General features: G+C 46.1%; 1 protein-coding gene across 7 annotated transcripts; it reads left to right on the forward strand.

The window, feature by feature from the left end:
• The first annotated feature begins 49831 nt into the window (after window positions 1-49831).
• On the forward strand, window positions 49832-844785 carry LOC119974568 (protein CASP-like). Of its 7 annotated transcripts, none has more exons than XM_038813568.1 (24): window positions 49832-49978; window positions 225414-225524; window positions 349426-349473; window positions 413299-413377; window positions 448766-448903; window positions 467989-468112; window positions 471086-471162; window positions 473508-473574; window positions 540434-540482; window positions 541383-541487; window positions 546517-546705; window positions 547287-547345; window positions 554629-554677; window positions 568733-568829; window positions 569484-570155; window positions 581281-581346; window positions 610631-610732; window positions 613109-613920; window positions 616508-616594; window positions 617333-617498; window positions 673355-673657; window positions 715464-715652; window positions 724531-724795; window positions 739826-752535. In XM_038813568.1, the coding sequence occupies exons 1-24, from the start codon at window positions 49916-49918 to the stop codon at window positions 740610-740612; spliced, it is 4704 nt and encodes a 1567-aa protein (XP_038669496.1). In that variant the 5' UTR covers window positions 49832-49915; the 3' UTR covers window positions 740613-752535. The 7 variants fall into 7 exon arrangements, with proteins under 7 accessions (XP_038669496.1, XP_038669500.1, XP_038669499.1 ...); XM_038813569.1 differs by lacking the exon at window positions 49832-49978 and adding an exon at window positions 51504-51743; XM_038813572.1 differs by lacking the exon at window positions 715464-715652.
• Window positions 844786-1031108: the final 186323 nt, after the last annotated feature.

Consider the following 1031108-nt stretch of genomic DNA (forward strand, 5'->3'; position numbering starts at 1 on the left):
CGTTCTGACTATTTATACCTCGGTATGGAGGCGTGGCTAACACAGCCTCTCAACCAATCGGAGAGCCGTCACATGACGGGTCTCAACCAATCGGTCGAGAGGCACATGACCGACCAGGGCCAATGGTAAGCCAGTGTTCTGCACCAATGGCAGACAGCTATACAAATCATACCACCACACCAGGCAACATCCTGGTGAACCCCCTCTGCACCCTCTCTAAAGCATCCACATCCTTCTGGTAATGTGGCGACCAGAACTGCACGCAGTATTCCAAATGTGGCCTAACCAAAGCCCTATACAACTGTAACATGACCTGCCGACTCTTGTACTCAATACCCCGTCCGATGAAGGCAAGCATGCTGTATGCCTTCTTGACCACTCTATCGACCTGCGTTGCCACCTTCAGGGTACAATGGACCTGAACTCCCAGATCTCTCTGTACATCAATTTTCCCCAGGACTCTTCCATTGACCATATAGTCCGCTCTTAAATTAGATCTTCCAAAATGCATCACCTCGCATTTGCCTGGATTGAACTCCATCTGCCATTTCTCTGCCCAACTCTCCAATCTATCTATATTTTGCTGTATTCTCTGACAGTCCTCCTCGCTATCTGCAACTCCACCAATCTTAGTATCATCTGCAAACTTGCTCATCAGACCACCTATACCTTCCTCCAGATCATTTATGTATATCACAAACAACAGTGGTCCGAGCACAGATCCCTGTGAAACACCACTAGTCACCTTTCTCCATTTTGAGACACTCCCTTCCACCCCTACTCTCTGTCTCCTGTTGCCCAGCCAGTTCTTTATCCATCTAGCTAGTAAACCCTGAACCCCATACGACTTCACTTTTTCCATCAACCTGCCATGGCAAAATGTATCAAACGCTTTACTGAAGTCCATGTATATGACATCTACAACCCTTCCCTCATCAATCAACTTTGTCACTTCCTCAAAGAATGCTATTAGGTTTGTAAGACATGACCTTCCCTGCACAAAACCATGCTGCCTATCACTGATAAGTCTATTTTCATCCAAATGTGAATAGATCCTATCCCTCAGTATCTTCTCCAACAGTTTGCCTACCACTGACGTCAAGCTCACAGGTCTATAATTTCCTGGATTATCCTTGCTACCCTTCTTAAACAAAGGGACAACATTAGCAATTCTCCAGTCCTCCAGGACCTCACCCGTGCTCAAGGATGCTGCAAAGATATCTGTTAAGGCCCCAGCTATTTTGTCCCTCATTAACCTGGGATAGATCCCGTCCGGTCCTGGGGACTTGTCCGCCTTAATGCCTTTTAGAATACCCAAAACCTCCCCCTTCCTTATGCCGACATGACCTGGAGTATTTAAACATCCATCCCTAGCCTCAACATCTGTCATGTCCCTCTCCTTGGTGAATACCGATGCAAAGTACTCATTAAGAATCTCACCCATTTCCTCTGACTCCACGCATAAATTCCCTCTTTTGTCTTTGAGTGGGCCAATCCTTTCTCTAGTTACCCTCTTGCTCCTTATGTACGAATAAAAGGCTTTGTAGTTCCCTTAACCATGTTAGACAAAGATATTTCATGACCCCTTTTAGCCCTCTTTATTGCGCGTTTGAGATTTGTCCTACTTTCCCGATATTCCTCCAAAGCCTCATCAGTTTTGAGTCGCCTCGATCTTCCTTTTTCATCTTAGCTAGTCTCACAATTCCACCCATCATCCATGGTTCCCCAATCTTGCCATTACTATCCCTCATTTTCACAGGGACATGACTGTCCTGCACTCTAAACAACCTTTCTTTAAAAGACTCCCACATTTCAAATGTGGATTTACCCTTAATCAGCTGCTCCCAATGTACATTCCCTAGCTCCTGCCGAATTTTATTATACTCGGCCTTTCCCCAATTTAGCACTCTTCCTTTAGGACCACTCTCGTCTTTGTCCATGAGTATTCTAAAACTTACGGAATTGTGATTCCTATTCCCAAAGTAATCACCGACTGAAACTTCAACCACCTGGCCGGGATCATTCCCCAATACCAGGTCTAGTGTGGCCCCTTCCCGAGTTGGACTATTTACATACTGCTCTAAAAAAACTCTCCTGGATGCTCCTTACAAACTCTGCTCCATCTACGCCTCCAACACTACATGAGTCCCATTCAATGTTGGGGAAGTTAAAATCTCCCATCACAACCACCCTATTGCTCCTACATTGTTCTATAATCTGTCTACATATTTGTACCTCTACTTCACGCTAGCTATTGGGAGGCCTGTAGTAAAGTCCCAACAATGTTACTGCACCCTTCCTATTTCGTAGCTCTATCCATATTGCCTCAGTGCTCGAATCCTCCATCGTGCCCTCCTTAATCACAGCTGTGATATCATCTCTGACTAGTAATGCAACTCCTCCACCCCTTTTACGTCCCTCTCTATCCCTCCTGAAACATCTTTCCCCTGGGATATTTAGTTGCCAGTCTTGCCATTCCCTCAACCAAGTCTCAGTAATACCAATAACATCATATTCCCAGGTACTAATCCAAGCCCTAAATTCATCTGTCTTACCTGCTACACTTCTCAAATTAAAACAAATGCACCTCAGACCACCTGTCCATTTGCATTCATCATCTCTTCCCTGTCTACTCTTCCACTTAGTCACATTGAGTTTATTATCTAATACCTTACTGGCTTTAGTTGCTGCCTCTTTACTGACCTCTAACTTCCTAATCTGGTTCCCATCCCCCTGCCACATTAGTTTAAAACCTCCCCAACAGTGTTAGCAAACGCACCCCCTAGGACATTGGTTCCAGTCCTGCCCAGGTGTAGACCATCCGATTTGTAATGGTCCCACCGCCCCTAGAACCAGTTCCAATGTCCCAAAAATCTGAACCCTTCTCTTCTGCACTATCTCTCAAGCCACGTATTCATTCTGACTATTCTTGAATTTCTCCTCTGACTGTCCCGTGGCACTGGTAGCAATCCTGAGATTACTACCTTTGAGGTCCTACTTTTTAACTTATCTCCTAACTCTCTAAATTCTGATTGTAGGACCTCATCCCGTTTTTTACCTATATTGTTGGTGCTTATATGCACCACGACAACTGGCTGTTCACCCTCCCCCTTTAGTATGTCATGCAGCCGATCAGAGACATCCCTGACCCATGCACCCGGGAGGCAACATACCATTCGGGAGTCTCGTTTTTGACCACAGAAACACCTGCCTACTCCCCTTACGATTGAATCCCCTATGACTATAGCCCTGCCAGTCTTTTTCCCGCACTTCTGTGCAGCAGAGCTAGCCACGGTGCCATGAGCCTGGCTACTACTGCCTTCCCCTGGTGAGTCAGCTCCTCCAACAGTATCCGAAACCGTATACCTGTTTTGGAGGGAGATGACCGCAGGGGACACCTGCACTACCTTCCTGCTCTTTCTCTGCCTTTTGGTCACCCATTCCCTGTCTCCCTCACCAATCCTAATCTGCGGTGTGACCAACTCACTGAAAGTGCTATCCACGACCTCGTCACCATCGCGTATGCTCCAAAGGGGAGCACGGTAGCATGGTGGTTAGCATAAATGCTTCACAGCTCCAGGGTCCCAGGTTCGATTCCCAGCTGGGTCACTGTCTGTGTGGAGTCTGCACGTCCTCCCCCTGTGTGCGTGGGTTTCCTCCTGGTGCTCCGGTTTCCTCCCACAGTCCAAAGATGTGCGGGTTAGGTGGATTGGCCATGCTAAATTGCCCGTAGTGTCCTAAAAGTAAGGTTAAAGGTTAAGGGTTACGGGTATAGGGTGGATAGGGTATAGGGTTTGAGTAGGGAGATCATTGCTCGGCACAACATCGAGGGCCGAAGGGCCTGTTCTGTGCTGTACTGTTCTATGTTCTAAAGTGAGTCCATGCACAGCTCCAGAGCTCCATGCAGTCTAACAGGAGCTGCAGCTGGACACACTTCCCGCATATGAAGGAGTATTGTGTGGGGGTGAGACACACGCAGACACAGAGAGAATATGCAAACTCCTCACGGGCAGTTACCAGGGCTGGGATCGAACCCAGATGCTCGGCACCATGAGGCAGCAGTGCTAACCACTGCAACGCCGTGCTACCCACTTCTCTTCATAACGTAACCCCTGTAGTCCAGGTAACGTTTTTGTCAACCTACATTGCACTCCCTCCAAGGCCACAATATCGTTCCTAAGTGTGGTACCCAGAACTGCTCACAATACTCCAAGTGGGGTCTAACCAGGGTTTTGTATAGCTGCAGGGTAACTTCTATGTCTTTATATTCCATATCCTCTAGATATAAAGGCTAGTATTCCATTTGCCTTTTTGATTATCTTCTGCACCTGTTCATGGCACTTTAAGGATCACTGCACATGAACCCCCGAATATCTTTGGACATCTGCTGTACCTAACCTCTTTCCATGTTCGAAAGTACTCTGTTCTGTCCTTTTTGGTCTAAAATGGATAACCTCACACTTGGTTACATTGAATTCTTTCTGCCACAAATTTGCCCATTCACCTAGTCTGTCAATATCTCCTTACAGACTTCCGGTTGTGGCTATGCGGAGCTAAGTCGCACGTTCGGCAGCTCCCGCTAGAAACTGACTTTTAGGCTCTTTTTAGGGCCCCCAGCGGTACTTGTTCGACGTTTCCTGGCGTGGGAAGGAGTCAGCAACATTTCCCCAGCAGTGTCTGGCCTGGACCAGGGGCGAGTAACAAAGTGATAGCAAAGCCAAAGCAGGTGCGAGGGAAGAAGCACAAGATGGTGGCGGGCGGAGACCAGGATGCAGTGGGCGCAGGAGCAGCAGGAGGCTCTTCAGCACTGCTTCAGGGAACTTAAAGCGGGCCTGCTGGAGCCGATGAAGACTTCAATTGATAAGCTGCTGGTGACCCAGATGGCCCAGGGGGTGGCGGTCCGAGAGGTCCAACCAAATGTCTCCGAAAACGAGGACGAGATCTTAGGCCTCACGGTGAAGGTGGAGGCGCACGTGGCGCTCCATAAAAAATGGCAGGAGAGGTTCGAGGCGGAAAAATCTGCAAATCCTGGGCCTTCCGGAGGGGCTGGAGGGGTCGGGCTGGGGGCCTCTGTGGTCACCATGCTAAATTCGCTGATGTGGTCATGCTTCAGGAGACGCACCTGAAGGTGGTGGATCAGGTTAGATTGCGGAAGGGATGGGTAGGCCAGGTGTTTCATTCGGGGCTGGATGCAAAAAATCGGGGGGTGGCAATCCTGGTGGGAAAGAGGGTGTCGTTCGAGGCGTTGAACGTTGTGGCAGACAGTGTCGGGAGGTATGTGATGGTAAGTGGCAAGCTGCAGGGGGAGCGGGTGGTGCTGGTCAATGTATACGCTCCGAATTGGGACGATGCGGGTTTCATGCGGCGCATGTTGGGCCGGATTCCAGACTTGGAGACGGGGAGCCTAATAATGGGGGGGGATTTCAACACAGCGCTGGATCGATCCAGTTCCAGGACAGGTAGGACGCCAGCGGCGGCTAAGGTGCTGAGGGGGTTTATGGACCAGATGGGAGTGGTTGACCCATGGAGGTTTGCGAGACCGAGGGCCAGGGAATTTTCATTCTTCTCCCATGTGCATAAGGCCTATTCCTGGATTGATTTGTTTGTTATGAGTAGGGCGCTGATTGCGAGAGTGGAGGATACTGAGTACTCGGCGATAGCCATATCTGATCATGCCGCGCATTGGGTGGATCTCGAGCTGGGGGAGGAGAGAGACCAGCGCCCGCTTTGGCGCTTAGAGGTGGGGTTGCTGGCGGACGAGGAGGTGGGCGGGCGGGTCCGAGGATGTATTGAGAGGTACCTGGGGGCCAATGACAATGGGGAGGTCTGAGTGGGGACGGTCTGGGAGGTGCTGAAGGCGGTGGTTAGGGGAGAGTTGATCGCCATTCAGGCCCACAGGGAGAGCAGAGAGAGAGGAAGAGGTTGGTGGGGGAGATGGTGAGGGTGGACAGGAGGTACGCGGAGGCTCCGGAGGAGGGATTGCTTAGGGAGCGGCGTAGTCTCCAGGCCGAATTCGACCTATTGACCACCAGGAAGGCGGAAGTTCAGTGGAGGAAGGCACAGGGCGCGGTGTATGAATATGGGGAGAAGGCGAGCAGGATGCTGGCGCACCAGCTTCGGAAGCGAGATGCGGCTAGGGAGATCGGTGGAGTTAAGGATAGGGGAGGGAATGTGGTGTGAAGTGGGGTAGGCATCAATGGGGTCTTCAGGGACTTCTATGAGGAACTGTATCGGTCCGAACCCCCACTGGAGGAGGGGGGGATGGGCCTTTTTCTGGACCGGCTGAGATTCCCGAGGGTGGAGGAGGGGCAGGTGGAGGGACTTGGGGCGCCAGTTGAGCTGGAGGAGCTGGTTAAAGGGATAGGGAGCATGCAGTCGGGGAAGACACCGGGGCCGCATGGGTTCCCGGTCGAATTCTATAAGACGTATGCAGACCTGATGGGCCCTCTGTTGGTTAGGACCTTCAACGAGGCAAGGGAGGGGGGAGCTTTGCCTCCGACGATGTCTCGGGCGCTGATTTCCTTGATCCTCAAGCGGGACAAGGATCCCCTGCAGTGTGGGCCATACAGGCCGATCTCACTCTTAAATTTAGATGCCAAGTTGTTGGCGAAGATTTTAGCCACGAGGATAGAGGACTGTGTGCCGCAGGTTATTCATGAGGATCAAACGGGGTTCATGAAAGGGAGGCAGTTGAATACTAACATACGGAGGCTTTTGAATGTTATAATAATGCCGGCGGTAGAAGGGGAGGCGGAGATAGTGGTGGCGATGGACGCGGAGAAGGCCTTCGATAGGGTAGAGTGGGGGTACTTGTGGGAGGTGCTGGAAAGGTTCAGGTTTGGGGAGGGGTTTGTCAGGTGGGTGAGGCTGTTATATGAGGCCCCGGTGGCGAGTGTGGCCACGAACAGGAGGAGGTCAAGTATTTTCGGCTATACCGAGGGACGAGGCAGGGGTGTCCCTTGTCCCCCCCTGCTTTTTGCGCTGGCAACTGAACCCCTGGCCATGGCGTTGAGGGAGTCGAGGAACTGGAGGGGGCTGGTGCGAGGTGGGGAGGAACACCGAGTGTCGCTCTATGCGGATGACCTATTGTTGTATGTGGCGGGCCCGGTCGGGGGGGATGCCGGAGGTAATGAGGATTCTCAGGGAGTTTGGAGATTTCTCAGGGTACAAGCTCAACATGGGGAAGAGCGAGCTGTTCGTTGTTCACCCAGGGGACCAGGAGGGGGGGATTGGTAAGCTCCCATTAAAAAGGGCGGAGAGGAGCTTCAGGTACTTGGGGGTCCAGGTGGCCAGGAGCTGGGGGGGCCTTGCACAAGCTTAACCTCACGAGGCTGGTGGAGCAAATGGAGGAGGAGTTTAAGAGGTGGGACATGCTGTCGCTGTCTCTGGCGGGTAGTGTGCAGTCAGTCAAGATGACGGTGCTCCCAAGATTTCTGTTCCTGTTCCAGTGCCTCCCCTCCTTATCCCAAAGGCTTACTTCAGGCGGGTTAATAGGAGCATTACGGGGTTTGTGTGGGCGCACGGGACCCCGAGGGTGAGAAGGGTGTTCCTGGAGCAGGGCAGGGATGGGGGGGGGGCTGGCGCTGCCCAACCTCTGTAGGTATTACTGGGCTGCCAACGCAGCGATGGTGCACAAGTGGGTGATGGAGGGGGAAGGGGCAGCATGGAAGAGGATGGAGGTGGCGTCCTATGTGGGCACGAGCCTGGAGGCGCTGGTGACAGCGCCGCTGCCGCTCCCTCCAACGAGGTATACCATGAGCCCGGTGGTGGCGACTACCCTCAACATTTGGGGGCAATGGAGACGGCACAGGGGGGAGGTGGGGGCTTCGGTGAGGACCACCGGTTTGTCTCGGGGAGAATTGACGGTGGGTTCCTGAGTTGGCACAGGGCAGGTATTAGGAAGATGGGGGACCTGTTTGTGGACGGGAAGTTAGCGAGCCTGGGTGAGTTGGAGGAGAAGTTCTGGCTCCCCCCGGGGAACACCTTCAGATATATGCAGGTAAGGGCGTTTGTCAGGCGGCAAGTGGCAGAGTTCCCACAGTTGCCGCCATGCGGGGTCCAGGACAGGGTGCTCTCGGGGGTGTGGGTTGGAGAGGGGAGGATCTCGGCTACATACCAAGTGATGCAGGAGGAGGACGAGGCCTCAGTGGAGGAGCTGAAGGGTCAATGGGAGGAGGATCTGGGTGAGGAGATCGAGGATGGGACATGGGAGGACGCCCTGGGGAGAGTGAACTCCTCCTCTTCTTGCGCGATGCTCAGCCTCATACAATTTAAGGTGCTGCATAGGGCTCACATGACCGGGACAAGGATCAGCCGTTTTTTTGGGAGTGAGGACAGGGGGTGGGGGTCGACTCTTTGTTTTGCGCTGAAGGGGTGTGTATATTTGTTCATTGTTGATGACGGGTGTTAATTTATTTCTTTTTTTTGTATATATGGGGGGGTGCTTTGTTTCTTTTTGTATTTTGTTATTGATATTTAGCAAAAATTTGAATAAAAATTATTTTTTAAAAATATCTCCTTGCAATTTTCTGATGTCATCTATGCTGCCTACAATGCCACCTAACTTTGTATCATCAGCAAATTTGGATATATGATTTTTTATGCTATCATACAAGTCATTAATGAATAATGTGAATTGAGGCCCCAACACAGATCCCTGTGGGACATCATTAGTCACCCCCTGCCGATTAGAGTAATTACCCATAATCCCCACTCTGTCACCTGCCACGAAACCAATTTGCCCTCAACTCTGTGGGCTTCACTTTAATTAACAGTCTCTTATGTGAGGCTTTATCAAATGCCTTCTGGATGTCCATATAAATAACATCCATAGACATTCCCCTCCATTATCTTAGTCATTATCTTAGTCACCTCTTCAAAATATTCAATAAGGTTAGACAGGCATGACCTTCACTCTCACTGATCGACCAAAATTGTTAAGGTATTCAGTTACCCCCTCTCTGATTACAGACTCCAGCAATTTCCCCACCACAGATGTTAGGCTAACTGCTCTGTAATTCCATGGTTTCCAACTTTCAACCTTGATTTTCAAATTAGATTATTATGAAAACTTTCTTTTTTTAAAAACTTTTTTTCTTGGCAATTTCAAAATTTATAAACAGCTATGTACATTGTTGGCCGTGTTTATTTACTGTTTTATACAGAAAGGTCTGTATTCCCTTAAATTACTCTATTTACATACTGCCGTCCTTTGTCTAGGCATGTGGTTCCCCCCACCCCCAACCCGCCCCGCACCTCTCTCCCCCCTTGTGTACCCCCCCCGGTCGGTTTTTCGGGTGGAGGTGTTCCCCCCCCCCTTTATCTCCCCTTCCTCCCCACCCCCCCCCCCCCCCATTTTCTTTTCTTCCCCTGTCAACTTTGGCTGTGTTTCCCCTGTGATTGCGGGGGTGGGAGGGGGGTAGGTTGCCCCCTCCCTCCCTCCCACGTTGTTCCCTTTTGTGTCTCTCCAGCCTTTCCTCTTCCCTCCCTCCCACCCCCGGTTGCGATGGTTCTCCCCGTCTTTATTTTTCTTTTTTCCTCTCCCTTTTCGTTCTCTCTTTCATAAGGAAGGGGGAAGTTTTGGGTATGCTAAAAGGCATTAAGGTGGACAAGTCCCCAGGACTGGATGGGATCTATCCCGGGTTACTGAGGGAAGCGAGAGAGGAAGTAACTGGGGCCTTAACAGATATCTTTGCAGCATCCTTGAGCACGGGTGAGGTCTCGGAAAACTGGAGAATTGCTAATGTTGTCCCTTTGTTTCAGAAGGGTACCAGGGATAATCCAGGGAATTATAGACCTGTGAGCTTGACGTCAGTGGTAGGCAAACTGTTGGAGAAGATACTGAGGGATAGGATCTATTCACATCTGGAAGAAAAAAGACTTATCAGTGATAGGCAGCATTGTTTTGTGCAGGGAAGGTCATGTCTTACAAACCTAATAAAATTCTTTGAGGAAGTGACAAAGTTAATTGATGAGGGAAGGGCTGTAGATGTCACATACATGGACTACAGAAAGGCGTTTGATAAAGTTTCCCATGGCAGGTTGATGGAAAAAGTGAAGTCGTATGGGGTTCAGGGTGTACTAGCCAGATGGATAAAGAACTGGCTGGGCAACAGGAAACAGAGAGTAGTGGTGGAAGGGAGTGTCTCAAAATGGAGAAAGGTGACTAGTGGTGTTCCACAGGGATCCGTGATCTGACCACTGTTGTTTGTGATATACATAAATGATCTGGAGGAAGGTATAGGTGGTCTGATTAGCAAGTTTACAGATGATACTAAGATTGGTAGAGTTGCAGATAGCGAGGAGGATTGTAAGAGAATACAGCAAAATATAGATAGATTGGAGAGTTGGGCAGAGAAATGGCAGATGGAGTTCAATCCAGGCAAATGCGAGGTGATGCATTTTGGAAGATCTAATTCAAGAGAGGACTATACGGTCAATGGAAGAGTCCTGGAAAATATTGATGCACAGCGAGATCTGGGAGTTCAGGTCCATTGTACCCTATGTGGCTACATAGGTCGATAGAGTGGTCAAGAAGGCATACAGCATGCTTGCCTTCATTGGACGGGGTATTGAGTACAAGAGTCGGTAGGTCATGTTACAGTTGTATAGGACTTTGGTTAGGCCACATTTGGAATACTGCGTGCAGTTCTGGTCGCCACATTACCAGAAGGATGTGGATGCTTTAGAGAGGGTGTAGAGGAGGATGTTGCCTGGTATGGAGGGTGCTAGCTATGAAGAAAGGCTGAGTAGATTAGGATTGTTTTCATTGGAAAGACGAAGGTTGAGGGGGGACCTGATTGAGGTCTACAAAATTATGAGAGGTATGGACAGGGTGGATAGCAACAAGCTTTTTCCAAGAGTGGGGGTGTCAGTTACAAGGGGTCACGATTTCAAGGTGAGAGGGGGAAAGTTTAAGGGAGATGTGCGTGGAAAGTTTTTTACGCAGAGGGTGGTGGGTGCCTGGAACGCTTTGCCAGCGGAGGTGGTAGAGGCGGGCACGATAGCACCATTTAAGATGCATCTGAACAGATTGAATGGGCGGGGAACAGAGGGATGTAGACCTTGGAAAATAGGCGCCAGGTTTAGATAAAGGATCTGGATCAGCGCAGGCTGGGAGGGCCGAAGTGCCTGTTCCTGTGCTGTAATTTTCTTTGTTCTTTGTTCCCGTTTCCCCATCTTACTCATTGTTACTGGTCTCAAACAGGTTTTGGAACAGACCGACGAACTGCCCCCATGTATCTAGGAAGCCTTCCTCCGACCCTCGATGGAGAAATTCCGAAAGGTCAGCGAGCCAGTCTGCAGCTGTGGGTGATGCTGCTGATCGCCAACCGAGCAGTATTCTCCGGCATGCGGTTAGGGAAGCGAAAGTTAGAGCGTCGACCCTCTTCCACATGTGTAGCTCTGGCTGCTCCGATACCCTGAAGATTGCCACATTTGGGCATGGCTTCACCTCACCCCCACAACCTTGGACATTGCCTCGGAGAAGGCTGCCCAGAACCCCGTAGGTTTGGGACAAGCCCAGAACATGAGGGCATGGTTGGCCGGGCCTCTCTGGCACCGTTCGCATTTGTCCTCCACCTCCGGGAAGAAACTGCTCATTCGGGTTCTGGTCAGGTGTGCTCTGTGCACCACTTTGAGCTGCATGAAGATAAGCCTTGTGCAGCAGGAGATGGAGTTGCCCCTGCTCACTGCTTTGCTACAGAGCCCCCACCCCACTTCTGCCCTAGTTCGTCCTACCATTTCCATCTGGTCTTGTCCAGTGGTGTTCGGGCTCTGTCCAGTAGCTGTCCATACATTTTCCTTCAGAGTCCCCCTTCTGTGCTTATCAGGTCCTCTAATAGTGTTGTTTTTGGGTCCTGGGGTACCCTACTGTCTCTTTGCAGAGGAAGTGCTTTATTTGTAGGTGTCTCATTTCCTGTCCTGTCGGCAGTTCCCACTTCCCTGTCAGTTCGTCCAGTGTCGCCAGTCTGTGCCCTACATAAAAGTCCCTAACTGTCAGCGTGCCCCCATCCCGTCTCCATTTCCTAAAGGTAGTGTATGTGGGAGGAATTTGTGGTTGCCACAGATGGGAGCCATGGGGGCATCCCAGTCAGCCCAAAGTGCTGTCTTAACTGGGCCCACGCTTTCAGTGCGGCCGCTACCACTGGGCTTGATGTGTATTTTGCCGAGGTGGGGTGGAAGTGTTGCTGGAGCCAAGACCCGGAGGGCAGTTCCCTTGCAGGAGGCCTTATGGGTTTGTTCACCCATCCCCTCACTCTTTCCACTGTTGCTGCCCAGTGGTAGCAGGTTTGGTCATGACAAGCCACCTTTAATGTTCCTCCTTTGCAATGTTGGTTTGGAAATTCTCGGGTTCTTAACCCCCCCCCCCCCCCCCCCCACACACACACACAAACATCATGATAAAACTAGCTACGTTATGAAAGATTTCTCAATGAACATATTTCTTTTTAATTTAAATTCTCATTTGTTTTCAAATCCCTCCATGAACTCATCCCTCCCTATTTTTGTAATATCCTCCAACTCCACAACCATGGGAGCTATCTGCCCTCAGCTAATGCTGATCTCCTGGGCATCCCTGATTTTAATACCTCCATTATTGATGGCTGTTCCTTCAGCTGCCCTGGCTCTAAACTCTGGAATTCACTCCCTGAACCTCTATGCTTCTCTCTTTCTCTTTGTTTTTCTCCCTTGTGTCCTTATCCTGATTTCCCTTAAATGCGCCTATGGTATTTACCTCTACCACTGCATGTATCAGCAAATACCACACTCTCACCATTTGAACATGACAGACTGTGATATTGGCTGAGGGATAAATATTAGTCAGATCACTGGGGAAACATTCCTGCCCTTCTTCCAAATAGTGTGTGATATTTCACGTCCATTGGTAAGGTCCTGGACCAGACTCCAACATTTGTTATGATAACAGACAAGAATCCCAAACACTTTTTTCAAATTTGTAAAATGGAGAGAAAAGAATACTTCATTCCAGGAGTAATTCTTCTGACAAATAGGGATATGGTATATTAAAACAAACTTTCTTGTCGATACAGGATTAAACTACATCAACACCACAGAAAATAGCTTACAATTACCAATTAACCAATGTTTGACAATAAAAGGAAACACTTTAACTTCTAACTGATACCTTCTTTATCTCCAATCAAGCAAAACACATTCTGGTCAAAAGCCACTTGCAAATAGTGAGCAAACATAGGATACTTGCTGTCCCCTGGGTAGAGAGTTGCTTCCAGCAAAGGAAAGACCCTTTCAGACAAGTTGCAAGTCCTTCTGCTTGGCCTAAAAACCAAACTGCCCTTCACAGACCTGGCCCCACCCATTATCTCCCAAATTAGGTGGGAGGGTGAATTGTGACGTGGATGCAGGGATCCTACAGAAAGATCTGGACAGGTTGGGCGAGTGGGCAAACCAATGGCAGATGCTGTATAATTTGGATAAGTGTGAGGTTATTCATTTTGGAAGCAAAAACAGGAAGGCAGATTACTACCTGAATGGTTGTAAGTTGGGAGAGGGGAGTGTGCAGCGGGACCTGGGTGTCCTTGTGCACCATTCGCTAAAGGTAAGCATGAATCAAGATAGATGGGTGACGGTGAGAGGGGCTGGGAGGAAGCAGTCAGTGCAGGGATCCTCTGTGGTTGATTTCCTCAGTAACAAGTATACCGTTTTGGATACTGTTGAGGGGGATGAACTACCAGGGGTAAGCCATGGTGAACGGATCTCCAGCACTGAGTCCATCCCTGTGGCTCAGAAGGGAAGGAGGGAGAGCAGGAGAGCAATAGTTAATGGGGAGTAGATAGTTAGAGGGACAGATAGACGGTTCTTTGGCAACAAAAGAGAATCACAGATGGTATGTTGCTTCCTGGGTGCCAAGGTCCGTGACATCTCGGAGCGTGTTTTCAGAATCCTTAAGGGGGAGGGGGAACAGTCACAAGTCGTGGTACACATCGGTACCAACGACATAGGTAGGAGAAGGGACGGGGATTTAAAACAGGAATTTGGGGAGCTAGGGTGGAAGCTGAAAGTCAGGACAAACCATATTGTCATCTCTGGTTTCATCTCAGTGCCACGTGCTAGTGAGGTGAGGAACAGGGAGAGAGTGCAGATAAACACGTGGCTGCAGGGATGGTGTTGGAGGGAGGGTTTCAGGTGCGTGGATAATTCTAGCACATTCTGGGGAAGGTGGGACCTGTACAGACAGGACGGTTTGCACCTGAGCCAGAGGGGCACCAATATCCTGGGAGGGAAATTTGCTACGGCTCTTCGGGGGGGGGGGGGGGGGGGGGGGGGGGGGTTAAACTAATTTTTCAGGGAGATGGGAAAACAAGCTGTCGTCCAAAAGCCAGTGTTGAGAGTAGTGAGGTACTGAGGAGGGTATCAAGGTCGCAGGAGTGTACCGGCAGACAGAAAGGTGGGTTGAAGTGTGTCTACTTCAATGCAAGGAGCATCCGGAATAAGGTAGGTGAACTTGGAGCGTGGATTGGTACTTGGGACTACGATGTTGTGGCCATTACGGAGACATGGTTAGAACAGGGACAGGAATGGTTGTTGGAAGTTCCGGGGTATAGATGTTTCAGTAAGAGTAGGGAAGGTGGTAAAAGAGGTGGAGGAGTAGCATTGTTAATCAAGGATAGTTTAACGGCTGCAGAAAGGCAGTTCGAAGGGGATCTGCCTACTGAGGTAATATGGGCTGAAGTTAGAAATAGGAAAGGAGTGATCACATTGTTAGGAGTTTTCTATCGGCCCCCAAATAGTAATAGAGATGTGGAGGAAGAAATTGCAAAACAGATTATGGATAGGTGTGGAGGTCTCAGGGTAGTTGTCATGGGTGACTTTAACTTTCCAAATATTGATTGGAACCTCTAGGTCGAACTGTTCAGATGGGGCAGGTTTTTTACTCTTATATGAGAAATAAAAGAATGACCAGGGTGAGGTTAGGGCCGGTCAAGGACAGTAGTGGGAACTTGTTCATGGAGTCAGAAGAAATAGGAGAGGCATTGAATTAATATTTTTCTTCAGTGTTCACCAAGGAGAGGGGCCATGTTTTTGAGGATGAGAGTGTGATACAGGCAGGTTAGCTGGAGGAGTAGATGTTCTGAGGAAGGATGTATTAGCAATTTTGAAAACAAGTCCCCTGGGCCAGATGGGATATATCCAAGGATTATTTGGGAGGCAATGGATGAGATTGCAGAGCCTTTGGCTTTGATCTTTGGGTCCTCACTGTCCACGGGGATAGTGCCAGAGGACTGGAGTGTGGCGAATGTTGTTCCTCTGTTCAAGAAAGGGAATAGGAATGACCCTGATAATTATAGCCCAGTTAGTCTTCCTTCGCTAGTCGGTAAGTTAATGGAAAAGGTCCTGAAGGATAGGATTTATGACCATTTGGAAAGATGCAGCTTAATCCGGGATAGTCAACACGGATTCGTGAAGGGTAAGTCTTGCCTCACAAATGTGACTGAATTCTTTGAGGAGGTAACTAAATGTGTAGATGAAGGTAGAGCAGTTGATGTCGTATACATGGATTTTAGTAAGGCGTTTGATAAGGTTCACCATGGTCAGCTTACGAAGAAAGTAAGAAGGTGTGGGATAAGTAACTGGCTATCACATAGAAGACAGAGGGTGGTGGTGGATGGAAAATTTTCAGACTGGAGACCAGTCACCAGCGGTGTACCACAGGGATCAGTGCTGGCTCCTCTGCTATTTGTGATTTTTATCAATGACTTGGAGGAGGGGCTGAAGGGTGGGTCAGTAAATTTGCTGACGACAACAAGATTGGTGGCGTAGTGGATGAGGTGGAGGGCTGTTGTCGGCTGGAAAGAGACATTGATAGGATCAGAGCTGGGCCGAAAAATGGCAGATGGAGTTTAACCCTGATACGTGCCAGGTGATTCATTTTGGTAGAAGAAATTTGAATACAGATTACGGGGTCAACGGCAGGGTTCTGAGGAATGTGGAGAAACAGAGAGATCTTGGGGTTCATGTCCATAAATCTATGAAGGTTGCCACTCAAGTGGATAGAGCCGTGAAGAAGGCCTATAGTGTGTTAGTGTTTATTAACTGGGGGCTTGAGTTTAAGAGCCGTGGGTTATGCTGCAACTCTACATGACACTGGTGAGACCACATTTGGAGTATTGTGTGCAGTTCTGGTCACCTCACTATAGGAGGGATGTGGAAGCATTGCAAAAGGTGCAAATGAAATTGACCAGGATGCTGCCTGGTTTGCAGGATAGGTCTTATGTGGAAAGGTTGAGGAAGCTAGGGCTTTTCTCTTTGGAGCGGAGGAGGATGAGAGGTGACTTAATAGAGGTTTATAAGATGATGAGGGGGATAGATAGAGTAAACATTCAGAGACTATTTCCTCGGATGGATGTAGCTGTTACAAGGGGGCATAACTATAAGGTTCAGGGTGGGAGATATAGGAGGGATGCCTGAGGTAGGTTCTTTACTCAGAGAGTGGTTAGGGTGTGGAATGGACTGCCTGCTGTGATAGTGGAGTCGGACACTTTGGGAACTTTCAAGCGGTTATTAGATCGGCACATGGAGCACACCAGAATGACAGGGAGTGGGATAGCTTGATCTTGGTTTCGGACAATGCTCAGCACAACATCAAGGGCCGAAGGGCCTGTTCTGTGCTGTACTGTTCTATGTTCTATGAAGGTGCAGCAGGCGGTAAAGAAGGCTAATGGTATGTTGGCCTTCATTGCAAGAGGTTTTGAGTATAGAAGCAGGGATGTGTTGCTGCAATTGTACAGTGCCTTGGTGAGGCCACACCTGGAGTATTGTGTGCAGTTTTGGTCTCCTTCTCTGAGGAAGAATGTTCTTGCTCTTGAGGGCTTGCAGCGAAGGTTTACCAGACTGATCCCAGGGATGGCGGGACTGTCATATGAGGAGAGATTGACTAGGTTGGGATTGTTCTCGCTGGAGTTCAGAAGAATGAGGGGGGATCTCATAGAGACTTCTAAAATTCTAACAGGACGAGACAGGGTAGATGCATGGAAGATGTTACCAATGATAGGTGTGTCCAGAACCAGGGGTCACAGCCTGAGGATTCAGGGTAAACCATTTCAGACAGTGATAAGCAGACACTTCTTCACACAAAGAGTGGTGAGCCTGTGGAATTCATTACCACAAGAAGTAGTTGATGCTAAAACTTTGAACATATTCAAGAGGTGGCTGGGTATAGCACTTGGGGAGAATGGGATCAAAGGCGATGGGAAGAAAGCAGGATGAGGCTATTGAGTTGAATGATCAGCCATGATTGTGATGAATGGAAGAGCAGGCTCAAAGGGCCAAAAGGCCTCCTCCTGCTCCAATCTTCTATGTATCTATGTATACATCATCACTATTCCACTAGCTGGCTTACGACCATCTTACTAAGGCTAACACACATTCTCAATGATCTAAACTGCAGGGAACCATCTTCGAAAACAAAATTTCAGTCGGCCTCTAAAGGTAAACAGTTACATGGTTGGAATGGATGATGACCTCACTTTTACAACGTCTTAATTGCACATATTGCAGACTCATAGTCCGTCTGCATTTTAAACAAGGATTTTTAAAAATATTACTGCAACAGATAAATATATATTCATATAAAATCTATATAAAAATCTATTGATGTAAAAATTTCCTACATTCATCACATACTTTGGAGAAGATGGTGGGTGGCACAGTGGTTAGCATTGCTGCCTCACGGCACTGAGGATCCAGGTTTAATCCAGGCCGCATGTCACTATCCATGGGCGCGATTCTCCGCCCCCCACGACGGGTCGGAGAATAGCGGGAGGGCCTCCCCGACATTTTTCCCGACCTCCCGCTATTCTCCCCCCCCCCCCAACGGCCACCCCACGACACGAATCGCTGCTCGCGGTTTTTTTACGGCGAGCAGCGATTCACCCCTATCCGATGGGCCGATTTCCCAGGCCTTTATGGCCGTTTTCACAAACTCCAACACACCTGCTATCACAGTTCGTGAAAATGGCCGCAAAGTGCCGTTCTGGAGAACCATGCCACCGATTGGCACGGCCGCACCACGGTGCCCACCGATCGCGGGCAGCGGGTCCGAACCCCACGCACTCTTTGTTCCTCCGCCGCCCCGCTGGATGGGCGGCTGAGGGGCATAACGGCCCGCGCATGCGCGGGTTTCACGCATATGCGTGATGACATCATCCGCGCATTGGAGCCGTCCAATCCGCGCATGCGCGGCTGACGTCATCGTTTGCATCAGCCGCCGTTAACCTTGGTGCGCGGGCTTAGCGAAGTTCGCTAAGCCTGCGATGCCGAGGTTCACGGGGCCCCGCTGCTAGCCCTGACCGGGGAGCAGAATCGGGTCCTGGGAGGGGGCACGGAGGCTGCCGTGAAACACGGCCAGTTCCACGGCAGCCTTCACGACTCTCCGCATTTGCGCCCCATGTGTAGTTTGCGCATTCTGTCTCTGTTTGCATGGATCTCACCCCCACAACCCAAAGATGTGCAGGTGGATTTGGCACGCTAAATTGCTCCTAAATTGGAAACAAATAATTGGGTACTCTAAATTTATAACAAAAAGTAGAGAACGGGCAGGACCTTAGTTTAAGGTCTCATCCAAGGACAACATCTCTGGCAGTGTTGCATTCCCTTAGTACTGCACTGGAGTGCCAATCTAGATATTATGTTCATGTCTCCAAACTCCCTTTCGCAGAGGCCAGAATGCAACCAACTGAGCCAAGACAAACTAAGTGATTGAAATAAAACATGTGTTGTCCATTACTTGGCCCAATGCAATGGTGGAAACTAGAGATGAGTTTTGGTGCCTGGCATCCAACATTGCAATGTCAATGGAGAGCGGATTTACCTTTTCAAATCTCAGGAATCCTTCATAATCAATTGCAGGTTAACCAACTGTACCGACTGTCGAACAGAAATAATTTTTGTTTGGGTTAAACTTTTACCTGTAATTTTAACAGCGCTCCTTGGAGCGCTGCAATGATTATTTACGTCGAATATGAGCAGACTTTCTGGGATTGGTGGCAAGGTTTAGGGTGCATCTGTGCAGGAAGCAAAATTCCTCAAAAGAGCAATATCTGAGTTGCTTTATAAACACATCCGTACAGTTATCCCAATTACGTGTTGGTGCCAATATCAGTTCAGTTGATTGCTCAGTGAATAGGCATTGACTACAATTATTGTATTTTCATGAACAAAATTACATTTTCAATTAGTTCCAATAGGAAAATGGCATCGGATTGCACCAGGTTTTTTTTTTAATTGGAGCTGTTTACAGAATGCTTTGTGCCAATATTATTGCTGAAAAACCCAACTCGCAACAATCTATGTTTTCACCACCATATTCTCTCTCATTCAGTCAATTCCAGGTGGAATAATGAAGCCAGTTTGTATACCCAGACTGAAATCAGAAAACTGCTTCCAGTGAACTGGAGCCATTACGGAAACATGTTATGTATCAACACCTTGTTCAGTGCTCTCGGTTTTATAGCAGAGCTGCAGAGCAAACTCTGCTCTGACCTACAGTCCTGGTCTCTATTAAAGAATATATATTTTAAAAAAATATAGGTTGTGGAGTCATCTGAATCACTGGTTTGTATCATATTCTAATAATAAGGTTGGGGAATTTCACCTCTTCTGATGACCGCCCTCAATGGCATTGGTGGAAAGCACATCAGCCTTTCATCTCAGCATGGTCAGTCAAGGGAGGAGGAAAAGCAAATTAATGGCCAGAAAGGAGCTGTCACCTGAAAAGTAAAATAGAAAGAACAAGCTTAGATACCATGCCCCCAAACTGGCCAGAAGGGTTCATAAAAGTACTTTTTAAATGTGATCACGGGGGTTCATTAGAGGTCAGTTTCTCTGGGTCGATCATGTGGTTCATAGAATTTACAGTGCAGAAGGAGGCCACACCGCCCATCGAATCAGCACCGGCACTTGGAAAGAGCACTGTGCTGCTCCACTATGCTACAGTGCCGACCCACTATGCCACCGTGTCACTCCACTGTGCCACCGTGCCGCCCCACTATGCTACCGTGCCGACCCACTATGCTGCCGAGTCACTCCACTGTGCCACCGTGCCGCCCCACTGTGCCACCGTGCCGCCCCACTATGCTACCGTGCCACCCCACTATGCTACCGTGCCACTCCACTATGCTACCGTGTCACTCCACTATGCTATCGTGTCACTCCACTATGCTATCGTGTCACTCCACTATGCTACCGTATCACTCCACTATGCCATCGTGTCACTCCACTATGCTACCGTGTCACTCCACTATGCTACCGTGTCACTCCACTATGCTACCGTATCACTCCACTATGCCATCGTGTCACTCCACTATGCTACCGTGTCACTCCACTATGCTACCGTGCCACTCCACTATGCTACCGTATCACTCCACTATGCCATCGTGTCACTCCACTATGCTACCGTGTCACCCCACTATGCTACCGTGTCACTCCACTATGCTATCGTGTCACCCCACTATGCTGCCGAGTCACTCCACTATGCTACCGTGTCACCCCACTATGCAACCATGCCACTCCACTATGCTACCGTGTCAATCCACTATGCTACCGTGCCACTCCACTATGCTACCGTGTCACTCGACTATGCTACCATGCCACTCCACTATGCTACCGTGTCACTCCACTATGCTACCGTGCCACTCCACTATGCTACCATGCCACTCCACTATGCTACCGTGTCACTCCACTATGCAACCATGCCACTCCACTATGCTACCGTGTCACTCCACTATGCTACCGTGCCACTCCACTATGCTACCGTGCCACTCCACTATGCTACCGTGCCACTCCACTATGCTACCGTGTCACTCCACTATGCTACCGTGCCGCCCCACGATGCTGCCGAGTCACTCCACTATGCACCGTGTCACTCCACTATGCGACCATCCCACCCCACTATGCTACCGTGCCACTCCACTATGCTACCGTGTCACTCCACTGTGCTACCATGCTACTCCACTATGCTACCGTGTCACTCCACTATGCTACCGTCCCACTCCACTATGCTACCGTGTCACTCCACTTTGCGACCGTGTCACCCCACTATGCAACCATGCCACTCCACTATGCTACCGTGTCACTCCACTGTGCTACCATGCTACTCCACTATGCTACCGTGTCACTCCACTATGCTACCGTCCCACTCCACTATGCTACCGTGTCACCCCACTATGCTGCCGAGTCACTCCACTATGCTACCGTGTTACTCCACTATGCTACCGTGCCGCCCCACGATGCTGCTGAGTCACTCCACTATGCTGCCGTGTCACTCCACTATGCCACTGTGTCACCCCACTATGCTGCCGTGCCGCCCCACTATGCGAGCGTGTCACTCCACTATGCTACCGTGCCACTCCACTATGCTACCGTGTCACTCCACTATGCTACCGTGTCACCCCACTATGCTACCGTGCCGCCCCACTATGCGAGCGTGTCACTCCACTATGCTACCGTGCCACTCCACTATGCTACCGTGCCGCTCCACTATGCTACCGTGCCGCCCCACTATGCTACCGTGCCACTCCATTATGCTACCGTGACACTCCACTATGCTACCGTGCCACTCCACTATGCTACCGTGCCACTCCATTTTGCTACCATGCCACTCCATTATGCTACCGTGTCACTCCACTATGCTACTGTGCCGCCCCACTATGCTACCGTGTCACTCCACTATGCTACCGTGGCACTCCACTATGCTACCGTGCCGCTCCACTATGCTGCCGTGCCACTCCACTATGCTACCGTGCCACTCCATTTTGCTACCATGCCACTCCACTATGCTACTGTGCCGCCCCACTATGCTACCGTGTCACTCCATTATGCTACCGTGCCACTCCATTTTGCTACCATGCCACTCCATTATGCTACCGTGCCGCCCCACGATACTACCGTGTTACTCCACTATGCTACCGTGCCGCTCCACTATGCTACCGTGTCACTCCACTATGCTACCGTGCCACTCCACTATGCTACCGTGTCACTCCACTATGCTACCGTGCCACTCCACTATGCTACCGTGTCACCCCACTATGCTGCCGAGTCACTCCACTATGCTACCGTGCCACTCCACTATGCTACCGTGCCGCTCCACTATGCTACCGTGTTACTCCACTATGCTACCGTGTTACTCCACTATGCTGCCAAGTCACTCCACTATGCTACCGTGTTACTCCACTATGCTGCCAAGTCACTCCACTATGCTACCGTGTTACTCCACTATGCTGCCAAGTCACTCCACTATGCTACCGTGCCACTCCACTATGCTACCGTGTCACTCCACTATGCTACCGTGTTACTCCACTATGCTGCCAAGTCACTCCACTATGCTACCGTGTTACTCCACTATGCTGCCAAGTCACTCCACTATGCTACCGTGTTACTCCACTATGCTGCCAAGTCACTCCACTATGCTACCGTGTCACTCCACTATGCTACCGTGCCACTCCACTATGCTACCGTGCCACTCCACTATGCTACCGTGCCACTCCACTATGCTACCGTGCCACTCCACTATGCTACCGTGCCGCCCCACTATGCTACCGTGCCACTCCACTATGCTACCGTGCCGCCCCACTATGCTACCGTGCCGCCCCACTGTGCTACCGTGACACTCCATTATGCTACCGTGCCACTCCACTATGCTACCGTGCCGCCCCACTATGCTACCGTGCCACTCCACTATGCTACCGTGCCGCCCCACTATGCTACCGTGCCGCCCCACTGTGCTACCGTGTCATTCCACTATGCTACCGTGTCACCCCATTATGCTACCATGCCACTCCATTATGCTACCATGTCACCCCACTATGCTACCGTGTTACTCCACTATGCTACCGTGTCACCCCACTATGCTACCGTGTCACTCCGCTATGCCACCGTGTCACCCCACTATGCTGCCAAGTCACTCCACTATGCTACCGTGCCGCCCCACTATGCTACCGTGCCGCCCCACTATGCTACCGTGCCGCCCCACTATGCTACCGTGCCACTCCACTATGCTACCGTGCCACTCCACTATGCTACCGTGCCACTCCACTATGCTACCGTGCCGCCCCACTATGCTACCGTGCCACTCCACTATGCTACCGTGCCGCCCCACTATGCTACCGTGCCACTCCACTATGCTACCGTGCCACTCCACTATGCTACCGTGCCGCTCCACTATGCTACCGTGTCGCTCCACGATACTACCGTGTCACTCCACTATGCTACCGTATCACTCCACTATGCTACCGTGCCACTCCACTATGCTACCGTGCCGCCCCACTATGCTACCGTGCCACTCCACTATGCACCGTGTCACCCCATTATGCTACCGTGACACTCCATTATGCTACCGTGTCACTCCACTATGCTACCGTGCCACTCCACTATGCTACCGTGCCACTCCATTTTGCTACCATGCCACTCCATTATGCTACCGTGTCACTCCACTATGCTACTGTGCCGCCCCTCTATGCTACCGTGTCACTCCATTATGCTACCGTGCCACTCCACTATGCTACCGTGTCACTCCACTATGCTACCGTGCCGCCCCACTATGCTACCGTGCCGCCCCACTATGCTACCGTGCCACTCCATTATGCTACCGTGCCACTCCACTATGATACCATGCCACTCCATTATGCTACCGTGTCACCCCACTATGCTACCGTGCCGCTCCACTATGCTACCGTGCCGCCCCACTATGCTACCGTGCCACTCCACTATGCTACCGTGCCGCCCCACTATGCTACCGTGCCACTCCACTATGCTACCGTGCTGCCCCACTATGCTACCGTGCCGCCCCACTATGCTACCGTGCCGCTCCACTATGCTACCGTGCCGCTCCACTATGCTACCTTGTCACTCCACTATGCTACCGTGCCGCCCCACTATGCTACCGTGCCGCCCCACTATGCTACCGTGCCGCCCCACTATGCTACCTTGTCACTCCACTATGCTACCGTGCTGCTCCACTATGCTACCGTGCCACTCCACTATGCTACCGTGCCGCTCCACTATGCTACCGTGCTGCCCCACTATGCTACCTTGTCACTCCACTATGCTACCGTGCCGCTCCACTATGCTACCGTGCTGCCCCACTATGCTACCGTGCCACTCCACTATGCTACCGTGCCGCTCCACTATGCTACCGTGCCACTCCACGATACTACCGTGTCACTCCACTATGCTACCGTGTCACTCCACTATGCTACCGTGCCACTCCACTATGCTACCGTGCCGCCCCACTATGCTACCGTGCCACTCCACTATGCACCGTGACACTCCATTATGCTACCGTGTCACTCCACTATGCTACCGTGCCACTCCACTATGCTACCGTGCCACTCCATTTTGCTACCATGCCACTCCATTATGCTACCGTGTCACTCCACTATGCTACTGTGCCGCCCCTCTATGCTACCGTGTCACTCCATTATGCTACCGTGCCACTCCACTATGCTACCGTGTCACTCCACTATGCTACCGTGCCGCCCCACTATGCTACCGTGCCGCCCCACTATGCTACCGTGCCACTCCATTATGCTACCGTGCCACTCCACTATGATACCATGCCACTCCATTATGCTACCGTGTCACCCCACTATGCTACCGTGCCGCTCCACTATGCTACCGTGCCGCCCCACTATGCTACCGTGCCACTCCACTATGCTACCGTGCCGCCCCACTATGCTACCGTGCCACTCCACTATGCTACCGTGCTGCCCCACTATGCTACCGTGCCGCCCCACTATGCTACCGTGCCGCTCCACTATGCTACCGTGCCGCTCCACTATGCTACCTTGTCACTCCACTATGCTACCGTGTCACCCTACTATGCTACCGTGCCACTCCACTATGCTACTGTGCCGCCCCACTATGCTACCGTGCCGCTCCACTATGCTACCGTGCTGCCCCACTATGCTACCGTGCCACTCCACTATGCTACCGTGCCGCTCCACTATGCTACCGTGCCGCTCCACTATGCTACCTTGTCACTCCACTATGCTACCGTGCCGCTCCACTATGCTACCGTGCTGCCCCACTATGCTACCGTGCCACTCCACTATGCTACCGTGCCGCTCCACTATGCTACCGTGCCGCTCCACTATGCTACCGTGTCACCCCACTATGCTACCGTGCCACTCCACTATGCTACTGTGCCGCCCCACTATGCTACCGTGCCGCTCCACTATGCTACCGTGCCGCTCCACTATGCTACCGTGCCGCTCCACTGTGCTACCGTATCACTCCACTATGCTACCGTGCCGCTCCACTATGCTACCGTGTCACCCCACTATACTACCGTGCCGCTCCACTGTGCTACCGTATCACTCCACTATGCTACCGTGCCGCCCCACTATGCTACCGTGCCGCTCCAATATGCTACCGTGCCGCCCCACTATGCTACCGTGCCACTCCACTGTGCTACCGTGTCACTCCACGATACTACCGTGTCACTCCACTGTGCTACCGTGTCACTCCACGATACTACCGTGTCACTCCACTATGCTACCGTGCTGCCCCACTATGCTACCGTGCCGCTCCACTATCCTACTGTGTCACTCCACTATGCTACCGTGCTGCTCCACTATGCTACCGTGACGCCCCACTATGCTACCATGTCACTCCACGATACTACCTTGTCACTCCACTATGCTACTGTGTCACTCCATTATGCTACTGTGCCGCTCCACTATGCTACTGTGTCACTCCACTATGCTGCCATGCCACTCCACTATGCTACCGTGCCGCCCCATTATGCTACCGTGCCACTCCACTATTCTACCGTATCGCTCCACTATGCTGCCATGCCACTCCACTATGCTACCGTGCCGCCCCATTATGCACCGTGTCACTCCACTATGCGACCATCCCACCCCACTATGCTACCATGCCACTCCACTTTGCGACCGTGTCACCCCACTATGCAACCATGCCACTCCACTATGCTACCGTGTCACTCCACTATGCTACCATGCCACTCCACTATGCTACCGTGTCACTCCACTATGCTACGGTGCCGCTCCACTATGCTACTGTGCCGCTCCACTATGCTACCGTGTCACTCCACTATGCTACCATGTCACTCCACTATGCTACCGTGCCACTCCACTATGCTACCGTGCCGCTCCACGATACTACCGTTCCCTCCACTATGCTACTGTGCCACTCCACTATGCTACCATGTCACTCCATAATGCTACCGTGCCACTCCATTATGCTACCGTGCCGCTCTACTATGCTACCGTGCCACTCCATTATGCTACCGTGCCACTCCATTATGCTACCGTGTCACTCCATTATGCTACCGTGTCACTCCACTATGCTACCGTGTCACTCCATTATGCTACCGTGCCACTCCATTATGCTACCGTGTCACTCCATTATGCTACCGTGTCACTCCATTATGCTACCGTGTCACTCCACTATGCTACCGTGTCACTCCATTATGCTACTGTGTCACTCCACTATGCTACCGTGCCACTCCATTATGCTACCGTGTCACTCCACTATGCTACCGTGCCACTCCATTATGCTACCGTGTCACTCCATTATGCTACCGTGTCACTCCACTATGCTACCGTGTCACTCCACTATGCTACCGTGCCGCCCCACTATGCTACCGTGTCGCTCCATTATGCTACCGTGCTGCTCCACTATGCTACCGTGCCACTCCATTATGCTACCGTGCCACTCCATTATGCTACCGTGTCACTCCACTATGCTACCGTGTCACTCCACTATGCTACCGTGTCACCCCACTATGCTACCATGTCACTCCACTATGCTACCGTGTCACCCCACTGTGCTACCGTGCCACTCCACTCTGCTACCGTGCCACTCCACTATGCTACCGTGCCGCTCCATTATGCTACCGTGTCATTCCACTATGCTACCGTGTCACTCCACTATGCTACCGTGCCGCTCCATTATGCTACCGTGTCATTCCACTATGCTACCGTGTCACTCCACTATGCTACCATGCCGCTCCACTATGCTACCTTGTCACTCCACTATGCTACCGTGTCACTCCACTATGCTACCGTGCCGCTCCACTATGCTACCGCGTCACTCCACTATGCTACCGTGTCACTCCACTATGCTACCGTGCCGCTCCATTATGCTACCGTGCCACTCCACTATGCTACCGTGCCGCTCCATTATGCTACCGTGCTGCTCCACTATGCTACCGTGCCATTCCACTATGCTACCGTGTCACTCCACTATGCTACCGTGTCACTCCACTATGCTACCGTATCATTCCACTATGCCATCGTGTCACTCCACTATGCTACCGTGCCACTCCACTATGCTACCGTGCCACTCCACTATGCTACCGTGCCACTCCATTATGCTACCGTGTCACTCCACTATGCTACCGTGTCACTCCACTATGCTACTGTGCCAGTACAACAAAGATAGTATTCTACAGCCAGCTGAGCACAGAACCTCATAGGATGTCCCAAACCCAGAGATACAAAGACATTCTGAAAACGTGCCTCTGAATGTCTAGGTTGGGCTCCACTCTACATGGGATAAACCTGTGCACATCCAAATGGACAAGTCTATGTCATCTACCAATCTCAATACTTGAGGGCAACAGAGTCAGACCCCCCCTGAAAATTGAGCACGCTAAATAGACATTATCTCCACCCATCCCTCCAATAGTGGCTTCATACCTAATATCTCAAATTGGATCTGCAGATTATGATTTGGTTTGGCGTCACAAAAGGACAACTGATCTCCTTTATTGAACATTCATGGTTCCAGGTGACTGGAGAATTCATCAACTTTTCTGGGCAAATTTGAGAGACAATTCAAGCACAGCAGGAACCCACAATGGCAGCTGAGACAAGCAGCCTGGTTGAGAGATCATTGTTGGTCATGATATTGGGGAAACTTCCCTGTTCTTCAAGTAATGGCATGATGCACTTGCTATCTGGTGAGACTAGCAACATATCCAAAAGAGGGCACCTCAGACAGTGCAGCAGTCCCTCACTACTGGACTGAAGAGCCCACCGAGATCATCGCCACCAGTGTGAAGTGGGACTTGAGCTCACAACCTTCCGACTCACAGGTGGCTGACACTCAAACATCCAAATTATATTACTATTTATGTGATTCTGAAATTACATGATTGTAACATTAAAACAAATTTAAAAGCTTTGTATGTAAATTCAAGAAGCATTCATAACAAACATAATGAGCTAACGGCACAAATAGAAACAAATGGTTATAACTTAGTGGGGATTACTGAAACATGGTTACAAGGAGACCAGGTCTAGGAATTGAATATCCAAGGATACACAGCATTTCTGAAAGATAGGGAGAAAGGAAAAGGAGGTGACGTAGACGTGCAGGTGAGAAAAGAGAACAGTGCTGCAATGAGAAATGACATAAACACTGGAGATCAAGATATTGAATGACCTAGATAGAAATAAGAAATAACAAAGGAAGAATTCCTTGGTAGGAGTAATCTATAGGTCCCCAAACAGTTTGTTCTACAGTGAGGTACAGTATAAACCAGGAAATACTGGGGACTTGCAAAAAGGTACGGCAATAATAATGGGTGGTTTTAATATGCACATAGACTGGAGGAATCAAACTGGCAAGGATAGCCTGGAGGCAGAGTTCATTGAATGCATTAGAAATTGACTCTCTCTAACTTCCGTTAGTGGCTATGAAGGAGTAAGTCGCACATTTGGTGGCTCCTGCTCTGGTTGGACTTTTGGACCTTTCCCCCGGACTGTTTTCCGGTTTTAAACGGCAAATTCGGAGAAATTGACTCTCTCTTTGGTATTTTATAATGAGGGGGAATTAATTATTGACATCATAGGTAAGCATCCACTAGGGAGTAGTGATCATAGTATGGTAGAATTCAAGATTCAGGAGGCTTGATGGGGGAAGATCAGCAGAGAGTGGCTGAGGTCAACAAGCGGCTGTGAGGAAAGTTAGAGGACTCGAAAAATCATTCGAGGATGCAAAATTTGAGGATCGTGGGTCTGCCCGAGGGTGTGGAGACCCAAGGCCGACATATTTTGCCAAGATGTTGGAGGGTTGGTGGGGCAGGAGAGCATCCCTCTCTGTATGAACTGGACCGGGCTCATCGGTCATTGAGGCCTAAAGTGAAGGCGAATGAGCCACCAAGAGCAGTGATTGTTTGCTTCGACAGGTATCATGTGAAGGCGAAGGTCCTGAGTTGGGCGAAACAGAAGTGGGAAGTGCAGTGGGCATTGGTGTTCGCATTTACCAGGACTTAGCGGTGGAACTGGTGTTGGTCGTTCTAAGTTAGTGTGTTTAACACTCCTCCAATAGAGGCAGTGTGCTTAACACTCGTTTGGCTCTGTTTCTTATTTCTATGCTCTGGAGTCGCCAGGTGCCGTAAGAGACACCGTCACAAGTGCTAATGTCAAGTCAAGTCAATAAAGTCATACACCGATTAGTAAGTCCAAAACAATTAGAGTTTATTATAGCAATTATAGCACACGCTAAAAGACTAATACTTATCTAAGTAGGAACAAGCAAGGTCAGGGGACAAGGCCTTTGTTCCTTTCTGGTCTGCAACTTCTGTTCGCTAATAGTCGGCAAGAGTACAAGCAATGCCTGGGTCACGTAGCGATCGTCGTTTTGGCACTTACTGATAGATGGCTGTTGCTCAACGGCCGGTGATGAAAGACAGGATCTAGAGGCTGGAGTCGGAGGCCGGAGTCGGGATGCAACAGGCAGAACCATGTGCGGGACCTTCTTTTTATAGGTCCCCAGAGGTCCGTGACCCTTGGGGCGGGCTCTCTCACCTGCTGGGGATCGATTGGGTCTTTCCCAATCGATATGATTCGAACCCCCCTATCCTAGGGTCGTTCCTTGATGGCTGGGGCGGTTCTTATTGTCCTGGTTTTGTTGGCGCCATCCTGGCTGGGTAGTTATAGAAAAGTATCAATCGATACTTAAATGTATCTATTGTATCTGGGACTGTCCCGGTATCACCTCATTAGTATGCAGATCGTTTTCCCATTAACATCGCTGCCTGGACTCTGCAGCTGTGGGGAAACCGGTTTTTACGAGTGTCTCACTGTTGAAAGCTTCTGCAAGCTGTTTGTCCTGGACTATGTCCGTTTTTCCCTGCAGTCTTTGCAGTTCTCCATTTTGTATACTGGTGTCCATTTTAGATGGCTACACTGGCAAGGAGGCGAGTGGCTTTCGGCCGAAAAAACATGACACTGTATACCACTGAGGTGCAGTTTGGCGTGGTGTATCTAATGAAGTTGAGGGTGACCGACAACTCCAGAGACTTTGGGCGGGATTCTCTGTTTCCCGACGCTGATTTCATAATCGGCAATCGGGCAGAGAATAGGGGGCGGCGGCTGTTTTCGGATGCTCTGACCCTCCACAACAGAGTCATTGAGGAGCATGCCACATGCCGTTGGGACGGCCTCAGGATGTTGCCTGAAGGCCCCAATGGGCTGGTTTCCCGACCATGCGGTTGACTCATGGTCTCAGCGGTCGGGAACCCAGCATAGCCGCTGCAGACTGTGTCCAGCGCCGCTACAATCGGGTGGGAGCCATGCTGCTGGCCTGGGGGGGGGGGGGGGGGGGGGGGCTTTGGCGAGGGCTGGAGGGACTTGAGGGGGGTGGCCCGGGGGTGATGAAGGGATGTCCAGGGGGGCACTATCTGGCAGGTCAGATCCGCGCACAGCCGGTGCCTTGTTGTACAGCGCGGCCGCTGCAGGTTGTTGCAGTGCGCATGTGTTGCTACGGACCCGGCAATTCTCCAGGCATTTATATCGGAAGGATGTACATTTTACATGGCGTGGCTGCTAGCCCCTCATCAGTCGGAGGATCGGTGCTGGGGCTGCGCGATTTTTCCCACGTAAAACGCCACGGACGTAGCCTCAAAATTGGAGAATCCAGCCCTTTTACTTTGAGACAGGGAGGCGTCAAAGGTAAGATTTGGTTAGTAAGCGAGTGAGGTTTCAGTTGGAGAAAGTGGTGGTGGCCCAGGGGGGTAAGTGTGCGATAGTGACAAGGGCATGCTTTAGCACAGGGCTAGATCGCTGGCTTTGAAAGCAGACCAAGGCAGGCCAACAGCATGGTTCAATTTCCATACCAGCCTCCCTGAAAAAGCGCGGAATGTGGCAACAAGGGGCTTTTCACATTAATTTCATTTGAAGCCTACTTGTGACAAGAACAAAGAACAAAGAACAAAGAAAATTACAGCACAGGAACAGGCCCTTCGGCCCTCCCAGCCTGCGCCGATCCAGATCCTTTATCTAAACCAGTCTCCTATTTTCCAAGGTCTACTTCCCTCTGTTGCCGCCCGTTCATATACCTGTCTAGATGTCTCTTAAATGATGCTATTGTGCCCGCCTCTACCACCTCCGCTGGTAAAGCGTTCCAGGCACTCACCACCCTCTGCGTAAAAAACTTTCCACGCACATCTCCCTTACACTTTCCCCCTCTCACCTTGAAATCGTGACCCCTTGTAACTGACACCCCCACTCTTGGAAAAAGCTTGTTGCTATCCACCCTGTCCATACCTCTCATAATTTTGTATACCTCAATCAGGTCCCCCCTCAACCTCCATCTTTCCAACTAAAACAATCCTAATCTACTCAACCTTTCTTCATAGCTAGCACCCTCCATACCAGGCAACATCCTGGTGAACCTCCTCTGCACCCTCTCCGAAGCATCCACATCCTTCTGGTAATGTGGCAACCAGAACTCCATGCAGTATTCCAAATGTGGCCTAACCAAAACCCTATACAACTGCAACATGACCTGCCTACTCTTGTACTCAATACCGTCCGATGAAGGCTAGCATGCTGTATGCCTTCTTGACCACTCTATCAACCTGCGTTGCCACCTTCAGGGTACAATGGACCTGAACTCCCAGATCTCTCTGTACATCAATTTTCCCCAGGACACTTCCATTGACCATATAGTCCGCTCTTTAATTTGATCTTCCAAAATACATCACCTCGCATTTGCCTGGATTGAACTCCATCTGCCATTTCTCTGCCCAACTCTCCAATCTATCTATATTTTGTTGTATTCTCTGACAGTCCTCCTCGCTATCTGCAACTCCACCAATCTTAGTATCATCTGCAAACTTGCTAATCAGGCCACCTATATCTTCCTCCATGTCATTTATGTAGACCACAAACAACAGTGGTCCGAGCACGGATCCCTGTGGAACACCACTAGTCACCCTTCTCCATTTTGAGACACTCCCTTCCACCACTACTCTCTGTCTCCTGTTGCCCAGCCAGTTCTTTATCCATCTAGCTAGTACACCCTGAACCCCATACGACTTCACTTTTTCCATCAACCTGCCATGGGAAGCCTTATCAAACGCCTTACTAAAGTCCATGTATATGACATCTACAGCCCTTCCCTCATCAATTAACTTTGTCACTTCCTCAAAGAATTCTATTAGGTTTGTAAGACATGACCTTCCCTGCACAAAACCATGCTGCCTATCACTGATAAGTCTATTTTCTTCCAGATGTGAATAGATCCTATCCCTCAGTATCTTCGCCAACAGTTTGCCTACCACTAACGTCAAGCTCACAGGTCTGTAATTCCCTGGATTTTCCCTGCTACCCTTCTTAAACAAAGGGACAACATTAGCAATTCTCCAGTCCTCCGGGACCTCACCCGTGCTCAAGGATGCTGCAAAGATATCTGTTAAGGCCCCAGCTATTTCGACCCTCACTTCCCTCAGTAACCTGGGATAGATCCCATCCGGTCCTGGGGACTTGTCCACCTTAATGTCTTTTAGAATACCCAAAACTTCCCCTTTCCGTATGACAACTTGACCTAGAGTATTTAAACATCCATCCCTAGCCTCAACATCCGTCTTGTCCCTCTCCTTTGTGAATACCGATGCAAAGTACTCATTAAGAATCTCACCCATTTCCTCTGACTCCACGCATAAATTCCCTCTCTTGTCTTTGTGTGGGCCAATCCTTTCCCTAGTTACCCTCTTGCTCCTTACATACGAATAAAAGGCTTTGGGATTTTCCTTAACCCTGTTAGCCAAAGATATTTCATGACCCCTTTTAGCCCTTTTTATTGCGCGTTTGAGATTCGTCCTACTTTCCCGATATTCCTCCAAAGCTTCATCAGTTTTGAGTTGCCTCGATCCTATGTATGCTTCCTTTTTCATCTTAGCTAGTCTCACAATTTCACCCGTCATCCAAGGTTCCCTAATCTTGCCATTTCTATCTCTCATTTTCACAGGAACATGTCTGTCCTGCACTCTAATCAACCTTTCCTTAAAAGACTCCCACATTTCAAATGTGGATTTACCCTTAAACAGCTGCTTCCAATCCACATTCCCTAGCTCCTGCCGAATTTTGTTATACTCTGCCTTTCCCCAATTTAGCACTCTTCCTTTCGGACCACTCTTGTCCTTGTCCATGAGTATTCTAAAACTTACGGAATTGTGATCACTATTCCCAAAGTAATCACTGACTGAAACATCAACCACCTGGCCGGGATCATTCCCCAATACCAGGTCCAGTATGGCCCTTCCCGAGTTGGACTATTTACATACTGCTCTAAAAAACTCTCCTGGATGCTCCTTACAAATTCTGCTCCATCTACGCCTCCAACACTACACGAATCCCATTCAATGTTGGAGAAGTTAAAATCTCCCATCACAACCACCCTATTGCGCCTACATTTTTCTATAATCCATGTACATAGATCCCTGAAAGTTGCCACCCAGGTTGATAGGGTTGTGAAGAAGGCCTATGGTGTGTTGGCCTTTATTGGTAGAGGGATTGAGTTCCGGAGCCATGAGGTCATGATGCAGCTGTACCAAACTCTGGTACGGCCGCATTTGGAGTATTGCGTACAGTTCTGGTCGCCTCATTATAGGAAGGACGTGGAAGCTTTGGAACGGGTGCAGAGGAGATTTACCAGGATGTTGCCTGGTATGGAGGGAAAATCTTATGAGGAAAGGCTGATGGACTTGAGGTTGTTTTCGTTAGAGAGAAGAAGGTTAAGAGGTGACTTAATAGAGGCATACAAAATGATCAGAGGGTTAGATAGGGTGGACAGCGAGAGCCTTCTCCCGCGGATGGAGGTGGCTAGCACGAGGGGACATAGCCTTAAATTGAGGGGTAATAGATATAGGACAGAGGTCAGAGGTGGGTTTTTTACGCAAAGAGTGGTGAGGCCGTGGAATGCCCTACCTGCAACAGTAGTGAACTCGCCAACATTGAGGGCATTTAAAAATTTATTGGATAAGCATATGGATGATAAGGGCATAGTGTAGGTTAGATGGCCTTTAGTTTTTTTTTCCATGTCGGTGCAACATCGAGGGCCGAAGGGCCTGTACTGCGCTGTATCGTTCTATGTTCTATGTTCTATAACCTGTCTGCATATTTGTACCTCTACTTCATGCTCACTTTTGGGAGGCCTGTAGTAAAGTCCCAACAATGTTACTGCACCCTTCCTCTTTCTCAGCTCCACCCATATTGCCTCAGTGTTCGAATCCTCTATCGTGCCCTTCTTAATCACAGCTGTGATATCATCTCTGACGAGTAATGCAACTCCTCCACCCCTTCTACCTCCCTCTCTATCCCTCCTGAAGCATCTATACCCTGGGATATTCAGTTGCCAGTCCTGCCCTTCCCTCAACCAAGTCTCAGTAATACCAATAACATCATATTCCCAATCAAGCGATTTTCATTTCATTTCATTTGGGGTGAGCTTAGTGGCGTTGGCAAGCGTGTATGGTCCTAACTGGGACGGTATATGGTTCATGAGGAAGGAATGATAGCATGAGCTGATAGTGGGTGGGGACTGGAATTTGGTGCAGGAGCCAAGGTTGGAGCGGTCACAGCCACGCTTGCTTGCCCACTTTGGGAGGGTGAAGGGGGCGAAGGCATTGACTGGGCTTATGGGGGATATGGGAGGAGTGGACCCGTGGAGGTTTTTGTAGGCGAGCTTTAATCGGCTGTCCTGTGCGCCAATTGAGGCAGGCGAGGGGAGCAGTTTATGAGTATGGGGAGAAAGCGGGACACACGTTGCCAGGTCAACTTTGGAGGGAGATGGCGGCAAGGGAAATTGTTCTGGTGCGGGATAGGATGGGGAAATTGGTGGTGGCCCCAGATCAGATTAATAGGATGTTCAAGGAGTTTTACGAGATGTTGTATAGGTCGGAGCCACCGGGGGAGGAGCGGGACATGCAGGAATTCCTGGAAAACCCGAGGTTGGAGGAGGAGGAGAGGGCTACATTGGAGAGGGCGATAGGGGAACAGGAGATAAAGGATGCGATTGGGAGGATTCAGTCGGGGAATGTACCAGGGCTGGATGGGTTCCCAGTGGAGTATTATAAGAAATTTAGGGATAGGTTGCTGCCGCTCATGGTGAGGATGTTTGAGGAGGTGATAGGGAAGTGGATGCTGCCATAGATTGTGGGGCATGCCTCGATTTCCTTGTTGCTAAGAAAGGATATGGATCTGACAGAGTGTGGGTCGTATAGGCCCAAATCACTCTTAAATGTAGATGCAAAGGTGTAGGTGAAGGTGTTAGCGGTTAGGTTGTAGGAGTGCCTCCCGAAGGCCATAAGGGAGAACCAGACGGGGCTTCTGAAAGGGAGGCAGCTATTTTCGAATATCAGGAGGGTGTTGAATGTGGTTATGGCACCAGCTGACGTGAGGGAGACAGAGGTACTGGTGGTATTGGACGCCGAGAAGGCGTTTGATCAGGTAGGGTGGGGTATTTGATGGTGGTGTTAGAGCAGTTTTGGATTGAGCCGTAATTTGTGGATTGGGTACTGTTATTGTAATGGGAGCTGAAGGTGAGTGTCCGCACAAACATTATGAGCTCAGGGTATTTTGCTCTGCACCGGGGGACTAGGCAGGGAATGATATGTCCCCTCTGTTATTTACGCTGGTGATTGAGCCTTTAGCCGAGGGTACAGCACGGTAGCACAGTGGTTAGCACAGTTGCTTCACAGCTCCAGGGTCCCAGGTTCGATTCCCGGCTTGGGTCACTGTCTGCGTGGTGCCTGCGTGGGTTTCCTCTGGGTGCTCCGGTTTCCTCCCACAATCCAAAGATGTGCAGGTTAGGTGGATTGGCCATGCTAAATTACCCTTGGTGTCCAAAATAGGTTAGGTGAGGTTATGGGGATAGGGTGGAGGTATGGGCTTTGGTAGGGTGCTCTTTCCAAGGGCCGGTGCAAACTCGATGGGCGAATAGCCTCCTTCTGCACTGTAAATTCTATGAGTTTGGGGGTGTGGTAGGGAATAGTGCGGGGGGTGGGGGGTGGGGGGGGGGGGGGGGGGTGGCTGAAACATAGGGGGCTGGATTCTCTCATCCCCGACGCCGAAATCGCTTTCCGGGACGGGGCAGAGAATCTCTGATGATGCCGAAATCAGGCGCGGCGCTGCTTTCGGGATCCTCCGCCCCCTGAATAACGGCATACTATGTGAGTACGCCGCACGCCGTATCCACAACCTCCATACATTGGTTGAGGCCTGCCCCGCGATGCTCTGTTCCCGACCGGCCGACTTCCCGATGGCGTGAGACATGTGTGGGGGAAACTGGAGGTGGGGGGTAGTCCCAGTGGGTTAGAATGGAGGAGAGAATGCCCAGGGTGTCAGGGCTGAGGGTGTTGGAAACAGTGCCGCTCCCAAAGGCCCGGAGAAATATTCGGGGAGTCCGGTGGTGGTGGCATGTTGAAGATCTGGAGGCAGTTGAGGTAGAACTTTAAGTTGGGGACGGGGTCACGAGAGATGACGATTAGGGGGAATCATAGGTTTGAACCAGAGAAGTGGGGTGGGAGATTTCGGAGATGGGAGTCAGGGTATTAAAAGATTTGTTTCTGGGTGGCTATTTTGCGAGGCTGGGGGATTTGGGGGGGAAACATGGACTGGGGCAGGGGGAGGTATTTAGATAGCTGCAGCTCCGGGATTTTGCCAGGAAAGAGGTTCAAATTTTCCCGGTAATGCCGTCCTCCACGTTGTTGGAGGAGGTACTGATGAGAGGGGGAATGGAGAAGGGGGAGGTGTTGGCAATTTATGGGAAGATTCTGGGTGAGGACAAGGTATCATTGGAAGGGATAAAAGCGAAGTGGGAGGAAAGGTTGGGGGAAAGGATGGAAAGCGGGTTGTGGTGTGAGGTGCTCTGGTGGGTAAATGCCTCAACCTCGTGCGCGAGGTTGGGGCTGATACAGTTGAAGATGGTGTACAGGGCGCACCTCACGAGGGCGAGGATGAGCCGACTCTTTGAGGCGGTGGAGGATGTGTGTGAGCTGTGGGAGGAGCCTCGCAAACCATGTTCACATGTTTTGGTCCTGTCCGAAACTGGAGGGGTATTGGAAGGAGATTTATATCGTCATCTCAGGGGTGGTGCATGTGAGGTTCGAACCAGGGCCCCTAGAAGCCATTTTCGGGGTGTCGGACAAGCTTGGGCTGCATGCGGCTGCGGGGTAGATGTCTTAGTCTTCACCTCACTGAGTGCCCCAAGGCGGTTCCTGTTGGGATGGAGGTCAGTTTCTCCAACCTGTGCCTCAGTGTGGCGATAGAGAAGGTGAAGTTTGAGTTGAGGGGGAGGATGGAAGGGTTCTACAATTCATGGGCATTGTTTATCTTGCACCTACGTGGGGGGAGGGAGGCTGGAGGGGTGGGTGAATGTATTGTTTATTGTTTACCATGTATGGGATGACCGTGGATTCTCTTTTGGTCTTTCTTGTTTTGTATTTGGGATGGAGAAAGGAGGTTTGGATTTGTATGTTAGTTGCTGGTTGGGGGATTGCTATTGTATTTGTTATTGTTCACGAGGTTGATTCCAGAGGTGAGGGTTTTTTAGTATGAGGAGAGATTGAACAGTTTAGGCCTATACTCTCTAGAGTTTAGAAGAATGAACAGAGACCTCATTGAGGTTTACAAGATGGGTAAAGTAGACATGGAGCTGAAGGGGGGATTCTAAAATGAGAGGTCATAATCTTAGAGTAAGAGGTAGCAAATTTAAAACAGATTTGAAGAAAAACGACTTCTCCCAAAGGGTTGTGAATCTGTGGAATTTGCTACCCCAAAGTGCAGTGGATGCAGGGACAGTGAGTAAATTTAAGGAGGAGTTAGACAGATTTTTAATTAGTAATGGGTTGAAGAGTTATGGAGAATGGGCAGGACGGTGTAGTTGAAGCCAGGATGGGATCAGCCATGATCACATTGAGGGTGTTTAGGCTCGGGACGCTAATTGCCTTCTCCTGCTCTTAGGTCATGTGTTCTAGGGAGGAGATGCTCTGGCAGATTTTGCAATCCACTCTTGGTCTGTAGCATTGTCGGTAGCAGGTGAGGAACATATTAGCCATGATAGAATGGCGGAACAGACCCAATGGGTCGAATGGCTTAATTCTGCTCCTATATCTTATGAACTTATGAAGTGCAGAATAATTCATTATTGATCCATAGTGAATGACAGAAACTAACATTGAACTATGTGTTCATTTTTTATTTATTTTTTATTTAAAATTTAGAATACCCAATTCATTTTTCCCAATTCAGGGGAAATTTAATCCACCTAGTCTGCACATTTTTGGGTTGTGGGTGGAAACACGGGGAGAATGTGCAAACGCCACATGGACAATGACCCAGAGTCAGGATCGAATCTGGGACCTCGGCGCCATAAGGCAGCAGTTAACCACTGCGCCACCGTGCTGCCCTGAAATATGTGTTCATACTGCGCTTTCCTATGTCAACAGCTTAGATTGTAATGTTTAAGTTTCTCCGATGTCTTAAAATATTATTAAGCTTTTAGTCCTCGGTGCATTCCCCGCGAGTGAGAGGAGGATCCGATGACTGCACGCTGGGGTATAACGCAGCCGTGAGATTGCAATCAGAAAGGGATTACTCCATTTTGGGAATCCTCCACTTTGTGTATACATTCCAGCACTGTGATTGAGTACAGTACTTGCATATTGTATTGGATTGTATTGGATTTGTTTACTGTCACGTGTACCGAGGTATAATGAAAAGTATTGTTCTTCGTGCAGTTCATGTCCTAAATGATTTAGGACATTAAAAGAAAATACATAACAGGGCAAACATAAAATAGAGATTAAGAGAGATTAAAATATTATGGAATATCTCAAACTACTGCAGTATTCAAAAGTTATTGAAGAATCATATTTTCAAATAAGAACCAGCATTTTATATATCTTGAAAAAACAATTCTGTTTAACGAGAATATAGAACATAGAACATAGAACGATACAGCGCAGTACAGGCCCTTCGGCCCTCAATGTTGCACCGACATGGAAAAAAACTAAAGGCCATCTAACCTACACTATGCCCTTATCATCCATATGCTTATCCAATAAACTTTTAAATGCCCTCAATGTTGGCGAGTTCACTACTGTTGCAGGTAGGGCATTCCACGGCCTCACCACTCTTTGCGTAAAAAACCCACCTCTGACCTCTGTCCTATATCTACTACCCCTCAATTTAAGGATATGTCCCCTCGTGATAGCCACCTCCATCCGCGGGAGAAGGCTCTCGCTGTCCACCCTATCTAACCCTCTGATCATTTTGTATGCCTCTATTAGGTCACCTCTTAACCTTCTTCTCTCTAACGAAAACAACCTCAAGTCCATCAGCCTTTCCTCATAAGATTTTCCCTCCATACCAGGCAACATCCTGGTAAATCTCCTCTGCACCCGTTCCAAAGCTTCCACGTCCTTCCTATAATGAGGCGACCAGAACTGTACGCAATACTCCAAATGCGGCCGTACTAGAGTTTTGTACAACTGCAACATGACCTCATGGCTCCGGAACTCAATCCCTCTACCAATAAAGGCCATCACACCATAGGCCTTCTTCACAACCCTATCAACCTGGGTGGCAACTTTCAGGGATCTATGTACATGGACACCGAGATCCCTCTGCTCATCCACACTACCAAGAATTTTACCATTAGCCAAATATTCCGCATTCCTGTTATTCTTTCCAAAGTGAATCACCTCACACTTCTCCACATTAAACTCCATTTGCCACCTCTCAGCCCAGCTCTGCAGCTTATCTATGTCCCTCTGTAACCTGCAACATCCTTCCGCACTGTCTACAACTCCACCGACTTTAGTGTCGTCTGCAAATTTACTTACCCATCCTTCTGCTCCCTCCTCTAGGTCATTTATAAAAATGACAAACAGCAACGGCCCCAGAACAGATCCTTGTGGTACGCCACTCGTAACTGAACTCCATTCTGAACATTTCCCATCAACCACCACTCTCTGTCTTCTTTCAACTAGCCAATTTCTGATCCACATCTCTAAATCACCCTCAATCCCCAGCCTCCGTATTTTCTGCAATAGCCGACCGTGGGGAACCTTATCTGCTCTCTTTGTCTCCACTGATAGATCACCATGATCCAGTGAACTCAGTATCTCCACTGATCGATCCTCATGATTCAATAAACTCCGTGTCTCCACTGGTAGATCTTCATGACCCAGTGAACTCAAAATCTCCACTGGCAGATCCCCGTGATGCAGTGAAATCAATAGCTGCACTGATAAATCTTCATGGCCCACTGAACTCCGCGCGTATTCACTGACAGATCCTCGTGATTCAGTGAATTCAGTGTTTCGACTGATTCATCCTCATGATCCAGTGAACTCAATATCACCACTGAGAGATCTTTGTGATCCAGTGAATTCAATATCTCCACTGATAGATCTCGTGATCCAGTGAACTCAATATCTCCACTGAGAGATCCTCATGATCCAGTGAATTCAATATCTCCACTGATAGATCTCGTGATCCAGTGAACTCAATATCTCCACTGAGTGATAGAACATAGAACAGTACAGCACAGAACAGGCCCTTCGGCCCTCGATGTTGTGCCGAGCAATGATCACCCTACTCAAACTCACGTATCCACCCTATACCCGTAACCCAACAACTCCCCTTTAACCTTACTTTTTAGGACACTACAGGCAATTTAGCATGGCCAATCCACCTAACCTGCACATCTTTGGACTGTGGGAGGAAACTGGAGCACCCGGAGGAAACCCACGCACACACGGGGAGGACGTGCAGACTCCGCACAGACAGTGACCCAGCCGGGAACCGAACCTGGGACCCTGGAGCTGTGAAGCATTGATGCTAACCACTATGCTACCGTGCTGCCCCCACGATCATGCTCCTCATGATTCAGTGAATTCAATATCTCCATTGATAGATCCTCATGATCCAGTGAATTCAATATCTCCACTGATAGATCCTCATGATCCAGTGAACTCCGTGTCTAAACATTACTCAGCAGTTGTTATGGAGTTGGAACCAGGAGAGGCAGTTGGTGGTTTTGACTGATGGGTGTAGGGGTGTGGGACGTTTAGTCTGTGTATAAACTCTGCTCTGGCTCCGATTACAGCCCTGGGCGCTGTCTGCCCCTCACTCTTCACAATATAATCCCAGGCGCTGATGTCCTCTCGCATTAAATAAAAATACTTTCAATAAAAAGACGTACTTTTGTGACCAATTCTTCGACATGTCGGTCACAGCAGCACACCTGATCAGATATTTGCAATTTGTTGCAAAAATACTTAAATAATTGCTCTTAATTCGAAAGGAAAATATACGGAGCGGTGAAATTACTGAAACCCGAGATTGATATTATAGAAGAAATGATCGCCTCGCCAGAAGATCAGTTAGATCAGACCAAACAATTAAGAACATTAGGGTTTCAGTCCAGTCAGTGTTGTGTTGTAAGTGTGTATATATTTATGTTGTAAGCGTGTATATATGTGTATATATTACAGAATATGTTCAGAGAAAATGTTATGGGGATGTGTGGGAAAGATGATAAAAGGATAAACCCCCCAACCTCGGCAAACACCTAAATATTGTTCCTGTACTTTTATTCCGTGTTCTGTTCATTTCCAGAAATTGATTGAAATGTGCATAGAAACGACAATTCTCCCCGTGTTTGCTTTCAACGTTGATTTGTGTCATGTGCGGAACGTTGCAGCAATGAGTTAAACTCGGCAAGGAGTGAATTCTATCTGCTCTTTCCATTGGGTATTGCTGCGCGGCGGGTCATCCGATGTCGATGAGTATCTGTTGGCCACAATTGTTCTGAATTTCCTGGATGGAACAAAATAATTCTGAAAATATGATTGGGGTTCCCGGAGCTGTGGGAGCTGAAACCTCGCTTTCACAATGATGAGAGTTTTCATGCTGATTTGGACAGTGCAGTGCAGTGGACAGTGGACATTGCACAGAAATAAAGAGACTGCAGTTAGAGGTGTGCCTTTCTCTGTCTCACCTTTTGCCACATGTGGGCCCTGCTTCTAACCCACATCGTATGGTACCTGAAACAGTGGATATTATTACTTTGGAAGCAGTAATGTTTGGAATCCGAGAATTAACAAATAAATGCCAGCGAACAATGTCGATTTAACCTGCCCCATTATCATTAATAGCTGGAGACAGCGGGACCGCTCTGGAATTACATAATCACAGAATACTACAATGCAGAAGAGGCTCTTCGGCCCATCGAGTCTGCACTGACGCATGAAAGGCCCACCTAATCCTACTTGCCAGCACTTGGCCCATAGACTCGAATGTCATAGCTGCCAATTACTCATCCAGGCACTTTTATTTTCAATTTAGTGTACCCAAATCTTTTTTTCACAATTAAGGGACAATTTAAGGTGGCCAATCTAACCTGCACATGGTTGGTTTGTGGAGGCGAGACCCACACAGACATGGGGAGAATGTGAAAACTCCACACAGTGACCCAGGGCTGGGATTGAACCCGGGACCTTGGCGTTGTGAGGCAGCAGTGCTAACCACTGTGCCACCATGCCAACCCTCATCCAGGTACTTTTTAAAGAATGTTGAGGCAACCTGCCGATACCACCTGCCCAAGCAGCACATTCCAGTCTGTCACTACCCTGTGGGTAAAAATGTATTTCCTAAAATCCCCCCTAAATCTCCCACCCCTCACTTTGAACTTGTGCCCCCTCGTAACTGACCCTTCAACTAAAGGGAACAGCTGCTCCCTATCCACCGTCCATGCCCTTTATAATCTTGGTAAGAAGTCTTACAACACCAGGTCAAAGTCCAACAGGTTTGTTTTGAATCACTGGCTTTCGGAGCACAGCTCCTTCCTCAGGTGCATGAAGAGGTGGGCTCCAGAAACATATATAGAGACAAATTCAAAGATGCAAGATGATACGAAGAACAAAGTACAAAGAAAAGTACAGCACAGGAACAGACCCTTTGGCCCTCCAAGCCTGTGCCGACCATGCTGCCCATCTAAACTAAAATCTTCTGTACTTCCGTGGTCCGTATCCCTCTATTCCCATCCTATTCATGTATTTGTCAAGATGCCCCTTGAATGTCACTATCGTCCTTGTTCCAACACCTCCTCCGGCAGCGAGTTCCAGGCACCCACTACCCTCTGTGTAAAAAACCTGCCTCATCCATCTCCTCTAAACCTTGCCCCTCGCACCTTAAACTGATGCCCCCTAGTAATTGACCCCTCTACCCTGGGAAAAAGCCTCTGACTATCCACTCTGTCTATACCCCTCATAATTTTGTAGACCTCTATCAGGTCGCCCCTCAACCTCCATTGTTCCAGTGAGAACAAACAAAGTTTATTCAATCTCTCCTCATAGCTAATGTCCTCCATACCAGACAACATCCTAGTAAATCTCTTCTGCACCCTCTCTAAAGCCTCCACATCCTTCTGGTAGTGTGACGACCAGAATTGAACACTATACTCCAAGTGTGGCCTAACTAAGGTTCAGCTGCAACATGACTTGCCAATTTTTATACTCAGTGCCCTGGCCAATGAAGGCAAGCATGCTGTATTCCTTCTTAACTACCTTCTCTACCTGTTTTGCCCCTTCCAGTGACCTGTGGACCTGTACACCTAGATCTCTCTACTGTCAATACTCTTGAGGGTTCTACCCTTCCTGCATTAGACCTTCCAAAATGCATTACCTCACATTTGTCCGGATTAAACTCCATCTGCCATCTCTCAACCCAAGTCTCCAAATGATCTAAATCCTGCTGTATCCTCTGACAGTCCTCATCGCTATCCGCAATTCCACCAACCTTTGTGTCGTCTGCAAACTTGCTAATCAGACCAGTCACTTCCTCCAAATCATATATATATACTACGAACAGCAAAGGTCCCAGCACTGACCCCTGCGGAACACCAGTAGTCACAGCCCTCCAATCAGAAAAGCAGCCTCCCATTGCTACTCTCTGCCTTCTATGACCCAGCCAGTTTGAATGATACTTTGAAAGTTTGCTGCAAACAATGGTCTGTTTTAGGTTGTGCGGTTGTTTGAAGGCAAGTAGTGAGGATGTGGGGACGACCTTGGCAAGATGTTTGTCTTCATTGATGACGTGTTGAAGGCTGCGAAGAAGATGTTGTAGTTTCTCCACTCTGGGGAAGTACTGGACGACAAAGGGTACTCTGTCGGTTGTGTCCCGTGTCACCTCAGCACTTTGATTTACCGCAAACCCATGGATAACCTCATGATGCTCCGCTTCTCCAGCTTCCACCCTAAACACATTAAAGAAGCCATCCCCTATGGACAAACCCTCTGCATACACAGGATCTGCTCAGATGAGGAGGAGTGTAACAGACATCTACAGACGCTGAAAGATGTCCTTGTATGAATGGGATACGCCGCTTGACTCATCGATCGTCAGTTCCAACGTGCCACAGCAAAAAACCACATTAACCTCCTTAGAAGACAAACACGGGACACAACCGACAGAGTACCCTTCATTGTCCAATACTTCCTCGGAGTGGAGAAACTATGACATCTTCTTCGCAGCCTTCAACACATCATTGATGAAGACAAACATCTTCCCAAGGTCATCCCCACACCCCCACCTCAAACAACCGCACAACCTCAAACAGACCATTGTTTACAGCAAACTACCCAGCCTTCAGAACAGCGACCATGACACCATACAACCCTGCCATGGCAATCTCTGTAAGACGTGTCAGATCATCAACATAGCCACCACCATGACACGTGAGAACACCACTCACCAGGTACGTGGTACATACTTGTGCGGCTCGACCAATGTTGTCTCCCTCGTGTGCTGCAGGAAAGGATGTCCCAAAGCGTGGTACATTGGTGAGACCATGCCGACACTGCAACAACGGATGAATGGACACCGCGCAACAATCGCCAGACAGGAATGTTCCCTTCCAGTCGGGGAACACTTGAGCAGTCAAGGGCATTCAGCCTCTGATCTTTGGGTAAGTGTTCTCCAAGGCGACCTTCATAACGCACAACAACACAGAATCACCGAGCAGAAACTTATAGCCACGTTCCGCAAACATGAGTGCATTACATTCACTCCCCCCACCATCTGGGCTAGGCTTGCAAAATCCTACCAACTGTTCTGGCTTGAGACAATTCACACCTCTTTAACTTGATTATCCCTCTCTCCAGTTGCTATGTCTGGACCTGTGAAGACTTAATTACCTGCAAAGACTCGCATTCAAAGTATCATCTTGTATCTTTGACTTTGTCTGTATATATCTTTCTGGAACCCACCTCTTCATTCACCTGAGGAAGGAGTTGTGCTCCGAAAGCTAGTGATTCAAAACAAACCTGTTGGACTTTAACCTGGTGTTGTAAGATCTCTTACTGTGCTCACCCCAGTCCAATGTCGGCATCTCCACATTATGGCTACCGTATAATCTTGTACACCTCAATCAGGTCACCCCTCAGTCTCTCTGCTCCAGAGAAAACAACCCAACCTCTCCTTATAACTCAAATGTTCCATCCCAGGCAACATTCTGGAGAATCTCCTCTGTATCCCCTCCAGTGCAATTACAATTACATCCTTCAAGCAATGTGAATGGGCAGTGTGTAGCTATACTGTCCTCTTACAGCCCATGGAGGTGGGGGCTGGGGTGATGGTGGTGTGTGTGGGGGGGGGGGGGGGGGGGGGGGGGTGGGGGAGAAACTACAAATAACAAGTTCAGGACAGAACTCGCGATTGTATTCCTGTCAGGAAATGACAGAGTTTGAGGTGATGCCATCCATCTTTGCTGCAGTGTGGCATTTCGGTGAGAATCTCAAATGAGATTCTTTTGTTCCCACCCGCAACACTGGGGTCCTGATCTCCAACTCGAGTGGTCCATTTAGGTCTTCTGGCCCACGGCGCCAATAAATGAGATGGATGTAGATCTGTACCTCGGCCTCATTTACCGGGCCACTGGTCCCTATCACTTTGACAGAGTCATCCAGACTCCAAACGTTAGCTCCCTTCTCTCTCCACAGATGCTATCAGACCTGTTGAGATTGTCCAGTATTTTCGGTTTTCAGATTCCAGCATCCGCAGTAATTTGTTTTTAGCTCCATAATCACTTGATGCCCCGATTTAAAAATAGTATCTCACTTCTGGTTTTGAAAACTCCAGTTGCTTCAGCATCAGCACCATTACGGGGAAAGAGCTTCTGGGGTTCCTTGACTCTGGATAAAAGCACTTCCTAATTTCACGCGGTAACGTTCAGGCTTTCATTTTGAGGTTGCTCTCGGGGGCAAGGTTGCCCTTGCTCTCGGGTGACTGCTGTCCACTGCGCGGTTAATGTGAGTTAATGCAGTTAACGCAACCCTAGAGTGGCCTTACTCTCATGTTAAAATGATGACCTTGTTTCTTCTGGTGGGACACATGAAGATATAGTTTTCCCCAAATCCACCCTTTCCCATTTTAGATCCCTCGATCGGGCACCACATTCCTCACCGTGCTAATCACAGTATATACCCTTTATCCCCACAACCTGACTCTTACCTCCCCATCGATCTCCAACCCGTCATAATATAAGCACAGAACATAATAGAGGCAACATTGCTGTCGCTTTCTTACGCTGACTATGTGCTGAGAACTGAGGGTTTTAGAAAACAGGGCCAGCAAAAGAGTAAAGTGAAGTTCCACCCAGCATGACATAATAGCGGGTGTTACTGACTGAAAGTGAACTCACTGAAATCAAAAGATTCAGTCCAAAGATGTGCGGGTTAGGCGGATTGGCCATGCTAAATTGCCCGTAATGTCCTAATAAAAGTAAGGTTAAGGGGGGGGGGGGGGGGGGGGGGGGGGTTGTTGGGTTACGGGTATAGGGTGGATACGTGGGTTTGAGTAGGGTGATCATGGCTCGGCACAACATTGAGGGCCGAAGGGCCTGTTCTGTGCTGTACTGTTCTATGTTCCAAAAGGAAGAATGCTGTGAAAACCTATACCTGGGCATTGAGTGTAACCAGCTCTCCTACCCACCCAAACCACGGTCCCATGCAGGCCAGGGTGCCAACATCGAATAGATTGTACAAGACAGAAAGACCCGGCCAAGATAGAGTTGAAACTGCAATTAATTAACTGGATGAAATCGAGCGGTAAATATTATGATTAGGGTTCAGCAGCAATGGAAAGAGGAGAATGCTGCTGAATGTCTGTTCCAATAATCAAGAGGAGGGAATAAGGAGCATGGAAATCAAAACTCATCCTTGACTGCTGTTGGAAGCCATTCGAAACAGAATTCCTGAGCACATTTAGAGAATGATATTTGCAGCCACCGAGCGGCCTTCATGGCAGGATGAGGATCTTGCGAGCAGGCTCAATGACCCAAGGCCGATCTGGAAGGAAACACTGGAATTCTACAAGTCACTGCGCTGCGTTTTTCAGCGCTTCTCGGAAGTTCTGCATCATGAAACTGACGGAACATTCCACGTTGCAGATTGCTCAAGGACCAAATGGATTACAATTCAAAGGAGTCTTGGGGGAAATCGATATCGAAAAGCTTCCAACAAGGTTGCAATTATCCCTTTACCTGTTCAGTATCGTGTTGTAATGATTCGGCAGATAACCCTTCAAGGCATTGAATGAGAATACAAATTGGAAACAAAACGAGTACAGAATAAGCCCAGGCGCGCAGTTGACATTGTCACTTTGCACTGAACAAAAATGAACCAGGATGTCGTTAACTGGTGGGCAGGCTAGCCGCCGTTAGTAGCTTGACGAGGACAACAAACAAGCTTCAGACAAACAAGAACTCTGGTATTTATTCTTCGTTCACAGCATGTGGGGTTTATTGCCCTGACTGCCCTTGACAATTCACGACCTTGAACCACTGCAGTGGTGAAGTCCCTCCATGGTGAGGTTAGCGAGGAGTTCCAGGCTTTTCACTGAAGAACTGTGATCTATCTGTGCTGTATTATGTGACTCAGAGGGGAACCTAGAAACGAACATAAACTTAAATGGAAAGTTGATCAAAAGATCCGGCAAATCCTGATACTGAGTCACAGAACTCAAGAGGATTCCAGAAATGGTCCAATTGAGAAAGGAATTGGCAAGATCGAAGCAGATCTTCTGGAGTCATAGAGCGGTGACAGCACTAAAGGCCCCTTGTCAGCCAGCTATCTGAAAAAGCAACTCACCTCGTCCCGCTCCACAGCCTCTTCTAATAATCTTCCCTGTAACCTCACATTTCTTCCTTCAGACTATGGAGAATGCTCCAACTCCCTTAGGCTGATCCTTATTGCCTAAGCCTTAGGCTTAAGCTGATTCTAAAGCACCATGGATGAATTGCACGAACACTGAAAAGAGGCACACACAAATATCTCAAGCTTCCTGCACTGTAAATTCTATGATCTATGATTCCGAGCCGCGAGAAGCTAAAAGGTGCTCAAGAGTCTCCATTGAGCAGGACAGACAGCAATGAGTTGAAGGCTGGGAAGGGTGAAGACAATTTCCCTCCGTCAAAGAATGCTACACTTTGGCCATGTAGCTGAATGGTCATACTGGACAAAAGAAACATTGGGTAGACGATAATTGGTCAGGAATGCCAACCAGCCTGGCAATGACAACACTGTTGTGCACTTAACCGTCTGATTTCAGACATGAGGACAATCTTTGAGGGCCTTGTGGTGGATATCTGGTTGACAGAAATATAAATGACACAAGTCGAATATATTTCAGGAGTAGGGGTTTTAAGTTGGTGTGTTCTCACATGCTAAACAGCATTACACTATTTCAACATGAAAAAAAATCAAAATATCGAACATATTTTTGCGAATATTAAACTTCGTTTAAATGTCATATCGTTTTCAGGGAATGTTAAAAAGCACGGAAACTCGGTGGAAATTGTGAAAGTTTCTCCTTTGTAATAAGACTTTGTAATCGCCGCAGTAGTTGGTGGCACGAGGAGGGATTTGAGGTTTAACTGTGATCCGATGCATTCAGAAAAAGGAGCTAATCTCAAGTGGTTTAAAATTCAGTCTCCCCGATTAAATATTACGAGGAGTATTTTTAGAATCGACAATCTAATTAAAAAAACACAGAAAATACCAGTAAAAACTGCAGAGAAATACAAATTTGATCCCTCTCTCCTTTAGAATCCGGTTCCTAAATGCAGAAAAAAATCGTAGCTTTTGGGTGCAACATAATCCCACCCCCCAAAAAAAACACAGCAAGGTGCAAAATGCTGAATAGTTTTCAAATTTTAAAAACAAATAATAAGAAGCGACAATGTTTTTTTTTGCATCTCGGAGATAAATTTAAAGCGTTGCTGCGTTTCAAATAAGAGGCATTGGTATGAGAATGCCGCGGGTTGACATGTTATATTGAGCTTGCACGATGCCAACTCCGTGCTGTATTTGCCGCTGTTGAATTCAGAGTGGCGGCTGCAATGTTGCTGCTTGTTTAGTGTGTGTGTGTGTATGAGCGGGAGCCGGATCCGGGCTGGGTTTGGGGTGGGATCGGGACGCGGGCCGAGCAGGGCAAGGCGGGTGGATCCGGCTCCGTACTCCATGCCGGGTTTTGTCAGTGTGCTCCTCCCCCCCCCCCCCCCTCCCTGCAGGAACTCCAATCCAGGCTCGCTCTCTATCGCCTCAATATGTCTCAAGATGGCCGCCAATGTGGGATCGATGTTTCAATATTGGAAGAAATTTGATTTACAACTGCTTCAGGTCAGCGGCTGCTGGGGGTGTCCGGCCGGGCGGCACGGTGCAGGGGGTGGCCTGGGCTTCGACCCTGGCCGGAGAGTGGCGGCACGGGCCGCCTCTCGGGGCCGGGAAGCGGGCTTTTAGTGATTGATCAGGAATTGATCCCTCGGCTGCTTTTGTGTTCAATCATCGATCAGCCGCCAGCAGCCAAGATGGCGCCCGCGATCCGGGCCCTCAGGCCTGGGCCTGCTGGCAGCTCCGGACAACTTTCCCCCGGGCTGGGACGGAGGGAGGGGGAGCCCGCACTCTGGACTAGCAGCCCCGAGGAGGAGGAGGGAAAGTTTGAGCATCGCCCGGAGCGCGGCCTCTCCCCTCCCGCCTCAGAAAGTCTGCACGGAGCGCCTTCCGTTTGGGAGCGCACCGACACCGAGAGCCTTCCAGGCGGCTGCCGCTGCTCGGGGGGAGCCGCTGGCTGTCAGCCATAGGCCGCACTTTGGCCGGGGGGTGAAATATGGAGCAGCAGCCGGGAAGCTCGGGGGAGGGAGGTGAATAAATAAAGGAGGCGGCGGGAGTCCCCCGAGCTGGAAGTTGGGAAGTTTGCCGGGCCGGAGACTCCCGCGGATGGCTCCCGGCTCAACCCCCCCCCCCCCCCCCGGGCCGGAGACGGCTCACCTCCATCCCCCCGGGCCGGAGACGGCTCACACCCCCCCCCCCCCCCCCGGAGACGGCTCACCCCCCCCCCCCCCGGAGACGGCTCACCCCCCCCCCCCCCCCCCCGGAGACGGCTCAACCCCCCCCCCCCCCGAGACGGCTCACCCCCTTCCCCCCCCCCCCCGGAGAACGGCTCACCCCCTTCCCCCGGACCGGAGACGGCTCACCCCCCCCCCCCGGGCCGGAGACGGCTCACACCCCCCCCCCCCCCCCCCCGGGCCGGAGACGGCTCACCCCCCCCCCCCCCCCGGGCCGGAGACGGCTCACCCCCCCCCCCCCCCGGGCCGGAGACGGCTCACCCCCCCCCCCCCCCCGGGCCGGAGACGGCTCACCCCCCCCCCCCCCGGGCCGGAGACGGCTCAACCCCCCCCCCCCCCCCGGGCCGGAGACGGCTCACCCCCCCCCCCCCCCCGGGCCGGAGACGGCTCACCACCCCCCCCCCCCCTCCCCCCGGGCCGGAGACGGCTCACGCCCCCCGGGCTGGAGACTCTCTTGGGGATGGCTCCCGGCTCACTACCCCCCCCTGGGCCGGGGATGGCTCCCGACTCACTACCCCCCCCCCCTGGGCCGGGGATGGCTCCCGGCTCACTCCCTTCCACACCCCCGGGCCGGAGACCCTCCCGGGGATGGCTCCCGGCTCACTCCCTTCCACACCCCCGGGCCGGAGACCCTCCCGGGGATGGCTCCTGACTCACTCCCTTCCACCCACCCCCAGCTCAGCAACAGTGCGGATGGGATGTAGAGAGCGGGAATCGCGGCTCCGCTTCCGCTCCGCACTTTATCTTCCAGCTTTTCGGTTTATTTAAACTTTTAAACAGTACGTCAGAATGTGGAGGAGTGAATGTTAACACAGAATGACCGCCGGGATGGCAATCTGCTGGCTTCAGCGAGGGCTGCAGCATGTTACTGAGGCAGCGGTGCAGTAACATGAGTCAATGAGCTATAATGGGGTTCGGCAAAGGGCTAGAACCATAAAATGTTGGACAAACTCAGCAGGTCCGGCAACTTCCATGGAGAGAGATACAGAGTTAACGATTCGAGTCAGTGTTGGACTTCTTCGGAACTCTGCAATGGAAAGGTGGTGCAGTAGTGAGGTCCGGTGGTGGGCAGTTAGGAGTGTAGGTTTGGGGCTCTGGTCAGGGTATATGGTTGGGGCTCTGGGCAGATAATGAGGTATGGGACTTTGGGCAGGTCACGGGGTGTGAGGTTGGGGCTCTGGGTGGATAATGGGGTGTGGGATTGGTGCTCTGGGCGGATAATGGGTGTAGGATTGGGGTTCTGGGCGGATAATGCGGTGTGGGGCTCTGGGCTGTTTGTGGGTTTGGGGCAGGTCATGGGGTGTGAGGTTGGGGCTCTGGGCAGCTAATGGGGTGTGAGATTCGGGATCTGGACAGCTCATGGGGTGTGTGGTTGGGGGTCTGGGCAGATAATGGTATGTGGGATTCAGGATCTGGGTAGATAATGGGGTGTGTGATTGGGGCTTGGAGTTATGGGTCAGTCACTGGGTGCGAGATTCACAATTTCCTGAGTTATGGGTTGTAGCACTAGCGATGTGGTCCAGTAATGGGGCACGGGATTGGAGATGTAGACCAGTAATGGAGCGTGGGATTAGCGATGTGGGTAAGTCATGGGGCATGGTCTTGGCAAGTCATGTGGCTTGTGCTCTGGGCAAGTTGTGGTGTGTAGGATGGTGGTTTGGGCAAGTCCTGGTGCTTGGGATTGGCAACATGGCAGGCCACGGTGTGTGGGATTGGCAGCCTCAGCAAGCTATGGGGCATACGATTGGTGGCCTGGGCAAGTTGTGGTGTGTTGGAATGGTGGCCTGGGTAAGTCATGGAGCCTGGGATTGGTGGTCTTGGCCAGTCATTGGTTGGAGTTTTGCAGACCTGGTGCAGCAATGATAACCTGACACCTAATTAGATGAGGCTGTGAAGTCTGGTATGACAATAACTTGTATAGAGACTTTTAAGCACTTAGTAGGAGCATTTTAAAATAAAATTTGACAGTGAGCGGCATAAGGAGATATTAGGTCAGATGATCCAAAGCTTGTTCAAGGAGGCAGGTTTTAAGGGATGAAAGTGAGCTAGAGAGATTTAGGGAGTGTATTCCGGAGGAGCTGAAGGCATGGTCGCCAATGGTGCAGCGATTGAAATTGGGATTGTTCAAGAGGCCAAAATTGGAGCGGTACAGATATCTTGAAGTGTGGGACTGAGTTAGATTACGGAAATAGGAAGGGGCAAAGCTCTGGCGGGAATTGAAAAAAAGATGCAAATTTTAAAGTAAAGGAGTTGTTTAACGCGGAGCGAATGTTGGTTTGCGAGCATAGGAATGATAGAGGAACATGATTTGGTGCAACAGCAGCAGTGTTTTGGATGAGCCCACGTTCATGGAGGGCAGACTGGACAGGAGTGTTTTGTAATTGTTAAGTCCAGAGGTGAAAATCGGATGCGTTAATGGGACACTGGAATTACAATCTGTTGCAATAGGTTGGTGCACTGTGCATCTGCTGTTTTATGGGATGCAGAAATGGGGATCTGCTGTGATAATAGGAGGCTGCAATGTGGAGAGGGATTGGGGGTAGTAATGAGGATGATGTTCCCTAATGGAGCACAGTTATAAATAGGGCAGTGGTGTCAAAATGGTGCCCAGTAAGATGTTCTCGTGTGGTAATGACATTCAGTAATATGGTGTGGCCTGAGCACACCAGTAAAGGATTGTACCAATGGGGCTTTGGTGCATCTTTTGAGCAGTAACAGGCTTTCAGTAAGTGGATACAGGAATTACGCTCGGGTATTGTCATGGTTAAGCAGTTGAGCTCAACAAATGGGGATTGGGTTATTGGTGCAGTAAGGGGGCTCTGCCAAATGGGTTTATAATGTAACTCTTGCAGTTTAAGGATCTGGTAAATGTGAACCACTGGTACAGAAATGGGGCTGGGTCAATGGGTATAGTAGTAGTGCTCTGATAAATGGTTCCAGTAATCAGGCTCTGGTATTGAATGAGGAACAAGAGTGTTTTGGAGTATGAATTAAGTTTGGAAGTGCTTCTGTTTGTAGATAGTACTGAGGTTTTGGCTTTCTGGAGTTAGGAAGGAATGGCTTATATTTTCTTTTGGTCTAAAAATAATACTTGAATTGCGTTTGAAAACAGTTTGTATGGTGCGTGAACAATCACAGGGAAGCACTTTTCTTTGAAAATAATCAGTAAAGTAGGTCTGAGACATCTTTTAATTGTCCTCATCAATATTATTTGAAATATTTAAGTGAACCAGACAAATTAAATTGTGAAATGGCTTAACTGCAAGGGTGTATTTTTGAACTGTTGGTATTTGCAGTGTTTGTAATTATATCAAATTTTTATAGTGCTTAGGCGGCAGGCTGAATCACTTCTTTTTCATTAATCCTCCTCTGTTTGTTTACTGAGGCATACTTTGAAGATGAATTCTGACTAAGCGTGTCTGGTATGATAATCACAGTGCGTGTCTATGTATTGTTCCATACATTTTTACAGCTTTAGTGGGGGTTGGGGATGTAACCCTTTCGCCACTTAGATTTGTTCCCCTGTATGGAAGAATATGTATAAATATTTTGCTGAATACAATTTGTGTTTTGAAGACAAATTAGCAAAATAGAAAGTCATCTGTGTATCAGGGATCAATGTTTGATAATTTATTTTACAGAATGTTTATTTGTGTAAGATGGCTGAGTTTGAATTATGCTAATTGCATAGATTGTTTTCTAAAAATTGTCTTTAAGGTCTTGGGTATGTGCTCTTTAATTATAGAATAATTACCAGATGGAGATAACTCCGAGGTAATGTTCCTTGATTTTATATTTAGTCATTATGGGGTAATTTCCCCCAGCCACTCTAGAATAAATACTGCTAGAGGGAAGGGTGATTAGACTTGAGCTTTATTTGACCAGTGTACATTTTGTATGTAAAATTACGGCAAGCCTATTAGATACTTGTACAAACCTGGAATTTCTAGGGCTGCTTTGGCCATTTGCCAAATGGTAATTGCTGAGGTGTGGGAAGCGAAAGGGCTTGTAAAATGGGTTTAAAAAAATTATATGTTTGTGTATTTATTTTCTGAGACTAATGTATTACTGTTTAAAGAAAATGCCCTATTCTCTAATGTAGTTCATTTTATGTAAGTGAATTGTAGTCTTAGCAGGGAGAAATTAACCTTGAGTTGTATTGAAAAGCATTGTGTGAGTTGTATTTAAAAGCATTGTGACGGTGCAGTGGTAAAACTCTAATTTCATACTTTAATTACTGAATTTTACACAATAAAAGCCCACTGAGATGTTAAAAAAATAGAATGTAATTGTCAGATAATATAAATATGACCAAAACTCTGAATATATAATGAAGCCTATATTAAATCTATAAACATTTTTACGATATTACCATTTAAATATTGATTGGTATAAAAGTTGTGTATAGACTGGTCAAGGGACAATTCAGAAATTTTACATTTTAGCTTTTGAATTGAAGATAATAATCCTTGTTCTATAAATTCTATTGTTTATAAATACAAATGTAATTTGTACCAGTTACTTTTCAGCTGAAATCTGTATGGTAAATTGATTGGAGTTCATTTCTAGTTATTTTTATATGCTGAAGCAGCGTTTGATACTAAATGTGTATAGACCCTTCCTAGACAAGGCAGAATAAGCTTCCTTTGTGTTCCAACATTCTTGAGATGGCGAGGCCCCCTGGGCTGTACTTGACACCTAGATGATTCTGAAGTGCTTGGCTGAGGATTGTGGCCATCTTTCTTTTCTCTTTGCGTAGCACAAAATGAACTAAGAATTTTAGGTTTTGAATCTATATGTTGCTTGCAGGGTAGATTTTTTTATTAAGCTGTGGTTATTTTAAAAAGTAGTAAAAATGGTTCAGTAAACTTTCATGGTTTCACTCTAGAGGGTGAGAAATATTTTGGGTTGATTTGCAACTGCATCATCAGACGTCAGAGCTTGGTACAAGGTGTTCCTTTTAACTTCAGTGTTTAACTTTGACCTGCCAACTGGAAAGGTGACAGTTTAAATTGAGAAAAATACCATTAGTAGGGATCTGTCTCTTTTCTATACCATTACATTGTTCTCACCTGAGAGTTTCAGTTCAAATTTTTGTCTGTCAAAACTGTTAGGAATTGGAAGAGTTACCACCAGTAAATTGTTGAAATGTTAGGATGAAATAACCAGAAATTTCAGTTTGAAATGTTTTACATTTGTCGATCAGGATGCCGTCGAATCCCTTTTGAAGAGAAGAACTCGATAACACATGGGTACGGAACAGAATGCAGTCATGCATTTTGTTTTCAGTGTTTTCTACCAACTGCAATTTGAGTTGAAAAATCTTTGTTCTTTGAACAGGCAGCTAGTCTTGGAAATGATTTCTTTGTACATTGCAGAAGAACTGTTGCAGCAGATGCTGATGTTAATGTCGGTGAATTTAGTGCCGTACCAAACATGATTTTCTACGCTTTTAAATCGATATCTTTCATTGCATTCTATGTATAAATTTGAAAGCTTTGGCTGTCAAACTGGGTAAAGGACGGTAGCGCCAGTGACTGAGTGACTTAGATTACATAAGCATTTTCTTCCTCTTCATCTGAATATTGACTTGTGCGGAAGTTAATTCAGTCAGCAATCTGGTATGAAGTAAATGAAAATCGCTTATTGTCAAAAGTAGGCTTCAAATGAAGTTACTGCGAAAAGCCCCTAGTCGCCACATTCCAGCGCCTATTCGGGGAGGCTGGTATGGGAATTGAATCCGCGTTGCTGGCCTTGTTCTGTTTAGCCCAATGTGCTAAACCAGCCCCTGGCTAAGGTAGCCATATTTCATGCTCAAAGAACAACTTGCATTTCTGTAGTGCCTTTAACGTAATAAAATGTCTCTAGGTATTTTACAGAAGCTTAATTAAAAATAATGACACCAAACCCCACAAAGCACTGACCAAAAGCATTTTAAGGAATGGCTTATAGGAGGAAAGTGAGGCAGTGAGAGAGACAGAAGGAGACGGAATTATAAAACTTGTGGCTTAGACAGCTGAAGGCACAGCCATCAGTCGTGAGTGGTTAAAACCAGGAACGCTCAAGAGGGTGGAATTAGATGAGTGCAAATATTTTGGAAGGTTGTGAGGGTTAGAGGAGAATACAGATATAGGGAGGGGTCAAGCCATGGAGGAATTTGAAAACAAGACTTTGACTCCAAGTCAGTGTAAGTCAACAAGCAGGTGATATGGAAACAGGATTTGTTGTTTGTTTGAACCCAGACAGCAGAGTTTTGGATGACCTCAAATTTACAGAGGTTAGAATATGCGAGGCTGGCTGGGAGTGGGTAAGTCTGGAGGTAACAAAGGCATGGATGAGGGTTTCAGCTGCAGAGGAGCTGAGGCAGGGTGCAGATGGGTGATGTTACAGAGTTGGAACCATACAGTCTAGGTAAAGGCCAACATGCCATTTGCTTTCCTAATTGCTTGTTAACTTTGTTTTTCTTGTATGAACACACCCAAACCTCTCTGAATACCACCATTTACAAGTTTCACATCTTTTAGAAAATATTCTGCTTTTCTAATCTAATGACCAAAGTGAATAACCCCACACTTTCCCACATCCTCTTAGTATTTACCCTGTCAAGCTCTCATTCTTCTAAGTTCCAATGAGTAGAGTCCCAACCTGCTCATAATACAACCCCTCAATACCAGGGATCATCCTGGTGGACCTTTTCCAAACCTGTCTCCAGTGAAATAACCTTTCCTTAAATAAAGGGAGCAAAACTGCTATCATTACTCCAGATGTGGTCTCACCAGTTCCTTGTGGAGTTGCAGCAAAAATTCCTGACTCTTGTACTCCAACCCCCTTGAAGTAAGGGCCAACATTTAATTAACCTTCCTGATTACCTGCTGCACCTGTGTGCTAGCTTTCAGTGTTTTGTGCACAAGTAGCCCCAAGTTCCTATGTGTTGCAACTTTCTGCAGTTTTTCTCCATTTAAATACTACACTTCTTTTGTTCTCCATTATTATACCCATTATTGTTTTCCCATATTACACCCCATTTGCCAACTTGTTACCCACTTATTTAACCTATCAATAACTCTTTCCAAACTGTATCCGTCTAGCATCTTGCCATTCTGCCTCTTTTTGTGTTGTCTGCAAATTTGGCTACAATACATTGATTACCTCTACACCTGTGATAATTTGCTGGAGCTGAGGTGCAATTTACTGAGAGGAAAATGGAGAAGAGTGTTCATAAAGTGATACATGTCTTGCTTGATCCCAGTCTTCACTGATAGGATTTATGGTTGTTTTGTTGGTGAGGTCAAGGCGCATGTCATCGTGGGGTAGGCGGAAGGTGGTGACAAATTGCGGAAGGTATCCCGGCTTGAGGATACTTGAAAATCTTCTCAGTTGACAGAGTCCGAGGCTTTTGTGCAGTTGAAAAAGTCATGTACAGTAATTAGCGCTGTCACTTGCACTTTTGAATTTTTCCTGCAGTGAAGATCATGTAGGTTGGTGCCCCTCAATGGGTGGAAACTGCATTGGAGGAGCTCTTTGGCCACTGGGAGGAGATGATTGGAGGTGGATCCTTGCAATTATCTTCTGTGATGGACACTAGGGAGACTGCTGTATGGTTTTGCAATTGACAATGTCTCCCTGATTGAATATAGTCATGATCACATTGTCCCTGAGATCCCCTTGATTAAGATCAATGGGGAGATCCTGGAAAATGTGAACTATTTTCTGAATCTTGGGAGTCTTATCTTGATGAAGACAGACATGATGAAGACATTTATCATCACCTCCAATGTGCCAGCTCAGCCTCCACCTGATTAAGGAAAAGGAATGTTTGAGGACCAGGATCTCAGACCTGGGACTAAAGTTATGGTTTACTGGGCAGCAATAATCCCTGCACTCCTAAATACTTCGGGGACTTGGATGACCAACAGCAGGTACTCCAAAGCTCTGGAGAAGTGTTGCCTGGCAGCAGTGGCCAAGCCAACTGGCACAGAATGGAGGTGCTAATCGCTCAAAGTCATCTTTGTTGGGTGCCTACCTGCCTACAGTCTCCCGGAGCAATTACTCTACTCTGACATGGTAGGGAGACGCCTAGGAGGTCAATGGAAACGCTTTAGCGATGTCCTCAAAGCATCGCTGAAGAGATCAAATATCTCGGTCAGCTCATGGGAGTCACTGGCTTGTGACTGGCCAAAATGGAGAAGACTTATTTGGAATAGCACCAAACACATTGAGAGACTTTGTTGCGACTATGCAGAGGCAAAGTTGAGGTGTCGGAGGAGATACACAATTCTAAAAAAAAACCAATCTGCCCGACCCTTCCATCACCACCTGTCCAGTATATGGCAGAACCTACAGATCACTCATTGGACTTATCAACCATCTCAGAGCCCATTGAGCTGGAGTGGAAGATGTCATCCTCGATCTTGACAGATGGTTTCAGAAAAAGAAATTTGTTCTAATATACCACCCCCAACCCTCACATGCCTTGACTTGTGTAAAAATCTTTTGTGCAGGACCTTATCAAATGCCTTTTGGAAATCCAAATATACCACATCTACTGATTCCTGTTATCTACCCTACTACTTAGATCATTAAAACATTCAACATTTGCCAAACAGGATACCTACCATTTGTTAACATAAAGACTTGTTCTAATCTATACTTTTCTAAGTGCTTTGCTCAGACTTCCATATTAATAGAATCCAGCACCTGCCTAATGACTTGATGTCAGGCTCTGCACTCTCCTTCCTTTCTTGAATAGCAGTGTTACGTTTGCTAATTTCAAACCTGTTGAGACGGTTTGTTGTACCTTGCGGTCCTTTTAAGATTGACCCCAAACCATGCATGTGTATGCATCTTCTGTTTGTTCCTGTGTGGCATATTCCTAATTGTTCTACTGCAGGGCACCCATGCAACTGAAGAGGGAATATTGGTGGTGAGTCAGATGTGGAGTTTAAAATACTGCAGGATCAGTAGGATACTAAAGTTTCAATCGCGTGGATCATCAATGACTTCCAAAAATGTACTCAATTGCTTTGAGATCCTGGGATAAAACTCGGGTCTTTAAAGTTGGTATATTTTGACCCCATCCCCTCACTGTAGCGGTTTATGCTTTTTTGATGCAAATATGAGATTGAACCTGAGACTTTTTGATTTGTTTGCTTTCACAAATATTAAAAGAACACAGTAAGAAGTCTTACAACACCAGGTTAAAGTCCAACAGGTTTGTTTCAAATCACTAGCTTTCGGAGCACTGCTCCTTCCTCAGGTGGTGTTGTAAGACTTCTTACTGTGCTCACCCCAGTCCAATGCCAGCATCGCGACATCATTAAAAGAACAGGAAAAGACGAGACAGCTTATCGAGCCTCACTTTTCCTGGCACCATGTAATTTACACATCATCTTTATAATTTCTTTCATTTACACAATCCTCAGGGAGAAAAAGAAGTGCAGCAAAAAATCTTGGACCAGTTTAAGAATAAAAATATTTTTTTATGACCTGAAAATGATAAAGTAAATCTAAGATCATGGTGACTGGTAATGTTGCTCCAGTGACTCACCGAGCACCTATATGTGGAGATGTTTGCTTGCCACACACCAGCACATTCAGTTCTGTTGCAGTGAATGCCAACAATTTATATGGGGCTGACAACTCTGTAAAGAAGCAATTTCTGGCAGCTTATTCTACTTGCATGCTGTTCTTTTTTTAAAAATAAATGTAGAGCACCCGATTCATTTTTCCAATTATAGGGTCATTTAGCATGGCCAATCCGTCTACTGTACATCTTTGGGTTGTGGGGGCGAAACCGATTTGTAATGGTCTCACCGCCCCCAGAACCGGTTCGAATGTCCCAAAAATCTGAACCCCTCCCTCCTGCACTACCTCTCAAGCCATGTATTCATTCTGACTATTCTTGAATTTCTACTCTGACTGTCTCGTGGCACAGGTAGCAATCCTGAGATTACTACCTTTTGAGGTCCTACTTTTTAAACTTATCTCCTAACTCCCTAAATTCTGATTGTAGGACCTCATCCCGTTTTGTACCTATATCGTTGGTGCCTATGTGCACCACGACAACTGGCTGTTCACCCTCCCCCTTCAGTATGTCCTGCAGCCGATCTGAGACATCCCTGACCCGAGCACCCAGGAGGCAACATACCATTCGGGAGTCTCGTTTTCAACCACAGAAACGCATGTCTACTCCCCTTATAATTGAATCCCCTATGACTATAGCCCTGACAGTCTTTTTCCGGCCCTTCTGTGCAGCAGAGCCAGCCACGGTGCCATGAGCCTGGCTCCTACTGCCTTCCCTTGGTGAGTCATCTCCCCCAACAGTATCCAAAACGGTATACCTGTTTTGGAGGGAGATGACCGCAGGGGACACATGCCCTGCCTTCCTGCTCTTTCTCTGCCTTTTGGTCACCCATTCCCTGTCTCCCTCACCAATCCTAATTGCGGTGTGACCAACTCACTAAAGGTGCTATCCACGACTTCTTCAGCATCGCGAATGCTCCAAAGTGAGTCCATCCGCAGCTCCAGAGCTGTCATGCGGTCTAACAGGAGCTGCAGCTGGACATACTTCCCGCATATGAAGGAGTCAGGGGCATCGGCCGCGTCCCTCAACTCCCACATTGAGCACGAGGAGCATAGGATCTCCTGCCATTTTTACACTTTACCTTAATTGACTATAAATATAATATCAAATAATTAATAAGTGAAAGGAATAAAGATTTTACTTACCAATCACAATACTTACTAACACACGAAGAGTTGAATTTCTCCCAGCTACTGCTAATTGGAGCACTTTCCTTACCAGCCAATCGGGTCACTGCTTTGCTGTGACGTCACTCTTCCCGACACACCCCTGGCCACTGCCCACGCCGAAAATCTGAAGGCCGCTTCTCCGGCAGCTGTGTCCCCGCCGCTCACCTCGCGCTCTTTCTCTGTGTCCCCGCCGCTCTCCTCGCGCTCTTTCTCTGTGTCCCCGCCGCTCTCCTCGCGCTCTTTCTCTGTGTCCCCGCCGCTCTCCTTGCGCTCTTTCACTGTGTCCCCGCCACTCTCCTCGTGCTCTTTCGCTGTGTCCCTGCCACTCTCCTCACGCTCTTTCTCTGTGTCCCTGCCACTCTCCTCGCGCTCTTTCACTGTGTCCCCGCCACTCTCCTCACGCTCTTTCGCTGTGTCCCTGCCACTCTCCTCAAGCTCTTTCTCTGTGTCCCTGCCACTCTCCTCGCGCTCTTTCACTGTGTCCCTGCCACTCTCCCCGCGCTCTTTCACTGTGTCCCCGCCGCTCTCCTCGCGCTCTTTCTCTGTGTCCCCACCGCTCTCCTCACGCTCTTTCTCTGTGTCCCCGCCGCTCTCCTCGCGCTCTTTCACTGTGTCCCTGCCACTCTCCTCTCGCTCTTTCGCTGTGTCCCTGCCGCTCTCCTCTCGCTCTTTCGCTGTGTCCCTGCCGCTCTCTTTCGCTGTGTCCCTGCCACTCTCCTCGTGCTCTTTCGCTGTGTCCCTGCCACTCTCCTCACGCTCTTTCACTGTGTCCCTGCCACTCTCCTCGCGCTCTTTCTGTGTCCCCACCGCTCTTTCACTGTGTCCCCACCGCTCTCCTCGCGCTCTTTCACTGTGTCCCCGCCGCTCTCCTCGCGCTCTTTCGCTGTGTCCCCGCTGCTCTCCTCGCGCTCTTTCGCTGTGTCCCCGCCGCACTCCTCGCGCTCTTTCGCTGTGTCCCCGCCGCTCTCCTCGCGCTCTTTCGCTGTGTCCCCGCCGCTCTCCTCGCGCTCTTTCGCTGTGTCCCCGCCGCTCTCCTCGCGCTCTTTCGCTGTGTCCCCGCCGCTCTCCTCGCGCTCTTTCGCTGTGTCCCCGCCGCTCTCCTCGCGCTCTTTCGCTGTGTCCCCGCCGCTCTCCTCGCGCTCTTTCGCTGTGTCCCCGCCGCTCTCCTCGCGCTCTTTCTCTGTGTCCCCGCCGCTCTCCTCGCGCTCTTTCTCTGTGTCCCCGCCGCTCTCCTCGCGCTCTTTCGCTGTGTCCCCGCCGCTCTCCTCGCGCTCTTTCGCTGTGTCCCCGCCGCTCTCCTCGCGCTCTTTCGCTCTGTCCCCGCCGCTCTCCTCGCGCTCTTTCGCTCTGTCCCCGCCGCTCTCCTCGCGCTCTTTCGCTCTGTCCCCGCCGCTCTCCTCGCGCTCTTTCGCTCTGTCCCCGCCGCTCTCCTCGCGCTCTTTCGCTCTGTCCCCGCCGCTCTCCTCGCGCTCTTTCGCTCTGTCCCCGCCGCTCTCCTCGCGCTCTTTCGCTCTGTCCCCGCCGCTCTCCTCGCGCTCTTTCGCTCTGTCCCCGCCGCTCTCCTCGCGCTCTTTCGCTGTGTCCCCGCCGCTCTCCTCGCGCTCTTTCGCTGTGTCCCCGCCGCTCTCCTCGCGCTCTTTCGCTGTGTCCCCGCCGCTCTCCTCGCGCTCTTTCGCTGTGTCCCCGCCGCTCTCCTCGCGCTCTTTCGCTGTGTCCCCGCCGCTCTCCTCGCGCTCTTTCGCTGTGTCCCCGCCGCTCTCCTCGCGCTCTTTCGCTGTGTCCCCGCCGCTCTCCTCGCGCTCTTTCGCTGTTTCCCCGCCGCTCTCCTCGCGCTCTTTCGCTGTGTCCCCGCCGCTCTCCTCGCGCTCTTTCGCTGTGTCCCCGCCGCTCTCCTCGCGCTCTTTCGCTGTGTCCCCGCCGCTCTCCTCGCGCTCTTTCGCTGTGTCCCCGCCGCTCTCCTCGCGCTCTTTCGCTGTGTCCCCGCCGCTCTCCTCGCGCTCTTTCGCTGTGTCCCCGCCGCTCTCCTCGCGCTCTTTCGCTGTGTCCCCGCCGCTCTCCTCGCGCTCTTTAGCTGTGTCCCCGCCGCTCTCCTCGCGCTCTTTCGCTGTGTCCCCGCCGCTCTCCTCGCGCTCTTTCGCTGTGTCCCCGCCGCTCTCCTCGCGCTCTTTCGCTGTGTCCCCGCCGCTCTCCTCGCGCTCTTTCGCTGTGTCCCCGCCGCTCTCCTCGCGCTCTTTCGCTGTGTCCCCGCCGCTCTCCTCGCGCTCTTTCGCTGTGTCCCCGCCGCTCTCCTCGCGCTCTTTCGCTGTGTCCCCGCCGCTCTCCTCGCGCTCTTTCACTGTGTCCCCGCCGCTCTCCTCGCGCTCTTTCGCTGTGTCCCCGCCGCTCTCCTCGCGCTCTTTCGCTGTGTCCCCGCCGCTCTCCTCGCGCTCTTTCGCTGTGTCCCCGCCGCTCTCCTCGCGCTCTTTCGCTGTGTCCCCGCCGCTCTCCTCGCGCTCTTTCGCTGTGTCCCCGCCGCTCTCCTCGCGCTCTTTCGCTGTGTCCCCGCCGCTCTCCTCGCGCTCTTTCGCTGTGTCCCCGCCGCTCTCCTCGCGCTCTTTAGCTGTGTCCCCGCCGCTCTCCTCGCGCTCTTTAGCTGTGTCCCTGCCGCTCTCCTCGCGCTCTTTCGCTGTGTCCCCGCCGCTCTCCTCGCGCTCTTCCGCTGTGTCCCCGCCGCTCTTTCACTCTGTATCCAATTTTTTTTTCCAATTAAGAGACAATTTAGCACGGCCAATCCACCTAACCTGCTCATCTTTGGGTTGTGGGGTGAAATCCACTGAGACACTGGGAGAGTGCAAACTTCACACGTCAGTGACCCACGACTGGGATTCGAACCCGGGTCCTCAGCGGCCTAGGCAGCAATGCTAGCCACTGTGCCACGTGCTACCCCATCATTAGACTTTTTAATTCTAGATATTTTATTGAGTTTAAATTAAATCATCTGCCTTGGTGAGATTCGAACCCGGGTCCCCAGATCATTATTCTGAGTCTCTGGATTACGAGTCCACTATGCCACTGCCTCCCTGTTGGAGGGCAGGAGTGTCTCTTACATCATCTTATGACTGGAATTAGTTAACACATTTTGTGTATGTTTTTGTTATCCAAATGTTACCTCTTTTTAATTGATCTTCAACTGCAGAGGCTGGGAGATTTTGGTAATCAACGCAGTTAGGTTAGATGTCTTGCCAGATTTGAAGTCTTTATCGCTGGATTATCTGAGGAAGTGAGGTACAATTTGATACACTCTAGTGGCTCTTGTACATGTATTAGCTGGCTGAGCATTGATGTTTGGTTCAGGCAAGGGGAGCAATCAGTTGACTCCTTTTTTTGGAAGGGAATTGTGTGTCATGTGGGGAACATTAGGAAGTAACAGGGAAAATTATTTTTCATGCACAAGGGTATCTTATAGTTGGGAGGGCACAACCTATATAACAGATTTGAGGCAGTTGCTGTTATTGGCACTCTTCTTTACATTGATTATAATAGGTCACATTAACTCTTGCTGAGTGTTTATTCTCTGGTGAAGGGCACACACCAATAATATTTCTTGCAATATTTGTATTTCACTATATGCTAAGAGATCAGGCAGCCTGTTTGTGGTTCTGTCAATACCCATTTTGACAACCGGTGCAGAGCATGGATCTGGTGATCAGACCAGCATTCATGTTTCAATTCTCTCCAGCCCCAAAAATCAGATGTTAAGCATTCCAGTCAGTATTTAAAAGAAATCTTTTTATTGGCTTTTCAACATTATGTACATTGCCATTTGTGTTTAGTTATTGTACAGTGTAACGCCAAAAAGGCTTTTTTAAAATCTTACTTTACTTTATTTATAGATTGCTGCCGTCTAGTTCGGCATAAACCCCCCCATCCCCCTTGCAATTCTCCTTGTTGATACGGGGAATTACTTTCTTTGGTGGATGAGAGGGTGGGGGTGGCGGCGGCGGTAGCGGCGGCGGGTCCTCTCTCTCTCTTCCCCCCCCCCCCCCCCGGTGTTGTCCCTCTTTGCCCATCTCAGATTCTCTGCCCCCCCCCCCCCCCACCCTTCTCCCTGGCGTTGCTCCTTGTCTTTTTTTTCCCCTCTCTACTCCTTCCAATTCTCCTTCTATTGGTTATTGCTGGTCTCAAACAGGTTTTGGAACAGACTGACAAATTACCCCCATGCAGTAAGGAAGCCTTCATCTGACCCTTGGATGGCGTATTTGATCTTTTCCAGGTGGAGAAATTCGGATAGGTCAGTGAGCCAGTTTGCAACTGAGAGTGATGCTGCTGATCGCCAGCCAAGCAGGATTCTCTGGCATGCGATTAGGGCAGTGAAAATTAGAGCGTCGGCCCTCTTCCCCAGGTGTAGTTTTGGCTGCTCCGATACCCCAAAGATTGACACATTTGGGCATGGCTTCACCCTCACCCCCACAACCTTGGCCATTACCTCGGAGAAGGCTGTCCAGAACCCAGTAAGTTTGGGACAAGCCCAGAACATGATCGTGTGGTTGGCCGGGTCCCTCTGGCACCGTTCACATTTAACCTGCTCATTCAGGTTTGAACCACTTTGAACTTTATGAGGCTGAGCCTTGCGCAGGAGGAGGTGGAGTTGGCCCTGCTCAATGCTTCGCTTGAGAGTCCCCAGCCCCTCGCCCTTTCCGCTATTGCTGCCCAGTGGTAGTATTGCAGGTTTGGCAGAGCCAGGCCTCCCTTAATTTTCCTCCTTTGCAGTGTTTATTTGGGGACTCTTGGATTCTTACCCCCCCCCACCAAAACACCATAATTAAGTTATCTAGGTTCTGGAAGAAGGCCTTGGGGATGAAGATCAGCATGGACCTAAACAGGAAGAGAAACCTCGACAGCACGTTCATATTGATCCACTGCACTCGTCTGCCAGGGAGAGTGCTAGTGCGTCCCACCTCTGCAAGTCCTTTTTGACTCCCTCCACCAGGCTGGTCAGGTTCTATTTGTGGATCTGTGTCCAGTCTCTGGCTATTTGGATCCCCAGGGGTCGGAATCTGTTTTGGGTGATTTTGAACGGGTGCCCCTCCAGCTCTGTCCTTCCCCTATTTGGGTTCACTGGGAATGCCTTGCTTTTGCCCAGGTTGAGTTTGTAACCTGAGAAGGTTCCGAAGTCTTTTAGGATCCACATGATTGCTTGCAGTCCTTTCTGTGGCTTTGAAACGTACGGGAGCAGGTCATCTGCATAGAATGAGACTCTGTGCTCTCTGTCTCCTCTTTGGATGCCCTTCCAGTTTTTCGCACCCTGAAGGGCTATCGCCAGGAATTTGACTGCTAGTGCAAACAGGAGCAGGGACTATTGGCATCCCTGCCTTGTGTCTCTTTGTTGTAGCTGGACGTATTCAGAGCTGGTGGTGTTAGTTTGAACGCTAGCCATGGGAGCGTTGTACTGGAGTTTCACCCAGGCGGTGAATTCTACTCTTAGCTCAAACCGTTCCAGTACCCTGAGGAGATACTTGCATTTGACACTGTCAAAGGCCTTTTTTGCGTACGATCACCTCTGGTGTTCTCTCCCTGGAGGGGGTCATTATTACATTCATCAGCCGCCTGATGTTCGCAGTGAGTTGCCTACCCTTGACAAAGCCCATCTGGTCTTCAGCGACCACCTCCAGTACAGTGTTCTCCAGCCTTTTGGCCAAGACCGTTTGCAAGTATTTTCGCATCCTTATTCAGCTGCGAAATGTATGATCCACATTCTGTCGGGTCTCTGTCTTTTTTGGGTATCAGTGATTTGTGGCCTGCACTAGCGTAGGAGGCTAAGTGCCCCTTGTCAGCGAGTCTGCAAATATCTCCCTTAGGTGTGGTGCCAGAGCTGGTGCAAATTTTTTGTAGACGTCCGCTGGGAACCCGTATGGTCCGGCGCCTTCCCGGTCCCCTGTGTCTGGCGGAGTTGGTACACTGCTTTCCTCGTGGATAGCAGGTTAAAGTGCATTTGTAGCTTTTTCCTCTCCGCCAGCAGTTGTATGGTCAGGGCCTCGGAGTACTTTCTGTCTACCTCCAGGATGGAGTCGATCAGGGCAGCATGGTGGCGCAGTGGGTTAGCCCTGCTGCCTCACGGCGCTGAGGTCTCAGATTCGATCCCGGCTCTGGGCCACTGTCCGTGTTGAGTTTGCACATTCTCCCCGTGTTTGCGTGGGCGTCACCCCCACAACCCAAAGATGTGCAGGGTAGGTGGATTGGCCACACTAAATTGCCCCGGAATTGGAAAAAATGGATTAGGAACTCTAAATTAAAAAAAAAATGGAGTCAATCAGCTGTTGCCTGGCCGCCCTCGCTACGTGCCTTGTGGGCTATTATTTCCCCTCGGATTACAATCTTCAGTGCCTCCCAAGTGACGCCAAAGATCTTACAGAACCATTTGGAAAAAGAACAGGGGACCTCTCACAGATTTCCAAGCCAATATTTTTTCCTTGGCCTCTGCCACTAAAACAGATTACCTGGTCATTGTCTCATTGCTATTTGTGAGCGTTGCTGTGAGCAAACTGACTGCTCGGTTTTCCATATCATTATGAAGAGTCAAACGGTCTCGAGGCTAATTGTTTTTTCTCTCTACTGATGCTGCCAGACCTACTCTGTTTTTCCAGCATTCTCTATCGTATTGAACGGTGGAGCAGTATTGAATGGCCAAACGGCCTACTTCTGTTTCAAATTTCCATGTTACTGTTTCAGAGGTGCTTAATTGGTTTTAACCCGTTTTGGAATGTTCTGAGGTTGTGTCAGGAGCTACATAAATATATATTCTTCCTCTGGTTTAGGAGAGATTAGGAACGGATGGTGGCAATCAAAAGTGCTCTGCAAATTGATCACTGAATGTTGTACAGGGATACAGGTTCTGCATTCCTATTCCGAAATCCGCACTTTTTTTGAGCGCCGACATGAATGAAATGAAAATCGCTTATTGTCACGAGTAGGCTTCAATTAAGTTACTGTGAAAAGCCCCTAGTCTCCACATTCCGGCGCCTGTCCGGGGAGGCTGGTACGGGAATCGAACCGTGCTGCTGGCCTGCTTGGTCTGCTTTAAAAGCCAGCGATTTAGCTGAGTGAGCTAAACCAGCCCCTTATGATGTCACGAATGGGAAATCCCACAGGGCTCTGGGAAGGTTCCCGGACGAAGCGCAGGTCCCATCGCGCCGCACATGCGTAGGTCCCGGGAGCAGGCCATTTTGCTTCCTCAAAAATTATATTCTGAAATCCGAAAAATTCTGAAATCTGGTTAACACTCGGCCCCAAACGTTTGGATAAGGCATGCTCAATCTGTAGTATGTTAGCTTCTTCTACAGTCTACTTACTGATCAATTCAATTTCATTACAATAAAAAAAAATTCAAAGTATCCACTGGTTAAACAGAGAAATGGTGAAACATCCACTTCGAGTTTTGGCAGTTATAACTAGAGCAGAGACTGGGATTGACAATGATGATTTCGCCGCCAGCTGGATCAGCAGTTTACATAGCACACAAAGTAAAGAAAATACGGCAAACAATTTGTCCAGAACAAGTTCCCACAAACAGGAATAAATTACCAGTTGCCAGTTTATCTGGTTGTTTGGGGCTGTTTTTTACAACTATTTCTATTTTGGAGCAGTCCTCTAGCAGTTATTAATATTATGACATTTGCTTCTGATGCCCTTTGGCAACATGAATGGGTTTGAAATCAGTTTTTGTAACCCAGCTTGGCTGGTGGTCACGTTTTCTCTTTTGAGCAGTAGGTTAGGGATTGGACGAGAGCACATGACCTAGACTGGCACTTAACTGCAGCACTGAGGGAGTGCTGCACTGTTGGAACTATCTTTCAGATGAAATGTTAAACCCAGTTTGCTTGCTAAGGTGGATGTAAAAGATTCCATGGCATTATTGGTGGAAGAGGCTGGGAGTATTTCTCATATGGGAGTATTTCTCATATTATGACCAACAATTACCCAGAGCTAACATCAGCTAAATGGATTAACTCGTCATTTGTTCCTGTTTGTGGGAACTTAGTTGTTTGCTGTACTTTACTTTGTGTGTCATGGGAACTGTTGATCCAGCTAGCGGTGAAATTACCATTGTAGTGAACCTATATTTGCAATGTAGTCTTTGTAAATTCTTTATTCAAGAAGTTCAGAATGCAGTCTTGCAGTAAAGGTGACTAAAAAAAATACTTGTAATCATAGGCCCATATCCATTCATCCATTTCACTGTTTTGACTAGGTGCAGCACGGTGGGACAGTGGTTATTCCTGTTGCCTCACAGATCCAGGGACCCGGGTCCAATTCCTACCTTGGGTGACTGTTTACACCTTCTCCCCGTGTCTGTATGGGTTTCTTCCAGGTGCTCTGGTTTTCTTGCACAGTCCAAAGATGTACAGGTTAGGTGGGGTTATGGGGAAGTGGGGCAGAGGAGTTTAGGTAGGGTGCTCTTTCAGAGGGTCGGTGCAGACTTGATGGGCTGCACTATAAGGATTCTATGAATTACAGGGTGGAAGTATTAATGGCTGTTGGGAATGATTCAGGATTAATTCTTGAAAATTCCTACTGATTAATCAGCCAGCAAACCTAGTAGAAGCCTCTATGGGTACCATGGCGTACTGATGCGAACGTGCCTTTAAATGCACCAAAGCAGTTTGAAAATTTGAATTCTGTTTTAAATACAAGAACGAGTAAATGTGACCATGAAACTGCCAGATTGTTTGTTTTTAAAAAAAAAAAGCCTCAGCTGGCTGACCTTTTTGTAACTCCAGTCCCATGTCATAGAATCATAGAATTTACAGTGCAGAAGGAGGCCATTTGGCCCATTAAGTCTGCACCAGCCCTTGCAAAGAGCACCCTACTTAAGGCCACATCTCACACCTCCACCCTATCCCAGTAACCCCACCTAACCTTTTTGGACACTAATGTGCAATTTAGCACGGCACATCTTTGGGAGGAAACCAGAGCACCCGTAGGAAACCCACACAGACACTGGGAGAATGTGTAGACTCTGCGCAGACAATGACCCAAGCCGGGAATCGAGCCTGGGACCCTGGAGCTGTGAAGCAACTGTGCTAACTACTGCATTATCTCTTAACAGCCCCCTAAAGGGCAGTTGAACAAGCCACGACTTGCCTGTATCAAACTGGCAACTAGGGATGAATAATAAATGACTGGCTTTTCAGCACCACTTAAGTCCCCTTTCCCCCAAATACGCATACACTAAAAACTAACCCATGTAATAGTTTTAGGTGGATACTCAGTGGGACCTTGGTGTCCTTGTGCATCAGTCGCTGAAAGTAAGCGCACAGGTACAGCAGGCAGTGAAGAAGGCAAGTGGCATGTTGGCTTTCATAGCGACAGGATTTGAGTACAGGAATAGGGATGTTTTACTGCAATTGTATAGGGCATTGGTGAGGCCACACCTGTAATATTGTGTGCAATTGCGGTGTCCTGCTCTGAGGAAGGATGTTCTTACCATGAAGGCAGTGCAGCAAAGGTTTGGCCAGGTTGATTCCTGGGATGGCGGGACTCGTATGAGGAGAGAATAAGTTGGTTGGGATTATATTTATTGGCGTTGAAGAATGAGGGGAGATCTCATAGATACTTATAAAATTCTAACAGGATTAAACAGGGTAGATTCAGAAATAATGTTCCCGATGGTGGGGGAGTCCAGAACTAGGGGTCATAGTTTGAGGATAAGGAGTAAACCTTTTAGGACCGAGGTGAGTAGAAATTTCTTCATCCAGAGAGTGGTGAATCTGTGAATCACTACCACAGAAAGTAGTTGAGGCCAAAACGTTGCATAATTTCAAGAAGGAAGTAGATCAAGCTGTTGGGGCTAAAGGAATCAAGGGTTATGGGGGGGGGGGAGGCGGGATCAGGGTATTGAACTCTATGATCAGCCATGATCATAATGTATGATGGCAGAGCAGGTTCGAAGGGCTTCTATTTTCTCTGTATGTTTCTATGCATTACTAATTAAAGATCTGTCTAATTCCTCAAAGTTCCTCACTGTCCCAGCATTCACCGGACTCTGGGGTTGAGAATTGCAGATTCACTACCCTTTGGCAGCATTCACCAGACTCCGGGGTAGCGAATTGCACAGATTCACGACTCTTTGGGAGAAGTAGTTTCTCTTCCTCTATGTTTTACATTTGCTACCCCTTTCCTGAGACTATGACCTCCTGTTGTAAAATGCCCCACAAGAGGAAGTATCTGCCCAATGTCTACTTTATCCATACCATTTATCATCTTGTATACCTCAATTAGATCTCCACTCATTCTTCTAAACTCTAGAGTATAGGAGTAAACTGTTCAAAATCTCTTCATACGACAGACGCATCTCTGGATTCAATCTAGTGAACCTCCTCTGAACTGCTCCCAATGCCACTACATCTTGCCTCAAGTAAGGGGACCAAAACTGTGCACAATACTCCTGGTGTGGTCTCACCAATGACATGTACAGTTGCAACAACACTTCCTTACCATTATACACTTTCTTTAGCTGCATATGCCAACTTTCCAGTCACTTTTTTTATTACCTGCTGTACTTTATTAAACTTTCACAAATTCAACAGTACAGGAACAAAATAATATTATCCATTTATTAGCTCCAATTTCTAATTATCTCCTGTAAGTATCTGCGACCTTGTATCTGCAGTCGGCGTATACACATTTACTCTCTCGTGCATATAATAAGTTTGCGCCAGGAATCGTGCCATAACCACTGCTGTACAATTTGCATGTCCTGTTATTAGCTCAACCATAGCAAGTTTGCAGGCAACACCAATATTGGTAGGGTGGATAACTGTGAAGAAGAGGATCGTAGGTTACAGAAAGATTTAGATGGGCAGAATAGTGGCAGATGGTATTTAACCCTGATAAGTATGAAATGATGCACTTTGGAAGAAGCAACAGGACAAGGGAGTATGTAATAAATGGCAGGATATTTGGAAGCTAAGAGGAACAGATGGATCTTTTGGTCCATGTTCAAAGATCCCTGAAGACGGCACAGCAGGTTCAAAGAGTAGTTACGAAAACATACGGGATACTTGCCTTTATCAGTCATGGCATAGAATATAAGAGCAAGGAGGTTACCCATCACCCAAGGAAGAACTGAGCGAAGACATCCAGTCCCTTCACAGCATTGCTCAATATAGAAAAGGTTGGACAGTGAAACCATCATCTGGAAATCAGTCGGGTCAGGGGAACTTTGATATATCATTAAATCTGAAATCTTCCATCAAAACCAGTGTTCGGCTGTGGGTGATTGGTTAGGGTGAGGCTGGGAAGAAGTGTGAGTGGATGTCAAGTGGTGAGAGCTTCAATCATCTATTGAACTTCATGAACCACTGACTCATTACGACTGTTCAAGTGAGACGAGGACTCCATAACCATGTGCTCGTAAGATCTCGTAACACACGAGGTGCACCGTACTACTCTCACGTATAACACAAGGACAGCCACATGGATGAGAAACTATTCAAGTATGAGACGTGTGACAAAGCCTTCACAAATTCGACGTCCTTCCTGATGCACCAGAGGATTCACACCGGGGAGAAACTCTTCAAGTGTGAGGTGTGCAACCAAGTCTTCGCACTGTCATTGACACTGAACCACTGGCGCATTCACACCGGTGAGAAGGCGTTTAAGTGAAGTGTGTAACATAATCTTTACCCAATCATCAGGCCTGGCAATCAGCACATTCACACAGTGGAGAAGCCATTCAAATGCAAGGTCTGCGACAAAATCATACTCCTGTTCACCTGCCTTCCGAAGACATCAATAATAATAATCTTTATTGTCACAAGTAGGTTTACATTAACACTGCAATTAAGTTACTGTGAAAAGCCGCTAGTCGCCACATTGCGGGGCCTTTTCGGATACTCTGAGGGAGAATTCAGAATGTCCAAATTACCTAACAGCATGCATTTCGGGACTTGTGGGAGGAAACCGGAGCGCACTGAGGAAACCCACACAGACACTGGGAGAACATGCAGACTCCGCACAGACAGTGACCCAAGCCGGAATCGAACCTGGGACCCTGGCATTGTGAAGTGACTGTGCTAACCATTGTGATACCGTGCCTGAGAAATAAAAGACTGGATTGTTTTCTTTTGAACAGAGAAAGCTGCGAGGGGGGGTGGGGGTTATGATTGAGGTGTATACGATTATGACGGGGTTTAGACAGGGCAAATAGGAAGCAGCTGTTCGCCTCAGTTTTAGGGTGTGAGGCAGGAGATTCAGATGGTGGTGAGAATCTGGAATGCACTGTCTGGGGAGGGAGTGGAGGCCTGAAACCTCAACCTGTAAAAAGCACTTGGATGTGCACTTGGATGTGCATTCAAGGATATGGGACAAGTGCCGGTAAGTGGGATCAGTGTGAGATTAGAGGTAGTTATTGTCGATGCAAACTCGATGGGCTGAAGGACCTTTTCTGTGCTGTGCGACTATATGATTCCAGTTTGCTGACTCAGGTCTCCAGCATAACATCTATGCACAGATTTGAATAATTATCTCCCTTGCTCCAGCAGCAAACATTCAGTGCTGCAACTCTGCAGGGTAATGAAAAGGGCTGGAAAATTCAATTAAAAAATAAAAGTAAATTGTCAGTGGTAGTATTGTACATGCGAGAAAGAAAGATGCATAAAAATGTTGCATGTTAACAAACCCCCTCCATGATTGGGCATTGTGCCTTTCCTCTACTCCATAAACACATCAGTATTTGCAGGGCCTTTCAATTATTCCACACCGACCCAGCCTTCTCCGCCTCTATAAAAAGCATGAAATTCTCTCTTCCTTGTGCTACTGATCCCGTTCTCAAATGCTTCCATTTGATTGTTGTCGGATCCCACTTGCCCTCGATGTCCCTTGCTCAGCAGGGTCTCACCATGCTGTTCTTCCAGAAATTGTCCCAGCCTAGTACTTTGAAGCTCAGTGTGACTGCTTCTCTGCCTCTTGCAGTGCTACCAAGTTCAGGTACTCTTCACACTCCACCTCCCAATTTTACTCTGTATTTCTCTCCCTGGAACTGCCAGCATGTCTTAAATGGCTTACTCCTTCCACACTCGCAGCCATTGCCTATCAGTTACCAGTACTCAGCGATATTCATCTTTGTTCCTCCCAAAATTTGATCTCTAAGGCTGGTATTATATCAGTGGTTCTGAAAATGTTGGTTGAAGGGCTACTTTTGAAATATTTGTAATCACAGGTTCCCCATAAAGCTGGCTTAGCTCTGGGCTAGAATGCAGAACAAGACCAGTAGCGTGGATTCAATTCCTGTCCCAGCTCTGTGTACCTGAACAGGCTCTGGAATGTTGCGACTAGGGGCTTTTCACAGTAACTTCGCTGCAGTGTTAATGTAAGCCTACTTGTGACAATAAAAGGTTATTATTATTAAAATTCAGGGAAAATTATACCCCATGAAGGCTTGTATTATGGTGCCCTTGCTTTAATTATGTAATACTTAAAGAGTAGAAGAGAGTATTTTAAACTTTCCTTTCTTGAAGAAGACTGAACACACCTGCATTGTTTCCTCTAGGCTATGCGGGTGTGCGATTGTCCAGCAATCCAAAATGTATAGTGCGGAGAACCAACAACGGCGCTCAAATAAAGCTCCCTTTAAAATGCATGCATGGTTGCAGAACAGTCATCAGGGCACTGCACGTTTTAACAAGCTGGCTGTGCACAGCACAGCAAAGAGAAATTAGAGGGAATACAGTAGTCCCCCTTTATAACGCGGGTGTTGGGGTCCAAGACAGCCACCCGCGTTGTATCCGAGCCGCGGATATCCATGATGGGGGTTTTAAATTTATTTAAAAATCTATGCATGCGCTTCCCATTGAGAGTCTACGGGGGGGCGGGGGGAGAGGTCAGACCCCCGTAGACTCACAATGGGAAGCGCTAGCATAGATTTTTAAATAAATTTAAAACCCCCATCGTGGATCCAATTAAAATTTCAGAGGCCGGCTCACTTTGATCCGGAGAAGGAAGCTGCTCTCACTGAAATCAGCCGGCCGCTGAAATTGACACTGCCCACTGCTCTCTCCCTCCAATCCAACTTTTAAGTTTTAATGTTTCTGATTGGAGGGAGAGAGCAGCCGGCAGTGTCAATTTCTTTTTTTTTTCCTCCGGCTTGCCCCCTCTCCCCCCACACCCTCCAGCTCGCCCCCTCTCCCCCCACATCCTCCAACTAGACCCCTCTCCCCCCCCACACCCTCCGGCTCGCCCCCTCTCCCCCCCCCAACACCCTCCGGCTCGCCCCCTCTCCCCCCACACCCTCCGGTTCGCCCCCTCTCCCCCCACACCCTCCGGCTCGCTCCCTCTCCCCCTCTCCCCCACACCCTCCTGCTCTCCCCCACAGCGTCCAGCTCACCCCCTGTCCCCCCACACCCTCCGGCTCGCCCCCTCCCCACACCCTCCGGCTCGCCCCCTCCCCCCCTCTCCTCCCCCGTCCCCCAACACCCGCAGGGCCCCCCTCTCTCCCCCAACACCCGCAGGGCCCCCCTCTCTTCCCCCAACACCCGCAGGACTCCCCTCTCTCCCCCAACACCCGCAGGGCCCTCCTCTCTCCCCCAACACCCGCAGGTCCACTCTCTCTCCCCCACACCCCCATGGGGGTCTCCCCCACACCCACAGGGGGGTCTCCCCCACACCCGCCCCCCTCCTCTCCCCCCCCCCAAACACCCGCCCCCCCTCTTCTCCCCCCCCCCCCAACACCCGCCCCCCCTCCTCTCCCCCCCAACACCCGCCCCCCCCCTCGGCAGTGTCAATTTCAGCGGCCGGCTGATTGTTTCAGTGAGAGAGCAGCTTCCTCTCCGGATCAAAGTGAGCCGGCCGCTGAAATTGACACTGCCGGCTGCTCTCTCCCTCTAATCCAACTTTTAAGTTTTAATGTTTCTGATTGGAGGGAGAGAGCAGCCGGCAGTGTCAATTTCAGCGGCCGGCTCACTTTGATCCAGAGAGGGAAGCTGCTCTCACTGAAATAATCAGCCGGCCGCTGAAATTGACACAACTGACAGTTGGGGTCCATAAGCCCCCCCGCGGTATATCGCGAACCGCGGTATTGCGGAGCGCGGTATAACGGGGGACTACTGTATTGTTCACCAGGAAATCACCAGCAGCCTTTAAATCTGCGGGTGAACTGTCATTGGCCTGAAACGTTAACTCTGTTTGTCGCCTCTGATCTGTGGAGTATTTCCAGCATTTTCTGTTTTCAATTTGGAATGTGGGGAGATTTGCCTGTCTATTGGTTGCTCACCTAGAGACAGCTAGCCCACGGCGGTTATACTCTGTTTTTGTCCATCACCAAGCCTACCTCTAGCTGCTTCTCACTTGACCATGTTGCCCCCAGCGCAATTTTGTTATACACAGCACTGTTTAAAAGCGAGGAGTGTTATAGAAGTTGGAGCAGTCTCAACTGTAGAAACATCAGGTGGATAAAAATGAGATATTTGATTTGCTTACCAGGGCACAGTGTGGTACTGAATTGTGTAGATCAGAAAAATCCTAAGTTTGATTTACTGTCGGTGGCCTTAACTAATTTCAGCTTGAGCAGTGGCTGCTGGTCTGTTACAATTTGCTTATGGTCCTCTGTCCCCAAGCTAGAAAGGGTATAAATCAGCTTGTCCATCACTGCTGGAAAGTGTATGTGAACAGGATGAGGCTGCTGTGATGGCTGTCTATCGCTCATCAGATTGCAGTGCTCTGTGTTGAAGCTTAAATGCATGAAGAAAAAAATAAAAGCAAATTACTGCGGATGCCTGAATCTGAAACCAAAGAGAAAATGCTGGAAAATCTCAGCAGGTCCGACAGCATCTGTAGGGAGAGAAAAGAGCTAACGTTTTGAGTCCAGATGACCCTTTGTCAAAGCTATGAAGAATGTCTACATCTGTTGGTAGTTGAAGGCTTCCCAGGTCAGTGGTACGCACCATTGGATGAGTTCTACTTTCAGGAAAGGAAGAAACTTAAGGTTTCACTGTTAATCAGCAATGGGGCATGGTAGCACAGTTGTTAACACTGCTGCTTCACAGCTCCAGGATCCCAGGTTTGATTCCCGGCCTGGGTCACTGTGCGGAGTCTGCACGTTCTCCCCGTGTCTGCGTGGGTTTCCTCCGAGTGCTGTGGTTTCCTTCCACGAATCCTGAAATACGTGCTGTCAGGTAATTTGGACATTCTGAATTCTCCCTCTGAATGTGGCGACTAGGAACTTTTCACGGTAACTTCATTGCCGTGTTAATGTAAGCCTACTTGTGACAATAAAGATTATTATTATTAAAAAAGCAGTAAAGTAAAAGTAAAGTTGCCACAGTCCCAGATGACCATAGGCTGCTTTCCTCTTTGAGGGGCGAGAGCTGACTGGTGGTGATTTAACTTTGAGGAACACCACACCTTAGGCGAGGGGCGAGGTTGAGAAGTCAGGCCTTCATGAAAAAGCATTGTCTCATGTATGTATAACAGCCAAATACTGTGGATTCTGAAATGAAGGGTAAAAATGCTGGAAAAGCTCAGAAGGGTATAAATAAGAAATAGCAAGGGAAAGGCGTCCCTGGTGGGGGTGATCTATAGGTTCCCTAATAGTATTTCCACAGCATGACACAGTATAAACCAGCAAGTACTGGGGGCTTGTAAGAAAGGTACGATAATAATCATGGGTGATTTTAATATGCACATAGACTGGATTAATCAAATAGGCAACTCCTCAAGGGGAAGTACATAGAATGTATTAGTGATTGTTTCTTAGAACAATATGCTGTTGAACCAACCAGGGAGCAGGCTGTTTTGGATTTGGTATTGTGTAATGAGTTGGCAATAATTAATGATCTTGTCGTAAAGGATCCTCCAGGGAAGAGTGATCATTGCATCCTTGAATTTCAAATTCAATTTGAGGGCAATGAACTGGAGTCCCACATTAGTGTTCTGGCGTTAAACCAAGGTGTTAACATACGGATGAGGAATATATTTGGTCCTCTAGACTGAGCAGAAAGACTAAAAGGTATGACAGTTGATGAACAGTGGCAGATTTAAAAAATATATAAATTTAGAGTCCCCAATTATTTATTTTCCAGTTAAGGGGAAATTTAGTGTGGTCAATCCACCTGACCTGCACATCTTTGGGTTGTGGGGGTGAGACGTGCGCAGATTGGGGGAGAATGTCAAACTCCACACAGACAGTGACCCGGGGCTGGGATTGAACCCAGGTCTTCAGCACCATACAATGGCAGATATTTAAGGAGGTATTCAATTCCTCCCAAGTAAAATATATCCCAGAGAGGAAGAAAGAGGGGAAAAATACATCTGTGGCTGAGCGAGAAGGTTACAGATAGCGTAAAGGCAATAACTAGGGCGTACCATATTGCAAAGGTCAGTGGCAGGCTAGAGGATTGGGAAACATTTGAAGACCAACTGATGGCTACCAAAAAAGTATTAAAAAGAGCAAAGATAAATGAAAGAAATCAAACGCAAAGTATAAAATAGATAGCAAAAGATTCTATATAAGTATATAAAAAGGAAGAGAATGGCTTAAGTCAACGGTGGTCCCTTAGAGAGGACGAGCCTGGGGAGTTAATAATGAGGAACACAGAAATGACAGAGGCACTAAATCAATATTTTGCCTTGATTTTCACGGTGGTGGACACTAGAAACATTCCAGTAGTAACAAGTAATGAATACAGAGGTTGTTGAAAAGGAGGAACTTAAAACAATCATCATCACTCGAGAAAAGATTCAGAAAATGTTTATTAGATTTATTTCCAGAGATGAAGGACTTGTGAAAAGAGATTGAGCAGGTTAGGTCTGTACTTGCTGGAGTCTAAAAGAATGAGAGGCAATCAAATTGAGGTATATAAGATGCTATACGCAATTGACAGCATAGATGTGGAGCGTATTTATTTTTTGATTTGATTTATTATTGTCACATGTATTGGTATACAGTGAAAAGTATTGTTTCTTGCATGCTATACAGACGACGCATACCATGCATTGGAAAGGAAGGAAGGACTGCAGAGTGTAATGTTACTGTCGTAGCTAGGGTGTAGAGAAAAGATCAACTTAATACTGGGTAGATCCATTCAAAAGTCTGATGGCTGCAGGGAAGAAGCTGTTCTTGAGTTGGTTGGTACGTGACCTCAAACTTTTGTATCTTTTTCCTGACGGAAGAAGGTGGAAGAGTACGTCCGGGGTGCGTGGGGTCCTTAATGATACTGGCTGTCTTTCCGAGGCAGCGGGATTTGTAGACAGAGTCAATGGGTGGGAGGCTGATTTGCATGATGGACTGGGCTACATTTACGATCTTTTGTAGTTTCCTACGGTGTTGGGTAGAGCAGGATCCATACGAAGCTGTGATACAACCAGAAAGTATGCTTTCTATGGTGCATCCATAAAAGTTGGTGAGAGTCATAGCTGACATGCCAATTTCCCATAGTCTTCTGAGAAAGTAGAGTTGTTGGTGGGCTTTTTTAACTATAGTGTTGGCATGGGGGACCAGAACAGGTTGTTGGTGATATGGGCACCTAAAATATGAAGCTCTCGACCCTTTCTACTTCGTTCCCATTGATGTAGACAGGGGCATGTTCTCCACTACGCTTCCTGAAGTCGATGACAATCTCGTTCGTTTTGTTTTTTAAAAAAATAATTTTTATTGAAAAATTTTGAATTTATACAACATCGAACCATAATAAAATACCAACAATAAAAATAATGATAGCAATCATAAACATTCGCCCCTCCTCAATGAACAACACAACATATTAACAACAACTTAAATGAACACAATGTTAAGTTACATAACCGTAGAGAAAAAAAAAATAGAAACTATAATAAGTTCCCCCCCCCCGTATTGATCCTCTCAGGGCAAATTTGTCCTTCTCCAATTTTATAAATCCCGCCATGTCACTGATCCACGTCTCCACACTTAGGGGCCTCGCATCCTTCCACTGCAGCAAGATCCTCCGCCGGGCTACTAGGGACGCAAAGGCCAGGACACCGGCCTCTTTCGCATCCTGCACTCCCGGCTCCACTGCAACTCCAAAAATCGCGAGTCCCCACCCTGGTTTGACCCTGGATCCAATCACCCTCGACACCATCCCCGCCACCCCTTCCAGAATTCTTCCAGTGCCGGGCATGCCCAGAACATATGGGCGTGGTTCGCTGGACTCCCCGAGCACCTGGTGCACCTATCCTCACCCCCCAAAGAACCTACTCATCCTAGACCCGGACATGTGAGCCTGGTGCAGCACCTTAAATTGGATGAGACTAAGCCTCGCACATGAAGAGGAAGAGTTTACTCTCTCCAAGGCGGCCGCCCAAGTCCCGTCCTCTATCTGCTCCCCAAGTTCCCCCTCCCATTTAGCCTTCAGCTCCTCCACTGACGACTCCTCCACCTCCTGCATTACCTTATAAATGTCAGACACCTTCCCCTCTCCGACCCACACCCCGAAAGCACTCTGTCCATCGCCCCCCGCGAGGGCAGCAAAGGGAACTCCTCTACCTGTCGCCTAGCAAACGCCTTTACCTGCAAGTATCTGAACATGTTCCCTTGGGGGAGCCCAAATTTATCTTCCAGTTCCCCCAGGCCCGCAAACCTCCCGCCAATAAACAGGTCCCTCAATTTACTGATGCCCACCCTTTGCCACCCCCTAAATCCCCCATCATTGTTCCCCGGGATGAACCGATGATTTCCACCCAATGGAGCCTCCATCGAGCCCCCTGTTTCCCCCTATGCCGTCTCCACTGTCCCCAGATTCTTAGGGTCGCCGCCACCACCGGGCTCGTGGTATACCTCTTAGGAGAGAGCGGCATCGGCGCCGTTGCCAAGGCACCCAGGCTCGTACCTCTACATGACGCCATCTCCATTCTTTTCCACGTCGCCCCCTCCCCCTCCATCAGCCATTTACGCACCATTGACACATTGGCCGCCCAATAGTACCCCAAAAGGTTGGGCAGCGCCAGCCCGCCTCTATCCCTCCCTCGCTCCACGAAAACCCTCCTCACTCTCGGAGTCCCATGTGCCCACACAAAGCTCAAAATACTGCTAGTCACTCTCCTAAAGAAGGCCCTGGGGATGAAGATGGGCAGGCACTGAAAGAGGAACAAGAACCTCGGAAGCACCATCATTTTGACGGACTGCACCCTCCCCGCTAACGACAATGGCAGCATGTTCCACCTCTTGAACTCCTCCTCCATCTGATCCACAAGCCTGGTGAAATTATGCTTGTGAAGAATCCCCCAGTCCCTGGCCACCTGCACCCCCAGGTACCTAAAACTCTCCCCTGCCCTCCTAAGCGGGAGCCTTCCAATACCGTCCTCCTGGTCTCCAGGGTGCACCGCAAACACCTCACTCTTGCCTAAATTTAGTTTATAGCCTGAAAAGGTCCCAAACTCAGCTAGCAGCTCCATCACCCCCGGCATCCCTCCCACTGGGTCCGCCACATACAGTAACAGGTCATCGGCAGACAACGACACCCTATGTTCCTCCCCACCTCGCACCAAACGTCTCCACCTCCCTGAATCCCTCAACGCCATCGCCAACGGCTTGATTGCCAATGCAAACAACAAGGGGGACAGGGGGCAACCCTACCTGGTCCCTCGGTAAAGCCGGAAGTACTCCGACCTCCTCCCATTCGTGGCCCCACACGCCATCGGGGCCTCATATAGCAGTCTCACCCATCTAATAAACCCTTCACCAAATCCAAACCTCCCCAACACCTCCCATAAGTACCCCCACTCCACTCTTATCGAAGGCCTTCTCCGCATCCAGCACCACCACTATCTCAGCCTCTCCCTCAATCGCCGGCATCATGATGACATTCAACAATCTCCGCACATTCTTGTTCAGCTGCCTTCCCTTCACAAACCCTGTCTGGTCCTCGTGTACAACCCCTGGCACACAGTCCTCTATCCTGGTGGCCAGGATTTTTGCCAGCACCTTGGCATCCACATTGAGGAGCGATATGGGCCTGTATGAACCACACTGCTGGGGGTCCTTGTCCCTCTTTAAGAACGGACTGTAGCCATCTGGGGTGGCCACTTACAATAAGAAACATGGACGGTCGCAAATCATAACGGAAAAAATGGACAATGTAAGGTTCAGGCAGGCTCAGAGCCTGAATGTATATTTGTGAGCGGAGAATCCAGACAGCATCGAAATCCCCAACCGATTAGCATTTTGATGGCCCATCTCCGTAAGATAAAAGACTGATACTTGAGCAACCGATACAATCCCAGACATTTCCACTTCGGCGCCACTCTCTGTATCCAGGAAGAATCAACAACAGGGTCAATGACCGCTTCGGCCACGCCCGGCCATCGAGGCACCCGCCCCTTTATTGGCCCAAATCAAATCCAGTGATCAAGAATTACCCAATTAATGGGGTCCAAACCAAAGGACCGCCCAAAAGAGCGTGTAACTCCCCAAGGATAAAGAGAGACCACCATGTGTTCGATCTCTCTTGGACCTGGCGCTCCGGCAACGTCTACCTCCAATTGCAGCACCACCAGAAGCAAGTTGAAGTTCAACACCTGCTACCAGACGGATGAGCCCAGCTGAGCAGCAGTTACTTCTACAGACCTGATAGATCCAGATCCGAACAAGGGCCACTGTTCCTCTGACCTAAGCCAGGTGCCTGAAGTTAGTACAGATTGTCATAGTTGATAGGTGTAGTTTAACTAGTAGTGTAGTTTAACTAGTAGTGTCTGTGTTGCATGATTAATTGTGTGTAAATAAAGTACCCTTGATCTTGAACTAACTAACTGGTGTTTGGCTCTTTGATCGATATCCGGTTGAACCTTGCGGTGGTATCATTTGATACCTGGCGACTCTGAGCAATATATCGATATCCAAAGAAAGAAGGGCGACCTTATTGATTGCCTTTTTTACCTGCTATAAATATGGCAACAATAATATCAATATCTAGACAAAAGAAGGGCAACCTTATTGACTGCCATAGTTATAGCGAGTAAATATAGCAACACCAGGGACCACTCAGCAGGAAGGAATCAGGGACTGGAAAAAAAACATTTAAAACCCATCGAGATAAACACTTCAGACTGAAACACATTATCCAGACAATTACTCTGCCTTCAAATTTTCTTTTACAGCAGTCTTAGATCATACTTTCCGAACATTAATAATCAGATCAGCTGGTCCATGGGACCAGATTAACTGAGTTCCACCAAATACAGCAGTTGTGATTTCATTCATCCAAATCCCTGAGCAAAATAATCAAGGAGGACACTTTGTTCCTTTCTAAAGGAAAGTTATATGGCATCACATTCGTATGCATACCATAGTTTTATTTGAAGTTGTGTACCAGCCTCCCCGAACAGGTGCCGGAATGTGGCGACTAGGGGCTTTTCACAGTAACTTCATTTGAAGCCTACTCATGACAATAAGCGATTTTCATTTTTCACATGCTCAGCATAACAGATGATGGAAAGTGGACTCTCATTTTTTTTCCTATTTAGTACGTGGCTGGATGCAGTCAAAATACATTTGCCCATCTCAAACCAGGTAAAATCAGCATACATTTGCAAACATGCTAGTTCAGATTCTACTACATCAACAAGCACACGTGTGGTGCAATGATAGAATGGCAACAGATCATTAGCTAAAGGGTGACCATTTAGCCCAGCATGCTCATGCCAGCTCTCTGCAAGAGCAACTTGGCTAGTTTCACTCCCCTGCCCTTTTATAAGAACCCTGAACAGAGATCAAGGAGACCTGCAAATTTTCTCTCCCCAGGCGCTTATACAACTTCCTTTTGAAAGCTCCCACAATACTCATTCTAGATCCTAACCACTCGCTGTTTAACAATATTTTTTCTCTTGTCACCACTATTGTTTCTTTTGCCAATCACCTTAAATCAATAATATCCGTTTCTTGACTCTTCTGCCAATGGGAACAGTTTCTCTCTATCTACACTCATCATCATTTGAATACCTCCATAAATTGTCGTTCTTTAAAAAAACTCCAGCTCGTCCAATCTATCCATATAACTGATATCCCATATCTCTGGAATCATTCGCGTGAATCTTTTCTGCACTCTCTAAAGCCTTGACACATCGGTCTTCCTAAAATGCAGTGACCAGAATTGGACATAACTCCAGTTCAGGCCGATGTTGTTTTTTGTAAAGGTTCACCAGAACTACTTTGCTTTGATACTCGAGGTCTCCATTTATAAAGCCCAAGATCCTGCACACCTTCGAACCACATTTTCAACCTGCCCTGCACCTTCAATGATTTATACACCTTTTGGTGCCGCATGTACCCCCATTAAAATTGTACCTTAGAACATAGAACATAGAACGATACAGCGCAGTACAGGCCCTTCGGCCCTCGATGATGCACCGACATGGAAAAAAACTAAAGGCCATCTAACCTACACTATGCCCTTATCATCCATATGCTTATCCAATAAACTTTTAAATGCCCTCAATGTTGGCGAGTTCACTACTGTTGCAGGTAGGGCATTCCACGGCCTCCCCACTCTTTGCGTAAAAAACCCACCTCTGACCTCTGTCCTATATCTATTACCCCTCAATTTAAGGCTATGTCCCCTCGTGCTAGCCACCTCCATCCGCGGGAGAAGGCTCTCGCTGTCCACCTTATCTAACCCTCTGATCATTTTGTATGCCTCTATTAAGTCACCTCTTAACCTTCTCTCTAACGAAAACAACCTCAAGTCCATCAGCCTTTCCTCATAAGATTTTCCCTCCATACCAGGCAACATCCTGGTAAATCTCCTCTGCACCCGTTCCAAGGCTTCCACGTCCTTCCTATAATGAGGCGACCAGAACTGTACGCAATACTCCAAATGCGACCGTACTAGAGTTTTGTACAACTGCAACATGACCTCATGGCTCCGGAACTCAATCCCTCTACCAATAAAGGCCAACACACCATAGGCATTCTTCACAACCCTATCAACCTGGGTGGCAACTTTCAGGGATCTATGTACATGGACACCGAGATCCCTCTGCTCATCCACACTACCAAGAATTTTACCATGAGCCAAATATTCCGCATTCCGGTTATTCTTTCCAAAGTGAATCACCTCACACTTCTCCACATTAAACTCCATTTGCCACCTCTCAGCCCAGCTCTGCAGCTTATCTATGTCCCTCTGTAACCTGCAACATCCTTCCGCACTGTCTACAACTCCACCGACTTTAGTGTCGTCTGCAAATTTACTCACCCATCCTTCTGCAGGGCGCATTTATAAAAATGACAAACAGCAACGGCCCCAGAACAGATCCTTGTGGTACGCCACTCGTAACTGAACTCCATTCTGAACATTTCCCATCACTACCCCTCTCTGTCTTCTTTCAACTCGCCAATTTCTGATCCACATCTCTAAATCACCCTCAATCCCCAGCCTCCGTATTTTCTGCAATAGCCGACCGTGGGGAACCTCATCAAACGCTTTACTGAAATCCATATACACCACATCAACTGCTCTACCCTCATCTACCTGTTCAGTCACCTTCTCAAAGAACTCAATAAGGTTTGTGAGGCATGACCTACCCATCACAAAACCATGCTGACTATCCCTAATCATATTATTCCTATCTAGATGATTATAAATCGTATCTTTTATAATCCTCTCCAAGACTTTACCCACCACAGACGTTAGGCTCACCGGCCTATAGTTACCGGGGTTATCTCTACTCCCCTTCTTGAACAAAGGGACCACATTTGCTATCCTCCAGTCCTCTGGCACTATTACTGTAGCCAATGATGACCTAAAAATCAAAGCCAAAGGCTCAGCAATCTCTTCCCTGGCTTCCCAGAGAATCCTAGGATAAATCCCATCAGGCCCCGGGGACTTATCTATTTTCACCTTGTCCAGAATTGCCAACACTTCTTCCCTACGCACCTCAATGCCATCTATTCTAATAGCCTGGGTCTCAGCATTCTCCTCCACAATATTATCTTTTTCCTGAGTGAATACTGACGAAAAGTATTCATTTAGTATCTCGCTTATCTCCTCAGCCTCCACACACAACTTCCCACCACTGTCCTTGACTGGCCCTACTCTTACCCTAGTCATTCTTTTATTCCTGACATACCTATAGAAAGCTTTTGGGTTTTCCTTGATCCTACCTGCCAAAGACTTCTCATGTCCCCTCCTTGCTCGTCTTAGCTCTCTCTTTAGATCCTTCCTCACTTCCTTGTAACTATCAAGCGCCCCAACTGAAACTTCACGCCTCATCTTCACATAGGCCTCCTTCTTCCTCTTAACAAGAGATTCCACTTCTTTGGTAAATCACGGTTCCCTCGCTCGACCCCTTCCTCCCTGCCTGACTGGTACGTACTTATCAAGAACATGCAATAGCTGTTCCTTGAATAAGCTCCACATATCCAGTGTGCCCAACCCTTGCAGCCTACTTCTCCAACCTACACATCCTAAGTGATGTCTAATGGCATCATAATTGCCCTTCTCCCAGCTATAACTCTTGCCCTGCGGGGTATACTTATCCCTTTCCATCACTAACGTAAAGGTCACCGAATTGTGGTCACTGTTTCCAAAGTGCTCACCTACCTCCAGATCTAACACCTGGCCTGGTTCATTACCCAAAACCAAATCCAATGTGGCCTCGCCTCTTGTTGGCCTGTCAACATATTGTGTCAGGAAACCCTCCTGCACACATTGTACAAAGAACGACCCATCTAATGTACTCGAACTATATATTTTCCAGTCAATATTTGGAAAGTTAAAGTCTCCCATAACAACTACCCTGTTACTTTCGCTCTTTTCCAGAATCATCTTCGCCATCCTTTCCTCTACATCCCAAGAACAATTAGGTGGCCTATAGAAAACTCCCAACAGGGTGACCTCCTTTCCTGTTTCTAACCTCAGCCCATACTACCTCGGAAGAAGAGTCCCCATCTAGCATCCTTTCCGCCACCGTAATACTGTCCTTGACTAGCAGCGCCACACCTCCCCCTCTTTTGCCCCCTTTTCTGAGCTTACTAAAACACCTAAACCCCGGAACCTGCAACAACCATTCCTGTCCCTGCTCTATCCATGTCTCTGAAATAGCCACAACATCGAAGTCCCAGGTATCAACCCATGCTGCCAGTTCCCCTACCTTATTTCGTATACTCCTGGCATTGAAGTAAACACACTTCAAACCACCTACCTGAACACTGGCACCCTCCTGCGATGTCAAATCTGTGCTCCTGACCTCTATACTCTCAATCTCCCGTACCCCAAAACTACAATCCAGGTTCCCATGCCCCTACTGAATTAGTTTAAACCCCCCCAAAGAGCACTAACAAATCTCCCCCCCAGGATATTGGTGCCCCTCAGGTTCAGATGTAGACCATCCTGCCTATAGAGGTCCCACCTTTCCCAGAAAGAGCCCCAGTTATCCAGAAATCTGAATCCCTCCCGCCTGCACCATCCCTGTAGCCACGTGTTTAATTGCTCTCTCTCCCTATTCCTCATCTCACTATCACGTGGCACGGGCAACAACCCAGGGATAACAACTCTGTTTGTTCTCGCTCTGAGCTTCCATCCTAGCTCCCTAAAGGCCTGCCTGACATCCTTGTCCCCTTTCCTACCTATGTCGTTAGTGCTATGTGGACTACTTGAATTCTTGACGCTTGAAACGGTCAAATTTGAACTGAGGGGAAGGATGGAGGGCTTCTACAATTCATGGGTGTTATTTATTTTGAGGGTTGGGGAGAGAGGGACTGTATGTGTTAATGGTGACTCTGGGTGATTCCAGATTCCTTTTTGTCATTTGTTTACGTTAACATGTGGGCTAATGTCTAGGGTTGGGTAGGAGGATGAGATCGTTGTTATTGATTGACATTACATTCATTACAGATTATTGTTTATTGTTGAGTGTAAATATGGGAGAAAATGTGAAAAAGGCGAATAAAAATATATATATATTTTTAAAGTAACCCTGCTTAAAATAATTTTGCTTTAACTCTGTTACTCTTTACGACATTTTTCACTTTACATTGCCATTTTATGTAGTCTGTTCAGTGGTCCCCGGCACCCCACATTGAACTCTGGCCATCTTCTGATACCAGACATTTTACAAGGATTATGGTGCATGTATGTTGGCCATCAGCTTGGTTGAATATGAGTTAATACCCCACTTCCACAGCTAGTAAGATAAGCTCCGGTATCAGCAGTGAGTATGAAATTGAGAATACGCACGTCCCTCAAACTAATAACATAAAATATAAGTACCAGCTGTTCTTCTCGTTTCCTACTTTTCATCTATATGTTGCCCTTCGGCAATATCTTTCAAAAGCAGAGCACTAGTTTTCATATGTATGCTGACTATACCCAGCACAGTCACTATCACTTTTAGACTCTTCTATTGTTGCTAAATTATTAGATTGCTTACCTAACATTTAGTACTAGATGAGCAGAAACATCCTCAAATTAAACACTGGGAAGACTGACGGCATTATTTTCAGTCACTGCTCCAAACTCTTGTTCCCTCATTGCCTGTTCTATCGCTTTCCCTTGCAACAGTCTATGACTAAGCCCAGTCTTAAGCATTATTGGTGTCTTATCTGACCCAGAGATGAGTTTCCCACCACACATCCATGCCATCACTAAGACCAACTATTTCAACCTCTGTAACATAGTCCGGCTTCAACCTTACCTGAACCCATCTGCTGTTGAAGCTCTCATTCATGCCTTTGTTACCTTTAATCTTGATTATTCTAACACTGCTGGCTAATCTCCCATATTCTACCCTCTGTAAACTAGAGGTGAACCAAAACTTTGCTGCCCGTTTCCTAACTCTCACAAGTCGGAATGACCCCTGCGATCTCTAATTTACATTGCCTCATAAGAACATAAGAACTAGGAGCAGGAGTAGGCCATCTGGCCCCTCGAGCCTGTTCCGCCATTCAATGAGATCATGGCTGATCTTTTGTGGACTCAGCTCCACTTTCCGGCCCGAACACCATAACCCTTAATCCCATAATTCTTCAAAAAACTATCTTTATCTTAAAAACATTTAATGAAGGAGCCTCAACTGCTTCACTGGGTAAGGAAGTCCATAGATTCACAACCGTTTGGGTGAAGAAGTTCCTCCTAAAATCAGCCCTAAATCTACTTCCCCTTATTTTGAGGCTCTGCCCCCTAGTTCTGCTTTCACCTGCCAGTGGAAACAACCTGCCCTCATCTATCCCATCTATTCCCTTCATAATTTTATATGTTTCTATAAGAACCCCCCTTTCTCTCTTCCCCCCCACCCCCTCCCATCCTTCTAAATTCCAACGAGTACAGTCCCAATCTACTCAACCTGTCCTTGTAATCCAACCCCTTCAACTCTGGGATTAACCTAGTGAATCTCCTCTGCACACCCTCCAGCGCCAGCACTTCATTTCTCGGGTAAGGAGACAAAAACTGAACACAATACTCCAGGTGTGGCCTCACTAACACCGTACACAATTGCAGCATAACCTCCTTAGTCTTAAACTCCATCCCTCTGGCAATGAAGGACAAAACTCCATTTGCCTTCTTAATCACCTGTTGCACCTGTAAACCAACTTTTTGCGACTCGTGCACTGTTGGGGGGGGGGGGGGGACTTGCCAGGTGTAAGCCATGGGGTACAGGTCTCTGGCACAGAGTCTGTCCCTGTTGCTCAGAAGGGAAGGGGGGAGAGGAGTAGAGCATTGATCATTGGGGACTCCATAGTTAGTGGGATAGATAGGAGATTCTGTGGGAACGAGAGAGACTCGCGATTGGTGTGTTGCCTCCCAGGTGCCAGGGTCCGTGATATCTCGGATCGTGTTTTCGGGATCTTTAAGGGGGAGGGGGAGCAGCCCCAAGTCGTGGTCCACATAGGTACCAATGACATAGGTAGGAAAAGGGATAGGGATGTAAGGCAGGAATTCAGGGCGCTAGGGTGGTAATTTGGATCCAGGACAAACAGAGTTATTATCTCTGGGTTGTTACCCGTGCCACGTGCTAGCGAGACGAGGAATAGGGAGAGAGAGCAGTTGAACGTGGCTACAGGGATGGTGCAGGAAGGAGGGTTTTAGATTCCTGGATAATTGGGGCTCATTCTGGGGTAAGTGGGACGTCTACAAACGGGATGGTCGACACCTGGACCAGAGGGGTACTAATATCCTGGGGGGGAATTTGCTAATGCTCTTCGGGAGGGTTTAAACTAGTTCTGCAGGGGATTGGGAACCTGAATTGTAGCTCCAGTATACAGGAGGTTCAGAGTAGTGAGGTCATGAGTAAGGTTTCAAAGTTGCAGGAGTGAACCGGCAGGAAGGAAGGTGGTTTAAACTGCGTCTATTTCAATGCCAGGAGCATCCGGAATAAGGTGGGTGAACTTGCGGCATGGGTTGGTACCTGGGACTTCGATGTTGTGGCCGTTTCGGAGACATGCATAGAGCAGGGACAGGAATAGTTGTTGCAAGTGCCGGGTTTTAGATATTTCAGTAAGCTCAGGGAAGGTGGTAAAAGAGGGGGAGTGGTGGCATTGTTAGTCAAGGACAGTATTACGGTGGCAGAAAGGACGTTTGATGAGGACCCGTCGACTGAGGTAGCATGGGCTGAGGTTAGAAACAGGAAAGGAGAGGTCACCCTGTTAGGGGTTTTCTATAGGCCTCCGCAAAGTTCCAGAGATGTAGAGGAAAGGATTGCAAAGATGATTCTGGATAGGAGCGAAAGTAACAGGGTAGTTGTTATGGGGGACTTTAACTTTCTAAATATTGACTGGAAACACTATAGTTCGAGTACTTTAGATGGGTCCGTTTTTGTCCAATGTGTGCATGAGGGTTTCCTGACACAGTATGTAGATAGGCCAACGAGAGGCAAGGCCGTATTGGATTTGGTACTGGGTAATGAACCAGGACAGGTTGGAGGTAGGTGAGCACTTTGGTGATAGTGACCACAATTCGATTACGTTTACTTTAGTGATGGAAAGGGATAGGTATATACCGCAGGGCAAGAGTTATATCTGGGGGAAAGGCAATTATGATGCGATGAGGCAAGACTTAGGATGCATCGGATGGAGGAAAACTGCAGGGATGGGCAAATTGGAAAGGAACAGCTGCTGAGTGGCCTTGCTAAGTACGTACCTGTCAGGCAGGGAGGAAGTGGTCGAGCGAGGGAACCGTGGTTTATTAAAACAGTTGAAACACTTGTCAAGAGGAAGAAGGAGGCTTATGTAAAGATGAGACGTGAAGGTTCAGTTAGGGCGCTCGAGAGTTACAAGTTAGCTAGGAAGGATCTAAAGAGAGAGCTAAGAAGAGCCAGGAGGGGACATGAGAAGTCTTTGGCAGGTAGGCTCAAGGATAACCCTAAAGCTTTCTATAGATATGTCAGGAATAAAAGAATAACTAGGGTAAGAGTAGGGCCAGTCAAGGACAGTAGTGGGAAGTTGTGCATGGAGTCCGAGGAGATAGGAGAGGTGCTGAATGAATATTTTCCATCAGTATTCACACAGGAAAAAGACAATGTTGTCGAGGAGAATACTGAGATACAGGCTACTAGACTAAAAGGGCTTGAGGTTCATAAGGAGGAGGTATTAGCAATTCTGCAAAGTGTTAAAATAGATAAGTCCCCTGGGCTGGATGGGATTTATCCTAGGATTCTCTGGGAAGCTAGGGAGGAGATTGCTGAGCCTTTGGCTTTGATCTTTAAGTCATCTTTGTCCATAGTAATAGTGACAGAAACTGGAGGATAGCAAATATTGTCCCCTTGTTCAAGAAGGGGAGTGGAGACAACCCCGGTAGCTATAGGCCAGTGAGCCTTACTTCTGTTGTGGGCAAAGTATTGGAAAGGTTTATAAGAGATAGGATGTATAATCATCTGGAAAGGAATAATTTGATTAGAGACATTTGTGAATGGTAGTGCCTCACAAACCTTATTGAGTTCTTTGAGAAGGTGACCAAACAGGTGGATGAGGGTAAAGCAGTTGATGTGGTGTATATGGATTTCAGTAAAGCGTCTGATAAGGTTCCCCACGGTAGGCTATTGCAGAAAATATGGAGGCATGGGATTCAGGGTGATTTAGCAGTTTGGATCAGAAATTGGCTAGCTGGAAGAAGACAAAGGGTGGTGGTTGATGGAAAATGTTCAGACTGGAGTCCAGTTACTAGTGGTGTACTACAAGGATCTGTTTTGAGGCCACTGCTGTTTGGCATTTTTATAAATGACCTGGAGGAGGGCGTAGAAGGATGGGTGAGTAAATTTGCAGATGACACTAAAGTCGGTGGAGTTGTGGACAATGCGGAAGGATGTTACAAGTTACAGAGGGACATAGATAAGCTGCAGAGCTGGGCTGACAGGTGGCAAATGGAGTTTAATGCAGAAAAGTGTGAGGTGATTCATTTTGGAAGGAATAACAAGAAGACAGAGTACTGTGCTAATGGTAAGATTCTTGGTAGTGTGGATGAGCAGAGAGATCTCGGTGTCCATGTACATAGATCCCTGAAAGTTGCCAGGTTGAGAGGGTTGTTAAGAAGGCGTACGGTGTGTTAGCTTTTATTGGTAGAGGGATTGAGTTGTGGAGCCATGAGGTCATGTTGCAGTTGTACAAAACTCTGGTGCAGCCGCATTTGGAGTATTGCGTGCAGTTCTGGCCGCCGCATTATAGGAAGGATGCGGAAGCATTGGAAAGGGTACAGAGGAGATTTACAAGGATGTTGCCTGGTATGGAGGGAAGATCTTATGAGGAAAGGCTGAGGGACTTACGGCTGTTTTCGTTAGAGAAGAAGGTTAAGAGGTGACCTAATTGAGGCATACAAGATGATCAGAGGATTAGAGAGGGTGGACAGTGAGAGCCTTTTTCCTCGGATGGTGATGTCTAGAGCGAGGGGACATAGCTTAAAATTGAGGGGAGATAGATATAGGACAGATGTCAGAGGTAGGTTCTTTACTTTTTTTAAATAAATTTAGAGTAACCAATTCATTTTTTCCAATTAAGGGGCAAATTACCATGGCCAATCCACCTATCTTGCACATCTTTGGGTTGTGGGGGCGAAACCCACACAAACACGGGGAGAATGTGCAAACTCCACACAGACAGTGACCCAGAGCCAGGATCGAACCTGGGACCTCGCCATGAGGCAGCAATGCTAACCACTGTGCCACCGTGCTGCCCTGTAGGTTCTTTACTCAGAGAGTAGTAAGGGCGTGGAATGCCCTGCCTGCAACAGTAGTGGACTCGCCAACACTAAGGGCATTCAAATTGTCATTGGATAGACATATGGACGAAAAGGGAATTGTGTAGATGGGCTTTAGATGGGTTTCACAGGTCGGCACAACATGGAGGGTCGAATGGCCTGTACTGCGCTGTAGTGTTCTATGTTCTATCCTATATATCCTATCATTTCTACTCTGACTAGCACGTGTCACCGGTAGTAATCCTGAAATCACTACCATCGAAGTCCAATTTCTTAACTTCATTCCTAGCTCCCTGTATTCTGCTTTTAGGATCGCATCCCTTTTTTAACCTATGTAGTTTGTACCGATGTGTACCACGGCTACTGGCTGTCCACCCTCCCCCCTCCAGAATGTCCTGTACCCGCTCCGAGACATCCTTGACCCTAGCACCAGGGAGGCAACATACCATCCTGGAGTCTCGTTTGCGGCCACAGAAACGCATGTCTATTCCTCTTACAATTGAATCCCCTATAACTATTGCACGGTCACACTTATCACCCCTCCCCTCTGCAGCAGAACCAACCGTGGTGCCACGAGTTTGGCTGTTGCTGTTTTCCCCTGAGAGGCCATTCCCCTCAACAGTATCCAAAGCGGTAGTATATCTGTTCTGCAGGGGAATGGCCACAGGAGATTCCTGCACTACCTGCCTCGCTCTCTTGCTCTGTCTGATGGTCATCCATTCCCTTCCTGCCTGCCTGCGGAGTCTGAGCCTGTGGTGTGACCACCTCTCCATATGTGCTAGCCACGATGCTCTCCGACTCACGGATGCTCCACAGTGTCTCCAGCCGCCACTCCAGCTCTGAAACTCTTGCGTCTTGGTCAAGCAGCACCTTAGAGATAGGAAAAGGCCCGTTCCCTATCTCTAAAATCTCCTTCAGCCCCACAACCCTCCAAAATATCTGTCTTCATCTCATTTAAACTCTTGCGCATTCCTATTCTAATTGCTCCACCATTGATAGACACACCTTCAGTGTCCTAGGCTCTAAACTCTGAGACATCCTCTTTCCCTGCCCACTTTCTTTCTTTCAGATATCCATTAAGACCCAACTCTTTGATCAAGCAATCAGATATCTGACATGTCTCCTTAAATGGCTCAGTTATACTTTGTTTCATAATGCTCCTGTGAAGCACCCGAGAACTTTTCACTATTTTAACAGTGTAATATAAAAGTTATTGTTGCTGTTGAGATTTATTTATTTATTTATTTATTTATTTATTTTAAAAAAAGAGTCCGAGCTTTTGTTTTCAACTGTTATCCATTAGTCCCTATTATTAGTATGTCTTGTGATCAGGTGAGAACAATGCTTGCACAGTCTGCCAATAATCCAAGTCCAGGTTCACACATAAATATTAACCATTTGTGAGATACTAGAGGGAAGCTGGCATAGTGTATCCCAGCAAGGAATTCATGTCTTCAGAAGACGGAATATATCCAGAAAAGGGCAAAGGAAAATAGTGATCAGCAGTCAGTGTTATTCCACTTCATATATAGTGATACACTAACCCATCTGTCACCAATCCACCAGTAATTTAAAAGGATTTTTTTCTTCCCAATTCAATTCCCTTTAACTCATAAAACTTTGCCTTTTATATATGGACGAATGCCACATTGCATTTTAGAAGTTGATCACACTATCACAGATGCTGCAATAAGACTAGACAGACTTAAACACAAGCAATGAATTTAGGAATTAATCTAACTAATCTAAGTATGTGGCATCTACTAGATTGCGCCTAATAGCATAGCTACTGCTCTTCCTTGTTACTGCGGCCGGGGCAGAGTCCAGCCTTCACTCTTTCAGAGGACTAGACCAAGATTAGGAACTCCATTTGGGAACGGTCTATGTATTCAAGACCACAGCCCAGTATTGTGTAACTCATGGCATTGGCGCCCAAAGTTCTGTGCCATCAGTACACCTAATCAGGATTTTACTTTGATATATAGACGCTATTTATATTTCAGGAAAGGTGTTATTAGTACGAGATCAAACAGTAGTACAGAGAAAATCCAACAGCTCCTTTAACTAAGCAGATCTGAAATAAGAACGGTTTGTGGTTTTAAATGCCGTAGCACTTTGCTTAATAACTAACTTTCAACCAAAGTGCCAAAGAGAGACCACCCACCAAGTTTCAAATGCTCTTCAATATGTTCCACCTCCAATTTTCAGACTACACAGAACTTGCAGCCTTTTACAACCCAGGGTGTCTCAAAATCCTGCACACACCAAGAAAATATTTTTTTGTAGCCACAAAGTGTTGTAGTGTAGGAAACACAGCAGCCAATTTTTGAATTTGACGCCACGGTAGCACAGTGGTTAGCACAGTTGCTTCACAGCTTCAGGGTCACAGGTTTGATTCCCGGTTTGGGTCACTGTCTGCGTGAAGTCTGCATGTTCTCCCAGTGTCTGCATGGGTTTCCTCCGGGTGCTCCGGTTTCCTCCCACAGTCCAAAGACGTGCAGGTTAGGTGGATTGGCCATGATAAATTGCCCTTAGCGACTAAAAAGGTTAGATGGGGTTATTGGGTTATGGGAATAGGGTGGAAGTGAGGGCTTAAGTTGGTCCGTGCACACCCGATGGGCCGAATGGCCTCCTTCTGCACTGTATGTTCTATCTGGGTAATGAACTGGCTAACCGATAGAAGTCAGAGAGTGGTGGTGGATGGCAAATATTCAGCCTGGAGCCCAGTTACAAATGGCGTACCGCAGGGATCAGTTCTGGGTCCTCTGCTGTTTGTGATTTTCATTAATGACTTGGATGAGGGAGTTGAAGGGTGGGTCAGTAAATTTGCAGGCAATACGATGATTGGTGGAGTTGTGGATAGTGAGGAGTGCTGTTGTCGGCTGCAAAGAGACATAGATTGGATGGAGAGCTGGGCTGAGAAGTGGCAGATGAGTTTAACCCTGAAAAGTGTGAGGTTGTCCATTTTGGAAGGCCAAATATGAATGCGGAATACAGGGTTAATGGTAGGGTTCTTGGCAATGTGGAGGAGCAGAGAGATCTTGGGGCCTATGTTCATTGATCTTTGAAATTTACCACTCAAGTGGATAGAGCTGTGAAGAAGGCCGATGGTGCGCTAGCGTTCATTAGCAGAGGGATTGAATTTGAGAGCCGAGAGGTGATGATGAACCTGTACAAAACCTTGGGAAGGCCACATTTGGAGTACTGTGTGCAGTTCTGGTCACCTCATTTTAGGAAGGATGTGGAAGCTTTGGAAAAGGTGCAAAGGAGATTTACCAGGATGTTGCCTGGAATGGAGAGCAAGTCTTACGAGGAAAGGTTGAGGGTGCTAGGCCTTTCCTCATTAGAACGGAGAAGGATGATGGGCGACTTGATAGAGGTTTATAAGATGATCAGAGGAACAGATAGAGTAGACAGTCAGAGACTTTTCCCCCTGGGGTGGAACAAACCATTACAAGGGGACATACATTTAAGTTGAATGGTGGAAGATATTAGGGGGATGTCAGAGATAGGTTCTTTACCCAGAGAGTAGTGGGGACATGGAATGCACTGCCTGTGGAAGCAGTTGAGTCGGAAACATTAGGGACCTTCAAGCGGCTATTGAATAGGTACATGGATTATGGTAGAATGATGGGGTGTAGATTAATTTGTTCTTAATCTAGGACAAAAGTTCGGCACAACATTGTGGGCCGAAAGACCTGTTCTGTGCTGTATTTTTCTATGTTCTATGTTCTCCCCATGTCTGCATGGGTTTACTCCGGGTACTCTGGTTTCCTCCCACAGTACAAAGATGTGCAGGTTAGGTGCATTGGCCATGCTAAATTGCCCTTAGTGTCCAAAAAGGTTAGATGGGGTTACAGGGATAGGGTGGAGGTGTGGGCTTTCTATGGGCCTGTGCATATTTGATGGACCAAATGGCCTCCTTCTGCATTGTAAATTCTATGATCTATGATCAATGAATGGCAAGCTCCCTCAGACAAATAATGAAATAAATATCACTATTTATACATAAATAACTGCAACATTGATATCTGGTTTTTGGTGGTGTTAGCTAATGTATTGGTCCACGAGGGCTAGGGGACACGTATTTATGCTTTTGGACAAGAAATATAGGGGAATAAAGGGAAGAACTTTTTTTGACACTGAGTGATAATGCCCCAGAACACTCTGGGCATGAGGGTGGTGGAAGCAGACATAAAATTATTGTAAAAGGAAATTAGATGGGCACTTGAGGGAAATAAGCTTGCTGGGCTAGATAGAGCAGGGAAATGGGACTACTCTAGAGAGCCAATTTGACTGAATTGAATGGTCTCATTCTGTGTCATAATTATAGAATGATTATAGAATGTATCCGCGATAGTTTCCTAGAACAGTATGTAATGGAACCTACGAGGGAACAAGCGGTCCTAGATCTTGTCCTGTGTAATGAGACAGGATTGATTCATGATCTCAAAGTTAGGGATCCTCTCGGAAGGAGCGATCACAATATGGTGGAATTTAAAATACAGATGGAGGGTGAGAAAGTAAAATCAAATACTAGTGTTTTGTGTTTAAACAAAGGAGATTACAAGGGGATGAGAGAAGAACTAGCTAAGGTAGACTGGGAGCTAAGACTTTATGGTGGAACAGTTGAGGAACAGTGGAGAACCTTCCAAGCGATTTTTCACAGTGCTCAGCAAAGGTTTATACCAACAAAAAGGAAGGACGGAAGAAAGAGGGAAAATCGACCGTGGATATCTAAGGAAATAAGGGAGAGTATCAAATTGAAGGAAAAAGCATATAAAGTGGCAAAGATTGCTGGGAGATTGGAAATTAGCAAACGTGACGCCACTGTTTAAAAAAGGAGGTAGGCAGAAAGCAGGAAATTATAGGCCAGTGAGCTTAACTTCGGTAGTAGGGAAGATGCTGGAATCTATGATCAAGGAAGAAATTGTGAGGCATCTGGATAGAAATTGTCCCATTGGGCAGATGCAGCATGGGTTCGTAAAGGGCAGGTCATGCCTAACTAATTTAGTGGAATTTTTTGAGGACATTACCAGTGCAGTAGATAACGTGGAGCCGATGGATGTGGGAAATATCTGGATTTCCAGAAAGCCTTTGACAAGGTGCCACACAAAAGGTTGCTGCATAAGATAAAGATGCATGGCATTAAGGGTAAAGTAGTAGCATGGATAGAGGATTGGTTAATTAATAGAAAGCAAAGAGTTGGGATAAATGGGTGTTTCTCTGGTTGGCAATCAGTAGCTAGTGGTGTCCCTCAGGGATCCGTGTTGGGCCCACAATTGTTCACAATTTACATAGATGATTTGGAGTTGGGGACCAAGGGCAATATGTCCAAGTTTGCAGATGACACTAAGGAGAGTGGTAAAGCGAAAAGTGCAGAGAATACTGGAAGTCTGCAGAGGGATTTGGATAGGTTAAGTGAATGGGCTAGGGTCTGGCAGATGGAATACAATGTTGACAAATGTGAGGTTATCCATTTTGGTAGGAATAACAGCAAACGGGATTATTATTTAAACGATAAAATATTAAAGCATGCCACTGTTCAGAGAGACTTGGGTGTGCTAGTGCATGAGTCACAGAAGGTTGGTTTACAAGTGCAACAGGTGATTAAGAAGGCAAATGGAATTTTGTCCTTCATTGCTAAAGGGATGGAGTTTAAGACTAGGGAGGTTATGTTGCAATTGTATAAGGTGTTAGTGCGGCCACACCTGGAGTATTGTGTTCAGTTTTGGTCTCCTTACTTGAGAAAGGACGTACTGGCGCTGGAGGGTGTGCAGAGGAGATTCACTAGGTTAATCCCAGAGCTGAAGGGGTTGGATTATGAGGAGAGGTTGAGTAGACTGGGACTGCACTCGTTGGAATTTAGAAGGATGAGGGGGGATCTTTAGAAACATTTAAAATTATGAAGGGAATAGATAGGATAGATGCGGGCAGGTTGTTTCCACTGGCGGGTGACAGCAGAACTAGGGGACATAGCCTCAAAATAAGGGGAAGTAGATTTAGGACTGAGTTTAGGAGGAACTTCTTCACCCAAAGGGTTGTGAATCTATGGAATTCCTTGCCCAGTGAAGCAGTTGAGGCTCCTTCATTACATGTTTTTAAGGTAAAGATAGATAGTTTTTTGAAGAATAAAGGGATTAAGGGTTATGGTGTTCGGGCCGGAAAGTGGAGCTGAGTCCACAAAAGATCAGCCATGATCTAATTGAATGGCGGAGCAGGCTCGAGGGGCCAGATGGCCTACTTCTGCTCCTAGTTCTTGTGTTCTGTTCTTATGTTCTTATAAAGACTCTCCATGTCTACGAGAAGAACTCCCCAGTTGTTCTTTGAAATATGCTATGCAATTATTTACTTGCACCCTGTTATACAGAAGTATGACATCTCACTAGAAGATTGAATCTCCAGAAGCAGTGTTTCCTTAGATTGTGTGATCTTGAGCCCATAACCTGCTCAGCCATATTAAGGCCAACTCACAAACGATATATCAGTCAACAACGTTTCCTCAAAGCTGGACAAACAAGCTGAAAGTCCACCCACAGGCCACACATATTGGCCCCTTTAAATTACTGCATGGCATAACTACACAAAAATATTTAATGGGGCTGCGCACTTTAATAAATCACCAAACATAGAGGGAATGTTGATCAAAATATGTACTTTTTAAAAAATGTATTAACCACTCAGATATTAACCCTCTATGAACTGGCTGGACTCCTTTTCAAGTGGCAACATGGTTGGGTGCGAAGCTGTACAACATAAACCACAGTTAAGTATCCATGCACATGAATAATGGTACCGATGACAACCTAACTCTCAACTGTCAAAGATAAAAGATGCATAAAATAACACGCAGAAAACAAGAGATTTACTTTCTCTAGTAGCATTTACATCAACACCTAAATCTGATTGATTGGATTTAATTTCCTTTCGTGACTACCATTTATACAGATTAGCGCTCCATTTATTGCTACATCAGTTGTCAGATTTTCCAAAATTCAAAATTATTCAGATACTCACTTGCAGTTCACTAACAATGAACAAGACCTTGGATCTCAAGTCAATATACCACAAGTCAACATAAAATGGAACGACTCGAGTTCTGTTCAACTGAACTTTGCTATAATTCTACATTTCTTTATTTCAAAACCACTAATAGGGCGCCATGATAGCACAGTAGTTAGCAGTCGCTTCATAGTGCTAGGGTCCCAGATTCGATTCCCGGCTTGTGTCACTGTCGGTGCAGAGTCTGCACGTTCTCCCCATGTCTGTGTGGGTTTCCTCCAGGTGCTCCGGTTTCCTTCAGCAAATCCCAAAAGACGCGTTTGTCAGATGAATTGGACATTCAGAATTCTCCTTCTGTGTACCCGCACAGGTGCCCGAGTGTGGTGACTAGGGGATTTTTACAGTAACTTCATTACAGTATTAATTTAAGCCTACTTGTGACAATAATAAAGGTTATGATTATTAATAAATATTTCTTCACACAGAGGGTGGTAAGCATCTGGAACAGGCTGCCAGAGGCAGTGGTAGAGGCAGGTACAATTTTGTCCTTCAAAATGCTGTTAGAGTTACATGGGCAGCGTGGGTATAGAGGGATATGAGCCAAATGCGGGCAAGTACTGTACCTGTGCTCGCTCTTCACAAGAGCAGTCGTACTTAATCCCATATTTCTGCATTTTGTCCATAATCCTGCATGTTCCTTATCCTCAGTTACCTCTCCAACTCCCGTTTAAAATTAGTTACATAATCAGCAGCCATCACTTTTTCAGAAATTGCTGCAGCTCATTTTCATGTACATTCGCGATGCAGGAATTCAATGTTCAGTGGATACTAACATTTACCTACTACCAGTGGAGACAGTTGGCTAAAATTCAATCTCAATTCAAACTCAATTGTTGCTTCAATTTTTTTCTGCAAATCAGATTTGCAAATCAAATCAGATATTGCTTCATTTCTTTCTGCGATCTCTCTCACTTCCTTATATGTCATTTGTGCAGCTGAACAGCTTAAGTTGCAGGCAGGATAAGAGAGACAAAGGTGTACTCCAGAACAAACTTGTCTGAACAAAGATAAATACAGCATTTACTGTGAAATGGTGGGTGATACAGCAAGACCGAAAAGTGAAAACAGGTCAGAGAGAGAACATATTTTGTTTATCCTTCAATTAGGCCAAAATTAGGTTTTACCAAACAGAAAGCTCACTAACAGACAAAAAATCAGAGCTTCATAGAACATTACAACGCAGTACAGGCCCTTCAGCCCTCGATATTGCGCCGATCTGTAAAACCACTCTAAAGCCCATCCACACTATTCCCTTATCGTCCATATGCCTATCCAATGACCATTTGAATGTGTTTAGTGTCGGCGAGTCCACTACGGTTGCAGGCAGGGCATTCCATACCCTTACTACTCTCTGAGTAAAGAACCTACCTCTGACATCTGTCCTATATCTATCTCCCCTCAATTTAAAGCTATGTCCCCTCGTGCTGGACATCACCATCCGAGGAAAAAGGCTCTCACTGTCCACCCTATCTAATCCTCTGATCATCTTGTATGCCTCAATTAAGTCACCTCTTAACCTTCTCTCTAACGAAAACAGCCTCAAGTCCTTCAGCCTTTCCTTGTAAGATCTTCCCTCCATACCAGGCAACATCCTTGTAAATCTCCTCTGTACCCTTTCAAGTAACTAGAAGCATAAAACTTGAATCAAGTTCCTTGGAATCCTCCTATTCAAGGCTGAAAACTTTTGGGTGAAACAATTTGCTTCAGACAGGCCTAAACAGATTATATTGACTTATCAACTAAGTTGAATGAAGGTCTCCCACGGTAAAAAAAGCTTCTCGGCCTTTTGGCTAAGATGAGCGTGAGGTCAGGTGTAATGCCTCGATCTGGTATGTCTCTCTTGTGGGGACCATGAATTGGATTCAATTTGAATTGGTTTTTGGAGCAGGCAAGGAGCTGGATTAGGGATTTGTCCCTGTCCACACTCTTGAGCTCTGGCTTTGTAACTCTGATAAAGTAATTTTAAAAACCAACCATTGATGCCGTCAAAAATATTGCTCCATCCCTTTACCACCAGCCACACACACACACACGCACACACATTCTAACGTCTTTAAGTATGAACTATCAAGCCAACATTATAGAAAGTAAATGTGGTCTTCCATTTCACATACAAGCATCTGCCGTTGGCAGCCTTCAACAAATCCTACCACTTTTCTTTTTCACACACATACACAAGCCATTTCAAATAAAAGCAAAATACTGCGGATGCTGGGCATCAAAAATAAAAACAGAAAACGCTGGAAAAAGTCAGGTCTGGCAGCATCTGTGGAGAGAGAAATTGAGTTAATGTATTGAGTCCAAAACCATTTCAAATGTTGACGAACCTGTGCATTTCGTTTTTAGCTCTGCCATCTAATCATGTTTGTTAGCTATGCAGTTTCACCTACACTGGATCCTTGTGAAGTATGCCTACCTCAGTATCTGCCAAATCAAGGTTCGAGTCCTGACAATGTTTCTTCAAGAAAGACATTTCACACACACCCTTCCCCCCCCCCCCACCTCCCTCCACGCACCCTCCCCACTTCCCCCCCCCCCCCCCCCCAACCCCACCCCACCAGCTAACAGAAGAGGAGTCCAATCAGCCTATTATAAATAAAACAATCAGAATGACATGAGCTTTCTGCCAGGCACACCGTATCACCTTCTGTGCAAAAGCCATGGGAGAAATTTATTTGAGGTTCAGCACTATGCAATAACTGTAACAAAGAGGCTCAAATGCAGCTGCTTCTAGAGAAAAGATAGATTTCGAATGTACTGTAATCACTTAATGTCAACATTATATTCCTTTTATCGTTTCTTTAGGTGCATCATAACTATTAACATCATTTAAACATTTTACTAGAATCTGCCTTGATTATTTAGGAGATAAATGCACCACATAGACCCTGTGTACATATTTCAGCCACAGCAGGAATTGCAGCATAACCTTTGGCCTCAGTCAAAGCAAGGAAAATCAGCAAATGTCCCAACACCAGATCCGGTAGTCCATGCTGAAAAGTGAGATGTATGAAAGTGTCAAAAGAGACAGAATCCACCTGACTGGCTGGATAGACTGGATTATTATATCGAGAATGAACACTTAGGAAAGGTACCAGAAAAGACTCCGAGTGTTCATGAAATCATAACCCAGCAGGTATCAGTGCCTGTAGGGCAGAGAGTGAGAGGTGGGAACAGTTTTGGGGAGGGGCAGGGAGGTAGGGAGAAAGAGAGAGGGAGAGAGGAGTGTGGTGGCATTGCATTCCAAAGAAAGTAGGTATACAACTTAACAGCAGAAAATGCTGGAAACACCCAACAGGTCAAACACCATCTGTGCAGAGATAATTAATATAGGTCATATTTCAGATCAGTGACCTTTCATCAGTTTTCAATGAAAGGTCATTGACCTCAAATATTAGCTCTGATTCTCCACAGATGTTGCCTGAGCTGAAACAAAAGAACTGGGAGCAGAAGTCAGCAATTCAGCCCCTTGAGCCTGCTCTGCCATTCAATACGATCTCTGTTTCATCACCACCTTCCTGCCTGCTCCCCATAACCCTTCATCCAGCTACAAATTAAAAATCTATCTTTCTCTTCCTTAAATTTGTTTTGTGTTGCACTGCACTATGGGGTAGATAATTCCACAGATTCAGACCCTTCGAGTGAAGTAATTCCTCCTCATTTCTGTTTAAAATCTGCCACTCCTTAGCCTAAAACTATGGCCTCGCGTTCTAGAATGTCCAACAAGGGGAAACAAAGTCCACAGCAGACTCCATCTCCCTTGCCCTGCACTCAACCCTGGAACACCTAGATTTAAAAAACACCTCTGTCAGACTCCTATTTATTGACTACAGCTCAACCTTCAACACCATTATTCCTACGAAACTCATCTCCAAACTCCGTGGCTTGGGCCTCAGCTCCTCCCACTGCGACTGGATCATGAACACCCCAACCCACAGGCCACAATCAGTAAGGATGGGCAACAACACTTCCTCCATGATCATCCTCAACACCGGTGCCCCACAAAGCTGTGTCCTCCGCCCCCTACTATACTCCTTATACACCTATGACTGTGTGGCCAAATTCCCCTCCAACTCAATTTTCAAATTTGCTGATGACATCACCATAGTGGGTCGATCTCAAACAATGACGAGACAGAGTACAGGGATGAGACACAGAATCTGGTGAACTGGTGCAACGACAATAATCTCTCCCTCAATGTCAACAAAACGAACGAGGAGATGGGGGAGGTGCGGGACCAGTGCCCGTTGTGGCGGTTGGATGTGGGGTTGTTGGCGGAGGAGGAGGTGTGTAGGAGGGTCCGGGCAAGTATTGAGGGGTACCTCGAGGTGAATGATACGGGGGAGGTCCAGGTGGGGATGGTCTGGGAAGCCCTGAAGGCAGTGAATCGTGGGGAGCTGATATCCATCCGGGCACACAGGGAGAGGAGTGAGAGGGATAGACTGGTGGGAAAGATGCTGGAGGTAGACAGGAGGTACGCAGAGGCACCAGAGGAGGGACTGTTGGGGAGAGGCGCAGCCTACAGGCTAAGTTCGATTTGCTGACCACTAGAAAGGCGGAGGCACAGTGGAGGAAGGCACAAGGGGCAGTGTACGAACATGGTGAAAAGGCGAGTAGGATGCTGGCTCATCAGCTCTGCAAGCGGGATGCGGCTAAGGAAATTGCTGGAGTGAGAGACGAGAGTGGGAATGTGGTGCGGAAGGGGGTAGAGGTGAATGAGGTCTTCAAGGACTTTTATGGGGAACTGTACCGGTAGGAGCCAACGGTGGAGAGGAGGGGAATGGAGAGGTTCCTCGACGGGCTTTCTTTCCCGAAGGTGCAGGAGGAGCAGGTGAAGGTGTTGGGGGCGCCGATTGAGCTGGAGGAGCTAGTTAAGGGGATCAGGCAGATGCAGTCAGGGAAGGCGCCGGGGCCAGATGGGTTCCCGGTGGAATTTTATAAAAAGTTTGTGGACCTAGTGGGCCCCTTGCTGGTGCGGACACTTAATGAAGCGTGGGATGGGGGGATGTCGCGGGCGCTGATTTCGTTGATCCTCCACGCGAAGTGTGAAGGGTCACACTACTGAATCTTCTCCTGTTCTCTGATATGCCGGGTCCCCTCAATCGAGGACGGGTTCTATCCTTCTCTGTCCTATGGGTCGAAACATTTACCTAACTTTTCCCTAATACAACACATATCTCTAAAACTTCTAAGGGGGCACTATAACATTCAATCATATATTTCAATTTCTTTACACAAAAAGGGGAACCTCTAACTGTCCTTAACTAAACTGCACTCATGCTGCTATCTAATAACCAAATAACTTTTAGTACAGTACAAAATAAACAATAGCAGCATCACATTCCTACTTAACACTAATGTCAATTTACAGAGAAAGTAACTTTATTAAAAAAACAATCGCAGAATTTATTAGGGGGCCTGACGGGATATATCCAAGGATTCTATGGGAAGCAAGAGATGAAATTGCAGAGCCGTTGGCAATGATCTTTTCGTCCTCACTGTCAACAGGGGTGGTACCGAGGAATTGGAGAGTGGCGAATGTCGTGCCGCTGTTCAAAAAAGGGAATAGGGATAACCCTGGGAATTACAGGCCAGTTACTTCGGTGGTAGGCCAAGTAATGGAAAGGGTACTGAGGGATAGGATTTCTGAGCATCTGGAAAGACACTGCTTGATTAGGGATAGTCAGCACGGATTTGTGAGGGGTAGGTCTTGCCTCACCAGTCTTACTGAATACTTTGAGGAGGTGACCAAGCACCAGAAAGTAGAGGGGGCATGGAATGCACTACCTGTGGAAGTAGTTGAGTCGGAAACATTAGGGACCTTCAAGTGTCTATTGGATGGGTATATGGATTACAGTAGAATGATGGGGTGTAGATTAATTTGTTCTTAATCTAGGACAAAAGTTAGGCACAACATTGTGGGCCGTATTTTTCTATTTTCTATAAACATCTAAGTCTTGTACCATCCTTGCTCATCATCTAAAGGAGTGTGTTTCTTGAAATGTGTCGCACTCTGCAGCAGGAAGATCAGGGTGATCTGTTCCCTAACCCACAGGCTATGCTCTGTAGCTCTGCCTGAGCAGCACAACCTGGGGACTGAAGCTGAATGTTTCCTTGTCTGCATGGCACAGCTACTCCCTGAATAAACTCTCAGGCCCATGAGTGAAGGCATCACAGAACATGTTATCCTATTTCACACTTGTATCATCCAAATGAAGCTGTTGGAGAAGCCAAGCCATAATTTGCGTTCTGTGACATTGAGTGGGCTTTCAAAGGGCACCCAACTTTTATTTTCTTTTTTTTGACTGGAAATAAATCTGGTTATAAATGGCAGGGTTATTTATATCAGATTATTAACCTGCTGAATGTTCAGGTTCTGATTAATGCCTGTTACTGTTTCATTGTTCTGATGATAGTCCCTTGCTGCAAAGGAAGGTAGCTTCATAATGCTGAAAGCAGGAGAAAAGGCTAAAGCAATAAAAGAGCAAAATGTGTGATATGGGTCCATGCTGTACTGAAAAGCCCCTTCAATTACTAGGGGGCATAGGTTTAAGGAGCAAGGTTTAGAGGAGAGGGATGAGGCAAGTTTTTTTTACAGAAGGTAGTGGGTGCCTGGAACTCGCTGCAGGAGGAGATGATGGAAGCAGGGACGATAGTGACGTTTAAGGGGCATCTTGACAAATACATGAATATGGTGGCAATAGAGGGATACGGACCCCGGAACTGTCGAAGATTTTAGTTTGGACGGGCAGCATGGAGAGCCGAAGGGCCTGTTCCAGTGCTGTACATTTCTTTGTTCTTTGATTGCCTGTTGAAATGTTGACATTACTTTGGTGGACATTAAGTTGCATGTTCTTTTGTAGTTTGCAAACCATATCGAAGCTTTGACATTTGCAGATTTTTACGTTTTGTCGAAACAATAGAAAACCCTATAATTTACATTAAAAACTATTTGCTCTATTTAATCATTGGCTAAACTGGATACTAAAACAACAAAAATAATCTTTATTAGTGTCACAAGTAGACTTACATTAACGCTGCAATGAAGTTACTGTGAAAATCCCCTAGTTGCTACACTCCGGCGCCTGTTCAGGTACACGGAGGGAGAATTAAGAATGTCCAATAGTCATATCTCTCGCATGGGGCTTTTAAATGATTTTACCGTGGCAGATCCTGGTATTTGCCTCTTGTGATAAAATTTGTTAAATAAGGATTTGAGGCAGTTGAGTAAAAGTGCCAGGCTGAATTGTTCTGAACTGTTGAGTTTCAAAATATATTATCCAATGGTGACTGTATTGAATTGGCGTCTCTTTTGTCTATATTGGGGATGGATCATAAAAAACGCTGACTTTGCCAGCAATGTCCACATCCTCCATGAAATTTTTAAAATTGCTTTGAGACAAGTTGGGAACTAGACCAAAAAAATATCCTACAACATGAAATGGAAGGGCTTAATTAAATGTATTATTGGTGTTAAAATGTTTTTGTTCATTGCCTAATTAAAGCTTTATCCAAAAGTGCCAATCAGTAGGAACTGGACTGGATTGATAGAAGTATGCTCGTTTCCAAGCACAATCTGGTGTTTCTGACTAATAAGAGGATTTCTTGATCAATAAGAGGAGAAGGGGGGAGAATGGGGATGAGGAACATATCAGTCATGCTTGAATGGCTGAGCAGACTCGATGGGCTGAGTGACCTAATTCTGATCCTATATCTTATGATCTCTTCCCACAATTTCTGAAAAAGACTTCTACTACATTACCGTGGATATCCTTTATGTTGGTATATTGCTATAAGCATATTTTGTCGAAATACGTTGGGTTATTTTTGGATTGAATGCAATGCCTGAAATGCACAGACATTTGGAGTAATTAATGTACAGCTTGTTGCCAGATCAAGCTGCCGAGAACAGTTGCAGATATTTCAGTTGAAGGCATCCTGTAGTAAATTAGTGGCCAAGGGTTTTAGATCATGCCGTGGGTTATTCCTAAATGGGTTAGTTTGCCTTGAGCAATCAGAAATCTAGTAGGGCTACATGAGTTACCATTGGTGAAACGTGGTAGGTGTTTGAGCAAACAGAATTTAATTATGTAAGAAAATATGTGTGATCTTCTTTTGTGCAACATAGAATGGAAAGATTCTACTATCTTTTGAAATATGTTGGTGAGCATAGCTTCTGAAATGTGGATTTGGTGCAAAGCCACATGGTATTGTGGATAGCCTGCAGAGTTGCATGACAAACATGATGCTCCTGATGTGGGATGGATGCAATAAGTTGAGATATTTGGGCCATAGTGTCATGCTCTAGTCAGTGGAAATTATTACCTTTATTCACAGAGAAGCTAGTTATGTAAACTCTGCTGCCAGAAGATGGTTATTTCCGATATAATTTATGTTTAAATTGCACAAATTTGAGTTACATAGTCACCTGGGAGTGCATTTACATTACTGTAGTAGTTCTGGAGGAGAACATAGAAAATACAGTGGATCTCACTGCTTTGCTCCAGACAGAGGCAGACCTGGATCTAACTCTAAATTTGCAGTACAAAAATAAAAAGCACCCGGCAAAGTTTGTAGCAATGCAGTAATTGCGAGAAGTGTGTCCTGTTGTACGAGAGGAAGTTTCCAAAATTGCTGGACTGTCTGAAGATGAGAGCTTTTTTTTTCAAAAGTGGTTGCAGATAATTTTTTTTGCCTTTCTGAGAGAGTTCCGAGCATTTTTTCTGGATGACAATGCTATTAAGGCCATCAATGTTCAAGAACTCTATTAGTGGTTAATCTAATGTAATATTTATTGGGGAGAAAGTGGTTCTGCACATTGTTTTACCGGCAGGTGGCCAAACAGATGCTCTCGAAGAGGAGGGGAAGAGTGCTGGGGCAAAATACATCACGACTGTTGGCTTTCATTCTGATTGCCAAGTCCTTTGCAGTTGAAGCTCTTATACAACAAGCACTTACTGGCATTGTGGTGTTTCACTAGTTAAATCTGGGTAATAAAAACATGATTTTTTTTTTGTTAAATGTGTATACTGCTGACCACACAATTATATGTGCATTCATAGTACACACTAACTAACGTATGCACATTTCAATAGAACATTGTCTTTCAATTCCCCAAATTGTAATGGCTGGTAAGAGAAATTGTAGGTTGTCATGTGACCATTTAACTTTCAATACTGAGGGAGCTGGGCCAGTCAGGCTACTTTACTACATTGGCAAGTTGTATTGATGAAAGTGAGATCACAAATTACATTTTCTTTTTTTTTTTTTTTAAATAATTTTTATTGAATTTTTCAAAATACAAACATTTAACCCCCCCTACATTTACATTTAAATTATAACAAAACAAAGTCAAACCCCCCTACTTAAAAAAAAAAAGAAAAAAAATCCCCCCCCCCCCCCCCTACCCGCGCGTCCCCCCACCCCCCCCCCCCCCCCGCCGGCGAACCGACAGTCAGACCAACTTATCATTTCTAGCAGCGTCCTCGGCAGGCCTTGCCCGTGCCACCGCCGCTACCGTACTTCCTTCGTCGTTGTCCCCCCTCCCCCCCCCCCTCCCCCCCTCCCGCCCTCCCCTCCCCTCCCGGGTTGCTGCTGTCATGGCCTCAGTTTCTATCTCTGATCCAAGAGGTCTAGGAAGGGTTGCCATCGCCTGGAAACCCCTGCACCGACCCTCTCAGGGCGAATTTGATCCTTTCCAATTGGATGAAGTTTGCCATGTCGTTTAACCAGGTGTTAACACTCGGAGGCCTTTCGTCCCTCCACTGAATCAGGATCCTCCTCCGAGCCACCAAGGACGCAAAGGCTAATATTCCAGCCTCCCTCGCCTCCTGTACCCCCGGTTCCACCCCAACCCCGAAGATCGCAAGTCCCCATCCTGGCTTGACCCTGGACCCCACCACTCTCGACACCGTCCCTGCCACCCCCTTCCAGAACTCCTCCAGTGCCGGACATGCCCAAAACATATGTGCATGATTCGCAGGGCTTCCCGAACATCTAATACACCTGTCTTCACCCCCGAAAAACCGACTCATCCTTGTCCCCGTCATGTGGGCTCTATGCAGTACCTTAAATTGAATGAGACTTAGTCTCGCACATGACGACGACGAGTTGACCCTCTCCAGGGCGTCTGCCCATGTCCCGTCCTCTATCTGTTCCCCCAGCTCTAACTCCCACTTATCTTTCAGCTCCTCTACTGGTACCTCCTCCACCTCCTGCATAATCTTATAGATGTCCGAGATCTTCCCCTCCCCGACCCAGACCCCTGATAGCACCCTATCACTCACCCCCCTGTCGGGGAGCGCGGGGAACTCCGCTACCTGTCGTCTGGCAAATGCCTTCACTTGGAGGTACCTGAACGTGTTCCCCGGGGGGAGCCCAAATTTCTCCTCCAGCTCTCCCAGGCTCGCAAACCTCCCCTCTATAAACAAGTCCCTCAGTTGTCTAATACCCGCCCTCTGCCAGCTCTGGAATCCCCCTCCTGTGTTTCCCGGCGCAAATCTGTGGTTCCCTCTTAGTGGTGCCCCTATCAGACCTCCCACTTCCCCCCTGTGTCGCCTCCACTGCCCCCAGATCTTGAGGGTGGCCGCCACCACCGGGCTCGTGGTATACCTCGTGGGAGGGAGCGGCCATGGTGCCGTTACCAGTGCCCCTAAGCTTATGTTGCCGCAGGACGCCCTCTCCATGCGCTTCCAGGCTGCCCCCTCCCCTTCCATCATCCACTTTCGTACCATCGATGTATTTGCCGCCCAGTAATATCCTGAAAGGTTGGGTAACGCCAGCCCTCCACTATCCCTACTCCGCTCCAAAAAGACCCTTCTAACTCTCGGGGTGCCATGTGCCCACACATACCCCATGATACTACTCGTTACCTTCTTGAAAAAGGCCCTGGGGAGGAAGATGGGCAGACACTGGAACAAAAACAAGAACCTCGGGAGGACCGTCATTTTAACTGACTGCACCCTCCCTGCCAGCGACAGCGGCACCATGTCCCACCTCTTAAACTCCCCCTCCATCTGCTCCACCAGTCTGGAAAAGTTCAACTTGTGTAGGGTCCCCCAGTTCTTTGCCACCTGCACCCCCAAATACCTAAAACTTTTAACTGCTCTTTTGAAGGGGAGCCTCCCAATTCCCTCCCCTTGGTCTCCCGGGTGTATTACAAAGACCTCACTTTTCCCCAGATTTAATTTATATCCCGAAAAGTCCCCGAACTCCGCTAGTATCCCCATTACCTCCGGCATTCCCCCCTCCGGGTCTGCCACATACAACAACAAATCATCCGCATAGAGCGAGACCCGATGTTCCTCCCCTCCCCTTGTCAGTCCTCTCCACCCCCCTGAACCCCTCAGTGCCATCGCCAACGGCTCAATCGCTAATGCAAAGAGTAAGGGAGATAGGGGACATCCCTGCCTAGTACCTCGATGGAGCCCAAAATATTCTGACCTCCTCCCGTTTGTTACCACACTTGCCATCGGAGCTGAATAGAGCAGTTTTACCCACTTGATAAATCCCTCCCCAAACCCAAACCTTTCCAACGTCTCCCACAAGTATTCCCACTCCACCCTGTCAAATGCCTTCTCCGCGTCCAGCGCTACCACTATCTCCGCCTCCCCTTCCACTGCTGGCATCATAATCACATTTAACAATCTCCGGACATTTGTGTTAAGTTGGCGTCCCTTCACGAACCCCGTCTGGTCTTCATGGACTACCCCTGGCACACAGTCCTCTATCCTGGTTGCCAGGACCTTTGCTAACAGCTTGGCATCTACATTTAAGAGGGAGATAGGCCTGTAGGACCCGCACTGGACCGGGTCCTTGTCCCGCTTCAAAATCAAGGAGATCAGGGCCTGCGACATTGTTGGAGGCAGAACCCCCCCCTCGCGCGCCTCATTGAAGGCTCGCACCAGCACTGGACCCACCAAGTCCACAAATTTCCTGTAAAACTCCACCGGGAACCCATCCGGCCCCGGCGCCTTCCCCGCCTGCATCTGGCCTATCCCTTTAATTAGCTCCTGCAGCTCTATCGGCGCCCCCAACCCTTCCACCAGCTCCTCCTGTACCTTTGGGAACCCCAATTTGTCGAGAAAGTTCTTCATTCCCCCTCTCCTCTTCGGCGGTTCAGACCTATACAATTCCCTATAGAAGTCCCTAAAGACCCTATTCACCTCTTGCCCCTTCTGCACTACATCCCCACCCCTCTCTCTCACTCCCCCAATCTCTCTGGCTGCATCTCGCTTACGAAGCTGGTGTGCCAGCATCCTGCTCGCCTTTTCCCCGTACTCATACGCCGCACCCTGCGCCCTTCTCCACTGCATTTCCGCCTTCCTAGTGGTCAGTAGGTCGAACCTGGCCTGCAAGCTACGCCGCTCCCTTAATAGCCCCTCCTCTGGCGCCGCCGCATATTTCCTATCTACTTCTAGGAGCTCCCCCACCAGCCTCTCCCTTTCCTGCCTCTCCTTCCTCTCTCTGTGTGCCCTTATGGAGATCAGCTCTCCTCTAATCACTGCTTTCAAGGCCTCCCAGACCGTCCCCACCTGCACCTCACCTGTGTCATTCGTACCCAGATAGTTCTCAATGCCCGTTCTCACCCTTCTGCACACCTCTTCGTCCGCCAACAGCCCTACATCCAGGCGCCACAACGGGAGTTGGTCCCGCGCCTCCCCCATGTCCACGTCCACCCAATGTGGTGCATGGTCCGATATCGCAATGGCCGAGTACTCCGTGTCCTGCACTCTCGGTATCAGCCCCCTGTTCAATACGAAAAAATCGATCCTAGAGTACACTCTGTGGACGTGGGAGAAAAAGAATACTCCCTCGCCCTAGGCCTACCAAATCTCCATGGGTCTACCCCTCCCATCTGCTCCATGAACCCCCTTAACACCTCTGCCGCTGCCGGCCTCCTATTCGTCCTGGAACTCGATCTATCCAGCCCAGGGTCTAACACCGTATTAAAGTCCCCTCCCATGATCAGGCCCCCTGCCTCCAGTCCCGGGATGAGGCCCAGCAGGCGCCTCATAAAACCCGCGTCGTCCCAGTTCGGGGCATACACATTTACCAGTACCACACTCTCTCCCTGCAGCCTACCCCTCACCACCACGTACCTGCCCTCCTTGTCTGCCACCACCTCTGCCGCCACAAACGACACTCTCTTTCCCACCAAAATCGCCACCCCCCGGTTCTTGATATCCAAGCCTGAGTGGAACACCTGTCCCACCCACCCCCTTCTCAGGCGGACCTGATCTGCTACCCTCAAATGAGTCTCCTGCAGCATTGCTACATCAGCCTTCAGTCCCTTCAGGTGTGAGAAGACCCTTGATCTTTTGACCGGCCCATTCAGCCCCCTTACGTTCCACGTGATCAATCGGGTCGCAGAGCGACCCGTCCCTACTCCGTGCTCGTCCCTTGCTCGCCCCGGGTCATCCCTTCTTTTCTGACCCGCTTCCCATAGCGATGGCCCCCCCCCCCCCCCCCCCCCCCCCCGGCTCTCCCCTTCTCGTCCCTGGTCTTTCTAGCAGCAACCCGGTGTCCCCCCCCAGTCCCCCCCCCCCTTCCCCCCCCCCCCCCCCCCCCCCCTGGCTAGGACCCCTCCTAGCCGCGATGTACCCCACATCGTACTCCCGAGAGTCAGCTGGTCTCCGCTGACCCGGCTGCTCCTGCCACATTCCGACTCCTCCCGGTTCACCCCATCTGCGCCCGTGAAAGATCCCCTTAAAACCCCCGAGAAAGACCCGCATAATCAACCCGCTCCCCCCCGTCCCGTCTCCCCAACTTAACGATATAAATACAAATACCCAATGGCAACTAAATACATAAATACTTAACTACATACTTAAATAACAAAATAATTAACTAACTATCAACTAACAGTGTGCCCAACCATCACCCTCCATCAAACAGTATAAATAACCGCAGATAACCATAACCCGAAAAGAAAAAAAAGAACAAAAAACCCCCCCAAGCACCCAAAGAAAAAGGGTAAGAGGGGTAAATAACTAAGGGAAATTGGAAACGGGAAAAAACACCCCATAAGAAGCCAACGACCCACAATAGAGATTTCAACAGTACAAATATACAGAAACACCCAACAACTCGAAACCTTCAAAATATTCAGAAAAGTCAACCGTTCGAGAAAAAACACCCCAAACACTCCACGAAACTGTTACCCAGTTCCGACCTGGCCTGAAAAAGAAAAGGGCCACTTGCACAATCAAGAGTCCCCCGGCGGCTACGACCGCCGGTGCTCCCAGGTTTTAGTTCGTGTCCAACTTTTCTTCTTGTACAAAGGTCCAGGCCTCCTCTGGGGACTCGAAATAATGATGTTGGTCCTTGTAGGTGACCCACAAGCGCGCCGGTTGCAACATTCCAAATTTGATCTTTTTCGCGTGTAGCACCGCCTTTGTCCGGTTGTACCGGGCCCGCCGCTTTGCCACCTCCGCACTCCAGTCCTGGTACACCCTTACCGTCGAGTTCTGCCACTTGCTGCTTTTCTCCCTTTTAGCCCACCTCAGGACTTTCTCTCGATCACTTAGCCGCTGGAACCGCACCAGCACCGCCCTCGGGGGCTCGTTTGCCCTAGGCCTCCTGGCCATGACCCGGTATGCCTCTTCCAATTCCAGGGGCGCCGGACCGGCCCCTTCCCCCATCAGGGAGCTCAACATCTCCGCCACATATCCCGGGAGATCCGACCCCTCCAGGCCTTCTTCCAGGCCCAGGATCCTCAAATTTTTCCTCCTCATCCGAGTGTCCAGCTCCTCGAAGCGGCTCTGCCACTTCATGTGGAGTGCCTCGTGCACCTCCACCTTTGCCCCGATGACTTGTGCCTCCTCCTCCCTCGCGGCCATCTCCTGCTGCAGATCTTTAATCGACGCCTCTTGGATCGCCTGGGCTCCCACCAACCTGGTGGCCGTCGCGTTCATGGACTCTAAGAGTTCCACTTTCATCTCCGTGAAAAAACGGAGGAGAGCGGCCTGCTGCTCCTCCGCCCATTTCTTCCACTCCTCCGGTGCACCGCCGGCCGCCATTTTGATTTTCTTCCCCCGCTTTTTTTGGGGAGCTGCTGCCGTTTTTCTTGCCGCTCCACTCCGGGTACCGACCATAAAATCGGTCTAGTTCTCCTCAGGGGACCTTCCCCCACCGGGATTCGTTTTTTCAGCGCCGTTGGGGCCCTCCAATTGGCCCAAAAACACCTTTGTTGCAGGAGCTTCCAAATGTGCGGCTTAGCTAGTCATAGCCGCAACCGGAAGTCCAAATTACATTTTCTAATGACATTAGTGAATTCTCCAAAATGTGATATTAGCTGATTTTAATTTTTGTGACTTTGCTAGTTCCAAATGGGATCTGGATTTTGAGAATACAAAGTCTGGAACAAGAAAAACCCATTGGCTCGTCAAGCTCACTCATTCAAGGAGTCTGATTATTCTATCATGGACTCCCCATCCTCACAGCATCAGCACACTACCCCTATAACTAGCCTTTATTAATTCATATCTTAATGCACATTCAGCTCCCATCAAAATATTAAGTCATGTTAATATTTGTTGCAGCTTTCTTTTTGAAAAGAAAGCTCGCTCTTAAATGAGTATGCACGCTATTTTCTAACCATGCGTGAAACTTTTGAACCGGTTACTATTCTCAATTCTTTGTGATGAATTCTATCTTTTTTGACAAAGGGTGGCCAAAACATCCCATCTTTTTCAAAACTGACCTCTCTCGATTTGCAGAAAGCCAGCATGACTTCTGACTCCTAAATCAAACCTGCCCTGATGCTCAAATACTCAATTTGCCTTGTATATAAATGCAGCATACCGCCCACATGATTTTAGGCTGTGATCCAAAATCTTTTCTTTTCGTCCTTCGGTCTGCAGACAAAGACTTGCTATTTCCTGTCCCGAAAACCGTTGCTATTTATATATATATATATATATATATCACATACAAATTGTTCTCCTGTATCTCGGGAGTATCTGTTTATTTTTCTCAGGATAATCAATCGTGTGTTTGTTTGGCTTGTTTGTCGCTATAAATGGGCATGCAAGTGTGTTGGCATTAATTGGGTATGTTGATTTTTGTCCTATTTATGCTTTCGAGTTGGTATTTATGGCAACATCAGAATAGATTGAGACAACCAGCCTCTCTCTCTTGACAGGTGAGAAATTGTTGGGCCTTGTTGATCTTCTCCAACCATTGGGAAAACTTCTATTAGTAATAAATGAAATGTGAACAGCGACTTTTGTGAGCAGAGTGAAGGAGAAATAATTGCAATAAAATATACTCCGTTTCACTGGGACAGCTGTTCTATCACTGAGTGCATATTTGAATTTTGCAGTATAAATACTCAGCTATTTCATGCAAGCACCAGTCTCCTACCAATCACTCCTCCCTGTTTAAATAAAAATCTTTAACAAACTGACAGAGCAACACAAAGTGTTTTGTTATCTTTTCTAGTTATTGGTTTGACTTTTAAAAGCAATCGTGATTGCAAAGCTTGCATTGTTTGCAAAGTTGTGTAACAGGATTGTTTTGTATTGCATATCTCATGTTGCACGTTGCTTCTGGAGGGCTCCAAAAAGTTGAATTATGCTTGTGTTCCCCCACCTGCCCAGGAGCTAGCCCTATTCAAATGATGGATTTTCTTATTGCGAAATAGGAAAGAAACCGTTGAGACTTATAAAGAACTCTGGATGTGGATCTTGAGAATCAAAAGTGAAATATTTTGGGTTTCCAATGTTTAAAACTCCAACTTTGAAATGGTAGAGACTTGCAGAAGCCAGTTTTTGGGAATAAAAACTGAGAATAAGATTGACGTTGTGTACATTTATAGGATGATCTCATGCAATCGTGAATGCAGGAGATTGATTTTTATCATTGGCTGAATGTGTTGCAGTTTTAACATGAGACAGTGTTACATGCCCAAATTTGTAAGATTGTAAAAATGAATTGAGTTATTCATGGCAAAAGCAAATTAGGTGAATCATTTACCTAACAAAGTAACAAACTCTACAAAACTTTGAGGAAAAAGGAGAAAAAAGACTGAATTAAAAGTAACCTTGTTCAAAATATTAAAAATACTTTAAATTATTGAAATGTGGAAGAGAAAGTCTGTTTAAATCCTAAAATCTGATGCTGCAGCAGTGGTGCCAAACAAGAATCTAGATATGCAAAAATAGGGTGGCATGGTGGTGCAGTGGTTAGCACTGCTGTCTCACAGCACCGAGGACCCAGGTTCGATCCCAGACCAGGGTCACTATCCATATGGAGTTTACACATTCTTCCCGTCTATCCAGCAGAGGGCGGAGCTACTGATTGGCTGTTGCGGGGGGAAAATTTGCATCAGTGCATTGCGGTCACTGCATCCAGAACGTGAACCTGAGCAAGACACCCTCCGTGTTCAAGTGAAGGCGAGCGTCCAGCAGAGGGCAGTAGAGCGGAGCTGCTGATTGGCTATTGCGGGGAAAATCTGCATTAGTGCATTGCGGTCACTGTATGCAGAACGTGTACCTGAGCAAGACACCCTCCGTGTTCAAGTGAAGGCGAGCGTCCAGCAGAGGGTAGTAGAGTGGAGCTGCTGATTGGCTGTTGCGGGAAAAATTTGCATCAGTGCATTGCGGTCACCGTATCTTGAAGGTGGTTTGTGGAGGAGCTGTTGTCAAGTGACAGTTAAACCCCAAACACTTCTTCAGTGTTTCCCTCCCTCCCTCCTCCTCTAACCAAAAAAAAAAACAATCACTGTAAGGATCCCAGCCGAGTAAAGATAAAGAGGGAGACTCGAGAGCAGGTAGAGGTAGAAAGAAGTTGAACTGTGATGTCACAGCCTGCAGGTAAGTGATTGGCTGGTGACTGGTAAGTAGTTTTTCTTTTCCCTGAGGTGTTATCGTGCAGGGCGCAGTGGTTGCTGAGTGAGTGCTTGCTGAGAAGGGGAGTAAACTTAAAAAAAACTTACTGTTGGAAGTTTCCAGCTGAATCCGGTCGGAGTGAGGACAGAGTGACTGCTGGGCAAGTAGTAAAGATTTAAATGGTTTGCGCAGGCCCATAACAGCTGATTGCTGTTCTTGTGTGGGGCGCAGTGGTTGCTGGTTAAGTGTTTTATTTCACCTGTATTTAAGTTGGGCAGTCCCTAAACCCTAGACACTACACTTGTAGTGTCCCCCACCCTTCCACCTCCTTTAACCTAAGGGGTAGAATGAATAACAGGTAAGCTCTTTCTTTCTTTTTCTTTTTTTTTTATTTACAGGGGATGGCAGGGAAGGCAGTGCAATGTTCCTCCTGCAGAATATTTGAGGTGAGGGACGCCGTCAGTGTCCCTGCTGATTCCACCTGTGGGAAGGGCACCCATCTCCAGCTCCTCAGAAACCGCATTAGGGAACTGGAGCTGGATGAACTTTGGATCATTCGGGAGGCAGAGGTGTTCATAGATAGTAGCTTCAGGAATGTAGTTACTCCAAAGAATCAAGATAGATGGGTGATGGTGAGAGGGGCTGGGAGGACGCAGTCAGTGCAGGGATCCTGTGTGGTCGTTCCCCTCAGTAACAAATATACCGTTTTGGATACTGTTGAGGGGGACGATCTACCAGGGGTAAGCCACGGTGAACGAATCTCCAACACTGAGTCCGTCCCTGTGGCTCAGAAAGGAAGGAGAGCAATAGTTATTGGGGACTCGATAGTTAGAGGGACAGATAGACGGTTCTGTGGCAGCGAAAGAGAATCACGGATGGTATGTTGCCTCCCGGGTGCCAGGCTCCGTGACGTCTAGGAGCGTGTTTTCAGAATCCTTAAGGGGGAGGGGGAACAGTCACAAGTCGTGGTACACATCGGTACCAATGACATAGGTAAGAGAAGGGACAGGGATTTAAAACAGGAATTTAGGGAGCTGGGGTGGAAGCTGAGAGCCAGGACAAACCATGTTGTCATCTCTGGTTTGTTGCCGGTGCCACGTGCTAGTGAGGTGAGGAACAGGGAGAGAGTGCAGATAAACACGTGGCTGCAGGGATGGTGTAGGAGGGAGGGTTTCAGGTACGTGGATAATTGGAGCACATTCTGGGGAAGGTGGGGCCTGTACAGACAGGACGGTTTTCACCTGAACCAGAGGGGCACCGATATCTTGGGAAGGATATTTGCTATGGCTCTTTGGGGGGGGGGGGGGTTTAAACTAATTTGTCGGTGGGCTGGGAAAACGAACTGTAGTCCAGAAGCCAGTGTTGAGAGTAGTGAGGTACTGAGGAGGGTATCAAGGTCGCAGGAGTGTACCGGCAGACAGAAAGGTGGGTTGAAGTGTGTCTACTTCAATGCAAGGAGCACCCGGAATAAGGTAGCTGAACTTGGAGCATGGATTGGTACTTGGGACTACGATGTTGTGGCCATTATGGAGACATGGTTAGAACAGGGACAGGAATAGTTGTTGGAAGTTCCAGGGTATAGATGTTCCAGTAAGAGTAGGGAAGGTGGTAAAAGAGGTGGAGGAGAAGCATTGTTAATCAAGGATAGTTTAACGGCTGCAGAAAGGCAGTTCGAAGGGGATCTGCCTACTGAGGTAATATAGGCCGAGGTTAGAAATAGGAAAGGAGCGGTCAAATGTTTAGGAGTTTTCTATAGGCCCCCAAACAGTAATAGAGATGTGGAGGAAGAAATTGCAAAACAGATTATGGATAGGTGTGGAGGTCTCTGGGTAGTTGTCATGGGTGACTTTAACTATCCAAATACTGATTGGAACCTCTATAGGTCAAACTGTTCAGATGGGGCAGTTTTTGTACAGTGTGTGCAGGAGGGTTTCCTGACACAATATGTGGATAGGCCAGCAAGCGGGGGTGCCACATTGGATTTGGTACTGGGTAATGAACCGGGCCAAGTGTTAGATTTGTTTGTGGGAGAGCACTTTGGAGATAGTGACCACAATTTGGTGTCTTTCACTATTGCAATGGATAGGGATAGGGCCATTCGGCAGGGCAAGGTTTATAATTGGGGAGGGGTAATTATGATGCGATTAGGCAAGAATTAGGGAGCATAAGATGGGAACAGAAACTGTCAGGGAAAGGCAAAAATGAAAACTGGAGCTTGTTCAAGGAACAAATTCTGCATGTCCTTGATAGGTTTGTCCCTGTCAGGCAGGGAGGAAATGGCCATGTGAGGGAACCATGGTTCACAAAAGAGGTTGAATGTCTTGTCAAGAGGCAAAAGGAAGCGTATGTAAGGATGAGAAAACAAGATTCAGTTGGGTCGCTTGAGGGTTACAAGGTAGCAAGGAATGAGTAAAAAAAAGGGCTTAGGAGAGCTAGGAGGAGGCATGAGAAGTCCTTGGCGGGTCGGATCAAGGAAAACCCCAAGGCTTTTTACTCTTATGTGAGAAATAAAAGAATGACCAGGGTGAAGGTAGGGCCCCATCAAAGACGGTAGTAGGAACTTCTGCATGGAGTCGGAAGAAATAGGAGAGGCGTTGAATGAATACTTTTCTTCAGTGTTCACCAAGGAGAGGGGCCATGTTTTTGAGAATGAGTGTGTGATACAGGCGGGTCGGCTGGAGGAGGTAGATGTTCTGAGGAAGGATGTATTAGAATTTTGAAAAACCTGGGGGTCGACAAGTCCCCTGGGCCAGATGGGATATATCCAAGGATTCTTTGGGAGGCAAGGAATGAGATTGCAGAGCCTTTGGCTTTGATCTTTGGGTCCTCACTGTCCACGGGGATAGTGCCGGAGGACTGGAGAGTGGCGAATGTTGAAGAAAGGGAATAGGAATGACCCTGGTAATTATAGGCCAGTTAGTCTTACTTCGGTGGTCGGTATGTTAATGGAAAATGTCCTGAAGGATAGGATTTATGACCATTTGGAAAGATGCAGCTTAATCCGGGATAGTCAACACGGATTCGTGAAGGGTAAGTCTTGTCTCACAAATTTGATTAAATTCTTTGAGGAGGTACAAGTGTGTAGCTGAAGGTAGAGCAGTTGATGTCGTATACATGGATTTTAGTAAGGTGTTTGATAAGGTTCCCCATGGTTGGCTCATGAAGAAAGTAAGGAGGTGTGGGATAGAGGGAAATTTGGCAAATTGGATAAGTAACTGGCTTTCACATAGAAGACAGAGAGTGGTGGTGGATGGAATATTTTTAGATTGGAGACCAGTTACCAGCGGTGTACGACAGGGATCAGTGCTGGGTCCTCTGCTATTTGTGATTTTTATCAATGACTTGGAGGAGGGGGCTGGAGGGTGGGTCAGTAAATTTGCTGATGACACCAAGATTACGAGATGACACCATGGCGGCACAAGTGGATAGCACTGTGGCTTCACAGCGCCGGGGTCCCAGGTTCGATTCCCCGCTGGGTCACTGTCTGTTCTCCCCGTGTCTGCGTGGGTTTCCTCCGGGTACTCCGGTTTCCACCCACAGCCCAAAGACGTGCAGGTTAGGTGGATTGGCCATGATAAATTGGCCTTAGAAGCCAAAGGGGTTGGGAGGGGATGTTGGGTTGTGGGGATGGGATGGAGGTGAGGGTCTTAAGTGGGTCGGTGGAAACTCGATGGGCCAAATGGCCTCCTTCTGCATTGTATGTTCTATTAAGATTGGTGGAGTAGTGGATGAGGTGGAGGGCTGTTGTAGGCTGCAAAGAGACATTGATAGGATGCAGAGCTGGGCCGAAAAATGGCAGATGGAGTTTAACACTGATAAGTGCGAGGTGATTCATTTTGGTAGAAAAAAATTTGAATGCGGATTACAGAGTCAACGGCAGGGTTCTGAGGAATGTGGAGGAGCAGAGAGATCTTGGGGTTCATGCCCACAGATCTCTGAAGGTTGCCACTCAAGTGGATAGAGCCATGAAGAAGGCCTATAGTGTGTTCGCATTTATTAACAGGCGGCTTGAGTTTTAGAGCCGCGGGGTTATGCTGCAACTATACATGACCCTGGTGAGACCACATTTGGAGTATTGTGTGCAGTTCTGGTCACCTCACTATAGGAAGGATGTGGAAGCATTGGAAAGGGTGCAAAGGAGATTTGCTGCCTGGTTTGCAGGATAGGTCTTATGAGGAAAGGTTGAGGGAGCTAGGGCTTTTCACTTTGGAGCGGACGAGGATGAGAGGCGATTTAGCAGAGGTTTATAAGATGATGGGGGGGATAGATAGAGTGGACGTTCAGAGACTATTTCCTCGGGTGGATGTAACTGTTACAAGGGGGCATAACTATAAGGTTCAAAGTGGGAGATTCAAGGAGGGATGTCCAAGGTAGGTTCTTTACTCAGAGAGTGGTTAGGGTGTGGAATGGACTGCCTGCTGTGATCGTGGAGTCGGACACTTTAGGAACTTTCAAGCGGTTATTGGATAGGCACATGGAGCACACCAGAATGACAAGGAGTGAGATAGCTTGATCTTGGTTTTGGACAATGCTTGGCACAACATGGAGGGCCGAAGGGCCTGTTCTGTGCTGTACTGTTCTATGTTCTCCATGGGTCTAATCCCCACAACCAAAGATGTGCAGGGTAGGTGGATTAGCCACTCTAAATTGCCCCTTAATTGGGGGAAAAAAATGAATTGGGTACTTTACATTAAATAAAAATGTGTAAAAATGCATTTAACTTTGGGACCGACCTCCAGCCCATGGTGTTAGTATAGGATACCAATGGTATCATAGAAATGTTACAGCACAGAAGGAGGCAATTTGGCCCATCTTTTCCATACCAGCCCGAGAACATTCAGGTGCTCTTTCTGATCCTGTCTTCCTGCATCCGATCCATACCTCTGTAGCTTACAGCACTTAAAGGTGTAGATCCAGGTACTTTTTATTTATTTTTTCCTCTTTAGAGTACCGAATTCATTATTTCCAATTAAAGGGCAATTTAGCATGGCCAATCCTACCCTACACATCTTTGGGTTGTGGGGGCGAAACCCACGCAAACACGGGAAGAATGTGCAAACTCCACATGGAAAGTGACCCAGAGCCGGGATCGAACCTGGGACCTTGGCGTCGTGAGGCAGCAGAGCTATCCACTGCGCCACCCGGTAGAACAGTGGCTAGCATTGTGGCTTCACAGCGCCAGGGTCCCAGGTTTGAATCCCCGCTGGGTCATTGTCTGTGTGGAGTCTGCACGTTCGCCCCGTGTCTGCGTGGGTTTCCTCCGGGTGTTCCGGTTTCCTCCCACAGTCCAAAGACGTGCAGGTTAGGTGGATTGGCCACGCTAAATTGCCCTTAGTGTCCAAAAAGGTTAGGAGGCGTTATTGGGTTATGGGGATAGGATGGAAGTGAGGGCTTAAGTTGGTCGGTGCAGACTCGATGGGCCGAATGGCCTTCTTCTGCACTGTATGTTCTATGTTCTATTACCATACTGCCCAGATCCAGGTACTTTTCGAAAAAGTTTAGGGTTTTTGCCTCCACTACCAAATCAGGCAAAGAATTCCAGACTCCCACTACCCTCTGTGAAAAAAATCTCCTCCTCATGTTCCCCTCTGCACCTTCTGACACTTTTATCTTGAATCGGTGTTTTCTGGTTCTAGAATTTTCCACCAAGGGAAACCATTTTATCCTGCCCCCTCTATTGCTTTCCCTCATTATTTTGTACACCTCAATTAAGTTACCCAAAGTTCTTTGTTCCAACGAAAATAACCCTTACCTCTCCAATCTCTCCTCGTAGTTACACTTTTCTAGCCCTGGCAACATTCTTGTAAATCTCCTCTGCACTCTCTCCAGAGCAATTACGAACTTTCTGTAATATGGTGACCAGAACTGCACACCTTACTCCAGTTGTGGTTTCACAGTGTTTTATACAATTGCAACATAATATTCTTTCTTTTATATTCTATGCCTCTGCCAATGAAGGAGAGTACTCCATATGCTTTCTTTACAACCGCGACTACTTGTTCTGCTGCCTTTAGAGACCTATGTAATTTTCCGCCAAGATCTCTCACCTCATCTGTCCCTTTTAGTATATTCCCATTTATTGTGTACTCCCTATAACTGTTTGACCTCCCTAAATGCATGACCTCACACTTCTGAGTTAAATTCCATCTGCCACTTTATCGTCCACTCCACCAACCCATCTGTATTATTTTGGAGATTTTAGCTATCCTCTACACTGTCCACTATTTGGCCAATCTTTGTGTCGTTTGGAAATGTCCCAATCGTGTCCTCCGTGTTCATGTCCAAATCGTTAATATACAACACAAAACAGTAAGGGTCCCAACACAGAGCCCGATGGAACACCACTTCAAACAATTTACCATCTGCAAGGGGAGCCATTGACCATCACCCTTTGTTTCTGTTATTAAGCCAACTTTTTATCTAGTTTGCTACATTGCCCTGTAATGCATGGGCATCTACTTTTGTGATCAATTTGTCATGTGGGACCTTGTCAAGTGCCTTGCTAAAATCCATGCACACAATATCCACTGAACCACTTTCATCAACCCTTCTTGTGACTTCCTCAAATAATCCAATCATATTTGTGAGACAAGACTGTCCTTTACCAAATCCATACTGACTATCTCTGTCTAGTCTTTGCCTTTCTATGTGACAATCTTATCTCTCAGGATTGATTCCACTAATTTTCCCACCACTGATGTCAGACTAATTAGCCTATATTGTTTGACATTTTCTCCAGTGCCTTTAAAAAATTTTTTATTTAAAAAAAAAATATAAAGTTAAGAGTACCCAATTAAGCGTCGCCAATCCACCTAGCCTGTACATCTTTGGGTTGTGGGGGCAAAACCCATGCAAACACAGGGAGAATGTGCAAACTCCACATGGACAGTGACCCAGAGACGGGATCGAACCTGGAACCTCGGCGCTGTGAGGCAGCAGTGCTATCCACTGCACCACCGTGCTGCCCCAATACCTCCCCTGTATCTAGTGAGGATTGGAAAATCATCCTCTGAGCATCTGCTATCTCTTCCCTGACCACCTTGGAAACAATCCATCTGGCCCTGGCGACTTATCAATTTTCAAGGATTCTGACCCTTTGAGTACTTCCTCTCTCTTTATGATTGTCCCATCTAATATCTGTGTTCCTCCTGGACTACTATATCTGCATCATCCATTTCCTTTGTAAACACGGAAACAAAGTATTCATTAAAAACCCTTTCCACAGCTTCTGCATCTAGCCAAATAGAAATAAATATGTAATAGCTGTCCATGAAACTGAATTCCAACATAAATTACTGTACTCCAAAAATTTTCCTGATTTTTGCCTTTCAGGAAAGATAGCGGGAAAACTACAAGAATGGGGAGGGTATGAATATGGTGTATTTTCCCAATGTCAGAAGTGTGACTGATGTTAGAATTGCAAGATTCTAACTCTTTAAGTTAGTTGCTGTCCTGGACATGTCCCCTGAAGGAATTCATGTCTACAGGAAAGGGGAGGAGAATATTTGGAGAAACGGAAATATTAATGTGACAGAAAATCTAGATACACGTGTGTGCTGAGCTATGTTTGAATTCTCTGCACCAGAGGATCTTTGCACTTTCTTATTTTGGCCACCTTGTGCTGGATCAAACAAGGTAGAATAGAGATAAAATTGGCAGAGATGTAACCACACCTAAATCTCCTTGCAGTCACGCATAGAATGCTATTGATGGGGCTTTAGAGCTGCATGTTAACCAATGTTACATGACTTAGAAAGCAGTGAACAAAATGTTATTTTTAAATAAATGGGTCAAATGCCATTAGTGAGTCGAATACATTTAGATTGAAAATTTGTCCAGCTAACAAATCAGCCCTACTTGGGCCAAAGTATTTGCTTGGAGGGAGAAGGAGTAAGGAAAAAAAGGATAAATATTAGACAACTAAATCATTAACTATGCATACAGCATGATGTCATTAATAGTATCAGAGAAGCCAAAATTAGTTTTCACCTCCCTGAATGTTTGGGCTTGTTCTGACAGATGTTACATAACTCTTGAAACCTGTGAAAAATCAGTTCTCTAATTCAAATTTTACAAAAAGAAAGCAAGGGTGCATGTTCTCCCTTTCCCCATCCAGCCTTCAGAACTTTTACTTTGCACCACATTTAGTTAATATTTTGTTCGTTGAAGAAATCGAGAGTTTTCAAAGATCCTAGATTACAACTGAGCACTTTTACCTAGAGCAGTGACTGTTAGCTGAATTTGGATTCGGGAATCTGACCATGTGCAGTGCATTCCACTCCGAGGCAGCATCAGTACCAGCCACATGTATTGATAGAACATTTGAGCAGATTCTACTCGAAAGGTCATACCACCAGATGCTCTTTGTTACTGAAGAGCATGATAAATTTAGCTGTGTATTTAGTTTCAATAATTCTTATTTCCCATTATCTCTTCTCCGTCCCACCCACCACTTTGCACAACCTCTGTCTCTTCCCTCCAGCCCCAGCAGCCCAACACTCTCCACATTAGACTTCCATAGAAATGTTTTCTCTGATGCAAAGGCGATACTGACTGTTGTGTCCAATGTGCAGTGCTAATGCTGGTGGTTGTTTCTATAACTGGAAGAAGACCATGTTCAAAAAAGGGAATAGGGATAACCCTGGGAATTACAGGCCAGTTAGTCTTACTTCGGAGGTAGGCAAAGTAATGGTAAGGGTCCTGAGGGATAGGATTTCTGAGCATCTGGAAAGACACTGCTTGATTAGGGATAGTCAGCATGGATTTGTGAGGGGTAGGTCTTGCCTCACAAGTCTTATTGACTTCTTTGAGGAGGTGACCAAGCATGTGGATGAAGGTAAAGCAGTGGATGTAGTGTACATGGATTTTAGTAAGGCATTTGATAAGGTTCCCCATGGTAGGCTTATGCAGAAAGTAATGAGGCATGGGATAGTGGGAAATTTGGCCAGTTGGATAATGAACTGGCTAACTGATAGAAGTCAGAGAGTGGTGGTGGATGGCAAATATTCAGCCTGGAGCCCAATTACCAGTGGCATACCGCAGGGATCAGTTTTGGGTCCTCTGCTGTTTGTGATTTTCATTAATGACTTGGATGAGGGAGTTGAAGGGTGGGTCAGTAAATTTGCAGGCGATACGAAGATTGGTGGAGTTGTGGATAGTGAGAAGGGCTGTGGTCGGCTGCAGAGACATAGATAGGATGCAGAGCTGGGCTGAGAAGTGGCAGATGGTGTTTAACCCTGAAATGTGTGAGGTTGTCCATTTTGGAAGGACAAATATGAATGCGGAATACAGGGTTAACGGTCGGGTTCTTGGCAATGTGGGGGAGCCGAAAGATCTTGGGGTCTATGTTCATAGATCTTTGAAAGTTGTCACTCAAGTGGATAGAGCTGTGAAGAAGGCCTATGGTGTGCTAGCGTTCATTAGCAGAGGGATTGAATTTAAGAGCCGTGAGGTGATGATGCAGCTGTACAAAACTTTGGTAAGGCCACATTATCATAGAATTATAGAATTTACAGTGCAGAAGGAGGCCATTCAGCCCATCGACTCTGCACCGGCACTTAGAAAGAGCACCCTACCCAAGCCCATACCTCCACCCTATCCCCATAACCCAGTAACCCCACCTAACACTAAGGGCAATTTGGACCCTAAGGGCAATTTAGCATGGCCAATCCACCTAACCTGCACATCTTTGGACTGTGGGAGGAAACCGGAGCACCCGGAGGAAACCCACGCACACACGGGGAGAACGTGCAGACTCCACACAAACAGTGAACCAAGCCGGGAATCGAACCTGGGACCCTGGAGCTGTGAAACATTTGTGCTAATCACTATGCTACCGTGCTGCCCTTGTCGCCTCATGCAGTTCTGGTCGCCTCATTTTAGGAAGGATGTGGAAGCTTTGGAAAAGGTGCAAAGGAGATTTACCAGGATGTTGCCTGAATGGAGAGTAGGTCTTACGAGGAAAGGGTGAGGGTGCTAGGCCTTTTCTCATTAGAACGGAGAAGGATGAGGGGCGACTTGATAGAGGTTTATAAGGTGATCAGGGGAATAGATAGAGTAGACAGTGAGAGACTTTTCCCCCGGATGGAACAAACCATCACAAGGGTACATAAATTTAAGGTGAATGGTGGAAGATATAGGGGGGGGGGGGGGGGGGGGGGGGAAGATGTCAGAGGTAGGTTCTTTATCCAGAGAGTAGTGGGGGCATGGAATGCACTGCCTGTGGAAGTAGTTGAGTCGGAAACATTAGGGACCTTCAAGCGGCTATTGGATAGGTACATGGATTACGGTAGAATGATGGGGTGTAGATTAATTTGTTCTTAATCTAGGACAAAAGTTTGGCACAACATTGTGGGCCGAAATGCCTATTCTGTGCTGTATTTTTCTATGTTCTCTATGTTCTTAAGACAAGCTCAATTAGAAAGAATGATTTAGTTATAACACCACTTCACAGTACTTGATGTGGCTTGCAGTGCTTTGGGCATGGTGGAAAAGCTCCACGTCTTGTCAAGTGTTGAAATATTCAGTCTTTGGTTATAGTTTGCTCTCATTAACTGAGGAACCTTTGTTTCACTGTTGCTGAATAGTGTTGGATTTTCATTTAGTGTGAATGTTATACCGTGTTACAAATTTTGAACTGTCTTGCCAAAAATTGTCAATTCTGTGTGGAAAGAAAATCACCATTTGAATATGCTTACCCCATTTGTTAAATGGTCTGATTTGTACAGGAGCCCTGTCCAGCTCTGCAGGTTGATTTGGAACACATTTCTCTGTTCTTTATCCTTTACTAAGACTAACTTTCAATGGTCAAAATGTAATGCCTCTGCGTGTTCTTCACATGTCACAATTCTTCAGAGAGTTGAGCCGCATTTTGGGAAACAGATGCTCATTGGCGATTGCAAGTAAAGCTCCAGCCAAGTGCTGAATTACTGTAAGTTTTGCAATGTAAATAGTTTGCAGTTATTTATAGTGATTGTAATCTCATTCCATTACTCATCTCCCTTTTCTTCCTCTGCTTTCCTCCTTTCATTGCATACAGTATTGGTTTTATTTGTCTCCCCTCTCCAATTTGTTTGTTTTTTTGGTGCTAAACATTTTTCTTGAAATCCAAATATTTCAGACTGTCTGCAGACTTTTTCTTTAAGGGGCAATTTTAGCATGGCCAATTCACCCACCCTGCACATCTTTGGGTTGTGGGGGCGAAACCCACTGCGCCACCGTGCTGCCCTCTGCAGACTTTTTAACAATTTTGGTTGCTGGAAATGCGGAAGAGTGATACAGAGATTATTTTTGAATATTTTTCCAATTAAGGGACAATTTAGCATGGCCAATCCTCCTGCCCTGCACATTTTGGGTTGTGGGGATGAGAACCAAGCAGACAGTCAGAATGTGTGAACTCCACATGGACAGTGACCTAGAGTCGGGATCAAACCTCTGTGTCATGAGGCAGCAGTGCTAACCACTGAGCCACGCGTGCTGCCCTTTAAATATCATTTTAAAGGACTTCCGGTGTGGACCATGGAGTAAGTGATCACACACAAGGCAGCTTCTGCCCAAGGTTACAGAAAAGAGCTCTTTTTTTTAATCAATACGGGGTGGAATTTTGATGAAAAGATGTAGGTGAATGTTGGACGAGTACTTTCCCCCAGGAATGGTATGTCTCTTGGTTACCAGACTCGGCAGAAAGAGTGAAAGATTTGGCTGGAGCTGCAGCAAAGACAAAAGCCTCTTCCAAGCATGCAGGCGGGGGAAGGGCGAGCTTAAAGGCTTCAAGCTGACTTGAGGGCCTTTATTAAAGCTGAATTCCAGCAGCAGAGGGAACAACTGTGAAAAGATCTTGCCAAGGCCATTGAAGAAGCGGTGACGAGACTTCCGGTGGCGGCCATGGAGGAGTAGGTCGCACATTCGGCAGCTCCCATCTGGAACGGACTCCCGGTCCTTTTTCAGGAGTTTTCACAGACTTTTTTGGGGCAGACTGGTGAAGTGAACACTGCCAAAAGGATTCCAACTCTGTTGTAGGGATAGCTGGACCAGGAGTGGCTGGGTGAAGCTTTTAATTCCCAACAGACAGAAGCGTGCGGAGCATGTGCCGAGGCACGGCATGGCGGCCGGTATAGACAAGGGTGCATGGGCGCAGTGGGTACAGAAGCAACAGGAGTTCCTTAGGGGCTGCTGTGCTGATCTTAAAAAGGACATGCTGGCCTCAATGAACGCATCAGTAGACCAAATGATCGCAACTCAGGCAACACAAGGGAAAGCGATTAAGGAGATGGAGAAAAAGCTATCCGACCATGAGGACGAGTTGGTCGTATTGGCCCTTAAGGTGGAGGCGCAGGATGACCTCCACAAGAAGTGGCAGGAGAGGCTGGAGGACCGAGAAAACAGGTCCAGGAGACAGAATTTGAGAATTGTGGGCCGTCCCGAAGGTGTGGAGGGGTCGGATGTGGGAACATTTGTGTCCAAGATGCTGGAGACGCTGATAGGGACGGGGGTATTCCCTCGACCCCTGGAGCTGGACGGGATGCACCGAGCCCTCGCAAGGAAGCCCAAGGCGAATGAAACGCCGAGGGCCATGATGGTGAGATTTCATCGCTTCTCGGACAAGGAACTTGTCTTGCGGTGGGCAAAAAAAACCGGAGCAGCAGGTGAGAGAACAGCGTGATACGCATCTACCAGGACCTGGGTGCAGAGCTGGCCAAAAGGCGTGCTGGATTCAACCGGGTGAAGGCGATCCTCTTCAGCAAGGCGGTGAAATATGGGATGCTACACCCAGCGAGGCTACGGGTCACGTACAAGGAACGGCATCACTATTTTGAGACGCGGACAAGGCGTGGTCATTCATCAAACAAGAAAAGCTGGACTCGAATTAAAGGACAGTTAAGCTTTGATGTAATGCGGTGGTGGGGCTGGGTAACACGGTACTGTTTCTAATACAAGATTGTATACAATGTTGGGTGCGTGTAAGAGCTGCGATGGTGACTGGAGGGTGCAGTGTTTTCGGCAAAGTTGAGATACGGAGCGGGGAGGGGGCCCTGTACGTGGTGCGATTTTTCAGGAAGTTGGAGTCTTGCCTCACGGGGCAATGTTAGTGTCTTCTGTTTATTTTTGCTTCGTATTACTACTTACTCGCTTTTAAACGTGGATGCCAAATTGCTAGCTAAGATTCTGGCCACAAGAATTGAGGCTTGCGTCCCAGGGGTGATGGAGGAAGACCAGACTGGGTTTGTTAAAGGCAGAGAACTCAATACCAATGTCCGGAGACTTTTGAATATTATTATGATGCCCTCAGAGGGATGGGAGGCGGAGGTGGTAACAGCGATGGACGCAGAGAAAGCCTTTGACCGGGTGGAGTGGGAGTACCTGTGGGAAATGCTGGGGAGGTTCGGCTTTAGTGGGGCTTTATTGGCTGCGTGAAATTGCTATACCAGGCGCCTGCAGCAAGTGTATGTACAAACCGGCTGAGGTCGGGGTACTTCGAGCTTCACCGGGGAACGAGGCAGGGGTGTCCCCTCTCCCCGTTACTATTTGCCCTAGCTATAGAACCACTAGCTATGGCGCTGAGAGCCCCGAGGAACTGGCGGGGACTGGGGCGGGGGGGAAGGTGGAACATCATGTCTCGCTATACGCGGATGATTTGCTCCTGTACATTTCTGGCCCTGTGGAGGGGATGGGGGAGATTCTGCAGATCCTGAGGAATCTTGGTAGTTTTTCAGGGTACAAACTGAACATGGGAAAGAGCGAGTTGTTTGTGATCCAGGCCAAGGGATAGGAGGAGAGACTGAAAGAGCTGCCGCTCAGGATGGTAGAGAAAAGTTTTCGTTACCTGGGTATACATGTGGCCAGGAAATGGGATGCCCTGCACAGGCTCAACCTGACCCGGTTGGTGGAGCAAATGGAAGGGGACTTTAAAAGGTGGGACATGCTCCCGCTGTCACTGGCAGGGAGGGTGCAGACCGTGAAAATGACTGTCCTCCCCAGATTTTTGTTTGTCTTTCAGTGCCTCCCCATCTTCATCCCTGAGGCCTTTTTTAAGCGGGTGAGTAGGATCATTACGGGCTTCGTGTGGGCGAATAAGACCCTGCGAGTAAGGAGATCGCTGTTGGGGGTGGGGGGTTTGGCGCTGCCAAACTTTAGCAACTACTACTGGGCGGCCAATATAGCTATTATTAGGGATGGGGTGGGGCGGATGCGTGTGCGTGGGAGCAGCTGGAGGCGGCGTCATGTAAAGGTACTAGTCTGGGAGCTTTGATAACGGCTCCTTTGCCGTTCTCGCTGACCCGTTACTCCACAAGTCCGGTGGTGGTGGCGACACTGAGGATCTGGGGACAGTGGAGGAGGTACAAGAAGGTGGAAGGAGGGTTGGGTCTGGACCCCGATATGCAACAACCACAGGTTTGTCCCGGGTAGGATGGATGGTGGGTTCCAGAGCTGGCAGAGGGCAGGCATCAGAAGGATGGGAGATCTGTTCATAGACGGAAGCTTTCCCAGTTTGAAGGCGCTAGAACTTAATCGGCCGCCAGGAAAAGCCTTTAAATACCTTCAAGTATGAGCCTTCCTGAAAAAACAGGTAGTGGCCTTTCCGACGCTGCCGCCACTGAGGATACAGGACAGGGTGGTCTCCAGCACCTGGGTGGGGGAGGGGAAGGTGTCGGATATCTACCAGGAACTACAGGAGGCGGGTGAGGAGTTGGAAGCGGGTTTGTGGGCAGAGGTCCTGGGCAGGGTTAATTCCTGCTCATCATGTGCCAGGCTCAGTCTTATTCAATTTAAGGTGGTCCACCGGGCACACATTAAGGCAGCGAGAATGAGCAAGTTTTTGGGGGTAGAAGACAGTTGTATGAGGTGCAAGGGCAGCCCTGCAAACCATGTCCACATGTTTTGGGCATGGCCGGAGCGTAGAAAGTTCTGGCAAGGGTTCGCGAGGGCAATGTCCAAGGTGCTTAACACACGGGTGGTGCTGAGTTCAGAGATCGAGATCTTTGGAGTGTCATCAGAAGACCCGGGAGTTCAGGGGGCGAAAGAGGCCGACGTCTTGGCCTTTGCCCCCCGTAGTAGCCCAGAGACGGATTTTATTATTGTGGAGGGACTCCAAGCTCCTGAGTGTAGAGACTTGCGTTAACGACATGGCTGGGTTTCTCAGCCTTGAGAAAATAAAGTTTGTCTTAAGAGGGTCTACGCTAGGTTCTCTCGGAGGTGGCAGTCGTTCGTCGACTATCTCGGGGAAAATTAAAATGTCAGCAGCAGCAATCTGTAGTGGGGGGGTGGGGGGGGGGGGGCTGGTGAGTGCTTCATTGGGATGGTGTGGGACGACAGGGTCGCGTGGGGTAATGTCTATTTAATTATTCTATATTCTCTTTTTACACTATGTTAATAGTCACTCTAGTTTGTTTTGTTATTATTGTTTCTACTGTTTTATTATGAAAAATTCTGCAAAACCTTAATAAAAGGTTTTTTATTAGGTAAATAAAAGGTAATTAGGGGCCTCACGGTAGCATGGTGGTTAGCATCAATGCTTCACAGCTCCAGGGTCCCAGGTTCGATTCCCGGCTGGGTCACTGTCTGTGTGGAGTCTGCACGTCCTCCCCGTGTGTGCGTGGGTTTCCTCCGGGTGCTCCGGTTTCCTCCCACAGTCCAAAGATGTGCGAGTTAGGTGGATTGGCCATGCTAAATTGCCCGTAGTGTAAGGTTAATGGGGGGATTGTTGGGTTACGGGTATACGGGTTACGTGGGTTTAAGTAGGGTGATCATTGCTCGGCACAACATCGAGGGCCGAAGGGCCTGTTCTGTGCTGTACTGTTCTATGTTCTATTAAAAATACTTTCAAAAAAATATAATTTTAAAAATATATGATCGAAATTACTTTTGCAGTTACGAACAATTTTTCACTCCTGATGGTGCCTCCGTCACTAGCTCCTCGATACATACCACCAACAGTTACCATGTGCACTGGTTGTGGACTGCACCAAAACTGACCGAGCATTGAATTAAATAACCCCATCTAATTAATAAACCACTACTATGTGTCTTTTGTGATGTTGCTCACAGCGGGTTGCATGGATTCACTTCTGATTTTGGATGATATCTTTCTGCCTGAAGAGTCATGACTCAGCCCAAAAATATTATCCGTTTCCATGATTTACTCATTGCCCACTTATCAAAATTAACCATAGTCATGGGGACAATTGCTGTACCTGATATGCTGATGACACCTCATACTTTCTGTGTTACCCTCAATTGCACAACCAGTTCTGGACTGTGACCACCAACAAAGACAAGAGTGGCATTGTCTTGACAATGCTATCTTTTCCAACTTCCTTGACTTGTGGATGTGCTTCTTTCAAAATTCCCCACCTCACACCATTGTGGGGATGCCACCAGCACAAAAAGCTGCTGCAGTCCAAGGGAGTAACTCGCCAACATGCCCAATGAGGGTTGGACCATGCCAGCTTATTCAAATCTCAGTAGCAGATCTAAAAATAACAGTGCTGTTGACATTTCTCACTTTTTTTTCTCTAGTTTTGAGCTGCTTTTTGGAGTGTTCAGACAGTGAGAATGTTGTGACAGCTCGTTCTTCAGTTTACCTTGATTGACCTTCGTGCATTCCTGTGCAGCAAACATAACTTAAATCCAAAAGTAACAGTGTGAGCTGCTTTCCTTTTTCATATTACTCTCAAAGTTGGTGCGTTAACTATTTTGAATTGTGGCTTTGAGAAAATAAAAGGCCACAAGGGACAAGGTCATACGGCATACATGAATATTATGCTTCATTGCTTGTTTATACTCAAAGCTTTCAGCAGTTGGCAGCAGAGCAGTAACTTCTGTTGGTGAAACATAGGATTTTCGTACAGAACAGTTTAATCAGCAGCAGTGAATAAATGACTGTAATATAAAGACCTCTTCTGTATCGTCCTAACTCTCCACTTCAGTCAGTGTTCTCTTCTGGATGTTCGTGGGAGAGGGATGTGGGGAATGGTTCATTTTGTATTTAGAAATATGCAGTTTTTTGATACTTTGAACCCCAATTGTTTCTGCTTTTCTCCCCTTCCCCTTGCCCTGAGAGTGCAACTTATTCATGGGTCATATCCAGTGAACAGCAGAAGCATATTCAGGGGCCATAGTTTGTACTTCTGGTATGTTCAGTTGTAGTGGATATTGGAATTCTTTTAATTCTTTTCTCCCTCTTGTTTTAGGGGTTTTGAAGCCAACTATCCCACCTGAAATTTGGTCATTCTGCACATTATGAATTAGGATTGAAGTTTAGTAAAGAAGCCTACTTGTGCTGAAATGTTTTTTTAAATAAATTTAGTGTGTCCAATTATTTTATTTTCCAATTCAGGAGCAATTTAGTGTGGCCAATCCATCTGCACATCTTTTGGTTGTGGGGGTGAAACTCTACTTGTGCTGAAAAGTTGAAGCTGGATACCATAACCTGGGTAAAAGGTGGCCAAGTTGGCAGTTGCTGACTGTTTGCCACCATTAAGTCAGTTTTGGAAAATTCCACGAGACTGTCAAGCCCTGGCTCATCCTTGCATCTCCGTCAGACGTTGTGAGTTCAAACCCCAATTTAACAGATAATTGAAACCAATATTTCATTACAGTCCTGAGGGAATGTGACACGACCATTTGTGTTGTGTTTTGGATGATGCACTAAATTCAGGTCTGTCTTCCTATATGGGTGGACTTTAATGATACAGTTGATGCTACTTGACGAGTGAGGAAGTTCTCTGTGGGATCTTTCTTGACTTTTATCCTCAAACCAATCTCACTAAAGCAGAATATCTTGTCATTTACCTTATTGTCATTTGTGGGACCTTGGTTTGTGCAAATTGCTGACCACATTTCATATTTTATAACAGTATCACTTCAGAAGTATTTCATTGGATGTCAAGTACTTTGGGTTGTGAAAGGTGCAATATAATAACTGCAAGATATTTATTTCCAACTTTTGTGTTGGTGGGAGTTTTGATTTTAAACCTGAATGAAAGTTTTGAATGCTGTAAAAATATATTGATGCTGGCAAATTGCAGCTGAATTTGACTTTTTTCTTTCTTTCTAATTTAGCTTTTATTTGCCGTTGTAGACATTTGAGTTTGAATTGAATTCTAGCAGATTAGGAATGAATGCAAACTGCTATCTGGCTTGGCACAGTCATGCTCCATTGTGGCTCACATAATTAACTTTAATGATCAGCTTATCCCTCAGGCAATTAGTTTCCAAATATGGCTTGCCAAAGCCAAATGTATAAATTGTGGACCATCAACTATGGGAATAGAAATCCTTAGTTCCACTGCTGCCACATCACCACTCAACGTAAAAACACTATTTTCCCCGAAACATTCCATAATCTCTAGGAATGAATGTATATGAGCCTAGGTCTTGGTAGTACTTGGAATAAAAGCATTGGGTCAAGGAGAAAAAAGGCCATTCAACCCATTAAAGCTCACCCAGCTCATGCTGTAGCTTTCTTGACATAGTACTCAATTACATTTCAAATGTTTTAGAACATAGAAAATACAGCGCAGAAGGAGGCCATTCGGCCCATCATGTCTGCAACAACCCACTTAAGCCTTAACTTCCACCCTATCCCCGTAACCCAATAACCCCATCTAACCTTTTTGGTCACTAAGGGCAATTAATCATGGCCAATCCACCTAACCTGCATGTATTTGGACTGTGGGAGGAAACCGGAGCACCCGGAGAAAACCCACGCAGACACTGGGAGAATGTGCAAATTCCGCACAGGAAGTGACCCAGTGGGGATTCGAACCTGGGACCCTGGCGCTGTGAAGCCACAGTGCTATCCACTTGTGCTACCGTGCTGCCCATGTTTGTTTCTGTCTCTGCTGCTCTGCTTCGCAGATTCTTCCAAACATCTGTAATAGAATCTTGGAATCTTCGGCATGGAGACAGGCCCTTCGGCCCAAACTGCTCCATGCCAACCAAAATGTCCACCTAAGCTAACCCATTAGCCTGCATTTGGCCCATATCCCTCTCTACTTTTCCTATCCATGTATCTGTCCAAATGCCTTTTAAATGTTGTCAATGCCCCTGCCTCAACCACTTCCTCCAGCAGCTCATTCCACAAAAGTATCACCCTCGGTGTAAAAAGGTTGCTCCGCAGGTTCCCATTAATTCTTTTGCCTCTTAACTTAAACCTATGCCCTCTAGTTCTTGATTCCCAAACCCTGGGAGAAAGACTGAGTGCACCCCATCCATGCCTCTCATGATCTTATACACTTCAATAAGATCCCCCCTCCGTCTCCCGGCGCTCCAAAGAAAAAAATCCTAGCCTATCCAGCCTCTCCCAATAACTCACTACCTTGAGTCCTGGCAACATCCTTGTAAACCTCTTCTGCACTCTCTCCAGTTTAATAACATCTTTCCTAAAGCAAGGCAACTAAAACTGAACACAATACTCCAGGTATGGCTTCACCAACTTCCTGTACAATTGCAACATATATACCCAACTTCTATACTCAATGTTCTGACTGATGAAGGTCAGCATGGCCATAGCCTTCTTTACTGCCCTATGTAACTGTGACTCCACCTTTAGAGAACCGTGTACCTGAACACCAAGATCCCTCTGTTTCACGATACTCCCTGAGGTTCTACTGTTCACCGTGAAAGACCTACATTGGTTTGACTTTCCGAAATGCAACACCTCACACGTAACTGTATCGAACTCCATTTGCCATTTCTCGGCCCACTTCCCCAGCTATTCAAGGTCCTGCTGCAATTTTTGATAACCTTCCTCACTGTCTACAATACCACCTATTTTAGTGTCATCTGCAAACTTACTGATCATGCCTGTACATTCTCATCTAAATCGTTGATCTATGTAACAAACAGCAATGGACCCAGCACTGACTCCTGAGGCACACCACAAGTCACAGGTCCCCAGTCCTTCCAACATTGCCCCCTGCTTCCAACCATCAAGCCAATTGTATATCCAATTTGCCAGCTCTCCCTGGATTCCATGTAACCTTCCAGAGTTGCCTACTTGTGAAACTCAAAGGCTTTACTGAGGTCCATTGAGACCACGTTTACTGCCCTGCCCTCATTAATCTTCCTGGTCACTTCATGAAAGAATTTGTAAGGCATGTTCTCCCATACACAAAGCCGTGCTGACTACTCCTAATCAAACCCTTTCTTTCCATATGCCTGTGTATCCCTAAGAATCCTCTCTCGTAACTTAACCACCACAGATGTTAAGCCTACCGGTTGATAATTCCCAGGTTTTTCTTGGCAGCCCTATTTATTCAAAGCTCCTTGTAATTGCTCATGAAATTAATTTAAAATTTATATGTATATATGCTCTTAAGCATTGCTGGTAACGTTGAAATATTCTTGAGACCCCATTTCTGTGCCATTTAAGACGGTTTATATGTCAGTGAATTCCTGCACCTTGCTTATGGAGTTCCTATGGCAAATTGAAGATGGCACTGTTTATGTGACAGTCATGTTCCATCTGTCACACCAATATCTGTGTAAGCAGTCGGTCAGTGCTCACCAGTGAGAACATTTTGCAGAGGTCCCCAACTGAGACTCTGTCTTCAACTTCCACTCCATTGCCACTGCGAAGCACTCCACCTCATTGCTCAGTAATCTGGTCTGGCTCAGTCTTGACATCAGCCCCAGTCTGGAATGAAGTTGAAAAGGCCATTCGACAGTTAAAAAAACAACACGACCTCTGCAGTAAAAAGAATCCCTGCCGAGGCTGCACAAACTCGTATCCCATTTGGAAGTGGAGGGAATGAATAAACCAAGGAAAGGCGAAAAACACCAGCTTGTATTTATGTAGCACCTATAAAATATCCCAAATGATTCTTCACAGGAGAGTTAACAAACAAAAATTGACATCAAGCCACAAGAGGAGATATTATTAGTGGGCAGCACGGTAGCATAGTGGTTAGCACGATTGCTTCACAGCTCCAGGGTCCCAGGTTCGATTCCCGACTGTCTGTGCGGAGTCTGCACATTCTCCTCGTGTGTGTGGGTTTCGTCTGGGCCCTAAAGATGTGCAGGTTAGGTGGATTGGCCATGATAAATTGCCCTTAGTGTCCAAAATTGTCCTTGGTGTTGGGTGGGGTTACTGGGTTATGGGGATAGGGTGTGGGCTTGGATAGGATGCTCTTGCCGTGAGCCGGTGCAGACCTGATGGGCCGAATGGCCTCCTTTTGCACTGTAAATTCTATGAAATTATGGGAGGTATCCAAATCTTTGGACAAAGAGATCATCTTAAAAAGAGAAGAAAGAGGTTGAAGGGCGTATATCAGATTTACAACAGAGAAAGTCCATTAGGCACAACGATCCTTGTTGGTGTTTATGCTCGCATATCTCCTCCCACCTCCTCCCTATCAGCATATCCTTCCAATTCATTCCTCCCACATGTGCTCATTGAGCTTCCTCCGAAATGCATCGAAGCAATTTGCCTCAACTACTCTCACTGGTGTAATGAGGTCCACATTCTCACCAATCTCTGGGGAAAGATATTTCTCGATGTCTCTATTGGAATTATTAACTATCTTATTAATATGACCTCTGATTCCCTTTTCTTTCATAAGCGGGAACATCTTCCCTATGTATATCAATCAACTACCTTCAAATCTTCGAGCGCTATCGTCCTTTTTTTTCTCTGAGAAAAGAATCCCAACCTGATGGGTTTAAACTCTCATCATGCTTACACCTGCAATATCTCTTTTCACCTTTTTAAAACATGGAAAAGAGAGTTGTACACAAGCCAAGTGTTGTCTAACCAAGGTTAATTGTAAGCTAAACATAACTGCTTAGTTCTCAATTCTATTCCTTTAAAAATGAACCCTAATGCTTCACTTGCTTTTAAAAAGTGACCTTGTTTGACCTGTCACTACTTCTCGTAATTGATATCTGTGTATCTCTAGATTGGTTTAAAATGGACAATTTCTGAGCACTTTCAATTGTAAAGAGTGGGTGGGTAATGGATCCTCTCATTGTTTTTTTCTTTCGATAAGAATCGGGGTCCGGTTGATCAGTCTTATTTAAATGTATTTTTTGTTAGTCACTTCACTGGTATACACTTGAATAAGAATTGCAGAACTGAATAAAACTTGTCCCGTGGGTGATTACGAACTGACTAATACTTAGAAATGAAATATCAAACAATACATTAAAAAGTCAAGCACATGGCAAAAGCATGAGCACAAAATAAATCACTAAACACAATCAAAGCGGATGAATGATTCAAGAATTCATGAACAAAAACCCTGAACCATGAGGTCCTATTTTTCAGGAAATTCTCTGGTTTAACCCCTCCTGTGTTCATTGGCTTCTGATTTTTAACTGGACCTTCCGGTTTGTTCAAATGAAAGTCTGTTACATGGCGGATAACTTGTTAATCAAACATTGGGCATTACTTGAGATTGATTGGTGCCTATCAAAATTAGCTTAGTAGTGTCCTAAAAAGTAAGGTTAAGGGTGGGGGGGGGGGGGGGGGGGGGGGGGGGTTGGGTTACGGGTATAGGGTGGATACGTTGGTTTGAGTAGGGTGATCATTGCTCGGCACAACATCGAGGGCTGAAGGGCCTGTTCTGTGCTGTACTGTTCTATGTCTATGTTTGACTGCGCAGAGTACTGAGTTGCTATTAATGTATTTCCCAGGCTTTGCCATATTTCAAAGATTGGCGGAGATTTAATTAAAATTGATTAGTTGATTACACAAGGAACACTATGTTCTCAATATTGAATACAACGGAATAAAATGGTTAATTCATTGCATGAGAAATGACTTGAATTTCCACAGTTTACTTTCCTACAGACACGATATTTTGAAAATTTAGTTTTGAACTATTTCCTTAGTGGGGTTACTGGGAAGATTTAGCTCGTCAGTGATGGAATCACCCTGAGAGGATCCCTTCTCACTACCCTCGAGGCCCCTTAATTTCCCTCCAGGGAAACTAGAGTTGAGATAGATTTAGGGAGGGAAGCATGGGGCTTCTGAAGGCAAGGTCGCCAACAGCAGAGGGATGTAGAATTACAGGAGTGTAGCGATCTTGGGTGATTGGAAGAGACCACAGTAATGGGGAGGAAGGAGGCCATGGGTGAATTTGAAAACCAATGAGAATTTTTAAATTGAGGCATTGATGGAGCGGAGACCAATGTAGGTTATTGAGCACAGGGGTGATGGGTGAACAGAACTTGGCGTGAGTAATGATATGGGCACCAGAGTTCACAACTGACCCGTTAATGGATTTCACTTGACATCTTTCCCAGTGTGACATTGCATTTCTCATGAGAAGAGAAAGTTGGAGAGTACTTGAATGCCAAAGTGCGCCCGTCTTGCCATGTTTAATTGAGCAGTTGTTCTTATTCACAGTGAATTCAGCACAGAGGTACAGTAAAACATCCAGGATTTTAACAGTAACATTGTTATGTTTTTTTGTGATAAATATATGTACTTTCTGATTGTTTTCCCACTGTTTTACCCACAAAATTCAAAAGTTAATGATGTCATTTAAACTGCAGCACTGCTTATTTTTCATTGATTTAGGTAGAATTTGTCATTATTATTCGTTGGACACCATAAGCTATGATGAAGCATACAGGATGGAAAGAAATGTAATAAAACATAGAATGTAGGGCGCGTGCAGTAGGTCAATCAGAATGTGAGGAGGAAAGGTAGCTCAATCTTTGTGGCGTAACCCTGGACCAGAAAGAAGTTCAATTATAATGGACAAACTATATTCAACTCACCTTTAATACCCTTTAAACCTGTCAATAAAATATAAATTCCAGTATTGTTAACATGACTGTTATAAATAGTGCGGTCTAGAGTAAGCGGAATACGTGAATTTATGGGCAGCACGGTAGCCTTGTGGATAGCACAATTGCTTCATAGCTCCAGGGTCCCAGGTTCGATTCCGGCTTGGGTCACTGTCTGTGCGGAGTCTGCACATCCTCCCCGTGTGTGCGTGGGTTTCCTCCGGGTGCTCCGGTTTCCTCCCACAGTCCAAAGATATGCAGGTTAGGTGGATTGGCCATGATAAATTGCCCTTAGTGTCCAAAACTGCCCTTAGTGTTGGGTGGGGTTACTGGGTTATGGGGATAAGGTGGAGGTGTTGACCTTGGGTAGGGTGCTCTTTCCAAGAGCAGGTGCAGACTCAATGGGCCGAATGGCCTCCTTCTGCACTGTAAATTCTATGATATAAAGGTTAGGTGGATTGACTATGATAAATTGTCCTTAGTGGCCAAAGAGGTTAGATGGGGTTATTAGGTTTCGGGAATAGGGTGGAAGTGAGGGCTTAAGTGGGTCGGTGCAGACTCGATGGGCCGAATGGCCTCCTTTTGCACTGTATGTTCTATGTATGTGCTTCATTTATTTTTATAAACCTCATTGCTACATACTGTTGTTCTTTAACAAAACGTTTGATTTTGCAAGTATGTATATCTGTTCATGGTTTGCTTTGGTAAGTTAATTCAAACTGTTCTAACGGGACAATTAGAGAGTTGATGAAGAGCTTTTTCATGAAATGGAAAATGTTTTTTTTTAAGTATTGTCACTCTGTCATTCTAGGGAAATACAATAGTCAATTTGTACAAAACAAGTTTTCACAAAAAGAAATGAGTAAATGACCAGATTATATGTTTTTGTGATGTTGTTTGATTGACAAATATTGGCTGGACACCAAGGAGTGCACTGTTCTTCAAAATGTGCCCAGATGTCTTTTATCTCCATCTGAGAAAAGGCAGACTGCACCTGGGTGTAATGTTTCATCCACGAAACAGCCCCTTTGGCTGTGTGACACTTCCTCACTATGGCACTAAATTTTAGGTAAAAGCAAATTACCGCGGATGCGGAATCTGAAACAAAAATTGAAAGTAATGGACAATCTCAGCAGGTCTGACAGCATCTGTGGGGAGAGAAGGGAGCTAGCGTTTTGGGTCTGGATGACATTGTCAAAGCTGGAGAGAACTGGAAATAGGGTCAGATTTACACTGTAGTTGGGGGGGGGGGGGGGGGGGGGTTGGTAGGGAGCGAAGGGGCTAGATAGAGGCCCAGGGATAGGTGGAGATTGAAAAAGGTGTCGTGGACAGAAAGATGAAGGCAATGTCAACAGTGGTGATTAAGGCTAAGAAGGGTGCTGATAGTGGTGCAGAAAGAGATTAGAATGTGCAAATGGCAGAACAAAGATCAGCAGCATGGCAAAGGGCCCAAATGGGGTGGGGGGAAGGGGGTACAATGGTGAGGGAAAAACAGATTGATGGAAGAAAGGAAAATAAGGAGAGAAATAAAAATGTGTGACGGTGGAGGAGAAATACATTAACAGCGTTCAAAAGGCATCTCGAGAAATAAATGGATAGGATGGGTATAGAGGGATCCGGCTGAAGGAAGTGCTGATGGTTTTGTCCATGGGTGGTATCATGACCAGTGCAGGCTTGAAGGGCCTGTTCCTGTGCTGTATTGTTCTTTGAATTCACAGTCTGAAGTTGTTCAACTCAAATGTTGTCTGGAAGGCTGTAATATGCCTAATAAGAAGATGAGATGCTGTTTCCCCAGTTTGTGCTGGGCTTCACTGGAATACTGCAGCAGGCCCAGGACGGACATGTGGACATTAGAGCAGGATGGTGAGTTTAAATGGCAAGCGACAGGAAGGTCTGGGGTCCTGTTTGCGGACGGATAAAAGGTGTTTTGCAAAGCGATCACCCAATCTGCATTTAGTCTCTCCAATGTAGAGTGGACCACATTGGGAGCAGCGAATGCAATAGAGCAGATTGAAGGAGGTGCACGTGAAGTGTTGCCTACACTTGAAAGAGTGTTTAGGGCATGAGATAGTGAGCAGGAGGAGGTATAGGGGCAGATGTTACACCTTCCCTGATGGCATGGGAAGGTGCTATGGGAAGAGGGTGAAGTATTGGGTGCGATGGAGGGTGGACTAGGGTTCCCTGGAGGGAACGATCCCTGTGAATGCTGACGGGGAGTGGGAGGAAGATGTGTTCGGTGGTGACATCATGTTGGATTTGGCATAATTGTCGAAGGATTATTCTTTGAATGTGGAGGCTGATGGGGTGAAAAGTGAGCGTGGGGGTACCCTATACTGCTTCTGGGAGGCATGGTGAGAGCAAAGGTGCAGGAGATGGGTCGGACATGGTTGATAGCCCTGTCGACCACAGTGAGTGGGAAACTGCGATTGAAGAAGTGTCAGCAACACTGTTTTGGAAAGTGGCATCATCCAAATAGATGCGATGGAGGTGAAGGAACAGGGAAAATGGGATGGAGTCATGACCGGATGTGGGGTGTGAAGAGCTGCAGTTGAGGTAGCTGTGGGAGTCGGTGGGTTTGTAATGGATATTAGTGGACAGTCTGTACCCAGAAATTGATATAGAAAGGTCAAGGAAGGGAAGGGAAGTGTCAGAAATGGGCCATGTGAAGGTGATAGAGGGGTGCATTTAATAGTGAAATTAATAAAAAAAATTCAGGTCCAGATGGGGACACGAAGCGGCAGCCAAACAATCGTTGATGTACTGATAAAAGAGTTGTGGGATGGGGCTGGAGTAGGACCGGAATAAGGAATGTTGTACATACCCCGTAAAGAGACCGGCAAAACGAGGACACATGTCGATAGCCACATCTTTGGTTTGGAGGAAGTGAGACATGTTAAAAGGAGAAATTATTCGGTGAGAGGTCGAGGAGAGTGTTGGTAGATGGGGATAGTTCCGACCTCTTCGAGCAAGAAGTGGAGGGCTTTCACCATCCTGGTGGGGAATGGAGGTCAAGGGATTGGACATCATGGTAAAGAGGATGTGGTTAGGGCCGGGGAACTGGATGATATTGATATGTTGTAAAGCATCGGAGGATTCGCAATTGTGGGTGAGAAGGGACTGAACTGGAGGAGAGTGTATGGAGTCAAGAGAGGAAGGAGTGAGTTCAGTGGGGCAGAAAAAGGCTGACACAATGGGTCACCGGGACAGTTCTGTTTGTGGCTTATCATAGATTATCATAGAATTTACAGTGCAGAAGGAGGCCATTCAGCCCATCGAGTCTGCACATGCTCTTGGAAAGAGCACACTACCCAAGGTCAAACCTCCACCCTATCCCCATAACCTAGTAACCCCACCCAACACTAAGGGTAATTTTGGACACTAAGGCCAATTTAGCATGACCAATCCACCTAACCTGCACATCTTTGAACTGTGGGAGGAAACTGGAGCACCCGGAAGAAATCCACGCACACACGGGGAGAATGTGCAGACTCCGCACAGACAGTGACCCAAGCCGGAATCAAACCTGGGACCCTGGAGCTGTGAAGCAATTGTGCTATCCACAATGCTCCCGTGCTGCCCTGATTTTAGGGAAGAGGTAGAAGCGGGCTGACTGGAGCTAAATTTTAGGCCTGGGTTATGTACTCTGGTCTCTGATGTGGGGCCTGAACCCTTGACCGTCTGATTGGGGGTTGAGAGTGCCTACCTATGCCTGACCTTGAAATGAGACCTTATGAAATAGCATACAATACATTTGCTTATCTCTGGGTTTCCACTGCAAGTTCATGGCCACTTAATTCAGAAACTTTTATCAGGGACTGACAGTTTTTTTCACTGAACAGACATTTGTAGCAGAAAATAGTTGTTGGTTAGTTCCAATGGCACATCAGCTTTCAGCTAATTTATGAGTGTTACTGGTCAGTTGATTTCTATGGAATATCTTTCTTTGCAGACCTGTCAAATAGCCCATCTGTAGGGGTTGCACTTTGACATGGTGGGAAGGCTTGTTTTCTTCCATTATCCTGAGAGCTCTGCAGATTTCCAGCAAATGCAATATTTTACTTTCATCCAAAGTTTGTGCATAACCTCTGGTGGGGCCATCCATGCCAGACTAAAAGCAGTGTGGAACGACTTGTGCAAAAGTGTCCAGAATTGCAGAAACAACCCAGAGATGATGCGAGTATGTTACAGACTCTGGGTAATGCTGGGTGTGAAGAAAACTGACACTCTGAGCCCTATATTTCATGAAGTAAATGATTTGCCATGTGTCACTAGGCGCTCTCTGTCGAACTTCAAGTCGGCAGTAGATGAACACGGACGGCTTGGAAGGAAAATATTTATCCAATCTGGATTGAAATTGCATAATCAGATGCAAAAAGATAGAAATGATGGTTGACTGAAACATCCAAAGTAAAACATAAATTTAAAATGCTGAATTACACAGCTGTTCAACTGAACATTTTTGCGAAGAACACGAGGTTTTGTTTGGGGTGTGAAGCTTTCATCATTTGCAAGGGCAGCACAGTGGTTAGCACAGTACGTTCGCAGTTCCAGGGTCCCAGATTCGATTCCCAGCTTGGGTCACCGTCTGCGGAGTCTTGCACGTTTTCCCCATGTCTGCGTGGGTTTCTTCCAGGTGCTCCGGGAGCTTCCTCCCACAGTCCAAAGATGTGCAGGTTAGGTGGATTGGCAAAGCTAAATTGCCCTTAGTGTCCAAAAAGTTTGGGTGGAGTTACTGGGTTACGGAGATAGGGTGGAGGTGTGGGCGTGGGTAGGGTGCTCTTTCCAAGGGCTGGTGCAGACTCGATGGGCCAAATGGCCTCCTGCACTGTAAATTCTATGATTCCATGATTCTATGAAAAGTGAGCATATTACTTTTTGCCACAGTTGACTGCCCTGAATAGTATCCTTGCATTTGTTGTTTTTTCAGATTTCCAGCATCTGCAATATTTTACTTTTGCTGATATCTGATTTATATTGAGAAGCCCTTTGAAATGCATCCTTGCCTGTTCAAGATTTGTGAGACAAAGGCACTTCATTCATGTAAAGACAGCTCACAAAAGTCATGCCGATGGTCATGTCTGATGGCGGGACAAATGCTATCTTTACTCATCATATCCTGATTTAATTATGTGATGCAGGTTAATTGTTTCCAGCAATTGGGTGTGATTTGTGATCACTAACAGACAAATACATTGGGAAAAACAAATTTGGAAAACCAGCGTGCCTGCTTGCTTTCTGAGCTGTTGTTTTGGTCCGATGACGTTTCCCAGTAGACAGCCTTGTTGAGGGTGGCATATTTTCAATTTCAATTTCAAAACTAAGAAATGCAGTACTGAACACAGACTGCATAAGCTGGGGCTATGGACTAAAGTAATGTTAAAGATCAGGAACGTACCAAAGTATTTAAAATTTAATTCTGTAAACTAGAGAACCTACCTCTTTACTCAGAGTAGTAAGGACTCTCCAACACTAAGGGCATTCAAATGGTCATTGGATAAACATATGGATGATAAGGGAATAGTGTAGATGGGCTTTAGAGTGGTTTCACAGGTCGGCGCAACATTGAGGGCCAAAGGGCCTGTACTGCGCTGTAATGTTCTATGTTCTATGTTTTAATCTTTCCACCAGTGCAGTAGAGTCCTCTTAACGAGAATCTGTAACAAAAATCTTCTCTAGTTTACAGAATTAAATTTTAAATACTTTGGTACGTTTCTGATCTTTAACATTACTTTAGTCAACAAACAACTGTTCGTTTACTCCTATTTGTAATATATTGGATTGACTATATTTACTACTTTTAATACTAAAGATGATTTGAATTGATTCTTGGTTGGCTTTGTTTTATTTAGGTATTTGCAATGTTGGAGTGAAGTTTGCAAATGAAGCAGGTGATTGGTCAGAATGCAACATGTCTTTAGACCAAAACATTACAGACTGATAATGCCAAACTCGCTAACAGAATGTACAAAGATTGTGTCCATGTATTACAGTGTAATATAAAATAGAATCATAGAATCCCTACAGTGCAGAAGGAGGCCATTTGGCCCATCAAGTCTGCACCGGCCCTTGAAAAGAGGGATAATTTAACACGGCCAATTCATGTAACCTGCATATCTTTGGATTGTGGGAGGAAACCGGAGCACCCGGAGGAAACCCACGCAGACACGGGGAGAACGTGCAAACTCCACACAGGCAATCACTCGAGGCCAGAATTGAACCCGTGTCCCTGGAGCTGTGAGGCGGCAGTGCTAACCACTGTGCCGCCTATGTTGAATATGTTGATTAACGTTCCTGTCCAAAGAACTGGGCTTATTAAGCAGAATAAATAAATGGGACTTCGATGTTGTGGCCATTTCAGAGACATGGATAGAGCAGGGACAGGAATGGTTGTTGCAGGTTCCGGGGTTTAGGTGTTTTAGTAAGCTCAGAAAAGGGGGCAAAAGAGGGGGAGGTGTGGCGCTGCTAGTCAAGGACAGTATTACGGTGGCGGAAAGGATGCAAGATGGGGACTCTTCTTCCGAGGTAGTATGGGCTGAGGTTAGAAACAGGAAAGGAGAGGTCACCCTGTTGGGAGTTTTCTATAGGCCACCTAATAGTTCTAGGGATGTAGAGGAAAGGATGGCGAAGATGATTCTGGAAAAGAGCGAAAGTAACAGGGTAGTTGTTATGGGAGACTTTAACTTTCCAAATATTGACTGGAAAAGATATAGTTCGAGTACATTAGATGGGTCGTTCTTTGTACAATGTGTGCAGGAGGGTTTCCTGACACAATATGTTGACAGGCCAACAAGAGGCGAGGCCACATTGGATTTGGTTTTGGGTAATGAACCAGGCCAGGTGTTAGATCTGGAGGTAGGTGAGCCCTTTGGAAACAGTGACCACAATTCGGTGACCTTTACGTTAGTGATGGAAAGGGATAAGTATACCCCGCAGGGCAAGAGTTATAGCTGGGGGAAGGGCAATTATGATGCCATTAGACATGACTTAGGATGTGTAGGTTGGAGAAGTAGGCTGCAAGGGTTGGGCACACTGGATATGTGGAGCTTGTTCAAGGAACAGCTATTGCATGTTCTTGATAAGTACGTACCAGTCAGGCAGGGAGGAAGGGGTCGAGCGAGGGAACCGTGGTTTACCAAAGAAGTGGAATCTCTTCCAGTCCAAAGATGTGCGGGTTAGGTGGATTGGCCATGCTAAATTGCCCGTAGTGTCCTAATAAAAAGTAAGGTTGGGGGGGGGGGGTTGTTGGGTTACGGGTATAGGGTGGATATGTGGGTTTGAGTAGGGTGATCATGGCTCGGCACAACATTGAGGGCCGAAGGGCCTGTTCTGTGCTGTACTGTTCTATGTTCTTGTTAAGAGGAAGAAGGAGGCCTATGTGAAGATGAGGCGTGAAGTTTCAGTTGGGGCACTTGATAGTTACAAGGAAGCGAGGAAGGATCTAAAGAGAGAGCTAAGACGAGCAAGGAGGGGACATGAGAAGTCTTTGGCAGGTAGGATCAAGGAAAACCCAAAAGCTTTCTATAGGTATGCCAGGAATAAAAGAATGACTAGGGTAAGAGTAGGGCCAGTCAAGGACAGTGGTGGGAAGTTGTGTGTGGAGGCTGAGGAGATAAGCGAGATACTAAATGAATACTTTTCGTCAGTATTCACTCAGGAAAAAGATAATATTGTGGAGGAGAATGCTGAGACCCAGGCTATTAGAATAGATGGCATTGAGGTGCGTAGGGAAGAAGTGTTGGCAATTCTGGACAAGGTGAAAATAGATAAGTCCCCGGGGCCTGATGGGATTTATCCTAGGATTCTCTGGGAAGCCAGGGAAGAGATTGCTGAGCCTTTGGCTTTGATTTTTAGGTCATCATTGGCTACAGGAATAGTGCCAGAGGACTGGAGGATAGCAAATGTGGTCCCTTTGTTCAAGAAGGGGAGTAGAGATAACCCCGGTAACTATAGGCCGGTGAGCCTAACGTCTGTGGTGGGTAAAGTCTTGGAGAGGATTATAAAAGATACGATTTATAATCATTTAGATAGGAATAATATGATTAGGGATAGTCAGCATGGTTTTGTGAAGGGTAGGTCATGCCTCACAAACCTTATCGAGTTCTTTGAGAAGGTGACTGAACAGGTAGACGAGGGTAGAGCAGTTGATGTGGTGTATATGGATTTCAGTAAAGCGTTTGATAAGGTTCCCCACGGTCGGCTATTGCAGAAAATACGGAGGCTGGGGATTGAGGGTGATTTAGAGATGTGGATCAGAAATTGGCTAGTTGAAAGAAGACAGAGAGTGGTAGTTGATGGGAAATGTTCAGAATGGAGTTCAGTTACGAGTGGCGTACCACAAGGATCTGTTCTGGGGCCGTTGCTGTTTGTCATTTTTATAAATGACCTAGAGGAGGGCGCCGAAGGATGGGTGAGTAAATTTGCAGACGACACTAAAGTCGGTGGAGTTGTAGACAGTGCGGAAGGATGTTGCAGGTTACAGAGGGACATAGATAAGCTGCAGAGCTGGGCTGAGAGGTGGCAAATGGAGTTTAATGTGGAGAAGTGTGAGGTGATTCACTTTGGAAAGAATAACAGGAATGCGGAATATTTGGCTAATGGTAAAATTCTTGGTAGTGTGGATGAGCAGAGGGATCTCGGTGTCCATGTACATAGATCCCTGAAAGTTGCCACCCAGGTTGATAGAGTTGTGAAGAAGGCCTATGGTGTGTTGGCCTTTATTTGTAGAGGGATTGAGTTCCGGAGCCATGAGGTCATGTTGCAGTTGTACAAAACTCTAGTACTCCGCATTTGGAGTATTGCGTACAGTTCTGGTCGCCTCATTATAGGAAGGACGTGGAAGCCTTGGAACGGGTGCAGAGGAGATTTACCAGGATGTTGCCTGGTATGGAGGGAAAATCTTATGAGGAAAGGCTGATGGACTTGAGGTTGTTTTCGTTAGAGAGAAGAAGGTTAAGAGGTGACTTAATAGAGGCATACAAAATGATCAGAGGGTTAGATAGGGTGGACAGCGAGAGCCTTCTCCCACGGATGGAGGTGGCTAGCACGAGGGGACATAGCCTTAAATTGAGGGGTAATAGATATAGGACAGAGGTCAGAGGTGGGTTTTTTACGCAAAGAGTGGTGAGGCCGTGGAATGCCCTACCTGCAACAGTAGTGAACTCGCCAACATTGAGGGCATTTAAAAGTTTATTGGATAAGCATATGGATGATAAGGGCATAGTGTAGGTTAGATGGCCTTTAGTTTTTTTCCATGTCGGTGCAACATCGAGGGCCGAAGGGCCTGTACTGCGCTGTATCGTTCTATGTTCTATGTTCTAATTGCTATTTGTTGACCTTGATTGCAATCTGGTTGGTTGTGATTTTAAAGAAGAAGCTCATCTGATTAGGTAAATTTGATAGAATCATAGAATTTACAGTGCAGAATGAGGCCATTTTGCCCATCGAGTCTGCACCGGCTCTTGGAAAGAACGTCCAAGCCTCCACCCTATCCCTGTAACCCAGTAACTCCACCTAACCTTTTTGGACACTTAGGGCAATTTATCATGGCCAGTCCACCTAACCTGCACATTTTTGGACTGTGGGAGGAAACCGGAGAACCCGGAGGAAACCCAGGCAGACACGGGGAGAAAGTGCCGACTCTGCACAGACAGTGACCGAAGCCAGGAATTGAACCTGGGACCCTGGAGCTATGAAGCAACTGTGCTAACCACTGTGCTACTGTGCTGACATCTACCAGCGCAGCTAAACTTTCTAAAGAGTAACACTGACTGAGAATCTTCCTCCATTTACAGAATTAGACATTGAAAGTATTTTGACGTGTTTGGTAATTACTAACGTTTTGGTGAAAAGATCATTGTATCTTGGAGTTGGTTTGATAAGTCCCAAGTCCAGCATTCAATGTAAAAAATCCCAGGAGTTTAGTGTTGTGGAAATGATGTAAATTTAAGACTTTAAAGGACCAAAAGTTAAGCACTGCCTCTACTGGTTCTCGTGATGAACTCGACAAATGGAGGCACAGTGGAATAAGCATAGTGAGCACAAAAGGAGAGTCGCAAGTAAGAGGGATCAAAACTGGAGTGATACTCTAAGGTGGCTAGTGTGGACAGGCATGGGTGAAAAAGCGACTGAGATCAATGTGACAGTGTTATTTTTGGAATATATTGGTGAGATGGAGGAAGAGATGATGAGTGGAACTGCAATTTGAAAGGCTTAGATTTCCTGGAAAGTATGGCAGTGACATACACATTAGGTTTCTGAAGAAAAAGCATAAGTTATTGTAGTAACTCATTTAAATACTTGTCAGATTGTACTGGCTCTGTTTTACAAGAAACTGTAATGTCTGGTTGGTAATTAAATAAGAAGTTGTAATTAATAAAGGAGGCGGCAAAGACTGGCGTCGTTTGTTGATGATAGTATAGAAGTGATGAGAAATAGCATTTCTGATACTTATCTGGGATGAAAGCTCATTGATCTGCAAGATAAGCTTTGATTCTCTGTTCAGATGATGCTACTTGAACAGCCGAGCTTTTGCAGCATTTTCCGGTTTCAGATTTTCAGCACCTGTAGGATTGAATTCCAAAATGTGCAGCCCCTATAGACATTGAAGATTAGAAACTCTAGTGATGCTGTTTTGTGTGTATGTATGTTATACATTCTTCCAGGTGATTGATACTTGCTTTGCATTACTGGGCCTCGATTGGTTATATTGTTAATCTTCCTTTAGTTAAACCAAAACAGTCAAATTGTTCCAGCATGACCTGGAGAATGAACATCATCCAAGCATACTTCAGTTAAAATATTTCATTCTCTTGATAAAGAATAACTAATTTGTTTTTAATATATAACATAATATATGCATTGTTATGATCCCCGTAGAGACCAATAATTTAAAAAATATATAAATTGTAACTTCCATGAATAGCTGAAGGAATGACATGCCAATAATTCACATTTTATGACTTACTGTAACAAATAATCCAAAAGCAACACTGACTAAACACTATTTTTGTGTACTTGTACTTTTAACATTATACACTAATGATTTGGATTAAGAAATTGCATGCAATATCTCCAGATTTGCAGACGATACTAAGCTGGGTCGCAGTGTGTGCTTGCTGTGAGGAGGATGCAAAGAGGCTGCAGGGTGACTTGGACAGGCTGGCTGTGTGGGCAAATACTTGGCAAATGCAATATACTGTGGATAAATGTGAGGTTATCAGGTTTGGTGGGCAAAAACAGGAAGGCAGATTATTATCTGAATGGTGGCAGTTTCGGAAAAGAGGAAGTGCAATGAGACTGGGTGGCATGGTGGAACAGTCGCTGAAGGTTGGCATACAAGACGGTGAGGAAAGCTAATGGCATGCTGGCTTCATAGCAAGAATGTTTGAGTATCGGAGTAGGGATGTCTTGCTGCAGTTATACAGGGCCTTGGTGAGTCCACACCTTGAGCATTGTGTTTAGTTTTGGTTTCCTAGTTTGAGGAGAAGTCCAGAACTAGGGGCCACAGCCTAAGAATAATGGGTAAGCCATTCAGGACTGAGATGAGGAACAACTTCTTCTCTCTGAGAGTTGTGAACTTGTCAAATTCTCTATCACAAAGAGCTGTTGGGGCCAGTTTGTTGGATATATTCAAGAGGGAGCTGGACGAGGCCCTTGCAACTAAAAAGATCAAGGGTATGAAGAGAAAGTGGGAGTGGGATACTGAATTTCCGTGATCATATTGAATGGTAGTGCAGGCTTGAATGCTGAATGGCCTACTCCTGTACCTATTTTCTATGTTTAACCACTGAACAGAGCTTTACCCATTTATACTTAACACAACAGTACAAAGATGTGCAGGTTAGGTGAGGCCATGCTAAATTACCCCATGGTGTCTAAAAGGTTAGGTGGGGTTACTCGGCTGCGGGGCTAGGGTGGAGTCCTGACTCAAGGAAGGCTTATCTTTTAGAGGATCGGTGCAGACTTGATGGGCCAAATGGGGATTCTATGATTCAAAGATATAAGTCCTTCCCTCAGCAGGTATCCCTTCTTACAATATCCCTGGCGCTGGAAATAATGCAAACTTTAGCGACCGGTGAGTGAAACGGAGCTGGAGACGACAAGCTGACCCTCGGTACCTGGGTATGGCATTCTGACCATCGAAGGTTAATGGAGGGACTACAGGGATTCTATGATTCTTTTTCTTAATATAAATTTAGAGTGCCCAATTTTTTTTCCAATTAAGAGGCAATTTAACTTGACCAATCCACCTAACCTGCACATCTTTGAGTTGTGGGGGTGAAACCCAAGCAGACAAAGGTAGAATGTGCAAACTCCACACAGGCAGTGATCCTCAGCGCCGTAGGCAGCAGTGCTAACCACTGTGTCATGTGCTGCCCAGGATTCTGTGGTTCTAACTGAAAATCCAAATTCACAGTATTCTTTATACTGTCCCTTAAGTAGATAATTAATTCTTCCAGAACCAGCACAAAACAATTCTTAGTTCAGACAGTTTACTTCCATTAGTTTCCTGTGTAGCCTGGTAACTTTTAACCCCAAAACTGTATTTCATAGAGAACATAGAACGTAGAAAAATACAGCACAGAACGGGTCCTTCAGCCCACAATGTTGTGCCGAACCTTTGTCCTAGATTAAGAACAAATCTACACCCCATCATTCTACCATAATCCACCGCTTGAAGGTCCCTAATGTTTCCGACTCAACTACTTCCACAGGCAGTGAATTCCATGCCCCCAGTACTCTCTGGGTACAGAACCTACCTCTGACATCCCCCCCCCCCCATATCTTCCACCATTCACCTTAAATTTATGTCCCCTTGTAATGGTTTGTTCCACCCGGGGAAAAAGTCTCTGACTGTCTACTCTATCTATTCCCCAGATCATCTTATAAACCTCTATCAAGTCGCCCCTCATCCTTCTCCGTTCTAATGAGAAAAGGCCTAGCACCCTCAACCTTTCCTCGTAAGACCTACTCTCCTTTCAGGCAATATCCTGGTAAATCTCCTTTGCACCTTTTCCAAAGCTTCCACATCCTTCCTAAAATGAGGCGACCAGAACTGCACACAGTACTCCAAATGTGGCCGTACCAAGGTTTTGTACAGCTGCATCATCACCTCACTGCTCTTAAATTCAATCCCTCTGCTAATGAACGCTAGCACACCATCGGCCTTCTTCACAGCTCTATCCACTTGAGTGGCAACTTTCAAAGATCAATGAACGTAGACCCCAAGATCTTTCTGCTCCTCCACATTGCCAAGAACCCTACCGTTAACCCTGTATTCTGCATTCATATTTGTCCTTCCAAAATGGACAACCTCTCACATTTCAGGGTTAAACTCCATCTGCCACATCTCAGCCCAGCTCTGCATCCTATCTATGTCCCTTTGCAGCTGACAACATGTTGAGAGTTTTCCTGGCGATTCTCTCTCTCGCTGAAACCAGGTGAATCTTCCAGCCTCCTTTAACCTCTTGCAAATTTGTGCTTTTCAAGCTGAACATGAGCTCTCATCTTTATTCCTGTGTGGTGAATCCATAGAGACTTGTCCTCCCTATTTGCTCCCTCTCGCATCCTCACATGCCTGAGAGTTTCAGGGATGTCTCTTAGCCTGTAACCTGATCGTCCTCAAAAACAATCTCCATGGGAACATGAATCATTTGAGTCTCAGATCCAGCTAGCTTTTTGACCCCAACTCTTCTACCCAATAATCAAGTATCTAGCTTGGACAAACGTTTACAGCTTCACATCCTGAACACTTCCCTGGCCTTGGAGACTAACAGTCTATCTACTGTTAGCACAGATGCTTCTGTCATTGTCCACAAGTTTGAATATCTTCCCAATAAAACAAACTGAACCTTTTTTTAATCTTTAACAAATCAAAACATTCAGCTTTATTGTCAGCGGAATCAGAAAAGATCACTTTACCGCCCTCTATTCATTCCTTCATGATACTCTAAATTAAAGACACAGTCCCAAGGGCGGCATGTGGCGCAGTGGTTAGCACTGGGACTACGGGCTGAGGACCCAGGTTCGAATACCAGCCCTGGGTCACTATCCGTGTGGAGTTTGCATATTTTCCCCGTGTCTGCGTGGGTTTCACCCCCACAACCCAAAGATGTGCAGGTTAGGTGGATTGGCCATGCTAAATTGCCCCTTAATTGGGAAAAAAATAATTGGGTACTCTAAATTTAACAAAAAAGACAGTCCCAAAACATAACCATCTTATGCAACCCCATAATTGTTACAGTATAAATTCAATTTGCTTTGCTTGAATTCAGAAGACATTGTGGTTTAGTAAAATATAGATGTACTTTAGGTGTGGCTGGCCTGTATTTGTAAATCTGTCCAAGAGAAGGTTGCCTCTAGATGTACTCTGTTTAAGGAATTATTGAGTATGAACTGAGAATGATTTGAGTGCAGTGTGTATTTTTAGACCTTGATTTAGCTGGTTGTTAGAGGAGGACAAGTATACTATGTTATTAGACAGCAGACAAAACTATTGCTCTTGATGAGTTTCATACAAAATGCTACTGAGCCCAGTCATAGCACTGCACTGTGAAGAATCTGCATTGTTTGAGTCATTTGCTTCATTTGAAATCCTGGGAGAAATAACTAAAGTAAAACTTGAGCTCCAATAAAAAAAGCTTTGCAATTTCTCTGTGACCTGAATATCTAACTTCACAGTCTGCTTTAAGTATGTAATTGTAATCTAAAAAGACATTCCTCTAGTTCCAGGTCATATTCTATAAAGACTTATTCATCATTGTCACTGTGCTTTCCAAGAGTTGACAGTTATCCTCATTTTTTTTCCTTTTGGTTTCTTTAAAAAAAAATCTAGAGTAACCAATTATTTTTTTCCAATTAAGGGGCAATTTAGCGTGGCCAATCCACCTGCACATCTTTGGGTTGTGAGGGTGAAACCCACGAAGTCACAAGGAGAATGTACAAACTCCACATGGACAGTGACTCGGTCTGGGATCGAACCACTGTCCTCAGTGCCGTAGCTGCAGTGCTAGCCACTGCGCCACCATGCAGCCCTGACTGCTATCTTCCTAACAATTTCTCAATAAGCATCCAATTGAGAAGTTGGCTCACAGTGCATGAATTATTTTAATATATTACTCTTTGAGAACAATTCACATGAAAATGAAAATCGCTTATTGTCACGAGTAGGCTTCAAATGAAGTTACTGTGAAAAGCCCTTAGTCGCCACATTCCGGCGCCTGTTCGGGGAGGCTGTTACAGGACAGCCGTAACGGGACATGCAGGCTTATTTGAAACAATTGCAAGACTTAACAGATCTTAAATTGTCTAATACATCAGATGATGTTTCATGTAAGGGAGTCTACTCCCAGGACAAACTTTGGTAGAATCATAGAATTTACAGAAGGAAGTAATTCAGCCCATCGTGTCCACACTGGCCCCTGAAGAGCACCCTACCTAAACCCACACCTTCACCGCATCCCTGTAACCCAGAAACCCCACCCATCTTTTGGAAACTACGGGGCAATTTAGCTGACCAATCCACCTAACCTGCACATCTTTGGACTGTGGGAGGAAACGGAGCAGCCGGAGGAAACCCACGCACACACGGGGAGAACATGCAGATTACACACTGACAGTGACCCAAGCCAGGAATCGAACCTGGGCCCCTGGCGGTGTGAAGCAACAGTGCTAACCATTGTGTTGCCATGCCGCCCATGATATTTTATACTTCTACAAGACTCTTTGTTTTTCACTGGAGTTAGTGTGAACGCCTTCCAGATCTAACTCACCAACAATTGAGTTTTGGAGCACAGTGGCACAGACTGGGAAAATCCCTGGTATACTTTCCTTTTCTGCAGATTTGCTGCATTGAAAGGTCAATAAATCACCCAAAATAAGGGAATGCTGACTTAGGTACATTTGAGAAAGTTTCAGGAACCTTGAGCTAGCAACTGGAAGCTTTCCAAGAATGACATGGCATTACTTGCTCAATAATTATTACTGCCTTTCTCCTGATGTGAAAGTTTCTGTTTAACATTAGCTCCTGACATTACAGTTTAGATTTGGACCTCATTCTGGGATCACAGGTGCAAAATTACTCTGGCCTGCATACACATCAACATGTAAGCACACTTTGTTGTCCAAAAATTAATAGCTCATTATATCATACATTAAAATGTTGGAAGATTTCTAACCAGAAACTTTTCTTCATCATGATAGTCTCCAAATAAATTAGGTTTTAAAGAAATGTTAGTGCTGAAGTATTACAGTCCCCAGTGGGTAATATTGTTGCTGTAGTGCAGTCTTTATGTCTGATGTTTGGAGCCTCCTAATACTGACTAAACACCGAGCTCTTTTATATACAGCACTTCACTTTAATCTGGAGACAGAACTATTAATAAAAAACAGACATTTTGGTTGGGTTTTTAATTTATTTTTATTTTCGTGAACCCAGACTTGATTTTCAATTGCATATTTTTGTCCAGACTGTATAATTTAGATCAATTAATGACCACAAAACTTGAGAGATATTTAAAGAATGCAGAAGTTGAAGAGTTGATAATTATGTACAATACACAGCAAAAAACATGCTCCATGATTTTACTGCTTTTGCAAAAATTGTCACCAGATTAGAAAAGAGTAAACTTTAAAAAAAATAAATTTACAGTACCCAATTCCTTTTTTTCCAATTAAGGGGCAATTAACACTACACTTCTGTGTGCTTCACCCGATGCCGGTGTTATGTAGTTATATTGTGTACCTTGTGTTGCCCTATTATGTATTTTCTTTGATTTCCTTTTCTTTTCATGTACTTAATAAGATCTGCTGAGCTGCTCGCAGAAAAATACTTTTCACTATACTTTGGTACGCGTGACAGTAAACAAAATCCAATCCAATTCAGCATGGCCAATCCACCTACCCTGCACATCTTTTGGGTTGTGGGGGCGAAACACATGCAAACACAGAGAGAATATGCAAACTCCACACGGACAGTGACCCAGAGCTGGGATTGAACCTGGGACCTCGGCGCTGTGAGACAGCAGTGCTAACCACTGCGCCACCATGCTGCCCCTAGAGAGGAGCAATGTTTTAAACTTGTTTTAAAAAATGCTATTTTTAGAATATGCAAGAGGCTGAAATTGTCATATTTGAATTTCAATGTCAATTTCTGAGGACTTGTTTAAAACATCTATGGACTTCAGTATCAATTTTTAGATTGCGATTTGTTGATCTCTTGTTACTTTATTCTGGGGTCATTTGTATAGTTCCTAAAATGTCCATTTACGTTAAAGTTTAAAACATTGAAACAGGTCATTCAGCCCAGCTGATCTGTGCTAGTGTTTATGTTCCACACTTACCTCCTCTTGCTCTACTTTACCTCCGCATAGCCACACCCCTTTCTCTCTCACATAGTGCGCGTGGTTGATGTATCCCTTGAAGGAATCCAGGTATTTGCAGCTAGGTGTGGTGTCAGTTGATTGCTCCCTCAACTCGAAGCCAGAAGATTGTCCGTTCAAGATCAGATCCAGGACTTCAATGCAATAATCCTAGGCTGATGCTTCAATGCAGTTCAGTTGGAGGAAAGCAGGATTTCTCCCAGTGTCTTGGCCAGAGGTCCTCCCTGTACCAGCACCCCCAAAAAGACTGGTCAATTGTTTAATTTGTTAGTTGTTGGACCTTGTATTGTCCAAAGGGATTTCATGTGCTTCATCATGATGACTACTACACTGAAAATAAATGATTTTCTATGTTTGGAGAAGATGTGATAAGACACTATAAATGAAGATACTTATCTTAACATCAATTGGAGGCTAGTGCATTGCTTGTAAATTTAAGGCTGTAAATCAGAACACTGCAAGATGAAATGCCTAGCTTTCTATATGTGTTTCTAAGTTTTTTTTTTACATCCTTTTCAAAAGCACCATACTTTATTAAGTCAGCGTATGTGCTGATTGTTTTCTCATGTAAAATGGAAGTTACAAACTTCAAGTGTTGTTAAATAAACATGGGTTTAAAGAGAGGTCAACTAAGGGGCTGCTGATACTAAGTAAACGCTAGGTGATGTGGCACACATGTCGATAAAGAGAATCTAGACATCCAGGCTCCAGTATCTTGCATTTGTAGAGGGTTACTTTGTTTCCTTGTTTTTCTTTTGTGAAGCCAAAAAGTGTGACAGATGGGAAATGTGAGTTAACCGTACAGCAGGTGTAGATATTTATTTTGCTGTAGCATGTTTGAGCAAGTATGGTCATTTTTAATTTTTACAAGCTCAAATTTACATTCTGATTTAAACAATTGCTTTCAGGAAATGTTTTGTATAAATGAGTGTTGAAGACTGTAGTCCTTTCTGCTTTACAGTTTGCGCAAGAGGACTTGACATTTTTAACAGCATTCATGAATGCTGTTAGCTCAAGTTAGCAATTTGGTGTTAGAGGATCTTGTGTTAAAAGTCACGTTGTGAAATTACTCATGTTAACTTATTTGATGGTAAGCTGATTATTTAAAGAAGCTGCAGACATTTTTTAAATAGTAGAAGAAATGGTACTTTATGGTTCTTTCAATTAGACATTCAAAGACCTTACAGAACCATCATCACATTTCTTGAAAAGAATTACAAAATACTTCACAGATTTTTATTTGAAGAACCACAGAGTAAGATTCCTTAAACAGCAACCAGTTAATTTGCCTTTGGTGTTTATTAAAAGAAGAAAGTTGGTCAGGACGCCACAATTCACTGCTTTTCTCTGAATATGACCGTAGAATCTTTAATGAAGTCCCTAGCAAGATGGATACTGTTTCTAATTGTGTTCTCTCTCTAATTGGCTCTGTTTATGGCAGTTAATATGGTCGCCTTCCTTAATTCTAATTACGTTTGCTCAAGAGTCGCCAGGTATCTTTCGATACCGCCACAAGGTTCAAAACCGAATACTGATCAAAGATTCGATACACCAGTTAATCAGTTCGAAATGGATGCTCATTTAAAATGAAATGAAAATCGCTTATTGTCACGAGTAGGCTTCAATGAAGTTACTGTGAAAAGCCCCAAGTCGCCACATTCCGGCACCTGTCCGGGGAGGCTGGTGCGGGAATCGAACCGTGCTGCTGGCCTGCTTGGTCTGCTTTAAAAGCCAGCGATTTAGCCAAGTGAGCTAAACCAGCCCCTTTATTTACACACACAGTCAAATATACTCATGCACAAAGCTCTACCAACTAAACTATCACTACTACTAAAGCCTATACTTAGCTTCGGGCCCCCACTCGGTCAGAGGAACCATGGCCGTTGTCCGGTTCTGAGGCTGCTGGGGTTGAGCTGGGACGGAATAGCAGCGAAGAACGTCTGTCTCGTAGTGTGCGTTGACTTTGGACTTGTTCTGGTGCAGCTGTAGGCAGGTCTCTCCTCACTGAGAGCCAAGGCCAAGAGAGCGAGTCTCTTTTGGGGGATCCTTCTTATATCCAGAAGGGGCTTTGCGCGCTTTGGGCGGGCCTTGAACTTGGCTCCAATTAATTGGGCCGTTTCTTGATCGCTCCTATCTATTTCGTCCAATAAAGGGATGGGTACCCTGATTGCTGGGCGTGTCCTAGGTGGCCTTTGGCCTGCTTTGTTCTAGTCTCCTCTGGTGCCGGGGTGTCTGCCTTGGCATTGTTTACTTAAATGTTACCCTTTTGTCCCCGGAGTTGGCTCATTAGTATGGTAATGGCTTTGCCGTATCGGTCTTGTCTGAGAGCTACGGCTCCAATCAACAGACAAACCTTGCACCTGCTTGCTTTCTCAGTATTGTCCATTTTCCCTGCATTCTTTGCAAAGTGTCCATTTTATAATCGGGACGTGGCCATCCCAGATGGCTACAATACAGAACTGGCTTGGGCATAGAAGAGGGTAGAGGTGGAAGGATGCTTTTCTGAATGGAAGGCTGTGACTAGTGCTGTTCCACAGGGATCACTGCTGGGACCTTTGTTGTTCGTAGTATATATAAATGATTTGGAGGAAAATGTAGCTGGTCTGATTAGTAAGTTTGCAGATGACACAAAGATTGATGGAGTTGCGGATAGTGAAGAGGATTGTCAGAGGATACGGCAGGATATAGATTGGTTGGAGACATTTGACAAGGTCCCTCATGGCAGCTGGTGATTTTAAGATCAAATCACATGGGGTCAGGGGTGAACTAGCTAGATGGATTCAGAACTGGCTTGACCATAAGAAGACAGAGGGTAGCAGTGTAAGGATATTTTTCCGAACGGAGGTCTGTAACTAGTGGTGTTCCGCAGGATTATTACTGGGACCTCTGTTCTTTGTAATATATATAAATGACTTGGAAGAAAATGTAACTGGTCTGATTAGCAAGTTTGCGGATGATACTAAGATTGCAGGAGTTGCGGATAGTGATGAAGATTGTCAGAGAATACAGCAGAATATTGATAGGCTGCAAAATTGGGCAGAGAAATGGCAGATGAAAGTTAACCCGGACAAATGCGAGATGATGCAGTTTGGTAGATCCAATTCAGGTGGGAGCTGTAAAATAAATGGCAGAATCATCAGGAGCATAGAGACACAGATAAATCAGGGTGCGCAGGTCCACAGATGCTTAAAAATGGCAGCACAGGTGGAAATGGTGGTAAAGAAAGCATATAGCATGCTTGCCATCATTGGATGGGGTATTGAGTTTGAAAGCTTGCAAATTACGCTACAGTTATATAGAACATTGGTTAGGCCACATTTGGAATACTGTGCCCAATTCTGGTCACCACACTACCAGAAGGATGTGGAGGCTTTGGAGAGAGTACAGAAAAGGTTTACCAGGGATTGGCTACGAGGAGATATTGAATAAACTGGTATTGTTCACCCTAGACAGACGGAGGCTGAGGGGCGACCTGATAGAAGTTTATAAAATTGAGAGGTGTAGATAGGGTGAACAGGGGCTGGTTTAGCTCACCAGGCTAAATCGCTGGCTTTTAAAGCAGACCAAGCAGGCCAGCAGCACGGTTCGATTCCCGTACCAGCCTCCCCGGACAGGCGCCGGAATGTGGCGACTAGGGGCTTTTCACAGTAACCTCATTGAAGCCTACTCGTGACAATAAGCGATTTTAATTTTTTCAGTTGGAGGCTTTTTGCCAGGGTGAAATGGGCACAAGTTCAAGGTGATGGCGGATAGGTTCAGTGGAGATGTATGGGGGAAGTTTTTTTTACACAGAGGGTGGTGGTGGTGGCTTGAAGTGAGGTGGTTAAGTTAGCGACCTTTAAGACTTACCTAGATAGACACATGAACAGACGAGGTATAGAAAGATACAGGTGTTTGGTCTAGATAGGACACATAATCGGTGCAGGCTTGGAGGGCTGTAGGGCCTGTTCCTGTGCTGTACTGTTCTTTGAGGTTATCTCTCAATGTTCATTCGTGGGATCTGGATGAAACTGGCAAGACCAGCATTGCCCTTCACTGATTATCCTTGAAAATTGCTTACGAGCCTCCTTCTTGAAAGCTGCAGTCCTCTCAGTGTAGGTTCATCCACAGTACCATCAGGTAGGGGATTTGACCCAGCGGTAGTAAGCAAACTAGAATATATTTTCCCTCTAAGGATAGTAGTATGTGACTTGGAGTGGAACTTGCAACGGTAGTGTTCCCAGGAGTTGGCTGTTCTTATTCCTCTAGGTCAGGGGTGGGCAAACTTTTCCGTGCAAGGGCCACATTCAGAAATTTACAATTCACAAAGGGCCGCATAGTATATTAAGTAAAATAATTACTTCACCCGGTTATGATTCTGGGCGCCTCATATAGAACATAGAACAGTACAGCACAGAACAGGCCCTTCGGCCCTCGACGTTGTGCCGAGCAATGATCACCCTACTCAAGTCAACGTATCCACCCTATACCAGTAAGTAACCCAACAGCCCCCCCCCCCATTAACCTTAAAAAAAAATTTTACAAAAAAAAAAAAAATTTTTTTAAAAAAAAATTTTTTTTTTTTTTAATGACTTGGTGGGCCGCAGAAATACCTTTGGCGGGCCGCATGCGGCCCGCGGGCCGTAGTTTGCCCACCCCTGCTCTAGGTGGTAGAGGCCACTAGTTTGGAAAAGGCAAATGATGAAGCCATGGCGAGTTGCTGCAGTGTATCTTGCAGATGGCACACACTGATGTCACTGTGCAACTTTGTTGGAGGAAGTGAATGTTTACAGTGGCTGAAGGGGTGCCAAACTAGTGGGTAGCTTTGTTCTGGTTTTCAACATGGGGGGAGTATTGATTTCTCAGCGAAGGGAGGGTGGTCAGTGGAAATCGATAAGGCGTTCCCATACCCATGTTTGACCCTATTGCTATAAGACTTCATGGAGTCCACAGTCAATGTTGAGAAATCACATGGTCGCTGCCCCCTGAGTTTAGGTCACTGTGCCACAAACACTGGTAGGCTTGTCCTGCTGTTGGGACAGGGCATAACCGGGGGGTGTTGATTGTGGAAACTGGGACATGGGCTAAATTCTGAGAGTATTAGTATATCAGGCTATTGCTAAACTAGTCTGAGACTATTACGTACATAAAAAGGAAGAGGGTAACCAGGGAAAGGGTTGGCCCACTGAAGGACAGGGGAGGGAATCTATGTGTGGAGCCAGAGGAAATGGGTGAAGTACTAAATGAATACTTTGCATCAGTATTCACCAAAGAGAAGGAATTGGTGGATGTTGAGTCTGGCGAAGGGTGTGTAGATAGCCTGGGTCACATTGAGATCCAAAAGGACGAGGTGTTGGGCATCTTGAAAAATATTAAGTTGGATATGTCCCCAGGGTCTGATGGGATCTACCCCAGAATACTGAAGGAGGCAAGAGAGGAAATTGCTGAGACCTTGACAGAAATCTTTGGATCCTCACTGTCTTCAGGTGATGTCCCGGAGGACTGGAGAATAGCCAATGTTGTTCCTTCGTTTAAGAAGGGTAGCAAGGATAATCCAGAGAACTACAGGCCGGTGAGCCATAAGTCAGTGGTAGGGAAATTACTGGAGAGAATTCATCGAGACAGGATCTACTCCCATTTAGAAGCAAGGGGTCGTATTAGCGAGAGACAGCACGGTTTTGTGAAGGGTAAGTCGTGTCTCACTAACTTGATTGAGTTTTCCGAAGAGGTCACAAAGATGATTGATGCAGGTAGGTCAGTGGATGTTGTCTATATGGACTTCAGTAAGGCTTTTGACAAGGTCCCTCATGGTAGACTGGTACAAAAGGTGAAGTCACACGGGATCAGAGGTGAGCTGGCAAGATGGATACAGAACTAGCTAGGTGATAGAAGGCAGAGTAGCAGCAATGTAAGGGTGCTTTTCTGATTGGAGGGCTGTGACTAATGGTGTTCCGCAGGGATCAGTGCTGGGACCGTTGCTGTTCGTAGTATATATAAATGATTTGGAGGAAATGTAACTGGTCTGATTAAGTTTGCAGACGACACAAAGGTTGGTGGAATTGCGGATAGCGATGAGGACTGTCGGAGGATACAGCAGGATTTAGATTGTTTGGAGACTTGGGTGGCAAGATGGCAGATGGAGTTGAATTCGGACAAATGTGAGGTGATGCGTTTTGGAAGGTCTAATACAGGTAGGAAATATACAGTGGATGGTAGAACCCTCAAGAGTATTGACAGTCAGAGAGATCTTGGTGTACAGGTCCACAGATCACTGAAAGGGGCAACACAGGTGGAGAAGTCATACGGCATGCTTGCCTTCATTGGCTGGGGCATTGAGTATAAGAATTGGCAAGTCATGTTGCAGCTGTATAGAACCTTAGTTAGGCCACACTTAGAATATAGTGTTCAATTCTGGTCACCACACTACCAGAAGGATGTGGAGGCTTTAGAGAGGGTGCAGAAGTGATTTACCAGGATGTTGCCTGGTAATTAGCTATTTTAAAAACAAATAATTGTTTTTATTCTCCATTTCCACGTTTTCCTTCAAAATGTACACCCCACCCACAGACAGTAAACGGTAACAAATGCAAAATCAATCCCCTTAACACTAACAACGATCCCACCACCCCAAACAATGACCCACCTGTCAATATATGCATCCAATAAAGCAAACTCTCCCACAGTGGAAACAAAAAACAAAGGAGAAAAAGAAAAAAGAAGTCTGGTGATCGCCCATGGTCACCATAGAGTCCACCCCCGCACCCCAACCCCCACACACTCAACGCCGTCCAACCTCTGAAAGTGTGCCGTACATGATACCCAAGAGTTGTAAACCCACCCCCCCCCCCCCCCCCCCCCCCCCCCCCCCCGGCCCACTCCTCCCCAACTCCTCCTGTCCACTGCCTCTTGTAAAACGCCTTCCCCCAACCTCGGTTCCTTTCTCCCCCAACTTTCTACCCTGGCTAGACCACTCGGATCCTGTTCTGCCAGGCTCTGATGGCCGCAGCCCCTCCCCCCCCACCTCACTCCCGTTCTCAGACCGGCCAGCGTGGAGGCCCCCGCCCGGGTCCCTTTTCCCCCTTGCCCTACCCTAGGAAAGCCCCAAAATCCCCTTTTAGCACACAAACCCCGCATATCCACCTACACCCAAAGAGCCCTCACTTCGAGCGAAAGTCCCATCACTTCCCTTGTCCAAATATATACAACATCGGCTCCTTTAGCCCACACACCCGCACGCAGTGAAACAAACAAACAAAAAAGAAGAAAATACAGTCATGAGGTTACATCGGCACATGGCCATTTCTCAATTTCTCAGTTCTGCTACAGTCCTTCTGCCTTCGCAAACTCCTCCGCTGCCTCCGCCGTTCCAAAATAAAAGTCCTTGAGCTTGTAAGTCATCCTCAGCTTCGCATGATATACAATGCCGCACTGCACCTTGCTAATGTACAGTGCCCTCTTCACCCGGTTGAAAGCTCGCCTCCTCACCAGCTCCACCGTAAAGTCCTGGTATACATGTATACCAACTCCAGCCCACTGCACCACCCGCTTCTGCTTGGGCCAGCACAGGACCTTCTCCTTCACACTGTACCTACGGAAGCACAGAGTCACTACCCTTGGCGGCTCACTCGCCTTTGGTACAGGCCTTCACGACCGATGAGCCCGATCCAGTTCATATCGGAAGAGATCCTCCCCCAATAGTTTCGCCAGCATCGCAGCAAAATACTCAGTCGGTCTCGGCCCTTCAACTCCTTCGGGCAGCCCCACAATCCTCAAATTCTGTCGCCTGGACCTGTTTTCCAGGTCTTCCATTTTTCCTCGCAGATCCTTATTAATCTCCACCACCTTCCGCATCTCCTTCCCCATCGACGTAAGTTGATCACCATGCTGCAATAATGTCTCCTCCACTTCCTTCAGCGCCTCCCCTTGCTCCCGCACCTCCGCCACTGTGCTCGCCAACGCCGTCATCACCTGGGAAATCGCCTCCTCCACCAGCACACACACAACCTCCCTCATCTCCTTCCTCATTGTCTCCATGTATTTTGTAAACTGCCTTTCGAATTCCGCAGCCTTTACCTTAGTTATTTCTTCAGCCGTAAGCAATGCGGCCTCCCCTGCTGCTCCAGCCTCCATTTTCCTTGGTGACCCCGCGGTGACCTTTCTACTCCCCGACAAACTTTCAGCTGTTTTCACAGCCATTTTCTTACTGGACCTTGACATATCCCTTCCTGTGCTTTCTCCTGGCCTTCACCGCCTTCGCTGCCCCTAGGACCGGGCGTCAATCCCCAACAATGCCGTTCCCGAACGGGAGCCCTCCAACGCGCGGCTGCCTCCCGTCCACCATTACCGGAAGTCGGCCGTCACCGCTTCTTCAATGGCCTTGGTAAGATCTTTTCACAGTTGTTCCCTCTGCTGCTAAAATTCAGCTTTCATAAAGGCCCTCAAGTCAGCTTGAGGCCTTTAAGCTCGCCCTTCCCCCATCTGCATGCTGGAAGGGGCTTTTGTCTTTGCTGCAGCTTCAGCCAAATCTTTCACTGTTTCTGCCGGGTCTGGTAACCAAGAGTCATACCATTCCTGGGGGAAAGTACTCCTCCAACATTCACCTACATCTTTTCATCAAAATTCCACCCCGCATTGATTAAAAAAGAGCTCTTTTCTGTAACCTTGGGCAGGAGCTGCCTTGTGTGTGACCACTTACTCCATGGTGCACACCGGAAGCCGGAGGACATTAGCTATGAGGTGAGGTTGAATAAACTTGGTTTGTTCTCACTCGAACGAAGAAGGTTGAGGGGCGACCTGATAGAGGACTACAAAGTTATGAGGGGCATAGACAGAGTGGACAGAGACTTTTTCCCAGGGTAGAGGGGTCAATTACTACGGGGCATAGGTTTAAGGTGCGAGGGGCAAGGTTTAGAGGAGATGTGCGAGGCAAGTTTTTTTTTTTACACAGAGGGTAGTGGGTGCCTGGAACTCGCTGCCGGAGGAGGTGGTGGAAGCAGGGACGATAGTGACGTTTAAGGGGCATCTTGACGAATACATGAATAGGATGGAAATAGAGGGATACGGACCCTGGAAGTGTCGAAGATTTTAGTTTAGATGGGCAGCATGGTCGGCGCGGGCTTGGAGGGGCGAAGGGCCTGTTCCTGTGCTGTACTTTTCTTTGTTCTTTGAGACAACTCCCCAAATGTGATTGAGGAGCACTTTGCAGGGTGACTGAGCAGGGTGCGTCTTTATCATGTTCAGTGCTGAGACTAATATTGTGGTCTGTCTGGTTTTATCGCCCCATGTCGCCTCCACTGCCCCAGATCTTCAGAGTCGCCGCCACTCGTGGTGTACATTGTCGGCGGGAGCGGCAACGGACGGGACACGTACCCACATAAGATGCCACCTCTAGCCTCTTCCACGCCGCCCCCTCTCCCTCCATTACCGACTTACGGATCATCGCCACATTAGCTGCCCAATAATAGCCACATAGATTCGGCAGCGCCAGCCCCCCTCTGTCCCTGCTACACTCCAAAAACACCATCTTCACCCTCGGGGTCTTATTCGCCCATACGAATCCCATAATGCTCCTGCTTACCCGTTTTTAAAAAAAAGCCTTGGGGATTAGGAGGAGCAGGCACTGGAACACAAATAGGAACCTCGGGAGGACCATCATCTTGACCGTCTGCACCCTACCCGCCAGGGAGAGTGGCAGCATATCCCATCTTTTGAAATCCTCCTCCATCTGTTCCACCAACCGTGCCAAATTGAGCTTATGCAGGGCCCCCCAGTTCCTAGCTACCTGGATCCCCAGGTATCGGAAGCTCCTCTCCGCCCTCTTCAGTGGTAGCTCATCTATCCCCCTTCCCTGGTCCCCCGCATGCACCACAAAGAGCTCACTCTTCCCCACGTTGAGCTTATAACCCGAAAAGTCCCCAAACTCCCCCAGGATTCGCATAACCTCCAGCATCCCCTCCACTGGGTCTGCAACATATAAAAGCAGGTCATCAGCATATAATGACACCCGGTGTTCCTACCCCCCCCGGACCAATCCCCTCCAGTTCCTAGACTCCCTCAGTGCCATGGCCAGCGGCTCAATTGCCAGTGCAAACAACAAGGGGGGATAAGGGACACCCCTGCCTCGTCCCACGGTACAACCTAAAGTACTCCGACCTCTGCCGGTTCGTAGCCACACTCGCCACTGGGGCCCTATATAACAGCCTGACCCACCTTATGAACCCTTCCCCGAACCCAAACCTCATAAGCACTTCCGACATACTCCCACTCCACCTGATCAAAGGCCTTCTCCGCGTCCATAGCCGCCACTACCTCTGCTTTCCCTTCCACCGAGGGCATCATAATCACATTTAAGAGCCTCCGCACATTCGTGTTTAACTGCCTGCCCTTCAGAAACTCCATCTGATCCTCATGGATCATGCCCTGGACACAGTCATCAATCCTCGTAGCCAGAACCTTCGCCAATAACTCAGCGTCTACATTGAGGAGCGAAATCGACCCATACGATCCACATTGCAATGGATCCTTGTGCCCATCAAAATCAGCGAGATCAGTGCCCGGGACATTGTCGGGGGCAGGGACCCTCCTCCCTCGCCTCATTAAAAGTTCTCACCAGCAACGGGCCCAGCAGGTCCACATACTTTCTGTAAAATTCAACCGGGAACCTGTTGGGCCTTCTCCCCATACTCGTATACCGCCCCCTGCATTTTCCTCCACTGCGCCTCTGCTTTTCCTGTGGTCAATAGATCAAATTCCATTTCGAGGTTTCGTCGCTCCCTAAGCAGCCCCTCCTGTCCACCCTTAAAATCTCCCCCACCAATCTCTCCCTCTCCCTATGGGCCCTAATGGAAATGAGCTCTCCCTTAACCACCACCGTCAAAGCCTCCCAGACTACCCCCACCTGCACCTCCCCATTATCGTTGGCCTCCATGTATCTTTGAATACACCCCCGGATCTGCCCGCACACCACCTCATCTGCCAACAGTCCCACATCGAGGCGCCATAACGGGCGCTGGTCCCCCTCCTCCCCCCAACTTCAGCTCCAGCCAATACGGGGCGTGGTCCGAGATGGGTCATTCTTTGTACAATGTGTGCAGGAGGGTTTCCTGACACAATATGTTGACAGGCCAACAAGAGGCGAGGCCACATTGGATTTGGTTTTGGGTAATGAACCAGGCCAGGTGTTAGATCTGGAGGTAGGTGAGCACTTTGGAAACAGTGACCACAATTCGGTGACCTTTATGTTAGTGATGGAAAGGGATAAGTATACCCCGCAGGGCAAGAGTTATAGCTGGGGGAAGGGCAATTATGATGCCATTAGACATGACTTAGGATGTGTAGGTTGGAGAAGTAGGCTGCAAGGGTTGGGCACACTGGATATGTGGAGCTTGTTCAAGGAACAGCTATTGCATGTTCTTGATAAGTACGTACCAGTCAGGCAGGGAGGAAGGGGTCGAGCGAGGGAACCGTGGTTTACCAAAGAAGTGGAATCTCTTGTTAAGAGGAAGAAGGAGGCCCATGTGAAGATGAGGCGTGAAGTTTCAGTTGGGGCGCTTGATATTTACAAGGAAGCGAGGAAGGATCTAAAGAGAGAGCTGAGACGAGCAAGGAGGGGACATGAGAAGTCTTTGGCAGGTAGGATCAAGGAAAACCCAAAAGCTTTCTATAGGTATGTCAGGAATAAAAGAATGACTAGGGTAAGAGTAGGGCCAGTCAAGGACAGTGGTGGGAAGTTGTGTGTGGAGGCTGAGGAGATAAGCGAGATACTAAATGAATACTTTTCGTCAGTATTCACTCAAGAAAAAGATAATATTGTGGAGGAGAATGCTGAGACCCAGGCTATTAGAATAGATGGCATTGAGGTGCGTAGGGAAGAAGTGTTGGCAATTCTGGACAAGGTGAAAATAGATAAGTCCCCGGGGCCGGATGGGATTTATCCTAGGATTCTCTGGGAAGCCAGGGAAGAGATTGCTGAGCCTTTGGCTTTGATTTTTAGGTCATCATTGGCTACAGGAATAGTGCCAGAGGACTGGAAGATAGCAAATGTGGTCCCTTTGTTCAAGAAGGGGAGTAGAGATAACCCCGGTAACTATAGGCCGGTGAGCCTAACATCTGTGGTGGGTAAAGTCTTGGAGAGGATTATAAAAGATACGATTTATAATCATCTAGATAGGAATAATATGATTAGGGACAGTCAGCATGGTTTTGTGAAGGGTAGGTCATGCCTCACAAACCTTATCGAGTTCTTTGAGAAGGTGACTGAACAGGTAGACGAGGGTAGAGCAGTTGATGTGGTGTATATGGATTTCAGTAAAGCGTTTGATAAGGTTCCCCACGGTCGTCTATTGCAGAAAATACGGAGGCTGGGGATTGAGGGTGATTTAGAGATGTGGATCAGAAATTGGCTAGTTGAAAGAAGACAGAGAGTGGTAGTTGATGGGAAATGTTCAGAATGGAGTTCAGTTAAGAGTGGCGTACCACAAGGATCTGTTCTGGGGCCGTTGCTGTTTGTCATTTTTATAAATGACCTAGAGGAGGGCGCCGTAGGATGGGTGAGTAAATTTGCAGACGACACTAAAGTCGGTGGAGTTGTAGACAGTGCGGAAGGATGTTGCAGGTTACAGAGGGACATAGATAAGCTGCAGAGCTGGGCTGAGAGGTGGCAAATGGAGTTTAATGTGGAGAAGTGTGAGGTGATTCACTTTGGAAAGAATAACAGAAATGCGGAATATTTGGCTAATGGTAAAATTCTTGGTAGTGTGGATGAGCAGAGGGATCTTGGTGTCCATGTACATAGGTCCCTGAAAGTTGCCACCCAGGTTGATAGGGTTGTGAAGAAGGCCTATGGTGTGTTGGCCTTTATTGGTAGAGGGATTGAGTTCCGGAGCCATGAGGTCATGTTGCAGTTGTACAAAACTCTAGTACGGCCGCATTTGGAGTATTGCGAACAGTTCTGGTCGCCTCATTATAGGAAGGACGTGGAAGCCTTGGAACGGGTGCAGAGGAGATTTACCAGGATGTTGCCTGGTATGGAGGGAAAATCTTATGAGGAAAGGCTGATGGACTTGAGGTTGTTTTCGTTAGAGAGAAGAAGGTTAAGAGGTGACTTAATAGAGTCATACAAAATGATCAGAGGGTTAGATAGGGTGGACAGCGAGAGCCTTCTCCCGCGGATGGAGGTGGCTAGCACGAGGGGACATAGCCTTAAATTGAGAAGTAATAGATATAGGACAGAGGTCAGAGGTGGGTTTTTTGCGCAAAGAGTGGTGAGGCCGTGGAATGCCCTACCTGCAACAGTAGTGAACTCGCCAACATTGAGGGCATTTAAAAATTTATTGGATCAGCATATGGATGATAAGGGCATAGTGTAGGTTAGATGGCCTTTAGTTTTTTTCCATGTCGGTGCAACATCGAGGGCCGAAGGGCCTGTACTGCGCTGTATCGTTCTATGTTCTATGGCTATAGCCGAATATTCCGTTCCCTCCCCTTTCGGGATTAGTGCCCTACTCATTATAAAGAAATCTATCCGGGAATAGGCTGTATGGACGTGGGAGAAAAAATAAAATTCTCTGGCCACCGGCCTGGCAAACCTCCAAGGACCCACTCCCTCCATCTGGTCCATAAACCCCCTGAACACCTAGGCCGCAGCCGGCCTCTTACCCGTCCTGGACCTGGACCGGTCCAGTGCTGGACCCCCCATTATCAAGCTCCCTGCCTCCAGATCCGACTCAACATACGTTTCATAAATCCGGCATCACTCCCCCCCCCCCCCCCCCCCCCCCCCCCAAAACACCCAGCCAGACCACCGTCCAGCCATTCTTCTCCCCCCATTACGCTCCTGCTGACCTGGCCACTCTCGCCCTTCCAACGACCCCTCAGTGTGGGAATCCCCCTGCCGATCAATATGAGCTCTCCTCCAGCACCGCCCTACCCCCCCCAGGCCCTGCCCCTCCCTTCCTTAGTGTGGGAAAAAGCCCGCACTTGCCATCCGAGCCAGCCCCGCCCCCAATTGCGCAGCTCATTTTTCTGCGACCCCGCCCGAGCTCCCTGAACCCGGGCCTACTGCCCCTACAGTACCGGCGACCACACTCTCACACAGCCCCCACATCATATCCACTCATCCCTTCCGATGTCCCCTCTTCCCTACCCGAAACCAGAAGAAGAACACCCCCCCACAACAAACCCTCAGTTCGAGTCCAACTTTTCAGTCTGAATAAAGGTCCACGCCTCATCTGGCGTTTCAAAATAGTTGTGACGGTCCTGAAACGTAACCCACAATCGCGCTGGTTGCAGCATTCCAAACTTCAGCCCGTTCCGATGGAGAACCGCCTTGGCCTGATTAAAACCAGCCCTCTTTTTGGCCACCTCCGCACTCCAGTCCTGGTAGATACTGATCTCCGTATTCTCCCACCTGCTACTCCGTTCTTTCTTCGCCCACCTCAGGACGCACACCCTGTCCATAAAGCGGTGGAACCTCACCACTACAGCCCTTGGCGGCTCTTTGGCTTTGGGCCTCCTTGCCAGGACTCGCTGGGCCCCATCCAGCTCCAGGGGCCTCGGGGAAAGCTCCCATCAGTGTGTTGAGCATTGTAACTACATATATCCCAGCGTCAGACCCCTCCACTCTTTCAGGGAGACCCAGAATCCGAAGATTCTTCCTCCTCAACCTGTTTTCCAGGTCCTCAGACTTCTTCCACTTGTGTAGCACCTCGTGCCCCTCCACTTTCACCACCAGGCCCAAAATCTCGTCCTCGTTCTCTGAGGCCGAATCGCCGCCCCTTGGGCCTTCTGGGTCTCCATCAGCTTTTCTATCGACGCCTTCATAGGCGCCAGCATTTCTGCTCTCAGCTCCGCAAAGCAGTTTTTTAAAAGAAAAATTTATTGTACCCAATTCATTTTTTCCAATTAAGGGGCAATTTAGCCTGCCACCTACCCTGCACATCTTTGGGTTGTGTGGGTGAAACCCACGCAAACACGGGGAGAATGTGCAAACTCCACACGGACAGTGACCCAGAGCCGGGATCGAACCTGGGACCTCGGTACTGCCCCACGCAAAGCAGTTTTGTGAGGAACTCCTGCTGCTCCCGCAACCACTGCGCCCACGCTGCTTGATCTCCACCCGCCGCCATCTTGCTTTTCCTCCCCCGCTCTCTTCGCTTTTTTGATCGCTCCACTCCTGGACCACTCCATGCAGTGCTGGGGGAACCTTACTATCACCTTCCCACGCTGGGAACTGTCGTACAAGTCCCGCTGGGGCTCCTCAAAAGGGCCCAAAAGTCCGTTCTTGGCAGGAGCTGCCGAACGTGCGACCTAGCTAAGCATGGCCGCAACCGGAAGTGATCTATATACTTTATTTTAACAATAACATGTAATATTATTAAATTACCGTTAAAAATTACAACAAAAATACATTCCTTTAATGCACAAAAAACCAGCAAGGAAAATGTTTTAACTGTGGCTGACAAAAGAAATTGAGGATTGCATTCGCCAAAAAAAAAAGGTGTATAAAGTTTCCAGAAAAAAGGATGAAAATGAAATGAAAATCGCTTATTGTCACAAGTAGGCTTCAATGAAGTTACTGTGAAAAGCCCCTAGTCGCCACATTCCGGTGCCTGTTCGGAGAGGCTGGTATGGGAATTGAACCGTGCTGCTGGCCTGCCTGGGTCTGCTTTTTAAAAGCCATGATGTGGAGATGCCGGCGTTGGACTGGGGTGAGCACAGTAAATGAAGAAGGAGCCGTGCTCCGAAAGCTCGTGTTTGAAACAAACCTGTTGGACTTTAACCTGGTGTTGTAAGACTTCTTACTCTGCTTTTTAAAAAGCTAGCGATTTAGCCCAGTGTGCTAAACCAGTTCCCAAGGATTGGACACATTTTGAATTCTGCAAAGGAGGACCAAGAAAAAATTATGAAAAGGGAAATAGAATATGAGATTAAACTAGCGAGAATCATAAAAATGGACTGTAAACGCTTCTATAGGTATGGAAAATGAAAAGATTCACAAAAACTAATGTGGGTCCATTACAAGCGGAGCCCAGAGAATTTCTATTGGAGAATAAGGAAATGGCAGAGATACTAAACAAATAAACAAATCAAATGTTTTCACAGAGGAATATACTAAAAACCTCCCAGGAATAATGGTGAATCATGGGAATAGTCCAAGCAAGGAATTGCAAGATATTAATATTAGTAAATAAATAAATGAGAGAAATTGGGATTTAAAAATAGATAACGGTAAATACCCTGGACTTGATGATATAGATATATTGAACGAGGTCGCTGCAGAGGTAGTAGATGCATTGGTGGTAAATTGTTTTAAAACGCCTTTGATTCAAACTTGTATCAAAGTAGGTTACAGCAAATAAACACCCCGGGAAACATTCTTCCCAACAATCAACTATACAGTTTGTGCAGACTTTCCTCCTTCCTCCTCCCCCCCCCCCCCCCCCCCCCGCCACCCTGCGATGAACAGCTCCTCAAACACGGTCACAAACATCCCCCACCTTTTCTCAAATTCCCCTGCTGAGCCCTTTAACTCATACTTTATCTTCTCTAACCGCAGGAAGTCATATAGGTCGCCCAACCATGCTGCTACCCCTGGTTGCGATGCCGACCACCGCTCCAGCAAAATTCATCACCGTGCAATCAGAGAGGTGAAGGCCAAGGCATTCCTCCTCTCCATGAGCTCCGGCTTCTCTGAAACCCCAAATATTGCCACCAAGTGTCCGGGCCCACTCCCTCCTGGTTAAGACCGCGAACACTCCCGCCCAGAATCTTCCCAATTTTTCACAACTCCATAAACATGTGTGCATGATTCGCTGGCCCCCGCCCACACCTCTCACACTCATCTGCTACCCTCTGAAAGAACCGACTCATCCATTGGTGGTCATGTTTCAAAATGTCAAAAATTGATTCCTGCAGATTGGAAGGTGACAAAAGTAACACCACTATTTAAGAAAGAAGGGAGAGAAAACAGCAACTGCAGACCTGTTCACTTAACATCAGTAGTAGGGAAATGCTAGAATCTAGAATAACGGACTGGGCACTTTGAAAATAAAGGTAAGATTGGACAGCGTTAGCATGGATTTATAAAAGGAAAATCATGTTCAACAAACTGTTATGAATAGAATAGATAAGCGTGAACTGGTGGCTGTGGTATATTTGGATTTTCAGAAAACTTTTGATAAGGTCTCACACAAGAGGTTTTTAAACAAAAATTAGAGCACATGGAATTGGGGGGAATGTACTGGCATGGATTGAGAATTGGTTAATGGACAGAAAACGGGAGAATAATTTTCAGGTTGCCAGGCTGTGACTAATGGGGTACCACAAGGATCACTGCTGGGGCTCCAGCTATTTATAATTTGTATCAATGATTAAGATGTGGGGATACAATGTAATATTTCCAAGTTTGCAGATGACATAAAACAAGGTTGAAGTGCAAAGATGCTTCAAGGAGATGTGGGGAAGCTATTGAGTGGGCAGAAATTTGGCAGATGGAATACGATATGGAGAAATGTGAGGTTATCCACTCTGGGAGAAAAAAACAAATACATTTCTTAAATGGTGAAGGGCCGGGAAATGTTGAACTTAAAAGGGACTTGGGTTTCCTTGTTTATGAATTACTGAAAACTAAAATGTAGGTACAGCAAGCAAATAAGAAGGCAAATAATATGTTGGCCTCTATTATGAGATGATTTGAGTAGAGGAATACTGCAATTATATAGTCTTAGTGAGACCTCACCTGGAGCATTGTGTGCAGTTTTGACCTCCTTAACCAAGGAAAGTATACTTTCTACAGAGGGAATGCAACGAAGGTTCACCAAACTGGTTCCTGGGATTGAAGGGTTGTCCTATGAGGAAAGATCAAATAGGCTGGACTGTTATTCTCTGGAGATTAGGAAGATGTTCTTATTCAAGCATGAAAATTCTTCCAGGACTCGACACGGTAGATACAGAAAGGATGTTTCCCCTGGCCGGGAGTGTCTAGAACCAGGGGACAGTGTTTCAGTTCATTTAGGACTGAGATGAGGAGGATGGCGAATCAGCTCAGTTGTTGAGCGTGTTGAAGATTTGAGATTGATAGATTTCTACATATTAAAAACATCAAAGGATACGTGGATAGTGAAGAAAATTGGTGAAGTAGAAAATCAGCTGTGATCTCATTGAATGGCGGAGCAGCTTGAAAGACTGAATGGCCTATATTCCTGCTCCAATTTCTTATGTTCTTATATAACGAGTAACTTAATCAAATTTTAATATTCCCTTTAAAAATCCCCAATAAAAATGTTTAACGGGAAGAGATCTTTTGTACGCTATTTTAATGAGGTGAATTGAGGCTTCTTACGTTGCCAGTTCCGAGAACCTTGTTGTGCACGTTTCTGAAAAAAACATTCTGCGCTTAACTGCTGTTAATTGTTTTTCAGTTTTTCCTCAATGCCCCACCTCTGATGATGTTGCCGTTTACTGTCTGCTTTTTGGGTTGCTGCAGTATTGTTGTGCCTATGTTTGCAACATGAGTGCCAACTTTCTTGGGGAGACATACAGCTGGCCTGACGCCCATACGTATGCATTTCTAGTCAGGGCAGAAACCCCGAGTGTGAGATTAATTGTAGCTCCCAGATGGCTGTCATTGAATAACTTAATATAGACCAGGATTCATTCACAGACTGTCTCAGTTAAAGCAGGTCCATAAATAGCTATTATATAGGTGATTGTTGACAAGGAGGTAACATTAAATGCAGTCTCCGAGATTACGAGCAAATTTGTTACTGTAAATTAGGTCTATTTTATGACCATAACTAATGTATTCAGTGTAATTCTAATTTTCAAATATTTTTGTAACCGGGTGTAGTAGTGGCCTTACCACTAATCTTCCTGGCAAAATGATCTCTTTTAGCTGTGCTCTGTTCCATTCCCAGACCTCAGAGATCGGTGATGCAGCAAGTGCAGTCAGTTGTGTAAAAGTTAGTGCTGCACAAATGAGCTAATGAATGTGTTTGAACACCTGGGACATAAGTTAGTTTGATACAGAAATTTGCTGCTATTCCATTTATTCTGTGGAGGTATACCTGACACTAGTCGGTAGGGCTGCCATGTTCTTCTGGCAGTAATAATAATCTTTATTAGTGTTGTGGTGATATGCATCACTGTAAATACACAAGGGGTTAATGTAAATACAGGTAGACTAGTTAGACACGAGAGGGAGCACCAGAGACATGAGACACAGACAATCAACCAATAGGTCAGTAAGATAGGACACGACCAATGGGCAGTCACGATACACACAGAGGTGACACTACCACAGGGGGGCATTACACCAACCCATATAAAGAGGACACAGCACACATGATCTTCCCCTTTCCAGTGGAGACACTGTGTGTACACAGGGTTGATTTGAAAAACATCATACCCACCACCCGGATTGTTGCAGACTGGTTCGTCAGTCTGAGTAGCTACAGCAGGATTAACGGGAGAGTCGAATCCAAGTAGGAGAATTGTTAACAGTTTAAATAAAGTGTTAAAGCTATCTCCAAGTCTGAACCTTCCTTTGTCAGAGTGCACATCAAGGAGGTGGCTTATGCTATGTCAAGAGCATAACAAAAAAAAGTGTCACAAGTAGGCTTACATTAACACTGCAATGAAGTTACTGGGAAAAGCCCCTAGTTGCCACATTCCGGCACCTGTTCGGGTACACGGAGAATTCATAATGTCCAAATTACCTAACAGTATGTCTTTCGGGACTTGTGGGAGGAAACCGGAGCACCCGGAGGAAACCCACGCAGGCATAGGGAGATTGTGCAGACTCTGCACAGACAGTTACCCAAGCCGGGAATCGAACTTGGGTCCCTGGCACTGTGAAGCAACTGTGCTACCGTGCCATTTACATTCTTCTACCTTACTTCTGCTCCTAGTTCCTATGTCATTGGAGTACTGCGTCCAGTTCTGGTCACCATACTTTAGGAAGGATGTGAGGATCCTCCAGAGGGTACGGAGCGTGATTTACCAAAATTATTGGAGAGGGCAGCAGGGTAGCATGGTGGTTAGCATAAATGCTTCACAGCTCCAGGGTCCCAGGTTCGATTCCCGGCTGGGTCACTGTCTGTGTGGAGCCTGCACGTCCTCCCCCTGTGTGCGTGGGTTTCCTCCGGGTGCTCCGGTTTCCTCCCACAGTCCAAAGATGTGCGGGTTAGGTGGATTGGACATGCTAAATTGCCCGTAGTGTCCTAATAAAAGTAAGGTTAAGGGGGGGTTGTTGGGTTACGGGTATAGGGTGGATGCGTGGGTTTGAGTAGGGTGATCATGGCTCGGCACAACATTGAGGGCCGAAGGGCCTGTTCTGTGCTGTACTGTTCTATGTTCTATGTTCTATTCCAGGGATGAGGGATTTTAGCTCCAGAGTTAGGGTTGGTGAACAAAGAACATTACAGCACAGAAGCTGGGGATGTTCTCCTTGGAGTAAAGGAGATTGAGGTGAGATCTGATGAGAGGTGTGCAAGATTATGATGGGTTTAGGTAATTTAAACAAAGAAAAGCTGTTCCCAAGGACATGGGGAGAACCTGCAGACTCCGCACAGTGACCCAAGCCGACAATCGAACACTGGTCCCTGGTGCTCTGAAGCAACAGTGCAAACCACCTTCAGTATATGGGGTTCCTGCCCAGACGTCTTCATATTGGTGATTCATACAGGTCCTATCCTGGTCTTTGGCCAGTGATGAAATGTACATGTAAGAAAACCATGCATTTCTGGTTGCAGTTCCAACAATTGAATTATTCATGCAGTCTTATGGGACTTTTCACAGTAACTTCATTTGAAGCCTACTCGTGACAATAAGCGATTTTCATTTCATTTCATTTCATGTGGGTGCCTTGTGTTACAGTGTAAACAGGACAAACTTCGAACACCCTGTTGTCTCAGCACATTCCACTGGAAGCTATGGTACAAACGGGACATTAAATACAGTATCACTTACAATTCTTTCAACCTAAATGGGAACTGTAAGATAGCAATGTAGTTTAACAGAGTCCTCATTTCACTGGATTGGATGGCACCTCTAATAGATGTCACACTGTACAAGAAATGTAACGGATAGATTCAAACCTCTTTACTATTATTTTTGGAGGTAATAAGGTATTTAAAAGCCAAAGAAGCTTGTGTGCGCTGGATGAAAAGCAAACCTAGTGCGTACATTTAGCATTGAATAAGATTAAATGAAATATGCTGAAGAATTGAACATGATAGCTGGACAATAGCACATTTCGGTTTCTAACGCTGAATGTAACTAGAAATACTATAAATGATTCATTTTAAATGTAGAATTACTGCCAGTGCTACCTTTCCCTCTACTCAAAATAAAAGTTGAAGCTTTAATCACATGCAGCTTCCTTCAAGCTCTTGTGATTCAGGAGCTTGTGTCCAGAAGACTGGGCTGTCACCCACTCCAAGCGCCTCCCTGCCCTCTGACATTCTCTGCTTGCTGCTGTCTGGCCATCACTGATTCAACTCATTTCAGTGCCATAGTTCTAAAGCAGTCCTAATCAGAGTCACAAATGAAGTCCTCAGTGATACTGAGGACGGTTAAATTATCTCTCCTTATTTTTCTCGACTTGTCTGGAGGCTTTTTTCACATGGTTGACCACGTCATCCTCCTCCAATGCCTCTCTTCTGTTGCCTGTGACTAGATGCACTCTTTCCCTTCCAGTTACAGATTGAGAAACACCTACAATGGATTCTCTTTCTGTTCCTACATGGTTACCTCTGGAGTCCCCAGCATCTGTTCTTGATCCTGTTTCGTCTACATACTGGCCTCGACGACATCTTTCTACATAGTCATACAGTGCAGAAGGAGGCCATTCGGCCCATCGAGTCTGTACCACCCACTTAAACACTCACTTCCACCCTATCCCCGTAACCCAATTACCCCATCTAACCTTTTTGGTCACTCAGGGCAATTTATCATGGCAATGAACCTAACCTGCACGTCTTTGGACTATGGGAGGAAACCGGAGCACCTGGAGGAAACCCACGCAGACACGGGGAGAACGTGCAGAATCTGCACAGAACCTGGGACCCTGGTGCTGTGAAGCCACAGTGCTATCCACTTGTGCTATCATGCTGCCCATGCACATGTATGCTTACCCCTAGTTCTTTCAATCCTGCCACTGTGTTGGTCGACTGCTCGTCCTGGATCTTGTCCTGGATGGACTGGAATTTCTTTTGTGTATATGATGGGAAAATTAAAACCACTTCTAAAAAAACCTCACCACAATCTCTGTTTTCTCACCACTGATTGTGTCTCCTGCCCTGACCACTGACTAAAACTGACTATTTGTAGCCTCCGTGTCCTATCTGACTATGAGAGTTGTGCTTCTGCACTACTACCGAAAAGGCCATGTATTTCCAGCTCTTTAATTTTGCATGTCTCAGACACGCTTTTATTACCTACATACTCAATCATTCTAATCCTCTCCTATCCAGCCTACCATTCTTCAGTTTATATAGACTCGATCTCATCCAAAAATGTGCCAGTCTCCTAATCCTTACCAAGTCCTGTGTTCACTGATCTTCATTGGCTTCATGTCTGGCAATATCTCAATTTAAAAATTATTATCCTTTTGTTCAATGGTCTCACCCAGCTCTCTAACTCTAGCCTTTTGTGACCCTCCTACTTCTTTCAGCTGTGATTGATGGCCATATCTTCAGCTGCCGAGGCTTGGAATTTTCTAGAATAGAAGCACTTCCTCCCTAAACTTCTCTGCTTATGCACCTCTTCTCCTTTAAGGTGTTTCTCAAAGTTTACTGAAGCTTTTAATCAATCCTCCTAATATCTTCTTTGGTTTAGTGTCAATATTTGGCTGATTACAATCCTGTGAAGTGCCTCAGGACATGTGCACGGTAGCACAGTGATTAGCACTGTTGCTTCACAGCTCCAGGGTCCCAGGTCTGATTCCCGGCTTGGGTGACAGTCTGTGCAGAGTCTGCATGCTCTCCCTGTGCCTTGCGTGGGTTTCCTCCATCTGGATTCCTCCCACAAGTCCCGAAATACGTACTGTTAGGTAATTTGGACATTTTGAATTCTCCCTACTTGTGACAATAAAGATTATTATTAAAAACACCATTTAAATCCAAAATAATAATGCGAATTGGACTGCAGTGTGAATTCACAATTGTGTCATGATACTACCATTGATGAGGGAAATGGGTGTCAAATGCCATTGAGTAAAAAAAATGAAGAGCTCATATAAATTTTTGTCCCATTTTTAAAGTTAATGACATTTGATGTCACATTAGCGTTTGTGTGTTGCCTGTCAGTGAAGGTGATGCTGTTAATTTTACAATGAGTCTTAGGAATTCTGAGTGAGTTAATTGAAATAGAAGTTCACAAAAACTTAGATGCAGGATTCTGTCCACATTTACACGACAGCTGATGTCCATGTGAAAGAAAACGCAACACTTATATGTCACAATTGTAGAGTCACTTATTTATTCTACAACAAAAACTGGATATTTTGTACAACACATATTTTATATGCTGATTATTATTATCCTATATTTGGTTGAGACATTTTGTGTTTCTGTTTAGTCGCTTGACTTTGAAAAATAATTTTCTTCTAAAATCATCCAAATTCCTGGCATGTACTGGAACTGAGTTACCATAACACTCTGATGAACAAACATTGTATGATTAGTATTTTTCTTTGCGAAAGAAGCTGATTATCAGAATGCGATCCCAGGACTTTGTATTACAAACTAATCCGAGCAGAAGTTTAAAAATCAGCTTCAACGTCTTGATTTTTCATATTATCTTTATAGTCCATTCTTTACTGATTATTTTGGCTTTGATAAAACGGCAGCAACACATCAAATTTGCGGTAAATATTGCATTAAAGTCAAAAAATTGAACCATGCTTATGACCATGTCAAACATCTGGAGGTGAGTCAGTCCTTCACGTTTTCACTGTTTATTGGTCACAATATGTTAATAAAGGAAACTTACATTCAAGTAGCATCTTGTATTTCAAAGCACTTCACGCAATTATTTTTGATAATATCTTTTCTTGTCACAAGTATGAAGTTACTGTGAAATGCCCCTAGTCGCCACATTCTGGCACCTGTTCGGGTAAGCTGGTACGGGAATTGAACTCGAGCTGCTGGTCTTGTTCTGCATTACAAACCAGCTGTCTAGCCCACTGAGCTAAACCAGCCCTTGTGACTGTTACAGTAGTTAAAACTGTTAATAAATCAAACATATTTGGTAATGTTGATCCTGAGCGATAAAGAACCACATTTGTTCAGAGATTTCAAGGATGCCTTTTAAGCCCAGAATGTCAGAAGTAGAACATTAAAATATTAGTTTGAGATCTGAAGAGGTGAGGGGCTCTCTTGGCACGGCACCAGGGACCCAGGTTTGATTCCGACCTTGGATGATAAAGAACAAAGAAAAGTACAGCACAGGAACAGGCACTTTGTTTGGCCCTCCGAACCTGTGCCGACCATGCTGCCCACCATGCTACCCGTCTAACCTAAAATCTTCTACACTTATGGGGCTTATAATTGACTGTTCCACTTGGGAAAAAGCTTCTGACTATCCACTCTGTCCATGCCCCTCTCAATTTTGTAGACCTCTATCCGGTCACTCCTCAACATCCGCCTTTCCAGTGAGAACAAACTGAGTTTATCCAACCTCTCCTAGCTAATGCCCTCCATACCAGGTAACATCCTGGTAAACCTCTTCTGTACCCTCTCCAAAGCCTCCGCATCCTTCTGGTAGTGTGGCGACCTGAATTGAACACTATATTCTAAGTGCAGCCTAACTAAGGTTCTGTGCAGCTGCAGCATGACTTGCCAATGTTTATAATCAATGCCCATCAGATGAAGGTAAGCATGCTGTATGCCTTCTTGACTATCGTCTCCATCTGCGTTGCCACTTTCAGTAACCTGTGGAGCTGAACATCTGCCTGTCGATACTCATAGAATTTACAGCGCAGGAGGCCATTCGGCCCATCGGGTCTGCACCGGCCTTTAGAAAGAGCACCCTGCTTAAGCCCACATTTCACCCTATCCCCGGAACCCAGTAACCCCACCGAACCTTTTGGGACACTAAAGGCAATTTAATATGGTCAATCAACCTAACCTGCACAACTTTGGACTGTGGGAGGAAACTGGAGCACATGGAGGAAACCCACGTAGAGATGGGGGGAATGTGCAGACTTCGCACAGACAGTGACCCAAGCCAGGAATCGAACTGGGACCCTGGAGCTATGAAGCAACAGTGCTAACCACTGCGTTACCGTGCCACCCTCCTTAGGGTTCTGCCATTTACTGTATATTTCCCACCTGTATTAAACCTTTCAAAAATGCATTACTTCCCATTTGTTCAGATTAAACTTCATCTGCTATCTCTCCGCCCAAGTCTATAACTTGATTGTCTGCATGGAGTTTGCACGTTCTCCCTGTGTCTGTGGGATTGCTCTGGTTTCTTCCCACAGTCCAAATATGTGCAGGTTAGGCGGACTGGCCACGCTAAATTGCCCCAGGGATGTGCAGGTTAAGTGGGGTTATGGGGATAGGGTGGGGTGGGCAGAGGAGTGGACCCCTCTGTTGGAGGATTGATGCAGACTCGATGAGCCAAAAAGCCTCCTTCTACACCAGGGATTCTGAATCATTTTCACTGAAGTACAAATGGGAGGGTTTCAGTGTTAAAAAAATATTTTTTTATTTCTTTAGCAGTAAGCTTTGGGTGGGATGGAAAAAGGGTAAATCAAGCTTTTTAAAAGGTGACATAGCAGTCTCTCTGTTTACTTTAGTTATTAATATTTTTGGAATAATACAAGCATCAAGTATCTTGCTCTGTTACTTTGTTGAAGCATGTTATCGGAGGAATATGGAAGATCAATGCCATTTGTATTACAAATGTCATGCATCTTGGGCAATGGTTTCACCCAAATCTATCTAATTGTCTCTTCTAACCCAATTTCTGCTCAAAGCAGTTATTCTGTTGTTAATTCCAGTGAAATCGAGTTATCCTAAACACAAAATCATAGTTTGAAAATCATTGAGACCATCTCAGATTATATATAAAGTGGATATATTCTCATCCTGGATATCCCTCTACCTCCGGCCCTACCCAAAACATAGGTTTCAAGATTAGTCTTCAAGACCAAAATGGTCTCCACATTCTCAAAGTTTATTATTTCTAGTTAAACCACTGGGTACAACTTTCCAGGAACTGTGCCTTTTATTTTAATTGGTGATCCATAATAATTATTGTAATACTTGTTATTATTGAATACAATAGTCAGTAAGGTTTCCCTGTGATTAGTGACTTGGAATAGCAGTCCATTTCCTGCACTATTCTGAGAGGATCACCTTTCTTAAAATCAAACATCTCTGGCGTGGTTTGTAACATTAAAAAATTGGGATCAATTGTTAACTTCAAGCTGATGTTAAATGTGAGGGCATCCCAAAGCCCAGAAGGGTAACTTGGAACTCTGGTTCGTAGTGGTGTATGTATTTTTGGTATGATGTGAGGAACAGTGTTCAACCCAGTGAGGAACAGTCCAGCCATTGTGTGAACAATTAATAAAGAATATTTATTAACTTAAGCGAAAGACAAAAGCACACAGGTCAAGACGAACTATAATATGTTATGACACTTGGGTATAATGATGATTGCACACAAAAGTTTACATGAAACTATCCCATGGTCCCCATCTACCCACATTCACCTGAACTCCTGAGACCCTTTTCCCAAATAATATCCAATTTTAAGAAACTTTATGAGCTAAATCCAGCAAATAATTGCCACAACCACGTCTGGGAAATAGTGTTCAGGTTCAGCGAGGGGGAAACTGCCTGCTTCTTTCAGAAGACTATGCCTGCAGCTGACAGTAGTACTGATGTTAGCTGTCTGTCTCGCGCTCTCTCTCCCTCTCTATCTCATTAGGCTTCTGCAGTTATGGTGTTTATTTCCCTTTGATGTTATTCACTCTGTGGAGTTGGCTTTTTTGGCACTCTGTGGAGTTGGCTCCTTATCTCTCCACGTTGAAGTTACCACCTCCGAGAGAGCCATTGTTTTCTCTATTCACAAAGAACAATACAACACAGGGACAGGCCGTTTGGCCCTCCAAGCCTGTACTGGTCATGATATTACCCGTGGCCAAAACCCTCAGCACTTCCTTGTGCCATATCCCTCTATACCCACCCTATCCATGTCGAGATGCCTTTTGAACACCGTTAATGTATCTGCTTCCACAACCTCCCCTGGCAACGCGTTCCAGGCACTCACCACCCTTTCTGTAAAAAACAACCTGTCTCTAAACTTTGCCCCATGGACTCGAAACCTATACCCCCTAGTGACTGACCCCTCCACCCTGGGAAAGAGTGCCTGCCATCCATGCCCCTCATAATCTTGTAGACCTCTATCCGGTAACCCCTCAACCTCCGTCGTTCTGATGAAAACAGTCTGAGTCAATTCAGCCTCTCCGCTTAGCTAATGCCCTCCAGACCAGGCAACTTCCTGGTAAACGTTCTCTGTACCCTCTCCAAAGCCTCTGTACGGAATTGTGGTCACTACTCCCAAAATGTTCCCCTACTGAAACCTCAACCTGTCCAGGATCATTCCCCAATACCAGGTCCAGTACTGCCCCTTCTCGCGTTGGACCATCTACTTTTTGCATCAAGAAGCCCTCCTGGATACACCTTACAAACTTTGCCCATCCAAGCCCCTAGCACTAAGTGAGTCCCAGTCAATATAGGGGAAATTAAAATCCCCTACCACAACAACCCTGTTACTTTTGCACCGACCAAAATGACTTGTTTTCCACAGGAAAGGCAAATTTGCATCTCTTGTAGTTTCTCCAGACAACTGCCTCTAAACTTCCTTTTTACTTTGTTTTTAATCTTAACTTTCCCCAATTTCTAACAGTACGTTTGCGTAAGTTAAACTGAGTTAATGTGGGGTGCCTTGAATTTTGAGCTCATAGAATTAGCATTGAGTTCTGATTAACATGGTTTGTATACAATGCCAAAAGTACATGGTTTATGTATTTAACATAAATCTAACATTTTCTTAGTGTTTTTATTTATGTAAGTGTACAATATGTTAAATTGAAAGTATCATGGGATCTGTCCTTGATCCCCTGAAAATTACTGCCTGCAGTAATACAATTGTGTTACAATTCATGTATTGAAAATGTTTCAAATACTTGGAACACAAACACAGGAATAGACATTGTTGGCTTCCAATTGGCTTAATGGGTTCATATAGCAATGCCCTAATGTAACTTGCCAATCTTCTGTCTACTGAATAAAACTAAAATGCAATTTGTCCTTGCAAATGCAAATATGGAAGTTTTAAAAACATGGAATTTTATCACAAATATGAGTTTGAATAACTTAATATGCACTAGTTCTTCTGAGATAAATTTTGCTAATATCTCAGCCTTATCTGCCAACATTTATCCAAAGTACCTTTATGCTTCCTTTATAAATGGGTTGGCATGCACTATATCTGAAACTTAAACATAATGCCTGGACCAAAAGCACCCTCATAATTAGCATTAAAATATAATTGCATTTAAGGATGTTGCTGGGGGTTAATGCAGTCCTTTCACCTTGAGGACAGTACCTCAATCGACTGATTCAGCACCTAAGGCACATTGCCATAAATCAAAAAAGGCAGCTGACTTGCTTTTGTTTTTGACATTCAAATTAGAACCTGAAAAACATAAAATTGCAAATAAACAAAGTGTCATATTTTGGGATTTGGAGAAGAGTTAAAATTTTGGGTTCCTAAAGCAAGTGAATTAGCAGTACTTTTACTTGTGTTGGAATTACATGATCATCTCACTTTGTGTTGGGAAGCCTTTGGTCCTGGGCATCAGCATTCCCCTCTGGTTGTTAAAGTGAAGGTAAAATGGAAAGAGAAGCACACAGTCAGTTGGGCTTTTGCACGGCTCAGAGATTAGGATGCATCAGGATAGTTAGAAATTTTTGTTTAAATTAACCAAAACAATTCTTTGTGGAGGTGTATCTCCCAATTGAATGTCCATTATTTTGCAGTAATATATGAAGACAAATTGCATGTCTGATCATAACTGTTTTCTTTGTTCACCAAAATAGAGATGTGAAAGTGATTAAGTTAAACGCCAAGAAGAATTGTGAATGAAATGCAAATAGCTCAGCAGTTGGAAATGTGAAGGGATGGTTTTCAGTAATATGGAGGATGGCTTTCTCTAGGGGCCAGTTTAAGGAGGTTGAGGCAATGTGGTTGGTTAATAGGTATAAGGAAAGTGACCTGAGATGGTAATGTTGGTGATGATGAGGGTAAGTAAGCCATGGGAACTGGCGGGACCAAGGCAATGGCTATAAATATGGGTAAGAGAATGTCAATGAATTGAGAAATTTTGTGGAGGGGGGGGGGGGGGGGGGGGGAAGATCAGGTCATGGGAAATAATCAACTTATTGTATTGATCCGTCCCTCGGGGCATACTAAAAACATTTGATGTGGAGTTATCGTTGCTTTGAAAGCTATGACCTTGCTATGTACAGCATGACTTATTTAGCAAAAACACTGACAGTATTTCAAAGTATTTCATTGTGCTTTGAGATGCCCTGAGAATGTGGAAAGCACTGTATAAATATAACATGTTCCTCCCAGGCGAACATGGTATTCAATTTGTTCACAGCAAGGACCCACAAACGACAATTAGATCATTTGTTTTTTTGCCGATGTTGGTTGAATGTTGGCCAGGAGATCTTCCTCTTTTAAATTGTGCTTTGGGATGCACCTGAGCAAGCATTTATTTAATATCGCATCTGATGGATGGTATCGCTGAAATTGCAGCATTTTCAGTCATGCAACTTGGGGCTAGGATATATTTTCAGAGTTCCATACAGGGGATTGAACCCACATCTTTCTGAATGGAGTAGGATAGGGCATTTATTTTTGAATTTAGTATTGTGACTTCCAGTGACTCCATATTGAGAATCTACATTTAAGTCATATTGAGAATATAAATCTAAGTGATAAAGTAACCAATGTTGCACTCTGCCAGTAACCATGTTACTTTAAACTTGCATTTTTTGATCGTGTTGGGTGAAGACGAGTTGTGGTGTAACCATTCCCACCAACTTGCAGACCAATTTAAATATATTGTAGATAAAAAAAAATACATGGATAACTTGGGAATAACATCTTTGTGGCCTTTGCCCATTGTGTTTAATATGTTTTGGTATTCAGTGGTTTTAAAGGTGTAGTTATTGTGGTGTTTTTAAAATTAAGTGCTATAGTATTGCTGATTGCGCCACATTCTGATGACAGGAAATGTACTCATGTTATGCAAGATGCAAAGGAAATTCAGGGGGCATCCTCCTAACTTGCATTTGTTGTTTGAAGGAAATTAATTAGTTTTGACTATGTTTCGATCCGATTAGGAACATTAAAGAAATCCAAATATTTTGATTTAACCGATAGAACTACTCCACAAGATTTATCTTTATTTTTAACTAAACTCAAACTTTATTGTCTGTAAAATAATTGCATTAAACTCCTATTAACCTAACATATGTAATTATAACCATATTTTTATGCACTAAGTTTTAATCTTCTACCAAGAATTATCTTATAAGACATAACAATCTTAAAGTTAATTACTTCTGGAGGGACCACCCATAAGTAGGCTACACTAGTCTAGAAAATTCTGTTCAGCTGCAGCTATTCTTGGAGGTAAAACTTTAATTTGCCATCTCTTGACTGTAGATGCTGAAATCCCTTGTTCTGTTTACTTTTCCAATAGTTCCAAGCTAATCTATTAGTTGCTTTCTCCACCACAAGGCTCTGCAGGAACCAGATAGATTCTCCCATTAGTTTCAAGTTGGGCAGTTTTCCAATTTCTGTTCCTTACAAAACTCAAACTGAGATTAAATCTCATTCGCCTTAGTTAATGATGAAGTTAGTTTTTTTTACCTTGCTACAGCACAGGTCTAAATAACTATCATTTACTTCTGCTGTCTCTGCGTGAGTCGCTAAAACATACGAGATCCAAACTACAACTAACTCTCTGCAAACAGCCAGATACATAAATTGAAACTAGCGATAATGACATAGCTTGGACTGAGCAGTCCTCAAACTTACCTTTAGGGTAATTATCGTTCATTTACAATGTCTTCTTTGATCTGATGAAGTAAGTAGGTTTTGCATTAGTTTTCAGAACTCATTTAGCCCACTTCCCAAAACAAAACATCTCTGGACTGAACTTCTTACAAGCATTGCAAACATCATGGCCGGGATTCTCCGAAAATGGGGCTATGTCCCCACGCCCGTCGGGAAACGGGCGCGAATTACTCTAGACTTTTTTCAAAAAGCCTGGAGTGATTCTCCGGTTGTAAGAGGGATCGCAGAGCCCCGGCGTGCGCCGCGCAGCTCCTGCTGCCGATACGGGGCCCTACACTTCTGGCCGCAGGTCCCATGTGCGCGGCGGCCGTTTTTGCGCCAGCCCCCGCGTAACATGACGGAGCCACACAGCGGGCCAACGCGGAAGAAGATGGGTCCCCCCTCCAAGATTGCGCACGCCCGCCAATCGGTAGCCCCCGATCGCGGGCCTGCCTGTCGTGGAGACCCCCCACCAGGACGGCCAGCGCGGCTGCGATTCCGAGCTCCCGCCGGGTGGAACCAGGTTGGAACCATGCTGGCGGAACACGACCGGTTAATCGTGGAGAATCACCGCAGGGGCCTCTTTCAACGGCCCCCGACCGGCGTCGCATTGACTGCGCACACGCAGCTGGTGCCGATTCTCCGATCCGCGGAGAATCGCGTCCCGGCGCCGCGGGTCTGAGACCCTATTCTCAGCCTCCGCACTGAACGCGATTTCGGCGTGGAGACTCGGAAACTCCTGCCCCATTTCTCCAGCTGTTTAGTTAGCTTGGCCCACCTGCGTTTATAGAGCTCTATCTCTTCTATTCTGACTTTTAAAAAGGGTCGCCCTTTGAGCTGCCATTTCTTTAAGTGTTCTGGCAATATCTAAAGCCCAGTGTTTTAGTTATTTTTCTAGCTGTTAATCTCTTATGGCAACCCTTTTGTGCACATGATATGTATGGGAAATTTTCTATATTGTTGAATAGATGCCTAATGTTGCAACTATACTGGAACAAACAACTCTGCTCACCCTGGGCTGAGCACAAATCTCCAGTACATTTGCTGGAATATTGTCAGGGTCATCACTGTTGCAGTGTCCAGTGCCTTCAGATGCTCCTTTTTTAAAAATAAACATTTTATTGAGGTATTTTTTGGTGTTATAACAACAGTCAGGGTCATCACCGTTGCAGTGTCCAGTGCCTTCAGATGCTCCTTTTTTTTTAATAAACATTTTATTGAGGTATTTTTTGGTGTTATAACAACAACACAATGAATAATGTACATGAAACCAAAAACAGTGCAAAAGCCGTCTCCCTCCCTTACAGGTCCCACCTTTATTAACCCCCTACTCTCAGCTAAATTAAACCCCACCCCCCTTCTGCTGACGATTAATTTTCGCGAAGAAGTCAATGAATGGTTGCCACCTCCGGGCGAACCCTAACAGTGACCCTCTCAAGGTGAACTTGATTTTCTCCAAACACATGTCCGATAGCCAGGTCTCCGACTTCGGGGGCTTTGAGTCCCTCCAAGCTAATGTATCTGTCTCCGGGCTATCGGGGAAGCACTCCTGGATTACTCCTGGATTCCCGGGTCTTCCGACACCCTGAAAATCGGCACCTCTGGATTTAACGCCACCCTTGTTTTTAACACTGGACATGACATCTGCAAACCCCTGCCAAAATCCCCTAAGCTTTGGACATGCCCAGAACATGTGGACATGGTTCGCTGGTCCTTCCACCCCAAAGAATCTGTTCATCCGTGCCACTGTCATGTGAGCCCTGTGAACGACCTTAAATTGTATCAGGCTAAGCCTGGCACATGTTGCGGATACGTTGACTCTATTCAACGCGACCGCCCAAAGACTATCCCCTTCAGATGCTCCTTGATATCACAGGGAGTGAACAGAATTGACTGAAGATTGGGATCTGTTATACTGGGGAGCACGGCAGGAGGCCGAGATGGATCATCCACTTGGTGCTTCTGACTGGAGATGGTTGCGGATGCTTCGGCCTTCCCTTTTGCTCTTGGCTTCCCCATCATTGAGGAGGGGTTTGTCCACCACTATTCACGACTGAATGTGACAGAATTGCAGAGCATAGATCTGATCTGTTGGTTATGGGATTGCTTAACTCTCTTGTATGTTGCTTATGCTGTTTGGCAGACAAATAGCCCTGTGTTCCAGTGTCACTAGGTTGAGTGCTTCTCCTGGCATTCCCTCCTGCACTCTTCATTGAATAAGGGTTAATCCACTGACTTGGCAGTAATGTTGAGTGAGGGTATATGCTGTGCCATGGAATTACAGGCCACAAGTCCTCACGTCCAATTTTGAGTTACTAGATCTGTTTGAAATTAGGACGATGGGAGGGCCACACAACACAATTCAGGATATCATCACTTTGTCGCCAAAAGACTGTGCAATGATCACTCCTTTGATACTGCCGTGGACTGATATAAGGGCAAGATCAGGAAGGTTTCTCTTGTTTGATCTTTCACTACCTGCCGCAGACCCAGTCTAACATGTCCTTTAGGTCTCAGCCAGCTCAATCAGTAGTGGTTCCACCAAGCCACTCTTTGGAGATGGATAGTGAAATCCCCCACCCAGAGCCCGTTCTGTGCCCATGCCCCAGCTGGGGCGGGGTGGGCAGGCAGTAACCAACAAGAGGTTTTCTTCCCCATGTTTGACCTGATGCCATGACACTCCATTAAACTTGCTGGGTCTTGGACAAGAACGTGACTATTTGCAATATGTAAAACTGAGGAAATGTTTTATCACTGGAGTGATAACACAGGTTAATAGGTACTTTTTGTGTTAAAACAAACTTTAAACACCGAATTAACCACATTAACAACAGAGAAATAGCTTTACAGTTAACAGTTATAACAGTTCCACAGTGAAAGAGGAAACTTGAACTTCCTAAATCTGCCACTATATCCCAAATAAACAAACCAATATTGTTCAAATGTTTTTCAGGTTTTTTAACTCAGGTCTGTTCAGATTAAAATCCTAGGAAGAATTAAAATTCTTTTTTATAGGACTCGACCCCCCCCCCCCCCCCCCCCCCCCCCCCCCCCAATTAAGAGGCCAATCAACCTACTCTGCACATCTTTTTGGGTTGAGGAGGTGAGACTCACGCCGACACGGGGAGAATTTGCAAACGGGCAGTGACCCGGGGCCGGGATCAAACCCAGGCCCTCGGTGTCGTGAGGCAACAGTGCTAACCACTGCAGCACCATGTTGTCCTTAAATCGTAGGAAGGATTAACTTTTTCAGACAGACCTAGCTTCTCCCCTTAATTACTTCATCCATACCCAAGATATAAGGCATTCTTCTCTCTGCCCACAATAATAATAATCTGTATTGTCACAAGTAGACTTACTGCAGTGACGTTACCCTGAAAAGCCTCTAGTCGCCACATTCCGGAGCCTGTTCGGGTACACAGAGAAAGAATTCAGAATGTTCAAATTACCTAACAGCACGCCTTTTGGTACTTGTTTGAGTACCCGCAGGAAACTCACGCAGACACGGAGAATGTGCAGACTCTGAACATATAGTGACCCAAGCCTGGAATCAAATCGGACCCTGGCGCCGTGAAGCATCAGTGCTAACCACTGCTACCATGCCGCACAAGATGTCCCATGGCCTGTTTAGCCAGGTCCAAACACTCATGAATTATCTACACCCCAGGTGTCCTGTAAATACTACACCATTAGCTGGCTATCTGTGAACAAGTTCTGATTCTCAAATCTGTTAGCAGAACACTTCATCTGCAAAATCAATTATTTTTTTCACCTTTGCGACCCCTTAATCACAGCTTTAGCAGAGATACTGCCTGTATGCATCTTAACTGATGTTTCAGTGACATTACTACAAAAAATATGATTTCTTACATTTATCACAGATCCAGAGTGTTGAGGACTAGCCTGAAATTGTTGCCCCAATTTTTGGCACAAACCCTCGGATGTTAGCAAGGAGGACAGTACAAGGTCTACAGGGCTGAGTTTGCCGTGGTTTGCGGTGCCAAGGTCGATGCCGGATGGTCCGCCTGTTTTCATTCCTTTTTTGTTAGATCTCATAGTGGTTTGATATAACTGAGTAGTTTGCTGGGCCATTTCAGACGACATTTAAGAGTCAACCACATTCCTGTGGGTCTGGAGTTACATGCAAGCCAGACCATGTAAGGATGACATATTTCCTTGCCTGAAGGACACTAATGAATCAGATGGATTGTTACGACAATGGACAATGATTTTCTGGTCACTGTAACTGTCACAAGCTATTAATTCCAGAAAACCCCAGGTGCTGATGTTATACTCATCAAATACTGGAAACTGGCACTCCTGCAGCATCTGCAAAACTCTCAGCCTCCGTTGGATGGAAGGGCAATGCCTCAGGATATGTGTGATACAAAAATTGTGATCCTGATCAACAACAAAGCTGACTGCAGCAATTGCAACAGTTATCAAGGCATCTCCCGGTTGAGCATCATTGTGCATGTTACCATGTGAGGCTGCCGACCTTTGTTGAATATGGCTATCCAGAATCCCAGTGCGGTTTCAGAACTGGAAGATGTACATTTGACGCGATCTTCTCAGTCTGGTAGCTGCGAACGAAATACCGTAAACAAAAGAGACCACTTTATGTTACCTTCATTGACATCACAAAGGTATTTGACTACGTGAGCAAAGGAAGTCTTATTTAAGCTGCTGCAAAAAATTGGCTGTTGCCAAAGCTGCTCAATGTGATCTCTCTTTCCATGACGACGTGATGAGTGAGATTAGCTATGGCGATGTGACCCTTTGAGATCCACATTGGGGTGAAACAACATTGTGTTCTGGCACCGACATTCTTTAGCATACTGTTTGACCATCAGAATCAGGAAGTTGAAATGTCATGATCCAGGATGCTGCTAAAATGCTATCTATCAGCATTGCTAATGTGATGCTGGAGATTGTTGATAACCTCTTGTATCGCAACTCCACAATCACCAATCTATCAATTGAATCAATTGAAGCTGAAATCAACACCTCCATTCCTAAAGCTGCATCCAAACTGAGTACGGCACTGTGAAGTAACAGCAACCGTAGTAAGAACTGAATCTACCAAACTTGCATCCTCAACACACTCCACCACAGTAAAAGGCCTGACCATGGTAGGCAGGCGAAATTGTTGGACGCTTTCCGCCTTCGCTGTCTCAGATGTATTCTTGACAGGACAAGTTCACCAACTCGGGTCCAGAGAAAAGTGTTAATTCCATCAGTACACACTCATTGCTATACCAATGACATCTATGCTGCCGTGGCCAGATTCCTCTGATACTCAAAGGCCTTTTGAGCAGTGAATTGACTGCTGGGTCACAACCTCCTAGGTGTCCATATCTCTGCTATAGGGATGCTGCAAGCGAGACATGATCGACACCAACAATTAGGAAACTTCACTGATTGCTGTGTACTCCGAAGGCTGACTGAGGGGATTGGAAGGGGTGCACAGAGGCCAATGAACCTTGCACCTTCTGAGCCCACTGTCTTCCACAGCCAAATCAGAGTGGGGCTCCTGAGTCGCACGATATGGTACTAGACCACCATGGCACAAACCATCGTCTCCTGCCACTAGAATGGAAGATATGATCATCAGGATGGTATATGGATGTTAGGCAGCATTGGAATAAGGTTCTGCTGATTCCCCCTTCTACTGAATCATAATCACATAAGAAGAATGGCCAGTTGGGAAAAGAGCTAGAAGGATTTACTGAATTTCATGGAACTGCATCTTAGCAATTCAATTGGTACTTTTACCAATAGGAAACCTGAGTTATTTAAAAGTAATTTTGTGATGTTCTGAAGATTGTTGCTCTGAAAAGAGTTGGAGGTGTTGGTAGTTTCCAATGTGGACAACTGAAATATTTGGGGATTTGAATTAAATATTATATTCTCATGATTAATAATTCAGTTGCTATTCATGCTGTTCCACATTTTGGATGCTTTTTAAAAAACAAAACTATATTTATTGAGGTTTTACATTTTAACAAGCAGCAACAAAACCACAGGAATGAGGAATTAACTAATCCTATTATCCAACTCCACTCCCACCATTCAACCTGCCCTGGCTCCACTCATCTTCATTATAAACGAGATAGGGATATCAAAAAAGCTCTCCCCTCCCATAACCACAAGCATTACAGCACTTAAAGACAAAAAGGAGTAAAACTACACACACCACATTTCACATGTTCGCCACAATATGATTTTTGTGAGAGCACTCGCCCTCGTACTCACATCTCACACATCCGTGCAAAAAAAAAGACAACAATAAATAATCTTTATTCATGACACAAGTAGGCTTACATTAACAGTGCAATAAAGTTACTGTACAAAAGCCCCTCGTCGCCACACTCCGGTGTCTGAGCGAGAATTCAGAATGTCCAATTCACCTACCAAACACAGCTTTCGGGACTTGTGGGAGGAAACCGGAGCACCCGGAGGAAACCACATGCAGACACAGGGAGAATGTGCAGACTCCGCAAAGACAGTGACCCAAGCCGGGAATCAAACCTGGGACCCTGGAGCTGTGAAGCATTTATGCTAACCACCATGCTACCCTGCTGCCCCCAAATTGCAGGATAATCACACCATCTATGTTGCTCGAAAAGGCCGATGCCAAGACAGGATCAGTAAACACCTCCCAGAATCTCTCGAGGATTCCAACGGAAAAATCACCATCACTTCCACAATGCCGCTTCTGGTGGCCAAGTAGCCCACAGCCTAGGCCCTGACCAGGGGTGATGACATCTCTCATTCGGCCACCTCCGGCCCCTTGCGACAGGCATCAAACATAGGTTCGGGCCTCAAAGATCGGATACTCTGTCCTCCATTGAACCTGATGCACTCAGCCTCCAAATCAGGATTACTTCAGTATGGTAGCCAATTTTCAAAATCAATCAGGAGCTCTCCTCCCACTTCACGCTAGGGACTAGGCTTATAGACACATCACATCCAGCCCCTGCCTCCTGAACCCGTCAGGCTAAACGCCACGCCATACAGCAGGATCTCAAAGTGTAAGGTCTAAGTCCATGAAAAGTGCTTTTCCGAATGCAAGAACTCTCATGCGCCTCTACCATTGTCCCAAGGATACCGTGCAAATCTTCCAAGTGAGGTATAAAAACCTGCACCACACAGCCAAGATCTTTATGTAGAATAACATTTTCAATGGCAGCCATCATCCGGATGTACCCAGCACTGCTGAGGTGGAAGCCCGCTCGGCAGCAACAACACCACTGTAAGCTGGGCCCCACACCAGCCTACTCCAATCGCCACGGTCAAACAAAGATTTTCCACAATTTATCTCAGAAGAGGATCCTCCAGGGACCTAGTGCAAGACATGTATCTCAAGAAAAGACAAAACCTCTCATGATTTTGTAGACCTCAATGAGGTCCCGCCTCAACCTCTGTCTTTCCAGTGAAAATAATCCTAATCTACTCAACCTTTCTTCATAGCTAACGCCCTCCATACCAGGCAACATCCTGGTGAACCTCCTCTGCACCTTCTCCAAAGCATCCACATCCTTTTGGTAATGTCGCGACCAGAACTGTACACAGTATTCCAAATGTGGCCGAACCAAAGTCTTATACAACTGTAACATGACCTGCCAACTCTTGTACTCAATACCCATTCCGATGAAGGAAAGCATGCTGTATGCCTTCTTGACCACTTTATCGACCTGCGTTGCCACCTTCTGGGTACAATGGACCTGAACTCCCAGATCTCTCTGTACATCAATTTCCTCCTAACTCTTCCATTGACCATATAGTCCGCTCTTGAGTTTGATCTTCCAAAATGCATCACCTTGCATTTGCCTGGATTGAACTCCATCTGCCATTTCTCTGCCCAACTCTCCAAACTATCTATATTTTGCTGTACTCTCTGACAGTCCTCCTCGCTATCTGCAACTCCACCAATCTTAGTATCATCTGCAAACTTGCTCATCAGACCACTTATACCTTCGTCCAGATCATTTATGTATATCACAAACAACAGTGGTCCGAGCACGGATCCCTGTGGAACACCACGAGTCACCTTTCTCCATTTTAAGACACTCCCTTCCACCACTACTCTGTCTCCTGTTGCCCAGCCAATTCTTTATCCATCTAGCTAGTACACCCTGAACCCCATACGACTTCACTTTTTCCATCAACCTGCCATGGGAAACTTTATCAAATGCTTTACTGAAGTCCATGTATATGACATCTACAGCCCTTCCCTCATCAATTAACTTTGTCACTTCCTCAAAGAATGCTATTAGGTTTGTAAGACATGACCTTCCCTGCACAAAACCATGCTGTCTATCACTGATAAGTCTATTTCTTCCAAATGTGAATAGATCCTATCCCTCAGTATCTTCTTCAACAGTTTGCCTACCACTAACGTCAAGCTCACAGGTCTATAATTCCCTGGATTATCCCTGCTACCCTTCTTAAACAAAGGGACAACATGAGCAATTCTCCAGTCCTCCAGGACCTCACCCGTGCTCAAGGATGCTGCAAAGATATCTGTTAAGGCCCCAGCTATTTCGTCCCTCGCTTCCCTCAGTAACCTGGGATAGATCCCATCCGGTCCTGGGGACTTGTCCACCCTAATTCCTTTTCGAATACCCCAAACCTCCCCCTTCCTTATGCCGACATGACCTAGAGTATTTAAACATGCATCCCTAGCCTCAACATCCACCATGTCCCTCTCCTTGGTGAATACCAATGCAAAGTACTCATTAAGAAGCTCACTCATTTCCTCTGACTCCACTCATAAATTCCCTTTTTTGTCTTTGAGTGGGCCAATCCTTTCTCTCGTTACCCTCTTTCTCCTTATATACGAATAAAAGGCTTTGGGATTTTCCTTAACCCTGTTAGCCAAAGATATTTCATGACCCCTTTTGCCCTCTTTATTGCACGTTTGAGATTTGTCCTACTTTCCCGATATTCTTCCAAAGCTTCATCAGTTTTGAGTTGTCTCGATCTTATGTATGCTTCCTTTTTCATCTTATCTCGTCTCACAATTCCACCCGCCATCCATGGTTCCCTAATCTTGCCATTTCTATCTCTCATTTTCACAGGAACATGTCTGTCCTGCACTCTAATCAACCTTTCCTTAAAAGACTCCCACATTTCAAATGTGGATTTAGCCTTAAACAGCTGCTCCCAATCCACATTCCCGAGCTCCTGCCAAATTTTGTTACAGTTGGCCTTTCCCCAATTTAGCACTCTTCCTTTAGGACCACTGTCGTCTTTGTCCATGAGTATTCTAAAACTTATGGAATTGTGATCGCTATTCCCAAAGTAATCGCCGACTGAAACGTCAACCACCTGGCCGGGATCATTCCAGGTCCAGTATGGCCCCTTCCCGAGTTGGACTATTTACATACTGCTCTAAAAAAACTCTCCTGGATGCTCCTTACAAATTCTACTCCATCTACGCCTCCAACACTACATGAGTCCCATTCAATGTTGGGGAAGTTAAAATCTCCCATCACAACCACCCTGTTGCTCTTACATTTTTCTATAATCTGCCTACATATTTGTACCTCTACTTCACATTCGCTTTTGGAAGGCCTATAGTAAAGTCCCAACAATGTTACTGCACCCTTTCTATTTCTTAGCTCTATCCATATTGCCTCAGTGCTCAAATCCTCCATCGTGCCCTCCTTAATCACAGCTGTGATATCATCTCTGACCAGTAATGTAACTCCTCCACCCCTTCTACCTCCCTCTCTATCCCTCCTGAAGCATCTATACCCTGGGATATTCAGTTGCCAGTCCTGCCCTTCCCTCAACCAAGTCTCAGTAATACCAATAACATCATATTCCCAATCAAGCGATTTTCATTTCATTTCATTTGGGGTGAGCTTAGTGGCGTTGGCAAGCGTGTATGGTCCTAACTGGGACGGTATATGGTTCATGAGGAAGGAATGATAGCATGAGCTGATAGTGGGTGGGGACTGGAATTTGGTGCAGGAGCCAAGGTTGGAGCAGTCACAGCCACGCTTGCTTGCCCACTTTGGGAGGGTGAAGGGGGCGAAGGCATTGACTGGGCTTATGGGGGATATGGGAGGAGTGGACCCGTGGAGGTTTTTGTAGGCGAGCTTTAATCGGCTGTCCTGTGCGCCAATTGAGGCAGGCGAGGGGAGCAGTTTATGAGTATGGGGAGAAAGCGGGACACACGTTGCCACAGCTGTGATATCATCTCTGACCAGTAATGCAACTCCTCCACCCCTTCTACCTCCCTCTCTATCCCTCCTGAAGCATCTATACCCTGGGATATTTAGTTGCCAGTCTTGCCCATCCCTCATCCAAGTCTCAGTAATACCAATAACATTATATTCCCAGGTACTAATCCAAGCCCTAAATTCATCTGCCTTACCTGCTACACTTCTCGCATTAAAACAAATGCACCTCAGACCACCTGTCCCTTTGCAATCATCACCTTTTCCCTGTCTACTCTTCCCCTTAGTCACATTGAGTTTATTATCCAGTACCTTACTGGCTTTAGTTGCTGCCTCTTTACTGACCTCTGACTTCCTAATCTGGTTCCCACCCCCCTGCCACATTAGTTTAAAACCTCCCCAACAGTGTTAGCAAAAGCACCCCGAGGACATTGGTTCCAGTCCAGCCGAGGTGTAAACCATCCGATTTGTAATGGTCCCACCACCCCCAGAACCGGTTCCAATGTCCCAAACATCTGAACCCCCTCCCTCCTGCACCATCTCTCAAGCCATGTATTAATTCTGACTATTGTTAAATTTCTCTGACTGTTTCGTGGCACTGGTAGCAATCCTGAGATTACTACCTTTGAGGTCCTACTTTTTAACTTATCTCCTAACTCCCTAAATTCTGATTGTAGGACCTCATCCCGTTTTTTTACCTATATCGTTGGTGCCTATATGCACCATGACAACTGGCTGTTCACCCTCCCCCTTCAGTATGTCCTGCACCGATCTGAGACATCCCTGACCCATGCACCTGGGAGGCAACATACCATTCGGGAGTCCCGATTTCGACCACAGAAACGCCTGTCTACTCCCCTTACGATTGAATCCCCTCTGTCTATAGCCCTGCCAGTCTTTTTCCCGCCCTTCTGTGCAGCAGAGCCAGCCACGGTGCCATGAGCCTGGCTACTACTGCCTTCCCCTGTTGAGTCATCTACCCCAACAGTATCCAAAACGGTATGCCTGTTTTGGAGGGAGATGACCGCAGGGGACACCTGCACTGCCTTCCTGCTCTTTCTCTGCCTTTTGGTCACCCATTCCCTGTCTCCCTCACCAATCCTAATCTGCTGAACTTGCTATCCACGACCTCGTCAGCATCGCGGATGCTCCAAAGTGAGTCCATCCGCAGCTCCAGAGCCGTCATGCTGTCTAACAGGAGCTGCAGCTGGACAGTCTTCCTGCACATGAAGGAGTCAGGGGCATCGGCCGCGTCCCTGAGCTCCCACATTGAGCATGAGGAGCATAACACGGGTCTGGGATCTCATGCCATTTTCACACTTTACCGTAACTGATTACAAATAAAGTATCAAAAATTTAATAAATGAAAGGAATAAGAATTTAACTTACAATCACAATACTTACCAAAGCACAGAGTTAAATTTCTCCCAGCTACTGCTAATTGGAGCACTTTCCTTACCAGCCAATCAGGTCACTGCTTTGCTGTGATGTCCCCCTTCAAGGTAAGTTTTTAAAGAGATAAACGTACCTTCCCGACAACCACGGTTGTTTTTTTTTGGTTAGAGGAGGGTGTGGGGGGGGGGGGGGGGGGGGGGAGAAACACTGAGGAAGTGTTTCGGGTTTAACTGTCACTTGACAACAGCCCCTCCACAAACCACCTTCAAATTACGCTGACCACACTGCACGTATGCAAATCTCTCCAGAACAGCCAATCTGTAGCTCCGCTCTGCTGCCCTCTGCTGGATGCTTGCCTTCACTTGAACACCTAGGGTCTCTTGCACAGGTACACCTTCAAATTACGCTGACCGCACTGCACGTATGCAAATCTCTCCGGAACAGCTAATCTGTAGCTCCGCTCTGCTGCCCTCTGCTGGATCTTTGACATCTTGTTGACATCAAGTTGACATCTTTTCATGTCCTAATAAACACAATTCTCTACAGTGTGCCAGGAATAATATTTTGTTCTGCCTTACTCCCCCCCCCCCCCCTTCAAATTTTTTAAGAAATTATTTTTAAAATATGTAGGTGAAACATTGCAATAGTTTTGATACCAGTTATGCAGGTTGTCATGAATGCAAGAAATTGTCATTTATATTTCGCCATAATGTTATTAAACTCTGGGTTAGCATGCATTCGGGCAGTATGACTGCTCGAGTTGTGATTAATGTGTTGTACAAGTGAGGTAATAATTGATTTGCCGGTGAAGTGTTCTGTTAATAGATCTTGGGAACCATCTGTTTAATGAAATGAAATGAAAATCGCTTATTGTCACGAGTACGCTTCAATTAAGTTACTGTGAAAAGCCCCTAGTCGCCACGTTCCGGCGCCTGTCCGGGGAGGCTGGTACGGGAATCGAACCATGCTGCTGGCCTGCTTGGTCTGCTTTAAAAGCCAGTGATTTAGCCCAGTGAGCTAAACCAGCCCCCGGTTTAGCCCTAGCTAATGGAATATTGTTTACATTTGAAGGACCCATGGGGTTTCGGTTATTTATGTTTGGCCCTAGCGAAAGAACTGGAGGGACAGCTTGGAAGAAGAGACAAAAGAATGCCTTATGCTTTGGGAACAGATGATGTAGTTCAGGGGTGGGCAAACTACGGCCCGCGGGCCGCATGCGGCCCGCCAAAGGTATTTCTGCGGCCCACCAAGTCATTACAAAAAAAAAAATTTTTTTAAAAAAAATTTTTTTTTTTTTTTTTTTTTTTTAAAGGTTAATGGGTGGGGGGGCTGTTGGGTTACTTACTGGTATAGGGTGGATACGTTGACTTGAGTAGGGGGATCATTGCTTGGCACAACATCGAGGGCCGAAGGGCCTGTTCTGTGCTGTACTGTTCTATGTTCTATATGAGGCGCCCAGAATCATAACCGGATGAAGTAATTATTTTACTTAATATACTATGCGGCCCTTTGTGAATTGTGAATTTCTGAATGCGGCCCTTGCACGGAAAAGTTTGCCCACCCCTGATGTAGTTAATGGGAGGAGACAAGTCTGTGTGAAAAGTCAGTTGGCCCTAGAACTCTTATCTGAATAGTTCAGAAGTGTTTCAATTTGGTTCTGAAAGGTTCTCTCTCTAAAAACTCTGCACAGAGATAAGCAAGCAGAAACCTGGTTGTTAACTTTATTCATGAGTGGTATTTGAAATATATTGGTTTGCTTTATTAGAATATGAATTTAGGAAGTTCAGGAAGTAAGTGTTTAAAATAAATTTCCAATACCCAATTATTTTTTTTCAATTAAGGGGCAATTTAGCATGGCCAATTCACCTACCCTGCGCATCTTTTTGGGTTGTGGGGTTTAAACCCATGCAGACACTGGGAGAATGTGCAAACTCCACACATATAGTGATATAGGGTCTGGATCGAACCCAGGCCCTCAATGCCGTGAGGCAATAGTGCTAACCACTGAACCACTGTGCTGCTGCCGTTAACTTTTGTTTCACCATGAAGGTCTGGAAAAAAACTTTCCTGAATTATATCGTAGTTGTTTTTTGGGGTCTAATTTCACTATGCTTTATGTTCTACCCCACCCAAAGGACTTCATCTCAAATTTTAAAGTTTAAAAACTTGTTCTTATTTTTCTGCTTCAACCTGTTGCCTAGCATTTGAAAACCCAGCCTTTTAATTACTGCAATTAGCTGTAAATCCTGAGGCGTTACCTGCTGGGTATATAAATCTATTACTGGAGATTGCAGGGGTAAAAACATGTTAAAATCCATCAACTCTACCGGCAGAGTGCACTTATCTACATGGATTACAGTCAGTGCAAAATGTAAAAATTGTCAGATTAGAGCTGTGTTAAGGGTTGGAATATCTCCTTACAAACTCGTCATAAATTCTATTTCACCATGCTATTTTATATTTAATAATCACACCACTTTCACTTTTGATGAAGAGCATAAAATTGTGAGATGTGGTCCAGCAACATAAAAATCAGTGTTACTCACTACTGGCTGCGGCCACAGTAGAATTTGTTCCGTTGATCATACAAAATGAATGCAACATTGAGGACTATCCAGCTTCCTTCTCCTCAGCCTCTGTTGTCATTGATCTTATTCACTGAAGTTTCCCTTGCTTTCTCCAATTTGTTTTTACAGTTAGCTATTCTGCTTATTTCAAAGTTTATTTTACATAATTCTTTTCCTCTTCATTTGTAATCTATTTTCTTTACTTTCCTGGTTTTCCTTTGTCTTCAGCTGACCTATTATTTAATTTTTTAAATTCTTCCATGGGAGGTGGGTTTCGCTGGCTAGGCCAGCATTTATTGGCCTTGTCCACCATCTTGAACCACTGCAGTCTATGTGGTGTAGGTACACTCAATGTTGTTGACCCTGCTACTGTGAAAGGAACGGTGATATATTTCCAAGTCAGGATGGTGTGTGGCTTGGCCCGGGGGGCGGGGGGGGGGGGGGGGGGGACCTTGCAGGTGTTGTTTCTGCTGACCATGTCCTTCTAGATGGCAGAGGTTGCAGGTTTGGAAGTGCTGTCAAAGAAACCTCAGACAATTGTTGTCATGGATTTGTGGGTGGTATACACGGTTGCCACTCTGTCGGTATAGGAGACAGTAAATGTTTATGATGGTGGATGGCGTGCCAATCAAGTGGCCGCTTTGTCCCCAGTGATGTCTAGCCTCGTGAGTGTTGTGTAGCTGTACTCATCCAGGAAAATAGAGAGAGTTCCATTACACTCTTGATTGGGTGGCACGCACCACTGCCTCACGGCGCCAGAGACCCAGGCTAAATTTCGTCCTTGACTGTCTGTTTGAAGTTTGCACTTTCTCCCCATATTTACGTGTGTTTCCTCCGGGTGCTCTGGTTTCCTCCCACAGTCCAAAGATGTGCAGGCTAGGTGGATTGGCCACAATGAAATTGCCCCTTAGTGTTCAGGAATGTGCAGGTTAGATAGGGTTACGGGGATGGGGTGGGGCAGGCCTAGGTAGGGTGCACTCTCAGAAGGTCAGTGCAGATGTGATGGGCCGAATGAGATTCTGTAGACTTGTGCCTTGTAGATGGTGGGAAGGGTTTGGGTAGTGAGAAGATGCTACCCGTTGCAGAATTCCCAGTCTGATCTGCTCTTGTAGCTACAGTGTTTATATGGCTAGTTCCGTTCAGTTTCTAGTCAAAAATAACGCCAGGATGTTGGTGGTGTGGGAGTCATGCTATTGAAAGTCAAGGGAGATGGTTAGATACTCTTGTAGATGGTCATTACCTGGCACATGTGTGACACAAATGTTATTGTATTTTGTTTAAATTTTCCTTGTTGGCCATGATGTGGCACAAATTTTGAAGTTACTATCATGTTTCTCCCATTTTATATTCCCCAGCATTCTACTTTACCAGCTCAGGTTCCTGTATTATTAAGAGTTACAATTGAAACCATCCTATGCTTCTTTGCCATTCAGACTTCCATAGCGTCCTGGTGCCCATCATTCCTGTTTTTGCAGCCCTTTTTATTGCAAAGATTTTGTATGCTCAATGTTCCAGAAATAGAGATCAGGAATTAAAGAGCTCGTGGTGAAATTTCATGACCGTGATTGTGCTAACGATCTAGTGAGAATACGAAAACAGCACGGGTTCCAAACTGTTGGAGTATAAGTTTCCCTGAAGTTCATTTTGGAAATTGACTACGTTTTTGCATTGATTTAAGGATAGGCATCTCTGAAATAGTTTTCCCATCTTTATCCATTTTTGAGCTTGGCTTAACCTTTGCTTTATGGTTTTGAAATCCAGTCGATACTAACTAGTCATAAAGGTATATTACAGTTTCACATCCATGCAAGTGTTCGTACTAGGAGAGTAGAATCATCAGGTCTAGACAGTTACTTTGTGTTCTATTCTGTTGGCGTCCCCATAGTAGATTTCTTCAGAGGGTGAGATAATATGTTCCATCAGCTTGACTATTGAGCAAATAATTGCAATCAATCTAGCAGGATGACATCCCTTTGCCCACAAACATACAATTTTACCTTTTTGCCCTCAGTGTGACAGTCTATGGATGGTGCTTTTCAGTTCTGCATTGGGAAAAGCATTTGCCGTTATTGACGGGCTTGAATCTTTTTACAAGATTTTTCTAATATTTTAAGCAGAATGCTGAAGGCTGACACTGTCAGCATGTCGTCGATGAAATTGAAAGTTGAGTGATATGAATTGACATAAGTTGGCCTTTTAAATTCTGTCTTTTCATTTTGAATTATCGTCTGGTTGCATTTGTGACTACATTTGCTACGTGTGAATATAAAGGAGAGTTTAGCTTTCAAAAAGAACACCATTTTGTACCAAAATGTCTGTGGGGTTTGCTATAGTGTGTCTGTGTGTGTCTGGAAAATAATACAATAATTTTTGACATGTTTTACATCTATAGCATGTTATAGACAAGGGGAGCACAGTTAAAGGGAAGAAAAGCAAGTGAGGGAGTATAGTATTAGTGGAGGTGTCTGTGATTATGGGGATTTGATGTAGTATGGCACAGGAAACCAGAATCGATTAGATGGATGGAACACGGTGGAAATTGATCCAAACTATCTTTTTCTAATTGATTTTGAAGCATGGTGTGTCTGAAAAAGCCAAACTAAAAGATGTTTCTTTTACTTATCTGGCTGGCTGTCTTTTCTAGCATCTCCTTACTGAGGGTTATGAGATCTCAAGTTTCAAGACACAGTTTCCTGTACCGGAAAACTCCTCACTTAAAAATATCATAACTATATTAATTTCCCCACCAAAAAAGTATTTTAATTTAAAGATGAATCCACCGGAGCTCTAAGCTTTGACATATTTCCTGAATGGTTCTATATTCTGGATCTATTCTCGTGTGGGAAGGAAGGTGGAAGAAAAAGAAAATATTTTAATTTTGATATTGCATTTCGAAATTGCAGTATAAACAGACTAAAGGCTATAACAAACACATTCCCAGCACAGTACAGAGAAAGTGCTCAAATCTCTGCGGCAGGGGTTTTGAAGCGGGTAATGGAAAGTACGCAGGGATGGGGAGAATGAGATGTGATACATGCAGGTTATGTGGACCATTGGTCAGTTCTTGAAGAAACAATGACAGCGATATGGGCAGAGTTGGGGATTTAGAGTAACTGGATTGCTCTTTGAAAGAGCTATTGTAGACTCAGTTGACCAAATGGCTTCTTTTTATGCTGTACCTTTGATTATTTTGGTACACACAACTGTGTGATCTCCAGCTTGTGATGTGCAATGAAACTGGAGAGAGCTAATAATGATTGAACAATGTGTTACTATATATTTGGTTATGGTTTAGTTTTTCCCAATTTGTGGTGTCACGACATTATATGCGCTAGTTTGCACCACCTGCAAAGGTAGGGCATTATTTGCATCAGTCCGAGTACAATAGTAAAGACTTGAATTGCTCAGGAGTGAGCCTGTTCACTGCTCCACAGTTTAGAAATTTTCCTTATACAGTATTGTCGGGCGTTTTACTAAAATACATAACTGCAGTGAATAATATGCTAGTAATGTGACTGTTGTGAAGCGGTTGTTGTAAGTTTAGTTGTGCAAATGGTTAGCTATAAATAGTTACAGCTTTTGAAAATCATTTATCACTTAACTGGCAATAAATTCACTAAATTCCCCTGAGAAGCGAGGGATGTTTTCTCTAATCAGTATTCATCAGTTGAAGGGATGCAAGTTTAGATGCAAGTTTAGTGGCAGTAAGACAGCAAATCAAAAAATCTAGGTTGAATACCTGTGTTAACTACAATGACATTTTAAAAGTTTTGAGGGCAATATAAAGAAGTTATCTGTATGAATACTGCTATTGAAGAAACCCGGTATACTACTAACATTGTACATTTTTAAAAAATCAATAATTACTGTAACTATGGTGAGGATGAGCTGATGTGCTCGAGTACCAAACATTTAAATTATGCTATTCTGGCCACAAGTGCTTAATAAAGCAGGAAGACTTTTCTGCTAAAGCAACAATGCTTTCGCACCAAATTATAAAAAAAAGTTACGATTCTTAAAAAACCTTTTAAATATAAACCAGAATGATATCAGTATTGTTTTCAAAGAAAATATCACTATTGAGGGACTCATTGTCATTTGAAGACATTAGACTTGCTAAAAGAATAGTTTTTGGTTTGAAGAGCAAAAAGATACACTATGCAGGGACCAATTAATCTTTTATCAGACACAAAGGTGGCCACATTAGCATATGGGTACAAGGATATGGGAAGTGTAAAAACGCTTTCTCAATCATTGAATTAAGTTTTGATGAGAAGCTTAAACTATAGAAACATAAAACCTGAGAGAATCCACGAGTCTAAAATTGGCGTATAAAAGAAAACTGGTTTGTGTAGATAAAAGATGCTTTTAAAAAAAATATTTTTGTTGAAGTATTTGTAAAATTTTATAACAATAACAGAAAAAGAACAGTAAACATTAAACATTAACATGGTGAAAAAATAGACATTTCCCCAATCGGCTCTATCTTCACATACCACATGAAATAACATAAAACAAGACCTCCCCTCGCCCCTTGGAAAGCTGCTCCAGCAGACAGTTTAAATTTCTCCAAGAAAGTCGACGAACGACCGCTACCTCCGGGAGAACCCGGGCATTGATCCTCTTAAGGCAAACTTTATTTTCTCAAGGCTGAGAAACCCAGCCATGTTATTGACCCAAGTCTCTACACTCGGGGGCATCGAGTCCCTTCACATTAAAAGGATCCATCTCCGGGCTACCAGGGAGGCAAAGACCAGAACGTCGGCCTCTTTCACTCCCGGATGTTTTGACACTCCAAAGATAGCCACCTCTGGACTCGGCACCACCTCGTACCTAGCACCTTGGACATTACCTTGGCAAGATAAAAGATGCTTTAACCTTTTCATAGAATCACTACAGTGCAGAAGGAGGCCATTTGACCCATCAAGTCTGCACCAGCCCCTGTTCTGTTAGAGCACTCTACCTCGGCCCAATCCCCTGCCTCTATCTCTGTAACCCCACCTAACCTTTTGAACAATAATCCACCTAATCTTCACATCTTTGGACTGTTGGAGGTGTGCTACTGTGTCACCTGTGCTACTGAGTGGCATAACTTAAATGGGGTGGCACAGTGGTTAGCACTGCTGCCTCACAGCGGACCCGGGTTCGATTCTGACCTCAGGCGATGGTGTGGAGGTTGCACATTCTTCCCGTGTCCGCATGAGTTTGCTCCGGTTGCACCTGTTTCCTCCCATAGTCCAAAGATGTGCTGGTTAGATGGACTGGATATGCTAAATCATCCCGAGATGGAGTTACAAGGATAGGATGGAGGATTGGGCTAGGTGGGTGCTCTTTCAGATTGTTGGTGCAGATTTGATGGGCCGAATGACCTCCGACTGGACTGTAGGGATTCACTGAGTAGGATCTCAGTTCGTAATCTGATGTTGGAATGTCTATTTACTTATTAGCCCACTAAACTTGCTGAACCAATCCAGTCAATTGATGTCCTGATGCTGAAAGCATATTATGCAACTAAGTGTTATTTTCATGTTCATTCACCTGCATGCAGATTCATCGTGTGGCCGTATTTCTGTGAGTCAGTCCCTGGCGGCCCTGAATGGAGACTAGGTTAAAGATGTGTAACGCGGACTTAAGGAGTTGCAGGAGGCTAGTGGGTTACATTGCGTGCAGGAAAGGAATCAGATTGTGATGTGTGAAGATGTATGTAAAAGCAAAAGTTAAGATTTATATTGAGTTCACATGTTTAAACAGGCAGCCATGATATAAAAATGGCATCTTTAAAAAAAAATCTTTGTGTATCCAATTCAGGGGCAATTTAGCATTGCCAATTCACCTACCCTGCACATCTTTTTGGGTTATGGGGGTGAGACCCACGCAGACACGGGGAGAATGTTCAAACTCCACACGGACAGTGATCCGGGACTGGGATTGAACCCGGGTCCTCAGCGCCGTGAGGCAGCAGTGCTAATCACTGCGCCACCGTGCTGCCCTATAAAAATGGCATGTGTCGGAAATGCACAGGTCAGTTAATATCTGCAGAGAGAATAGACAAGTTAGTTTAGTATCTTGCAATCTGCAACATAAGAGGTGGACAGACGAATGCATAGATATTAACAAGGCCGGCACACCCATAGTAGAATCATAGAATTCCTACAGTGCAGAAGGAGGCTCTTTGAAAGAGCACTATACCTGTATTCACCCCGCATACAATAAGGGGAAATTTATCATGGTTAATCCACCTAACAATAATACTAATCATCATTATTATTGTCACAACTTGGCTTACATTAACACTGCAATTAAGTAACCTGCACATCTTTGGACTGTGGAAGGAAACGGCGCACCCGGAGGAAACCTTCTCTACTGAGTGGTACTGCACTCGTGTATGCTTCGCCTGTGTCTGTGTATTTACATTGTGTATTTATGTATGTCCTATGTTTTTCTTCATGTATGGAATGACCTGTCTAGACTGTCTGCAGAACAATACTTTTTAAAAATAATAATCTTTGTTGTCACACGATCCAGCTTTGTATACAGAGTGAGAATTCAGAATTGCCAAATTACCTAACAGCACGTCTTTCGGGACTTGTGGGAGGAATCTGGAGCACCCGGAGGAAACCCACGCAGACACAGGGAGAACTTGCAGACTCTGCACAGACAGTGATCCAAGCCGTGAATTAACCTGGAACCCTGGCGCTGTGAAGCACAGTGCTAACCACTGTGCTATCATGCTGCCCGTAACTTGGTTCACGTGACAATAAACAAATGCAGACACAGAGCCACGCAGACATGGGGAAAATGTGCAAACTCCACACACACCCAAGACTGGAATTGAACCCAGGTCCCAGGCACTGTGAAGCAGCAGTGTGAGCGCTGTGCCACCCCATCATGAGTAATTTGATGCAGCGAATCATTAGAGGCAAGTAATGGACAGATCGTCTGAAAGAGGCAGAGAGTATGTAACAGTAGGAAAGGATGGAGTAATGTGAGAAAGTGAGAGATGGAAAACCCGGGAGTCAGATTAAAATTTAAACTGAATTGAAAGTGGGACTACAGCTGAAGTCTGAAATCCCTGAGCTCATTGTTTAGACCAGATGGTTGCAGGGTTGTATCGGAAACAAATGAGATAGTCAACAAAAAAAAAGGGCAGCACGGTAGCATAGTGGTTAGCACAGTTGCTTCACAGCTCCATGGTCCCAGGTTCGATTCTTGGCTTGGGTCACTGTCTGTGTGGAGTCTGCACGTTCTCCTCGGGTTTCCTCCGGGTGCTCTGGTTTCTTCCCACAGTCCAAAGATATACAGGTTAGGTGGATTGGCCATTCTAAATTGCCCTTAGTGTCCAAAAAGGTTAGGTTGGGTTACGGGGATGAAGGGGATAGGGTGGTGGTGCAGGGCTTAAGTAGGGTGCTCTTTCCAAGGGCCGGTAACTCGGTTCACGTGACAATAAACAAATACAGACACAGATTCTATGGGCTGAATGGCCTCTTTCTGCACTGTAAATTCTATGACATTCAATTTGGTCAATTACCACTTCATCAACCTATTCAAAATTACCAATAACGCCATGGCTGGTTTTGTTGAGGTGGCACTTAATCAGCAATAACCTGCTCACCCATATTCAGTAGACTTTGCCACAAACACTCATATCCTGACCTCATTACTGCCTTGCCCTAAACATGAATTCCAGAGGTGAGGCGTGAGTGACTGCCCTTGACATCATGGCAGTATTTGACTGAGTGTCAAAAGTGAAGTCAGTGGGAATCAGGAAAAACTCTTCACTGATATAGTCATATCTGACGCAAAGAATGATGGTTGTGATTGTCAGTGGCCCATCATCCCAGCCTAGGACATCACTGCAGGAGTTCCTCAGGATGACGTTCTTGGCTCAACCATCTTCGCTGATTCATCAATGACCTTCCTTCCATCACAAAGTCAGAAGTGGAGATATGTGCTGATGATTGCAGTATTCAATTCCATTTGCAGCTACTCAGAATGAGTATGTAACCAGCCCCCCCCCCCCCCCCCCCCCAAAAACAGCCAAGCTTGGGCTGAAAAGTGGCAAGTAACATTAGTGCCAGATCATAAGAGCAGTAAGAAGTCTTGCAACACCAGGTTAAAGTCCAACAGGTATTCAGCCTCTGATCTTCGGGTAAGCTTTTTCCAAGGCAGCATTCAGGATGCGCGACAACGCAGAATCACCGAGCAGAAACTTATGGCCAAGTTCTGCAAATATGAGTGCGCCCTCAACCGGGAATTTGGATTTGTGTCGCATTCCATTCACCCCCCACCATCTGGCCTGGGCTTGCGTAATCCTACCAATTGTTCTGGGTTGAGACAATTCACACCCCTTTAACCTGTGATTACCCCTCTCTCTGGATCTTCAAAGACTTCATTACCTGCAAATGCTCGCATTCAAAGTATCGTATTGCATCTTTGACTTTGTCTATATATATGTTTCTGAAACCCACCTCTTCATACACCTGAGGAAGTAGCAGTGCTCCGAAAGGTAGTGATTCGAAACAAACCTGTTGGACTTTAACCTGGTGTTGTAAGACTTCTTACTGTGCTCAACCCAGTCCAACGCCAGCATCTTAACGTCATCAGATCATAAGAGAGTATCTAACCACCGCCCAAGGTCATTCAATTACATTACTATCTCTGAATCCCCCACCATCAACATCCTGGGGGTTACTGATGACCCACTGATGGTGGGCAGCACGGCAGCATAGTGGTTAGCACAATTGCTTCACAGCTCCAGGGTCCCAGGTTCCGATTCCCGGCAGGGTCACTGCCTGTGCAGAGTCTGCTCGTTCTCCCCGTGTCTGCGTGAGTTTCCTCCGGGTGCTCCGGTTTCCTACCACAGTCCAAAGATGTGCAGGTTAGGTGATTGGCCATGCTAAATTGCCCTTCATGTCCAAAATTGCCCTTAGTGTTGGGTGGGATTACTGGGTTATGAGGATAGGGTGGAGGTGTGGACTTGGGTGGGGTGCTCTTTCCAAGAGCTGGTGCAGACTCGATGGGCCGAATTGCCTCCTTCTGCACTGTAAATTCTATGAATACTTAACTGGATGAGGTTGAGTATTCTATGGCGAGTAACTCGCCTCCTGACTCCCTCAAGCCTCTTCACCTTTTACAAGCACAAGTCAGGAGTGTGATGGAAGACAGTCTATTTGCCTGGATGAGTGCAGTTCCGACAACACTAAGGACCGCAACACCATCCAGAACAAAGTAGCCCCGCTTGCTTGACCATCATCATCAAATTAAACATTCACTCCCTCCACAACGAGCATACAGTGGCAGCAACATCTACCAGTAATGCACATGTAAATGATTTCATAGTCTCAGAGGATCAGAGGCTGCTCTGCCCTTTGAGAGCTGACTGGTGGTAATTTAACCTGAGGGTCATTATACCTCAGATGAAGGGCAAGATTTAGAAGGTAGGGCCTTCATGAATGCCTTCAGCCAGTACGGAAATTGAACCTGTGATCAAGCATCGCTCTGCATCCAGAACCAGCTGTTTAGCTAACTGTCTCTCACCGATGCACTGCACTACTTATAAATGCTTCTTTGATGGCAGTTCACAAACTTGTGACCTCTTATCGCCAAGAAGGACAAAGTCACATATGATCCTGATTTGGAATTATATTACTTTTCTTCATCGTCACTGGATGTAAAGCCCGAACTAAGAGCACTGCAGGAATACTTTTACTACGCTGACTGCAACAGTTCAAGAAGATATCTCACAACTTTTGTCTCAGGAGGAGTTCGGGCGATGAATGTTGGTTGGCTTTGCCAGTGACACCCACACTGCATAATAAATAGAAAATATGTTATTTTAAAAGCTTGCACTGAGCTTTGTAGGAACACTGTACAAGGCCAATGGTGAGTGGAATGAGAGGGGAGTTTAAATGGAGAGTCACAAATTGCTGGGGTTACTTATGGTCAAAATGGGGGTGTTTGCCAAAGTGGTCACAGAATCTGTGTTTGTTTCCATAGTAATGGAAAAGATAGCCGTGATATGGAGGATGTGTGCTAAAACCTACTGTATGATGACCGGGATTAAGCAGTAGCTGACGAGCAATGTAGCTCTTGAAAAGCAAAGTGATGACAACTTCTGCTGTCTATGTGGGACCGTAAGCACAAGGAACTGAGATATTCATTTTATGGAACTTGATGAATCACTGGGAGCTGGACAACCGTTTCAAGAAGGTGGCCAGATAACCAGGGTTTTGACTGACTACAATTATGTTCCGGAAATGAATGTCTCAATTCCTTGTGCTTATGGGGGGTGGGGGTGTGCAACCTGGGCCACGTGCTGTAACTTTTGCCTCAACCTGTTATTTGACTCTCTGGATAAAAACACGAGAATGGCTCCCTGTATTGGGGAATGTGAGGGAAATGGTGTGCTGAGCTGTGCAATGAATCCTGTGTGTGGGAATGGGGATCTGACCTGTGTGTGGGAATGGCGGGCTGACCTGTGTGAGGGGAATGGTGCCTGACCTGTGTGTGGGAATGGGGATCTGACCTGTGCGAGGGGAGTGGGGATCTAGCCTGTGCGAGGGGAGTGGGGTCCTGGCGTGTGCGAGGGGAGTGGGGATCTAGCCTGTGCGAGGGGAGTGGGGTCTGACCTGCACGAGGGGAATGGGGATCTGACCTGTGCGAGGTGAGTGGGGACCTGGCGGGTGCGAGGCGAGTGGGGTCTTGGCCTGTGCGAGGGCAGTGGGGACCTGGCGTGTGCGAGGGGAGTGGGGACCTTGCGTGTGCGAGGGGAGTGGAGACCTGGCCTTTGCGAGGGGAGTGGGGACCTGGCCTGTGCGAGGGGAGTGGGGACCTGGCTGTGCGAGGGGAGTGGGGTCCTGGCCTGTGCGAGGGGAGTGGGGTCCTGGCCTGTGCGAGGGGAGTGGGGTCCTGGCCTGTGCGAGGGGAGTGGGGTCCTGGCCTGTGCGAGGGGAGTGGGGTCCTGGCCTGTGCGAGCGGAGTGGGGGCCTGGCCTGTGCGAGGGGAGTGGGGTCCTGGCGTGTGCGAGGGGAGTGGGGATCTAGCCTGTGCGAGGGGAGTGGGGTCCTGGCGTGTGCGAGGGGAGTGGGGATCTAGCCTGTGCGAGGGGAGTGGGGTCTGACCTGCACGAGGGGAATGGGGATCTGACCTGTGCGAGGTGAGTGGGGACCTGGCGGGTGCGAGGCGAGTGGGGTCTTGGCCTGTGCGAGGGCAGTGGGGACCTGGCGTGTGCGAGGGGAGTGGGGACCTTGCGTGTGCGAGGGGAGTGGAGACCTGGCCTTTGCGAGGGGAGTGGGGACCTGGCCTGTGCGAGGGGAGTGGGGACCTGGCTGTGCGAGGGGAGTGGGGTCCTGGCCTGTGCGAGGGGAGTGGGGTCCTGGCCTGTGCGAGGGGAGTGGGGTCCTGGCCTGTGCGAGGGGAGTGGGGTCCTGGCCTGTGCGAGGGGAGTGGGGTCCTGGCCTGTGCGAGCGGAGTGGGGGCCTGGCCTGTGCGAGGGGAGTGGGGTCCTGGCGTGTGCGAGGGGAGTGGGGACGTCGCGTGTGCGAGGGGAGTGGGGACCTGGCCTGTGCGAGGGGAGTGGGGACCTGGCCTGTGCGAGGGGAGTGGGGACCTGGCCTGTGCGAGGGGAGTGGGGACGTCGCGTGTGCGAGGGGAGTGGGGACCTGGCCTGTGCGAGGGGAGTGGGGACCTGGCCTGTGCGAGGGGAGTGGGGTCCTGGCCTGTGCGAGGGGAGTGGTTATCTGCTCTGTGCAAGGAGAGTGGCTTGCTGACCTGTGCGAGAGGTGCTGACTGCGAGATCCATCAATGTCCTGCACCCTACTGTCTGCTGCCTATGAGCCAGAGAGAGATCCATCCATGTCCTGCACCCTGCTGTCTGCTGCCTATCAGCCAGAGAGAGATCCAACCATGTCCTGCACCCTGCTGTCTGCTGCATATCAACCAGAGGGAGATCCATTCATGTCCTGCACCCTGCTGTCTGCTGCATATCAGCCAGAGAGAGATCCATCCATGTCCTGCTGTCTGCTGCCTATCAGCCAGAGAGAGATCCATCCGTGTCCTGCAGCTATTTGCCTTTCAGCCTTGCCTTTCTCCACTGCACTTTTGTCACAGATTTTTTTGGCCGATAATTTCCTCAAGTAATTTTTATAGATATAGAACAGTACAGCACAGAACAGGCCCTTTGGCCCTCGATGTTGTGCCGAGCAATGATCACCCTACTCAAGCCAACGTATCCAGCAACCACCCCCGTCCCCCAATTTTTTAGGACACTAAGGGCAATTTAGCATGGCCAATCCACCTAACCCGCACATCTTTGGACTGTGGGAGGAAACCGGAGCACCCGGAGGAAACCCACGCACACAGGGGGAGGACGTGCAGACTCCGCACAGACAGTGACCCAGCCGGGAACTGAACCTTGGACCCTGGAGCTGTGAAGCATTTATGCTAACCACCATGCTACCGTGCTGCCCTTTTGATGCAGGACTTTAACAAGTGGTTTTTGAAACTCTGTATAAACCACAGTTGCAGCAGTCCAGAATAGGGTGATCAGCTGTGACTATTAAATTAAAAACCAGAGGCCATGAGTTCAAATCCCAGCATGGCAAATTGTGAAATTGAACTCAGTAAATCTAAAACAAATTACAAACTCCACATTACAAACTGCAAGAAATAAAGGTGGCCTGAAACTACAGTTTCTGACTTGATGGGTTTCCTCCCACAGTCCAAAGATGTGCGGGTTAGGTGGATTGGCCATGCTAAATTGCCCCTAGTGTCCTAAAAAAGTAAGGTTTAAGGGGGGGGGGGTTGTTGGGTTACGGGTATAGGGTGGATATGTGGGTTTGAATAGGGTGATCATTGATCGGCACAACATCGAGGGCCGAAGGGCCTGTTCTGTGCTGTACTGTTCTATGTTCTATATAATTGATCGCAATCCTGACAGATTGCTAAATTGTTGCACTCAGTCCAAAATACAGGTCTTGAGAATCTAGGCGGAGCTTTTCTCCATTTGGGGTCGCCATGTGGTTTCTGGCGATATGGCAGGTCTGGGAAGGGCACATATAAGGAATATTTTCTCAGTGTTTGTTTTATTCAAAGCAGCATCTTGAAGAATTTCTGGGTACAGGTCATAATTCAAAATGAGGAAGTGATCCTTCTAGTCAAGCTTGACAAAATAATTTCCTCTTCAGTTAGTTCAAAAGGGAACCAGATCACGAGCTCCAGGCTGATCTGTTGAATCAGCTTTCGGTGATAAATGGTGATTAGTTGTGTGGCTGGCTTGTGAAACAGTTTTGTTGCAAGCTTTGAAATAGATGCATCATGGGGCCTTTTTATGAACTCTAGGGTCCTAATAAAATTCAAATATTTCACCTACAAATATTTTGCCGATAAATATTTGATCCTTGAATTTATTTCAATCATTTAAATGTTTTCAAAATAATTTTTCCTCTTGATAGAGGGGAATGATTTTTCTCCTTGAAGGAGGTAAATTGTTTGGAGCTCTGATAAAGGCACTCTGGACCTCCCTTGTGGTAGTATTAAGATGCTTCATCCCAAAATGCACTCATGTTCTGCCTTACCTGAATTTCATTCAGTGTTACCGTCGTAATAGACTGTGGGAGCACAGATGTCTTGGGGCCCTTTTGCCAAGTATTTGAATCTGCAACCATCAAGTTATCTTTGCAGTAGATTTTAAGGCAAGTTGACTAATTTGTATCGAACTGTTCCGACAAAGGACTCGTGACTCTAAATGTTAACGCTGTTTCTCTCCTGATGGATGCTGTGTTTTTCTAGCTGCTTGTTCTCGTCCCATCAAATGCAGCTCGTTTTCACCAAGAGCTCCTTTTATTTTCTCCCTTTGCCTTGTGCTTCTGATCCTTTCCTTCCGATACTTTCCTTCCCTATGTCCTTTCTTCTGTCATGTGAGAGTACCTTTAAGAAATGTGTGTTTATCAGTGATGTCAGAGTGTGGGTGGAGCTGGGCTGTCTGTCAGCTTTTTATTTTTGTTTTAGGCTGTTTGCTGCAGGGTGTGTTTTAGTTTCATTTTTAGTGTTGGAGCTGAAGCCAGACAAAGCAGGTGTACTGTTAATTTCTCTGCCATGAAAAGACTATCTCTTGATCATTCGGTGAATTCAGAATTATAAATGTTTTCAGTAGTGTATGTAAACCTGATGTGCTTCTGTTAAAAGGTGTTTCTTTTGTCTTCTGGATGTTGTTTGGGAAGTTATTAAGGATTACTTAGTGTTGTATTCTTTGGGGTTTGTATTTGATTTAATGGTTGCTAAGATGTTCACTGTATGTTTTAAAAAGGTTAACTTGGGTTCATAATATTAACATTATTTTGCATTAATAAATATTTTTCCATTTCTGCTGTACCACACCTGTAGAGTGCGCCATACCACAATCTATCAAAAGTTGTGGGTCAGGTGAACTCCATGATACACTTTGGGGTTCTCTAAAGCCTAGCCCATAACAAATTGGGGGGCTTGAGTGGGATAAAAGCCTATCTATTGGATTGGCTTAGTGAACTTAAAGACAGTGAGGGGTGAGCATATTGTGGTTGCTTATCAGGTGTGGCATTCTAGTGTAAGTTGGGAGTGTGTTGCGGACAATGGCTCTTTCAGAGGCTCTGACGTTTTTGGGGGTGGAGACGGTCACATGCAGTACCTTATGGACAGAGACTAAAAGCAGACTTAGATTTGGCAAAAACATTGCAGTTAACATTACCTGACAAAATGCAAAAAGACGAGGTAATTATGGCGGTGGCTAAGCATTTAAAGTTGCCTGAGATACCGTTTGACTCATTGGAAATGGCAAAACTTCAGTTACAAATTAAACAAATGGAACATGAGAGAATTAAAGCAGTTTGAATATGAAAGAGAGAGGAAAAAGAAAAGAAGAGACAATATGAAAAAGAGGAAAGAGAAAGAGAGAGAGAGGAAAAAGAAAAGGAGAGAGAAGAAAGTGAAAAGTAAGAATAGCCCTAGCAGAACAAAAAGAAAGAGAAAGGGATGTACAGATCAGGGAAAAAGATAAAGAGAGAGAGAGTTTGAACTTCAGAAAATGGCCATGAAACATGACAGTCAGTTAAAATTGGCAGACGTTAAGGGAAACGTACAGTTGGATGATAGTGATGAGGATAGTGAGAAAGAGCGTCATAGTTGAAGGCTTGGTGGGGATCTATTTAAATATGTCCAAGCATTGCCAAGATTTGACGAGAAGGAGGTGGAAACCTTTTTCATTTCATTTGAGAAGGTAGCTAAACAAATGAAATGGCCACAAGACATGTGGGTATTACTGATTCAAACAAAGCTGAAAGGTAGGGCTAGTAAAGTGTTTGCATCACTACCGGAGGAGGTATCTGGGACGTCTGAGGAGGTGAAAAAATCCATCTTGGGTGCATATGAACTAGTGCCTGAAGCCTACAGACAAAGGTTTAGAAATTTAAGGAAAGAATTTGGTCAAACATACATGGAGTTTGAAAGGCTCAAACAGGGTAATTTTGATAGGTGGATAAGGGCTTTGAAAATAGACCAAACGTATGAAGCTCTCAGAGAAATTATACTTTTGGAGGTATTTAAAAATTAAATTCCTAATGTAGTGAGAACTCATGTGGAAGAGCAGAGGGTTAAATCTGCGAGGTTAGCAGCAGAAATGGCAGATGATTGTGAATTAGTTCATAAATCAAAGCTTGGTTTCCAACATCAGTTTCAGCCTGTGAGGGATAGAAACTGGGGACATGAGAAATACTCAAGTGGTTAAAGTAAAGGTGATCTGATAGGAGATGATAAGGAAAGTGTACCTCAGATAAGAAAAGAAGTCTCCAAACAATCTCAATCCTGCTGTATCCTCTGACAGTCCTCATCACCATCTGCAACTCCACCAACCTTTGTGTCATCTGCAAACTTACTAATCAGACCAGTTACATTTTCCTCCAAATCATTTATATATACTACGAGCAGCAAAGGTCCCAGCACTTATCCCTGCGGAACACCACTAGTCACAGCCCTCCAATTAGAAAAGCACCCTTCCATTGCTACTCTTTGCCTTCTATGACCTAGCCAGTTCTGTATCCATCTTGCTAGCTCACCTCTGATCCCCTGTGACATCACCTTTTGTACCAGTCTACCATGAGGGACCTTGTCAAAGGCCTTACTGAAGTTCATATAGCCAACATCCACTGCCCTACCTGCATCAATCATCTTTGTGACCTCTTCGAAAAACTCTTATCAAGTTAGTGAGATACGACCTCCCTATCACAAAACCATAAGAAGGTGCCAGATCTCTTTAAAGAATTTACTTGTGTGGGTAAAATTTACTCGTGTATCAGGAGGAGCAGGTAAAGAAGTCACAATTTTAAGAGCTATGGGAGCTAGTCAATCTTTAATGGTAAGAGATGAGGAGTTATGTAGTTTGGGAAGAATGTTGCCAGAAAAGGTTGTAATATGTGGAATTCAGGGTGAGAGGAGTAGTGTTCCATTATATAAGGTAAGGTTGGAAAGTCCAGTGGAGAGTGGTGAAGTGGTAGTTGGAGTAATAGAGAAACTATCTTGTCCAGGAATACAGTTTATCTTGGGTAATGATATAGCTGGTTCGCAGGTGGGAGTGATACCTACTGTGGGTGATAAGCCAGTGCAAAATCAGACAACTGAAGTGTTGAAGGGCGAATATCCTGGGATTTTTCCGGATTGTGTAGTAACAAGGTCGCAAAGTCACAGGTTAAGACAAGAAGAGAAATCAGAGAGTGAAGATAAAGGTGAAGTGCAATTATCAGAAACAATTTTTGATCAGATGGTTGAAAAAGAACAAGAACAGGTGGAGGATGTGGCAGATATTTTTAGTTCACGAAAATTGGTGGAGTTACAACAGAAAGATATTGAAATAAAACGGATTGATCATAAAACATACATGGAAGAGGAATCTGAGTGGATACCAGAGTGTTATTACCGTAAAAGTGATGTCTTGATTAGAAAATGGAGACCTTTACATATGCAGGCGGATGAAAAGTGGGCAGAAGTTCATCAAGTCGTATTGCCGGTAGGGAATAGAAAGGCGGTGTTGCGGGTTGCACATGAGGTACCAGTGGGAGGTCATTTGGGAATAAGGAAAACTCGAGCTAAAATCCAGAAACATTTTTATTGGCCTGGACTACAGAAAGATGTAGTTGAATTTTGTCAATCATGTCACACATGTCAAGTGATAAAACCAGCGCCCTTAATACCCATTCCAGCATTTGAGGAACCTGTTACAATGGTCCTAATTGATTGTGTAGGACCGCTTCCTAAAACGAAAAGTGGGAATCAATATCTTTTGACTATAATGGATGTGTCTACTGGGTTTCCAGAGGCCATTCCAGTACGTAATATTACAGCTAAAAAGATTGTGGAGGAATTACTTAAATTCTTTAGTAGATATGGACTACCCACAGAAATACAATCAGATCAAGGATCAAATTTTACCTCTAGGTTATTCAAAGAAGTTATGGATAGCGTAGGAATAAAGCAATTTAAATCAACTGCGTACCATCCAGAATGGCAGGGAGCATTCGAAATGTGGCATCAGACTTCAAAGAGACATGCCGAGGCGTAGAGGAATGGATGGATCGTGCAGAGACCTTCTTGTTCAATGAGACTGTCAGTCGAGAAGGATTTCAGTTGGAGGAAGGCAAACGGGAAAAAAAATGGACTGTATTATTCTACCTGTTTGCGTGTGTTGTTTTTTTGGAACGAAAAAGTATATTTACTGTGTGCATTTTTAAAGGATAGTGAAAAGAGGAAAAATGAAACCATCTTGAAGTTGATGGTTTATTTTTTTTCTTGGGGGTGGTGTCATGTGAGAGTACCTTTAAGAAATGTGTGTTTAAGAAATGTACCTTTCAGAAATGGGTGTTTATCAGTTATGTCAGAATGTGGGTGGAGCTGGGCTGTCTTTTAGGCTGTTTGCTGCAGGGTGTGTTTTAGTTACGTTTTTAGTGTTGGAACTGAAGCCAGACACAGCAGGTGTACTGTTGATCTCTCTGCCATGAAAAGACTATCTCTTGATCATTTGGTGAATTCAGAATTATAAATGTTTTCAGTAGTGCATGCAAACCTGATGTGCTTTTGTTAAAAGGTTTTTCTTTTGTCTTCTGGATGTTGTTTGGGAAGTTGTTGAGGATTACTTAGTGTTGTATTCTTTGGGGGTTGTATTTGATTTAATGGTTGCTAAGATGTTCACTGTATGTTTTAAAAAGGTTAACTTGAGTTCATAGAATAAACATTGTTTTGCATTAAAAAATACTTTTCCATTTCTGCTGTTCCACACCTGTAGAGTGGGCCGTGTGCTCCCCATACCACAATCTATTAAAAGTTGTGGGTCACGTGAACTCCATAATACACTTTGGGGTTCTCTAAAGCCTGGTCCATAACACTTCCTCCTATTTTAGTTCCGTGAGCCGGCACAGTAGCACAGTGGTTAGCACTGTTGCTTCACAGCCAGGGACCCAGGTTAAATTCCCGGCTTGGGTCACTGTCTGTGCGGCGTCTGCACGCTCTCCCCATGTCTGCGTGGTTTTGCTCCGGGTGTTCTGTTTTCCTCCCACAGTCCAAAGATTTGCTGGTTAAGTGGATTGGACACACTAAATTGCCCTGTAGTGTCCAAAGGTTCGGTGGGTTGCTGGATTACGGGGATAGGGTGGAGGTGTGGGCTTGGAAAGGGTGCTCTTTCAGGGGCTGGTATAGACTTGATGGCCCGAATGGCCTCCTCATAATAATATTTATTGTCAAAAGTAGGCGTACATTAACTCTGCAATGAAGTTACTGTGAAAAGCCCCTCGTTGCCACATTCCGGCGCCTGTTTCGGTACACGGAGGGAGAATTCAGAATGTCCAAATTACCTAAGAGCATGTCTTTCGGGACTGTGGAAGGAAACCGGAGCACTGTAAATTTTATGATTTCTATGATTGATTTCATCAACCATTTTGTTTCTCGTTGCTTTCTTCGCTACTTCTTTGATTTCTCTTCTCCATACTGCTTATTGTTTATACCTCCTCATTATCTTTGTTTTTCTTATCTCCTACTGTTCTTGTTTATTTCTGTTGTTCTGAAATTGTCCTGCACTGTGGACAGCCTGCTGGAGGGAGAGGGTGATCAGTCCAGATGTTGCTTAATATCACAAGTTCTACTTTTGTGGTGAGCAATAGACACGTTTCCACACCCTGGCCGAAGGAGAAGGAAGCAATTTGTGCTAAAGCACGGTGGCACAGTAGCAAGCACAGTTGCGTTACAGCTCCGGGGTTCCAGGTTCGATTCCCAGCTTGGTTCACTGTCTGTGCACAGTCTGCACGTTCTCCCCATGTCTGCGTGGGTTTCCTCCGGGTGCTCAGGTTTCCTTCCTCAGTCCAAAGATGTGCAGGTTAGGTGGATTGGCCAAGCTAAATTGCCCTTAGTGTCCAAAATAGGTTAGGTGAGGTTACCGGGGATAGGGTGGAGGTGTGGGGATAGATAGGGTGCTCTTTCCAAGGGCCGGTGCAGACTTGATGGGCCGAATGGCCTCTTTCTGCACTAAATTCTATGATTCTATGACATTTATTTAGCATTGTTATGTGTGCTCAGCCTGCTGAGGTTCAAGCTGTGGCTGGATGCACAGGACAGAAGGAATGTGCTGCTTTGCGATACAAAATGCAGATCGAAGATTGGATGGAATATTTTACTGTTTCAGTACTTCGGGTTGTTTCTTTGCCTTCTGTTGGAAACAGCAGACCAGTTACAGAAATTCAAATGTTTCCATTCATTTCCATGCAAAGTTCATCAATGACGATCTTGTTTAGTTATTCATCAGCACGTAATTCATTGCAGGGGATAACTGCATTGCTTTTCCAAATAGTTTAAAATATTTTCTGATACATTTTTGTGACATGTTCCAGTTGTTAGAAGAGGTGATCTGAAGGGCGTGTGATATCTTTCTTTGTGATTGTTGTATTCTGTATTTTGAACTGCTGCCTTACAGTGCCACAGACCAGGGTTCAATTCTGACCTTGAGTGACTGTGTGGATTTCTCCATGTGTCTGTGAGGGTTTCCTCTGGTTCATCATAAATTGCTGTTAGGTAATTTAGCCATTCTGAATTCTCCCTCAGTGTACCCAAACAGGCGCCGGAACGTGGCGACTAGGGGCTTTTCACAGTAACTTCATTGCAGTGTTAATGTAAGTCTACTTGTGACAATAAAGATTATTGTCCTGATGTTGGACCATATTCAAGCTTTAAAGGTGGATGTCATCACCATCAAGCTGACCCGACCCCCACCATCATTCATACATCCACAGGAGTCACTGGAACAGGACTGGCAATACTGACAGATTTCCTCCCTTCCCTCGACTAGGGAAACACGCAGATGATTCTGCTGCCAAACTGCTGAGATTAGTTAAATCTCCGTATGAATCTGGAATCAGCCTTTTGGGCTTTGTCACTTATTAGTGACTTGCACTCCTTCTTTTCCAAGAAATGCTTAGTTATTGGTCCTACAGAGAGCCTCCTCCTGTGCCAGTACCAGTTTCTTTCCCTGACTTCTCTTTTTTTCCTTTTTCTACAGAGAGAACTTGATGCCACTGCTACCGTATTGGCCAACAGACAGGATGAGAGCGAACAGTCCAGAAAACGACTTATTGATGAAAGTCGAGAATTTAAGAAGAACACACCAGAGGTGGGTAATGGAAAAGCTGTGCTGTGTGTTGTATGAAATTGGGTGAAATAATGGTTTGGTTATCAGATCTAGCTGAGAATGGGTGGTACTTGGTGATGCCTCAGTTTCCTGTCCCCAGAAATGTAAATCTTTTTCCATTCTCCAGAAGCCTGGAAATCTCATGTAACAACGCTTAGAGTACCATCCCCTTTGAGGGTGCCTACATTTCTGTGACTCACCTGGTATGCTTTATATAGCTCCCCATTACACTTACAGTTTCATTACTTCTGTCATCAGTTACATCAGTGAGAATGAAGCTTGAGAACGGACACAAATGTCTGCAGTTTCTTTTGTTTAAAATCACAGCAAGCTGTTTGTTCCACTGGCCTCGCAAGTATCTATTTGTAATGTGTGAACCTATTTGTAATCATAGAATCATAGAGTTACACAGCATGGAATGAGGCCCTTAGGCCCATCACATCCGCACCGACCATCAAGCACTAATCCTAATCCAATTTTCCAGCACATGATCCGTAGCCTCGTATGCAATGGCATTTCAAGTGCTCATGTAAATACTTCTTACAAATAATAATGTCTGAATCTAGACAGAGTGGCGGGATAGACTATGAGGAGGACAAAGAATATTAAAGCACTGCTCATGTTTGTCAACAGTGTTCATATAAAGTATTTTCCGTCTGGATAGTTATAAAAATAAGGTCCAGGGTGAGTGTTTCCTCACTGTTTTCCCAGTATGATAAAGCCAGGGGAGTCCAACAAGCTTCTTAAAAGTCCTATATTTCAGGGCAACACGGTGGCGCAGTGGTAGCACTGCTGCCTCACGGCGCCGAGGTCCCAGGTTCGATCCTGGCTCTGGGTCACTGTCCGTGTGGAGTTTGCACATTCTCCCTGTGTTTGTGTGGGTTTTGCCTCCACGACCCAAAGATGTGCAAGGTAGGTGATTGAGCGTGCTAAATTGCCCCTTAATTGGAAAGAATGAATTGGGTACTCTAAAGAACAAAGAAAAATTACGGCACAGGAACAGGCCCTTCCGCCCTCCAAGCCTGCGCCGATCCAGATCCTCTATCTAAAACTGTTGCCTATTTTCTAAGGATCTGTATCCCTCTGCTTCCTGTCCATTATGTATCTGTCTAGATACATCTTAAATGATGCTAGTGTGCCCCCCTCTACCACCTCCGCCGGCAATGTGTTCCGACTGGGAGTTAAATATCCAAGGGTATCAAACTATTCGGAAGGACAGAGTAGATGGTAAGGGAGGTGGTGTAGCTCTGTTATTTAAGGATGACATCCGGGCAATAGTAAGGGATGACATTGGTGCTATGGAGGATAAGGTTTGGGTGGAAATCAGGAATAGTAAGGCGAAAAAGTCACTGATAGGAGTAGTCTATAGGCCACCAAATAGTAACGAGATGGTGGGGCAGGCAATAAACAAAGAAATAACTGATGCATGTAGAAATGGTACAGCAGTTATCATGGGGGATTTTAATCTACATGTCGATTGGTTTAACCAGGTCGGTCAAGGCAGCCTTGAGGAGTTTATAAAATGTATTCGCGATAGTTTCCTAGAACAGTATGTAATGGAACCTACGAGGGAACAAGCGGTCTTAGATCTTGTCCTGTGTAATGAGACAGGATTGATTCATGATCTCATAGTTAGGGATCCTCTCGGAAGGAGCGATCACCATAGGGTGGAATTTAAAATACAGATGGAGGGTGAGAAGGTGAATACTAGTGTTTTGTGTTTAAACAAAGGAGATTACAATGGGATGAGAGAAGAACTAGCTAAGGTAGACTGGGAGCAATGACTTTATGGTGGAACAGTGGCGAACCTTCCAAGCGATTTTTCACAGTGCTCAGCAAAGGTTTATACCAACAAAAAGGAAGGACGGTAGAAAGAGAGAAAACCGACCGCGGATATCTAAGGAAATAAGGGAGAGTATCAAATTGAAGGTAAAAGCATACAAAGTGGCAAAGATTAGTGTGAGACTAGAGGACTGGGAAATCTTTAGGGGGTAACAGAAAGCTAAAAAAAAACTATAAAGGAGAGTAAGAGTATGAGAGTAAACTTGCTCAGAATATAAAAACAGATAGGAAAAGTTTCTACAAGTATATGAAACAAAAAAGAGTGGCTAAGGTAAATATTGGTCCTTTAGAGGATGAGAAGGGAGTTTTAATAATGGGAGATGAGGAAATGGCTGAGAAACTGAACAGGTTTTTTGGGTCGGTCTTCACAGTGGAAGACACAAATAACATGCCAGTGACTGATGGAAATGAGGCTATGACAGGTGAGGACCTTGAGAGGATTGTTATCACTAAGGAGGTAGTGATGGGCAAGCTAATGGGGCTAAAGGTAGACAAGTCTCCTGGCCCTGATGGAATGCATCTCAGAGTGCTAAAAGAGGGAAATTGCAAATGCACTCGTGATGATTTACCAAATTTCACTAAACTCTGGGGTGGTCCCGGTGGATTGGAAATGAGCAAACGTGACACCATTGTTTAAAAAAGGAGGTAGGCAGAGAGCGGGTAATTATAGGCCAGTGAGCTTAACTTCGGTAGTAGGGAAGATGCTGGAATCTATCATCAAGGAAGACATAGCAAGGCATCTGGATAGAAATTGTCCCATTGGGCAGAATCAGCATGGGTTCATAAAGGGCAGATCATGCCTAACTAATTTAGTGGAATTTTTTGAGGACATTACCAGTGCAGTAGATAACGGGGAGCCAATGGATGTGGTATATCTGGATTTCCAGAAAGCCTTTGATAGGGTGCCACACAAAAGGTTGCTGCACAAGATAAAGATGCATGGCATTAAGGGTAAAGTAGTAGCATAGATAGAGGATTGGTTAATTAATAGAAAGCAAAGAGTGGGGATTAATGGGTGTTTCTCTGGTTGACAATCTGTAGCTAGTGGTGTCCCTCAGGGATCAGTGTTGGGCCCACAATTATTCACAATTTACATAAATGATTTGGAGTTGGGGACCAAGGGCAATGTGTCCAAGTTTGCAGACGACACTAAGATGAGTGGTAAAGCGAAAAGTGCAGAGTATACTGGAAGTCTGCAGAGGGATTTGGGCTATGGTCTGGCAGATGGAATACCATGTTGACAAATGTGAGGTTATCCATTTTGGTAGGAATAACAGCAAATGGGATTATTATTTAAATGATAAAATATTAAAGCATGCTGCTGTGCAGAGAGACCTGGGTGTGCTAGTCGCATGAGTCGCAAAAAGTTGGTTTACAGGTGCAACAGGTGATTAAGAAGGCGATTGGAATTTTGTCCTTCATTGCCAGAGGGATGGAGTTTAAGACTAGGGAGGTTATGCTGCAATTGTATAAGGTGTTAGTGAGGCCACACCTGGAGTATTGTGTTCAGTTTTGGTCTCCTTACTTGAGAAAGGACATACTGGCACTGGAGGGTGTGCAGATGAGATTCACTAGGTTAATCCCAGAGCTGAAGGGGTTGGATTACAAGGAGAGGTTGAATAGACTGGGACTGTTCTCGTTGGAATTTAGAAGGATTTGGGGGGATCTTATAGAAACATATAAAATTATGACGGGAATAGATAGGATAGATGAGGGCAGGTTGTTTCCACTGGTGGGTGAAAGCAGAACTAGGGGGCATAGCCTCAAAATAAGGGGAAGTAGATTTAGGACTGGGTTTAGGAGGAACTTCTTCACCCAAAGGGTTGTGAACCTATGGAATTTCTTGCCCAGTGAAGCAGTAGAGGCTCCTTCATTAAATGTTTTAAAGATAAAGATAGACAGTTTTTTGACGAATAAAAGGATTAAGGGTTATGGTGTTCAGGCCGGAAAGTGGAGCTGAGTCCACAAAAGATCAGCCATGATCTCATTGAATGGCGGAGCAGGCTCGAGGGGCCAGATGGCCTACTCCTGCTCCTAGTTCTTATGTTCTGTTCTTATGTTCTTATTACACCCAAGGCGACAAAAACTAATTGGAGTGCAAAGCAGGGTTTGACCTCTGATTTTTATATTTTAGTACTACACTAGATTGTATATGTACCAACTGAATCCCCCTGGGATAGGAGAGTGGACAAGGGCACTCTGCAAGGTAGCTTTCTGCCGATTTTGAAATTTTCCTTCTTTGGACTTGCACCATTTCTGACCAATAAATAGCCACCTTCCACTACGACAACAACTTATATTTATATAGTGCCATTAAAGTAATGAAATATCCATGGGTAAATTTGAAATCTCCTGTGTTTTTCAATTTTGGCCTCGTGTGCATCCTTGATTTGAATCACTCTCCCTTTGGTGGCCATGCCTTCAGCCTCCTGGGCCCTAAACCCATCCACTCCCTAAAACGTTCTGTCCCTTAACTCCTTCTTTAAGACTGTTCTTAAAACCTATATTTGTGACCTAACATTTGATCGCTTATCCTCCTAATATCTCCTTGTATGGCTTGGTGTCAATTTTGTTTTATGCTCCTGTAAATCATCATCTTGTTGTTTATAGAATCAGAATAATCTCAGAATCACAGAAAAATAATGTGCAGAAAAGGCCCTTCGGCCCAACGAGGCTGTCCCGCCACATGAAAGGCACCTGACCCGCCTACCTAATTCCATTTGCCTGCATTTGGCCCATAACATTAAATGTTAAGATGTGCCAAGTGCCCATCCAGGTACTTTTTAAAGAATGTGAGGCAATCCACCTCTACCATCCTCGAAGGCAGTGCGTTCCAGACCATCACCACCCTCTTGATAAAAAGGTTTTTCTTCAAATATAAATGCAAGGTGTTGTTAAATAATAATGATCTTTTATTGTCACAAGTATGAAGTTACTGTGAAAAGCCCCTAGTCGCCACATTCCGGCGCCTGTTCGGGTAAGCTGGTACGGGAATTAAATCCGCGCTTCTGGCCTTGTTCTGCGTTGCAAACCAGCTGTCTAGCCCACTGAGCTAAACCAACCCGTACTCACCTGCTTCTTGGTAATTCGTTGCTGAGGAGGGCATCAAGCCTGTTTTCCTGTTCTTGTGATAGTAGGTATGCATTTTCACCCTTCCAGCTGAACCTCCAGTACATTATTGCCATTGTACTAAACAAATCCAGTTATTAGATTTTGTAAGTTGCAGCAGAGCTTTCTCCTCAAATAGTGCTTCTTCACTGGCTGCATCACAGCCGTGATGAAGCAGCTTTCTGGAAAGACTGTTGTGATGCAGAATGGAGCAAGACAGGAAATAATGGGTGAAATTGGGGATGGCTGAAACAAACGTGTATTTGGCCTGGTCTATAAAGAGCTTGTGCCCATTTTACATGCACTGATGGGGAACAGTAATGAACCAACATGAGTAAAACCATCCCCCCAAAGAAGAAAAACCACTTCAGATTGAAGACTTCTGAAGTGCCAAACATTGGGAGTGTAACTGTTGTGATGCAAAGGGAAGAATAACGGTAGGGCTGTGGCATCAATGTATCTCCGAGTTCCCTACCTAGCAAGTAATTAGCCCTTTGGATTGTGGTTAAAGTGGCACTATTTAAAAGAAACATATACTAAGTAAAATGTGAGAATATGTTCTGGTTGTGGTTACGATGAAAGAAAATATAGAAGAAAACATCCGCTTAATACTTGTACAGAATTATGTTGTATGAAACTACTTTGCATTTAATTCCATTATCTAGAATTCCTGATCCCGGCCCAAAATATTTCCCAGTCATTGAAATTTTAATGTTCAACACGCTAAATACAGTTAACGCATTGCCTGCTTGCACCTGGAGTCAGTAGGGTATTGGAGAAATCAAATCATTTCCTCGTAAAATATGTGTGTCAAGTTGTGTATCATTCTACTTCGATTGAATTGCAGGGTGAATGTTTAAATATGCTGGAGCATGAGGATTTGGAAATCCCCTGTAAACTTTGCTGAAGTCCTGATTCAGGCACAATGTGTCTCAGTTCAGTAGCTTATCAGCATTTAATCGTATCAGTAGAAACAAGATTGAAAAATAAGGAGGTAACTGTTCAGAGACGGAATGTTAAAGAGTGAAGAGACATTATACATATTGGGCAGAATAGAAGTCTGTTGGGAGGATGAATGGGAAAGCTATGTGAAAGATGAAACAGGATCAATGGAGTAAAGCTAGAGCAGGGGTGGGCAAACTACGGCCCGCGGGCCGCATGCGGCCCGCCAAAGGTATTTCTGCGGCCCACCAAGTCATTAAAAAAAAAAAAAAAAAAAAAAATTATTTAAAAAAAAAATAAAAAAAAAAAAATAAATTTTTTTTTAAGGTTAATGAGGGGGGGCTGTTGGGTTACTTACTGGTATAGGGTGGATACGTTGACTTGAGTAGGGTGATCATTGCTCGGCACAACGTCGAGGGCCGAAGGGCCTGTTCTGTGCTGTACTGTTCTGTGCTGTACTGTTCTGTGTTCTATATGAGGCGCCCAGAATCATAACCGGGTGAAGTAATTATTCTACTTAATATACTATGCGGCCCTTTGTGAATTGTGAATTTCTGAATGTGGCCCTTGCACGGAAAAGTTTGCCCACCCCTGAGCTAGAGGGTGAATGGAAACAGATGGTACAATTGAGATTGGATGGATCTGAGGAATTACAGGGTGAATTGGAATTAGAAGTTACATATGAGATCAAATGGATCGGAGGGGAGTTGTATCGGGATTGTGAAAGGGAAGCTCTATGTGGCTTGATTTGACCCTTTTTTTGGTAAAACACTTCCTCTGTGGAACTTTGCTTCTTATTGTAAGTGAAGGAGCACACCACTGGGAATGGAAAGTTCTGTGATATTGCATTGATTTTGATAAAAAGCCAAGCTTTTAAACACAGCAATGATATGGATTCTGTGTAGCGTGAAGAGTTGTGACATTTCCCGATCAGCATAACAGTGTTGTACAGACCACAAAACCATAGCCTTCCTATTAAAAGAACCGACAATACAGTATTCGTAATTAATAACTCTTTTCATAGATTACATAGAATTTACAGTGCAGAAGGAGGCCATTCGGCCCATCGAGTCTGTACCGGCTCTTGGAAAGAGCACCCTACCCCCTATCCAAGGTCAACACCTCCACCCTATCCCCATTACCCAGTAACCCCACCCAACACTAAGGGCAATTTTGGACACTAAGGGCAATTTATCATGGCCAATCCACCTAACCCGCACATCTTTGGACTGTGGGAGGAAACCGGAGTACCCGGAGGAAACCCACACACACACGGGGAGGATGTGCAGACTCCGCACAGACAGTGACCCAAGCCGGAATCGAACCTGGGACCCTGGAGCTGTGAAGCGATTGTGCTATCCACAAGGCTACCGTACTGCTTCTCTCTTTAGTCAGCTAAACCGATTCAGTCAGCATATTATATTTCAATTTAAATCTATAGTTATGATGATTGAATTAATAGTCTTTGCTGAGAGCATAATGGGTGTGAGGTGTGGTAATAGTTGTCTTTTCACTGAGCACAGAAACTATACAGAAATAGGCACATAACAAATGAGAACTCGACGTAAAGTTATCACGTTATATAAGGGATGGGCAACATATGAGAAAACAAGCAGCCAAATTAAAAACCACGGTAATCTGGGTGCTCAGATCATTTTTAATTTTAAAATGAACGTGTATTTGTTTAAATATGCGTTGCACATCCTCAGATACACTTCAGAGCTAATTAATTGCTTTTGAGTTGCAGTCACTATTATGTCAGCAAATGTAAGCAATTAATTTGTGCACAGTAAGAGCTTAAAACTGAAAAAAACAAATGAACAGTTGATTTGTTTTGGTGATGGTTTTTTAAAACAGTTAAAGCTTTGATAACATGGCATTCAACATCACCTAAGCTTTCTCTTATTTCAAGACTCCATTCAGATTTTGGTTATTCTGTCTCTAACATTCATTGTCCCGATTGAAACTGAATTCACTGAAGGCTGAATACACTGAATGTAATGAATGAAATGATTGTATTAGTTGTATTTAAAGTTGGTGTTGCTGTTTTGCATTAAAATAAATGAGATATAAACCAATTTTTTGCAAAGAATTGCTGAGTAAGTTTCATTGCTGCTAAAAGTCTTAAGGTATTAAACTTATTCACATACTAATCTCGTGGTTTTGGTAATATGGTAGATTACTTTCGGGCACTTCAATTTCCATCCATTTACAGTTTCACAGAAAACATCACTGTGTAATGAGATGGTACCTCTGGGGATTGCCACTTTAAAAAAAAGTGGCTGCTATTAGCATGCTATAAGCATGACTAGCAACATAGTGTTCTAGGCCCAACCATCTTCAGCTCTTTCCATCATAAGGTCAGAAGTGGGGATGCTTGCTGATGATTGCACAATGACCACCTTCATTGGTGTACCATCTACAGGATGTGTACCATCTACAAGATGCATTTCAGTAACTAGATTAATCTAGTGTATCTCCTCTGCACACCCTCCAGTGCCAGTACGTCCTTTTCAAGTAAGGAGACCAAAACTGAACACAATACTCCAGGTGTGGCCTCATTAACACCGTATACAATTGCAGCATAACCTTCCTAGTCTTAAACTCCATCCCTCTAGCAATGAAGGATAAAATTCCATTTGCCTTCTTAATCACCTGTTGCACCTGTAAACCAACTTTCTGTGACTCGTGCACTAGCACACCCAGGTCTCTCTGCACAGCAGCATGCTTTAATATTTTATCATTTAAATAATAATCCCGTTTGCTGTTATTCCTCCCAAAATGGATAACCTCACATTTGTCAACATTGTATTCCATCTGCCAGACCCTAGCCCATTCACTTAACCTATTCAAATCCCTCTGCAGACTTCCAGTATCCTCTGCACTTTTCGCTTTACCACTCATCTTAGTGTCATCTGCAAACTTGGACACATTGCCCTTGGTCCCCAACTCCAAATCATCTTTGTAAAGTGTGAACAATTGTGGGCCCAATACGGATCCCAGAGGGACACCACTAGCTACTGATTGCCAACCAGAGAAACACCCATTAATCCCCACTGTTGCTCGTTTTACTGGAGTGTGATTAACACGCCTCCGTTTAAAGGCCGTGTGCTTAACACTGCTATGGCTCTGTATGTGTAGTTATGCTCGGAGTCGCCAGGTGCCGTATTGAGACACCGTCACCAGTATATCAAGGTCAGGTTCAAAGTAATAAATCCGTACACCGATTAGTAAGTCCAAACGATTGGTGTTTATTATAACAAATATAATAAATACACATGCATACGCTAAACTTACTTCTAATACAAAACAACTAAATACTTATCTAGACAGGAACAGGCAAGGTCAGGGTACAAGGCCTTCGTCCCGTTCTTGGTCTGCAACTTTCTGATTCGTAAAGTTGTCAAGATCTAGCAAGGTCTGGATCACGTAGCGATCGTTGTATTGGCACTTACAGTTCGATGGCTGAGGCTCAACAGCTGGTGATGAAACTGGAGTCAGGATGCGATGTAACAAGTCTGCAAACAACAGACTTGGGCCGGAGCAAGCAGACCGAACCATGTGTGGGACCTACTCTTATAGGTCCTTGAAGTCCGTGCCCCCTTGGGGCGGTTCTTTCACCTGCCAGGTATCGATTGGGCCTCTCCCAATCGATATCTTCCAAACCCCCCAATCTGAGGGTCGTTCTTCGATGGGTGGGGCGGTCCCTACGGCTTTGTGTTGGTTGCTGTGGCGCCATTCTGTCTGGGCGTCTACGGAAAAGTATCCATTGATACTTAAATGTTTCTATTGTGCGGGGTCTGGATCTGGATCACCTCATTACTATGCAGATCTGTTTTCCATTTGCAGCTTTGGCTGAAACTCTGCACCTGGCCAGAAACTGGTTTCTGTACGTGCAGAATGCAAATTAGTCTTCTGCAAGCTGCTTGTCCTCACTAAAACTGTTTTTCCCTGCAGCCTTAGCAGTTCTCCATTTTGTAGCCCAGTGTCCATCTTAGATGGCTACACCACTCTTTACTTTCTATTAATTAACTAATCCTCTATCCATGCTACTACTTTACCCTTAATGCCATGCATCTTTATCTTATGCAGCAACCTTTTGTGTGGCACCTTGTTAAAGGCTTTCTGGAAATCCAGATATACCACATCCATTGGCTCCCCGTTCTCTACTGCACTGGTAATGTCTTCAAAAATTCCACTAAATTAGTTAGGCACGACCTGCCCTTTATGAACCATGCTGCGTCTTCCCAATGGGACAATTTCTATCCAGATGCCTCGCTATGTCTTCCTTGAAGATAGATTCCAGCATCTTCCCTACTACCCAAGTTAAGCTCACTGGCCTATAATTACCTGCTCTCTGCCTACCTCCTTTTTTAAACAATGGTGTCACGTTTGCTCATTTCCAATCCACCGGGACCACCCCAGAGTTTAGTGAAATTTGGTAAATCATCACTAGTGCATCTGCAATTTCCCTAGCCATCTCTTTTAGCACTCTGGGATGCATTCCATCAGGGCCAGGAGACTTGTCTACCTTTAGCCCCATTAGCTTGCCCATCACTCCCTCCTTAGTGATAACAATCCTCTCAAGGTCCTCACCTGTCATAGCCTCATTTCTATCAGTCACTGGCATGTTATTTGTGTCTTCCACTGTGAAGACCGACCCAAAAAACCTGTTCAGTTCCTCAGCCATTTCCTCATCTCCCATTATTAAAACTCCCTTCTCATCCTCTAAAGGACCAATATTTACCTTAGCCACTCTTTTTTGATTTATATTTGTAGAAACTTATACTGTCTGTTTTTATATTCTGAGTAAGTTTACTCTCATACTCTATCTTACTCTTCTTTATAACTTTTTTCGTAGCTTTCTGTTGCCCCCTAAAGATTTCCCAGTCCTCTAGTCTCCCACCAATCTTTGCCACTCTGTATGCTTTTTCCTTCAATTTGATACTCTCCCTTATTTCGTTAGATATCCACGGTCGATTTTCCCTCTTTCTACCGTCCTTCCTTTTTGTTGGTATAAACCTTTGCTGAGCACTGTGAAAAATCACTTGGAAGGTTCTCCACTGTTCCACCATAAAGTCTCCCAGTCTACCTTAGCTAGTTCTTCTCTCATCCAATTGTAATCTCCTTTTTTTAAACACAAAACACTAGTGTTTGATTTTACCTTCTCACCCTCCATCTGTATTTTAATTCCACCATATTGTGATCGCTCCTTCCGAGAGGATCCCTAACTATGAGATCATGAATCAATCCTGTCTCATTACACAGAACAAGATCTAGGACCGCTTGTTCCTTCGTAGGTTCCATTACATACTGTTCTAAGAAACTATCGTGGATACATTCTATAAACTCCTCCTCAAGGTTGCCTTGACCGACCTGGTTAAACCAATCGACATGTAGATTGAAATCCCCCATGATAACTGCTGTACCATTTCTACATGCATCAGTTATTTCTTGGTTTATTGCCTGCCCCACCATAACATTACTATTTGGTGGCCGGTAGACTATTCCTATCAGTGACTTTTTCGCCTTACTATTCCTGATTTCCACCCAAATGGATTCAACCTTATCCTCTATGGCACCGATGTCATCCCTTACTATTGCCCGGATGTCATCCTTAAATAACAGAGCTACACCACCTCCCTTACCATCCACTCTATTCTTCCGAATAGTTTGATACCCTTGGATATTTAACTCCCAGTCGTGACCATCCTTTAACCATGTTTCAGTAATGGCCACTAAATCATAGTCATTCACGATGATTTGCGCCATCAACTGATTTACTTTATTCTGAATACTACGAGCATACAGGTACACTTATGTTGGTTTTTTTTACCTCGGTTTTGAATCTTAACATCTCCAGTTTTATTCCTTTTAGTATTCACTGAGCTCCCCTCAGTCACTGTACCTTGTACTGTCACACTTTTTGATTTTTGACTATGGCTTCTCTGCCTTGCACTTTCCCCCTTACTTCCTTTTGCTTCTGTCCCTGTTTTACTACCTTCCAACTTCCTGCATCGGTTCCCATCCCCCTGCCACATTAGTTTAAACCAGGGATGGGCAAACTTTTCCGTGCAAGGGCCACATTCAAAAATTCACAATTCACAAAGGGCCGCATAGTATATTAAGTAAAATAATTACTTCACCCGGTTATGATTCTGGGCGCCTCATATAGAACATAGAACAGTGCAGCACAGAACAGGCCCTTCGGCCCTCGACGTTGTGCCGAGCAATGATCACCCTACTCAAGTCAATGTATCCACCCTATACCAGTAAGTAACCCAACAGCCGGCCTCCATTAACCTTAAAAAAAAATTTAAAAAAAAAAAAATTTTAAAAAAAAAAATTTTTTTTTTTTTTTTTTTAATGACTTGGCGGGCCGCAGAAATACCTTTGGCGGGCCGCATGCGGCCCGCGGGCCGTAGTTTGCCCACCCCTGGTTTAAACCCTCCCCAACAGCTCTAGCAAACACCCCCTCTAGGACATCGGTTCCAGTCCTGCCCAGATGCAGACCATCCGGTTTGTACTGGTCCCACCTCCCCCAGAACCGGTCCTAATGCCCCAGGAATTTGAATCCCTCCCATTTGCACCATCTCTCGAGCCACGCATTCATCCTATCTATCCTGACATTCCTACTCTGAGTAGCTCGTGGCACTGTTAGTAATCCTGAAATTACTACCTATGAGGTCCTACTTTTTAGTTTAACTCCTAACTCCCTGAATTCAGCTTGTAGGACCTCATCCCTTTTTTTTTAACCTATATCGTTGGTGCCCATGTGCACCATGACAGCTGGCTGGTCCCCCCCCCCCCCCCCCCCCCCCCCCCACAAATGTCCTGCAGCCGCTCCGAGACATCCCTGACCCTTGCACCAGGCAGGCAACATACCATCCTCTAGTCTCGATTGCATCCACAGAACCGCCTGTCTATTCCCCTTACGATTGAGTCCCCTATCACTATCGCCCTGCCATTTTTCTTCCTGCCCTGCTGCGCAGCAGAACCAGCCACGGTGCCATGAACCTTGCTGCTGCTGCCTTCCCCTGGTGAGCCATCTCCCTAAAGTATCCAAAACGGTGTATCTGTTTTGCAGGGAGATGACCGCAGGGGACACTTGCACTGCCTTCCTACTCTTGCTCTGTCTTTTGGTCACCCATTTTCTATCTCCCTCAGTAACTTTCACCTGCGGTGTGACCAACTCGCTAAACGTGCTATCCACGACCTCCTCAGAATCACGGATGCTCCAAAGTGAGTCCATCCGCAGCTCCAGAGCTGTCAAGCGGTCTAACAGGAGCTGCAACTGAACACACTTCTTGCACGTGAAAGAGCCAGAGTGGTTGTGCCTCACTCTGGCTGTGTCTTCTCTGGCTCACTGGGAGAACTCATCCAGGGTCTCAGATGCTCTCTGGTTCTCTCCCTGCAGATTAAAAGTTACAGGCCAGAAGAAAGAGAGAGAACAAAACAGTAGGGAAAAAGCACCTCCTCCCACTCTGCACCGAATTACCTCACTGCACCAAATTACCAAGTTACAACTTCCCACTCTGGATGTGCCTCAGTCACTCACTAGAAGGACAAGAGCAGCAGTACCCACCACCTGGAGGTTCCCCTCCAAATCACTCACTACCTTCACGTAGAAATATATCGCCACTCTTTCACTGTTCTGGAACTCTCCCGAACAGCATAGTGGGTGTACCTACACCTGAAGGACTGCAGCGGTTCAAGAAGGCAGCTCACCACAACCGCCTGAAGGGCACTAGGGATGGGCAATGAATGCTGGCCTAACCAGCCATGGCCTCATCCCGTAAATGATTAATTGCTTTTGAGTTGATACTGAAGCAGTACATGCCAAATGAATCAAGACCTGGACAGTATCCCGACTTGGGCTGACAAGTGGCAAATAACATTTAGAGATAGATAGAACAGTACAGCACAGAACAGGCCCTTCGGCCCTCGATGTTGTGCCGAGCAATGATCACCCTACTCAAACCCACGTATCCACCCTATACCCGTAACCCAACAACCCCACCTTAACCTTACTTTTTAGGACACTACGGGCAATTTAGCACGGCCAATCCACCTAATCCGCACATCTTTGGACTGTGGGAGGAAACCGGAGCACCCGGAGGAAACCCACACACACACAGGGAGGACGTGCAGACTCCACACAGACAGTGACCCAGCCGGGAATCGAACCTGGGACCCTGGAGCTGTGAAGCTTGCACACGTGCAAGAAGTGTGTTCAGTTGCAGCTCCTGTTAGACCGCTTGACAGCTCTGGAGCTGCGGATGGACTGACTTTGGAGCATCCGTGATTCTGAGGAGGTCGTGGATAGCACGTTTAGCGAGTTGGTCACACCGCAGGTGAAAGTTACTGAGGGAGATAGAAAATGGGTGACCAAAAGGTTGTGCCATACAGCTGCCAGGCAATGGCCATCCTCAAAAAGAGAAAATCTAATCATTGCCCCATGACATTCAATGACTTCCAAAGAAGCATGGGAGAATTTCAGTGGTAATCCATAATAATACAGGAACTTCATTTGGAATGCTGGCGAATATAAAATGGAAGAAACAGGACAGTAGCTTCGAAATGTGTGCCAAATCATGGCCATGGATGGCAGGTTTGAACAGAATGCTGCACAAGTGCTGGGTAATTACTATTCCCAACAGAGAGAATCTAACCCCTCACCCCATGACATTCAATGGCATTACCATCAATGAATCCCCCACTGTCACCATCCTGGAGGGTTACCATTGACTAGAAAAAACTGAACTGGACTAAAAGAACAAGTCAGAGACCAGGAATTCTACGGCAGGTAATTCACTACTTGACTCCCCAAAGCCTGTTCGCCATCTAAAAGGCACAAATCAGGGGTTTTGATGGATTACTCTCCGCTTGTCTGGATGAGTGCAGCTCCAACAACACTCTAAGCTTGACACCATCGAGGACAAATCAGCCTGCTTGATTGTCACTTGCCCATAAACATTCATTCCCTCTACTACTGACGAACAGTGGCAGCAGTGTATACCATTTATAAGATGCACTGCAGGAATTCACCAAGAGTCTGGCCGGGGGGGGTTGTGGGTTGCTTTGCTCTCATTTCTTGTAGCCACCATGAAAGTATTCACCCCTGTTTCACTTAATTGATGCCACTGTTGTGAATGACTCATGAGGTGACAGCTTGAGTATAGAGCTGCATGCTGACCTGTTGGTAGGAAGCTGAAGTGTGTTTCAGGCCCTATGCCCTAGAACTCCTTCCCTAAACCACTTGACCGCACCTCTTTCTCTTATAAGATCAGCCTGAAAACCCATTTAAACTTACAGTTAGGCTTTCGTAGAGCTCCTTTTATGGCTCAGTATCAATTTCTTTTTGTACGATTATATTGTGCCATCTTTTTCAAGATTAAAACTACTAGTTAAATGCAAGGTGTTGTTGATGTACTTATTAAAATGAGCAATGAGTGATGGTGTTGCAGGTGCAGTTGGAGAGAAGATGACCTTCTGATGCAAATTTGCTGTGTGTGGGTTGTGGCAGTATCTGGATGGTGTTATTTCCTGATCTCTGCTGTGCTGCTCATTCATCAAAATAAGTTTAATTTTGACTCCTGAAAAGTTATAGAGTTAACTTTTATTTGTAATAATACATTGGAGAAGTTTGGAACTTCCCACACAGTAAGCTCCACTTTAAAATGTTTTGAGCTTTCAAAAATATTTTTTGCCTGAGGTGCAGCTGGACTGATGATAGAAAATTGGGACAGTTGCAGTCTGCTTTCACTCAGCTTTGTCTTGCAAAACATAATAAATCGAACATTTTTTTTCTTCTAAAAGCCTTGTAGTGATTTATATTTGTATTTTGTAATGCATTGCCACATTTATTTTAGAAGTGTTTAATTTGGCACGGACGGTCTTGTAGGCCTGTCCTTTGGAATACTGTTGTTCCCAGAACGTCCTTTCGATTATTAAAGATATGAGCTTAGATCACCTGTTAAAGCTTACATCAGTTTATCAAACAATAATGAATAGTGTGAGTCACCAAGAAAAGACTAGAAGACTAATGCCTGGATATTGCAAATTACCACATTACAAATTGCACTAAATCCTCCGTTCTCTTGACAGTCGTAATGTAAAATGTTGTAGCAGATTTCCATCTGAGAAAAAACACCTTTCTTTGATCTGTCGAAATATTAATCTGTGATTTAAAATGATGCTTTTACCTTGTTACTGGTATGAACCTATGTGTATTTTAGTGAACGCCTTTGAAGTTCTATATAGGAACAGGCTACTTAGTTCATCGAGCTTCTGCCACCATTCATTGAGAACGTGATTGGTCTGAAACTCCAATTCTATTCTCCTGTTTATATTCATGACTCTTGTTACCTGTACCTAACAAAAATCTGTCTATCTCACCATGAAGATTGCAGTTAACCCTGGGAGAGAGAGTCCTAGGTTTCCACTATCCTCCCAGAAAAGTGCTTTCTGAGCGATTTCACTCTTAACCGGCCCAAGCTCTAATTTTAAGAATAGGTCCCATTGTCCTGGATTTACCCACCAGAAGCAAGTTTCTCATTCTATCTCGTCAGTCTGCAGAAATCTCAACTCAAGTTTATAGATTTCATAGAATTTACTGCGCAAAAAGAGGCCATTCGGCCCATTGGGTCTGCACCGGCCCTTGGAAAGAGCACCCTACTTAAACTTACACCTCCACCCTATGCCAGTAACCCCACCTAATCTTTTGGACACTAAGGGGCAATTTAGCATGGCCAATCCACCTAACCTGTGGGAGGAAACTGGAGCACCCGGAGGAAACCCACGCAGACACGGGGCGAAAGTGCCAGCTCCACAAAGGCAGTCACCCAAGGCCGGAATTGAACTTGGGTCCCTGGAGCTGTGGGGCAGCAGTACTAACCACTGTGCCACCGTGCCTCCCTAATGTTGAAGGTTGCAGGTTAAAACTCTATTCCAGAGACTTGATTACGCATTCTAGGTTGACACATCAATTTGTATTGTGAAAATGCTGTTCTGTCAAGGTGCCGTCTTTCATATGAAGCTCTGTCTGCCTCTTCAGTGCATTGCAAAGGATCATGTGATGCTGTTTGAAGCACAGCCGGGAATTCTCCAGGTGTCACGGTTAACATTTATCCTCAACCTGTTCAGCTTATTTATTCTATCTTTTCTATGCACACTTTCCTGCTGTGCTTGTGAGCTTATAGAACATAGAACATTACAGCGCAGTACGGGCCCTTCGGCTCTCGATGTTGCGCCGACCCGTGAAACCATCTGAAGCCTATCTGACCTACACTATTCCATTTTCATCCATATGTCTATCCAGTGACCACTTAAATGCCCTTAAATTTGGCGCGTCTACTACTGTTGCAGGTTAAACTGTTAACTGGAAATCATTCATCGATATTAAATGTTTTACCTTGTCCATAAGATGCTGCATAAATTTTAGCCCTGTCTTTTCAATCTATAATACTTACAGTGCATTCATTATGTTTTATTGAGCCATAAATTATCTATTTATCACAATCTTTTAGAAGTACTGAACATCTTTTTCTCTCCCCCACTCACCCACTGCCATGTTCCTTGCTTTTGGCAAGACAGCAGGGAAGACGCATCACAAATGGTCTGACTAACTTTTCTTATTTCTGCAACACACTGGAATGGAAGGTTCCATCTTGCAGTTCAGTCAGAAACTGTTGAAACCCTCAAAGAGACAACAGAATTCTCTGAGGAGTGAGAGATCACAGCCACAGGCTGCTGTGATCTTATACAGGGCCTATACCAATGCAACGTGCTGGCATTCTACCCTCTGAATGTGAAGCTCATTTACACATCATGAAATAAGTGACTGCTGTCTTTCCTGAGAGCTGTTTTGATGCTTTCATTTGAAGGCAGTTCACGGTGCCAGTCTTTGATACTAAAAGCAACATTTTGGGTTATTCCAGTGAAATCAAGGCTGCCTTCTACAGCTATGTCAGATAATGCCTGTGTACTTGCCCTGAGATCTATTTACCACCACTTTAACTAAGTAATTTCATCAACATTGTCATCATTGCGTAGTGTTGCAAATGAGTTTCAGGGCCTGGATTGATTTTTGTATATGACCCAGTACAGTTAGTTACAGACAACCTGTTCGTGGCTGTAAAAACACACATTTGCTGTGACTGTCACTTATCTTTCAACCACTTCTGTGTGTGCAACTCGCATTAACCTGGTAAACATAACTTGCAGAGCTTTCTGAGGCCACTCTCTGTATGCACAGCACAATTATTTATTAATCTTTTAAAATCTAGAGTACCCAATTTTTTTCCCCAATTAAGGGGCAATTTACCGTGGCCAATCCACCTAACCTGCACATCTTTTGGGTTGTCGGGTGAAACCCACGCAGACATGGGGAGAATGTGCAAACTCCACACGGACAGTGAGCCAGCGCCGGGATTCGAACCCGGGCCCTCAGCTCCGCAGTCCCAGTGCTATCCACTGTGCCACATGCCGCTCTTGCACAGCAAAATTATAATGAAAACCTTTTTAATATGTTCCTTTTCCTCCAAATGTGCTTCCCCATGGTGCCATTGTGTGAAGTATGAAATATTAAACCAACCTTCTGTCTCTCCCTTAGCTGCTACCTGAGCGGTAGGAGTGAGACATGTGGTGGGCTTTGTTGGTTGAACAGGCAGTTGAGTCCTGTGATGGACCTTTGTGCAGAATGCACCTCTTTGATTGTGGGATTAGTCTAAGAATTTCCTCTATTCAACGGAGTTTGGATCAAGTTCACTGAAGGTCCTGCATGTACTGCCAGCCTGATAGACAACATGTGAACCTATTCTTTCTGTGTCACTCACTAGTCCGAGGCACTGCCTCCATGTGGCCATTGATCTTGAGGAAAGCAGATCAGATGAGGTTATTGAAGTCCATTGTGATGCTCGTTAGCAGCCCAGCCACTATCTTTTCAAGGAAGAGGCATTCTCTACCGAATCTGGCACGATATAAGCATCTGTGTTAAGAAGCACAGGATTCCTTAAGGACACAACTGTACTGGAGAGGCCACACATTCCAGAATGGACTGCAGTATGGCAAAGCCATCCAGCATGGTACTAAATGCTCCACCGAGAGGTTGGTGAATTTGTAGTACATGTGAGAGTACTGTAGTAAGTTTCCTAATGACTGGAATTCTTGTGTGAAAACGTGCCTTAATAAACACACTGCCACACAGTTGAACAATCTAAAAAAAGATGCGCAGGTTAGAATTGGCCATGCTAAAATTTTTCCTTTCGTGTCCAAAGATGTGCAGGTTAGGTTATGGGGATCGACTGGGGAATGGGTCTAGGTAGGCGCTGTTTCGGAGGGTCGATGCAGACATGATGAGCCAAATGGCAGCCTTCTGTACTGAGGGATCCCATGAATTATTTATCAGTCATTTAGCTGTAATTTGGGATTTTTTGAATTAACATTATATGTATTAAGATTTTATTTTCCTCCTAAGTTTTTGTGTTTTTCCCTTTACTAGCTGCAGCACATTATGAAATGGTATCCACCTGACAGTGTGGAAAAGTGCCCTGGTGTCAAGTCCACTAAAATCAAGACACATCCACTCTGACCAGTACTGCCTCATCACTCTATTCTCAATCATCAGCAGAGTGAAGGAAGGGGTTATTAACAGTGCCATCAAGTGACATCTTTGTAGCTGTAACCTGCACACCAAGGGTTAGTTTGTGTTCTGCCAGGACCACACAACTCCAGACATTGGTACAGTTTTGGTCCAAAAATGGACAAAAGAGCTGAGGTGACTGTGACTGCCCCGATACCAAGGCAGCATTTAACTGAGTGTGGCTTTCATGGAATCATAAAATTTACAGTGCAGAAGGTGGCCATTCAGACCACTGAGTTTGCACTGGCTCTTGGAAAGAGCATCCTACTTAAGCCCATACCTCCAACCTATCCCTGTACCCAGTAACCCTACCTAGGATGCAGAGCTGGGCTGAGAAGTGGCAGATGGAGTTTAACCCTGAAAAGTATGAGGTTGTCCATTTTGAAAGCGGAATACAGGGTTCACGGTAGGGTTCTTGGCAATGTGGAGGAGCAGAGAGATCTTGGGGTCTATGTTCATAGATCTTTGAAAGTTGCCACTCAAGTGGATAGAGCTGTGATGAAAGCCCATGGTGTGCTAGCATTCATTAGCTGAGGGATTGAATTTAAAAGCCATGAGGTGATGATGCAGCTGTACAAAACCTTGGTAAGGCCACATTTGGAGTACTGTGTGCAGTTCTGGTCGCCTCATTTTAGGAAGGATGTGGAAGCTTTGGAAAAGGTGCAAAGGAGATTTACCAGGATGTTGCCTGAGTGGAGAGTAGGTCTTACGAGGAAAGGTTGAGGGTGCTCGGCCTTTTCTCATTAGAACGGCGAAGGATGAGGGGCGACTTGATAGAGGTTTATAAGATGATCCGGGGAATGACTTCCGGTTGCGGCTATGACCAGCTAAGTCGCACGTTTGGCTGCTCCTGCTACAAAGGTGTTTTCGGGCCGATTGGAGGGCCCCAACGGCGCTGTAAGGACAAATCCCGGTGGGGGAAGGCTCCCTGAAGAGAACCAGACCAACTTTATGGTCGGTACCCGGAGTGGGGTGGTAAAGAGAGCAACAGCAGCTCCCAAAAAAAAGCGGGGGAAGAAGACCAAAATGGCGGCCGGTGGTGCACCCGAGGAATGGAGGAAATGGGCGGAGGAGCAGCAGGCCGCTCTCCTGCGCTTCTTTACGGAGCTGAAAATGGAGCTCTTGGAGTCAATGAATGCGACGACCACCAGGCTGATGGGAGCCCAGGCGACCCAAGAGGCGTCGATTCGGGAGCTGCAACAGGAGATGACTGCGAGGGAGGAGGAGGCCACGGTCCTCGTGGGAAAGGTAGAGGTGCACGAGGCACTCCACCTGAAATGGCAGAGCCGTTTTGAGGAGCTGGATACCCGAATGAGGCGGAAGAACCTGAGGATCTTGGGCCTGGCAGAAGGCCTGGAGGGGTCAGACCTCCCGGGATATGTAGCAGAAATGCTGAGCTCCCTGATGGGGGCAGGGGCCGTCCCTTCGCCCCTGGAGCTGGAAGAGGCCTACAGGGTCATGGCTAGGAGGCCAAGAGCAAATGAGCCCCCGAGGGCGGTGCTGGTGCGGTTCCAGCGACTCAGCGACCGTGAAAGAGTGCTGGAGTGGGCCAAGAGGGAAAGGAGCAGCAAGTGGGAGAATTCGACGGTGAGGGTCTACCAGGACTGGAGTGCGGAGGTGGCAAAGCGGCGGGCCCGGTACAACCGGACGAAGGCGGTGCTACACGCAAAACGGATCAGGTTCGGAATGCTGCAGCCAGCGCGCTTGTGGGTCACCTACAGGAACCAACACCACTATTTTGAGTCCCCAGAGGAGGCGTGGGCCTTTGTACAGGAAGAGAAACTGGACTCGAATTAGACCCAGGGGATACTTGGCGGCCTTGGCCGCTCGGGTACTTTCAGCTGAATTCTTTGTTTGGATTTTGAACTCTTGCTGTGGTTTTTCTTCTGATGTTTTTTCCCCCTTTGCCAACTTCCCTTAGTTATTGTTATTGTGGTTATTCATGGTTATTTATGGTTATTTATGCTGTTTGGTAGAGGGCGACTGTTAAGTACATTGTTATTTGTTATTTATCTGTTATTTATAATGTTAAGTTGGGGAGGCGGGACGGGGGGGGAGAGCAGATCGGGGATATGGGCTCCTAGGGGGGGTTCTTTACAGGCATGGACGGGTCGGGGGTGGAACTGAAGATGGCGGGGTGGGGTGTGGCAGGGCGAAAGCGCGGGCTTTCCTCTGTTTTCCCGCGCGCGGGGCAGAGGAGGGGGGAGGGGAGGAGTGCGGGGCGTGGCTAGCAATGGCGACCTTTCCCGCGCTGGAGCGGGGCCAGGGAGGAGTGGCAAGGGGGGGGAGGCCCCCCCCCCCGAGCCGGGGGGAGTCGGAGTGTGGCAGGAGCAGCCGGGTCAGCGTGAACCAGCTGACTTACGGGAGTACAATGGAGGGTACATCGCGGCTAGGAGGGGTCCTAGCCTGGGGGGGGAGGGGGGTTAGGGAGGGACACCGGGTTGCTGCTGAAAAGACCAGAAACGAGAAGTGGAGGACTGGAGAGGTGGGGGGAGGGGGACATCGCCATGGGGAGCGGGTCAGAAGGGGAGGGTCGACCCGGGGCGAGCAGGGAACAGGACATGGCTAATCGGCAGGGGAGGGGGGCGGGTCGTCCCGCGACCCGGCTGATCACTTGGAACGTGAGGGGGTTGAATGGGCCGGTCAAGAGATCAAGGGTATTCTCACACCTGAAGGGACTGAAGGCTGATGTAGCAATGTTACAGGAGACCCATTTGAAGGTAGTGGACCAGGTTCGCCTGAGAAGGGGGTGGGTGGGACAGGTGTTCCACTCTGGATTGGACGCAAAGAACCGGGGGGTGGCGATTCTGGTGGGAAAGAGGGTGTCGTTCGTGGCGGAGGAGGTGGTGGCGGATAAGGAGGGTAGGTATGTGATGGTGAAGGGTAAGCTGCAGGGGGAGAAAGTGGTGATGGTCAACGTATATGCCCCGAACTGGGATGACGCGGGTTTTATGAGGCGCCTATTGGGCCTCATTCCGGGACTGGAGGCAGGGGGCTTGATCATGGGGGGGGACTTTAACACAGTGCTGGACCCCGGGCTAGACAGATCGAGCTCAAGGACCAATAGGAGGCCGGCAGCGGCAGAAGTGCTGAGGGGGTACATGGAGCAGATGGGAGGAGTAGACCCATGGAGGTTTGGTAGGCCGAGGGCGAGGGAGTATTCCTTTTTCTCCCACGTCCATAGAGTGTACTCCAGAATCGATTTCTTCGTGTTGAGCAGGGGGCTGATCCCGAGGGTACGGGAAGCTGAGTACTCGGCCATTGCGATCTCTGATCATGCACCACATTGGGTGGATGTGGAAATGGGGGAGGCGCGGGACCAGCGCCCGCTGTGGCGGCTGGATGTGGGGCTGTTAGCGGACGACGAGGTGTGTAAAAGGGTCCGGAAGAGCATTGAGAGCTATCTGGACTTGAATGACACGGGTGAGGTGCAGGTGGGGATGGTCTGGGAGGCCCTGAAGGCAGTGATCAGGGGAGAGCTGATCTCCATAAGGGCGCACAGAGAAAGAAAGGAGAGGCAGGAGAGGGAGAGGCTGGTGGGGGAGCTATTGGAAGTGGATAGGAGATATGCGGAGGCACCAGAGGAGGGGCTGCTGGGAGAACGGCGCAGCCTGCAGGTCAAGTTCGACCTGCTGACCACCAGGAAGGCAGAGACGCAGTGGAGAAGGGCACAGGGCGCGGTTTATGAGTATGGGGAAAAGGCGAGCAGGATGCTGGCACACCAGCTTCGCAAACGAGATGCGGCTAGGGAGATTGGGGGAGTGAAGGAGAGGGGCGGGAAGGTAGTGCAGAAGGGGCAAGAAGTGAACGGGGTCTTCAGGGATTTTTACAAGGAGTTGTATCGGTCTGAGCCGCCGACGAGGAGAGGGGGAATGGAGGACTTCCTAAACAAATTGAGGTTCCCAAGGGTCCAGGAGGGGCTGGTAGAAGGGCTGGGGGCGCCAATAGGGCTAGAGGAGCTAGTCAAGGGAATAGGTCAGATGCAGGCGGGGAAGGCGCCGGGGCCAGATGGGTTCCCGGTGGAATTCTATAAGAAAAATGTGGACTTGGTGGGACCGGTACTGGTACGAGCCTTTAATGAGGCGCGAGAGGGGGGGGTTCTGCCCCCGACAATGTCGCAGGCTCTGATCTCCCTGATATTGAAGCGGGATAAAGACCCCGTGCAGTGCGGGTCCTACAGGCCTATCTCGCTTCTGAACGTGGATGCCAAGTTGCTGGCAAAGATCCTGGCAGCTAGAATAGAGGATTGTGTGCCAGGGGTAATCCATGAGGACCAGACGGGGTTCGTGAAGGGGCGGCAGCTCAACACGAACGTGCGGAGATTGCTGAATGTAATTATGATGCCGGCAGTGGAGGGGGAGGCTGAGATAGTGGTAGCACTGGACGCGGAGAAGGCATTCGATAGGGTGGAGTGGGAGTACCTGTGGGAGACGTTGGAACGGTTTGGGTTTGGGGAAGGCTTTATTAAGTGGGTGAAGCTGCTCTACTCGGCCCCGACGGCGAGTGTAGTGACAAACGGGAGGAGGTCGGAGTATTTCGGGCTCCACCGAGGGACCAGGCAGGGATGTCCCCTATCCCCCCTACTTTTCGCACTGGCGATTGAACCGTTGGCGATGGCACTGAGGGGTTCAGGGGGGTGGAGAGGACTGACTAGGGGAGGGGAGGAACATCGAGTATCGCTGTATGCGGATGATCTACTGCTGTACGTGGCAGACCCAGAAGGGGGAATGCCGGAGATAATGGAACTATTAGCAGAGTTTGGGGACTTTTCGGGGTACAAACTAAATTTGGGCAAAAGCGAGGTTTTTGTGATACACCCGGGGGACCAGGGAGAGGGTATTGGGAGACTCCCCTTCAAGCGAGCAGGAAAGAGCTTTAGGTACTTAGGGGTGCAGGTGGCAAGGAACTGGGGGACCCTCCACAAGTTGAACTTTTCCAGGCTGGTGGAACAGATGGAGGAGGAATTTAAGAGGTGGGACATGGTACCGTTGTCGCTGGCGGGGAGGGTGCAGTCAATCAAAATGACGGTCCTCCCAAGGTTCTTGTTTTTATTTCAGTGCTTGCCCATCTTCCTCCCTAGGGCCTTCTTCAAAAAGGTGACGAGTAGCATCATGAGCTACGTGTGGGCGCATGGCACCCCAAGGGTGAGGAGGGTCTTTTTGGAGCGGAGTAGGGACAGTGGAGGGCTGGCACTACCCAATCTTTCGGGGTACTACTGGGCGGCAAATGTGTCAATGGTGCGCAAGTGGATGATGGAAGGGGAGGGTGCAGCTTGGAAACGAATGGAGAGGGCGTCCTGTGGCAACACAAGCCTGGGGGCCCTAGTAACGGCACCATGGCCGCTCCCCCCCACGAGGTACACCACGAGCCCGGTGGTGGCGGCCACCCTCAAGATATGGGGGCAGTGGAGGCGACATAGGGGGGAAATGGGAGGTCTGTTGGCGGCGCCAATAAGAGGGAACCATAGATTCATCCCGGGGAACATCGACGGGGGATTTCAGAGCTGGTACAGGGTGGGCATACGGCAGCTGAAGGACCTGTTTATAGAGGGGAGGTTTGCGAGCCTGGGAGGGCTGGAGGAGAAGTTTGAGCTCCCCCCGGGAAACATGTTCAGATATTTACAAGTGAAGGCATTTGCTAGACGGCAGGTGGAGGGGTTCCCCCTGCTCCCCAGTAAGGGGGCGAGTGATAGGGTGCTCTCGGGGGTCTGGGTCGGAGGGGGGAAGATATCAGACATCTACAAGATAATGCAGGAGGCGGAAGAAGCATCAGGGGAGGAGCTGAAAGCCAAGTGGGAAGGGGAGCTGGGAGAGCAGATAGAAGACGGGACGTGGGCGGATGCACTGGAGAAGGTCAATTCTTCCTCCTCGTGTGCGAGGCTGAGCCTCATTCAATTTAAGGTGCTGCATAGAGCTCACATGACGGGGACAAGGATGAGCCGGTTCTTTGGGGGTGAGGACAGGTGTGTCAGATGTCTGGGAAGCCCAGCGAACCATGTGCATATGTTCTGGGCATGTCCGGTGCTGGAAGGGTTCTGGAAGGGGGTGGCAAGGACGGTGTCGAAGGTGGTGGGGTCCAGGGTCAAACCAGGATGGGGGCTTGCGATCTTTGGGGTCGGGGTAGAACCGGGGGTACAGGAGGCTAGGGAGGCCGGAATACTGGCCTTTGCGTCCCTAGTGGCTCGACGAAGGATATTAATTCAATGGAAGGACGCGAGGCCTCCAAGCGTTGAAACTTGGATTAACGATATGGCTAGCTATATTCAGCTAGAAAGGATCAAATTTGCCCTGAGAGGGTCGGTACAGGGATTCTCCAGGCGGTGGCAACCTTTCCTTGACTTTTTAGATCAGAGATAGACGTTCGGGGTCGTGGCAGCAGCAACCCGGGGGGGGGGGGGGAGAGGGAGGGAGGGAGGGAGGGAGGGAGGGGGGGAGAGGGAGGGAGGGAGGGGGGGGAGAGGGAGGGAGGGAGGGGGGGAGAGGGAGGGAGGGAGGGAGGGAGGGAGGGGAGGGAGGGAGGGGAGGGAGGGAGGGAGGGAGGGAGGGAGGGGAGGGAGGGAGGGGAGGGAGGGAGGGGAGGGAGGGGAGGGAGGGAGGGGAGGGAGGGAGGGAGGGAGGGAGGGAGGGGAGGGAGGGGAGGGAGGGGAGGGAGGGAGGGGAGGGAGGGAGGGAGGGAGGGGAGGGAGGGAGGGGAGGGAGGGAGGGGAGGGAGGGAGGGAGGGAGGGAGGGAGGGAAGGGAGGGAGGGGAGGGAGGGGGGGAGGGGGGGGAGGGAGGGAGGGAGGGGGGGGAGGGGGGGGAGGGGAGGGAGGGAGGGAGGGAGGGAGGGAGGGAGGGAGGGAGGGAGGGAGGGAGGGGAGGGAGGGAGGGAGGGAGGGGAGGGAGGGGGGGGAGGGAGGGAGGGAGGGAGGGAGGGAGGGAGGGGAGGGAGGGAGGGGAGGGAGGGAGGGGGGGGGGGAGGGGGGGGAGGGAGGGAGGGGGGGGAGGGAGGGAGGGAGGGGGGGGTGGGGGGGGGCAGCAAGGGTCGTGGGGGGACATGCACGACTGTAACGCGGGCAAGTCTGCTCGCTGCTCATGTCTGAAACTGTAGGCTGCCTTGTTTGTTAAGGTTGCCTGGGGGGGGGGGAGGGGGGGGGGGACTGGTGCGCGCGAGAGGGCGGGCGAGGGAGGGACATTTGCCTAGAGGGATTGTGTTGTAAATAATTTAAAAATTAGTAGGGGTAAATGTTTGTATGGAAAAACTCTTTCAATAAAAATTATTTAAAAAAAAAAAAAAAAAAAAAGATGATCCGGGGAATAGATCGAGTAGGCAGTCAGAGACTTTTCCCCCCGGGGTGGAACAAACCATTCCAAGGGGACATAAATTTAAGGTGAATGGTGGAAGATATTAGGGGGATGTCAGAGGTAGGTTGTTTACCCAGAGAGTAGTGGGGGCATGGAATGCACTGCCTGTGGAAGTAGTTGAGTTGGAAACATTACAAACCTTCAAGTGGCTATTGGATAGGTACATGGATTACGGTAGAATGCTAGGGTGTAGATTAATTTGTTCTTAATTTCAGAATAAAGTTCGGCACAACATCGTGGGCCGAAGGGCCTGTTCTGTACTCTATTTTCTATGTTCTATGTTCTAACCTTTTTGGACACTAAGGGTGATTTTTCATGGCCAATCCACCTAACCTGCACATCTTTGGACTGTGGGAGGAAACCGGAGCACCCAGAGGAAACCCACGCAGCCACGGGGAAATTGTGCAGACTCCACACAGACAGTGACCCAAGCCAGGAATCGTACCTGGGACCCTGGAGCTGTGAAGCAACTGTGCTAACACACTTCAAGGAAACGTTATCAAATTGAAGTAATTGGGAAGTTTGAAGGGGCGGGGGGAAGAGAAACTTTCTGCTGGCTAAGGCAGCACAAAGGAAGATGGCTGTAATTGTTGGAGGTCAATCATCTCAGCTGCAGGCGTTCCTCATTGGCTCAGGCCCAGCCATCTTCAGCTGATTTGTCAATGACCTTTCCTCCAGCATAATGTCAGAAGTGGGGATGTTCACTGATAATCTCACAATGTTCAGTACTTCTAATAATGAATTAGTCTATACCCTCATGCAGCAAGAGCTGGCCTCGATTCAGGCTTGCGCTGATAAGTGGCATGTAATACTTGTGTCGCACAAGCACTAGGTAATGACCGTCGCCAACAAGCAAGAATCCTAATTATTCCCCCCCAACCCCCCTGTATTACCATAGCTGAGTCCTATCATCAATAATGGGTCTCCTTTTAAATACTGTGGCTACAATAGTGACACAACTGTACTGGAGCTGCCACACATAAAATGGGAATTCTGCTGTGAGTAAGCTACCTCTTGACTCCACAGAACCTGTCCACCATCTACAAGTCACATGTCAGGTGTGCGATGGAAAACTCTCCACTTGCCTGTGCGAGTATAGCTCCAGCAACACTCGAGGATCTCCACACTATCCAGGACAAAGTTGCCCTCTTGATCGGCATCTCATCCTTCCTTAAGCATTCACTTCCTCCACCACTGACGCCCAGTGGTTACAGTGTGTACCATCCAAGATGCACTTCAGCAACTCACCAAGGCTCCTTTGGCGGTATCTTTCAACCCTTGATCTGACCACCTCGAAGGATAGTGGCAGCAGATGCATGGAAACATCACCACCTGAAACTTCCCCTCCAAATCGCACACCATCCTGTGTTGGAACTATATCACTGTTCCTTATTGTTGCTGGGTCAAAAGTCTCAAAGTTTCTACCCAACAGCACAGTTTGAATTTCTACACCTCATTAACTGCAGTGGTCCACCACCACCTTCTCAAGGGAAATTAAGGATGGACAATAAATGCTGGCCTAGCCTACAACATCTAAATCCAATGAATGAATTTAAAAAGGAAATTTAAAAAGTCAAACTGAAAATATGGATGAATGGACATCTTGTGTTGTTCGGTACAATAATAATAATAATATTATTGTCACAAGTATGAAGTTACTGTGAAAAGCCCCGAGTCGCCATATTCCAGGGCCTGTTCGGATAAGCTGGTACGGGAATTGAACCTGCGCTTCTGGCCTTGTTCTGCATCACAAACCAGCTGTCTAGCCCACTGAGCTAAACCAACTTCTGTAACCATGCAAGAGGAGAGTGAAAACTATGTGCTCACTACAAAGGGGGGGTCATTGATAACTTTAAAGAGCCCAAGACCTTTCCTGACTGTATGTTCATTCCATCCTGAACCTAATGCAGCATTGTTCCAAGTCCAGAATAACAAAGGCAGACTGTTGCTGTTGTGTTTGGAATGACTAAGAATGAAATTACTATGGTACATATCATAATACTACTACAACGTTGTTTGTATTTTCTGGAGCTATCGACTCTGAGAACAAATGGTGGTAGGGGTGATGCCAATAAAACAAATTGATCAGGGAGTATTATTTGCAATAACATTTCCAACTCATACAATTTAAATATTGTGTGGCAACTAGGGGCTTTTCACAATCGCCTCATTGAAGCCTACTCGTGACAATAAGCGATTTTCATTTCATTTCATTATTTCCTGTGTTATTTGATGTCCAAAGATGGGGTTAGATGGGGTTGTGGGGATAGGGTGAGGGGGAGTGGGCCTAGAAAGGGTGTTCTTTCAGAAGGACGGTGCAGACTTGATGAGCAAATTGCCTCCTTCTGCACTGTAGGATTCTGTGGCTCTAATATGACAAGATATGGGGTTTATCTCAAACTCACTTCGGATTTGCAACATTAGCCATCTAGGAAAGATGAAATGCATCACAGTTTAACATTATAAATCCTGCATTTCCTATAGTTAGTGCCATATGTTTATCAAACCTCACTTTTTGGTGCTTGTGATACTTTTTTGTACTAATGCTTCAAATGTTGTATGGTTTGTGTTAATCCCAAGCGACATTGGTGCAAAAGTGGCTGTTTAGGCCCATTCTAAAGCCAAATGGTGAGGTCCTACCAAACAGCCTATTGCTCAGAACATTGGTAGACTGTAAACCCAGTTCATTCAGCAGAGAGGAGCGGACCTGCGTGGGACACTGTGCAGAAGGGGAGAGGTTAAAGGCAGCGCCAGGCTCGGGCCTGAGCAGAGAGGAGCGGGCCTGCGTGGGGCATTGCTGCAGGGGAGAGGATAAAGGCAGCGCCAGGCTCGGGGCTGAGCACAGAGGAGCGGACCTGCGTGGGACATTGCTGCAGGGGAGAGGATAAAGGCAGCGCCAGGCTGGGAGCTGAGCAGAGAGGAGCGGGCCTGTGTGGGACATTGCTACAGGGGAGAGGTTAAAGGCAGCGCCAGGTTTTGGGGCTGAGCACAGAGGAGCGGGCCTGCGCGGGACACTGTGCTGCAGGGGAGAGGATAAAGGCAGCGCCAGGCTCAGGGATGAGCAGAGAGGAGCGGGCCTGCGTGCAACACTGTGCTGCAGGGAGAGGATAAAGGCAGCGCCAGGCTCGGGACGGAGCGGAGAGGAGCGGGCCTGCGTGGGACACTGTGCTGCAGGGGAGAGGATAAAGGCAGCGCCAGGCTCGGGGCTGAGCAGAGAGGAGCGGGCCTGCGTGGGGCACTGTGCTGCAGGGGAGAGGATAAAGGCAGCGCCAGGTTTTGGGGCTGAGCAGAGAGGAGCGGGCCTGCGTGGGACACTGTGCTGCAGGGGAGAGGATAAAGGCAGCGGCAGGTTTTGGGGTTGAGCAGAGAGGAGCGGATCTGCGCGGGACAGTGCTGCAGGGGAGAGGATAAAGGCAGCACCAGGTTTTGGGCCTGAGCAGAGAGGTGCGGGCCTGCGTGGGACAGTGCTGCAGGGGAGAGAATAAAGGCAGCGCCGGGCTCGGGGCTGAGCAGAGAGGAGCGGGCCTGCGTGGGACACTGTGCTGCAGGGGAGAGGATAAAGGCAGCGCCAGGCTCGGGGCTGAGCAGAGAGATCAAGGATGTTCAGAGTTTTTTTGTTGAAGAAACTCGTTACGAAAAGATTAATACTCATGTACCCTTCATCTAAATTATAACGAAACAATAGAAATGTTTGTTGTCAGATAAATGAAAATATTTGATAGATGCAGTACCTGGCAAATTATACTATGCTCACTGGTACTTTAAATTAGTTGAGGGAATACTGTTCTGGTATTCAACACAGTCAACATGGGTAGCACTGTTACTTCACAGCTCCAGGCTCCCAGGTTCGGTTCCCGGCTTGGGTCACTCCCTGTGTGGAGTCTGCACGTTCTCCCCGTGTCTGCGTGGGTTTTCTCCCTATGCTCAGGTTTCCTCCCACAAGTCCTGAAATTATTAGGTAATTTGGACATTCTGATTTGCTTTTATTACCTCCATACTCAATTATTCTAATCCTCTCCAATCCAGCCTTCAGCTTATTATTATTATTATTATGGTTATTTTACATGGTAAATCTTGGTGCTGTACTCATGCACGCTCCTATCCTTACATTTGGTGGCCATACTTCGCTCCTGCTTCATATTAGCCCACCACTAATAATAATATAATAATCTTTATTGTCACAAGTAGGCTTACATTAACACTGCAATGAAGTTACTGTGAAAAGCCCCCAGTCGCCACATTCCGGCACCTGTTCAAGTACACTGAGGGAGAATTCAGAATGTCCAAATTACTTACCAGCACGTCTTTCGGGACTTGTGGGAGGAAAACGGAGCACCCGGGGGAAACCCACGCAGACATGGGGAGAACATGCAGACTCCACACAGACAGTGACCCAAGCCGGAATCAGACCTGGGACCCTGGAGCTGTGAAGCAACAGTGCTAATCACTGTGCTACCATGCACATGTCCTGAGGCATTTCACAGGATAAGCAGAGAAGTTTAGGGAGGAAGTGCTTCTATTCTAGAAAATTCCAAGCCTCGGCAGCTGAAGATATGGCCATCAGTCATAGCTGAAAGAAGTAGGAGGGTCACAAAAGGCTAGAGTTAGAGAGCTGGGTGAGACCATTGAACAAAAGGATAATAATTTTTAAATTGAGATATTGCCAGACATGAAGCCAATGAAGATCAGTGAACACAGGACTTGGTAAGGATTAGGAGACTGGCAGTTTTGGATGAGATCAAGCCTATATAAACTGACGAATGGTAGGCTGGATAGGAGAGGATTAGAATGATTGAGTATGTAGGTAATAAAAGCGTGTCTGAAACAGGCAAAATTAAAGAGGTGGAAATACATGGCCTTTTCGGTAGTAGGGCAGAAGCACAGTTCAGAGTCAGATGGGACACGGAGGCTGAAAATAGTCAGTTTTAGTTAGTAGTCAGGGCAGGAGAGACAATCAGTGGTGAGAAAACAGAGTTTGTGGTGATGTTTTTAAAAAAAGTGGCTTTAGTCTTCCTATCATATACATGAAAGAAATTCCGGTCCATCTGGGACATGATCCAGGACAAGCAGTTGGCCAACGAAGTGGCAGGGTTGAAAGAACTAGGGGTAAGCATACATGTGGAATTAGGTCGTCAAGGATAGCATGTAGACGAGACAGGATCAAGAACAGATGTTGGGGACTCCAGAGGTAACCATGTAGGAACAGGAAGAGAATCCATTGTAGGTGTTTCTCAATCTGTAACTGGAAGGGAAAGAGTGCATCTAGTCACGGGCAACAGAAGAGCGGTATTGGAGGAGGATGACGTGGTCAACCATGTGAAAAAAGTCTCCAGACCAGTCGAGAAGAATAAGGAGGGATATTTTAACCGTCCTTAGTATCACTGAGGACTTCATTTGTGACTCTGATTAGGGCTGCTTTCAAATCAAAGACATCGCCCCTTTATAATCTATCTGCCAAATTCAAAGTGATGTATTTGAAGTAAATTTAAAGCAACAACCTTTGGAGTTTTTGCATCTGTCTACAGATTCTGCATCTATGCTAATGGTACCTTATTTGATGTCTCAACGAGCCCTTCAACCCCTTTGCTGTCTCCAGCATCAGACTGCCTGTCCAATATCTAGTTTTGGACAAACTGCAATTTCCTCCGATTAAATATTGGAAAGGTTGAAACTGTTGTTTTTGTTCCCTGCCATACCCCCAGCCCAGCACCTATCCCATTTCATTCCTTGCCCATTCTCTCGATCTAGCCAAAATGTATGTATCCATGGAGCCTTTTTTGATATTGATACCTTGTTCACTCTCCATCGCAAGGAATGCTGATTCCCATCTCAGGAACATGTTTTTTATGTCAGCTGCCGCTGGAACCTTACTGTTTGGCATAACATTTTGGCTTTTCCCGCTGACCGGACTTCTCATCCAAAACTTCAGTTTATCTAAAACTCTGCCTGTATTCTATTCAGTGGTAGTTCTTGTTCACACATCCACCTTATCCTTGCTGATTTACAAATGCTCTTGATTCCCTAATGTTTAAAATTTAAAATTCTTATAGTTGCAATTAAATTGCTAAATAATATTGAGCCGATATCTGTAACCTCCTCTAGCCTTGGAATACTCTGAACGATCTAATGCTTTGATTCTGGCATTATGTGTCAGTTGTGGTCCAGTTGCGGTCCAGCACTCTTGCCTTCGAGTCAGAAGATTCTGGTTTCAAGTTCCACTCCAGAGACCTGAGTGCAAGAATTACGGTTGACATTCCAATGGAGTACTGAAGGAGTGCTTCACTGTCTGAGATACTGTCTTTTGAATGAGATGTTAAGCTGAGGCCCGATCTGCCTCTCGGGTGTTTACCACAGCACAATTTCTTCAGAAGAAAATATTTTTGTTCTCTGTAGTGGGATCATTTGGTTACAGTGAATCAATTGTTGTACTATTGCATAATTTACTTCAGCAAATTATTCTGCAGCACAAAACACAAGTGGCTGTAAGAGGCACTTAATAGGAATTGGGACAGCCCACAAAGATGTTACTGAGTAAAAAGTAATCTTAGAATTGCTATATCCAATTAAGTCCCATGGTACTGTTCTCTTGTGAGGCTCTTTCAACTGAAAATGGCTTGTTTATGTATATGAGACTTGAAGCCAATTAATGTACATTTCTAAATGTGAATGTGGACTCTTCAAATGTACATTTGTATGAGACATATAACACTGCAGTTGGAAGAGATAAGTCAGCAAATGAGTGAAAGAGACATATAGGAAAGTAAGAGTATGACGTTACTTTGAGGTAAGGAGGGGATCAGGGAATTGTCATTAACATGGAGAACATGCTGCAAAATGAACATAACTGACAGTGTGAATATACTAATTAGGGTTGATCTATTGGCATCAAGCCTGAGCTGGCTGACTAGAATCTAACACTGATAATTAGAACTGTGTTAACACATAGTGTGGACAGTTATCAGTGAGGCACTTATGTAGCCCAGCATGCAAACTGTACTAATGCATTTACCTACTGGTATGTGGAGTGTAAGTTGAAGGGAACCTTGTTACACCCTGTGGAAGCATTTTTGGCATTTATTTTCTATGTGTCTGAGGGCTAATGAAGTTCAGTGGCACAGGTTGCATTTTTCAACCTTTATGTAAGTCTGTAAAGTTCTTGTAGAAGGAACACCAAATGTCATTAAATGTGTGGCTTTTTGGTTTTCAAGACCAAAACTTTGACCATCTGGCTACTCGTTTGGCCAATGCCAGCAATATTTATTATTGTACATGGGAATCATGGGTATTGTCACTGGGCTAGTGATCCGGAGACCCAGGGTAATGCTCTGGGAACTTAGATTCAAATCCCACCGTGGCAGCTCGTGTAATTTGAATCCAATAAAAATCTGGAATTAAAATATGATGTTGATCATGGAACCATTGTCGATTGTATAAAAAAAAAATCTTGTTCAATAATGTCTTTTCTAAGGAGGGAAATCTGCCACCATTATTTGGTATGGCTGACATGTGACTCCAGTCAATATGGATGATTCTTAAATATCCTCTGAAAGCGAGACACTCCAGGGCAATTAGGAATGGGCAACAAATGCCGACCTTGCCAGTGACACCCACATTCCCTGAAAGAATACATTTTTAAAAATGTTGTTTTGTCAGCAGCAAAGGTGTGTAGTAATGCTTATCCAGCCACCTAGTTCTGGTGCACTTTGACTAGTAATTGCAAATAAAATTGAAGGCAGTATGCCATTCATATTCTGAAATGATTTCACAAGGGATTGTGCACCTAATTTAGTAATGTGGGAGAAGGGGTTTAGCTAGGATAGCTATGGCTATAGCATTACAACACACTGGTTGCAAGATCAGGAAATCACAGAAGAAAATGTTTGGTGCAAGGGACGCCAATTTAACAGTCAATCATTGTCACCAAAAAGCAAATAGATGCCGATGCTGGAAATGTTAAACAGGCCAGGCAGTAGCTGCAGTTAGAACAGATTTTCTTCTGACATGAAACTTATTCAAAACTTGGTAAGGATCCACATCTGAAATATAAATGTGTTTCTTCACCACAGATACATTCTGATATGCTGAGTTTTCCCAGTACTTTTGTTTTTGTTTCAATAAATGATTGCTTCTTGTTTGGTCCTCAGTTGTTCTCCACATGTGCTGATCAAAAAAAGTGCTTTTCATTTGCTGAATTTACATTGTGTTTGATGCGAGGGCCAAGTTGGATATGATGATGATGATGATGATGACTGGGAATTTGGAACCATTGGTGCACCACTGTTGTCTCGGATATACCTTCTACTCCCCTGTTCTCAAATTGTGAAAGGAGAACATTTCTGAAACCATCAGTCAACGTTTGGAACCAGCTGACTGAATCTGGAACTTTCTGAAGTTGCTTTACAATAATAATCTTAATTATTGTCACAAGTAGGCTTACATTAACACTGCAATGACGTTACTGTGAAAATTCCCTAGTCGCCGCACTGTTCGGGTACACCGAGGGAGAATTCAAAATGTCCTAATTACCTAACAGCACGTCTTTTGGGACTTGTGGGAGGAAACCGGAGCACCCGGAGGAAACCCATGCAGACACAGGGGGAACGTGCAGACTCCGTACAGACAGTGACCCAAGCCGGGAATCGGACCTGGGTCCCTGGTGCTGTGATGCAACAGTGCTAACCACTGTGCTACCGTGCCACCCATTAAGATAGGATGCATAATCATGCTTGTGGGAAAGGGCACAGGGATTTATCAAGAAGTTCAGTGAGCAAATTGTCATATCTAGATTTTCTACAGCATCAGGAAATGGCACCCAACTGTTTGTCCCCAACTTGGGGACAAACTGCAAATCTAGTTTCCTTTCTATGAAAATGTTCGTGTTGAGTTGGTATTGGCTACTAGGCCTATGCCAATGACCTCAATTATGGTCTCATTCCTGCTTCTGGGAAGTCATTCGGTGCAATGGCAGAATTCAAAATTATGTCATGTAAATAACAAAGTTATCGTGTATCATTTGGAATAACAGTTCACGATAAACCACAGCTCGGACTCACCACCTCTGCACACATACCTGCTTGAAGAGAGAACTAGGATTAATGTTATGATTAAATTCACTGATTTGCTTTTTGATGGGAAACAGTTCTTTGATGAGTAAACAGTGGAAACCTTTGTTAGCTTTAGATAATCTCCAGCAAAGCATGAAGGACTGTCTCAGAGTTCAGTCATGTCTATTCTTGCAAAAGAAAAGGGCTGTGCAGTTGCAAGAGTATAAAGTTTCACTTTTGTTGTCACAGAGGCACATTACAAACACACAGCACACACAAAATTGGGCAGAATCTTTATGCCATCGAGACAGAAAGATTTATGACACAGATGGGGGCTGTTCAGCCTCTTATGTCCGCGCTGGTCAAGAAAGTGCGATACAACCTCAACTCAATTTCCAACTTTTGGTCTGTTGCCCAGTAGGGTATGACACCTCAAGTGCATATTCGAAAGTGCACATCCAAGTGTTTTATTAATCGTGTTGAAGCCACTACACAAGCAGTGAGGTTCTGATTCCCACCATCCTCTGAGTAAAAAGATTATTCCTCGATTCTTCCTTAATCTTCCTCCCAGTTACTTTAAATCTGTGTCCTCTGATTAATGATCTCACTGATAAAAGAAATCGGCCCTTTAGATCCACCTTACCTAAACCCCTCACAGCCTCTGCTGTTACAATGAAAACAGCCCCAGCCTATTTAATATTTTTTCAAAGCTAAAATTCTGTATTCCTGGCTAATCTTCAAGAATCTAATCTGTACCTTCTTCTCTAATTACACCATTTCTGTAATATAATGACCAGAACTGTGCGCAGTATTCCAGCTGCAGTCTAACTGGCATTTTATATAGTTGTAATATTATTGCCCTGCTTTTGTATTATATGCCTCGGTTAATAAACTTCTCAGTGACTTCCGGTGGCGGCTATGAAGGAGTAGGTCGCACATTTGGTGGCTCCCACTCAGGTTGGAACTTTGGACCTTTTTCTCTGATTTTGTTTGTCGGATCTAAAGTGGATAATTGATGTTGGATGCAATTGTGTAGAGGATGCATGGAGAAACGGATCAGGAGTGCTTGCAAAGGAAGAAATAGACGAACAGAGAAAGCTTGGGCTGAGGCTGCAACGGGAGAAAGCATAGCGGAGGACCGGAGTTCTGCCTTGACGACCCAGCGGTCGTCGGAGCAGTTGATGCAGTTTATACAGGAGGGCTTCGCCAAGCAGAAACAGGAATGCTTGGACCCAATTAAGGAGTCGATTGCGCGACTGGAACTCAGACTGGATGCCCAAGATCGGGCGATCCAGAAAGTGGAGAAGGCACTGACTGAATAGGAGGAGCACCAAGCTGCAGTGGAGTTGGAGGTGGGAATGGTGAGAGACCAACAGAAAAGGCTCCAGGAGAAGGTGGAGGATCTAGAGAACAGGTCCCGCCTGCAGAACCTGAGAATCGTGGATATATCGGAGGGTTCCGAAGGAACGGACGCAGGGGCATACATAGCGGCTATGTTAGAGAAGCTGCTGGGGAGGGGATGCTCTCCCGACCCTTGGAGGTGGACAGAGCGCTCGTGAGGAAGCGGCATATGGGTGGACCCCCCCCCACCCCCCCCCCCCCCCCCCCCCCCCCTCCCCCAACCACCCGAGAGCAATGATGGTGAGATTCCACAGGTACCTGGACAAAGTGTGCATTCTACAGTGGGCCAGGCAGTCACTGAGCTGCAAATGGGAGAACAGTGTCCTGCGTATATATCAGAATCTGAGTGCGGACGTGGCCAGGAGAAGAGCAGGGTTCAATCAGATAAAATCAACCCTTTTTAAGAAGAAGGTAAAGTTTGGACTACTGTACCCGGCCAGTCTTTGGGTTACACACAAAGAGCAACATTTCTACTTCGAGTCGCCCCAGGAAGTGATGGACTTCGTGAAAAGGAAAGGGCTGGTATCGGACTGAGGTGTTTGGACTGAACTTTGCATAAGTGGTTGTGTGTTTTTTTTGTTCTCTTCTCTTCAGTTATTTTTTTTTAAAAAAAAGAGAGTTTTTGTCTTTCGATGTTACTTGTAATGTCTTTTGCATTGAGCTGGGGTCTGCGGACAAGCTGCTTGAGTTAAAATTAGCATTTGCACTGATGGGGGATGGAGGTGTGGATGCTAGATGTTTGCTGTTTGATTTTCCTTTTGATTTTCTTTGTGTGTTTCTTTTGCGCAATTGGGTTGGGATTGTTTACGTTTGCATATGTGTGTGCGGGGGGGGGGGGGGGGGGGGGGGGTGACCAATAGGTTGGGAAAATGTCTTGCGTCATGGATGGGGCCACCAAGCTAGTTGGGTGGGCTAGCACACGCAAGCGTAGTGAGCAGATGGTATGCTTGTTGGAGGGGGCTGTGTGTATCGTGCTGTTACTAGGGGGGGGGAATGTTCTGCTGACGGGGGACGGACTTTTACTGTGGAACAATAGGGAGGTCGGGGAGGGAGGCTGCCTGGGGGTGGGGCGCGGGCTGGAGACTGGTCCAGGGAAGGGTATGGCTGATCGGCTGGGGGAGTGGGGGGCTGATCACATGGAATGTTAGAGGGCTAAATGGCCGGTTAAGAGGGCAGGCGGGTTCGCACATTTGAGGGGACTGAAGACGGATATGGCAATGTTGCAGGAGACGCATCTTAGAATAACTGATCAGATTAGATTAAGGCAGGGATGAGTCGGACAGGTTTTTCACTCTGGGCTGGATTCGAAGACTGGAGGGGTCGCGATCCCGATTAATAAGCGAGTGTCATTTGAAGCGGTAAGAATAGTTGCGGATGTGGGGGGTCGGTACATAATGGGCAGTGGAAAGCTGGAGGGACTGCTGGTGGTACTCGTGAATGTGTATGCGCCGAGTTGGGATGATCTGGAGTTCATGAGGAGGATGTTGGGGAAGATCCCGGACCTGGATTCGCATCAGCTCGTTATTTTGGGGGTTGGACTTCAACATAGTCATTAACCCAGGGCTAGCTCGATCTAGCTCAAGGATAGGCAGGGTGCCCGCAATGGCAAAGGAGCTGAAGGGGTTCATGGAGCAGATGGGGGGGTGGACCCATGGAGATTTGGGCGGCCGAGAGTGAAGGAGTTCTCCTTCTACTCACACATGCATAAAGTGTACTTCCGGCTTGACTTTTTTATCCTGAACAGGGCTTTACTGACGGGGGTGGTGGACACTGAGATTCAGCGATCACTATCTTGGACCATGCCCGGCACTGGGCTGACCTGCAGGTGAACAAGGAGAGTGGCCAGCGCCCGCACTGGAGGCTGGACGTGGGACTTTTAGCTGATGAGGTGGTGTGTGGGCGGCTGACAAAATGTATTCAACGACATGGGGGAAGTTTCAGCTGCGGTGGGTGGTGGTTAGAGGGGAGCTGACCTCGATACGGGCCCACAGGGAGAAGACAGACAGAGCAGAGACGGACCGTCTGAACATAGAACATAGAACAGTACAGCACAAAACAGGCCCTTCGGCCCTCGATGTTGTCCGAGCTTTGTCCGAAACCAAGATCAAGCTATCTCACTCCCTGTCATTCTGGTGTGCTCCATGTGCCTATCCAATAACCGCTTGAAAGTTCCTAAAGTGTCCGACTCCACTATCACAGCAGGCAGTCCATTCCACACCCTAACCACTCTCTGAGTAAAGAACCTACCTTGGACATCTCCCACCCTGAATCTCGTACCAGCCTCCCCGAACAGGCGCCGGAATGTGGCGACTTGGGGCTTTTCACAGTAACTTCATTGAAGCCTACTCGTGACAATAAGCGATTTATTTATTATTTTTATTATAGTTATGCCCCCTTGTAATAGCTACATCCACCCGAGGAAATAGTCTCTGAACTTCCACTCTATCTATCCCCCTCATCATCATCAACCTCTAGAAAGTCGCCTCTCATCCTCCTCCGCTCCAAAGAGAAAAGCCTCCCTCAACCTTTCCTCATAAGATCTACCCTCCAAACCAGGCAGCATCCTGGTAAATCTCCTTTGCACCTTTTCCAATGCTTCCACATCCAGTGAGATGACTAGAACTGCACACGATATTCCAAATGTGGTCTCACCAGGGTCATGTATAGTTGCAGCATAACCCAACGGTTCTTAAACTCAAGCCCCCTGTTAAATAAACACTAACACACTATAGACCTTCTCTCGGCTCTATTCACTTGAGTGACAACCTTCAGAGATCTGTGGACATGAACCCCAAGATCTCTCTGTTCCTCCACATTCCTCAGAACCCTGCCGTTGACCCTGTAATCCGCATTCAAATTTTTCCTGCCAAAATGAATCACCTCTCACTTATCAGGGTTAAACTCCATCTGCCATTTTGCGGCCCAGCTCTGCATCCTATCAGTGTTTCTTTCCAGCCGACAACAGTTCTCCACCTCATCCACTACTCCACCAATCTTGGTGTCATCAGCAAATTTACTGAACCACCCTTCAGCCCCTCCTCTAAGTCATTGATAAAAATCACAAATAGCAGAGGACTCAGCACTGATCCCTGTGGTACACCGCTGGTAACTGGTGTCCAGTCTGAAAATTTTCCATCCACCACCACCCTCTGTCTTCTATGTGATAGCCAGTTACTGAACCAATTGGCCAAATTTCCCTCCATCCCACACCTCCTTACTTTCTTCATGAGCCGACCATGGGGAACCTTATCAAACACCTCACTAAAATCCACGTATATGACATCAACTGGGCTACCTTCATCGACACACTGCAGAGTCAGCATGATTTTGTTTTTTTTTAAAAATAATTTTCATTGGAATTTTTTGAAAAATATATATCAACAAAACAATAATAACAATAACAATAATAATAATAAACACCCCCCGGCACCCGTAACGATGCATATAACAAACCCCCCACCCCCCCCACCCCAATAAACAACAGAATAAATTAACAATAAGCAAATTAACTTAAACACTATCCCCCTAAAACCCCCCCCCCCCCCCCCCCCCCCTTTCCCCCCTTCCCCCCCCGGGTTGCTGCTGCTGCTGACCTAGTACCTTATCGTTGAGCCAGAAAGTCGACAAAAGGCTGCCACCTCCTAAAGAACCCTTGTGCCGACCCCCTCAGTGCGAACTTGACCCTCTCCAACTTAATGAATCCCGCCATGTCATTAATCCAGGTCTCCACACTCGGAGGTCTCGCATCTTTCCACTGCAGCAAGATCCTCCGCCGGGCTACTAGGGACGCAAAGGCCAAGACATCGGCCTCTTTCGCCTCCTGCACTCCCGGCTCCACCCCAACCCCAAATATCGCGAGTCCCCAGCCTGGCTTGACCCTGGATCCCACCACCCTCGACACCGTCCCCGCCACCCCCTTCCAGAACTCCTCCAGTGCCGGGCATGCCCAGAACATATGGGCATGGTTCGCTGGACTCCCCAAACACCTGACGCACCTGTCTTCGCCCCCAAAGAACCTACTCATCCTAGATCCGAACATGTGGGCCCGGTGTAGCACCTTGAACTGGATGAGACTAAGCCTCGCACATGAAGAGGAGGAGTTCACCCTCTCCAGGGCGTCCGCCCATGTCCCCTCCTCAATCTGCTCCCCCAGCTCCACCTCCCACTTAGCCTTCAGCTCCTCTACCGACACCTCCCCCACCTCCTGCATTACTTGGTAGATGTCAGACACCTTCCCATCCCCCGAAAGCACCCTATCCCTTACCCCCCGCGGGGGCAGCAAAGGGAACCCCTCCACCTGTCGCCTAGCAAACGCCTTGACCTGAAGGTACCTGAACATATTCCCCGGGGGAGCTCAAATTTCTCCTCCAGTTCACCAAGGCTCGCGAACCTCCCGTCAATAAACAGGTCTCCCAACTTCCTAATGCCCGCCCTGTGCCACCCCAGGAACCCGCCATCCATGTTCCCTGGGACAAACCGGTGGTTCCCCCGCAGCGGGGCCTCCACCGAGCCCCCCACTTCCCCCCTGTGCCGCCTCCACTGCCCCCAAATTTTTAGGGTGGCTGCCACCACCGGGCTCGTGGTGTACCTCGTTGGAGGGAGCGGCAATGGAGCCGTTACCAGTGCCTTCAGGCTCGTGCCTCCGCAGGACGCCATCTCCATCCTATTCCATGCTGCCCCCTCCCCCTCCATTACCCACTTACGTACCATCGAGACATTAGCCGCCCAATAGTACCCAGAGAGGTTGGGCAGCGCCAGCCCCCCTCTATCCCTGCCCCGCTCCAAAAAGACTCTCCTTACCCTCGGAGTCCCATGCGCCCAAACAAATCCCAGAATGTTGCTGTTCACCCTCCTAAAAAAGGCCCGCGGAACGAAAATGGGGAGGCACTGAAACAAAAACAAAAACCTCGGGAGCACCGTCATTGTAACGGACTGTACTCTACCCGCCAACGACAACGGCAGCATGTCCCACCTTTTAAATTCCTCCTCCATCTGCTCCACCAACCTAGTAAAATTGAGCTTGTGCAGAGTCCACCAGCTCCTAGGTACCTAAAACTGCCCACTTTAGTGGGAGCCTACCAATCCCCTCCTCCTGATCTCCCGGATGTACGACAAACAGCTCACTCTTGCCCAGGTTCAATTTATATCCCGAGAAACTCCCGAACTCAGCAAGAATCTCCATCACCTCCGGCATTCACCCCACCGGGTCTGCTACATACAACAGCAAGTCGTCCGCATACAGCGACACTCTGTGCTCCTCCCTACCTCGCACCAAACCCCTCCACCTCCTCGACTCCCTGAGAACCATGGCAAGAGGCTCTATTGCCAGCGCAAAAAGCAAGGGGGACAGGGGGCACCCCTGCCTCGTCCCACGGTGGAGCCTGAAGTACTCGGACCTCCTCCCATTTGTCGCTACACTCGCCATCGGGGCCTCGTACAGCAACCTCACCCATTTAATAAACCCCTCCCCAAACCCGAACCTCTCTAACACCTCCCACAAGTACCCCCACTCAACCCTATCAAAGGCCTTCTCCGCATCCAATGCCACCACAATCTCCGCCTCTCCTTCTGCTGCCGGCATCATTATCACATTTAGCAGCCTTCGCACGTTACTGTTCAGCTGCCTCCCCTTCACAAAACCCGTCTGGCCTTCATGTATCACCCCCGGCACACAGTCCTCTATTCTAGTGGCCAAGATCTTCGCCAGCAACTTGGCGTCTACATTCAGCAGTGAAATCGGCCTGTATGAACCGCACTGCAAGGGGTCCTTATCACGCTTCAGGATCAGGGAGATTAGTGCCCGAGACATCGTTGTGGGCAGAACACCCCCTCCCATGCCTCGTTAAAGGTCCTGACCAACAGGGGGCCCAGCAGGTCTGCATATTTCTTATAAAATTCAACCGGGAACCCATCTGGTCCCGGCGCCTTCCCCGACTGCATGTGGCCAATCCCACTGACCAGCTCCTCCAACTCGATCGGCGCCCCCAGTCCCTCCACCTGCTCCTCCTGCACCCTTGGAAATCGGAGCCTGTCCAAAAAATTCTCCATTCCCCCTCCCACCACCGACGTCTCCGACCGGTACAGTTCCCTATAGAAGTCCCTAAAGACCTCATTGACCTCTGCCCCCTGCCGCACCACATTCCCATCTCTATCCTTCACTCCACCAATCTCTCTAGCCGCGTCCCGCTTACGCAGCTGGTGCGCCAGCATCCTGCTCGCCTTCTCTCCATACTCATAGACCGCTCCCTGCGCCTTCCTCCACTGTGTCTCCACCTTTCTTGTGGTCAATAAATCAAACTTGGCCTGCAAGCTACGCCGTTCCCCCAGCAATCCCTCCTCCAGGGCCTCCGCGTACCTCCTATCTACACTCAACAGCTCCTCCACCAGTCTCTTCCCTCTCCCTCCTCTCCCCCCTCTCCCTATGGGCTCGGATGGAGATCAGCTCCCCCCTAATCACTGCCTTCAAAGCCTCCCACGCCATCCCCACCTGGACCTCCCCAGTATCATTGACCTCGAGGTACCTCTCGATACATCCCCGAACCCTCCTACACACCTCCTCATCAGCCAACAACCCCACGTCCAGACGCCAAAGCGGCGCTGGTCCCACGCCTCCTCCATCTCCAAATCCACCCAATGCGGAGCATGGTCCGAAATCGCGATAGCCGAATATTCGGCCTCCTCCACCCTCGGGACCAGTCCCCTGCTCAAAACAAAGAAATCAATGTGGAATAAACCCTGTGCACATGGGAGAAAAAGGAGTACTCCCGAGCCCTCGGCTTCCTGAACCTCCAGGGATCCACTCCTCCCATCTGGTCCATGAACCCCCTTAATACCTTGGCCGCCGCTGGCCTCCTGCCTGTCCTTGAACTAGAACGATCTAGTAGGGGATCCAGCACCGTATTGATGTCCCCCCCCCCCCCCCATGATCAAGCACCCCACCTCCAGGCCAGTAATGCGGCCCAACATACGCCTCATGAAACCAGCATCATCCCAATTTGGGGCGTACACATTAACCAACACCACCCTCTCCCCCTGCAGCTTACCGTTCACCATCACATATCTGCCGCCACTATCAGCCACAACCTCAGACGCCTCAAACGCCGCAGCAACCTGGTATCTCTCCTCTCCCCCCCACACACACAGGCTAGGACCCCTCCTAGCCGCGACTCTCCCTCCACTGTACTCCCGTGAGCCAGCTGACTTCTGCTGACCCCGGCAGCTCCCGCTCTAACTCCGACCTCTCCCGATATGAGGTCCCCCACTCCTCCCCTCCTGGGCACCGCTTCAGCGCGGGAAACCCGGTCTAATAACCACGCCCCTCGCCACCAGCTCCACCCCCTCGTCCCGCAGCGCGGGAAACCAGAGAAAAGCCCGCGCTTTCACACTGCCCCACCCCACCAACGCAGCTCCCAAACCGCAGTCCTAACCCAACCACCAACTCCATACAAACAAAGACACAGATCAACCACAAACCCCAGTACCCCCCTTAGAATACAAAACCATAACCCACACCGTCCGAAAGCGAGAGAAAAAACAAACAGAATAACCCGCTACAGCATAAACAATGATACATGAATAGAATAGAAAAACTCCCACAGCCCCCAATCTCTAGTTCGAGTCCAGCTTTTCAGCCTGCACAAAGGCCCACGCTTCCTCCGGGGACTCAAAGTAGTGATGCCGGTTCTTGTAGGTGACCCACAGGCGCGCAGGCGGCAACATGCCGAACTTCACCTGCTTTCCATGGAGCACCGACTTTGTCCGGTTAAACCCGGTTCTCCGCTTGGCCCCCTCCGCACTCCAGTCCTGGTAGATACGCACTACCGAATTCTCCCACTTTCTACTCCTCACCTTCTTGGCCCATCGGAGAACACACTCCCGGTCACTGAACCGATGGAACCGCACCAGCACCGCCCGCGGGGGTTCATTCGCCTTAGGCCGCCTGGCCAGCACTCTATGGGCCCCCTCCAGCTCCAGGGGCAGATGGAAGGATCCTGCCCCCACCAGCGAGTTCAACATCACGGCCACATAGGCCGGCAGGTCCGACCCCTCCAGCCCCTCCTCGAGGCCCAGGATCCGCAGGTTCTTCCTCCGTGACCGAAGCTCCATCTCCTCGAACCGATCTTGCCACTTTTTATCAAGTGCCTCGTGTATCTCCACCTTCCCCACGAGGGCCGAAACCTCCTCCTCGCGCTCAGAGGCCAGCTGCTGCAACTCAAGTATCGCTGCACCCTGGGTTGTCTGGGTCTCCAGCAGCTTACTCGTCGTCACCTTCAGGGATTCCAACAACTCCCCTTTCAGCTCCGTGAAATAGCGCAGAAGGGCCGCCTGCTGCTCTTCAGCCCACTGCCTCCACTCCTCAGGGGCTCCACCGGCCGCCATTTTGTCCACCTTCCCCCGCTTTTCCGGGGAGCTGCTGCCGTCTTTCTCCTCGCCCCACTTCGAGTCCGAACCATAAATCCCGGGGGGTTTTGCTCCAGACCCCTTTATCCACCGGGAATCGTCGAATCAGCGCCGTTTGGGGCCCTTAAAAGAGCCCACAAGTCCTTTTAAAGCGGGAGCTGCCGAACGTGCGGCTTAGCTCCGCATAGCCGCAACCGGAAGTTCCCAACATGATTCTGTTGATGGTGTAACTTGCAGGGTAGGTAAGGGGATCCGATCCCGTGTTCGCAGTTTGTTTGGATTTCAAAAGGCATTCATTAAATGTGCCATAGAAGAAGTTGGTGCACATTAAGGCTCATGTGATTGAGGGTAATGGATTCACTTGGATTACGATTGGTTAACTGACAGAAAACGGGGTTAGCATCAGGGCATTTTCAGGATGACCGGGTGTAAATTGTGGAGTACCACAGCGGTCAGTGTTTGGGCCTCATGCAATTAGCAATCAATATCGCTGATTTATATTAGCGGGTCAAATACAAGGGGCGGGAATCTCTGGACCCCCCCCCCCCCGGCCGGGTTGGAGAATCGCAGGGGATTGGCGTGAATCCTGCCCCCGCCGTCCTCCGCATTCTCTTTTCTCTTTCCCCCCAAAAACACCCCGGTGTGAATCATGCCGCCCGCCTCAGAGAATGGCAGGGACTGGAGCGACTCAACGGGCCCAAGGGCCACCCGAATTCTCCGGGCCGTGATGGCCCGAAGTCCTGTCCGTTTAACGAGTGTCCCGCTGGCGTAAATCAAGGTCGGTCACGACTGGCGGGACCCAGCTCCGTGTTGGGGGGGGGGGGGGGGGGGGATCTGGCCCCGGGAGGTAGCCCGGCCCGCGATCGGGGCCCACCGATCCGCAGGCGGGCCTGTGCCTTGGGTGCACTCTATTGTTCCGCACCGGTGGCTGTAGCTGTCCGCCATTGCCGGTGCGGAAACGAAGCCCCCTGCGCATGCACGGGGATGACGCCAGCACATGTTGCCGTTCCCGCGCATGCGCCGACTCACGCTGGCCGGTGGAGGCCCTTCGGCGCCGGTGGTGTGGCGCCAAGCCCCTTCCCCGCCGGCTGGTGGGGCGCAAACCACTCTGGGGCGGGCCTAGCACCTGAAGATTCAGAGGATTCTGCACCTTTTGGGGCGGCCTGGAGTGGTTCATGCCACTCCGTCCCGCCGGAGTTGCCCGCTCCACCGATTACGGAAGAATTCTGCCCAAGATATCTAAATTTGCAGATGATACAAAGCTGGGTGGGAATATAAGCTGTGAAGAGTCTGCAAAGCGATGGAGATGTACGTAATTGGGCAGAAAGGTACCAGATGGAGTATGATGTGTGGAAGCAATCCAATTTATAGGAAGAATAGGAAAACAGAACATTTTTTGAAAGGTGAGAGGTTAGAAAATGTTAATATTCAGAGGGATTTGAGAGTCCTTGTACACAAATCAAAGAAAGTTAACATACAGGTACAGTAAGCAATCAGGAATGCAAATGTTATGTTTATAATTTTTTATTATTCGGGGGTTGGAGTATAAGAGTAAGGATGTCTTGCTGCAATTATATCAGCTTCGGTGGGACCACACCTGGAGTACGATATAAAGTTTTGACCCCCGTACCTAAAGAATATACACTTTCCATCGCAGGGGTGCAGTGAAGGTTCAGCAGATTGGTTTCTATGATGAGAGAGCTGTCTGATAAAGAGAGATTTAGGAAAATAGGACTATGTTCTTTGGAGTTTAGAAGAGTGAGTTGTGACCTCATTCCAAGGTAATCACTTCTTAGAGAACTAAACGGGAAATTCTTGTTTCTCCTCGTTGGAGAGGGTGGAACTAGGGATTGTAATTTTCACAAGGCTCACATTCAAACATCCTAAAAATTGGTTAGTTACTTTAAAATGATGGTCTAAAACAACAACAGTAGTATCATTCTGAAATTTGCATACAATTAAATTTGCACACAGTTGCAATTGTAAAGGAACAAAAATATAATAGTTCTATGTTAATAGGTCTCATCAAAGAAGCCGTTCTGCATGGCACAGTATCCCTGATTAACCATTTCTATCCTTGTGTCCGACATTGATTCAAATTGGTTTATATAATAGAAGGTATCTGCTTTCAATTAAATCCTTGAATAGGTATGCATATATGTTTAATGTCAGTTATGGAAAAGTTTTGTATTAAAGTTGGGCAATGGGCTTGCGCCAAAATTCCCAGGTACATTAACTGGGTGGCACCACAGATACATTTTGTGGATGTGTACTGCGATTGGCCTGTGCTGGGATCTTCCCGTTGTTCACTCCCTCCGCTGCTGGAGAACCTGGGGCAGGGGCTCAGTATGGGCGGAAATGGCTGGAGAATCCTGATCAATGTGCGTCCATGGTTTGAATTTTCTTGGGACACCTTTTGTCGCTCACGTGAGAAATTCAGTAATAGTTTTGCAGCAGGTGCAAAAATAACGAGACTAAGATTTTGTGTTTTTCTTAAGAGAGCGGTGCAATTAGAGACATAATTCATGCGTTTTATGTTTTGATTTGTGTTCTCATATGCATACTTTCCAAAATATAATTTAACCCGTTGATAACTAAATACTAGTTTTCTTTAACTTAAAAATGAAGTGTAACAAAAGACTCGATGCTCCAATTTATTGGAAGAATATAGTGAATTAAAAAAACTGTAGGGCAGCACAGCGGCACAGTGGTTAGCACTGCTGCATCACAGCTCCAGGAACCCGGGTTCAATTCAGGCCATGGGTGACTGTGTAGAGTTTGCACTTTCTCCCTGTGTCTGCGTGGGTTTCCTCCGGGTACTCCATTATCCTCCCACAGTCCAAAGATGTGCAGGTTAGGTGGAATGGCCATGCTAAATTGCCCCGTAGTGTCCAGAAGGTTAGGTGGGGTTACTGAGTTACGGGGGTAGGGTGGAGGCGTGGGCTTAAGTAGGGGGCTCTTTCCAATGGCTGGTGCAAACTTGATGGGCGGAATGGCCACCTTCTGCACTGTAAATTCCATGATTCTATGATCTCTGTAACATTTATTGCTCAAGAGAATAATTTCTGCAAAGGCAAAATGTTTATCATAAAAATAGATCTCAAATGTTGAACCCAGCCCTAATATCCAGTAATGTTCAGTGGTTGTGCTCAAATGCTGCAACTTGGCTTTCCTATTGGTCTATGGATGAAGATAGCTATTAATCGTGTGAATATGTCATTTTTTCTTACTGATGTACTTCAGGGAATTGTTATTACTGCAATATGTGAAACTTAGAGTAACTTTCAATTCTAAAATATTGGGAAGACTAAGAAATATTATCGTACTTCGAAATACAATTAATACTTCGATTCACAAAGGTAATGAGTGATAATAGGCTGAATATTCAGTTGATTTTATGACAATTATTTCCAACATGACCTGTGTCACAAATGATTTGGGTATTTGTAATTCTGGATTGCACAGTAGAATGGACGAGCTGGCTGTGTATTATTGTAGTTCGGTATTCCATATTATCTGTGTCTCTGCACTGTGGTAGTATTGTTAAAATTCAGTTTTGGGCTGTGGGTGTTGCTGGCTGGGCCAACATTTATTACCCACCCCTTATTGCCCTCAAGAAGGTGATGGGGAGCTGCATTCTTTAACCGCTACATTCCATGTTGTGTAACAGCCACAACCGAGCACCCACAGTGCTGTTAGGAAGGAAGTTCCACGATTATCACTCGGCGACAGTGAAGGAACAATGATATATTTCCAAGTCAGAATGGTGAGTGGCTTGGAGGGAACCTTCCAGATGGGGATGTTCCCATGTATTTTCTGCCCGTGTCCTTCTAAATAGAGTGGTCATGGGTTTGGAAAGTGCTGGCTAAGGAGCCTTGGTGCATTCGTTCAGTGACTCTTGTAGATGGTACACACTGCTGCCGCTGTGCGTTGGTTGTGGAGGGAGTGAATATTTGTGGAATCAATCAAGGGGGCTGTTTTGTCTTGATTGGTGTCGAACAGTTTGATTATTGTTGGAGCTGCACTCATCTCGGCCGGGAAAAAGTATTCTGTCGCACTCCTGAATGTCGCACCATGTAGATGGTGGCCAGGGTTTGGGGCTCAGAAGGTGAGTTATTGGTTGCAGAATGTCTAGCCTCTGACCTGCACTATTAGCCGTAGTATTTATATGGCTAGTCCAGCTCAACTTCTGGTCATTGGTAACCCTCAGGATATTGATAGTGGGAGAGAGGTGGTAAAGTTATTGAATGTCAAAGGATGGTGGTTAGATTCCCTCCTGTTGGAGATGGTCCTTGCCGGCACTTATGTGGTGAGAATGTTGCTTGCCCATTGTCAGCCCAAGCCTGGATATAGTCCAGGTCTTGCTACATTTGGACATAGACTGCTTCAGTCAGGGAAGGTCATTGATGAAGCAGTTGCAGAAGCTTGGGCCTAGGACACTACCCTGAGGAACTCCTGTTGTGATGTCCTGTGATATATCAACATATAAGTAAACCTTTCTGATGTCCGTTGCTCCTTATTACTGTTTTTAAGTTAAAATATTTCTTGTTATTTAACACAATAAGAGTTCCAAATAAAACATCACTCCTGTGTTACTATGGCTTTCACATGGTCACGTGGTCTGACCTTGATTGAAAGTAGTAGACTGTTTAGTGATACAGTAAAATGTATATCTTAGTACTTGAACTAGTTATCACCAGACATTTATAAAAATATTGTGACATACTTTGAGTGCAGTATGTACAGTTGTTAGGTTGGTTGATCATAGTGATTAAGTTAATGACTTCCTTACCCACCATATTCAACTCTCTATGTGTGCAAATTGAATAGTCTGCAGTAAAGCTTTTTTCATAGCCACTAAACATTATTTTCTCAAATAAATTCTTTTTAAAAATAATTTCAAAAGTGCACAATTTTATTTTCAATTAAGGGACAATTTAGCGTGGCCAATCCACCTACCTGCACATCTTTGGGTTGTGGGGGTGAGACCCACGCACACACGGGGTGGGGGGTGGGGTGAAAATTTCACACGGACAGTGACCCAGGGCCGGGATGGAACCCAAGTCCTTGGAGCATTGGATTTGTTTATTGTCACGTATACTGAGGTACAGTGCGAGCAGCTCAAACAGATCATTTAGTACATGAAAATTTAAAAAAATTAAAAATACATAAAAGGGCAACACAAGGTACACAATGTAAATACATAGACACCAGCATCGGGTGAAGCATAAAGGGGTGTAGTATTAATAAGATCAGTCCATAAGAGGGTCGTTTCGGAGGCTGGTCACAGTGGAGAAGAAGATGTTTTTGAATCAGTTTGTGCGTATTCTCAGACTTTTGTATCTCCTGCCAGGTGGAAGAAGTTGGAAGAGTGAGTTGATGGGAAGGGTATTTGATTATGGTGCCCACTTTCCCCAGACAGCGTGAGGTTCAGATAGAGTCAATGGATGGGAGGCAGGTTCATGTGATGGACTGGGCTGTGTTCACGACTCTCTGAAGTTACTTGTGGTCTGGCCCTGAGCAGTTGCCATACCAGGCTGTGATGCAGCCAGATAGGATGCTTTCTATGGTGCACCTGTAAAAGTTGGTAAGTGTTAGTGTGGGTATGCGGAATTTCCTTAGTTTCCTGAAGAAGTATAGGTGCTGTTGTGCTTTCTTGGTGATAGCATCGACGTGGGTGGACCAGGACAGATTTTTGGTGATGTGCACCCCGAGGAATTTGAAGCTGTTAACCATCTCCACCTCAGCCCCGTTGACGCTGACAAGGATGTGTACAGTACTTTGCTTTCTCAAGTCAATGATCAGCTCTTTAGTTTTGCTGGCATTGAGGGATGGATTGTTATCGTTTCACCACCCCACTAAGTTCTCTATCACCCTCCTGTAATTTAAGGGGAAGCTGAATAAAAAATAAAAGGTGGAAGGATATGGTGGTAGAATGGAATAAACAGGGTAACAGGATACTTGTGATCACAGGCACCAGCATAAACCAGTTGGACTTGATGCCTCCTGTTTCTGTGCTGCAGATTCTCTGTAATTCTGGCATAACAGAGGATATTTCCTAAACATCGAGTCTGACCGAATGGATTATAGTGACCCCGCCCCCGCCAGTCCTATGTATTCATAGGTTTTCTTGAAATTAAGGAAGAGTTAAACTAAAATGCCCAGTATTGTCACTCTTTCCCTTACAATCTCTTAACCTTCCTTTCTTTTCCTGTTATTTATGCTCATGGGTATTCTGCAATACTGTCTAGAACGATTGATGCACTAGAATTTGCTCCAGTAGTAAGGTTCTCATGTGGTTACAGATTGTAAAGCATTAATGAAAGGACAGAATTATTCCGGGCGCCTAAGCTAAAAAGCCATCTGTGTTTGAAATGGGAGCAAGTGTCTGACTCCTGTACTCAAAACACTAGATGGTTACAGATAAGTAAGGTGGTGATTGGATGCATGTGGATGAACTGAATGAATAATAAAATTGCAAAACTAAAAAGGAGAGACCAAAAAGCAATCACTTGGATGAAAGAAAGAACCATGCAAAAAGGAATTGAGAAGGCAGCAGCAACTCTCTCACCCAGTGATTGATCTCCATATTCCCTTTTAATATAATTTTCTTTGTGTACCCCGTTGTACCTCATTGACATACCGTCTGTTAGCTGTTCTTATAGTTCAGTTATTCAAGTCAAAGTTTTTCCTGTTCAGTGACTCGGCTATTGTGTGTATGTAGATTTAGAAACCCATTAATTGTCAAGGATAGGTAATTGAAATTCCTCCAAATAACTATTAGGCAGCAGGAAAATTACATTGATTGTGCTATTAGAGGATTTATTGAAGCTTTTAGGTAGGTTCTCTTCGCAGAAGCTGTTCAGTTTCTGGTGTTGAAGGGGCTCATAACTGCATCACGAAATAGTTATTCAGAGAAGTTTAACGTTCGGCTACATTGCCCCACTTCAGCATTTAGTAACCTGTACTGCTAGTGCATAGAGTTCACTTTGCACAAATTCCCTTGGCAACCCCAGTTTCTATCTTCCAGTGTGCATTGCATTATTATTGGTGCATTCATAAATTAATAACGTACAATTAAAAACGAAACAATTCCATTCACTGATGTTTGCATTTGATAGAATATTTGATGGAAAATGCACTTTTCTCGGCTCACTATATTCTCTTAGCACCAGTTTTTGAAGAGTTTCTGGAAACCGAGAATGTCGTAATGTATTCTTAATTTAGTACTTATTAAATTGGGATGGCACTGTCTTACAATCTGGGACGGCCAACATCACCTACAATTTTTTTGTTCTGTTCCGATTCCATAAGGTGAGATCCCCAGACAGCTCAGTGGGTGAATGTATTATATGATGCACTGATTTGTGGACACCTTTTCAGCACTTTGTTTTGCTGCTGCTGGACTCAACTTGAAGAATGGTTAATTGTTGGAGTTCAGGAGGGCTAGAAATAGGCAGAAATAGAGAGTTATCGTAAAACACATGAATAGGAAGTAGGGGGAAAGGAATGAAACTTGCAGGAAAATAAATATTTCTACATAGAATTATGTAAAATTAACAAGCAATTGTTGCATTGGAAGATGTACCACGAAAAAAAGAGGCACTGGTGACAGAATAACATGGTAAAATGTAAAGGTATATCTTGGATCAATAGAACATAGAACATAGAACAGTACAGCACAGAACAGGCCCTTCGGCCCTCGATGTTGTGCCGAGCAATGATCACCCTACTTAAACCCACGTAACCCGTATACCCGTAACCCAACAATCCCCCCATTAACCTTACACTACGGGCAATTTAGCATGGCCAATCCATCTAACCCGCACATCTTTGGACTGTGGGAGGAAACCGGAGCACCCGGAGGAAACCCACGCACACACGGGGAGGACGTGCCGACTCCACACAGACAGTGACCCAGCCGAGAATCGAACCTGGGACCCTGGAGCTGTGAAGCATTGATGCTAACCACCATGCTACCGTGAGGCCCCCAAAGAATTTCCCCATAGTCCCCCATAGTCAAGAATTTTAACCTAGCTTTCTTTTCCTGTCTGTTTTCACTTGAATGTTTGGTAGTTCTACTTGCACACGTAGGGAATACATTTATTATGCCTTAATTCTGTCCTCCAGCTGAAATTTCCGTGCAATGAATTAGATTGGGGGGTTGAATGCTTTCCCTGTGGAACTCAGTCTTGTTGAGTGCAGGACATCAGTCATCAGTCACTGTCTAGCATTGCTGTCTGCAGTCAATCAGTCATAGTGTCAGCTAGTCATGTCTGTGTTAATGTGTCTTTCGTAACATTCAATCAGTTGTGTGTTAACACTGTTATGTGAATGCTTATGTTTTGGGGATGAAGAAAGAGCTGATGGTTTTAACAGGAAAGGGAAATAGCTGTGTTTACTTATCTGTGAAAAAAGTAATTTGTCAGAATCAGCAGAAACACATTCTATCAGCAGTGTGAGACTCTGTACTGGAATTGCGGTACAGTGAGTGATTTTGTTAAGTACTTTAGTGACCTATATTGAAAATTCTGCACGTCTAGATTCCATACAAATGGCAGCCTTTTGCTTTTGTTCAATAAAGTGAACTCTTCATAGACTCATCTCAACTGCATCAGTTACTTCTCAAGGTGAGCTTGTTGGATGTCATGATTTCTTCATGTAGTTCTATCATGAATACGACCAACTGCCCATTTAAAAAAATACCTGGCTCCATTATACTTTTTAGAACATGTCAAAATCACGTGGTTTATAATCCAGCATTCTGCAGACAGTGGAATATCTTGAGCAATACAACAATTCTTCAAAAGGATTGTATTGCAATTACATTTTATGATTGTTTCTCTGATGTGCCTGCCCGAAACTGGTCAGTAACAATTGTGGGAAATTGTTAAGCAGAATCGATCAGCTTTTAATCGGTTTTCAATTGAGTGCAGCTCATCAAATCCTTCCAATTATTTTGAAAACCATCCTATCAAATGTGGTGGAAATTGAAACTTTACAGTTTTAAAAATCAATTTAGAGTACCCAATTCATTTTTTCCAATTAAGGGGCAATTTAGCATGGCCAATCTGCCTAGCCTGCACATCTTTGGATTGTGGGGGCGAAACCCTGCAAACATGGGGAGAATGTGCAACTCCCTCATGGACAGTGACCCAGAGCCGGGATCGAATCTGAGACCGTGGAGCCATGAGACAGCAATGCTATCTACTGTGCCACCGTGCTGCCCGTAAAACTTTCCATTTATAAGATTTCTTTCCATTTCACCACTCTGGTTTTCAATTAAATAATGGCATTCTTCTCTCGTTCTCATGTTAAAGATATTGAGACTTTACCACAACTATTGATGTTTGTGCTTTTCGCTTTTAGTCTCAACTATTTAAATTGTACTGCAAATATTTTCTGAAACAAAATACATTAGCTTTGTTTATCCTTACTTATGCAATTTCATGAGTTGCTACAGGGCTTCCACTTAGAGGTCTGGGGATATTATGAACTCATGCTTTCTTATTTTATTTCTTTGTGATAATTACAGAGTGGTCATTACCAGCCACAAGTATCTCTCACTGGTCCTATTGTTCATTAGATTGTGAACATTCACTATTTAATGTTTACGCACAAACAAGAAGCCATTAAACCTAGATGCAATGCCACCATTATTTTATGAATGTTATGTACCTAGGGCAGTACGGTGGCGCAGTGCGTTAGCCCTGCTGCCTCACGGCGCCGAGGTTCCAGGTTCGATCCTGGCTCTGGGTCACTGTCAGTGTGGAGTTTGCACATTCCCCCCGTGTTTGCGTGGGTTTCGCCCCCACAACCCAAAGATGTGCAGGGTAGGTGGATTGGCCACGCTAAATTGCCCCTTAATTGGAAAAAAATGAATTGGGTACTCAACATTCACTTTTTTAAAATAAATTTAATGTACCCCAAGTACTTATTTATTATAATAATAATATAATAATCTTTATTGTCACAAGTAAGCTTACGTTAACACTACAATGAAGTTACTGTGAAAATCCCCCAGTCGCCACATCCAGTGCCTGTTCGGGTACACTGAGGGAGAATTCAGAATGTCCAATTCACCTATCAAGCACGTCTTTTGGGACTTGAGGGAGGAAACCCGAGCACCCGGAGGAAACCCATGCAGACACGGGGAGAACGTGCAGACTCCGCACAGACAGTGACCCAAGCCGGGAATCGAACCTGGAACCCTGGCGTGTGAAGCAACAATGCTAACCACTGCTACCGTACCGCTCAGTTTGATTAATTTCCCATGTAAACTTTATCGAACAAATATCTATTAATCTTGAAAACATGATTGAAACGTATAAGGTCCTGAAGGCTCTTGACAGCAGGGTCTATGTGGAAAGAATGTTTCCTCTTATGGGAGAATCTAGTACTAGAGGCCACTGTTTAAAAATAAGGGATTACTCATTTGGGACAAAGATGAGGGCAAATGTTTTCTCTCAAGGAAGTTCTGAGTATTTGGAACTCTTCCTCAAAAGGTAATGGAAGCAAATCTTTGAATATTTTTAAGGCAAAGGTAAGAAAGGGATGAAAGGCTGTCGGTAGCAGGCAGGAATTGGAGTTGAGGTACAAACAGGATCAGCTATGATATTGAATGGCGGAGCAGGTTCAAAAGGGCTGAGTGGTCTACTCCTAACTTATGTTTGTATGTAAATTTCAACTGATTGAGTCTTAGTTTGGAACAAGTACACCCTGATTCACTTGTAAATGGCCCCCTTTTTCGGGAATGCCCCAGCAGAGAACAACATTTCTATATGTGCTATTATCTCACACACTTTATTTAGATCACTCTTTATCCCTTTAACCTCAAGAGATTACAATCCAAGTTTATGTAACCTAGTTTTTTCCGTTATGCCAGTATTCTGGTACATCGCCCACAAGGCTAATATATATCTTGTGAGGTTCATCACTGAAAATGGGTCTGATCAAGGCTGTGGACAAATGAAAGGTGAATTCTTCACTGAGTGATCAGCTACCTTGAAATTGAGGCCAACGTTTTGTTAGTCATTTTGATTATTTTTTTGTACTGGCTCTTTGTCACCTATGTATGTGGCTACTCCTCCACAGTATCTTCCCTTTAGGAAAATATTCTGATTTGTCTTTCTTAGATCCAACATGTTTCATCTCAGATTTATCCACATTGTACTCCTGGCATAATTTTGCTCACTCATTTAATCTGTCTGTGTACCTTTGTAACTTCCTTCCCATGTTCACAAAATTTCTTCTGCCTGAAGAAACATATTGTCATCTGCAAACTTGAATATTTAATTCTATTCCTTCCTCCAAATCATTGATATTTATGGTGAAAACTTGGCGACCAGTACTGATTTCTAGCAAGCACCTCTCATCGCATTTCACTAATCAAAAAGAAGAGTTGGACTTGCATTTATATGCAACCTTTCATAACCTCCGAGCACCCCAAAATGCTTTCCAGCCAGTGAAGTACTGTTGAAGTGTAGTCGCTCTTGTAGGAAATGCGGCAGGCAATTTGTAAGCAACAAGCTCCCAGAAAAAGCAATATGTTAATTACCGTATAATCTATATTTGTAATGTTGATTGGGGATAAATATTATATCTTGGTATGCTTTGAAACAGTGTCATGGGATCTTTTGTGTCCACCTGATGGAGCAGTCAGTTTAACATCTCATCTCATCAGTCCTGGAGTGGGACTTAAACCCACAATCTTCTAATTCGGAAGCGAGAGTGCTATTAATTGAGCAGGAGCTGCCATGTGAGCAGCACGGTGGCACAGTGGTTAGCACTGCTGCCTCATGGCGTCGAGATTACGGGTTCGATCCTGGCCCCAGGTCACTGTCTGTGTGGAGTTTGCACATTCTCCCCGTGTTTGTGTGGGTCTCACCCCCACAACCCAAAGATGTGCAGGGGAGGTTGATTGGCCACGCCTAATTGCCCCTTAACTGGAAACAAATTGAATTGGGCACTTTAAAATTTAAAAAAACCCAGCTGATATGTCATAAGAACATCAGAGAAAGTTCTCTACTCCCTGTTTCTCCCACCCCCACATTGCATAAATAATTGCCAATCATGTCAAAAGAATAGCTCCAAGACCCTGTGTTTATTGTGAATAGTCCAGTGTGAATCCTGAATAAGAAGTTCAGAAAGGCACCATCAGTTGTCCCTGCCCCGCCCCAACCACTGCAGGAGAGAAAGAAAAACACAAATGAATTTCTGCTTTTCAGATGAATGCTTCTAACTTGGGCCATGTTACACGTGTACTTTGCCCCAGCTCTAACTTTTGATCTCTGATTCATGTTAGGATTTAATTTCACTGAACCTGGCTGCCTTTCAGTGCTTAAATTCAAAGGATCATTCTGTGCATATGTACCGAACGGACAGTTTGTTTGATTGTAACAGTATCACAGCTGAACTTAGTCCAGTTCACTTCCCAATGTCCACACTTCCCAGGAGCACAGTGATCAGGATGGGGTACCTTACCTGGGTTGTACCTTGCTCCCCACTCTCGCCTGGGTGGCTTTAAGTGTACTAGTGTCACTACCACCTGAGTAACCTACAAAGTGAATCTGTCGGGTACTGTACTGGTTAGTGCATTTATCCATTGAACAGGGAAGGTGAAGCTATGGTCATTATTTCCCAGAGTAGAATAAAGCTCTTCGCTCCAATGGGTATAGTATATGTTGGATTAGGGTTTCCTGCAGAAAGGCCATATAAATTGGTACCACTTTTAAAGATCTGATCAATGCACAATATTTACTGATGCAGCAGGTCAGAATTGTATGCAGACATGCCAAATGGATATTTATCCATAGTAAAAATCTTTATTGCCAGTTTTATTTGGTGCTGAGATGCAGAGCAGTTGCACCAAGGTAGTTTAAAAGGCTGATGTCAATCCCCTGTGGGCTTTAGCATCTAAATTGACAGTCAACGCTTGTGCTGAAAAGATAATTTAATACCTCCTGGTGTATAAACCACCATTGGGTAGCTTTCTGTATTGGCCCTGGGGGATTGCATTCAGTTCAGGTTACCCTGACCTGAGCTGAATGAGATCCCTGTGGGGCTGGAACCATAAACAGAACTTTAGAGAAAATGTTGATCTTTGAGACTTGAGGTAGAAGGTATCTCTCAGCATTCTATTCAGTACTGGGATTTGAGGGACAGGAGAGGGGAGGAGCTTTTTAAAATTCTGTGTTTGTCTCTCAGTGATTTAACTACTTCGGTATAAAATGACTCAATTAAAAGTTGTTTTCTTTAAGTCAAAGGCAAGGGCTGTCTGCTGCTGAGTGGAAATTTTAGTTGCTTGGGATTTGTGAATCATTGTTTTCAGTTCAGGCCACTAACATGCAATTATCATCATTTAGATTTTCATCAATCCTGTCTTATGTTCTCTGCTAAAGTAAACTCAAATTCTCCTTGTTCTTACTTGTATCATTCAACATTTCCTTGTATTTTACAAGATTTTATATAACTTGTTGCAGTTGTGCAGCTGGAGGAATACTCTATGTAAAAGATCATAGTTCACTGAAAATCATTATGTTTCATGCCTTCACTATTGATGGCTTTTACAGCTGTGCTTCATATTTCTTCTCGACCACAAGCACAGCAGCTCCTGATTTAGCACAATGATCGTATGTGTAAAGTTCTCTGTGCAGGCAGATTCCTAGCACAGAACAAGCTTTTATCTGAATAGATCCCGCGGAGGTGGCAGGCTGTTGACAGTACAGTGCCTAGAATTGTCTCAGCCTTTCTTATAGAATATTTTTTAGGTTGTCAACATTGAATTGGTAACAAATTAGTCGCTTTCCAGAGAATAGATAAAAATGAGGGGATACTAATTGTTTCAAGTTGAATCTTTGGGGCGCAACCTCTAATACTTGTGTTTTTCTTTAGTTAAGTGTGCACTTGTCTTGTGTTCTTTGTTTATGGATTTATGGTCATTATAATGCTAGCGGGCAGCACGGTAGCATAGTGGTTAGCACAATTGCTTCACAGATCGAAGGTTCCAGGTTTGATTCCCGGCTTGGGTCACTCTGTGTGGAGTCTGCACGTTCTCCCCATGCAGTGGCGTGCAGAGGTCTGGTGATGCCCAGGGCAAATCTTGATTGTATGCCCCAAGGACTCAAGTATAAGGCCTAATATACTGAGAAATATTATGAGAAAGGAAAACATTTTGAATATATAAACACAGATGAAACATGAAATAAACGCTTTATTCGATTTTAATATAAATCAATCAAATTTACTAAGTTCTTTTCCCCAAATGATACCTCCTGTCACAAAACACCTGAACTACTTCACTTTTTACATCAGCTGTGAGAAATTCTTTTTCAATGCTTATTAAAGCCAGGTTGGTCAGTCGCTCCTGTGACATAGAAGACCTCAGATATGTTTTTATTAATTTCAGTTTTGAAAATGACCTTTCACAGCTTGCGACTGAAAATGCAATTGTAAGCAGTAATCTGTGTGAAACACACAGCGTCGGAAAGACATCCCTCCCATACTGCAGTAAAGACTCCAGAGCATCTTTAGGATCAGGGGGAACTCTATTCCCTCCAGCTCGAAGGAGCATCACAAAATCAATAATTTCGTCATATAACTGAATTGCAACCACATCATTGTCATGATAATTTGCAAAGTCTGAACATTCCTTTTTTAATTTCTCTTTTTCTTGTTCATCTTCAATCACTATTGAATTCAAGTTCAGAAGAAAAGAAAATCGGTCACTGAGTCTTTGAAGACGGACACTGCGGTCTTCAATTTCAGTTTTTAATCTGTTCACAATCTCTACCATTACTCTATTCATTTCTTCTTGTGCCGTCAGTCCACTATCTCTTGCTGACTCTCCAGGCATTCTTCTTCTTCTCCTTGTTCGTGCAATTGGTATTCCCCAATTTTCACAATATTCATTGGCTAAATCTATTGCATTGTGGATAATTTCATCATTCTTCAAATTCAAGATATGAATAAGTCCTCTCAGATCACAAGAAGCTTCATGGAACCCCATTTTCGATCCTGCAAGCGTTTTGAGACTTTCTCCACTGATGATAAAACTGAGTACCAAAAATTTAATAAAGCTATAAACGGGAACTGTTGAATAGAGTTAAGTAGCGATCCTGCATCAGATTTAGTTTCCCTTGAAAATTCTCCTTCCAGCAGGTGTTGAAGGCTTGCAATAACGTTGTCACACTCTTCGTGGATTACTTTCACAGCATCATGGCTGGAACTCCATCTTGTGTCACACTGTCTTTTCACAGTCCGAGTGACAAATGATTTTAACACTTCCCAACGAGAAGTAGATGAAGAAAAAAAAGTAAAGAGTTTTTCTAGAATGCCAAAAAATGTAACAACAACAGGTTGCACCTCACTTGCATGGACACAGGCCAAATTGAGGCTGTGGTTCTCACAGTTCACAAACACAGCTTTTGGGTTAACTTCAAGAATTTTTTGTTGAACACCTCCTCTCACTCCAGCCATAACTGCTGCGTTATCATATGCTTGACCACGACAGTCATTCATGGAAATGTTGTCTTCTTCCAATTTTTCCTGAATTTTATTTACCAGGCTGACTGCATCTTTCTTGTTGACTTGAAAAAATCCCAGAAATGTCTCCTTGATTTCTACTTTTCTGTTTTCATCAATATGAACGTAACGCAGAATTTCAGAAACCTGATCTTCATGGGCAATATCTGGAGTTGAATCCAGCATTATGCTAAAATATTTTGCGTCCTTAATTTCAGAAATTATATTTTTCTTGACAGTTTCACCAAGAAGATTGATTATTTCGTTTTGAATTCTGTTGGACAAGTAGGTGACACTTTTTGGTTTCTCTTTCCCTCTCTGCAAGTGTTTTGCTAAGATGTCATCATATTTGGCCAAAAGTCTGATTGTTGCTAGAAAGTTTCCTGTATTTTCACTGACTGCCTCCTCTGGCTCTGATAACCCAGATATTCCTTCTCCTCGATGTCCACGATAGGCCAGATTCTGTTTTGCCAAAAAGGATATAACCTCGACAATCCGTTCAGTTATAGCTTTCCATCTTTTCTTTTCAGCAGACATTTGCTGTTGAAGTTCAGCATCTATCGTAGTTGAATGATGGAGTCGAACTACGAGGTTCAGGTATTCCCTCATGTGAGCTCTATGAGAAGGGCTTTTCTCATGGTCAGATATTCTTGGATTTAATTTTCTCCAAGTGGAGAAACCGTCTTCCTTTCCAAAGTTTGACAAAGACGACAAGTGCTCCTTTGAAAACAAAAAGCAAACAAAACAGTAGCATGCTTTCCGATATGGAGAGTATAACAACCATTTTCTCTCCACAATTTCTCCGTTTGTGGAAACTTTATCAAACCACTGTTTGGAAAATGATCTCCCATCCTTCTCAGCAAATGGACCACTTTTATTCTGATATCTTTCAGGGCCATGTTGTAATATTGTCATCTTCAAATGATCTGGAATCGGTTTCTTCAAACAGCCAAAATCGCTTCTTTGCAAAAATATGCTAAAATCTTCTTTATTTTCTTCACATGGATCATCATCCTGACAACGAAACTGAGGAGAGAGAGTATTATGTTCTGACCGAACTGAATCCGTATCAGAAAAACCCTTCTCTGCACCCACATCATCTTTTACTTCTCCAGGTTCTCCTACTTCTTCTTTACTTCTTTTTATCCATGCATCTAATGCCCCTCTTTGATGGGACTCTTCTTCGACTCTGGCCCTCTTTTTTTTCCTGTTCTGTGCGTCACTCGGTTGTACACGAAATACTCGTAACATTTCATTTTCTATCTCAAAAACCGTAAGACGCATGAGAAAATGGGAAGAAAATGGTAAACAATCGGTCAGTTGCAGACGGATAAACCATATTTCATTTCTTTGTTCCTTTGTATCAAATTATTTCACACTGATTCTCCACTGATAATTTTGTGCAATTTATATCATAGACTTGCAAATTAGTGGTATCTGTATTCGAATATTAGCATGTTAAGGAATAAATGTCTCCTATTCCGAGATTAAATGCCATAGCAGTCCTCTGATCATCCAGGCTTCACTCTTACTACATCCCACGTAAATATTTCATTAAATATCACCAAAAAACCTATAAAAAACGTAGTTGCACCCGTTCTAGAGCTATTCACTGACCTCTTTATCTTTGTCATCTCTAAGGTATAGGACGGCTGCCTGAGGTTAAATTGCGCTGTAAGAGTTTGTCAATTTCCCCTTAGCGCTGGGATTCTAGGGATATTGTTCTCTTCAGTCATTTTGCTTTGCAGCAATGGGTGAGATGTTATGTCTCGAAAGTTGTGCCTCCCTCCTCTGCAACCCCCATGGAGAAGGATAAGAGTAGCAACGTCATGGAAATACTGTTATGACCCTTGTGGAAACAAACTACAAACAACCCAACTAAGACCAATATACAAGACTTCACTTTTATATTAGCAATCACACCAAAATCAACGTAAATTAAACATGAATTAACAGGAAAATTGCAATAATATGACTGATAAATTACACATAGCAGATACAAAGACATATCTCACACATTTCTCAGTCAGCCCATTCAGCACGTATCGCATTCATTTCAGCCACAATATCCTTCAAAACGTTGAACTTCTTCAAATCAAATTCCATCTTCATTTCTCTAAAGCTTTAGCACCAAGTCTCATCAAACACCGGCATTACTTCACCCAATTTCCACAAATATAATTTTCACAGTCGACACATTTCCAGATCCCTTCTTCTTCACAAAACCCTGGTCATGTGGGGCCTGTTTTTGCACTATGCCAGTGCATAAAGGGTCCCCAAATCCCCAAATCTCGGACCGAGCTCCAGCAGCTTGCAGTCAAGTCTCTGAGAATCTCCCATTTATAGGACCCTGGGCTTTAAGTATAACGGGTAAGAGGGCAAAAGTTAAGAGGCCATGATGAATCTTTATAAAATACTGGTTCTGTCCCAAATGGGTGCCCCTGGCCCAAATGTCAAATTCTGGGCACGACAGCTTAGTAAGTTGACAACTATAGAGAGGGTGCAGAGAAGAGTTTTAAAATGGATCAAAAGATAAAGATAAAGAATAAATAAAACGCACCCATGGTGGTATTGCCGTCAATTCGGGAGAATTTGCGCCCTTTCTGTTCCCGCTCCAGCCGCCCAGTGCAAAGCCGCCTCTTCACCAGCGGCGACCGCGGTGCGCAGGCGCGCTCCGGCCGATCGCGGTGCGCAGGCGCGATCCATTCTCTGCACGCTGCTGCCCCCATCCAATGGAGCCCGGGGCCAGCGCACCGTCGGCCCTCCCCTCTGCACGCCACTGTCCCCATGTCTGCGTGGGTTTCCTCCGGGTGCTTCGGTTTCCTCCCACAGTCCAAAGATGTGCAGGTTAGGTGGATTGGCCATACTAAATTGCCCTTAGTGTCCAAAATTGCCCTTAGTGTTGGGTGGGGTTACTGGGTATGGGGATAGGGTGGAGGTTTGGGGTTGGGTACGGTGCTCTTTCTAATAGCCGGTGCAGACACGATGGGCCAAATGACCTCCTTCTGCACTGTAAATTCTATGACATCTATGACATAATATATAGCAATATATGTCAACCTAATTTTACATTAATAAATGACAAACCTTTGAATGACTTTTACAAAGAAACCATGATGTTGTTTTTTAACAACTCTTCAATCTTGCAGACTGGAGTAAAGAAAGGAATAGACTTCTCAATTGTGATCAAATTCAATAACGTTAATCCTTGGTACATGCAGGAAACTCAGGATAATTGTTTACCTCAAGGAGAGAATATTTGAATATAGAAATGACAGGAAAATTCAAGTTACCTGTCTCCATATCTAAAAATAGAATTATTATACCACAAGGGAAATATAAGGTTATTCTGCAGTTTAAAACATACCGATAAATTAGGAATGGCACAGTCTCATTCTGTGTCTATGATGTGTAAGTAGTGGGATAATTAGAATTATTAGAACAGTACAGCACAGAACAGGCCCTTCGGCCCTCGATGTTGTGCCGAGCAATGATCACCCTACTCAAGCCAACGTATCCACCCTATACCATTAACCCAACAACAACCCCCCCCAATTAACCTTATTTTTTTTGGACACTAAGGGCAAATTTATCATGGCCAATCCACCTAACCCGCACATCTTTGGACTTTTTGGACTGTGGGAGGAAACCGGAGCACCCGGAGGAAACCCACGCACACACGGGGAGGACGTGCAGACTCCGCACAGACAGACAGTGACCCAGCCGGGAATTGAACCTGGGACCCTGGAGCTGTGAAGCATTTATGCTAACCACCATGCTACCGTGCTGCCCCTAATGATGAGAGTATTATGGTTGGTGGCTGGAGGGAAACAATGGCCACAGGTCAACTTGTGATTCATAAAGACTCTCACTGCAAGTATGTTTAGTAAGAGGAGTTCTTAATAGATGCTCCGTTGAATAACTTGCCAACAATACACGAGGAATGATAATTCAAGTGAGATGACATATACCACTTATGCACACAAACCTGGATTCAAACTTTAAGCACCAACATCGGGAAAAGAGAGGTAATGTGGAAAAAACATTTTTAAAGTTAGTTTTACACTGTGAATTTAAGCAGAGAAATTTAATTCTGAAAAGGAATGGAGTCCACTGTTGGATTTGATTGATGGGTTTCATCCTTCTTAACGGATCTCACAATTGAACTGTGGAGTTGTGATGAAAATGAAATATTTTCAGGTTTTCTCTATTATGTCACTCTTTCTAGGAGCTGTGCAAGCCTCCATATAGCTCCTAATACTTCATTCTGGCAAATTGACTATGCATCTCAAGTCTTGCATGAAGCAAGAAACCTTCACACGGTTTGTTTCTAGTAAACAGATTAGTAGTTGTAGTCACCCTTCCACAGAGGGAGACGATGGACTGTACTCTGCATGTATGCCATTTCTGGATGGAACATTGTTGTGACTGGAGAGGCCGACTTGTGAGTGGCAATCCTTCCTGCAGCTGCCACAGATGAATGGCTTTGGCCCGAGGTTGACATATGCCTTTCTGGCAGGCTTTCTTTCTGCCACCTGGCCATTTCTTTTGTCCTCTGCTTTTTCCACACCATTCCTTTTTTAAAAAAAAATAATTTTTATTGGAATTTTTTGAAAAATATATATCAACAAAACAATAATAACAATAACAATAATAAACACCCGCCGGCACCCGTAACAACGCATATAACAAACCCCCCCCCAACACCAATAAACAACAAAATAAATTAACAATAAGCAAATTAACTTAAACACTATCCCCCTGAACCCCCCCTCCCCCCCGGGTTGCTGCTGCTGCTGACCTAGTACCTTATCGTTGAGCCAGAAAGTCGAGGAAAGGCTGCCACCTCCTAAAGAACCCTTGTGCCGACCCCCTCAGGGCGAACTTGACCCTCTCCAACTTAATGAATCCCGCCATGTCATTAATCCAGGTCTCCACACTCTGAGGTCTCGCATCTTTCCACTGCAGCAAGATCCTCCGCCGGGCTACTAGGGACGCAAAGGCCAAGACATCGGCCTCTTTCGCCTCCTGCACTCCCGGCTCCACCCCAACCCCAAATATCGCGAGTCCCCAGCCTGGCTTGACCCTGGATCCCACCACCCTCGACACCGTCCCCGCCACCCCCTTCCAGAACTCCTCCAGTGCCGGGCATGCCCAGAACATATGGGCATGGTTCGCTGGACTCCCCAAACACCTGACGCACCTGTCTTCGCCCCCAAAGAACCTACTCATCCTAGATCTGGACATGTGGGCCCGGTGCAGCACCTTAAACTGGATGAGACTAAGCCTCGCACATGAAGAGGAAGAGTTCACCCTCTCCAGGGCGTCCGCCCATGTCCCCTCGTCAATCTGCTCCCCCAGCTCCATTTCCACAACATTCCTGACTGCTTGTCTCCAGGCACTCCAGTCAGCAGCAAAGGCTTCCCATGCACCAACACCAAACCTGGTCAATTTGTGGTCTCGCGTAGAGGCAAAGAGAGTTTGTGTAAGTGTGTAGCACCAGAGACAAATGCAAAGTACTAAGTACAAAGAACGTGCAGAATGATCACTGGGTAATTAATCGTTGTTACAATCTATTCCGGACAACTGTTATGCTTCAGGGTGCCAGAAAATAACCACTTTTTAATGTTCAATTTTTAAAACGGTATGCAATCTCACAATTACTAGCTTAAAATAAGTACCTCAACAAAAGATGATTAATGTGATAAATAGAATTGTTTTCTGTGAAGCAATAGCAGTTACCCGTCTCGGTAAATGAAAATTAGTTCATAGAATGTGGGGCATCGCTGGCCAGGTTAGCATTTATTGTCAATCCCTAATTTTCGCTGAGAAGGTTGTACTGAGCTGTCTTGTATCGCTGCAGTCCATGTCATGTAGGACACCCACAGTGCTGCAGGGAAGGGAATTCCAGGACTTTGAGCCAGCAACAATGAGGGAATGGTTACATGCTTCCAAGTCAGGATACTGTGTGGTTCGGAGAGTAACTTGGTTCACACCTATCTGCTGACTGGATTAATTTTGTGGGTAGAGCTCACAGATTTGAAAGGAATCTTGTCGATGCTGCACACTGCTGACATTGTGCGTCGGTAGTGGGGGGAAATTAATGTTTTTTTTTTCTTTTTCTCTTTTAAAAAAATGTTTCCAATTAAGGGGCAATTTAGCATGTCCAACCTATCCTGTACATCTTTCGGTTGTGTGGTGGGGTGAGACCCACGCAGACACTGGAGAATGTGCAAACTCCACACAGACATTGACCCTGGACCAAGATCGAACCCGGGTCCTCAGCGCCGTGAGGCAGCAGTGCTAACCACTGCACCACTGTGTGCCTTGTGGGGGAGGGAGGGGGAGATGAATGTTGGCTGGGATGGTTGGGATACTGATGAAGCAGGCAGCTTTGATTGGCATTGAACAGCTTGTGCATTGTTGGAGCTACGCTCGCCTAGGTAAGTGGGGAATATTTCATCTTTCTCCTGACCTGTGCCTTGTAGATAGTGAACTGACTTTGGAAGTCATGAGGTGAGTTGTCCGGGGCAGACCTGCTCTTATAGTCACATTATGTATGTAGCTGTTTCAGTTCAGTTTCTGGTCAGTAGTAACCCCGCTCCCCAAGGGTGTATATTGTGGTAGATTTGGTGGTGGTAATATTGAGGGAAATACATTTACTGGGCCTTGGGGATAGAGTCGAGGAATAGGACTGACTGCATTGCCCTAACAATGGTTGACACAATTATAATGACAATAGTCTTTATTAGTGTCACAAGTAGGCTTACATTAACGCTGCAATGAAGTTACTGTGAAAATCCCCTAGCTGCCACACGACGTCGCCTGTTCGGGTACACAGAGGGAGAATTCAGAATGTCCAATTCATCTAACAAGCACGCAGTGGGCAAGTGGCGGCTGCCTTTGCCGTAATGAGTTTATGGTTCGTAACACTCCCAAGGTTTGTGTCACCTGCAAAATTTGAAATTGTGTCCTGTACACCAAGTCAAAGTCATTAATACTGTATCAAGAAATGTAGCAGCCATAGTACCAACCCCAGGGGAATACCACAGTATACGCTCCTCCAGTCCCAAAAAAGTCGTCTCAAAACATCTGTAGTGCCATGGACACTGGTTGGAGTGATACCAGAACAAAGGAAGTTGTTGGAGGTTAGTCATAGAACATAGAACATAGAACAATACAGCGCAGTACAGGCCCTTCGGCCCTCGATGTTGCACCGACATGGGAAAAAAAAACTAAAGTCCATCTAACCTACACTATGCCCTTATCATCCATATGCTTATCCAATAAACTTTTGAATGCCCTCAATGTTGGCGAGTTCACTACTGTTGCAGGTAGGGCATTCCACGGCCTCACCACTCTTTGCGTAAAAAACCCACCTCTGACCTCTGTCCTATATCTATTACCCCTCAATTTAAGGCTATGTCCCCTCGTGCTAGCAACCCCCATCCGCGGGAGAAGGCTCTCGCTGTCCACCCTATCTAACCCTCTGATCATTTTGTATGCCTCTATTAAGTCACCTCTTAACCTTCTTCTCTCTAACGAAAACAACCTCAAGTCCATCAGCCTTTCCTCATAAGATTTTCCCTCCATACCAGGCAACATCCTGGTAAATCTCCTCTGCACCCGTTCCAAAGCTTCCACGTCCTTCCTATAATGAGGTGACCAGAACTGTACGCAATACTCCAAATGCGGCCGTACTAGAGTTTTGTACAACTGCAACATGACCTCATGGCTCCGGAACTCAATCCCTCTACCAAGAAAGGCCAACACACCATAGGCCTTCTTCACAACCCTATCAACCTGGGTGGCAACTTTCAGGGATCTATGTACATGGACACCGAGATCCCTCTGCTCATCCACACTACCAAGAATTTTACCATTAGCCAAATATTCCGCATTCCTGTTATTCTTTCCAAAGTGAATCATCTCACACTTCTCCACATTAAACTCCATTTGCCACCTCTCAGCCCAGCTCTGCAGCTTATCTATGTCCCTCTGTAACCTGCAACATCCTTCCGCACTGTCTACAACTCCACCGACTTTAGTGTCGTCTGCAAATTTACTCACCCATCCTTCTGCGCCCTCCTCTAGGTCATTTATAAAAATGACAAACAGCAACGGCCCCAGAACAGATCCTTGTGGTACGCCACTCTTAACTGAACTCCATTCTGAACATTTCCCATCAACTACCACTCTCTGTCTTCTTTCAACTAGCCAATTTGTAATCCACATCTCTAAATCACCCTCAATCCCCAGCCTCCGTATTTTCTGCAATAGCCGACCGTGGGGAACCTTATCAAACGCTTTACTGAAATCCATATACACCACATCAACTGCTCTACCCTCGTCTACCTGTTCAGTCACCTTCTCAAAGAACTCGATAAGGTTTGTGAGGCATGACCTACCCTTCACAAAACCATGCTGACTATCCCTAATCATATTATTCCTATCTAGATGATTATAAATCGTATCTTTTATAATCCTCTCCAAGACCTTACCCACCACAGACGTTAGGCTCACCGGCCTATAGTTACCGGGGTTATCTCTACTCCCCTTCTTGAACAAAGGGACCACATTTGCTATCCTCCAGTCCTCTGGCACTATTCCTGTAGCCAATGATGACCTAAAAATCAAAGCCAAAGGCTCAGCAATCTCTTCCCTGGCTTCCCAGAGAATCCTAGGATAAATCCCATCCGGCCCCGGGGACTTATCTATTTTCACCTTGTCCAGAATTGCCAACACTTCTTCCCTACGCACCTCAATGCCATCTATTCTAATAGCCTGGGTCTCAGCATTCTCCTCCACAACATTATCTTTTTCCTGAGTGAATACTGACGAAAAGTATTCATTTAGTATCTCGCTTATCTCCTCAGCCTCCACACACAACTTCCCACCACTGTCCTTGACTGGCCCTACTCTTACCCTAGTCATTCTTTTATTCCTGACATACCTATAGAAAGCTTTTGGGTTTTCCTTGATCCTACCTGCCAAAGACTTCTCATGTCCCCTCCTTGCTCGTCTTAGCTCTCTCTTTAGATCCTTCCTCGCTTCCCTGTAACTATCAAGCGCCCCAACTGAAACTTCACGCTTCATCTTCACATAGGCCTCCTTCTTCCTCTTAACAAGAGATTCCACTTCTTTGGTAAACCACGGTTCCCTCGCTCGTCCCCTTCCTCCCTGCCTGACTGGTACGTACTGATCAAGAACACGCAATAGTTGTTCCTTGAACAAGCTCCACATATCCAGTGTGCCCAACCCTTGCAGCCTACTTCTCCAACCTACACATCCTAAGTCATGTCTAATGGCATCATAATTGCCCTTCCCCCAGCTATAACTCTTGCCCTGCGGGGTATACTTATCCCTTTCCATCACTAACGTAAAGGTCACCGAATTGTGGTCACTGCTTCCAAAGTGCTCACCTACCTCCAGATCTAACACCTGGCCTGGTTCATTACCCAGGGCATCACTGCAGGTGTTCCTCAGGGTAGTATCTTGGACCCAACCATCTTCAGCTGCTTCATCACAGACCTTACTTCTGACATAAAGTCAGAAGTTGGGATGTTATTTGATGATTGCACAATGTTCAGCACAATTTGTGGCTCCTCAGGTAATGAAGCAATCCATGTCCAAGCTTGGGCTGATCAGTGGCAAATGACATTCATGCCATACAAGTGCCAGACAATGACTATTTCCAATAAGAGAGAATCAAACCATCGCCCCATGACATTCAATGGCATTACCATCACTGAGGCCCTCATCATCAACATCCTGGGTAGTTAGCACTGACCAACCATATAAATATTGTGACTGCAAGAGCAGGTCAGAGGCTAGAAATATTGCGGTGAGTAACTTGCCTCCTGGCTCCCCAAAGCTTGTCCATCATCTACCAGGCACAAGTCAAGAACGCAGTGGAATATTCTCGACTTTTCTGGATGAGCGCAGCTCCAACAACAAGCTTGACACTATCCAGGACAAATCATAAAAATAGAAAAGATCACAGTTCATCTTCACCCATAATGGTGAGCTCTGACATGCCTTGAAATTTGAACTGTATCAGTATCACTCACCGTTTACTGACCAAGAAGGTGAGTCAGAAAGCCCCACCAACTGTGCCAAATTCACACTCAGCTATCCCATAAAAAGGAGGTAGAGTAGCAGAGATGTTTTTTGTCTCATTTATGGGACAGAGGAAGGCCATTGAGTCCATGCCAACTTTCTATGGAGCATTCTACTCAGTCCCATTCCCTTGTTTTATCCCTGTAGCCCTGCAGGTCTATTTCCTTCAAGTGCTCGTCTAATTTCCATTTGATGTCATTGATTGTCTCAGCTTCCACCATCCCTGTGGGCAGAGTGTCCCAGGGTCTTACTATTCACTTTTTAAAAAAAAGGTTCTTCCTCACAATCCCTCCTATATTTCTTCCCCAAACCCTAAATCTGTGTCCTCTAGTTCTTGTACAGTCAGCTAATGGGAACAAGTTTTCTTTGTTGACGTTATCTAATCTGTCATAACCTTGTTCACTTCCTTAAAGCTCCCCCCAATCTCCTTTTCTCCACGGAGAACAACCCCACCTTCTCCAGCCCTAACCTTCAGCAACCCAAATCCCCCACCTGGGAGCTATTCTGATAAATTTCTTCAGGACCCTCTCAAGGATCGTCACATCTTTTGTGAACTGTGGTTATGGGGAGAAGGCAGGAGAATAGGGATGAGAAGAATATCAGCCATGATTGAATGGTGGAGCAGGCTCGATGGGCCAAGTGGCCTAATTCTGCTTCTATGTCTTATGATCTTATGGACCAGAACTGGATGCAACATTCCAGTTGAGGCCTAACCAGACCTTTATAAAGGTTTATATAACTTGCTTGCTTGTACTCAAGGGTTCTATTTATGAAGCCCCATGCTCCCAAATGCATTGCTAATCACTCTCTCAATATCTTCTGCCACCTTCAAAGATCAATACACTTACACCCCAAAGTCTCTCTGGTTTTGCAACTCTTTCGAATTGTGTAATTAAGTCTCTATTACTTCTCCTTATCCCTTCTGCCAAAATGCATATGTTGCTTTTGAAATATATCTTGTCTCTGATTAATGTTTCCCAAGATTGGGAACTTAACAGTGTGTGAAGAGCTTGTATTCTACATCCTCGACAGTGCATCACTGCTAATTTGAGGTTTACCAAGCTCCCTTTATCACACCCAATATGTCTTTGTACAAAGGACTCTCATTTATCAGTTATTTAGCTCAGTTGGTTGGACAGCTAGTTTGTGATGCAGAGCAAGGCCAGCAGCATGGGTTCATTTCCCATACCGCTGAGGTTATTCATGAAGCCTTCTCAACCTTGTCCCTCGCCTGAGGTATGGTGATCGTCGGGTTAAATCGCCACCAGTCAGCTCTCCCCCTTAAACAGGAAAGCAGTCATCTGGGATTATGGCGACTACTTTATTTAAATATAAAATTCAAAAAGTATTTTCCAAATGGCTAACTTTAGAATAAGTTGAGTTTAAAAGTACATAGTTTTAGTATTTTATTTCTAACAAAAAAAAAGTGACTCCTGGTGACATCATTGGGGCAGAAGCCTGCAGGAGTTACTGAGTCTGACAGTGCATTGGAGCTGAATCAACATGCTGAATCATTCCTATGAAAATTCAGCTCCTTTGCACTGCCAAACACACTGACTAATTCAGGCTGGTGGCCTGATTATGTCATCATCAGTCACCATTTAAGCAAACTGACAGGAATGGATGGAACAGATGAACGATCATATTATGTAACATTTTAATACTGTGACGCCTCCTAAAGTTACTTTGCACCAGGTAGCATAGTTTATCTGAGATGTCTGCAGTAGATGACCGTGTATACATTCAGAGCTTGTTGTGACAGGATATGTGACCGTGATGTGGCACAATCAACTCTCCATTTTACCCTTCCCTTTTTGAAAAATAGATGATATTATGGATAAATTTAATATCACACGGCTAGCATTATTGAATGTTTGCCTGGTTCTCATTAATAATATGTACCAAAATACAATTTGGGGCTTTCGATAATTGTGGGACGACAGTGATATTGTCACTGGACTAGTAATCCAAAGGCCCAGACTGATGCTCTGGGGACACGGGTCCAAATCTATCAGCAGTTGGTGGAACTTAAATTCAATTTATAATTGGGCAGCACGGTAGCATGGTGGTTAGCATAAATGCTTCACAGCTCCAGGGTCCCAGGTTCGATTCCCGGCTGGGTCACTGTCTGTGCGGAGTCTGCACGTCCTCCCCGTGTGTGCGTGGGTTTCCTCCGGGTGCTCCGGTTTCCTCCCACAGTCCAAAGATGTGCGGGTTGGCCATGCTAAATTGCCCGTAGTGTCCTAAAAAGTAAGGTTAGGGGGGGGGGGGGGGGGGGGGGGGGGTTGTTGGGTTACGGGTATAGGGTGGATACGTGGGTTTGAGTAGGATGATCATTGCTCGGCACAACATCGAGGGCCGAAGGGCCTGTTCTGTGCTGTAATGTTCTATGTTCTAATTCATAGAATCACTGGGCAGCACAGTGGTGCAGTGGTTAGCACTGCTGCCTCACGGCACCGAGGTTCCAGGTTCAATCCCGGCCCCGGATCACTATCCGTGTGGAGTTTGCACATTCTCTCCGTGTTTGCGTGGGTTTCGCCCCCACAACTGAAAGATGTGCAGGGTAGGTGGATTGGGCACACTAAATTGTCCCTTAATTGGAAAAAAATGAATTGGGTACTCTAAATTTATGAATAAAGAAACATAGAATCACTAATCGAGTTTGCACTGACCCTCTGATAAAGCACCCTACCTAGGCCCACGAACTACCCTATCACTGTAACCCAATAACCCCACCTAATCTTTTGGACATTAAGGAACAAGTTAGCATGGCCAATCCACCTAACTTGCACATCTTTTGAGGAAACCAGAGCATCTGGAGGACATCCACGAAGACACTGGGAGAATGTACAAACACCGTTCAGACACTGACCCAAGGCTGGAATTGAACCCGGTTCCCTGGCGCTGTGAGGCAGCAGTGCTAACCACCGTGCCACCCGATCAGTTAAAAGCTAGTCTCAACAATAGTAACCATGAAAGCATTGCCGGTTCTTGTAAAAGACCCATCTGGTTCACCAATATCCTTTAGGGAATTAAATCTGCCATCCTTACTTGGTCTTTAGTGACTCTTATTGATCTAGCAAGCCATTGGTTATGCCAAACTGATGTGAAGTTTAAAAGGAATGAAGCCAGAAGAAACATCTAGCATTGACCGTAGCACTGGAAATTACACTGGCAAACCCAGTCCTGTCAGCCCCACAAGTCCTCCTTGCTAACGTCTGGGGCTTGTGCCAAAATTGGCAAAACTGTCCACAGACTAGTCAAGCAAGAGCCTGATATAGTCATATTATGGAATCATACCATTATAGGCCCAGACACCACATGGGGAAAGAAACGTCTGCTGATTACTATCAACTGCAACCCACAGTCCATCCCCACCCCTCAAATGATGAATTAGTACTCCATGTTGAACATCACTTGGAAGGAGCACTGAGGATGGCTGAATGTAGTTTGGATGGAGGACTTCAATGCCCATCAGCAAGTTTATCTCAGTAGCACAACTACAGACAATGGTGGCTGAGTCCTAAAGGATGTAGCTGCTAGACTGGGCCTGCATGGTGGTGAGGGAACCAACAAGAGATAACCTTGTCCCTTGTCCTCACCAACCTACCTGGCAAAGATACATCTTTATTGGCAGGAGTGACCACCGCACAGTCTTTGTGGAGACAGAGTTCCATTTTCACATTGATGTTTCCCTCCATGTTGTGTGGCCCTAGCATCTCGTTAGATAGGATCAATTTCGAACAGATTGAATAACTCAAGACTGGGTAACCATGAGGCACTGTGGATCATCAACAGCAGAATTGTATTCAGCCACAATCAAAACTTTGTGGTTTGGCATTTTTTCCGCTCTACCATTATTATTAAGACGGGGGATCAACCTTAGCTCCGTGACGAGTGCAGGAGGGCGTGCCAGGAGGAGCACTAACCGTACCAAAATATCAGGTGATAACCTGGTGAAGCTACAACACAGAGTTCTGTGTGCCAAACAGCGTAAGAAGCATGCAATAAGCAAAGGCCAAATGATTCCACAACCAAATGGATCAGACCTAAGCTCTGCAGTCACGCCACATCCATTCATGGATGATGGTGGATAATTAAGTGACTCAATAGAGGAGGAGGCTCCACAAATATCCCCATCCTCTACGATGGGGGAGCCAGCAACAGTGAAAAAGATAAAACTGAAGCATTCGCAACAACCTTCAGCCAGAAGTGTTGAGGAGGTGACCTACCTCATCCTCCTTTGTCATTTCAGATGCCAGTCTTCAGCAGCTTTCTTTTTTCCACGTGATATCAAAGGAAATGACGGAAGACACTGGCTGCTGCAAAGATAGGCCCTGATTATATTCCAGCAGTAGTACTGAAGGCGTGTGCTTCAGAACTTGCTGTTCCCATGCCAACTGTTCCAGTGCATCTACAACAATGACCTCTACCTGGCAATGTGAATTGCCTGGGCATGTCCGGTCCACAAAAAGCAGGACAAATCCAATGCAGCCAATTACTTTGGCTGGGTTGGGGTTTTCCAGCTTTGACAAAGAGTCACCTAGACTCGAAACGTTAGCTCTTTTCTCTCCCTACAGATGTTGCTAGACCTGCTGAGATTTTCCAGCATTTTCTCTTTGGTTCCAGCCAATTACTGCCTTATTAGTCTAATCTCAATCATCAGCAAAGTGATGGAAGACGACATCACAGGTTGGGGCCGTACCTGGCACACAGGAAGATGGTTGTGGTTGTTGGAGGTTAATCATCTCAGTCCCAGGACATCACTGCAGGCATCCCTCAGGATAGTGTCTTAGGCCAGTCATTTTCAAATCTAGGGTGTCGGCAGGGTTGCGGAGCCATGCGTTGGGGCTTTTCTGATCATGGGGCAATGCGCCGCAGCGTCCATTACTGTATAAAGTAATGCCCAACGACATGACCGGCTTTTAAAAACGGTGACCGCGACTGGCTTTCAGAATGCCGGCTGTTCCGCACTTGCATACTCTGTCAACAGTGCACAGGCCCACAGCGCAGCGCGGCAGAACACCTCCTCCTGACGTCAGCGCGCTGACCCAGGAGATTATTTTTTAGTTGCTTGAGTCTTCCTACCTGGAGTGGCAGCAGAAAGCAGGTCACATTGACGCCACTTGTTCTGGACCCCAGCGATATTACTCTATTTTGCAGCAGTGCTGGTGTGAAATCCTGTGCCTCTGGTGAACAATCCATGAAGCAGAAGCTGAAAACAGGAACAAAGCAGCATAAAGATGATTACTTGAGGTGTGGGTTTATTAATTGTGCCACTGCAAATCAGGATTTAGAAGTTCATGTGTGTTATATGCAGGGAAACATTGGAAAAGAAAGATTAAAACTCTCAAAACTTAAAGATATCAAGATTAAGCATGGCGAGTTTGGGGACAAACCTCTTGATTTGTTTTCAACGGATGCAGTGAGATCTTAACTCATCAGCTGAAGTGCTTAGCAGAAATGTAACATTGAATGACAAAACAAGTGAAATCATAGGACCAAGCAGGCTCACTTGTCACATTAAAGGCACGTGAAAATGGTGGGTTGTGAAGTTTGGGCCATGTGGGTCATGAATGTTAGCTGGTGTGGTTCCCGAAGGAAGGCCGATTTGTAAAAATGGGTCCTGGGCAAAAAAGTTTGATAATCAATGTCCTAGGCCCAGCTATCTTCGGCTGCTTCTTCAACTATCTTCCTTCCATCATAAAGTCAGAGGTGGGGCTGATCATTGATGATGGGCAACACAGGGGCACAGTGGTTAGCACTGCTGCTTCACAGTGCCAGGGACCTTGGTTCAATTCCAGCCTTGGGTGACTTTGTGGATTTTGCACTTTCTCCCTTTGTCTGCATGGGTTTCCTCCGGGTGCTCCAGTTTCCTCCCACAGTTCAAAGATGTGCGTGTCAGGTGGATTGGCCATTCCAAAAGATTGCCCATGATGTTTAAAAATGGGTAGGTTGGGGAGGGTTATGGGGTTAGGGGATAGGGTGGGAGAGTGGGCCTAGGGTGTTCTTTCAGAGGGTCGGTGCAGACTCAATGGGTTGAATGGCCTTCTACACTGGAGGAATTCTATGATTATGAACCATTTGCAACTCTTGGGGAATTGAAACAATCTGCACCTGCGTGCAACTAGACTTGGATAACATTCGGGCTTGGGTTGCCAAGTCGCGAGTAACATTCTCACCACACAAATGCCAGGCAATGATTGTCTCCAACAAGAGGGAATCTGACCATTTCCCAATGACATTCAATGGCATTTTACCATTACTAAAACACCCAATATCAACATTCTGAGGCTTACCACTGAACAGTCACATAAATACTGTGGCTACAAGAGCAGGTCCCGAGGCTGGGAATTCTGTGGTGTGTAATTCAACTACTAACTACCCAAAGCCTGTCCACCATCTACAAGGCGCAAGTCAGGAGTGTGATGGAACAGTCCACTTGAAATTATGGAGGCATTAGTGATGATCTTTCAGGAATCACTGGAGGCAGGAAGTGTCCCAGAGGACTGGAAGGTGGCTAATGTAACACCACTGTTTAAGAAGGGAGGGAGGCAGAAGACGGGAAATTATAGGCCGGTTTGCCTGACTTCGGTCATTGGTGAGATTTTAGAGTCCGTTATTAAAGATGAGATTGCAAAGTACTTGGAAGTGCATGATAAAATAGGACTGAGTGAGCAATCCTTTGTCAAAGGGAGGTCATGTCTGACAAATCTGTTAGAGTTCTTTGAGGAGGTAACAAGGAAGTTAGATAAAGGAGAACCAGTGGACATGATTTATTACCAGAAGGCCTTTGACAAGGTGCCGCATAGGAGACTGTTAAATAAGTTAAGAGCTCATGGTGTTCAGGGTAAGATCCTGGCATGGATAGAGGTTTGGCTGACTGGCAGAAGGCAGAGAGTGGGGATAAAGCGGTCTTTTTCAGGATGGCAGCTTGTGACGAGTGGTGTGCCTCAGGGGTCGGTGCTGGGACCGCTACTTTTTACAATATACATTAATGATCTGGAAGAAGGTATTGAAGGCAATGTTCCTAAGTTTGCAGATGATATAAAGATCTGCAGAGGGACAGGTAGTATTGAGGAAGCAAGGGGGCTGCAGAAGGATTTGGACAAGCTAGAAGAGTGGGACAGTGAAGTGGCAAATGAAATACAATGTGGAAAAAGTGTGAGGTTATGCACTTTGGAAGGAGGAATTTAGACATAGACTATTTTCTAAATGGGGAGGTGCTTCGGAAAGCAGAAGCACAAAAGGGACTTGGGAGTCCTTGTTCACGATTCTCTTAAGGTTAATGTGCAGGTTCAGTCGACAGTTAAGAAGGCAAATGCAATGTTAGCATTCATGTCAAGAGGGCTAGCATACAAGACCAGGGATGTACTTCTGAGGCTCTGGTCAGACTCCATTTGGAGTATTTTGAGCAGTTTTGGGCCCCACATCTCAGGAAGGATGTGCTGGCCTTGGAAAGGGTCCAGAGGAAGTTCACAAGAATGATCCCTGGAATGAAGAACTTGTTGTATGAGGAACGGTTGAGGACTCTGGCTCTGTACTCGTTGGAGTTTAGAAGGAGGATGAGATGGGATCTGATTGAAACTTACGAGATACTGCGAGGTCCGAATAGAGTGGATGTGGAGAGGATGGTTCCACTTGTAGGAAAAACTAGAACATGAGGACACCATCTCAGACTAAAGGGACGATCCTTTAAAACCGAGATCTGGAGGAATTTCTTCAGCCAGAGGGTGGTGAATCTGTGGAATTCTTTGCCGCAGAAGACTGTGGAGGCCAATTCACTGAGTGTCTTTAAGACAGAGATACAGTGGTTCTTGATAAATAAAGGGATCAGGGGTTATGGGGAGAAGGCAGGAGAATGGGGATGAGAAAATATCAGCCATGATTGAATGCGGAGCTGACACAATGTGCCGAGTGGCCTAATTCTGCTCCATGTCTTCTGGTCTTATGATGCCTGGAGAAACTCAACAAGAAACACTCGAAACTGGCCACCCTGGCAAATCAGACCAATTGATTAATGTGTCATTCAACATCGTCAACATTCAATCCCTCCACCACCGATGCACAGTGACAGCTATATGTACCATCTACAGGATGCACTGCAGCAACTTACCAAGGCTTCTTCTGACAGCACCCTCCATATCTTTGACTTCTACCATCGAGAAGGACAAGGGCAGCAGACGTATGGAAAAATTACCGCCTGCCAGTTCCCCTCCAAGCCCACATACCATCACGATTTCGGAAATTTATCGCAGTTCCTTCACTGTCGCAGTGCCAAATCTTGGAACCCTCTTACTAACCCTACTGTGGGTGTACTTACAGTACATGGAATGCAATGGTTCAAGAAAACAGGTCACCACCACCTCCTCGTGGGCAATTAGGAATGGGCAATACATGCTGGACAAGCCAGCGATGCCCACATCCTGTGATAAAAATTTTTAAAAATAATTTAACTTCATCTTTATAAAATATAAAAAGATGGTAATGTCCTTCCTATCAGCATTTTCCACTGGAGCTTACTTCCCTTATCCTGTAGCATTGGATTTCATTCAAAACAGCATGTAAAGAGGTTAATTTGAAGTGTAAATTTGAGCACAATGTAGCAGTTAAATAATTTAACCATTTGCGAATCCATCCATTTGTAGAAGTCATAATGGCTTGGTGACGTGGCTTCTTTGCAAGCAGATTACTATTATGTTGAATTTTGTTTAAACATTACTACCAAGGAGTGTGAGTTTCTATTGTTCAGCTTAATCCACTTTTTCAAATGAATACAATTAGAGACTGCAGTACAGACGGTGACCATTTGGCCCAGCTTGTACATGCCAGCTTTCTGAAGAAATCCAATGAGTCCCATTCCCCCATTCTATCCTGTATGTATATTTCCTTCTCATTTCCTTTTGAAAGCATTGATCATTTCCACTTCTACTACCCTTATGGGCAAAACATTCCCGGTCATGTGTAAAAGAGGTTCTTCATCATATCCCCCCTGTATCTCTTGCCCAAAACCGTAAAACTCTGTTCCCATGTCCTTGGGAACAGCTTTTCTTTGTCTAATTTACCTAAATCCATCATAATCTTGCACACCTCTCATCCGATCTCACCTCAATCTCCATTACTCCAAGGCCTTTTTAATATGTGCCATTTCCTCCAAATATGCTTCCCCTTGGTGCCATTGTGTGAAGTATGAAATATTAAACCAACCTTCTGTCTCTCCCTTAGCTGCTACCTGAGCGGTAGGAGTGAGACATGTGGTGGGCTTTGTTGGTTGAACAGGCAGTTGAGTCCTGTGATGGACCTTTGTGCAGAATGCACCTCTTTGATTGTGGGATTAGTCTAAGAATTTCCTCTATTCAACGGAGTTTGGATCAAGTTCACTGAAGGTCCTACATGTGCTGCCAGCCTGATAGACAACATGTGAACCTATTCTTTCTGTGTCACTCACTAGTCCGAGGCACTGCCTCCATGTGGCCATTGATCTTGAGGAAAGCAGATCAGATGAGGTTATTGAAGTCCATTGTGATGCTCGTTAGCAGCCCAGCCACTATCTTTTCAAGGAAGAGGCATTCTCTACCGAATCTGGCACTATCTAAGCATCTGTGTTAAGAAGCACAGGATTCCTTAAGGACACAACTGTACTGGAGAGGCCACACATTCCAGAATGGACTGCAGTATGGCAAAGCCATCCAGCATGGTACCAAATGCTCCACCGAGAGGTTGGTGAATTTGTAGTACATGTGAGAGTACTATAGTAAGTTTCCTAATGACTGGAATTCTTGTGTGAAAACGTGCCTTAATAAACACACTGCCACACAGTTGAACAATCTAAAAAAAGATGCGCAGGTTAGAATTAGCCATGCTAAAATTTTTCCTTTCGTGTCCAAAGATGTGCAGGTTAGGTTATGGGGATCGACTGGGGAGTGGGTCTAGGTAGGCGCTGTTTCGGAGGGTCGATGCAGACATGATGAGCCAAATGGCAGCCTTCTGTACTGAGGGATCCCATGAATTATTTATCAGTCATTTAGCTGTAATTTGGGATTTTTTGAATTAACATTATATGTATTAAGATTTTATTTTCCTCCTAAGTTTTTGTGTTTTTCCCTTTACTAGCTGCAGCACATTGTCAGGTGGATGCCATTTCATAATGTGGAAAATTGCCCTGGTGTCAAGTCCACGAAAAGCAAGACACATCCACTCTGACCAGTACTGCCTCATCACTCTATTCTCAATCATCAGCAGAGTGAAGGAAGGGATTATTAACAGTGCCATCAAGTGACATCTTTGTCGCTGTAACCTGCACACCAAGGGTTAGTTTGTGTTCTGCCAGGACCACACAACTCCAGACATTGGTACAGTTTTGGTCCAAACATGGACAAAAGAGCTGAGGTGACTGTGACTGCCCCGATACCAAGGCAGCATTTAACTGAGTGTGGCTTTCATGGAATCATAGAATTTACAGTGCAGAAGGTGGCCATTCAGCCCATTGAGTTTGCACTGGCTCTTGGAAAGAGCATCCTACTTAAGCCCATGCGTCCAACCTATCCCCGTACCCAGTAACCCCACCTAGGATGCAGAGCTGGGCTGAGAAGTGGCAGATGAGTTTAACCCTGAAAAGTGTGAGGTTGTCCATTTTGGAAGGACAAATATGAAAGCGGAATACAGGGTCAACGATAGTGTTCTTGGCAATGTGGAGGAGCAGAGAGATCTTGGGGTCTATGTTCATTGATCTTTAAAAGTTGCCACTCAAGTGGATAGAGCTGTGCAGAAGGCCTCTGGTGTGCTAGCGTTCATTAGCAAAGGGATTGAATTTAAGAGCCGTGAAGTGATGATGCAGCTGTACCAAATCTTGGTACGGCCACATTTGGAGTACTGTGTGCAGTTCTGGTCGCCTCATTTTAGGAAGCTTTGGAAAAGGTGCAAAGGAGATTTACCAGGATGTTGCCTGAGTGGAGAGTAAGTCTTACGAGGAAAGGTTGAGGGTGCTAGGCCCTTTCTCATTAGAACGGAGAAGGATGAGGGAAGACTTGATAGAGGTTTATAAGATGATCAGGGGAATAGATCGAGTAGACAGTCAGAGACTTTTTCCCCAGGTGGAACAAACCATTACAAGGGGACATAAATTTAAGGTGAATGGTGGAAGATATAGGGGGATGTCAGAGGTAGGTTCTTTACCCAGAGAGTAGTGGGGGCATGGAATGCACTGCCTGTGGAAGTAGTTGAGTCAGAAACATTAGGGACCTTCAAGTGGCTATTGGATAGGTACATGGATTACGGTAGAATGCTGGGGTATAGATTGATTTGTTCCTAATCTCGGACAAAAGTTCGGCACAACATCGTGGGCCTGTTCTGTGCTGTATTTTTATGTTCTGTGAGAACTACCCCAGCTTCACCAACCATAACTGTAGAGCTAAAATTCCTCATTCATGGAACTATTCTGGTAAAACACCCTCCGTACCCCTTTGAGGATCTTCACATCCTTCCTAAAGTATGGTGACCAGAACTGGACGCAATACTCCAGTGGCGTAGGAACTAGGAGCAGAAGTAGTGTAGATGTGTGTGGGCAGGACGGTAGCACAGTGGTTGGTGCTGTTGCTTCACAGTGTCAGGCTTGGGTCACTGTCTGTGCGGCGTCTGCACGTTTTCCCTGTGTTTGTGTGGGTTCCTCGAGGTGCTCTGGTTTCCTCCCACGTCCTGAAAGACGTGCTTGTTAGGTGAATTGGACATTCTGAATTCCCCCTCTGTGTACCTGAACAGCTGCCAGAATGTGGCGACTTTGTGATTTTCACAGCAACTTCATAGCACTGTTAATGTAAGCCTACTTGTGACACTAATAAAGATGATTATTATTAAGCTGGCAATTCATCCCTTCGAACCTGCTCTGCCATTCAATCAGTTGATCTCTTCCTGGTCTCAAATCCACCTCCCTGCTTGTTCCCTATGTCCCTTTAACTCATTTTAAAAATCAGAAATGCAAGTATCTCCTGCTTGAAAACATTGAAGACTCTACCGCACTATGGGGCAGTGAGTTTCACAAATTCACCACCCTCTGCGAGAAGTAGAGTTGTGGAATTACATTATTTCCCTTCTTTATTGATCATTGAATATTAGGTCTACTTTTGTGGTGTAAATGGGTGTTTCATGGAGGAACATGGGCACTTGCTGATTTCGTAGAAGTACTTCATGACTTCACCTGAATATGATACAGCTTGTACCATATCTCAGAAATGTGTGTTTAATGTGTCAGTTCAATTTAAGATACTTTAAATAATAATGGCACTTCACTAAAGATAGTGAATTCCTCAGATGCCGGGGCGGGATTCTCCAATCATGGGGTTATGTCCCCACTCCCACGAAAAAATGTGCACGAATCACTCTGGACTTACCTGGAGAAAGTCCGGGGTGATTCTCCGATTTGCAGAGGGCGAGCAGGGCCACAGAGTGCTCCTTGTAGTTCTGGCTGTTGATACGGACCCTGCACTTCCGGTCGGGGGTCTGCGCACAGCGGCGGCCTGTGTCGTCCGCCCCGCGAGACGTGTCCGACCCACATCGTGGACCGGCACCAAGAAGATGGCCCCCGCCCCTCCGATCGATAGCCTGGCCGTCCTGGAGCCCCCCACCCCCGGCCACGCCGAGTGTCCGCTGGGTGGAACCTTGAGGGAACCACGCCGGCGGGATCTCGGCCAGCTGCACTTGGAGAATCGCCGTGGGGGTTTTTTTTCTAAGGCCCCTGACCGGCGCCCTGTCGACCGCGCAATCCCAATTAGTGGCATCGCGGGAGAATTGCAGGGCGCTGTCGGACCCAACCCCGAGTTTGACGCCCATTCTCTGCTCCTGCGCCGAGTGCGATTTCAGAGCAGATGCTCGGAAAATTCCGCCCCAGATGTCTTTCCACAAACAATTGTACATTTCCTCTATTAATTGCTTTTCCACCCTGGGAAAAAGCTACGAACTATCCACTATGTCCATGTCCCTCATAATTTTGGAGACTTCTATCAGGTCACCCTTCGATCTCCGTCTTTCCAGTGAGAACAAACTGAGTTTATACAACCTCTCCTAGCTAATGCCCTCCAATACCAAGCAACATCCTGGTAAACCTCTTATGTACCCTCTCCAAAGCGTCTGCATCCTTCTGGTAGTGTGGCAACCAGAATTGAACACTGAATTCCAAGTGTGGCCTAACTAAGGTCCTGTACAGCTGCAGCACAACTTGCTAATTTTTATACTCAATGCCCCAGACGATGAAGGCAAGCAATGCCTTATGCGTTCTTGACTACCGCCTCCATCTGTGTTGCTACTTTCAGTGAACTGTGGATCTGTAAACCCAGACCCCTCGGTCTGTTGTACACCCAGATCCCTCTGCCTGTCAATACTCTTAAAGGTTCTGCCGTTTACTGTATATTTCCCACCTGTATTAGACCTTCCAAAATGCATTACCTCACATTTCTCTGCATTAAACTCCATCTGCTCGGGCAGCACGGTAGCACAAGTGGATAGCACTGTGGCTTCACAGCACCTGGGTCCCAGGTTCGATTCCCCGCTGGGTCACTGTCTGTGTGGAGTCTGCACGTTCTCCCCGTGTCTGCGTGGGTTTCCTCCAGGTACGATCCGGTTTCCTCCCACAGTCCAAAGACGTTCAGGTTAGGTGGATTGGCCATGATAAATTGCCCTTAATGACCAAAAAGGTTAGGAGGGGTTATTGGGTTACGGGGATAGGGTGGAGGTGCAGACTCAATGGACCGAATGGCCTCCTTCTGCACTGTATGTTCTATGCTATCTCTCCGCCCAAGTCTCAAACCGATCTATATCCTGCTGTATCCTCTGACAGTCCTCATCGCTCTCTGTAATTCCACCAACCTTTGGGTCATTCGTAAACTACTAATCAGACCAGTTGCAAATTCCTCCAAATCATTTGTATATACTACAAACAGCAAACGTCCCAGCGCTGATCCTTGTGGAACACGACTAGTCGCAGCCCTCCAATCAGTAAAGAAACCCTTCCACTGCTATCATCTGCCTTCTGTGACCAAGCCAGTTCAGTATCCATCTTGCCAGCTCACCACCGATCCCATGTGACTTCATCTTCTGTATCAGTCTGCTACTAAGGACCTTGTCAAAGGTTTTACTGGAGTCCACGTAGAAAACATCCACTGCCCTATCTTCATCAATCATCTTTGTCACTTCCTCGAAAAACCCGATCAAAGAACAAAGAAAATTACAGCACAGGAACTGGCCCTCCCAGCCTGTGCCGATCCAGATCCTTTATCTAAACCTGTCGCCTATTTTCCAAGGATCTACTTCCTTCTGTTCCCCGCCCGTTCATATATCTGTCTAGATGCACCTTAAATTATGTTATCGTGCCCGCCTCTACCACCTCCGCTGGTAAAGCGTTCCAGGCACCCACGACCCGCTGCGTAAAAAACTTTCCACGCACATCTCCCTCTCACCTTGAAATCGTGATCCCTTGTAATGACACCCCCACTCTTGGAAAAAGCTTGTTGCTCTCCACCCTGTCCAGACCTCTCATAATTTTGTAGACCTCAATCAGGTCCCCCCTCAACCTCCGTCTTTCCAACGAAAACAATCCTAATCTACTCGACCTTTCTTCATAGCTAGCACCGTCCATACCAGGCAACAGCCTGGTGAACCTCCTCTGCACCCTCTCTAAAGAATCCACATCCTTCTGGTAATGTGGCGACCAGAACTGCACGCAGTGTTCCAAATGTGGCCTAATCAAAGTCCTATAGAACTGTAACATGACCTGCCGACTGTTGTACTCAATACCCCGTCCGATGAAGGCAAGCATGCTGTATGCCTTCTTGACCACTCTATCCACCTGCGTTGCAACCTTCAGGGTACAATGGACCTGAACTCCCAGATCTCTCTGTACATCAATTTTCCCCAGGACTCTTCCATTGACCGTATAGTCCGCTCTTGAATTGGATCTTCCAAAATGATTTAACCTCGCATTTGCCTGGATTGAACTCCATCTGCTATTTCTCTGCCCAACCCAAGGGCAGCACGGTAGCATTGTGGATAGCACAATCGCTTCACAGCTCCAGGGTCCCAGGTTCGATTCCGGCTTGGGTCACTGTCTGTGCGGAGTCTGCACATCCTCCCCGTGTGTGCGTGGGTTTCCTCCGGGTGCTCTGGTTTCCTCCCACAGTCCAAAGATGTGCAAGTTAGGTGGATTGGACATGATAAATTGCCCTTAGTGTCCAAAATTGCCCTTAGTGTTGGGTGGGGTTACTGGGTTATGGGGATAGGGTGGAGGTGTTAACCTTGGGTAGGGTGCTCTTTCCAGGAGTCGGTGCAGACTCGATGGGCCGAATGGCCTCCTTCTGCACTGTAAATTCTATGATCTATAACTCTCCAATCTATCTATATTTTGCTGTATTTTCTGACAGTCCCCCTCGCTATCTGCAACTCCACCAGTCTTAGTATCATCTGCAAACTTGCTAATCAGACCACCTATACCTTCATCCAGATCATTTATATATCTCACAAACAAGTGGTCTGAGCACGGATCCCTGTGGAACACCCTTCTCCATTTTGAGACATTCCCTTCCATCACTACTCTCTGTCTCCTGTTGCCCAGCCAGTCCTTTATCCATCTAGCTAGTACACCCTGAACCCCATGCGACTTCACTTTTTCCATCAACCTGCCATGGGAAACTTTATCAAACGCCTTACTGAACTCCATGTATATGACATCTACAGCCCTTCCCTCATCAATTAACTTTGTCACTTCCTCAATGAATTCTATTAGGTTTGTAAGACATGACCTTCCCTGCACAAAACCATGCTGCCTATCACTGATACGTCTATTTTCTTCCAGATGTAAATAGATCCTATCCCTCAGTATCTTCTCCAACAGTTTTCCTCCCACTGATGTCAAGCTCACAGGTCTATAATTCCCTGGATTATCCCTGCTACCCTTCTTAAACAAAGGGACAACATTAGCAATTCTCCAGTCTTCTGGGACCTCACCCGTGCTCAAGGATGCTGCAAAGATATCTGTTAAGGCCCCAGCTATTTCGTCCCTCGCTTCCCTCAGTAACCTGGGATAGATCCCATCCGGACCTGGGGACTTGTCCACCTTAATGCCTTTTAGAATACCCAAAACTTCCCCCTTCCTTCAAGTTAGTGAGAAACGACCTCCCCTTTACAAAACCATGCTGCCTCTTGCTAAAAAATTGAGAGTATCCAATTCTTTTTTTTTCTAATTAGGGGCAATTTAATGAATCCAATTAATCTATCTTCCACATCTTTAGGTTGTGGGGGGTGAGACCCATGCTGACATGGGGAGAATGTGCAAACTCTACGCGCACAGTGATCCGGGTCCTCCATGCTGTAGGCAGCAGTGCTAACCACTGAGCCACCATGCTACCCTGCCTCTTGCTAATACGTCCACTTGCTTCTAAATGGGAGTAAATCCTGTCTCGAAGAATCCTCTCTAATAATTTCCCAACTACTGATGTAAGGCTCATTGGCCTGCAATTTCCTGGATATCCTTGCTACACTTCTTAAACAAGGGAACAACATTGGCTGTTCTCCAATGAGAGAACCTGTCCCTAGTGAGGATGCAAAGATTTCTGTCAAGGCCTCAGCAATTTCCTCCCTTGCCTCCCTCAGTATTCTGGGGTATATCCCACCAGGCCACGGCGGCTTATCTACCTTAAATGTTTTTCAAAACGCCCTTTTTGATCTCAGTGTGACCCAGACTTCCCCAGACTCATCATCCATCAAGTCCTTCTCTTTTGTGAATATTGATGCAAAGTGCTCATTTAGTAGTTTGCCCATTTCCTCTGCTTCCATGCATAGATTCCCTCTCCTGTCCTTGAGTGGGCCAACCCTTTCCCTGGCTCTTCTTGCTCTTTATATATGTATAAAAGGCTTTGGAATTTTCCTTAATTCTGTTTGTCAATGACTTTCCATGACCCCTTTAAGCCCTCCAGACTCCTTGCTCAAGTTCCTTCTTCTGTTCCTCATGGGCTTCGTCTCTTCTCAGCCTTTTAGTCCTTTTCAAATGCTACGTTTTTCTTTTGGACGGCTCACAATATCCCTCGTTATCCGATGACAGCATAGAAAGAGGCCATTCACCATGTCATGTCTGTGCGGCTCTCCAAATGCCATTCCCTCTCTATCTCTCCTTCACCTGAGGAAGGAGCTGTGCTCCGAAAGCTAGTGTTTGAAACAAACATGTTGGACTTTAACCTGATGTTGTAAGACTTCTTACTATCTCTCCTTAGCCCTGCAAATTCTTCTTATTCACATAATAATCGATTCCCTCTTGGAAGCCTTCATTGAGCCTGCTTTCACCACACTCTCAGACAGTGTATTCGAGATCTTAACCACTTGATATGTGAAACAGATTTTAGAACATAGAACGAAACAGCGCAGTACAGGCCCTTCGGCCCTCGATGTTGTACCGACATGGGAAGTCCAAAAACTAAAGGCCATCTAACCTACACTATGCCATTATCATCCATATGCTTATCCAATAAACTTTTAAATGCCCACAATGTTGGCGAGTTCACTACTGTTGCAGGTAGGGCATTCCACGGCCTCACCACTCTTTGCGTAAAAAACCCACCTCTGACCTCTGTCCTATATCTATTACCCCTCAATTTAAGGCTATGTCCCCTCGTGCTAGCCACCTCCATCCGCGGGAGAAGGCTCTCACTGTCCACCCTTTCTAACCCTCTGATCATTTTGTATGCCTCTATTAAGTCACCTCTTAACCTTCTTCTCTCTAACAAAAACAACCTCAAGTCCATCAGCCTTTCCTCATAAGATTTTCCCTCCATACCAGGCAACATCCTGGTAAATCTCCTTTGCACCCGTTCCAAAGCTTCCACGTCCTTCCTATAATGAGGCGACCAGAACTGTACGCAATACTCCAAATGTGGCCGTACTAGAGTTTTGTACAACTGCAACATGACCTCATGGCTCCGGAACTCAATCCCTCTACCAATAAAGGCCAACACACCATAGGCCTTCTTCACAACCCTATCAACCTGGGTGGCAACTTTCAGGGATCTATGTACATGGACACCGAGATCCCTCTGCTCATCCACACTACCAAGAATTTTACCATTAGCCAAATATTCCGCATTCCTGTTATTCTTTCCAAAGTGAATTACCTCACACTTCTCCACATTAAACTCCATTTGCCACCTCTCAGCCCAGCTCTGCAGCTTATCTATGTCCCTCTGTAACCTGCAACATCCTTCCGCGCTGTGTACAACTCCACCGACTTTAGTGTCGTCTGCAAATTTACTCACCCATCCTTCTGCGCCCTCCTCTAGGTCATTTATAAAAATGACAAACAGCAACGGCCCCAGAACAGATCCTTGTGGTACGCCACTCGTAACTGAACTCCATTCTGAACATTTCCCATCAACCACCACTCTCTGTCTTCTTTCAACTAGCCAATTTCTGATCCACATCTCTAAATCACCCTCAATCCCCAGCCTCCGTATTTTCTGCAATAGCCGACCGTGGGGAACCTTATCAAACGCTTTACTGAAATCCATATACACCACATCAACTGCTCTACCCTCGTCTACCTGTTCAGTCACCTTCTCAAAGAACTCGATAAGGTTTGTGAGGCATGACCTACCCTTCACAAAACCATGCTGACTATCCCTAATCATATTATTCCTATCTAGATGATTATAAATCGTATCTTTTATAATCCTCTCCAAGACTTTACCCACAACAGACGTTAGGCTCACCGGCCTATAGTTACCGGGATTATCTCTACTCCCCTTCTTGAACAAAGGGACCACATTTGCTATCCTCCAGTCCTCTGGCACTATTCCTGTAGCCAATGATGACATAAAAATCAAAGCCAAAGGCTCAGCAATCTCTTCCCTGTCTTCTCAGAGAATCCTAGGATAAATCCCATCAGGCCCCGGGGACTTATCTATTTTCCCCTTGTCCAGAATTGCCAACACTTCTTCCCTACGCACCTCAATGCCATCTATTCTAATAGCCTGGGTCTCAGCATTCTCCTCCACAACATTATCTTTTTCCTGAGTGAATACTGACGAAAAGTATTCATTTAGTATCTCGCTTATCTCCTCAGCCTTCACACACAACTTCCCACCACTGTCCTTGACTGGTCCTACTCTTACCCTAGTCATTCTTTTATTCCTGACATACCTATAGAAAGCTTTTGGGTTTTCCTTGATCCTACCTGCCAAAGACTTCTCATGTCCCCTCCTTGCTCGTCTTAGCTCTCTCTTTAGATCCTTCCTCGCTTCCCTGTAACTATCAAGCGCCCCAACTGAAACTTCACGCTTCATCTTCACATAGGCCTCCTTCTTCCTCTTAACAAGAGATTACACTTCTTTGGTAAACCACGGTTCCCTCGCTCGTCCCCTTCCTCCCTGCCTGACTGGTACGTACTGATCAAGAACACGCAATAGTTGTTCCTTGAACAAGCTCCACATATCCAGTGTGCCCAACCCTTGCAGCCTACTTCTCCAACCTACACATCCTAAGTCATGTCTAACGGCATCATAATTGCCCTTCCCCCAGCTATAACTCTTGCCCTGCGGGGTATACTTATCCCTTTCCATCACTAATGTAAAGGTCACCGAATTGTGGTCACTGTCTCCAAAGTGTTCACCTACCTCCAGATCGAACACCTGGCCTGGTTCATTACCCAAAACCAAATCCAATGTGGCCTCACCTCTTGTTGGCCTGTCAACATATTGTGTCAGGAAACCCTCCTGCACACATTGTACAAAGAATGACCCATCTAATGTACTCGAACTATATATTTTCCAGTCAATATTTGGAAAGTTAAAGTCTCCCATAACAACTACCCTGTTACTTTCGCTCTTTTCCAGAATCATCTTCGCCATCCTTTCCTTTACATCTCTAGAACTATTAGGTGGCCTATAGAAAACTCCCAGCAGGGTGACCTCTCCTTTCCTGTTACTAACCTCAGCCCATACTACCTCGGAAGAAGAGTCCCCATCTTGCATCCTTTCCGCCACCGTAATACTGTCCTTGACTAGCAGTGCCACACCTCCCCCTCTTTTGCCCCCTTCTCTGACCTTACTAAAACACCTGAACCCCCGAACCTGCAACAACCATTCCTGCCCCTGCTCTATCCATGTCTCTGAAATGGCCACAACATCGAAGTCCCAGGTACCAACCCATGCTGCCAGTTCCCCTACCTTATTTCGTATACTTCTGGCATTGAAGTAGACACACTTCAAACCACCTACCTGAACACTGGAACCCTCCTGCGAAGTCAAATCTGTGCTCCTGACCTCTATACTCTCAATCTCCCGTACCCCAAAACTACAATCCAGGTTCCCATGCCCCTGCTGAATTAGTTTTAACCCCCCCAAAGAGCACTAACAAATCTCCCCCCCAGGATATTGGTGCCCCTCAGGTTCAGATGTAGACCATCCTGTCTATAGAGGTCCCACCTTCCCCAGAAAGTGCCCCAGTTATCCAGAAATCTGAATCCCTCCCGCCTGCACCATCCCTGTAGCCACGTGTTTAATTGCTCTCTTTCCCTATTCCTCATCTCACTATCACGTGGCACGGGCAACAACCCAGAGATAACAACTCTGTTTGTTCTCACTCTGAGCTTCCATCCTAGCTCCCTAAAGGCCTGCCTGACATCCTTGTCCCCTTTCCTACCTATGTCGTTAGTGCCAATGTGGACTACGACTTGGGGCTCCCCAAATGAATCACCTCACACTTCTCTGGATTGAATTCCATTTGCTATTTTTCTGACCAGTCCATGGATATTGCCCTGCAGTCTGCAGTATCCTCCTCGCTATCCTTCCCTTCCCCCTTAAGGACCCGAAAAACATGATCCGAGACATCACGTACCCTTGCACGTTGTTTTGCTTTTGTTGCTGTTGCTTCTTTTTCCACTTCCATTAAATCTGTGCTCTTTGTTTCTCGACCATTCCACCAATGGGAACAATTTCTCCCTATCTACCCTGTCCAGACCTCTCATAATTTTGAAAACCTCTATCCAGCCTCCTCTCAAGTTTACCTTCTCACAGGAAAACAGTCACAACTTTCTCCGATCTACATATAGAGCTTTCAGGATGTGTGACACTTGGTGGCGGGAGTGCAGTTAACCCCCCCCCCCCCCCCTCCCCCCAAAAAATATGTGCCTCATGTTTATCCACTGTTTCCAATTTAAACCTGGACAGTCAGGTTTCTTGGAAAACCTGGCAGCTACAGGAAGGCAATGACTTAGATCCAGGAGCAAAATGTCTTTCCAATTACCTACTGAATTCAGTACACTTGCCTCAACCATTGCTCACTCCATCCCACTGATTAAAGTGTGCTCCTGTGGTCAGTGATTAGATCCTGTGGCCTCGTCTCAACGTGGCAGACTCAATACTAGGTGCCCTGCTTTTTGTGGTATATATTTGTGATTTGGATGTAAATGTAGGAGCAATGATCAAGAAGTTTGTGGTTGAAACAAAAATAGGCTGCATGGTTGATAGCGAGGAGGATACTGCAGACTGCAGGGCAATATCCATGGACTGGTCAGAAAAATAGCAAATGGAATTCAATCCAGAGAAGTGTGAGGTGATTCATTTGGGGAGGTCAAACAAAGTAAAAGATTATCCGATAAATGGGACACTACTGAGATGGACCTTGGAGTGAATGTCCACCGATCTCTTGAGGGTAGCAGGGCAGGTAGCCAAATGCTGGAAAGTAAGATTAGACTGGGGGGGTTTGTTTTTCCACCGGCACAGGCACTATCTGGCCTCTTTCTGTGTCGTAAACTCTGATTCTCAAGGGTCCCCCACCTGAGTAGAAACCAACCTATCAATCAAGATAACTGCCAGGCAAGGAATCTGCTAGGGATGCCACATGCCACGTAGATTAAAACTCTGCAGCACACGGGGAAACCCTGACTGGGCATCCACCAGTGGGTCAAAAAGTTAAAATCCACCCTTTATTTATTTTTTTATAAATTTAGTGTACCCAATTAAATATTTCCAATTAAGGGGCAATTTAGCGTGGCCAATCTACCTAGCCTGCACATCATTTGGGTTGTGGGGGCGAAACCCACGCAAACACGGGGAGAATGTGCAAACTCCACATGGACAGTGACCCAGAGCTGGGATCGAACCTGGGACATCGACGCCGTGAGGCTAACCCACTGAGCCACCGTGCTACCTAAAATCCACCCTTTATACCTGATGTGCTCTTCCAGGATCTGCTAAGGGGTGCATTGGATTGGATTTGTTTCTTGTCACGTGTACCGAGGCACGGTGAAAAGCTCAACCGATCATTAAGTACATGGAAAGAAAAGGAAATAACAGAAAATACATAATAGGGCAACACAAGGTATACAATGTAACTACATAAGCACCGGCATTGGATGAAGCATACAGGGGTGTAGTGTTAATAAGGTCAGTCCATAAGAGGGTCATTTAGGAGTCTGGTAACAGAGTCTGGTAACAGCGGGGAAGAAGTTGTTTTTGAGTCTGTTTGTGCGTGTTTTCAGACTTCTGTATCTCCTGCCCGATGGAAGAGTGAGTAAGCCGGGTGGGAGGGGTCTTTGATTATGCTGCCCGCTTTCCCCAGGCAGTGGGTGGTGTAGATGGAGTCAATGGATGGGAGGCAGGTTCGTGTGATGGACTCTGATGTTTCTTGCGGTCCTGGGCCGAGCAGTTGCCATACCAGGCTGTGATGCAACCAGATAGGATGCTTTCTATGGTGCATCTGTGAAAGCTGCTAAGAGTTAATGTGGACATGCCAAATTTCCTTAGTTTCCTGAGGAAGTATAGGCGCTGTTGTGTTTTCTTGGTGGTAGCGTCGACGTGGGTGGACCAGGACAGATTTTTGGAGATGTGCACCCCTCGGAATTTGAAACTGCTACCCATCTCCACCTCGGCCCCATTGATGCTGACAGGGGTATGTCCAGTACTTTGCTTCCTGAAGTCAATGACCAGCTCTTTAGTTTTGCTGGCATTGAGGGAGAGATTGTTGTTGCTGCACCACTCCACTATCTGCCTCCTGTATTCTGACTCGTCGTTATTCGAGATCCGGCCCACTATGGTCGTATTGTCAGCAAACTTGTAGATGAATTGTTTAGCTTGTTTAGGGTGAAAATCTTCTCGGCTTGTTGAAGTTCAGATGAATATGAAGTAATGCAAGTCATTCAGGAGTCTCTTGCTTATCAGTAGTTAAGATGATTCACATTGTCCTGCTTCCACCATCATTAGTTCCATTATGGTTCATGTTAGAATAATTCTGGTTTGAGGCTCCTTTATAGTCAAAAAAAGTGAAGGAAAACATAGAAAAGCTTTGTCATATTATGTGTATCTAGTTTTACGATGCTCAATGGAATTATTAGAAAGTTAAGAAACCCATGAGTTCTAAAATGGGTTTTACCCTGGAGAGTTTAGGATTGTTGTACTCCATGGATCAGTGCCAAATTCACTTTTATACTCTATGATATACAGAAAATGTATACTTGGATACAGTGAGCAAGATTTTGAGAAAATCTGGGGGATTTGACACAGGAGGATAATTGTACAAACTTTCAGGGGGATATCTGTTAGTGGAATGTGAGTGGCAGGCAGATAACATGTCATTTGGAGAAGTGCAAGGTAACACATTTGCAAGGAAACCAGGAATGGGAGTATACAATTAATGGAAAGATGCTGAAGGATCTGGTCGCTCAGTGCTTGGGCTTCAAATTCCTTAAAAGTTCAAGTACATACATAAAGCAAATATGTTTTTCATTTAATGAAGAGTAAAGCATTTCCATCAGGTTACACCAGTGTTTTGAGTGCAGTGTGCAGTTTTGAATGTCCCATTATTGAAAGGCTATTGAAGCTGAAGAGAATATACAGTGAACTATACTTAACAAGAAGAGACTTGAGATAGTGTGTCAACTTTCACTGGAGATTCACTGGCTAAGAGCAAATTTATTTGAGATTTTATTGAGAATTTTAAAAATTCTGAAGTGTTTTGATATGATAGATTATAACAGCTATTTCCTGGTAGGGGATTCAGTGGTGAAGGATCATTAACTGAACTTTTCTCATTGTGAGGTGAGGGATTAGGAGAAAATGTTATCTGTGAACTTGTTGCAACATGTAATACTATGAAACAGGGAGAGTTGAAGTGGAAATCTTTGCATATTTGAAGACAAAACTGGATAAATATTTAAACACACAAAGTTATGCAGAGAGGACAGGATTGTCAGTGCATTTTATTGCAGAAGGAGGCCATTGATTTGTAATTCAACGCTGGCACTTTGACAAAGCAGTCCTCCGTAGTCTCACAACTCTTTATTTTGTCTGTAACCCTGTGAGTTCCTTATCCTGAACTACATGTCTGACTCCTTTCTAAAATGGTCTGGAATCCGCTTCCTCCATCTCTTCAGGAAGAGCGTTCCAGATTCTGACAGTGTCAGTAATTTAAAAAAAATCTCTAGATCCTTTGCTAGTGATTTTATATCCATGATCGCTGGCGATTGATCCAGAACCTCCTTCACTCCCTGTCTTGATATGCAGAATTGTCCACAATACTCCAGCTGATTTATAAAATTCACTTACTTTCGATTATTTTGGATTAGTTTTGCACAGGCTTTAAGGTTCGAATGATTCCTTCTGTGTTGTAAATTCCACTGGTTTTGAACAATTCTCTTTACAATTTGGTTTCAAGTTAACGACATATGGTTGGATTTCTCCTTCCACATAAAACACAATGCATTTTGTGTGAATTCATTGAATTTATATACAAGACACCGTTCCTTCTCCATGTAAAACTGAAGACAAAATATATTTTTTGGGATGATGAATTTATCCATGATTTCTCCATTTCCCCTCTCTTCCACCACTCCTCCCACCCACAAAACTAACGAGACAATTTAACAGCGAGCCCAAGCAATGAAAGTGAATTTGTCACAAATAATTCATTGTAGTGTGTCAGGTCCTCTGGCGCCTTCCAGAAGGACCTCACCACGTTAGTTATTAAAGCTGTTCTGCTCTCTTGATCCTGAAATGTCTTATAAATCAGAAACCTTTTGTATTGGTATTCAGAATGTCCCTGTTGTAGCAATGTTGGTGATCATTATCGATATGTCCAGGTAGCTCTAAATGGGTACCTAATTAATCTTATTTGAACAAATCAGGCTAAAATTTCTAAAGGAACCTTAAATTAATGGAGTTACAGGATTTTTACTATAAATTGGATGCGTTATTCATTGACCTTTTCCAAAGAGTGAGTGATTATACTTGAACGGCAAGTTTTGGATTAACTTTATATCGTGAAGGAAACAAATATTTTTGACACACTCTTAAGCCATTCAATGAAGAAAAACCACAAGATGATTCCGTGAATCTATAATTGAATCAGTCAACCAGACCGTTAGTACTGTCACTGCAGAATATTCATAATTCTGTCATATTGGCAATGCTTGCATATGGATTGTTTTTCCTGAACATTGATTGTCATTATCCACAAATAACTAAATACATGGTTGTCCGGTTGCCATTTTATGAACAACAGCTGGGGTTTATTGTAGTTTCTAAAAATAAATTTAGAGTGCCCAATTTTTTTTTCCCCAATTAAGAGGCAATTTTTAGCTTAACCAATTCACCTAACCTGCACATCTTTGGGTTGTGGGAATGAAACCCACGCAGACATCGGGAGAATGTGCAAACTCCACACGGACACTGACCCACAGCCGGAATTGAACCCAGGTCCTCAGTGCCGTAGGCAGCAGTGCTAACCACTGTGCCACCGTGCTTCCCCGCTATATACAAGTAATAGAAGCAATGAAATGAAAAATGAAAATCGCTTATTGTCATGAGTAGGCTTCAATGAAGTTACTGTGAAAAGCCCCTAGTCGCCACATTCCGGCGCCTGTCCGGGAAGGCTGGTACGGGAATCGAACTGTGCTGCTGGCCTGCTTGGTCTGCTTTAAAAGCCAGTGATTTAGCCCAATGAGCTAAACCAGCCCCTAATGAGTTACTCATAATTGAGTTTACAACACTTCTGATGGTGCGTAGTGGGCGTAGGGAGCAGCAGTTTGTATAAGATTCTGTTTGTTTTTAAATGCATTTTATTCAAACTTGTATCAAAGTAGGTTACAGCAAATAAGCACCCTGGGAAACATTATTCCCAACAATCAACGATAGTTTGTACAGATTTTTCTCCTTTTTCTCTCCTCACCCCCCTGCGACAAATAGCTCCTCAAACACGGTCACAAACATCCCCCACCTTTTCTCAAACTCCCCTGCTGGGCCCCTTAAACCATACTTCATCTTCTCTAACCACAGGAAGTCATACAGATCACCCAACCATGCCGCTACCCCCGGTAGCGATGCCGACCGCCACTCCAGCAAAATTAGTCGCCATGCAATCAGAGGCGAAGGCCAAGACATCGGCCTTCCTCCTCTCAATGAGCTCCGGCTTCTCTGAAACCCCAAATATCGCCACCAAAGGGTCCGGGTCCACTTCCTCCTCCGCTATCCTAGCTAAGACCGCGATCACTCCAGAATCTTCCCAATTTTTCACAACCCCAAAACATGTGCGCTTGATTCGCTGCCCCCCCAGGCTCAAACCCATGATTCTCGCACAGCGGCGTTAGCACCGACATCCCTTCCCCCTAAAATGCCTCCTCAGCTGATTCCATATCTTCATCGTGGACTGCACCACTGGGCTCCCTGAATACCTACTCGGAGCCATTGGCAATGCTGCTGTCACCATAGCCCTCAAACTAGACCCCTGACAAGATTCCTCCTCCATCCTAACCCGCTCTACCCCTTCTCTTTCCCACCACTGCCGCACCTTGTCCACATTCGACGCCCAATAATAATGAAGCACGTTTGGCAACGTGCTGCCTCTGCCTCTGTAGCAGGGGCCTCCCCACCCTTGGGGCCTCCCCACCCTTGGCACCTTCCCCGCCCATACAAAGTCAGAGATGATTGTGTCCACTTTCCGAAATAAGGCCTTTGGTATAAAGATCGGGAGAGCCTGAAAGATAAACAAGAACCTCGGCAGAATGTTCATTTTCACCGCTTGGACCCTCCCTGCCAACGTTAAGTGCAGTGCATCCCACCTCTTAAGATCCTCCCTGGCCTCCTCCACCAACTTTGTTAAGTTCCACTTATGGAGCCCCATCCATTCCCTCACTACCTGAATCCCCAAGTACCTAAACCTATCCCTCACTACCGTAAATGGCAACCCCCCCCCTAAATTAGCCTGCTGTGCCAGCTCATTCACCGGCAATACCTTGCTTTCCCTACATTCAGCTTGTATCCAGAGAACCCGAGAGAACCCGACAAACCTCCCCAATAGGCCCATAATCCTTCCCATACTCTCCAACAGATTCCGAAACATACAGCAAGAGGTCATCGGCATAGAGCGACACCCAATGCTCCCTCTGTCCCCTCATTACCCCTGCCATTCTGCTGATCCCCTGAGAGCCATCGCCAATGGCTCCAAGGCAAGCGCAAACAGCAGCGGCGACAGCGGGCACCCGTGCTTCGTACCCCTGTGTAAGTCAAAGCTTCGTGAGCTCATATCATTCGTCCTCACCCTCGCTCTTGGCGCCACATACAGCAACCGCACCCTTGCCACAAATCTCGGCCCAAACCTTCTCAAAACTTCGATCAAATGCTTTCTCCGCATCCATGGACACCACCACCTCCGACCAGAGCTCTCGACGGATTCATCACCACATTCAACAGCCGTCTTATATTACTTGTGAGCTTCCTGCCCTTCACGAAGCCTGTTTGATCTTCTGCAATCACCCCCGGGACACAATACTCCATCCTCCCCGCCAACGACTGAGCCAATAGTTTCACATCCGTGTTCAATAGTGATATGGGTCTATACGACCCACATTCCACCGGGTCCTTCCCCTTTTTTGGGATTAGTGTGATTACTGCCTGCTTCATCGTCTCCAGAAACTCCCCCTTGTCCAGTGCTTCATTAAACGCCCCCAACAGATCTGGTGCCAGGTCCGCCGCAAATTCCTTATAAAATTCTGCCGGGTACCCATCCGGCCCAGGGGCCTTCCCCGACTTCATACCCCTGATACTATCCAGCACCTCCTTCAGCCCCAGGGGCTCCTCCAATGCCTGTCTCTTTGGTTCCTCCACCTGGGGAAATTCCAGCTCATCCAGAAACCACCCCATGTCCCCCTCCTCTCCTCCTCCTGGGTCTGCCTTATGACGTCCCTGGTAATACTCTCTAAATGCCTCATTTATATTCCCTGGCTCTGACACCACATCCCCAGCCCCAGTCTGGATCTTCAATGTTTCCTTGGACACAGCCTGCCTCCGCAGTTGGTGCGCCAGCAAGTGGCTCGCCTTCTCCCCATACTCGTACTGCACCCCTCTTGCCCTATGCAGTTGCCCTACCGTCCTCCCCCTTGTCAGCCTGTCAAATTGCCCATGCAACTTTTTCCTCCTCACAAATCCCTCCACGGTGGGCACCCTCGAATACTCCCTGTCCACGTCCACTATCTCGCTCACTAGACGGTCATGTTCCGCCCTCCTTTCCTTATTCGCACGAACAGTAAATGAGATAATTTCTCCCCGGACCACTGCCTTCAGTGCTTCCCAAAAAATGCCCGCTGACACCTCCCCATTCTGATTGAACTCCACATAATCCCTAATCGCCCACCGCACCTTATCACAAAAACCTCCATCCGCCAACAACCCAGAGTCAAACCTCCGGGGGGCGGCCTCTGCTCTCGTCCCGTACTGAACCGAATATCCAGCCAGTGGGGTGCATGGTCCGAGATAACTGTCCCCGCATACTCTGCCCCCTCCACCCCAACCAAAATCTCCCGACTCACTACAAAGTAATCAATCCTCGAATACACATAATAGACGTGTGAAAAGAAGGAATACTCCCTTCCCCCGGGTTCTGAAAGCGCCATGGATCCACCATACCCATCCTCTCGATAAACGTCCCCAGCTCCCTTGCCATTCGTACCCTACCCATCGACCTGGGGCTCGATCTATCCACCCTCGGCTCCAGGACACAGTTAAAATCTCCTCCCATGATCAACTGGCACGTGGCCAAATCCAGGATTGCTGCCAGCAACCTCCTCATAAAACCCACATCATCCCAATTTGGGGCATACACATTTACCAACACTACCGGTGCCCCTTCCATGACCCCACTCACAATCACATATCTCCCACCTGGATCCCTCACCTCCTTCGCACTCACAAATCCCATTTTTTTGCTCATTAAAATCACCACACCCCTCGATTTCAAATCAAACCCCGAGTGAAAAACCTGCCCGACCCACACCTTCCTTAACCTAACCTGGTCCTTTACATGGAGGTGTCTCTCCTGCAAAAAGACAACCCCCGTTTTCAAGCTCCTGAGGTGCGTGAAAACCTGCGACCTTTTAACCGGCCCATTCAGTCCCCGGACGTTCCACGTTACCAACCTTACTGGAGGCTTGTGCCCTCTACCATCTGTCATCTTCCCCACTTAATTCCTGCCCCTTTAATTCCACTCTGTACCTAGCCCATCCCAGATGGCCCCTTTCTTCGCCCTTGACCCTGTCATCTGTCACCCCCTGCCGCGTTGCAGAAACACCTCCGCTTTCCAACCCCCCACACACACACACTTTTACCCTGCCCCGCCCCCCACTTGCCCTTTTCCCCCCTCCCCCCAGCCACCCCTCTTGGCCTTCTCCCCCATCACCTTACTTCCATTCACCAGAAGTGAACGCTAGAGCCGCTGCAAAGGCACATCCTAATGACCTCCCCCTCCCTCTTCTCTCCTCCCCCCCCCCTCCTCCCACTCCTCAGCTCAAAGAAGAAGGCCTCCTGCTGGCCTTACCCTCCCCCACCCAAAGAAGGACTTCTCCTGAACTCCAGGTAGCCTTCTCCAAAAGCAAACAAACAGATGTTAAACAGAAACAGTCCCATTAAACAAGAGGGGGGATGGGAACACCCATCCCCACATAAATGTTTCACCCCCACAACTCCTTGCAATCTCAACATTGAACTTCCGTCCACAAAAAACGGCGAAAATTCCCCAATCCCTAGACCCACTTCAAACATGCTCCCGACCATTACATAGTGCCAGCACCTTGGTTCCAAAGCATTGTCCACTCAGTTCTCCCCCAGTTTATGCTCCTTAATGAAGTCTTTGGGCACTTCTGGGGTCTCGAAATAATACTCCCGGCCTCCGAACGTTGCCCATAATTTCATCAGGTAGAGCACCCCAAACCTGATCTGCCGCCGGTACTGCACCGCCTTGACCTTGTTGAAACCTGCCCGCCGTTTTGCCAACTCGGCTCCGATGTCCTGATAAATGCGGGCGTTATTTCCCTCCCAGTCGCAGCTACACTTCTCCCTGGCCCACCGTAGAATTTTCTCTTTCTCCATAAATTTATGGAGTCTCGTGATCACTGCCCACGGCGCCTCCGCAGCTCTAGGTTTTTGCCTCAAAGACCTATGTGCTCGGTCCACTTCAGGGGCCTTATATAGCACCCCTTCTGCTACCAGTCCCGCCAGTATCCTCGAGTCGTACCTCATGACACTCGCACCGTCCACTCCTTCAGGCAGGCACACTATTCGCAAGTTCTGTCTTCTCGAGGCATTCTCCTGCTCCTCAACCTTTGCCCTCAGCGTTTTACAAAGGTCTCCTTGGAGCCCCACCTCCGCCTCCAGAGCCACCACACGATCGCTGTGGTCCGAGATCCCCCAAATCTGTGACCCCTGCACCTCCAAACACCTCTCCATCCGCTCCAAAGTACTCTTCAGGGGTACTACAGCTTCTGCAATGGCCTTTGCATGATCCTCATGCATTTCTTTCCTCTGCTTATGGAATTCCTCCTTGATAAAAGTCATCAGTTCCTATATCTGGGGCCTTACAGCTTGCCCCTCCCCTGCCTGAATGCTGGAAGAGACTGCCTGTGAAGCACAAGACTGTTTCAACTTTCCAGCCAAACCTCTCACTGTTTTCTGCCGGCCCGGTGATCAGAAGACATATCATTCCAGGGGTACTCCTCTAACATTCGCCCACGCCTTTTCATCAAAATTCCACCCGGATCTGGGTAAAAAGAGCCCTTTTCTGTGACTTTAAGACCATAAGACATAGGAGTGGAAGTAAGGCCATTCGGCCCATCGAGTCCACTCCGCCATTCAATCATGGCTGATGGGCATTTCAACTCCACCTACCAGCATTCTCCCCGTAGCCCTTAATTCCTCGCGACATCAAGAATTTATCTATCTCTGCCTTGAAGTCATTTAGCGTCCCGGCCTCCACTGCACTCCGCGGCAATGAATTCCACAGGCCCACCACTCTCTGGCTGAAGAAATGTCTCCGCATTTCTGTTCTGAATTTAACCCCTCTAATTCTAAGGCTGTGCCCACGGGACCTCGTCTCCTCGCCTAACGGAAACAGTTTATTTGCGCCCACCCTTTCTAAGCCATGTATTATCTTGTAAGTTTCTATTAGATCTCCCCTTAACCTTCTAAACTCCAATGAATACAATCCCAGGATCCTCAGCCGTTCATCATATGTTAGACCCGCCATTCCAGGGACCCATCCGTGTGAATCTCCGCTGGACACGCTCCAGTGCCAGTATGTCCTTCCTGAGATGTGGGGCCCAAAACTGGACACAGTACTCCAAATGGGGCCTAACCAGAGCCTTATAAAGGCTCAGTAGCACATCGCTGCTTTTATATTCCAACCCTCTTGAGATAAATGACAACATTGCATTCGCTTTCTTAATCACGGATTCCACCTGCATGTTTACCTTTAGGGAATCCTCGACTAGCACTCCCAGATCCCTTTGTACTTTGGCTTTATGAATTTTCTCACCGTTTAGAAAGTAGTCTATGCTTGGATTCTTTTTTCCAAAGTGCAAGACCTCACATTTTCTCACGTTGAATTGCATCAGCCATTTCCTGCACCACTCTCCCAAAATGTCTAGATCCTTCTGCAGCCTCCCCACTTCCTCAGCACTACTTGCCTGACCACCTAACTTCGTATCATCGGCAAACTTCGCTAGAATGCCCCCAGTCCCTTCATCCAGATCATTAATATATATGATGAACAGCTGCGGCCCCAACACTGAACCCTGTGGGACACCGCTGGTCACCGGCTGCCATTCTGAAAAAGAACCTTTTATCCCAACTCTCTGCCTTCTGTCAGACAGCCAACCCATGCCAGTAGCTCACCTCGAACACCATGGGCCCTCACCTTACTCAGCAGCCTCCTGTGTGGCACCTTATCAAAGGCCTTTTGGAAATCCAGATAGACCACATCCACTGGGTTTCCCTGGTCTAACCTACTTGTTACCTCCTCAAAGAATTCTAACAGGTTCGTCAGGCACGACCTCCCCTTACTAAATCCATGTTGACTTGTTCTAATCCGACCCTGCTCTTCCAAGAATTTAGAAATCTCATCCTTAACGATCGATTCTAGAATTTTACCAACAACCGAGGTTAGGCTAATTGGCCTATAATTTTTCATCTTTTGTCTTGATCCTTTCTTGAACAAGAGGGTTACAACAGCGATCTTCCAATCGTCCGGGACTTTCCCTGACTCCAGTGATTTTTGAAAGATCTCAACCAACGCTTCCGCTATTTCTTCAGCCACCTCCCTCAGAACTCTAGGATGTAGCCCATCGGGGCCAGGAGATTTGTCAATTTTAAGACCTTTTAGCTTTTTTAGCACCATCTCTTTTGTAATGGCAACCATACTCAACTCAGCCCCCTGACCCTTTATAATTTTTGGGATATTACTCATGTCTTCCACTGTGAAGACAGACGCAAAGTACTTATTAAGTTCTCCAGCCATTTCCTCGTCTCCCATCACTAGCCTTCCAGAATCAGTTTGAATTGGCCCAATGTCTACTTTGGCCTGTCGTTTGTTTCTTATGTATTGAAAGAAACTTTTACTATCATTTCTTATATTACTGGCTAGCTTGCCTTCATATTTGATCCTCTCCTTCCTTATTTGTCTCTTTGTTAACCTCTGTTTGTTTTTGTAGCCTTCCCAATCTTCTGATTTCCCAGTGCTTTTGGCCACTTTATAGGAACTCTCTTTTTCTTTGATTCATTTCCTGACCTCCTTTGTCAGCCATGGCTGTCTAATCCCTCCCCGGATAATCTTTCTTTTCTTGGGGATGAACCTCTTTACAGTGTCCTCAATTATGCATACAAACTCCTGCCATTTTTGCTCTGCTGTCTTCCCCACTAGGGTCTGCTTCCAGTCGATTTTCGCCAGTTCCTCTCTCATGCCCTCGTAATTACCTTTATTTAACTGTAACACCATTACATCCGATTTTGCCTTCTCTCTTTCAAACTGCAGACTGAACTCAACCATATTATGATCGCTGCTTCCTAAGTGTTCCCTTACTTTAAGATCTTTTATAAAGTCTGGCTCATTACATAGCACTAGGTCCAGAATAGCCTGCTCCCTTGTGGGCTCCATGACATGCTGTTCCAAAAAGCCATCTTGTAAGCATTCCATGAATTCCTTTTCTTTGGATCCACTGGCTATGTTATTTACCCAATCCACCTGCATATTGAAGTCCCCCATGATCACCGTGACTTTGCCTTTCTGACATGCCTTTTCTATTTCCCGGTACATGTTGCGCCCCTGGTCCTGACCACTGTTAGGAGGTCTGTACATAACTCCCATTATGGTTTTTTTGCCTTTGTGGTTCCTCAATTCTACCCACACAGACTCCACATCATCCGACCCTATGTCGTTTAGTGCCATAGATTTAATTTTGTTCTTAACTAACAAGGCACCCCCACCCCCTCGGCCCACCTCCCTGTCTTTTCGATAGGTTGTATATCCTTGGATGTTTAACTGCCAGTCCTGAACCCCCTGCAGCCATGTCTCTGTGATGCCTACCACATCATAATCTTCACGATGATTTGTGCCATTAGTTCGTCTACTTTGTTACAAATGCTACGAGCATTCAGGTAAAGTGCCTTAATGCTAACTTTCTTATCATTACAGATATTGGAAGTCCTAAGATGTCCAAAGTTATCCTTCCTTTTTGTTGAATTCCTAGTCTGCCTCAAGCTTAAATCCACCTGCCTACATGTTATCCTCCTGCGTATCTTGCCATTTAACTCCATGCTCCCTGTCGCTTTCACTTTCCCTTCCCCCCAACTCAGAAGTTTAAAGTCCTACTGACCACCCTATTTATCCTCTTCGCTAGAAGACTGGTTCCAGATCGGTTCAGGTGGAGACCGTCCCAACGGTACAGATCCCCCCCGGTTCCAAATCTGATGCCAATGTCCCATGAAGTGGAATCCCTCTTTCCCACACCAATCCCTTAGCCACGTGTTTACTTCCCTAATTTTATTTTCCCTATGCCAATTGGCACGTGGCTCGGGCAGTAATCCGGAGATTATGACCCTTGAGGACCTGTATTTCAATTTTCTTCCTAGTGCTTGATAGTCCCCGAACAGGTCCTCCACCCTAGCTTTACCTATGTTGTTAGTGCCAACGTGGACCACAACAACTGGATCCTCCCCCTCCCCCTCCCACTCCAATATCCTTTCAAGCCGGTCAGAGATGTCCCGCACCCTGGCACCGGGCAGGCAACGCACCATGCGAGACTCCCGATCCGGCTTGCATAGGATACTATCTGTCCCCCTAATTATAGAATCCCCTATAACAACTACTTGTCTTTTTACTCCCCCCTCTTGAATGGCCTTCTGCACCATGGTACCGTGGTCAGCTGGCTCATCCTGTCCAGAGCCCTTTTCCTCATCCATACAGGGAGCAAGAGTCTCATACCTGTTGGACAAGGTCAAGGGCTGAGGCTCCTGCACTCCTGAACTCAGGTTCCCCCTGCCTGCCTCACTAACAGTCAACAGTGAACAGGAACAGCCCTTTATGTGACCAATCACTCCTTGGTCACAAGTGGAAGTCGTTTGTATAAGATTCTGGGTGAGATTCTCCATTTGCTTACGCCAAAACGTAAACGCGATTGGACAAAGAATAGGTTCCGACGCCAATATTGTGGCGGGCGTCGATTTGATGGCAAATCAATGCATACTGGAATGCTCGTACAGTGGATGAAGTTGGCATGTCATTTGCGGGCCTGAACTGGTATTCTCCATGCTCCATAGTCTCTGATGGGCCGAGTTCCCGATGGCGCGGTTCACTTGGGCTTTTAAAAATCATGAAACCAGCGTTGTGGCTGCTGAGGGAAATAAAGGGGCTACGATAAATGTCCAATATTGCCATAGTTTGCTGACAGTTGTTCCGTTGTCCGGGGGGGGGGGTCTTGTGCCTGATCCGGGGGAAGTTGTGGCGGGTGGCCAGGAGGTGGGCTGTGGGGTCAGGATGGATGGGCTAACAGCCCACTGTGAAATTAGGGCCACGGGTAGTATTGGTGTCCCACAGGCTTTTTCCCTAGGTGCCCTCTGGCTCCAGCCGACCCATCAGCTGTATGGTCGCGCTCCAGCACAACCAGTGCTACCTTGTTGGCTGGGATGGCGTATGTGGGGATTGTAATGTGTATATGCGGCTGCAGTTTGTCAGCCTCCTGAGTATCAATCATGCACCTGGTGAATCCGGCACCATTTTCATTGGAATCGATTGTGTTCTACGGTGCCCATGCTAGCGCCGTAACATTAATGGAATCGGTCCAGGTGTGGTGCCAGTTTTGCTGTTGTGAAAGTCCACGCAGACACGGGGAGAACATGCAGACCGTCCGCACAGACAGTGACCCAAGTCGGAAATTGAAACTTGGACCCTGGAGCTGTGAAGCAACTGTGCTACGATGCTGCCTATATCTGGAATAATTGCAAGGTTGATTCTGAGCACAGGGTTTATAGGGATAATGGAAAGTACAATTCTAAGATTTAGGTTAATTGACAATAGACAATTCTTGAGGCACCTTGATCCTTTCCAATCTGCAACTAAATTTCCTGGCTTGGGTAAGTTGGAAGTGCACTCCATATTAAGAAACAAAGAAGTGAATGCTTTAGTGAATTTTTTGCCAGTGAAGTTTTTGAAGCACGTTGATGAGTTTCGACGTGCATCAAATGAACAATAGAAAGAAAATTTAATGAGAGATATTGGGCTGGAATGAACATTTGAAAATCTAAATACAGGGTGAATGGTGCAGCTAGAAAGCCTGCAGTTTGCCTATTTAAATTATGCCTTGAAAGTATTGAAAACTTTTACACACCCACTTTAGGTAAGGTTTCATGATCTTCAATCTAACTACATTCAAAATATTTTATTTTATGCTCTTAAAGAAGGCCCCAAACTGAAAATGTTTTTCTTCTGTTGTTTCTAAATTTTTTAAGTACCCAATTCTTTTTTTTTCCAATTTATGGGGCAAGGTAGTGTGGCCAATTCACGTACCCTGCCTATCTTTTTGGGTTGTGGGGGTGAGATCCATGCAGGCACGGGGAGAATGTGCAAACTCCACAGGACAGTGACCAGGGGTTGGGATCAAACCCAGGTCCACGGCACCTTGAGGCAGCAGTGCTAACAACTTCGCCACCTTGCTGCCCTGTTTTTTCCCCATTGTGTTCATTTGAATTATGGCCATGAATGTATCCATTTGGTTAAATAGTTGCACTTGGGGAGTGATTGTTGTCTTAATGCATTGGCGATTTAAAGCACAGGGTGTTCCTTGAGACAGATTAATAGAAGAGGAGGTAAGATCAATCCTAATGCAGTGATGTTGAAGAGGAGAAGATTTCGGCGCCCAGGCATTGAAAGCAGTAACGATAACACCTTTTAAAAAAACACATTGGGCAAGGGGAATAGAAGTTGAAATGCAAGATCACTGTGTGCATTTTGGACTCCACACTAATGGAAGAAAATTGAGCCAAGAAGAGAGCATGTCATGCAGATTTATAAGGATGCTGCCTGTTAGGAAATAACAGCAACTGGTTGGGTAGAGAAAGGATAACCAGTAGATGTGGTATACTTAGATTTGCAAAAGGCATTTGATAGGGTGTCAAACAAAAAATTCTAATTCAAAACAAGGGCTCTTGAAGTTGGGGGTAATGTATGAGCTGTAAAATGTCAATTTGGAAGATTAGATGCTGTTCCTTGAACTTCAATAGAGCACTGCAGCAGGGCAAGGATGTGAGCGTGGGAGCAAGCTGATGAATTAAAACGGCAAGTGGCCAGAAGCATGGGGTCATGCTTGCGCCCTGAGCGGAGGTATCCCGCAAAACAGTCACCTAATCTGCTTTTGGATTCCCCAATGTAGAGACCACATTGTGACCACATTGTAGTAAATTAAAAGAAATATAATTTGACTAGAAGTCAGCTTTCCAGCATCCACAGTATTTTGCTTTTATATTGAAGTTGACTGTAATTAGCTTTGAAAATAGTAACTGAATGGCAGATGGGTTTTCAGAGTGACAGATTACAGCAAATGTAAAATGGCTTTTGAGCACTTTCACCTTCACAGGAGAAGACATCTGAATCTAAATTGGAATGCTAACGTAGACAACCAAAGGAAAGAGCATCCTCACAAAGTTTGATGACAAAAATACCTGACGTGCATAGATACAGGATAGTGGTGAACAGATTCTTTGCATTTGGTTCCATTGTAGTTTAAAAGTGGGATGCAAGAAATGTGTTCACTTTTTATGTAGGTTTCTATTAATTTTCTACTGATTAATTTTTTTAGTACCTTTTTTTAGAGGTAACTAAAATGTAATTTTGTATAATAAAGTTGTGTTAAACCTGAGAAGAAAATTGTCTTATTGCCTGTTTATTCTAAACCTACACATCCTTGTATGGTTTAAAAATAGGACCTTAATTGGCTGTTATAAGCATCAGTGTAGAAATATTACACCATTGTAAAAACAAACGTTCATATTTTGGCAACAGCATTAAAAAATGCATTTTCCAGGATTAGGGCAAGAACAAGGCTGCATGTCTTCTTGATTCTTGACATGAATGGGATTTATGGTAAAGGTTCAGTGTGAACAAAGAGATGTAATCTGCACATCTTCTCATGTGCATTGTTTACACCAATGACTTTGTGTTCAACAAGAACAGCAGTTCATTGCATCTGGAGTAGGATTAACGGGTTTGTGTTAATTTGGATTAAATGTAGCAAGATTTGATTTACATTTAGATATACTGGTCATGAGCAACAGCATGCATGGATCCTGTTCCTCATATTTTCCATTCTCGTAGATGATGCGGGAAAAACAGTTATGCAGTAAACAAAAATTGAGACAGCTTGTTGTTTCCAGAACCAGGGCGTAATTTGTCATAAATTAAGAAACCGCCCACAGTTAAACGGATGGGTGCAATGTTTTTATTTGATTTGTTTCTCATTTTTATGTTGGGGCTGAAATTGTTTGCAACATCAGTTTTTCTGATATTAATTCATTTATCCTTACAGTGCCCAGGTAGCTAGCATCCCAACCTGTTAGCTGAGGTTTATTGTTATAGGAATCGGAAATCATAACCAGCTTCTTGGTCTACTAGCCGAGATTTGACAATAATCGTAACTCGGTTTTTGCTTTCTATAAAATGCAGCACTTTTTAATTTTTGGTAGGGGCTGGTCACAATGATTGGGAATTAGTCAGGTTAGGGGCTGTTCACAGGGAGGGAAATTAGTCAAGATAAGGGCTTCTTGCGGGTGTTTCACATCTATTCTACAAATAAAAGTGGCGGCACAGTGGTTACTACTGCTGCCTCACAGTGCCAGGGACGTAGGTTTAATTTCAGCCTTGGGTGACTGTGTGCAGTTTGTACGTTCTCCCCGTGTCTGCGTGGGTTCCTTCCGGGTGCTCCAGTTTCCTCCCACTGTCCAAAGATGTGCAGGTTAGGTGGATTGGCCATTCTAAATTGCCCCGTAATGTCCAAAGGTTAGGTGGGATTCTGGGGATAGGATTGGGGCGTGGACCTAGGTAGGGTGTTCTTTCAGAGAGTCGATGCAGACTTGATAGCCCAAATTGCCTCCTTCTGTACTGGAGGGATTCTATGATTTTCATACTCTTTTTAGTTGGGTTGAAATGTTGAAATAGTGCACCTGAAATTAAAAAAAAATCTTTTTTAAAAAACCAACTGATTTGTCAATATTTTGTCAATTAATTCCAGTAAGGAATGAGATGAATTCTGACAGCAGTGCACTTCTGTAATTATTTATGTCTGGCAGATAGACCTCTTAACATTAGTATAACATTAGATTTAAGACGCAAATCTAATGCTTTGGTTTGAGCCATGTTCCTGACAATTGAATGCGACTTGCCAATATTTAAGGGTTTGCATTCGAGGAAGTATGGTATTTCCTTGACAGAAACCCTTTATTTGAAACATTGAGCAGCTGTACTTTATTAAGTGCCTAATCACTTCCTTCTAAGTATGTTTGCAGTTTGTGGTTTTAACTGCTTCAGAACCAATGGCGTCCTAATTTCGTGCAAAATAAATCTGGATACATTTAACTAACATTTTGAACAAAATATCATTCAAAGCTAATAAGTATCTTCAATACAAAATTTGTAATTTGTGTCATGAAGATTTTTCTAATATAGGTTCATTCTGTAGCATGATAAAAAAAACAATCTTTAAATGTTTCATGATGTTCTAAGAATTGGAAGAAGTTGTAGATTAATAGCAATTCTTCCGTTGATGTAGCAACATTGCAGGAGTAGGCCATTCAGCCTCTCAAACCTGTTCCGCATTCAATAAGATCATGGCTGATCTGGTTGTGGTCTCAATTCCACTTTGCTGTCCATACCCCTTGAGACCCCTGTCTATCAACAACGTCTCTACTTCCTCCGGAAGCTAAAGAAATTTGGATGCCTGCATCGACTCTCACAAACTCATACAGATGTGCGAAAGAGAGCATCTTATCCGGCTGCATCACAGCCTGGTATGGCAACTGCTCGATCCAAGATCGCAAGAAACTTGTGGAATGTGGTGAACTTAGCCCAATGCTTTTCACAAGCTTGCCACCCCCACATTGATTCTGTATACACCTCCCGTTGACTTAGGAAGACAGACAGAATTATCACAGAACACTCCCACCCAGGCACTGCCTTCTTCCAGACCCTTCCATCAGGCAGAAGGTACCGAAGTCTGAAGACCTGCACATCCAGACATAGGAATAGCTTCTTCCTCACAGCTACAAGACTCCTCAATTACTCCCCCTCGGACTGATCTGTTCCCTATAAGAACACTATTCACGATGCCCTATGCTGCCCTTGCTCATGTATTTGCTTTGTTTGGCCCCTTGTCTGCACTGTAACCAATCACTGTTTGTCGATGCACCATTTGTCAAGGTTCTCTGTTGCTTATTCTTTTGTCTACTATGTATGTACTGTGTACGTTCCCTCGGCCGCAGAAAAATACTTTTCACTGTACTTCAGTACATGTGACAATAAATCAAATCAATCAATCAATCAATCAAAAATTTGTCTAACTCTGCCATGAGGATATTCAACGATTCAGCGTCCACTGCTATCTGGGGAAGGAAATTCCACACCTAGGAGAACAAAACTTTTCTTTATCTTAGATTAAAATGGAAACTACTTATTCTTAAACTGTGTCCCCTCATTCTCGTCTCCCCGACATGTGGAAGCATCCTCCTGTTATCCAGCCGATTAAGTTCGTTTTTATATATTTCAATAGGGTCATTTGTCATACTTCTAAACTCTCATGGGTAGAAGCCCATCTTCCTCTCATAGGAATGAGTCATCTAAACAGTGTCTGTACTGCTCAACACTACCTTCTTGAGGCCAGTTAGGGATGGGCAATCAATCCTGGCGTAGCCAGAGAAGCCCACATCCCTTGAATGGATAAGAAAAGATGGAATTGAGGTTGGGATGACAGGTGTAGTGACGTGTAATAATAATCTTTATTCGTGTCACAAGTACATTGACACTGCAATGAAATTACTTTGAAAATCCCCGAGTCGCCACACTCCGGCACCTGTTCGGGTACACTGAGGGAGAATTGAGAATGTCTAATTCACCAAACAAGCATGTTGCAGCAAAGGGCAAAGTCCAATTACTTCCTATTGGCCATGTAGAATGACTGTTGCAGAATGGCTGTGTTGCTTCAGTGTGGGTTTAAAAGCATATCAGATAGAATGTACAGCACAGAACAGGCCCTTCGGCCCTCGATGTTGTGCTGAGCAATGATCACCCTACTTAAACCCACTTATCCACCCTATACCCGTAACCCAACAACCCACCCCTTAACCTTACTTTTTAGGACACTACGGGCAATTTAGCATGGCCAATCCACCTAACCCGCACATCTTTGGACTGTGGGAGGAAACCGGAGCACCCGGAGGAAACCCACGCACACACGGGGAGGACGTGCAGACTCCGCACAGACAGTGACCCAGCCGGGAATCGAACCTGGGACCCTGGAGCTGTGAAGCATTTATGCTAACCACCATGCTACCATGCTGCCCCTTCTGCACAGCCCACATTCTACACATTCTCTGGTTATTTTGACAGACTCCATGAAACCTTGTGAACTCCAAGGTCTGAGGATCCCTTTACAAGGATGGCGCAAGATGCAGGATGACTAAATAGTGAAAAATAACAAAATCAACCTCTGGTTACGGGCCTGCAAAACCATTATCTTAGTGTTGATTTATATATTCTTTAAAAGCACACCCAAATTAGTAAGTTGTGTGCCGTTTTTTGACAGGACTGCAAACTGCCTGTGCTCAGCTATTTCCTTCATTTGGAATGTGGCAACAGACAGGTTTATTTTTCTCTCGGTTTCAGCTGAAGAGGGCAAGAAAAACTAATAAGCTATCCAATTTAGATGTGGTTGAAATCATGGGAATGCTGTTGGCCATGTAGAATCCTTGTTGATTGTGTGGTCTGCATGGTGACTAATCTGATCCTGATATATACATTTTTAACAGTGAAATTGGTCTTAAGAAAGGTTTCCTTTCTCCGAAATAATGGCAAGCAGTATAACATTATCTGTTCGCAATAGATTTGAACACGATAAGTGGAAATGTTTCACTTTGAAACAAAATTTCCCTGTGTGAAAAAAATGAGAAGAATGGGATTGGGGGCGAGAATTGTTGGTTGATAGTCTCACAGAGGAATTTTTTTATCTATTGCCATTTTATAACAGCAGTAGTCTAAATTCTCCTGGTCACAGACCTAAAGTGAAGTGCATCTGATTGTACGAGTGTTGATTTGAAACTTTCTGTTTGTACTGGTAAATGAAAAACCAAATTTAGGGATTATTTGACCTTTGCATGTGAGGTATTCATGAACAATACATTTCCTTTTATAATCACTCTTACCTCTGTTCTTGCAACACAGTAGAAGATTTAGTGGAAAACTAAATTGTATGGTGTTGACTACATGAAAGCATGTTTATGGGTGAGATGAGCAAGAACAGTTTGGATAGTCCCTTTTGATGTTTGCTTGTTTTCACTCATGACCAGTCCTGAAATTAGTTGTATCACACCCAAACTGTAAACAGTCAGTTACGCCTGCTTAACACTGCTAGTTTCAATTTTCATTGCAATGATAAACTGTGTCACGGTTTTGAAACGAAACTCACAGGTACAAATGTACCAGAACCTGGTACAAGAATGTACTACAAAGCAGTTTTGGAATTTGTTGTCGTTTATGCCTTGTATACTAAGAAATTGATTCAGAGCCGAAGTGACCCTTTCTGTATACCTTTTTAGTTTAGATAATTAAAAAAATTGGCTGACTTGTTTTAACTTGAATTTCCCCAAGTAAAAAATATGTGGATCACTTTAAAACGTTACAAATTTGCATTTTGTAGTGCAGAACTGATTCTGTAATGAGCTCAGTGCTATCAGTAGATCATTTTTAACTTTACCCGACTTGAGGTGTCATCTTTCCAATTCCATGCAGCTTCTGGAGTGAAATGAGAAACAACAATTTGTACTGAGCAGCAGTATGTTTGGCTTCCTTGAATTTGTTGTTCAGTTTGAGGCACTGCAGTAGCTGGCTGAATGAATCCAGTGACACCAGGTGTTGGTCTTTCATTACTCTGTTCAGAATAACAAGGAATGTGGGAATGCAAAAGGGTGAGATGCCAGTAGAGGCCTGTCATTGTGTGTGTGAGACAGACCACTTCATAAATAGAAAGTGACAGCTGGGCTAATGATGTCACCAAAGAAGGAACAACTGCACTGCATCTCATTATCTCCACTATTGAATCTCGGAACACTTGCTAGCCAGAGTGCATCTGGATAATGAAAAGAACATATTGTCAGTAAAGTCGATCGGAAATGTAGTGGGTAGTTATTACTGATAAAACATTTGCCCAATATTTTGGACTGTGTACTGGGGAGAAAGCCATCTTGTAGGTCAGAGCCAATCAGATAAGAGACACAGATGGGTCAGCTTGTGAACCCTAGACACTGCAGAGACTGAATGTATTATAGACAGGGTGATTGAAGTATATTGGAAACATAAAGGCTGTGCCACGCACACAAGTAAACTGGAACTGCTCTGATTTGAGAGATTATAGTTTGCTTCCTCGTGCGGAGCACTGTGTAACATACGCATGTCACATTTTCCATTTAAATTGAGAAGCTCTAAACCTTCAAATTGTTTGTCTCCAACCCTGACTTGATGTTGTGTGCTATCAGGTGAACAATATACCTTGTCTGTAAAAATAGAAAAAAATCTTAAAATAGGATTATTGCAGTATTTTCATAGAAACATAGCAAAAAGGGTTGACTATTCAGTCTCTTGAACCTGTTCCACCATTCAGTTAGATCATGGTCCATTTACCAGCCATTGGTCTACATCATTTGATGCCCTAATTAAAATCTGTTGGACCCGTCGTTAAAGTTTACTTGTAAACCTGTATTAAACACTGGTTAGGCCTCATCTGGAGAATTGTCTAGATCCGGGCTCCACATTTTAGATGAGATGTGGAGACTTTAGAGAAAAGATTCATGAGAATGGTTCCAGGGATGAGGATCTTTAGTTACATGTACTGGAGAAGTTGAGACTGTTTTCCTTGGAGCAGAGAAAGGTGAGAGGAGGTTTGCTAGAGGTGTTCAAAATCATGGGCGGGTCTGGACAGGCTAGATACGGAGAAACTGTTCTCATTGGTGGAAGGATCGAGAACAAAAGGGCACAGATTTAAGGTAATTGGCAAAAGAAGCTATGGATCCACGAGGAAAAACCTTTGCTCAGTATGTGGTTAGGATCTGCAGTGTACTGCCAGAGTGTGGCGGAGGCAGATTCAATCGTAGCATTCAAGAGGAAATGGGTTATTATTTGAAAATAAAGAATTTGCAGGATTACAGAGAGAAGGTGGGGGAATGGCATGAGGTAAATTGCAGAGTGGGAGCTCCTTGGGTAAAAAGCAGGGGAGGAGACTAATTGGATAGCTCAAGACCTACCACAGTAACAAAGGGCCACATGGCCTTCTGTTGTATTGTTCTATGAATCTTATCATTCACTCCCCTCCTTTCATTTGGAGTTTGTTGTCACTCAGGTTTGAGTGGTATTTGCCACTTTCTGTCAGTCTGTCTTTTATGTCCCAACCAATCAATAATCCATGCCAAATGTTTACCTCAAATTCTATATGCGTTTACTTTTGTTGATAGTCTCATTTGGGAAACCAAATCAAAGCCTTCTGTTAATCCATATAGACTGCATCCATGGATCCTTCCCTGTCCACCATGTTAGTAATCCCTAAACATTCAGTAAATTAAAGACACAAATTTTCTGCACCTGTAGTCCATAAACTGTTCACATACCACTTCTTCTCATTTCACAGACTTTCACATCATTATCACAGCGCAAAAGGAAGCCAGTAGGCTGGTGGTGTCTCTGCCAGTTCTCCGAATGGGCAGTTCACTTAGTGGCATTCTCCCATCTTCTCCGCATAATCCTGCACACTTCCTCTTCAAACAATATTCTAATTTTCTTTTGAATGCCTTGTTTGAATCTGCCTCCATCACATTTACAGGTAGTGTGTTCCAGACCATAACCACTTGTGTGTAAAGGTTTTTTTCTCGTATCGCTTTTGCTTCTTTTGCTATTTATTTTAAATCTGTGCCCTCATGTCCTCGATCCTCCCATGAATGGAACATTTGCTCCTTATCTATTCGGTCCCAACCCCCCATGATTTTGCAAACCTCAATCAAATCTCCTCCCCGCCTTCTATGCTCCAAGCAAAACAGTCCAAACTTCCGCAATCTCGAGAATGATACAATCCCTACAATGCAGAAGAAGGCCATTCGGCCCGTCAAGTTTGCACCGACCCTCTGAAAGAGCATCCTACCAAGGATCAGGCCCATCCTATCCCCATAACCTAGTAACCCCACCTAACCTTTTGGACACTTAAGGGGCAATTGATTATGGCCAATCCACCCAATCTTTGGACTGTGGGAGGAAACCGGAGCATCCGGAGGAAGCTCATGCAGACATGGGGAGAAAGTGCAAACTCCACACAGACAGTCACCCGAGGCCGGAATTGAATCCCTGGTGCAGTGAGTCAGCAGTGCTAACCACTGTGCCACCGTGCCGCCCACGGGGAGAAAACAGGAGTCCGCCACTTGACTGAACTGCCTGAGTCCATCTGGTGTAGGGATACCCACAGTACTATTAAGAAAGGAATTCAAGGATTTTGACCCAGCCACATTGAAGGAACAGTGACACAATCCCAAGTCAGGATGGTGTGTAATCTCGAAGGACACCTGCAGGTGGTGGTGTTCCCATGCCCCTGCCCCTATCCTTCTAGGAATCTGTCTTCATACCTGAAATTCTTCGTGCCTGGAAACATTCTCCTGAATCTTTCCTGCACCGGGCAGCAGGGTAGCATGGTGGTTAGCATAAATGCTTCACAGCTCCAGGGTCGATTCCCGGCTGGGTCACTGTCTGTGTGGAGTCTGCACGTCCTCCCCCTGTGTGCGTGGGTTTCCTCCGGGTGTTCCGGTTTCCTCCCACAGTCCAAAGATGTGCGGGTTAGGTGGATTGGCCATGCTAAATTGCCCGTAGTGTCCTAATAAAAGTAAGGTTAAGGGGGGGGTTGTTGGGTTACGGGTGGATACGTGGGTTTGAGTAGGGTGATCATGGCTCGGCACAACATTGAGGGCCGAAGGGCCTGTTCTGTGCTGTACTGTTCTATGTTCTATGTACCATCGCCAATGTCTCACATCTTTCCTAAAGTTCGGCACTCAGATCTGGATACAGTAATCCAACTGAGGCTCGACCAGTGACCTATACAAGTTCAACATAACCTCCTTGCTCTATGTATGTTGTTATTTATAAACCCTTGGATGGCGTGAGTCACATCTGACCTTTTGAGAGTGAAATGGTGTTTGGTCCTCCGGAATGAACCCCTATTATAAAAGCAAATTACAATGGATGCTGGAATCTGGAACAAAACAGAAAAAGCTGGAAAAACTCAACAAGTCTGCCAGCTTCTGAGGAGAGAGAAAATAGAGTTAAAGTTTCAATTCTGTACGACTCTTCAGCGCTCAAAACTTTAACTCAATTTTCTATCTCCACTAATCCCCATTAGTTCATTCACATTTTTTTTGATAAAACATTACTTTAACAAGCTCATATTTTGAGATTGAATACAAATATCTGGGTCAAACATTAAAGATGGAGGAATGTACAAATGAAGAAGCACAGAGTAGGATTAGGGCAGGATGGAGTTCCTTTGGGAATTGCAGATATTCTGTGTGATAAGAAAATACCACTGGTATTATGGAGAAGTGTGTCTGACCAAACATGACATACGGGGTGGAAGTACGAGCTATACAAGGCATACAGAACAAAAATTGTGCACAACTTCAAGAGTAACTCTCAAGTAAAAAACTTTCCAGGGGCTTAAATTGATTGTTAATTTTCACTGATTTCTGCCAGGTTCACTGAAGTGAATGTCAGAGAAGCAGCGGAATAGGACAATGGCTGACATTACGTGAAGCAACCCATGGGTGAACAACTGCAGAATAAAATATGATTTGATCTTTTAAAAACATTTATATGAAAAGTTAAGGCTAAATCTCAAGGGATCCAGGGTGAGGTAACCAATTGGTTACAAAATTTGCTTGACGACAGAAGGGTGGTTGTAGAGGGTTGTTTTTCAAACGGAAGGCCTGGGACCAGCGGTGTGCCTCGGGGATCAGCGCTGGGTCCACTGCTATTTGTTATTTATAATAATGATTTAGATGAGAATTTAGGAGGCATGGTTAGTAATTTACTGGATGACATCAAGATTGGTGGCATAGTGGACAGTGAAAAAGGTTATCTAGGATTGCAATGGGATCTTGATCAATTGGGCCAGTGTGCCGATGAATGGCAGATGGAGTCCAACTTAGATAAATGTGAGATGATGCATTTTGGGACATAAAATCGGGGCAGGGCCTACTTACTCGGTTAGTGTTAGGGAGTTGGGGTGAGTTATAGAACAAAGATCTAGGGGTACAGGTTCACAGCTCCTTGAAAGTGGAGTTACAGGTTGGCAGGTTGGTGAAAAGGCAGGCAGCATGCTTGGCTTCATTGGCCAGAACATTGAAGACAGGAATTAGGATGTCTTGAAGTTGTACACGACATAGTAAGGCCACAATTGGAATACTATGTACAGTTCTGGTCACCCTATTATAGAAAAGATATTATTAAACTAGAAAGAGTGCAGAAAAGATTTACTGGGATGCTATTAGGACTTGATGATTTGAGTTATAAGGAGAGGCTGGATAGACTGGGATTCTTTTCCTTGGCTTGCAGGAGGCTTAGGGGTGTGGTTTGGTTTGGTCACGCCAAGTAGTTATCGGGAGAGCAGAGGAAACCTTTCAGGGATGTTCTCCAAGTTCCCCTGAAAAATGCCATATCCCGACTGATACATGGGAATCTGTTGTTGGAGACCACGCAAATCTAAGGAGAACCATCCACCAAGATGCCAACCATTTTGAATGTCTCCGACAGGCCCATGTGAAAGCCAAGAACAAACAAAGAACAATATAGCACAGGAACAGGCCCTTGGGCCTCCAAGCCTGTACTGGTAATGATACCAAGCTTTGCCAAAATCTTCAGCACTTTCTTGTGCCATATCCCTCGATACCCATCATATTCATGTGTTTGTCAAGATGCCTTTTGAACACTGTTACTGTATCTGCTTGCACATTTCCTCTAAAGTTTGCCCCACAGACCTTAAACCTATGTCCCCTCTATCCTGCCTATCCACTCTATTCATGCCCCACATAATCTTGTAGACCTCTGGCCACCCCTCAACTTTCGTCTTCTAATGAAAACACTCCGAGTCTATTCAGCTTCTCCACATAGCGAACACCCTCCAGACCAGGCAACATCCTGGTAAACCTCCTCTGCACCCTCTCCAAAGTCGCCACATCCTTCTGGTAGTGTGGCGACCAGAATTGAGCCCAATATTCCAAGTGTCTTACTAAGGTTCTATACAACTGCAGCATGACTTGCCAGCTTTTAAACTCAATGCCCCTGGCCAATGAAGGCAGGCATTCCTTAAGCTTTCTTGACTACCTTGTCCACTTGTGTTGCCACCTTCAAAGATCTGTGCACCTGCATGCCCAGATCTCTCTGACTTTCCATATTCCTAAGAGTTTTGCCATTTACGGTATATTTCCCCTCTGTGTTAGATCTACCAAAATGCATTACCTCACATTTGTCCGGATTAAGCTCAATTTGCCATTTCTCTGCCCAAGTCTCCAACCTATCTATGTCCTGTTGTATCCTCTGACTCTCCTCAATACTATTTGCCACTCCACCAACCTTAGTGTCATCCGCAAACTTACTAATCAGACCAGCTATATTTTCCACTAAATCATTTATGTATACTACAAATAGAGGCCCCAGCACAGATCACTGTGGAACACCACCAGTCTCAACCTTCCATTCAGACAAACACCCTTCTACTGCGACCCTTTGCCTTCTGTGACCGAGCCAGTTCTGTATCCATCTTATCATCTCACCTCTGATCCCGTGTGACTTCACCTTTTGTACCAGTTTGCCATGAGGCACCTTGTCAAACAAAGGCTTCACTGAAGTCCATGTAAACAACATCCACCTCCCTCCCCTCATTAATCATCTTTGTTACCTCCTCAAAAAAACTCAGATCAAGTTAGTGAGACGTGACCTCCCTTTCACAAAACCATGCTGTCTATCACTAATGAGTCAATTTGTTTCCAAATGAGTATAAATCCTGCCCCTGAGAATTCTCTCCAATAATTTACCTACCACCCACGTGAGGCTCACTGGCCTATAGTTTCTAAGACTATCCCTGCTACCTTTCTTAACCACATTAGTTATTCTCCAGTCCTCTGGCATCTCACCTGTAGCCAATGAGGATACAAAGATGTCAGTCAATGCCCCAGCAATTTCTTCCCTTGCTTCCCTCAGTATTTTGTGGTAAATCCTAACGGCCCAGGAGACTTATCTACCTTAATACCACCTCCTTTTCGATGTTAACATGATTCAGACTGTCCACACACCGACCCAAGAATCATCTTTCACAAAGTTCCTTTCTTTGGTGAACACTGATGCCAAGTACTCATTTAGAACCTTGCCCATTATCTCTGGCTCAACACATAGATTCCCCCCACTGTCTTTAAGTGGTCCAATCCTTTCCCTGTCCACCTCTTGCTTAAAGAACAAAGAACAATACAATACAGGAACACCGGAAGGAATGGGCCAAAATCTGAACATCTCACCCATCCGCCTCATTAAATACAACCTGCTCCACCCGTGGCAGAATTGGATTTAGAATCCACAATCTTGGAACGGAAGTGTGGAGTGGAAGAAATTCATCCTCGGTCCCGAGGGATGGACGAAGAAGAAGAGGAGTTGTTTATACATAGAACATAGAACAGTACAGCACAGAACAGGCCCTTCGGCCCTCAATGTTGGGCCGAGCCATGATCACCCTACTCAAACCCACGTATCCACCCTATACCCGTAACCCAACAACCCCCCCCCCCAACCTTACTTTTATTAGGACACTACGGGCAATTTAGCATGGCCAATCCACCTAACCCGCACACCTTTGGACTGTGGGAGGAAACAGGAGCACCCGGAGGAAACCCACGCACACAGGGGGAGGACGTGCAGACTCCCACACAGACAGTGACCCAGCCGGGAATCGAACCTGGGACCCTGGAGCTGTGAAGCATTTATGCTAACCACCATGCTACCCTGCTGCCCCTTTGCATGAAGTTAACCTTCTATCGTGATAGTTTTTAAACTAAGATTCTTGCAAAACATGTCTGCATTCATAATTGACATTCAAATGACTTTCAAGCAATTAATTTACGATGTGTACTGACACAAAGACACAGAAATGGGAAGTCTCATAAGGCTGAAGGACAGTTTTAGAACAGAAATCAGGGACAGAGTTTATGTTGCCTACCAAAGTGGTGTGTGTCCTGAGGAAAAGTTAACATTCGACAAATTCTTCTGGGGAATTGTCATAAAGCAAAGTCACAGCTGGTTAATGCATGTTCTTCAAATTCCAAAAACAGATGAAAAGCTGTTTTTATTAATAGCACATACACACGGGGACAATACAGTACCTGGCACTTGGAGTAGAAGAAAATTATCTTTCCAATCATAGAAAAATGTTGACATTTATTTGAGAATTCTGTAGAAAATTTGCAATGGTATGACATCGCCAACATTATATGGAACGGCAGAATGAGGGAGAAGAGTATGTAATACTGAAATTATGTCTGTGATGATCTCCATTTTAAATCCAATGACTGTTTCAATTTTTCACCTCTAAAGGTACCCACTCAAGCTGGCATATGACTTTGAGGCACACTTGGTGCAAATGTACATTCTTCAGTTGTGAGTCCAGAGTGTAAACAGGTTGTTCCATTGAGGTGATCACAGCTGGGCCAATCCTGTCCTGTACATACATGGAGACGCTCCCATTGAGATCTCCACACCTTAGCTGACTTACCCACGTTTAAGCCAGGAATACTGAAGACAGTTGTAATGCAGTCCTTTTAAGATTCAGCATAATTGTACCTACAACCTCCCGCCTGTATGCAGAATCATTTGCTGTTTACATCAGCTAAACCGGGGAAGCTCACTACATGGTTTTAATTTAAACATTATTGGACACAAAACTGACAATGAGCCTGCTTAACTCCTTTGGTATTCCATGCGTAACATTTTTTCAGACAGTAAATTGTTTAATAAATTGGCAAATGATGACTTAAAACTAGAGGAATTTTTTGAGGACATTACCAGTGCAGTGGATAACGGGGAGCCAATGGATGTGGTATATCTGGATTTCCAGAAAGCTTTTGACAAGGTGCCACACAAAAGGCTGCTGCATAAGATAAAGATGCATGGCATTAAGGGTAAAGTAGTAGCATGGATAGAGGATTGGTTAATTAATAGAAAGCAAAGAGTGGGGATTAATGGGTGCTTCTCTGGTTGGCGATCAGTAGCTAGTGGTGTCCCTCAGGGATCCGTGTTGGGCCCACAATTGTTCACAATCTACATAGATGATTTGGAATTGGGGACCAAGGGCAATGTGTCCAAGTTTGCAGATGACACTAAGAGGAGTGGTAAAGCGAAAAGTGCAGAGGATACTGGAAGTCTGCAGAGGGATTTGGATAGGTTAAGTGAATGGGCTAGGGTCTGGCAAATGGAATACAATGTTGACAAATGTGAAGTTATCCATTTTGGTAGGAATAACAGCAAACAGGATTATTATTTAAACAATAAAATATTAAAACATGCTGCTGTTCAGAGAGACCTGGGTGGGCTAGTGCATGAGTCACAGAAAGTTGGTTTACAGGTACAACAGGTGATTAAGGAGGCAAATGGAATTTTGTCCTTCATTGCTAGACGGATGGAGTTTAAGACTAGGGAGGTTATGCTGCAATTGTATAAGGTGTTAGTGAGGCCACACCTGGAGTATTGTGTTCAGTTTTGGTCTCCTTACTTGAGAAAGGACGTACTGGCACTGGAGGGTGTGCAGAGGAGATTCACGAGGTTAATCCCAGAGCTGAAGGGGTTGGATTACGAGGAGAGGTTGAGTAGACTGGGACTGTACTCGTTGGAATTTAGAAGGATGAGGGGGGATCTTATAGAAACATTTAAAATTATGAAGGGAATAGATAGGATAGACGCATGCGGGCAGGTTGTTTCCACTGGCGGGTGAAAGCAGAACTAGGGGGGCATAGCCTCAAAATAAGGGGAAGTAGATTTAGGACTGAGTTTAGGAGGAACTTCTTCACCCAAAGGGTTGTGAATCTATGGAATTCCTTGCCCAGTGAAGCAGTTGAGGCTCCTTCATTAAATGTTTTTAAGGTAAAGATAGATAGTTTTTTGAAGAAAAAAGGGATTAAGGGTTATGGTGTTCGGGCCAGAAAGTTGAGCTGAGTCCACAAAAGATCAGCCATGATCTCATTGAATGGTGGAGCAGGCTCGAGGGGCCAGATGGCCTACTCCTGCTCCTAGTTCTTATGTTCTTATGTTCTAAGATGAATAAGACCAATTATATAATTGGAAATTGTCATTAATGAGCTGTTTTTCGTTTATCTTCCCTACCCACTCTGATCCCCCACTCCACCTGTCTAACTACAGGACTTGAGGAAACTGGTGGCACCATTACTGAAGAGTTTCCAGGCAGAGGTGAGTCCCATTTCTGATTTTTAAGGCCAAATAAGGTAGTGTTTTAAAGCATGGTGTTTCTAGGATATCATTTAAAAGTTGTTTAAATTTTCTAAATACAGCAATTCAATTGCACCATTTTTAACAGCAAAGCTTTTACTGTCATGCAGTTTGCTCTGAAATTAAGATTGTTGGCTTTTATGTCTTGCTCTTTTACTTTAAAACCTCAAACTTGCTGTAGTATTATTGTCATCTTCTGAAGTGTATTAAAAGGTGCGGCTCTAAAAACAGTAATTATCTTTGAGGTTGCAGGAAGGTTTCAAAATCTCTGCTCGTCTCCCAAGTTCATAATTTGCAATCAATATGATTGCACTGTTCAAATTGGGCTCCCTTTACTCCAGTCAGCAGTGGATAGTGCTATGTTTAGAAGTAATAGTGACAGTGGTGCTGTGACAGTAGTTGTGTGGACTTGCCAGCCTTTTCAGACATTTATATTTTAACTTGGAAGTGAAATCTTGAGGAAATTAGAAAAACATCACAAAAGTGTTGAGACCCAGAACAACTTTTGGTTTCCTACCATGTTTGGTTTGATTAACTTGCTGAATTTCTTAAAATGCCAGCTGAATGCTCTGTCAATTATTTATACATGGAATTTAAGTCAGTTGTAATTACTGTTATTAGAATTTGTTCCATCATTATTTCTGATATTCAAACTTATCTCTGTTTATTTGCGTCTTGGAGCTCAGTCATAGCTGCTGCAACTCTTTTACGCAGTCCTTGTGGAGAAGAAGACTGTCTTCACATTGATACCCTCCATCGTGTTGTGTGGCACTACCACCGTGCTAAATGGGATAAACTTCAAACAGATCTAGCAACCCAACACTGGGAATCCAAGATGCTGTGGGCCATCATCATCTGCATAATTGTACTGAATCACAATCTGTAACCTCATGGCCTGGATTACCCCCCACTCTACCATGATCACCAAGCCGTGGATCATCCTGGTTCAATGAAGAGCGCAGGAGGGCATGCCAGGAGAAACACCGAAAATACCTGAAAATGAGGTGACAAACTCGTGAAGCTACAACACAGGATTACTTGCATGCCAAACAGCAAAAGCAGCAAGTGGTGGATTGAGTTCAGTGATTCCAGAACCAATGGGTCAGATCTAAATTCTGCAGTCCTGCCACATCCAGTTGTGAATGGTGGGGGACAATTTTGAAACTTAATGGAAGACGAGTCACCACAAATATCCCCACCCTTGTTGATGGAGGAGTCCACCATATCAGTATGAAGGACCAGGCTGAAGCATTCACAATGCTCTTCAGCCAGAAGTGCTGAATGGATTGATCCATCTCTGCCTCTTTCGGAGGTCCGCAGCATCACAGATGCCAGTCTTCAGCCAATACGATTCACTCTACATGATATGAAGAAACAGCTGAAGGCACTGGATATCGTAGAAACTATGGACCCTGACAATATTCCAGCCATTATAGTGATACCTTTGTGCTCCAGAACTTTCCATGCACCTAGTGAAGCTGTTCAAGTACAGCTACAACACTGGCATCTACCCGGCAATGTAGAAAATTGTTCCGATATGTCCTGTATACAGGAGCAGCACAAATCCAATCCAAATACTGTGGCAGCAAGAGTAGGTCAGAGGCTAGGGATTCTGAGGTAAGTAGCTCGCCTTCTGACTCCGAAAGCCAACAGCCACTATCTACAAGGCATAAGTCAGGACTGTGATGGAATACTTGCCATTTGCCTTGATGAGTGCAGCTCCCAACAGTGCCAAGAAGCTCAACACCATCCAGGATAATGGGGGAGCAGGCCTGAGGGGTCGAATGGCCTGCGCCGACTCCTAATTCATATTTTTCTTAACTAAAGAAGGGTACACTTGTTCTGTGTGACAAATGTTCTCGAGGCCAATTACTGGGATGAGGGACTTTTCAAGAAGGAAATATTGAATAGACTAGGCCGATGTTACCGCGAGTTTAGAAGATTGAATGGTGATCTCATTAAAACATACACAATTCTCAAGGAACTTGACAGAGTAGATGGTGGGAGGGTGTTTCCCCTGGCTGGGGTGTTGGTCTTAATAGATTTTTATGGTTTGTCTACAATATTCTTCTTCAGCAATGAATGTTAAGGTTGGACTGATGAGTTGGTTTTTCAATTATTTATTTATTTTTTTTTAACAAATAATGCAACAACTAAGAAAGCAAAACAGATGCAGTATAGAACAAGAATTATTGCAGATATAGGAACAAACAAGACAGGATAAGTTTCGAACAATATACTGAAGGAATTGGTGCCTCCAGTTTTGATAGCGGATCAATCCAATTAAAGGTAAATAACGGATTACAGATTGAGGAGGAAACGAGGATAAGGCCATATACACAAGGCCATATAACGTGTGTGTTAAGGAAAGCACAACACGAGCAAGCCTGAGAAGGCCCAGATGTGTAAGATAAATTTGGAGACTTTAACTTTCTCAACATTGACTGGGACACCCATAGCATTAGAGACTTGGATGGATGGACATTTGTTGAGTGTATTCAGGAGGAATTTCTCATTCAGTATGTGGGTGGCCAGACTAGAGAGGGGGCAAAACCTGATGACATGACATGGTGAGTAGAGAATGCTTGGGAAGAATAGATGACTCTTGACTTATGGTTGTCAGAGATCATAGAATCATAGAATTTACAGTGCAGAAGGAAGCCATTCGGCCGATAGAGTCTGCACCGACCCACTTCAAGCCCTCACTTCCACACTATCCCCGAAACCCAATAACCCCATCTAACCTTTTTGGAAACTAAGGGCAATTTAGCATGTCCAATCCCCCTAACCTGCGCGTCTTTGGACTGTGGTAGGAAACCGAAGGTAGCAAATGTTGTGCCTTTGTTTCAGAAGGGCCATAGGGAAAAGCCTGGGAACTACAGGCTTTCTAAACGGCAGGCCAAATCTCTAGGCTCTAAGAGTATTAATAATGATAGGATTATCATCTCATGTAGCAGTTACTGCCTTAATGAGATGTAAAATAACAAGACCTTCAGAGTGGAAGCCGACTGGTCGATGTCGAGCCAATGGAGACAGGATCCATCTGAACCCAGTCCCTTTTGAACCTCCGATGAGTTGTCAGTTGATGCAGCCTAATGTTCGAGACATCCAGCCCCCTTTTAGGCCCTGGGAGCTGGAACGTAGTAAACTTACGGAGAGGCTTCTTATAATAATAATCTTTTATTGTCACAAGTCGGCTTACATTAATACTGCAATGAAGTTACTGTGAAAAGCCCCTAGTCTCCGCATTCCAGCGCCTGTTTGGGTAATGAGTCAGTATGGGAATTGAACCCGCGCTGCTGGCCTGGTTCTGTATTACAAACCAGCTGTCTAGCCCACTGAGCTAAACCAGCTCTTTATCTTATTCCAGATAAACTAATCAATCTCCTTTAAAACTCGAGCTGACAACGTTATTGGCAACATCTTCAGGGAATATAACAATCTAGGCCAGTGTTTTCAGTTTTCTTTCCCCAATGTTGTGTAATTCCACCTAACAGCCTCTTACAATGGCTCTATGGCCAGCATAATAACAAGGGGGATCGGGGCCACCCCTACCTCTCTTCTCCACATCCCCCATCCACACTCTGGAGCCCCAAAATTCCAGGAAAATGGGAGCATGATTTGAAATGACAATACTGCCTATGGAACAAGACGAGACTGAAATGCAGGATTGTACGAGGCTCAAAAAGATAGTCAATTCCAGTATGACACTGATCAGGGACTGAGAAAAAGAAAAATCTCTATCCCTGGAACACTTTCATTATTGAAACAGCTTCCCCGTGTACCAGCTCCTTAACTATCACACCTTATCCTGAACACGGTTCTCTACAGTTCTCTATGGGCAGCATGGTAGCACTGTGGCTAGCACTGTGGCTTCACAGCACCAGGTTCCCAGGTTTAATTCCCCGTTGGGTCACTCTGTGCGGAGTCTGCACGTCCTCCCCATGTCTGCATGGGTTTCCTCCGGGTGCTCCGGTTTCCTCCCACAGTCCAAAGACGTGCAGGTTAGGTGAATTGGCCAAGCCAAATTGCCCTTAGTGTCCAAAAAGGTTAGGAGGGGTTATTGGGTTACGGGGATAGGGTAGAAGTGAAGGCTTAAGTGGGTCAGTGCAGACTCGATGGGCCAAAAGGCCTCCTTCTGCACTGTCTGTTCTATGTTCAACGTGACATTTTTGTTGACCAGGATTAGAACACCCCTGCTACTCATTGAGAAAGAGGCAAAATAAAACTGCCCCACCTATTCCCACCTCAATTTTAAGTGCTTCCTGTCATTCATGTGGAAGTCTCAGGGTTATGTCCATTTTCTCCTCCTTATTAAAAGAGAGGATCTTTTTCCTGTTGATAGGATGATGAATTCCCCGTATGAACAAAGTTTAAAAGTAGTTCCTGCCATTGCATAGACTCGGAAGAATCATGGAATCCCCACAGTGCAGAAGGAGGCACCCAACCCATCGGATCTGCACCAACCCTCCGAAAGAGCAGCCTGCTGAGGCCCACTCACTCTCCCTAGTCTCCTAACCCCACCTAATCTGCATGTTTTTGGATTGTGGGAGGAAGCTGGAGCACCTGGAGAAAACCCACGCAGGCACGTGGAGAAAGTGCAAACTCCACACAGGCCCCCAAGCCCGGAATTGTATCGGGCTAACCACTGTGCCACCCAGTATTTTTATTGGAATTTTTGCACTTTTTGCAGAACAATATGGGAACAATAATAATAACCCAAACAATAACAACACCAACACAAGTCGCACAAGTTGCCACCCTGTCTGTGACGGTAATCACAGTTCTAACATTTCCATACATTATTTACATTAGTGTATATCATGTATTTACAATTACTGCCAGGACTCTTTACATTGTCTTTACATTGTTTATAATTACATTTGTTTCAATGAAGTTCTCGAATAGGGGTTAGGATGGTCCGGCTTCCTGGTTTGGGATATATGGGACGGATCTTTGTCACCTCCTGTGAATTTCCTTCTCCTCCTTTCCCCCCCAGTTTTTTGCTGGTTGCGAACAGGTCTGAAAGAGGTTTGTGAACTTCTTCCACATGTCGTGGATTCTCTCCTCTGATCCCTTGTCAAGAATTTTATTTTTCTTAGTTGCAGGAACTGGGCCAGGTTTGTGAGCTACTCCAAAGTCCTAGATGGCACTGCAGACTTCCAGCCTATCAGAAGTCTGCCAGGCGATGAGTGTGGCAAAGGCCAGGGCCTCCCTCCCTCTCTCTCTCTCTCTCTTTCTCCCCCCACCCCCACCATTCCCTGTCCAGAGCACGGCTCCATCTCAAACCCCACCACCCTGGACTAAGCCTCAAAAAAGGCCGTTCAGAACTCCCCGAGTCTGCAGCATGGCCAGAACATGTAGGTGTGGTTGACTGGGACTCCCTGACACTACTCGCATTCTTCTTCCACCGTTGGAAATAACCAGCGCACGCGAGCTTTAGTAAGGCCTGCATCAGGCTTAGTTTGGCACAGGAGCAGGTGAAGTTCATTCTGTGCAGTGCCTCGATCCAGCGTCCTCCCCTTATCTCCATGGCTAGCTCCGCCTCCCATTTCCATTGGGTCTCGCCCAGTGGGGTCCTGACGTTTTTGATGAGTCATCCGGAGATGTCGCCACATTTGTCGACCTTGAACCAGTCCAGCCTTACCATTATGTCCAGTAATGTGTCGGGTCTTTGGGAGAACGTTTTTGTCTCCTTGCGGAGAAAGTCGCGTCGCTGCAGGTACCTGAGCTCATTCCCTTTGGGAATTGAAGCCTCTTGAGAGTTCACCCAGGGTCCCCAGTCTATCCGGCCACCTACATGTCCTTCATTCTCAGTGTTCCTTTGTCCTCTCTTCACCCAAAGAGTGGTGAGCCTGTGGAATTCATTAACACAGGAAGTAGTTCATGCGAAAACATTGAATATAGAACATAGAACAGTACAGCACAGAACAGGCCCTTCGGCCCTCGATGTTGTGCCGAGCCATGATCACCCTACTCAAACCCACGTATCCACCCTATACCCGTAACCTGTGAAGCATTTATGCTAACCACCATGCTACCGTGTTGCCCCTATATATTCAAGAGGCGGCTGGATATAGCACTTGGGGAGAATAGAATCAAAGGTTATGGGGAGAAAGCAGGATTAGGCTATTGAGTTGGATGATTAGCCATGTTTGCACTGGAGTGCTGAGGTTTGATGTGGAGTGCTGAGCTTGTTGCATTTGAGTGCTACAGTGAGAGTTTGGTGACTGAGGGAGTGCTGAGCTTGTTGCATTTGAGTGCTACAGTGAGAGTTTGGTGACTGAGGGAGTGCTGAGCTTGTTGCATTTGAGTGCTACAGTGAGAGTTTGGTGACTGAGGGAGTTAGGTGAGGAGGGAGTAAGGTGCTCCTTACATTTCATTCCCTATATTTATAAAAGAGCGTGAAGGGAGCCAGGAGTTTAGAGTACAGCTGACTGGAAGCAGAGCCGGAGTGCGGAGGTCCAGTTGGTCCACGGGGCAGCTCATTCTGTAAAGTAAGAGGGGATGGAGGCTAGGGCAGTTGCATGCTCCTCCTCTAGGATGTGGGTGGTGAGGGATACCACTGGTGTCCCCGCTGACTATACCTGCGGGAAGTGAACCCAACTCTAGCTCCTCAGAGACCGTGTTAGGGAACTGGAGCTGGAGCTGGATGAACTTCGGATCATCCAGGAGGCAGAGGGGGTTATCGAGAAGAGTTACCGGGAGGTAGCCACACCCAAGGTACTGGACAAGAACCTTGTCAGGGGAAATAAAACTAATAGGCAGACAGTGCAGGGATCCCTCGTGGCTGTTCCCCTTCAAAACAAGTATACCGTTTTGGATGCTGTTGAGGGGATGACCTACCGGGGGAAGGCCCTAGCGGCCAGGTCTCTGGCACTGAGTCTGGCTCTGGGGCTCAGAAGGGAAGGGGGGAGCATAGAAAAGCAATAGTAATAGGAGATTCAATGATGTGGAGATGCCGGCGTTGGACTGGGGTGAGCACAGTAAGAAGTCTTACAACACCAGGTTAAAGTCCAACAGGTTTGATTCAAACACGAGCTTTCGGAGCGCAGCTCCTTCCTCAGGAGATTCAATGGTTAGGGGAATAGATAGGAGATTCTGTGGTAGCGAGCGAGACTCCCGAAAGGTATGTTGCCTCCTGGGTGCCAGGGCCAGGGATGTCTCGGATCGTGCCTTCAGGATCCTGAAGGGGGAGGGTAAGCAGCCGGGGGTTGTGGTGCACATTGGTACCAACGACATAGGTAGGACAAGGGGTGTGGAGGTAATAAACAAGTTTAGGGAGTTAGACTGGAAGTTAAAGGCCAGGACAGACAGAGTTGTCATCTCTGGTTTGTTGCCTGTGCCACGTGATAGCGAGGCTAGAAATAGGGAGAGAGTGCAGTTGAACACGTGGCTGCAGGAATGGTGTAGGAGGGAGGGCTTCAGGTATTTGGATAATTGGAGCGCATTCTGGAGAAGGTGGGACCTGTACAAGCAGGATGGGTTGCATCTGAACCGGAGGGGCACCAATATCCTGGGGGGGATGTTTTCTAGTAGTCTTCGGGAGGGTTCAAACTAATTTGGCAGGGGAATGGGAACCGGATTTGTAGTCCAACAACTAAGTAAGCCGATATTCAGGACGCCAAAGCACGTAGTGATGCAGTGGGGAAGGTAACACTGACAAAGGGGAGTACTTGCAGGCAAGGAGATGGGGTGAAGTGTGTATACCTCAATGCAAGAAGCATCAGGAATAAGGTGGGTGAACTTAAGGCATTGATCGGTACTTGGGACTACGATGTGGTGGCCATCACGGAAACTTGGATAGAAGAGGGGCAGAAATAGTTGTTGGAGGTCCCTGACTATAGATGTTTCAACAAGATTAGGGGGGATGGTAAAACAGGTGGGGGGGGGGGTGGCATTGTTAATTAGAGATAGTATAACAGCTGCAGAAAGGCAGTTCGAGGGGGATCTGCCTACTGAGGTAATATGGGTTGAAGTCAGAAATAGGAAAGGAGCAGTCACCTTGTTGGGAGTTTTCTATAGGCCCCCCAATAGCAGCAGAGATGTGGAGGAACAGATTGGGAAACAGATTTTGGAAAGGTACAGAAGTCACAGGGTAGTAGTCATGGGCGACTTCAACTTCCCAAACATTGAGTAGAAACTCTTTAGATCAAATAGTTAGGATGGGGTAGTGTTTGTGCCGTATATCCAGGATGCTTTTCGAACACAGTATGTAGATTGTCCGACCAGAGGGGAGGCCATATTGGATTTGGGCAGGTGATTGATTTGTTAGTGGGGGAGCATTTTGGAGGTAGTGACCACAATTCTGTGACTTTCACTTTAGTAATGGAAAGGGATAGGTGTGTGCAACAGGGCAAGGTTTACAATTGGGGGAAGGGTAAATACAATGCTGTCAGACAAGAACTGAAGTGCAGAAGTTGGGAAGCATTTATGCTAACCACCATGCTACCGCGCTGCCCAAAATGTGGAGGAACAGATTGGGAAACAGATTTTGGAAAGATGCAGAAGTCATGGGTGACCTCAACCTCCCAAATATTGAGTGGAAAATCTTCAGATCAAATAGTTTGGGTGTGGTGGTGTTTGTGCAGTGTGTCCAAGAAGCTTTTCTAACACAGTATGTAGATTGTCCGACCAGAGGGGAGGCCATATTGGATTTGGTACTTGGTAATGAACCAGGGCAAGTGATAGATTTGTTAGTGGGGGAGCATTTTGGAGATAGTGACCACAATTCTGTGACTTTCACTTTAGTAATGGAGAGGGATAGGTGCGTGCAACAGGGCAATGTTTACAATTGGGGAAAGGGTAAATACGATGCTGTCAGACAAGAACTGAAGTGCAAAAGTTGGGAACATAGGCTGTCAGGGAAGGACACAAGTGAAATGTGGAACTTGTTCAAGGAACAGGTACTGCGTGTTTTTGATATGTATGTCCCTGTCAGGCAGGGAAGAGATGGTCGAGTGAGGGAACCATGGTTGACAAGAGAGGTTGAATGTCTTGTTCCGAGGAGGAAGGAGACTTTGTAAGGCTGAGGAAACAAGGTTCAGACAGGGCGCTGGAGGGATACAAGATAGCCAGGAGGGAACTGAAGAAAGGGATTAGGAGAGCTAAGAGAGGGCATGAAAAATCTTTGCCGGGTAGGATCAAGGAAAACCCCAAGGCCTTTTACACATATGTGAGAAATATGAGAATGATTAGAGCGAGGGTAGGTCCGATCAAGGACAGTAGCGGGAGGTTGTGTATTGAGTCTGAAGAGATAGGAGAGGTCTTGAACAAGTATTTTTCTTCAGTATTTACAAACGAGAGGGGCCATATTGTTGGAGAGTACAGTGTGAAACAGACTGGTAAGCTCGAGGAGATACTTGTTAGGAAGGAAGATGTGTTGGACATTTTGAAAAACTTGATGATAGACAAGTCCCCCGGGCCTGACGGGATATATCCAAGGATTCTATGGGAGGCAAGAAATGAAATTGCAGAGCCGTTGGCAATGATCTTTTCATCCTCGTTGTCAACAGGGGTGGTACCAGAGGATTGGAGAGTGGCAAATGTCGTGCCGCTGTTCAAAAAAGGGAATCGGGATAACGCTGGGAATTACAGGCCAGTTAGTCTTACTTCGGTGGTAGGCAAAGTAATGGAAAGGGTACTGAGGGATAGTATTTCTGAGCATCTGGAAAGACACTGCTTGATTAGGGATAGTCAGCACGGATTTGTGAGGGGGAGGTCTTGCCTTACAAGTCTTATTGACTTCTTTGAGGAGGTGACCAAGCATGTGGATGAAGGTAAAGCAGTGGATGTTGTGTACATGGATTTTAGTAAGGGATTTGAAATGAATGAAAAATGAATGAATGAAAATCGCTTATTGTCACGAGTAGGCTTCAAAGAAGTTACTGTGAAAAGCCCCTAGTCGCCACATTCCGGCGCCTGTCCGGGGAGGCTGGTACGGGAATCGAACCGTGCTGCTGGCCTGCTTGGTCTGCTTTAAAAGCCAGCGATTTAGCCTTGTGAGCTAAACCAGCCCCCCATGGTAGGCTTATGCAGAAAGTAAGGAGGCATGGGATAGTGGGAAATTTGGCCAGTTGGATAACAAACTGGCTAATCGATAGAAGTCAGAGAGTGGTGGTGGATGGCAAATATTCAGCCTGGATCCCAGTTACCAGTGGCATACCACAGGGACCAGTTCTGGCTCCTCTGCTGTTTGTGATTTTCATTAACGACTTGGATGAGGGAGTTGAAAGATGGGTCAGTAAATTTGCAGATGATACGAAGTTTGGTGGAGTTGTGGATAGTGAGGAGGGCTGTTGTTGGCTTCAAAGAGACATAGATAGGATGCAGAGCTGGGCTGAGAAGTGGCAGATGGAGTTTAACCCTGAAAAGTGTGAGGTTGTCCATTTTGGAAGGACAAATATGAAAGCGGAATACAGGGTTCACGGTAGGGTTCTTGGCAATGTAGAGGAGCAGAGAGAGGGGGTAGCATGGTGGTTAGCATCAATGTTTCACAGCTCCAGGGTCCCAGGTTCGATTCCCGGCTGGGTCACTGTCTGTGTGGAGTCTGCATGTCCTCCCCGTGTGTGCGTGGGTTTCCTCCGGGTGCTCCGGTTTCCTCCCACAGTTCAAAGATGTGCGGGTTAGGTGGATTGGCCATGCTAAATTGCTCGTAGTGTCCTAGTAGTAAGGTTAAGGGGGAGAGTTGTTGGGTTACAGGTATAGGGTGGATACGTGGATTTGAGTAGGGTGATCATTGCTCGGGACAACATCGAGGGCCGAAGGGCCTGTTCTGTGCTGTACTGTTCTATGTTCTATGTTCTATCTTGGGGTCTATGTTCATAGATCTTTGAAAGTTGCCACTCAAGTGGATAGAGCTGTGAAGAAGGCCTATGGTGTGCTAGCGTTCATTAGCAGAGGGATTGAATTTAAGAGTCGTGAGGTGATGATGCAGCTGTACAAAACCTTGGTAAGGCCACATTTGGAGTACTGTGTGCAGTTCTGGTCACCTCATTTTAGGAAGGATGTGGAAGCTTTGGAAAAGGTGCAAAGGAGATTTACCAGGATGTTGCCTGGAATGGAGAGTAGGTCTTACGAGGAAAGGTTGAGGGTGCTAGGCCTTTTCTCATTAGAATGGAGAAGGGTGAGGGGCGACTTGGTAGAGGTTTATAAGATGATCAGGGGAATAGATAGAGTAGACTGTCAGAGACTTTCCCCCGGGTGGAACACACCATTACAAGGGGACATAAATTTAAGATAAATGGTGGAAGATATAGGGGGGGATGTCAGAGGTAGGTTCTTTATCCAGAGAGTAGTGGGGGCATGGAATGCACTGCCTGTGGAAGTAGTTGAGTCGGAAACGTTAGGGACCTTCAAGCGGCTATTGGATAGGTACATGGATTAGATTAATTTCTTCTTCAGGGCAGCACGGTAGCATTGTGGATAGCACAATTGCTTCACAGCTCCAGGGTCCCAAGTTCGATTTCGACTTGGGTCACTGTCTGTGTGGAGTCTGCACATCCTCCCCATGTGTGCGTGGGTTTCCTCCGGGTGCTCCGGTTTCCTCCCACAGTCCAAAAATGTGCAGGTTGGGTGGATTGGCCATGATAAATTGCCCTTAGTGTCCAAAATTCTATGACTAACCTAGGACAAAAGTTCGGCACAACATCGTGGGCCGAAGGGCCTGTTCTGTGCTGTATTTCTCTCTCTCTCTCTCTCTCTCTCTCTCATTGTGATAAATGGCAGAGCAGGCTAGAAAATGGCAGAAAAAGCCTCCTCCTGCTCCTATCTTCCATGTATCTATGTGGCACCTATCCTTGCCGATGTGATGGAGGCCTCCATGTACATCTCGCTAAGCTTGAAATGTGCCTGAGCTGGTTATATGTGTGATCACTACCACCGGGCTCCTGGAGTGTGTGTGTGTGGGCGCTGGGAGTGGTGTGGTGACAGCGCTTGGGGAGATGTCCATGTGTAGTTGGATAGGAGGTACTCGGAGCCCCCAAAGGCAGGGTTGTTGAAGGAGCGGCAGAAGCTCCAGATAGAATTCAGGTGGGTGTCTCCGGGAAAGGCAGTTTGGCAGTTCCGAAGGGCCAGGAGGGCAGTCTATGACTATGGACAGAAGGTGAACAGGATGCTGGCCCACCATCTTGGGAATCAGGAGGCAGCGAGGGAGATCGGAAAGGTTAAGGATGGGAGGGGAAGGGTGGTCTTGGACCCGGTGAGGGTGAATGGTGTGTTTGAGGAATTCCATAAGAAGTTATATGAATTGGAGCCCTCGGCGGGGGATGGGGAATACGGCGATTTCTAGATGGGTTGGAGTTCTGCAAAGTGAAGGTGGACCTGGTAGAGGGGCTGGGGGCACGCATTGGACTGGTGGAGGTGATGGAGGGTATGGGGGCAGTGCAGGCAGAGAAGACCCCGATCCTGGATAGGTTCCCAGTAGAAGGTAAAAACATTTTTCGTGGGATCTGGGGCCCCTGCTGGCAAGGGCATACAATGAGGCGAGGGAAAAGGGAGAGCTGCATTATCTCAGGCTTCAGTCTCCTTAATTTTGAAGAAGAACAAGGACCAGTAGCAGTGTGGGTCCCACCACCCAATATTGCTACTAAATATGGATGCCAAGCTGTTGGCAATGATCTTGGCCTCGCGGATTGAGGACTGTGTGTCAGGGGTGATAAGGGAAGTCCAGACGGGATTTCTAAAGGGGAAGCAGTTGTTGGCGAATGACAGGGGATTATTGAATGTGATAATGATGCCCCAGCGGGACTGGAGGTGGCTGTTGCTATGGGCGCCTTTGATCGGGTAGAGTGGGAGTATCTGTGGGAAGTATTGGGAGAGTTTGGGCATGTGTTTGTGGATTGGGTCCGGTTGTTATGTCGGGTGCCGGTAACGAGTGTAAGGACAAATCGGGTGAGTTTGGGGTATTTTGGATTGCACTGTGGGACAAGGCAGGGATGCCCACTCTGGCCGTTGCTTTTTACCTTGGCGATAGAGCCATTTAGCGCATCAGGGTGTTGGAGAGGGATAGTGTGGGGGCACAGAGTTTCGCTATATACGGACAATCTGGTGCTTCACGTTTCTGGCCCAATGGAAGGTAATGGCGAGATCATGAGGACCTTCTGCATCTTTCCAAAATCTGTTTCCCATTCTGTTCCTCCACATATTTGCTGTATTGGAGGGCCTATAGAAAACTCCCAACAAAGTGACTGCTCCTTTCCTATTTCTGACTTCTACCCATACTACCTCAGTGGGCAGATCCTCCTCAAACTGCCTTTCTGCAGCTGTTATACTATCTCTAATAACAATGCCACCCCACCTCTTTTACCACTCTCCCTAATCTTATTGAAACAACCAGGGGCTGGTTTAGCTCACCAGGCTACATTGCTGCCTTTTAAAGCAGACCAAGCAGTCCAGCAGCACGGTTCGATTCCCGTACCAGCCTCCCCGGACAGGCGCCGGAATGTGGCGACTAGGGGCTTTTCACAGTAACTTCATTGAAGCCTACTCGTGACAATAAGCGATTTTCATTTTTTTTTTCATATCCAGGAACCTCCAACAACCATTTCTGCCCCTCATCTATCCAAGTTTTCGTGATGGCCACCACATCGTAGTCCCAAGTACCGATCCACACCTTATTCCTGATGCTTCTTGCTTTGAAGTATACACACTTCAACCCATCTCCTTGCCTGCAAGTACTCTCCTTTGTCAGTGTTACCTTCCCCACTGCCTCACTGCACACTTTGACATCCTGAGCATCGGCTACCTTAGTTGCTGGATTACAAATCGGGTTCCCATTCCCCTGCCAAATTAGTTTAAACCCTCCTGAAGAGTACTAGAAACCTTCCTCCGAGAATACCCTCTGGTTCAGATGCAACCCGTCCTGCTTGTACAGGTCCCACCTTCCCCAGTATGCGCTCCAATTATCCAAATACCTGAAGCCCTCCCTCCTACACCATTTCTGCAGCCACGTATTCAACTACACTCTCTCCCTATTCCTAGCCTCGCTATCCCGTGGCACCGGCAACAAACCAGAGATGACAACTCTGTCTGTCCTGGCCTTTAACTTCCAGCCTAACTCCCGAAAATCGTTTATTACATCCGCACCCCTTTTCTGACCTACGTCATTGGTACCAATGTGCACCACGATTTCTGGCTGCTCCCCTTCCTCGTTAAGGATCCTGAAGAACCAATCTGTGACGTCATGGACCCTGGCACCCGAATGCAACAAACCACCTGAGAATCTCGCCCGTGCAAACAGCCGCCTGTCTGTACCTCTAACTATTGAGTCCCCTATAACTAGTGCTCTCCTAATCTCTCCCCTTCCCTTCTGAGCCCCAGAGCCGGATGTCATACCAGAGACCCTGTCACTGGAACCTACCCCTACTAGATAATCCCCCCACAACAGTATCCAAAGTGGTATCCTTATTGTTGAGAGGAACAACCACAGGGGATCCCTGCACTGACTGCTTCCTCCTCTTCCCACCTCTAAGTGTTACAGAGCTACCTTTGTTTTCAGGTGTAACTGTCCCTGTAGCTTTTATCTATCACGCCCTCAGCTTCCCGAATGATCCTCAGTTCCTCCAGCTCCAGTTCCCTAACACAGCCTGTGAGGAGCTGCAGATGGGTGCACTTCCCGCAGGTGAAGTCAGCAAGGACACCGGTGGTCTCCCTTACCTCGAAAATTCTGCAGCAGGAACATTCCACTGCCCTAGCTGCCATCACCTCTACTTAGTCTCCCAGTAAAAAAGAAAGAAAAAATAGCTTCCCTGCTCACAGCATTGAGTCTATTTTTTTTAGGTTAGAGGAGGAGGGAGGGTGGGAGATACTACATGTTCAGGTTGTGAATCATTGGAATTCTTTACCACAGAGGGCTTAGTATTGCGTAGATTCAAGTCAGAGATCAATAGTATTTTAGATAATGAGGAAATCATTACAAAGAATGAAAGTATAAATCCAAATGAGAAAAAGACTGGATTTCTTTGCACATGCATGAGCTTTTTTAAAAATATTTTTATTGAGGTATTTGAAATTTTTAAAAATAATATTAACAATGACTTTGACATGGTATAATAAACATTTCCACCCCATCCCAATCTTCACACACCCCAACCATAAAACAACAATCCGCCCCCCCCTCCTTGGAATACTGCATCTGCTGACATTTTAATTTTCCCCGAGAAAGTCGACGAATGGCTGCCACCTTGGGTGAATCCGACCATTGACCTTCTTAAGGCGAACTTTATCTCCTCGGAAACCTCAACCGATCTAAAAACTACCTCATCTCCTCCACCCCAGCTGGGGGTTCCAACTCGTATAATTTACTTTCAAAGTCCTTAAACACCTCATTCACCCCCACTGGGACCAGGACAGTATTCCCGCCTCTGCTCTTTACTTTACCTATCTCCCTGGCCGCCTCCCTTTTCCTGAGCTGGTGCACTAACGTTCTGCTTGCCTTTTCCCCGTACTCATAAATCACCCCCTTGCCTTCCTCAACTGTTCCACCGCTTTCCCAGTGGTCTACAGCCCAAACTCCGCCTGTAACCTCCGCCGCTCCCTCAGTAGCCCCATGTCCGGGGCCTCTGAGTATGTCCTGTCCACCTGGAGTATCTCCTCCACTAACCTATCCCTCTCAGCCCGTACCGCCTTTTCTCTGTGGGCCCGTATCAAGATTAATTCCCCACTGACCACTGCCTTCAAAGCTTCCCAAACCATCGCTGCAGAGACCTACCCCGTATCATTTGTTTCCAGGTAGTTCTTGATGGACTCGTTAACCAGACAACAGATCGCTTCATCTGCGAGCAACCCCACATCCAATCTCCACAGCGGGCGTTGCCTTCTCTCCACACTAACCCGTAGATCCACCCAATGCAGGCCATGATCCGACACTGCGATAGCCAAGTACTCAGAATCCACCACCTCCGGTATTAGCGCCCTGCTCAGAACAAAAATGTTGATGCGAGAGTATACCTTATGGACATGTGAGAAAAAGGAGAACTCCTTCGCCCGTGGCCATGCAAACCTCCATGGGTCTTCTCCCCCCCCCCTCCCCCCCCCAAATCTGTTCCATAAACCCCTTCAATTTCCTTGCCGCAGCTGGCCTTCTCCCTGTCCTGGATTTTGACCGGTCCAGTTCCGGATCAATTACTGTGTTAAAATCTCCTCCCATGATCAGGTTATGTGACTGTAAGTCTGGGATCTTACCTAACACCCGCCTCATACCAGCCTCATTCCCGTACCAGCCTCCCCGGACAGGCGCCGGAATGTGGCGACTAGGGGCTTTTCACAGTAACTTCATTGAAGCCTACTCGTGACAATAAGCGATTTTCATTTCATTTTCATAAATTCCACATTGTCTCAATTCGGAGCATATATGTTCACAAGTACCACCCGCACCCCCTCCAGCTTCCCACTCACCATTATGTACCTACCCGATTGTCTGACACGATTCTCCCTGTCTCGAATGCCTCTCGTTTGTTCATCAGAATCGCTACCCCCCTGGTCTTTGAGACCAGCCCTGAGTGGAATACTTGGCTAAACCACCCCTTCCTCAATCTCATCTGGTCTGTAACCTTTAGGTGTGTCTCTTGTAGCATTGCCACGTCCGCCTTTAGCCCCCACAAATGCGCAAACACCGAGCCCTCTTGACCGACCCATTCAACCCTCTGACATTCCATGTAATCAACCCCCCTCCCTCCATTCCCTTGTCAACAACACTAGAAACCCAATCTCCCCCAAGTCAAGCTCCATCTTAACACCTGCTCGCCCCCCACTGCACTTCTGACAGTGAGCTGACCCATACTGACTTGATAGCGCCCGCCCATGGCACCAAGCAGTCTGTCTCACCATTGTTGTCTCCCCTCTCCCTCCACTTGGACAAACATATTAAAAGCATCACATTCCCCAGTAAACAAACGTCAGAAAAAACAGTGAAGAAACGGCCACTTTAGAAAAAAAGGACAGCCAAAAACAGAACCAGCCCTAAAGACCATCCCCCCTCTAACCAGCTCCCTTTGTCCAACAAAGTTTCCTTTAGTCATCCAAACAGCCCCTTATTACACATAACACTACTTATACTTATATAGCCCAGCACAAAAAATCAGCACCCTAGTACTCTCCAAGTCTTCAGTGTCTTTTTGTTCGCCTCCAGCCTCTTTTCTTTAATAAAAGTCCATACTTCGTCTGGTGTTTCGAAGTAGAAGTCCCGTTCCTCATGTGTGACCCACAGATGGGCTGGGTACAGCATCCCAAACTTCACCCCCTTCTTAAAGAGGGCCGTTTTTGCCCGATTAAACCTAGCTCGCCTCTTGGCCAAATCCGCGCCCAGGTCTTGATAAATGCGCAGCTCACAATTCTCCCACTTGATGCTCCGTTCCTGCTTGGCCCACCGCAGAACGTGTTCCTTGTCCAGGAATCGGTGAATGCATACCACCATCGCCCTCGGCGGCTCGTTCAGTCGCGACTTCTTTGCAAGGGCTCTGTGTGCTCTATCCACCTCCAGGGGCTGAGGGAACGCCTCAGCTCCCATCAACTTCTCCAACTTGACTGTCACAAGCCCACACATCCGATCCCTCACTGCCTTCATGGAGGCCAACAATTCTAAGATTCTGCCTCCTGGACGCGTTCTCCAGGTCCTCCAACTTCTCCTGCATTCTTTTCTGGCGGTCGTTCATCATCTCCACCTTGGTCTCCAGCACGGTTATGTATTCCTCGTGCTCGGACACCTTTTGCTTCATCTCCTGGATCGCTCTCCCATGGGTCTCTTGATTCTGCACAACTTGATCAATCGAAGCCTTAATATGGTCTTCAGCTTGACGAAGCAATCTTCAAAAAACTCCACCAGCTGCTCCATCGACCACTGTACCATCTCCCTGCGGCCCCTGCTCTCCGCCATGTTTTCCCGCGTTGCTGGGTCTGCTTGCGCGTCTTCCTTTTAGGACTTTGTCTTCTCACACGGCCACTTCTGGTCCAATTCTCCATTCACCGGAAGGGGATTTCTCCTCACTGTCTCATTCTTCACCGATTTATTCCATAAATTCCGGAAAGAAACGGGGGGAAAAAGGTCCAAAAGTCCGTCACAGGCGGGAGCTATCAAATGTGCGACCTACTCCTCCATGGCTGCCACCGGAAATCCCACACATGCATGAGTTAAGAAAAATATATTCACATTTGTTTTATGCCACATGTTTCTCAAATGTTTCTACAATAGAATGCAATTCCTGCAATAGAATTTGGACCAGAAGGTAACTGGATAGAAAAACTCTCTCCTGTTTAACTGTCAGTTATTCATTGCCAATTTATTTCTGTTGTATATTTTTACCCAAAGGTGTTTTTTTTTGCATTCTTTAAATGTGAAAACTCAGTAGAATTTCTCGAATATTTATATAAACCTTAGGTTATGAGGAACAGCTGGAATTTAAATGGAATGGGTAATGATGCATTGCTTCTGATAATGGTCCATGGAGTAAGCAGATACAAATTTAGTTCTTAATAAAATTCTGCAATTGCAATGTTCACATTTTCTTTTTCATGCAAGTTCTTTACAGAGTTGCTTTAAATTGAAGTAAATGTTACTAAATATTATCAAAAACAGTTTTTGTTCTTTTTAGCTTTTACCTCTGATAGCATTGCATCTCGTTTTGGTTGAAAGTTCAGCTTAGCTTTTCAATAAAGGAATCAATTAATCTGTTAATTAACATCCAGCTAATATTGTGGGATATAATAAGGCAATAACTTTAGATTCTCTGAGAGACAGTAAAGAATGTTTGAGGTTTTCACTCCTGGAAGTGGTTACTAAATCGACCAATTGTGCAATTTTATTTGTGAAAACAATTCTGCAATTACTGCTGCATAAACAATTTCAAAGTCTAAAGCAATTTGTCAGGCATGAATAACATCTTTTTGGCATTGGTGGTGGGCATAGTTACTGAATAGTTTAATATTGAATTGCAGTTTCCAAAAACCCAACTACAATGGACATTAACATCTTTATAGCCCTCAGTACATTTAGAAGGTTCTTGGTTGGATCAGTAGCTGCAGTACCTCATGGTGATGGGGTTTGTTATTTTGTCAGGAGGAGTTTGGACAACTCTGGCAAATCATAGCTCTTGTAAGCTGATTGCAGAGCAGCATTAATGGTCGCTGTGGAAAAATCTGTTTTGCAGACTGCTGACGATGCAATTGTTTTGCAAAAGGCATTGAGATCGAGTGGAGGAATATAGGTTTCTGAATTATAGAATTCTTTCTGTGGTAACGGAAAAATAGATTTGCAGGTTTTTTGCTGAATATGCTGAAACAAAATCCTGGGGGTGGGTGGGAAGTGATTATCACTTTCCTTGCCTGATCTCTACATGCCTTCCCTCTCGAGCATTGGGATGACCAGAACATGATCTTGTGATGTGCATGTGAATTGCAAAGACTCACCTTGTATTGTTGTCTCAGCATTCACCCACCACCCCAGCCCCCTGCACCTGCAAAGCGAACTGTGAAGAAGATGCAATCTTGTTGCAGTTGTACAAGGTGCTGGTGAGGCCACACCTGGAGTACTGTGTGCAGTTTTGGTCTCCACACTTGAGAAAGGATGTGCTAGCACCAGAGGGGGTGCAGAGGAGGTTCACTAGGCTGATTCCGGAGTTGAGGGGGTTATCGTATGAGGAGAGGCTGAGTAGATTGGGATTATATTCACTGGAATTCAGAAGGTTGAGGGGGTATCTAATAGAAACATATAAAATTTTGAAGGGAATGGATAAGATAGAAGTAGAAAGGATGTTTCCACTGGTAGGTGAAAGTAGGACAAGAGGGCATAGCCTCAAGACTAGGGGGAGCAGATTTAGGACTGAATCAAGGAGGAACTTCTTCACTCAGAGGGTGGTTAAAGTATGGAATTCCCTACCGAAAGGAGTAGTAGATGCTACTTCATTGAATATATTTAAAGATAGGGTAGATGTTTTTTTTTGAAAAATAAAGGAATTACGGGATATGGCGAGAATGCGGGTAAGTGGTTCTGAGACCACGAAAAGATCAGCCATGATCTTATAGAATGGCGGAGCAGGCTTGAAGGGCTGGACGGTCTACTTCTGCTCCTAGTTCTTATGTTCTTATGTAATCTGTGGGAGAGTCTAAAATGAGGGGCCATAAATACAGAATATTTATAAAGTCCTCACGCAACCTTAAAGTTCAATAACTTTGAACATCCACATGACAGAAGCAAACTGTAACTGATGATCTAGCATAAGTTATATCTAAGAGGAAACTAGAAAAACATGTGCAGGAGAAAGAACAGAAGGATATGTGATGAGGTTGTACGGAAAGAGGTTCATGAGCATAAAGGCCTGTGGCCTGAGCAGCCTCTTCCTGAACAGATAAATATAGATTTGGAGCATAGTAGTACATTTGCTCCCTTGAACTTGCTCTGTCATTTGATAAGATCATGTCTGACCTGATTGGCTTCCATTTTCCTGTCTACCCCCTTTGACTCCCATGCCAGTCAGTCAAGAATTTACCATATTCAGCCTTGAATAAATTCAATGACCTGCATCCACTGCGCTCTGGGGAAGAGAATTCCATAGACGAACAAACTTCTGAGAGACAGAAGTTCTCCTCATCACCGCCGCAAAGGGAAGACCCCTTATTTTTAAACTTTGTTCCTCGGCTCTAGTCATTCTCATGGAGAAAACATATCTACCCAGTCAATTCTCCTCGAGATCTTATACGTTTCTATAGAATCACCTCATTCTTCTCAATTCCAATCAATACAGGCCCATCCTGTTGACTTAATGTATTTTGGATTTCCAGAAGGCATTTGACAAAGTGCCACATGTAATACATCTAAGAACTAATGGTGCGTGAGAAGAGAAGGGTATGGGGGGGTGGGGGGGGGGGGGGGGGGGGGGGGGTACATATTTGTATGAATAGAAGATTGGCTGACGGAAAGCAGAGAATCCATAAATGGGTCTTTTTCTGCTTGGCAAAAAATGGAGAGTGGAGTCCAGTCGTGGTCTATGCGGGTGGCCTCAGCTTTTTACAATTTATATCAAGGACTTAAATGAGGGGAGCAAAGGCATGGTAGCCAAATTAGCGGATGAAACAAGGATAGGTAGGAATGTTTGTTGTGAAGAGGTTTTAAGGAAGTTGCAGGTAGGTTCAGTGAGTGCAGAAAACAATTAGCAAATGTGGAAAAATGTGAAGTTGTTCATTTTGGCCGGAAGAATAGAAAAATAGAATATTAGTTAAACAGAGAAAGACTGCAGAATTCCGAGGTGCAGAGATATCTAGGTGTCCTAGTGCATGGGTCACAAAAGTTACTATGCGGGTACAGCAAGTAATTAAGAAGGCTAATGGAACACTATCCTTCATTACGGGTGGAATTGAATATAAAAGTAAGTATGTTATACAGGGGATTGGTGAGACCACATCGTGAATACAGTCTGCATTTTTGGCCTCCTTACTTAAGGAAGGATGTAAATGTATTGGTGGTTCAGAGGAGGTTTACTAGATTGACCTGAATTAACGGGCTGTCTTTTGCACAAACTGGGCTTGTTTCTACTGGATTTAGAAGCGTTGAGGGGTAGCTTGATTGAAGGACATAAGATCCTGAGTGGTCTTGACAAGGTACATGATGAAAGGATGTGTCCTCTTGAGTGGGTGAGTCCAGAACTAGGAAGCACTGTTTTAAAATTAGGGGTCACCCTTTTAGGACAGAGATCATAGAATAGAATCATAGAATTTACAGTGCAGAAGGAGGCCATTCGGCCCATCGGGTCTGCACCGGCCTTGGAAAGAGCACCCTACTTAAGCTCACACCTCCACCCCATCCCTGTAACCCAGTAACCCCACCTAACCTTTTTTGGACACTATGTGCAATTTATCATGACCAATCCACCTAACCCGCATTGGTGCAAAGGCTCACCTTGTATTGTTTGTCTCAGCAGTCACCCACCACCCCAGCCCCCTGCACATGCAAAGCGAACTTTGAAGAAGATGCAATCTGTGGGAGAGTCTAAACTTAGGGGCCATAATTACAGAACATTTATAAAGTCCCCATGCAACCATAAAATTTAATAACTTTGGATATCCACATGATAGAATGAATAGCATAGTCATATCTAAGAAGAAACTAGAAAAACATCTTTGGACTGTGGAAGGAATCCAGAGCACCCGGAGGAAACCCACGCACACACGGGGAGAACGTGCAGACTCCACACAGTGACCCAAGCTGGGAATCGAACCTGGGACCCTGGAGCTGTGAAGCAACCATGCTAACCACTGTGCTACCGTGCTGCCCTGTGCTATCGTGCAGCCCGTGATGAGGAGAAATATTTTCTCAGAGGGTTGTGCGACTTTGGAACTCCCTGCCTCAAGGTGGTGGAGGCGGATTCATTGAATATTTTCAAAGCGGAGGTAGATCGATTTTTGTTACGCAAATTAATCAAAGGTTATCAGGGATAGATGAAAATGTGGAGTTTTCAAAACAATTTAATAATTGTGGTTGATCAGTTTATTATTAAATGGGAGAGCAGGCTTGAGGGACCGAAAGGCCTACTTCTCCAAATTTGTATATTCGTAACCTTTATGTACTGTAATATACTGTACATTCTTCGCGTAATTCTGGTAATTGGTCCATTTAGCCAGCCAGATGCACATCTGGTAAAGCCTACATGCACCAGCAAACCTCCCTGTAAGCTAAAAGATGCCTGGGAACTTCCTTTCTAACCCTCACAGGAAACTGAACAAGTTTCAGATGACTGCAGTGACATAATTATGGCTAACCGTCAGTTACTGAGGTTGATGCCAGTGATCTATTATCATAATGTTTTGATGGATCTGAAGAACTTGCATTTGACAGGACATTTAAGAGTCAAACACATTGCTGTGAATCGAGTCACATGTTGGCCGGACCAGATGAAACTGGCAGATTTTCATCCTTAAAGAACATTAGTAAGCTAGGTTGGTTTTTAGTGCAGTCCCGTTGTTTCATTACACAGACTGGCTTAAAAAAAATGAATGGAGTTACTATTCCCGAGCTGCTGTTAACACATTTCTCTGGATCACTAGTCCAGTAAAGTAGCCACCATGCTACTGTTTCCTGTGTATGACAGTATTTTGTTTAACAGGGAAAGTTCTCCACTATTTGAAAGAATGGTTGGTTGGTGAGCAGTGTCTCAGTTTGTTGGTGTGAATGATTCTATTTGAATTCCCGTTATGGACAACTTGGTTTGCGATTTATGAATTGCAGTGTCAGGCGTTTCATACAGGCAATAACTATTATCTCACATGGAGATTCATATACCACGTGAGTGTCTCTAATTGATGTATTCTGTCCTTGAGATTTATTGCGTAATTTCACAATGTCTTCTCTCTCCGTTTAGGATCTTTGGTACCCTGAAGAAAAAGTATTGTTTAAAAATCCTAATGCTTAATGAAAGTGGCATTAGCGTGACTTCACCTCTTTGAAGAAAATATGTGTAGCACATGAACTTTGAAAAGGTTTTGTCAAAGTACCACTTTGAACTTGTTCGCAAAATTAAAGCATATGGGATGAAAGAAACAGTGGCAGCATGGACACTCAAATTGACTTTGAGACAGAATGCAGAGAAGTAATAGGAGTCGGTTTTGAATATGGTGGGAAGTTCCTCAGAAGTCAGTCTTGGACTACTGCAACTGTATAAGGTGCTAGTGAGACCACACCTGGAGTATTGTGTTCAGTTTTGGTCTCCTTACCTGAGAAAGGACAAACTGGCGCTGGAGGGTGTGCAGAGGAGATTCACTAGGTTAATCCCAGAGTTGAGAGGGTTGGATTACGAGGAGAAGTTGAGTAGACTGGGACTGTACTCGTTAGAATTTAGGAGGCCGGTTTGGGGGGGGGGGGGGGGGGGGGGGGGATCTTAGAGAAACATATAAAATCATGAAGGGAACAGATAGGATAGATGCGAGGAGGTTGTTTCCACTGGCGGGTGAAAGCAGAACTAGGGGGCATAGCGTCAAAATAAGGGGAAGTAGATTTAGGGCTGAGTTTAGGAGAAACTTCTTCACCCAAAGGGTTGTGAATCTATGGAATTCCCTGCCCAGTGAAGCAATTGAGGCTCCTTCATTAAATGTTTTCAAGACAAAGATAGTTTTTTGAAGAATAAAGGAATAAAGGGTTATGGTGTTTGGGCGGGAAAGTGGAGCTGAGCCCACAAAAGATCAGCCATGATCTCATTGAATGGCGGAGCAGACTCGAAGGGCCAGATGACCTACTCCTGCTCCCAGTTCTTATGTTCTCATGACTTGCAAAATGGGTGACATGATGAAATTTATTGGAGAGAAATGTAAAGTGATAAATTTTCACAGGACAAATGAAGTGCGGCTCTACAAGCTAAATGTTATTTATTTTAATTTTATTCTTTTTAATAAATTTACAGTAGCCAGTTCTTTTTTCCCCCAATTGAGAGGTAATTTATCATGGCCAATTCATCTTCCAGGCGCATCTCTGGGCTGTGGGGGTGAGACCCACATAGACTAGGAAGAATGTGCAAACTCCACACAGTGATCGGGGGCTGGGATTGAACCTCAGTGCCGTGAGGCAGCAGTGCTAACCACTGTGCCTACTGTGCCACCCATAAATGTTATGATTTTAAAGGTGATGCAGGAACAAAGATATATGTTTATATGGGTATATGTGTAAAGCTGGCAGGACATTTTGAGAAGACTTCTGTTTTTAAATTACATGCGATCTTGGATTTATTAATGTAGCAAAAGAATGTTAAGCAAAGAGGTAATGCTAAAACTTTGTAAAACAATAGTTCAGCCTTAGCAAGAGCATGATGTTTAATTCTGGACACGATACTTTATGAAGAAAGTCAAGGCCTTGGGGGCGGTGCAGAATGAAAGGACAAGAAATGTACCAGGATGAGGGATTACAGAGGCTGCAGGAACTGCCGTTATTCTCCTTAGTACAGAGAAGATTAAGAGGGGATTTGTCAGTATTGTTTTACGTCATGAATAGTTTCGGTCGGGTAAAAGGGTGGGTAATCTGAGAACATACATTTAAGGTGATAAGTTAAAGGGCTCGAGGCAACACTGCCTCGAGATGGTGAAAGCAGTTTCAGTAATAACATTCAAAAGAGAATTGGATAAATTCTTGAAGGAAACAAATTACAAGGCTATGGGCAAAGAGAAGTGGGATTAAGTAAATAGCTCCACCAAAGACCAGGCACTGGCATGATGGACTGAATGGAGAATGACTCTCTCCACACTCGTGTGAGATGGTGAGAGGATTCGCTCACTGATGATGTAATTTGGGCATGTTCTCATTGGCAAAAGTTACTAAGTTGGGATTTTAAAGTGGGTGGAGAATATGGACAACGATGAGCTGTTTCACCTTGTCCAGCAACCTTTGGACACTACGGGGCAATTTAGTGTGACCAATCCACCTAACCCGCACATCTTTCGACTGTGGGAGGAAACCGGAGCACCCGGAGGAAACCCACACAGACACAGGGAGAACATACAGACTCCGAATAGATAGTGACCCAAGCGGCAATCAAATCTGGGACCCTGGCGCTGGAAGCAACAGTGCTAACCAGTGTGCTACCAAGCCATGTTTCTGACAAGTTTTTTCATATCTCAGTCTGTTGCTATTAGAATTTGATTGCCATGAATAGTCCGTCATTGCTGAAGTATGTAACACCCAGGATGGCAGAAGGAGAATTAAATGGACTGTTTTTTCAGCCAGCAGTTCCTGAATTCTAAGTTCAATGCCTTTTATCCAGTATGGTAATATCTTATCCAATAGCCATTTCAAATTTCCCTCACCTTTGGTGACAGGCACCTATTGAGTATCTGGAGTTATGAGAGGCATTTGAAGCCAATTTCCTTCTTTAGTGATATCCACTGGATGATTCTTCATAAGATCATACTGCCATGCTTAGATTTGTCATGGTTTTGTGTTCCTAACTTTGTGAACATGGATGAAAGACTTCCTCAGGGTTAAGATGTCCAGTTAATCCTATATCTGGTATTTGTCTGAGCATTTTTTTCGGATAATGATAGATGAATTTTAACCCCTCGAAATTCTCTTCAGCGCTGTGAATCCACAATGAAGAATTATAACAGTAAATTGACTTGGAGGAAGATGTCCTTACTCTTGATGAAGCAGGTTAAAAGGAGCCTACTCCTGGCTTCTTAGATATTTTCTAATCCACTTTTTAGGCTGTGCTAATTTATTTTAGCCATGGTATGAGTTAAAAACTTTAGAGAGAAAGAGGAATAAAGAAATCTGCTAAAATGTTTGTTCCTGGTCACCTTCAAAATAATGGGTATTGCCATTGGGTTAGGATGGAACTCTGTTGTGACAGCTGGCACGACTGAATAGCTGGACTATGTTCCTTTTTTAAAGAAAGAAATAACTTGCATTTATATTTCTCCTTTCACAATATCAAGAAGACTAAAATCACTTCACAGCAAATTAAACACTTTTGAAGTGTAGCCACAGTTTCAGTGCAGGAAATGCAACAGCTCTTTTGCACTTATCAAGCTGTCACAAGCAAGATAGTGATTAGGACCAGGTAATTTATTTTGGTGATGTTGGATAAGGGATAAATATTCACCAAGACTGGGATTTTGTCCCATGCTGTTCTTTGAAATTGTGCTTTGGGAGTGTGCTGTGGGATTTTATATATCTACCTGAGATGGCAAACGAAGCCTTGGTTCAATGTTTTACCTAAGAGATAGAATCTCCTACTGTGACAAACTCCTTCATAGAATCCCCACAATACAGAGCAGAAGGAGGACATTACGCCTTTCAAGTCTGCTTCGATCCTCTGAAAGAGCACCCCACCTAGACCTACTCCCCCGCCCCACCCTTGAAATCCCACCTTACCATTGGACACTAGGGCAATATAGCATGGCTAGGTTACGAGGTAGGGCAAGGGAATGGGCCTAGGGGGAGTGCTGTTTTGGAGGGTCTCTGCAAACTCGATGGGCTGAATGGCCTCCTTCTACAATACAGAGATTCTATGGGATTATCTGAATGGGGCTTGAGTCCACAACTACCTGACTCAGATGACCGTGCTACCACTGAGCTGCTATGTTTTTACTTGAGCAAACCTCTTAGGTTTCGAGGTCACGGTCACACAGTGATAATCACTGTTGATTCAAAGTACGAGGGACCCGGGTTCGATTCCCGGCTTGGGTTACTGACTGTGCAGAGTCTGCATGTTCTCTCCATGTCTGCGTGGGTTTCCTCCTGGTGCTCTGGTTTCCCAAAAGACGTTTCTGAATTCTCCCTCTGTGTACCTGAACAGGTGCCGGAATGTGGCGACTAGGGGCTTTTCACAGTAACTTCATTGCAGTGTTAATTTTTTGTTGTTGAAAATTACAGCACAGGAACAGGCCCTTTGGCCCTCCCAGCCTGCGCCAATCCAGATCCTTTATCTAAACCTGTTGCCTATTTTCCAAGGATCTACTTCCCTCTGTTCCCCGCCCGTTCATATATCTGTCCAGATGCACCTTAAGTGATGCTATCGTTTCCGCCTCTACCATCTCCGCTGGCAAAGCGTTCCAGGCACCCACCACCCTCTGCGTAAAAAACTTTCCACGTACATCTCCTTTAAACTTTCTCCCTCTCACCTTGAAATCGTGACCCCTTGTAATTGACACCCCCACTCTTGGAAAAAGCTTGTTGCTATCCACCCTGTCCATACCTCTCATAATTTTGTAGACCTCAATCAGGTCCCCCCCCACAACCTCCGTCTTTCCAACGAAAACAATCCTAATCTACTCAACCTTTCTTCATAGCTAGCACCCTCCATACCAGACAACATCCTGGTGAACCTCCTCTGCACCCTCTCTAAAACATCCACATCCTTCTGGTAATGTGGCAACCAGAACTGCACGCAATAATCCAAATGTGGCCTAACCAAAGTCCGATACAATTGTAACATGGCCTGTCGACTGTTGTACTCAATACCCCGTCCGATGAAGGCAAGCATGCTGTATGCCTTCTTGACCACTCTTATCGACCTGCGTTGCCACCTTCAGGGTACAATGGACCTGAACTCCCAGATCTCTCTGTACATCAATTTTCCCCAGGACTCTTCCATTGACCATATAGTCCGCTCTTGAATTAGATCTTCCAAAATGTATCACCTCGCATTTGCCTGGATTGAACTCCATCTGCCATTTCTCTGCCCAACTCTCCAATCTATCTATATTTTGCTGTATTCTCTGACAGTCCTCCTCGCTATCTGCAACTCTACCAATCTTAGTATCATCTGCAAACTTGCTCATCAGACCACCTATAACTTCGTCCAGATCATTTATGTATATCACAAACAACAGTGGTCCGAGCACGGATCCCTGTGGAACACCACTAGTCACCTTTCTCCATTTTGAGACACTCCCTTCCACCACTACTCTCTGTGTCCTGTTGCCCAACCAGTTCTTTATCCATCTAGCTAGTACACCCTGAACCCCACACGACTTCACTTTTTCCATCAACCTGCCATGGGAAACTTTATCAAATGTAAGCCTACTTAGGACACGAATAGAAAGATTATTATTGTTAGATTATTATAGGTGAGGCACATGGCATTGGTGGGAAAAGAGCTATACCATAGATGTAAAGAAAATGGGAGGCCATTTGATGATGTCCCCTTTTCTCTATGCTGAAGGTGAACTACACACAGCCAAAACCATACCAAAAGCAGATGATCGCATTGTTGTGTGCCTTTAGGTTTTTGCCAGTTCAAGAGTTAACTGTTGCTATGTACTTGAAGTCATTTTCAGAAGTTATGGAACCTTCGACTACACCAGCTCATCATCAGCAAACAAAAATATTTGATATACTTCCAACTTTTATATCAGACTGAGTGCCAGACGCTCTAAATTATGCTTCAAGAATCTGAATTTAAAGCTGAATATCACCATTGCATTAGCTGGATAAAGTCAATAATTAAAAACATACCTTTTCTTATCTTTCCCACAGTTACAGATGGTTAGATTTTTAATGCAGGAAAGGATATAACTCTGCTTACGATAGGAAATTAATTGTCGAAAAGGAAGCCAAATTCAATTTTGGCCAGATTGCTTGGGAATATTTTCATGAGCTACATAGAAGCAGTGAATTGAACTCCTTGCATGTAGAAAGAGGGATGATTCAACCTTGTGTTATTCACTGTAGATGTATAAATAGCCAGTAACAGCAAGATTGGTCAGATGTTTTTTTTTAATTTTAGAGTTCCCAATTCTTTTTTCCCAATTAAGGGGTGATTTTAGCGTGACCAATCCACCTACCCTGCACATCTTTGGGTTGTGGGCATGAAACCCATGCAAACACCAGGCGAATGTGCAAACTCCACACGGACAGTGACCCGGGGCCGGGATTGAACCCCGGTCCTCAGGGTTTTAGGCAGAAGTGCTAACCAGTGCGCCACCATGCTGCCAAGATTAGTTAGATGTTAAGCAGTCAGAATCTTTAAATTAGGAATGGGTCATTTTGGTCAGTTTATTATATGGATAATTGGATTAGTAATTGAAACAATCACAAGTTTGGAATTGGGACTTGGGCTGATGCTGGTATGGCATTTGGGCAATTTAGATCCTAATTGAAAATTTGAGATTCTGCCAATTTGTTGCTGTGAATATGGAAGCTTTTATTGTTTACAAATGGAATATTGGATTTATTTGTAGATACGACCAATCCAGTATTTGTTTTTCAGCTAAACTTGTCAAGACCTAGAACTCACTCAGATGAGTTTGTAGAGCAGCACGGTAGCATAGTGGATAGCACAATTGTTTCACAGCTCCAAGGTCCCAGGTTTGATTCCCGGCTTGGGCCACTGTCTGTGCGGAGTCTGCACGTTTTCCCTGTGTGTGCGTGGGTTCCTCCGGGTATTCCGGTTTCCTCCCACAGTCCAAAGATGTGCAGGTTAAATGGATTGGCCATGCTAAATTGCCCTTAGTGTCCAAAATTGCCCTAAGAGTTGGGTGTGGTTACTGGGTTATGGGGATAGGGTGGAGGTGTGGGCTTGGGTAGGATGCTCTTTCCAAGAGCCAGTGCAGACTGGATGGGCCGAATGGTCTCCTTCTGCACTGTAAATTCTATGAAATGAGGCCTGAATCTTGGGCCAATTTTCAGAAGATAAATATGCAATTTCAGTAATGAAATACTGTGCCACATCCTCTCAGCAGATTCTGCTTGATCTACTATGTACTGGTTTTGTGCTTTCATTTACTGTCAAAATGGGGAAAGCTGTACAATCATTCTGCTTCACTTGTTTGGTTTTGGATTGCCTGTTTGTTCTCTGAAAGGTGGGGGCGAGGTGGGGAGGGGTGGGGGGGAGGGGGGGGAGAGAAGCTGCTGAAGATAACAATGATGGGGTTCCTCTTTCCCCTCTGATACCTGAAGACATCTTTTGAGGCAGCCACTCATGTAAACAGAATGGTTTGATTAGAGTTGGGTTCATAAGCATCAGTTTCACTGTGAAAGAATGCCAGAGCTATCAAGGCTGCTTCATCTACAGTCCACGTAAAGCCCATGTATGCATAATGCTTTAAAGCTTATCTTTGTTTTAGTTGTAGCTTATCTGGTTTTTGTGTACTATTATTTGTTCATATCTGTTCAGTTCTCTCGCTCATTTGCTCTGATCTGTCCAGTTCAAGTCTTTGGACCTTGCCATATATCACGGCCAAGTTTTTAATGTTTACCAGTCATTAAGCCCATCTGATTTCAATATCTGATTTCAACTGAGGAAGCAGCTGTGCTCCGAAAGCTAGTGATTCGAAACAAACCTGTTGAACTTTAACCTGGTGTTGCAAGACTTCTTACTTTGTTCAATAAAGGACTGTAGTTTCTGCTTTTACTGGGATAAGATTGGTGAAATGTCTTTACCGACCTGAAAGTGTCCTTTAAGATGAAACACATTTAGTCCATGTCCAATATCCATCCAGCTCCTGTTCTTGTGTATAGCCTCCTCAAATCTTTGCTAACTGATGCTGTAAGACTTGCTGACACTTGATACACTACTTGACCAAAGATGCTTCAGGATTCTAATGGAACTGAAAGATGCCCTGGGTTCCACTGTGTCAAATCTCTGAGCCAGCCATTCCATTTTATGAATGCTGTCAATACAAAATAATGTTACTGCCATTTTAATCTTTTCACAGAAAATATGTTATGAGATTGACTTTCAGCAAAGCTTTGCAACAAAAGTCATAATCTGGTCACTGGACCTTTTGGCAATATACAAATTATCAATTTAAAAAAAATAAATTTAGAGTACACAATTTTTTTTTCCAATTGAGGGACAATTTAGCGTGGCCAATCTACCTAACCTGCACACCTTTGGGTTGTGGGGGTGAAACCCACACAGATACGAGGAGAATGTGCAAACTCCATGTGACCTGGGGTCAGGATCGAACCCGGGTCCTGAGCGCCGCAGGAAGCAGTGCTAGCCACTGCACCACCGTGCTGCCCTCAAAATATCAATTTTGAATAGTTAGACCCAGTAATCTAAAAGTATTAGAACAACGTATGTATTTACATAGCTATTAATGTTGATAATTCTTCCACGGTACTGAACATATGTATAATCAGACAGAAATGGAAGCTAAATCTACTAATGAGATATTAGGAGGCTGATTAAAAACTTGGGCGAAGAAGTAGATTTTATGTAGGACATTAAAAGGGGAGGGAGGTGAAAGGCAATAGGCAGGGAATTTCAGTGTGGGATCGAAGTGGCTGTAGGCCTGAGGCATGGCTGCAGATGATTCAACAGAGAAGATGCACGATGATACTTAAAAAGCCAGAGTTGGGAATGGGAAAGCTCTGAAGTTGCATGGGTGGTGCCCTTGGAGCGCCCAATGTGGTTTTGGAGGAGAGTAGTGAGAGTGAAGAAATGAGTGAGAATTTGAGGCACTGTGGAATGAAGATTCGTAGAATTTACAGTGTAGAAGGAGGCCATTCAGCCCATCAGCTCTGCACAGGCTTTGGAAAGAGCACCCCACTTAAGCCCACACCTCCACCCTATCTCCGTAATCCAGTAACTCCACCGACCCTTTTTGGACACCAAGGGGCAATTTAGCATGACCAAACCACCTAACCTTGACATCTTTGGACTCTGGGAGGAAACCGGAGCACCCGGACTGTAGGTCAACAATGAGGAGCAAATAAATTGAGTCGAGGTTGATGATGATGTGGTGGTGGATGGAGGTCGTCCTTGTGATGGGGAGGATACGTGTTTGTTGAGCTGAGTAAATATCAATATATATATCAAGATATATCAATATAAATATAGAGTTGTGATTGTAAACAGCTTGGTTCATTAATGTTAACTCTAATAGTTCTAATGTTAACTCTGCTTTCTCTCTAAATGGATACTGCTGAATCCTATACATGTATTGCCTCAATGCACCACACAGTTTTGCCCGCATCCGCTGTTCTTGTTCCAGGTGCCAGCACCTGCAGCGTTTTGCTTATTTTGGGTCATAGTTCTGGCGAAGAGGATAGAATTGATGGCATGGGCCTGAAGACGATAGCTCCAGTCTACCGAGAGCTTAAATGGTGGAAATTGTCACTTATACAGGACTTGCAGTCAGAATGGGTTGAGACCGTGTCAGAGCTTCATGCCAGCCTAGGTACATGCAGAAGTGGACCCATATTTGCAACCTCTGCTGTCAAGAGCGCAGTGAGTAGATGAGGAAAAGGAGGGGAGCTAGGATGGACTTCTGGGGTACTTCAGAGGCAGTGGTGTGGATCAGAAAGAGAAAATGAAACAGGAGATGCTCCGTCTCTTGTCTCAAAAATATGGAGTGAAGCCAAGAGGAGGGGGCAAGTAGAACAGCAGTGAATTGTTGAAGAAGGATAGTGTGGTCAACCATATCAACGATTGCAGAGAGGATCGAAATCCGGGTCCTTAGTGTCTTGAGGCAGCAGTGCTAACTACCGAGCCACTGTGCCGTCCCTGGAAAAAAAAATACTTTTATTGAACATTTTTCGAATACATAAATACAAAAATACAAAACAAATAAGCAACCCCCCCCAAAAGCCTCCCCCAGCTTTTGATGATCAGCTCCTTGAAATACATGACAAATGGCTGCCATCTTGTGCTAAACCTCCCAATCAAACTTTTCAACGTGTATTTAATTTTCTCAAGGTAAAAAAGCTCCATGAGATTCCCCAGCCTCACCAAGGCACTGGGTGGAGAAACTAACCTCCACTCCAACAGAACCCGCCTGCGATCAATTAGTGAGGTGAAGGCTAAGACATCTGCCCCCGCACCCGTCTGCAGCTCCGGTAGGTCTGACAACCCGAAAATGGCCTCTCGCGGACCAAGCTCCAATTCCCTTTGTGTGATCGGTGACATGGTGCTGAATAAGGGGCCCCAGAGGTTTGCTAGCTTAGGATATGCCCAGAACATATACGCACATGAGTTGCTGGGGCCCTCATGCATTACTCACACTCATCTTCTACTCTTCAAACACTCAACTCATCAAGCCCTTGTGAAATGTGCCTGATGCACCACCTTTAGTTGTATATGAGCACGAGCCTTGCACACAATGAGGTGACATTCATCCTCCACAGGCCTTCAAAACCCCACCTCCTAGTTCTTCAAACCTTCCACCCCCATGAAAAACACCTTTGGTAGAAAATCGGTAGGCACTGGAATAAAAACAACTTGGCAAAATACGAATCTTCACCGATTGCACTATTCCACCAGGAGACAGAGGGAGATTGTTCTACCTCTGTAAATCCACCTTAACTTTACTCACTAAACTCTTCAAATTTTACTTCTGGAGCAGCCCACAATCCTGAGCCAGTTGCACCCCGTAGTATCAAAAATGAGAGCTTGCCAAACGAAACAGCAATACCCCCAAATTAACATAGAACAGTACAGCACAGAACAGGCCATTCGGCCCTCGTTGAGCCGAGCATTATCCGAAACCAAGATCAAGCTATCCCACTCCCTGTCATTCTGGTGTGCTCCATGTGCCTGTCCAATAACCGCTTGAACGTTCCTAAAGTGTCCGACTCCACTATCACAGCAGGCAGTCCATTCCACACCCTAACCACTCTCTGAGTAAAGAACCTACCTCGGATATCCCTCCTATATCTCCCACCCTGAATCTTATAGTTATGACCCCTTGTAACAGCTAAATCCACCCGAGGAAATAGTCTCTGAACGTCCACTCTATCTATCCCCCTCATCATCTTATAAACCTCTATTAAGTCGCCTTTTATCCTCGTCCGCTCCAAAGTGAAAAGCCCTCGCTCCCTCAACCTTTCCTCATAAGACCTACCCTGCAAACCAGGCAGCATCTTGGTAAATCTCCTTTGCACCCTTTCCAATGCTTCCACATCCCTCCTATAGTGAGGTGACCAGAACTGCACACAATACTCCAAATGTGGTCTCACCAGGGTCATGTACAGTTGCAGCATAACCCCACGGCTCTTAAACTCAAGCCCCCTGTTAATAAACGCTAACACACTATAGGCCTTCTTCACGGCTCTATCCACTTGAGTGGCAACCTTCAGAGATCTGTGGACATGAACCCCAAGATCTCTCTGTTCCTCCACATTCCTCAGAACCCTGCCGTTGACCCTGTAATCCGCATTCAAATTTTTTCTAACCCTACTAATCAGGGTTAAACTCCATCTGCCATTTTGCGGCCCAGCTCTGCATCCTATCAATATCTCTTTGCAGCCTACAACAGCCCTCCACCTCATCCACTACTCCACCAATCTTGGTGTCATCAGCAAATTTATTGACCCACCCTTCAGCCCCCTCCTCCAAGTCATTGATAAAAAATCACAAATAGCAGAGGACCCAGCACTGATCCCTGTGGTACACCGCTGGTAACTGGTCTCCAGTCTGAAAATTTTCCATCCACCACCATACTCTGTCTTCTATGTGATAGCCAGTTACTATCCAATTGGCCAAATTTTCCTCTATCCCACACATCCGTACTTTCTTCATGAGCCGACCATGGGGAACCTTATCAAACACCTTACTAAAATCCATGTATACGGATCTACATCTACACACTTAGTTACCCCCCCCCCCCCAAAAGGATTCAATCAAATTTGTGAGGCAAGGCTTACACTTCACGAATCCGTGTTGACTATCCCGGATTAAGCTGCATCTTTCCAAATGGTCATAAATCCTATCCTTCAGGACCTTTTCCATTAACTTACCGACCAACGAAGTAAGACTAACTGGACTATAATTACAAGGGTCATTCCTGTTCCCTTTCTTGAACAGAGGAACAACATTCGCTACTCTCCAGTCCTCTGGCACTATCCCCGTGGACAGTGAGGACCCAAAGATCAAAGCCAAAGGCTCTGCAATCTCATCCCTTGCCTCCCAAAGAATCTGGCCCATGGGACTTGTCGACCCTCAGGTTTTTCAAAATTGCTAATACATCCTTCCTGAGAACATGTACCTCCTCCAGCCTACCCGCCTGTATCACACTCTCATCCTCAAAAACATGGCCCCTCTCCTTGGTGAACACTGAAGAAAAGTATTCATTCAACACCTCTTCTATCTCTTCTGACTCCATGCACAATATCCCACTCCTGTCCTTGACCGGCCCTACCCTCACCCTGGTCATTCTTTTATTTCTCACATAAGAGTAAAAAGTCTTGGGAGTTTTCCTTGATCCGACTCGCCAAGGACTTCTCATGCCCCCTCCTAGCTCTCCGAAGCCCTTTTTTAGCTCATTGCTTGCTACCTTGTAATCATTAAGCGACCCAATTGAACCTTGTTTTCTCATCCTTACATACTCGTCCTTTTTCCTCTTGACAAGACATTCAACCTCTTTTGTGAACCATGGTTCCCTCACACGGCCATTTCCTCCCAGCCTGACAGGTACATACCTATCAAGGACACGCAGTATTTGTTCCTTGAACAAGCTCCACTTTTCATTTGTGCTTTTCCCTGACAGTTTCTGTTCCCATCTTATGCTCCCTAATTCTTGCCTAATCACATCATAATTACCCCTCCCCCAATTATAAACCTTGCCCTGTCGTATGGCCCTATCCCTCTCCATTGCAATAGTGAAAGACATCGAATTGTGGTCACTATCCCAAAAGTGCTCTCCCACAAACAAATCTAACACTTGGCCCGGTTCATTACCTAGTACCAAATCCAAGGTGACCCCCCCCTATTGTCGGCCTATCCACATATTGTGTCAGGCAACCCTCCTGCACACACTGTACAAAAACTGCCCCATCCGAACTGTTTGACCTATAGAGGTTCCAATCAATATTTGGAAAGTTAAAGTCACCCATGACAACTACCCTGAGACCTCCACATCTATCCATAATCTGTTTTGCAAATACTTCCTCCGCATCTCTATTACTATTTGGGGGCCTATAGAAAACTTCTAACAATGTGACCGCTCCTTTCCTATTTCTAACTTCGGCCCATATTACCTCAGTAGGCAGATCCCCTTCGAACTGCCTTTCTGCAGCCATTAAACTATCCTTGATTAACAATGCTACTCCTCCACCTCTTTTACCACCTTCCCTACTCTTACTGAAACATCTATACTCCGGAGCTTCCAACAACCATTCCTGTCCCTGTTCTAACCATGTCTCCGTAATGGCCATAACATCGTAGTCCCAAGTACCAATTGACGCTCCAAGTTCACCTACCTTATTCCGAATGCTCCTTGCATTGATGTAGACACACTTCAACCCACCTTTCTGTCGGCCGGTACATTCCTGCGACCTTGATACCCTCCTCAGTACCTCACTACTCGCAACACTGGCTTCTGGACTACAGCTCGTTTTCCCAGTCCCTGACAAATTAGTTTCCCCCCCCCCCCGAAGAGCCGTAGCAAATTTCCCTCCCAGGATATTGGTACCCCTCTGATTCAGGTGCAAACCATCCTGTCTGTACAGGTCCCACCTTCCCCAGAATGTGCTCCAATTATGCACGTACCTGAAACTCTCCCTCCTACACCATCCCTGCAGCTGTGTGTTTATCTGCACTCTCTCCCCCTGTTCCTCACCTCATTAGCACATGGCACCGGTATCAAACCAGGGATGACAACCAGAGATGGTTTGTCCTGGCTCTCAGCTTCCACCCAAGGTCCCTAAATTTCTGTTTTAAATCCCCGTCCCTTCTCTTACCTATGTCGTTGGTACGGATGTGTACCACGACTTGTGACTGTTCCCCCTTCCTCTTAAGGATTCTGAAAACACGGTCTGAGACGTCATGGACCCTGGCACCGGGAGGCAACATACCATCCGTGAGCCTGTTTCGTTGCCACAGAACCGTCTATCTGTCCCTCTAACTATTGAGCACTAATAACTATTGCTCTCCTGCTCTCCCTCCTTCCCTTCAAAGCCACAGGGACGGACTCAGTGCTGGAGATCCGTTCACCGTGGCTTACCCCTGGTAGATCGTCCCCCTCAACAGTATCCAAAACGGTGTAACCCCTTCCCATCGGAGTAATCTGAAACATTTTTTTTTTTCCCAAAATTAATTTGTGCCCGGAGAAAGTCCCAAAGTGCCTTAGCAGTCCCATTATGTCTCCCCCCCCCCCCCCCCCCCCCCCCCCCCCCCCCCCCAAAGTCATAGTTGATCTCATTTGTGACTTTAGTTAATACCATCGGAAAAATTCAAACCGTTCCCTTGTCGGAAAGTTGGGCTCCAATTTAGGAGACAACAACATGTTTGACAACTTAGGAGGAGAAAGTAAAGTGTGCATTCCTTTACAAACACAGAGGTTTTGAGGGTGGATTTTTTGGGAAAGGGGTGATAACTTTGAAAAGGAATTAGACGGTACTTGAAGAGAGAAAATTACAAAATAACTTGAGGCCAGGAGGGAGAGGTAGATGGTCAGCAATTTAATGGAAATGACCCAAGGGAACAAGAGGTATCATAGACATCCTGACGTTTTGGGGGAAATGGGAGGAAAAACAGGGAAAGAGATGGGTTCAGAACTAGAGCAGAAGGGATCCTGAGAAAACGGTTGGCTTGTTTTGCAAAGGGAAGGATGCGGAGAGGTGGTGTATGAAGTCAGCAAAACATGTGTCTGGCTCGTTTCGATCTTAACGATCAAGGAATTCATGAGCTAATTGGAGGCAAAGGAGATTGGGTAATGGTGACAAGTGCATTCACTATCTTTGCTTTTCAGGATGATTTTGGAAGAGTGCGTAGTTTGGCTTAGGAGTCAGAGTAATGGAGTCATAGAGTTTAACCACATGGAAAGAGGCCTTTCGACCCATTGTTTGCACTAGCCGTCAACCACCTATCTATTCTAATCCCATTCACCAGCACTTGGTCCATAGCCTTGTATACTGTGGCGTTTCAAGTGCTCATCTAAATGCTGCTTAAATATTGCGAGGGTTCCCGCCTCTACCGCCCTTTCAGGCAGTGAGTTCCAGATTTCCACCACTGTCTGGGTGAAAAAGATTTTCTCAAATCCCCTCGAAACCTCCTGCCCCTTACCGTGAATCTATGTCCCCTGGTTATTGACCACTATAATCAGGTGGAATGTACCTCCCATCTATGTCCTTCATAAATTTGTACACGTCAATCAGTTCTCCCTCTTGGTCTTCTCTGCTGTAAGGAAAACAATCCCAGCCTCTTTTCATAGGCGTGACACTCCAGCTCAGGCAACATCCTCTGCACCCTTTCTAGAGCAGCAATGTATGTTTGCATTTAAATTCTCATGTATTCCGTGCAGAGTTCCAATGACATTATTCTGTACAGCAGATACAATCTTTCTGCATGCTGCAATAGGCAAACTCAGCAGATCTGATCTTTGGTATCTGTGCTGATTTTAAAGAATGTGGATGCATTCCTTTGATAGCAAATGTAATTCAATTACTTCTATTCAATAAAGAGACACAGATTTCAACCAGACCTGCAATTTCAAGGTCCAGAATGTTGTGTATATAAAGACGTGTAGGATGTGTATATCGTTCTCGACATTCAATAATTTTGTTGCACATGGTAAGTGTGCAGTGAAACACATGAAATGTGTTACAACACCCTGGGCTAGTGCACGGTCAATGCCAGCCCCACTGCCCCGGAGTCACATCGCAACACAACACAAATCACACATTAACCAATCGTTCTTATAAAAATATCCAAAGTCTTCGGCCCCTGGCTGCCCAATAATCATAGTCATCAGGTTTGTAAATGTACACGATTACTGTTTATTTATAACAAGAACTAACATGAAATATGCAGTAAACGCAACTGGTTAGCGACACCTAATACCCATTTTAACTTGCCCCAACCCTCTATGTGCACACACATAAGATAGACAAACACAGAGGGGTGGAAAGGGATAAAAATCATAAGTGAAGTAAGAAGAAAGAGTCTTTGGGTGCGATTTGACTAAATGGGAACAAAGTCCCATAGTGAGCACGTTTCGCCGCTTGTTTACCAGAGAAACACAACGCTATCAAATGTCACTCTGGTTAGAAAGGGAGCCTCAGCGGAGAACACAGGACCGAGGTTGCACATGCTCCTCAGTGTAGTGAGAGACCAGGACACCATTTTTAAATGGTGTTCGGATCTCTGGAACCCCAGATGCGATCCCCACCCCAACTCACTGAGGGGGCTCCTGGGCCCCCCACACCACTCCTCCAATGTCCATGCAGGGCACCGTTGGCCCACTTGCCACCACGTAAAAAATGCCAGCTTGGCATCTTGGCAGTGCCACCCTGGTACACTGGCAGTGCCACCTAGGCACCTTGGCAATGCCAGACTAGCACCCAAGTGACACTGAAGGACAGGGGAGGGAATCTATGTGTGGAGCCAGAGGAAATGGACGAGGCACTAACTGAATACTTTGCATCAGTATTCACCAAAGAGAAGGAATTGGTGGATGTTGAGTCTGGAGATGGGTGTGTGTAGATAGCCTGGGTCACATTGAGATCAAATAGAACATGTGTTGCGTGTCTTGAAAAGTATTAAGCTGGATAAGTCCGCAGGGCCTGATGGGATCTACCCCAGAATACTGAAGGAGGCAAGAGAGGAAATTGCTGAGGCCTTGACAGAAATCTTTGGATTCTCACAGTCTTCAGGTGATGTCCTGGAGGCATGGAGAATAGCCAATGTTGTTCCTTTGTCACACGGGATCAAGAGGTGAGCTGGCAAGATGGATACAGAACTGGCTAGAGTAGCAATGGAAGGGTGCTTTACTGATTGGAGAGCTGTGACAAGTGGTGTTCCGTAGGGATCAGTGCTGGGACCTTTGCTGTTTGTAGTATATATAAATGATTTGGAGGAAAATGTAACTGGTCTGATTAGTAAGTTTGCACACGACACAAAAGGTTGGTGGAATTGCAGATAGCTATGAGGACTGTCAGAGGATACGGCAGGATTTAGATCGTTTGGAGACTTGGGGCAGAGAGATGGCAGATGGAGTTTAATCCGGAAAAATGTGAGATAATGCATTTTGGAAGGTCTAATACAGGTATGGAATATACAATGAATGGTAGAACCCTCAAGCATATAGACAGTCACAGAGATCTTGGTGTGTAGGTCCACAGGTTACTGAAAGGGGCAACATAGGTGGAGAAGGTAGTCAAGAAGGCATACGGCATGCTTGCCTTCATTGGCTGGGGCATTGAGTATAAAAATTGGCAAGTCATGTTGCAGCTGTATAGAACCTTAGTTAGGCCACACTTGGAGTATAGTGTTCAGTTCTGGTTGCCACACTACCAGAAGGATGTGGGGGCTTTAGAGTGTGTGCAGAAGAGATTTAACAGGATGTTGCCTGGTATGGAGGGCATTAGCTATGATGAGAGGTTGAATAAACTCGGTTTGTTCTCACTGGAATGATGGAGATTGAGGGGCGACCTGATAGAGGTCTACAAAATTATTGAGGGGCATAGACCGAGTGGATAGTCAGATACTTTTTCCCAGGGTAGAGGGGTCAATTACTAGGGTACATAGGTTTAAGGTCCGAGGGGCAAAGTTTAGAGGAGATGTACGAAGCAAGTTTTTTTACACCGAGGGTAGTGGGTGCCTGGAGCTCGCTGCCGAAGGAGGTGGTGGAAGCAGGGACGATAGTGACTTTTAAGGGGCACCTTGACAAATACATGAATAGGATGGGAATAGAGGGATACGGACCCTGGACGTGTAGAAGATTTTAGTTTAGACGGGCAGCATGGTCGGCGCTGGCTTGGAGGGCCGAAGGGCCAGTTACTGTGCTGTACTTTTCTTTGTTCTTTGTTTTTAGGGTGCTAGGGTGCATGGGTGGTAGCATCAGTGCTAGGGTACCACCCTGCCCAAAAGTAATGCACCTGGGAACTTCCTGTCCCTTGGGAGATCCCGAAGAGTTCCATTCCATCTGGACCCCGTTTGTGGATATCAGTACTGAATGGTGCTTACCTGAGGTCTCCGGGCTAAAGGGAATAGATACCTATGCCTCAGGGAAACTGCATATTAGAGTGAGATTAGCTGTCTCGATCTAATATGCAGATTTGCCACAGTGATTCTGCCCATAATTTGTAGAATTCACATTGCAACCTCTCGCAGGATCGTGTTAGATCTCACGATGTGTTGCAAGCCGAGTAGATTTCGGGAGTGGAATCTCCTGACTTCTATCGACCATATTGCATCCTGGCATGCTGCTTTCCTTGCGCAGTGTGGCTGTTCGATCGAACCCATTGTTCCAGAGTCTTTGGTTTGCATTCTGTAATGATGATCTTTGTAGATTCATTCATTCAGGTACTCTGCAGTTTAAAAATGCAGTACACTTAACTTTCCTGGAGAGGCACCTTAAACTTTGCTTTCAGTTCGTCGCTTGTCTTCAGGCTCGGTAGTTCTAAGAAATAGCACCCAGAGGCTATCTGGAGAACACATTGTGGCCTTGTGGCGACTGTTAACTGGATCTTCCCAGAGAGAGTTAGCTGGATCTCTCTGGGGGAAAGTTAGCTGGATCTCTCTGGAGAGAGTTAGCTGGATCTCACTGGGGAGAGTGAGCTGGATCTCTCTGGGGAGAGTTAGCTGGATCTCTCTGGAGAGAGTTAACTGGATCTTCCTGGAGAGAGTTAGCTGGATCTTCCTGGAGAGAGTTAGCTGGATCTTCCCAGAGAGAGTTAGCTGGATCTCTCTGGAGACAGTTAGCTGGATCTCACTGGGGAGAGTGAGCTGGATCTCTCTGGGGAGAGTGAGCTGGATCTCTCTGGGGAGAGTTAGCTGGATCTCTCTGGAGAGAGTTAGCTGGATCTTCCTGGAGAGAGTTAGCTGGATCTTCCTGGGGAGAGTTAGCTGGATCTTCCCAGAGTGAGTTAGCTGGATCCTCCCAGAGAGAGTTAGCTGGATCTCTCTGGAGAGAGTTAGCTGGATCTTCCTGGAGAGAGTTAGCTGGATCTTCCTGGAGAGAGTTAGCTGGATCTCTCTGGGGAGAGTTAGCTGGATCTCTCTGGGGAGTGTTAGCTGGTTCTCTCTGGGGAGAGTTAGCTGGATCTCTTTGGGGGGAGTTAGCTGGATCTCTTTGGGGGGAGTTAGCTGGATCTCTCTGGGGAGAGTTAGCTGGATCTTCCCGGAGAGAGTTAGCTGGATCTTCCCGGAGAGAGTTAGCTGGATCTTCCCGCAGTGTTAGCTGGATCTTCCCGGAGAGAGTTAGCTGGATCTCTCTGGTAGAGTTAGCTGGATCTCTCTGGAGAGAGTTAGCCGGATCTCTCTGGAGAGAGTTAGCTGAATCTCTCTGCAGAGAGTTAGCTGGATCTTCCTGGAGAGAGTTAGCTGGATCTTCCTGGGGAGAGTTAGCTGGATCTTCCTGGAGAGAGTTAGCTGAATCTCTCTGCAGAGAGTTAGTTGGATATCTCTGGAGAGAGTTAGCTGGATCTCTCTGGAGAGAGTTAGCTGGATCTCTGGAGAGAGTTAGCTGGATCTCACTGGAGAGAGTTGGCTGGATCTCTCTGGAGAGAGTTAACTGGATCTCACTGGAGAAAGTTAGCTGGATCTTCCTGGAGAGAGTTAGCTGGATCTTCCTGGAGAGAGTTAGCTGGATCTTCCTGGAGAGAGTTAGCTGGATCTTCCTGGAGAGAGTTAGCTGGACCTTCCTGGAGAGAGTTAGCTGGATCTCTCTGGAGAGAGTTAGCTGGATCTTCCCGGAGAGAGTTAGCTGGATCTCTCTGGGGAGAGTTAGCTGGATCTCTCTGGGGAGAGTTAGCTGGATCTCTCTGGGGAGAGTTAGCTGGATCTTCACAGAGAGAGTTAGCTGGATCTCTCTGGGGAGAGTTAGCTGGATCTTCACAGTGAGAGTTAGCTGGATCTCTCTGGGGAGAGTTAGCTGGATCTCTCTGGGGAGAGTTAGCTGGATCTCTCTGGGAGAGTTAGCTGGACCTTCACAGAGAGAGTTAGCTGGATCTCTCTGGGAAGAGTTAGCTGGATCTTCTTAGAGAGAGTTAGCTGGATCTCTCTGGGGAGAGTTAGCTGGATCTCTTCACTGTGTTGCCAGAATCGAACTCAAACCGTGGGAATTCTAAAAACATTCCAGTGAATAGGATCCATTCATGACCTGTTATTCTTTTGGACCAATCCATTGGCCACTGGCCAATCAATCAAACCGAGTCCCAACCCATCTCACACTGATGCTGGCCAGCTTGCAACTATAATTTCATAGAATTTACAGTGCAGAAGAAGGCCATTCGGCCCATCAAGTCTGCACCGGCCCTTGGAAAGAGCACCTCTGCGTAAGCCCACACCTGCACCATATCCCTGTAACCCCATGTAACCTTTTTTCTGGGCACTAAAGGCAATTTATCATGGCCAATCCACCTAACTAATGGCAATAATAAAAGAAAGAGGAAATAAGGGAATAAACAGGGAACAAACAGGAAGGACCCAGGTTGTGATCTGACTGGATACGCAGTTGTTCAAGTTAACTGCACAGTTCAGTGTCCTTGCCACAGAGTTCTATGACGGAAGCTCTGCTATTTAATTTGGGTAGGTTCCTGTGTTTTCCATTAGTCAGTAATTTGATATTATCCTTGTCATATAAGCTTTGTTCTCCAGTCAGCTCCCCATTTTTTCTGAAGGTGTGACTTTTACACTATTATGTTCAACAGGCAATTGTTTCTCCCCAAACTTTGCCTTTGGCATGATTAATTTCTGAATATCAGCAGCCAATTCCAATCTTTTGCTTATCTGGTGCCCATCCAACTCAGGAGTGGTTGAAGACTGCAAGAAAAATTAATGAAAGTATTAAAAGTCTCAAAAGAAAAATCAGTGGATAAGCAAAATTGTGCTATTGTGATAGACCAAGGGTGGGCAAACTTTTCCGTGCAAGGGCCACATTCAGAAATTCACAATTTTAAAGGGCCGCATAGTATATTAAGTAAAATAATTACTTCACCCGGTTATGATTCTGGGCGCCTCATATAGAACATAGAACAGTACAGCACAGAACAGGCCCTTCGGCCCTCGATGTTGTGCCGAGCAATGATCACCCTACTCAAGTCAACGTATCCACCCTATACCAGTAAGTAACACAACAGCCCCCCCCATTAACCTTAAAAATAAATAATTAAAAATTTAAAAAATAAAAAATTTAAAAAATTTTTAAATTTTTTTTTTTAATGACTTGGTGGGCCGCATAAAGACCTTTGGCGGGCCGCATGCGGCCCGCGGGCCGTAGTTTGCCCACCCCTGTGATAGACATTAAAATTTTATTTAAATTTATTTTGAAATAAAGAGCTGGAAACCTGGCCAATTTTCCGTCCCCAAATTTTGGGCTGTGGTTTGTTCATCTGTTTGCGGAATCTTCTAACTGATATGACTTTGAGACGGAGACTTTTGAGAGACTAATTATGTATTATATCCAGGGTAATGGTACACTTTGTTTCCAGCATAAGGCAGCAGCTATGAGAAACCTAATTTGTTTTGCAATTACCTCAGATACCTATAGGTAGCTCTGAGGGGACATCCAATGTTAAATGTGTCATATGACATTCGCTCTTTCTCAATGAATATCCTGTAGGATATTTGTATTTGTACCATTCCCTGTATTTTCAGAAACAATTTTCTTGAGCCATTTTTTGTAAACAGCTTAAGTTTCTTTTTTTCAAAATAAATTTAAATAAAATTTTAATGTATATCACAATAGCACAATTTTGCTTATCCACTGATTTTTCTTTTGAGACTTTTAATACTTTCATTAATTTTTCTTGCAGTCTTCAACCACTCCTGAAATCCTGGGAATGAACTTAGAGCTGTATTTAAAAATAAATAAATTTAGAGTGCCCAATTATTTTTTCCAATTAAGGGGCAATTTAGCGTGGCCAATCCACCTATCCTGCACAACAGGGTTGTGGGGGTGAAACCCACGCAAACACGGGGAGAATGTGCAAACTCCACACAGACAGTGACCCAGGGCCGGGATTTGAACCCGGGTCCTCAGCGCCGTAGGCAGCAATGCTAACCACTGTGCTACCGTGCTGCCCAGAGCTGTATTGTTAGCTGAATTCTGATTGTGAGGTTTGGCCTTTCCCAGGATTTCGCAGCCTCCACTACACTCAGTCCTGCCAGGCTTAGTCATGTTCTTTCTGCCTCCTCACTGAGAGACACCTGGAATTTACCAGTGAGCCAAGCTTCACATTCAAATCTCTGTGCTTTGCCAAATTCCTGGTACCCCTGCAAGGAATGATCCATGAATGCAAACCCCAGGACAATCCACCAGTGCGCCTGGCGTTGCAGCTTAAACCCATTGCGCTTTCCCGAGTACTGCTACATACCAGATGCCTATGACCAATTTCTGCACCTTGAATTCCATCAGCATTAACATGGTATAGGTTAACATTCAAAAACCTGGATGTTGGAATAATACTTTATATTGAGACTTTACTTATACTTTTCATGAAAAAAATGAAAGTTGTGGAATTCAATCAACATAGAACCATTTAAAAATCCGAGAATACTGTTGAATACAAATTAATTTGGTTTATTCAGTCAGTATTATTTTATCCCTATCTTGGTATGAACAGCTATATTGTTGTAAAAAGGTCAGTCGCTGATTTGCAGTGAACAATGCCATGGGTGATCTACTAGCTATGAAATAGAGCTGTTTTTCCTGAAGAAAGTTTTTGAGTTTGAGAGCAAACTTTAAAAAAGATGTATATTTTTTAAATACCGTGACAAACTTTCATAATTTTATTGTTAGTTAGAGTAGTTCAGTTTTTACACTTCTAAACAGCACATTTAAGAACTTAAAAAATGTGCATTGTTGATTTGTTGAACAGTAGGACTTTGTATGACATGTGTGCATCTTGTTGCTGAACATGTGCCCTAAAATACTTTAAATACTAAAATATAATCTCTACTGTCGCAATTAGGTTTACATTAACACTGTGAAAAACCCCTAGTCGCCAAATCCGGCCCCTGTTCAGGTACACAGAGGGAGAATTCAGAATGTCCAAATGACCTAACAGCACGTCTTTCGGGACTTGTGGGAGGAAACAGGAGCACCCAGAAACCCCTGCAGACAAAAGGAGAACGTGCAGCCGGGAATCAAACCCGGGACCCTGGAGCTGTGAAGCAACAGTGCTAACGACTATGTCATTATGCCAGTATTTTCCCCCACCCTTCCCCAGCTAGAGTTTGCTCGGCCATTGAACATGTCATTAACTTGGAACATGTGAACACCGAGCGTTCCTAGTGCCTACTTAATGATATTTACTGTAAATACATGTCCATCTACATGTAGACAAAGAAAGAACAAAGAAAAGTTCAGCACAGGAACAAGGCCTTTGACCCTCCAAGCCTGCGCCGACCATGCTGCCCGTCTAATCTAAAACCTTCTACACATCCGGGGTCCCTACCCCATTATTCCCATCCTATTCACGTATTTGTCAAGACGCCCCTTAAATGTCACTATCGTACCAGCTTCAACTACTACCTCAATGGAGATAAGAGCCAAGAACAAAGAAAAGTACAGCACAGGAACAGGCCCTTCGGTCCTCCAAGCCTGTGCCGACCATGTTGCCCGTCCGTATCCCTCTATTCCCATCTTATTCATGTATTTGTCAAGATGCGCCGTAATGTCACTATCGTCCTTACTTCCACCACCACCTCCGGCAGCGAGTTCCAGGCACCCACTACCCTCGGTGTAAAAAAACTTGCCTCGTACAACTCCTCTAAACCTTGCCCCTCGCACCTTAAACCTATGTCCCCTAGTAATTGACCCCTCTACCCTGGGAAAAAGTCTCTGACTATCCACTCTGTCTATGCCCCATATAATTTTGTAGACCTCTATCAGGTCGCCCCTCAACCTCCATCATTCCAGTGAGAAAAAAACCAGTTTATTCAACCGCTCCTGATAGCTAATGCCCTCCATACCAGGCAACATCCTGGTAAATCTCTTCTGCACACACTCTAAAGCCTCCACATCCTTCTGGTAGTGTGGCAACCAGAATTGAACACTATACTCCAAGTGTGGCCTAACTAAGGTTCTATACAGCTGCAACATGACTTGCCAATTTTTATACTCAATGCCCCAGCCAATGAAGGCAAGCATGTCGTATGCCTTCTTGACTACCTTCTCCACCCATGTTGCCCCTTTCAGTGACATGTGGACCTGTACACGTAGATCTCTCTGACTTTCAATAATCTTGAGGGTTCTACCATTCACTGTATATTCCCTACCTGCATTAGACCTTCCAAAATGCATTACCTCACATTTGTCCAGATTAAACTCCATCTGCCATCTCTCCGTCCAAGTCTCCAAACGATCTAAATCCTGCCGTATCCTCTGATAGTCCTCATCGGTATCCGCAATTCCACCAACCTTTGTGTCGTCTGCAAACTTACTAATCAGACCAGTTACATTTTCCTCCAAATCATTTATATATACTACAAACAGCAAAGGTCCCAGCACTGACCCCTGCGGAACACCACTAGTCACAGCCCTCCAATTAGAAAAGCACCCTTCCATTGCTACTTTCTGCCTTCTTTGACCTAACCAGTTCTGTATCCACCTTGCCAGCTCACCCCTGATCCCATGTGACTTCTCCTTTTGTACCAGTCTACCATGAGGGACCTTGTCAAAGGCCTTACTGAAGTCCATATAGACAACATCCACTGCCCTACCTGCATGAATCATCTTTGTGACCTCTTCGAAAAACTATCAAGTTAGTGAGACGCGACCTCCCCTTCACAAAACCATGCTGCCTCTCACTAATACGTCCATTTGCTTCCAAATGGGAGTAGATCCTGTCTCTTTGATGCCACACTTAGTCAAATGCAGCCCCAATGTTAAGTGCAATCAGTCTCACCTCACCCCTGGAATTCAACTCTTCTGTCCATGTGTGGACCAAAGCTGTAATGAAGTCAGTAAGCAGGTTCTACCTGAGTAAGTATCAATTTTCTGGGGACCTCTTCCATCATTCGGCACAACATTGAGGGCCGAAGGGCCTGTTCTGTGCTGTACTGTTCTATGTTCTATCACTTTGATGACGATCAGAAGTAGACTGATGGCACGGTAATTGGATTTTTCCTGCTCTTTGTGAACAGGTTGAATTACGAGGAGAGGTTGAGTAGACTGAGACTGTACTCGTTGGAATTTAGAAGGATGCGGGTTAGGGGAGGATCTGATAGAAACATATAAAATTATGAAGGGAATAGATAGGATAGATACGGGCAGGTTGTTTCCACTGGCAGGTGAAATAAGCAGCCTCAAAAATAAGGGGAAGTAGATTTAGGACTGAGTTTAGGAGAAACTTCTTCACCCAAAGGGTTGCGAATCTATGGAATTCCCTGCCCAGTGAAGCAGTTGAGGCTCCTTCATTAAATGTTTTCAAGGTGAAGATAGATAGTTATTTGAAGAATGAAGGGTTATGGTTTTTGGGGGGAAAGTGGAGCTGAGTCCACAAAAGATTAGCCATGATCTCATTGAATGGCGAAGCAGGCTCAAAGGGCTTGATGATTAGATCTGCTCCTAGTTCTTTTTTTTTGGGGACACTAGGGCAATTTCAAACTTTGCTAGATAGATGCCAGTGTTTAGGCTGTACTAGAACAGCGGAAAGGCAAGTTTGGGAGCACCAGTCTTTAGTACTATTGTCGGAATATTATCAGGGCCCATAGCCGTTGAAGTATCCAATGCTTTAGGCGTTCCTTGATATCACGCGGGCTGAATCAAATTGGCTGTGATGTGGGGACCTCAGGAGTAGGCTGAGATGGATCATCCACTTGGAACTACTGGATGAAGATTGCTCAAATGTCTCATCCTTATCTTTTGCACTGATGTGCTGGGCTCCGCTATAATTGAGGAGAGATATTTATGGAAATGCCAACTCCAGTGAGTTGTTTAATTGTCCACCACCATTCATAAACTGAACATGGCAGGACTCCAGAGCTTTGAACTGACCTGTTGGTTGTGGTATTGTTTAGCTGCATCGCATGCTGCTTCTGCTGAAGGTGTGCAAGTCGTCCTGTGTTGTAATATCACCAGGTTGATACCTAATTTTTAGGTATGCCTGGTGTTGCTCCTGGCATGCCCTCCTGCACTCTCCATTCAAGCAAGATTGATCCCCTGGCTTATGGTAGAGTGGGGATAGGTTAGGCCATGAGGTTACAGATTCTGGTGGAATACAATTTTGCTACGACTGATGGCCAACACCACCTAATGGATGCCCAGTTTTGAGCTCCTGGATCTGTTCTAAATCTGTTCCATTTTGCACGGTTTAAGAGTCACAAAGTGTGAAACTGGTGGTATCATGGATGTAACAAATTTAAATGTATCATGCGTGACTGGAATGTGACCTCAATGGAGCACTGGCAGTTTGGCGAGGAGGGAGCTGCACCTGTGCTTTTCCTAACTTTTTCACCATTTGGGATTGGTTCTTGCTCTGCTGAAAAGAAGAAGCTTTCTGTTTTGTGAGCATCTGATACGTATCTGGTGAGTGGTTAAGGTCTGCTCTGGTCCTAAGGTTTGAAATAGTACAGGAATTTGTGGTAAGACTGATACATAAGGTAAATAAATAGTTGAATAAAATCATTAAGTTATTAGAACATGTCATGGCTGCAGTATGTGGGAGTTCCTTGGTACCAGTGTACCAGGGCAAACATGTTAGCAGCAAGTGTGCTCTGAGGGGCGTTGGCTCAGGGTCATTGAACTAGAGGCGAATCTGCATATACCATGGCACATCAGGGAGGGGAAATGTTACCCGGATCCATTGTGTTAGGAGGCGGTCACATCCCTTTTTAAAGGGCTTTCTGATTTGGAAGGTGATCAGGGGCAGGAAGATGTGACTGCAGCTGAGACAGGTAAGGGTGTCATTCTCTGCAATTATCGAGCAGGTTTGAGGTTCTATCAACTTGTTTGGATGAGCGTGGGTGTTGCAGGATGGATGAGCTGACTGACTGACCATGACAGCGTGGTGTATGAAGTTATTCAAGGCGGGGGGGCACATAGGAAGGTAGTAGCAGAAGGGGACAGTATAGTGAGAGCGATTAACACTGTTCTCTGAAGCATGGAGTGGAAGTCCATAGGGTTGTATTGCCCACCCGGTGCTAGGGTTCAGGACATTTGGCCAGGGCTGGAGAGGAACTTACAGTGCGAGGGGGGAGGATTTAGTTGTCAACGTCCGTGCAGGTACCACCGACATTGACAGGAAGAGGGGGGAGGTTCTGCATAGTCGATATGAGGAGCTAGACACCACATTAAGAGACTTTATCTCCGGGTAGAACAAACCATTACAAGGGGACATAAATTTAAGGTGAATGGTGGAAGATATAGGGGGGATGTCAGAGGTAGGTTCTTTACCAAGAGAGTAGTGGGGGCATGGAATGCACTGCATGTGGAGTAGTTGAGTTGGAAACATTAGGGACCTTCAAGCGGCTATTGGATAGGTACATGGATTACGGTAGAATGATGGGGTGTAGATTAATTTGTTCTTAATCTAGGACAAAAGTTCGGCACAACATCGTGGGCCGAAGGGCCTGTTCTGTGCTGTATTTTTCTATGTTCTATGTTGTATTAAGAAGCAGAACCTCAAAGGTTTATTACCTGAGCCAAGTGGAAATTGTCATAGGACAAATAAGATTAGAGAAATGAATGTGTTCCTTAAAGACTGGTTTGGAAGATGTGGGTTCCGGTTCGTGGGGCACTGGTATCTGTACTGGGGAAAGTGAGGAATCTATAAGGTTGGGAAGATCTACACCTGAACCGTGCTGGACCAGTGTTCTAGTGGACTGTGTAACTAGGCAAGGAAAGAGGGCTATAAACTAAACAAGGGGTGAGGTTTCAAGCTTGGGTAGATTTTGCAAATCAAGGGGTAAAGTGAAAGCAGGTGAGCAAAATAGTAACATGGAAAATGAGGGTCCGAGTATGGCAGGAAGGGACAGTGAGATAAAACCTAAGAGTACACCAACAGTCGAGACTAGTTGTTACAAAGATAATAAAAGAGGAAACTAAAGGCTCTGTATCTGAATGCACATAGCATTCATTATAAAATAAGTGAATTGACAGTACCCTTTGAAGGAAATAAATATGATCTGATAGTAATTACGGAGATGTGACTGCAGGAGGACAAGAATTGGGTCCAGAGTATTGAACCGTCTATGACATTCATGAAGAATAGGAGAGTAGGTAGGGGGTAGCACTGTTAATTAAGGACAGCATTGGTGCAGTAGTTAGAGATTACCTTGCTTCAGGAGATAATAACATAATAATTGCTTATTGTCACAAGTAGGCTTCAATTAAGTTACTGTGAAAAGCCCCCAGTCGCCACATTCCGGCGCATGTTCGGGGAGGCCGATACGGGAATTGAACCCATGCTGCTGGTCTAGTTCTGCATTACAAGCCAGCTGTTTAACCCACTGTGTTAAACCAGCCCCTCGGGTCAGGATGCAGAATCGGTTTGAAGGAGATGAGGAATAGTAGGGTAAAGAAGTCACTCGGGGGGGGGGGGGACACCGGACGATTGGTCAACATGTCCCGTAACAGTAACCGCAATATAAAACTCGGTATACAAGAAGAAATATTAAGTGCTTGTGATAAAGAAACGGTATAAATCACAGGTGACTTTAATTGACATATAAACTGGGGAAATCAGATTGAGGAATTCATAGAATGCTTTTGGGGTAGTTTCTTAGAGCAGCATGTTCTGGAACTAACCAGAGAACAGGTTATATTAGACTTGGTTTGTGTAATGTGACAGGATTAATTAATGACCTCAGTGTGAAGGCATCCCTAGGTAGCAGTGACCACAGTATGATTGAATTTGATATCTCGTTTCAAAGGGAAAAGAGTAGGTTTAAGACAAATATTTTGAACTTAAATAAGGACAACATTGTGGGCCTGAAAGCTGAGCTCGCTGAATTGAACTGGGATACTCGGCTAGAGAAACAGTGGCAGACGTTTAAGGTGATATTTCAGAATAAGTATATTTTTAATCGAAAGAAAAGCTCTTAAGGGATGGACCCATCATCTGTGATTAATTAAAGTTAAAGAAAACATCAAACTTGAGGAAAAAACATAATTGCACAAAAATTAGTGGCTGGTCAGAATATAAAGAGAAACAGCATGACTAAAAGGTTAATCAGGAGAAAGAAATTAGAATTTGAGAGGAAGCTAGTTAAAAATGTAAAAAAAATAGCAAGAGTTTCTATGTATTTAAAATGGCAAAAAAGTAAGGAAAATGAGTGTTAATTCTCTAGAGAGTGACAATGGGGAGTTAATAGTAGATAATAGGGAATTAGAAGATGAACAAATATTTTGTTTCTATCTTTGTTATAGAAAATGAAAAATATTCAAGCAGTAAATCAGGCGGTGGAAGGGAGAGAGGAACTCTGTGCAATTGCAGTCAGTAGGGTTGTGGTACTGAGCAAACTGATGGAGCTGAGGACTGACAAGTCTCCAGGTCCTGATGGACTTCATCCTAACATGTTAAAAAAGGTGGCAAATGAGGTAGTAGATGTGTTGGGTGTTGATTTTCTAAAATTTGCTGGATTCTCAAAACGTTCCAACAAACTGGAAAGTAGAAAATAGAACCCCTCTATTCAAGAAAGGAGGAAGACAGGAATCTATATGCCAGTTAGCTTAAAATCTGTCGTGGGAAGGTATTAATATCAATCATTCATTAAGGAGGTTATAGCTGGGCACTCAGAAACTCGAGGTAATCAAGAAGCGTCAGCATGGTTTTGTAAAAGGGAAATCATGTTTAACCAATTTATTAGAGTTCTTTGAAGGAGTAACATATGCTGTTGACAAAAGGTAGATGGTTGACATACTGTCCTTGGATTTCTAGAAGGAATTTGATTAGGTGCTATATCAAAAGTTATTATGAAACATCAATGTTTATCATGTACAGGACAACCTGTACATTAACCTGCATAGAAGATTGGCTGGCAGGCAGAAAACAGAGTATACATAAATGGGTCTTTTCCTGATTTGCAGGATCTGACGAGTGGAGTCTCGCAGGAGTCTGTGCTGGGGCGTCAACCTTATAGAATTTATATTAATGACTAGGTGAGGGGAGTGAAGGCACAGTAGGTAAATTAGTAGATTACAAAGATAGGTAAGAGTGTGAGTTGTGAATAGGATACAAAGGAGATTGCAGATGGATATAATTAGCTTGAGTAAGTTGACAAAAATCTGGCAGATGGAGTATAATGTGGGAAGTTGTGAAATTGTTCACTTAGGCAAGAAGGCGAAAAAGTATTACGGAGAATGGCTGCAGAATTCTAAAATGCTGAGGACAATAGGAGTTCTAGTGCATGAGTAACAAAACATTAGTTTGCAGGTACAGCAAATAATTAAAATGGCTAATGGAATGCCGTCCTTTATTATGAGATGAATTGAAGAAATGAGCAAAATACTGTGGATGCTGGAATCTGAAACAACAACAGAGAATGCTGGGAATACTCAGATTGTCTGGCAACATCTGTAAGGGGAGAAAACATTTAACTTTGAGTCCTTTTGGCTCTTCATCAGAACTGAAGAGAGGGAGATGTGTTAGATATCAAAGTGCAGCTGGGAAAGATTGCAACAAAAAGGAGCAACTTAAAGAACAAATGACCTGGTGTGGGGAAGGGACGATTCATCACCTTGCTCTCATGCCCACATGTTTGTTCTTGGCCTGCTCCAGTGAAGCCCGGCTGGAGCAGCCGAAGGGACTCGACGTTGAGTTCGGCAGCTTTAAATTGTGGCCTTTCTCCTCCATCTTGAGCCCTTTTTTTCAAATATCCCATATATTTATTGCCTCAGTGCAACACCCCTCCCACACCGGGTCATCTATCTGCCTTTTGTTTTTAAAGTTGATATAATTTGTTGCAATATCTCACACAACTACGCTCTAATGTTTACCACATTCTCCCTCTCTTCAGTTCTGATGAAGAGCCAAAAGGACTTGAAATGTTAACTCTGTTTTCTCTCCTTACAGATGCTGCTAGACCTGCTGAGTTTTTCCAGCATCCTCTGTTCTTATAAAAGTGTGGGTGTTATGCTCCAATTATACAGGGCTTTGGTGAGGCCACATAACGAATAGTGTTTGCAGTTTTGGTCTCTTTTTTTAAGGAAGGATGTAAATGCATTGAAGGGGGTTTGCAGGAGGTTTACTAGATTGATACCTGGAATGAGTTTATGAAGAAAGCTTGGACAGTCTGGGTTTGTTTCTGCTGGAGTTTAGAAGAATATTGTTGACTAGGTTGAAGTATATAAGTTTCTGAATGATCTCAACAAAGTTGATGTGGAAATGATCCTTTCCTTTGTGTGTGAGTCCAGAACTGGCATTGTTGTAAAATTAGGGCTCGCCCTTTTGGGACACAAATAAAGAAATATTTTCTGAGAGTTGTGGGACTTTGGAACCCTGCCTCAGAAAGTGCTGGAGGCGGGATCAGTGAATTGTTTTTAAGGCAGAGGTTGAGAGATTCTTGTTGGCGAAGGAATGAATGGTTATTGGAGGTAGATGGGAATGTGGAATTAGAAACACAACAGATTAGCCATGATCTTGTTGAATGGCGGATCAGGCTCAAGGAGATCAATGACCTACTTCTGCTTCTATTTTTTATGTTCGTGTGGCACCCTTTTGCAGGACATCAGGGTAAAAGATGCAAAGAAAATATTGTTCAACTATCAAATTTTAAGAAAAACAGCACATTTTTAGAGGATATGCTCTTCATATTTTTCATTCCTTCAGCTTTCCCCCCCATAAAAACTACATTGCCATGAGTAATATTAACGGCACTGTTTTACACCACACGACACTCAGATGAGCAGCCATTACCTTGCTGCCCATCATCATTTCTAAAATCCCTGTTCTCCTTAATTCACCTTTTCTCAAGTATCACTTCCATCCCTCTCCATGGCTTAGCTTCCTCCTCAGTGTTCTTTTGAACGTCTATTCATTTCAAAACCTAGTTCTCTTTTTACAGCCCATAACTCTTGTTCTGACCTCCATTTCTATTCTTAAGTTGTAAGTTCATGAGATATGGGAGTAGAATTAGGACCTTTGGCCCATGGAGTCTGCTCTGCCATTCAATCATGGCTGATCTTATCCTGGCGTTAACTCCACCATCCTGCCCGATCTCCATAACCCTTCAATCCATTACCAAATGAAAATCTGTAACTCCTCCTTAAATTTACTCACTGACCCAGCGAATTCCGCAGATTCACAACCCTTTGGGAGAAGTAGTTTCTCCTCAACTTTGTTTGAAATTGCTACCTCTTATCCTAAGACTATGACCTATTGTTCTAGAATGCCCCACAAGAGGAAGCATCAGCTCCATGTCTACTTTATCCATACCTTTTTATCATCTTGTATACCTCAATTTGATCTCCCCTCATTCTTCTAAACTCTAGAGAGTATAGGCCTGATAGATATACCTGATAACTAATGTGCCTCAATCCTGATATACTCTTAGTGCATTTCCTCTGCATTGTAGATGCCCAAAATTGGTCTCAATGGTTTAACTGTGGCCTAAACAATGAGTTACAGCTGTCAGCCACTAAAATCTTTTTTGAGCAGTATATTTCAGCTGCACAGCATGAGAAATGTTAATATAGTTATGGTGGAAAAACAATGTTAATAATATTAGAGTATGAGCATGTTTCAAGTCTTAATGCCTCTTCTGAGTTGGGGGTGGATGTGCTTACAGGGAGAAATCTCTGCAGTCTTGTTTGTAAGGGTTGAGTGATTCGATTTTTATTCAAGATGTTTGTGGTTTAGTTTCATGGAATGCAGGGGCAGGACTTGTATATTTGAATTCTGGAATTAACATTTTACTTTTGTCTGGTTGAACATTTTCTGTCTTAAGGCAGAATCCTACAATTAATGATTTTCAAGTTAAATGTTGTCCTTCATTACTTAATGATTAAATGTTTACTTATCTGAAACAAATGTGCTTGGAATTACTTTGAGGCCTTTACATTGTGTATGAGAGATGAGATATTTTCTTCTGAGACCAGGGAGTTATTCAGTTCTGTGACTGCGTCAAACTGAGTCTTTTGTTCATTTATTCTAGCCCACGCAGAGCAGTTTAAAATATTTTGTTGACTCCATTAAAGGATTGAGTGGGCGCAATTTCAATTAGTGTCAGTTTTTCTGGTTGCTTTTAAACTTCAGTGCAAGTCCTTAAAAAAGTTTTATAGCCTCAAGTCTGAAAGATTCTTGAAACTTTTCCCATTAAGTTCTTTAAATAAAATGTAAATAATTCTTTCAGGTTGCAGTTGGGTGCTTTATGGAAAGCTGTGAAATCTAAAATTCTTTTGTTACATGGCAACTTGGCTAGGGATATAGCTTTGGTCATCATTCTTTCTAATCAGTATTCGTGGGTCTCTGGTTCGATTCCCGCTTGGCTCACTGTCTGTGCGGACAGTGTACATTCTCCCTGTGTCTGTGTGGCTTCCTCCGGTGCTCCAGTTTCCTCCCACAAGTCCTGAAAGATGCGCTTCTTAGGTGAATTGAACATTCTGAATTCTCCCTCAGTGTACTCGAACAGGCGCCGGAATGTGGCGTCTAGCGGATTTTCATAGTAACTTTATTGCAGTGTTAATGTAAGCTTACTTGTGACACTCATAAAGAATATTATTATTACAACATCCTGGGGCTGGTTTAGCACAGTGGGCTAAACAGCTGGCATGTAATGCAGAACAATGCCAGCAGCGCGGGTTCAATTCCCGTACCGGCCTCCCCGAGCAGGCGCCGGAATGGCGACTAGTGGCTTTTCACAGTAACTTCGTTGAAGCCTACTTGTGACAATAAATGATGATGATTATTATTATTATCCTGGCTAACAGTGCTTCAGTTGTCACTTGTGAAAAAGATTTCAGCATTGTTCTAGCTCTGTCTAAACTGTAGTAAATCTTTATTTTAAATTAAAGAGTTACAAAGCCAGAGCTCAAGACTGTGGACAGGGGCAAACCCCTAATCCAGCTCCTTGCCTGCTACAAAAACCAATTTAAATTGAATCCAATTCATGGTCCCCACAAGAGAGACATACCAGATCCAGGCATTACACCTGACCTAACACTCATCTTAGCCAAAAGGCCGAGCTTGGATGCACCATTGTCCATCCAATCCCTTGCTAAAGTAGGTGAAATGAAAATCGCTTATTGTCACGAATAGGCTTCAATGAAGTTACTGTGAAAAGCCCCTAGTCGCCACATTCCGGCGCCTGTCCGGGGAGGCTGGTACGGGAATCGAACTGTGCTGCTGGCCTGCTTGGTCTGCTTTAAAAGCCAGCGATTTAGCCCAGTGAGCTAAACCAGCCCCTGGTGTGATTAGTTTGAACCTGTGAGTGTGAAGTCATTTCAGCTGATCCCAATCTGAACTGGATGCTCCTACAACAAAGTTACCCGGATAACACTCAGGACTGGAAACTCTGGCTATATCCCTCTATAGTTCTGTAATGCTGTTTCCATTTATAGCTTCATCAGTGCATGTAAAATTTGAGATGTGGCTCAGTGTGACTCACTATATTTGCTCACAAAGCCATTAGAGAGATACAGCGACCATTAGAAAAGTGATATATTCTCCCATGATAGTCATTTAATTGCTACTTAGGCATACAGCTATTTTATTTTTGCAGTTGTACCTGATTATTTTCTTGGGCTAATACATGATAGTCAGAAGTTAAAGAAAAGCAGTTTGACCTGAGGAAAATGTAATTCCTACTGCTGACCTATGGTATGGAATAAGTATAAAGAAAGATTTCTAGCCCTCGATACTGCTGAGCTGTCTGTTGACTAAGCAAGCACGTGGTAATATTCAATCATGGAGAAATCTGTCGGTAGCAATCTTAAGCAAAGGGGATTCTGACGAAGTTCTTTGAGGGGCATAAAATAGGGGATTTTTTTTTAGCTCATTCATGAGATATGGACATCATTGGCATGTATTACCCTTAAACAAGATGATGAGCTGTCTCCTTGACCTGCATTCTGCGTGGTGTGTTTTGGTACAACTGAGTGGCTATCTAGGCCTTTTCAGAGAGGCTGGAGTTAATCACATGGCTATGGGTCTGTTTTCACAGACCGGCTAGACTGAGTAAGGGCAACAGATTTCTTTTCTTGACTGGCTTTAGTGAACCAGACGGTTTTGTGCAACAATTTGGTACATATATAGTCATTAGCTAATAGAACATAGAACAGTACAGCACAGAACAGGCCCTTCGGCCCTCGATGTTGTGCCGAACAATGATCACCCTACTCAAACCCACTTATCCACCCTATACCCGTAACCCAACAACTCCCCCCCCCCCCCCTTAACCTTACTATTAGGACACTACAGGCAATTTAGCATGGCCAATCCACCTAACCCGCACATCTTTGGACTGTGGGAGGAAACCGGAGCACCCGGAGGAAACCCACGCACACACGGGGAGGACGTGCAGACTCCGCACAGACAGTGACCCAAGCCGGGAATCGAACCTGGGACCCTGGAGCTGTGAAGCATTTATGCTAACCACCATGCTACCGTGCTGCCCACAATACTAGTCTTTTAATTTTAAACTATATTTGATTAACAGAATTTAAATACCCCAGCTGCTGAGATGGGATTTGACTCATGTTTGTAGATGTTTAGTCCAGGTCTCTGGATCACTTAACTAGTATGTTACTGTTGAGTTCAATAGAAAGCTGCTTGGTAAATCTTTTGTTTCCTGCTAGAAACAAGAAATGGGTGTCTGAGCTGCTATGATATGAAAATTATAAAGATTGGGAAATAGGCACACCTATACGACCCAGGGCACCAGGTTTAAAGGGGGCTGTCAGCGGCATGCACAGCTGCATGGCTGGCTGCGGTAATAGTGTTGCCTTCCCATCCACCCCACAGCCCACCTCCTGGCCACCACCCCCTACTCCCTCGAGCACTGGCAGAAGCTCCCCGGTGCTTGTTCTCTCTCTCTCTCTCTCTCTGTCTCTCTCTCTCCTCTCTGTCTCTCTCTCTCCTCTCTGTGTCTCTTTCTCTGTCTTTCTCTCTTTCTGAGGATTGCGGGTGGGCCCACTAATGATATGCGAACAGTGTTTCAACGGGCGTGCGATACATTGACACCATTTTCGAGGAGCGGTGCATTGCGATTCGTCGGCAAAACGCCACCTGCTGGGATTCTGGCGTTGGGAGCTATTCACCGCCTGATTGCACCCCCCCGATTTCGCTGTCGGCCAACAGAGAATCCCGCCCATTATGCATTCTTTTGTCAGCTGTTGTCTGTAAATCATCCGCTTCGACCAGCTAATTAGTAAAACATTTTACCCAGGTGCCCTTATTTGCGAGTTGAACAAAGGACAAACACAGGTTCACAATTCAACCCAAATTTATTTTTAAACATAACAAAACAGTTATTCTCCCAAATTATCTCAACTATAAAATGCAAAATATATTAATACCCGTGCCGATGGATTTGATGGCGATGCGGGTCCAATCCTCTGAGCCTCCCGTTGTCTCAAAGCTCTCACCTGCAAAGGTGGATCTTCCATCAATTGTCTGGCTTTCCTTCGGGTTTTCTCCGTTGCCTCTGCGTCGAGGCTTCGCGGGGGGCGGGGGGGGGGGGGGGGGGGGGGGGGCGCGCGCGCGTGTCTGTTCTTATCCCCCTCATGCCCTTCCAATAATTTCTCTGGCCTTCAGCCAAAGCGGTCACTGGGCCGAAGTTACAACACCCAATGAGTTGTCGATTGCAATTCTGCAGGACCTCAGGAACCCCCCCCCCCCCCCCGGGTCCATGCTCACGTGCATTGACCCCACGTAACTTTATCCCATATAAGGTAACGCCGGCAAATCTAGCTTCCAGAAATTCTGGTTTCATCTGGGCAGTCATCAACAATCGATTAATTTGAATGGGGCAGATTATCTTCTGATCTCCTGTTTACAGAACAGACCCAGACTTGCTCCAGCTGTCTGTTTGAATTCCCATCAGGTCTGTTTGACTGTGGCTTTAATTTAAAGTGTCCAATTCTTAATTTAAAGTGTCTAATTGTATATTGGGCCTAAGATTCAGGCTGTTGGCCACCGTACCACACAGCTTTGTGTTGTAATCATTTCAAACACCACTGTTATAATTGGGAGAACAAATGAAACAATAGTGAAAGGACCTTGATGGGTGGGGCATTTGCTTGACTGATGCAGGTTTCTCTTCATGAAATAGTGTTGCTCCATGTGTTATCAGGAATTTTATCAGTGTGGGAATAGAGGTCTTTGAGTGGAGTATCATGATTGGTAGATCCTGGAGATGATTGTTAGCTTCCGATATTGTGGAAAGGATGATTTTTAGTCATGTTGGGAAAACAGGAAAGACAACAGTTAAGACGTATTTTGAGAAGAGAGAGAAAAATGGCTAATGACAATTTCTTAAGAAGTGAGTAAATGTGGTGGGCTGGGGTGGCCAGTGACAGCTGTTTAATACTTTGTGGCTGTATAACTGTTGTTGGACGATAACCAGATAATGGAATCACAATATGAAATGAAAATGAAAAATGAAAATCGCTTATTGTCACGAGTAGGCTTCAATGAAGTTACTGTGAAAAGCCCCTAGTCGCCACATTCCGGCGCCTGTCCGGGGAGGCTGGTACGGGAATCGAACCGTGGTGCTGGCCTGCTTGGTAAGCCAGCGATTTAGCCTTGTGAGCTAAACCAGCCCCATATGAGTATCTCATATTGTGAAATTACAAAAGGTCGTGAATGTAGTCCAATCCATCACGCAAACCAGCCTCCCATCCATCGACTGTCTACAATTCCCGCTGCCTCAGAAAGGCAGCCAGCATAATTAAGGACCCCACGTACCCCGAACATACTCTCTTCCGCCTTCTGTCAGGAAAAAGATACAAAAGTTTGAGGTCACATACCAACCGATTCGAGAACAACTTCATCTCTACTGCCATCAGACTTTTGAATGGACCTACCTCGTATTAAGTTGATCTTTTCTCTTCACCTTGCTGTAACTGTAACATTATATTCTGCAGTCTCTCCTTCATTCCCTATGTACGGTATGCATTGTTTGTACAGCATGCAAGAAACAATGCTTTTCACTGTATACTAATACATGTGATAATGAATCAAATCAAATCGTGATGTTCTTGTTCCTTAATGTTACTGAAACCCACCTGTGGCTAGTGATATTTTCACATTTGTGAGGTGATTTTTATTTTTGCCCATGTGCTATTGAAGCAGGGGTATTGTGAAATTAATACATGGCAAAAGAGATGTGGTTTCTGAGGGCCAATTTCAATTTTCAAGAGGAAGAAATAAAGATTTTTGTTAGTCAAGGAACAGTGTACTGAGACACCTCAGAGTGCAACGTAATCAATGGAGAAAAGTTGAATATTTATTGCATTTTTTAATAATGGCTATTTTGAAATATTTTGGAATGCCCTTTTAGATATTTTATGAATAAAGTATATTTTGGCGGAAAAAGTGGGTAGATAGAACATATAGTGCAGAAGGAGGCCATTCGGCCCATCGGGTCTGCACCGACCCACTTGAGCCCTCACGTCCACCTTATTCCCGTAACCCAATAACCCCTCCTGAACTTTTTGGTCACTAAGGGTCTTGCCAATCCACCTAACCTGCTCGTCTTTGGACTATGGGAGGAAACAGGGGCTGGTTTAGCTCACTCAGCTAAATCGCTGGCTTTTCAAACAGGCCAGCAGCACGGTTCGATTCCCGTACCAGCCTCCCCGGACAGGCGCCGGAATGTGGCGACTAGGGGCTTTTCACAGTAACTTCATTGAAGGCTACTTGTGACAATAAACGATTTTCATTTCATTTCATTTCATTTCAAACCGGAGCACCCAGAGGAAACCCATGCAGACAAGTGGAGAATGTGCAGATTCTGCACACAGTGACCCAGCGGGGAAACAAACCTGGACCCTTGCACTGTTGAGCCACAGTGCTAGCCATTTGTGCTGCCCGTGCTCCCCGTGTCTGTGTGGGTTCCTCCTCCGGGATTTCCTCCCACAGTCCAGAGATGTGCAGGTTAGGTGAATTGGCCATGTTAAATTGCCCCTTAGCTGGGGTTACTGGGTTACGGAGAGCGGTGGGTGCATGTGCCGAGGTAGAGTGCATCTTCTGAGGGTCGGTGCAGATTCGGAGGGCGTTCTTATGATTCTATAGAGTTGAGGCAAAAGCAGCAATGATCTATTGAATGGTGGATTAAACTTAAGGAACTGAATGGCCAAACCCTGTTCCTATCTTCTAATAGCAATAATCCTGTTCCCAATCTTGAAAGAAACAGAAAATACTGGAAACACTCAGCAAGCCAAACAGCATCTACAGAGAGAAAAGCAGAGTCAATTATTCTGGTTAAACATCTTCCATTAGGACTCTGGAGACATTAATGATGAATAGTTTTTAAGCAAGTACTGAGCCATGGAAAAGGGGATGCGGGTAATATCAAAAAGGAAAGGTCTGCGAAAGTAAGCGTTAAAGGAATAATTAAACTACCTCTTTTGATGTTGGCCGTGATTCTCCGCTCCGCAGGCCGGCTCCGGCCTGCATGGGCCGAGCGGCCTGCCATTCCCGACCTGTTCACGCCGGCGGCAACCACACCTGGGCACTGTTGGCGTGAACATAGCGCAAAAGGTAAGTTTGGGGCCTGTGGGGGCGGAGAGGGGATCGAGCATCATGGCCGTGCTCGGGAGGGGACTGGCCCGCGATCGGTGCCCACTTTCCCCTCCGCCACCTCGCAAGATCAAGCCGCCACGCCTTGCGGGGCAGCGGAGGGGAAGACTGCAACCGCGCATGCGCGGGTTGCTGCCGGCCAACCTGCGCATGCACGGCTGACGTCACTAAGGCGCCGCCGGCCGCGTCATTATCAGCGTGCCGCCTTGACGCCAGCGTCAAGGTCCGGCGGCCGACTTTCACGAAACGCCGCTCCTAGCCCCCCCGGGGGGGGGGGGGGGGAGCGGCCTCCGACGCCGTCGTGAAACACTCTGGGTTTCACGACGGCATCGGCCGTTGCGGAGAATTCCGTTCGTTGTTCTGGAACAGAACTTGGGTGTAAGTATTAAATGCTCAAAAGAAACAATTGATTTGAATGTACACAGTTAATACTTTCCTGTGAAACTTTGAACCTCAGAGGTTCTGTAATACATCAATTTACATAATGCTTGTAACATGGTGAAACACCCCAAGCTACTTCATAGGAGCATTATAAAACAAAGTATGACAATTCCAGACCTTAAGGTCTAGGCAACTGAAGATGCAGCTAACAATGGTGGAGCAATTATAATCGGGAATGGGCCAGAAACCAGAATTAAAGGACGGCAGATATATCAGAAGGTTGTGGGGCTGGTGGAGATTACAAAATTGAATTTACAACCAATTTTTAAAAATAATTTTAATGTTGTAAAATTTTGCCAATATCTATGGTTTTAAGGAACGAGTGATGTTTTTCTTTTAATGAGAATTTTTGTTGTTCGTTTCAGATCGATGCCCTAAGTAAAAGAAGCAAAGAAGCAGAGGCAGCCTTTTTAAATGTTTACAAAAGACTAATTGATGTTCCAGGTATGTTTGTGATTTTTCCATAGTGCTTTGTGACCTAGGCCAGTGCATTTTCTGTCAGTTCCCGAGTTTTAGAAATGCTTTGTTTATGTCCTTTGCTTCCTCGGGGATTTGATTTCAAAATTAACCCCAACTTGTGAATCTAAAACCATGGGCATGATTCTCCGCTCCCCACGCCGGGTGGGAGAAACGCGGGAGGGCCGGGCGAATCACGACACGCCGCCCTAGCACCCCCCCGCGATTCTCCCACCCCTCCAAAATGGCGTGTCGCGTTTTGCGACACGCCGCTCGGAGAATCGCCGCTCACCGTTTCTCACGGCAACTGCCGATTCTCCGGCCTGGATGGGCCGAGCGGCTTGCTGAACCGAGCGGCTTGCTGAACCCGACCGGTTCACGCCGGCGCCAAACACACCTGGTCGCTGCTGGCGTGAACATCGCGCGACCGGTAAGTGTGGGGCCTGTGGGGGGCGGAGGGAGGATCGAACACATTTGGGCGTGCTCATCAGATGTCTAGCCCGCGATCGGTGCCCACCAATCGTCGGGCTGGTGTCTCTAAGAGACGCACTCTTTTCCCTCCACCGCCCCGCAAGATCAAGCCCCCATGTCTTGCGGGGCAGCGGAGGGGAAGACGGCAACCGGGCATGCGCTGGTTGGAGCCGGCCAACCTGCGCATGCGCGGCTGACGTCACTTAGGTGCCGCCGGCCGCGTCATTCTCGGCGCGCTGCTTTGACGCAAGCATCAAGGCCGGGGCACCTGAGATTCGCGACCCCGTGCTCCTAGCCCCCCCCCCCCGAATAGGGGGCGAGGAGCGGTCTCCGACGCCGGGTTTCACTCCGGCGTCGGCTGTTTGTCTCCATTTTGGAGATTCGCGCCCCATATTCCAGTGGACAGTCAGTATAATAAATAAATACTGATTCACTAAGCAGCTGCAGCCTTAGAGAGGCCATGGCTATTGGAGATGCTGAAGATGAAGTGACATTACATGGACAAAGACATGAGCTTGAACTTTCCATTGTGTCCACTAAGTTACACAATTGTACTACAAACCTTTGATGTTTACCCTGATTTTAACTCGAATAATTTTGTAAACTTTATCCTGCAGTTTAGTTTCTATGTTGTGTGGTCGTCACTGCCTTTCTACCAAACCATGTTTTCTATCAAACCATGCTGAGATTATTATTGAGTTTGATGTTGATCTGATGTTATGTTGTTGCACTGTTTTTTTAAAATCCAATCCAGATCCACTGGGACAAATTTCTCTGTACCTTGTTTTCTGTGTAACCTTTGCAGCTAGTCTCGGTGGGTCAGTAGTGGAACCGCTCAGTAAATCATAACTGCTGTGGTTAGGGGTTCTCATCACGATAACTCATATTGTAAGCTTCTAACGTGGCTTGAAATATGGGCACAGCTGTATTAGTGCCAAAGTCTGTAATGTAAAATATTGTTTTAGGGGCAGCGTGTGTTGACTGTGACTGAACGAGAATGCAGCTGTGTGATTTCCGAGAAACATATTTTAAATTTTCCTTTTAAATTTAAAAGTAATGCGGAGTATAGGGTGTATTTTTCTGACCTGCCATGTACTTTAAATAACAGTATTATGGTGGCAAGGGTAGTGGACGTCCTTTATCACAGCACTAATTGCTGCATGAATAAATGTGCTCAGAATTCCAGCTGATTCTCCTTAATGAGACAGTTGAGTTAATTATGTAATCCTCTAATTACATTAGCCCGAAACCCCACCTCTAACAGACAAGAACCCATCTGAAAATGTGATGGCATTAGATAAGCTGTGGACAGATATACATAGGAGGAGCTATTCATCTTCCTGAAGGGTGCTAGTGACGCAGTTACCCATATTATAGTGTATCAGTACAGTGGTAGAAGGTCTTCCAGACATTTACAAGCAATCTGAAATTGTAATGGCTTTTGAGAAGAAGTAAGATCGGCTCGCACTTTCAACTTCGACAAAATATTATTGGCAATTTGTTGAGCTTAATTTTTTTTTGCCAGTATGGAATATTTCCGGAGAACGAAATAACATTATAAACGTACAGCATTTACATTTATGGCAATATGGAGTAACCTTGTATTTTTTTTTCTTTTTTTATAAATAAATTTAGAGTGCCCAATTAATTTTTTCCAATTAAGGGCAATTTAGCATGGCCAATCCACCTATCCTGCACATCTTTGGGTTATGGGGGCGAAACCCACGCAAACAAGGGGAGAATGTGCAAACTCCACACGGACAGTGACCCAGAGCTGGGATCGAACCTTGAACCTCGGCGCCGTGAGGCAGCAGGGCTAATCCACTGCGCCACCGTGCTGCCCCAGAATAACCTTGCATTCAGGATAACTTGCTGTCTTTACTGCAATGTGTCTGAAAAGTAGCCAAATAGTACATTATGAAAAGTAACAATTAAAATATATTGTGTTTCATGTAGCTAATTCTCAAAAACCAATAGCACCTCGGAAACATTTAAGATGCCTGCCTCTTTAGTAGGAGAGGGGTAGCATCACCTCAATATGTGACTTCCTGTGCTCCAGGTGCCATTTATCTTTATTTCCTTTTCACTGTTTGCATTCTCATTCTCATTATGTGTTCTATTCTTCATCCTACTCTGACCCCTCCTTCCTAACTTTCTTTATTTTCATTCATTTCCAAATCCTCCTGTCACTATTTCCCTCCTGTCTCCTTTACACTGCTCCACTCAAGCCTTTCATCTCTGTTCCTCTTTCCCCTTTTCTATTTCTCCATTTTCTCCTTATTTTTATTCTACTCTAGAACATAGAACAGTACAGCACAGAACAGGCCCTTCGGCCCTCAATGTTGTGCCGAGGCATGATCACCCTACACAAACCCACGTATCCACCCTATACCCGTAACCCAACAACCCCCCCCTTAACCTTACTTTTGTTAGGACACTACGGGCAATTTAGCATGGCCAATCCACCTAACCCGCACATCTTTGGACTGTGGGAGGAAACCGGAGCACCCGGAGGAAACCCACGCACACAGGGGGAGGACGTGCAGACTCCACACAGACAGTGACCCAGCCGGGAATCGAACCTGGGACCCTGGAGCTGTGAAGCATTTATGCTAACCACCATGCTACCCTGCTGCCCCAATCTCTTACTTTTCCCCTTTTTTTTCTTTGACTTCCCTATTGGATCCAATGGCACAACCAAAACCTAACACTCCTCCACTCCTTTCATAGAAACATAGAATTCCTACAGTACAAAAGGAGGCCATTCAACCCATGGAGTCTGCAGTCTGCACTGACCCCGCACTGACCCTGCACTGAAAGAGCAGGCTCCCTAGGCCCACTCCCCCGCCCTATTACCATAAACCAATAACCTAACCTGCACATCTTTGGACACGGAGCGGCAATTTATCATGGGCAATCAATAAGGGTGGCATGGTAGCACTGTGGTTAGCACTGTTGCTTCACAGCTCCAGGGTTACAGGTTCGATTTCTGGCTTGGGTCACTGTCTGTGCGGAGTCTGCAAGTTCTCTGTGTGTGTGTGGGTTTCCTCCGGGTGCTTTGGTTTCCTTCCACAGTCCAAAGATGTGCGGGCTAGGTGGATTGGCCCTGCTAAATTGCCCTTAGTGTCCCAAAAGAAAAGGTTAGGTGAGGTTACTGAGTTACCAGGATAGGGTGGAGGTGTGTGCTTAAGTAGGGTGCTCTTGGGCAGGACGGTGGCACAGTGGTTAGCATTGCTGGCTACGGTGCTGAGGACCCGGGTTCGAATCCCGGCCCTGGGTCACTGTCTGTGTGGAGTTTGCACAACCCAAAAATGTGCTGGTTAGGTGGAGTGGCCACGCTAAATTGCCCCTTAATTGGAAAAAAATAATTGGGTACTCTAAATTTATTTTAAAAAGTAGGGTACTCTTTCCAATGCCCGGTGTAGACTCGATGGGCCGAATGGCCTCCATCTACACTGGAAATTCCATGATTCTAAGATGAATCCACCTAACCTGCACATCTTTGGCCTGTGGGAGGAAACCGCAGCACCCGGAGGAAACCCACGCAGACACGGGAAGGAAGTGAAAACTCCACATTAACAGCCACACAATGCTGGAATTGAATCTGGATACCTGGCGCTGTGAGGCAGCAGTGCTAACCACAGTGCCACCGAGCCGCAAATGGTGCTCATGACCTCGTTCCCACAGTTCCACACCTCTGCATCAATCTTCCAACACTCCAAAAACCATATAAAACTCCTGTCCCTTGGAGTTTATCACTATCCGCTGTTTCTGGGATCAATTTCTCTAGATTCCTGGCTTTTAATAAATGGATAAGTCTCAGACTGGAACTTGCAGCCAAATATTGCTAAACACTGAGAGTTCTACTGGTGCATTCCCACAAAATAGCTTATTAACCTCCAGTACAAGCACATCCTGGTTGATCCCAATCCTCAGGAGACAGTTAAAGCCCGGACCACCCAAAACAGACCCAGACCCGAGCACCCTCCTACCACACCCGAGCCGCCTCCTCTCAGACCCAGGTCCTCTCCCAGTGTCCCAGACCTGTGCCCCCTTGTCCCAGACGCAGCCCCCCCCCTCCTCCCAAGGACCCAGTCCTGCCCCCCCCCCCCCCCTCTCTCAGGATCCCTCCCGCTGTGTACCAGGTTTAAGTACAGACAACCTAGCAACACCTCCTTATTAATTTTAAACCTTTCAAGTGTCTGAATGACATCCTCTTCCACCGTGATGGATCTAGGATGTGAAGAAGGTTATCTAGGATTGCAACAGGATTTTGGATCAATTGGGCCAGTGGACCAACGAATGGTAGATGGTGTTTAATTTAGATAAATGTGAGGTGATGCATTTTAGTACATCAGATCGGGGCAGGACCTACTCAGTTAATCGTAGGATGTCGGGGAGAGTTATAAAACAAAGAGATCTAGTAGTCCAGGTTCATAGCTCCTTGAAAGTGGAGTCACAGGTGGCCAGGGTGGTGAAGAAGGCATTTGGCATGCTTCACTTTAGTGGTCAGAACATTGAATACAGGAGTTGGGACGTCTAGTTGAAGTTGTACAAGACATTAGTAAGGCACTTGGAAGACTGTGTACATTTCTGGTCACCCCATTATAGAAAGGATATTATTAAATGAGAAAGAGTGCAAAAAAGATTTACTATGATGCTACCGGGACTTGATGGTTTGAGTTATAAGGAGAAGCTGGATAGACTAGGATCTTTTTACCCTGGCACGTAGGAGGCTTAGGGGTGAACATATGGATGTCTATAAAATAATGAAGGGCATAGAAATATAGATAGTCAACATCTTTTCCCAAAGGTACAGGAGTCTAAAAATAGTCTAAAAATTGGCTTAAGGGGAGAGATAGAAAAGGGCACAGAGGGGCAATATTTTCTCACACAGGGCGGTGAGTGTCTGGAACGTGCTGCCAGGGGCAGTTGTAGAGGCAGGTACAATTTGTCTTTTAAAAAGCATTTAAACAGTCATATGAGTATGATGAATATAGAACATAGAACAGTACAGCACAGAACAGGCCCTTCGGCCCTCAATGTTGTGCCGAGCCATGATCACCCTACTCAAACCTACGTATCCACCCTATACCGTAACCCAACAACCCCCCCCCCCAACCTTACTTTTATTAGGACACTACGGGCAATTTAGCATGGCCAATCCACCTAACCCGCACATCTTTGGACTGTGGGAGGAAACCGGAGCACCCGGAAGAAACCCACGCACACAGGGGGTGTATAGAGGGATCTGGGCCAAATGCATGGACAAGTTGAGCAGAAGGGCCTGTTTCCATGCTGTAAACCTCTATGACCTGGGTAGTATCTTCTTTGGTGAAAACCAATGCAGGGTATTTATTTAGTACCTCAGCCATGCCTCCTGACTTTTTTGATCCCTAATTGGCTCCATTCCTCCTTTTATCACTGTGTAACTATTTATATGCCCATAGCAAATATATGGATTCCCTATTTTTGTTTATTCTCATAGTCTCTTTGCCTGTCTTATTTTCTTTTTCAGTTCTCCCCTGAATGTCTTATTTTCTATTTATGTATTACCCACCTGACATCCATCACAAGCACACTTTTCCTGCTTCATCTCAATCACTATCTCTTTTGTCATCCAGAGAGGTCTGGATTTGTTTGTCCCACTTTTCCTCATTCATGGTAATAAACTTGGATTATACCCAAACTATTTCTTCTTTCGTGGTAGCCCATTCTTCGTTTTTGCTTGCTTTCTCTTTGTTTCCAGTTTATCTGGGTCAGATTCATTCTTACCCCATTGAATTTGGCTTTCCCATGCTAATTTTTCTTCTTCTGGATTGCTCCTTTTTTTCTCCATACGAACCTAATGCTTATGAGAAAGGGCAGGGCCCATTAAGGACCAAGGGAGAATCTGTGGGTGGAGCCAGAGGACATTGGTAGGGAGTTGAACAAATATTTCACATCTGCCTTCACCCAAGAGAATGAAAAGGTAGTTGTAGAACTCGGGGAGAGGGATTGTGAGGTTCTTGAGCAAATTGTCACAGGGAGTGACAAAGTATTGACGGGCTTAAAAGTGGACAGTTCTCCAGGTGCAGGTGAATTGTGTCCCAGGCTGCTGTGGGAGGCGAGGGAGGAGATTGCAGGGGTTCTGACCAAACATTTCAATTCCTTTCTGGCCATGGAGGAGGTGCCAGAGGACTAGAGAACAGCTAATGTGGTCCCACAATTTAAGAAAAGTTGTAGAGACAAGCCAGGGAACTACATCTGAATCTCACATCAGTGGTTGGGAAACTACTGGAGAAGATTCTGAAGGAGGGAATCTATCTCTACTTGGAGAGGCAACGTTTGATCAGGGATAGTCAGCATGGCTTTGTCAGAGGGAGGTCATGCCTAATAAATTTGATTGAAGGTTTTGAGTATGTAACCAAGTGTATAGATGAGGGTAGTGCAATTGATGTAGTTTACATGGATTTCAGCAAAGTGTTTGACAAGGTCCCACATGGGAGACCTATAAAGGAGGCAAATGCACATGGGATACAGGGGGATTTGATAAGATTGATTCCTAATTGGCTTAGCGGAAGGAGACAGAGGATGATGATTGACGTCTGCTTCAGTGTCTGGAAGTTGGTGACCAGTGGCTTACCACAGGGATCCGTGGTGGGCCCCTATTGTTTGTCATTTATATAGATTACATAGATGATTATATGGGGGGTAGGATCAGTAAGCTTGCGGGTGACCCAAAGATTGGCCGGGTGGTAAACAGTGAGGTTGTGTTTACAGGAGGATATAGACGAAATGGTCAAATGGGGGGATAAGTAGCAGATGGAATTTAACCCTGAGCAGTGTGAGTGATACACTTTGGAAGGAGTAATTTAACAAGGAAGTATACTGTGAAAGGTCTGACACTGGGAAGTTCCGAAGAACTAAGTGAACTTGGTGTGTTTGTCCATAGATCTCTGAAGGCAGAAGGGCAGATTAATATGGTGGTGAAAAAACATACGGGACATTCGTTTTTATCAATCAGCGCATAGATTACAAAAGCAGGGAGGTCATATTGAAGTTGTACAGATCTTTGGTGAGGCCACAGCTGGAATACTGTGTGCAATTCTGCAGGTCACATTGTAGGAAGGATGTAATTGCACTGGAGAGGGTGCAGAGAAGATTCACCAGAATGTTGCCTGGGATGGAACAGTTAAGTTATGAAGAGAGGTTGGATAGGCTTAGGTTGTTTACCTTGGAGCAGAGAAGACAGGGACGACGTGATCGAGGTTACAAGATTATGAGAGGCATGGACAGGATGGATAGGGAGCAGCTGTTCCCCTTAATTGAAGGGTCAGTTACGAGGAGACACAAGTTGAAAGTGAGGGGTGGGAGGTTTCGGGGGGCTTTGAGGAAAAACGTTTTTGCCAAGAGGGTGCCGACAGTCTGGGAGTGTGGTAGAGGCAGGATGCCTGATTTGGAATGGACAACAAATGCTGGCTTTGGCAGCAATGCTTACACCCCATGAAAGAACTAAACAATAATCAATACTGTCGTCCAACTCCTTTCTATTCCTATCATTCCTGCACACCTTGTATCCTTGAATATTTAATACCTGCCCTTTGGGTCAAGTCTCAGTTGTAACTGCAACATCATAATTCCAAATGGATATCTGTGCCTGTAAGTCACTAATCTTAATTACCACCCTCCAGACATTCACAAACGTGCACAGTAACCCTAATTTAGACTTATTACTTTCCCACTTATACTCAACATGCCTAATACCCTACTATTTCCTACTCTATCGATCCCAGTATTCTACATGATATTTCTCTCTAGTACTACCTTCTGGTTCACATACCCCTACCAAGTTAGTTTAAATCCTCCCAATCACATGAGCGAATCAGCCTATAAAAGTAATTGGCCCCAGCTCTGTTTAGGTGCAGTCCGCCTAGGTCACATCTTCCGGGGGTGGGGGTTCCTGCATTATTTTGTCTGGTTCTTCATGTCTACCTGGCAGTTATCCATTCACTCTGCCCCTGCATACACCTATGCTCTGGGGTTACCACATCTACATGAACATGCTATCTACAAAACGATCAATTTTGTGGGGCAAGCGGCTGCTCAAGCTCTGAATCCTGGAGCTCAAGCTGCTGCAGCTGACAACACATTTTGCACATATTGTTGTCCAGGACATGGAATTGTCTTGGAGTTCCCATGTGGAATAGGATGTGTATACCAGTGATTGGTGTTTCCTTGCCATTCTTCTATTATGATAATTGTGTGCATTCCCCGATGTGAAATGTGAGTGGCAACCCCATTCCGTCACCCAGTCCTATTTCTTTTGCCAGTTGCTTCTAGCAGCCTGTGCATTTGTAAATTGCCTTTTCAGTTTGAATCATAAACCACTGTAACTTGAGTCTATTTTAATTTCCCCATTGCTAAGTATCATTGATTGTTACCAGACCCCAAGGTTGGGAAAGAAGTCTCTGAAGCTAAACTTGCATGTCACAACTCTTGATTTACAAGCACTGCGACTGACAGCATGGTTTTGCCATCTCCTCCAAACTCCTTCTCTCCCCAGTTTTTAGCCAACTCGTACAGGTAATCATTACTCTTGGAATATAGTTCCAAATCTTGGGTCCTCTGCTTTTACTTGTGTGCCGAATTTGAGTGTAGACTAGATATTTCACGAGGGAAACATCATGAACAAACCCAGTTCTGTGATGATTCCAAAACCGCATGTGTGTACTTTGCTTCATTTATCACTGATGAGATCTGCTGACCTGAAATAATTTTGCCATTCCAATTAACTCACTGGCATCAAGATCAGATATCGGACATCAAGATCAGAGGCTATGGATTGATATCAGGACTTCGTATTCTGTGACCAGCGCCATAGAAATGTTACAAAATGAAAATGTCAAACTTTATATTGAAAGTGATAATTGGTTGGGAAACACTGAAATTCCTTCATTGTGAAAAATGCTCAAATTTCACAAGCGGTTTATTGCTCGTGAGAGAACTTTATTATTATAAATTAATATAGCTTCTGTTTCTTCCATTTTCCACACACACTGTGACAATAAAAGTATGGAGTAATGCACGTTTGGTAAAATAAATTGCAATGCATGTGCCAAAGTTTGTAAAAATATATAATCCGGCTGACTTGGCATGCAGCACTGATATATGCAAACCCTGGCTATGCTCCTGTTTCCCCCAGGTCCAGCTTTCTTAATATTCACCAAAGTATAAATTGACAGTTTGAGTGCAACTCTGATGCTTGAAAATGCCATTTGTAGGCAAACACTACTCGTCATATTGAACACATTAGTGTCTTCAGATTTACTTCCACATTGTGGTGTTTTTTTTAGTATCCATCTATTCATTTTCATCAATAGTCCACATCACTTCAGGAAAGCTGCACCTCTGATTACAATTCCCCTTTACCAAGAATACAGCTGCATGTATCTGCACGGATGTCATGAAAATGATAACATCCATTGAAACATGAAGAATAAATTAAAGTTTACTTTCATGTTGAGTTTCCTCAGGATGTGCTTCTGACCCTATAGAAGCTAATCTTTTAATATTGCCAGGGAATTTCTGTAATTGCACTACACAATTAAAGTATGTCACAAATAGTCTCCTTTTTGTGTTCTTCAATAGTTTAGAAAGGTCACTGGGAACAAACTGATTTACTAGGCAGTGTGGATTGGTTGGGGGATTATTTTAGTAGTTTAGGACATTGCATTCAAGCCACCTGGAATAACACATGCTTATGCTACTAGCATGAGAACATAAGAACATAGAACTGAAGTAGTTCATATAGTCCCTCAGCTTCACCACACAATAATATCATGGGGTGATTTTCTACCTCTGCCGGAAGGGCCTTTGATTCTTTGAGTAAGATACACGCCTCCCAGCAACATTGTTAAGTTTGTGTCAATATGGTTGAGTTGGTAGCATTCTTTCCTGAGTGATACGTTTCTGTGTTCAAGTCCTACTCCAGGACTTGGAGCAAAAAAATTTGGACTGACGCTAGAATCTTACTGAGGAAATGCTGCAACATCAGAGGTGCTGCTGCCTTTTGGATAAGTTACCATCTGCCCTCCTGGGACATACTATTTTGGAGAACTGCCAGGAGTTATCCTTGGCATCCTAGCAAATATTTATGCCTGAACTGACATCACAAAAGGAAATGAACCGGTTATTACCATGGTGCTTTTTCTCAGAGCTTGCTGTATACCCGTTGGCTGCCATGGTTCCTGCATTATGACAGTGACTGCAAGATGTCCGATTGTCACAAAAAGTGCTATATAATAGAAGACTGGGTTGTGCTTTGCAAATACAGATAACCTAGGAAAAAAATATTAATGCAGTTACTGATGGTGTCCAGTCATTGATCTAGAAGTGCACCACCAGTGCATTGCCCCTTTCCTCCACTTGTTTTCCAATTAGAATCTTAGAACTGAACATTCATCCTTGTCTGTTACATTTACGGATCATTATCAAATCCCCATTTTGCTCCTTAAATACAATACTAATCTGAAAGAGAAACCCAAAACAGACAAGAAATTAACTAGTTCCTTACACTACAACAGCAGGTCAGAGGCGAGGAACTCTGTGGTGCGCAACTCACCTGCTGACTCTCAAACCCTATCCACCATGTACCATGTCAGGAGTGTGATGGAACTCTCTCCACCTACCTGGGTTGAGTGAAGCTCCAACAACACTGGAGAAGTTTGACACCATCCAGGACAAAGCAGCCTGCTTGATTGGCCCCTTCCAGAAACATTCACTCCCTCCACCACTGAACAGCCATGTGTAGTATGTATCATCTACAAGATTCACTGCAAGAACTCACCAGTACTCCTTGGACAGCACCTTCCAAATCCATAACCACGACGTCTAAAAAAATGAAGGTAGCAGATACATGGGAACACTACCACCTTGAAATTTCCCTCCAAGTCACTCGCCATCCTGACTTGGAAATATATTGTTGTTCCTTCACTGTCGCCTAATCAAAATCCTGGAACTCCCTCATAGCACCATGGGTGCACCTCATGGATTTCAGAGATTCGAGAGGGCAGCTCACTGGCACCTTTGAGGGTAATTAAGGATGGGCAATAAATGCTGGCCTTGTCAGCGACAGCCACATCCAGTGGAATGAATAAACAAATGTATGCCATGGCAGATGGAATGCGTCTCCTGTCAGTTCCTCCTTCAGAACAAGTAAAGAAGTAAGTACGTATGAGTGGGGATTAATGGATGTTTCTCTGGTTGGCAATCAGTAGCTAGTGGTGTCCCTCAGGGATCCGTGTTGGGCCCACAATTGTTCACAATTTACATAGATGATTTGGAGTTGGGGACCAAGGGCAAGTTTGCAGATGACACTAAGATGAGTGGTAAAGCGAAAAGTGCAGAGGATACTGGAAGCCTGCAGAGGGATTTGGATAGGTTAAGTGAATGGGCTAGGGTCTGGCAGATGGAATACAATGTTGACAAATGTGAGGTTATCCATTTTGGTAGGAATAACAGCTAATGGGATTATTATTTAAACAATAAAATATTAAAGCATGCTGCTGTGCAGAGAGACCTGGGTGTGCTAGTGCATGAGTCACAGAAAGTTGGTTTACAGGTGCAACAGGTGATTAAGAAGGCAAATGGAATTTTGTCCTTCATTGCTAGAGGGATGGAGTTTCAGACTAGGGAGGTTATGCTGCAATTTTATAAGGTGTTAGTGAGGCCACACCTGGAGTATTGTGTTCAGTTTTGGTCTCCTTACTTGCGAAAGGACATACTGGCACTGGAGGGTGTGCAGAGGAGATTCACTAGTTTAATCCCAGAGTTGAAGGGGTTAGATTACGAGGAGAGGTTGAGTAGACTGGGACTGTACTCGTTGGAATTTAGAAGGATGAGGGGGGATCTTATAGAAACATAAAATTATGAAGGGGATAGATGCGGGCAGGTTGTTTCCACTGGCGGGTGAAAGCAGAACTAGGCGACATAGCCTCAAAATAAGGGGAGGTAGATTTAGGACTGAGTTTAGGAGGAATTTCTTCACCCAAGGGATTGTGAATCTATGGAATTCCTTGCCCAGTGAAGCAGTTGAGGCTCCTTCATTAAATGTTTTTAAGGTAAAGATAGATAGTTTTTTGAAGAATTAAGGGTTATGGTGTTCGGGCCGGAAAGTGGAGCTGAGTCCACAAAAGATCAGCCATGATCACATTGAATGGTGGAGCAGGCTCGAGGGGAAAGATGGCCTACTCCTGCTCCTCATTCTTATGTATGTGTACAATGTGATTAACAGGTTCAGTTTGCAAGGACCTGCAGTTTGAGTTAACGCTCTTACAAATAAAGTTTCCAGGTCCCTTAGTGGAGAGTTTGTCTCAATGGTGAAATGATAGAGCTAATTAAATTTGAATAAATATACTCATGGAGAAATTTGCCATGGTTTTTTAAAGAAGAGTAAGACAGATGATTAAAATTAAGTGGACATTTGGCAGGTTACATGGCAGCAATAACTTTGTGGTTAACAAGCAAAGTGTAATAGTTAATGGATATGTGTTGGATTGGCTGTGTGGAAGGTTCAAAATTCAAAGTGGCAGTTGCAGTGATTTGTATACCTGCTGGTAAGTAAAGGGTTAACAACTGCATCATAGTATTAGACAATCACTAGATGGCAGCACTAGATTCAGGTACATGAACTGAACCTGGAAGATCTTCCCTCTCTTTGAACCAGGAGTGAGATATAGCTCAGTTGGCACGTGCAGTTAAACATAGTTAATACTTCTGGTTTACTTTATGATTAGTTATAGTTCTGTAGAGTGAACAAACTCATGAGTATTTATATTCGTTATTCACTAAATATAATTTGCTTTAAATTGAGGATTGGTAGTTTCATTGAAATCCAATCATCAGACCATAGAACATAGAAAATACAGTACAGAACAGGCCCTTTGGCCTACGATGTTGTGCCAAAATCTGTTTCCCAATTTGTTCCTCCACATCTCTGCTTCTATTGGGTGGGGGGGGGGGGGCTATAGAAAATTCCCAACAAGGTGACTGACTGCTCTTTTCCTATTTCTGACTTCAACCCATACTACCTCAGTCGGCAGATCCTCCTCGAACTACCTTTCTGCATCTGTTATACTATCTCTGATTAACAGTGCCACCCCCCACCTCTTTGACCACCCTCCCTAATCTTATTGAAACATCTATAACCAGGAACCTCCAACAACCATTTCTGCCCCTCTTCTATCCAAGTTTCCGTGATGATCCCCACACCGTAGTCCCAAGTACCGATACATGCCTTAAGTTCACCCACCTGATTCCTGATGCTTCTTGTGTTGAAGTATACACACTTCAACCAATCTCCGTGCCTGCAAGTACTCTCCTTTGTCAGTGTTACCTTCCCCCCCCCGCCTCACTACACGCTTTGATGTCCTGAACATTGGCTACCTTAGTTGCTGGACTACAAATCTGGTTCCCATTCCCCTGCCAAATTAGTTTAAACCCTCCCGAAGAGTACTAGAAAACCTCCCTCCCAGGATATTGGTGCCCCTCTGGTTCGGATGCAACCCGTCCTGCCTGTACAGGTCCCACCTTCCCCAGAATGCGCTCCAATTATCCAAATACCTGAAGCCCTCCCTCTGACACCATTCCTGCAGCCACGTGTTCAACTGCACTCTCTCCCTATTCATAGCCTCACTGTCACGTGTCACCGGCAACAAACCAGAGATGACAACTCTGTCTGTCCTGGCTTTTAACTTCCAGCCTAACTCCCTAAACTTGTTTATTACATCCATACTCCTTTTCCTACCTATGTCGTTGGTACCAATGTGCACCACAACTTCTGGCTGCTCACCCTCCCCTTAAGGATCCTGAAGACACGATCCGAGATGTCATGGATCCTGGCACCCGGGAGGCAATAAACCATCCGAGAGTCTCACCCGTGCCCTCAGAACCGCCTATCTGTAGCTCTAACTATTGAGTCCATTATTACTAGCGCTCTCCTAATCTCCCCCCTCCCCCCCTCCCTTCTGAGCCCCAAAGCCGGACCTCGTGCCAGAGACCCGGGCACTGCAGCCTACCCCTGCTAGGTAATCCCCCCCCACAACAGTATCCAAAGGGGTATACTTATTGTTGAGAGGAACAACTACAGGGGATCGATCCCTACACTGACTGCTTCCTCCTCTTCCCACCTCTAACTGTTATCCAGCTAGCTTTGTTCTCAGGTGTAACTATGTCCCTGTAGCTTCGATCTATCACCCCCTCAGCTTCCCGAATGATCCTCAGTTCATCCAGCTCCAGTTCCCTAACACGGTCTGTGAGGAGCTGCAGATGGCTGTACTTCCCGCAGGTGAAGTCAGCAAGGACACCGGTGGTCTCCCTTACCTCAAATATTCTGCAGCAGGAACATTCCACTGCCCTAGCTGCCATCACCTCTACTTAGTCTCCCAATAAAAAAGAAATAGAAAATAGCTTACCTGCTCACAGCACGGAGTCTGACTCTGGGAGTAAAGCAAAGATGTATTGCGATCACGTAATATAACAGTAAGAAGTCTTACAACATCAGGTTAAAGTCCAACAGGTTTGTTTCAAACACGAGCTTTAGGAGCAGTGCTCCGAAAGCTCGTGTTTGAAACAAACCTGTTGGACTTTAACCTGGTGTTGTAAGACTTCTTACTGTGCTCACCCCAGTCCATTGGGCAAAAAGGTAATACTAAACCTGCCAGTGCAAATCACTGACAGTGGATGGATGGGAATATTCAGGGGCTGTTTAGCACACTGGGCTAATTGCTGGCTTTGAAAGCAAACCAAGGCAAGCCAGCAGCACGGTTCGATTCCCGTTACAGCCTCCCCGAACAGGCGCCGGAATGTGGCGACTAGGGGCTTTTCACAGTAACTTCATTTGAAGCCTACTCGTGACAATAAGCGATTTTCATTTTCATTTCATATCACCATCTGCAAGTTCCTCCCACCCCCAAAGTGATACACCATCCTGACTTGGAAACATATTACTGGGTCAAATTCTTGGATCTCGAGGATAAGAACGGGCAATATATGCTGGCCTTGCCAACGATGATCACGTCTCCTGAATTAATTTTTAAAAACGAACTGCAGTTAGAATATTGTGTCTATATTTATGCTTTGCTTGGTCACAGATGTCACAGCCATGGAGAGGGTGTGGAATAGATGAAACAGCGATCGTAAAATAATTGGAAACAATTGATTTTTTCATTTAGTTAACCTAGTTTTGAGATAGCAAAGGTTTAGGATTTATAGAATATCAAAATCATAAATGATTGTTTTTATTTTTTTTAACTTTCAAGTACCTCAATTAAGGGGCAATTTAGCATGGCCAATCCACCTACCCGGCACATCTTTTGGGTTTGGGGTGGTGAGACTCACGCAGACGCGGGGAGAATGTGCAAACTTCGGATCGAACCCAGGTCCTCTGTGCCATGAGGAAGCAGTGCTAACCACTGTGCCACCGTACTTCCTGTGATTCTGTTTGTATAAAGTTTAAGCAGATGTAACAGTCAACAGACTCAACTTCTAGTGGAGCTACGGATTGGATACAATTTCATTTTTGGGATACGTATTTTAAATGGTAGCATTGTGGTTAGCACAATTGCTTCACAGCTCCAGGGTCCCAGGTTCGATTCCCAGCTTGGGTCACTGTCTGTGTGGAGTCTGCACTTCCTCCCCGTGTGTGCGTGGGTTTCCTCTGGGTGCACCGGTTTCCTCCCACAGTCCAAAGATGTGTAGGTTAGGTAGATTGGCCATGCTAAAATTGCCCTTCATGTCAAAATTGCCCTTAGTGTTGGGTGGGGTTACTGGGTTATGGGGATAGGGTGGAGGTGTGGACCTTGGGTAGGGTGCTCGTTCCAAGAGCCGGTGCAAACTCGATGGGCCGAATGGCCTCCTCCTGCACTGTCAATTCTATGATCTATATGAAAAAAAAGGAGCGTTTTATATGAAGAATGTTTTGCTGGATTTTGCGGTCAGTGGTGGAGCAATGGCACTTATCTCTGACCTTGAAGAAAATTATTTAGAAACATCTAGTGACCCCTGTGGGATTTCCCCTTTCCTGATGGTAGTTTGAATCTGGCACCAAGAGGATCTGCAGGAGTTCAGTGGCAGTGACACCAGAAAGCTGGATAAACAGCAAAATGTCAGGTGGATGTACCTTTACGAAATGAATGCATTATTAAATGGCTGCCGTGATGTCATTGTGTGGCTGGAGCTGGGCTCTGCACTGCTTTTTATTTTTGTTTTGTGTTGAAAGCTGGTTTTGGCTCTGTTTAGTTTCGCTTTGAGTTGGAGAGCTGCATATGAACCAAGCAGATGTGTGTACTGATCTTTCGCTCTACAAGCTAAAGAATGTCTTCAGCTCATTGATTTCAAAATAATACCTGTTTCTGTAGAGAGTTTAAACCTGCTGTCTTTATTTAAGAAAGGTTCAACTTATGGATGCTGTTTGGGAAGTTATTAAGGATTATCTATAGAGTACTGTATCTTTTGGGAGGTTGTCAGGGTTGGTAGTTGATAAATTGTTTATTGTGTGTTTATAAAATGTTAACTAGATTCATAGAATAAACATTGTTTCTGTTTTAAAATACTTTTAGTTCTCTGTTGCATCACACCTGTAAAGTGAGCCCTTGTGCTCCCCATAACCAAAATCCATTAAAAGTTGTGGATCAGGTGAACTTCATGGTATACTTTGGGGTATACCCTGGCCCATAATATAATTACATTGTAATATTCTCACTGACGACAAACTAGGAAGTAGAAAGAACTGATTATCCTTTGCTTTTAATTTAAAATTTCAGATACCTAAATAAATGGTTATGATTGGCTAAAATATCATAAACTTTTTAAAATGTGATTTTTAAAATCATTGGAAAAATGATATACGAATATACAAATACTTGTTAAGGTTCAGTGAAACTGTTTGTGGTAATTTTGAACTCTGCACCATAAAAACCACAGTTACACCTCACGGATTGGTGCATTCTAGTGATCTGTATATCAGGATGTAAAGGGTGAACAATTGCATCATAGTGTTAGACAACCATTAGATGGCAGCACTAGATTCAGGTGTATAAACTGAACTCAGAGGATCTTGGGTCTCTTCGAACCAGGAGGGACTAGATAGCAGAGTGTTAAGAGAGATATAACATAGTTAGCACGTGTCGTTAAATATAATTCGGGGCCTCACGGTAGCATGGTGGTTAGCATCAATGCTTCACAGCTCCAGGGTCCCAGGTTCGATTCCCGGCTGGGTCACTGTCTGTGGAGTCTGCACGTCCTCCCCGTGTGTGCGTGGGTTTCCTCCGGGTGCTCCGGTTTCCTCCCACAGTCCAAAGATGTGCGGGTTAGGTGGATTGGCCATGCTAAATTGCCCGTAGTGTAAGGTTAATGGGGGGATTGTTGGGTTACGGGTATACGGGTTACGTGGGTTTAAGTAGGTTGATCATTGCTCGGCACAACATCGAGGGCCGAAGGGCCTGTTCTGTGCTGTACTGTTCTATAATAATTAACACTTCTCTTCTGATTTAGTTTATCATCAGTTATAGTTCTGTAAGAGTGAACAAACTCATTAGTATTTAATTCGTTATTCATTAAATCTATTTTCCTTTAAATTGAAGATTGGTAATTTCATTGAAATTTAACCATCAGACCATTCTGGAAGTGAAGCAAAGAGTAACGACATATTACGATCACGTAATATAACATGGTACTAGGATTTGGCTTCAGTAAACTAGCGAGAGTGATTTAGTTAGATCTAAAAAAGAAGAAAACTATTGCAGGTATTCGACTAGAGAAGCATTGCAGCAAACAAATCCTTCGAAGACAAACACCTCGATGGACCATGCACAAGCTCCACGTCACCTCAGCATAACCTGTAATTTGAATGGAAATTGGAAGCTGTTTAAACCGCAGTTTCAAATATATCTGGAAGCTACAGATTTAACTAATGCAACTGATGCTAGAAAAATTGCATTGCTCTTAATAATGGCAGGACAGCATGCAATCGAAATAGACAACTCTTTTCAATATTCTGCTGGTCAGGACAAAGCTAAATATGATATTTTAAGTACATTCGGCGACCACTGTAAGATCCAAAAAAATGAGACATTTGAACGCTTCATTTTCCATAAGAGATTGCAATAAACAGGGAAATTGTTTCCTAGCTTTGCGACAGACTTATAACTTCTGGCTGAATCCTGTAACTTCTCAGCATTGCATGATTCTTTAATTCGTGACAAAATTGTTTTTGGAATAAATGATGAGCACCTCAGAGAAAGACTTGAGACAAAAGGATTTAACGTTAAAACGTTAAGGATTTAACGTTTTGGGCCTCACGGTAGCATGGTGGTTAGCATCAATGCTTCACAGCTCCAGGGTCCCAGGTTCGATTCCTGGCTGGGTCACTGTCTGTGTGGAGTCTGCACGTCCTCCCCGTGTGTGCGTGGGTTTCCTCCGGGTGCTCCGGTTTCCTCCCACAGTCCAAAGATGTGCGGGTTAGGTGGATTGGCCATGCTAAATTGCCCGTAGTGTAAGGTTAATGGGGGGATTGTTGGGATACGGGTTACGTGGGTTTAAGTGGGGTGATCATTGCTCGGCACAACATCGAGGGCCGAAGGGCCTGTTCTGTGCTGTACTGTTCTATGTTCTATGTTAGAAATAGCGATCGAAAAATGCCTAGCACATCAGCAAAATAAGAATCCCCACCAAGATTATTATAGCAGTGGAAAAGGCGTGAAAATCCATGTGGTTGACTGTGTAAAACCGGTGTCGCAATCGAAGAAGATGCATGGTTCGGACGCAGCCATCTTGCGCGAGGGCATTCAAGCCCTGCACATGCGCACTTCGTGAAAAAATGCAAGACGGACGAAAGCCGATCTGCGCATGCATGAAGATGTGTCGTACGCCACGACATCAACGTCATTACGTGTTCTAGATGTGGAACCGCCCACTGGAAGAACAGATGTCTAGCACATGGAAAACAATGCTCTCAATGTGGCAAACTTAATAATTTTGCAGCACACTGCAGATCTTCACTTGCATTTAAACCTGCTAAACAAAACTATCGGCAGATTAACGTTCGTAGTGTTGAATCAAAAGAAAAAGAAGAAGAGAATTTTTCATCCGATACTGATAACTACTCACTGGAAAACACGCTCTTTGTTGGCATAATAGAGAAATGTAAAGAATCCAATGAAGTTACAAACAATCCTCAATTAATTAAGTCAGTTAATTCTGATTATGAATGGAACACAGTCGTACAAGTTAACTGCCCAGTTCTGTTTAAACTGGACACTGGCGCTTCAGTTAACCTGCTCTCAAGGCTGGATCTCCTCAAGCTTCAAAACACACCTGAAATACTTCCAATAGTCTGCAGACTGAAGGACTATAACGGAAACATGATTTCTTCAATAGGGCCATGCCATTTAAAAGTCTCAAACAAACAAATTGAAACATTTTTAAGATTTGCGATTGTCAAAAACGACAAATCTTCACTTCTAGGTGCACAAGCATGTAAAGAATTGCATCTAGTGCAGCATATCTATACAGCGACTAGATCTACACCTATATTGGATGATGATATCCAGTGCATCTTGAATCAATATCCTGATGTTTTCAGAGGCATGGGTTGACTACCATCCCAATATAAAATTCTACTGAGGAAGGATGCCAAGCCAGTGGTACATCCACCTAGGAGAATTCCTGCTCCTTTACGAGAAACATTGAAGCAGGAATTAAATGAACTTCAGAACCATGGGATAATCTCACGAGTCATTAAACCGGCTGACTAGGTCAGTTCATTGGTTTGCGTAAAAAATACGTCCGGTGATCTTCACATCTGCATTGATCCCAAGGGTCTCAATAAGAACGTAAGGAGGGGACACTATCCCATACCAAAATGTGAGGAGATCACCAGTGAGATGACAAATGCACGCACCTTTATGAAATTTGATGCGTCACAGGGATTTTGGCAAATGCCACATGACGACTCGAGCAGACAACTCTGCACATTGAATACATCCATTGGAAGATTTTGTTTCAATCGTATGCCTTCCGGTATCATATCGGCATCTGAGATATTCCACAGGATCATGAAACAAATGACGGAAAGAATAGAAGGTGTGCGGGTATACGTTGATGACATCATAATTTGGTCTATGACAAAAGAAGAGCATATTGAAGAACTAAACCAAGTGTTTTAGCGCATCAAAAAATATGGCCTCAAACTCAATCAATCTAAATGCACTTTTGGAATGTCAACACTCAAATCTTTAGGAGATGCAATATCTCAACACGGTGTACAACCTGATGATGACAAAATTTCAGCTGTTCAAAACATGAAAGTACCTGAAGACAAAAGGCTGTTCTCAGATTTTTAGGCTTTGTCAACTTTTTAGGTAAGTTTATCTCCAACTTGTCAACAAGAACAACAGGTTTAAGACACTTAATAAAGACGTCTACACCTTTTGAATGGACAGAGGACCTCTGAAAGAGCGGCAAGATTTGAAACTCCAACTCATGACTGCACCAGTACTACCTTTCTTTGATCCTAAAAGAGCAACCAAAATATCCACTGATGCAAGTCAGGGTGGAATAGGCACAGTACTCTTACAGAGAGGCTGCAATTCATATGGGTTCCTGTAGCATATTTTTCAAGAGCAACGACAGCGATGGAATGCAGATACGCCCAAATTGAGACGGAATGTCTGGGTACATTGGCAGGAATACTCAATTCCATGTTTGTGTCTATGGGCTTCCCACATTCACAGTTGAGATGGATCACAGGCAGTTGGTCCACATTATCGACAAGGATCTCAATGACATGACGCCAAGACTTCAAAGGATCATGGATGAAACTATGGCGGTATAATTTTAGCCTAATCTACACGCCAAGGAATAATTTAATCATAGCGGATGCACTATCACGCACCATCACTTCTGTCAGTCAACCATTTGAATTTGTACGTGATTTCGAAGCTCAGGTGCAACTCTGTGCAGAAAACCTACGTACATCAGAAGTTAAACTTAATCAGAACTGAAACTGAGAAGGATGCTACACTACAAAGGGTCATTCATCATTTCAACATGGGTGGCCGAAAGGGCGAGATCCTCAGTACAGAAATGTTGAAGCAGATCTGACGATCGTAGATGGACTACTCTTGTGACTCGACCAAATAGTAATTCCACTATGTTTTTGTTCTATGATACTTGATCAGATTCATGAGGTACACCTCGGGATCGAGAAGTGTAAAAGACGGGCAACACAGGCAGCCTACTGGCTGGGAATAAATAGAGACATAACTGACATGGTTATCTCCTGTGAAACTTGCCAAAAACACCGACCTGCGCAATGCAAGGAGACTCTGCAACAACACAAATTAGTTACATCACCTTGGGCCAAATTAGGAATCGACCTATTTCACTCGCTTGGTCGTGACCATGTTTTAATTATTGATTACTATTCTAATTATCCAGAGGTAATGAAATTTCCGGATTTAACTTCAAAATCAATTATTAAAGCATGCCAGGAAACGTTTTCAAGGCATACCTGACACCTTCATGTCGGACAATGGGCCATGTTTTGACAGCAGTGAATGGGCCACGTTCTCAAAGCAATACAACTTCACGCATGTGACATCCAGTCCTCACTACCCTCAGTCCAATGGTAAGGTAGAGAAGGGTGCTCACATTGGCAAGCAGTTAATCAGCAAAGCTGTGGATTCGGTGTTGGATATCTATCTTAAGTTGATATCCTATAGAGCAACACCACTGTCTACTGGTCTTTCACTGGCTCAAATGTTGATGAATCGGGATCTCAGCATCTTTAGCATCCATTCAAGTGCAGAATCCAGATCACTTGCCCGTGTTAAAGAACATAGAACAGCACTGTTCTCGTCAACAGACATAGAACATAGAACAGTACAGCACAGAACAGGCCCTTCAGCCCTCGATGTTGTGCCGAGCAATGATCACCCTACTTAAACCCACGTAACCTGTATACCCGTAACCCAACAATCCCCCCATTAACCTTACACTACGGGCAATTTAGCATGGCCAATCCACCTAACCCGCACATCTTTGGACTGTGGGAGGAAACCGGAGCACCCGGAGGAAACCCACACACACACAGGGAGGACGTGCAGACTCCACAAAGTCAGTGACCCAGCCGGGAATCGAACCTGGGACCCTGGCGCTGTGAAGCATTGATGCTAACCACCATGCTACCGTGAGGCCCAAACATATTATGACATGTATGCATGTCAACTGGAACCACTAACTCCAGACGACATCGTAAGAATAGAAATACCGGGTGGAGGTTGGTCTGCTCCTGTAACAACCACCAGGCAAGCAGCTCCATGCTCCTACATTGTGAAAGCAGCTGAAGGCACGATTCTACGCAGAAATCAACGTGCACTACAAAAAATTTGATGACAAGCAAATTTTTCCTGATTTAAATTTGAAATTTTTCATGACACTTCGACAAATACCAGAAGTGATATGCACAAACCAGTTAAAGTCTCATCATCTCCACCTCGTCAACCCAGAAGATCGACAAGACGAAAGAAACCAAACAGACTGAACTTGTAATATATTAATTGTTGTGTATACTCATTACACGTTTTTGCTTTGTACAGATATACATCTCATAATTTATTGTGACATATTTATACACTTTTCTTTGCGACACAGAAAATATGTTTTTAAAAAAAGGGGATGTTGTGACCTGTACTCTGCTCGTGTGTAAAGGGTTAACAACTGCATCATAGAATTGGACAACCACTAGTTGGCAGCACTAGATTCAGGTGTGTAAACTGAACTTGGAGGATCTTGGGTCTCTTTGAACCAGGAGTGAAAAGACAACAGGGTGTTGGAGAGATATAGCATAGTTAGCACGTGTAGTTAAATATAATTAACACTTCTTCTGATTTAGTTTATCATCAGTTATAGTTCTGTAAGAGTGAACAAACTCATTAGTATTTAATTCGTTATTCATTAAATCTATTTTGCTTTGAATTGAAGTTTGGTAGTTTCATTGAAATCTAACCATCAGTCCATTCTGGAAGTGAAGCAAACAGTAACGACATATTACGATCACTCAATATAACACACTCTAGGGGGAAGCTTCACAGTGCACCATCTGGAGGAGCATCGAATCATTGACAGCAACTTCTGGATTTCCCTGTTATTCTGCGAATGTATGGATTCCAGAAGATAACATCAATTTCAGTGGAGTAAGGACAGTGAACAATGACAGTATTGTCGTCATAGGAGAATAGCGCAGATGAATGCGTGGCTTGAGGGTTGGCGCAGGAAGGAGGGTTTTAGATTCCTGGACCCCGGGACCATTCCTGGGGAAGGTTGGACCTTTACAAGCGGGACGGTCTACATCTGAACCAGAGCGGGACTAATGTATTTGCTGGTAGGTTTACTGGTGCTGTTGGAAGTAATTGAAACTAATTTTGCAGGGAGAGAACAAAGAACAAAGAAAAGTACAGCACAGGAACAGGCCCTTCAGCCCTCCAAGCCTGTGCCAATCATGACACTCTAACTAAAAACAACTTTCTTAATAATAATCGGGTACACAGAGGATGCAGATTATTAATAGAATAGGTACACAGCATAACACAGAAAAGCAATCAAGTCACAGGGAATACAGTGTTAGTAAGTTTCAAGGGAGTAAGACAAGACTGGATATCCTCTACTTAAATGCCAGGAATATTGCAGGTGAATGGATGGATTAAGGGTGAGGATTGACACGTGACATAATGACATGTTACATTGTGACATAGTAGCCATCACTGAGACATGGTTGAGGGAGGGGCAGATTTGGCAGCTCAACATCCCGGGATATAGAATCTTCAGCTGAGACAGAGGAGGAGGTAAAAGAACAAGAGGCATTGCAGGATTAATTAAGGAGTCAGTTATTGCAGTAAGGAGAGATGATATGAAAAATGAAAATCGCTTATTGTCACGAGTAGGCTTCAATGAAGTTACTGTGAAAAGCCCCTAGTCGCCACATTCCGGCGACTGTCCGGGGAGGCTGGTACGGGAATCGAACCGTGCTGCTGGCCTGCTTGGTTTGCTTTGAAAGCCAGCGATTTAGCTCAGTGAGCTAAACCAGCCCCTTGGAGCAAACATCAAATGGGGAGGGTACCGGTCGAACATGTTTCCTCTCCGGTGATAGGAAGGAGTAATAAACCTAGAGAACCATGGAGGACCAGAGACATTCAGGATAGGATGAGAAGGAAAAGAGAGGCTTTTAGCAAGCACAAGGGGAGCATTTGTTTGCTCTGAGTGCTGAATTTGGGTGCATTTGAGTGCTATAGTAAGAGATTGGTGACTGAGGGATATTAAGGGTTTATTTTTAATTTTTATCTAAAGTCTAGTCTTTCTTTTATTTAGTTAATTAACTTAAAAGTTGCTGTTTGGTTGAGAAGAAGGTGAATTTTCAATCAGCTTTAAACAAAGATTCTACTTGTAACTACCAGCAGCTGGAGCTTGTTAATTAGTGAATTGGATTAGGCCAGTTTTCAGAGGCGAGAGTCACAGTATAAATCTGAGCTAGTTACAGTGCAGACTTTGTTTTCACTGAGTGCTGAATTTGGGTGCATTTGAGTGCTATAGTGTGAGTTTGGTGACTGAGGGAGTGCTGAATTTGGGTGCATTTGAGTGCTATAGTGAGTTTGGTGACTGAGGAAGTTAGGTGAGGAGCGAGCAAAGTGCTCCTTTCATTTCATTTCTGCAAAGAGCGAGAAGGGAGCCAGGGGTTTACAGAGTGCAGCTGACTGGGAGCAGAGTCGGAGGGTGGAGTTCGTTGGTCCACAGTGCAGCTGTATTCTGCAAGGTAAGAGGGGGTGGAGGCTAGGGCAGTGCATGCTCCTCCTGTAGGATGTGGATGGTGAGGGATACCACCGGTGTCCCCGCTGACTATACCTGCAGGAAGTGCACCCAACTCCAGCTCCTCAGAGACCGTGTTAGGAAACTGGAGCTGGAGCTGGATGAACTTCGGATCATCTGGGAGGCAGAGGGGGTAATAGAGAAGAGTTACAGGGACGTAGCCACATCCAAGGTACAGGCCAAGGGTAGCTGGGTTACAGTCAGTGGAAAGAAAACGAACGGGCCGACAGTGCAGGGATCCCTCATGGCCGTTCCCCTTCGAAACAAGTATACCGTCTTGGATGCTGTTGGGGGGGTGACCGAGTGGGGGAAGGCCCCAGCAGCCAGGTCTCAGGCACTGAGTCTGGCTCTGGGGCTCAGAAGGGAAGTGGGGAGAATAGAAAAGGAATAGTGATAGGAGATTCAATGGTTAGGGGATTAGATAGGAGATTCTGTGGTCGCAAGCGAGACTCCCGGAAGGTATGTTGCCTCCCGAGTGCCAGGGATATCTCGGATCGTGTCTTTAGGCTCCTGAAGAGGGAGGGTGAGCAGCCAGAAGTCGTGGTGCACAATGGTACCAACGACGTAGGTGGGAAAAGGGGTGTGGATGTAATAAACAAGTTTAGGGAGTGAGGCTGGAAGTTAAAAGCCAGGACAGACAGAGTTGTCATCTCTGGTTTGTTGCCGGTGCCAAGTGATAGTGAGGCTAGAAATAGGGAGAGAGTGCAGTTGAACACGTGGCTGCAGGAATGGTGTCAGAGGGAGGGCTTCAGGTATTTGGATAATTGGAGCACATTCTTGGGAAGGTGGGACCTGGGAGGGTTTAAACTAATTTGGCAGGGGATTGGGAACCAGATTTATAGTCCAGCAAGTAAGGTAGCCGATGTTCAGGATGTCAAAGCGTGCAGTGAGGCAGTGGGGAAAGTAACACTGACAAAGGAGAGTACTTGCAGGCACGGAGATCAGTTGAAGTGTGTATACTTCAACGCAAGCAGCATCAGGAATAAAGTCCGTGAACGTATGGCATGGATCGGTACTTGGGAATATAATGTGGTGGCCATCACGGAAACTTGGATAGAAGAGGGGCAGAAATGGTTGTTGGAGGTTCCTGGTTATAGATGTTTCAATAAGATTAGGGAGGGTGAGAAAAGAGGTGGGGAATGGCATTATTAATTAGAGATAATAAAACAGCTGCAGAAAGGTAGTTCGAGGAGGATCTGCTGGCAGAGGTAGCATGGGTTGAAGTCAGAAATAGGAAAGGAGCAGTCACATTGTTGGGAGTTTTCTATAGGCCCCCCAATAGGAGCAGAAATAGAACATAGAACATAGAACAGTACAGCACAGAACAGGCCCTTCGGCCCTCGATGTTGTGCCGAGCCATGATCACCCTACTCAAACCCACGTATCCACCCTATACCCGTAAGCCAACAGCGCTCCCCCTTAACCTTACTTTTTAAGGACACTACGGGCAATTTAGCATGGCCAATCCACCTAACCCGCACATCTTTGGACTGTGGGAGGAAACCGGAGCACCCGGAGGAAACCCACGCACACACGGGGAGGACGTGCAGACTCCACACAGACAGTGACCCAGCCGGGAATCGAACCTGGGACCCTGGAGCTGTGAAGCATTTATGCTAACCACCATGCTACCGTGCTGCCCAAAATGTGGAGGAACAGATTGGGAAACAGATTTTGGAAAGGTGCAGAAGTCATGGGTGACCTCAACCTCCCAAATATTGAGTGGAAAATCTTCAGATGAAATAGTTTGGATGTGGTGGTGTTTGTGCAGTGTGTCCAAGAAGCTTTTCTAACACAGTATGTAGATTGTCCGACCAGAGGGGAGGCCATATTGGATTTGGAACTTGGTAATGAACCAGGGCAAGTGATAGATTTGTTAGTGGGGGAGCATTTTGGAGATAGTGAACACAATTCTGTGACTTTCACTTTAGTAATGGAGAGGGATAGGTGCGTGCAACAGGGCAAGGTTTACAATTGGGGAAAGGGTAAATACGATGCTGTCAGACAAGAACTGAAGTGCAAAAGTTGGGAACATAGGCTGTCAGGGAAGGACACAATTGAAATGTGGAACTTGTTCGAGGAACAGATACTACGTGTCCTTGATATGTATGTCCCTGTCAGGCAGGGAAGAGATGGTCGAGTGAGGGAACCATGGTTGACAAGAGAGGTTGAATGTCTTGTTAAGAATGTCTTGTTACTTATGTAAGGCTGAGGAAACAAGGTTCAGACAGGGTGCTTGAGGGATGCAAGATATCCAGGAGGGAACTGGAGAATGGAGAGCTAAGAGAGGGAGGGCATGAAAAGTCTTTGGCGGGTAGAATCAAGGAAAACCCCAAGACCTTTTACACATATGTGAAATATGAGAATGACTAGAGCGAGGGTGGGTCCGATCAAGGACTGTAGCGAGAGATTGTGTATTGAGTCAGAAGAGATAAGAAAGGTCTTGAACGAGTACTTTTCTTCACTATTTACAAATGAGAGGGGCCATATTGTTGGAGAGGACAGTGTGTAATAGACTGGTAAGCTTGAGGAGATACTTGTCAGGAAGGAAGACGTGTTGGGCATTTTGAAAAACTTGAGGATAGACAAGTCCCCCGGATATATTCCCGGATATATTCAAGGATTCTATGGGAAGCAAAAGATGAAATTGCAGAGCCGTTGGCAATGGTCTTTTCGCCCTCACTGTCAACAGGGGTGGTACCAGGGGATTGGAGAGTGGCGAATGTCGTGCCCCTGTTCAAAAAAGGGAATAGGAATAACCCTGGGAATTACAGGCCAGTTAGTCTTACTTCGGTGGTAGGCAAAGTAACAGAAAGGGTACTGAGGGATAGAATTTCTGAGCATCTGGAAAGACACTGCTTGATTAGGGATAGTCAGCACACATTTTTGTGAGGCGTAGGTCTTGCCTCACAAATCTTATTGAATTCTTTGAGGAGGTGACCAAGCACGCAGATGAAGGTAAAGCAGTGGATGTGGTGTACATGGATTTTAGTAAGGCATTTGATAAGGTTCCCCATGATAGGCTTATGCAGAAAGTAATGAGGCATGGGATAGTGGGAAATTTGGCCAGTTGGATAACGAACTGGCTGACCGATAGAAGTCAGAGAGTGGTGGTGGATGGCAAATATTCAGCCTGGAGCCCAGTTAGCTGTGGCGTACCGCAGGGATCAGTTCTGGGTCCTCTGCTGTTTGTGATTTTCATTAATGACTTGGATGAGGGAGTTGAAGGGTGGGTCAGTAAATTTGCAGACGATACGAAGATTGGTGGAGTTGTGGATAGTGAGGAACGCTGTTGTCGGCTGCAAAGAGACAGAGATAGGATGCAGAGCTGGGCTGAGAAGTGGCAGGTGGAGTTTAACCCTGAAAAGTGTGAGGTTGTCCATTTTGCAAGGACAAATATGAATGCGGAATACAGGGTTAACGGTAGGGTCCTTGGCAGTGTAGAGGAGCAGAGAGATCTTGGGGTCAATGTTCATAGATCTTTGAAAGTTGCCACTCAAGTGGATAGAGCTGTGAAGAAGGCCTATGGTGTGCTAGCGTTCATTAGCTGAGGGATTGAGAGCCGTGAGGTGATGATGCAGCTGTACAAAACCTTGGTAAGGCCACATTTGGAGTACTGTGTGCAGTTCTGGTCGCCTCATTTTAGGAAGGATGTGGAAGCTTTGGAAAAGGTGCAAAGGAGATTTACCAGGATGTTGCCTGGAATGGAGAGTAGGTCTTACGAGGAAAGGTTGAGGGTGCTAGACCTTTTCTCATTAGAACGGAGAAGGATGAGGGGCGACTTGATAGAGGCTTATAAGATGATCAGGAGAATAGATAGAGTGGACAATCAGATACTTTTTCCCCGGGCGGAACTAACCATTACAAGGCAACATAAATTTAAGGTGAATGGTGGAAGATATAGATGGGATGTCAGAGGTAGGTTCTTTACCCAGAGAGTAGTGGGGGCCTGGAATGCACTGCCTGTGGAAGTAGTTGAGTCGGAAATATTAGGGACCTTCAAGCGGCTATTGGATACGATAGAATGGGGTGTAGATTAATTTGTTCTTAATCTAGGACAAAGGTTTGGCACAACATCGTGGGCCGAAGGGCCTGTTCAGGGCTGTATTTTTCTATGTTCTAACGGGTGCATTAGTGGAGTACAGAAAGTACAGGATGGAGGTTAAGATAGCAATTAGGTAAGCAAAGAAAGCCCTGGCTGGTAAAAGTAGGGAAAATACCCAAGATATTCCATGTCCCAAGTATATCAAATGGAAGAAGATAACCAGGCCCATTAGGGAACAACAGGGAAATCTGTGGTTGGAGCCAGAGGATATTGATAGAGTCTTGAACGAATACATCACGTCTGTCTTCACCCAAGAGAATGAGGAGGTAGATATAGAACTCGGGAAGACAGACTATGAGGTTCTGGAGCAAATTGTCATAGGACGTGACAAGGTATTGGATGTGCTGGTCGATTTAAAAGTGGACAAATGTGTAGGTCCGGATTAATTGTGTACCAAGATGCAGTGGGAAGGGAGGGAGGAGATTGCAGGGGCTCTGATCCAAATTTTTAATTCCTCTCCGGCCTTGGGAGAGGTGCCAGAGGACTGGAGAACAGCTACTGCAATTCCTCTACTTATGCAAAGTTGTAGAAATATGCCAGGAAACTACAGACCAGTGAGTCTGTAATCTCGACTTGGAGAGGCAAGGTTTGATCAGGAATAGCGTGGTTTTGTCAGAGGGAGGTCGTGCCCAACAAATTTGATTGAATTTTTTGAGCATGTGACCAGTTGTGTAGATGAGGGTAGTACAGTTCATGTAGTTTACATGGATTTCAGCAAAGCCTTTAACAAGGTCCCACATGAGAGACTTATAAAAGATGGCAAATGCACATGGGATACAGGGTAACTTGATAAGGTAGATTCAAAATTGGCTTAGCTGTCGGAGACAGAGGTATTGACAGGCTGCTTTAATGACTGGAAGCCAGTGTCCAGTGGCGTACTACAGGAATCTGTCCCCTGTTGCTTGTCATTTATATAAACAACTTGGATGACTATGTGGGGGTTAGGATCAATAAGTTTGCACATGACTCAAAGATTAGCCGGGTGGTTAGGTTAATAGTACCGGGTTACAGGAGGATATAGCTGTGATGGTCAAATGGGCAGAAAAGTGGCAGATGGAATTTCACTCTGAAAAGTGTGAGGTTATTCACTTTGGAAGGATCAATTTGACAAAGAAGTATCCAATGAATGGCATGGCACTGGGAAGTTTCGAGGAACAAAGGGATCTTGGCCTGTTTGTCCTACGCTCTCTGACAGCAGAAGGGCAGGTTAATAGGGTGGTGAAAAAGGTATATGGGACACTTTATCAGTCGAGGAATAGATTACAAAAGCAGGAGGTCATGTTGGAGTTGTATAAGACTTTGGTGAGGCCACACCTGGAGTATTGTGTGCAATTCTGGTCACCGCATTATAGGAAGGATGTGATTGCACTGGAGGGGATGCTGAGAAATTTCACCGGAATGTTGCCTTGGGATGAAACATTTAATGTATGAAGAGGGATTTGATAGGCTTGAGTTGTTTTCACTGGGCAAAGAAATCTAAGGGATGACCTGATTGAGGTGTACAAGATTATAAGGGGCATGGGCAAGGTGGATAGAGAGCAGCTGTTCCCTTTAGTTGAAGCGTCAGTTACGAGCGGACACGAGCTCAAAGTGTGGGGGGAGGATGTTTAAGGGGGATTTGAGGAAAAACTCTTTTACCCAGAGGGTGGGAATGGTCTGGAATTCACGGCCTGGGAGTGTGGTAGAGGCGGGTTGTCTCACATCCTTTGAAATGTATCTGGATGAGCACATGGCACAGCATAACATTCAAGGCTATAGGCCAAGTGCTGGCAAAAGGGACTAAGTAGCCAGGTTAGGTGTTTTTCATATATTGGTGCAGTCTCGATGGGCCGAATGGCCTCTTCTGCGCTGTATTATTCTGTGATTACCACCACAGTATCTGGGCCATTGTTACAAACTGAAAATCAAGTCATTTAATTTGACAGGAAAGTTTTTTTCTCCTTGAATATATTATTGGGCAAAAGTAAAACTCAGTTAATATCTGAATTCTGATGTGTTGTATGATTATAATGTGACCTCTTAAGAACTCTTGAGGACTGTCCATGAACTATTCTTTGTTTTATTACTGTTAAAGCTTAATTACTTCAGGATGTTTTGATTTGAGAAACTTAAATGTTAAGATTTAGACATACTGATGGTCAGGAATGAATTGGCATGATGTTGCATCAGGAAGATTTTGATACAGATTGTTGGCTTCCAAGCTGCTTTGAACCAACAGTTCAACCCTGAAATGGTGACTGAAGGAAGACTGTAAATATACATGGGTGAAAGATCATGATTTGAAATGTTAACTCTGCTAGATCTGCTGAGTGTTTCCAGCATTTTCTGTTTTTAATTTCAGATTTCCAGCATCCTCCAGATGATGGTTTTGGAGTAAAATATACACATTTTAAAAAAAAATCACTTATTGTCACAAGTAGGCTTCAATGAAGTTACTGTGAAAAACCCCTAGTCGCCACATTCCGGCGCCTGTTCGGGGAGGGCGGTACGGGAATTTAAACCGCGCTGCTGGCCTTGTTCTGTTTTACAAGCTAGCTGTTTAACCCACTTAAACCCCAACAATACTTCTGATTCTGTGATCTCGTCAGAGAAGCCATTACGGGCATTGTGTAAAACACAAAAGAAAAGTTGCCCTCATTGCAGTACTTTCCCATTGATAGTGAGCAAATCAGGATTTCTTTTTGAAATGGGTGCAATCCAAGCTCATTAAAATTATAAACTCGGTTAAATGCTGTGATTTCAAATCTAATGTGTATGTGAGTCTTAAAGTTGCAAAAACCACTGTAACCAGGAAACCATTCAACTGTTAACACTCCTTCAGCAACAGTATAGCATTTCAAGGTACCCCCTCCCCCATTTAAAAAAAAAATCTATTAAGTGCTCCAATTACTATTGTAATCCAACTTTGAGCAAAGGCTTCCTTTAGCGCTGGGGAGAAGATCAGAATTTTTTTTCAAAATTATTTTTTATAAATTTAGAGTACCCAATTCATTTTTTCCAATTAAGAGGCAATTTAGTGTGTTCAATCCACCTACCCTGCAAATCTTTTGGGTCGAAACCCACGCAAACACGAGGAGAATGTGCAAACTCCACACGGATTGACGCAGAGCTGGGATCGAACCTGGGACCGTGGCTCCGTGAGGCAGCAGTACTAACCCACTGCGCCAGGAGAACATAAGAACATAAGAACTAGGAGCAGGAGTAGGCCATCTGGCCCCTCGAGCCTGCTCCGCCATTCAATTAGATCATGGCTGATCTTTTGTGGACTCAGCTCCACTTTCCGGCCCGAACACCATAACCCTTAATCCCTTTATTCTTCAAAAAACTATCTATCTTTACCTTAAAAACATGTAATGAAGGAGCCTCAACTGCTTCACTGGGCAAGGAATTCCATAGATTCACAACCCTTTGGGTGAAGAAGTTCCTCCTAAACTCAGTCCTAAATCTACTTCCCCTTATTTTGAGGCTATGCCCCCTAGTTCTGCTGTCACCCGCCAGTGGAAACAACCTGCCCGCATCTATCCTATCTATTCCCTTCATAATTTTAAATGTTTCTATAAGATCCCCCCTCATCCTTCTAAATTCCAACGAGTACAGTCCCAGTCTACTCAACCTCTCCTCATAATCCAACCCCTTCAGCTCTGGGATTAACCTAGTGAATCTCCTCTGCACACCCTCCAGTGCCAGTACGTCCTTTCTCAAGTAAGGAGACCAAAACTGAACACAATACTCCAGGTGTGGCCGCACTAACACCTTATACAATTGCAACATAACCTCCCTAGTCTTAAACTCCATCCTTCGAGCAATGAAGGACAAAATTCCATTTGCCTTCTTAATCACCTGTTGCACTTGTAAACCAACCTTCTGTGACTCATGCACTAGCACACCCAAGTCTCTCTAAACAGCGGCATGCTTTAATATTTTATCGTTTAAATAATAATCCCGTTTGCTGTTATTCCTACCAAAATGGATAACCTCACATTTGTCAACATTGTATTCCATCTGCCAGACCCGAGCCCATTCACTTAACCTATCCAAATCCCTCTGCAGACTTCCAGTATCCTCTGCACTTTTCGCTTTACCACTCATCTTAGTGTCATCTGCAAACTTGGACACATTGCCCTTGGTCCCCAACTCCAAATCATCAATGTAAATTGTGAACAATTGTGGGCCCAACACGGATCCCTGAGGGACACCACTAGCTACTGATTGCCAACCAGAGAAACACCCATTTATCCCAACTCTTTGCTTTCTATTAATTAACCAATCCTCTATCCATGCTACTACTTTACCCTTAATGCCATGCATCTTTATCTTATGCAGCAACCTTTTGTGTGGCACCTTGTCAAAGGCTTTCTGGAAATCCAGATATACCACATCCATCGGCTCCCCGTTATCTACTGCACTGGTAATGTCCTCAAAAAATTCCACTAAATTAGTTAGGCATGACCTGCCTTTAACGAACCCATGCTGCGTCTGCCCAATGGGACAATTTCTATCCAGATGCCTCGCAATTTCTTCCTTGATGATAGATTCCAGCATCTTCCCTATTACCGAAGTTAAACTCACTGGCCTATAATTTCCTGCTTTCTGCCTACCTCCTTTTTTAAACAGTGGCATCACGTTTGCTAATTTCCAATCCACCGGGACCACCCCAGAGTCTAGTGAATTTCGGTAAATTATCACTAGTGCATCTGCAATTTCCCTAGCCATCTCTTTTAGCACTCTGGGATGCATTCCATCAGGGCCAGGAGACTTGTCTACCTTTAGCCCCATTAGCTTGCCCATCACTCCCTCCTTAGTGATAACAATCTTCTCAAGGTCCTCACCTGTCATAGCCTCATTTCTATCAGTCGCTGGCATGTTATTTGTGTCTTCCACTGTGAAGACCGACCCAAAAAACCTGTTCAGTTCCTCAGCCATTTCCTCATTTCCCATTATTAAAACTCCCTTCTCATCCTCTAAAGGACCAATATTTACCTTAGCCACTCTTTTTTGTCTTATATATTTGTAAAAACTTTTACTGTCTGTTTTTATATTCTGCGCAAGTTTACTCTCATACTCTATCTTACTCTTCTTTATAGCTTTTTTAGTAGCTTTCTGTTGCCCCCTAAAGATTTCCCAGTCCTCTAATCTCCCAGCAATCTTTGCCACTTTATATGCTTTTTCCTTCAATTTGATACTCTCCCTTATTTCCTTAGATATCCACGGTCGATTTTCCCTCTTTCTTCCGTCCTTCCTTTTTGTTGGTATAAACCTTTGCTGAGCACTGTGAAAAATCGCTTGGAAGGTTCTCCACTGTTCCTCAACTGTTCCACCATAAAGTCTTAGCTCCCAGTCTACCTTAGCTAGTTCTTCTCTCATCCCCTTGTAATCTCCTTTGTTTAAACACAAAACACTAGTATTTGATTTTACTTTCTCACCCTCCATCTGTATTTTAAATTCCACCAGAATTTAAGATCAGAATTGCTGTTTTAGTCAATAATGAAGTTCCACCAATTAATTAAAGTTGTATGAGGCTATTTCTTTTTTTTTAAAATTTAGATTACCCAATTATTTTTTCTAATTAAGGGGCAATTTAGCGTGGCCAATCTACCTACTCTGCACATTTTTGGGTTGTGGGGGCGAAACCCACGCAGACACGGGGAGAATGTGCAAACTCCACATGGACAGTGACCCAGAGCCGGGATCGAACCTGGGCCCTCAGCGCCGTGAGGCGGTTGTGCTAACCACTAGGCCACCGTGCTGCCCTGTATGAGGCTATTTCTAATGCCAGTTGCTGCTGTGGGAAATTAGACATTTGAATCATATATGTTGCTAAAGAAAATATTTGTACATTGACTGTTTTCTGGCCTAGAGGATTAACTGTGCTGATTTACCCATCTGTTATTGGTTTGCAGATCCTGTTTCAGCATTAGATCTAGGACAACAGCTCCAGCTCAAAGTCCAGCGCATGCATGATATTGAAACCGAGAATCAGAAACTGAGGGAGACACTTGAGGAATACAACAAGGAGTTTGCAGAAGTCAAGAATCAGGGTAAGGACTAGAAAATTACACTTTTGTGGCAAAACTATAAATAGTGACTCTGACAAAGCTCTATGAGGGCATTTCCTCAATAATGTGGTTTAGATTACCATTACAATCTGGAAACTAGTTGTACTCTACCTTTGGCTCATAATCTGCATCCAGGTCATCAGGGTCTCGAACATCTCTCTTTTCACACAATTTTTAATGTTCTTGCCATAGTTCTGAATTTGTACACTTACATTGGAACAAAGCAAAAACACTTCAGAGCAATGCTGTGATTAAGTATAGTAAGAAGTCTTACAACACCAGGTTAAAGTCCAACAGGTTTGTTTCAAACCGAGCTTTCGGAGCGCTGCTCCTTCCTCAGGTGAATGGAGAGGTATGTTCCAGAAATATTTATATAGACAAAGTCAGAGATGCCAGACAATGCTTGGAATGCGAGCATTTGCGGGTAATCAATTCATTATAGATCTGTAATTTGTCTGTATAAATGTTTCTGGAACATACCTCTCCATTCACCTGAGGAAGGAGCAGCGCTCCGAAAGCTTGTGTTTGAAATAAACCTGTTGGACTTTAATCTGGTGTTGTAAGACTTCTTACTGTGCTTACCCTGGCATCTCCACATCGTGATTAAGTATCAATGAGCCTTCTCGAATAGAAACTTTTCTACTACAAGGAAACACAAAAGGCTAGGATACATATGACAATTACACCATATACTTGTAAAAAAACATTGGGGAAAGTTCCAAATAGAACATGGAACATACAGTGCAGAAGGAAGCCATTAGGCCCATCGAGTCTGCACCGACCCACTTCAGCCCTCACTTCCACCCTATTCCCGCAACCCAATAATCCTTCCTAACCTTTTTTTGGCCACTAAGGGCAATTTTTCATGGCCAATCCACCTAACCTGCACGTCTTTGGACTGTGGGAGGAAACCGGAGCACCCGGAGGAAACGCAGACACGGGGAGAACGTGCAGACTCCACACAGACAGTGACCCAGCGGGGAATTGAACCTGGGACCCTGGCGCTGTGAAGCCACAGTGCTATACACTTGTGCTACCATGCTGCCCAATCAAAAGCCACTAGTTACGTTGAAAGCTTTAAAGATTCAGGGCAAATTTCGGCATTGGATAAGCAACTGGGTTAGATGGATTTCGTTGGGTTGGGGAGGAAGTGTTGAGTGAGGTGGCCCATGTAACTTCTAAACAATACAATATAAAAGACTTACACATGGAAAGACAAAATGGTCATTATCGTTCTCCATGAATGGTGTTGAAATTGTTGAGGAAGAAATTAAGAGAGGCTTAGTAACATTGCAGAGGCCCAACATTGCAGAACAGCAATCAACAAAAACAAATTATTGACTACAACGCAAAACAATAGTGATTAAACTATACTATGAACTTGCCCAACTTTGAGCACTATGCCCAGCTCGGGTGGCCAAGGGAGATATTCAAGAGCTGGAGGCTTTGGTTCCCCAGAGTCCAAGATATGAGGAAAGAGTACTACAATCTGAGATTTTATGTCTGTAAAGGAGCATCTGCCAGAGAATGGAGAGATGGTTAAGGGAATGGAAAAAGTTAATACAGAATATTACTTCGGATTAAATTGTGAGATTTCGGACAAAGGGCCAAGTTTGAACTGAATTATTATTAATTATTATCAATTATTAACACTACGTTCGTCACAATTTTTATGCAGTGCTGTGAGCTGGCTGGAAACATTTACAAAGTAATAAGATGTGGATAGGGGGTCAGGGGGGACCTGGAGGGTAATTTCACAATAAGGTCTTAGAACACCAGGTTCATGTCCCAACAGGTTTGTTTGGAATCACTAACTTTTGGAGCGCAGCTCCTTCATCAGGTGAGTGAAGAGGTGGGTTCCACAATCACATATGTAGACAAAGTCAATGATGCAAGATAATGCTGAAGGGAAATTTCAGATTAACCAATTAGGATTAATTGATTGGCCTAACTCAAGTGTAATTATCTGGTGAGAAAGGTATTTTCTGCCAGGTCTGGTTTTGGTTTATTACGTTTTGTAAGTAACCCTAATATTTTGAATGTTCGCGGCCTCATGGCCCTACTCAATATTACAGTGACTCTTAACTTGATGAAGGTTGAGCATTACTGACCTAAAGCATAACCTGAGGGAGAGAATTTTGTTTAGTGTCTATTGAACAACAATATTTTATCGTAGTTATGCAGCAAGGAAATTAGTTGAGAAGTGTCCAGGCAGATTCTATGAATATATTATGGGTTCATTGTGCACCAAGTAGGGTGTTCTGCTTCATTGTCTTGAGGCAGGCATTTTCAAAGTGGGGGTCACGATCCGCTGGTGAGTTGTGGGTGGGTGTCGGGTGGATTACGGCGCCGCCCATCGCCCTCCCGATTGAGCAAATTTACGCGCAACAGCTGCAGCAGCCGCCTTTTAACAAAGCCGTCTGCGAGCAGACTTCAAAATGACGGCCGTGACCAGATAAAAAAATGCAGGCACGCTGCGCATACGTAAAGAAAACTGATCAGCTAGCATTTAAAGGCAAGATTTCACCCAAAATGTGAAGGTACTTTTTTTCTAATTCTGTTATGAATTTCTTTTCTATTTCTAATCCCAAAACCGACTGAGCTGCCAGCACCTAAATAGCCAAATCCTGTGTTACACTGAATTACATTGAATATAGCACCACATTCGGCCAACTAGCCCATGTCCACAGTTTTGCTTCATTCAGAACACAATTTAGCATAAGGCACTATTCGTACATGAGACAAAACAAGTGGAGAAACAAAAGAACATTCTGGCCAGCCAACCAGCCCACACCTCGGAATTGAATGAAATGCAAATAGAAACAGGAGCAAATACTTTATCCCTCCTGTCTTTCAAAATATGAAGCAGCTTCTGGTCTGGCCAGGTGGACGGAAACGCAGCAAATGGAATACAACACAGGGAAGTGTGTTGTGATGCTTTGGGGAGGTCAAACAAGGCAAAGATTTACACAATAAATGGGAGGATACTGAGAAGTGTAAGAATGTCGTGATATGCAAACATGCAGCTAATGAACACGTAGAATAGGACATGACCAATGAACAGTCAGGACACTCAGGGGTGGTATCTCACTATAAAAGGGATGAGGCACTCACACCCCACCTCTTTCCACAGACCAACATCTGCAGAGCAAGACAGGGTGTACCTCAGCATCACATGTGGCTCAGAGCAAGGCTGGTCAGTTAGACTGAGTTAGATTAGACATTTAGATTAGCAGAGAGTTGAACTCATTGAGGACAGTGCTAATAGTTCAATCAAACACATTGAACTCACTTAAGTCTGGAGCATCTTTTACTCAAAACTGCATCAGTTGGCAGCTTGTGCAATTCCAAATTACATAACACAACAGAGAAAGGGGGCGACCTTGGAACAAATGTCCACAGATCTCTGAAGGCAGCAGGACAGGTTGATAATGTGGTTAAGAAGGCATCTGGAACCCTTCCATTTATTAGCCAAGGTAGGTTTGTGCAGTCGGAGAAGCAGGAGAAGATCTATTTTTTAAATGTAATGTAATCTTACTGCGTGAAGGAAGGTAGAGAGCAGGTCACGCCCCCCCCGAACGTCACGAATTGGGCGCGATTGCGATTCCTCCATTCAGAGAAAATGGTGGGTCGCGAAGGGCGGCCGGCATGGGTCACGAAGAGCAGCTGGCGTGGGTCGCGAAGGTTGGCCGGTTGGTAAAAATGGGTCCCCGGAAAAAACGTTTGAAAAGCACTGTCTTAAGGTCATTCAGGAAGTAAGGAAAAGCTTTTTTGTGTGTGTCTTTTATTTTGGATTCTCATTTCAATAACTAAGCGTTCTTATGTGATCAAGAGATACAATTGATACAATTCAGCTTGGACAAAGGGTTGTCTGGGCTCGAAACTCTAGCTCTTTTCTCTCCTTACATATGCCGCCAGACCTGCTGAGATTCTCCAGCATTTTCTCTTTTGGTTTTTGATTCCAGTATCCGCAGTAATTTGCTTTTATGCTTTGATACTATTGTGGTGATTGATGTGTTACGATATTTGCACAAATATGGATTTTTGTACAAGATCTACGTCAATGGAACCCCTTTTCAATCAGATTTTTCTCACTTTTTGTAATAGTAATGATGTGTTTCATATCAATTCTCCACCTGGACACTTTCATAACATATGAATGTGTTGTTTGTAAAGCAAATCAGTCATTTTTACTGCAGTAATGGAGACAAAGGCTTTGAATGTTATCGAAATTCAGACAACAAAATTGTAAAACGCCGTTGCATATTCAAAAGTATGTATTTTGTTGCAAGACACGCTACTTAGCTATTTCATTTTTTTTCTATTCATGTATGTCTGGTCAGCGATGAAGACATCAGCTCACCCTCACGCCTCAACGGCTTTAGTCTTCTAAATATATCCAGTTATCAGTGGAAGTAAAATTAGCAATTAATTTTAACCAAACTCAAATTGATTTAATCAGTTTCACTCAATAATAATTCTCTATGACTGATCTCTGAAAACTATAGCCATACTAAAAAAATGTTGTCAGGGCAGCATGGTAGCACAGTGGTTAGCACTGTTGCTTCACCGCTCCAGGGTCCCAGGTTCGATTCCCAGCTTGGGTCACTGTCTGTGCGGAGTCTGCACATTCTCCCCATGTGTGCGTGGGTTTCCTCCGGGTGCTCCGGTTTCCTCCCACAGTCCAAAGATGTGCAGGTTAGGTGGATTGGCCATGCAAAATTGCTCTTAGTGTCCAAAATTGCCCTTCGTGTTGGATGGGGTTGCTGGGTTATGGGGATAGGGTGGAGGTGTGGACTTGGGCAGGGTGCTCTTTCCAAGAGCTGGTGCAGACTCGATGGGCTGAATGGCCTCCTTCTGCACTGTAAATTCTATGATTCTATAATTGAACCTTGTCTCTCCAATCTCTCGGGTACCATAAAGTCTTTTGTTCAAAAGCTAAAACTTCATGACACTACTATTTTGAAACTTTGAGTTCCTCACTTCCTCTGCTCAATTTAAAGATATGTTCCCATTAAAGATCCAAGGATCTAAAATGATAATGACAAAAGAAAAGAAATAGGAAATGAGAGAATCAACAGGAACGGCCCTCACAGAACAAAGACGAGCATAACATATGACAGCTAATCGTCTGGCAAACAAAGAACAAAGTACAAGCAGCAAAAGCAGAGATGTGGTGTCAGAGCGAAAGGATCAGATCGCTCTACATTTTTCATTGTCCACCCTGTAGAAATCTCTCTCCCAATTCACTTACAACTGTACTTTCCAACCATCCAGCTCATGGCCCTTCATTCACTAAGACATTACTGTAGGTATTGTAATGCTCAACCATGCTATTACTTCCACCTGTGATGCTTTGTCTCTAGTAAAACCAATATTGTCTCTCACCTTGGCCACTTCCCTGTACGGCTTTATCTCAGCTCCCTTACAAATAAACATACAAATTAGGAGCAGCAATTGACCGCTCAGCCCCTCGATGCTGCTCCACCATTCAATAAGATTATGGCTGAACTGATTCTAATCTCAACCCACATTCCTGTCCACCCTGATACCCTCTTTTTAATCAATAATCTCTTTGGAAACACTGCTTCCACTGCCTTTTAGGGAGTGGAAACACCTGATATTCGTCCACTAAACCTTCTCTGAACTGCTTCTAATGCATTTATATCTTTCCTTAAGTAAGGAGAACAATACTGTACACAATACTCCCGATGTGATCTCACCAATGCCCTGTATAACTGAAGCATAACCTCCCTATTTCTGGAAGCAATTTTTCTCCCAATAAATGTGAACCTTTTGTGATTCATGCCCTAGGACACTCAGGTCCCTCTGCATATCAGAGCTCTATAATCTCTCACTATTTAGATAATTTTTTATTCTTCCTGCCAAAATGGATAATCTTTACATTTTCCCACATTATACTCCAGTTGCCAGATTTTTGCCCACTCACTTAACCCATGTCCCCATGTCCTCTTCACAACTTATATTCCTACCTATCTTTGTGTAGTCAGCAGATTTAGCAACCACCCCTTCAGTCCCTTCAACAAAGTCATTTAAAAGTTGAGGCCCAGCAGTGATCCCTTGACACCACCAGTCACATCCTGCCAACTTGAAAAATTTATGCAAACAAAGTGTTTCCTGTTGTCCATAAATCAGCAGAGCAAGAGAGAGGGTCCATTAACTGGTGGAAAAGAGAGAGGGCCTACAAAGCAGCGGAGATAGAGCGTGGGCCCATAAAGCAGTGGAGAAAGAGAGAGGGCCCATAAAGCAGTGGAGACAGAGAGGGGCCCATAAAGCAGCAGAGAGAGAGCAGCCGAGAGAGTGGGAAAGCCCATAAAGCAGCGGAGCGAGAGAAAGCCCATAAAGCAGCGGAGAGAGCGAAAGCCCATAAAGCAGCGGAGAGAGCGAAAGCTCATAAAGCAGTGGAGAGAGAGAAAGCCCATGAAGCAGCGGAGAGAGCGAAAGCCCATAAAGCAGCGGAGTGAGAGAAAGAGAGCCCATAAAGCAGCGGAGCGAGAGAAAGAGAGCCCATAAAGCAGCGGAGCGAGAGAAAGCCCATAAAGCAGCGGAGAGAGCGAAAGCCGATGAAGCAGCGGAGAGAGAGAAAGCCCATAAAGCAGCGGAGTGAGAGAAAGAGAGCTCATAAAGCAGCGGAGAGAATGAAAGCCCATAAAGCAGCGGAGAGAGTGAAAGCCCATAAAGCAGCGGAGAGAGCAAAAGCTCATAAAGCAGTGGAGAGAGAGAAAGCCCATAAAGCAGCGGAGAGAGAGAAAGCCCATGAAGCAACGGAGAGAGAGAAAGCCCATGAAGCAGCGGAGAGAGAGAAAGCCCATAAAGCAGCGGAGTGAGAGAAAGAGAGCCCATAAAGCAGCGGAGCGAGAGAAAGAGAGCCCATAGAGCAGCGAAGAGAGAGAAAGCCCATAAAGCAGCGGCGAGAGAGAAAGCCTGTAAAGCAGCGGAGAGAGAGAAAGCCCATAAAGCAGCAGAGAGAGAGAGCCCATAAAGCAGCGGAGAGAGAGAGCCCATAAAGCAGTGGAGAGAGAGAAAGCCCATAAAGCAGCGGAGAGAGAGAAAGCCCATAAAGCAGCGGAGAGAGCGAAAGCTCATAAAGCAGCGGAGAGAGCGAAAGCTCATAAAGCAGCGGAGAGAGAGAGCCCGTAAAGCAGCGGAGCGAGAGAAAGAGAGCCCATAAAGCAGTGGAGAGAGAGAAAGCCCATAAAGCAGCGGAGAGAGAGAAAGCCCATAAAGCAGCGGAGAGAGCGAAAGCTCATAAAGCAGCGGAGAGAGCGAAAGCTCATAAAGCAGCGGAGAGAGCGAAAGTCCATAAAGCAGCGGAGAGAGCGAAAGCCCATAAAGCAGCGGAGAGAGCGAAAGCTCATAAAGCAGTGGAGAGAGAGAAAGCCCATAAAGCAGCGGAGAGAGAGAAAGCCCATGAAGCAACGGAGAGAGAGAAAGCCCATAAAGCAGCGGAGTGAGAGAAAGAGAGCCCATAAAGCAGCGGAGCGAGAGAAAGAGAGCCCATAGAGCAGCGGCGAGAGAGAAAGCCCGTAAAGCAGCGGCGAGAGAGAAAGCCTGTAAAGCAGCGGAGAGAGAGAAAGCCCATAAAGCAGCGGAGAGAGAGAAAGCCCATAAAGCAGCGGAGAGAGAGAAAGCCCATAAAGCAGCAGAGAGAGAGAAAGCCCATAAAGCAGCGGAGAGAGAGAGCCCATAAAGCAGCGGAGAGAGCGAAAGCTCATAAAGCAGCGGAGAGAGCGAAAGCTCATACAGCAGCGGAGAGAGCGAAAGCCCGTAAAGCAGCGGAGAGAGAGAGGAAGCCCGTAAAACAGTGGAGAGAGAGAGCCCATAAAGCAGTGGAGAGAGAGAGCCCATAAAGCAGCGGAGAGCGAGAAAGCCCGTAAAGCAGTGGAGAGAGAGAAAGCCCGTAAAGCAGCGGAGAGAGAGAAAGCTCATAGAGCAGTGGAGAGAGCGAAAGGCCGTAAAGCAGCGGAGAGAGAGAAAGCCCGTAAAGCAGCAGAGAGAGAAAGCCCGTAAAGCAGTGGAGAGAGAGAAAGCCCGTAAAGCAGCGGAGAGAGAGAAAGCCCGTAAAGCAGTGGAGAGCGAGAACCCATAAAGCAGCGGAGAGAGCCCATAAGGCAGCAGGCGTTCAGTGAGAGAGAGAGCCCATAAAGAAGAAAGAGTTCAGAGAGGGAGAGAGTGTCATAAAGGAGCAGAGAAAGAGCCCATAAATCAGTGGAGAAAGACCCCTTAAAGCACTGGAGAATGAGAGAGAGCCTATGAAACAGCAGGAGTTTGGATAGAGAGCCCATAAAGTAGCGGGAATTCAGAAAGTGAGAGGTCCTATAAATCAGCATGAGTTCAGAGAGAGAACACCCATAATGTAGTGGGAGTTCAGTGAAAGAGAGAGGGGGGAGATCCCATAAAGCAACGAGAGAGAGAATGAGAGACCATAAAGCAGCGCTGAGTTCAGAGAGAGAGGGGGTCCCCATAAAGTAGCATCAAGTTCAGGGAGAGCCTATAGAGCAACAGAGAAATAGAGAGTCGGAGGTCAGAGATGAGAGAGAAAGAAAGCCCATAAAGCAGTGAAGAGTTCAAAACAAGAGAGAGCCTATAAAGCAGTGGGAGTTCAGAGAGAAAGAACCCATGCAGAGTTCAGAGCAAGAGAGAGCCCACAAAGCAGTGTGAGTTCAGAAAGAGAATGGAAGCCCATAAAACAACAGAAGTTCAACGAAGGAGAAAGCCCTAAAAGTAACGTCACAGGAGTCCTGTAAGTTGATTGGTTGGTAAGTACAAGCCTTTCTGGAACTGTCACAGAGAATGATTGGTGAGTGACAGGTGAGTTATTATACCATAATGGAGTAACCATCTTATGTAAAGTTTAAGGTATGACAGTGCAGCTTGGCCATGTGGAACATGCATCCTGCAGGATGTGGGACATTGTGCTGGTGCAAAGTATCCTTGATGACAACTTTTGCAGTAAGTTGACAGATGGAGTCACTATGCTGCATCCACAAGGCTGACGATGTGAATAGCAAGTTTACAGAGGTGGTCACACAGCAGCTAAGAGGTACGCAGGCAGAGCAGGAATGGGTGACCACCAGAGCATCTAAGAGAAACAGGCAGTTGGTGCAGCAATAACTTTACTCTCTCAGCGATTTTCCACTTTGTACATTGGTGAGTAAGATAGTTCCTCAGAGGACTGGCGTAACAGTCAATTCATGGCTTCACGGGTGGCTCAGCTGCAAAGGAGGGAGGAGGAAGAGTCAAAGTGTTTTGGGGATTTCTGGGAGCAGTCTGGCATTTCTGTGGCCTTTGGTGTGACCCCAGGATGGTATGCTGCCAGGAACAAGGCTGTCACACAGCACCTGCAGGGTATTCTTTTGGGGAAGGGTGAACAGCCAGATGTCATGGTCCACGTTTGGACCAATGATTTATGTCAGAAAAGGATGAGACCCTGACTGCAGATTTTAGGGAGTTATGAATGGAATTAAAAAGCAGGACCTCAAGAGCAGTAATCTCAGGATTTATCTCAGAGCCACAAGAGTATAAGAATAAGAAGGTTGAACAGTTCACCATGTGGTTGGATAAATGGAGAAAGAGAGGGGCATTAGCTTCCTTGGGGAGGTTTGGTGGTGTTGGGGAGATTTTAAGTGAGGTGGGCAGGGGATTTGACTGTGGCAGTATTGATTAAAGATGATGTACAATACTGGAGAGGGAGGATGTTTCTGAGGGGCCAAGTCTCTCTGGTTAGAAGTAAGAAATGAAGAAGGTGCAATAACATTGATCGTTGTAGTATATAGATCACCAAATAGTGGAAGGAATGTAGAGAATAAAATTTTCAAAGAAATTAGTGGTGCAAGAATATCAGAGTAATTATAATGGGGGACCAGTTATCCAACTATAGACGGGGGTACGAATAGTGCAAAGGGACAAACATAGAAAATAGAAACAGTAGGAGGCCATTGGTGGTTAGCATAAATGCTTCACAGCTCCAGGGTCCCAGGTTCGATTCCCGGCTGGGTCACTGTCTGTGTGGAGTCTGCACGTCCTCCCCCTGTGTGCGTGGGTTTCCTCCGGGTGCTCCGGTTTCCTCCCACAGTCCAAAGATGTGCGGGTTAGGTGGATTGGCCATGCTAAATTGCCCGTAGTGTCCTAATAAAAGTAAGGTTAAGGGGGGGGTTGTTGGGTTACGGGTATAGGGTGGATACGTGGGTTTGAGTAGGGTGATCATGGCTCGGCACAACATTGAGGGCCGAAGGGCCTGTTCTGTGCTGTACTGTTCTATGTTCTATGTTCTATATTCGGCCCTTCGAGCCTGTTCCGCCATTCATTATGATCAAGGCTGATCATTAATTTCAATACCTTGATCCCGCCTTCCCCCTCATATCTCTTGATCCCTTTAGCCCCAAGAGCTATATCTAATTCTTTCTTGAAATTACGCAAAGGGGCAAGAGTTCCTGGAATGTGTTCAGGATAATTTTCTGCAGCAGTATGTATCCTGTCTAATGAGAGAGCAGGCACTTTTCAATCTGGTTCTGGGGAATGATCAAATAGCAGTGGGAGAACATTTAGGGGACAGTGACCATTGTATAGGTTTAGACTAGTCATGGAAAAAGATAAGGAACAATACGAAGCAGGGATAATTAATTGAACGACATCCAACTTTGCTGGGGTGAGAATGCATCTGGGTCAAGTGAGTTAGAATCCAATGTTGGCAGAAAAGATGGTGGTTGACAGTGGGCCACCTTCAAAGAAATAGTATTGCAGACAATGTCAATGTATAATCTGTTTCAATCCAAGCAGTGTCAGGAATAAGGGAGATGAACTTAAGAGCATGGATCAGTACTTGTAACTACGATGTTGTGGCCATTACGGAGACATGGATTTCACAGGGGCAGGAATGGTTGTTAGATGTTCCGGGGTTTAGATATTTTCAGAAGAATAGGGAGGACGGTAAAAGAGGAGAGGGGAGTGGCACTGTTAATTAGGGAATGCACCACAGCTGCAGAAAAGGAGGGTTTGTCTAATGAGTCCGTATGGGTGGAAGTCAGAAACAAGAAAGGAGCAGTCACTTTATTGGGAGTTTTCTACGAACTCCCCAATAGCAGCAGAGAGATAGAGGAACAGATTGGGCAGCAGATCTTGGAAAAGTGCAGAAGTAACAGAGTTAGAACATAGAACATAGAACAGTACAGCACAGAACAGGCCCTTCGGCCCTCGATGTTGTGCCGAGCAATGATCACCCTACTGAAGCCAACGTATCCACCCTATACCAGTCACCCCACCCCAATTAACCTTATTTTTTAGGACACTAAGGGCAATTTAGCATGGCCAATCCACCTAACCCGCACATCTTTGGACTGTGGGAGGAAACCGGAGCACCCGGAGGAAACCCACGCACACGTGGGGAGGACGTGCAGACTCCGCACAGACAGTGACCCAGCCGGGAACTGAACCTGGGACCCTGGAGCTGTGAAGCATTTATGCTAACCACCATGCTACCGTGCTGCCCATGGGTTGTCATGGGTGACTTCAACTTCCCTAATATTGACTGGACCCTCCTTCGTTGAAATGGTTTGGATGGAGCAGATTTTCCCAGGTGTGTACGGGAAGGATTCCTGAATCAATATGTAGATAGGCCGATTAGGGGGGTGCCCATATTGGACTTGATGTTCGGCAACGAACCAGGCCAGGTGTCAAATGTCTCAGTGGGGGAGCATTTCGGTGACAGTAACCACAACTCCTTGACCTTTACCATAGACATGGAGAGGGATAGGAACAGACAGTATGGCAAGGTATTTAATTGGGGGAGGGGAAATTATACTGCTATTAGACAGGAGCTGAGGAGCATAAAGTGGAAAGATTTGTTCTTGGGGAAATGCACAACAGTAATGTGGGGGTTGTTTAAGGAGCACTTGCTGCGGGTGCTGGATAGTTTTGTTCCACTGAGACGAGGAAGGAATGGAAAGGTGAAGGAGCCTTGGATGACAAGAGAAGTAGAGCTCCGAGTCAAGAGGAAGAAGGAAGCTTACGTAAAGTTGAGGAAGCAAGGATCTGACTCGGCTCCAGAGGGTTACAAAGTAGCCAGGAAGGAACTCAAAAATGGACTGAGGAGAGCTAGAAGGGGGCATGAAAAAGCCCTGGCGGGAAGGATTAGGGAAAACCCCAAGACGTTCTACACTTATGTGAGAAATAAGAGGATGATCAGAGATAGTGGAGGGAACTTGCCTAGAGTGGGCAAGGCCCTAACTGAATATTTTGCTTCAATATTCACTAGAGAGAGGGACCTTGTTCATGAAAACAGTGTGAACCAGGTTAATAGACTCAAACAGGTTGATATTAAGAAGGAGGCTGTGCTGGAAATTTTGAAAAGCATCAGGATAGATAAGTCCCCTGGGCCTGAAGGGATATACCCAAGGTTACTACGGGAATCGAGGGAGGAGATTGCTGCGCCTTTGGCGATGATCTTTGCGTCCTCACTCTCCACTGGAGTAGTACCGGATGATTGGAGGGAGGCGAATGTTGTTCCCCTGTTCACGAAAGAGAATAGGGAAATCCCTGGAAATTACTGACCAGTCAGTTTTATGTCTGTGGTCAGCAAAATTTTGGAAAGGATTCTGAGAGATAGGATTTATGATTATTTAGAAAAGCATGGTTTGATTTACATTGATGAAGGTCGGGCAGTGGATGTGGTGTATATGGATTTCAGTAAGGCATTTGATAAGGTTCCCCATGGTAGGCTCATTCAGAAAGTTAGGGGGCATGGGATACAGGGAAATTTGGCTGTCTGGATACAGAATTGGTTGGCCAAAAGAAGACAGCGAGTGGCAGTGGATGGAAAGTATTCCGCCTGGAGGTTGGTGAACAGTGGTGCCCGCAAGGATCTGTTCTGGGACCTCTGTTCTTTGTGGACTTTATAAATGACTTGGATGAGGAAGTGGAAGGGTGGGTTAGTAAGTTTGCTGATTACACGAAGGTTGGGTTAGTTGTAGATAGTGTTGAAGGTTGTTGCAAGTTACAACAGGACATTGACAGAATGCAGAACTGGGCTGAGAAGTGACGGATGGAGTTCAGTCTTGATGAATGTGAAGTGATTCATTTTGGAAGGTTGAATTTGAATGCTGAATACAGGGTTAAAGGCAGGATTCTTGGAAGTGTGGAGGATCAGAGGGATCTTGGGGTCCACGCACAGAGATCCCTCAAAGTTGCCACCCAGGCTGATAGGGTTGTTATGAATGTGTATGGTGTGTTGGCTTTCATTAACAGAGGGATTGAGTTTAAAAGCCGCAAGGTTTTGCTGCAGCTTTATAAAACCCTAGTTAGACCACACTTGGAATATTGTGTCCAGTTCTGGTCGCCTCATTATAGGAAGGATGTGGATGCTTTGGAGAGGGAACAGAGGAGATTTACCAGGATGCTGCCTGGACTGGAGGGCATGTCTTATAAGGAAAGGTTGAGGGAGCTAGGGCTTTTCTCACTGGAACGAAGAAGGCTGAGAGGTGACTTGGTAGAGGTGTACAAGGTGATGAGAGGCATGGATAGAGTGGGTAGCCAGAGACTTTTCCCCAGGATGGAAATGGCTGTCACGAGGGGACATAATTTTAAGGTGATTGGAGGAAGGTATAGGGGAGATGTCAGAGGTAGGTTCTTTACACAGAGAGTGGTGGGTGTGTGTAATGCACTGCCAGCAGAGGTGGTGGAGTCAGAGTCATTGGGGACATTTAAGCGACACTTAGACAGGCACATGGACAGCAGTAAATTGAAGGGGTGTAGGTTAGGTTGATCTTGGATTAGGATAAATGGTCGGCACAACATTGTGGGCTGAAGGGCCTGTACTGTGCTGTACTGTTCTATGTTCTGTAATCCCTTGGAGGGGAAAGGTAGGACAAATAAATCCAGAGCGCACTGGACGACGCGAAAGATAGAGGTGAAATTTATTTTTAAAGTGTATACATGACAGGTGTCAGGTAGAAAGTACAGTGGAGAAACAGGTTAAAAATAGAAGGACCCCGGGTTCGAATCCCGGCCCTGGGTCACTGTCCGTGTGGAGTTTGCACATTCTCCCCGTGTCTGCGTGGGTTTCACCCCCACAACCCAAAGATGTGCATGGTAGGTAGATTGACCATGCTAAATTGCCCCTTAATTGTAAAAAATAATTGGGTACTCTAAATTTAAAAAAAACAGAAGGACCAGAGGAAAGATTTTGAAATTAATAAGAAAAGCAACGGGAGAGCACGGAAAGTGACTGACAGCTAACATGAAACGGAATCCCTATAAACATATAAATAATAAAAGGGTGATAAGAGAAAGAGTAGGACTGATTAGGGATAAAAAGGGGGGGGGGGGGGGGGGGGGGCTTGCACATGAAGATAGAAGAAATAGCGGAGGCATTAAACAAATACTTTGCACCTGCCTTTGCAAAGGAAGATGATGCTGTCCAGGCTGAGGGAAGAGGGGAGGTAACTGGTACAGAAGAAGAATTTACAATTGAGAAGGAGGAAGTGTTAGCCATCTTAAATTGAGGAAGGAGCTGCACTCCGAAAGCTAGTGATTCAAAACAAACCTGTTGGACTTTAACCTGGTGCTGTAAGACTTCTTACTGTTACTTTAAATTGATACACTATAAGGACCGGATTAGATGCATCCAAGGATACTGAGGAAATTGCAGAGACACTGATGATATCTTCCAGTCTTCCTTATACACATGGATGGTGCTAGAGGACTGGAGAATTGTGAATGTTACATACTTGTTCAAAAAGGGGTGCAAGAATTAAGCCGCAACTGCAGATAAGTAGTTCGGGACAAAATCAAAAAGACGTTTAGACAAATGCAGCATAAATTCAAGAAAATCAGCGTGGATTCATTAAGCGAAAATTATGTTTAACTAACTTGCTAGAGCTTTTTGAGGAAGTAACTGAGAAGGTTGATAAGGGAAATATTGTGTGTGTAGATTTTCAAAGGCATTTGATACAGTGCCACACAACAGACTTGTGAGCAGAATTCTGGCTCATGGAGTAAAAGGGAAACTCGGCATTTGGATATGAAATTGACTGAGTGGCAGGAAACAGAGAGAAGTGATAAATAGTTGCTTTTCAGATAGGAGGAAAGTTTGTGATGGAGTTCCCCAGGAGTCGGTGTTGGGACGCTTGCTCTTCCTGATATATATTAATGATCCAGATTGTGGTGTTCAGGGCATTAATCCAATATTCACAGATGATACAAAAAAGGTAAACGTTGTCAACTGTGATTAGGATCAACAAAGAAAAGAAAATTACAGCGCAGGAACAGGCCATTCGGCCCTCCCAGGCTGCGCCAATCCAGATCCTTTATCTAAACCTGTCGCCTAATTTCCAAGGATCTACTTCCCTCTGCTGCCTGCCTGTTCATATATCTGTCTAGATGCATTTTAAATGATGCTATCGTGCCCGCCTCTACCACCTCCGCTGGCAAAGTGTTCCAGGCACCTACCACCCTCTGCGTAAAAAACTTTCCACGCACATATCCCTTAAACTTTCCCCCTCTCACCTTGAAATCATGACCCCTTGTAATTGACACCCCCACTCTTGTAAAAAGTTTGTTGCTATCCACCCTGTCCATACCTCTCATAATTCTATAGACCTCAACCAGGTCTCCCCTCAACCTCCGTCTTTCCAACGAAAACAATCCTAATCTACTCAACCTTTCTTCATAGCTAGCACCCTCCATACCAGGCAACATCCTGGTGAACCTCCTCTGCACCCTCTCTAAAGCATCCACATCCTTCTGTTTTAAACTTCAAAAGGAAATAGGCATGTTGGTGGATTGGGCAGATGAAGTTCAATGTGAGAGGTGATTGGCAGGAAGAATGTGGAGGGAAAATAGAGGGAAAAATTCTTAAGGGTCAGAGAACCTCACTATTTATGTTCATAACTCATTGAAGATGGTAGGGCATGTTGAGAAAGTATTAATAAAGCATATGGTAACTTGGGCTTTACTAATGATTACAAGGCCTCATCTGGAGACAGCATCCAGTTCTGGACTCCATACATGAGGAAGATTGTGAAGGTATTGGAGAGAGTAGAGAGGCGATTCACAAGAATGACTCCATGGATAATGACTGTAGCTATGAGGATAGATTGGAGAGATTGGGATTGTTTTCCTTCGAGAAAAGAAGGCTGAGTGGAGAATTGATAGAGGTAGTCAAGATCCTGAGGAGATTTGACAGGGTAAATAGAGATAAACTGTTCCCACTTGAGGGAGTGTCAAGAGCGAGAGGGCCACAGATTGAAAATAATTGGTAAAAGGAATAGAAGTAATGTAAGGAAAAATATTTTCATCCTGAGGGTGGTTGGAGTCTGGGACGAGTCCTGAGAGGGTGGTGGAGGCAGGTTTGATCGAGATAATGAAAAGCGAATTGGATTGTTTTCTGAAAAGAAAGAATGTGCAAGATTTCAGGAATAAGGCAGGGATTTGGGATGAGGTAAAATGTTCCTTCAGCGAGCCAGTGCAGTCTCGATGGGCCAAATGGCCTCATTCTATATTGTAGAGATTCTGTGACTGGGAATTTTGTAGTGAGGAACTGATCTCCATGTTCCCCAAAGCCTCTGATATGGTAATTGTTTCCACTCATGGATGAGGTGGTCATACGATGTGACAAATTTAGGATAAACCACAAAATCACTCAATTAAAGAGATTTGAAAATGTACCTTTACTCAGGACGATTGTATTCTCTGCCGCAAACTCTTGTTGAAGCAGGGGTGCGTATTTTCCAAAAAATACTGTATTAATAAAATTCTTAACTTCAGACTGGCAGAGACCCGCAAAATATTTCTAAGAAATTGATATCTTTGCTGCAACAGTACTTCTTTAAAGCCTCATGTCATGCTATTTCATCCTTCCTGTGCCATCCATCTCGTGTCATCCCCTGTACATTCAGCCATGTCCGACGGAGTGGAGTGAACAAAACGTGCCACATTGTTGCTTCTACAATAAAGAAATGCCCCTTGTGTTGTTCTCTGCTTTACCTGGGTGGCTTGGGCGCGTAGTGTTGAACGAAGAATGACCAGCTTTGTTAACGAACAAAACTAATTTATTGACATTACTAAATAAGATTTTTACGTATTCCTAAAGTATAAGGTTACTGAATTAAACTGCGCTATCTCTAACTGCAGACTCTCAAATACACAACTGATTTCTCTCATGCCTAATCATCATCTACCCAGAATCCCAGAAGTCACATGATATATATATATATATATATATAGACTCTTCTATGGTTCCTCTAGTGGTAAGAAGCATTATCATTAATTGGTAACGCTTGACAGCCCAGTTAATATACAATCATGACAGGGCAGCACGGCGGCACAGTGGTTAGCATTGCTGCCTACAGCTCTGAGGACCTGGGTTCGAATTCCGGCCCTGGGTCACTGTCCGTATGGAGTATGCACATTCTCCCCGTGTCTGCGAGGGTTTCACCCCCACAACCCAAAGATGTGCAGGATAAGCGGATTGGCCACGCTAAATTGCCCCTTAATTGGAAAAAATAATTGGGTGCACTAAATTTATAAAAAAATATATACATATCATGACACCCCTAACTCCTCTAACCACCAATGTACATCAAACATGGGGCGTGCTCATACATTTAACTTGCTGGAAGTTAGTTTAAGTAAATAGCAATGACACATATATGAATAAAGTGAAACCAATATCATGTGAAATATTTACAAGTGAAATTTAAATTGGAAAAACACCCTTGCCACCTTTGTACTCTCAATAAGTTATATGTTAATGTCAATGGAATTGGGTAGGATGATTGTGGCCGTGATACAGAGGCTGTATCCTGTTTGCCCCTGTTTGTCCAGGGGGCTCTTTTATAGCCCACTCACACCTGCTGCATTGAAAGCTGACAGAAAATTTCACCATTGAAAAGCTTCCCCTGCCGTGTGATTGCAGGTTTTCCCTATGAATGCTGTAGGAATGTTACATTTTAATTAGAATCACATGGGAACAGGCAAAAAAGCAAACGAGCAGAAGTGGCACCCACTTGTGCTTCCGTCATCAGGAAAGGCATGCCATGGGTTAAAACTTGGTCCCTGGAGTGGGATTGAAGCCAGGATCGGGTGAAAGTGCAATCAACTGAGCCATGGCTGGGAATTAAAGCTACTTGGGCAAGGTAGCTGAGGTGCCTGACATAAAATATTGAAGCACACTTGCAACATGTTCAAGAGGAGGGAAGGTGAGAAAGTTGATGTTTGGGGGAAATACTAAATGAATGGTTCCTGGGATGAGGAACTTCAATTTTGTGGATAGATTGGAGAGCTGGGTTAGTGAAGCATTAGGGAAAAGAATGTGCCCATTGGTGGAAGATTTGGAGAACTAGAACACACCTCTTTTAGGTGACTGGCAAAAGAAGCAAGGTGCCATGAGAAAACATTTGCACAGCAAGTAGTTAAGAACTAGAATGTACTGCCTGAGTGTGGCATGAAGGCAGATTAATTTATGGCTCTCAAAACTGAATTGCATAATCACCTGAAAATAAAACATGAAGTAAAAACTGAAAATACTGGTTCAACTCAGCAGGTCTGTCAACATCTAAAATAAATAAAGCATGTTCACAATTATTAGGCATGGGTTGGGTGGGCTGAATTGTTCTGTGGAGAACTATCCTGGACTTGGTGGGTTGAACATTCTCCGACTGTTTTGGAACTATTCTATGATTCTTTTATAATCGATCTTGTTGATTGGCTTCCTGGACCTAAAATTCCAAGTGACTTATGTGGTCTTTGGTGAACAGAAGTTAATTTGAGTCTAGTCAATAAAGTGATATTATATTTTGACATTGATTTTCTTTGAGTCATTTCATTGAACCTGGAGTATCCTCTAAAGCAAAACCCATTGATCCTTCTCAACCTAAACATTTGAAGTTCAATTTAACATTTAAGGAGTAATGGGTCTCCAAAGGGACTAGTATCAATTGATTATATGTCAGGACTGTAAAGTTACAGTTTAAATCACAGTTAGCATTCAGAATACAGGAAACCTTGTGTATAACTGCACAATAGCTGTGTAAACACTTCTTCTTTTACAGAGGTAACAATAAAAGCACTTAAAGAAAAAATCAAAGAGTATGAGCAGACATTGAGCAGCAAAGCAGAAAGCCTTGCTCTTGAGAAAGAGCAGAAATTACAGAATGACTTCACGGAAAAGGAAAGGTGAGTGAATGCATCTTTTTGCATTTCATTTTTTACATCATGTTTTTTTCATGTTCACTCTGTTGGAAACTGGTATTTCCGTAACAGCTTTCTGGGTGAAAAATTAATTAGATTATAAAACCATATTTCCATTATTGTGGTATTATTACTATCATTGACTGGCTGCAGGAAGGTCTGTTTCTACTCAATATTGTGTGCAGAATATCCCTCTCTTACTGTCGTATAACATTGCCACTGAGTGGTTTGGTTAAAAACTGATAAAACATGTCAGCATGTGGATGCGACAGCTGCAAAGCTGGTTCTGAGAACTCTTTAATGGGACTTAATTCTGGGTCTGCACATGGTTGCCAAATCCCCTCAATCAAGAATGCTGTCAGACTACTCCACTCCCAGATTTTTAACATAACTTGCTTACACTACATTTATATTTATTTTTTGATGTCTGCACGTTTGGAGTCTGCACGTACTCGCCGTGTCTGCGTGGGTTTCCTCCGGGTGCTCCGGTTTCCTCCTATAGTCCAAAGACGTGCACGTTAGATGGATTGGCCATGATAAATTGCCCTTGGTGACTAAAAAGGTTAGGAGGGGTTATTGGGTTACAGGGATAGGTGGAGGGCTGAAGTGAGGGCTGAAGTGGGTCGGCGCAGACTCGATGGGCTCAATGGTTTCCTTCTGCACTGTATGTTCTATGTCGCTTATCAAAGAGGTGTCAATTGTTTTGAATATGAAGACAGCATTATTTGTTTGTCATACAAATACTGTATTAAAGAATGGTTCCGTGACATGCTCTATGAGCATAAGGGCTGTGAATTGAGAGACCAGGTTGTATTTCCTTGGTTAACATTAGTGTTTAGGCACTCGACCAACACCAGCTGTTGGTGAGAACGTGTAGCACTTGAATGTAGGTGAGATCCCCGTTGAAAGGCAGGAGGAGAAATCTGCGTGGATTTCAGACAGATTATACCGGGGGGGGGGGGGTCCGTGAAATCAAGTCCATAGCTATACACCAAACATCTAAGTTAAGAACATGTCAGTTTTGTTTTCAAAATTGTAAAGTTTTTTTTTCATGTCAATAGGCAGACATCACCGCTCATTGTCCCAATTATTCCTAGTCTCACTTCTAACCTCAGTAGAAATTTCCATTGTTCAGGGACAAGCTGTTGCTCTCATGGCCAAAGTCAGGCCAGTGGAATCGACTAGAAGAATAGAACAGAACCATAGAATTCCTACATGCAGAAGGCCAATCGGCCCATTGAGTCTGCGCCAGCCCTCTGAAAGCTTCCCCGCCATCTTTCCCTAACCCCATCTGACCACATCTTTGGACACTAAGGGCAATTTAGCATGGCCAATCCACCTAGCGTGCACTTTCTTTGGACTGTGGGAGGAAACTGGAGCAACCGGAGGAAACCCATGCAGACACGGGGAGAATGTGCAAACTCCACACAGACAGTCACCCAAGGCCGGAATGGAACCCGGGTCCTTGGTGCTGTGATGCAGCATATGCCACTATACTCCCTTGGGGCTGGTTTAGCACAGTGGGCTAAACAGCAGGCTTGCAATGCAGAACAAGGCAGCAGCGCGGGTTCAGTTCCTGTACCGGCCTCCCTGAACAGGTGCTGGAATATCGCGACTAGGGGCTTTTCACAGTAACTTAATTGAAGCCTACTTGTGACAATAAGCTATTATTATAATTATAATAACTCTACGATGGTATGAAATTTCTGAACCTTCAGATCCCCACAGCTCAGTCAGCATTGTAGCTCTTGAGTGTTCCATTGCACAGAACAATAGGTTTCTAGATTTAGTTGGGAATAGGGTGAACATGATGCAACCACTGCTCTAAAAATTTGGAAAAAATTATTTTGCCCTGCTTGCAACTGTGTACAGTATTTGATTTTTGCATCTTTCATCCCTACATTAAGCTCTGCAATAAAAATATAAAAGTGACACTGACAGGCATGTGAAAATCGGAAGAACCTGAGAGTCTTCAATTGCAGTTTTTGTATTATGTTAACTAACTGCTGTAGTTTAATGCAGCAGAAATCACAGCTAGTACCTCTGATGAGTAGGAAGTATGTCAGCAGAGAACTTGGGCCACTGTTGACAGTACTTGGTAGAAGTTGTTTTTACTTCAAACTAACTTTATCTAATATTGGAACACATAATGAAGGGGAGAATAAGAATAATATGATTAAATAGTATAATTCTGTTTTCATATAATAGTGGACATTGTGCTCCAGTATTTTCTGTCATTCCATGTAAGTTGCGTCCCTTGGCTCCTCTGTTGTGTCACGAGTTGAAAACCAGCAATTAACTCATTGTAAATGAGTAAAAGGAAAAGCAGTAGTTGTGAAGCTTTGTAATCTTTACTGTACTGGAGTGATCTTTTTTTGCAAGATTGGCGAGAGACAAGAGTCGCAGATGAGTGCAGTATCTTTGTCATGAGGACCTAGAATGAAGTACTGCTGCCATCCGCTGCTGGTTATGTCAATGTGTTGTGTGCTTGTAAACAAATTAAAAATAGTTTGCCAAACGAACACTTTTGTAATGGAACTATTTAATAGTGAGACATCACAGGAACTTAAAAGAAATTGGAATTACAACTATAACTGATTTGAAGTGAGTTATTGTTAAAAGAAAAAAATACAAAATGGGCAGTCTATCGAATTGAAAAATCTTAATATATGAAAATATGTAGGACCAAAGGGGAAACAGTCAAAATATTAACTCAAAAAAGTTTGAATGAAGCTATATAGTTAATTGTTCCGGTCCTGCCCGCCCCCCGATCGGAATCGTCATGGAAGAGTTGGACCGTTTAAACGTTCTTTGACCTCGGGTGGGAATTTCCAATGTCAGGCGGACACAATCGGAACATCCCGCCCATAGTCTTTCTCATATAGATGTGAATGTAGCTTAAATTGTGTTGATTATGGACTCTTCGACAGTTCCCTTAATATTTAATTTATCTTACAGGAAATTGCAGGAGACTCAAACATCTTTGGCCTCCAAATTTGAGGAGGCTGATCACAAGGTTCAAGCTTTACAGACAGGTAAGAGGATAATTTTGATCTATGGCTTCAGGGTTTCATGTGCCTCACTTCCGACTGGTATATGTTAAAAATACTGACTGTTTCAAAATGTTTTCAAAAAGGACATAGCCGTTTACATTTTGTATATATTTTAAGAGGTTGAAAAGAGTTTTAAGAGGTGCTTGAAGCATTGAGGGATTTTGATGGAAAAGATGGGTGAAACCGTTTCCGCTGGTGGATAGATGAGTAACCACAGGACATAGATTTAAGCTAATTGGCACAATTAAGATAAATTAAGATAATTGGCATGTTTTTTTACATACAAGGTAAGTTGTTGTGATCTTCAATGCACTGTCTAAACCCATAGTGGAAGCAGATTCAATAATAACTTTCAACGGGAATTGAATTCTGAACATGAAACGGAGTTGCTTGGAGGACTGTGGGATAGAAGGTAGAAACGGGACTAACTCTTTCAAAGAGATTACACAATGCACTAAGTAACCTCCTTTTGTACTCTAATTCTAAATAAACGGAAATCACCATGAAGGCTGGAATTTTGAATTAGCATGGAAAATGCTAGAAATACAGAGCAGGTTAATGTTTTGGGTGAAAACCTTTTGTTAGGGGCAAATATTTCAGACATTGGCATTAGGTTACATTTCTAAATCAGAAGAACACATGGAAATGCCACTTCTATTGGGGTTTTTTTCTATGTGGCAGTGGGTAAATCTCTGATAGTGCAGGTGACAAATAATAGAATTTACTGTTAATCCTACTTCAAGAAAATATGTTAATTTGATTTTAAAAGCCACACCCATGTTCAAAAGGGTTTTAATTATGTTTGTTGTGATCTAATACTATGCAGTTAACTTGTGTAACTGGATGAAAATCCAGCCTTGCCTGATGAGATGGCGGCAGTACTAGGTATAAAGTTCCTACATCAGTACTACTTCCAAGTGGTATTCAACATGGAGGCGTACAGCTGAAGGAGGGCAGTGAGTGCTAATTAGCAGGAGGTTTCTTTGCCCTTGTTTTATCTGGTGCCATGAGACTTCAGGGGCTTCAGAATCAATGTTGAGGACTCTCAGAATCATTACCAACTGTACATGGGACCTGAGATGTTGAAGTCAAACAGTGCATAGGATGATTTGTGTAATAAATAGAAAAAAATATCTCTTGGTGTAATGGGGTTACTGTAGGGATAGATTAAAGATAGTGCTCTATTATCCAATTCACATGCCCATCGCCCGCCCCTGAACTTTGGAAAAAAATCATTAGAATGGAAACTGTAGTGTAACAAATATGTCGGTGAGCAGTTCAATGTTTAGCTAGCTATTTAATAATACTCTTTATTGTCACAAGTAGGCTTACATTAACACTGCAATGAAGTTACTGTGAAAAGCTCCTAGTTGTCATATTCCGGCGCATATTCAGGTACACAGAGGGAGAATTCAGAATGTCCAAATTACCTATTTATGAACTAAAGAATTTGAGAGTTAAACATAAAGTTGTGGAAAACATGTCAGTTTATTCTCAGAATCACCGAATAATAGTGCTGAGGAGGCCCTTTGGCCTATCGAGTCTGCACTGATGCATGAAAGACACCTCACCTGACCTGCCTACCTAATCCCGTAAGTATGCACTTACGGAGTTTGTATCCTTCCATTCCCACCCTATTCATATATTTGTCTAGATGCCCCCCTTAAATTCGCTTTCGTACCTGCTCCCACCACCTCCCCAGGCAGTGCGTTCCAGATATTTACCACTCCGTGTAAAAAAAAAAACTTGCCTCGCACATCTCAAAACTTGCCTCGCACATCTGAATGTCTGGCCCCAATCCCGCACCCTATCTGAATTAAGTCACCATCAGTCAGCTCTCGCTCTCTCTCTCTCTGAAAAGGGGAGAGAAGTCTGTGGTCCTTGGGAACAATGGTTTGAGATAGCCTTTTCCTCCTCATTCCTAAATTGCACTAGCTGCTGTACTAAAATATTCTATGGAACAAGTTAACTTCAAAGAACCTGGAAAGATCTAGATCTAGTAAACATTTAACTACTCTTAGAACCCCTACAGTACAGATGGAGGCCATTCGGCCCATAAATTCTGCACTGAACATCTGAAAAAGCACCCCACCTGGCCCCAATCCCACACCCCATCTCCGTTTCCCAATAGGGACAATTTAACAAAGCCCATCTACCTAGCATGTACATCTTTGGATTGTAGGAAGAAACCAGGGTAACTGGAGGAAACCCACACAGAGGTTGGAATTGAACCCGGCTCCTTGGTGTTGTGAGGCAGAAGTGCTAACCACTGTGTCACCATGCCGCCCTCACTTTCAGCTCCTCTCAAAAATATTTTTCTTTTGCAGCCCTGGAATCAACTCAGACTGAGCTATTTGATTTGAAAGCAAAATATGATGAAGAATCAACTGCCAAGTAAGTTTCATGAAATGATAATGGTGCGGTGAGTGCGATGTGTTAAAACCAAAAAAATTTGGATTTTATTCCTTTGTATATGCCACCACACACACAAACATGCACACACTTACTGGATATTGATGACATGGCTCACCGTAAGTGGATAATATACTGTTGTTCAAGGACAAGGCCGTATATAATTAATACACTGTGTGTTATTGTGTTACTAAAATGAAGTTCTCTCCCTCTCGAGCTAATTGATAAGTAAACACTGGATGAGTTAATTAAGAGTCTGATGGCTAGTGAGTCGACAAACCAAAATCCTGGGTTTGTCTTTTGAAAAGTCTGTTTGGAAAAGTCAATATGATTATATTTTTTGGCTCTTTGCTTTTTATGGAAAGTTTCTCTGCACTTTCTGCGGTTTTGTCCCTTTTTAAAAGTAAGACATGTTTTAGCTTGTATGAGAAAATAGTGCTGGATGTATCGTGTTTAATTGTGTTGGTTTCAATTTGAAGCTGCATTGGGTGGATGAATACACTGTTTTCACTGTGTTATATCAGATAATGTGCTATTTATTATCTGGGCCACTGTTTTAGAGTGATCAAATTAAGCTAATTCTGTTCTAATTATTTAACTTTCTGTAATTTTTACCAGTAGTTCGGCATCAAAATAAATGATTTGTTTTTCTATGAAGATTACAAATCCGTGATGATTAGTATATGTCACTTAACTGTATTTAATTGTATATTTTACTTTTTAGAAAACTGCATGTATCTAGCTGATTGAAGGTTTCATGGGCTTAGCAGTAGTGGGCAGCAGATGTTTGGGTTTATTATAGCAGCTGTGTGGGAAGTTACATTTCTTGTGGATATACATGCTATGGTAATACTGTGGAAAGGAATCTTAGGGTCTGATACCATTGAGGTGTGGAATATTTGGATTGGTTTATAGGGTGTTTTTGGAATTAGTAATAGTGGAGGGATCCCAAGGGTTGGAAGCTTGGAAGGGTTTTTTAACATAAATTTTTTTGTTATAAGTTTAGACACACAATTGTTTTTTCCCAATTAAGGAGAAATTTAGCATGGCCAATCCACCTAACCTGCACATCTTAGGGTTGTGGGGGTGAGACTCACAGAGACACCCCCTCTCCCCTCCTCCACCACCCACTTCCTGATGATCATGGCAATATTAGTCGCCCAGTAATAGTTGCTAAAATTTGGCAGCGCCAGCTTGCCCTCTCCACGACTCCGCTCAAGCATTACCTTCCTTACTCGCGGGGTCTTGCCCGCCCAGATGAAGCCCGTGATCACTCTATTGACCCGCTTAAAAAAGGACCACGGAATAAAGATGGGGAGCACTGAAATACAAATTGGAATTTCAAGAGGACCGTCATTTCCACCGTTTGCACCCTCCCGGCCAGAAACAACGGAAGCACGCCCATCTCGAAAATCGTCCTTCATTTGGCCCACTAGCTGGCCAGTTTCATTTTATGCAGCCGGTCCCATTCCCGCGTTACTTGGATGGCCCCCCCCCACCCCGGACCAGTCCTCTCCAGCCCCACGAGGCTCTCAGAGCAATTTCCAACGGCTCTCTAGCCAGCGCAAACAACAGTGGGGAGAGGGGGCATCACTGTCTTGTCCCTCGGTGCAGTCTAAAATAGTCCAAAGTTGGCCTATTCGTCCGTACACTTGCCACAGGAGCCTGATACAGTAACCTGACCCAGTAAATAAAGCCCCGCCCTAATCCGAACCGTCCCAGTACCTCCCACAGATAATCCCATTCTACCCGATCAAAAGCCTTCTCTGCATCCATTGCGATCACTACCTCCACCTTCCTACCTTCCAGGGCATCAAGATCACATTTAACAGCCTTCTTACATTGGCCACCAACTGCCTACCCTTAACAAACCCCGTCTGGTCCTCCCCAATAACATCCGGAACACAATCCTCAATCCTGGAGGACAAGATTTTGGCCAGCAACTTGGCATGCACATTCAACAGGGATATCGGCCTGTAGGACCCACACATCTCTGGGTACTTGTCCCGCTTAAGAATCAGCGAAATCGTTGCCTGTGACATCGTCGGGGACAGTATCCCTCTTTCCCTTGCCTCATTGAACATCCTCAACAACACTGGCCCCAATATAAAACTCCACTCGGTACCCATCCGGACCGGGGCCTTACCCTCCATGAAACTATCAAACAGTTGAAGTCAAAAATCAACTCATTCATCAGTATCCTTTGGGGAAGGAAACCTGCTATCTTTACCCACTTTGCTTTGTATGTATCTCCTGTCCCACACCAATGTTGTTGACTCTTCACGGTGTTCTGAAGTAACAAATAAAGTCACGGGCAGCACGGTGGCGCAATGGGTTAGCCCTGTTGCCTCAAGGCGCCAAGGTCCCAGGTTCGATCCCGGCTCTGGGTCACTGTCAGTCTGGAGTTTGCACATTCTCCCCGTGTTTGCAGGGTTTCACCCCCACAACCCAAAAATGTGCAGGGTAGGTGGATTAGACACGCTAATTTGTCCCTTAATTGGATGGATTGAGTACTCTAAATTTATATTAACAAAGAAAGTCACTCAATTTTACCAAATTATTATGAAAAATAACAAGCATTATGGGAGCACTGTTACCATGTGGACTGTGGCAGTTTGGCAGCACGGTAGCACAAGTGATTAGCACTGTGGCTTCACAGCGCCAGGTTCGATTCCCTGCTGGGTCACTGTCTGTGTGGAGTCTACATGTTCTCCCAGTGTCTGCGTGGGTTTCCTCCGGCTGCTCTGGTTTCCTCCCACAGTCCAAAGACGTGCCGGTTAGGTGGATAATGGCCATGATAAATTGCCCTTAGTGACCAAAAAAGGTGAGGAGAGGTTACTGGGTTACGCGGATAGGGTGGAAGTGAGGGCTTAAGTGGGTCGGTGCAGACTCGATGGGCCGAATGGCCTCCTTCTGCACTGTATGTTCTATATCTATATCTAGTACTGAGAATGCAGAGTAAGATGGAGTACAAAGTCCACCAAATGCGGAGGAGAAATGAAATATATCTACATCTTGTAGCAGTACTTGGCGAAAGCCTTGGATTTGGTTACAATGGGGGAAGAGAGGGATTGTCCAGGCTTTGGTAGCATTTGAGGAATGATTTTGGGGTTTATTCCATCAATCCATAATTAACCATAGACTGTGAGGGCCTGTGGCTTCTCTCGGTTTGATTCTTTAGGGTTTGGTTGTCCTGGGGCATTATTGCTAGCTAGATTTAGGCAGTGAGAGTCCTGCAGAGGTGAGTATTAAACTGAAAAGACAAGCTTACATAAATGCAAGAAATCCTCCATTCTGTGTGTTATCAAAAGTAACAAATGGGCATTAAAGAAGGAAGGAAATATTTATATAGTGCTTATCGCAATTTTACGACAGTCCTATGTGCTTTACAGCCAATATGGCCTGTACGGTAGCATAGTGGTTAGTACTATGGCTTCACAGTGCCAGGGTCCCAGGCTCGATTCCCGACTTGGGTCACTGTCTGTGCAGAGACTGCATGTTCTTCCCATGTCTGTGTGGGTTTCCTCCGGATGCTCCGGTTTCCTCCACAAGCCCTGAAAGACGTGCTGTTAGGTGAATTGGACATTCTGAATTCTCCCTCTGTGTACCCGAGCAGGTGCCGGAATTTGGCGAGTGGGGCTTTTCACAGTAACTTCATTGCAGTGTTATGTAAGCCTACTTGTGACAATAAAGATTATTATTATACTTCGGATGTGTAATTACTGTTGTGCTAAGGAATGCAGTGCATAGGAATACATAAAAAAACCTGCAAGTGATTTCAAAGCTAAGAGCAAACTCTCTATAAATATATTAATAGAGAGTGGTAAGGAGGAATGGGAGCCCATTAAAGACCGATATAACTGAGACTGTAATGAATAATTAAGAAATAGCTGACTTGTTAAATGAGTGAAGACAGAGATAAAATACCACTGGTACAAGGGAACCTAAAAATAAGTCAATGGTATATAGAACAGTACAGCACAGAACAGGCCCTTCGGCCCTCGATGTTGTGCCGAGCAATGATCACCCTACTTAAACCCACGTAACCCGTATACCCGTAACCCAACAATCCCCCCATTAACCTTACACTACGGGCAATTTAGCATGGCCAATCCACCTAACCCGCACATCTTTTTTGGACTGTGGGAGGAAACCGGAGCACCCGGAGGAAACCCACGCACACACGGGGAGGACGTGCAGACTCCACACAGACAGTGACCCAGCCGGGAATCGAACCTGGGACCCTGGAGCTGTGAAGCATTGATGCTAACCACCATGCTACCGTGAGGCCCCTACAGTATGAACTTACTGAATTTAATATAAGTTAAATAATGGACTAGGTGGCGCAGTGGTTAGCACTGCTGCCTCACGACGTCAAGGTCCCAGGTTTGATCCCGGCTCTGGGTCACTGTCCGTGTGGAGTTTGCACATTCTTCCCGTGTTAATGTGGGTTTCGCCCCCACAACCCAAAGGTGTGCAGGGTAGGTGGATTGGCCACGCTAATTGCCCCTTAACTGGGAAAAATGAATTGGGTACTCTAAATTTATTTTTTAAAAAATTGACCAGGTACTGGAAAGGGGGTTAAAATGAGCGGATAGTTACTTTGTTTCCTTTTATTTAGCTAGCGGGAGTCACAATAGATTGAATAGCCTATTTCTGTGCTGTAGCCTTTCTATGGTTCTATCATAGAATCATCATAGAATTTACAGTGCAGAAGGAGGCCATTCAGCCCATCGAGTCTGCACCGGCTCTTGGAAAGAGCACCCTACCCAAGCCTACACCTCCACCCTATCCCCATAACCCAGTAAGGCCACCCAACAGTAAGTGCAATTTTGGACACTAAGCGCAATTTAGCATGGCCAATTCATCTAACCTGCACATCTTTGAACTGTGGGAGGAAACCGGAGCACCCGGAGGAAACCGGAGCACACACGGGGAGAGCGTGCAGACTCCGCACAGACAGTAACCCAAGCTGGGAGTCAAACCTGGGACCCTGGAGCTGTGAAGCAATTGTGGTAGCACAATGCTACCATGCTGCCTTATGGTAATGGTAAAATAATGGGGCTGACAATAGACGAGTCTCCGGGACCTGTTTCACTCCTCGGTGTTAAAAGAAATCGGGAGGGGAATTATGGATACATTAGTCATAATTTTCTGAAGCTTTCTAGATTCAGAAATTGCCTTTGGATGGGAAAATTTCAAATGCCATTGCATTATTTGAGGGAAGCAGGTAGAAATCAGAAAAGTACAAACATATTAAATTGACATAGTTGTGGGGATGTTACTAAAATCTTATGATGAGGGACAGAGTGACAGAGCACTTGAAAAATATAAGCAATTCAGAGAGAGGCAACGTGAACTTGTGCAGAGTAGGTTGTGTCTGACTAATCTTGCTGAATATTTTGAGGGTGTCACTAACAGGATGGTCAGGGAAATGCCTGTGATGCTGTTTATATGGAATTCCAGAAGACATTTAGTAACCTTCCTCACGAGAGATTATTAAGAATAATGAAAGCTTTCAGAATTGGAGACATGGTTGTAATTAGCTGGAAGGTAGGAGACATGAGTAGGGATAAAGGAAACATTCTCTGATTGGTAGAATGTGACAAGTGATGCTGCCCAGGGATATGCACTGGGACTTCAGCTTTTCGCCATATATTTCAATAACTTTAATGAAGGATAGAGAGTTGTATAACGACATTTTCAGATGACAGCAAGTTAGGAGACTTAACAAATTTTGTAGATGTTACAATGATTACAGTAGCATAGTGGTTAGCACTGTGGCTTCTCAGCACTAGGGCCGCCAGGTTTGATTCCCTGCTGGGTCACTGTGCGGACTCTGTACGTTCTCCCCGTGTCTGCGGGGATTTCCTCCGGGTGCTCTGGTTTCCTCCCACAGTCCAAAGGCATGCAGGTTATGTGGATTGGCCATGCTAAATTGCTCTTGATGTCCAAAAAAAAAAGGTGAGATGGGGTTATTGGGTTAAGGGGATAGGGTTGAAGTGTGGGCTTAAGTGGGTCGGTGCAGACTTGATGGGCCGAATGGCCTCCTTCTGCACTGTATGTTCTATGCCAGGGGTGGGCAAACTACGGGCCGCATGCGGCCCGCCAAAGGTCTTTATGCGGCCCACCAAGATCAAGTCATTAAAAAATTTTTTTTTTTAATTTTAAGGTTAATGGGGTGTTGGGTTACTGGTATAGGTGGATACGTTGACTTGAGTAGGGTGATCATTGCTCGGCACAACATGTGTTTCATGTGAAGTTTCTACTTTAAAATATTAATTAATAAAAATTAATTGCTTTTTTTTTCTTTAAAAACCTTTTATTTTGGCTATTTTAAATATTAATTATTTTACTTAATATACTATGCGGCCCTTTAAAATTGTGAATTTCTGAATGTGGCCCTTGCACGGAAAAGTTTGCCCACCCCTGTTCTATGCTATGTGTTCTATGTGATGGCCCACATACTGATGAAGTGAGCGGAGAAAACTAGATGGAGTTTGATATGGTGAAATGTGAGAAAGTATTTTTTTTATGAGGAGGGACTGAGCTGTGGAGGAGCAAAGCCATTTGAACGTCCATGTAGAGAAATCGCGAAAAGCTAGTAAGATGGAATGCAGAATGCAAAAATTAGAAGAAATTATCTTGTATTTAACAGAACTGGGTTCAAAATGTAATCCAAATTCAGTTGGAAGGCGACTGTAACACAAAGGGGAGAAAGGTTATACTTCAGTTATACAGGGTTGACCAGACTATATCTCGAGAACTGCATTCATATTTAGACACTGAAATTCAGGCAATACAAACTTGTTTTGAAAGAGGTACTATGCAAGTTCGGGTTAAAGGGTTTTAAAAAATTAATTTATGGGTTGAGGGCATCACTGGCTGGGCCACCATTTGTTACCCATCCCTAGTTGCTCTTCAGAAGGTGGTGGTGATTTGCCTTCTTGAACCATTGAAGTCCTTGAGGTGCAGGTACATCCGCTAAGCTGTTAGGGAGGGAGTTCCAGGATGTTGCCCCAGCGACAGTGAAGGAACGGCGATATATTTCCAAGTCAGGATGGTGAGTGACTTGGAGGGGAATCTCCAGGTGGTGGGGTTCCCAGGAATCTGCTGCTCTTGTCCTTCTAGATGGTAGTGGTCGTGGGTTTGGAAGGTGCTGTCCAAAGAACCTTGATGAGTTAATGCAGTGTGTCTTGTCGGTGATACACACGTTGGCACTGTTTGTGGGTGGTGGAGGGTTTGAATGTTTGTGGAAGGGGGAGCAATCAAGCTTTGTCCTGGATGGTGTTGAACTTCTTTGAGTGTTGTTGGAACTGCACTCATCCAGGCAAATGGAGAGTATTCCATTACACTCCTGACCTGTGCCTTGTAAATGGTGGACAGGCTTTGGGAGGTCAGGAGGTGAGTTACTCGCCGTAGGATTCCTAGCCTTTGACCTTCCATGGTAGCCACAGTATTAATATGGCTAGCCCAGTTGTTATGGGCCAGAGTTTAGAAAACTCCAAAGTATATCATGGAGTTCACCTGACCTACAACTGTTTATTGATTTTGGTTATGATGAGCACAAGATCCTACCTTTCAGATGTTATTCAACAGAGGTCTTAGGGGCTCTTAATCAAAAAAACAAGCTTTATTCTACGAATTTAGCTAACATTTGTAAAAACACGCGTGGTAAGAATTATTATCAACGACAAACATAAATACCCTACACAGCTATAACAATCTATGTTTAACCCTTAATGAATCTCCCCTTTACTGTTCCAATTTAATAACAAGATCGAAGTAACAACCAGAACCCCCCCTTTTCAAAGGTGTGGACCAGCATATGGCACTCTTACTGTCTTTAAGACTTGTTATTGATACTCTTCTTTCCTTTCCAAAGCAGCAGATTTGAATTCCTTACGGAAAGCAGCTATATCTCTTAAGTTATCAAGCAGTCTGGAAACAGCTTTTAAAATGAAGTTGGAGAGACAGGCCAAGATATTTCTCTGTCTGAGTACAGCAATCAAATGTGAAAACAAAAGCAAAAACTCGGAGCCACAAACCAGCCCCAAACCAAAGCGAAAGTAAAACTCCCAGAGCCACAACCCAACTCCACCCACACATAGACATCACTGAAGCCATGTGATAAGTCAAAAACATTTCTTAAAGGGTCACTCCCATGACACAGTTCAGTTTCTGATTGAAGGTAACCCCCCTTCAAGACCTGGATATTGTCCAGGTCCTGCTGTATTTGGACATGGACTACTTCATTAACTGAAGAGTTGCGAATGGTGCAGAACATTGTGCAAACATAGAATATACATAGAACATACAGTGCAGAAGGAGGCCATTCGGCCCATCTGATCTGCACCGACCCACTTAAGCCCTCACTTCCACCCTATTCCCGTAACCCAATAACCCCTCCTAACCTTTTTGGTCACTAAGGACAATTTATCATGGCCAATCCACCTAACCTGCACGTCTTTGGACAGTGGGAGGAAACCGGAGCACCCAGGGGGATCCCACGCAGACACGGGGAGAACGTGCTGCCACCGCACCGACAGTGACCCAGCGGGGGAACGAACCTGGGACCCTGGCGCTGTGAAGACACAGTGCTATCCACTTGTGCTGCCCCAAACATCCCCACTTCTGACTTTATGATGGAAGTGAGGTCATTAATGAAGCAGCTGATGATGGTTGGGCCTAGGACACCACCCTGAGGAACTCCTGCAGTGATGTCCTGGAGCTGAGGCGATTGACCACCAATCACCGCAACCATCTTCCTTTGTGCCAGGTTTGACTGCAACCAATGGAGAGATTTCCTGCTGATTTTCACAATAACTTCATTACAGTGTTAATGTAAGTCTACTTTTGACATCAAGAAAGATTATTAATTCTTAGAAAAATACCCTAAGTCTTTGGCCCTTGGCTTGCCAATAATTACAGTCACTCGGTCAGTAAGTTTAAGCACACTTACTGTTTATTTATAACATGAACTATAATGGAAAATGCACCAAAACATCTGCTTAACTTGTATCTAATTTCTCACTTTAACTTCCCCCCTACCCTCTATAGACACACACAAACACTAGGCAGACAAACACAGAGGTAGAAAGGGGATTTTTTAAAAACGTGGAAAAAGAGAGTCTTGTTTCAAATGGGTGTTTCCAGCAACTTACTCCCTCCCCCCCTTTCAGACTTTGCTTCCAGTTTGAGGTTTTTACTGTAGATTAATTCAGGAATACAGCAGTCACAGCCTTCCTTGGGGGGGGAGGAAGAGAGAGAGAAAAGCAGGTCCTTAACCTCTGTGTCTAGGACTCAACTGCTCCCTCACTGGACTCGACTTGCCATGTAAAGGTTTCCTCCCACAGTCCAAAGATGTGCAGGTTTGGTGGATTGGCCATGCTAAATTGCCCTTAGTATCCAAAATTGCCCTGAGTGTTAGGTGGGGTTACTGGGTTATGGAGATACGGTGGAAGTGTGGGCTTGGGTAGGGTGCTCTTTCGAAGAGCCGGTGCAGACTCGATGGGCCACATGGCCTCCTTCTGCACTGTAAATTCTGAAATTCTATGAAATACTGTGGCTACAAGAGCAGGTCAGAGACTAGGAATCCTGCAGTACGTAACTCACCTCCTGACTCCCCAAAGCACAAATCAAGTGTGATGGAATGCTCCCCACTTACCTGGATGAGTGCAACTCCAGCAACACACTCAAGAAACTAAACATTACCCAGGACAAAGCAGCCCGCTTGATTGACACCCCTTCCATAAACATTCACTCGCTCCACCATTCAAGCACTGTAGCGGTGTGTACCATCTACAAGATGCATTGCAGGAACTCACCAAGGCTCCTTAGGCAGCACCTTCCAACCCACGGCCACTATCTTTCTGAACGATGTGGGCAGCAGACACATTGGAACCCCATTGCCTGGACGTTCTCCTCCAAGTCCGTGTGGGCAGCACGGTAGCAGTGGGCAGCACGGTAGCATGGTGGTTAGCATAAATGCTTCACAGCTCCAGGGTCCCAGGTTCGGTTCCCGGCTGGGTCACTGTCTGTGCGGAGTCTGCATGTCCTCCCCACGTGTGCGTGGGTTTCCTCCGGGTGCTCCGGTTTCCTCCCACGGTCCAAAGATGTGCGGGTTAGGTGGATTGGCCATGTTAAATTGCCCGTAGTGTCCTAAAAAGTAAGGTTAAGGGGGGAGGGGAGGGTTGTTGGGTTATGGGTATAGGGTGGATACGTGGGTTTGAGTAGGGTGATCATTGCTCGGCACAACATCGAGGGCCGAAGGGCCTGTTCTGTGCTGTACTGTTCTATGTTCTAAGTCGCTCACCATCCTGACTTGGAAATATATTGCCATTCCTTCACTGTCTCTGGGTCAAAATCCTGGAACTCCCTTCCTAATAGCACTGTGGCTGTACCTACACCTCATGGACTGCAGCGGTTCAAGAAGGCAGCTCACCACCACCTTGAGAACAATTAGGGATGGGCTGGCCTTTGGAAATGGTCCAGAGGAGGTTCGCAAGAATGATCCCTGGAATGAAGAACTTGTCGAATGAGGACTCTGGGTCTGTACTTGTTGGAGTTTAGAAGGATGAGGGGGGATCTTATTGAAACTTACAGGATACTGCGTGACCTAGATAGAGTGGACGTGGAGAGGATGTTTCCACTTGTAGGAAAAACTAGAGCCAGAGGACACCATCTCAGACTAAAGGGACAATCCTTTAAAACAGAGATGAGGAGAAATTTCTTCAGCCAGAAGGTGGTGAATCTGTGGAACTCTTTGCCGCAGAATGCTGTGGAGGCCAAATCACTGAGTGTCTTTAAGACCGAGATGGATAGGTTCTTGATTAATAAGGGGATCAGGGGTTATGGGGAGAAGGCAGGAGAATGGGGATGAGAAAATATCAGACATGATTGAATGGTGGAGCAGACTCGATGGGCTGAGTGGCCTAATTCTGCACCTAATCCTTTGGTTTTATGGCAACAAATGCTGGCCTAACGAGCGGCGCCCACATCCTGTAAAGATGATTTTTTTAAAAACGATCAAAGCTGGTTAAATGGAGTTGAAGTATCTGGTTGAATGGCAGAACAGGCTAGGAGAGCTAAATGATCTATTCCTGTCCTGATATTTTAATTGCATTTATGCATCTGAGATAATTGCCTAAACTGTGGCAAACTAAAAGTATTAAATTATATTATTAAATGAGATTAAATTGAAATAAAAGGGCTATACTCAAGGACTGACATGAGTGTTTTCACTCTGCCTTTCAGCCCTTCATGATGCAGCAACTGTTTTAAGAATGTGGAATTTAGCAGCAGAATTCTTTCTCTTTCAATGTGCTTGTTGGTTTCAGAAATGTAGCTGCAACATCTGTGGTTTATTTTATATGTGAGTGATTGCTGCTGCTTTATTGTTCCCAATGGGAGTTCTGAAATAGGCCTGTACTCTGTCACAGTGTTCAAAAATCTCCCACCGTGAAAGTGATGAAACCGTTTTGAACCCATAGCATGGAGAGTCGTTTGGTTTTTTAACATGTGTGATTGGATTAGTACTTGACAATGCTCCTATTACATTTGAATGACACTAATTAAAAACAAAGCTGTTATTCCCATGCAACTCTGAATAACGCAGTTCTTGCCGTGCAGTGTTCATAATACTATTTACTGTCAGAATATGAACTCTGGATTCAAACCAGCATGAATACCAATCTCACTAGCTGAAAGTCTCGTTCCAGTTCAGCTGCACAAACACAAGTTAGACAGCCAGCCCTGAATGTTCTTCCTTACTGTGCCCTGAATCTGTTTGGCAATGCAGATGTTAACAAGGCAACATCGGTAGCAGTGTACATTAGCAATCTCAGTAGCGGCAATTTAATTATATTAACTATTTAGAGAAATGCACAGTAAGTATCATCTTGCATCCCCTCCTACAGGCTGTGCAGTGATTTCACAATAAACATAAATTTTAAAAAGCCAATATGAGTAGACATGACTTCGTGTTCGCAATGGGTGGATGCAATCTGGAAATCAATTAGAGCATTTTATTGTCCATGTAGGGCCATAAACAGAATATCTCGGTAATAATAATCGGATGAGTAATCATGGACTTTTATATGTCTTGTTTAAATAATCAATTTAAAGTTACTTTCTCAGTGTCAGGTAGGGCCTTCATCACCCCTAACACAGCTGTACAAATGTCAATGCATTCAAGCAGAGTCAACATGGTTTTGTGAAAGGGAAATTGTATTTCACTAGTTCCTTGGAGTTCTTTGAAGAAGTAACATGCAAAGTGGATAAAGGGGGACCTGAAGATGTGCTGTGATTTCCAGAATGCATTTCACAAGCTGCTACATGAAAATTTATCATGCAAAATAAAAGCTCATGATATGGGTTCATAAAGGGCAGGTCGTGCCTAACTAATTTAGTGGAATGTTTTGAGCACATTACCAGTGCGGTAGATAACGGGGAGCCAATGGATGTGGTATATCTGGATTTCCAGAAAGCCTTTGACAAGGTGCCACACGAAAGGTTGCTGCATAAGATAAAGATGCATGGCATTAAGGGTAAAGTAGTAGCATGGATAGAGGATTGGTTAATTAATAGAAAGCAAAGAGTGGGGATTAATGGGTGTTTCTCTGGTTGGCAATCAGTAGCTAGTGGTGTCCCTTAGGGATCCGTGTTGGGCCCACAATTGTTCACAATTTACATAGTTGATTTGGAGTTGGGGACCAAGGGCAATGTGTCCAAGTTTGCAGACGACACTAAGATGAGTGGTAAAGCAGAAAGTGCAGAGGATACTGGAAGTCTGCAGAGCGATTTGGATAAGTTAAGTGAATGGGCTAGGGTCTGGCAGATGGAATACAATGTTGACAAATGTGAGGTTATCCATTTTGGTAGGAATAACAGCAAACGGGATTATTTTTTAAATGATAAAACATTAAAATATGCTGCTGTGCAGAGGGACCTGGGTGTGCTGGTGCATGAGTCGCAAAATGTTGGTTTACAGGTGCAACAGGTGATTAAGAAGGCAAATGGAATTTTGTCCTTCATTGCTAGAGGGATGGAGTTTAAGACTAGGGAGGTTATGCTGCAATTGTATAAGGTATTAAGGAGGCCATACCTAGAGTATTGTGTTCAGTTTTGGTCTCCTTACTTGAGAATCTCCTCTGCACACTGGAGGGTGTGCAGAGGAGATTCACTAGGTTAATCCCAGAGTTGAAGGGGTTGGATTACGAGGAGAGGTTGAGTAGACTGGAACTGTACTCATTGGAATTTGGAAGGATGACAGGGAATCTTCTAGAAACATATAAAATTATGAAGGGAATAGATAGGATAGATGTAGGCAGGTTGTTTCCACTGGCGGGTGAAAACCGAACTAGGGGGCAGAGCCTCAAAATAAGGGGAAGTAGATTTAGGACTGAGTTTAGGAGGAACTTCTTCACCCAAAGGGTTGTGAATCTATGGAATTCCTTGCCGAGTGAAGCAGTAGAGGCTCCTTCATTAAACGTTTTTAAGATAAAGATAGATAGTGTTTTGAAGAATAAAGGAATAAAGGTGTTCGGGCGGGAAAGTGGAGCTGAGTCCACAAAAGATCAGCCATGATCTCATTGAATGGCGGAGCAGGCTCGAGGGGCCAGATGGCATACTCCTGCTCCTAGTTCTTATGTTCTTATATGGGGTAATGTGTAAGCATGGCTGTAGGACTGGTCAGAGAGCAGGGATAAATGGATCTTTTTTTGTGTTGATGGAGTGCCACAGGGGTCAGTTCTGGGGACTCAACCGTTAACAATTTATATCAATGACTTGGGTGAAGGGGCCAGATGTGTGGTGACTGAATTTTGCTGATGACGTAAAGATAGAACATAGAATATAGAACAGTACAGCGGGTAGGAAAGTAAGTTGTCAAAGGATTTGAGAAGTCTGTAAAGGGACGTAGGTTAAGTGACTGGGCACAAATTTGGCAGAAAGAGTATAATGTGGGAAAACGTCAACATGTCTACTTTGGCAGGAAGATCAGAATAGCAGTAAATTATATGGAGGGAGATTGTAGAACAGAGGGAGACATAGAGTGATCTGGGTGTCCTGGTACATGAATCAGGAGAAGTTGGTATGCAGATACAGCAAGTGGTTAGGAAGGAAAATGGAAATTTCATAGATTATAGAATTTACAGTGCAGAAGGAGGCCATTCGGCCCATCGAGTCTGCACCGGCTATTGGAAAGAGCACCCCAGCCAACCCCACACCTCTACCCTATCCCCATAACTCAGTAACCCCACCCAACACTAAGGGCAATTTTGTGGGAGGAAACCGGAGCACCCGGAGGAAACCCACGCAGACACGGGGAGAACGTGCAGACTCCACACAGGCAGTGACCTAAGCCGGGAATCGAACCTGGGACCCTGGAGCTGTGAAGCAATTGTGCTAACCACTATGCTACCGTGCTGCCCCAAATTTGTTGTTTAGTGCAAGGGGAATAGAATATAAAAGTATGGATATTTTGCTACAGTTGTAAAGGATTTTGGTGAGACCAAATCTGTAGCACTATGTACAGTTTTGATCTTATTTAAGAAAAGATAACATTGCATTGGAAGCTGTTCAGAGAAGGTTGAACTTGCATGTTGCTCCGTATCACGAACCAAACGTCCAATCGGCAGAGCTAACTGACCCCCAATCAAAGAACAGAGAACAGTACAGCACAGGAACAGTACTTTCGGCCCTCCGAGCCTACATTGAGCATGTTGCCTGTTGCCTACAACCTGCTGCACTTCCGGGATCCGTATCCCTCTATTGCCATCCTATACATGTATTCGTCAAGATGTTTCTTAAACGTATCTGCTTCCACCACCTCCGGAAGTGCGTTCCAGGCACTCACTTCACTGTGTAAAAACACTTTTCTCGTACATCCCTAAACTTTGCTCCTCGCACCCTAAACCTATGTCCCCATGTAATTGAATTTTCTACCCTGGGAAAAAGCATCTGACTATCAACAATCTGAGTTTATTAAACCTCTCCTCATAGCTTTCTCTAAAATTTTTGGAAAGTAAATTTAGAGTACCCAATTATCTTTTTTCCAATTAACGGGCAATTTAGTGTGCTCAATCCACCTAACCTGCACATCTTCGGGTTGTGGGGGTGTACCGACGCAGACACTGGGAAAATGTGCAAACTTCACATGGACAATGACTGAGGGGGGTTGGGGTTTGAACTCGGATCCTTAGCGCTATAGGCAGCAGTGCTAACCACTGGGCCGCCATGACGCCCAATCTCTCTTCATAGCTAATACCCTCCCGACCAGGCAACTATGTAGTAAACAATGATCTTATTGAAAGGCAGAAGAGGCCCTAGTGGTCGAATGGGCTATTCTCTGCTCCAAAATTGTTTGTTTGTATGTAGATACATTTAAGGGGAGGCTAGCTAAGGGCGAAGGGATTAGAGAGTTATGCTGAAAGAATTAGATGGGAAGGGCAATAGGAGGCCCAAGTAGAGCAGAAACACCGACGTGAACTGCTTGACATGAATGGCTTGTTTCTGTGTCCTATACCCTATCCTATGCAAGAGACATTATAATGTTCATTAGCTGCTTCTTTCCAGCATTGTTTAGGGATACTTTTGGGCCTTCAACTTATATTTACATAGCACCATTATTGCAATGAAATATCCCAAGGTACTTCATAGGACCATTGTAAATCAAAAATGCAACACTGAACCACATTTTGTGTAAGGTTAGTCAAAGAGGTAAGTTTTAAGGAGGAAAGCGGAGTAGAGAGGTTGACAGATTTGGTGAGAGTATTCCAGTGTTTGGGGCTGAGGGAAATGAAGGTACAACCCCAAATGAGGGAGCAATAAAGCTGAGGATGCCAGGATAGCAAAATTGGAGGATCTCAGATATCTTAGAGGAGGTCGCGAAAAGACGAGGTGTTGGCATCTTGAAACATATTAAGGTAGATAAGTGCCCAGAGCCTGATGGGATCAACCCCAGAATACTGAAGGAGGCCAGAGAGGAAATTGCTGAGGCCTTGACAGAAATTCTTGGATGAAACTACAGGCCGGTGAGCCTTTCGTCAGTGGTAGGGTAATTACTGGAGAGAATTCTTCGAGATAGGATGTACTCCCATTTGGAAGCAAATGGACGTATTCATGTGAGGCAGCATGGTTTTGTGAAGCGGAGGTCGTGTCTCACTAACTTGTAGAGTTTTTCGAAGAGGTCACAAAGATGATTGATGCAGGTAGGGCAGTGGATGTTGTCTATATGGACTTCAGTAAGGCCTTTGATGCCCCTCATGGTAGACTGGTACAAAAGGTGAAGTCACACGGGATCAGGGGTGAGCTGGGATGGTGGATACAGAACTGGCTAGGTCATAGAAGGCAGAGAGTAGCAATGGAAGGGTGCTTTTCTAATTGGAGGGCTGTGACTAGTGGTGTTCCGCAGGATCAGTGCTGGGACCGTTGCTGTTCGTAGTGTATATAAATGATTTGGAGGAAAATGTAACTAGTCTGATTAGTAAGTTTGCAGACGACACAAAGGTTGGTGGAATTGCGGATAGCGATGAGGACTGTCAGAGGATACAGCAGGATTTAGATCGTTTGGAGACTTGGGCTGGGAGATGGCAGATGGAGTTTAATCAGGACAAATGTGAGGTAATGCATTTTGGAAGGTCTAATGCAGGTAGGGAATATATAGGGAATGGTAGAACCCTCAAGAGTATTGACAGTCAGAGAGATCTGAGTGTACAGGTCCACAGGTCACTGAAAGAGGCAACACAAGTGGAGAAGGTAGTCAAGAAGGCATACGTATGCTTGCCTTCATTGGCCGGGGCATTGAGTATAAGAATTGGCAAGTCATGTTGCAGCTGTATAGAACCTTAGTTAGGCCACACTTGGAGTATAGTGTTCAATTCTGGTTGCCACACTACCAGAAGGATGTGGAGGCTTTGGAGAGGGTGCAGAAGAGATTTACCAGGATGTTGCCTGGTATGGAGGGCATTAGCTATGAGGAGCGGTTGAATAAACTCTCTTTGTTCTCACTGGAACGAATGAGGTTGAGGGGCGACCTGAAAGAGGTCTAAAAAATTATGAGGGGAATAGACAGAGTTGTAGTCAGAGTCTTTTTCCCAGGGTAGAGGTATCAATTACTAGGGGGCGTAATGTGGAGATGCCGGCGTTGGACTGGGGTGAGCACAGTAAGAAGTCTTACAACACCAGGTTAAAGTCCAACAGGTTTGTTTCAAACACGAGCTTTCGGAGCACAGATCCTTCCTCAGGTGAAGGTGAAGGTTCACCTGAGGAAGGAGCTGTGCTCCGAAAGCTCGTGTTTGAAACAAACCTGTTGGACTTTAACCTGGTGTTGTAAGACTTCTTACAGGGGGCATAGGTTTAAGGTGCGAGGGGCAATGTTTAGAGGAGATGCCTGGAACTCTAATTTAGAGTACCCAATTCATTTTTTCCAATTAAGGGGCAATTTAGCGTGACCAATCCACCTACCCTGCTTGGTGCTTGGAACTCGCTGCCGGAGGAGGTGGTGGAAGCAGGGCCGATAATGACGTTTAAGGGGCATCTTGACAAATACATGAATATCCTATCAATAGAGGGATACGGACGCAGGAAGTGTAGAAGATTTTAGTTTAGACGGGCAACATGATCAGCGTAGGCTCGGAGGGCCGAAGGGACTGTTCCTGTGCTGTACTTATCTTGGTTCTTTGTTGTCACAGAGATGGGGAGGGATGTGGTCATGGAGAGGTTTGAAAACAAGGATGAGAGTTTTAAAATCAAGAGGTCACTTGATCGAGACCCAATAATAATATTTATTATTTATTTAGATTTATTTGGAACATAAAGTGCAGAAAGAGGCCATTCGGCCCATCGAGTCTGCACCGACCAACTTAAGCCCTCACTTCCACCTTATCCCCGTAACCCAATAACCCCATCTAACCTTTTTGGACACTAAGGGCAGTTTAGCATGGCCAATCCACCAAACCTGCACGTTTTTGGACTGTGGGAGGAAACTGGAGCACCCGGAGGAAACCCACGCAGACATGGGAAGAACGTGCAAACTCCGCACAGACAGTGACTCAGGGGGGAATTGAACCTGGGACCCTGGCACTGTGAAGCCACAGTGCTAACCACTTGTGCTACCGTGCAATGTAGACCAGCGACCACGGGTGATAGGGAAACGGGACTTGTTGCAGGTTAAGACGTGGACAACAAACATTTGGAAGACTTCAAGTTTACAGAGGACAGAATTTGAGAGGCCAGCCAGGAGTGCATTGCAATAGCAAGGCCAGGAGCATGCTGATGAAGTTTAGCTGCAACTTGGCCTATCTCTAAGTCCATTGCACTAAATTCTTTTTGGGGTTTCTTTCCCGTAAATTTAGGGTACCCAAACATTTTTTTCCAATTAAGGGCCAATTGGGTTGTGGGGGTAAAACCCACGCAGACATGGTGAGAATGTGCAAACTCCACACGGACAGTGACCCAGGGCTGGGATTCGAACCCGGGTCCTCAGCGCCATAGTTTCAGTGCTAACCACTGTGCCACATGCCGTCTTCATTGCATTAAATTGACAAATCCAGATAGTTCTAGCTGGTGAGGTAATTTACCGTGAAATTGCTTGGGCATTTCAGGCTTCAGGTCACTAATGTGCTTTCTGTTAAAAAAGATTGTTTTGTAATTGTATAAAAAAAGTACCAATTTAGGACTTTACAGTTTGTTGTGCCTGTGTTAATTTTGCTTCCGTGAATCATTCATATTGTAAATAAATTTGGATGGTGGTTCAGTATTGATAATACTTTCTGGGGGCAGCACGATGGCACAGTGGTTAGCACTGCTGCCTCACGGCACCGAGATCCCAAGTTCGATCCTGGCTCTGGGTCACTGTCCGTTGCACATTAAGACCATAAGACAAAGCAGCAGAAATAGGCCACTCGGCCCATCGAGTCTGCTCCGCCATTCAATCATGGCTGATATTTTCTCATCCCCATTCTCCTGCCTTCTCCCTTTAACCCCTGATCCCCATGTTTGCGGTGGTTTCGCCCCCAAAAGATGTGCAGGGTAGGTGGATTGGTCTGCCTAAATTGCCCCTTAATTGGAAAAAATGAATTGGGTACTCTAAATTTAAAAAAAAAATACTTTTTGCCTTCTGTATTTTTATGAATGCTCTCTAGAAAGCAGTTGACTCCAATTGTGGTTAATTGGTAACGGTGCTTTATGTCACTCTGTAGAAAATGTTGTTTTTCGTTCAGTTAAGTTCCAAACTGCAATTTTTGTAAAGCTGTCAACGGTTTAACAGCCATTAGGTTTGACAATTGTCGAGAAAAGTGTCATTGACCAGCACTTCTGTGGATGCATTTCTGTGGAAGCACTCCTTCTTCCTAAATCCGACTATTTTGTAATATATGCAGATTGATCAATGAAATCTTCACACTATAACCCACCATCAGCTCCTTCAGGCAGTGCAGCCTTTTTGTGTTTGGGGGCAAATTGTAGGATTCAATTTAACTTCAGGACAAATGAAAATCACTTATTGTCACAAGTAGGCTTCAATGAAGTTACTGTGAAAAGCCCCTAGTCGCCACATTCCGGCGCCTGTTCAGGGTGGCTGGTACGGGAATTGAACCATCGCTGCTGGCCTGCCTTGGTCTGCTTTAAAAGCCAGCTATTTAGCCCAGTGTGCTAAACCAGCCCTGAGAGCTGATGCAGTGATACAGTCTCTGGAGCTATGTATGATTTGGGTATCAAAGAGGATACATGGCAACAGGAACACAGATTCGCAACATTTTTATGAGTGATATTGGGTGAAAACACATGTCTAGCACAACTCATACTGCACAGATGATACCGATCAGCCAATTGGTAGAACAGTACAGAAACAGCAGGAAATATCTATGGGATTGGTACGATTGGTATCATACCAGTCCTGTAAATGGAAAGAGGGCCTGCTTGTAAGATTAATGTTCGGTGATTGCATCCAGATTATCCTTAAAATAAAGTCTGCAAGAAAGAGCATATGCCAATACCAGTAGCATACAAAGAGTCACAACAAATGTACCAGTTTGGAGTGGAGAGTTTTTTTGAAAAAAATTTAGAGTGCCCAATTATTTTTTTTCCAATTAAGGGGCACTTTAGCGTGGCCAATCCACCTACCCTGCACATCTTTGGGTTGTGGGGGTGATCCCACGCAGACACGGGGAGAGTGTGCAAACTCCACACAGACAGTGACCCAGGGCCGCGATCGAACCCGGGTCCTCAGCGGCGTAGGCAGCAGTACTAACCACTGCGCCACCGTGCTGTCCCCGGAGTGGAGAGTTAAGAGGTGACAAACACGTTGTTAATATCAGAGGAAATGAGAAAAGGTTTCTCGACGTATTAGGAAGAAGAGAATCATTACAGGAAAGTGGAGCTACTCAGAAATGAGCATGGGGGGCAGCCCTGCTGCCTCACGGCGCCGAGGTCACAGGTTCGATCCCGGCTCTGGCTCACTGTCTGTGTGGAGTTTGCACATTCTCCCCATGTTTGCGTGGGTTTCGGCCTCACAACCCAAAGATGTGCAGGGTAGGTGGATTGGCCACGCTAAATTACCCCTTCATTGGAAAAAAATGAATTGGGTACACTAAATTTATTGTTAAAAAAGAAAAAAAAACGAAATGAGCTTGGTGAGATTAATAGCGTAGCGAAGAAAATGGCATATATGCTTAATGAATACTTGCTTCAGAGTGAAAGATGTGTTTAAAAGTTTTTGGTTACGATTCAGGGCACCCATTGGATGCACTTATTAATAATGAGACAGTAAGGCAAGAAGATTGATATACAGCCCTGAATACTGGAGGTTAGTGAGGAGGCAGCTGATGAACCATAATTATTTGGAATTTCATTGGAGTGGGGAGCTGTTCTGAAAGACTCGAAAGTGGAAAGTGCTGCAGGTGTGTTCATGAAGGATAGGCCAGGCAGATTTTGACAAATTTGTCATATGTCAGTAGTTGTATGTTACAAGGATACATCATTAGATTTAAAATAATTGAGGAATATCGAATGATCAAAGGTGGCATGTACATTATGGTTCTAGTTGACAGCCAGATAGAATTATGTAGGTGAATAATGTATAGGACTAAAGTTTTATTAAATTTATAAATTTAGAGTACCCAATTGTTTTTTTTACCAATTGAGGGGCAATTTAGCATGGCCAATCCAACTAACCCACATCTTTGGGTTGTGGGGGTGAAACCCATGCAGATTGGGTTGTGGGGGTGAAACCCAATGTGCAAACTCCACACGGACAGTGACCCAGGGCCGGGATCGAACCCGGATCCTCAGCGCCATAAGCAGCAGTGCTAACTACCTACAATAAAGTTGATATAGTTTTGATTTGCTTCCAAAAATTATGTGAAAAATAGATCCTAAGAAATTTGGTGAGAAAATTAGAGGCGGTGCTATCAATAAATGAGACAGCAAAGATCCAGATCAATGAATCATGGGTTGGAGTGCCATATGAGGGCTTAATGATTTGCGACAGGGATGGGTGTCTGGACCAGTTTCCTTCCCGATTTTTGAATTGTTAACAATTGCTCTGGATGGAGACACATAGGGGAGTGCGTATCTCTATATGTAGGCACAACTAGATGTTGATGCAGCAGATTGCAGCGGATGTAGACGTATGGAAGTGCATATCTCTGGATGTAGATATACGTGAGTGCATATCAAAGGGTATCGATTCCCAATTGGGAAGAAAGACGCAGGAAACTAGGACATTTGTAGTCTAGATAAATAGGCAGAAATAGGCATGGGTTAATATTAAAAAATGTGAGCTGAAAATATTTTTTGCGAACTTGAACACAGAATTCACTTTACATTGTGAATGTAATAGTTAAATGAAAGCAAAATATTGCAGATGCTGGAATCTGAAATAAAAATAGAAAATGCTGGAAAATCACAGCAGGTCTCACAACATCTGTGGAGAAAGAACAGAGCTATCATTTCAAGTATGGATGACTTAATCAGAGCTCAAGATGACTGGAAATCGGATGAGATTGATACTGTTGGGGACGGGGGGGATTACTGTGTGGGGGCTGGATAAAGGGCCAGCGGTAAGGGGAAGTTCAGGAGAAGCCCAGTGCAAACTGGAGGAATAGCACACCTTCTTCAGATTAGGCCTGTCTTCCATTGAGTTCAACAACTTCAGATTGTGAACTCTCTCCTCTACCTTCATCCCATTTTTTATTTCTATCAATTTATTTTCATTTCTTCCATCAATCTGTTTTTCCCATACAACCCCCCCCCCCCCCCCCCCCCCCTTCCTGGGGCCATCTGTTCCATTTTCCAAGTTGTCCTTTGACACATTGCTTCCCTGGCACATTCTGACCTCATCATATGCCTCTATCAACACCCTTCTCAATCATTATCACCACCATTTACATTGTCCTTTTTCTCCATGACATCTCTCCCCAGTGCTCCACTCCCCACCCCCAACAACTGTATAAATCTCATCCTATTTCCAGTTCTCTAGCTCTGACAAAGTCATCCACACTCAAAACATTATCTCCGCTCTCTCCACAGATGCTGCCAGACTTGCTGAGATTGTTCAGCATTTTCTATTTTTGTTCTTAATGTAATGTTGACCAAAGACGTTTAAATATAAAAGGTTTTAAAGGTGAGCGGACAGGTTAAGAAGACGCTGTAAAAAAGGCAAATGAGTTTTAACTACAACAAAAACAAAAGGGTGATGATTTCTGGAAGATTGGGGTATAGCTGAAGAAGAAAAGCAACAGTAATAATTGCAGGCCTTGTGCTGTTGACATAGCAGAGTGACAATTATTGAGGCATGTTGACCAATAGGAACATGTGAAAAAACTCCAGTGACCAAGTATTCATTGTGCACTATACCGGGATATGTGGCCTGATCAAGACAACTATTAGTAATGTAGAAGGGCAGGAATAGAATTGTGGTCATGTCCTAGAGTCAGGGGTCAAATACCTAATTATGGAAGGAAAAATTAAAATTAAATGTCATGCGCCCCTCCCACCCCCATACACATGCACACACACACAACCAAACTGCACAATTGAGTCAGATTGTTTGGAACAGGTACATTGTTTAAGAATAATTTCTAACAATATCCGAGTCGGAGAACTATTTGGTGGAGATGGAGTATTGATTAAAGAATTCCTTCAGAGTTATTGTGGGAGGGGGGAGGGCTGTGCTTTGCCAAGTATTTGCCCTTCTATTGCAGTAATTAATAATCATTTGTCATTTGGTGATTCATATGTTTCTTCATGTGAGAATTATATTAGATGTTAAAGGCAAGCTTCAGAAGTATTATTTTGCCATTTAGTTTCTGTGAATTACCTAAGATGCAGTAAATAACTCAGCCTGTGGAACACAAGCAGTGGTGCTGATGGTGTCAATTGAGAGTGAAAATATTTACCGTCATTATTGAAAAATGAAATAATACTGACTGAACACTCAGGATACTAATTATATTGATTGTTGTACTTTGACTGTTCTGTTATAATCCCAGCCATTTCAGTGAGCTAAAATGGTGATTGGTGTCATTATTTAGACTGGACGCAAAATAACCATTTTTAACCTATTGGGATTGCATCTAACATGCTGAATAACAACAGTTGATATCTTCCCCATATAATTTTGTGCACTTCCATGTCTGACACAGCCTGACATACACATCGCAGGTATTAATTGCAGATTTATTTAATCTCTATTTATTCATACTTTCAATAATTGCCATTTACTTGCACAATCTTGGAAATCTGCAGTTAAGAAATCAGTAGCACATTTTCCATTGACTCCTCCTTTTATATTGGGCTGCTGTGTCAGGCAGTGCTGGTCAATACTATATTTGTATATGATGAATTAATAATTTAATTAACTTTTCTCTGCCAGAACAGAGAGTTTAATCTTGGTTTTAATATTCCCAGTAAAATCTGTCCATTTTGACTCGGTTCTTACCATTGGTGAGGTGCTGGACTGACAGTAATTTTTAGGAATCATGTTGTAGGGCTTACTTAACTAGAATAAATTTTGTAATTAATCAGCAAAGAATGTATTCATAGCAAAAATCCCAAATAGTGCCAGTAAGCAGTTGGATATGAATTTGTGTTCACGTTAGATTCAGTTGGATGATTCAGCCAGTTTAGAAGCTGAATGGTTGAAAATCTGGCTTCGATGTTGTGTAAGATTGTTGTTTGTTTTACTGTGTCTGTTGTATTTGAATTCTCAGTAATTGCAAGTCCTAAGTCAACAATATAATGAAGCTTTGAATATTTTTGACAGATATTGAATTGTTCGATACATTTCCTCAGTTTCCTTCAAATTTCAGATATTATTGCTTTACGAAGGTGAAGCTCGAGTCAGCTTTGAAACAGTAGCACTAAGAGCCTCCTGCATTTCATACATATTTATTGTAAATAGATATCATTAAATTGAGTTGAAGCCTAATGTTATGGGCTGTGTCAGACAGGCTGTAGACTGTGAGATTAGACCATGAGTCTGTCTCCAGGTCTGTGCCGTGACTTTGTCTATGACCACCTTGGTGTGTGGATCAGCATTAGAAGGAGTAGTTGTATTGAAAAGGTTGATTTAAACTACCTTTTTTTTCGCTGAAGATAGAGTTTAACTCAGTAATTTTTCATACCCTATTTGCCCTTTCATTCTCAGAGGTTGTATTTGTTTAGGAATGCTTCTGATTGCCAGAAAAGACTGTGGGGTGTCTAATATTTTCCCAGTCAGTGCAGCAATCAGGCAGAGCAGAACACCGTGGAATGCCTGGGATATGAATTTTTAATGTACCGCTATATAGCAGTCCTTGCAGCACAGCTGCATTATTCTCCTGAGCTTACAGATTTTATGCTTTACTGAACAGAACATGTACTGGGGGCTTAGTACTTCAGTTTGTATTAACCCTTAGATTACTGACTGTGCAAAAGTTAATTTCCCCGTGGGCCACAAGCATGTACTAGATGGAAGATCTTAAATAATGCAGTTCTGTTACGGTTCTCATTAGGGAATTACTAGAATAATATGTGACTACTTCTGTATTACTAGCTACTTTTCCCAGACTGTAATGTGAAAACCTTTCTAAATCCTAAGGAGACCTTAAATAAAGAGTGCATTTATCATTTTTAACTTTGTAAGATTTATTTTTGACCAAAAACTCACCTTTCTGTAAATCCTGAAGTTAAAATAATTAGATGTGTGTGACTTATTTTTGGATAATAAATTAATCCTTTCCCCTTCTTAATAAGACTTCCTTTGTTCTTAGAATATCCTTCGTAAAAGAGCTCAACATTATATTTACATCAGTATGTGGGAAAGAATGTTTGAGTAACTATTATTTTGCCAATGTACATTAATTTACTTCTCTGTCCCTGGTTGCTTTAAATAATCCGAGAATATCAGGATAGGTGTAATGGGTATTGTGATTTATTTTAATGTTACAAGAAATTGATTTTTATGATAAGGAAACAAGCTCCATACCATCTCAAAATTGGTTTAAAGTTGCGTTATTAAAGAAATAAAAGAAAACACAATGGTTAATAACATTATCATACGTAACAGACCTCTGCAATAATATTTGTTTTTAATTGATGCTTAACCTTTCCAAATACATATACTTTTAGCATAGCTCTTGAGTCGCGGTGCTGAGATGGGTTTAAATGCGAGTTATTGACTGCAGAATGTTTCCTGCTTAGGGCTAACAATTGTTTGCAATATTATTTACCAAATGACAGGAAAGGTTTGTTTATCTCTGTCTAACATAGGTTAGTATTGTAGCTTCTGCACATTGTAAGCAGTTCTGTCGCTTTTTTAGATTGGTTAACCACTTACTCAACATTTCCATTTACTGTTGCTTCAATTGAAAAGGTGAACAAATTGACTGGGTCATCTGCTCCTGACTGTACTGACATAACTTTGACAGGTTTAACATTTATTTTATGTTTGATTTACACAAATGATGCTTCATCTGCTGAAAAGATGGGGAAGAAAGTGGAGTGCAGTGATGTCTTTGACATTCCACAAAACACATGCTTAACAGCAGTAACTGTTGTCTGTAATTGCATTTAAAACATTTAATGAAAATGAAAATCGCTTATTGTCACGAGTAGGCTTCAATGAAGTTACTGAAAAGCCCCTAGTCACCACATTCCGGCGCCTGTTCGGGGAGGCTGGTAAGGGAATTGAACCGTGCTGTTGGTCTGCTTTAAAAGCCAGCGATTTAGCCCAGTGTGCTAAATCAGCCATGTTATCATATAAATACTAAAATAGTTTGGTATTGCTCATAGAGCTTAGCTTTGTGGGCTATATTTCCATAAGTAAATGAACAATTGGTGGGTCAGTGTGTTTAGTGGTGAGAATTCTAGGACCAGCAGTGGAGAACTGTAAAATAACTGCTTATAATCATCAACTTCTATACCAACTCTGCAGGGATCAATATAAGTAAGATGTCGAATTTACAGTTAGAATCTTTGTCTAATTTTATAATAAATATGTAATGAATAATGATCTGTGTGTCTATTAAGCTTTTAACCACACCAGCTTAACTTCAGAATGAGATTGTGTGATTTAAAACCCCAATAGATTATCATTCATTAGATTATGTCAATGTCATGTACAGATGTTAAAAAAAAGATACTGTTGTATATCGTTATATGTGAAAATATGGAAATAAAATGACAGGTAAAGCAGCTGCAAAAATGCCATCCAGAGACAAATAGAATTGATATTGAACACTCAAAATTAGCACTCTGAATGAACATTTAACATGTGGCACAATGGCATAGTGGTTAGCATTACTGCCTCGCCGCTCCACGTTCAATTCCAGCCTTGAGCCACTGTCTATGTGGAGTTTGCACATTCTCCCCCTGTCTGTATGGGTTTCTGCCCACAGTCCAAATATGTGCAGGCTAGGTGGATTGGCTATGTTAAATTGCCCCTTAGTGTTTTAAAAAAGATCTGTAGGTTAGCTTAAGGGGTTATTGGGAAATAGCAGGGAAGTGGAATACTCTTTCAGAGGGTCAGTGCAGACTCAGTAGGCTAAATGGCCTCCTCCTGCACTGTAGGGTTCTATGGTAGCAACCAGGCACACATTTCTGTCAGTGAACCTATCTGGTTTCTAAAATTAAAACACTCAAAAGTTTTACAGTTACAGATTTAGTTTAAAATACATTTTTTTGTGATCTTGATTGAGACCATTAAGTTTTAAAAAGAAATTCAAACTTCCAGCTTTTAACTGAAAGAATTATGCCCCAAGGCATATTTTCACAAATAACGCTTTAATCTAACGCACTTTATGATATGAGAGTTAAATAAGCCAAGTGCCGCTGACAGCAATATATTTCATAATTGTTTCTACTTTAGACCTATAAATCTCAACTGTACGTAAAGTCTAATGCTTGACAAACTGCTTTAATTTCACTTTCACCCTCTATACTTTATGAAATCGGGAAGGTTTCTTCACTTCTCCTGGCACCAAAACAAGGTGTGCCATGGTTCTCAGGAATTCACGTTGATTCCAAGTTGTGAGATTTCTTCAGGTCCTCCCACTAGCATCCAGCTCGGCAAAACCTTGAACTCTCCTCCAACACCTCACAACTGTGGACTTCCTCTGCTCAAGCATGCATTTTTGCTCAGTGACCGCAAATCAGAAACGCCACTGCTTTCTGACAATCCTCTGCTGCTGATCCACAGTTCCTCTTAAATTCTCTTGCTGCCTGTCGCAAAACTGCTTCCACGCTAACGCCTGTTTCAGTGAGAAATCACCAAGATAAGAACCCCAAACCAAACAAAATGCTTTCCTGTAATCCATCCCCATGGCAACGTGGCCTACCACAGATACTATCCAATTCCCAAATCTCCCTTTTGGTCTCGGAAACCTGATTTGTATCTCCAACAGGGAAAACTACAATTTTACCAGATTCTAGCTCTATTACTAATTTAAGGCAGGACTCCTTGTTCTTTATTATTTTCACACTTCTAACTCTGAACCCTTTAAGTAAACATGGAGCATGCTTTGAATTGTAAATACCTTATGGCTGTCTACAAAGAACAAAGAAAAGTACAGCACAGGAACAGGCTCTTCGGCCCTCCAAGCTCGTGCCGACCATGCTGCCTGACTAAACTACAATCTTCTATACTTCCTGGGTCCGTATCCCTCTATTCCCATCCTATTCATGTATTTGTCAAGATGCCCCTTAAATGTGACATATCGTCTCTGCTTCCACCACCTCCTCCGGCAGCGAGTTCCAGGCACCCACTACCCTATGTGTAAAAAAACTTGCCTTGTACATCTACTCTAAACCTTGCCCCTCGCACCTTAAACCTATGCCCCGTAGTAATTGACCCCTCTACCCTGGGACAAAGTCTCTGACTATCCACTCTGTCAATGCCCCTCATAATTTTGTAGACCTCTATCGGGCAACATCCTGGTAAATCTCTTCTGCACCCGCTCTAAAGCATCCACATCTTTCTGGTAGTGTGGCGACCAGAATTGAATACTATACTCCATGTGTGGCCTAACTAAGGTTCTATACCGCTGCAACATGACTTGCCAATTCTTATACTCAATGCCCCGGCCAATGAAGGCAAGCATGCCGTATGCCTTCTTGACTACCTTCTCCACCTGTGTTGTCCCTTTCAGTGACCTGTGGACCTGTACACTTAGATCTCTCTGATTTTCAATACTCTTGAGGGTTCTACCATTCACTGTATATTCCCTACCTGCATTACCTCACATTTGTCCGGATTAAACTCCATCTGCCATCTCCCCGCCCAAGTCTCCAAACGATCCTGCTGTATCCTCTGGCAGTCTTCATCACTATCCGCAATTACACCAACCTTTCTGTCGTCTGCAAACTTACTAATCAGGCCAGTTACATTTTCCTCCAAATCATTTATATACACTACGAACAGCAAAGGTCCCAGCACTGATCCCTGCGGAACACCACACACTCTTCGATTGCTACTCTCTGCCTTCTATGACCTAGCCAGTTCTGTATCCACCTTGCCAGCTCACCCCTGATCCCGTGTGACTTCACCTTTTGTATCAGTCTACCATGAGGGACCTTGTCAAAGGCGTTACTGAAGTCCATATGGACAACATCCACTGCCCTACCTGCATCAATCATCTTTGTGACGTCTTCGAAAATCTCTTATCAAGTTAGTGAGACACGACCTCCCCTTCACAAAACCATTCTGTCTCTCACTAATACGTCCATTTGCTTCCAAATGGAAGTAGATCCTATCTCGAAGAATTCTCTCCAGTAATTTCTCTACCACTGACGTAAGGCTCACCGGCCTGTAATTCCCTAGATTATCCTTGCTACCCTTCTTAAACAAAGGAACAACATTGGCTATTCTCCAGTCCTCCGGGACATCACCTGAAGACAGTGAGGATCCAAAGATTTCTGTCAAGGCCTCAGCAATTTCCTCTCTTACCTCCTTCAGTATTCTGGGGTAGATCCCATCCGGCCCTGGGGACTTATCTACCTTAATATTTTTCAAGACACCCAACACCTCATCTTTTTGGATCTCAATGTGGGTTTCTCAAACCCACGTTTTTCCAAAATTTCAAGTTCCAAACTAAGAATTACAAAATTACATATTCATAACAAGTTGCACCGACGAGCACCTGCTTTATCCGAGGAGTTTCTAAAAACATGTGCTCTCAAGCATGTGTTTAAAAGCCTACCAATAGCATTAATACATCTTCTTGCAAGTACTTGGTGTGGTGAACCACGTTCCACTGTTACTCACTGCTATATATATATATATATATATATATATATATATATATTCACTGTTATTGTTTGTTCCGTTGTTACTTACTGTTGTTGTTGTTGTTGCTTCTGTTGACTCTGCCTGTTGGCTCCGCCCCTCAGGCTTTGTATATAGTTGGCTGATCTGTGGCCCTGCCTCCAGTGAGGGATCAGCAGCAGGCAGGTACACATCTCAGTGTATTAAATCCACAATTTAGTTCTGTAACTCGCTTCGTCTATTATTGATGGTCCATCAATGTAATACACTGAGATATTACAATGGATGCCGCTCTTAAGCCTGACCGACTTGAACTTGACCCGCAGGCAGCCGACACCATTGCGATCTTCGAGCACTGGCTAAGCTGTTTCAAGGCTTACCTCGACTCATCAACCGACGCCGTCACCGAGGTGCATAAGCTGCGTCTCCTCAACGCCTGGGTGAGCCCCATACGCAGAGGCAATCGCACAGCTAAAAGGACAATTCGTGAGGGCAGTGAATGAGGTGTTCGCTCGACATCTCCTTGTCTCGAGGCGTCACCATCCTGGTGAATCATTGGCTGAATTCCTGCGTGACGTGCGAGTACTTGCCCGGAATTGTAACTGCCAGGCAGTTACGGCGGTTCAGCACTCTGAGCTCCTAATCAGGGACGTCTATGTAGACGGAGTCCGGTCTAATTATATCCGACAACGCTTGCTCAAAGGGGTACCCTCGACCTCAAGGACATTGTGCAGCTCTCTAGCTCTTTGGAAGTAGCGTTCCAAAACATGGATGCCTTCACGTCCGACCACGCGGCACTCTCGTGGACGGCGGCGGCGCAGCCATCACCCGGCCTGAGCGCGTCACAAGCCTGTGCCGCGAGGCAGCCCGCTAACTCCGGGGGCCCGTACTGCTACTTCTGTGGCCAACGCCAGCACCCCAGTCAGTGTTGTCCTGTTCGGATCGCGGCCTGCAATGAGTGCGGTAAGAAAGGGGCACTTTGCCAAGGTCTGTCAAGCCCGACCTGAAGCTCACAGGTACCACAGCGTGGCATCTTGCCTGCCGGGACCGCCCTTTCTGACGCGTCATCCGCCTCGCAGTGGGGGCCTCCATTTTGGACGCCATCTTCGACGCCGCCCACCACATGTGACTCATGGAGGCCGCCATCTTGGGACGACCCCGCTACCACCGACCAGACCAGCCATCTTCCGCAGCTCAGCTCCATCACGCTCAACCACTCCCGGCCCCATCACCTCAAGATCTCCATGATGGCCGTCCGGGTCAATGGGCACGAGACGACCTGTGTATTCGACTCAGGGAGCATGGATAGCTTCATTCATTCGGATACGGTAAGGCGCTGCTACCTTCGGATTTTTCCCGCGTCCAAGACTATCTCCCTAGCTTCGGGATCACACTCCGTTCAGGTCTGGGGCTACTCAAACCTTGCGGTACAGGGCGTAGAGTACGCTAACTTCAAACTCCACGTCCTCCCCCATCTCTGCGCTGCCCTGTTACTAGGACTGGACCAGTGTAACCTCCGAAGCCTGACTTTGAAGTTCAGTGGACCCCTGCCCCCTCTCACTGTCTGTAGCCTTGCGACCCTTAATGTCGCCCTTCCCTAGCTCTTTGCTAACCTCCCCCGCCCCCCGACTGCAAGCCCGTCGCCACCAGAAGCAGACGCTACAGTGCCCGGGACAAGGTCTTTATCAGGTCGGAGGTCCACGACTCCTGCGGGAAGGGAATCATTGAAGCCTCCTGGAGAGCTCAAGTGGTGGTCGTCAAGACTAGGGAGAAACACCGGGTGGTTGTCGACTACAGTCAGATGATCAACCGGTGCACGCAGCTCGATGTGTGCCCTCTTCCCTGCGGATCTGACATGGTCAACCAGATTGCGCAGTACCGGGTCTTCTCCACAGTAGACTTGAAGTCCGCGTACCACTAGCTTCCTATCCTCCCGGAGGACCAGCAATACACTGCCTTTGAGGCAGGTGGCTGCCTCTACCAATTTCTCCGGGTCACCTTCGGCGTCACCAATGGGGTCTTGGTCTTCCAGCGAGCGATGGACCGAATGGTTGACCAGTACGGGCTGTGGGCCACGTTACTGTATCTGGATAATGTCACCATCTGCGGCCATGACCAGCAGGACCACGATGCTAACCTCCAGAAATTCCTCCACACCGCCCAGCACTTTAATTACACCTATAATAAGGAGAACACGATCGTGGTGGTCAAGCTGCCAAGACCCTCGGGTTTCCGGACTGCTCGCCTAGTCATGGCTACTTCGTGGAAAACGGAGTCCTGGGGACCGACCCTGACCGCATGCGCCCTCTTCTGCAACTTCCCCCTCCCCCCACTGCCCCAAGGCCCTGAAGTGATGCCTGGGGTTTTTCTCCTATTATGCTCAGTGGGTCCCCAATTTCGCATCAAGGCCCGCCCACTTATCATATCCACCATTTCCCCGCCTGGCCTTCAACCGTATCAAGGCAGATATTGCCAAGGCCGCGATGCACGCAGTAGACGTGTTCATCCAGTTCCTGGTGGAGAGCGATGCGTCTGACTTTGCCCTGGCTGCTACCCTCAACCAGGTGGGCAGGCTTTCTTCTCCCGTACCCTCCATACCTCCGAAATTCGACACTCCTCTGTCGAAAAGGAAGCACAAGCCGTTGTGGAAGCTGTGCGACATTGGAGGCATTACCTGGCCGGCAGGCAATTCACTCTCCTCACTGACCAATGGTCGGTTGCCTCCATGTTTAACAATACACAGCAAGGCAAAATCAAGAACAACAAGATCTTGAGGTGGAGGATCGAACTCTCCACCTATAACTACGACATCTTGTATCGGCCTGGGAAACTCAATGAGCCTCCAGATGCCCTATCCCGCGGTACATGTGCCAGTGCACAAGTAGACCGACTTCGGGCTCTCCACAATGACCTATGTCATCCGGGGGTCACCCGGCTCCTCCATTTCATCAAAGCTCGCAACCTGCCTTACTCCACCGAGGAGGTCAGGACCATGACCAGGCACTGCCAAGTGTGCACGGAGAGCAAACCGCACTTCTATCGGCCAGACAGAGCTTATCTGGTGAAGGCCTCCCGCCCCTTTGAACGCCTCAGTATCGATTTCAAAGGGCCCCTCCCCTCCACTGACCATAACGTGTACTTCCTCAACATCGTTGACGAGTACTCCAGTTTTCCCTTTGCCACCCCATGCCCTGACATGACCTCTGCCACCTTCATCAAGGCACTGCACAGTCTCTTCACCTTTTTCGGTTCCCCATCTATGTCCATAGTAATCGGGGCTCCTCTTTTATGAGTGATGAGCTGCGTCAGTTCCTGCTTAGCAAGGGCATCGCCTCAAGCAGGACGACCAGCTACAACCCCCGGGGAAACGGACAGGTGGAGAGGGAGAACGCGACGGTCTGGAAGGCCGTCCTTCTTGCCCTACGGTCTAGAAGTCTCCCAGTCTCCCGCTGGCAGGAGGTCCTTCCCGATGCACTCCACTCCATCCGGTCGCACTCCACTCCATCCGGTCGCTTCTGCGTACTGCCACCAACAAGACCCCTCACGAACGTTTGTTTTCCCCAGGAAGTCCACCTCCGGGGTCTCGCTCCCGTCCTGGCTGACAGTCCCAGGGCCCGTCCTCCTCCGGAAGCATGCGGGGAGCATAAGTCAGATTCCCTGGTCGAGAGGGTTCGGCTCCTCCGTGCAAACCCACAGTCTGCCTACGTGGCACAGCATGACGGGTGGCAGGACACAGTCTCCCTCAGGAACTTGGCATCCGCAGATTCCCCAGTGACTATTACCACCACCCCGCCCCTACACCGTCTCCCTCTCCGTCGGCTCATCGGGATGAAGAAGAAGACAACATGCTCCCGGAGTCGAAGGTCTCGACACCCGTGCCCACACCACAGCCGGGACAGAGGCAATCACGGTGGAAGGTTAAAGCTCCTGTCAAACTCAATCTGTAAGACCACTTCACCCCGCTGGACTTGTTTTTTTTTTAACAGGGGGTGAATGTGGTGAAGCACGCTCCACTGTTACTCACTGCTGTGTATATATATATATATATATATATATATATATATATATTCACTGCTATTGATTGTTCCATTGTTACTTACTGTTGTTGTTGCTTCTGTTGGCTCCGTCCCTCGGGCTTTGTATATAGTTGGCTGATCTGTGGCCCTGCCCCCAGTGAGGGATCAACCGCTGGCAGGCACACATCTCAGTGTATTAAATCCACAATTTAGTTCTGTAACTCGCTTTGTCTATTATTAATAGTCCATCACTTGGTCATACCAATACTATGGCCTCACACAATAAATTTATTATTATACATATAGTTATGAAGTTGTGCTGTATAGAATATTAATTTGTAATGTCATCCACTGGGTGTATGTGTGTACGTGTATATAATATATTGAACATTTCAAAAGAACATTTTGTACTAAGTAAAGTACACTGGCCGACAGCAGCTATTAAATTGCGAAAAGAATTGAATATAACAGTAGGGAAATGTTGCTAAAGTTGGCAATGCAAGACATTGGTGAGACCGTACCTGGAGTAATGTGTACACTTGTGGTCCCCTTACCCGAGGAGCGATGTAGTTGCACGTGGGGCAATTCAGAAGAGACTCACTGGATTGATTCCAGAGATGAGCAGTTTGTTTTATGAAGAGAGATTGAGCAGTTTAGGCCTATACTCTCTCGGGTTTAGAGAATGAGAGATCTAATTGAGGTTTATAAGATGACAAAGTGGACAAAGAGCAGGTGCTACCTCTTGTGAGGTAACCTAGAACAGAGGTGATAGTTTTAGAATAAGGGGTAGCCGATTTTAAACCCAAGCTGAGGAGAAATTACTTCTCTCAAAGGTATATGAATCTGTGGAATTCACTACCACCCTGCCCTGTCCCTGCCCACCGGGGGTCTCCAATGGCCTGCAAGACTCCCCAAGGTGCCAGTACGCCTGGTTCACGTTTGTGTGGCGCCCTCGATGCTGGGACAGTGAGTAAATTTAAGGAGATGGGCAGATTTTTAATTAGTAATGGGTTTAAGGGTTATGGAGAATGGACTACAGTGGCCAAGAGATCAGCCATGGTTATATTGAATGGTGGAGTGGACTCGAGGGGCTAAATTGCTGACTCCTGCTCCTAGTTCTTATTTTCTTTTCTTGTGAAGGCCAAAAGCCTATTCATGGCAATACAGAGCCTATCACAATCCTGACTTGTGCAATTTAGATCGTATAAAGGTGTAGGGGATCATCACAATACCCAGCCTCTGACTGGTTTTGTAGCTACAGTTTTGTCTTGGACGCAGCAGTTTACTCACATAACATGGCCAACGTGTGAGTGATTATGTGTGAATCAAGATATTTAATTTTATAATAGTAAAGTGATTTGATAGTTGGGTGTTGAGGTTTATTTTACATGCTAACGTAAGGAGCATTACCTTTTATTAACCTAATGGTAAATCTAATCTCTATGTCATTGGGAATCGCAATTAAGAGCGAGGGGAGGGGGAAATGTTCTAATTTCCCATTTCTCTTCTCAGTTGCTTTTAAATAACAGGCGAATTGGTGCATTTTGCTGTTTTTTGCAGCAGTCATATCTCCAGTAGAACTCCAGCTTTCAGGAGACAAAATCGATTTATAATTATAATCCTGAAATACTTTGCACAAAACTGGTGCTGGACAGAATAATTTAATAAATTAACGATGCATTGTCATCATTCTGTTTCTTCACGGTGTATAATTATATAGTAAATATATTTATTTTTATTCTGACAAAGCATCTTTATGAGAACAGAACTTGCTTAAGCCTGGAGTTATTTTTCCTTCAGTCTTTTGTAGGTTAAATAACCGTGGAAATATAAGAGGTTAAATCTGGAAAGTGACACATTAACCTGAGGAGACTCAAAGGGACTAATGCAAGGTGTGAGTCTGCAGGATTATTCTAAATATATTCATGTGTACAGCAGTTATACAGCGCACAAATGACCTGCAGGTTAACCTCTAATTTTCGACAGCAATAAATGGAAAAGGTCAACCCTGCAATTCTGCTTGTACTGTCAGCTCTCATATTTCTGGAGTTTTATAAAACTGAGTAAGACAGGTAACTGAGGCAAATTTTTTATGAAGCATTCATCTTTGTCTGTTTTCTTCTGAAATCCCTTTTATTTCCATGTTATAAAATACATTATACTTTTTGAACTTGAGTGTATTATTTTTACATGTTTTTAGTAACTGTCTTCCACAACTTGCATATTTTAAAATGTTTTTAGTAACTGTCTTATGCAACTTGCAAAATAATGTTCAACCCTTCAAATTTAAGAGCAAGATTATGCAGATCAACATTGAATATTGTAAAAGAATCAAAACTGGGCACTGCTCTTTAAGTAAACTTAAACATTACTGTTTTGTTTAATTTATTATAGAAAAAGGGATACCGCTGCTCTGGACTGAAAGGGTTGTACTGTCTCTTATTATTGATCATGGCAAATGAAACAATCTTAGCTGGTCATCGGGATTAATCGGGTGAACGTACGTTGCGCCACCCGCATGTTTGCAAAGTTGTCTGTAGTATCTCAAATCAAGTTACAATGACAACTATGCACTTCGGTGATGACGATGTGCTGAGAAGTCGCACATCAGGTGGCTCTCCTCCAGCGAACCTGCAAAATAGACATTTTCCACCTGAAAAACACCTAAAAATTGAACAATTCATCCCACAACTTTAGCAGAACTACAGCAGAAGAACAGGGGGAGGGGGGGGGGGGAAGAAGGGGGAAGGGTGGCGGAAGAAGGGGGAAGGGTGGCAAAAGCCACTCCAGATGCTGAACAGAAACCAGGAGTGGGAAGAACCTGCATCACCAAAGAACGGACGAGCTGACCAGTGCACGAGGTGCGAAACCTGAACTTTGCCAGAGCGAGAGGGCCCGACCAGCCACGCACAAAGCCCTCCCTCACCAGGTGATGACTGGAGGACGTTCCTCTCGAGCATTGAGGGAGCACAGAGACGAGACAAAGTCGGACATCCAGGCTGCGGTGAAGGGTGCTGTAGCCGAAGCTCTGGCACACATACAACTGGCCCTGGACAAAGCCAAAAAGCGATTAGAGGCCCAGGAGGCGACGATCACAGACCTGGAAAGGGCCGCAACGGACCAGAGAGACCGGATTGTCGCCCGAGAAAAAGAGATGGCGAGGCTGGTCACGACAGGACAGCCTAAAAGGAAAGGTTGAGGACCAAGAGAACCGGTTGAGACGGCAGAACCTGCGAATCATGGGCCTACCGGAGGGCACCGAAGGTAGAAACCCTCTAGACTATGTGGCCCAAAAGCTGGGCAACCTGGAGGGAAGGGAGACCTTCCCCAACCCACCATAAATAGACAGGCCACATCGGTCAGTTCGACCAAAGCCCCAAGTCCAAGGGCGATGATAGTGAAAATACACTGGTACCAGGACCTGTAGAGAATCCTCCGCTGGGTCAGACAGTCCAAGAACTGTAGCTGGAAAGCTCATAAGATCCGGATCTACCAGGACATTGGGGCTGACCTGGCCAAGCGCCAGGCCGAATTCAACGAAGCAAAGGCCGCACTATACGAGAGCGGCAGATGATTTGGAATGCAGTACCCAGCCAAACTCTGGGTCACATTCTCCGGCAAAGAACATTTTTTCACAGTACCTGCGGAGGCAGACAAATTTGCCGAAGAGCGCAGGCTGGAAAAGTGGCAACAGGGAAAGTCATGAGGAGCCCACGGAACGAGACAAACACTGCAATGTTCCGACATGGGGGCGGAACTCCCGCCTCCGCCCCCCCTGTAGCCTGTACAGCCAACACCAAATCACCCCCACAGAGACCACTTTACACAGGTGAGCGTGGCCTCGTTCTGAAAAATAAAGGGAGCGAAAGACGGAAGGTTGAGCAGCGCTCAGAGAAGCACAGGGTAAGACGGAGGATAGAGCGAGCAAGAAGTTCAGAGGGTGGGCGAGGGATGGAAACATTAACTCCCTTGAAGGTTGCTACCACACTAGCAAGGTAGCTAGCACAGGGACTCATGAGAAAGAAAGAGGCTGTGGCAAGGGGGAAAGCGCCTGGCAAGGTTGTGGGGAGGGGTGCAGATAATATGGCGGCGAGGCAAGCGGGGGGAGGGGGAATAGTGGGGAGCGGGCTATGATGATGGGGGGGGGGGGGGGAGAGAAGGGGATGGGGGGGGCATTGTAAGGAAGAAATAGGCAAATCCAGACAGAGAACACAACCACACATGGCCAGTGTCTTTAAGACAGAGATAAATAGGTTCGTGATTAGTAAGGGGATCAGGGGTTATGGGGAGAAGGCAGGGGAATGTGGATGAGAAACATGCCAGCCATGATTGAATGGCCGAACAGACTTGATGGGCTGAATGGCCTAATTTTGTCTTGTGTCTGATGGTCTTTGGGCCGAATGGCCTAATTCTGTCTTGTGTCTTCCGGTTTTATGGCCCTTAACCTTCTAAGTGATAATCCTCATGGGTTTGGAAGGTTCTGTCGCAAGAGGCTTGGCGTGTTGAATCCATTTTGCTCTTTTCTCTTCATTTTTCCCCACCACTTCCTCCTTTCCCTTCTCTGCCTTCCCTTTTCCTCTACCGTGGTTGTCCCAACAACTCCCTTTTCTTATATGTTCCTATTTATTCTTTTCTCGCATCCTCTGTTTTTTTCTAGTCAACCTATTCTAATAATAATCGCTTATTGTCAAAAGTAGGTTTTAATGAAGTTACTGTGAAAAGCCCCGAGTCGCCACATTCCGGCGCCTGTTCAGGCAGGCTGGTACGGGAATTGAACCCGCACTGCTGGTCTTGTTCTGCATTACAAGCCAGCTGTTCGCCCACTGTGCTAAACCAGCCCCTATTCTAATGTTACCATTCCGAACAATTCCCAACAGTTACAGTCTGCAGTATTCATTCCCCAAGCTGAAGGAACGTTCCTCCTATTTGAATGCTATTTTATTTGTTTGCATGCACCAATAATATTTGATGGTGATGCTGTTGATTGCATGTCTTAAATCCAGTTCCAGAAGAATGCAGAATATCATTTAATGCCAGCCATTTATCTGTTTTTAATATGCAGTTTTCCAAGTTCTTTGTTTCAAAGTTGTTCAGTATAGTTCCACCTCAAACATGGGGTGCCACTTACCATCCGCTTGTGAAGAATAAATATACCAAAATAAACGTTACTTTTCTGTGTAAGCCTAAACAAGCAAAAGATACGATGTTATTGGATAACGATTTATATTTGTAGTCCGAATATTTTGCTTTCTTTATTAGGACAGCCTATCCCAAGAAATGATTTTCCTATTTGAGACAGAGGGGCAGTGTATTGCATGATTAAGTATTCATTAAGGCTATGACCACATGCAATCTTGCAAATCTTTTTTTGTAAACAATTCTACAGTATGTTTCTTTTGTACAGTGAATGATTGAAAAAGAGATTTTACAATAACGGAATGAAATGTGACAGCGATTAAAGTAGTTTAAATTCTGCTCATGGTGACACTAATAACTGATATTAAAATTCTGCCTGCTACAGATGTTATAGGCAATATATCAAAAGCAAGCGTTAGTTTATCAATCTGATATATTTTTCAAGCCACTTAAAGATCCTTGCAGCTAGTAATCTACAATATGCTGTTCATACATTTGGCAACAAGCCCTGCACTTTTTCGCTATCGCTGTGCTGTCATTCAAAATAGTCTCTTTTTGATGAAGCTGTGTGCCAATTGCATTCTGACTCGTGTCATTGACAGTTTTGTTTATGGTTTCCTACATCCCCTTTATGAATAAATGTCTAACTTGTTTTAGCATTCAACAGATGTTTATTATTGTATTGAGGGATTTGGGGGGGAAAGGCAGGTCAATGGAGTTGAGGTAAAGATCAACCATGATCTCATTAGATGGCAGAGCAGGTTCAAGGAGCTTTCAATCTAAATTTCTGATCAGTCTTCCAAGCAAAACCTCCAACAATTTGACCTTACCCTGAATATGGGTGGAAGGTAGTTCCAGGAAAACTAATTTTGCAGCCCTTCTGTGACCTGTAGCTGCATTCAACACAAGCCATTTTTTGATATCTCATTGTTTTAGTTAATCTTCAAAGCAAAACATTGGGTGCAAAAGCTGCTTGTTGATCAGGTGGTCACTCAGCGAACCACTGCTAGCTGACCAGACAACTTAGCAGGAATTCAATTAAATTCAGCTTAATTTCACCTTCTTATCCATACAGAAGTTTATTTTGGGTACATTTCTTGTTCATTGAAAAAAATTACATATAAATGAATAATAACGATAAAAGAAAAAAAATTACCCTATCACTGAGATCTAACTTTAACATGTATTAAAATCTATTCCAGTGCAGTAGAATAATCCGTCAGAGTCCCACCCTGAGAGCATATCCTCGTCCACTCATCAAACTCCTTTTAAAGGTTCTTATAGCGAAGGCCACACAAACTATTTCAGGAACTGATTTGTCTTGCATCTGAGGCCTTTTCCCTGAATGCATCCAACAGTGATACTCATACAAGGGTAATTCCCATTGTGCATGACACTCTACTTTCATCAATATGCTGAGAGCAGACTTTGCCAAGAATGCTCATCAAATTCCTTTCCTGCCTCGTCAATAATCTCTGTGCCCTGAAAGAGTTTGCTTTCCTAAGACAACAGCACCAGGCAAGAGATCCAAAAAGGATGGCATTCTGAATCACAGCAATTTAGAAGAGTTTGTTTAGAAGAATTTGTTTAGAATATTAAGAACTAATAGGTTTTTCTGAGGTAATTTCACTGTGTATACCCCTAGGCTACCACAGCTATACACTGTTTCCTCCAATTCAATTTATCATCTACTTTGACACCTAGATACTTGTAGTTAGTAACTATTTCAATGTCCAAATCATGAATCTTCACAGGAACAATATAATTAACTGGCCTTTTTCCTAAAGTCTATAACTAATAAGATTATGAGTGGCATAGACAGAGTGGATAGTCAGATGCCCTTTCCTAGGGTAGGAGAGTCAAGTACTAGGGGACATAGGTTTAAAGGACATAGGCAAAAGTTTAGAACAATGTGTGAGGCAAGTTTTTTACACAGAGGGTGGTAAATATATGGAAAGCGCTGCCTGAGGAGGTGGTGGGAGCAGGTACGATAGCGACATTTAAGGGGCATCTAGACAAATATATGAATAGGGTGGGAATGGAAGGATACGGACTCTAAGTACATACGGTTTTAGTTTAGGCTGGTACCATGGTCGGCGCAAGTTTGGAGGGCAAAGGGCCTGTTCCTGTGCTGTATTGTTCTTTGTTCTTCGTTCTTTTGCTTTGTTTTCATTTAGTTTAAGAGAATTGTTATCGCACCATTTTACAAATTTCTCCACTGAAGTTTATTATTCCTGAAAAAACCTACAATTGAAGATAATATTATGCGATTTGAGTTCATAGAATCATAGAATTTACAGTGCAGAAGGAGGCCATTCGGCCCATCGAGTCTGCACTGACTCTTGGAAAGAGCACTCCACCTAAGCCGACGCCTCCACCCTATCCCCTTAACCCAAAAACCCCACCGAACCTTTTGGATATGTATAAGTTTCATCTCACAATATTGTTTCATGTTATGAGATCTTATTCATGTTTAAACATGTGGGTTTAAACGATGAATGAAAAGTCAAGTTTTTTATGTTGTAGTGAAAATTGCTGTGTATTCTAGCTTCAAATTAATTTTACTTGCTGAAATTCTGATTATAGTATTGATACACATATTGTCAGAGTTTTTTCTGTTGAAGAGATTGCAGCTTCCAAAAGGTCTCCAATTTAACTTTGTTACTCTGATGTTTAAATTCTTTCATGGTTTCATGCCTCCCTATCTCTAACCTTATTTAATATGCAAACGTTCCTTAACTTTTTATTCCTCAACAGTAGTGTGTACCTTCTATCCCCCTATTGCACCCATGCTTTCAGCTGCTGAGGACCCATCTGCTTCACCATCTTCCACTGCTCCTTTCATATTTTTCAAAGTATATTAAACTGTAAACCATTGTTGTAGCAAGGGACTTGGTTAATTTATTCTTTTTGAAGTTTGCAAGTCTTCTAAAGTCTTAAACTTAAGGGTTTAGTCATGGTAAGAGAGCTCAAAGCTGTGGTATGCTCCTCCTGCACTGTGTGGGTAGCCGAGCACATTTGTAGCATGTGGACAGGAAGTGTGTCCAGCTGCAGTTCCTGCAAGCTCGGGTTTCAGAGCTGGAACGGTGGTGGGGTACACAGGAGCATCCCCAAATCTGAGAGCTTTAGAGAGGTGGCCACACCGCAGCTGAAGGGACTTGAGGAAGGAAGGGAATGGGTGACCACCAAGCAGTCCAAGAGAAACGGGCAGGTAGTTCAGGAGTTCCCTGCTCGCAAATCAGTATTCCATTTTGGAGGCTAATGAGGGTGCTGGTTCCTCCAGGGAGTGCAGATAGAGCTAAGCTTCTGGCACCACAAGCAGCCTGTTTGTACAGGGAAGAGAGGAAGAGCAATAAATAGTCATATTCTATAGTCAGGGGAACAGATAGACACTACGGTGACTCCAGGATGGTGTGGTGCCAGGGTCCAGGATGTCACTGAATGGCTGTACGACAGCTTGAAGGGGGAGGGTGATGAGACAGAAGCCATGGTATATGTTGGTACCAATGACAGATAGAAAAAAGGATGAGGTCCAGACTAAAAAGCAGGATTTCCTCGGTTGCAATCTCTGGATTATTCCCAGTGTCACGTGCTAGTGAGTACAGAAATAGGAGAATAGTGCAGATGAATGCATGGCTTACGGTTGGTGCAGGAGAGTGGGTTTTAGGTTCCAGGATTACTGGAACTGTTTCTGAGAAGATGGAACCTGTACAAGCGGGGCGGTCTGCAACTGAATCAGAGAGGACTAACATCCTTGTAGGCAGGTTTGCGAGTGCTGGGGACACAGACTGTTAGCAGAATAGGAATACAGCATAATACAATAAAGCAATTAAGTCAGAGGGGGTACAGCTGTATTAAGCTTCAAGGGAGTAACGCAAGGCTGGATGACCTCTACTTATATAACAGGAGTATTACAGGTAAAACAGATGAGCTAAAGCTGAGGATTGTCACATGGAATTATGACAGAGTTGCCACCACAGACGTGGTTGAGGGAGGGGCATTGACAGCTGAACATTCTGGGATCTGGAGTCTTCACTCGAGACCGGGAGGGGGTTCAAGAGGAGGAGACATTGCATTATTAGTTCGTTAAGGAGTCAGTTACTGCAGTAAGGAGAGATGATATCTTCGGGTGGGAGGGGCATAAAATGAAACTTTGTGGGTAGAATTTAGGAAAAAACATAGGGCAGCCATATTGCTAGGTGTTTATTATAGACCCCAAGATAGTCAGTGGGAAATTGAGGATCAAATATGTGCCCAATCGCGAAGGTGTGTTAAAATAATAATAGGGTAATTATATTTCGACTTTCCCAACATTAATTGGGATAGTATTAAGGGCTCAGATGGAGTGGATTTCTGAAAATGTATACAGCTGTCAATATGTAGAGGATCCAACAAGGGGGTAGTGCTGGATCTAATTCTGGGGAATGAAACCAGACAGTTTGTTGAAGTGGTGGTGGGGCAGCATTTTAGTGATAGCAACCACAACATGGTATAATTTAAGTTTGTTATGGACAAAGAAACGGACAAGTTGCAAAAATATTTTTAGATTGGGAGAGAGCGGATTTTAGTAAAATAAGGCAGGATCTCGCCAAGTTACTTGTGGGGAAATCTACAGAAGAGGGTTGTTCAAAAAAGAAATGGGGAGGGTACAGACCCAAAGTGCTCCCTGTAGGGTGATAGGGATGAATAACAAGCCCAGAGAACCATGGATTATCAGAGGTATTCAGGATACGATGAGAAGGAAAAGAGGCTTTTGGAAGGTCGGTGGTGGGGGGATCAGCGGAGGGATTAGTGGAGTACAGAAAGTGCAGGGTGGAGTTTAATAAAGCAATTAGGAAAGCAAAGAGAGGTATGAGAAAACTCTGGCTGGTAAAAGTAGGGAAAATCACAAGATATTTTATAAGTACCGTATATACTCGCGTATCATGCGATCTCGCGTATCATGCGATCTCGCGTATCATGCGACCCCTAAATTTTCGTCCCCAAAATATGATTTTATGCTATATCTCATGTATCATGCGAGTCACTTTTTTGGAAATTAATGCCTAAACTAAAACTTCCAAATGGTATCATTGTCTGTGGATTCTGCAGAGTGGATTCTGTTGTGAAAGCTGTTCGCGAATCGAACAGCTTTCCAGCTGGCTTTACTAGCGTCGTTCTGCCACTTGACGTTTCCATTCATAAAAACGGCAAGTAAAACACCCGCGAATTCTGTATCGGAAAAAGACGGCCATGTATTGAATAAACTACCCATATGATCAGGAATACTACTCTTCAGATTTTGACCACAGCATTCTGATGGGAAGATGTTCAGCCACTTGACGTTTCCATTCATGTTTTTATGAATGGAAACGTCAAGTGGCTGAACATCTTCCCATCAGAAAAAACAGCAAGTAAAACACCCGCGAATTTTGTATCTCGCGTATCATGCGACCCCCCAAATTTAGGTTACAATTTAGGTCTTCAAAAGTCGCATGATACGCGAGTATATACGGTATATCAATGGGAAGAGGATAACCAGGGAAAGGCCATTAAATATGGTCGGCACGGTAGCACACTGGTTAGCAATGTTGCTTCACAGTGCCAGGTACCCAGGCTCGATTCCTGCCTTGTGTCTCTGTGCAGAGTCTGCACGTTCTCCCCATCATGGCGCTGAGGACCTGGGTTCGATCCCGGCCCCAGGTCACTGTTCCCTGTGTCTGCATGGGTCTCTTCTCTTCCCCCCCCCCCCCCCCCCCCCCCCCCCCCACCCCCCCCAACCCAAAAAGATGTGCAGGTTAGGTGAATTGGCCACGCTAAATTGCCCCTTAATTGGAAAAAAAAAATTGGGTACTCTAAATTTATGATTTAAAAAAACGAAACAATAGATATTGAGGGGCATGGTGGACAGGGTGGATAGGGAACAGCTGTTCCCCTTAGTTGAAGGACCAGTTACGAAGGGACAAAGTGAGACGTGGGAGGTTTTGGGGGGATGTGAGGAAAACATTTTTACCCAAAGGGTGGTGACTGTCTGGAATGCATTGCCTGGGAGGGTGGTGGAGGTGGGTTTCTTCACATCCTTTAAAAAGTAACTGGATGAACACTTGGCATGCCATAACATTCAAGGCTTTGGGCCAAGTGCTGGCAAGTGGGATTAAGTAGGTAGGTCAGGTGCTTTTCATGTATTGGTGCAGACTCGATGGGCCTATTCAGTATTTTCTGTGATTCTCTTTGACCTGTACAAATAAGCCCGCCTTTGGATCCGTATCCAGTATTGTTTCATTATGCTTTTGTGAAATGTCGTGGAATGTTTCAGTTCTTTAAAAGTGCTGGAGAAATACAAGCTGTTGTTGTTGCAAACAGGTTGTGGAATTCAAAGCATCTTTGCAAAGTGTGATAATGATTTTGTGACTTGTTTTTCAGTTCAGGTTACATTTCTCACCCCACCAAAAAATCTTAAACAATGGCATTCTGTGTTGTATTGTCATTTGATAAATGTCACCAAATTTCAAATCCTTTTCTTCCGGCCCTCGTGTGGCACTTGTATTAGATTCTAATGTCAGCACTGTTGCTACTTAACATAAAATATATTTATTCACTGGTGCAAATTTGACCCAGGCTGTTGATTGTGCCTTTATTTCAATTCACCTGCAATTTGACCTCTTGATAATGCTATGTTATTTCTACATCTGCTGTCTGTATCAAGAGTGGTGGGAGCTTTAAAACAGATACCAACTTTGACAGCACATAATTTATAAATCATGATGCTTTGTATGTTCTGTTTACTCAGCTGGGTCTGTGATCATCTATGCGTTATGTACAACAAACAAATTCAGCATTGGGTTTGATAGCGTAGTGATTATGTTACCGGACTAAACAAGAGAACTTTTTGACTTCACCAAGGCAGTTTGAACACAGCTTTTGTTTTAAAAATGGAAATAATGAAACTAATCAATAAAAGTAACAGTGAAACTATCATTGTTATAAAAACTCGACTGGTTCACTCATGTCTCTTAGAGAAGGTAACCTGCCCTTTTTTACCTTGTGTGACTCTATTGGTTGACTTTTAACTGATCATAGAATTTACAGTGCAGAAGGAGGCCATTCGGCCCATCGAGTCTGCACCGGCTCTTGTAAAGAGCACCCTACCCAAGCCCACACCTCCACCCTATCCCCATAACCCAGTAACCCCACCGCACACTAAGGGCAATTTTGGACATTAAGGGCAATTTACCATGGACAATTCACCTAACCTGCACATCTTTGGACTGTGGGAGGAAACCGGAGCACTTGTAGGAAACCCACGAACACACTGGGAGAACGTGCAGACTCTACACAGACAGCGACCCAAGTGGTAATCGAACCTGGGACCCTGGAACTGTGAAGCAATTGTGCTAACCACTATGCTACCGTGCTGCCCGATCTTTGAAATTGCTTAGCGAGCCACTCACACAATAACCTGTTGTTATTTAACAGAAACCTGTCTATAATCTAGCTCATTGAAGTTCACTGGGAGGTGATGGAGCCTACCTCTATAAACTGGCTCATTGCGATTCAGTACTAATCGATGGAGTCTGCCCACCCTTATGTCAGGAAATTAATTTGTTAAAAGTGCTTAGTCTCATGAGGTGACTAAAATGTTAAATTTGTAGAGCCGGTGAAGATTTGAATGTTTTAGAATCATAGAATCCCTACAGTACAGAAACAGGCCATTCGGCCCATCGAGTCTGCACCGACCCTTTGAAAGACCACCCTATCTGGGCCCTATCCTCCACCCTGTAACTTCACCCTGAAGGCCAATTTAGCATGGCCAATCCACCTAAACTGCACATCTTTGGACTGTGGGAGGAAACCAAAGCACCCGGAGGAATCCAACGCAGACACAGGGAGAAAGTGCAAACTCGATACAGACAGTCACCCAGGGTGGGAATCGAACCCGGATCCCTGGCACTGTGAGACAGCAGTGCTGCAAAGACTTATTTCAATTCATGGTTCTGAGTGTTCTCAATTTATTATTTTAAATTAACTTTGAATAATTTTGCTGCAGTTACATTATGGGCCTGTATGGAAGTTTTTAAAAAACATATCCACGTCGTTATGAACCAATACTGTTTAATTTGACAATTCAAGTCAACAAGTTCTCTAGCAGTCAGTCTAGTTTCAAGTTACTGGGGTATCAAGCTCTGAGATTTTTCTCTTTGCTTTTTATATTGCCTGTTAAATTCAGTAACATTTGGAGGTTGAACAACTGAGGAAGGTTTTTTTTAAATACCGTGGGTGCTGGAAATCCGAAATAAAAACAGAAAATGCTGGAAAGACTGGGCAGGTCTAGCTGCATCTGTGGAGAGAGAAACAGAGTTACTGTTTCGAGTCAGCACAGTAGCATAAGTGGATAGCACTGTGCCTTCACAGCTCGAGGGTCCCAGGTTCGATTCCTGGCTGGGTCATTCTCTGTGCGGAGTCTGCACGTTCTCCCCGTATCTGCGTGGGTTTCCTCCGGGTGCTCCGGTTTCCTCCCACAGTGCAAAGACGTGCAGGTTAGGTGGATTGGCCATGATAAATTTCCCTTTGTGACCAAAAACGGTCAGGAGGGGTTATTGGGTTACGGGGATAGGGTGGAAGTGAGGGGTTAAGTGGGTCGGTGCAGACTCAATGGGCCGAATAGCCTCCTTCTGCACTGTATGTTCTATGTCTATGCCTATGAGTCCAGTAGCTGGGTTACAGTCATGAAAGACCACGTCCAATCCAAACCACTGAAAGCCATTGTAAACAGAGTTAGCAAGAATAACATTTGTGTTCCTTCAGAATTCGGTCAGCTCATTTAGTAGTGGTGCTGCTGAACCACTCCTGGTCACCATGGACATTAAAGTGCCATTGCTACCCTCCGTGCTTCTTCCAAATGGATTCAACATGGAAGAACACTGATTCCGGCACACTGAGGGAGAATACACCTAATGAGCACGTACAGCACTGGGTTAGATACAGAGTAAAGCTCCCTCTACGCAGTCCCCATCAAACACTCCCAGGACAGGTACAGCACAGGGTTAGATACAGAGTAAAGCTCCCTCTATGCAGTCCTGATCAAACACGCCAAGGCCAGGTCCAGCACAGGGTTAGATACAGAGTAAAGCTCCCTGTACACAGTCCCCATCAAACACTCCCAGGACAGGAACAGCACAGGGTTAGATACAGAGTTAAGCTCCCTCTACATAGTCCCCATCAAACACTTCCAGGACAAGTACAGCACAGGGTTAGATACAGAGTAAAGCTCCCTCTACACAGTCCCCATCAAACACTTCCAGGAAAGGTACAGCACAGGGTTAGATACAGAGTAAAGCTCTCTCTACACTGTTCCCATCAAACACTCCCAGGACAGGTACAGCACGGAGTTAGTTACAGAGGAAAGCTCCCTCTACACTCTCCCCATCAAACACTCCCAGAACAGGTACAGCACGAGGTTAGATACAGAGTAAAGCTCCCTTTACACTCTCCCCATCAAACAGTCCCAGGACAGGTACATCGTAGGGTTAGATACAGAGTAAAGTTTGTTATGGCCCAGGGTTTAGAGAACCCCAAAGTGTATCATGGAGTTCACCTGACCCTGACTTTTAATAGATTGTGGTATGGTGAGCACACGGCCCACTCTAGAGGTGTGGCACTGCAGAAATCAAAAAGTATTTTTTAAAAGCAAATAAATGTTTATTCTATGAATTCAAGTTAACCTTTTTAAAACATACAGTGAACAGCTTAGCAACCATTAATTCAAATACAACCCCCAAAGAATACAACACTAAGTTATCCTTACTTTCCTTTTAACATCCATAAGATTAAAAAAAAACATTTTAACAGAAGCACATCAGGTTTAAATTCATTATTGAGAACAGTTATAACTCTGAATTCACTAAATGATCAAGAGATAGTCTTTACATGGCAGAGAGAACAACATTACACATTCTGTAGCTGACTGCAGCTCCAACACTGAAACAAAACCAAAAAAACAGGCACACCCAAGCTTTTGTCAAAGTGAAACTAAAAGCTGGCAGACAGCCCAGCTCCACCCACACTGTGACAGCACTGCAGTAATAAACACCCATTTCTTAAAGGTACTCTCACGTGACAAGTTGTTGTTGCCTTGTTAGCAGGACATATTCCATTGCTAAATTTTAGGGAACTTGTTATGAGCTGAATCTCTACTTTAATTTAAGAAGCAGATTTTAAAAAAGCTTTCCCATTTTACTAAAAGTAAATATAATAGATGTGACTGCTACAGGTTATAGAATATGATCATCCCCCTTCAAATGTTGAGATTTAATTCTGAATTTCCAGCTTAACAAAAGTGTATAGACGTATACAACACAGGAGGTGGATATTTGGCCTTGTCTCTGTGCTGGCACTCTGAAAGAGCTATCTAGTGCATCCCTTTGCTCCACTGTTTCTCATAGCCATGCAAGTGTTTACTTTTCAGGTCTACATTCTCCTGAAACTTAATCTTGAACCTGCTCCCATCAAAACCCCAAATTATTTTTGAACACTTTTATGAACTCTCACCTTAACCTTCTCTTCTGCAAAGAGAATAGGCTTTGTTCTGCAGATATACAGCACAGAAATAGGCCATTTGGTTTATACACGTCTATGCCTGTGTTTATTTTTAAAAATTAATTCACTGGTTAGGCCAGCATTTATTGCCCACCCCTAGTTGCCCTTCAGAAGGTGGTGGGAAGTTGCCTTTTTTTTATTCTTTGAAAATATTTTTATTCAAGGCATTTTCACAAATACACACAGAATATCAGAAGAACAACAAAGCAACTCAATAAACAACCACAACCCGCCTGCCCGTGACACCAACCTCCTCCACATTCCCCATTTTAATCCCCTCAGCACCGCCTCGCTGACCCCATAATCCTCCTTGAAGAAATCGCTAAATGGCTTCCACCTCCGGCTGAACCCCTCTGCCGACTCTCGCAGAGTGAACCTAACCTTCAGCCTCAGGAATTCTGCCAGCTCCGAGCCCCACAACTCTAGCAAAATCCGTCTCGGAGCTATCAGGGAGGGAAAGGCCAAAACATTGGCCTCTCTCATCTCCAGCTTCCTGGATCTTCCAACACCCCAAATAGCATCACCTCTGCACTCGAAACCACTCCCACACCTTTGACATCACGTCCGAGAACCCCTACCAGAACCCCCTCAATCTTGGATGCACCCAGAACGTGAACGTGCTTCACGGGCCCCTTCGGGCAGCACCCACACCTGTTGCCTGCCACGCAAAAACCTACTCATCCTCGTCACCGTCATATTAGCCCTGTGTACCATCTTAAATTGATGAGGCTTAATCTTGCACATGATGAGGATGCATTCACCCTCTGCAAGGCCTCCATCCACGTTTCGTCCACACTTCCTAGAAATCAGGCAGATGAGAGCCTGTGACAATGTAGCGGGGGGGACTACCGCCCTTGCTTCATTATACACCCTCAACCAGCAGTGGCCCCAGCTCCGCCCAAAACTTGTTATAAAACTCTACTGGGAACCCATCCAGCCTCGGGGCCTTACCCGTTTTCACCACCTCCAAAGCAATATAAACCACCCCCCCTCCCCCTGAGCCAACCTCGGACCTACCCAATGCGGCGCGTAGTCAGAAACCACAATCACCGAATACTCAGAGTCAACCACTCCCACCAGCAGCGCCTTGTCCAACACAAAATAGTCAATCCGGAAGTACACCTGTTACACATGGGAGAAGTATGAAAACTGCTTCGCCCTCGGCCTCCCAAACCTCGGCGGGTCCACCCCCCCCCCCCCCCCCCACGTGCTCTATGAACCCCCTCAGTTCTCTCGCCACTGCCGACACCCTCGATGACTTTGGATTCGACTGGCCCAGGTTTGGATCTATGACCGTATAAAAATTCCCCACAATGCTTCCCACCGTGAACGCAACTCTTGTATTGGCCAACTCTGCCATCCACCTCATCTTCATTTCCAGGTCCCAATGGAATACCTGCCCCATCACCCTCGTCTCAGCCTCGTCTGATCGGCCAACTTAAGCTGCGTCTCCTGCAAAAATGCCACATCCGCCTTCAGACTCATTAGATGCGCGAAAACATGCGACTGTTTAACCAGCCCATTCAACCCCATCACGTTCCACTTGACCAACCTGGTTTGGGGGGGCGGGAGGGGGCTCCCCCTCCCCACCCCCTTCCCCTCCCCCTTCCCTTCCCCCTGCCGATCAGCCATATCCCTATCTGGACCGTCACCGTCATCGATCCCTTCCCAACTGCGCCAGACCAACCAATCCCTTGTCACCTTGTCAGCAACCCTCCCCCAACAGAAACTCTGCCCTGGAATATCTTTCCGAGGCCAGCACATTCTTCCATAGATACAGGGCCCAAAACTGCTGCTCACAATACTCCAAATGGGATCTGACCAGAGCCTTGTGAATTCTTGTGAACTTCCTCTGGACCCTTTCCAAGGCCAGCACATCTTTCCTTAGATGTAGGGCCCAAAACTGCACAAAATACTCCAAATGGGGTCACACCAGAGCCTTATACAGCCTCAGAAGTACATCCCTGGTCTTGTATTCTAGCCCTCTTGACACGAATGCTAACATTTGCCTTCTTAACTGCTGACTGAACCTGCACGTTAACCTTTAGAGAATTGTGAACAAAGACTCCCAAGCCTCTCTGTGCTTCTTATTTCCCAAGCATTTCCCCATTCAGGAAATCGTCTATGCCGAAATTCCTCCTTCCAAAGTGCTTAACCTCACACTTTTCCACATTGTATTTCATTGCCCACTTCATTGCCCACTCACCTAGCTTGTCCACGTCCTTCTGCAGCCCCCTTGCTTCTTCAATACTACCTGTCCCTCTACAATCTTTGTATCATCTGCAAACTTAGCAACAGTGCCTTCAGCTCCTTCTTCCAGATCATTAATGTATATTGTGAAAAGTTGTGGTCCCAGCACATACCCCTGAAGTACACCACTAGTCACTGGCTGCCATCCTGAAAAGGACCCCTTTATCCCCACTCTCTGCCTTCTGCCAGTCAGCCAATCCTCTATCTATGCCAGGATCTTACCCTTAACACCGTGGGTTCTTAACTTATTTAACTGTCTCCTATGCAGCACCTTGTCAAAGGCCTTCTCGAAATCTAAATAAGTGATGTCCACAGGTTCTCCTTTGTCTAACTTCCTTGTTGCCTCCTCAAAGACAGCGGCCTCCATGCATTCCGGTGACGGCGGGCGGGAGGCAGCCGCACACTTGAGGGCTCCCGTTCCGGAATAGGAATTTCGGAGTTTTAACGCCCGGTCCCGGGGGCAACGGAGGCTGAAAAGGCTGTAAGAAAGCACAGGGAGGAGAAATGTCCAAGTTTGGGAGAAAAACGGCCGTGAAAAAGGGAATTAACAGAAGTCTGCCGGGGAGTGGAAAAGTCAGTGCAGGAACTGTAAGGAAAGCAGAGGCTGGAGCATCAGGGGAGTCTGCATCGCTCATAGCAGAAGAAATGACCACGGTGATGGCTGCGGAACTTGAAAAACAGTTCACAAAGCACATGGAAGCGATGAAGGAGGAGATGGGGGCAGTATTGAAAGTGCTGGTGGAGGAGGCGATTGCCCCGGTGAGGGCAGCGGTAAGCGCAGCAGCGGAGGTGCGGGAGCACCAAAGGAAGTGGAAGTGGCATTATCGCAGCACAGTGATCAACTCACCTCGATGGGGAAGGAGTTGCGGAGGGTGATAGAGACCAACAAGGGTCTGCGAGCCAAAATGGAAGACCTGGAAAAACAGAGCCGGGATCGAACCTGGGACCTTGGCGCCGTGCGGCAGCAGGGCTAACCCACGTGCTGCCCTCATCCAGCTAAGTTGAGGGTGACCTACAAATCCAAGGACTTTTAATTCTGGACGGCAGAAGCAGCGGAGAAGTTTGCGAAGGCAGAAGGACTGTGGCACAATTGAGAAATGGGACTGGGAGCGGGTCATGTACCGATGTAGCCTCATGTAACTTTATTTTTTCACTGCGTGTTGGTGTATGTACTAAATGAGTCGCGCTGTATATATTTGGACAAGGGAAGAGATGGGCCATTCATTTGCAATGATGGTTCTTTGGGGCTTTGGTGTGTATGCGGGGGTTGTGTGCTAACGGGGATATCTTGGTTTTCCTGGGGCTGGGCTAGGGGGAGGAGACCCGGGCAGGGGCCTCCACGCTGGCCGGTTTAAGCTGGCCAGTGAACGGGAGTGGTGGGGGGAGGTGCCGCGGCCATCGGAGCCTGGCAGAACAGGTTTCGATGAGTCTATATAAAAGCAAATTACTGCGGATGCTGGAATCTGAAACGAAAGGAAAAATGCTGGAAAATCTCAGCAAGTCTGGCAGCATCTGTCGGGAGAGAAAAGAGCTAACGTTTAGAGTCCGATGACTCTTTGTCAAAGCTCCGATGAGTCTAGCCGGGGTGAAATGTTGGGGGAAGAAACCGTGGTTGGGGGGAGGAGTTTACAAGAGGAAGTGGAGGGGAGGAGTCTGGGAGGGGGGTGGGGCGGTGTCTACAATTCATGGGTGTCATTCACGGTACTCTTTCGGTCACTGAATATTAGTGGGGCGGGGGGGGGAAGTAGGGGTTTGGCGGGGTGGAGGGTGGACTGTATATGTCAATGGTGACCACAGGCGATTCGTGATTCCTTTTTCTTTTTTCCACCTTGGGAGGGTTTGTTTTATTTGATGCTTATATTGTCAGGTGGGCCGTTGTTTGGGGGGTGGTGGGAGGATGGGATCGTTGTTGTTGACGAGGGGATTGGCATTGTATTCGTTACCATTTACTGTTCGTTGGTGGGGTGTAAATTCTGAATAAAATGTGAAAATGGAGAATAAAAATATATTTTTTAAAAAGACAGCGGCCTCCGCACCTTCGATGCCTTTAGGCATCCCGCTTCTGGCTTTCCTTCATCACTCCCAACTCTACCGCCAACGAGGCTATCTACTCCTCATGTTTCCCCACCGCCTCCTGCACTTTCTGAATCGCCCATCGCTGGGACTCCAGCCTCTGCTCAACTTGCTCAATCCCAGATCTCAGCGGCTCTACTGCGTTGGCCAGGTCTTCCAGGGCCTCTTTCGTCTGCTGCGGGAACTTGTTGTTCAAGAACTCCAGCAGCTGCTCCATCGACCACTGGGCAGGCAGCCGGCCCCCCCTTGCCCACCGCTACGTTTATCTGTGGAGCACCATGAAAACTCTCCTGCTCTAACAGCTCTTTATTTCTCGTGGGGCTCCTCGTCTGCTGATCCATGCACCAGCCATACCAGAGGAGCATTACCTTCCTTGCACCTTTTGCCCTCAAGCACTCCCTTAAATTTCATAGATTTCATGGAATTTACAGTGCAGAAGGAAAAGCAATGCTTTTGAAAAAAACAAAAAATTTCTACCTTGAGCGGGAACCACCAAATGTGCGACCGCTCACTCCATGGCTGCCACTGGAAGTCCTGAGTTGCGTTCTTGAACTGCTGCAGTCGTTGAGGTGTAGGTACATGCTGTTGCAGTGATCTGTCCATTCATCTGCACATACTCCAGGGACTACAGACAGATGCAACAGCCACAGCATCACTAGAGGGCAGCATCAGAGACGGGTATAAAGGTTCCAGCCCAAGGCAGGAACCGCCTCTTTCAGAAGCACAACACTAGTGAGCAGCAGCAGACAGAGACAGCTCAGCATAGGCAGTTTACCTGAGCTTCACTGGTCATACCTCTTGACTATTATATCTAGTTAAGCTCTGGAAACAGAACAAACCCACTGAATAAAGTATTTGTGTTAACTGGAAGTCTGCAATCTTTATTCAGACTTAGAGAATAACATAGCTGTTAGGGAAGGTGTTCCAGGATTTCACACCAGCGACAGTGAAGGAACGGCAATAAATTTCAGGAGTTTCAGTGTTTGGAGACAGCTAAGCTGCTGAATGTTAGGCTAGAGAATGTAAGCACTTGACCTCCTTTCCTCCCTTCCTCCCTCTTCATAGAATCATAGAATGTACAGTGCAGAACAAAGCCATTTGGCCCATCAAGTCTTCACCGGCCCTTGAAAAGAGCACCCTACCTAAGCCCATACCTCCACCCTATTCCCGTAACCCCACCTGGCTGTCTAAAACCTGCTCTGGGTTAAAATTGGCTCCTTGGTGTAACACAATTTGAATCTAAAAAATTAATGTATCTCCATTAATGTGATTTATGGATCTAACATTTATGTATTCTTCAGATAAAATCAGTATTGTGACGCAAATTATCAGCAGCCTAGTCCCATTCATGGAACTCTTTACTGTGATAACAGAGTTTTGGATCATAAACAATTCATGAACCATGTTTTGAACACTTAGCCATTCAATGCTCTCGACTGCAGTTATTCACTGTCAGATTTGTGAATGCTACTATAAATTTTCACAAATGAAGCTGACAAATTTAGTAGACTAAGGCCTCTGTTTATATTTTGAGGATTCACATTCACATAGCAAGTGCAAACAAGTTTCTGTAGAATGGAGATAATCTGATTGTTCACCAGTGTCTGATCATTCCCTCTGGTGCCACACTTATCAATGTTCCCTTAAGTCCAAGGGGTGCAGATTTGATGGATAACTGGTTTAGCCATCTACCGCCAGATCTGGCTGGACTATTTAAAACACTATTAGGTCCTGCTCTTGCATCATTCTCCTGGAATGCCAGGATAACCCACAGCTTCTTTTCACTACTCCAAACCATCTTCTCTTTCTTACACCCATATCCCATCCACTCTTCCCTCCAGCAAATACAAGGAACTCATGGACTGCCTTGCGAGTAAGATTGAGACTTGTCTGCTTAACTGCCCCCTGCCCGTCCCCCCACTTCCATCAGCACACAGGCCAAAATCTTTTAATACCCCTCCTTGCCTTGAACCCGAACTTGCATCTTTGTCTAATTTCTCTCCCAACTTCCCTCATGTCCCCTCTAATTACAACCTGTTAACCACACCTTCTTCTCCGAAAATGTCTCTACTGCCATCCCGCTGAGTGGGGCTGCACTTAAGTGGTTGCACCCTTATTTATCCACCTCCTGTTCCCTTGATCTTATTCTCACTGAACTACCGATCAGCTAACTTTTTCTCCTGACCCCCCATGTTAGCTCATATTGTGAACTGTTGTCTCTGTTCAGGTGTTGTCCCCCTCTTCTTTAATTCTGTCGCCATCATCCCTCTCCTGAGAAAAAGCACCCTGTAACCCTTTTGTCCTTGCAAACTACCATCTCCATCTCCAACCTCCTTTTCCTCTCCAATGTGTTGTGGCCTCCCAAATCTGTTCTCCCCCCCTTTTTAAATATTTTTTTTTCCGTTTAAGGGGCAATTTAACGTGGCCAATCCACCCACCCTGCACATCTTTGGCTTATGAGGGTGAGACCCACACAACCATGGGGAGAATGTGCTCTATGCAGACAGTGACTCAGGGCCAGGATCGAACCCTGCTCCTCGACGCCGTGAGGCAGCAGTACTAACCATTGCGCCACCGGTGCAATCTGTTCCCACCTTTCCCTGAACTCCAGGTTTGAATCCCTCCAGGTTTCTTTTTTTTAACGCATTTTATTCAAACTTGTATCAAGTAGGTTACAGCAAATAAACACCCCGGGAAACATTCTTCCCAACAATCAACTTACAGTTTGTGCAGATTTTTCTCCTTTTTCACCCACCCCCCTGCGACAAACAGCTCCTCAAACGCGGTCACAAACATCCCCCACCTTTTTTCAAACTCCCCTGCTGAGCCCCTTAACTCATACTTTATCTTCAGTGTGTGCAGGAGGGTTTTCTGACACAGTATGTAGATAGGCCAACAAGGGGCGAGGCCACATTGGATTTGGTACAGGGTAATGAACCAGGCCAGGTGTTAGATTTAGATGTAGGTGAGCACTTTAGTGATAGTGATCACAATTTGGTTATGTTTACTTTAGCAATGGGCAGGGATAGGTATATACCGCAAGGCAAGAACTTTAGCTGGGGGAAAGGCAATTATGATGCTAGTCGGCAAGATTTAGGATGTACAGGATGGGGAAGGAAACTGCAGAGGATGGGTACAATCGAAATGTGGAGCGTTTTCAAGGAACAGCTACTGCGTGTCCTTGATAAGTATGTACCTGTCAGGCAGGGAGGAAGTTGTCGAGCAAAGGAACCGTGGTTTACTAAGGAAGTTGAAGCACTTGTCAAGAGGAAGAAGAAGGCTTATGTTAGGATGAGACATGAAGGCTCAGTTAGGGCACTTGAGAGTTACAAGTTAGCCAGGAAGGACCTAAAGGGAGAGTTAAGAAGAGCGAGGAGAGGACACGAAAAGTCGTTGGCGGATAGGATCAAGGAAAACCCTAAGGCTTTCTATAGGTATATCAGGAACAAAAGAATGACTAGAGTAAGATTAGGGCCAATCAAGGATAGTAGTGGAAAGTTGTGTGTGGAATCAGAGGAGATAGGGGAAGCGTTAAATGGATATTTTTCGTCGGTGTTTACACTGGAGAAAGACAATGTTGTCGAGGAGAATATTCAGGTTCAGTCGACCAGGCTAGATGAAATTGAGGTTCACAAGGAGGAGGTGTTAACAATTTTGGAAAATGTAAAAATAGATAAGCCCCGTGGGCCAGATGGGATTTATCCTAGGATTCTCTGGGAAGCCAGGGAGGAGATTGCAGAGCCTTTGTCCTTGATCTTTATGTCGTCTTTGTCGACAGGAATAGTGCCGGAAGACTGGAGGATAGCAAATGTTGTCCCCTTGTTCAAGAAGGGGAGTAGAGACTACCCTGGTAATTATAGACCTGTGAGCCTTACTTCGGTTGTGGGTAAAATGTAGGAAAAGTTTATAAGAGATAGGGTTTATAATCATCTTGAAAAGAACAAGTTGATTAGCGATAGTCAACACGGTTTTGTGAAGGGTAGGTCATGCCTCACAAACCTTATTGAGTTTTTTGAGAAGGTGGCCAAACAGGTGGATGAGGGTAAAGCGGTTGATGTGGTGTATATGGATTTCAGTAAGGCGTTTGATAAGGTTCCCCACGGTAGGCTATTGCAGAAAATAAGGAAGTATGGGATCGAAGGTGATTTAGCGGTTTGGATCAGTAATTGGCTACCTGAAAGAAGACAGAGGGTGGTGTTTGATGGCAAATGTTCATCCTGGAGTTCAGTTACTAGTGATGTACCGCAAGGATCTGTTTTGGGGCCACTGCTGTTTGTCATTTTTATAAATGACCTGGAAGAGGGTGTAGAAGGATGAGTTAGTAAATTTGCAGATGACACGAAGGTCGGTGGAGTTGTGGATAGTGCTGAAGGATGTTATAGGATACAGAGGGACATAGATAAGCTGCAGAGCTGGGCTGAGAGGTGGCAGATGGAGTTTAATGCGGGAAAGTGTGAGGTGGTTCACTTTGGAAGGAGTAACAGGAATGCAGATTACTGGGCTAATGGCAAGATTCTTGGTAGTGTAGATGAACAGAGAGATCTCGGCATCCAGGTACATAAATCCCTGAAAGTTGCCACCCAGGTTAATAGAGCTGTTAAGAAGGCATATGGTGTGCTAGCCTTCATCAGTAGGGGGATTGAGTTTCGGAGCCACAAGGTCATGCTGCACCTGTACATAACTCCGGTGCGGCCGCTCCTGGAGTCCTGCGTGCAGTTCTGGTCACCACGTTATAGGAAGGATGTGGAAGCTTTGGAAAGGGTTCAGAGGAGATTTATTAGGATGTTGCCTGGTATGGAGGGAAGGTCTTACGAGGAAAGGCTCAGGGACTTGAGGTTGTTTTCGTTAGAGAGGAGAAGACTGAGAGGTGACTTAATAGAGACATATAGGATAGTCAGAGGGTTAGATTGGGTGGACAGTGAGAGTCTCTTTCCTCGGATGGTGATGACCAACACGAGGGGACATAGCTTTAAATTGAGTGGTGGTAGCTATAGGACAGATGTCAGAGGCAGTTTCTTTACTCAGAGAGTAGTAGGGGTGTGGAATGCCCTGCCTGCAACAGTAGTAGACTCGCCAACTTTAAGGGCATTTAAGTGGTCACTGGATAGACATATGGATGAAAATGGAATAGTGTAGGTCAGATAGGCTTCAGATGGTTTCACAGGTCGGCGCAACATCGAGGGCCGAAGGGCCCGTACTGCGCTGTTATGTTCTATGTTCTCTAACCGCAGGAAGTCATACAGGTCACCCAACTATGCTGCTACTCCCGGTTGCGATACCAACTGCCACTCCAGCAAATTACGTCGCCGTGCATTCAGAGAGGCGAAGGCCTTCTTGTCCTCCAGGATCGGGCATTGTGTTCCAGACGTTATTGGGGAGGACCAGACGGGGTTTGTTAAGGGCAGGCAGTTGGTGGCCAATGTAAGAAGGCTGTTAAATGGGATCACGAAAGCCCCGGAAGGTAGGGAAGTGGAGGTAGTGATCACAATGGATGAGGAAAAGGCTTTTGATCGGGTAGAATGAGACTATCTGTGGAAGATGCTGGGACGGTTCAGATTTGGGCGGGGCTTTATTGACTGGGTCAGGTTACTGTATCAGGCTCCTGTGGCAAGTGTATGGACGAATAGGACAACATCGGACTATTTTAGACTGCACCGGGGGACAAGACAGGGATGCCCCCTCTCCCCACTGTTGTTTGCGCTGGCTAGAGAGCCATTGGCAATTGCTCTGAGAGCCTTGAGGGGCTGGAGAGGACTGGTCATGGGGTTGGGGGGGGAAGGCGGTGGAGCGCAGGGTTTTGCTCTGTGCGGATGACCTGCTTCTGAACGTTTCGGACCCAATAGAGGGGATGGAAGAAATCATGAGGACTCTGGCGGAATTTGGCCGGTTTTCGGGGTATAAGCTTAATATGGGAAAGAGTGAGATGTTTGTGGTCCAGGCGAGGGGACAGGAGAGGCGACTGGGAGAGCTGTCGTTTAGGTTAATAAAGAGAAGCTTTAGGTACCTTGGCATCCAAGTGGCACGGGAATGGGACCGGCTGCATCAATTGAATCTGGCCCGGCTAGTGGACCAAATGAAGGACGATTTTTGGAGAAGGGACGCGCTTCCGTTGTCTCTGGCTAGGAGGGTGCAAACGGTGAAGATGATGGTCTCCTGAGATTCCTATTTGTATTTCAGTGTCTCCCCATCTTTATTCCGCAGTCCTTTTTTGCGGGTCAACAGAGTGATCACGGGCTTCGTTTGGGCGGGCAAGACCCCGCGAGTAAGGAAGGTAATGCTTGAGCGGAGTCGGGGAGAGGGCGAGCTGGTGCTGCCAAATTTTAGCAACTATTACTGGGCAACTAATATAGCCATGATCAGGAAGTGGGTGGTGGTGGAGGGGGTCGGGGGTCGGCATGGGTGCGTTTGGAGGCGGCTTCTTGTAAGGGCACCAGTCTGGAGGCGTTGGTAACTGCACCTCTGCCGCTTCCGCCAGCGCGGTACTCCAGCCCCGTGGTGGTGGCGGCCCTGAGAGTTTGGGGCCAGTGGAGGTGGCATATGGGAGCATTGGTCTAGGCCCCAATTTGTGACAATCACTGGTTTGCCCCGAGGAGTATGGATGGGGGGGGGGTTCCGGTTATGGCAGAGAGCGGGGATTGAGAGGATGGGGGATGTGTTCATAGAGGGGAGCTTTCCGAGTATGAGGACGTTGGAGGAAAAGTTTGAGTTGGCGAGGGGAAACAAATTCAGGTATCTGCAGGTGCGGGACTTCCTTTGTAAACAGGTGTCAACCTTCCCGCTCCTTCTGCTGAGGGGGATTCAGGACAGGGTAGTTTCCAGAGGGTGGGTAGGAGAAGGGAGCGTCTCGGACATTTACAAAGAGCTTATGGGGTCGGAGAAGACGCAGACCGAAGAGCTGAACCGCAAGTGGGAGGAGGAGCTGGGAGGTGAGATAGAGGATGGTCTTTGGGCGTTGAGTAGAATCAACACGTCTGCAACATGTGCCAGGCTCAGCCTGATAAGGTTGTTCACCGGGCTCACATGACAGTGGCCCGGATGAGCAGATTCTTTGGGGTGGAGGACCCCATGTGCGGGAGGACCGGCGAACCATGTCCACATGTTTTGGGCATGTCCGAAGCTTTGGGGATTTTGGCAGGGGTTTGCGGACATCATGTCCACGGTGTTAAAAACAAGGGTGGCGCTGAGTCCAGAGATGGCGATTTTCGTGGTGTCACAAGACCAGGGAATCCAGGAGGAGAAAGAGGCAGACGTTCTGGCCTTTGCTTCCCTGGTAGCCCAGAGACGGATACTATTAGCTTGGAGGGACGCCAGGCCCCCGAAGTTGGAGACTTGGCTGTTGGACATGGCTAGCTTTCTCTGTTTGGAGAAAATCAAGTTCTCCTTGAGAGGGTCACTGTTAGGGTTCGTCCAGAGGTGGCAACCGTTCGTCGACTTCTTTGCGGGAAATTAATCGACAGCAGACCGGGGGGGGGGGGGTAGTTTAGATTAGAGTAGGGGTCAATAAGGGTGGGACCTGTATGAGAGGTGAATTACTTTTGCACTATGTTCATGGTTTCATGTGTATTGTTTATTTTGTTGTTGTCACCATACCAAAATTACTTCAATAAAATGTTTCTCAAAAAGAGGCGAAGGCCAAGCCATCCTTCTCTGAAACCCCAAATATTGCCACCAAAGGGTCCGGGTCCACTCCCTCCTCCACTATCCTGGCCAAGACCGCGAACACTCCCACCCAGAATCTTCCCAATTTTTCACAACCCCAAAACATGTGCGCATGATTCGCTGGCCCCTGCCGACACCTCTCACACTCATCTGCTACCCCCTGAAAGAACCCACTCTTTCTCGCCCGAGTCATATGCACTCTGTGCACCACCTTAAACTTATCAGGCTAATCCTTGCGCAAGAGGAGATCCCGTTTACCCTCCATACTCCCCAATTGATCTCCATTCCCAACTCCGCTTCCTATTCTCCTTGATCTTCACCACCCGCTCGCCTCCCTGCTCCCCAGCCACTTATATATATCCCGAATTCTTCCCTCCCCATCCACATCTGCAAGCAGCTGTCGCTCCAGCAGGGTGTATCCCGGCAATCTAGGGAACCCCTTCCAGACCTTTCGTGAAAAGTCCCTAACCTGCAGATGCCTGAAGTCACGACCCCTCAGCAGCTCTACCCTCTCCCTTAGCTCCTCCAGACTGTCGAACCCTTCCTCCAAATACAAATCCCTCGCCTTGACCAGCCCCACTTCCCTCCACCTCCTGTATACACTATCCATCCGCCCCCCCCCCCCCAGCTCAAACCCATGATTCTCGCACAGCGCCGTTAGCACCGACATCCCTTCCATCCTAAAATGCCTCCTCAGCTGATTCCATATCTTCACCGTGGACTGCACCACTGGGCTCCCAGAATACATACTCGGAGCCATTGGCAATGCTGCTGTCACCATAGCCCTCAAACTAGACCCCTGACAATATTCCTCCTCCATCCTAACCTTCTCTACCCCTTCTCCTTCCCACCACCGCCGCACCTTGTCCACATTCGCCGCCCAATAATAATGAAGCACGTTTGGCAACGCCAACCCCCCCTGCTGCCTCTGCCTCTGTAGCAGGGTCCTCCCCACCCTTGGCACCTTCCCCGCCCATACAAAGTCAGAGATGATTGTGTCCACTTTCCGAAAAAAGATCTTTGGTATAAAGATTGGGAGAGCCTGAAAGATAAACAAGAACCTCGGCAGAATATTCATTTTCACCACTTGGACCCTGCCTGCCTGGGTTAAGTGCAGTGTATCCCACCTCTTTAGATCCTCCCTGACCTCCTCCACCAGCCCCGTCCATTCCCTCGCTACCTGAATCCCCAAGTACCTAAACCTATCCCTCGCTAGCATAAATGGCATTCCCTCTAAATTAGCCCGCTGTGCCAGCTCATTGACCGGGAATACCTTGCTTTTCCCTACATTCAGCTTGTATCCCGAGAACCCTCCAAACCTCCTCAATAGGCCCATAATCCTTCCCATACTCTCCAACGGATCTGAAACATACAGCAAGAGGTCATCGGCATAGAGCGACACCCGATGCTCCCTCTGTCCCCTCATTACCCCTGCTACTCTGCTGACCCCCTGAGAACCATCGGCAATGGCTCTATGGCCAGCGCAAACAGCAGCGGCGACAGCGGGCACCCCTGCCTCGTACTCCTGTGTAAGTCAAAGCTTTGTGAGCTCATATCATTCGTCCTCACCCTCGCTCTTGGCGCCACATATTGCAACCGTACCCATGCCACAAATCTCAGCCCGAACCCAAACCTTCCCAAAACTTCGTACAAGTACCGCCACTCCACCCGATCAAATGCTTTCTCCGCGTCCATGGACACCACCACCTCCGGTACCAGAGTTCTCGACGGATTCATCACCATATTCAACAGCCGTCTTATATTACTCACGAGCTGCCTGCCCTTCACGAAGCCTGATTGATCAACCACCCCCGGGACACAATCCTCCATCCTCCCCGCTAATAACTGAGCCAATACTTTCACATCCGTGTTCAATAGTGATATGGGTCTATACGGCCCACATTCCACCGGATCCTTCCCTTTTTTGGGATTAGTGTGATTACTGCCTGCCTCATCGTCTCGGGCAACTCCCCCTTCTCCAGTGCTTCACTAAACGCCCCCAACAGATCTGGTGCCAGGTCCGCCGCAAATTCCTTATAAAATTCTGCCGGGTACCCATCAGGCCCAGGGGCCTTCCCCGACTTCATACCCCTGATACTATCCAGCCCCTCCCTCAGCCCCAGGGGCTCCTCCAACACCTGCCTCTTTGCTTCCTCCACCTGGGGAAATTCCAGCTCATCCAGAAACCCCCCCATGTCCCCCTCCTCTCCTCCTCCTGGGTCTGCCTCTTGAAGTCCCTGGTAATACTCTCTAAATGCCTCATTTATCTTCCCTGGCTCTGACACCACATCCCCAGCCCCAGTCCGGATCTTCAATATTTCCCTGGACGCAGCCTGCCTCCGCAGTTGGTGCGCCAGCATGCGGCTTGCCTTCTCCCCACACTCTTATTGCACCCCTCTGCCCTTCCCGTTGTCAGGCTGTCAAATTGCCCCTGCAACTTTTTCCTCCTCGCCAATCCCTCCACGGTGGGCACCCTCAAATATTCCCTATCCACCTCCACTATCTCGCTCACTAGACGGTCATATTCCGCCCTTCTTTCCTTCTATGTACGAAGCGTAAATGAGATCATTTCTCTCTGGCACTGGCCTTCAAGTGCTTCCCAAAAAATGCCCGCCGACACCTCCCCATTCTGATTGAAGTCCACATAATCCCTAATCGCCAACCGCACCTTATCACCAAAACCACCATCCACCAACAACCTCGAGTCAAACCTCCACCCCAGCCTCTGCTCTCGTCCCGTACAGAACCGAATATCCAGCCAGTGGGGTGCATGGTCCGAGATAACTATCCCCGCATACTCTGCCCCCTCCACCCCAACCAAAATCTCCCCACTCACTACACAGTAATCAATCCTCGAATACACTTGATAGATGTGTGAAAAGAAGGAATACTCCCTTCCCCCGGGTTCTGAAAGCTCCGTGGATCCACCATACCCATCCTCTCCATAAACCGCCCCAGCTCCCTTGCCATTCGTACACTACCCATCGATCTGGGGCTTCATCTGTCCACCCTCGGCTCCAGGACACAAATCTCCTATGATCAACTGGTACGTGGCCAAATCCAGGATTGCTGCCAGCAACCCCCTCATAAAACCCACATCATCCCAATTTGGGGCATATGCATTTACCAACACTACCGGTGCCCCTTCCATTACCCCACTCACAATCACATATCTCCCACCTGGATCCGTCACCTCCTTCGCACTCACAAATCCCATTTTTTTGTTCGTTAAAATCGCCACACCCCTCGATTTGAAATCAAACCCCGAGTGAAAAACCTGCCTGACCCACACCTTCCTTAACCTAACCTGGTCCTTTACATGGAGGTGTGTCTCCTGCAAAAAGACAATCCCTGTTTTCAAGCTCCTGAGGTGCACGAACACCCGCAACCTTTTAACCGGCCCATTCAGTCCCCGGATGTTCCACGTTACCAACCTTACTCGGAGGCTTGCGCCTCCAATCCCCTCTACCGTCCGTCATCTTCCCCACTTTACTCCTGCCCCTTTAATTCCACTCTGTACCTAGCCCATCCCAAATGGCCCCTTTCTTCGCCCTTCACCATGTCATAGAACATACAGTGCAGAAGGAGGCCATTCGGCCCATCGAGTCGGCACCGACCCATTTAAGCCTCACTTCCACCCTATCCCTGTAACCCAATAACCCCTCCCAACCTTTTTTGGTCACTAAGGGCAATTTATCATGGCCAATCCACCTAACCTGCACATCTTTGGACTGTGGGAGGAAACCGGAGGAAACCCATGCAGACACGGGGAGAACGTGCAAACTCTGCACAGACAGTGACCCAGTGGGGAATCGAACCTGGGACCCTGGCGCTGTGAAGCCACAGTGCTATCCACTTGTGCTGCCCATCTCTCACCCCCTGCTGCGTCGCAGAACCCCCCCCGCTTTTCCCCTTACCCTTCTTTGAGGCAGCAATGCTAACCACTGCGCCACCATGCTGTCCGCAGATACATTAACGGCTTTCAAAAGACTTCTTGACAAATACATAGGTAGGATGTGTATGGAGGGATATGGCACAAGGAAGTAATGAGGGTTTTGGCTCATGTTGAAAGCATGACCGGTACAGGCTTGAAGGGCCGAAGGGCCTGTTGTTGTGCTGTAATGTTCTTTGTTCTTCACTCGGACGGTGGTGTACCTGTGGAGGTCAGCTCACTGAATATATTTAAGAAGGAAATAGATAGATTTCTAGCCTCAAGTTTTAATAGGCGTGGGGAGACAGCAGGAATGTGGTGTGGAGATAGAGGATCAGCCATGATCATGCTGAATGGCAAAGCAGATTCAAAGGGCCTCCTCCTGCTTCTCGTTTCTATGTTAAAGATTATATATCTTTTAATCGTTTACCTAATCTCTTGTTATATCAGAAAGTTCAGAATTCCAATCGGTCATAAATATCAATCATAATCCAAGCCCTGACACTTAAACTTTATGCCGTTAAATATCCCAATGAAGTATGATTTGGCGAGTACCATGCAAAAGAGACTATTTGATGTTATTTAAAGTCTTTTGTTTGCGTACTCTGAACAGTCACAACATATATACTATTTTGTTGCTGTTGCAACGTTTATGGACTGAAATTCTGTTTTTTATGAATGGTTATCAAACGAATGCTGTGGTCTTGCATCTTAAAATATATCTAGCATTTAGTCAGGTGCTGAAATTAGTTGTCAAAGTATTTGAATGTAGATCAATCATAAGGTAACCCCAAAGATTAGCAGTCATCTGGCTAGTTAACGAGAGTTATTGGCCTCTATTTCCATTCTCAGTTTGACCAAGGCTCAGGTTCAGGTGTACAATGCTAAATATGGCCCTTGGTTTGACCATTGTTACCTAACTAACTGCTGCTGGTAGAATTAAACAGTCACAAGCAGAAAATGTATACGTAAGCAATGTTTTCCTGCATTGAGGTCTCTTGTGTGAGGCATTTTCTTTGTTAGCTCCCTTGTGTGATGCTATGTTTAGTTCATTGCTCCCTGTGTAATATACTTTTCACTTCCAAAGTTAACTTCTAGCTTACAGCACAGAATTTGTATAAGCTTGCTGCTGGACCTGCACAATTGCTGGCCTCCACTTTTATCAATATGATGAAAAAGATAATTTTGTAAAAATAACCTGCTGCTAAATATTGGAGAGTGTCTGAAAATGTCTATGCAGTTGCAACTGTAATTTAGGCATCAAATAACATCTGAATCAAATGGACAGAGATACTAAAACGTGTTTATATCTGGCACATAACATTCTCCTTGACTGTTATACAACGGATATTTCCGCACCTGAAACATCTAGCTGGGCGTGAATTTTTTATTGCATGGACATATCGGCAATGTATTCAGGAGTTTAGTTAAGTTGGATTCTCCTTCAATCTATTACAGAGCGGATGAAATTGAAATTATCATGACAGATCTGGAAAGAGCCAATCAGGTAACAGATTTTCAGTGTTTTGGCTAATGATTTGATTCTTGCAGCCAACTACCACCTTGCCCCTTCAGCCTCTCCTCTGACACCACACACTCCTAGTGGCACTCTCCCCTCTGACCCCACTGTCCCCTCGCACCACTTTCCCTTGGACCCCACTCTCCCACCACCTCACCTCGCATCTTCACTCCTCGTGTCCCCTCGCATCTCATCTCCCTCCCCTTATACTAACTCTCTCTCCATTCCCTTCAGTTCTATCCCCTTACCAATACCATTCCTTGCACGTTACTCCTCCATCCTTTCCCATATTTACCAATCCTCCCATTGCACATTTCACTCTCTCGCTAGTCATGCCATTACCCTTCTCACCCCCACACCCAATCCAACTACTTTCCACCTCTTTATTTTCACTTCTTTACCTGACCGATCTCCTGCACCCATCCAATCTTTTTCCTTCCTTCTCTTCCCTATCCCTTGTCTCCTATTGCCACCCACCTCTCTCCTCTCTCTCTCTCTCTCTCTCTCTCTCTCTCTCTACTCCTCCCCACCCTTCCCCCATCCCAAAAGCAAGTCCTTTTTGGTCTCATCTGTGGAAAAGAAATTGAATAAAAGAATCTCGTTGCACTTGTTTTTATTCTGTCTCAAAAACTCACTGAGCTGCAACATTAATATCAGCAGGGATTCCTTGCTCCTGGCGTTAAATTACTGTCATAATCACTCAATTATTTCCTCCTTGTACTGTTTAAAATGAATATCCATCACTTTCAGTATTTTCTTTTTACATTTATTAGGTTGACTGTTAAGGAAAATCTGTTCTGGGCAATGATGCAGAAATTGATTAATGGGCCTATATAATTTCTCAGCTGTTGAATGAATATATTTTGTTTTTCCTTCCCTTTCCCTCAGAGGGCAGAGGTGGTTCAAAGAGAGGCAGAGACCTTACGTGAGCAACTTTCCTCAGCTAACAAATCCCTGCAGCTGGCCACTCAGATCCAGAAAGCTCCTGATGTGGTAAGACATTAAAGAAGGTGAACCAAAGGAAGGGTTGACTGATAAACACATTTTTCACTTCAGAGGTGTCTTATCCACTTTCCAACTGCCTATCTATTAATTTTAGCTCAATTTTCTACATTGATGATCAACCAACCAATCATAGTTGTACACTTGAGCTGATTTGGAAAAGGTGGTAACTAGATTAAGATGCAACTAAAAATGATGAGGCTGCAATGATGGCACAAACTTCCATGTGGGATAATGTGTCTTTTTTCTGTTAATACCAATCTGTTAAAAATGTGATAAAAGAACTGAATTGTGTGCGTAACTGCTGTGCCGTTGCAATCCTTGATCCTGATGTCTACATTTTTAGGGCAGCTAGGCGGCACAGTGGTTAGCACTGGGACTACTGCACTGAGGACACGTGTTCGAATCCCGGCCCTGGGTCACTGTCCATGTGGAGTTTCCACATTCTCCCCGTGTCTGCGTGGGTTGGTGGTGGGGGGGGGGCGCCAATTGGCGGGTCACGATCGCGGGCCAGACCCCCAGCTGGCAGCAACCGGTGTGAACGGCGGCGGCGGGACTGTCATATCCGTCCGGCCGCTCCGTACCCCCGGGCTTGAACCTATAGCGTCTTTATTTGCAGAAGATGGTGATATGAGCAATACACAGGTTAACACCATGTAGCAACAGTGCTGCAACTCATTTTCTATCTAAACATAATTGTAAGGAGAATGCTGAGACCCAGGCTATTAGAATAGATGGCATTGAGGTGCGTAGGGAAGAAGTGTTGGCAATTCTGGACAAGGTGAAAATAGATAAGTCCCCGGGGCCTGATGGGATTTTTCCTAGGATTCTCTGGGAAGCCAGGGAAGAGATTGCTGAGCCTTTGGCTTTGATTTTTAGGTCATCATTGGCTACAGGAATAGTGCCAGAGGACTGGAGGATAGCAAATGTGGTCCCTTTGTTCAAGAAGGGGAGTAGAGATAACCCCGGTAACTATAGGCCGGTGAGCCTAACGTCTGTGGTGGGTAAAGTCTTGGAGAGGATTATAAAAGATACGATTTATAATCATCTGGATAGGAGTAATATGATTAGGGATAGTCAGCATGGTTTTGTGAAGGGCAGGTCATGCCTCACAAACCTTATCGAGTTCTTTGAGAAGGTGACTGAACAGGTAGACGAGGGAAGAGCAGTTGATGTGGTGTATATGGATTTCAGTAAAGCGTTTGATAAGGTTCCCCACGGTCGGCTATTGCAGAAAATACGGAGGCTGGGGATTGAGGGTGATTTAGAGATGTGGATCAGAAATTGGCTAGTTGAAAGAAGACAGAGAGTGGTAGTTGATGGGAAATGTTCAGAATGGAGTTCAGTTACGAGTGGCGTACCACAAGGATCTGTTCTGGGGCCGTTGCTGTTTGTCATTTTTATAAATGACCTAGAGGAGGGCGCAGAAGGATGGGTGAGTAAATTTGCAGACGACACTAAAATCGGTGGAGTTGTAGACAGTGCGGAAGGATGTTGCAGGTTACAGAGGGACATAGATAAGCTGCAGAGCTGGGCTGAGAGGTGGCAAATGGAGTTTAATGTGGAGAAGTGTGAGGTGCTTCATTTTGGAAAGAATAACAGGAATGCGGAATATTTGGCTAATGGTAAAATTCTTGGTAGTGTGGATGAGCAGAGGGATCTCGGTGTCCATGTACATAGATCCCTGAAAGATGCCACCCAGGTTGATAGGGTTGTGAAGAAGGCCTATGGTGTGTTGGCCTTTATTGGTAAAGGGATTGAGTTCCGGAGCCATGAGGTCATGTTGCAGTTGTACAAAACTCTAGTACGGCCGCATTTGGAGTATTGCGTACAGTTCTGGTCGCCTCATTATAGGAAGGACGTGGAAGCTTTGGAACGGGTGCAGAGGAGATTTACCAGGATGTTGCCTGGTATGGAGGGAAAATCTTATGAGGAAAGGCTGATGGACTTGAGGTTGTTTTCGTTAGAGAGAAGAAGGTTAAGAGGTGACTTAATAGAGGCATACAAAATGATCAGAGGGTTAGATAGGGTGGACAGCGAGAGCCTTCTCCCGCGGATGGAGGTGGCTAGCACGAGGGGACATAGCCTTAAATTGAGGGGTAATAGATATAGGACAGAGGTCAGAGGTGGGTTTTTTACGCAAAGAGTGGTGAGGCCGTGGAATGCCCTACCTGCAACAGTAGTGAACTCGCCAACATTGAGGGCATTTAAAAGTTTATTGGATAAGCATATGGATGATAAGGGCATAGTGTAGGTTAGATGGCCTTTAGTTTTTTTTCCATGTCGGTGCAACATCGAGGGCCGAAGGGCCTGTACTGTGCTGTATCGTTCTGTGTTCTATGTTCTATGTAAATCAAAGAACACTTTCTGTAGCTGACATTAGGTTAACTATTTTCTGACTTGCTCATGCTTTTAAAGTACAGAACACTTCATGGCTATTGGCTGAAGAGTTTCTGTAGCTGACTCCATATAGCTTTTGGCTGAACACTTGCTATCAATCTGATATCTCTACCCATTGACCAGTTCGTTAAAAGGGCACCAACTAATCAGTGACTATCCTCTTTTCAAAGAAGTCAGAAATGATATTTGTCAAAATCTAGTCTCTCAAAGTTAGGGTGAGCTATCCTTTGAATTGAGACCTGTGGTTTTGTGCCATGCGTCATGAATTGCATAGAATGCCTTCCTAAATTGCTGCATATTGTTGGGACAATCGCCACCATCTCTAATAGTAACATCAGGGGTTGGATTCTCTGCACCCAGACGCTGAAATCACGTCCGGCGCCGGGGCGGAGAATCTATTTCCACACACGGAATTGGTGCCGGTTCCCGATTCTCCGGGCCCCGAAAAGCCGCGTATCATCTACCTGCGGCCATTTCTGGAGGCCCACCCGCCATTCTCCGCCCCCGACCGGCCAAAGTCCCGACGGCGTGGACCACTCATTGTCCCAGCCATTCGGGATACTCGCATGGCAGCTGTGGATTCAGTCCGGGGCTGCCATGGTCGGGGGAGGGCCGATCAGAGGTTGTGGGGGGGGGGGGGGGGGGGCGCATATAGAACGTGGCAATTTTTTTGGGAGGCGGGGTCAAGTGGAGCGAGCGGCTGTTCGGGGGCACTATTTGGGAGGTCCAGCTCCTCAGTCTGAGTCCGCCATGCGCATGTGCAGCCTCTGACCCGGAAGTGCGGAGGCCCGTATCTGCAGCTAAAACTACTTGTTTCACTCCAGGTCCCTGCTAGCCCTCTGCAGGGCTAGGAATAGGGTGCCTTTTCACACCAGCTTTTCTGGCATGGAAAGCCACAGTTTTTACGACGGCGTGTGGACATAGTCCCAAAAACAGAGAATCCAGCCCTATATATCTGCAAATGTAAGTGATGGTTCCCTGATGAATCAGTAAACATTTGACTCCACCATTGCGTTAGTTATGACAAACTTGTTCTTCTCCCAGGCAGCTGTCTGATCTGAATCGTTAGCTGCTGCTGACCAGAGTACTTTGTGTGGTATATATTAACCCTATATATACTGATTCCAATAATACTGAAATGTAGGTTAAACATTTCAGCACAGACAAAAGTTGATTGTTGCCACAGGATTTGTATTCCACATTTTGAAGTGATAGATCTCCTCACTTCTCCAAAGAAGAGAGCCTTGTTCATAAAAAGCTATCTTTCAGAGGAACCAGGGTTCTGCCTGAGAGAAAAATAAAGACGTTCTGGAAAGGTGTGTGGTGCTTAAATTGGATGTTACCCTGTCTAGGTGGGATGCAACTTAGGCTGCTGAAGAAAGGAAGGATAGGAATGGCAGATGAGATGACCACAATCTTCCAGTATTCTTTTATGACATGGGTGGTGCCAAAGGACTGGCGATTGCAAATAGAACCTACAACATTACAGCACAGCACAGGCCCTTCGGCCCACGATGTTGTGCCGACCATTTATCCTAATCTAAGATCAACCTGACCTACACCCCTTCAATTTACTGCTGTCCATGTGCCTGTCCAAGAGTCGCTTAAATGTCCCTCATGACTCTGACTCCACCACGTCCGCTGGCAGTGCATTACACACACCAACCACTCGCTGTGTAAAAAACCTACCTCTGACATCTCCCCGACCTCTGATATCTCCCCTATACGTTTGAGAAAGGGCGAGTTTAACCTGATAATTTCAAGCCAAACGCTTTCAAGAAAGCAAAATGCTGCAGATATGAAACTAAAACAAAAGATGCTGAAAAAACCTAGTTGGTCTGGCAAGATCTGTGGAGAGTGAAAGACAGGTAACATTTCAGTTTTTAAGCAAGTGCAGAGCCAGGGAAATGTGTCAGGTGGCGGGACGATGGAGAAACATTATCCAAAAGAGTGAGTGAGTTCTAAACTCCTTTTCTTTATAAATTTAGAGTACCCAATTAGTATTTTCCAATTAAGGGGCAACCAGAGGCTGGTTTAGCTCACTTGGCTAAATCGCTGGCTTTTAAAGCAGACCGAACAGGCCAGCAGCACGGTTCGATTCCCGTACCAGCCTCCCCGGACAGGCGCCGGAATGTGGCGACTAGGGGCTTTTCACAGTAACTTCATTGAAGCCTACTCGTGACTATAAGCGATTTTCATTTCATTTCATTTTCATTTAGTGCGGCCAGTCCACCTAACTTGCACATATTTGGGTTGTGGGGGTGAGACCCACATAGACACGGGGTGAATGTGCAAACTCCACACAGACAGTAAACCCAGGTCCTCAGCGCCGTGAGGCAGCAGTGCTAACCACTGAGCCAATGTGCCCATTCGCAAATTCCTACACCTGAAGGTTGGAAGTATTTTTGAAAATTCAAGGTCACCCCTGTAAGGTTAAATGTCTGTTGCAATGGAAAAAGCTGTAAAATACTTCTTCTGTCTAAAATTGGCCTGTTTAATATTGATGAATGAATGAAGCATAAAAGTTTGACATTATCCTCCAAAGGTGTAGCATATAGTAGATTCAAAACCATTTCAGGAAAGCTGCTCACAAAACTTATGTTCTGGGACCTGTTAATAGGAACAAGCTATTGAAGTGCTGACACGATCAAGTCTAGAAGTTGAACTGGCAGCAAAAGACCGTGAGATAATGCAATTAGTTGAGGATGTGCAGAGGTTGCAGGCAAACCTGACCAAACACCGTGAGACCTCAGCAAGTCAGGTCTCGCGACTAGAACAGCAGCTCAGTGCAAAGTCCAGCACTCTCAAGGTAAGAGAACACTTGGTTATTAATTGTAAGTTTTATTAAATTAAAATATTCATGATAGTAAATTTCAGATCATGTATTTATCCTGTAATCTTTGAAGTATTGTTTGCAAGTGTACAGAGTACTTTTGCATATGACTTTCTATTCCGGAGGTTACATTTCTCACTTAAATTGAATAGACATTGAATCATTAGAGCGATTGGGTAGGCTCCTGCGTATCAGCGTGGTATGGAGAATAGCTGATTTAGAGTTTAATTGCTGAGGAGAGCCAATAACTTGCGGAATGAAAGAATTTGTAGATCAGGTAGAAAATTATGTATGTTATGTTATTTCAACCAAACCTACGAGAAACTATTTGAACTCCATTGAAAGATAGTCTTATAGGAGATGGCCTGGTAGCTACATGATTAAAATAGGAATGTTTTGCATGAGGTTTCTGATGTAATCAAGAAGTTATCTATCTGATGGTGAGTTATGCAGAATGTTACATTTTGCACTGCTGGGCTGAACATGAAATTACTGCACTATTTTTAAAGGACACTTTTTAATGTTTTTATTATATTTTATAAATCATTGTTTTTAAGCAACTAGAGGAAAAGCTGAAAGGGCAGTCTGACTATGAAGAGGTTAAAAAAGAACTGAGGTGAGTGTTGATTCAAGATGTAGTTTCTGTTTTCCACATATGTTAAATCATGAATTTAGCATTAAACTGTTGTCATTCACTTATATTTCTTGAAGCTACTTGGCTCTCCCAATGTTATGGAATCAGGCCTTCCTGTATGCACAGATATTGCCAATCGTTCTGTTCCTTAAAAGATCTCCTCGGAGGATACTTGAGGGATGTGAGGTGCAACAGCACCTCCATAAATCCCCTGAGGCCCTCCACAGATGGCTTGGTCAGCAATCGAGCGTTTGTCCTTCAGGAAGGTGAATTTTGGTCAAAGGTGGGATTTTATTTGGAGGGTTGTCATTAAACTGCTGGGTTACCTCCTGGAAATGTCTTTATTAATATTTTCAATAGAATTTTGTTTTTGTGGCTCACTCTTTCTTTGATCGCCAGTTCTGTTAGATATGCACATTTTCCAGAGGGTCAGATGAAGCAATATCCAAAATCATAAAGCTGTTTATCTAATTAATTATATAGTCATTATTATAGAATAAAAGGATAATTGAAGAAGGCCATTTGGGCCTTTGAAAAGAGCTGTAGGATTAGCTCCACTTCTTTCTCAATTGCCTCAAAATGTTTTCTATTTCCAGTATATATCCAATTACTTTTTAAATCTTCTTTCTTCACCCTTAAGGCAGTGCATTCTGTTTAACGGGAAAAAAATCTAACTGACACATTAATCAGAATGGACCATGCTATTTTCTTTTAAAGATTGTTTAGAGTAATATTTATCTTCAAAAAATATTTTTCCTCTCCATAAACCATTAATTTTTCTTACTGAAGAGTTTCAGGACATGAGAGGTTTATATTTATTTTTAAAATGAACCTGAATTAAAAGGTAGCTATTGCTTCTGATCCCCTGTATACACTGTGAAGTTTACAGACTGGACAGTCCAAAAATAAAAAGTAACCATTTTAATTTCACCTCAAAGAACTTTGCCTGTTAATTTATTGCAAATGAAGTGAATTGACATCTGCCATTTCGTGAATTATTTTGGTTAGACAGGATTTCATCTAAACGAGTTGTGTCCTGTAGTTTTGAGCAGTATTTTGACAAGCGTAGCAATTTACTTAAACTATACTTGTCAGCATTTTACAATTTTCTCACACAAAAATCTCAAGATGGAATATGGAAAATCTCAAGCTTGCTACACCTCAAAGCTCGTTTTGAGGGGGGCAACCTTTCTCTATCATGTTACATCTTATTTTGTACTTTAATCTGCTTGGTGCAGCATGAATCTTCTTGCAAGGTGCCCGCTTTCACTATGATTATATAACATCATTTGCCCTTTAGTTTAGCAATGTTACTCTTACTCATTTTCCAGAAGCTAGTTCATACTGGCTTAGCAAGCCGTCATTGTGGTCTTTCATGACCATATTGTAACTAAATTTGTTGACAACACAAAGATAAGTAGGAAATCAAGTTGTGAGGAGGACACAGAGTGCAAGATCTTCCGGCTGTTCACGCCGGCGGGGTCCTGCCGATGGTGCACACCCGCCGCAGATTTCCCGGTGGTGTGGGTAGATTTAATGGGAAATCCCATTGACAGCGGCAGGACCAACCAATGGTGGACCACCTCCCGTCACCGAGAAACACGCCGCAGGGAGGCCAGAGAATCTCGCCCATTGTCTGCAAAGGGAATGTCGATAGTTTGGATGAGCGGCAGAAGTTTGGCATATGGATTATAGTGTGGGAAAAATATGAGTTTGTCCACTTTGGCATGAAGAATAGAAAATCAGAATATTATTTCAATGGAGACTGGCAAATGCTGCAGTACAAACATATTTGGGTGTCCTCATTCATGAAACACAAAATGTCAAAATGCAGATACAGCAAATAATTAGGAAGGCAAATGTTTTATTGCAAGGGGAATAGCCAAGTTTTTCTACAACTGTACAGGACATCAGCAGCACAGCTGCGCAGTGGTTAGCCTCACAACGCCGAGGTCCCAGGTACAATCCCGGTCCTGGGTTACTGTCTGCGTGAAGTTTGCGCATTCTCCCATGTTTGCCTGCGTTTCGTCCCCACAACCTAAAGATGCACAGGGTAGGTGGATTGGCCAAGCTGAAATGCCCCTTAATTGGAAAAAATAAATTGGGTACTCTAAATTTAGTTTTAAAAATTTGATGAGACTGCACTAAAGAGTATTTGGTACAGTTTGGCTCTCTTCATTTAAGGGGAGATGTACTTGCAGTGGAAGCAGTTCAGAGAAAGTGCATGAGGCTGATTCCTGGGGTGCACGGTTTGTCTAATGATATAAAGTTGAGCAGGTTGTGTCTATACGCATTGAAGTTTAGAGGAATGAAAGGAATGGAAACATTTGAGGGGCTTTGTGAGGTTAGATATTCACCAAAATGGTGAAGGCTCATTTGGAAAGGCACATTTGGGAGACTTTGTCAGTAAAATGCAGAGGCAAAATTTGAGGGAGCGCACAAACCTCCAAACAACTCATCTACTCAACCCTTCAAACACCAATTGCCCTACATGTTGCAGAGTCTGTGCATTGGGTGTATAAAGCCATCTAATTGGAGTGGAAGCAAATCATCATCAATCCCATGGAACTGCCTAAGATGAACAAGATATTGAGAAACAGTATTCCTTCATGCTGGAATCTAGAATCAGGGGCCAGAGTTTAAAAATGGGGGGGTCTTCTATGTAAGACAGAGATGAAGAGGAATTTCTTTGCTCAGAAGGTCATAATCTTTGGAATTCTCTTCCCCAAACAACAGTAGAGTCTAGGTTATTGAATATATTCAAGACTGAGCTAGAAAATTTTACTAGGGAGTGGAAGGTTTTGAATGCCGGGAATTGGTTGGGTTGGAGTACGATGGTGGAGCTTAGGCCACAGTCGCAGCAGCCTTGATCTTGTTAAATGGCAAAGAAGGCTTGAGGGACTAAATGGCCTACGTGTGCTCCTATTTCTTTAATCTTATGAGATTCATAACTTGAACTAATTGGGCAAAATTCTTTTTCAAAAGCAAAAAGCCCACACCGTTCATAGACCAAAGCGGTGTTGCTGTAAAGCAGTAAGATGAGCTGTTATTAGTTTCTTGAAATATGGAAATTTAAAGTTGAGTGGAGCAATTTAACTATGAAGTCGTTGAAGCCACCAATGAGTCTCAGCTTTCATGGTAATGTGGACAGCAACTGGCGTGTGTTTAAACAGCAATTTAAAATGTTTTGTACTGCAGTAAATTTAGGAGATCAATTCGATTCGCGTAAGGTAGCGATGCTCCTAACAGCTGGAGGGCAAACAAAGAAGATGGTAAAAGTTTTAACAAAGTAATTTGAAGATTTGCTGCACATTGCACCCCCAGAAAGAATGAAATTTGTGAACTCTATGTGTTTAGATCACGTTTATGGAAGACAGAAGTGTCCATAGGTCATTTCACCACTGATTTAACGTTAAAAGTGAAAACCTGTAATTTTTCTGCAGTGGAACCTTCCATGATTCAGAACCAGATTGCGTTTGGTGTGAATGGAAATAAGCTGAGGGAATCGGAGTTGTCTTTGGAACAAACAGTTAAGATTTGTCAGGCTCACGAGGTAGCAGCACAGCTTTCTAAATGTTTCTCAGTAATGGCGGCATCTTCTTGGAGGAAAGCACTCCGGTTGCTGCCCTTTTTCCGAAAAGGCGGGAAACATTTGAAAAAAGGCGGGAAAGTTCCTGCAGCTCCTTGTACACCAACAAACAGGTTAAAGATCAGGATGAAGTTTTTCTGTGTAAAATATGTAGTCTAAGGCACAAATTATGGCAGTGTTCAGTGTTTGGCAAGTTTTGTTCCAGATGCAAAGAAAAAAATCACTTTGTTCAGAATTGTTGCTCTGTACTCAACCCCAGATCAGTCAGCATAGTGGAAGACTCGGTCTCCAGTGATGAAACATCATTGTTTGTTGGAGTAATAACAGTGAAGAATAATTTCTTGGAGACATCAAAATATTCTCCAGCACTTACAAAAATGCAAACTGATGGTCTATTTAAAATAAATGGGGTTGACGAGGACAAATGGCTGCTGCCACTTGACAAGAACGGTGCAGTGGTCCAATTAAAGTTAAACACTGGTGTCAAAACCAATTTAATTAGCATGACAGATTCTAAAAATTCGGCCAATTAGAAGAAATTACAAAATATCTCTGAGAGATTACAATGGTTCAAACATTAAATGTTATGGTGCTTGTGACCCGGGTGTGGTGGCGAAGAACACAGTTTATTCCGTCCCATTCCGTATTGTATCCGAGGGCTTGGATTCAATATTAGCTGATCAGTCCTGTGAAGAATTAGGTTGAGTACAGTTGGTATATAGCATCCACAAAGGATTGGATCAACACTCTCAACAATTCTGAGGACATTACGAGCAAATTCAGTGACGTGTTCACAGATTTTAGTGCACTACCATTCGCCAACGAGATACAATTTAAAGAAGATGCATTATATAAAGTACCGATACAAACTATTAGTAGTGAAATTGCTGAAGATGTAGATCTGCATGTCAATGTCATTTCTATCCTACCACCCGTGTTAGATATGAAAGCACAAGTTATCAACTTGTGATAGAAGATTGAAGATAGAAGAACCTACTAATTCAGTATATAAGTGAATGTTAGAGTCAGGTGACCTCAGACTGATTGGAGAGCTGGAAGAGAGAGCTGCTTGTGCTGTTATTCATCTGTTGTTTTTTATATAGTTTACCCACCGTTAATGTTAATAAATCGTTTATAGCTTTAGCTGCCAGTGATTGTGTAATATAAATCAGGCCATCCGATGAGAACATTGCACTAACCACTGTGTCACCTTGCTGTCCTCGAAATATGGCACAAAATAATAATGAAAAATGTTACAGGTCAGGCAATTGAAAAGACAGTATATCCAAATTGGATCATATAATGGTTTATTTTGCCATGTGCAGTCTGGCCACACAAAAATAAAGTTGTTTAATGTTCAGGTAATACTCCATGTAAACAATTCAGTGGTAAGCCTGAAAAAATACAGAAAATTAACTTTTGTTCTTGATGAGAATGTAGAACTGATCCTCTACATTTCTTTTTGAAGGAGCTTGCATTGTTTTAATTTCCTTGTCAGTAGAAGTTTTAGAGATGCTTTCATTACAAGTTTATTAAATTCTTCATTTTGACGCCAATTTAATTTTGGAGGTAAACCAATGCCTCCTTATTCCAGGAAAAACAAATTTATTTCAATATTTGTCTGAAGAGTAGTTGTGGAAATTTGAACATGCACAGAATTTATTTTGAGTGAAGTATTTGTGTGGTAGCTTTTCAAAGGTGTAATGGGAAGTGGGCCTGCTTTTTAGAGACATATTTTGCATCTATTCAACTATTTGAAGATTGTTATCTACTTTGAAAAGTTTTGAATCTATCTGTACTTTGGATGAAGAGATGATTTTTGCGTTTTACCCTGCACCTTCATCTCTTTTGTCATTTAAGCTCCCCTCCCTTGCATCCTATCACAGATCTTCCCTTTTGTTCTTTTTCCTACCCTCCTCCAAATCGCTTGCTTAGAACTGATTGCATTTCTAACTTATCTCAGTTCTGTATAAGGATCCTCGGCCTGAAATGTTAACTCTGTTTCTCTGTCCCCAGATCTGCTGAGTATTTCCAGCGATTTCTGTTTAAATTTACTAAAATTGCCTTTTGCATTTTTGTTGATAAAACAAAGATTTAGCGCGTGAGTTTATGTTATGTTTAGAATCAATTAGCATTAACAACACCGTCGCATGTTATCCTTAATGTGGTAAACTGTCCCAGGTCACAAGAGGGTTATTAGATAACATTTGACACCAAGCCAGATAAGGAGTTATGAGGACCTGGTTGATGAAAGATTTGATGAAGGAAATAGTTTTTAAGCAGTGTCTTAATGAAGCAGGGTAGGCAGGAAGATTTAAGGGAGTGTACGCACTGTATTTCCTGTGAGGAAGGTGTGTGATAACAATAAATTAGTGAGTCCTCTCAAACTCACGCCTTTAGGAGCTGCAGTACAATTCTGTTTCATTGGGACACCTTATTAGCCAAACTGCATGAGAACTGAATGAGTGACTGAGCAGATGTTCCCTTTATAATGAATGTCCTCATTAATAGGGTGGCAGCCAGAGGTGTTGCTTGCTGTAATTGCAAGATGGTCAAAATAATGTTTATGGAAACTTGTCAAGTTGTCAGAGTAAACAGTTAAAAATATGTACTTTGCACCATCAAAATCTATCCCCATTTTTATTTCTACCTTGCATCTAGCCAGAACAAATTTTAGCTGACTGTAAATCTTTATAGTGAACAGCAACAACTTTCATTTATATATCATCTTTAATATAGCAAAACATCCCACAATGATTCACACAAGCACAGGTGGTGTTTTCTCTTTAAATTTAGATTTCAAGGGAGCCGCATTTGAAACCTTTACTCTGGACCCAAATTTGCCACATTTGTTTTGGCTGACAGTTCTGAAATTATGACTATGTAAAGATTGGTTCTTTCCTTATTTGTCATAGTAATGTTCTGATTAGAGTACACAGAAATGGCATTTTTATTTTAGCAAATAATTAATTGCAGATTGAGACAATTCACAGTCGTACCTGATCTGACATGAATAACTCCGAAAGCTGTGCACAATCAGAACAGGGGGCTTGAGAGCTTTTGACAGCTTAAAATGTTACATTATTATTAACCTTTATATTTACCCTCTGAAAATCCTCATGGAATTGCATAAGCAAGCAATCTGCTTTACTTTGCAGCTCAAATAGTTAGGTTGAAATCTTTGTTGGTGAAATTAAACGCTACAGTGATGGTATTAAGACCATAAGACATAGGAGCATAATTAGGCCACTCAGCCCATCGAGTCTGCTCTGCCATTCAATCATGGCTGATATTTTTCTCATCCCCATTCGCCTGCCTTCTCTCCATAACCCCTGATCATCTTATTGATCAAAACCTATCTATCTCTGTCTTAAAGACACTCGGTGATTTGGCCTCCACATCTTCTGCAGCATAGCTCCACAAAGAAATTTATCCTCATCTCTGTTTTAAAGGATCGTCCCTTTAGTCTGAGATTGTGATAGTCTGATATTGACAGTGCTATTTCTTCTGTTCTGAGCATTGACACTATGAAGTCTGTATTATTCCTCTTAGTATCCTGGATAATGTATCCTGGATAATGTAACGGAATGCTTGCAGGTGTATGCTATAACAGCTTGTGCCAATACAAAGTCATTATTAAACAATAAATCCAACCCACTTTTCCCCCTATTTCCAGTATCCTGAAGTCGATGGAATTTGTAGCATCAGAAGGATCTGGATCACAGGTAGGTTCTGTTGGAATCTCATAATGTTCTGTACTTGACGTATAAATTCCAATTCATCATGAGGAATATTGTAAAATATACAGGTAATTAAAAAGATGCCTCTATCAATATAATGCACATTGTGAATTTCCTCTGAGAAGATTTGGGTTAGGGTGAGATGAAACATAGAAAACATAGAACTGTACAGCACAGTACAGGCCCTTCGGCACACGATGTGGTGCCGAACTAGTCTGAAACTAAGATCAAATCAACTCCATGTGCCTATCCAATAACAGCTTGAAAGTTCCTAAAGTGTCCGACTCCACTATCACAGCAGGCAGTCCATTCCACGCCCTAACCACTCTCTGAGTAAAGAATCTACCTCGGATATCCCTCCTATATCTCCCATCCTGAATCTTATAGTTATGCCTCCTTGTAACAGCTACATCAACCCGAGGAAAAAGTCGCTGATCGTCCACTCCATCTATCCCTCTCATCATCTTATACACCTCAATTGAGTCACCTCTCATCCTCCTTCGCTCCAATAAGAAAAGCCGTAGCTCCCTCACCCTTTCCTCATAAAACCTACCCTCCAATCCAGGCAGCATCCTGGTCAATCTCCTTTGCACCTTTTCCAAAGCTTCCACATCCTTCCTAAAATGAGGCGACCAGAACTGGGTGGCAACTTTCACAGATCTCTCAACATGAACTCCGAGATCTCTCTGCTCCTCCACATTCTTCAGAACCCTGCCGTTAACCCTGTAATCCGCATTCAAATTTGTCCTACCAAAATGAATCACCTCACGCTTATCGGGGTTAAACTCCATCTGCCACTTTTCAGCCCAGCTCTGCATCCTATCAGTGTCTCTTTGTAGCCTCCACATTATCTCCACCAATCTTGGTATCATCAGAAAATTTACTAACTACATCATCCAAGTCATTGATAAAAATCACAAATAGCAGAGGACCCAGCACTCTTCCCTGTGGTACACCGCTGGTGACTGGGCTCCAGGATGAAAATTTACCATCTACCACCACCCTCTGTCTTCTATGTGATAGCCAGTTACTGATCCAATCGGCCAAATTTCCCTCTATGCCATGCCTCCTTACTTTCTGCATGAGCAGACCATGGGGCACCTTATCAAATGCCTTACTAAAATCCATGTATATGACATCAACTGCTCTACCTTCATTTATGTACTTAGTTACCTCCTCAAAGGATACAATCAAACTTGTGAGGCAAGACTTACCCCTCATAAATCTGTGCTGACTATCCTGTATTAAGCTGTATCTTTCCAAATTATCATAAATCCTATCCCTCAGGACCCTTTTCAATAATTTACCTATGACCGAAGTGAGACTAACCGGCTTATAATTCCCACGGTTATACCTATTCCCTTTCTTGAACAAGGGGATAACATTCGCCTCTCTCCAGTCTTCTGTCACTATTCCTGTAGACAGTGAGGACATAAAGATCAAAGGCAAAGGCTTTGATCAATCTCATCCCTCGCCTCCCAAAAAATCCTAAAATATATCCCATCAGGCCCAGGGGACTTATCTATCCTCGGGCTTCTCAAAATTTCTAACACATCTTCCTTCCAAATATCTACCTCCTGCAGCCTACCAGCCTGTATGGCACTATTCTCCTCAACAACATGGCCCCTCTCCTTTATGAACACTGAAGAAAAGTATTCGTTTAGGGCCTCTCCTCTATCTTCAGACTCCATGCACACGTTCCCACTGTCCTTGACCGGCCCTAACTTCACCCTGGTCATTCTAATATTCCTCACATAAGTGTAAAAAGCCTTGGGGTTTTCCTTGATCCTACCCACCATGGACTTCTCATGCCCCTTCCAAGCTCTGCTAAGCCCTTTCTTGAGCTCTTTCCTAGTTATCCTGTATCCCTAAAGTGCCCTAACCGAACCTTGTTTTCTCATCCTTACATAAGTCCCCTTCTTCCTCTTGACAAGACATTTAACATCATTTGTAAACGATGGTTCCCTCACTCAACCATTTTCTCCCTGCCTGACAGGGACATACATAGCAAGAACACACAGTATTTGCTCGTTGAACAAGCTCCACATCTCAATTGTGCCTATCCCTGACCGTTCCTGTTTCTATCTTATGCTCCCCAATTCTTGCCTAATCGCATCGTAATTACCCTTTCCCCAGTTATAAATCTTGCCCTGTCGTATGTTCCTATCCCTCTCCATTGCTATCATGAAAGTCACCGAATTGTGGTCACTACCTCCAAAGTGCTCTCCCACAACCAAATCTAACACTTGGCCTGGTTCATTACCCAGTACCAAATCCAATGTGGCCCTGCCTCTTGTCGGTCTATGTGGATATATTGTGTGAGGAAACCCTCCTGAACATACTGGATAAAAACAGCCCCATCCAAACTATTCGAATTATAGTGGTTCCAATCAATATTTGGAAAGTTAAAGTCACCCATGACAACTACCCTGTGACTACCGCACCTATCCAAAATCTGCATTTCAATCTTTTCCTCCACATCTCTGTTACTGTTTGGGGGCCTATAGAAAACTAACAAAGTGACCACTCCTTTCCTATTTCTAACTTCAGCCCACACCACCTCAGTAGACAGATCCTCCTCAAACTGTCTTTCTGCAGTCATTATACTATCCTTGATTAATAATGCAACTCCTCCACCTTTTTTACCCCCTTCCCTAATTTTATTGAAACATCTAAACCCCGGAACCTCCAACAAGCATTCCTGTCCCTGTTCTATCCACGTCTCCGGAATGGCCACAACATCGTAGTCCCAGGTACCAATCCATGCTTCAAGCTCACCAACCTTATTCCTGATGCTCCTCGCATTGAAGTACACACACTTCAAACCACCTTCATGCCTGCAGATCCACTCTTGTGACCTTGGTACCTTCCTCAGTACTGCACCACCCTCAAATTCCTGAACTCCAGGACTATAAATCAATCTCCTATCCCCTTGCCAAATTAGTTTAAACCCCCCCGAAGAGCTGTAGGAAATTCCCCTCCCAGGATATTGGTGCCCCTCTGGTTCTTTTCAGCAACAGATTTGAACCTTTAAGGATTGGAGTTCTAGGCAAGTATCTCACTCTGCAAAAAAAGAGTACACAGAAATGGCATTTTTTAAGGAAAAGACAGAACAGCGGGACTAGCTTAGTTGATCTTACAGAGAGCTGGCATGGGCAAGATGGACTAAATGGCCTCCTCTGCTGTAACCATTCTATGGTTCATTTTATTGACTAGGCATATAACTTATTGCTGAATTTGAGTTTTGCTTATAACGTTCCAGCATTGTATCTTTGCACTGGTATTTAAAAAAGAAAAACCTTGCTTAATTACCAAAAAAAATATGCAACTAGAGTAATTTGTAATCTAATATAATACTGTAATGTGACAGTGTGATAAAGCTTGGGAAATTTACAGTAGACTGATTTTGTAAACAATTGTGAAAGCTGCAGAGAAACCAAATCATTATTATCGGAATGTAGTGAGTTGGCATTGAGTTGCAGAACATGTGCAACTCAAAGAACAAAGTAAATTACAGCACAGGAACTGGCCCTTCAGCCCTCCACTGACCATGCTGTCCGCCTGAATTAAAACTTCCTACCCTTCCGGGGACCATATCCCTCTATTCCCATCCCATTCATGTATATGTCAAGACACCCTTTAAAAATCATTATCATTTCTTCATCCACTACCTCCCCCGGCAGCGAATCCCAGCTTCCACCACCCTCTGTGTAAAAAAAATAAAAAATGTGCCTCGTACATCTCCCTTAAACCTTGATCCTCGCACCTTAAACCCCCTAGTAATTGACTCTTCCACGCTGGTGGCATAGAACATAGAACAGTACAGCACAGAACAGGCCCTTCGGCCCTCAATGTTGTGCCGAGCCATGATCACCCTACTCAAACCCACGTATCCACCCTATACCTGTAACCCAACAACCCCCCCCTTAACCTTACTTTTATTAGGACACTACGGGCAATTTAGCATGGCCAATCCACCTAACCCGCACATCTTTGGACTGTGGGAGGAAACCGGAGCACCCGGAGGAAACCCACGCACACAGGGGGAGGACGTGCAGACTCCACACAGACAGTGACCCAGCCGGGAATCGAACCTGGGACCCTGGAGCTGTGAAGCATTTATGCTAACCACCATGCTACCCTGCTGCCCGATTGCATAGTCGCACAGTGGTTAGCCCTGTTGCTTCACAGCGCCAGGAACCCAGGTTTCATTCCCGGCTTGGGTCACTGTCTGCACGTTCTCCTTGTGACTGCGTGGGTTTCCTCTGGGTGCTCCGGTTTCCTCCAACAACGTCCTGAAAGACATGATTGTTAGGTTAATTGGGCATTGTGAATTCTCCTGCAGTGTACCCGAACAGGCGCCGGAGAGTGGCAACTAGGGGACTTTTACAGTATTTCATTGCAGTGTTAATGTAAGCCTACTTAGAACATAGAACAGTACAGCACAGAACAGGCCCTTCGGCCCTCGATGTTGCACCGAGCAATGATCACCCTACTCAAACCCACGTATCCACCCTATACCCGTAACCCAACAACCCCCCACCCCCTTAACCTTACTTTTTAGGACACTACGGGCAATTTAGCATGGCCAATCCACCTATCCCGCACATCTTTGGACTGTGGGAGGAAACCGGAGCACCCGGAGGAAACCCACGCACACACGGGGAGGACGTGCAGACTCCGCACAGACAGTGACCCAGCCGGGAATCGAACCTGGGACCCTGGAGCTGTGAAGCATTTATGCTAACCACCATGCTACCGTGCTACCGTGTGACACTAATAAAGATTGTTGTAAAAAAAAAAGCTCCTGACTATCCACTCTGTCCATCACCCTCATAATCTTGTAGACCTCTATCAGGTGGCCCCTCAACCTCTGTCATTCCTGTGAGAACCGACCAAGTTTCTCCAACCTCTCCTCATAGCTAATGCCCTCCATACCAGGAAACATCCTGGTAAACCTCTTCTGTACCCCCTCCAAACCCTCCACATCCTTCTCGTATTGTGGCAACCACAAATGAACATTATATTCCATGGCAAGGTGCCACACAAAAGGTTGCTGCATAAGACAAAGATGCATGGCATTAAGGGTAAAGTAGTAGCATGGATAGAGGATTGGTTAATGAATAGAAAGCAAAGAGTGGGGATTAATGGGTGTTTCTCTGGTTGGCAATCAGTAGCTCGTGGTGTCCCTCAGGGTTGGGCCCTTGTTGGGCCCACAATTGTTCACAATTTACATAGATGATTTGGAGTTGGGGACCAAGGGCAATGTGTCCAAGTTTGCAGACGACACTAAGATGAGTGGTAAAGCAAAATGTGCAGAGGATACCGGAAGTCTGCAGAGGGATTTGGATAGGTTAAGTGAATGGACTAGAGTCTGGCAGATGGAATACAATGTTGACAAATGTGAGGTTATCCATTTTGGTAGGAAGAACAGCAAAATGGATTATTATTTAAATGATAAAATATTAAAACATGCCGCTGTGCAGAGAGACCTGGGTGTGCTCATGCATGAGTTGCAAAATGTTGGTTTACAGGTGCAACAGGTGATTAAGAAGGCAAATTAAATTTTGTCCTTCATTGCTAGAGGGAAGGAGTTTAAGACGAGGGAGGTTATGCTGCAATTGTATAAAGTGTTAGTGAGGCCACACCTGGAGTATTGTGTTCAGTTTTGGTCTCCTTACCTGCGAAAGGACGTACTGGCACTGGAGGGTGTGCAGAGGAGATTCACTAGGTTAATTCCAGAGCTGAAGGGGTTGGATTATGAGGAGAAGTTGAGTAGACTGGGACTGTACTCATTGGAATTTAGAAGGATGAGGGGGGATCTTATAGAAACATATAAAATTATGAAGGGAATAGATAGGATAGATGCGGGCAGGTTGTTTCCACTGGCGGGTGAAAGCAGAACTCGGGGACATAGCCTCAAAATAAGGGGAAGTAGATTTAGGACTGAGTTTAGGAGGAACTTCTTCACCCAAAGGGTTGTGAATCTATGGAATTCCTTGCCCAGTGAAGCAGTCGAGGCTCCTTCTTTAAATGTTTTTAAGATAGAGATAGATAGTTTTTTGAAGAATAAAGGGATTAAGGGTTATGGTGTTCGGGCCGGAAAGTGGAGCTGAGTCCATAAAAGATCTGCCATGATCTCATTGAATGGATTATTATTTAAATGATAAAATATTAAAACATGCCGCTGTGCAGAGAGACCTTCTCATTGAATGGTGGAGCAGGCTCGAGGGGCTAGATGGCCTACTCCTGCTCCTAGTTCTTATGTTCTTTATGTTGAAACAAATGCACTTCGGTCCACCAGACCCTCTTTGATCAGCAACCACACCCTGCCTGCTCTCCTTCTGAGTCTTACCGGCCATACTCTCTAGTTCCCCTTCAGTTCATTCAAAGAACTACACAGCACAGGAACAGGCCCTTCAGCCTTCTAAGCCTGGACTAGTCATGATACCAACCTTTGCCACCTCAGCACTTCTTTGTGCCGTATCCCTCTATACCCATCCTATCCATGTATTTGTCAAGATGCCTTTTGAATGCCGTTAATGTATCTGCTTCCACAACCTCCCCTGGCAGCGCGTTCTAGGCAATCACCTGCAAATACCTGCCTTGCTCATCTCTTCTAAACTTTGCTCCACAGACCTTAAACCTATGCCTCCTCGTGACTGACCCCTCCACCCTGAGAAAGAGTGCCTGCCCATCCACTCTATCCATGTCCCTCATAGTCTTGTGGACCTCTACCAGGTCACCCCTCAACCTCCGTCTTTCTAATGAAAACAGTCCAAGTCTATTCAGCCTCTCCACATAGCTGACCCCTTCCAGACCAGGCAACAAACTGGTAAACCTCCTCTGCACTCTTTCCAAAGCCTCCACAACCTTCTGGTACTGTGGCGACCAGAATTGTGCGCAATATTCCAAGTGCGGCCCTACCAAGGTTCTATACAACTGTAGCATGACTTGCCAGCTTTTATACTCGGTTCCCCATCCAATGACGTCAAGCATTCCGTATGCTTTCTTGACTACCTTGTCCACTTGTGTTGCCACCTTCAAAGATCTGTGCACCTGCACCATTTACGGTATATTTCCCCTCTATGTTAGACCTACCAAAATGCATCGCATTTGTCCGGATTAACCTTCATATACCATTTCTCTGCCCAAGTCTCCAACCTATCGATGTCCAGCTTTATCCTCTGACAATCCTCAACACTATCTGCCACTACACCAACCTTAATGTCATTTTCCTCCAACTCGTTTACACCACAAACAACAGAGGCCCCAGCACAGATCCCTGTGGAACACCATTAGTCACAATCCAATCAGAAAAACACCCTTCTACTGGTTCCCTTTGCCTCTGTGACCGAGCCAGTTCTGTTTCCATCTTACCACCTTGTGTCTGATTTCGTGTGACTTCACCTTTGCTTTTGTTTTTTTCTCTCTCTCTCTCTCTCTCTCTCTCTCTCTCTCTCTCTCTCTCTCTCTTCCCCCCGGCTTCCCCCAACCAAACTACTTTAAATCCTCCCCTGTGACACTAGCAAATCTCCCGGCTAGAATATTTGTGTCCTCCAGTTTAGATGCAACCCATCCTTCTTGTACCGGTCCCACCTGCCCCGGAAGAGATCCCAATGGCCCAGAAATCTGAAACCCTCCCTCCTACACCAACTGATAGCCACGTGTTTAGCTGCTCTATCTTCCTATTTTCAGCCTCACTGGCATGTGGCACAGGGAGTAATCCTGAGATTACAACCATAGAGGTCTTGCTTTTTAACTTTCGACCTAACTCTCTAAACTGCTGCTGCAGGACCTCATCACGCTTCCTGCCTATGTAATTAGTGCCAATGCGCACCATTACCTCTGGCTGTTCACCCTCTCCCTTCAGAATGCTTTCTGCCTGTTCAGAGACACCCTGGACCTTGGCATCAGGGAGGCATCATACTATTCTGAAGTCTCTTTAATGTCAACAGAAGCGCCGATCTGTACCACTAACTATAGAGTCCCCTATAACTATTGCTTTTGTGCTCTTTGTCCCTCCCTGCTTAACAACAGAGCCAGACGGGGTGCCAATGCTTTGCCTGCTGCTGCTATTATCCCCTGCTAGCACCCCCCCCCCCACCAACCGTATCCAAAACTGTATACTTGTAAGAGAGGGGGACAACCACAGGGTATTCCTGAACTGACTGCCTGCATCTTCTAACAGTCACCCATCTATCTGCCTGCACCTTGGGTGTCACCACATCACTTAAATTCCTATCTGTGATGCTTTCCACCACCTTTATGCTCCTAAGTGCATTCAACTGCTGCTCCAACCTATCCATGTGGTCTGTGAGAAGCTGCAATTGGGTACAGTCTCTGCAGATTGAAACATCACAGATCTCCCACATGTCACAAGTTGAGCACCTCACCCCCACTGACCAACATTTTTTAAAAAACGCATTTTATTCAAACTTGTATCAAAGTAGGTTACAGCAAATAAACACCCCGGGAAACAGTCTTCCCAACAGTCCACTGTACAGTTTGTACAGACTTTTCTCCTTTTTCACCCCTGCCCCCCCATCACCCAACCCCCACCCCCCTGTGATGAACAGCTCCTCAAACACGGTCACAAACATCCCCCACCTTTTCTCAAATTCCCCTGCTGTGCCCCTTAACTCCTACTTTATCTTCACAAACCGCAGGAAGTCACACAGGTCACCCAACCATGATGCGAGCCCCAGTGGCGATGCCGACCGCAACTCCAGCAGAAATCGTCGCCGTGCAATCAGGGAGGCGAAGGCTATGACATCGGCCTTCCTCCTCTCCATGAGCTCCAGCTTGTCTGAAACCCCAACTATCGCTACCAAAGGGTCCAAACCTCCCCAACAGGCCGATAGTCCCAATTTTTCACAACCCCAAAACATGAGCGCATGATTCGCTGGCCCCGCCCACACCTCTTACACTCATCTGCACCCCCCTGAAAGAACCCACTCTTTCTCGCCCGAGTCATGTGCACCCTGTGCACCACCTTAAACTGTATCAGGCTCATCCTTGCACAAGAGGAGGTCCCGTTTACCCTTCTCAGTGCCTCACTCCATACTCCCCAATTGATCTCCATTTCCAACTCCACTTCCCATTTCTCCTTAATCTTCACCACCCGCTCGCCTCCCTGCTCCCCCAGCCACTTAGATATATCCCCAATTCTTCCCTCCCCTTCCACATCCGTTAAAATCCATTTCGTGCAAAGTCATGTTCCGCCCTCCTTTCCTTAATCGCACGTACCATAAATGAGAGGACTTTCACCCAGACCACTGCCTTCAGTGCTTCCCAAAAAATGCCGCTGACACCTCCCCATTCTGATTGAACTCCACATAATCCCTAATCGCCAACTGCACCTTATCACTAAGACCTCCATCCGCCAACAACCCCGAGTCAAACCTCCACCCTGGCCTCTGCTCTCGTCTCGTACTGAACCAAATATCCAGCCAGTGGGGTGCATGGTCCAAAATAACTATCCCCGCATACTCTGCCTCCTCCACCCCAACCAAAATCTCCCGACTCACTACAAAGTCATCAATCCTCGAATACCCTTCATAGATGTGTGAAAAGAAGGAATACTCCCTTCCCCCCGGGTTCTGAAAGCGCCATGGATCCACCATACCCATCCTCTCCATAAACCTCTCCCACCCCCACCCCCAGCTCCCTTGCCATTTTTACCCTACCCATCGACCTGGGGCTCGATCTATCCACTTCTACGGTGGGCCAGGGTGAAGTGTAGCTGCGTCTGGAAGGGAAATAACGTCCGGACACAGTTAAAATCTCCTCCCATGATCAACTGGTACGTGGCCAAATCCGGGATTGCTGCCAACAACCCCCTCATAAAACCCACATCATCCCAATTTGGGGCATACACATTTACCAACACTACCGGTGCCCCTTCCAATACCCCACTCACAATCACATATCTCCCACCTGGATTCCTCACCTCCTTCGCACTCCCGAATCCCATTTTTTTTGCTGATTAAAATCGCCACACTCCTCGATTTAGATCAAACCCCGAGTGAAAGACCTGCCCGACCCTCCCCTTCCTTAACCTAACCTGGTCCTTCACACAGTGGGGTGTCTCCTGCAAAAAGACAACCCCCACTTTCAAGCTCCTGAGGTGCGCAAACACCCGCGACCTTTTAACTGGCCCATTCAGTCCCCGGACGTTCCACGTTACCAACCTTACCGGAGGCTTGCGCCTCCAATCCCCTCTACCGTCCGTCATCTTCCCCACTTTACTCCTGCCACACACACACACTCCTGAGGTCAAAGAAGAAGGCCCCCTGCTGGCCTTACCTTCCCGCACCCAAACAAGGACTTTTCCTGAACTCCAGGTAGCCTTCTCCAAAAGCAAACAAACAGATGTTAAACGGCAACAATCCCATAAAACAGATGGGGGGATGGGAACATCCAACCCCACGTTAACTTTTCACCCCCACAACTCCTTACAATCTCAACATTGAACAGAAACCACCTGCTCACAAAAAAAGACGAAACTCCCCCAATCCCTACACCCACTTCAAACATGCTCCCGACCATTACATAGTGCCACCACCCCGGTTCCCAAGCATTGTCCACTCAGTTCTCCCCCAGTTTATGCTCCTTAATGAAGTCTTTGGCCGCTTCTGGGATCTCTAAATAATATTCCAGGCTTCCGAACGACACCCATAATTTCGCCGGGTAGAGCACCCAAAACCTGATCTGCCGCCGGTACTGCACCGCTTTGGCCTTGTTGAATACTGCATGCGGTTTTGCCAACTCGGCTCCGAGATCATGATAAATCCGGACGTTATTTCCCTCCCAGTCGCAGCTACGCTTCACCTTGGCCCACCGTAGAATTTTCTCTTTCTCCACTAATTTATGGAGTCTCACGATCACCGCCCGCGGCGGCTCCCCAGCTCTAGGATTTTGCCTCAGAGACCTATGCGCTCGGTCCACTTCAGGTGCCTTATCCAGCAGCTCTTCTGCCACCAGTCCCGCCAGCATCCTCGAGACGTACCTCATGGCACTCGCACCTTCCACTCCTTCAGGCAGGCCCACTATTCACAGGTTCTGTCTTCTCGAGGTATTCTCCTGCTCCTCAACCTTTGTCCTCAGCGTTTTACAAACGTCTCCTAGGAGCCTCACCTCCGCCTCCAGAGCCACCACACGATCGCTGTGGTCCGAGATCACTCCTTCAATCCCCCGAATCTGTGACCCCTGCACCTCCAAACACCTCTCCATCCGCTCCAAACTACTCTTCAGGGTTGCCAGAGCTTCTGCAATGGCCTTTGCATGATCCTCACACATTTCTTTCCTGTTTATGGAATTCCTCCTTGATAAAAGTCATCAGTTCCTGTCTCTGGGGCCTTACAGCTTGCCCCTCCTCCGCCTACATGCTGGACGAGACTGTGAAGTATAAGACTGTTTCAACTTTCCAGCCAAACCTCTCACCGGTGATCAGAAAACATACCATTCCAGGGGTAAACTTCTCCTCCAACATTCACCTACACCTTTTCATCAAAATTCCACCCGGATCTGGGTAAAAAGAGCCCTTTTCTGTGACTTTGAACAGGAACAGCCCTTTATGTGACCAATCACTCCATGGTCATAAGCGGAAGTACTGACCGACATTTCTATCACCAATTAAATTATCTAAGAAAGTTTATGAAACACAAACCTTCACTTATCACTGCAGATACCCGAGGGAGATCTTTATATCACTTGCCTTCCCAGGATGCTCTCTTGGTCTCTCTCTCTCTCTCTCTCTGCTGATGAAAAAAGCAAGAGGAAAGAAAACAAGACGAAAATGGAAAAAGCAACCCCCCCTCCCAAACTCTGCATCGAATTACCACACTGCTCCAAATTGCCAAATTTCAGTCCCACTCTGCCTGCCTCACTCAGGCTGTCTCCCACTTCACGTGTGCAAAGCTTGGTATATTGATTTAACAAACCTCATTCTCTCCCTGTTACAATAATTTGAAAGCATAACTAAGTGTGACTTTCGGGTTACCGTTACATGTCTGGCACCTGTGTGTGCTGTACCTTTACCATTACTGACACATGCTTTATACCTATCACTCGTATTTATAGTAACTCATTGAAGTGTAATATGAATATATGCTCATCTTGTCCTTTGAGTGTTCTTTAACTTAAATGCTCCGTCAAGCTGACAGGAGGGAATTATAAATCCCACACAAATTGTATATTATGCTTTTAAATGTTAATGGCAATCTGTATTTTGTTTTTTTGCAAGTTGTACTTTTACAGATTGATCTTTTGCACCTGTACAGATGAATTATTTGTTTTACCTCTCACATGTCTCGAACATAACGTATCACCAGCTGGTACCTTAAACAGAGAATGTAATGTGCTTATTCAATTCTTTGAACAGAATTTAAAGGAAATATAAAAGCTAGTCTGGGGACAGGAATCTGTGGGAAGCCCTGGCATCTTTAAGGGTGTGGCGGTCAATAGACAAAAGTGTGTGCCTTTGTTACATTGCAGTTCATCAGTTACAAATCTTGAGGTAGGCTAATAAGAGGTGTGGGTTCGGGGAGAATTAGATCATGGAATTCCAATTCTCATTTGCTTTACTGTTCTTTTACTGTTAGCATTTAAATTATTGTTGTTGGGGGGGGTGGGGGGGGGGGGATGTGTGGAGTGTTTGTGAAATTTCTAAGTATTTGTGATGAGTAAGAAATTACTTTAATTACTGAATGGGACAAGGCATGATAAGCTCCAGAGATCATCTTGATATTTAAAGTATCAAAAAAAATAGAAAGCTCTTGTAAACCTCTGCATTAGTACGCCATTTACAGTGCAGTATAATTAGTGCATAGTATTTTGCCATTACAATAATATTACTTTTGATAGTTAATTTCTTAATGTAAAAGCCATAATTTAATGAAAATCTTGCATGTCAGTCATCAAATGTGGCGTAAAATTGGTGTTAAATCTAATAGTATGAAATCCTGATTTAATTTTTTGATTCAAAGTGCAATAGCGCTTTCTTTTTTCAAATCTGAAATTTGTGATGGTGCTCAAATTGACTGTAAACCTTCTCAGATTTTAGTAGTATTTCTGTATCATGTCTGTAAAAATAGGTTAATCCTTTGATGGCAGGCTTACAAAACCCCTTACCCACCACACACAAACCTCAAAACCTCTTCTTCACTTGCAAGATTCGCAAGTTTTCGGGTAATGGCAGTCCTCGCAAGGAACTGAAACAAATTTGAATTTAGGAGATGGAAACAAAAATTAGCTTTCTTCGGATGTGAGGGTATCTGATTTCAATGGGATAATATAAGGTTTACTTGAGAATGAGGAAAAGTCTCACCCTCTTGGACTGTGAGGTGACATAGTTTGTTGCATTCTTTTTGCATCACTGTTAGAATATCCATTTTTTGTGGGAGTGGGGTCGAGAGTAGAAATGTTGTTCCTTTGCCAGAAAGCTTAAACAGGAATGAACGATTGTTTTGTATTAAAACACAATTTGCATCATTTCATCCTGTGTTTGTCAATAAGCAAAAAGGTTTGCCAGGCACATCTAACAACAATGTGCCTTGAAAGAATTTATTTTCTGAAATTTTGTGGGCAGCACGGTAGCATAGTGGTTAGCACAATTGCTCCATAGCTCCAGGGTCTCAGGTTCGATTCCCGGCTTGGGTCACTGTCTGTGCGGAGTCTGCACGTTCTCCCCGTGTGCGCGTGGGTTTCCTCCAGGTTCTACGGTTTCCTCCCACAGTCCAAAGATGTGCAGGTTAGGTGGATTAGCCATGCTAAATTGCCCTTAGTGTTGGGTGGGGTTATGGGGCTAGGGTGGAGGTGTGGGCTTGGGTAGGGTGCTCTTTCCAAGAGCAGGTGCAGACTCGATGGGCCGAATGACCTCCTTCTGCAGTGTAAAAAAAAAATTCTATGCAAGAGGTTGCTTGGGCTACATGTCTGCTGTTAATTTTGATTCTTAATGAATCCTTTATTGAGCAAGATGTGTATAAAATATCGCACATTTAACATGTAAATCTGACTACATTACTGTTGTTTTATCAGGACACATCCAAAACCCTAGAGGTACTTCTGCTGGAAAAGAACCGCTCATTGCAATCTGAAAATGCAACTCTGCGTATCACCAACAGTGACCTTAGTGGTAGGTCTTTGGTTTGCAGCTTATATTGCTGTGCTTGGGGAGTGTGAGAAACAGATCCTGAGATCAAAGCCTGCAATAGTGCACGGCAACAAGATTAATGTGTATTACTCCCTCCTAAAGCATTAAATTATGTTTGTTTACTTGTACAGACTGGGTAATAGGAAGAAGCTTTCAGACCTTGGAAACAGTGGTTTAAAAAAAGACCAGATTGTGCCTGAATTTTATCTTGATGCATTTGGGTATAAAAGCTGTGATTTCTCATTGGTTTATGTCTGAGTATATGTTCAATAGCGATTACAGTATTTAATTAAATGTAATAAATTTCATTTTGTATTGCTGCAATTATCTCTCTGGGTAGGGCTTTATATCTGTTAAACTAACACATTGCCTGTCAGTGGCACTTAGACAAAGTAAATGTTTGGTATGGGCTGCTTAAATGCTTGACAGGGATTCTCCAGGCTGCCATTTACAAGAAAGGTACAAACAACAAATGCATGACACCTGTCTTTGGGGGCTAGTCTGGCATACTCAAATTTGACCAGTTGCGTCAGCTGAAAGCCCTCTTAAATCTGCAATTTTGGGCTAAAGTTTGCTATTTTTTATGGTTTTACTTTTCACTCCCCCATAATGCATTGTGTTTGACCTTTCTTGTAGGGTCAGCTGGGAGAAATGGGAAAGACCGACCTGAGAGTCTGCGCCCTTCGACCTCACCATCCTCCCCTCCCTCTAAGTTGCTGCGCAACGCAAATGAGCAGGCTTCCAGTGCTAACGGTACGCACCAATTCTCACCAACGGTTTTAGGTCAAGATTTTTTCAACTCATCATTGACAAGCTCCCCGTTCCCCCTGGCCTCTGCAGGGAAATTTGCACTTAACTCCCTTCTTCAACGGCAGCTAATGCAGTCCTTCTACACCAAGGCAATGCAGGATGCGGGAAGCACAACCATGCTTTTTCCAACAGGTCCCTACAGCACAAATTCCATATCATCGCCAAGCCCAATCCAGCAGAACTCTGACCTAAATGGAATGATCCCTTCACCCAGCCAGTCAGAGAGCGCTGGAAGCATATCTGAGGGCGAAGAGCTGGACACAGCGGAAATTGCACGGCAAGTTAAAGAGCAGCTGATCAAGCACAATATTGGCCAACGGATATTTGGACATTATGTACTGGGGTTGTCTCAAGGCTCTGTAAGTGAGATACTGGCCAGACCCAAACCATGGAATAAGCTGACTGTTCGTGGGAAGGAGCCTTTTCACAAGATGAAGCAGTTCCTGTCCGATGAACAGAATATTCTAGCCCTGCGGAGCATCCAGGGCAGGCAAAGAGGTGGGTGTTGGATTTAACCTCCTTCATTCTAAATATCTTAAAGATACATTATTCCTACAGTTGTCCTATCTCTCATGGACAAAACACTACTTAAACATAATTTTAGACCATTCAGGCATTGGCTATACTAAATAAGGAAAAATAAGGATAACACTATTGATACCTCTTTATCGTTGCTCCCCTGATCATAGATCATAGAATTTACAGTGCAGAAGGAGGCCATTCGGCCCATCGAGTCTGCACCAGCTCTTGGAAAGGGCACCCGACCCAAGGTCCACACCTCCACCCTATCCCCATAACCTAGTAACCCCACCCAACACTAAGGGCAATTTTGAACACGAAGGGCAATTTAGCATGGTAAATCCACCTAACCTGCACATCTTTGGACTGTGGGAGGAAACCGGAGCACCCGGAGGAAACCCACGCACACACGAGGAGGATGTGCAGACTCCGCACAGACAGTGACCCAAGCCGGGAATCGAACCTGGGACCCTGGACCTGTGAAGCAATTGTGCTATCCACAATGCTACCGTGCTGCTCACTACTGATGGGTCAGTAAATAACTGCAGTGCCTAGTTTGTACCATATGCAGAAAGATGATCCCGGTCTATTTTGAGGTAGCTGATCTGGGGATGAATATAACGGTTAATCTCACCAGGCATTGAATGAGAATATCCATAGAATACCTACAATGTAAAAGGAGGCCATTTGGCCAATCGGGTCTGCACTGATCCACTGAAAGAGCACTCTACCTAGGTTCACTCCCCCGTCCTATTTCAGTAACCCCAGCTAACCTGCACATCTTTGAACTATGGAAGGAAACAAGACCACCCAGAGGAAACCCACGCAGACAGGGGGAGAATGCGTAAACTCCATACACAGTCACCCAAGGTCAGAATTTAACCCGGGTCCCTGGCACTGTGAGGCAACAGTGCTAACCACTGTGCCATCTGCATATGTTAAATTACGTAAGAAATAAGAGCAGGAGAAATAAGGCAGCAGGGTAGCATGGTGGTTAGCATAAATGCTTCACAGCTCCAGGGTCCCAGGCTCGATTCCCGGCTGGGTCACTGTCTGTGTGGAGTCTGCACGTCCTCCCCCTGCGTGCGTGGGTTTCCTCCGGGTGCTCCGGTTTCCTCCCACAGTCCAAAGATGTGCGGGTTAGGTGGATTGGCCATGCTAAATTGCCCGTAGTGTCCTAATAAAAGTAAGGTTAAGGGGGGGGTTGTTGGGTTACGGGTATAGGGTGGATACGTGGGTTTGAGTTGGGTGATCATGGCTCGGCACAACATTGAGGGCCGAAGGGCCTGTTCTGTGCTGTACTGTTCTATGTTCTATGAGTAGACCTCATAGCCCGCCCCTCGAGAGTGCTCTGTCATTCTGTACATTCATGGCTGATGTTGGGGGCAGCACTGTGGCGCAGTGGGTTAGCCCTGCTGCCTCGCGGCGCCGAGGTCCCAGGACCGATCCCGGCTCTGGGTCACTGTCCGTGTGGAGTTTGCACATTCTCCCCGTGTTTGCATGGGTTTCGCCCCCACAACCCAGAGATGTGCAAGGTAGGATTGGCCACTCTAAATTGCCCCTTAATTGGGAAAAATGAATTGGGTACTCTAAATTTAAAAAACAAAAATGGCTGATGTTTTGTTTCAACTGCACTTTCCCGCATATATCTCATATTGCTTTATTTCGTCTCACCCCCACAACCCAAAGATGCGCAGGGTAGGTTGATTAGCCATGTTAGATTGCCCCTTAACTGGAATAAAAAAGAATTGGGTACTCTAAATTTATATTTAAAAAATAAATTAAAATATTGCTTTATTTCCTGAGAAGCCAAAACTCTGGCTCTCTCGCCTTAAATATATTTAATGATGGAGCACCCACAGCTCTCCTAAGTGGAGAATTCCAAAGACTTAACTCTTTTGAGTGAAGAAATTTCTCCTCATCTCAGTCCTAAATTATCCTCCTCTTATCCTGAGACTGTCACTGTGTTCTTGAAGCCCCTTCAAAATCTTGAATGTTCCAATAAGGTCCCCTCTCATCCTTTTAAACTCAAATAATATATATCCAATTTACTTGCCTCATCATAGGACAAACATAGAACCATAGAATTCCTACAGTGCAGAGGTTGTGCGCCGACCCTCTGAAAGAGCACCCTACCCGGCCCCATTCCCCCGCCCTAGTTCCATAACCCCACTTTGGACACTTAGGGGAACTTTGGCATGGCAAATCCCACCTAACCTGCATATCTTTGAATTGTGGGAGGAAACCAGAGTACCCAGAGTAAAACCATGCAGACACGTGCAAACGTCTCAGAGACAGTCACCCAGGGCTGGAAGTGAACCCTGGGGCTGTGAGGCAGCAGTGCTAACCACTGTGCCAGCTTGCTGCCCCGCATGGTAGGAACCAATCTAGTGAATCTTTGCTGTACTGCCTCTACTGGAAGTAAAGCACAGGACTGAGCTGCAATTGTTTCAGCTCAAACATGGGCTGTGCCAAATTCACTTGTAGCCTTACCCAATCATGAGTTAGCATCTACTGTGGTTGAGGGAAGAACACCATTGGAAAATTCTCTTCACTTTAATTTGGACTGGTGTATTATATAGAGGGAACACGGCTAACTTGAAAACCAAAACAAATTATAGCGGACAAATTATGGCTACTGACTGAGAAATGAGAATATCGAACTGAAATTGTGACAGATTCAGAAATTAAATTTGACTTTGAACATGGCAACTCAAAATGTTAATAAGGCTACTGAAAGGAATACTGTGTCTTTAGGCTGTTGTCCTGATGTTGCAATGTGATTTTAGTTTGCAGAATGTTTTATTTCCATCCATCAGCAAAATCATTTTAATACATTTCCAGAATTGATGTTTTTCTTTAGAAAGGGCAGTGTTGACTGTTGCCAATAGGTATTCCTTTCAATGCTGGAAGCTTTTGAGAACCTTTCCATATATATTATCCATAACCTCCCAGCATTTTGAATGAGCTGTGCTGCGCACTCTACAGACCCTTCAGAGCCACCCTGATACCTTTTCTTGTGCTGGGGCACATCTTACCTTGAAATAGATTTATAAAATTAAATGGAAAACTCTTACTCTACAGAAAAGAGTGTGTCTTTGCTAAATAAGCTGTGGCTGAAGTTTCGGTTTGACGTTTACATGACATCTAACTCACTCACAATCTGTCAATCTCATTGCCACTAAAGGTAGCCTTATTCTCAGCATATTCTGATGTAGTTTCAGATCTTGCAATTTGCTTGCAAATTATGTTAGTCTCAACGGCTAGTAACAGAAATAAAATACTGCAGCACTACAGTGTTAACTTTTCGTGTGGAAGCAATTGCATTAAACAGGGCAAGTCAGCCTCCTGCAGCTCAGTGAATATATCTGAATCACGGAACCATAAAGATCCCAGGTTCAATCCCCAATGTGTTGAATTAATTGAACTCGAGCAGAACACTATGAGTGGAATTCTCCGTCCCGCCACACCCTTCCCGTCCCACGTCGTCGGGAAATCCGCGGTAGTGAGTGCGCTGCCGGTGAAACGGAGGATCCCCCCCCCCCCCCCCAACAGAGAATCCAGCTCCAATAGTTGGCCTTAGTATCCCTACTTAGGATTGGGAACTGACCAGAGATCAAACAACTGATTGTTGGTCAGCAGCTGCTGCTGGAAATGTGGGGAGAGTGGATGTGAATGAGGCAGGTTCAGGCTTATTTCTCTCCCCTACCTCCTCGGAGAAATAGTAAGGCGTGCAGTCAAAGCTCAAGTATGAGTATTGACCAATCGGTGATGTACCCGAGGAAGACTGCTGGTAACAAGGGATCACTGTCTTCAGAAATCATAGAATTCTAATAGCAAAGGAGGAAGCCATTCAGCCCATCATATCCATGCCAGCTCTGTGCAAGAGCAACTTAGCTAGTCTCTGGTCTTTTCCACATAGCCCTGCTAATGTGTTTTCAGATAATCATCTTTTGAAAGTCAGGATTGAACTCTATGTGTAAAAAAAAACCAATTCCTTATGTTGCCTTTGGTTCTTTTACCATTGAACATAAATTTGTGTTCCCTGGTTCTCGACCTTTCTGCCAATGGGAACAGTTTCTCCCTATTTACTCCAACCAGACAGCTCATGATTTTGAATACTTCTATCAATTTTTCTCTCTCCAAGGAAAATAACCCCAGCTCCTCTACTAAATATACGTAACTAAAGTCCCTCATCTCTGGAACCACTCTCGTAAGTCTTTTCTCTATATTCTCCAAAGCCTTAGTGTCCTTCCTAAAGTATGGTGCCCAGGTTTTGGACACACTGCTCCAGGATGAGGCCAAAATGGTTAATATAAAGGTTCAGCGTAAGCTCCTTATTGTTGTATTTTATGTCTCTTTATCAGGCCAATATCATGTATGTCTTTTTAACCTCTATCTCAACCTACTCTGCTACCTTTAACAATTTGTGCACAATACCCGTGGATGCCTCTGCTCCAGCACCCCCTTTAGAATTGTACCTTTTATTTTATATTGCCCCTTCTAGCACTTCCTACCAAAATGTACAGTAAGAATTTTTACAACAGGTTAAAGTCCAACAGGTTTGTTTTGAATCACTAGCTTTCAGAGCACAGTTCCTTCATCAGGTGAGGAAAATGAAAGGACTTCTTACTGTGCGCCGGCAGCTCCACATCATGGCTATCAAAATGCATCACTTCAAATTTTCTCTGCTTAAATTTTACCTGCCACACGTCCGTCCATTCCACCAGCCTATCCATGTCCTCTTGAAATCTATTTCTGTCCTCCTCATAATTCACAGATACTTTCAATTTCTGTGTTAACAGCGAATTTTGAAATTGTGCCTTGTACACCCAATCTAGGTTATTAATATAGTTCAGGTAAAGCAGCAAAACCAATGATCCCTGATTGACGCCCAGTGAACCTCACAGCACACATTCCTCGTATCCGAAAAACACCCACTCACCACAACTCTGCTTCCTCTCACCCAGTCAACTTTGTACCCTGCACATCTTTATGGGAATGAAACCCACGCAGACACAGAGAGAATGTTCAAACTCTACAAGGACAGTGACCCGGGGTTGGGATCGAACCCGGGTCCTCGGCGCCGTGAGGCAGTAGTGCTAACCACTGCGCCCACCGTACTGCCCCCTTTTCTGACAATCCTGTTAAGTGGCGCTTCAGTTGCCTTTTGGATTCCCATGTGCACCACATCAATTGCATTACCCTTGTGAACCCTTTCTGACATTAGAAAATTCAAATCAAGTCAGCTAAACACAATTTTCCCCCAACAATTCCTTAATGCATCCGCCCTTCTTGAAATGACTGATAATTTTGTCCTCGGTTATCGTTTTGTAAAGATTTCCCACCACAGAGGATGCTGGGCTTGCCCTTGCCCTTTTATTTTTGAACAAGGGTTTAACATTTGCACCTCTCCAGTCCTGTGATGCGACTCCTGTATCTAAGAAAGATTGGAAGATTATGACTCCAGTGTCTGCCATTAGATTGCCGCTTAATATTTTACATTCAATGAAAAACAGGCTTAGTGTTTGCAGCCAGTCTTTATAACCTAACCATTCAAGTTTTGGTATCATTTTAGTGAATCTGTGCCAGATTCCTTCATAGGCAAATATATCCTTGCTGGGTGTCGTGTCCAAAACTCATCACAGTGCAACAGATGCAATCTAACGAGAGCTATATTGATTCTCAATGTGAGACTACGTTCCCAAAGTTTAATGATCTAATACAATCATACGAACAATGATGGATAGGTAAAGACCTTCTGGTCTTTCCCACATAATTGTAATATCTTGTGAATTATACCTGATCCCACCTGAAACCGTGTGATCTTCTGGGAGAGGAAAAGAACAGCAGGTAAATTGGTGTAACCGAACCATTGTGGCACATTAGGAGGCCATTCAGCCCATCAGGTCCATGTCGATTCTCTATAAAAACAGTCCAGTCAGTTGCATAACCCTGCAAGTTTATTTCTCTTTAGTATCCAGCCAATTTCAAACAACAAAGAAATTTACAGGAAGAACCAGCTTTCAGAGTGTAGCTCCTTCATCACTGTCCTGGTGATGGATCTACGCCCCAAAAGCTAGTGTTTCTAAATAAACCTGTTGGACTTTAACCTGGTGTTGTAAGACTTCTTACTGTGCCCACCCCAGTCCAATGCCGGCATCTCCACATCAAAGAAAATTACAGCACAGGAATAGACCTTCCAAGCCTGCATTGACCATGCTGCCCGTCTGAACTAAAGCCCCCTACCCTTCCGTGAACTATATCCCTCTATTCCCATCCTATTCATGTATTTGTCAAGACGTCCCTTAAAAGTCACTATCGTGGGGTGGCACGTGGCACAGTGGTTAGCACTGGGGCTGCGGCGCTGAGGGCCCGGGTTCGAATCTTGGCCCTGGGTCACTGTCCGTGTGGAGTTTGCACATTCTCCCCATGTCTGCGTGGGTTTCAACCCCACAACCCAAAGATGTGCAGGTTAGGTGGATTGGCCACGCTAAAATTGTCCCTTAATTGGAAAAAATAATAAGTAATTGGGTACTCTAAACTTATTTTAAAATTAATTTAAAAATGTCACTATCGTATCTACTTCCACAACCTCCCCCGGCAGCGAGTTACAGGCTCCCACCGCCCTCTGTGCAAAAAAACTTGCCTCGTACATCTCCTTTAAACTTTGCCTCTCGCACTTTAAATCTATGCCTCCTAGTAATTGACTCTTCCACCCTGGGAAAAAGCTTCTGACTATCCACTCTGTCCATGCCTCTCATAATCTGGTAGACTTCTATCAGGTCGCCCCTCAACCTCCGTTGTTCCAGTGGGAACAAACCAAGTTTCTCCAACCTTTCCTCTTAGCTATGCCCTCCATACCAAGCAACATCCTGGTAAACCTCTTCTGTATCCTCTCCAAAGCTTCTGGTAGCATCCTTCTGATAGTGTGGCTGAAGTAAGGTTCTATAAAGCTGCAAATTGACTTGCCCATTTTTAAACTCAATGCCCCAACCGACGAAGGCAAGCATGCCGTATGCCTTTCCTTTGGAAATTATTGATTATCTCCACTTTCACCATCTTCATGGGCAGCGAGTTCAAGGTGATTACAATGAGTTGTGTGGAAAGATTTTTTCTCACATCTTTTCTGCATCTCTTGTTTCAAACTGTAAATCTGTGTCCCCCTCGTTATTACATAATTAGCCAATAGGAACAGTTTTACTTTGTCTACCTTAACTAAACCGGTCATAATTGAGTTGTCAATCAGTAATATACTTCAGTATATTAAATATATTATTAGCAATGATGTGGTTATAGCGACTAGTGCAGATGATTTTATTTTCAAGGTATGCTTCTCCTAAATCAATGGTTGTAAAAAAAAAATAAACCAAAGAACGCAACTTGCTGACTGGTATGTAATTCCACCTTTCTGGTCCACACACTGCCATTTTGATTCTTGTCAGTAGTGTGCTCCTTTGTATTGTCTGGCATTGATTAAAACTAATTTAGAAATAAGGATCTGATCAACAAATTCTCTTGAACCTGATCCTTGCCTCTGAGTAATTTCTCCTTTTGAAAAATTGACACACATTTTAGATATATAGAATGTCTGTTGACCTCTGTTCTGTTTCACTCCCAAACTGCGCAGTACAATCCTGTTGTTTGGCTTTACAATTAATTGCCTCATTTTGAAGTTCCACCTTGTCTTTGCATCACTGTCTTCACAACCTAACTTCCACACCCCCATTAGGTTATTTCCTGCCTTCCTCCCATTTCTCTTCTGTCCATTTTCAAAACGATGCTCTAATTGATAGCCGTAGCCGTGTAACCATTGATGAAGTGAAAATATGGAATGGAAACAAAAAGGCTGCAAGTATGTGCTAGGTCTGTAGGCATGTGAAAAAAGCGGAGGCTGTAATGTTACAGATGGAAATGTGTCATCAGCTCAGATGGCTGAATATAAGCTGAGGTGGGTTAACGCACTTTATAAAGGGGAGGTAAACTTTGAAGGGACTTGTAGTGAGAAAGCAAATTCTAAACAGACAAGGCAAACTTGACCAAAGTAGTTTTTATAGTGATCTTGTAATGGAAGCAGCCCAGATCCCAAGTACTGCAACAATTACTGTAACAAAATCATCTTTATCAATTGTAGGCATTGTTCTTTCTGTGTTCTCTCGACTGGAACAATTGATTAAATTTATAAGTATGTGGCCTCTGGTATATTCCTTCCTAGTGTCATACACAAATACACCGCTGAATGCACTTGACAGTCTTAAAGTTGCTGTGTTGCGAAGCATGATATTTAATTGTCAAGGACCTCAGTATAGCATTACCTCACAGGAAGGTGCTGTGTGACTTCTGGCGGATTTGTTGTACTTTTCCGAGCTTAGAGCTTTTCCTGTTAAAAGCCAGTACAAGTGTAGCTATTGATTATAGCAACAAGAGGTTTGTGAGTAGAACAAATCCAAAATTGAAAAGACAAGAGTCCCAATTTAGCAAATTGTTAACTCTGAGTGTACTTAAGGTCATGATATGCTTAGATAGTATTGAAATGAGCTGCATGATGTGAGAAGGCATGCTTTCACAAAGAGAATAAAGTGTTGGATACAGAAATGTGTGAGAAATGTCATTGTGAGAAAATTCATCTTTAGAAATCTATTATTTCATCATCTGTTTATTTTAAATATAATTGTTGAAACTTAGCTACTTAACCTGTTTCTGCAGAAAGTTGCCTTCCCCTTCCGCATTATGAAGCCACCATTTTATCAGTTTACTCTTGGTTACATTTGTGCTCGATGAAGTTGCTTTTTTTAATCAATTGAAGTATTTTCCTATAAACTGCAACAAATTACAGGGGAATGTTAATAAACTTTCTGAAGGGGCAAATAATTGGAAAATTAAGGCTAAATGTGAGGTAAGACACTTCGGTAGGAAGAATATGGAAGATGCTATCCTAAATTGGGTAGAGGAATAAAGGGATCTCGAGTACAAATACATCAATCACTACAAAGTATGCCATAGAAAAAGCCATTGAAGGCCATTGAAAAAAAACAGCAAAGCAAGCAGTAGGTTATATTTCTAGAGGAATCGAATTAAAAAGTTGGGAGGTTATGCTAAAATTGTAACACTTAGATTATTCTGCGCGGTTCCGGTTGCCATATTATGAAAAGAATATCGAGGCACATGAGTTAGTGCAGAAAGGGTTCATAAGAATGATACCAGAAATGCTTGGAAACGGCAGGCTGGGTCTCTTCTCAGCAAAAGGCTGAGGAGTGACATCATAGAGGTCTTTAAAATTATAAAATGTTTTGATGGAGTGGATACAGAGAATGTTTCCTCTTGTGAGGAAGAGCAGAAATAGAGATCGTCAATATGAGATAGTCACCAAGAAATCCAACAGGGAATTCAGAAGAAACTTCTTCACCCAAAGAGTGCTGAGAATGTGGAACTCACAACCAGGGGAGTAGTTGAAGCTAATAGTATACGCACATTTAAGAGGAAGTTAAAGAAATATTGTGAAAAGGGAATTGATGGTTATGATGGTAGGTTTAGATGAGAAACGATAGGCACAAACACTGACATGGGCTGGTTGGGCAATTGGTCTGTTTCTATGCCGTATATTCTATATAATCTGAAATGTAATTTCTGTAATAAACGCAGAAGTTGTACTGCAAAGATAGCCAGTATAGAGGGAACTGACCAGATGTATATAACAAACACCATACGAGAACATTAAAGCTACAGAAATGCTACTTTCAGTTGCAGTGTGCAAGTATTAAGGTTGATGCTGCACAGGATACTTTGGAGAAACTTGCATTGTAAAGAGGTCATAATATTTTTTTCATTCATCAGATCTGAGCTGCCAGCATTTATTATCCCTTTAAGACAGTGGTGGCAAGCCTTGACTAGTACCAAGATATGCCAAGGTATATCGTAGATTATTATAGTATTGAATTAATTGATTGGAAAGCTTGTTTGCATCAATGTAACGAGGAATAGGAGTAGAAGTCAGCCATGTGTCCTCTTGAGCCTGCTCTACCATTCAATAAGATAATGGTTAATTTTTTATTTGAACTCTACTTTCTAACCTTATTTACATATTCCTTAATTTCCTTAGACTCCAGAAAGCTGAAATAATTTTTTTTTAATATACTGTGAATCCACAGCCCTCTGGGATAGAGAACTCCAAAGAATGTTCTGAATGAAGACATTTGTCATTTCTGATCTCAGTTCCAAATAGCTGGCTTCATATTCTGAGACTTATAATCCCTATCTTTGACTCTAGCCAGGCGAAAACAGACTCACCAAATGTCTTGCCAAGCCCTCGATAAATTGTATATGTTGCAATGAAATTACACCTCATTCTAAACCCTGGATAATATAGGCCCATTCCACTCCCATCATTCTCATCGGACAATCCTCTCATGCCAGGAATCAATAATGGACCTTTGTTGCACCCCCTCTAGGACCAGCATATCCATACTTATGCACAAGATCAAAGCTGTGCCTTGCACTCCAGATGTGTTCTCACCAAAACCCCATGATGTAATTTCAGAAAGATGACTTTACTCTCGTCTTCCAACCCCTTTGTAATATACACACTACTTATGTATCATTTCCCTTCCTAAATGTTTGTTTTACCTGCATGTTAACTTTCCATGATGCATTTGCTAAGAACAGCCCAATCCTCCTGAACAAGGTTCCACACCTTTAAAAAGATATTCTGCTTCTCCATTCTTCCTACCAAAATTGTTAATTTCACACATTGCCATATTGTATTCCATTTGCTGCCACCTTGTACTTGAACAACCTTTATTCAGGTTGGAAATAGATAATGAAAATGAAATAATCATTTGGAGAATAGGAGGCTGTTGACATTCAACATCATGGTTATTGATGCAGATGCAATTTTAAAATGATTACCAAAGATCACAAAAACATTTCTGTCATGAAACTGAACTGCTTTTTCCTACCTTCCTCCTCACCACTAAAATACAATCCATTAAAACAATCAGTGACAGTATATATTGTATGCTCCAGTATATAGCATGCTTGGTCACTGTAAAGAGTCAAAATAACTCCCCCTTGTTTTTTATTCTTATCAAAACTTGTTTTTTAACAGAGGTTCCAGGCCAGAACATACAAAGAGTGTTGCAGGAAGTAAAGAAACGAAGATATGGTTCAGAAGGTAGGTCCTGGGATGTTCTGTTAATTACAACCAATAGGATTCATGTAGACATAGTAAAAATATACAAAAACACAAGCTATGTGGTCTGATACTGGCCTGGAATCTGCTGGAAAACATAATGTAAGTATAAAAATCAAGGCATTAATTCCTTAAAGCTGCAATGAGCAATGGTTTAGTGCTTATAATTTAAATCTATTTTTAAGCACATTTATTCTCCTCAAATGTGTTTTAATCAACTCCTAATTGCCAGTTATTTATTTTAAATACTTCATTTGAGTATCATTTGCAAATTTAAAGGAAAGAATTATTTTGGGGATGTGACTGGAATAGGTGGTTAAGGGACTCGGAGAGCATGGCTGCTGGAGGTTACCAGAGAGGTGAGAAGTCATTGGGCAGGATTCTTCGTCTGGTGCGGCAGGCCCCCAGAATTCTCCGTCTTGCCAGCTGGCCAGTGGGGTTTCCCATTGTGGGCAGCCCCATGTCATCGGGAAATCCCCGGGCTGCCAGCGAAACGGAGAATCCTGACTGTGGAGAATCCATCCCTTTGTATCTTTTTGACCAACAGTTAAAACTAAGCACAGTAGAAGCTGCAGGTTTTACCTCAAAATCCGGAGCAAAATGAAGTTGTTCAGAGAGAGGTGAGTGTACTTAAACAAATCTGATTCAAAAGGCATTGCAGCTTTAAGTGAAGATTGACGTAAATTAACAGTTGTGATTTAATTAAGCTAATGGTTTGAATTACGCCTGTGGGTGTGTCACCAGGGGATATTCAGAAACCTGGAATTTGTTTTGTTGCCTGATCCATAGGTTATCTCCGGTTTTGTTGACCAATTGAAGTGCTTACAAGTTGCTATGATCCCAATAGTTTCTGACTACAGATAGCAGCTTGGTCAAATAAAATATTGATGGTATAATTTTGGTAACTAAGATCATTTTGTACATTCTGGTCATCTCCATGACCACCTTGTCAGATTGACGAGATGGATTGAAGTGGAGAATTTAGTCCTCTGAAGTCCATGTGATATCTTTAGAAAAGTTAAAACTCCAATTTGTATTTATTTTAAATCTCATTATAATCAAGTCACTGGACATAGTTTTAGTAGAGGTAAGATCCTTTCTTTTTTAAAAGGTGAACAAATTCTCATTAACTTTTACTAAAATATAAGCAGGATAGAATCAACTTTGTCATTTATCTCAGCCAAATTAGTTATGCATTCATATCAAATATTTCACTGTAACATAATTGTTTCCTAATGTAGAAGTAGGGAATTAATGTCTTGTCTCAACCCATTAGTTGCTGCATTTTTTTTAAAAACGCATTTTATTCAAACTTGTATCAAAGTAGGTTACAGCAAATAAACACCCCGGGAAACATTCTTCCCAACAATCAACCAGACCGTTTGAACAGATTTTTCTCCTTTTTCACCCCCCACCCCCACCAAAACCCCCTGCGACGAACAGCTCCTCAAACACGGCCACAAACATCCCCCACCTTTTCTCTCACTCTCCTGCTGAGCCCCTTAACTCATACTTTATCTTCTCCAACCGCAGGAAGTCATACAGGTCACCCAACCATGCTGCTACCCCCGGTGCCGATGCCGACAGCCACTCCAGCAAAATTTGCCGCCGTGCAGTCAGAGAGGCCGAGGCCAAGACATCGGCCTTCCTCCTCTCCATGAGCTCTGGCTTCTCTGAAACCCCAAATATTGCCACCAAAGGGTCCGGGTCCACTCCTCCCTCCACTATCCTGGCTAAGACCGCAAACACTCCCGCCCAGAATCTTCCCAATTTTTCACAACCCCAAAACATGTGCGCATGATTCGTTGGCCCCCGCCCACACCTCTCACACTCATCTGCTACCCCCTGAAAGAACCCACGCATTCTCGCCCGACTCATATGCACCCTGTGCACCACCTTAAACTGTATCAGGCTCATCCTTGCACAAGAGGAGGTCCTGTTTACCCTTCGCAGTGCCTCACTCCATACTCCCCAATTGATCTCCATTCCCAACTCCGCTTCCCATTTCTCCTTGATCTTCACCACCCGCTCGCCTCCCTGCTCCCCCAGCCACTTGGATATATCCCCAATTCTTCCCTCCCCTTCCACATCCGGAAGCAGCACTCGCTCCAACAGGGCGTACCCTGGCAATCTAGGGAACCCCTTCCAGACCTTTTCTGCAAAGTCCCTAACCTGTAGATACCTGAACTCACTACCCCTCGGCAGCTCTACCTCTGCCTTAGCTCCTCCAGACTGGTGAACACTTCTTCCAAATACAAATCCCTCACCTTGACCAGCCCCACTTCCCTCCAATTCCTGTATACACTATCCATACCCCCCCGCGGTTCAAACCCATGATTCTCGCACAGCGGCTTTGCACCGACATCCCTTCCACCCTAAACTGCCTCCTCAGCTGATTCCATATCTTCACCGTGGACTGCACCACTGGGCTCCCTGAATACCTAACCCTCCCCATCGTTAAGTGCAGTCTATCTCACCTCTTAAGATCCTCCCTGACCTCCTCCACCAGCTTTGTTAAGTTCCACTTATGGAGCCCCATCCGCTTCCTCGCTACCTGAATCCCCAAGTACCTAAACCTATCCCTCGCTGCCATAAATGGCATCCCCCATAAATTAGCCCGCTCTGCCAGCTCATTCACCGGGAATACCTCGCTTTTCCCTACATTCAGCTTGTATCCCGAGAACCCTCCAAACCTCCCCAATAGGCCCATAATCCTTCCCATACTCTCCAACGGATCCGAAACATACAGCAAGAGGTCATCGGCATAGAGCGACACCCAATGCTCCCTCTGCCCCCTCATTATCCCCTGCCACTCTGCCAACCCCCTGAGAGCCATCGGCAATGGCTCTATGGCCAGCGCAAACAGCAGTGGCGACAGCGGGCACCCCTGCTTCGTACCCCTGTGTAAGTCAAAGCTTTGTGAGCTCATATCATTTGTCCTCACCCTCGCTCTTGGCGCCACATACAGCAACCATACCCATGCCACAAATCTCGGCCCAAACCTTCCCAAAACTTCGAACACTCCACCTGATCAAATGCTTTCTCCGCGTCCATGGACACCACCACCTCCGGTACCAGAGCTCTCGGCGGATTCATCACCACATTCAACAGCCGTCTTATATTACTCATGAGCTGCCTGCCCTTCACAAAGCCTGTATGATCTTCTGCAACCACCCCCGGGACACAATCCTCCATCCTCCCCGCCAACAATTTAGCCAATACTTTCACATCCATGTTCAATAGTGGGTCTATACGCCCCACGTTCCACCGGATCCTTCCCTTTTTTTGGGATTAGTGTGATTACTGCCTGCCTCATCGTCTCGGGCAACTCCCCCTTCTCCAGTGCTTCACTAAATGCCCCCAACAGATCTGGTGCCAGGTCCGCCGCAAATTCCTTATAAAATTCTGCCGGGTACCCATCCGGCCCAGGGGCCTTCCCCAACTTCATACCCCTGATACCATCCATCACCTCCCTCAGCCCCAGGGGCTCCTCCAACGCCTGCCTCTTTGTTTCCTCCACCTGGGGAAATTCCAGCTCATCCAGAAACCACCCCATGTCCCCCTCCTCTCCTCCTCCTGGGTCTGCCTCTTAAAGACCCTGGTAATACTCTCTAAATGCCTCATTTATCTTCCCTGGCTCTGACACCACATCCCCAACCCCAGTCCGGATCTTCAATATTTCCCTGGACGCAGCCTGCCTCCGCAGCTGGTGCGCCAGCATGCGGCTCGCCTTCTCCCCTTACTCGTATTGCACCCCTCTTGCCCTACGCATTTGCCCTACAACCCTCCCCGTTGTCAGTCTGTCAAATTGCCTCTGCAACTTTTTCCTCCTCGCCAATCCCTCCATGGTGTGCACCCTTGAATATTCCCTGTCCACCTCCACTATCTCACTCACTAGATGGTCATGTTCCGCACTCCTTTCCTTATTCACACGAACCATAAATGAGATCATTTCTCCCTGGACCACTGCCTTCAGTGCTTCCCAAAAAATGCCCGCTGACACCTCCCCATTCTGATTGAACTCCACATTTTCCCTAATCTCCAACCGCACCTTATCACAAAAACCTCCATCCGCCAACAACCCCGAGTCAAACCTCCACCCCTCTCGTCCCGTACTGAACCGAATATCCAGCCAGTGGGGTGGATGGTCCAAGATAACTATCCCCGCATACTCTGCCCCCTCCACCCTAACCAAAATCTCCCGACTCACTACACAGTAATCAATCCTCGAATACACCTAATAGATGTGTAAAAAGAAGGAATACTCCCTTCCCCCTGGGTTCTGAAACCGCCATGGATCCACCATACCCATCCTCTCCATAAACGCCCCCAGCTCCCTTGCCATTCGTACCCTACCCATCGACCTGGTGCTCGATCTATCCACCCTCGGCTCCAGGACACAGGCAGCACGGTAGCATTGTGGATAGCACAATTGCTTCACAGCTCCAGGTCCCAGGTTCGATTCCCGGCTTGGGTCACTGTCTGTGCGGAGCCTGCACATCCTCCCCGTGTGTGCGTGGGTTTCCTCCGGGTACTCCGGTTTCCTCCCACAGTCCAAAGATGTGCAGGTTAGGTGGATTGGCCATGATAAATTGCCCTTAGCTATGAAAAAAGGTTGAGTAGATTAGGATTGTTTTCGTTGGAAAGACGGAGGTTGAGGGGGGACCAGATTGAGGTCTACAAAATTATGAGAGGTATGGACAGGGTGGATAGCAACAAGCTTTTCCCAAGAGTGGGGGTGTCAGTTACAAGGGGTCACGATTTCAAAGTCAGAGGGGGAAAGTTTAAGGGAGATGTGCGCGGAAAGTTTTTTACGCAGAGGATGGTGGGTGAACGCTTTACCAGCGGAGGTGGTAGAGGTGGACATGATAGCATCATTTAAAATGCATCTAGACAGATATATGAATGGGCAGGCAGCAGAGGGAAGTAGAACCTTGGAAAATAGGAGACAGGTTTAGATAAAGGATCTGGATCGGCGCAGGCTGGGAGGGCCGAAGGGCCTGTTCCTGTGCTGTAATTTTCTTTGTTCTTAGTGTCCAAAATTGCCCTTAGTGTTGGGTGGGGTTACTGGGTTATGGGGATAGGGTGGAGGTGTTGAACTTGCTCTTTCCAAGAGCCGGTGCAGACTCGATGGGCCGAATGGCCTCCTTCTGCACTGTAAATTCTATCTATGTAAAAATCTCCTCCCATGATCAACTGGTACGTGGCCAAATCCGGGATTACTGCCAGCAACCCCCTCACAAAACCCACAGCATCCCAATTTGGGGCATACACATTTACCAACACTACCGGTGCCCCTTCCAATACCCCACTCACAATCACATATCTCCCACCTGGATCCCTCACCTTCTTTGCACCCACAAATCCATTTTTTTTGCTAATTAAAATTGCCACACTCCTCGATTTCAAATCAAACCCGGAATGAAAAACCTGTCCAACCCACCCCTTCCTTAACCTAACCTGGTCCTTCACACAGTGGTGTGTCTCCTGCAAAAAGACAACCCCCGCTTTCAAGCTCCTGAGGTGCGCGACCACCTTTTAACCGGTCCATTCAGTCACCAGACGTTCCACGTTACCAACCTTTCCGGAGGCTTGCGCCTCCAATCCCCTCTACCATCCATCATTTTCCCCACTTAACTCCTGCCCCTTTAATTCCACTCTGTATCTAGCCCACCCCAGATGGCCACTTTCTTCGCCCTTAACCATGTCATCTGTCACCTCCTGCCACGTCGCAGAACCCCCCCCTGCTTTACCCCTCCCTGCCCAGCCACCCCTCTTGGCCTTCTCCTCCACCACCTCACTTCTGATCACCAGCATAACCTGCTAGTGCGCGGCTGCCCCTGCCCAAATGCACATCCTAATGACCTCCCCCTACCTTCCTCTTCTCCTCCACTCAAAGGAGAAGACCTCCTGCTGGCCTGACCCTCCCCCACCCAAACAAGGACTTCACCTGAATTCCAGGTGGCCATCTTAAACACAAACAGTCCCATAAAACAGGAGGAGCGATGGGAACATCTATCCCCGCATAAACCTTTCACCCCTACAACTCCTTACAATCTCAACATTGAACAGAACCCCCCCCCCCCCGCCCACAAAAAAAGGCGAAAATCCCCCAATCCCTACCCACTTCAAACATGCTCCCGACCATTACATAGTGCCAGCACCCCGGTTCCGAAGCATTGTCCACTCAGTTCTCCCCCAGTTTATGCTCCTTAATGAAGTCTTTGGCCGCTTCTGGGATCTCTAAATAATATTCCTGGCTTCCGAACGACACCCATAATTTCACCGGGTAGAGCACCCCAAACTTGATCTGCCGCCGGTACTGCACCGCCTTGACCTTGTTGAAACCTGCTCGCCATTTTGCCAACTCTGCTCCGATGTCCTGATAAATCCGAACATTATTTCCCTCCCAGTCGCAGCTTCTCCCTGGCCCACCGTAGAATTTTCTCTTTCTCCACAAATTTATGGAGTCTCAAGATCACCACCCGCGGCGGATCCCCAGCTCTAGGCTTTTGCCTCAGAGACCTATGCACTGGGTCCACTTCAGGGGCCTTATCTAGCACCCCTTCTGTCACCAGCCCCTCCATCATCTTCGAGACGTACCTCGTGGCACTCACACCTTCCTTTAGCTAGGCCCACTATTCGCACGTCTGTCTTCTCGAGGTATTCTCCTGCTCCTCCACCTTTGCTCTCAACGTTGTACAAAGGTTTCCTAGGAGCCCCACCTCTGCCTCCAGAGCCACCACACGATCGCTGTGGTCCGAGATCACTCCTTCAATCCCCTGAATCTGTGACCCCTGCACCTCCAAACACCTCTCCATCCACTCCAAAGCACTCTTCAGGGGTGCCACAGCTTCTGCAATGGCTTTTGCATGATCCTCATGCATTTCTTTTCTCTGTTTATGGAATTCCTCCTTGATAAAAGTCATCAGTTCCTGTATCTGGGGCCTTACAGCTTGCCCCTCCCCTGCCTGAATGCTGGAAGAGACTATCTGTGAAGCACAAGGTTGTTTCAACTTTCCAGCCAAACCTCTCACTGTTTTCTGCCGAGTCCAGTGATCAGAAGACATATCATTCCAGGGGTAAACTACTCCTCTAACATTCACCTACGCCTTTTCATCAAAATTCCACCCGGACCTGGGTAAAAAGAGCCCTTTTCTGTGACTTTGAACAGGAACAGACCTGTATGTGACCAATCACTCCTTGGTCACAAGCGGAAGTCATGGTTGCTGCATTTTTAGATAAATAGCTGTGATTACACCTCAAAAAAGTAACTTGTGTGTGAAAAGCTGTGTCATGTTCCAAAAATGTATAAAGTGCAAGTTATAGTTACCTAAATTGACTACTGTTCCGTTCAGACTTCAGGGAAATACATGGCTTGTGTACCTTTACTGGTGCATTTGCTGTTGTTTTTGCCAAATTTACTGTGACATAGTTCATTTTTTAAAAAAGTTGAAATGTGAATTTGAATTGCAGCTGCAGTATACAGGAGGTTGAGAGTAGTGAGATCATGAGTAAGGTTTCAAGTTTGCAGGAGTGTACCGGTAGGCAGGAAGGTGGTTTAAAGTGTGTCTACTTCAATGCCAGGAGCATCCGGAATAAGGTGGGTGAACTTGCGGCATGGGTTGGTACCTGGGACTTTGATGTTGTGGCCATTTTGGAGATATGGCTAGAGTAGGGATAGGAATGGTTGTTGCAGGTTCCGGGGTTTAGATATTTCAGTAAGCTCGGGAATGTGGTAAAAGAGGGGGAGGGGTGGCATTGTTAGTCAAGGACAGAATTACGGTGGCAGAAAGGACGTTTGATGAGGACTCATCTACTGAGGTAGTATGGGCTGAGGTTATAAACAGGAAAGGAGAGGTCACCCTGTTGGGAGTTTTCTATAGGCCTCCGAAAAGTTCTAGAGTTGTGGAGGAAAGGATTGCAAAGATGATTCTGGATAGGAGCAAAAGTAACAGGGTAGTTGTTATGCGGGACTTTAACTTTCCAAAAATTGACTGGAAACGCTATAGATCAAGTACTTTAGATGGGTCCGTTTTTGTCCAATGTGTGCAGGAGGGTTTCTTGACACACTATGTAGATAGGTCAACAAGAAGTGAGGCCATATTGGATTTGGTACTGGGTAATGAGCCAGGACAGGTGTTAAATTTGGAGGGAGGTGAACACTTTAGTGATAGTGACCACAATTCAGTTACATTTACTTTAGCGATGGAAAGGGATACGTATATACCGCAGGGCAAGAGTTATAGCTGAGGAAAAGGCAATTATGATGCGATGAGGCAATACTTAGGATGCAAAGGATGGGGAAGGAAACTGCAGGGGGTGGGCACAATTGAAATGTGGAGCTCGTTCAAGGAACAGCTACTGCGTGTCCTTGATAAGTATGTACCTGTTAGGCAGGGAGGAAGTGGTCGAGCGAGGGAACCGTGGTTTACTGAAATAGTTGAATCACTTGTCAATAGGAAGAAGATGAGACACGAAGGTTCAGTCAGGGCGCTCGAGAGTTACAAGTTAGCTAGGAAGGACCTAAAGAGAGAGCTAAGAAGAGCCAGAAGGGGACATGAGAAGCCTTTGGCAGGTAGGATCAAGGATAACCCTAAAGTTTTCTATAGATATGTCAGGAATAAAAGAATGACAAGGTAAGAGTAGGGCCAGTCAAGGACAGTAGTGGGAAGTTGTGCGTGGAGTCAGAGGAGATAGGAGAGGTGCTAAATGAATATTTTTTGTCAGTATTCACGCTGGAAAAAGACAATGAGGAGAATAGTGAGGTACAGGCTACTAGACTAGAAGGGCTCGAGGTTCATAAAGAGGAGGTGTTAGCAATTCTGGAAAGTGTGAAAATAGATAAGTCCCCTGGGCCGAATGGGATTTATCCTAGGATTCTCTGGGAAGCTAGGGAGGAGATTGCTGAGCCTTTGGCTTTAATCTTTATGTCGTCATTGTCTACAGGAATAGTGCCAGAAGACTGGAGTTTAGCAAATGTTGTCCCCTTGTTCAAGAAGGGGAGTAGAGACAACCCCGGTAACGATAGGCCAGTAAGCCTTACTTCTGTTGTGGGCAAAGTCTTGGAAAGGTTTATAAGAGATAGGATTTATAATCATCTAGAAAGGAATAATTTGATTAGGGATAGTCAACACGGTTTTGTGAAGGGTAGGTCGTGCCTCACAGACCTTATTGAGTTCTTTGAGAAGGTGACCAAACAGGTGGACGAGGGTAAAGCAGTTGATGTGGTGTATATGGATTTCAGTAAAGCATTTGATAAGGTTCCCCACGGTAGGCTATTGCAGAAAATATGGAGGCATGGGATTCAGGTTGATCAGAAATTGGCTCGCTGTAAGAAGACAGAGGGTGGTGGTTGATGGGGAAATGTTCAGCCTGGAGTTCAGTTACTCATGGTGTACCACAAGGATCTGTTTTGGGGCCACTGCTATTTGTTGTTTTTAAAAATGACCTGGAGGAGGCCGTAGAAGGATGGGTGAGTAAATTTGCAGATGAAACTAAAGTTGGTGGAGTTGTGGACAATGCGGAAGGATGTTGCACGTTACAGAGGGACAAAGATAAGCTGCAGAGCTGGGCTGAGAGGGCAAATTAAGTTTAATGCAGAAACGTGTGAGGTGATTCATTTTGGAAGGAGTTACAGGAAGACAGAGTACTGGGCTAATGGTAAGATTCTTGGTAGTGTGGATGAGCAGAGAGATCTCGGTGTCCATGTACATAGATCCCTGAAAGTTGCCACCCAGGTTGATAGGGTTGTTAAGAAGGTGTACGGTGTGTTAGCTTTTATTGGTAGAGGGATTGAGTTTCGTAGCCATGAGGTCATGTTGCAGCTGTACAAACCTCTGGTGCGGCCGCATTTGGAGTATTGCGTGCAGTTCTGGCCGCCGCATTATAGGAAGGATGTGGAAGCATTGGAAAGGGTGCAGAGATTTACCAGAATGTTCCCTGGTATGGAGGGAAGATCTTATGAGGAAAGGCTGAGGGAGTTAAGGCTGTTTTCGTTAGAGAGAAGAAGGTTCAGAGGTGACTTAATTGAGGCATACAAGATGATCAGAGGATTAGATAGGGTGGACAGTGAGAGCGTTTTTCCTCGGATGGTGATGGCTAGCATGAGGGGACATAGCTTTAAATTGAGGGGAGATAGGTGTAGGACAGATGTCAGAGGTAGGTTCTTTACTCAGTAGTAAGGGTGTGGAATGCCCTGCCTGCAACAGTAGTGGACTCGCCAACATTAAGGGCATTTAAATGGTCATTGGATAAACATATGGATGATAAGGGAATAGTGTAGATGGGCTTTTGAGTGGTTTCGCAGGTTGGCGCAACATCGAGGGTCGAAGGGCCTGTACTGTGCTGTTATGTTCTGTGTTGATCACACTAAAGGTTAGGTAGTGTAGTATGCTGTATTCAGGATTAAATCGACTTGCAAGCAGTCAGAGTCAGTGGGTGAAATCCACAAATAATAATGATTACGTTGGTACAGTATATATTTTTTACAGTACTCTAGACTCTCGGACAATTGTTGAATAATTGGGTTGGTGAGGATCCATGAGGTAGAAATCTGTCTCTGATGTGATGCAGAAATGGTGATGCCAGATCAGCCACCTGTTCTGTGCAGTGCCTGGTATTTAATTCCATTGACTTTGTTAACCTCCCTTGTTCCAACCTCTCTTGTTCCTGAGGAACCAAGAGAATGTGCAGAGACTTGTGACGAGCGGAGATCTCAGCTTTTGGATGTTACATAGTAGACATCTGCATGCATCCTGTCAAATTGTATAGGATGCTGGTTAGACCCATTACAATCATCATACTGTTGTGATGAAAACCTGGAATGTTAGCAACAGAAACTACTCCAAACAAAAAACTGGTGATCTCGAATTTCCAGTTGCCTCTTGTGGGGGAGTTTCACAAATACCTGTTTGGAATCTTCGATGGAATGCTTATAGACATATGTTACTGAAAGTGGTGAAGCAGGAAGAAAGATGGTCTGAGAATTACCTTACAAAATATACCTCCTCCTAGTCAAGCAGTGACATGAGCCATGAATATTCAGATGAAATGAGTTCTGAACCTTTCAGTTACATCAGGCTATCTTTTGCTTTCCTGCCCACATGAAGACTTTAGGGCAGCAGGAGGTCTTTCATAGCTGAAAATATTCTTCCACATCTATGAGATACATTTTATTTTTTAGTTCACTAAAATAATGTGGCTAAAGTCACAGTAAATATGACCATAATTTGTGTGGAGGAGCCTCATTGTTCACTTTACAAGGACCAGCACCTTCAGATTATTAATATCAATCACATTGTCACATGGTTGTAAATGTACAGAGAAACTCGAGTGCTTTGCAGAAGGCTGTTGAAGGCTGGAAGGAATGTGACAATATAGAGATATAGAGAGCGTGAGGTTCATTGAGTGGGATTATACTAATAATTATATGGACTGGGGGGAATATCGAATGAAAATAATGTTCCTGAGGAACCAAGAGAATGTGCAGAGACTTGTGACGAGAGGAGATCTCAGCTGTTAGAGTACATGAGACCATGCCAGCGATGGAAAGATGTATAGTAATTGCTCTGGGGAACAGGATACTGTGGGCTTGGCAAGATTGGTGTGTAGATGAAAGCACCGATGAGCTGTGGTTTATGGAAAGTGCAAGTTGGAAGGCTGTAAGTAAGAGTTATGAAATTGTGCAATCTTGAAGTTGGTAATGAAGTTCAGTGAGTTAGGAAACAAACTCCCTTCCCTTTGCATAAAATTGCTGGTAATTTTCATTATATTTAAGCTAATTTGGATAGGTTTCAGGAGACATTTCTATCATCTCTTTCTACCGGGGCCTCACGGTAGCATGGTGGTTAGCATCAATGCTTCACAGCTCCAGGGTCCCAGGTTCGATTCCTGGCTGGGTCACTGTCTGTGTGGAGTCTGCACGTCCTCCCCGTGTGTGCGTGGGTTTCCTCCGGGTGCTCCGGTTTCCTCCCACAGTCCAAAGATGTGCGGGTTAGGTGGATTGGCCATGCTAAATTGCCCGTAGTGTAAGGTTAATGGGGGGATTGTTGGGTTACGGGTATGCGGGTTACGTGGGTTTAAGTAGGGTGATCATTGCTCGGCACAACATCGAGGGCCGAAGGGCCTGTTCTGTGCTGTACTGTTCTATGTTCTATCTGTTTAAATAACAATCGTAATTCATTCAGAGCACTTTTAACGACTGATATATTTTAAAAAGTAAACCCTGTCATAGCATAAAATGGCAATCTACATTACTGAAACCAAATAAAACTGTGATGATAGTAATGTGACGTATGAGAGACACAACATTCTATCCCTCACATCTCTCAAGTGACACAAGCTCATATTGATTTCTTGTTGCTTCTTTTTATTTGACATAATTTGATGTGACTCGTTGCATTCAATTTTCATTTCTGACATGTTTAATTTAGATATACTGTTAGCCGCACTGTAATTCTGTTTAATGGGACACAGTAATGGTCCTTCCTCAGTGTAAATCTACTGCTACATGTTTTTTGTTTTCTAACATCTGATGCGAAATTTCTTTGAAACCAAGGCCTAAGCTCAACTCAGATTTTCACATTAAACACATCAGCATGTTTGACGAACATATTGTTTTGATGATAATGTGCATTGGTTCATGTGGCCACGGTTGTATCATTGTTGTAGATGTGATTTTCTTTTAAACCATGTCGTCAGTGGGCTTTTTAGCACACTGGGCTAAATCGCTGGCTTTGAAAGCAGACCAAGCAGGCCAGCAGCACGGTTCGATTCCCGAACAGCCTCCCCGAACAGGCGCCGGAATGTGGTGACTAGGGGCTTTTCACAGTAACTTCATTGAAGTCTACTCGTGACAATAAGTGATTTTCATTTAAAATTTTTCATTTTCAGTATGCTTAAACTGGCATTCTCCTTTTACCCTTCATTTAACTCTGAGAGAGGAGCTGCTTATTCTGTAGGTACTTCTGGACAGTGCTGAGAGTAGCCCTCGTGTTATGGTGCTAAACGGGGGAAAAGCAAATTACGATAACATTAGACAGGAATTGAAGAAGTTGGATTGGGTGTGGATGTTGAAGGGTAAATCAACATCGGACATGTGGACTGTTTCAAGCGACAGTTGATTAGGATTCAGGAAAGTTATGTTCCTGAGAGAACGAAGGATAAGTATGGGAAGTTTAGGGAGACCTGGATAACGATGAACCTCGTCAAAGGATTTTGTATGGTCTGGAAGGGTGGGGACAGTAGAAACCCTTGAGGAGTATTAAAAAAGTAGGACGGTACTTAAGTGGAAAATTAGGAGGGCTAGGAGGGGTCATGAAAAGTCCTTGGCAAGTAGGATTAAGGTGAATCCCAAAGCTTTTTATTCATATGTAAAAGGCAAGATGGTGGCCGGGGAAAGGATTGGACCACTTAAGGACAGTGGGGGAAATCTATGCGTTGAGCCAGAGAAAATGGGTACTAAATGAGTACTTTGCATCAGTGTTTACCAAAGAAAGGAATTTTGTGGAAGATGATTCTTGGATAGGGTGGGTGGACAGTCTGGGTCATGTTAACATAGAAAAGGAGGAGGTATTGGGTCTTTTAAAAGATATTAAAGTAGCTATGTCTCCTGGGCCGGATGGAATGTGCCCCAGAATACTGAGGGAAGCAAGGGAGGAAATTGTTGGGGCCTTGACTGACAACTTTGTATCCTCATTGGCTACAGGTGAGATCCCAGAGGACTGGAGAATAGCTCATGGGGTACCGCTATTTAGGAAAGGTAGCTGTTTTATGTTCTATGTAGCAGAGATATTCTAGGGAACTATAGGCCAATGAGCCGCACGTTAGTAGTAGGTAAATTATTGGAGAGAATTCTCAGGGACAGGGTTTATACCCATTTGGAAACAAACGGACAGCACGGTAGCATAGTGGCTAGCACCGTTGCTTCGCAGCTCCAGAGTTCCAGGTTCGATTCCCGGCTTGGGTCACTGGCTATGCAGAGTCTGCATGTTCTCACTGTGTCTGTGTGGGTTTCCTCCGGGTGCTACGGTTTCCTCTCTCAAGTCCCGAAAGACATGCTGTTAGGTGAATTGGATATTCTGAATTCTCCCTCCGTGTACCCGAACAGGCGCTGGGATGTGGTGACCATGGGATTTTCACAGTAACTTCATTGCAGTGTTAATATAAGCCTACTTGTCACAATAAAGATTATTATTATAATGGACGTATTAGCGATAGGCGGTATGATTTTGGGAAGGGGAGGTCGTGCCGCACTAACTTGATCGAGTTTTTTGAGTAGGTGACAAAGATGTTTGATGAGGGGAAGGCGGTGGATGTTGTTTATATGGACTTCAGTAAAGCCTTTGACAAGGTACCGCATAACAGATTGGTACGAAAAGTGAAGTCGCACAGCATCAGAGGTGAGGTGATAAGATGGATAGAGAACTGACTCGGTCACAGAAGGCAAAGGCTAGCAGTAGAAGAGTGTTTTTTTGAATGGAAGGTTGTGACTAGTGGTGTTCCACAGGGCGGTGCTGGGGCCTCTGTTGTTTATAGTGCATATAAACAATTTGGAGAAAAATGTAGATGGTTTGATTAGGAGGTTCGCAGATGACATTAAGGTTGGTGCAGTGGCAGATAGTGTTGAGGATTGTCAGAGGATACAGCAGGACATAGATTGGCTGGAGACTTGGGCAGAGAAAGCCGCCTTCTGTGCAGACTCCCACTGCATTTGGTTTCTTTGTGCAGAAGCAGGTACAGTGGAGCCAACGCTGTTGACAGCTTGGACAAATACGTTCCATAATAGTTTACCAAGCCCAAAAATGAACTGGGCTCTGGAACGTTTTTAATGCTTGAATTTTCCCCTCCACTAGAGATGAGCATTGTGCAGTTATTCTGTGGTCTAGATACCTGACACTTTGTGTCTGCAACATACACTTTCTCTTCTTTAGAGGTAGTCCCGCCTCTAAAAATGTTTTTAAAACTTGAGCTAGAGTGCTGAGTTGCTCACCCTCAGTCTTCCCTGTAATTAAGATGTCATACAAGAAGACTGTAATGTGAGGAATGCCTTGCAGCAGGTTGTCTGTCCATTATCCATTGAAAGATCGGACTGAAGGATATGCCAAAATCTTTATCATTATCTTTAGCATTACTGGCCACCATTTCCATGCCCGTTGGAATTTCCAGAGCCACCTTAAAAGTCGGTGTGCTTCACCCAACAACCAAATGCTGAATGCTGTCCTTGTTAATGCCACAGACCAGCCTATCTCAGAGCAAATCTTCTAAAACTGCTCTAAAATCAGTGTTCTGAAAGCGGAGTAATTCTGCTACAAAATTAGCAACCGATTGACCTTTTTGTCGAAAATGGTTATGAAATCTGAATCTTTGAACAATCAAGGAAGGCTTCGGGTTGTGGTGATTCTGGACCAGAGCAACTAAACCTACAAATTAAATCTTCACTGGTTTCCGTAGTTAGGCCAGATTCCTCATCAACTTATTAGTCTTCGCCACCATACACTCGCTGAATGCAACCTCTTGTTACCACGCAAAATATCAAAAAACTTTGTTTTCTTTTCTTGCTGTTTTCTTCTCGTTGCCAAAAGGATGGGGTAACTTGAGACCATAGGGTATGTAGTTAAAGGTGTTGTTCAAAAGAAGGAACTTCTTTATATATATATAAATAAATAACTTAGTTTAACAATAACGGTAACTCAGCAGAACAGGAGCAGTAATAACGATGGAAACAGGAGCTCTGGTAAAACAGCTCTTGCTTATAGTCATCCTGCTGCAAACTGAAAAGCCTAACTCAGAGGGTACATGCTCAGAACCCTCAACAGGCGTCAGTAAAACAATTGCGTAAGAGAAAAGCTTATGAGAACACTCCGTACTCAAAATGGCTCTATTGCAATAGGTAAAGAGGGCCGTTGAGGAATTTGCAGAGTGGATGAGTTGGATCAGGGCTGATACATAGAGTGAAAAGGCAAATTGTCTGTCAGTAGAATATGTTGACACAGCACTAGGACCTGTATTCACCTATGGTTTGCAGTGCCAAGCACTCCAATCTCAAGAATTTACTTGTATTTTATTGAAGACGTGCGTGTGGTATGTGTCAGCATGAACACAGATCTTACTGGTGCAGATGTTGGCACAGTGACTTATTGAAAGTCGCCAAAGTTCCAGATGACCATAGGCTTCTCTCCCCCTTGACAGCGAGCTGACTGGTGGTGATTTAACCTGAGAGCCACCACACCTCAGGCGAAGGGCAAGGTTGAGAAGGCTGGACCTTCATAAATAACTTCAGTCGGTACAGGAATTGAACCTGCTCGTTTGGTGTCGCTCTGTATCATGAACCTGTCGTCCAGCCAACTGAGCTAAACCGGACCCCCAATAGTGTCCTATTGCACTGGGAAACACTCACCAAAATCTCGGAAGTATGTGCAGTACAGAGATATTTAAAGACAGGCAAAAAAGGTTTTATTAATAAATGAATAATTCAGGCCTTGAATGCGAGTTCTGTTTTATGAGTTTGTTGGTGTGTGCAGCTGACTGAATGATTTACCACCAGAATGGGAGCTATTGGAGTTTAGGTCAGTCGTTATTTGTGTGTTTGGATAGAGCTCATTGCTGGTAGATAAAGATTAAGCTTCCCAATCAGAGTCCCAGGGCTGCCTGTCATTATACATCAGATTTTTTAGGTTGTAGTGGTTTTGTCCATCCTCAATAGACCTGTGTGATGGAGCTGTTCATGACAATATAATGTTACTTGCCAGCAAGATGGAGAGGGGGGGGGGGGGGGGGGATCCGTGCGCCTTTGAAAGGAGTCACATAGGTGCCTGTTCAAATGACAGGAAACCAAAGCCTTGAGCATTAGAAAGTATTGTTCACTGAATTCCCTGGCACGCTCGAGGCATGTTTCAGAGGCATTTTGAGGCATGTGAAACTTGTCATCTTTATTAATATCAAAATCATGTTCATGAAGTGTCCTCCTGATATTGAGGTCGTAGAAGTACATCAGTGCTGTCAGTTGTTAAATAACTGCAGTGCATTGTTAGTTTTAGTAATTTCATTGAAGACTTACTTGATATGTGCCATAATGCCTGCAAAACAAAATTAATGTTATGTAGTTTATTATCCAGTATTGTAATGTTGAGAAATCCATCAAACATTTACATTATGGGGTATGTTTACATCACAATCTTATGATCCTTTCCTCAACATCACACCAACATCATATCATCAGTTAGTATCTCAGCAAGTCAGTTTTACTTCATCTCCTGAGCTGTGGCTTATAGACAGAAATCGGTGTAAATCTCTCTTCCTTTGGCCTCTCTTCGGCTAGCTCATTCTTTCTGCTTCTGCCTATCTCCTTCTGTTTGATAGAATCACTGCAGTGCAGAAGGAGGCCATTTGGCCCATCATGTCTGCGCCGACCCTTTGAAAGGGCACTCTACCCACTCCCCCATCCACTCTGCCCTTTCCTCATAACCTAACCATATCTCTGAACACTAAGGGGCCAATCCACCAAACCTGCACATCTTTGGACTGTGGGAGGAAACTGGAGCACCTGGAGGAAACCCACGCAGGTGATGGGAAAATGTAGAAACTCCACATAGACAGTAACCAAAGGCTGCAATTGAACCTGGGTCCCTGGTGCTTTGAGGCAGCAGTGCTCAGCCACTGTGCCACCAGACCTCTTTGTTTCAGCAGAGAGAAGCTGAGGCATCTCATACTTGTACCTTCTCCATGACTTTCTCACTTTAGGCCATGTGCTATGAAGAGAGGAAATGATGCCTCATTTTGGTTACTGTTCCTGAGCACTTTTGTACTGCAGCCTTGTGATTTTAGTGCCCTTCAATGAAATCCATGCAAAATACAGTGAAGAACCTTACATTTAAAGCAAAGTGACATTGATAGAGAGAGTTTTTCTTTGTTGTTTTTCTTCAATAGTGATTCACTGCAATTTGTTTTGTATTTTCTTTCTATTTGTATTGTTTGCTTGGGATAGAGTATCAAGTCCTGTTAAACTCTTGGACCAGGTTTCTTTCTGGGGAATGAAGTGAAAGCTGGTTCAGGGTTGTACTTGGCAGATAAAGTAAGGAAAGGAACAAACAGGTAATAGTGTAGAAATCTATGGGCCGGATGTAAGGAACAGAAAAACACAGCGCACACATGTGCTTTAGATTGGTGGTGCATGTATCAGAGGATTCTGAATGCAAAGAATAGACAAGGTAAGGAACAGAGGAGGGCTTGCTTTTCTCTGCGAGCAGAGATGTACTCATCCAAGAGTTACTAATTTTATGTTGGACAGGAACATGAATGAGCAGTTAGAAAGTAAATTTCGGACTATCTATTGAAGTTAGACAGGATGCCTGCATGCCATAAATCTTTTTTAAATGGGGAATTTTGTGTCCATAACAATTTGAAATGGTATTGCAGAGATGGAGTTCTAAGATGTAACTGTTCAAAGGAATAATAATAATCTGTAATAATAATATTTTTTATTGTCACAAATCATAGAAGATTTGGAGTTGGGGACCGAGTGCACTGTGTCCAAGTTTGCAGACGACACTAAGATGAGTGGTAAAGCAAAAAGTGCAGAGGATACCGGAAGTCTGCAGAGGGATTTGGATAGGTTAAGTGAATGGGCTCAGGTCTGGCAGATGTAATACAATGTTCACAAATGTGAGGTTATCCATTTTGGTAGGAATAACAGCAAAAGAGATTATTATTTAAATGATAAAATATTAAAACATGCTGTTGTGCAGAGGGACGTGGGTGTGCTAGTGCATGAGTTGCAAAAAGTTGGTTTACAGGTGCAACAGGTGATTAAGAAGGCAAATGGAGTTTTGTCCTTCATTGCTAGAGGGATGGAGTTTAAAACTAGAGATGTTATGCTGCAACTGTACATGGTGTTAGTGAGGCCACACCTGGAGTATTGTGTTCAGTTTTGGTCTCCTTACCTGAGAGAGGACATACTGGCGCTGGACGGTGTGCAGAAGAGATTCACTAGGTTAATCCCAGAGTTGAGAGAGTTGGATTCCGAGGAGAGGTTGAGTAGACTGGGACTGTACTCGTTGGAATTTAGAAGGATGCAGGGGGGATCTTCTGGAAACATATAAAATTATGAAGGGAATAGGTAGGATAGATGCGGGCAGGTTGTTTCCACTGGCGGGTGAAAGCAGAACAAGGGGTCATAGCCTCAAACTAAGGGGAAGCAGATTTAGGACTGAGTTTAGGAGGAACTTCTTCACCCAAAGGGTTGTGAATCTATGGAATTCCTTGCCCAGTGAAGCAGTTGAGGCTCCTTCATTAAATGTTTTTAAGATAAAGATAGATAGTTTTTTGAAGAATAAAGGAATAAAGAGTTATGGTTTTCGGGTAGGAAAGTGGAGCTGAATCCACAAAAGATCAGCCATGATCTCATTGAATGGCGGAGCAGGCTCGAAGGGCCAGATGGCCTACTCCTGCTCCTAGTTCTTATGTTCTTATGTTCTAAGTAAGCTTACATTAACATTGCAATGAAGTTACTGTGAAAAGCACCTAGTCGCCACACTCCGCCGACTGTTCAGGTACACAGAATTTCCAATTCACCTAACAAGCATGTCTTTTGGGACATGTGGGAGGAAACCGGAGCACCCGGAGGAAACCCACACAGACATGGGGAGAAAGTGCAGATTCCGCATAGACAGTGACCCAAGTGGGAATCGAACCTGGGACCCTGGCACTGTGAAGCTAACCACTTTGCTACTGTGCTGCTCATAAGCTGACAGAGCAGTATACTCGGGGATTTGATTGGTGCGATTCAGCTGGCTGAATTCACCTCTGGATCAGAAATTTGTAGTTTCAGGTCCAGAGACATAATGACAAACTAATAGTGGTGGAAGTCTGCACAGGCAGGAACATACTGAGCTGTTCTGCGATGATGTCAGAGAGTGATGGTGGATGGCAAATATTCAGCCTGGAGCCCAATTACCAGTGAAATGAAAATGAAAATCGCTTTATTGTCACGAGTGGGCTTCAATTAAGTTACTGTGAAAAGCCCCTAGTCGCCACATTTCGGCGCCTGTCCGGGGAGGCTGGTACGGGAATCGAACCGTGCTGCTGGCCTGCTTGGTCTGCTTTAAAAGCCAACGATTTAGCTGAACCAGCCCCTGGCGTACCGCAGGGATCAGTTCTGGGTCCTCTGCTGTTTGTGATTTTCATTAATCACTTGGATGAGGGAGTTGAAGGGTGGGTCAGTAAATTTGCAGACGATACGAAGATTGGTGGAGTTGTGGACAGTGAGGAGGGCTGTTGTCGGCTGCAAAGGGACATAGATAGGATGCAGAGCTGGGCTGAGAAGTGGCAGATGGAGTTTAACCTTGAAATGTGTGAGGTTGTCCATTTTGGAAGGACAAATATGAATGCGGAATACAGGGTTAACGGTAGGGTTCTTGCCAATGTGGGGGAGCCGAAAGATCTTGGGGTCTATGTTCATTGATCTTTGAAAGTTGCCACTCAAATGGATAGAGCTGTGCAGAAGGCCTATGGTGTGCTAGCGTTCATTAGCAGAGGGATTGAATTTAAGAGCCGTGAGGTGATGATGCAGCTGTACAAAACCTTGGTAAGGCCACATTTGGAGTACTGTGTGCAGTTCTGGTCGCCTCATTTTAGGAAGGATGTGGAAGCTTTGGAAAAGGTGCAAAGGAGATTTACCAGGATGTTGCCTGAATGGAGAGTAGGTCTTACGAGGAAAGGTTGAGGGTGCTAGGCCTTTTCTCATTAGAACGGAGGAGGAAGAGGGGCGACTTGATAGAGGTTTATAAGATGACCAGGGGAATAGATCGAGTAGACAGTCAGAGACTTTTTCCCCCGGGTGGAACAAACCATTACAAGGGGACATAAATTTAAGGTGAATGGTGGAAGATATAGGGGGGATGTCAGAGGTAGGTTCACTATCCAGAGAGTAGTGGGAGCATGGAATGCAGTGCCTGTGGAAGTAGTTGAGTCGGAAACATTAGGGACCTTCAAGCGGCTATTGGATAGGTACATGGATTACAATAGAATGATGGGGTGTAGATTAATTTGTTCTTAACCTAGGACAGAAGTTCGGCACAACATTGTGGGCCGAAGGGCCTGTTCTGTGCTGTATTTTTCTACGTTCTCCATGTTTGTGGTTGCGAGGACAGTTCTTTCCTGTGACTAGTGGTAGGGAAGGGAATAATAACACCACTTTACCCGGACACTTTGTTAAAAATAAGATGAATGGTTGAATTCCTGAGAAATCAGAGGTTGATCGGGAGTTCTACAGTTCAGTTTTAATTAGAGTAAAATGTCATTCTGTTTGCAGCTGTCTCTGAAGTTTTGCACCTGTTTGTGATAATTGCCTTTTGAGTTGCATCAGTGCACAATTCATACCCTAATGTATGCAGTCATTAAAAAACCTGCAGTGAGCTCTAAATTGTACATCAGATTTATTGTTGCTTGTTATTGTTTTGAGGTGAATATATAAAACTCCAATACTTTGCATAGTAAACAGGTCCACAGATGTTCAGGTGAACAGTGAAAGGTGCGTTGAAAAAATGTTAGCAATGTTAGTGGTACCGATACAAATTTCAAACAGGCTTTCGAGCTCTGGTTTAAATGAGGCTGAATTTGTTTGATCAGTGGTACAGAACTGAAAAAGTATTCTTGGTCTTATGTTATTATGGACTGTGTAATCTCCTGCATATCTCTGTTCATTACTTTGCCAGTCCCTGAATTTAAAAACATACATAATACTCAATGGGAGTTATTGTTGAATCTGTTGCCATCTGAAGAACTATCACTTCATCTCTTCACTTCCCCTCCCGGTAGCACAGTGGTTAGCACTGTTGCTTCACAGTGCCAGGGTCCCAGGTTCGATTCCCAGATTGGGTCACTGTCTGTGGGGAGTCTGCACGTTCTCCCTGTGTCTGCTTGGTTTCCTCCGGGTGCTCCGGTTTCTCCCACGAGTCCCGAAAGATGTGCTGTTAGGTAATTTGGACATTGTGAATTCTCCCTCTGTGTACCCGAAGAGGCGCTGGAATGTGGCGACTCGGGGCTTTTCACAGTAATTTAATTGCAGTGTTAATGTAAGCCTACTTGTGACAATAAAGATTATTATTATTATTTACATGATTTATGTTATGGGATGGGTTGTAATACTTGCAGTTATGGTAGAATCATAGAATGGTTATAGCACAGAGGAGACAGTTCAGCTCATCCTGTCCATGCTGGACCTCTGCAGGAGTAACTCATCTCATGCCAATTCCCTGCCTTGTCCCTGTAGCCCTGCACACTTCTGCTTTTCAAATCGTGATCCAATTCCCCTTTGAAAGCCTCAATGGAATCTGCCTTCACCACACTTTCAGGCAGGGCTTTCCAGATCCTAACCACTTGCTGTGCGAAAATGTTTTTCTTCTATTCTGAACACTTTGATGGAAACTAATGTCTGGAGCCACCTGACCTTGGAAAGACTTTCACCAGCTGAGTATGTGTTTTCCCAGAGAGCTTTGGAAGAGTTTCCAGTCTGGCTTGGTGAGTGACCATATGTACCATAGAATCTCTGCTGTGCAGAAGGGGGCCTTTCGGCCCATCGAGTCTGCACCAACCCTCTGTAAGAGCACCCTACCTAGGCCCGATCCCCCACCCTATCCCCGTAACCCCACTTAACCTTTTGGACACTTAAGGGCAATTTAGCATGGCCAATCCACCTAACCTGCACATCTTCAGACTGTGGGAGGGAACCAGAGCACCCGGAGGAAATCCACACAGACACGGGGAGAAAGTGAAAACACAAGGTCAGAATCGAACCCGGGTCCCTGGCACTGTGAGGCAGCAGTGCTAACATAGAACATTACAGCGCAGTACAGGCCCTTCGGCCCACGATGTTGCACCGTCCTGTGAAACCCTTCTAAAGTCCCTCTACACTATTCCCTTATCGTCCATATGCCTATCCAATGACCATTTGAATGGGTTTAGTGTTGGCGAGTCCACTACTGTTGCAGGCAGGGCATTCCACGCCCTTACTACTCTCTGAGTAAAGAACCTACCTCTGACATCTGTCCTATATCTATCTCCCCTCAATTTAAAGCTATGTCCCCTCGAGCTGGACATCACCATCCGAGGAAAAAGGCTCTCGATGTCCACCCTATCTAATCCTCTGATCATCTTGTATGCCTCAATTAAGTCCCCTCTTAACCTTCTTCTCTCTAACGAAAACAGCCTCAAGACCTTCAGCCTTTCCTCATAAGATCTTCCCTCCATACCAGGCAACATTCTTGTAAATCTCTTCTGTACCCTTTCCAATGCTTCCACATCCTTCCTATAATGTGGCGACCAGAACTGCACACAATACTCCAAATGCGGCCGTACAACTGCAACATGACCTCATGGCTCCGAAATTCAATTCCTCTACCAATAAAAGCTAACACACCATACGCCTTCTTTCCACAGTGACACCCTGCTGCCCTTAGGAGTGAATGGAAATGCTAGGAGAGCACTGCAGCCTCTGTCACATCGCAGGGAATGCTTAGAATGTGAGCATTTGCAGGTAATTCAATCTTAACAGATTTACACCTCTTTAACCTGGGGTTACTCCTATCTCTGGATCTGTTAAGATTTAATTACCTGCAAATGCTCGCATTCTAAGCATTGTCTGGCATCTTTCAATTTGTCTATATATATGTTTCTGGAACATACCTCTTTATTCACCTGAGGAAGGAGCAGTGCTCTGAAAGCTAGTGTTTGAAACAAACATGTTGGACTTTAATCTGGTGTTGTAAGACTTCTTACTATGCTCACCCCAGTCCAACGCCGGCATCTCCACATCACATCGCAGGGAGGCTGGGGTGCGAAAGAAACATGGCTCTCTATGAGGTTTAAATTGAACAGAACCTTCATCACTTGTCTAAGATGGGGAGGGAAAGAATATTGTGAACAGAAGACATTACTCTTTTCTCTTACAACCTGGTTAAATTAGTGATAAAATGTGCTAACTGTTACAACACTTGAAATGTCTATATGACATTTACATGTAATATGTAATTAGGTGGATTGGCCATGCTACATTGCCCGTAGTGTCCTAAAAAAAGTAAGGTTGGGGGGGGGGGGGGGGGGGGGTTGTTGGGTTACTGGTATAGGGTGGATACGTGGGTTTGAGTAGGGTGATCATTGCTCGGCACAACATCGAGGGCTGAAGTGCCTGTTAAAAAAAAAACGATACAACATTAAAATATGCTGCTGTGCAGAGGGACCTGGGTGTGCTGGTGCATGAGTCGCAAAATGTTGGTTTACAGGTGCAACAGGTGATTAAGAAGGCAAATGGAATTTTGTCCTTCATTGCTAGAGGGATGGAGTTTAAGACTAGGGAGGTTATGTTGCAATTGTATAAGGTGTTAGTGCGGCCACACCTGAAGTATTGTGTTCAGTTTTTTTCTCCTTACTTGAGAAAGGACGTACTGGCGCTGGAGGTTAATCCCAGAGTTGAAGGGGTTGGATTATGAGGAGAGGTTGAGTAGACTGGAAATGTACTCGTTGGAATTTAGAAGGATGAGGGGGGATCTTATAGAAACATTTAAAATTATGAAGGGAATAGATAGGATAGATGCGGGCAGGTTTTTTGAAGAATAAAGGGATTAAGGGTTATGGTGTTCGGGCCGGAAAGTGGAGCTAGGTCCACAAAAGATCAGCCATGATCTAATTGAATGGCGGAGCAGGCTCGAGGGGCCAGATGGCCTACTCCTGCTCCTAGTTCTTATGTTCTTATGACCTAAACAAGAAATGAAGACATTCAAAAATTCCATTTTTCACAATAAGTTGATTAAGAACAACAAAAAAATTGGCTTTTGTTTCTTTGAGTATCTTCATTATTATTTTATTTACCTGAAAGTCTCGTATTGTCTCTCAAAATCTTGGGCTTGCGCTTTTTGTCCAGAGCTGTTGCACTGTAAACAGTCAGCAGATCCCAGAGTCTGAATGTTTGCAGTGTGCACAATTTCCCAGACTGCATTAGTAGTATTCTGCAAAGGTCATTCTTCGCAGTTTTTAACTAAACTTCCATGTAAAAGTTGTTAATTTATTCAGAGAAAATATGCCAGATTGGACAAACTCAGTTTACATTTGTAATTTTAAAATAGACCGATGTCTTCATCTATCAAGCGATAGATTCGATTTTGCATTCATTTTGTTACCTCTGTGGACATAGGAATATGTAATAGAAATATTTTGTGTCAACTGGTCACATTGTAATTTAGCTCACTTGGCTGGGTGGCTGGTTCGTGCCAGCAGCACAGGTTCAATTCCCATAACGACTGAGGTTATTCATGATGGCTCCACCTTCTCAAACTTGCCTTTTGCCTGAGGTGTGGTGATCCTCAGGTTAAATCACCACCAGTCAGCTCACCCCCTCAAAAGGGGAAAGCAGCCTATGGTCATCTGGGACTCTGGAGACTTTACCTTTCCCTTTAATTCCACCCTCCCAATAGTGGTGGCCCCCAGTTTTGCATTACCCTGCTCTTCAGCCTATATTGTAGAGAAACCCCTCAGGGTCTATTAAACTCCATTGTTCTGCTTGTCAAAATGCTACCATTTTTGCTATTAATCTATGAATATAGTTTTAATAAGCTGACTGAATTACATGTCTGTTCCAGTAACTCTCTACACTTGAACGCTTCACCTGATGATCCAAACAAGTTCTTAGTTTGTGCAATGTATGACAACCGAGATGGGAGGAGTGCGCAGTTTAATTAGCCCCACTACTCCACAGGTCACACCATGAGTTTAAAAGTTGGCTCACTTACCGAAATGACCAATTATTTACCTTTGCTACTGTTACCCAGAAGAAAAGAAACTTTAATTGGGTTTCTTTCAATAAACAACAAATTTATTAGTTTATTATAAAACCAGTCCTGTCGAATAGAAAAGCAAAACATATTATGTACACTATGGAATATGAAAGTCTAATAAGTACTCTTTCAAGATACCTTAAATCTCACGCGCACAAACACACAAATCACACATGTACCCCAAAAAATAATAAAATAAAAATATAGAAATTCTGCCAAAGGTTAAAAGTCAGTGATTCAAGGGAGGAGGAAGCAAGTAGTGCTGAAACGGCATCTGAGATATAGGATTGGGTCGATGACTCTTGCACTGCTTTTCAGGTGGGATTGAGGAACACTTGTCAGTACTTAATCCTAATGTGCAGAGCAATTTAGGAGCTGCTTTTATTCTCCTCAGGCTATGAACTGGCTCTGGACTACAAAAAGGCTTCTTTTCAAAATCAGTTAGTGCTTCTTCTCATCAAACCAAAACCAACTTTTAAACACAGTCTTCCAGGCATGGTTTGGCTTTTATCCGAGCCATAAAGTACCATGTGGCCCCCTCCCACTTTGTACACAGTCCACCAGGGTCAAGAGGGTTCCAGTTTATTCAATACGACTTATTTACCTTGTAAAAGATGTTGGCCCGGATTTTTCATCCCTTCCCATCAGTGGGATCTTCCGCTCCTGTCTTCCCCCCCCTCCCCGCCGTCAGGTCCACGGCGGCGGATGGGCGAACCACGCAAAATGGCATACACATCGACAAAACTGGAAGATCCTGTCGGCCCACAACCCATGAAAGAATATTTTAAAAATTAAAAACTTGTCACAATGGCAAAGCTGTATGTAAATGTGCCAAATCTGTACAAACTGTACAGTTGATTGTTGGGAAGAATATTTCCTGGGGTGTTTATTTGCTGTATCCTACTTTGATACAAGTTTGAATAAATTGCGTTTTTTAAAAAAAAAGTAAATGTGCCACATCACAGACGTAACACAATGAATTATCGGTATTTTTTAATGGCTTCAGTAACTGTTGTAGTTAGGATATAGACTTGATCATTTTTGAGTCCAAGACATGTCCTTCTGTTTTCTTGCTTCTCACAAATTTTAGATTGTCTTTCGAAGTAAAGCTGGAGAATAAATTTCAAAAATATTGGGCGTGATTCTCCGTTCCCCGCACCGGGTGAGAGAATCGCGGGAGGACCAGGCGAATCACGCTACGCCGCCCTGGCACCCCCCGTGATTCTCCCCCCCCAACCCCCCCCCCCCCAATGTTTTTCCCGGCAATTCTCCGGACCAGATGGGCCGAGCGGCCTGACGACCCCGGCGGGTTCACGCCGGCGGCAACCACACCTGGTCGCTGCCAGCATGAACATTGCGCGACAGGTAAGTGTGGGGCCTGTGGGGGGCGGAGAGAGGATCGAGCACCACGGGTGTGCTCGTGAGGTGGCTGGCCCGCGATCGGTGCCCACCGATCGTCGGGCCGGCGTCTCTAAGAGACGCACTCTTTCCCCTCCGCCTCCCCATAAGATCAAGCTGCCACGTCTTGCGGGGCAGCGGAGGGGAAGACGGCAACCGCGCATGTGCGGGTTGGAGCCGGCCAACCTGCCCATGCACAGCTGACGCCACTTAGGCGCCGCCGCTTTGACGCAGGCGTCAAGGCCCGGCGGCCGAGTTTCTCGCAACGCTGCTCCTAGACCCCCGGGGGGGGGGGGGGGGGGGGGGAGAGAATAGGGGGCGAGGAGCGGCCTCCGACGCCGGAGTGAAACACTCCGGGTTTCACCCCGGCATCGACCGTTGCGGAGAATCGCGCCCATTATTTATGCAAAAGTTCTTGAATATTTAAAAATAGCTGCAAATGTGTGGGAGAGAGAAATGGCTTAGATGCTGCTGATTAAGTAACTATAGTGACCCCAAGTTGGTGTTCAAATTATATACACAATAAATATCACCTAAAATCCAAGAGAGAGAAAGAAAAAAAAAACTGCAAGTGTTTGCTCATGTTATTAGTTTGTAAAATTCAAATTAGTTCAATCATGAAATGTAAGAGAGAGCCTCTAATTAGCTCCACTGTGTTGCATATGCGGTGTTGATAGTTGGAAAATGGAGTCTCATTACTGAAACATGTGAGACAGATAAAAAGGGACAGAATAGTAACAAAGTTATAGAAAGAAAAACATAGCAGAGCAGGAAAGATAGAGGGAATGCGGAAGAAAATAGGCAGATCAGGGAAGGTAAAGGAAATGCAAGGCTTCACTTCTAAAAGTTAATTGTGAAACATATGAATTTTGGCAGGCATCTTTTAGATGATTACAGAAAGTGCTGCCAACCCTTGGTTTCCATCCCCATCCCAAGTTCTGCCATCCCTGGGACCCCCCACCTCACCCATGCTACCAGATATCCAGCCGGTAGTTTCCTCCGACAACTGTCATCCCAAGTGCTGCCAGGCCTGTGATACCCCCAGGTATATGTTGACAGAATGAAATGAAGCGGAATACAAGAAAGCTCATATGGAGTAATAATCATCGTCAGAAACAAGTTGGACTGAATGGTATGCTCCTGTGCTGTAAATTTTCAGTCTCCTACTCTCTTTTAGCCGCCTTCCATTTGCACGCGCACACAGTTTACACACAGACCGTACACACACAGACGTGCGCTTAGTTACCCATAGATAAACAAATCCTCCACTTAATATTGCTATTCCCCATGTTGTAACTGGCACAAACATTATATTCGTCACACTTCAGATGCCAGATTGTCAGATATAGAATCATAAAATCCCTACAGTGGAGAAGGAGGTTATTTGGCCCATCGAGTTTGCACCGATCCGCTCCACCTATAGCATAATCTCGTAATTTAACCTGTACATCCCTGGACACTAAGTGGCAATTTGTCATGGCCAATCCACCTAACCTGCACACCTTTGGACTGTGGGAGGAAACCGGAGCACCCGGAGGAAACCCACGCAGACATGGGAGAATGTGCAAACTCCACACATATAATCACCCAAAGCCGGAATTGAACCCAGGTCCCTGGTGCTGTGAGGCAACAGTGCTAATCACTGTGCCACCATGCCACATAGAAATTTTAATTTTTGTTCGAGGCCATTGAAAAGATTGCCATATCCCGAACCAAACTCAGAAAAATACTGAAAATACCTTCTGCGAACTTCTGGAAAATTTTAAACAAAAGTTTTCGCAAATGTCAAACATAATTGACTGAAAGTGACTAAGGATGGTAGCAGTAAGTGCATAATTGAAGAAAAAGTAGGTTAATGCAACTATAGTTTGAATAATGTATTGGGCAAAAGTCTATTCTTAAAATATCTTTCATGAGTTATTTGCTACTATATGGAAGCACTGAAAGATTATAAATACCTGTTTACTCTAGTGTATTGTAAATACATTTCTGCTGGCTACAAGCCTCGCTTCAGTGTTAATTTGCAATATTTATGTCTCCAGGCAACATCACAACACGGATTAGAACCCCTGAGACGGGCTCTGATGAAGCCATCAAATCTATTCTGGAACAGGCCAAGAGAGAACTACAGGTGCAAAAAAATGGTGAGTACAGCAAAATCACAGATTCATTGGAGCAGACCCCAGGTGAAATAGCTTTGTTCTCGTCGATATCGGGTTTGAGACATATTTTGTATTGAAACTGAGAAATCTTTGCATGAAGCATAGCGTTTTACACCCAAAGCCTAAGCAGGATTATAACATCAACCAACTTCCATATTGTGACTTATACCAATAAATCTCAATTTGTCAGTCTCTTATATAATGCAAACCTTACTGTGGGTTTTGTATCTTCAAAGAAAATACATCTTGGAAAACATTTTTACAACTGATAAAAATTGTGTTTTTAGAATCATTCTAGGAAGTTAATTATTTCAGTTCAGAATTGTTTTCCAATATATATTTTCTGTTGAAGGTACAAAACTGAATCCTATTGTTGGTTTGTGTTATATGAGAGACTGGGACATTGAGGTTCACTGATGTTCCATGGAAGTTACCTTTCTGAAATTTTAAAGCTCATTGGGTTACGGGGATAGGGTGGAAGCGTGGGCTTGAGTAGAGTGCTCTTTCCAAGGGCCGGTGCAGACTTGATGGGTTGAATGGCCTCCTTCTGCACTGTAAATTCTATGATTAAGCATTATCTTAATGCATTTCCATTAGGAATTGCAATATTGAGAAAAAAATTAAGTTGTCTTAAATCTTAAATATTGCTGAAAAAGAGACATACTGTTGAAGTTTTTCATCTTATGTTCATCATGACAGTTCACAAGAATACCAATAGTAAAGAGAACAACAATTTAAACTTTTTTTTTTGAAAAGCCGAAAGTGGCTGTCTTAGGCCCACTCATGAAATTGTACTATAAATTGTCGGCCTTGCATCCCAACAACTGAGGGGTCGTATCAAACAGCATGTCCCTTCGGCTCTTCACAACAGACAAAGTACTGGCCATATGAAACCAGCCTTTGATTGCAAAATTCAAAACATAATCCAACATTGGATATGGTTGCGTGATCGGACAATGCTTGTTAAACAATCCTGATTTTGCTAAGAATTACACTGAAAACCAGTTTAAGGCTTATCAGCCTGGCTGGCTGTGTGGCTCACCTACACATGCTAGAAGTACATGTATTCACACACACTTCCCTGTCCTTCGCAAACAGAGGAGGATGTCCAGGCATTGCGCCGTGTCCAACTAAACAAAAGTTTGGAGGGCAGCCATTCCATGATTAATTCCCCATAGCAAAGCCTTGACCAATCAGAGTCAACCTACCTGGTTTGAATTTGAACAAAGACTTGGCAGTTAAGTCTTCTCTGGTGCATTCTACATGACAACGCCTCTACCAATTTGAGCTCACTTGCCAACCGACCAGCACCCTTCCCATGTAGTATAAATTGTTGTTCTCTTTACTATTGATATTCTTATAAACTGTCCTGATGAGTGCAAGGCAGAAAGCTTGGACAATACTCAAATTCTGCACTACCAAATGACTATTTAAGTCTTAAATGTAATTTTCATAGAAACACAATGTTTACAGCACAGAAAGAGGCCATTCAGTATGCCATTTCAGTGCCAGCTCTCTGCTGAAGACCTTGCAATTTCTTTCTCCCCAGGTGCTTATCAAATTCCCTTTTGTGAAGCAAAAGTGAGTTTGCCTGCACACAGTCTCAGGCAACACATTTCAGATCATAACCACACTGCATAAAATAGTTTTTCCTAATAGCACTATTGGTTCTTTTACCAATCCCACCTTAAATCGGTGTCCTCTGGTTGTCGACCAATGGGAACACTTCCTCTCATCAACTTGTCCGGACCCCTCTTGATTTTGAACTCCTCTGTCAGATCTCCTTTCAACTCTCTCTTCTGTAAAGTAAACTACCACAGTCTAACCAGGCAACTGAAGTTCCTCCTCCTGGGAAGCATTCTCTAAACTCTTCAGACCCTTCCTAAGGTGCAGCAGCCAGAATTGGACCCAATAATGTAATTGAGGTTGAACCAGACTTTTATAAAGGTTCATTATAACTACCTTGCTTTTGTAATCTTGTTCATAAAACCCAGGATTCCATCTTATTAATCACCTTCGCAGCCTGTACTACTACCTGCAACAATTTGTTCACATATAGCCCCAGGCACCTCTGTTCTTTTGCACCCACTTTCCATCTGTACCCATCATCCCACATGGCCTCTCTTCATTCTTTCAATCAAAATGTAATCTAATTCCTTGCAGTAATTTCATCTTCTACATGTACACCCTGTTTATATCTTCTTGAAATCTCATTTCACAATTGTTTTCTCAGGCAGGTTTGTTGTATTGATACCATTTTTTTCTGACCTCATGAGCTTGGACACTGAATATGAGTGCAAATCCAAATGGCCACTGTTGGAATACATTTTCAGATGTACTTTGTTTTGTATATTACAGTTGATTCAACTCAACCACCCTGTACATCTAGCAGTGGTGGTTCAGATGAAGCAATTTGGTCAATATTGGAACAGGCCCGGCGTGAGATGGAAGCTCAGAAGGCAGGCCTTGAGCCCACACCGAAGCCAACACCAGTTACTCAAGCTGACTTGGCCCTCCATTCATCCAAAGCAACATCATCTTCCTCCTCATCATTCTCCTCACTAATAGCCATGAAAAAGCCTTTCACGGTGGATTCCAGCAACAATGCAACACAAACTTCTCATGGATTTAAAAAAGAAGCTTTGCATGACTCATGCTCCTCAGAGCACCATGGGATAGCAGACACACCACACAATATGCTCAAGCAAGTTAAAAATGAGTTGGGACGAAGTAGTATATGGAGGGACCAGTGGTGGAACACAGTTTGCCCTGACAGAAGAAATTCAGCCTTTTCAGAAGATGGAAGAGCAGAGGAAGCTTGCAGTGGGAAAGAAAGGATTAGTAATCCAAGCAGATTGGAGCGAAATGCTTTGCAAGGTCCTGCTGCTTCTGACCACTGGAAGGACTGGCAAAACGCAGAGTCACCATACTCTCAAGCATCTGATTTAGGCACAGTGGTCGCAAGTAGCAGTGTGACCCCACAAAGCAGCCCCCTACCTTCTTCACCTCTTGTCCCCGTCGCAAAACCGCATAAGCCCTCTGTCCCACCACTAACACCGGAACAGTATGAGATCTACATGTACCAGGAAGTGGACACAGCTGAGCTGACACGACAGGTGAAGGAAAGGTTGGCCAAGAATGGGATCTGCCAGAGGATCTTTGGGGAAAAGGTAAGCCGTTTATAAAAACATTGCTTTTTAGAATAGTTTATTCAGGGGTCTTATGAGAATTACAAGTATATTTTAAGATTTGGGCCTCCTCCCAACATTTATAATTTGAATTCAGAACCCAAAAGCTGTTTGCTTCCAAAAGAAGATAAGTACAAAGTGAAAAATCCTGAATGCAGTTGCTGTGTATGTCAAACTACTTATCGTGCAGCATTTTTAAGGTTCAGATGTACACCACAAATCTTGAGTCAAACCTTTTAAATTGTGTCCCAAATCTAGCCTGCCGTACATACGCAAGTTAGGGCAACACGGTGGTCTAGTGGTTAGCACAGTTGCCTCACGGCGCTGAGGTCCCAGGTTCGACCCCGGCTCTGGGTCACTGTCCGAGTGGAGTTTGCACATTCTCCCCGTGTTTGTGTGGGTTTCGCCCCCACAACCCAAAAATGTGCGGAGTAGGTGAATTGGCCACACTAAATTGCCCCTTAATTGGAAAAAATAATTGGGTAATCTAAAAATGTTTTTAAAAATACATACGCATGTTCTTTTCCCCCCATCATTGGCAACCATGCTTACAACAATCTAGGTTCTAAGCTTCAAACTTCACTACCACACCACTTCAAATCTTCACTTGTTTTTCCTCCTTTAAGATGCATTTTAAAATCCGACATCTTTGATCAAGGCCACTTGGGCGGCACGGTAGCACATGGTTAGCGCTGTTGCTTCATAGCGCCAGAGTCCCAGGTTCGATTCCCGCACCGTCTGTGCGGAGTCTGCACGTTCTCCCTGTGTCTGTGTGAATTTCCTCCGGGTTCTCCAGTTTCCTCCTAAAAGTCCCAAAAGACGTGCTGTTAGGTAATTTGGACATTTTGAAATCTCCCTCTGTGACTAGGGGATTTTCACAGTAACTTCATTGCAGTGTTAATGTAAGCCTACTTGTGACAATAATAAAGATTATTATTGTACTTCCGATGTTCTTCATGACACAGAATCAACATTTAAACTTATTACACTCCTATGACATACCTTGGGATGTTTTGCTTCATTTTGCCTGCTGTGGCTCGGTCCGTAGCAAACCCGCCTCTGAATCTCAAGTTTCTGAGGTTGAGGCGTCCCACTCCAGGGCTTGAGCACAGAAATTAAGGCTGACACTCTAGTGCAGAAACTGAGGGAGGTTGCTGTCTTTTGAATTCGACATTGAACAGAGGCCTCCTCCGCCAGCTTCGGTGGATGTAAAGGATTCTATTTCGATAAAAAGCAGGGGAGATTTCCGGCTTCCCGGAACCAATATTTATCCCTCAATCAACATCTTAAAAAACAGATTAGCTGGTCATTATCACATTGCTGTTTGTAGGAGTTTGCTGAGCACATATTAGCTGCCATATTTTCTACATTACAACAGTGACTACCCTTCGAAAACAATTTCATTGGCTGCAAAGTACTTTGAGACATCCAGTGGTTGTGAAAAGTGCGATATGAATACAAGCTTTTTTCATGGGAAGGCACTATGTAAATGCAAATTGTTATTGTTATCTTAGACTGCTTTTCAAAAGAAAGTGCTTTAGACATTGCTGAGTGATCAAAAGTAACATTACTCTCATTTTAATAACAATTGTTGAAGTATTTTGTTATAATGATTGCTGAAGTCTTTCTTTCTAATGAGTTCCAAGTATTTTAATCTTGTTCCGATTTCCCATTATACATTCTATACAATATCTACATTCATAGACCTATGTGTATGCACAATACAAAATGTGATACAAAAGTTTGCTTCAGTCCTTAATCAGTTGCTAACCTTAGAATACTGTTAACAGCTTAATTACAGTATCTAGTTTATTTGTTAATGAGCTCCATCATTATACTGTTCCGCACTAGGTGAGTGTGCAGTCACAACCCTGCTTCAGAATATTTAAATAGTGTTCAAAAGTGCCAGTGTGAGAACCACAAATGTAGCACTGTTTGGGTCTGAAACCCCTGCATTATTGCACTAGCTAACTGTATTATGCAAACACATATCCCAAGTTTGCTGTAATATTTCATTTTAGTAAAGCTAAACCATTGAGGAAAAAGATTTCTTCTTTTTGGAGCAACACAAATCTCCAGTTAGCCAAGTCACTGTCACCAAATTATGTTGCCATTAAAAAATAGCCATGATGTGGCTAAAAAATAGGAAAGAGATATAATTGTACGAATTTAACTGAAATGTAATGATATATCATCTTCCAAAATAAGATGATTTATTCTCAGATTCTTCGGGTTAACTGGAAAATGGGTCATAGCCAGTGCCAAGTTATAATATCTGCCTCAACAAATAAGTTGTGCTCAGCATCACAAGTGGAAAGTGTTTTGGTATATTTCACTGCTGACCACCAGCGAACCTTTATACCAAGTTTAGCAGATTATAAATTCTGAATTAGTTTGTTTTTTATATGATCACGTAAGGGTGGAACTGTGAAAAACAAGCTTCTATGTTCCCACATCAGAAGGTGTGGTTTCCATTATACAATGGTTCTGGCTTCTCAAACAATGTCATAGCACCAGTGTGATAACACTTAGAAGGGAACTATTTATCATTCTAATTGTCATCACTCAGGTGTTGCGTCTGACTACACAACCATTCAGCTCCGCACCGGCCACATCAAATGACTACAGTGGAGCATTCTGCACTGGAGCAACACCGGTAAGTCCCTGATTAATTTTTAAGAAAATCCATCATCTTGTTAAAAGAAAAGTTGCAGGCCAGAACCATTGTATAAACATAATGGTGAAATCAGACCTACATAACGCTCTTACTGTTTTGCTTTATGTGGCCATTGCCGGCCATTGTAAAGTCTTACATGTCACCAAGTTTAGCGCATTATCCTCATTAATACAGTAAATGGAGAGGCTGTGTAAAATTCAAGAAGTATAAGGAGTCTGGAATCTACTGGTTTTAGACTATAAATACTACTATTGCATATCAGTGAGCCAGTTGATATTGTTTGACATTAAGTAGAGTGTTGTACAGTACCATTCATTTTCTACCACAAAAAGGTGGAACATTATGTGTTTTTTTTTTATAAGTGACTGAAACACAGGGTACGTGAAAGAAAGGAAAATGAAATGATTGAAAAGAGCAACACTGTATGGAAAATGGAGTAGAAGATAAATAACACCAGTGGCCCAAATTACTGCCAGAAAATTGATGCTTTGCTTATAGCTGTCTGCATCAGTGACTTTGGAATCTGGATCAGTAACCCATCAAAATAACTTGTGATCCTTGAAATGACTTTCAACACTTGGATGCATTTGGCATGTTTCTAAATGTAAAACTGTGTAGCAGTAATGTTTTGTTTGCAAAGTCAAAAAAATTAAGACAAAACACGATTACTCACAAAGTTCTTTGTTTTTCTTTGCCATGCCCTGTTCTTTTTCTTAGGTTTTGGGTCTGTCACAAGGGAGTGTCAGTGACATGCTGTCTAGGCCTAAGCCTTGGAGTAAGCTGACTCAGAAAGGCCGAGAACCCTTTATTCGTATGCAGCTATGGCTGAATGGTGAGCTGGGGCAGAGTGTTCTTCCATCCCAGGTCCAGCAACCGGGACAAGGTAGGTCAGAGTGACCATGTGTATACATAGTATTAAATCATAACTGGTTTCTACATCTGTGTGAACAGAATTATTGACCACTATCGTATGGCTTTTCACATAATCATAGTGACAGAGAATATCATTTCGTTTAAAAAAAACAATTTCTTCCGATACCATTCCATATTTTTATTCTTTAATAATTAGTAAATAATTTAATCACTTTGAACATTCTAATCAATTTAGCAGCAATCCCACCAGTGGTAAAACATTGTAATTATTATGCATGAAACCGTTCTTTCCAATCAGAATGGTTGTGTAATTAACAAATTAATTTCATTATAGATAAATGTACATTTTGATGGGTGGAATAAGGAGGCAACTGACTCCTTGGAAGTTAAGTGTCTAAATGGGGCAAAGGAGCAAAGTGACCATCTGTCACTAGCCTGCCCATTCTGGTGGCCTATCTGTGTCATGTTGCAGTTGATTCCTATCACCCTCACTGTCTACCACGCCTCCAAGTTTGGTATCAGCAAATTTTGAAATTCTACTCTGTATGTTAGATCCAAGTCATTTATATATAGTGGACAAATAACAGTTGTCCGAGCACTTATCCTTGGGGAACATTGCTGTCTACCATTCACCAGTCTGAACAATGACCATTTACTAAGACGTGGAATCTGATGATAGGAAGGGAGATCTGGGAGTGGTAAAATATAACCTGTGCCCCTGCAACCACATATGTGCCAGCATATGATTATGCAAAGACTGTGCTATAGAACAGTACAGCACAGAACAGGCCCTTTGGCCCTCGATGTTGTGCCGAGCTTTGTCAGAAACCAAGATCAAGCTATCCCACTCCCTGTCATTCTGGTGTGCTCTATATGCCTTTCCAATAACCGCTTGAAAGTTCCCAAAGTGTCCGACTCCACTGTCACAGCAGGCAGTCCATTCCACACTCTAACCACTCTCTGAGTAAAGAGCCTACCTCAGACATCCCTCCTATATCTCCCACCCTGAACCTTATAGTTATGCCCCCTTGTAACAGCTACATCCACCCGAGTGAATAGTCTCTGAACGTCCACTCTATCTCTCCCCCTCATCATCTTATAAACCTCTATTAAGTCACCTCTCATCCGCCTTCGCTTCAATAAGAAAAGCCCTAGCTCCCTCAACCTTTCCTCATAAGACCTACCCTCCAATCCAGGCAGAATCCTAGTAAATCTCCTTTGCACCCTTTCCAATGCTTCCACGTCCTTCCTATCATGAGGTGACCAGAACTGCACACAATACTCCAAATGTGGTCTCACCAGGGTCCTGTACAGTTGCAGCATAACCCCACGGCTCTTGAACTCAAGCCCCTTTTTAATAAACGCTAACACACTATAGGCCTTCTTCACGGCTCTATCCACTTGAGTGGCAACCTTCAGCTATCTGTGGACATGAACCCCAAGTTCTCTCTGTTCCTCCACTTTCTCAGAACCCTGCCATTGACCCTGTAATCCGCATTCAAATTTGTCCTACCAAAATGAATCACCTCGCACTTATCAGGGTTAGACTCCATTTGCCATTTTTCGGCCCAGCCCTGCATCCTGTCAATGTCTCTTTGCAGCCTACAACAGCCCTCCACCTCATCCACTACTCCACCAATCTTGGTGTCATCAGCAAATTTACTGACCCACACTTCAGCCCCCTCCTCCAAATCATTGATAAAAAATCACAAATAGCAGAGGACCCAGCACTGATCCCTGTGGTACACCACTGGTAACTGGTCTCCAGTCTGAAAATTTTCCATCCACCACCACCCTCTGTCTTCTATGTGACAGCCAGTCAGTGTGTAATGACTATCTCACATGAAAAAAAATAATGTACAACCATCTTCTACTCGTCAAAATGAAGTTTGGAACCTGGAACATCAGGATCCTCATGGGCAACCCTAACAATGACAGACAGTGCTGCACTGCCATCATAGCTCAGGAACTCGGGCATCTCGATATTGACATTGGCACCTATGTGAGACACAATGTTTAGGAGGTCAACTAAAGGAGCAAAGGTTGATGGCACCCTTGTTCTGAAAGGATCTTGTAGAAGGAGAACCACACTCCAATGGGGTAAACTTAGTCAGTGGAAATGAGCTTGTGTGGCACCTCAGTCACTCCCCCTATGGGATAAGTGAGTGCCTCATGACAGCCTGCTCACCCTGATGAAGAATCAGCATGCCACCGTCATCGGTGTATACACTTATTGACTTAAGGCAACAAAAGAGGTTGACCTTGTTCATGTGAGTCCCAGTAGGTGACAGACTGAATCTCCTCCGAGATGTCAACGCCAGAGTCAGGAAGGACACAGATCTCTTGAAGGGCATGATTGGCAAGGAAGGAGTAGGGAAGTTCATCTTAACAAAATGTTTAGAATGTGACCTGGTCAAACTAACGCCCTGTTTCACCAGAGAAACAAACGCAAGATCTCATGGCAGCACCCAGCGGCGTGCAGAGGTCTGGTGATGCCCGGGGCAAATCTTGATTATATGCCCCCAAAGACTCAAGTATAAGGCCTAATATACTGAGAAATATTATGAGAAAGGAAAACATTTTGAATATATAAACACAGATGAAACATGAAATAAACGCTTTAAACATAGAACAGTACAGCACAGAACAGGCCCTTCGGCCCTCAATGTTGTGCTGAGCCATGATCACCCTACTCAAACCCACGTATCCACCCTATACCCGTAACCCAACAACCCCCCCCCTTAACCTTACTTTTATTAGGACACTACGGGCAATTTAGCATGGCCAATCCACCTAACCCGCACATCTTTGGACTGTGGGAGGAAACCGGAGCACCCGGAGGAAACCCACGCACACAGGGGGAGGACGTGCAGACTCCACACAGACAGTGACCCAGCCGGGAATCGAACCTGGGACCCTGGAGCTGTGAAGCATTTATGCTAACCACCATGCTACCCTGATTTATTCGATTTTAATATTAATCAATCAAATTTATTAAGTTCTTTTCCCCAAATGATACCTCCTGTCACAAAACACCTGAACTACTTCATTTTTTACATCAGCTGTGAGAAATTCTTTTTCAATGCTTATTAAAGCCAGGTTGGTCAGTCGCTCCTGTGACATAGAAGACCTCAGATATGTTTTTATTAATTTCAGTTTTGAAAATGACCTTTCACAGCTTGCGACTGAAAATGCAATTGTAAGCAGTAATCTGTATGAAACACACAGCGTCGGAAAGACATCCCTCCCATACTGCAGTAAAGACTCCAGAGCATCTTTAGGATCAGGGGGAACTCTAGTCCCTCCAGCTCGAAGGAGCATCACAAAATCAATAATTTCGTCATATAACTGAATTGCAACCACATCATTGTCATAATAATTTGCAAAGTCTGAACATTCCTTTTTTAATTTCTCTCTTTCTTGTTCATCTCCACTGATAATTTTGTGCAATTTATATCATAGACTTGCAAATTAGTGGTATCTGTATTCAAATATTAGCATGTTAAGGAATAAATGTCTCCAATTCCGAGATTAAATGCCATAGCAGTCCTCTGATCATCCAGGCTTCACTCTTACTACATCCCACGTAAATATTTCATTAAATATCACCAAAAAACCTATAAAAAACGTAGTTGCACCCGTTCTAGAGCTATTCACTGACCTCTTTATCTTTGCCATCTCTAAGGTATAGGACGGCTGCCTGAGGTTAAATTGCGCTGTAAGTTAGTCAATTTCCCCTTAGCGCTGGAATTCTAGGGATATTGTTCTCTTCTTCAGTCATTTTGCTTTGCAACACGGTAGCATAGTGGTTAGCATCAATGCTTCACAGCTCCAGGGTCCCAGGTTTGGTTCCCAGCTGGGTCACTGTCTGTGCGGAGTCTGCACGTCCTCCTCGTGTGTGCGTGGGTTTCCTCCGGGTGCCCCGGTTTCCTCCCACAGTCCAAAGATGTGCGGGTTAGGTGGATTGGCCATACTAAATTGCCCGTAGTGTCCTAAAAAGTAAGGTTGAGGGGGAGTTGTTGGGTTACGGGTATAGGGTGGATACGTGAGTTTGAGTAGGGTGATCATTGCTCGGCACAACATCGAGGGCCGAAGGGCCTGCTCTGTGCTGTACTGTTCTAAATCTAAATCAATGGGTGAGATGTTATGTCTCAAAAGTTGCGCCTCCCTCCTCTGCAACCCCCATGGAGAAGGATATGAGCAGAACGTCATGGAAATACTGTTATGACCCTTGTGGAAACAACTACAAACAACCCAACTAAGACCAATATACAAGACTTCACTTTTATATTAGCAATCACACCAAAATCAACGTAAATTAAACATGAATTAACAGGAAAATTGCAATAATATGACCGATAAATTACACATAGCAGATACAAAGACATATCTCACACATTTCGGTCAGCTCATTCAGCACGTATCGCTTTCATTTCAGCCACAATATCCTTCAAAACGTTGAACTTCTTCAAATCAAATTCCATCTTCATTTCTCTAAAGCTTTAGCACCAAGTCTCATCAAACTACTTCACCCAATTTCCACAAATATAATTTTCACAGTCAACACATTTCCAGATCCCTTCTTCTTCACAAAACCCTGGTCATGTGGGGCCTGTTTGTGCACTATGCCAGTGCATAAAGGGTCCCCAAATCCAGATATAAAAGCTCTGTTCAAGATCCGAGCTCCAGCAGCTTGCAGTCAAGTCTCTGAGAATCTCCCCTGCACCCTGCTGACCCTGGGCTTTAAGTATAAAGGGTAAGAGGGCAAAAGTTAAGAGGCCATGATGAATTTTTATAAAATACTGGTTCTGTCCCAAATGGGTGCCCCTGGCCCAAATGTCAAATTCTGGGCACGACAGTTTAAAAGTTGACAGCTACAGAGAGGGTGCAGAGAAGAGTTTTAAAATAGATCAAATAAATAAAATAAATAAATGAATAAATAAAACTCACCCATGGTGGCAATGCCGTCCATTCTGGAAAATTCGCGCCCTTTCTGCTCCCTCTCCAGCCTCTGCAGTGCGCAGGCGCGCTCGGGCCGACCGCGGTGCGCAGGCGCGCTAGGGCCGACCGCGGTGCGCAGGCGCGCTAGGGCCGACCGCGAACCGCGGTGCGCAGGCGCGCTCGGGCCGACCGCGGTGCGCAGGCGCGCTCGGGCCGACCGCGGTGCTGCCCCCATCCAGTCGCTGCCCGGGGCCAGCGCCCCGTCGGCCCCCCCCCTCTGCACGCCGCTGGCAGCACCCCAGTCCAAACACTGGCACTTACTCAACTACTGAATCGTTTAAGCAAGAGACTGCAGAGCTATCAACATTACCCATGCCACGACAGGTACAGGATGAACCGCTGCCTTTTCCAATCCACCACCTCATTAGCCTGGCCCCCAAACAACAGAGCCAACAGAAGCAACACCACACAAAAAGTAACACTGAAGGCTTCAAAGATCCAACCAAGGTAGCCCTTCTCAGTCAGTATCTCACTGCCGACCTCTCAATCTCCAGCCACCAGGATCTGCAATGCACCACGACCCTAAAGTCCACCATTACAAAGAACCACTAAGAGTTATTGATTCCTTTAGCAGGAAACATTGTAACTGGTTTGGCAAAAATTACCAAATAATACAGAGCATAATTGAGCTTAAGCACAAGGTTTTTACTGAGTAGAACCTTCACCACTGCTCAAGAGAAAAGCTTCAGTCCTCTAGGCATCTGAAGGCAATGGTACAGCTCAAAGCCCATGACATGAAGAACAAGTGGGTAGAAAGAGAGTGAGGCAATCAGTACAGACACCATCCAGCTTCTTCAGGACTGTCAAGACAGTCCACGGCTCAAGCATTCAAGAAGGGAGACATGTCCATTTATGGTAATTACACAGCAGTCTTCCTGCTGCACGGATCCTCCATTCACCTTCTTGCAGTAGCTGAAGAGCTCTTTCCAAAAGTTGCAGTTTGGTTTTCACCCATTGACAGGCATCAAATCGAAGAAAAATGCAAGGGATAGCACTAGCTGCTGTACACTTCTTTTTTAAAAAACCTCTCAAAAGCCTTTGACTCTATCAACTGTAAAGATTTATTGAATACCCTCCTGAAATTTGATTATCCTCAAAAATTTGTCACCATTTTATGTCTCCTTCATGATGACATGCAAACTGATCTCCACCAAAAGAACTGCCACAGACCCTGGGCTGGATTCTCCAATAATAGGTCTAAGTCCCCATGCCCACGAAAAAACGTGCTCGAATCACTCTGGACTTATCTGGAGTAAGTCCAGGCTGATTCTATGATTTGCAGGGGGTTAGCAGGGTATCAGAGTGCTCCTCGCAGCTCCGGCTGCCAATAGGGGGCCCTGCACTTCCGGTCGGGGGTCCACGCATGCGCACAGCGCATGACGTGGCGGACCCACACCGCGGAGCGACAGCATGAAGATAGGCCCCTTCCAGATACACGCACCCGCAGATCTGTGGCCCCCAATCAATAGCCTCACCGTCCTGGAGGACCCTGGACCCCCCCCCCCCCCATAAGGGTGGCCGCAGACCGAGTCCGCAGCCGTCACGCCGAGTGCTCGCTGGTGGATCCATGAGAGAACCATGCTGGCGGGAACCCGGGCAACTGCCCCTAGAGAATCGCTGCGGGAGCCTCTTTCAGTGGCCCCAACCGGCGTCGCGTTTACCGCGTGCGCCCGATTGGCGCCGATTCTCCAGGGATTGGAGAATTGCAGGAGCGACATCGGACCCGATCGCGGGTCTGACGCCCATTCTCCACCCCCGGGCCGAAGGTGATTTCGGCTCGGAGAATCCCGCCCCCTATCTCAGTGAAGACTTGGTTCAGACAAGACTGCAAGGTTGTACCAACCCTCCTCCATTTTCCTCGCTGTAATGCTGCACCCCATCTCTAGCAAATTACCTACAGGCATGGAGATAATCTACAGAACAACTGGAAACTACGACGCCTTCAATTCAAAACTATTCTCATCCAATCTGTCCTAGAGCTTCAGTTTTCAGATGTTGCTCGTCTGTGCACTCACTCAGAAATTGAGCTTCAGGTTATTGTAGACTCCTCTGAAAGACATGAGAATATGGGTCTTTCACTAAACAGCTGGAAAACTAATGTCTTCTTCCAACCAGCTCCCACAACACCTTTCTCCATTGATCAAGATCAACAGAGAGATCCTGGAATATATCTTGGGAGCCTACTCTTGACAAAGGCACAGTAAGAAGTCTTACAACACCAGGTTAAAGTCCAACAGGTTTGTTTCAAACACGAGCTTTCGGAGCACGGCTCCTTCTTCACCTGAAGAAGGAGCCGTGCTCCGAAAGCTCGTGTTTGAAACAAACCTGTTGGACTTTAACCTGGTGTTGTAAGACTTCTTACTGTGCTCACCCCAGTCCAACGCCGGCATCTCCACATCTTGACAAAGGCAGGCATAGATAGCGGAATTCATTGTTGCCTCTAATATGCCAGAGGATTGAGGAAAATTTATTTGAGTTCCAGGACCTCGAACCAGTGACTAAGGCCTTGACTTACCAGGCAGCAGTGATCTCCATGCTCCTAAAAAAAATCAGAAACTTGGATAACCTATAGCAGGCACCAACAAGTACAGGAGACATACCACGAGTTAAGCCACCAAATCCAGTGGCAGAAAAGGCAGCCCAACAACGTGTCCATTCCAATGCCAACATGCCCAGCTGGGTCGCTCAAAATGTTGTTTGATACCAAACTTAGGAAACCATTGCTCTATTTGGAACTCGATTGCGGCAGACTTCCAGGATAACAGACACTTTAACAATGTCTTCAAAGTATTCAAGATGGAGTAGAAGCAAGTCATCATTGACCCCAAGGCACTGTCAAGAAGGTATTATAAAAAGGGTATAGAGGCATTGGAGAAGGTATAGAAAATTGATGGATTGATACCAAATTGAAAGGTTATATTCACCAGGAGTGATTGAACTGGCTGGGGTTCCTTTCTCTGGAAAGAATAAGACTGAGGGCTCATCATAAATGTATTTTGAATTATGAAGGAATAGATGTAGAGAAAACATTTTCATTTGTCATTTTGTCACAAAGACTATTGTTTCAGCTGCCTCTGCCATTTTCTCAGGTCATGGCTTCAAATTCACATCTTTTTGTACTTCCTATCCAGTTTCCCCTCATACTCTTCTCTCAGCTCATTTTTTCATAATATTTTCTTGTATGGCTAGGTGTCAAATTCTAATTAATTGTGCTCCTGTGAAGTGCCTTTGGCTCTTTTATCTTGTTAAGGATGCCATATAAATTCTGGTTGTTGTTCTGGGGGACCAAATCTAGGGGCCATAAATATAAAATTCACAAAAAAATCCAACTGGGAATTCAGGACAAACATCTTCACCAAGAATACGGAACATGTACGGAGTAATAGAAGTGAATAATATAGGTGCATTTAAGGAGAAGTTTAGTAGACACGTGAGGCAAAATAAAAAAATATGTTCTTAGGATTAGATGGCATTGGGTACAAAGGAAGTTTATGGGGAGGATAAGCACTGGCATGCGCAGGTCGCATTTTCTCCAAACCAAAGGTGTGGTGACAGGTACTCGCATGGGTCCAGTTCTACCAGTCTCTTTATGGGGTTCATGGAACATTCCTTGTTCTGGTCCTACTCCAGCCCCATCCCACAACACTTTTATCGGTACATTGATGACTCTTTCGGTTCCACCTCATGTTCCCATCTGGGCCTGAAAAAATGTATTAATTTTGCTTCCAAATTCTACCCCTCTATCATCTTCACATGGTCCATCTCTGACACTTCCCTTCCCTTCCTTGTCCTTTCTATTTCAATTTCTGGGGACAGACTGTCCACTAATATCCATTACAAACTCACTGACTCTCACAGCTACCTCAACTGCACTTCTTTACACCCCATATCCTGTAAGGACTCCATCCCATTCTCTCTGTTCCATCGCGTCCGTCATATCTGTTCTGATGATGCCACTTTCCAAAGCAGACATGTCCTCATTCTTCCTTAATCGTGGTTCCTCACCCACTGTGGTCGACAGGGCTCTCAACTGTGTCCAACCCATCTCCCGCACCTCTGCCCTCGCCCCCTCTCCTCCCTCCCGAACCAGGATAGAGTCCCCCTTTTCCTCACTTTTCACCCCACCAAGTCTCCACATTCAAAGAATCATTCCCAGCCAGTTCCACCAACCCAAGCATGATGCCACCACCAAATACATTTTCTTCTAACACCTCCTGTCAGCATTCCCTCTAGGATACTATGGTCCACTTCTCCATCTCTCCCAACACCTCAGCCTCTTCCCACGACACCTTCCCATGCAATTGCAAAAGGTGTAACACCTGCCCCTTTACCTCCTTCCTGCTCACCATCCGAGGGCCTAAAACCTCTTTTGAAGTGAGGCAGCGCTTCACGTGCACCTCCTTCAATCTCACCTATTGCATTTGCTGCTCCCAGTGTGGTCTACTGTACATTGGAGAGACTAAACGCAGACTGGGTGACCGATTTGCAGAACTCCTCCAGTCCGTCCGCAAGCAGGACCCAGACCTTCCTGTCTCTTGCCGTTTTAACTCACCGTCCTGCTCTCACGTCCACATGTCAGTCCTTGGTCTGTTGCAAAATTCTCAGCACAAACAGGAGGAGCAGCACCTCATCTTCCGAGTAGGCACGTTATTGCTTTCCAGACAACATTGAGTTGAACAACTTCAGGCTTTGAACTCTCTCCTCCACCTTCACCCCATTTTGACTTCTATCAATTTATTTTAATTTCTTCCATTGATTTATTTTCTCCCTCACCATCTCCTCCTCTTCTCTCTCTCTCTCTCTCTCTCTCTCTCTCTCTCACTCTCTCTCTCCCCCCCCCCCCCCCCCCCCCCCCGGGCCATCTGTTTCCTGTTCCTAGTTACCCGTTGACACACTGATCACCTTTTTCTGCCATTCACACATCTAATCTCTTTATGTGCCACTGTCAACACCCTTCTTTGCCTTAATCACCACCATTTACATTCCTTTTGTCTTTCTGCCTGCGGCATATTTGTCTATCTGCACCTATCGCTGGCCCTCTATCCAGCTCCACTGGTCCACACCACCCACTCCCCCCACCCACAAAAGTATTAATCTGACCCTATTTCCAGTTCTCTCCAGCTTTGACTAAGAGCCACCTAGTCTTGTAACATTAGCTCCCTTCATCTCTCCATAGATGCTGTCAGACCTGCTGAGATTGTCAATATTTTCAATTTTGTTTCAGATTCCAGCATCTGCAGTAATTTGCTTTTATCTTATTATACTGGCATGCCTCAGTTGGGCTGAATGGCCTGCCTGTGTTATTTGTTGAACTTTGTAATCTGCTCATTTATTAACCATTTGATAAAGGTAGATAGTGTTTTGAAGAATAAAGGAATAAAGGTGTTCGGGCGGGAAAGTGGAGCTGAGTCCACAAAAGATCAGCCATGATCTCATTGAATGGCGGAGCAGGCTTGAGGGGCCAGATGGCCTACTCCTGCTCCCAGTTCTTTTGTTCTGTGTATCAGATACTCATCTTGATATCCTGGCCAATGGCCTTTATCTGCCACCCAGTGGTAATAACTATATTGACCTTAACTGTCACTTTTATCAGCTTGAATCCCCCATCAATCTTAATGGTTTGACAGAGTACAGCCCTAGTTACATTAGCCATTCTTCATAACTCAGACACTTCTGGTAAGTTGCACATTCTGCAGAGAGGTTATGCACCTTCCATACTAAACAGCCCAAAGCTTGGGCCAACAAGCTAACAATCACTACAATCTATTTTGTGAAGAGATTTTTGACATTTTGACCAAAGAAATTGAATGAACACAATCTTGTTTTGTGCTATATATTATGGTCATGAGAGCAAGTTGCATGGGATTATTAGTACTGTTTCACTCATCTGCCCATGACAGCGGTAGTTTTAATTTCTCATTTAATTTGTTCCCCTTGGTATCCTTTCCCTTGTTGAAATAGACCACGGTGTGTTTTCCAAATGTCAGCATGTACTAGATGCTGTGGTATGAAGAGACAAGAGTTCAGCTCCTTTTTCACCAACACACCTTTAACTCACTCTGCACAGAACTCTACAGATCATCACAAGCTCCAAAGTCCACCTGAAGCCCCTTTACATATCAGTGTCAATCATTGAACACTTAACATAAATGAGACAACTAATTGCAATGTCTCTTAAACCATTACTTAACACCAAACCCCGGTTTATGAGGTCCAATATTTAAAATAACCCCACAGAAAATTTTATTTGGTGAAACAAAACTAAAATGTATTCATATATTCAAAACTCAAGGGATGGAACACGACAACATTCACACTCACGAGCATATAAGGTAGAAAGGTATAGAAAGAAAGGAAAAGAAGTTACAAATTTTGAGTTACTTAAAAATCAATAAGGTATTGACATTGATTCACGTGAGCGAAGTGCCGAAAGTCAATGTCCAATGAAGGTTCATTCAGGTGGCTTTGTCTGGCTCTTTGTCCTCGTAAGTCGGTTGAGGATGCAGCAACGTATTCTTTTATTCTGGGATTTAGTTCACTCTGTAGGTGAAATAAAAGATCCTTTTTGCCGATCCAATTTTGAGAGCGATGGAGGTCAGAAGCAGGCTGTGAGCCTGAAGTTCAGCTTATCTACTGCAGTTACACAGTTGATGGCAGAATCCAGAAGCTGTATAACTAAAGTGATTCAAACAGCTCAGTTCTCCGTCATGTGACAGGGCCGTTTTGGGTTGAACCATTCAGCTAACAATTAACTTTGAGAACGCTTGTTAAAACCATTGTATTTTGAGCTGTGGAACCATTAGCACAATGTTGGAAATGAGTCAATAATTCTGGTTGGTACAGATGTCTCGTCTACTGGACCTTTATGCTGGAATGTTCATAAAATGCAACAGATTGTCACATTTCAGGAGGATGATGAGTTAGTCTTTGTCAATTGGAATGGCTTTGAGTCTTACAAAATTACTAGCATGTGACCAGCGACGACCATTTTACCACTCCAACAATGGTCCATTTAAAAACAATTTAAGCCAGAGAATATTTTTTTTTTAACTGAAATTTATACAAAGTAATAAAGTAATTAACTAATCAGAGATGGCTGGGCAGGTGATGTGCTGTAGCTGTATGATGTGGGAGCTGGCTGTTCCCCTTGTGAATGGCAATGACCACATCTGCAGCAAGTGTTGGTTGCTGGAAGAACTCCGGCTCAGAGTTGATGATCTGGAATCTGAGCTTCAAACACTGCGGCACATCCGGGAGGGGGAGAGTTACCTAGACACTTTGTTTCAGGAGGCAGTCACACCTGGGAGATTAAGTAATTCACATTCAGTAAGTGATCAGGGACTTCAGAGTGTGACTGTAAGTGAGGCAGGCAGGGGGAACCTGAGTTCAGGAGTGCAGGAGCCTCAGCCCTTGACCTTGTCCAACAGGTATGAGACTCTTGCTCCCTGTATGGATGAGGAAAAGGGCTCTGGACAGGATGAGCCAGCTGACCACGGTACCATAGTGCAGAAGGCCATTCAAGAGGGGGGAGTAAAAAGACAAGTAGTTGTTATAGGGGATTCTATACTTAGGGGGACAGATAGTATCCTATGCAAGCCGGATCGGGAGTCTCGCATGGTGTGTTGCCTGCCCGGTGCCAGGGTGCGGGACATCTCTGACCGGCTTGAAAGGATATTGGAGCGGGAGGGGGAGGATCCAGTTGTTGTGGTCCACGTTGGCACTAACAACATAGGTAAAGCTAGGGTGGAGGACCTGTTCGGGGACTATCAAGCACTAGGAAGAAAATTGAAATACAGGTCCTCAAGGGTCATAATCTCCGGATTACTGCCCGAGCCACGTGCCAATTGGCATAGGGATAAGAAAATTAGGGAAGTAAACACGTGGCTAAGGGATTGGTGTGGGAAAGAGGGATTCCACTTCATGGGACATTGGCATCAGTTTTGGAACCGGGGGGATCTGTACCGTTGGGACGGTCTCCACCTGAACCGATCTGGAACCAGTGTTCTAGCGAAGAGGATAAATAGGGTGGTCAGTAGGACTTTAAACTTCTGAGTTGGGGGGAAGGGAAAGTGAAAGCGACAGGGAGCATGGAGTTAAATGGCAAGATACGCAGGAGGATAACATGTAGGCAGGTGGATTTAAGCTTGAGGCAGACTAGGAATGCAACAAAAAGGAAGGATAACTTTGGACATCTTAGGACTTCCAATATCTGTAATGATAAGAAAGTTAGCATTAAGGCACTTTACCTGAATGCTCGTAGCATTTGTAACAAAGTAGATGAACTAATGGCACAGATCATCGTGAATGATTATGATGTGGTAGGCAACACAGAGACATGGCTGCAGGGGGTTCAGGACTGGCAGTTAAACATCCAAGGATATACAACCTATCGAAAAGACAGGGAGGTGGGCCGAGGGGGTGGGGGTGCCTTGTTAGTTAAGAACAAAATTAAATCTATGGCACTAAACGACATAGGGTCGGATGATGTGGAGTCTGTGTGGGTAGAATTGAGGAACCACAAAGGCAAAAAAACCATAATGGGAGTTATGTACAGACCTCCTAACAGTGGTCAGGACCAGGGGCGCAACATGTACCGGGAAATAGAAAAGGCATGTCAGAAAGGCAAGGTCACGGTGATCATGGGGGACTTCAATATGCAGGTGGATTGGGTAAATAACGTAGCCAGTGGATCCAAAGAAAAGGAATTCATGGAATGCTTACAAGATGGCTTTTTGGAACAACTTGTCATGGAGCCCACAAGGGAGCAGGCTATTCTGGACCTAGTGCTATGTAATGAACCAGACTTTATAAAAGATCTTAAAGTAAGGGAACACTTAGGAAGCAGCGATCATAATATGGTTGAGTTCAGTCTGCAGTTTGAAAGAGAGAAGGCAAAATCGGATGTAATGGTGTTACAGTTAAATAAAGGTAATTACGAGGGCATGAGAGAGGAACTGGCGAAAATCGACTGGAAGCAGACCCTAGTGGGGAAGACAGTAGAGCAAAAATGGCAGGAGTTTGTATGCATAATTGAGGACACTGTACAGAGGTTCATCCCCAAGAAAAGAAAGATTATCCGGGGAGGGATTAGACAGCCATGGTTGACAAAGGAGGTCAGGAAATGTATCAAAGAAAAAGAGAGATCCTATAAAGTGGCCAAAAGCACTGGGAAATCAGAAGATTGGGAAGGCTACAAAAACAAACAGAGGTTAACAAAGAGACAAATAAGGAAGGAGAGGATCAAATATGAAGGCAGGCTAGCCAGTAATATAAGAAATGATAGTAAAAGTTTCTTTCAATACATAAGAAACAAACGACAGGCCAAAGTAGACATTGGGCCAATTCAAACTGATTCTGGAAGGCTAGTGATGGGAGACGAGGAAATGGCTGGAGAACTTAATAAGTACTTTGCGTCTGTCTTCACAGTGGAAGACATGAGTAATATCCCAAAAATTATAAAGGGTCAGGGGGCTGAGTTGAGTATGGTTGCCATTACAAAAGAGATGGTGCTAAAAAAGCTAAAAGGTCTTAAAATTGACAAATCTCCTGGCCCCGATGGGCTACATCCTAGAGTTCTGAGGGAGGTGGCTGAAGAAATAGCGGAAGCGTTGGTTGAGATCTTTCAAAAATCACTGGAGTCAGGGAAAGTCCCGGACGATTGGAAGATCGCTGTTGTAACCCCCTTGTTCAAGAAAGAATCAAGACAAAAGATGGAAAATTATAGGCCAATTAGCCTAACCTCGGTTGTTGGTAAAATTCTAGAATCGATCGTTAAGGATGAGATTTCTAAATTCTTGGAAGAGCAGGGTCGGATTAGAACAAGTCAACATGGATTTAGTAAGGGGAGGTCGTGCCTGACGAACCTGTTAGAATTCTTTGAGGAGGTGACAAGTAGGTTAGACCAGGGAAACACAGTGGATGTGGTCTATCTAGATTTCCAAAAGGCCTTTGATAAGGTGCCACACAGGAGGCTGCTGAGTAAGGTGAGGGCCCATGGTGTTCGAGGTGAGCTACTGGCATGGGTTGAGGATTGGCTGTCTGACAGAAGGCAGAGAGTTGGGATAAAAGGTTCTTTTTCGGAATGGCAGCCGGTGACCAGCGGTGTTCCACAGGGTTCAGTGTTGGGGCCGCAGCTGTTCACCATATATATTAATGATCTGGATGAAGGGACTGGGGGCATTCTAGCGAAGTTTGCCGATGATACGAAGTTAGATGGTCAGGCAGGTAGTGCTGAGGAAGTGGGGAGGCTGCAGAAGGATCTAGACATTTTGGGAGAGTGGTGCAGGAAATGGCTGATGCAATTCAACGTGAGAAAATGTGAGGTCTTGCACTTTGGAAAAAAGAATCCAAGCATAGACTACTTTCTAAACGGTGAGAAAATTCATAATGCCAAAGTACAAAGGGATCTGGGAGTGCTAGTCGAGGATTCCCTAAAGGTAAACATGCAGGTTGAATCCGTGATTAAGAAAGCGAATACAATGTTGTCATTTATCTCAAGAGGGTTGGAATATAAAAGCAGCGATGTGCTACTGAGCCTTTATAAGGCTCTGGTTAGGCCCCATTTGGAGTACTGTGTCCAGTTTTGGGCCCCACATCTCAGGAAGGACATACTGGCACTGGAGCGTGTCCAGCGGAGATTCACACGGATGATCCCTGGAATGGCGGGTCTAACATATGAGGAACGGCTGAGGATCCTGGGATTGTATTCATTGGAGTTTAGAAGGTTAAGGGGAGATCTAATAGAAACTTACAAGATAATACATGGCTTAGAAAGGGTGGACGCAAAGAAACTGTTTCCGTTAGGCGAGGAGACGAGGACCCGTGGGCACAGCCTTAGAATTAGAGGGGGTAAATTCAGAACAGAAATGCGGAGACATTTCTTCAGCCAGAGAGTGGTGGGCCTGTGGAATTCATTGCCGCGGAGTGCAGTGGAGGCCGGGACGCTAAATGGCTTCAAGGCAGAGATAGATAAATTCTTGATGTCGCGAGGAATTAAGGGCTACGGGGAGAATGCTGGTAGGTGGAGTTGAAATGCCCATCAGCCATGATTGAATGGCGGAGTGGACTCGATGGGCCGAATGGCCTTACTTCCACTCCTATGTCTTATGGTCTTAATATAGCAGAGAAACAAATTTGTTTTTGATTTGTTAGCTAATCTTAATCTTTATTAGTCACAAGTAGGCTTACATTAACACCGAACTGAAGTATACTGGGTGGGATGGTAGCACAGTGGTCAGCACTGTTGCTTCACAGCGCCAGGGACCCGGGTTCAATTCCCGGCTTGGGTCACTGTCTGTGCCTGCACGTTCTCCCCGTGTCTGCGTGGGTTTCCTCCTGGCACTCCAGTTTCCTCCCACAAGTCCCGAAAGACGTGCTTGTTAGGTGAATTGGATATTCTGAATTCTCCCTTGGTATACCCGAACAGGCGCCGGAGTGTGGTGACTAGGGAATTTTCAGTGCAGTGTTAATGTCAGTCTACTTGTTACAATAATAAAGATTATTATTATTAGCTTCTCGGTGGGACGTCTGCATGCATTGTAATTCAGCACCAAATCTTCAGAACTGTAGAGACTGTGTCCACTTTGTTGCTGAGCTTATCCACTTAGTAATGGAACTTGACAGAACAGGACAGTTTAATACCAAATCTATATCAGGTTATCTGACCAGCCAGAATAAATGGTTAGAATTACTGAAGGATCAAAGAGGCTATTGCTAACTTCTACAGGACCGTAGTTAGGCTGCAGTAGGAGAGTACTGACCAAGAAATTCAGTTGTATCTGTTCTGGGGGACATGGGCAAACCAATTCCAGAGACTGGATACAGTAAGAAGTCTGACGACACCAGGTTAAAGTCCAACAGGTTTGTTTCAAACACGAGCTTTCGGAGCACTGCTCCTTCCTCAGGTGAATGGAAGGAGCAGTGCTCCGAAAGCTCGTGTTTGAAACAAACCTGTTGGACTTTAACCTGGTGTTGTAAGGCTTTTTACTGTGCTCACCCCAGTCCAACGCCGGCATCTCCACATCAGAGACTGGATGGTGAGACCTCAGACACGCCTGATACTGAACTTTGGCACTCCTTGCAATTGAAGCAAGCTTTCTTTGAGAAATTAGGATTTTCTTCACAAGGACTTAGAAGGTACTTCAGATGATCTTGGTAGAGGTCTTTAAGATTATACAGGATTTTGATACGGTACCTGTGCATCACAGGTCTATAACATGACCCTGTTTTTTTCAGCATGTGTTAACCCTGCACTCCGCGTATAAGATAACACTGACTTCTTTGCTAATAAATTTCCTCAGGTTCATCGGGATTATACCAGTTTTTCAAAGCATTTTTAAAAATGTTGAAATTAACTTTTGGCTGAGTTAATTCATGCCATGAGGAAACATCTCTGAACGTGATTGTTACAAGAAAAGATGATTTATAATTTTTTTTTAAATCATTTGTTGGAACCATGTCAAGAATTAAAAAGATGTTAGATTTTTCATCCTGGTTATTTACAGTTCACATGAAACGTTTGGGAAAATGTTGAGCAGTCCAGTGGACAAAGCACTGTGGGTGGCAAGTTTACATTTTATCTTTAATAATATTATTATTGTCACAAGTAGGCTTATATTAACACTGCAATGAGGGCAGCACGGTGGTGCAGTGGGTAGCACTGGTACCTCACGGCGCGAAGGTCCCAGGTTCGACCCAGGCTCTGGGTCACTGTCCGTGGGAGTTTGCATGTTCTTCCCGTGTTTGCCCCCACAACCCAAAGATGCGCTGGTTAGGTGGATTGGCCATGCTAAATGCACCTTAATTGGAAAAAATGAATTGGGTACTCTAAATTTAAAAAAAAACACAGCCACAAAGTTACTGTGAAAATCCCCTAGTCTCCACACTCTGTTCAGGTACATAAGGGAGAATTCAGAATGTCCAGTTCATCTAACAAGCACGTCTTCGGGAATTGCGGGAGGAAACCGGAGCACCCGGAGGAAACACACATAGACACGGGGAGAATGTTCAGACTCCGCACGGAAAGTGACCCAAGCCAGGAGTCAAATCCAGGTACCTAGCGCTGTGCAGCAACAGTGCTAACTACTGTGCCACTCCCAAACAATTGATGTATGTAATTTTTGGATTGGAAGCATCACAGCACAGTGGTTAGCACTGTTGTTTCACAGCGCCAGGATCCCAAATTCGATTCCCGCTTGGGTCACTGTCTGTGCAGAGTCTGTACGTTCTCCCCGTACATCCGGCTGCTCCAGTTTCTTCCCACAAGTCCCGAAAGATGTGCTTGTTAGGTGAATTGGACATTCTGAATTCCCCCTCTGTGTACCCGAACAAGCGCTGGAATGTGGTGACTAGAGGATTTTCACAGTAACTTCATTGCAGTGTTAATGTAAGCATACTTGTGACAATAATAAATATTATTAGTATTATTATAATCAATTTTGATAGTTGTATCTCTCTCTTACTAGAAGCATATAGAATGGGGCTTTTAATGCCAAATCCCGGTATTTGCCTCTATTTGTTGAAAAGGATTTGAGGCAGTTTAAAAATTGACCTTTCTTTGACTGAAAATGTCAGAGCTGAATTGTCATAACCTGCAGTAGTTTTGTGGGGATCTTGTTATTCACTGATATTCAAGGCAGAGACACTGGTGGTCAGTAAAACCGTCTTAAAGGTAATTGGAGTTATGGGTGCATCTGAAAAGAGTTCTTAAGTCATTAATAAATAATAATTTTATATTAATAGAACTTGCATGATTTCTATTCATTTAGAAGCAGGAACATGACTTTTTACGGAGTTACATATGCATCAATTAGTCACATACAGATCGACATTCCCTGAGGTTTTTTAATTGGTAGATTATAATAAAGAGGGAAGAAAAAGATTGAATTTTTGCAATAAAATTTAATATATGCTCAGTGAATCTCTAGATTCCTTTACTGGGTGCAGTTAAACATGCAGAAAGTGATTTATTTTCTTTTTCTTGGCACCTATTGCAAGGCACCAGAACAAACTGGATTTATCAAATAATACATTGAAAATATTTCTCCTTCCGAAAAAGAGAAGAGTTTGGCTTTGTCATCTTTCCACGTAAGCAGTGTCCAATTTTTCAGTACATCTCAATGGAGGCAAGTCTGTGTATTTATATTCCTTCTTGCTGCTTGCCTTGACCCTCACTTTTGAAAGGATTTTTTGAAGTTTCAACGGTCAACATACCCGCCATGATCTACAGTAAATAGTGTACAGCGCTTCCACTTATGAATAGATGGTACCACGAGGGAATAAATTTATCAAACTCACACAATAATAATTAAAGAGAAGGTTAGAAATAAATGTTTTAAAAACATGGTACAGGTGTATTCTCTGTCACAGCCATTGTAGCAAAGCACGACAAAACTTTTAAAAAGAGAGTGAGAGATTTGTCTGAGAAAGAAGATTGTTAAAGAGACTATGAAGCAAGCAGGAGAGTGGGATTTGACAGGAGGCCCCTGGAGGCCTCTTTATATGTTGATTAGGGTGCAGTAACACCACTGCATCATGTATAACTATCTCAAAGTACTAAGTTGAGTTAAGCCTCAGACATTTGTTCTTGCTTCCCCTGACAATACTGGTTAATGGTAGCTTGCCAGCATTTTTATAAATTTAAGAGTATCCAATTTTTATTTTTTCCAATTAAGGGGCAATTTAGCTTTGCAATCCACCTACCCTGCACATCTTTTGGGCTGTCGGGGTGAGACTCACGCATGCACAGGGCGAATGCGCAAACTCCACATTAACAGTGACCCAGGGCCGGGATCGAACCTGGGACCTCGGCGCTGCGAGGCAGCAGTGCTAACCACTGCACAGCCGTGCCATCCCATTGCTCCCTAGTTTTAAGCATATTGTCATTTAAACATTGTAATAACACTACACGGCTTTCAGATGGTGTTAGTTCTTTAAACACTGTCATGATTAGTTGACTAGTTTTTCAGTTGGAGTGACTAAGGTTGTACATGCTGACATGTAATCAATAAAAGGTTGTAGGTTATACACAATCATGATGAATGGTTATAGTTTAAAGTCTTTAAAACATTGTAGCTAACATGATTTCACTCCTTAAGATAGTTTATCTTTGATGGTGACGGCCAACGTTTTCTGACCTACCCAAGGAACGAGGGATTGAATGACAGAATACTCAGAAAGAAGCCCTGACCTTCGAAGGGGAATTGTTCTTGACAAATTATTCAAAATTCCACCAGCTGCATCTACCCATATTGCAGTTCCCTATTACTGTGCTCAAATGACCTTCCTCTGGGCCTGCACTCCAATCAATTACAAAAGCTTTGTTTTAATTTACAAATGACTTCTTGACTTGCCACTGCCCATCCCTGTAGCCTCAGTCCCCATCCTATGCCCCACTTCACACCCTTCATTCCTCTAGTGATGGTTACACTTGCATTCCCTTTCTCTCTTCACTTCCTGGGAATGGATTATTTTCAACTCTGTAAAGTGTTCTTAACTGTTTGGATTCCTCCATGACCTTTGCCCCATTTTTGTAAACATTTCCAACTTTCGAGTGTTGGCCTTAATCTCAGTTGATAGCACTCTCGCCTCTTGAGTCACAAATTCCGAGTTCAAATCTCACTCCCGGGTTCAAGCACAAAAATGAAGGTTGACACTTCAATGTAGCAATGAGGAGTGCTGCACTGCCTGAGTGCTGTCTTTTGGGTGAAATGTTAAACTGAGGCCCCATCTATCTGCTCGGGTAGATGTAAAAGATTTCAAGGGAGAGGGGAATTAACCTTCATGGTCTGACTATAATGTATCCTTCAATCAGTATCACAAAAAGACAGATTATCGGCTCATTATCACTTTGCTAATTGTGGAAATTTGCTGTGCTCGGCATTTCCAACAGCAGTGATGGCTTTTCAGTTTTGTTTTCTGTAAAGTTCTTTGACCTGTTCAATGGTCATGAAAATCGTTAATATAAATGCAAGTCTATTTTTCTTTATTGACCCTACAGCCTGTCTCTGAATCTCAGTTTTCCTTTTCACCTTAGGCATTTCCCTTCCTTTGCCTCAATAACGATTTGCTCTCACTTCTATTGGTGCCATGGTTTAGAATTCACTCCCTAGCTCCTTCCACCATCCTCTGCTTCTTAAAGCCCACCTATTAGCTATGAGGAGAGGTTGAATAAACTCGGTTTGTTCTCACTGGAACGAAGAAGGTTGAGGGGCGACCTGATGGAGGTTCGCAAAATTATGAGGGGCATAGACAGAGTGGATAGTCAGACTTTTTCCCAGGGTGGAGGGGTCAATTACTAGGGGGCATAGGTTTAAGGTGCGAGGGGCAAGGTTTAGAGGAGATGTGCGAGGCAAGTTTTTTTTACACCGAGGGTAGTGGGTGCCTGGAACTTGCTGCCGGAGGAGGTGGTGGAAGCAGGGACGATAGTGACATTTAAGGGGCATCTTGACAAATACATGAATAGGATGGGAATAGAGGGATACGGACCCCGGAAGTGTAGAAGACTGAAGTTCAGACGGACAGCATGGTCGGTGCAGGCTTGGAGGGCCGAAGGGCCTGTTCTTGTGCTGTACTTTTCTTTGTTCTTCGTTCTTTGTTTATCTAACCAAGCCTTTTGTTCACCCTTCGAATATCTCCTCCTTTGCCTGTTGTTCCTTTTGCACTTCTGAAAACCCACATTTTTCTCTTGAAGGTTCTATGTAAATGCGAAGTGATATTGTGAAAGTGCAAATTATTGAGTTCTAAAATGCCCATGGAACAGCCCTAGTTATCTATGTTATCTTTACTTTCAAGTTGCTGTACTGGTTATCATAACATTTGATAGAAGAGTCTGTCTCAATAAGTGAACCTGTTCTGCGTTTTATTTTGAACATTTGTTCTTTTGAAAAAAAAAAATCTAATTAAGGTGCAATTTAGCATGGCCAATCCAGCTACACTGCACATCTTTGGGTTGTGGGGGTGAGACCCACGCAGACATGGGGAGAATGTGCAAACTCCACACGGACAGTAACGGGCCGGGATCGAACCCGGATCCTTGGCGCCGTGAGGCAGCAGTGCTAATCGCTGGGCACGTTTTTTCTAAGGAATCATGTTTACAGGCCTTTTCCTCCCTTTTTCAAAAGACATTGTGAAAAAGTTGTGAAAAATAGAGGCCACCTCCATTTTCAGGAAAAGCTCCTGAAACTTTAATAGGATGTACTGAATATACTGCATGCTGCATCTTTATGTTGAATTGGGGATGGCAGCTTTCTGCTTCAATAAATTTACCAAACCTCAGATGGAACATAGAACGGGGTTTGATTTGCTTCTTTCTCTTGGTTTTTCCCAGAATATTTCAACAGTTAATTATTTCCCCCCCTTACCAATTTTAATTTTGTTTAATAGGAAGTTATTTTCTTTCCTCTATTGGGTCTCCAGGACTGATGCTGTGCATAGTCTATCCTAGTGCTGTGTTGTAGCCAGCGGCAGTAAATGTAAGTGCTTTTCCCTCCGATTTCTCTCTCCCCTCCCCCACATTGTGGCGAAGTTCCAGCAACCTTCCAGCTAACGTTACCCTCTGCACCCTCACTGTGCGACCTGACCACTGTTTTCAAAAAGAGTACCTATACAATCCCCATTTTAATGAAGCAGGCCAACCTTCTTCAAGGACCAAAGACCTTTTTCAAGGGCTGGGGAGCCTTTTGAATGGTGAAAAAGCAACATTTGCCACAGAAATGCCAAGACTTAAATATTTTGGACAATATTTTCCAAAGTAATTCCAATTTAATATTATTGATAGTAGACTGGAGGAATAAGAAATGTGATTTAAACTGGCCATGTGCAAAAGTGATCCTAAATGTTTATGCAGATCAGTCACATCGATAACTATTGTATAACATCTGTTCAGTAATTCCTTTTTTTTATATCGCTTCAAATATACATTTTGTTGAAGGCAGTTTAAAAAGGAATGATTCATCTGTGATGAGATATGAAGCCATTATAACTGGAAAGGCTGTTGATGATATATAACACACAATAGCAAGAAGTTATTTTTCAGTTGCTAAGATTCAGCCGTGCGGTAAGGTATCTATGTTATTTAGGCTGTTCAGTGAACTAGATCCTGACCTGCTGAACTCAATTTTAAGATGCAGCTGCAGTGACCCACAGGGAGCCTGAATTTTATGTTTGTTTAGTTTGTCCCATGATATCATTCGTCATTCCTCTATGCGCTAGCACTGCATTGCCTGGTAATGGGAATACCCAGAGGAGCCGTATAAAGCATTAACGCAGCAGAAAGTGCCTAATTAGAATTGGTATTGTTAAAGGCATTGGTATTACTCTGAATAATTTGTCTTGCTTTAGGGATTCATAAAACTTAATCCCTTTTTAATAAAAGTATAAGATCCCCCATTTTTTTGCTATTTCATATCAGGCAGGACAAAATTAATCTATAGTTTCTCTTCAGGGCAAATTAATATGTGAGAAAATCCCTTCAAAAAGCACTACCAGTACGTAAATGCAAATTATGTGAAGGTAATTAAAAAAAATCCCCTTAAAACAATTGCATTGTACCAATATTAATAGTGTCTGAAGGAGATGCTAAAACATAAAATACTATGCATAGACTAGACTTGCATCAGTAACCATCAAAAGCAAATACTTTTTCAGCTGGTCATTTTAAAAATCCCCATCTAAAAGTAAGAAAGCATATGACATTGAGATAATGCAGACAAGTTATATACTTATGAAAAAATAGAAAACAAAGCATTTATTTTCTTTGGTTATGGTTCAATGGAGTGTTTATTTTTGTCCTCCTCCCCCCCCCCCCCCCCCCCCCCAGTCCCCAGTTTGAACTTCCCAGGTGTCACATAACATTTCCCAGTTGCGAGGGTGGGTGCCTGCTCAGTAACTATCTGCTCTCTGGTGTACAAGAACATCCCTCTATTTGAGTCATCCTCCAATTTATCCTTCTCCCCCACTCTCTCTGTCTCTGTCATCCCTCCGCTGCCAAGATCTGGCCAAGATCAGAAATTCCAATTGTGGAGTATCTAGAGCACACGACCATATTCCCTCGTTGTCTTTGGCTCCTGCGTTACATTATACTTGGCTGCCTTAACAAGTGTTGTTCTTTTTACCTCAAGACTGCAAACTGGTACAAAGTGATACCACTCGCAGCTGAAATTATGCAAGTGCAACATTTTCCACTGGTAAATAATTGATGATTTCTTTCTCACATTGCTGTTTATAATGTTGCAATTTTACCATTTAAAAAGCACCAACCTTTGATTCACACACGCACATACTATATATATTCTATATATGTGTATAGATATATATATATATATATAAATTAATATTCCTTTGTGTCAGCTCAGCCCAGGTATTTGTATCTTTGTTCAATGGTGAGATTTTAAGTCTGCTGTGCAATTCCTAGCTTGCAGTAAAGGTCAGTGATCTGTTTTTTTGTAACTCATCTTTGTTTGTGTGCTTGAATGAGGAATTTAGACTTGCACTGCTCTGCCTAGAGGTGGGCGAGTTTGAGGACTCCCCAGGCGGACAGAAAGATGTTGTAATCAATTACCACATCATAACACTGATGCATGATAATTACTGAATGTTCCTCCAGAGATAGCACAGCATTTGGCTGGCATGCAGTCCTTTATGGTCGGATGCCTGATTAATATGCAAATAATCGTCCGATTGTATGATGAATGCAGTAGAAGAGTGTACTGATAATGTGATCAGCGGTGCGAAGAGATGATAAATTGCTTTTACTCACTGCTGTTCTTGGTCTGCATAAAGTATCTTCATTTTATAAATGTTTGATCAAAATTAACTACAGGACTGTTTTATAATGGCCCATGAAGACAACATTGCCAAGAATTTTATGTAAATTATATGTGTTCAGAAATGTAATATGCCCATAATAGACTTAAGAAGGCATCTGGTATTGTGCTTACTCGAGACAGGTTACCTAATGATTTTTTAAATCCATTGTGCCCAGCACGTTTTCCCTGCAATTTTATGGTCTCTCTTCCTCTCTTGAAGGCAATAACTCCCTTGCATCATTCTATCGATGCCAGATGCTCTGCTATATCTTACCTGACTGCCTATCATTCTTGTATGAATCTCAGCAGGCTATGACAGGAGAGGACATTGCAGCCAAATCCTGTTCTGTCCGCACACAAGGACTTCTAGCAGAGGTTCCTCTATTGCACCCGAGAGTGAGAACCCTGACCAACCATTCCTTCCCTATCCCAGAGCCGCTGAACTGCGCTGATTGTTGCTTTTTTACCATAATTGCAACAGAGTTCAACAGACCCAACTTCTTAATCTGGAGCCAAACGCTAAATGGGATTTGTTGTTCTAGTACAAATCTGAGGAACACTGCATAAGATTTAATTTGGTGCCAAAAATGATCAATTTTTCATGCAATGAATGTGAAAAACATTTTGTTTCTCTTTTAATGCTATTCAAGTAAAGATATACAAGGTATGGGAGCAACCAAGTCAATACACATTGTCTACATACTTTGTCCCCCTGTCAGATTTGCTTTACACCTATTTTAATTTGCTTAAATATCTTAACCTGTATGATATTTCATAAAATGGTGCAGCACTATTACAATGGAACCCATCATGAAAGCACCGGAGCCTAGCTAAAGCTAGGGGCTTTTCACAGTAACTTCATTTGAAGCCTACTTGTGACAATAAGCGATTTTCATAATGTTCATATTGTGCCCCTTCTCAAGGGCAATTGGGGATGGGCAACAAATGCTGGCCTAGCCAGCGAAGCCCACATCCCGTAACAATTAATTTACTAAAAACTCAGTGCCCTGTGAACCATCAACAACAGCAGAGTTATTGCTGAACAAATCATGCACTCGTCAGGGCATATGCCAGAATGACAAAAGGGACAGCAGTTTATAATGCATGAGAAAAGGGGTGCTGATTAGTCGGTAAGTTAGCTTTGACTGGCCGATGTGTTGCCGTGACGTATGCAAGGGAAGTTATTGTCGTCTTCGTCCCCCACCGTCCCCATGCTTGAACATCTTAGAACTTGCCTAATGTCGTCTACAAAATTGTGAGGGGCATGGTCAGAAACTTTTTCTCAGGGTGGAAGAGTTCATTATTAGGGGACATCGGTTTAAGATGTACCAGGGAAGTTTTTTACACCGAGGGTAGTGGGTGCCAGGAACCCGCTGCCGGAGGAGGTGGTGGAAGCAGGTACATGAGTGACGTTTAAAGGGCGTCTTGAGTAATACATGAATAGGATGGGAATAGAGGAATACGGACCCCGGAAGTGTAGAAGGTTTTAGGTTAGACGGACAGCATGGTCAGTGCAGGCTTGGAAGAGCATGTTCTTTGTTCTTTTGCTCTTTGTTTTGTTAGATGTGATTCTGCGATTGGACAGCACATGCTGACCAATCCCAAATATGCTAAGAATGATAACAGCCAGTTTAAGATTATTAGTCGGGCTCACAATGTTGCTCACTTATGCTTGCTGGAAGCTACATATATTCATATACAGGGACCTACCCTCTGCAGGCAAAAGAAACATGTATAGACATTGCACTTCTTTTGAATAAACAAAAGCATGGAGGCCAAAGCCTAATTCACAAGAAATAAAGCTGAAACTAATTTTTTTTTTCCTGTAAGAATCTCTTAATATGATATTTAATGTTTCTGACATGCAACAGAGTGCAAATGAAGACAGTCCTGTTAACATTCTGTTCTAGTTGCTAGAATTATTTATTTCCAAAGCCAGTATTTCTGGCATGTAGAGTTCTTGCAGGTATCTGATGACGTCTGCTGTGTGCCAAGGGTTCTGCCTCTGACTGGCAGGAAGCTGGAGTGAAGGGTGACTATTTTTAAAACTATTAGAATCCCGATAGTGCAGAAGGAGACCATTCGGCCATTGAATCTGCACCGACCATTTGAAACACCAGCTACACAAATCCAATCTCCGCCCTATCCCTGTAACCCCACCTAACCTTTGGACACTTTGGGACAATTTACCATGGCCAATTCACCTAACCTGCACATCTTTGGACTGTGGAAGAAACCAGAACACCCGGAGGAAACCCATGCAGACACAGAGAGAATGTGCAAACTCTACACAGACAGGTTCGATATCGAACCCGGGTCCCTGCCGCTGTGAGGCAGCACTGTGCCACCCTGCTACCCCCCCATTGGTGCCACCATGCTGCCCCAATGAATGGTTACAACTCCATGAATTAGGCATTACAGAGAATCAAGGCCACTTGGCCCATCAGAAAGTAAGCTATTATAAATGTTAATTGCTTTAATATCTGGGAAATTAACTAACTCTTAACTTTAAATCCAGCAAAATAATCATTGAAAAGATTATCAAGAACTGAATAATGTTCTGTCTTTGCACTTAATTGACATTGTCCATTTTGAGAATTTGTAGGCAAAGGAAGGCTGACATTTGTAATTGTTATGGTTAACTGGCATAGCGGAGTCCCACTAGTTCCCCTGCTAAAGGTATCAACCGTTTCAATGTTTGTTGACGTGACCCTTCGCTTAGGCAATAATATTTCCCTGGAGATCCACCATGAAGGCCGCACTCTCCGTGTAGGCTTACCCCTTAGTAAAGGTACAGGCAGTTACTTCATTGGAGGTGGTTTCCTAGTGAACCCCTTTGCCAGTGACTGCGTCTCTGCATTCTACATTTGATGTTGACAGTGACTCTCTGGACCTACGTATCTCTGCAAGTAAACCACCAGTGGAACTTCGGCAAACTTTCATAGAGAATCAGGTCCCACTCATTCTCTATCAGACAATTGTTTCCATGCAAGACAGCACTAGCAAGTATTGTTGTGTACTGGGAGCTTCTAGTGTCCCTTGTTCTGATCTTTACTAATTGTGAAGTGAAAGAGATTCATGATATTTATCCAGTTCACATTGCATCATGCAGAAACCCTTTTTCAGGAAAAAGATTCAAAATTCTTTCCACAAAATAAAATAAAATTGACAGACTTTTGTGCTTGCTATCAAATTCTGGATCTGTGTAATATGATCAATATCATACAAAAAGCACTTTGTTCATTAATGTAAAAGTATTTCTTTGATTCATTTTCTCCCAGTATCTTAGGATTTAGATTTTGGTGCAGAGATACCACCAACGTTTCCAAAGAACAGGGAGGTTTTCAGTGGCTTTGATACTGACAGACAAATGGTCTAAGTTTTGGCAGCCATGGCAGATGACAATAGAGTTCACAAAAAGCTCTGTGTTTGCACATTTCTTCTCTGCCATTTTAGTAGCCAGAACAGTGATTATGTCTGGCAGCATATTGCTGAATGCTCTCCTCTTTCTTAATAATAATTCCCTTTTTTTCAAAATGCACATTGTGCCTTGTGGCATGCCAGCAGTAAAAATGTCAGTTGCAATAATTATTTCATGGTGAAAAATGCTTGCAGACATCATCTTCTAGCTGCTCGCACAGTGGTTGAATAATAAGAAATGACTTTATCCCGACTGTTCAAATAGGCAGAAAATGAAGACAGTCAAGTTTATTATAACAAATTCATCTGGTTTCTGAGGTTTATTTTAAGAAAAACATGGAAAGCTTAAAAGCAGCTGCTTTTAGACAGTATCCTGTTTAGCCACTGGATGTAGCGGAATCTCTGTTCATTTAATGGTTGTAAATTCATATTGGATGTGAACCTTCGACCAAGTCCTCCTTAGGTGCTTAAATCTGCTGCTGATGAACAGCAGAAACCTTTTGCTCCACGGCACGGATTTTGGGCAGTGGGACAGTGGTTTGATTCTTTATCTGCCTGCTACCACTTGGAGAATGAAGCTGATGCGTTAGCCAGTGGCAACTTATTTTGAAACTGCAACCAAACATCCCTGCAGAAACCACGTCGAAGTAACTGTTACAGATGTGCAACCCAATGTCAGCTTCTTTCTTTAATTTAGAGTACCCAATTTTATTTCCTAATTAAGTGGTGTCTGCACATTCTCCCCGTGTGTGCGTGGGTTTCTACCGGGTGCTCCGGTTTCCTCCTACAGTCCAAAGATGTGCAGGTTAGGTGGATTGGCCATGCTAAATTGCCCTTAGGGTCCAAATCGCCCTTAGTGTTAGGTGGGGTTACTGGGTTATGGGGATAGGGTGGAGGTATGGGCTTGGGTAGGGTGCTCTTTCCAAGAGCCGGTGCAGACTCGATGGGCCGAATGGCCTCCTTCTGCACTGTAAATTCTATGAAATCTATGAAAAAGGGGAAATTTAGCGTAGCCAGTCCAACTAACCCGCATATCTTTGGGTTGTGGGCAGCACGGTGGCCTAGTGGTTAGCACAGCTGCCTCACGGCGCTGAGGTCCCAGGTTCGATCCCGGCTCTGGGTCACTGTCCGTGTGGAGTTTGCACATTCTCCCCGTGTCTGCGTGGGTTTCGCCCCCACAACTCAAAAATGTGCAGAGTAGGTGGATTGGCCACGCTAAATTGCCCCTTAATTAGAAAAAATAATTGGGTACTCTAAAAAAAAATCTTAAATTAAAAATTTTTTTTTTTTTTAAATATCTTTGGGTTGTGGGGTGAAACCTACGCAGACATGGGGAGAATGTGCAAACTCCACACAGTCAGTGACCCGGGGCCGGGATCGAACCCGGGTCCTCAGTGGTGTAGGCAGCAGCGCTAACCACTGTGCAGCCGTGCTGCCCCCAATGCTACCTTCTTTGAGTAAAAATAATCTTTATTAGTGCCACAAGTAGACTTATATTAATGCTGCAAGGAAGTTACTGTGACAATCTCCTAGTTGCTCCACTACGACTCCTGTTCAGGGACACTGAGGGAGAATTCAGAATGTCCAATTCACGTCTTTCAGGACTTGTGGGTGGAAACTGAAGAACCCGGAGGAAACCCACGTAGATACAGAGAGAATGTGCAGACTCCGCACAGTGACGCAAGCGGGATTCGAACCTGGGACCCTGATGGTGTGAAACAACCGTGCTAACCACTGTAATGTGGTTATGCTGGATATGCTGGATAGTACTGCGAGAATATAATGGGGTGAAAATTGGGTAAGGCTCAGAAATGGACCCAGGGATCGCAGTGTGTGATTAACCTCTGCAGGTTCATTGTCATGGGGACAGCTCAAAAGCTGCCTGCTAATTTAAGCACTAAATACTCTGCTGGGTGACTGCAAATCTCACAGGAGGCCCAGGTTTGTGCAAGGCTAATGCCTCTTAAAACTAAAGCAAAATGCTGCAGGTGCTGGAAAATTGAAATAAAAAACAATTCCTGGAAATAGGAATTTTTTTTTTGGGCAGCATGGTAGCATGGTGGTTAGCATAAATGCTTCACAGCTCCAGGGTCCCAGGTTCAATTCCCGGCTGGGTCACTGTCTGTGTGGAGTCTGCACGTCCTCCCCGTGTGTGCGTGGGTTTCCTCCGGGTGCTCCGGGTTCCTCCCACAGTCCAAAGATGTGCGGGTTAGGTGGATTGGCCATGCTAAATTGCCCGTAGTGTCCTAATAGTAAGGTTAAGGGGGGAGTTGTTGGGTTACAGGTATAGGGTGGATGCGTGGGTTTGGGTAGGGTGATCATTGCTCGGCACAACATCGAGGGCCGAAGGGCCTGTTCTGTGCTGCACTGTTCTATGTTCTATGTTCTATTCAACAGGGCTGGCAGCTTCTGTGGGAAAGAAACAGAAGTAACATTTCAGATCAGAGTCCTTTATCCTATTTTTGTACTTCTTAAAGCCAGCCTGCATCTCATAAAGGGAGAGGTGCACCCTGACTGCAGTAGGTGCTGGGCGTTGCTGAGGAAGAGTGTCTATCCTGCAAGAAAAGTGACTATGGTTCAACATGACAGAGGGCCAGCTGTAATTTTCTGATCCACAGCATTGGAGACCTTCGTGCAGAAGGTGGACAGGAGGAGAAAGGTCCTCTACCCACAGGGACTCGGGTGGCTGTGTGGCAGACACTGCATAGGCAATAGGAGAAGCAAGTTGTCAGGTCAATGCATTGTAGGCTGGAGAACCTGGATGCAGTGCAGGAGGACATTCATTTACATCTCATGAGTAATCATTGTTACCGAATTCACCTTCTCAGAGCTAGAACAAACAGAGTTATTATCTCTGGGTTGTTACCCGTGCCACATGCTAGCGGGACGAGGAATAGGGAGAGAGAGCAGTTGAACACGTGGCTACATGGATGGTGCAGGAGGGAGGGTTTCAGACACCTGGATAATTGGGGCTCATTCTTCGGTAGGTGGGGCCTTGACAAACGGGATGGTCTACACCTGGACCAGAGGGGTACCAATATCCTGGGGGAGAAATTTGCTAATGCTCTTCGGGAGGGTTTAAACTAATTCAGCAGGGGTTGTAAACATGAATTGTAGCTCCAGTATACAGGAGGCTGAGAGTAGTGAGGTCATGAGTAAGGTTTCAAGTTTGCAGGAGTGTACCGGCAGGCAGGAAGGTGGTTTAAAGTGTGTCTACTTCAATGCCAGGAGCATCCGGAATAAGGTGGGTGAACTTGCAGCATGGGTTGGTACCTGGGACTTCGATGTGGCCATTTCAGAGACATGGCTAGAGTAGGGACAGGAATGGCTGTTGCAGGTTCTGGGGTTTAGATATTTCAGTAAGCTCAGGGAATGTGGTAAAAGAGGGGGAGGGGTGGCATTGTTAGTCAAGGACAGTATTACGGTGGCAGAAAGGACGTTTTTTTTTTATAAATTTAGATTACCCAATTATTTTTTCCAATTAAGGGGCAATTTAGCGTCGCCAGTCCACCTACTCTGCACATTTTTGGGTTGTGGGGGCAAAACCCACGCAGACACGGGGAGAATGTGCAAACTCCACACGGACAGTGACCCAGAGCCGGGATCGAACCTGGGACCTCAGCGCCGTGAAGCGGTTGTGCTAACCACTAGGCCACCGTGCTGCCCTGCAGAAAGGACGTTTGATGAGGACTCGTCTACCGAGGTAGTATGGGCTGAGGTTAGAAACAGAAAAGGAGAGTTCACCCTAATGGGAGTTTTCTATAGGCCTCCGAAAAGTTCCAGAGATGTAGAGGAAAGGATTGCAAAGTTGATTCTGGATAGGAGCGAAAGTAACAGGGTAGTTGTTATGGGGGACTTTAACTTTCCAAATATAGACTGGAAACGCTATAGATCGAGTACTTTAGATGGGTCCGTTTTTGTTGACACAGTATGTTGATAGGCCAACAAGAGGCGAGGCCACATTGGATTTGGTACTGGGTAATGAGCCAGGACAGGTGTTAGATTTGTAGGTAGGTGAGCACTTTGGTGATAGTGACCACAATTCAGTTACGTTTACTTTAACAATGGAAAGAGATAGGTATATACCGCAGGGGCAGAGTTACAGCTGGGGGAAAGGCAATTATGATGCGATGAGGCAAGGCTTAGGATGCATAGGTTGGGGAAGGAAACTGCAGGGGATGGGCACAATTGAAATGTGGAGCTCATTCAAGGAACAGCTACTGCGTGTCCTTGATAAGTATGTACCTGTCAGGCAGGGAGGATGTGGTCGAGCGAGTGAACCATGGTTTATTAAAGTAGTTGAATCACTTGTCAAGAGGAAGAAGGAGGCTTATGTAATGATGGGACGTGATGGTTCAGTTAGGGCGCTTGAGAGTTACAAGTTAGCTAGGAAGGATCTAAAGAGAGAGCTAAGACGAGCAAGGAGGGGACATGAGAAGTCTTTGGCAGGTAGGATCAAGGATCACCCTAAAGCTTTCTATAGGTATGTCAGGAATAAAAGAATGACTAGGGTAAGAGTAGGGCCAGCCAACGACAGTAGTGGGAAGTTGTGCGTGGAGTCCGAGGAGATAGGAGAGGTGCTAAATCATTATTTTTTGTCAGTAGTCACGCTGGAAAAAGACAATGTTGTCGAGGAGAATACTGAGTTACAGGCTACTGGACTAGAAGGGCTTGAGGTTCATAAAGAGGAGGTGTTAGCAATTCTGGAATGTGTGAAAATAGACATGTCCCCTGGGCCGGATTCTCGGGGAAGCTAGGGAGGAGATTTCTGAGCCGTTGGCTTTGATCTTTATGTCGTCATTGTCTACAGGAATAGTGCCAGAAGACTGGAGGATAGCAAATGTCCCCTTGTTCAAGAAGGGGAGTACAGACAACCCCGGTAACTATTGACCAGTAAGCCTTACTTCAGTTGTGGGCAAAGTCTTGGAAAGGTTTATAAGAGATAGGATTTTTAATCATCTAGAAAGGAATAATTTGATTAAGGATAGTCAACGCGGTTTTGTGAAGGGTAGGTTGTGCCTCACAAACTTCATTGAGTTCTTTGAGAAGATGACCAAACAGGTGGACGAGGGTAAAGCAGTTGATGTGTATATGGATTTCAGTAAAGCTTTTGATAATGTTCCCCACGGTAGGCTATTGCAGAAAATACAGAAAATGGGATTCAGGGTGATTTAAAAATTTGGATCAGAAATTGGTTCGCTGTGGTTGATGGGAAATGTTCAGCCTGGAGTTCAGTTACTAGTGGTGTGCCACAAGGATCTGTTTTGAGGCCACTGCTGTTTGTCATTTTTATAAATGACCTGGAGGAGGGCGTAGAAGGATGGGTGAGTAAATTTGCAGATGACACTAAAGTCGATGGAGTTGTGGACAGTGCGGAAGGATGTTGCTGGTTACAGAGGGACATAGATAAGCTGCTGGGCTGAGAGGTGGCAAATGGAGTTTAATGCAGAAAAGTGTGAGGTGATTCATTTTGGAAGGAATAACAGGAAGACAGAGTACTGGGCTAATGGTAAGATTCTTGGTAGTGTGGATGAGCAGAGAGATCTCGGTGTCCACGTACATAGATCCCTGAAAGTTGCCTCCCAGGTTGATAGGGTTGTTAAGAAGGCATACGGTGCGTTAGCTTTTATTGGTAAAGGGATTGAGTTTCGGAGCCATGAGGTCATGTTGCAGCTGTACAAAACTCTGGTGCGGCCACATTTGGAGTATTGCGTGCAGTTCTGGTCGCCGCATTATAGGAAGGATGTGGAACCATTGGAAAGGGCGCAGAGGAGATTTACCTGTTGTTGCCTGATATGGAGGGAAGATCTTATGAGGAAAGGTTGAGGGACTTGAGGCTGTTTTCGTTAGAGACAAGAAGGTTATGAGGTGACTTAATTGAGGCATACAAGATGATCAGATGATTAAATAGGGTGGACAGTGAGAGCCTTTTTTGTCAGATGGTGATGGCTAGCACGAGGGGACACAGCTTTAAATTGAGGGGAGATAGATATAGGACAGATGTCAGAGGTAGGTTCTTTGCTCAGAGAGTAGTAAGGGCGTGGAATGCCCTGCCTGGCATTAAGGGCATTTAAATGGTCATTAGATAAACATTTGGATGATAAGGGAATAGTGTAGATGAAATGAAATGAAAAATGAAAATCGCTTATTGCCACGAGTAGGCTTCAATGAAGTTATTGTGAAAAGCCCCTAGTTGCCACATTCCGGCGCCTGTCCGGGGAGGCTGGTACGGGAATCAAACCGTGCTGCTGGCCTGCTTGGTCTGCTTTAAAAGCCAGCGATTTAGCCCAGTGTGCTAAACCAGCCCCCATGGGTTTAGATGGGCTTTAGCGTAGTTTCACAGGTCGGCGCAACATTGAGGGCCGAAGGGCCTGTACTGCGCTGTAATGTTCTATGTTCAAATTATATATCCTCACAACAAAATCTCTAGCCTCATGCACTGCTCCATCCTCTCTGCTCCAACCCCTTCACTAGCCTCATGCACTGCTCCATCTGCTCTGCTCCAACTCCTTCACTCACATACCAACATTTTTTATCAACATTGACTCAAACTTCAAATTTATCGCCTCATCTCACCCTCACACTTTTACAATAGCTGCAGGCACCATATCCCTGCTCTTTCTAGCTTACAGACAGCTATTCAATTATGACAAGCACATCACCCAAACACATTACATCACACTGATACACTTCTCCCTCTATCTTGCAGGGCATGGTGGGTGTTAAACCATAGACAGCAGCTCCTAATTGGAGAGGGACAGGTTTGTCTTCAAACCTATGGGGGAGACAGTGCCCGCTATCATTGGGGTAGCCACAATTTAGTTCAAGTAGCTCATAGCTAATCCTCTTTCTCGCATCTCAGTTCCCCTCAACACACAGTCTATTCTGATTTAAAATGCAGTGTAAGCATTCACCCCTTGCTTTGTCATCCTTCCCACACCACAACCCTACCCTTGCGTCTTTCTTCTTTCAGATGCACAAGAGTCTTACATTCAAGGGGAAGGGTAGTTCTCCAGGGCAAGGCAATTTGGGATGGTCAATAATTGTTGGCCTAGCCACCAACACCCAAACTTTGTGAAAGAATGAAAAAGAGGAGCAAGCATGAGGCTGAAGATCAAACACTGTCACTCGACCACACACTTGTCACCAATGAGGTTAAGAATAGCATAGAGGCAGGGGTCTGTTCATGATGATTAATAACATAAGAACAAGGAGCAGGAGTAGGCCATCTGGCCCCTCGAGCCTGCTTCACCATTCAATGAGATCATGGCATATCTTTTGTGGACTCAGCTCCACTTTCCGGCCCGAACACCATAACCCTTAATCCCTTTATTCTTCAAAAAACTATCTATCTTTATCTTAAAAACATTTAATGAAGGAGCCTCTACTGCTTCACTGGGCAAGGAATTCCATAGATTCACAACCCTTTGGGTGAAGACGTTCCTCCTAAACTCGGTCCTAAATCTACTTCCCCTTATTTTGAGGCTATGCCCCCTAGTTCTGCTTTCACCTGCCAGTGGAAACAACCTGCCCGCATCTATCCTATCTATTCCCTTCATAATTTTATATGTTTCTATAAGATCCCCCCTCATCCTTCTAAATTCCAAAGAGTAGAGTCCCAGTCTACTCAACCTCTCCTCGTAATCCAACCCTTTCAGCTCTGGGATTAACCTAGTGAATCTCCTCTGCACACCCTCCAGTGCCAGTACGTCCTTTCTCAAGTAAGGAGACCAAAACTGAACACAATACTCCAGGTGTGGCCTCACTAACACCTTATACAATTGCAGCATAATCTCCCTAGTCTTCAACTCCATCCCTCTAGCAATGAAGGACAAAATTCTATTCGCCTTCTTACTCACCTGTTGCACCTGTAAACCAACTTTTTACGACTCATGCACCAGCACACCCAGGTCTCTCTGCACAGCAGCATGCTTTAATATTTTATCATTTAAATAATAATCCCTTTTGCTTTTATTCCTACCAAAATGGATAACCTCACATTTGTCAACGTTGTATTCCACCTGCCAGACCCTAGCCCATTCACTTAACCTATCCAAATCCCCCTGCAGACTTCCAGTATCCTCTGCACTTTTCGCTTTACCACGCATCTTAGTGTCATCTGCAAACTTGGACACATTGCCCTTGGTCCCCAACTCCAAATCATCTACGTAAATTGTGAACAATTGTGGGCCAAACACTGATCCCTGAGGGACACCACTAGCTTTTGATTGCCAACCAGAGAAACGCCCATTAATCCCCACTCTTTGCTTTATATTAATTAACCAATCCTCTATCCATGCTACTACTTTACCCTTAATGCCATGCATCTTTATCTTATGCAGCAACCTTTTGTGTGGCATCTTGTCAAAGGCTTTCTGGAAATCCAGATATACCACATCCATTGGCTCCCCGTTATCTATCGCACTGGTAATGTCCTCAAAAAATTCCACCAGATTAGTTAGGCACGACCTGCCCTTTATGAACCCATGCTGTGTCTGCCCAATGGGACAATTTCTATCCAGATGCCTCGCTATTTCTTCCTTGATGATAGATTCCAGCATCTTCCCTACTACTGAAATTAAGCTCACTGGCCTATAATTACCCACTCTCTGCCTGCTGGTTTAGCTCACTGGGCTAAATCGCTCGCTTTTAAAGCAGGCCAGCAGCACGGTTTGATTCCCGTACCAGCCTCCCCGGACAGGCGCCGGAATGTGGCGACTAGGGGCTTTTCACAGTGACTTCATTGAAGCCTACTCGTGACAATAAGCGATTTTCATTTCATTTCATTTCATTTTCATTTTTTAGCACTCTGGGATGCATTCCATCAGGACCAGGAGACTTGTCTACCTTTAGCCCCATTAGCTTGCCCATCACTACCTCCTTAGTGATAACAATCCTCTCAAGGGCCTCACCTGTCATAGCCTCATTTCTATCAGTCACTGGCATGTTATTTGTGTCTTCCACTGTGAAGACCGACCCAAAAAAACCTGTTCCTCAGCCATTTTCTCATCTCCCATTATTCAAACTCCCTTCTCATCCTCTAAAGGTCCAATATTTACCTTAGCCACTCTTTTTTGTTTTATTCATTGAGTACAGGTGTGTGCAACCAGGACTAGTGAATGGATTGTGCTCTCCAGAGGACAAAGTTGCATTTAAGTTATACAGGAGAGGACTCAGATGAAGATATTGGAATGGCATTCAGCAATAGGTTGATGAACAAGACCAATGAAATGCTTAGTGCATTGTCAGACCTACCAAAAGCCTGCTGTCACTGTCGAGGAGCACGGATGAATCCAGCAACAACTTGCACAGATCTTGGAGCCCCTCCTATTCAGTATGGAAGTGGGGACTAACTCCTTGAGAACACTTGTAGACCTGACATTGATGCAGTATTTGATGGGGAATGTCTCAGCTTCCATTATAGTTGAAGCAGAAGCCATGAATGTTTGATGCTCAGACTGAGGTCATACAATCTCAGTTTAGTGCCTTGCATACTCAGCAGACAGCCATGCATGCTCTGACTACTGCCATTATCGCTGCAGATATGTGTTCACAGGGCTTTTGGGATATCATAGCAATCAAAAGTCTGCCCTCCAACAAATTAATAGATTTACCCAGGCACTGCCCTTGCGAGTGGCAGTAACTCCTTGGAAACCTTCTGTCTTCGGGAATGACAGTGTTCTTCCTCCCACTGCTACCACTCTGCTAAAGTTGTTGTCTGTAAACCCTCAGTCACTTCAACCAGTTTATTACTCCAGCATTTTACCCAGGTGCCTTTCTTTGTGAGATGAGCAAAAGACAAATACAAATGTTTGATTCAACCAAATTTATCATGAAACACAGTAAAACAGTCACCCCTACCTCAAATTATCTCAAATAATATAATCCCAAGATTCTTAATACTACCCTTTCCAATGAACTCAGTTGAGCTGCGGGTGAATTTCTCTGAGTCTCGGTTCCCTCGGAGCCTTCTTCCACGAAGGTGAGTCTTGCACGTTGCCGCCTTCCGTCTCAGGTTGGTTTCCAATCTTCTCTGTTATTTCTGCGCAGAGCCTTGTTGAGAAAGGTCCTGGGTAGTGAATCTTTATTCTCCTTTTTGTGCCTTTCCAGAAAGATCTCTTGCCCTTAGCCAATGAGTTACGTGCCCTTAGTTTGCACGTAACCTTACTCCACTATTGTAACCGGTTTCTTGTAAAGTCATTCATTTGGGCAATCCACAACAGGGTGGCACGGTGGCATAGTGGTTAGCACTGCTGCCTCACTGCCAGGGACCCGGGTTCAATTCCGGCGTCGCATGAATGTCTATCTGGAGTTGCACTTTCTCCCCGTGTCTGCATGGGTTTCTTCCGGGTGCTGTGGTTTCCTCCCACAGCCCAAAGATGTGCGGGTTAGGTGGATTGGCCATGCTTAACATCTCGGGATGTGCAGGTTAGGTTTTGGGATGTCGGGGTTGGGGCGAGGTGGACACTCGGTCAGTGGGCAGACTATTAGAACATAGACCATACAGTGCAGAAGGAGGCCACTCGGCCCATCGAGTCTGCACCGACCCACCCAAGCCCTCACCTCCACCCTATCCCCGTAACCCAATAACCCCTCCTAATCTCTTTGGACACTAAGGGCAATTTATCATGGCCAATCCACCTAACCTGCATTTGGTTTTTTTCTCATAAATTTAGAGTACCCAATTATTTTTTTTCCAATTAAGGGGCAATTTAGTATGGCCAATCCACCTAACCTGCACATCTTTGGGTTGTGGGGGTGAAACCCACGCAGACATGGGGATAATGTGCAAACTCCACACGGACAATGGCCCAGAGCCAGGATTCGAACCCGGGTCCTCAGCGCAGTAGTCCCAGTGCTAACCACTGTGCCACATGCCACCCTTACTCTGCAATTCTTCTGGTTGTGGGGTAAGACCCAGGCAGACCCGCTGGCCCCATTGGAGGCAGAGGTGGTGCTCATGGCAGAGAGCCGGAAGAAGTTGAGGGAGAACATGGAGGACCTGGAGAATCGTCCCAGAAGGCAGAATCTCTGGATCATGGGCCTGCCTGAAGGGACTGAACATAGGCCACAGGGTGTGTGGCGAATATGTTTGTGAAATTGGTGGGGGAGAGGTTTTTTGACCGTCCCCCGAGGTGGATTGCGTGCACAGGGCATTGACGAGAGGCCAAAGGCGAGGAGCTGCCAAGGGTGATGGTGGTGTGCTTGAATCATTCCCTTGACATAGGGGATACTGAGCCGGGGGGAGGAAACGAGAAAGTGCACCTGGGAAGGAAACGTACTGAGGATTTACCAAGACTTGGATGTGGAGTTGGCCAAGCGGCATGCCGGTTTCAATCGGATCAAGGCGGCCCTCTACAAGGAAGGAGTGAGTTTGGGATGTTGTATCTTGCTCATCTGTGGGTCTCGTTCCAGAATCGAGAGTTTTATTTTGATACGCTGGAGGAGGCGAGTGAATTTATGAGAGACAATGGACAGGGTGGTGTGTGAGAACATTGAACTTTGGAGATGCTAATGTGGGGAAAGTGTGTCTGCACGCCGGGCAGATTGGTGTATTTAATGTGTCTGAGTGCGGAGTGGGCATGTGTGTTTTACTGTTTTGGGGGAATTAAGGGGGAAGGGGGTAGGTGTACCAGCCACCAGCTTCCCGTACCAGCCTCCCCGGACAGGCGCCGGAATGTGGCGACTAGGGGCTTTTCACAGTAACTTCATTGAAGCCTACTCGTGACAATAAGCGATTTTCATTTCAGGTGGCGGGCTCGAATGGGAGCCACTATGCTAGCTGGTTGGCTAGTTAATGAGACTGAAGTGTGGGGTTTGTTTGGGTTTCCTTTCTCTTTGTTTAGGGAGGGAGGGGTTGGGAATGTGGGGGTACTGACCTGGGTCAAGTTGGTGTGGTGCCTTTGGTTAAGTGGAGATGGCGGCGGACATCTTGGGGAGGGCCTGGGGTTGAACGAGGCATGGACCTGGAGGAGCTGGTTAAAGAGAGGCTATGGCTGATAGGCGAGGGGGCGGCGGGGACCTCCCCGACACAATTGATCACGTGGACCCTTTAGGGTTTATATGGCCTTGTTAAAAAGGTCCTGCGTTTCCATGCATCTAAGGGGTTTGAAGGCAGACATTGCGGTTCTTCAGGAAACACACCGAAAGTTGGGGGACCAGACGAGGCTGAGGAAGGGTTGGGTGGGGCAGGTGTTCCATTCGGAGTTGGATATGGAGACTGGTGGTGCTGATCAATAAGTGGGTGGTTTTTGAGGTGTGAAGTATATGATGCAGGAGGTAGGTTTATGATGGTGAGTGGGAAGCTGGAGGGGTGCTGTGATGCTAGTGAATGTTTCTGGCCCAAATTGGGATGATTTGAATTTTCTGAGGTGGGTTTTAGCAAAGATTCCAGACATGGACACGCATGGGGGCGGGAGGGGGATGTTTTAGAGTGAATCCTAGGTTGGACCCTCGGCTATGACGAAAGAGCTGTTAGGGTTTATGGGGGGGGGTCGAACCTGTGGCAGTTTGAAGCCGAGGGCAAAGGTGTTTTAGTATTTCTCGTTAGTGCACCAGGTGTACTCTTGATTTCTTGGTTTTAGATAAGGTGCTGTTGGCAGGGGTGGTTGGATCATAGTATTTGGCGATTGTTGCTGCATTGGGTGGGCTTTCGGATGGCGAAGGGGGAAGCTCAGTGACCGCAGTGGAGGTTGGATGTCGGGCTATTGGCGGATAATGGGGTTTGCGAGTAGGTGAGGAGGGCCATCCGGAACTACGTAGAGCAGAATAAGAGGTTTCCGCCTCCACGCTGTGGGTCGCGCTGAAAACGGTGATAAGGGGGAATTCATATTGATTCAGGTGCACAAGGAGAGGGTAGAGCAGGCTGAAAGGTTGCGGTGGGTGGAGGACGTTGTTTTTTTCCTTTTTGGGTATGGGAGGACCGAGAAGTGGTAGTGGCTGTGGCGATGGACGGCGAGAAGCATTTTGATCAGGTTAAATGGGTGCCTTTAGACATAGACCATAGAAAAATACAGATCAGAACAGGCCCTTCAGCCCACGATGTTGTGCCGAACTTTTGTCCCAGATTAAGAACAAATTAATCCACACCCCATCATTCTACCGTAATCCATGTACCTATCCAATAGCCGCTTGAAGGTCCCTAATGTTTCCGACTCAACTACTTCCGCAGGCAGTGCATTTCATGCCCCCACTATTCTCTGGGTAAAGAACCTACCTCTGACATCCCCCCTATATCTTCCACCATTCACCTTAAATTTATGTCCCCTTGTAATGGTTTGTTCCATGCGGGGAAAAAGTCTCTGACTGTCTACGCTGTTTATTCATCTTATAACCTCTATCATATCAAAACCTATTTGTTCGAGGTTTTGGGTTTGGGCAGGTGTTAGTGGATTGGGTTTGGCCTACTGTATAAGGCACCTAACGCGAGTGTTCGGACGAACAAGGTCAGCTCGGGTTATTTTGGGTTACACCGGTGGACATGGTAGGGGTGTCCGCTCTCTCTGCTGCCCTATGCCCTGGCGTTTAAGCCACCGGCTGTGACTCTTGGGGGTGGAGGGCTTTTGAGCGGTGGAGATGGTAGGTGCAATGGTGATCATCTATCAAAGTTCTCGATCGAGTTTCATCATGCGCGGATGATCTCCTACTGTACATTATATAACCGGTCGGGAGCTTTGACAGGATTTTGGGGGAGTTTAGCTGCTTTTTGGCAAGCTTAATGTGGGAAAAAGCGAGATATTCCCAATTAATACACAGGGACAGGAGAGGCGGTTGGGGCAACTGCCACTTCGGTTGGTGCCTTGGGACACCGGTGGCGTGGGGTTTGGCCCAGCTGTATAAGTTGAACTTGGTGGAGGGAATGAAGTCGGACTTTAAAAGTGGGATGTGTTGCCAATGGCGAACTGGGTAAAGATGACGGTGTTGCTGAAGTTTTTGTTTGTGTTCCAGAACCTCCCAATTTTTATGCCCATGTCCTTTTTTTGGGAAGGTTAATGGGATACTTTTGATGTTTGTGTTGGTGGGGAAGGTGAGTTAGGAGGGTGTTCTTGCAGAGGGATCGCCGGGGTGTGGTGTCGTTAGCCGAGCTACTATTGGGCAGCAAACATTGCAATGGTTAGGAAATGGATGGTGGAGGATGGGGCGGTTGGAGGCTGCCTTGTGTAAGGGGACCGGCTTGAGGGCATTGGTGTTGGTGCCCCTTCCATTCTCGCCGGGCAGGTATTCCATGAGTCCGGTGGTGGTGTCAACACTGAGCGTTTTGGAACCAGTGTCTCTGGATACCAATTTGTGACAATCCTAGGTTTGCTCCGGCAGGATTGGATACGAGGTTTCGGGGCTGGCTGCAGGTTGGAATAGAATATTTTCGAGATTTGTTTGTTGGAGAGAAGTTTGCGGACTTGGAGGAGCTGGAGGGTGTGTACTAGTTGCCGAAGGAGAATGGGTTCCGGTACCTCTTGAGGAAATAGGTGCCGTCGTTTCTGATGCTTCCACCCTCAGTGCTGCAGGATAAGCTCATGTCCGAGGATGAAATAGAGGAGGGCAGAGTTGCGGACATGTCTGGGGAGTTGAAGAGGGAGAGAGCTCCTGTGGGAGGAGGAGTTTGGTGGGGCGTTGGGGGTTGGATAATGGAGTGAAGCTCTGCGGAGGGTGAATGAGTCCTCGTTGTGTGCTAGGCTAGGCCTTATCCAATTCAAGGTGGTGCACAGGGCCCACATGACAGTGTCCAGGATAAGTTGGTTCTTTCCAGGGGTGGAGAATAGGTGCTGGGGTTTGCAAGGGAGGCCGGCGAATCATGTGGAGATGGAGAGGGGGTTTTGGAAGGGTTTTTGGCCATAATGTCAAAGGTTCTGGAGACAAGTCCGAAGGTTGCGAGGATGGGTTCACCTTGAGGTGGAAGCTGTTCATTGACTTTTTTTTTTAAATAATTTTTATTGGAATTTTTTACAGAAAATATAAAATATAACAACAAACAATGAAATGCAACAAAATAACCCATAACAACTGTAACACCCCCCAGACCGTATCAACGCATGTATCACATCCCCCCCACCTCCCCAACCCCAACAAGAAAAGTTAAAAATAAATTACAATTAAATAAACAAACATAGTCATCGTCCGTCTCCCCCCCCCCCCCCCCCCCCCCCCCCCCCCCCCCCCCCCCGGGTTGTCCCAGTACCCTATCGCTGAGCCAGAACGTCGAGGAAAGGTTGCCACCGCCTAAAGAACCCTTGTACCGATCCTCTCAGGGCGAATTTGACCTTCTCTAGCTTAATAAAACCCGCCATGTCATTGATCCAGGTCTCCACGCTTGGGGACCTCGCATCCTTCCATTGTAGCAAAATCCTTCGTCGGGCTACTAGGGACGCAAAGGCCAGCACACCGGCCTCTTTCGCCTCCTGCACTCCCGGCTCCACCCCAACCCCAACCCCAAAAATCGCGAGTCCCCATCCTGGCTTGACCCTGGATCCCACCACCCTTGACACCGTGCTCGCCACCCCCTTCCAGAACTCCTCCAGTGCCGGGCATGCCCAGAACATATGGGCATGGTTCGTTGGACTCCCCGAGCACCTGACACACCTGTCTTCACCCCCAAAGAACCTACTCATCCTCGTCCCAGTCATGTGGGCCCGGTGCAGCATCTTGAATTGGATGAGGCTAAGCCGTGCACACGAGGAGGAAGAATTAACCCTCTCCAGGGCATCAGCCCATGTCCTGTCTTCGATCTGTTCCCCCAGTTCCCCCTCCCACTTAGTTTTCAGCTCCTCTACTGACGCCTCCTCCACCTCCTGCATAACCTTGTAGATATCAGATATCTTCCCCTCTCTGACCCAGACCCCCGAAAGCACCCTGTCGCTCACCCCCCTCGTGGGAAGCGAAGGGAATCCCTCCACCTGTCGCCTAGCAAATGCCTTTACCTGCAGATACCTGAACATGTTTCCCGGGGGAGCCCAAATTTCTCCTCCAACTCCCTCAGGCTCGCAAACCTCCCATCGATAAACAGGTCCCTCAGCTGTCTGATGCCCGCTCTGTGCCAACCCTGAAATCCCCCATCAATGTTCCCCGGGACGAACCTATGATTCCCCCTTAACGGAGCCTCCATCGAGCCCCCCACTTCTCCCCTATGTCGCCTCCACTGCCCCCAAATCTTGAGTGTATCCGCCACCACCGGACTCGTGGTATACCTCGTGGGAGGGAGCGGCCACGGCGCCGTTACCAGGGCCCCCAGGCTTGTATCTCCACAGGACGCCCTCTCCATCCGTTTCCATGCTGCCCCCTCCCCCTCCATCACCCTCTTGCGCACCATAGACACATTGGCCGCCCAGTAGTACCCCGAGAGATTGGGTAACGCCAGACCCCCCCCCCCCCCATCTCTACCCCGCTCCAAGAAGACCCTCTTCACCATGGGCAAACACTGGAAGAGGAACAAGAACCTCGGGAGAACTGTCATTTTGGCGGACTGCACTCTACCGGCCAACGATAGCGGCACCATGTCCTACCTTTTAAATTCCTCCTCCATCTGCTCCACCAGCCTGGTAAAATGAAGCTTATGGAGAGTCCCCCAACTCCTGGCCACCTGCACCCCCAGGTATCTGAAACTCTTCACTGCCCTCTTAAACGGGAGCCTCCTCCTGATCTCCCGGGTGTACTACAAATACCTCGCTCTTGCCTAAATTTAACTTATAGCCCGAGAAGCCCCCAAATTCCGCTAACAGCTCCATCACCCCCAGCATTCCCCCTTCTGGGTCCGCCACATACAACAGCAGGTCGTCCGCATACAGCGATACCCGATGCTCCTCCCCACCCCGCACCAGACCCCTCCATCTCCCTGACTCCCTCAACGCCATAGCCAGAGGTTCAATCGCCAGTGCAAAGAGCAATGGGGACAGGGGGCACCCCTGCCTGGTCCCACGGTAGAGCCTAAAGTACTCCGATCTCCTTCCATTTGTAACTACACTCGCCATCGGAGCCACGTAGAGCAGCCTCACTGTTCATTGACTTTTTTAAGGAGTATTGAGTCATGGGGGTGGGGCTTGTTTTATTTCCTGTTTGGTTGGGGGGTGGGATGAAAAACTGGAAATGTGGGCATGGGTGCCGGTGTGGCAGCAGGGTGAGTGGGGGGCATTTGATAGGGGGTGATAGGAAGCAAGGGTGTGTTTGCTGTTGCTGCAGTTGGCTTTTGTGTTTCTTGAATGAAATATTGAAAAAGCCTTCAATAAAATGTTTTTCGAAAAACTCAGAACCAAGACCTTCACCATAAGCATTCCTGCCGACTTCATCTAGACAGCAGGAGAAAAATTGATAGCACTTCCCCAAATCAGATAAAGCCAGTAGAAATTGATTGGCAACTAACCTGAGAAAAGTTGATAATCCTTTTAAATTGCAGTGGAGGGACTGGAGATGCAGTATCCATCTTTTGTATGAATGTTGTGCTGTGTATGTTTAAGAAGCAGTGTTATCTGGAGTGGCATGGTCCAAGATTGTAGTGCTGGCATCAAACAGCATTACACACTGATTGACATCATGATACAGCTGCTGCATGCACCTGAGAACTGTGCCAATGCCCTCACCAAGGTCAAGGGCTGCACCCACAAGGTACCAGAATAGCACCCATAACACCAAAACTATGAGCACTCTTGAGGCCAAAGTTTGCAGCATTTCCTCCTCGATCCCAACTTCCTCACCAACTTCCTCTCCTCTAAGATCCTTCATAAACCTCGTGTCTTTGGCCAAGCCTTTTGTCACTTCTCGCAATATCTTTTCAGCTTGGCTTCCATTCCTTTGAAATAATTTACTGTTAAAGTCAATATATAAATGAGAGTTATAAAATAACTGAATTATTTACCTTGGGTATATCTGACTGCAAGGTTTACTCAGAGAGGGATAAAAAGTCAGCAGTGCTAGTCCCCAAACCGTCTACACTTGCTGTGCATGTTCATGAATAGAACTGGCTCTGCTCTTTGTAACAGGTGCATGGTGGCACAGTCGTTAACGTTACTGCTTCCCCGAACAGGCGCCGGAATGTGGCGACTAGGGGCTTTTCACAGTAACTTAATTTGAAGCCTACTTGTGACAATAAGTGATTTTCATTTCATTTCACAGCGCCAGATACCCGGGTTCAGTTCTGGCCTGCATGACTATTTAAAAATACATTTAGAGTACCCAATTATATATATTTTCCAATGAAGCGGCAATTATCATGTCCAGTCCACCTACCCTGCACATTTTTGGGTTGTGTGGGTGAGACAAATGCAGACACGGGGAGAATGTGCAAATTCCACACCAACAGTGGCCCAGGGCCGGGATCGAACCCAGGTCCTTGGTGCAGAGAGGCAGCAGTGCTAACCACTGCACCACCGTGCCACCCGGCCTTGCATGACTGTCGAGTTTGCATGTTCTCCCCATATCTGTGTGGGTTTTGTCCTGGTGCTCCAGTTTCTTCCCACAGTCAAAAGGTAGGTTGGGGATAATGGGGATAGGGCCCAGGTAGGGTGCTCTTTCAAAGGGTCGGAGCTGACTCAATGGGCTGGATGGCGTCCTCCGCACTGTAGGAATTCTGTGTGATAATATTAGTCCAACTCTAAGCTCCCCTTATCCTCTAATAATTAGTAAAGAAGTCTTCAACCCCTCCCCCCCCCCCCCTCCCCAACCCACATGCTTGAATCGTGAGTAGAATTGGTCTCCAATGGCTCAATACATTCACCGCACATGCGCAGCTCCTAACGTGCGACGCACCTGCACAGTTCCCAACGTGCGACGCACCTGCACAATTCCCAATGTGCGGCGCACCTGCACAATTCCCAACGTGCGGCGCATATGCACAATTCGCAAGTGCGGCACACCACAGTTCTCAACGTGCGGCACACATGCATTGTTCCCACCAAGCGGTGCGTCTGCACAGTTCCCAACGTGCGATGCACCTACACAATTCGCAACATGCTGCGCATCTGCACAGTTCCTAATGTGCAGCGAACATGCACAGTTCCCAATGTGCGGCGCACCTGCACAGTTCCCAACGTGCGGCGCACGTGCATAGTTCCCACCAAGCGGCGCGTCTGCGCAGTCTCCCAATGTGCAGTGCACCTGCACAGTTCCTAACATGCGGGGCACATGCACAGTTTTCCAACGTGCGATGCACCTACCTACGGGGCAGCAGGGTAGCATGGTGGTTAGCATAAATGCTTCACAGCTCCAGGGTCCCAAGTTCGATTCCCGGCTGGGTCACTGTCTGTGTGGAGTCTGCACGTCCTCCCCGTGTGTGCGTGGGTTTCCTCCCACAGTCCAAAGATGTGCGGGTTAGGTGGATTGGCCATGCTAAATTGCCCGTAGTGTCCTACAAAAAGTAAGGTTAAGAGGGGGTTGTTGGGTTACGGGTATAGGGTGGATACGTGGGTTTGAGTAGGGTGATCATGGCTCGGCACAACATTGAGGGCCGAAGGGCCTGTTCTGTGCTGTACTGTTCTATGTTCTAAGTTCTATAATTTGCAACATGCAGCGCATCTGCACAGTTCCTAATGTGCAACGAACATGCACAGTTTCCCAATGTGCGATGCACCTACATAATTCCCAACATGTGGCGCACCTGCACAGTTCCCAACGTGCGGCGCATCTGCACAATTCGCACGGTGCGGCACACCACAGTTCCCAACGTGCGGCGCACATGCATAGTTCCCACCAAGCGGCGCGTCTGCACAGTCTCCCAATGTGCAGCGCACCTGCACAGTTCCTAACATGTGGGCACATGCACAGTTCCCAACATGCGATGCACCTACACAATTCGCAACATGTTGCGCATCTGCACAGTTCCTAATGTGCAGCAAACATGCACAGTTCCCAATGTGCGGCGCATCTGCACAGTTCCCAACGTGCAGCGCACCTGAACAGTTCCCAACGTGCGGTGCACTTGCACAGTTCCCAAAGTGCGACGCACATGCACAGCCTCCCAACGTGCGGCGCACCTGCATAGTTCCCAACGTGCGACGCACATGCACAGTCTCCCAACGTGCGGCGCACCTGCATAGTTCCCAACGTGCGGTGCACATGTACAGTCTCCCAACATGCGGCGAACCTGCACAGTTCCCAACGTGCGGCGCACCTGCACAATTCCCAAGGTACGGCGCACATGCATAGTTCCCACCAAGCGGCGCGTCTGCACAGTCTCCCAATGTGCAGCGCACCTGCATAGTTCCTAACATGCGGGGCACATGCACTGTTCCCAACGTGCGATGCATCTACACAGTTCGCAACATGCGGTGCTTTGCACAGTTCCTAATGTGCAGTGAACATGCACAGTTCCCAACGTGCGCCGCACCTGCACAGTTCCCGACGTGCGATGCACCTACACAATTTGCAACGTGCGGCGCATCTGCACAGTTCCTAATGTGCAGCGAACATGCACAGTTCCCAACATGCGGCACACCTGCACAGTTCCCAATGTGCGGTGCATTTGCACAGTTCACAAAATGCAGCGAGCATGCACAGTTCCCAACATGCGGCGCACCTGCACAGTTCCCAATGTGCGGTGCATTTGCACAGTTCCCAAAGTGCGGCGCACATGCACAGTCTCCCAACGTGCGGCGCACCTGCACAGTTCCTAACATGCGGGGCACATGCACAGTTTCCCAACGTGCGAGGCACCTACATAATTCGCAACATGCAGCGCGTCTGCACAGTTCCTAATGTGCAACGAACATGCACAGTTCCCAACGTGCAGCACGTTAGCATTGTGGATAGCACAATCGCTTCACAGCTCCAGGGTCCCAGGTTCGATTCCGGCTTGGGTCACTGTCTGTGCGGAGTCTGCACATCCTCCCCGTGTGTGCGTGGGTTTCCTCCGGGTGCTCCGGTTTCCTCCCACAGTCCAAAGATGTGCAAGTTAGGTGGATTGGACAAGATAAATTGCCCTTAGTGTCCAAAATTGCCCTTAGTGTTGGGTGGGGTTACTGGGTTATGGGGATAGGGTGGAGGTGTTAACCTTGGGTAGGGTGCTCTTTCCAGGAGCCGGTGCAGACTGGATGGGCCGAATGGCCTCCTTTGGCACTGTAAATTCTATGAAATTCTACCTGCACAGTTCCCAACGGGCGCCGCACCTGCACAGTTCCCAACGTGCGGTGCACTTGCACAGTTCCCAAAGTGCGACGCACATGCACAGTCTTCCAGCATGCGGCGCATCTGCATAGTTCCCAGCGTGCGGTGCATTTGCACAGTTCCCAAAGTGCGGCGCACATGCACAGTTCCCAACATGCGGTGCACTTGCACAGTTCACAAAGTGCGGCGCACATGCACAGTCTCCCAACGTGCGGCACACCTGCATTGATCCCAACGTGCGGTGCACATGTACAGTCTCCAAACATGCGGCGCGTATGCACAGTTCCCAACGTGCGGCGCACGTGCATAGTTCCCACCAAGCGGCGCGTCTGCGCAGTCTCCCAATGTGCAGTGCACCTGCACAGTTCCTAACATGCGGGGCACATGCACAGTTTCCCAACGTGCAATGCACCTACACAATTCACAACATGCGGCGCATTAGCACAGTTTATAATGTGCAACGAACATGCACAGTTCCCAACGTGCGGCGCACCTGCACAGTTCCCAACATGCGGTGCACTTGCACAGTCTCCCAATGTGTGGCGCACATGCACAGTTCCCAACATGCGGTACACTTGCACAGTTCACAAAGTGCGGCGCACATGCACAGTCTCCCAACGTGCGGCGCACCTGCATAGTTCCCTACGTGCGGTGCACTTGCACAGTTCCCTACGTGCGGTGCACTTGCACAGTTCCCAAAGTGCAGCACACCTGCACAGTTCCCTATGTGCAGTGCACTTGCACAGTTCCCAAAGTGCGGCGCACCTGCACAGTTCCCTATGTGCAGTGCACTTGCACAGTTCCCAAAGTGCGGCGCACCTGCACATTTCCCTATGTGCAGTTCACATGCACAGTTCCCAACATGCGGCGCACATGCACAGTTCCAACGTTCGGCGCACATGAGCAGCTCCCAACGTGCGGCGCACATGCACAGTTCCCAACCTGCAGTGCACATGAGCAGCTCCCAACATGTGGCGCACATGCGCAGTTCCCAACTTGTGGCGTCATGAGCAGTTCCCAATGTGCGGGGCACATGCGCAGTTCCCAACCTGCGGCGCACCTGCACAGTTCCCAACGTGCGGCGCACCTACACAGTTCCCAACGTGCGGCGCACCTGCACAGTTCCCAACGTGCGGCGCACCTACACAGTTCCCAACGTGCGGTGCACCTGCACAGTTCTCAGCGTGCGGCGCACCTGCACAGTTCCCAACGTGCGGCGCACCTGCACAGTTCCCAATGTGCGGCGCACCTGCACAGTTCCCAACGTGCGGCGCACCGGCACAGTTCCCAACGTGCGGCGCACCTGCACAGTTGCCAACGTGCGATGCACATGCGCAGTACCCAACTTGCGGCGTCATGAGCACTTCCCAATGTGTGGGGCACATGTGCAGTTCCCAAAGTGTGCCATATATTCACTGTACCCAACGTGCGCCACACATGAGCAGTTCCCAAAGCGGCCATATATTCACAGTTTCCAATGCACATGCGCAGGTCACAACATGCCACGTATGCACGTTATATTCCGAAATACTGAAAATTCTAAAAAACGATACACACTCGGCCCCAAGCATTTTGGATAAGGGATGCTCAAACTGCAATAACATTCAGGAATAGATTGACAGCTTTTGTTTTGATTTTAAAGGTATAGCTTAGCAAGAGATTTGTTTGAACCATGTGGTGTGTACCCTACAATACAGCAGCACCACACGGTGAACGAGGAAACCTGGGTTTAAACTGATGTTTCTCGTTACGTTCTCATTCGCCTTTTGCTGAAAAGTGGATGGAACATTGAACGACAGAAAAAGCACAAGCTTGTGTCCTGATGATGTCTAGCCAGGAATGAGGCATCAGTGCAAACAATGCAAATAAGGAATGGGAGAGGTTAGATCAAAAGATAGATTTCACCAATATACAAGCGAAGGAAGGAAAAAGTGCCTGTATCTTGTTCTATGTTAAATCCTATTTCAGATTTGACAGAAATCCTGTCCTAGTATTCAGATATTTTAACCCAAAAATGCAGTTGTTTAATTTGTCAGCTAAAAATAAGAAACTTATAAAAGAGAAAAATGTATTAGTGAGATGCATTAATCGTGACTGAAGGAAATCAGAAACAAAAGTTTTTTTTAAATCTCAGTTGAATGTCATTAGCCGAGCAGTGGTATGTTTGACCTTGGTACAGGTTAAAGGACATGGACCTCAGTAGAAATATCTTCATCATGCAGGAGTTTCTGCCATCTCTGACACCATACAGTGAGGAAGATGGATGATCTGCCAAACTACTCCCTCGCATGGGTGAATTAAGAGCAAATTTGGCACATAATTCTCTGGCTGTTATGATTAAAGAAAAAGTAGTTTTGACCAGAATGGTGTCATGGATTTGTATCAGGTGTTTTAAGGACGAATGATACATGTTGAGAGTTTAATGTTTTAATTGTTAAGTTTCAATATAACAATTTTCTCATTTCCAATTACATTTTAATAAGAAGCCCATCAAAAGTATATTAAACATACACTTGCTCAGTTTTTTGATCCCTCAAGTTGAAGTCCATTACCTTCAGATTTGGGAAATGCATTTTACTCAAATCGGGATAGTTATTGTTATCGACCTCATAACTGATCATAGATCATGGAATTTACAGTGTAGAAGAAGGCCATTTGGCCCATCAAGTCTGCACCAGCCCATGGAAAGATTACCCTGCCTAAGCCCACACCGTCACTCTATCCCTGTAACCCAGTAATCCTATTTAACCTCTTTGGACAGAAAGGGCCATTTAACATGACCAATCCACCTAACCTGCACATCTTTGGACTGTGGGAGGAAACTGGAGCACCCGGAGGAAACCCACGCAGACACAGGGAGAACGTGCAGACTCTGCACAGACAGTGATCCAACCCGGGAATCGAACCTGGGACCCTGGAGATGTGAAGCAACTGTGCTAACCACTGTGCTACCGTGTCGCCCTCAAAAGAGCTAACGTTTCGAGTCCCGATGACCCTTTGTCAAAGGGTCATCTGGACTCAAAACATTAGCTTGTTTCTCTCCCCACAGTTGCTGCCAGACCAGCTGAGATTTTCCAGCATTTTCTCTTTGCCCTTAAATAACTAAACTGCCTTTATGACAAACAAAGTTACATTTTGTTGTACTATTTGAAAGTCATGATTCTTTCATATGGAATCCATTCATTTAGATTGATATAGTCTGTATACTGTAAACTGTAATAGTGGTAAAAGTTTTTAAAAACTCTATCCCTCAATCTTTGCACTTGCTTCAGATAATTTCAGGGATGTGATATTTCAGCTGTTTTCTTTGTTAAATCCCTGTGCATTCTGTAATCCCCAAATTCCCGGGGTAGTCCAAACATAGAATGATAAAATGATACAGCACAGCGGAGGCCATTCAGCCAATCATGCTTATGCAAGCTTCATTTCAATCCAGGGAATTAAAAATGTTTAAAATAAAACAGCTGCACAGAGATTCTCTTTCTTGGAGTTGGTGCTCAGATTTCCAGTTGCTTGTTCCTAATGCACTATATCTTAAGCGCTCAAGACATTTTTCCTTCCCTCTATTATTTTCCCCACTTTGTTTTACAGACTTTGCCCTTTTACTGCCTGCTGCATGCCTTGGGTGCTGATTGTGCTTCAGTGCCTTGGCTGTTCTTTATATTTGCATCCAGACAAAGTATTGGTAGGCTGTTTGCTTCTAGATGCCATTGTCTCCACTATTCTCCTGGAATCACGCAGGGACCAAATGAGGCCATCCCCACTGTGCATCTTTAGATAACCAGCAGAGCAGAAGCCTTGCCTGTGTTTCCTGTCTCTCGTATTTCTGGTAGTTTAGAACATAGAACAGTACAGCACAGAACAGGCCCTTCGGCCCTCGATGTTGTGCCGAGCTTTGTCCGAAACCAAGATCAAGCTATCCCACTCCCTGTCATTCTGGTGTGCTCCATGTGCCTATCCAATAACTGCTTGAAAGTTCCTAAAGTGTCCGACTCCACTATCACAGCAGGCAGTCCATTACACACCCTAACCACTCACTGAGTAAAGAACCTACCTCGGACATCCCTCCTATATCTCCCATCCCGAACCTTACAGTTATGCCCCCTTGTAACAGCTACATCCACCCGAGGAAATAGTCTCTGAACATCCACTCTATCTATCCCCCTCATCATCTTATAAACCTCTATTAAGTCGCCTCTCATCCTCCTCCGCTCCAAAGAGAAAAACCCTAGCTCCCTCAACCTTTCCTCATAAGACCTACCCTCCAATCCAGGCAGCATCCTAGTAAATCTCCTTTGCACCCTTTCCAATGCTTCCACATCCTTCCTATAATGAGGTGACCAGAACTGCACACAATACTCCAAATGTGGTCTCACCAGGGTCCTGTATAGTTGCAGCATAACCCCACGGCTCTTAAACTCAAGCCCCCTGTTAATAAACGCTAACACACTATAGGTCTTCTTCACAGGTCTATCCACTTGGGTGGCAGCCTTCAGAGATCTGTGGACATGAACCCCAAGATCTCTCTGTTCCTCCACATTCCTCAGAACCCTGCCGTTGACCCTGTAATCCGCATTCAAATTTTTTCGACCAAAATTAATCACCTCGCATTTATCAGGATTAAACTCCATCTGCCATTTTTCGGCCCAGCTCTGCATCCTATCAATGTCTCTTTGAAGCCTACAACATCCCTCCACCTCATCCACTACTCCACCAATCTTGGTGTCATCAGCAAATTTACTGAACCACCCTTCAGCCCCTTCCTCCAAGTCATTGCTAAAAATTACAAATAGCAGAGGACCCAGCACTGATCCCTGTGGTACACCGCTGATAACTGGTCTCCAGTCTGAAAATTTTCCATCCACCACCACCCTCTGTCTTCTATGTGATAGCCAGTTACTTATCCAATTGGCCAAATTTCCCTCTATCCCACACCTCCTTACTTTCTTCATGAGCCAACCATGGGGATCCTTATCAACCGCCTTACTGAAATCCATGTATATGACAACAACTGCTCTACCTTCATCGACACGCTTAGTTACCTCCTCAAAGCCTTCTTTAGCGCAAGAAAATTGGATGAACAGTTGAGGGAAGTAAACTTGCAGGACTTTCAGGAGAGTGTAGGGAAATGGCACTGATTGGAGTTCTCCCATAGAGAGCTGCGTGGATGAGATGGGCCAAATGGTTTCCTTCTGTGCTATAATAACTTCATGACCATGGATTGAAGTTTGCACCTTCCTGCTGTGCGGCTTAGCTACTCACTGACTTAACCATCTGAATGAATGAACAAAGAGAACAAAGAAAATTACAGCACAGGAACAGGCCCTTCGGCCCTCCCAGCCTGCGCCGATCTAGATCCTTTATCTAAACCTGTCTCCTATTTTCCAAGGTCTACTTCCCTCTGTTGCCGCCCGTTCATATACCTGTCTAGATGCCTCTTAAATGATGCTATCGTGTCTGCCTACCACTTCCGCTGGTAAAGCGTTCCAGGCACCCACCACCCTCTGCGTAAAAACTTTCCACGCACATCTCCCTTAAACTTTCCCCCTCTCACCTTGAAATCGTGACCCCTTCTAACTGACACCCCCACTCTTGGAAAAAGCTTGTTGCTATCCATACCTCTCATAATTTTGTACACCTCAATCAGGTCCCCCCTCAACTTCCGTCTTTCCAACGAAAACAGTCCTAATCTACTCAACCTTTCTTCATAGCTAGCACCCTCCATACCAGGCAACATCCTGGTGAACCTCCTCTGCACCCTCTCCAAAGCATCCACATCCTTCTGGTAATGTGGCGACCAGAACTGCACGCAGTATTCCAAATGTGGCCTAACCAAAGTCCTATACAACTGTAACATAACCTGCCTACTCTTGTACTCAATACCCCGTCCGATGAAGGCAAGCATGCTGTATGCCTTCTTGGCCACTCTATCAACCTGCGTTGCCACCTTCAGGGTACAATGGACCTGAACTCCCAGATCTCTCTGTACATCAATTTTCCCCAGGACCCTTCCATTGACCATATAGTCCGCTCTTGAATTTGATCTTCCAAAATGCATCACCTCGCATTTGCCTGGATTGAACTCCATCTACCATTTCTCTGCCCAACTCTCCAATCTATCTATATTTTGTTGTATTCTCTGACAGTCCTCCTCGCGATCTGCAACTCCACCAATCTTAGTATCACCTGCAAACTTGCTAATCAGACCACCTATACCTTCTTCCAGGTCATTTATGTAGATCACAAGCAACAGTGGTCCGAGCACGGATCCCTGTGGAACACCACTAGTCACCCTTCTCCATTTTGAGACACTCCCTTCCACCACTACTCTCTGTCTCCTGTTGCCCAGCCAGTGGGATGGTGTTTTCCTGCTCTTAAACTGTTGGTTGCATGTCTGATTTTAAATCTCGAAAAGAAAACATAAAACTTAATGTTTAGATGAACTTTAGTTTTACTAAAAGTCTAGGACTGCCTACAATAAAATGTAGTTTAAAATGTTATGCAGCAAATAAGGAACAAGAACGTTTACATTTAAATTTTTATTCACTCATTTTAGAGATTACCCCAAAGACCTCGGCTAGTTGCAGCCCAGCCCCTGAATCTCCAGTAAGTTCTGCTGAATCAGTGAAGAGTGTGGCTGAACTATCATCACAGCAATCCACAGCTACAGAGAACAGTAAGGACATCAAGCCACCAGAACCATGTGAACAATCTTCGAATGATCCTCAGGTTCTATCATCACTGCCAATTTCTGGTCAGTCAGCGTTAAGCATACAGGAGCTGGTAGCCATGTCTCCTGAACTCGATACATATGCCATCACAAAGAAAGTCAAAGAGGTGCTGACAGACAACAACTTAGGTAAGTAACAGTCCATCTTTCAAATGGGAACAGGTGATTCCATTCTGTAAACTGGCATCTTGTATAAAAAGCAAACAAGTTTTTTTTTCTCATTTGAATTCCCCCAAAACTTTATTGCATTATCTAAATAGTTCTAATTATCTAAATTGTTTATCAAACTGTTTTCATTATCCCTATTTTCATATTAACATTGCAACTAATTTTAGAATATGTTGTCACGGTTGGAGTATGCTTGTAAACAGACATTTTACTAGAAGCACGCCCTCTGTTTTCTTTATACAAGATCCTGACAAAACCATGTAATGATTGTACGGATTTTCAACAGTGAATTTAATCTGGGATCAGTTAATCCCTTGGTTACCAGTACCTTGTTTTGCCCATCTGTGTTTGCCTATTAATGTGTGAAAATATGAAAACTTACAGCACACCCCTAGATTTATATTAATTTCTGAAACAGTTGTGACACTATTGAGATGATGCAGGTCAGGTGACCCAAGAAGGAATGGGTAGGAGAAGCCAGCTTGAGAGCAGCAACAATAACCTCAAATGATATTTGAACTTGGCTGTTCTCCATGAATGGGTGAGTCAGATCCCATTAGTGTGAGGCAGCCCTGGTGTGGTGAATGTTACCAAGAAAGTGATCACGTTGTAGTCATTAGTATTTGCTATATATTACTTTTTTTTAAATTTTAATTATCAAGCCTAAGCAGGACTTTTTAAAAAATTCCGTTACTGTATGTATGAAAGAGAAAGGGGAGTTTGAAATTGTGAAAATAAACTTGCATTTATATAATGCCATTTGGATGTTCCATTGTGACCCACTGCCAGTGAAGTCCACTCCCTGAGATGGTTACAGCTAGGTCCCACATATGGCAATGAGATAAAGAAGCAAAAAATCATTTTACTAATGATATTACTGGGGAGAAGTGTTGGCCAGGAGAATTCCCATTCTCTACCTTGTATTGTGCCTGGGGTGCATTTATCTGCACCTGAGAGACTCTAATCTCTCATCTTAAAAGGCATTCCGGGCTTTGTAGTACTCCCTTTGTATGTATTGAAGGTCAGCCTGGATAATGGGCTGAAGTTGAAGAATAGGTCTTGAACCCACAGTCCCTTGGCTCAGAGCTGAGTGTGCTGTCACTGAATTGATCATATACAAGGTCATCCCCCTCGCTGCAGATGATGACATCAAACTGGTGCAAGTATGGTTAGTGGTTCCATGCTATAAATATTCCAGTGTTTAATCTCATACCTGTAGGTGTTTATTGCTGAAGGCATCTCTCAAAAAGATATTTACTGATGTGCTGAGACTCCCATTATTGGCATTCCTTCAGTACAGTAGTACCATTAGTTAACTTGGTATAACAGATATAAAGAGAATTGGAACATTGTTGTCCTCTCGCCATATCCAAGTGTTACAGTGATGCTTGTCGGTATTACCGTGACTTTCAACGTGGCCTACTCTACCTCTGTTATTTGTCAATGACGTTGTTAGGCTTGAGCTGATGATACTTCAGTTGGAGTTTATTAATGTTACTATGGTATCTAGACCTCTTAGGATGCAATTTAAACCTTGTGATTAGATGCTGTTGAATTTACAATGTTTTACACAAGTACCTCACAGAATAACCCTGGAAACATGAGCAAGATGTTTGTTGTGATTGGTCTGCGATTGCATCATGCGCCATAATAAGTGCTAACCTCCATTTATCAGTTTGTCAGACGTCTGCAGGGCAATGATTGGTCTCTGTGCTGTTAAATGCTGAGGCTGCAGAATGAGCTCTTTCATCAAAGCACAGGAGCTCTTTGTTGCCAAGGACATTCCTGACAAATGGAGGTCATACAGAGTGTAATATACTCGCTGTGTTATTCCCTAGTAATTTACTACAGGATCTGTCACGTGGTGTGTCACTCCTCAGGTCAAACATCATCAGCGTTCTCTTATACCCCCCACACTAACACTTATCAAAGTCTTTGATGCTAAATACTGAAATTATAACATCAAAAAGATTGTATATAATGCTAGCACAATGAAAGCGCTGTTACAAATAAGCTTCTAAGAATCACCAAGTGACCCCTGTCAATACTTGTGGAGAAAAGTCTCCTGTTTAAACTTTGCCAGATTGCTCTAATCGACTGCACCATTGATGTAGACCTCCCATAACAGCAGCACTGTCTTCATTCCTGGTTAAGAAATAAATGTCTTCAATGCCTGATCAACACTGTGTGTTGAACGGATTAGCACAAATAGTGTGTCAAATGAAAAACATTTGGAACAACTTGAAAGAGTTATTTTCTTGGAAGTTTCAGAAGGTTTGAGGTTTGCTTTTGCTGTTTGTGGCTTTGTCTCAATAGAATTACTGCTATATAATTCACTTCCAGTTATCTGTTATTGTGTATATTGTAATCATTGGTGTGAAGATACATTGTGTTCTCAATGAGTATAAGATTAATTTAAATCACATGCTCAGCGGCCAAGTAGATAACACAATGATTGTCCCATAGATAAATTATAATTGTGGATCACTCTTCATTTTATTTAGAAAATATATGTTTAATACAAGATGAATAACAAAAGTTGAGACTAATATCTAATAATTCAAGTAATTTTTCATTTATTAACTGTGCATGTGTGAGAGAGAGGTGGATCTAATAGTTACAGGCAGACTTACTGTTGGGAGTGGAATAATAATAATCTTAGTGTCACAAGCAGGCTTGCATTAACACTGCAATTCCCGAGTCACCACACTCCGACATCTATTCGGGTACACTGAGGGAGAATTCAGAATGTCCAATTCACCTAACAACATGTATTTCGGGACTTGTGGGAGGAAACTGGAGCACCCGGAGGAAACCCACACAGACACAGGGAGAACGTGCAGACTTCTCACAGACGGTGACCCAAGTCGGGAATCGAACTTGGGTCCCTGGCTCTGTGAAGCAACAGTGCTAACCACTGTGCTATTGTGCAGCAGCTTTAGCTGTTTCTAGCTAATAATGAACATAAAAAGCAAGAGGGTGGCCAGGAAAAGGGTTGGCCCACTGAAGGACAAGGGAGGGAATCTATGTGTGGAGCCAGAGGAAATGGGTGAGGTACTAAATGAATACTTTGCATCAGTATTCACCAAAGAGTAGGAATTGATGGATGTTGAGTCTGGAGAAGGGTGTGTAGTTAGCCTGGGTCACATTGAGATCCAAAAAGACACGGTGTTGGGCGTCTTGATAAATATTAAGGTGGATAAGTCCCCAGGACCTGATGGGATCTACCCCAGAATACTGAAGGAGTCAAGAGAGGAAATTGCTGAGGCCTTGACAGAAATCTTTGGATCCTCATTGTCTTCAGGTGATATCCCGGAGGACTGGAGAATAGCCAATGTTGTTTCTTTGTTTAAGAAGGGTAGCAAGGATATTCCAGGGAACTACAGGCCGGTGAGCCTTACGTCAGTGGTAGGGAAATTACTGGAGAGAATTCTTCGAGACAGGACCTACTCCCGTTTGGAAGCAAGGGGTCGTATTAGCGAGAGGCAGCACGGTTTTGTGAAGGGGAGCTTGTGTCTCACTAACTTGATTGAGTTTTTCGAGGAGGTCACAAAGATGATTGATGCACGCAGGGTAGTGGATGATGTCTATATGGACTTCAGTAAGGCCTTTGACAAGGTCCCCCATGGCAGACGAGTACAAAAGATGAAGTCACACGGGATCAGAGGTGAGCTGGCAAGATGGATACAGAACTGGCTAGGTCATAGAAGGCAGAGAGTAGCAATGGAAGGGTGCTTTTCTGATTGGAGGGCTGTAACTAGTGGTGTTCCGCAGGGATCAGTGCTGGGACCTTTGCTGTTCGTAGTATAAATCAATGATTTGGACGAGCATGTAACTGGTCTGATTAGTAAGTTTGTGGACGACACAAAAGTTGGTGGAATTGCGGATAGCAATGAAGACTGTCAGAGGATACAGCAGGATTTAGATCATTTGGAGACTTGGGCGGCGAGATGGCAGATGGAGTTTAATCTGGACAAATGTGAGGTAATGCATTTTGGAAGGTCTAATACAGGTAGGGAATATACAGTGAATGGTAGAGCCCTCGAGTATTTACAGTCAGAGAGATCTTGATGTAGAGGTCCACAGGTCACTGAAAGGGGCAACACAGGTGGAGAAGGTAGTCAAGAAGGCATATGCATGCTTGCCTTCATTGGCCGGGGCATTGAGTATGAAAATTGGCAAGTCATGTTGCAGCTGAACCTTAGTTAGGCCACACTTGGAGTATAGTGTTCAATTCTGGTTGTCACACTACCAGAAGGATGTGGAGGCTTTAGAGAGGATTCGGGAGAGATTTATCAGGATGTTGCCTGGTATGGAGGGCATTAGCTATGAGGAGAGGTTGAATAAACTTGGTTTGTTCTCACAGGAATAAAGGAGGTTGAGGGGCGACCTGATAGAGGTCTACAAAATTATGAGGGGCATAGACAGAGTGAATAGTCCAAGACTTTTTCCCAGGGTAGAGGGGTCAATTACTAGGGGGCATAGGTTTAAGGTGCGAGGGGCAAGGTTTAGAGGAGTTGTACGAAGCGAGTTTTTTTACACAGAGGGTAGTGGGTGCCTGGAACTCGCAGCCGGAGGAGGTGGTGGGAGCTGGGACGATAGTGATGTTTCAGGGGCATCTTGACAAATACATGAATAGGATGGGAATAGAGGGATACGGACCCCGCAAGTGTAGAAGATTTTAGTTTCGACGCGCAGCATGGTCGGAACAGGCTTGGAGGGCCGAAGGGCCTGTTCCTGTGCTTTACTTTTCTTTGTTTTTTGTTCTATAGTGTCCTACTGTTGGGGTTGTAATTAATAATGTGTTTTGCTCTTGGTGGTCGCTTCGTGCTCAAACAGGATAAATTTGTTTGATTTTGTGCACCTTAATTTTCTCAGTTACCGTTGTTCTTTTTCGTGTTTTAATAGTTTTTTTGTTGATGCCAGTGAAAGATGTCAGTTGAGGCAAATAGAGCAATTTCTCACTTCCTGCAATGTGTCTAAATCAAATGCTCCCACGTCTATTAGAACTTGTATTAGATACAGAGTAACATTCTCTCTGCATTGTCTCATCAGACATTCATGGATCAGGCATTACATGGCTACGTGTAATGTTGTTCCAACAATATGAATCAACCCTAACCTCAGAACAGTGCCTTCTACTGCAGCACTGTGATGTTTCCATTTGTATTATTTCCACATTTATTTCATTCTTTCAGTTAGTTTTCCATTTGTATAAATAAAACAAAAACGTTTTCATTTCTAATGGACACCATGCAAACATCTGTAATAGGAAAAGCTTTGAAAGTTATATAATCAATTTACACGATGCGAAAATGCAACGCTGTATTTGCAAACTCCCATCACTGGTGACACTCTGGAAGTTGTCCAAGTCTGGATAAGAGAAATTTTCTTACTTTGTCCCTCTCTTTTCTGAACCCCCATCCTCTTGATGACAAAATCCAGAACATAGAGACATACATTTAAAATGAGAATTAGGCCATTCAGGAGAGAAATCAGGAAGCATATTGTCATTCGAGGGTAGTGGAAATGTTCTTTCCACTTATGCCAGCTCCTAAATGTTATGGATGCTACATTTGAAAATTTGAGGATTCAGATCAACAGACTTTTGTTAGCTCAAAGGATCTGAAGCAAAGGCAGGTAAATCGTTTGGAGACTTGACCTAGGTAAAGACAGGTGCAAAGTATTCATTTAGTTCCTCAGTTATTCCCCCTTGTTTCTATGCGTAAATCTCCTTTTTGGTCTTTAATCATTCCTCCATTTTCCACCCTTTTACTATCTATGTTGCAATAGAAGATTTTTGGATTCTATTTCATATTTGCTGCCAGTCTCTTCTCATACCCTCTCTTTGCTTCATTTATTTATTTATTTTTATTTCAAATCTTTATTAATGCCACAAGAAGGATACATTGACACTGCAATTAAGTTACTGTGATAATCCCCTAGTTGCCACACTACGGCGTCTGTTCGGGTACACTGAGGGAGAATTCAGAATGTCCAATTCACCTAGCAAGCACGTCTTTGGAGGTTGTGGGAGGAAACTGGAGCACCCGGAGGAAACTCACATTCTCAAATGTATTATTCATCTCACATCTGCACATGCACCCTTTTTCTGCTTCATCTTGTTTCTGTCTCTTGCCATCCAGGAAGCTCTGGATGTGTTCGCTCCACCGTTGCTACTTGAGGGAATATACCTTGACTGGACCTGAAGCATCTTTTTTTTCAAACGCTGTCCATTGTTGTCACATTTTGCCAGCCAACCTTTGCTTCCAGGTTATTTGGACTGGATCTAATCTCGCCCCCGTGAATTTGACTCTCTTTCAATTAATTATTATTACTCTGGATTGCTGAACCCAAAGATGTGCAGGATAGGTGAATTGGCCATGCTAAATTGCTCCTTAATTGGAAAGATAATAGAATTGGGTACTCTTTAAAAAAAAAAAAAAAAAATAAATTTTAAATACCCCGGATTGCTCCTTGTCCTTTTCCATCCTTGACTAACACCCAGTCAAGTGAGGCCTGGGTGCAGGATTGCAGGAAGAACTGGAAAAATGACCGGCAGTTAGTGTTGGAGAATTGCAGTCAGATCTCAGCCTGACACTGGAGCAACATGGTATGGGAATGAGCGGGGAAACACCTTCATGCTTAGCAAGAGACAACAGATAAAGGAGGCAAAGTGGTAGGCCACACAGTAATGGCACACAGTGCCCCTAAATATCTTTCTCAAAACGAACAAGGAACAGGATCGATTAGGCCGAAGGCAAGGAAATATTAGGTATGCACCGTTAAAAGGCAAACTAGGGAAGAACAACCAGCAACAGAGGATGAGAGAGAGAGAGTCATCAGGGGAAAAAACACATAACAGTTGCAGCACAGTAGCTCTGCCAAAGGTCCGCAAACACGGCCTCGAACGAGAAAAACAAGCAATATATCTTCAATGTCCTGTTAATTCTATGGAGATGTATACACAACATTCATCTTTATCTTTATCGATTGATCTCGGGTGATGCACCACAGGGGACATAAGTGAGGTCTTCCTGTGAAGTAGGGTGAATGGCAGAGGGCAACTAGACCAGAGCATACAAGTATAACTCAGTCCCCATTTTATAGTCATATATACTGTCATTTATCGTGGTCCTTCGATTTGATGTTATTTATAGTTGAAAAGCAATCAAGGCAGTTTGGAAGCTAGAGAAATAGAACAAAAAACTAAGAAAAGTACAGTACAGGAACAGGCCCTTTGGCCCTCCAAACCTGCGCTGACCATGCTGCCCGCCTAAACAAAAATCTTCTACATTTCCGGGGTCCGTATCCCTCTATTCCCATCCTATTCATGGGCGGGCATCTCCGACCCCTCGCCGGCCGGAGAATTGCCGGGGGCAGCGTGAATCCCGCCCGGCTGCCGGATTCTCCGGCTCTGGTTTGTCGGCGGGGACGGGAATCGCGTCGCGCTGGTCAGGGGCCATTGGCAGCGGGGCCCCCACTCCCTGCGATTCTCCCCCCGCGATGGGCTGAGTGGCCGCCCATTTCCGGCCAGTCCCGCCGGCGAACATTACACCATATCCATACTAGCAGGAGCTGGCTCTGCAGGCGGCCTATGGAGTCCTCGGGGGGGCGTGGGGGGATCTGGCCCCGCGAGGGCGGGGGGGGCCCACGGTGGCCTGGCCCGCGATCGGGGCACACCATTCCGGTTCGGCATGACAGGCGTGAAGAAGAACAGCGCTGCGCATGCGCTGGGATGACGCAAGCACGTGCTGGCGATCCCGCGCATGCGGCCAACTAACGCCGGCCAGCGGATTCCCTTCGGCGCCGACTGGCGCAGCGCCTAGCCCTTCGGTGCCGGCCTCGCCCCTGAAGGTGCGGAGGATTCCGCACCTTCCGGGCGGCCCGACGCCGGAGTGGTTCAAGCCACTCCTCAACGCCGGTTTGGCCCGCCCCGCCAGTTAGGGGAGAATCCCGCCCCATGTATTTGCCCCTTAAATGTCACTAAGTCGCAGCTTCCACCACCTCCTCCGGCAGCGAGTTCCAGGCACCCAGTACTTGTACTTGTACTTGCCTCGTACATCTCCTCTAAACCTTGCGCCTCGCATCTTAAACCTATGCCCCCTAGTAATTGACCCCTCTACCCTGCGAAAAAGTCTCTTACTATCCACTCTGTCTATGCCTCTCATAATTTTGTCGACCTCCATCAGGTCGCCCCTCAACCTCCTTCGTTCCAGTGAGAACAAACCAAGTTTATTCAACCTCTTCTAATAGCTAATGCCCTCCATACCAGGCAACATCCTGGTGAATCTCTTCCTCACCCTCTCCAAAGCCTCCACATCCTTCTGGTAGTGTAGCAACCAGAATTGAACACTATACTCCAAGTGTGGCCTAACTAAGGTTCTATACAGCTGCAACATGTACATAGAACATTACAGCGCAGTATAGGCCCTTCGGCCCTCGATGTTGTGTCGTCCTGTGAAACCACTCTAAAGCCCATCTACACTATTCCCTTATCGTCCATATGTTTATCCAATGACCATTTAAATGCCCTTAATGTTGGCGAGTCCACTATTGTTGCAGGCAGGTTATTCCACGCCATTCCACTACTCTCTGAGCAAAGAACCTACCTCTGACATCTGTCCTATATCTATCTCCCCTCAATGTAAAGCTATGTCCCCTCGTGCTAGCCATCACCATCCGAGGAAAAAGGCTCCCATTGTCCACCCTATCTAACCCTCTGATCATCTTGTATGCCTCAATTAAGTCATCTCTTAACCTTCTTCTCTCTAACGAAAACAGCCTCAAGTCCCTCAGCTTTTCCTCATAAGATCTTCCCTCCATACCAGGCAACATCCTGGTAAATCTCCTCTGCACCCTTTCCAATGCTTCCACATCCTTCCTATAATGCGGCGACCAGAATTGCACGCAATACTCCAAATACGGCCGCACCAGAGTTTAGTACAGCTGCAACATGACCTCATGGCTCCGAAACTCAATCGCTCTGCCAATAAAAGCTAACACACCGTACGCCTTCTTAACAACCCTATCAACCAACTTTCAGGGATCTATGTACATGGACACCGAGGTCTCTCTACTCATCCACACTACCAAGAATCTTACCATTAGCCCAGTACTCTGTCGTCTTGTTACTTCTTCCAAAATGAATCACCTCACACTTTATTGCATTAAACTCCATTTGCCACCTCTCAGCCCAGCTCTGCAGCTTATCTATGTCCCTCTGTAATCTGCAACATCCTTCCGCACTGTCCACAACTCCACCGACTTTAGTGTCATCTGCAAATTTACTCACCCATCCTTTAAGCCCTCCTCCAGGTCATTTATAAAAATGACAAACAACAGTGGCCCCAAAACAGATCCTCCTGTTACACCATTAGTAACTGATCTCCAGGCTGAACATTTCCCATCAACCACCACCCTCTGTCTTGTTACAGCAACCCAATTTCTGATCCAAACTGCTAAATCACCCTGAATCCATGCCTCCGTATTTTCTGCAATAGTCTACCGTGGGGAACCTTATTGAATTATTCACTGAAATCCATATACACCACATCAACTGCTTTACCCTCGTCCACCTGTTTGGTCACCTTCTCAAAACCGTGTTGACTATCCCTAATCAAATTATTCCTTTTTAGATGATTATAAATCCTATCTCTTATAAACCTTTCCAAGATTTTGCCCACAACAGAAGTAAGGCTCACTGGTCTATAGTTACCGGGGTTGTCTCTACTCCGCTTCTTGAACAAGGGGACAAGATTTGCTATCCTCCAGTCTTCTGACACTATTCCTGTAGACAGTAACGACATAAAGATCAAATACAAAGGTCAGCAATCTCCTCCCTAGCTTCCCAGAGAATCCTAGGATAAATCCCATCCGGCCCAGGGGACTTATCTATTTTCACACTTTCAAGAATAGCTAACACCTTCTCTTTATGAACCTCAAGCCCTTCCAGTCTAGTAGCCTGTATCTCAGTATTCTCCTCAACAACATTGTCTTTTTCCTGCGTGAATACTGATGAAAAATATTCATTTAGCACCTCTCCTATCTCCTCGGACTCCACGCACAACTTCCCACTACTGTCCTTGACTGGCCCTATTCTTACCCCAGTCATTCTTTTATTCCTGACATACCTATAGAAAGCTTTAGGGTTATCCTTGATCCTACCTGCCAAAGACTTCTCATGTCCCCTCCTGGCTCTTCTTAGCTCTCTCTTTAGGTCCTTCCTCGCTAACTTGTAAATCTCGAGCACCCTAACTGAACCTTCACGTTTCATCTTTACATAAACCTCCTTCTTCCTCTTGACAAGTGATTCAACTACTTTAGTAAACCACTGTTCCCTCGCTCGACCACTTCCTCCCTGCCTGACAGGTACGTACTTATCAAGGACACGCAGTAGCTGTTCCTTGAACAAGCTCCACATTTCAATTGTGCCCATCCCCTGCAGTTTCCTTCCCCATCCTTTGCATCCTAAGTCTTTCCTCATCGCATCATAATTGCCTTTTCCTCAGCTATAACTCTTGCCCTGCGGTATATACCTATCCCTTTCCATCGCTGAAGTAAACGTAACTGAACTGTGGTCACTATCACCAAAGTGCTCACCTGTCTTCAAATCTAGCACCTGTCCTCATTACCCAGTACCAAATCCAATGTGGCCTCGCCTCTTGTTGACCTATCTACATACTGTGTCAGGAAACCCTCCTGCACACATTGGACAAAAATGGTCCAAATGGTAACAGGGTAGTTGTTATGGTGGACTTTAACTTTCCAAATATTGACTGGAAACGCTATAGATCGAGTACTTTAGATGGGTCCCATCTAAAGTACTCGATCTATAGCGTTTCCAGTCAATATTTGGAAAGTTAAAGTCCACCATAACAACTACCCTGTTACTTTCGCTCCTATCCAGAATCATCTTTGCAATCCTTTCCTCTACACCTCTGGAACTTTTCGGAGGACTGTAGAAAACTCACAAAAGGGTGACCTCTCCTTTCCTGTTTCTAACCTCAGCCCATACTACCTCAGTAGACGAGCCCTCATCAAATGTCCTTTCTGCCACCATAATACCGTCCTTAACTAACGATGCCACACCTCCCCCTCTTTTACCACCTTCCCTGAGCTTACTGAAATATCTAAACCCCGGAACCTGCAACACCCATTCCTATCCCTGCTCTAGCCATGTCTCCGAAATGGCCACAACATCGAAGTTCCAGGTACCAACCCATGCTGCAAGTTCACCCACCTTATTCCGGATGCTCCTGGCGTTGAAGTAGACACACTTTAAACCACCTTCCTGCCTGCCGGTACACTCCTGCAACCTTGAAACCTTACTCATGACCTTACTATTCTCAACCTCCTGTATACTGGAGCTACAATTCATGTTTACAGCCCCCTGCTGAATTAATTTAAACCCTCCCGAAGAGCATTAGCAAATTTCATCCCCAGGATATTGGTACCCCTCTGGTCCAGGTGTAGAACATCCCATTTGTACAGGTCCCACCTACCCCAGAATGAGCCCCCATTATCCAGGTATCTGAAACCCTCCCTCCTGCACCATCCCTGTAGCGACGTGTTCAACTGCTCTCTCTCCCTATTCCTCGTCTCACTAGCACATGGCATGGGTAACAGCCCAGAGATAATAACTCTGTTTGTTCTAGCTTTAAGTTTCCACCCTAGCTCCCTGAATTCCTGCCTTACATCCCTGTCCCTTTTCCTACCTATGTCGTTGGTGCCTATGTCGCTACCCTGGCACCTGGGAGGCAGCACACCAACCAGGAGTCTCCCTGTTCCCACAGAATCTCCTATCTATCCCCCTAGGAGGCAGCACGGTAGCAGGGTGGTTAGCATAAATGCTTCACAGCTCCAGGGTCCCAGGTTCGGTTCCCGGCTGGGTCACTGTCTGTGCGGAGTCTGCACGTCCTCCCCGTGTGTGCGTGGGTTTCCTCCGGGTACTCCGGTTTCCTCCCACAGTCTAAAGATGTGCGGTTAGGTGGATTGGCCATGCTAAATTGCCCATAGTGTCCTAAAAAGTAAGGTTAGGGGGGGGGGGGGTTGTTGGGTTACGGGTATAGGGTGGATACGTGGGTTTGAGTAGGATGATCATTGCTCGGCACAACATCGAGGGCCGAAGGGCCTGTTCTGTGCTGTACTGTTCTACGTTCTAACTATGGAGTCTCCAATGACTAATGCTCTACTCCTCTACCCCCCCCCCCCCCTTTCCCTTCTGAGCAACAGGGACAGAGTCTGTGCCAGAGACCTGTACCCCATGGCTTACCCCTGGTAAGTCGTGCCCCCCACCAGTATCCAAAGCAGTATACTTGTTACTAAGGGGAACGACCACAGGGGATCCCTGTACTGACTGCTTCCTCCCAGCCCCTCTCACCGTCACCCATCTATCTTCATTCTTCGGAGTAACTATATCCCTGAAGCTTCTATCTATGACCACCTCTGCCTCGCAAATGATCCGAAGTTAATCCAACTCCAGTTCCCTAACACGGTTTCTGAGGAGCTGGAGGTGGGTGCACTTCCCACAGGTGAAATCAGCAGGGACACTGACAGCGACCCTAACCTCAAACATTCTGCAGGAGGAGCATTGTACTGCCTTCCCTGCCATCCCCTCTAGATAAAACAAGAAAAAGAAAGGAAGAGCCCAACTTATATACAGGTACTACATACCTTCCCAGAAATCCCCACGGCTGACTTCCGGTTTCCTGCAGCTCTGAAACAAAAAAAAACAATTCCGGAAAAAAAAAGTTAGTTTAAAAAAAACAAAGTCCGCTTCTCCTGTAAGGCAAGTTTTCAAAGTAGGAAACTTACCTTCCCGATAGACCCCTGGCTACTGCTCCCGCCGAAAAACTGAAGGCCGCTTCTCCTGCAAGGCAAGTTCTTAAAGCCAATTTTTATACTCAGTGCCCCGGCCAATGAAGGCAAGCATGCCGTATGCCTTCTTGACTACCTTCTCCACCTGTGTTGCCCCTTTCAGTGACCTGTGGACCTGTACACCAAGATCTCTCTGACTGTCAATATTCTTGAGGGTTCTACCATTCCCTGTATATACCCTACCTGCATTAGACTTTCCAAAATGCATTACCTTATATTTGTCCTGATTAAACTCCATCTGCCATCTCTCCGTCCAAGTCTCCAAACGATCTAAATCCTGCTGTATCCACTGACAGTCCTCATCGCTATCCGCAATTCCACCAACCTTTGTGTCGTCCACAAACTTAGTAATCAGGCCAGTTACATTTTCCTCCAAATCATTGATATATACTACGAACAGCAACGGTCCCAGCACTGATCCCAGTGGAACACCACTAGTTACAGCCCTCCAATCAGAAAATCCCCCTTCCATTGCTACTCTCTGCCATCTATCACCTAGCAGTTCTGTATCCATCTTGCCAGCTCACCTCTGATCCCGTGTGACTTCACCTTTTGTACCAGTCTACCATGAGGGACCTTGTCAAAGGCCTTACTGAAGTCCATATAGACAACATCCACTACCCTACCTGCATCAATCATCTTTGTGACCTCCCCAAAAAACTCTATCAAGTTAGTGAGACATGACTTCCCCTTCACAAAACTGTGCTGCCTCCAAATGGGAGTAGATCCTGTCTCGAAGAATTCTCTCCAGTAATTCCCCTACCACTGACGTAAGGCTTACCGGCCTGTAGTTCCCTGGATTATCCTTGCTTTCCTTCTGAAACAAAGGAACAACATTGGCTATTCTCCAGTCCTCTGGGATATCACCTGAAGACAGTGAGGATCCAAAGATTTCTGTCAAGGCCTCAGCAATTTCCTCTCTTGCCTCCTTCAGTATTCAGGGGTAGATCCCATCCGGCCCTGGGGACTTATCTACCTTAATATTTATCAAGACGCCCAACACCTCGTCTTTTTGGATCTCAATGTGACCCAGGCTATCTACACACCCTTCTCCAGACTGGCGGATATTCAAGCAAAAGTTTCTGCTACATCGAAGCCTCAGACCTCGAGGGTGCGTCTGATGCAAGAAAGATCACGCTTCTCCTCTCAAGAGCGGGTGATCAAACCATCAAATTCTTCAACTCGTTTAACTTCACCGAAGGCCAGGACTAGAAAAGTTTCAGACCATCCTGGACAAGTTCGATAAACACTGTGAAGTGGATACAATGAAATATTCGAGAGCTACACATTCAAACAACGTCTTCAAGGTAAAGATGAATCTTTCAATGCTTTCTTAACTAGCCTCCACCTGCTAGCGCTGTCCTGCAACTTTGGTGATATTGCTGACTCCATGATCAGAGACCAAATTGTGTTTGGAGTTCACTCTGATCCTCTGTGAGAGCAGCTCTTAAAAATCAAGCATATGACCCTGCCGGTCGCGATTGAAACATGAGCACGCAAAAAATTGGTATTCCCAATTCAAATCGACTGAAAATGAGAAACTTGTCTCCCACCAGGCAGAGAGTATGCAGGCCATCTCCCGGATACAGCGCTTCAGCATTGAAGACAGCGGCCATCTCGTGCGCTTTCCCCGGAGCACAACGCATGCGCGATGCAAACGGGATAACTAAGCGGCCGACATCCAGACTGCACAGGTGCAGACGTCTGCTGACCGCACTGCGCATGTGCGATGATATACACGGCGTCACGCCGCCAACATCATGACATCCCCAAACTGTGGCAACGCCCACTTATAGGGACACTGCCCTGCAAGAGGCAGGCGATGTTCAAACTGTGGGAAGCCTGGACACTATGCAGCCTTGTGCAGGTCTACACCACCAGTCAGAGGCCAGCACTCCCAATTCTGCCGATGGCACGTCCAGAATGTGCAATGACGATTACAGGATTCTGATCCTGGCAGTACAACGGATCCAGAGGACGAGTGCCTGGAGTGCGCCCACCGAGTGGGCATCATTTCCACATGTGAACATGCCACACCCAACTCATCTCTCATTCAATCCATCCTCGCTGTGGATTCGGAGGACGGATGGCGTGCGGTGATGCAGGTCAACCGCTGCTCCATCCAGTTCAAGCTGGACACAGATGCTTCTGCCAACCTCCTCTTACAGGCAGACTTCAAACGCATCAATAAGCCCCCCCAAGGTCCTTCCAGCAGCCTGCCAGCTCCTGGACTATAACGGTAATGCCATCACGGCACTGGGGTCCTGCCATCTACTCGTCTCCAACCGGAGTACCCATGCACGGCTAAGGTTTGAAATTGTCAAGCCGGACAAGGCATCCCTACTGGGCGCATGCCAGCAAAAAGCTAAACCTGGTGCAGCGGGTTTATTCAACGACATCCTCCAACGTGGATCTTCAAGCTGACATTGACGACATCCTCACTCAGTATCCAGATGTGTTTGACGGGATGGTACAAGATCCTACTGCGACCTGATGCCAAGCCAGTGGTCATGCACCACGCCGGGTCCCGGCTCCGCTGAAGGAGCGCCTGAAGGAACAGCTCAAGGAGCTGCAGCAGCAGGGGATCATTTCCAGGGTAACCAAACCGACTGACTGGGTCAGCTCAATGGTGGTGGTTAAAAAACCGTCTGGAGAGCTGCGCATCTGCATTGATCCCAAGGATCTCAACCAGATTATAATGCGTGAACACTAACTACCCCATCCTGAAGTGGGAGGAACTCACCAGTGAGATGGCACATACACGGTTTTTCACTAAGTTAGATGCGTCACATGGATTCTGGCAAATCCAGCTGGATGAGTCCAGCAGAAGGCTCTGCACCATCAACACACCATTTGGCAGGTACTGCTATACCGTATGCTGTTTGGCGGCGTCTCGGCATCGGAGATATTTTATCGCATCATGGAGCAGATGATGGAGGGCATCGATGGGGTTCGTGTGTACGTGGACGACATCATCATATGGTCCACGACCCCTGAGGAGCATGTTTCCCGTCTCCAGCAGGTATTCCTCCGTGTCCACGCCAATGACCTGAAGCTGAACAGGGCCAAATGTTGCTTTGGCATGTCGACATTCAAATTCCTAGGAGACCAGCTGTCTCAGCAGGGCATGTGCTCCGACACAGACAAGGTCAAGGCCAACGGAGCCATGAAGGTCCCGGAAGATAAGAAGGTGGTACTGCATTTCCTGGGCATGGTCATCCCAACCATGGCCTCACACACCACGGTTCTACGAAACCTAGTGAAGAAGTGGAAGGCGGCCTATCAGGCAGAGTGGTTAGAGCTGAAAGCCAAGCACACCACTGCACCCGTATTGGCATTTTTCGATGCAGACAGGGAAACGAAAATCTCGACAAATGCGAGCCAGGATGGCATCGGTGGGGTCCTGCTGCAACGCGATGACACTTCATCCTGGGCACCAGTTGCCTATGCATCAAGGGCAATGACGCCCACCGAACAAAGGTATGCACAAATCGAGAAGGAATGCCTGGGCCTTCTAACTGGCATTCTCAAGTTTCACGGCTATGTCTACGGCCTGCCGACATTCACAGTCGAGGCGGATAACAGGCTCCTGGTCCACATTATCCACAAGGACCTTAATGACATGATGCCTCGGTTGCAGCGCATCCTCCTCAAGCTAGAAGGTACGACTTTGACCTGGTCTACACGCCTGGAAAGGAGCTCATCATTGCCGATACACTGTCCCGCTCCATCACCATGCCTAGTGAACCACTGAACGTCTTCTGGCAAATTGAGTCACAGGTTGAGTCACTGGTGCAGCTGTGTGCTAGCACCCTCCCGGCATCTGATGAGAAGGTGACCGTGAGAATACAGCAAAGACCCCCTCCTGCAGCGTGTTATGCAACACCTAGCCAATGGCTGGCAAAAAGGGCCTAATTTTTACAATGTAAAGGACGACCTGACGGTGGTTGATGGTATCCTCCTCTAACTCGACCGGATTGTAATTCCACACTGTCTCCAGAGCTTGGTGCTCCGTCAAATCCATGAGGGCCACCTGGGTGTGGAAAAGTGCAGATGCAGAGCCAGGCAGGCTGTCTACTGGCCCGGGATGAGCCAGGACATCGCAAACATAGTCCTTAACTGTGCAACCTGTCAACACTTCCAGCCAGCGCAGAGTAAGGAGACACTTCAGCAGCATGAAATCAAAACCTCTCCGTGGTCCAAGGTTGGCATCGACCTCTTTCATGCAAATGGTCGTGATTACATGTTAATCATGGATTACTTTTCCAATTACCCTGAAGTTGTGAAGCTCTCAGACCTCACATCTCGGACCATCTTCATGGCCTGTAAGGAGACGTTCTCCAAGCATGGTATCCCACTCACTGTCATGAGTGACAATGGCCTCTTTGGCACCGCTCACATCTGTCCTCCACCTCCGGGAAGAACCTACTCATACGGTTTCTCGTTAAGTGGGCTCTATGTACCACTTTTAGTTGCGTCAGGCTGAGCCTTGCGCACGTGGAGGTGGAGTTGACCCTATGCAGTGCTTCGCTCCAGAGTCCCCACCCTATCTCCATCCCCAGGTCGTCCTCCCATTTCCTTCTTGTTGCGTCCAGTACGGTGTCGTCCCTATCTACCAGTCGGTCACACATGTCACTACAGTTCCCTTTCTCTAGGATACTTGCGTCCAGTAGGTCTTCCAGTAGTGTCTGTCGTGGCGGTTGTGGGTACGTCCTTGTCTCCTTTTGTAGGAAGTTTTTGAGCTGCAGGTACCGTAGCTTGTTCCCCCCAGCTAGCTGAAATTTCTCTGCCTTGCCCCAGACTTGTGGAGTACTGGACAGCCTCCTTCGAGGCTATGTCCAAAGTGGTGGGGGTGAGGGTGGAGCCATGCCGATAGTGGCGGTCTTCGGGGTTTCAGACCAGCCAGATCTATTCCTGGGGAGGAGGGCGGACGCCCTTGCCTTTGCCTCCCTGATCGCCCGCCGTAGAATCCTGTTTGGCTGGCGGTCAGCAGCCAGAGCTGCAGACTGGCTGTCCGACCTCTCGGAATCTCTCCAAATGGAGAAAATCAAATTCGCCATCCGAGGGTCGGACGACGGCTTCCACAGAACGTGGGAGCCATTCATGCAACTGTTCCGGGACCTGTTTGTGGCCAACATACAAGAGGAAGAATAGTCGGGTGGCCAAGAATCAGGGGAAAATGGGCGGGAATCGGGGGAAGGTAGCCGGGGGGGGGGGGGGGGGGTACGGGCCCGTTATGGGGGTTTGATGGCAAGCCAAGGCCCAAAACCAAACTATAAATAAATACCTATAAACATGTGCCTCGGCCATATTGGGGAATGTAAAATATGTATGCTGGCTAAAGGGGGCGGCCACAATTGTTGTTATGAAGATGCTTATTTGTAAATATTCATGTTAAATTTTTGTGTTTTCTTTTTTTTTCTCTCTAATAATTTGTAATTTGTCATATATAAAATATGAAAACTCAATAAAAAACATTTATAAAAAAAAAAATGAGTGACAATGGCCCGTCCTCCATCAGCCATGAATGGTCTCTGTTTGCCCAGTCGTATCAGTTCAAACACGTCACTCCCAGCCCACACTATCCGCAATCAAACGGAAAAGTTAAGAAAGGGATGCACATAGTGAAGCAGCTCATCTGCAAGGCCGCGGATTCTGCCTCTGACATTCACCTTGCGCTGCTTGTCCACTGTCCACTGGCATGTCGCCGGCTCAACTTCTGATGAACAGGGACCTGCGAACGACACTTCCAGCCATACACATGGCCAACCTGGATCACTTCCCGGTGCTGCAGAAGGTGCAGCAACTCCGAGACCGGCAAAAACAGGGCTATGATGCTCATGCCTCCGATTTGCCCGTGTTATCCCCGTCAGACACTGTTCGGGTAAGGTCCCTGATGGAGGTTGGTCAGCCCCAGCTGTCGTTGTTCGACAGGCTGCTTGTATGTTTTGCGTCTGGCAGATAGTTCTGTTGTGCGACGAAACTGACGGGCACTAAGCATAGTTGCCTGCACGCAACCACACTCTTCTCAATTTCCTTCGGTTGTTTTGCTGCCACCTGATACCTCAACTCACGAGGCCACCAGTCAGGCTTCAATCCCGCCCATCGAAGTGCTGTCGTCCCCACCACCACCTCTCCGGTGGTCGACCAGGATCAGACGCAAGCCACAGAGACTGGACTTATGCACATTTGTTTTGTTTGCTATGTTCTGTGTTCTCGCATTAGGCAGCTGTTTTTACATGTACATATGTTCACATCCACTGCATATACATATGTTAATATTGGCTTATTCTTGTAAATACGTTCACATATATCATCCAAACATAAAAAAAGGGAGATGTCATGATATACAGACACGTACATAATGATATACAGACAAGCAGCTAATGGAACAGAGAACAGGACATGACCAATAAGCAGGCAGGACACTCAGGGGTGGGATCAGACTATAAAAGACACGAGGCCCTCACATCTACCTCTTTCCACTGATGAACATCTAGAGAGTCAGTCAAGGGTGTTGTTACAATCGCACACCTCCACCACGTGGCTAAGAGCTTGTCTGGTTCAATCAGGCAGAGTAACCACACTTAAGTTAGCAGAGAGTTGAACTCACAGAGAACAGTGCTATTGGTTCAATAAACCTGATTGAACTAACTTCAAGGTCTGGAGTATCTTTCTGATGTAAGCTGAATCCAGTCGCAGCCAGTGTTAGACCAGTGTACCTAACACGACAGATGTGATGCAGTGACTGAATGGCTCCCACACATCAGTGACCCACCCTCCTAACTGCATAACTACTACTCACATTGTGCAGCAACACAGAAGATCTCCTATGGCTCTTGGCAAGGATTAGTGAGAAATCTGAAGATTGGGAATCCTTTAAAAGTGAGCAGAGTACAACTAAAAAAGCAAGAAGGGGAGAGAAGATGAAATATGAGTGCAAGCTAGCTGGTGATATAAAAGAAGATAGCAAGAGTTTCTTTCAATATGTAAAAGATAAGAGAGAGGCAAAAATAGACATTGGACCACTGGAAAATGTGGCCGGAGAAGTAATAATAGGAAACAAAGAAATGGCAGACAAACTGAACAGTTATTTTTCATCAATCTTCACGGTGGAAGACACCAGTGGGATGCTAGAGCTCCAGGAGAATCAGGGCAGTGGTGAGTGCAATGGCCATCATGAAGGGGAGGTTCTGGGGGAACTGAAAGGTCTGAAGGTGGATAAGTCACCTGGACCGGATGGTCTACACTCTAGGGCCCTAAAAGAGATAGCTGAGGAGATTGTGGAGGCATTGATGGTGATGTTTCAGCAATCACTGGAGGCAGGAAGGGTCCCAGAGGACTGGAAAGTGGCTAATGTAACACCATTGATAAAAAGGAGGGAGGCAGAAGATGGGAAACTAGGTCGGTTAGCCTGACTTCGGTGATTGGTAAGATTTTAGAATCTGTTATTTAAGATGAGATCGCAGAGTACTTGGAAGTGCATGATAAAATAGGACTGAGTCAGCACGGCTTTGTCAAAGGGAGGTTATGTCTGACGAATCTGTTAGAGTTCTTTGAGGAGGTAACAAGGAAGTTAGACAAAGGAGAACCAGTGGACTTGATTTATTTAGATTTCCAGAAGACCTTTGACAAGGTGCTGCACAGGAGATTATTAAATAAATTACGAGCCCATGGTGTTAAGGGTAAGATCCTGGCATGGATAAAGGATTGGCTGACTGGCAGAAGGCAGAGAGTGGGGATAAAGGGGTCTTTTTCAGGATGGCAGCTGGTGACTAATGGTGTGCCTCAGGGGTCGGTGCTGGGACCACAACTTTTCACAATAGACATTAATGATCTGGAAGAAGGAACTGAAGGCACGGTTGCTAAGTTTGCAGATGATACAAAGATCTGTAGAGGGACAGGTAGTATTGAGGAAGCAAGTGGGCTGCAGAAGGACTTGGACAGGCTAGGAGACTGGGCAAAGAAGTGGCAAATTACATACAATGTGGAAAAGTGTGAGGTTCTGCACTTTGGAATGAGGTATTTAGGCATAGACTATTTTCTAAATGGGGAAATGCTTAGGAAATCAGAAGCACAAAGAAACTTTGGAGTCCTTCTTCAGGTTCAGTCGGCAGTTAAGAAGTCAAATGCAATGTTAGCATTCGTGTCAAGAGGGCTCAAATACAAGACCAGGAATGTACTTCTGAGGCTATATAAGGCTCTGGTCAGACCCCATTTCGAGTATTGTGAGCAGTTTTGGGCCCCATATCTAAGGAAGGATGTGTTGGCCTTGGAAAGGGTCCAGAGGAGGCTCACAAGAATGATCCCTGAATGAACAGCTTGTCGTATGAGGAAAGGTTGAGGACTCTGGGCCTGTACTCGGAGTTTAAAAGAATGAGGAGGGATCTGATTGAAACTTAAAAGATACTGTGAGGCCTGGATAGAGTAGGCGTGGGGAGGATGTTTCCACTTGTCAGAAAAACTAGAAACAGAGGATACCATCTCAGACTAAAGGGACAACCCTTTTAAAACAGAGATGAGGAGGAATTTCTTCAGCCAGAGGGTGGTGAATAACTTTTAGTGATTTGGATGAAACTTTCCCCCGACTGAAGTCATTGGTGACTTTGTTAAAGATGACCTATAGGGGCTAGGTGCTCCCCGGCCTTTATTCATGTGTGAACATCGAAAGTGAGTACCAGGCTATCTATCTGTGGGCCCTGGCACAGCTAATTCTGATCCTGACTCCATGATTTTGCATACTTGAATTTTCAGCAGAGGTATCTGGAAGGCAAAGATGGAAACCTGGGCTAATTTTCCCTCTGTGAACCATAATGGGTGCATACTGTTTTTAACATTCATTCAAGGGATGTGGGCCTCACTGGTTTGGTCAGCACTTATTGTCCATGCCTAAGAGATGGTACTCATGAGCTGCCTTCTTGAACTGCCCCAACCCATGTGTAGGTACAGCCACAGTGCTGTTAGGGAAATAGTCCAAAGATTTTGATTCGGTGACAGTGAAGGAACAGTGATATATTTCCAATCAGAAAAGTGAGTGACCTGGAGGGGAACTTCCAGGTGGTGGTTTTCTCATGTACCTGCTGCCCTTGTCCTGCTGTCTAAGGAAGCTTGGTGATTTTGGCAGTGCATCTTGTAGATGGTACATGTTGCTACTGTGTGTCACTGGTGGAGGGACTAAATGTATGTGGGTAGGGGGCTTTGTCCTGGATGGCATTGAGTATCTTGATTGTTGTTGGAGCTTCATTCATCCAGGCATGGGTAAAATGTTCCATCACATTCCTGACTTGTGCCTTGCAGATGGTGGACAGATTTTGGGGATTCAGAAGGTGAGTTACTTGACCTGCTGTTGTAGCCACAGTATTTATATGACTAGTCCAGTTCATTTTTTGGTCAATGCTAAACCCCAGGATGCTAATAATGGGGGATTTGACGATGGTAATGTAATTTAATTTCAATGGTGCTGAGGCTAACAATGATGTTCTCTCCCACTGTTCCAGCAAAGACCAGCAAACGAGCCCAAGAAATAATGAGGGCTTGTGACAAGGGCACCACAGTAATCCTGGGTGATTCTAACATGCATATTGACTGGATTAATCAAATTGGCAAGAGTAGCCTTGAGGGAGATTTCATAGAGTGTATGAGGGATTGTTGCTTAGAGCAATATGTTATGGGGTCAACCAGGGTGCAGGCTATTTTATATTTAGTATTATGTAACAAAGAAGGTTTGATAAATAGTCTTGTTGTTAAGGATCCTCTTAGAAGGAGTGATCACGGCATGCCAGAATTTCGAATTCAGGTTGAGCGAGAGAAGGCAGAGTACCATGCTAGAGTTTTAGTGTTGGGCAGAGGTAATTTATATAGGCCTGAGGAAAGAGTTGGCCCAAGTACTGGGCAAAGATAATTGAGGGTGTGACAGTTGTGGAACAATGGCAGATGTTCAGGGAGATATTAAATATCTCCCAATGGAAGTATTCCCGGGAGGAAGAGTAATTGTAAGTGGGAGAAAACGTTCCATGGCTAAACAAGGAAGTCAAGGAAGACATAAAGGCAAAAACTAGGGCCGACCATATTGCAAAAACTAGTGGTAAACTGGAGGATTGGGAGAACTTTAAGGTTCAGCAAAAGGCTACTAAAAATAAAATCAAAAGAGCTTTCCAAGAGTGGGGGTGTCAATTACAAGGGGTCACGATTTCAAGGTGAGAGGGGGAAAGTTTAAGAGAGATGTGCGTGGAAAGTTTTTTACGCAGAGGGTGGTGGGTGCCTGGAACGCTTTGCCAGCAGAGGTGGTAGAGGCGGGCACGATAGCATCATTTAAGATGCATTTGGACAGATATATGAACGGGCGGGAAACAGAGGGACGTAGACCTTGGAAAATAGACAACAGGTTTAGATAAAGGATCTGGATCGGCGCAGGCTGGGAGGGCCGAAGGGCCTGTTCCTGTGCTGTAAATTTCTTTGTTCTTTGTTCTAAGATGAACTACGAAAGGAAACTAGCAGAAAACATAAACATTGATACCAAAAGCTTCTATAAGTATATAAAGAGGAAGAGAATAGCTAAAGTAAAGTTGGCTGTTCAGAGGACGATACTGGTGAGGTAATAATGGGGAACACGGAGATGGTGGCGGCACTCAAGCAATCTCTTGCCTCTGTCTTCACAGTACATAGAACATAGAACATAGAACGATACAGCGCAGTACAGGCCCTTCGGCCCTCGATGTTGCACCGACATGGAAAAAAAAACTAAAGGCCATCTAACCTACACTATGCCCTTATCATCCATATGCTTATCCAATAAATTTTTAAATGCCCTCAATGTTGGCGAGTTCACTACTGTTGCAGGTAGGGCATTCCACGGCCTCACCACTCTTTGCGTAAAAAACCCACCTCTGACCTCTGTCCTATATCTATTACCCCTCAATTTAAGGCTATGTCCCCTCGTGCTAGCCACCTCCATCCGCGGGAGAAGGCTCTCGCTGTCCACCCTATCTAACCCTCTGATCATTTTGTATGCCTCTATTAAGTCACCTCTTAACCTTCTTCTCTCTAACGAAAACAACCTCAAGTCCATCAGCCTTTCCTCATAAGATTTTCCCTCCATACCAGGCAACATCCTGGTAAATCTCCTCTGCACCCGTTCCAAAGCTTCCACGTCCTTCCTATAATGAGGCGACCAGAACTGTACGCAATACTCCAAATGCGGCCGTACCAGAGTTTGGTACAGCTGCATCATGACCTCATGGCTCCGGAACTCAATCCCTCTACCAATAAAGGCCAACACACCATAGGCCTTCTTCACAACCCTATCAACCTGGGTGGCAACTTTCAGGGATCTATGTACATGGACACCGAGATCCCTCTGCTCATCCACACTACCAAGAATTTTACCATTAGCCAAATATTCCGCATTCCTGTTATTCTTTCCAAAGTGAATCACCTCACACTTCTCCACATTAAACTCCATTTGCCACCTCTCAGCCCAGCTCTGCAGCTTATCTATGTCCCTCTGTAACCTGCAACATCCTTCCGCACTGTCTACAACTCCACCGACTTTAGTGTCGTCTGCAAATTTACTCACCCATCCTTCTGCGCCCTCCTCTAGGTCATTTATAAAAATGACAAACAGCAACGGCCCCAGAACAGATCCTTGTGGTACGCCACTCGTAACTGAACTCCATTCTGAACATTTCCCATCAACTACCACTCTCTGTCTTCTTTCAACTAGCCAATTTCTGATCCACATCTCTAAATCACCCTCAATCCCCAGCCTCCGTATTTTCTGCAATAGCCGACCGTGGGGAACCTTATCAAACGCTTTACTGAAATCCATATACACCACATCAACTGCTCTACCCTCGTCTACCTGTTCAGTCACCTTCTCAAAGAACTCGATAAGGTTTGTGAGGCATGACCTACCCTTCACAAAACCATGCTGACTATCCCTAATCATATTATTCCTATCTAGATGATTATAAATCGTATCTTTTATAATCCTCTCCAAGACTTTACCCACCACAGACGTTAGGCTCACCGGCCTATAGTTACCTGGGTTATCTCTACTCCCCTTCTTGAACAAAGGGACCACATTTGCTATCCTCCAGTCCTCTGGCACTATTCCTGTAGCCAATGATGACCTAAAAATCAAAGCCAAAGGCTCAGCAATCTCTTCCCTGGCTTCCCAGAGAATCCTAGGATAAATCCCATCTGGCCCCGGGGACTTATCTATTTTCACCTTGTCCAGAATTGCCAACACTTCTTCCCTACGCACCTCAATGCCATCTATTCTAATAGCCTGGGTCTCAGCATTCTCCTCCACAATATTATCTTTTTCTTGAGTGAATACTGACGAAAAGTATTCATTTAGTATCTCGCTTATCTCCTCAGCCTCCACACACAACTTCCCACCACTGTCCTTGACTGGCCCTACTCTTACCCTAGTCATTCTTTTATTCCTGACATACCTATAGAAAGCTTTTGGGTTTTCCTTGATCCTACCTGCCAAAGACTTCTCATGTCCCCTCCTTGCTCGTCTCAGCTCTCTCTTTAGATCCTTCCTCGCTTCCTTGTAACTATCAAGCGCCCCAACTGAAACTTCACGCCTCATCTTCACATAGGCCTCCTTCTTCCTCTTAACAAGAGATTCCACTTCTTTGGTAAACCACGGTTCCCTCGCTCGACCCCTTCCTCCCTGCCTGACTGGTACGTACTTATCAAGAACATGCAATAGCTGTTCCTTGAACAAGCTCCACATATCCAGTGTGCCCAACCCTTGCAGCCTACTTCTCCAACCAACACATCCTAAGTCATGTCTAATGGCATCATAATTGCCCTTCCCCCAGCTATAACTCTTGCTCTGCGGGGTATACTTATCCCTTTCCATCACTAACGTAAAAGTCACCGAATTGTGGTCACTGTCTCCAAAGTGTTCACCTACCTCCAGATCTAACACCTGGCCTGGTTCATTACCCAAAACCAAATCCAAAGTGGCCTCACCTCTTGTTGGCCTGTCAACATATTGTGTCAGAAAACCCTCCTGCACACATTGTACAAAGAACGACCCATCCAATGTACTCGAACTATATCTTTTCCAGTCAATATTAGGAAAGTTAAAGTCTCCCATAACAACTACCCTGTTACTTTCGCTCTTTTCCAGAATCATCTTCGCCATCCTTTCCTCTACATCTCTAGAACTATTAGGTGGCCTATAGAAAACTCCCAACAGGGTGACCTCTCCTTTCCTGTTTCTAACCTCAGCCCATACTACCTCGGAAGAACAGTCCCCATCTTGCATCCTTTCTACCACCGTAATACTGTCCTTGACTAGCAGCGCCACACCTCCCCCTCTTTTGCCCCCTTCTCTGAGCTTACTAAAGCACCTAAACCCCGGAACCTGCAACAACCATTCCTGTCCCTGCTCTATCCATGTCTCTGAAATGGCCACAACATCGAAGTCCCAGGTACCAACCCATGCTGCCAGTTCCCCTACCTTATTTCGTATACTCCTGGCATTGAAATAGACACACTTCAAACCACAGACCTGAACACTGCCGCCCTCCTGCGAAGTCAAAACTGTGCTCCTGACCTCTCTACTCTCAATCTCTCGCACCCCAAAACTACAATCCAGGTTCCCATGCCCCTGCTGAATTAGTTTAAACCCCCCCAAAGAGTACTAACAAATCTCCCCCCCAGGATATTGGTGCCCCTCAGGTTCAGATGTAGACCATCCTGTCTATAGAGGTCCCACCTTCCCCAGAAAGAGCCCCAGTTATCCAGAAATCTGAATCCCTCCCGCCTGCACCATCCCTGTAGCCACGTGTTTAATTGCTCTCTCTCCCTATTCCTCATCTCACTATCACGTGGCACGGGCAACAACCCAGAGATAACAACTCTGTTTGTTCTCGCTCTGAGCTTCCATCCTAGCTCCCTAAAGGCCTGCCTGACATCCTTGTCCCCTTTCCTACCTATGTCGTTAGTGCCAATGTGGACTACGACTTGGGGCTGCTCCCCCTCCCCCTTAAGGACCCGGAAAACACGATCCGAGACATCACGTACCCTTGCACCTGGGAGGCAACATACCAAACGTGAGTCTCTCTCGCTCCCACAAAATCTCCTATCTGTGCCCCTGACTATTGAGTCCCCAATTACTAATGTTCTACTCCTTTCCCCCCTTCCCTTCTGAGCAACAGGGACAGACTCCGTGCCAGAGGCCCGTACCCCATGGCTTACCCCTGGTAAGTCCCCCCCCCCACAAGTATCCAAAACGGTATACTTGTTACTCAGGGGAACGACCGCAGGGGGTCCCTGCACTGACTGCTTCTTCCCAGTCCCTCTTACAGTTACCCATCTATCTCCAGTCTTTGGTGTAACTACTTCCCTGAAGCTCCTATCTATGACCCCCTCTGCCTCCCGAATGATCCGAAGTTCATCCAGCTCAAGCTCCAGGTCCCTAACACGGTTTTTGAGGAGCTGGAGTTGGGTGCACTTCCCACAGATGAAATCAGCAGGGACACTGACGGCGTCCCTCACCTCAAACATTCTGCAGGAGGAGCATTGTACTGCCTTCCCTGACATCCCCTCTAGATTAAAAAAAAACAAGAAAAAGAAAAAGAAAGGAAGAGCTTACCTGATATTACCTCAAACCCTGATCCCGCTGAAAGGTAAGCAAATTTAAAGGCACTCACTCACCTTCACGACAGGCCCCTGCTCCCGCTTCCCAACCACCGTGGGGTGGGGGGGTTGGTTAGAGGAGGTTGGTAGAGGATAATAAATTTCCAAAAACTGCAGTTAATGCAGAGGAACTTGATGCAATAGCATTACTAGGACGACTGTTGAATAAACTAATGGGATTTAAGGCAGATAAGTCTCCGGGACCTGATGGCCTGCACCCTAGGGTATTAAGCGGGGTGGCAGCAGTGATAGTGGATGCGTTGGTTCTGATATTTCAGAATTCCCTGGATTCTGGAAAGTCTTGGTGGATTGGTAACACGCTTATGTGACGCTCGTATTCAAAAGGGAAAGAGGCAAAAAGTAGGAAACTATAGACCAGTTAGCTTGACCTCTGTGGTGAGGAAATTGCTGGAATCAATCATTATGACTGAACATTTGGAAAGACAAAGCTCAATCCATCATTGTCAGCATGGTTTTATGAAGGGCAAGTCATGCTTGACAAACGTGCTTGAGTTCTTTGAGAATGTAACCAGCAAGGTGGATAATGGAGAAACTGTGGATGTGGTATATCTGGACTTCCAGAAGGCGGTTTGACAAGGTGCCGTATAAAAGACTGATCCAGAAGGTGAGATTGCAGGGGATTGTGGATAGAGTACTGGATTAGATTGAGGATTGGCTGACTGACAGAAAATAAGAGGGTTGGGTTAAATGGTCCTTCTCTGGCTGGTGAACTATAACTAGCGGGGTGCCACAGGGTTCAGTCCTCTGACCTCAACTTTACAATCTACACAAATGATCTGCAAGCAGGGAGAGTGTGAAACATAGCGAAATGTGTGGATAATCCTAAAATAAGTGGGAAAGCAGGCAGTGAAGAGGAGATAAAGATTTTACAGATGGATATAGATAGGCTAGGAGATTGGGCCAAAATTTGGCAGATGGCGTTTAAGGTGGATTAGGGTGAGGTTATCCATTTTGGCCAAAAAATGAAAAAAGACATTATTATCCAAATGGAAAACATTCAACATGTGTCTGGACAGAGGGATCTGGGTGGCTTTGTTCATGAATAGCAGAAAGTCGGTACACAGTACATCATGGAATTGAAAAAGGCAAAAGGAATGTTAGCATTTCGTGCAAAAGGACTGGAGTCTTTTTTTATTCACTTACGTGATGTTGGTGTTGCTAGTTAGACCAGCATTTATTGCCCATCCCTAATTACCCTTCAGAAGGTGGTGGTGAGTTGCCTTCTTGAACCGCTGCAGTCATTGAGATGTAGGTACACCCACTTTGTTGTTCGGGAGAGAGTTCCAGGATTTTGACCCAGCGACAGTGAAAGAACGTCAATATATTTCCATGTAAGGGAGGTGAGTGACTTGGAGCGGAATCTACAGGTGGTGGGCTTCCCAGCTATCTGCTGCTCTTGTCCTTCTAGATGGTAACGGTTGTGGGTTTGGAAGGTGCTGTCTAAAGAATCTTGGTGAGTTCTTGCAGTGCATCTTGTAGATGATACACATGGCGGCTACTGTTCGTTGGTGGTGGCCTGTTTGAATATTTGTGGGAGGAGGAACAATCTTTGATGTTGTCGAGCTTCTTGAGTGTTGTTGGAGCTGTACTCTTCCAGGCAAGTGTAGAGTATTCCATTGCACTCCTGACTTGTGCCTTGTAGATGGCAAGCAGGCTTGGGGATGTCAGGAGGTGAGTTGCTTGCCATAGGATTCCTAGCTTTTGACCTGCTCTGGTGGCCACAGTATTAATATGGCTAGTCCAGTTCAGTTTCTGATCAATGGTAACCCCCAGGATGTTGATTGTGGAGGATTCAGCGATGGTGATGCCATTGAACATCATGGGGAAATGGTTAGATCCTCTCGTATAAAAGTAGAGATGTGTTATTGCATTATATAGGGTATTTATTGAGACCACAGGAATATTATGTCCAGTCTTGGTTCCCTTATTTGAGGAACAATGTGGTCGCTTTGCAGGGAGTTCAGAAGAAGTCCACCAGATGGATTCCGGGGATGAAAGGATTGATGTGGAATACAACGTTGACAAATGTGAGGTTATCCATTTTGGTAGGAATAACAGCAAACGGGATTATTATTTAAACGATAAAATATTAAAGCATGCTGCTGTTCAGAGAGACTTGGGTGTGCTAGTGCATGAGTCACAGAAGGTTGGTTTACAAGTGCAACAGGTGATTAAGAAGGCAAATGGAATTTTGTCCTTCATTGCTAGAGGGATGGAGTTTAAGACTAGGGAGGTTATGTTGCAATTGTATAAGGTGTTAGTGCGGCCACACCTGGAGTATTGTGTTCAGGTTTGGTCTCCTTACTTGAGAAAGGACGTACTGGTGCTGGAGGGTGTGCAGAGGAGATTCACTAGGTTAATCCCAGAGCTGAAGGGGTTGGATTATGAGGAGAGGTTGAGTAGACTGGGACTGTACTCGTTGGAATTTAGAAGGATGAGGGGGGATCTTATAGAAACATTTAAAATTATGAAGGGAATAGATAGGATAGATGCGGGCAGGTTGTTTCCACTGGCGGGTGAAAGCAGAACTAGGGGACATAGCCTCAAAATAAGGGGAAGTAGATTTAGGACTGAGTTTAGGAGGAACTTCTTCACCCAAAGGGTTGTGAATCTATGGAATTCCTTGCCCAGTGAAGCAGTTGAGGCTCCTTCATTACATGTTTTTAAGGTAAAGATAGATAGTTTTTTGAAGAATAAAGGGATTAAGGGTTATGGTGTTCGGGCCGGAAAGTGGAGCTGAGTCCACAAAAGATCAGCCATGATCTCATTGAATGGCGGAGCAGGCTCGAGGAGCCAGATGGCCTACTCCTGCTCCTAGTTCTTATGTTCTTATGTATAAGGAGAGATTAAACAGTTTGGGCTTATACTCGCTGGAGTTTAGAACGATGAGTGGGGACCTGATTGAGGTATATAAAATAATAAAAGGGATTTAGAAAGTAAAGTCAACCAAATATTTCCCCTTCTGGGGTTTCTGGAATGAGAGGTCACAGATATAGGTTGAGAGGCGGTAGATTTAGAACTGAAATGGGGAGAAACTACTTTCTCGCAGAGAGTGGTGAATTTGTGGAACTCGCTACCCCCTAACGTAGTGGAGTCTGTGTCATTAAATGGTTTCAAGAAGGAGAAAGATGTATTTCTGATCAAAAAGTGGGTTAAAGGGATATGGGGAACAAGTAGGGAGGTGGATTTGAGACCAGGAAGAGATCAGCCATGGTTTGACTGAATGGCGGAGCAGGCTAGAGGGACTGAATTGCCTACCTTCTCCTAATTCCTATGTTCCTATGACCTTCTGAGTGTAGGACAGCTAATCTCTGAATCATGCAAGTTCTGTTTTGTATTGTATATTCACTCCGTGAGGGGAATCAAGGAATAAATGTTTAAAGTAAAATATTTAGTCTTGTTTGACCAAAGTAAGAAAGCTCAGTTAAAGTCAGTGAGAAGAATTTTCTAAAATATTGATATCCGTTTCTGAATCATCCTGAAGTACTTGTCCCATCCTAACTACCCAAGATCTTTAAAGCCAGAATCCTCCAGATAGAGCCCATTAATTGGGATGTTATCTGAATGAATTAATTCAGGCTATATAACTAAACAACATGGCACGGTGGCACAGTGGTTAGCATTGCTGCCTCATAGCACCAAGGGCCCGGCTTCGATTACGACCTCTGGTGACTGTGTGTGGAGTTTGCACATTCTCCCCGTGCCTGTGTGGGTTTCCTCCAGGTGCTCCAATTCTCTCCCACAGTCCAAAGATGTGCAGGTTAGGTGGATTGGCCATGCTAAAATTGCCCATATTTGGATGGGTTTATAGAGAAAGGGTGGGGATTGGGCTTCGTGAGGGTGGTCTTTTGCAGGATCGGTGCAGACCCGATGGGCCAAATAGCCTGCTGCGCTGTAGGGATTCTATATTAAAAAAACATTCGCTATAGTTTTTGGCCTGCCTTATTCAGGCACAGTAAATTGTGATAACATTTTACTTTTCAATTTGCATATTTTTATTCCTTGGTTTGATGATGAATGCTGGCGGGTAATTGAGATCTGTTGTATATGTGATATATGTTTATGTATGTGTGTGAACATATACATTATATAAGCAAAGTTGCATCTGCCATTGAATTGCACAATCAAAACCAAATACCTGTACCAAGAAAATATTGAACATATATGTGCAAATCAGGGTGCATTGACGTGCATTTTCTGAAAATAAACAATGGAAAGCTGTATTTGAATTTCTTTTCTTACTCTGAATATATTTGCTGCCCTTGGAAATGGGGCCATACACAGCCTTAGGCTATGATTAGCAGCAGCTCAAACCACTGGCTTACTGAAATGTGCTTCTGATAGCAATGGGCCCAGGGATTCCACAGTAGATGAATGAAAGATGTGGTGAAAACATGAGCTACACAAGGGTTTATTCCCCAGGAAATAACAAAGAGAAGGTATTGTGTAGATTGTTCCAACACTTTTTATCTTTGGGAACTTAAAAACAGTTCCTCTGGAACTCATCAACATTCAGAACAGATAATATCTGAAATGCAAACTGTACAGCGATTACCGGTCAAAAGAAGTTCACATAGTCATTAAGAAGGAACTAAAAATAGTGTCTTAGTCATCTGATCACTTTTTGCTTCACAATAAAAGCAAGAAAACCCTTTAGCCAATGACAATGAGGAAAAGTAGACCAGCTTTGAATCTAGCTGCTTAAGAACAATGGGAGAACAACAATAAGCTTTCTATTTTAGACAAATCTCATTCCAAAATTGTGAGGAACAACAAAGAATTGTCGGTTTTGTAAGTAAAGTTCGATCTACCGCCATTTATTTATGTAACGTTACTTCTGGTGAGACGGCAAAATGTTGGCTGTAATGAGAACTTTGGAACATGCCCTTGCTCAAAGCTGTCTTGGAAAAGGGCATTATCGATGCTTTCACTTTCCCCTTTGAGTTTTCCTTTTCTTATTTTCCTTTCCCCCATTTTTTTTCTGATGGGGAATTTTTGTTTTCATCACTTGGCAGTGACCACTACTGAAAACAGTCAAATTTAAATAAGATTAAGATCAAAGATCACTTAGAAGTAGTTCATGAAGAGTTCACAGTTTTGCTTGCTTCAAGAAATGTGATCTGGTAAACATTTGTCCTTATTTGGAATGTAAGAGTTTTTAGGAACACCAAAAAGAGATTCACCCAATAAACTCATTACATTTTTACATTTTACCAAATAAACCTGTTTCTTAGTTTTCTCCATGATTCCTTTTTCAATTTTAATCTCTGTAACTATGTGTCATTGCTTCCTGACTGCAATTATGATGTTTGCTTCACTGTCTTTTTGGCAACTTGTTCGATTGCCCTCCATGTGAACACAAGCTGGCCGACTGCCCCTACACTTGATGCCCTAGATTTTACCCTTCATTATGAGCCCTTCACCATAGTGAACAATTTTCTTGAATGATTGATGATTTTCTTTATCACATTGAAAGCAGTAATTAGGTCACTTCAAAGTCAGTTGCCAAAGAGAAAATAAGCACAGCTTCCTGAACTGTTCCACATGATGCAAATGATCAGCAAAAAAAGAAAATTTAAGGCTTGCATTTCTCTAGCGCTTCTTATGTCATTCACTATGTCTCAAAACACTCACAGCCAATTAAGTCATTTTGAAATCTAGTTTCTGTTGCAATGTAGGATATGGAGCAGCTCCCACAAACTCAAATGTGAACGTGATCAGGTAATTTGTATTCGTAGTGTTGATTGAGGGATAAATAATAGCCTGGTCACTGGTACTAACTCCCTGCTCTTTAATATAGTGCCATGGCATCTTTTACATCCACAAGAGCAGGCAAATGGGGCCTTGATGTACTATTTCATGCAAAAGTTGACACCTCCAACAGTGCTGTATTTCCTCGGTACTTACTGGTGTCACACCTTGATTTTTGTGTTCAAGGTCTGGTGATCCTGCGAATAGTGAGTGACCCTGTCATGCGCGCCAGCAATGCTACAAAATCTATTCTCGTGGAGGGGCACAGCTACCTGCTTCTCTTGGCAAATGCTAAACCCTGCATTTAGATGGTCATTTCATTGGGTACACATGGTTTCTTCATGAAAAATCACTAGAAATCACTGGTCTGTTGCTACTTTAGGACTTGCCCAGTCTGATGCGTTGAACTGAATTGTCTATTTGTGTTGGTAATGACCCACTGACTGGCACTGGACTGTTTATTTTCCTTAAAACCATTGAATGATTGCAGGATTTAAAAATGGCTGTGGCAAAATGTAAGTCCCTTCCATCATGTGTGGTTGATTTGTAAATGGGTAAACTTCTGCCTTAGCTGATGTTTGAGAGAGCTTTTCACCTTGCTGCCTGAATGTAAAATTGGCACAGTGGATCAGCCGATTCAAGGAACTGCCTGTTCTCATTCCCATTGATTTCAGAGAAGTGAAATTCAAGCAGTCAATCACCAACACTAGTTGAAAATCTATCTTTGTGTCTAATACAATTACTGCTTGAATGTTAAGAGCAAATGGTCAGGTTGATATTCAGGAAAGTAGTCTGAACAGGGTATTATTAATAGTACTCTGATTTAAAAGTGGAATAACCATAAGAAATGAGATTTGCATCCGTTTGTTAATTTCACTCATTGGTCATATGTTGTTTCACTTTTATGTAGAAAGTGAGCACTAGAGCTTTCACTGGGAATATTTCTTTGGAAAGATTACTACGCCCAATACTTAAACAGTGCTCAGTTAAATGTGCAATTGCTGTATTCTATTATTCAGATTCAGACACAGTACCATCATCCAATTGTCAGCCATAATTGCTTTTTGCCCAGCAGTCTTCATCCTCTGGTCTTCAACATGGATTCTTACTGTAGGAGGTGGAGAATTCTGAAACTCCTCTGAGAGAATGACCTTTCAGAGCCGCATAGGTCGTTTCAGCTCCCAATGCTGTACACCCCTATCATAATTGTTCTGCTTAACCCTTTCAAATTCTGTATAAATCTGTCCCAGCTGTCTCCTTAAATTCCGAAACATTTGACGATGTGCTTTGGCAACCAATTCATATGCATCTAGAATAGCCATTCTAACCATGTCGTAATTGTTAGACTCAGACTTCTGCTCTGACAGCGAAACATAAGCTTCCTGTGCTTGCCCCGTCTGCTTACTCTGCATGGGTAATGTCCACTTTTCTCTCAGCCGCTACATTACTACATACACTACATTACTCTCAAGCCATAAAAAAAGGTTTCTACCACCTTCTCATCGAATTTTATGAGGACCTATATAAATTTAAATATATCGCCATTGTGTTCCTTTCGAGGATTAAGCACCCCTCTAGTTTCTGGCAGCTTCCCACTCATTTAGAACATAGAACAGTACAGCACAGAACAGGCCCTTCGGCCCTCAATGTTGTGGCGAGCCATGATCACCCCACTCAAACCCACGTATCCACCCTATACCCATAACCCAACAACCCCCCCCCCCAACCTTACTTTTATTAGGACACTACGGGCAATTTAGCATGGCCAATCCACCTAACCCGCACATCTTTGGACTGTGGGAGGAAACCGGAGCACCCGGAGGAAACCCACGCACACAGGGGGAGGACGTGCAGACTCCACACAGACAGTGACCCAGCCGGGAATCAAACCTGGGACCCTGGAGCTGTGAAGCATTTATGCTAACCACCATGCTACCCTGCTGCCCCATTTGAAGGACCTTAACTGGAAGTCTCTCTTTTTATTGTTCCCCTCTCTTTCTTTTTTCTCTCTCCCCATTTCCATCTCCATTTCTTTTTCCTTCATCTCCATTTATATTCTTTGTAGTTCCCTTTCATGCACTAGTTGTAACCAAGTTTCTCCAGCTCAACGTCCCCATCAGAATATATCTCTGATGAACAGCTCACCTGTGTTCCTAGCATTTCTTTCAAATATAAATGTTGAGCAATTGCTTCAATTATCTCCACCTTTCTAGTTCTAGCTGGTACCTCTATTTTTAACTCACCTGTCAGTTCGACTAGGTTGTCCTTGTGAAATTCTTATAAATAAACTCCACCTTATGAAAATGCTTAGCAGCTTCCAGAGCCATCTGTTATATATCATTACAAACCTAGTGTCTCTCTTTAATTCATACTGTAACCCAAATTCAGCGTCTAAGCTTCCAAAAATCCCAGACCCAAGCGCCAAAATATGTTTCAACACCCTCGGTGCGCAGTCAATTCCAGCCTCACTAGTCCGGGCGTCACAACACAAGTGATTCAACCAATAATTCTTATTCTTGTGAAAATACACAAGATCTTTGGCTCTTGGCTATTCACTAATTAGTCACTAGGGGTGAAATTCTCCGACCCCCTGCAGGGTCGGAGAATCACCCGGGGCCGCCGAAAATCCCGCCACCGCCGTGGCAGAAATTCTCCGCCACCCGGGAATTGGCGGGGGAGGGAATCGCGCCGCGGCGAGCCCCCTGCGGCGATTCTCCAGCCCGCGATGGGCCGAAGTCCCGCCGCTGGGAGGCCTCTCCCGCCGCCGAGGTTTGAACCACCTCTGGTGGCGGCGGTGCGAGCGGGCCCCTGGGGTCCTGGGGAGGGTGCGGGGCAATCGGACCCCGGGGGTGCCCGCACGGTGGCCAGGCCCGCGATCGGGGCCCACCGATCGGTGGGCAGGCCAGTGCCGTGGGGGCACTCTTTCTCTTCCGGCACGGCCTCCGCCATGGCGGAGGCAGAAGAGAATCCCCCGCTGACGTCACCACTGGCGCATGCCGAACCGGCGAAGGCCTTTCGGCCAGCCCGGGCAGCGGGCCTGAAAGGCCGCTAGTGCCGGTTTTTGCGCCAGTCGACGTGATGCCAACCGCTCCGGCCCGGGCCTAGCCCCCAAAGGTGCGGAGAATTCCGCACCTTTGGGGAGGCCCGACGCCGGAGTGGTTGGCGCCACTCCCCTACGCCAGGACCCCCTGCCCCGCCGGGTAGGGGAGAATTCCGCCCTAGGTTTGCAAGTTGAAACACAATTACTGTTTATGTATTAACAGGAATAAATCTGAAACATGCAGTAACTGCAGCTGGATAACAAGCAAGCTAGCCTACTACCCCCTTTGATTGCCCCATCCTCTACCACCCCCCCCCCCCCCCCCCCCCAAACACACACACACACACACACACACACAAGACAGACACATACAGAGGGGTGGAAAAGGGTAAAAATATTAAGGTTTACGGTAAAAAGGTACAAGTTCTTCAGATAATGAGGTCTTCAGTGCACCTTCTTTGTCGTATGAGTGCAGTTTAAAGTCTCTGGCCTACAGCCTGTAATGATCTTCTTTGCAGTTTCATAGTATATCTTACTCTCAGTTTTTCTGGGAGATTCCTCTGGCTTCACAACAGCTTGTTCTTAGACAGAGTGTTATCAGATTCTGGTCTCTCATTGCACAGCCTTTTCTGGAGAGAATTATTGGATTCTGAACCTTTCCTGCACAGCCTGTAATGTTTATTCTGTAAACAGATCCAGGCATTTTGGCAGTTCAGAAAACACTGTCTTTCTGCAGGAGAAGAGTGGGAAAAAGAGAGATTTTCTCTCTTAGCTGCCAAAGTAAAACTGAAACCTCTTCAGGTCCCTAAACTATTTTAGCGTGAACAGATCCAATCACTGCCTGTTACCAAGCTGGGCATAGCCTCCTGGCCCATTCATTGGCTATCAACCAAATCAATCAAAGTGAGTCATCACTGATGCCTCCAGGATTCTTCCTGCTTGATTTAAAGATACAGGCCATTGCTTCGGCTTGAGTTAAAGATGCAGGTTACCTTCAAGACACATGCCAATAAATCATCTGTAGGTCAAAAAATGTAATAGCAAAAAAAAAATGGAGGGACCCTTACATGGACACTTAATTGGGATCATTTGCAGCAGTTTCTTTGGGTGTTGCAAGTGCCCTCAGATCTTAAATGACATCTGTCCCACTTGATGACATATTGGTGAGGATGTTAGTGTACGCAGTAAACAAGTACCAGGCATATGCAGAGCAGATATCAGTGAGTTCAGTGCTCCTGCTATCCCCCCCCTCAACCTGGCAGAGTGGAACAAGTGTTCAGTATCAGGCAGGATTCTCTTCCCCACCCTCACTCTTACTGGCAGTATTTAAAGGGGTCATGCCTACTTATGGGATGGCTGCTGGTTGATTTCTTCTGGATGTTGGTGCTTTCCATTGTTGCAAAAATGTGCAGGGAATGTTGGGGCAGGTGCTGAAAGGATTTTTGCTGCCTTCAAGGCTTATACAGAAACCAGTTGTTTCAGATATGGGTACACCAGCCATTCCCCTTGGAATACAACATAACTTGGAGAATGGAAAATGACCATGCAGAGCAGAACAATTTGCTGTAGGTCTCTCACCAGCTGGTGACATGCTCTCGCAGTGTTCAGGTACCGGTTTTTCGACCTGAACCTCAGCAAGGAACAGTGACATCTACACGTCAGTAAGAATGTCCTCACACAAATCTGACACTTGCTGCAGCCACAGGTAAAACCTCAAAGCAGGGTAAGAATGACATTGCCAGTGACTGTCAAGGTAACCATGACCCATGATGTTTTATGTGGCTGGCTTCTGCAGGCTGGAACTGGACATATATGCAATATTTTAAGGTTACATAACCGATGCATTGTATTCATTCAGACCTTGCTGCATTTTATAATCCCTTGCCAGAGCGAAACAGATGGAATGAACACAAAGTTTCATCTGGATTGCAGACAGCAGAACTCGTGTGCAACCTTGCACTCTGGCAAACTGGCAGCTGCGCCATCCTTGACCCCTGCTTTAACTGCAGTCCACTTATGTCCAGTATCTCACCGGGTGCACATTGCACCACCGTGTTATCCTCTAAATTATGTATTGTGTCAGTACCCGAGTTGGTGACTACTAGTCTGAAATTGAGTGTTGATATGTCTTTGTTGTTGCTGTCTACTTGCTATTCCTCCACTGCCTGGATGAGTATACAGTTTTGATATTTGAAAGGAGAAAGACACATGAGTAAGCTTGTAGTGTAGGGAAAGGGGAGAAGTCAGGGATGCAGCTTTTGAATGAGAAGGGATGGGATTGTAAGAGGAGGGGACAGTGGGTTTTGAGAAGAAATAATAGGCAAGAAGCTACAGTCATCTTCTATAATTTCAGGTCTTGCCACTGGTCACTGCTTCAGCAGTCTTCCTGTCAGTAGTGGCCAGCAGAACCTCCTGCATGTGGATCAGGAAAGGCAGTTGCTCCTGCTCCCCTCGATTAGCTCCTGCTATCTCTGAATGTACACCACCTTGTCTTGCAAGAGAGAGGGAAGTATGTCAGTGAGTTTGGTGCAATCTGTAGCTGTCATGGTTGAAGAGCTGACAGTGAATGCAACCTATGAGATGTGCATGTGAGACTTGCAGCAGTGCTAAATATGTAGATTGTGGTAGAGTATGAGAGTCCTGACATAGATTATTGGTAGGTGAATGATAGGGGTGGAGTGAATTGAGCAGTTCAATAGTGCAATTAATGAGATAAACATTTGAAAGATGCATTCACTGACTTTGCCTACTCTTGTGAGATCATTGGACTTGTTGCAGCATTGCATCCAAATCCTCAGGGTTGTAGTGCTGGCATTAAGCTCCATGGCTGTCAGCTCCCATTGCCTTTTCAACAGGGTTCTCTCTCCCCCCCCCCCCCCCTGCAGATACAGAACATTGATCCTACTTTCCACCTCCTCCATCATGGCTTCCAGTTCAGTTCAAAATTCTTGAAGCTCACTCTCGCGTATTGTGCCATTATTCAATGTCACTTATACATGACTGCCAGCATCAAGGCACCTTCCCCTTAAGCAATACAGGCTAACTTTAAGTGACGCTAACCACTTCAAGTATTGATCCCCTACTGATGTAACCAGTCAATAGTTGGTGCTGGCCAGATGCTGGAACCATTGATATGGGCAGGCAACACAATATTGGCATTTTGCCAGTATCACAGTCAACTGGCACAAGTCGATTGCATGTCATGATCCCTTACCCATTTTCGGGGGCTATTGGATTTCACCTTTCATGTCTCTTATGATTGTAAATCATTTTTTATATGCAAATAGAGTGTCTCAAAGCCTGCAACCTCCAGATCAAGTCCACGCCAGATTTTGAACCTTGCTGGTTTTCAAAAATAAATCAGAACCTTAATTCAATTACTATTGGGACACATGAACTCACGAGAATAAGTTTTTTTGGAATACACATTGAAATGTTTTCTATCCATTTGAGTTTTGAGACTTTCTCGAGCACCTTCCTGCCAAGGAGTTTCACCTGACTTTCTTGTTGATGCTAACAAAGCTGGATCTGACATATTGGGGGCGTCGGATGGCTTTTAAAATAATTACTTTAACTTTATTGATCGACACAGTGTATCACTGTCAGTATCTAAAATTCTATTTTTTTAAATCTGCACAGAGCTGTCCATTATGTTAGCCATTGGAGATGGGTTGGGTGCTCCTTTACGGTCAGGTTGGGTAGATCAGGCCGAGCTGGGCCAGATGGGGGTCAAAGATCGGTCCGATCACTTGGTGTATGGGCAATGTCAGGCAGGTAAAGTGGATAAACACTCTGCACGCTGCTGCATCTTAGCAGCAACTCTTCGAACAAGCCAGTGTTTTTTCACTTATCTAATAGGACAAGCCCTTTGACGTTGTTTCTTCAGAGCAGCATGGTAGCACAGTGGTTAGCACAGTTGCTTCACAGCTCCAGGGTCCCGGGTTCGATTCCTGGCTTGGGTCACTGTCTGTGCGGTGTCTGCGTGGGTTTCCTCCGGGTGCTTCGGTTTCCTCCCACAGTCCAAAGATGTGCAGGTTAGGTGGATTGGCCATGCTAAATTGCCCTTAATGTCCAAAAAAGGTTGGGTGGGGTTAAGGCAGGGGTGGGCAAACTACGGCCCGCGGGCCGCATGCGGCCTGACAAGGTTTTTATGCGGCCCGCCAATGAGGTGCCCGGAATCATAACCGGCATTTTTGAAAAGCCGCCGGGGAAAAGCCGCTGAAGTAAATGCGCTTATTCAATAAGCGCATTTACTTCAGCGGCTTTTCCCCGGCGGCTTTTCAAAAATGCCGGTTATGATTCCGGGCACCTCATTGGCATAAAAACGCGCGTAGTGGGGTGGATGAGTGGGGCTGTCTCATTGGTTGGTTTAGTTGGGTGTGCAACCAATAGGAGTCCAGGTTACAAACAATAAGCCTTATTATTGTTTGTAACCTGGACTCCTATTGGTCGCACACCCAACTAAACCGACCAATAAGGTAGCCCCACTCATCCACCCCACTACGCGCGTTTTTATCGTTGACTTGGCTGGGCTGTGCTTCTGTCAGTGTTAAGGATCAGCACAAGCAACTTGACACCTGATTTCAACAAACTGGTAAATGACTGCAGTCAGATGCATCATTCTCATTGACATTGTTCTGTTACTTACTGAGTTACTTTGTTTTTCAAATAAATGTGCTTTTTTTTCTTTAAAGACCTTTTATTTTGGCTATTTAAAATATTAATTATTTTACTTAATATACTATGCGGCCCTTTAAAATTGTGAATTTCTGAATGTGGCCCTTGCACGGAAAAGTTTGCCCACCCCTGGGTTAAGGGGATATGGTGGAGGCGTGGGCTTAAGTGGGGTGCTGCTTCCAAGGGCCAAATGACCACCTTCTGCCCTGTAAATTCTATGATTCTATGACTTAAAATTATTGCACGGGCCATAAAATAATGTCCGGTTTTCAGACAGCCGTGGTTTTCGTGCTCATCTGCATAAATCTCGGTCAATCAACTGGAGTAGATAGTAATGGTGGTGCAATGATATTGGATGGAGCAGGCAGCAGAGATGTGTCGTGATGTAAGCTCATTGCATGTCAAGCTTCTGCAGCGAATGATCAACCCATGTTTATAATATTACTTTATTGATATAACATTCAACAGAAACATTGTGTCAGTGCGCATTTTGAGCTGGTACTTTATTTTGACAGGCATTATCTTTGCCATAGTCACTTACTAGCTACACTAATGGTGGAAATGGGATACAACTGAGATAACGTAACAGCTCCTACAACCTCCTTCCCAATTCTGACAAAAGTCCTGTTTTGATTTAAGAATTTTCAATATAAAACTGCGAAATGTTTTTGTATAACTGGTAAAATGTAGCTTTGTGCCTCAGTAGGCTGATTGTTTTCTGTGTCCCACGAACAGGCCAACGTCTGTTTGGAGAGACCATCCTTGGCCTGACACAAGGTTCCGTGTCTGATCTGCTGGCACGGCCCAAACCCTGGCACAAGCTGAGCCTGAAGGGAAGGGAGCCTTTTGTCCGCATGCAGCTCTGGCTCAATGACCCAAGCAATGTTGAGAAGCTGATGGACATGAAACGAATGGAAAAGAAAGGTAAATGAATCAACATCTTAAACTGAACTTTAGTGGACCAGTCCTTTGTTACAATATTAAGTCACGGACTGTTTACTATGCTTTTTGCATTCTCCATTGTTTATGGCCATGAAATGGTAACTTTTTCATATTTTGGTGAAAATATCCGTTAAATTGAATCTGCTTCCTTGGACTTTGGGGCTTTTAGATTCGTAAATGCAACAATAAAGTTAGCTAATGACCAAAAACCAGCATAGTTTGGGCACAATTGGAGTATACATTATTCAAGGATAGGGCACCCTCGGATCCCTAATTATATACTTCAGACCCATTCCAAGCCAGTCACCAAGGAGCTCTTCAAGCACGTGACACTCCAACCTCCCAGGTGTAAGGGGAAGGAAGAAATTGTTCAATTAGGGAGTGGTCCCTTATTCAAAAATACACCTCAAACATGATTTTGTTGCTCAAATTTAGTGTTTTTAATTTGATGAAGTTTCAAACACAGACATTGGACTGCTAAATTTCCATGTAAGAATAAGATTTTTTTTGCCAGGAGTGTCTGTAGGAAAATATAATTTGAACTTGTGGTCTCTTCAACTAATTGGCATAGCAACTACTTAATGCCTACTGTATTCTGAACAAACAGAAACGATTGTGCCATTGTCAGTGCAAGCATTAAATGTCCTTTTGCAGTGCGGCTTTACAATTAAGCCCATGCCTTTTCTAAGTTGACATCTCTGAAGTTTTGCAGATTTGAAATGCTGACTATTGAAAGAAGAGTATTCATCAATGCTTCTCAATCAAAAACCCATTCCATTTTCATGATCCTTTTGTATTTAGCAAGGGGCAAAGAATTCAATTCTAAATTTTCAACTGTTAAACTTTTGGAAGTGAAATTAGAGATCAGTGTGTTTTTTTAAATCAGTGGATGGCTATAATTCTTCTTTGACAGGATTGAAAAACGGCATTCACACATTGAGCAAACGTATTTGTTTTCAGCTATAATGTACATTTTTACCTGGCCAGTGTGAACTGCTGCCTTAATTTGTAAAACTGTTGAGAAGTGAGGGAGTGCCACCTACTGGACTGGTTGTGGTAGATATTTGCTCAATGTTGTTCATCCAGTGCCACTGCTGTAGCATAGAATTGGGGCTATCTAACTTGGCTGCAGGGGAATAGTGTGTTAAGAAAATATCTAATGGGAGATGAATTACTTTTTTTAAAATATGAAGAAGCAAAGCATAAATATCTCCAGTAAACCTGACCAGAAATAATCTCTGTGAATTATGTTACTTTTGTTATAAACGTATCAAAAATACTCAAAATATATGTTTTTATTATTTGGTTTTTCCTCTGGTTGCCCTCCGGTTATAATCTTGTGGTTGTGAGCTCAGATCTGATGAAAGCAAGCTGTGAAATTGAATGCAATAAATCTAGTCATTTGTGGGCTGGCAGAAGAAAAATAAGCAAGAAAACTCCCGGTGTCATAAAAACCTGATTGGTTCATTAATGGAAGAGAAGCTGCCAGCTCTCCGTCTGGTCATATTGTTGACATTTAATGCCATCGGGGAATCTAGTAATAGGCAGAGACATTGCTTTGCCAGTGTCACCTATTTCCCAAGAGCAAATTAACTAATTATCACTCAAATATTGAATAGTCAGTAGTTATTGTCATTGTAATAATATAATTTGATATATTTGTTTTTCTTACAATTAAACTGGACATCAAATTAGCAAATGTAATTACCCTGTAACAAGATGGAATTTCATGACATCATAACGTCACACTCATTATATTCATCCTCAAAACATCACAAGTAGCTTGCAAGATAAAGACTGGGATAAAAAAAATCAAGAAAGGTTTCCCCTTCCAATATTACGTTACATTTATTGCTCCTCCATAGTCCGGGCGGAACTATTGCAGGCACAGGCATCTTGTTGAGATTGGGAAAACCATGCAGTGTTTGACTGGAGGAGCAGTAAATGTGGGAGGGACAGAATCTATGTGGAACCGCTTCTCCAATGACAGATTCTGTGTCTCCTCTGTTGGCTGCTTCAGCCTCAGGTTCCCTGTCTCTCGATCTTGCTGCTGCTCCCGGGACGGAATCTATGATTGGGGGAGAGAGGGCACTTGTGTTTTGAGGAGCTGCAGCAGCAGCACGGGAGAGACAGGAAAGATGGAGAATCAAGATATAGTGCAGGCAGCTGCTCCAGCTGTGTCTGTAAGAGAGAGGGAATGTGAGAGGGAGAATTAGTCTGCTAAGTGAAAGTGTGAATGAGTATGTGCGGGACTGAGGGAGGAAAGATGGCCGCAGGGCCAAAGAGAGAGACTTGCAGCTTATTTTATTTAAGCAAATGATTTCCCAACTTTTTTAAAAATCTTTTTACATCTAAAACCGTCCTTCAGGGCTTGGCTTCCAAGTTTACAAACTACTGCTGGAACAACAATCTCAGCATCCCAATAACCAAAGAAAAAAGTTAAATCCTTTCCATTGGCTTTCTTCCTCCCTTATATTTGTTGAATAAATTAATTTGGGAGTAAAGTTGAAGGATGAGGGGTAGAGAGAGAAAAAATATTGTGAGGGACATCTATTCTTTCCTGTTACCCTTAGATTTTTCTTCTGATGTTTCTGCTATCGAAGCATTAGTTTGCATCTTCTTTGGACTGTCACTGTGACCGTTTTCATTTTTTAAAAAAGTTTTGATGTGTGGAGGAAGGTGGGGGTCTAGTCGATCCAGGAGAACCCAACATTCCAGGCCTTGATATCAGGCTTTAAAATCAGCCACTGGAGGTGGCCAAAGGGGTGCATGTAGGGTCAGAGGGGTGAATGAAGGAAAATTGTTTAATTATTTTTGGATTCTTGGCTATCCTCCCAGCACCAAGTCTCTTGTTTCTTTAATATCCTTTAATGGTGACATAGAGAATGTTTGCAAATTCCTGTTTCGAGAAAAGTTTGGTTTCTAACTTAACTCTTTAGAACTAAGGAGCCCCTGAAAACCAAACAGTTGCCTCCAAAATCAAACAGTAGTCCTCATGAATATCTCGCAAAGAGCTTTCAAAAACAATTTATTGACCCCTAGAACATAACTGTAAGTCCTTTCTTGGTTCATTTAAACAATGCAGGTTTATTACAGCAAATGTATTACAAGATTATTATAGCACACATGTTACAGGTTTATTACAGAACCCATATGTTGTGATTTGTTTATAATTTGTGTTACTAATTGGGTTTAATACATGTTATGCGTGTATTGCAGCATGTGCATTACACGTGTTGCAGTACATATCAGAAATACAATATATAGTTGCCTGTAATTTAGCATGCGCGTAGCAATGATTCTTAAACTGGGGTCCACGGACCTCTGTTTTTCAGGGAGTGTTTGTAAAATAATGTGATCATTTGCTTAACTGAGCAACGCTGACCTATGAATGGATTATGTGGCCGACCGCCATGGCTGGGACTTGGATCTCATCACCACGTGGTCACTTCTGGTTAGGACTTTTTAGTTTAAAGCCCTGCACAGAGTGATTTGGTAGATGTAATGCAGCTTCTTGCATTGCTGCATTGTCACTCAAAGGCATGCACAAAGTCTGAGGCTATCCTTAAGCCAGCCTTCCAGTGCTCTGCAGAGCCATTGCTTAATCAAATTCTACTTATAACTACATGCAACTTTTACAGGTGTTTTATAAATAATCTTTATTGTCACAAGTAAGCTTACATTAACACTGCAATGAAGTTACTGTGAGAAGCCCCTAGTAGTCACATTCCGGCGCCTGTTCGGGTACACCGAGGGAGAATTCAGAATCTCAGCTGGTAAGGGAATTGAACCCGCTCTGCTGGCATTGTTTTGCATCACAAACCAGCTGTCTAGCCTACTGATCTAAACCAGCCCCACTGGTTTTGGCGATGATAAATTGCAATTCCATCCACTTCCATGAATGGAAACACTATCACTTATAAGCTTCCTGCAGTCTTCTGAAGGGCAATTAGGATTGGACAATAAAATCTAGCCTTGCGAGTGACATCTGAATTTATCAGGGGAGTAAAAAAAGGTACAGACCATCCTAATTAGGACATCATCAGTGGGTCCAAATCCTGGAACTCCTTCCCTTTCAGTACTGTGGAAATACCTTCACCACGTGGACTGCAGTTTCTTAAGGTGGCGGCTCGAGGGCAATTACGGATGGGCACTAAATGCTGGTTTTGCCAGCGATGCCTATTTCCAGATTGATTTTTTAAAAGTTTATATCTGTACAATGATCATGGCATGGCCAGCACACGTAAACACATTAATGAATGATAATATTTGCATTAATATGACATTCTATGACTCAGAAGCATGTCATAAAAAATTCCATTTGAGAGGAATTAGCCTTACTTAAGGATCAGTGATCACTGCAGATTTATTGAAGGTAGTTTGCAGTTTATTACTGTTATAATGTACAGGTATCACTAGTAACATCCTCCCCTGCCTTTGCTCTCAGAGGTACATCTAGGCTGTGTATATAGTACAGTTAGGAAGTCATTCTGTGACGAGGGTTATTTGCGAAATTGTAATTGGTAGGCACCTGATATGCAGAAATGTCTTGCCATCTTTACAATTCTCCTTATCTACGCAGTCTCTGATTATCTGCCACTCTTTTCCGAAAGGCTGTTTCAACTGAACATTAACTGTCAAGTATGTGACATGCAAGACTCTACTCTTACAACTTTCTTCAGTGTCATGTCTTAGCGTACATTGTCGCCTGCACACTTCTTTCTTTTGGTTGCTGCACCGTATCCCCTGCTTTGCTCTATCCAAGCGAGCCTTCAGTCTCCATGCCTCCATATCCTGGAACTTTCTCTATTTAAACCATTTTCACTAATTGTCATTCCGATACCTCCTCTGAGACTAACTTCTCCCCGGTATCTGTTCAATATTCATCATACTCCTGAAAAGAAACAGTTTGAACTGATTAGGCACATCAAAGGTGACAAGGACAAACTGCTGTCTTGTTGCTCGTATTTGCCTTCTCTTGCCCTGGTCTCTGGCCACTGCATGCCAGCTCACATTTCCATGATTTCTGCATCTAAAAGCAAGTTCTTAAAGCCTCAGCATGGTGAAGCAATGGAAGGTGAAGGAAATATATGTAATCTGTACGATGTAAAGAAGAGCTGGGTAGCCAGGAAGGAACTCAGAAATGGACTGAGGAGGGCTAGAAGGGGACATTAAAAAGCCCTGACGGGAAAGATTAGGGGAAACCCCAAGACGTTCTACACTTATGTGAGAAATAAGAGGGTGATCAGCGTGAGAGTAGGGCCGATCAAGGATAGTGGAGGGAACTTGTGCCTAGAGTCTGAAGAGATGGGGGAGGCCCTAAATGAATACTTTGCTTCAGTATTGACCAGAGAGAGGGACTTTGTTGAAAATGAAATGAAAAATGAAAATCGCTTATTGTCACAAGTAGGCTTCAAATGAAGTTACTGTGAAAAGCCTCTAGTCACCACATTCCGGCGCCTGTTCGGGGAGGCTGGTACGGGAATTGAACCGTGCTGCTGGCATGCCTCTGCTTTAAAAGCCAACGATTTAGCCCAGTGTGCTAAACCAGTGTGTTGCCCATGAGAATAGTGTGAACCAGGTTAATAGACTCGAACAGGTTGATATTAAGAAGGAGGATGTGGTGGAAATTTTGAAAAGCATCAGGATAGCATCAGGTCCCCTGGACCTGACGGGATATACCCAAGGTTACTACGGGAAGCGAGGGAGGAGATTGCTGCGCCATTGGCGATGGTCTTTGCGTCCTCACTCTCCACTGGAGTAGTACCGGATGATTGGAGGGACACGGATATTGTTCCCCTATTCAACAAAGGCAACAGGGAGATCCCTGGGAATTACAGACCCATCAGTCTTACATCTCTGGTGAGCAAAATATTGGAAAGGATTCTGAGAGATAGGATTTATGATTATTTAGAAAAACATAGTTTGATTAAAGATAGTCAGCATGGAATTGTGAGGGGCAGGTCATGCCTCACAAGCCTCATTGAATTCTTTAAGGATGTGATGAGACACATTGATGAAGGTCGGGCAGTGGATGTGGTGTATATGGATTTCAGTAAGGCATTTGATAAGGTTCCCCATGGTAGGCTCATTCAGAAAGTTAGGAGACATGGGATACAGGGAAATTTGGTTGTCTGGATACAGAATTGGCTGGCCGAAAGAAGACAGCGAGTGGTAGTGAATGGAAAGTATTCCGCCTGGAGGTCGGTGACCAGGGGCGAAATTCTCCGACCCCCAGCAGGGTTGGAGAATCGCCTGGGGCCGCCGAATATCCCGCCCCCGCCGTGGCAGAGATTCTCCGCCACCCGGGAAGTGGCGGGGGCGGGAATCACGCCACTCCGATCGGCGAGGCCCCTGCGGCAATTCTCCGGCCTGCGATGGGCCGAAGTCCCGCCGCTGGGAGGCCTGTCCCACCGCCGAGGTTTGAACCACCTCTGGTGGCGGCGGGATCGGCGGCGTGACCGGGCCTCCGGGGTCCTGGGGGGGCGCGGGGCGATCGGACCCCGGGAGGGTGCCCCCACGGTGGCCAGGCCCGCGATCGGGGCCCTCCGATCAGAGAACGAGCCAGTGCCCTAGGGGCACTCTTTCTCCTCTGCCGCCGCCACAGCCTCAGCCATGGCGGAAGCGGAAGAGAAACCCACAGCCCGCATGCGCCGGTGGTGACGTCAGCGGCAGCTGGCCGCTGACGTCACCGCCGGCGCATGCGCGAACCGGCGAAAGCCTTTCGGCCAGCCCCGCTGCCGGGCGGCGGGCCTGAAAGGCCGCTGGCGCCGGTTTTTGCGCCAGTCGGCGTGGTGGCAACTGCTCCGGCGCGGGGCTAGCCCCCAAAGGTGCGGAGAATACCGCACCTTTGGGGAGGCCCGACCCCGGAGTGGTTGGCGCCACTCCGCTACGCCGGGACCCCCTGACCCGCCGGTTCGTGGAGAATCCCGCCCCAGTGGTGTCCTGCAAGGATCTGTTCTTGGACCTCTGCTCTTTGTGGTTTTTATAAATGACTTGGATGAGGAAGTGGAAGGGTGGGTTAGTAACACTGCCAATGACACGAAGGTTGGGGGAGTTGTAGATAGTGTTGAGGGTTGTTGCAGGTTACAACAGGACATTGACAGGATGCAGAGCTGGGCTGAGAAGTGGCAGATGGAGTTCAACCTTGATAAATGTGAAGTGATTCATTTTGGAAGGTCGAGTTTGAATGCTGAATACAGGGTTAAAGGCAGGATTCTTGGAAGTGTGGAGGAACAGAGGGATCTTGGGGTCCACGTACAGAGATCCCTCAAAGTTGCCACCCAGGTTGATAGGGTTGTTGAGAAGGCGTATGGTGTGTTGGCTTTCATTAACAGGGGGATTGAGTTAAAGAGCCACGAGGTTTTGCTGCAGCTTTATAAAACCCTAGTTAGACCACACTTGGAATATTGTGTCCAGTTCTGCTCGCCTCATCCTAGGAAGGATGTGGAAGCTTTGGAGAAGGTACAGAGGAGATTTACCAGGATGCTGCCTGGACTGGAGGGCATGTCTTGTGAAGAAAAGTTGAGGGAGGGCTTTTCTCACTGGAGCGAAGAAGGCAGAGAGGTGACTTGATAGAGGTGTACAAGGTGATGAGAGGCATGGATAGAGTGGTTAGCCAGAGACTTTTTCCCAGGGTGGAAATGGCTGTCATGAGGGGATATCATTTTAAGGTGATCGGAGGAAGGTATAGGGGAGATGTCGGAGGTCAGTTCTTTTCACAGAGAGTGGTGTTTGTGTGGAATGCACAGCCAGCAGAGGTGGTGGAGTCTGAGCCATTAGGGACATTTAAGCGACTCTTAGACTGGCACATGGACAGCAGTAAATTGAATGGGTGTAGGTTAGGTTGATCTTAGATTAGGATAAATGGTCGGCACAACATCGTGGGCTGAAGGGCCTGTACTGTGCTGTACTGTCCTATGTTCTATGTTCTATGACTTTCGTCCAACAATGATTTTACCACATGATTGATCAGCTATAGCATAGACAATGTTTAGTTGGTGATCTAGATTGGGCAGTCATTACCTTCTATGTAGTTGACTAACCAGTACCTGGTTTCGTAAGTGCAGGTGCTTGCCTCTCCAGTCTGTCACTTTAGATATGAATGGCCCCCAGCATTGGATGCAACATGTCAATGTAACACAGCATTCAACTGGTTGTATGATATATAGAAGTCTCAATTCTCCATTATCATCTCCGGGAAACAGCTTTTGTGTATGAGCGTGAGAGAGCGAGAGAAAGGGTGTGCACAAGTGATGAAATTAAAGATGACCCTTCTCCTTATCCTGAATCTGATAGAGTAAATAGTTTTGGTGCCAATTTGTAGGTGATATTCCAGCCCTCTGAATCCACTTAAAGCCAGAGACATTTGAGGGGCAGCACGATAGCATAGTGGTTAGCACAATTGCTTCACAGGTCCAGAGTCCCAGGTTTGATTCCCGGCTTGAGTGACTGTCTGTGCGGAGTCTGCATGTTCTCCCTATGTGTGCGTGGGTTTCCTCCGGGTGCTCCGGTTTCCTCCCACAGTCCGAAGATGTGCAGGTTAGGTGGATTGGCCATGCTAACTTGCCCTTAGTGTCCAAAATTGCCCTTAGTGTTGGGTGGGGTTACGGGTTATGGGGATAGGGTGGAGATGTGGGCTTGGGTACGGTGCTCTTTCTAAGAGCTGGTGCAGACTTGATGGGCCGAATGGCCTCCTTCTGTACTGTGAATTCTATGATTCTATGAGTGTTCGAATAGATGAATGTTCCATTTACCAGCACTGATACCAGCTTGATGATTTTTTTCCTCCAAAGCAAAATGTAAATGTGTTTTTTTTTACCTTTAAGCTGAACTGGAGGTTTTAACTTTGTTGTTTCAGCTTACATGAAGCGCCGGCACAGCTCAGTGAGTGACGGTCATGGCAGCGACTCTTCAGTAGCTGGGCTTGACTACAGTCAGAGTGCCAGTCCCCAGCCACAGGTTCATCTGAAGAAGCCCAGAGTGGTGTTGGCCCCTGAAGAGAAAGAAGCTTTGAAGCGAGCTTACCAGCTAAAGCCATATCCATCTCCAAAAACTATCGAGGAACTTGCTGCTCAGTTGAATCTGAAAACCAGTACCGTCATCAACTGGTTTCATAACTACAGGTTAGTGTCTCTCTGGTATTTCACTTTAGAAATGAATAGCCCATGGCATTGGACACAGCAAGTCAATAGATAGGCAATATTCAACTGGCGTATGAGCGCAAGTCCCAATTCTCAGTGCTCATCTCAGAAAACCAGGTTTAGAACATAGAACATAACAGTGCAGAAGGAGGCCATTCGGCCCATCGAGTCTGCACCGACACACTTAAGCCCTCTCTTCCACTCTATCCCTGTAACCCAACAACCCCTCCTAACCTTTTTTTGGTCACTCAGGGCAATTTAGCATGGCCAATCCACCTAACCTGCATGTCTTTGGACTGTGGGAGTAAACTGGAGCACCCGGAGGAAACCCATGCAGACATGGGGAGAACGTGCAGACTCCGCACAGACAGTGACCCAGCAGGGAATTGAACCTGGGACCCTGGCGCTGTGAAGCCACAGGGGCTGGTTTAGCTCACTGGGCTAAATCGTTGGCTTTTAAAGCAGGCCAGCAGCACAGTTCGATTCCCGTACCAGCCTCCCCGGACAGGCGCCGGAATGTGGCGACTAGGGGCTTTTCACAGTAACGTCATTGAAGCCTACTCGTGACAATAAGCGATTTTCACTTCATTTTTTTCATCCACTTGTGCTACCGTGCTGCCCATTTAGTGTATGTGAGAGAGCACGGAAACCAGAGCATCCGGGGAAAATCCATGCAGACACGGGGAGAACTCCATATAGACACAGAGAGAATGTGCAAACTCCACGCAGACAGTCACCCGAGGTCAGAATCAGACCCGGTTCTCTCACGCTGGGAGTCAGCAGTGCTACCCACTGTGTGTGAACCAATGAGTCACAAAAATTGTTCACAGCCCATCTTTTTCACAAGGGATTTAAGTTCCTCTCTTTTGAGAAGAACAATACAGTACAGGAACAGACCCTTCGACCCTCCAAACCTTTACGGTCATGATGCCAACCTTTGCCAAAACCCTCAGCACTTCCTTGTGCCGTATCTCTCTGCACCCATCCTATCCATGTATTTGTTGAGATGCCTTTGAGTGCCCTTAATATATATGCTTCCACAGCCTCCCCAGGCAATGTGTTCCAGGCACTCACCACCCTCTGCGTAAAGTACCTGCCTCACACATCTCCTCTAAACATTGCCCACGGACCTTAAACCTATGTCCTCTGGTGACTGACCCCTCCACCCTGGGAAAAAGTGCCTGCCCAGCCACTCTATCTATGCCCTTCACAATCTGACCTCTATTAGGTCACCCCTTAATCTCTGTCTTTCTAACAGTCCAAGAAGTAAAGAACCCTCTTGGTGACAACGATCATAATGGAACAAATTATTTTTAAAAAGTAAAAATTGTTATGGGCCAGGCTTTAGGGAACCCCAAAGTGTATCATAGACTTCACCTGACCCACAACTTTTAATAGATTGTGGTTATGGGGAGCACACGGGCTTACCTTACAGGTGTAGTGCACCAGAGAGTCAAAGTACTTTTAAGTTAAAACAATGTTTACTGATGAAACCAGTTAACACTTTATAAACCCACAGTAAACATCTGAACAACGATCAACGCCAATCCTCCCCACAGATACAATATTCTATAAGGAAACCTTAATCTTTCCTTATTAACATCCATAAGACAAAAGACCCGTTTTAACACCAAGATCAGGTTTAAATTCATTACTGAGAACAGTCAGCACTTTGAATCACCCAGTTGAACACTCTTTAGCTTGTAGCTGCAGCTCTTCTCTCTCAAAACAAAACTAAAACACACCCTGTAGCTGCAAGCCCAAAGTGAAAGTAAAGCAGACAGACAGCCCAGCTCCACCCACACTCTGACATCACTAATAAACACCCATTTTTTAAAGGTACATCCACTATAGATATTTTTATAAACACCCATTTCTTAAAGGTACTCTTACATGACAAAAGGAAGAAAAATAATAAAAAGAGAGAAAGAAGGGTATGAGGGAAAGCTTGTTAATATAAAACAGTAAGAGTTTCTACAGGTATTTAAATAGGAAAAGTGTAACTAAAGCTAGTGTTGGTCCTCTGGTGATTGAGTCTGGGGAATGTGTAACAGTGGTTAGCACTGCTGCCTCACAGCACCAGGGACCCCGGTTTAATTCCGACATTGAGTGACTGTGTGGAGTTTGCATGTTTTCCCCGTGTCTGCATGGGTTTCCTACGTGTCCTCTGGATCCCTTCCACAGTCCAAAGACGTGTCGATTAGGTGGATTGGACATGCTAAAATTGTCCTTTAGTGCCCAAAGATTAGGTGGGGTTACAGGGATAAGGCTCTTTCAGAGAGTTGATGCAGACTCGAAGGGCCGAATGGCCTCCTTCTGCACTGTAGGGATTCTACAGTTCTTGGGCCGGTGGTTATAATTGGCTGCAATAGAACTACAGAATCCCTACAATGCAGAAGAAGGCCATTTGGCCCATTGAGTCCACACCAACCCTCTGAAAGAGCATCTTAACTGGGCCCACTACCTGCCCTATCCCCATAACCCCACCTAACCTGCACAACTTTGGATACTAAGGGGCAATTTTTGCATGGCCAATCTACTTGACCACCTCATCTTTGATTTGTGGGAGGATACTGGAGCACCCGGAAGAAACCTACGTAGACATGGGGAAAACGAGCAAACTCCACACAGTCACCAAAGGCTGGAATTGAAACCAGGACCCTGGCATTGTGATGCAGCAGTGCTAACCACTGTGCCACCGCGTTGCCCTAATCTGCCAGAATTTCTTGGGTTCTGGAAGCGTCCCAGTGGATTGAAAAATAGCCAATGTAACATCTTTATTCGAGAAAGGAGGGGAAAAAGAAAGGCAGAAATCCCAGGCTTGTTAACCTGACATTTGTCACAGGGCAATTGCTAGTATCCATTATTAAGGAAGCAAGATACTCAGAAGATTATAGTTTGATCAGAGTCAACATAATTTGTGAAAGGGAAATTGTGTTTAGCAACATTTTTGGAGGGGCAGCTGTGCACAGTGGTTAGCTGCTGCCTCACGGCGCAGAGGTCCCAGGTTCGATCCTGGCTCCGGGTCACTATCCATGTGGTGTTTGCACACTCTCCCCGTGTTTTCGGGGGTTTCGTCCCCACAGCCCAAAGATGTGCAGGGTACGTGAATTGGCCACGCTAAATTGCCCCTTAATTGGAAAAAAAATGAATTGGGTACTCAAAATGTATTTTTAGAAACAGAATTTGTGGAGGAAGTAACAAGGAAGGTGGATAAAGGGGAAATCGTAGATGTGCTATATTTGGATTTCCAGAATGTATTTAATAAGGTACCACATCAAGGGTTACGATGTAAGACTATATATAAGATTACCTGCAAAGACTCGCATTGAAAGTATCGTCTTGCATCTTTGACTTTGTCTATATCAATGTTTCTGGAACCCACCTCTTCATTCACCTGAGGAATGAGCTGTGCTCCGAAAGCTAGTGATTCGAAACAAACCTGTTGGACTTTAACCTGGTGTTGTAAGACTTCTTACTATATAAGCTAAGATTACATGGTGTAATGGGGTAACATAGGATATAGAATTGTTTGGCCTACAGGAAGCAAAGAGTAAGGAAAAATGGGCCTTTTTCGGATTGACCTCAACTATTTATAATCTATATAAATTATTTAAATGACGGGAACTAATGTATGGTAACTAAATTTACCAATGATACCAAGATAAGTAGGAGTAAGTTGTAAAGATGAGGTTGAGAATCTGCAATGGGATATAGACAGGTTAAGCGAATGGCCAAAAAAAACAGCAGATGCATGTGGGAAAATGTGAACTTGTCTATTTTAGAAGGAAGAATAGAAAAGAAGCATAGTTTAAAGGAAGAAAAATTGCAGAACTCGATGGCACAGAGGAGTCTGGGTGTCCTTGTGAATGAATCACAAAAACTACAGAGGTACATCAAGTGATTCGGAAGGCAAATGGAATGTTGGCATTTATTGCAAGGAAACTGGAATATAAAAGTGGGAAGGTTTTACTGCAGCTGCATAGAACAAAGAACATAGAAACGTACAGCACAGAAAAAGCCCTTCGGCCCTCCAGGTCTGTGCCGACCATGCTGCCCGTCCAAACTAAAATCTTCTACACTTCTGGGGTCCGTATCCCTCTATTCCCATCCTATTCATGTATTTGTCAAGATGCCCCTTAAATGTCACTATCGTCCCTGCTCCCACCACCACCTCCAGCAGTGAGTTCCAGGCACCCACTACCCTCTGTGTAAAAAAGACTTGCCTCGTACATCTCCTCTAAACCTTGCCCCTCACACCTAAACCTATGCCCCCTAGTAATTGACCCCTCTACCCTAGGAAAAAGTATCTGACTATCCACTCTGTCTATGGCCCTCATAATTTTGAAGATCTCTATGAGTCCAAAGATGTGCGGGTTAGGTGGATTGGAATTCTCCCTCAGTGTACTCAAACATTGCAGTGTTAATGTAAGCCTACTTGTGACACTAATAAAGATTGTAATTATTATTACTTGAGGTAGAGACTAGAACCAGGGGACACAGTTTCAGAAAAAGAGGTCTATCATTTCATAGGTAGAATCATAGAAAAGTTACAGCACAGAAGGAGGCCATTCAGCCCATCTCGTTCATTCCTGCCTGAGGACACTGGGATCCCCTTTTTATTCCCACCTTCCAGCACCCAGTCCATATCCCTGTATCTTACAGCACTAAAGGTATAGATTCTTAAAACCGAGATGAGAAATGTTTCTCTCAGAGGGCCGTTAGTTTGTGGAAATCTCTTCCCCAGAAAGCATTGGAGGCTGCGTCATTGAACTTATTCATGGTTGAGTGAGACAGGTTTGATACACCAGGGAGTCATGGGTGAAAGGAAGGCAGATGGCAAGGTGGAGGGGAGACTGCAACTGGATCAACCATGATCTTATTGAATGGAAGAGTAGACTCGAAAGGCTGAATGGCCTTTCCTACTCCTATGTTTCATCACATGGGGCAATCAATCTTGGCAGTGTACTCTAGATACAGCCTGATCAGTGTCTTTTTGTTGTATGAAAATGGTGTACTTTGTTTTATACTGAACAGTTCTATTATTACAAACCTGTACCATGTTAGCTTTAGCTGCAGGTTCTCTACATTATCCATAAACTGTGCATAATGACACCAATATTTTTTTCTCACTCAACGTATTTCACTTTCATCCTTTTTCACTATTCCCGGCATACGCTGCCTAATTTTTGTGATGGCCTGACCAACATACATTTATCAAATGACATTCCATTCGCGCACGGAAATCATTTTGGATTGGTTTAGACTCCTCCACCATCTCCAGCTTTGTATAGATTGTGGGTTCATCTGCAAACTAACTGGCCACACCCACAATACATAAGAACTAGGAGCAGGAGTAGGCCATCTGGCCCCTCGAGCCTGCTCCGCCATTCAATGAGATCATGGCTGATCTTTTGTGGACTCAGCTCCACTTTCCGCCTCGAACACCATAATCCTTAATCCCTTTATTCTTCAAAACACTATCTAGCTTTACCTTAAAAACATTTAATGAAGGAGACTCAACTGCTTTACTGGGCAAGGAATTCCATAGATCCACAACCCTTTGGGTGAAGAAGTTCCTCCTAAACTCAGTCCTAAATCTACTTCCCCTTATTTTTAGGCTATGCCCCCTAGTTCTGCTTTCACCCGCCAGTGGAAACAACCTGTCCGCATCTATCCTATCTATTCCCTTCATAATTTTATATGTTTCTATAAGATCCCACCGCATCCTTCTAAATTCCAACGAGTACAGTCCCAGTCTACTCAACCTCTCCTCGTAATCCAACCCCTTCAGCTCTGGGATTAACCTAGTGAATCTCCTCTGTGCACCCTCCAGTTCCAGTATGCCCTTTCTCAAGTAAGGAGACCAAAACTGAACACAATACTCCAGGTGTGGCCTCACTAATACCTTATACAATTGCAGCATAACCTCCCTAGTCTTAAACTCCATCCTTCTAGCAATGAAGGACAAAATTCCATTTGCCTTCTTAATCACCTGTTGCACCTGTAAACCAACTTTCTGTGACTCATGCACTAGCACACTCAGGTCTCTCTGTACAGCAGCATGCTTTAATATTTTATCATTTAAATAATAATCCCTTTTGCTGTTATTCCTACCAAAATGGATAACCTCACATTTGTCAACGTTGTATTCCATCTGCCAGACTCCAACCGATTCACTTAACCTATCCAAATCCCTCTGCAGACTTCCAGTATTCTCTGCACTTTTCGCTTTACCACTTATTTTAGTGTCATCTGCAAACTTGGACACATTGCCCTTGGTCCCCAATTCCAAATCATCTATGTAAATTGTGAACAGTTGTGGGCCCAACACAGATCCCTGAGGGACACCACTAGCTACTGATTGCCAACCAGAGAAACACCTATTAATCCCCACTCTTTGCTTTCTATTAATTAACCAATCCTCTATCCATGCTACTACTTTACCCTTAATGCCATGCATCTTTATCTTATGCAGCAACCTTTTGTGTGGCACCTTGTCAAAGGCTTTCTGGAAATCCAGATATACCACATCCATTGGCTCCCCGTTATCTACTGCACTGGTAATGTCCTCAAAGAATTCCACTAAATTAGTTAGGCACGACCTGCCCTTTATGAATTTATGCTGCGTCTGCCCAATGGGACAATTTCTATCCAGTTGCCTCGCAATTTCTTCCTTGATGATAGATTCCAGCATCTTCCCTACTACTGAAGTTAAGCTCACTGGCCTATAATTACCCGCTTTCTGCCTACCACCTTTTTTAAACAGCGGTGTCACGTTTGCTAATTTCCAATCCACCGGCACCACCCCAGAGTCTAGTGAATTTTGGTAAATTTTCACTAATGCATTTGCAATTTCCCTAGCCATCTCTTTTAGCACTCTGGGATGCATTCCATCAGGGCCAGGAGACTTGTCCACCTTTAGCCCCATTAGCTTGCCCATCACTACCTCCTTAGTGATAATCCTCTCAAGGTCCTCACCTGTCATAGCCTCATTTCTATCAGTCACTGGCATGTTATTTGTGTCTTCCACTGTGAAGACCGACCCAAAAAAACCTGTTCAGTTCCTCAGCCATTTCCTCATCTCCCATTATTAAAAGTCCCTTCTCATCCTCTAAAGGACCAATATTTACCTTAGCCACTCTTTTTTGTTTTATATATTTGTAGAAACTTTTACTATCTGTTTTTATATTCTGAGCAAGTTTACTCTCATAATCTATCTTACTCTTCTTTATGGCTTTTTTAGTCGCTTTCTGTTGCCCCCTAAAGATTTCCCAGTCCTCTAGTCTCCCACTAATCTTTGGCACTGTATGCTTTTTCCTTCAATTTGATACTCTCCCTTATTTCTTTAGATATCCGCGGTCGATTTTCCCTCGTTCTACCGCCCTTCCTTTTTGTTGGTATAAACCTTTGCTGAGCACTGTGAAAAGTCGCTTGGAATCACTGTTCCTCAACTGTTCCACCATAAAGTCTTTGCTCCCAGTCTACCTTAGCTAGTTCTTCTCTCATCCCATTGTAATCTCCTTTGTTTAAGCACAAAACATGAGTATTTGATTTTACCTTCTCACCCTCCATCTGTATTTTAAATTCCACCATATTGTGATTGCTCCTTCCGAGAGGATCCCTAACTGTGAGATCATGAATCAATCCTGTCTCATTACACAGGACAAGATCTAGGACCTCTTGTTCCCTCGTAGGTTCCATTACATACTGTTCTAGGAAACTATCGCGGATACATTCTATAAACTCCTCCTCAAGGCTGCCTTGACCGACCTGGTTAAATCAATCGACATGTAGATTAAAATCCCCCATGATAACTGCTGTATCATTTCTACATGCATCTGTTATTTCTTTGTTTATTGCCTGCCCCACCATAACGTTACTATTTGGTGGCCGATAGACTACTCCTATCAGTGACTTTTTCGCCTTACTATTCCTGATTTCCACCCAAATGGATTCAACCTTATCCTCCATAGTACCGATGTCATCTCTTACTATTGCCCGGATGTCATCCTTAAATACCATCCACTCCGTCCTTCCGAATAGTTTGATACCCTTGGATATTTAACTCCCTGTCGTGACCATCCTTTAACCATGTTTCAGTAATGGCCACTAAATCATTGTCATTCACGATGATTTGCGCCATCAACTCATTTACTTTATTCCGAATGCTACGAGCATTCAGGTAAAGTATACTTATGTTGTTTTTTTTACCTCTGTTTTGAATCTTAACATCTCCAGTTTTATTCCTTTTAATATTACTGGGCCTATTCACTGAGCTCCCCTCAGTCACTGTATCTTGTGCTGTCGCCCTTTTTAATTTTTGACTTTGGCTTCTCTGCCTTACACTTTTCCCCCTTCCTTCCTTTTGCTTCTGTCCCTGTTTTACTACCTTCCAACTTCCTGTATCGGTTCCCATCCTCCTGCCACATTGGTTTAAACCTTCCCCAACAACTCTAGCAAACACTAGACATCAGTTCCAGTCCTGCCCAGGTGCAGACCATCCGGTTTGTACTGGTCCCACCTCCCCCAGAACCAGTTCCAATGCCCCAGGAATTTGAATCCCTCCCTCTTGCACCATCTCTCGAGCCACGCATTCATCCTATCTATCCTGACATTCCTACTCTGACTAGCACGTGGCACCGGTAGCAATCCTGAGATTGTTACCTTGGAGGTCCTACTTTTTAGTTTAACTCCTAACTCCCTGAATTCAGCTTGTAGGACCTCATCTTGTTTTTTACCTATATCGTTGGTACCTATGTGCAACACGACAGCTGGCTGTTCACCCTCTCCTCCCCCCCCCCCCCCCCCCCCCCCCAGAATGTCCAGCTGCCGCTCCGAGACATCCTTGACCCTTGCACCGGGGGGGGCAACATACCATCCTGGAGTCTCGATTGCGTCCGCAGAACCGCCTGTCTATTCCCCTTATGATTGAGTCCCCTATCACTATAGCCCTGCCATTTTCTTCCTGCCCTGCTGCGCAACAGAGCCAGCCACGGTGCCATGAACCTTGCTGCTGCTGCCTTTCCCTGGTGAGCCATCTCCCTCAACAGTATCCAAAACGGTATATCTGTTTTGCAGGGAGATGACCGCAGGGGACACCTGCACTGCCTTCCTACTCTTGCTCTGTCTTTTGGTCACCCATTTTCTATCTCCCTCAGTAACTTTCACCTGCGGTGTGACCAACTCGCTAAACGTGCTATCCACGACCTCCTCAGCATCGCGGATGCTCCAAAGTGAGTCCATCCGCAGCTCCAGAGCCGCCAAGCGGTCTTAACAGGAGCTGCAACTGAACACACTTCTCGCACGTGAAGGAGCCATGGACAGTGGACGTCCCTGAGCTCCCACATCGCAGACTAGGAGCATGACACGGGTCTGGTATCTCCTGCCATGTCTTAAACCTTAGATAAACTTGTACAACTACAATTTCAAAAAAAACGGAAGAAAAATAAATAAATTTGACAATGGAAAGAAAAACTAATAAGAAATACTAATGTCTACGTCATTAATGAAGATTACGAAGACTTGTATGCCTTAAACCGACCCCTGGGGGCACCACTAGTCACCTCCAGGCAGAACAAATTCTGTTTTCTGCAACTTTTAAGTAACAGTATTAGAACATAGAACAGTACAGCACAGAACAGGCCCTTCGGCCCTCAATGTTGTGCCGAGCCATGATCACCCTACTCAAACCCACGTATTCACCCTATACCCGTAACCCAACAACCCCCCCTTAACCTTACTTTTATTAGGACACTACGGGCAATTTAGCATGGCCAATCCACCTAACCTGCACATCTTTGGACTGTGGGAGGAAACCGGAGCACCCGGAGGAAACCCACGCACACGGGGAGGACGTGCAGACTCCACACAGACAGTGACCCAGCCGGGAATCGAACCTGGGACCCTGGAGCTGTGAAGCATTTATGCTAACCACCATGCTACCCTGCTGCCCATATTGAATCTTAATTCCTAATCCAGCATGTGCAATTCATATTGATATCACAAGGTTCTGTCTTGTGATATTACCTAGTGTGAAGAGCCTTATCAAAGGCTTTCTGAAAATGCCAACCTATTAGCAGATCTTCCAGATTTGTGACCCTAGTGGCTTCCTCAAAAAACTCTATCAAACCTTTCCGGTATGACCTATTTTTTCTGAAGCTGTGATGTGAATTTCTAATGGCCTCTCCCTTTTTCCCAGTGGTTGTAGAGAGCATTTCATTTGATCTCTTTTAGCATCTTACTCAAAATAAGTGTCAGGTGGAGAGGTGTTTAGTTCCCTGGGTCTGGTTTGCCCCATTTTATTAGCTAGTTTGCAGTCTACTAAAACTATCCCTGACTGTATTGAATTAGAACATAGAACAGTACAGCACAGAACAGGCCCTTCGGCCCTCGATGTTGTGCCGAGCAATGATCACCCCACTCAAACCCACGCATCCACCCTATACCCGTAACCCAACAACCCCCCCCATTACCTTACTTTTTAGGACACTACGGGCAATTTAGCATGGCCAATCCACCTAACCCGCACATCTTTGGACTGTGGGAGGAAACCGGAGCACCCGGAGGAAACCCACGCACACACGGGGAGGACGTGCAGACTCTGCACAGACAGTGACCCAGCCGGGAATCGAACCTGGGACCCTGGAGCTGTGAAGCATTTATGCTAACCACCATGCTACCGTGCTGCCCATGCCCAATTGTTGGAAGATAACGAGGAACGAGGTTCACAGAACACCTGTCCTATCTCTTTAATCACCCTTGAATGATTATTATCCAGAACTGAAACCCTATCAATTTTGAGTTTCCCTCACCTTTTGAAAAATAAATTTAGAGTACCCAATTATTTTTTTCCCAATTAAGGGGCAATTTACTGTGTCGCCCCTCACCCCCTCTGGGGGACTCCTGGAATCTGGCACATCATAATTGAAGGTTCCTTTGTTTTTCTGCCTCCGTAGTTAGTTCAGGCAGTGTCCTATTGCCCCCCCCCCCCTTCCACCGACACCCCGGCCCCCTCCCTCCCCACCACCCTCCTTTCCCCTCTTTGCCCACCATCCCCCTTCCTTTCCCTTCTGTTGGTACAGAGACGAGGGTATCTGGTCTGTCCAGTGCAAAGTTTAGTACGTATACCATTTGTTTTTTTAGTACAACTCTGTTGTGAACTGTTTTAATAATCAGAGTATCCTATTCCCCCCCCCCCCCACCCGTGCGTGGGGAGGGTACCCTGTTTCTCCAACACAAAATTAGTGTTTGTGCTGTTTGGCCTTGTATATGTTTTTTACTGTTTTAATAAAAAGATATGGCCAATCCACCTACCTTGCACGTCTTTGGGTTGTGGGAGTAAAACCCACGCAGACACGGGCAGAATGTGCAAACGCCACACAGACAGTGACCCAGAGCCGGGATTCAAACCCGGGTCCCCAGCTCCGTAGGCAGCAGTGCTAACCACTGCACCACCCACGTGTTTTCGTAACCTAAAGTGTCACAACTATCTAGTTTAATAGTAATAACACTTCAATGCAAAGAACTCCTCCTCTGTAAAATAAGCATAATTTACATGAGTATGGTCAGAAGGCTTTGTTCTTAGTCAGGGCATCATGATCGTACAGGCTTGGAGAGCTGAAGGGCTTATTACTGTGCTGTACTTTTCTTTGTTCTTTGAGAATAGATGCAAAATAGTCAATTAGCAGCTCTGCCATAACCTGCGAATCAGTCTGAATCTGACCTACAGTATCTTTCAGCATATACAATCCTTAGCAGTCTTCTGACAATAGCTGAAAAAGCTTTTGCTATTATTGCCACAATTACACGCCATGTTCCTTTCCAAGAATCTCTTGGCCACGCTTTTTTTGCCTGTCAATTGCAGGCGCGCTTTCCAAGTTAAATTCCTTTCATGTGTAGAATGTCTTCTGTTTCAGTCTCATTTCTGGGAGAACTCCCTGCTCTTCAGCAAGTGCGGTGAATTAAAATCCAAATAGAACATAGAACATAGAACGATACAGCGCAGTACAGGCCCTTCGGCCCTCGATGTTGCACCGACATGGAAAAAAAAACTAAAGGCCATCTAACCTACACTATGCCCTTATCATCCATATGCTTATCCAATAAACTTTTAAATGCCCTCAATGTTGGCGAGTTCACTACTGTTGCAGGTAGGGCATTCCACGGCCTCACCACTCTTTGCGTAAAAAACCCACCTCTGACCTCTGTCCTATATCTATTACCCCTCAATTTAAGGCTATGTCCCCTCGTGCTAGCCACCTCCATCCGCGGGAGAAATATATTTGTGAGTCTGATATCTTCCAGAATGAAAAAGATTGGTATCTGAGATTTCTGTCAGTAATGTGATGCATGGTTTTAGTCCATTTGCTGTAGTTAGTCCGCAACAAGACTGCACGTCAGGTCCCAAGCTGCCTGTGAGTATTACATGTTAGATTTACCAGGAGAATTTAAATAGCTTTGTTGCAGTGAAGTAGTGACCTAGTTTCATGGCCTGAACATCAGTTTTGAAAAGCAGGCAAATTTGCCTTAAACAGTAACAATTTCTTGTATGGATTTGACAAAATCTGTTGTGTAAACCCAGTAAAATACTGGTTTAGTATTTGCATTTGTTTCTTGAAAGCTTAAGGAGATGAACTAAACAGTGAAGTTAAATCATTCACTTTGCCACTTCGGCAGTACAAGCTAGCTAACTATTTAAATGAATATTTCTGTAGCCCAATTTGTATTTAATTCTAATCCTTTCCTTAATCCCATCGTACAGGAATCTTCAACATTGTGGTATAGCACATTCATCAAAGAGATCAGGCAATGGCAGTTCAATCAAGCTGTGTTGCTTTTATTTGTAATTTATTGTTTCATCGTTCACAGCTGTGCCTTCAGCTCTGGAGTCCCCAATAAATCTCTCCACCTCTCTACTTCTCTCTGTTTGTTCAAGATGCTCTTAAAATCCTTTGACCAAGCTTTAGGTCACCTGTTTCAATATATTTTTGTATGCTTGATGTCAAATAATGCCCCAGTGAAATGCGTTGGGAGGTTTTGATGTATTAAAGGTCCATATAAACTGTGATTGAACTGTGGCCACCTAACATTTAAAAAAAATAATTTTAGAGTACCCCAATCTCTTTTTCCAATTAAAGGGCAATTTTTCCATGGCCCATTCACCTACCCTGCACATCTTTGGGTTCTGGGGATGAGACCCAGGCAGATACGGGGAGAATGTGCGAACTTCCAGGGCTAGAATCGATCCTGGGTCCTTGGCGCCGTCAGAATGCAGTGCTAACCACTGTGCTACATGTTGCCCACCATCCCGTATCAGCCTTCCCGAACAGGCGCCGGAATGTGGCGACTAGGGGCTTTTCACAGTAACTTCATTTGAAGCCTACTTGTGACAATAAGCGATTTTCATTTCATTTCATCTAACCACTAGTATCAGAATTGAGGTACTCTAGACCTGAGATTGCCCTGAATAGTCCAGCAGTGAAGTGTTAATCATACGTCATAAAGTTTACAGTGCAGAAGGAGGCCATTTGGCCCATCGAGTCTGCACATGACCTTCGTAAGAACACCCTACACCTCCACTCTATCCCAGTAACCCCAGCTAACCTTTTGGACACCATGAAAATACAATGTGAAAATACAAGACTTTCTTATCACACATCCAACATACTCATCACATTCTCATTTGCTGCAGATGTGAGACAATCCGAAGTGCCTAGGGACTCTACCTCTGAGCAACTAGCACATTTTTATTTTTGGAAAAAGAACATAGAACATAGAACAGTACAGCACAGAACAGGCCCTTCGGCCCTCAGTGTTGTGCCGAGCCATGATCACCCTACTCAAACCCACATATCCCCCCCATACCCGTAACCCAACAACCCCCCCCCCCCCCCCCTTAACCTTACTTTTATTAGGTCACTACGGGCAATTTAGCATGGCCAATCCACCTAACCCACACATCTTTGGACTGTGGGAGGAAACCGGAGCACCCGGAGGAAACCCACGCACACAGGGGGAGGACGTGCAGACTCCACACAGACAGTGACCCAGCCGGGAATCGAACCTGGGACCCTGGAGCTGTGAAGCATTTATGCTAACCACCATGCTACCCTAATTTTTTGTAACAATGAATCTGGGGCATAAAAGAAACTGACAATTCATAAACATCCTTCACTCACTACTGCTAACTTCAGGGTGTGACTGTCTTTAGAAGTTATTGCATATTCTTAACAGATGAGATTAGGTGGGATACACTGTTTTACTCAGTACAACACCTCCGTCATTTTAAGATACCAATTGCTCCTTATAACGAATAATAACCTGAAACTCTTCAATACTTATGGACTCTCATTCAAATTCTCACATCTTCTGTGCACAGGGTTTTGTTTCTAACCTCTGTTTTAATTTATTTTGGTTATCTTACTACTGTCTCACTGACTAACGGAAATAATCTGTTTACCTTATCATAACCATTCGTAATGTTAAACAGCAACAATTTTATATTTCTATTCCACCTTTAATATAATAAAACACCCTGAGACACTTTATAAGATTCATTATAGAACAAAGTATTAAATTGAGCCACATAAGGAGTTATTAAGTCAGTTTATATATTTGAACTTATCTCAAGTCCACAAACTTGGGAGATGCAAAAGGTGCAAAATATGTTTGGAAACTATGGTTTCTTCCAAGAGAAAGAACAAGCTTTATGCTAAGGTGAAAGTGTACAAAACATGCTTGGTCAAAGTGGCAGGGTTTAAGGAATGTCTGTAGGGAGGAAAGTGAGGTACAGAGACAGAGAGATGTAGGGAGGGCTTAACCTCTTAACCAGAGCTTTGGACCTAAATACCTTTATACTGTTACCCTTTTACCTTGGTTAACCAAGGTGAGTATGTACGTTTTCCTTCAAATATTCATAGTTGTAATGTAAATGTGATGAACAATTGAAAGAAAATCTCAGGAATAAGTAGGCTTTGTCTAATAATTTATTTTAATGTTGTTATGTTACAGATCCCGCATTCGTAGGGAGCTGTTCATAGAAGAAGTGCAGGCAGGGACTCATGGCCAGACAGGACCCAGTGGCTCTCCATCTGTCAGAGGAAGTAGGACGGGTCACAGCTCAGAAGGGGAAAGCTGTGATGGAGGAGACTTAGAAGCAGTGACTGAAGAAAAGGACAATGTCATGGGAATGGAAAATTACAGCACTGGGTGTATAACCCCTCAGGGAGGGCAAATAGAGTCAGTTTGTAACGAGGATTCAGACTCTGTTGTGCAGGCTGATATTAAGGATGCCACAGCGATTGATACAAAGGACTCATCCCATTTAGAAGGAGATGCCATGGTCTCTCCAAATGCTGAGAGTGAAGATGAGGGCATCCTGAAGCATCCGGGCCGAAACAAGAGATTACACCGGGAAGCACATGCATCAGGAACATCCCTGGTGGAGTTCCAGAAAAGCCAGCCTTCGGTCCAATCAGTTGTAGAAGAGGACAACTCTACCTCATCCGCCTCCACGTCGGCAACTGTAGCAGAGACCTCCCGAGATTTGAAAGAAGATACCTCTTTGATGCAGCAGGCAAGCAGTGGGCAGAGCACAGGTTGTGGGGGCGCACCATCCTCTTCCACTAAAGGCTTTCACAAAGGCCTGTTCAGCTTTTCTGACACAGCCTCACCTGCCCAAAAATCAAGCCTGCGAGAGAACAGCTTAAGGCGTAAGAAAGCAGCAAACTTGAATAACATTATCCATCGTTTGGAGAAGGCTGCAAGTCGGGAAGAGCCCATTGAATGGGAATTTTGAGATTAAATTATTAATTATGCACAACTCCCAAGAGTTAGGTATTAAGAGACCTTGGACATTCTGTACTCATTTTATCCTGTCACGCACTTAATGCCCTGCAGGCCACAGGGCAAAAATGCCATAGGCCAAGGTGCATATAGAAAAGGAGAGCATTAAGTTCCGTTCATCATTGCATTTTCAAAGCAAGAGAGTTGAAACATGCAGTTAAGATTTTGTACCCTGAAGTGTTTTTGTGTCATGACTGATTTTCAAACTGTCTGGGATTAACTGTTACAGCTTTGCCTTCCCCCCCACCTCTGCCAAGTGGGCTTCAAGCAGCAACACCCATCGGCTAAAGAGGGGTCTCCTTTGCCATAAAATGGCAGCAGAGCGATATTACACTATTAACTTCTTAACCAGAAAAAAGATTGGAGAGTTTTCAAATGACTAGAATTTTGTAGCTGTTCAGTTGCCACTGAGAGATTGCACAGTCATCTGACTCTAAACACACTAGTTTGGTTTCTTAGATATTTTGAGAATTCTTGCTGTTTTAAACTTTGAAAGAGAAAAAAAACACATTTAGTCCACTTATTTTTTAAAAAAAGGTCACGTAAAAAAATATTTGTCAAAAAAGATGTGGTAGGTGAGTTAGTGTTTTCTTGTATGTGAATTTAGAATAATGATATGTAGTGCACATTGTTTCATAGCTTTAACTGACTCTGGTTTCTCTGCAGGCCAGGGTTTGTTTAATACACTCCATTTTAGGCCAAATCAGGACAAGATCTGAACCTAGGTATTTTATAACCTGCTTTTTAACCTCTAAACCACAAAAGCACGCTGATCAGACCTCATATTGTCTATATGTGTGTGAGAGAGAGAGTGTGTGTGTGTGAGAGAGAGAGAGAGAGAGAGAGAAAGTTATATGTGTGAGTTCTTAGGTCTGGCTGATTTCATACGTACCAGTGCACATTTAGAGTGCGTTACTGCCACCCTTTTCTCAATAAGCTGTGTCATCAGTAAGGCATGTATGAGTTAGCTTGTCACAAGTTACATATTTTTTTCTTGCCATATCTTTAATTAAAACTAACAGTAGATGATTTCAGTATACAAGAATATTTTTGTGCTTATTTATAGGTGCTGTTTTTTTCTATCCATTGTTAGGAAGGGATGAAAGGGAGCAAGTCTTGTTCTAGAAGGTCAGACTGCCGGCAGTATTTGGGATATTTTCAAGTTTCACTGGATAAATATTGGCTCCTTGACATCTTTCAAGCTCCAAATTATTGATTAGACGTTGTTTCTCGGTGTAAATTGCATCATGATTTTTGTGTTGGTCTTTTAGGTCAGAATCCATTGAAGTAACTGTGTAGCACAATCATAACCTGTCATTTTAATTATAATATATGAATTCTGTTTTCTATAATAATTATGGTTGAGGAGTTATATACCTGATATTGCACCACAGTGAGTTGTGTGTAGTTTTTGTAGCAGATTATGACTGTTTATAGGGAAAATTACATTACCTGCATGTTATGTTAATTAATCATATATTTCATACATAAAATTGTACATGTAGATTGAGCACTTAGCTGTTAAGTACTGGTGGTGCTGATTCAACTCCAGCTAGTCATAGGGAAGGGCTCTAGGAGGCTGCAAGGCAGTGAGTTAGAATGAAATCCTCCAGCATATGTTGTTCACAAGATAGCATTCCTTGATATCAAGCTGCATATGCTGAATTTTATCATTTGCAAATAATGAGGTGGAACTGCCTTCTCTCAAAATAACTGTGCTAGGCAGGAGCACAAAAAACAGATTACACTGATACAAGTCCCTCTCCCCCAGTGTTGAAGTGCAATATAGCATTGCTTATAAATGTTTAATTAGCAAGGGCAAGCTTAATTTATTTTCTCTCTCGGTCTCCCGGGTCCATTCACCAACTCCAGCCAAAGGGTGAGAGAGACAAGCTACTTCCAGTGCTCTAATGGGCAGCCCTGAGGAATGGTCCAGGGATAATCCCGATATTTCCCTTTCTCCTGTAGAAAGGTGGTTTAAGATCCACTCCATAATTTGATCGTCCCTAATATCAAGATGTCAGTGACCCGATGAATTTAGCCTGTGTTGCTTCCCATTCTGACCTCTTACTGCCGCCACTATTGCCCCAATTAACCAGAGAACGCAAAGTAATGCTGCACTTCATGAGCAAAGTGACCTCTGCTTGAGTACTTTTATCACAAAATCTTTGGATTGAGACTGTGGTAAATAAAATGGTAATCAAACAGAATATTTCAGAACGGTTGACACTCATCATGCTCAGTTTTCTAGTTGCTGCCCTCATGCACCAAGCATTATAATGACTGCTATAGCAGCACTACTGCTCCTTACAATTCTGTATCAGCGTTGAATATCATTTAAACATAGCTTTGCACAATATTGGCATGTTGGAAGTTATCCTTTGGTTGCAGATGTGGAAGATTATTGCCTCTTTGTACCATTAGGAAGAAAGGGTTGGGAAGGAGGGTTGAAGGACCAGGCCCATGGTCTTGACACTGTTCTCATTTTGCTAACTTTGGCAAAAAAAAACATTTTCGAAGTACATTTTTGTAACTATTTTCGAGAAATGGTAGTCTGTTAATCTGTTGTTTCATCCTCTCCTAAAGCATTCATGCCCCTTTTCAAATTAGTCCACTTTGCAATGCATGCTTAAGGATGGACAACTCAGGAAATTAAACCTTAATTGGAATATAATATAATCGATGTAAATGTAACTTGATGCTTCAGATTTTGATACTATTTCTTAGAATGTAATAACTTTATCCCAGGAACGTTTACAGTAATGTGTATTTCTGCAAGGCCCACTTTAGGGGTTTGAGAATAGCTGTTCAACTGTCCCATAGCCACTGTAATGCAATTATTAGAAATACTCAGAATAATATTGAAAGCTGACATCTTGCTGAGATAAATGGGGCCACATTATTTTTTTACAACGTTTTGCTGTACAGCCTATGTAGAGAAATGAAAGGGACACTGTATCGGCAACGGTATTTTTAGCAGGCCGTCATACAGTTTTGTTCGTTTTAATCTTCTATTTTGTCCCTTATATATTCCATAATTATTTGTAGCTTTTGGCCCATCACTGCTGTTTAAGTTTTAATATTATGTGGTAATTCATAATGACATAATTCATAATAATTTGTACATAAAACTGAGGTGAACAACTACAAACTGCAAATCACCACCTTGGAAAATGTGTGGACCCTAAAAGCAAATAGTTTTTATTGATTTGCAAGATCCAGAGCTGTGTTGAGTTTAATTCTAATGCTATTGGAATGAAGTATCCTCCGTAGAAAAGTCTTAAAAGTGATTTTTATTTTGTAAATAATTCTTGAAGCTGACATCCTGAGAACAATGTTGTTAATTTATTCATTTTAAATTTATGTCTGACTGACTGGCAAATCCAGACTTTTTATTTTGAGAACTGTAAAAGTCCATTGATTATCCCATTCTTCATCCTTGTAATTGAAACCCAGGCTGGAATTCTCCAGCCATTCGCTGGCAGTGGGATTCTCTGATCCCGCTGGCAGCGCATCCCTGCCCGCAGGTTTCCCGGCGGCTTGGCTTCAATGGGGATTCCCATTGGCAGCGGCGGGAGCAGAGGATCCCGCTGCCAGTAAACGGTGCACTGCGGCTGGGAGGCCTGAGAATCGAGCCTCCTCTCCCATTCACAAATACTTTTACATTGGCTGCTTCAACTGAAAAACATAGTATTGCATTTCAGGTGATGTGTTTAGTTTATTACATGAGTAAGTGAATATTAATCTGTTATTATATTCAGATGCTGCATTTTAATTTGCATTTTAGGGTATGGTTTCCAGGCATTTTAAATATATGTATGTGTAATAAGTTTTACTATTTTATTTAGATAGTTTGGAGGGAATGGTAAACTGCATTTCATGTCAAGATGTGCACCCTTTTAATCTCACCGGTTAGTCTGGTCAGAGTGAAAGATTTGTAACCTGTGATTTTATACTGTGTATTTATGGATTCTATGTTTTATGTAACTTTCCTCCTGAGGAAACTAACAATAACTGTGGGCCCCTCTAATTTTACAAACTTCAAAAGTACATAAACTTGTTGATTTTGCTTGCAAACAGTTTGGCAACAAAGTCTTTCAGTTCTTCAAAGTGAAATAATATGGTTGGAAAATGTCCAAATGCTTTGGCAACCATAGATCCTTGCTGTAAGAATAGAGGGACCACACACTGAGATACTGCCCCCTGTTAGAAAAAGACCCAAAAGGCTGATTGGACTTGGTGATGTTTTCCATCACCATTAATTGTGTCTGTTATATTTGTGCTTCCGCAGTGTTGTAAAATATTTGTAGTTTGCGTACGTTTCAGTTCTACAGAGATTTTAAAAATGCTATGCCGGGGCACTTCGTATGCACCATTTCCATTTACTTACCGGAACCGAAGCATGTTATTCATGAAGGTTACCATAAAAAGCTTTACTCTGTCATGTTCTATCCACTAGATGCTAGGTTGAGACTCTATCAACACGCATTCCATTTTTGACCCATAACAGGAAATATGATCTTTGTAACTCTCCCTCGTTCACCCTGCCATAATCTTTACTTTGGGTGGGATTGCGCCCAGATCTTCTGAGATTACTGTCTGCACTACCAAGCCACCTTAAAAGACAATAATTAAAGCAAATATTCCTGTGAACCCCAGCTCAATTTGTGCATGCCAGCATTTAATGCTAACATTTCAAGCTCGTGCAAGTAGCAGGAAGCAAAACAGCAAAACTCTTGTGTGCCTTGAATAGGTTAGTATGCTAAGAATGAAAGAGTAAGACTCTTATCGTACCCACAGTTACCCGTGATTGCTGACACTGAAATGGCTGACAGAAATACATGCAACAGCCAAAAAAAGTAGAATACATTCCCCAAAGCACTTAGAGCGTATTTTATTAAGATTATATTTTTAAAACCTGTTGTGATGCAGTCACGTAAGCACAAAATTTGTAAAATCTGAAGTAGTGGAAGGAGAAAAAATTCTGTTCAGAGCCTTAGAAGTATTTTTCTACAAAACCCTTTTTAATGGTGGCTTCACCAACATATTTTGATGGTGAACATTTTCTCTCAAAAGCACTATTATAAAAAGCAATACCGACATTCCGTGGATTTATGATTGCAATTTTTGTAAAAATTTCTACTCTGAACTCTTTAAAAGATGCTTTGGAATTGTTTGCTGTCCAACAGCAAAAATGCACTCAATTCTCCATGACTTCTTGAAATTGACGAGCACAGCAGATCAATCTCAGATTGGTTTGATACCTGTGCTGAGGCTCCATATGTAAATAAACCTTCAACCATAAGTTCTGGAAAATGGCCGCCTTTTATTGCCAATACTTTTCTATTGAAATAACACAAGGTACACACTACATCATTTTCATGTAGCATATTTATATCTTGAGATCCAAAACCAGCTGTTTCCTTTGGGAGGATCTGTTTAAGAAAGAATATAGGAATCTCTTGTGTTGAATCTCTACAGTTTCTACCTTGCAGTTAGAGTATCTTGGAACTGTTTTCTTAAACATATAGGGTATAACTGTTTTCTTTAAGTTTAGAACTTCAAACTTGTTCTTCAGTTATCTGATTCATTGAGTAACCTTGAAAAAGGTGGGTAGAATTCCTGAGAATAAATATTGACGTTATTGCTTCTCATGCATTCATTATGCAAGCACCATTGTTTTGAGGATTGTTGGAATGTGTCCTCAAGTAAGATGTTTTCTTCTGTTTTTTCTAAAAAATGGCCCACGCTTAACATGTGATATAATGGCTGGAATTTTGCGGCCATTCGCTGGGAGCGGGATTTTTTGGTCCCACCGGCAGTGCACCCCCGCCTATGGGTTTCCCGACGGCTTGGGCTGGCTTCAATGAGAACTCCCATGGTCAGCAGTGGGAGTAGAGTATCCTGCTACCAGCGAATGGTGCACCGTCTCACACTGCCAGGAAACATGTGGCTGGGAGGTCAGAGAACCAAGCATTAGTGATGTAATTAATTTGTGCCCATTATCCACTAACAGAGTATGTCTCCCAAATAAAAACTGGAAATGCTGGAAATACTCAGCAGGTCAGGCAGCATCTGTGGAGAGAGAAATAGAGCTAACTTTTCACATTGATAACCTTTCAAAGATGAATGGTTATCAACCTGAAATGTTAATTCTGTTTCTCTACAGAATTGCCTGACCTGCTGAGTATTTCCAGCACATTGTGTTTCTGTTTCAGATTTCTAGTATCTGCACTATTCTGCTTTTCTGTTATTGGTCATAATTTAACACATGAAATACAGAGAAATGGTGTTGACTGCCACTAGTTAAATGTTATGAAGCAGAGTACCATGAGCGTGGATATTCGGCAAAATGGATATTTCAAGGAGCTTTACCCTGCACCCTGTTTGGAGAATTTTTCTTTTAAGTCAACACCTAAGTTTTTATCTGTGAAAATGGAATCACCAACATCATTGGTCTGAAGAATATTCTGTTAAAATAACCCTCATTGCCAGTAGTATGCTCGTTCTTCTATCTTCAGTGTGAAATTGTAGGCCCTAACATTTCTTTAGTTTGTGATCAATAGTTTATTCTGTGTAGCTAGGACTTTGGCATATTCACAACTGCTGTTTTTAATTCGCTTCAATGGCAAGTGGAGTTGGGTTGATTGAGATAACTAATTAAAGGATTACCATGTTGCTCCAATTCTTCTCCCTGGTATGGAATACGCTGCCCTTGCCGAGACTATCATCTAGTAACCTAATGAGAATGATACAAGTTTCAATATTGAGCTAAGACGTAAACATGTAACCAGCTCTCTGGGATTGCTACTATAATATTATTTGTATAATTGTTGGGTTTGATTTCCTCATTGCTACATTCAACAATTTATTCCTTCAATGCTCTGCCAACTTTACCAAACCCACCAGGAAAGATACAATGACCAGTACAACTTTTTGTATTGCACTTCTGTCAAAAACTGCCCAAAGACAACATTTTCTTTATACGTAAAGTTAGCTTCAAAGAGAGGAAGCTTCTCATATATATAAGCAACCACGTTGAAATATTGACCTTTTGCTAATCGAGAGCCAGGATCTACATGTTTTGAAGCAAGTGAGACCACAGTTGCTTCATTAGTGGGCAATGTCATGGCTTTTGAAATAGCTAACAATAACTCAAATTATCTGAGTATTAATATGTTTTACTTTGATGTTTATTTGGAGGAATTATCTAATTCGTTCAATTTCCAATGGTCTTAAAAACCTCAATTTTTCTCTGCATGAATGTATCCATAAAACTCACCTCAATACAACTCAATCAATTGACTAAATCATCACAATAAGTATTTATATGCAACTGTATGGCACAGATACAATTTTCCAGCACTTGTCCCCATATGTAAATATCCAGCACTAGACTTGAGGCTAGGATCAGTGATTGCTTTGTTACAATTAGTATGAGTAATAGACTTTAAAGCAAAATGTGCTTTAAAGACAAAAACTGCTGGAAATACATAGAAAGGCATTCAACATCTGAAAGAGGAAGTTTTCCTGTTTCTCATCGACTCTTCGGTTTGGCCCCGTGAACATCTGCACTTTCGCCCCAACTGCCAATAAACAAATCCTCATTCCACCACATTCCTGCCACTTACCCAATGCCATCAAGTTCTTTGTTCCTCTAACTCTGATTCTCCGTGCACATACCCCAATAGCAACAGAGCTTTCTTTAACAATTCCGCATTCCCAAATTACAAGCATTCTCAGAACCTAATTGTTTGCGTGCATGTGCAGCATATTTTTGGTCATCAACAAACTTCCCCTAGCCATGTTCTTTTTCTATATGGAATGTTTAATGACACAATATAAAAGTAAGGTTGTAGGTTACTTTAAAAGGTCCAAAGATGCGCAGGTTAGGTGGATTGGCCATGCTAAATTGTTTCTTAGTGTCCAACAGTTACGTGGATTGGCCATGCTCAATTGCTCCCTAGTGTCCAAAGGTTAGATGGGGTTTCGGGGATAGGGCGGAGGATTGGGCCTCGGTCAGGGTGCTCTTTCGAAGGGTCGGTGCAGACTCGATGGCCAAATGACTACAGGGGTTCTATAACTTAATGAGGGCTGGTTTCTGATGTTTTATCAACAGATGTCTGGAGTTTTTGTGTTTCTTATAAAGCTTTGGACATGATTTGTCGATTGCCGAGTACCAATGTCAAATATATAGCTTAATGTACAGATTTCAAATGCAGTTTCTTTTAAATTCAGTATCAGGATCACCACCAAGACTGTCATTTATTGTTGATTTGCAGTTACCCTAAAAGGGTGAAAATGCCCCTTCTTGAACAGCTGCAGTTCTTTGTAGCAGTTTGATACATCTGAGCTACAACTTTCAGAACCTAGTTGGGAGTGAAATCATGGTAGGAGACGAGGGCCACATAGAGGTCAGGCAGGGTAAAGACTTGGCCTTCTTCCCTAAAGTTCAGGAGTGAAGCAGGTGGATCTTAAGACAATCTGGGCAGCTTCTCTGATGGCAGATATTTTTAAAATTTCTAGCTTTATTAAACAAATTCTCCAACAGCCCTCGTGGGATTTGAACTCGTGTTCATCTGGATTATTATTCCAAATTTAGAGTTTTTATCCAGTAACAACCACTACACTTGCTGCTTAGCATTTTCTGTTAGAAATTTCTAATTCACTTCCAGCATGCTGTATGCACCTGGATATATCAGATTTTCATTTCCTCCCGCTTTTGATGCTCAAGATAGATGCCTGCATGGCTTAACCTGATACAAAGAAGGCTGATTTATTGAAAAGTTGAGAGTAGCTAATAGAGTTAAAGTCTATCCTTATATTGATTATGATGAAAAACAATTGTTAATTTGTTAGTAATACTTTTAAACAACCAATAACAACACAATTGCTTTAATAACGATTAATAAATAATGGGGCGGTCACTAATTCTGGAACCTAAAACTCCGTTTGTCAAAGACTCCACCGTCAAGGTGTGCTCTATTTTTATTTGCTGTTTTTCATTTAAGAATCTTTAAAGCCCACATTAATTGGAAGGGAGGTATATAATTTTAACACATTCATATTTATATTTATACCTAGCATATAATCTCTAGTGTCTATTTTGTGAGATTAATAGTTGCAGCGATGTCAGTAGCAAAGGTTTTACAGTCCAGTCTAAAAGATGCTAAAATAATTCAAAAGTATCCTCTTTAGATAATACGTGGTGATTTTGGTTTTAACCAACTTTCACCTCGTTCTCTTCACATAAAAGAGCTATTTTATGGCCAGGAAAGCTATCTTGACATAGTACTTCCTTGGGAGACAGTTACACTTAATCTACAATTGAGGACCGTACTGATAACGTTGGCCAGGTTATGATATAGGTCCCAGTGGGTCTCTATTCCCTTGCTTTGCAGATTTGTAATTTTCTTATGTATCCCCAAGTTTTCATTTTTAATATATGTTGGTAACTGTGTGTTCAGGTTTTGGCTAAAGTTTACTGGGTTGTGTTGTTCTAAATATTAAGTATTGCAAGGTTACAAAAGCAAAAATTAAAATGATACAATTACACCTTGGCAAACAATAACGGTGGAATGTGTGATTTTATACCAATTTTCACCGATGTGAAAGTTTGAACGTTTTATCGGAACACCTAAAGACATAAGAATTTAAAGCCTGGTTTATTTTCCAGTATTTTATTTCACATCACACACATCCGTTTTCTGCTGGGGAAGAGGAGACAAAAGTAGCTCACAGAAAAGATCAGTCATGCACAATATTAGCATAAAAAGGATATAACAAAACTGGATTTCTAAAACACCTGAGAATCTAGTAATTCCATGTGATAAAGACAGCACTTTTGACTTATTTGGTCACTAAGCATTTACCTGGGCCTTGGATTTCTCCACATTGACCATCTGGTGGCAGCTGCATTTCCTGTGAGTTTGGATGAATGAAGTCATGCCTCAGAAGATGGACTGTTTTGCCATGTTGTGGCACACACGCTTAGTGACAGCCTAACTGAGAACAGGAACAATAATCAAGGTGAAAGGAATGGCTTTTATATGGACAGTAGTGGCTCTGCATTTTCTCTAGTGAAAAAGTCAACTCTGAATTTTAGGCCAAGCTTAGCACCATTGAAGTACAGCCCAAATATTGATTGGTGAGCTGCATTCATATCGTCTAAGTTGGAGGGGAGCATGATTTATCCTCAGGATTTGGAAAATAAATAAGTGATTAATAATGTATGGAATGAGCTGCAGGGTGGCAGCGTTTCCCAGGCTTAGAAGTGTAGGTACATCCTGTACTTGTTTATTGGTGTTAGCATATACCTGCTCTCACTGCTTCACTCCCAACAAAGACCCTGAAATTGTCACCTAAATTCTACATTCAAAAAAGCAAGGTTCATATATTGTAGGGTCTCCTTGAGATTGATCTGGGACCAGTGTGTATCATTGTCCTCTGAACAAGTGGAAATCATCATAAGAATGAATATGGCTGAAAGATTTTAATACATTTCGGAAGGTGGTTATGGACAGTTCAGTGCCCTGAATGTTAGTTTGTACAGGGTGATACTCTGAGACAATGTACCACTCTTTCAGAGCCCACTTTCCCATTCTTGCAATGTGCCCAAATGCGATATAACAAAGTGACACCCTTGGCCCAATCTCATTCTCATATATGAACCATCTTGGCCTGTTTGCAGGCTGCTGTCCCTCAAGAGTTGCAGTAATACTATGAACTGCAGTGCTCGCTATCAACAGTTTATTTTGGTTGGTTTCAACAGAATAACATCTATTGTTAACCTCCAGCATGAATTGTAAGCCAATGATTCATGCTGTGTTTGAGCGAACAAGTAAGTTAACATTTCAAGTGTCACCATTTATTCAATTTTGAAGAATGGGTTACATTTGAAACTTTAACTTGTCACTTCTCTCCTCGGATGCTGACTGACCTACTGAATGTTTCTGGCATTTTGTTTTGGATTTCCAACATTTGCAGTTTTTCCCATTTACATTGTACACATTTTCGAATCGTATGACATTGAATGGCAGATTAGCCTGATTTATGTCTGTTGAGCTTGGTCAGTTGGTTGTTACGTTGCGGTTTATGTAAAACTGACTCATAGTTTATATGTTTAGGTCAGACAGTGGTTGTAACTTTTGTTCCAGCCTCCTAGAGCCTCCTACAAGCCAAGTTGTTGAATACTGAGTAGAAAGAATAGAAGGTTTTATTTGCAAAGCATTTTTCTTTTTATAGGGGGAAGGTGGTGGGAATTCATGGAACTGTACGTGAATCATTTGCAATAATGACTTGCCATGGATAAACAGTGTCTGAAATGCTCCATGTACTACTGCAGCACACGTGTGGCACACTGACCTGGACTATTTTATTTAGCTTATCTCTTTCCCCCCGCTCCCTCAAAAGTGTGTTGTGGTGTCTCGCAGTTTAGCAGTATTTCTTTTTGCTATCATGCACTAAATGTCTTAGACTTCTTTTAGAATTTGCTGTTCACAGGTAGTCACAAAGAAACTTCACAAATAATAAACCCAGTTGACCAAAAAAGTTGTCATTTTTGTGCACACAGCTTTATGCCACCTATTCTTTTCACTGTGATCCACGTTTCGTAACTGTTTTTTCTTGGTATTTGTTAGAAACTGGGTGAAACTTTTCTGTATGGCTGGCAGTAGTGGAATCTACTCCCTCCATTGGCAGAACTAGCTTTCTTTCTGTCTCTGGTGATTAGCCATATAGCATACTCTGTTCTCAGCACTGTAAGCAGTCCCTATATGATATGGAGAAGCAATATCACTGTATGAAACTCACATGATGTATTATTCACTAGCACCCTAGGTGTGATAATTGAAGTAAATATCTTTTATACAAACACAGCACTGGCCTGCATTGTCTTTATTTATGCATAAAGCCTTGAAGAAAAATGTACTTCCTGATGTTACACAGAGGCCACATTCTCATGTTATTTCTGCTGTATCAAAAATATTTTTTGAAATCCTTTGTCGTCTTTTCCTTTTATAGGGACAATGGCACTCACTCTGAAAAGCTTGAGCCTTACATGTAACATTTTTAGTTTAACCCTCATTGCACTAGTGTGAGAACAGACAAGCTCAGACTAGAATTGTTTCACGTTGAGGATAATGTTTGTATCCCCACTAACCAGGAGCAGCTGCTTGGTTGTTCTCTCCTCACAGAAATGGCAGGACATTCACATTGACTGTTTCACACCTGCCTGATGGAGACCTTCTGATCAACAGTCAGACCAGTCAATTACTTCTAGTTATAATCTGGTAAGAAACTCCAACCTGCTTATTCCTTTAATGTGAATTTTCAATAACTGAATATCCACCTTTAGTTAACTTGTGGTTGAATCGGAACTAGTTTTGTGCTTCAGTCTAATGGGGCAGCACGGTAGCACAGTGGTGAGCATAGTTGCTTCACAGCTCCAGGGTCCCAGGTTTGATTCCGGCTTTGGGTCACTGTGAGGAGTCTGCACGTTCTCCCCGTGTGCGTGGGTTTCTTCCAGGTGCTCCGGTTTCCTCCCACAGTCCAAAGATGTGCAGGTTAGGTGGATTGGCCATGATAAATTGCCCTTAGTGTCCCAAAAGATTGGGTGGCGTTACATTAATTAATTATATTTTAGAATTAATTTTTTTAAATATAAATTTAGAGTGCCCAATTCATTTTTTCCAATTAAGGGGCAATTTAGCATAGCCAATCCACCTATCCTGCACATCTTTGGTGATGGGGGCGAAACCCACGCAAATATGGGGAGAGTGCAAACTCCACACGGACAGAGCTGGGATCAAATCTGGGACCTCAGTGCCGTGAGGCAGCAGTGCTATACTTTAGATTTTAGAATATATAATGGACTGTTCAGTCCTATATTTAAGCACTCAGGCCATTGAGTCATCATTAGCACATTGAAACCTGTTAATCCACCAGGTTTATGCAATTGCATTTGTAGATTTCATTGCTTAGTCTTGTGCTATATACTTCACTTGTGGAGCAAGGATAGATTTTGCTGCAAATTGTCCACTTTTCTGTTATTTATTAGTTATCTTTCTCTGCATCAGTACCTCCAATAAAAATCCAACTCCCCAGGAAACACCTGTAAGATGTTGAAACCACTAGCTTTTAAGTGTTGTCAGTACAAAGCAAAATAATTCTAGTCAATGGCACTGCCATCAAATGAGATTTCAAATTATACTTTGTGTCAATTTCACTTCTAATGGCTCCATATAATTATAAGTAGGGCATTCAGTCACTCCTGAGCTTGGTCTGAATATGTGCTTGAATACTGTTGAATTGTTTGATTCTGAGATTCAAAACCCTATTTTCCACTACACAGCTCCAACGATTGAGGTGACAACACTCTGTATCAGACATCTTTTATGTACACATTAATTTGCTTCTCACAATATCCATATCTCCAGAGAGACAAAATAGACATACCTCTTCATTAATTAACCTGAGGCCCGATATTCCAGCCCGCAATCTATTGTATAGCCAATGACGGGTAGGAACATTTTAATACTTGTACATGGAACCTGGTGTTGTATATTACATTAAACCAAACATAATGTGGCAACAACATACAACTTATTTTGTTAGGAATGTGGCCTTTTGGTGTGCAGAGAAAACAGTATTAAAACACTCATTCAAACAGCAATGTACCCCTTGTAAGGTCACTTGTAATTGTTTGCGCAGTCAGGGATGGTGGGAGAGGGGGGCTGCTTGTGAGCGTTTTACTGGCTTTCTTGTTTAATTAGCAATAGCATGAAAGACGTTTCAGTGCCATTTAAACAGCTGCCTCCCTACTTATAGTACATGAGTGAGCAGCACTGCTCCTTTCAAATCCATTTCCTAACACAATAAGAAGAAAAAACTTGCATTCTAGAGCACTTTTCACAACTTCAAAATACCCTAAAGCATTTCAGGCCCAAAGTACTTTTAAAATGTGACAATTTAGGAAAAATCAACATTTATTATTCAGATTTACCCTTCACCTTGGTATGAATGATATTTGGAATACAGGAATAGCAATCTTTGTGTTGGCGATTGGTACTTATATCCTGCAGTATCTATCTGCTATTGTAGACCATATTGCAGGAGCTCTTTTCATTCATTGGGCGAAATTCTCCCCTACCCAGCGGGGCGGGGGGTCCCAGCGTAGCGGAGTGGCGCCAACCACTCCAGCATCGGGCCTCCCCAAAGGTGCGGAATTCTCTGCACCTTTAGGGGCTAGGCTCGCGCCGGAGTGGCTCCTGCTCCGCCGACTGGCGCCAGTGTCGGGCTGGCCGAAAGGCCTTCGCCGATCGGCGTAAGTCCGCGCATTCGCCGGAGTGTCAGCAGCCGCTGACGTCACCACCGGCGCATGCGCGGTGGAGGGGATCTCTTCCGTCTCCGCCATGGTGGAGGCCGTAGCGGCGGCGGAAGAAAAAGAGTGCCCCCATGGCACAGGCCCGCCCACCAATCGGTGGGCCCCGCTCGCAGGCCAGGTCACTGTTGGGGCACCCCCCGGGGTCCGATCGCCCCGCGCCGCGCTCCCCCCCCCCCCCCCCCCCCCCCCCCGGGCCCGCTCGCGCCACCTGCTCCTGCCGGCACAGAAGTGGTTTAAACCACGTCGGCGGGAGAGGCCTGACAGCGGCGGGACTTCGACCCATCACGGGCCAGAGAATCGCCGCGTGGGGCCCGGCAATCGGCAGGGCGTGATTCCCGCCCCCGCCGATTCCCGGGTGGCGGAGAATTCCAGCCACGGCGGGGGCAGGATTTACACCGGCCCCGGGCGATTCCCCGACCCCGCGGGCTCTCTCCACACACACACTCAAATTGTACCCAGACTCTCTCCACACACACTCCCACTGTACCCAGGCTCTCTCCACCCACACTCCCATTGTACCCAGACTCTCTCCACACACACTCCCATTGTACCCAGACTCTCCCCCCACACACTCCCATTGTACCCAGGCTCTCTCCACCCACACTCCCATTGTACCCAGACTCTCTCCACACACACTCCCATTGTACCCAGACTCTCCCCCCACACACTCCCATTGTACCCAGGCTCTCTCCACCCACACTCCCATTGTACCCAGACTCTCTCCACACACACTCCCATTGTACCCAGGCTCTCTCCAACACACACTCCCATTGTACACGGGCTCTCTCCACACACACTCCCATTGTACCCAGACTCTCTCCACACACACTCCCATTGTACCCAGACTCTCTTCACACACACTCCCATTGTTTCCAGACTCTCCCCCCACACACTCCCATTGTACCCAGACTCTCTCCACACACACTCCCATTGTTTCCAGACTCTCCCCCCACACACTCCCATTGTACCCAGACTCTCTCCACACACACTCCCATTGTACCCAGACTCTCTCCCCACACACTCCCATTGTACCCAGACTCTCTCCCCACACACTCCCATTGTACCCAGACTCTCTCCACACACACTCCCATTGTACCCAGACTCTCTCCACACACACTCCCATTGTACCCAGACTCTCTCCCCACACACTCCCATTGTACCCAGATTCTCTCCACACACACTCCCATTGTACACGGGCTCTCTCCACACACACTAACTCCCATTGTACACGGCTCTCTCCACACACACTCAAATTGTACCCAGACTCTCTCCACACACACTCCCATTGTACCCAGACTCTCACCATACACACTCCCATTGTACCCAGACTCTCCCCACACACTCACTCCCATTGTACCCAGACTCTCTCCACACACAGTCCCACTGTACCCAGACTCTCACCACACAGACTACCATTGTACCCAGACTCTCTCCACACATACTCCCACCATACCCAGACTCTCACCATACAGACTACCATCGTACCCAGGCTCTCTCCAACACACACTCCCAATGTACCCAGACTCTCTCCACACACACTCCCATTGTACCCAGACTCTGTCCACACAGACTACCACCATACCCAGACTCTCACCATACAGACTACCATTGTACCCAGGCTCTCTCCAACACACACTCCCAATGTACCCAGACTCTCTCCACACACACTCCCATTGTACCTAGACTCTCTCCACACAGACTACCATTGTACCCAGACTCTCTCCAACACACACTCTCAATGTACCCAGACTCTCTCCACACACACTCCCATTGTACCCAGACTCTCTCCACATAGACTACCATTGTACACAGACTCTCTCCAACACACACACTCCCGTTGTACCCAGACTCGCTCCGACACACACATCCGTTGTACCCAGACTCTCTCCAACACGCACACTCCCATTGTACCCAGACTCTCAGCACACACACACTTGCATTGTACCCAAGCTCTATCCACACTCTCCCGTTCTTCCCGGACTCTCAACACACACACTCACATTGTACCCAAACTCTCACTACACACACACTGACATTGTACCCAGACTCTCAGCACACACATGAGCGTTCGACCCAGACTCTCCCCACACACACATTCCCGTTGTACCCAGACTCTCCTCACACACTCCCTTGTACCCAGACTCTCAGCACACACAGTGCCGTTATACCCAGACTCTCACCTCACACACTCACATTGTACCTAGACTCTCTCCACACACACTCCCATTGTACCCAGACTCTCTCCACACACACTCCCATTGTACCCAGACTCTCTCGAAATACATCCCATTGTACCCAGACTCTCTCCACACACACTCCCATTGTACCCAGACTCTCTCCACACACACTCCCATTGTACGCAGACTCTCTCCACACACACTCCCATTGTACCCAGACTCTCTCCCCACACACTCCCATTGTACCCAGACTGTCTCCAGCACACACTCCCACTGTACTAAGACTTTCTCCACAAACACTCCCTTGTACCCAGACTCTCTCCACACACACATTCCCGTTGTACCCAGACTCTCCTCACACACTCCCTTGTACCCAGACTCTCAGCACACACAGTGCCGTTATACCCAGACTCTCACCTCACACACTCACATTGTACCCAGACTCTCCCCCCACACACTCCCATTGTACCCAGACTCTCTCCACACACACTCCCATTGTACCCAGACTCTCACCTCACACACTCACATTGTACCCAGACTCTCCCCCCACACACTCCCATTGTACTCAGACTCTCACCTCACACACTCACATTGTACCTAGACTCTCTCCACATACATCCAATTGTACCCAGACTCTCTCCACACACACTCCCATTGTACCCAGACTCTCTCCACCCACACTCCCATTGTACCCAGACTCTCTCCAACACACACTCCCATTGTACCCAGACTCTCCCCCCACACACTCCCATTGTACCCAGACTCTCTCCACACACACTCCCATTGTACCCAGACTCTCCCCCCACACACTCCCATTGTACCCAGACTCTCTCCACCCACACTCCCATTGTACCCAGACTCTCTCCAACACACACTCCCATTGTACCCAGACTCTCCCCCCACACACTCCCATTGTACCCAGGCTCTCTCCACCCACACTCCCATTGTACCCAGACTCTCTCCACCCACACTCCCATTGTACCCAGACTCTCTCCACACACACTCCCATTGTACCCAGACTCTCCCCCCACACACTCCCATTGTACCCAGACTCTCTCCACACACACTCCCATTGTACCCAGACTCTCTCCACCCACACTCCCATTGTACCCAGACTCTCTCCACACACACTCCCATTGTACCCAGACTCTCCCCCCACACACTCCCATTGTACTCAGACTCTCACCTCACTCACTCTCCTTGTTCCCAGACTCTCCCCCCACACACTCCCATTGTACCCAGACTCTCTCCACACACACTCCCACTGTACCCAGACTCTCTCCAACACACTCCCACTGTACACAGACTCTCCCCCCACACACTCAAATTGTACCCAGACTCTCTCCACACACACTCCCATTGTACACGGACTCTCTCCAACACACACTCCCATTGTACCCAGACTCTGAACACGCACACTCCCGTTTTACCCAGACTCTCTCCACACACACACTCTCAGTGTACACTGGCTTTCTCCAACACACACTCCCACTGTACTAAGACTCTCTCCAATACACACACACTCCCATTGTACCCAGACTCTCTCCAACACACACACTCCCATTGTACCCAGACTCTCCCCACACACACACACTCTCCCGCTCTTCCCAGGCTCTCAGGCACACACAGTGCCTTTGTACCCAGACTCTCTCAACACACATTCCTGTTCTACCCAGACTCTCCGCTCACAACTTCCATTGTACCCAGACTCTCTCCAACACACACTGTCTCCACACACACACTCTCCCATAGTACTCCGACTCTCACCGCACACTCCCATAGCACACCAACTCTCACCAAAGACACTCCCTGTGATGAACGGTATTAATAACTGCTGTAAACGGTACCTGACCTTTAATACCTTGCCCCTTTAAGATGCTTGGAACCCTGGGGGACTCCGCCTCTGGCTGGGTCCCCAGGAAACGGTATAGGATAAGATTCCATGTGGTGAGCACACTTCTCTCGGATGCTATTCAGTTCTCTGTAGATTAAAGCCTTTTGATTACCGACCTTGCTCACACGTCGTAATTGAGGGTGCCTCACTCCCATAGTACATTGACTCTCTCCATACGCACTCCTATAGTACACCGACTCTTTCCACACGTACTCCCACGGTACACCGTTTCTCACCACACGCACTCCCACAGTACACCGTCTCTCACCACACTCACTCCCACAGTACACCGTCTCTCACCACACTCACTCCCACGGTACACCGTCTCTCACCACACACACTCCCACGGTACACCGTTTCTCACCACACGCACTCCCACGGTACACCGTCTCTCACCACACTCACTCCCACAGTACACCGTCTCTCACCACACTCACTCCCACGGTACACCGTCTCTCACCACACTCACTCCCACGGTACACTGTCTCTCACCACACACACTCCCATAGTACAGAGAACAGTACAGCACCGGAATGGCCCTTCGGTCCTCCGAGCCTGCACCGATCACGTATCCTATCTAGTCCAACCGCTTGTATCGTTCTATACCCACCTGCTCATGTGCCTATCCAGATAAGTATTAAAGGTAACTAACGTATCTGCCTCATCCACCTCACTTCAAAGAAGAATCAATCAAAGAAAATGACAGCACAGGAACAGGCCCTTCGGCCCTCCCAGCCTGCACCGATCCAGATCCTTTATCTAAACCTGTCTCCTATTTTCCAAGGTCTACTTCCCTCTGTTCCCGTCCGTTCATATACCTGTCTAGATGCCTCTTAAATGATGCTATTGTGCCCGCCTCTACCACCTCCGCTGGTAAAGCGTTCCAGGCACCCACCACCCTCTGCATAAAAAACTTTCCACGCGCACCTCCCTTAAACTTTCCCCCTCTCACCTTGAAATCGTGATCCCTTGTAACTTACACCCCCACTCTTGGGAAAAACTTGTTGCTATCCACCCTGCCCATACCTCTCATAATTTTGTAGACCTCGATCAGGTCCCCCCTCAACCTCCGTCTTTCCAACAAAATCAATCCTAATCTACTCAACCTTTCTTCATAGCTAGCACCCTCCATACCAGGCAACATCCTGGTGAACCTCCTCTGCACCCTCTCCAAAGCATCCACCTCCTTCTGGTAATGTGGCGACCAGAACTGCACGCAGTATTCGAAATGTGGCCGAACCAAAGTCCTATACAACTGTAACTTGACCTGCCAACTCTTGTACTCAATACTTCGTCCAATGAAGGCAAGCATGCTGTATGCCTTCTTGACCACTCTTATCAACCTGCGTTGCCACCTTCAGGGTACAATGGACCTGAACTCCCAGATCTCTCTGTACACCAATTTTCCCCAAGACCCTTCCATTGACCATATAGTCCGCTCTTGAATTTGATCTTCCAAAATGCATCACCTCGCATTTGCCTGGATTGAACTCCATCTGCCATTTCTCTGCCCAACTCTCCAATCTATCTATATTTTGTTGTATTCTCTGACAGTCCTCCTCACTATCTGCAACTCCACCAATCTTAGTATCATCTGCAAACTTGCTAATCAGACCACCTATACCTTCCTCCAGCTCATTTATGGAGATCACAAACAGCAGTGGTCCGAGCACGGATCCCTGTGGAACACCACTAGTCACCCTTCTCCATTTTGAGACACTCCCTTCCACCACTACTCTCTGTCTCCTGTTGCCCAGCCAGTTCTTTATCCATCTGGCTAGTACACCCTGAACCCTATACAACTTTTTGGGGCAGCACGGTAGCATGATGGTTAGCATAAATGCTTCACAGCTCCAGGGTCCCAGGTTCGATTACCGGCTGGGTCACTGTCTGTGTGGAGTCTGCACGTCCTCCCCGTGTGTGCGTGGGTTTCCTCCGGGTGCTCCGGTTTCCTCCCACAGTCCAAAGATGTGCGGGTTAGGTGGATTGGCCATGCTAAATTGCCCGTAGTGTCCTAAAAAGTAAGGTTAGGGGGGGGGGGGGGGGTTGTTGGGTTGCGGGTATAGGGTGGATACATGGGTTTGAGTAGGGTGATCATTGCTCGGCACAACATCGAGGGCCGAAGGGCCTGTTCTGTGCTGTACTGTTCTATGTCTATGTCTAACTTCACTTTTTCCATCAACCTGCCATGGGAAACCTTATCAAACGCCTTACTAAAGTCCATGTATATGACATCTACAGCCCTTCCCTCATCAATTAACTTTGTCACTTCCTCAAAGAATTCTATTAGCATATGCTTGGCAATGCATTCCAGGCTACCACCACCCTCTGTGTAAAAACCTTTCACCCCACATCTCCACTGAACATTTCCCCTCTCACCTTGAACCTGTGCCCCCTTGTAATTGTCATTTCCACCCTGGGAAAAAGTCTCCAACTGTTCATCCTATCTATACACCTAATAATTGTATAAACTTCTATCAGGTCGCCCCACAGCCTCCGTCTACCTAGGGAGAACAATCCCAGTTTATTCAATCTCTCCTCATAGCTAATACCCTCCATACCAGGCAACATCCTGGTAAACTTTTCTGTACTCTCTCCAAAGCCTCCACGTCCTTCTGGTAGTGTGGTGACCAGAATCGGACACAGTATTCCAAATATGGCCGAACCTACGTTCTACATAGTTGTAACATAATTTTCGAGCTTTTATACTCAATACACCGTCCTATGAAGGCAAGCATGCCATATGCTTTCCTTACCACTTCCACCTGTGCTGCCACTTTTAAGGATCTGTGGACCTGCACGCCCAGACATGTCTGTGTCTCTATGATCCTGATTGTTCTGCCATTTATTTTATAGCTCCCACCTGAATTGGATCTACCAAACTGCATCATCTCGCATTTGTCCGGATTAAATTCCATTTGCCATTTCTCTGCCCAATTTTTCAGCCTATCTATAACTTGTTATATTCTCTGACAATCTTCATCACTATCCGCAACTCCTGCAATCTTGGTATCATCCGCAAACTTGCTAATCAGACCCTCTATGTTTTGTTCCAAGTCATTTATATATATATTCCTGCGGAACACCACTAGTTACAGACCTCCATTCAGAAAAATACCCTTCCACTGCTACCCTCTGTCTTCTATGGCCAAGCCAATTCTGCATCCATCCACCTAGTTCACCCCTGACCCTATGTGATCTAATCTTTTGCACCAGCCTGGCATGAGGAACCTTCTCAAATGCATTACTAAAGTCCATGTCGACAACAGACACAGTCCTTCCCTCGTCAATCATTTTTGTCACCTCCTCAGAAAATTCAATTAAGTTAATGAGACGTGACCTCCCTCGCACAAAACCATGCTCTCTGTCGCAAAAAAGACCATTCACTTCCAAATGTGCACAGATCCTATCTCTGAGAATCCTTTCCAAAATTTTCACTATCACTGACGTCAAGGACACTGGCCTATATATAGTTAACAATATTATCCTTGTAACCCTTCTTAAATAACGGTACAACATTGGCTATCCTCCAATCCTCTAGGATCTCACCTGTGGCCAATGAGGCCACAGAGTTCAGTCAGAGGCCCAGCGATTTCATCTCTTGCCTTCCTCAGTAATCTGGGATAGATGTCATCTAGCCCTGGGGATTTGTCTACCTTAACGTTTTTTAACACGCCTAACACTTCCTCCCTCGTAATAACAACCTGTTCTAAAATATTTACACATCCCTCCTGAGACACAACCAATCAACATCATACACCGACTCTCACCACACAGACTCCCATAGTACACCGACTCTCACCACACACACTCCCATAATACACCAACTCTCACCACACGCACTCCCATAATACACCAACTCTCACCCCTCACACTCTCATAATACACCGACTCTCACTACACACACTCCCATAATACACCGACTCTCACTACACACACTCCCATAATACACCGACTCTCACCACACACACTCATAATACACCGACTCTCACCACACACACTCCCATAATATACCGACTCTCACCACACACACTCATAATACACCGACTCTCACCACACACACTCCCATAATACACCGATTCTCACCACACGCACTCTCATAATACACCAAATCTCACCACACGCACTCCCATAATACACCGACTCTCACCACAGACACTCTCATAATACACCGACTCTCACTACACACACTCCCATAATACACCGACTCTCACCACACACACTCCCATAATACACCGACTCTCACCACACACATTCTCATAATACACCAACTCTCACCACACGCACTCTCATAATACACCAAATCTCACCACACGCACTCCCATAATACACCGACTCTCACCACACACACTCCCATAATACACCAACTCTCACCACACACACTCCCATAGTACACCGACTCTCACCACACACACTCCCATAATACACCAACTCTCACCACACACACTCCCATAATACACCAACTCTCACCACACACACTCCCATAGTACACCACCTCTCACCCATAATACGCCGACTCTCACCACACACACTCCCATAATACACCAACTCTCACCACACACACTCCCATAGTACACCGACTCTCACCACACACACTCCCATAGTACACCGACTCTCACCACACACACTCCCATAATACACCGACTCTCACCACACACACTCATAATACACCGACTCTCACCACACACACTCCCATAGTACACCGACTCTCACCACACACACTCCCATAATACACCGACTCTCACCACACACACTCTCATAATACACCGACTCTCACCACACACACTCTCATAATACACCGACTCTCACCACACACACTCTCATAATACACCGACTCTCACCACACACACTCTCATAATACACCGACTCTCACCACACACACTCCCATAATACACCGACTCTCACCACACACGCTCTCATAATACACCGACTCTCACCACACACGCTCTCATAATACACCAACTCTCACCACACACACTCCCATAATACACCAACTCTCACCACACACACTCCCATAGTACCCCAACTCTCACCCATAATACACCGACTCTCACCACACACACTCCCATAATACACCAACTCTCACCACACACACTCCCATAGTACACCAACTCTCACCCATAATACACCGACTCTCACCACACACACTCCCATAATACACCGACTCTCACCACACACACTCTCATAATACACCGACTCTCACCACACACACTCCCATAATACACCGACTCTCACCACACACACTCATAATACACCAACTCTCACCACACACACTCCCATAGTACACCGACTCTCACCACACACACTCCCATAATGCACCGACTCTCACCACACACACTCTCATAATACACCGACTCTCACCACACACACTCCCATAATACACCGACTCTCACCACACACACTCCCATAATACACCGACTCTCACCACACACGCTCTCATAATACACCGACTCTCACCACACACGCTCTCATAATAGAACATAGAACGATACAGCGCAGTACAGGCCCTTCGGCCCTCGATGTTGCACCGACATGGAAAAAATCTAAAGGCCATCTAACCTACACTATGCCCTTATCATCCATATGCTTATCCAATAAATTTTTAAATGCCCTCAATGTTGGCATGTTCACTACTGTTGCAGGTAGGGCATTCCACGGCCTCACCACTCTTTGCGTAAAAAACCCACCTCTGATCTCTGTCCTATATCTATTACCCCTCAATTTAAGGCTATGTCCCCTCGTGCTAGCCACCCCATCCGCGGGAGAAGGCTCTCGCTGTCCACCCTATCTAACCCTCTGATCATTTTGTATGCCTCTATTAAGTCACCTCTTAACCTTCTTCTCTCTAACGAAAACAACCTCAAGTCCATCAGCCTTTCCTCATAAGATTTTCCCTCCATACCAGCCAACATCCTGGTAAATCTCCTCTGCACCCGTTCCAAAGCTTCCACGTCCTTCCTATAATGAGGCGACCAGAACTGTACGCAATACTCCAAATGCGGCCGTACTAGAGTTTTGTACAACTGCAACATGACCTCATGGCTCCGGAACTCAATCCCTCTACCAATAAAGGCCAACACACCATAGGCCTTCTTCACAACCCTATCAACCTGGGTGGCAACTTTCAGGGATCTATGTACATGGACACCGAGATCCCTCTGCTCATCCACACTACCAAGAATTTTACCATTAGCCAAATATTCCGCATTTCTGTTATTCTTTCCAAAGTGAATCACCTCACACTTCTCCACATTAAACTCCATTTGCCACCTCTCAGCCCAGCTCTGCAGCTTATCTATGTCCCTCTGTAACCTGCAACATCCTTCCGCACTGTCTACAACTCCACCGACTTTAGTGTCGTCTGCAAATTTACTCACCCATCCTTCTGCGCCCTCCTCTAGGTCATTTATAAAAATGACAAACAGCAACGGCCCCAGAACAGATCCTTGTGGTACGCCACTCGTAACTGAACTCCATTCTGAACATTTCCCATCAACTACCACTCTCTGTCTTCTTTCAACTAGCCAATTTCTGATCCACATCTCTAAATCACCCTCAATCCCCAGCCTCCGTATTTTCTGCAATAGACGACCGTGGGGAACCTTATCAAACGCTTTACTGAAATCCATATACACCACATCAACTGCTCTACCCTCGTCTACCTGTTCAGTCACCTTCTCAAAGAACTCGATAAGGTTTGTGAGGCATGACCTACCCTTCACAAAACCATGCTGACTGTCCCTAATCATATTATTCCTATCTAGATGATTATAAATCGTATCTTTTATAATCCTCTCCAAGACTTTACCCACCACAGACGTTAGGCTCACCGGCCTATAGTTACCGGGGTTATCTCTACTCCCCTCTGGCACTATTCCTGTAGCCAATGATGACCTAAAAATCAAAGCCAAAGGCTCAGCAATCTCTTCCCTGGCTTCCCAGAGAATCCTAGGATAAATCCCATCCGGCCCCGGGGACTTATCTATTTTCACCTTGTCCAGAATTGCCAACACTTCTTCCCTACGCACCTCAATGCCATCTATTCTAATAGCCTGGGTCTCAGCATTCTCCTCCACAATATTATCTTTTTCTTGAGTGAATACTGACGAAAAGTATTCATTTAGTATCTCGCTTATCTCCTCAGCCTCCACACACAACTTCCCACCACTGTCCTTGACTGGCCCTACTCTTACCCTAGTCATTCTTTTATTCCTGACATACCTATAGAAAGCTTTTGGGTTTTCCTTGATCCTACCTGCCAAAGACTTCTCATGTCCCCTCCTTGCTCGTCTCAGCTCTCTCTTTAGATCCTTCCTCGCTTCCTTGTAAATATCAAGCGCCCCAACTGAAACTTCACGCCTCATCTTCACATAGGCCTCCTTCTTCCTCTTAACAAGAGATTCCACTTCTTTGGTAAACCACGGTTCCCTCGCTCGACCCCTTCCTCCCTGCCTGACTGGTACGTACTTATCAAGAACATGCAATAGCTGTTCCTTGAACAAGCTCCACATATCCAGTGTGCCCAACCCTTGCAGCCTACTTCTCCAACCAACACATCCTAAGTCATGTCTAATGGCATCATAATTGCCCTTCCCCCAGCTATAACTCTTGCCCTGCGGGGTATACTTATCCCTTTCCATCACTAACGTAAAGGTCACCGAATTGTGGTCACTGTTTCCAAAGTGCTCACCTACCTCCAGATCTAACACCTGGCCTGGTTCATTACCCAAAACCAAATCCAATGTGGCCTCGCCTCTTGTTGGCCTGTCAACATATTGTGTCAGGAAACCCTCCTGCACACATTGTACAAAGAATGACCCATCTAATGTACTCGAACTATATCTTTTCCAGTCAATATTTGGAAAGTTAAAGTCTCCCATAACAACTACCCTGTTACTTTCGCTCTTTTCCAGAATCATCTTCGCCATCCTTTCCTCTACATCCCTAGAACTATTAGGTGGCCTATAGAAAACTCCCAACAGGGTGACCTCTCCTTTCCTGTTTCTAACCTCAGCCCATACTACCTCAGAAGAAGAGTCCCCATCTAGCATCCTTTCCGCCACCGTAATACTGTCCTTGACTAGCAGCGCCACACCTCCCCCTCTTTTGCCCCTTCGGCCCTTCGGCCCTCGATGTTGTGCCGAGCAATGATCACCCTACTCAAACCCACGTATCCACCCTATACCCGTAACCCAACAACCCCCCCTTTAACCTTACTTTTTAGGACACTGCGGGCAATTTAGCATGGCCAATCCACCTAACCCGCACATCTTTGGACTGTGGGAGGAAACCGGAGCACCCGGAGGAAACCCACGCACACACGGGGAGGACGTGCAGACTCTGCACAGACAGTGACCCAGCCGGGAATCGAACCTGGGACCCTGGAGCTGTGAAGCATTTATGCTAACCACCATGCTACCGCGCTGCCCATAATACACCGACTCTCACCACACACACTCCCATAATACACCGACTCTCACCACACACACTCCCATAATACACCGACTCTCACCACACACACTCCCATAATACACCGACTCTCACCACACACACTCCCATAATACACCAACTCTCACCACACACACACTTACTGTACCTAGACTCTCACCATACACACACAGGGTGCTCTTTCAGAGGGTCAGTGCAGACTCGAGTGGCCAGATGGCCTCCTTCTGCACAGTCGGAATTCTATGGTTCTAAAGACATTTACCCTCTCTCCAAAACTGTGCTCCCCTCAGTTTAGCTGCCAGGTTTCCCTGGCTAGCCAGAATTAAACCTGCACACAATCCTAAATAAGGAGCTGCCAGCCTCATTAAAACACCTAAATTGCCAGCCACCACTTTGAAGTGTGTTAGCTGCCTCCCTCTAGTCCTGCCCCAGTTAAACCCCAGAGTGGATGGCACCTGTATTTGGGTGCTAAAATTCATGCCTAATGTTTGGTGAAATTAAATTAGTCCATCACTGGTCCTTTGCTGGAACAGATTTGGCAGCCTTTGAAGCAGTATTAGACCTCTCTTAATGATGGTTCAGTGACTGGCACTCCACGGTTCTGTAGATTGTCTCTAGTTGTGCCCACAAAACTCACCCAGTGATCCTGTCAAGCCACACTGATTAGCAGGTGCCAAAACAATTCATCCAGAAATCAAACTCCACCTTTTGGACAGTTGAAATTTGAGAGGGAGCTCTTGCTCGTTAAATGTCTAGGTACCAGAAATATTGTAATAATTTTTATTCGTGTCACAAGTAGGCTTACATGAAGTTACGTGAAAAGCCCCTAGTCGCCACACTGTGGCACCTGTTCGGATATACTGAGGGAGAATTCAGAATGTCCAATTCACCTAATAGCACGTCTTTCGGGACTTGTGGGACGAAACTGGAGCATCCGGAGGAAACCCACACAGAAACAGGGAGAACATGCAGACTCCGCACAAGACAGTGACCCAAGCCGGGAATCGAATCTGGTTCCCTGGTGCTGTGAAGCAACAGTGCTAGCCACTGTGCTGCAGTGCCTCCCTATTTGCGCACATAGCTCGGAAACATGAACTTTTGATTTGCACTGATAACATTTAAGGACTGCATGTAGATTTATTGTAAGCACACAAAACCTAAACCAAAGGAAGATCACAGTGTAACATCTGTCCTCCAGGTCGTCCACTTTCTATGTGAATTCCTTCAAACATTTTCTTGGCAGGACATTGTCAGACATTGGCAAGTTATGTTCATTTCTAAACAACAAGAAACTCCAAATCCCAGGATGTTACTTCCACCTCTACCTGTTGTTCTCTGTCTTCTGCATGTAGGTGGACTGCATCGTAATTTGTGTGCAATATTAGTTTGATTGTATGACGACTGTTTTTGGTACAGTGAATGCAAGCAACATAGGAATGAAAACTGTCAGTCATTGCTGCAAAGTTACTCGTGTAGAACAAGAATGGGCGAAATTCCCTCCTCTCATTTGAAACTGAAGTTTGTTGAGATGAATCTGTGGGTCATTTAATTGTTTGATGATGAAGCGGGGTTAGTAAAATTGTGGGGAAACTATAACCTTTGTATTTGATGTTTTACTTTGTTTTATTCTGCAGTGAATCGTAAGTGAGAAACTATGTGCCTTATTAAAGGTGCTTCCCATGGCACACTACCTACAGCCCAACAACAAGACCTCTGCTCTGCTTTATTTTCAATCATGAGTCTGCAATTAGATTTTTAAAGTTACTTTCTTTAATTAATTCAAGTCTTAATAATAAGTCACATAAAGACCTACACCTTCATATGCCTGTTTTGTTAAAGTCATTAAATAAAAAGGTTTGTTCTGCCAGTCACAAAGTGGAGCTTTGTTTGCTGAAAGTTCCTTCATCCTATTTTGAAAATGTAATGTCTCTTTGAATTTCAGGATTATCGTTTTAGGTGATCAGCATGTAGAAATGACAAGTGAAAATATTAATGATTGAATATCTCTTCATGGTTAAAAGTTTAAAATATACATAAAGTTAGCCATGAGCCAAATATGTGATCGAAGGGTAAGGGTGTTCCATCAAGGTCTGCTGTGAATGTTCTATTACCCAGTCTGTATACCGTTATCAAGAATTCTCTGAATTATTGTATTTTGCAGCATGCTTACATGCGTGTTGATTCAGACACAAAGTTAATTCATTTTAATCATGGAAATGACTATATTTCATTTTGTTGACTGAGGTGAGATTCATTTTTCTTTTCAATACTCAGTATCTGTATAATACTTTCATATTCCTCCCCCCCTTTCCAAATTTAGTTTCTTCAATGATATCAATTTTTGTCATTTTAATATTTCAGAGGTATTAAGATTGAGGAATCATTTTATTTTCCTTATTCTTTCTAATGAATTAAGTGAGGAAAATTGAGATCTAGAAATAAAAATGGAAAATGCTGGATAAACGCATCAGGCCTGACGGCGTATGTTGAGTGAGTTAACGTTTCGAGTCTAAATTACTTCTACAAAACTTCTGTCGTCTCAAAACATGAACTCTGTTCCTCTCCACAAATACTGCCAGACCTGCTGAGTTTATCCAGCATTCTCTATTTTCATTTCAGATTTCCAGCATCCGCAGTATTTAGCTTTTATTTCAGATATGAAAATGTCAGTTTGCTTTTTGATCTAACCAATAAAGGTGCCTCAGGAAAGGTTACCGCACAAGATAAGAAGCCATTGTGTTGGAGATGATGTATTGGCACAGATTAACCAACCAGAAATGGAGAATTGGAATAATTGCATTATTTTTCAGGATGGCAAACTATAACTAGTGGAGTATCAAGGGTATCAATACTGGGGCCTCACTATCTACAAGCTATATTAGTGACTTGGATGTTGGGACTGAGTGTATTGTAACCAAATTTGCTGACGATATGAAGGTAGGAAAGAAAGCAAATTGTAGTGAGGATACAAAGAGCCTGCAAAGAAATGTTGATAATTTCAGTGAGGAGGCAAACATTTTGCAAATGGTGTATAATGTGGGAAAATGTGAAGTTATCCACTTTGGCAGGAAGAATAGAAAATCAGAATATTATTTAAATGGAGGGAGTCTATGGTACAGAGGGATTTGGGAGTCCTTGTTGATCACAAAAAGTAAAAATGTAGGTACAGCAGGTAATTTGGGTAAGACCATAAGACATAGGAGCAGAATTAGGCCACTCGGCCCATCGAGTCTGCCCGGCCATTCAATCATGGCTGATATTTTCCTCATCTCCATTCTCCTGCCTTCTCCCCATAACCCCTGATCCCCTTATTAATCAAGAATCTATCTATCTCTGTCTTAAAGACACTCAGTGATTTGGCCTCCACAGTCTTCTGCGGCAAAGAGTTCCACAAATTCACCACCCTCTGGCTGAAGAAATTCCTCCTCATCTCTTTTAAAGGATCATCCCTTTAGAATGAGATGGTGTCCTCTGGTTCTAGTTTTTCCTACCAGTGGAAACAGCCTCTCCACGTCCACTCTATCTACGCCTCGCAGTATCCTGTAAGTTTCAATAAGATCCCCCTCTCATCCTTCTAAACTTCAACGAGTACAGACCCAGAGTCCTTAACTGTTCCTCATACGACAAGCTGTTCATTCCAGTGATCATTCTTGTGAACCTCCTCTGGACCCTCTCAGGCAAGAATGTGGAGTTGAGGCTATAATCCAATCAGCCATGATCTTATTGAATGATAGAGCAGCCTTAATGGGCCAAATGGTCTACTCCTACAGCTCCTTATGAAAGGCAGGGTTGAATAAGGTAACTGCAAATCATGTAACTGTTTGTAAGATTTTGTATTCCAGAAATATATTGAATTAAAAATTGTATTATTTAATCAATCAAACAGTCACATTAGAAAAAGCAAGCATTCCATCACAGCAATCCAAGTCTGGAAAAATCTATTATGAATTATTAAATATCTCCACTAAAAGAGAGAAGTGCAAATTTTTGTTTGATCTGTGCAGGTATTAATACATAATTAATTCCAGACTAAGATAAGGAAAGACATGGCGAAGAAAGAAACTCTAAAATTAACTGACCCTTTTTAACTTTTTAAATACTTAATGGCTTTTGAAAAAACTTAAAGCAAGGAAGCCGAATTATGAATGCCACGAGGTAGAGTGTAGTCACTTGTTCACACGCTGTTGGCTGCTGAAGTTGAATTGGTGGATAAATTATGCACTGGTTTTCCTGTTGGATGTGGGCACTGTGTGCACCTTGTTTAGTTTTCAAACTTACATTAGTATCTTTCTCCTTTCTGAAATAAAAGGGTATGGTTCCATTTCATTACTAATCTAATACTAAAGGTGATATACTTAATGAATTCCTGTTATTAAAAATATAAAATGCACATGAGCTCCATCAGCATCTAAAAGGAAAGATCAACACACAAATCATGGGTCCATCTACTATTCTACCATTACACGCCCAGTGGTATATTTTCCCTCAAGAGCATTTACCTGAAAGAGATTTAAGTGATTTTAATTTACAGTTTGTTCCAGTCAACATGCCGGCACAGTAATATTCTGTTGATTCCCATTTAAATAGACATAACATATAGGAGCAGAATTAGACCATTCAGCCCATCAAGTCTGCTCCACTATTCGATCATGGCTGATATGTTTCACATCCCCATTCTCCTGTCTTCTCCCCTTAAGCCCTGATCCTCTTATTAATCAAGACCTATCTATTTTGGTCTTAAAGACATCCAGTGACTTGGCTTCCTCAGCCTTCTGCGGCAATAAGTTCTACGGATTCACCACCCTCTGGCTGATGAAATTCCTCCTCATCTCAGTTTTAAAGGATTGTCCCTTTAGTCTAAGGCTCTGCCCTCTGGTTCTAGTCTCTCCTACTAATGGAAACATCCTCTTCACATTCACTCTATCCAGGCCCCTCCTATTCTGTAAGTTTCAATGAGATCCCCATCATCTTTCTAAACTCTCATTGAGTACAGACCCAGAGTTCTCAACCGCTCCTCATGTGACAAGCCCTTCATTCCCAGGATCATTCTTGTGAACCTCCTTTTGACCCCTCCAAGGCCAGCACATCCACCTCTCGCAATATTCCAAATGGGGTCTGACCAGAGCCTTATGCAGCCTCAGAAGCACATCCCTGGTCTTGTTTTCTAGCCCTCTCGAAATGAATGCTGACATTGCATTTGCCTTCCTAACTGCCAACTGAACCTGCACATTAACCTTAAGCGAATCCTGAACTTGGACTCATAATTCCTTTTGTGCTTCTGATTTCCGAAGCCTTTTCCTATTTAGAAAATAGTCTATGCCTCTATTCTTCCTACCAAAGTGCATAACCTCACACTTTTCTTCATTGTATTCCATCTGCCATATCTTTGCCCACTCTCCTCACCTGTCCAAGTCCTTCTGCAGCCCCCTGCTTCCTCAAAACTACCTGTCCCTCTACATATCTTTGTATCATCTGCAAACTTAGCAAAAATACCCTCAGTTCCTTCTTCCACATTGTTAATGTATGTAGTGAATAGTTGTGGTCCCAACATACTGACCCTTGCGAAACACCACTAGCCACTGGATGCCATCCTAAAAAAGACCCAATTTTTCCCATTCACTGCCTTCTGCCAGTCAGCCCATCCTCTATCCATGCCAGTACCTTGCTCCTAACACCATGGGCTTTCATCTTATTTAGCAGCCTACTGTACGACACCTTGTCAAAGGCCTTCTAGAAATCCAAATAGATCACGTCCACTGGCTCTCTGTCTAACTTCCTCCTTACCTCCTCAAAGAATTCTAACAGATTTGTCAGACATGACCTCCTCACCTTGATGAGCAGTGCTGACTCAGCCCTATTTTATTTCCAAGTACTCCGCAATCTCATCTTTATTAATGGGCTCTAAAATCTTACAATGATTAAAGTCAGACTATCGGACCTACAATTTCCCATCTTCAGCCTCCCTCCCTTCTTCAACAGGGGTGTTACAGTCGCCATTTTCATGTCCTCTGGGACGCTCCCTGACTCCAGTAACCAATGCACCCACAATCTCCTCAACTATCTCCTTCAGAATCCTGGGGTGTGGTCTGCCCAGACCGGGTGATTTATCCACCTTCAGACCTTTTAGCTACCCCAGCACCTTCCCCTTAATGCTGGCCTTCTCATCTTAAACTCAGCATCTCAATCTGCCATCTTTTGTCAAAATAGACAGCCCTGACTGATCTGTCTCCTGTACCTTATTATTGTCAGTCTTCTTTCTAATAGATAGTCTCAAATCTTAGAATATATTTTATTCTCCAGCTCTGTTGAGATCTTCTCTGTCCTTCTTTTCAGATTAATTCCAGCTTTTCTGTATTGTGAGTGCCAAAGCTATGCACACTGCTCCAAATCAGCCTGGCCAAGAGTGATAGAAACAGAGCACAGAAGGAGTCCATTCAGTCTATTTTGTTCCTAATATTAAAATAACATACTGCAGATGCTGGAATTCTGAAATAAAAACAACACATCTGGTAAAAGTGAGCAGGTCAGGCACCTGGAGAGAGAAACAGTTAATATTTCAGGTCAATGACCTTCCATCAGAACGAAAGAAAGATAGAAATGTAATGTTCCTAATACTGATGTCAGGCTAACTGGTCTGCAGTTTACTGGGTCCCCTGCATTTCTCATTTTTAATTAAGCCATTACATTTCTCATTCTCCTGGTTTCTGGTATGAAGCTGCCTCTTCCAGTAGTAATACAGTAATAGCATATCCATGTAGGTCTTTGTGAATCCCATCTGGTTAGGTGTTTTATTTACTTGGACCCTCTTTAGGTATCATGTTACTATTATAGTTGTTTCATTCCTCACGGTGCCTTTATATCTGCTCCGAACTGTCCTGTTCACTACATATTGAACTAAAGAACTGCTTTAACTTTTCTGCCATGTCCACATGTCTAACATGGGTTTCTGTAGTCTGTATATTCTTGTGGATTTACTTTTACTTCCTGGTGTTTATTTCCCTATTAGTTGTAATTTCTTATGTCTGCTCTGCTCTTTCCATTTTGCGAGTCTCCCATGCACTGATTAGATGTGGAGATGCCGGCATTGGACTGGGGTGGTCACAGTAAGAAGCCTTACAACACCATGTTAAAGTCCAACAGGTTTGTTTGCAATCACGAGCTTTCGGAGCACAGCTCCTTCCTCAGGTGTTCACTCATCTGTTGTAAGACTTCTTACTCTGATACACTGATAAGTTCACCACATGAAACATCTGTACTTTTCTCTTTAAGATGCTGACTCATTTACTGTAAGATTTTGAAAATGTTTAGATGTTTGTTTCAGATTTCCATTGTGCTTTGTATTAATATGTGTTGCTGGTGTGTTACTACAGCTCGCTCTGCTGAGTTACAGATGCAGTTCACCGAGGCTGTCAAAACTACAGCAGGACAGAAGGAATTGATCATAAAGCTGGAAAGAGATCTCAGTACCATCCAATTGATGTCATCCCTTCAACGCCCTGACGCTGAGGTACAAATCCTTCTTCCATGTCTGCAGACAATTCATGCAATGGTATTCAGGGGTACTGATGACAACATGGCTCACAAACTCCAGGCCATGACCATCTTCAACAAGGAATCTGACCATCTCTTAACATTCAACTGCATTACCTTCACTGAATCTTATACATCAACATTCTAGAGGTCGCCGTTGCTCAGAAACTTAACTGAATCAGCCACATAAATAATATGGTTACAAGAGAAAGCCAGAGGCTGGGTATTCTACAGCTTGTAATTCACCTGCTGACTCCTTAAACTCTTTCCACCATCTAAAATGCATAAGTCAGGCGTGTGTTTGTATACTTGGCTGGATATGTGCAGTCTCAATAACACTCAAGAAACTCAATGCCATTCAGGAAGAGCAACCTGCTCAATTGGCGTGCCATAGAACATTGCAGCGCAGTGCAGGCCCTTCGGCCCTCAATGTTGTGGCAACCTGTGAAACCACTCTAAAGCCCATCTACACTATTCCCTTATCATCTTTATCCAATGACCATTTAAATGCCCTTAATGTTGGCGACTGCACTACTGTTGCAGGCAGGTTATTCCACGCCATTACTACTCTCTGAGCAAAGAACCTACCTCTGACATCTGTCCTATATCTATCTCCCCTCAATTTCAAGCTATGTCCCCTCATGCTAGCCATCACCAACCGAGGAAAAAGGCTCTCACTGTCCACCCTATCTAATCCTCTGATCATCTTGTATGCCTCAATTAAGTCACCTCTTAACCATCTTCTCTCTTAACGAAAACAGCCCCAAGTCATAGAATCATAGAATTTACAGTGCAGAAGGAGGCCATTCGGCCCATCGAGTCTGCACCGGCTCTTGGAAAGAGCACCCTACTTCAGCCCACACCTCCACACCATCCCTGTAACCCAGCAACCCCAATTGCTAATTGGGCCTAATTGTTAAGTGACCCTACTTGCTCACTTAAGTATGCAAATCTGGATCCTGCCCAAATAGGGCGGGATCCATATTGCGACGTCTCACCAGATCTCGCGAGGTGTTCCGAACATCGCAAATTCCGCGAGATGCCTCTCGCGTGATTTAACCGGGTTGGGCTTGACGAGGCCGTTTGATTGTGCCCCAGATGTACGGTCGCTAAATATGCTGATGGCACAAAGACAAGTAAGAAGATAAATTGTGAAGAGAAGATAAGGAATCTGCCAAGGGCCATAGATATGTTAAGTGAGTGGGAAAATAAAATTGGCAGATGGAGTATATTGTGGGAGAATGTGAACTTGTCCAGTTCGGCAGGAAGAATAGAGAAACAAAATATTATTTAAATTCCATAGAAATTCATAGAATTGACAGTGCAGAAGGAGGCCATTTGGCCCATCGAGCCTGCACCAGCTCTTAGAAAGAGCACCCTTCCCAAGCCCACACCTCCACCCTATCCCCATAACCCAGTAAACCCCACCCAACACTAAGGGCAATTTTGGACACTAAGGGCAATTTAGCATGGCCAATCCACCTAACCTGCACATCTTTGGATCTGCACATCTAAATAGGGAAAGATTATAAAACTCTGAGGTACAGAGGGATCTGGGTGTCCTGGTACATGGACCACAAATAATATACAGGAACAGCAAATGATTAGGAAGGCAAATGGTAAGTTGTAATTTATTGCGAGGGAAATGGAGTATAAAAATCGGGAGGTTTTGCTGCAGCTCTGCAAGGCATTGTTGAGACCACATCTGGAATACTGTGGATAGTTTTCATCTTATTTAAGAAAGGACATAATTGCATTAGAGACAGCTCAGAACAGGTTTACTCAGCTGATCCCTGGGATGAGGGGCTTATCCCATCTGTTTGTATGGGTTTGGACTGTGTTCATTGAATTTTAGGCGATCTTATTGGAACATGCAAGATCCTGAGAGTATTTGACAGAGTGACTGCTCAAAGCATGTTCGCCATGTGGTAGAAACTAGGACTGTCTCTCATTTCAGATGATTACTTCTTTGTAGTGAGAAGTGAAAGCAGGCAGAGCAGAGTCAGTCGGTGGTTCATGGCGTCTCTTGCCTTGCATGTGGTCTGTAGACAGAAAAGTTTGAGAACCACGGACCTGGAAGAATAAGCTTTACCGACAAGGCCAGAATATGCCAATCCGTAATTACCCATGAGATGGTGGTGGTGAGCCACCACATTGCACCACTTCAGTCCATCCAGTAGAGGGAATTCCAGAATTCAGACCCAGTGGCAGTAAAGGAATGACGATATTGTTCCAAGTCAGAAAGATTTGTAACTTGTAGAATTTGAAAGTTCTCATTCATAGAATTTTGTACTCTATTCTTCTATAATTAAAGACAAGCGGGAACCAACAATGTAGAATTTACAGTGCAGAAGGGGGCCATTTGGCCCATCGAGTCTGCACTGGCCCTTGGAAAGAGCACCCTACTTAAGCCTTCACCTCAACCCTATCCCAGTAACCCCACCTAACCTTTCTGGGCACCAAGGACAATTTAGCATGGCCAATCCACCTAACCTGCACACCATTGGACTGTGGGAGGAACCCGGCGCACCCGGAGGAAACCCACACAGACACATAGAGAACGTGTAGACTCCACACAGACAAAATGACCACAGCCGGGAATCGAACCTCGGACCCTGGAGCTGTGAAGCAACAGTGCTAACCACTGTGCTACTGTGCCATCCTTGTTCTGCTGCCCTTGTTCTTCTCAATGGTCGTGTTTGGAAAGTGCTGTCCAAAAGGGCTTGGTGAGTTGTTGCAGTGCATCTTGCTGATGGTGCGCAGTGCAAGCACTATGCCAATGGCGGAGGGAGTGAATATTTAAGATGGTTGGTGGGATGCCAATCAAGCGGGCTGTTTTGACCTCAGTGATGACGAGCTTTTTGAGTGTTATTGAAACTATGCACTTCCTGGCAGGTGGAGGATATTCCATCCCACTCCTGACTTGTGTTTTGTAGATCATGGAGAGACTTTATAGAATCAAGAGGTGAGTTATGGAATAATGGGTTAGGTGGATTGGCCATGCTAAATTGCCCTAGTGTAAGGTTAATGGGGGGATTGTTGGGTTACGGGTTACGTGGGTTTAAGTAGGGTGATCATTGCTTGGCACAACATCGAGGGCCAAAGGGCCTGTTCTGTGCTGTACTGTTCTATGTTCCTAGCCTCTGCTCTTGTAACCATGGATTATGTGGCTGGTCAGGTTAAGTTTCTGGTCATTGCTGCCTCACGGCACCATTCAATCCCGGCTCTGGGTCACTCTCTGTGTGGTGTTTGCACATTCTCCCCATGTTTGCGTAGGTTTCGCCCCCACAACCCAAAAGATGCGCAGGGTAAAAGCAAATTACTGCGAATGCTGGAATCTGAAACGAAAGGGAAAATGCTCTTTTCTCTCCCTACAGATGCTGCCAGACTTGCTGAGATTTTCCAGCATTTTCCCTTTCATTTCAGATGTGCAGGGCAGGTGGATCGGCATGCTAAATTGCCCCTTAATTGGGAAAAAATGAATTGGCTGCTCAAAATTTTTTTTTTAAGTTTCTGGTCAATGGTAACCCTTGGGATGTTGATGATGAGAGATGCAGCGATGATAATGACACGGGAGATGGAAGATAGCCATTGCCTGGCACTTGTGCGATGCGCCGTTGCTATTTATCAGCCCAAGCCTGAATGTTGTCCACTTGCCAAATTGGTCACAGGCTGCTTCATTTTCGGAGGTGTTGTAAATGGAACTGAACATTATGTGATCATCAGCGAACAACCCAACATCTAACTTTATGATGGAGGGAAGGTCATTGAAAGTCATTCAGAAGTTGAAGATGGCTGAGTCTAGGACACTGCCCTGAGGAGCTGAGATAATAGGCTTCCAACAACCACAACCATCTTCCTTTGTTCTAGGTATGACTTCAGGCATTGGAGAGTTTTCCCCCTGATTCCCAATAATTGCAATTTGCACGGGCTCCTTGATGTCACAGTTGATCAAATGTTGTCTTGATGTCACTTTTGCCTCACCTCTTGAGTTCAATTCTTTGTGCATGTTTCAATCAAGACTGTAATGAGTTCTAGAGTGGAATGTCCTAGAACCCAAACTGAGCGTCAGTGAGCAGGTTATTGCGAAGGCAGTGCTGCTTGATAGCACTGTTGGTGACCCAATGCCGATGATGGGCAATAATTGGACAAATTGGAGTGGCCCTGCTTCAGGTAGGGAGGACATACCTGGGCTATTTTCCACTTTTTCAATCTGATGTCAGTGTTGTAGCTGTACTGGAACATCCTGACTAAGGGTGCAGATAGTTGTGGAGACCAAGCCTTCAGCACTGCGGGATGTTATTGGGGCTTCCTGTTCTCAAACGTTTCTGTCTACAGACCACATGCAGGGCAAGAGGCGCCATGAACCACCGACTGACTCTGCTCTGCCTGCTTTCACTTCTCACTACAAAGAAGTAATCAGAACAAATGGGAAGAAATATGCTGCTTTTGATGAGATGCCAATGAATCTGGTGCCAAGCTGGAGCTTCAGTTTTTTGAGGGCCAGTTCCACTCCTTTGTTTTCAGCCCCACAAGTGTTGAAAATTTATCTTGCAGTTGCATGTAGTTATATAAGTTTCCTGTATCCAGTGCTTTCAGTCATTTCATGATACCACATAGAATGATTGAAATTGGCGTAAGACTTTGTTTGTTATTTACAGCACAGAGGAGCCCATTTGGCCGATCATGTGGCTCCCTAAAGAGCAACCTAGCTAGTCCCATTCTCCAGCCCTATCTCCGTAGCCCTCTAAATTCAGAACTTTCAAATATATATCCAGCTCTCTTTTGAAACCTATGGAATCCACCTCCACCACTCTCCCATGCAGTGCATTCCAAACCCCAGCAACTCTCTGAGTAAAGAGGTTTCTCCTCATCTCACTCCTAGCTCTCTTACTGACCATCTTGAAATTGTGACCCCTAGTCACTGACCGTCCAACTAGTGGAAACAGAATATCCTTCTTTACCCTGCCAAAATTGTTCAGAATATTGAGCACCTCTATAAGGTTATCTCTTAATCTTCTCTACTTCAAGGAGAACAAGCCCAATTTCTCCAATCTTTCCTTGTATCTAAAATTCCTCATTCCAGGTACCATTCTAGTAAATCGCCTCTGAACTCTCTCCAGGGCTTTAACATCCTTCCTTCTAAAGGAAGATATGTTCGACCGCATTCAGCCTGGCCTTCAATCACTGACCCTGTTGGACATCAACACGGGGCTGGCCACTTATAGGGGAGGAACACGGTAGCAATAGCAGGCGCTTCAATTGTTCCGGTGTAGTATGGCCAGCAATCACAGCAACTTCATTGCAGTGTTAATGTAAGCCTACTTGTGACAATAAGAAAAATTATTATTATTATTAAATTGGCAAACCTTCTCTGGTGGTGGTCCACGGGAACGGTCTGAGCTTGTTGGGGCGTGAGTGGTTACACCACCTGCGGTTGGATTGGCAGCAGGTGTGCCGCATGCATGCACTTGGCTCTGAAGAGTATCTGACAAGGTTTCATCAGTGTTCCAGGATGACGTGAGCACCATAAAAGGGCCTGTGACCCGAATAAATGGGGACCCGGTGGCTCAACTACTATTTCAGCGCCTGACCTGTCCCATACGCCTTACAACCCAAGGTGGCGCTGAATTGGACAGGATGGAAAAATTTGACATCGTTCATCCAGTGTGATGATTGGGCGGCGCCGGCCTACCTGGCCATGAAACTGGACAGATCAGTGTGTTTGTGTCAACCGTGTGTCTCGACTAGATCGTTATCCGGTCCCTAGTATCGAGGATCTGTATGCAAAGCTCAGTGGAGGTCGCACGATTACGAAACTCGACATGAGTCACCCTTGCCTCCAGTTGGTCCTGGCTCCCAAGTCCCGACACTTCGTAACCGTGAACACACACAGGGGGGCTTTATGAATACATCCGCCTGCCCTTTGGGGTTTCCTGGGCGTGCGCAATATTCCAGAGCGTGATGGAGAACACCCTGTGATGCCATGTAGCATTGACAGAACTGGTGTTTGAGGCAAAAATTTTTACACACAGGGTGGTAAATATATGGAACTCGCTGCCTGGGAAGGTGGTGGGAGCAGGTTCAATAGCGGCATTTAAGGGGCATCTAGACAAATCTATGAAATGGTGGGAATGGAAGGATACGGACTGCATCAGTGGTCTTAGTTTAGTAAGCAGTTTTGGTTGGGAGCTATCATGGCTGGCACAGGCTTGGAAGGCCGAAGGGCCTGTTCCTGTGCTATATTGTTTTTTGTATGTCCCTGGAGCAATTTCTGTCACCAGTTCCCCAATTTTGTTCACTATACGTGCATTTACATACATACAATTTAACTCTGCCCTCATCTCGTCCCCTTTGGGAGGCAGCCATTTCTTTGTTCACTGTCAACACTTGAGCCTTCTCTCACTTCCTATTCCCCAACTCTTTTTTGCCCTCACTGGTACTTCTAAAACTAGGCTCATTAGTCAACCCACCTCCTGCCTTACAAGTTTAAATCCACTCCCACTACACTATTTAATCTCTCCACCAGAAGATTGATTCCATTCAGGTTTAGATGAAACTCAACTCTTCTAAACAGCTTTCTCCTTTCCCAGAACTGATCCCAAAAACCTAGAACCATCCCTTTGTTACCATCCCTCAAGCCACGCATTTACCTCCCCGATCTGCCTTTGCCCAAGTGATGAAGCTTGTGGCACAACAGTGGGTGGTTTTCTCCCCCAGCCGGGTGGGAGAATCGATGGGGCGCCGCGCGAATCACGCCACGCTGCCCCGACACCCGCACATGATTCTCTGACACCCCCCCCCCCCCGTCACCACCCCACACAGCCCACCCTCACCATCACCTCCGCACACAGCCCACCCTCACCATCACCTCCCCACACAGCTCATCCTCACCCTCACCTTCCCACACAGCCCACCCTCACCATCACCTCCACACACAGCCCACCCTCACCCTCACCTTCCCACACAGCCCACCCTCACCATCACCTCCCCACACAGCCCACCCTCACCATCACCTCCACACACAGCCCACCCTCACCATCACCTCTCCCCACACAGCCCACCCTCACCATCACCTCTCCCCACACAGCCCACCCTCACCATCACCTCCCCACACAGCCCACCCTCACCATCACCTCTCCCCACACAGCCCACCCTCACCATCACCTCTCCCCACACAGCCCACCCTCACCATCACCTCTCCCCACACAGCCCACCTTCACCATCACCTCTCCCCACACAGCCCACCCTCACCATCACCTCTCCCCGCACAGCCCACCCTCACCATCACCTCTCCCCACACAGCTCACCCTCACCATCACCACTCCCCACACAGCCCACCCTCACCATCACCTCCCCACACAGCTCACCCTCACCTCCCTACACAGCTCACCCTCACCCTCACCTCCCCACACAGCTCACCCTCACCTCCCTACACAGCTCACCCTCACCCTCACCTCCCCACACAGCCCACCCTCACCATCACCTCTCCCCACACAGCTCACCCTCACCTCCCCACACAACCCACCCTCACCATCACCTCTCCCCACACAGCTCACCCTCACCTCCCCACACAGCCCACCCTCACCATCACCTCTCCCCACACAGCCCACCCTCACCACCACCTCCCCACACAGCTCATCCTCACCACCACCTCCCCACACAGCCCACCCTCACCATCACCTCCCCACACAGCCCGCCCTCACCATCACCTCCCCACACAGCCCACCCTCACCACCACCTCCCTCCCCACACAGCCCACCCTCACCATCACCTCCCCACACAGCCCACCCTCACCATCACCTCTCCCCACACAGCTAACCCTCACCATCACCTCCCCACACAGCCCACCCTCACCATCACCTCCCCACACAGCCCACCCTCACCACCACCTCCCTCCCCACACAGCCGACCCTCACCACCACCTCCTTCCCCACACAGCCCACCCTCACCATCACCTCTCCACACAGCCCACCCTCAACATCACCTCTCCCCACACAGCCTACCCTCACCATCACCTCCCCACACAGCCCACCCTCACCACCACCTCCCTCCCCACACAGCCCACCCTCACCACCACCTCCCTCCCCACACAGCCCACCCTCACCATCACCTCTCCACACAGCCCACCCTCACCATCACCTCTCCCCACACAGCCCACCCTCACCATCACCTCCCCACACAGCCCACCCTCACCATCACCTCTCCCCACACAGCCCACCCTCACCATCACCTCCCCACACAGCTCACCCTCACCATCACCTCTCCACACACAGCCCACCCTCACCACCACCTCCCTTCGCACAGTCCACCCTCACCACCACCTCCCCACACAGCTCACCCTCACCATCACCTCCCCACACAGCCCACCCTCACCATCACCTCTCCCCACACAGCCCACCCTCACCACCACCTCCCTTCGCACAGTCCACCCTCACCACCACCTCCCTCCCCACACAGCCCACCCTCACCACCACCTCCCCACACAGCCCACCCTCACCACCCCATCTCCCCACACAGCCCACCCTCACCACCACCTCCCTCCCCACACAGCCCACCCTCACCACCACCTCCCCACACAGCTCACCCTCACCATCACCTCCTCACACAGCCCACCCTCACCATCACCTCTCCCCACACAGCCCACCATCACCTCCCCACACAGCCCACCCTCACCATCACCTCCACACACAGCCCACCCTCACCACCACCTCTCCCCACACAGCCCACCATCACCTCCCCACACAGCCCACCCTCACCATCACCTCCTCACACAGCCCACCCTCACCATCACCTCTCCACACACAGCCCACCCTCACCACCCCCTCCCCACATAGCCCACCCTCACCATCACCTCTCCCCACACAGCGCACCCTCACCACCCCCTCCCCACACAGCCCACCCTCACCACCACCTCCCTCCCCACATAGCCCACCCTCACCACCCCCTCTCCCCACACAGCTCACCCTCACCATCACCTCCCTCCCCACACAGCCCACCCTCACCACCACCTCTCCCCACATAGCCCACCCTCACCACCACCTCCCTCCCCACACAGCCCACCCTCACCACCCCCTCTCCCCACACAGCTCACCATCACCTCCCTTCCCACACAGCCCACCCTCACCATCACCTCCCCACACAGCTCACCCTCACCATCACCTCCCCACACAGCCCACCCTCACCATCACCTCTCCCCACACAGCCCACCCTCACCATCACCTCTCCCCACACAGCCCACCCTCACCATCACCTCTCCCCACACAGCCCACCCTCACCACCCCCTCCCCACACAGCCCACCCTCACCATCACCTCCCCACACAGCCCACCCTCACCATCACCTCTCCCCACACAGCTAACCCTCACCATCACCTCCCCACACAGCCCACCCTCACCATCACCTCCCCACACAGCCCACCCTCACCACCACCTCCCTCCCCACACAGCCCACCCTCACCACCACCTCCTTCCCCACACAGCCCACCCTCACCATCACCTCTCCACACAGCCCACCCTCACCATCACCTCTCCCCACACAGCCCACCCTCACCATCACCTCCCCACACAGCCCACCCTCACCATCACCTCCCCACACAGCCCACCCTCACCACCACCTCCCTCCCCACACAGCCCACCCTCACCACCACCTCCCTCCCCACACAGCCCACCCTCACCATCACCTCTCCACACAGCCCACCCTCACCATCACCTCTCCCCACACAGCCCACCCTCACCATCACCTCCCCACACAGCCCACCCTCACCATCACCTCTCCCCACACAGCCCACCCTCACCATCACCTCCCCACACAGCTCACCCTCACCATCACCTCTCCCCACACAGCCCACCCTCACCACCACCTCCCTTCGCACAGTCCACCCTCACCACCACCTCCCCACACAGCTCACCCTCACCATCACCTCCCCACACAGCCCACCCTCACCATCACCTCTCCCCACACAGCCCACCCTCACCACCACCTCCCTTCGCACAGTCCACCCTCACCACCACCTCCCTCCCCACACAGCCCACCCTCACCACCACCTCCCCACACAGCCCACCCTCACCACCCCCTCTCCCCACACAGCCCACCCTCACCACCACCCCCCTCCCCACACAGCCCACCCTCACCACCACCTCCCCACACAGCTCACCCTCACCATCACCTCCCCACACAGCCCACCCTCACCATCACCTCTCCCCACACAGCCCACCATCACCTCCCCACACAGCCCACCCTCACCATCACCTCCTCACACAGCCCACCCTCACCACCACCTCTCCCCACACAGCCCACCATCACCTCCCCACACAGCCCACCCTCACCATCACCTCCCCACACAGCCCACCCTCACCACCCCCTCCCCACACAGCCCACCCTCACCATCACCTCTCCCCACACAGCCCACCCTCACCACCCCCTCCCCACACAGCCCACCCTCACCACCACCTCCCTCCCCACACAGCCCACCCTCACCACCCCCTCTCCCCACACAGCTCACCCTCACCATCACCTCCCTCCCCACACAGCCCACCCTCACCACCACCTCTCCCCACATAGCCCACCCTCACCACCACCTCCCTCCCCACACAGCCCACCCTCACCACCCCCTCTCCCCACACAGCTCACCCTCACCATCACCTCCCTTCCCACACAGCCCACCCTCACCATCACCTCCCCACACAGCTCACCCTCACCATCACCTCCCCACACAGCCCACCCTCACCATCACCTCTCCCCACACAGCCCACCCTCACCATCACCTCTCCCCACACAGCCCACCCTCACCATCACCTCTCCCCACACAGCCCACCCTCACCACCCCCTCCTCACACAGCCCACCCTCACCATCACCTCCCCACACAGCCCACCCTCACCATCACCTCTCCCCACACAGCTAACCCTCACCATCACCTCCCCACACAGCCCACCCTCACCATCACCTCCCCACACAGCCCACCCTCACCACCACCTCCCTCCCCACACAGCCCACCCTCACCACCACCTCCTTCCCCACACAGCCCACCCTCACCATCACCTCTCCACACAGCCCACCCTCACCATCACCTCTCCCCACACAGCCCACCCTCACCATCACCTCCCCACACAGCCCACCCTCACCATCACCTCCCCACACAGCCCACCCTCACCACCACCTCCCTCCCCACACAGCCCACCCTCACCACCACCTCCCTCCCCACACAGCCCACCCTCACCATCACCTCTCCACACAGCCCACCCTCACCATCACCTCTCCCCACACAGCCCACCCTCACCATCACCTCCCCACACAGCCCACCCTCACCATCACCTCTCCCCACACAGCCCACCCTCACCATCACCTCCCCACACAGCTCACCCTCACCATCACCTCTCCACACACAGCCCACCCTCACCACCACCTCCCTTCGCACAGTCCACCCTCACCACCACCTCCCCACACAGCCCACCCTCACCACCACCTCCCTCCCCACACAGCCCACCCTCACCACCACCTCCCTCCCCACACAGCCCACCCTCACCATCACCTCTCCACACAGCCCACCCTCACCATCACCTCTCCCCACACAGCCCACCCTCACCATCACCTCCCCACACAGCCCACCCTCACCATCACCTCTCCCCACACAGCCCACCCTCACCATCACCTCCCCACACAGCTCACCCTCACCATCACCTCTCCACACACAGCCCACCCTCACCACCACCTCCCTTCGCACAGTCCACCCTCACCACCACCTCCCCACACAGCTCACCCTCACCATCACCTCCCCACACAGCCCACCCTCACCATCACCTCTCCCCACACAGCCCACCCTCACCACCACCTCCCTTCGCACAGTCCACCCTCACCACCACCTCCCTCCCCACACAGCCCACCCTCACCACCACCTCCCCACACAGCCCACCCTCACCACCCCATCTCCCCACACAGCCCACCCTCACCACCACCCCCCTCCCCACACAGCCCACCCTCACCACCACCTCCCCACACAGCTCACCCTCACCATCACCTCCTCACACAGCCCACCCTCACCATCACCTCTCCCCACACAGCCCACCATCACCTCCCCACACAGCCCACCCTCACCATCACCTCCTCACACAGCCCACCCTCACCACCACCTCTCCCCACACAGCCCACCATCACCTCCCCACACAGCCCACCCTCACCATCACCTCCCCACACAGCCCACCCTCACCACCCCCTCCCCACACAGCCCACCCTCACCATCACCTCTCCCCACACAGCCCACCCTCACCACCCCCTCCCCACACAGCCCACCCTCACCACCACCTCCCTCCCCACACAGCCCACCCTCACCACCCCCTCTCCCCACACAGCTCACCCTCACCATCACCTCCCTCCCCACACAGCCCACCCTCACCACCACCTCTCCCCACATAGCCCACCCTCACCACCACCTCCCTCCCCACACAGCCCACCCTCACCACCCCCTCTCCCCACACAGCTCACCCTCACCATCACCTCCCTTCCCACACAGCCCACCCTCACCATCACCTCCCCACACAGCTCACCCTCACCATCACCTCCCCACACAGCCCACCCTCACCATCACCTCTCCCCACACAGCCCACCCTCACCATCACCTCTCCCCACACAGCCCACCCTCACCATCACCTCTCCCCACACAGCCCACCCTCACCACCCCCTCCCCACACAGCCCACCCTCACCATCACCTCCCCACACAGCCCACCCTCACCATCACCTCTCCCCACACAGCTAACCCTCACCATCACCTCCCCACACAGCCCACCCTCACCATCACCTCCCCACACAGCCCACCCTCACCACCACCTCCCTCCCCACACAGCCCACCCTCACCACCACCTCCTTCCCCACACAGCCCACCCTCACCATCACCTCTCCACACAGCCCACCCTCACCATCACCTCTCCCCACACAGCCCACCCTCACCATCACCTCCCCACACAGCCCACCCTCACCATCACCTCCCCACACAGCCCACCCTCACCACCACCTCCCTCCCCACACAGCCCACCCTCACCACCACCTCCCTCCCCACACAGCCCACCCTCACCATCACCTCTCCACACAGCCCACCCTCACCATCACCTCTCCCCACACAGCCCACCCTCACCATCACCTCCCCACACAGCCCACCCTCACCATCACCTCTCCCCACACAGCCCACCCTCACCATCACCTCCCCACACAGCCCACCCTCACCATCACCTCTCCACACACAGCCCACCCTCACCACCACCTCCCTTCGCACAGTCCACCCTCACCACCACCTCCCCACACAGCTCACCCTCACCATCACCTCCCCACACAGCCCACCCTCACCATCACCTCTCCCCACACAGCCCACCCTCACCACCACCTCCCTTCGCACAGTCCACCCTCACCACCACCTCCCTCCCCACACAGCCCACCCTCACCACCACCTCCCCACACAGCCCACCCTCACCACCCCCTCTCCCCACACAGCCCACCCTCACCACCACCCCCCTCCCCACACAGCCCACCCTCACCACCACCTCCCCACACAGCTCACCCTCACCATCACCTCCTCACACAGCCCACCCTCACCATCACCTCTCCCCACACAGCCCACCATCACCTCCCCACACAGCCCACCCTCACCATCACCTCCTCACACAGCCCACCCTCACCACCACCTCTCCCCACACAGCCCACCATCACCTCCCCACACAGCCCACCCTCACCATCACCTCCCCACACAGCCCACCCTCACCACCCCCTCCCCACACAGCCCACCCTCACCATCACCTCTCCCCACACAGCCCACCCTCACCACCCCCTCCCCACACAGCCCACCCTCACCACCACCTCCCTCCCCACACAGCCCACCCTCACCACCCCCTCTCCCCACACAGCTCACCCTCACCATCACCTCCCTCCCCACACAGCCCACCCTCACCACCACCTCTCCCCACATAGCCCACCCTCACCACCACCTCCCTCCCCACACAGCCCACCCTCACCACCCCCTCTCCCCACACAGCTCACCCTCACCATCACCTCCCTTCCCACACAGCCCACCCTCACCATCACCTCCCCACACAGCTCACCCTCACCATCACCTCCCCACACAGCCCACCCTCACCATCACCTCTCCCCACACAGCCCACCCTCACCATCACCTCTCCCCACACAGCCCACCCTCACCATCACCTCTCCCCACACAGCCCACCCTCACCACCCCCTCCTCACACAGCCCACCCTCACCATCACCTCCCCATGCAGCCCACCCTCACCATCATCTCCCCACACAGCCCACCTCACCATCATCTCCCCACACAGCTCACCCTCACCATCACCTCCCCACACAGCCCACCCTCACCATCACCTCTCCCCACACAGCCCACCCTCACCACCCCCTCCCCACACAGCCCACCCTCACCACCACCTCTCCACACAGGCCACCCTCACCACCACCTCCCTCCCCACACAGCCCACCCTCACCATCACCTCTCCCCACACAACCCACCCTCACCACCACCTCTCCCCACACAACCCACCATCACCTCCCCACACAGCCCACCCTCACCACCAACTCCCCACGCCGCCCACCCTAAACCACCCCCTCTCCCCACACAGCCCACCCTCACCACCCCCTCTCCCCAGACAGCCCTCCCTCACCACCCCCTCTCCCCACACAGCCCCCCCTCACCACCACCTCTCCTCACACCCCACCCTCACCACCACCACCTTCCGACACAGGCCACCCTTACCACCACCTCTCCCCACAGCCCACCCTCACCATCACCTCCCCACACAGCCCACCCTCACCACCAACTCTCCACAGTTGGTGAGTCTGCTTTTCTGACTTGCAGCATTGCATGAGCGTAAATTCTTCCAGTTAAATATTCAGAAGACCAATGCCATTATGTTTGGTCCCTGGCACAATGTCCATTCCCTAGCTGCCTACTTCAACCCACCTTCTGGCGACAATCTCAGTCTCATATTTGACTCTGAAATGAGATTATGACCACGTGCCCACACCATTTCTTGCAGCATCTATTTCAACCTCCACAGCATCGCCTACTCTATCACTGCATCAGCTTATCTGCTCATGAAACCCTTGTCCCTGCCTTTGTTACCTCTGGACTTGATTGTTCTAAAGCACTCTTGGCAGCCTGCCATTGAACTCATCCAAAACTGAGCTGCTTCTGTCCATTCACCCACTGCCTGGTCCTCCCTAACCTGCACTCGCTGCCAGATATGCAAAGCCTCAATTTGAAATTCTCATCCTTGTTTTCATTTTGCTTTCTGGCCTGAGCCCGCCCTGTATCTGTAATGTCCAATCCCGTAGTCCTCAGATATTTCTCATCATCTGATTCTGTTCCCTTGAACATGCCCATTTTTAATTACTCCACCATTGGGGACCACATGTACAGCAGCCAAGGCTATAAACTCTGAAATTCCCTCCCTAAACCTCTCCACCTCTCTGCCTTTCTTCTCTCCTGTAACAAGCTTCCCCTTTCACAAACATTTGGCCATCTGCTCAACCATCTCCTTTGATGGGCTCAGTATCAAGTTTTGATTTATGACCACATCCTCAACAGGAGAAGGAGCAATAACCAGGAAACATAGATTGCTATAAGAACCTGAAGCAACAGTGAAGAAGCTTATTTTGTTGCACAGTGAGTGATTGTGACCTGGAATGCATTGGCCAAAAGGACGCTGGAAGCAGGTTCAGTAGTGAGGAAAATTCTTGAAAGGTGAATAATTGGCAGGGGTACATGAAAGAGCAGCTTTATTATCGTTATAGCGAAGAGCTGATATTGACACAATGGATCAAAACGCCGCCTTCTGTGCCACATCAATCAATGATTCCACATGTAAGGAAATTAGACGTTTTATCTTTTGAACGTTACACATTCTGATGTAACAAAAAACAGGACTCAGTTTTGCGAGATGCTAACATCTCCCAGACCTCGCCCTGTGGCGAATGGATCAGCAAGTGTAGACGGAGAGTTTGTGTCTCAGTCTCAGAGCCCCTTGTGGGGGTGCAGTGTTTGTTCTCTGTGCTAACAACCATCTGTGTGAAAATATTTATCACATCAAATGATAATCCTCGGTCTGTGGTGCGTTGTTACTGATCCTTCAACCAGTGGAAACAATTTTTACGCCCTCTTCAAAATTTGTTTTTGAAGTCTACTATTTGTCTCCCCTCCCCCACCTAACCTTAAATGTTTCAACAGAGAAGAAAAGCCAGCTTATGAGCATTTTGTCATGAATTTACCCCTCAGCCTTGTTGTTGTTCCTTTGAAACCTCCTGTAGCTTCAAAGTCTTCCTTTAAAGTTGGCTAATTACAAATGTGTGTCATTGTGGCCTAACCAGTGTCTCACTCCTGAACTTGCTGTAAATTCTGATTTCTCACTGACATCAAGGGAGCAGATCTGAGCAACATGGAGAAGATACCAGAGCCCATCAAAGAAGCTACAGCCCTCTTTGGTAAGGATGCAACCGATTACATATTCTAGGGCCTGAAACTAATGTTTTCCGAAAACAATTTGTGTAACATTCACTATTTTTTAAATGTAGTGTGCCCAATTCTTTTTTTCCAATTAAGGGGCAGTTTAGCACGGCCAAACCACCTACCCTGCACATCTTTTTCAGTTGTGGGGGTGAGACCCACTGGGTGAATGTGCAAACACCACATAGACAGTGACCCCGGGCCAGGATCGAACCCGGGTTCTCAGCGCCATGAGGCAGCACTGCTAACCACTACGCCACCATACTGCCCTTTTGTGTAACATGTTAAACTAAGGTTAAGGTAAGGCAAATGAAAAATCCCTGGCCAGGTGACAAAAAGATAGAATCCGATAAACTGCTGCATGTTTTAAAAATCCACAGCTGTTGTAGTTTTTCAAATTCTGTTCGTTTAGAGATCAATTGTACTTTATATTTACAGTGCCTTTAATAACAGAATGCATTATCAAAGAAAAAACTTGACAGGAAGCAGTAGAGGGAGAGTCAGGAGAAAACAACATTGAATAGATGTGGACAAAATAGAAAATTGGAGCAGGCCATCCGGCCCTTCGAGTTTGCAGTACCATTCAGAGCATGGCTGATCATCAAACTCAGTAACCTGTTCTCACTTTTCCCTAATATCCCTTATTCCCTTTTTCCCCCAAGAGCTATTTTTAACTCCGTTTTGAAAACATCCAATGCTTTGGCCTCGATTGCTTTTTGTGGTAAAGAATTCCACAGGCTCATCACATTCGAGGTGAAGAAATTTCTCTTAAACTAGAACTGAGTCCGCCGACTGACCCCGAGTTCTGGACTCCCCTGCCATCTGGAATATCCTTCCTGCATCTACCCTGTCTACTCCTGTTAAGTGTTTTATAGGTTTCTATGAGATCCCCCCTCATTCTTCTGAACTCCAGTGAATAGAATCCTAACCAACTCAATCCCTCCTCATGTGTCAGTCCCACTATCACAGAATCAGTCTGGTAAACCTTTGCTGCACTCCCTCCATAGCAAGGACATTCTTCCAGACAAGGGGACCAAAACTGTGCACAATATTTCAGGTGTGGTCTCACTAAGACCCTGTATAACTGCAGCAAGACATCCCTGCTCCTGTGCTTGAATCCTCTCACTATGAAGGCCAACGTACCATTTGCCTTCTTTGTTGCCTGCTGCACCTGCATGCTTACTTTCAGCAACTGATGTACAAGGACACTCATTGCACATTCCCCTCTGTCTATCTGTAGCCATTCAGATAATAATCTGCCTTCCTGTTCTTTTATTACCAAAGTGCATAACGTCACATTTATCCACATCATGCTGCTTCTGGCATGCATTTGCCCACTCACTCAACTTGTCCGAATCACAGTATAGCATCTCTGCATCCTCCTCACATAGAGGTTAATTAAAGATTTTTCAAGGTGTGAGGAAGAGTTCTGAGGAAGAGGAGTTGAGAGAAGTAGTTCCAGAGTGTTGGACCAATATAACTGTGCCATGAGGGAAGTTACAGGTAACCAGAGATCAAGGTGAATGGCCAGCAACCAGAGTTGGATGAGATTACAAAAGTGCAGTGAGGTGAGCTCCAAGAAGGATTTGTAGATCCTCAAAAGGTTTTTGAACTTGCTGAGTTATGAAATGGGGGCCAAATGGAAGTTGCTGAACGAGACAGGATATGAGCAGTGCTGTTTTGGGCAAGCAAGATATTGTGAAAGATTATCTTAGACTTAGTGGTGGTGCCCGAAGACTGGAGCAAACATTATGCCCTTGTTCAAATAAAGGTGGAAAGATTGGAAGTAAGCAAATTCTATTCAAGAAAGGAGGGAGGGAGAAAACACGGAATTATTGTCCTGTGACAGGAGGCTGAGTAAATTGGTTCCCTTATTTCCTGGAGTGTCAAAGAATTAGAGGTGATCTCATTGAAACATTCAAGATGATGAAGGGGCTTGACAGGGTCGATACTCAGAGGTTATTTCCCCTGGCTGGGGAATCTAGAAGACGTGGCACAGTTTTCAGGACAAAGGACTGATCATTTAGGACTGAGATGAGGAGAAATTTCTTAACTCAAAGGGTTGTGAATCTTTGGAATTCTTGACCCAGGGGGTTGTGGATGCTCCATCGTTGAATCCATTTAAGGCTGGGGGATAGACAGAGTTTTGGTTTCTTGAGGAATTAAGGTAAATGGGGAGCGGATGGAAAAATTGAGTTAAAACCCACAAAGAGCCAGGATCATATTGAATGGCGGAGCAGGATCAGCGGGCTGAGTGGTCCATTCCTTAAACCATTTCCTACATTTCTATTATGTTCCTAAGATAAGCCCAGCACCTATAGGTTAGTCTGTTTAACTTTGGTGGTTAAGAAACTTCTAGAAACAATAAATCGGGACAAAATTAAGTAGTCACATGGACAAACGCAAGTTAATTAAGGAAAACAAGCTCAGAGAAATTCATGTTTTATTAACTTGCTTGAGATTTTTGATGTGATAACGGAGAGAATTGATGAGGCAATGTTGTTGATGGGTGTACATGAGCAAGGCATTTGATAATGTGCTGCACAATTGTGTTGTGAGCAAAGTTACAACTCATGGAATAAAAGGGATAGTAGCAACATGGATATGAATGGCCAAGTGACAAGAAACAAGAGAGTCGTGGTTAACGGATGTCTTTGGACTAAAGGAAGGTTTGTAGTGGAGTTCCCCAGGGACTGGTGTTGGGAACCCTGCTTTCCCTGACATATATTGACGATCTAGACTTGGTGCACAGGTCGCAACTTCAGAATTTGCAGATGATATGAAACTTGGAAGATGAAGAGGATACTGTGGAACTTCAAAACGACATAGGCAGATTGGTGGAATGGGCAGACAGGTAGCAGATGAATGACGTTTAGTGCGGAGAAACGTGAAGTGATTCATTTTGGTAGTAAGAACAAGAAGAGACAAAATAAAATAAAGGGCACACCTCTGAAATGGGTGCAGGAGCAGCGGGACCCAGCTGTCATTTGTGCTCAGGTCATTGAAAGTGGCAGGACAGGTACAGCATCCAAGGTTTTATTGATAGGAGCATTGCGCACAAGAGCAAGGAGGTTTTGTTTAATTTGTATCAGATAGTGGTTCAGCCTCAGCTGGGGTATTGCATCCAGTTCTGAGTGCACTTCAGGGAGGGGTGAAGGCATTGGAGAGGCTGCAGAATTTAAAAGATTCCGTTCTGAAGATAGATTGGAGAAAATAGGATGGATCTCCTTGGAAAGGAGAAGGTTGAAAGGAAATTTGATCGAGGTGTTCAAAATCATGAGGGGCTAGACAGAGCAGATAGGGAGAAACTGTTTCGACTCGTGAAACGGTGAAGAATAAGAGGACACATTTTAAAATAATGGGGGAAAAAGAAGCAAATGAGAAAATCTTCTTTATTCAGCGAGCAGTTAAGGTCTGGAATGCACTGCCTGAGAGTGTGATGGAGGCAGTTTCAATCAAAGCTTTCAAGGGGGAATTAACGTGTTACCTGAAAGGGAAGAATGTGCAGAGTTATGGGAAGAAGGCAGGATACAGTCACTTAAATGAATTGTCTATTTGGAGACACAGTACAAACACAATGGGCAATGTAACAATTCTATGACTGACCTTCGGGAGCCCAGTGAGTAGAGCATCAGATGATCATAGATTATCATAGGATTTACAGTGCAGAAGGAGGCCATTCGGCCCATCGAGCCTGCACCGCCTCTTGGAAAGAGCACCCTACCCAAGGTCAACACCTCCACCCTATCCCCATAACCCAGTAACCCCACCCAACACTAAGGGCAATTTTGGACACTAAGGGCAATTTATCATGGCCAATCCACCTAACCTGCACATCTTTGGACTGTGGGAGGAAACCGTAGCACCCGGAGGAAACCCACACACACACTGGGAGGATGTGCAGACTCCACACAGACAGTGACCCAAGCCGGAATCGAACCTGGGACCCTGGAGCTGTGAAGCAATTGTGCTATCCACAATGCTACCATGCTGCCCTTACCCTAATCCAGAGGTAATAAAAATGTGGCTGAAGGTTTCAGCAGCTGTGGGAATGAAGTATGGATGGGGACAGGCAAAAGCGAACATTGTTTCAGCAGCCATGGAAGAAAGGTATGGTTAGAGACAAGTAGTGTCCTGGTAAGGGTTTCAGGTAAGGGTTTCAGGTTATGTACAGTCTTAATTCAACTTGGTAAAGCAACTGGGAGGAAGTAAAAGTTAAATGTTTTAAACAGGAGCTAAGGAGGATAGCTTTGATCATCTAATGTTCAGCTGGAGGAATTCTACCCCTTCCAGGGCTTAATATTGTACAGCCACTCCAACACACAGGTATGGATTAAGGGAAACGATGGGAATGGTTTGAGTCATCAGCATACAGAGCTGACCCCCTTGACTGTGGATGATGTCACCAAGGGGTTACCTAGAACTAGGGGATAGAGCCTCAAATGAGGGGGAAGCAGATATAGGAATTGAGGAGAAAATTCTTCACCCAAAGGGTTGTGAATCTGTGGAATTCCCTGCCCAGTGAAGCAGTTGACATTACCTTGGTGAATGCTTTTACAGCAATGATATCTAGATCTTTGAACAGTAAAGGAAGTAAGGGCTATGGTGTGCAGGCGGGTAAGTGGTGCTGAGTCTGCAAATTGATCAGCCATGATCTTATTGAATGACTTGATTGACGGAGCAGACTCGAGGGACCAGATGGCCTCCTGCTCCTAGTTCTTATGTTCCTAAGGGCTAACGTGCAATTTAGAAATGTAGGAACCTTTGGGTAGAAGGTGGGAGGAGAAGCCACTCATATGCAACTTAAACATCAATAATGTACAAATCTGCCGCTCTGTCCCCTCCCTTTACTGCCCGTATTCCATCGGTCATCTGGACTACTTGAATTAGATTTTCTTTCAGCTCTCTGTAGTTATATTGGGTTCAGAGCCTCCAGAGGTCGTCATTGCAAGCAACCTAGGAGAAAGAAATCGTATGGATGGTGAAGATAATTTTGTACTGTTATATTTGCTTCAGACATTTTTTTTTGTATAATAACATCTGAAATGGGAAAAAGGCTGGTTGACCGACAGTCAACTATCATCCAATCGAAAATGAAGTGCGAGTTAGCTTTCTAATTGGTCACCAGGATGACCAGTGGGGGGGGAGGGTCGAAGGAAACCTTCTGGAATGCAAGGGTTTTCACTGAAATCTAGCCCACAGTGAAGGACTCTGTGCTATAGGTATTCAATATACTTTGAGGCATTAATGTTCTGTTTACAAACATGCTCACTAAATACGTTCCTGTGTTGCAGCTTCTGGTCTTTCTCCAACCTGCGAACTTCCCCAGGGACAGATGGATTCTCTACTTTCTATCATTTCAAGTCAGAGAGAAAGATTTCGAGCCAGAAACCAGGAGCTAGAATCTGTATGTATGCTACATTTCATACTGTGTAGAATGTCTGAAAATAATCCATGTTTTTAGATTTATAGGCTAAACCTGCAAAGCGTGTGTTATCAGAAGCTGCTGAACCGTGAAAGTATACAGGATCAGAATAGCCATTTAACCCATTGTGTCTGCCGCTTCTTTGGTAAAACAGTGAAAACTAATCCCACTGCACAATCCCTCCCCATAGATTTGCATTCTTAATGCATTCAAATATTATTAAGTTTCATTGTAAAATATGCAACCGTCTCTGTCCCAACCTCTTCCTGTGGAAGATATTTCTGACTTCCACAATGTCCATTAAATATTTTCCCTAACCCCGCTTTCCACACACACTGGCTGACAATCATACATTAATGAGCCCTTGACACTGATTCCAACCAGGGAAATTTCACTCGATTCAAACCTTTCAGAATTTAAAGAAAACCTTTAAATAAATCTCCTCTTGACATACTCTAACCCTGTGGAAATATTCCCAGAGAGTATCTTGATCAAAGGATGAAAACAAGCACTAATTGGGTGCAGCACTACAATTGGCCTTTTGAAAGTCTGCATATGTCATACAAGTTTGGTCCAAATTGCTGATTCCCATCATTTCAACTTGCTTGGAGTTGTTGAACCAAGACCCTGCAAGTTTACCACACATGTTGATTCGATATGATTCCTGTGCAGCAGCCTATAGGAGCATAAGAGATGGGAGTAGAAATAGTCCGTTCGCTTCCTTAAGCCTGCTTACCCATTCAATGAAATGAATTCTGATCATCTGTACCTTCCTGGACTATCCTCATTTTCTGTGACTCCCTTAGTTTCCAAAAACCACCTGATGTTTGACTTGAATATTTTCAACGATTGGGCATCCACAAATCACTGACGTAGAGAATTCCCAAGTATTTGAAGAAATTTCTTGTCAATTCCATCCTAAATGATCAGCCCCTTATCCGGATTCCCCAGTTTTAGGCTCCCCATCCAGGATATTGGGAGAAACGAGAGTTAACGTTTCAAGTCCAAATGACTCTTCAATACCGACCGACTCTATGACTCTGAGCGTAACTCTGTTACTCTCTCCGCAGATGCTGCCAGACCTGCTACGTTTTTCCAGTATTTCCTGGTTTTGGGGTCAGTTTGAGGTTTTGATGGCTAAAAAAAATTAGAATTTTCTTTCTTTGACAACAAAGCTGGTGATTCCAATGTGTGTGATTGCCATCAAAGAGATAATGGGCCAGCCTATCTTTATGGTATCTTCTAGTCACCCCCCCCCAACCCCCCTCCCCACAGTTGGGGTGAGCTGGAGAGAACAATTTAGTCACAGATGCTGCTGCTCAATGATACTGCTGTCCTAATAAACCTATCCAGTCACCTTCAGTAACCTGTAGCTTCTGTGCTGAGTCTTGACCGGGGTCGGCCAAGTTCACAGCCCTGTTACCGTTTCTATCACCACAAGTATTACCATCCTTTTTTTACACGGTCACAACCATCCCCCACCTTTTCTCAAACACCCCTGCAGAGCCCCTTAACTCATATAGTATCTTCGCCGAACGCAGGAAGTCGTACAGGTCACCCAACCAAGACGCTACTCCCGGTGGCGATGCCGACCGCCACTCCAGTAAAATTCACCGCCATGCAATCAGAGAGGCGAAGGCCATGACATCGGCCTTCCTCCTTTCCATGACCTCCGTCTTCTCTTAAATCCCAAGTATCGCCACTCCCCTAACCTAGTCCTTCACAAGGAGGTGCGTCTCCTGCAGAAAGACCACCCCCGCTTTCAAGCTCCTGAGGTGCACGAACACCCGCGACCTTTTAAGCAGCCCATTCAGTCCCCGGACGTTCCACGTTACTAGCCTGTTATTATTATTATTATTACCAGAGGCTTGCACCTCCAATCCCCTCTACCGTCCGTCAACTTCCCTACTGAACTCCAGCCCCCTTAATTCCACCCTATACCTAGCCCATCCCAGATGGCCCCCATCTCCACCCCGCCCATGTCATCTCTCACCCCTGCCACGTTGCAACAACCTTACCCGCCCCAGCTACCCCTCTTGGCCTTCTCCCCATCCACCTCAATTCTGTCAATGTTCACCAACATCACCGGCGAGCGTGACAGCCCTGCCCAAAGGCACCTCCCCTGCCCCCACTCCTCAGCTCAAGGAAGAAGGCTCCCTGCTGACCTCGCCTCTCCCACCCAAACAAAGACTTCTGAATCCCAGGCCACCTCCCCCAAAAGCAAATAAACAAATGCTAAACACAAACATCCCATAAAACAGGAGGGGGGTATGGGAACATCCATCCCCAGCTAAACTTTTCACTCCTACCACCCCTTACAATCCCTACAGTAGACAGCAAATCCAAAGAACGACCCCCTCCAAATCAGAGAGGATGAAAATCCCCCAATCCCTACCCCCACTTTGAACATGTTCCCAACCATTACTAAATGCCAGCCTCCTAGTTCCCGGCATTGTCCACTCAGTTCTCCCCCTGTTTATGCTCCTTAATGAAGTCTTCGGCTGCTTCTCGGGTTTCAAAATAATACTCCCGGCCTCCAAACAGCACACACAATTTTGCCGGGTAGAGCACCCCAAACCTGCTCTGCTGGCCATACAGCACCGCCTTGGCCTTGTTGAACCCTGCCCACCGCTTCGTCAGCTCGGCTCCAATGTCGTGATAAATTCGGATCTTGTTCCCTTCTCACTTGCAGTGTATGTTCTTCCTGGCCCAATGCAAAATCTTCTCTTTCTCCACAAATTTGTGGAGTCTCACGATCACCACTCGCAGCGGCTCCCCAGCTCTAGGTTTCTGCCTCAGGGACCCGTGCGCTCGGTCCACTTCAGGGGCCTTTTCTAGCACCCCTTCTGCCACCAGCACCTCCAGCATCTTCGAGCCGCACCTCGTGGCACAAACACCTTCCACTCCAACAGGCAGGCCCGCTATTCGCAGGTTCTGCCTTCTCGAAGTGTACTCCTGCTCCTCCACCTTTGCCCTCAACGTTTTACACAGGTCTCCTCGGAGCCCACCTCCGCCTCCAGAGCCACCACACGGTCTCTGTGGTCCGAGATCACTCCTTCTATCTCCCAAATCTGTGACCCCTGCACCTCCAAACACCCCTCCACCCGTTACAACAAACTCTTCAGGGGTGCAACAGCCCCTTCAATGGCCTTTGAACGATTCTTCCGCATTTCCTTCCTCTGCTGGTGGAACTCCATCTCAATAAAAGCCATCAACTGCTGCATCTGGGGCCTTCCACCTTGCAACGGTTCTTCCCCTGCAGACATCCCGACACAGGCTGCTGCAGCACAGGTTTGCTCTAACACATTAGCCAGGTCTCTCACCATCTTCTGCCGGGTTTGGTAACCAGTGGACATAACACTCCCGGGGGAAACTACTCCTCCAACCTTCAGCTACACCTTTTCATCAAAATTCCACCCAGTATAGGGTAAAAAGCGCTCTTTCCTGTGCCTTCAAGCAGGAGCTGCCCTGTGTGCGACCACTCGCACCATGGCCGCCACCAGACGTCAGGTATTACGATCCTGGACCAGACTCAGTTGCTAGAATGCCAGATAGAAACCCTAAATAGTTTATTTAATTTGTAAGACTGTGAGGAAAGGATACTTCACTCCAGGAGTGACTCCATGAACAAATAGGGTTATATACTCTCAAACTGAATATGAAATTTTATCATGTTGTGATCACTGTTGCTGAGAGGATCCTTTACTATGAGGTCACTAATTAATCCTGTCTCGTTACACTTTACTAGGTCTAAAACAGCCTATTCTCTGGTTGATTTCAGAACATATTGGTCTCAGAAACTGTCGCAAATGCACTCTAAACTCAAACCTCCAGGCTACTTTTGCCGATTGATTTGTCCAATCTAGATGAAGCTTAAAATTGCCCATGAATATTGTACCTCCTTTCCGACAAGCAGCATAATTTCTGGATTTATACTGTGTCCTGTACTGTAGCTACTATTAGAAAGTCAATAAACTGCTCCCACCAGTGACTTGCTTCTTTATCTTAGTTCTACCCAAACTGCTTTTACAATTTAGCCTTTCGAACCAAGATCGTTTCTCACTGCTGTACTTTATTAACAGAGCCAATCCACCCCTTTTGCCTTTCTCCTAAAATATCAAATGCTCTCGAATATTAAGGTCGCAGCCTTTTTCACCTTGCAATTTCTCCTTGAAGACAGTCCTTGAAAGCTTTCCTTTAACCATGGTTTTAACCAACCTTACCTTCTTTGACTCAGTGTCTGACAATGAAGAAGAGCAAGAAAGTTCTCCCCAGACCAATATTTATCCCTCAACTAAAATCACAAAAAGAATCAGATTATTTAAAAACCAATCTCATCGCTGTTTGTGGGATATTGCTGTGTGCATTTTGGCTGTTGAGTTTCCCTACATTATAACAGTGATTACGTTGCACAAGTATTTAATTGACTTTGAAACATCAGAAGGTTCTGAAAGGTGCTATAGGGATGTCGGTCTTTTCTTCCAAGCAAACATTGTATCTGTTTCAGTGCAAATGTTTTCTCAAACTCTTAAAATAACTCTAAAATCGCATTTATTGAGCATCTAATTGCTGCCTTATTCCAGACCCTGAGTCAACCTCAAATCTCTACCGTCTTGTTGATGAGGAAGCTGCAGTGAAAACATCAGTTTAGTTTCTGCAAATTATTTTCTTAATAAAATAGTCAATGAGATCTGTCCTAATCTATTTCAGGTTTTAAGTAGAGCTGTGAGTTGCCCAGTTGTGTAGACAGCAACTCCTTTATACTTGCCCCTTCTGTAACACGAGTGCAGATGCGAGAGCTCCCAGTGCAATGCTGAGTTTTAGCAAGCTTGAACAAAAGTTTGCTATGGTATCCTGACTGAACCTGTCATCTTGTGTTCCAGGATAACCGTATGATGCAGCAAACATTGCACGCACTTCAGAGTGAGTTGGACAACCTGCGTGCTGATAATATCAAACTGTATGAAAAAATCAAATTCCTGCAGAGCTACCCTGGCAGAGTGAGTATTACCTTTATATCGTGGGGAGTAAGACTCATCCAGATAGAGAGCTTGGCTTAAACTGTAACTGGGGGAATTCTTTCTTATCTTCCATTAATAACCATTCCCAAAACCACATTGTTCAAATGTTCATGGTAATATTATTTATATACAAGCTCACAATGAGTCAGGATACCTGTTTTAAAACATTATGGGGTTAATGATGCACAAGACCATTTAATTTCAGTGACTGAGAAGAATCAAATTCCTTTTTCGCTAAGTGCTATACTGGGAGTTTTCGAAATTCCATTATTCTGTGAACAACATTAATGAGTGATGTTTATTTCTGATTCCACTGCATAAGTCACCAGATTGATCAAATTTAATTTTGCAATTTACCATGATGTGATTTAAACTGTCATCCTTTGGCTAACTGGATTAGTTGCAAAACTATAATACTTATATTCATTTACCTACGTTACAACATTTCTACTTTATGATGGTGATTATACTTCAAAAGTACCATATACACTCGTGTAAAAATACGTTTCTAAAACTAAATTTTTAGCCAAAAAGGTCGGGGGTTAACTTTTACAGAAGCTAAATTTTCAAAGGTTAACCATGGTCTATCGGGGAGTTGCCAGGTCAGACACTGTTCCCGCCTATTTCACCCAAATGTGCTGCAAAAGGAGCCGTAAAGCAGTGTGATCATATGTTGATGTGCAGACCATGGTGTGATGTTGTCTGATTCGATCAGTGAATATGTTTGCACCAGGGTGAGTTTGACCTCCAAGGCAGGGGGATGGTAAGTGCAAAGAGTTTTAGTTTCTTTCCTAAAAGCTGGTGGTTGGAATATTAATGTTTTATATGAAGACGGTATTTTTTTTTTGGCCAAATGTCAAGGGTAGACCTTTAGACGAGAACGACCACTACTCAAATATATACAGTACTTGATTGGTTGAAACATCCCAAGTTCATGAAATACAATCTACATAAATCCAAATCCCTCGCTTTCTTTCAATATGCATTTATTTTCACCTGCCAACATTTTTAAGTAAGTGCGAACATGAAGGCATTGCCAAAGAATGAGTGACAGCTGTCAGTAAGATTCATGTGCAAGAGGTTTTAAACCTAACATTTAAGAATAAGATTTGAGATAAAGAATCATTTTAAAATAAATTCACAAATAAGTTTCATATGCTGTTGCAATAGAGCAACTTCAGAAACCTGTTCTACAGTGTCACCTAGTAGCCACTACCTGCAACTACAGATAGTGCAACTGTGGATAGTGATGACAATTGTCAGAGAATACTATAGAATATAGATAGGCTGCAAAATTGGGCAGAGAAATGGCAGATGGAATTTAACCCAGACAAATGCGAGATGATGCATTTTGGTAGATCAATGCAGGTGGGAGCTATAAAATAAATGGCAGAACCATCAGGAGCATAGAATCACAGAGATCTTGGTGTGCAGTCCACAGATCCTTAAAAGTGGCAGCTCAGGTGGAAATGGTGGTAAAGAAAGCACATGGCATGCTTACCTCCATAGGACGAGGTATCGAGTATAAAAGCTCGAAAATTATGTTACAATTATATAGAACATTGGTTGGGCCACATTAGGAATACTGTGTCCAATTTTGGTCACCACACTACCAAAAGGATGTGGAGGCTTTGGAGAGAGTACGAAAAGGTTTAACAGGATGTTGCCTGGTATGGAGGGTATTAGCTATGAGGAGAGATTGAATAAACTGGGATTGTTCTCACTAGAGAGACACGGAGGCTGTGGGGCGCCCTGATAGAAGTTTATGAAATTAATAGGGGTATAGATAGGGTGAACAGTTGGAGGCTTTTTCCCAGGGCAGAAATGACAATTACAAGGAGGCACAAGTTTAAGGTGGGGGCGGTGGGGGGAGGTTCAGTGGAGATGTGCGGGGATAGTTTTTTTTAACACAGAGGGTGGTGGTGGCCTGGAATGCACTGCTATGTGAGGTGGTTGAGGCAGATACGTTAGCGACCTTTAAGACTTATCTGAAATGAAAATGAAATGAAAATCGCTTATTGTCACGAGTAGGCTTCAAATAAAGTTACTGTGAAAAGCCCCTAGTCGCCACATTCCGGCGCCTGTTTGGGGAGGCTGTTATGGGAATCGAACCGTGCTGCTGGCCTGCTTTCAAAGCCAGCAATTTAGCCCTGTGCTAAACAATCTGTATATAAGCCGCCCATCGATCTCATTGTTGCTCAAGAGGGATAAGGATCCGACAGAGTGTGGGTAGTATAGGCCCAGATCACTCTTGAATGTGGCCATATTCGGGGTGTCGGACCAGCCGGGTTGGAAACAGGTGCGGAGACAGATGTTGCAGCCTTCGCCTTGTTGATCGCCCAAAGGCAGATCCTGATGGAATGGAGAGCAACCTCTCCACCCTGTGCCCTGGCGTGGTGGGGGGACTTGTTGGAATTCTTGACTCTTGAGAAGGTTAAGTTTGAACTGAGGGGAACTGAGGGGAAGGATGGAGCGATTCGACAATACATGGGCATTATTCATCATACACTTTCAAGTACTGGATAACATCGAACATTAGTTGGCGGCGAGTGGGTGGGAGGCCTGGGGGCAGGGAGGGGCGGTGTGTGTTGATAGTGACTATGAGTGATGACCACCCGGGGCCCCGGGTCCAGTTTCTCGTGCACCACTTCAGAAATTATCCTAAACACCTCCTTCCAGTGACCCTCCAGCTTTGGACAGGACCAAAACATATGACCGCAACGTTCACACACGTCTTCTACCCCTTCAAAGAATCGGCTCATCCTCGCCCTCGTGAGTTGTGCTCTATATACCACCCTGAGCTGTATGAGCCCCAACCTCGCACATGAGGTGGAGGCATTCACCCTCCGGAGCACCTCACACCAGAGCCCCTCCTCCATATTCTCTCCCAATTTGCTTTGATCCCTTCCAGTGGTGACTTCTCCTCTTCCAAAATAGCTCCGTACACCACTGACACTACCCCCTTCTCCAGTCCCCTTGTCGTCAGCACCTCCTCCAGCAATGTGGAGGCCAGCTCCACCGGGAAACTCTTTGTCTCCTTTCTGGCAAAATATCGAACCTGCATGTATCTAAACATTTCTCCCTGCTCCAGCCCATACTTCGCTTCCAGCTCCTTCAATCCTGCAAACCGACCTCTAAGAAACAAATCTTTTAGCGTCTTAATCCCCTTCTCCTCCCATTTCCGAAAATTTCCATCCCTCCTCCCTGGCTCAAATCTGTGGTTCCCCCGAATCGGCATTTCCTTTGACCCTGTTCCCAACCCGAAGTGTTGGCGAAACTGCCTCCAAATTCTCAATGAAGCTATTATTACCGGACTGCCTGAGTATTTCCCCGGGTTTATCGGGAGCGGCGCTGTTGCTTTCAATCCCGACCCCCTGCACAAACTCTCCTCCATTCTGACCCACTGGGAATCAAGCCCTCTGACCCAGCTCTGTACCTTCTCCACATTCGCCGCCCAGTAGTAGTACATCAGGTTCGGGAGACCCAAACCCCCTGCCTGCCTTCCCCTCTGTAGCAGCACCTTTCTAACTCTGGCCACCTTCCCTCCCCATATGAAAGAATTAATCCTTCCCTCAATCTCTCTGAAAAAAGCCTTTGGCAGGAAAATTGGTAGGCATTGTAAAATAAACAGAAATCGAGGCAACATGTTCATTTTAACCGCCTTTTACCCGACCCGCCAGTGACAGAGGGAGACCATCCCACCTTGCCAGATTGGCTTTCACTGTCCCCACCAAACTAGAAATGTTGTACCTGCGGAGCCCCCCCCCCCCCCCCCCCCCCTCCCGGGCAACCTGCACGCCCAGGTACCTAAAGTGAGTCCCAGCCCTACAGAATGGCAGCCCCCCCACCCCTGCCCCCACCCCCGGCTGAGACACCACAAAATACTCATTCTTGTCTAGATTTAGTTTGTACCCCGAGAAAGACCCAAACACTCAAAGCAGCTCCAATATTTCCTCTATCGACACACCAATTCCGACATGTATAACAGCAAATCATCAGCATATAAGTTTGTGGCAACACCCCCTTCCCTATCGCCTCCTCAGACATCCCCACCAGGGGCAGCACGGTAGCATGGTGGTTAGCATAAATGCTTCACAGTTCCAGGGTCCCAGGTTCGATTCCCGGCTGGGTCACTGTCTGTGCGGCGTCTGCACGTCCTCCCCGTGTGTGCGTGGGTTTCCTCCGGGTGCTCCGGTTTCCTCCCACAGTCCAAAGATGTGCGGGTTAGGTGGATTGGCTATGCTAAATTGCCCTTAGTGTCCTAATACAATAAGGTTAATGGGGGGGGGTTGTTGGGTTACTGGTATAGGGTGGATATGTTGACTTGAGTAGGGTGATCATTGCTCGGCACAACATCGAGGGCCGAAGGGCCTGTTCTGTGCTGTACTGTTCTATGTTCTATCAGCGGTGCCAGCTTATCCTTGAATTTTTTATAATATTCCACCGGAAACCCATCCGGCCCCGCCACCTTCCCCGACTGCATCCTCCCAATCACATCCTTTATCTCCTGCTCCACTATCGCTCCTTCTAATGTAGCCCTGACCCCCTCCCCTAACCTCGGGTATTCCAACCCATCTAGAAATTCCTGCATCTCCCAGTCTCCCCCAGGTGGCTCTGATCTGTACAACCTCTCGTAAAACTCCTCTAAAACCTTGTTAATCAGCTCCGGAGCCACCACCAACTTCCCTGCCCTATGCCTCACCTGCACAATTTCCCTTGCCGCTGCTTCCCTCCGGAGCTGACCTGCTAACATGCCTTATCTCGATGTTCGTGAACTGCACCCCTTGCTCGCCTCAGCTGGCGCACCGCCTTCCTGGTAGATAGTCGGTCAAAGCTCGCCTGTAGTTCCTTCCTCTTTTCCAGCTTTGCTGGGTCCCCATCCTCTGCATAACTCCTATCTACCTCCAACATCTCATCTATTAGCCTCTGCCGCTCCAACCGCTTCTCTTTGTCCACCCTGGCCTTAAACAAAATCACCTCACCCTTCACCACCGCCTTCAGAGCCTCCCAGACAACAGCCTTTGACACCTCATCTGTACAGTTGAAACCTACATATTCCTTAATTACCTTTTCAATTTTGTCACAGAACCCTTGGTTCCCCAAAAGCTCCACATCCAGTTTCCACCGCAGCCTCTGCACTACCCCCTTCTCCAGCACCATATCCACCCAATGCGGAGCATGATCTGTCACTGCAATTGCTGAGTATTCTGACCCCTTAACCCCAGCCAACAAAGCCTTCCCCACCACGAAAAAGTCAATTCGCGAGTATACCCTATGGACTGCTGAGAAAAACTAGTACTCCCACTCCCTCGGGCACAGAAACCTCCAAGGGTCCACCCCTCCCATTTCCACCATTAGCCTAGCCAACGTCTTCGATCCCCCCCCCCCCGATGGGGCCAGTGAGCACGGCCGTGACCTGTCCAACCTTGGCTCCTGCACCAAGTTCCATTCCCCCCCCCCCCCCACTATCAGTGTCCAAGTCGGGAATGGCCCCAAACACCTTCTTTGCGAATCCCACACCATCCCATTTGGGACCATTACACGTAAAGCACCACTAATCTCCCCACCACGCCCCTGTCACAATCACGTATCTACCCCCCCTGATCTGCCACCACCTTCTCCATCTGGAAGCGTACCCTTTTGCTGACCATTACTGCCACCCCTCGAGCCCTTCTGTCAAATCCAGAGTGAAACACCTGACTAACCCAGCCCTTTTTAAGTCTCACCTGGTCCTTCACACTCAAGTGAGTCTCCTGCAGCCTTGCTACATCGACTTTCAAACTTTTAAGATGCGCAAGCGCTCTTGACCGGACCTCCTCATCCCCTCATGTTCCACGTGACTCTCCTAACTGAGGGTCTCTTCTTTCCCCCCCCTCCCCTTCTTATCCACCAGCATCATACCACCGGGCCCTGCCCCATGAGCCTGACCCGCCCCGATCCATTATTATCATCGAACCCCTTCCATCCCTCCCAAACCCCCCCCCCCCCCCCTACATTTCCTCTCGCAAAAATATCTCCCAGCATCAATCCCCCCCTCCCCTCGCTCACCTCATAGGCCCATTGAAGCCTGCTAACCAGGCTCCAATGTCCGCAGCCCTCCTCTGACCTCACCGCCGTTCACTAGCCGACTTTAGTTAGCTAGCGCAGGTGGCTCCCCCCGCCAAGGTATACCGTCCCCTCCCACCCAGTCCCAGAGAAAGAAAAAACAAAAACAACAATCCAACCCATACAATTCACTAAAATAATATATAACCATCGCAACACAGAATGCCAATCAACCCAACTAATAACTTGAACTCTGTAACAATGTGAAGAGAAGTAAATTACAGTACACGTCAGTAAAAAGAAAGTTATAGCATTTATACATTTCCCAGCCCCCCAATCACAGTCCACAGTCTCTCTTCCAGCTCTGCTCCTCACGTCTGTCCCAAGCCTTCTGCCCTCACGACCGCTTCAGCCGCCTCCGCTGTCTCGAAATAAAAGTCTTTGGCATCATACGTCACCTTCAGCTTCGCCCGGGTATACCATACCAAATCGCACCCCCTTCTTGTACAGTGCCACCTTCACTCGCCCGAACGCCGCTCGTCTTTTTGTCAACTGCACCGTCAGGTCCTGGTAGATCCGAACTCCGGCACCATCCCACTGCACCTCGCGCTTCTGCTTCACCCAGCTTAACACCTTCTCCTTCATGCAGTACTTATGGAAACAGATAATTACTGCTCTTGGCGGCTCCTCGGTCATTAAGGGCTTTGGCCTTAATGACCGATGAGCTCGGTCCAGTTCGTACCGAGAGGGGTTCTCACCCTCCCTAATCAGCTCCGCCAACGTCTTAGAAAGTACTTTGTTGGCCTTGGACCCTCTGCCCCTTCGGGCAAGCCCACAATTCTCAGATTGTGCCGCCTCGAGCGTTTCTCCAAGTCCTCAAGCTTTGCTCGGAGTCCTCTGTTGACCTCCATCACTCTCCGCAGCTCGTCCCCCATCGAGTTGAACTGGTCAATGTGCTGCGACACGGCCTCCTCCACTTCCTTCATCTTCTCACCCTGCTTTCTCACCTCGGCCGATGTCTTTGCCACCGCCACCCTCACCGGGGCGATTGCCTCCTCCACCAATGACTTCAATGCGACTGCCGCCTCCTTCCTCAAAGCCTCCAAGTGCCTCACAAACTGCTTTTCCAGCTCCACCGCCATCACCTCCGGTCATCTTCTCCACCATAAGTAGTGCGGCCCCACCATGCGGTCCGGCATCCGCCATCTTGTCAGCACTTGCTCGTCCCCTCATTCAACGGCGAGCCCGCGTTTCCTCCCTTCTTTGACGCTGCTCTTCGCATCCTTTAACGGCTTATTATTTTTCCTTTTTTTTCACCCTTCTCTCCTTCTTCAACCTTTGTTTTCTTATTTTTTTTACAGAAAAAACAAAAAAAAAAACTTTTTTTTCCTTCCTTCAAAAAAAGGGGGAAAAAAACTTTCACCAAATTTCTTTAAAACTCATTTCTCTTCTTTTTTGTATTCCTCCAGCATTTCCCTATGACCGGACTTCAATCTTCTCACCACATTCTAGGCAGGAGCTATCCGATGTGGGATATCTCACCCACATCGCGCCCTGGCTTCAGGCCTGTCGCCTCTGCCTCCGTTTAGCTCCGCCCTTCGCTGCTCCGACCTCCGCGCGCGCTGGGCCCGACGCCTCAGCACCAGCTGCCCGACACCTGGATGGGGTTCCTCGCTGGTTTTCAAACCGGCCCCGCTTGCTACCCAGGACGGCCCCAAAGGCCGCCAATAATAGGTGGGGGGGAGGGGGAGCGAAGAATCAGGGAAACCCCCGAAAGCGCCACAAATAGTGGCCACCGGCAGGTGCTCTTCCCGATGCGGCCGACCCGCTCACCAAACACCACTGGAAGTGCGGGGGGGGGGGGGGGGGGGGGGGACTTTAACGCAGTCGTTGGCACAGGGCTAGACTGGTCGAGCTCAAGGACAGGCAGGGTGCCAGCAATGGCAAAGGAGCTAAAGGGGTTTGTGGAGCAAATGGGGAGGGAGGGGGGTGGGGGTGGACCCATGGAGATTTGGGCGGCCCAGAGTGAAGGAGTTCTCCTTCTACTCACAGGTGCATAAAGTGTACTCCCGGATTGACATTTTTATCCTGAACAGGGCTTTACTGAGGGGGGTAGTGGACACTGAATACTCAGCGATCACGATCTCGGATCATGCCCCACACTGGGTTGACCTACAGCGCCCGCACTGGAGACTGGATGTTGGACTTTTAGCTGATGAGGAGGTGTGTGGGCAGCTGAGGAAATGTATTCAGAACTATCTGGAAGTTAATGACACGGGGGAAGTCTTAGCTGCGGTGGTCTGGGAGGCGCTGAAGGCGGTGGTTAGAGGGGAGCTGATTTCGATGCGGGCGCACAGGGAGAAGGCAGACCGAGCAGAGACGGACCGATTGATAAGGGAAATACTGCAGGTCGACCGGAGTTATGCGGAGGCCCCAGAGGCAGAGCTTTTAAGGGAACGAGGAAGGCTACTGGCAGAGTTTGGCTTGTTAACTACAGGGAAGGCGGTGGAGCAGCTGAGGAAGGCTTGGGGAGTGATATATGAACATGGAGAAACGGCCAGCAGAATGCTTGTGCAGCAGCTCAGAAAGAGGGAGGCAGCCAGGGAGATTGGGAAAGTAAGGGACGGGGATGGGAACGTGGTCGGAGATTCAGCGTGAGTTAATAAGGCGTTTAAGAAGTTTTACTTTGTATGAGTCCGAACCCCCAGCTGGGCCGGAGGGGATGAGGTTACCAAAGGTGGACGAAGGGTTGGTAGAAGGGCTGGGAGCCCCGATCGGGTTGGAAGAAATAGAAAGGCTGAAGGCCATGCAGACGGGTAAAGCCCCAGGGCCGGACGGGTACCCAGTGGAGTTTTATAAAAAGTTCTCTGGGATACTGGGGTCGCTGCTGATGAGGACATTTAATGAGGCAAGGGAGCGTGGGGTGCTTCCCCCGACGATGTCACAGGCCACTATCTCATTGATCCTGAAGCGGGATAAGGACCCGGAGCTTTGCGGGTCCTACAGACCGATCTCCCTACTAAATGTAGATGCGAGATGCCAAATTGTTGGCCAAAATCTTGTCCTCAACGATAGTAGACTGCTTTCCGAATATGATTGGGGAGAACCAGACGGGATTCGTTCAGGGGAGGCAGTTGGCGGCCAAAGTAAGAAGGTTGCTGAATGTGATCATCATGCCCCCAAAGGGTAGGAACGTGAAGGTAGCGATCACAATGGATGCAGAAAAGGCATTTGATTTGGTGGAATGGTAATATCTGTGGGAGGTACTAGGGTGGTTTGGATTTGGACGGGGCTTTATCGACTGGATCAGATTGCTGTTTCAGGCTACCATGGCGAGTGTACGGACGAACAGGTTAACATTGGACTATTTTATGCTGCGCTGGGGGACGAGGCAGCGATGCCCCCTCCCCACTGCTGCTGGCCATAGAGCCTCAAGGTCCGGAAGCGGGGGGGGGGGGGGGGGGGGTGAACACAGAGTCTCGCTATACGCAGACGACCTGCTCCTGTATATTTCGGACCCACCAGAAAGGATGGAAGAAATTATGAGGATTCTGGGGGAATTTCGCCAGTTTTCGGGTTATAAATTGAACATGAGGGAAAGTGAGATGTTCACGATCCAGGCAAGGGGACAGGAGAGGTGATTGGGGGAGCTGCCGTTTAGGGTGGTAGGGGGAAGCTTTCGGTACCTAGGCATTCAGGTGGCGCGGGAATGGGAACGGCTACACATGTTAAATTTGGCCCGATTGGTAGACGCCGAGTAGAGGCAGCATCATGCAAGGGCACTAGTTTGGGGGCATTGGAAACGGCATCTCTGCCGTTCCTGCCGGCACGGTACTCCACCAGCCCCGTGGTGGTGGCAGCCCTGAGAGTCTGGGGGCAATAGAGGAGACGTGGGAGCGGAGGGAGCATCGGTCTGGTCTCCAATTTGCCCCGGGAATGCTGGATGGAGGGTTCTGGAGATGGCAGAGAACAGGGATTCAGAGGATGGGGAGATATGTTTATAGAGGGGAGCTTTTCCAGCCTGAGGGAGCAGGAGGAGAAATTTGGATTGACGATTGGAACTTAGTTTAGGTACCTGCAGGCGCTGGACTTCTTACGCAGGCAGGTCTCAACCTTCCCGCTCCTACCGCCAAGGGAGATACAGGACAGGGTAGTTTACGGAATGTGGGTGGGAGAAGGGAATGTTTCTGACATTTACAAAGAACTCATGGGATCAGAGGAAGCTCAAACGCAAATGGGAAGAGGAGTTGGGAGGAGTGATAGAGGATGGTCTCTGGGCGGACGCGTTGAGTAGAGTCAACACGTCCACAACATGTGCCAGGCTCAGCCTGATACAGTTTAAGGTTGTTCACCGGGCTCACATGCCAGTAGCCCAGATGAGCAGGTTCTTTGGGTGGAAGATAGGTGCGCACGGTGTGCGAGAGGGTCAGCAAACCATGTCCATATGTTCTGGGCATGCCCGAAGCTTAGGGAATTCTGGCAGGGGTTTGCGGATGTCATGTCCAAGGTGTTAAAAACAAGGGTGGCACCGAGTCCAGAGGTGGCGGTTTTTGGAGTTTCGGAAGACCCGGGAATCCATGAGGAGAAAGAGGCAGACGTTCTGGCCTTTGCCTTCCTGGTAGCCCGGAGATGGATACTCTTAGCTTGGAGGGACTCAAAGCCCCCAAAGTCAGAGACCTGGCTCAGTGGCATGGCTAGCTTTCTCTGTCTGGAGAAAATCAAGTTAGTTTTGAGAGGGTTGGGATTCGGCCGGAGGTGGCAGCCGATCGTCGACTTCTTTGAGGGAAATTAACCGTCATAAGGGTGGGCGGGGTTAGGGTTTAGTTCAGTTCAGAGTAGGGGGTTAGTAAAGGTGGGACCTGTGAGAGAGGAAGACAGCTTTTGCACTATGTTTATATTTTCACGTACACTGTTTCATCTTGTTGTTATAAAACCATAAATACCTCAATAAAAGTTTCTAAACAAGAAATGTGAGCCTACTTGTGTCAACAAAGATTATTATTATAAAAGAGAAGGACTTGGTGGATGATGAGTCTGGGGAAGGGTGTGTAGATAGTCTACAAAAAGGAGCAGGTGTTTGGTGTCTTGAAAAATATTAAGATCGATAAATCCCCATAGCTTGATGGGATCTACCCCAGAATATTGACAGAGGCAAGAGAGGAAATTGCTGGGGTCTTTACAGAAATCTTTGTATCTTTACTGGCTACAGGTGAGATCACCGAGGACTGGAGAATAGCTAATGTTGTTCCTTTATTTAAGAAGGCTAGCAAGCATAATCCAGGAACCTACAGGCCGGTGAGCCTTATGTCAGTGGTAGGGAAATTAATTGGAGAGGATTAGTCGAGACAGGATTGACTCCCAAATGGAAGCAAGTGCACGTATTAGCGAGAGGCAGCATGGTTTTGTGAAGGGGCGGTCATGCCTCACTAACTTGATCGTGTTTTTCAAGGAAGCGACAAAGATGAAGGTAGGATGTTGTCTACATGGATTTCAGTAAGGCCTTTGACAAAGTCCCTCATGCAGACTGGTACAGAAGGTGAAGTGACACGGGATTGGAGGTGAGCTGGCAAGATGGATATAGAACAGGGTGCCGCCATGGTTAGCACTGGGACTGCGGCGCTGAGGACCCAGGTTCGAATCCCAGCCCTGAGTCACTCTCCCCGTGTCTGCGTGGGTTTCACCCCCACAACCCAAAGATGTACAGGTTAGGTCAGTGTTCCTCAAACTTTTTTTCCCGGGACCCATTTTTACCAACCGGCCAACCTTCGGGGCCCACGCCAGCCGACCTTCGGGGCCCACGCCGGCCGACCTTCGCGACCCACCATTTTCTCTTACCTTGTTTGCTGCTGACAAAAATAGAGGAAATGATTATGGGTCCCTTTGGCCCTCGTACACGCTCCTCCAATGGAACCTGTTGGATGAAGGTGAAGCCTTCCAGTGTCAGAAAGTATGGAGTCTCCATCTGTCCAAAGTTCTGAATTTTGTCCTGTCAAATTTTATCAAATAACCCCCCCTCTGCACTTGTAAAAAAAAAAATAAAATGAGTAAAATAAATGAATAAAACCCCCCCCGAACTTGTAAAAAAATAAAATGAGTAAAATAAATGAAAAAAATAAAAATTAAATGAATAAAATAAATGAATAAAAACCACTACAGAACTTGTAAAACAAAAAGCTGCAACTGTTTAAAAAAATAGCGGCCGCACTGCGCATGCGTGCCCGATTACCAGCGTGCATGCACATTTGCGCATGCGTGCCAATCATCGTGCGCGCATGTGCATTCTGCGAACATGTTAAAAATATGCAATGCCTATGAATTTTTTTTGAACTTGCAGCCAGCGTTGTGAAACGCAGCTGCTGCGCGGGGATCTGCGCGTTCGGGAGCGCCGCGGACAACGGCTCCACGACCCTCCCAACACCCGCCCACGACCCACCTGCGGGTCGCGCTCCCGACTTTGAAGAACACTGGGTTAGGTGGATTGGCTACACTAAATTGCCTCTTAATTGGAAAAACAAATAATTTGGTACGCTAAATTTGTTTTTTAAAAAATGATGGATATAGAACTGGCTCAGTCACAGAAGACAGAGGGTCACAGTAGAAGGGTGCATTTCTGAATGGAGGTCTGTGACTGGTGGTGTTGCGCAGGGTTCAGTACTGGAGCCTTTGCTGTTTGTAGTATAAATAAATGATTTGGAGGAAAATCCAACTGGTCTGATTAGTAAGTTGGCTGACGACACAAAGGAATTGCAGATAGCGATGGTACTGTCAAAGAGACAGCTAATATCTTTGGAGACTTGGGCGGAGCGATGGCAGATGGAGTTTAATCCGAACAAATGTGAGGTAATGCATTTTGGAAGGTTTAGTACAGATGGGAAATATACAGTAAATGGCAGAACCCTTAAGAGTATTAACAAGCAGAGGGATCTGGGTGTACAGTCCACATATCACTGAAAGAGGCAATGCAGGTGAAGAAGGCATGCCTGCCTTCATCAGCCGGGGCATTGAGTATAAAAATTGGCAAGTCATGTTGCAGCTGTATAGAACCTGAGCCACTTGGAATATAGTGTTCAGTTCTGGTCACCACACTAGCAGAAGGATGTGGAGGCTTTGGAGAGGGAACAGAAGAGATTTGTTACCAGGATATGGAGGGCATTAGCTATGAGGAGAGGTTGGAGAAAATTGAATTGTTCTCACTGGAACGACGGAGGTTGAGGGGCGACCTGATAGAGGTCTACAAAATTATGCGGGGCATGGACAGAGTGGATGTCAGGAGCTTTTTCCCAGGGTGGAAAAGTCAATTACTAGGGAGTTTAAGGTGCAACGGGCAAAGTTTGGAGCAGATGTGCGAAGGAAGTTCTTTGCACAGAGAAATGAAATGAAAATCGCTTATTGTCACGAGTAGGCTTCAATGAAGTTACTGTGAAAAGCCCCTAGTCACCACATTCTGGCGCCTGTCCGGGGAGGCTGGTACAGGAATCGAACCGTGCTGCTGGCCTGCTTTAAAAGCCAGCGATTTAGCCCAGTGAGCTAAACCAGAGAGCAGTGGATATATCTGTAACACGCTACCAGGTGAGGTGGTGGAAGCATAGATAGATTATGAGAGTAATCTTGCTCAGAATATAAAAACAGATAGTAAAAGTTTCCACAAATATATAAAACAAAAAAGAGTGGCTAAGGTAAATATTGGACCTTTCGAGGATGAGAAGGGAGATTTAATAATGGGAGATGAGGAAATGGCTGAGGAACTGAACAGGTTTTTTGGGTCGGTCTTCACAGTGGAAGACACAAATAACATGCCAGTGACTGATAGAAATGAGGCTATGACAGGTGAGGACCTTGAGATGATTGTTATCACTAAGGAGGTAGTGATGGGAAAGCTAATGGGGCTAAAGGTAGACAAATCTCCTGGCCCTGATGGAATGCATCCCAGAGTGCTAAAAGAAATGGCTAGGGAAATTGCAGATGCACTAGTGATAATTTACCAAAATTCACTAGACTCTGGGGTGGTCCCGGTGGATTGGAAATTAGCAAACGTGACACCATTGTTTAAAAAAGGAGGTAGGCAGAAAGCGGGTAATTATAGGCCAGTTTGCTTAACTTCAGTAGTAGGGAAGATGCTGGAATCTATCATCAAGGAAGAAATAGCGAGGCATCTGGATGGAAATTGTCCTATTGAGCAGACGCAGCATGGGTTCATAAAGGGCAGGTCGTGCCTAACTAATTTAGTGGAATTTTTTGAGGACATTACCAGTGCAGTGGATAACGGGGAGCCAATGGATGTGGAATATCTGGATTTCCAGAAAGCCTTTGAAAAGATGTTGCACAAAAGGTTGCTACATAAGATAAAGATGCATGGCATTAAGGGTAAAGTAGTAGCATGGATAGAGGATTGGTTAATTAATAGAAAGCAAAGAGTGGGGATTAATGGGTGTTTCTCTGGTTGGCAATCAGTAGCTCGTGGTGTCCCTCAGGGATCAGTGTTGGGCCCACAATTGTTCACAATTTATATAGATGACTTGGAGTAGGGGACCAAGGGCTATGTGTCCAAGTTTGCAGACAACAGTAAGGTGAGTGGTAACACAAAAAGTGCAGAGGATACCGGAAGTCTGCCGATGGATTTGGATAGGTTAAGTGAATGGGCTAGGGTCTGGCAGATGGAATACAATGTTGACAGATGTGAGGTTATCCATTTTGGTAGGAATAACAGCAAACGGGATTATTATTTAAATGATAAAATATTACAACATGCTGCTGTGCAGAGGGACCTGGGTGTGCTAGTGCATGAGTCGCAAAAAGATGGTTTACAGGTGGAACAGGTGATTAAGAAGGCAAATGGGATTTTGTCCTTCATTGCTAGAGGGATGGAGTTTAAGACTAGGGAGGTTATGCTATAATTGTATAAGGTGTTAGTGAGGCCACACCTGGAGTATTGTGTTCAGTTTTGGTCTCCTTGAGAAAGGATGTACTGGCACTGGAGGGTGTGCAGAGGAGATTCACTAGGTTAATCCCAGAGCTGAAGGGGTTGGATTACGAGGAGACGTTGAGTAGACTGGGACTGTACTCGTTGGAATTTAGAAGGATGAGGGGGATCTTATAGAAACATATAAAATTATGAAGGGAATAGATAGGATAGATGCGGGCAGGTTGTTTCCACTGGTGGGTGAAAGCAGAACTAGGGGACATAGCCTCAAAATAAGGGGAAGTAGATTTAGGACTGAGTTTAGGAGGAGCTTCTTCACCCAAAGGGTTGTGAATCTATGGAATTCCTTGCCCAGTGAAGCAGTCGAGGCTCCTTCATTAAATGTTTTTAAGATAAAGATAGATAGTTTTTTGAAGAATAAAGGGATTAAGGGTTATGGTGTTCGGGCCGGAAAGTGGAGCTGAGTCCACAAAAGATCAGCCATGATCTCATTGAATGGCGGAGCAGGCTCGAGGGGCCAGATGACCTACTACTGCTCCTAGTTCTTATGTTCTTCAGGGAAACTATCAACCACCATCCATGGTAAACTATCACCCGACATATATGAACCCTCAGCCATGGGAAACTGTCAACCTTCACCCATCAGAACCTATCCCCTATATATATCAACCTTCAACCATCAGAACCTATCCCCTATATATATCAACCTTCACCCATGGGAAACTGTCACCTTATATAATCAACCCCCACCATGAGACACTGTCACCCGATTTATCAACTCTCACCCATGAGGACCTCTCTCCCTATATCAACTCCCACCCATGGGAAACTGTCTCTTTACAGATCAACCCCGTCCATGGGAAACTATCACCCTATATATCAACCCCCACCCATGGGAAACTGTCTCCCTATACATCAATGCCCATCCATTGGAACTATCTCTCTGTACATCAACCTCTTTGCATGGGAAATTTTCACCCGCGATATATGTCAACCTCCACCCATGGGAAACTATCTCTCTATATATCATCCCCTGTCCATGAGAAACTATCTCTCTATATATCAACCCACACCTGTGGGAAACTATCTCTATATATCAACCTCCACCTGTGGGAAACTATCTCTTTATATATCAACCGCCACCTATGGGAAATTATCAACCCCCCATCCATGCAAAACTATGACCCTATATATCAACCCCCCCCGCCTCCATGGGAAATTATCAGCCTATATATCAACGCCATCCATGGGAAATTTGTCACTCTATATATCAATCCCCACACGGGGTTGCACGGCAGCACAGTGGTTAGCCACAGTGGTTAGCACAGTTGCTTCACAGCTCTAAGGTCCCATGTTCGATTTCCGGCTTGGGTCACTGCCTGTGCGGAGTCTGCACATTCTCCCTGTGTCTGTGTGGGTTTCCTCCGGGTGCACCGGTTTCCTCCCACAGTCCAAAGATGTGCGGGTTAGGTGGATTGTCCATGCTAAATTGCCCTTAGTGGGGTAACTGGGATAGGGGATGGGGTGAAGGTGTGGGCTTAAGTAGGGTGCTCTTTCCAAGGGCCTGTGCAGACTCGATGGGTATAATGGGCTTCCTTCTACACTGTAAATTGTATATCAACCATTCACCCATGAGAAACTGTCACGCTATATAACACCCCCCACCCATGGAAAACTGTGACCCCTATCTATCAACCCCCGCCCATGGGAAATATCACCCTGTATATCAAACCACGTCCATGGGAAACTATCACCCTATATACCATTACCCACCCACATCAAAAAACGCTCTTTACCGTGCAAGTACAAATACTCAATCCTTCCCAGTCTTTGATCATCAAGAGATCCATCACAATCATTTCCTCCACTTTTACACCTTGCAGCCTCTTACCCCTGGAATAAGCTTCTCTTACCCCCACCCCCAATTTTCTTATCCACAACTCCCTCTTCCTTACATCCTCCACAAACTGCTTTATCATAGAATTTACAATGCAGAAGGAGGCCATTCGGCCCATCGAGTCTGCATTGGCCCTGGAAAGAGCACCATACTGTTGACTTGCAGTTCCTTTCATTCTCCCCCTTTCATTGCCACATCCTCCACGAGTTACAAGGGGCCGCATGGTGGCACAGTGGTTAGCACTGCTGCCTCACAGCTCCAAGGCCCCAGGTTCATTCTAGCCTTGGGAGGAATGCCTATTACAATGCATTAAGAGTAAAATTGACATGATCTGATCATGGACTCAGTTATTGTAATATATTTTGTTTCCCCTTGTGGGAGAATTGTTGCTCTATTTATTCATCTTGAACCACAAGCCTTTCCCTGATATCGATCAAATGACCACATAACCAGTTAGTTCAAAAGATAGTTTATTTACATACACAAGAGTTATCTCAACATGCAAACACAGTATCTACTACGAGTTAAACTGCACCTATCAGCTACAATAACCTATACTTAACTTAAGGGCAACCGGCACTGTACAAATAGGTAAAGGCCTTTATCTGGATTTCACTTGGCTGGTTTGAAGAAAGTGGCTCTCTCTCTGCCGGGCTCATCCGTCAGGTAGCGATCGTTGGTCTTGAACTTAGCTGACTGTTCCTGCTGCAATTGGGTTAGGCAAGGCCGAATCCAAGAGAAAAAGAACACATGGCTCCGCTCTCTTTTATCCCCTTGGGATTTTGCCCTCTTTGGGGCAGTCCTAACCTTGGATCCAATAGTTCGACAGGGCTCTGATCACTCTCTTCGATTTCAGCCAATAAAGGGGCCGGTGCCTTGGTAGCTGGGCGGGTCCTCAGCGGTCATTGGCCTTGGCAATTGTGCTTTCTGAGTAAGGGGAATGGCGCCGATCAGTCTGTGACTGTACCGGTTGCTTGATTGCCGTTCTATTGTCCTGGGAAAATGGGCCATTGAAATGTAAACGAGCGGGGGTTTCGATCAGGTTTGGTTACTTGTGCTTTAGATACACATAGGCTGTGTATCTGTCTTGAGTCCTGGGTTGGTCATAATTCCCATGGTCCTTTGCAGGTGGCCATCTTAGATGGCTGAGGGCCAGAGGGCATCATCTCAGGGTAAGGGGTCACCCAATCAAGGTAGAGTTGAGGAGGAGTTTCTTTTCTCAGAGGATAGTGAATCTGCCAATTCTTTACCGCAGAGGGCTGTAAAGGCTGAGTCATTAAGTGCAAGGCTAGGGCGGCGCAGTGGTTAGCACTGCTGGCTCACAGCGTCGAGGATCTGGATTCGAGCCCGGTCCCTGGCCACTGTCCATGTGGAGTTTGCACATTCTCCCCATGTCTGCATGGGTCTCACCCCCACAACCCAAAGATGTGCAGGGTAGGTGAATTGGCCACACTAAATTGCCCCTTAATTGGAAAAAAATGAATTGGGTACTTTAAATTTATTTTTTAAAAGCATGTTCAAGGCTAAGATGGGCAGATGTTTAATCAGTACGGGAAACAAGGGTTATGTGGACAAGGCGGAGTGTAATTTTGAGTGTAGTATGTTCTTTCTCCTATGTAATTATTTAATGGCATCTGTTGAGAGTTCTGAGCATGTGCAGGCTTGGGGGGCTTTTTCAGTCTGCAAGACTTGTTAGTAAGACCTGTTTTACCAGAGCTCCTGTTTTCATAGTTATTACTGTTACTGCTGTTTTGCTGAGTTACTGTTATTGTTAAACTTTGTTGTTTATTTACATTAAAAAATAGTTTATTTAGGGGCAGCATGGTGGCACAGTAGTTAGCATTGCTGCCTCCGGCGCTGAGGACCCGGGTTCCAATCCCGGCCCTGGGTCACTGTCAGTGTGGAGTTTGCGCATTCTCCCAGTGTTTGCGTGGGTTTCACCCCCACAACCCAAAGATGTGCAGGGTAGGTGGATTGGCCACGCTAAATTGCCCCTTAATTGGAAAAAATAATGGGTACTCTAAATTTAAAAAAAGAAAAAAAAAGTAGTTTATTTTAAGCAGCACATTAGACTACATACTTTGTGGTCTCAAATTACCACATCTTTTTGGCAACAAGGAGAAAATAGCAAGAAAAGAAAACAAAGTATTTCAATGTTCAGCGTGGCTACACAAGGCTGCATTCAGCGAGTTGCCGAATGCTTTATTCGACGGATTTCAAATTAGCAGCACTTTGTTTAGGGCAGTCAGAGTTTAATTTATTTTTATTTTTTTCCTTTTAAAAAAAATTTAAAGTGCCAACTCATTTTTCCAACGATGGGGCAATTTAGTGTGGCCAATCCACCTTGGCTGTAAATCTTTGGGTTGGGGACATTGACTTTTAAGAAGGCTCTGGAAATTTCTCATCTTTTGGAAATGACTGCTATCGGTGCTAGACAGATTCAGTGGACTAATGGTGGTGTCCAGCTACATCAAGGACAGAAAGAAGCTTCCAGAAAAAAAGTGAAAGCAGTGAAGTATTTTCGGTGTGAGAGCTTCGGTCCAGGTTTGTGAGCATTGTTTGTCACTGATGCAACAAGAAGGAGCCCTTAGTGAAGAAATGCAGGTGTGTGAAAGGCTGAGCAAGAAAATCTCAAATGAAGCAGCTAAGCATCACATGCAAAGTTCAGAGGAACATACGTACAAGTATAATGTTAATGAGGCATGAGCAGAGCTTATTCATACTACAGTGGTGGTGGATGGGAAGCAAAACAAGATGGAAGTGGACACTGGCACCTCTGCGACCGTAATAAGAGACCTACAAGTTCACGTGCTGCCTGCAGGGCAGCATGGTAGCACTGTGGCTTCACAGCTCCAGGGTCCCAGGTTCGATTCCCTGCTGGGCCACTGTCTGTGCGGAGTCTGCACGGTCTCCCCGTGTCTGCGTGGGTTTCCTCCGGGTGCTCCGATTTCCTCCAACAGTCCAAAGATGTGCAGGTTAGGTGGATTGGCCATGCTAAATTGCCCTTCGTGACCAAAAAGGTTTAGGAGGCGTTATTGGGTTACAGGGTTAGGGTGCAGACCTGATGGGCCGAACAGCCTCCTACACTGTATGTTCTATGTTCACGTGAGACTCTAATTGAGCACCAGCCCTTACTCCGGCAGCAATCAAAATGAGGACATACTTCCGTGAGCCATATCTTTGCTCAGGGCACTGGAAGTCCATATTAACTGTGCCCTGTGCCCTGGCGTGGCGGGGGGACCTGTTGGAATACTTGACCCTTGAGAAGGTTAAGTTTGAACTGAGGGAAAGTTCAGAGGGGTTCTACAAGTCATGGGCATTAATCATTATGCACTTTCAAGAACTGGATAACATTGAACATTAGTTGGGTGGGGGGGGAATGGTTGGGAGGGTTGGGGGGAGGGGTGCTGTGTATATTAAAGATGACTATGGGTAATCCCTGATTCCTTTTTGTCATTTGTTTATGTTAACATGCGGGCTGATGTTTGGGGGTTGGTGGGAGGATGGGATCGTTGTTATTGTTATGGGGATTGACATATTTGGTGTTGATTATTGTTTGTTGGTGGGTGTAAAAAATGTGAAAAAGGAGAATAAAAATATATATATTTTTTAAAAGTATAACAGACATGAAGCAAGGGCACGTCTTCATGTGGTTAAAGGGAAAGGGCGTGACTGGCTCAGCAAAATTACAATGAAGTAGGGTATGATTACACACACAAATGTGACTGAGGATGTTGGCAAGATATATTCAGACATGTTCAAGGATTAACTGGCTACATTGCGTGGTACCACTGTGAATTGGGCATTAATCCTCAGGCTACTCCGTGTTTTTTCAAGCCCAGGACAGTGGCCTATGCCATGAGAAGGAAAGTGGAGGAAGAGGTGGAACGCATGTAAAAGCTTGGAACCATTGAGCCTATTCAGTTTTCTCATTGGGCACCTCCAATCATTCCTGTCCTTAAAAATGATGGTACGGATGGTGCACATATGTGGTGGCTACAAGCAGTGGCGGACTGGCCAGGGTGTCAGCTTGCCCGATGGCAAGTGGGCCCCTGATGAAGTGGGCCCCCTATATCAAATACAAATGCAATAAAGAAACAAACACAGACAATTGTTTTAGTAATAAAAAGGAATAAGAAAAAAAAAGAGAACAGGACACAAATAAGCAGTGCATGAAAAGGGACGAAGCAGGGGAGGTAGTGGAAGGATGTGGAATAGGGGGGCCCGGGTCAGGCATAATTAAGGAAATTCCATGTTTTCAGCAAGAGTGTATGAATTTAAAGATAAAGTTACAATTCGTGATTTGAGATGGTCGGCAACTTCAAAGGATATCAAGCCGTAATCTTGGTTCAGCCGGTACATCGGTCCGGGGCCCAACAAGCTCAACATTGACCAGATTTCCAGATTAGATGCTTATCCATTAACTAGGATGGAATATTTGTTTGCAACTCTTGTGGGAAGCAAGATGTTTTCAAAATTGGAAATTAGCCAGCCATATCAACAACTCTTGCCAGAGGAAGATTTGAAGCAGTACGTGACCATCAACACGCATAAAGGGTGGTTCAGTACAATCCGTTGGTCTTTTCCTCAAGTCTGGCGATCTTTCGAAGGATGATGGACAACCTGTTACAAGGCATTCCTCAGGTGACCGTCTACTTGGATGACATCTTAATTATAGGGAAGACTGAAGAGGGTCACTTCAGCAACCTGGATTGAGTTTTTAAAGTTTGCAGAAGCAGGACTGCGTCTGAAGTGGAGCAAGTGCATTTTTCAGGCACCAAGCGTGAAGTAACTAGGCCCCAGAATCACTGCTTATCTCCTGTGGAAGGGAAAGATTGAGCATTTAAGGAAGTTCTGGAGCCTGTGTCAGAGCTCAGGTCAGTATTGGGCTTGGTTGGTCACTTCCGGTGGCGGCGATGAGTGAGTGAGCCGCACATCCGGTGGAGCTTACTCCGGCGGGATTGAGGACCTGGTTCCCCGGTTTTGCGGGACTGTGGAACGCTGAAAGGACGGCCACGGAGGTGCTGAGGAGCGGGCAGAGCTGTATGGAACTGCGGGAGAGCGAAAACGGGAGAGGAAGGGACAAGGTGCAGGGGAAGCTGACCCGGGAACCAAGATGGCGGACCTGCGGACCTCGGACCCAGCAATCCAGCAAACGCTGGAAAACATGCTGCAGGCTATTAAAAACAGTTTTGAGTCGTTGAAGCAGGATAACTTGGACCCACTTCAGAAGGCAGTGGATCAGCTGAACCAGAGACTGGATGCCCAGGATGAAAAAGTTAAGGAGCTGGGAGAGGCGGTGGTGGAGCAGGCGGATGCGCAGACGATTGCTGCGCTAGAAGTCGATGGGTTGAAGGAGAGACAGAGAAGACTGCTGGACAGAGTAGAGGAGCTGGAAAATAGAGCCCGCAGACAAAATCTGAGGATCATCGGCCTCCCGGAGGGGGCTGAGGGAGCTGATGCCACAGCGCTTGTGGCTGACCTGTTGGTGCCGCTGATGGGGGCTGACGCCTTTCCGCGACCGCCGGAGCTGGAAGGGGGCACACAGAGTGTAGGCGAGACAGGTGCGTCCGGGGGGTCCCCCCTGTCCAATGGTGATCAGGTTCCACAGGTTTGTGGAGAAGGAGCGGGTGCTGGAGTGGGCAAAGAGCGCCAGGAGCAGCATGTGGAATAATAGTGTTCTTTGCATTTATCAGGACTTAAGCCAGGAGGTGGCTCGGCGGGGAGCAGCCTTTAAGAATGTCAAGGAGGTATTGTTCAAGAAGCATGTGAAGTTTGGTCTGCTGTTCCCGGCCCGTCTTTGGGTTACGCATCAGGGTCAACACCACTACTTCTCCGAGCCCGAAGAAGCGATGGACTTCGCGAGGGATCAGGGGCTGGTCTCGAAAAAAGGACCCGCGGACGCAAGCTAGTGGGGGGGGGGGAGAATAGAGTCAGTGGATGGCAGGGGTGGGTTATCGGGGGATGTTGCTAGGGGAGGGGAGTTACTCTGCTGACGTGGGGGGATTCGAAGTAGGTAATGGAGAGGAGGTCAGGGGTGGAGGTGGCCAAGAGGCGAGCCAAGAATGGCGCGGCGCATGGGCCGGAGGCGGGCCCAAGAAAAGTTATGGCGGTAAGAATACAGGTCAGAACATGCCTTGTTAACTGATGTTGATGATTGACTTCACAGGGTGTGAGCAGTGATGACACTGAGATGCGTTACTCCTCTCAGTATGAAGAACGCTTGGATCCCTTTGCCTCTTTCAGCAGAAAGGTAGGTCCTTCCAACACTCAGAATGGATTAGATGCGCAAGAGCAAAGTTGTCAATTTTTCTGGTTGTAATGGAAAACAATCCATTATTGTTAAAGTCAACCCAGTGTCATTCACACCAGTATCCAGCCTGCTTATCGTACACCGAGAAAGTTGACATCTTGAGGCCAGTTTAACCGCTCTGACTGGTCAGGAATTTAATTCCAAGGTTTCGGGGGGAGTGTGAAACTTTCGCTTCAGGCAGGCAAAAGTCTCATTGAAATATGTAACTGGGCTTCTGATATAATTCAGGCACTGTAATCAGGGATGGGCGGCACAGTTGAGCCAAGAATACTATCCTGAGGAACTCCTGTGGCTGTGTCCTGAGACTGAGATAATGGCCGGGATAGATTTGTCCTGTTTTTTGTGGATAGCATTTTTCCAGATTGCCAGATAGATGTCAGTGTTGTAGCTGCACTGAACAGCTTGGCTAGGGGCAAGGCAAGTTCTGCAGCACAGGTTTTCAGTACTATTGTTGGACTGTTGTCGAGGCCCATAGTCTTTGCAGTATCGCTGGGGAATGATGGTGTCGTGGTAATTTTAAAAATTAATGTTCAAGATGTTGGCTTCACTGGCTAGGCCAGCATTTATTGCCCATCCCTTATTGCCCTTGAGAAGGCGGTGGGGAGCTGCCCTCTGGAAGCGCTGCAGTCCATATGGCCACATGGTGTAGGTACACCCACAGTGCTGTTAGGGAGGGGTTCCAGGAGTTTGCCTCAGCGACGGTAAAGGAACGGCGATATATTTCTACATATCCGGATGATATGTGGCTTGAAGAGAATTTGCAGGCAGTGGTGTTCCCCAGGTATCTGCTGCCTTTGTCCTTCTCGATGGTAGTGGTCATGGGTTTGGAAGGTGCTGCCAGAGGAGCCTTGGTGAGTGCCTGAGTGCATCTTGTAGATGGCACACACGGCTGCTGCAGTGCGTACTGGTGGAGAGTTTGAATGTTTGTGGAAGGGGTGCCAATCACGTGGGCTGCTTTGTTCTGGATGGTGTTGAGCTTCTTGAGTGTTAGAGCTGCACTCATCCAGGCAAGTGGAGAATATTCCATTACACATCTGACTTGTGCCTTGTAGATGGTGAACAGGCTTTGGGGGGTCAGGCGGTAAGTTACTCACCGTAGGATTCCTAGCCTTTGACCTGCCCTGGTAGCCACAGTATTAATATGGCTAGTCCAGTTCAGATTCTAATCAGTGGTAACCCCTGGAATGTTGTTTAATTGTCCACCACCATTCATCACCTGATGTGGCAAGACTTCAGAGCTTCGATCTGATCTGCTGAATTGCTTAGCTCTGTCTATTGCTTGCTGTTTATGCTATTTGACACGCAAGTAGTCCTGTGTTGTAACTTCACCAGGTTGAGACCCTATTTTTAGGTATGCCTGGTGTTGCTCCTGGTCTGCGCTCTGCGTTGAACCTGAAGTGAACTCAGATTGGTGCTGGCTGCACCTGCTCTAGGCCACAGTGGGATGAATACTGACAGTGTATATTCCCAAAGCAAGCTACACGTCTTAGTATTTCATCAGCACTCAATCATTTTTCTGGTCACTTTTCAAGAAAAGTGTGGGTATCGCTTCAAAGTTCATATCACCTGCCATTAACTTCCTTCGCCACAAATTACATCAAATGTTTGCATGTCTCTTGTTTCCTAATGATCATTTAATATTGACTGAAAATGACTTAATCACAAAAGATATACAAAATGTTTGGTGTCCAGTCTCATTAAGTATTTCTTCTGGTGCTGTGTGTAGGAACGTCAACGCAGATACTTGAGTCTTAGTCCCTGGGATAAAGCCACCCTGAGCATGGTGAGTACATCTACTAATGCTGCAAAAGGAGTTGGAATCTTTCATTTTGAACAATCTAAACAGCCTCTGTTTTTTTTAAGGGACGTGTCATCCTCTCAAACAAAGTGGCTCGGACTATTGCCTTTTTCTACACCGTACTGCTCCACTGCATGGTCTTCCTTGTAAGTAATTTTTTAAATTTAAGAATGCTAGTTTCCATACTGGTGTTATCATTAAATATATAATGATGCGGGGACTTCCGGTTGCGGCTATGACTAGCTAAGCCGCACATTTGGAAGCTCCTGCAACAAAGGTGTTTTTGGGCCAATTGGAGGGCCCCAACGGCGCTGAAAAAACGAATCCCGGTGGGGGAAGGTCCCCTGAGGAGAACTAGACCGATTTTATGGTCGGTACCCGGAGTGGAGCGGCAAGAAAAACGGCAGCAGCTCCCCAAAAAAAGCGGGGGAAGAAAATCAAAATGGCGGCCGGCGGTGCACCGGAGGAGTGGAAGAAATGGGCGGAGGAGCAGCAGGCCGCTCTCCTCCGTTTTTTCACGGAGATGAAAGTGGAACTCTTAGAGTCCATGAACGCGACGGCCACCAGGTTGGTGGGAGCCCAGGCGATCCAAGAGGCGTCGATTAAAGATCTGCAGCAGGAGATGGCCGCGAGGGAGGAGGAGGCCACAGTCATCGGGGCAAAGGTGGAGGTGCACGAGGCACTCCACATGAAGTGGCAGAGCCGCTTCGAGGAGCTGGACACTCGGATGAGGAGGAAAAATTTGAGGATCCTGGGCCTGGAAGAAGGCCTGGAGGGGTCGGATCTCCCGGGATATGTGGCGGAGATGTTGAGCTCCCTGATGGGGGAAGGGGCCGGTCCGGCGCCCCTGGAATTGGAAGAGGCATACCGGGTCATGGCCAGGAGGCCTAGGGCAAACGAGCCCCCGAGGGCGGTGCTGGTGCGGTTCCAGCGGCTAAGTGATCGAGAGAAAGTCCTGAGGTGGGCTAAAAGGGAGAAAAGCAGCAAGTGGCAGAACTCGACGGTAAGGGTGTACCAGGACTGGAGTGCGGAGGTGGCAAAGCGGCGGGCCCGGTACAACCGGACAAAGGCGGTGCTACACGCGAAAAAGATCAAATTTGGAATGTTGCAACCGGCGCGCTTGTGGGTCACCTACAAGGACCAACATCATTATTTCGAGTCCCCAGAGGAGGCCTGGACCTTTGTACAAGAGGAAAAGTTGGACACGAACTAAAACCTGGGAGCACCGGCGGTCGTAGCCGCCGGGGGACTCTTGATTGTGCAAGTGGCCCTTTTCTTTTTCAGGCCAGGTCGGAACTGGGTAACAGTTTCGTGGAGTGTTTGGGGTGTTTTTTCTCGAACGGTTGACTTTTCTGAATATTTTGAAGGTTTCGAGTTGTTGGGTGTTTCTGTATATTTGTACTGTTGAAATCTCTATTGTGGGTCGTTGGCTTCTTATGGGGTGTTTTTTCCCGTTTCCAATTTCCCTTAGTTATTTACCCCTCTTACCCTTTTCTTTGGGTGCTTGGGGGGGTTTTTGTTCTTTTTTTTCTTTTCGGGTTATGGTTATCTGCGGTTATTTATACTGTTTGATGGAGGGTGATGGTTGGGCACACTGTTAGTTGATAGTTAGTTAATTATTTTGTTATTTAAGTATGTAGTTAAGTATTTATGTATTTAGTTGCCATTGGGTATTTGTATTTATATCGTTAAGTTGGGGAGACGGGACGGGGGGGAGCGGGTTGATTATGCGGGTCTTTCTCGGGGGTTTTAAGGGGATCTTTCACGGGCGCAGATGGGGTGAACCGGGAGGAGTCGGAATGTGGCAGGAGCAGCCGGGTCAGCGGAGACCAGCTGACTCTCGGGAGTACGATGTGGGGTACATCGCGGCTAGGAGGGGTCCTAGCCAGGGGGGGGGGGGGGGGGGGGATGGGGGGGGGGACTGGGGGGGGACACCGGGTTGCTGTTAGAAAGACCAGGGACGAGAAGGGGAGAGCCGGGGGGGGTGGGGGGGGGGGGGCCATCGCTATGGGAAGCGGGTCAGAAAAGAAGGGATGACCCGGGGCGAGCAAGGGACAAGACATGGCTAATCGACAGGGAGTAGGGACGGGTCGCTCTGCGACCCGATTGATCACGTGGAACGTAAGGGGGCTGAATGGGCCGGTCAAAAGATCAAGGGTCTTCTCACACCTGAAGGGACTGAAGGCTGATGTAGCAATGCTGCAGGAGACTCATTTGAGGGTAGCAGATCAGGTCCGCCTGAGAAGGGGGTGGGTGGGACAGGTGTTCCACTCAGGCTTGGATATCAAGAACCGGGGGGTGGCGATTTTGGTGGGAAAGAGAGTGTCGTTTGTGGCGGCAGAGGTGGTGGCAGACAAGGAGGGCAGGTACGTGATGGTGAGGGGTAGGCTGCAGGGAGAGAGTGTGGTACTGGTAAATGTGTATGCCCCGAACTGGGACGACGCGGGTTTTATGAGGCGCCTGCTGGGCCTCATCCCGGGACTGGAGGCAGGGGGCCTGATCATGGGAGGGGACTTTAATACGGTGTTAGACCCTGGGCTGGATAGATCGAGTTCCAGGACGAATAGGAGGCCGGCAGCGGCAGAGGTGTTAAGGGGGTTCATGGAGCAGATGGGAGGGGTAGACCCATGGAGATTTGGTAGGCCTAGGGCGAGGGAGTATTCTTTTTTCTCCCACGTCCACAGAGTGTACTCTAGGATCGATTTTTTCGTATTGAACAGGGGGCTGATACCGAGAGTGCAGGACACGGAGTACTCGGCCATTGCGATATCGGACCATGCACCACATTGGGTGGACGTGGACATGGGGGAGGCGTGGGACCAACGCCCGTTGTGGCGCCTGGATGTAGGGCTGTTGGCGGACGAAGAGGTGTGCAGAAGGGTGAGAACGGGCATTGAGAACTATCTGGGTACGAATGACACAGGTGAGGTGCAGGTGGGGACGGTCTGGGAGGCCTTGAAAGCAGTGATTAGAGGAGAGCTGATCTCCATAAGGGCACACAGAGAGAGGAAGGAGAGGCAGGAAAGGGAGAGGCTGGTGGGGGAGCTCCTAGAAGTAGATAGGAAATATGCGGCGGCGCCAGAGGAGGGGCTATTAAGGGAGCGGCGTAGCTTGCAGGCCAGGTTCGACCTACTGACCACTAGGAAGGCGGAAATGCAGTGGAGAAGGGCGCAGGGTGCGGCGTATGAGTACGGGGAAAAGGCGAGCAGGATGCTGGCACACCAGCTTCGTAAGCGAGATGCAGCCAGAGAGATTGGGGGAGTGAGAGAGAGGGGTGGGGATGTAGTGCAGAAGGGGCAAGAGGTGAATAGGGTCTTTAGGGACTTCTATAGGGAATTGTATAGGTCTGAACCGCCGAAGAGGAGAGGGGGAATGAAGAACTTTCTCGACAAATTGGGGTTCCCAAAGGTACAGGAGGAGCTGGTGGAAGGGTTGGGGGCGCCGATAGAGCTGCAGGAGCTAATTAAAGGGATAGGCCAGATGCAGGCGGGGAAGGCGCCGGGGCCGGATGGGTTCCCGGTGGAGTTTTACAGGAAATTTGTGGACTTGGTGGGTCCAGTGCTGGTGCGAGCCTTCAATGAGGCGCGCGAGGGGGGGGTTCTGCCTCCAACAATGTCGCAGGCCCTGATCTCCTTGATTTTGAAGCGGGACAAGGACCCGGTCCAGTGCGGGTCCTACAGGCCTATCTCCCTCTTAAATGTAGATGCCAAGCTGTTAGCAAAGGTCCTGGCAACCAGGATAGAGGACTGTGTGCCAGGGGTAGTCCATGAAGACCAGACGGGGTTCGTGAAGGGACGCCAACTTAACACAAATGTCCGGAGATTGTTAAATGTGATTATGATGCCAGCAGTGGAAGGGGAGGCGGAGATAGTGGTAGCGCTGGACGCGGAGAAGACATTTGACAGGGTGGAGTGGGAATACTTGTGGGAGACGTTGGAAAGGTTTGGGTTTGGGGAGGGATTTATCAAGTGGGTAAAACTGCTCTATTCAGCTCCGATGGCAAGTGTGGTAACAAACGGGAGGAGGTCAGAATATTTTGGGCTCCATCGAGGTACTAGGCAGGGATGTCCCCTATCTCCCTTACTCTTTGCATTAGCGATTGAGCCGTTGGCGATGGCACTGAGGGGTTCAGGGGGGTGGAGAGGACTGACAAGGGGAGGGGAGGAACATCGGGTCTCGCTCTATGCGGATGATTTGTTGTTGTATGTGGCAGACCCGGAGGGGGGAATGCCGGAGGTAATGGGGATACTAGCGGAGTTCGGGGACTTTTCGGGATATAAATTAAATCTGGGGAAAAGTGAGGTCTTTGTAATACACCCGGGAGACCAAGGGGAGGGAATTGGGAGGCTCCCCTTCAAAAGAGCAGTTAAAAGTTTTAGGTATTTGGGGGTGCAGGTGGCAAAGAACTGGGGGACCCTACACAAGTTGAACTTTTCCAGACTGGTGGAGCAGATGGAGGAGGAGTTTAAGAGGTGGGACATGGTGCCGCTGTCGCTGGCAGGGAGGGTGCAGTCAGTTAAAATGACGGTCCTCCCGAGGTTCTTGTTTTTGTTCCAGTGTCTGCCCATCTTCCTCCCCAGGGCCTTTTTCAAGAAGGTAACGAGTAGTATCATGGGGTATGTGTGGGCACATGGCACCCCGAGAGTTAGAAGGGTCTTTTTGGAGCGGAGTAGGGATAGTGGAGGGCTGGCGTTACCCAACCTTTCAGGATATTACTGGGCGGCAAATACATCGATGGTACGAAAGTGGATGATGGAAGGGGAGGGGGCAGCCTGGAAGCGCATGGAGAGGGCGTCCTGCGGCAACATAAGCTTAGGGGCACTGGTAACGGCACCATGGCCGCTCCCTCCCACGAGGTATACCACGAGCCCGGTGGTGGCGGCCACCCTCAAGATCTGGGGGCAGTGGAGGCGACACAGGGGGGAAGTGGGAGGTCTGATAGGGGCACCACTAAGAGGGAACCACAGATTTGCGCCGGGAAACACAGGAGGGGGATTCCAGAGCTGGCAGAGGGCGGGTATTAGACAACTGAGGGACTTGTTTATAGAGGGGAGGTTTGCGAGCCTGGGAGAGCTGGAGGAGAAATTTGGGCTCCCCCCGGGGAACACGTTCAGGTACCTCCAAGTGAAGGCATTTGCCAGACGACAGGTAGCGGGGTTCCCCGCGCTCCCCGACAGGGGGGTGAGTGATAGGGTGCTATCAGGGGTCTGGGTCGGGGAGGGGAAGATCTCGGACATCTATAAGATTATGCAGGAGGTGGAGGAGGTACCAGTAGAGGAGCTGAAAGATAAGTGGGAGTTAGAGCTGGGGGAACAGATAGAGGACGGGACATGGGCAGACGCCCTGGAGAGGGTCAACTCGTCGTCGTCATGTGCGAGACTAAGTCTCATTCAATTTAAGGTACTGCATAGAGCCCACATGACGGGGACAAGGATGAGTCGGTTTTTCGGGGGTGAAGACAGGTGTATTAGATGTTCGGGAAGCCCTGCGAATCATGCACATATGTTTTGGGCATGTCCGGCACTGGAGGAGTTCTGGAAGGGGGTGGCAGGGACGGTGTCGAGAGTGGTGGGGTCCAGGGTCAAGCCAGGATGGGGACTTGCGATCTTCGGGGTTGGGGTGGAACCGGGGGTACAGGAGGCGAGGGAGGCTGGAATATTAGCCTTTGCGTCCTTGGTGGCTCGGAGGAGGATCCTGATTCAGTGGAGGGACGAAAGGCCTCCGAGTGTTAACACCTGGTTAAACGACATGGCAAACTTCATCCAATTGGAAAGGATCAAATTCGCCCTGAGAGGGTCGGTGCAGGGGTTTTCCAGGCGATGGCAACCCTTCCTAGACCTCTTGGATCAGAGATAGAAACTGAGGCCATGACAGCAGCAACCCGGGAGGGGAGGGGAGGGCGGGGGGGGGGGGGGGGGGGGGGGGGGGGGGGGACAACGACGAAGGAAGTACGGTAGCGGCGGGGGCACGGGCAAGGCCTGCCCGAGGACGCTGCTAGAAATGATAAGTTGGTCTGACTGTCGGTTCGCCGGCGGTGGGGGGGACGGGGGGGGGGGGGGGGGGGGGGGGGACGCGCGGGTAGGGGGGGGGGGGATTTTTTTTTTTTTCTTTTTTCTTGTTAAGTAGGGGGGTTTGACTTTGTTTTGTTATAATTTAAATGTAAATGTAGGGGGGGTTAAAATGTTTGTATTTTGAAAAATTCAATAAAAATTATTTAAAAAAAAAAAATATATAATGATGCAGTAGAACAGCTAGCAGAAGCAGTTTTGAGCGAGGGAAGCGGGACAGAAATTTTCGGAAATGGTAGGAGATGGGGATTAAGACGCTAAAAGATTTGTTTCTTGGGGGTGGGTTTGCAGGATTGAAGGAGCTGGAAGCGAAGTATGGGCTGGAGCAGGGGGAACTGTTTAGATATATGCAGGTTTGAGATTTTGCCAGGAAGGAGATACAGAGCTTCCTGGAGGAACCGGCCTCCACATTGCTGGAGGAGGTGCTGACGACAGGGGGACTGGAGAAGGAGGTAGTGTCAGCGGTCTACGGAGCTATTTTGGAAAGGAGACGGCACCACTGGAAGGGATCAAAGCAAAGTGGGAGGAAGAGTTGGAGGAGGGCTCCTGGTGTGAGGTGCCCCGGAGAGTGAATGCCTCCACCTCGTGTGCGAGGTTGGGGCTGATACAGCTGAAGGTGGTATAAAGAGCACACCTCACAAGGGCGAGGATGAGCCGGCTCTTTGAAGGGGTAGAAGATGTATGTGAACGTTGCAGGGGTGCCCCGCAAATCACGTTCATATGTTTTTGTCCTGTCCCAAGATGGAGGATTACTGGAAGGAGGTTTTTTAGGGTAATCTCTAAAGTGGTGCACATGAAACTGAACCAGGGCCCTCGGGAGGCCATATTCAGGGTGTCGGACCAGCCGGGATTGGAAACGGGTGCGGCGGCAGATGTTGTAGCCTTCACCTCGTTGATCGCCTGAAGGCGGATCCTGTTGGGATGGAGAGCAGCCTCTCCACCTTGTGCCCTGGCGTGGTGGGGGGAACTGTTGGAATACTTGACTCTTGAGAAGGTTAAGTTTGAACTGAGGGGAAGGATGGAGGGGTTGTACAAGTCATGGGCATTATTCATTATGCACTTTCAAGAATTGGATAACATGGAACATTATTGAGTGGGGGGCATTGGGAGGGTTGAGGGAGGGGGACTGTATGGTGACTATGGTGACTCCTGATTGCTTTTTGTTATTTCTTTATGTTAACATGTAGGCAGTTGTTTGGGAGTTGGTGGGAGGATGGGATTGTTGTTGTTGATATGGAGATTGACTTTATATTTGTTACTGCTTATAGTTTCTTATTGCTGGGTGCAGATTTTGGGAGAAAATGATAAAAAGGAGGATAATAAAAATATTTTATAAAAATAAGAACAGCTAGCAGAACACAATTGATCCTGGTGCCGAGTGCAGTAAAACCGAGAAATAGAAGATACTAGAGCACAGTGTGTTGGTGCCGACCTCACCGGGAACATTAACTGAGAGAGTGAGAGGAGGGGGGACATTAACAGTGAGAGAGTGTGAGAGGAGCGAGGACATTAACGGTGAGAGGAGGGGGACATTAATAGTGGGAGGGACGAGAGGAGGGGGACATTAACAGTGAGATAGTGTGAGAGGAGCGGGGACATTAACAGTGAGAGAGTGTGAGAGGAGCGGGGACATTAACAGTGAGAGAGTGTGAGAGGAGCGGGGACATTAACAGTGAGTGTGTGAGAGGAGCGGGAACATTAACAGTGACAGAGTGTGAGAGGAGCGGGAACATTAACAGCGAGAGAGTGTGAGAGGAGGGGGGACATTAACAGTGAGAGAGTGTGAGAGGAGCGGGGACATTAACAGTGAGAGAGTGTGAGAGGAGCGGGGACATTAACAGTGAGAGAGTGTGAGAGGAGCGGGGACATTAACAGTGAGAGAGTGTGAGAGGAGCAGGGACATTAACAGTGAGAGAGTGTGAGAGGAGCGGGACATTAACAGTGAGAGTGTGAGAGGAGCAGGGACATTAACAGTGAGTGTGTGAGAGGAGCAGGGACATTAACAGTGAGAGAGTGTGAGAGGAGCGGGGACATTAACAGTGAGAGAGTGTTGGAGGAGCGGGAACATTAACAGTGAGAGAGTGTGAGAGGAGCGGGACATTAACAGTGAGAGAGTGTGGGAGGGGCGGGGACATTGACAGTGAGAGAGCGTGAGAGGAGCAGGGACATTAACAGTGAGAGAGTGTGGGAGGGGCGGGGACATTGACAGTGAGAGAGTGTGAGAGGAGCGGGGACATTAACAGTGAGTGTGTGTGAGAGGAGCAGAGGTATTAACAGTGAGAGAGTGTGAGAGGAGCGGGGACATTAACAGTGAGAGAGTGTGAGAGGAGCGGGACATTAACAGTGAGAGAGTGTGAGAGGAGGGGGGACATTAACAGCGAGAGAGTGTGGGAGGGGCGGGGACATTGACAGTGAGAGAGTGTGAGAGGAGCAGGGACATTAACAGTGAGAGAGTGTGAGAGGAGCAGAGGTATTAACAGTGAGAGAGTGTGAGAGGAGCGGGGACATTAACAGTGAGAGAGTGTGAGAGGAGCGGGGACATTAACAGTGAGAGTGTGAGAGGAGGGGGGACATTAACAGCGAGAGAGTGTGAGAGGAGGGGGGACATTAACAGTGAGAGAGTGTGAGAGGAGCGGGGACATTAACAGTGAGAGCGTGAGAGGAGCAGGGACATTAACAGTGAGAGAGTGTGAGAGGAGCAGGGACATTAACAGTGAGTGTGTGAGAGGAGCAGGGACATTAACAGTGAGAGAGTGTTGGAGGAGCGGGAACATTAACAGTGAGAGAGTGTGAGGAGCGGGAACATTAACAGTGAGAGAGTGTGGGAGGGGCGGGGACATTGACAGTGAGAGAGCGTGAGAGGAGCAGGGACATTAACAGTGAGAGAGTGTGGGAGGGGCGGGGACATTGACAGTGAGAGAGTGTGAGAGGAGGGGGACATTAACAGGGAGAGAGTGTGAGAGGAGCAGGGACATTAACAGTGAGAGAGTGTGAGAGGAGAGGGACATTAACAGTGAGAGAGTGTGAGAGGAGCGGGGACATTAACAGTGAGAGAGTGTGAGAGGAGCAGGGACATTAACAGTGAGAGAGAGTGAGAGAGGAGCAGGGACATTAACAGTGAGAGAGTGTGAGAGGAGCGGGGACATTAACAGGGAGAGAGTGTGAGAGGAGCGGGGACATTAACAGTGAGAGAGTGTGGGAGGGGCGGGGACATTGACAGTGAGAGAGTGTGGGAGGGGTGGGGACATTGACAGTGAGAGAGTGTGGGAGGGGCAGGGACATTAACAGTGAGAGAGTGTGAGAGGAGCTGGGACACTAACAGTGAGAGAGTGTGAGAGGAGCGGGAACATTAACAGTGAGAGAGTGTGAGAGGAGCGGGGACATTAACAGTGAGAGAGCATGAGAGGAGCGGGGACATTAACAGTGAGAGTGAGAGAGGAGCGGCGACATTAACAGTGAGAGAGTGTGAGAGGAGCAGGGACATTAACAGTGAGTGTGTGAGAGGAGCAGGGATATTAACAGTGAGAGAGTGTGAGAGGAGCGGGGACATTAACAGTGAGTGTGTGAGAGGAGCAGGGACATTAACAGTGAGAGAGTGTGAGAGGAGCAGGGACATTAACAGTGAGAGAGTGTGAGAGGAGCGGGGACATTAACAGTGAGAGAGTGTGAGAGGGGCGGGGACATTAACAGTGAGAGAGAGTGAGAGGAGTGGGGACATTAACAGTGAGAGAGTGTGAGAGGATCGGGAACATTAACAGTGAGAGTGTGAGAGGAGTGGGGACATTAACTGTGAGAGAGTGTGAGAGGGGCAGGGACATTAACAGTGAGAGAGTGTGAGAGGAGCGGGGACATTAACAGTGAGAGAGTGTGAGAGGAGCGGGGACATTAACAGTGAGAAAGTGAGAGGAGCAGGGACATTAACAGTGAGAGTGTGTGAGAGGAGCGGGGGCATTAACAGTGAGAGAGTGTGAGAGGAGCAGGGACATTAACATTGAGAGAGTGTGAGAGGAGCGGGGACATTAACAGTGACAGAGTGTGAGAGGAGCGGGGACATTAACAGTGAGAGAGTGTGAGAGGAGCGGGGACATTAACAGTGAGAGAGTGTGAGAGGAGCGGACACATTAACATTGAGAGAGTGTGAGAGGATCGGGAACATTAACAGTGAGAGAGTGTGAGAGGATCGGGAACATAACATTGAGAGAGTGAGAGGATCGGGAACATTAACAGTGAGTGTGTGAGAGGAGCAGGAACATTAACAGTGAGTGTGTGAGAGGAGCGGGGACATTAACAGTGAGAGAGTGCGAGAGAAGCGGGGACATTAACAGTGACAGAGTGTGAGAGGAGCTGGGACATTAACAGTGACAGAGTGTGAGAGGAGCTGGGACATTAACAGTGAGAGAGTGTGAGAGGAGTGGGGACATTAACAGTGAGAGAGTGTGAGAGGAGCAGGGTCATTAACAGTGAGAGAGTGTGAGAGGAGCAGGACATTAACAGTGAGAGAGTGTGAGAGGAGCCGAGCATTAACAGTGAGAGTGTAGAGGAGCAGGGACATTAACAGTGAGAGAGTGTGAGAGGAGCGGGAACATTAACATTGAGAGAGTGGAGAGGCGGGGGGACTGAGGAGGGAGTGGGGGGGAGAGGGGGGGGAGTGGGGGAGACGGAGGGGGGGAGTGGGGGAGACTGAGGGGGGAGTGGGGGAGACTGAGGGGGGAGTGGGGGAGACGGAGGGGGGAGTGGGGGAGACGTAGGGTGGAGGAGCGGGAACATTAACAGTGAGAGTGTGTGAGAGGAGCAGGGACATTAACATTGAGAGAGTGTGAGAGGATCGGGAACATTAACAGTGAGAGAGTGTGAGAGGATCGGGAACATAACATTGAGAGAGTGTGAGAGGATCGGGAACATTAACAGTGAGTGTGTGAGAGGAGCAGGAACATTAACAGTGAGTGTGTGAGAGGAGCGGGGACATTAACAGTGAGAGAGTGCGAGAGGAGCAGGGACATTAACAGTGACAGAGTGTGAGAGGAGCTGGGACATTACGTGAGAGAGTGTGAGAGGAGTGGGGACATTAACAGTGAGAGAGTGTGAGAGGAGCGGGGACATTAACAGTGAGAGAGTGAGAGGAGGGGGGACATTAACATTGAGAGAGTGTGAGCAGAGTGGGGACATTAACAGTGAGAGTGTGAGAGGAGCAGCGTCATTAACAGTGAGAGAGTGTGAGAGGAGCGGGGACATTAACAGGAGAGAGTGTGAGAGAGCGGGGACGTTAACAGTGAGAGTGTGAGAGGAGCAGGGACATTAACAGTGTGAGAGGAGCGGGAACATTAACAGTGAGAGAGTGTGAGAGGCTGGGGACTGAGGAGGGATGGGGGAGACGGAGGGGGGAGTGGGGGAGACGGAGGGGGGGACTGCGGGGGGGAGGGGGGAGTGGGGGAGACTGAGGGGGAGTGGGGGAGACTGAGGGGGGAGTGGGGGGACGGAGGGGGGAGTGGGGGAGATGTAGGGTGGAGGAGCGGGAACATTAACAGTGAGAGTGTGTGAGAGGAGCAGGGACATTAACAGTGAGAGAGTGTGAGAGGAGCGGGAACATTAACAGTGAGAGTGAGAGGAGCAGGGACATTAACAGTGAGAGAGGAGCGGGGACATTAACAGTGAGAGAGTGAGAGGAGCAGGGACATTAACAGTGTGAGAGGAGTGGGGACAGTAACAGTGAGAGAGTGAGAGGAGCAGGGACATTAACAGTGAGAGAGTGTGAGAGGAGAGGGGACATTAACAGTGAGAGAGTGTGAGAGGAGCAGCGACATTAACAGTGAGTGAGAGAGAGAGAGAGGAGCGGGATCATTAACAGTGAGATAGTGTGAGAGGAGCGGGGACATAACAGTGAGAGAGTGTGAGAGGAGCAGGGACATTAACAGTGAGAGTGTGTGAGAGGAGCAGAGGTATTAACAGTGAGAGAGAGTGAGAGGAGCAGAGGTATTAACAGTGAGAGAGTGTGAGAGGAGCGGGGACATTAACGTGAGAGAGTGTGAGAGGAGCGGGGACATTAACAGTGAGAGCGTGAGAGGAGCGGGGACATAACAGTGAGAGAGTGTGAGAGGAGCGGGGACATAACAGTGAGAGAGTGTGAGAGGAGCAGAGGTATTAACTGTGAGAGGAGCAGGGACATTAACATTGAGAGAGTGTGAGAGGAGCAGGAACATTAACATTGAGAGAGGAGCCGGGCCATTAACAATGAGACCGCACTCCATTTCTCTGTGTGCAGGAGGTTGAAACTGGTACTTGTTAATCAGGCTTCCGAACGCAGCATTTCTCTTGTTTTTTGATTTTTCGTTGTGCTGTTCTATGTTGAGTTGCTGATTAGGTTAGGACTGGAGGAGATGCACCAGGTTCTATTGTATGTAGCAAGTACAGAAAGACTAATGTAGACAGAGGAGTTCACAGCAGATTTGTCATCTGGTTGTCCAGTTGAATATGGTGCTCAGAGTGTATTGGGTCCAAAGGTTGGGATTTTGGTGCCTGTGAATACATTTTCTGAATGTCTTGTATTTGCCAGGTGCTGTACGAGGTGGCTTGGAGTGAAAGTGTGGGCAGAGACTGTGTCGCCTATTGTGCAAAGAAGTGAGTATGATGACACTTTCTTGTCTGGGAAGGCTGGAAGAATCATGTCACTCTGATATGTAGGGTTGCACTCAGAACATCAACTATATGAATTTAGTTCGTATTATTCTTTCTTTCTACATCATTATTATTTCAGATTACCTGAATGTTGGTTTTTTCATGAATTTCGATGCAATTAGAGAATCGAGAGAATAGGTTTCGTTAGAATACACATTAACAATTGAAGGAAGAAGCAATGTTTATTTTTAAAATAGATCAGTTTGAGCGGAAGAGATTGAAAGGAAGAAATGAAATCATGTTGCAAAACTAATTGAAATGTTCAGCAGCCAGGTCACTGTGAAGTTTACTGTGAGAACATTAGAATTTTAAAGAACAGCAAATGGCACTGGATGTTGCTTTTCAACCCAGTTTACCCACCTCCTCGCCATAATCCTCCAATCGCTACAAAAATGGATCTCTGCTTGATAGTCCACGCGAGTAATTGTGCAATTAGAGAATCGAGAGAATAGGTTTCTTTAGAATACACATTGAAATGTTTTCTATCCATTTGAGTTTTGAGACTTTCTCGAGCACCTTCCTGCCAAGGAGTTTCACCTGTCTTGCTTGTTGATGCTAACAAATGCTGACATATTGGGGGTATCGGATGGCTTTTTAAATAATTAATTTAACTTTATTGATCGACACAGTGTATCACTGTCCGTATCTAAATTTCTCTTTTTTTAATCTGCACAGTTATCCATTATGTTTTTTTTTAATTTTAGCATACCCAATTATTTTTTTCCAATTAAGGGGCAATTTAGCGTGGCCAATCCACCTAACCTTCACATCTTTTGCGTTGTGGGGGTGAAACGCACGCAGGCACGGGGAGAATGTGCAAACTCCACACAGACAGTGACCCAGGGCCGGGATTCGAACCCGGGTCCTCAGCGCTGTAGGCAGCAAGGCTAACCACTGTGCCACCGTGCTGCCCGTTATCCATTATGTTAGCCATTGGGGATGGGTTGGGTGCTCCTTTACGGTCAGGTTGGGTAGATCAGGCCGAGCTGGGACAGGTGGGGTCAAAGATCGGTCCGATCACTTGGTGTATGGGCAATGTCAGGCAGGTAAAGTGGATAAACACTCTGCACGCTGCTGCATCTTAGCAGCAACTCTTCGAACAAGCCAGTGTGTTTTTTCACTTATATAATAGGACTTAAAATTATTGCATGGCCCGTAAAATAATGTCCGGTTTTCAGACAGCCGTGGTTTTCGTGTTTGAGGTATTGTATTGTCGGTGGTTTTATTTTGGGCACCCATCCAAACTCTGAATTTGCTAGTCTGCATAAATCTCGGTTACTCAACTGGAGCACATAGTAATGGTGGTGCAATGATATTGGATGGAGCAGGCAGCAGAGATGGTGTAGTGATACAATTCTATAACAACGCAATAAACAGGAGCAGGAATAGACTACATTGCCTGTCGGCCCTGCCTAACTATTCAACACTATCTCACTGTTAATGTCCCCCTCCTCTCGTCCCTCCCACTATTAATGTCCCCCTCATCTCACTCTCTCTCACTGTTAATGTCCCCCCTCCTCTCACTCTCTCTCACTGTTAATGTCCCCCTCCTCTCACTCTCTCTCACTGTTAATGTCCCTGCTCCTCTCACACTCTCTCAATGTTAATGTCCCCGCTCCTCTCACACTATCTCACTGTTAATGTCCCCGCTCCTCTCACACTCTCTCACTGTTAATGTCCCCGCTCCTCTCACACTATCTCACTGTTAATGTCCCCGCTCCTCTCACACTCTCTCAATGTTAATGTCCCCGCTCCTCTCACACTATCTCACTGTTAATGTCCCCGCTCCTCTCACACTCTCTCACTGTTAATGTCCCCGCTCCTCTCACACTCTCACTGTTAATGTCCCTGCTCCTCTCACACTCTCACTGTTAATGTCCCTGCTCCTCTCACACTCTCTCACTGTTAATGTCCCCGCTCCTCTCACACTATCTCACTGTTAATGATCCCGCTCCTCTCACACTCTCTCACTGTTAATGTTCCTGCTCCTCTCACACTCTCTCACTGTTAATGTCCCTGCTCCTCTCACACTCTCTCACTGTTAATGTCCCCGCTCCTCTCACACTCTTTCACTGTTGATGTCCCTGCTCCTCTCACACTCTCTCACTGTTAATGTCCCAGCTCCTCTCACACTCTCTCACTGTTAATGTCCCCCCTCCTCTCACTCTTTCTCACTGTTAATGTCCCCACTCCTCTCACACTCTCTCACTGTTAATGTCCCCTCCTCTCACACACTCTCACTGTTAATGTCCCCCTCCTCTCACACTCTCTCACTGTTAATGTCCCTGCTCCTCTCACACACTCTCACTGTTAATGTCCCCGCTCCTCTCACACTCTCTCACTGTTAATGTCCCCCTCCTCTCACACTCTCACTGTTAATGTCCCCCTCCTCTCACACTCTCTCACTGTTAATGTCCCTGCTCCTCTCACCACTCTCTCACTGTTAATGTCCCCCTCCTCTCACACTCTCTCACTGTTAATGTCCCCGCTCCTCTCACTCTCTCACTGTTAATGTCCCCCTCCTCTCACACTCTCTCTCACTGTTAATGTCCCCGCTCCTCTCACACTCTCACTGTTAATGTCCCCGCTCCTCTCACACTATCTCACTGTTAATGTCCCTGCTCCTCTCACACTCTCTCACTGTTAATGACCCCACTCCTCTCACACTCTCACTGTTAATGTCCCTGCTCCCCTCACACACTCACTGTTAATGTCCCCGCTCCTCTCACACTCTCTCACTGTTAATGTCCCTGCTCCTCTCACTCTCGTTACCATGGCATTACCATTGCTGAATTCTCACTCTCAATATCCTCTGTGTTGCCATTGACCAGAAACTGAACTGGACTAGCCATATAAATACTGAGACTACAAGAGCAGGTGAGAAGCAGGGAATTCTCCTGAACCGCCAATGCCTGTTCACCGCCTACAAGGCATAATCTGGAGTGTGATGGAATATTCTCATCTTGCCTGGATGAGTGCAGCTCCAACAACACTCAAGCTCAACATCATCAACGACAAAGCAGCCCACTTGATTGGCATCTCATCCACAAACATTCACTCCCTCCCTCCACCATTACAGCAGCCGTATGTACACATCAACAAGATGCACTGTGGGAACTCACCAAGGCTCCTTAGGCAGCACCTTCCCTGATGACCACTACCATCTAGAAGGACAGTTACAGCGGACACATGAGAACACCACCACCTGGAAATTTCCCTCCAAGCCACTCCCCATCCTGACTTCGAAATATATTGGCCACAGTCAATGGGACAAAATCCGAGAACTCCCTCCCAAACAGAACTGTGGATGTACCTACACCATATGGTCTGCAGCGGTTCAAGAAGGCAACTCACCACCACCTTCTCTGGGGCAATCAGGGATGGGCAATAAATGCTGACCTCAGCAGTGAAGTCCACATCCCGTAAATGAATAAAATAAATGGATGTCATTTATTTTTTCAGTTCAGCCAGTGGATGTTCATTGGGTGTCATTGTCTTGGTCATTTCTCTCCGATCTGGTTCTGGGCAGTGATTTTTACAATATTTGTTATCCTGACCAATTGAAAATAAATGGTTGGAAATGCACATTATTTATTGTATAATTATTATTGGCAGAACAATGGCATATTTGTAACTTTTAGATAACCCTCATCAGCGTTGTCCTATCTAGATTTTACTGCCAGTTTTTAAAGGCAATGTTTCGGCGATGCCACATGTTTGCAGCCTTGGTTAGGGTTGCACATTCTGCATAATATTATTCATCTTTTCAATGTCAGTAACTTCATCTGTTTCCTTTCTCCAGGTATTCTGACCATCTGCACAAATTTCACGAGAATGGTGATGCAAGGGATATGTGGCAGTGAAGCAGCAGATTGTGGGTCCAGGTGACCTTGGGGCATTGCTGAATGCCTGGACCCTGGCAGTTCTGTGCGTCTGTCCCTGCATGAAGTCTTGCACAGATGCCTGACCTGGGGCAACACTGGTGTAGCTCAGTGTTTTATTTCATTGAGCAGGGAGCATTCGGGGGAAGCATTCCTTTAATACATCTTTACATTAGAATACTTAGTTTTCATTTCCTCCATTAGCAGAGAAACAGCACGCTTACAAAACATAACTTGCTTTGCTTTCCATTTGTGCTGCTCGAGCCATTTTATTGCAGGAGCCGGTATTAATTGATGATATATTGAGACTGTGTTGCGGTGAGCAGATACATTTGAAGTGCGAGAGCGAAATAGTCAAATAGGAGACAGTGGGCTTCTCGGCCTGCTTTCTGCATCAGCTCCTGCTCTTAGAATTCTGTGGTATTCTGCACTCTTCAAATTTCTAAATGCCTTTATTTCCTGTTATTGAAAAAAATATAGGTGTCCTAACCTCAAGATTGCAACAATTATATTAGAATAATGTCGTAAAACAATGGGAATTTTGATTTGATTAATAATTTTTGTGCATGGCAACTAAAAGATTGTGTGTGTAATAATCTACACTGGGAATGAATTTACAAGACAGTTCGTTTCAGGGCAATGGGAAGGTTAGTGAAAGCTTAGTGAAAGCTCCATATATACGTGACATGCAAACCTGAGACGGAACTTACAGCCTTCTCATCAACAGCATTTATCTCACCTCATTTATCTGAATTCACTTGTTCATGATTATCTTCCTTAAATTGTTACACCTAGATCTTCCTAGGTTAGTGCTAACTGTTTGACGGGGCTTGAAGTTAAATGTGATTGTGCAGTACAGGATTCCACTCTCTGCTCCAGCTGAGTAAAGGGCCAGAATGAATGAAGAAACTGTTACACTATGCATTCCGGTAGAAAATTCCACCCAGGATCACCAGGGAGTCTGCAGCGAGCAGACTGGGTGTTTCAGTCCATATCCTTTTCCAGTGAGGAACTACACCGAGTGTATTAGATATTACAACTCAATTCACAGCTCTTGGAATCTACAAATGTGTATGTGTACTTTCAGCTACCTAATACTGTTCTGAGTAAAAGAGTGAGGCTTTAGCATTGAATAAATCATTTGGCATCAATAATTATGAATGTGGTTTGTTTATTTTTCATTCTGTTTTGAGTCCGGCTTTGCACTGAATTCTGAATTCACTTTATTACTGCTACAGTCATCGTGGCCTACAGCACAGAAAAGGCACTTCAGCTCATCACACCTGCACCAACCAAAAACAACCACTTACTTATTCTGATCCCATTTACCAGCACTTCACCCATAGCTTTTTATGCCTCGGCATCGCAAATGCCCAACTAAATACATCTTAAATGCAAGGTTCATAGATAGGTTCATAGAATTTACAGTGCTGAAGGAGGCCATTTGGCCCATCGGGTCTGCACCAGCCCTTAGAAAGAGCACCCTACCCAAGCCCACACCTCCACCCTATCCCCATAACCCCACTTAACCTTTTTTGGACACTAAGGGCAATTTAGCATGGCCAATCCACCTAACCCGCACATCTATGGACTGTGGGAGGAAATCAGAGCACCCGGAGGAAACCCACACTTAACCGGGGAGAACGTGCAAACTCCGCACAGACAGTGACCCAGGCTGGGAATCGAACCTAGGACCCTAGAGCTGTGAAGCAAAAGCAACTGTGCTGTCCTGGTTGTTTTCCATCCTTGGCCCCAAATCCTTCTTGATTACTGATCCATGGCAAGATAGTGTATTGGTTAGGTACGGTTGATAATCAGTGGTTTGAACAAATGATCCGGAGACATGAGGTACAAATCCCACAGTGGCAACTTGGGAATTTAAATTCAGTTAATTAAATAAAACGCTAGTTTCAGTAATGGTGCTTTGAAACCGGATTGTAATTAAAAACCCATCTGGTTCAAGAATGTACTTTTGGGAAGGAAATCTGCCAACTTTACACGGTCTGGCCTACATGTGACTTTAGGTTTGCAGCTACAGTTCTTTGCATTGGCTCAATTGGTAGCACTCTCATCTCTGAGTCAGAAGGTTGAGGGTTCACGTCCAGCTATAGGCAGTCGAGTGCATAATTGAAGCAGACAGAACCATTACGGTGCTCAGAGAGCACTGTATTGTTAGATAGACAGACAGGTCCAGTGCAGTGCTAAGGGAGCACTGTAATGTTAGATAGACAGACAGGTCCAGTGCAGGGCTGAGGGAGCACTGTATTGTTAGATAGACAGACAGACCCAGTGTAGGGCTGAGGGAGCACTGTATTGTTAGATAGACAGACAGGTCCAGTGCAGTGCTAAGGGAGCACTGTAATGTTAGATAGACAGACAGGTCCAGTGCAGGGCTGAGAGAGCACTGTATTGTTAGATAGACAGACAGACCCAGTGCAGGGCTGAGGGACCACTGTATTGTTAGATAGACAGACAGACCCAGTGCAGGGCTGAGGGACCACTGTATTGTTAGATAGACAGACAGACCCAGTGCAGTGCTAAGGGAGCACTGTAATGTTAGATAGACAGACAGACCCAGTGCAGGGCTGAGAGAGCACTGTATTGTTAGATAGACAGACAGACCCAGTGCAGGGCTGAAAGACCACTGTATTGTTAGATAGACAGACAGACCCAGTGCAGGGCAGAGGGAGGACTGTATTGTTAGATAGACAGACAGGTCCAGTGCAGGGCTGAAAGACCACTGTATTGTTAGATAGACAGACAGACCCAGTGCAGGGCAGAGGGAGCACTGTATTGTTAGATAGACAGACAGGTCCAGTGCAGGGCTGAAAGACCACTGTATTGTTAGATAGACAGACAGACCCAGTGCAGGGCAGAGGGAGGACTGTATTGTTAGATAGACAGACAGGTCCAGTGCAGGGCTGAGGGAGCACTGTATTGTTAGATAAACAGACAGACCCAGTGCAGGGCTGAGGGAGCACTGTATTGTTAGATAGACAGACAGGTCCAGTGCAGGGCTGAGGGAGCACTGTATTGTTAGATAGACAGACAGACCCAGTGCAGGGCTGAGAGAGCACTGTATTGTTAGATAGACAGACAGGTCCAGTGCAGGGCTGAGGGAGCACTGTATTGTTAGATAGACAGACAGACCCAGTGCAGGTCTCGGAGCACTGTATTGTTAGATAGACAGACAGACCCAGTGCAGGTCTCGGAGCACTGTATTGTTAGATAGACAGACAGACCCAGTGCAGGGCTAAGGGAGCACTGTATTGTTAGATAGACAGACAGACCCAGTGCAGGGCTGAGAGAGCACTGTATTGTTAGATAGACAGACAGGTCCAGTGCAGGGCTGAGGGAGCACTGTATTGTTAGATAGACAGACATACCCAGTGCAGGGCTGAGAGAGCACTGTATTGTTAGATAGACAGACATACCCAGTGCAGGGCTGAGGGACCACTGTATTGTTAGATAGACAGACAGACCCAGTGCAGGTCTCGGAGCACTGTATTGTTAGATAGACAGACAGGTCCAGTGCAGGGCTGAGGGAGCACTGTATTGTTAGATAGACAGACAGACCCAGTGCAGGGCTGAGAGAGCACTGTATTGTTAGATAGACAGACAGACCCAGTGCAGGGCTGAGAGAGCACTGTATTGTTAGATAGACAGACAGACCCAGTGCAGGTCTCGGAGCACTGTATTGTTAGATAGACAGACAGACCCAGTGCAGGGCTGAGAGAGCACTGTATTGTTAGATAGACAGACAGACCCAGTGCAGGGCTGAGGGAGCACTGTATTGTTAGATAGACAGACCCAGTGCAGGGCTGAGGGAGCACTGTATTGTTAGATAGACAGACAGGTCCAGTGCAGGGCTGAGGGAGCACTGTATTGTTAGATAGACAGACCCAGTGCAGTGCTAAGGGAGCACTGTATTGTTAGATAGACAGACAGGTCCAGTGCAGGGCTGAGAGAGCACTGTATTGTTAGATAGACAGACAGGTCCAGTGCAGGGCTGAGGGAGCACTGTATTGTTAGATAGACAGACAGACCCAGTGCAGGGCTGAGGGAGCACTGTATAGTTAGATAGACAGACAGGTCCAGTGCAGGGCTGAGGGAGCACTGTATTGTTAGATAGACAGACAGACCCAGTGCAGTGCTAAGGGAGCACTGTATTGTTAGATAGACAGACAGACCCAGTGCAGTGCTAAGGGACCACTGTATTGTTAGATAGACAGACAGACCCAGTGCAGGTCTCGGAGCACTGTATTGTTAGATAGACAGACAGACCCAGTGCAGTGCTAAGGGAGCACTGTATTGTTAGATAGACAGACAGACCCAGTGCAGTGCTAAGGGAGCACTGTATTGTTAGATAGACAGACAGACCCAGTGCAGGGCTGAGGGAGCACTGTATTGTTAGATAGACAGACAGGTCCAGTGCAGGGCTGAGGGAGCACTGTATTGTTAGATAGACAGACAGACCCAGTGCAGGGCTGAGAGAGCACTGTATTGTTAGATAGACAGACATACCCAGTGCAGGGCTAAGAGAGCACTGTATAGTTAGATAGACAGACAGGTCCAGTGCAGGGCTGAGGGAGCACTGTATTGTTAGATAGACAGACAGACCCAGTGCAGGGCTGAGAGAGCACTGTATTGTTAGATAGACAGACAGGTCCAGTGCAGGGCTGAGAGAGCACTGTATTGTTAGATAGACAGACATACCCAGTGCAGGGCTGAGAGAGCACTGTAATGTTAGATAGACAGACAGACCCAGTGCAGGGCTGAGGGAGCACTGTATTGTTAGTTAGACAGACAGACCCAGTGCAGGTCTCGGAGCACTGTATTGTTAGATAGACAGACATACCCAGTGCAGGGCTGAGGGAGCACTGTATTGTTAGATAGACAGACAGGTCCAGTGCAGGGCTGAGGGAGCACTGTATTGTTAGATAACTGGACAGGTCCAGTGCAGGGCTGAGAGAGCACTGTATTGTTAGATAGACAGACAGACCCAGTGCAGGTCTCGGAGCACTGTATTGTTAGATAGACAGACAGACCCAGTGCAGGGCTGAGGGAGCACTGTATTGTTAGATAGACAGACAGATCCAGTGCAGGTCTCGGAGCACTGTATTGTTAGATAGACATACCCAGTGCAGGGCTGAGGGAGCACTGTATTGTTAGATAGACAGACAGACCCAGTGCAGGGCTGAGGGAGCACTGTATTGTTAGATAGACAGACAGACCCAGTGCAGGTCTCGGAGCACTGTATTGTTAGATAGACATACCCAGTGCAGGGCTAAGGGAGCACTGTATTGTTAGTTAGACAGACAGACCCAGTGCAGGGCTGAGAGAGCACTGTATTGTTAGATAGACATACCCAGTGCAGGGCTAAGGGAGCACTGTATTGTTAGTTAGACAGACAGACCCAGTGCAGGGCTGAGAGAGCACTGTATTGTTAGATAGACATACCCAGTGCAGGGCTAAGAGAGCACTGTATAGTTAGATAGACAGACAGGTCCAGTGCAGGGCTGAGGGAGCACTGTATTGTTAGATAGACAGACAGACCCAGTGCAGGGCTGAGAGAGCACTGTATTGTTAGATAGACAGACAGACCCAGTGCAGTGCTAAGGGAGCACTGTATTGTTAGATAGACAGACAGACCCAGTGCAGGGCTGAGGGAGCACTGTATTGTTAGATAGACAGACAGGTCCAGTGCAGGGCTGAGGGAGCACTGTATTGTTAGATAGACAGACAGACCCAGTGCAGGGCTGAGAGAGCACTGTATTGTTAGATAGACAGACAGACCCAGTGCAGGGCTGAGGGAGCACTGTATTGTTAGATAGACAGACAGACCCAGTGCAGGGCTGAGGGAGCACTGTATAGTTAGATAGACAGACAGGTCCAGTGCAGGGCTGAGAGAGCACTGTATTGTTAGATAGACAGACAGGTCCAGTGCAGGGCTGAGAGAGCACTGTATTGTTAGATAGACAGACAGACCCAGTGCAGGGCTGAGAGAGCACTGTATTGTTAGATAGACAGACAGACCCAGTGCAGGGCTGAGGGAGCACTGTATAGTTAGATAGACAGACAGACCCAGTGCAGGGCTGAGGGAGCACTGTATAGTTAGATAGACAGACAGGTCCAGTGCAGGGCTGAGGGAGCACTGTATTGTTAGATAGACAGACAGACCCAGTGCAGTGCTAAGGGAGCACTGTATTGTTAGATAGACAGACAGACCCAGTGCAGTGCTAAGGGACCACTGTATTGTTAGATAGACAGACAGACCCAGTGCAGGTCTCGGAGCACTGTATTGTTAGATAGACAGACAGACCCAGTGCAGTGCTAAGGGAGCACTGTATTGTTAGATAGACAGACAGACCCAGTGCAGTGCTAAGGGAGCACTGTATTGTTAGATAGACAGACAGACCCAGTGCAGGGCTGAGGGAGCACTGTATTGTTAGATAGACAGACAGGTCCAGTGCAGGGCTGAGGGAGCACTGTATTGTTAGATAGACAGACAGACCCAGTGCAGGGCTGAGAGAGCACTGTATTGTTAGATAGACAGACATACCCAGTGCAGGGCTAAGAGAGCACTGTATAGTTAGATAGACAGACAGGTCCAGTGCAGGGCTGAGGGAGCACTGTATTGTTAGATAGACAGACAGACCCAGTGCAGGGCTGAGAGAGCACTGTATTGTTAGATAGACAGACAGGTCCAGTGCAGGGCTGAGAGAGCACTGTATTGTTAGATAGACAGACATACCCAGTGCAGGGCTGAGAGAGCACTGTAATGTTAGATAGACAGACAGACCCAGTGCAGGGCTGAGGGAGCACTGTATTGTTAGTTAGACAGACAGACCCAGTGCAGGTCTCGGAGCACTGTATTGTTAGATAGACAGACATACCCAGTGCAGGGCTGAGGGAGCACTGTATTGTTAGATAGACAGACAGGTCCAGTGCAGGGCTGAGGGAGCACTGTATTGTTAGATAACTGGACAGGTCCAGTGCAGGGCTGAGAGAGCACTGTATTGTTAGATAGACAGACAGACCCAGTGCAGGTCTCGGAGCACTGTATTGTTAGATAGACAGACAGACCCAGTGCAGGGCTGAGGGAGCACTGTATTGTTAGATAGACAGACAGATCCAGTGCAGGTCTCGGAGCACTGTATTGTTAGATAGACATACCCAGTGCAGGGCTGAGGGAGCACTGTATTGTTAGATAGACAGACAGACCCAGTGCAGGGCTGAGGGAGCACTGTATTGTTAGATAGACAGACAGACCCAGTGCAGGTCTCGGAGCACTGTATTGTTAGATAGACATACCCAGTGCAGGGCTAAGGGAGCACTGTATTGTTAGTTAGACAGACAGACCCAGTGCAGGGCTGAGAGAGCACTGTATTGTTAGATAGACATACCCAGTGCAGGGCTAAGGGAGCACTGTATTGTTAGTTAGACAGACAGACCCAGTGCAGGGCTGAGAGAGCACTGTATTGTTAGATAGACATACCCAGTGCAGGGCTAAGAGAGCACTGTATAGTTAGATAGACAGACAGGTCCAGTGCAGGGCTGAGGGAGCACTGTATTGTTAGATAGACAGACAGACCCAGTGCAGGGCTGAGAGAGCACTGTATTGTTAGATAGACAGACAGACCCAGTGCAGTGCTAAGGGAGCACTGTATTGTTAGATAGACAGACAGACCCAGTGCAGGGCTGAGGGAGCACTGTATTGTTAGATAGACAGACAGGTCCAGTGCAGGGCTGAGGGAGCACTGTATTGTTAGATAGACAGACAGACCCAGTGCAGGGCTGAGAGAGCACTGTATTGTTAGATAGACAGACAGACCCAGTGCAGGGCTGAGGGAGCACTGTATTGTTAGATAGACAGACAGACCCAGTGCAGGGCTGAGGGAGCACTGTATAGTTAGATAGACAGACAGGTCCAGTGCAGGGCTGAGAGAGCACTGTATTGTTAGATAGACAGACAGGTCCAGTGCAGGGCTGAGAGAGCACTGTATTGTTAGATAGACAGACAGACCCAGTGCAGGGCTGAGAGAGCACTGTATTGTTAGATAGACAGACAGACCCAGTGCAGGGCTGAGGGAGCACTGTATAGTTAGATAGACAGACAGGTCCAGTGCAGGGCTGAGAGAGCACTGTATTGTTAGATAGACAGACAGGTCCAGTGCAGGGCTGAGAGAGCACTGTATTGTTAGATAGACAGACAGACCCAGTGCAGTGCTAAGGGAGCACTGTATTGTTAGATAGACAGACATACCCAGTGCAGGGCTGAGGGAGCACTGTATTGTTAGATAGACAGACAGACCCAGTGCAGGGCTGAGGGAGCACTGTATTGTTAGATAGACAGACAGACCCAGTGCAGGGCTGAGAGAGCACTGTATTGTTAGATAGACAGACAGGTCCAGTGCAGGGCTGAGGGAGCACTGTAATGTTAGATAGACAGACAGGTCCAGTGCAGGGCTGAGGGACCACTGTATTGTTAGATAGACAGACAGGTCCAGTGCAGGGCTGAGGGAGCACTGTATTGTTAGATAGACAGACAGACCCAGTGCAGTGCTGAGGGACCACTGTATTGTTAGATAGACAGACAGGTCCAGTGCAGGGCTGAGGGAGCACTGTATTGTTAGATAGACAGACAGGTCCAGTGCAGTGCTGAGGGAGCACTGTATTGTTAGATAGACAGACAGGTCCAGTGCAGGGCTGAGGGAGCACTGTATAGTTAGATAGACAGACAGACCCAGTGCAGGGCTGAGGGAGCACTGTATTGTTAGATAGACAGACATACCCAGTGCAGGGCTGAGAGAGCACTGTATTGTTAGATAGACAGACATACCCAGTGCAGGGCTGAGGGACCACTGTATTAACATAGAACAGTACAGCACAGAACAGGCCCTTCATGTTGTGCCGAGCCATGATCACCCTACTCAAACCCACGTATCCAACCTATACCCGTAACCCAACAACACACACCCCCTCTCCCTCCCTCTCCCCCCTCCCTCCCTCCCCCCTCAATATTATTGCTAAGCCGGTGTCTGTACAAGCTCGGCCATATTCATCGGATGCATGACAGCCATGTCCCCAAAGTCCTTCCAAATGGTGAACTGGCCCCTGGGTCATGATCTCCTTGTCATCCAGACCTCCACTACAAGGATACCTTCAAGCGGGATTTGAAGATGTTGGACATAGGCACTGAGAACCTGGAGACAGTTGCTGCCAGCTATGGCCTCCGGAGGCTGATTGTTTGGAAAGGTTGAGGGCCAGCTGGCTGAGAAGAGGGCTCAGTAAATACAGAGGTCAATACATTGTGCACCTTTGTAGCCTTCCTCTGCAGCAAGTACCCTCCCAACTCCCTTTACTCTCACTTTACCTTGCCCAATATTACCACTCCATAGTTCTTGCACTCCTCTGATTTCCCTGCATATTTCCTCCTCAACCTCTCAGTGCTTGGGGACCTATAGAATAATGTGATCGTCCATATCTGCTCCTCAACTCAAAAGGCATTTTGTGATGGATAATAACCATTGGCCTTCTCAGTGATGCTTCCATCCCAGTGTCTTCCCAGTAACTTTTTAAAAATAATTTACAGTGCAGAAGGATGCCAGCCTCCTCGATGGGAGGCTGCACTGGCCCTTGGAAAGAGCCCCTTACTTAAGCCCACACCTCCACCCTATCCCCATAACCCCCCCCCCCCCCCCCCCCAACCTATTTTTTTGACACTAAGGGCAATTTAGCATAGCCAATCCACCTAACATTTGGACTGTGGGTGGAAACTGCAGCTCCCAGAGGAAACCCACGGCGAGAACATGCAGACTCTGCACAGACAATGACCCAAGCTGGGAGTCGAACCCGAGTCCCTGAAGTTGTGAAGAAACAGTGCTAACCACTGTGCTAACGCACTGCCCTGATCAGTGCTGCCATCCCACCTCCCTTTTGGCCTTCCTGATCCTTCTGAACACTTTGTATCTGTATTTATTAAATATCCCTTCCTTGCCTTTCTTAAGCCATGTTTCTGTTGCTGTGATCACATCAGATTCCCACAGGACTGCTTGTCGCCCAACAAACCTATTCACCACACTTTGTCCAATTTGCATTAATGCATCCTCAGTTTGTTTGTAGCAAGTGCAATATCCAGGACCTGCTTGTTCAGAGAGCAGTACTTATTGAAGGGGATGTTGCCAAGGACGGAATTGTTATTGCAAACTTCTGGGCATATCTTTGGTTGACTGGAGTTGTTGGAAAATTATTCACCATTGTGCTGAAATCTTACACTTCAAGGTAAGTATGGATCAACTTCTCGAAGGCTGCAAAGTGGATTTCCCAATGAGAATCCCACTTTAAATTTCATGCATGCTGCAGTAAGAGGAGCAGCAAGGTGCTGCAAAGGCAGCCATATTAATCATACAGAATCAGACACTTTGCTTCACTCCCCTTCTCGCAGGCACTGGATAACTTGAGCCACTTTCTAAGACTTGCCTCGGGGGTGAGTTGTCAGTAGCTACCACTTTGTCATGAAGGAGGCTGCTCTTTGTTTTATCAAATCCATGACCAAATCTACAACACAGACACCACTCACTGTATCTTAGATCCTAACCGCAGCGTTTAACTGTGCTGCACACAATCATTCCAAGGAATCACATGGGATAGTTGCCAGCTCAGCCAATTTGCTGCTCATTTCTTGCCTCTGATCTTGGTTTATCGACCGTAATGGTGATATTAGGCACATTGCTACAAGGTGTTACCAGTCCAAGGCTTTATTTTGGATGGAAGGCCTTGTGGCACAGTGGGTAGCATCCTTGTCTCTGAGCCAAAAGCTCTGGGTTCAAGATCCCAGAACCATGTCATGTTCCTCTTGTGCAATTTGGGAATTCAAGGCCCCTTCCAGTGTCCCTGGCTCCTTAACGTGCAAGAAGTGTGTCCAGCTGCAGCTCCTGTTAGACCGCTTGACGGCTCTGGAGCTGCGGAGGGATTCCCTTTGGAGCATCCGCGATGCTGAGGAAGTCGTGGATAGCACATTCAGTGAGTTGGTTACACCGCAGTTAAACATTACTGAGGGAGTAGGAAATGGGTGACTATCGGACAGAGGAAGAGTAGGAAGGCAGTGCAGGGATCCCCTGTGGCCATCTCCCTCCAAAACAGATATACTGTTTTGGATTCTGTTGAGAGAAATGGTTTACCAGGGGAAGGTGGCGGCTTCAAGGTTCATGGCACCGTGGCTGGCTCTGCTGTGCAGGAGGGCAGGAAGAAAAGTGGTCGAGCTGTAGTGATAGGGGACTCAATCGTAAGGGGAATAGACAGGCATTTAGGCGGATGCAAATGAGACTCCAGGATGGTATGTTGCCTCCCTGGTGCAAGGGTAAAGGATGTTTCGGAGTGGCTGCAGGATTTTCTGGAGGGGGAGCAGCCAGTTGTCGTGGTGCACATAGGCACCAACGATATAGGTAAACATATGTGATGAGGTCCTACAAGCTGAATTCAGGGAGTTAGGAGTTGAACTAAAAAATAGGATTGCTACCAATGCCATGAGCTAGTCAGAGTAGGAATGTCAGGATAGATCAGATGAATACATGGCTTGAGAGATGATGCAAGAGGGAGGGATTCAAATTCCTGGGGCATTGGAACCAGTTCTGGGGGAGGTGGGACCAGTACAAATCGGACGATCTCCACCTGGGCAGGATTGGAACCGATGTCCTAGTGTGAACCTGTGTTTTCTAGAGCTGTTGGGGAGGGTTAAACTAATGTGGCAGGGGGATGGGAATCAATGTACGAAGTCAGAGGGAATTAAAATGGGGACAGAAATGAAAAGCAGGAGGAGGAAAAGTGAAAGGCAGAGAAACCAAAATGACCGGACAGATGGTCTGAGAAAGCAGGACAGAGAGCAAAGAAAGATTAGATTAAATTGCATTGGTAAGAGGCCTGATGGACAAGGCAGATGCACTCAGGGCATGGATGGGTACATGGGACATGAATATTATAGTTAAACGTGGCTGAGGGAGGGGCAGGACTGGCAGCTCAATGTTCCAGGGTACAAACGCTACAGGAAAGATAGAACAGGAGGTAAGAGACAGAGCTAGATAGGTTCTTGATTAATAAGGGGATCAGGGGTTATGGGGAGAAGGCAGCGGAATGTGGATGAGAAAATATCAGCCATGATTTAAAAGCGGAGCAGACTCGAGTGGCCGAGTGTAGAGATTGTCGGAGTTGAGTTAAGAGTAAAATAAGAAGGGCAAAAAGGCGACATGAGATTGCTTTGGCAGATAAGGCAAAGGAGAATCTAAAGTGCTTCTATAAATACGTAAAGGGCAACAGAGTAACAAAGGAGAGGAGGGCATCTTGAGGATCGACAACATCATCTGTGTGGATTCACGAGATGGGTGAGATCCTAAATGAATATTTCTCATTGGTATTTACCATTGAGAAAGACATGGCTGTTAGGGAACTTGGGGAAATTAATAGTGATCTCTTGAGGAGTGTACATATTACAGAGAAGGAGGTGCTGGAAGTCTTAAAGTGCATCAAGGTAGAGAAATCCCTGGGACCTGATGGAATGTATTCCAGGGCATTGTGGGAAGCTAGGGAGGAAATTATGGGTGCCCTCGCAGAGATATTTGAATCGTCGACAGCCACAGGTGAGGTGTCTGAAGATTGGAGGGTAGCAAATGTTGCCCCTTTGTTTAAGAAGGGCCACAGGGAAAAGCCTGGGAACTACAGACTTAACATAGAACATAGAACGATACAGCGCAGTACAGGCCCTTCGGCCCTCGATGTTGCACCGACATGGAAAAAATCTAAAGGCCATCTAACCTACACTATGCCCTTATCATCCATATGCTTATCCAATAAATTTTTAAATGCCCTCAATGTTGGCGAGTTCACTACTGCTGCAGGTAGGGCATTCCACGGCCTCACCACTCTTTGCGTAAAAAACCCACCTCTGACCTCTGTCCTATATCTATTACCCCTCAATTTAAGGCTATGTCTCCTCGTGCTAGCCACCTCCATCCGCGGGAGAAGGCTCTCGCTGTCCACCCTATCTAACCCTCTGATCATTTTGTATGCCTCTATTAAGTCACCTCTTAACCTTCTTCTCTCTAACGAAAACAACCTCAAGTCCATCAGCCTTTCCTCATAAGATTTTCTCTCCATACCAGGCAACATCCTGGTAAATCTCCTCTGCACCCGTTCCAAAGCTTCCACGTCCTTCCTATAACGAGGCGACCAGAACTGTACGCAATACTCCAAATGCGGCCGTACTAGAGTTTTGTACAACTGCAACATGACCTCATGGCTCCGGAACTCAATCCCTCTACCAATAAAGGCCAACACACCATAGGCCTTCTTCACAACCCTATCAACCTGGGTGGCAACTTTCAGGGATCTATGTACATGGACACCGAGATCCCTCTGCTCATCCACACTACCAAGAATTTTACCATTAGCCAAATATTCCGCAGTCCTGTTATTCTTTCCAAAGTGAATCACCTCACACTTCTCCACATTAAACTCCATTTGCCACCTCTCAGCCCAGCTCTGCAGCTTATCTATGTCCCTCTGTAACCTGCAACATCCATCCGCACTGTCTACAACTCCACCGACTTTAGTGTCGTCTGCAAATTTACTCACCCATCCTTCTGCGCCCTCCTCTAGGTCATTTATAAAAATGACAAACAGCAACGGCCCCAGAACAGATCCTTGTGGTACGCCACTCGTAACTGAACTCCATTCTGAACATTTCCCATCAACTACCACTCTCTGTCTTCTTTCAACTAGCCAATTTCTGATCCACGTCTCTAAATCACCCTCAATCCCCAGCCTCCGTATTTTCTGCAATAGCCGACCGTGGGGAACCTTATCAAACGCTTTACTGAAATCCATATACACCACATCAACTGCTCTACCCTCGTCTACCTGTTCAGTCACCTTCTCAAAGAACTCGATAAGGTTTGTGAGGCATGACCTACCCTTCACAAAACCATGCTGACTGTCCCTAATCATATTATTCCTATCTAGATGATTATAAATCGTATCTTTTATAATCCTCTCCAAGACTTTACCCACCACAGACGTTAGGCTCACCGGCCTATAGTTACCGGGGTTATCTCTACTCCCCTTCTTGAACAAAGGGACCACATTTGCGATCCTCCAGTCCTCTGGCACTATTCCTGTAGCCAATGATGACCTAAAAATCAAAGCCAAAGGCTCAGCAACCTCTTCCCTGGCTTCCCAGAGAATCCTAGGATAAATCCCATCCGGCCCCGGGGACTTATCTATTTTCACCTTGTCCAGAATTGCCAACACTTCTTCCCTACGCACCTCAATGCCATCTATTCTAATGATGTGGAGATGCCGGAAGTCTTACAACACCAGGTTAAAGTCCAACAGGTTTGTTTCAAACACGAGCTTTCGGAGCACGGCTCCTTCTTCAGGTGAATGGAAAGGCTTGTTCCAGAAATGTTTATATAGACACAGTCAGAGATGCCCCGGAATGCGAGCACCTGCAGGCAATCAAATCATCAAAGATGCAGAGAGAGAGGTAACTCCAGGTTAAAGAGGTGTGAATTGTCCCAAGCCAGTTCAGTCGGTAGGCCTCTGCAAGTCCAGGCTTGTTGGTGGGGGCCGAATGTAATGCGACATGAATCCCAGATCCCGGTTGAGTCCGCATTCATGCGTGCGTTGTAGAAACTGAATGTCAGTGTCTATATGCGCGATCTTCCTGGAGACCCTCTCCACTTTGAGCCGGCAGTTTGCGGTGTCAATGGTAGCCATGATGTGGAGATGACGGCATCTCCACATCATGGCTACCATTGACACCGCAAACTGCCGGCTCAAAGTGGAGTGGATCTCCAGGAAGATCGCGCATATAGACACTGACATTCAGTTTCTACAACGGCATCTCCACATCATGGCTACCATTGACACCGCAAACTGCCGGCTCAAAGTGGAGAGGATCTCCAGGAAGATCGCGCATATAGACACTGACATTCAGTTTCTACAACGGCATCTCCACATCATGGCTACCATTGACACCGCAAACTGCCGGCTCAAAGTGGAGAGGATCTCCAGGAAGATCGCGCATATAGACACTGACATTCAGTTTCTACAAACGCACGCATGAATGCGGACTCAACCGGGATCTGGGATTCATGTCGCATTACATTCGGCCCCCACCAACAAGCCTGGACTTGCAGAGGCCTACCGACTGAACTGGCTTGGGACAATTCACACCTCTTTAACCTGGAGTTACCTCTCTCTCTGCATCTTTGATGATTTGATTGCCTGCAGGTGCTCGCATTCCGGGGCATCTCTGACTGTGTCTATATAAACATTTCTGGAACAAGCCTTTCCATTCACCTGAAGAAGGAGCCGTGCTCCGAAAGCTCGTGTTTGAAACAAACCTGTTGGACTTTAACCTGGTGTTGTAAGACTTCTTACTGTATCTATTCTAATAGCCTGGGTCTCAGCATTCTCCTCCACAATATTATCTTTTTCTTGAGTGAATACTGACGAAAAGTATTCATTTAGTATCTCGCTTATCTCCTCAGCCTCCACACACAACTTCCCACCACTGTCCTTGACTGGCCCTACTCTTACCCTAGTCATTCTTTTATTCCTGACATACCTATAGAAAGCTTTTGGGTTTTCCTTGATCCTACCTGCCAAAGACTTCTCATGTCCCCTCCTTGCTCGTCTCAGCTCTCTCTTTAGATCCTTCCTCGCTTCCTTGTTACTATCAAGCGCCCCAACTGAAACTTCACGCCTCATCTTCACATAGGCCTCCTTCTTCCTCTTAACAAGAGATTCCACTTCTTTGGTAAACCACGGTTCCCTCGCTCGACCCCTTCCTCCCTGCCTGACTGGTACGTACTTATCAAGAACATGCAATAGCTGTTCCTTGAACAAGCTCCACATATCCAGTGTGCCCAACCCTTGCAGCCTACTTCTCCAACCAACACATCCTAAGTCATGTCTAATGGCATCATAATTGCCCTTCCCCCAGCTATGACTCTTGCCCTGCGGGGTATACTTATCCCTTTCCATCACTAACGTAAAGGTCACCGAATTGTGAGCCTAACGTCTGTGGTGGGTAAGTTGTTCGAAGATATCCTGACAGACTGGATCTACAGGCATTTAGAGAGGCAAGCGCTGATTAGGGACAGTCAGCATAGCTTTGTGAGTCGAAAATCATGTCTCACAAATTTGAGTTTTTTTTGTAGGGCCAAGAAGGTAGATGAGGGCAGTGCAGTCGATGTTGTCTGCATGCATTTAGCAAGGCCTTTGACAAGGTACCGCATGGTAGGTTGTTGCATGAGCTTAAATCTCACGGGATCCAGGGTGAGCTGGCCAATTGGATACAAAATTGGCTTGACGACAGAAGACAAAGGGTGGTTGTAGAGGGTTGGTTTTCAAACTGGAGGCCTGTGACCAGCGGTGTGCCTCGGGGATCAGTGCTGGGTCCACTGCTATTTGTTATTTATATTAATGATTTGGATGAGAATTTAGGAGGCATGGTTAGTAAGTTTGTGGATCACACCAAGATTGGTGGCATAGTGGACAGTGAAGAAGGTTATCTCGGATTGCAATGGGATCTTGATCAATTGGGCCAGTGGGCTGATGATAGGCAGATGGAGTTTAATTTAGATAAATGTGAGATGATGCATTTTAGTAGATGAAATCGGGGCAGGACATACTTAGTTAATGGTTGAATGCTAGGGAGAGTTATGGAACAAAGAGATCTAGTAGTCCAGGTTCATAGCTCCTTGAAAGTGGAGTCACAGATGGACAGAGTGGTGAAGAAGGCATTTGGCATGCTTCGCTTCAGTGGTCAGAACATTGAATACAGGAGTTGGGATGTCTAGTTGAAGTTGTACAAGACATTGGTAAGACCACATTTGGAATACTGTGTACAATTCTGATCACCCTATTATAGAAAGGATATTATTAAACTAGAAAGAGTGCAGGAAAGATTTTCTAGGATGCTACTGGGACTTGATGGTTTGAGTTATAAGGAGAGGCTGGATAGACTGGGACTTTTTTCGCTGGAGCATAGAAAGTTTAGGGGTGAACTTATAGAGGTCTATAAAATAATGAATGGCATAGTTAAGGTACATAGTCAACATATTTTCCCAAAGGCAGGGAAGTATAAAACTAGAGAGCACAGGTTTAAGGTGAGAGGGGAAGAGATACAAAAGGGTCCAGAGGGACATATTTTTCACACACGGGGTGCAAAGTGTCTAGAAAGAGCTGTCAGAGGCAGGAGTAGAGGCAGGTACAATTTTGTCTTTGAAAAAGCATTTTGACAGTTATATGGGTATCGAAGGATATGGGCCAAATGCGGGCAATTGGGACTAGCTTAGTGGTAAAACCTGGGCGGCGTGGCCAAGTTGGGCTGAAGGGCCTGTTTTCATGCTGTAAACCTCCATGACTATGACTCTATGAGCCCCACTCCAGGACTTGATAGCCATGGAATGTGCATTCATTCATGGCCAAGTATGTTGGTTATTGTAGCCATGCTGGCCACGCAAAATGGACACTGAGCCAAAGTAAAATGGAAGACAGAAGGAAAAGCCTGTTTAGTGAGAACAGACAGCCTGCTCTCAACTAATTAGCATTTTTGCAAGCAGCAAACCAGTTTCTGGCCAGGTGCAAGATCTCCAAGCCAAAGGTGTTAATGGCAAAGCGCTTAGCATTCTGATGAGGCAGCCCAGATCCAGGCACGAACAATGGCAACATTTCCATCTCAATGTAACACTTGATTGGTTGCGCAGACAGGATGGCACCAAAGTAACGAATATCGAAACCACCCCCCCAACACCGAGGAAGGCCCTCGCATTGGAGGATTTCGAAGGTAACCGTTTGGAAACGCTCCAATCGGTACCGAAAGGTAGAGCCCGCCTAGAAGGGGGCAAGGACATTAGAGAGGGGTATAAAGGCAAATTCCCCACATAGCCCGGTCTGTTAAACCCGTGCTCCGGCCCTGATAGACATCTTGCATCCTGACTCCAGCCGTTGAGCACCAGCCGCCGAAACCGTAAGTTCAACGCTCGCTACGCGATCCAAGCCCACTAGACCCCCAGTACCAGAACGCTTGCTGAAGGCTGCAGTACAAGACCAGGACGAAGGCCTCGTTCCCTGACCTTGCCTGTTCCTGTTAGATAAGTATTCTGATCACTTAAGTTTAGTTATAGCTTAGTCTCTTAGTGTGTGCATGAGTATTTATTATAACTGTATAATAAATATTGATCGTTTGAACCTTACTAATCGGTGTATCGTCTTTATTACTTTGAACTTGACCTTGGAATACTTGTGACGGTGTCTATACGGCACCTGGCGACTCCAGAGCTGAATAAATACATAGAACAGAGCCTAGTAGTGTTAAGCACACGTCGAATACGGAGGCGTGTTAATACACTCCAATAAACGCGTTTTACAACCACAGTAAAACGTGCAACATTATCAACCTGAAAAATCTCTCAATACACCATTGGAAGGAGGTAAGAATGGGAGAGTCCCTTCGTCAGCCATCTTTGATGCGCCTCTCGAGCGATAGCCCCTGGTGACAGGCTAGTGACCTGTGCCAGGAAACACTACCTATGGAAACAGAAGTAAGAGTGTGCGTTGTCATGTGTCTTTAGACACGGGAAGGGAGTCAAGTAGAAGATATTTTGTATTGTCTCTTTAAGGTAAAACAAAGTAGTGAAGAGTCATGTGAACTGAGAGCTCCGCCCAATAGCAAAACTTTGTGACTTGGTTGCCATGGAGACCAGGAGTCCAGGGCAAGATTTGCTGAACCACCGCTGTGCCATATTTCATACCTGACTGCAAAGAGAGAGACAGCTGTTCCTGTGTACATTTAGTTTCCCAGGCGGTCTGATTTTTTTTTTTAAAGCCCTGGACAGTGTCACAGACATGAGGGGGTCAATTTAAGCTACCCTCATGTCCCTGTTCTCTATCTGGCCATGAACAGAAAGGTGTTTCTTTTTTATTCTGAATTCCTCCTTTATAAATGGTGGTGCGTCTTCCCCAAGCCTTAAATTTGGAAAACTGCCAATCCTCTATTAATGACTTGCACAATTTGATGGCACTCTGAACTAGGCTGCGGTCAATTCCAGCCCCACACATGCCCCAGAGTCACAACACAAGTGAATTAACCAATAATTCTTTGAAAAATGCCTGAAGTCTTTGGACCTTGGTTGCCCAATAATTACAGTCACCAGATTTATAAATGTAAACACCATTACTGTTTATTTATAACAAGAATTGTGAAATATGCAGCAGATACAACTATTCTCTAATTCATAATTCCCCACTTTAACTTGCACCCCCCCCCCCCCCCCCCCCACCCTCACACACAAGACCGACAAACATAGCGGGGAAGAAGGAGTAAAAATCACAAGTAAAAGGGAAAAAGAGTCTTTGTTTCGGATGGTGATTATCATAGAATTTACAGTGCAGAAGGAGGCCATTCGGCCCATCGAGTCTGCACTGGCTCTTGGAAAGACCACCCCACCCAAGGTCAACACCTCCACCCTATCCCCATAACCCAGTAACCCCACCCAACACTAAGGGCAGTTTTGGACACTAAGGGCAATTTATCATGGCCAATCCACCTAACCTGCACATCTTTGGACTGTGGGAGGAAACCGGAGCACCCGGAGGAAACCCACACACACACGGGATGTGCAGACTCCGCACAGATAGTGACCCAAATCGGAATCGAACCTGGGACCCTGGAGCTGTGAAGCAATTGTGCTATCCACAATGCTACCATACTCCTCTTCACACTTTTGTATCGACAGTAAAAGCCTCAGACTGAAAGCAATCAGGTAGTTTCAGAAATACAACACTCACAGCCCTTGTGGAGAAAAACACGGAGAGGGAGCAATCAGGACCCTGTGTGTCTCGGTCTCAACTGCTCCCTCAGGACTCTGTGAACACTCCACTGGGATAGGATCAAACCACCACCTATTACCGGGCAGAGTACGGCCTTTTGGCCAATCCATTGGCCATCAGCCAATCAATCAAAACAAGTCCCACCCCATCTCTCTGGTGCCGAGAATTCTGATGCCTCATGTTCAAACTAGCAGAGACCGGCAGAGTGTTCTCTCTTGTAAATGCTGAATTCCTCACTCCTCTCTACTGCTTGACTTAAATATATGTCTTTTAAATCATCCAAGGATTGATAATCATAAATAAAAGAAAGAGGAAATAAGGGAATAATCATCCGTGCCCTGATATACCCCTAAAAGAATGAAACATCAAGGCACAAATGTTTCATTGTGAGGCATGCAAGACATAAATCAGAAACACGTATCCAGCCAATCAGTCCCATTATAGGAGGTCTCTTCCCAGTCTCCACATTGGTAACTAGTCAGCCCTTAAACCTGTGATAAAGTATCTGCAGACACATTGCCTGTTCTGGGAATATGTACAATTTTGACATTGGGGGTGTTTGCACGAGTTGTTGGGGAGGGTTTAAACTGATGTGGCAGGGGGATGGGAATCAATACAGGAAGTCGTAAGGTAGTAAAACAGGGACAGAAACAAAAGGAAGTAAGGGGGAAAGTGCAAGGCAGAGAAGCCATAGTCAAAAATCAAAAAGGGCAACAATACAAGGTACAGTGACTGAGGGGAGCTCAGTGAATAGGCCCAGTAATACTAAAAGGAATAAAACTGGAGATGTTAAGATTCAAAACAGAGGTAAAAAAAAAACAACATAAGTGTACTTTACCTGAATGCTCGTAGTAGTCGGAATAAAGTAAATGAGTTGATGGTGCAAATCATCGTGGATGACTATGATTTAGTGGCCATTACTGAAACATGGTTAAAGAATGGTCACGACTGGGAGTTAAATATCCGAGGGTATCAAACTATTCAGAAGGACAGAGTGGATGGTAAGGGAGGTGGTGTAGCTCTGTTATTTAAGGATGACATCCGGGCAATAGTAAGGGATGACATCGGTGCTATGGAGGATAAGGTTGAATCAATTTGGGTGGAAATCAGGAATAGTAAGGCAAAAAAGTCACTGATAGGAGTAGTCTATAGGCCACCAAATAGTAACGTTATGGTGGGGCAGGCAATAAACAAAGAAATAACTGATGCATGTCGAAATGGTACAGCAGTTATCATGGGGGATTTTAATCTACATGTCGATTGGGTTAACCAGGTCGGTCAAGGCAGCCTTGAGGAGGAGTTTATAGAATATACCCGCGATAGTTTCCTGGAACAATATGTAATGGAACCTACGAGGGAACAAGCAGTCCTAGATCTTGTCCTGTGTAATGAGACAGGATTGATTCATGATCTCATAGTTAGGGATCTTCTCGGAAGGAGCGATCACAATATGGCGGAATTTAAAATACAGATGGAGGGTGAGAAAGTAAAATCAAATACTAGTGTTTTGTGCTTAAACAAAGGAGATTACAATGGGATGAGAGAAGAACTAGCTAAGGTAGACTGGGAGCAAAGACTTTATGGTGGAACAGTTGAGGAACAAGCGATTTTTCACAGTGCTCAGCAAAGGTTTATACCAACAAAAAGGAAGGATGGTAGAAAGAGGGAAAATCGACCGTGGATATCTAAGGAAATAAGGGAGAGTATCAAATTGAAGGAAAAAGCATACAAAGTGGCAAAGATTGGTGGGAGACTAGAGGACTGGTAAATCTTTAGGGGGCAACAGAAAGCTACTAAAAAAGCTATAAAGAAGAGTAAGATAGATTATGAGAGTAAACTTGTTCAGAATATAAAAACAGACAGTAAAAGTTTCTACAAATATATAAAACAAAAAAGAGTGGCTATGGTAAATATTGGCCCTTTAGAGGATGAGAAGGGAGTTTTAATAATGGGAGATGAGGAAATGGCTGAGAAACTGAACAGGTTTTTTGGGTCGGTCTTCACAGTGGAAGACACAAATAACATGCCAGTGACTGATAGAAATGAGGCTATGACAGGTGAGGACCTTGAGAGGATTGTTATCACTAAGGAGGTAGTGATGGGCAAGCTAATGGGGCTAAAGGTAGACAAGTCTCCTGGCCCTGATGGAATGCATCCCAGAGTGCTAAAAGAGATGGCTAGGGAAATTGCAAATGGACTAGTGATAATTTACCAAAATTCACTAGACTCTGGGGTGGTCCCGGTGGATTGGAAATTAGCAAACGTGACACCACTGTTTAAAAAAGGAGGTAGGCAGAGAGCGGGTAATTATAGGCCAGTGAGCTTAACTTCAGTAGTAGGGAAGATGCTGGAACCTATCATCAAGGAAGAAATAGCGAGGCATCTGGACAGAAATTGTCCCATTGGGCAGACGCAGCATCGGTTCATAAAGGGCAGGTCGTGCCTAACTAATTTAGTGGAATTTTTTGAGGACATTACCAGTGCAGTAGATAACGGGGAGCCAATGGATGTGGTATATCTGGATTTCCAGAAAGCCTTTGACAAGGTGCCACACAAAGGTTGCTGCATAAGATAAAGATGCATGGCATTAAGGGTAAAGTAGTAGCATGGATAGAGGATTGGTTAAGTAATAGAAAGCAAAGAGTGGGGATTAATGGGGTTTTCTCTGGTTGGCAATCAGTAGCTAGTGGTGTCCCTCAGGGATCCGTGTTGGGCCCACAATTGTTCACAATTTACATGGATGATTTGGAGTTGGGGACCAGGGGCAATGTGTCCAAGTTTGCAGATGACACTAAGATGAGTGGTAAAGCGAAAAGTGCAGAGGATACTGGAAGTCTGCAGAGGGATTTGTATAGGTTAAGTGAATGGGCTAGGGTCTGGCAGATGGAATACAATGTTGACAAACGTGAGGTTATCCATTTTGGTAGGAAGAACAGCAAACAGGATTATTATTTAAATGATAAAATATTAAAGCATGCTGCTGTGCAGAGGGACCTGGGTGTGCTAGTGCATGAGTCACAGAAAGTTGGTTTACAGGTGCAACAGGTGATTAATAAGGCAAATGGAATTTTGTCCTTCATTGCTAGAGGGATGGAGTTTAAGACTAGGGAGGTTATGCTGCAATTGTATAAGGTGTTAGTGAGGCCACATCTGGAGTATTGTGTTCAGTTCTGGACTCCTTACTTGAGAAAGGACGTAATGGCGCTGGAGGGTGTGCAGAGGAGATTCACTAGGTTAATCCCAGAGCTGAAGGAGTTGGATTACGAGGAGAAGTTGAGTAGACTGGGACTGTACTCGTTGGAATTTAGAAGGATGAGGGGGGATCTTATAGAAACATATAAAATTATGAAGGGAATAGATAGGATAGATGCGGGCAGGTTGTTTCCACTGGCGGGTGAAAGCAGTACTAGGGGGCATAGCCTCAAAATAAGGGGAAGTAGATTTAGATAGATAGATAGAACAGTACAGCACAGAACAGGCCCTTCGGCCCTCGATGTTGTGCCGAGCAATGATCACCCTACTTAAACCCACGTAACCCGTATACCCCTAACCCAACAATCCCCCCATTAACCTTACACTACGGGCAATTTAGCATTGCCAATCCACCTAACCCGCACATCTTTGGACTGTGGGAGGAAACCGGAGCACCCGGAGAAAACCCACGCACACACGGGGAGGACGTGCAGACTCCACACAGACAGTGACCCAGCCGGGAATCGAACCTGGGACCCTGGAGCTGTGAAGCATTGATGCTAACCACCATGCTACCGTGAGTTTAGAAGGAACTTCTTCACCCAAAGGGTTGTGAATCTATAGAATTCCTTGCCCAGTGAAGCAGTTGAGGCCCCTTCATTAAATGTTTTTAAGATAGAGATAGATAGTTTTTTGAAGAATAAAGGGATTAAGGGTTATGGTGTTCGGGCCGGAAAGTGGAGCTGAGTCCACAAAAGATCAGCCATGATCTCATTGAATGGTGGAGCAGGCTCGAAGGGCCAGATGGCCTATTCCTGCTCCTAGTTCTTATGTTCTTATGATCTGTTGTAATAATAGACGCTCAACCTTGCGTTACGGGTTTTACACTTCTCTGAAAATGCAAGTGGATCATGGTCTCTGTAAACTAAGCTTAGTTTATTTTGTCGGACATATACTTCTAAGTGCTGAAGGACTAGTAGCACTAGCCCATGTCACTGGCATCTGTGACCACTTTAAATGGACTGAAAAGTCCAGGGTAGCCTGCACAGATTCACACACTAACGTGGCTTTCAATCTCTAAAACTCTACTTGGAATTGTGTGGACCATAGTGTTTTCACATTTTTCTGCCCCATGTCCAACCTGCATTTTATTTTGGTCTCTAACTGAGCCAGTCTCTGTGGTTTCACTCGAGATGGTTTTATTGGTTCAGAGTTTCTTATGTTTGCATCATGATTGGTTGACAGAGTGTTCCTGATGTTTCCCCACAACGTTATCTATACTCTTTCACTAACTTTATTATATCTTCTCTCTGTTCATCTGTTGCTAGGTTTGCATCTTTGGTTTTAGAACTCCCTCTGATATCTTCATAGACATAACAGTGCCTTGTTTTCAATCTTTTCTTCAAAGTCAAAGCCAATGTGCTTCCCTTTCTCAGGTTTCTGACTGTTCAAATTAGAGAGGACCCCCAAATGTGTTTGTTCTGCCTTTCTGTGTCTTTCAGTCTCTCGTGTAAGGCAGTCAGTATTTTCTGATTGTCCAATAAATATTTTGAGGATCTTTCCTAGCAAAACTACAAGCACATTTATAACCAATGAATACTCTTCAACCCCTCCAGCTTTACATTTACTCTGTTCATGTACATGATTACTTTCAGGGACAAGTACACCTGAGGGGTTCAATCTCTGCTGAGTTGATTGGCTCTATACGCACCATTCTTTATTTTATAACTTTTAGCTCCTCATTTGGGCAGCAGGGTAGCATGGTGGTTAGCATAAATGCTTCACAGCTCCAGGGTCCCAGGTTCGATTCCCGGCTGGGTCACTGTCTGTGTGGAGTCTGCATGTCCTCCCCCTGTGTGCGTGGGTTTCCTCCGGGTGCTCCGGTTTCCTCTCACAGTCCAAAGATGTGCGGGTTAGGTGGATTGGCCATGCTAAATTGCCCGTAGTGTCCTAATAAAAGTAAGGTAAGGGGGGGGTTGTTGGGTTACGGGTATAGGGTGGATACGTGGGTTTGAGTAGGGTGATCATGGCTCGGCACAACATTGAGGGCCGAAGGGCCTGTTCTGTGCTGTACTGTTCTATTCTATTAGAGCCTTCATAATCACAGCCCTTATTCCCATTTACTGATACGGACTGAAATGTGGTTTTCCTCCGGGTGCTCCGGTTTTCTCCCACAGTCCAAAGATGAGCAGGTTAGGTGAATTGGTCATGCTAAATTGCCCTTAGTGTCCAAAACGTTTAGCTGGGGTTGCGGGGATAAGGTGGAGGTGTGGGCTTAAGTAGGGTGCTCTTTTCAAGGGCTGGTGCAGACTCGATGGGCCGAATGGCCCCCTTCTGCACTGTAAATTCGACAAAACAATTTGTGCTTTCCAGATTTCAACTATTCTTTACTTTCAGAAGCAGAGGGTGACACATTATTGGCTTCATGAACTTTCTGGTTTTCGCTAACAGATGCGGTGGCAGAATTACTACATGGTTACTATGTGGGGCGGCACGCTGGCACAGTGGTTAGCACTTCTGCCTCACAGCTCCAAGGTCCCAGATTCAATTCCAGCCTCAGGTGACAATGTGTGGAGTTTGCACTTTCTCCCCGTGTTTCCTCCTGGTGCTCTGGTGTCCTCCCATCGTCCAAAGATATGCAGGTTAGGTGAATTGGCCATGATCAATTGGCCCTTAGTATCCAAAAGGTTAGGTGGTGGTATTGGGTTGTGGGGAAAGGACTTGGGTAGCATTTTGGACGTTCCGACACATTTACCAACAACCTTCTCTCGACAAACTGTATCCCCAAATCCCACTGCTCTCCTGCAGCACAAGAGCTACTTGCACTCAGAGTAAAATAATTGCTATCATTTTGTTTTTAAAAAATATTTCATTGAGGCATTTATGTATTTACACAGCAAACACAATCACAAAACAAAACCAACCAGCAGGGCAGCAAATAACCTAATTAACTAAATACCTAACACCCCAACATCCCGCGCCCCCCCCCCCACTCCCCATCTCCTCTGCCCCCCCATTTTAACACCCCCCCCCCCCGCCTCTGCCCCACTGATATCTTAACTTTTTTCGCATAAACCATTTTAAACCACCCCCCCCCCCCCTCCCCCCCCCCCCCCCCCCCCCCCCCCCCCCCCCCGCCCCACTGATATCTTAACTTTTTTCGAAGAAACCAGACCTCGGGGCAAACCCCTCCACAGAACCCCTCAAGGCGAACTTTATTTTTTCTAACCCGAGAAACTCTACCAGCTCACTCTCCCACGCCCCCGGTTTCGGGGGCTCCCAAGTCCCTCCATTCTAATAATATCCGTCTCCAGGCCACAGATCGTCACAGAAGGCCAAACATCGGCCTCTCTCGCTACCTGGACTCCCAGGTCTTCTGACACTCCGAAGATCGCCACTTCTGGACTCGGGACCACCATCACCTTTTGGACCTCCGACATAACGTCGGCAAACCCTTGCCACGAGTAGATCCCCAAACCGTTTAATCCCCACCCGTTGCCACCCCCGAAACCCCCCATCCAGCCCCCCCCCCCCCTCTCCCCCCCCCCGCCCCGGGACTAACCGGTCATTCCCACAGATCGGTGACCAAACTGAGGCCCCCTCCAACCTCAGGTGCCGTCCCCATTGTCCCCCACCGTCAGGACCGCCACCACCACCGTCTTGTGGAGTACCTGGGCGGTGAGAACGGCAAAGCCGCCGTCACCATAGCCCCAAAACCCGTCTATACAAGAGGCTGCCTCCATCCACACCCAAACCGACCCCTCCCCCAATACTCACTTCCTAACTATAGCTACATTCGCCGCCCAATAGTAATTCACTAAATCCAGGACAGCTAACCCACCCCCCCTTGGACCCCGCTCCAGCAGTACCTTCTTCACCTGCAGGGCTTTACCCGCCCAAACAAACCCCGTGATCAGCACATTCACCCTCCTAAAGAAAGCCGTAGGAATAAAAATCGTGAGGTTCTGGAACACAAACCAGACATAGAACAGTACAGCACAGAACAGGCCCTTCGGCCCTCAATGTTGTGCCGAACAATGATCACTCTACTCAAACCCACGTATCCACCCTATACCCGTAACCCAACAACCCCCCCCCCCCCCCCCAACCTTTTTACTTTTTAGGACACTACGGGCAATTTAGCATGGCCAATCCACCTAACCCGCACATCTTTGGACTGTGGGAGGAAACCGGAGCACCCGGAGGAAACCCACGCACACACGGGGAGGACGTGCAGACTCCACACAGACAGTGACCCAGCCGGGAATCGAACCTGGGACCCTGGAGCTGTGAAGCATTTATGCTAACCACCATGCTACCGTGTTGCCCGTAGACCCTCCGGAGGACCGTCGTTTTCACCGATTGCACCCGTCCCGCCAATGACAGTGGGAGCACAACCCACCTCCTGAAATCCCCCTTCATCTGTTCCACCAATTACACCAGATTAAACAGGTGTAGCTGCTCCCACCCCCGTGCCACCTGAATACCCAAATACTGAAAACTCACCTCCACTACTCTAAATGGCAACTCCCACAGCCTCTCCTCCTGCCCCCTCGCTACTGAAAACTCACCCCCACTACTCTAAATGGCAACTCCCACAGCCTATCCTCCTGCCCCCTCGCTACTGAAAACTCACCCCCACTACTCTAAATGGCAACTCCCACAGCCTCTTCTCCTGCCCCCTCGCTACTGAAAACTCACCCCCACTACTCTAAATGGCAACTCCCACAGCCTCTCCTCCTGCCCCCTCACTACTGAAAACTCACCCCCACTACTCTAAATGGCAACTCCCACAGCCTCTCCTCCTGCCCCCTCGCTACTGAAAACTCATCCCCCCTACTCTAAATGGCAACTCCCACAGCCTCTCCGCCTGCCCCCTCGCTACTGAAAACTCACCCCCACTACTCTAAATGGCAACTCCCACAGCCTCTTCTCCTGCCCCCTCGCTACTGAAAACTCACCCTCACTACTCTAAATGGCAACTCCCACAGCCTCTTCTCCTGCCCCCTCGCTACTGAAAACTCATCCCCACTACTCTAAATGGCAACTCCCACAGCCTCTCCTCCTGCCTCCTCGCTTGGATCAGAAAGTCTTCGCTCTTCCCCATGTTCAATTTATGCCCACTGCGGGTCCCACACTGCTCCGGATCCTTGTCTCGCTTTAAAATTAAGGACATCGAAGCCTGCGATACCGTAGGTGGAAAGATCCTCTGCTCCCTTGCTTCATTGAATGCACTGACCAGCAGCGTCCCCGGACCCCTGAAAACCTTCTGATTTATTCCACTGGATACTCGTTTGGGCCCGGGGCTTTCCCCGCCTGCATTGTCCCCATGCATTCCGCCACCCCTACCAGCCGAGTGGGGCTCCCAGTCCCTCCACCAGGTCCTCCTCCACCCTCGGGAACTCCAACCCATCCAAACAACGGCTCATTCCCTCCACCCCAGCTGGGCGCTCCGACTCATACAGCCTCTTATAAAAATCCCCAAAAACCCCATTCACCCCCACCGGGTCCAATACCACCTTCCCGCCCCAATCCTTCATCTTCCCGATCTCCCTCACTGCCTCCTGCTTCTTTTCCCCATATTCATAAACCGTCCCCTTAGCTCCCCTCAACTGCCCAACCCCCTTACCTGTGAATATCAGCCCCAACTCCATCTGCAGCTTCTGCCGCTCCCCCAGCAACCGGGGCCTCCGAATACCTCCTATCCATCTACAAAATCTCATCCACTAGCCTCGCCATCTCCGCCCGCTCCGTCTTATCCCTGTGTGCCCGTATCGAAATGAACTCGCCCCTCACTACTGCCTTCAATTCCTCCCAGAACGTGGCGGCCGAAACCTCACCCATGTCGCTCAGCTCCACATATCCCCGAATGGCAGCCCTCACCCGCTCACAGACCTTCTCATCTGCCAACAGTCCCACACCAGCCTCCATCCGCCTCCACCCCCCCCCCCCCCCCCAACCCCATCCACCTGCAAGTCCACCCAATGCGGTGCACGGTCCGAAACCACAACTACCGAGTACTCAGAACCAACCACCCCTCCCAACAACGTCCCATCCATCACAAAAAAGTCGATTTGGGAGTACACCCTACTGCTATCATTTTTAAAACAAAAACATATCATCTCTTGCATGTAGCAACCCTGTTATTTGGTGGGAGGAATGAAATTGCCCTCATGCAGCATGTTTCACAGTCTCAGGATGTCTCAAAGAGCCACTTTGCTAATGACGCAAAGTCACTGATCTAAGATCACAGAACAAGGTCCGAACAGCAGAAACAAGTTAAATGATGGGCACAGAGACAGTAATGATGGAGCAAATAGCCTCCTTCATAGAACAAAGAACAATACAGCACAAACAGGTCTGATGCGACCATCAATTCACACGTGACGGAGAGTTGCACTGTGGCTTTAATCAGCTAGAACTGTGCCTGCCTGCGACTGCTCTGCATTGAGAGCCGCCTACAGGGCAGCAGCTCTATATACCTCCCCTCAAGGGGGCGGAGCCAGGGGCGACAACATTATACAATGCGGTGTAATACAATACAATGGTCCATAGGGGGAGCCCACAAGGGCATCAACCTAGTACAATGCAACACAGTGGTGAATGGCTGTCATAATATATTCACCACATTCACCCCCTGTTAAAAAATTGAAGTCTTGTGGGGGCGAAGTGGTTCACAGGTTGAGTCTGTCTGGCACCGTGATCATGAGCTGCGATCGCCTGATTTCTGGTTTCGCTGCGGGCATGGGTGTTGAACGTGTCGATGCGGGCATGGGTGTTGAACGTGTCGATGCGGGCATGGGTATTGAACGTGTCGATGCGGGCATGGGTGTTGAACGTGTCGATGCGGGCATGGGTGTTGAACGTGTCGATGCGGGCATGGGTGTTGAACGTGTCGATGCGGGCATAGGTGTTGAACGTGTCGATGCGGGCACGGGTGTGGACTCCGGGAGCGTGTCTTCTGGAGCTTCATCCCTGTACGTTGGCGATGGGGGAAGGGGATATAGTAGGGGGGGTGGAGGCCATGTAGGGGCAGGGGCACTGTTCGCTGTAGGTTGGGGGGGTAGATGATGGTCATAGGAGATCCTGCGGGTGCCAGGTCCCGGAGGGAGCGGACTTATGGGTCCTCATAAGTCCTCGGAGGAGTACGGGCCCTGCTGTCATCAGCCAGGCTGGAAGCAAGAATCCGGAGGTGGATTTCCTAGGGAAAACAAATAGGCGGTCATGAGGGGTCTCGTTCGTGGCCGTGCAAAGAGGTGACCAAATGGAATGGAACGCGTCAGGGAGGACCTCCTTCCAGTGGGAAACTGGAAGATTCCTAGACTGTAGGGCCAGGAGGACGGCCTTCCATACCGTCACGTTCTCCCTTTCCACCTGTCCGTTTCCCCGGGGGTTGTAACTGGTAGTCCTGCTCGAGGCGATGCCCTTACCGAGCAGGTACTGACGCAGTTCGGTGCTCATAAAGGAGGAGCCCTGGTCACTGTGGATGTAAGAGGGGAAACCGAACAAGGTGAAGATACTATGTAGGGCCTTAATGACGGTGGCCGCGGTCATGTCGGGGCAAGGGATTGCAAAGGGGAAGCGGGAGTACTCGTCAACGACGTTGAGAAAATACGCGTTGCAGTCAGTGGAGGGGAGGGGCCCTTTGAAGTCGATACTGAGGCGCTCAAAGGGCCGGGATGCCTTCACCAGGTGGACCTTGTCTGGCCGATAGAAGTGCGGCTTACACTCCGCGCAGATTTGGCGGTCCCTGGTCATGGCCCTGACCTCCTCAGTGGAGTAGGGCAGGTTGCGAGCCTTGATATAATGGAGAAGCTGGGTGGCAGAGGTCATTGTGGATGGCCTGGAGTCGGTCATCTTGCACGCTGGTGCACGTGCCGCAGGACAGGGCATCTGGGGGCTCATTGAGCTTCCCAGGACAATACACAATATCGTAATGTTCGATCCTCCACCTCAAGATTTTATCGTTCTTGATCTTGCCCCGCTGTGTGTTGTCGAACATGAAGGCTACCGAGGGTGACGAGTGTAAACCCCCTACCAGTGAGGTAGTGCTTCCAGTGCCGTACAGCTTCAACGATGGCTTGAGCTTCTTTTTCGACTGAGGAGTGTCAAATCTCAGAGGCGTTGAGGGTTTGGGAGAAAAAGGCTACAGGCCTGCCTGCCTGATTAAGGGTAGCGGCAAGGGCGACCTCTGACGCGACGCTCTCCACCTGGAAGGGGATGGACTGTCCACCGCGTGCATCGCGGCTTTGGCAATATCTGCTTTGATGCGGCTTAAGGCCTGGTGGGCCTCAGCCGCCAGTGGGAAGATGGAGCTTTGATCAGTGGGCGGGCTTTGTCCGCATAGTTGGGGACCCACAGGGCATAATAGGAAAAGAACCCGAGGCACCTTTTCAGGGCCTTGAGGCAGTGGGGAAGGGGGAGTTGCATACGGTCGGAGTCAGGCCCTAGGACACCGTTTTCCACGACATAGCCGAGGATGACTAGTCGAGTTGTGCGGAAAATGCATTTCTACTTGTTATACGTGAGGTTGAGGGCTTGGTCAGGTTGGAGAAACTTCTGCAGGTTGGCGTTGTGGTCCTGCTGGTTGTGGCCGCAGATGGTGACGTTGTCCAAGTACGGAAATGTGGCCCGCAGCCCATACTAGTCCACCATTCAGTCCATCGTCCTTTGGAAGACCAAGACCCTGTTGGTGACACCAAAGGGGACCCGGAGGAAGTGGAAGAGGCGGCCGTCTGCATCAAAGGCAGTGTAGTGGCGGTCTTCCAGGTGGATTGGAAGCTGGTGGTATGTGGACTTCAGATCTACCGTGGAGAACACCCGGTAGTGTGCGATCTGATTCACCATGTCCGCTATCCGGGGGAGGGGGTACCCATTGAGGTGCGTGAACCGGTTTATGGTTTGGCTGTAGTCTACAACCATCCAGTTCCTATCCCCAGTCCTGACGACCACCACCTGAGCTCTCTAGGGGCTATTGCTGGCCTCGATGACTCCCTCCCGCAAGAGTCGCTGGACCTCGGACCTGAGAAAAGTCTTGCCCTGGATACTGTACCGCCTGCTTCTGGTGGCGATGGATTTACAGTCGGCGGTGAGATTCGTGAAGAGCGGGGAAGGGTCGACCTTCAGGGTGGCGAGGCTACAAATGGTGAGAGTGGGTAGGGGCCCGCCGAACTTTAGGGTCAGGCTCCTGAGGTTGCACTGGAAATCCAGGCCCAATAGAAGAGGAGCGCAGAGATCGGGGAGTACATATAGTTTAGAGTTTGAATATTCGACGCCTTGTATCGGAAGGTTCGCGACAGTGTACCCCCGGATCTGCACTGATTGCGATTCGGAAGCGAGGGAGATTGTTTGAAATGTGGGGGAAATTTGAAGAGAACAGCGCCTTACCGTGTCTGGGTGTACGAAGCTCTCCGTGCTCCCGGAGTCAAACAGGCATGGCGTTTCATGTCCATTGACCCGGACGGTCATCATGGAGTTCCTGAGGTGCTTTAGGCGTGACTGGTCAAGGGTGACCATGCCGAGTTAGAACATAGAACAGTACAGCACAGAACAGGCCCTTCGGCCCTCGATGTTGTGCCGAGCAATGATCACCCTACTCAAGTCAACGTATCCACCCTATACCCGTAACCTAACAACCCCCCCCATTAACCTTATTTTTTAGGACACTACAGGCAATTTAGCATGGACAATCCACCTAACCCGCACATCTTTGGACTGTGGGAGGAAACCGGAGCACCCGGAGGAAACCCACGCACACACGGGGAGGACTCCGCACAGACAGTGACCCAGCCAGGAATCGAACCTGGGACCCTGGAGCTGTGAAGCATTTATGCTAACCACCATGCTACCGTGCTGCAGTTGCGGGTAGCCGGCGTGGTCAGAAGTGGTGGGGTGCTCCCAAGATAGCTGCCCCCATTTGTCGCATGTGTCGGGCGGCGTTGAAGATGGCAGCCCCGTCAGTCACACGTGTCGGGCGGTGATGAGGATGGCAGCCAAGATGGCGGCCCCGTGAGTCACACGTGTTGTGTAGAGTCGAAGATGGCTGCCCCCATGGACAACACGGGCGGGTGATGCGTCCAAAGGGGGCAGAGCCGGCAGGCACGCAGCCACACTGCGGGGTCTGCGGGTCTGAGAGTCGGGCCTGTGATTTGGAGGACTTGGACCTAGCCAGGCAAACTTTGGCAAAGTGTCCTTTCTTGCCGCAGTCGCTACAGTTCGCGTTCCGTGCGGGACAACGCTGCCTGGGGTTCTGGTGCTGGCCGCAGAAATAGCAGGGTAGCCCTCCGGGTTGGGCGGGCAGCCGCGTGGCACAGGCCTGAGGTACTCTCTGGTCAGGTGTCCACGAGGCGGTTGCGTGGTCGGAGGGGAAAGCGTTGAGGCTCTGAAACGCTACTTCTGGGGAGGTGGCTAGTTTTACCGTCTCTTCTAGGTCGAGGGCGCCCTTCTTGAGCAGGCGCTGTCTGACATAGTTGGACTGGACTCCAGCCACGTAGGCATCCCGGATGGCGAGTTCCGTCCGTTGGATTGCTAAACTAACAAGTTTTTTATTTTTATTTTTCAGTAGTTGGGAAGTTAGTTCAGTGGGAATGGAGGCTAGGGCAGTTGAATGTTCCTCCTGCAGAATGTGGGAGGAAAGGGTCACCTCTAGTGTCCCTTCTGACTACATCTGCGGGAAGTGCACCCAACTCCAGCTCCTCGAGAGCCGCGTTAGGGACCTGGAGCTGGAGCTGGATGAACTTCGGATCATTCGGGAGGCGGAGGAGGTTATTGAGAGGAGTTATAGGGAGGTAGTCACACCTCAGGTAAAAGAAGAAGGTAGATGGGTTACTGTCAGGGGAGGGAGAGGGAACCGGCAGGCAGTGCAGGGATCCCCTGTGGTTGTTCCCCTCTATAACAAGTATACCGTTTTGGATACTGTTGCGGGGGACGACTTACCAGGGGTAAGCAATAGGGCACAGGTCTCTGGCACAGAGTCTGTCCCTGTTGCTCAGAAGGGAAGGGAGAAGAAGAACAGAGCACTTGTCATTGGGGACTCCATAGTTAGAGGAACAGACAGGAGGTTCTGTGGGAACGAAAGAGACTCACGGTTGGTGTGTTGCCTCCCAGGTGCCAGGGTTCGTGATGTCTCTGATCGTGTTTTTGGGATCCTTAAGGGGGAGGGGGAGCAGCCCCAAGTCGTGGTCCACATAGGTACCAACGACATAGGTAGGAAGAGAGATGGGGATTTGAGACAGAAATTCAGGGAGCTAGGGTGGAAGCTGAGAGCTAGAACAAACAGAGTTGTTATCTCTGGGTTGTTACCCGTGCCACGTGCTAGTGAAGTGAGAAATAAGGAGAGAGAGGAGTTGAACACGTGGCTACAGGGATGGTGCAGGAGGGAGGGTTTTGGTTTCCTGGATAATTGGGGCTCATTCTGGGGTAGGTGGGACCTCTACAAACAGGATGGTCTTCACCTGAACCAGAGGGGTACCAATATCCTGGGGGGGAGATTTGCTAGTACTCTTCGGGGGGGTTTAAACTAATTCAGCAGGGGGATGGGAACCTAAATTGTAGTCCCAGTGTACAGGATGTTGAGAGTAGTGAGGTCAGGGATAGGGTTAAAAGTTCGAAAGAGGGCACCGGCAAGCAAGACGCTGGTTTGAAGTGTGTCTACTTCAACGCCAGGAGCATCCGGAATAAGATGAGTGAGCTTGCAGCATGGGTTGGTACCTGGGATCTCGATGTTGTGGCGATTTCGGAGACATGGGTAGAGCAGGGACAGGAATGGTTGTTGCAGGTTCCAGGATTTAGATGTTTCTGTAAGAACAGAGAAGATGGTAAAAGAGGGGGGTGGTGTGGCATTGTTAATCAAGGAAAGTATTACAGCGGTAGAAAGGACGCTTGAGGACTCGTCTACTGAGGTAGTATGGGCCGAGGTTAGGAACAGTAGAGGAGAGGTCACCCTGTTTGGAGTTGTCTATAGACCTCCGAATAGTTCCAGAGATGTAGAGGAAAGGATTGCAAAGATGATTCTCGACAGGATCGAGAGTAACAGGGTAGTTGTTATGGGGGACTTTAACTTTCCAAATATTGACTGGAAATACTATAGTTCGAGTACTATAGATGGGTCAGTTTTTGTGCAGTGTGTGCAGGAGGGTTTTCTGACACAGTATGTAGACAGGCCAACAAGGGGCGAGGCCACATTGGATTTGGTACTGGGTAATGAACCCGGCCAGGTGTTAGATTTAAATGTAGGTGAGCACTTTGGTGATAGTGATCACAACTCGGTTATGTTTACTTTAGCAATGGGCAGGGATAGGTATATACCGCAAGGCAAGAATTATAGCTGGGGGAAAGGCAATTATGATGCTATTCGGCAAGATTTAGGATGTATAGGATGGGGAAGGAAACTGCAGGGGATGGGTACAATCGAAATGTGGAGCTTTTTCAAGGAACAGCTACTGCGTGTCCTTGATAAGTATGTACCTGTCAGGCAGGGAGGAAGTTGTCGAGCAAGGGAACCGTGGTTTACTAAGGAAGTTGAAGCACTTGTCAAGAGGAAGAAGAAGGCTTATAGAACATAGAACATAGAACATAGAACGATACAGCGCAGTACAGGCCCTTCGGCCCTCGATGTTGCACCGACATGGAAAAAATCTAAAGGCCATCTAACCTACACTATGCCCTTATCATCCATATGCTTATCCAATAAACTTTTAAATGCCCCCAATGTTGGCGAGTTCACTACTGTTGCAGGTAGGGCATTCCACGGCCTCACCACTCTTTGCGTAAAAAACCCACCTCTGACCTCTGTCCTATATCTATTACCCCTCAATTTAAGGCTATGTCCCCTCGTGCTAGCCACCCTCCATCCGCGGGAGAAGTCTCTCGCTGTCCACCCTATCTAACCCTCTGATCATTTTGTATGCCTCTATTAAGTCACCTCTTAACCTTCTTCTCTCTAACGAAAACAACCTCAAGTCCATCAGCCTTTCCTCATAAGATTTTCCCTCCATACCAGGCAACATCCTGGTAAATCTCCTCTGCACCCGTTCCAAAGCTTCCACGTCCTTCCTATAATGAGGCGACCAGAACTGTACGCAATACTCCAAATGCGGCCGTACTAGAGTTTTGTACAACTGCAACATGACCTCATGGCTCCGGAACTCAATCCCTCTACCAATAAAGGCCAACACACCATAGGCCTTCTTCACAACCCTATCAACCTGGGTGGCAACTTTCAGGGATCTATGTACATGGACACCGAGATCCCTCTGCTCATCCACACTACCAAGAATTTTACCATTAGCCAAATATTCCGCATTTCTGTTATTCTTTCCAAAGTGAATCACCTCACACTTCTCCACATTAAACTCCATTTGCCACCTCTCAGCCCAGCTCTGCAGCTTATCTATGTCCCTCTGTAACCTGCAACATCCTTCCGCACTGTCTACAACTCCACCGACTTTAGTGTCATCAGCAAATTTACTCACCCATCCTTCCGCGCCCTCCTCTAGGTCATTTATAAAAATGACAAACAGCAACGGCCCCAGAACAGATCCTTGTGGTACGCCACTCGTAACTGAACTCCATTCTGAACATTTCCCATCAACTACCACTCTCTGTCTTCTTTCAACTAGCCAATTTCTGATCCACATCTCTAAATCACCCTCAATCCCCAGCCTCCGTATTTTCTGCAATAGCCGACCGTGGGAACCTTATCAAACGCTTTACTGAAATCCATATACACCACATCAACTGCTCTACCCTCGTCAACCTGTTCAGTCACCTTCTCAAAGAACTCGATAAGGTTTGTGAGGCATGACCTACCCTTCACAAAACCATGCTGACTGTCCCTAATCATATTATTCCTATCTAGGTGATTATAAATCGTATCTTTTATAATCCTCTCCAAGACTTTACCCACCACAGACGTTAGGCTCACCGGCCTATAGTTACCGGGGTTATCTCTACTCCCCTTCTTGAACAAAGGGACCACATTTGCTATCCTCCAGTCCTCTGGCACTATTCCTGTAGCCAACGATGACCTAAAAATCAAAGCCAAAGGCTCAGCAATCTCTTCCCTGGCTTCCCAGAGAATCCTAGGATAAATCCCATCCGGCCCTGGGGACTTATCTATTTTCACCTTGTCCAGAATTGCCAACACTTCTTCCCTACGCACCTCATGCCATCTATTCTAATAGCCTGGGTCTCAGCATTCTCCTCCACAATATTATCTTTTTCCTGAGTGAATACTGACGAAAAGTATTCATTTAGTATCTCGCTTATTTCCTCAGCCTCCACACACAACTTCCCACCACTGTCCTTGACTGGCCCTACTCTTACCCTAGTCATTCTTTTATTCCTGACATACCTATAGAAAGCTTTTGGGTTTTCCTTGATCCTACCTGCCAAAGACTTCTCATGTCCCCTCCTTGCTCGTCTCAGCTCTCTCTTTAGATCCTTCCTCGCTTCCTTGTAACTATCAAGCGCCCCAACTGAAACTTCACGCCTCATCTTCACATAGGCCTCCTTCTTCCTCTTAACAAGAGATTCCACTTCTTTGGTAAACCACGGTTCCCTCGCTCGACCCCTTCCTCCCTGCCTGACTGGTACGTACTTATCAAGAACATGCAATAGCTGTTCCTTGAACAAGCTCCACATATCCAGTGTGCCCAACCCTTGCAGCCTACTTCTCCAACCAACACATCCTAAGTCATGTCTAATGGCATCATAATTGCCCTTCCCCCAGCTATAACTCTTGCCCTGCGGGGTATACTTATCCCTTTCCATCACTAACGTAAAGGTCACCGAATTGTGGTCACTGTTTCCAAAGTGCTCACCTACCTCCAGATCTAACACCTGGCCTGGTTCATTACCCAAAACCAATCCAATGTGGCCTCGCCTCTTGTTGGCCTGTCAACATATTGTGTCAGGAAACCCTCCTGCACACATTGTACAAAGAATGACCCATCTAATGTACTCGAACTATATCTTTTCCAGTCAATATTTGGAAAGTTAAAGTCTCCCATAACAACTACCCTGTTACTTTCGCTCTTTCCAGAATCATCTTCGCCATCCTTTCCTCTACATCCCTAGAACTATTAGGTGGCCTATAGAAAACTCCCAACAGGGTGACCTCTCCTTTCCTATTTCTAACCTCAGCCCATACTACCTCGGAAGAAGAGTCCCCATCTAGCATCCTTTCCGCCACCGTAATACTGTCCTTGACTAGCAGCGCCACACCTCCCCCTCTTTTGCCCCCTTCTCTGAGCTTACTAAAACACCTAAACCCCGGAACCTGCAACAACCATTCCTGTCCCTGCTCTATCCATGTCTCTGAAATGGCCACAACATCGAAGTCCCAGGTACCAACCCATGCTGCCAGTTCCCCTACCTTATTTCGTATACTCCTGGCATTGAAGTAGACACACTTCAAACCACCTACCTGAACACTGGCACCCTCCTGCGAAGTCAAATCTGTGCTCCTGACCTCTATACTCTCAATCTCCCGTACCCCAAAACTACAATCCAGGTTCCCATGCCCCTGCTGAATTAGTTTAAACCCCCCCAAAGAGCACTAACAAATCTCCCCCCCAGGATATTGGTGCCCCTCAGGTTCAGATGTAGACCATCCTGTCTATAGAGGTCCCACCTTCCCCAGAAAGAGCCCCAGTTATCCAGAAATCTGAATCCCTCCCGCCTGCACCATCCCTGTAGCCACGTGTTTAATTGCTCTCTCTCCCTATTCCTCATCTCACTATCACGTGGCACGGGCAACAACCCAGAGATAACAACTCTGTTTGTTCTCGCTCTGAGCTTCCATCCTAGCTCCCTAAAGGCCTGCCTGACATCCTTGTCCCCTTTCCTACCTATGTCGTTAGTGCCAATGTGGACTACGACTTGGGACTGCTCCCCCTCCCCCTTAAGGACCCGGAAAACACGATCCGAGACATCACGTACCCTTGCACCTGGGAGGCAACATACCAAACGTGAGTCTCTCTCGCTCCCACAAAATCTCCTATCTGTGCCCCTGACTATTGAGTCCCCAATTACTAATGTTCTACTCCTTTCCCCCCTTCCCTTCTGAGCAACAGGGACAGACTCCGTGCCAGAGGCCCGTACCCCATGGATTACCCCTGGTAAGTCGTCCCCCCCACAAGTATCCAAAACGGTATACTTGTTACTCAGGGGAACGACCGCAGGGGGTCCCTGCACTGACTGCTTCTTCCCAGTCCCTCTTACAGTTACCCATCTATCTCCAGTCTTTGGTGTAACTATTTCCCTGAAGCTCCTATCTATGACCCCCTCTGCCTCCCGAATGATCCGAAGTTCATCCAGCTCAAGCTCCAGGTCCCTAACACGGTTTTTGAGGAGCTGGAGTTGGGTGCACTTCCCACAGATGAAATCAGTCGGGACACTGACGGCATCCCTCACCTCAAACATTCTGCAGGAGGAGCATTGTACTGCCTTCCCTGACATCACCTCTAGATTTAAAAAAACAAAAACAAGAAAAAGAAAAAGAAAGGAAGAGCTTACCTGATATTACCTCAAACCCTGCTCCCGCTGAAAGGTAAGCAAATTTAAAGGCACTCACTCACCTTCACGACAGGCCCCTGCTCCCGCTTCCCAACCACCGTGGGGTGGGGGGGTTGGTTAGAGGAGGAGGTAGGGTGGGAAACACTCACAAAGTGTTTCGGGTTTAACTGTCACTTGCCAACAGCCTCTCCACAAACCACCTTCAACTTAGGCTGACCGCACTGCACGTATGCAAATTTCCCCAGAACAGCTGATCAGTAGCTCTGCTCTGCTGCCCTCTGCTGGATGCTTGCCTTCACTCAAACTCCTCGGGTCTCCTTTGCAGATTCACCTTCAACTTAGGCTGACCGCACTGCACGTATGCAAATTTCCCCAGAACAGCTGATCAGTAGCTCTGCTCTGCTGCCCTCTGCTGGATGCTTGCCTTCACTCAAACTCCTCGGGTCTCCTTTGCAGATTCACCTTCAACTTAGGCTGACCGCACTGCACGTATGCAAATTTCCCCAGAACAGCTGATCAGTAGCTCTGCTCTGCTGCCCTCTGCTGGATGCTTGCCTTCACTCAAACTCCTCGGGTCTCCTTTGCAGATTCACCTTCAACTTAGGCTGACCGCACTGCACGTATGCAAATTTCCCCAGAACAGCTGATCAGTAGCTCTGCTCTGCTGCCCTCTGCTGGATGCTTGCCTTCACTCAAACTCCTCGGGTCTCCTTTGCAGATTCACCTTCAACTTAGGCTGACCGCACTGCACGTATGCAAATTTCCCCAGAACAGCTGATCAGTAGCTCTGCTCTGCTGCCCTCTGCTGGATGCTTGCCTTCACTCAAACTCCTCGGGTCTCCTTTGCAGATTCACCTTCAACTTAGGCTGACCGCACTGCACGTATGCAAATTTCCCCAGAACAGCTGATCAGTAGCTCTGCTCTGCTGCCCTCTGCTGCATGCTTGCCTTCACTCAAACTCCTCGGGTCTCCTTTGCAGATTCACCTTCAACTTAGGCTGACCGCACTGCACGTATGCAAATTTCCCCAGAACAGCTGATCAGTAGCTCTGCTCTGCTGTCCTCTGCTTATGTTAGGATGAGACATGAAGGCTCAGTTAGGGCACTTGAGAGTTACAAGTTAGCCAGGAAGGACCTAAAGGGAGAGTTAAGAAGAGCGAGGAGAGGACACGAAAAGTCGTTGGCGGATAGGATCAAGGAAAACCCTAAGGCTTTCTATAGGTATATCAGGAACAAAAGAATGACTAGAGTAAGATTAGGGCCAATCAAGGATAGTAGTGGAAAGTTGTGTGTGGAATCAGAGGAGATAGGGGAAGCGTTAAATGGATATTTTTCATCAGTGTTTACACTGGAGAAAGACAATGTTGTCGAGGAGAATACTCAGGTTCAGTCGACCAGGCTAGATGGAATTGAGGTTCAAATGGAGGAGGTGTTAGCAATTTTGGAAAATGTCAAAATAGATAAGTCCCCTGGGCCAAATGGGATTTATCCTAGGATTCTCTGGGAAGCCAGGGAGGAGATTGCAGAGCCTTTGTCATAGAACATAGAACAGTACAGCACAGAACAGGCCCTTCGGCCCTCGATGTTGTGCCGAGCAAGGATCACCCTACTCAAACCCACCCTATACCCGTAACCCAATAATCCCCCCATTAACCTAACACTACGGGCAATTTAGCATGGCCAATCCACCTAACCCGCACATCTTTGGACTGTGGGAGGAAACCGGAGCACCCGGAGGAAACCCACGCACACACGGGGAGGACGTGCAGACTCCACACAGACAGTGACCCAGCCGGGAATCGAACCTAGGACCCTGGAGCTGTGAAGCATTTATGCTAACCACCATGCTACCGTGCTACCCTTGTCCTTGATCTTTATGTCATCTTTATCGACAGGAATAGTGCCGGAAGACTGGAGGATAGCAAATGTTGTCCCCTTGTTCAAGAAGGGGAGTAGAGACAACCCTGGTAATTAAAGGCCTGTGAGCCTTACTTCGGTTGTGGGTAAAATGTTGGAAAAGGTTATAAGAGATAGGGTTTATAATCATCTTGAAAAGAACAAGTTGATTAGCGATAGTCAACACGGTTTTGTGAAGGGTAGGTCATGCCTCACAAACCTTATTGAGTTTTTTGAGAAGGTGACCAAACAGGTGGATCAGGGTAAAGCTGTTGATGTGGTGTATATGGATTTCAGTAAGGCGTTTGATAAAGTTCCCCACGGTAGGCTATTGCAGAAAATAAGGAAGTATGGAATTGAAGGTGATTTAGCGGTTTGGATCAGTAATTGGCTAGCTGAAAGAAGACAGAGGGTGGTGGTTGATGGCAAATGTTCATCCTGGAGTTCAGTTACTAGTGGTGTACCACAAGGATCTGTTTTAGGGCCACTGCTGTTTGTCATTTTTATAAATGACCTGGAAGAGGGTGTAGAAGGATGGGTTAGTAAATTTGCAGATGACACGAAAGTCGGTGGAGTTGTGGATAGTGCTGAAGGATGTTATAGGATACAGAGGGACATAGATAAGCGGCAGAGCTGGGCTGAGAGGTGGCAGATGGAGTTTAATGCGGAAAAGTGTGAGGTGGTTCACTTTGGAAGGAGTAACAGGAATGCAGAGTACTGGGCTAATGGCAAGATTCCTGGTAGTGTAGATGAACAGAGAGATCTCGGCATCCAGGTACATAAATCCCTGAAAGTTGCCACCCAGGTTAATAGGGCTGTTAAGAAGGCATATGGTGTGCTAGCCTTTATCAGTAGGGGGATTGAGTTTCGGAACCACAAGGTCATGCTGCAGCTGTACATAACTCTGGTGCGGCCGCACCTGGAGTACTGCGTGCAGTTCTGGTCACCACATGAAAATGAAATGAAAATCGCTTATTGTCACGAGTAGGCTTCAATGAAGTTACTGTGAAAAGCCCCTAGTCGCCACATTCTGGCGCCTGTCCGGGGAGGCTGGTACGGGAACATTACGGGTACATTATAGGAAGGATGTGGAAGCTTTGGAAAGGGTTCAGAGGAGATTTACTAGGATGTTGCCTGGTATGGAGGGAAGGTCTTACGAGGAAAGGCTCAGGGAATTGAGGTTGTTTTCTTTAGAGAGGAGAAGGCTGAGAGGTGACTTAATAGAGACATATAAGATAGTCAGAGGGTTAGATAGGGTGGACAGTGAGAGTCTTTTTCCTCGGATGGTGATGACCAACACGAGGGGACATAGCTTTAAATTGAGGGGTGATAGATATAGGACAGATATCAGAGGCAGTTTCTTTACTCAGAGAGTAGTAGGGGTGTGGAACGCCCTGCCTGCAACAGTAGTAGACTCGCCAACTTTAAGGGCATTTAAGTGGTCACTGGATAGACATATGGATGAAAATGGAATAGTGTAGGTCAGATCGGCTTCAGATGGTTTCACAGGTCGGCGCAACATCGAGGGCCGAAGGGCCCGTACTGCGCTGTAGTGTTCTATGTTCTATGTGTTGTGAGGATGTGGCGGCCTTGTAGTTGCAGCTTCGCGGGAGTACTTTCAGGTCGCGTAGGTTCTCCTCCAGCGATTCCCTGGGGCGTTGGCAGCGAGTAGTGAGGAGATGCCACGCGAACACTGCGTTCACCGGTCTCACGTACTGCCGCTTCAGGATCGCGACCGCGTCTGCGTACGTGGTCGCTTCCTTGACTTGCATGGAGATTCGATGGCTCACCCGGGCATGGAAGAGGCTCAGCTTCTGTTCGTCGGTGACGGAGGGCGAGGAGGAGGTGGCGAGGTAGGCCTCGAAATATCGTCGTGAAAAAATCCCTTTGGCTTTGGGGCAGCAGGGTAGCATGGTGGTTAGCATAAATGCTTCACAGCTCCAGGGTCCCAGGTTCGATTCCCGGCTGGGTCACTGTCTGTGTGGAGTCTGCACGTCCTCCCCGTGTGTGCGTGGGTTTCCTCCGGGTGCTCCGGTTTCCTCCCACAGTCCAAAGATGTGCGGGTTAGGTGGATTGGCCATGCTAAATTGCCCGTAGTGTCCTAATAAAAGTAAGGTTAAGGGGGGGGGGGGTTGTTGGGTTACGGGTATAGGGTGGGTACGTGGGTTTGAGTAGGGTGATCATGGCTCGGCACAACATTGAGGGCCGAAGGGCCTGTTCTGTGCTGTACTGTTCTATGTTCTATGTTCTATGCTTCAGCTGCCTGTGGCGCGAGTACCAATCGATCAGGTTTGAGGGCTGCTTCCATCGCGATGTTGTAGCTGATTAAATTCATACGACCATCAATTCACACGAGATGGAGAGTTGAAGTGAACGGTGGTTTTAATCAGCTAGAACTGTGCCTGCCTGCGACTGCTCTGCACTGAGAACCGCCTACAGGGCAGCTGCTCTATATACCTCCCCTCAAGGAGGTATGTGTATATGTGTCTCTATGCTCCTAATGGTTCTGCCATTTATTTTATAGCTCCCATTGAATTGGATCTACCAAAATGCATCACCTCGCATTTGTCCGGGTTAAATTCTATCTGCCATTTCTATGCCCAATTTTGTAGTCTATCTATATTCTGCTGTATTCTCTGAAAATCTTCATCACTATCCGCAATTCCTGAAATCTTAGTATCATCCGCAAACTTGCTAATCAGACTCGCTACATTTTCTTCCCGGTCGTTTACATCCAATACAAACAGCAGTGGCCCCAGTACTGATCCCTGCGGATCACCACTAGTGACTGTGGTGATATGCATCACTGTAAATACACAAGGGGTAAATACACGACGACTAAGTAAACTTTAGAGGGAGCACCAGAGACGCCATGACATGGAGACATACAGCTAATGAACACATAGAATAGGACACGACCAATGGGCAGTCAAGCCACACAAGGGGGTATTACACAACCCATATATAAGGACAGGGCACACATGCTCTGTCTCTTTCCACAGGTGACACTTAGAGAGTAGGACAGGGGCAGATCAGAAACATCACACCCACCACGTGGTTTAGAGCAGACTGGTTGTTAGACTGAGTTACTATACCAAGATTAGCAGGAGAGTCGAACTCAGAGAACTGTGCTAATGGGTCAATAAATCACATTGAACTTACTTCAAAGTCTGGAGTATCTTTTGGTCAAAGCTGCATCAAGTTGCAGCCTTTGTTATCCCATAGTACACAACACAACATGGTACCAGTAGTGCCTGTTGAATCTATATAGTTCAACTCAACAAGATCCGTGACTACCAGCAAGAGCACCCAGGCAAGATGTTCAAGATTCCGGTTCCTCAGCAGCTCAGGTACCACGGCAATCTCAGTGCCAACTGGCGTGCATTCAGGCAGAGATTCGAGATTTACATGGTAGCATCTGACCTAAATGGTGTGGCCGATGCTGAGAAGCTCGATCTTCTACTCACCATTGCAGGAGAAAGTGCAACAGAAATCTTCAACTCCTTCAAGTACTCCAAAGGGTAGGACAAGAGAGACTTCCAGACAGTCCTGGACAAGTTTGAAAAGTACTGCGAGCTGAACACAACAGAAATTGGTAAAACTGGCGCCTAAACTCACCACGAGGTAAAGGTAGGCTTGCGACAGAAGCAAACAGCAATTTTGATTGGCAGCCATCTTGCGCAAGGAGCAGCACATGTGCAGTTCCTGAGAAGACGCGAACTGGTGAAACAGTGTTTTGCGCATGCATTGGAGAAGCCGTGCATGCGCAGTTGTGTAAAGAGCGCACAGTGAAGGAAAAGCGATCTGCGCATGCGCAATCCATTCCTATGCTCTATGTCGCAAGTGACAAGATGTCAGAGGCCCCGGACCACGCCCACTTAAAGGAGAAATGTCTGAAAATAGTGAAAAAAAATTTAAAGCTAAAAAACATAATTCTTTCACCTGGAACGACAGCACAATGCCTGAACTTCGACCAGTAGCTGAAAGTAACCTCTGCAGAACCATGCAACAAGCAGTTAGCAATGCCGTAAGAGATGATTTAGTTCTTGAAGACTACGACTCAGACGATGATTTCATCATTGGACGTGGTGACCTCAGTACCAAATCCGAACCGCAACGAGATGTGTTGTACAGTGAAGCATCCGACACAGTCATGGACGAGTTCTTCGGATTTGAGGATCCTCAGCCCAGCATAGACGACATCCTAACCCAGAAATACAGGATTCTGCTGCGGCCTGACACCAGAGACAGAGAGCGGCCTGATGCCAAGGTACAGAGAGCGGTACAAGCCCACAGAGAGAGGCCTGACACCAAGAGACAGAGAGAGGTACAAGCCCACAGAGAGCGGCCTGACACCAAGAGACAGAGAGAGGTACAAGCCCACAGAGAGAGGCCTGACACCAAGAGACAGAGAGAGATACAAGCCCACAGAGAGCGGCCTGATGCCAAGAGACAGAGAGCGGTACAAGCCCACAGAGAGCGGCCTGACGCCAAGAGACAGAGAGAGATACAAGCCCACAGAGAGCGGCCTGACACCAAGAGACAGAGAGAGGTACAAGCCCACAGAGAGCGGCCTGAGGCCAAGAGACAGAGAGAGGTACAATCCCACAGAGAGGGGCCTGACACCAAGAGACAGAGAGCGGTACAAGCCCACAGAGAGCGGCCTGACGCCAAGAGACAGAGAGAGGTACAAGCCCACAGAGAGCGGCCTGAGGCCAAGAGACAGAGAGAGGTACAAGCCCACAGAGAGCGGCCTGAAGCCAAGAGACAGCGAGCGGTACAAGCCCACAGAGAGTGGCCTGACGCCAGAGACAGAGAGCGGTACAATCCCACAGAGAGCGGCCTGACACCAAGAGACAGAGAGAGGTACAAGCCCACAGAGAGCAGCCTGACACCAAGAGACAGAGAGCGGTACAATCCCACAGAGAGCGGCCTGACACCAAGAGACAAAGAGCGGTACAAGCCCACAGAGAGCGGCCTGACACCAAGAGACAGAGAGAGGTACAAGCTCACAGAGAGCGGCCTGACGCCAAGAGACAGAGAGAGGTACAAGCCCACAGAGAGCGGCCTGACACCAAGAGTCAGAGAGAGGTACAAGCCCACAGAGAGCGGCCTGACACCAAGAGACAGAGAGAGATACAAGCCCACAGAGAGCAGCCTGATGCCAAGAGACAGAGAGAGGTACAAGCCCACAGAGAGCGGCCTGAAGCCAAGAGACAGAGAGAGGTAGAAGCCCACAGAGAGCGGCCAGACGCCAAGAGACAGAGAGAGATACAAGCCCACAGAGAGCGGCCAGACGCCAAGAGACAGAGAGAGATACAAGCCCACAGAGAGAGGCCTGACGTCAAGAGACAGAGAGCGGCCTGACACCAAGAGAGTGGTCCACGCACCACGAAGTGTCCCCGACTCGGCTCAGAAAGTAATGACAGACTCCACTGCATGTCTCCACCCAGAGAACACAGATCAACTCCACAGCGAGACCGCTGCATGACTCCACACAGGGAATGATGCCAGACTCCACAGAGAGAGCGATACACGCCTCCACAGCGAGCACGTTGACAGACTCCATGATGGAAGAAACGCAAGGCTCCAGAGGGTAGTCCTTGCATGAACAAGACCATGAAGGTCGAGCAACCTTGTCTGAGCAACCAGCAGCAGACTATGACAGTCTGCCATGCTTAAGTGCACAGCAAGAAGACTATGACAGTCTACCACGCTCACGTGAACAACAAAAAGACTATGACAGTCTACCCAGATTATTTGAGCCACTAGAAGAAGACTCTGGCAGTCTACCCTGCTCATCTAACCAACAAGAAGATACTGAAGGTCTACCCACTGTATGTGCGACAAGTGACAAAGGCTTCATATTCCCATACAAGATGTGTGACATCTCAGCGAGACTGACAGATCTCAGCTAGTATGTACCGAGGCACTCAACAATCAAAGTGAGGCTACTAGTGACTCCAGTGACACCACGTTAATTCAAACCTCAGCCACTCGAGCCTCTCCACAAGAACCTGAAATAACTCCAGATGGGGAACATTCAGAAACCAAAGGTGATTCAGGTGAACCAGAAAGGGCTCCAGACGGGGAGCATCGACAAGCCAAAGGTGATTCACGTGAACCGGACATGACTCCAGACGGTGAGTGCTGAGGAATCAGAGATGGCACACTCAATGAAACAGAAGATGCCACAAAGGACACTGACACAAGTAACTTTGTGAAGGACTTGAATTCTCCACTCGGTGTGGTCATTGAGCGCAACACACGCAACAAAACCTACAAAAACAACAACAAAGACAACAACAAGAAGTGTACCAGAGGCAACAAACACAACAACAAGCACGTCAATGACAACAACAATAGAACAACAACTGGTACGACATGGTGCACCTCTGCCCAGGATAATGTTACTGCTCAGCTCAGAACAATAGCAAGAGTTCAAACATACCATGGCATGTCAACGCATCTTACCCATTCACGTTTGCTACACTACGGACAAGCAAACCAGCTTTCAGGAAATATGTCATCAAGAATTGCTACCATAAGCATAAAAAAAAAGAATCCACCTCAGACAATGAAGTGATTTAACCATTTGAACAGCTCCTAATGACTTCTTGGTTACGGAAACACCAGGACACTGACGGTGTTCACAAGGGAATGACAACATCAACATCGACACTTCCATAACAGCACAAGAAAGCCACTCGACCGTGTAAATTCATGAACTTTGAACTCATAGCTATTATTTGGTATTGTATAATCCTCAACGTCATCATAACTATTATTTGGTATTGTATAATCCTTAATGTCATCATAACTATTCTTTGATCTTGTATAGTCAGCACAGTCATCACAACTTGTACATGTCATCACTTATTTACCTGCTTTTGTTCAATTTTTCTTTAACACTGTACAGAAAATATGTAACATGAAAAAAGGGGGATGTGGTGATATGTAAATCACTGTAAATACGCAAGGGGTTAATGTAAATACACTACGACTAAGTAAACACTAGAGGGAGCACTAGAGATGTCATGATATGCAGACATACAGCTAATGAACACATAGAATAGGACACGACCAATGGGCAGTCAAGACACCCAGAGGTGAAACTACCACAAGGGGGCATTACACAACCCATATATAAGGACAGGGCACACATGCTCTGTCTCTTTCCACAGGCGGCACTTAGAGAGTAGGACAGGGGCAGATCAGAAGCATCACACCCACCACGTGGCCTAGAACAGACCGGTTAGTTAGACTGAGTTACTATAGCAAGATAAGAAGGAGAGTCGAACTCAGGGAACTCTGCTAATGGGTCAATAAATCACATTGAACTTACTTCAAAGTCTGGAGTATCTTTTGTGCAAAGCTGCATCGAATTGCAGCCTGTGTTATCCCAGAGTACATAAAACAACAGTTACAGACCTCCATTTGGAAAAACATCCTTCCACTGCTATCCTTTGTCTTCTATGGCCAAGCCAGTTCTGAATCCATCCAGCTAGTTCATGGCTGTATTTAGTGGGATTCATCTTTGTTCTGTTATACCTCGGGTTGAGCTTCCTCCCCATATCCTCTCTGTCAATAAAACCAACCACTTCCATCTCAATAATATGACTCAGATCCTCCCCGACAGGATCCTCTCTGCTGCTTAAACCTCATCCAGACTTTAATTATCTCGAGCTATGGAATGTTCTCCTGGTTGACCTCCCGTCTTCCACTCTGCATACGTTTGAGCTTATCCAAAGTTCACTGCCCATATTCAAATGCACACTCGGTCCCCTTCATCCTTCACTCCTTTGATCGCCACTCCTTGATTCACACTGGCTCCTGGTTCATCAATGCCTCCATTTTTTTTTAATAAACAATTTTATTGAGGTAGTTTTTGGCTTTATAAACAGTTACAGACATCATCAGAAAGGAAGCAAAAAAGGCAAAAATGTGCAAACATCCACGTACTTTCAATACTTCCATCGTACCGTATTGCACAAGCCCGCTCCCCTCCCACCCGTACTACCCGCCATATTTTCCCTCCTACTCTACTCTACCCCCCCCCCCCCTCCCCCCACCCCCCTGCTGACGCTCACTCTCCCGCAAAGAAGTCAATAAATGGTTGCCACCTCCGGGTGAACCCCTGCACAGATCCCCTCAAGGCGAACTTAATTTTTTCCATCCCCAGGAAACTTGACATGTCCGCAAGCCACCACTTAGTCTTCGGGGGCTTTGAGTCCCTCCACGCCAATAATATTCGTCGCCGGGCTATCAGGGAAGCAAAGGCCAACACTTCGGCCTCTTTCTACCCCTGGACGCCCGGGTCTTCCGAAACCCCAAAAATTGCCACCCCTGGACTCATCACCACCCTTGTTTTTAGCACCTGGGACATGACCCCCGCAAATCCCTCCCAGTACCCCCTCAGCTCAGGGCATGCCCAAAACATGTGCACATGGTTCGCTGGTCCTCCCGCGCACCTAGCGCATTTGTCCTCTATCCCGAAAAATTTGCTCATCCGAGCCACCGTCATATGGGCCCGGTGAACGACCTTAAATTGGATCAGCCCCAATGCCTCCATTTTTTAATTCTCATCCTTGTTTTTAACTCTCCACATGGTCATACCCTCACCCCCTATCTCTGTAATCTCTGAAAGTCCCACAACACTCCAAGAATTCAGTATTTTGGCTCATTGTGGCTCACTTCCCCTAATGTTTGCTTCTTTGTCTCAGACTCCTACCACAGAACCTTGGATATGGTATTGCATTAAAAGGTGCTATTTAAATGCAGGGGGTTTTTTCTTATTCTTACAAGGAGCACTCGAATATGTTCAAACAGTTTTATCACTGCCAACACATAGCCAGTAGGGTTTTCTGCAGTGGTATTGTAATGCCAAACCTAATTAAATTATTAAGCTACGCCTGAGCAGACCTATCACTGGGCTCAGTCTGCTACATCACAGACACTCATATCTCCAAGAAATTAGGTCACAGTTTGAACTAATTGGAAATGTGTTTTTAATTGTGGTGACAGAAGACCATTTTTTTTTTCATTTGAATGGCTTTTTGGCAGTGAACTAATTTAATTAACATAACATTACTGAGCTTACTGCTGAGGTAAACTGCAGAAACTAATTATCCACTTCATTCAGCAAAGCATTTTATGCTTGAAAAGCTGGAGAAATCATCGCTGTAAAATTAATATCGTTTGTATTTCCATCTCATTAATTGTGAATCACTTTTATTGAACACAGTTGGATGATTCAAATTATTTTAAGTAGGCCAGCCTGAAAATGAAAGTCTTGTCTTTCACACACACACAAAATTACACGAACACAACACTGAACAAAATTTCAGTGATGAAAATTCAACCCAGTGAGGGCAGATGCCACTTGTAACTTTATCACATCATTCTGAAGGATGTCCTTTAGTTTAAACTATATTATAGTATTCAAATATTGTGCAATTGTGCTACTGAAAATCTAGGATATTAACTTTTTTTTAATATAATTTTTATTGGAATTTTTTACAGAAAATATAAAACATAACGACAAACAATGAAATGCAACAAAATAACCCATAATAACTGTGACACCCCCAGACCGTATCGGCGCATGTATCACATCCCCCCACCCCCCCAACCCTAATGAACAACAAAAGAACTTAAAAAATATTAAAATTAAATAAACAAACATAGTCATTGTCGGCCCCCCCCTTTTCCCTCCCCTTTTCCCTCCCCTTTTCCCTCCCCGGGTTGCTGCTGCTGCTGTCCCCGTACCCTGTCATTGAGCCAGAAAGTCGAGAAAAGGCTGCCACCGCCTGAAGAACCCTTGTACCGACCCTCTCAGGGCGAATTTGACCTTCTCTAGCTTAATGAAACCCGCCATGTCATTGATCCAGGTCTCCACGCTTGGGGGCCTCGCATCCTTCCATTGTAGCAAGATCCTTCGCCGGGCTACTAGGGACGCAAAGGCCAGCACACCGGCCTCTTTCGCCTCCTGCACTCCCGGTTCCACCCCAACCCCAATAGGATATTAACTTTAAAGAACATGCTAAGAACAAAGACTAGATGACACCGATTTGATTTCTTGAATACAATAACAGCTTAGACATTTGAACTGAGTGACTCCATAGAATAAAATTCCTACCGTGTAGAAGGAGGCCATTAGGCCCATCAAGTCTGCACTGGACCCTGCTCCGATAGAGCACCCTATCTAGGCCCAATTCCCCCGCCCTATCCCTGTGACTCCACCTAACTTTCGGACACTAAGGGCAATTTATCATGGCCAATCCACCTAACCTGCACGTCTTTGGATTGTGGGTGAAACCGCAGCACCCGGAGGAAACCCACGCAGATACGGGGAGAAAGTGAAAACTGCACACAGACAGTAATCCAAAGTCAGAATTGAACCCGGGTCCCTGGAGCTGTGAGGCAACAGGGTTAACCACTATGCCACCATGGTGCCCTTTTTAAAATTTTGAAACAAACAATTATTCAATTCCAGTTATCCCTGTTATAGTGAGTTTGACATGTTTCTACAGTCCTCAAAAGATATCAGTGTATGGTTACTTTGTTATTGAACTTACAATTGAGGAATGATTAACTGACAGATAACCTGCTCACTGATGCTCAGTTTGGATTCCATTGGGACCACTCACCTCCAGGCAAAAGTGCTGAATTCCAGAGGTGAGGTGGGTGACTGCCCTTCACAACAAGACAGCATTTGACTGAGTGCGACATCAAGAAGTCTTCATAAAACTGAAGTCGGACGGGCAGCACGGTAGCATTGTGGATAGCACAAATGCTTCACAGCTCCAGGGTCCCAGGTTCGATTCCGGCTTGGGTCACTGTCTGTGCGGAGTCTGCACATCCTCCCCGTGTGTGCGTCGGTTTCCTCCGGGTGCTCCGGTTTCCTCCCACAGTCCAAAGATGTGCAGGTTAGGTGGATTGGCTTAGTGTCCAAAATTGCCCTTAGTGTTGGGTGGGGTTACTGGGTTATGGGGATAGGGTGGCGGTGTTGACCTTGGGTAGGGTGCTCTTTCCAGGAGCCGGTGCAGACTCGATGGCCCGAATGGCCTCCTTCTGCACTGTAAATTGTGTGTGTGAATGATGGGAATAACTCCCCACAGACTGGAATTCCAGCACTCCTGCCCTTCCTCAAAAAAAGGAACCAGCAATAAGAAGAGATGGCTTCATTTTCCTAAAGCCATTTCTTTAAAAAAAACATTTAATTAAGGTATTTATATAAGGTAATTTTATAATAATAACAATAACAACAGAAAAGTAAGCGAATCCAAATATAAACGTAGTACACACATCAATTACATCAACGGGGCAGCACGGTAGCATGGTGGTTAGCATAAATGCTTCACAGCTCCAGGGTCCCAGGTTCGATTCCCGGCTGGGTCACTGTCTGATTTTTAGGTCATCATTGGCTACAGGAATAGTGCCAGAGGACTGGAGGATAGCAAATGTGGTCCCTTTGTTCAAGAAGGGGAGTAGATAACCCCGGTAACTATAGGCCGGTGAGCCTAACATCTGTGGTGGGTAAAGTCTTGGAGAGGATTATAAAAGATACGATTTATAATCATCTAGATAGGAATAATATGATTAGGGATAGTCAGCATGGTTTTGTGAAGGGTAGGTCATGCCTCACAAACCTTATCGAGTTCTTTGAGAAGGTGACTGAACAGGTGGACGAGGGTAAAGCAGTTGATGTGGTGTATATGGATTTCAGTAAAGCGTTTGATAAGGTTCCCCACGGTTGGCTATTGCAGAAAATACGGAGGCTGGGGATTGAGGGTGATTTAGAGATGTGGATCAGAAATTGGCTAGTTGAAAGAAGACAGAGAGTGGTGGTTGATGGGAAATGTTCAGAATGGAGTTCAGTTACGAGTGGCGTACCACAAGGATCTGTTCTGGGGCCGTTGCTGTTTGTCATTTTTATAAATGACCTAGAGGAGGGAGCAGAAGGATGGGTAAGTAAATTTGCAGACGACACTAAAGTCGGTGGAGTTGTAGACAGTGCGGAAGGATGTTGCAGGTTACAGAGGGACATAGATAAGCTGCAGAGCTGGGCTGAGAGGTGGCAAATGGAGTTTAATGTGGAGAAGTGTGAGGTGATTCACTTTGGAAAGAATAACAGGAATGCGGAATATTTGGCTAATGGTAAAATTCTTGGTAGTGGATGAGCAGAGGGATCTCGGTGTCCATGTACATAGATCCCTGAAAGTTGCCACCCAGGTTGATAGGGTTGTGAAGAAGGCCTATGGTGTGATGGCCTTTATTGGTAGAGAGATTGAGTTCCGGAGCCATGAGGTCATGTTGCAGTTGTACAAAACTCTAGTACGGCCGCATTTGGAGTATTGCGTACAGTTCTGGTCGCCTCATTATAGGAAGGACGTGGAAGCTTTGGAACGGGTGCAGAGGAGATTTACCAGGATGTTGCCTGGTATGGAGGGAAAATCTTATGAGGAAAGGCTGATGGACTTGAGGTTGTTTTCGTTAGAGAGAAGAAGGTTAAGAGGTGACCTAATAGAGGCATACAAAATGATCAGAGGGTTAGATAGGGTGGACAGCGAGAGCCTTCTCCCGAGGATGGAGGTGGCTATCACGAGGGGACATAGCCTTAAATTGAGGGGTAATAGATATAGGACAGAGGTCGGAGGTGGGTTTTTTACGCAAAGAGTGGTGAGGCCGTGGAATGCCCTACCTGCAACAGTAGTGAACTCGCCAACATTGAGGGCATTTAAAAGTTTATTGGATAAGCATATGGATGATAAGGGCATAGTGTAGGTTAGTTGGCCTTTAGTTTTTTTCCATGTCGGTGCAACATTGAGGGCCGAAGGGCCTGTACTGCACTGTATCGTTCTATGTTCTATGTTCTATGTGCGGAGTCTGCACGTCCTCCCCGTGTGTGCGTGGGTTTCCTCTGGGTGCTCCGGTATCCTCCCACAGTCCAAAGATGTGCGGGTTAGGTGGATTGGCCATGCTAAATTGCCCGTAGTGTCCTAAAAAGTAAGGTTAAGGGGGGGGTTGTTGGGTTACGGGTATAGGGTGGATACGTGGGTTTGAGTAGGGTGATCATTGCTCGGCACAACATCAAGGGCCGAAGGGCCTGTTCTGTGCTGTACTGTTCTATGTTCTATCTCCATCCCTAACAAGTCCCTCCTACCTTGAACCAAAAATAGCCTAACTCCACCCCTCCCCGCCCTCCTAAGATTTTTGCCTCTGCTGACAGTTAATTTTCCCCGATGAAGTTGATAAACGACTGCCACCTCCGGACGAACCCTAGTGTTGACCCTCTTAGGGCGAACTTCATTTTCTCAAGACTGAGAAAGCCAGGCATGTCGCTAACCCAGGTCTCTGATTTCGGGGGCTTGGAATCCCTTCATGCTAACAGTATTTGGGGCAGCACGGTAGCATAGTGGTTAGCATCAATGCTTCACAGCTCCAGGGTCCCAGGTTCGGTTCCCGGCTGGGTCACTGTCTGTGCGGAGTCTGCACGTCCTCCCCGTGTGTGCGTGGGTTTCCTCCGGGTGCTCCGGTTTCCTCCCACAGTCCAAAGATGTGCGGGTTAGGTGGATTGGCCATGCTAAATTGCCCGTAGTGTTAGGTTAATGGGGGGATTATTGGGTTACGGGTATAGGGTGGGTTTGAGTAAGGTAATCATTGCTCGGCACAACATCGAGGGCCGAAGGGCCTGTTCTGTGCTGTACTGTTCTATGTTCTATGACAAAGGCTCTGCAATCTCCTCCCTGGCTTCCCAGAGAATCCTAGGATAAATCCCATCTGGCCCAGGGGACTTATCTATTTTGTTCAAAAAAAAAAAATCCATCTCTGGGCTACCAGGGAGGCAAAGGCCAAACGCAGCCTCTCTCGCCCCCTGGACTCCCGGATCTGCCAACACTCCAAAGATTGCCACCTCTGGACTCGGCACCACCCTTGCTTTTAACACCGTGGTCATGACGTCTGCAAACCCCTGCCAGAATCCCCTAAGCTTCGAACATGCTCAAAACATGTGGACATGATTTGCTGGCCCTCCCGCGCACCTCGCACACTTGCCCTCTATCCAAAAAAAACGTGCTCACCCGGGCCACTGACATGTGTGCCCGGTGGACTACGCTTCCAGATGGAAAAGGCAGTGGCAGATCAGGGGGGTAGATATGTGATTGTGGCTGGGGCGCTGGACGGGAGATTAGTGGCGCTGGCAAGTGTATACGGTCCCAACTGGGACGATGCGGGATTTGCGAGGAAGGTGTTTGGAGCCATTCCTGACTTGGGCACACACGAGCTGATTGTGGGGGGAGGGGGTGGGGGGGGGGACTGGAACCTGGTGCAGGAGCTAAGGTTGGACAGATCACGGCCGCGCTCGCTGGTCCCATCAGGGGGGGCGAAGGCGTTAGCTGGGCTAATGGTGGAAATGGGAGGGGTGGACCCTTGGAGGTTCCTGCACCCGAGGGAACAGGAGTACTCGTTTTTCTCAGCAGTCCATAGGGTATACTCACGGATTGACTTTTTTGTGGTGGAAAAGGCTTTGCTGGCTGGAGTCAAGGGGTCGGAATACTCTGCAATTGCAGTGTCAGATCATGCTCCACATTGGGTGGATATGGTGCTGGAGAAGGGGGTAGCGCAGAGGACGGAGTGGAAACTGGATGTGGGGCTTTTGGGGAACCAAGTATTCTGTGAAAAAATTGAAAAGGTAATTAAGGAATATGTAAGATTCAACTGTACGGGTGAGGTGTCAATGGCAGTCGTCTGGGAGACTCTAAAGGCGGTAGTGAGGGGTGAGGTAATTTAGTTTAAGGCCAGGGTGGACTAAGAGGAGAGGTTGGAGCAGCAGAGGCTAATAGATGAGATGTTGGAGGCAGATAAGAGTTATGCGGAGGATTGGGACCCAGCGATGCTGGGAAAGAGGAAGGAACTACAGGCGAGATTCGACCGACTATCCACCAGGAAGGCGCCAACTGAGGCGAGCGAGGTGTGCAGTTTATGAACAAGGAGACATAACAAGGTTTGTTAGCAGGTCAGCTCCGGAGGGAGGCAGCAGCAAGGGAAATTCTTCAGGTAAGGGACAGGGCCGGGAAGTTGGTGGTGGCTCCGGAGCTGATTAACAAGGTTTCTGAGGAATTCTACGAGAGGTTATACAGGTCAGAGCCACCCGGGGGAGACCGTGAGATGTTGGGATTTCTGGATTGGTTGGAGTACCCGAGGCCAGGGGAGGGAGACAAGGCTACATTAGAAGGAGCAATACTGGAGCAGGAGATAAAAGACGCGATTGGGAGGATGCAGTCAGGGAAGGTGTCAGGGCCGGATGGGTTTCCGGTGGAATATTATAAAAAATTTAAGGATAAGTTGGCACACCTGATGGGGATGTTTGAAGAGGTGATAGGGAAGGGAGTGCTGCCGGAAACCTTGGGGCAGGCATCGATTTCACTGTTGCTTAAAAAGGATAAGGATCCGATAGAGTGTTGCTCATATAGGCCCATTTCACTTCTTAATGTGGACGCAAAGGTATTGGCGAAGGTACTGGCGGGTAGGCTGGAGGGGTGCCTCCCGAAGGTGATAGGTGAGGATCAGACTGGGTTTGTGAAAGGGAGGCAGCTGCTTTCGAATATTAGGAGGGTTTTGAACGTCATTATGGCACCAGCGGAAGGGAAGGAAACAGAGGTGGTGGTGGCATTGGATGCCGAGAAGGCGTTTGATTGGGTGGAATGGGGGTGATGGAACCATTAATTCACCAGACACGTGCTTTCCAATATGAACAGTGGTTTTAATCTACTTACAACAGAGCCAGCCTGTTACCCGTTGATGAACTCTCGGTGAACTGCAGGCTGACTCTGGACAAGGGTATTTATACAGCAGCAGAAGGGGAGGAGTCGTGGGCGGAGCCAAGGGTGGAGCCCTGTACAAACTCCAGAGCATTCCCGGAGCTACTCCCCCTAGTGGTCGGATAACGCCACTTACAAAGATACAGTGTGAATTACCAAGTTACATTCACCACATTCATCCCCTGCAAAAAAAATCAAGTCCGGCAGGGGTGGTGGTCTACAAAGTCAGCCTATCCGGTGGTCGGACTGTCCGCTGTGCCCTGCGGAGCACCGGGGTTGCAGCCTCTTGCGGTGGCTGGATGGGTGTTGTGTGCTGGGGTACGATGGCGGACTCCAGGGAGGGTTGTATCCGAGCTTCATACTCTCTTGGTTCGACCGGGGACTGGGGGCACTGGGGGCTGGCCGGCACGGGTGCGCGGAACTGGTGGAGCGAGCTCGTGGGCTCGGGAGCGCGAGGGGGCAGCAGCTTGGGGTGTAGGGTGAGGGGTCCTTCTGTGGGGGTAGAAGGGGCGCTGGATCCGGCGGGTGCCAGATCCTGGAGGGATACAGTGTCCTGACGGCCGTCAGGGAACTCGACGAATGCGTACTGGGGGTTGGAGTAGAGCAGGCGCACCTTCTCAACAAGGGGGTCGGTTTTGTGTGCCCTGACGTGTTTCCTCAGGAGTACGGGGCCCGGTGTCCTCAGCCATGCCGGAAGTGAGACCCCCGTGGTAGTGCCCCTGGAAAAAATGAAGAGCCTCTCGTGAGGGGTCCGATTGGTCACTGTGCACAAAAGGGACCTAATAGCGTGGAGCGCGTCTGGGAGGACTTCCTGCCACTGGGAGACTTGGAGCTTTCTAGATCGGAAGGTCAGTAGGACGGTCTTCCAGACCGTCGCATTCTCCCTCTCCACCTGCCCGTTCCCCCTGGGGTTGTAGCTGGTAGTCCTGCTCGAGGCAATGCCCTTGTCGAGCAGGTACTGACGCAGCTCGTCGCTCATGAAGGACGAACCCCGGTCGCTGTGTACGTAGCTGGGGAAACCAAACAGGTTGAAGATGCTATGCAGGGCCTTAATGACTGTGTGGGAGGTCATGTCGGGGCACGGGATAGCAAATGGGAAACGGGAGAACTCGTCTACGACGTTTAGAAAGTAAATGTTCTTGTTCGTTGAGGGGAGTGGCTCTTTGAAATCAATCGCGAGGCGTTCAAAGGGCCTAGAAGCCTTGACCAGGTGGGCCTTGTCTGGTCTATAGAAGTTCGGTTTGCACTCCGCACAGTTCGGGCAGTCCCTGGAGAAAGGCAGGTTTCGGGCTCTGATGTAGTGGGCGGGCCGGGTGATCCCTGGGTGGCAGAGGTCATTGTGGATGACTTTCAATCGGTCAATCTGCGCGCTGGCGCATGTCCCGCGGGATAGGGCATCCGGAGGCTCGTTGATCTTCCCGGGTCGATACTTAATATCGTAATTGTAGGTGGAGAGTTCGATCCTCCACCTCAGAATGTTGTCGTTTTTAATTTTGCCCCTTTGCGAGTAGTCAAACATGAAGGCAACCGATCTTTGGTCGGTGATGAGGGTGAACCTCCTACCTGTGAGGTAGTGCCTCCAGTAACGGATAGCCTCCACAATGGCCTGTGCTTCTTTCTCGACTGAGGAGTGTCGGAGTTCTGAAGCGGAGAGGGTTCGGGAGAAAAATGCGACTGGTCTCCCTGCCTGATTTAAAGTGGCTGCTCGAGCTACCTCTGAGGCGTCGCTCTCTACCTGGAATGGAGTGGATTCATCCACCGCCCACATGGCCGCTTTGGCGATGTCCTCCTTGATGCAGTCGAAGGCCTGGCATGCCTCAGCTGACAGGGGGAATCGTGTGGCCTTAAAGAATGGGCGGGCTTTGTCCGCATATTGAGGGACCCACTGGGCGTAGTAGGAGAAGAACCCCAACCACCGTTTGAGGGCCTTGGGGCAATGGGGGAGGGGGCATACGGTCCAGGTCTGGGCCCAGGACTCTGTTTTCCACGACATAGCCGAGGATGGCTAGTCTGGTTGTGCGGAAAACTCATTTCTCCTTGTTATACATGAGATTCAGTTTCTGTGCCGTCTGGAGAAAACTGTGGAGGTTGGCGTCGTGGTCCTGCTGGTCATAGCCGCAGATGGTGACATTGTCCAAGTACGGAAACGTGGCCCGCAGCCCGTACTGGTCCACCATTCGGTCCATTGCTCGTTGGAACACCGAGACCCCATTAGTGACGCCAAAGGGGACCCGGAGGAAATGGAAGAGGCGGCCATCGGCCTCGAATGCCGTGTACTAGCGGTCCTCCGGGCGGATTGAGAGCTGGTGGTATGCAGACGTCAGATCCACCGTGGAAAAGAGCCGGTACTGGGCGATCTGATTTACCATGTCTGCAATTCTGGGGAGGGGATACGCATCAAGGAGCGTAAATCTATTTATGGTCTGACTATAGTCGACAACCATGCGGAATTTTTCCCCCGGTCTTAACGACCACCACCTGAGCTCTCCAGGGACTATTGCTGGCCTCTATAATCCCCTCACTGAGAAGCCTTCGGACTTCTGTTCTGATAAATACCCTATCCTGCAGGCTGTATCGCCTGCTACGAGTGGCTACGGGTTTACAGACCTTTGTGAGATTGGCGAAGAAAGGAGGGGGGGAGATTCGCAGCGTAGCGAGGCTGCAGATAGTGAGTGGGGGCAGGGGCCCGCCGAAGCTGAGGGTGAGGCTCTTGAGGTTACATTGAAAGTCTAGGCCTAATAAGAGTGGCGTGCAGAGGTCGGGCAAAACGTAGAGTTGGAATTTTGAGTAGCTAGGGCCTCGGATTGTGAGTGTCGCGACGGTGCACCCCTGGATCTGGACCGAATGGGAGCCTGAAGCGAGCGAGATAGTTTGCCGCACGGGGAAGACGGGGACCGAACAGCGTCTTACCAGGTCTGGATGTATGAAGCTCTCAGTGCTCCCGGAGTCGAAGAGGCATGGCATTTTGTACCCATTGATTTGGACCTCTGCCATCGAATTTCGCAGATGCTTCGGGCGTGATTGGTCCAGAGTGACCGCGCTGAGTTGCGGGTAGTCGGCGGCTCGATCAACTGTGCTGGAGTGGCCCCATGATGACTGCCCTCTGAGTTCATAGTCATACCCTTCCGATGAGTTGTCTGAGCGTGGAGATGCAGGTCGGGCCCGTGGATCACACGTGGCGGGCGGCGAGGAAGATGGCGTCCAAGATGGCTGCCCCCATGAGTCTCACGTAGCCGGTCGCGTGGTGGAGGTTTGCCAAAATGGCGGCCCCCATGGATCGCACGTGGTGGGAGGGGGCAGAGTCGGGGCATAGGCCGCTGCGTTTCGGGCCCCGCGGGCCGGCGGGTGTGGGGGAGCGATTACTTCGTGCCGCTGGGGAGTTGGAAGCTGGGGCCCTTTTTGCGAGGCACACTCTTGCGTAGTGGCCTTTCCGCCCGCAGCTGCTGCAGGTCATGTTGCTGGCCGGGCAGTGCTGCTGCGGGTGCTGATTCTGGCCGCAGAAATGGCAGGCTGGAGCAGTATAGTGGCTGGCTGGAGCAGCATAGTGGCTGGCTGGGGCAGCATGGTGGCTGGGTGGGGCAGCATGGTGGCTGGGCGGCCGCGTAGCACAGGCCTGGGGGAGTCGCTGGTCGGGGGCCCATGATTGGGTCGCGGGGTCCGTGGGGAACGTGTTCAGGCTGTGGAAGGAGACCTCCATCATGGTAGCAGCTTCCACAGTTGTTTCTAAGTCTTGGGCCCCCTTTTCCAGCAGTCATTGGCGCACATAATTAGACCTGAGGCCCCCTACAAAAACATCGCGTACAGCAAGTTCTCTGTGTTCAGCCGCGGTAACCGCTTGATAGTTACAGTCATTTGACAAATTATTCAGTTCCCTTAAAAATTCTATAGGCCGCTGGCGAGTCGTGAACACATGGCGAGTGTAAACTTTGTTAATGGGCCTTACATATATCTTATCGAGTACCGCTAGCGCTGCAGTATATGAACCGGCCGAGTTTAGTTGCGTAGAGATTCTGTGGCTCACCCTCGCGTGCAGTAGACTTAACTTCTGTTCCTCTGTCGTTTCGGCTGTGCTCGCTTCTGCCTGGTAGGCCTTAAAGCACCGCAGCCAGTGGGAGAAGATTTCTTTTGCCTCTGCATCCTGTGGGTCGAGATCCATGCGTCCAGGCTTGAGCGCTGATTCCATGATCGATCTTGACTGTTCTTAAGTAGATTAAATTGATGGAACCATCAATTCACCAGACACGTGCTTTCCGATATGAACAGTGGTTTTAATCTACTTACTACAGAGCCAGCCTGTTACCTGTTGATGAACTCTCGGTGAACTGCAGGCTGACTCTGGACAAGGGTATTTATACAGCAGCAGAAGGGGGAGGAGTCGTGGGCGGAGCCAAGGGTGGAGCCCTGTACAAACTCCAGAGCATTCCCAGAGCTACTCCCCCTAGTGGTCAGATAACGCCACTTACAAAGATACAGTGTGAATTACCAAGTTACATTCACCACATTCACCCCCTGCAAAAAAATCAAGTCCGGCGGGGGTGGTGGTCTACAAAGTCAGTCTGTTCGGTGGTCGGACTGTCCGCTGTGATCTGCGGAGCACCGGGGTTGCAGCCTCTTGCGGTGGCTGGATGGGTGTTGTGTGCTGGGGTATGATGGCGGACTCCAGGGAGGGTTGTATCCGAGCTTCATACTCTCTTGGTTCGACCGGGGACTGGGGGCACTGGGGGCTGGTCGGCTGGCGGGCGCGGGTTACATTCACCACAGGGGGTACCTGATGGCAGTGCTGGAATGGTTTGGGATTGGACCAAGGTTTGTGAACTGGGTAAAGCTATTATGTAAGGAGCCGAAGGCGAGTGTCCGCACAAACAATATCAGTTCGAGATACTTCTCTTTCCACCGTGGGACGAGGCAGGGATGTCCTATGTTCCCCCTGCTGTTTGCGCTTGCGATTGAGCCGTTGGCCATCGCATTAAGAAGTTCGGGAGCATGGAAAGGAATAGTGACGGGGGGGGTGGATAGAGCATAGGGTGTCCTTATATGCCGACGACTTGCTGCTGTATGTGTCGGAGCCGAGTGCGTCGATAAGAGGAATATTGGAGTTGCTGCAGGTATTTGGGTCTTTCTCTGGGTACAAGCTGAACATGGACAAGAGTGAGTATTTTCGTGGGGTCTCAACCGGGGGTGGGGGCTGCCATTCCGTAGGGCAGGGACTCACTTTAGGTATTTGGGGGTGCAGGTTGCCCGGGAGTGGGGGAGGCTTCGCAGGTACAACATCACTAATTTGGTGGGGAGAGTGAAAGCCGACCTGGCGAGATGGGATGGTCTCCCTGTCACTGACGAGTCAGGTGCAGGCGGTTAAAATAAATGTGTTGCCGCGATTTATGTTTATTTTTCAATGCCTACCGATTTTCCTGCCAAAGTCTTTTTTCAGGGAGATTGAGGGAAGGATTACCTTGTTTATATGGGGAGGGAAGGTGGCCAGAGTGAGGAAGGTGCTGTTACAGAGGGGAAGGCAGGCAGGGTGTTTGGGTCTTCCGAACCTGATGTACTACTACTGGGCGGCGAATGTGGAGAAGGTGCGGAGCTGGGTCAGAGGGGTTGATTCCCAGTGGGTCAGAATGGAGGAGAGTTCGTGCAGGTTGTCGGGGCTGAAAGCACTAGCAACAGCGCCACTCCCGATAGCCCCGGGGAAGTACTCTGGGAGTCCGGTAACAATAGCTTCATTGAAAATCTGGAGGCAGTTTCGCCAACACTTCAGGTTGGGGGCAGGGTCAAGGGAAATGCCGATTCGGGAGAACCACAGATTTGAGCCAGGGAGGTGGGATGGAAGCTTTTGGAAATGGGAAGAGAAGGGGATTAAGACGCTAAAAGATTTGTTTCCTCGGACTCGATTTTCAGGATTGAGGGAGCTGGAAGCGAAGTATGGGCTGGAGCAGGGAGAAGTGTTTAGATATATGTAGGTTCGGGACTTTGCCAGGAAGGAGATACGGAGCTTCCCAGAGGAACCGGCCTCCATGTTGTTGGAGGAGGTGCTGGCGGCAAGTGAACTGGAGAAGGGGGCAGTGTCAGTGGTATACGGAGCTATGTTGGAAAAGGATAAGGCACCACTGAAGGGGATCAAAGCGAAGTGGGAGGAAGAGTTGGGAGAGGTTATAGAGGAGGGGTCTGGTGTGAGGTGCTCCGGAGAGTGAATGCCTCCACCTCGTGTGCGAGGTTGGGGCTGATACAGCTGAAGGTGGTGTACAGGGCTCACCTCACGAGGATGAGGATGAGCCGATTCTTTGAAGGGGTAGAAGATGTGTGTGAACGTTAATGTGCGCCTAATCACGTTCATATGTTTTGGTCCTGTCCAAAGCTTGGGGAGCACTGGAAGGAGGTGTTTAGGATAATTTCCAAGGTGGTGCATGTGAAGCTGGACCCGGGTCCCTGGGAGCCCATATTCGGGGTGTCGGATCAGCCAGGGTTGGAAACGGGTGCGGAGGCAGATATCGTAGCCTTCGCCTTGTTGATCGCCCGAAGGCGGATCCTGCTGGGATGGAGAGCGGCCTCTCCACCCTGTGCCCTGGCGTGGCGGGGGGAACTGTTGGAATACTTGACCCTTGAGAAGGTTAAGTTCGAACTGAGGGGAAGCTTGGAGGGGTTCGACAAGTCATGGGCATTATTCATTATGCACTTTCAAGAACTGGATAACATCGAACATTAGTTGGGGGGGGGGGGATAGAGGGGGGAGGGGGGCTGTGTATGTTGAACATGCGAACTGATGTCTGGGCACGGTGGGATCATTGTTACCGTTATGGGGTTTGAGATATTTGTTGTCGGTTATTGATTATTGTTGGGTGTAAATTCGGGAGAAATATTATGAAAAAGAAGGAGGATAAAAATATTTAAAAAAAAAAAAAATGTGTGCCCGGTGGACTACCTTAAATTGTATCAGGCTAAGCCTGTCACATGATGAGGACGTGTTAACTCTGCTCAACGCATCCATCCACAGCCCCGCCTCTATCTCTCCCCCTAGCTCATCTTCCCACTTGCCCTTTAGCTCCTCTATCTGAGTTTCCTCCGACTCCATAAACTCTTTGTAGATATCCGATACCTTCCCCTCTCCCAGCCCCAGCCAGATGGGATATATCCAAGGATTCTTTGGGAGGCAAGGGATGAGATTTCAGATCCTTTGGCTTTGATCTTTGGGTGCTCACTGTCCACGGGGATAGTGCCAGAGGACTGGAGAGCGGCGAATGTTGTTCTTCTGTTCAAGAAAGGGAACAGGAATGACCCTGGTAATTATTAGCCAGTTAGTCTTACTTTGGTGGTCGGTAAGTTAATGGAAAACGTCCTGAAAGATCGGATTTATGACCATTTGGAAAGATGCAGCTTAATCCGGGATAGTCAACACGGATTTGATTGAATTCTTTGAGGAGGTAACTAAGTGTGTAGATGAAGGTAGAGCAGTTGATGTTGTATACATGGATTTTAGTAAGGCGTTTGATAATGTTCTCCATGGTCGGCTCATGAAGAATGTAAGGAGGTGTGGGATAGAGGGAAATTTGGCCAATTGGATAAGTAACTGGCTATCAGTTCAGACTGGAGACCAGTTACCAGCAGTGTACCACAGGGATCAGTGCTGGGTCCTCTGTTATTTGTGATTTTTATCAATGACTTGGAGAAGGGGGCTGAAGGGTGGAGTAGTGGATGAGGTGGAGGGCTGTTGGAAGCTGCAAAGAGACTTTGATAGGATGCAGAGCTGGGCCGAAAAATGGCAGATGGAGTTTAACCCTGATAAGTGCGAGGTGATTTGTTTTGGTAGACAAAATTTGAATGCGGATTACAGGGTAAACGGCAGGGTTCTGAGGATTGTGGAGGAACAGAGAGATCTTGGGGTTCATGTCCACAGATCTCTGAAGGTTGCCACTCAGTGGATAGAGCTGTGAAGAAGGCTCATAGTGTGTTAGCGTTTATTAACAGGGAGCTTGAGTTTAAGAGCCGCGGGGTTATGCTGCAACTATACATGACCCTGGTGAGACCACATTTGGAGTATTGTGTGCAGTTCTGGTCACCTCATTATAGGAAGGATGTGGAAGCATTGGAAAGGGTGCAAAGGAGATTTACCAGGATGCTGCCTGGTTTGCAGGATAGGTCTTATGAGGAAAGATTGAGGGAGCTAGGGCTTTTCTCTTTGGAGCGGAGGAGGATGAGATGCGACTTAATAGAGGTTTATAAGATGATACGGGGGATAGATAGAGTGGACTCTTCAGAGACTATTTCCTCGGGTGGATGCAGCTGTTACAAGGGGGCATAACTATAAGATTCAGGGTGGGAGATATAGGAGGGATGTCCAAGGTAGGTTCTTTACTCGGAGAGTGGTTAGGGTGTGGAATGGACTGCTTGCTGTGATAGTGGAGTCGGACACTTTAGGAACTTTCAAGCGGTTATTGGATAGGCACATGGAGCACACCAGAATGACAGGGAGCTGGATAGCTTGATCTTGGTTTCGACAATGTTCGGCACAACAGCGAGGGCTGAAGAGCCTGTTCTGTGCTGTACTGTTCTATGTTCTATGTTCTATGTTCTATGTTCTATTCTTACATAGAACATAGAACATACAATGCAGAAGGAGGCCATTCGGCCCATCGAGTCTGCACCGAACCACTTAAGCCCTCACCCTATCCTGTAACCCAATAACCCCTCCTCACCTTTTTTGGTCATTAAGGGCACTTTATCATAGCCAATCCACCTAACCTGCATGTCTTTGGACTGTGGGAGGAAACCGGAGCACCCGGAGGAAACCAACGCAGACATGGGGAGAACGTACAGACTCCGCACAGACAGTGACCCAGCAGGGAATCGAAGCTGGGACCCTGGGGCTGTGAAGCCATAGTGCTAATCACTTGTACTACCGTGCTGCCCAAATGCTTAAACATGCTTTCAATCTCCTTTTGTACCTGTGCCAACTTCAGTGGATTGAGTCTATATGGATGTTGCTTAATTGAAATAGAACTTTCTACATCTACATCAGGTGTATCACCTTTGTATTTCCTGGTTTGTTCCCACACATAGCTCTATGTGACTGTATTACCTCTTTCAGCTCACTTTGATTTTCCTCTGGAAGTTAACTCAATAACTTGTCCCAATTTGTATCACTTCCTCATTGTCCAATCTAATTTAAGGAATGTAAAATTGAGAATCATCTGGATTTATCTCTTCTCCCTGAGTTACAATGATTAACACCTCCTCCTAGTTTTCTTCTCTATCAAAATATCTTTTGAGCATATTAACATGACACACTGTGAGTTCTCCATCTGTCTGGAGTTCTTATCAAATAATTCACCTCACTCAATTTCCTTTCAATTTGAAAAGGACCACTAAATCTTGCATTTAATGGTTCACATACCATTGGTAATAGTTCTAATGTGTTCTCCCCACTAACAAAATTACAACTTTTTGATTTCTTATACGCCTATTTTCTCATCACATGCTGTGACAAGTTTAAATGCTTTCTAGCCAATTCACCAGCCCTATTTCATCTCTCCCCAAAATGTGACGCACAGTCCAACAATGTAGTCTCCAACTGCTGACTCGTCAATTTCTCCATGATCAGTTTAAGTTATCAGGTGTAAGGTAGATGTACCTTTAAGAAATGGGTGTTTATCAGGTGCAGTGATGTCAATGTGCGGGTGGAGCTTGTCTGTCTGTCTGTCTTTTTACTTTCGTTTTGAGCTGAAAGGCTGCTTTGTGGCTCTGTTTTTTATTTTGTTTTCAGAGTTGGAGAGCTGTATTCAAGGCAAGCAGATGTGTAATGATCTCTCTCTCTACAAGCTAAAGAATGTCTTCAGCTCACTTAATGGTTTCAAAGTAATACCTGTTTCTGTAGAGAATTTAAACTTGCTGCCTTTGTTAAAAAAGGGTTTACCTTATGGATGTTGCTAGGAAAGGTATTAAGGGTTATCTATAGAGTATTGTATCTGTGGGGTTACGTGTGTTGGTGGTTGATAAGATGTTTACTGTGTGTTTATAAAATGTTAACTGGGTTCATAGAATATACATTGTTTTGTTTTAAAAATACTTAAGGTTTCTGTTGTATGACACCTGGAGAGTGCGCTCCCCATAACCAAAATCTATTAAAAGTCATGGGTCAGGTGAACTCCATGATATAAGGCAGATGAACTTAGAGCTTGGATTAGTACTGGGAACTATGATGTCGTTGCCATTGGAGAGACCTGGTTGAGGGAAGGACAGGATTGGCAGCTAAACATTCCAGGATTTAGATGTTTCAGGCGGGATAGAGGAGGATGTAAAAGGGGTGGCAGAGTTGCGCTACTGGTTAGGGAGAATATCACAGCTGTACTACGGGAGGACACCTCAGAGGGCAGTGAGGCTATATGAGTAGAGATCAGGAATAAGAAGGGTGCAGTCACAATGTTGGGGGTTTACTACAGGCCTCCCAACAGCCAGCGGGAGATAGAGGAGCAGATAGCAGTTATATAAATGTGGTCACACCCAAGGTACAGGCAGAGAAATGGGTGACCACCAGAAGGGGCAGGCAGTCAGTGCAGGAATCACCTGTGGTTGTCCCCCTCTCGAACAGGTATACCCCTTTGGATACTGTCGGGGGGGGGGGGGGGGTAGCCTATCAGGGGAAAACAGCAGCAGCCAGAGCAGTGGCACTACGGCTGGCTCTGATGTTCAGCAGGGAGGGTCAACGCGCAGGAGAGCAATAGTCACAGGGGACTCTATAGTCAGGGGCACAGATAGGCGATTCTGTGGATGTGAAAGAGACTCTAGGATGGTATGTAGCCTCCCTGGTGCCAGGGTCCAGGATGTCTCTGAACAGGTAGTGGGCATCCTGAAGGGGATCTCTTTCATGTTATAGAAGCGCCTTTCTGTGCCCCTGACTCTGGAGTCCCCTATGACTATTGCTCTTTGGCACTTTGAGTGGGACTCACTGAGTGCTAGGGGCTTAGACGGGGCAGAGTTTGTAAGGAGCATCCTTAAGGGCTTCTTAAAACAATGTGTAGATAGTCTAACTAGGGAAGGGGCTGTACTGGACCTGGTATTGCGGAATGAGCCCGGCCAGGTGGTAGAAGTTTCAGTAGGGGAGCATTTCGGGAACAGTGACCACAATTCAGTAAGTTTTAAAGTGCTGGTGGACAAGGATAAGAGTGGTCCTAGGGTGAATGTGCTAAATTGGGGGAAGGCTAATTATAACAATATTAGGCGGGAACTGAAGAACCTAGATTGGGGGCGGATGTTTGAGGGTAAATCAACATCTGACATGTGGGAGGCTTTCAAATGTCAGTTGAAAAGAATTCGGGACCGGCATGTTCCTGTGCGGAAGAAGTATAAATATGGCAAATTTCGGGAACCTTGGATAACGACAGATATTGTTGGACTCGTCAAAAAGAAAAAGGAGGCATTTTTCCGGGCTGGAAGGCTGGGATCAGACGAAGCCTGTGTGGAATATAAGGAAAGTAGGGAGGAACTCAAACAAGGAGTCAGGGGTCACGAAAAGTGGCAAATAGGGTTAAGGAAAATCCCAAGGCTTTTTACACGTACATAAAAAGCAAGAGGGAAGCCAGGGAAAGGGTTGGCCCGCTGAAGGCAAGGGAATCTATGTGTGGAGCCAGAGGAAATGGGCGAGGTACTAAATGAATACATGGATCAGTAATCACCAAAGAAAAGGAATTGGTGGATGTTGAGTCTGGAGAAGGGTGTGTAGATAGCCTGGGTCACATTGAGATCCAAAAAGACGAGGTGTTGGGCGTCTTGAAAAATATTAGAACATAGAACATAGAACAGTACAGCACAGAACAGGCCCTTCGGCCCTCAATGTTGTGCCGAGCCATGATCACCCTACTCAAACCCACGTATCCACCCTATACCCGTAACCCAACAACCCCCCCCCTTAACCTTACTTTTATTAGGACACTATGGGCAATTTAGCATGGCCAATCCACCTAACCCGCACATCTTTGGACTGTGGGAGGAAACCGGAGCACCCGGAGGAAACCCACGCACACAGGGGTAGGACGTGCAGACTCCACACAGACAGTGACCCAGCCGGGAATCGAACCTGGGACCCTGGAGCTGTGAAGCATTTATGCTAACCACCATGCTACCCTGCTGCCCCTATTAAGGTAGATAAGTCCCCAGGGCCTGATGGGATCTACCCCAGAATACTGAAGGAGGCTAGAGAGGAAATTGCTGAGGCCTTGACAGAAATCTTTGGATCCTCACTGTCTTCAGATGATGTTCCAGAGGACTGGAGAATAGCCAATGTTGTTTCTTTGTTTAAGAAGGGTAGCAAGGATAATCCAGGGAACTGCAGGCGGTGAGCCGTACGTCAATGGTAGGGACATTACTGGAGACCACTGATCATCAAACCATTATCTCCAACACCGTAGTGACCTCATTTCCTCCGGATGCCTTCCACCTACGGCTTCCAACCTAATAGTCCCCCAACCCCGGACAGCCCGCTTTTACCTACTTCCCAAAATCCACAAAAGAGACTGTCCTGGCAGGCCCATTGTGTCAGCATGCTCCTGCCCCACCGAACTTATTTCCTCTTATCATGACTCCATCCTCACTCCTCTGGTCCATTCCCTCCCCACCTACATCCGGGATTCCTCTGATGCCCTGTGTCATATTGACAGTTTCCAGTTCGCGGGCCCTAACCGCATTCTATTCACCGTGGATGTCCAATCTGTCTACACCTCCATCCCACACCAGGATGGCCTGAGAGCTCTTCGCTTCTTTCTCGAAAAGAGACCCGGACAATTCCCATCCACCACCACTCTCCTCCGCCCGGCTGAACTCATTCTATCTCTCAACAACTTCTCCTTTAACTCGTCTCACTTGTTCCAAATCAAAGGTGCAGCAATTGGTACCCGCATGGGTCCTAGCTACTCTTGCCTTTTTATGGGGTATGTGGAACATTCCTTGCTCCAGGCCTGTCCGGGCCCCCTTCCACAACTCCTTTACCGATACATTGATGACTATTTTGGTGCTCATGCTCTCGCCCGGACCTGGAAAAATTCATCAACTTTGCTTCCAGTTTCCACCCTCCATCACTTTCACCTGGACTATCTCGGACACTTCCCTTCCCTTCCTTGATCTTTCTGTCTCCATTTCCGGCAATAGACTATCCACTAATATCCACTACAAGCCCACCGACTCCCACAGCTATCTGGACTACAGCTCTTCGCACCCTACACCCTGCAAGGACTCCATCCCTTTCTCTCAGCTCCTTCGCCTCCGTCGCATTTGTTCCAACGATGCCACTTTCCAAAATGGTGTTTCGAAAATGTGTTCCTTCTTCCTCGACCGTAATTTCCCACCTACAGTTGTTGACAGGGCCCTCAACAGTCAGCGGTCCATCTCCCACGCCACTACCCCCCCCCCCCCCCCCCCCCCCCCCCCCCCACTCCCTCCCAGAACAAGGATAGAGTCCCCCTCGTTCACAGGTCGGCGCAACATCGAGGGCCGAAGGGCCCGTACTGCGCTGTAGTGTTCTATGTTCTATGTTCTATGTTCTCACATTTCATCCCACCAGCCTCCGTATGCAAAGCATAATCCTTCGCCATTTTTGCCAACTCCAGCGTGATGCCACCACCAAACACATCTTCCCTTCCCTCCCTCTGTCAGCATTCTGCAGAGACCATTCCCTCTGAGACAATCTAGTCCACTCCTCCACCATACCCAGTACCTCTCCCATCACCCATGGCACCATCCCATGCAATTGCAGAAGGCGTAACACCTGCCCCTTTACCTCTTCCATGCTTAATATCCCAGGCCCAAAACACTCATTCTAGGTTAAGCAGTGTTTCACTTGCATCTCTTCCAATCTGGTCTACTGCATTCGCTGCTCCCAATGTGGTCTCCTCTATATCGGAGAGACCTAACGGAGACTGGGTGATCACTTTGCTGAGCATCTTCGGTCTGTGCACATTCAGGATCCTGACCTCCCTGTTGTTTGTCATTTTAACACAAGACCCTGCTCCCATGCCCACATGTCTGTCCTTGGCCTGCTGCGATGTTCCAGTGAAGCTCAACGCAAACTGGAGGAACAACATCTCATCTTCCACTTAGGCACGCTACAGCCTTCCGGCCTGAACATCGAATTCAACAACTTCAGATGATCAGCCCCACCTCGACCCATTTGTTTTCATTTCATTTTAACTGTCTTTTACCATTTCTTTCTTTCTTAATATACATTTAATTTCCCCCTCCCCAATCTTATCCACCTTTCCTGCACCTTTCACCTCTTTGCTTCCCCTCTCCCTCCCCCCACACCTACAGTTCATCCTCTGATGTTAGTTTCCCTCACTCCACAGTATAAATATTTCCCACTTTCGCTGTCTGTTAGCTTTGACAGAGTCATCGGACTCGAAACGTTAGCTCTTTTCTCTCCCTACAGATGCTGCCAGACTTGCTGAGATTTTCCAGCATTTTCTCTTTCGTTTCAGATTCCAGCATTCGCAGTAATTTGCTTTTCTACTGGAGAGAATTCTTCGAGACAGGATCTACTCCCATTTGGAAGCAAATGGACGTATTAGCGAGAGGCAGCATGGTTTTGTGAAGGGGAGGTCGTGTCTCACTAACTTGATCGGGTTTTTCGAAGGGGTCACAAAGGTGATTGATGCAGGTAGCGGAGTGGATGTTGTCTATATGGGCTTCAGTAAGGCCTTTGACAAGGTCCCTCATGGTAGACTGGTACAAAAGGTGAAGTCACATGGGATCAGGGGTGAGCTGGCAAGATGGATACAGAACTGGCTACGGCATAGAAGGCAGAGAGTAGCAATGGAAGGGTGCTTTTCTGATTGGAGGGCTGTGATGAGAGGCGTTCCGCAGGGATCAGTGCTGGCACCTTTGCTGTTCGTAGTATATATCAATGATTTGGAGGAAAATGTAACTGATCTGATTAGTAAGTTTGCAGACGACACAAAGGTTGGTGGAATTGCGGATAGCGATGAGGACTGTCAGAGGATACAGCAGGATTTAGATTGTTTGGAGACTTGGGCGGAGAGATGGCAGATGGAGTTTAATCCGGACAAATGTGAGCTAATGCATGTTGGAAGGTCTAATGCAGGTAGGGAATATACAGTGAATGGTCGAACCCTAAAGAGTATTGAATGTCAGAGAGATCTAGGTGTACAGGTCCACAGGTCACTGAAAGGGGCAACACAGGTGGAGAAGGTAGTCAAGAAGGCATACGGCATGCTTGCCTTTATTGGCCGGGGCATTGAGTATAAGAATTGGCAAGTCATGTTCCAGCTGTATAGAACCTTAGTTAGGCCACACTTGGAGTATAGTGTTCAATTCTGGTCACCACACTACCAGAAGGATGTGGAGGCTTTAGAGAGGGTGCAGAAGAGATTTACCAGGATGTTGCCTGGTTTGGAGGGCATTAGTTATGAGGAGCGTTTGAATAAACTTGGTTTGTTCTCACTGGATCGACGGAGGTTGAGGGGCGACCTGATAGAGGTCCACAAAATTATATGGGGCATAGACAGAGTGGATAGTCAGAGGCCTTTTCCCAGGGTAGAGGGGTCAATTACTAGAGGGCATAGGTTTAAGGTGTGAGGGGCGAGGTTTAGAGGAGATGTACGAGGCAAGTTTTTTGAACAGAGGGTAGTGGGTGCCTGGAACTCGCTGCCGGAGGAAGTGGTGGAAGCAGGGACGATAGTGACATTTAAGGGGCATCTTGGCAAATACATGAATAGGATGGGAATAGTTGGATCCGGACCCAGGAAGTGTAGAAGATTTTAGTTTAGACGGGCAGCATGGTCGGCACAGGCTTGGAGGGCCGAAGGGCCTGTTCCTGTGCTGTACTTATCTTTGTTCTTTGTTCTCTCCTAGAAGCCTGAGAGTCAGTGCTTCGTGTAGTTCTGCATCTAGCTCCATCTAGTGGTCAATTATCATAGTACATTAACACTTTATATGAAATGAAATGAAAATGAAAATCGCTTATTGTCACGAGTAGGCTTCAATTAAGTTACTGTGAAAAGCCCCTAGTCGCCACATTCCGGCGCCTGTTCGGGAAGGCTGTTACGGGAATCAAACCGTGCTGCTGGCCTACCTTGGTCTGCTTTCAAAGCCAGCGATTTAGCCCAGTGTGCTAAACAGCTTGACATTCTACATTATGTCACACAGATAAACAGAGCCAGAAACTGTGAGCAATTTTATTTGATACCAATTCAGGGTGAGCAGCTCCTCTCCCTCTGTCAGATACAACCTGCACAAAATGAGGACGCTTGTCTCTCTGTGAGAGCAGTGGGAGTTGTCAATTTGAGCTGTTTTCTTTGCAAACAGTTTTTATGGTTGCATTGTGCAATCTGGAACAGTTTCGTATATTTTACCAAACCCCCACTGTCACTTAACACAAATCCTTGGAATATATAATTTAATAAAACACGCTGCCAACAGCATTTGCTGTTCTGTTAAATCAGCAATTTCTTCAAAAAAGATTATTTCAAAGACAAATAATGTTCAGAGAATTTTCCCATTGGGAATTAGGTGATACCACAGAACATCAGACTTCCCCAGGATAGGAAAAGATTGTCAGAGCTTAAAATATGATTTCTCCGTATCGAATTCCTGTGGAGTCAGTGGATGGTTTGTATGAGCAGCGAGTGAATCAACAATTCAAAGAGAACTACAAGGGAGTAATCCAAATAATGGTATCGCAAAACCAAGAAGAGGCCACGACTATCACTCAATCCCATTATCAGGGGCAGGACCCTCTTCTCTCTCTCAATGACCAATGCTGGAAGATCTGTTGATTTGGTATTTACTGCTGCTATTTACTCATGTGGAAGGTAATCACAGTATGGAGTGCTTGAATGGCGTGTGTCCACGTTGTAATTTCTGTGTGCTTCACCTTGTTCAGGGGTTCTTTAGGGTTTGTCTGTTTCCCCAAGAATGCTACTCAAGATTGTAGTTTGTAAAAACAATTATTATTTATTTACAGTAACTCCACATGAGGAGTTCCCTCCAGATCTGTTTCTTAGTCTTGTGGCGTTGCATCGTAATTACATCAGCAGCAGATGTTTCTGATTGAACCCTTTATTCTCATCATATTCAGGGGCTGGTTTAGCACAGTGAGCTAAACAGCTGACTTGTAATGCAGAAAATGCCAGCAGCACGGGTTCAATTCCCGTACCAGCCTCCCTGAACATGCGCCAAAATGTGGCGACTAGGGGCTTTTCACAGTAACTTCTTAGTTATGGTCCCATTAAGAACTGTGAGGGTGAGAACCTCTTTTCTTGTGGTGAGGTTTTGTAACTAAGAAGGGCTAAGTTAATGTCTTCATTCTTTTCATTAAGTCTTTGATTGTGCAAGCTCCTCTTCCAGCTTGTCCATTCACTTGAGGATATCTAGCTGATGCATGAAACTATGATCTTTCACAAAGTTGTGCAATAATTTATCAGCAAACAGTGGACCATTGTCTGACACTCCAATGCGTCACAAAGATTCTCTTTAGTGATTGACTGACTGCATCTGTCATAATGCAGGACAATCTATTCACTTCCATCCATCTGGAGCAGTAATCAATGACGCTGATAAGTACTTTGCTTTTAAACTCAAATAAACCAATTTCCAGGCATTCCCTGAGCCTTGATGGAAAAGTGGAGGGTGAGAGTGTTTTGCTCTGATGCTGGTTATTTGCTGCACACACAGGGCAGTAAGTTGAACATAGAACATAGAACAGTACAGCACAGAACAGGCCCTTCGGCCCTCGATGTTGTGCCGAGCAATGATCACCCTACTCAAACCCACATATCCACCCTATACCCGTAACCCAACAACCCCCCCTTATCTTGAGATAAGTTCTTCTCTCGAACAACTAATGCCTGACCATCAGAATGATAATGGGTTCTTGCTCAGAATTTTGCTAACTGAGGCCTCACGGTAGCATGGTGGTTAGCATCAATGCTTCACAGCTCCAGGGTCCCAGGTTCGATTCCCGGCTGGGTCACTGTCTGTGTGGAGTCTGCATGTCCTCCCCGTGTGTGCGTGGGTTTCCTCCGGGTGCTCCGGTTTCCTCCCACAGTCCAAAGATGTGCGGGTTAGGTGGATTGGCCATGCTAAATTGCCCGTAGTGTAAGGTTAATGGGGGGATTGTTGGGTTACGGGTATACGGGTTACGTGAGTTTAAGTAGGGTGATCATTGCTCGGCACAACATCGAGGGCCGAAGGGCCTGTTCTGTGCTGTACTGTTCTATGTTCTATGTAGTCTGCATGGACTTTAGTAAGGCTTTTGACAAGGAACAACGTGGGAGGCAGATGAAGGAGGCAAGAGCCGATGGGATCCAGGGCAATCTGATGGTTAAAGGTTGTTTTTGTGACTGGAAGCCTGTGTCCAGTTCCACCAAGATCATGCTGGGTCCCTTGTTGTTTGTAGTATACATTAATGATCCAGATGCGAATGTAGGAGGTAAGCTCTTAGTTGACTCAAAAATTGGTGGTGTGATAAATAGTGAAGAGCAAAGCCTCAGATTACAAGACGATATGGATAGGCTGGTTAGATGAGCAGAACAGTGGCAAATGGAATTTAACCATTGTGGTGAATGTAACATGGTAATTCACACTGTATCTTTGTAAGCGCAGTAGCGTTACCCGACCACTAGGGGGAGTTGCTCTGGGAATGCTCAGGAGCTTGTACTGGGCTCCACCCTTGGCTCCGCCCACAACTCCTCCCCCTTGTGCTGCTGTATAAATACCCTTGTCCAGAGTCAGCCTGCAGTTCACTGAGAGTTCATCAACGGGTAACAGGCTGGCTCTGTAGTAAGTAGATTAAAGCCTATATTCATATCGGAAACACGTGTCTGGTGAATTGATGGTTCCATCAACCATGAAAAGTGTGAGGTATTGCATTTGCAAGGACAAACAAGCCAAGGGAATATGCAATGAATGGTCAGACTCTAGGAAGTATAGAGAATTAAAGCGACCTTGGTGTGCATGTTCACAGATCCTTGAAGACAGCAGGACAGGCAGATAAGGTGGTTAAGAAGGCCTATGGGATACTTGCCTTCATTACAGTGCAAGGGATCCGGGTTTGATTCTGACTTTGGGTGACTGGATATGTGCACTTTGCACTTTCTCCCCGTGTGTGCGTGGGTTTCCTCCGGGTGCTCCAGTTTCCTCCAACAGTCCAAAGATGTGCAGGTGAGGTGGATTGGTCATGCTAAATTGGCCCTAGTTGGAGTTACGGGGATAGTGTGGGCTTGGGCCTACTTTCAGAGGGCTGGAGTAGATTTGATGGGCCGAATGGCCTCCTTCTGCACTGTAGGGATTCTATGACTATGATTAACCAAGTCATTGAATATAACAGCTTGGAGGTAATGCTGTAGCTGTATAAAATGCTGGATGAATGTGTGATTGCACTGGAGAGGGTGCGGAGGAGATTCACCAGGGTGTTGCCTGGACTGGATCGTTTCAGCCATCAAGAGAGACTGGATAGACTGGGGTTGTTTTCCCTGGAGCAGAGAAGGCTGAGGGGAGGAACCTGATTGAGATGTCTAAAATTATGAGGGACATAGATAGGGTGGATAGGAAGGTACTTTTCCCCATTGTGGAGGGGTCAATAACTGTGGGGTATAGATTTAAGGTACTGGGCAGGACGGTTAGAGGAGATGTAAAAATAAAACCTCTTCACCGAGAGATTGGTGGGAAGCTGCAACTCACTGCCTGAAAGGATGGTAGAGGTAGGAACCCTCACAACTTTTATATCAGCACTTGAAAGGCCATTGCACACAAAACTGCGGAACAAGTGCTGGAAAATGGGATTAGAATAGGTAAGTGCTTGATGATTGGCACGGAAATGATGGGCTGAAGGGCCCGTTTCCATTCTGTAAAACCTTATGGTTGCAATCTTCCTGCTGCCCACATCCTGCCTGAACCGGGACAAGACGTGACCAGGATAGGCCTCCTGCGGGATTTACCAAGCTCGTCTAAGGGATCTGGCGATCTGTTGGAAACATCAGGGACCTTCAAGCGGCTATTGGATAGGTACATTGGATTACGGTAGAACGCTGGGGTGTAGATTGTTATTTTATAGAATTTACAGTGCCGAAAGAGGCCATTCGGCCCATCGAGTCTGCACCGGCTCTTGGAAAGAGCACCCTACCCAAGGTCCACACCTCCACCCTATCCCCATAACCCAGTAACCCCACCCAACACTTAGGGAAATTTTGGACACTAAGGGCAATTTAGCATGGCCAATCCACCTAACCTGCACATCTTTGGACTGTGGGAGGAAACCGAAGCACCCGGAGGAAACCCACGCACACACGGGGAGGATGTGCAGACTCCAGACAGACAGTGACCCAAGCCGGAATCGAACCTGGGACCCTGGAGCTGTGAAGCAATTGTGCTATCCACAATGCTACCGTGCTGCCACCTAGATTTGTTCTTAATCTAGGACAAAAGTTTGGCACAACATTGTGGGCTGAAGGGCCTGTTCTGTGCTGTATTTTTCTATGTTCTATGATACATTTCCTCTTATGGAGGGGTCAATAACCAGGGGCCATAGATTAAAAGCAATGGGCAGGAGGTTTTAGAGGAGATGTGAGGGGAAAACTTTTTCACCCAGAGGGTTGGAATATGGAACTCTGCCTGAAAGGGTGGGAGGTGGGAACCCTCTCAACTTTGAAGAAGCATTAAGATCAGCACTTGAAATACCATTGAATGCAAAGGTATGGACCAAGTGCTGGAAAACGGGATTAGAATAAATAGGTGCTTGATGGTCGGTGTGGACGCGATGGTGTCATGTGAAAGTACTTTTAAGAAATGGCTCTTTAAGAAATGGGTGTTTATCAGTGATGTCAGAGTGTGGGTGGAGCTGGGCTGTCTGTCAGCTTTTTACTTTTGTTTTAGGCTGTTTGCTGCAGGGCGTGTTTTAGTTTCGTTTTCAGAGCTGGAGAGCTGCAGTCACAGCCAGAAGGGGTATTAGTCTCTCTCTCTCTCTGTAATCTAAATACTGTAAATCGATCCTTTGGTGATTTAAAACTAATAACTGCTCTCAGTAGTGACTTTAACCTGATGTGCTTCTGTTTAAAGGTTTTTTTTAAGTCTTGTGGATTTTAAAAGGACAGCTTAAGGATACTTAGTGTTGTATTCTTTGGGGGTTATATTTGAATTAATGGTTGCTAAGATGTTCACTGTATGTTTTAAAAAGGTTAACTTGAGTTCATAGAATAAACATTGTTTTGCTTTAAAAAATATTTTTCCATTTCTGCTGCACCACACCTGCAGAGAGGGCTGTGTGCCCCATACCACAATCTATTAAAAGTTGTGGGTCAGGTGAACTCATGATACACTTTGGGGTTCTCTAAAACCTGGCCCATAACAATGGGTTGAAGGGCCTCTTTCCATACTGTAAAACTCTATGACTCTATGTATCCAAGTGACCTTGATGAATTCTTTATAGAATCTCAAGATGAAGTGTTTTAGAGATGACTAGTCTGCCATTAAAAACTAAGAAATAATGACTTATTGTGAGTGTTTTCTCTGTTTGAAGTACTGGCATAGGACTAATCTAGCAATATTCGTTATTTGGATATATCCATCATCCTGACATTGTGCTTGTTTACATAGACATTGACATAGAACATACAATGCAGAAGGAGGCCATTTGGCCCATCAAGTCTGCACCGACCCACTTAAGCCCTCACTAACCTTTTTGGTCACTAAAGGCAATTTATCATGGTCAATCCACCTAACCTGCACATCTTTGGACTGTGGGAGGAAACCGGAGCACCCGGAGGAAACCCACGCAGACACGGGGATAACGTGCAGACTCCGCACAGACAGTGACCCAGCAGGGTTTAATCTGCTGTATTCTTTTTTCAGTAGCCTGTAAGTGTTTGGCAATGTGTGAAGTATATGCTTCCACTTCCTTGAAAAAAATTCAAATCTTCCATGTTGGTTCCTTTCACTAGTATTCGTGATAGTGCATCCGCTGTCATCTCTGGTACTTCCTTTGAACGTACTCAGTTACTGAATCATACTCATTTGTCATGTCTGAAGCAATGAATTCTAGGTGGCATCTTCGCGATTGTCTAGGTCAATAAGAATGACCAAAAGCTTGTGGTCAAATTCAATTTTAAATACAATCCCATCACGTAATCAGAGAACTTCTTGCATGCCCATGTTTCTGCGAATGCTTCTTTCTCAATTGTTGGATATGTTTTCTCTGTGTCTGTGAGCGATCTTGAGTCTTCTTTGACCATCTTTTTGAAATAATACTACATTTGTCACAAGTATGGTCAACATAGTTGACATGGATCATAGTGTGCTAGAATTTCAGATGAAATAGAAGATTTCCGATCTCGTCAAGAGCATTTTGCTGGTCCATAACCCAGCACAACTGTTGACCTTGCCTCAACAGATTATTAGTTTCTAGGGCAGTGCAGTAGTGCAGTGGTTAGCACGGCTGCCTCACGGCACCGAGGTCCCAGATTTGATCCTGGCTCTGCGTCACTGTCAGTGTGGTATTTGCACATTCTCCCCGTGTTTGCGTGGGTTTCACCCCCACAACCCAAAGATGTGCAGGGTAGGTGGATTGAACACTCTAAATTGCCCCTTAATTGGAAAAAATTAATTGGTTACTCTAAATTTAAAAAAAAATACAGATTATTAGTTTCTTCCACATTTGGTAGGAACTTGCTTGACCATCTGCAAGAAATCTTTGCAACTCTGTAATGTTCTTGTGCAAATTCTCTTATCACCTTTGTTTTCTTTTGGTTGGCTATTATGCCTGAAGCCTGCATGATGTGCCCAAGGAATTTAACCATTGGCTTTGCTGTTATGGGCCCCTGACCCACAACTTTTAATAGATTGTGGTATGGGGAGCACCCGGCCCACTCTACAGGTGTGGTACAGCAGAAATGAAAAGTACTTTTTAAAAGCAAAACAATGTTTATTCTATGAATTTAAGTTAATCTTCTTAAAACATACAGTGAACATCTTAGCAACCATCAATTCAAATACACCCCCCAAAGACTACACACTAAGTAAACTTTTCAGCTTTCCTTTTTAACATCCATACAACTTAAAACATCTTTTATCTGAAGCACATCAGGTTAAAGTCACTACTGTTATTAGTTTTAAAACACACCCTGTAGCCTGCTCAAAACGAAAGTAAAAAGCTGACAGACAGCCCAGCTCCACCCACTCTCTGACATCGCTGCGGTAGTAAACACCCATTTCTTAAAGGTACTCTCACTACAGATATTTATATACGCACCCATTTATAAACACTCATTTCTTAAAGGTATTCTCACATGACATTACAAATTCACATTCCTCATTCAATGTCAAACTTACAGCTCTCTTGACAGTCATGTTCTTCCCACAAGGACCTATGGATGAGTATGTCGTCCATATAACATATTACTCCTTCCATGAGATCTAGGTTCTGAAACATTGTTCTCTGGAATATTTCTGGAACAGAAGCAATTCTGAATGGTAATATATTAAAGCCACAATGATCAATTGGTGTTCTGAAAACAGTCAGCAGTCTGGATTCTTTGTCCAGAGGTAACTGCCAAAAGCCATTGTTTACAACTAATTTGGTTAAAGGATCCTTTTATTTACTTTAAAAAAAAATCTTTTTATTGGCATATCTCATATTTATAAATAATTGTATATATACATCACATTTTTTTACCTGCATTAATTTACTTTATTGCACAAAGAGGTTTATTTTGTTTTTTGTTTAATTGACCCTATTTCACCGCCCTCTGGATCGGTCTATAGTTATTTGGTTCCTCATCTATCTTGTTTTTTCATTCTTAACTTACTCTTCGTTGCTGGCCTTGAACAGGTCGACAAACTGCCCCCAAGTATCCAGGAAGCCTTCCTCCGACCCTCGGATGCCGTATTTAATCTTCTCCAGGTGGAGAAATTCCGAGAGGTCAGTGAGCCAGTCTGCAGCTGTGGGCGGTGTTGCTGATTGCCAGCCGAGCAGGATTCTCTGGCACGCGATTAGGGAAGCAAAAGCAAGGGCGTTGGCCACCTTCCCAGTGTGTAGTTCTGGCTGGTCAGATCCCAGAAGATTGCCACTATTGGGCACGGCTTCACCCTCACCCCCACTGCCTTGAACATTGCCTCGGAGAAGGCTGTCCAGAACCCAGCAAGTTTGGGACAAGCCCAGAACATGTGGGTGTAGTTAGCCGGGTCCCTCTGGCACCGCTCACAAATATCCTCCACCTCCGGGAAGAAGCTGCTCATTTGGGTTCTGGTCAGGTGCGCTCTGTGCCCCACTTTGAGCTGCATTAGGCTTAGCCTTGCGGGGAGGAGGTGGAGTTAGACCAGAGTGCTTCACTCCAGAGTCCCTACCTCTGTCCCCAGTTCGTCCTCCCATTTTTGTCTGGTCTCGTCCAGCAGTGATCAAGCTCTGTCCAGTAGTTGTCCGTATATTTTCCCACATAGCCCCCACTTCTTGCTGCTTGTGCCTATCAGGTCCTCTAGTCGTGTGGTTTCTGGGGCCCCGGGGTACCCTACTGTCTCTTTGTAGAGGAAGTGTTTTATTTGGAGGTGTCTCATTTCCTGACCTTTTGCAAGTTTCCACTTCCTCGTCAAGTCGTCCAGTGTAGCCAGTCTGTGCCCTACGTAGAAATCCCCGTTAAAGGATCCCCTTTTAGCTAGTATTGCAAGACTTTCATCCACTGATGCCTTCAGCAGGATCTCACGTTCCACTGATTTGTTTAGTTGCGTCAAGCCCACACAAATTCTAATTGAGCCATTAGGTTTTGGGACAGTGACCATTGCAGAACAGCACTCTGTCGGTATGGTTACTGGAAAAATAATCTCCTGCTATAGCGTGTGTCCAATTTCACACTGGAATTTGTCCGCAAGTAGATGTGGGAGTTTCCTCAGCGTGAAGAGGCAAATTGGTTTAGCATCAGCTCTTTGGGTAACATGTGGGGGCTGTTTAGCTCACAGGGCTAATCGCTGGCTATGAAAGCAGACCAAGGCAAGCCAGCAGCACGGTTCGATTCCCGTAACAGCCTCCCCGAACAGGCGCCGGAATGTGGCGACTAGGGGCTTTTCACAGTAACTTCATTTGAAGCCTACTCGTGACAATAAGCGATTTTCATTTCATGTTATTCAGTCCTGCTTTCCCAAGCCTTTACATAATTATGGGCTGGACTAATAGTTGGTGGGCCAATCAGAAACCTTCTAGCTTCAGAGCAGCACCCAGCTGTTGTGTTAGGTAAGTAACTGGAATGGTGCATCAACCAGAAGCTGTTCGCAGCACGGTGGTGCAGTAGTTAGCACTGCTGCATCACAGCTTTGAGGAGCCGGGTTCAATCCTGACCCCTGGGTCACTGTCGCTAAATGCCCCCTTCATTGGAAAAAAAAGAATTCGGTACTCTAAATTTATTTTTTAAAAACAAGACGCTGTTCTCCCAGCCACTTTTTAAAAGATTTAATTAAAAAAACAGGGCAACACAACCAGGCCATCACTATGGTGAGGGGAAGGAAGGAGCGGAGGGAGTGTGGATACCCTCTACAGGGTGACCTTTGGCTGTACCCCCACCCAGGCCTACTGGACAGGAATGCTAGTACACTTTGCCTGCCGTGGGGTGCCCACCTCCAGGCTGCTGATCTACCCCATTGTGGCAAGAGACTGACTGGAGGTCAACAGGAAAATTCCAGTGGGCCTCCTAAAGTTTAACTTCAACGAGACTGTGAAGCAGTCTAATGGGCAACACAGTAGCATGGTGGTTAGCATAAATGCTTCACAGCTCCAGGGTCCCAGGTTCGATTCCCGGCTGGGTCACTGTCTGTGTGGAGTCTGCATGTCCTCCCCGTGTGTGCGTGGGTTTCCTCCGGGTGCTCCGGTTTCCTCCCACAATCCAAAGATGTGCGGGTTAGGTGGATTGGCCATGCTAAATTGCCCGTAGTGTCCTAAAAAGTAAGGTTAAGGGGGGGGTTATTGGGTTACGGGTATAGGGTGGATACGTGGGTTTGAGTAGGGTGATCATGGCTCGGCACAACATCAAGGGCCGGAGGGCCTGTTCTGTGCTGTACTGTTCTATGTTCTATGTCTGCCCATATCATGGTGGTGGGAGGCCTGGGCCCTGAACCATCTTGCTCCCAAAGTATCCGGCAGTAGGAATGGCAATCAGCAGCTTTCAAGTGCTGGTATTTTCAGAACTCTCCCCGCCCCACACATCCCCGCTCCATTCCCATCTTCACGAAGACCCAGGGGGAATAATACAGAAAGATTATTATGTTATATTACTTCCTTAATCCTGCCAATTTTTCAGGGTTAAGAAAAACATTAAATTAAATAAACAAACTTCAAGAGTAAATAAACATTGGAAAAATTCTGCCCTTGTAATAATGGACTTCCAGCGTAGACAACTTGGACAAAATTAAATAAATCTATTTTCAAAAAGAACTGGATCAATATCTGGTTAAATATAGGTCTGGAGGTTAAGAAGTTAAGTGTGGACAATATCCAATCAATTACTCTGCTTTGACTCTTGACTCCTTGACTGCAGGTTCCATTGAAAGCTGTGCTGAAATTCTGGGTCAATGAAGATACATTGATGTCCTGGTATTTGCTCAGTTGCCTTTGGGAGTCATCAGGATCCACATTTAATAAAATCCCCGCAAAGATAAAATTCTCCTCCTACGATGTACAGATGTGATGTATTATGCCTCAAGCAGTACCTTGTGTTCAAATCTATTCATGATTTCACCCTTCTCTATCTCTGTGACCCTCTCCAACAACCCTTCATTCCTTCACCTTTGTTGCTTTTGAAGATTTGGGATGTCCCGAGGTTGTGTAAGGAGAAATATGAATTGAATTTGAAGTTCTTTCCTCTCTTCTCAGAATTTTCAAAGGGATGGATGATGGACAGAATGGACAGGAGGAGGCCATTCTGCCCCTCTAGCCTGTTCCATCATTCACTTTGATCGCGGTTTACATGTACCTCAACTCCAGTTACCTGCTTTTGCTCCATTTCCCTTGATGGTCTTGTCCATGAAAGTTACAATTCGCCCTCCGGATCCGCACCTTTTTGGTGGTGAGGTCTAGATTTGCACTTTCCTTCATCTAGAATTTTTCCCTGATTTCACTCTGAAATTACCTCGATATAATGTTAAGACTGTGCCTCCTTTTTACCAGATAATCTGACATTTTAACATTTAAACTCCTCGATTAGATCAACTCTCAATCTTCATTTAAGAGATTTCAAATTAACATATCCTCTGTCCTCATAATTTAACCCTTTCCCGCTGCGTAATGTAAGAATATTGAAACATTCAGGAGTACGCCATTCGGCCCTTTGCGTCTGCTTTGCCATTCAATAAGATGGCTGTTCTCCTTACCGTCTAAACTCCACCTTCCTGCCAGCCCTCCCCGCCCATAATTCCGCTAAGGATTTTCCGGTGGTGGCCATGGAGTGAGTGGTCGTTCCTTTGGCAGCTCCAAGTCGAGGCGGTTTTTCCGGTCCTTTTCCCCGTTTGCCCGGTGGATGTTTTGCAGAACAGAGGCGCAGAGATGGTGGAGTAAAGGTATACTCCACTGGTGAGGTCGGTGATGGATCCGTGGACCAGGAGTGGGTCTAGATGAAAGGAGCTGCAAGAGCAAGGAACTCTTTGTGACTCAGGGAAAGATGGTGGAGAGCAAGGGGTCGGCTCTAACAGCCCAATGGTCGTCCGAGCAGTTGGTGGACTTTCTGAACGAAATGTTAAGCCAGCAGAGGAGGGAGGCTCAGGATTACCTGGCGAAGGTGGTAGAGCCGCTGAAAGCAGGGATCGACCATGTGGAGCTGAGGCTGGAGACCCAGAGCCAGGCAATCCAGAAGGTGGAGGAGGTGGTGGGGGAGCACGAGGAGCCGTTTACCTCGTCGGCAGCTGAAATTGGGGTGCGGAGGGAGACTCAGAAGCGGCTCAAGGCAAAAGTGGAGGATCTGGAAAACAGCGCCCGGAGGCAAATGTTGAGAACTGTGGGGATGCCAGAGGGCATCGAGTGGACGCAGGCTCTTATGTAGCCAAGATGTTGCAGCAGCTAATGGGGGAGGGGGCCTTTGACCGACCCCTGGAGGTCGATTGGCCGCATCGACTGCTGATGAGGAAGCCACAGGCGAACGGCCCGTCGAGGGTGATGGTAGTGAGGCTACATCGGTTCTTTGACAAAGAGAAGATCTTGTGGTGGGCCAGGTGGACAAGGGATTTACCTGGTAGGTCATCGAGCTTTGGGCACACTAGAACCTGGGTGCGGAACTGGCCAAGAGGAGAGCTGGATTCAAAGGTGTCAAGGCAAGAGGTGGTGAACTTCGGGATGTTGTATCCGGCCCACCTCTGCGTAACCCACAACGGCCGCGGGTATTATTTTGGAACACCAGAGCTGGCAATGGAGTTTCTGAGGGACAATGAACTGGCAGGAGAGGGAGGAGAATGAACTTTGGAGGAGGTGTGAGGAAATGCTGTTCTCTCCACCTTGTTTTGTTTATTTTTGGGTGATGGTCAGGGGAGAACCTCTTTTCTCTCAGGGGTCATTTTGTTTTTCCTCTCTCGTGGGGTTCTTTGGTGGGATGCTAAAGGACCGTAGAGGGCGAGTGCACCTTTTTTCTTATTGTTATTGTTGTTTGCACTGTGGAAATGTGTGGGGGGGAGAGAATCAGTGCGGGTAGGATGTTTGGCGCCATGAGCTGGGCTGCTAGGCTAGCTGGGCGAGCTAGTTCACTGGAGCACAGTGGATGGATGAGCAGGTGGTTAGTGAAATAGAGGGGGGTTGGGAGTGTTGTATTTTTCAAGGGAGGAGGGGGACTACTGATGGGGGTGGGGCAATTGAAGTGCAATAAGGAGGGAGTTGGTGACGATGGATATCCGAGAGCGAGCCTGGAGGATCGCGTGATGCCCGGGCTGGCCCAAGAAGGGCTGTGGTTGATTGGCAGGAGAGGGGGCAGCATGCCCCCGACCAGGTTGGTCACATGGAAAGATAGAGGGCTGAATGGGCCAGTAAAGAGGTCACGCGTGTTTGCGCACCTGGTGTCTTCAAAGGTGGACGTGGCATTTTTACAGGAAATTCATTTGAAGATCGGGGACCAGATTAGGCTGATGAAGGGGTGGGGAGGGTAAGTCTTCCATTCAGCATTGAAGATGCGGGGGTTGGCGGTGTTGATAAATAAGCAGGCAGTGTTTGAGGTGGGGAATATAGTGGCAGATCCGGGGGGAGGGTTTATGATGATGAGCAGGAAATTGGAGCGCATGCCAGTGATCCTGGTGAACATTTATGTCCCAAATTTGGATGATGCTAAATTTATGAGGCAGGTGTTGGGGGAAATCCCAGACTGATTATGGAGGGGGGGATTTTTATGTGGTTATCGAGCTGAGATTGGATCGGTGAGTCCGTGGTCAGGGAGGGTGTTGGCGGTGGAAAAGGAACTGAAGGGGTTAATGGAGCGCATGGGGTGGGGGGGGGGGGGGGGGGGGGGGGGGGGGGGGGGGGGGGGGGAGGTGGGGGGGGAGAATGGGGGGATGCGGTGGACCTGTGGAGGCTCGGAAGGTCGAGGGTGAAGGAATTTTCCTATTTTCCCCATGTGCACGGGGTGTACATGCGGATCGATTACTTAGTGGCGGATACGACTCTGCTGACGGGGGTGGTCAACTTGTGGTATTCGGCAATTGTGGACTCTGACCACGCGCCACGTTGGATGAGCTTGCTGGTGGACTGGGTGGGAGCTCAGCACCCACAGTGGAGATTAGACGTGGGGTTGCTACCTGATGAGGAGGTGTGTGAGTGGGTGAGGGCCGTTATTTGGGGATAAGCAGAGCTGAATGAGAAAATAACTTTCGCTAAAATGCCTCCTCTTTTTATAAATAAAATCCTCAATTCAGTCAAGGATTCTTCCTGTTATCTTGTCACTTAATGTTGGTTAACTGCCTATAGCCAAATGGCTAATCTGCTGCGTTATCAGCAATATGCGTTTAATGATCTTAGTGTCTACTTGAATGTCAGGTGTCTAAGATATATTGGTGGAGAGGGGTTTGTTTAAGAGTTCTATTTTAATGTGTCCTGTTTCTTAGATACATAGATTGTCAAAATAGACACTTTTCCAAGAGTGTTATCTAAAATGTCAAAATGTTATTTATCTAAGGAAGGATTTGTTGTTCTGTTTATCTGAGGACTTTCCTGTCTCACGGCTTAAGTTTTTATAATTGCAGGGCGCTGATCTGAAGAATTTATGACCTGTCAATTCAAGGACTTACATAGATACATAGAAGATAGGAGCAGGAGGAGGCCTTTTGGCCCTTCGAGCCTGCTCCGCCATTCATCACAATCATGGCTGATCATCCAACTCAATAGCCTAATCCTGCTTTCTCCCTATAGCCTTTGATTCCATTCTCCCCAAGTGCTATATCTAGCCGCCTCGTGAATATATTCAAAGTTTTAGCATCAACTACTTCCTGTGGTAATGAATTCCACAGGCTCACCACTCTTTGTGTGAAGAAATGTCTCCTTATCTCCGTTCGAAATGGTTTACCCTGAATCCTCAGGCTGTGACCCCTGGTTCTGGACACACCCATCATTGGTAACATCTTCCCTGCATCGACCCTGTCTGGTCCCGTTAAAATTTTATAAGTCTCTATGAGATCCCCCCTCATTCTTCTGAACTCCAGCAAGAACAATACCAACCTAGTCAATCTCTCCTCATATGACAGTCCTGCCATCCCTGTAATCAGTCTGGTAAACCTTCGCTGCTCTCCCTCGAGAGCAAGAACATCCTTCCTCAGAGAAGGAGACCAAACCTACACACAATACTCCAGGTGTGGCCTCACCAAGGCCCTGTACAATTGCAGCAACACATCCCTGTTTCTATACTCAAAACCTCTCGCAATGAAGGCCAACATACCATTAACCTTCTTTACAGCCTGCTGCACCTGCATGCTTACCTTCAGTGACTGGTCCACAAGGACACCCAATCTCGCTGCACACTCCCCTCTCCCAATTTACAACCATTCAGGTAGTAATCTGCCTTCCTGTTTTGGCTTCCAAAATGAATAACCTCACACTTATCCAAATTATACTGCATCTGCCATTGGTTTGCCCACTCGCCCAATCTGTCCAGATCATGCTGTAGGATCTCTGCATCCACGTCACAATTCACCCTCCCACCTAATTTGGTATCATCTGCAAACTTTGAGATGTTACATTTTGTTCCCTCATCCAAATCATCTTCTCCTTATCCCACATTTATCTGGAATGTCTTAGGGGGTCAGTTAAAGTTCCCTGCAGCAAATGATGACTTTTTAAAAGACCTTTTATTTCATTTTGAATGAAAAGATTTGGTCTGTTAATTTCTGCTGCTTATCCTGGTCCTTATTTTAAACCGAATTCTGCGGCGAAGGTGATATCCATCACAACTGCAGATTTGCTCCAGGGAGGTTGGACACGGGAATTTGGGGGCGGGGATTGAACGGTTTGGGGACCTGTTTGTGGGGGGGCAGCTTTTTGAGTCCAGAGGAAGTGGAAGAGGAGTATGAGCTGCCCAGTGGGAATAGGTACTTACAAGTACGGGATTATGTCAGGAAGCAGGTACCGTCCTTTCCCAAACTGCCGCCCCCGGGGCTGCAGGGCAAGGTGGTGTCGAATATAGGGGTTGGTGAAGATAGGGTGTCGGTGATTTATAAGGAGTTAATCGATTGGAAGTGTGCCCTGATAGGAGAAGTTAAACGGAAGTGGGAGGAGGCGCTGGGAGGGAAATGAAGGCTGGGGTGCGACAAGAGGAGAGAGAATGCATCATCATCGTGTGCAAGGTTCTTATTCAATTTAATGTAGTCCACAGGGCGCATATGATGGTGGCCAATATGAGCAGGTTCTTTAAAGGGGTGGAGGATAGGTGTGCGCGAACCATGTCCACATGGTTTGGGCTTGTCTGAAGCTGAAGGGGTTCTGGCAAGGATTTGCAGACGTAATGTCCAGGGTGCTGTAGGTGAAGGTGGCGTAAAGTCCCAAAGTGGTGCTCTTTGGAGTATCAGAAGACCCGGGAGTCCAGGGAGCGAGAGAAGCTGACGTCTTGGCCTTTGCCTCCTTGGTAGCCCGGAGACGGATTTTGTTGGACTGGGGAGACTTGGGGATGCAGTAGCAGGGGGTCTGGGTGAGCGACCTTGCGAAATTCCTCAGACTGGAAAAAAAATCAAGTTCGCCTTGAGAAGATCTTCCTCACAGACATTTAAGATGGGGCAGCACGGTAGCATGGTGGTTAGCATAAATGCTTCACAGCTCCAGGGTCCCAGGTTCGATTCCGGCTTGGGTCACTGTCTGTGCGGAGTCTGCACGTCCTCCCCGTGTGTGCGTGGGTTTCCTCCGGGTGCTCCGGTTTCCTCCCACAGTCCAAAGATGTGCGGGTTAGGTGGATTGGCCATGCTAAATTGCCCGTAGTATCCTAAAAAAAAAGTAAGGTTAAGGGGGGGGGGGGGGGGGGGCGGGTTGTTGGGTTAAGGGTGTAGGGTGGATACGTGGGTTTGAGTAGGGTGATCATTGCTCGGCACAACATCGAGGGCCGAAGGGCCTGTTCTGTTCTGTGCTGTACTGTTCTATGTTCTATGTCAGAAAGCCCTGGGGAAAATTGATGTAGAGAGATTTGGGTGTTCAGGTCCATTGTACCCTGAAGATGGCTGCGCAGGTCGATAGAGTGGTCAATAGATAGACATAGTTTCTCATAGAATTTACAGTGCAGAAGGGGGCCATTTGGCCCATCGAGTCTGCACCGGCTCTTGGAAAGAGCACCCTCCCCAAGGTCAACACCGCCACCCTATCTCCATAACCCAGTAACTCCACCCAACACTAAGGGCAATTTTGGACACTAAGGGCAAGTTATCAGGGCCAATCCACCTAACCTGAAGGCATACGGCATGCTTTCCTTCATCGGAAGGGGTATTGAGTACAAGAGTTGGCAGGTCATGTTACAGTTGTATAAGACTTTGGTTCGGCCACATTTGGAATACTGCGTACAGTTCTGGTCACCACATTAACAAAAGGATGTGGATGCTTTGGAGAGGGTGCAGCGGAGGTTCATCAGGATGTTGCCTGGTATGGAGGGCGTTAGCTATGAAGAGAGGTTGAGAGATTAGGATTATTTTCATTAGAAAGATGGAAGTTGAGGGGGGACCTCATTGAGGTATAGACAGGGTGGATAGCAAGAAGCTTTTTCCCAGAGTGGGGGACTCGATTACGAGGGGTCACATGTTCAAGGTGAGAGGGGAAAAGTTTAAGGGAGATATGCGTGGAACGTTCTTTACGCAGAGGGTGGTGGGTGCCATGAACGCATTGCCTGCGGAGGTGGTAGAGGCGGGCATGATAGTGTCATTTAAGATGTATCTAGACAGATACATGAATTAGCAGGGAGCAGAGGGATACAGATCCTTAGAAAATAGGCGACAGTTTTAGATAGAGGATCTGGATTGGCGCAGGCTTGGAGGGTCGAAGGGCCTGTTCCTGTGCTGTAATTTTTCTTTGTTCTTTGTTCTTTGTCAATGGGGTTGGTGGAGGGGCAGCGGGTGGGATGGGGGGAAGGGAGGAGGGGATACAAAGGGTAAAAATGGGGAAGTCAGGGTCGGTGGAGGGGAACAGCGGGGAAGGTGGGGTGATGAGGTATTATTTTTCTGTTGTAAGATTTGCTGTTTGTTCTCTTTTTGGTTTTGGTTTGCTTAATGTATGTATATAAATGCCTTAATAGGGCAGCACGGTGGCCTAGTGGTTAGCACAACCGCCTCACGGCGCTGAGGTCCCAGGTTCGATCCCGGCTCTGGGTCACTGTCCGTGTGGAGTTTGCACATTCTCCCCGTGTCTGCGTGGGTTTCGCCCCCACAACCCAAAAATGTGCAGAGTAGGTGGATTGGCCATGCTAAATTGCCCCTTAATAGAAAAAATAATTGGGTAATCTGAATTTAAAAAAATAAATAAATAAATGCCTTAATAAAAACATTTTTAAAAAGGTTCCCCTTCGGATCTTTCTGTTCTGTTCTGGACTCGTTCTTTCTGCCTCTTTCTGTTCTTCACTTTCTACGATTGATGAAGTTGCACCTTCCTATTAATATGCATCTGGACCAGAACCCCAATCTTTTATTAAGATCCCAGACTAGAGCCCATAATTTGCATTTGGTAAACTGTGACGAATGTCACTGCGGCATAGGAGTGATAACACTGACCGGCAGATAGCTTTTATGGTTAAAACAAACTTTAATTTAAACACAGAATTAAACACGATAGCAACAAAGAAATAACTTTACAGTTAATACTTACAACATCTTAACTTGCTCCCTGAAACCTGCCTCTACATTCCAATTAAGCAAAACAGACATATATTAAATATTACTCGTAAATAAGGTTACTTGATATTCTTGCAACTGTCTTCGGGGGAGAGATGTTTTATTGGAACCAAATTGAACCCTGTCTGTCCATCTTGGTGTTCCAGAAACAATTCCCATTAACTATATCGCTTGCAATCCAAAAGCCCACCACATTCTTGTGTCTGGTTACAAAGGTTACATTGGTCTTGCAAAAATCAATGCTTTTCTCCCTTTGTAAACACAGCACAAATACTAAATACCAACTTTAACATTTCTCACATTCATCATACTATCTCTTCCAGAAAGGCAATGTTGAAGATGTGAGCATTTGGGCCACTGTCTGTCATAAGCAGAATAACTCGATGAAGACTCTTCCACAATTGGCACCCTGAGAGTCACGATTACCACAGCAAAGCACGCAGTAGCTTTCCTATGTTGTTCTGAACCGATGTAGACTTGCCTGAAGCAAAACCTTGCTGGAGATTTGATGGCGATCACAGCAGACATGATGTTGCTTTATATAAATTTAATTTTGTGCACACAAGCCAACCAAGTCAGATACTCCAGTGAGCGCAAGACAGCAGCACAGCTGCATTAATGCCATGTGTTCCAAAACAAACATCAGTGCAATTAATTGCTATATAGTTTATCCTGTTAGCCCAAGTAACTCCTTACACCTGGGGAAACTCAAGGCTTCCCTGTGCAAATACACTGTCTGGATTTCAAAGCCCATTTTATACTCAACTGCTGCATTCATTAGAATCCTGTATGTAATATTCTCCGCCATTTAGTGAGATCCTCTTGTGTAACACATACTCTATTAATTAGGAACAATTTCCTCAGTGTATGTGGTTCCCTCTGTGTAATGGACTCCCCAATGTATGGATATTTGCCTGTGTCATAGACTCCTACAATCGTTGGGAACCAAGGTGTCATACCCCCCAACATTCATTGTGAATTCTGTGTAATACACCCCAACATTAATTGGAGCCTCTGTGTAATACATCCCAACATTCATTGTGAATTCTGTGTAATACACCCCAACATTAATTGGAGCCTCTGTGTAATACACCCCAGCATTAATTGGAGCCTCTGGGTCATACACCCCAACATTCATTGGAGCCTCTGGGTCATACACCCCAACATTCATTGGAGCCTCTGTGTAATACACCCCAACATTCATTGGAGCTTCTGTGTAATACACCCCAACATTCATTGGAGCCCCTGTGTAATACACCCCAACATTCATTGGAGCCTCTGTGTAATACACCCCAACATTCATTGGAGCCTCTGTGTAATATATCCTAACATTCATTGGCGCCCCTGTGTAATACACCCCAACATTCATTGGAGCCTCTGTGTAATACACCCCAACATTCATTGGAGCCTCTGTGTAATATATCCTAACATTCATTGGAGCCCCTGTGTAATACACCCCAACATTCATTGGAGCCTCTGTGTAATACACACCAACATTCATTGGAGCCTCTGTGTAATACACCCCAACATTCATTGGAGCCTCTGTGTAATATATCCTAACATTCATTGGAGCCCCTGTGTAATACACCCCAACATTCATTGGAGCCTCTGTGTAATACACCCCAACATTAATTGGAGCCTCTGGGTCATACACCCCAACATTCATTGGAGCCTCTGTGTAATACACCCCAAAATTAATTGGAGCCTCTGGGTCATTCACCCCAACATTCATTGGCGCCTCTGCGTAATATATCCCACCATTCATTGGAGCCTCTGGGTCATACACCCCAACATTCATTGGAGCCTCTGTGTAATACACCCCAACATTCATTGGAGCCTCTGGGTCATACACCCCAACATTCATTGGCGCCTCTGCGTAATATATCCCAACATTGATTGGAGCCTCTGTGTAATACACCCCAACATTCATTGGAGCCTCTGGGTCATTCACCCCAACATTCATTGGCGCCTCTGCGTAATATATCCCAACATTCATTGGAGCCTCTGTGTAATACACCCCAACATTCATTGGAGCCTCTGTGTAATATATCCCACCATTCATTGGAGCCTCTGTGTAATATATCCTATCATTCCATGGAGCCTCTGGGTCATACACCCCAACATTCATTGGCACATCTGCGTAATATATCCCACCATTCATTGGAACCCCTGTGCAATACACCCCAACATTAATTGGCACCTCTGCGTAATATATCCCACCATTCATTGGAGCCTCTGTGTAATACACCCCAACATTCATTGGAGCCCCTGTGCAATACACCCCAACATTCATTGGAGCCCCTGTGTAATACACCCCAACATTCATTGGAGCCCCTGTGCAATACACCCCAACATTCATTGGAGCCCCTACAGAATATATCCCAACATTTATTGGAGCCCCTGTGTAATACACCCCAACATTCATTGGGAAAACCTGAGTAATGCATGCCAACATAAGAACATAAGAACATAAGAACTAGGAGCAGGAGTAGGCCATCTGGCCCCTTGAGCCTGCTCCGCCATTCAATGAGATCATGGCTGAACTTTCGTGGAGTCAGCTCCACTTTCCGGCCCGAACACCATAACCCTTAATCCCTTTATTCTTCAAAAAACTTTACCTTATCTTTACCTTAAAAACTTTTAACGAAGGAGCCTCAACTGCTTCACTGGGCAAGGAATTCCATAGATTCATAACCCGTTGGGTGAAGAAATTCCTCCTAAACTTAGTCCTAAATCTACTTCCCCTTATTTTGAGGCTATGTCCCCTAGTTCTGCTTTCACCCGCCAGTGGAAACAACCTGCCCGCATCTATCCTATCTATTCCCTTCATAATTTTAAATGTTTCTATAAGATCCCACCTCACCCTTCTAAATTCCAACAAGTACAGTCCCAGTCTACTCAACCTTTCCTCATAATCCAACCCTTTCAGCTCTGGGATTAACCTAGTGAATCTCCTCTGCACACCCTCCAGTGCCAGTATGTCCTTTCTCAAGTAAGGAGACCAAAACTGAACACAATACTCCAGCTGTGGCCTCACTAACACCTTATACAACATAACATAACCTCCCTAGTCTTAAACTCCATCCCTCGGGCAATGAAGGACAAAATTCCATTTGCCTTCTTAATCACCTGTTGCACTTGTAAACCAACTTTCTGTGACTCATGCACTAGCACACCCAGGTCTCTCTGCACAGCGGCATACTTTAATATTTTATCATTTAAATAATAATCCCGTTTTCTGTTATTCCTACCAAAATGTATAACCTCACATTTGTCCAGTAAGAAGTCTTACAACACCAGGTTAAAGTCCAAAAGTTTTGATTCAAACACGAGCTGTCGGAGCGCAGCTCCTTCCTCAGGTGAATGGCGAGGTATGTTCCAGAAACATTTATATAGACAAAGTCAGAGATGCTGGACAATGCTTGGAATGCAGGCATTTGCAGGTAATCAAATCATCGCAGATCCAGGGAGAGGGATAATCACAGGTTAAAGAGGTGTAAATTGTCTCAAGCCCGAACAGTTGGTAGGGTTTTGCAAGTCCAGGCCAGATGGTGGGGGGTGGATGTAATGCGACATGAATCCAATGAAGGAGGGGCCACCGTCATACTGAATAGAACGGACAACTCAACAACCAGGAACACTACAGACAGTTACCCGCAGACCCAACCAAGGAACACATCCGCCAACTCAACAGACTGATCAGGACCTTGGATCCAGACCTTCAGAGCACCCTACGTGCTCTCATCCCACGTAATCCCCGCATTGGAGATCTCTACTGCCTCCCGAAAATACACAAGGCCAACACACCAGGCCGTCCTATCGTTTCAGGCAATGGGACCCTGTGTGAGAACCTCTCTGGCCACATCGAGGGCATCTTGAAACCCATTGTACAAGGTACAATGGGGCAGCAGGGTAGCATGGTGGTTAGCATAAATGCTTCACAGCTCCAGGGTCCCAGGTTCGATTCCCGGCTGGGTCACTGTCTGTGTGGAGTCTGCACGTCCTCCCCCTGTGTGCGTGGGTTTCCTCCGGGTGCTCCGGTTTCCTCCCACAGTCCAAAGATGTGCGGGTTAGGTGGATTGGCCATGCTAAATTGCCCGTAGTGTCCTAATAAAAGTAAGGTTAAGGGGGGGTGGTTGGGTTACGGGTATAGGGTGGATACGTGGGTTTGAGAAGGGTGTTCATGGCTCGGCACAACATTGAGGGCCGAAGGGCCTGTTCTGTGCTGTACTGTTCTATGTTCTATGTTCTATGTACACCCAGCTTCTGTCGCGACACGACGGACTTCCTACAGAAACTCAGCACCCATGGACCAGTTGAACCAGGAACATTCCTCGTCACAATGGATGTCTCGGCACTCTACACCAGCATCCCCCATGACGACGGCATTGCTGCAACAGCCTCAGTCCTCAACACCGACAACTGCCAATCTCCAGATGCAATTCTGCAACTCATCCGCTTCATTCTAGATCACAACGTCTTCACCTTTGACAACAAATTCTTCACCCAGATGCATGGAACAGCCATGGGGACCAAATTTGCACCTCAATATGCCAACATCTTCATGCACAAGTTTGAACAAGACTTCCTCACCACACAGGACCTGCAACCGATGTTATACACCAGATACATCGATGACATTTTTTTCCTTTGGACCCACAGCGAAGAATCACTGAAACGACTACACGATGAGATCAATAAATTCCATCCCACCATCAGACTCACCATGGACTATTCGCCAAATTCTGTTGCATTCTTGGACACACTTTTCTCCATCAAGGATGGTCACCTTAGCACTTCGCTTTACCGCAAGCCCACAGACAACCTCACGATGCTCCACTTCTCCAGCTTTCACCCGAAACACATTAAAGAAGCCATCCCCTATGGACAAGCCCTCCGCATACACAGGATCTGCTCAGACGAGGAGGAGCGTAACAGACACCTACAGATGCTGAAAGATGCTCTCGTACGAACGGGATATGGCGCTCGACTCATTGATCGACAGTTCCAACGCGCCACAGCAAAAAACCGCACCGACCTCCTCAGAAGACACACATGGGACACCACTGACAGAGTACCCTTCGTCGTCCAGTACTTTCCTGGGGCGGAGAAACTACGACATCTTCTTCGCAGCCTTCAACACATCATCAATGAAGATGAACATCTTGCCAAGGTCATCCCCACACCCCCACTACTGGCCTTCAAACAACCGCGCAACCTCAAACAAACCATTGTTTGCAGCAAATTACCCAGCCTTCAGAACAGCGACCACGACACCACACAACCCTGCCAGGGCAATCTCGGCAAGACATGCCAGATCATCGACTCGGATACCACCATTACACGTGGTAACACCACCCACCAGGTACGCGGCACATACTCGTGCGACTCAACCAATGTAGTCTACCTCTTACGCTGCAGGAAAGGATGTCCCGAAGCGTGGTACATTGGCGAGACCATGCAGACACTGCGACAACGAATGAACGGGCATTGTGCAACAATCACCAGGCAGGAATGTTCCCTTCCAGTCGGGGAACACTTCAGCAGTCAAGGGCATTCAGTCTCAGATCTCCGGGTAAGCGTTCTCCAAGGCGGTCTTCAGGACACGTGACCACGCAGAATTGCCGAGCAAAAACTTATAGCTAAGTTCCGCACGCATGAGTGCGGCCTCAACAGGGATCTTGGATTCATGTTGCATTACATCCACCCCCCACCATCAGGCCTGGACTTGCAAAATCCCACCAACTGTTCTGGCTTGAGACAATTCACACCCCTTTAACCTGTGATTATCCCTCTCCCTGGATCTGTAATGATTTGATTACCTGCAAATGCCTGCATTCCAAGCATTGTCCAGCATCTCTGACTTTGTCTATATAAATGTTTCTGGAACATACCTCGCCATTCACCTGAGGAAGGAGCTGCGCTCCGAAAGCTCGTGTTTGAATCAAACCTGTTGGACTTTAACCTGGTGTTGTAAGACTTCTTACTGTGCTCACCCCAGTCCAACGCCGGCATCTCCACATCATGGCTCACATTTGTCAACATTGTATTCCATCTGCCAGACCCTAGCCCATTCACGTAACCTAGCCAAATCCCTCTGCAGACTTCCAGTATCCTCTGCACTTTTCGCTTTACCACTCATCTTAGTGTCATCTGCAAACTTGGACACATTGCCCTTGGTCCCCAACTTTGCTTTCTATTAATTAACCAATCCTCTATCCACTACTTTACCCTTAATGCCATGCATCTTTATCTTATGCAGCAACCTTTTGTGTGGCACCTTGTCAAAGGCTTTCTGGAAATACAGATATACCACATCCATTGGGTCCCTGTTATCTACTGCACTGGTAATGTCCTCAAAAAATTCCACTAAATTAGTTAGGCATGACCTGCCCTTTATGAACCCATGCTGCGTCTGCCCAATGGGACAATTTCTATCAGATGCCTCGCAATTTCTTCCTTGATGATAGATTCCAGCATCTTCCCGACTACCGAAGTTAAGCTCACTGGCCTATAATTTCCTGCTCTCTGCCTACCTCCTTTTTTAAACAGTGGTGTCACGTTTGCTAATTTCCAATCCACCGGGACCACCCCAGAGTCTAGTGAATTTTGGTAAATCATCACTAGTGCATCTGCAATTTCCCTAGCCATCTCTTTTAGCACTCTGGGATGCATTCCATCTGGGCCAGAAGACTTGTTTACCTTTAGCCCCATTAGCTTGCCCATCACTACCTCCTTAGTGATAACACTCCTCTCAAGGCCCTCACCTGTCATAGCCTCATTTCTATCAGTCGCTGGCATGTTATTTGTGTCTTCCACTGTGAAGACCGACCCAAAAAACCTGTTCAGTTCCTCAGCCATTTCCTCATCTCCCATTATTAAAACTCCCTTCTCATCCTCTAAATGACCAATATTTACCTTAGCCACTCTTGTTTGTTTTATATATTTGTAAAAACTTTTACTGTCTGTTTTTATATTCTGAGCAAGTTTACTCTCATATTCTATCTTACTCTTCTTTATAGCTTTTTTAGTAGCTTTCTGTTGCCCCCTAAAGATTTCCCAGTCCTCTAGTCTCCCACCAATCTTTCCCACTTTATATGCTTTTTCCTTCAATTTGATACTCTCCCTTATTTCCTTGGATATCCAAGGTCGATTTTCCCTCATTCTACCGTCCTTCCTTTTTGTTGGTATAAACCTTTGCTGAGCATTGTGAAAAATCACTTGGATGGTTCTCCACTGTTCCTCAACTGTTCCACCATAAACTCTTTGCTCCCAGTCTACCTCAGCTAGTTCTTCTCTCATCCCATTGTAATCTCCTTTGTTTAAACACAAAACACTAGTATTTGATTTTACTTTCTCACCCTCCATCTGTATTTTAAATTCCACCATATTGTGATCGCTCCTTCCGAGAAGATCCCTAACTATGAGATCATGAATCAATCCTGTCTCATTACACAGGACAAGATCTAGGACCGCTTGTTCCCTCGTAGGTTCCATTACATACTGTTCTAGGAAACTATCGCGGATACGTTCTATAAACTCCTCCTCAAGGTTGCCTTGACCGACCTGGTTAAACCAATCGACATGTAGATTAAAATCCCCCATGATAACTGCTGTACCATTTCTACATGCATCAGTTATTTCTTTGTTTATTGCCTGCCCCACCACAATGTTACTATTTGGTGGCCGATAGACTACTCCTTTTCGCCTTTTTCGCCTTACTATTCCTGATTTCCACCCAAATGGATTCAACCTTATCCTCCATAGCACCGATGTCATCCCTTACTATTGCCCGGATGTCATCCTTAAATAACAGAGCAACACCACCTCCCTTACCATCTACTCTGTCCTTCCGAATAGTTTGATACCCTCGGATATTTAACTCCCAGTCGTGACCATAGAACATAGAACGATACAGCGCAGTACAGGCCCTTCGGCCCTCGATGTTGCACCGACATGGAAAAAATCTAAAGGCCATCTAACCTACACTATGCCCTTATCATCCATATGCTTATCCAATAAATTTTTAAATGCCCTCAATGTTGGCGTGTTCACTACTGTTGCAGGTAGGGCATTCCACGGCCTCACCACTCTTTGCGTAAAAAACCCACCTCTGACCTCTGTTCTATATCTATTACCCCTCAATTTAAGGCTATGTCCCCTCGTGCTAGCCACCTCCATCCGCGGGAGAAGGCTCTCGCTGTCCACCCTATCTAACCCTCTGATCATTTTGTATGCCTCTATTAAGTCACCTCTTAACCTTCTTCTCTCTAACGAAAACAACCTCAAGTCCATCAGCCTTTCCTCATAAGATTTTCCCTCCATACCAGGCAACATCCTGGTAAATCTCCTCTGCACCCGTTCCAAAGCTTCCACGTCCTTCCTATAATGAGGCGACCAGAACTGTACGCAATACTCCAAATGCGGCCGTACTAGAGTTTTGTACAACTGCAACATGACCTCATGGCTCCGGAACCATCCTTTAACCATGTTTCAGTAATGGCCATTAAATCATAGTCATTCAAGATGATTTGTGCCATCAACTCATTTACTTTATTCCGAATTCTACGAGCATTCAGGTAAAGTACACTTATGTTGGTTTTCTTTTTACCTCTGTTTTGAATCTTAACATCTCCAGTTTTATTCCTTTTAGTATTACTGGGCCTATTCACTGAGCTCCCCTCAGTCACTGTACCTTGTACTGTCACCCTTTTTGACTGTCTTCTCTGTCTTGCACTTTTCCCCTTACTTCCTTTTGCTTCTGTCCCTGTTTTACTACCTTCCAACTTCCTGCATCGGTTCCCATCCCCCTGCCACATTAGTTTAAACCCTCCCCAACAGCTCCAGCAAACACTAAAAGCTCTAGGACATCAGTTCATAACATTCATTATGAATCCCTGTGTAATCCACCCCAATATTCATTGGGAACACCTGAGTAATGCATCTAACATTCATTGTGAAGAGCTGTGTAATATACTCCAACATTCATTGGGAAAACCTGTGTAATAAATTCCAACATTCATTGGGAACACCTGTGTAATCCAGCCCAATATTCATTGGGAACACCTGAGTAATGCATCCTGACATTCTAGGGGAACACCTGTGTTATATGCTTCAACATTCATTGGGAACATCTGTGTAATACACCCCAACATTCATTGGGAACATCTGTGTAATACACCCCAACATTCATTGGGAACACCGGAGTAATACACCCCAACATTCATTGGGAACACCGCAGTAATACATCCCAACATTCATTGGGAACACCGGAGTACTAAACCCCAACATTCATTGGGAACACCTGAGTAATGCATCTTAACATTCATTGGAGCTCCTGTGTAATCCACCCCAAAGTCATTGGGAACACCTGTGTAATACATCCCAACAATCATTGGGGACACCTGTGTAATACACCCCAACATTCATTCGGAATTCTGTATAATACACCTGAACAATGATTCGAGCCCTTGTGTAATACACCCCAACAATGATTGGATCCACTGCGTAATACGCCCCGACAATGAAAAATGAAAGGGGCAGCACGGTAGCCTTGTGGATAGCACAATCGCTTCACAGCTCCAGGGTCCCAGGTTCGATTCCGGCTTGGGTCACTGTCTGTGCGGAGTCTGCACATCCTCCCCGTGTGTGCGTGGGTTTCCTCCGGGTGCTCCGGTTTCCTCCCACAGTCCAAAGATGTGCGGGTTTGGTGGATTGGCCATGATAAATTGCCCGTAGTATCCAAAATTGCCCTTAGTGTTGGGTGGGGTTACTGGGTAATGGGGATAGGGTGGAGGTGTTGACCTTGGATAGGGGGTAGGGTGCTCTTTCCAAGAGCCGGTGCAGACTCGATGGGCCGAATGGCCTCCTTCTGCACTGTAAATTCTATGTAAAATCAATATGAAATGAAAATCGCTTGTTACGAGTAGGCTTCAAATGAAGTTACTGTGAAAAGCCTCTAGTCGCCACATTCCGGCGCCTGTTTGGGAAGGCTGGTACGGGAATTGAACCGTGCTGCTGGCCTACTTTGGATTGTTTTCAAAACCAGCAATTTAGCATTGTGCTAAACCAACCCCGATTGGAGTCTGTCTGTAATGCACCCCAACATTCATTGGAGCCCGTGTGTAATTCACCCCAACATTCATTCGAGCCCCTGTGTAATTCACCCCAACATTCATTCGAGCCCCTGTGTAATACACTCCAATGATTGGAGCCCCTTTCATTGGGAATCTCTGTGTAATACATCTCAACATTAATTGGGAACACCTGTGTGATGCACCCCAGCATTCATTGTGAATCCCTGTACAATACACCACAACATTCATTGGGAATCCCTGTACAATACACCCCAGCATTCATTGTGAATCCCTGTACAATACACCACAACATTCATTGTGAATCCCTGTACAATACACCACAACATTCATTGTGAATCCCTGTACAATACACCCCAGCATTCATTGTCAATCCCTGTACAATACACCCCAGCATTCATTGGGAATCCCTGTACAATACACCACAACATTCATTGTGAATCCCTGTACAATACACCACAACATTCATTCTGAATCCCTGTACAATACACCCCAGCATTCATTGTGAATCCCTGTACAATACACCACAACATTCATTGTGAATCCCTGTACAATACACCCCAGCATTCATTGTGAATCCCTGTACAATACACCACAACATTCATTGTGAATCCCTGCACAATACACCACAACATTCATTGTGAATCCCTGTGTAATACACCCCAGCATTCATTGGGAATCCCTGTACAATACACCACAACATTCATTCTGAATCCCTGTGCAATACACCTCAACATTCATTCTGAATCCCTGTACAATACACCACAACATTCATTGTGAATCCCTGTACAATACACCACAACATTCATTGTGAATCCCTGTACAATACACCACAACATTCATTGGGAATCCCTGTACAATACACCACAACATTCATTGTGAATCCCTGTGTAATACACCACAACATTAATTGTGAATCCCTGTGCAATACACCACAACATTCATTGTGAATCCCTGTGTAATACACCACAACATTCATTGTGAATCCCTGTGCAATACACCACAACATTCATTGTGAATCCCGGTGTAATACACCACAACATTCATTGGGAATCCCTGTACAATACACCACAACATTCATTGTGAATTCCTGTACAATACACCACAACATGCATTGTGAATCCCTGTACAATACACCACAACATTCATTGTGAATCCCTGTGTAATACACCCCAGCATTCATTGGGAATCCCTGTACAATACACCACAACATTCATTCTGAATCCCTGTACAATACACCCCAGCATTCATTGGGAATCCCTGTACAATACACCACAACATTCATTCTGAATCCCTGTGCAATACACCTCAACATTCATTCTGAATCCCTGTGCAATACACCTCAACATTCATTCTGAATCCCTGTACAATACACCCCAGCATTCATTGTGAATCCCTGTACAATACACCCCAGCATTCATTGTGAATCCCTGTACAATACACCACAACATTCATTCTGAATCCCTGTGCAATACACCTCAACATTCATTCTGAATCCCTGTACAATACACCACAACATTCATTGTGAATCCCTGTACAATACACCACAACATTCATTGTGAATCCCTGTACAATACACCCCAGCATTCATTGTGAATCCCTGTACAATACACCACAACATTCATTGTGAATCCCTGTGTAATACACCACAACATTAATTGTGAATCCCTGTGCAATACACCACAACATTCATTGTGAATCCCTGTGTAATACACCACAACATTCATTGTGAATCCCTGTGCAATACACCACAACATTCATTGTGAATCCCTGTGTAATACACCACAACATTCATTGGGAATCCCTGTACAATACACCACAACATTCATTGTGAATCCCTGTACAATACACCACAACATTCATTGTGAATCCCTGTACAATACACCACAACATTCATTGTGAATCCCTGTGTAATACACCACAACATTCATTGTGAATCCCTGTACAATACACCACAACATTCATTGGGAATCCCTGTACAATACACCCCAGCATTCATTGGGAATCCCTGTACAATACACCACAACATTTATTCTGAATCCCTGTACAATACACCCCAGCATTCATTGGGAATCCCTGTACAATACACCCCAGCATTCATTGTGAATCCCTGTGTAATACACCCCAGCATTCATTGGGAATCCCTGTGTAATACACCACAACATTCATTCTGAATCCCTGTACAATACACCACAACATTCATTCTGAATCCCTGTACAATACACCACAACATTCATTCTGAATCCCTGTACAATACACCACAACATTCATTCTGAATCCCTGTACAATACATCACAACATTCATTGTGAATGCCTGTACAATACACCACAACATTCATTGGGAATCCCTGTACAATACACCACAACATTCATTGTGAATCCCTGTACAATACACCACAACATTCATTGTGAATCCCTGTGTAATACACCACAACATTCATTGTGAATCCCTGTACAATACACCACAACATTCATTGGGAATCCCTGTACAATACACCCCAGCATTCATTGGGAATCCCTGTACAATACACCACAACATTCATTGTGAATCCCTGTACAATACACCACAACATTCATTGGGAATCCCTGTACAATACACCACAACATTCATTGTGAATCCCTGTACAATACATCCCAGCATTCATTGGGAATCCCTGTACAATACACCACAACATTCATTGTGAATCCCTGTACAATACACCACAACATTCATTGGGAATCCCTGTACAATACACCACAACATTCATTGGGAATCCCTGTACAATACACCACAACATTCATTGGGAATCCCTGTACAATACACCACAACATTCATTGTGAATCCCTGTACAATACACCACAACATTCATTGGGAATCCCTGTACAATACACCACAACATTCATTGGTAACCCCTGTACAATACACCCCAGCATTTATTGTTAATCCCTGTGTAATACACCACAACATTCATTGTGAATCCCTGTACAATACACCCCAGCATTCATTGTGAATCCCTGTGCAATACACCATAACATTCAGTGGGAACACCTGTGTAATACATCACAACATTCATTGTGAATCCCTGTGTAATACACCACAACATTCATTGGGAACACCTGTGTAATACACCACAACATTCATTCTGAATCCCTGTGCAATACACCACAACATTCAGTGGGAACACCTGTGTAATACACCACAACATTCATTGTGAATCCCTGTGTAATACACCACAACATTCATTGGGAATCCCTGTACAATACACCACAACATTCATTGGTAACCCCTGTACAATACACCCCAGCATTTATTGTTAATCCCTGTGTAATACACCACAACATTCATTGTGAATCCCTGTACAATACACCCCAGCATTCATTGTGAATCCCTGTGCAATACACCACAACATTTATAGTGAATCCCTGTACAATACACCACAACATTCATTGGGAATCCCTGTACAATACACCACAACATTCAGTGGGAACACCTGTGTAATACACCACAACATTCATTGTGAATCCCTGTGTAATACACCACAACATTCATTGTGAATCCCTGTACAATACACCACAACATTCATTGGGAATCCCTGTACAATACACCACAACATTCAGTGGGAACACCTGTGTAATACACCACAACATTCATTGTGAATCCCTGTACAATACACCCCAGCATTCATTGTGAATCCCTGTACAATACACCACAACATTCATTGTGAATCCCTGTACAATACACCACAACATTCATTGTTAATCCCTGTGTAATACACCACAACATTCATTGTGAATCCCTGTACAATACACCACAACATTCATTGTGAATCCCTGTACAATACACCCCAGCATTCATTGTGAATCCCTGTGCAATACACCACAACATTCAGTGGGAACACCTGTGTAATACACCCCAACATTCATTGGTAACACCTGTACAATAAACCCCAGCATTCATTGTTAATCCCTGTGTAATGGCAATGACATCATAGTTCCAAGTAGTAATCCAAGCTCTAGGTTCACTTGCCTTATCGGTAATACATCTTGCATTAAACATGCACTTTAGGCCACCAGGCCCGCTGTTTTCAGCAACTCTCCCTGACTGCTCCATAATGCACCCCAACATTCATTGGAAACACCTGAGTAATGCATCGTACCATTCATTCTGAACATGTGTGTAATACACCCCAACATTCACTGGGTACAGGTGTGTAATACACCCCAACATTCATTGGGAACTCTTGTGTAATACTTCCCAACATTCATTGGAGCCCGGGCGTAATACACCCTAACATTCATTGGGAACACCTCTGTAATACACCCCAACATTCATTGGATCCACTATGTAATACACCCTAACATTCACAGGGAACACCTGTTTAATACACCCCAACATTCACAGGGAACAGCTGTGTAATACACCCCAACATTCATTGGGAACGCCTGTGTAATACACCCCAACATTCATTGGGAACGCCTGTGTAATACTTTCCAACATTCATTGGAGCCCCTGTGTAATACACCAAAGCATCCATTGGGAACACCTGTGCAATTCTTCCCAACATTCATTGGAAACATCTGTGTAATACACCCCAACATTTATTGGGAAGACCTGTGTAATACTTCCCAACATTCATTGGGAACACCTGTGTGATACACCATAACTTTCATAGGGAACCCCTGTGTATTACACCCCAACATTCATTGGGTCCCTGATGTAATGCACCCCAAAAATCATTGGGACCTCTGTGTAATACACCCCAACAATGATTGGAGCCCGTACGTAATACGCCCCAATATTCATTGGAGCTCCTGTGTAACACACCCAAACATTCATTGGGAACACCTGTGTAATACACCCCAACATTCATTGGGAACACCTGTGTAATACACCCAAACATTCATTGGGAACACCTGTGTAATACACCCCAACATTCATTGGGAACACCTGTGTAATACACCCCAACATTTATTGCAGCTCCTGTGTAATACACCCCAACATTTATTGCAGATCCTGTGTAATACACCCCAACAGTCATTGAGAACACCTGTGTAATACAGCCCAACATTTATTGCAGCTCCTGTGTAATACACCCCAACATTCATTGGAGCTCCTGTGTAATACAGCCCAACATTCATCGGGAACCCCTGTGTAATACACCCCAACATTAATTGGGAACCCCTGTGTAATACACCCCAACATTCATCGGGAACCCCTGTGTAATACACCCCAACATTCATCGGGAACCCCTGTGTAATACTTTCCAACATTCATTGGGAACACCTGTGTAATACAGCCCAACATTCATTGGGAATTCTGTGAACATGTTATGACCCCCTGGGATAGCCTGCCGTTAATTCCACCAACACAAGTGAAGTAACCAATAATTTATATAAAGATCTTTGGATGGGGATTGACATTACATTCAAATGGGGATACATTCGTTAGCGATTATTGTTTATTGTTCCGTGTAAATTTGGGAGAATATGTGAAAAAGGGGGGGAATAAAAAATATTTAGAAAAAAATAAATAAAGTTCTTTGCTCTTCAGTGCTCCAATGATTTACAGGCAATATATATATTGGCAACAACCTATCCCTCAATGCCAGCAAAATGAAAGAGCTGGCCATTGACTTCAGGATGCAAAGTACTGTACACATCCCTGTCTGCATCAATGGGGCTGAGGTGGAGATGGTTAACAGCTTCAAATTCCAAGACGTGCACATCACCAAAAATCTGTCCTGGTCCACCCATGTCGACGCTCCACCAAGAAAGCACAACCGTGCCTATACTTTCCCAGGAAACTAAGGAAATTCGGCGTATCCACACTGACTCTTACCAACTTTTACAGACGCACCATGGAAAGCATCCTATCGGGCTGCATCACAGCCAGGTATGGCAACTGCTCGGCCCAAGGCCACAAGAAACTTCAGAGAGTCGTGAACACTGCCCAGTCCATCACACAAACCTGCCTCCCATCCATTGACTCCATCCACATCTCCCACTGCCTGGGGAAAACGGGCAGCATAATCAAAGACCCCTCCCACCCTTACTCACTCTTCCAACTTCTTCCATTGGGCAGGAGGTACAAAAGTCTGAGAACACGCACAAACAGACTCAAAAACAGCTTCTTCCTCGCTGTTGCCAGACTCCTAAACAACCCTCTTATGGACTGACCTGATTAATAATACACTCCTGTATGCTTCACCCGATGCCGGTATCTATGTATTTACATTGTGGAGCTTGTATCCTGATTATGTATTTTCTTTTCATTTTAACATCTTTTCATGTACTAAATGATCTGGTTGAGCTGCTCGCAGAAAAATACTTTTTGCTGTACCTCGATACATGTGACAATAAACAAATCCAAATGTTATAACGTCCCTGCTTACCACTGGCTGGGGACTAATGGCAATCCCACAATCGTTAGGGAGTATGAGCTTGCCCAATGAGGTGGGCGGAGAAATTATCAGCAGAGCCCCTGCGTAAATAGAGAAGGCCAGTATGGAACCAGCTAGAGAGGAGTGATCAGCAAGAGGGTACTGATGCTGCTGTTGTATATATATGTAATTGTAAATAAATGTTATTTCTTTCTATTCTACAACTCATGCTGGATTCTTCGTGGCCCTCACAAAACCAATCTAATCCAATTTGTAAGTGAAACACAACTTTTTATTTCCAACAAAAAAGGAGATAAGGCACGCAATAATTATAATTGTATAACGGCCAGGTAATTGGCTACTATCCCAACTTTTACTATCCCACTCTCTACCTAAACAGTTGGGTCACTCAGCACATGGTGAGGATCTGTGCTGTAAACTATAAGCTCTGTACTTCTGAAAGGCTGCATCCCGAATGAGCGGGAAAACCGACACCCTCTGTCTTTATAGTGAATGTGCTCTAACTGGTGATTGGCTGCGGTGTTATGCATGTTGATTGGTCCTACTGTATGTCCATCAGTGTGTGTCTGCACCATGATATACTGGTGTATATTATGACATCCCCCTTGTAAACAAAAATGTGTATGTATGTGTCATAAATAGTGTGTGTGTATGTGGACAATGTTCCTAACTATAGGGCAGCACGGTAGCATGGTGGTTAGCATAAATGCTTCACAGCTCCAGGGTCCCAGGTTCGATTCCCGGCTGGGTCACTGTCTGTGCGGAGTCTGCACGTCCTCCCCGTGTGTGCGTGGGTTTCCTCCGGGTGCTCCGGTTTCCTCCCACAGTCCAAAGATGTGCGGGTTAGGTGGATTGGCCATGCTAAATTGCCCGTAGTGTCCTAAGAAAAAAAGTAAGAGTAAGGTTAAGGGTTACGGGTATAGGGTGGATACGTGGGTTTGAGTAGGGTGATCATTGCTCGGCACAACATGAAGGGCCTGTTCTGTGCTGTACTGTTCTATGTTCTATGTTCTATGTATGGTGCAAAGACGTATTTACAGGACTATGTACAGGGAAACTAAGCTATGTACAAGGGAAGGTGTCTGGTGCAGAGAACTAGTATGCAACAAAAGGAACGAGAACAATACTATATACAAACCAAGAAAACGATCAAACAAGGCAGGGAAACAACTCAGAGAGTCCATAAATTTGTAAAGTTCATAAATTCAGTCTCTGAGGTGCTTGGCGAATTCTGGCTGACCACCTCAAGGGTGGGTCGAGAGCTGCCAGTTCAGGAGCGGGCTGGACTGCATCACAGTCGGGAGGAGGCAGAGTGATAGGAAGCTCAGCATAGTCCGTGGCAGGGTTTGCAGGGGAGTGAGGCAACTCCGGAGGAGCACGTGGCGATCGTGGAACAAGGTGAAGGGCACATCGATTGCGGCGCAGAATGGAGCCATCTTGAATACCGGGCCAGTACACAGCCTCAGGGGCCCGTCGGCGACACTTCTCTACGCCCAGATGGCCCTCGTATAACTGTTCCAGGACAAGCTGGTTCATGCTATGCGGGATGACAATGCGGTCCAGTTTCAGGAGAACCCCATCAACGACTGCCAGATCATCTCTTACACTATAGAACTGAGGGCATTGGCCCTTGAGCCACCCGTCCGTCATGTGGTGCATGACGTGCTGTAGCAGGGGGTCAGCCACCGTTTCGCAGCGAATTTGGATCAGGCGTTCATCCGATGCAGGTAAATGGGAGGCTGCAAACTCTACCTGGGCGTCGACCTGGCAAACGAAACGCTCTGGGTCATACGGAGTGTTGACTAACCTGGAGAGGGCTTCCGCAACAATGAGGTCCTTGCATGGGGTGTCCACCAGCTGGAAATCATATCGCCGTAGCTTGAGCAGAATGCGCTGGAGGCGAGGCGTCATGTCGTTCAAGTCCTTCTGTATTATATTGACGAGCGGGCGATGGTCGGTCTCGACAGTGAATTGGGGAAGCCCATAGACATAGTCGTGAAACTTCACAACACCGGTCTGAAGGCCCAGGCACTCCTTTTCTATCTGCGCGTAGCGCTGCTCCGTGGGGGTCATTGCCCGTGACGCATACACAACGGGGGCCCAAGACGAGGCCTCATCACGTTGCAAAAGCACGGCTCCAATGCGAGATCAAAGAAGGCCAGAACTGGGGCCGTGATCAGTTTAGCCTCGAGTTCCCTCCATTCTCGCTCGTGGGCAGGGAGCCACTGGAAGTCCATCGTCTTCCTGACCAGGTTCCTGAGAGCCGTGGTATGAGAGGCGAGGTTAGGGATGAACTTCCCTAAAAAATTTACCATCCCCAATTCCGGAGGAATTTCTTATTTCTGGCGTTCTCATAGCTGTGATTGCAGCAACTTTGTCCTCATCCGGCCACACACCCAAATGGGAGGTGTGGTCCCCTAGGAATTGGATATCTGTCTGACTGAAAGAGCATTTGGCTCTGTTGAGGCAGAGGCCATGTTCGTGTATGTGTCTGAAAACGCGCTGGAGGCGATTAATGTGCTCCTGCGGGGTGGTGGACCAGATTATTATGTCATCGACGTAGACGCGAACACCTTCAATCCCTTCCATCATTTGTTCCATGATCCTATGAAACACCTCGGACGCCGAGATGATCCCAAACGGCATCCTGTTGTAGCAATATCTTCCAAAGGGGGTATTGAACGTGCAGAGCTTTCTGCTAGATTCATCCAGCTGGATTTGCCAGAATCCCTTTGAGGCGTCGAGCTTGGTAAAGAGCTTGGCGTGAGCCATTTCACATGTGAGTTCTTCACACTTGGGAATTGGGTAGTGCTCCCTCATGATATTGCGATTAAGATCCTTGGGATTGATACAAATTCTCAATTCGCCAGACGGCTTTTATAGAGAAATACAGCACAGAACAGGCCCACGATGTTGTGCCGAACTTTTGTCCTAGGTTAATCATAGAATTTTGGACACTTTTTTGGCAATTTTTCATGGCCAATCCACCCAACCTGCACATCTTTGGACTGTGGGAGGAAACCGGAGTACCCGGAGGAAACCGACGCACACACGGGGAGGATGTGCAGACTCCACACAGACAGTGACCCAAATCGAAATCGAACTTGGGACCCTGGAGCTGTGAAGCAATTGTGCTATCCACAATGCTACCATGCTGCCCTTAAGAAGAAGTTAATCTACACTCCATTATTCTACCCTAATCCATGTACCTATCCAATAGCCGCTTGAAGGTCCCTAACGTTTCCGACTCAACTACTTCCACAGGCAGTGCATTCCATGCCCCCACTACTCTCTGGGTAAAGAACCTACCTCTGACATCCCCTCTATATCTTCCACCATTTATCTTAAATTTATGTCCCCTTGTAATGGTGTGTTCCACCCGGGGAAAAAGTCTCTGACTGTCTACTCTATCTATTCCCCTGATCATCTTATAAACCTCATCCTTCTCCGTTCTAATGAGAAAAGGCCTAGCACCCTCAACCTTTCCTCGTAAGACCTACTCTCCATTCCAGGCAACATCCTGGTAAATCTCCTTTGCACCTTTTCCAAAGCTTCCACAACCTTCCTAAAATGAGATGACCAGAACTGCACACAGTACTCCAAATGTGGCCTGACCAAGGTTTTGTACAGCTGCACCATCACCTCACGGCTCTTAAATTCAATCCCTCTGCTAATGAACGCTAGCACACCATAGGCCTTCTTCACAGCTCTATCCACTTGAGTGGCAACTTTCAAAGATCTATGAACATAGACCCCAAGATCTCTCTGCCCCTCCACATTGCCAAGAACCCTACCGTTAACCCTGTATTCCGCATTCATATTTGTCCTTCCAAAATGGACAACCTCACAGTTGCCAGGGTTAAACTCCATCTGCCACTTCTCAGCCCAGCTCTGCATCCTATCTATGTCTCTTTGAAGCCGACAACAGCCCTCCTCACTATCCACAACTCCACCAATCTTCGTATCATCTGCAAATTTACTGACCCACCCTTCAACTCCCTCATCCAAGTCGTTAATGAAAATCACAAACAGCAGAGGACCCAGAACTGATCCCTGCGGTATGGCACTGGTAACTGGGCTCCAGGCTGAATATTTGCCATCCACCACCACTCTCTGTCTTCTATCGGTTAGCCAGTTCGTTATCCAACTGGCCAAATTTCCCACTATCCTATGCCTCCTTACTTTCTGCACAAGCCTACAATGGGGAACCTTATCAAATGCCTTACTAAAATCCATGTACACTACATCCACTGCTTTACCTTCATCCACATGCTTGGTCACCTCCTCAAAGAAGTCAATAAGACTTGTAAGGCAAGACATACCCCTCACAAATCCATGCTGACTATCCCTAATCAAGCAGTGTCTTTCCAGATGCTCAGAAATCCTATCCCTCAGTACCCTTTCCATTACTTTGCCTACCACCGAAGTAAGACTAACTGGCCTGTAATTCCCAGGGTTCTCCCTATTCCCTTTTTTGAACAGGGGCACGACATTCGCCACTCTCCAATCCTCTGGTACCACCCCTGTTGACAGCGAGGACGAAAAGATCATTGCCAACGGCTCTGCAATTTCATTTCTTGCTTCCCATAGAATCCTTGGATATATCCCGTCAGGCCCGGGGGACTTGTCTATCCTCAAGTTTTTCAAAACGCGCAACACATCTTCCTTCCTGACAAGTATCTCCTCGAGCTTATCAGTCTGTTTCACACTGTCCTCTCCGACAATATGGCCCCTCTCATTTGTAAATACTGAAGAAAAATACTTGTTCAAGACCTCTCCTATCTCTTCAGACTCAATACACAATCTCCCGCTACTGTCCTTGATCGGACCTACCCTCGCTCTAGTCATTCTCATATTTCTCACATATGTGTAAAAGGCCTTGGGGTTTTCCTTGATCCTACCTGCCAAAGATTTTTCATGCCCTCTCTTAGCTCTCCTAATCCCTTTCTTCAGTTCCCTCCTGGCTATCTTGTATCCCTCCAGTGCCCTGTCTGAACCTTGTTTCTTCAGCCTTACATAAGTCTCCTTCTTCCTCTTAACAAGACATTCAACCTCTCTTGTCAACCATGGTTCCCTCACTTGACCATCTCTTCCCTGCCTGACAGGGACATACATATCAAAGGCACGCAGTACCTGTTCCTTGAACAAGTTCCACATTTCACTTGTGTCCTTCCCTGACAGCCTATATTCCCAACTTCTACACTTCAATTCTTGTCTGACAGCATTGTATTTACCCTTCCCCCAATTGTAAACCTTGCCCTGTTGCACGTACCTATCCCTCTCCATAACTAAAGTGCAAGTCACAGAATTGTGGTCACTACCTCCAAAATGCTCCCCCACTAACAAATCTATCACCTGCCCTGGTTCATTACCAAGTACTAAACCCAATATGGCCTCCCCTCTGGTCGGACAATCTACATACTGTGTTAGAAAAGCTTCCTGGACACACTGCACAAACACTACCCCATCCAAACTATTTGATCTAAAGAGTTTCCACTCAATGTTTGGGAAGTTGAAGTCACCCATGACTACTACCCTGTGACTTCTGCACCTTTCCAAAATCTGTTTCCCAATCTGTTCCTCCACATCTCTGCTGCTATTGGGGGTCCTATAGAAAACTCCCAACAAGGTGACTGCTCCTTTCCTATTTCTAACTTCAACCCATATTACCTCAGTAGGCAGATCCCCCTCGAACTGCCTTTCTGCAGCTGTTATACTATCTCTAATTAACAATGCCACCCCCCCCCCCCACCTCTTTTACCATCCTCCCTAATCTTGTTGAAACATCTATAACCAGGGACCTCCAACAACCATTTCTGCCCCTCTTCTATCCAAGTTTCCGTGATGGCCACCACATCGTAGTCCCAAGTACCGATCCATGCCTTAAGTTCACCCACCTTATTCCTGATGCTTCTTGCATTAAAGTATACACACTTCAACCCATCTCCTTGCCTGCAAGTACTCTCCTTTGTCAGTGTTACCTTCCCCACTGCATCACTATGTGCTTTGGCGTCCTGAATATCGGCTTCCTTAGTTGCTGGACTACAAATCCGGTTCCCATTCCCCTGCCAAATTAGTTTAAACCCTCCCGAAGAGTACTAGAAAACCTCCCCCCCAGGATATTGGTGCCCCTCTGGTTCAGATGCAACCCGTCCTGCTTGTACAGGCCCCACCTTCCCCAGAATGCGCTCCAATTATCCAAATACCTGAAGCCCTCCCTCCTACACCATTCCTGCAGCTACGTGTTCAACGGCACTCTCTCCCTATTCCTCGCCTCCCTATCATGTGGCACAGGCAACAAACCAGAGATGACAACTCTGTCTGTCCTGGCCTTTAACTTCCAGCCTAACTCCCTAAACTTGTTTATTACCTCCACCCCTTTTTCCTACCTACGTCATTGGTACCAATGTGCACCACGACTTCTGGCTGCTCACCCTCCCCCTTCAGGATCCTGAAGACATGGTCCGAGACATCCCTGGCCCGGGCACCCGGGAGGCAAAATACCTTTCGGGAGTCTCGCTCGCGACCACAGAATCTCCTATCTATTCCCCTAACCATTGAATCTTCTATTACTATTGCTTTTCTATGCTCCCCCCTTCCCTTCTGAGCCCCAGAGCCAGACTCAGTGCCAGAGACCTGGCCGCTGGGGCCTTCCCCCGGTAGGTCATCCCCCCCAACAGCATCCAAAACGGTATACTTGTTTTGAAGGGGAACGGCCACGAGGGATCCCGGCACTGTCTGCCTGTTAGTTTTATTTCCCCTGACTGTAACCCAGCTACTCTTGTCCAGTACCTTGGGTGTGGCTACCTCCCTGTAACTCTCCTCGATAACCCCCTTTGCCTCCCGGATGATCCGAAGTTCCTCCAGCTCCAGTTCCTTAACACGGTCTCTGAGGAGCTGGAGTTGGGTGCACTTCCCGCAGGTATAGTCAGCGGGGACACCGGTGGTATCCCTCACTCCCCACATCCTACAGGAGGAGTATGCAACTGCCCTAGCCTCCATCCCCTCTTACTTTACAGAATTAGCTGCCCCTTGGACCAACTGGACCTCCGCCCTCCGACTCTACTTCCAGTCAACTGTACTCTAAACTCCTGGCTCCCTTCACGCTCTTTGATAAATATAGGAAATGAAATGTAAGGAGCACCCTACTCCCTCCTCACCTAACTCCCTCAATCACCAAACTCTCACTGTAGCACTCAAATGCAACCAGTTCAGCACTCCCTCAGTCACCAAACTCTCACTGTAGCACTCAAATGCAACAAGCTCAGCACTCCCTCAGTCACCAAACTCTCACTGTAGCACTCAAATGCAACAAGCTCAGCACTCAGTGCAAACAAAGTCTGCACTGTAACTAGCTCCTATTTATACTGTGACTCTAGCCTCTGAAAACTGGCCTAATCCAATTAACTAATTAACAAGCTCCAGCTGCAAGTAAGTACAAGTAGAACCTTGTTTAAAGCTGATTCAAAATTCACCTTCTGACAGACCAAACAGCAACTTTTAAGTTAATTAACTAAATAAAAGAAATACTAGACTTTAAATAAAAATGAACCCTTATACTCCCTCAGACACCAAACTCTCACTGTAGCACTCAAATGCAACAAGCTCAGCACTCAGTGCAAACCTACTTCTTTACACATACCATGGAACTGACCCAGTCGGTTGGTTCCGTGACCCTGGAGATCACTCCTTGGTCCTGGAGGTCATGGAGCTGTTGCTTGAGTCGGTCCTTAAGGGCGCTGGGATGCTGCGAGGTGCGTGTACCACAGGCGTGGCGTTCGGCTTTAATAGAATCTTGTAGGTTTACGGGAGCGTACCCATGCCCTCGAAGACATCGTGGTACTGGTTGATAATGGCGTTGAGTTTCACCCTGAAGTCGGTGTCTGGAAAGGCAGACGCATCAACAGGAGGGAGAGAGTGAACCCTCTGCACCAGGTTCAGCAGCTTGCATGCCTGCGCACCCAGCAAGGAGGCTTTTGAGTAACCTACGATTTTGAATGGCAATATGGCTCTGTGTGACCGATGCGTCACTTCCAGTTGGCATGAGCCGCTGGCAGCAATGGCATTTCCATTGTAATCTAGCAATTGGCATGCAGATGGCAGGAAGGCTGGTCTGACCCGAAGGCTTTGGAGGTCAGGCCAGTTGAGATTGGCGGAGGCACCGGTGTCCAGGCGGAATCGTATTTGGGAGCGGTTGACCGTAAGGGTGGCACACCACTCATCATCCGGATCGATGCTGTGTATCGGAATGGGCTTGGTGCTGTGCTTTGGAGACATCCTGTTCTTTGTTATGATGCCGACTTGAAAAGGTGTCTGCGGGCCATCGCTGTCAAAATCAGGAGGCAGGTCTGGGTCAGGCTCGGTGACTGTGGGCTGAATGGCCCGGACATCCCAGCGAGGCTGGCTGGAGCGACGAAAGCTAGCAGGCTGAGTTGATCTGCATAAAGCAGCATAGTGGCCAAGTTTGCCACATTGCAGGCATCGTCGGGATTTGGCAGGACACTGCCGCTTCAAATGGGCGGAGCCACAGTTGCCACACGCTGTTGCGTCAGTGCGTTCGTTGCGCCACCGCGCATGCGCGGTGCGATCAGGCGTGGTGCGCGCCTGAGCATTACGTTCGTTGACATCGCCGTCCCCTCGTTCGGTGTGCCCAAGCGCGGGTGTCCATGAAAAGCACGCAAAATGGCCGCCCTCATTCAGGCTGAAGCCCTGGGAATGGTTTGATGACTTGGACCCGTTTTGCCTCGTGGGGAGCTTGCCGTGCCGTTTCAGCCGCCTGGATGTGGGAATACCGACTAGTGGCGTGTTCGTGGAGCACGCAGGTCTCAATGGCAATCGCTAGGGTGAGCTGCTTGACCTTAAGAAGCTGCTGGCGAAGGGGGTCTGACTGAACACCGAAAACGATCTGGTCGTGTATCATGGAGTCGGAGGTGGACCCGTAGTTGCAGGACTGCGCAAGAATATGGAGGTGGGTGATGAAGGATTGGAAAGGTTCGTCCTTACCCTGTAAGCGCTGCTGGAAGATACAGCGCTCGAAGCTTTCATTCACCTCAACGTTGCAGTGACTGTCAAACTTGAGGAGGACCGTCTTGAATTTAGATTTATCTTCACCATTGGCGAAGGTGAGAGAATTGAAGATGTGGATGGTGTGGTCCCCGCCTGTGGAGAGGAAGATAGAAATCTTCCTGGTGTCTGAAGCAGCTTCCAGGTCCACGGCCTCAAGGTATAGCTGGAAGCGTTGTTTGAAGATCTTCCAGTTGGACCCCAGGTTGCCGGTGATGCGGAGTGGCAGTGGCGGTGGCGGGCGGACACTGTCCATGTTGCAGGATGGCTGTATGCTGGTGGAAGGCAGATCACTTGCAGGTAGGTCTAAGAAGTTCTAACATCCCTCAACTACTGGCACCATGATGTGTTGGGTGCTCTGGATCCGTGAAACACATACAGGCCACCAACACTTAAAATAGTACAACACTATTTTATTAAACTATAAACTGTTGAACATACTTTCACTGTGGGTTAACACGATGTTAGATTAACTAAAGACCTGTGCCTGTCCTAACCAGTCTAATCACTCAGCACATGGTGAGGATCTGTGCTGTAAACTATAAGCTCTTGTGCTTCTGAAAGGCTGCATCCCGAATGAGCGGGAAAACTGATGCCCTCTGTCTTTATCGTGAGTGTGCTCTAACTGGTGATTGGCTGCGGTGTTATGCATGTTGATTGGTCCTATTGTATGTCCATCAGTGTGTGTGTCTGCATGATGATATACTGGTGTATATTATGACAGGAGGGAAATAAAAGAGGATTAATGTGTGATGGAAGATGAGTGCCCAAGTTTCGGATGTTAAAGTTTGGTTTTCAGCTGACTGTTGTTCCAGGACGCAGTGATTGACAACCATTAATTTGATGGCTAACGAGGATATTCTGGCTGAAACATTCAGTCTGAACCCCCAGACTGGGATTCCCTCTGGGGAGTCATTTTAGCCTTTATTAACCTAGATCTTCACTCAAAGGATCTGCCTCAGGTCTGTTTAATGCCTGACTTGTTTCCAACTCCTCCAGAATGACCAACAGCCTTTTTGAGGAAATAACAGAGTTCTCCACACAAGATTGCAAGAAAGGACTTTTAAACAACTGACCCTGCTGTCAATAAGTAGCTGTATATGGTCCTTAAGACTCCCCTCAAACCCAGCTCTCAGCTTGGATCTTATTCTTACTTGGTGTCCAGTCTCACTAGAATGTCTATCAGACATTTACCCTGTTTTGGGGCAAGAGAAATTCCAAAGAGTGTCCTTCAGCTCTCAGTTCAAATTGAAATTAAAAACCAGATGAAGCCTGACTGTCCTTGGGAAACATGCTGGAAGAAAACGGAGGGATAAACAAGGGACAAACAGGGGATTAACAGGATGATTTTTACAAATGCACTCTAACATTCAGTGGGAACCTCTGTGTAATACATCCCAACATTCATTGTGAACTCCTGTGTAATCCACCCCACATTCATTTGGAATCCCTGTGTGATACACCCCAACATTGATTGGGAACACTGGTTTAATACACCCCAACATTTATTGGGAACTCTGGTTTAATACACCCCAACATTGATTGGGAACACTGGTTTAATACACCCCAACATTTATTGGGAATCCCTATGTAACACACCAGAACATTCATTGGCAACTCAAAATAGTACATTTCAACATTCATTGGGAACCCCTATTTAATACACCCCAACATTTATTTGGAACCCCTATTTAATACACCCCAAGATTCATTAGGAATCCCTGTGCAATATACTCCAATATTCATTGGGAATCATTGTGTAATCCACCCCAATATTCATTGGGAATCCCTGTCTAATATACTCCAACACTCATTGGGAATCACTGTGTAATCCACAACGTTCATTGGGAACCCCTGTGTAATAAACCCCAATATTCTTTGGGAAGCCCTGTGTGATACATCCCTCCAATAATTGGGATCCCACTTTGTAATGAAGTCCCCCATTCTGTGTGATCCTCCTGTTCCGCTGTGTGGCTGTATCCTGTGTTGGAGCTGTCACAACTCTCCCCAGTCTGAATCCTGGCAGACTGATGGCGAATTTGATTGCAATGTACTGTCATATGATGAATGGGCAACTTGAAATGTGGTTTTTATTCCCACGGTTACCAGACCACTCAAGTGCTTTAAATGGAAAGTGCACATAAACAAATCAGGAAATAGAGAAGTATTTATAATGTTATGGCAAAGCAGCACATGATGGGGACAAGGTCATTTGATAATCTGCTCAACAGGATAACAAATATCATAGTCTCTGAACACTATATGGACATTACGACAGATATGTTACCGTCAGAACGCGTTGGACGATTACTTCATGATACATCAGAAAATCTGTTTGTATCAAGCGTATCAAATATTCCATAGAATTTACAGTTTAGAAACACGCAAATCTCTTCCCACTCTACATAATCTCACCCCATCAACATAGCCTTCTATTCCTTTCTCCATTGTGTATTTATTTAATTTAAATGTTGCTGAGATATTCCCCACAACCGCTGTCTTAATACAGAGATTTCTTCCAAATTCTTGACTGCAATTTGATTGCAATTTTATGCTGAGATAATAAGTAATGTGTGACATTTATTTCTTTATTTGTAAAATTCAAATATTTAAATTGATTGGAACATTGAAGAAATAAACTGCAGACGAGAAACAGAACATGCAGATTGATGTTTGAAGCAGGATGATGGTGCACTTCTTTGTTTCCAAAGGGCTAAACATGCATCGGAGTTAACTATAGCTGTGAAATGTTAACTTGTCTTTTACTCTTTACAGAAGTTCACTGATTTCTTGTGTTTTCCAGCAATTTTTGCTTTTGTTGCTTTGAAAAACAAGATTAGATCATAGAGTTTACAGTGCAGAAGCAGGCCATTCGGCCCATCAAGTCGGCACCAGCTCATGGAAATAGCACCCTACTTCAGCCCACACCTCCACCCTATCCCCGTAACCCAGTAACCTCTCCCAAACCTTTTGGACACCAAGGGCAATTTATCATGGCCAATCCACCTAACCTGCACATCTTTGGACTGTGGGGGGAAACCGGAACACCCGGAGGAAACCCACGCACACGGGGAGAACGTGCAGACTCCGCACAGACAGTGACCCAAGCCGGGAATCGAACCTGAGACCCGGGAGCTGTGAAGCAACTGTGCTAACCACTGTGCTACCGTGCTTCCCTGAGAATATACAATTGGTAAGAAAGAGTATTTAAAAAAAATAATATTGTATTGAGGTATTTGAAAAATTTTATAACAGTAACATAAACAATGACATCAACATGGTAAAATAAACATTTCCCCCATCCCAATCTTCACACCCCTCAATCATACAACAACCCTGAAAAATTGCCAACTTCCCCTAAGATTCGCATTACTTCCCCCATCCCCTCCAACGGGTCCGAAATGTACAAAAGCAGGTCATCTGCGTAGAGCTAGACCCGGTGCTCCCCCCCCCCCCCTTCCCCACCCCCGAACCAGCCCATTCCAGTTCCCAGAGGCTCTTAACACCATGGCCAGTGACTCTATGGCCAGAGCAAACAGTAACAGGGAGAGGGGGCACCCTTGCCTCATCCCTTGGTGTAGTTTAAAATATCCCGACCTCAGCCGGTTCATACGCACGCTCGCTACTGTTGCCTGATAGAGCAACCGCACCCAGTCAATGAAGTCCTTATCAAACCCAAACCTTCCCAGCGCCTCCCACAGATAATTCTACTCCACCCGATCAGAAGCCTTCTCCGCATCCATCGCTAACACCACCTCCACCTCCTCTCCTTCTGAGGGCATCATAATAACATTTAGAAGCCTTCGAACATTGGCCTTGAGTTGCCTGCCTTTCACAAACCCCACCTGGTCTTCCCCTATCACCCCCGGGACACAATCCTCTATTCTTGTGGCCAGTATCTTAGCCAGCAGTTTGGCGTCCACATTCAGTAGAGAAATTGGCCTGTATGACCCGCATTGTTCCGGATCCTTCTCCCGTTTAAGGATCAATTAAATCGAGGCCTGCGACATTATTGGGGGGAGGACTCCCTTCTCTCTTGCTTCATTAAATGTCCTCACCAGCAGTGGGCTCAATATCTCTGAAAACTTTTTATAGAATTCCACCGGGTAGCCGTCAGGCCCCGGGGCCTTGTCCGACTGCATGCCCTCCAACCCCTTGATTATTTCCTCAATCTCAATTGGGGCTCCTAGCCTTTCCGCCAGGTCCTCATCTAACCTCGGAAACCTCAACTGATCCAAAAACTGCCTCATTCCCTCCACCCCAGCCCGGGGTTCCAACTCTTATAATTTACGATAGAAGTCCTTTAACACCTCGTTCACCCCCGCTGGGTCCAGGACCGTATTACCGTCTCTACTCTTTACTTTACCTATGTCTCTGGCCGCCTCTCTTTTCCTGAGCTGGTGCACTAACGTTCTGCTTGCCTTTTCCCCGTACTCATAAATCACCCCCTTGCCTTCCTCAACTGTTCCACCGCTTTCCCAGTGGTCTACAGCCCAAACTCCGCCTGTAACCTCCGCCGCTCCCTCAGTAGCCCCATGTCCGGGGCCTCTGAGTATCTCCTGTCCACCTGGAGTATTTCCTCAATTAACATGTCTCTCTCAGCCCGTTCCGCCTTTTCTCTGTGGGCCCGTATCATGATTAATTCCCCTCTGACTACTGCACTGGCCATAGAGCCATTGGCGATGGCTCTCAGGAGGTGACAGAGAGGCAGGGGTAATGAGGGGACAGAGGGAGCATCGGGTGTTGCTCTATGCCGATGAAGGACGGGGAAGGTGCCGAGGCTGGGGACGACCCTGCTACAGAGGCAGAGGGAGCAGGGGGGGTGGTTGGCGTTGCCAAACTTGCTTCCTTATTATTGGGCGGCGAATGTGGACAAGGTGCGGCAGTGGTGGGAAGGAGAAGGGGTAGAGTGGGTTAGGATGGAGGAGGAATATTGTTAGGGGTCTAGTTTGAAGGCTATGGTGTCAGCAGCATTGCCAATGGCTCCGAGTAGGTATTCTGGAAGTCCAGTGGTGCAGTCCACGGTGAAGATATGGAAACAGCTGAGGAGGCATTTTAGGGTGGAAGGGATGTTGATGCTAACGCCGCTGTGCGAGAATCATGGGTTTGGGGGGGGGGGGGGTTTGGGGGCTGGATCGTGTATACAGGAGGTGGGGGGAAGTGGGACTGGTCAAGGAGAGGGATCTGTATTTGGAGGAAGGGTTCGCCAGTCTGGAGGAGCTAAGGGAGAGGGTAGAGCTGCCGAGTGGCAGTGAGTTCAGGTATCTACAGGTTAGGGACTTTGCACGAAAGGTCTGGGAGGGGTTCCCTAGATTGCTGGGATACACCCTGCTGGAGCGACTGCTGCTTCCGGATATGGAAGGGGAGCGAAGAATTGGGGATATATCTAAGTGGCTGGGAGTGCAGGGAGGTGAGCGGGTGGTGAAGATCAAGGAGAAATGGGAAGTGGAGTTGGGAATGGAGATCAATTGGGGAGTATGGAGTGACGCACTGCGAAGGGTAATCCTCTTGTGCAAGGATGAGCCTGATACAGTTTAAGGTGGTGCACAGGGTGCATATGACTCGGGCGAGAATGAGTGGGTTCTTTCAGGGGGTAACAGATGAATGTGAGAGATATGGGCGGGGCCAGCGAATCATGCGCACATGTTTTGGGGTTGAGAAAAATTGGGAAGATTCTGGGCGGGAGCGTTTGCGGTCTTGGCCAGGATAGTGGGGGAGGGAGTGGACCCGGTCCCTTTGAGCCGGAGCTCATTGAGAGGACGAAGGCCGATGGCATGGTCTTCGCCTCTCTGATTGCACGGCAACAAATTTTGCTGGAGTGGCGGTCGCCACCGGGGGTAGCAGCATGTTTGGGTGACCGGTATGACTTCCTGCGGTTGGAGAAGATAAAGTATGAGTTAAGGGGCTCAGCAGCGGAGTTTGAGAAAAGGTGGGGGATGTTTGTGACCGTGTTTGAGGAGCTGTTCGTCGCAGGGGGGGTTGGGGGGGGGTCAAGTGGGGGTGAAAAAGGAGGAAAACCTGTACAAACTGTATAGCTGGTTGTTGGGACGAATGTTTCCCGGGGTGTTTATTTGCTGTCACCTACTTTGATACAAGTTTGATTAGAACATAGAACATAGAACAGTACAGCACAGAACAGGCCCTTCGGCCCTCAATGTTGTGCCGAGCCATGATCACCCTACTCAAACCCACGTATCCACCCTATACCCGTAACCCAACAACCCCCCCCCCCCTTAACCTTACTTTTATTAGGACACTACGGGCAATTTAGCATGGCCAATCCACCTAACCCGCACATCTTTGGACTGTGGGAGGAAACCGGAGCACCCGGAGGAAACCCACGCACACAGGGGGAGGACGTGCAGACTCCACACAGACAGTGACCCAGCCGGGAATCGAACCTGGGACCCTGGAGCTGTGAAGCATTTATGCTAACCACCATGCTACCCTGCTGCCCCAGATTAAGATGCGTTTTTAAAAAAACAGTGCCACCAAATTGCCCTTACATGAGGCCACCTCCACCCACTCCCACACCGACCCCTCCCTCACTAACCACTTCCTAATCATGGCTATATTTGCCGCCCAGTAGTAGTTTCTAAAGTCCGGCAGTGCCAGCCCACCCTCACCCTCGGCTCCGCTCTAACAGAACTTTCTGTACTCGCGGGGTCTTACCCGCCCACACAAACCCAGATATCACCCTTCTCACCCGCTTAAACAAGGCCTTTGGTATGAAAATAGGGAGGCAGAGCAAAACAAACATAAATCTCGGGAGGACCGTCATTTTTACAGCCTGTACCCTCCCTGCCAGTGACAATGGGAGCATGTCCCACCTCCGAAAGTCCTCCTTCATTCGTTCAACTAACCGGGCCAGATTTAATTTATGTAGCTGCTCCCATCCCCGTGCCACCTGAATACCCAGATAGCGAAAACTCCCTCCCACCACTTTAAACGGCAACTCCCCCAGCCTCTTGCCCCCTCACCTGGGTCACAAAATCTTCACTTTTACCCATATTCAATTTGTACCCCCAGAACCAGCCAAATTCCCCTAACATCCGCATAATCTCCCCCATCCCCCTTAACGGGTCAGAAATATATAGGAGTAGGCCGTCTGTATATAACGGGACGCTGTGTTCCCCCCCCTCCCCGGACTAGCCGCTTCCAGTCCTTTGACGCTCCCAACGCCATCGCCAATGGCTCAATAGCCAAGGCAAATAGCAGTGGGGAGAGGGGACATCCCCGCCTTGTCTCCCAGTGCAGTCTAAAGTAGTCCGAACTCACCCGGTTCGTCCGCAAACTCGCCACCGATGCCTGATGCAGTAACCAAACCCAGTCAATAAAGCCCTGCCCAAACCCGAACCGTCCCAGGACATCCCACAAATAATTCCATTCCACCCGGTCGAAGGCCTTCTCCGCATCCATAGTGACCACCCCTCCACTATAACATTGGCCGTTTGCTGTCTGTCTTTAACAAACCCCGTCTGGTCTTCCCCTATCACCCCCGGAACACAGTCCTCTATCCTTGAGGCCAGAATTTTGGCCAGCAATTTGGCATCAACATTCAATGGTGAGATTGGTCTGTATGACCCATGTTGCTCTGGGGCCTTCTCCCGCTTCAGGATCAATGAAATCGAAGCCTGTGACATTGTTGGGGGAAGAACATCCCGCTCCCTTGCCTTATTAAATGCCCTCACCAGCAGCGGGCCCAGCATCCCAGAAACTTTCTTGTAAAATTCCACTGGGTAGCCGTCTGGTCCCGGGGCCTTGCCCGACTTCATGGCCTCCAATCTCTCTACTACTTTCACAATCCCGATTGGGTCACCCAGCCCCTCCATCAACCCTTCCTCCACCTTCAGAAACTCCAACCCTTCCAAAAACTGCCTCATCCCCTCCATCCCAGCTGGGGGCTCCGACTCATACAGCTGACTGTAAAACTCCTTGAACACCCCATTCACCCCCGCTAGGTCCAAGACCGTGTTTCCCCCCTCTGCCCTTCACTCTTCCTATCTCCCTGGATGCCTCTCTTTTCCTTAGCTGGTGTGCTAACATCCTACTGGCCCTCTCACCATGCTCAAATACCGCCCCCCTCGCCTTCCTCAACTGCCCCACCGCCTTGCCTGTGGATATCAGACCAAATTCCATCTGCAGCTTCTGCCGCTCCTTCAACAGTCCCGCCTCCGAGGCTTCAGAATACGTTCTGTCCACCGGGAGTATTTCCCTAACCAGCCTATCCATCTCTACCGGATCTGCCTACTCCCAGTGAGCCCGTATCAAAATTAGCTCCCCCCTAATCATCACCTTCAGCACTTCCCATACCATTGCTGCCGAAACTTCCCCCGTATCGTTTATCTCCAAATAATTCTGGATGGCTTCCCTCACCCGCCCGCAGAACCCCTCATCCGGAAGCAGTCCTACATCCAATCTCCATTGGGGCGCTGACCACCCTCCTTGCTCACCAGTAAATCCACCCAATGTGGGGCATGGTCCAACACAACACTCGCCGAGTACTCAGCATCCACCACTCCCGCCAGCAAAGCCCTGTTCAAAATGAATAAAATCAATCCGGGAGTACACTTTGTGATCATGGGAGAAAGAGGAAAATTCCTTCGCCATTGGTCGTCCGAACCTCCACGGATCACCCCCCCCCCCCCCCCCCAATCTGTGCCATAAACCCCTTTAGCTCCTTTGCCGCGGCTGGCACCCTCCCTGATCCAACCTCGGCTCAATGACCGTATTAAAGTACCATGATCAATCTATGTGAGTCCAGGTCCGGAATCTTCCCTAACACTCGCCTCATACACAGCCCTCCAATTAGAAAAGCACCCTTCCATTGCCAATCTCTGCCTTCTATGACCTAGCCAGTTCTGTATCCATCTTGCCAGCTCACCCCTGATCCCGTGTGACTTCACTTTTTGTACCAGGTTGAAACGTTGACAATCTCAAAAACCCAAACAAACGAATATACACCCTTTGTCACAGCCAAAGTGGAGGATTTAAAGTCATGCAACATGATTCCCTCCCAGCTGAGAGAACTGCCAATCAGTCGGACATCTTGCATCTCCAAGCAACAGCTCAGAAAAGGGGCTCCGTCCGGTTTGAATGTCTGGCCCCACCCACACTGTTTCTGCTGGAACTTCTGAACTTCTTTCCCAAGGCATACAAGTCTAACTCATCTCTGCATGCCTATCGCATCAACCTGCAAACCTATGTGAAAGAATATACCATTGCACTTTGCCTCTGGAGTCTGGATTTACGTAAGACAACCATTCTTTTCTCTGTGGTCTTTGGCTTGGAAATTTTTCCACTTTTGAAACACATGACTGCTACCATCTGTGGTGATATAAGAACATAAGAACATAAGAACTAGGAGCAGGAGTAGGCCATCTGGCCCCTCGAGCCTGCTCCGCCATTCAATTAGATCATGGCTGATCTTTTGTGGACTCAGCTCCACTTTCCGGCCCGAACACCATAACCCTTAATCCCTTTATTCTTCAAAAAACTATCTATCTTTACCTTAAAAACATGTAATGAAGGAGCCTCAACTGCTTCACTGGGCAAGGAATTCCATAGATTCACAACCCTTTGGGTGAAGAAGTTCCTCCTAAACTGAGTCCTAAATCTACTTCCCCTTATTTTGAGGCTATGTCCCCTAGTTCTGCTGTCACCCGCCAGTGGAAACAACCTACCCGCAACTATCCTATCTATTCCCTTCATAATTTTAAATGTTTCTATAAGATCCCCCCTCATCCTTCTAAATTCCAACGAGTACAGTCCCAGTCTACTCAACCTCTCCTCATAATCCAACCCCTTCAGCTCTGGGATTAACCTAGTGAATCTCCTCTGCACACCCTCCAGCGCCAGTACGTCCTTTCTCAAGTAAGGAGACCAAAACTGAACACAATACTCCAGGTGTGGCCGCACTAACACCTTATACAATTGCAACATAACCTCCCTAGTCTTAAACTCCATCCCTCTAGCAATGAAGGACAAAATTCCATTTGCCTTCTTAATCACCTGTTGCACTTGTAAACCAACCTTCTGTGACTCATGCACTAGCACACCCAAGTCTCTCTGAACAGCGGCATGCTTTAATATTTTATCGTTTAAATAATAATCCCGTTTGCTGTTATTCCTACCAAAATGGATAACCTCACATTTGTCAACATTGTATTCCATCTGCCAGACCCTAGCCCATTCACTTAACCTATCCAAATCCCTCTGCAGACTTCCAGTATCCTCTGCACTTTTCGCTTTACCACTCATCTTAGTGTCATCCGCAAACTTGGACACATTGCCCTTGGTCCCCAACTCCAAATCATCTATGTAAATTGTGAACAATTGTGGGCCCAACACAGATCCCTGAGGGACACCACTAGCTAATGATTGCCAACCAGAGAAACACCCATTTATCCCAACTCTTTGCTTTCTATTAATTAACCAATCCTCTATCCATGCTACTACTTTACCCTTAATGCCATGCATCTTTATCTTATGCAGCAACCTTCTGTGTGGCACCTTGTCAAAGGCTTTCTGGAAATCCAGATATACCACATCCATCGGCTCCCTGTTATCTACTGCACTGGTAATGTCCTCAAAAAATTCCACTAAATTAGTTAGGCATGACCTGCCCTTTACGAACCCATGCTGCGTCTTCCCAATGGGACAATTTCTATCCAGATGCCTCGCAATTTCTTCCTTGATGATAGATTCCAGCATCTTCCCTACTACCGAAGTTAAGCTCACTGGCCTATAATTTCCTGCTTTCTGCCTACCTCCTTTTTTAAACAGTGGCGTCACGTTTGCTAATTTCCAATCCACCGGGACCACCCTAGTGAATTTCGGTAAATTATCACTAGTGCATCTGCAATTTCCCTAGCCATCTCTTTTAGCACTCTGGGATGCATTCCATCAGGGCCAGGAGACTTGTATACCTTTAGCCCCATTAGCTTGCCCATCACTCCCTCCTTAGTGATAACAATTCTCTCAAGGTCCTCACATGTCATAGCCTCATTTCTATCAATCGCTGGCATGTTATTTGTGTCTTCCACTGTGAAGACCGACCCAAAAAACCTGTTCAGTTCCTCAGCCATTTCCTCATTTCCCATTATTAAAACTCCCTTCTCATCCTCTAAAGGACCAATATTTACCTTAGCCACTCTTTTTTGTCTTATATATTTGTAAAAACTTTTACTGTCTGTTTTTATATTCTGAGCAAGTTTACTCTCATACTCTATCTTACTCTTCTTTATAGCTTTTTTAGTAGCTTTCTGTTGCCCCCTAAAGATTTCCCAGTCCTCTAATCTCCCAGCAATATTTGCCACTTTATATGCTTTTTCCTTCAATTTGATACTCTCCCTTATTTCCTTAAATATCCACGGTCGATTTTCCCTCTTTCTTCCGTCCTTCCTTTTTGTTGGTATAAACCTTTGCTGAGCACTGTGAAAAATCGCTTGGAAGGTTCTCCATTGTTCCACCATAAAGTCTTTGCTCCCAGTCTACCTTAGCTAGTTCTTCTCTCATCCCCTTGTAATCTCCTTTGTTTAAACACAAAACAATAGTATTTGATTTTACTTTCTCACCCTCCATCTGTATTTTAAATTCCACTCTGTATTTTAAATTCCATGTCTGTGAATAATACTGTATACACTTAGCAATGGGACCTCCAACCAGTAGGTGTCATCAGACATCAGTCATGTGGCATCCGTCTTTCGTCAGATGGTTATAAGGCATACACCAGGATAGTCGCACATCGGGGTAGTTCCAGCAGAGTCCATGTAACTCAAACAACAAGTTAGTCTGTACATCATTCTGATTGTAACCTTACCACATGTACATCAATAAATCACCATTCTAGTTAAATTACCAGCAGTTCTGTATGAATCATTGCAAAGGCAAGGTTACTGAACACAACACCATCTAGAAGGAAAAGGTCAGCAAACATATGGGAACACCACCACCTGTAAGTTCCCATCCATGCCACACACCATTCTGATGGGAATTCTAGTGGCCTTTCCTTCACTGTGGCTGGGTCAAAATCCTGGAACTCCCTCCCTAACAGTGCTGAAAAGATCCTCCTGATAATCCCCATCTGTCCCTTGTTTTTTTTCCTTTTAATTTCAGTTCTTTTGGCTATTTCAATTTCTTTCTTTTTTTGGGAGCCCCAGCCACTTCCCTGGCACAAAGATTGGTTATTGACTCATTCTAAGGAAAATGGAGCCAATCGAGTTGTCACTATTTCAATTTCTGTATCTGGACAATTAATGGGACCTATGCCTTTAAGATGGACTTTACCTTTAGTTTATAAGAAAAAAGAATCTCCAGCAGGATGTGCTGTTTGGTCTGACATCAGTGATGATGGACTTGGCTGGCGGCCAATGAGCTGCTTACGTTGACGGGCTTTTAGCTGATAATCTATTTTGATTGGTGCTGACCATTCTGGTGTTCTGCCAAGGCAGGAAGGCTTCATCTGTTTTGGTTTGATCAGAGACTGGAGGATCAAAGCCCTGATCTCTCTCTCTCTTACATGCTTACTCTCTCTATTTAAAGATCCAAGCTAAAGACCTTTCTCTCTGCACAACCAGATTGAACTGCAGGAAGATCCGGTTCAGTAGCAGCTAAAGGCCAGGTCAGTTGTTTAAAAACAACCTTTCAAATCTCATGTGGGGAACTCTGTTCTTATCTCAGACAAGCTGTGGGTCATTCTGGTGTAGTTGGAAACAAATAGGAATGAACAAGCTTGAGGCTGCTCTTTTGAGTGGAGGCCTGGATTAATAAAAGTGAATGTGACACCCCAGAGGGAATTCTACAGCCTGGGAGTTCTAACTGAATGCAGCTGCCAGATCCTTATTCGAAATCCAACTGGTGGTTTCCAAACACTTCACGTCCATGGAGGATAGCCGGCTACAGCTATTTCAATATCAGACACAAGGACACTCATCTCTCTTTTTTTGCAGTTTAATCCTTATCATTTTACCCTTTTCCCTTCCTCTATGAATGTCTGACTTGTGAATGTCTGGGTAGAGGGTGGGATGGTAAAAGGGGTAAGCAGTGGATTAGTTGGCTGTTATTCTGTTTTAAGTGGGAAAAAGTGAGACATATCAGAGATGAAGAAGGGAACTTGTATGTAGATGCAGAGGCTGTGGAAAGTGTTTTAAAAGAGTATTTTGTCTCCATGTTTACAAAGGAAATGGATGATGCAGATTTAGTAGTCCAGGTGGTACACTGGGATATTAGATGAGATAACCATAAAGAGGGATGGAATCCTGGAAAGTTGATAAGTCGCAAGGGCCAGATGGATTGTTTCTGAGGCTACTGAAGGAGGTTAGGGAGGAGGCAGCAGATGCTCTGAGGATGATTTTCCAATCCTCACTAGATACATGGGAGGTACTGGAGGACTGGGGAAATACAAACATGGTTCCATTGTTTAAAAGGGAATAGAAGCAAATGCCAAACAATTACAGGTCAGTTCGTCTTCGTCAGTGGTGGACAAATTAGTGGAATCAATCCTGAGGGATAGGATTAACTGTCACATAGAAAGGCATGGGATAGTCAGCATGGATTTGTTAAAGGAAGGTCTTGCCTCACAAATTTGTTTGAATTCTTTGAGTAAGTGGCAAGAAGGATTGATGAAGGTGGTGCAGTGGCTGTTGTGTGCATGGATTTTAGCAAGGCTTTGACAAGGTCCCACATGGCAGATTGGTCAAAAAAGTAAATGTCCAGGGCAATGTGGCAAACTAAATAAAAAGTTGGCTTAATAACAGGAAATAAAGGGTGATGGCCGATGGCTGCCCTTGCAAATTGAAAGTTGTTTCAAGTGGTGTTCCACAGTGTTGGGACCCTTACTGTTTTGTGTTGTATATTAACGATTTGGACATGAACATGGAAGACACGATTGGGAAATTTGCAGACTACACAAAGGTTGGCCAAGTGGTGGACAGCGTAGTGGGTAGCTATATTCACCAAAATGATATAAATGGGTTGGTGGAGAGGACAATAAAGTGGCAGATGAAATTTAACTCAGAAGTGTGAGGCCATGCATTTAGGGAGGTCAAACAGTTATAGGGAGTACACAATAAATGGGAATATACTAAGAGGGGTAGAAAAAGTGAGAGATTTTGGAGTACAGGTACACAGGTCCCGAAATACAGCAGTTCAAGTAGACAAGATTGTAATGAAAGCATATTATTGAAATCTACCATGCGGTTTAAGTGTAGTCTTGTATGCACATTAACTCAGTAGAAATTTAAGCTACATGTCTCAGGCGCGAAATTAAATATTTTATTGTGTCTATTGATTATAATTGAGAGTTTGAAATCTTCTTGTGGTTACAAATCAAATGTTCTCAGTAAAGCCCCTGCCAGCAGAAGACTTTAAGAGATATAATTAACTTAGTGGTTTTCAAACAACTTGAACTTTCAAAATACAGTAATGGTTTCTTGCTCAAAGCAAACAACTTGCGCGGACTTAAGAGTTAGAGTGGAAATATGAAAATACGAAATAAGGATAGCGAGTAGTTTGATAAATGGTATAGAGTGATCCCGGAATGGAAATGGCTGCCCGGACCCCTATCTTTAAGGAAAATGTTATCAGTCTGACTCAATCAGTTCATACCCCTTAATGTGTTGATTGGCTTGGATGAGTCTCAAATGCATTTGATTGGACGGTTAGTTGTCAATCATCAATGTGCAACATAGATGTGAATATGTTGCATCTTTGGGTGTTTGCTATGTGTTGGAATGTGACTTACACTTTTAATCAGATCTGGTTTCTGCTGACTGCTATACTTATTCACATTTTGAACAATGGTAGATTCATGTTAACTTGTGGTGCACTTATTTACCTTTAATGAATTGTTCCATTTGTTTCTGGTTAGGCTGCAAACATTTCATATGTTTCAAATCCATGCTTTTATTATTGCAAGCTGAACGCTTTGTAATCTGAGGTTGTGTCTGCAGTCTTATGATGGAATTCATTTTAAAATTAATTTGACATGGGCTTTAGTATTTACATCAAAATGGCGAAATCAATAATCCTTTTACCTATCAGAAATAGCTGGGTTCCTTCAGTCCTCCCTTTGATAAATTGAAAGATTAAGTGAGATATTTCATAATAAAATAAAAGAAATGCGATAGGATAGGTAAAAGCACGTAGAGAAACTCGTTCACATTGTCCTTGATGGTTTCCTTGTTTGAAAACAGCCTTCAACAATAGAGCAGCAAGCTTTGCATTTCAAGCATTACAGCTAAAATTCTTAAAATTATTATTATACATTAACAATTAATCAATTAAGTGAATTTGATTCTACTGATTCAGTATTAATCTTTTAGCAATACATTAGTAATACAGTCAAATAATTGATAGGTTTGATCAAATAGTCAAACAGTCAAATAATTGATTGGTTAGTAACGGTTCAACAGTAATATTTTAATTCTATTTCATTCAATGGTGGTGCAGTGGGATTAATGTGAATCATTCTGATTGGTGGGGCCCCTGCGTTTAGTGACTAGTTGACAAACGCATTTGATCACCAGGAATGTCATGTAGATGGTGATCCCTGCTACGCAAAAGAAAAAGATTGTCTGTACTAAGGACATTCCTGTGGGTCCCAACCACCCGCAAAGTTTCTCCCAGATAGAGCTATCTAAGGGTGTGTCAAGCTTTCTGACTTCTTTTTGAATGTGTGCTGCCAGATCTTTAACTACTTTTGAATTATCTGGAATAAAAGTGCCACACTCCGCATCAATCAGGGCACAGGTGCCAGCTTTTTCAGCTAGCACATAATCAAACGCCATCCGATTTTGTTGTGCCACGGAACGAATTGCTCACATTTCGTCAGAAATTTTATTTAGGGCATTGGCGGTATAGTCAGCTACGTTTTGTATGATGGTTGTTATTTTACTTAATTCGTTGGCTACCCTTGTTTCCCAAGAGAAAGGAATAATTTTAGCACAGAATGCGTCTCGTAATGCGATAGCACGTTTATTTCTTCGAGTGATTGGTTCTGACAGATAAGGGAGATGATGGATAGCAGGTACTACATATCATAAACAGCAGGATCCTGACCAAAATTTTGGAAGCCAGGAGTATGCTTTGTTATTACAGTAAAATATGTTCCAATATAAGCCAAATATTGGTAAAAGCTTCTAAGTACCAATGGTCTAAGAATGTTTTATTACTTATGATATTGTGTATACCTTTTATTGTTGAGGATCGATCAGCTCTTTGTGGTAAATCATTGTTGCATTTATAAACTGTGTTAACATCAAAATAATTTGCACAAATACTATGGTCCATCCTCATCCCTCTGGGGTCATTAATAGTGAGACATATTGATCTTTCTTGTTTAAGAGATTAATATGTGGAGGATTTTTATTTGTGTTATATCGAGGGTAGCACGGTAGCACACACTGTGGCTTCACAGTGCTAGGGTCCCAGGTTCGAATCCCCGCTGGGTCACGGTCTGTGTGGAGTTTGCACGTTCTCCCCCTGTCTGCGTGGGTTTCCTCCGGGTGCTCCGCTTTCCTCCCGCAGTCCAAAGATGTGCAGGTTAGGTGGATTGGCTATGCTAAATTGTCCTTAGTGTCCAAAAAGATTAGGAGGGGTTATTGGGTTATGGGGATAGGATGGAACTGAGGGCTTAAATGGTCCGGTGCAGACTCGATGGGCCAAGTGGACTCCTTAACATAGAACATAGAACAGTACAACACAGAACAGGCCCTTCAGCCATCGATGTTGTACCGAGCCTTGTTCAAAACTAACATCAAGCTATCCCACTCCCTGTCATTCTGGTGTGCTTCATGTGCCTATCCAATAACCGCTTGAAAGTTCCTAAAGTGTCCGACTCCACTATCACGGCAGGCAGTCCATTCCACACCCTAACCACTCTCTGAGCAAAGAACCTACCTCAGACATCCCTCCTATATCTCCCACCCCGAACCTTATAGTTATGCCCCATTGGAACAGCTGCATCCACCTGAGGAAATAGTCTCTGAACGTCCACTCCATCTATCCCCCTCATCATCTTATAAACCTCCATTAAGTAGCCTCTCGTCCTCGTCCGCTCCAAAGAGAAAAGCCCTAGCTCCCTCAACCTTTCCTCATAAGACCTATCCTCCAAACGAGGCAGCATCCTGGTAAATCTCCTTTGCACCCTTTCCAATGCTTCTTCATCCTTCCTATAGTGAGGTGACCAGAACTGCACGCAATACTCCAAATGTGGTTTAACCAAGGTCATGTATAGTTGCAGCACAACCCCATGGCTCTTAAACTCAAGCCCCCTGTTAATAAACGCTAACACACTATAGGCCGTCCTCACGGCTGTAGGCTGTATCCACTTGAGTGGCGACCTTCAGAGATCTGTGGACACGAACCCCAAGATCTCTGTTCCTCCACTTTCCTCAGAACCCTGCCGTTGACCCTGTAATCCGCATTCAGATTTTTCCTCCCAAAATGAATCACCTCACACTTATCAGGGATAAACTCCATCTCCCACGTTTCAGCCTAGCTCTGCATCCTATCAATGTCTCTTTGCAGCCTACAACAGCCCTCCACCTCATCCACTACTCCACCAATCTTGGTGTCATCAGCAAATTTACTGACCCACCCATCAGCCCCCTCCTCCAAGTCATTGATAAAAATCACAAATAGCAGAGGACCCAGCACTGATCCCTGTGGTGCACCGCTGATAACTGGTCTCCAGTCTGAAAATTTTCCATCCACCACCTCTGTGTTCTATGTGATAGCCAGTTACTTATCCAATTGGCCAAATTTCCCTCTATGCCATGCCTCCTTACTTTCTGCATGAGCCGGCCGTGGGGCACCTTATTAAACGCCTTAATAAAATCCATGTATACGACATCAACTCCTCAACCTTCATCTACACACCTAGTAACCTCCTTAAAGAATTCAATCAAATTTGTGAGGCAATCCGTTCTGACTATCCCGGATTAAGCTGCATCTTTCCAAATGGTCATAAATCCTATCCTTCAGGACCTTTTCCATTAACTTACCGACCATCGAAGTTAGACTAACCAGCCTATAATTACCAGGGTCATTCCTATTCCCTTCCTTGAACAGAGGAACAACATTCGCCACTCTCCAGTCCTCTGGCACTATCCCCGTGGACAGTGAGGACCCAAAGATCAAAGCCAAAGGCTCTGCAATCTCATCCCTTGCCTCCCAAAGAATCCTTGGATATATCCCATCTGACCCAGGGGCCTTGTCGACCCTAAGGTTTTTCAAAATCGCTAATACATCCTTCTTCAGAACATCTATCTCCTCCAGCCGACCCGCCTGTATCACACTCTCATCCTCAAAAACATGGCCCCTCTCCTTGGAGGACACTGAAGAAAAGTATTCATTCAACGCCTCTCCTATTTCTTCTGACTCCATGCACAAGTTCCCACTACTGTCCTTGACCGGCTCTAACCTCACCCTGGTCATTCTTTTATTTCTCACATAAGAGTAAAAAGCGTTGGGGTTTTCCTTGATCCGACCCGCCAAGGACTTCTCATGCCCCCTCCTAGCTCTCCTAAGCTTTTTTTTTAAGCTCATTCCTTGCTACCTTGTAACCCTCAAGCGACCCAACTGAACCTTGTTTTCTCATCCTTACATGTGCTTCCTTTTTCCTCTTGACAAGACATTCAACCTCTTTTGTGAACCATGGTTCGCTCACACGGCCATTTCCTCCCTGCCTGACAGGGACAGACCCATCAAGGACACGCAGTATTTGTTCCTTGAACAACCTCCACTTTTCATTTGTGCCTTTCCCTGACAGTTTCCGTTCCCATCTTATGCTCCCTAATTCTTGCCTAATCATATCATAATTACCCCTCCCCCAATTATAAACCTTGCCCTGCAGTATGGCCCTATCCCTATCCATTGCAATAGTGAAAGACACCGAATTGTGGTCACTATCTCCAAAGAGCTCTCCCACAAACAAATCTAACACTTGGCCCGGTTCATTACCCAGTGCCAAATCCAGTGTGCCCCCCCCCCCCCCCTCTTGTCAGCGTATCCATATATTGTGTCAGGCAACCCTCCTGCACACACTGTACAAAGACTGCCCCATCCAAACTGTTCGACCCATAGAGGTTCCAATCAATATTTGGAAAGTTAAAGTCACCCATGACAACCACCCTGTGACCTACACACCTATCCATAATCTGTTTTGCAATTTCTTCCTCCACATCTCTATTACTGTTTGGGGGCCTATAGAAAACATCTAACAATGTGACCGCTCCCTTCCTATTCCTAACTTCAGCCCATATTACCTCAGTAGGTAGATCGCCCTCGAACTGCCTTTCTGCAGCCGTTAAATTATCCTTGATTAACAATGCTACTCCTCCACCTCTTTTACCACCTTCCCTACTCTTACTGAAACATCTATACCCCGGAACCTCCAACAACCATTCCTGTCCCTGTTCTAGCCATGTCTCCGTAATGCTCACAACATCGTCATCCCAGGTACCAATCCAAGCTCCAAGTTCACCTACCTTATTCCGGATGCTCCTTGCATTGAAGTAGACACAGTTCAACCCACCTTTCTGTCTGCCGGTACACTCCTGCGACCTTGATATCCTCCTCAGTACCTCACTACTCTCAACACTGGCTTCTGGACTACAGCTCATTTTCCCATCCCCCTGACAAATTAGCTTAAACCCCCTAAGAGCCGCAGCAAATTTCCTTCCCCAGAATGTGCTCCAATTATCCACGTATCTGAAACCCTCCCTCCTACACCATCCCTGCAGCCACGTGTTTATCTGCACTCTCTCCCTGTTCCTCAACTCGCTAGCACGTGGCACTGGCAACAAACCAGAGATGACAACATGGTTTGTCCTGGCTCTCAGCTTCCACCCTCGCTCCCTAAATTCCTGTTTTAAATCCCCGTCCCTTCTCTTGCCTATGTCGTTGGTACTGATGTGTACCACGACTTGTGACTGTTCCCCCTCCCCTTTTAGGATTATGAAAACACGGTCCGAGACGTCACGGACCCTGGCACCCAGGAGGCAACATACCATCCGTGGGTCTTTTTCGTTGCCACAGAAAGTCTCTTTCGTTGCCACTGTATGTTCTATGTTCTATGTTGATACCATCCTGAAAACGTGTTTAGTGGATAACCTGCAGATTTCCATAAATTAGTAAATAGCTTTAAATGAATTTGGTACCTTCCTTTCTTACATGAACCTGCTCCAGGACGGAATACTGCAGAGCGAGGGGCGCTCTGATAGAGGTACTATTCTGCTGTTTCTGAAGCATTAAAAGGGTTAGTTAAGAAAGGAATGCCTTCTCCTGAGTGGGTGGGGGTTGCAATGCATACCCAACTATTGGAAATATTGAAATTTTCAGCATATATCTTAGATGTGTAAAGAAATCTTCACTTAACTCTGTGACAACGTTTACAAGGCCAATTATATAACTGAAAATGAATATTATGGTGAACATTTTTACAGATCTTAATACTTATATGTGTGCTTCACATGTGACGTGTGGATCCAATATTTCTTTCCTTTCAGTTTTACAGCGGACTGGGTGGTGAGAAGGTTAAAATTTTAGAGGCTCCTTCTGTAGTTTTTTCATGTACACTACCTCGCCGGGCACGAGGTCATGTCCACCTTCTGGGAGATCTCCTCAAGCGGTCAACACCTGTTGAGAAGCAGAACTAACAGCATTTGTTAAATTTTGACAATAAGTCAGCAAATTATCTCTCAATAAATGACAGTCTGCCTTTCGCAAGTCAATAGTCCCTGGCAGAGACATTGGTCTGCCTGTGATGATCTCAAATGGACTTAAGCATATTGTTCTGTTTGGGGTTGCTTCTGATACTGCATAATACTATTGGCAAGGCTTGGACCCAATTCATGCCTTCTTCGTTGTATTCAGACAATCTTTCTTTCAAAGTTAAATTCATACGTTCCATTTGCCCTGATGACTGTGGATGATAGGGACAGTGTAAATTCCAGTCAATGTTTAATAATCTACACACTTCCTTACAAACAGCATCTGTAAAGTGGGTTCCATTATCTGAGTCAATGCTAGCTGGTACTCTCCATCTGGGATAAAGTCTTTCCATCGCACTTTGGCTGTATGGGTGGCTGTGGCTCTGCCAGCTGGAGCAGCTTCTACCCATCTAGAGAATTTATCCACTATTACAAGGGCGTCATTGTACTTTTGGCATGTAGGAAGGGTGATGTAATCTACCTGTATATCCTGGAACTGTCCTGCAGGAGCAAGAGCTTTCAATTGAGGCATTGATGTTTCAGGTCCCAAGTTGTTCTTTTGACAGGTTACACACAGTTTGATACCAATTGTGCATGTTTTTTGAATCCTTTACCACACCAACTCGTCTGGAATCGATCCATTATTTGTTGAGGTGATAGCTGTCCCAATGAATGGATTTATTGGGCTAGAAAGGGCCTCAGCGCTTGTGGTGCTTCTGGTTTATCAGTCTGATCTTATCTCCAAATATCATCATCATACAACTGAATACCTGATTCTAACCATGTCCATTTTTCTTTTTGTGTACAATCACGTTGCAATTCACGTAGACCCTGTAATAAGCTGGTCGCTCCCAATTTGTAAATGTGATTGGATTCCTCGTACCATGGAGAGGCAGCTTCCCTTGCTCATTGGCCCGCAAGAGCGTTTGCTTTTGCTTCCATGGTGTCTTCATGAGTATGGGCTTTGCATTTTGGAATTGATACTTCTTTTGGTAAGGCCATGGCTTCTAGGAGGTCTCATACTTCCTTTCCATTTTGGATAGGTGTACCTGCTGTTGTGAGAAATCCTCTTTTTTTCCACAGGTGGCCAAAATCATGTGCCACTCCAAAACCATATCTGGAGTTAGTATAGATGTTGGCTGTTTTATCTTTTGCCAGATGACCATGCTTCTGTTAATGCCTTTAGTTGGGCCTGCTGAGCTGATGTACCTGGGGATAAACTTCCTTCAGCTAATACTCCATATGGGCTTGTGACTGCTCACCCAGCTTTTCTGACACCCTTGTCAATAAAAGAGGAACCATCTGTGAATAGAATTAAATCTGGGTTCTGTAGTGGTTCTTCTTCCACTAAGAGTACTTCTTCCATTTCCTCTATTATTTTCACAGTCATGTCCTTCTCCCTCTCCTCCCTTTTGTTCCTTGGGAAGCGGGAACAAAGATGATGGGTTTACAGGACTGGCTTTGTGAAAATAAAGGTTGGGTGCTTCCAAAACTGTCGTCCATCTAGTCCATCGAGCTGATGTAACTTGTGATACTCTGTTCATGGATAGTAGAGAATGGACTGAATGTGGGTATTTAATGGTTAACTGTTGGTCTAAGACAAGGCCTGATGCTGCTATTACAGCTCGACATGTGGCTTCCATGGCTCATAAACAGCTGCCAAATGCTAGTGCCAGATTGTCAAGTTTAATGGAATAGTATCCAACTGGTCTTAACTGAGCATCATGTTCCTGGGCAGGTACTGCTGTCATGTAACCCTCTTTTTCATGAACAAACATGGTAAAAGGTTTTCCATTGTTTGGAATTCCTAGAGCTGGTTCTGAACATAGGGCCTTCCTCAAATTTAAGAATGATTCCTTCTGTTCTGTATTGAGGTTAAACGTGTCTTTTGATTTTCGGTTACCTTTTAAAAGATCATTCAATGGCTGAGCTATCTGAGTGAAAGAATCAATCCAATTTCTGTTAAAATTATAAAGTCCCAAAAAAGATCTCACTTCCTGGACAGTTGTTGGTTCCTTTGCAGCGTTGATGCCAGCTGTTCTGTCCTGACTAAGTTCCCTTTTGCCTTTGGATATTTTCTGACCAAAGTAGACAACTTCATCTTGGGAAATTTGTGCTTTGGCAAAGTTAGCTTTATATACATTATCACAAAGGTGATCCAAAAGTAAACGCAAGTCTTTTTCGTGATCATCCTTATTAATAGATGCTATCAGAATGTCATCTACATACTGGATCATGGTGGAAGGCAGAACAGGAAGTTGCCTGAGGTGGGCCTGTAGAGCCATGTGGTAAACAGATGGGCTATTGTGAAAACCTTGCGGTAATCTAGTCCATGTGTACTGTTGTTGATTGATGGTGAAAGCAAACCATGGCTGTACATCCTTAGCTAGTGGTACTGACCAAAAACCATTTGCCATGTCAATGACTGAAAACCATTGAAGGTCTGGTGTTAAAGAGTTAAAGACTGTAGATGGATCTGCCACAAAAGGAGCTTTCATGACAATTAATTGGTCGGCTTTTCTATAGTCAATAGTCAGGCGCCATGTGCCATTAGCCTTTTTGACAGGCCATACTGGGCTGTTTGATGAGCTGTGAATGCGCACTAAGATTCCCCTTTCTTCAAGTTGCTGTACTATAGGCAGTACGGCCTGAATTGAAGTTTTGTTAATAGGGTACTTAGAACGTTACAGCGCAGTACGGGCCCTTCGGCCCTCGATGTTGCGCCGACCCGTGAAACCATCTGAAGCCTATCTGACCTACACTATTCCATTTTCATCCATATGTCTATCCAGTGACCACTTAAATGCCCTTAAATTTGGCGAGTCTACTACTGTTGCAGGCAGGGCGTTCCACACCCCTACTACTCTCTGAGTAAAGAAACTGCCTCTGACATCTGTCCTATATCTACCACCCCTCAATTTAAAGCTATGTCCCCTCGTGTTGGTCATCACCATCCGAGGAAAGAGACTCTCACTGTCCACCCTATCTAACCCTCTGACTATCTTATATGTCTCTATTAAGTCACCTCTCAGCCTTCTCCTCTCTAATGAAAACAACCTCAAGTCCCTGAGCCTTTCCTCGTAAGACCTTCCCTCCATACCAGGCAACATCCTAGTAAATCTCCTCTGAACCCTTTCCAAAGCTTCCACATCCTTCCTATAATGTGGTGACCAGAACTGCACGCAGTACTCCAGGTGCGGCCGCACCAGAGTTATGTACAGCTGCAGCATGACCTCGTGGCTCCGAAACTCAATCCCCCTACTGATAAAGGCTAGCACACCATATGGCTTCTTAACAGCCCTATTAACCTTTTTTTTTTTTTTTTTTTTTAAAATTTAGATTACCCAATTATTTTTTCCAATTAAGGGGCAATTTAGCGTGGCCAATCCACCTACTCTGCACATTTTTGGGTTGTGGGGGCGAAACCCACGCAGACACGGGGAGAATGTGCAAACTCCACACAGACAGTGACCCAGAGCCGGGATCGAACCTGGGACCTCAGCGCCGTGAGGCGGTTGTGCTAACCACTAGGCCACCGTGCTGCCCTTCAGCCCTATTAACCTGGGTGGCAACTTTCAGGGATTTATGTACCTGGATGCCGAGATCTCTCTGTTCATCTGCACTACCAAGAATCTTGCCATTAGCTCAATACTCTTCGGTACTGCTTGGTACAGGGCGGTGCAGATCCAATGAAGGTGACTGGTTCCATTTTTAATAGGCCGCAATCATTTTTGTCTTTAGCCCAAATTGAGTGATTCTGTATCTCTCTCTTTTTCATGTGTCAAATGGACCAGGTGATTTTTCCGTTATTAAAATTAAGGGAAGAATTTAGTTGAGATAGAATGCCCATGCCTAGAAGTGCTTGTGTAACTGAACCTACCCAAATTGATGCCATCAGTTGATGTAGTCCAAATTCTAATAGCATTGTTTCAGTCCTTCGAAGGGTTAAAGAATCTTCCCCTGCTTCAAAAGCGTTAATCTTTCCTGCATTTAGGGGAAATTAATCAGCATAGTCCTGAGTGACACAGGTTAGTTCAGCTCCAGTTTCACAAAAGAAAATCGATATTATATCCTCCCACTCTCAGTGAAATATATAATCCATCCTTTTTCTATTCAAGCAATGCATGCAATGAAATATGAAAAGAATCACTGAGTGGGGTCCATTAGTTTTTTGAAGCTTCAAGCAGAGCCTGTCTTTGTTGTGGGGCTAAGCTGTTGAACATGTCAGTCATTTCATTATCGTCATTGCGTGCATCCCTACGTGGCAACGGTTGGAGGGGCCTAGGCTGTTCCCCGTACATGTCTTGTTGGTACGCAACCCTGGGTGTGTCCTGTCTGTATGCATGACGTGGTTGTCCACGGGGCAGAAACGTATTGTATGAGTTATTGGATATTTCACTAGGCGGATTGATACCAGAACTATTGTTTCTTTGTTTGTCTTGTTGTTTGTAACGACATGCTTTCATCCAATGTCAGGTTTTACCACAATAAAGACATTTTGAAGGTTTCCTATGTTCTTTTAATGGGGCAAGGGAACATGTGGAACCCGATGATTCTGGAGAGGTTGTATTTCCGGCTAATATCCCTGAGAAGTTGCAGTAGCCGCCACTGGAGCGGCAGCTGGCACAGGCTGAATTTGGCCAGCTGGAGGGTTGTTGATTGTCTGACTATGCATGCCGCGACCTATCTGAATACATCAGTCAACTGTTTCTCGGTCTGTACCGGCTCAAGCCCAATTAGGTAGAATCAAGTTTAAAGCGTTAGATACTTTGGGTTTAACACCAGCAACAAAAGCAGTTTGATCGGTCCTAAAGTACTTGCATCCCAAGTATCTGTTTCACGTTGGAGATTTATCCTGAATGTTCTATCCAGACATGTCTAAATCTGTCCTCAATCTTGTATACTTCACTAGTTTTTTGAATACAGGAAGTAATTTTTGACCAATCGGTCTTAGGTGGGTGGAATCTTAATAGCCAATTCTTAATCGCTACCCAACCAGCTTCCAAAATTTCCATATCGTCTCCAAGGGCAACATCTATTTCATCTGTGAGAATTTGACTGTCATGACAAATATAGACAAAGAAAATATAGATAATAGACAAAATTTGTACACCATCTAATGGATGAAGATTTGTAATCGATATAGCTGTTCCCATGTGAGATCTTTAGACCATTTGTCTATTTTATCAGGGTCAGCAACCTCATGTATCCATTGTCGGCCATATTCAGATTTTATAGTTGTTATCTCATTCTCTCTTGTTTCCTTACTTCCAATTTTAAACCTTTCGCTTCGTAATGGGGCTAATCGAATTGCCTTTGTAGTTAGTTTCTTAGGTTCTCTAACTTCGTCACAGTCTACGTCTGAGTTATTTGGTTTTTCAAGTCTAAGTTTTGATTTGTTTTTAACATTTGATCTGGTTGTGGGATTGGAGCCGACGCTGTATCGCTCAGGGTATTTTGACTGGCTTCGGAACTGGTATTAGGGTTTAAACAAGGATCGTTTGTTTTCTGATCTGAATTATTGGCTGTGAGATTGACTGTTAAGACTTTGCAGTGTCCTTTCAAGTTGTTCATTTCATTTTCCAAAATACATCTTTCCTCAAGTAACTGACAATTTAGACTTTTAATGTCATTAGTTTCTGATATTAACTGTTGAAATATGGACTCTGATTCATTATTTTTAGGCTGTAATTCACCAATTTGGAATGATTGTTGTTGAACTTTAAAGGTTTCATTTTCCAATAATGTTTTGATCTGGTCACATTTTTCAAGTTTAGATTTTGCATCTCGTAATTCTTCGGCAACTGCCGCTTGTTGGTCTTTAGTGGACTTAAGGTCATGATTGTGTTTTGTGTTCACGATCGTCTCTTGCTGTTTACGGAGCTGTGCCATTGCTGAAAAAGACCATTTCATGCTTTTCCCTCTGGTCAAACGTGTGATTTCTCCCCAAGCCCTTTTGATGTCATCAATGGACCACTGTCCTTTGGGAATATTATATTTTGATTCAATTTTCGTATCTACTTTTGACAATCCAAAATGTCTATATATTAAAGATCTAAGATCTCCCAATATATCGTCGAAAGAGACTTCCGGTACAGCCCGACCTCCCTTTGAAGATGTGGGAAGTAGTTCTCTACTCTTTGAAGGAACCAGGTCTATTTTAGGATTTTCGTCTGCCATAAATCCTGCCTTAAAACCAAATTTTTTGGTCGTAAACAAGTCTCTGCAATTTGAAGATTACACGACCACAACTATTCAGTTGTGTTTTATTTAGTTGTACGGCCTGCACCCGATTGAATAACTCTTTCTTAAAAGGTCCTTTCTAAAGGGGTCGAAGCATTGCCGTTGTGGCTTTAAGACTTTTAATAGGTGAAAAAGATTTTCTTACCCCAGTCTAGCCGTTTTGCGGATAGATGTCTTTGGGTCTTCTGTCCTCTGGCCTTCCGCTAACGGTACGATCTTCGGTCTTCCGATGCCCTGCGAATCCTTCCGATCGTCTCCGACTCTCTCTGATATTTTCCGACTCTCCGATCGTCAAGTTTGCGCTCCTCCCCTTTTGCCGTACTATACCAATTGTTGAAATCTACCGTGCGGTTTAAGTGTAGTCTCGTATATACTTTAACTCAGTAGAAATTTAAGCTACACGTCTCGGGTGCAAAATGAAATATTTTATTGTGTCTATTGATTATAATTGAGAGTTTGAAATCTTCTTGTGGTTAAAAATCAAATGTTCTCAGTAAAGCCCCTGCCAGCAGAAGACTTTAAGAGATATAATTAACTTAGTGGTTTACAAACAAATTGAACTTTCAAAATACAGTAATGATTTCTTCCTCAAAGCAAATAGCATGCACGGACTTAAGAGTTAGAGTAGAAATATGAAAATATGAAATAAGGATAGCGAGTAGTTAGATAAATGGTATAGAGTGACCACAAGATGAAAATAGCTGCCCGGACCTCTATCTTTAAGGAAAATGTTATTAATCTGACTCCATCAGTTCCTACCCCTGTAATGTATTGATTGGCTTGGATGAGTCTCAAATGCATTTGATTGGATGGTTAGTTGTCAATCATCAATGTGCAACATAGATGTGAATATGTTACATCTTTGGGTGTGTTGGAATGTGACTTACACTTTTAATCAGATCTGGTTTCTGCTGACTGCTATATTTATTCACACTTTGAACAATGGTAGATTCATGTTAACTTATGGTGCATTTTTTTGACCTTTATTGAATTGTTTCATTTGCTTCTGGTTAGGCTGCAAACATTTCAAATGTTTCAAATCCATGCTTTTATTATTGCAAGTTGTACACTTTGTAATCTGAGGTTGTGTTTGCAGTCTTATGATGGAATTAATTTTAAAATGAATTTTGACATGGGCTCTAGTATTTACATCAAAATGGCGAAATCAATAATCCTTTTACCTATCAGAAATAGCTGGTATCCTTCAATATGGAATTCTCTGCTTCATTGGCAGAGGTATAGAATATAAATGTTGGAATTGTATAAAACACAGAGGACACAGCTCGAATATTGTGTGCAGTTCTGGTCACCACAAGTGCAGAGGAGGTTTACAAGAATGTTGCTAGAGCTAAAAAAGTGTAGCTACGAGGAGAGATTGGATAGGTGGGGGTTATTTTCCTTGGAACAAAGAAGGCTGAGGGGTGATTTAATTGAGGTGTACAAAATTATGAGGGGAAGGGATTGGGTGGACAAGTTAACATTGTTTCCTTTGGTGGAGAATTCTAGAACTAGGGGATATAAATTCAAGATAAGTGGGGGAAGGTGTAGAGGGGACATGAGGAAGAACTTATTTACACAGAGGGTAGGGGGAATCTGGAATTTGCTGCCTGAGTTGTTGGTGGAGGCAGAGACCCTAAACTCTTTTTAAAAGTACCTGGATCTGCACCTCAAGTGCTGTCAGCTACAGGGCTATGGGGCAGGTGCAGGAAGGTGGGATTAGAAAGGGCATCTGGGCATCCTCAGGCTGGCATGGACAAGATGGGCAAAATGCCTCCTCTGTGCTGTAACGTTTCTACGGTACTAAGTATTGCATGTCTACTTTTTGTTACAAATACACCTTTGTTGTGCTTCACTCAAAAATCTGGTGCCTTTAAGTAATTGGAGCAGTCAGGGGCCAAAGATTTCAGAAACTTTGTATAAATTATGAATTAATTCACTTGTGTTGGGTCTCCGGGGCCTGTGGGACTAGAATTGACTGCGCACTGGCCCAGCGTGTCGTGACAGTATCTGTATCATTCATGCTCCAAAGGTTCAAGAAGGCAGCTCACCACTGCCTTCTGATGGTCAATTAGCGATTTTCAATGCTGGCCACATCCCAAAAACAAATTTTAAAAATGTTTCCTTCCTAGGCAGTCCCTTGGGACTGAGGATGACTTGCTTCCACTCCAGTTGGATTTATTCGGTGTTGGCTAATAAGTGCAATGCTTGATCTGCAGACTCTGTCGCATGCAGGGTAGGTGGCACTTGAGGGCCGGGCAGTTGGTTTGTTTGGAGGTGCTTGCACTCTCCCTAATAATCGACTTGGCCTCTGCATATTCTCGACAAAGTCTCTCAACGTGTGTAGTGCCTCCCCAAATGAACCTTCTTCCATTCTGATCGCTCACAAGCCCAGGGTCTCCTGTGAGTCAGTGGGATGTTTGGTCTCTTAAGAGAGCTTTGAGGACATTCTGAGCACATTTCGCTGTCCTCCCTGGAGTCTCCTGCTCCAACTGAGTTCCAAGCAATGCAATTCTTTCCAGACTCTAGTGTCAGGCAGGCAAATGACATGTCCCGTACAATGGTGCAGTTTTTGAGTGACAGATGCCTCAGTGCTGGGCATGTTGCTTAGGGTGAGGACAAATCCCGGACAGGCGCCGGAATGTGGTGACTAGGGACTTTTCACAGTAACTTCATTGAAGCCTACTCATGACAATAAGCGATTTTCATTTCATTTAATTTTCATTTCATTTCAAGAACAAAGAACAAAGAAAAGTACAGCACAGGAACAGGCCCTTCGGCCCTCCAAAACCCTTGCCGACCATGCTGCCCGTCTAAACTAAAATATTCTACACTTCCAGGATCCGTATCCCTCTATTCCCATCCTATTCATGTATTTGTCAAGATGCCCCTTAAATGTCACTATCGTCCCTGCTTCCACCACCCTCTCCGGTAGCGAGTTCCAGGTCCCCTCTACCCTCTGTGTAAAAAAACTTGCCTCATACATCTCCTCTAAACCTTGCCCCTCACACCTTATGCCCCTTAGTAATTTACCCCTCTACCCTGGGGAAAAGCCTCTGAGTATCCACTCTGTCTATGCCCTTCATAATTTTGTAGACCTCTATCAGGTCGCCCCTCAACCTCCGTCGTTCCAGTGAGAACAAACCGAGTTTATACAACCGCTCCTCATAGCTAATGCCCTCCATACCAGGCAACATCCTGGTAAATCTCTTCTGTACCCTCTCTAAAGCCTCCACATCTTTCTGGTAGTGTGGCAATCTGAATTGAACACTATACTCCAAGTGTGACCTAACTAAGGTTCTGTACAGCTGCAACATGACTTGCCAATTCTTTTGCTCAATGCCCCGGCCAATGAAGGCAAGCATGCCGTATCCCTTCTTGACTACCTTCTCCACCTGTGTTGCCCCTTTCAGTGACCTGTGGACCTCTACACCTAGATCTCTCTGACTTTCAATGCTATTGAGGGTTCTACAATTCACTCTATATTCCCTCCCTGCATTAGACCTTCCAAAATGCATTACCTCACATAATCCCTCCGGATTAAACTCCATCTGCTATCTCTCCGCCTAAGTCTTCAAATGATCTAAATCCTGCTGTATCCTCTGACAGTCCTCATCGCTATCAACAATTCCACCAACCTTTGTGTCGTCTGCAAACTTACTAATCAGAGCAGTTACATTTTCCTCCAAATCATTTATATATACTACGAACAGCACTGATCCCTGCGGAACACCACTGGTCACGGCTCTCCAATCAGAAAAGCACCCTTCCATTGCTACTCTCTGCCTTCTATGACCCAGCCAGTTCTGTATCACCTTGCCAGCTGTTGCTCGTTCTGGGTGAGTGTGCTTTACACTCAAATGGCTCTGTTTTATTCCTTAGCTCTAAAGTCGCCAGGTATCCTTATGATACCGCCACAAGATTCAAGTTCAGACCAATGACTCAATACACCAGTTAGTAAGTTCAAACAAGACACGTTTATTATAATACAGTTATCTACTAATTGTGCATATAAAACTAAAAGACTAGGCTATTCCTACCACTATCAGGCCAATACTTATCTGGAATAAGGGAACTGCCAGATCAGGGAACAATGGCCTCTTGCTTTGTCCTGGATCCGCAGGCTTCCAGTTGGTGTGGACTAAAGGGGTCAGGAGTGTCTACTCTCGTAGCGTGCGTTGTATAACACTTACTTGATGGTGGCTGCTGACCAGGCCTCTCCTTCTCAAGATCTTCTGCTGCAAAGGTGTTCTGCTGGGAGGGCCGGCTGGTCAAGAAGAAAGAATCAGTTCTGGGACCTGACTTTTATAGGTCCCAGGGGCTTCGTGCCCTTCTGGGCGGACCCTCTATAAACTTGCAATCGATTGGGTCCCTTCCCAATCGATTGATTTGAATTTCCCCAATAACGAGGCTGTTCCTCGATCACTGGGCGGTTCTTTCCACCTTATTTGTGTCCTTTGTTTCAGACTCCACTGGCGCCGGGATGTCTGATCTTCTATAGAATGTTTCAATCTCTTCTAATTGTTGTGTCCATTGTGCCTGGGAATCACCGGGAATCGCTCACTTAATATGCGCAGCTCGTTAGTTACAATGCTGTCTGGTTTCTTTAGCAGCTAGAATACACGGGGGGGGGGGGGGGGGGGGGGGGGGGGGGGGGGGGGGTGGATTCTGCAAACTGCTTGTCTCTTTGCAACTGTCCATTTTTCCCTGTAACCTTTGCGTTCTTCCATTTTGTGTGAGGAAGTGGCCAACCTAGGTGGCTACACAGCTCACCCCTGGTCCTGTGTGACTTCACCTTTTGTACCAGTCTAACTATTCAGACACAACTATTCAATGCCTCCCTTACCATCAGATTTGGCGGATGTTGCAAAGGTACCACAGGGTGTACTCCTCCAGTGCCTCGAGGTGCCTGCTGTGGCGTGTCCACATCGTAATCGTATAGGAATATGAGGAACACTCGAGCTTATCGAAAAGAAGCTGACGAGGCTCTTCATTGAAAAATGTTCAACACAAAAAGCAAGATTGAGAGTGACCTCTCTGGTCTCTTCAACCAGCATAAAATTCCACATCCTGTGGAAGCCAATCTGGCACGACTGTTTGAAAACCAGCTGTCCCTATCAGCAAAATAGTTTAATAAACCTGTCAAACAAGCCTTCGTCTCAGTTTGGAGATACTGGCCCTCAAATATTCTTTCCCTCAGCGGCCAAAGCCGGTGCTGGCACACTGGAGGCGATGGTGAATTTTGCCATCGATGTCTGCCTTCATTGAGGGGAGGCTGCCAAGATATGGAGAATAGTCTACATTTAAACAGCATCAGTTAGTGAGCACAACAGCAATGAGTAGATACTGCACCAGGCCACAGGCATGGCCAGCCCAGCTGGGATGTCTCCACATTTAGATGGGTTACTGGATTTCCTCTATAACATGGGGTGGCAAAGTTCCATCTCTGCCTCCTCCACTCCAATCACCATGAAAAGAAATCAAGATATCCTGGGGCATTGTTAAAAGTGGAGGGATATTTGAAGCTGGGGACTGGGGAAGATGGGTTAATTATGGGTGGGAAGCAGCATCCAGAGCTCAGACAGGAAGTGAGATTGATTCACCTCAATGAACAAAGAGGTGGCAGAATGGCTCACATTAGAGGCACAGAAAACATTTAAAAACATTTAAGTCCAGATCTCAACTCGTGGCTCATTGCACATTTTGGGAACTAGGGAATGCCATGTAACATTTATTTTTAATTAATTCAAAATAGGAAGCAATGCTCTGTGAAGATCATGAGCCACAACGACATTTCTTCCTTGCAAATGTGAAATACTTTCTATATGCTACAGAAACATTCAGGATATCCTCTATCCCACCACCTGTCATGCTGAGCCGTGTATGGACTGATTGAAACAATGTCGTGGAAATGCTGGATCATGCACCATTCAGACCAGTTCCCATGCGAAACAAAGAAAGAAAATTAAAACGTCCCTGTATCAGGAGCCTGTTAGAAATAAGCATCACCCTTGTGGGCTATCAGATTACTTGTTAGTCATTCAAGGTTCCAATAGTATACATAACTTTCCCTGTAGCATACTGTCTATGTCAATATTCTGACAATATTTTGGCAAGAATAGTAAAGACTTGCAGTCCAGCATCTGCCGAGCCCCTGGCCAAGCTTTTCCAGTTAATCGACAACAAAGGCCTTTACTCGGCAATGTGGAAAATTGCCCTGGTGTGTCCTGTATACAAAAATCAGGACAAATCCAACCCAGCCAATTACCGCCCCATCAGTCCACTCTCAATCATCAGTAAAGCGCTTTATCAATACTGCACTTGCTTAATAATTACCTTCTCACAACAATAACCTGCTTTGGCAACAGCCTCCAAATCTGGTGCTAAGAAAGGCATCCAATAGCTGCATCCTCTCCAAAAGCAACGTGTACCCAAGAGTGAGGTGTCAGGCACTCAAACATTTCCGTGCGTCCGGAGGCAAAGTGCAGTGTTGTACTCCGTCACAGTGGTTGGTAGGCTGAAAACTGATGCAGTATCCACTTTCCCAGTAGATATGACTTGCACGATGAGATAGGCATGCAGAGATGTATTAGACCTGTATGCCTCGGGAAAGAGTTTCAGAGGTGCCAGCAGAAACAGCACGGAGGGGGCCAGGCATTCAAAACCTGGTCGGTGGCCCTTTTTTAAGCTACTGCTTGGTAGGTGCAAGATGTCAGACTGATTGGCAGTACAGCAAGACAGTATAACTGGTTCTCTCAGCCGGGGGGGGGGGGGGGGGGGGGGGGGGGGCGGGGGGAGGGGGGGGGGGGGTGGAATCATGACCCATTGCTTTATTGAGATTGTTAATGTTTCAGCCATTGGCAATTTGAAAGGAGGTTGCAAGGTCCTTCTCGGAGCAGCCGAGTCGATTCCACTGGTCAGGCCTGTCTTACGATATGTAGATGCCTTTGTATAACTCCCTTTGAATTTGGTCATCGCAGCCCCCTCTGTGTTGGAATATCTTCAGAGATAGTGAGCTTCTGTGATACTGCCAAAAGTTTAATTTTGTTCAGAGTCAAAGGTAGAGATAGAATTCAGCCTTTTCAAAGTCTTTTCTCAGATTTTAAAATTTCAATAATTAGTCAGGAAGGATATCTGTATATTTTATAAAAAGAGAGAGTGTGAGAGGCTTCTGCCCAGAAGGGTTGATCACACAACAAACTGCAACAAGAGATGCCAAAGATTCCATGGGACTAGTCTACTCTGATGGTGGCTCTATCAGTAAAGGAGAGGATGGACGATGAGGGAGAGGAGGGCTGCTGGCCTGGGACAGCAACAACCAACCTGCCAATAACATCAGCCTCCTGATGATAGCCCAGAAGGCTAGTGAGGGGATTTTGGGCAGGTATACCCGAGGAGCAGACTGAGGGAAGAGTGTACAGGCATCTCTCCAATTACCTTCACATGATTAAATGCCAGTGTCTTAGAAAGTTGATTACGCACATGGCCATTAAGGCACCTAGTGTCTTTCAGTTCTGGAAAGGTCTTCATTCCTTGAAGCTTAACATTGTCTGTGCTCGCCATCCCTACATCCTGCAGGTATGTGCTCATTAGCCCGGGAGTAACCGTGACCTATACACCCTCAGGCTCTCCCAGCTTGTTCTCAGCCTCTGCCCAAGTGAATGGCTGTTTACCAGGATGCAAGGGCTATCTGTTAAGGAGGGAGCTTAACTTAGAAGAATCATTGAATCCTGACAGTCCAGAAGGAAGCCATCTGGCCATTGGGTCAGAACTGACCCTCCAAAAGAGCACCCTACCCACTGCCAGCCCAACCTGCCCAATCCCCGAAATCTAACCTGCACATCCCTGGATATTAAGAGACAATTTAGCTTGGCCAATCCACCTAACCTACACCTCTTTGGACTGCGATTCCCATCAGACATTCATACACTGAAACAGAATAGATAAACAATGCCAGCCCGACCGCAAACTGGGTGAACAAAGTGAGAACAGATGAAAGTTTGCTGCCTTGGCCGTATTCGTGGTGCGTTACACTAAGCACTGGATTGGATTTGGATTTGTTTATTGTCATGTGCACTGAAGTATAGTGAAAAGTATTTTTCTGCAAACAGCTCAAACAGATCATTAAGTACATGAAAAGAAATGAAAATACATAATAGGGCAACACACGGTACACAATGTAAATACATAGACACAGGCATCAGGTGTAGTATTAATCAGGTCAGTCCATAAGAGGGTCGTTTCGGAGTCTGGTAACAGCGGGGAAGAAGCTGTTTTTGAATCTATTCATGCGTGTTCTCAGACTTTTGTATCTTCTGCCCGATGGAAGAACTTGGAAGAGTGAGTAGGTCAGGTGGGAGGGGTCTTTGATTATGCTGCCCACTTTCCCAAGGCAGCGGGAGGTGTAGATAGAGTCAATAGATGGGAGGCGGGTTTGTGTGATGGAGTGGGCTGTGTTCAGGACTCTCTGAAGTTTCTTGCGGTCTTGGGCCGAGCAGTTGCCATACCCGGCTGTGATGCAGCCAGATAGGATGCTTTCTATGGTGCATCTATAAAAGTTGGTAAGAGTCAGTGCGGACATGCCGAATTTCCTTAGTTTCCTGAGGAAGTAACGGCGCTTTTGTGCTTTCTTGGTCGTAGCTTTGACGTGGGTGGACCAGGACAGATTTTTGGTGATGGGCACACCTGGGTCATGTGTTCTTGATTGTTGTTGCAGAGGGGAGGTATGCTTGTGGGTGAAGGCGTGGAGGCATCCTGCCATGCATCCTTCCATGATCAGTCCAGCAATGACTTAGAGGAGGAACATGAGGTTGCAATATGACCATGGTTACTCACATGGTGCCCAGTGGAGACTGGGTGCTCGATTAAACAAGGAAGATCCTGGTTATGTGCCGATTCAACAAAGGCTTTGCAAACAGCAGTGAGAGGTGCCACCTGATTTTTAATGAAACATTCACGTGAGACATCCAAATGCTTCACTTCGACATATCTTGCTCAGGAGGGCCTCTGATTTTCATTTGGAAATGTCTTGTCATTACAATGTCAGGTAGTCTCCAGTCCACATGCAGAAACCATAGAATATTTCCAACATAAATAAGGAGCATATGAACAACACAACATTCAGCCTTACACATCCCGTGAAAGCCAATGAAGGTCCTTCTGTGTCTACAATGATTCATTCATTTCTGGATGCTGTATGGTGGAACTCCCTCAGTTCAGCCAGCTGTGCTGGAGGCAGGCTGCTGATCTTGATGGCCCCTTGGGCGAGATGAACTTGGTGGGCATCCTCTAGTTACCTGATGGCGTGAAGGCTCTAGCGTTTTAAGACCATGAGATATAGGAACAGAATTAGGCCATTCGGCCCATCTAGTCTGCTCTGCTATTCGGTCATGGCTAATCTGTTTCTCATCCCCATTCTCCTGACTTCTCCCCGTAAGCCCTGATCACCTTATTAATCAAGAACTTATCTATCTCTCTCAAAGACACTCAGTGACTTGGTCTCCGCTGCCTTCTGCAGCAATGCGGGATGATGCCATTGTGGTTAGTACTGCCACCTCTAAGTGCCAGGGACATGGGTTCAATATTAGCCTTGGGTGACTGTCTGCATGGAGTTTGTACGTTCTACCAGTGTCTGCGTGGGTTTCCTCCGGGTGCTCCGGTTTCCTCCCACAGCCCAAAGATGTGCAGGTTAGGTGGATTGGCCATGATAAAAAAAATTGCTCCTTCGTGTCCAGGGATGTGCATGTTAGGTGGGGGTCGGTGCAGACCAGATGGGCTGAATGGCCTCTTTCTGCACTGTCGGCATTCTATGGTTCAATGAGTTCCACAGATTCACCACCCACTCACTGAAGAAATTCCCCCTCATCTCAATTTTCAAATTCTCCCTTCAGGCTGAGGTTGTGCCCTCGGGTAATAGACTCTCCTACTAATGGAAACATCTTCCCCACGCCCACTCTATTAAGGCTTCTCAGTATTCTGAAAGTTTCAATAAGATAATTTTGATCATTAGGAAGAACGTCCTCTGTCGCTATGGCATCCTGCGGTGCTGGTACATTTTGTGGGGCGGTGTGCTCATCTCCATTTCTGTTCCCCCCCACATGATGTCATCCCCTCCCTTAATGACATCACGCCCCTCCCAACCCTGCCCACACTCACCCCACAGAATGTGAAGGCACAAGCCACGGAAATACACAAATCAATCACTGCTTAACTGCTTTAGCGCTTTTCAACTTGTTAAAAACATGCCTGGATGAATAATTGCTGAATTGAAATCCAAGCTTACCTCTTGTCAGGATGATGGGTGAGATGGTCAATATTTCGATGTATGAGTCTTGAGTTGAGCAAACAGGGAACGTGATGAACAACGAGATGAAAAAAATCAGCCAATCACATCACTGCAGCACAGGCCAGTGCAGGAGCAAATACTCCAATCAACAAAATGCATTAGCTGCCATTCAGTGTATTTCATTCAGTTTCAAAGGTTAACTTCTTCACTTCCTCTCTCAAAATCACAGAAGTTATTTCCGTAAATTCACATGAATGGAGTCCAGTGAATCCAAGTCCAATATCAGTGGGTTTGTGTGACATGATTTATTTCTTTGTCCTCGAGATGGTGACTGATGATGATTGGAACTATCAGCATGTGACCAGTTGCAGCCATTGTATCAAACCAGCAATGGTCCATTTTGATAAACAGAATTTAAACAACAGAATGTGGAAGATAGACAGATTTTAAAGATTTTCTTCTTAATAATAATGATCTACGGCACTGAGGACCCCGCTACCGGCTCGATTACAGCTCCGGGTCACTGTCTGTGTGGGGTTTGCACATTCTCCCCACATCTGCGTGGGTTTCACCCCCACAGATGTGCACGTTAGGTGGATTGGCCATGCTAAATTTCCTCTTCATTGGAAAAAATAATTGGGTACTCAAAATTCATTAAACAAAAAATAATAATCTTTATTACTGTCAAAAGTAGGCCTACATTAACACTGCAATGAAGTTACTGTGATAAGCCCCCAGTCGCTGCACTCCAGCGCCTGTTCGGGTACACAGAGAGAGAACTCAGAATTTCCAAATTACCTAACAGCACGTCTTTCGGGACTTGTGAGAGGAAACAGGAGCATCCGGAAGAAACTCACGCAGACACAGGGAAAACGTGCAGACTCCGCACAGACAGTGACCCAAGCTGGGAATTGAACCTGGGACAATGAAGCTGTGAAGCAACAGTGCTAACCAATATGCTACCGTGCCGCCCATCATTTGTTGGAATGGCAACTTAGATAACTTTCTTTTCACAAAATCATCAATTACATCATCGTGGGTAAAATCTCATAAAGAAGCACTTTTAATCGTCAATACTGCTGAATTTGTCAAATGTTTCTGACTCACTGTACTTCTGAAATAATGTTCAATTCCTTTCAATACTGAAAAAGAACATTCACTGGAAGCATGTGTTACAGGTACTGTTAGAAATATTTTTAAAATGGTTTCCACATTTGGAAAGGTTATCAGCGAACCATCACGTACAGGTTTTTACAAATCAGCTGGTGATCTTGAAGCACAGAAGTCATCATTATCGTTTAAATGGATTAATTGTTTTATTTCATCTTCATGAAGATTTGTATCTGTCAACTACCGGTAGAATTCACTTAATTTCTTATTGCAATGGCTTTTGGCATTTTTATTGAACTTTCTGTCGAAAATAAATCACGTTTTCTTCAGACATACATTTCTACTCTGCAATTGTGCCATTATTATGTCTTAAATAACATTGACAGTCTCAATGATGGTCTTCTCTATCCCTAATAAATTGATTCCATTGTCTCTAGTTTCATCAAAGTATAACTTCCTGTGTCTTGTACATTTCTCCTCATCAGAGGAACCTATATTTTTTGTTAATGTTAGTGCCTCGGCTTCCACCGAGCTTTGATTGATTGGATTGTTTGAATTATTGTCAGATGTACCGAAGTACAGTGAAAAATATTTTTCTGTGGCCAAGGGAACGTACGCGGTACATACATAGTAGACAAAAAGAATAATTGACAGAGTACATTGACAAATGGTACATCGACAAATTGTGATTGTTGTGTGGAACAAGGGCCAAACAAAGCAAATACAATACATGAGCAAAAGCAACCTAGGATGCCGTGAATAGTGTTCTTACAGGGAACAGATCAGTCCGAGGGAGAGTTGTTGAGGAGTCTCATAGCTGTGGGGAAGGAGCTGTTCCTATGTCTGGATGTGCGGGTCTTCAGACTTATGTACCTTCTGCCTAATGGAAGGGTCTGGAAGAAGGCAATGCCTGTGTGGGAGTGGTCTCTGACAATGCTGTCTGCCTTCCTGAGGCAGCGAGAGGTGTAAACAGATTCAATATGGGGGTGGCAAGTTTGTGTGATGCATTGGGCTGAGTTCACCACACTCTGCAGTTTCTTGCGATCTTGGGCCGAGCAGTTGCCATACCAAGCTGTGATGCAGCCGGATAGGATGTTCTCTGTGGCACATCTGTAGAAGTTTGTGAGAGTCGATGCAGTCATGCTGAATTTCTTTAGCTTCCGTCGGAAGTAGAGATGTTGTTGGGCTTTCTTTACTGTAGTATCAACAAGTGTGCACCAGGACAGACAGTTGGTGATGGTGACCCCCAGCTTTGATTATATTGTATTTCAGACATCCATGACAAAATTTTTAAATGAGCCTAACAATTACATAGAACATAGAACATAGAACGATACAGCGCAGTACAGGTCCTTCGGCCCACGATGTTGCACCGACATGGGAAGTCAAAAACTAAAGGCCATCTAACCTACACTATGCCATTATCATCCATATGCTTATCCAATAAACTTTTAAATGCCCTCAATGTTGGCGAGTTCACTACTGTTGCAGGTAGGGCATTCCACAGCCTCACCACTCTTTGCGTAAAAAACCTACCTCTGACCTCTGTCCTATATCTATTACCCCTCAATTTAAGGCTATGTCCCCTCGTGCTAGCCACCTCCATCCGCGGGAGAAGGCTCTCACTGTCCACCCTATCTAACCCTCTGATCATTTTGTATGCCTCTATTAAGTCACCTCTTAACCTTCTTCTCTCTAACAAAAACAACCTCAAGTCCATCAGCCTTTCCTCATAAGATTTTCCCTCCATACCAGGCAACATCCTGGTAAATCTACTCTGCACCCATTCCAAAGCTTCCACGTCCTTCCTATAATGAGGCGACCAGAACTGTGCGCAATACTCCAAATGCGGCCGTACCAGAGTTTTTTACAGCTGCAACATGACCTCATGGCTCCGGAACTCAGTCCCTCTACCAATAAAGGCCAACACACCATAGGCCTTCTTCACAACCCTATCAACCTGGGTGGCAACTTTCAGGGATCTATGTACATGGACACCGAGATCCCTCTGCTCATCCACACTACCAAGAATTTTACTATTAGCCAAATATTCCGCATTCCTGTTATTCTTTCCAAAGTGAATCACCTCACACTTCTCTACATTAAACTCCATTTGCCACCTCTCAGCCCAGCTCTGCAGCTTATCTATGTCCCTCTGTAACCTGCAACATCCTTCCACACTGTCTACAACTCCACCGACTTTAGTGTCGTCTGCAAATTTACTCACCCAACCTTCTGCGCCCTCCTCTAGGTCATTTATAAAAATGACAAACAGCAACGGCCCCAGAACAGATCCTTGTGGTACGCCACTCATAACTGAATTCCATTCTGAACATTTGCCATCAACCACCACCCTCTGTCTTCTTTCAACTAGCCAATTTCTTTTTTTTTTTTTTATAAATGTTTTTATTCAGTTTTCATATTTTATATTGAACAAATTACAAATTGTTAGGAGAGAAAAAAGAACAACAAAAAAAAAAAAAAAAAAAAAAGAAAAACAACAAACAAACACGCAAAAATTAACATACATATTTACAGGTAAGCATCTTCGTAGTAGTAACTGCGCCCCCCCCCCCCCCCCCCCCCCCCCCCCCCCCCAACATGTTTATTTAGTTTGGTTTTGGGCCTTAGCTAGCCATCGAACCCCCGTACCGAACCTGTAGCCCCTCCCGCTACCTTCCCCCGACTATTCTTCCTCTTGTACATTGGCCACAAATAGGTCCCGGAACAGTTGCATGAATGGCTCCCACGTTCTGTGGAAGCCGTCGTCCGACCCTCGGATGGCAAATTTGATTTTCTCCATTTGGAGAGATTCCGAGAGGTCGGACAGCCAGTCCGCAGCTCTGGGCGGTGCTGCTGACCGCCAGCCAAACAGGATTCTACGGCGGGCGATCAGGGAGGCAAAGGCAAGGGCGTCCGCCCTCCTCCCCAGGAATAGATCTGGCTGTTCTGAAACCCCGAAGACCGCCACTATCGGGCATGGCTCCACCCTCACTCCCACCACTTTGGACATAACCTCGAAGAAGGCTGTCCAGTACTCCACGAGTCTGGGGCAAGACCAGAACATGTGGGCGTGGTTGGCCGGGCCTCTTTGGCACCGTTCACATCTGTCTTCCACCTCCGGGAAGAACCTACTCATACGGGTTCTTGTTAAGTGGGCTCTATGTACCACTTTTAGTTGCGTCAGGCTGAGCCTTGCGCACGTGGAGGTGGAGTTGACCCTATGCAGTGCTTCGCTCCAGAGTCCCCACCCTATCTCCATCCCCAGGTCGTCCTCCCATTTCCTTCTTGTTGCGTCCAGTACGGTGTCGTCCCTATCTACCAGTCGGTCATACATGTCACTACAGTTCCCTTTCTCTAGGATACTTGCGTCCAGTAGGTCTTCCAGTAGTGTCTGTCGTGGCGGTTGTGGGTACGTCCTTGTCTCCTTTCGTAGGAAGTTTTTGAGCTGCAGGTACCGTAGCTCGTTCCCCCCAGCTAGCTGAAACTTCTCTGTCAGTTCGTCCAGTGTTGCGATCCTGTCGTCCGTGTATAGGTCCCTGACTGTCAGTGTCCCCCCGTCCTGCCTCCACCTTTTGAAGGTGGCGTCAGTCAGTGCTGGTGTGAACCTATGGTTGTTGCAGATGGGAGCCCTGTTCGACATTTTGGTCAGGCCAAGTTGCTGCCGCAGTTGGTTCCAGGATTGGAGGGTGGCTGTCACCACTGGGCTGCTGGAGTGTTTTTTGGGTGGGGATGGGAGTGCTGCCGTGGCGAGGGCCCGGAGGGAGGTTCCCATGCAGGAGGCCTCCTCCGCACGCACCCACTCAGCCTCTGGCTCCTGGATCCATCCCCTTACTCGCTCGGCTGTTGCTGCCCAGTGGTAGAATTGTAGATTCGGGAGGGCTAGCCCTCCCCTGGTTTTTGTTTTTTGTAAGACCTTCTTTGGGATCCTAGCATTTTTACCCCCCCATACGAACGCCATGATGAGTTTGTCCAGCGCTTTGAAAAAGGCCTTGGGGATGTAGATCGGAATGGATCTAAACAGGAAGAGGAACCTGGGCAGTACGTTCATTTTGATCGTCTGAACTCTCCCCGCGAGGGAGAGCGGGAGTGTGTTCCATCTTTGCAGGTCCTTTTTAACTTCCTCCGTCAGGCTGGTGAGGTTCCATTTGTGGATCCCTTTCCAGTCATGGGCTATTTGGATCCCCAGGTAGCGGAATTTATGTCGGGCTTGATTGAACGGCAGCCCCTTTAGTGCTGCCCCCCCCCCCCCTTGCGGGTGTACTGGGAAGATCTCACTTTTGCTCATGTTGAGTTTGTAGCCCGAGAAGGCTCCAAACTCTTTCAGGAGCGCGATGATTCCGTCCATGCTGCTTTGTGGGTCCGAGATATAGAGGAGCAGATCATCCGCATAGAGTGAGACTCTGTGCTCTCTACCTCCCCTTCGGATCCCCCTCCAATTTTTTGCTGCCCTGAGCGCGATTGCTAGCGGTTCAATTGCTAGTGCGAACAGCAGCGGGGACAGTGGGCATCCTTGTCTGGTGCCCCTGTGCAGCTGGAAGTATTGGGAGTTGGTATTGTTGGTCTGTACACTCGCCATGGGTGCGTTGTACAGGAGCTTTACCCAAGCGGTGAACCCTGTTCCAAGCCCGAACCGCTCCAGTACCTCTATGAGGTATTTCCACTCGACTCTGTCGAAGGCCTTTTCTGCGTCCAGGGAGACGATCACCTCTTGTGTTCTCTCCCCGGAGGGGGTCATTATCACGTTCAGCAGGCGCCTGATGTTCGCGGTAAGCTGTCTACCTTTGACAAAGCCCGTCTGGTCCTCTGTGACCACCTCAGGTACACAGTCTTCTAGCCTCTTGGCTAGGATTTTGGCCAGTATTTTGGCGTCTGCATTCAGCAGAGATATGGGTCTGTATGACCCACATTCCGTTGGGTCTTTGTCTTTCTTAGGTATCAGCGAGATTGAGGCCTGTGCTAACGTGGGTGGCAATGTGCCCCTAGCTAGCGAGTCTGTGAACATCTCCCGCAGGTGCGGGGCCAGCGCTGTCGCAAATTTTTTGTAGAAGTCCGCCGGGAATCCGTCCGGTCCCGGCGCCTTCCCCGCCTGCATGGAGCTAATGCTGTCCATGATCTCTCCCAGTGCTAGTGGTGCTTCCAGATCCCGTTTTCTGCCCTCTCCCACAACTGGTATGTCCAGTCCGTCAAGAAACCGGTTCATCCCAGCCTTCCCCGTTGGGGGCTCTGAGGTGTACAGCTCTTGGTAGAAGGCCTTGAAGGTTTTGTTAATCCTCTCTGGTTCTGTTTCCAACGTGCCTCTGGTATCTCTGATTTGCGCAATTTCTCTGCTGGCTGCCTGCTTTCTCAGCTGGTGGGCCAGCAGGCGGCTGGCTTTGTCTCCGTGTTCGTATAGGGCCCCGCGTGCCTGGCGGAGTTGGTGTACTGCTTTCCTGGTGGAGAGCAGGTCGAAGTTCCTTTGTAATTCTTTCCTCTCCGCCAGGAGTTCTACGGTCGGGGCCTCGGAGTATTTATGGTCTACCTCCAGTATGGAGTCGACCAGCTTCTGCCTAGCCACCCTTTCCTCCCTATCTCTTTGCGCTTTGTAGGCTATGATTTCCCCTCTTAGTACGGCCTTAAGCGCTTCCCAGAACGTGGAGGGTGAGACCTCCCCGTTTTGGTTGATCTCAGTGTACTCCGCTATGGCCCGCGCTATCCTTTCGCTGAAGGCCTTGTCAGCTAGTAAGGCACCGTCCAACCTCCATTTGGGGCGCTGGGCCCTTCCCGTCTCTAGCCGCACATCCATGTAGTGTGGGGCGTGGTCTGATATCACAATTGCGGAGTATTCCACCTTGTCTATCTCTGGAAGCACCGTTTTCCCCACCACAAAGAAGTCAATTCTGGTGTACACGTTGTGTACTGGGGAGAAGAAAGAGAATTCTTTCTCCCCCGGGTGGGCGAATCTCCAGGGGTCTACTGCTCCCATCTGCTCCATATAGTGACTGAGTTCCCTTGCCATGTTTGAGGTTTTCCCCGTTCTGGGGTTTGATCTGTCCGTCGTTGGGTCCTGTACACAGTTGAAGTCCCCCCCCATGATTAGTCGGTGCGTCGCTATGTCCGGGATTTCTGCCATGGTCTTTTGGATGAAGCTCGTGTCGTCCCAGTTGGGCGCATACACGTTAACTAGGACTACCGGCGCCCCATCCAGGGCCCCGCTGACCATGACATACCGTCCCCCTGGGTCCGTAACCGTCTTTGTCGCCCTAAACATTGTCCTCTTGCCAATCAGGATCGCCACCCCCCTGGCCCTTGCCCCATAACAGGAATGATAGGTTTGTCCCACCCAGCCCTTTCTTACCCGCAGTTGGTCCTGCTCCCTCAAGTGCGTCTCTTGGAGGAAGACTATGTCGGCCCTCATGTTTCTAAGGTGGGTGAGGACTCTAGATCTCTTCACTGGGCCATTAAGTCCCCTTACGTTCCAGGTGACTATTCTGGTGGGGGGCTTCTGCCCCCTTGCTCCTGTGGGGTTAACCATATTTGTCCGGTGGACGCGCCCCTGCCCTCTGGGGTTTCCCTTTGTTAGGGGGCCGTCCAGGATGTCCACTATCACTGCTCTCCCCATGCGGTCGGGTCCCTGCGCTCCGGGGTTCCCCCTTGTCCCGGGGACACCCGCCATGGCCGTCCACTGTGTGTCCGCCACGCGGGTAGCCCCCTGCACTCCGGGGGGCCCCTTCACCCACAGACCGTACTGGGTGGGTGTTTGCAGCAGTTCCCTGTTTCGAGCCCTTGTCTGTGGCACTTTGTGGCCCTATTCCCTTTCTGGCCTCTTTTGTCCCTTCGTCCCTGCATTTCCCCTCCCTGGTCTCTCGCCCCCCGAGTGCCCCCCCCCCCCCCGCTCTATCCCTTTCGGGGATACCCCTGTGTACCCCTCCATTGCCCCTCTCTCCCCCATTCCTGTCCCCATTTGCTCTCCCACCTTTGATGGGTGATCCCCCCCCTCCCCTGCCTGGCGCCTTCCCCCCTGTTGGGGGTGCGCTGCGGCCCTGCTCTGTTGCGCGCCCCCTTCGCTAGCTTTCCTGCTAGCACGGTGGCTCCCCGCTCGGAGGTTGCTGTCCCCCTTCCCCTCTCCCCTCTCCAGTACTCCCGTTCCCTCGTGCCGGGGCCTGGCCTCCCACCTGGAGCGGGCCCTTGGGCATTGGGTTGTTTTTCCTGGGTGCTCCTGCCAGGGGGGAGGGGGCTGGCTTTGCCTCGCCCCTCCCCACCCCCCCGTCGGCATGACGTATCTCCTTGCCATGGGCCCCTCGTCCCTACTTCCCATGGCGTTTTTCCAGCCCGTGCTCCTCAACGAATCTATTCGCCTCGGCAGGGGCTGTAAAGAAATATTCCTTGTGTTGGTATGTGACCCAGAGTTTTGCTGGGTACAGCATACCAAAACGTACTTTGTTCTTATAGAGAGCTGCTTTCGCTCTGTTGAACTCCGCCCGTCTCTTAGCTATGTCCGCTCCAAAATCCTCGTAGATTCTGATGGCGTGCCCGTCCCAATTGCAGGCTCTATTCTCCTTGGCCCAGCGCAGGATTGTCTCCCTATCCCGGTACCGGTGCAGTCTGGCTATAACTGCTCTCGGTTTTTCCCCTTCCTTGGGCTTCGGGCGCAGTGACCGATGAGCTCTGTCCATTTCCGGTGGGGTGGGAAAAGTTTCCCGCCCCACTAAGGAGCCCAGCATCGCAGCCACGAATGTTGTGGGATTTCTACCCTCTATCCCCTCTGGCAGGCCCACTATCTTAATGTTTTGCCTTCTCGAGTTGATCTCCTGGTCGTCTACCCTGCCCTTCAGGCTCCCCTGTGTTGCACTCAGTTTCGCCATTTCCCTCTCCAGGGACATGACCCGGTCGCTCACGTCAGTCGCTGCCTTCTCCAGCTCTTTAATGGTTGCCCCGTGGGCTTCCAGTATCTTCCCTTGGGCTTCCAGTATCTTCCCTTGGGCATCCACTTTCTCCTCCATTCTGGTCAGAGCCTGCTGCACCCCTGACATGGCCCTGGTCATTGCTGCCTGTGCTGCGGCCTCTGTGTCTGCTTTTAACTCTGCCTTGATTGCCTGCAGCTGCTCCCTCACCACCTCTGCAATGGCTTCCTTCCAATTCACGCCCCCCTCTAACCCCCGGGGAGAGGTTGCCCGCCCGTCCAGCCCTTTTGGATGCGGCGATACATTCTTCCCGCTGCTTCGCGTGTTGACTCGTTCGCCCAAGCTGGTTTGCCCTTTGCCCCGTCCACCTCCGGTGCCCCCTTTCTCTTGGGTCCCTTCTGGCATTTTTTTCTCCCCCTTCCCCTTCATCGTTTCTTCTCTCCTTGTTCTTCTTTTCCCCCTTTTCCGCACCCTATTTTAATTTTATTTATATATATATATATATATATATATAAAAATATATGTATATATTTTTTTTTAAATGAAAAATTTATTTCCCCCCTTCTTTCCTTTACCCCTTTATTTCACCCCTTTTCTCTTTACCAGTTTTCTTTTGGGTTTTTATTTTAAAAAAAAAAGAACAGAAATATAAGTCTCTTTTTTCTTTTGTTTTCTCTCTCCACTCGCCCAGGAGAGAGAGAGAGAGTCCCCCTTTGTCCTTGCCACGTGGTGGTCACTGCAGTTGGGGGGAGGGGGAGGGGCGAGTGGGGCTGCTGGTTGGGGGGGGGGGGGGGGGGGGGTTTGTGTCCCCGCTGCTGGTTGGGGGGGGGGGGGTTGGTGTCCTCGCTGCTGGTTGGGGGGGGGGGGGTGGTTGGTGTCCTCGCTGCTGGTTGGGGGGGGGGGGGGGGGTTGGTGTCCTCGCTGCTGGTTGGGGGGGGGGGTTGGTGTCCTCGCTGCTGGTTGGGGGGGGGGGGGGAGTTGGTGTCCCCGCTGCTGATTGGGGGGGGGAGGGGGGTGTCCCGCTGCTGGTTTGGGGGGGGGGAAGAGGGCCCGCCGCTGCCGCACCGTTCCCGGCCCGCGTGGGGGGGGGTGGGGGGAGAGAGGGGTTGGACCTGCCGCTGCTGGGCCTCCCTGTCGCCGTCGCTCCTCGCCTCCGCCTTCCGCCGCCGCCGCTCCTCGCCTCCGCCTTCCGCCGCCGCCCGCTCCTCCTCAGCTGCCGCCCGCTCCTCCTCCGCTTCTCCTCCGCTGCCGCCCGCCGCTCCTCCGTTGTCGCCCGCTCCTCCGCCGTTGCCGCCCGCTCCTCCTCCGCCGTCCGGCCTGTCGGGGGGGTTCCTTCCTGGCGCTTGCGGGAGCCCCTCTCCCTGCGACCTCCTCGCTCGCCGCCCGGAAGTCGAGTCCAACTAGCCAATTTCTGATCCACATCTCTAAATCACCCTCAATCCCCAGCCTCCGTATTTTCTGCAATAGTCGACCATGGGGAACCTTATCAAACGCTTTACTGAAATCCATATACACCACATCAACTGCTCTACCCTCGTCTACCTGTTCAGTCACCTTCACAAAGAACTCGATAAGGTTTGTGAGGCATGACCTACCCTTCACAAAACCATGCTGACTATCCCTAATCATATTATTCATATCTAGATGATTATAAATCGTATCTCTTATAATCCTCTCCAAGACTTTACCCACAACAGACGTGAGGCTCACCGGCCTATAGTTACCGGGGTTATCTACTCCCCTTCTTGAACAAAGGGACCACATTTGCTATCCTCCAGTCCTCTGGCACTATTCCTGTAGCCAATGATGACATAAAAATCAAAGCCAAAGGCTCAGCAATCTCTTCCCTGACTTCCCAGAGAATCCTAGGATAAATCCCATCCGGCCCCGGGGACTTATCTATTTTCACCTTGTCCAGAATTGCCAACACTTCTTCCCTACGCACCTCGATGCCATCTATTCTAATAGCCTGGGTCTCAGCATTCCCCTGCACAATATTATCTTTTTCCTGAGTGAATACTGACGAAAAGTATTCATTTAGTATCTCGCTTATCTCCTCAGCCTCCACAGACAACTTCCCACCACTGTCCTTGACTGGCCCTACTCTTACCCTAGTCATTCTTTTATTCCTGACATACCTATAGAAAGCTTTTGGGTTTTCCTTGATCCTACCTGCCAAAGACCTCTCATGTCCCCTCCTTGCTCGTCTTAGCTCTCTCTTTAGACCCTTCCTCGCTTCCTTGTAACTATCAAACACCCCAACTGAAACTTCACGCCTCATCTTCACATAGGCCTCCTTCTTCCTCTTAACAAGAGATTCCACTTCTTTGGTAAACCACGGTTCCCTCGCTCTACCCCTTCCTCCCTGCCTGACTGGTACGTACTTATCAAGAACACGCAATAGCTGTTCCTTGAACAAGCTCCACATATTCAGTGTGCCCAACCCTTGCAGCCTACTTCTCCAACCTACACATCCTAAGTCATGTCTAATGGCATCATAATTGCCCTTCCCCCAGCTATAACTCTTGCCCTGCGGGGTATACTTATCCCTTTCCATCAGTAATGTAAAGGTCACCGAACTGTGGTCACTGTCTCCAAAGTGCTCACCTACCTCCAGATCTAACACCTGGCCTGGTTCATTACACAAAACCAAATCCAAAGTGGCTTCGCCTCTTGTTGGCCTGTCAACATATTGTGTCAGGAAACCCTCCTGCACACATTGTACAAAGAACGACCCATCTAATGTACTCGAACTATATCTTTTCCAGTCAATATTTGGAAAGTTAAAGTCTCCCATAACAACTACCCTGTTACTTTCGCTCTTTTCCAGAATCATCTTCGCCATCCTTTCCTCTACATCTCTAGAACTATTAGGTGGCCTATAGAAAACTCCCAACAGGGTGACCTCTCCTTTCCTGTTTCTAACCTCAGCCCATACTACCTCGGAAGAAGAGTCCCCATCTCGCATCCTTTCCGCCGCCGTAATACTGTCCTTGACTAGCAGCGCCACACCTCCCCCTCTTTTGCCCCCTTCTCCCCTTGCAGCATTCAATAAAGATGCATCAACATTTTGCAGCAATTTGCTAACGACGTTAATTCTTTGAAATAAACTGTCCTAAAGAAGAGTAAAAACAGCAATATTGCACTTTTCAAACTTCCCTGCTAAGGATTTTGCTTCAGGTAATTCATCCATACATTTGGTGGATGAGGATGAATGTGCAGTTTGTCTACTGCTCAATACATCAAACTTTTTTAAGTAAAATGACAAACTGTCTTTTTGCCTGTCTTCGCCCTCTCACCTTACTTCCAATTTTCTGTGTTTTTGACTGCCAGATCAGTGTCTCTTCATATTAATCAGCTTTCTTGATTTTAATGAATGGGAATTTTGTGAAAGAGCTGCCTTTTATTGTCCTCCTCAGCCCAGGTGGTGGGGGAGTGCGGGGTAAGACGAGTCATCCATGCTCTCAACACTGGCAGCACGTTAGCATTGTGGATAGCACAATCGCTTCACAGCTCCAGGGTCCCAGGTTCGATTCCGGCTTGGGTCACTGTCTGTGTGGAGTCTGCATGTCCTCCCCGTGTGTGCGTGGGTTTCCTCCGGGTGCTCCGGTTTCCTCCCACAGTCCAAAGATGTGCAGGTTAGGTGGATTGGCCATGACAAATTGCCCTTAGTGTCGAAAATTGCCCTTAGTGTTGGGTGGGGTTACTGGGTTATGGGGATAGGGTGGAGTTGTTGACCTTGGGTAGGGTGCTCTTTCCAAGAGCCGATGGGCTGAATGGCCTCCTTCTGCACTGTAAATTCTATGATTCTATGCTCGACAACAGCAACCCCGAGTGAGTTGGGTTAGCTGGCTGCCTCACTCACTACATCCCTCATGGCTTTTTACGCCAATTCACCTGGCCCAGGTGATGCCCCGCACCTCACCTTGATGGCCTCACCTCGCTGCTGACTGCCTGGCTATGGCCTGCCCAGCCCTGGCTTGGGGGTCGGGTCACCCTTTCTCCCCTCAACGCCGGCTTGCTTCCGAGTCCTGTCCAGATGGCTGGCTCACCATCGTCCTCCCTCGTGGCTTTGTTTTGCCAATTCGCCAAAAGGTTATTTAAGGAAACAGGAGATCTTTGCCTTGACTGCTGCCAAGTCACCTCAACGTCCAGTGTTTTCCAGCTCTATGGCCACTTGACCAGTCAAAACCTGATTGCTGACGGGCTAAACAGAAACAAATGAGCCTGTGAACAAATGCAGAGCTATCAGGCTCTGATTGGTGCCCACAGACACCAGCTGACACAGGTCTCCCCATTAGTCGGTTTCATTGTAACTTGTTGTAACTCCACATCTGGCTGGTAGCACTGGCAGAGGAGTAGAGGAATCCCTGTCAGTATCAGGAATGCCCTGAGAGGAGCCTCAGATGCAGATGGCTGCTATTGATCTGCCAACCTGAGGTCCACATGGCCCTGCCTGTTCACACAAGATACACAAGGATCTAGTGTCGACAATAGATGCCTTATTCATTCCTCACACCTGAGATCATTGGCCACAGATAGACCCAGAATCCAGTCACTGAGCTACAGGGTCTGGCTCTCCATGAGAGTCGTCAATCTCTCGATGGAGGAAGCCACAGGTCATCAATCTCTTGATGGAGGAAGCCACAGGTCATCGATCTCTCGATGGAGGAAGCCACAGGTCATCAATCTCTCAATGGAGGAAGCCACAGGTCATCAATCTCTCGATGGAGGAAGCCACAGGTCATCAATCTCTCGATGGAGGAAGCCTCAGGTCATTGATCTCTCGATGGAGGAAGCCACAGGTCATCAATCTCTCGATGGAGGAAGCCTCAGGTCATTGATCTCTCGATGGAGGAAGCCACAGGTCATCAATCTCTCGATGGAGGAAGCCTCAGGTCATCGATCTCTCGATGGAGGAAGCCTCAGGTTTGGAAGAAATGGTGATGCAGAACTCATGGCCTGACACCATGGTCCAGGGTGTCTGGAATCTCTACCAGGATCTTCACACACCTTCTTTTGGCATTCAACATTCACAGACGACTCCAGAGGCTTTTCATATGCCTAGTCTCGGACACTTGTTTGAGAGTTAGAGACCTCTTCTGTCTCAACACCTGACAGCCAGTCCAGTGCTCGTGTTGCTCTCAAACTACCTGACACACGCAAACACATCAAGGTGCTGGTATCTAAGTTGCTGCTGGTGTGCAGTAAGGATTGGATTGTACACCCCTCTGAGCTCCCCTCTTATTCAGAGATTAACTGTGGATCTTTGGGGTCGCTGTTGGCTGGAGTAACCAGCTGAAGGAATAATCTGCATGAATGTACATCAACAATGAGGAGGGACACTGAATAAGGATAGCTGCATCCCAGCACAGATATGCAACCATGACGCATGGCATCCTGTTCCCCTTTCCTGCTAAGAAGCTCACTCCCCCCAGCAGTAACCCTGGCCTCTCTCCTGCCAATCATCTGCCTCCTTGTTGACTGGTCGGATGCAGGATGTCTTCCATCTCTGTCAGCACTGCCAAGTTTGGAAATTCTTGATCTGTCCTCTACCTTTCACAGGTGGGACCAGCCTTTTCTGTGAAGATAATGGGAGAATGATGAATTCCTCACCTGGATGGATCAACTCTTCAGGTAGGTATCCACAATCTCTGGTCTGTCTGCACGACACATTGTAGCACAGCTTTCCCTGTATGTAACCTTCCCAGCCAGCATTCTCCATACCTACAGAGCCTATTAGGGTGCCCAGACTTCAATGTGGGGAACATACATCAAGATCTCAGAAGGACACCCCCCGCCACATGTGCCACAGACATGTGCAATGTGAGCACATTGAGGTAGAAGGTGGTTCACCCTTTTCCTGCATTGCAGCCGACCGGCTACTGACCCCCACGGCTACTGACCACCTCTGCCACTTCCATGTAGATTTTCCTCGTCAGATGGGGAGGTCTCTAACTTCCAATTATGCAGTGGCACAGGGGACATAAGAGGCTTAGAGAATGCAGGAAGTTTGGCCAGGAATGCGTCTGGTGTGCACTGTGGATACATTTTACTGGGAAGCAGGAGTCTTACACTGCAATCAGGTGTGAATCTTCTTAAAACCTTCAAAAGTGTTTCAAATATAATGGATTTGTTCTGCACTTTTTCCAATGCGAGGTCATTGCTGTGTCAGTGAGCTCAGAATCATCAGTGAGTACAGTGGATACAGTAAAATCCATGGGCCCTAACAACACTCTGGCAATAGCACTGAAGACTTGTGCTCCAGAACTAGCCATGCCCCGACCAAGCTGTTCCTGGGCAGCTACAAGATTAGCATCCACTTGACAATGTGGAAAATTACCCAGGCATCAAGTGTGGCATCAAGGAGCCCGAGCTAAACTGGAGTCAATGGGAATCAGGTTGTAGTCATATAAAGAAACATGGGTCAGAATGTTGGAGGTCAGTCATCTCAATGTCAGGACAGCAGTGTATGAATTCCTCAGGGTAGTGTCCCAGTCTAAACCTAGGCCTAAATAAGGGCAGCACGGTAACACAGTGGTTAGCATAGTTGCTTCACAGCTCCAAGGTCCCAGGTTCGATTCCCGGCTTGGGTCACTGTCTGTGTGGAGTCTGCAAGTCCTCCCCCTGCCTCCGTGGGTTTCCTCCGGGTGCTCCGGTTTCCTCCCACAGCCCAAAGATGTGCGGGTTAGGTGGATTGGCCATTCTAAATTGCCCTTAGTGTCCAAAAAAGGTGATGTGGGGTTACTGGGTTACAGGGATAGGGTGGAGGTGTGGGCTTGGGTAGGGTGTTCTTTCCAAGGGCCGGTGTGGACTCGATGGGCCTAATGCTTCTGCGAAGACTCCTGCTTCTCAGTAAAGTGTATCCACAATGCACACCAGACACATTACTGGCCAAACTTCCTGCCCAGCCTTCTGCACTGTAAATTCTATGATTCTAACCATCTTCAGTTGCTTCATCAGAAGTGGGGCTGTTCGCTGATGACTGCACAATGTTCAGCACCATTCGTGACTCCTCAGATAATGAAGCAGTCTGTGCCCAAATGCAGCAAGACCCGGACAATATCCAGGTTTTGGTTAACAAGTGGCAAATTACATTCATATCACACATTTGCCATTTAATGACATTCTCCAATCAGAGAGGATCTAACCATCACCCCTTGACATCTTTGAAAGCAGACCAAGGCAGGCCAGCAGCACGGTTTGATTCCCGTAACAACCTCCCCGAACAGGCGCCGGAATGTGGCGACTAGGGGCTTTTCACAGTCACTTAATTGAAGCCTACTCGTGACAATAAGCGATTTTCATTTCATTTCATTTCATTTCAATGTAATACCTGTAGTAGCTGATGGAAGAGGATTCATGGAACGCACAGTAGGCTGGATAAGATAAAGGTTTATTTACATTATACAAATTACCACACGTACTACAACTCCTCACCCTGAGGGGACACACCCTCCCCGACCTGCGCCCAGACTGGGGATTATATACTGTGAAGCTCCGCACCCTCAATGTCGGAGGGAAATCGGATACAACATAGTGCTTGGCCCCTGAGGGGGTCGTAACACGCCTCCCCCCATAAGTCTGGAGAAACACCCATTGCCTCAGGAGGAGGTAGAGGTTGCCTTGTCTGCTTGCGGAGCAGATGGTGGTCTGGCGGTGGTAAGGCCAGCCTGGCAGGCGTGCAGAATATCGGCGACCACCATTTCTGTTTAGAGCATCGAGGTGGGAGCGACGAGGCCGGTAAAGGTGCTGGCACCAAAGGTGCCTGGATGCTGTCATCGGGTGGACCGGTGTCCATGTCATCGTCATCAGATGGCCTTGAGGATGCATGGGTCATTTTGGCCACCTGGTACCCAACAGGTGGAGGCGACATTGAGTGATGTGCTGATCTTGGCGGTGCCTCAGAGGGCACCCGAGGTGACGAGGGGGGACCGTGCATGGGTCAGGGCACCCCGGGTCAGGGCACCCCAAAGCTGGTCCAGTGGTTCCTGCGTGGGGTGCTGGAGGTGGTCCAGGTGGCAGCTGGCTTGACGCTTTTGCATCTGGACTGTGTAGGAGACCGGATACATCGCCCGGAGAACCACACCAGGGATCCATGCACCTCTGGGACTAAAATTCCGAACGTAGACTGTGTCATCAAGATCAAAGGTGCGCTGCTGCTTGTGCCCATGCCAGTCTGTCCTGGAGCGATCCTGCCATTGGCGGATCCATGCACTGACATCAGGAAAAACGAGGTTGAGGCAAGTCCTGAGCCATCATCCCATTAGTAACTCTGCCTTTGCAACCCCAGTGATTACAGCAGGAGGTCTTACAACACCAGGTTAAAGTCCAACAGGTTTGTTTCGAATCACTAGCTTTCAGCGCTGATGCACCATCAATTGGACACGAGACGAGGATGAGATCCAAACGATAGGCTTTAATGTACAAGATATGTTCCCGGCAGCAGACGTACAGAAGAAAGGCCGACTGCCGGACAGTACGGATTCTTATACCCCGCCTCGTAGGCGGAGCTACCTACCTCTCAGCCAATCAGCTGAGAGGCACATGACTTCCCCAGCCAATCGGCAGAGAGGCGCATGACTTACCCGGGCCAATGGGCAGCGAGTCTTCTGCACCAATAGCAGCTCGTTTCCAAGGTACCGTAATATCCCTAGTCATACTACCACAAGCGCATTGCTCCTTCCTCAGGTAAATCATAGAATTTACAGTGCAGAAGGAGGCTATTCGGCCCATCGAGTTTGCACCGGCTCCTGGAAAGAGCACCATACCCAAGCCCATAACCCAGTAACCCCACCCAACACTAAGGGCAATTTTGGACACTAAGGAAAATTTATCATGGCCAATCCACCTAACCTGCACATCTTTGAACTGTGGGAGGAAACCGGAACACCCGGAGGAAACCCACGCACACATGGGAGAATGTGCAGGCTCCGCACAGACAGTGACCCATGCCGGAATCAAACCTAGGACCCTGGAGCTGTGAAGCAATTGTGCTATCCACAATGCTACCGTGCTGCCCTGTGCTTAAGAAAAATCTCAAATTCAAAATTAACAACTGATCCAGCACCAATTGCAGTTTGTATAAGAGAATTCCAAACCTCTGCCTCTCTTTGTGTGCAATTAAGGCCCCAACATGGATCCCTGTAGTGCGCCACAAATCACCTCCTGCTAATTAGAGTAATTACCCATTATCCCCACTCTCTGTCACCTGCCACTTAAGCAATTTCCTAACCATGTCAATAATTTGCCCTCAATTCCGTGGAAGACGACAGAGAGTGGGGGTAATGGGTAATTACTCTAATTGCCAGGAGGTGACTAGTGGTGTACCACAGGCAGTGGGGCCTCAATTATTCACACTATTCATCAATGACTTGGATAATGGCATAGAAAGTCATATATCCAAATTTGTTGATGGTATGGTCAGAGCTCATCCTAACAGGTGATGTTCCAGGTGCAGCCTTTGCCCTGTGCCAGCTCAACACAGCAGTGGTGAGAGGGAGCACTGTGGTGTCCCTATACATAGTGTACAGACAAAAGAACCTTCCTCAAAAACTTCTGAAGGTTTCCAATTGGATTAGAGAACAGGTTAATGTAACTGTGAAAAGCGGGTTGTTATATAAAGCATTTGTTGAATTACGTTTGTTCCCATGATGACCTTTGAAAAGGTTATTAATGAGGTCTGATGGGCTTGCTGTTTCTTTGAGGTTTTAAAGGACCAGGGGGTAAGTTTAACCTCAGTCGCCTGGTGGAAAACTGACACAAGCAGACTGCAACTCAAATTTACTCTCCGCTGAAGTCAATAGAAAACTAGAGCGAGTGCCAAATCCAATCCTGTCAGTTTCCCACTGGGCATGTTAGGGTCAACAGGAGTGCATGTGGTGAACAACTTTGGGCTTGTTAAAGGGTTCAGTTGTGTGCCAACACACCACTAAGGAATGGAGGATAAACTCACAGGATAATGACTGAAAATGGAAGATATATTGAATAAATGACTGATTCAGTATTTACCAGGGAGCCCTACAGCCCTATTGAAGAAGAGATAAAAAAACATAGAAAGACTTTTATGACAGGAAGGTGGAGATAGTTGATAAGATAGAGAGGATTATATCCATGCATACTAAAGGAAACAAAGGAAAAGATAGCATTATATATTTATGAAAAATCATTAGAAAAGGAAATAATTCCAGAGGTTTGGCACCAGGACTGGATTAAATGTATCCAAAGATACTGAGGAAAGTTAGAGCGTAAATTGCAGAGGCAATGGCCTAATTTTCCAGTCTTCCTTAGATTCACGGGTAGTACCAGAGGACTCGCAGCCTGGCTTTAGTACAATTAAAGGGGCCGTGACCCAGAAGCCAGCCCTGATATTTTTGTGCCGGACCGATTCCTACGCCTTAGTGGAGAAACTTTAGACCAAATTTCATCACTTGGAGTGTTTGGGCATCATTGGATCCATGCACTTCTCCGATTGGACGGCGCCGCTGGTCCCCGTCATGAAACCAGATACGACAGTCCACCTCTGTGGGGACTACAAATTGATGGTGAACGTGGCTTTGAGGTTAGACCGTTATCCTTAACCAGGCATCGAAGATCTTTATGCTAAATTGGTATATTTGCGAAACTAAAATGAGCAAAGTTGACCTACATCTGGAGACCTCGTGGAGGTATGTCATGATCAATATGCACAAGGATCTCAATGAGTACACGTGACTGCCAATCGGAGTATCCTCGGGGTGCGCCGCCTTTCAGCGGGCCGTGGAGAACATCCTGCGTGGAATGTCACCCGTTTACTTAGACAATGTGCTAGTCATGGGAACCATGGACCAGGAGCATTTACAGAACCTCAAAGCGGTGTTGCAGCACTTTCCTGATGTATGCGGGTCTGCCTGCAGTGTATGAAGTGTGTGGTTCACACAAACAAAATTGTCTACTTGGGGTGTCAGGCAGATCGAGACGGCCTGCACCCGGTCACTGAGAAAGTGAGAGCCATTCAACTGGCCCCTCCCTGTGAGACATCACAGAGCTTCGCTCTCTTCTTGGATTGGTCAATTATTATGGCAGATTCATTCCGAATTTGGTAACTATCCTGGCCCCCTTTCATTTGCTCCTCAAGAAGCACCAGCCTTGGGAGTGGAGCAAGGCCCAGGATGAGGCGTTTCAAGAAGTGAAACAACGGTTAGACGTTTAGTTGCTGTTGTATAGAGTCAAAAGTTCTGCTCCTTTTCACCAACACCTTTATTTCACTTGTACAGACTGCACAAAACTCTAACATCACATCACCTGACACAAAGGCCACCTGAAGCCCCTTTACATAATCAGTGTCAATTATTGGATACTTTACATACGTAGAATTTACAGTGCAGAAGGAGGCCATTCAGCTCATCGAGTCTGCACCGGCTCCTGGAAAGAGCACCCTACCCAAGCTTAACACCTCCACCCTATCCCCATAACCCAGCAACCCCACCCAACACTAAGGGCGATTTTGGACACTAAGGGCAATTTATCATGGCCAATCCACCTAACCTGCACATCTTTGGACTGTGGGAGGAAACCGGAGCATCCGGAGGAAACTCACGCATACACGGGGAGGATGTGCAGACTCCACACAGACAGTGACCCAAGCCGGAATCGAACCTGGGACCCTGGAGCTGTGAAACGATTGTGCTATCCACAATGCTACCGTGCTGCCCATAAATGAGACAACTAATTGCAATGTCTCTTAACCCATTACTTAACAGTCTCCCCTTTCTTGGAGAAAAAAAACTAATTAGGTGAAAACAAAATTTCAAGAAACTCAAAAACACACACGCAATTTCCCCCCTTCTTTTCGTTCATTTTTTGTTTGTTTGGAATAAAACAGTCACAGGAACAGGCGCCCTTCATTAACAATATCCAAAAGTTTCTGTGAACTAGCCCCTCTTTTTGTAAAACAGTCTAACAATTGATAGCTACTGTCAACCCATTTAATTTTTGCTATTTCCCCTCTGTCCAACATTTGCTTCAAACTCGCGATGTCTATCCTTAATCTTTTTACATTGACACTTTTTGTAGAGTGCACATTTTCCCACATGCATTTATTGTCAATGTGACAGTCAATAGGTATATTACCCAAATCCCCTAATCCCAACATTTCTGTCAATATCTGAGATATATAAAAGGCCATATCCACCGCCTCTACAAGGCTTAATGTCTCAGCAGCCAAAGTGCTTTTGACCACTCTCCTTATTTTCATTGTCTCCCACACAAGAGGGCAACATTTACCATTGTTCCCCAAAAGGAAAATTATAAAACCTCCTGGGCTTCAAACCCCATCACATAAATTTGCATAGGACGCATCACTATAAACGATGAGTTTCAAGTGCCTAAGGTCACCTAAAACCAGGAACCTCAAAACACACTCCTGCATTTTTAGTTTGGCCTATGCTTTATTTGCTCTTCTTATGTCTTCCAATTTGGGATCATTCATTTTTGTACTCAACTGTAAGACATCAAAACTCACGTCCGGTCTAGTCTGTCTACCTAATCAATTCAGTTGCCCAATTAAACTTTGCAGTTGTGAAACCCAGCCACGACGAATTGCAATTGGACTAATGCTTTCCGAATAAGATTGCTGACGTAAAGTTGCCCATAACTTAGTCTGTCCGATTTCCAGTCCAATATATTTAAATGCACCGGAAGCCTGACTTCCAACCCTGAATTCTTTCCTCAAACCAGAGATTACAATAGCTTCGAAATCACTAGTCGCACCCCACAAAAAATCATCGACACGCATCATAAAGATGCCATAAAGATTTCCTTTATAGTGCCAGTAAAACATTACAGGATCTGCTTTCAACTCGCAACAGCCTAACTTTAACAAAACTGACCTGACCGAACAATACCAGACTCTAGACGCATCAATTAATCCATATACATATTTGTTCAACTTCCACAGTACTCCTTCTGTGTTAGCTGCCTCTTGAGGAGGACGGAGAAAAATGTCTCTCTGGAGCTAATGCAAGAAGGCAGCTTTTATATCTACAGATTTATATTCCCATGCCTTTGTTGCCAATAGAGCCAAGAAGATCTTTAAAATAACATTTTCTGCCGTAGGTTAATCTACCCTTAAATCCTGATCTAAGTTTTTTTCAAATCCCCTTGTCACAAGTCTGACCTTTGCCTTATAAGTTTCATCTGGAAGAACCTTTTCCATGCAAATCCATCTGTGGGGTAGAGCTCTTTGTCCTCTACCCGGTATTTCTGTGTATACCCCAAATTCACTCCAACTATGCAGTTCTTGCTGTTTGGCATCTTTGATAACTTTTTCATCTAATTTATTGGAAGCCACCAAAATCTCACATGCATGTGGGCTTCTACTCCTATTAGTATTCGTAGTCTTACTCATGTTCCAAGACTTTGATAAACTACATCCCCTCTCCCGCCTGGTATCTCATTCTGTACTGCTACTGCTTGATCTATCCCTTCTGCTGTAGGATGCTCTTTCAATAGTTCTCAACCTTTTCCTGCAGACCTGTTCACTATCGGATATACTATCTGAACTGGCATTGCGTTTCTGTGCCCTCCATTTATGAACTTCGTGTTCCCAATCCATTGTCTTGACTCCCTCCCCTGAATGTTGTACATTCAACCAATATTTATACTTTCCAGTGGCCGTCCCTGCTCTACTAATAACAGTTGCATCCTTCCATTGACTAGACCCTTCAGCCAAGTATGTCACTTTTGTACCAATTTTCAGCAGTTGTCCTTTTGGAAAAATGGCCTGTTCTAATTCATCAGAAGTGTTGTGTTCCTCTACAGAAGCCCTGTCTATATCAGTTCACACTTCTTTATCAGTTCTAAATCAGTTCTGTAACACTGATTGAATCCCCGGTGGGACGTTGACCAGTGCCATTGCTCCACTACCCGAGCTTGGCTGACCAAATGTATAGGGGGTCCTCAGGCAGGGAGGGGATCAGTGCCGTTACTCCACTGCCTAAGTGACCTTCCAAGAGCGGTAAGAATTTGGAAATATATGGGCTCCAACAAACTTGTTTCCTTAACTGCCACGTGGCATCAGAAGAGTAGCTATAACTGTATCAAGAAATTATTCATGAGGCTGACACAAAATTGTAGAAGAGAGAACGTACAACATATAAAACAAAGTAAAGAAGAAAAGCGGGCAGGTTCCATCAGAGTATAGGACACCGTAAATCTCAATCGGTTCCTTTCTCTCATCATCTGGACACCTCAAGGTTCCATACCAAAAAGGGTCTCAAAGGGGTTAGCATGGTGGGAGTCAGACATTGAGTCATTATCATCTCCCGGGTGCCAAACTCGTGCCTGGAGTTTGAGTGCCAATGCGGCGTGTGCCGATGTGGAGTCCATTTCATCGTTCCGTGTCAGAACACAGGAATTATTGCGGTGCCAATGTTTCGAATTCTGTAGGGCGGAAGGGGCAAGGGGGATGTCGCTATCGTCGGGTGGTGGGTCAGGTTCCGGTGTGGGCAAATAAATCGTCTCAAAGGGGCTGAACATATCCTGGTCGGTGTCGCTGGGGCTGTAGTGACTGGGGCCTGGTCTGTGTTTCCATTGTTCGGGTCTCTCAGGGGCGTCAGTTGTGCTGTCGCTGTCGCTAGCAGCCGAATCAAGCGTTAGGGTGAAATTTGACCCTGGGGGCATGGTCAAGGTCGTGCGTGTGGACCCGCTGTTGCTGCTGGGGGAAGGGGATCGGATTGTAAGTGGGCGGGTCTTCGTTGTCTGCCATTGCCAGTGAGAGGTGGTGCGAGTGGCTGCACTGCGTTCCATAAACCTTAAGCTGATTTACATGGAACCATCCTGATTTTCCGTTCAGATACGTGATTTTATAAACTGAGGGGTTTACTTTGTCTGAGATTGAATAGGGTCCTGCGAATTTAGGGGAGAGGAATGATCTGGGGTTGTATAAGGAGATCATCACTTGCTGTCCGACTGTATACTCTGTCAGGCGTGCTGTTTTATCAAAGCAGGCCTTACTCTGCTTTCGTTTAGCGCCGAGTCGAACAGCTGCAGCTAGCTGTGCTGCTTTATTATTTTCCAACATGTTCTGGACCACTTTCTCATGGGTCAGGGTGGGGACTGCGGGGCTGGCCAAATCAAGTCCAAATAAATACTCGGTACCCTTCATGGGTCATCCTGTCATGAGGGTATTTGGGGTGTAACCTGTCAAACTCAACACCATATTTCTAATCAGTGTGAATGGGAGCACTGTGTCCCATGTTGTGTTGTGCTGCTGCAACATTTTTCTAAGTGTGGCCTTTAGTGTCCGATTCATGCGCTCCACAATGTCGCTGGACTGCGGGTGAGAGGCAATGTGGAACTTTTGCTTTATCCCAAAAATTGTCATGACATTTTTCGCCTGTGAAGTGCGAACCTTGGTCCGACTCAATACTATGGGGGGTCCCCACCTGGTGATGGTGTGCTTGGTTAGGATCTTTGCCGTGGCCTTGGCCGTATTTGTTCTCAAGGGGAAAGCTTCGACCCATTTCGTAAATGTCTTGATTACCACCAACACATATTTGTGTCCATTTCTGCGGTGGGGGGGGGGGGGGGGGGGGGGGGGGGAACGACACCAATATAGTCTAACTGTAAGTTTGTTCACGGGCCATTTACAGGGCGGGTGTATCATAGCTGGGCTTTTTTCGCATATCTGTCCGGGTTGTTCTGTGCACAAATCAAGCAATTTTCAACGTAATGGGATACATGGGTTTTTAACTCAGGCCACCAGCAGAGAGGTGTGAGATGGGCAAGGGTGGATTCTATCCCTTGGTGTCCATGTCCGTCATGGAATTTATATATGATCTCATTCCTGTCCTGGGTGGGGACTACTGTTGGAACCAACAATTCTACGGACCCGTGCTTGTAGGATTAGAATAGCGGTTTTAATATACTCACAACAGAGCCAGCTGGTTAGCCATTAAACTTTCGGTGAACTGGCCGGCTGACCATGTGGCACTGAGCTTTTATACAGGAGCTTCCGGGGGAGGAGTCCTGGGCAGAGCCAAGGGAGAAGCCCCGTACAACTCGAGCATTCCCAGAGCTACTCCCCCTGGAGGACAGGTAGTGCAACTGCACTTACAAATCAGACACATGTGTATACAGATTATAATCCGGTGTGAATCACATTCACCACAACTACATAAATGCCATCTTTTAAAACTATTCCCTCATGGATCGTTAAAGAACTTTAAACTTTTCGTAGGGAGCTGGGAAGTTTCCTTTCAAAATTTCCTTTAATGTCTCATCTTCCTTCTGTGCCTGGGCTAAGTCTTGGATGTTGGTCTTTGAGACCTGAACTGTGTGTACTGGGGCACTCTCGGGGGCGGGGGTTGCCAAAAGTGGCCATGTCGTGAGCCTGTCTTCGCTGGGGTGTCAGCTTTCACGTTACCGGGTGGGGATGAACGATGGTGACTTCTTAATTTAATTATGCCATATTTTCTGCCTTTCGCTGTCAGGCGGATATGTTTGAGTAATGGGGCTGAGGGTAGAGGTTTTCTGTCGGCCGAAATAAATCCTTTAGATTCCCGCAGGGGTAGGAATTCTGTTAGGCTTTTGCAGACGTACAAACTGTCTGAATATGTCTGCTGGGGTCGGGAACGAATCGGGGTGCTGGACAATGTAAGCAATGGCCGTTAACTCCGGCTGCCTGCGAACCTAAGTATCCAGGCAACTTTAAAGCAATTTGTTCTAAAGTGCGTCTCTGCGCGTCCTCTACGTAAATACCACATCCTGTGATTCTTTGTCCATCAAGGACTGTGGAGGAGCCATCTACATAAATTCTCAATGCTTGGGGCAGCACGGTAGCATGGTGGTTAGCATAAATGCTTCACAGCTCCAGGGTCCCAGGTTCGATTCCCGGCTGGGTCACTGTCTGTGTGGAGTCTGCATGTCCTCCCCGTGTGTGCGTGGGTTTCCTCCGGGTGCTCCGGTTTCCTCCCACAGTCCAAAGATGTGCGGGTTAGGTGGATTGGCCATGCTAAATTGCCCGTAGTGTCCTAAAAAAGTAAGGTTAAGGGGGGGTTGTTGGGTTACGGGTATAGGGTGGATACGTGGGTTTGAGTAGGGTGATCATGCCTCGGCACAACATCGAGGGCCGAATGGCCTGTTCTGTGCTGTACTGTTCTATGTTCTATGTCTGTGGGCTGGGTCGTCTGGTCGGATGCCTGTCTTTTTCGGTGCCGACTTAGGAACAAAGGGGCCTGTGCTGTGCTTGGGGGGGGGGGCTATGATCTCACACTCGTGGGGTTCCTGCATAGTGCAAATTGTCGGCCAGAAACATGTGCGTTTTTGTCCGTTTTATGGTAATGTCGAGTCCTTGTAGGAGTAGGGTCCATCGTGCTGTTCGAATTTGGCTTACTGTGCCGTATTTTAGTCTGCCTTCCAAATAAAGCTGTGTCGGGGTGTGCTCGGTCAAAATGGTTATGAGGTTGAGTCCGGTTATGTACAAGACGTATTGTACCTCCCAGAAGACTGCTTCTGAAAATCCCTGCTCTACTGGATCTAAAACTCGTGAGGCATAGGCTACGGGTCCAAAATGAATCGTGCAGGAGTACGGCCGAAAGGGTTCGGTCGGTGGTCGCTACCTCTATCGCGTATGGAGAGTGTGGATCTGGGGCTTGCTCAGGGCGCATTTCAACACATTCACGGCATCCGTGTGCTTTGGAAGCCATTTCCAGGGGACTGTTCCTTCAGGAGCTCGGAAAGTGGTGCTGCTTTTGTGGCGAAATCGTCTGTGGTTTCTACAATATCCAACCAGTCCTAAAAATGAACAGAGTGCTGTAACGTTTTGGGGCAACGGCAATTTTACAATCCAGTTAATGCGTTTGTGTTCTATTTCACGCTTGTGCGTGATGACCGTACCTAAATATGTGACTTTGTCCTGGAGGATTTGGGCTTTCTTGGGGTTAATTTTGCATCCAATTGTTGTGAGTAGTCTTAATAATTCGGAAAGAAGTGAAATGTGCTCTTCCTTGGTGTCAATCTGTAGGAGCAAGTCGTCCACATACTGAACAAAGCATTCAGGGCGGGAAAATTTAGATAGGCAGTTTGCCAATTGTTTGTGCAAAATGGAGGGGGAGTTGTGGAAGCCTTGTGGAAGGCACGCCCACGTGTATTGCTGTCCCTGGAAAGTGAACGCAAATTTATACTGGTATGCTTTGTCCAGTGGTATGGGCCAAAAGGCATTGCTAATATCCAATCCTGTGAAAGGTTTTGACTGGAGTCCCTGTTTTAACGTGTTCTCGGGACTTGTGGCAACGGTGGGGGCTGCTAATGGAGTCACTTTGTTCAATTCCCTATAATCGATGGTCAGTCGCCATGAACCATCTGGTTTCCTTACTGGCCAAATCGGGGCATTGTTTGTCGATGCTACGGGTCGAATCACTCCTTGGTTCAATAAACTTTGGATTACCTTGGCTATCTCTGCCTCGGCTTGCTGGGGGAAGCTGTACTGTTTCTGGGGCTTATGATCGGGACCTGTAATAGAACATAGAACATAGAACATAGAACGCAGCGCAGTACAGGCCCTTCGGCCCACGATGTTGCACCGACATGGGAAGTCAAAAACTAATGGCCATCTAACCTACACTATGCCATTATCATCCATATGCTTATCCAATAAACTTTTAAATGCCCTCAATGTTGGCGAGTTCACTACTGTTGCAGGTAGGGCATTCCACGGCCTCACCACTCTTTGCGTAAAAAACCTACCTCTGACCTCTGTCCTATATCTATTACCCCTCAATTTAAGGCTATGTCCCCTCGTGCTAGCCACCTCCATCCGTGGGAGAAGGCTCTCGCTGTCCACCCTATCTAACCCTCTGATCATTTTGTATGCCTCTATTAAGTCACCTCTTAACCTTCTTCTCTCTAACGAAAACAACCTCAAGTCCATCAGCCTTTCCTCATAAGATTTTCCCTCCATACCAGACAACATCCTAGTAAATCTCCTCTGCACCCGTTCCAAAGCTTCCACGTCCTCCCTATAATGAGGCGACCAGAACTGTACGCAATACTCCAAATGCGGCCGTACCAGAGTTTTGTACAGCTGCAACATGACCTCATGGCTCCGGAACTCAATCCCTCTACCAATAAAGGCCAACACACCATAGGCCTTCTTCACAACCCTATCAACCTGGGTGGCAACTTTCAGGGATCTATGTACATGGACACCGAGATCCCTCTGCTCATCCACACTACCAAGAATTTTACCATTAGCCAAATATTCCGCATTCCTGTTATTCTTTCCAAAGTGAATCACCTCACACTTCTCTACATTAAACTCCATTTGCCACCTCTCAGCCCAGCTCTGCAGCTTATCTATGTCCCTCTGTAACCTGCAACATCCTTCCACACTGTCTACAACTCCACCGACTTTAGTGTCGTCTGCAAATTTACTCACCCAACCTTCTGTGCCCTCCTCTAGGTCATTTATAAAAATTACAAACAGCAACGGCCCCAGAACATAACATAAGAACATAAGAACTAGGAGCAGGAGTAGGCCATCTGGCCCCTCGAGCCTGCTCCGCCATTCAATTAGATCATGGCTGATCTTTTGTGGACTCAGCTCCACTTTCCGGCCCGAACACCATAACCCTTAATGCCTTTATTCTTCAAAAAACTATCTATCTTTACCTTAAAAACATGTAATGAAGGAGCCTCAACTGCTTCACTGGGCAAGGAATTCCATAGATTCACAACCCTTTGGGTGAAGAAGTTCCTCCTAAACTCAGTTCTAAATCTACTGCCCCTTATTTTGAGGCTATGCCCCCTAGTTCTGCTGTCACCCGCCAGTGGAAACAACCTGCCCGCATCTATCCTATCTATTCCCTTCATAATTTTAAATGTTTCTATAAGATCCCCCCTCATCCTTCTAAATTCCAACGAGTACAGTCCCAGTCTACTCAACCTCTCCTCATAATCCAACCCCTTCAGCTCTGGGATTAACCTAGTGAATCTCCTCTGCACACCCTCCAGCGCCAGTACGTCCTTTCTCAAGTAAGGAGACCAAAACTGAACACAATACTCCAGGTGTGGCCTCACTAACACCTTATACAATTGCAACATAACCTCCCGAGTCTTAAACTCCATCCCTCTAGCAATGAAGGACAAAATTCCATTTGCCTTCTTAATCACCTGTTGCACTTGTAAACCAACCTTCTGTGACTCATGCACTAGCACACCCAAGTCTCTCTGAACAGCGGCATGCTTTAATATTTTATCGTTTAAATAATAATCCCGTTTGCTGTTATTCCTACCAAAATGGATAACCTCACATTTGTCAACATTGTATTCCATCTGCCAGACCCGAGCCCATTCACTTAACCTATCCAAATCCCTCTGCAGACTTCCAGTATCCTCTGCACTTTTCGCTTTACCACTCATCTTAGTGTCATCTGCAAACTTGGACACATTGCCCTTGGTCCCCAACTCCAAATCATCAATGTAAATTGTGAACAATTGTGGGCCCAACACGGATCCCTGAGGGACACCACTAGCCACTGACTGCCAACCAGAGAAACACCCATTTATCCCAACTCTTTGCTTTCTATTAATTAACCAATCCTCTATCCATGCTACTACTTTACCCTTAATGCCATGCATCTTTATCTTATGCAGCAACCTTTTGTGTGGCACCTTGTCAAAGGCTTTCTGGAAATCCAGATATACCACATCCATCGGCTCCCCGTTATCTACTGGTAATGTCCTCAAAAAATTCCACTAAATTAGTTAGGCATGACCTGCCTTTTACGAACCCATGCTGCGTCTGCCCAATGGGACAATTTCTATCCAGATGCCTCGCAATTTCTTCCTTGATGATAGATTCCAGCATCTTCCCTGTTACCGAAGTTAAACTCACTGGCCTATAATTTCCTGCTTTCTGCCTACCTCCTTTTTTAAACAGTGGCGTCACGTTTGCTAATTTCCAATCCACCGGGACCACCCCAGAGTCTAGTGAATTTCGGTAAATTATCACTAGTGCATCTGCAATTTCCCTAGCCATCTCTTTTAGCACTCTGGGATGCATTCCATCAGGGCCAGGAGACTTGTCCACCTTTAGCCCCACAAGAACAGATCCTTGTGGTACGCCACTCGTAACTGAACTCCATTCTGAACATTTCCCATTAACCACCCCACCCTCTTTCTTCTTTCAACTAGCCAATTTCTGATCCACATCTCTAAATCACCCTCAATCCCCAGCCTCCGTATTTTCTGCAATAGCCGACCGTGGGGAACCTTATCAAACGCTTTACTGAAATCCATATACACCACATCAACTGCTCTACCCTCGTCTACCTGTTCAGTCACCTTCTCAAAGAACTCGATAAGGTTTGTGAGGCATGACCTACCCTTCACAAAACCATGCTGACTATCCCTAATCATATTATTCCTATCTAGATGATTGTAAATCGTATCTCTTATCTCTTATAATCCTCTCCAAGACTTTACCCACAACAGACGTGAGGCTCACCGGCCTATAGTTACCGGGGTTATCTCTACTCCCCTTCTTGAACAAAGAGACCACATTTGCTATCCTCCAGTCCTCTGGCACTATTCCTGTAGCCAATGATGACATAAAAATCAAAGCCAAAGGCTCAGCAATCTCTTCCCTGGCGTCCCAGAGAATCCTAGGATAAATCCCATCAGGCCCCAGGGACTTATCTATTTTCACCTTGTCCAGAATTGCCAACACTTCTTCCCTACGCACCTCAATGCCATCTATTCTAATAGCCTGGGTCTCAGCATTCTCCTCCACAACATTATCTTTTTCCTGAGTGAATACTGACGAAAAGTATTCATTTAGTATCTCGCTTATCTCCTGAGCCTCCACACACAACTTCCCACCACTGTCCTTGACTGGCCCTACTCTTACCCTAGTCATTCTTTTATTCCTGACATACCTATAGAAAGCTTTTGGGTTTTCCTTGATCCTACCTGCCAAAGACTTCTCATGTCCCCTCCTTGCTCGTTTTAGCTCTCTCTTTAGATTCTTCCTCGCTTCCTTGTATCTATCAAGCGCCCCAACTGAAACTTCATGCCTCATCATGGGCAGCACGGTAGCATGGTGGTTAGCATAAATGCTTCACAGTTCCAGGGTCCCAGGTTCAATTCCCGGCTGGGTCACTGTCTGTGCGGAGTCTGCATGTCCTCCCCGTGTGTGCGTGGGTTTCCTCCGGGTGCTCCGGTTTCCTCCCACAGTCCAAAGATGTGCGGGTTAGGTGGATTGGCCATGCTACATTGCCCGTAGTGTACTAAAAAGTAAGGTTAAGGGAGGTGTTGTTGGGTTACGGGTATAGGGTGGATACGTGGGTTTGAGTAGGCTCGGCGCAACATCGAGGGCCGAAGGGCCTGTTCTGTGCTGCACTGTTCTATTCTATCTTCACATAGGCCTCCTTCTTCCTCTTAACAAGAGATTCCACTTCTTTGGTAAACCACGGTTCCCTCGCTCTATCCCTTCCTCCCTGCCTGACTGGTACGTACTTATCAAGAACACGCAATAGCTGTTCCTTGAACAAGCTCCACATATCCAGTGTGCCCAACCCTTGCAGCCTACTTCTCCAACCTACACATCCTAAGTCATGTCTGATGGCATCATAATTGCCCTTCCCCCAGCTATAACTCTTGCTCTGCGGGATATACCTATCCCTTTCCATCACTAACGTAAAGGTCACCGAATTGTGGTCACTGTCTCCAACGTACTCACCTACCTCCAGATCTAACACCTGGCCTGGTTCATTACCCAAAACCAAATCCAATGTGGTCTCGCCTCTTGTTGACCTGTCAACATATTGTGTCAGGAAACCCTCCTGCACACATTGTACAAAGAACGACCCATCTAATGTACTCGAACTATATCTTTTCCAGTCAATATTTGGAAAGTTAAAGTCTCCCATAACAACTACCCTGTTACTTTCGCTCTTTTCCAAAATCATCTTCGCCATCCTTTCCTCTACATCCCTAGGACTATTAGGTGGCCTATAGAAAACTCCCAACAGGGTGACCTCTCCTTTCCTGTTTCTAACCTCAGCCCATACTACCTCGGAAGAAGAGTCCCCATCTTGCATCCTTTCCGCCACCGTAATACTGTCCTTGACTAGCAGCGCCACACCTCCCCCTCTTTTGCCCCCTTCTCTGAGCTTACTAAAACACCTAAACCCCGGAACCTGCAACAACCATTCCTGTCCCTGCTCTATCCATGTCTCTGAAATGGCCACAACGTCGAAGTCCCAGGTACCAACGCATGCTGCCAGTTCCCCTACCTTATTTCGTATACTCCTGGCATTGAAGTAGACACACTTCAAACCACCTACCTGAACACTGGCACCCTCCTGCGAAGTCAAATCTGTGCTCCTGACCTCTATACTCTCAAAACTACAATCCAGGTCCCCATGCTTACCCACTACTGGGATTTTGCCGCAGTCATGCTTGTGCTGGGCAAACAATGCTTTATGTCTTTTCAAGACCTCTCTGACTGTTTTGTCTGTGGTAATGGATTGTGGATCAAACCAGTACTCTCCTACTGAGCTAATCCTGTGTGCATAGTCTCCTACTGTAAGCGTGGCGGGGGCTCGTGCTGCTCTTGCCATTTTCCATATACATCTATTAACTGGGTTGAACGAAAGGTTGTGTGCATCATGAACTCTATGCCCAGGAGGTTTCTGCTACCTGGAGTAAATCTACTAAAACAACCGAGTGTTTGTTTTAATATTGCCAATCTGTACATCCACAGGGATGTGTCCCTGCTGGAGGTGACCTGTAAAGGGTGACCTGTAGGGGGCCTCACGGTAGCATGGTGGTTAGCATCAATGCTTCACAGCTCCAGGGTCCCAGGTTCGATTCCCCGCTGGGTCACTGTCTGTGTGGAGTCTGCACGTCCTCCCCGTGTGTGCGTGGGTTTCCTCCGGGTGCTCCGGTTTCCTCCCACAGTCCAAAGATGTGCGGGTTAGGTGGATTGGCCATGCTAAATTGCCCGTAGTGTAAGGTTAATGGGGGGATTGTTGGGTTACGGGTATACGGGTTACGTGGGTTTGAGTAGGGTGATCATTGCTCGGCACAACATCGAGGGCCGAAGGGCCTGTTCTGTG

Source organism: Scyliorhinus canicula, chromosome 12 (genome assembly GCF_902713615.1).
Source record: "Scyliorhinus canicula chromosome 12, sScyCan1.1, whole genome shotgun sequence".
Taxonomy (NCBI): domain Eukaryota; kingdom Metazoa; phylum Chordata; class Chondrichthyes; order Carcharhiniformes; family Scyliorhinidae; genus Scyliorhinus; species Scyliorhinus canicula.

Excerpts from the sequence above, each read along its gene's own strand:
- LOC119974568 (XM_038813569.1), top strand. The coding sequence starts at position 51,642 with ATGTTGGACAAACTCAGCAGGTCCGGCAACTTCCATGGAGAGAGATAC. Across the intron at positions 225,525-349,425 it reads TTAAGAAGAACACACCAGAG|GACTTGAGGAAACTGGTGGC; the intron begins GTGGGTAATGGA and ends GTCTAACTACAG. Across the intron at positions 724,796-739,825 it reads AACTGGTTTCATAACTACAG|ATCCCGCATTCGTAGGGAGC; the intron begins GTTAGTGTCTCT and ends GTTATGTTACAG.